Source organism: Delphinapterus leucas, chromosome 18 (genome assembly GCF_059928025.1).
Source record: "Delphinapterus leucas isolate spDelLeu-1000000601 "Yukka" chromosome 18, BTC_Dleu_Yukka2, whole genome shotgun sequence".
Classification (NCBI taxonomy): Eukaryota; Metazoa; Chordata; class Mammalia; order Artiodactyla; family Monodontidae; genus Delphinapterus; species Delphinapterus leucas.
The window spans coordinates 9,153,953-10,046,743 of NC_143146.1; the positions used below are offsets into that span (position 1 = coordinate 9,153,953).

Here is an 892,791-nt window from a genome sequence, read left to right on the forward strand (position 1 = left end):
TTTGATTTGAGAACAGGGAGCAGGGGCTACTACAGCTTATACAGAAAAACTGCTCCTGGCCTCTAACCACTATGGTTTATACAAAGTCAATCATAGATTTGTGGGTTTTATGGTTCCTGTTCCGTAATCTACCTTTGGCCTTTTCTGGTAATAACATGCTTTGGGGGGTGGGTGGAAAGAACCAATTCCTCTCCCTACTTGAAAATTTTGTTCTATGGGGAACAGGCAATCATATAATATTCAGCCTTTCTGTCCTCAAAGTTGGGCATGTGACCCAAGCCAGAGTTCTTCCCAGGGATTTTTTTTTTTTTTTTTTGCGGTACGCGGGCCTCTCACTGTTGTGGCCTCTCCCGTTGCGGAGCACAGGCTCCGGACGCGCAGGCTCAGCGGCCATGGCCCACAGGCCCAGCCGCTCCACGACATGTGGGATATTCCCAGACCGGGGCACGAGCCCGTGTCCCCTGCATCGGCAGGCGGACTCTCAACCACTGCGCCACCAGGGAAGCCCCTCTCCCCATTCTTGACAACATTTATCGTTTTCTGTGTTTTTGATAGTAGCCATCCTAATGGGTGTGAGGTGACTAGTTAGGTATATTTTTAAGCACCTAAAATTCAACAGACCTCAGCCAATATTGAACTTTCATTGACTTTTTAAGTAAGCATCTTCTTAAAGCATCACATAGCGAGAACACCAAGTCTTAGTGGCCCCTAGTCAACTAAGTCTGTGATACAAGGACCACACCCTAGCATATGCCTAGTGCAGTGCCTAGCAGAGGTCCTGCACTGGGAAAGAGAGATCAAGACATATTTGTTGAACGAGTGAAGGGTGTGTTTCTATTGACAGTGAACTTGGAAATGAACAATGCGGTGCTTGTTATCATTCATGGATGCCAGTGTCAAATGTGTGATCACTGACTATCCTGGGGCTCACGGGACCCTCTGTTTCTCTTTAGCAGCAGGTTGGAGGTGGATGACTGCTCTCCTTGTTGGTTGCCATCAGCTGGTCTTGAGCTTTAATGAATAGCAAAGAGTTGACATTCCATGTGTTCCCTGAATGCCCAACTGTCTTACATTCTAGAGCAGCAAAGGAGAGTGAAGAAGCTTTGGGGAACATGGCTCTGCACCTACTGGGTATGTGGTCTTTAAGAATGATCTCAATCTTCCAAAGCCTTCATGTGTAAAATGGGATTATGATACCTACTCCAGGAAATTGTCAAGAATTTAAATGAGATGCTATGTGAAACAGTGCAATGCATATACATGTAGGCATTATTGTAAATCTATTTTAATTAATTACATTTTTCCTTTAATGTGTGATTTTTTTCATTGATAGGAAGGTCCCTGCATTAAAATCTATGAATAAATTATAGAAGAACTCCTAAGATTTCTTTGGAGACATTAATATTTTCTTTTAATTATCTCATTAGAATTACTTTGATCAGAGGATCAAGAATTTAAATGAGATGCTATGTGAAAAAGTGCAATGCATATACATGTAGGCATTATTGTAAATCTATTTTAATTAATTACATTTTTCCTTTGATGTGTGATTTTTTTCATTGATAGGAAGGCCCCTGCATTAAAATCTATGAATAAATTATAGAAGAACTCCTAAGATTTCTTTGGAGACATTAATATTTTCTTTTAATTACCTCATTAGAATTACTTTGATCAGAGGATAAAAATCTAGCACTGATGTGGTACTTTTTAATCTACATTTCGCCAACTGGAGTAAGAGTGGACTGAGATTGCCATATTTCACCTGGCCTCAGATAAAGGGATGAGTTAAGCAGTACATGCCTGACCTCTTCATTTTGAATGTCCTGGATCACTGTGATGGAGTTTACTTGTACCTCCCCCAACTTTAATCAGCATGTTTATGTCAGCTAACAAAGTCATCAGTTGGCATTCTTTTGAAAGTTCCAGAAGCAGTGAGAAGAAATCAAATTTTGCTGGTGGGCATTCCAAAATTCAAAGATAGTATTTTGTTCATTATGTAGCTCATGATTTAAAACCTGAATCTCCTCGATTGCGGTATATTCGATACCTTTTCCACCAGATTAACCACAGGTTAGATATGTGTTGTGAAATTGTGGAACAGGTTAGCAAAAGAGAGTACAACATGTTTTTTCCACCTGGAATAGCGCCATCCAATAGAAATTTCTGTATTGATGGAAATGTTTTATAATTCTGCCCTAACAGAATAGACACCAGCTGCACGTGGCTATTGAACACTTGAAAGGTGGCTGGTATAACATTTTTAATTTTGTTTAATTCTAATTAATGAAAATTTAAACTTAAATAGCCACACGTGGCTAGTGTCTACCACGCTGGGCAACTGAACAGCATAGAGTATGACAGCTTTAGGAAAATGAGAGTTGGTTTACAACCATATGAGATATACTTGAAAATGGCCTAAACTGGGTAAACTTACCTGCAGCTCCCTCACTCTGTCTTGTTTTGTTTCAGTTTTAGTTTCTATGTAATGAAGGAAAAATGTTATTCTAAACTAAAATTGACTGTTGTTATAACAGCTGTTGGGGATAAGTACAAGGAGGAATAAGGCATTTCGGGGGGAAAATATGTTTCTCTACTGCTCTTCGCCTTTTGTAAAGATGGAGAAAAAGAAATAGAAACAAAAGACTAAAATATCAAAACTCTGGCCAATTCCTTGGTATTGCTATTGGATGAGACCCAGGTTAGAAAGCCCTTCCTTTGAGCGGAAATATTAACAACATTTAGGATAAGCAAAAGTAGACCCAGAGTTTCATAGTGGGTGATGAATGTCTTCATTTGAATTTCCAGGTAAGAGGAGCAGATAGTACAAAAGTTAGGGAGCTCAGGAGCAGAGAGAGACAGAGGGGAAAACGTGGGAAGGGAAGTGGTGAGAGGGGGCAGGAAGCTGCCGCCTGGCTAGAGACTGGGCCTGCAGGGAATGTAGCTGGTGAGTAATCCCCGGAACAGGAAGCCACTTTCACAACAGGGATGTTTAATTTCCCATGTTAAGTTGATCGCACTCCCACACTGTAAACCCTTCTTTTGCCCTCTTGTCTTCAGCAAAGTCTACTCCACCCACAAAGCGTTGCATGGATTGTTTGGGGGAAAGCGTTTAAAAGAAAAGGGGCTCTTTCCTATGTGCGTCAGCACAAGGATAAGAGAACAGCTATAAGAGGCAAGTTCAGATAAGAAGGGAACCCCAGCAAAAGCAGCAAAAGTGATTATGAGAATATAACCTGCAAGGGCTTCCCTGGTGGAGCAGTGGTTGAGAGTCCGCCTGCCACTGCAGGGGACACGGGTCCGTGCCCCGGTCCGGGAAGATCCCACATGCCACGGAGCAGCTGGGCCCGTGAGCCATGGCCGCTGAGCCTGCGCGTCCGGAGCCTGTGCTCTGCAACGGGAGAGGCCACGACAGTGAGAGGCCCGCGTACCAAAAAAAAAAAAAAAAAGAGAATATAACCCGCAAATACCTCTGGATGCATGAAGTGGTTAAAATCTCTAAGAGCCAAGTGACTGCCACAGACATGGAAATTGCATAAGGAATGAAGATACTGAACATGGTATTAGCTTATTGGCTTTCCACCTTTTTAGAACTATGGATCTGGGTTTAGTTCATGGTGAAGAAGTTCATATCAACCATATGTGCTGTTTCAACTAAGCCTTTTAAAAGCCTTGGATTATTGTTTATATCATCAACAGTTCTGATTTACATTTACAGCGATCTCCTGAGTGTAGTTCAGTAGCTGAGTTTATACTTCGGGCAAAAAGAAAAATCTCTTTTAATGTAGAAATGTATGCAACTAGGTATACAAACAAAGATAAAAACCTCTGAGCCTCCAGGTAACTGGTGGAGTTTGAGGAGCTATGATACATTTACAAAGAAACTAGAAGAGTCTTCTCTGGAAAACTCCAAGTGTAAATTAAAAGAAACAAACAAACAAAACAGTCTTTCCTGGAAGTGAGAGAATAGAATTAGAAACATAGGGTTTCTTCTGGCCCTGAAATGCTTGGATTTCTACAACTCCAGTACCTCTTTTCTTTGAGTCTAGCCAAAGGAGTTCAGTTCTGCTTGCCCTCCCCTTTCTGCCATGAAATTCTGATGTTGACAGTGTTTCATCACTTCTGTTAACCTTACTGGCTTTTGAGCAAGTGACTCTGAAAACACAGGCTGCCATATATAAAGTGTCAGGGCTCAGGCAACATTTTATTTGCCAAATTGCTCACAATGTGTACTTCGAACACACACTCGAGGGCTCTTGGCTGTGGCCATCTGTTAGATTTGAAGACCGGATTTCAATATGTTGGTGCCTGGACTCATGCACATTCAGTCCTGTCTTTTGCGACTCCTCCCACAGCAAAGAATCTTAATCTTGGAATTTAGAAAGAAGTCCAAGTCCTTTGTGCTTTTGTTGCACATCCTGCTGTCTCCATACATACACCCTTTCACAGCCTGTACCTTAAGGTCTTTTCAGAGAACGAATGGGCTGAGTTCAAGACGGCATTTGAGTGGAGGAAAAAGGAATACACTTCTGTCCTAGGTGAGCTACTGTCTCCTTTGAGGTTCCCGAATGAACTATATGCAGAGAACCTTGCCAGGGAAACAGGCACTTGTTTTACTCTGAGACTGGGCCCTAAATCTCTATGTGTGAACCCCTTGGGGTTGCCTGGAGAATGTGACAATCTTTGTTGTTTGGGCTAGTCATAGGCGAGTGGCTTAAAACTAAATTTCTTACTTTTTCCCCTTATTCTTTTTAAAATAAAATTTTTTATTTATTTTTGGCTGAGTTGGGTCTTTGTTGCAGTGCACGGGCTTCTCATCTTGGTGGCTTCTCTTGTTGTGGAGCACGGGCTCTAGGCACATGGGCTTCAGTAGTTGTGGCACACGGACTCAGTAGTTGTGGCACACGGGCTTAGTTGCTCCGTGGCATGTGGGATCTTCCCAGACCAGGGCTCAAACCTGTGTCGCCTGCATTGGTAGGCGGATTCTTAACCACTAGCGCCACCGGGGAAGCCCTCCCTTGTTCTTATAAAATGACACTTGACTCAGTACAGAGGATTGGTGGGCTTGTGGATTCTGAAGCCAAGGCAGCTTGGGTTTGAATTGTCACTTAAAATAGTAACTTTTTTCTCAACTCCCTCTTCCTGTCCCCAAATTAACCTTTCTCACCGCTGTTGGTGAGTATCGTGACAATCTCTCCACCAAATTTGTGAAGCACCCACCGTGTGTGGAAAACTCTGCCAAACCCTCACGTGTTTGAGTGCGTGTGTGAGTGTGTGTCGGGTGTTGGGTCAGCTGGTCTGCCCTTTGCATATCTTGGTCCCTGCTCTTAGGATGAGCCAATAGCCCACCATGGACCATGGGCCCTCAAGTGTAAGGAAGAGGAGAGCTTCAAGGACAGGCACCAACCATCAGACTACAGGCCTTTGTGTTCCCAGTTCAAACAATTTCTTTAGAATGATTTTATTTTGTTAGTTTTGCCTGGGAAGATACGCCTGGCCTATCTTCAGAGAATGTGTAGACTCCAGGAGTCGGGAGGGAGAGGAGATGGCATCACAGAGACTGGTGCTAGACTCTCATACAGACGTTCTGAGATCCTCTATCTTCCTTGTAGCACAGGGAAATGGCATGAGAATTCACCAAGAAGTAACAATGGTCTTACAAATGCAACAAACACACAACTTCAACACTGAATACAATATCTTAAGGATATATGGAGCCTAACCCTTCACACCCACGGGCAGTCTGGTCTCTTCTATAGCTAGGACATTAATTCATCCCTCTTTGTAGGGGAAGAGAATGACTTTCCACTCAATGGTCATACAACTGCTCCTGGGTCAGACTATAAGTTGCAGAACCGTACCTCTACCTGGGATACGAGGAGAACTCTTTAAGGCTTTGCCCAGGACTATCACCTGTACAAGAAACTCCCAAACTCCTGAGTTTCACTTTTTTTTTTTTTTAAACATGGGGATAACCTAACAATAAGAGATCTGGAAAGAAAGGAAGGGAAGGTTTTCCTTCCTTGGCCCTGGCCATTTCTCCCATCAACTCCCCGACCCAGAGCACGCATGCACACCTGCACCTGCGCGCAGTGCGGGAATCCGAGGGCTTTTCTCAGTGGAAGTGTCAATCGTCTCAGGTAGTCACCAGTCAATAATGTCAGACAGAAAATCAGAAGCCTAGTGGACCTCCGCTGTCCCCGTAGCCATTGCTGCCACATGGTGTCACTGTTGAAACACAGGACGACCAGCTGCCCCAGTGCTGTCTCCTTTGTCCCCAGAACTGGGCCTGGGCCTCCCAACCTCGGTACCGTCTCCCTAAACGACCTGGTGACTTGGAAATCCGATTCGACCCCTGGCTGCTTTCTGGAGCTGCTAAACAATCAGATACTTCCTTCCATGGGGCGGAGTCACCATCATTGATTACATGTTCCTACATGACACACAGGTGCTTGAGCTACCTGTCTCAGGTGTGCAAATGGAGCCCACAGACTCTTGGACCTTCCATACCAGTGATCTCGGTTCAGCTTCACCCATTGGTAACACAGCTTTTTGAGTTTAGACACAGTAGGGGTGATCTGATAAAGACAGCTCTACCCATTTCTTTTTTTCCTTCAGACATCCCCCCTGCCCCCGCCAAAAATTCTTTCTTGCTGTTGGGTGTGTGGGGAGCCAGTTTATTCAACTAGAAGGAGGAAGGATGGAGATTATTGCCTCTACCCCCTGCTCTCAGATCGGGCATAAAAGCCTTGATGTTTTTAAGCTCCGAGTCTTTCTCTCAGAGAGGGGAAGAAGGTTTTCTTTGTATCTCAAAAGTCCAGGGCCTTCTTTTGAGTAATCATTTTTTTTCTTTTAGAGGGAAGGAGCTGATATTTCCAGGGTGGAAAAGAAACGCAGCCTGGAAAGGGCAAGGTGGGTGTGGGCTTTATTATGGGCAGGTGACACATGTGTTCTGGCACATCTCTGCTGTGGCCCCAGGCTCTGGGAAATGCTGGTGTATAAACTGGAAAACTAAGCCCACGTCCTGCCACTGGGCCAACCGGATCAGGGCACCTGAAGCACAGCTTTCAAAGGATCTGATGGGCCTGAGCCTGCAGCTGGTGACTGCTCTATTTTGTTGACGTGCGGAGGGCCAGTTGGAAGACCAAAGTGAGAAGGAAATGTCCGCTTCCTTTCTTAGGAATGGACATTTGTGGGGAACCCTTGGGGACACACAGGATATTCAACTTCTTTGACTATCCAACAGAGAGGGGGAGAACCCCAAAGAGGTTGAGAATGGACTGACTTCATGTCAATCTGGCATATGGGTGCCAAGCCAGATTAAATTGAATTTGGAGACATTAAAGTGATGTGAGATTGCATCCTAGTGCAGAGTAGTCGCAATAGAATTACCCTCAATAGAATTACCCACATGCATACAACTACCCATCCAGGTTCAAGCCTTCTCCTGCCTGATCAGTTTCACCATCTCGGGGAACCAGAGCCTTATCTTTTCAACCTTAGCATCTCTGAGTTTCAAGGATGGAAGAAACCTTTTCCTCTCTCAGATCAGCTTCACTTTCTGTCTCCTGAGTGGGAGATATTTTCTTCAGAAGCAATATACACCTGGTCATGTACATTAATCAAGTTACATCAAAGTTTTACTATATGTATTTATTGTACTCAGGTCATTATTGTATGGGAATGTGACCATTCCTATGGAATAGCAGCCCTGTCCCTGAACCTCTATTCAATAAGTTTCCCTTGAGCCACTGGTAGAATATTAATAGAATTTGTCCCAGAAATTATTTGGCAATAGTCTCTGGTCTATGCCCAAGACAGGGTGCTGGGCAATTTCCTATGCTCTTAGCTGGTGACCCCTCCCACTGCACTCTTCCTTCCCAAACTAGTACGAATATTTCTTTTCCCTTTTTTCTGGGCATCTGAGGCTTTTCCCTTTACCCCTCATGGATCTAATGCCTGCAGCAGACAGGCTGAGAAAACCTTTCTGGTCCCTTCCCCATTTATGTTTCACGCTTATTTTGTAACGCAACCCTTGGATGGGCTCATTGACCTTGTCCTGTACATTACAGACTTGCTCAGTTCATATTCCCTTTGGCTTGAACTCTGCCTCCTTTGGAGCTGAGACTTGGAGATGGGATCTGTCTGGATTTACTTCGGATTTGGTTTCCGATTTTCAGATCATTTGCACAAATACCACTACGTCTCCCATTTCCTTTTATTCATCCTTCTGATCTTTTGGTTTTGACCTTCTTGTCTCTGTTCTTAATGTGCTATACGGCGACCACTCCATGGGGGTTAGTGTAGCTAGTTACCTCGCTAAACTAAAGCCTGGGCATGTGTGACGGTATCCTACCGGAAGCACCATAGCAAAAATATTTGGACTCCAAGCAGTTAAGGGCTCCTCCTGTCATAGGAGCTTTAAGATATTTAACATCATCACAGCATGGAGAATGTTTCTGCTGGACCAAAAGGGGGCAGAGAAGAGACTCCTGTTTTCTACCTTGAGTGTTCAGATACATGGAAGACATGCAGTCTTGCACGGCTTTGCTCACAGGTGAGAGCCACTGGTGACACTCATAGTGGCCAAAAAAAAAAAGAAGCAGATATCCCAGGGCAAGTCAATAGGGCAACGAGGAGGATACAGGCTTGTTCAGCCCAGAGCTTGCTACGTCAGTGTGTCATTACTAATTCATAGTGAGTAATTAATATGCATAATGCATTACATGTCATTCTCGACAGATCCTTGTGGCATCTTAGCAAAATACCTCCCTCTCATCAGAATGAAAGAGACTAGTCCCGTCACCCACCGTCAGGATACAGCTGCCTCTGAGACTTCCCGTCCTTGATCACCCTCTCTCTCTTTCTGTGTCTTCAACCTCTTGCTTTGCCTTGATCTCTTGCCCATCAGCTATTAAACACATCCCAGTCTCTTGCATCTTAAAAAACCTTTCTACGACTTGCTCCCTAACCTTTGTACTCTGAGAAGTGCCCCTTATCTGTAGCTAGACCACTTACCATAGCCTACAGGAGTGCCTTTGCCCCGTTGCCTGCTAAAATAAAAAACTGCTATGACCTGAGTAACCAATTGCAGTGTCAGCACTTGAAATGTTTGGGGGCCATCATACAATGCTAGAACCCCAAGCCCACCTGCCTTGAAGCCTGTTGTGCCTGATTCCCTATTTGCTTCCATCACCCCCAGAATTCCAAACCTCTGCAGGCATTTGCTACCACCTCAAACCACCGTTATATTCTCTGTGTACCCCTAATCTCTCCCAATCTGCAACCCTCCCTCCTTTCCTGTCACTGCTTTCTGAAGTTCCTGCTCTGTGATTGGCCACATCCCCTCTGGCTTAGTCAGCTCAGGCTGCTGTAACAAAGTACTGGGGGGCTTAAACAACAGACATTCATATCTCACAGTTCTAGGGGCTGAACCGAGATCAAGGTGCTGGCAGATTCTGTTCCTGGTGAGGGCTCTCTTCCTGGTTTGTGGGCTTACCACTGTGTCCTCACAAGGAAGAAAGAATGAGCTCCAGTGTTTTCTCTTATAAAAACACAAATCCCACCTCGTGGACCCCCGCGCTCATAACCTCATCTAAACTTAATTAGCTCCCAAAGGCTCCACCTCCAAATACCATCACACTGGGGATTAGGACTTCAACCTGAATTTGGGAGGGACACAAACATTCAGCCCATAACATCCTGCTTCTGGCCCCCCCAATTCATGTTCACCTCTCATGTGAAATACATTAATTCCTTCCCAATAGCACTGAAGTCTTAGCTCCTTCTAGCATCAACTCTAAAATCTTAAGTCTGAAGTCTAAATATTATCTAACTCAGAAGTGGGTGAGACTTGAGGCAAAATTCATCTCCAGCTGAGAAGCTGTGAGACCAGGTAAGTCATGTGCTTCCTGGTGGGATAGGCCTGGGATAGATGTTCCCATTCCAAAAGGGAGAAACAGGGAAGAAGGAAGGGGTAATGCACCCCAAGCAAGTAAATATTAGCTCTTAAACCTCAAGAATAATCCTCTTCGGTTCAATGTTCTGCCTTTGAAACCCACTGAGGGGGAGGTCCTGCCTCTGACGCTCTGCTGGGCAGAGGTCACGTCCCCAAGGCTCCAGGTGACTGCCATCTTGCCTGCTGAAACTGAGATGAGGCCCCCCCTCTTTGAAGCTGAAGAGACAGCCCTGATGATCTCTGAACTGCCTCCTGGGTCATTCTTCCTTTGTCTTGAAGAATCATGCATATTCTCAGCTGAGTACGTCTATGGTCATAGATCTACAGGATCTAAGAAGTGTGACACCTTCCTTCATTTTGTCCCATCTTCCCCTCCATCCTCAAGTTTTTTGTTTTTTTTTTTTTTTTTTTGTCATTCCTTCCACTTGTGGCCCTAACGGATGCCTGGAAGGTTTTTGAGGACATTGTTCCCAATTGGAGGCATTGTTTTTCTCTCTCATGCACCACAAGATTCCAAGACACTTGGTGGGGTAGGCATCCTCCTTAATTCTCATCACCACTTCTGGAACATTAAGCTTTCTCTTTCTTTTCCTTCCTTCCTTCCTTCCTTTCTTTTTAAACTTCGTGGCACGCCATTGGATTCTATCGTGGTATCACTCAGAGACCCAGCAAGGAAACAGATGGCACATCAAAGTAGGAAAATTCAAAGAGGGTTTTAAAAAGGGAGCATTTACAAAGATATAAATAGGGTGTAGAGAAACCACATGGAATAGTGCAGAAACCTGGAGCTAGTAATGTTGGTGGCCTCAAGAAAGACAGGAGGGAATTGTTATCAAAACCCAGGACAAGACACTCATGTAGGATTGGCTGCCTTGAGTTATTAGTGACCTTCAGCCAAGAGACACAGTCAGCCTGATGCAACCTGGGGAAAAAGTACTCAGGCCTCCCTGCCTCCAAACTCCTGAGAGGCTCTCCAGTGGCTGAACCAGAAACCAGAGGGAAAGGGAACCCATTGAGGTTTTCCCTATGAGTCTCAATCACTCTCTTCTCTCCCTCACTGCTTCGTCCACTGGCTCCGGGCTCTGGCCTTCATTCCAGAAAGCCTTCTCACTACAGCCTTCCCCTTCTCCCTGAATCACACCATCCTTCCCAGAGACTTCGACATCCTAGTGCAGGTCCCATCTGACATGCTGGCCTCTCGGTTCCTTAACCAATATTTCCCCAATCATCCTTTCCTCCCCTCCCCCTCGGACTACCACTCTCACAGTCCTACCTGAAACTTGTCATTTGGAGAAAGGGTACCACCTTTGAAATCTTCAATTTATCCCAATTCTGCAACCACCACCTTTCCTAACAGCTCATGGGCTCAATTCATCTTACTGCAAAAATTCTTATCAATGAATTCTCTCCAGTTAACCTAGCCCAGTGCTTTCTCACTAAGACTCCCCCAGCCCCACATACACACCTGTTTTCACTTTCTTCCTTGGGCAACTCAGAGCCCTTGGCTTACTATTATTACTACTCATTATTACTCATTATTATTATTAGTTATTATTATTACTACTCATTATTACTCATTATTACTCTCTTGCAATCTCCTTAACCTTCTTCTCTTTCCTTTTGTCATTTTTGCGTGGTCAAACCCCAGTCTGTGATGACTCAACCATCCAACCATGAGTTCTGTCCTTACACACACATGAACGTTGCAGGAGGAGAAGAGAAATGCAGCCAGGCAGACTGGTTTCCCTTTAAATAAATTAAATAAAACTCCAAGGTGGCACTCAGCCCGGCCTAACAACTCAGCAGGCTTTGTCTTGTAAGTTTCTCACTCTTTAACTATTTTGCTCCTTTTCCTTTCTCCACAAACTGCTTATTTCCCCTGCCTATACTTTCATCCCTACTCTTAACTTTGAGTCTTCTTTCACTTAAACTTTGGAATCATCAGCTAGGAATTTCTTCATCTTTTCACTTCCAAGTCCAGAAACCTACCCATACTTCTTCCCTCCAGAGAGAGGGAGATCATTTTCTAAAAATTCAAAGCTTCCAACCCTTCATTTGGGCTCTGCATCCCATCTCTTTTAGCCTTCTCATACTCTGTGATGAATTCTCCACCCTCCAGCTGTACTTCTCTCTCTTTCAACTGGGCCATTCCCACAGGAATACTCACTTCTTTTGTCTTGGCTCTACTCACTTCTTTTGTCTTGGCTTGTTACATTTCACTCCATGATGTCCTTCTCCCTAATTGACAGCTTTTCCTCAGGCTTCTTTCCTGGAATCTCCTGCAAGGAAGTGAGTGTCTTAAAAGCCAGGAGAGTCATTGCTTTTGGAGGGAGATAACTGTGACTAGGGGCTACTGTGGGACTGGTATGCTGGCTCTTCTTGATCTGATTTTTTATGTTGCAAGTGTGCAAAGTAAAGAAGTTACAGTGTGCAACTATAAGTTAAAAACAACTTATAGTTGTCATTGTTGTTATTTATCCAATCTGAAAGCCTTTGTCTTTATCTGAATCTTTTTCTATATTTACACTTAATATATAATTAATATATTTGGGTTAAAATTCTCCATCTTATTATGTGTAGTTTATTTGTTGAATCTATTTTATGTTTTTTTTCTTTTTTTACCTCCTTTAGTATTGATCATTTTTATTTATGATCATACTTTCCCACTATTTTGGAAGTCATATACTATTTTTATTATTTCATTGTTACTCTGGAAATTACAACATGAATTCTTAAAGTATCAAAGTCTAACGTTAGTTGATTTTTTTTCTTTCCTCTCAGGAAATGCAAGTATCTGAGAAGACTTTTTCTCCACTTATCCCCTACCTGCTCGAATACTATTGTTAAGATGTATTTCATTTCTCTTTGTATAGAAAACAAACCCCATAAGACACTACTGTTACTGGTTTAGAGTCAGTATTTACTTGGTTTAACTCTTTTACTTACCACTTTTTATTTGTTCTTCATTTCTTCCAGCATCTCTAACCTTTAAAAATGTGATCATTTTCTTTCTCCCTGGAGAGTATTTATTGCTTCCTTTAACATAGGTTTGTGAATGGAGAATCTATGACATCCTCTTTGATTCTTAGCCGTATCTTTGTCTGTCTAGTGGTAGGCTGCATAGTTATTTTTTTCCAGTTCACACATTCTGCTTTAAGCCTGGCTTGAACTGCTCTTAAACCTGTCCTTCTGGTTTTTAATAATTTCAGTTGCGTGTTTTAATTCTAGAATCCTGTATATTTACTTTGATATAGATTTCCTATGTCTCTTTTCATATTTTCCATTAGCTGAAATCTTCAAGCTTGGCTTTGATCTCCTTTAGTAGTAGTAAGTAGGTTACTTTTACTTGGTAGATTTTAATGATAGATTCTAACATCTTCCACCAATATCTAGCTCTGCTTCCTACCTTAGGATTATACTTACCTACCATGTGAAACTCAGGTGTGTGTGATCATGGGAGCAGAAGTGATGAGTATCACTTTTAGGCAGAAGCTTTTCGAGCCCGTACATGCTTCACCATGCTTTTCTTTTCTTTTGCTGTGGTTATCGGTACTATTTCAGAGAGTGACTCTTCTATCAGCCTGCTACCCAGCATGAGGACAGTAATGATGGGAATCAGTGCTACCATCCTTCTTGTGATGGACAAATGACATGAGATAGAAATAAACGTCTGTTGCTTTAAGCCACTGACATTCTAGGGTCGTTTATTACTGCAGTGTAATCAGATCTATCTGATTGAAACAGAAATTGGAATCAGGATTGAAGTGATATTGTAGCAAACAACCTAAAATATGTGGCTTTGGTTTATGGGCGAGGCGTTAGTTTGCAACAAAACAGATAATAGAGGTTAGAAGAATGGTGATCCATGTTATGTAGTGGCAAATTACTTAGTAAAATTGTTGCCTGTGCTAAGTTAAAGAAAAATTTTATGTCTAATAAATTTGTAGCTTTATGGGAAAACAAACTCTTAGTAGCGTGTGTTGGCTGCATTGGAAAGCTTATTACAAGGAAGAGACAAGATCAGAACAATACTGGCTGTTTTGCCAGCAAGAATGAAAAAGAATAGAGACAGTCTATAAATTCAGGGACTCGTAGGTTGAAAATAGAAACGTTTCTGAAACTCAAACATTGAAAGATGCAATTGAGGAATTATTTGAATATCAAAGGCCAATTAGAACTTAGTTTTAAGGTAAGGATCAAGTGAAGAGTATGGTTGTCACAATGATTGTTCAAATTTCTGAATAGATTAATCTTTTCCCAGTAAATACTTTTATTTGGGCAAAACACCTCAAGAAAAAGAGACTAAGTGTGTGGCTCTCCCATCAATGTCTTACAAATAGAAGATAGCTGCATTTATACTGGGTGTAGGGCACAGGACAAAACAAACTGGGATAAAATAGATCTTAAGCTGCCTAAGTTTTTGAGAGAATTGTACTGCAAACTGTATTGCACAAAGAGCCACCAGCTTGGACTTAAAGAGATGACAGTTGATACCTAAGAGGCCACTTAGATGCCTGCTGTACATGGAATGTTTGTGTCTTCCCCTAATTCATATGTTGAAACCTAATCCCCAATGTGATGGTATTTGGAGGAGGAGCTTTTGGAAGGTGATTGGGTCATGAGGACAGAGTGATTTTTCCTTCCTGAATCAAACACTAACTGCAACAATCTTTGTGTCCTGAGAGTTCAAACATAATCTTTACTTTTATGTTTATTTAAAAGCCATAATGGAAATCTATTCTCTTGTCTGCCATGGGTCTGCCAGCACCGTCCCATTTTATCCATGTGGTTTGAATGAGTGCTACCATGTTATTACACACTCTACACCCATGACCCACTTTCAATTTGCCCAGAGGTGGCCAACTGACCCAAGCTGAATCAATCAGTACATTTCCCTGGAATTTCTAAACTTGGGTCTGGAGAAAAAGTTTCAAACCTTCTCTGTTCCTGAAGCCTCAGGGCTTCCAGGAATCATTTTTTTCCGAACTTGTAGAGGAAGCTGCTCTGGTAGAATATGCAGGACACACTGAGAGGAACAGAGATAATAGATGGAAAACCCATTTTCCTTTCATCCTTGAGAATCAGTGAAATTTTTGCTCTTCTCATACTTACTGGAGTCAATAGTTAGAGTTGTGTTTCTGTCACTTGCAACCAAAAATGTCTTTAACAAGAAAAAAATATTTCAGACCATGTGAAACTGCTCAGTGGTGATGGCTAGTCTGTAGTGGGCCAGTATTGATGCCAGAGCTTAGGAAAAGTTTGCAAAGTCATAGAGATTACTAAAAAAAAAAAAAAAAAAAAAAAGGCAATAGAGAAGTAAGAGCTGTTATTTTCCATAGTAATCACAAAAAAATAGATGCACACCCCTTGTTGCTTCTTCCATGTAATCTTTGTTGATAAACACTTATGATTAAACTTGGTGATACTTCGATAGTTAATACATATGGCACAGTATTAAGTTACCCTTTCTACTCCAATCACATGGCAGAAATGCATATACTACAAAAACCAGAAACCAAAGTTACATATCTAGGTTCAAAAATCAAGATTGATATTTTCATGAACCAGAAATAGAATAGAAACTTTCAACAGAGGTGGAGGTGAAAGCCACAGTGAGGCTCAGATAGGGCAGAAGCAGCTGGGGGTTTGGTTCTTGAGGTGTAATGGGATCTGGAGGTCAGGAGCTGGGATGGGACTCCCTGTCTTGTCAATGGACTCTGAAACACCATTGTTCTTGCTACCCCCTGGGACATGGGAAGTTATGAGCTTAGGAAAATAAAGGATAAAGGCAGCCATGGCATGATCAAGTACTGCCTTGGGGACTGGATGTACAGTATCCTGAGTATCACTGAAGCTTGTGAGTACCAGCAATGCCATCAGTTCTGGTCTGGACTGTGATTCTGGGAAGTGCTGGATAGAGGCAACCACTAGGGAGAGTGAGGGAGAATAGGAAAGAGAGAGAAACAAGAAATCTAAAGAGAAATCTTCTTATGCACCTTCTAAAAGCCAAAATTCCAACACGCATTCAAATCACATGCTAAGAAACACCACTAAGAAAATCAACCACCAGAATGTGAATTCAATCCATGTTATGTTTACTTGCTAGAACAACCTGACAGAGACTTTAATGTATGCTTAAGATGCTTGAGCAGAGAAACAAGAACACAACTCACATCGAGCATCAACAAGAAATCATGAACCCAAGACATAAAGTAATAAGGAATCGATATTTCTGTGTTAGAATTTCCAGGAAAAGAGAATGGCAAAGAATAAATATCTGAAGAGGTAATGACTGAGAGTTTTGGACTTGAAGAGTCTCCACTGCTTAGAATGCAGGGTCAATAAAGATAAATCCACCCATAAGCACACCATGGAGAAATTGCAGATCATCCAAGAGAAAGAGAAAAATCTTAAGAGTTACCCGAGAGTAAAAATTTACCGTGTGCCAGGCGCTATGGAAGCCTCAAGGCACCATATTCTGAGAGCACAGCACTTCTAAATGAGAATAATTATAAAAAGAAAATAATACAAGAATCAAAGACAGAAAAATAATTTAAAAGATAGAAATTATAATAGATGTATAGTTAAAAGACAGCACTTACAAGTTATTGTGAAGAATAGCTTAAAATGAAAATACATTTTATGATTTCACAAATGAGTCCAATTTTAGATATTCAAGCATAAAACACTGGGGAGTGTACGGGGTTAAGGAAGTCTTTTTGCTCGTGGCTTGCTGGTTAACTTGTTCATTATCTATAATTCCAGTGTGGATGGAAGTGGTGGAGAGGAGGTAAGAGGAGGTGTTGGCCTTGGCAAAACCTCACAGGATTTTACTCAGCCGCATTTTCTGAAAGTGGTCCAAACCTGTACCACGTGCTCAGGTCCCTAAAGCCAGTGTTTTTAAAGAAACGCCCACAAAAGCCCTTTTTGCAGGTAGCACCATGTTTCTCCCTTCTTTTTTAAACATGACAAAAATGAATGGTCAATTTAGGAAAAATTAAGTTCCCAGAGTTGTGATTATGTGTGTGTTCATGCAGGTTCCATGTTAGAGAGAGAAAGAGAGAGGAATAAGAGAGGACAGAGAGAGGGGGACATAGAATTAATGTAGATGGTCTGAATTTTTAAACTTTCAATGGTTGGTCTCACATAGACAAAGCTGAAATCCTCTGGAGACTTGGAAACAGATTTTCTAACACTCCTAGAAGCTGGCCAAATTTCTCACGAATTGGTTGGCTAAATGCCAGAATTAATATCAGCAGGCGTGCATGATATAGATTTGCAAATATTTTTTAAATCAATAGAACTATTAATCCTCAAATACATTAGATTCAGGCCAGTGGTCCACTCTGCTTTTGGTTGAATGCCGTTCTGATTTTGTATGTTTGAGATAAATATTCTTCATCTGCAGAAATTGACATTTAATAGGTTGGAGAGACGTGGTGCTTGAGAATGGACTCTGGTACAAAGACATTTGTTCAGTGATGAGTACTCAGATTTCAAGGAACGACAAACAATTTATTTAGAATATCATCGGGCATCCTCTGGGCTCACCAATTAGAAAAAGGTGGAAAATAAGCCGCAATTAATCTAAACATCGAACTTGGTACTGTATTCAAAACTTACCATTCCAAAAAAAAAAAAAAAAAAAAAAACTTACCATTCCTTCTGAATCTATCTTCTTTGATCAATCTTTCATGTCTATACACTTTGTCTTTAGAGATGGATGCCCTTGGTCTCATGGGCACTTGTCACGGGTCTCCTTTATCTGGTGGGTGCATTAGCAGGAAGGCCGAGCTTTCAGTGCTCCGCGAAAACCAGGGGAAAAAAAAAAAGTCTCCTCCGCATGGACCAATCAGAAAAAAGGCACCCCTTCTAGGCTGACCAGTCAGGAAAAGCATAGCCTCTGGTCTGACCAATTAGAAAAAGGCACTACCTCTGGAGGACAAATTAGAAAAAGGCAGCCCCTAGGGGGGAACCAATTAGAAGATGTCCTTCCTAGTCTAGGCTGATGCCCGGGGTACTGGCTTGACAAACGGAGCCCAGCTTGCATTTTAGTCCTGAATTACACCCCCTGGGTTAGCTGCCTTTGAACTTGCAATGTCTGGAATTAAACGACCATGTTTTGCTGCAAGTAGAGGTGTTTTTTTCCTCTATTGTAGGAAATAAAACTGAAACATTATTGATGGATTTTCTTTTCAATTTTGTTTTTTTCTCCCAGATTTTGGTGCCTGCTGTTGCCAATATTCATACTGTAATAAAGATGATATGACTATTATCGGAAAAGTATATTTAGTAACTTTAAGCTTCCTGTAACAGTATTTCATATGGCTCTGCCTTGAATATTAGGACTTCCAGCCTTCAATTACCTAAACACATTTGAAAATCTCACTTAAAAGTATTGCCTTAATGGAATTATAGTAAACACAATTTACTAATGGAACTTTAAAATAAAGACATCCAAACACTTGGGAATGCCTATAGAAAACACATGCTAATTTAAAAAGCTAGAAACAAACAAAAATATCCTAATGTGTATCAGAGCTTGAGAAATATCTGTTGATTAAGAGAAAGTGGTTGATATTGAGGTTACAGTATAGATTTTTTTTTTTTTCTGATTTTATCCTAATCGTAAATTCTTTAAATATAACCTAAAATATTGGTCTTGATGGGCTTGACTAATTACTTATGTATTGTTTATTGCCATGTTTATTTTTTAAAAACAAAGTCAATGTTAATTAGTAATTATCTTGAACCTTTATACCTGTGTGTATTCTATTATTTATGTCATTCAAACAAGTAATAAAGTAAAATGCAGTATTGTCCAGATGCCAGTAATACGTTAAACCAAATCAGTGTCCAAACACAATATTTTAAACCTTTTTCACACCTGTTTGGACAGTAATTCAATTATGTGCACTTAAATCTGCAATATTGTAAATGTTCATGAGGCTGTCTGTTGACATGAACAAAGAAATGGGACTTTCTTCCCATAATATAATCGTCAGAATCTAAGTTTACATGGAAATTCAGGACATGAATTATTAGCTAGGCATACATCTGAGATTATTAGGGTGCTGTAGTTAAGTGACTTAAATAGCCTTAATTTTTGACCTCTGGGAATTTATGATCCAACAGACTTGTGCCATTTATTTTTTGGAATGTAAATTCTCTCTGACTTGGCATTTTTCTTTATTTACTTTGTAACCTAAATGTTAGAACATATGACACATTTTTTTGAATTGCAATTTTCACATTAATTCTGATAAATTGCTTTATGAATGACATATTTTAACTTAATGACAGGAAATTTTGGTTTACAAGCAAAATAATTCCATACATTTTCTTATGTGAGCATTGAATTTGATTTTATAAACCACTTTTTTGAGGAAATATGAGAAATAAGCCCAACAAAGTCACTTTCGTTCAATTCAAAGTAAAATGTGCTACAGATTCAACTTGATTTTCTCTAAAAAATGGATTGTTGGGTGGGGTGCTCAGCAAACATTTATAGGAGGGAATACTGTTTACATGTTTAACAGTGTGTAATAAAACATGTGGATACTGAATTGAAGGTTGCATTATGACACCAGATGTTTAGGTATTATTAAGTTTACCATCCCAAACTCAAAGGGAATTGTTTATCAATGAGGTACCAGGTACCCGGAATCTAGGCAGAGAAAACAATGTATCCATCTGAAATCAGTAAGGAAAACTGAAACCATCTGCTATGTTAGACTTTCAAAGCGTTTTAATATGGGAACTGCGGACTTGGAGCTAATGGAAAAGCTGAGAATGAGGGATGTACCTCTTCTCTTCAGGCACATATTCAATACTGTTATTCTTGTTCTGCAGTTATCTACATTTTATAAAGTGAACTATTGTCCAGGACAAATAATATTCTGAATTTTGAAATATACAAATCTCTGCCCAAATGAGAAAGTTTAGTCGACAAATTTCTCCTGTAAATTTAAAATGGTACCCTCAAAGTTGTCTTATTCAATAGTTATAGAGATTAAGGACCAGATTCCACATAGAGAAGATGTAGTTTCTCCTTAGAACATTTCAAATCATGGATGACAATGCTTTTCAACTGAGGGCATACTTCCCTAGAATAAGGCGTAACAAAATTTGGGATTAGTGGGAGAAAGTAGAGTGTTGTTTGAAGTAGTTGTATAAAGTTACCATTGCTTTGATTTGGTTTTAGTAAAGATGTTTAATTCATATTGAATTTAAATCACATTAAAGAAGGTTTAATATGTGTATCAATAGAAAGCATGGGTTATAAATGTCCAGAGACTTTGATACAATGGGCCAGGCTGCACAGGTCCTCAAATTGTTTAGGGCCAATTCTACTTGTATAAAGTGAACTCCTACCTGCCTCAGAGGATGCAAAGAAGGGTCCTCTGGACTCTTACCGGGCTGTACAGGAAATTAGGGCTGTACTGTCAGGCATATCTGTGTGGACTGAGATAAAGTTCCTGTAGGTGAGAAATGAAGCCTTGTGGCATTTTGCCAAGAGAAGCTCATATTTCTGAAGACTCAGGGGTTTCACCTGCTTTGGCCTGTATCTGTTGGCTGGTTCCTCACAGTTTTATTGTTATACTCACCAGCATAACAGGAACAAAGAGGAGGGTTTTTTTTTATATTTCTTTCTAGCAGTGGGGGGGGTGTCTTAAGAGGTGATAATTAATTCTCCCTCTTCCCTCCACTTCTGAGTTCAGATTCAGTTCAGAAACACGGTCACACAAGTTAGAAAGATGGAAATAAAAATACTAGTTTTATTACTGATAAGGTTGCTTTGGGGAATGAAATTGAACGTGTGGGCAAAAATTGGTTTCTCTAACCATTTCCCCCACATCTGAATATTGCATTGACTGCGCAAGGAAGAGTTTGGATCTGGAGAGCAGAGGCACATTTACCCAGAACCCTGCCTTCCCTCTGCAACCCTGTCTTGGTTTGAGTTTCCACAGAGAACGAAGATTCTAATACAAGTAGTTTATTTATGAAAGAACACAGCAGATGAGCAAGGGATGTATGGTGTAAGGAAGGGGAGAGGGCCAATGACGTGTTAAGCCAACTCTCCTGGTGAGAGACTGTGTCTTAATTCCACAGGAAAGCTTTGGGAAAGAATATAAAACACATGCCTCATCATTATCCCTCCCAAGGGGTAAGGGAGCTGGGTGTTTGGTAATGGAGGAATTCTCCTAGGGTGTGCTAATTCTGTAAGTGCCTGGGCACAGGGGACTTCTGTGGTTTGAAAAAATTCCTCAGGTTCAAAGATGGAGATACTGGAAGGTGAAAGCCAACCAGAGCACACTGATGTGATAGAATGAAAGGGGTGTACATGGGGCACGGATGATGGCGGCTACGAGACCCCATAAAGAGTTCAGAGGCAGATCAGTCTCCAGGCCTCCTTCTAGAAGACGGGCTGTGGGCTTCCAGGCTGACCCAATGCTTCCTGCAATGAGAAGCTGAAGCAGAGCAGTCTGCAAATATTTTGTAGGCAGGCAGATCCAAAGAGAGACAGGGAGAGAGAGAGAGAGAGAGGGAGGAGGCTGGACCACTTAAGTCGTTCCATTTTCATTGAGAGGTTGGGAGGTGGCAGAGAGAGGGACAGCAGTTCCCTTTCCAGACTGTCCCCTCCAGGAGGGAGGAGCAGAGGTTGTACACCAGGAGCCAATGGAGGAACACGGAGAGAAGAAGAAAGCAGTACTACTGAGTAGCTCAGTGATGTGAAATGGAGAATTTGTCCTTAAAACATGATAATAATTGTTAACATCAACAACAGGGAAGGAATAAGCGTGCAAATCACAAAAGGCACCATCTTTTCGAAAAAGGTTTCCACGGTAAAGACACTGAGATCCTTGTCTATGCATTGGTCTTCTTTTTCCTTTTCTGACCAACTCTTCTTCCAATCACTTTTCCCTCTGTCTTTCTTCTCCTTTATTGTCATGATCATAAGCTCTGAACTGTCACAGGCTACATCCGATGGGCAGGGAGCAGGGCAGAGGGGACAAGGGGAAGTAAGATCTGACAATGGGACGTTTGCACTGCTGGTGAGGATAAGCAAGAGTGGCTTGTAAGAGGCAGCTAAGAGATCAGTAGCTGCGACAGTGATTGGAAAGGAGAGTGGCAGCCTGTGAATCAATCCACAGGTTATATGTGATGTACTTGTGTTCTTTATCCTTTCAATATAAGTAAATAAGCCAAATATTTAGGTGTATTGTTACTAATACCAGGCCAGTCGATAAGACAGTAGGGAGGATAAGCTGCTGTAACAAAGTCACACAAAAATACAGTGGCTTAAACAAAATAAAAGTTTCTTTTTCTGTCATCTAACAGAACAGAGGCAGGTGGCCAATCCGGGATAGGTTGGCTGCTCTGTCCATGGTCCTGGGTTTCTCCTATCTCGGTACTTCATTCCTGGGGTGTGTTCCTGTCCATGCTCTCAGAGCCGCTCACACCATCCCTCTCAGCTCATAAGAAAGAGAAAAGAGAGAAGTGGAAGTCGAGCAGCTTCCTTTGGAGAATGTGACCCGGAAGTTGAACACGGCACTTCTGCTCACAGCTTATTGGTCAGAATCTAGTCACATGACCCTACTGAACTGCAAGGGAGCTGGGAATTGATGTCTGTTTGGATATCCATGTACCTTCCCAAAAGTGTGGCGGGGGTGGGATTTTATGGCTAAAAGGAAGAATGAAGTAGAAAAGTAACTTGGGGACAATTAGAAAAAGCATGGTAAGTTAGTTGCAAAGATTTTTGATGATTAATCTCATGAATTTATGTCCTATATTAAAATAAAATGTATATTTTATTGTGTTATGGTCATTACACTTACCTTTAGGTTTGCTTACTCTAATATGCTGAATGTAAATTTAATTTTTAAGTGAACTTGATTGTAAGTACTGGGTTTATTTTACTTGAGCCTTATGACAACACAGTCTTAAGATTTTTTTTCTCTACCTATATATACTACAGATGTTACTGTCAATTTTACAGTTACCATGAGATTTTCCTTATTTTCTTTAGTGCAAAAGCTTACATTTACTTTCTAATAATTTCCGTTTTTATCATCTATTATTGATTTGAATGTAGCATGGCAAAGGGTAAGTAAATATTTTGATGTCTTCCAAAACAAAACTTAACGGTCCGAACTCAGATTGGTGTGAGTATCTTTGGATCATCCCTAGACTGGAGGCAAACCACCCTTGGTCTTCTTTATCGTGTAACTGGAAATCTGGTTTAATTTTATGAATTAGCATGCACCATGGAGTCTTGTACAGTTACTTTCACAGGGTAAATGCTCAATAAATATTGGTTGAATAATTAAACTGGGTTACTCAGAGCTCATTAGAAATGATAACTCCCTTGGAACAAAGGTGACCTGAATCAGTGTTAGGCCATCTTTTTCAGACAAAAGTACTTGGTATTTTTTGTTTGTTTAATAATGTGATTTATAGCCTATCTAATGTAAATAAATAATGTGTCAATAAATATAGAAAAAAACTATAGAGATTTCATTCATTGTAAGAAAAGATAGCATAAAAGAAGAGAAGCAACCAACACAGTGCCTGACGTAATAGATTCTCTGTAAATAGTAGTCACAATGAATTACCTTTTATGTTGTTCCTTAGGTCACAGGACAAAGAATTAATAAGTTTTCCACCAATACAAAACAAATCATAGCTTTCTGGCAGTCATTCAATCACTCTCTATTTTAATAGGGATCAAATTCACTGTCACAACGTAGAGAAGAGAGTCCAATTTGGAAATGCAAGAAGAGCTCATTTGAGAAATACTCTGTCTACTCAAACTTAGCATATGGAAAGATACAATAGTTACCGAACAGATCCCCAGATTTTACTTGTGAAATACCCCAGGGAACTCAGCAAGCTTTTACAGAGCCTTCGAGCTGTGTGAGTTCAGAAGACCTTGCTGGAGAATATTTTTTATCCAACTGTCTCTCTGGCATATGTCCAGTGGTAATATATTGGGATATTCTGGAACCCCTGACGGGACACCAGAATGTTATAAAAGCAGCATGTGGTAAGTGACCCTGATTGATTGATATCAAAAATTCTTTCCTAATGAATTGGCAATGCTATTCCATTTTACCTGTCTCAAAAAAGAATCCCGCTCTTCAATTTTTTTTCAGCCTGATTCTAAGTCATTTGACGTTAAATCTGTGGACTTTTATTATTCTCTCTTTCCTTACTTCCCAAACTTGATTGAGGCTGCAATTAATCTTAGTAATTTCTTTAAGCTGTATGACATGATGCCTTAGGCACATTGAGGACATCCATATTTAACTTTCAAGTTTCTTAACTTTCATAAAATTTGCTTGTGTTAAATTCCTCTTCCATCTTGCTTAAAATCAACTGACATTTCCCCAAAGGGTTCAAGATATTGGATACAAATTTTGGCATCTCAAAATTCCTCCTAAATATTAGAAAACACTAGCAGTGGGAAAGTTGTTTATTACATTTTCATATTTTGATAACTGATAATTAAGAAGTTAATTTTCTTTAAAATCAGTCCAACAACATAGATCTACATCTATTTGTTTATAAGATAGTTTGATATTCCATGCAGTAGAGGTAGTAGTTTTAATTTTTATTTTTTTAAATTTTTTCTTATTTATTTATTTATTTATTTTTGCGGCACACGGGCCTCTCACTGCTGTGGCCTCTCCCGTTGCGGAGCACAGGCTCCGGACGCGCAGGCTCAGCGGCCACGGCTCACGGGCCCAGCCGCTCCGCGGCATGTGGGATCCTCCCGGACCGGGGCACGAACCCGCGTCGCCTGCATCGGCAGGCGGACTCTCAACCACAGCGCCACCAGGGAAGCCCTAGTAGTTTTAATTTTTTGAAATTAAGATGGAGCTTCTAAATATATTTTAAAAAATTAAACATTTTATGTCAATTTTCCCATAAAAGTGGAAATAAACTGGCATAATGTTAATTCATTTGCCTAACAGCAGTGAGAGTGGTCAATTTTACTTTTCCAAAATGCTCATCTCACAAATATGAAATGCTAACATTTATTAATTTTGACTAGCAAGTACACTGGAGTTTGTTATATTATTCTTTGAAATAGTTTGTACTATTTTGTACATTGTATTTTTTCCTAAATAAGAGAAATCAATAGCTTTGCCCTAAATCTTTTGATTTTCTGGGAAATTAGGGAGTTGGGTTGCATCTTGATGAAAGAGAAATTTTGTCCATTTTGTTAGGTTAGATCGTGGTGGCCGGTGACAAGGTTGTATATTAGTGTAGCTAAGTAAACGGGGGTGAACTCAGTGTTAGTTCAATTAATGGGTGCAGAAACAGGCAATGAATTAGTGTGTGAATCAAGCAGAGTGCTTTCTGTACCAAAACAATATTTGAAGGTAATAGGTTGTCTGTCTAGAAAAGGCATAAATGTTCTCATTGACATATGACCCTCCTCAGCAAAGAAGAGTTTGTCCTCCCGATTTTAGTGCTTGCCCTTTGAACAGTACTTGTTTCTGCAAGTACATATTTGTCATATGCCTAGTGTATATTTTTCAAACAGTGCTTTAAGTAGGATTCAAATAATAAGTAAAGGAACTTGAGTTGTCCTTAATGTTTTAGATGCTGTAGATGCGGCTTTTGAAAATGTAAGGTGGAACTAATTTTGGCCAAGGAGTGTGGTACTAAACTACCGTTTCTATTTAAACCCCTGCCTCCCCTCCACCCTGTGTATTTTTTAAGGTTTACTAATTATAGTTAATTTTCCCTTTCGAAATTCACTTTTAAGAGAAGGCTCTGCTAGCTGGCTGCAAGAGCAAGCAGCAAGCCTAATCATGCCGGGCAGAGGAGGGAGAGGGTCAAATAGTGGGGCTGTGGCTGGGTGCTAGTGGCGGGGGACTTCGAGAGGGGAACCAGCGGAGAGACTGCAGTGACACTGCCCTCCCCGGGCGGGTGGAAGCATCTCACTGGTGACGGGTCTGAAAGCACGTGGCTACGTCATGGAAAGCCAGTCTTTTCAATGCAAACTTCAACCCCTCCTCCTCCCCCTAATGCCGGTAACTCACATCCAAGGCTGGGCGAGGAATCCGGAGGGGAGATTTTCCTCATGCTCACCGTTGTTGGAAACTGGGAGAGAGAGAGAGGAAGGCGGCAGGGGATCCGAGGCGCTCTCTACCTACTACCAGCCTGACCAGGGGAGGGGTCACCTAGATTTGCATCTTTTCTTCGTGGTGGTTGAGAACTGCAGGTTCAATCCGATCCCCCTGAGCACTGGCGATTGAATATAAAAAAAAAAAAAATCGACACTGGGAGAAGGGAGGCTGTGTCTTCGGCTGTCAGACTCGGAGGTGGTATTGGTGTGTGTATGTGTGCTGGTGGTTTTTTTTCTTTTTCTTTTTTCTTTCTTTCTTTCTTTCTTTCTTTTTTTCCTTTCCTTCTCTCCTAGGGACTACACAATGGCAGTCTTCTCTCAGTGAGATGAATCCTGCTTTGACTCCTGCAGACTCACCCAGCCTCATAGCGATCAACTAAAAGGCTATGGTTTTCTCTTTGGGGATCTTTTGTGCATTACTGTTCTCCCTGATTAGTTCTGGTCTCAGTTGGGATTTCTTTGCTTTTTTGTTTGGCTTCAAGCTGAAAAAGGATTTTTTTGCCAACCCTTTGGTAATAATCCAGTGGTGATCAAGGGGATAAATCATTCACCCTGGCCGAAAAAAAACAATCTCTGAGAAGTCTCAAAGAAATATACCACGTGAGGGGAAAAAACTGGGAGAAGATCCGGAATATTATCGTTTTTCCTATGGTAAAACCGGTGCCCCTCTTCAGGAGAACTGATTTCAAATTATTATTATGCAACCACAAGGATCTCTTCTTTCTCAGGGTGTCTAAGCTGCTGGATTGCTTTTCGCCCAAATCAATGTGGTTTCTTTGGAACATTTTCAGCAAAGGAACGCATATGCTGCAGTGTCTTTGTGGCAAGAGTCTTAAGAAAAACAAGAACCCAACTGGTAAGCAAAACATGCATCATGTTATGTTTTTCCTCATAATAACCTGTCTGTTGCTCATTGAGCTAGATCTGCAGTTCGGCTATGCAGGAAGGCAGGGGAAACAGAGAAGGACCAGGACAGTGTTGTGTATAGAGGTGTTGCGTGGATAAACAAGTAACAGCTGGATCGGCGTCTGTGAGCCCCAAATCATTACCAGCATCTCTTGGCTGTGACACAATCCATCACTAGGAGGGAGGAGGAAACTTTTTTTTTCCTTTTCTTTTTTTGGAATGTATCTGGTTGACGATGTTTGGTGGAATATTGAAGGGTTTATGGCTTAAGGTTTGGCCGGAGGCAGTTGAAGCTTCGGTAATTGCCAGGAGAAAGAACCGCGAGCTCCCCTGACTCGTGCTGCAGGTCCGGGGACGTAACTCGGTGCCGAGAACCTGCTCTAGACTTTCTGAGTAGCTTGCACAATATTCGCCACCCCATCACCTTCACCAAAGGAAAGAGGCCCCCTCCGTCGCGGCCCCGCTCCTCCGTCAGCCCCCGCCTCCCGCCCCCGTCTAGCTCCGCGTGCCGAAGTATGAACTCCTTCCCCCGTCTGCCTCCGACACTCCTGCCGCTGGGAAAACTTGAGCAGGGCTCATGCCGGGAGGGAACCCCAGACGGAGCAGACAAGCCCGGTCTCTCTAGTATATGTAATTTAAACCTCCCTTTTAAAAAGCAGTGTTCTAGCCCGGCGTCTGGGTCCCCCGGGTGGGATGAGCCTGGCCCCGGGTCCCTGCTTCAGCCTCCTGGTGATCGTGCGCCCCCATTCCAAAAGGCTCCAACCGGGAAACTTGCAGTACATTACATAAGAAATGCAAATGCAGGTGATTCGGGGAGTCGGGTCCCCGGGATTCACTTCCCTCTATCTCAGTCTGAGGCATTTGGGGGCGGCCGCGGAGCTGTGGGCGAGCAACCCCGGGGAGGCCAGGCCGGAGGGCTGCGTGGCGGAGGCGGCGCACGGGCGAGGAGGCTGGGCGCAGCGGGTCCGGGAGCCGCGCGCGCCAGCGGCAGGGGGTGTGTGGTGTCCCCCGGTTCGCTTGAGGCCGGGGAGGGACCCGGGCTGGGTGTTCTATGTCTGGGGCCCTGTTGGGGGCGGGGCCCTGGCCGTCCTGCAGTGGCAGCCCGGGTGTCCGAGGCTCCTGACGCTGGCACTGCGGTGTAGTAGATCATGGCTCCCCGCGGGCGCCCTGACACCCCGAGCTCCACCAGGGGCCGCGCTGGCACCCGGAGCTCCAGCGGCCGGGCAGCAAGTGGCTGCCGCCTCCCTGCCTCCGAAGCTGCCTAATGCAGCCTAGTTGGGCGGCGCGCTCCCAGTGAGCTGCCGCCTGCGGGTGCCGGAGATCCGGAGGAGGAGGAGGGGGAAGGGGAAGGAGGAGGAGGGAGGGGAGGGGAAGGGAGGGAGGGGAGGGGAGGAGGAGGAGGGGAGGGAGGAGGAGGGAGAGGAGGGGAGGGGGAGGAGGGGAGGGGAGGAGGAGGAGGGGAGGGAGGAGGAGGGAGGGGAGGGGAGGGGAGGAGGGGGAGGAGGTGTGGGTGGGCGGGGATGGAGGCGGTGGGTGTGGAAGCTGAGCACCCCCTGCAGCCCCCACTGCTGCGGCAGAAGGGAAAGTGCGAGTTCTGAGACCCTCCGGAAGGGCAGATGCTCGCGTGCTGGCGGACGCTTGGCAGTTGCCGTCAGCTGGGACCTTCGGATGGCTGTTGAGTCTGTGGGCGCGGTGCTGCAGCGGGCCCCGTGCCTCCGTCCTGGAGTTCTCATCCCTGTGCTCTAGCTCTCCCCGCTTTCTTCCCGTCCCCCTCTTCTTCCCCCCCCACCGGACCCCCACCCCCTCCATCCCCGGTCCTTTGACCCTTCTCTCTCTTAACTTACCGTTTAGCAGCTCTGAGATGATCCCACCATCCTGAGAGCTACCCAACGAGAAAGCAGTGTGGTCACCTTACCAACCACGTCTCCAGTTGGGCTGTCAGGTGTACCCTAACCCTGCCTCAAGCCCAGCACTTGCTGATGCCTTGGTCATAGCTAGATCTGCAACACTACCATCTCAAGTTCACGTGAAGACCCTTTTGGCAAGACTTCCTAAAGTGGGACAAGCCAAGGGCTGCGGTGGGGTTCCTCCCTCACACAGTAAAATTACTGGTTTTTGAAACCTTCTTGTGTTCTTCTTTGAAAAGATTTAGCTCCCTCTGAGACAGGACTACTAGAAGAGCATTTCTTTAGACTTGGCCATTTGTTTAGGGTTCTTGAAGTCAGTCCCTCCATAGTACTGGAGAGTGGGCAATAATTCAGCATGGAACAGTAAGTTTCCTTACTGCCTTTGATAATGTGGTTTTTTTTTGTAAACAGTTTTACTGGAAACACTAAGTTTCACCGATACACGATTCAAGATCTTTTTATTACACCTCCCCCACCCCACCCACTTTCATCTCTCTGGAATAAAGTAGGTTGTTTTTTTTCCTTCCAAGGCATTTGGAAGGTGTCAAACAAATGATGACTTATTTTTAGAGCAATTTATTTTGCAGCTTATGAATGCTAAAGTACTCGGGGGTGAACTGATGGGTTAACTCAAACTCTGTCTAACAACGGCTCCGACTACTCCACTAGGATACTTTAAGTCCTAGATTGCCAGGGGTGAGAATTCCAACCTTGGAGTTGGAGCATTTTGTAAATTATTTTTTAAATGGGACATTAATGTGTCACACTATGTATCTCACCTTCTAAAAGTTTTGCCTTTTGAGCTTAAACCATCCCATGTCTAGCCATTCCCTTTCAGGATTGTAGTTGGTAAATTCCATTCTCCTTCTGCTATTAACATGAAGCCTAAAATCATTTGCAGGTTTTTGATCCCAAGATAGCAGTATAACTAAGAAGTTAATTGGGTAATTGAAATAAAACAAAGACTAAAATCCTCCTAACTGTTAAAACCAAAAAGAACAGATTGACTACTACCTATTACGTTATCTTAAATCTAAAATGAGGACAATTAACTGGTTTCAGACTAAGAAGCTTGTCAGAATACCTGCACGTACCAGTAGTAGGACCATGAATTTGGTGTAACGACTTCTTATTAGATGAATTTTTCTTCCCAATCTTTGTAAGTTATAAAATGATTTACTGATTATTCCCACTGCTTTAAGTTGTCAAGAAGTACAGGCAGTTCGGTCAGGGGTTCCTGAAAGGAATTTCAGAGTACTGCTATATAATCAGGTTGGTGTAGAAATAAGCAAATGATAGAGTCATGAACTTAAGGGCAAAGTTACTCATCTACCCAAAAGTTCTTAATTCATGTTTAAATAAGAGGTGTTAATTAAGTAGGTTTTTTAAAGTTGTTTTTATGTAAAAGTTAACTGGAAAAGAACATGAAGAATATATTTGCACAATATATGCTTTTTAAAATAAATTGCAATAGCTTAGAAATCCTGGATAGAAAGTAAATTTACTGTCTTCATAAACATGTCCAATATCTCACAATACAACTATTATCAGAGAACACACACACACACGCTTCATGTCCTACCTTCCCTTATTTTCCCAGTAGAGGAATAGCTATATGTTTAGAATAGATGTTACCTGCTTCAACTGTCACTGCATGAGTTATGCAAGGTGACTGTATCTTAGGCAGATCATTAAATAGGGAATACTGAGTCCAACGCACTTACTTTGCCTGGAGGAGGGCTTGATATGTTTCTTTAAAATAGTACTGAGAGTTTGGACTGACCAACATGTGTCACAGGCCAGTTTGGGAAATAATCTAGGTCACTGAAATCTGAGCAATGGCTGCTAAGGAAATAAATATGGTTGGAAAAAAGAAGTCCACAATAGGGGACTTCCCTGGTGGCGCAGTGGTTAAGACTCCGTGCTCCCAATGCAGGGGGCCAGGGTTGGGGAACTAGATTGCACATGCATGCCGCAACTAGGAGTTTGCATGCCACAACTAACTAAGGAGCCCACCTACCACAACTAAGGCCCAGGGCAATCAAATAAATAAATAAATATTTTTAAAAAGTCCACACTAAAGATAAATATGAAGGTCGTATCATGGATGTCTCTTCAGATACATAATGTCCAACAGGCAAAGGAAGCCACAAACCCTCAAATATATACAGCTACTCACACATACAAACTTCCACGGCTTGATAGGATTTTGGAAAGCAGAGATTTTAAGAAAAATTGTAACCAGATGTAATTTTATTGGGTACCAGTGTTTGTGGCAAGGAGGGTACGAAGCGGATGCCCTAGACCTAGTTTCTGCAGAGCACATTTAGAAAATCCCACAAACTCATGGCCCTGAGTGTTTCCTCTTCTGAACTGTCTCCGTCTCTGCCATGAAACTTTGAGATGAAACAAGCAGGGCTTGGTAGAAGTCACTGTCACTTTCTATTTCCTACTTTTTTTGGGTGTCTTCCAGCTCTGCTTTTGCCTTTGACTAAGCTGTTTTAGGTGCCAAAAACATCTGGTGTGCCACTGTTACTCATTTAAATATATGTTATTCTTTTAAAGCTACTTGCTTTACATCTAGGGGTGGTCATGGCTTTGAGAAGTGAGAAAATAGGAAGAGGGAGAAGAAAAAGGTGTAAAGCATTTTTCACCCCTTCTCCTCTGCCTGCCGACTCATCTTGGGTTCCTGTAGAGCTGGGTGAGCCACAAATGGGCCATACATAACCTGTGCATTTCTAAACACTGAGCGTATGTAAAATGGAGACATCAAATTCAGACTGCATGGCTGGAACACCAAACAGATGTAAGGTCCTTGTCTTTCTAATATGCTTGCGTTCAGCGTGGGATTCCATGTAATATGAGTTGGCCTTGGATTCCATCTAGGAAGCTGCATTACTGAAGTAGCATAATGAGTTTTGCAGGCAGTAGCACTTCCTGAACCAAAGGATGACATGTTAGGTAGGCTTCCAAGTATTGATTTGTTGGGAGTGCCGACTGTTTTGTTTTATGTTTGTTTTAATTTATATCCAAGTTAACAAGTGTGAAATCCAATCAGTGATCATCTAAACTTGGTTTTAACAGTGGAGATCACTTTAGTTGTACCCATATCCAGCCTGTTCTCATCTTAGGCAGCCTCCCTGAGAACATCCATTCAAATGATGCATTGCTTTCAGAAGGTGCTAAAGCTAATTCTATAGTTCACATTTCCTATGCGGAGCCACTCCTTTAAAAATGTTCAAACCCAGTCTTCCGTGTTTTAGCAACACACACGCTGAGGGCTTTTGTGAAGTGTTTTTATACATATTGTAACAAGGACAACAACCAAAGGTTTTGCTCCTTTGTACATTTTGGCATCATAACTCACTCAATTGACTCATAAGCTTTCTATAAATATGTAGATGTCTCAAAATGGAAGCATTTATTCAAGATAGTTTCTTATGGTTTATGGGGAAACAGTTGGGATGTTTGAACAGTATATTTGAAGCTCCTCTACTAAGTTTTAAATGAGACATTGCATCGTGTCTATATTCTTAATAAAACCTTTGAGCCCAACTTAGTACCACCTCCAGGAGGGACAGTGGGCCAGGGAAATACCTGCAGACATGTCTATCTGCCTGGTGCCATGGTCTGTGTGGTGTTTCTTAGGGTTTTAGATTGTGTACCGTGTACTACATTTAGTTATAAGAGTTGAACTTGAGCACAGAACGGCAGGGAATTGTCTGAGGGCGACTTCTCAGTTCCTCCATATGCCTCCAGAGATGCACTAACTTTTTTTTTTTTTGCTATTCTGCTTTTGAAGGACCAAGTATGTCTTGATGTTCTCCCTGTATATTTCTCTGGTTGGTACAAACTAATTTTCTGCTTTGGCCAGAAGTAAAAGGTATGATGATGAAGGAAGAGGAGTTGAAAGGAGGAATCCTTAGGGCTTTCCTAAACATGAAAGCAAAAATGGAGGCATAGTGCAGACATGTTTTACAGGGGACACTGACGTTTTTGTTTATCTAACCTACTAACACCATCGAAGAAAGTCACCTAACAATTGTTGAGCACTGTTGCGTTTATCGCTGTCCCCTGTCAAAAACTCAGGTTATGATAAGTCTCAGGTTTTCAATACATTTGTATTAAATGAACTAACGGTGAAAAATAGGGTTTTCTGAGAAAGTTAACTGTGGGACTGTAGCTGCCACCGTCACACAATTTACTTGAAGTTCACTTAACGCCTACTCCTTTCCAGCAGTGCCAACCAAGAATTTGGCTTCTAAATGGTAAAACCAAGAAGGAAAAACAGCTGTTAGTGGCCTTCTTTCTCTTCATGCTCCGCGCCAGGGCATCCTGAAACATGGTTTACAAACATTCCCTGGGCTCAGGCCTTCCTCAAACACACAAGCGCATTTACCCCTCCTGGCCCGCTCACCCTTTAAATAACAAGTGTTAGGACACCATTTGGTTCCCTCTGCCAGAGACCCCCTTCATTTTCTTTTCTGATCTTTAATGTTCTCCAAAAGGAAGGCATTCTGAAAAACAGTGGAGTGAACTTGAATTGTTTCTCTCTTCCTGTCTGAACTCCTTTCTGTGAAGATGGTCACTGGGCCCATCCGATGTGGCATGTTTCCGTTCTAGAGTGGACAGCACCTAAACAGCCTCGAGTTTCACTTGCTTTGAAAGGAGGTGCCCCCTCCCTTCCTATTTTGTTCTTTTCCGTTTTAAAGCAGTCATCTGCAAACTTGGTGGCGCCCTGCTTTCCCAAAACCACACTCAGCTACTCAGCTTCCGCCCTCTGGAGCCACCGTCAAAGGCGGACGCACGACTCGGGCAGAGCCCCGCTCGCCAGAGCAGCAAGCGGGACGTGGACTGTTTTCTGCTCGCCGCGAGCCGGCCACCTCTGCGGCTCGGATCTGCTTCCAGGAGTTGGGCCCCTCGGGGATCTGGCCGGAGCCGGGCTCGGAGTCTGCCTAATGGAGCCCCGAAGAGAGGAGGCACGCAGACGACGCGTCGCCTTCCTCCGCTGTGACCCGCGGCCAGAACTCCCGGGACCCGCCAACCCGCGCTCCACGCCTCGGGGCGTCCGAGGCTCTGCGGCGCAATGCGGCGGAATCGACCCGTCCGCGCCGCCGTAGCGCGGGAGGTTTCCGTTGCCACAGGGATGACCTCTGACCCTGGAGCGTCTCTGGGGGCTCGGAGGCCGGCGCAGCCGTTGCTATGGAAACCACGTGGCCGGAAGCCGCGGGGTGGGCGAGACGGGGTACGCGGGACGCTCCGGCTGTTGACGCGGCGCACCTTGGCGGGCACCGGGCCGGCGACCTCGCGCGCGCCTCAGTGCGTGCCCGGGCTGAAGGGCGAAGGAAGAGTTTGGTTCCAGCCCACAGGTGGCCGCCTCCCCGCGACGCACTGCAGGGTTTAGAGGAAAAGGGACTGGGCGGGAGGAAGGAGCTAGGTAGGTGGTGGATGCGCCCAAGTTCCGGACTGGGAGAGCATGAGTCCAGCCCGCACTAGATACTGGGAGGCCGAGGAGGGCTCCTGAAATTCTCTGGGCCTCAGTTTCTTCGACTGCAGTGCAAGGGCATTGATTAGAATAATCTCAGGTCGGTCCCCGCTCTCATGTTCCAAGCGTCTCGTAACTTTCCACCCGATCTGGATTCTGAATGAACTTTTCCCTCTTCCCTGTACCTCTCCTGGACTGTGTTGAGTATATTTAAGTTGTAGTTTAAACCCGAGGCTATCGGAGATGGAAGGCCACCTGCGGGCTCATGACCGACCTTGCAGAGGTGTGGCAACTCCTTGCCGGTGCAGAGGTGACTCTTCCAAGAGCCGGTTTTGAGTGGTAAGGAAAGCACAGTACACAACTTTGAGCCCTGGAAGAAGACACGCGTTGTATTTTACTGGTGACACCACCAAGAGCTCTTCATGCATTTTACAGAGTTGTGTGGTTGGTGCTGAAACAGATGGCATTCTTTTGTATCTGTTGTATTCCCCAGGTGTCTTTTCCTGCAGTCTCAACATTTTTTGGAGAGGACTCGACCTACCTTGGCTTGTTTTTCCTTCTGTTATCTTGGACTGTTGGGAAGAATCACAAGCATTTTCACATCTGAAAACCCACACACACAACTTCACTGTATATTTAGAAGTTGAAAAAGACTATTTTGAGGGTATGATAAGGCAAGCTCACTAGTTTATAAAAGAACAGCTAGATCCAAATTGTGTTTCGGCGGATGGAGTAGGTTAAGGTTACCTGCTCAGATGGCTTTACACTTTTTAAAGACGTTTTGTTGGCCTAGTTTCCAAATAGTCTTTTCACCTTTTTTTGGTTCCCCTTATGATAAGAATCCTGAAGTTTGCTTTTCGAAGAACTGGCCATCAGTTTCTCAAGAAGACTGGGTAGAATATTTACATCTCAAGGCACAGGGAAAGAAAGTAAGTGCCTCCAGGAAGGACTTTCGTTTCCTAAATCCAGAATTTTACAATATGTGCCAGCATAGGGGAGGTTTTGGGATTGGTATAAAGGATAGATGGGCTTTGAGTTGCTTCAGTAGCTGCATTTGTGTTCTTACAAAGACTCAGTTCCTGAGACAGGGATAGTTGTTTTTAATTCTTCAAAGAATTGAATTGCAACCTTCATGACATCAAAGGGCTGATCACCCATCCAACTACATTATCTTCTGTTTGCATCTTTAGATCTGGGAGAAGGTCTTCAACTAATATGGAAATAAAAAGACTTCTGTGTTCTAGATTTAGAGCTTTTTGTTTTGGAAGGTCTTTCCTTCTGGGTATACATAGCTTCACTTAGGTTAGGGGAGGAGGCCTCAAAAAAAGTTCCTTTCAGGCTCTGAATATCAGCTCCCAGTCTGGCCAACTTCTCACAGTAGAGCTACTTAAAAAAAAAGTGTTTTTTGTTTTTTTTTTTTCAAATATCTTGTCAGGTTTCAGCCGAGACAAACAGTAAATATTCGTGGCAGTACTGAACAACCTGTTGGACTCAAGAGGTGTCCCCAGAGAATGGGCAAAAGATCCTACCCTCCCAAGATGCAGAGCCACATCCAAAGGTAGCCAAAGAAAGACTTAGTTCCCCTGAGCGCTGGCAACGATCAGTAGGACACTAGCTGCAAGTGGAGTGCAATCCACACTTCTGTCCGGCCGTATTTTGAGGGCCCTCAGCCTGACGGTTCCCAGGCCAAGTTCTCAAGACCCAAAATGAGACAAACAAGAAGGCAATAGCTGTCCCTGGGAGAGAAAGGATCCACAACCAGTGCATCTTGGAAAGGAAGGAACAGCGTGAGATTTTCCCTTCCTCTCTCAACTGGGCACTACAGACAGAGATGCAGGAGAGCTGACTCTGGTAAGAATTCTCTGGCATCTGCCAGTTTTCTTAGGCTCCAGAGCAAGTGGGGTTTAAAGTAGAGTGTAGCTCTGGCATCTACCTGAATTTGGCAAGGTTTTTCACTAATTTTAACTTGAGTTTCCTATTGGCTGCTTAAGAGAATAACTGGTAGTGGTTTACTGGTTTCCTGGAGAATCCCTTGGAGTCCCATGAACTCTGAGAGGGGCGCATTTGGGGGCCACCCTTCAAAGGTAGGTATGGGCGCATCTTTACTGTCACTAATTTGTTTATGGTCTTGTAGTTTCTTCAGAGTGGAAAGGCAATTCAGATAGAGGACGAACAGACTGTGAGGACTGTGATGACGGATAGCGGGAGTAGTAGAAGTTACTACTTAGTGTCTTCTGTTTTAGGTGCCTCTTGTGTCCTTAATTTTTCATTAGCCATTTGCAGTGAATCTTTCAGTAAAGCTGTTTTGGAATCTTGAAGCCTTTCGGTCAGCTTTACCCTTTAGATAATCATTATGGCAACAGTGTGGAAAATATCTTTGCGTGGAGCGGGATTGAAGGTAAGAAAGGCCACAGAGGAGGTGGTGAGGTCAAAAATAAGGCAGTGACAGGGGCTGGAGAGGGAGTGGAGTCCCTCTATCTCAGTGGCCAGTTAGAATTTGGGAAGGGAAAAGAGGGAGGTGTCTAGGATGTTCTGACCACAGGTGTTTGATTTGGACCGTTCCTTTTGTTGCCGCCGAGCCACTGACCATTTGCCAGTAGACCACTCCTGTCTCCTCAAAGCACAGAGCAAAAACCTGACTCTCTCCAGACTGTTTGTATTCGAGGGGCTGTGGCAACTTTTAATAGCAAGTAGAAAACTTTGACAGGTTTCTCCTTCTAGATCATAATTTAAATAGGCAGTTCTAGGAGAATTGCTCTGGGATAAAGGGTTTGTTTTCTTGACTCCAAAGCTGAAAGTCCTTAGGGATAAAAAAAATGCCTTACAATAAAGATAAGTCAGAGGTTTTTTTGTTTTTTGTTTTAAATGATATACAGTTCTTTGTTGATAGTTGGTGATTTGTGTGCAATACTTTGTTCCATTTGAGGAGTCAAATAATACAATTAAAAGCCAATTTTTCAGATTATTCAGGTCTGGCAAGAAAAGTGAAGGAAGTGTGAACTTTATTGAATTTACGTATGTAAGTTTGTGCACCTGCTTCTTGGGTAGCAATGAATGTAGTTGTAATTAAAATGCCTTTTTCCCCCTGTAACATTTTGTTGTCTGCACAATTACAGTGGATCACTGAAGTGTGTGGTAGCTAGCCTCTTCTGTAATGCTGCCTCTTACTTAGATAAAGTGTAGTTTGGGACGGATTGAAATCTCTATTCTTTCCACTTCCTGTGTGGAGCACGTGGCATACTACTGTCGTACTTTAAAAAAGAAGAAATGTGAAAATAAGAAGGCTCAAAGACTAAAACATTTGTAGGGTTTCTGTTTTTTTCTTAAACAGCCACTTATTTCAGAGTCTGAAACTCATGTTTTTTGGTTGTGTTTCTGTTGTACCGCAGGTGTTATTGCTTGTAAGCAAAGAAAGGGCTCTGTTTGCTAGGAGGCCTGAGTCACTTTCCGAATTAAACACTCAGCAGTTACCATCATTCTGCCGCAACATTTTCTTAATTATTTTTTCTTTTACATTTAAACTTTCTACTTATATGCCAATTAAGTGACATAAAATTCCTCATACATCAGATATATAATAATATAAAATATTGGAAATATGTTTTAATAGAATGGATACTAAATGTTAGAAATATTTTAATGGTCCAGTAACAAATTAAAAAATAAATAAATTTGAAAAAGATAGAAATTTAGGGGATCATGATTGTTTATTATTTATTTTATCTTTCCTAATTATATTTCCTTTTAAAATCTTGGGAATCATCTTAAAGAACACAGTGCTTAGGTGGTTCTGGTCCATCTGTGGCACACGTGCCTTTTCATGGGAACGTGAACCCCTGACGTGCGCGCTGAAGTTGGGAGTGTGGCCTGATCTGCAGAGCTGTGGAGTCCTGCTTCTCTGTTTTCCATCACTGAGGATTGCCCCGCTTTGTCCCGCTCTACTTGTATTTGTACTGTCTTACTCGAGATTTTGTCCTTTCACATCTTTTCTTTAGTTGTGTCTTTCGAAAGGTTTGTCATCAATTTAACTCTTTAGGCAAGGCTGGGATTAGTATTCAATTGGCTTTTCAACTTTTACATGTATTACATTAGGGGAAAAAGGCAAAAAATTCTAACAATACAGTTGTCAGACAGTAAATGAGACACATCTGTCTGAACTAGAGACACCCAAAGCAGCATTTATTTGACTTAATTTTTTTCTTTCTGTGCTTCAGATAACATGTTAAAAAAACTGTGATGTGGATCTATTGCTTTAATAGGTTATATAATTAAATAATTTGGGGATATTATTATAATTATTCTACCTTATAGTCCCACTAATGAATGCCTTTAAACTTACTAGATTTTAAAAGACTTATTACTCTTCTACTTGAACAGAAATATCCTGAATTCTTCTGAATCCTGTATTAGTATTTATGCTGTAAGTAATAACAAAAAACTAGCTTTATAGGATGCTTTCTATGTACTAGATACTTTATCTATATTACCTAATTTAGACCTCAAAAACCATATGTAGGAATTTTTCTTATATTTATCTGAAAAAGAATGACGCCCAGGCATGAAGAAGTTAAGGAATTTGCCTGATGGCACCCAGCCAGTGGTTGAAACCCAAGCAGCCTTCCTCCAGAGACATCCTCTTAAATTCCTGTATTGCAGCTACCGCCCTAAAGACTGTGTTCAAAGCGTATATGTGAAAGTGGCTGGTGTTGTCTCAGTGTTTCTGTGAATCATTATATCCTGAAACTAAAGGGGAATGCAACATATTCAGTGTTTGCAACATGTTCAGATATTTAGAATTTGTAATGCTTTTTTATTGAGCGTAATTTACATACATTAAAATGCACAGCTCTTAACTGTAGAGTTTGATGTCTTTTGACTATTGTGTGTATCCTTGTGCCAGACACCCCATTTAAGATATAGAATATTCTCATCACCCAGAAACCTCATTCTCAGTTCGATTCAGTTCCCACCCGTGCCTTCTGTGAGGGGCAGCCACCGTTCTGCTCTCTGACTTTACCTTAGCCTGTACTAGAGCCTCAGATCATCAGATCCTGGAGTCCTCATGCCCTTGAGTTTGCTCTTTTCACGCCACACGTTGTTTTTGAGATCCACCTATACCATCGCATGTGAGATGTGTAGACTTCCATGCGGTAACTTCTGTTTTCTTTTGTAAACTAGAAACTCCTAATTGAACGCACCCACTTTTAGTTAACATCCAAAAGTTGCCCAAAACTACAAACGGTTCGCAAGCCGACCCGGCCCAGTTACAGAGATGCTGGCTGAGGACGGAGGCTCCTGGGTCAGAGATAAAGGACTGTATCACTCAGGGCACAACAGGCGCCCCGTTCTTGTTTCCCTTGTCCTAACATCTCCCAGGGGCAGTGCTGAGTAGCCGAGGTGGATGCCTGCACACAGTGGATTTGTGTCACAGCTGAGGACCTCTGAGTTTAGGAAATCCCCCTTCTTTTTTAAGGAATGTCTTTCAAAACTGCCCAACCTTTGCCCAGCAGGGAGCCATGGTCTTTATTATCCTGGGGTGGGGGGAATCGCCCTCTAACCTGGAAGCACTATCTTTAGAGTGCAAGGTTGTCTGCAATGCAGATATCCTTGTGAAGATAGTCTGAGTCAAAAGCTCTTAGGAGACAGAGCAGAAATCCCATGCATAAGTTGTTCTTTAAATCTGTTTCTGCACAGCAACCTTTTCTTCCCTTTCTGGTTTCTTCAGGACTGCCATTCTTGTTGTTCCAAAGATGCACTTAACATAGAGAAAAATATATTTGGAAATTATCTAGAAAATGATCCTGAGGTTTTGAGAAGACAGACAATATACAATCTATACAATAAACCTATTAGTATTTATTAAATAACTATTTGTGGTAAGTTCCATGTTAGTTACTGGGAGAGATTTAAAACATTCCATAAGGATTTGGTCTCTGGCCCCAAAGTACTTAAGCTCAGTGTACAGAGAACGCCAGTAATGAGAGAGTCTTGAAAGATGGACGGCCACGGGGTGTCTGTAGGAGACCCATCAAAGATGAGCCGGGAAGAAAGGGAAATCTTGTCAAGAAGTGTGACCTGAGCTGACTTTTGAAAGCGTGTTTCATTTGGCAGGAGAGATAAGTATATTCTTGGCAACGGGAGCAATGTGAGTGAAAGTCAAGGGCTGAAAGGTTCATGGTTGGGGATTTGGGGGATGTTAATGGAATCTTATGTTGGGGTATTAGAGGAATCATAATTTGGAGTCCAAAAGCCTGGCAGAGGAGTTAGATTGGATGTGGTAGAAATTAGTGAACTAGAGAATGTTTCTGGAGTGGGAAGACGGAACAACTTTGTTTGTAGCACCTGAGGTACTTGGGGCAGCAGTTAACTTCCCAGTAAGATGATGTTTTCTAGTGAAACATCGCTGGACTGAAAATGTCACAGGCTCTTTGGCTACAGGGAAATTTCCAGCAATTTGAACCACAATTTCTTACATGAGAATCCTGATAAACTGCTCTGGCGCTAGCAGCAGATCTATGTCTGAGGAACCCTTGATGACCGCTGCTTAGTGGAGAGATGCATTAAGGAGCAATTTGCTAAAAGCACAACTTTTGGAAATGGATTTTGATTTTCTGCTCCTTTCTGTTATAAAATTTGAATTGTGTTTTAGAGGGTCAGTATCTATTTCTCGGTTATCTTAACACTTAAGAATGCCACACAATTTATAAAATAATATTTTAAGGAATATCACTTGTTAAAACAAGAGCACTAATTCAATCCTCAATGGCCATTTAAACTTTACAAATACATAACTAGTAATGCTCTATAAGCAGCAGTTTCAATTTTTTTGATTTAGAACTGGGATCCTTGTTAGAGATCCTAGTTTATAAGTTTACAAAATGAACATTTGTAGGGTCACAAGCATAATTCATACAAGTAAGGGAAGGAATTCATTTTAGGTGGTGATAACAGTTGTAGACACCCTGTGCTGGGAGCAAATTAGCAGCATAAGCCTGAATTCTGTCATTTCAGTGGGTAGTGAGTGAGTGATTTAACAATTTTTTTTTTTGGTGCCAATTAGTGTAAAGGCAATAGCTGCACAATGCAAAAGGTCTGAATGCTACAGAGTTAAGTAAAGGGTCTGAATGTTGTTGCATTAACATAGTTTTGAAAAAAAATTAAAATGTGCATCTAAAGATGCCACAGTCCAAGTTGCGTCATACGGATTGCCACAGCTATACATACACGTGCTTACTCAGTGTCTTGGTGCCCGCTAATACTTGTGAGAACCTTCAGGAAAGGAAATTAGGGTCATTCAACTCGCTCAGTGCATCATAATCTTATTCTCTTATTTTTATTACTCAAAGCAGGAGTTACCTCTGTGAATCTTGGTAACAGTTTTTTGCCTAACGATGCTTTCGCTTTCTCTGTTACAATTTTAACATAAGACGGATCTTTAACCCTTTCTTTCTTGTATTCGTTTAAATTTATAATTGGTAGAAATACTTTTAAATATTATCGTATATATATATATTTTTCGTGATGTCTGATCTTATTTATTTGTTACTCTTAGAACATCTCATTTTTGACTGGGCTCAGAAGTAGAAGCTCTCAGAGGGGACAGCCCCCGTCTTTTGGCAATCTGTTCCTGGCCTTTTTCTTTGTCCTCCTTCATTCTCTTGGCCAAAAGTTTAGCATATTCTGCAGCCTCTTCTTTATTTTTCTTAGTACGCTGTTTCTTCAGAGCAATACGCCAACGTTTGCGTTGCAGAACACGTGGAATAACAAGACGCTGAATCTTGGGTGCTTTGGTCCTAGGTTTCTTACGTTCTTTGTTTAGGGGCTTTCTCACAACATACTGGTGGACATCATCTTCTTTAGAGAGACTGAAAACTTTGTGGATTCTGCTACATCTTTTGGGCCCCAGGCGACGAGGCACAGTAATATTCGTGAGTCCAGGAATATACTTCTCCCCTTTTTTTTACAATGACCAGATTGAGAATGCTCAGATTGGCCTCCACAATGCAACCCTGTATAGATTTGTGCTTTCTTTCTCCAGTCCTCCTTGGTCTGTAACAGGAATGCCCCTTACTCAGTAGCAGGCGGACTCATCCATGGATCAAGACACACTGCTTCATGGGGAAACGCTGTTTGTCACTTCCACCACTGATTTGGACCACATAACCCTTCCATTCTTCACCCAGAGTGTCAGCAGCAACTTCTGTGGCCACACGCTTCTCATAAAAGGTACGAATGAAGGTTTCTTCTTCGTTCATGCCAACATACACCTCCCATTTCATTACACAGAAACTTCACTCATTTTCCAGTTACTTGAACTGAAAAACACCCTAGGGTCCATGTGTGTAGGTTATCACCAGCACAATTTTCTATACCAAAAATAATGAAATCATAGTAAATTAGAATAAGGAAAGCTACCACAAATACATTCTTACTTTAAAGGTCATGGCCCAGCCCCGCTGCAGCCTCACGGGCCGTAATGAGCACCAACAGATGGTACGGCTCAGTGTGTCTGTGATGGTGCCTACTTCTGAGACCACCGCTTGTGCATTGCATCTCTTGGATTGACCACATCAAGCAATGTTAAGTGTAACTAGCACCGTCCTTGTTAGAGGTCAGCTCAAACATGAAGAAACAATAGCCCAGGAAAAGGCCTTTAGTGTGGCAGGTTCATGAGTTAGAAGTAACCCTGGGTACACATAATGATTCTACTGTTGTCTCTTTGGTCACAGCAGGGGCCTAGATACAGTCCAAGGAAGGAAGTCTCTTCCTCTGTGTTAAGCACTGAGCCCCACGGGGTCTATCAGGGAAACCTTTCTGCTGTGTCAGTTCCTTTTATCAAGTGATGTAAAACTTGGGAACTAGTCTCAAATGCCATTAGATTAAAAAAAAGAAGTAAAATTAGATGCTGAGATCTGCAGCATAGGATGGAATGGCTGAGCAGTAAGGTATGTCTACTTCCTATATCAGGCTTCTTAGTCAGGCACCTTGGCGTTGGACATTATGGATTGGTACAGTCTAACTAGCACTTTAAACTTCTCTCAAATAAGTAGGCCATTTAGGTAACTTAGAAGTTAGTTTTGTTACCTCCAAATATATGGTATCTTAGTCTTTCTAGGGGGAGTAGAGGGGATTTGGAAGGTTAGATAAAGGTGGAAGAGTTGCTGGGGATGGTCGGTCCTGGAGCTAAGGAAGCAATATTGATAGAGATGGACGGAATAAACTCATCCACCCTCCTTCCCCTTTTCTCTCCCATTTCGTTTTCCCTTTGCCACTGCCAGTTATGTCAGGAGATTCTGATTGTTGGACCAAATGAGGGACGGATTTGGGCTGGAGTATTCCAAATAGAATGAAGAGTCCATAGCGGTCCTTAGATAGCATTTCATGGTAAATGGGGTACATTTTTTTTTTTTTAACATCTTTATTGGAGTATAATTGCTTTACAATGGTAGGTTAGTTTCTGCTTTATTTTATTTATTTATTTTATTTATTTATTTTTTGCGGTATGCAGGCCTCTCACTGTTGTGGCCTCTCCCATTGCAGAGCACAGGCTCTGGACGCACAGGCCCAGCGGCCATGGCTCATGGGTCCAGCCACTCCGCGGCACGTGGGATCTTCCCGGACCGGGGCACGAAACCGTGTCCCCTGCACCAGCAGGCGGACTCTCAACCACTACACCACCAGGGAAGCCCAGTTTCCGCTTTATAACAAAGTGAATCAGCTATAGGTATACATATATCCCCATATCTCCTCCCTCCTCTGTCTCCCTCCCACCCTCCCTGTCCCACCCCTCTAGGTGGTCACAGGGAGCTGATCTCCCTGTGCTATGTGGCTGCTTCCCACTAGCTATCTATTTTACATTTGGTAGTGTATATATGTCCATGCCACTCTCTCACTTCGTCCCAGCTTCCCCTTCCCCCTCCCCGTGTCCTCAAGTCCATTCTCTTCGTCTGCATCTTTATTCCTGTCCTGCCCCTAGGTTTTTCAGAACCATTTTTTTTTTTTTTAGATTCCATATATATGTGTTAGCATACGGTATTTGTTCTTCTCTTTCTGACTCACTTCACTCTTTATGACAGACTCTATGGGTACATTTTTAAGTTGAAAAATACAGTGAAGGTAGCAACAACTGTAAAATAGGTTATGACTGGAAATTGGTTTATTTTCCCACAGAACCGACTAGCAATACCCTTGGGGTCTTTGTGCATTTTTTGTACTTTTAAATTTGTTTACTTGGCTCTCAATGGGCATACTTATCTTTTTTTTTTTTTTGTAAATTTATTTTTAATTTTTGGCTGCACTGGGTCTTTGTTGCTGCGCGTGGGCTTTCTCTAGTTGCAGCAAGCAGGGGCTACTCTTCGTTGCGGTGTGCGGGCTTCTCTTTGCAGTGGCTTTTCTTGTTGCAAAACACGGGCTCGAGGTGCGCGGGCTTCAGTAGTTGTGAGTGGGCTCGGTAGTTGTGGCTTGCGGGCTCTAGAGCGCCAGCTCAGTACTTTTGGTGCTCGGGCTTAGTTGCCCTGTGGCATGTGGGATCTTCCCAGACCAGGGCTTGAACCCGTGTCCCCTGCATTGGCAGGTGGATTCTTAACCACTGTGCCACCAGGGAAGTCCCTGGGTATACTTATTTAATGAATAATGCCTACTTTTACTGTAGTTTAGCCTATAAGTGCTTAAAAAAATTAATACCCTTATAAAACTTATAAGCACTTTAAGGAAATTAATACCATTGTGAAAATAAAACACTATTTATAGATATAGGGAATGAGCAATTTTTATATATTTATCTCTGATTAAAATATTGCTCTGACTCTTCTTACCTATGTTTATCTATGTTCAAAGCATGGGCATTTCATTAATATACTGACAATATGATACTATATTTACATATAATTTGTTTGCTTAGCTGTAATGTTAATGCCATGAAGCTCAGAATTCACTGTGACATATACATTTTACTTTTATTGATATTTAAATTTACTCTGGTTCACCTCTTAAATATCTCATGCAAAACCTAAACATTCCTGGATATGAATGTCATCTAAAGTTGTAAGAGAACAGCCCCTCCTGTTATATCTTACTGTGGTTTGTTAAAAAAAAAAAATCACCCTATTCTCCAGTAAAGTCCTGTCACTGTAAATGTGCAGAGGCTTTCCTACAGCAGGTGGACGTTCTCAGGGCCAATCATACGTGGAAAGGTTCAGACATGAACTTGAACCCTGAAAGTGGGAGTTAACTGTATAGGAAAAGAAACTTCATGCTCTCCGTAATACTTCTCTTGGGTTTGGATATTAGGTTGCTAGATGTAATTAGGCATTTTTGGCCGGTTGGATGCTGAGTAGGGAGGCATCCATGTACTGAACTCCAAGCTGCAAACAGGTAAAGTGTAAGCTAGATTATCCAGTTCCATGATATTCTGTGTTGATTTCCTTTGTGTGATATCCAAATATTTAATTACCTTACATTTAAGTATTGCAGCCCTGCCTTGGCTGTGCACCAGAGAATTAAGAGAAGGGCCATTCACCTTTACTTGAACCAGAGTATTAAACTCAGAGCAGTGCCAATATTCCCTCTCTTGTAGCCGTCATTAGTGAGATACCCAAAGGGGAGATGCAGCTCAGGAGACATGGCTAAGGCTCTAAAAGGCTTTGGAAGATCTCAGTTTTATTATCTTAAGGGATATAATAAATTTTTCCTTCAAAGCTAAGTTTCTTGTTTTCTGATATCAAAAAATGTTTTATTTTTAATTACATTGCCAGGAAAGAGTGCGGTTATGAGATGGTTTTTACTTCACCTTCCTAACTTGTTTATTTGGACCCCCAAAATTTAAGAACAGGTGGAATTGTTAACAGCATGTTAGCATGCTGGCGTTCTTTTGCCTTAATCTATATGCACATTTAACATCCAGAAACATATAGTAAATTTTTGCCCATTGAATTCTCTGTGCATGTGTGTGTGTGTGCATATGCATATGTGTGTATATATCTCCACATTATGTAGGTGTACATGTGATATACAGATGAATCAAACATAGGCATATCTCTTTGCTATTTCCTTATTCTGTGGTGTGAAACATACTTCCAGATGCCTCGTGGGTTTGCTGAATGAGTGCGTTCAGAATAAGTTTGATTTACTTGAAAATAATATTTTTCTTAATGTCCTTAATTTAGATATCTCCAATCTAAACTGGGGAGTAGAGCTCTGAGTGCAAATAACCACTTTAATAGAGGTTTTTGATGATACTATTATAGTGTTAAAAAATGAAACATTTAAAAATCTGGATTTTGATTTGCCTGGGTATTTCCCTTTAATAGGAAGCATAGAAAAACCTCAGATTTTTATGTCCTCCTCCATATTATAGAAGGACCTTCTGGTACAAGTCCAAGTCAGATGATTTTATCTTCTTTTGGCTTGTGCTGGCCAAGGTGTCCCCAGCCCTATTGATTGAGATGGCTAGTTCTGTGACCCCTGTCTAAAGACCACTCAGTGCCTCTGTGTACTTACTGTCTTTCTTTGACAACTACTGTTAGATAGGTGTATATTTTAAAACTAATTTTGGTTGCTGTTATGTATTTTTTTTACTGACAAGGACAGCAGTGTGTGTGTGAACTTTGGAGTTAGATAAAGATTGGAAGTGTAGATGTAATTTCTCTGTACCTCAGAGTTGTTTTTGTTTGTTGGCTTATTTTGTTTTTGGTAGTAGAGGGAGAATACTTCCCTTGTGTGTTTGTAGTGACTAAAGGAGAATATATAAATAAAGCACCTAACAAAATACCTACCACATGGACATTGATTTATTAATCAGTTCCTTCCACCCCATTTCCTTTTCAGAAACAATTTTAGTTTCTTTCCTACATTTTCCAGTGGGTGACCTATGCTAAAATTATTATTTTTTGTTAATTAATATAATATTTTAAAGTTTTACCTATAGTTAATACTATAGGATACGTAAATGAATTCTTCAAAAGTGTCCAAGTAAGGGTTGAACGAAGACAGATTCAGAGGCCCAGTAGGATCTGTGTTCTCGCTGAGCCTCCTTTTATACACTATGGGCCCAACCAGGTCTTTACCCACAAGCCTTCAGGGCCTAAAGGAGCCTGGAACATTTTGTTTTGCCCAGAGTGGGACTGGCTGCAAACAGTTTTGGAGTTCATATATTTTTCTTGAGCTAAAGAACATTGTCAAATATCTGTGATAGAATATTTCAGTATCTGCCTTTCCTGGGTATCTTATAGAGTTGAGTCTTAGTCATCTGTATATACCAAAATGAGTATTTTATATGCTTTTCTAATATGTATAGTTTATTTTTTTTATTATCTTCCTTAATTGCTTATACCTAACAATAATTACCTCAGAAATTTTGAGTTGAATTTTATGGGTTGTTCCCATTCTCTGAGGCTTTTAACCTTCGTTATAAATGAATGAAACATATGTTAAAGCAACCTTTCCTATCATTGTTCTGCTAAGAGTCACTGCCCAACTTTTTTTTTAACTTCTTTGGATTTAAGAATCTCATTTGTAGTTTTGGGCTCTTTCTTTTGCTCCTGAGCTTTCATTTCATTTCACTACCCATCCCCCCACCATTGTGTATTTAAGTCTTACTTTTGCTACTGGACATGCTGCTTATACCCTGAAAACTATAAATAGCTTATCCTGCCAATTTTGTATTATCTGTGAAAATTGTAGCCCCTTTCTTTGTTCCTACCTGAATACTTTAGGCTCTGTCATTCATTTATTTTCTTTAGGAGTAAAAATAACCTAATATTTAAAGTCTAGCTTGAATTTGCCTCTTTCAGGGGCCTTGTAGGAAACGCTCTGCTTGTAAATGAGAATCCCATCTTGGTTGGGAGAGAGGTTGGACCCCATGAGCACACTTCCCACTTCAGGACTCAGGTGACGGGGTCTGTTTCTAAGACCTGGAGCCACTGGGCTTGTGATGGCTACTTATTACTTCGGAGTAACAACAAAAAACAGACTTCTCTTTTTCTTAGGAATACCACTGGACAACACAAAATTTCAGCGTGTTGGGAAAATATAGTTTAGAGAACCTAGCAAGTGAAAATGACCTGATTGAAAATGTCCATCAACTACTAATTGTTTAACTCGTTTCCCATTGAATATTTAATATGATACCAGGAGCAATGAAGTTTCACTAAAAGTTACTTTGTGCTTCCTTTAGTATTTACTTACTTTATTTATTTAGAATTATTATAGTAATGGGAGTTCTTTCCAGAAGAGGCTGTGCAGGAGGAAAATACATCTTTAAGAGCACTGTAGACTGTAGGCAGTTGTAGCTACTCCTCAGAAGAGAGGCCTGGGCCACATACAGACATGCTGGCATCATCAGTGTGTGGCCGGTAACTGAAAACGTAGGACAGAGGAGAGAGAGAGGGAAAGGAGAAGACAACCTGGAACAGGGTGCTTACAGACTCCACTGCTGCATAAAATAAGAAGCCAGCCAGGCATTCTTATTGACAGCAGAACCAGCTGACTTATTGCTTAGAATTTGCAAATCAATGTGAAAAATGGACTCTAGATACTACAGCTTCTGAATTAATAGTTTTTTTCTTTTCCGTAGGGTTTGAACTCAATAAAGAAAGAAGATTCATTAGGGCACACTGTTCCTTCGGTTACGATTTTTTTGTTTTATGTGTATAGTTTTTAATCTGTTGTTGATATTTTTAAGGAGGAAGACTGAAAAAAGAAGGTAGAGGACTTTTATTTTATTTTATTTTTTACAGTACGCGGGCCTCTCACTGCTGTGGCCTCTCCCGTTGCGGAGCACAGGCTCCGGACGCGCAGGCTCAGCGGCCATGGCTCACGGGCCCAGCTGCTCCGCGGCATGTGGGATCTTCCCGGACCGGGGCACGAACCTGTGTCCCCTGCATCGGCAGGCGGACTCTCAACCACTGCACCACCAGGGAAGCCCAGAGGGCTTTTATTGATACTTTATCTGCTGAGTTGAGGTTGGGTTTTCTTAAACTAAGAAGTGGTTATCTTGTATGGAAAGGAATTCAGGTGAATATTTTTCATTACTGGAATTTGGAGGACACAGTCTTAAAATAGAAACTACAGTTTATACTTCCAAATGTAGCTTCCCATATAAACAGTCTTATCATCTGAAGGTCGGGTCTTTAATTTTCTTCATTTAGAAGGTAGATTTTATATGATAGATTTAACTTGATTTTTTAAAATTGATAAAACCTTGCTTAGTCTTCTACATCATTATCATTAAAGAATTATAATTCGTGTCAAAGAGCTGACTTTCCAGTCATTAGTATACTCCAAAGTCTTATCCCTTTAGCTAAAGCATTTTATTATCTGTATTGCACTGTCTGCCGGCTCTGATTTGATCACAGCTGTGATTGGTACCCTGTGCTGGAATTAGGGATACGGAACACAGTTTCCTCCTGCCTCCTGCCGGAGCATCTGCCCCTAGATTGATCCTGGGCCTAGCGGTGAAGATTAACCAAAACCACACGTGGATGTGGATTTCATTTGGGCGGTGTGACTGTGGTAGCAGAGGTATTATTTTTTATCAGAGTGAGTGACCTTTCCTAGCATTCTCTGCATTTCCAGTTCTGCTGGGTATGGTCAGCTGAAATGACTGGCCAGTAGTTATGATATATTTATTTAGTCCAAGTCTTCCTTTAACTACAGCTCTGGTACATTGTTCTGCCTGTCTAAACTCTCGTGTGTGGAAGTTTAGTTTTCTGCAATAGAATTCAGCAAATGTCTGTTAATTGACATTCTCTCATATCTCAAGTGTTCTTTATACTGTGGGATCAGCATGTTTCACTAGCTAGCTGGCTATTTTTATGCAATTGTTTCAAGTTATTGGGAATTTAAACTGCATAAACTACCAATAGATCTGTGTTACTTTAGAAGATTTCACTTTAGCCCTTGATTTAAAAAACCTCTAGAAGATTTTGCATAACAAAATCCCTTTCAGTAAATGTTTAGGGAGGTGAAAGAGTCTGACACACCTACTTGTTGATATACCTAAAGTCTGACCTACATCTTTAGAATTTTACTTTGATATTTATTCTCCTTCAATAAACTACATAAGGTATGGATTTTGCACTGATAAGAAAATACTTCTGCCTGCATTACCCCTCCTTCACAACTGGACATAATCTCTTAAATGAACTATCGTGCACTTAAACTTCAAACATACTTACCTTATTTTTGTATTACAGCCATTTGTGTCTATTAAATTGTAAATTCCAGTAAGATCTGAGACTCCAGTGAGATCAGTAACTCATTATCTAATGTTCAGTACCTAGAGGAGTGTCGTGTGGATAGTAGATCCTCAGAAGATACTTAATAATTGACTTGATTGAATTATTCATTTTTAATATCTCTTCAATGTGTAATCTAGAGAAGATAGGATACTATAAGGAGGAGGTGTAAATAATTGTAGCACCCTCTTTGTGTTTGGAAACTACACTCAGGAAACAATATTACTGAAGCAGTTTATTCCGAATTTGCACATCCAAAGAAACTTCAGTTCTAATCTAGTACTATGTTGTAGCATGGGTCATGCTGCAGTCAGACTTAGATTGTCAGGGTTGGAAGGGTCCTCATATGTCACCTGTCTCAACCTTCCATCCAGTGCTTGAGTTCCTTCTGTAGCAGGGGGGTCAACCTTCGCCACCTATTTGAACGACTTGAGGAGCTTCAAAAACCCAGTGTTCGCCTCAGTCCAGTTTTATAAGCATCTCCATGGACGGGACCTGGGCATCAGTCTTTCTAAAAACTCCTTAGGTCAGGGGTCCCCAGGCCCCAGGGAACCGGGCCGCACAGCAGGAGGTGAGTGGTGGGCAAGCAGGACGAGCGAGCCAAGCTCCATCTGCCGCTCCCCATCGCTCGCATCACCGCCTGAGCTGTCTCCTCCCGCCCCCCCCACCCCGCCCCGGTCCATGGGAAAATTGTCTTCCCCAAAACTGGTCCCTGGTGCGAAAAAGGTTGGGGACCGCTGCCTTAGGTGATTCCAGCGTGCAGCAGTCAAGGTTCAGAGCCATTGTTCTATAAAATCTCTACCAAATGTTTTCCCAGTCTGATTGAACTCCTCTGGAGATGAGCACCTCACTACCAAACTTATTCTTATGTTTATTCCATTTATTCAAATAGTGACTTAATTATGAGTGTTTAAATTATATGCTAGTTAAATTACATAACATAAATCAAGCTTCCCAATTTAATACTCAACTATTGATAAACAACACTGAAGAGGGAGTGACATTTGAATTATCTTCTTTGAAGTAGTACTGCAGCACTTTTGAATGACTTCCAAAAGGCTGATCATAAAAATCACTTCAATCATTTTCAAATTTTACTTTAGCAGTAATCAAGTTACTTGGTGTGACTCAGATGAACATTCTGCTCTGTCTTGGAGTATCATGATCATTTCAATTTCTTGTACCTGGGGAAACAGAGAAGAAATGGACAGATTATTTTTGTATTTACCTGCCCATACCCGTTAGGTAGACCCTTTCGGAAATGTACTAGCTTCTTAGGAGAGTAATATGCCATCTAGGAAACTTCAAATATACTGAAAGGGGAATGGCGAGGGTTTGGTTTTGTAAAGCTCTTTGACTTTAGAGAAGAATTTTTAGAGAAAGCTGTATGTGACCACACATAGATACATACACACCTGCATTCTTGCTTAGGAACTTATCTATCCTGAGACCACTTACCTGTATATCAACTCATTTGAGTGCTTTTGCATTTCCTTTAATCCTTTAGAAGGATCTAGGTACTAAAAGTCAGTATACAGAGTCATTATTAAATACTCAACTAGTTGTGAGCCAGACAAACCTGGATTTGAGTCTCATCCCCATCTCTCCTCACTGTTCGGCCGAGGGCAAAAATTATTATTTAATCTCAGTTTATTTGTAAAATAGAGATAATGACACATAGCTGGTAGGGATGTTGTGAGGATTAGTATTAATAATGCATATAAAATCTCATAATAGCCCCTGGGTTGTAGGAAGTGCTCATTAACTTAAATTTTTTTATACCACTTATTGAGGAATGACTGACATGTAAAAGAACCGTACATATTTAATGTATACAACTGATGAGTTTAATGTATACAACTGATGAGTTTGTATACAGTTGTATACAACTGTACATGTTTAATGTATACGTATTTAATGGTGTTATCACCACCATCAAGGCCACAGACATATCCATTACTTCCCAAAGCTTCCTCTCATCTCTATTATTATTATCATTATTGTTATTGGTAGGAACACCTAACATAAAATCTATCTGCTTAGAAAATTTTAAGTATATAATAGAGTATTGCTAGCTATAGGCATATGCTGTACAGTAGGTCTCCAGAGCTTATTTATATTGCATAACTGGAACTTTGTGCACTTTGACATTTCCACCTCTCCTCAGTCCCTGGCCATCACCATTCTATTCTCTGCTTCTATGGGTTTGACTTTTTTAGATTCCACATATAAGTATGATCATACAGTATTTATCTTTCTTTGTCTGGCTTATTTCATTTAGCCTAATGTCTTCCAGGTCCATGCATGTTGTCACAAATGGCAGGATTTCCTACTGTTTAAAGGCTGAATGATATTCCATTGTATATATTTTCTTTATTAATTCATCCATTGTTGGACATTTAGATTGTTTCCATATCTTGGCTATTGTGAATAATGCTGCAGTAAACATGGGAGTACAGATATTTCTTCGAAATATTGATTTTAATTCCTTTGGATAAATACCCAGAAGTAGGATTGTTGGATCATACGGTAGTTCTATTTTTAATTCGTTGAGGAACCTCCATACCGTTTTCCATAATGGTCATATCAATTTACATCCCCACCAACTGTGTTACCGGGGTTGGGTTCCCTTTTCTCCATATTCTCACCAACATTTGTTATCTTTTGTTTTTTTATAATTGCCATCCTAACAGGTGTGAGGTGGTATTTCATTGTGGTTTTGATTTGCATTTTGATGGTTAGTGAGGTTGAGCACCTTTTCATATACCTGTTGGCCTTTTGTATATCATCAGGATTACTGGGCAGATTACAATAGTTGTAAAATAAGATCTTTTAAGACAGTAGCAGGACAAAATTCCGAGGTTAGTTCTATAAAGAACATCATCTTTTCTCTCCTTTATAAAAAAAAGAAAAAGCTACCCTCAGACATAGTCTTGGATTTTGCCTTCACCAAACTGACTTTCCTGTTGAGAGCCCTAATGCTCATAGCACATGGGCGAGGATGGGTCTCTTTAAGGCCATACATGTAGCCTAGGAGATGGTTGAGGTCCTTAGGTTTCCTCTGGGTTACCAGGAAAGCTACTCTTTAAGATGGCACTCTTTGGTCATCTAAGGCCCTCCTAGCATCAATTTATTGCTAGTCTTCTTGTCTGCTATGTGTAGAGTTGTCAAATAAAATAAAGGACACCTATTTAAATGTGAATTTCAGATAAATAAATAAGTAAATAAATATTTTAAGTATGCCTCAAATTGGGACAGATTTAAACTAAGAAAAAAAAATCATTATTTATCTGAAATTCAAATGTAACTGGGCATCCTGTAGGTTTCTTATTTTTATTTTTTTTCCCTAAATTGAGCAGTCCTACCTATATGCTATGTCAGAATATTTTGGATTAGATGATAGGCAGGTTTTATCCTGGAGTAAAATGGTAGTATTTCCAAATGAAGTGGAGGGAAATACTGCTTATATAAGTGAAAATCTAGATTATAGCATTAAGATGGCTTCATTTGTTGAAATATTATAATTGTTACAGGTTGAGACTAATAAGTAAAATTACACAATGATGATGCAGATAGAAGAATGTCTGTTTCTCTAATCCCAAGAATTTAAATTAATTCTGAACCTAAGTTTCTTCCAACTTGATACTTACAGCATATTAAAGAGCATGTGTGATACGGGCTTCCCTGGTGGTCCAGTGGTTAAGACTCCACAGTTCCATTGCAGGGGGCACGGGTTCAACCCCTGTTTGGGGAAGTCCCGCATGCTGCGAGGTGAGGCCAAAAAAAAAAGAGCATGTGTGATAGTATAAGTGTATCCTATTTTAATAAAGTCTGAAGTTACAAAGGGTTAAAGTATGATTATTCATGCTTCTGAATAATTCCTTACTCAAGTGCATTTAAAGCATGTTATGTACAAACATTTTATTTACATATATTTTAATGTAGCATTTCCTGTTCACCCCAGAACATATTGAATTGTCCCTTCTGTAAACTTTTAAAGCACTTACTTTGATATTCATTCATTCATTCATTCTTTTTAACATTACTAAGCATCTTCTGAAATGTGCCCAGAATTGTGTTTGGTGCTGGGGATACAAAAATAAGACAGAATGGCTGCCCACGTGGCGCTCACAGTATAGCTCTGAAAGGAGAGGGGTAACATTGATATTATAATGCAGTGTGACAAGTGTTATAACAATGAACAAATTGCTTCTAGATCCACGAAAAGTAGCTTGGTGGAGCTTCACCAAATAGTTTGCATTGAAACTGGGTTTTCAAGGATGAATAAAAGTTTGCTGGAGAAGAGACTTAAGGCCATTTTAGGAAGAGAGAGAGAAAATGGAAAATCACTCCAGTACCACAGCCTATGAAAGAAGCTGGCAGAACTGGCTGACTGTAAGAAGATGCAGGGAGGGAGCGCTCTGGAAGCAGTAGACGCCGTGGAGCTGGCGATTAGGTTTAAGGACAGGCAAGGTGAGCCCATGAAGAGTGTTTTATATCCAGTTATAAGTTTTGATTTTATTGTCTAGTCGTGGGGAATTACCCAAAGTTTTAAGTCAGTGAGACCGAACTGTTTGTGTCTCAGGAATATACCTGAAGTATAGAAGGACAGGTGGCCGGTTGTTGTTGCAATAGTTGATGGGTGATAACGTGATCACATTAGATCACGTTATCTAATGTGATATAGAGAATAGAGATATAGGGAATAGAGTAATTGTAGCAGGGGCTGAGAGATCTTGGGCGGGAAACATTGCTAAGAATTACTAGGATTTGAACAATTTTTCTGGCTGGTTTTGTTTTTTGTTTTTTGTTTTTGTGTTTTTGGTACAGGGGCAGAAATTTTGAGTATAAAAGATAGGGTTAAGTCGCGCGCGCGCGCGTGTGTGTGTGTGTGCATGTGATCTCCGCAAGGCCTTAAGTTCATTAGAGGCAGGGCCCCTCTCCTAACACTTCTGTTTGGTACCCACAACACGTCAAACAATGCTCAAAAAATTCTTGTTACATTTGAACAAAAAACACAAAATGTATAAGATGGGGCATATTTGTATATCTGTACTTTCTTATTATTTTGATAAATCTATTGGGTATTACAGGAATAACCCTGGATGCATAGTGGAAAATTCATTCTTCACCCGCTTTCGTTAAATAAAATAATCCAGTATCTGATAACATAATGATCTCATTAAAATTGCTCTTTGTATTTAATAATGTCTTTGTCTTGTAATTTTTACCATTTACTTTAAATGTAATTGTCTCTAATCCTTTAAAATTTTGATGTGTCTGTAGAATTGCTCATTTTACAGTTAAAGAATTCTGCTAGGGAAGTCTGAGACAGACCAAATCATGAACTTTGAATTTATAGTTGTAGTTTTGTGCCTCAAAGCTTAAGACATAAATCCTGAGACCAAGAAGCAGCAAGCAGTGATGCTCATAGAAAGGCTTCCGTGTTCCAAGAAGTGTATTACTTTATATACAGAACAATAATGTGCTATTTAAATGTTATCACATGTGAATTCTTTATTTTTCTGGGTAATTTTTTTTACTTTGCTGACATCTAATGCTATTTGATTGTAAGTGTAAGTTCACATGGGTGCATTAAGGGAAACACACCAGTTGAGGAGGTGCTGAGCGAGGTTCTCAGACACCCAGACTCTAAGGTGGCAAAGCTTAACCTCGAACAGGTAAAGAGCCACCTGGCCACAGAGTAGGGAGACAGTGTGACCTTGTGACATCCTGTCTGATAACGTCTGCAGCAAGGTACTGTGTCACCATGACTCAGCACCCTCACACATTGGTTCCGCAGCACAGGGAGCACACAGAAGAGCAGAGCTGGCCTGTCAGATGGCGGTTAGTTTGAGACACTGCGCCTGCATTCTCAACAGTGCATCTCTCACGTCCCTGTGTCTCTGACGACAGCGTGAGCAAGCAGAATGCATCTGGGCAGTTTCTGTTCCAGCTTCTGCGGAGGGGAGGGCGTGCAGCAGGGTACATGCTGTGCTCCTTTCTCTGTGCTGCGGTGCCCTGGTGGCCACCCCCGGGGCCTCTCTGTGAAGGACAGTCACAGGAGAATACCGAGGTGTCCAGAGCCTCCATGTGGCTGAAAAGCCACATTCCACTGACACCAGGGCTCCAGGGTCAGGCTGTGTGACAGATGGGCCAGTGGTCCCATGGCTTAGGTTGCAGAGACACATGTGGTTAGTTTGTCAGTGAGGAGACAGATGAGTTGACTAGTCTGTTGATTGAGCGCTCACAGTACATCCTTGATGAAATCTCTGTGGAACAGGTCCTGTGAAACGGTGCGATGACTGTTGTCACACAAATGGCTGGATTCTCTTAAAGAAAAGAATTCTCCTTATTGGCTCTTCCTCCTATTCATTTAGGTCTGGAGGATCCAATTATACTTTAGCTTTTTCTGTTATTGAGTTTAGAGATGAGACAGGTCAAGTCACTTCTTACATAGTTCTTTTGTGGGGACAAAAGCCCTGAAAGGTGGCATTTGTGGGCCTTTAATATCAGCATTAAAAAGCAAGTGAACAGCATTTTCTTTACATGTAAGGAAACAATGGCTAATGTAGAGTAATTCTGAAATGGAGTCATTGCATTATTGTCAGGACTGGTAAATCTTTTTAAACTATTATCATTTCTGTCATGCATTTTACGTCTTAAGTAGAACAGGATATTTTTGCTGGAACTGTCAAGTAAACTCAGTATGTTAGCTTCCCAGGGACTCTGAAGCTTTGAATGCAGAGGAAGAGGAGTTCCGACGAGAGGAAAAAGATCTTCTGAATCACCTCTGATCAGAATTCAGAGGCCAAAAGGGGAAAAACTATGTTTATTACCTTATTTGTATGTGGTAAAATTTTCATGTATTTTATTTCTTTTAATTTTGAAAGCTATTCTATGAGGTGTACACACACACACGTGCGCGTGCGCGCGTGTGCGTGATATTTTGCTAATGAGGAAACAGGCTTAGAGTGGAGGAGCTGGTTTAAAACACCTGCCATGTGTTAGATGGTGTGTTAGGAGCTGAACATGTGTTCTCTCATTTAACCCTCAAAATCAATTTCATTCTTTTAGGTATGTGAATTAGATTCGGCTAGATTATACTGTGGTATCAAACAGACCCCAAATATCAGTGGCCTAATAATGTAAAGGTTTATTTCTTTCTCTTTTTTTTTTTTTGCGGTACGCGGGCTTCTCACTGTTGTGGCCTCTCCCGTTGTGGAGCACAGGCTCCGGACGCACAGGCTCAGCAGCCATGGCTCATGGGCCCAGCCACTCCGCGGCATGTGGGATCTTCCCGGACTGGGGCACGAACCCGTGTCCCCCGCATCAGCAGGCGGACTCTCAACCACTGCGCCACCAGGGAAGCCCCAGTGTAAAGGTTTGTTTTTTGCTTACACCAAATTGACTATGGTGCCAGGTGACTTTCCGGGGTGACTCCTCCTTGCAGCTACTTGGCAGTTGAGGCCAGGGGAAGCACCGTCACCCTGCAGTTGCACTGCCCAGGTCGAGGGGCTGCCTCGTGGCTGTGGCAGGGAAAAAGCAACAGAAAACACATGCATGGGGGTTTCACACATTACTTTCCCTCATCGCCCATTGGCCAGAGCTGGTCACATGGTCTCAGCACCCTGTAAGAGGATGGGAAGTGTAAGGAAGCAGGTGGGGAATGGTGACCATCACTGCATCTGCCACTGAAGACAGTGGCGGAAGACCGACGTTCAGAGAAATCAGAGCCTGTTCCCCAATTACATGCGTAGTAATTGGTAGACTTAGCTCTTGAAACTAGGTCTCTCTGGATCCAGGGAACCCTTCCATGCCCTCTACCCTCACCCCACCCCACACTCTGAATATTTTGGTGGTTGAAAGTTATGTGTGGGTCTGTGGTAGCCAACCTCCAAGATGGCCCTGGTGATCCTTGCCTCCTGCGTTCATGCCCTCGTGTGGTTTCCTCCCTCGGTGAATAGGGCTGACCTGTGTAATGAGTACACTACTGCAGAAATGATGCAGTATGGCCTGAGACTAGATCGTAAAAGACAGTGGCCTCCTGCTGGCTCTCTCTTGGATCACTTGCTCTGGGGAAAGCCAGCCACTACGATGTGAGGGCAGCTAACGCAGCTCTGTGGAGCTCCCACGTGGCCAGGGACTGAGGCTTCCTGCCGACACCCAGAACCAACTGGCCCACCGTGAGAGTGGCCCATCTGAGCGTGGATGCATCAGCTAGTCAGCCTTCCGGTGACTGAGCCCAGGCCAGCACCTGGATGGCAACACTGTGAGAGACCCCAAGCTAGAACCACCCCCCTAAGATGCTCCCAGGTAATTCCTGACCCACAGAAACTGCGTGAGATGGTAAATGCTTACTGCTGTTTCAAGTTGATAAGTTTTGGGGTGATGTGTTACGTAGCAATAGGTAACAATACAGACCCTTTTGGTTACTTCCTTTCATTGTGTTTTTCCCTCAACTCTGGATTCTTCCTGCTCATGACCATGAGTTTTAAAAGTAGCTGAATTACAAAGTGGTTTATTTCACAGTGATTGTCACACAATAGTATGTAAGGAAATTGTAGCTGAATAAGTCTTATTCAATCTAGTAGTTCTAAGCAAATTCATTGTAAAGATCTGTACTAACAAATGATGTACTGTGCTAGTTGAGAAGAGAATTTTTGCAAAATCTGTTTTCCAACAAATGTGTGTTTTTCTGCTTTAAGATATTATCTGTTTGAGATTATTTTATATTTTAAATCACTTTGTGAAGTTTGGAGAAAGAACAAGCCAGGATGTTTTTATGAACAGGGAGGAAGACACGTTATAGAAGTAACTGCTGGCTTCTTGGCAGGGAGGAGTATTTGCAGTGTTTTGGTCGGTGCTTGTTGCCTGGGCAGGAGGAGGATAGAATTGATAAAAAACAGAGTCTTGCAGTGGAGGGCAGACAGCCACGTGTGAGGCTTATTACTCCTGGCACCACTGATGAACCAAAATGTTCACCAAGTCCACCTGTGGATCACAGACTGAATTACGTCCTGGATGCCATGCCTCGTCATTTTCATGTGATTCTGTACTGTTGATACTTAGATTATTAATCAAGGAGCATGTGACATTTAGAAATATAATTATTTTCAGGAATATTATGATCTGGAACACCAGTATGACATGTACTGATATCATGTACCTTTATGTCTTTTAATCACTCACGTTTTACTCTTGAGTGTTGTACAGTCTTTCAGAAATGGTCTTTAAGCTGGGGGTCCCAGCGCTTCCCAGGGTACCAGGAGAGAGAAGGTTGATATGAGTCACCTCTTGCCAGAGTCTCTGAAGCCCTGTAAGGCAACAGGATGCTATACTGTTCTATTTAACATCTTCCTAATATCTGTTTCAAAATCTTTGTTCTATTGGATGAGAAGAAATTTTCTTAACGAAAGCCTCTCATTGGCTTTTCATGCCCATTCCTCTCCACGCCCCCCCCCCATCAGCAAATTCTCTCTTTCTCTCTAAATTTTCTATCTTGGCTTACTTTGTGCCAGTGCAGAAGTGATTAGAGAGAACATCATTTAGATCAAACAAGGCATTCTTTTTGGAAACATGATTATCTCACAGCAGCATAGCAAAGGCAGAGAGATAAATGAATATACATTACATTCACATATGAAATTTTGTATGTTTACATACACAACCATAGATATAGACATTATATATGTATATTTATGTTTATTTATTCATATGTATCAACACATGTATAACAGCTGGGAAGCAGAGATTGGGGTTCAGGCATAAGGACCTGAACAAGGTGAGTGAGCTGATGAGAGATGCATTGAAGGAACATCTAATAGATGTTAGGAAACAAACAAAAACAAAGACTCAAAGATAACTCCAAGGTTTCTAATTAAAAGACATACTTTAACCTACATAGGGATATATAAGTACAAAATTTTGACATACATAGCAGTTTTTATTGATAGAGCCCAGAGAGGTAGCTATGGCAGGAATTATCATCATTTTGTGAATGAGAAAGCAGTGGCTCAAAGAATTTTAATTGACTTGCTTAAAGTCTTACAGTGAATAAGGAACAACACCAGAAGTTGAATCTGGGGGTTCTGTCTTCAGATCTACTTAGATCTCTCTATTTCCAGAGATTCCTCAATCCAGGGTCCATGCGTGGTTCTCTGGGGATCCATAAAGTGCTAAAATGTCATGTATACTTGAATGTATGTCTGAATTTTCTTGGTTGGAGGGCTCAGACTTCGAGATTTTCAAATTGGTCATGACTCAACAGAACTTAAGAACTTTGTTTCTCCTTGGTTACTGTCTGACCCAACGTGACTAAAAGGATGATGAAGTAGGAGGGGCAGTCCTGCCTAATGACTCGATCATGGAAAAGTGCATTCCCAGAATGGAGGCACCTCGTGGTGAGAAGAATCCTGAGTGTGGAATGAAGAGAAAAGACCAAGACTGTTGAATTCAGTGAATTTTTAAAGGAAAACTTTTACTTGGGACTGAGCTGGCTCTGGATCCCAGTTAGGAAAACAGGTCGGACTTAAGAGCTTAGGTCTCATAGATTTTGTGACTAGGCAAAGGACTTGCGACTCACCTGTATATGCATGGGGTTTCCGGTGCCTTCTGGGGTTCCTCCTACAGACAGTAGATTTAGCACTCTGCTGCGGGCTGAAGACCACCCGCAGAGGAACTGAATGGGGAAGTTTGGGGAGACTGTGGTTCCTGACCCCCGTCAGCTTGCTGGTGTGGATGGTTCTAGTGAGGGAGGTGGGTGCCTTTTGTTGAAAACAAGCTTAGATTTTGTTATCAAGGGCCTTTCTCTGCCATTTTATAGTCTAACCTCCAATAGATCTGTTTATACTCTGTTAAGTGAAATATCGTTAGGCTTACATGGCACTATATAAAAATGTCTATTGAGAAGTTCTTTGGTTGCCACAATTCTTTTTTTTCCCCCTCAGCAGTAGTAAACAGGAAACATTCTTAAGCATGAAACAGTGAAGGACTAAAGTGGTGAGGCTGGAATCTGAAACTGCGTGAACCAATGTAGCCTACAGAAGAATACTTTGGTAGGAGTTACTGTGAACATGCTAGCAACTTCCTAATGTCGAATTGAGTCCACCATGAAGTTTTGGCCTGTTATAAAAACTTTGAAACCATAAGAACAAATTGACATGAAAGTAGCGTCAGGGTAAAGCATCCCTGATGGCTCGTAACCTCAAGCATGGCCCCCTGAAACGATTTACAGCACAACCACTCTTGAGCCTTCGAATGTTTACCAAGGAAATCAGTGCTATCACATTAATATGGATGTGCACGTTTGTGCTGTTGGCAACTAATTTAAAAAGCTTAGAGAAAAATCCTGTAACACAGCATCTTCTCTCTAATGAAAAGGTAACAATAACAGTTTCCTTCAGATCCACTGCCATGAACCGGGGTATCCAAATGATCTAAAATTGTTTGGCTCTGCGTCTCTCTTGGGTAGAGACAAGAAAGTTGAAAGTGTGTTTTGGGGCTAAGATATTCAAATGCAGTTAAATCACGGTTAAGACCTTTCTTCAAGAAAAGATCCTATGAAAAATTCAAATATTTCCCCATTTAATGGTAAATATGAGGGTAAAGAATCTCGGCTATAAATTTGTGGGGGTGGATAGAGAGGAAGTCATTCAAACCCTTCAAAATGGCAACAAGACAGAGAACTCCTGGCAGCTGTCATCAACGGTTGATAGTGGCATCATATTTAAAAAAATAAAATATTACATATTTTCTTCAGTTTGAGGAGATGCCTTTTCTTTTCCCTTTTGGAATAACAGTAAACATTCATCTTACTGGCAGTCGCACGCCATGGGAAACGGAGTGTTTTGTAACAGAATTTAGTTGAAGCGTCTTTGAACACGTAGTGTTCTAATCCAGCTTGTAACAGAACATACATTTTTATAGCTCTTTACAGTTTACAAAGCTCTTTGAATATTTATTATCTCATTGAATAGGCTGGAGTCCTATCTCTGATTTCCCAGCTGATCTACCATGTGAAATGCAGAAAACTGCTAAACCTCTCCCAGATTCACTTTCTTTTACTTGCAAAATGAGGAAATTAGTGCCATCCTAAATGAGTGGGCTTTTTTTCCAAATAGATTAATAAGAGTGTGTTTCCTCTATAAATAAATTAGCAACCACAGTAACCGAAGGTCACAATCAACTGATCTAAATGTGAAGTTGAATCAACTATTTAATTTGAGCTTTGGAGTACATTAATTTTTACATATGATTAGAAGAGCTTGGTGCAGAATTACATCTCAGTATCTCTGCTATTTCAATGTTTTCTTTCACGTACGTATATCTTAAAATAACCAATTTTTATTGTATTTCATGTGATAATAAAGTTAACTCAATCTGTAGTAGAATAAAAAGCATATACTTTAATGGTTTAGTTTTCTTAACAGGCTCATTATTTTCAATTAGTTTTTTCCTATGGAATGTAAACACTTGGATTTAATTGACATGTAATTTTTTTATTCTTCATAATATGGCTAAAGATAACTCAGTATTATTTTAATAAGGTTTTAAAATTTTTATATGGCAATATAGTTATTTAAAGTTTGAATTCTTTTTCCTATATTTGTACGGACTTCACAAATAAGTGTCAAAATGAAATCCTCCCTATTTGTTTTGGCAGTGAATGAAATAGTGGTGTGGGTAGCATTGGGGAGGGGGAAATTGCTCCATTTACCCCTCTTGAATTCTTGTGGCTCAAATTGACAGGACAGGTTAGCAGGGGAAAAAGAAACACATTTAACTGGTTAGCCTGGAGTCTTTTAGAAATGGGACCTAAGCAGTGGCTAACACAGGCAACTTTTATATTTTTTAGACAAATAAACAATCAATTTGAGAGGAATTGACAAGACAAAGAAATTGAGGTTTGGGTGCTTAATTAATAAGGAGTTTAAGCAAAGTTTGGGTAGTAAATTAGTAAAGAATTAACAAGGTTTGATAATACAGGCTTCTCAGGCCCCAAACTCCCTATGTCTAGAGATAAGGGAGGGTACCTTTCACATGGGAGATTTATTTCCTGCTTTCAGGGAGACAGGAGGGTCAAAAGTGTCCCTCTTGCATTGGCTGTTTCTTAAGTAACTTTAATTCAAAATAATCAATATGTCATTGAGGCATATTTTGGGGTGGCTTGCCCTGGGCCCAAAAGTTGCATGGTTTCTCTTCTCCACAAACTCATAATTTGGCAAGGAAGAGAGATACAAGCATATTTATTGAACATACAATACTAAGTTAAAGTAGGATTGTACATAGAGGTAGAATCGTTGCTTTTGTCTGCAGGCAAGATTAAGTGCCCCCATATCACTCTGTTCATATTGCAGTTATCCTGTTGATAATGTTTTATTATAATGAGTAAAGTTCCCATTTCATCTGCTAATAATTTAACCACTTTGGGCAGAAGCACTCTTACTTATCTCAGTGTATTTAGTCCTTACCTTTCTTTATTCTCATTAAATATTTGTTGAATTCAGTTTCGTGAACAGAAGTCAGAAGAGCTCACAGAGGAGCTAACACTCAGCAAATGAGATAACATTCATGGTGGGCCTTGAAGAATGATGAGGCAGAAAAAGGAAAGAACAGAGATGAGAAGGGAAGTTCCAGTCCAGCAAAAATCATGAAGGCACAAAAGTTTGTGAAGTGTTTGGAAAATGGCGATAGAGTGGCTGGAAATGGAGATGGAATGGTAAACCCAGGCCATAATTTGAAGGGCCTTGACTCTGGTGGTAATGAATTTAGAATCTTCTAGAAGTAGTGAGGAAGCTGCCAGAAGCAGTGACACCAGAAAGAAGGCCATGACAATAGTCCAAACAAGAGAAGATGGAGTCTTGAACTAAGACAGCGGCCTTGGGAGTGCAGAAGAGGACGTGAATTCAAGAGACAAAGAAGCCTGATGGAGCCTGAGTTCCTGATGCTATGATATTGCTGTATCAGCCCTGAACACTTACTCTTGGACTGTTATTTGAGAAATAAAAAAAATTCTATCATGTTTAAGCTAATGCTTCTCCTGGGTCGTACGATAGTTCTATTTTTAGTGTTTTAGGGAACCTCCATTCTGCTCTCCATAATGACTGTATCAATTTACATTCCCACCAACAGTGCAAGAGGGTTCCCTTTTCTCCACACCCTGTCCAGCATTTATTGCTTGTAGATTTTTTGATGATGGACATTCTGACTGGTGTGAGGTGTAGTAAAACTGAGTAAAACTCATTGTAGTTTTGATTTGCATTTCTCTAATGATTAGTGATGTTGAGCATTCTTTCATGTATTTGTTGGCAATCTGTGTATCTTCTTTGGAGAAATGTCTATTTAGGTCTTCTGCCCATTTTTGGATTGGGTTGTTTGTTTTTTTGATATTGAGCTGCATGAGTTGCTTGTATGTTTTGGAGATTAATCCTTTGTCATTTGCTTCTTTTGCAGATATTTTCTCCCATTCTGAGGGTTGTCTTTTGGTCTTGTTTATGGTTTCCTTTGCTGTGCAAAAGCTTTGAAGTTTCATTAGGTCCCATTTGTTTATTTTTGTTTTTATTTGCATTTCTCTAGGAGGTGGGTCAAAAAGGATCTTGCTGTGATTTATGTCATAGAGTGTTCTGCCTATGTTTTCCTCTAAGAGTTTGATGGTGTCTGGCCTTACATTTAGGTCTTTAATCCATTTGGAGTTTATTTTTGTGTATGGTGTTAGGAAGTGTTCTAATTTCATTCTTTTACATGTAGCTGTCCAGTTTTCCCAGCACCACTTATTAAAGAGGCTATCTTTTTTCCACTGTATATTCTTGCCTCCTTTATCAAAGAAAAGTTGACCATATGTGCATGGGTTTATCTCTGGGCTTTCTATCCTGTTCCATTGATCTATATTTCTGTTTCTGTGCCAGTGCCATACTATCTTGATTACTGTAGCTTTTTGGTATAGTCTGAAGTCAGGGAGCTTGATTCCTCCAGCTCCGTTTTTCATTCTCAAGATTGCTTTGGCTATTCGGGGTCTTTTGTGTTTCCATACAAATTGTGAAATTTTTTGTTCTAGTTCTGTGAAAAATGCCAGTGGTAGTTTGATAGGGATTGCATTGAATCTGTAGATTGCTTTGGGTAGTAGAGTCATTTTCACAATATTGATTCTTCCAATCCAACAGCATGGTATATCTCTCCATCTATTTGTATCATCTTTGATTTCTTTCATCAGTGTCTTATAGTTTTCTGCGTACAGGTCTTTTGTCTCCTTAGGTAGGTTTGTTCCTAGATATTTTATTCTTTTGTTGCAATCGTAAATGGGAGTGTTTTCTTGATTTCACTTTCAGATTTTTCATCATTAGTGTATAGGAATGCAAGAGATTTCTGTACACTAATTTTGTATCCTGCTACTTTACCAAATTCATTGATTAGCTCTAGTAGTTTTCTGGTAGCATCTTTAGGATTCTCTATGTATAGTATCATGTCATCTGCAAACAGTGACAGCTTTACTTCTTCTTTTCCAATTTGGATTCCTTTTATTTCCTTTTCTTCTCTGATTGCTGTGGCTAAAACTTCCAAAACTATGTTGAATAAGAGTGGTGAGAGTGGGCAACCTTGTCTTGTTCCTGATCTTAGTGGAAATGCTTTCAGTTTTTCACCATTGAGGACGATGTTGGCTGTGGGTTTGTCATATATGGCCTTTATTATGTTGAGGAAAGTTCCCTCTGTGCCTACTTTCTGCAGGGTTTTTATCATAAATGGGTGTTGAATTTTGTCGAAAGCTTTCTCTGCATCTATTGAGATGATCATATGGTTTTTCTCCTTCAATTTGTTAATATGGTGTATCACGTTGATTGATTTGCGTATATTGAAGAATCCTTGCATTCCTGGAATAAAGCCCACTTGATCATGGTGTATGATCCTTTTAATGTGCTGTTGGATTCTGTTTGCTAGTATTTTGTTGAGGATTTTTGCATCTATGTTCATCAGTGATATTGGCCTGTAGTTTTCTTTCTTTGTGACATCCTTGTCTGGTTTTGGTATCAGGGTGATGGTGGCCTCGTAGAATGAGTTTGGGAGTGTTCCTCCCTCTGCTATATTTTGGAAGAGTTTGAGAAGGACAGGTGTTAGCTCTTCTTTAAATGTTTGATAGAATTCGCCTGTGAAGCCATCTGGTCCTGGGCTTTTGTTTGTTGGAAGATTTTTAATCACAGTTTCAATTTCAGTGCTTGTGATTGGTCTGTTTATATTTTCTATTTCTTCCTGGTTCAGTCTTGGCAGGTTGTGCACTTCTAAGAATTTGTCCATTTCTTCCACGTTGTCCATTTTATTGGCATAGAGTTGCTTGTAGTAATCTCTCATGATCCTTTGTATTTCTGCAGTGTCAGTTGTTACTTCTCCTTTTTCATTTCTAATTCTATTGATTTGAGTCTTCTGCCTTTTTTTCTTGATGAGTCTGGCTAATGGTATATCAATTTTATCTTCTCAAAGAACCAGCTTTTAGTTTTATTGATCTTTGCTATCGTTTCCTTCATTTCTTTTTCATTTATTTCTGATCTGATCTTTATGATTTCTTTCCTTCTGCTAACTTTGTTTTTTTTTTGTTCTTCTTTCTCTAATTGCTTTAGGTGTAAGATTAGATTGTTTATTTGAGATGTTTCTTGTTTCTTAAGGTAGGATTGTATAGCTATAAACTCCCTCTTAGAACTGCTTTTGCTGCATCCCATAGGTTTTGGGTCATTGTGTTTTCATTGTCATTTGTTTCTAGGTATTTTTTGATTTCCTCTTTGATTTCTTCAGTGATCTCTTGGTTATTAAGTAGTGTGTTGTTTAGCCTCCATGTGTTTGTATTTCTTACAGATTTTTTCCTGTAATTGATATCTCGTCTTATAGCATTGTGGTCAGAAAAGATACTTGATATGATTTCAATTCTCTTAAATTTACCAAGGCTTGATTTGTGACCCAAGATATGATCTATCCTGGAGAATGTTCCATGAGCACTTGAGAAGAATGTGTATTCTGTTGTTTTTGGATGGAATGTCCTATAAATATCAATTAAGTCCATCTTGTTTAATGTATCATTTAAAGCTTGTGTTTCCTTATTTATTTTCATTTTGGATGATCTGTCCATTGGTGAAAGTGGGGTGTAAGAGTCACCTACTATGATTGTGTTACTGTCGATTTCCCCTTTTATGGCTGTTAGTATTTGCCTTATGTATTGAGGTGCTCCTATGTTGGGTGCATAAATATTTACAATTGTTATATCTTCTTCTTGGATTGGTCCCTTGATCATTATGTAGTGTCCTTCTTTATCTCTTGTAATAGTCTTTGTTTTAAAGTCTGTTTTGTCTGATATGAGAATGCTACTCCAGCTTTCTTTTGATTTCCATTTGCATAGAATATCTTTTTCCATCACCTCACTTTCAGTCTGTATGTGTCCCTAGGTCTGAAGTGGGTCTCTTGTAGACAGCGTATATACGGGTCTTTGTTTTGTATCCATTCAGCCAGTCTATGTCTTTTGGTTTTCTCTACCACTTTAGAGGTAGTAACTTTTAACAGTGTGAAATAGAACTTTCCAGACATTTAACAGGTATGCACAGAAATAACTCTCCTTCTGTGTTTATATATAGTTTATAATGAATATATACATATTTGCATTTTATAGAATAAAATCATGCTTTACATACATATTGTTCTGACATTTTCTTTTTTCACTTAATAAATTATAATTCTTTGAATTTCATAAATCCATGTCAGTATATTGAGAATTGGTTCATTTAAAAAAATATTTGCCGAATGTCCCGTTTGTGAATCTTTTTAATGTAAATAAAATAAGTAACATTTAAAGTAATAAAATTATTTATGTAACCAATCCCCTACTAATGGAAATTGAGTTGTATCCCAATTGTGTGATTCAGTGCATCAGCAGACCGTGGGATGTGGGACATTCAGGGTAAAGGGACATCATTTAGCCTTCAGGTGTTGAGTCTAATGTGTTTCTTGCCTCTTGGATATTTTTCCATCTAGCAGATTTTCAAGGTTTCTCATTAATAATGATGCATTTTATGTGACACACAACTCTGTGGAGCAGAAGCTTAAGGAACTCTCCATGTTTGGCTGACTCTTTAATGCTCAGTTTATGTTTGTCAGGCGAGACGTAGGTATTAGCTTTCTGAGTACTGTGTTTTTAAAGATCAGGCAAATACAAGGGTTTCAAACCTGAAGATCTAGGTATATGTGTAACTGCTTCAGTTATTCCTGTCCTGGAAGGAGCTCTTCGGTCTTGTTGAAAGTTGCATGGTTGGGTCTAAAAATGTTTCATTTGTAGTAAGTAGCAGAGTTGTGTTAGGGAAGAGGTGTATTTCTGGGTCTGGTTTTACCTTCATCTGAGAAGGGTAATACATTTCAATTGCTTCCCAGCAAGGACTCATTAGAGTCTTCTTTCTTTTTTGAAATGTTCGTCACTTTCTTCTTCTCCAGTCCTCTACTTAAAAATCTGTTATGACCTCACTTCAGACGGTAAAAATGTTTTGTGAAAAGTTCCAAAAATAATAATCCTGAGCAAGTGACTTCTACGTGGCAATAAAATTGATGTCTGTGAGGGATGGGAACATTGTGCTAACTCAACTGTTACCTGCTCTCTCTGCAAAGTGGAATGAGATGGAGCAAAAATCTAAGGACTCAAAAAAAAAAAAAAACAAAAAACTAAGGACTGAATTAGTCTTAGGATAACTTATTATTGCATTTTGTTGAATTGGTATGAGCGTTTTCTGTAATTTTTTATAAAAATTAATTTTAGGGAAGAGTTATAAATATATTCACATTTTATTTAAAGGGTACTGCACAAGGTTTTCAGATGCTGAAGACAAACTGCAATGGAGAACACACTGTCAATAAATAATGGTTTTGTAACATTAGAGAGTAGACATACTTAAAGTTCTGTTCCTGCTATAGAACACTCAGGTTTGTGTAAATTTGGGAGGATGTGCAGTTTGTGTTAATTCAGGTACTGGGATGTCACACATTCTGTCTCACACAAGAGGGGCTTTTTAAATTGGCCTTAAGCAAGCATCCCCACTATATCAAAACTCTCAGCTTCCAGCCAGTGGTGTATACAGTTGACCCTAGAACAACATGGGTTTGAACCGTGCAGGGCCACTTACAGTCGGATTTTTTTCAATAGTAAACAGTGAAGTATGACAGGATCCATGACTGGTTGATTCCTAGACTGGGGGTTCAGCATTGGGAGTGATCCTGGTATTTAGCTGGTGTTTGAAGCCATGGGGGTTGACAAGACCACCAGGGAAAGCACTTTAGATGAGAAGGTGAGGGGGCCATACATGGAACCCTAAATAACACCAGTAGTGAACACCTGGATGGTGAAGGAGAGCCAGCAAAAGAGATTGAGAAAGAGTACATAGACAGAAAAAGAAGCACTTTATTAGTAACCTAAATGTATTATTGCTCATGCTTTCACGGGCTGTGTCTCATATTTTTTCATATGAGTTAAGTATACCTTCTTACCAGGTATATTGCTTTTATTTTTAGATGTAATGGTTTTTGATTCCTTGTGAACTAGACATTGAATTATAATTATTTTAGACAAGACACTTCAGAATTTGGACCATACTTTCATGTGGAGGAGGAGGAAAGTAAATCCAAACTCTTCCGGTTCAGGACACCTTTTTTCAAGGACAGGAGAAATAGAAAAAGGCAGTGGGAAGGAAGTGGGACTTAGAGCAATCAATTATAAGGGAGAATATTTGGAGAGGAAAACTCGTATTCCTAAAGATGCAATGTTCTTTTACTTGCCTGTATCTTAAAAGAAGACCTAGATTATGTGATCACTGACAGCTAATGATGGACTTGTTCTAATGTATGAGTAAATGTAGATAATGTTTATGAGCTATTAAAACGACTTGTTTCCTTAGTAGTTAAAATTTCCCCCATATTTTCATCTGTGAGTCATCTAATCCTGTTATTTTCTATAGAACCCTATTGGTATTCCATAGTTATTTTTAATTGTCAAATTAAATTACTGGATTCAAGTGTTGGATATGCATGTGTGTATACAGTTTGACCCTTGAACAACACAGGGGTTGGGGTGCCGACCCTCCCTGTAGTTGAAAATCAGACTGTAACTTATAGTTTACTTATAGTTTATTGTGGAAACTATCTTTCTGTTTTTATTCACCATGTTCAAGTCAGAAAACAAGAAGTGCTGAAAACAGGACATCAATTCTCTTTGGGGATTTTTAAATGGTAGAGTGAATATTGACATGGAGGGTGCAGCTGAGAGGGTTGTGTTGCCTGAGAAAAGCCATGTATAATTAAGATGAGGGGATGGAAGGCAGATAATGGGAAAGTTTGTGTATAAAGGGAGAATTGACTGTATCAGTGGAACCAGGATTTCACAAGCTTTAGTGAAGCTAACTTGGAGGAATGGAAGAGTAAATAGATGATGTTTGGTGTGAATTTAGTTCCCAGGGCCACTGATTGACATCAGAGTTTCTCAGCAGCAGCTCTAATGACATTTTGGGCTGGACAGTTCTTCCTTGCGGTGGCTGTCCTGTGTGTTGCTGCGTGTTTAGCAGCAGCCCTGGTCTTTACCCAGTAGATGATGGTAGAACCACTCCATTTTCCCAGTGTTTTTTTTTGTTTTTTTTTTTAATTTTTCTTCTATATTTTGGCTGTGCCACGTGGCATGCGGGATGGTTCCCCGACCCTGGCCTCCACAGTGACAGTGCCGAATCCTAACCACCGGGCTACCAGGGAACCCCCTATTTCCCCAGTTTTGACAACCGCAATTGCCCCTCACTTTACCATATGTTCCCTGAGAGGCAAAATAGCCCAAGTTGAGAACCACTGGTCTAGATGATGCCTGTGGGAAGCACTGAATGAAGATAGCAACCTGTGTTCAAGGTTGCAGTTAAGAGGAGATTGCTGATGAACTACCTTTTTGCTAAAGGTATGTCAAAGGCCCTTTGATTGGTGAGGCCACCTACAAACCCAACTTCCCAGGTAACTACCCAGAGCTGGGGGGTGGGGGGGGTCTCCTTAAGTCTCATGGTATCTTCGTGGCTGTTAGCTCCCAGACCTAGTGGTTCCCAAATTTGAGTGTGCAACAGAATTACCTGGAGGGTTTATTAAATTACAGATTATTGGGCCCCCAGAGTTGCTAATTCAATAGATCTGAGGGCCTGAGAGAGGTTTCACATTTCTAACTCGTTCCCAGAGGATGCTGTTGCATCACAGAGACCACATTTTTTTTTTTTTTTTTTTTTTGCGGTACGCGGGCCTTTCCTGTTGCGGAGCACAGGCTCCGGACGCGCAGGCTCAGCGGCCATGGCTCACGGGCCCAGCCGCTCCCCGACATGTGGGATCTTCCTGGACCGGGGCACAAACCCGTGTCCCCTGCATCGGCAGGCGGACCCCCAACCACTGCGCCACCAGGGAAGCCCTAGACCACATTTTGAGAACCAGTTGTCTAGAGTAAACTACCGTTGCCGTTATCTAGTGTTAGATCTTTCTTGATTACCTTTGTGATTTTCTTCATGCTCAGGCTTGCTACCTTCAGGTTTTCTTGTTCAGTTTGCTCTTTCTGTTTAATCCTTGCATTGTTTACTTCCCATGGTTCTTAATTGTCTTCCTTAATTCACATTCTGCACTGAGGGATGAAGGGAAGATGCCTCCTCTTTTCTTCTCTCTCTGGGCGTGTGTTTTTCTTTGCTTCAAACCCTGTGAGACTCAGTTTCCCTCATTCTACATTCTGTACCATCTCCTAGGGTTGCCCATCTTTCAGGACATCTGTGCCATAAGGATGGGTTACAAACATACACCACAGTTGTCCAAAATCTGGGGTCACTCAGCATTTGATATGCTATTTTGACTGTAGTAACACATTTTAAGGAAATATCTGACTTTTAGATCCTTTTCTAAGCTGCAAGTGATTTCTTGGAATTCATCTTTCTACAAGGGACATTTGAATTATTTTGCATAAATGTGTAATTTTACACCTGCCCACATCAAAGCTTATCTGTGAATTTCCTGCCCACTCACACATCCTCTTGAGATGTCCCTATCAGACTGCATTTTATTACCCAGGAAAGATTACTTAGGGTCATATGCATTCTTAGAGATATCACTGTGTCCTCTCCTTTCTTAGTCATTAAAATGCTTTGTATTTTTAAATAGATATAGATTGGCTCTCAGGAGACCATCACCGTTTATATTTTTACAGATGCATTCCCTTTGCTGCATGTTGATAACAAACTCCCTATCCACAAGAAACAGAATCACACGATCCTGTAGGAGAGGAAAAATTATTTTCCTCTTCCCTTCTGAGTTCTTAGCTGAGACCCCTGTAAAAAAAGAGACTAACAAGAGAACAATTAACAACTCTATTAACATGTATATCTCATGTATACATGGGAGCTACCCAGGGAAAAATGAGTACCTCCCAGAGGTGGATCAGAATCCAGACTTCAATACCATCTTAATAAGGGAAAGGGGAGAAGGGAGAGACTAAGTGGTTTTTAGGAAAGGTGAATGGGTCCTAAGAAGAAGCTGTGGAGGTGTGACAATGTGACAAAGTTTGGCTGAGTGTAGTGTCAACCTCTGGTCTCCTCTCCTGTGACGAGTCAGTCCTCTGTGGTTGGTGAAATTCCAGGGGAGGGGACTTATGACAATTGAGTTCCTTTTGGAAAATCTGTCTTTAAACAGATAACGGGAGTTCAGAGAAAACTGCTCTCTGCATTTGCTGCTTCTGAAGTGCCTACAGCTCAAAATAGCCAGTAAAGGCAAGTGGCATATTTTGGGGCGGCATATTCTGCTACCCTTCCATCTTACTCCAATTTGGGGACAGAGTAGACTGTTGCCTCTAACACCACCTGGTTTCCTGGTCCTGATTCTACTTACATAGCTGACCCCAGTGAATCGTCATAAGGTGACAATTCTGTCACTCTGGATCTTACAATACGCTCGCTTTAAGTGTGCTTCACGGCAGGGGGCAATTTAGATTCTCGCACTGTTAGAAACGATGGCTCCTTAAGCAGCAGCGAGAGAGGACTTCACTTGATTTCTGCGACAGGCTCTGTTCGCTCCCACCCGTGCACCTTCTCTAAAGCTGCCTTCTACTTTTACAAAGCTCAGCCCCTCCTTGCCAAGCCAGCTCCTGGTCACGCTTCCGCTGTCAGCTTGCCCATGATCACCTCACGACCTCAGAGAGCTCCTCCCAGGCACCCAGGTCAAGCCACCCTGGAACACCTGTTCTTCTCCTTCAGGACACTGTGCACAGTGTAATTATTTAATTATTTGTAATAATATGATGAATGACACACTCATCTGTGAGTTCTCTAAGGGCAGTGTCTATTTTTGGGGTCACTGTAAGTCCATGCTGTCAACCATAGGGCCTGGTGCCTGAAGGGCCTCCATATTTAATGCCTAGTGGTTCCCTGCATCATGTCTGCTATCTGGAATAACAACAAAAAAAAAAGAACCCTGCTTCTAAACTTTCCCATTTGACTGTCCATGATCATATGACGCCGCTTCATTTTTACCCTCTTTGTTTTCATTCTCTAAGCTCTGCTGACAGAGCTGAATTCTTTAGCTTTTCTTTATAAGATGTGGTCTCCAGGCCTCCTACCATTCTGGCTGCCCACTTTTGGATGTTCTGGGTATCAGCACAAAACACACGGAAGTGTTCTTTTCCTCTATTCAAGCATGGTCCTTCTCTAATACGCATCAGGACTGCTTTAATGATTTTAGCCCCTGAATCACACTGCTGACAAATGCAAAAAATCTGACCACTGCAGTGCTTCAGCTATTTGCGTGATACATTTAAATAATAAAGCAATATATGACCGTTATAAAAAACTAGAAAGTTCAGATGAAAAAGAATAATTTAAAATCACCAAATAATGCTGTCACCCAGAAACATCCAGTGTTAAAATTTTATAACCTTAGAGACTTTTCCCATGAGCTGTTTATATTGACATAAGTATATACATGTGTATGTGTGTGTGTATATATATATATATATATACGCATGTTTGTGTATCATGAGCTCATATGTTCATTTTATATATATTTTATGGCTCTGTACACTGTCATATATTATGATGTCTCTTCATGTCAGTAAATATAGTTCTGTTCTGCCTTGGGAAGTAATGTGTATAGTAGTTAAAAATCCAGGATTTGAATCCAGGTGGAACTGGGCTCTGCATCTCATTACCACTTACTTAGCTGTATGGCCTTGGGTAGGTTACTTACCCTTTCCAAATTTCAGTTATATAGTTATATAACATATACTATTTAAAATAGCTACATAGTTAATATAGCTATATAGCATTCTATTTTATGGATATGCCAATCGATAGCATCTTTAGATTAGGTCCCCCCAATCCTACAATTTAATTTTTGAATCCTAAAGTTGGATTTTATATTTTTGTACTTGTTAAACTTTATCTTGTTGACTTCAACCCAATATTTCAGGCTTTGGAATAATTTTAAAATACTTTTCAATCTTTATCTCTTGGATCTGTACATCATATATAAATTTGATAATCGGACAACATTTAATCCAATTTATAGATGGAAGTGTTAAGCACAGTAAATGTAGTAGAGAACTGCACGTCCCATTGTTGTTATCATTACAGTAGTACCCCCTCCGCCATTGCCCTAGGGCTGTGAATCCACTGATCAAGAGACTTTGGCTAAGACTATTGAGTGTTGAATCAATCCAACAGATTGGTATATTCCTGATCAATTTCCCTCTCTGGTCCCAAGGAAAGGAGAAAGAAATGCTGTCAGAAGCCCTGATTGAATAAGAATATATTATCTTTTCAGCATTCTCATAATCTCCCTCTCCAGTAAGAGTTTCATAAAAGTAAATAAGGTTAGATTAGTCTGATGAAGTTTTAGTGAACTCATACTCGCTCCTTGAAATTTTAACATTTTTATTAATAATATAGGAGCTATGGACATATGATTTAAATGTAACTACCTCTGGAAAAGGGAAATCTATAGCAACACATCTACACCAACATAAAAATATAAGATAGATCCATTCCAGCTTTTTACTTTAAAAAGAGATGGGGGGAAATGAAGGTATGCTTTAGAGGGAGAAAGGAAAGAAAGGAGAAAGAAGATAAATTGGAGGATGGAGAGAATCTTTATTTGCTTCATTATTTTTTTCTTGGCACAGCACTCTATGTTAAGAAAAGGAAAGGACATGCCGAAGTAGTGCCATGCTTAAAAGAAGTCATCGTAGCAAAATGCGTATAGATAAATGCTGCCTACGCATGTTATGAAACGTACATGTTTACCATTTCTTGTTCACCTGGGGTGGTTCACTCTATGCATAATAATGATTATTATTAAAATAACATAATACTTTTAAATAATATTGTGGTTATGCTCTCAAAAGCACTCTTTTTTTCTTTAACATCTTTATTGGAGTATAATTGCTTTACAATGTTGGGGTAGTTTCTGCTGTATCACAAAGTGAATCAGCTACACATATACATATATCCCCATATCTCCTCCCTCTTGCGTCTCCCTCCCACCCTCCCTATCCCACCTCTCTATCAAAAGCAGCCTTTCAGTATCTTTTTTAGTTCTTCAGTGCACCTCAGTAGGTTGGTAGGGGATCTCTCAAAAAGGAGAAGAGACAGAAAGGCTAAGTGATTTTCCCCAGAAGATCACAGCAGGTTATTAGTGGAATTAAAACCATAAACCGGAGGTTCTATTAGCAGGATCCTCATCTAAGAATTCAGTAAAATTTCCTTTTGTTCTATTCTAGGAGAGTGAGTCAGGCTCAAGTAGTACGTTCTAGAGGAACATCCAGGATCCAGTCCTCACCTGCTTTGACAGCCTCCTCTCCCAGAGCTCCTCACTGCATATCTCATGTTCCAGGAACACCAAGCGGCCAGTAGTTTTCCCTACCCTGCACCAGGGCTGCTTAATGCCTTTGCGTCTCAGGCAATATAAGTCCATCTAAATAAAGTACCCTTCACACCTTTCTATACCTGGAAGATTCTTCTGTCTGTATCAAACTTTAGCTCCTCTTCTCCAAGTAGCCTTCATTGAACCTCCAGCAAGGGCTCATGTGTGGCCGTCCTAGCACTTGACATTGTAAGGTTCTTAATGTTACATTTATCTCTTTATGTGCCTCTTCTTTACTATAAATTCTTAGCACACTCAGAACCTAACATGAAGTGACTGCTCAAATATTGTTCAAGTGGGCTAAACTAACAGGTTGTCTGTACCAAATAGGATGTGACAGTAATTCTAAATCAATGAATAAATAAATGTCCTTAGACCATATTCTATTTAGAAAGAAATTTAGTGTGATTTTTGAAAATACAATTTTCAAATGGCTACTCTATTGATAGCCATTGTTTATATTGTTACACATCTAATTAGTGTTTTGCCCAAGTGGGCAAAACATGAGTATTTTTTATCCAGAAGCAACCTGTGTTATATTTCAATGGCTAATGGATTTAGGAAGGTTCTTTAAGGAAGCAGTTCTATTTTCATTCAGGTTCCCTAAGAGGTTGGAGGAATCTTTATCAGAAATTGTAGCATTTTGACAATATCTATCTTTTTAAAACATTCTGACATCCAAGTGATTTGATTAAATTTAGTTTTTAATAGGTATGAGGGAATTTTAAAATATTATACCCACAGGATAATTTATTCATGGGGGATCATTTTGTAAGTGATGAACCTCTTTCCTTTTCTGGTAGAAATAGAAAAAAGTGGATTGCAGCTGCTAACTTAATAATTTTACTGATAACTAAGAATGGAACAGATCTTGCTGTGAGTTATATAATCAGCTTAAAAAGCACTCCATATTCATTCTGTGACAGAGTATAAAAAACACAAGGCAGAGAATATGGTTATTAGAATTTCTTCCCTGCAAAAGCTTAATGATGTTATATTCAATACTACAGTCAGATAAAGATTGGGTTCGAGTGAGCAAACAGCCGCCCAAGGAATGTATCTTAATGTCAGCCTTAAGTGGCTTTTCTTTTTCCAGCTAAGGAAATCTAACAGGATATTAAAAAACATATTAACCTTCAAAATAGGTTTAGATTCTGCTATGCTTCTAAAGAGGCAATATGAAACTTGTGAGAGCTATGTTTAGTAGAAGGTTTGACCCATAGAATTTGTAGAAAGGGGTCACTTAAATTTAGTTTGAAAGCCAACACTCTCGCGTGTGACTCTGTCTAATATCACACCCTCCAATCCATTCTTCACGCAGCTGGTACAGTTATCTTTCTAAAGGCACATCTGATTATGTGGTTCATCTGTTGCAAGCCCTTTAGTTGTGGAATCTAAACACATTAGGTTGGCAGACTAGGTCCTCTGAAAGCAGGTCTTGAAAATAACTGCCCTTGAAATCCATGCTTGAGCCCTAAGGAGCAACTCCCAGTGTGCAGAACACCTCAGCCATTGACTATTTCTTATTTTAATGCAACCATCCCTGTCAGCCTGGAATGGACAGTCTCGGTACATTCTCCCAGGGGAATTGATCACCCCCACTCTTGCACCCATAATTTACCACTACACCACTGTTCTTTCAAGCCACTCTTAACGTTTTGTGTATGCAATTACTCTTCTCTCTTTGACTGTAAGCTTTTATTATGTCTGTGTGGCACTTGGTTGACTAGATTTATGAATGGATTCACCCATACCTGAGAGACGTATTGAACGTGATTGCTCTCTCTTGAAAACAATATCGTTCATGGGAGTTTTGCCAACAATTTCAAAATAAATGGTCTCCAGCTTGGGATGTTTTCCTGAGCTGTTATTATTATACTTACCGATTTTGTTTTCATGTTGTAGTTTAAAACATTAGAGACGAGTAGCTTTGGTTTATAATTTCAGCTCTTACTCAAATACTTAGATTCCTACAGAAGAAAATACTTTAGGCTAAGAAAACCAGCATAGTCAGCAAAAATGCTCAATTTTGACCTTTTTTCCCCATAGAAACTTGTCTTCCAAAATGTTCCCGTTGATCCATTTTGCCCTCCACTGGTGTTTTTGGATGGGTTTAGGATTTTCTGGGGAGCAAACATGGGCAAGGCATCACCATTTTTAGCTAGATTCCTAACCATTTAGAGTGATTCTGTGTTATTTTGTTCCTTGAGCTGTCACTAATCTTGGCTGCTGGATTATTGTTACGTCTGAGTTATCTTAGTTATATAAAGTCAGAGATTATCATGTTAGGTATTATATGTAGTTATAGAATTAGTCATTGCTGTTCTCTGTAGGCATAAAAGTAAGTTCTGAAGTAGACACCATCACTGGGGCATAGAGCGTTGAGTTAATTTTGTCTATCTTCCTTTTATTTTTGAAGTGGAGAAAGCTGAAGTCTAGAATCTTAAGTGATTATCTAGGATTTCATGGCAAATTCAGAGAAGCACTGAGCCCCACGCAAAGTATTTCCAAAATGCCTCCCCTGCCTTTTGGATCTGAAAACCATTCCAGACTACTCAGGAGGTAGCAGGCGTGGAGTTACAGTGTAGCTTGCTTTCCATTGGTGTTTTCATTGTCCCTTTGTAGAAGACTGCCACATGAATAATTAATCCTCAATGAACTAAGAGATTGAAGCACAAAGCTGCCTTATAAGTACTGGCTTTATCAAAGTGACTATATACTTTTAGGTGATGCCCTAAAAGTATCCAAAAAGCTGATTTTTTTTTAAAAAGCTGATTTTCTACTTGAATTAGCAGAAACTTTGACCAGTGAGTGAAGATCTCAAATTATAATTACTCCTGTTAACAAGTGTGCCTGTTACTTGCCTGTGGTTTGCAAGACTCCACGTTGAGCTGGGTCAGCACGGATGGCCTCGTGGATCTACGGATAAGCTAATAAGAGAGGCAAGGGAGGGAAAACAGCCTCAGAGAAACATGCCGGTAGTCCTGGAGTCCTTTATAAATATATCTCCACACCACTCCCTGCCTGGCACCTGACTGGCGTTCTTCCTTAATAGGTCAACTATTGTTGCTAGGCGGCTTTAATCATTTTGCAATTTCGAGTTAAGAAAAAGTAATACCATAGCTTTGTGTCAGCCTTCTGCCTTTTATTCATAGTAAGAGGACATAAAAAGTTCTTGAAAAATACCCTGTCTTGGAAACCTTGCAAGAAGGTAGCCCTTTCAATCAGAAAACATTTCAAATAGCAGAGCTGTCAGCCTTCTTGCTTTGAGCTGATAATAGGGACAGTACGTGGGTTGGAGGAGGGGGAAAGAACAGCCTTTAATTCTGCCTACATCAGGAGCACTTTAAGGGAGGAACTCGACCTTTTTTGTGTCCTTTAAAGCCTACAGTTGTGCTAAACATGCAGTCTGCACCTTGGGGTGGTTGCTGAACGAGTGAATGGGTGTGTTGGATGGATGATGGAAGGATAAATGGACATGGATATTTTACATTTACTTTGTGTCATTTTGAATGACACAGGATCTCTAAAATAAATTTGTCTCCTCATACTGGAATACTTTTTCTTCCTTTCTTATTTGCATGAATAAAAGAATTATCCTCTTATTCTTCTCTAGTCTCACATGAAAAAAAAGAGCCTTCTTTGTAAAGCTACCCACCTTTCTTCTGGATTACTTCCCATCCTCCTTCTTTGGGACCTGACCCCTTAATTGTCTCTCTTGCTTCCCTAACGTCTGCCCCTTCAGAAGGCCTTGACTCTCTGCCACACCATTTCCCCTTGTTCGACACTCAGCTCTTTAAAGGAGTGGTAGGTACCTAGTGCTTTCCCTCCCAGTTACTTCTTAATTCTCTGCAGCTCAGCTCAAACTCTTTGAGGATAAATATTCCCACACTTAAGATGGAAACCGTAGTACCTCCGGCAAGGTGGTTTTTAATATTTGCTTACTGTCTGCCTACTTATAATTGATAAGTGGTTTCTCTAATTATGATGATTTGGGTTGACAATTCTCACAAAGAAAAGTCTTTTTTTCCCCAGGCTTGGAGAGCCTTTCTTTTCCCCCTTATTTTCCTTAATTTTCCCTCCAGCAGCACGTCCTCTGTGAAGCTCCTCATTGGTTATTCAACTTTACTCCTGTTTCTACTTGATGCTTATTTGCTTATTTAGTTTTCTTACGGTAATTACATGAGGCTACATAATAGCACATATTTTACTTAAAAAATTCTCAGCATCTAATTCAGTGCTGAGCACATAGTAGGTAATTAATAAATACTTCTCAATTGACTAAACTATTACAGATGTATGGGGGAGTCACTCTTTTGAGTAAACCTGATTGCCAGTTTATTAAGGACTCTGAATGCCCACAAGAGTACATTCATCATGGTAATTTAACTGATTACCTTTTCTTCTTGCAGGAACTTCAGCTATTACAATAAGAAGCCCTTTGCGTCTTTATTACTGTCTTCTTGATCCATATATTGATTTTAAGATTGGTTTGTTGGACACTTTACTGTATTCCTTTTCATCATAGTTGTGAGTTATTATTTCAGAATCAGGAAACATGATTCATAGACAAAGGGACTGACTAGGTAATAGAGTATCTCTGATTGTAAACTAAAGATATTTTGGGATACATAACAAGAATTCACGGTAAAAGGCTTACATATTTTGCACACCTTCTAGGACTGATTAACAGTCTTCTTTGGAGTGTGTGTGTGTGTGTGTGTGTGTGTGTGTTTTGCACTGGGTTAAGGATGAGAGGGCAAAGGATTGCTAGCAATCCTAGATGGTAACTAGAAAGAGAATCAAGCCTTTAACTATATGTTACTATCATGCTTTCCTCTTAAAGAAAAATACTTTCTGATGTGAAATATAACTGCTTCCAGTTCCAAACTACATGATTCCCCTCTAAGGGATTTGCCAAAATGGCACAAAATGGTGGGGGTAGGAGCAATTTTAATGTAAAAACAATACAACTGAAAAGAAATTCAGAGCCATGCTTCATTGGACAGAATTGCAGTTCAACTGAATTTGGTTGATTTTTTGTAAGTCTGCCAAAAATCTGAAGATATTAAGTATTCCTTTATTTTATTATTATTTTTTAAAGTAAACTGAACTTATCAAAGTGCCTTTGAAAATCTGTTAACCTTTTATCCTAATCCAAGTAGACAACTTCCTTATTCAGTGTGTCATTAACCTCCACTATCACCTCCAGTTGCCTTCTAGCAAAGTAGTAAAAATGAAAAATGACTTGTGATAGATGCTCAACACACTTCATATGGTGTGTTCCTTTTTATTCTTGAGTACTACGAGTTATGTAGTCCATGTTATCATTTTGGAAATGTCCTTAATTTCTTTATATGTGGGACCCAGAATCTCACAGATCTCACATCACTCCTAACTATGGTGATTCCTTGAGAAAGGAGAAATGTGTGACATTGCATGTCTAAAAATGTCTTTATTTTATGTTCATGCTGTGCTGATAATTTTGCCAGTTACAGACTTTTAGATGAAAATTATTTTTCATGAGAATTTTGAAGGCATCACTCTCTTGTCTTCTAGATTCCAATGTTGATATTGAGAATCCGATACCACTTTTTCCTAATTCTTTGTATGCAACCTTCTCTCTCACTCCACTGCCTAGAATTTTTAAGTATATGGTGTGGATCTTTATTGATTTTTCTAGACATTTTCAAGGACTTTTCAATTTGGACACTCATATCAGTCAGTTTTGAGGAGTGTTCTTTTATTTCTTTGATAATTCTAGATAGACTGTTTGGTCTTTCCTGCTGAAACTGCTATTAGTTAGATTTTGGACCATATGGATTTTCTAAACCAGTATTTTTGGTGTTGTTTGTTTCTAAGCCCTTTCTTTGTCGTTTTGTTCCTCCTTGGGACATATTTTCTTGCTTGCATCTTCTAATTCTCTTATTGGACTTAAACATTTTCTACTTACATACTTTTAATTTCAAAGAACTCTTTTTTTGTATTTTTATCATCCTTTGTATGACATTTTGTTCTTAATTCATGCATGCGTGCAATGTCTTTGATCTGTGATGCTATCATTGTCAATTATTTGAAATTTCCATTTTTGTTTCTTTTGTTTTTTCTCCGATTTCATTCTCTTTCAGTTGGAGGCTTTTCTCAAGTGTTTGGTAATTCTTGCTTTTCTACTCATGTTCATGCTTAAACACCAATAAGAAGCTTTGTGAGAAAGTTGGGTGTGTTCATTCATCAGCTTTTCTGTGATCAGCCAGACCATTCTTGGCTGGGGACCCCCAAATTCAGTCTGAGTACATTTTCACCCAGTTTCTCTAGAGCAGGATTCTCCAGTCTCCTTTGAAGGCAGCATGAGCCTGGCTGTTGACATCCTAGAGCTGGCGGGAAGGAGGGATGGGTGTCTCGGTGTTTTCTCACCCCTCCCCCACCACTGTCCCTGGTGTCCTTGAGTCTTGATATTCTCAGGCTTAATTTCTCTGTAGACTATTTCCTCACACTCCTGCGGCAATGAGGGATGAGTAATCACATAATAAGTGCGTTGGACGTGGGGATGCAGAAAAATTGATGCTCTTTATAGAGACTTTCAAAATATTCTCTTATTTTCAAACTTCTTAGTCCAGTATACTCTTCCCTTACACTCTTCCTGTACTTCCAACTCCTAGGCCTTTTCTAGGTTCTGAAGGGTAAACTGAAGTGAATCTCGCTGGTGTCCTCCTCAGTAGGCACCTTCCTTATTCCTACTAACGTTTTTGGCTGTATCTCATTTCTTGGTGGGAATTGGGTTTGGTGTCTGTCTGCTAAAATGACTAAATCTTAAAAAAAGACTGGCCTACTATGGAGAACAATATGGAGGTTCCTTAAAAAACTGAAAATAGAACCACCATATGACCCAGCAATCCCACTACTGGGCATATACCCCAAGAAAACCCTAATTCAAAAAGAGTCATGTACCACAATGTTCACTGCAGCTCTATTTACAGTAGCCAGGACATGGAAGCAACCTAAGTGTCCATCGACAGATGAATGGATAAAGAAGATGTGGCACATATATATACAATGGAATATTACTCAGCCATAAAAAGAAATGAAATTGAGTTATTTGTAGTGAGGTGGATGGACCTAGAGTCTGTCATACAGAGTGAAGTAAGTCAGAAAGAGAAAAACAAATACTGTATGCTAACACATATATATTGAATCTAAAAAAAAAAATGGTCATGAAGAACCTAGGGGTGGGACGAGAATAAGGACGCAGACCTACTAAAGAATGGACTTGAGGACACGGAGAGGGGGAAGGGTAAGCAGGGACAAAGTGAGAGAGTGGCATGGACATATATACGCTACCAAATGTAAAATAGATAGCTAGTGGGAAGCAGCTGCATAGCACAGGGAGATCACCTTAGTGCTTTGTGACCACCTACAGGGGTGGGAAAGGGAGGGTGGGAGGGAGATGCAAGAGGGAGGAGATATGGGGATATATGTATATGTATAGCTGATTCACTTTGTTATAAAGCAGAAACTAACACACCATTGTAAATCAATTATACTCCATTAAAGATGTTAAAAAAAAAAGGCTGGCCTTATTGAGAAGACTTACATTATGTATGGAATAGACTGGTATATAGCTATAGGTATATAGATAACTCAACTAAAAGTAATTTAGAAAGTCCACAAGGTCCAAAATCTAACCAGTACTGTGCAAATTTCATCAGGAAGAACCAAACAATGTAATCTATATGGAAATTATCAAAGAATAATGAAATGAAGGCTACCATTATGGTACTTTAGTGTATCTATGATGATGTTCTCTCTCTCTCCGGCTACTTCCAAGATTGGGCTATGTAAAACAGGGAGCCTAATTGGAAATGCTGATCTATAAACCGACAGACCTAAAATATTAACATGTGATCGTGAATTACTTTTCCTGTATTGAGATATGGGAAGGCCTCTGAAGGAACGGGCTGTGGACGTGTATTGATGGGAAAGTAGGTTTAAGTGGAAGGAGTCATAGAGAGGAAAAAAAGGAGATGGTTCTAACACTGTGGCTTCTAGTCGGCCAAGGTGCTGCCTGGTAGCCTTGGTGTCAGTGTGGGTTGAAAACAGGTGCTTTCCTGGGGATGGGGGCACCCCTGACACAACTGCCAAAATGGCCCTAGATCCCAGAAGTTCCCTTGTTATCATAGTGGGTTCTTTTGAAAAATCTAGGACATCCTTCACATGATCATCTCAAAGATAACTAAAAAGCAGAGCACATTTTAGAGTACAAAAGGCAAAATTCAAAATATCGTAGAAAGCTAGATTATTTCCAGTAGAGTTTATAACATGTGTGAAACATGAAGTTAGAATTCCAATCACAGAAACCTTGTACTAATGCATTCTTTTATCCCAGCCTCATCTGTAATGATTGGCAGTTCTTCGTAATAGATCATGAATCTTTGCGCAACATGGCAACGTTGAGGCAAGAGAGGACGTCTCGTTTGCTTTTATTTCACTGAGTAGAGCTACATGACACTGCTGTTTCTGAAGCGTGGCTATCATTTGTATGCTTTGCTGCAAACAGCCTTCCTGGCTGCAGTAATTTAGGGGCATCTGAGAGCTAAGTCTGAAGGTGCAGTACCGCGCCATCAGGCAAGCACTGAGTAGGATGTCCTCTGAGGTGGGTTTCATTTTGTAGGTTGTGTGCAACACGCATTTCTGTTGATCCACTGGATCTACCTACCAACACGTCTGGAAGATAGGACGAAGCCAGGGATGTTCAAATCAACTTAACATTTGTTTAGGCAAATCAACTTAAAAATAATTGTGTCAGCCCAAATCCAGCAGAGTGCGTGGGCTGCTCAGGCTGGGTCTTCTGGTTTACCTCAGGTGCTTTGCTAGGAGGGCTGGAGCACACCCCTTTTGACATCATCTCTCTGTGTGTGATTGGAGAGGCTGGGACCTGAACAGATGGCCTTGATCTGGGCTCCCATGACTACCAGACATTCCAGGCAGGCAGATGAGTGATCTGGCTTGTTCCTTCTCTTTTAAATTGCTGTCAGCCAGAGAAAAATGGTGAAAATAAATCAATGGCTCCCTCCTCCAGACCCAGCATGTACCTTTCAGTCATCAAAATAAGAAACATCCTGTGGTGGCTGTTGGGTGATTTCTCTGATGGAAGGAGCCCTTCACACACTGGAGATGAACATAACTGGAGATGAGGCCAACTCATGCCTCAGAAGGGACGTTTTTTGTCAGGACCAAAAGTTGGCACTGAATGGACAGAAGGAGGTTTGGGGGGAGCATTGTTTATTCACTCCCAGATGCTTTGCATCCTTTGGGACTGGGCTCCGTATTTTTGGTAACTGGTTGGTAACTGTTTACATCTCCCATCCTCAGAACACAGGAAATCACAAACAGGAACCCTGCTCAGTATCTCTGGCAGTGCCTTTGTGTTCCCGCTGTACCGAAGGCTGAGGGGCCTCTTCTTGTGTCACATCCATATTCTTGCCACTTCACTGAGTCCAGAGGAAACTGTAATCGAGAGACTCAGTTTAAGTAAGACCAATACTGTAGCTTTAACTCTTGTTTCATCTTCAATATTAACAAGTTGACCCTGAGCTTGGCAACTTTTTGGAGTCACATGTCAAAAAAATTGGTCCTGGATCAGGAGAGTGTGGGATCTTTTATTTTTTAAGATTTGAAATATCATTGCATGATTAATTAATCATTAGTATATTAACAGGTTGACCTTGAACTAGACTGTTTTATGACCCAGTTTCCCTTTATTTGGAATAAAGACCCCCCCCAACCTTGCTCACCAATCTATGAGTCATATTCTCACACATGCAGACTGATTTTCTAGTTGTCATGGACGTTGATGTGTTTTCAAACAGTAAACATTTCACGTATGTACATATGTGAGAGCTATGTTGGGGTTAAGGTAGAAGGGAAGTTCTACTTTTTGGAATGAATCTGAGATATATATATATATATATATATATATATATATATATATATATATATATATATAAGGCTTTTCAATTTTGAAAGCTTCATCTGGCCTGTGGGTGGCATGTTGGATATCCCAAGACTTACTTAGTGCAGTATGTTAATCTAGTTCCCAAATTTTACATAGCTTGACACATAGAACTGGTAATGTTTCTAGAAATACCATAAATAGAAATATCTTCGTAAGACCTTTACTTTGTGATCTGCTTCAAGTTGTCTCACTAGTTAGCTAGAAGCATTATGGGACAGTCAGGTCAGAGCATTAAAAGTGGGACTTCTGGTCTTCTTTCTGATTTGGTTTATAACTGAGCTTTATAACTATTTCTTGAGAAATATTGCTTATCATGTCTCTTCACTGATGCTTAAAATATATGTATGCAAAATAAAGCTGTCTAACTTGCAAGGCTTTTGGGAGGGGCTCTTTATAAATGTGAAGGCACTCAGATGTAAAAATTATTAATGACTGAAATACTTAAAAACTGTCAGGAAGGACGGCAGCATTTCAGCCAGCCCTCGAGAGGCGACAAGTCTGCTGTGAGTTAGTCATCCTCTGTGGATGATGTATTTGAGGACGTGATGCAAAGCAGTTGAATTTATAAAAAAGATGTCGGTAAAGCTCTTTTTGGAGAAGTCATGGATTGCAGCCTTAAATTCTGGGAAAATGGAATTTTCCCTCAGCTTTACAAATGTGGCAGCAGGGATCTTCACTATTTTGCATTTTTGGATTCTTATTAATGTTTCACACACACATAGAGTCAATAAAATCTGTGATAATTAAAAATGCTATCTTAAAGGTATATTTAAAAATATTAACATATAATGGCATCTCGTAAGAATGACCATTTTACTTCAGTGGCTTCATTTATGCATTTTCTTTGGAGAAATGGGCAGTCAGCTATTTGTTCATTCTTATCCTTGTGTTCAAATGTATGAAATAGAATGTTAGGCCTTTACGTCCCAGGGAAGCCCCACGACTCTTAACACAAGAAAACTTTGAAAAGTTTCTCTTCTTTTTTCCTACCCTTACAACTTACAGTCAACCACCTAACATGCCCTTAAGTTGGTGGAAAATATTAACTGAGAAGGAAGTACGAAGAGGAGAAAAATGAGACCAAAGAGGTGAAGTAACTTATTTTACTCATAATTCAGTTCTTGCACAAACATGTCTTGCGCTAGGTGCTGTGCTGGTTGCTATTTCTGTGCCCTTCCTATTCCATTATGCTGCCTGCCCATCTTTGCGGTGCGGGATTTGCTCTATGGAAGTTTACTTTTGTTTCCACGGGAAGAATTTTCTTAGTGCCTGTTCTCTTCACATAGACTCAGTGGACCTCCTCAGTTTCCTCATTTATGAAATGAGCATGCTGTACTACCAACTGCAGACTTTCTTGATTCTATCATCCGTTAATCAATTACACATGAAAAATGCTGTTGAACCCTGAAAATCCTTCATTGTGCATTTCACGTAGCTTGTATTCATCGTGCTGTGTTTTATGTTTACTTCACCTTGTCTTGAAGATGGCATGAGAAATAGTGCTGTAATGCCCCTTGGTGATACAGTGTTCAAATGAAGGGTTCAGTTATTTTAAACAGTTGGTTACATTTTGCTTTGGGTCTTAGGTTGTGAACAAGCTGGGCTTTGTAGCACTGTCATGATTCTCCCTGCCTTTTCCGGTGGTAAGTGCAGACCCACATTACAGCACTGTGAACTGTGGAGCCCAGGGCCTAGCAAACTGTGAATGTATAATAACGAGGCCAAAATTTAGCTAATAGATGCAGGCTGAGGATACACATATGTGATGGAGCAGAGCATCAATTCCATTTGGGGCCCAAGGTATTGGGATTGTACCGGCATCTATGGTAAACTGCATAAGCTGGAACTGTGTCTTTTGGGGCCTTGGAATATTAAAAATATTAGAGAATAGAACAGTTCAGAATATAATCATTAAACTGCTTTGTAACTTTTGACGTGGGATAATGTACAAGTGGCCATTCCTTTGTTGGCTGTTTGCCGTGTTTTAAGGATTTTGTTGACTGCTTTACGTATAGCATTTTGTTTAATGAGTATAATAATTCTGTGGCGTAGTTTATTGTCCACACTTTACAGAAACAGACACTGAGTTGCAGAAAGGTTAAGCGACATGCTTAAGTGCTCAGAGCTGCTATTCAAGTTGAGGACTGTCCGATTCCAAAGCCATACTCTTAATCACTATGCTGTGATTCTCCCCACATCACCCAGTCATTGACCACATTTTTATTAGCATATTACTCTTTTTGATGCCAGGGAAACAGAATAAAATAGATAAATAATCCTGATCTCACGGAACTATCATTCTTATAGGCAAGACGGTCAATGAAGAAATGGGTAAAATGTATAGGATGTCACATACTAATGACAGCTTTGGAGAACAATAAAGCAGTGAAGGGAGTAGGGAGTGATGAGCAAGGGGGTGGGTCTTGCAGTTTTGAGTAAGGTGGTCAGGGAGGCCTTGCTGAGAAGGTCACACTGGAACAAGGGCATGAGTGAAGGCATAATTGAAGCGGTAGTGGGGTGGAGTTGAAACATATTGGAAAGAGCTCAAGAGAAAGGGAAGAGAGAGAGAAGTTGGAGAGAGAAAGAGTAAAGACAACTCTTTGAAGTCATGTATCAAAAACTGGTCCTGGATCAGGAGAGTATGGGTTTTTTTTTGTTTGTTTTTTTTTTAAGATTTAAGATTTCATTGCATGGTTAAGTGCTCAGTGCTAATGGTCTAGTGGAGAAGGAAAATTGATTGATAATGCACAAGAGAGACGTGAGAATTGTACCAAAATGTCTCAGAGGAGGTGAGATGGATGGGACCTAGTGCAGAAGTGGAGGGCTCGATCTTCGGAGCACGGAAAATGGTTCACCAAGATCGGAGGGAAGGCAGAGGGTAGGCGCACAGCGCAGGTCGGTGAAGAGCTGCACCTGTGGGAGTTGAGGGCACTCTCTTCAGACTGCTCCTATTTTCTCATCGAAAAAGCAAAATCAGATCTTGGGCTGAGGGTGCAGATGGGCGAGGCTGTGTTGGAAATCCGAGGAGGGAATGGTGCAGAATTTTCACTGGAAGAGTGATAGAGTGGCTGGAACATATCTCCGCAGTTTCATTGTCTGCCAGCATTAAGGGTCCACTTGGGGTTAGTGGCCATGTGTTCAGAGTGAAACAGTTGGTGTGACTGTGGGTTCAGTTTCTGAAGAGTGAGCGTGCTTCCCAAACCAGGTCAGGATGCGCAGAGGAGGTGGAAGGGGTTTTGCCGGAAGAGTGTAGTAAGGAAGACAACAATCATGAAATTTAAGCTGGGCAGGTGGGAAGTGAGGACATGGCGGTTGGTGAGGAACATGGACATGTGATGAGATCAATGGGTTGTGAGCCCTGGGAGGGTCCAAGAGCCAGGGACTGAGGTGGAAAACAGGGGTGGTGGTCTGAGAGTGGGATGCTTGACGATGAGGTGACTGAAGTCTTCTTGGCTGTAACCATAGGTCTGAGCAGCTGAGGGAGCCAGAGGATGAGATCATTGGAGGACCTGAAAGATCACCATTCGTTGGAGAGGGAAACCACCAAGAACTGGGGTTCTTGTGTTGGGGTTCTTCTAGAGACTGAGGATGAGCTAAGATTGAAGAACTCCTACAAGGGAATGGTTGTGGCCAGAGGTCAGCGGTGCTCGCGGGATGGAGCAAGTTGTTGGCGGGTTTTAAGGAAGAACAGTCTGCTCGCAGTGAGCGTTGCCCACCAGTGGGACTGAGGACCTGTGGGTCTTTGGGGAGCAGGGAGGGAAGGGAGAACCCCCTGCTGAGGAGGAGGGGGCCGAGGAGGACACCAAGCCCGCATCATCCTGGTGGTGTGGAGAAGAAGGCAGCCTTCACTCACGGGGCCAAGAAGAAGCCGAGTGCTCGGAGGAGAGCCAGGTCCCGGCTCGGAGCAAGAAGCTGAAGTGGGGAGACAGAGGGGGCTGGGCAAGGAGGAATTGTACTGATGAGCATGGGCTTTGGCGGACGCAGTGTAAGAACTTTAAGATCTGGGGTGCGGTGGACGGGGCCAGAGAGGAGCATGTAAAGGGCTGCACGGGATGGTAGACTGAGAGAGTAGAATGGACCGGAACTCCTGGGCCACTTCAAAGCGGAAAATCAAGTGAGTGCCCACGCTTGCTGGGCAGACAGCGGTGCTGCGGCTGGGTGTGATGCGCGGTGAGGAGCAAAGGAGGCTGGTCAAGAGCGTGTGGGGCTTGGGGATTCTCCTCCTCCTGAAAGTGATGGTGCAGAGGCTTGCAGAGGGCAAGTTGCACCTTGAGCACCAGCATATCTGGAATGCTCTTCTGAGTCCGAGAACATGAGCAGTGCTAGGGCACACACTTGTTTCATACTAGACACTTCTGCTAAGGAACTCACTTTCTTCATTTGCGAGAGTACTCAGCTGTGGAGCTGCAGATTTTACCCACTTTTTTTAAAAAAAAATTTTCATTAATGTTACTGAAAGCAAAGAAATAGGTAGTTGAAATAGTTCATGCAATTTTGGAGGACTGGAGAGCCATTCCTAGGTGGCAGGTGATTACCTGACATTCTTCAGCTTTATTTTGATGAAGATACCTGGAGATGTGAGCCCACTTGCTGGAAGCTAATTATCCATTTAACTTTTGTTTTCAATTTGAATTTTTGGAGTTTTGCTGGCTTTATCCTATACTAGACTGAACTATTACTCTTGTTTAACACATGAGCCGAGCAGAACCTTCTCTGTAAGTCTGCCTTCTGTGGAGGAATAATTGGGATTATTTTCTTGACTTTTTGTTCCGTTCTTATTCTGTAGTTTATCTATTTTGGTCTTTTATGGCCTTTCTTTTTCAGGCACAATCTCCAGGACACTGGAACATTCATTTCCTCACATGCATTTTTTTTGGATCTTTTTTCTTTTGCCCTTTTAAATTTATTTTAAAATGTAGAATTTAAGTAGCATATCAGATTTTAAAATGCTTTATAATCATTTTGAACTGTTTTCTTGTGCCCCTGTTCCTCCTGTCATCCCAACCCTGTTTCCTAACCAACGTGGTAATAGATGAGGACTTTGTTCTCCAGTGAGTGATGAGGAAATGGTGCTAAATATGCTATTTACTGTCTATTTGCTAATCATTAATTTGTCCCAAGGAAATAATTCACAAGGCTAAGGAGATCATAAGAAGGGGGTCAACATTCTTCTTTTGGTTTTGATTTATTTAAATTGAACTTAGATTATGGGATAATTCTCTACTAAGTTTGGCCTGATTATATTAACAGTTTTATTTGGCATTGTGCAGTTTGTGGCTTTTAGCATGTTAAATGACATTTTTGAAAAAAATTTTGGCTGCCATATTTTCAGCGGAGAAATTTATTTTCTCTAGTCCTTTGCATTTGAAGTTTGATTATTGTTCTTGGGCTTTTGGGCTTATTCTTTACATTTGGTTTGTTATTTGAGACTGTGATTTAAAACTTGAATTAAACAATATCAGAATGATTATGATTCATCTCACATTTCAATCCCATAAATAACAGTGACTGTAAGTTTTCCTTTTCTCTCAGGAATGCTTAACCAGATGCACAAGGACTGATTTGCTGATTTATTTTGCTTTGTTAAGCATCACCTGTGTCCATTGGAGCAAGTGTGAAAAAAAAATTGGCATTTAAAATTTATTGAACAAACACTTTTTCTTTGTTTATACCAGGCATTGTTTATGTACACTCAGGGTGCATCAATGAACAGATGGATAAAAACAAAAAATCTGTGCCTTCATTGAGCTTATATTCAATTTAGGATAGGCAGGGGGCTTGGGGGGTGGGAATAGACAAAGAGCAAACATGGTAGATACATGTAGTATATAGTGTGATAGACGATGGTAGCGTTATGAAAAAACATAAAGCAGGGAAGGTAGGATTAGGAGTGCTGGGGTGGGAGTGAGGTTGCAAACTTGAATTTTAAATAGTAAGGTCAGGGCAGGTCCCTTCAAGGAGGTGAGGGCATTAACCGTGACGCTATCTGGAAAATAGAGTTCCAGGCAGAGGGAACAGCCAGAGAGTGTCTATTGCACATCGAAATAATACCAGGGTGGTCAGAATGGCCGAGTGATGGGAATAAGAGGGAATGTGAAGGAGACAAGATCAGAAGGAAATGGTCATCGAAGGGAATGATCCGTCTGTAAACGGCCCACAGGGCTATTGTCAGGACTGCAGATATTCTTTCTATTCAACAAGAGAGAAAAATAATTTCATAGTGATATTTTTCTCAAAGTTTTTTTTTCTTTTGTTGATAACCTTGATCTGATTGGGTACTCTCTGCCTCTTTTTAAAATTCTTTGGAAAAAATAATTCCAGGTGTGATTAGAAACCAGTATAATCTTTTCATCTTTCCTTGGCATCCTTCATTCTTTGTTTATGTCTGGTGATATTTGAGAGCTATTTGTGGAACTCTGGCCCCATCTCTTTAGGTTCCTTCCATTTCCTTTGAGCGTTTTCTCTTTGGTGTACTATGATTTTAAAAATATCCTCTTTTATTTAAAAAAAATCTGATGACTGCTCTGTGTGTGGTGTGTTATGATATATTGAACTGAGAATGACAGTAAAGTTTTAAAAAATTCACCTTTAACATTTCTAAAAGTATCAACAGAAATAACAACAAATACCAATTAATGGTTAGCAGACAACGTGGTAAAAAACTGTGAATTTTAATGAACTATTTAAATGTGTTAATATTTGTAATGTGCGTAGAACAGAGTTTCTCATATGAAAAGTGTAATGTCTTTCTTTAATAAAAGAAAAAAAGAACTGTGAATGGGCAAGAGACTTCACCTCAGTTAGCCTCAGCTTCCTCACAAGTAAAACAGGGTTCATAACCATTTTACCCATTTGAAGATTAGAGATCATGTTCATAAGTGCCTCACATGAGGTCTGGCGCCCAGTAATAATAAAAACCCTGTTACCCAACACTCACTGAGGGCTGCTCTGTTCTAGTCCGTGTGTAAAGCCTTTGCACCCAGGGTCTGATCGCACTTCCACAAGAGAAGAAATCTCATCTCTATGGTTTGCTGTTTGTGTAAATGATGGAGCCAGACTTTGAACCTGGGCAGAGCCCAAGCTCTTAATCGTGACACCAGCAGGCTTTTGTAAGTGTGTGTTGGGCAACAGAGAGAGCGGTCTCTCCCTCCATTCTTTTAAGTCCATGGCCCCTCCTTTCCACTTTGATTTTAGAATGAGATCACGTATTAGGCACACTGAATTTTATTGCTACAATTATTGTCCTTGGGTACAAAAGTATTGTCATGCCTGTCTATTATGCCTTTCTCCTTTTTCCCCTTAACATCAGCCAAGATGAACATGGTAATGCCTCCAAACATGTGCGTGTGCTCACAGACAACACAGGCTCAGAACATACACACATGGGCTGCACACTGGGATCTTTTGAGGAGTGCTATGCTACATAACTCTCTTAAGATCTCTTGAGCAGTAGTTTACTCTCAGTGAAACAACCACTGATCTGGACTAAATTTGTTTCCTTTAGTTGTATGTAACAAATTGGAGAGCAGCAAATGAAACTCAGAATCTGGATTTAAATCACACACACCCCCCCCAGGTAATATATTTTATTGCTACTAGGAGGTTAATTTTATTCCAGTCTTTTTTTCCCTGATGATTGGTTATTGGTTATTGGATATTGGTTATTGTAGGTCATATATCTTTTTAAGTTCTCAAAGGTTAAAAAAAATCGAGGCCAGCGTGCTAAGACCTTACAGTTTATATTCTCAAAGGAGCCAGTAAAGGGTTTTGTTTTGTTTTTTAATTGGAGTATAGTTGCTTTACAATGTTGTGTTAGTTTCTGCTCTACAGCAAAGTGTATCAGCTATATGTATACATATATCCCCTCTTCCTTGGATTTCCTTCCCATTTAGGTCACCGCAGAGCAGTGAGTAGAGTTCCCTGTGGTATACAGTCTGTTCTCGTTAGTTATGTATTTTATAAATGGCAGTGTGTATATGTTAATCCCGATCTCCCAATCCATCCCACCCCACCTTCCCCCCTTGATATCCATACATTTGTTCTCTACATCTGTGTCTCAGTTTATGCTTTGCAAATAAGTTCATCTCTACCATTTTTCTAGATTCCACATATATGCATTAAAATAAGATTTGTTTTTCTCTTTCTGACTTATTTCACTCTGTATGACAGTCTCTAGGTCCATCCATGTCTCTGCAAATGACCCAATTTCATTCCTTGTTATGGCTGAGTAATACTCCATTGTATATACGTCCCACATCTTCTTTATGCATTCCTCTGTTGATAGACATTTAGGTTGCTTCCATGTCCTGGCTATTGTAAATAGTGCTGCAGTGAACATTGGGGTGCACGTGTCTTTTTGAATTATGGTTAAAATATTTTTGCTAAATTTAATCTGGACTAATATACGAACAATACAATTTCAGTTTGACTCTGAAGTAGGGTTTTGTCCTTACTGATGTCATATTAATACCTTTTGAGTATCAGCTTTTTATGTATCTTTGTTAGATAACTCCTAAGAAAATTATGAATCAGACTCTTTAATGGTACTCAGTTAGCTTACATCATCAATGATAAAGACAGGAAACAAAATAAAAGGGAGCAGGTTAATGAACTATAGAAAACATGGTATTATAAATCCATAGCTACATGTGATCCTGCCTTCATCTGAACACTCAGAATTCCAGGTATTCTTAGAGAAATCTGTGACTAATGCAGCTGAAAATGTCTCAGACGAACGTGTAGCAGTTTTTCTTCTATACCGGAATGTGTCAAATGCTGACACAGTATTAACAATAATTTATAAATTGACATTGCAGCAACTTTTTTAACCTTACACTTGGGCAGAAAAAGGAAAAAAATCATTGGAGTCAGTACTAACTAAATTTTTTTTTTTTTTTTTGCCGTACGCGGGCCTCTCACTGTTGTGGCCTCTCCCGTTGTCCGGACGCACAGGCTCAGCGGCCATGGCTCACAGGCCCAGCCGTTCCACAGCATGTGGGATCTTCCCGGACCAGGGCATGAACCCGTGTCCCCTGCATTGGCAGGCGGACTCTCAACCACTGTGCCACCAGGGAAGCCCTAACCAAATTTATGTTACAGGCAGAAACCAAAGGCCTTCTATCCCACCTTTGTGCTATTTGCCAGTTTAAGAAATGCTGGCATAAGGATCAATTTGTGAGAAAAGCAAGGACTGGAGAGATCAAAATAGAACATTTCTCTAGCTTTTATTTTGTTGTTTTTAGTATCACCCAGTGAATTTTCTTTCTTTCTTTTTTATTTTTTTTTAGTTTGAAGATAAACTGGGAAGAGGTAGAGATTAGGCATAAAGGGAACAAATGTATATTTATCTCTTAAAAGTATGTGGGATTAGAACACATGTTACATAGTCTGTTTTAGAAATGATTTATATACATTTTAATAGGAAACAATAACCATAGTGATCTTATGAAATTTTAAAAATTCTATGTGGGCTTTTGTTTTACCTTATTTTGCAAAATTAATAATGATGATTCTGGGAATTCCCTGGTGGTCCAGTGGTTAGGACTCCACACTCGCACTGCCATGGGCCGGGTTGAGTCCCTGCTTGGGGAACTAAGATCCCACAAGCCACGTGGCTTGGCCAAAAAAAAGATAATTTTACCTGAAGGAAATCATGTAGGGGGCAGGGAAGGAAATATTGAACCAAACCTTTATTTAGAAATACGAGAAGACAACATATTAGGCAAAGTTTTGGATAATTTTTTTTAAGAGTATGGACATCTCGAGAGTCCAATCTATAGTTACTGATGTTCTCCATCTTCATAAATGCCCGTGAGTCACCACCATTCATCATGGCAGTTATGGGATCCCCGAAGCTGCAGGGATACATTAGGTATTGGTATGGTGATGAACAGACCTAATACGTCTTTCCCATTTGTAGTAACTGTGTTCCTGTTCTCCATGCCAGGGTGTATTTTATTGATTTCCTCCATTACCATGGTGAGGCCTCAGTCCTGGTGGTAAAGCTCGTTTCAGGAAATTACAGTTTACAGTTGCTAAACTGCAAGTATTAAGCCACTGAGTTAACTGCTCAAGGAGTTCATGGCAGTACTCTGCTCATCTCAGGGTGACATTTAGAAAGCAATATGTAGGTGTGTTTAGAAAAGTAGTGCTTCAGCTCTTCCTGGAAGGCATATCTCCAGCCCATTTGCTTTTCATTCCAGTGAATGATGGAGGGGAAGGTGCTCAGAGAGCCACCCTGTGTTCCAGTGGTTGGTGCTTCCCTCGGATCCTGACGTTACTGAGTTCAGACCCACTCTGGCCTGGGTCTGCCTGAGGAAATTTGGTCTGTTCCTGGTGTACTTTGGGTTGAGAAGATTTTTAGAAATTAAAGGTCACATTGAACCTTTGGGTTTGAAGACAATTAAAATGTAAGGTGGGAGGGGGTGCAAATTAATCTGACTCAGTTAATAAGGATGAACCGTGATTTTTTTATTTGTTATAGAATCAAAAATGACTGGAATGCTACTGGCTACGAACCAGATGTGGAATCTTAATTTTGTTGTGTTGAGTGTGCCCTGCCCCAATTTAGAAAACACATTGAGGCCTGATCAAAATTAGTGAAATATACGCACATTTTGGCAATAGTCCAAATGTTCAGTTACCTTCACCTATAGTAATCTCACACACACACATACTTTTAAAAATAAAGTATAGAAAAGTCTAATAACAAGAATTTATCAAAAATGAGCAGTTCAGCATTCACTAGCAAATGAAAACGTGCGATTATAATGACCCTGGGAGGTATTACACTTCAAATTCATTTAAAAATTATACTCTGTATAGTTGCATTGTTAAATACATTTTTTTTCACACTGTGATTCCTTGAAAATTGAGAATTGTTATGTGGTGACTCCAGGTTAACCAAAATATCATATCGTGCATACCATCTCATCTGTACTATGGAAATTAAAACAGTTCATATAAGTTGAAGTTCTAGCTATATATATGTATATATATATATATGTTCAGTCATTTTATTGATAAGAAAATGCAATCGATAGGAATGAAGGGGTTTTCCCAGGGCCATCCAGCTGTTTGGTAGCCCTGGAGGGGTTGCACTCTGGCCTGGTACCTTGCAGACTGGTGCCCCTTCCTCTACAGAATGCCAAGCAGAAATCAGAAAATTGAACGCTTTTGAACAGCCTGAAGTTTTTCTCTGTTTGAACTGCTACCAACCACCCAGGATACGAATTGAGCCCGTGTTAGATACAGCCGTTCAGAGAACAGCCATACTGGTTCCAGAGGGAGTCTCTTTCATGTAGAAGTGGCTAAGAGTTTAGTGGAAGGAGCAAAGGGAATAGGGAACGAGGTCGCACTCCCTAAAGGGTTCACAGTAAACGCACACCATGGCCTCATCAGATCTCGTGTGGCTGTCTCCCGGATTTCAGACCCGTGCGAGGGCACGTGGTTAAGCAGGCGTGGGGCCCATGGTGAGGAGGCAGATGCCGGTCCGCGTAGCTCCCCGTGTGCCTGGGTTTGTCCTCGCAGGTCCCCTTTCAAAGAGCACCTGCTCCAAGTAGGGGCACCTCCTTGACCTCGGCCTCTTATTGTGAACGAGCAATCCTGATCCCTTCCCTCTCAGACTGCATGAGGGAATTAGTCTCCGAAAAAGAGGGAATGGCCACAAAAAGGCTGAGCATAAACATTGTAGAGAAAGCTGGTGTAGTCACTGTTGTCCCTGGGATACCTCCAGTCCCACAGCAAAGGCTCAGGGTGAGATTATATGGCTGCTCTAGTGCAGCACCAACTGAATCCATACTGGGGACGTGTCCAGAAGCCAGGGAGGGTCAGGCACGTCTCCATCTGGATCGCAAGTTTGCCTGAACCTTTCCCCACGTGCTTCTTACCTTCCCTGACCTGTGAGACTTACGAGTGTTGTTTTATTTTTTGTAGTTTATAGGGTGCTTTCACATAATCTCTTTTATTTCACGCTCACAGATTAGGTAGTAGAAAACATTATTTCCATTTTCACCAGTGGCAGGACTGGGACTACTTCAGATTCCTGAATAACTCCCAAACTGTTATTCTTTGCAGTACCTACAGCTGCTTTGGGAGGGCACACACACACACACAGACACGCACACACAGGCACATGCATACATTTTGAATATGGAAACCATACAGGTGTGTATCATACAGGTGTGTACAGGACACACCTGTATGATACATTTTTGTAGGTAGTCTCAGAAAAATCACCTATAATATGCTTCATAAACTTTGAAGCTATTTGGGGATGTCAGCAAAGTGGCTTTCATCAGTCTCCCTCTGTATACACACACACACACACACACACACACACACACAGTGCCTAGCACATGTATATTTATATCTATAGGTCAATCACTATCCTTAGCTAATGTCTCCCATTTCCGCGCAGGGTGGCCATCAACATCAGCCTGTAGAGCTGACTCTTTCAGAGGTGATGGGAGGACACAGGCGACCTTTCACTTGGCTTGAGTGCATGGAAAGCTCCTGTGGATCCAGAAGGACTTTCCTGACATTGCTTGCATTTAAGTAGCACGTGCACACAATCACGGCTGTTTGGCTTGTAGCAGTGACACCTCCTTGTCCTCTCTCCTCACTTCCTGAGAGCTGCAGTCTCGGGGCGGCCTTCACCACAGAACCCCACGCTGTGTAGTCTCTGCGCTGCTCTGGGGAGAGCACATCCCAGGGGCCGAGTGACATCAACGAGGCTCCTGGGGCGGGAGCCTGGGCTCTTCCAGGACCACGTTCCCAGGTTTCCTCTTCAGCATCCAGAGCCTGAGTGGTCCTGAGAGAGGCGACTGATGGGCCTGAGCCCCTGAGCGGAGCGGGAGGCACACTCCTCGCTCCACGCACGCGATCTCCTACCTTTGCCAGCTGTGGTTAGACGTGTAATTGTGCATCTAAATTTAGTCCACTGTTCGCATATGTAATTAATTATAGTATAGTTAGTTCTCCCTGGTCTCCTTTTCCTATAAATCGAATTACTCAGAGACTCTTATCTGACACTAAAATCTTTTTTATATGTACATACGACATTTGGAAGGATGAGATTAACTGCTATTTATAGCACTCTAACTTCAAATTCAGAGCCTTCTGCTGTGATCAGACAGCTAAGAGTGCCTCACTTTTTCAGGAAACAGTCTCAGAAACTTTTTCACAGCAGCAGCTTTTCTCTTCAATAGTGTACAGTGTTCAATATGATCATGAAAACCACATCAGCCCAAACCGGATACATACATCTTCATCGCCCCAGACCAGGTGAATGATCCTTGCTGACTGAATCCTTGCACTCAGCACGGACTGTACTTTCACGTATTCATTTATTTAGCACATGAATTGAATACTGACCTACTGTGGGCCAGGCGCTGTCTCAGGTAACCCACAGATAGTGGTCAATACCATCCCTGGTGTTATGGGTAGAATTGTATCCCCCCCAAAGTTCATATGTTGCCATTTAATCCCCCAGTTTCATGTGACTATGAAATTATGTGGAAACAGGTTCGCTGCAGATGTAATTAGCTAAGATGAGGTCATACTGCAGTAGGGTGGACCCTTAATCCAACATGACTGGTGTCCTTATACAAAGGGGACATGTGGACACAGAAGTTCACACAGGCAGAACACCATGTGAAGGTGAAGGCAGAGATTGGGGTGATGCTTCCACAAGCCAAGGAAGGCAAAAGATTGCCAGCAAACGACCAGAAGTGAGGGGAGAGGCATGGGACAGATTTGGACTTCTGGCCTCCAGAACTGTGAGATAATACATTTCTGTTGGTTAAGCCCCCCAGTTTATGGTACTTTGTTATGGCAGCCCCAGTAGACCAATACAACTATGTACCCAGTTTGGGTTGGGTAGGGCATTCTAAGGCGTAAGAGTTACATTCAGCTCACACAGTGTCCAGGTATAGAGTCCTCCTGTGGATAGAGTCCACACTGAATTCTGGCTTCTTCCAGTGGTTTAAATCTTCCCCACCTCTGTGCCTTGAATGGCCTATAGGAGGCCTGTTTACCCTCTCAGCCCTCAAGGTGACTGGAAGGGACCTCCTCCAGTTACTGAGAATGCCAAGTGCTATTATCAATATTCATATGTGGCATGGGGGTAAAATAATGGATAAATGCTAGTCTAAGCAACCAAAAATAAAAAATAAAGTATGATTGGGGTCAATTTTGATTTCCAAGGATCCAGAGTGAAGGCCAGTGCCCATCATAGCATCAGACTTTCACCTTGCAGGAGTTTATGATCTTGCAATTTTTGCAGGAGGCTAGATTGGGGCAGGGGAGGGTTTATCTGAGTTGAGCAAAGATACTGTAAATAGGACGATTTATTGGAAGGACCCATCAGGAACTAAGCAAGGGTTTCCACTTGGTCAAACTGGAATTTGGAGCCTAGCTGCCTCCAGGTGGAATGTGAGAGTGTGAGAATGGACCTAGAAATCAGGGCCTGGGAAGAGGGCCAGTCAGGCAAGTGGTGGCACTCAGTGCAGGTGAGATGAGGCAGGATGCTCTCTCCCCAACAGCGATAGAGGGGCAGGTCCTGCCCCAGAGGGAGGTCATGTGTGCCTCTCAAACTTCCAGCCTCCTGAGCGCATCGAGAATGTGGTCCTGCATTTGGGGAAGCATGTAAAACAAACAAAGGAGGTTTCGAAACCAGTATATCTCCAAGCTATAGAGAAATAAAGAATTTCATTCATATTTAGGAAAAATGCATCCTCACCAGAGGCAGGCATACTGACATCAGCCTTATAAAAAAGCAGTTAAAAGTTTTAAAATTCTGATTCTCAAAGAGGTCTGCTTGAGATATCGGAACAACAACTATATATATATATATATATATATATATATATATATATATATAAAATATTATGGCCGAAAAACAGGGTGTCAGCTTTTGTAACATTTTATACACAAACACACACACAGGTAGTCCAAGAGAGCTACTTTATGCAATCTGTAAATATATTTTGCTTAAATTTTCCTTAGCCTTCCTCCATGTTTTATGTGCTGAATTTGATGGTGGACTTGCACAGCACATGGCTTTCTCTTTGAATGTTCAGTCCTTGACGTGCTTGTGCACGCCTGTCCTCCTCTCTCACACTCAAGAAAACCTACTGGGTGTGCAGGTGACAGAAGTGATGTTGGAGAGTTAATTTGAATATGCCTTAATTTATTAAAAATTCATTGTTTTCAAATATTAATATTTTAACTGTCGTTGGTAGCATTGCTTTTGACAGAGCCACATTGCTGTGACAGAGCCACAGATTGTAACATAATCGGGTGTCATCACAACTCGGTTGACTACTGTGGCTAAAAAGTCAGGAATTTAGGATTTAAGAACGTTACAATTTTCTCCAGGCACGAAGCTCAATTTCTGGTATGTTGCACCCCCCTGGGTTTAATATGAGACTCCATAGGGTCTTCTGGTTTAGACCCTTGTGTCCTGGCAGGGCATACTTCCCCTTAATTAGACTGCACTGGCCAAATGCTTTATTCTTCCCTGAACAATGTAGCTATGGGATTGCAAAGCACTGAACTGTGCATCAAAGTAGTTATGTCCTAGTTTCTGCTCTTTCATAGTGCTGGTATATTCATGAAAGAGTGTAATGTAATGCACAACAGTTTTTTAAATATCCTGGGATATTGTAAAAGGGAGTAATTGGCTAGAAAGGTAAGAAGAGGGAATTAAGGCTTTAATAAATCTGTGTTAGGCTCACTGACTTGCTGTGTTTGAGGTCTTACCTAGTTTATTTCAGGCCTGGGGTTCTCCCTAAGGTACACAGGACACAAGCTAATATATTTTAGAGGCATGATATTTGGGACAGAAATTTCCAAGTCTGGTTTTGTGATATGATACGGGAACCTCAACGATTTTAGGGGGATTACAAAATATCTCAAAAGAAAATGCATTTAAAATTTACTTTAATAAACTAATATATGCTTTTGAGTCCCCTTTCCTGAAGCTGTGGGGTCTGACCTGGGCTGTGCTGAGTACCTGGCATTTAAGGAAGAAAGGGTCACAGTGCCAGCCCTCAGGGAGGTAAGTCAAGTAGAACAGACCTGCAGAGGATGCGGTGAAGCGTTACAGGTACTGCTTACAGGAGAGGGCTCGTGGAGCTCCTTGAACTAGACTTCAGAGGATGGTTCTCAGTCTCCTCTGCTCAGTCAGGATGCAGGCTGAGAGGCAGCTTGGAAGTGGGCTCCTATGTCCATGGAGTGTGACTAACTTCTAGAGCGATGTGTGTTTCTTTTTGAAAACATAATGAAATTTCATAAAAGGGGAGAATAGCAGGTTTTATAATACTTTCTCTTTAACACTGATTTCTTTGACCTAGCTATTAGGGAAGCCACATGTGTGTGTATGTATATATATGTTTGTATGTATATGCATATATGTGTATTATTTGGATATTATATATTATATTAATATATACATTATATGTGTGAATAATTTTGGAGCTAAAGCTGATATAAATGAGATAAATAAAACATTATGCTTGCTCCCTTGTCCTCAAACACCAAACCCTCCTGGCAGGTGTGGCCAAACGCTTGGTTTGGAGCCTAATGGGAAATCCCTAACAGTCAATACATGAGAGGTGATTGTTTTTCTGAATAACAACAGCAACTCTGTTGTCCTAAACATTTTTGAAACAGTGGTTGGCATTTATTCACTTTCATGTCCATCCACCTGTTTCTTCATCCAGCATTTCTTGAGTGCTTGCTATGAATAACTGCTTTGTGAGTTACTGCGATGATGAAATGGGGCTGCCAACTCGCACAGGGAGGGATGGTTTCTCATAAGTTGTTGGATCCTTGTACCTAGTACACTATCTGGAAAGGGTACTGTGTATGGAAATCAGTCAAGATATGGTTGGTTGGTTGAAATGACCTGCACTATGAAGACATATGGACACGGCTCCTTCACTTCAGGAATTGGATGTGGCACATTGAGGACATACTCATCAGGAACTAATAAGTGCTCAGTAAGGGATAAGTGCTGCCTGGTTTTGCATATCATAGATGTTTTGGGAAATCGGTGGAAAGAAGAACCGTTCCATTTGACTAAAATGCGATGGTACACCAATGGAGATGTCGGTAACTTTATTGATAACTTCATTTTGCAGGATCACCGTGTCAGGGAAACCATGATGCTGTTAATTCATTTTGGCTCAAGATAGATTTTCTGTTGTACAAGTAGCAGAAAGAAGTTTCACCCTCTTCATTTCCAGTTGACCTCTCAGATTAGGAACCATTTCTCTTCAGTATGTAATGCTTCATGACCATGACTTGCAAGGCACAAGGAGCGTTTTCTTAAATGCAGTAAACATCTTGGTAGTTTTGTGTTGGCTGTGCCTTTCTGCCTCAATCTGGCAGAGCTGTTACCTGATGGCTGCATTTCCTCTGAGTGATGATGGAAACCAGGTTTGGTGATTTCAAAGTAGATAATTGCTATTCAGTAGGTCCTTGTTGTTTAATTATTGACCTTTAAAGCTTACTTTATTTCTCTTTCTTGAACAACTATGTGTTATTTTGTGAAGGGATTTGGGAAGCGTTTGGGCTATGTTGTTATTCTTTCATTTGGACTGTTGAAATCAAATGGATTGATGACTAGGGATGATTTCCCATATAATTTATTTAATCCGAAAGGGTTTGGTGAATATCTCCTTTAGTTAAGAGAAAAACTATGTTTCTCTTTGGGTTGAAGATGGAAATAGGCCTTTTCAATGTCATTGTGTTATTAATCTAAAAATAAAGACAAGAAATCAAGGTGTTTTGGCCCCTCCTCCACCTTGCGTTTCTGGGAGAACTCCCAAAGCATCTCTTGTTTGGACCACTCACTACAGTTCCCACACTACTCATGGTTTCCTGTAAAATCTGGGCTCCTCCCTTAAATGCCTTTCTCCGTGAGTGGAATGGGCTTCCCTCAGCTCTGATGAGAAACTCCCATCCATCTTTCAAGATTAAGCTCACATGTTACCTTCCAGGTCTCAATTTCTGAGTTCTCCGATTCTGCTGTAACTTACAAAGAGACCAAGCACATACTTGTGATTTGACTATTCATACAACAGCCTTCACTGCCTGTGAGCTCTTTCAGGTTCAAGACTGTGTTTTACACTGAGTCGTACCTTCAAGGCACAGTGCTCTGTTCACAGTTTGAGGTTTAATACTTGTTAAACTTCCTGTTGACTGGATCAGTGGGAACCTTGCTATGGAGCCTTGCTTGGAACTTCCTTTACCCCTACAGAACTGTAAGGCTATCAGTGTTCTGAGGGGGGGCTCCAGTGTCCTTGAACTAAATTTAAATGTGCTCCAGTGGCTGTGGCCCAGGAAGGGACAGGCTGGTCTGCATGTCGTCATACAGAGCGCACGTGCCCACGTCATATTTGCATGTGTTCCCTGGAGGAAGAGAGGGACTCCCTTGTCTTTCTCAGGTTTCATCTTCTCTCCCCATCTACCTTCTTTCCCTCATCCCAGGGGAGCTGTGGATGGAAGGCTGGTTTCTTTATTCTCTCTCTGTTTCTGAGGACATTGTTGGGACCAAAATAATCTGCAGTAGCTTCCTGCTGTAGGCAGCTTTCAAACCTGTGCCCTGAAAAGGAAACTAAACCTCCTTCAAGTATAAATAACCACTGTTATAGTGTTCCTAGGGCTGGCGCTGAGCGTCTTTATCAGTTTAAGGTATCCAGGAGGGGCTGGAAGACCGAAACAGTACTGGGATTAATAGCAAAATCGCATAATGCTGGAAGTTTAATTGCCTGTGGGAAATATGATTGCTGGTGGATTTGAGTTGTGATGGGATCTGCAGACATTTCAAACCTTTGGCCCAAGTTTCAGTCCTGTTTATTTTTTAAGAAAGATTTTTTCGTTGACCTTGGATAATCATCGAATTTCCCCATTGGTAAAACAGTGGTGAATATTAGCCTCCAAAGTTTGTCGTGACACTCGAATGAGACTATGTCCATGAAACCTCTTTGGAAACAAAATATTAGTATTGTCCAGACGTGGGTGCTATTATCAGCTCTCTCCCACTTAAGATCTTTTTTTTTTGCTTTCATCAAAATGAGCAAGTCAGATTTACCTTTCTTCTAGGCCTTGTACGTTGTTCATCATGCCACACATGGAAACATGAGTACTAAAGGGGACGATAGTAGTTCTGTAAATCGTAGGCAGCCTCAGAGAACGGAGTCCTTTATTTAGCAGGTGGGGACCTGAAACGCAGAGTTTGTCACTTACGAAAAGCCAAACAGTCCTTAGCAGCATAGCTAAACTGAAACTCAGGTCCCTTGGTTTCTAAATTCAAATTTTACTAACCCATAAATATGAAATAGTAAAATGTAGTTAATACTTTGGAAAATAGGAGTGAAGAATCTCCCTCACCCCGTTTTTTTTGCTGAAAGCTCCCGGGCGGGAGCTATCTTAAACAAGTGTGGGAAAATATGAGTCCCTAATAATATTCAAATACTCATTTCTGTTTCGTTTGGACATGAAAGAAACTTTTTAGTGCATCAGTAAGTTTTCTACTTATGTTCTTATGTTTTGTTCGGTAGATACTGTGATGCGTCTTCTGCATTTCGAAGAAGTAGGAAGGGGGGTAACTTGTTCTGTTCTTAAATGTGATCACAGATATTTGAGAACAGTGTTTGTAGTTGTGCTTTACAATAGCTCAGTCCTTTGTGTTTTAAACGTCCTGTGTTGTAACACGCCTTTCTTGTAACACTTTGCCTTGCCTGGCGCTCATTCTCTTCTGTTTACCTCACCCCCCGCCCCGCCGCCATCTACAGCTTTATTTTTAGTTACTGGTAGTATGACAGTACTTTGAATTGTGATGGTAGTGTTTTTCCACACCTCCAACCTGTCCCAAATTCATGAGGTGACTTTTAAATTGGCCCGATTCAGTTATGGGAAAGTGTGGATGCTTGCCAGCAGGGGCATTGGAGCTCAAATTAAAGACACCCTTCTTTTCTGGGGAGAATCATTGACTTTAAAACTTGGCTTTAAAAGCCTCACACAGAAAAGATGTTTTCTTCGGCACCAATCAGATAATTGTACCTAGTAGATCATAAAGTTCAACCCTCCAGGGCCCAGAAACCAGGGCAAGAGAAACTCCTAATGCATTGTGATCTGTTCATTACCTTCTTAGAAAAGAACAGCTCAGTTTTCCCTGAGGAATGCACTTTCAAATGCATCTCTCTTCACACCCTTAAGAAATAACCTCTTCCCTTGGACCACACTGGACATAATGAATGGAAGAACACTGAATGAAGAGGCAGTCAGAGCAGCAAGCCTATTTAAATGGCTGACCAAACCTTTCCGAATTGTGTGTGTGTGTGTGTGTGTGTGTGTGTAAATGAACGGACGTGGGCCATATGGGACACAGCTGGTAATATCAACAGAGGTAATGCTGGCACAGTAGAGGGACACAGGCTTGAATTAGGTCATGCCCTGGATGCAGTTCTCAGCTCCTGAATATGAGACCCTGGCAATCATTTCCTGCCCCCAAGGGGGAACAATCTGGTCTGGCATCTGGCCCCAAATGATTGGTTAACTCCTGAGAGAAGGAACCTCAGGCCCGGTGGAGGCCAAGCTTCCTTCACCCGGAGCTTAGGGCTTGTTACTTCACAGATAGAGGAAGAGGGCATTGTATGGCAGCTGAAAAACAAAACAAAACAAAAAAAACCCAGAGAAAAAAGGAGGTTTTATTCCTTCCTTTCCTCTATCTCCTGGCCTAGGAAGACACTTTTCTGTCCCCTATGGGCACGAATTCTGAGGACAGAAGCAACAGAGATACATATGGAAGCACAGCTTCTCCTCAAAGAGAAAAGACTCCATTCTGTTTAAAAAAGTAAATTCCCTTCTCTTTTAATATTTATCAGCCCTGTTCTTTCCTTGTGCTTCTCAAAGTCACTTTTATTTTTCAAATTCTAGGATTCTGTCTGTCAGGATTCCTCACTTTAAGTAGTTAATAATCTAAATAAAGAATAGAAAAAACCCAAAAGACTCTCAAGTGATAAAAGGGGGAAGGGGAAGGGTGTGTGAGTGTGTGTGTGTGTTTTACCTTAATAAGATTAAACTGGGCAGGAATAAAACTATTCTCCTATTTCCCCTTCTTTTCGTCATCTGGACTTGTTAGAGTTAAAGCCCTTCCAAGGTTTTCCCAGTAAAAGCTGATGCCAGAATCATGGAGCTAGAAGGAAGCAAAGTTCTCATTTTATAGGGTAAGAAAGTGAGTCCTAAATTGACTCATTTTCTAATTGGCAGTGACGAATAGGGTCACACAGAGGTGTGGGCAGTGAGCACCTTGTCTGTCTTGTGAGAGGGATCCACACGTGTGTGAAAAATTAAGGTCGTGGAGACCTTATCAGTCGTTTCCACTAAATACTAAACTGAAATTTAACTGGTTCAAGAGTAACTGAGATTCAAAGACTAAACAAAATGCATGATGAAGATTCGGAGAGGACCTTGACATTGTATATGGAACAGAGTGGGGAATGAGAAGATTGTTACTATTTAATTCTGTAGAATTTTCGTTAGCATCATCCCTTTAATGGATGAACATGCATTTGGAACATCTCTTGCAGTTTTGCAATAGACAACACTCATTTTGGCCTTCTGTTGACTAAACACTTCAGTGCTCTCCCTATTTTTGCTGTTTACTCTTGAATTCACTTTTCTAGGTTTTGTGCCCAAACTGCATGATCCTTTTGTGCAAGAAAAAGCACTCATAGGCACTAAAATGCAACTTTCTTCATCCTTTGATCTGTTCCTGGCAGGATGCAGGCAGAATCCCCTTTCCTCTCCAGTACTGCCGAGTGGGCTGTGAAGCTGCCTTTCCCGGGGCTGCCGAGTTCAGGCTGATGGTCATTTCCACTGGTTTAAATGAATGCCTTTACCTGGCAGATAAAAGCGTCAGGGTCTGGAAGAGTTCCAGGGCCTCCCCTGTGCTTGGAGGAAACCGTGGTGGTGTGTGCAGGCGCACTGTGTATTCCGTGGGTTTGGTGCAGTGCAGCAAGCTTGTGTTGATGCTTGCATCGGCTCTGTGCTCCACTGAGCGAGTGGGAAGTGCTCACTCACTTCTGTGCAAGGGGTGTGTGTGTATTATATGCATGTATGCATTTGTGTGGGTGCATGTTTACTTTTCTTTAAATCCCATTAACCAAGTGTCAAGTACATCTGCGATTACTTACTTAGCAAGGTTACTATTTCTGGTGTCCCATTTTTATCCAGGTCTTGGAAAATTCACTACATTTTTGCTGATACTTTGGAGTGCTCCTTTTCCAAGGTCTCTCTGTCTCTCTCTCTCTCTCTCTATATATATATATATATATAAATATACATATATATATAAATATATATGTATATATATATATATGAATGAAACCCTCCTAGTTCATATATGAATGGCTCTGAGGTTTGGATATTTACCATCTTCTGCCCCCGGTACCACTCCAGGTACAAGGCCCCACTCCAGTCCCGCTGTCCAGCACGTTTTCCGAATCTAGACATTCTAATTGTGCAAGGACAGAAATCAGAACCAGGAAGATATTTGATATTTAACAGACCAATCTTTTTATTTCACAAATGAGGACATGGACGTGGACAAATGAAATGACTTGTTCTAGGTCACGCAGGTATAACCTGGGTCTACTGACCTTTAGTCTAATTTATTTTTTCTGACATCATTGCATTGAATTTTTCTAGAAGATTATGAGAAGGTTGAATTTCCCCCAATATGTCCTCTAAGTTTCTTTAGTGCCATGGCTGTTACCCAACAGATCACTGGAGCTCTTTTAACTTCTTTTGAAAGTTGTAAGTTTGAAATCAGTACACTCAGTTAAGTTATATCTAATCAGATGTTCCCTAATGCTCATCATAGTGATTTGCACATAGTAGGTGCTCAATAAATATTGAATCAATTTTGTAATCAGGTGGAATGAAAAGTGGGAAGTTGACTAAAGCTTTCTGTTATTGTTGTTAAATACAAATATTCCCACTTGTCCACTTGGCATCTGTGAGGCCCACCGTTTGCCAACGGAGAGGATCTCCAGTGTCCTCTGGGAGAGAGCTGCCATGGTTCGAGTGTTTGGAAAGCTTTTAACTAAAACGCTCCTCTAAAGATTGTCCAGGAAAAGACATCCTCAAGTAGCTGTACCTTTATGCCGCTGGCCTAGCCTGACTGGCTTCTGTAGAACAGCTGGATGGGTAGAAGGGTCTGTTCCGGGGTCAGTTCCATCCTGAGCTGTTTGTTTGTTGTGAGACACTAAGCTAGTTACCAAGCCTTTGTAAAGTTCCTCATCTGCAAAACAGGGTGCTATGGGGCTGTTGTGCACAGATGCATGGAAGAACTTGCCCTTGAACCTGAAACACTGCAGGCTCCTAAGACGTGCTTGCTTCTATTAGACTGCTGCTGTGGGGATTAAGTTGTTATTACCTGTGTGACCTTAGCACATTACTTACGTGCTTTGTGTCTCAATTCCTTCATCTGTAAAAGGGGGATGATACTAGAAGCTGAGTCCTAAGGTTGTTATGAAGATTAAATGAATCAATATGTGTAAAGCGCTTAGGACAGTGCCTATCACCTGCTAACATACATACACATACACTCAAAAAAATCAGCAATTACTATCGCTATGTAAAGTGGTTAGTGCAGTAACTAGGCCACGATATTTACTCATTAAAGTAGCTCTTCTTATTTACTCTTTCCTCCCTTTTGAAGAACTGGTCCATAAAAATAAGTGGTTTCACTTTAACAACATTTCCGGATCTTGAACAGTGTTTATTTTTATAAGACCAAGTGATAAGCCTGCGTTTGTAACTCCACCTTTAAGTTAAAAACAGAATTTGTTGGTGTATTAGTTTTCTATTACTGTTGTAACTTATTTTTACCACAAACTTAGTCATATAAAACAACATAAGTTTAATGTTTTACAATTTGGTAGGTTACAAGTCCTGTATGGGTCTCACCTGGCTAAAATCAAGGTGTCAGCAGGCTGGGTTCCTTTCTGGAGGCTCATCCAGATGTTGACAGAACTCAGTGCCATGTGGTTGGAGGGTCCAGGTTTCCATTTCCTTGTTCACTGTTCATAATGATGCTGGCGAGTTTTGTAGGTGGTATTGTCAAATGGCTCAGCAGACAGGGAAGCTTGTGTGGGTTTTTTTTTTTTTTTTTTTTGGTGGACTTTGCTTCTTGGGATTCAAGGGCCTCCCTTAGCATTGAGCGGCCTCTCTCCAGCCTTTGCATGTAGCCACATACATCTCAGAACCAGCAACAGGGTACCAAGTCCATCCAATGCTGCCGTTTCTCTGACCACAGCCAGGAAATGTTCCTCACCTTTAAGGACACATGTGATCAGATGGGGCCCGCCTGCATCATTCAGGTTCTCTCGCCACCTCAGGGTCCTTAACCTTAATCCCATCTGTAAAGTCCTCTTTGCAATGTATGATGATGTATGCACAGGCTCTAGGGATTGGGATGCAGACATCTTTGCAGGGAGGTATAGCTCTGCATACCACAGTTAGAATACCGAAAAATGACTCTGGCCTGTGAACCTGGTTAATTGTGGATAGTTCAAGCCCCAAATTTCATTGTTCAGAAGGTGAAAAAGCCAGAATACCTCACCGGAAGACACACTGATTTCTCTCTTCATTCTTTTGGTCTTGTGGGCCCTTAGAACACACTTATTTGATTCCTCTTTCAGCGATATTTCCAGCACAGTCTTATTTCATAGAAGCTTCCGATTTGTTTGTGGCATACTTCTGTCAGTTCTTGCTTTGTCAAAAGTCAGCTGTTCATCAGGAGACCTTCCACTTAAAGATCAAGCTCAAAGGTCATTGTTTTCGGGTTTCCCTGGTGGCGCAGTGGTTGAGAGTCTGCCTGCCGATGCGGGGGACACGGGTTCGTGCCCCGGTCCGGGAAGATCCCACGTGCCGCGGAGCGGCTGGGCCCGTGAGCCATGGCCGCTGAGCCTGTGCATCCGGAGTCTGTGCTCCGCAACGGGAGAGGCCACAGCAGTGAGAGGCCCGCGTACCGCTAAAAAAAAAAAAAGGTCAACATCACTCCTTTTCTGCAGTGCTCTGTTCAGCCTGTCTATAGCGTACTTCTGTCCAGAATTTAGGATTCTTTTCTCTGTCTTTCCTTCCATCATATGTCTTCCCTCAGCTGTGACATATTTTCCCTGCCCCAGCAGTGTCTGTGTGCAGGTCTGGGTCCCCTGCTGCACTGTGAGGTCCTTCACAGCTAGGATTGTTCCTTAAAATGCTTTGCATCCTTAGTGTCTAATACAGTGCCTGATAGAAGAGAAGCATGTAAAGCGTGTTGGTTGTATCCCAGTGCGCTGATTAGAAAATGACTATTTGTCTGTCACTCAGTGGTTATCTGTTGGCCAAGCACAGGGTGCAAAACTTGGGACCAGAGGCAGAGCCATAAATAGACACAGTTCTGGTACCCTAGGGGTTTGCAGCCTAATTTCTAGGGAAGCATCAAAGTGATACATCTCTGACAAAGCAAGATGTGCATTCCTCATGAGGAGATGGATGCAAAGTGCTTTATTTGAGGGTAAGAGAGGTCACTGAAATTATTAACTCTTATCTATTAAATACTTTTCTAGAGCTTCAAAACAGAAGCCAAATATTATTTCAGGTCTTCAGTCTTCAGTTTTAGATTTATAGCACCTCTTCCCTATATTAATGCATAATATACCAAGATCAGAGTAAATATTGGCAATATTACATGCCTCTATAAGTTGGGTGCACATCATTTCATCTGTTTACTTGAATTTCTTATATTGTCTGCAATTGACAATTTGCGTTCACCTGTTTCAGGTCTTTAACATCAGTCCAAGGCGACAGAGGATTAGTTGAGAATGACTGATGTCACGTGCAGAATAATTTATGTTCAGATTTCTAGTTTGTTACCCAAAGCAAACTTATGTTTTTATAAGAAAGTACAGCAAGTATACAGATCCATTTACAATGCTATTCTCGTGTTAATGCCAGATTCAACCTTAAGGTGAACGTTTCTGTCTTGATCTTGTTAGTTTCTTCATAGTCATGGCCTGGCATTGTCTTCAATCTGTATTGCACTTCATTCTTCTGTTTCTGTCCTAGAAAATGTGCATTCAATTGGTTATTATATTTTAAGTCAGGGTTATTTCATTAACAGCAGAAAATTATGTTTCTTAGCATTTCTTAGAGTTTAAAGTTCAAAGTCTTTGGAGCTCCTTTTTCTATAGTTTAAGCTATTTGTGCTATTACACACATTTATTGAAGCGCTGACATTTAGGGCTTTACTGAAGGTCAGAAAAAGTCAGCTCATAACCTTCTTTTTTTTTTTTTAAAAAACCCATAATCAAAACTTTCAACTTTGTAAAAAGACACTCCTTATTTTATCTTATATTCCACATGTATTTTGGATGCTGAGTTGTATTTATATACAGTTCTTCTTGTTGCAGGGCTCATGACTTTTTAGAGTTACTTCCTTATAAATGGATTTTGAATGCATATTTTCTTGGCTATCTTTTGCTGCATAACAGATTACCCTAAAACTCGGTGGCTTCAAAGAAGAAACATTTTATCTTTCACACAGTTTCTGGGGGATGGGAATTCAGGGGTATCCTAGCTGGGTAGTTCTAGCTCAGGGTCTTTCATGAGGTTGCATTTAAGATGTTGGCTGAGGACACAGTCATCTGAAGGCTAATTGAGGGGGGAGAATCTTCTTAGTCGGCTCACACACCTGGATAGCAAGTTGGTGCTGGCTGTTGGCTGGAGCCCTCAGTTCCTTCCTACGTGTACTTCTTCCTACGGTTGCTTTAGTGTCCTCATGGTGTGATTGCTGGCTTCCTCCAGAGCTAAGGGTCTAAGAGGGCAAAGAAGACCCCACAAGGTCTTTAGGTCCTAGCCTTAGCCACAAAGGCATGTCCTATTCAATGCACGAGGAGGCTATAAAAAAGCATGAATACCAGGAGGCAAGAATCACCGGAGTCCTCGTGAAGGCAGGCTGTCACACCCCTGTCCTTCTTTCTTATTCCGTAAGCCTGTCTGACTGTGTAACTGCTGATTTTGCATACTTAGAAAATATGTTTTACATTTGCTTAGGCTTGAATAGAGAACCTGTGTCAGGTAGGCATGAGGAGCCAGAACATAAGGTAGCAGTACTGGAGATAGTAGGGCTGGATTCAGAATCAGAGTAGCCACAGGAATCTGGGTCAGGAAGACAAGTCCAGAGAATAGTAGTTATTGAACCAGGCACATTTCAGGGCAGCTGCCTCCTTTGATCAAGAGAGTTTGTGGGGTTACGTAGGAAGACAGGACTCTGGGGAATGGATCCTAGAGAGCTGGGCAAGAAGCACCCCTAGCTCTTTATCTTCAGAGAGGATATTTAATCTAATGGGTTTTTCTGGTTTGTGCACGTGCTTATGGGGAATTGGGTTTGGTAGCACCCTGGCAAATAGATTTTTAACAACCTGAACTTGAGCATCCACAAAGGCCAAGTAGCTTTTGGTAACTAAATGGAAGATAGGAAAATTCCAGACCTACAGTGGTGGTATCCATTTAGCAAGACAGTGAAGTTATACCAAATCTCTGTTGGGAAATGCAGTGTTTAGAAATCTACATAGCTTTTTATTCTTTTCCATTATGGTTTATGACAGGATACTGAATATAGTTCCCTGTGCTATCCAGTAGGACCTTGTTGCTTATCTGTTTTATAAATAGTAGTTTGTATCTGCTAACCCCTAACTCCTTATTTATCCTTCCCCCACCCCTTTCCTCTTTGGTAACCATAAGTTTGTTTTTACATAGCTTTTTGAACCTGATAAGTTATCATTTAGTATTGTACCTACTGTGTGGAGTTTAATTTTTAATAACACTAGCTGCTGACATTTATTAAGTGCTTAATGCACACTAATGTCACTATTGAGGTTCATCCCAGCGACACAGCTATGAGATGGGTGGAGTCAACTTAGAAAAGCAATGGACTGTGGAGAGAATCAGGCTGGAGTGTCCATCTCAAGCCCACCACCCATGGCCCTGGGAGTGTCAGTGAGTTATCTGACCTCTACAAGCCTTAATTTCCTCATCTGTAAAATTGGGGATTAAAAGAATTTACCTCAGAGATTTTTGTGAAGGTTTAGTAAGGCAAACGTGTAGAGCACTCAGTACGCCTGATAGTGAACACTCAGTACATGTTAGCTTTTAGTTTTCATATAAATATCCTTTCTCAAATTTCAACTAATTCATTTATTCAACAATTATTTACTGATTTCTTTTTATATGCCAGGCATATTTTTGGGTTTTGGGGAACAGAAGTGAATAAAATGTCCAAGATCACTATCCTCATGGGGTGGTGCTTATAGCCATAAAGTAAGCCCAAAAATATAAATATAAAGTGTATAAGATGGTGATAAATTCTATATAGAAAATAAAACAGAGAAGGATGAAAGCAAGTGCTGTATTTGGGAAGAGGATGCTATTGATATTTTGTATAGGATCATCAAGGAAATCCTCAATGACATATGCCCAGAGAACTGGAAGAAGTGAAGGAAAGAGTTATGCAGGTATCTGGGAAGACATTCTAGGCAAAGGGAGCAGCAGGTGCAAAGGTCCTGAGGTGGTGGCACACTTGGCATGTTGATAAACATCAAGGAGTCCACTTCAGGTGGAACAGAGTGAGTGAGGGAGTGGTAGGGGGGATGATGTCAGAGAGACAGTGGGTGGTCAGCTCATTTAGGGTTCTGAAGGTCCTAGTGGGGAGTTTGCCTTTAACTACTAGAGGGATCGGAAGACATTGGAGATTTTCAGACAAAGGAATAATGATGTGACTTACATTTTACAAGGATCGCTCTAGCTACTGTGTTGGAATAGACTTCAGGGGCCAGAGTTAAAAGTAACACTATTGAAATGGTCCAGGAACAAAAGAGTGGTTGCTTGAACCAGGGAGGTTTTGGTGGAGGTGGTAGAAAAGAGGTCCGATTCTGGACATAGATTGAAAGTAGAGTTGACAAGAGTCAAGGAGAACTCCAAGATTTGGGGGCTGAGCAAACGGAAAGGTGGAGTTGCTTATTGGGATGGGGAAGTTTGCGGGAGGACGTCGGAGCTGCGATCAAGAGTCTGGTTTCAGACATCCTAAGTTTGAGAAGCTTTTTAGAGACGTTTAAGTGGTGATGGTGAATAGAGAGTTGGATCTCTACGTCTAGAATTCAGGGGATAGGGTGGGGACTGGAGACTTAACTTTGGGAATGGTAAGTCATTGACTGAATCCATAGCTGAGGAGTCAGTGTAGATGGGGAAGAGGAGTGGTGTGAGGATGAGCCAGTGTTTGTCGAACACATGAACATCTGATAGGAAGGAGGACGAAGAAAGCCTGCTTCCTGAAGGCGCGTGAAAGAGAGAAAAGCAGTTATAGTCAACGCTGCTGACATATTGAGTGAGATGATGACTGAGGATTAACCATTAATAGGTCTGCAACATGGTGCACTCCATTTGACCTTCTGGAAGAAACAATGAAAAAAGCTGGATATCATATTTTAAAACCTTTTTGAATTCTCCATGAGCTGGTGAGGAAGCAAAGAATACTCAGGGAGAGAACCTCGTACCGTGGCAATGCTCTTGAGTAGGCAGTACGAGAAAGGTCTGGCTTGTAGGTGGAGGAGGCTTTATATCGAAGCTTGGACATGTCAACAGAAGTCACCGGAAGGAGGCAGCCTATCTGGGCGCACATGCAGGTGCTTGGAAAATAGTGGTGGGAGTGTGTGAAAGTGGGGGAGAGTGGAGTTTTGAGGAAAAAGGAAGTCTAAAATAATCTCCAGGGAATATCGTAGGCTTGCCTTCCATCACTGACCACCCGCTAGAGATTAGCAGTCGTGATCTTAAGGGAGCATGCCGGGGAAGCTGGGTGCTTTTCTCCAGTTATGTTCAGCTGCGTGGGCACAGGGTAGACCGGGTTTTGGCTGGTGGGTCAAAGTGAGAGGGGGTAAGGCAGGGAGGGGTGATGATGATGATGCCCCATGGAATCCACGTGGGTAAGGCCAGATAAGAGGGCGGGAGGAGGGTGAGGGAAGCTTAGAAATCAGAGCCTTCTGTTTTTCCACTTTGCCGGTGATTATAATCTATCTCCTCTAATAATTTGTATTTATCTCTACGTTCCCCAATTGCTTATAAGCCCACGTCTCATTCTTTGATGTTTCCAACATACTCTGTAGCAGTTTTTTCCTCCAAAGTAGGAAATCCATAACTGTCATTTGGTTTGCATTTTCATATTTTTCTTAGTCATTATATGTCAGTTGCATTATGTGAAATTTTATTGAAAACTCTTTTAAAAAGTCAGCTCCACATAAATATGTATAAGGAACTGTTCTGCTCCAAAACGCTACTTTTGATTATAGATATATCAGCACAGCTGAGGTAAATTAAACTTTTGACGATATGGTCAATTTTGTCAATTAAGTAGTTGGATGAAAAGAAATATTTTAATAAAGTATTTGGCCTGAACTATTTGATTTGAGCCGTGTACATTTAATCAAATTGACCTAACGCTTGCCAATTTTCCATTTTACTTTGAGGAAAGCCTAGAAGATGAAAAAAGGCAATCACCTTTTTCTTTTGAAAATAATATTTTTATAACAGTTATCAATTTGAAATTTTATTAAAGCTAGGCGTGTGTGTGTGTGTGTGTGTGTGTGTGTGTGTGTGTGTTTTGGTAAGGGGTTCGTGGGGTCAGGAATAGAACATGGAATGAAAAAAGTTAGGTCAGAGGTCGCTGATTGGCAAAGGAGGTCTAAAAATATCCTCTTGTGTGTGACTGCCTAACATTAAAGACTAACAACCAGGAGTGTAGCCTTGAGGTCAAGCAATACATGCCTTTCATCATGAGCTCTGTATTGTACACTTTCTCGTGTGCGGTGCTATGCTAGGTGCTAGGGCCATAGTAATTAAAACAGATAAACAGAAAGATAAGATTCTTGCTATCATGGGGTTCAGAATCCAATGGGGCTATAAATTAGAATCCCTGTAGAGAGAGAATGGGCAAATTCGGATAACTGACTAAATGTGGGGTGTTAGGAAGAGAGGGTTGTAGACAATCACACAGAAGCTTGATCCTGAGAAGATGCTGGCTTAACTTATGTCGGGAATCCGAGAGGACTGCAGAGTCTGGGGAAAGATGCTGATTTAGATGATGCGAGATTAGTTGAGAGGTCCGTACAGAGATTTGTATGGAAACGTCCAGTGGGAATTAGGTGAGAAGCCAGGACACATACATGCGGCTGCTGCAGTTTCTAGGTGGAGGGAAGGAAGGATGTGAGGAAGCAACAGGAAGGTTGGTGGGAGTGGTGAGTTAGGAGCCGGGCTGTAAAGAGAAGGATGTTATTGTCGCTGCATCCATGAACCAGTCAGTGCTAGTGTACTTTATGTCATTTTAGTTTTTGAATATGAGGTCTCTATTTTCATCACACAGCAGATTTGAAATTATACGGGAATGTACCAGGAAATAGAAATATGTTCTAAAGGTAGAATAGCTAGCTCTGAAAATGTCAGTTAAATCAAATTTCATTTCCAACACTTGAAAGATGAAATGCATATACCAACAGCAGTTTGTTTAGGGACAAGATCAGCGAGCTTTTCAAGTTTAACTGCATTTCTGTGTTTGGTTTATGTATTTGCTTTTCTCCCTGATGTTCCTGAAACATTGCTGGGGGACACTCACATTTTGTTAGCCAAGTTGATGTACTCTCAAAATCTGGCCTTCCTCGGACCTAGGGAATGTCTGCTGTACTGCCCAGCCCATCTTGTCTGCCTCTTTCCTTTTCATGTGGTACTTTTCGTCTCAAGGTTAATTCTTGTGGGAAGCGCAGGAGGGGAAATAGGAGGAGCCTTTTGCCTTCCTGAGACTTTGCTCGTGGACACCCCCTTCGCTCACTCGCCGCCTTTCCTTCTGTCTTCACCTCCCACCCTGCAGTTGGTCTCCTCCCCAGAGCTGGGAGAGGGGGGCGGTGCCGGGTCGTGAGTAGAAACCCAGGAGCCCCAGCAGTTCTCTTCCTGTTTGATTTCCCTCTCAGTATCTTGCCTACTTGCCAGCTGGTATTTCTGGCAATAGTCTGCTCATAATGGAAACGTAAAAAGTCCAGCCAGACCTATGTGCACGCTGCAAATCCTAACCTTTAAAACTTGCATATTGCTTAATCCTAGGAAGCATCGATTTTGGATCCTCTGTACTGCTTTCTATTCCTAAGGGATAGTTAGTATCCATTTTGGCTCTCTCGATTTGTTCCTCAAGTGTATTTTTATAAATGCCCTATTTAAAAAATTATTTCTCCGAAGTGTATCCCAGACAAAACCACACTAATTTTTAAAGCACATTTTTGGGGGCTTGCATAGCTGAATTGGTAAATAACCATTTAATTCCATTTGTGGTATCTTTAGAGCATTTTACTGTTCATTTTGCTTAGAAAATTCTTACAGCTTGGTACCATTCAGCTTTGATTAGAATGAGTTTTCTACCGATGTAGAAAGAAACAGCTTTGTCACCATCATCGAGAAAGTGAGATTCTGTTGGGAAGGGTAAAGTATGTCTTAGTGATCTTGCTTTCAGCACAATGGAAGAAACAGATTCACATCCGGTGTACTCGTCTGGTGCAGAATTTATTACCTAGAAGCCAAGAGAGAAGCACCTCACATTTACTCAGTTTTCATCCTCACTCCTATTTAGAGTTCTTTAGAAATAGACTCACTTCATTCTGAGGAGATGATATTGTTTTCCCAGACACTGAATTTAAAACAAACAAACAAACATTTTCAAGTTCCCTTGTTCTTAGGGATTTTTCCTCCCGCTTTCACGGGATGCTTTACACTGTTCATCTAAGAAGGAACTTGGACGAATTTGCTTCTTATGAGCAGCACAGAATAATTAGGCAATTACCCTTGCGTCTAGAATCCACTGGGGGGAAAAAGTGACAGAATTGCACAATGGGTTCATTATAAAACAGTGCAAAATAAAAACCTGAGCTTACCAGTTAAGTGGAAAACAGCTCAAAATGGACTGTAAGTGACTGCATGAAAGATGAAAGTAAAAATCATTTTCAGTAGAATGCCTTGGCTAGTCAATTGGGATCAGTGGTAATTGTTTCATTGAAAAGATGAGTTAATGAAAAAGGCAGTAAAACAGGGCAGTTATTAAAAATGATACAACTGTACCTTAAACATTTTATTTTATATTAAATATATAAATGCTCATTCAACAGTCCTTGGAGATAGCCCCATAGTGTTTTCTTTGATTTTGGTTGAACTGATTTGAATTCCTGCAGAAATCACACCCATGATCTATGATTTCTAATTTTGGTATCTTTAAGTGGAGCAGAACTTGAAGGATGTAAGCAATCTGAGTGCAGAATTCTTCTTGACTTTCTTGACATTTTCTCCTAATCTTCTGTGGTACAAGAACATATATCTTCAAAGGAGTATTTTTAGCCATTTGCCTTTATCAGGTTTTCTTCAAGCCATTCAATCTATTTTTTCATAGAAATAATGACTCTCTCTTTTGCAGTTATGCTTGTGACTTCAAAAATAATTAAATTACGTAATTAAAATAACAAGTACAACTGGTATAAACAAGATTGGGGGCCTGTGTTAGTAGGAACAGAACCCCATTGCATGGACGGTCTGTGAGGGCATCCCAGCCATGTGGTCAGCATCCGGTAGGCATCTATCACATTCCTCTGTACAACAGAAGAAATAAAAAATAGTTGGTTAATTCAATTATTTGGATCCATAGATATCAGTAAAATAAAAGGAATGACTTTTTTATTTTTAAGAAAACTTTTATTTCAGAAGTCTTAGATTTACAGAAAAGTTGCAAAGTTGGTAGTACATGGAGTTCCCATATACCCCACATCCAGTTTTCCCTTACTTAGCATCTCACATGAGTGTGGTACATTTGTTACAATTAATGAACTCATACTGATGCATTGTTATTAATCCAAGTCCATACTTTATTAAGCTTTCATTAGTTTTTACTAATGAAAAACTAATGAAATGTTCTTTTTCTTTTCAGGGATTTCATCCAGGATACCTCATGACATTTAGTAGTCATGTCTCCTTAGGCTTCTCTAGATTGTGACGGTTTTGCAAACTTTTCTTGCTTTCGATGGCCTTGACAGCTGTGAGGGGCACTGGTCAAATGTTTTGTAGAACGTTCCTCAGTTTGGTTTTGTCTGACATTTTCTTCACGTTTAGCCTGGGCTTAGGGGTTTTTGTGGGGAAGATCCCAGAGGTAAAGTACCATTCTCGTCACATCATACGAAGGGCACCTCTCAATACGATCAATATAATTTATCACTGTTGATGTTGACATTGATCACCTGAGTGAGGTAGTGCAGTCAAGTGTCTCCTCCGCTGCATTTGTGTGATTTTTATACTCGGATGGTTTGCTACAGAGAAATGAGAACATGTGCAGGTAGGTGAATTCTTTCAACCGTGTTCTCTTCATGATAGAGTTAGATAGTTTGGCCTCTTTATGAGGATTTTGTGAGTAGCTGAAAGAAATGCACTTAATGTCATCTTAGCACTCCTACTGAATTCCAGTTTCGCTGTCTTGTTTCATGTTTCTTGAGCTTTAGTATCTAACTGAGGGAAACACAGGCTCCAAAGATGTTTTTTTGGCAGTGGTTTGGAAGGAAAATGGAACACTTTGGTTGTACAGTTGTGCTTTTTCAGTTGCACGATTCAGGATTTCAAGCTCGACTAAATGTGCCATTCCTTGGTTCAGTTTTATTTGAATCTGTGGTTAATGTTTTCTTGCAACTTAAAAGTTTTCTCACAACTCTTGGGTGCATTTAGCAGAAATGTATTGCGTACTTGATAATCACCTTGCAACATATCAGTGGATGACCAAGGCCAATTAAGCATTGATAAGTCCATTGTCCAATTGTAAACCATCCCTATGATGGAAAGTGATTCCAATACGGTGTAGAGAAAAGTTTTGCACTATTGGCCCAAGCTGCAACCACGACCTCTCATTTCTCATGCTTCACAGAAGAAGTTGCACAAAACCTGAGGAACAATCTTTTAATAAAGAATCAGACGCCTACACTATGCTAATCTATTGGAAACATTTTAATATAGAACACAAAGAGATCTCTAAACCTCAGAGACCATCTGTTGCCTTTTGTGGGCCTGGAGATTGTGAGGATGTTACACAAACTTCCTTTTACCCAGAGTTATATGGTGAGAATGTGAAAACTTTTCATTTTAGAATTGAAATTCATCTACCTTTCTTAAATAATAACGGTTTTCTAACTCTCAGAAAAGAACAGAAACACTGGTCCTGGCACTTTAAACTTAATCCTACGTTATCAATGTGAAAGGAAAATAAGGCTGAGGTCAATTCTCTTCAAGGTTTAATCTCCTGTAGCCCCAAAGGACTTTATTTTTCAACTTAATCTTGGCTGAATACAGAATGTATGCACCTGTTTTCCCAATATCTACACCACGTGGACAACCTCAGTGTGGACTTAATAACCTTGAGCAGATGAATGATGTGAACAGCTTACTGACCATTCAGACGTTATCTTACCGTCCTATGTTGTTGTCTTGGTTCTTTGCCTATTGCCAGGGTATTTGCTTCCACTGATACCATAGTATGAAATGACACATTTTGGAAAGAAGCAGCATGGCACTGTGAAAACACCTTTGGAAGGGAAATCCTAAGACATTGGTTTTACAGTTCCCTCTGTCACTTCTCATTCTAAGATCTAAAGATCCTAACCTTTGACCTGTAGTTGCCTGGGCGAGATTGAGGGGACAATTATAACTGCTTTGCTTATCTTTAGGAAGGTAGTTTTAGGATCCAGTGGATGCTAATTGTGCAAATGCATTATAAACCACACAGTGCTGGAAAATCAAAGGAAAAGAAAGAATGGGAGTCTGCTAAATGGCAAGGGAAAGTCTACAGGAATCCTTTCTACCTACACCACTATTAGGTATCACAGTGCAGGGTGTGGTGAAGACCTGTGCTGTTAAAAAAAAGTGGACCTGAGGGACAGAGAAGAGAGTGAATTTATCCATAGTGTTGAGAACATCCCCATGCCTGAAGCTTAGATTACAAATGTACTTCAGCGGCATCAGAATTATGAGAATTACAGTTAGTTGTTTGACAAAAACCTGATGACAATAATCATGATGATTAAGAATCCACTATAGAAATTGGAAGGTGGACAACAGGACTTTTAAGGTTCTTCCTGGTTTTGAAATCCTCTGGATGGCCACTTACAATGATCCAACCAATGACTTAAGCTGAAGTGAACCATAGACCAATGGGGGAAAAACAAATAAAAATAAATATTTTAAAATATTTTGAATAATATGCTTTCACATCTAAATAACTTCAGCTTTTAAGATGAGAACATTAATGGAGAGCTCACTGTGTGCCAGCCGTTGTTCTCAGTGCCAACCTAATTCAGTAATCCTCACAGCCACCCAATGAGGTAGATGAGGAAACCAAGACACAAAGAGAAGGAATGACTTGACTGAGGTCATGCAGCTGGTTCTGGGGAACCAGGACTTGGACAGAGGCCATTGAACTATAAATATTAAACAAAAATGAAATTGGGAAGACGTCACTAATAGACTCGGGACAAAATAGCTATTTGGGCAATTGGGAAAATAGTGGAAATAAAAAAGGAAGAGGGGCTAACCAATTGACAATTCAGAACCAGTAACTACTTAAATGTTCAAAGACAAATGACAGAATATAAGACAAGAGAATGCCATGGTATAAAAGGAAACATCCTGGAAATTAATATTTGGAATGTATTTATTTTTAAAGTTAATATTAGGTAGTGAATGGCAAATATTTAAACATTTTTTAAATAAGGCCATTCCAGTAGTTATCCTAATCATATTCAGGATATGTAGTTTTGTTTTGTTTTGTCTTTTAAATCTGTTTCTGAGGAAAGACGAGTGGAACACAAAGTTTAAGTCGTGGAGAAAAGGGCTTATTATTTTAAGTTTAATTCTTAATAGGAAAGGCATGTGATCATATTGAGTAAATATACTTTCTCACTGGCTTCAGTACTTTAGTTCATAACCAGACCATAACTTTATGTCATAAGATTTTGACTAAAGGAACCATTTGTGTTATGATAACATAAAAATCGCTATGTTCCATTTGTTAAGAATTCTGTTTCCTGGTATTGTAGATGTTGTTTATTTATTTCATACTTCAGGTTTCTACTTCTGCATTTCCCTCCCTGAATACTCATGAAAGATTGCTGCACCTGTGACACGTTGCATGATTATTTCCCTCCTCTGTGTGCTCAATTTGTATATTATTGTATCATGACATTTTGAATCAAGAGCTGCTAGTTCCAAGCTGCCGTCAGCAGCCGATGCCCGAAATATTCATTGTAACACTTCTCAGCATGCGAGAGCACTTCAAATCACAGAGGTGGAATTTCCAGGCGTTATTCTTTTCTTTGTTGCATATTATACAGCAGAAAGAATGCAAGACAAAGGGAGATTTATTAGAAAATAATGCCACGGGAAAATGTTGTAAAACATGCGAGTCACCGTTCGTGAAGGTCGTGAAATTCAGTACTGCTTTAGAGATACCGTCTCCGAGGCCTGCTCCCCTTTCTTTCTCTTTTCTCAGACGGTTTTCAAGTGGCGTGTTTTTGCAGTCTTTGATTACATTAAAGTGCAGACTATTTACACATCTGGAAGTAAGCAACACCCTCAGCAGAGAACCAGGAAATGAGATGTGGAGCTGACGTTTGCCTCAGAGGTGGCCCCTTTATGTTAACACGCCGGTCAAGACAAATGTAGTCCTCGTGGTAGGACCAGGGCAATGGCAGGCAAGGGAGGCTTTCTTCTCTAAAGAAGAACAATTAAAAAACAAATTCAGTAAGTGAGGTTTGTCATTTCCTAAAATTGAGAGTGCTGAGCCTGCAACCACCAGCAAATTTCTAATACATTAATTCATTTTGCAAAGTGAATGCTGAGACCTGGTAGCCAACTGACAAGATGCCAGAAAATGTCACGGCAGAGAGGAGAGGGCCTTCAGTGGCATTTTTGGATACCTGACCTCCATCTGTCACCATCTTCTGGAGGAATAAACACGGAGCCTGTTGATTGGGGAGTGAAGGGGAGATGGTTACCAGAGATGGAAAAGTGGGGTTAGTGAGGGGACTGCAATTTGTGGATTCTTTTTCTACTGCCTGAAAAACTGGGGGCTAATAATCTTCCCTCCCTTCGTGTCTGATTCTGGAGAGACTGTGAACAAAGGGCTGTGGAGGAGGGCATGTGTAGTTTTCATCTTAGCCTGTGAATACGTATCAAGTGCTCCCTTATCTCTGGTTTCTGCACAATGTCTAACAAAGAGGGCCAAGTGCCACACATGTCACTGGAAATTAACCAGCGCCATTGCTCTGGTCTACTGCACTCAGAAGAGGTGCCATGCCCAGACCACCCCTTGGCTCTCATTGTTGTCTTCTGCTTTACCTGCCCTGCCCTTCTTTACACAGATTGAATCCATATTTTAAAAAATGTATTCATATAGAGATGTCTTATATCCTGCTGCGTGTCAAGCCCATTGTTTTAGGTGAAGTGATTTCTTTTGTCTGGTACATAAGGTTTTGTTAACTTTTGACTTGGAAATCACAAACTCTTACCAAAGCCTTAAAGGAAAAGCTAAGAATTAATGTTTATTGAATACTTAGTGTCTGATATCATAGTAAACACTTTATATATGAAAGCCTAGAACAAACTGATGTGCATGTCTTTTAAAAAAATAATAATCTACTCTTATCTGAGGAACCGGTTTAGGATACTGATCTCACATTTTCCTGTTGTATTTGAAATTCTGGAAGATAATAACATGAAAGACTTACCGTCAAGAAGAATAATACATTTAAATCTCCTGCTTTGAAAATGGTCATAAATTTCCATATTTATTTTGCTCTGGAGTGTATATTGTGAAATGTTTGGCAGGTAAGATTTGACTTCTTTTAAACCCCATGAGTTCTGCCAATTCATTTAAATTCGTAAAAGCAGTCCTTTTATTAACAACAACAACAAAGCCCCACAAGGCTTAGGCTTTCCTAGGTGGAGTATGATCAAGCCATTTTCAGAAATCTGTCAGCACGTTTCGGATGTGACAACAGACTTCTGAATGGGAAGGCTAGTTCAGTATTGACCACTGATTCATGGTAAAAAATTAAATGCAAGCCAGAAGGAGGAATCTGCACCGGCTCTGGTCAGCTGGCCATTCTGCAGCTGTTGGGATTGGGGAAAAGGGGATCCAGGATCACCAGCCAGACTGGCTCTAACTCAGGTAACTGGAGAGTCAGCATTAATGTGCTGACTCATTGCAGTGACTCTGAAGCATTTCTCTCTTTTAAGTGCTTCCACATGTGTGCAGAGAGAAGGCTGAGTGGATGTCATATGGGCAAGTAGGAGGGGATCCTGGGGTCTTTCAGTCCCATTCGTGGTGGTCAGAACCAGAGGAGGGGAGGTCACCTGCTGAATCTGTCCAGCTGCACCGTAGCTGCTAGTTTCTGAGCTCTGTCTTTTTTGTCAGCTTCATTTTTAGTATCTCATCCATCTTATTCAGATCAAGTCCTTGAAGTTCTTACTCAGTTTTCCCAGTGTAGCTTGACAGCATGTAGGACTCTTAGCTCCGTGCATAATTACCTGGTTCTAAAAAGCTTTATTTATCAGTCCATCTATTTTAATTTATGTTTGTGAATTTATTTACTTTGGTGAATAGATAAAAATTTCTTGAGACAGGGAAGAAATAAAACTCCACTAGGCTTGTGTTAGTACTGCTGTGAAATCTTCCACACATTTTTTCTCCCAAACTTTCTGAACACACTAGCAAGTTCCTCTCTCTGTGTTCCACTGAGATCTTTAAATACACTTTCTCTGCTCTAAAAGTAAGGATCAAGCCAAGTGTATAAAATCCCCAGGGTGGTATCTGAAATCTGTAAACTTCAAAAGAAGAAAATGCTTAATATTAACTTTTAAATGATAGCTTACATAGGAAAGAAGATAATTCATAATGTTATTTTGAGTTATTGGGTAGTTAAATAATTTCAACAGTTTGTAGCTAAAAAGTTAGAGAATCTATATCAATTACTCTTTTTAGCAAAAGCATCTTTTTAGTACTTTTAGGGTCATGAACAAGAAAATATGCTGCTTACTGAAAAAAGACTATTGCTCAGTTTTAGTGTACGCTTTGTTTTGATTATTAGTGTTTTTGTGTGAAAGTGATACAAAGTGAAAAAGAATAATGTTATTTTTAAAAATGTTGTTGGTTAAATAACTTATATTTGAATTCTGCAACATTTTAGGTTCCGCTGAGGGAAAATTATAAACTATCAATACATAAGCTTGCATAGGCACATAGAGCAGGTTTCACTAAGACAGGGTGGCTCTCTGCTGCTGCTGCATCATCTCTGGGGCACAGTGGCTCCAGCAAGGGCTGGTGATGATGGCATAGGATGAAAACGATGTGATTTAAAGGTAGGATGTGGAGGAACAAGGCAGTAAAACTGCTAGGCGAGGGTGACAGTGGCCTTAGACCTAGCTCAGGGTTGTCCCCTATCACTCACCCTAGACAGAAGTTCAAGGCTACAGCCAAGTCTTGTGTATGCAGAGGAGCATCATGCTACATTGAGGCCGGGCTCAGGCACAGCACTAGAATTTAATGGAAAAGTTGGTAATTGGCACCAGAACAAAGTAGATCAGGTCCAGAGAGCCAAAGATGTGTGGTTCCTCTGAACCTTAGAGGTTGGTGACTGCTGCATCCAGAAGCTGGCCTGGAAAGGGAGCAGCTGTGACAGTTTGGACAATGAGCCGTGCAGCTAATTACCTTTCGACTTATTTAACCGAGCTTCGCTTTGACAACTCAGTCACTTTCGAAATATGCTGAACTTAATGGAGATGACTTAACCCTGTGAGGCTGGCATATTTTGGCCTCACTAGAGTCTTAGAGAAAGAGAGAGGAAAAAAAGGGTGCCAATAAATTTGCTTACCATAAATAAGATAATCACAGTGTTATGAGAACCATAAGTTATTCAGCAGTGAATAATTTAATAAACATGTGTTAGGCACCAGCAGTGTCCAGAGAACTGTGCAAGGCCTGAAATGTGTCGGCAGATGAAAAGGGGATGCAGAATCTGTGCTTGTGGATTTTATGGTCAGAAGCAGAGGTCAGCAAAGTATGACCCATCACCAAGTGCTTTTGTAAGGAGAGCAAGCTAAGACTGAAAAAAAAATCTAAAGAAGACTAATATTTTGTGGTACATGAAAAATTATATGAAATTCAAATTTGGGCATACAGATATAGAAATATAGTTCTGTTGGAACATAGTCACACTCATTCAATTACCTGTTGCCTATGGCTGTTTTCACATTATAATGGCCAACCTGAGTAATTAGAGACCTTTTGGTCCATAAAACCTAAAATATTTAGTATCTGACTCTTTCCCCAAAACGTTTGTCAATGGGTTTTCTAGTGGGGTAGAAAGACATGCATCAGATTATCACACCATTAAAATACACACGTGGTAAGTGCTGGGTAGGAAAGGTGTATAAATATATGTGAACTTGTATAATGGGACCTAGAAATGTAATGATGGTAAAGCAGACCCACGGTGGCTTTAATACATTCATCACTTTTTAAAAAAATTTTATTTATTTTTGGCTGTGTTGGGTCTTCGTTGCGGTGCGTGGGCTTCTCATTGCGGTGGCTTCTCGTCGCGGAGCACAGGCTCTAGGCGCACAGGCTTCTGTGGTTGCAGCACGCAGGCTCAGTAGTTGTGGCTTGCGGGCTCTAGGTCACAGGCTCAGTAGTCGTGGCACATGGACTTAGTTACTCTGCCGCGTGTGGGATCCTCCCGGACCAGGGCTCGAACCCATGTCCCCTGCGTTGGCAGGTGGACTCTCAACCACTGCGCCACCAGGGAAGTCCCCATTCATCACTTTATGTTAAATTATTTACAGGGCTCACAAGAGACCACACCGAAGGAGTGATAAACAAATTGTAATCGGTAACATAATTCTAGTAATACTAAGTGTTTAGGGGTTTCTGACTGAATACCTTCCAATCTGGTGTTGCAGGTTTGTAAGGCAAAAGGGCCAGAAATATTGAATAAGTTTAATAACAACATCCTGTAATTCTCAGGCCTTCACTGGCTACCCTTGGCACTTACTGGTACTGCAACTGAAAAAGAAAACCGACAAATTCACAGTATATTGAGAAAAATGTTGAAGGATAGTTACTTTTAAAAAAGAGAAAAGACAGCACCTGTTCATGTGTATGAAATGATGGAAATATATTGTGCTCCATAAATGGGCCAGAGGCGCTTATTTTTGTGTGATGAGGAGACTATTAAAAATTTATGAGAATAATACTTTTCTTCTGAAGGATTCAGAGTGTTTTTGTTCTAGTTCCCTGGATGTTATTATGGAATAGTAAACAAACAAACAAAAACCTACGTAAATATCTTAGTCTGCATTTAGAATGAATACGAAGCTGAATCAGTTGAATTCATCTTTGAACTTTGAATCAGCTTTCCCGTTAATTACTGAGAATTTGGGGATACGTGAGAATAAGGCTGTTCCCCCAGTTTTGGTAGATTGTTTTTGTAAGTTCACGATAGGCTTTAGTTTGCAGGCTTCTATGAACACAGATCACCTTATCAGTCTTTCCTGATCGCAACTGAGAGAAAAAAGCTACATAAAGTAAAATCATTGTTCCAGAGTGGTACTGATAGAAAAAAAAAATGCTAGGGTAACATAGAAGAGCCTTTGAATTGTTAGATTCTTAGACAGATTCAACTTCAAAGGCTACTTTATTCTCTGATGCAAAGGTGTTTTTTTTTTTTATCATCCATCCTCAAAAGATTTTAGTTCATTTGTGTGGCTTCAAGAGATTCTCATTTATTCATTGATCCAACAATTATCGAGTGCCCACAGTGTGCCAGGCATTGTGCCTGATAGGCACGGAATAACAGGACGATTAAAGTGAGTTCCCAGCATGTTCAAGTGCAAAAAGGTAAAAAGTGGAACTCCAGTGGCCAAGGAATCATCCTCCCAAAGATAAATTTTTGTCATGGGTTGAGCGGTCTAATAGCAGAAGGGCAGGGAGTGCTATTTTATGCATGCCAACAATCATTTAACAAGTCTCTTATTTTTAAAAATTCCATTTGATGAATTTTCATATGTTTTCTAGAGCCATTTATGTTAAGAGCCAGAAGATTTTAAAAATTAAACATTCAGTGTTAGACATTTGATCAACTGAGATATTTTCTCATGATAGAGATATAAATTATGTGATCTGCTCTACAGTTCTGGTCTGAAATGTAAATAAAAACAAGTAGAAAACATTTGTTGGGGGAGAAGAAAAAGAAGATATGGCATTATATACATCAATATAGATGTTTTCACAAAGAATTACCAAAAGATTTGCAGGTCTACCTTTTAAACAGTTTCTATGAAATTGAGATGTTAATAGTTGTTATATCCCAAATAACGTTATAAACCAAGGCTCCTTCACATTTACCTTCACACTCTTAGCCTAACACCAGACAGAGCACATGCACCTGTGTTGCTGCCTACATATGCAACATTTTCAGAAAGGTCCAAACAAAACAAAAATATATTTATGATAGGGACTTGGCAGCCTGGAGTTAGAAGCCTTCTTCCTGATTGCTATCACTATCGAAACTCAGATTTCTCTCTTGTTGTCAACTGTGTTTCAGAAAGAGGGAAAGCTTACCGAACAAAAGGTATGCCATACATCCTCGCTTGAAGGAAGGAAGAAAATATTTGCCTTCTCTAGAAATGAATCCCAGGGATTGTGTTCATAGTGTGGCTTTTATGGAATTACACAAAGCACCTTAGGTACATATTGTTAAATGTTATTTATTTAAAAGAACAAGCACTGATTATATTCATAATCGTTTTTCATACTACTGCAAAAGATTTCTGACTCAACGGTGAAGTAATTAATCAATAAAGATTTATTGAGCACTTTTTGTGCTCCAGAAATGAATAGGTTAGTGGAAGAAGTAGGGTAACACATAAATTATGATATTCATTGGTACCTTCATTAAGCAAATGTCCATTAGGCGTTTTGTACAAACAAACCTCGCGCATTATGAGTGATAGGGAGAAGTGACGCTACACTACATGGTCTTTGGTCACAGGGGTATGTTGTCATGCAGAAGACCAAAACATATCAGTGAAATGGCTGACTGAGTGTAACATACAGTTAATAGATACAGTGGCTATTTAAGCCTTTAAAAGGAAAAGGGGGAAGAAGAACTTAATCAGCTCCTGTGTGATGGGGAAGGTTTGAGCAGCAGGAAATTTCTTTCAAGGGAAGGCAGATGAACAGTGGTAGGGAGAATAGAATAAGCAAAGACGGTGCAGGGAGTAAATGCTCACAATGCATTCAGGAGAGAGGATGTAAACACATCTGAATATTCAACAACTGTCTAGGATTCCAGGCCCCTTACATTAAAACATCTGTGGATGAGATTACTTAACTCCATCTAAGAGGTTGGAGCCTGCCCTATACAATGAGACCAATTTTGCCCTCAGTAAGAGCATGTTCTAAGAACCAAGGGTTCAGGGTGGTTTTCCTTCCTTCTGCAGCTGTGTTACTTTGAACCCTGTTCCAGGAAGAATACTCTCTCCTTGGTCCTTGTTACCAACACCTTGCCTTGTATCACAATTCTGCAACTACAGTTCCGTTTGCCTTGAAGTATCTGCCTTGGCTTCATGTCCTATGTAACTGGCTGTTGTAATGCAGGGCAAATTACTTACCCTCTCTTTTCCTCCATTTTGTCATTTGTAAATTGGAATAAAAACAGTTCCTACCTCATTAGAATTTATGTATTAAGAACATTTAGAACAGTGCCTGGAACTTACTAAGCACTATAAAAGTACAGAAAACTGTCAAAGTATTATGTTGGCTTGTTTACAAAGATTTGGCTTATCTATTCCCTGACTAAATAGAGATCTGAAAGAGTGGGGAATTTGTGAAGGAGATCATCAGAAATACTGGAATGTGGTGTACTCTCATAGTGACAAAATAGAGGAAAACTCAGGGCAAAGATTGTGTGATATTAATTCTTAGTGTAACAACCCAGGTTATTAGGAACCAGGTTTATTATTGATGTGATAAAAATGCCAACTAACATTTATCGCACCAATTCTTAGTTCCTCCTGTTTTTAGAAATGCACGTATATAAATCATTCCAAGGAGGTTACTTTTCTAGGCTTTTTATTATCTTCAGAAAACAGCTACCATGAATATATTTCATATAACATACACAAACACAACGTGAAAGTTCTTCTTAATGAAGTAGTGACATGGCGCTTGAAGCAGCATTCATAACCAAAAGCATAGTTTTAATCTGGGTACCAAGAACATTCATCAAATCACCAAAGGGATTATTATGGAGTTATGAATATTATCTTTGTTCTATGAATAATTTCCTCTGCCATCAGGAGGGTATAAGTTTGTAGTAATTTTTAAATGAATAAACGTGTTTAATTTTATGGTCCTCCAAGATTTATTTTCTTTTTTTCTTTCTTTCATGCCTTTGGTGACTCTCCCTGCCTTTTTTGCAAAATATGTGATATATACAGTTCAAACAAAATGGTCTCACACACACACACACACACACACACACGCACACACAGCTAAAGACCTATAAACATTGTTTGCAATAGAAACAATATTTGTATTAATTATTTAGGGTCTTCCACACTCATCAGTTGGTAGGAAATGTCATTAAAATTTTTAAAATAGGATTGTTTGCATTTAAACAATGAATCGGCATTTGTGTTTGAAATCTCCATTGAAATGCTTTAGTTTTATGTTTCTGTTATTTTATAGCTGATGCACAAACTCACACGGGGACCTGTACTTGTAATCAATGCATAGGTATGTATTTAATCTAAAAAATTCACATTAAAATTAACACAGAAACTTAACTTCTTAAAATTTTAAAGGAGAAAAATACCTTACAGAGCATCTAGTCTAATTCCATTTTTAAAATGAGGAATTGTAATGAGAGGTAGCTGCACGGTTTATCCTCCTATTGTTCATATTATGCAGGGTTAAGCTTTAGCCAAAGTATAGATTACTGAAGTGTTTTTTTTTTTTCCTTAGGACTTTGCCGTATTTATCGTTAGTACGTTCCTCCCTTCTCCAGCAACCCTCAGTCATTACCTTACGTTGACAAATTTTATTGAGGATTTACATTTTATAGACTCCTTCATGGAGGTGATGATTAGATCAAGACAATCTTAGAAAGTTTTGTGATTGTTCTTTGTAAAAGAGTTAAGATTTGGAGACTCTCGGGTGGGCTACCTGAAATATATTTTTGTGTGTACAAGAGCTGTTTCCTAGAGTTTGAGATTCTACCAGGATATCATCTTGTTTCCGAGTACTGCTCTGTCATTGGAAAAGGAAAAAGCAAAATTGACCGCAGTGTTTCCTGAAGCTCCAGTGCCAGGACTGTTTCTGTAGCACCTCTTTACCCTTCACTGTTTTTTGGTCATAGAAACAGAATGTTAAAGACCATCTAGTTACACCCACTTTAAGCATGTAAAAGTATCAACAACTCTTGACTATCTTCCGGTGTTTTATACGCATGATTATTCTATTTAAACCAGTTAAATAATACTGCAGTGTGCATGTATTATCTTCAATTTACAGTGGAAAAATTGAGACTTGAAAAGTTTATTGACCCACCCAAGTTTACACTGTCAGTGAGTGGCATTCTGAAATTAAGGATTAGGAAATAAAATAAATGACTTAATGTCACTTAATGTCTCCCTTATGAATATATGCATTAGAGAAAAGTAACTTTCAGTGTAGAATGGTTGAAGTGGATAATGAGTTCAGAGATATATTTCAATGTAAATCTTTGAAAAAACTTATATTTCCTAAGAATGGTTGGAATCCACACTAAATCTGAAGGATATGGAAAAATAAAACTTACGGCAAAGTGTTGTTTTTCAGTGTGAACTTTTGGATAATGCGAGTAAGCACTTCCTTCTAGTTTGCTTAATATATGTCCCCTATAATTTCATTCACATTCATCAGGCCTCACCATTCACATTCAACATGTCACCACATGGGTTCTGTAGATATTGTAGCAGAGGTTGCTAGTAATTCTCCTCTCTCCATTCTCACCTTCTTTTACAGCAGTATATATTCTAGCTGAGCGCTGGGCCATGACTTTAAAGACTATACTTCCCAGCCTCCCTTGCAGGTAGCTGTGTCATATGATCAAGCCATACCCAACAGGATATGAGTGAAAATAGTGTGAATAATTTTCAGGGAATTTGCTTAAAATAGAAGTTGTAGTATGTCCACTTTTCTTTTCTCCATTGGATGGAACATGAGTGTGAGGGTTGGAGCTGGAGCAGTCATCTTAGGATATGAAATATTGCCTGTTGAGGACTGCAGAGCAACATGGTAGAAGGAGCCTGGTCCCTCACATCTTGGAACCACCATGTCCACTTTGGACTGACTGCTTATCTCTCTCAAAGAGATCAACTTCTATCTAGAAGCCACTGCACATTTTTACATTGACAAGCCATATCCTAACCTTTTCAGATACTAATAAGTATGACTTGAGAGAAGGGATCCATAGACAAAAATTTACATAAACAAAGCTAGAAAGGTTTTTTTTTTAAAAATTTTAGGACTTTTCAGAGCTCTTATTGGATGAGTGTTAGGGGTGAATCTCAAAAAGGAATTATGCAGTATTTCTAATTTTTTCATTGTGAAAATAATGTTTTAAATGGGACATCCTATGGATGTGGACTGCATTTTGAGAACTGCAACTTTAGGAAGCTCTTAGTGGCTAAGCTTAAGGTAAATGCTGAGGGTAGAACTTTGAGGGTAGAAGTAGGCACGAGGAAGTTTTGGTGTAGAGAGCCATTCAATTCAACATATTATTAGGGAACACCAAGAGTTGTGGAGATAGAGACACATTACTTTAGAAGGAAAATGAAATCAGTTATTATTGGAAGCACTATGATAACTATAACTATGACGTTAAGATAGATGAAATAATTTCTAAATAAGAGATGGCTCGGGTTGCTTATGTGATGAGCTATAATGAGAGAGGGATACACTCAGGACCAAGATTGGGATCCCTGATGTCTGCTGAATTTATATATGTGGAGCTTATTGGTCATCATATGGCTGGAAGAAGTTATAGTGTTTGCGTGCAAATGTACGATTTCGTTTCTTATTGTAGTTGTGAGAAATACCTGGTGGAGGAAGGATAAATCCTGGCCAGGTCATCCCTTGTTGCCTCCACTGGTTGAGACATACAGACCCTGAGATATTTGGAGAGACATCTCCAAATATTTGGATGGATGTGTGCCGCCTGCTTTTGGGAGTAGAGGTTTGAAGCTCAGAGAGGTGAGAAATCTTGGAGAAGTAGATTTGGAAGTCATTTTCAGTGACAGTTGAAGCATGGAGTATGTGTGAAATAAAAAGAAAAAACACAGGATAGGACTTGGGAAACAAAGCATTTAAGGCACTGGTGGAGGAAGGAGAGCTGTAGAATGACTGAGAAGTTAGGATCAGAGTAATAATGTGATGAATAGGAAAAACAGAGTCAGGGATTCCAACAAGGGAAGATTGTTAGTTTGGATAACTAGGAGGCTGTTGAAGACCATGGTGGAGTCGATCAGGTTGGAGAAGTAGGGGTGGGGGTTTGATTGCTCTGCTTTGAGGAATGGATGACCGTGAGGAGGGAGATGAGGTGGGGCCAGAACGTGCTAGAATGCAGACAGGACACATTCTACTCTGCTGGGCTGCTGAACAGAGTTTTCCTGGGGAGGGTCACTCTGGCTTCCTCTTCACTGGACATTCTAGCTCCATAAAAGCTTCAAGGAGCAGTGACAGCACAGGCCACTGGGCGGCACTTACTATCTTCTGAGCCCACTCAGAGCCTGCATCCAGGAAACTCAGTTTTGATGCTACTCTATTTATAACCAATAAAAGGAATGTCTTACTTTTCATCAAAACAATGACCTGACTTCATTTAGAATGCATTTAAAATTACTTTTATTTACCTTTGTGAAAATATCACTCTTGAAAGCTCAAGCATTTGGAAAAAAAATAGAAACCCATAGCAAAAATAGACGAAATCCAAATTCAGTTCCCCAAGCACCTTGGAAAGTGCCTCTTTGTTCTGTTTCTTTTATGCCTGTTGACTGGAGATTACTTCTATTCATTCATGTAACCCTGGTGTTAGGTCCCTTTGGAATTTACATAGAGTTGACTCAAACTCCCAACTCCATTTTCTGAAGGAAGCTCAACATACTCCCCACAATTTCTGCTACTTCCCAGGGACTCATGTTCTCATTTCCACCCCTAAAGCTGTTTTCATATTTCTGCTGACTCTAAATCTCATTTTTATCTCAGTGCCTGGAGCTATTCTTATTTCTCTGTCCATGTATATTCAAAAGTGAAACCAAGGGACTTTCCTGGTGGTGCAGTGGTTAAGAATCCGCCTGCCAATGCAGGGGACACAGGTTCGAACCCTGGTCCAGGAAGATTCCCACATGCCGCGGAGGAACTAAGCCCATCCACCACAACTACCGAGCCCGTGTGCCATAACTACTGAAGCCCGTGCGCTTAGAGCCCATGCTCTGCAACAAGAGAAGCCACTGCAATGAGAAGCCCACGCACCGCAACGAACAGTAGCCCCCTCTCACTGCAACTAGAGAAAGCCCACGCTGAGCAACAAAGACCTAACTCAGCCAAAAATAAATAAATTTATTAAAAAAAGAAAAGTGAAATCAAAAGCACCATTCAAAGAATGCGTTGGTGTGTAATGGCTTTACTGAAGGTTTGCAGTGATGAAGGTAGTTTACCTCGAAGAACCAAACTCTGACTTGGTTAATAACTGAATGCCCTGACTTCCCTGCCACTTGGAATTTTTTTACCGACCTCCGTTTCTGCATGATCAAACCTTCTATTAAGTTGCTGTCTGCTGTCCCATCCACTCTCACTGATGACTTGCCTTCTTTCCTCTCTAGATGCCTCCTCCACCCTCCAGATCTTGTTAACATTTTATGGAGCAGTCAAGCTATGACTTGCTTTTGCTGTTTTCCCATAAAGCATTCCCCTTGGGTCACACTTCCCTGTGTAAAGCAGTCTATCCAGGTATTTTTCCTAAACAAAGATAGTTCTCTCCTTTAGGGGAACTCTGGTGCCAGCTGTTAAAATGACATTTTTTCAACATGCTGCATAATTTTAAAAAGATAAATATGTTATTTATTCTTCAGTGGCTGACGTTTGTGGATACTGCTGAAATAATTGCGTATTTTCCCTGCAGCCTGTGGTCTAAGTAGGGACTGTTATTTGAACAGAGTGAATAAAAGAAATAATCATAATTATTTAATATGTCCAGACCTGCATCCACAGTATACTCATAATATGCTTGTAATTGTTATTTACCATATGGAGAGCTTCCTCCCTGATATGTTAAATCATGCACAGAGTACTGCTTTAGGCCTGGCCCCTGAGCAGTGTGTCTCCAGATCACTCTGTCTACAGTAAGATGTAAACTCTGTAAACAATGAGCATAAATTTGGGAACAGACTCTGAAGGCATCCTGTGCATTTAGTGGGATAAAGGATGACTGGATATTTTCCAGGGGAGCCTAGGTACATTTCAAATGGAGTTCCTAAAGGATTTTATTCTGAATGAGATGTTAATAGTTATATCATAAACGCTTAGATTTTAAACTGTGTTGTTTCTGAGAAGGCTTTTATTTTTATTTATTTGCTTTTTTGAAGTGAGCAAGGCAGAGCAGAGTAAACAGTTACTTAATATGCATTAGCCTCTGTGCCAGCTGCTTTATATTGGCATTCGATTTCATCCTCACAATAACTCTGCGAGAGAGGTTAACATCACTGTTTTCAGATTAGAAATGGGGCACTTAGAGAGGTAAGTATCTCTCCTACGGTTGCATCCAGAGAAGAGTAGAGTTAGGATTCAACTCGGGTCCAACTCACCATGACAGTTCAGAATATGGAAATCACAACTCTCCATTACTCACTTCTTGAACTTAACGACTTTGTATTCCTATTCTTCTCTCAAAAAACATGAGCACGGCACTGTGTAATTCTACAAGAGGAGGGGTAAGACAAATGTCATTTGTAGGAAGAATAAAGCTGTCTCAGTGAAGGAGTTGAGTCACTGGGACAGTTTTCCTTTGTATTTTTTTCCCTTAAAATTGTTCGTTATCCAAATACATTAATATTCCTAAAGTGCTCTTTTTAAAAATGGGAAATATATTAAAATAGCATGCTTATTAAACACATGATCTTGTTCTTTAGGCAGATGGTATACTTACACAATTCAGAGCAGGGACCAGGGACTCTGGGTTTCGATGCTTGATCCATCCTGTGTTAGCTGTGTGACCTTAGAAAAATTAGAGGGTTTTCTCCGTGGTTTTCTCTTTCTTAGTTTCCCTTTCTCCTTAAAGATGGTAAAATATAAGAATAATTCTATCTTGTAGTTATTGTGAAGGTTAAAATGTGCAAATATATGGAAAGTGCTTAGAAGAGTGTTTGGTATACAGTAAGGGATCAATAAGTTTGTTATTATTAGTATTATAAGTTGATGAGGAATGATAGACAATAGTAATAAAGACATTCATATAAGACATAACTCACAGTTGGAACATTAAGAAGAAAACTCTGGCAACTGAACTGATTAAATATAACATGTACATTTTGTTAAAATATTGCTAATTGTAGTGTTACTTTAATAACCAAAAGGTGGAAATAACCTGAACCTCCAACAATAGAGAGATTAAGCTTATATATGATGGTAGCTACCAAGATATCATGTTTTCCACATAAATGTATTACATGCACAAAGGATTAAGATATTGTATTTAATTAATCTACATCTATCTATCCATCCATCCATCCATCTGTCCATCTATCTATCTCTGTACATACATATATAAAGGACCAGATGGAAACACAGCCTTATGTTAAAAGCAGTAATCTTTCAATAAGTGATTACAGGTAATTTCCCCACCCCCTCCCACCCATTTTTCTTCCTCAAGTTTCCAGTACTTTCATAGTCATAAAACACCATTGAAATAAAATAAAAATTAACCCAGATGGTATATAAGCCACAAAATGCATACTGTATATTGTCACATCATCCTTCTTTCATAGACACTTTATGCACAGCCCCTGAAGGCAGGGCTTCAGACACATCCTGTGCTTATGTGGCTTCACAGTGGGTGCCATCATTACACTCTAGAGCACATGGGGCCAGACCTTCTGTATTTGGTCGAACGTGATTCCCTCTTTCACAGTTGTTTTTTCTTTCAATCATTTAGCTTAAAAATTAACAAATGAACATTATGATAGCAGCAGGGCAGAATTTTGCAGAGTAATACATTCCTTGGAGTTTAATGAAAATTTTTTTTGTACACAAAGTATATGTAGAATGAAGCTTACTTTGGGGGTCACGTGTCTAAAATCCTGCATTTTAGAGTATCTTGATCTTATTTTCTGAAGGAATGATGCATTTTGAACCTATGCTCATCCACCCACTGTTTAAATCTACCCAGTCTGCTGATTAAATGCATTAGCTTATAAAAGAATAACTTTAGGAATGGCTAGGGACTGATGTCAATATATATTGCTATTTTGTTCACTCTTATCTTAGAAGCTGCCCTTTTAGAATTTTTAACTTGTCCACTGTTCATTCTCTGATGGGCAAACCCTTGAGCGTCAGGGGACAGCTGTCAATTAGCACTATCCTTCTTCACAAACCATTTTACCTCCCAAGCCTCTGTTTCTTCCTCTGTGAAAAAAGGGACTCTTCAGACCCTTAGCCTGTGACCAGGAAGCTTCTTTTAATGGACTGCAGACGTTAGTAGGATGTCAAAGGGACTTGAGCTGCATTTGTGTTATTTTACTAGAGTTCAGTCATGGAAACTGGTAGCAGAGCCCTTTAAGTTGAATGATGGCTGGGTTCCCACCTTGACTGCAGTTCTTGAAGGGGCTCTTCAAAGACTGTCAGCCCAAGAGAAGCATTTACTCTAGGAGTTCCATTTGGTTTGGGGCCAGTCACTTTTCGAAGTGAATTGGACAGATATAACCCCAGCCATGTACCATTTGCATTTAATACAGATAATGATGACCTGGACAGGGATAGTAAGGATGTAAATTTTAAAAGATACGTGCCTTACATTAGATCAGTTACATAAGTAGGCTAAGAAGTCACCGAGTGCAGGAGCACCTTTGTGGGTTCACCTTAGCAGATGCAAACGTGTGTCAGCGAAGAATTTGAGCAGCTGGAAAGTTAGTGGAAAAAGGGTATTCAGCATTCGACTCCCTTCCCTTTTCCCTTGATGAGATCTGGTAAATGACTGAAGATTTGAAAGGTCTTCCTTCTCCTGGGATCCTCCCCTGCGTGGGATGCTTTCCAGCAGGATAATGGAAGGCAACAGAGCAGAGCCTGGGGTTGGCCTCCGCTTGGACCTCTTCCCGGTCCCTCTCCCTGGGGAATGGAAGAGTGAGTCTCCAGGCTACAATAGACCGGTGGCGAGTTAAGTTTATGAAGAAGCTTCTAAATAACCCTGGTGGGCATGGCATGGAACCAACATGCTGCGTGTGCACTTGGAGGAGAGTATCGAGGCCACTGGACGTTGCCCACACGATGCGGGGAGATTGAGAGCGAAAGTTGATAGTGGGACAGTCTCTCCTAGAAGACACTGAGTGTGGCTTTTCTAAGTTTTGAATAACTTTCAGCTTAAATACAACTTTAGAATTAAACAGGAATGTATAAATTTAAGGCAAAGAGACATTGTGGTTATTTAAAATGGGAATATAAAGTCAATAATGATTTCTAAAATAGATTTTCTTGACAGTCATTCTAAAATAGAACTTCATAAACCACAAATTCTGTTGTCTAGCATCTGTTTAAAAATAAGGTTGATAAAATTGGCCATGTTCTGGTAGTGTGGCAGTCGATAAAATTAAAAGCTACAAAAATACCTGAACAGATAAAATAATTAAAATGAAAAAAGTCAGGCGAAGTATTACCCCTTGCATCATCTTTCTAGGTTGATACCCTCTAGCAAGCATCCTGGCTTCATAATCTATGCTTTTGCGCATCCACTAATTTTATATGGGTGACCATCAGTGCAGATACCCATAAACACGCTACCAAATTAGTCAAAGCCACATTCTTCTATTATTAATGGCACCTCTAAGACCTTGGAACCTCTAATTCTTTGCATCATTTACTGTCAACTTTAAAATGTCATGTTTGTAACTAAGCACATCATTCATGTGTTTCCAGTTGCTTATGTAAGGTACTGCCTAAATAGAAAATTCTCTAGAAACATTAAAGACCAGATACATACATCTCTTTGTAGCGTTTCAGAAAGAAGACTATGTATGCCATGACAGTTACTTGTTTTTTAGGCAACTTGAATAATGCATCGAAGGCTTTACAACTCTTCTAAAAAGGATAAATAATTCTTTGAACTGACAGTGAACAAACAGTCTTTTCAGAGCTGCAGAATTTTTGTTTGATGGCCTGCAGCGAATGTAATAAACTATAAGAAAGGCTCCATAATCTAAATATTTCAGTAGTTTGGAGAAGATTCTAAGAGATCTTTGCTTTTGATATAGCAATGATTAATTATATATAATATTACATATATACATATATTTCTAAGCTAGGCAGACAGAAATTTCCAGAAAACCCTAATTAGTATAACTCAGTAGTTAAAGTAAAAGCATGATAATTGAGACCTCAACCATGCAATGGTTTTAATTTATATCATCCCATGCAATCTTCCTCAGGACAACCTGGAGTCTCCATGTTACTAGTGGGAAAAAAAAAAATCTCAGTCCGAGTAATTTGCAGAAAACCATTCCATCGAGTCTGATACCAAAGTTCATAGTCATTCGTATCCCACAGTGCTTCTTAAAATAGTACATGTATTCCACGTTCATATTTGCACAGTAGTAAGATAGTAGGTCAAGAAGTGTGTGTGATGCAAGTTTTGTTTATTTTTTTTACTGTTTATTGCTCTTAAATCCAATTTGAGAATATGTTGACACGATATGATGACAGAATATGTCTGTCATCCTTCCTATCCCAGCCAAGGTCATTATTATCTGTGTTAGATTGTAACTGATACACAGCTGGGATTGTATCGGTTCAGTTCAATTTGCAAAGTGAATTTAGATCACTTAAAAGTTAATATGCCAAAAATCACTTTAAATAATTTTTCCTTTTTCCTAGTCTTGGGAAGATTTTACAGGGAGTTAAATTCAAGGCAGAAGAGTTTATTGGGCTAAGCAGAGGTGGTCATTGGGAAGGGAAATCTCCTTTGAGGGTCCAGAATTTGGATTCACATCGCAGCGCGGGATTTTAGAAGTGTCATTTCTGTTCTAAAACCTGGGAGTTTGTCAGTCACAGAAGTCTGAGACCCAAATTCTACATCTGCTGTTCTTTGCAAGGATCCCTGTAAGGCACTGGGATTATCACTGTGTTGTTTCCCAGTGGAGTGCCTTCCTCTCTGAGAGCTTAGCTCATTAGTCTCAAATTCATTTTTACCTTCTTTACTTTTTGAATATTCCAAAAGTTATTTTTAATCTGAGGATTAGTAGAGGAATCCCTCTAGTTTTAATGCAGAATTTTCAGAGATTGTGAAAAAAGAGAAGGTAAATAACTCCTAGTCCGGACATCATGATTTAAATTCTTCATTAGACAGTATATTTTTAGTTTAATAAAAATACCAAGGATGAACCATTAATAATTTTAGAGTGAAAACAGAGATGTGTCGAGAGGCAGAGTCTTCTGCAAGGTGTTACAGAGACTGTTATCCATGAGGTCACACTGTGGAGAAAATAGTTCACCTTTGTCATTTAATGTGAAGACAGAGGACATACCAGCAAGCACTCAGGAGAAAATGCTTCAGAGGTATGCTGAGATTCTGTCTAGGCAACATAAAACCTTGTTCACATAGAATCAACATACATTTAATTATTGTGGATTTCACACGTATTTATGAGTTGAATGCTGTGATTACCATTATGTAAATTTATTAAATAATGATGAGTAAAAACAAAACGTCTGCATTGGGCATAAAGTATACAGGCATGTTTCCTGCACTTGTAGCTGAGAATCAGAGATGTAATACACCAAGTCAGACATGACCAGGATATGGGTTAAAGCAGTGGTTTTCAATATCTCCTCCACCCAAAGCTCCTTTTAGAGTATGTGTGTGTGTGTGTGTGTGTGTGTGTGTGTGTTGAAAGGGGTATTAAAGCTTGGTCTGTACAGAAAGAAAGGAAAGTTGAAGACTTTTAAGATGAGTAAAGTATTTCCTATGAATATACATCCTGGAAATATAGCTTGACCATAGATAAGCATTAAAAATCACTACTTTTTGCATATTAAATTTCAGGTGTTTTAAGTTAGTACACACAAAATATCTGTTACTAAAATGAAGAGATGAAGAACTAAGAATGTAACTATTTTTTACTCCATCCTTCTTTGTATCACAAAATTTACCTTTCAGCCAATGTGATGGTTACCTAATTTATCATGCGAGATAAATGAATGCCTTTGGTCATTTTGGTGGTAGGGCATTCTAAATCTTCTGAAAGGCACATCTGAACAGGTGGTACATCTTCAGATTTCCTCTTGGTGAAGGCTGTGCACAGAAAAGGAAATTACCTGTTGTGGATTAATTCAGTCTCATGCTGCTATTTCTTGTTCTCGTGAATTCTATTTCCTATAAACACCATTAGTTGACGGATCAGTGGCTTGCTATTATTAACCAGGTTAGGTGTATTTTTGAGTGTCCTTGTCCAAAAGTTACTCAGCACGGGTTTGAACCACACCATATGTCCAGTGTTGCTACATTTTTGTCAAGATAATGCAATGCAGCAGAGTCCTGTGCATTCCCCTCAGCTAAAAGGAAAGAAAGTCTTTGCCTTTTTCTAAGGGTAGGTAGGCGTTGGATTTAGTTCTCCTGTCACTGGTTTTTGTTTATCTCCTGACAGGTCTTAAGATATGATTTCAATCTGCTTTATTTTTAAAAATGTTCTTTGAACTCATCAGGTATGTTTTAAAATTAAATCAAAATAGATTTAAAACTAGGAGAAAAATCTTTCTGATGAATTTGTCACCTTGTTTTAAAATGAGATGCACGTAGTACAATGGCTGAGGGAGTGGGGTCTCCTGTCGGTGTGACATAATTGAAGTTCTGGCTGTGTCACTCAATATCTGTGTCTTTGAGCTAGTTATTTAACATTCCTTTTCAGTTTTCCCATCTGTAAAACGGGGGGTAATCAATGTGTGCATTTTCTACTGCATAGCTTTGTGTGTGCATGTATTTGTGTGTGGAGTAAATGGGTTAACACATATGGAGTACTTAGAACAGTACTTTGTGTGTAGTTGCCATCCAGTAAATGCTAGCTAGTGTTATTACTGCTGATGCTGTTACCATGTATACTCATTTAGGAATATTTACTATGTACCTAGTTTGCGCCAAGCACTGGGTTTACAATGATGAAAAAAATGTATAGATCTTACATTTTACTGGTGGGAGACAAATAATAAACAAGAATATACAAGCCAAAAAGAAATCAAATAAGCAAACAATAGAAATGCATGAATTAACATGGGGTGATCTAATTGAAAGATGCGGGATGCTTTAGTCTATGAGTCTGTGACATAAACTCAGAATTTTTAAATAATAAAAATGAAGCCAAAAGAAGTTACAGGGGAAAAGCATTGGTGGCGGGTGGTGGGAAGAAGGAATGGCTTGAAGGAGTGGGCAAAGGGGAGAGAGTCAAAAAGGTTGTCCAAAGTTAGCATATGGAGAGCCGTTAGGCCAGGATAAGGAATCTGGATTTTGCTTTATATGCAACTGGAAGCCATTGGAGAGGAGAGACTGATCACATTTATGTTCTAAAATGATTCTTCTCAGTTATGAGTGGACCCTTGGGTTTGGACAAAAGAGGAAGCAGAGACCAGGCAGGAGACCCCCAGTGGGGGCCAGGTGAGAAATGATGGCAGCCTCGTCTAAGGAGGTGGGAGTTGAGATGGAAGAAAAGGAAATATCTGATTAATTTTTAGAATTATTTTTATGCCACGCCCTCTACTTGACAGCCTATCAGATGGGTATCCAAAAGTACTTGATGAAGACAGTCGTCACTCATCACATATTTATTGAACAACGGGATACTGTGCTAGTTATTAAACTTTTAGTCTGGTGGGGAAAATGGACACGTAAGAATTCATATGATACAATGTGATAACGGTTTCAGTGCTTGTGAATCACTGGCACAGGCGCTCACAGGAGCTCACTTGTCTGGGGTTATTCACAAGAATTCACTGAAGAAATGGTATTTAATTGCAGCTTCAAATGATAGTTTGGAGTTTGCCATATTGAGAAATGGGCAGAAATGCATCTGGGAGGAGAATTATGAACCAGTGTGACTGGAATATAGCAAATGGACAAGAGTGAGAATTATGAAGAGAAGGAGGCATATGATAGAGTTTTATTTTGCAGGAAAGAGAGAGTACTGGAGAACTGGCAAACAATATGAGATATTAAAAAAAGTTTTGACAAAGATTCAGAATTTAATCTGAGAAAAAAGTAAACCAGATACCAAATGAACCAATACTTTTATATCTTAACTTTAATTCTGATGAGAATTTACCACAAAATCAAGGGCAATTGATCAAATCATTCTTCCATAGAAAAAGATAAAAATGATAATATATCTGCAGGGCATGTAGAGTTAATTAATTAATATGAATACATAAAGTTTTTCCATTATGAATCATGTCAACTACTTGTTGTACAAGAGTATTCATTCATTTCTTTTAACATATAGCATAAGCATGGAAGGAATACTTCAGTGTATTTATTCAATAGTAACAACAATAATACTGGTATTAAATGAAATTTATTCAAGATAAAAAATTTTTGAAAGAACTTTACAAAAAAATATGTACACAAACATTTGCTGTAAAATAACAAAGGACTAATGTATTTGCTCTATCATGAATTCATAACAATAAATAAGAAAAACATTAAGACAAATAAATGATCAAAGAGCTTGAACAGATAATCAGAAAGAAGGAAAAACAAGTAGCTAAGACATATAATGCAATGTAATGTATTTATATATAATATATGCATATGTACTTATATATTTACATGTCTATATATTTAACTTTCACTTGAAAGTGTGTAAGTTAAAATTCAACTTATATTTTTTATCAGATTAACTTCTTAGGAAGCAATTTGAAAATATTTATAAATATTCTTTAAAATTTACATATATTTGCTAAGTAATTCTGTTTGGTGAGAATCTATCCTAAGGAAATGAACCTAACTAGAAAAATATTTCTGTGTAATAATTATTTTGCAACCATAAAGAATTGAAAACAGCTTAAATTTCCAGCTACAAGGAAATGTTTTGGGCATCAATGGTAAACTCACTTCACGTAATATGATAGAGATTTTAAAATAAGATACGTGAAAAATATGCAGTAACATGGGGAAAGCTTCTGACATAAAATACAGTAAAAAATCAAAGTAATATTATGTTCAAGCTTAAAATATATCAACTGTCTTAGGCAGAGAGAGATTAAGATAAAAGCCATTTAGTATGTGGTTGTTTTTAGGTGAACAGATAATGGGTCATTTTTTTCTTTGAACGTTCCATATTTTCTTGAAGTAGCAAATAATTTTATAACATGTTTTATTTGAAAATTTACCCTTCTTTTGTCAGATGGTAGATTAATTCTATTTTAAATTTGTACAAATTTGTCACCAGAGAATTTTTTTTACTTGATCAGGCACAGTGCTAGGTGCCAGTGGCCAATGACCGTGAAAACCCATTCCTTGTCTGGGAGGAGTTCCCAGACTCAGGTGTGATCAGGTGCACACCCCTGCTCAGGTCTCTAGCTCATTGATGCCATTATAACCTTGGGGTTCTAAATGAGTGCTATCCATCCATTTTTTAAAAAGATTTCCAGGGTGGTCATTTGATTTACCCTAGAAACTCAGCACCTTCCCACTTCTGTCTGAACAAAATTCTCTATCATATAGTTTAAACTCATTTTTCCTAATACTGTCTTCATAAGAGATGTTGAAAAGTTGATCACATTCTTCATATAATAACCCGTCTAATATGAAAAGTAGAATTACATTCTCTATTGTCTTCCCAAAATAAGCTGCCTGTGCTTTCCATGTTGAGAGACATTTTTAGAGGTAATAAAAAGGACTTTGTTTTACACTTGTAGTCTATTGCTGATCCTTGCAGTTTGTGATATATTCACGGACATTGCCTTAACTGTTGAGTTCACATATGTCCAGTTGGGCTCTACCTGGCACTTCAGGGCTTTTGTTTTTCCTGATGAATTGGTTTTCGTTTTAATGCACATTTGTGCCTAACTTTTTACTGCCTGTTTCAGACCACATTTTGTGTATGAACCAAACGTGAGGCTTGAATTATGTTTTTCTCAGTTGAATGTTATTTGAACACTTAGAAGGTTCTGTCTCTCCAGATTGTTAATTATTAGGTGGTAGAGTATAAGAATCTAAAGCTTATCTCTCTAACATAAATGACATCTCTATCTTCTTGGTGACCCACTGAACCATCTTGCTATGGAAGCAATTAAATTGGTTGCTCTGGCAAATTTATCATTAGACTTACCATAAGGTTAGCCAGATTTTTGATGTAAATAGTTTTCTTAATTTGTCTCTATTTGAATAATATAGTGTGCTTTTCCTGGTATATTTAGTGACCTAAGGAACAGTGCTAGAAACTTCCAGATGACATTGGTAGTTTTTGTTTTTAATTTAAATGATTTAAATTATAAAATTAACATGTTCATCCTAAAAAGTTGAAACATGACAGGTCAGGAATGAAGAGTAAAATTCTTCTCCTCCTTCTTCCGTATTCCCTGTTTCCTTCGTTGGAACCTCTATTGAGATTTTCTTATACAGTTTATATATAATTTAGACATTTTTCTATGTAAACAACATTATATGTGTGTATAACGTAGTATTACTTATATAACTTTTATATAGTATCTACATATCTTGTTTTTAGACAAATGAGATCATTATTCTGCAGAGTTCTCTTTTCACTTAATTACAAAATCATGCAAAACTTTTCCCATTTGTCATTTTTAGATCTTTCTTATTGTTTTTCACAGCTACACATTATTCCTTTGTATGGATTATTATGAATATTCCACTGACCCTTAAAGAGTTAATTAGATTAACGAAAGAAATATTTCTTAAAATAAATGACTTGAAATTAAACAGTCATGCTTAATTTACAAAGAAATTACTCAGAAGTATAAAGACTGAATATTCTGGTGAAGTTATTGGACCTAGAGGAAAAAGGTGAAATTTCCAGTCAAAATTATTGTGTTAGAATGATGCCCATAAGTCAGGTTGAGTTCCTGCAATGTCCTGACCTAGATTGGCTGCTAGGGATGCAGTAAACAGCACAGACCAGACCTCTTCCTCAGAGTGCATACAGTTTGTGCCCATAAGGATGGTTGCTTTCAGTTTTTCACTATTGCAACATTTTTCTCTTTTAAGAATTGATTTTCTTTCATTTACATTTCTTGTTTTCGTAAGTTTATTTGGTCCTATTCTAATGTCTTAGGATGCTGCATTTCATGATTTATTGCTTCCCTTCTGATCTATTCTTAGTTAAGTTGACTGTATTCTTTTTTGTGCTTTTTAGGGTATAAAAAAAATGCCAGCTGGACTAACTGGTCTCTTTTAGTGGTTTTTAAAATATTCTTAGATAATAAATTTGGATAATCATTTCTTGATTATTAACTTCATACAATTTCTCCCTGCCTTGAAAAATGAGACAGTCGTTAATGTTTACATTTTCCTTTACTTCATAATTTTAGGATTTTAAATTATTATTTTTACATTGTCCAGGATTATAACATTTGCATTCTATTCTGTAATTCCCATATTTATTCAGATATATTTTTTCATTTATATTGATTCAGCACTAATCTTTCATATAGCACACATGATTTATCATTTGGTTGGATATATATGTGTGTATATATGTATAAATACATATAATATTTATATGTATGGTATATAATCTTTTAAAGACTCACCAATAGATTCCTTATGTCTTTGAATGTCTAAAAATTCATTTCTTTTGTCTATATACTTGACTCAAAATCCTGGCAGAGTATAAAATTTGGGAGTCATATATTTTTTCACCTCTCCACTGTGTTGGACATTGAAAATTGACATGGACATGTCTAAGGTCTATCTGAAATGCTCCTGAATTTGCTTTTCCTAAATTACAGTGTGCTAAGCAGAGTGTCAGGTGCTGGAGGTACAAGGATGGAAAATTCTCTGACTCTCACTGAGAAGCTCCCAGAGTAGGATGTGGTCGAGTTCCAAGTCAGTTGTCTGACTTTCGGGCATCATTCTAACCCATTAGTTTTAACTGGAAATTTCACCTTTTTCTTCGAGGTCCAATAACTTCACCAGAATATTCAGTCTTTATACTTCTGAGTAATTTCTTTGTAAATTAAGCACGACTGTTTACTTTCAAGTCATTTATTTTAAGAAATATTTCTTTCATTAATCTAATTTTTTTCTTTTTCATTTTTGTTTCCTTCAGGAATATCAACTTTCCACATTTGAAGGTTTTTTTCATCTTCTATGACAATTATTTTCTCTTCAATGTGTTTATCCTTTTATCCTTTAATTTTGTCTGATTTGCTAGAATGGGAGAGGAAGAGAGAAAGGCCATTTTTAAATTGTGTTTTGGTTATGAATTGGATTTCTTTTAATGTTTTTGAAAGACAAGTAAATATTAGAACTGCCTTTCTGGGACTTCCCTGGTGGTCCAGTGGTTAAGACTTTGCTTTCCAGTGCAGGGGGTGCAGGTTCGATCCCTGGTCGGGGAGCTAAGATCCCACATGCCTCACGGCCAAAAAAACCAAAACATAAAAACACAGAAGCAATATTGTAACAAGTTCAATAAAGACTTTAAAAATGGTCCACATCAAAAAAGTCTTTAAAAAGAGAGCTATTTTTTAAATTAATTTGTGGTGGGGGTCCAAGTTTCTTTGGATCACTGAGAGAAGAACATAGGACTGTGTGGGATGCCTTCCCTTTTCCACTCCAGTCTCCTCTTAGCTCTTCTTCGTCCTGCCTGGAAGGCCAGTCTTGACCTTTGACCAATGGGCAGCATTAGCAAGCAACCAGCAGGAAGTGAGGTTGGGGACTTCTTCCTCATACTGTCATCCTGAAGTGTCACTGTGGGCCAGCTGTGTCCCTTGACGAAAGGTCATAGCTTCTGTGAGAGGGGTCGTCTGACTCCAGGTTTGAATAATCACTTGCTGCCTTGCCCCTTTGGCTCAGGTGTGGTAGGAACCCTCTGATCCCCATCTTCAGTTCCAGGGTCCTGTTACTATCCCTTGTGGTTTCTATACGTCCTGCCTGGTCTCTTGTAAACAACGCCTCTATAGACTGCCTTCTCAAATTACCCAGTTGAAGTGTGTTGTTTTCTGCTGGAAGCCTGAATGATGCCGCAAGAGGCCCTTGGGCTTACTTGGTTTATATAAGTATTTTTATAGTGTCTGGAATTCCCCTAGAACAAACACAGATGGCCCGGTGGTCATATAGCTCAATCAGCTGAAATGGGCAGGACATTTATTTTTGGCCACCTTTCATGCTTTAAATGGAAGCCTGCATAATATTACTTCATAAAGTTAGAGAACTGCAAGTATGCCTCAATGTCAATAGTAGATACTAATTTTAGAGAAAGAGAGGAAAGAAAGGATGCAAACCTTTTCTGAGCATTGACTTTTTTTTTTTTTTTGAGAAGGAGATAGCCAACCTTATCTTTATTTAATACAGATGTATTCATTAATTAAATCAGTTTGCCTCTTATAAAAGCCTTAGCCTATGAGCATGGTGTAAGATACTTCCACATCTTCATCAGAGGACAGTCCAGTGAGCAGACCACTATAATCCCTCCCTTTTTTATTAAAAAAATTTTTTTAATAATTTTTATTGGGGTATAGTTGATTTACAATGTTGCATTAGTTTCAGGTGTACAGCAAAGTGAATCAGTTATACATATGTACATACTCTACTCTTTTTTAGATTCTTTTCCCATATAGGCCATTACAGAGTATTGAGAAGAGTTCCCTGTACTATACAGTGGGTCCTTATTAGTAATCTATTTTATATATAGTAGTGCATACATGTCTATCCAGATCTCCCAGTTTATCCCTCCCCCACTACCCCCAGCATCGATTTTGTGTTGGTGTCAGTTCTCTACATTTCATTATCCTATGTAATCCAAGTAAGACTCTCCTAAGAAAGGTATTTTTTCCTTCCTTTTATAGATGAGTGTCATGAAGTTTAGATGGTCTTAAGCTGTCCAACATCTCAGGAATGGTAAATGGCAGAGCTGATTCAAACTCTTTCTTAATCCATCAAACTTGGTTCCCTAAACCGACTGCACCTCAGAAGTACATAGGGAGCTCTTCTAAAAATCCAGAGGGCCAGGAGTAACCCAGAACCCAGAGTAGTACTGAAAAAAAAAAACTCTGCAGGGGTGCAGCCTGTGGGTATCTTTTTATAAGCCCCACTCACCCCCACCCCAGTGATTCTGATCACAGCCAGATTTGGAAAGACTGGGTTAAAGCTTCTGATGGGGTCTGCGTGTAAATGACAAACTTTAATGGTTCTTGAACTTTTTGCTGTTACCTAAAACAGAGCCATATATACAAGAGATTAAATCATTATACCGTGTAAGAGTGTTTACTGTGATTTTCCCTCTAGGCTGTTGTTTTTTTGAATTCTGAATTTTAATAATAGTTCATGAATTAAAGGCAATTTTATATCCTGAAGCACTGTACTAGAAATATTTTTATCTTTACTAATACTTATTATCTAAAAACAGAATATTATTTCAGGTTCCATGAAAATCCACAGCATCAAACTATCAATACTGATAAAGTAAAAACCAAACTGTTAGGTATATGTTTTAATAAAAGTTGGCATAAAATGAGCATATCGGCATTTATTAATCTCATAATCTCTCTAATCTTCATGCACAACAGATATTATCTCCACTGCGAGTGCCTCTCATGTTTTTTGAAGAGTGAAGAAAACGTGATAGTATATAAACCCTTAGCACTTGGGACCGAATTTTTGTTATGTTCTTAAATCATAGTACCATGTAATTTTCACCGCCTATATTCCTTTTTTTTTTTTTAATTTTTAAAATTTATTTATTTATTTATAGGTTGTGTTGGGTCTTCGTTGCTGCACGCGGGCTTTCTCTAGTTGCGGCGAGCGGGGGCTACTCTTCCTTGCGGTGCACGGGCTTCTCATTGTGGTGGCTTTGCTTGTTGTGGAGCACGTGCTCTAGGCGCGTGGGCTTCAGTAGTTGTGGCTCACGGCCTCAGTAGTTGTGGCACACGGGCTCAGTAGTTGTGGCTCGCAGGCTCTAGAGTGCAGGCTCAGTAGTTGTGGCGCAGAGGCTTAGTTGCTCCACGGCATGTGGGATCTTCCCGGACCAGGGCTCGAACCCGTGTCCCCTGCATTGGCAGGCGGATTCTTAACCACTGTGCCACCAGGGAAGCCCTATATTCCCTTTTCCTATCTTTAAAATGAAAAGTCTTCTTTGCTTAACACCAGAGGAATATTTATCAAATCTCCTTTTAAAAAATAAATCACTGATTCCTAAGATGATATGGAGTGAAAGCATCAATAAAATACATGTAAAAGTGAACTATTTGGAGTCCTCATAAAAAGCCCAAATACCAATGAAAATGTGTTACTTCTGCATGTCCACTGCCTACCATATGCCTACCTCTAGTAGGTACTAAATTTTGGCTATAATTGGCTGTATTAGATTATTATTACATGATTTAATAAAAGAAGTCATGAAGTTTTCTTAGAGCTCCACTTACATAAAAAATTATCACAAGTAATCATCCCTCCTAGGAATTTTAGAAAGACCATCTAAAATAAACAACTGCCTGTTTAGAGACAGTAATGCTGAAAGATTCTCAGCAATAGGGATTGTAGCACCATTTTCCTTTATTATAGCTCCTCACAGGGACAGAATGAACATGGAATGAAAAGTAAAACTTTTTGAGTTTCGTCACTTGCAAGGGAGGGCCAAACAATAAAAGGTGGAAAATAACAATCTTGAATTTTTATTTCCATTTTAGATGGTAAGTTATTGCTTCTGAAAAGTTTTAGATTGTTTAATCTAAATATTTTATGTTAAGCATTTAAAATGTTTATTTTTGACGTATGAACCTTAAAATGTTTTATCCTGAGTATTTAAAATATTAAAAACAGTACAAGTCCTTCTTGTACTATCCTTGAAGGGCAGTTTTCCCCAACTATGTCATACTGAAGATCAGCCTCTGCTTTATAATGTTCAAATCTGTTTGTCCAGTGGAATTTACCCAGGCCTCAGCCCCAGCTGATACGGGGTGAGTGCATGAGCCCACTGCTTCTACGCAGCCTAACCTCAGGGGACTGAGATGAATACCAACCCTCCACGACTCCTGGTACCACTCGCTAATGAAGCCGTTCATCTCATCTGTGAGTTACTTAGGATGGTCACACCTACGAGGCCATGGGCAGAAAGAGTCCGCCATATCCCCGACCCAGCAAAACCTGTTGGTTACCCTCTATTTGCATGGTAATAATCTCCTCTTTATTTGAAATTCAAGAGAAAAAAAATCATTTTGTCTCTAATGAAAAAATCATTTTCAGGGATTTGTTATGAAAATCCCTGAAAATAGACTAAGGGTAATTTGAATTCTAGGAATACACTTGCAGATTTCTTTATGTGTGATATATTTATAGAAAATATTGGACATTGAAAGCTGATAGCCACCCTTGTTAGTAAGGAACCATTTAGTTATTATTTTTGAGGCCTGCTGTCATCTTTCTCTCCCAAGTTAGGGAAAAAAGGGGGTAGTGTAACGGGTTATTTTGGAATATGCAAGACATACGCTTCGCTTATGAGCTATAATTACATAGTGACATCTTGGGAACTGCTATTTGGGTGCTGGTTCCAGCAAATTTATTATTCTTTAAAGATGCTACATTCATATTGGTTTTCATTTACTTTTGTTTTTTTCTCATTTCTTTATAACTGAGAGCACAATGATTGGTTTAAATATCTCAAAGATTTTTCTCTACAACCTGCAGCCGAGGCTGAATTAAAACTTTTTATACCAGCCAAGAAGCTAAGGGTAAATCTCCTTAAATGTTATGCAGAATCCTCTAATTGCCTCTTACAGAACTTGTGCTTTGTTTTTGGTGCTTAGTTGAGCCCTATTGTAGGACAGCCCTGACGGATCATACCAGGCACCCTCTGCCCTTTTCCATTTTCCCCAGATACTGATCTAAACTAAAATTACATGCATTTTATTTGTAAAACAGTCTAAATTATCCATTTTTCAGATATTTTTGAGTGTCTCCTATGAACACAGTTTCTGCCCTTCAGTAGCTGACAGTGTATTGAGCAGAGACAGGGAAAGAGTTACAATGCCGGCACTATGGGAGCCCTGGGAGGGACTGCTCCCATCTCTGCAGGAGTTAGGAAGGGCTTCCTGGGGAAGTAACTTCTCTGCTGAGCCATGAGGTGAAAGAGGTGTTATTCAGAGAAGGGGAATGGGGCAGGGGAGAGCACAGGAAGCAGAGGTATCCCACATCTAACCACAGGAGATGAGAAAGGACTGGCTGCCCTGGGGACAGATCAAGTGGCTGGGTAGGATTCAGCCTATTTACAGAATGACTTAGAATATGGACAGTTATTTTCTTCTCCATCCCGGTGTCCATTCTACTTCTTGGCACTTTTAGTGCAATGGACAGTAGTTATGTGATACAGGGGGAAAACATTTTTATCTTTAGTGTGTTGTGGTGAATTGGAGAAGAGAAGCAACTACAGGCTTGCAGAGGGAATGAAAACATAGTGGTACTGTGATACTCCCCTTGGAACTGTCCAGAAAGCGAATGCAGAGTGGCTCAGGACAGCTCAGCAGACTGGCTCGCGGCCACCACCATGCTTGTGAGGTATCGTTTTGCTCAGTCTTCACTGGATACTGAACCAAACTTCCTGTTTTCCAGAAAGTGTGCTTGGGTTACCATAATCATTGGTTTATTTTGTACTTGAGATAACTTGAGATTTAGTTTTTACTTGAGGTACAAATAACTGAGGATTTGAGTGTCATTTATGTATATACAGGTAATCAGGCTTCAGCTGGTGTCTTAAAAATTTGCTTAAAATTTTTCTCTCCTGTCCTTTCCCCTCTCCTCCTGTTTCCTCCTTTACCCCCCTCTCTTCTTCCCTGCTTCTCTCCTCTACTTCCTTCTGCTTCCTCCCTCCCTCCCTCTCTCTCTGTCTCTCTCTCCACTAAGCATCAAGGACTTCTCTGGTGATGCACTCACTCTTACCAAATCTGCGAATTATAGATTGCTTGAAAAGGTGTCGGGCAGGGTGATCCTTGTAGAGAGGCGAGGGGCAGCTCCCTCCCCTCTGGACTGTCGTGCGGGCAGCAGTTACATTTTATGCTTTGCAAAGAAAAAAGTGTTTGTGATTTTTTTTTTTCCAGAGCAAAGACATAAAGCCCTGGAGCATGAAAGAAATATCATTGGAATCAGAAGCAGGTTCCTAGTCCTGGCCTCTGTCACAAGCCAGCTAGCTATGTGGTATCCTGGGTGACCTGTTTTAGCTATAAAATATAATATTGGACTATAGGAGATGTTCAGTGGTTTCTCTTTACTAGTCTATAATTCAAGTTTCATTCATTCATTTGTTCATTCATATAGCAAACATTTGTGGAGAAACTAGAATGTTTTGGGAGGAGTTTTAGGACTGAGGATTGTGAAGGCAGAAGAATTTTACCTTCAAAGAGCTATGTAGGGCTTCCCTGGTGGCGCAGTGGTTGAGAGTCCGCCTGCCGATGCAGGGGACACGGGTTCGTGCCCCAGTCTGGGAAGATCCCACATGCCGCGGAGCGGCTGGGCCCGTGAGCCATGGCCGCTGAGCCTGCACGTCCGGAGCCTGTGCTCTGCAACGAGAGAGGCCACAAAAGTGAGAGGCCAGCGTACCGCAAAAAAAAAAAAAAAAAAAAAGAGCTATGTAGGGGGAGGGCTTCCCCAGGAGTGATAAGCCCAGAGATAAGCAAATATATATTGATAGTGGGAGAGGGTATGTGCTGTGAGAGAGGTGTACTCAGGTTGCTGTAAGAACAAGGATGGCGTTAGCTGATGGAGACTGGCATCAGGAAGGTTTTACAAAGGAAGGGCTGCTAGGTGAGCCTTCCACTGTTAGGAGGGGGTGGGAGACCTTGCTGATGAAGGGGAGTATGGCCATGGTGCCCTCGGGAACTGTGAGCCCTCAGTCTGTCCGCAGGGTCTGTGTGTGTTGATGAGGGCTGCACCTGAACCTGGACAGGCAGCGGCCAGCTGAGGCCAGATCCGCACGCTGGTTCTGGGTCTGCCATGCTTGCATCTTATCTGGAGAGTGGTGCTGGGCCACAGAAACCTTTCCGATAACGGGGTGCGATCCTTCTATTTGCCTTTCAGGACAATCTCTGTGTGCCTTGGAAGCAACATTTATCAAATGAGCAGATGAATGAGGAGAATGGTTTCTAACTTATTCAGATCATGTTCTGTTTTGAGAATATTATCTCCAGAAAAATGCATCTACAGGTGAATCTATATCTGTATAGTTGCAGGGGGCAGAGAGACCCCCTGAAGACCATCCAGGGTCACAGTGGATAAACTCCCTGCGCTAACATCATATATTTACTTTTATTAATTTTATGTCAGTGGGATTTGTCCCAAAGCTGCTGAACTGATCCTGAAAATTTCATGTTATCGTTCTTATCCTCCATTCAATTAATGAAACCAAGAGCACATCTCTCACAATTTCATGTGTAGTCTCTCTGACATTATCCATGGCATAAAATAGGTGGAATAAATAATTCATTGAGACAGCTGTCACTGTAGGCGCTCAGGACAAGCTGGAGTCACCACTCCGCCGCCGTATGCCACCATACTCTTCCCATATGCGCCCAGTCTTCAGACGGAAGCTACAAGGAGGCAGGAGCTGCCACTGAAGCAGGGGTTTGGCAAATGATAGGCCAGCTCTTAGAGTCCTAGGCAGGCGGGCCAGTGTTTAGGCTCAAAAGGGAGCTAAGGCAGAGTAAGTGAGCTGAGGGCAGCGCAAGGGTGTGAAAAAAGAAAACAGCAGACTGGGCAAGCAGGAGTGGGGAGGCAAACAGGATCCGCGGCTGCCCCACTTCCTGATGCCACCTTGGGGGAGGGTACAGGAGCAAAGGAGTAGCACCCCTGCCCCATGCAGGGGCTGAAGTCACGGCTGTGCCCCCAGCTGTAGGCATAATTGTCTGGGGAACTGGAGCAGGGCGGGACCCCAGTTAACTGAACTTGAAGAGAAGAAAGGAGACTAAAAGGGATCTCCCCAGAAACACTGCACACTGGCAGTCTGGTCAGCATCCGTTATTTCTTTATGCAGCTATCCTTTCCTTGTGACCTAGTGGAAGCAATTGTGAAAACTGGAAGTAGAGGTGGAAAAAATACACATTTGTCACAAGATAAGTAGTCGGGGACTCTATTGATTAGAAATTCAGATGCACATGAAAAGGAAAAGGAAAAAGGAAAAGACCAAGATGACATCAAAACCATCAGTAGACTATTGAAATCATCCACTTCCAGTAACTACTGAAAGAATCTACTCCCAGAAAAATGTTATTCTGAACACTTATTCTTGGGTGTAATGAATTTCCATCTGGTGGTGGGTATTTTTATTCTAATGAGTAAATTGTATATATTCACCATCATTTACTCTAATGCCGTTGTCATGAGAAAAATGTCAGTTCAAGCCAGCCAATGCTTAATTTTGCAGTAATCTTACTGTTTTTATTATGCCAATTATTATACAAGCCAACCCTCCCTTTTTCCTTATATACCAGGAAATGAGTTTGAAACAAACCCCTCAATTCGGATAGAAAGATGTTAATCCCATTTAAAATGCGAAGGTAAAGGAATGTTATTTTGCTGGGAAAAATACCATTTATTTTTTCAATAAATTTTCCGTTCATTCTTACTGTTTTATTCCAAACTACCTACATTTAATTTATAAACTTGATATTGCATAGCACATAATTTAACTCAAACTACATTCTACATAAGCTAATTTTATAGTATTATTAACAGCATCTTAACTTTAAATCAAGAAATGCTGCCCACTTACTAAGCTTGCTTATCTTATGCTCTAGCATGGGCAATTGCTAGTAAGTTATATATTAATTTAGACAAGATCTTGTGGAGGAAGTAAGTTCTGCTTAAGGTGTGGAAAATTCTGGAAGATTTATTAACTCTTTAGAACATCTAATGCAATGGTTCCCAAGAAAAGTTTGGGAAACATTCCTACAAAATTTGATGAGTTGCTGGGCACCTCTGTTTTTACTTCTTCTATTGTTACTCTTTTTTTTTTTTTTTTTTTTTTTCTCGGTACACGGGCCTCTCACCGTTGTGGCCTCTCCCGTTGCGGAGCACAGGCTCCGGATGCGCAGGCTCAGCGGCCATGGCTCACGGGCCCAGCCGCTCCACGGCACGTGGTATCCTCCCGGACCGGGGCACGAACCCGTGTCCCCTGCATCGGCAGGCGGACTCTCAACCACTGCGCCACCAGGGAAGCCCTACTCTTACTCTTAAAAGACCTCTTGGATGGGTGTGATCTGGGTTCTCATTCTTCTTTTCATTTTTTCCCCTCTCTTCCATCAGCTGGTACCATCCCTTCATGTTCTCAATCAAAATACCACTCAGTAATAATTTGGAGTTTGGTTGGGTGCTGCACCCAAACTGAGTTCCCAGATGGCAATTGAGTGGTCTTGGATCCTTCTCTAATCAATGATTATATTTTATTATAATTGTCAGATTCCAGTTTTATCTTCTAAAACCTAACTTCTCTACCAGAATCTGTCCCACATCAAGTATGCCTTGTAAAGGTGTCCTGATGTGGGAAAGTTTAGGGGACGTGTGCATTGATGTACTAAGAGTTAAGGTCCCAGATGAGTTTACTTAGTCACAAGATTAGCCCTTTAGAAACTAGGTGATGGCAGGTATTGTTTTCCTCTCTGAAGACTGGTGTTTTTAACCCAAGTAGACACATACTACATCAAGCAGTAATAGCCTCTGGTATTCCAGCAGGAGTTTCTGAGACAGAGGAAAGGCTCTGGTTTTTTTTTTTTTTTTTTCCATCTAATTGCCCACCAGAAGCAGAATTCCTTGATGAGATAATTACTTACTCACAGTTTATCCAGGAAATTACATTACTTTGTAATCTTGCCTCATTTACAAGCAAGGGTCAATCTTCCATCATAGACCTTTCTGATGGTATCTCTGCCTATGGGTTAGTAAGATACCTGACTGTACATGACAGTCTGTTTTCTTTCCTGTTTTAGAATCCTAATTTACTTCCTTAAATGGATTGTCTCCCTTTCAACACTGCTTTATTTCCTGTTCTTTGGTGTGTGTGTGTGTGTCTGTGTGTGTTTAATTGACTGAATGTAGCTCAGTAAAATTTTCTTATCACTGTATTTAATACCCAAAGATGGTTGGACATTTGTATTTGCTCTCGGTCCTGGTTTTTCATTCAGTCCCTTTCAAGCTCAAATTTTGCTCAACTTTGATCAGAATAAAGGCCCAAAGGAGTTACAGAATACAGGAGAATCATTTGCTTTCGCAGGAAGGCAGAAATGAAAGAGAAGTTCTGGGGTGGCCTCCACTGTCTTTCTGATTGACAAGGACAAAATGATTCCGTTTTAATTGATGGAAACAGAGCACTGAGAACGATGAACAGAATTAAAGGGGTTAGAATTTGAACTCTTGTTTCAAAGCAAGAACCATTGGGTAAATTTAAATGGAACTATCTCAGATGACCAGTGATTTTAGAGGTGTCACCCAGCTGTTTGCTGAAATGGTCTATTAATCATGAATTGAAAAAGAAAGCAAGTTGGTCAGTAGCATGCAGTCTCTACTATATTTTTTCTGGGACTTCAGCTACACCAGTGGTTCTCAGCTGGGAGCCATTTTGGTCTCCAGGGAACATTTGCAATGTCTGAGACGTTTTTGGTTGTTGTAACTGGGGTGTAGTGCTGCAAGAATCTATCTAGTGCGTAGGCTCCCACCACAGAGAATAATCTGGCCCTGAGTATCAGTAGTGCTGCAGCTGAGAAACCTTGAGCTATGACCAGATGTTAGGTGTCCCTGACTACTAGGCTCAGATAGAGGTCTTCTGGAGAGTTGCGGTCATCACTGCTCCTTAGGAATCTTAATAAAGTATGAAACTGCTCCTGGGTTTGGGTTATTTGGAGTGATTTAATATTTGGGGTTCCTGGGCCTTCCTGGCAGCTCCTGTAAACCCGATGCTGAGGAGTTTTAGGATCGTGGTTCAGATCCTGAGATCTGTCTGTAACCGATGTTCAGCTGTCGCCTTAGGACAGATCCAGAGCTCTGACAGATCCCCTCTGTCGACTTTGCTTTCCTCCTGCATTTCAGGCAATTCTAGAACCCTCCCAGCAACCATGGGTTCTGAGTGTGTGTCGTGGGCACTCAGTACCAGCTTAACTAACAGCAGTATTAACTAGATTAACTTTATGAACGCAGCTATCCATTATGTATTTTTGGAAGTTTTTGGATTGTTTGGGAGGGGTCATTAATTTAATAAGCATTTTCTCCAAATAATGGAGAAATTCACCACCACCAGCATGGTCTCCCTTGCCCTCTACTGCTGGGGGTGGAAGTCCTTACTGCTCGGCAGGGGTGTTAACATGCGCAGTGTTTCATAGTCTGCCTTCGTCTGACCTTCATGATGTCAAAACATGAGGTGGGGGAAGGAATCTGCATCTTGTTTTTGTAGGAGGGGAGCAGAGACCTGTCTCAAGACAACGAATGGAAGCTTTTCAGGTTATTTCTAATCACCAGGGTTTCAGATTCAAGAAGTACTTGATACTTACTTTTTATTTATTTATACAGTTTACAAAACTTTCATCTCTATTATTTCAAGTAAGACTCACCCTAGGAAGCAGGTATCATTATTTTCATCCCCATTTTATTGATGAGTTCCGTGGCAGAATCAGAACCTAAGTGCTGCTTCCCCCCCCCAGAAACTAGCGGCTCTCCTGTCTGTCCCCTTTACCAGAGAACACTACACTCACAACACTTCTGGTCATCAAGCGCGTGGAGGTTTTTCCCCACAACAAGCAAATCTCTGTGACACCGGCTGGATGTCCTGCCATTTAACCCAATTCGGAGACAGCATCAGATCCCACAGGCTACGGGCTCAGTTCCACAGGACTGGTCCCCTCACCCCCACTTCAGATGCTGGTAGTGCAGGGCATCTGCCCAGCTGGGTCTAGGTCAGAGGTTCCAGTGACCACCTCCTTGGGTTCAGCTGCTTTGCTGGAGCAGCTCACAGAACTCAGGGAAACACGTTTACTAGTTGATTAAAGAATATGATAAAGGGTCCAGATGAACATCCAGATGGGAGAGATTTGTAGGGCAGGGTGTGTGGGGAGGGGCGCACAGCTTCCAGCCCTCTCTGATCACACCCCTCTCCCAGCATCTCCATGTTCACCAACCTGGAAGCTCTCCGAACCCCCTACTACTGGGATTTTATGGAGGCTTCCTCACATAGGCATGATCAATTATTAACTCTGTATCCAACCCCTCTCGCCTCTCTGGAGGCTAGGGGGTTGGGCTGAAAATTCCCAAGCTTCTAATCATGGCTTGGTTGTCCTGGTGACCAGCCTGCATCCAGGAGCCATCTAGAAGCCCACTCAGAGTCGCTGCATTAGCATACAAGATGCTCCTAGTGCGCTCTTATCACTTGGAATTTACAAGGGTTTAAGAGCTCTGTGCAAGGAATTGGGAGCAGAGACCAATATATATATATTTTCTCTTATCTCAAACCCGCTCTAGCTCTTCTCAGTGCCACCTACGTTTAGCAGGTGGCTCATTTTTTTCTATTTGATTGCAAATATGCATAATGCTTTTCCTAGTTCCCTTCTTTCCTAACGTGGTCCAGACAGATAGGATTAACTTCGTAGATATTATATTTAGGTGTCTGGGGTCAGTAATAAGTTGTGACCGGGCTAGTCTAGTATTACGTTGACTTAATTTTATCTATTGTGGGTCATAGCTTGTGTAGGCTGAGTTGCAGAAGAACAGGTGAAATGAGTTTTGTGGGTGGGTAAATTTCAGTTCTGATTTATCAGTGATATTTAGATAATGGTACACTCTTGCCAATAAAGGGAATATTGTTTGGCGATTAAAAGAGGCTTGGTAGAAGGACAGAATTAGCTAAATTATTTGGAGGATGCTGGAAGAGAAGCCTAAAAAACGTGTAAGGGGAGTGGCACCTAATACGGACTGAGGCACCAGTGCTACTGGGGTGACCGTCACTACAGCCTATGCCCCCGCCCCCAGGGTGCTCCTGGGTGGTTGGGACAAGGTGCCTGCCCTGGTAGGGCAGGCCTGTGAGTGCAGAGCTTAGCCAGTAGAGAAGCCCCACAGGCTCATGACTGGCTGACCACCCCCCGCACTGGATTTTAGCCCCACTCACCTCAGTCCTCAGTCCTTTTCGTGGTGCACAAGCTGTTTACCGTGTGCAGCAGCCCTGAGGTCTAAGGAAATACTGTTTCATCATGAGATCCCACTTCCTGACATTTTAGAAGATTGAATCTGGAAATGAATAAAACAAAAACCAACACCAACTGATAAGGTTCTTGGGTGATCAACAGAGCTTTCACAAAGGCCAGATCTTTAGCGCCCTCGCTCAGAGCTCGCCGACTATGACTGACAGCTGACAGATTGATTGCAAGCAAGGTAACAAAAGAAAGTATACAGCGGGCGCCCAAGCCATCAAAAGTCAGCAGCCTGGAGGGGACCGAGTCCCCCCCACCCCAGTCTCCAAGGGCCTAGATGCTATACCAATAACATTCATGTTTATAATGGATACCCTGAGTAACAAAATCGCTGAATTATTTTCAGAGGTTTTATTTTTAAAAGCTGACGTTTTGAATGTTAAAATGTATAGGAGTGAGCTCTGGTTATCATGAAAATTCACTTATGTAGGTATTTGCCACATAAGTGAATTTATTATGCTTAATTTCTTGATGAGGTTAGTTAACCAGAGAATTGCAAAGTAAAGTACTATAACAATTATATTGTCATAACATTTTGTAAATAAAGAAATAACACTGTGTAGCTCATTCTTTAGAATGAACCATTAAATTATCAAATATTCCAAAAATGTTTTGGAGGTCGGGATTTCATAATATGCTAAATATCTAGAATGATGTTTTAAAAAGTCTGTTCAATGAAATATTAGATTACAAGGATGTTAACTGGAGTTATCGGAAAAAAATATTCCTTGGATAAGTAAATTTGGGAAATACTAGGATTAATGAAGTAAACACGCTTCTTTATTGCAGGGTTTTTCAGGAGTTTTAACATGTTAAAATGCATTTTGGAACATAATATGTAACCTGTGCCATGTGTATATATAAGCTCATGACTAAAACTCAACTCCGCTTTGTCCCTTTACACATCGGGTGGCGTGATCTCCTTCTCGCCTGGCTGGAGGATTGGATGAGGCCATGATGTTGGATCACTCTCAGGTGACAGCGTTCCTCTTGCTGTAAAAACAGACAATTCAAAAAGCATGTGCACAACATGTGAATAATTCCAGTTCTAAACAGGCGCCCTAACTCAGTCTTGGACTTCTCCCAGGTCAGGTGTGCTTCAGTTGGACGCCTGTCTCTCAGGAAAGGGTGGCTGCTGCCCCCTTGCTCAGCTCCTCCGTTTGGCAGCAGCCACTTACCTCCCTGGCAGGGTTGGGGGTGGAGGTAAGAGGGTAATAAGACAGGTGTGGCCCAGCTCTGCTGCTTTCCCATCGTCTTGGCCCTTGTTCAAGCTCACCCTTCTCCCCTGATGGTGCTTGTGCAGGCTTTCCCTCCCAGAGTTGGCTTGACATGGAACACATGCTTCTTTCTTCGTGGAGGTGGTCTCTTCCCAGATCCTGGGCCACGATGGCTCCCACCTTGTTCTGCAGGGGTCTGCTCCCCCGTGAGGCTTACAGGGACGGGCCAAGGCCCCTTCTCGCTCCTGCCTGGCTCCTGCCTGGTCTAGGGGGAGTGCTCATGCTTCCCTGCCCCAATGAGTCTGGGAGCTCAGGTCACCCTGGGTCTGCCTTCAAAGAGGGCCGTCAGCCCTTCCCCCAGCCCATCCACAGTCATGGGTTCTGGAATCATTTCGGGTTTCTCACGAGGAAGAGGAGGGAATGCTACTGCATTCTCGCTCTGAAGAAGTCCTCTTCAGACCTTTACTCTCACCATGGAGTTCAAGCGACATGGAAGAGCTTCTCAGGACCCTTGTCTTCCTCAACCCTGCTTAGGAATTGGGGGATGGGGTGGGGGGCTTTCGTGCCTTCCCCCACCCCACCCCGGCTACGTGAACGCCTCCAGGTTGGCAACTCGCCTGAAATGGGCTCAAGTGAAGTCTTGTTCTAACATCTGGTGTCATGCATTTTACCACAGAATATGCTCCTTAATACACACACACACACACACACACACACACACGCACACACGCACACACGCTGTTCTCAGTACTCTACTGCAGTACTGTAACTGTCTGCGTGGTTGGTGATTTTTCCCACTTAGCCTCCATTCTTCACTGTCTGCTGTACCCTTGATCCTCAGCTATTGCTACCATCATTCTGCAGAGCTGCTCTCTGCAGGATCACCAGTTTCTTTCTGGTTGCAGAATCCATTTGTCTTTCTCCGGTACTCACGCTCTCTGACCGGCTCAGAATTTTCTCATTCCATGGTAACAACAGTATACTATCAAGGTTCTCTTTACTTTTCTAAACATTTCTTATTCACTGTCTCTTTCTTTCCCTTGCTCCCAAGGAAGGAAATAACAGGAGGATAAACTCTCAGCCCTTTGCTAGTCCTTCCTACCTTCTTGGAAATCTCAGGTGCTGCAAATCACCTTCAGGCCTTCATTTCCCTTCCGGCCTCCATTTCCACAGCTCCAGCCATCTGTGTCCCATGGACAGTACCTGTGTCTCTAGAGATGTGCTGCTGTTCCTTGAACTCTTCTCCAGAACTAAATTGTTTCTCTTCCTTCCTGGGCTCCCTCAGTTATCCCTGTTGTAGCAGTGGCACTGTTATCTGCCCCTGTCCTGATCATCTAGGCTTGAAAGTTGATGTTTGGCAGCAGCTGCATTGCTTTCTATGTGGTCAGTCCGCAGGTCTCAACGGTTCTTTCCTTTACTGCTTCTTTCTCTTTTCTTCCCACTGCTCGTCTTGTTCAGTCATTTTTTACATCACGAGAGACTAGACTGCACATTTTTCTTTGCTTCCCGTATGTCTTTCTGCAGGCAATATGTTTTGTATGTTTCACCTGAAATCATCCTAAAACACAGCTTTGATTCCATTAGTTCTTGGTTCAGAATAGATAGCTCACAATTTCCTGACAAATTAAGTGCAAATCTAACCTGCTCTCCAAAGCTCTGTGTAATCTGTCCCCAGCCTTCCTCTGCCAACCTAGCCTCCGCTTATTCCTTTCACAAGCCCTGGGCTAGAGTCACATTGGCCTGCTTGGTTTTATACTGAATTTATTAAGTCAGTTTCCCAGCTCTATCTTCTTGTTTGAGGCTTGAAAAATCTTAAGAGGGTATATGTTCCCTAAACTTCTGTAGTAAGGCACATCTGCAACGTTTCCTCATTTTATCTGTCCCCTCATTTTACTTTAGTTGGTAAAGAAGTACACGTTAATAATTTCTAAGAGTCTAAGAGACAGGGACAGTGTTTTCTACTTCTTTCTATAGCCCATAATGCTGAATACAGTGCCCTGCAAATGGAGTACGTACAATTGAGTATTGACTGATTAAAACATATGAGAGTCAGTCATAAATTGTCTAAGAAAGTTGGAAATGACATTTCCTCACTTTTCCCCAAGGATAACTGGGATTTGCGTTTTTCTGTATCCAAATTTGCTTTGCCTTCTCTTGCCAGTGCCAACTCTATCTCTTTCAAGTGCCTTTGCAAATGAGTGTTTGCCAACTTGTCTTGATTTTAAAAAGTTGACGCAGTCACATTTGTGGAACATTGTTTGCTTCCCTTTGTTAGCTCAACATTTGAGGACTAATTGATATTTGAAAATCTTAATAACAACATTACCAGGACTGCAAGGTAGTGTAAGTTTTAATGTGGATGGTTCTTTGCTTTTTCAATTCTCACACTTAGTGTGATTAGTAACTTTTTTTGAGAGGGCATGTAGCAAAAGTAGTAGCTTAGAGATTAAGGAGAGATGAATCCCGGGAATAACTCTCTCTTTAGCCTGCTGGGTATCTTGGCCAAGTTACTTGACTTTTCTGTGCTTCAATTCTTTTCTAAGACAAAGGAAAATGATAATATCCATCTGTTACATAATCTGTTTTAAAAAGAAAGGAAGAAAACAAAATATTTATAATGTTTTACACACTATTTTCAATTGCATGTTTTTTAAGAAGTAAGTAAGAAAATGGCATACAGTTTTAATTGATTGTAAGCTGCTAAATTAATGTTTTCCTTACTACACTTTTAAATTGGATAAAGTGGATCTCTTGTGCACATGGGTTAGTCCCTGAATATTGAGCAAAAACCAAATTTAGGACATCAAATGACACTTTAAATCCATATCTCAAATCTCATATTTGTTTTCTGAGCATGAAAGGAGCCCCTAACACATGCAGTTGTTTATTAAATGATATAATGCTGTCAGGTGTTCATTTAGTCTAATGGATAGTTTGCTTTCAATAAACCTTAGCTATTATTCTCATTTTACACAAATTATTTTTCATGAGGGCCCTGTAGGAGTAAAAGCTAGAAAAAAACTATATCAAAATATTAATGGTAGTTAAGTTAGAGATTATGGGAAATTTTTTTCTAATTCTAAGATGTTATTACTTATTTAGTTAATTCATTTCTTCATCTAGTAACCATTCTATCAGATGCCTGCTATATGCTGGGCACTTTGCCAAGCCCTTGTCATCCAAAATATGGATAAAACTAACATGGTCCCTTCCTTGGGGCAACTTAGTCTACGTTTTGTAAACACTCACCAGAAATACTTTAAAGAAAGTTCCAATAACTGTTCTCTATGTGTTCTAAGTAACTGATTCTTTTTTAAATTTTTATTTCGTTGTGGTTAGAACACTAACCACAAGATCTCTTCTCAACACATTTTTTTTAAGTGTAAAATACACATTGTTGACTATGAGTACAATGTTGTACAGCAGGTCTCCAGAGCTTATTCATCTTGATAATTAACGGGCATAAAATTTCAGTTACGCAAGATTACTATGTTTTAATAGGTTCTAACAAAAGTGCTTATATTTACATATTGCTGCAAGGTTGACCAGACATACCTGCATTACTTTTCTGGAGCAATTCATACAGTAACCTTTAAGAGAGGTGGTTCAGGTAGCATCATGTCTATTTTTTAGACATGATTCAATAACTCACCCAAGCTTAGGCAGGCAGAAGAAAGCATTAGGGGTCACTTAAAGAAGGGGCACACACACACAAGGCCGATTTCTCTACTGGTTGGGATTTGTGAAGGGAAGATGAAATAAATATCTCTGGTGCCATTCCCTAAGCAGGAGATAACATCTGTTCTTTCTTTCCTTTGACATTGATTAGAGATAGCTCATAGTTTCTACATTTTATATAATAAGGACAAATTGGTGGTTTTTCTGCCACGATTTTGAAGGGCTATCACTGTGAAGTTATTTCATTCCCTGGTTCAGATACATTAAATCTTTTTCCTCGTGCGCTTGTGTGTTCACGGAAACATGTTTCTTCCTTAGAGAGGACTCTTAGGTTATTCACAATAATGGACCAGTACCCTCAGCTTCTGTTGGGACTGGGGAATGGTCCCCTTCACTGCACCAGATCAGGCACATTTTACTGTTATTTTCAATATCCATTATTTGAGAAGAAAATATATTTAAACCAGTTGTGCCTCAGTAATCAATGAGTGATCACATGACACACTAATTTGTAGGGTGGTTAAAAGATTCAGCTTGTTGCATGCCATAGCGTGAAAAATCTGAAGGACTCAAGATACTGCATGTAGATTCATCTGATAATTTTACACTCAGCTGTCTCATCTGTTGTTTTGCATAAGGCTTCAAAACTCTTTAGTTCGATAATGTAATTTTAAAGAATTTTTGTTACATTTAAAATTCTGTGTTTTAGTTCCTTTTTTCTTTTTTATTAGCTCACCCAGTGGTGTGTGTGAATTGGTCAAAAAGTAGAATTCTGAGTAACCAGGGAGGATGTGGGTGCTGCATAGGGAGAACCATTGTCTCCCTATTCCTGTGCATTGGGGGTGAGGCTTTCACCTCACACCCATACTGCAAGTTACACTTTTCAGTTAAAGAAGAACTCGGGACCAAATACAGAACCCCAAATGCAGAAGAATTCCGACCCAGTGCAGATCTAAACACTACACCAATTACAAGGAAATCCTGTCCCAAAGTAATAAGTACCAGCTTAGATTTTACAGAACACATGAAGGATGCAAACCTCCTTAGCAGCACTCTCATTAAACACTTAGAATTTAAAGGAAACTTTGAAGTAATTGTAGATAAAGAATTAGCATTTTCTAAATATAATGATGTGGGGCTTCTGTGGGGAAGAAAACATCTCAGTGCAGACAGTATGGGATGAGATACAGGAGAGGCACTCAAGAGCATCATCTGAGTCTAGACAATCCAAAAAGAGGAACCAGAATGGGACTTGAAATGAAAGCATTCTCATCAGTGTGGTTGTTAAAGAATTTTATTATTTCAGTGAGAAGGGCTGTTCTTTACAGCTGTTGTATATAAATATGTTTATTAATTAAAGGACTACCGCTAGTAGCTACACTCTTGCTGACAGCCTACTATTTACCATTTCTAGGCTGAACATTTATTATAACATCATGTGCTGGATTGTTTTATCCCTGTATTACATGCATTACATTACATTAAGACTCAGAGAAATTAACTAACATGCCTAGTGTTTGGGAGGTCTTGTATTTAAACCGTAGCCTGCCTTCCTTCTTTCCATTTTACCACACTGATACCCCCAGCTTATGTTATAGCAATAATTGGAAGTTGGTCCTTTTCCCTCCTTAATTAGTTTTAGTTAAATAATTCAATCAGTTGTTGTTATAAATAAATGTCAGGCCTAGACATTTATTTTTCACCAATGGCTTGGGTTTATAAAACTTAGATAATCTGTTTTGGACTTTAAAACTTTTTTGAGTTGCCAGAAGTTCATATTGAAATGTAGTTACTGCTGGAAAAGGTAGCATTTCTAAAGAGCAGAATTTGGTTGAACAAATTGATTTCTTTTGCATTTATTAAGGTAGTGATTAAACTGCAATGACAAAGAGACCCCATATGACTGTCATTTAAAGATAGAAATTTATTTTTTTTAATGTAATAGTCCAGCCAATTTAGTTTGATAGCTTAGCTCTGCTTTGGGAGGTCATTCAGAGACCCAGGTTCTTTCCATATTGTTGCTCTGTCTCCTCTGGGCTTTGTCCTCATTTTCAAGGTTATAGCTGAGTCACTGTTATAACTCTGTCCTAGCTTGTGAGAAATGGGAGAAAGAATGGTAGAGTGCATCACCAAGCTTCAATGGCCAAGGTGTAGAAGTGGCATGTATTTCTACTCGCTTCCACTGACAAGAACTTAGTCAGAACATGCCTCAGAGCAAAGGAGGCTGGGAAGCATGGTCTCTAGCTGTGCAGCCATGTGCCCAGGGCAAGAGTAGAGAACTGATTTGGAGGGAAAGCTAGCAGTCTGGCACACATTGGAAGGAACAGTACTCTAAAAAGGTAGGATTGGTTGAACAAATAGTTTTCCAAGCAAAATACTGAGCAAAGGACAAAGGTTAAGTATGCATAGTGGATATACCCAGAGGAGATGCTACCATGTCACTTCATGGTGTGGTCAGGGCTTGGCTCTGCCTGTTTTCAAAATTACAGATTTACGTGTTGTAAAATATTAAATATATTTAAGATATAAATAAAAATTTAAATATTGTGCTTACATGTAATATTTTTTCTATTGCCTGAGGAATACTGGAGAAAGAAGAGATGGGGGCAAGACGGGCTAGGACCTCTGTGTGCTCAAAACTTCTTTCTACAGTTTACAAATCTTTTACATGTATCTTATTTTATTTTAGCCTCCCAAACTAGGTTATTCTGATAATGCTCATTATACAAACGCTTTAGATTTGAAATGCAGGCCAATGAATGGAAGGGGCAGGGATTTGGTTTCCCATCACCAAAAGCCACTGTATCTGTCATTACTCCACTTTGGGGTCTTAGAGCCTGAAGAGAGCGTTTAGTATATTTTCCATTTTGAGGTTGCCAGGAACAAAGATTATTTAAATCTTAAATACAAAGCAAGCAAAACTTACATGGCTTGTAGAAAATTATTTCCTAACTAAAAATAAGACTTCCTGGCAGGAGCTGTTTGCTGGATCAGAGCTTTCGGGATTCTCATTGGCAGAACCTTGTCTCCAGTGGTTTGTCTATCCTCATTGTGCTCTAAACAAACACTTTCCTTCTTCATTAAGTGGATTGTTCTGTAGGTAATGGGAGGACAGTTTGGCTGCTACTCATGGAAAGGATTTTTTTTTTAATAATGGAAAAAATAGACTATCTTCATCTTGAAGTTTTTGAGCTCAAATTAGCAAAGCAGGTGGACAAATGATATTTTCTCCGTAGTGTAACTCTAGTGGGATTCTGGAACTGTCTTTGTTAGTTGTCCCAGTTCCTTTTGATTGCTCCCCAACAAAGAAATCTGCATCTTTTAACTTGATTGTTGTTTCTTCTAAAGAGTCTTTTTTATGGCGGGGGAAGAACAGGGCTTCCATGTTTGGCTGCATGGGTTGTGTGGACAACCCTGGGACAGTGAAGATATCAAGTGACTCCTATGATTTCCGTGGACTGGGGTAAAGGCGTATGGAATTTGCAGTTGTACTTCATTTTTGAAGGATGGCTCATACATATGTGTAGTCTGTCCTCTCTATGTGACAGAAAAAAACAGATGTTGGATTCCCTGAGAGATGGAATCTTCTAGCAGGATGTGGAAGAGCGTCCCTTTCTCTGCAATCTTCCAGCCGTAGGTTATTATCAATCTGGTGGGAAATATAGACTCTAATTCTTCTAATCTGTATTTTCCTGATGACTGGTGAGATTGAAAATCTCTACCCATGTTCACCAGGCCTTTGCATTTCTTTTTTTTCCTGGGAATTATCTTTTCAGAAGCCTTGCCCATTTTTATATGTTGTTCCCCTTTCTCTTAATGATTTGTAGAAGTGCTTTTCCTGTTCTAGACCTTGGCCGTTTCACTACTATATATTTTGATAATATTTCCCCAATAAGAGGGTAAAATTTTTTCTTGCATGTTGCTTCTTCCAGTGTCACTTATTTCCTACTGATGTTTGATTCTTCAATCCTTTTGGAATTTCCATATGTTATTCTGGGGTAGGGGGTTACCTTCCTTCTGCTTCTGTGTCCTCCATAGCAACTCTTAAAGAGTGGTCCCTAGATGGGGAGAACTGGGGCTGCAGCTGCCAGACTTGAAAACTGTGTGTTTTCTACGACGCTGCTCTGTGCAAAAAGGGGAACAAGGACACAGATGCAGTGGGAGGCACAGAAAATTGGTCTGTTATTTCTACGGAGGCAGATATCCACTCTCAACCTTGCTGAAAAGATTGATTTTGGCTGGGCAGTGTTACAGGACAGGTAGGAAGGGAGAGTGTGCTTTTCAAGTGCAGATGAGCCCTTATTGTGTAAAGCTGAGCTGGGGAGAGCGTGGTTTTTGGAGCAGGGAGTAGCTGGGGCACCAGAATGACTGCATTTGGTTGGCCATATGCTTTTTCTTCTGTCTTGGATTAGGATTGCTGTAACCTCTGAGATATTTTATTTGTAACCTCTGAGTGCCAGTTCATAATCTTGCTGCGAGTTAGGTATGTTATCTATAAGAGGGATTTTCTTCCTCATGATGCTGATAAAAAAAATGATCATGCAGGTGCCAGGGGATGGCCAGCATTTCTGGCAATATCCCTGAGATAGGCTGTGCTGTGAGGTAAATGCATTGTGTTAAAGTTGCATTGCAAAACAGCACATCTGGAGAGTGTTTCTTTGAAAAAGTGAGTCTTTTCCTAATTAGAGTAAAATATCTTTTGTATTTTCCTTGTGAAATTATATTCTAGACTTTTCAATCTTAATGGTGTGCTTTGGGAACACTTTCTTGCTTCCATTGACATTTTGTAAAGGTGTATTTTCTTTCTTTCTTCCTCCCCTCGCCTCCCCTCTCCACCCCCCTCCCTTCCTTTCTTTCTTTCAGGATAGTGGATTTACAATGTCATGTTAGTTTCAGGTGTACAGCACAGTGATTCAGTTTATCTATTTGTCTATCTATCATCTATCTATCTATCTCTATTCTTTTTCAGATTCTTTTCCCTTATAGGTTATTACAAAATATTGATTATAGTTCCTTGTTCTATACAATAGGTGAAAGGTGTATTTTCTTAAAGGAGAAGAGTTTCTTGTCCTCCTTTTGGAAGATCTCCTGTTCTGAGTGGGTGAAGAATCAAAAATAATTAAGAAAATGTCAGAGGGACTGCAGTAAGAAAAGTGAATCCTAAATTATAGGACACAATAAAAGTGTGTCCAGATTTTCTTGCTCATTCAGTGGCTCCATTTGTTTGGAGTAGTTCCAGAAACCATAGAAACCTCTTTTGGCTAAGAACTTCATTTCATATCTTCATCTGTTTTTTTTTTTCAGCTTGCAGGTGATCACTGTGTTGGATGTGCAGCTAATGCTGTAAATGTAGACACCCAGTTTAGCAATTTAGTCAACCTCATTCAAATCCCAAAGCAGAAAATAGATCAGAGTCTTCCCTGAGCCTTGCTGCTCTGTGTGGTCTCTGGACCAGCGGCAGTAGTGTCACCTGGGAGCTTGCTGGGAATGCCCCACCCCAGACCTAGTGAATCAGAATCTGCATTTTTTTAAAGGATTAATGTTTGAGAAACACTGTTCTGCAGCACTAATAGACCAAGCATCACTTGGATCTTATTATCTTTAGCTCATTTGAAAAATAGTACATCAGATACTCTTTGAACAGAAAAAATAGCCTAGCTTGGCCAGAATATGATGAGAAGGAAAAATCTACAGTAACCAGGAAATGGAAATGTATTCAGTGCAATAGCTAGCTCAGGGCTTTGCAGTCTGGCAGACCAGGGCTGGAATCCTGGTTTTGTGATTTCCCAGTTTCGTTACCAGGAAATCATTTCACGTCTTCTCTGCCCTCAGCTGAAATGAAGCATTCTGGTTCTCAGTTCTACAGTACTTTGACTGCACTGTCGCTTTCCACTATGTCAGGCTGATAAGCAAAATAGTTCATGGGCTACATAATTATATGCAGTCAGGCTATTCTTTTCAATAACTTACATTTTATTCTCTATGTACTGCCTTTCTAAGGGCAGAAACATAAACCAGACACATAGACATATAAATGAGCTAGGGGTAAGGGGAAATCTGTGTTTAAGCACTAATAGGTTATTTTAATAGTTTAAATTAACATTACTAAGTTTCCAACTAAATATTCTGCCAATTTTCTGTAAAAATGAATCAGTGACCCTGGCTGTCTCATCCTTGTCTCTTTCTAACTTGACTTCCTGTACTTTCCCCCTCTAACAATATGGGGAAATTTCTGATGAAGGTATGATGCTCTGACTCACTGACAAATTAAAAATTTTTGCATTAGTATGAACTGTGTCCATAAATATATCTTATTCAGATTCTCTCTGAAATACCATCTGATTTAGATATGAGATATGTAAATGAATTTTCATTGAAAAAGATACAGTGCCAGGCGTGCTGATGAAATGCATATCTTTTGTAATTTAGAATAGCATCCTAGAAAGGAAATATCTCTGTGACTTAGGTGGAGGTAGAAAGACAGGGTATACAAAATAGTACAGAGGATGGAAACATTCATTATATTCTAAACATTTTAGTCTCTAGAAAATTGCCTGCAACCTGTTTTATCTTGAATTATGGCATTTGTCAGTCATCAGATAAACCTTTATCTCATTCTCTTAAAGCGTCACTTTTTATTTTCTTGTTAAATAATCTCCTCAGTATATCTCAGAATATTTTGACTTGGTGCAGCTTTTACAATATGAATTTCTTATGTCCCAATTATTTCACTTAGTAAGCATGGCACTTTAGTCAAGAGACAAATTTAATGATGATAAAGAAAATGTTGCCTATTATGTACAAGTCGGGCACATAAATGGTAATTAACTTGATTTAGGGGGAGTATAAAGAGCTGCATAATTAAAATTTAAGTAGATTTTAAAAACATGATTTTTCAGGTAATATGTGTCCCTAATACCAGTTTAGAGTGGATGCCAGCACACTGATTTCTCTATATATGTGGTTCAAAAATTTGCATATGAATCTATTATTATAACTCAAATCACTTTGCTATTGAATTCAACATTTTACTTTTAAAAGACTTGTTATTTTAGATTTGTAATTGTTGTTTGTTAAGTTGAAGATTAGAGTTTTGTTAGTTTTGCACTGTGAAATTTTTACCTTGAAAAATTTTAGTTCTCGCACTCAAACAGTGTTTTAAAGCTTTACTGACTCTTGGAGTCTTTTCTATACACTGTTTGACTATAACAAATGTGATTCCAAATTCCACTGTACACCACTGGGGAGATATCAAACCTTTAACTTTTATAATTTATGAATAATATGCATTTAATGTGTCTGACACACATATATGTGTATATGTCAATAAAATATTTACATAACTTGAGAGAATAATTCTGAACTCTTTGAAGATAGAAATATAATATCTAGGCATTTCAGAAAAAAATGTTGAAAATCACCTACTGATTTTTTAATTTAATTAAAAAATTTTTATGTTTGTGTTAAGCTGCACATAACATAACAGATACCATCTTAACCATTTTTATGTGTACAGTGTCATAGGATTAACTGCAGTCACATTGTGTGCAACCATCATCACGATCCACTTCCAGAACTCCTATCATCTTGCAAACTGAAGCTCTGCACCCATTAAACAACTCCCCATTTCCCCTCCTCCTAGCCCCTGGCCACTACTATTCCACCTTCTGTCTCTATTAATTTGATTATTCTAGGTACCTAGTGTAAATGGAATACTGTCTACTATTTTGTTGTCACATATGGAACTGCATAGTCTAATGGTTGAAGATGTTTAAAAACATAACAGGAAACCAATCAGAAACACATTAAAAGTCAGCATGATGTAAATGCAAGGTTGCAAGAATCCATTTTCTCATGGACTTCCTTCTTTCGTGTGTCACCACCATTAAGCATAGTCGCTAGACTTTCTATGAAACCGTGGAGGCAGAATGATATCAGAGAAGATTCTCACATCTGACTGTCCTTTCAGCTAAGAGGAGCTCAGGTATATTTCATCTACAAACTCAGGGGGTTGAACCAGGGATGATCTTCCAGGTTCATTCATTTTTTTCGGGAATTTGAGCTCTTCATTTTGCTAAGCTCTGTTGTAGGTGCTGGGGGTTCAGTGGCAGAAAGAACAGGTAAAGATCCCTGCCCTCTTGGAACTTTCACTCTAGTGGGGGAAGCCAGACAAAAAGTAAGCTAAATGTAAAAATGATACCGCATATTCAGTGGTGAGGCATGCTTTGGTAAAAAGTGAAGTGGAAAGGGGAAAGGGGATGGTATGAGGTAAGCCCAGAGAAGGGGTGAAACTCAGAGGGAGGGGTCCAGGGGCTATGTGGGTGTCTTCCACAGATGCAAGAGCACGTGTGGAAACCCGGAGTGGGGGCTGCTTGGTCCTGTCCAGGAACAGCAAGGACAGTACTGTGGCAGAGTTGGGAGCTAGGGGGAGGTGGGAGGTGATGGATGAGGTCGGAGAGATGACGGAAGACCAAAGCGGATGGGACCTTGCAGTCAATTATACAGACTTTGACTGTTACTTGGAATGAGATGGGAGCCTCTGAAAGGTTTTTAGCAGAGCAGTGACTTGATCTGACATGTTTTGGAAGAGCTACTCTCACTGCTGAAGTGGGTGAGAGCAGAAGTAAGAGTGATGGGCAGGAGACTGTTGTGGAAATTCAGTTGATCTATATTCAGTGACTTGGAGCAAGACAGTTGCAATAGAGGTGGTCAACCATGGCTTGAAGGTAGAGACAGCAGGACTTGGCTAAAGATGAGGAAGCTGGGTTTGCAGTTTTTGGCCTGAGCACCTGGAAGGATGGAGCTGTCAGTCACTAAGGTGGGAAACTTCGAGAGAGCTGGCATGAGAGGGGAGATGCAGAGTTTGTTGAAATGATGAGCCTGTTCAATGTCCAGGTAGAGAGGAGGGGCAGGCAGCTGGTCCCGAGAATGAGTGTGGTATCTTCAGGAGAGGAATTACTGTCATACTTACTACTTGCAGATGGAGAAACAGAGTTAGGTAGCGCTTAGGTTGTTTACCCAGGGACTTAGAGCCAGAAAGAGATGGAGATGGGTATCTGAATTCAGTCTCTTCTCTTAACTTCACTGGATGGAGGAGATCTTACTCCTTGCTCATTCTCTAATAGGTTCTCCTGAGTCATGAAATAGCCGTTGGACCGATCCTAGGAGTGAGAAGGGCATTTCTCTGGCTGCATTGTCAGTTAGTGAATACTTAAGAAGCAACGAAACTCTAAAGCAGCGTAATTAGGGTAGCTTCTATGTCTCAAACATTATGTCTTATAGTTCTTTACCTCTGTCTGTGGTGATACCTCCTCCATCAACCCCAACTCTGCCTTCCGCTCTGGCTTTAAATTCTTTCCTCTCATTTCTAAACATTTCTAGCTCATCCTTGTAGCTCACCTCTTGGCACTGCTGTTGTTCATGAAGGAGATTTTTCTAAGTTCACAGTGTGCCGGAAAGGCAGGGAAGATTACTTTTAAAAGAAATAAACGGATGAAAATGGAAAGTAGGGTACTTATGTTATGTGACCTTGATAAGCTATTGATTTGCAATCTGCCACTTTTTCCCCATCAATTTACAATTCAAGACTTTTAAAGAATGATTCATATATTCTACGACATATTAAACTGGTATCTGAGAGAGGAAGAAAGAAACAAATGCATTTAGTGGCAATTCAGTTCACCAGATTGGCAGACATCAAAATATGATATTACAGAAGAAAAGAAGAAGGAAAATAATTTAGGGGAAAGAATATATTTTGGATAAATATACCCAAGGTCAGATTCTAACCACTGAGTTCCCCTAAGACCTTGAGCAAGTCACTTTAACTCTGAAAGTCTCTTCCTTTACCAGGTGAATAGGGATACCTTTTTACCCTCCTTTGGTTTGAATATTACGGAAATATTTATAAAATCTGGCTTTAGCCATCTCTAACTATACATTTATTTAATAAGCTTTAGCTTAGATTGTTGCATATATTTTTAATGCTCTCTACAAGTATTCTGATGGATTGCAAATAAATGCTCTGCTCCCATCTGCTCACGCAGAACTTGAGAGAAGTTAGAGGCTTTCAGGAATAACCAACACAAGTTCCTGCTGGACTAACTATCACAATAATAGAGATATTAAAGTGCAGGCACACTCCTTCTTGAATGCCCTTCATCCCTAACACCTGCTACTGTCTACAGGGGCCCCTTGAGTCACCTCCTCCATGAAGCCTTCTGAGGTCTACTCCCCAACAGTGGGGTTGGGCTGGCTGGGACCCGGGAGTCTGTGTAAATTAGCCACTCTTTCCTTTGTGCTCCCAGTATATCTTTTTTATTATTATTAATTTTTATTGGACTATAGTTGCTTTACAATGTTGTGTTAGTTTCTGCAGTACAGCAGAATGAATCAGCTGTACGTGTACCTATATCCCCTCTTTTTTGGATTTCCTTCCCATTTAGGTCACCACAGAGCACTGGGTAGAGTTCCCTGTGCTATACAGTCTGTTCTCATTAGTTATCTATTTTATACATAGTATCACTAGTGTATATATGTCAATCCCAATCTCCTAATTCATCCCAACCCCCCCCCCCCTTGGTATCCATACATTTGTTCTCTACATCTGTGTCTCTATTTCTGCTTTACAAATAAGGTCATCGATATGATTTTTCTAGAGTCCTCATATATGTGTTAGTATATGATATTTGTTTTTCTCTTTCTGACTTACTTTACTCTGTATGCCAGTCTCTAGGTCCATCCACGTCTCTGCAAATGACCCAATTTTGTTCCTTTTTATGGCTGAGTAATATTCCATGGTATATATGTACCATATCTGCTTTATCTCTTCCTCTGTTGGTGGACATTTAGGTCGCTTCCATGTCCTGGCTTTTGTAAATAGAGTTGCAGTGAACATTGGGGTACATGTGTCTTTTTAAATTATGGTTTTCTCCGGGTATATGCCCAGGAGTGGGATTGCTGGGTCATGTGGTAGTTCTATTTTTAGTTTTCTAAGGAACCTCCATACTGTTCCCCACAGTGGCTGTACCAATTTACATTTCCACCAACAGTGCAAGAGGGTTCCCTTTGCTCCACACCCTCTCTGTGTGCTCCCAGTATCTCTTTTTTAGAGCTCTATTTTAGAAGTCTTTTTTTTTTTTCTATTTTGATTTGTAATTATGTGTTTCTGTTAGATTGTGAATGTTTTAAAGACAAAGGTTATGTTCAATAATTTTGGTTTATCAGAGAGTAGAACAATGCCTAGAATAGATAAATAACATATTATTGCATAACTGAAGGCTATTCAATATTTTTCTCATGTGATAAAGCCATTGACAGCACACTCAAACAATTCACCCCAACTTTACCTCTGATTTCTCCACTGTCCAAACCCAAAGTTCATCTGGCAAATTGGGAATTAAAACTCCTTTTCTTTATTTAGCCCTTAGCCTCCTATCATGGCTGTTAGCAACCACACATGTAGGTGTGGGAAGGGCAGAGTCTATTTTATTACACCGTGATGACCTCCTGAGAAGCCCTGTGGTTTGATAAAGAAAGAGATTCGAGAAAAGGAGGCTGAGAAGGAACGATTGGAGAGAGAGGAGGAAAACCAGAGAAGTGGAGTCCCCCAAGCCAAGAGAGCAGGGTGTTTTCAGGAAAAGACAGTTGCCAGTCAGTAAATCATGATTAATCACAACTGTACAATTTTTTTTTTTTAATTTTTTGCGGTACGCGGGCCTCTCACTGTCGTGGCCTCTCCCGTTGCAGAACACAGGCTCCGGACGCGCAGGCTCAGCGGCCATGGCTCACGGGCCCAGCCGCTCCGCGGCATGTGGGATCTTCCCGGACCAGGGCACGAACCCGTGTCCCCTGCATTGGCAGGCGGACTCTCAACCACTGCGCCACCAGGGAAGCCCAACTGTACAATCTTTGACAGCTGCCATTACCAGTAGCAAGAGGTAGTGGAAGGAAGGGATACTGGGCAAAGTGCCAGTTCATGGCCTCTTTACATCATCACGGCTCTCACTTCATCTGTGAAATGGGGATAGTGGTCATTCCTATGCCATTAGCTTGTCCTGGGGATGAAGGAATTCCCTGTATGGAGCCCTACGCACTGTCAGTGCTAAATAAATACTAGTTACTAATACTGTTGTTGTTGGTGTGAGCCAAATGAAATTAGTAAAATATAACTAGATATCATTGTGTAAGATTTTTGTTTCTAGCAAGCAAAGAACTTCCTGGGAGCGAGAACGCCCACGCAGCACCCACTCTGGATCTTCCAGGCTTCAGGAGTAGTCGGACTCTGACAGCTCTCACCCGGGCTGCATAACCATTCAAGGTGCAGCCAAGAGGAGTAATGGGCAGGAAATGAAGGGATACGAGAAGGGCGTCAGTGAAGGAGAGACGTTCAAAGTCAGTAATCTTGAGAACAACGTTTTGAAATCAACCCCAAATGTATTTGAGACTGTTCCTAAAAATACACTTAATGGCAGAGGGGGAGGTTTTATATTTTAATATTCAGCTTGCAGAGGACAGTTGCACTATGTTTAGAAGGCAGCAGAGTGGAGCTGTTAAGAGCACACTTTTGGAGCCAGTAAAACCCAAGACAAGAATCCCAGCACTAGGACATATTTACTGTGTGATCATGGGTGCTTTCTTAACTTGTCTAAGCATTGGTTTTCTTCTCTGTTCAATGGGAGATATAATAGCTAACTCCCTGGACTGCTTTAAGGATGAAATTGTGTAATATTAGGAAAAAAACTTTGCAGAGGGCCTCGGGCATAGGAGAGGATCCATCAGAATAGATACTGCAGGATGATAGCATGTGATGGATGGATCGATGGATGGATGGATAGATAAATAGACCCTGTTTTCAACCCCAGGAAAATAGATATTAAGTACTAATTAGGCATTTCTAGTCTTAACTTTCCTTAATCACAAAAATCATCCAATTAATACTTCTGCGTAAGCAAAACCACCATTAGTGTCAGAATAGAAAGGGACACATTGAGACTTGAGTGGCTTAGAATTCTATTTATTTCATCTACACCATTTCTTAAGTGGCACCCCTGCCACATGGCAATGAATCTTAATTTTTTAAGCTCTCTTTGAACAACTAGAAAATACACTTGTGTTGGTAAAGAAGTAAAAGTGTCCAACATTCCTGAGGATAAATGTAGTAGGATAAAGGTAACATCATATTTGATGAAAAAAATCTTTGAAATAGGAAAATCTGCCATGAGGAAGCAGCAAAGAAAGTATGTTCCCATTTAGTCATTTTATAGTTAATAAACATGAATGAGAATGTTGGTCAACGTAAACTCTCAACAAGGAAGGTGGGCTGTTGCTCAATCAGCAGTGGAGGGTGTCATATGTGGAGCTTCCCTTTGTGAGTGTATTTCAATTAAAGAAATCTGGAAGTGTCTGTGAGTCAAAGATGTGGTGCAGGCAATATATGATGTAAAACAAAGGCGTGTGGTTTACGTAGCTCAGCAGACAAGTTGCCAGATGGTGGGTATGCTTGTTTGAATGGCACCCAAGACAAGAAAGTACCCACCTGTTACTCTGAGCACACAGTGGGCAGAATCCTAGATTTTCGCAACCCTTTCATTGATGACTCATTTTTTTTAATAAATGTTTCTCTATTACTTGTATCTATTACTCTAGGTTGCAGTAAGTCCTTTGGATAAGGCAGAGTATAAATAATATAATTTTATAAATAGACAAGGATTAGTAAAACATTTAAGTTAGAAGCAGATCTATGCCTGATATCAGATAGTTTTGTGTGATGTAGACCAGTGTTCATGGTGGCACGAATTTATGATTGTGTTTGTCGGACATTGTGATAGATATTGGGGTGGGGCGTGGGGGAGACAAAAACGTATAGGATATCATGTCTGCCCTCAACGAGATGGCAGCGTAGTATGGGAAGACAGTATGAAAAACGTAAGAACTGGCAAACACCCAAAATCTGTGTGATTAATTTTGGCTGGATGAGAGGTTAACTGAAGACTAGACATTTGAACAGCACATTGAGGAATGAATATGTAGATCTCCCCTTGCAGATGGAGAGACCAGGACATGCCAAGCTGAGAAAAAGCAAAAGCAAAATTCCATGAGGCAAGAGACTGTATGACACCCCAGAAGGAGCAGCCTGGAGGGACCCTAGTGTGGGCTGCATGGTGGACAGAATGGGAGGAAGATAATGACAGACCTTGAATGGTGTTGTAATAATGTAGGCTTTATTTTGAGAAAAATGGGAATCTCTTAAATGTTATTAAACTGGAGATAGAAAATAACCAGAGCTGAACTCTAGGGAGACACAGGCAGTAAGGCTGGAAAACAAGCCCTGGAACTGGAAATGGTAGAACATAGGAGTAAAGGAGAATTGGCTCCTAAATGTGTACTGGGAGAGCAAACGTGAATGACAGTATGGAGTTAAATAGGATTCTCTTGTTGCTGGCTTGGGTATCCAGGATGAAAGCCGGTGCCTTTAACCAAGATGGGGAACGCAGAAAGAGGCAAGGTTTGAGAAGGGAGTAGAGGAATGAAGGTGAGATGTGTGGTCAAAATTATAAGTTTAATTTTGTGGCTATTTATGAAGAAATGTTCTCAAAGTGTTAGAAATAAAGATTAGGTTTAAGTGGGCTGGCAGACACAGATTTGAGAATTATCTGAATTGCAGCAGTAATTGTAGGCCTGAGAGTAGATGATTTTGCCTTAAAAGATCAGGTGCGTTGAGAAGAAAAAGATCAAGAACAAAAACATAAGGAATAAGTACATTTCAGGAATGAGGATAGAAGTTTTAAAAGAAAGAAAACCAGAAGGAAATATTATTGCTGAAGTATTGAAGCTGCAGTGTTGTAGAACACTTCAAAAACATCACATTCCAAAATATTACATGTCATAAAAAGAACAATAGGATAAGAAATGAGAGAATATTGGAATATTGGGCATTATACAGATAATAGCAAGGGTAGTTTCAGCAGATAAACAGGATAATAAATTTATTTGTTTATTTATTTATTTTAACAGGATAAGAAATTTAAAATGAGCATAACTAGTTACTATTCTTTGAGCCCTTTCTTGGTGTCTGGTGTATTCATTCCAATCCTAATAGCACCTCAGTCATCAGCCCATTTTTCAGATGAGGAAACCGAAGCATGGAAAAATGAAACAACCTTATCAAGATCATATAGCCAGTAAATGACCAAGTTATGATTAAAACCCAGGCCATTTGGCTGCAGAGCTCAACTTTTTAAGCACAAATTGTAGTGACTTAAAGTCAGATGCAGTGTGTGCAGGTGTGCAGCCCGGGGCGGGGGTGAGGGGATCAGCCAGGTGGCTTCCTGACGTGCTATTACTTTGGGGAGATTAAAGCACACATGAGCTCTTGCATAATCGACTCTATGTCGATTGGGCAGAACCTGTAAGAGTTGACAGGAGCTTAAAGCAGACAAACAACACCACTCTTCCGTGGCTCCTGCTGCCACAAGTTGAAAGGTGTAAATATGAGACTACAACCCAAAGTCCTGGACTGTCTCAGTGATAGTTGCCTCAAGTTGCTAGTCACAATTTGTAAATTCTGTAACCAAACAAATGCATGGCAGAATGTTATTTTTCAGGGTAAGATGATTTACTTTATTACCTGTGTGAATTTCCTCAATATGCCTCCAAGAAGTGGTCCGGTTTGTAAAACAGCAAGAGAAAACCGAAGAGAAGACCTACTTTGCTGATCTGAAAGTAAAAAAAAAAACATTATAGACTTTTTTGGTTCAGTCTTTTAGTCTGTAATTTACTCCTATCCTTAGCGTGTACTCAGAGAGACTAACATCATCTATTAGAGGTGATTGAAAAAGTGCCAAATGAAAGGCAATTCTAAACTAGTTAACAGTAACATAGGTTTAGTGCGGGAAATAAATCTCTTATTTTGAACTGACAGAGAGGCATGCAGTTTGCATTAATAGAAAATTGTCTCCTTTGGAGATCATAAAATAAAGAGCTTGAAATTATGAGCTGGTCCAGGGTACCCACATATCTGGTCCGGCCCTGGATGAGCAAGTAGTAAAAATGGAGGTAACAGTTATGCGTTTAGAAATGTAGCACTGAAGAGATGTACATTGAAGTGCTGGGGACTTTGAGGGAAGGCAGGGTTGCAGGAAGATTCTTTGGGCTTGAAGGGCTTGTTCAGGGGCTGAGGCGGGCTTTCTGAGTCAAGAGGAAAGGCAGGTGGAGATAGTGGTAAGTGTGCTACCACTTACTACTTAAGAGCCAGCTCTTCTGCTGGGAATTGGGGGCCGAATTTGGACTTGGGAGTGGGAAGAGACTTGGAAGTTTTCTGTGAAAAAGGAATCAATTAGAGTAAAATGTTTTTCTGTTCAGCATGAATGGCCAAGCTGCAGTTCTAAAGCACTAATTTCGATGAGTATGTGTTGAAACGAGTTTTTACTCTTCTCTGTGGATGCTGGGAGAGTGGAAAGCAATGGAAGCTACAAATGATGAATTATTAGTCTCTGAAGACATAGAACTGCATAAAAAATCGTCACTAGGAGATGGAGAATGTGACAAAATTGAGCTAAAACGTTTCTGCTTTAAAGCATCTTTTAAGATAGCCATAATCATTGATCATCAAGGTATTTGCTCAGAGGGATAAAACTAGAGCTAGTGTTTGAGTTGTTGAGCCATGTCTTATTTTTGATATTAGATATGTTGCGTAGTATAGTTTGGTTAGACTCAGAGGTGTGAGGACGCTTAAAGCAGCTGATCTAATAGTTTAAAGTCTATTTGGTATATATATAGCACAAGTTGCCATCTACAAATAGTGTGTTCAGCAATTCTCGGTGCTTTTTAACATTACTTTTGTCTCAGTTTCAGTTGGGAAGGACCCTGAATCTTGCCTTCTCTTTGTCCTAGGACAACCTGTGGAAATGACAAATGGAATTCATTCATTCACCAAAGCAATGATCAAGTATCATATGATGGTGCAGGAAAGAGTTAATGCCCCAATGGCCCTGTACACAGCACAATTCAAATAATTTCTTATTTAGAAAAAGAACTCTCCTATAGAGATACCACCGCAGAGGTGATTCTTAAATAATATTGGTTTAATACTAAAAACCTCCAATCTGGAGTGTCCTCTTAAGCTGTCTAGATCCTGTCAATATGACAAAGAGAGAGTGTCTTTTAATCCAAGGACTGTTTCGATGCGCACTAATGCGTGAGTACATTTTTAGAGATATATTTTCTAACTTCCAAATTTTTTTTCTGTTAATAATGGTGGGGGAATGTTACAGGATGAAAGTAGTTTTGATAACATTTTGCAGCCAGACATTTTTCTTAGTTTCAGTATGTTTATATACGAAAAGAGAAGCCAGATGATAAAATCAAAGTGCCCATGCAGAGATTATGGTACCTCACCTTTCATTGTCCTGACAGCTGTAGCTCAGTGCAAGTTCTCATTACTGCTGTGTTATCCTATCATTTACAACAGAGCGAAAAATCAAAAAATTTTAATATAATGTATCCCAAAGTAGAACATTTTATACATTATGCTGGTGAACAACAGAAGCGAAATGTAGGCTAGATGTTGATGGAGATTGAAACAAGATACATGTGAATTATGACAATAGCTTTAAAAGATAGGGCAAAACACTGATGATTTAAAAATGTTTAAAAGTTGTTTAAACATTTAAAAAAATGTTTAAAACTCTTTTGAAAGTGAGGGAGCATGATAGATAACTGCCACTGTTGCCACTGTTGCAGAGTAGAAAAACAGAGAAAAGTTATCAAAGATAGAAAAACTACTAGTAATTCTGGTCCCTTTCTTGATGTCCAGTAGCCATGACAACTGTCACTCTTGAGTCTACAAGCTCCTGTCTCTATGCATTGCCTCTGCCCCCAGCCAAATACCTGTCTCTGTATCTAATCACTGATGTTATTTGCACTGAGTCACCAGTCACATCTTTTAGCAAAGGGTCTTGCCTACACCCTACTCCCACTCATACTGAATTCTGGTAAATGTGTGAATGTGTATGGCTTCACCGTTTTTCAAAGTTGGTCTTTCTCTAGATAGTTTGGAACCTATATTTGGAACGTAGGAAATGAGGTTTTAAAGTGAAAACTAGCCTATTCTAGGATAGTTTAACTGACCCAGATAGCATCCCAATAGATGATGAAAGATCTAGTGAAAGCTGAGTGCTAAATAGCCCCCTCAAATATGGTTTAAATCTGTTTCCTCCATTTTCTCCTACATAGGGTCTTGGGCTGCCTTAATGGAGAAATTGTGCTTGGATTTTGGTATGTAGTCAGTACCTTTAAGAGGACTGTGTTCCTTTCTGATGCTGTATTTCAAGAAGGGCATAGATTAGAAGAGTATTTGGGGAGAATGGCTAAGATGCTCATTGATCCAGAGACCACATACCACAAGGATTACTCAAAGAAAACAGGACACATCCTGAGGAAGAAACGTCCCGAATGAGACATGCTTGCTGACCTCTATTTCAAATGAACAACCTCTAGATGTAGCAGAAGAAGCTATTCAGCTTTTCTCTTAATAAAAGGTTAGAACCAGTAAGCAGGAGGCACAAGGAGAGTGATTTCAGCTCGGAAGAGGATTCTCTAACAACCAGGGCCCCTCCCCTCTCTCAGGAGGCGGAGGTATTCAAGCACGGGCTGGCAAACCACTGGTCAGAATTTCTTAGCTGGGTACATGGCGGCAACACATGTCTTTTAAACAAAGCTTTCCACTTTCGAAACTGTATACCCTGCCAAACCAGTATTTATGGATCATACGTGTGCCACATACTGTACTGATGCTGGGACATGCAGAGCTGAGTATAGCATGGACCCTGCCCCAAAGTCTAGCAATCTAATCAGAAGGAATGACATGCATAAGACTAAGTATAATGCAGTGTTTAAGCGGTGTAATAACGGAGTAAACGAAGTCCTGAGGGCACCCAGGGGATAGCAGGTAATGAATTTAACAGCTGTTTATTACACACCTACCACGTGAGTGACCCATATTTTACTGTGCTCCATGCTCAGAGTGTAACTCTGAGGGCTGTTGTGACTCTGAAGGCTGTTATTATGGGGTGGGGAGGCTTTGGAAATCTACAGTAAGCTCTAGGGTTGTACCAGTTGTTGAGTACAAAAGAGTGTATTGCCAAAGATAAAGACAAACCATTTCTAGCTCCTAATCGTCTCCAAATCAGTGGTAAAAATTCCTGCTGCCTACACAACTAAGTGATTAGGATAGACAAGCAACCAACAGTTATTAGATGCCAGATATCTTCTAGTTAGTAGTGGGGTATAAAACAAAGGATACACATTCTGCCTTCAAGAAACTTGCAGTCTAGTTGGGAAAGTAAGCAATGATATGAGATAATTAAATAACAATTCTTTATTACGCCATAATTCTATGTTTGCAGTTGAACTTCAACCAACCATGACTAACTTACATTCCACCCCTTTGCAAGTTATCTGTTAATTCACAGAACGTATGGTTACATCTTCATTTATAAGCCATTTTCTCCGTGAGATATCATCCCCACCAACCCAGCACTCAAGTATATATTCCGAATGGCTGAAATGGTCATGCGTTAAGTTTCTGTGATGTACAGTCTTCTTGTGGCTCGTTGATGGATTTCGAGCCCCACCTTTTTAGATTCTCTTGAGAACAGGGATCTAGCCTTTTTTGGGGGAATCCCCTCAATGCTCAGAGCGGTGATAGGCAATAGGTTTAGAGTTAGCATCTGAAACTTCCTTGTTCTTTTACTCAGTGGTCTTGAAAGAACTATATTTTTATGAGTTTAACATTCTTCCTTTGTAATTAGTGGGTTTGGGTTCATTAGGTGATGGGGAGTTCTGATTTATTTCATAAAATTTCCATCTGAAAAAAACATTTTATCTCCAAATCTAGTTCTCTTCTGATAATAAGTGCTTCCATACTACAGTTGGATTAGAATCACATGGACGCGTTTGTAAAAATTCTGTTCTTTAATTTTTGCACTGCTGGGGTATCTAGAGTTCATTGGACATTTTGGACATGAAAGACTAAGGACTCATCGGAAAATTTCATCCCAGAATCCACTGTATGTTTGCTCTCCTAGCATGACAAATGTTAATGCTGTCATAACCCATCTACGGAGAGAACTGTCTTCACTTTTATAGCTGTTATCTCAACACCCACAGTGCATTTCCTTATTTTACAGAGGTGGGGAGGAACGTTGGGGAGATTAAGTGATTTGTCTAAGATTATATGGCTTAAAGAAGGGCTGAGCTGAGACCAGCATGCAAGCTTTAGCTCTGGGCTCTCTCTTCCTCCATGCATAAACCATGATGTTAGCATGTATATCCTTATGCTAGGGAATGTCCACGTGCTGTGAATTCAGTAGGGAAACACATTAGTCCATGGTCGCTGCAAACACTGTGTGAAGTGCCTCTTAGTGCCAAGTTACAGCAACTTACAAAACATCCTTTTGAAAAATGTATATACTACCTGGAAAAATTCTGCTGTGTTTTAGAACAAGAACATGATGCAATATTTTACTCTTGTGTGTTAGTCACAGACAACTAAACAGGAGCTATATGGTAATTATATTAACCATCTCTAGTGACCTGAATTGTATTTTCCAAAAACCATAAGTAAAAATGCATTTAACATCTGGAAACTTCTAGATACTTTGCTCTCTTTCTTAAATTTCTGCATCTGTTTTTAGTAATGACTACAGAAAATAACGAATTTTGGATTTTGTATGTAGGTCTAGAGTTTTCCTGCTGATGACTGAAGGTGAGGTATATTTAGAGGTTTTCTTGTTTTTTCTTTCTTTCAGAATCAATCTGGATTCTGAATTGTTTGTATAACACTTTTATTTACTTTCTTAAATGACAAATGTAGCCAAATATTTTTGTTAGGAGAATTACTAAAATTACTCCTCAGGTAGAAACATTTCTCTCTGCAGTGCTGGGTCATTTGATTTTAGAAGTTTAGAATTCAAAAAGACCAAGTAGGAAGAAACTTTAGATTCTCAACCAACTTTTAGATTTTATGCAATTGAAAATAAAAAGCCAAAAATGTAAGATCATTTGCCAAAAGCCATGCATTTATACTTTTCAAATGATTATTTATATTAACAATGTTGTTAACAAGATTAAATTAAGCTATAGCCAAGCTATAGAGTACAGGCAGTGTCCTAGGGTTAGGTTTGGTGAATAAATATTTCTTGAGAAGCTCTGAACATGACTCAAGTTTAATCAAAAGGAAATCTTTTGCTTTGATTACTATTGATAAATGGAATATTTATAAATGGAATGGAATATTTCCTGCCATATCGATAAACAAAGGATGTCACAGTCATCAACAATTTGCAACCCTCCAATGTGAGCCGGTGAGCCCTGAGGAAACTCAGGGCTGAAAAGAATACTTGCCATTTAGCAGCCATCAGACTGCAACCACTCCCTGTGGGGAGCCCTGAGGAAACTCAGGGTGTGAAAATACAGGATACTGGCCCCTGACAGCTGAGGTGCACATCAAAGGAATGATTTCAGCGCGCCCAGACTCTTGCATCTTCCTATACGTAGAAGAGTGCTAAACTCCTTAACTTGAGATATCTGGTTTTCTTTAATTAACAATAATCTTTTTGACATTCCCGACTACCTGTCCTTTTGTTGCAAAATTCCTATATATCCTGGCTCCTCCCGTCGTCTCCTTGGAGCAGTTTCTCAGAGCTATCTGAAACGCTGTCTCCTGGGCTGCAGTCTTCATTTTGCCCCAAATAAAACTTAACTCGCAACTCTCACATTGCTCATTTTTTTAAAAGTCAACACTACATTGACTCTACTGTGATCATTGTGCTGGAGACATTTTATAGAATCCAGAGCTGTGGGTTGTGCGTTAGGGCTTGAGATATATAAACTGAGGGTTTTTTAATTCCAATTTCAGCAGCTGAACCCCGCCCACCAAAATGGTAATCCGGCCTTCCAATTACAGGAGGAAGTTAAAAGTAAACATTATAAATTCTTACCTGAAACACATTACTTCTTCTTTCATGATTGAGAACATCATGTCTCCAAGTTCCAAGCCAATCTCCACGACAAGTTCAGAGGGTTCAACTCTACAACCGATTTTAACAAGACTTGAAATGGAACAATCTCACTTGACAGTAGAAACCCTGGAGGGCACAAATTGGCATCAGGTCTTAAGTTAAGAATTCCTTCTTCAGTCTCTGGGATGCCCATTGCATGGAGGGAGCAGCCCTGTGGTGTTACTGTGAGGGAAAATGCCTCCATGTAAATTAGCAATGGGAAGATTCTAGAGGTGCTGGGAATAGACAGTCTCTAAAGCCACACTCAACAAAAAGCACAGTAGAGAAAAATGGTCTTTAATCTAACCAGTACAGCTCTTTTGAATCAGGGGAGAATTTGAAAAAGAAGGGCCACTGCGATGTTACGCAGGCATGACAAATAATGGATTAATCATGAATTTGCTCTTAACTGAAAAGATCAGCTTATAATCTCAGGTTTGTAAAATAAAGAGAAAAATTCTGCATGTTTATATTTCTACATACTCATGTATATATTCATATATGTCAGCATATTATCTTATCAGTAAGTATAAAGGTATGAATGAAAATGAAAACACAGCAAGATGGTAATTTTGGGTGGGAGGAGAGGAGGTGGTGGGTACCATGGGTGCAGAGGAAAGGAAAAGATGAAGAAGAGTGAGGGCCATTAGCATCCTAGCTTAACTTGATGCCTCTTAACATAAAATAAGCCTAAGCTCTGAATGATTTGATTTTTCCCTTAATATATAATATTTCCTTTCGTTTTAAATTTTTTGTGCCTTCCCAGAAGATTCTGAGCTCTTTAAAATTCAGCTAGGGATTCTACATATTCCAGTTACAATTTCCAAACCAAAAATTCTACCCTCACCTCTAATTCTAATTTCACACGCCCAGATATTCTCTACCAAGTACTGCAGGTCAGGCATGGGCCTGGTGTCCCTCTTGTAACCTTGGACAAGGGCCATCCTGATGTGATCAAAAATCTCTGTCTCAGTCCTATTTGCTGAACAAATAAGATGGAAAGAAACCCTTGCTTTGTGGGCCACGTTTTTTATTCAAGCAGAGCTCTGGCGTGGAGGAGAAAAATGGGGATTTGGTGGAAGTTCTGACTTCAGGCTGGGATTGATTTCCCCCAGGAATCGATACTGCGTTTGCGGAGTTAGGCAAAGCTGGAGCTGTTGAGGGCCCAAAGGCACATTGTGCTACTGGAAAATGGAACACATGAATGGCAGAGAGGGCTTTCTTGAAACAGGATCAGAATTCTGCTTCTGAGGAGAGTTTTCCTAAACCATTTTAAGTGCTAATTTTTGAACATTAGTTTTTACTCTGCAATATTGACTTGCCCTTTGCAGCTGTGGTTGGCTTGAGCGGGTCCTGAAACCTCGCTTTAGTCCTCCTGGCTTCACAGCTTCCTCTAATGAGCATGGTTTTCCAACCCTCCCACCGGCAGGCCTATAACTATGGGCTTCATCTGAGGCCAGCTCAGCTTGTAAGGCTCTACCAGTAGGACCTTGAATTTGCTGGTGCTGGCTGCATGTTGCTTTGTCTGTATAAGAGAAAGCGGGGTGACTTTTGACTTATTTATGAATTACCTTTATTTTTCTGAGTCAGTATTCTCTTTCCCTGAGTTTCATGGTTGCCACTCTTCTAGGAACTTAAATTCTAGTTTCAGGGCTTCCCTGGTGGCGCAGTGGTTGAGAGTCCGCCTGCTGATGCAGGGGACATGGGTTCATGCCCCGGTCTGGGAGGATCCCACATGCCGCAGAGCGGCTGGGCCCATGAGCCATGGCCACTGAGCCTGGGCATCTGGAGCCTGTGCTCCACAACGGGAGAGGCAACAACAGTGAGAGGCCCGCATACCGCAAAAAAAAAAAAAAAAAAAAAATTCTAGTTTCAACACACAGAGTAGGCTTTTATTTGAAACCTGTTGAGAGAATGAAATGTTATTTCCTGAGTATAAAATGTCTACTTATCTCATTTTTAGCAAATTATTTCTTAAGACATGCAAATGATTTTTTGGCTCGTAGTAAATTGAGGAATTCTCTGCACAATGGATTTAACACGGATCTTGGACTTGGAAATTTCTGTAAAAGACTCCTGTTTCCTTTAGAAGAGAAATGTCTTGCTCTGAAGGTTTTAGGAATGCCTTGTGTTTCTCCCCTGGTAGGAGATAGCAGGAAAACAGGTTTTTTTTCTAGTTATATGGTAAATTCAGTGCTTTAAAGTCTTCTAAGTGAACACGATATTTTCTACTTTGGGAATCAGTGGTTAGCCCATGTAGTTTTAAATTGCCATGGATTAAGAATGTTCATAATCCAATTTTGCTTTGGCTATCACTCATTCATATATACATATATATATATATTTTTTATCACTCATATATTTTATCTCCAGTACTGAGAGTACTGTGTGATGTGATGGGAAGTGCACCACATAACACTGGCCAGTTCGTTACACGTGTCACCTCAACCCTGATATGTAATCACGATTGTCCCCGTTTTAAAGATGAGGAAATGGAGTTTGGGGAGATTTAAGTGACTTCTTTGAGGTCATTTGACTAGCAGGTGGTTGCAACCATTGAAGTCTGTTCTGTCTGGTTCAGTGGTTATTGTTTTCTTCCACTTCATCCTGCTTTCCCTCCAAGCTGCACTGAGAGCCTAGAATGAGGCACATCGGAGACCTGGGTTCCACACTGAGACAGTGACCACAGCACCAGAGAGCACTGTGTATCTCCAAGCCACATGATCGCCCCAGTTTCTCCTGAGCTTGCTCTGGTTTTTATGGTTTCTCTCCTTCCAGCTACTTAACTTATGCGCCGTTTAGTGTCCTGGCTCCTTTCTGCTCAGCTCGTCTTCTCTCGTGCCTTCAGTTCACAGGCCTGGATCTGTCTGGAACCTAAACCTTCAGCTCTGACTTTTACTTTTCGCTTTCCGGCTGCTCTAAGAACTTGAACAGTACAATATCAGCTCAAACTCAGTCATGAATAAGAACAGTGCTTTAAGAGGAGGAGGCATATGGCTAAAATAATGTACATACCATCTCTATTCCCTCTCCACTCAGAAATAAAAATGATCAACTAACATGTGTTGAGTATTGTATATATAACCCGGTGCTTGAAAAAGCACTTTGAGATGATTCAGAAACTCACAGTTTGCTTTTGAAAAGTTCATCATCTCAAGAGGGATACAAAATGTTCTAATTGAAATTATATAAATAACCCAAACATACGTACACATACACAAACGGTATAGCACAGATGATAAATATGTTGCTGGTCATGGGGAAAGGTCTCAGGACAAAGATAAATGTGTGGTCGTTTAATCTGATTGTTGGGAACAAAAATTGTGTAACTAGAAAGGCTTGGGGACTGGGCATGATTTTTATTTGAGAGCACTGGCTGTCTAGGAGAGTTCTTTTTACCTTGTTGGAGCTCTGAGCCAATTTGCCTGAAACATATGTTGCATTTATATTTTCTTTTTAAGAAGTACAAGGAAAAAAATAAAGGAGTAAAAGCAGTGCCAACTTCTTCTTAAAAGACTATTTTAAAAAGCTGGAATCAAACCAGCGAATGTTAAGTATGTCTTATATTATCAGTCATTCTAACTCAACACTCAAGGGATACTGATGCACCCAGCTTCATGGAACGGGCTGACCCTCTCTGATGCCTTTTTCCTGCTCCGTGATTCCTCAGCATCAGTTCTGTGCAGCTGGACCAGGGGCGTGGGAGCAATTAACCTGTCAGTGTCTCCCATTTTCAGTGTATTATAATTTGCATGTGAACCAAAAAGAATTAAATTGCGAAACTTTCAACTTAATTTTCCTAGAAGAGTGAATAGTGATCTGCCTCTCCTTCACAGAATGTGGGTGGTGACATTCAGTTCCCACCAAAAAAATATATCTGTTTCCCACTCCTTTATTTATAGGTGAGTCATTCTTTCAGGATTTATGGGAGCTCTTCAGGCTGCTGAGTAAAAGAGTCTTTCCACACCAAGTATGAACAAGGCAGGCAGGAGAGAATATCTAGAACAGGCTTCTTCAACCTCGACACTATTGACATTTTGGGTTGGACGATTCTTTGTTTGGAGCTGTCATGTGCATTGTAAGATGTTGAGTAGCATCCCTGGCCTCTACCCACTAGATGATGGTAGCAGTCCCCAAGTGGTGACAATCAAAATTGTCCCCAGCAGTAGCCAAATATTCCCTGGGGGAAAGGAGGCAAAGACACTCCCAGCTGAGAACCCCTGATCTAGAAGTATATATGATAAACAATGAACTTCATAACAACTTAGTGGGAGGAGAAAATTCCAGATGGTTACCTGATTTCCATGGGGAGAGCTGAGGGCTCAGAATGATATTCAGAGAGTGTGAAGGATGAATTTAGCACATTGGGTGTTTTAGTCATGTTTACTGTGTGATGCCCAGTGTACTCCCATGATTTCATAGAAGACTGTGGACCCCTCTTGGAGCTACACAATGACTCATCCCTTGGAAAGAAAACCTACCTTTTTTTTTTTGTTTTTTTAAATGCTTCTGCACCTTAAACGGTGGGCCCAATACTCAAATTAAGAATAAAAAAGAGACAATGAAATGACTCAATCATGGCTTCAAAATAAATGGAATCTTTTCTGATGACAATATTTCATCACTTGGTTGTAAATACTTTATGGCAAAAGAAGGGAATTAATGAGCAAGTGGAGAAAGTGGAAGGGTCTTCCCGAGGAGACCACAATGGGCAATATTGTGAATCCTGCTGATTGCAACTAAGTCCACATTTAGAGGTTGTGCCGTGCAACTCAAGGCTGTGAAGTCAAAGGTTAGGTCAAGCCTAAACCATTCCACCGTTATGGAGTCAAGGCTTGTTTCCTAGTTTGTCAGTCATTTCAGGAGAGGGACATCTTGTCTACAGGACCTGACTCTCGAGTACCGATCTGAATTCTCACCTGTGGTCTTTCTCAGGTGAAAGGCAGCATCAGTCTTTCCTCCTTTCTGAGGTTGGGGCATTCTTAAACGAAGACTACTGGTACCTTAGGCAATAGAGTAATGCCTTCTAATTAAAGGAGATGGGAAGACTTTGGGATGTTCTTCATCAGTACCATCTAGACAAGCTTGGTTACCTACACATTTCTTTGGTGCCTGGAGTACAGAGAGAGGAGTGTTAGACCCTAAGCTGGCTTGGCCGGCTGGCAGGCGGAAGCAGATGCCGTTGAGGTTGCTTGTTGGGGAAGGGGAATAAAGAATGATTCCATTTAAATTGTGGAGCCTGTTTCTTCTCACTCTTCAATGCCATCCTTCTGATTTATTGTTTTTTTAAATGAACATTGACAACAACAGTAATGATTAAATACGTACAGTAGTTCAGGGTTTCCAAAGAACTTCTTTTGGTTCTTGATTTACTGGGCAGTTACTCCAACAGATTCTTAACTTTAAAGTCACTTGATGAATCTATTCATGGACCCCTAAAAATCACCTTGATATGTATGCTCCACGACATTTCTTTCACCTACCATTTGAATAATATTTTGATCCTATTCCTAGCCCTGCCACTAGCGGGGGAATGCAAAGTGCTTTGAGATCCACACGTGAAAGGAATATTCTAGGAGGGTGAGGTTATTTTCTAAGCAAAGGTTTCTAAACACTTTCATTTGTATTTTCCCCCCAGTGTGAATTACTGTATTAACATATAGAAGCCCTTAATGGAAGATAAGTAAAGCTCTGTTAATGTTTATGCTGTTTGTAAAAAGAGGTAATGGTAGAATTCCCCAGGCAGTTCATTTCATTTAATGTGTACTGATCCTTAAATTGCAAAGCAGGCTGGGTGAACCCTGGCTGCAGGCACGAATCTCCTGCTTAATGGGCTGCTTTAGAGCTCTTTTCTAAGAAATCTCCATCTCTGTCACTGTTTTCTTCAAGGTGTTGAATAATTTTAAAAGTGGCAGTTGCAACAATATGTAAAAAAAAAAAAAAAGCTGACAGCTGGCACCATTCAGCTTACTTTTCTGCCCTTTTCGTCGAAAGCGCAGACTGTTTTGCACCGCGGGGGGAAGTGGCGTTGCAGATTTTATTGGGATTTAGTGGAAGCATACTGCCTGGTTAGAATACAGACTCTTACCTGAGCAAAGGTATTTGCAAGCCTTGCTTGGCAGTCTGGTGCCAACCCATCTTGCTTCCACTACACCGACATATCTGTGCTGTTCGTTTTGAAGACGAAGATAGTTTGTTTTTTTCCCCTGTAATGGTCAGTGTTGTAATTAGTTCTTGTTAATCTGATAATAATGTCAGAATCATAATGCCCTTTTTTTTTCATTCAGTGCATATTCTCAAAGCTGTTCCCAGAGTATGTCACTTGTAGCCATAAAGCTGGCAAGAGAAAGAGAAGGATGATGTGACCTGTGACCTGCAGAAGCTTAAAGGTCTGGCGGTAGAGCAAAGGCATGTGATGAAACAACCCCAGAAAGTATCAGGTGGGGAGCGCTGCCGAGTGAAGATGTAGTTCTGGGCACTTAGGCTTGACAGTGCGAGGGATTTGTGGGCTGTTCTGGAGACTCTCCCTCCATGTGCTTCTGGCTTGGGAAGCAGGTTGACCTCCATTAGTGGTTTAAGAAAAAACACACAATTTTAAATAAACAACAACAACAAAAGTTTTGGAAGAAGCCTGAAACTGCTGAGAAGAAAGTCAACAGGAGCTGGTGTGGAATAAAATGCACAGAGGCTGATTCTGGGGAGGCACGTTGTGGAACCAGTTAGGGGACTGGAATTGGGGCCATCTGTTCACTTCCTGCTATAGTCTCTAACAAGAGAAACTCTGTAAATGAAGGGGCCCTAAATATTCTCTCAGAAAACATCTGAGGGGGCTTCCCCGGTGGCGCAGTGGTTGAGAGTCCGCCTGCCAATGCAGGGGACACGGGTTCGTGCCCCGGTCCGGGAAGATCCCACATGCCGCGGAGCAGCTGGGCCCGTGAGCCATGGCCGCTGAGCCTGCGCGTCCGGAGCCTGTGCTCCGCCACGGGAGAGGCCACGACAGTGAGAGGCCTGCGTACCGCAAAAAAAAAAAAAACAAAAGAAAACATCTGAGCAATGGTGAAGGGGAAATTTAAGCAAAATCAGAGTATTTGATTTAATAGAACAGGAATTAAGGACTGAAATGGAAAAAATAGGGCAAAATTATATACTCATCAAATTGAACTAAGAAGCATTAATGACAAAAATAAGTCTCAAAATTGAAGTCCTTTTTCTGAAAATCAGTCCAAAATTCACCCTCAGCTGCTGGCCACCTGAAGTGTGTGCTTCAGGAGCCCAAACTCTGTTTGGGAAATTGATCTGGGGTATGAACAGAGTCCTGTGTAACAATCTTGAATTCTTGGTATTAGAGTTTAAAAGAGCAACCAAATTTCATCGGAAAATTATTAAACAAAATTCAGTTTTAAAGTAGACTTGCAAGCCATGCTTCCTCTGGGCCTAGCAGATGCCTGGCACACAGGGGTCAAACGTGTTTACTGCATTCAAATGGCAAAAGAGATACTAAGCCTACATTGTGTGTCTGTGTGTTTTTCTATTCCTAACTTCAGAAAATTTCGCAAGTAATTGAACCAAAAGTCTGACTAGTTTCAAGCTAAAATGGCAGACACCAAAATAATCGTGAAAAATAATTCAAGGGAGTCATATTAACATGTAAATTCTGATTAGAATGAAGGGAACAAACAGATTTGAAATAGGGCAAGACATTCTTTAAAATGTTTTATTAGATAAGGCTGGGGTGAATCACACATTATAGGTAATGAATTTTGGGAGGAATAGGTAGTTATAAGGTTCTTGGAGCCTTATTAGGGTGTGTCGTTAATTTACCCTTTCTTCCTGTAAAGCAGTTTTGACCAACCTGTTTCTCAGCTTGGCAAAACAATGAATGATTTTTATGTTGGTTATTTTTGCATTGTAATCGTAAGCTTTTCTTTTTTACTGAGATAGGGGTCTTGAGAGAGAAAGAGAGAGAGGAAGGGAGGAGGAGATAGAAGAAGAGGGAGAATAGGAGAAGGAGAAAATAAAGGAGTAAAGACAGTAAGAAAAAATAAACAAAGGTCAACGCTGAGATGAGGCTGCATTTCCTCCGGGTGACATCACTTAGGGGTTTGCCTCTGTCCCAAGACGTTCTCCACTTCCTAAGGCAAGAGTTACCTATTACAATAAAAAAGCACAGAACTGGGTTTCCAGTTTGTTTTGACTCAATACAATGCAGCATTTTGGCCCTCTTGATTTCCACCAGTTGGATTTTGTTCTACCTTGCGAAGGCCTCATTTTCCAGTGATAGTCTCTCCTAGATTGTTTTGGATGTGATCACTTTTTACTCCTTCGCTGTGTTGAATAGGGCTCTTAAAAAGCTTCCTTGACATTTAATGAAACATGTTTCTGTTGGTAGTTCTGAGGTGCTACATAGGCAATAGTTTCGGCTCACAGTTTATAATTATGAGTAGCTCAGTGTTGGGAGAGACGTTAAAATACAGGCTCTTTAAACTCTTTTGCCTTCCTACTCTCACCCCCAAAAAGTTTTGAAAACCTTTCTGCCCCTGGCACATTTTACGATGAAGCCTAAATTTTATATCATAGCTGCAAAGTATGTAATTTTTAATGTATTTTCAATATTTTAAAAATCAAAGATAACATCTCTCTTTTCAGAGTCACAATTGCATCTGGAAATTACAGTGATTTGTTAATCACCATTTTTCATTTAAAAAGCTCACGAACAAGCTCTTCTCTGATGTTTGGAACATTTCCATCATTTCCTTTCCTCCATGAACTTGTATTTTCATTTAACTTCCCTTGCAGAACTTAAAGTAATCTATTCCTGAAAGCCTTTTGTTGATCACTCTTTCATACCTCTCTGTAATAAAAATATTTATATAACTTAAAAAATATTTTTTCTAAATTGGGTTCTCATTAGAATCATTGTTCAAAACAGCATAATTTGTAGATTTTATGGTTAATAAAAAAATAAAATTATGTTAAAATGCATGTCAAAGAAATGGATGGAGCTTTAAAAAAAATCTCAATTATGTCTTGTATCTGGGGTGAGTTCTTATTGCTAGAATGAGAAAAGGATCAGCGTCAATTCTATTTTAATTTTTATAGTTTTAAGTGCTGAGAACACGTGTTCATATAAATAAGTTGATGAAAAGGTTTCTCCATCCTTCTCTTCCCTGCATTGCATTAAAAAAATGCTTATTCTTTCTTGTTTAATAGATGCTTCTTTTTCATTGGCTAGGCACCCTTCAAGAGTATCTGAGGTCTTACAAGTTTGAATCAAGATTTCTATGGTTTGAAATCTGGCTTGGTGGTGCTTACTACAATGAAAAACCCTTTTTGTAGGCAATATTGTACTGTTCTTTCTAGATCCTTCCTTCAGATCAGAAGTACCGTCCCCAGATGTGCTGGCAACATGGGCCACTGATGGCTCGCAGCTCACTGGGAATTGCCCTCAGCTGCCGGGGAACTGCCCGCCGAGCTGCAGCCAGTGACTGGCTGGTGCAGAGACGCAAAGCCTGCCTTCAACTGGGGACAGATCTGCAGGGTCATCCCAGCTCCAGAGCTCCTTGTAGAATTGGCCTGAGCTTCAGAGGTTTTTGTTCTGCCCAATGCTGCCTCCCTCACTTCCTTGTAGGTGTATTCCTGGGAGCACCTCTCAAGCTCTACTTGACTCTCTGAATCTGTTCCCAGGAAACTCATTGTGAAACACACATTCATTAACTTGCACTTTAAGAGTGTGATTCTGCAGAAGGCAGTTTAAAAATCACTCAATTTGGGGTGGAAATGATACAGTGGGTTTATTTCACTTGCTGTGGTTATTTTTTTTCTAAATTTATTTATTTATTTTTGGCCGCGTTGGGTCTTCATCGTGGTGCGCGGGCTTCTCACTGCGGTGGCTTCTCTCGTTGCAGAGCACGGGCTCTAGGTGCGCGGGCTTCAGTAGTTGTGGCACATGGGCTCAGTGGTTGTGGCTCTCGGGCTCTAGAGCAGAGTCTCAGTCAGTAGTTGTGGCGCACGGGCTTAGTTGCTCCGTGGCATGTGGGATCTTCCCGGACCAGGGCTCGAACCCGTGTCCCCTGCATTGGCAGGCAGATTCTCAACCACTGCACCACCAGGAAGACTCCTCGTTGTGGGTATTTTTGATGGTATCTTTTTTGTAATGTTTATGGTATGAAATATCTATATTCAACAGGAGGACAGCTGTTGAAAATATGACCTACCTTAATAAATACTCTCCTTGATAATTTCCTAATGAGCCAAAATTACTTGGGTTATGTCTTTTGGATTATCTGTTTTCATTCTGGTTTGAGAGGTAGGATAAACTCGAGTGTGCAGTATACTCAAATTTAAGACTTTGATAATCCCCCAATTTAAAATGCTTCAGTAACAACTATGTTGTTGTTAAAGACTTGCTTTCTGAAAGAGAACATACAGAAACATACACATAATCCTCAGTAGCGTGGAGCCTGGGGAAAAGCTAACTATGGTTTATGAATAATGCAAAATTTTGCTGTTTATGCCATTTCCATCTGTTGTGTGCATGATATTTATGATATTCACCAGATAAACTGATAGGAATGTGTGACCTGCTAATATGTGTATTTTTAAAAGCTTTAATTACTGTTTTTTATGGAAGAATGATGTCATGTACTCTGACTCCAGGGATTAGGAAATAAAACAGCAACACAAGCAACACAGACAATTTTGAACATCCAGGCATTTTATTTTTAATGAGTGACACTTGATTTGTGTCTCCTCACATTCCAGGATCTCCAAATACTTCCAGCACTGTTTCTGGTTGCCTTTTAGATGGCTCAGAAGGAGAAATGGGTGTGAATGCAGTGATTCCACCTTTCCACTAGCGCTGCTTCTCCATGGCTGTGTGTTGACTCAGCCGAATGAGGAGCGTTAACTTTTTGTAGTTTTCAAAGGCCATCTTAACCTTGGAACTTAGCTTGGAAATTAAGGTTTTAATGAAGTGACAGTTCCTAGAGAAAACAGAAAGACACGTTTTATTCTCCATAAACCGAAGGCACAATCCCACCAAAGAAAATTTTGTTAGCACTATAATCTGTAGATTTTTTGAGTTACCACAGTGGTGACGAGTGGGAAGTAGTCCTGACAGCAGAACCAGCTTCTATCACTGGGTGAGAACAATCACCAGTTCACTGTGTGACTACAGGCAGGTAGTTCAGCCTCTCTGAACTTCACCATTGTTAACTAGAAAAATGCAAGGTTTGGACTAGGTAATTTCAAACATTCTTTCATCACAGACATTTTTAAGAACCTTATATACACTTGATTTTCACCTTCAAAGCCTTCATTATGGGCTCTAGGTCCATGGACACTAATTTTTATAAAAACTGATTCTCCTTTCTTTCTTAAAGGGATATATTGCAAAAATGGTTAAATGCTTTGTTATTTTTTCTTCATCTAAATGCCTTTCAGACGTTTTGACTTCCCCTCCTTTTCTCTCTCTGTTCCTCTCTCTTTTGTTGGAGGGATCGTTAAAATAATTTGCAGCCTGCTTCCTCCCATTTCGGGGCTAATCCTAGTAGTCTGGAAAGAGGTCAATTGCTTATTTTCAAATCTGGCTTTCTTTGATGACTGTCTTATGACAGTTTTCCTGAGTTGAGAGACTTAGAGGCATAAGAGGGCTTCTTGGAAGCGTTCACATTACCTGAATTGAGAAAATATGAAATCAGAGGTGTTGGGGGGAAGATTTGTATCTGACCATTTCATCAAATACAGCTTGTCGTGAATCTTTGACATTTAGGTAGTCTGTAGTGTGATCTAAGATAAGACAGTGCCCCAAATATTTCTTCCACCCTTCCCCAAATTATAGCAAATACTAATATTCTTTAGACCTAGCAACATCCTCTTTTTTTTTTTTTTTTTTGCGGTACGCGGGCCTCTCACTGTTGTGGCCTCTCCCGTTGCGGAGCACAGGCTACGGATGCACAGGCTCAGCGGCCATGGCTCACGGGCCCAGCCGCTCAGCGGCATGTGGGATCCTCCCGGACCGGGTCACAAACCCGTGTCCCCTGCACCGGCAGGCAGACTCTCAACCACTGCGCCACCAGGGAAGCCCGCAACATCCTCTTTGAGAAATTAAGCACGCTCTATTAATGTGTAGGAGTGTGTGTGTGTGTGTGTGTGTGTGTGTGTGTTGAAGTTTTACTGGGTTGAATTCAGTACTTTACTGTCATTCCAACACCTAAATGAGTTTATACTTTGACCCTTGTAGCCTCCACAGGTGGGTTCTTTAGGTACTTTCTGGGGGAAGCAAAGTCCAACGGAGAGGTCTGTGTATGTCCATTGGGACAGTTGGGTGGGTGATAATCCTCACTGCCTTGAACATGAGTGTACTAGTCACTGCTTGCCAGGTACCCACTTCCCACTTCCCGTACTGGGTGTGCTCCTTCAGTCTTTTGAAGACACACTGGATTACAATACAAATTTAGTCAATTTGTTCCTGAAGGTTTCCTTTGGTCTCTCAACCCTTACTTGGGGGAGAGACAGCAGTATGCTGTCGTGTTTCTCTCCCTTTCTGAAGACCCTTTGTACCCTTTCTAATCTAGTGTCCCCCATTCTGGGGGACTCTTTCCTATGAAGTCCAGGTCACCAGTTTCTTCCTGTGACATAGATTCCTCCCCCTCTGACCTTGGAAGGCAAATGGAGATCAGAGATCATATACTATACTTTATATCTCCCACAGCACAATATATGTTACATATATAGTGTCTGGAGTCTGTGTTCCAAACCTCTGGTACTTTTCATTAACTATGACAATGGTAATAGTTATTACGGAGGGTTTTTATTTTTTGTGCCTTGTTTTCTGTTAAGCATGTCACATGCATCATCTCATTTAGTTTTTCCATCAACTCTGTAAGGTCGCTATTAGAAACAATCCCCATTTTATAGATGGAAACACCAAGACTCACAGATTAAATAACTCACTTGAGTTAGTGCACATGCATGTGTATATACACACACATACACAAACACCAATGCCACACACAGAGCCCTTCTTCTCTCAGTTTCTGGTACTCCATAAATAGGAGGGAAGGAAGCCCTTCTGTACTGTCTTCACGATGGGGTGGAGTGTCTGCAGAGAAGGCAAATACTTCCAGTCTGATTTGCATCCATTTTTTCCCCTGAAGAACAAAACCAGCCTACTCTGTTCCTAGGCTTTCCTGACTCGTGAAGTGAGGTGTAGCACAGAGAGGTGGTAGGAGGTGGGGGTGTTTGCTTCATCCACCCCAAATCTTAACTGAGACATCTGAGAGGTGGAGAGGAGAGTCAGGAGGGGAGGGTGTGTGCCTCCTGGGAAAATGCAACTAAGTGGGTCAAGGAAAAGCTGTCTGGGACAAACTTCAGGTAGTGTGACAAGCTTGGCAGAGCGAGTCAAGCGACCTACCTGCCAAACTTACGTACATCCTGTGGAACCTGACTTTTATTTATTGTTGCCACGGATTCAACTTGCCCTGTTCTAACTGAGAGCTGTAATTGGAGCCACAGTGGAAGTCCATGTTCTGCAAGACTAGAGACCTTACCCATGGACAGGACCTGGCTATCCAGTCTTTTCCACTGAGCATAGCTAAGCTAGTTGTTCCAACAGAAGCCACTTATCTAATAACATGAAAAGTGCATAGTAGGTAAGAATTAAGCTTTAATTAGCAGTTGTTTCCAGTTGTGCAAACTTTAATGGGGGGGAGGGGCAAATGGGCTCATTGAGCTAAACTGTATTTGTCCTCATGTAAATTGGTGTCAAAACTTGTGTTAATTGGGAGGAAAAAAATAAGGAATCGCACCCCAATTCCACAAGAAAAAATTAGACTCCATGAAATACACTTAAAAGCAAAGCAGGCAAGTGTTTAAAATAAACTGTTTCAATGGATTTAAACAAAAATAATATAAGCATCCTAGTTTTGAGACTTCTAGATTTCAATTATAATAAATATAATTTAATTCCACTAATGTTCTCTCACTGGTCTCATTCTTTATTAAAATCAATAAATTATGTCATGTATTTCAAAGAGGTAGTAGATGCCTGTTAAATTGTAACAAGCATATGGGAAGAGAGAGCCATCCAGTGTCTCTCTGCAGAGGCAGTGACCTAATTGCTTTATTTTCCTAGAGTTATGCAGAATTGTATTTTTTCTTCTGAAAATTATACCCCAAATTTGCATAAATGTCATCCAATTTGAGACTCGTTCATATAATTTTAAAAAGCAGATTCTCTTTCCTCACCATCCAGCCCTTTTGGGGGCTGCCTCACTTCATTAGTTTTCGATCTGTACTTGGGAAATGCAAACTGATTTGTTACGGTATTTGCTTAAGCAAAACATAACTCAGTAGGCAGATACACTGTTATCAGAGCAAAGGAAAACCCATGCCTCTCACAGTGTGAAACTGAAGTAGAATTTGCCCCAGGCTCTGGATTAATTTGGTGGCAGGTCTCCATAACCTTGCTGGGATGGGGGCGCTTTCTCAGTCTTGGACGCACTTAGGGAGATCCTAATCTGGTTGTTAGTTATCTATGGTGAAGTCAAAGGAATTTCGGGGAGGCCTGTGGTAATGTTTGTGTCAGTACTGCCCCCAAAGCTCGATAAAGAGGCCCATTAGCTCCTTTTCCCATTCTCCAACTCTCAGAGAATTTTGGGAAGAGCGTTAAACAAATGATCAGCATTGTGATATTCTGACTCTGAGCCCTTCTGTTGCTGGTGGTCCGAGTAATGCCATGAGTTTAGAAATGGAAATTTTGCCAAATTGTCGACTGCTTAAGGATAACACTTCTCTGCAAATATTTTTGAAGGTCCAGAATTACAAGTGAAAAACAAGAACTCCAAAAACACGGAGGTGAGACCTTTTCTAAGATGAGTTTGCCCTCACCGGGAAGCTTGTAGTGTCAGCAACTAGCAACAACAGTGCTAGGATGATAAAGTTTAACTCTGGGAAAGAGCTAAAAAGGATTTTTTTTCCAATGCAGCAGAATACGGTCTGGCATAAAAAAATGTTTTCCATGTAATATTAACAATAGTAAAGTAGTGGTGGTACAAGTAGGTTCGTGATTTCTCCTTCTGCCCTCTGGCCACCTCCCTCACTCATCGTGTTCCCAGACACTTATGTGAAGTATCATAACCTTGCCTCTTGCTAATGAGACTCCTTTCCTTGTAGGTGAGTGAGAACAAATGCTATCAACTTCCACACTGCCCCTGCTAGTCAATGTCTGCACACTGACAGGCTCTTTGGACCAACTGAGTGTTCCAGGGACCGTGGTAACTTTTCCTGGTGCATTGGCTTAGAGGAGGCACAGCTGGTCATGTTGTCTGTCACCAGTGACAGACGTAGGGAAGTGTTACTCTTTAGTTTTCAACGCTACCTCTCTGTATTTGTCCCTCTCTCTTCTCTTTAGTTTCGGGATCACAGCTGTGCCAGGTTAATATTTTTGTAAACACTTTTCCCCACCATCTTCTCCACTTTATCTTAACAGTCCTGCACAATCGCTCATCATTCAAGCTCTGTACTATCCAAGACTTAGCATCCCCTAAACTCTTGCTAAAGAATCAGATGCATGTGTTCAAAAGACATTTCAGGATGCCTGGAAAGGATGTTCAGAGATAACAGAAGAGAGAATTAAGATTATGATATTACACCTCAGAGAATTTTTTTTAGCCAAACCCGATGCTTAAGGAATTTGTAAGTCTTTTGGAGGGAAATGAAGAAGATGGTGGCTGCTTGTGTGTGTGTGTGTGTGAGTGTGTGTGTACAATTAGGCATTGTCTCTTCCTGTGAACTGTGTATGTTCACTAATATAGTTTATTAATCCATTAGGTGTGTTTATTATTCTCTTCCAACCCTCTCCATATTCTCTATGCTTGTCCAGTTGGGTGCTCTCTTAAAGTGGAGATGGATTCAAAGGTACCTGTTATATTTACTATGATGGAGAGATTGTCTGCTAGATCTTAAGTTTCAGCATTTGCATTTTAAACTTTCCTGAGGAGACACTTGATAAAGAAGACATTAGTTTGTTTCTTAATGTGTGGCCTTCTCAGTGCTGTTGTTTATCTGCCCACATCTTCAAGTTGTCAGGAATGTTTTGAATTGCAGTGACACCCTCCAAATGTGGTTGATACTCCACCCACTTGGTGCTATCCACAAACAGTGAGTACATTCTCTGAGTGTCATTAGGAAAAATGAAGTCCGATTCATCAGGGAAAAAGCTGACAGAACAGCTTGATTGAAAAAAGTCTCAAACGAGAATTCGGAGATTTGCATTTGCCCTGGACTAGTTGCCTGGTAGCTGGTGTATTTCTCTAGCCTTTACATTTTTCCAGTGGATAATCTGGGAAGAATGATTTTTTTCCGAGGGGACCTGGAAAAATTCTTATTCAAGTATTTTTGAGGATTATTTATTGTGTATATCATTATGCTAGAACCTAAGAAGGTTATCAGCAAAAAAGGTTGCTACCCTCTAGGAATCCAGCATCTAGCTATCTGTATCTGTGTCTCTAACCCTGTATCTGTCTCTCTATCTACCAGTTAAGACACGTTAATGATTTTTTTACCTCTTTATAAAATTTTATAATTTTCCAAGCTATTATATGTGTGTACAAAATAATATGTATGTGTATACTCATGTATAAATATTGTATAAGGACTAAATAAAGTATACCTTATGAAATTATATGTATATAGACATATGCATATATTTATTTATATTTATACATGTACGTGTGTGTATTTATAATTTCATTTAATCCTTATAGCATCCTTAATGACTCCACATCGTAAATGAAAACCCTGAGGCCACATGACATCATGTAAGTAAAACTAGGGTTTCACATGGGTCTCTGGATTCTAAGCCCTGTGGTCTTTCTATTGAAGCATAATTTCTTCTCTTAAACTAGTGTGAGGATGAGTCTCCAACGTGTAATATAAGTGGAAGGCTTGCTTGGAGAAGGTGGGGCTTGAGGAAAGCCTTGGACATGCAGAAGAAAAGGGGATCTTGGACAGGGAGAGGAACATGCTCTAGAGTTTGGAATGTGACATGTTGAGGAAGAAGGATAAAGAAACTTACTCAGTGTTTTTAAATGGAAATAGTAAGATCTCTTGTTTTAGTACATGGGGTCTGAATGTGGAGGGGGTGTGAGTTTGGATTTTTTCTGAAGAATTTGAGTGACTGCACCACGGTGCAGGGTGAATAGCACGTTAGGAAGGTTGGGGGGACTCTCCATGGACTAGGTTACAGCCTGGAGTCAGAGAGATGAGTTATAGGACTTTCGCAGCAGTGGGAAAAGGTGTAAAATAAATAAGGCTGGATAATAAGGACCTTTTGAAGGATTTGGTAATCTATCAGCTAGTTTAGTGTTAAGCATTGGCATTCTAGCTCCACTGCTAACTAGCTTTGTGACCCAGACAAGTGATAATAGTTCCTGCTTCATCTGGTTGTTTTGAAGATAAATTAAACAATCCACATAGAGCTAATCCTAACCCAGTACCTAGCATTTAGAAAACACTCCTTAAACATACATGAGATTTGTATTTGTAACTATTATTAGAGGTAAAGTTGCAGGAGGTGAGATTTGAAAGGATGACATATTATACAGAGAGTTTTAATTCCTGGAAGGAATAAAGTTCTATTAAACCCAGACACTAGACCGTTTCCACTAATAAGCAATCAATACCTGCCTTCTCTTTGGACAAGACTTATCTTAATTTGGATGAACCGTTTCTACCTGATGCAATCTTAGTGACTCATGACAAAGATAATAAAACTGAGAATCACCTACACATCTTACGAATCTTAAGAGGTATGTAGTCGTGCAATAATGTTTCATGTTCTTGAGTCAGTTCCTTGTATATTTCAGGACCTTTGTCACTGTTGCGACATTTAGACATAAGAGGATAATTTGGGGTTTCACTGAGACTTTAGATCTAGAGTTTCGCAAAGAGTGAGAGTTTGGCTAAGTGCCTTCCGTTGCTCAGTGAGATTAAACCCTGAAGCCCTAGGGAGAGGCTAAGGATGTCTGTTAGTTGTGTTGGAGGCTGCATGAGAATGGCATCCAGGAAGGGTGGGCCAGCTCCTCTCATCCCACAGGGTCGGCATTTTAAGGTTCTTTAAAGCATTTGAATAATCGAATCACTTTGGCAGATTTTCCTCTCAATATTTAAATGACAGTCAATTCCAGGAGTACTATTTAAAAAGTCCAAAAGGATATGGAATTTGTCAGGCAGAGCAGAAATCCTCTCTGGTCTTCAGAAGGAAGAACTAAAATTACTACACCCCCATTTCTCCACTCAGAAGGATGCTGTGTTCAATTTCAGTAAGAATAGCCCCGCTGCGTTTTGCAGTTCTGTCTTCTGTGGCTTCTTGCTAAAGGTGATTTGAGGAATAGGCTGCTGCCAATAGAATATAATGTTGGTGGAAGCAGAAAGGCCCCACCTGCCTGAAATATCCACTCTTTGAATCATTAACAGTGGCTGGGTCATCCTTTCTAGAAAAAATTCATGTGTCATATTTTACGCTGATGTGGATTGATTTGTCCTAGAATTATATATTTGGAAGATACCACTGTAGTCTAACTTCCTCTTCCAGTTGGGATAATACACCCTTAGCCTTGGAAGACCGTGTTCTTTGCTTTGATTCTTATCTCTCACTGAACCTTGGCTCTTCTTGGTGACTCAAGAAAGCGCTGTGGTTTGCTGCTGCCGCTGCCCCCAAGGTCTACCTTGAATGGGTGAGTTTCAGCAAAACCTCACTGGAAGGGAGTGTGATTGAAAAGAAGATGATGCCAGCTGTGAGTCAGGGTGTGTGGGTGGATGAGAAAGCTGGGAATGAGAAAAGAGCTGGTGAGAGGACTCTGGAGGGAATAGAAGTAAAAATTGCTGACTTCACCGTGATGTCCGAGGCCATTTCTCCCAGGACAAATGTTTTACAATGTTGGCTCCTATCCATTGAGAAGTTTCCCATTGATAAAGACCCCCCTCCATCAGGAGTGGGCTACTGTGTGCCCTGAGGCTTTTCTGTCTTCTGATTTTGAGAGACCTAAACTAATTTCGTACTGACCTAAAGCTACTTTGGAATGGGCTGTCGGGAGACTGTTTTGAAAACACACTTACGGTAATATATTTCGTTTATATAGTATAACGTTTATATAGTATATCTGTATGTGCACTATGCTATATATGTATAATTACATATAAACGGATATTATTTATTTTATCGTTTATAGACATATATTATTTTATTATCTATAAAGTATATAGATAAACATACATTTATACATTATATATTCATTCATCTTAAGGGAAGTGGGGGATTTATTTCATATGGGATGGGCATCTAAAATCACAGAATTTTAAAGGTACAAGTTTACCTTCCTCCTTTTACAAACAAAGAAACTGAGGGCCAGGAGAGTAGAGTGACTTGGCCAAGGTCTTAGGAAAAGGCAGAACCTTAACTAAAACTCACGTTGCTCTCTGCAAGCCCGGACACCCTCCCACACGATCCTGAGTCTAGAGCAGTGGTTCCTGGTGTCAGTGGAAGTGCGAGGCTGGGGCTCTTGCCAGTGCGTCCTAAGGGTGATTCTGAGCTGTTCCCCCTGTAACTCTGACTTGATGTCCATTGTGGAAGGACCAAATAGAGACACGTTAAGAAGTAATTGGCCACCTCACAGAGAGTGGGACAAGTGGGCCTGCCTTGTAAGACAGCTCTGAGCAGTGTCTGGCTTCCAGGTTATGTCATAGGCACATTCACCAGGACCAGAAGCTTTAGCTCAGTGCCTTCCAATAGCATCCAACAGCAATAGCCACATACGTAATTTTGTAGTAGTGATTTTAAAAGTAAAGAGAAACAGGTAAAATTACTGTTCATAAAATATTTTTTCAACCCCATTCCTCTAAATAAAAAAAAAGGAATTGGCCTAGAGAGTATAATAAAACTTCAGTAGGAGAACTACACAAGGCTAATTTGCTATCAAATGCAAATGAATACATGGTCTTGCAATGGTCTACCCATCACTGTGTTCCTGACCAAGCAACCTAGAGGTTCCTTAGGAAAGGGAAAAAGGGTCTTTCCCTTCTACTTTCTCTCCCATTCCCTGAGACCACTAGCCCCTGCCTTGCTTTAAGGTTATTCTGTAAGGGCAGGAGAAACAGAGTCTGTGCTCAGTTATGAACTCTTTCAAAGATAAACCCCTATCTCTCCCTTTACGAGAGGCTGTTTATGGGATGTCTTCCACTACCAGGCAATCTGACAACCCTGCTGTTTGGATAACAATGCTGTGCAGGAAGGATCTTTTTTCTTCCCTGAGTCTTTTTGCTAGAGTCCAAATTTCTTCACAATTGAGTCCTTTCTTTCTCCTGCCCCTGCCCACTCCTGTTAGCTGTTCTGGGAAAAACAGCAAATGAGTTTAACATTTGCAGCCAGTGGCTGGAGGCCACAAGACCAGGACACTTAACATGATACGGTTAGCTTTGTTTCAAATTAAAATTGGAGCCAGTTATGTCTTAATTCTCTTGTCTAGACCATTGTCACGGCTGTAAATTACCATCCTAATGGCCATTGAATGGTTTTTAATGACCTTGCCAAAACATTATTTGCCAATCCTACAAACTTTCTGAACATGCTGTTTAGTTTATCCTAATTAATCTATTAGGAGACGACATATACATCCTGCTTCCTCTCTCCAAAGTGACATTTGTGGATTCAGTTCCTTTCTCTTGGTAATGCTACTGTGTAAACTCACTACTGATCTAATTCTGTCTTCTGTGTGTCTGCAACAAATTTAATCAGAAAAATCATTATCCAAATGTGATGTTCTTCTTTCTGTGTTTGAGACAGTGGTTGTTTCCTCTGTAGATTTTTGGTGGTTCCTCTTATGTGATTAACAGCTGTTAACATATATTTTGTTCAGGGTAGAGTTCATAGTTCATTGAATAGTCTGCTAATAACTGTATGCAAAACTGAGTTTAAATGAACTCTTTTCAAAGAACAACTTGAAAGAGTTCAAAATGCTCAGGAGACAGGTCTCTGTACCTAAAGGCTTGTCTCCAAAGTATGTAAGCACAGTCTTTAAACCAATGTGAGAAAGAAACCAATTCGCCTTAGAATGTGTGGGTCAGCTAATTGTATAGTTATAAGCTCAGCTAATATCTAAATTGCCTATACCATGCGTGCCCGAGCACTCGCTCATGCGTGTAGGGGGAGTACAGTAAGTTAAGGAAGTAGGGAGGGAGAGCAGATACCAAAAGGCATCAAGAAGGTGTCTGAGGGCTTCCCTGGTGGCGCAGTGGTTGGGAGTCTGCCTGCCGATGCAGGGGACACGGGTTCGTGCCCCGGTCTGGGAAGATCCCACATGCTGCGGAGCAGCTGGGCCCGTGAGCCATGGCCGCTGGGCCTGCGCGTCCGGAGCCTGTGCTCTGCAACGGAGAGGCCACGACAGTGAGAGGCCCACGTACCGCAAAAAAAAAAAAAAAAAAAAAAAAGAAGGTGTCTGAGATCCTGGTTGCAGGACTTCAGTTACTCTAGTTATCTGCAAAGAATGTTCTTGTCCTTTCTTCCTGGGGAACGCGGAGCCATCTTTTGTGTTTTTCCCTCTTCTTTTACCAAAGCACCTTGCACACAGCTCTTTATGTTGCAAAATGTGACCTGAAGAGTAGAGACATTGACATTGCTAGTGCCTAAAAAAATCAAAGGTCCTGGTTTTGAATTCTATTTTTGCTACTTTTCTTCTTAGCTGGGTAACTTTTGGCAGGCTTCCTTGTCTCCCTATGCTTGATTTTCTTCATCTGAAAATTGGGGATAAAAATAGTACCTGCTTCATAAGATTTTTGTAAAGGTTAATCTTACCTGTTATCATCATCATAACCATAGTCATATTCATGGCCCTATTGCCATTATTTAACACACTATTTTTTCAATTAAGTAAAATTAATGTTTTCTCTTCTCAACCAACCTCACAGTTCCCCCCAATGTTTTTATTTAAACGAACATATTATTTATGTACCATAAAATCCACCCTTTCAGAAGTGTACAATTCAGTGGCATTTACTATATTCACAAAGCTGTGCAAACATCCTAATTTCAGAAAATTTTTATCATTCCAGAAAAAAAAAAGCTTTCCCCATTAGTAGTCACTCTTTATTCCCCCATTCATTCCCCAGCCCCTGGCAACCATGGATCTAATTTATATCTGGATTTGCCTACAGTGGACATTGCGTGTAATGAAATCATGCAATATGTGGTCTTTTTTGTGTGACTTCTTTCACTGAGCATAATGTTTTCACGGTTCATCCCTGTTGTAGCATGTATGAATATTTCATTCCTTTTTATGGATGAATAGTGGTCTATCAAATGGATATACTACATTTTATTTATTTAGCCGTTCATCCGTTGATGGACATTTGCATTTCCCCTGCATTTTGTCTATTATGAATAATGCTGCTGTGAACATTTATTTACAAGTTTTTGTGCAGACACATGTTTTTAATTACCTTGGGTATAAACTTGGAGTGGGATTGCTGAGTCATAGAGTCATAAACTCTATGTTAAAATTTTAGAGGAATTGCCAAACTGTTTTCCAAAGTAGCTGCCCCATTTTATTTTCCCACCAGCAGTGTGTGAGGATTTCTATTTTTCCACGTCCTTGCCAATAATTGCTAGTAACTGTCTTTTTGATTAGAGATATCCTAGTGGTGTAAAGTTTTTTTGTTTCTTTTGCAATTCCTTAATGCCTAATGATTTTGATCATCTTTTCATGTGCTTATTTATCATTTCTATATCATCCTTGGAGAAATGTCTATTTAAATCATTTGTCTATTTTTTTTAAACTTAGGTCATTTGTCTTTTTATTGTTGAGTTGTAAGAGTTCTTTCAATATTCTTTTTACAAGAAATATGAGACCAGTAGACATATAATTTGCAAATATTTTCTTCTGTTCCATGGGAGAAATGTCTTTTCACTTTTATTATGGTGCTCTTTGAAGTACAAAGGTTTTTATTTTATTTATTATTTTTTTTGGCGGTACGCGGGCCTCTCACTGTTGTGGCCTCTCCCATTGCACAGGCTCCGGACACGCAGGCTCAGCGGCCATGGCTCTCGGGCCTAGCCGCTCCACGGCATGTGGGATCTTCCCGGACCAGGGCACGAACCCATGTCCCTTGCATCGGCAGGCGGACTCTCAACCACTGCGCCACCAGGGAAACCCCAAAGATTTTTAATTTTGATGAAGTTCAGCTTATCAGTTTTTTTCTCTTGTTGCTAGTGCTTTGGTGTCATATCTAAGAAACTATTGCCCAATCTAAGGTCATGAAGAATTACCTCTGTGTTTTCTTTTAAGAGATTTATAGTTTTAGCTCTGGCATTTAGGTCTTTGATGCATTTTGCATTGTTTTTTGTATGTAGTGTGAGGTAGGGGTCCAACTTCATTATTTTGCACGTGGACGTCAGTTGTCCAAGGAACAAATATTGAGAAGACTATTAATTGTTCATTGAATTGTCTTTGCATCCTTGTCCAAATCAATTGATCATAAATGTCAGGGTTTATTTCTGGACTCTCAGTTCTATTCCATTGGTCTTTATGTCTGTCCTTATGCCAATAACACATTGTCATGATTATTTTAGCTTTATATAGTACATTTAGAAATCTAGAAAGGTGAGTCCTCAACTATTTTCACCTTTTTCAAGATTGTTTTGGCTCTTTTGGGTCCTTTGCATTTCCATATGAATTTTAGGATCAGCTTGTCAAATTATGCAAGGAAACCAGGTCAGATTTTGATAGGAATTGTGTCAAATCTGTAGATCAGTTTGGGGAGTATTTCAATCTTAATAATAATAGGTCTTCTGATTCTTGAAAGTGCATGTCTTTCCATTTATTTAAGTCTTCTTCAGTTTCTTTCAATGATGCTTTGTAGATTTTAGTGAACAAGTTTTACACTTTGTTAACTGTATTCCTAAGTATTTTATTCTTTTTGATGCTGTTATAAATGGAATTCTATTGTTAAATTCAGTTTTTGTAGTGTTCCTAGCTAGTGTGTAGAAACACATCTGATTTTTAATTTGGATCTTGTATCCTGCAACTTCGATGAACTTGTTTATCAGTTTTAATAGATTTTTAGTGGATTCCTTATGATTTTCTGAATACAAGATCATGTCATATCTGAATATAAATAGTTTTACTTCTTCCTTTCCAATCTGGATGACTTTATTTTCTTGTGTAATTGCACCACCTTGAACCTCCAGTACAGCGTTGAGTAGAAGTGATGAGCGTGGATATCCTTCTCTTCTTCCTTGTCTTATGGGAGAATCTTTCAGTCTTTCACCTTAACTATGATGTTGTTTGTGGGTTTTTCATGATCTTCATTAGGTTGAGGAAGTTCCTTTCATTTCTAATTCATAAGGTATATGGTCTGCAATGTTTTTGGAGGGGGGAGGTCTTTTTTGTTTTTATATTAGTAACACTTGCCCTATAGGATGATTGGAAAGTGTTCTGTTCTCTTTTTTTGAAAGTTTTTGTGAAGGATTCATGTTCTTTAAACATATGGTGGAATTCATTGGGGAAGCCATTAGGGCCTGGGATTCTTTGTGGAAAGTTTTTTTGATTACTAACGCAGTCTCCTTATTTGTTATAGGTCTATTCAGATTTTCTGTTTCTTCTTGAGTCAGTTTTATTAGTTTGTATCTTTTGATAATTTGCCTATTTCACCTGGGTTAGCTAATTTTTTGGCATACAGTGGTTCATAATATTCCCTCATAACCCTTTTTATTCCCTACAACAGTGGTTCATAATATTCCCTTATAATCCCAGTAGTATTGCCCTTTCTTTCACTAATGATTTTAGTAGTTCAGTCTTCTCTCTTCTTGGTCAGTCTAATGGTTTTTTCAAAGAACCAACTTTGTTTTTCTTGATTTTTTCTTTTTTTTTCTACTCTCTATTTCATTTATTTCAGACCTAATCTTTCTTATTTCTTTTTTTTTCTTCATGGTTTGGATTTAGTTTGCTCTTCTTTTTCTAGATTCTTAAGGTAGGAAGTTAGGTTTTTGATGTGAGATCTTTCTTCTTTTTAATATAGACATTTACAGGTATAAATTTCAATCTAAGCATTCATTTAGCTAAATCTCAAAAGTTTTGGTATGTTTTGTTTTCATTTCATTGTCTTAAATTATTTTCTAATGTCCTTGAACTTTCTTTGGTACATTGGTTACTTAGGAATGTGTTTTTAGATTTCTGCATATTTGTGAATTTCCCAAATTCCTTCTTCTATTAATTTCTAACTTCATTTCATTGTGGTCAGGTAACATACTTCACATGACTTCAATCCTTTTAAATTTATCAAGACTATTTTATCCTGGGGAATGTTCCATGTGCACTTGAGAAAAATTTGTATTTTAATGTTCTTAAAAGGACTGTTCTATGTATGACTGTTGGGTCGAGCTGTTTCATAGTATTATTCAAGTCTTTTATTTCCTTGTTGGCTTTTGCCAATTTGGTCTGTTATTGAAGTCTCCAACTATTATTGCTGAATTGTTTATTCTCCCTTTGATTCTGTAAGTTTTTGCTTCACTCATTTTCAGGATCTGTTGTTAGGTGCATATGTTCCTATAAATGTTGTGTCTTCTTGATGGATTGACACTTTTATCCTTATAAAATGTCCTTCTTTGTCTCTAGTAACAACTTTTGTCTTAAAGTCTATTTTGTCTGAGAGTAGTGTAGCCACTCTAGCTCTCTTCTTGTTACAGTTTGTGCGGCATATCTTTTCTCATCCTTTTATTTTTAAACTATGTGTGACTTTAATCTAAAATGTGTCTCTAGTAGACAGTATATAATTGGTTCATGTTTGTCTTTTCATTCTGCCAATCTCTGCCTTTTGATTGCAGTTTATTTTATTTACATTTTGTGTAATTACTAATAAGGTAGATTTACCATTTTTCTACTCGTGTTCTATATGTCTTTTTTCTCTATTTCTCCATTACTTTATTTTGTGCTAAATAAATCTTTTCTACTTTAGCATTTTAATTTCTTTATTGTTTCTTTTATTATATTTTAAGTTGTTTTCTTAATGAGGATTACAGTTGACATCTTAATCTTAACAATTTAGTTTGGGTCAATACCAACTTAATGTCAGTAGTATACAAAACTTTGCTGCTATACGGCTCCATTCCCTCCCCCATCTTTGTACTCTTATACATTATAAATATAAATATTTATACACTGTAAGTCCATCAACACAGTTTTATAATTGTTGAGTTAAAATATCTTTCAAATAAAATAGGAGAAAAAAGTTATAAACCAAAAGTACAGTTATCTTGACTTTTATATTTATATATCTATATTAACTTTACTGCTACTCTTAATATTTCTACATTTGGATTCTATTTATTGTCTAGTGCCCTATTATTTCAGTCTGGACGACTCCCTTTGGTATTTCTTACAGGGAGCTCTATGAGCAGTATATTATCTCAGTTTATCTGGTAATATCTTGATTTTGCCTTCATTTTTGAAGAATAGTTTTGCTAGCATAGAATTATCGATTGATAGTATTTTTCTTCAGTATTTTGATTATGTCATCTCCTAGTCTCCATTATTTCTGATGAGAAATCAGCTATTAATCTGGTTTCTGTGTTGGAGAATGCTTTCAATTTCCTGGTAGGCAGTTAAAAATTCTGCCTTAGCCTTCACTTCTTGCTTTCTCAGAGCCTCAAGGTCAGCAAGAGTTGAGAGAGTAGGGCTTTCTCAGGTCTTTTGGTCTTTCCACTTTCTGCACATGTGTGTGGACTTGTAGATTCCCAGTAATATGCTGGAACTTTTCAAAGTCCTTGTACGGCCTGAATGTTTGTGTCTCCCCACTCTACCTTCATATTTATATATTGAAACTCTACTCCCCAGTGTGATGGTGTTTGGAGAAATGGCCTTTGGGAGGTAATTATGGATATGAGGCCATGAGGGTGCGGCTCTCATGATGAAATTAGTGACTTTTTTTAGAAGAGACACCAGACAGCTTGTTCCTTTCTTTCTCTGTGTGCATGCATCGAGGAAAGGCCATGTGAGCACATGACAAGAAAACAGCCATCTACAAGCAAGGAAAAAGAGTTCTCACCAAAACCTAAGCATGCTGGCATCTTATCTTGAACTTGCAGTTTCCAGAATTGTGAGAGATAAATGTCTGTTGTTAAAACACCCAGCCTATTTTAATGGCAGTCTGAGCAGGCTGAGACATGTCCCTTTGGTCAGCTTCTTGTAGCAGCTCTCTGAGGTAGCTCTGATGTTAAACAATTACCCTTGATTGTTTTTGACAAATGCCCTGAGGGAAGATTGTTTGCAGTGAATGATCTCTGAGACAGGCCAAAGAAAGGCAGTCCTGGTAGTGGAGGTTTCCAGGAAACCAGACAGGTCAGATGATAGCTGGTAGTGGTGCTTTTGGGGAGCTTTGAACCTTTCTGCCCTCTCCAATGGCTGCTGGTTTTCACATTTATCATGTGTGCAAAGCTCTTGTTTTGCAAGGCTACTGTGGAGCTGGGGAGAGAGGATGGGAATAGGGCAAGTTAAAACACCACTGTTCTTGTTGAGATTCAGCTGATTTTCTTCAATAAACATTCCTTGGATTCCTCTGTTGGCTAATTTCCAGAGTTCTTAAAAAGTTGATTTTAACATTATTGTTAGTCTTCTCATTGCTTTTATGAAGGAGAATATTTTTAAAGGTCTTTACTGCAACATTTCTGCAGGGCTCTCACACCCAATGAATTTTTTGTTTGTTTGTTTGTTTGTTTTGCGGCACGTGGGCCTCCCACTGCTGTGGCCTCTCGTACTGCGGAGCACAGGCTCCGGACGCGCAGGCCCAGCGGCCATGGCTCACGGGACCAGCCGCTCCGCGGCATGTGGGATCTTCCCGGACCGGGACACGAACCCGCATCCCCTGCATCGGCAGGCGGACTCTCAACCACTGCGCCACCAGGGAAGCCCCCCAATGAATTTTTAATGAGTATATTGTCGACTGAAAAAAAATGCATAGCCCTAAAGTTGAGAATTACGTTTTTGTTTGTTTTTTTGGCCACACCTCACGGCTTGCGGGATCTTAGTTCCCTGACCAGGGATTGAACCCAGGCCACGGACAGTGAAGGCACTGAGTCCTAACCACTGGACCACCAGGGAATTCCTGAGAATTATGTTTTATTCAGTGGACTTGCTGAGGACTTAATCCCTGGAGGCAGCTTCTCAGCTCTGAGGGACTGCTCTAAAGAGGTAAGGGAGGAACCAGGATACATCGGAGCTTTTGCAACAAAAACCAGGTAGTGGGAACATCAAAAGATTACTATTAATTAAAGAAAACCAGACATTTCACGTTAATAAATTTAGCACTTTTCTATGTATGGGAAGATGCAAGTGTGGGCTCCCTGAAATCATTCCTTTGACATGCACCTTAACTGTCTAGGGCCACTATCCTGTTTTTCTCCATCCTGAATCCCCTCAGGATGCACAGTTGGGGGTGGCTACAGTGGCTGACAGCTTGATGACCTCAACATCCTTTGTTTATTGATATGGCAGGTGACATTTTTCATTCACAATATGAACTAAATGGACTTTGTGGTTTTCTTTCCAACGTTGATTTTTTTTTTTTTTTTTGCGGTATGCATGCCTCTCACTCTGTGGCCTCTCCCGTTGCGGAGCACAGGCTCCGGACGCGCAGGCTCAGCGGCCATGGCTCATGGGCCCAACCGCTCTGCGGCATGTGGTATCCTCCCGGACCAGGGCACGAACCCGCGTCCCCTGCATCAGCAGGCGGACTCTCAACCACTGCGCCACCAGGGAAGCCCTCCAACATTGATTTTATACTTCTCTGTGAATGTGAAGTTGGGTTGGAGATGATCCCACCCTCAGATCCAGAGGTAATCCCTGATTGTTCTAATCCAGCATTTTCAACCTTGATGCTATTGACATTTTGGGTTCAATAATTGAGCTGTGAGGGGCTGTCCTGTGCTTTGTAGGGTATTTAACAGCATCCCTGTACTCCACCCACTGGCTGCCAGTAACACCCTCCCAGGTGTGACAGCCACAGAGTTGTCCAGACATTGCCAAATGTCTCCTGCAGGGAAAAACTGCCCTGGTTGAGAACACCGTTCTAACCATATTAATATAGTCTCATTCTTTTAGACACAAAAGTTGATTCAGGTAAACAAGGCTTAAGTTCTAAAACACATGGAAATTCCATGATCACAATTAGTGGTTCAAGAACGGAGGTGTAACCAATTCAAGAACAGGAGATATGAGGGAAGGTTGCTGCAAACTGCTGGAGGAAAAGTTTCCTTCTTTCTCCTTCAAGGTTGAGTTGTGTGAGGATGTAAAATCCACTGGATGTTCAGCCTTAACATGAAGCTAAAATGGTACATAATGGTACAACATTTAGAGTTATTATTAAGACACAAATTAGGCCTATGCCATGATCTTTGCTTTTCTTCTTTATTTTTTTAAATTTTATTTTTGGCTGCGTTGGGTCTTCATTGCTGCCTGTGGGCTTTCTCTAGTTGCAGTGAGTGGGGGCTACTCTTTGCTGCAGCGTGCAGGCTTCTCATTGCAGTGGCTTCTCTTGTTGCGGAGCACGGGCTCTAGGCGCGTGGGCTTCAGTCGTTGCGGTGTGTGGGCTCAGTAGTTGTGGCTCACAGGCTTAGTTGCTCTGCGGCATGTGGGATCTTCCTGGACCAGGGATCGAACCTGTGTTCCCTGCCTTGGCAGGTGGATTCTTAACCACTGTGCCACTAGGGAAGTCCTGATCTTTGCTTTTCATGTGAGAACTATTTAAGCTAAAATTTCTGAACTTAAATATGTTACAGAAAGTTGTAAGGGATTGTACCACCGTAGTCTGTCTCTCTTAAATCCAATCCCTCCTTTTCATAGAACTTCAACTCTCTAGTTCCCATTTTGCCTCTTAAGTCTTTTTTTAAAAATATATTTATTATTTTTTTAAATTTTATAAATTTATTTTTTTATTTTTAAATTTATTTTTATTTTTGGCTGTGTTGGGTCTTTGTTGCTGCTCTCAGGTTTTCTCTAGTTGCAGCAAGCGGGGGCTACTCTTTGTTGTGGTGCATGGGCTTCTCATTGCGGTGGCTTCTCTTGTTGTGGAGCACGGGCTCTAGGCACGCAGGCTCAGTAGTTGTGGCTCATGGGCTCTAGAGCGCAGGCTCAATAGTTGTGGTGCACGGGCTTAGTTGCTCTGCAGTATGTGGGATCTTTCTGGACCAGGGCTCGAACCTGTGTCTCCTGCATTGGCAGGCGGATTCTTAATCACTGCGCCACCAGGGAAACCCTTAAGTCTTAATTGATTAATTGAAACACTTTTCCTGAAATGCCCTCTCTCTTTTTACGTCTCTCCATTCAGCTCATCCTACCATCCTCAGTTATCTTTCCAAAGTACACCTCTGATTTTATCACTGCCCCACTGAAAAAGTTTCAAAGCTTTCTTACTGTCTACATGTTAAACCCAGTATCTCAGCCTGTTTTTCAGTTTGACTAGAATCAACTTTTCAAACCTATCAGCTTCTACTTTTCTTCTAAGATCTAAACTTTAACCCAGTCAGGGTGTTCACCATTTCCACAGCAGTCTATTTTCTGTCTCTGTGAATTTTCTTATGCTATGTTTCACACTAGAATGTTCAAAGTAATTATTGTAATGAAAATATGTAGCCTTTATTGCTTTTACTGAGCACCAACCCTGTGCCAGATACTGTACTTTATCTCATTTAATTCTCCAAAACAAAAACAAAACAACTTATTGCTACTTCTATTTAGCCTTCTGACACATAAACGGAAATTATAGCTTGGAGAGGTTAAATAACTTCCCAAGGTCACAAAGATATTAATTGAAAAAACTGCACCTTAAACTTGGATCTTTTCAACTGACCATATTCATGTTCTTAACCACAAAACTATATTGTTTTATCTTTGCTCCTCTTTCTTTTCCCTCTCCTCTCTTTCTCTGTTGGAATTCTGATGTTTTCTCGTCCAAATTTATATGCCAGTTCATCCATAACACATATCCCAGTCTTCTAGTCGAGTAAGTCTTTCCCTTCTATAACCTCTTACTGCACCCAACACAGTGCCTAGTATATCATGATAGATAGCCAGTATATATTTTACATAAAGGAGATGGATAAATAAAACTTTGAACATAAGTGTCTTGATCTTTTATTTCATTACTGATGTAAAGAGAAAAATCAAAAGTGTGCAGTATTTTTCAGATAATAGGCACTTAATAACTATTGGTTAAATTGAATGAATTGCTGAAAATTGAATACATCAGCTTTTGGGGGGTCTGTTTTTCTCTGTGCTTCCTTTATGCAGACCGTAGCTCTGGATATAAGAGCAAGCTCTTGAGGCATCTACCACATATATGTGGAAGGTCCATTACTTTTTGTGTTACTGTGCAAGTGAGTAGGCCTGGAGGTCTATTTATTTGGCAGTTAACAGAGGGAAAAGGCATCAGCCTTAAATATGTGCAGGGGAGTTTGGAATTTCTAGCCATGTAAACAACTGTAACTGAGGCTTTCCTTCCACAGAGAAGCCGTTTTATAGGCCATCATGATGAAAACAAATGTGCTTCCATGGTATGTCTGTTTTGCCTGTCTCCCAGTGAGTGTGGTATTTAAGAAGATCAAGGGCAGGGCCCTAAGGTGGAAAAGGGAAGAAAAAGAAGTTAGGAAAGAGAAGAAGATAATGGACGAGAATGAAGACTAGACTAAATTAGCTGCCAGAACGGCCAACCTGGGGATGCTATTGCTGATTCTGCTGGCCTGAGTCAGCATCACATAAATCAATCCGTCCGAGCGGGCTGGACGCGGCACCCCAACAGTCCTATTCGCCTCAGGGATCCTAGCATTCCACTTTATGAAAAACGTCACAGAGTATGTAGACTTAGTTCACAATGTAGGTGCTAGAGTTTCTCAAATGGGGCTGTATAAACATTTTCCTAGTGCCTGTGTGTAACTCGAGAAGATGATCAACTTTATAATTCCCATTTTGCTTGTAGTCTACAAAGAGCGACGTAAGCATGTTCCAGATCATCTGGGGCTCATAATGGTCATGCAGTTTCAGTCCGCACATTTTCTATTGGACCGATCGTATGATTAGCACGAGGGGATGCTGTTTGTCTGTCTTAGGTTAAAGAAGACTCGAGTTGTCCTCCATACGTAAGCCAGGCATGTATCTGCACGTGTTCCACACGTGCACTGCATACATGACGGAAATGCGTGCCTACGCGTGCCCACCTGGGCGCCGCTTGTATAACTCAGGCATGCACCATACCAGTGGGGATTTCATAGAAGTTTGAACAGAGAAAAACATTGAGAAAATTGTGTTTCTAGACATGTCAGACTTTGTGCATGTGTACTTTCATATTCATACCAAGAATAGTTGTTTAGTTTCAGCAATGTAGTCCTTCACGTTAATATTATTATTTTTCATACTATTTTTGTAGTTTTCTTTGCTTTTAACTTACAAGTTAATTTTAGCTTTATAGTTGTAAACAAGCCATAAGGATAAGGCAAGCAGTTTATACGTAGTTTTATACATTAATATTGTCATAAAAATAATTTGTTAACATTTGCTGTTAATGAGAGAATGTTTTTCTTTAAATAGGCTCTTGACATTACTTAAGTTTGCAAAACACTGTATCATGCTATACTGAAGTGCATGTAAGTCCTAATCCGTTGGCCCCGATGAGTTATTTTAGGGAAGATAATGTTTATGTTATCCAGGTATATATTATGCTTACTAATGGCAATATTCCATTTACTATTACGGTAACTGTGATCTCTCTGTTTTGTAAACTGTCAGCTTTACTTATTGAATCACATTTTCTTTCACCTAGGAAAAAATTACACCATTTTAAAACTCGTAATTTCTTGAGGCTGTGTTCAACGTATTGTGTCCAGGCTAAGAACTTTTTCCAGAGTTGGTCAACAAAGTTTACATTTAATCTTTCCTTCATTTGAATAAATATGGCATGTTCGTTGAGTAAGAAGCCCTGTCAAAGCCTTTTACCCTGCTTTCTTGTGAAAGAATTAAAATAATAACTTCACAACCTATACTCACTTCTACATATATTATCTCATATTGTCAGAGTAATGTGGCAGGGACCATATCATTTCCACTCAATAGATGACAAACGTGCAAGTCAAGTGGAGTGATTTGTCCCTTTCATAAACCTGGGAGATCTAGCTCTGAATGCAGGTGCTCTGGTTTCAAACCTAAGGCTCCTTTCATTGAATAAAATATAAACTAACTTTTGGATAGAAATTGAATTATTAATAGAAATTTAGAAAAAAAAAGGATCTCCCTGGTGGTCCAGTGGTTAAGACTTTGCACTTCCAATGCAGGGGGTGCAGTTTCAATCCCTGGTCAGGGAACTAAGATCCCACAAGCTGCAAGGCACAGCCAAAAATAAATAAAGAAAAATTAAAAAAAAAAGAAATTGAATTATCTAGGGAAGATATAATATTAATACATATGGAAATCTTTGAAGATAAATTTCTTATTCTACATTGGACGTGGTTGTTGATTATTATTTTTATTGTTATTGCTACATATATATTTTTACTGAGATATAATTGACATGACATTATATTAGTTTCAGGTATACAGCATGTTTGATGTATGTACATATTGTGAAATGATCATCACAATATATCTAGTTAACATCACTATTATTGTTATGGTTACTGTACTGTTATTATTGTTTCATTCAAAAATATATGTATAGTATTATGGAATGCTACTCAGCCATAAAAAAGAATGAAATAATGCAATCTGCAGAAACATGGATGGGCCTAGAGATTATCATACTAAGTAAGTCAGAGAAGATAAATATCATATGATATAACTTATATGTGGAGTCTAAAAAAAATGATACAGATGAACTTGTTTACAAAACAGAAATAGACTCACAAAGGTGGAAAACAAACTTGTGGTTATCAAAGGGGATAGTGAGGGGTGGGGTAGATAAATTAGAAGATTGGGATTAACATATACGCACTAAACAACAAGGACCTACTGTATAGCACAGGGAACTGTATTCAAAATCTTGCAATAACCTATAATGGAAAAGAATCTGAAAAAGAATATATATCTGTATATATAACTGAATCACCTTGGGGTGTGTGTGTGTGTGTGTGTGTGTGTGTGTGTGTGTGTATATATATATATATATATATATATATATATATATATATTTCTGCTGACTACCAAAAAGGATTTAGATAAAACACAGTACCATACAACAGATCCTTTAACTCAGGTTGAAATACAAAAGTCAAGTAATAGAGGAAGAAGATAAGGAGAAAATAAAATTTTTAAAAGGTCTCTGCTGAAAAAGTTAAAGGACCACGGCCTAAAATTTTGTTCTTGATTATATTAAGATATAATCAAACATTAATGTGAAGGACTACATTGTTTGCTGAAACTAAACTTAATCAAATGCATTGGAACTCTAAAGACTTTTACAGAGAGAAAACCTTTTCTTTCCCTAACTTCTAAGAAATTTATTTCAGGTGGAATGACTTTAAGAAGCATCTTGGAAGAAAGCGTAGCCTGGGTATATCGCAAAGCTTTAGTTCTGTTAGGTAACTATTCAGTTAAAATAAGCCTGAAAAATGAACATGAAAAATGCCACGTTATGTGGCATATAGTTTGAAAGAGAGGTTTAGAAAGCTTTTTCTCCTAGAAATAGCTCCCTCTTCAATAATTTATGTTGCCACCTCTTCTCTTCCCACTGTCTCATGGCCTTTCTGAAAAACATTAATAAAATTATTTTTCCACCGAACATTTTCTTATCTTTTCAAGGACATAAGACCTCAGAACTGTGAAAGAAAACGGAGGAGAACTGTTTCCTTTTATCCTTTGTTTTCTTATGATGGTAATTTTTACCTTTATGTCCTTTCTGAGCTTAAAGATAATGCATGTGCTCTTAGAAAATTTGGAAAAATATGAAGAATCAGGAGATGTGTGTTCATAATTCCAGCAATAGTAATCTGGTATATTTTTCTCAAGAAATTTTTAGCTTGTGTGAGAACATACGCTTTCTTTACTTGACATTTTTAATGTTATTAAATTTCCCCATGTTATTGAAAAACCTTCATTTTTAATGGCTACAGAGTATTCCACCATATGGCTATATTCTGGCTTTTTTTTTTTTTTTTTCTGTACGCAGGCCTCTCACTGCTGTGGCCTTTCCCGTCACGGAGCACAGGCTCCGGACGCACAGGCTCAGCACGCACAGGCTCAGTGGCCATGGCTCACAGGCCCAGCCGCTCCACGGCATGTGGGATCCTCCCGTACCGGGGCACGAACCCACGTCCCTGCATTGGCAGGCGGACTCTCAACCACTGCGCCACCAGGGAAGCCCTATTCTGGCTTTTTAAAACATCCTGTTAATATTGAACACTTGGGGGGCTTCCAATTTCTCCCTGGGTTACTGAACGTCTGTACATCACTTTTTGTGGGCATTTTGGTGTATCTCCTTATAACTAATTACCTTATGATAGTTTCTAAAAAGGATTAATAAGTCAAAAGATAATGCACATTCTAAATTATTTTTATAACTGTCACCAAATTAATTTTCAAACTCTCATCCCAATTTACGCTTCCTTCACTAATGTCTGAATGTATCTATTCGCTGTGCCCTCAACTGCATTGATGGTCTCCTTTTAATTCTCTGTTCCTTTGATAGGCAAACACTGCATCACATTGATTTAATCTGTGCTGTTAACAAATGATGGGCCATTTGTTTTGCTCATATTTACTGGCCATTTATCTTCTTGTTTTGAAAACTGTCTAAATCATCTTCTTATCTCACTTATCAATTATCACCACTCTACCTCAGAAAAATAGAATCATTTCAATCTTAGAGATTTAGAGCCGGAATGAGCACGGTCCAGCTGCTCCCATACACGTGAGTCTAGATAGATTAAGGATCTCGACGACAAGCTTTGGATAATTAGTGACATGTGCCTCTATGCCTCCTGCCTGTCTTTATCCCCCCCCCCCACCCTTCCTTTTACTTTTTCTCTCCTTTTCTTCCATGCATCTTTCCTCACCATTTTGTTCTCCCCTCGATTTAAAACTGCTGACATCCTTGTAGTAAACTGAGGTTAGTAAGCTTCCTGTGCGTCTCTGGAAATAGGAGTCAGTACTTTGCCTTTGTTCCAGGTTGTCTCATGTGTCACGCTGTCCTTCCTTTACATGTTTCCACTGTCCTAGGACAGTCCCACTATGCGCACCTACAAGGTGCCTGTGCATATAGCACGGGCTCCTTTACTGAGCCGCCTTTGGACAGAAACCTCACTGATGAACAAGAGTCTTACAGAACCGTGCAAAGAAGGCTAAGCATCTGTGTGCTTTCTCAGTTCGCCCTCCCAGCAGCCCCACAAAGGGCAGCTGTGCTCCTTTTGTTGGATCTGAGCTCTTGAAAACCGTGGGCCACCTATGTTAGCCTGTTTTCCCACCATCGCATAGCTAGTGAGGAGAGTGGATCTGAACCTAAGTCTGTCTGATCCTGACGACCATGCGCGGCTTCTCTGCTGTGTTTCTTCATCTCTGTGGCGGTGGGGGAGGACTTCTCCGCTTGTGCCTGCTCTCCGCTCAAGAGGTACACAAACAGCCTCACGTGGGGTGGGATTGAGTGGGGTGGGCTGCGATGAGCGGGGAGGAAAGAAAATGCCAAAGGCCCCTTCTGTTCTGACCGCAAATGACTGAGTTCACTGAGGACCAGGGTCAAGTCTAGGTCTTCTGTTCCCAGCCCGTGGTAGATACCAAAGAGCTACTAGTGATTACTGAATGAGAGATGCTTTTCTTTAAGCTACCATCTTCTTGCAAATAAAAGTGGGGTTATCTAGTCTGTAGAGCAGGGACAAGCTGGTAATGCTTACCCCCTTCCTTCGTGACTCAGCCTGTCTTCGGCAATCCATCTAGGCCTCTTAACCTCCAGTTCTTCAGAATGAGGCTGCCAAGTTCCAGGTGGTGTGATTAAGATTGAATAAGTTTTGAACTCTTTGAACAGATGATTGATAAGGAAGAACAGTGTTTTTTTTAACTTTACTGGTGATCTAATTTGGAATTCTGAATTCTGAAGAAATCCATACAGGAATGAATTCTGAACATATTATAGGTGAATGTCATCTTTCAAATAGGAACACACTTATTCCCAGTCCTGGACATTCCCACCAAACACGTGACTTTTATTTAATGCTAGCAGTGTCAGTGCTACCAGCCACCTGCTGGTAGGAATAGTGTGTTACCCATCTCTCTGGGATAATGGGCTTGCATATGTTTCTGGAAATTGAAGTCAGAACTTGCCTTTGTTCCAGGTTATCTAATATCTCTTTCTGATTCTTGACTCATATGTTTGCTGTCCCAACTGCACTATGGTGTCACATCACAAACTTCCCAAATGAATTTTAAAAATGAATAAATATAGTAAGAGTGGGTATGTTTCTTTTAATTCCTTTTGAGAGCCACAATTATACAACTCTTTGCAATAAATCTGCTTCTCTAATCTGAACCTCAATAAACTACTCAACAAGAAATATTGAGAAATGAAAGATCTACACTTTAAGTACAGACCTTTCTTGACTTACAGTGGGATTATGTCCTGATCAGCCCATCCTAAGTCAAAAATACTCTAAGTCAAAAATGCATCTAATACATGTAACCTAATGAACGTTATAGCTGAGCCTCGCTTACCTTAGACACGCTCAGAACACTTACATCAGCCTACAGTTGGACAAATTGTCTAGCTTAAAGCCTATTTTATAATAAATGTGTTGAGCATTCCATGCAATTTATTGATCAGTTTACTGAAAGTGAAAAACAGAATGGCTGTCTGGGTACAGAATGGCTGTAAGTGTATTGGTTGTTGACCCTCGTGATCACATGCCTCACTGCCTCTGGCCAGCATCACGACGACCTTACCGTGTATTGCTAGCCCAGGAAAATATCAAAATTCAAAATTCGAAGTAGTTTCTACTGAATGCATATCGCTTTCACAAGTCAAAAAATTGCAAGTCAGACCATCAGGACCATCTGTATTTTCCTTTTGACAAACTTGAAACTTGCTAAATTCAAAACTAGGGGTCAGCAAACTTTGTAAAGTGCCAGATAGAGAACATTTTAGGCTTCATGAGCCAAGATAAAAAAATCGAAGACATTATGTAGGTATAAGAGAAAAAACAAATTTACCCCAAATTTGGTGAAATTCATATGATAACAATAACAATAATAACCTATAGACATATAGGTTATATGTTAACCTATAGACCTATAAAAAAATTGTACTCAATTATCATTGTTAACATGTGGTTTAATTGGGATTGAAGATCAGTGTTCCCTATCATCAAATTGATTGCAAATCTGGAAACATCCCTCTGAGCTATGAGTCACACCGAAACAGGTAGAGAGTTGGATTTGACCTACAGGCTGCATCTTGCTGACTCTTCCTTTAAACAAAATATTATATAAGTCAAAACCTACTAGAGTGTTACTAAAAATGCCATACAGTGTAATGATAAACATGATTTGAAAAATACGTTAGAAATTATAGTCCTAGTCAGGATGGGCTACATCTAAGGGAGTGACCTACATGGCATAATGGACCCTTTTGGGTAGTTTGAACAAAGTTTCCAGATTTAGGACGCTTAATATTTATCACTGATTTATTTCAAAGGAATTCTAGTATCCTACTGCCTGTGTATATTTCTCTAGGCTAATATATATATAACCCAGCAAAGAATTTCCTATTTCATATATTACATGCATTCTTCTTGGGCAGTTACTAGTAAGCAGGATAATATGACCAGGCTTCTAATTTAGGAAAAACACTAACTGGTAAAAGCATATTTCTTTTATGATATGACTCCTCTTAAATGATATTGACAAACTTCAATATTTGAGCAGAATTACAGCATGGAAATGATATAAACAATCTTAATGATTAACACGCATACTGTCAACAGAAAAACATCATCAATTTCAGATAAGTTATCTTTCAAATAAGGAAATTATACCCGTTGACTTTTAAATGGCTAGCCCATGGTTCTGCCTTGGAGGTCAATGTTAAATGACCTCTCTCTCAATAGATTTCCATAGGAAGTCTATAACCTTTTGTCAGAAACACACTTGGTTTTTCTTTGCATTAGTAATAAAATGAGAAGTTAAGGAGCTAACTGGGATGGGAAATGTTAAGTAGGGATGAAGAGTGATCATATTTATAAATCTGATCAAGTTTCGCCAGCAGATCTATTTTAGAATCCATATTTTATAAAGAAATGCACCAACCATAGAGGTATTTTGAAAGGGGATATAAGATCAATGGTCTGCTTGATCCCATTCATAAGGCTTTCTTGAGGGAGGAATTATATTGTTCACAATTTTACTTATATTTTTGGACTCTTAAATTTATTACTAAGTTTCACTCTTGAGAGTTATCATAGAAGAGTGGTAAATAACATGGTCTTTGGAGCCAGACTTCATGAGTTTAAATTTCACATGTACTCTGTCCTAGCAGGTCACTTAACCTCTTTAAGTCTTGATTTACTTCGCTGTGAAATGAGTATAAAGACAATCCCTAAGTATAACATGTTCAGGAGAGTGTCTGGCGAGTAATAAAATTATATAAGTGCTATTTGTTTGTTTATTATTATTATCAATAGCAGTAGTTTAAAAGTAGTAGTGTTGATGGTGGTGGTAGTAATAAGATGCCATTTATTAGTGAACATATCTGTTAAGAAATGTGGAAGCCAGGGCTAGTATAAGATTATGGAATCCCCAAACCATTAAGCATACAATTAGGTAGCTTGAGAAACCCTGGCTTATCATGGAAACACTTGAACCAGGACTGAAGGAAGTCTGCTGGTCACACTGTCACCAGGACCAGGAGCATGCTGGGAGGTAGAGGCAGAGATCAGGTATTCTCTGCAGTTCCTGGGATAGCACTGAGTCTAGGGGCAACCCGGGTATTTCTCAATCACACCATCTTTCTTTTCCTTTAATTTTTTTTTTTTTTTTGCGGTACGCGGGCCTCTCACTGTTGTGGCCTCTCCCGTTGTGGAGCACAGGCTCCGGACGCGCAGGCTCAGCGGCCGTGGCTCACGGGCCCAGCCGCTCCACAGCATGTGGTATCCTCCCGGACCGGGGCACGAACCCGTGTCCCCTGCATCGGCAGGTGGACTCTCAACCACTGCGCCATGAGGGAAGCCCCTTTTCATTTAATTTTTAAAATATGTTATTGAACTATAGTCGATTTACAATGTTATGATAATTTCTTCTGTACAGCAAAGTGACTCATTTATACATATATATATTCTTTTTCATATTCTTTTCCATTATGATTTATCACAGGATGTTGACTGTAGTTCCCTGTGCTGTACAGTAGGACCTTGCTGTTTATCTATCCTGTATATACTAGTTTGCATCTGCTCATGCCAAACTCCCAATCTCTCCCTCCCTCATCCCTCTCCCTCTTGGCAAGCACAAGTCTGTCGCTATGCCTGTGAGTCTGTTTCTGTTTCGTAGACATGTTCCTTTGTGTCACGTTTTAGATTCCACATGTAAGTGATATCATATGGTATTTGTCTTTCTCTTTCTGACTTCCTTGCTTAGTATGATAATCTCTAGGTCCAAACATGTTGCTGCAAATGGCATTATTTCATTCTTTTTTATGGCTGAGTAATATTCCATTGTATATATGTATTATACCACATCTTCTTTATCCATTCGTCTCAATGGACATTTAGGTTGTTTCCGTGTCTTGGCTATTGTAAATAGTGCTGCTGTGAACACAGGCATGCATTTATCTTTTTGAATTAGAGTTTTGTCTGGATATATGCCCAGGAGTGGGATTGCTGGATCATACAGCAACTGTATTTTTAGTTTTTTGAGGAACCACCATACTGTTTTCCATAAGTGGCTGCAGTGGTACCCTATTTCTTTATCACTTGCTGTCGGAAGCCCAAGGGAGCGTGGGGACTTCATGTCACAAACCCACTTCTGTGCTATTTGATCTGTGGTTACACTTTTGCCGTTGGCTGCGTTACCAAATTCCATTCTGCAGGCTGTATTTGGGATTTCTTTTAGCCTTCACTCCTTTTTTTTCTTTTTTTATGTCCTTCCCTAAGATAGCTCCCTCAGTATCTCTTCCTCATCACTGCTTACTGTTCCCACAATATCAAGTCCCCAAGGGATACATAGCTCCCTGATTACAAACAGGGAATCAGATAACATCTTTGCATTTGGGTTTAAATTATAATGGTAAATGCAATTTTAAAATTAGAGCTAAAATAACTAATGGGTGAGTATTAAGTAGTTTATTGGAAAGCTGGGGGAGCTTGAGTGAAACTGGTGTCTTACATCACCAAAGTCAGTTTTTAGTGGCCATGGGGGCAGTGTTTTACACGACGGGAGGATTATGATTCTGTTTACAGAGCTTTGGTCTTCCAACCTTCTGAGCCGTAGTAGTGTTTCCGTAATCCCCATTGGTAGCTGCTTTCCTTGCTGCAGTCTCACTTTGCTCTCGTCAAGCTCCTGAAGCAGAGCAGGGCGCTGGGCTTTGGGCATTCTCAAAGTCAAGACTCTGGGCTAGGTTAGGTGGATGGATCAGTCAAGACATCAGGGAAGCCAGGGAAGCTGATCAAGGAGGCTTTGGCCCTATATTTATGCTGGAGACGAGGGTGTGATGCCAGGGGATTGCTGATTTAGGCCATCCGCATGAGTTGTGATGTCCGCTGTGATCAGGGGAAGCCTGGGGAATGAGCTGAGAGAGACACGTGCTTTGTGTTGGAAGGGATGGACCAGCATCAGGGCTTGTGTTATTTTCATATATGCTTGTTAGGATATGATTAAATCTTGTCTATTTTCTTTAGCAACAGATTTAAAGGAGTACAGTGATATCAACTTTTATGTAGAAATTGTGAAATAATGGGCCCTTCTGAGATGGGGTTTTTTTCTTTATCATTTCTTCTGTGTCACACCAGCCTTGAATAGCTCTTGGTAATAGACTCCCCCTTCAGTGAATGCAGGATTTCAATGAGCCATAAGGTCCCTAAGAAAAAGCTCAAGCAGACTGCAAGGGGTTTGCTTTTTTTTTTTTTTCTGTGAAGAACTCGCTGACAGAACAGTTTAGAATAGATTTGGTGCACAGACATTGGCAGATGCCAAATCAGAAAGAGGCAATACAGAAAAGGAATGGTGTGTCTGAAAAATGGTGGTCACTGTCGCACATATTAATTGAAAAAGCTAGTGATTTTCCTTGAGAAAAAGAAAGGATCACTGCATTATTCTTCCTGTAAAATGAGGAGCCTGCAATCTAGAGACTGACCGCCACACCAGGAACCAGTAGAAAGGACTCTAGGACTGAAACCACTGACATCGTTTGAACTTAGCTTGGTTCCTGTCAGACGTGGCACGGCTTCCTGAGGGATCCACTACCTGGACTCAAGGTCAGGCTGTCTTCTCTACCCTATGAATTTAATGAGAAAAGTATCTATTTTCTAGAAAATTTGAATCTTTCAAATTTGTTTATTATTGAACTCTAAACTCCATAAAGACATATTTCCCACTGGACGAGTCCCTTGGTAAGAATCAGCAGGTATGTTTTGGATTTGAACTACGTAGATCCCAGGGCTTGTGCACACTTCACCATGTGGGCATTAATCCATCAACTCCATCATTTTTCCATTGCTGTTCTTATGAAACAGTGAATGCTTTGCTCAGAGATGACCTTTCTTTTTTTAAGACTGACAAAGCAACAGCACATGGAAAGCACTGAAAATGAGGGGACAATACATTATAGAGTTTGCAACTATTTAAAAATATTCATGTACACAGTGCTTCAAATAATATATGTTTTTATTCCCAGTTTTTGCTTATGTTGGAGCTACTGGATGCTTTGGATTAAGTAGATCCAAATAGATAAAGTATTATCCAATGCTGGGATACAGCTGATGTGCCCCAGTTTGACCATCCTGCTACTTCACAGCCAGCAGATCTGGCTGGTTTCCATGTCTACCTGTTGTTAAACAGTGAGTATCACTCATGCTTGGTAACTGACTAACAAAGGCTAAAAAATTTTCCTGATGATACTTACAGGTTACATGCTAGGTTATCCAAGTGTGCCCTTGGGTTTCAGAGCCTCGCTATTTTGCCCCAGATTAGCAGGATGACCTCCAGTTCCAGGCAAAAAGTCTAAGTGTATTGAAGGAGAAAATGTCCCTCTTGTGTGAACAAAAAGGGCCTTTCAGACTGATGCTCTTCAGTTGTGGATTGAACACAGGGGAGAGAGCTGTGCAGAGAAGCTGAGCTGGCTGGGCAGCAGCCACAGGGTGCCCTTAAGACAGGAGGTGATTCAAGGAGAGAGTGTCCAAGGACAGAGCAAAGGCATATTAGGAGGTTTCGGAACATATTTCCAGAATGACTGACCAAAGTTCTCCAGCCGATTCAGATCCAGGCAAGGGGAGCATATGTGTACATCACCATGTAACTGGACTAGATTCTAAGCTACTCTCAATCCTCCCTCCTTTCTTCATCAAAACACCCCAATTCTATCTCTTAAACCCTGCCTTTTCTTGTGCCTGCCCCCTTCCGCCCAGCAACCTTCTAAGGGTTCGTAATCATGGGTACCCTAAAAAAACAATATTGAGGGTCAATCATTCCAAGGTAGACTGGGGAGAGACTGGGTTATATGAGTAGAACAGATTTGTTTTAAACCACTGTTAAGAATTGATTGAATATTGAATATTTACATTTTTTTCTTCCTCAAATTAAAAAAAAATTTATTATTGGAGTATAGCTGCTTTACAGTGTTGTGTTAGTTTCTGCTGTACAGCAAAGTGAATCAGTTACACATATACATATGTCCCGTCTTTTTTGGATTTCCTTCCCATTTAGGTCACCACAAAGTGTTGAGTAGAGTTCCCTGTGCTCTACAGTAGGTTCTCATTAGTTATCTATTTTATACATAGTAGTGTACACATGTCAATCCCAATCTCCCAACACATCCCACCCCCACTTTCCCCCTTGGTATCCATAAGTTTGTTCTCTACATCTGTGTCTCTATTTCTGCTTTGCACATAAGTTCATCTGTACCATTTTTCTAGATTCCACATATAAGTGATATTATACAATATTTGTTTTCCTCTTTCTGACTTACTTCACTCTGTACGACAGTCTCTAGGTCCATCCACATTTCTGCAAATGGCACTATTTCGTTCCTTTTTATGGCTGAGTAATATTCCATTGTACATATGTACCACATCTTCTTTATCCATTCCTCTGCTGATGGAAATTTAGGTTGCTTCCATGTCCTGGCTTTGTAGATAGCGCTGCAATGAACATTGGATGCATGTATCTTTTTGAATTATGGTTTTCTCCAGGTATATGCCCAGGAGTGGGATTGCTGGGTCGTATGGTAGTTCTAGTTTTAGTTGTTTGAGGAACCTCCATGCTGTTCTCCATAGTGGCTGTATCAATTTACATCCCCATCAACAGTGCAAGAGGGTTCCCTTTTCTCCACACCCTCTCCAGCATTTATTGTTTGTAGACTTTTTGATGCTGGCCATTCTGACCAGTGTGAGGTGATACCTCATTGTAGTTTTGATTTGTATTTCTCTAATAATTAGTGAAGTTGAGCATCTTTTCATGTGTTTGCTGCCCATCTGTATGTCTTCTTTGGGGAAATGTCTATTTAGGTCTTCTGCCCACTTTTTCGTTGGGTTGTTCCTTTTTTTGATATTGAGCTGCATGAACTGTTTCCTGAAATTTGATATAGGTATTTTATGATTATGTCTTAGAAACATATAAGTTTAAGTTTAAAAAGTAAATAAACAGTTAACACGTTTTTTGCAAAATTTATTTTGAAATCTCTTTAAAAAATGCAGTGAAAAAACAGAAAACTGAAAGATTTTGTGTTTTCGTTTACTGAAGAATTGTTGGAGGGTGGGCAATGTCCAGTCATCAACATATGGGGGTATCTTGTACTGTTTCTTCAGCGAATAGCAACCCTTATCAAAAACTGGCATTAAAAATGTTTTACTGACTGTCAACATAAATCTTTTCCAATATGAATATCTTTTATTCAACTGCACATATAATTATTTTGAGCATAAACAAAGGAACTTTCTTTTGAAAAATTATTGTTGCTTGCAATGATTTTATTCATTTTTGTACAAATAACTAAGTATTTTCCAGCAAGATTAAAATTAGAAATGAAAGACATTAAGGCTTGCTGTTTTTATTTTCTTATGTTTGTTCATTTGCTAAAAACGAAGGTTAGACTTTTAGTCTCTTCCTGGAAAGATTTTCTAAAGGAAAACTTAATTCGAACAAAGAAACTTCCTTTTATACCTAGATGAAGGATCTGTTGTTAGAAGCTCCCTTATCATTTGTCATTTCTGATGAATTTAAGTGCTTCAGTGTCTGGATTTCTTGAAGACACTGTCAGCAAGTATCTTTCTGAACGCTTCACTGTGCAATCATTCATTCATCAGCTCAGTTGCTGTTCTGTTGCTGTTCTCGGGAGTAGTGAGTGATCACTACTCTCCCGAGTAATAAAATCACTACTCTCCCGAAGAATCACGGCTGATTCTTCCTCTTTAAAGACTGACATAGGGACAGCACAGGTAGACACTGGTCTGAAAATGAGGGGGTCAATTAATGCATTACATCTTTCTGCAGGTATTATTTAAAGTGTCCATGTCCACATTGCCTCAAATATGTATTTATATCCTGAGTTTATGCTTATTTTTGAACTATAGGATGCTTTAAATTGCTATCATTCTATGGTTTCATTTTCATTAAAATAACTTTAACAAAACCAATCACATTTAAAATTCTTGTTTGCATTTTTTAAAAACTTCCATGGTTAATGATTTTAAAACAATGCTTTTGTTTTTTTGTTATTCACTGTGCTTTGTGAGTTATTCACACAAAGACTTCTGCAAGATAAGTGGTTAAAAAGGGTAGATGCAAAGAATCCGGAAGTTACAGCAAACATATTATAAGATGCAGGTATGGATTAGCTCTGAGGAGGACGGAAGCAAAACAGTCCACACTTTCTGCTATTGCAGAGGCTTACCTTTGGTTTGTACAGTCTGGAAGAATATAAGCCCCTGGTAGCTAAATTTCACTGAAGGGGTTTTGTTTTGTTTTTAAAAATAATTGCTGAGGAACATCTTGGCCGACCTATAGTTTCATGATAACAAAAGATGCCCTATGTTCTTGGTCACTGTAACTCTTTCACTGAACCTCAATGCTGAACTGATGGTAAGATAAATGCTTTTGTGATGGGAGATGTGTTTAGAAATATCACACTGTGCTGAGCCTGCTGCATTTGTCTGTAAGTGGCTTTCTCTCTCTGCTAAACCAGGACAGCCGTCTGCTTGGGTGCAGGACAGAAGTAGTAGCATTGCTGCAAAAGGATGGGGGGGAGGGGGAGGGGGAGGACAGCAGCAGGGAGAAGAAGGCAGTGAGAAAAAGGGGAGCTGATGTTCCCTACATAGGACTTTTGTGTCGTCATCAACATAATGGGCCTGAAAGCCATCATTTATCAGAAAAGAAAATTACGATCTTAATACCCTTACCTTCTCCTTTATGAGCTGACAGTATCATAGCGTTTTACTGACTGCTCAGTGACGGAGGAGGATATGCCACAGAAGGGATGGAGAGCCCTTGCCACCTGCTTCCGGCCCCGGCTCTGTTATAGGATGAATGGCGGCAAGGACTCCCCGCCCACCCATAACATGCTGTCAGCCACACACCCACAGGGGCATTTACGTTTTATAGCCTAGAACTAGTTAGTTTTGAGTTAGTTAGTGGCTGTTCAACTTGGCAGCCACTAACTACATGTAGCTATATACATTTAAATTTAATTTTAAACATTCAGTTCCTCAGTCTCCCTTGCCGCACTTCAAGGGCCCCATGGCCACTTGTGGCCAGTGGTTACCCTGTTGGATGGAGTGGCTCTAGAACATCTCCATCATCACCGAGAGTTCTACTAGATGGTGACACTCTTCCCATGGGGAAGCGGATTTCCTGAAAGAACTTCCTCCTATTGACTGGGAGAAAGGTTACCCAATTAGATTACTTTTGATTGGGGCTTTTTAAGCAGCATTAGATCAGTTAATAGGAAACAAAAATACTATTTTTTTTGGGGGGGGGCACATCTTTGAGCAGCAGTGTGAATTTGCAGATTTGGCCCTATAACTCTAAAGAGTTGAATTATTTCTTTTCTCAGCAGTGGGGCTTTTGTTGGTACTTTTGCTATCTGGAATGTCTTATGGGCTGGTGCTTAGCGATGACTGCCTCTCCCTTTGTAACTTCCCATCTGGGGCTTATGATTTCTGTTGCACTTGGTACAACACGTAAGAAACACGTAAGGTTTGGTCTGATCATCGGTCCCAGTCCTGTCCTCAGGGGCCTGAGTGAAACTGGCTGCTAACTCAAGGACAGGGAGGCTGGGAGGGGTGACCACGTGTTGGGTGGGAGGGGTGAGTGGGAGGCTGGAAACAGTAGGAAGTGAGAGCTCTGGGACTGAGGGTATTAGGAAAATGTGTGGAAGCAAAACCGAGGGCAAAACAGCTCTCAAGAGAGGGTGTGAAAGAGCCCAGCCTATGAATGAGAGCAGGCTTCCTGGCTTAAAGGCATAGACCCTTCAGCGTAATCAAGTTGTCTAAAGATGATATACCTTGCTTAAGTCCAAAGATAGGACTTGGGATGAATGATAGAGCAGAGCTCTCAGTCTCTCAGAGAAGAGAGTAAACTGCGAGTATGTATTTTTTCTTCCCTCTCTCTGTGTTGTTCCGGATACAGTGGAGCATCGAACTCTCTTCAATTCTCCATCTGACTTTCCCGACTGTATCCAAGTGCCTTAAGCTCATGGGTCATCAGCAGCTCGCACTGCCCCGGACCTTCCTTGGCACAGAGTGCGTTTGCTGACAAACAGTTCAGGAAGGGAGTAGACATTTGTCCGGGGCTGATTCTGTCCTGGGAGTCTCCTCTGTTTCCTTTCCGAGGCTCTCTGCAGTGTATTCACTGGGTGTGGCTGGTCTCCTTTGCTCATCTAGAAAGCCCCCCTATGCTGGCCCAGCTGTGAATAGCAAGGGTCAGACTTCAGCATATATGTGATCATGTTGGTGCCCTCAGCCTTGGTCAGGGTAAACTGAGGACCATGGGCCCAAGGGAAAAAGAGCTTAAGAGTTCCATCCCCTCTTCTCTGGATTCTTTTCTAAAAAGTTGCTAGACTGACTCTCCCTCTGGAGAACATTGTAGTCTGAGAAAAACAAACAAAAGGTGATAAGATCCTGCCTAAATCAGTTTTAAGGCAGATTTTCCCAGCAATAAAATACTAATTTATTTTAAAGGCAGAGCATTTGTGCCTGTGGTTTATAAGGAGGTTAGAATAAGAAACCCAGCTCTTCTTGTGCTATGTGCGTTGGATTCATACAGGCTTTCTTAAAGTATTCTTCAGTTCCTACACAGTTTCACCACCTTAAGCAAGGACAGCTCTGAAACTCACTCTTTCGACTCCATAGCCCGTCCTGATGCAGCCCCAAGAAAAGAATGAACTGCATCAATGCCATATTTCCCCCACACTGTGGAGGTCTTATCAAACATGCGCTCATTGCTTTAAAAATAATAAAATGTGTGGCTCCCTTTTACGCAGTTTTCCTTTTTTTCCCCTCTTCTTTCTTTCGTTCTTTCTTTTATTTTGGCATGATAGAGAAGGCAGCTGCTTTTTTCCATGCAAGCAAATATGTCTCATTTTCCTTTTTCTTTTTCACTCATCTGGCCTATCTTAGTTCAGCAGTAGGGTGATAGTTTATTATTCAGGCTGATTTTCAGTTACGAGTGTTTCTGCAGCCAGATTAGACACTCAGATTTTCAGAACACATTTTGCCCAAGTTCCTCTGGGTGCAGAGTCCTTCTTCTGCAGCCCAGTTCTCCTAGGAGGGAACAACATCGATTATTAGAGCTGAAGCCTCTAATTCAACATTTAAAGGAATGGGTTACACAAAAGGAAAAATAGTATGCGGTGGAAAATTGGGTCACATTAAAAAAAGAAAAAAACCTTATCTCTGCTCACAGCGTATCCAAATTGTGTCAGAATTAGTAGTAATGTCAAAGTTAAGGACACATGAATGTCAATTTCCTGAGAATCATGATTGAGGGAGGAGACGACCAGCATAATATTCATTGTAAGTGCTGATAGCTGAGTTAGAGGTCAGTATTATTTTTATTATAAATTACCAGGTCCTGTGTACTTGAAAATGTGGCTTATATCATTAAAATCAGACCACTCGTAGAATAAAGGACAGATAATTTTCCTTTTAACTATGATATAGAAAAGACCCTTGGCATTTGAGAAATTGAAATTTGCCTACCGTGCATTTTGAGTGTGACCTCAAAATCCCATGATATATGGTAACTTGGATCTTTGTTGAGACCTAAATTTGAATCTTGAGTCCTCCCAGCCTGGTACAGAGGAACAAGCCTCTTAGCCTTAAATGACTGTCATGCATCATCCTCTCAATTGTGCTTTACTGGTTTGCTACACTAGTTTCCTTGAGCCTCCCGAGTACTTAAAAGCCATATTTTCTTTACAGGGGAAAAAAAGCAAGCTTCAAGTAGGCAGCCTACTCTTGGGTACCAGAGATGGAAGCCACACTCAGAAAGCGAGGGCATTTTTGATTGTGGCTGTTCATCAAAGTTCCCAGGAGACAGCTATTGTAAATATGAATGTCTGCACACTTTCCTAAGACCTGTGCATGTAGCAGTGAGGTGGGGAGAAGGGGCCACACAGGGCAAGTGTTAGGTTCAAGCCCCGCTTTTTAAGTCTGATCGTTAAGAGGCATGTGCTATCCTTGTGTGCCATTTTGTTTCCGCCTGAGTGCCTAAGTGAGAGGCGCAGACCTTCAACTTTAGAAAAGTACAGAGATTCACTGGTTCACTGACTTATTCACTCACTTAACAACTGATTCCCTGAGCAAGCGCCTGCTGTATGCAGACCCTGTGCTAGGCGCTAAGAATGCAGTGGTGAGCAAATAGCTCTCCAGGAGGGGTGCTTACAGTTCATTAGGGAGAGAGTTGTTAATTAAATAGGTGCAGACCGTAGAATTTCACAGTTATGAGAACCTTGAAAGGTGATCCCAGGGAGCTATGAATGACATGGTGACAGACCAGTTGACGCGGTGTTGGGATTGGACACTAATATTGAAGAATGCGTGCAATTTAATGAGACATTGGGGGTTTGAAATCTTTGTCCTGTGGATCCATTTTCTGAAGGATTGCAATATATGACCTTTTATTCTCTTACAAATTGATTCCTCCTTAAATATGTTCAGCATCTTCCAAACCGTATTTTGAAAACGCAGAAACAAAAAAGATCTGGCACTTAAGTTTCTAATATTTTCATGAGGATTCTCTAACAGATTTTTCAAAGTTCAAGGCTTTTTGGAACTGAAGTCTCACATGTATATAGTTGTTAAATCAATGGGTTCAATGTATCACTTATTTTTCAGGCTTCCTATTTACTTACTCTTCAGGTAGAGAAATAGAAAAAAGATTAATCCATGTATATGATTCACACAGGCACGTGGAAATTAGAACTTCCAGACCCAGTGGGTTTTTTTTTGTTTGTTTGTTTGTTTTTGTTTTAGTTTAAAAGGTAAACTATGAAAGGTTCTGCTTGGATTTTCAGTAGCAGTAGATTTAAAGAAAAAAGTCTGAGTATGCATGCCAAAAAAATCCAGTCATGGGTGGCTTCTTTCCAGTGAATGTGAGCAAATCTTATGTTTTAATTAAAGGAAAATGCTGGCCTGGGACTTGGTACCATATTATTTCAATAGGTACAGCCTGAAGTATCCATTAATTTGTTCTGTCTTTGTCAGCCTCTTAGTGCCCAGCTTCTGTCACATGTCCTTTGGAAGGCCGCCTCCACACAGTTGACTCTGCATATTCACAGCAGTTATGTTCTGACTAGGTGCTTCCAGCACTAAGTTAGGGAATCCTTCACCACTGTGTCTAGGGGAGACACAGGGATAGGGTTCCTGTGAGCCTCTGCTCACACCATTTTCATCAACCGATTAATACATAACCTTGTTTTCTGTGTGTTTCCGTTTAAAGACACCTTATTTAATATGTATTCATTAATATTGAACTCACAGCCACCAGCATTAAACTCATGCCTGCGCAGAGATTATCTAACAGGTATTTTCTCCGTAATCACATCACAGCCTTCCTGGGCTCAGGAACACACCTGACAGCACTTCAGCACCACGCTTCGGGGTGGCGGGGGGCATTTAAACAGTGAAATCACCAACAAAAAGCACAAGAATGCAGAAAACGTGGCACTAAGCAGACTGTGAAAAGGACACTTGTTTACAGCATCAGCTGAAACCCAGCTTAGCCTCAGCTGGGGGTGAGCACAGCCATCAGTGTCTCAAATTTTTCTCCACTCTGCACACGGCTGTGAATGACTGTGAAGCCAATATTCATTCTGGGGGTTCCAGTACATTTTTAAATACATGTTAGTGAGTGGGTAAATATGCAAATACAGACTCTGCAATTGATGAGAGTCCACTGTATTCCTTTCCCCCCCCCTATTTTTACCATCATCATTCTGATGTAGGTCCTGGTCAGTAAATTCTGGATTGCTGCAAACCCCTCATTACTCTCCCCTGCCTTGTCTTTCATTTATTCTTCCCTCTTGCTGCCACTAGATTAACCTTTTCAATTTCTTTGTTGCTGTTACCACCTTTCTCAAATTTTAAACTTTTCAAATGAAATAAAATCTTGTCCTGGCGTTCAAGGACTCTCTGGTTTTACACACTTTTTTCATTTTATATCCCACTTCTCCTAGACCAGCGTTGTCCATTATAACTTTCTTCAATGACGAAAATGTTCTATACCTGCACTGAATCAGCACCTGAGACTGCTGAGCGCTCAAACCATGGCTAGTGTAGCTGAGGAACTGCTGAACTATTATGGCTGGTAACACTCAGGCTCAACACAGACGCCAACTGCTTAAGAGTGGGCTGCTTGCTATGTCCTGAAGGTGATTTGCAGATTTCCTTTCTTGCCTTTGCCTGTATAGCTTCTCCCTCTCCCTGTTCCCCAACCTGGTCTTTATTTCCTACCCTCTTCATTTTTCCCTTTTCACATTCCACCTTGAGGGGCACCATCCATGACCACCCTATTCAGGCGGAGGAAGGGATTTCTATGCTTTCTGAATTCCCAAAGATATTGTTTTGTTTCATGTCATCTCTTCCTAACGTAATTGCAAAGTCTCTATGGGTGAGAACTGGTCCTCATAAACATAGTGTCTAATATTCAAGCAGATGTCCAATAAATACCTATTGATCAATTGTCAGCAGTGCTTTGCAGCACAAGAAAATAGGATAAATAAAATGTATGCTGTTTGGGGATTGTAGAAGTCAGGATAGGCTAGGAACAAAAAGACACCCAGGTCTCTTTAGCCTACAGAGACAGAGATTTATTTCTTGCTCACACCCCATACTCCTTATAACCTGACTGTGGCTCTATCCAGGGTCTCTGCTAATTGATCAGCATCTTAAAACTTCTGCCAGTAAGTGACATGTGACCTTTTTTCGGCCAAAGCAAGTTGCCTGGCTGCTGCTGGGGTCAATAGGGAGGGAATATACGACCCTTCTGCATGGAGGCCATCAGAACAGTTGGCAAAAAGTCATGTAATCTACAGCAGGAATCAGATGTCTAAATTACGCTCTATTTTCCCTCTGTGTTTGGAATGGCTCCACTAACCCATCTCTCTGCATCTCTCCCTGCTCCAGACTATCCTTTAGGTAGCATCCAGAATGTTCTCCAGGGGTGCAAAGGTCGTTTCATCACCCTGCACAAAAGCCTTTGAAGGCTCCCCCTTTTGTATATGAAAATCCTCAACTCCTAAGCATGGTACTTGTGAATCTTCATAATCCAGCTTCCTCTTGGTCATGTTCGCACTATCCTTGCTATGCTTTTGTGCTGCTGAATTGCTTGTCTTTGGCCCCAGCCAGATCACCTACTAGAATGCTTGTACCTGATAACCATCCTCAGAGACCCAGCCCAAAATGACTTCTAAGAATTATTGCCAGCAACCCTGCCAAGAGATTTGTACCCTCACTGGTGCTTCTGTGAGACAGAAATGCTATCTCTGGTTAGATAGCATTGCTTAAACTGAAAGTTTTCATGGGCTTACTAGCCGTCCTCCCACTTGCTCTAAAAGTCCCTTAATCGCAGACTCCTGGAACTGCTTTACGCATGTGTATAAGCTTGGTGCCTAGTACGGTGTCTATCACAGCAGGTGCTTAATTTAAATATCCTTCCTCTATGGGAGATGAATAGCAAAATTCCTTATCTGGAAAGCATGGCATATGATGCAGGATTTTGTACTTGGTGTGTGATAGATACCTCCTTGCTAGAGGGTAATTTATAAAATTCAAGTAGAATGAGTTTAATACCCATAAACTATCCAGGTGCTCTTATTTGCCATCACAGATATAATTTATCTGTGAAAGGTCATTTTATGGAATTGGGCAAAGAAACATTTAAAAGTATTTACACTTATTGAAGTTGTGGCTGTGGGTTTGGTACTTGATGAACTTTTTATAAAAAGAAAATCAAATGTTTCATATATTGGTGGAAGTTTTATGAATCCATTCATATGAAATATGTGGATGTATGTTAACAGCATAGATATTTATTTAGAGGCATTTTCAAAGCAGATAGGTTCCTCTAAGATTAGAAATATTGTTTATTTTATCCTTATTGTCTTTACCATTAACCTACATACAAATGGGAGAGACACTGCTAAGCACAGCTACTGGCCAGAGGAAAATTACCCAGGTTTATAACATCCCCCCAGAAAAGTCTTTAATGAACATACAATAGAGAGAAGCTGGGCAGCCCCTCACACACAAAGCTGGGGCACAAACGTAGTTCATATAGGGGCATGTTTTTGACTGTTTTCTACCCACAAGAGAAACCCAGGGAACCATAACTATGGCTTCCCAGGTAATTTAACATCTCTATTATTTCCATTTTTCTTTTCTATTTTTTAAAAAATTTTATTTATTAATTTTTTATATAGCAGGTTCTTAATAGTTATCTATTTTATACATATTAGTGTATATAATTTCCATTTTTCAATCCAAGTTCACTCTCAGTTAACAAAGTCTCATGTTACATTGGGAGATGCCAGAAACTTTATGGGTTATATTCAGAGATCAGGTCTTCTGTCCAGGAAGACATGCAGTGTTACTAATACTATAAACTTGATCAGCTCTTTTGGTTCAAGCCTTTGGGATACTTTTAATGATGCAAAGTGCTCATTTGTAAGACTAGATATTAGTCTCTATCTACTGGCATTAAAAGAATTGATTTTAATGTAATGTTCGTTTATAATAATTGCCTTGGAAATTTGCTCTCTGGGCTTCATAATGCCAAAGACCAGAATAGCTCATGGCTGCTTTTGCCAAAAATCTGTTTTTCTAAAAGCTTTCTCTTCAATTGCTTTCCAGTAAATGTATTCCTGTGATCCATTCTTATAATTTATCACAAAATGCCTAAAATAGCAGGCTTTGTTCAGCCCCTGATCAAGAGATTCTGCGTTTGCTGAAACTTCAGTTGCCATTTAAAACAGCACTTGTTTGAAAAGCTGAAATGTGCCAGTAACTAGCTTTCACAGAGCTCCGAGTTAGGACACGTGCAACTGACTCTAGTCCCTTGGGTTAGTATCTCTTAAAAAACAAGAGATAAGATACCTAAAAATGCTTGTAATTAAGATGTCTTACATGTGACAGATATTCATTGTTTCATTTAGCTTTTGCATTTAGATTCTAAGTTCTAGCCTCGTATTAATAAATCAGAAATTACTCATAGAGATATTCTTAAACCACTATACTTTGGGATGAAGGGAAAAGGCAAATACAACTATTTTACGTGATGAGCAGATGAAAATCACTGTCCACAGTGAGCAGTAACATTCACTCATTCATTCGTTCTCAAAATATATTTTTTTTATTATCTTCTAGGGGCACCGTGCTGGGAATACAGTGATTAATTAAAGCCCTCACAGAGCTTAGAGTCTGACTGAGGAGGTTTTTTTTTACGTTTATCGATTGCTGCAAATGACTTTTATAAAGGCTTTAAAGAGACATAATTCACATACCATATAGTTCACTCATTTAAAGTATACAATTCAAAGAGTTTTAGCATATTCATACAGTTGTACAACCATTACCGTAATCAATTTTCAGAACATTTTCATCACCCCCAAAAGAAACTCTGTATCCATTGGCAGTCATTCCCAATTTCCCTTCAACCTCGACTGAGGAATTCTTAAGTTTCTATTATCTGTATTCTTTTTCTTGGGATAATATGATTAATGGAAAGTTGGTTGCATCAAATATTGATATTTACAATGAAAACATTATTAAATAAAAAGAATTCCTGAGAAGCTACCCTCAATTATTTTCCTTCATTTGCGAAGACAAGACTACATCAACTGTTTAACTGTTGTCTGTCCTGAGTGAGATTTGCTCCCTGGAAGGGCATGTTTGCTGCTTTCCCATCTCTTTGGCCAGACGGAGAGCAGGCATAAAGTGGTGACAAGAAAGGCACAGTTACATGAGTGGCAATGGAACAGCAGGCTTAATCTTCCCTTGAGAATGGCAGGAATTCCTTGTTTAGAGTGAGGAAAACCTCCCACAAAACATAGATGTGGAGTTCTGATAGCTGCCCTTCCTTTCCTCCTTTCTTCCCTCTTAATTTATTTTTATATTTTCTTTTACTCATTAATTCATTCCTTCAAAACTTTTAACGCCTATTAAGTTGTGGAAGACACTTTTGCCTTAGTTATCCATTTGGGTTTTATGAGGAATAGTTTTTACTACACTCTCCTTCCTTCGTCCTCTTCTTTCTCTTAGGAATACCCTCTGTTGATTTTCCTCTCTTGTTTTTCTCTATGTCGATCTTAACTGTCAGTATCACTTTTAATACCTTCCAAGCAGAAATGCATGCATGGTTTGATGTGGTTTTGAAGACTGTCCAACTGAAGCACTGAAGTTTAGTTTTAAGTGCCTTTGTTGAGTCATAATTCAACTCCCTTCAAGCTAGAGCTGGGTGTAAAGGTTGGAAGAGGATCTTTACCAGTTGTTCTACCACCTTGCAACCACTTTTTTTGCCACCCCAAGTAGATATGCATTATAATGTTCACACACCCCGAATCACATCCTTGCAGTGCCCAACAGTGAGCATCCTAGGTGTCTTTCCTGCCTTTCAGCATCCAGGCTTCTTCTCCAAGCCCTGCCATCCCTCAAATTCTCCCTTCTCCTATTCTAGTGGCTTTGGGGTTGTTGATCTTGAGGGGATTGCAGTGTTTCTAATGAAAGGGAATTCTCTCCCTGCCTGTGGGGTATGTTTTCATCTTCCCAAAGCCAGGTGGGAGGAGTTCCAGGAGAAGCCCTCATCAAGTATAGGACGTCTTCCAAATAGGAGAGATGATATCTCATTCCCTAGTTGGGTATCAGTGAAAGTGGAGACTAGCTCATGCATCTCTAGATCTTCCTCAGGTGGGGAGTGGGGGGAGAGAGCTGGATGTAGGGGAGGGACAGGCTTAAGTCAGGTGCAGCAGCAGGGAAGCCAGCCCTCTCCTGCTATGTGTCTTGGCAAAGATGCTGATTTTTCTGGAGGTGAACTGGATGGTGTTGGGGGGTAGCCAGGCTTGAGCTGTTTTGCTATGACAATATGTAGGGGGCTGTCTCTGGGAGAAGAGACCATAGCATCAAGAAACAGTGGGTGGACCATACGTGGCAGGACCTGAGGAGAGTGGGAGATGTGGAGGGGTACCAGGTGTCCCACCTCAGGGAGCTGTGCGTGGGGAATCTCTCAGAAGAGCTTGCATATGTGTTGCCTTCAGTTGCCTGCAAGGACTGACAAGGAAAGGACCAAAAATGCACTCATCCCTCCGTCCCTCCTTGAAGCCCTCCTATTGGAGCCTAAAAGAGTGAGGAGGAAAAGGGTGTGTCCAGAGCAGGGCATCCTGTGCAGGGGGAGGGAAAGCTTTAACTGGAGGTGAGACTGGAGTTTTAAATTGGTCTGGACTAAGTTTTAATGACCAAATATTCTACCCAGCAGGAGAGGAGGATTTGACATAGCATATTTAGTAATATTGATTAGGAAAATGCAAAACTGTTTAAAGGGTATATATCATTGAGATGAGATACTTCAGTAAACTGTTTATAAGTAAATGGGTTCTACTTTTCTTAGTACCTGACAGAGAAAACTTTTAATTGTAAATTTTAAAAGAGGAAATAAAGCCTTAATAGAAATTCTGTCAATATTGACTGTATTTTGCAATTGGTACTTAATCAAATGTGTGTTAAATTCTGTTGTGGGTCAGGTCCCAGGCAGGTGTTTGGTGTACAAAATAAAAAAGGTAGGATCTCATAAAGCAATAAGCACATAATTATGCTACAATTTGATGGGTGCTGTAACAGAGAAATGAACAATTAGCCACATCTCTGATTTTATTGCTGAAGTGTCTTCTGAAGCTCTAAAATGCCATTGTTGGCATGATTTTCTGCAAACCCATTTACGAATAATGGAGAAGAGTTATAATTTTCTTTTGGGAACTAAATTTAAGCTACAATTAATAAGGAATTATACCATCCATTCCTCAATTCTTTACTCTGTACTGATGTTATGTTCTTCCTGCTACCCCTTCTCTCCATTTGGAGAAAACCTATTTCTCCTCTGAGGCCCAGTTAAAATGCCAAAACCACAAAGACTTCCTTGATGGTGTCAGATTCATTTAATGCCTTTTTTTGCCTTTCTAGTATTTGTTCACATCACTAATTATCACATTTGCCATAATCTATTATGGCTAGTCTTGCATATGTACATAAGAAAACATATTTGCAAACTCCTTAAACTTTATTAATGGGAACTATTACAGTTTTGATTGATACTTAATGTTTCCCCAGTCCAGTCACTCTGACTCACAGCACACAAGTTCTGAATCAACTTGTAAATCCTCAAGTCCAACTTGGAACCCTTAAAGTGGAGTCGCTGTTTAATCTCCGAGATTTAACTGTATTTACATTCTTGTTATTTCACGGACACCAACTAGCACAGGAGCAAAAGCAGGGATGATGAGGTTGTACAGATCCTGCCTTGGCTGTTACCTCTTTAGAGATTGGTTCCATTTCCTCAGAACTAGAATAGAATAGGGAGAAGAACAATGCCCACCCCAGAGGACTGTTGGGAGGATTAGGTAAGGTCGTGCTCATAATTTCTTAACATAGTGCCCGGACATTAAGTAGCAGTTTTTTTATAATTCCTGATTAGAGTATTTGTGACTCCTCTTTCTCTCTCATTCTCTGAGATTAGTTGGATTTCCAACTAAAGAAAGGAGAACTAGGTTCACGGGTGTACTCCATATGCAAACTTGCGTTCACGCCCTTTTCCCCACCCTCCCAGTGCCCTCAGTGGAGAAGGAATATGGAAGCCACTGCAAGATTGCAAACCCTAATCTACAGAGTGGTAACTGTGTTCCTTAAAAGAGTACCAAACACTCCCGGCGTTCTATTTTGAAAACATGAGCTTCATTCACGTTTTAGCCTACAGTTGGGCTTGGGCTAATGATTGCAATCTAGCAGTGTATGTTTAACTCCTCAAGACAGAATTTGTCTTCAAGAAAATGAGTAGAAAGCTGTAGAAAATGAATTTGCTTTTTCCATGGTGCTTTCCCCAGTCCAGTCACTCTGACTCACAGTATACACGTTTCAACTTGTAAATCCTCAAGTCCAGCTTGGAATCCTTAAAGTGGAGTCGCTGTTTAACATCTTGCTTCTCAAGATGGTGATAGTTTACATTACCATTTCACCTACTGTGCCTCCTCTGATCCATATGAACCCTGTAAAAGAGGCAGGGCTGAGAGGATTAACCACCTGTTGTACACGAAAAGTCCACCTCCAAGAGGTTGGCAGTTTGTCCAAGAGCATGCAAGAAACAAATGACAGATTTGGGGATATAATCCAGACCTTATGACCCAAGAATAAAGTTCCTTATATTTTTATAATGTGCTATCATTGTAGAGATCAGTTGCTGTCACCTTTTCTCAGAGAAAAATACACATGTGTATCGGGTGGGGGAGGTACATATGAAATTCGAGTTCTTTTTCATTCTCCGTCAGTTCCCTTCTCTTTGATGCCCTTTCTCCCTCTTCCAGCCTCTCTCAGATTTTGAGAAAATGTCAAGTATGTTTGGAAAGCCTTTGTCTTTCTTGAGATCATTCTGAATACAGTTAATCACTTCTTATTTAGGAGAACCTCAGGTTAATGTACCTGGAAACAAGGCGAGCAGGGACATCTCTGCTCACAGCAGCTTCCGCTGGAGCCGTGCAACGCCTGATCTGAGCAGGGATCTGGGACCGCTGTGGTAGAGGTGAAGGAGGAGGGTGAGGTCACCTAGAAAGGCAAAAAGTGGTTTCCCAAGCAGCACCGAATAGGCCTCTTGAACAACCCCCTCACATCTTTTAAAATTAAATGTTCAGCAGAACTTGAAACATTAGTAGATTAACATGTCAATACATTTTCCACATCACTGCATAAAGCTAAGCTCTAAGAATAAAATGCACTGTTTAGGTATATTTTAACAGACTAAAAAAATTATAGGTGAAGGCAGAACATCATAACTTGAAAAAGATCTTTCTATTTTGGAATTGCGTTTTAGCTATTCATGGAACCCAGATCTGAGCTCTAAAAAGTTTCCTGACATCAGTGTTATGGTCTGAATTGTGTTATGCCCAAATTAATACGTTGAGTTCCTAAATCCCAGTGCCTCAGAAATGCAGTTGGGTTTGGAGAAAATTTCCTTAGAGAGGAAATTAAGTTAAAGTGAGGCTGTTAGGGTGGGCCTGAATTCAGTTATGACTGTTGTCCTTATTAAGAGGAGGAGATGAAGACACCGGCGCACAGAGGGGAGATGGTGTGCAGACACAGGGAAAAGATGGCCACGTAAAAGCCAGGAGAGGGGCCTCAGAAGAAACCAACCCCGCTGACACCTTGATCTCAGACTTCTAGCCTCTTGACTTTAAGAAAATAAATTTCTGTCCTTTAAGCCTTTAAGTGGTTCTTCGTTAACGTCAGTCCTAGCAGACTGAGACAGTAGTGAGCGGGCTTAGGAGTTTTGCCAGGTCTTCAATTTCCAATGAAATGACAAAGAAAGGTTATCAGCAGTAGTGCCAACCTCGCTGTGGTGAAGAAAACCACCATTTTTATTCTCAGGGGTAGAAACCCAGCATTTGCGTCCCTGAGTGTGGAGTTTAACACTGTATGTAAATGTCCGTACTTTCATGCTGTGTGCTGGGCAGTGTGAAGAAGTAGCCGCTGGGGAATCGGAATTCGCTTAAAGACCCTGTGAGCTGTGTGGACTTCCTGGATGTTTTCTCATTAGTAAAACGGGCTGATTAATGTGTTGTAAGATTGTTGTGAGAAATAAGTGAGCTAATGGCTATGAAACTCCGCACCATATAAACGACAGAGTTATATAAATGTAACTGTTATATAATAATGTGAGTCATTATTTCACGTGGACCCTTTAGTTGAAGGAAAAAGTAGAACTGGAGGCATTTGAAGCTCAACTCATCTTCAGCGTGTGATTTAACATTAGTAGGGAGGTTAAATTCCCTCATCTTTTCTTTGACTTTTTAACTGAGGCTTAAGATGGCAGTGGAAGGGTCCCAGGAAAGGTGAGAGAAAATGGGGTCCACAGCCTTGCTCTGGATGAGCTAGCACCCCAGAATCACATAATCCACGTGGCCCACAGCTGCCACTTCCAGTTGGGTTTAGAGATTGATCCATGAGTTATAGCTCATTCCAGTGGAGCAGAATCACAGAGCTTGGCAGTTCCCCTCATGGTGACCTGTCTCTTTGTGCTCTATCATAATGAAACCTCAGATTCATGGAGTTTTCCAATAGTGTTTCTTTCTCTGCCCCACCACATAGTAGGGAAAAAATTTTTTCACTGATATAAGCTCATCAAAAAAAATCTTTTAAAATGCAAAAGCGCTCAATTAATAAAAAAGTATAACCCCTCCCCCCCAATTCTGTTGCCCACTGCTAATGTACTCTTTCCCCTTACATTCTCCACAGCCTTTCCTTGGCTAAACTGAAAACTTCAACGAGGCAGTTTCTCAGTCTCAACACTCCTGACATTTGGGGCTATATAATTATTTGTTGTGGGGACTGCCCTGTGCTTTGCGGGCTGTTTAGCAGCATCCATGGTCTCTACCTACAAGGTTCCACAGTAGCAAATCCTCTCCCCCATTTGTGATAGCCAACAATGTCTTCAGACATTGCTGAACATCCTCTGGGGGGAAAGATTGCCCGTAACTGAAGAGCACTGGTCTAGATCAAGGGAACGATGCTTGGAGGAGTCTCAGAGAAGAGTGTGAGAATGAGATGAGCAGGTTGCTGAGGTGAGAACAAACTCTATCTGCCCCTCAGCCCTCCTCCCTGCCCAGTGCTGTCACTGTCCTTTACTGCCTGACTCCTTGACCTGTCACATCTAAGGGAGGCAAGAAGAATGGGGAACGAGGAGACAAAGATGACTACGGAGCATGGAGAGAGAGTGGTGACCTGGAAGAATATATGTGAGAATGGCGGGCACATGGAGAAGCCAGTGCCTTAGAGAAGTAAGGGAACAGTTTCCATTATGTCATTAGTCTTTACATTAAATCCTTGTAGCACTTCTTCCAGGTGGGTATAACCTTCCCTACCTCCTATCACAATATTTACTGCTGCTGTTGGAAAAACAATCAAACAAAACATGCTCTAGAGAGCATAGACTGTTAGGACACCCAAAGACTGTAGACCATCCAGCCACACCTCTGCCTTCACTGATGAGCCCTGGGCAGGTCACTGATGCTAAGGGACTTGCTTGCAGGCACCCAGATGGTTGAACCAGGACCACAGAAAATTTCCCCTTTCCCTGGTCAGTGCTCTTTCCAACATCTGCTGCTGCTTAAACCAGGGAAGCATTTTCCCTTCAATTCAGAATGTTGTGAGATACTCCAGTTCATATATCTTAATGAGGCTGTTCTTTTGCGTGTATACATATGATGGTTTTTGTATCTGAGTTGATTTATAAACTTCTCAAGGAAGTTTACACATTTTAGCCCTACACTGTTTATCATGACTGAGTAGAGGTTGTAGAACGGGGGCCTGTGATTTTCTATTATCCTCAGTGAAGGAAAGAAGAGCAGACATATCAGAGCAGAGCTCTCTTCATTACCCCATTCCGTAACTTGATTTACAAGGCCTTCCCAGACCTGACCGGGGCTGCTTTTGCCGTGTTATCTCCATCTGTCTTGTCCTGCCTGCCACGGTGCCTTTGTCCTTGTCATCCCACCCAACCCCCCATATTCCCCTCTCCCTCCAGCTGTCAAATGAAAGTCTCCTTTCAAACAGATTTCAAATCTAATCTCCCCCTGGCGTGCGTCCTGCCCACTTGACACCAACATGATGTTGCGTTTTGAGTTTCTGTATTAGTGTTTCCCAGAGTGTGCTCTGCGGAACACCAGGTCGGAGAGATGCTCTCTGATGTAGTGTGTGCCTTGGTGTGAGCACGCATGTCCGTCTTCAATCTCGCTCTCTCACAGAGTTCCATGTGTAGTTGTGTAATAAAGTCTTCAAGAAGTGTTATGGTACAGAGATGTCTTTGACTTGCTTTATCTTATCCTCTCTAGAACTCATTTGCCATCTGTATTAGTCAGGGTTCTTCTGAGGGAGAATCATTAGGACAAAAATAGATATACAAGAGGAGACTTTATGGGGATTGGCTTAGGTGAATATGGAGGCTGAGAAATCCCACCATGTGCTGTCTGCACACAGGAGAACCAGGAAGCCTGGTGGTATATTCAGTGTGAGTCCAAAGATTTGAGAACCAGGGGAGCCGATGGGATGGGGTGGGTAGGGTGGAAGGGGTGTCTCCTGGTGTAAGTCCTGGAGTCTGAAGGTCTGAGAACCAGGAACTGTGATGTCTAGGAGCAGAAGGGTGTCTCAGCTCAAGAAGAGAGAGGATTCTCCCTTGCTCTACCCTTTTGTTCTCTTCAAGGCCTCCAGTGGACTGGATTATGCCCACATTGATGAGGGCAGAAGACTTAGTCTCCCAACTCAAATGCTAATCTCTCCAGAAATACCCTCACAGACACGCTCAGAAATAATGTTTTACCCGCTACCTGGGCATCTCCTAGCCCAGTCAAGTTGACACAGAAAATTAACCATCACAACATTTTTTTAAAAAGCAATACCTATTAGTAGTTAAAGAAACTTGTGTTTCTTAGAATTCACCGTAGGAGACATCACTTTATATCAATAAATGTTTCAAACACTTATCTGGGAATCAGTTGTTTTAATTAATGACATGCTGCCTTAGACATTTCTATTTTGACTAAATTACATTATTTTAAGTAGTAAGATAATCCAAGTAAAGCACTTAGCACGTAGCCTGACACACAGTGAGCTGCGATTTTCTGTATCTCCATAATCCATTTTCCACATCCTAATATACATAAAAATGTGTGTGGGGAGGGGACTACACTGCAGGACACTTAAGTATGAGACTTTAGAAAGCAACTGAACAGAAGAAAAGCAAATACTTTACATACGGTACAACTTTCATTTTCCATGCAAGGACTGTTGACACATTATGCGTTAGAGCCTTGGAAGCAGTATGCTTGGAAAACATTTTAATTCAGGTATATTAAATAAAGGTTTTGCTAAAAATTGCATACCTCCCAGGTATGGGAGAGTTGCTGCATTTTGGGCATTTGCCAAGTTTTGAAGAGTACTTATTAGTCATACTGTGTGTGCGCACGGCAGTTATCGGAAAACATAGCCTAGCATACAGGATGGACTAAAACCTGCACACTTCTTTTCCTTAAAATTAACAAGAAAATCATTTTTGTCTGGTGAAAGCTTCTCAGTAGAGCAAGTGACAGATTAGTGACAGAAATGGAAATTAAGTGAAGTTTGACTTCTTCACTCCTTTCAGCCTCTTTTTAACCCCTCCCCTTTCCGAGATCCAGGCAGATCCACCACCCTGGGCCCCAAGGGCTCTGGGCTCCTATGCTGAAATATTTGCATTTTCAAAAGTCTAGGTAGGTAGACCAGTGATTAGTACAAAAGAAGGACATTTTTGATGATGATATTTTTGATATGTATAGGAGAGGTGGTTTTTATTTTTATTTATTTATCTATTTGGCTGCATTGGGTCTTAGCTGCGGCACACGGGATTCTTCAGTTGTGGCATGTGGGCTCTAGTTCCCTGACCAGGGATCGAACCCAGGCCCCCTGCATTGGGAGCGCGGAGTCTTAGCCACTGCACCACCAGGGAAGTCCGAGGAGGGGTGGTTTTTAAAAACTGTCCTTTTGGTAATCTTTCAAAGCACTCCACTGCAGTGGTATTGACCACACGCTAATGACATGTCTGGGTATGGGGTCTGTCTCGCTTTGTGCCACATAAGCTCCCTGAAAGTAGACCCTGTCTATTCATCTTTATGTCACAACCCCTAACCAGTGTGTGGCACATAGAAATGCTGAATACCTGATTTGCACTGTAAACATATATACCTGCATATTCGTAAGGCCTGGCCCGCCTTCCCGAGAAGTCTGTGAATCTTACCTGGTCAAACACAGGGCAGAAGAAAATGTGACCTAGAGTTCAGAAGACCCACATTTGAATCCTGTCAGTTACTTCTTGGCTCATTTTGGGTCAGTTGCTTTTTCTCATCTGCTAATAAAGGGTCTTGCCTAGATATGGATAAGATACTTTTCAATACATATTTTTCTAAGTATTTTCAGTAAATATTTGTCTAAGTGTGATCTAAAATAATTCAACAAAATATCTTATAGCCACTAAATCGTACTGTAATTCGTTCTAGGGGTTTGCTCGTGCGTGCTATTTATAGCAACTCAGATTTGGTCAGTTTGCATCACGGGTAACTCTTCTGGTGTCAGAGTTTATTTTTTTTTAAATTTTTTATTGAAGTACAGTTGATTTACAATGTTGTGTTAGTTTCTGGTGTACAGCACAGTGATTCAGGTGTATGTATATTCTTTTTCATTATGGCTTATTATAGGATATTGAATATAGTTCCCTGTGCTATACAGTAGGACCTTGTTGTTGGTCTATTTTTTATATAGTATTTTGTATCTGCTAATCCCAAGCTCCTAATTTATCCCTCCCACACAGTGCCAGAGTTTAAACCAAAACCCAATCACAGAAGCTAAAATAGAACCAAGTGTTGGTCATTAAGTTTCCATCAGTGCTTTGGACTTTGTTCTTTTCCCTCCTGGCCACTGTTATTTTTATGTGATAGTCTCTTCTGCCTTTTGCACAAGTCATTTTCGTTAATACTCTTCTCGAGTGAGTCAGGTCATTAGGGCTGGTTTGAAAATATATTTTATTCTTTTTATTTGAAGCTCATGCTTTTGCTTTGTGGAGTTGAACGTAGGCAGTCATTTGGAGGATTCTTATTATTATCCAAGCAGCATGTTGTGGTTGACAGAGCAGTGGCCCGGGAGGTAAGGGATTTAGAATTGGGTTCTGATGGTGTCACTAAATAGCTCTACTGATGTAAATTACATCATGTCATTGGGCCTCCATTTTCTCGCTTATAAAGAGCTTGGAAAAGAGTATTTTCTAGCTGCAATACTTATTCCTCTATAATCCTGTCATAGAGGCAGTGTCTAGAGTATTTGTTGAAGGAATTAGGGAATTAATGAGATATTGCTGAGTTTGGGTTCTCTAGCAGACATCAAACCTAGAAAAGAGGCCATCTTTCTTAATGTGTTAACGGGCAAATACCATTATCGTGCCATATTTACGATTATGTTAGAACGAATATGACTTTGGTGCTCATCCCATAAAATGCCTTCGGAACCACAAAAATCAACAGTCACCTTCGTTAGCTAGCTACTTCTGCAAGGCCCTACCCAGAGCTACTAGGTCAGTCTAAACTACCATGTACTGCATGCATATAAATTGCATATCACACTGTAAACGGTAAAATAAAACAGAACAAAACCCTTTTTCCCCATTGGCATTGATAGTCAACATGAAGTGACTTTGGACAAGCAACCAGGAAGGTTTTATGACTCATAGGAACAAGACTTGTAGAATGAAAAAGTTCATGAGTCATTGAATTCAGTAATGTGCTTTGCTTATCAGAGTGCTAGGTTGGACTTGCTCTTTTATGCCATACTCACTACTTTTTCCTTTGGCGTCTAAGTAGAACATTATTGAAAAATAAATAGGGATGATTTTGCAAGGGTGTTTTCTGATTTGTTTCTTTCACTATAAATGGATGTCATTTCTCTTGTACTCAAATAAAATAATGTTAATGTATTTCTCTAAACACTCTCCATTTTGGCAGGGTTTCCCGTTCCAAAAATGCATCAGGGTAACCAAATAATTTTATTAATGCACCAATAATTCCTGAGGTGGTTTGGGGACCTTATGTAGCTCTGGGGAGAAGGTATATTACTTCAGCTGTTTATGAGTACCGTGAAAACTCATGACTTTGGAGCATAAAGACATTAACAGTTATAACTGATCCATTGAGGGAAATTTCACATTTAGAAATTTGGGTCATAGGATTTAACGTATTTTCAAAATGAAAAATTAGAATACCCAACTCAAATTGGCTTAAATGTAATTAAGAAGGCAGAAGGCAGGGAAGTTCTAGAGTTGGTTAATCCAGCAGTTTCCTGACATTCATCTAGGATCTAGTTTTTCATCTTTCATCCCTGCCACCTGGGGTGGATTGGCCTCTACCCTCGTGATTGCAATATGGTTGGAGCATATTCAGGTGTCACCTAACAATGTCCAAAGCGTACCCATCCCTAGTAGAACTTCTCACATAGCTCATTGGCCAGCATTGGGTCTCATGCCCATTCCTGAATGAGTCATTTGCAAGGAAAAGTAATGACCATGATTGTCTTGATGCAATCAGCATTCACATAGTCGCACTAGGGAGGGCTTAATCTCCTCCAGCTGTACGATTCATACTCCTACTCACAGTATCTTGAACAAAATCGAGGTTCTTTTAGAATTGAAAAGAAGAGATAATGGCTGTTGGCAACAAGATCATCTGTCACACTTGTCAAATAACCTAACAAAATCCAGGACTGTTCATTTCGGGATTTTGTTGTCATATATTACTGGGGAATTACTCGGTAGTCATATATTTATTTGACTTAAAAATAAATAGTAGATGAGAGAGTTCATTGTTAACATGATTTAATGTTTCTGATTTAGATCATATTTTTAGAATTCTTTTTCCTTTTATGTTCGTGTGCTGTTTATTCAGATGGAAACAGTTGGAAGTACATGTACTTTTGATGTTGTTTACTTAAGCTTTGAGCTGCATGATATCAAGAGTAGAGAACAAAATGTGATGGGTTGAGTATCGCACTGACTTGATGAATGCTGAACTTATGAATACACGTGCCTTAGCTAGGGTGCTTAGGTAGGTAGAGAATAGTATGGAAATAGAGAATGGTAGAGAATAGTATGGTAGTAGAGAATGGTATGGAAATTGATATCATTCCATGTTGACCATCCAGTGACCATAATGGGCAATATTTATAATCTCACTTAGAGGTTTTCAGTTCGTGCTTCATGAAATAATACGGAGATTGTGAGGAGATGCTTCAGAGATTCTGCTAACACTGTTTTTGAACATATTTCAAAGCATATCTTTAAAATGTATTGAAAACTATAATAAATATCACAGTAATGCATAATATATACAATTTTAATGTGTTGGAGATCATCAGCCAGTTAAATTATTTTGGGGGGCAAGCCTCTTAATAAATGACCCCGGACATAACCGTATATAATTGATTTTCTTATAAGCTGTGATTAATTACAAAAGTTGTGACTTTACACTAGTTCATTCTTCTTAGGCTTGCACATGTCATGTGTATAAAAATGGTACAGTTGCTGCTACAGTATATGTATGCCTTGCTTAACTGAATGCCGGCCAAGGCTTAGGCAATTTGTGTCATAGGCTATGTAATACCATTAACTTATTGCAGTGTAGATGGTTATGTGCATATTAAAGGTTTCGGGTATTTGTCTTTTGTGTTTATGACGATGTATTAGTTTACTAGGGCTTCTATACCAAAGTAACATAGATTGAGTGGCATAAACAGCAATTTATTTTCTTACAGTTCTGGAGGCTGGAAGTCTGAGGTCAGGGAACCAACATGGTTGGGTTCTGGTGAAGGCCCTCTTCCTGGCTTGCAGATCCCGACTTCTCACTGTGTGCTTGCATGGTGGGTTGAGAGAGAGAAAAAGAGAGTGGTCTCTGGTGTTTCTTCTTATGAGGGCTCTCATGCCATCATGTGAGTCCCATCCTCATAACTTCATCTAAACGAAATACCATAACATTGGGGGTTAGGGCTTCCACATATAAATTTTGGAGTGACACAAACATTTAATCCACAGCAGATGACAAAGAATTATACCAGATGATGGATATTGTAATGAATCAATTTTTAGAGAAAAATTTTCCCGTCAGTCTTCTCAGAGGCTCCTGGATCACTGTCATTGAAGAATATTCTGTTTACAAGGCAAACTGTTAAAAAACTATTACAGTTTACAAGTACTAACTTGAATGATTCAGGATTTTTCCAGTTCTCCACAACTAAGATCCAATACAGAAATAAACTGGAGGAATAGACAGAAGGAAGGTTGTAGTTTATTTCAAATTTTCTTATAAATATGGACCCTATTTTCATTTAACTTCAAAAATACCTGTCATAAGCATGTATATATACACAATAAATTTATATTAATAAAATCCTTGAACTGTTTTATATGCCAGACTTCTACTGATGATTTCTTTTCAATAAAACTTTCAGTGTAGAACAATATATATCCTGATGTAATCAAGTGTTTTAGAAAGAAAATCATGGATAATGGTGAAGAAAAATAGAGCCCACCAGAGACTAAGTTGCAACTTAAGATCGGTGTGTATTGTTTTGTTCCTTAATCGTAAGATGCATGATACATACTGCTGTGGTTTTAAGACTTGAGGGCATTTCTCATGATGATCTGAACCACTTCTACTCTGTAAGAAGCTATTTAGAAATAAACACTGCTGTCTTACAGGACCTAGGTAATCCTATGGAGTCCATAAACTCTGGTGCTCCAGGTGTGACAGCAAGGACAGAGGAGGTACAAAGACCCTCCAGGCTAGATACTCAAGGCTCTGGAGGGAACCATGCTGCCCCCTGTTGGCTGCACTCTCCATGGGCATCTCTGTTATCTCCCTAGGGTCCTCCTGTCTCCTTCTTCTCTTTGCTTTGGGATTTGTTAGGGAAATTAGATCCTAAGTCCTCCGTCCTCCCGTTTTTTCTAGAACCATGCTAAACTCTACCAATGCATGGATTGTTGGCCTTTACCGCCACATGAGATCCATTCTGCGCAAAAGAGAGGCAGTTTTTGTCTTGCTTTTTGGGAGCAGAGATCTTAAACACGGTGATCTTTGGGATTCAAAAATAATTTTGAGGTCATTTGAGGTCAATATGACTGTATCAAGTTAAGTAGAAGCATGGGTTAAAGCTTGACTGTTTAAAGATGATTCTCAAATCCAGACACTACTTGGCATATAGAAACTTCTTTTGGTCTCTTCAATGGGTCACTTTCTTGTAATATTAATGTGTAGAATGAGAAACAAGAGGGTCTTTTTCTTTTTTTTTTTTCCTGAGGAAGGATGAAATTGGTAATATTTTAGTAGATGGTCATGATTAGTTTGCAAATGTTTGCTGTACCCCTCAGTGTTTCTCTGGAAGGCTTGTTGACATTATATATATATATATATATCAATACATATACACACTTATATATAACTTACCAACATATATTAACACATGTTTGTCTATATAACATTATTAACATTATGTATACATATACCCTCTGGTATATGTGTCATATATTTACACACACACACACACAAGTGAAAATGTCTGTGTAGGGGGAGTAATAGTTCTTCTTCTGTCATGTGGAAGTAGTTTGTGCCTCCCTCCCCATACCTCTGAAAACCATTATACGAAAGAAATCCTATAGGACAAAGCATTTGGTGGAGGAAACTCTACCCTGGGGCTCAGATTTGGAGACAAGCTCTTGCTAAGAAAGGATACTTACTTAGTACTCCGTGGATGCCCATCAGTGGGAGGATAAATGGGTATTTGTGTCATAATCGCCATTTCCTGTGGATCTGTCCAGATTATGGGGATGAACCATGGTGGAATCTTAAGGTGGCATCAGGAGGAAAGTAACAAAACCTGAAGCAAGAAAGGAGACAAGATTGGAGTATGAGAAAACATTTTCAGAAGGTATCAGATTTGTTGCTTGTGGGACAGAACATTAAACAAAGAATAAAAATATGCTTTTTCAAAGAGCAGCATTGGAAGGGACTAAGCTGAGCGATTCTATGAAAATCTATAACTCCTTGTTTATAACTTTTAAAATTTGTGTTGTAGAGACATTTCAGTAAAATGAAGGCAACCTACATTTTGATACATTTTTGATGCTACCTGCGAATTAATGACCTGAAACGTATCAGGAGGAAAAATTAAGATGTAAAAGGCATAGAAACTACCAACCTATCACAAAAGTGGCACTTTCACGCTCATCACTAAGTCAAATCATTATACCGTCACTTCACTACCCTTTCTGTACCTTCAAATCATAACAGCAGACTTTGTTCTCAGTTTGTCATATTTTTTTTCTTGTTTTTATTTCCGGTAGAATCACTGGTTCTAGAAAAGCCCTCTTCCTTATAAAATAACCAAAAACAAATCAAGGGAGACATCACACCTATCCATAGTTATTAGTACTTGTCAAACATCCAGGATGACAAGATGAGGAAGGAGTGTGTGCTTTTTCTGGAGAAGTTGGGTTACTTTTTTTTCTTTCTTTCTTTTTTGTTTTTAAAGAGTAAAACAGCTCTTGAAGTTGGAGGTATTCTGCAAGTGTGACTCAAACACAGTATTGTGTGAAGATAGCAACCAAATCATATCCTATTTTTACCACAGTGCCTCATTTGCTAAGAAGAGAGGCAATGTATATCTGACTTAACAAGATTTAGAATCGGTTTTGTGAACTGTATTGTGCTTGATGGTTTTAGGAGTAACTCTAAGCATCCTAAGTGTGGTTTAGGCAACTATGAACAGTTTTGCCAATTTGTGACATTTTTACCATGTTGCTGTAGCAGTATTTTTATGTTACCATATTTTTCGATAGTCATTTAACTTCAATAATTTTGTATATGTCTAAATTTTTATGAGCCATTGATATTTTTTATACTCCTCGTATATGAATACTTTTGGGGAGAGAAAGAGGGAGGGGGAGAGAACATAACAAAATGGTCCATGGTTACATGTGAGTATGTTTTGATTTTTCTTCTCAGATTTAAGGAAAACATGCGATATCTACATATCTTAGTTCAGTCACTATCCCAAGTGCGGAATTTCCTCATTTTCAAGACCTTTCTTTTCCCACAGAAAGTCTTACTTGTGCCCTCTAGTGGTAGATGCATAAATTTTTGCAGTAAGTTAGAGAAACCTGACTTATTTTTCTTTGAGTGCATAATGATTCAGCATCTAAATAACTAAGTAATAATGCTAACACATAGAGAAAAATCTCATGTAACTGAGCTTGATATATTTTCAAAATGCATCAGAATTATGTATTGGAAAAATAAATCCACCATTTATCTAGCTAGAGAAAGTTCTTAGATCACAAAAATGTATTTCCCCATGACGTTTATGGTCCATTTGTCCAGCAAATGCTGTGATGCTTTGAGGAAAAGTAAGCACATTTTCCACCAATGCATTTTCTCTTTTTAGAATCCACCTTATAAAGACTGTTCTAAATTGCGGCATTAATCCATAACCTGTTTCTTATTTTTGTGTTGATGAGTATCCTTAAAGAGCTGCATGAAAAAGGAAACTGTCTTGTTTAACGTGGCAAGAATTGACTCTGACAGAAAATACCCACATAGAACTGGATCCTGGCCTCGTGGCTCTACTAGACTTCTGCTGGGTTGATGCTTCTTCTTCCTCTTCTTCCTGAAACTCCCACTACCTCCATTTGGAACATCCATTTTCTTACATGACCAAAGTTGATGGGTCCAGGAACGAACTCATTTTCCAAACCAAGCCAGCTAGGATCCTCTCCTGGGGTTTTTGACACTAGAACTGAGAAAGGGAGTAAGTCTCTTTCTAGTACAGGAGGCCCTCCGACATAGAGAAAATGTCGACGGCCATATTTACTGCTAGATTTTAGTAAGAGATGGGGAGTCAAAGATGGGGAAAAAAGTCTGGGTGACATTTCTACTCCTGGTTTCTACTTTTACTGAGATCCAGCTGTCTGCCCTTCCCATAATCCTGCATGTTGTTTTATTTTTCTGCTTTTTGGGGTTTTTTTCTGTTGTTTAATCCATCCTTGGATTTTGTAATGCAATAAATTGTTAGTTTCCCTTAGGTAAGTTTGATTTTCAGTTTAGCTTTGATCGCTTTTCACCAGACTAGTATGATAATACTGGGTACACTGTCAGTTTTTCTGCTCAAATTTTCTCATAACCCAGTTTATGGAGGGAGCATTGAGTGGGAAATTGAGTTTCTGTGAAAGTGGCAGAAAATTGTGACCTCTTCTTTAGTATGGGGGTTTATCAAGTCTAATTTCTACTCCTTTACCCCTAATTAGAAGCACCCTATCTCTTTTTTAAATATATAGTGTATTCCTACTTTTTCACTCTCGCTTACAGGACTACATAATAACTAAGTTACAGGCACACTAGAGTCCATTCACAGCAATGTGTTACCTCTCCTGGTAATTTTTCAGCCTTTTATCTCTAAAATTCAGGAATGATAAACTTTGTCTTCTTTTGAAGTAATTTTTGAACGTAGATTGTGTGAAGTATAGAAACCTTTGGGTGAGTTGAGGGCATAACTTCTTTTGCTTTTGAAATGATCCAACATCCCACTTTGCGCCTAGTACAGAGAATAACATTGATAAGTTTGGGTGAAATATAGAGCAATATTTATTGAGTGTTATACGCTAGATGCTGCGTAATCATTTTATTTGTATTAAGTTTTAATTTTTACAATATCTTTTCAAGGCCTCCATTATTTTCCCCATTATAGATAAGCAACTGTGGAGAATTTGCCCAGCCCTGTTTCCAAATATTTCTACCCAGTCATTGTTTTCCTCCAAAGCACCACATGTGGATGATTGATCAGTTTAGAGGGGTCTTGAAGAGTTTGCCCTAAAGCTGTCACCATAAAGTTGATGTTGCTTTAAGATGTGGATATAATAAAATTTTTGTGAAAATGTCACTCCACTAAGGTTAATACAAGACAGTTACAATAGAATGAAACTATTATGCAGATTAGATTCTCTTGAAAGAAAAGCCATGCTTACCCGTGACTTGGTTTATAGCAGGCTATCAGGCTGAGACTGAAAGGATGAATTAGTTCCCATAGCTGGCCAGCCTTGAGAGCCAGCCCGCTGTTAAATGCTTTGTGGGGCAGAGACTTCCCAGTCTTTGCTTATTTCCTCCCATAACTAACTACACTTCAGTGGTTTCACTCCTCTGCCCCAGTACCCTCTCACTCTGGTAATTTAGAGCCTGTTCTGAGTTCCTTTCTTCCCATCTTTACCTCGAATCCTTCTGCCCCAACCCCTTAACAATAATCAAGCCATCACTCATGGGGTATATCTCCTGGAACATACCCGGTGATGACAGCGGACAGCTTCTCTGGATTAACAATGATCATCTTAACATTTGTTAATCACTTTACTAAGCATTTAACATATTTTGTCTCTAATTTTCACACCAGCTCTACAAGGTAGGTGCTTTTTCCATTTCATAGATGAGGGAACTGAGACTCAAATGAGCTATGAGCTTTCAAACTCCTCCAGTTTCCAACGTGGAAGAACCAAGATTCACACTCAGGGCTGTTCAACACAGGGACTGTTCTGTCTTGATAATGGTAATCACCTCTGCTTTTTTTTTTTTTTTTAATTTATTTTATTTTATTTATTTATTTTTGGCTGCGTTGGGTCTTTGCTGCTGCGCGTGGGCTTTCTCTAGTTGCAGTGAGCGGGGGCTGCTCTTCGTTGCGGTGTGTGGGCTTCTCATTGCGGTGGCTTCTCTTGTTGCGGAGCACAGGCTCTAGGCATGTGGGCTTCAGTAGTTTTGGCACATGGGCTCAGCAGTTGTGGCTCGCGGGCTCTAGAGCGGAGGCTCAGTAGTTGTGGCACACGGGCTTAGTTGCTTGCGACATGTGGGATCTTCTCAGACCAGGAATTGCACCCGTGTCCCCTGCATTGGCAGGCGGATTCTTAAGCACTGCGCCACCAGGGAAGTCCCACCTCTGCTTTCAGAAAAGGTCACAGGTGACATCTGAATGCACTGCATAGATGGAGCTCACAGCCAGGCTGTCAAAGGGAATTCTACATATTGGGGAATAAGAACCATGTGACCTTTGTCTTACAAGATGAATAGTGATAAATGATTCAGAAGCACATGGACCTTGGGAAGATTTGAGTTTGATCATAGATCTTGGAAAAATTATAAAGTAAGGATTGAAAAACTAAAAAGTGGTTTAGCATATTAAAAACAATATCAGTTACAGCCATTTATGTAAGCTGCTTACCTTTTATGCATAATTCCCGTGTTTCACGGTAACTATGCTTCATTTAATGGCACAAGCCATCCTTGGGTTTACTGCTAGGAATCAGCTGCCTTTGAAGTGGGCCCTTGTACTCTATTCAGAAACGAGTGTCTGGTGTCTTTCTGCTCTGGAGGGCAGGCACCCAGTTCTCCAGTGTTTTTTCCCTGTAAACATGTAGGTTCTTTTCCTTAATTCCCACATTGTAGCAAACAATGAGAAGTTATGGAAGTGTTTCAGGGTAATGGGGACAGAAGGACGGCAGAAGGAATATCTCACACTTTCTGTCCTTCATGCTACCTTGCTCATCTTGGGACCTGCTCCATGTGGCGGCGGCAGTCCCCTTTCCACCATAAGGAGTCCTCAGGATCGCAGTGTCTGGGTCAACGTGAAATCCCAGTCCCAGACCAAGTATTTTTGTCCCTCGTTACCCCAGCCTAAGGCCCCCCTCCCACGTCACCATATATTATCCCAGGACTGACAAATTTCACTGATTAACGCTGACACCATTATTCCTTTCGGACAAAAGCCTCACCCTGCCTGAGGGTTGTGACCTGACCTACGGCCCTAATAAGACAATAACACAATGGTACAACATCTGTACAATTTTCAAGATTTGTGTTATTAGATTTGAAGGGTACTGATGTGTGGTGACTGTACAATCCATTCCCCAAATCAAGACATTCTGAGAGTGGAATCAAGGCTATTATTAACTATGCTAGGACAGTAAACAAAAAATGGGGTGTATGCATCACCCTACAGATTTGGGGTGTTAATAGTCCACAACAGGTGGGATTGCACCAAACTTGAGTCCTTTCCTTCCCAAGGACTCCTCATTTAGTGTTTAAAAAGAATGGAGTCCAGTCTTATCCAGACACATCAAGCATCTGAACAGATAACTTGGTTGCATATTATTTTATTATGACGGAGCAATCCATGATCTAGACAACTATATGATGCCTCCAGGTCTTCCTGCTCAAATAATTTTTTTGTTTATCCAGAGAAAGCACTATTTGGTCATAAGTTTTAGTTTTTAGCCTTTGTCAGTTATCTTGATTTAGTTGCCAAGAGAGAAAGATGCCTGAGGTGAGGTTGCTTCAACATAAATACATTGTGACCATTGGAAAAACAATTGAAAAATCAAGCTTATTAAAGAATGCCAGATAGAAGAGAAATGGCTGTATACCTGTATAATCGCACAGTGAACCGATGGCACCACATTAGCATCCAAAAACTTAGCAGAGTTTAGAACTGACCTCATTGCTGTTTCTAAAATATAATGGGCAGAGTGGCCTAATTTCAGATTCTTCATCATTGTGACAAATTTTGTAAATGTAGTTTGCCTGAGGAATCTAATGTCCCAGGGCTTACCCTCACTGTGATCAAGTCTCCAGACCTGGTCCATTAGCCAAGTATGGGAGGCAGGAAGGGAATGACTCTGAAGCATTAATTTATTTTTATGTGGAATAAGCCCAATGTAAGTGAGCTCGTTCAAATAGCAATCATAGAGAAGGATATGTTACTTTTTTGTTTTTTGTGGTTTGGTTTTTACTTTTTGGCTAACTGGACACAGTAAGTTTTCTTATTAACACCAGTCATCGTTACTTTGGATTATTTCATGTGTTCGAGCCTGTGGACTCACCTTGTCAACCTGAGCTGTTTTTTCTTCGAATTTATTTATTTAAATCTCTGGTCTGGTTTATAGCTAGGCTTGCTGCCGACGTTGATCCTCGGAAAACTAATTCTTCCTGAAGGACCATTCTGGTCGCTATAGTGCTTTTTGCAGTTAAAGCTTTTTGAGTAAGAGGGCCCATTTTCAAGCAAAGCTGTGGCTGTACTGGAGCTGATTATTTTCCGTGGATTTTTTTCCTACTGCTAACACGGAAAACAGGTTAGTATAACAGCCACGAGCGCAGACTTGTAATGAGACTGCCTGAGTTCAGCCTTCAGCTCTCAGTGTGACCTTGGGAACTTTCTGCGCCTCAGTTTTCTCATCTATAAAACAGGAGTAATAACGATAATAATAGTGTCTACTGTATAGGGTCGCCGTATTGCATGACCTAAAACACATATAGTGGTTAATACAGTATTCGGAGTCTGATAAGTATCACCTGTCAGCGTTTGCATTCCAGATATGAGTAAAATTTTTATTGTTAAGATGCAAAATGCTACAAATGGAGGGTTGAATTTTAAAAGCTATCATTGGATAAAGAGTTCTGGGTCATACTATGATATATTTCACTTTTGGAGATCTTAGTTCTTTCGGAGGACACAGCTCTGCAAAGCAAAGGCATTGACACGTGTAAAATAAAAGAATTACAGCCAAAGTCTTATTTAAAATTCCCCTGGAAATGAGCTTCAAATCCCACATGTAGAAAAGTACTGTTTACAGGCAGTTTTCCAAATATCATAGACTCCGTTATAGAGCTGCCATCCAAAGTCCTAGTACCTTATTCATTTTTAACTCTTGTCATGCTACTTGTAATAAGAACAGCCATTTAAAGGAATTCAAATGAAAATTCAGCTTTAGCTCAGATAAAGTTTTCATGTAATTACTTTCCCGTGCGTGCAGTATTTGTCCACATGACATGTAGAAACTAAATGCTGTGGAGCTTTTTCATGGTGCAAGTGGGCTTCATTTTATTTTATTTTATTATTAATATTTTTTTGCGGTACGCGGGCCTCTCACTGTTGTGGCCTCTCCCGTTGCGGAGCACAGGCTCCAGACGTGCAGGCTTAGCAGCCATGGCTCACGGGCCCAGCCGCTCCGCGGCACGTGGGATCTTCCTGGACCGGGGCACGAACCCGTGTCCCCTGCATTGGCAGGCGGACTCTCAACCACTGCGCCACCAGGGAAGCCCGGGCTTCATTTTAGATATGACTTGGCACCAGGTCTCAGTTCGGTCAGATGGAAGCAAAGATCCTAAGAAGAGACAACTGTCACGTTTTTCTGGTTTGTGTGGAAACAGGACTTTCTAGGACTTTTCTTCTCTGATTTGCTCATTCAGAGACACTTGGCCTGAGGATACATTGAAGAGGTTTGAGTTGAAGGATTTAGTAGGTCCAGGAAACATTTGTGCCAACAGAGATTCTTCTTTTCTTTAATGTTAAAATTCTTAATTTAAGCAACTTTGTAAAAAGATAATCACAAACCATTAATTTTGAGTTCCTCCATTTCAGATGCCATTTCAGTCATTATTAAGGAACATTCATGACTTCATAGTGTTGAGTTTCAGCATGGTGCCCCAAACAGCCACTATCAATTAGCCCAGCTTGTCACTTGAGAGGAAACCCCTTTGCCACGTTATGCTGTAAGTTTGTTCCCGCAATTTCTACACCAAGGTGATTAAGATTATTAACTCTGTCACGTGCAAAGGCATAAGTCCTAAGGCAGTCTAAATAATATTTGATGCCTATAATTACTTTAAATACTGAGTTCCATGGGAGTATATATCTGTACCTGTGGGAAGATGCCAATCATAGGCGCTGCTTTTCCGTCCATTAGACTTGATTACCTGGAGGTGGCAGATATATGCTTGTGTCATTCTCTGAGCACATTCAGTAAAACTCACAGCATGGCCCCCTTCATAATGCAGTGCACCTGCATTTTTCTGATGAGATTTTCGTCTTCATGCAGGCAGGGCTATGTCTTATTTGTCTGTATTTGAAACTCAAGGTTTAGCCCGGTGCCTTGTTCAAGGCCTACAGACAACATATGTGTTTAGATGTAATAAACACTACATCGAGAGAAGAAAGATGACAAAATAAACAGAATTTTTTGCTCATGGTTTTGTTTTTGATGCTTCAGACATATGCTTACTACCCGCATCTTTCAGAAAGAGATCAAGGAAAGCTGTCTTCCCATAACAGATAGTAAGGAAACACGTAAACAGTCCATTCCCTGTGTACACGGGCTAGGCTGTCCTGTGCTCATGACATGGGTATTAACCTCCACCTGCTGAAACCAGGGAATTCTAAACAAGGCAGCCCCTGGCTGATGCTGCTGTATGACAGAAGCTAAAAACACACTTCTCAGGAGCCTGAATGAAACTGTTGACTAATTAATACTGCTTCAAGTCAATTGTCAGCTACCAATTAATGGATTAAAGATGTTGGGACTGTTTTAACTAGATTATCAATCTAGGGAATCACGATTGATACATTAGAATTAATGTTCTTTTCTTTCTTTGGGAAATCCTGCCTTCTCAATTTCCATTTCTATATAAATCTCTTAGTTTATATCTTATTCTCTATACGAGTCTTTTATCATATATTCAATCTTCTACAGTATATGTGGGTTATATATATATATATATATATTTCCATAATATATACATTTCTATAATACCTATGCACACATGGACACATATATACAAATATTATAGAAAACTGATTGGCATGGTCTAAATTATGATCCATGTAATAAGACTTGCATAAGTGTGATTCTCTTTTATTCCTTAAAGTGTAAACAACCATATATGTATATATCTATTTCTTTACAGATTTGTTTAATTAGGAGAAGAAATCTCAACCTGGTCATATTATTCTAAATTTTATATAATAACTATGAGCAAAGAACTATTTGGAATAGTTTGTCAGATTAAAAGCACTACAGACATAGAATCACAAATAAAAATAATTATTTTAAAATAACCCTTCCATTAAAATATTATAGTGCTGCACCGGTGGGAAATTGTTGATGGAAAATAAATGTGTTGAGGGTAGAAAATATTGGTCAGTGATTCATTTCAATGTAATTGTAGGGGATAGAATAGAAAGGCCTTCTGTTTTGATGGTTTTGATAGCAGATGTTTCAAAGCTCCCTGCTGGCTATGTTTTCAGGGATAAATGTAACTGCTCAAATGGAAATGTATTTAGGTCAACAAAACACCTGAAAGTCTTTTTAACAGTTCTACCAAATGTTTCATTGGTCACTTTTAGGTTTAAATAAAGGCTAAGTAATGTGATCTGTAGCCCAAATAAACCCTCTTAGGAGACAGAAAAACTGCTTATAACTTTTAAATAAAGAATTCCTAGAGTCTGTGTATATACATCTATCTGTCTGTCATCTGTTTCTTTAATTTGGACCTCAGATTGAAATGATCATGGCTTGACTTTACTAGGTCTATGTGAAAAAACTGTCTTTGTATGGTCCTTTATCTATCTATCTATCTATCTATCTAATCTATCATTATCTATCACCTGTATCTATGACCTATCCAATTTATCCAATCTATCACCTGTCTACTTACTCCTTGTTATTTTCCCCTAATATGCACATTAAATGTCCTTAAATACGCCAATATGTAGTGTTTTGTGTGTATATGTTTTAAATTTACAAAACTAGTATTGTGCTATAGATTTTTGTCTGTTTTCTTTCATTGTTGTCTGTTTTATGTCTTGCCATGTTGCTTCTCTCTTCTGAGTACTATTCTAAAATGGGCTACCAGTATATTCTACCATTTGGCTCCCTACTATTGTAATGGTTTTGAGAACAGGACCCTGGGGCTAACTCCAATTCCCCACTGTCACATAAAAGTCCATGGCAAACATTTCATCCACGTCCCTGATGAAATTTGTGAGAATATCTCTGGGATATATATCCAGGAGTGCGCCTGCTGCATCTTAAGGCAAACAAATTCTTAATTTCATAAATCCTGCCAGTTTGGTTTCCAGAATGGCTACACAATGTTATATCCACACATACAGAGTTCTTGACTCCTGATGTCTTTACTGACAGTTAATAATGTCAACTTTTTAAAATTCTACTATTTTGATGTATCTAATGTGTTGTTTCATTATTTATCATTGTTGTAATTTGTGTTTCTGTGATTACTAGTGAGCTTGAGCATGTAGTTCTGTCCTAAGTACTGGGAGAAATACAAAACAAGATGTGGGATGTAGTCTAACTGAGAACATGTTTGAAGATCAGAAAAATAATATAAAAACAAATTAGCAATCTATGGCCTTAAATACTATAGGATTTTGGAGTATGAGATTATTCTGTGTTGTAGTGTTTGACTGAGGCTTCATATAGAAAATGGGATCTTGATATTGTGACAATTTTGAGAAAAGGAACTCATTACAGGCCAGATAATATGAGTGAGATCAAGAAGGTGAGCATGAGGTGAGCATATGTCTGGGAAGGTGAGGAGACCAGACTGGGGAGAGCAGTGATGACACACCTTTTGCATTCCACTGAAATGCCTCCTTCTGATTAATTAGGGATTGTGATCCTGGTTAATAATGAAAGTTGTATTGGATAGAAATGTCATAATTTTAATTTATTTATTAAACACTTTGTGGGTGAAAGGACCCAGTGGAACAAAATCTCAATCCATTCTCAAGGAGCCTCAGTCTTGGGAGGAGATGATTAGAAAAAAAGTAGTGGGGATAGAGTCGGGGGCTGCAGGAGCACAGATCCCCAAACAATAGCGGTCAGATCAGCCTTCCCAGAGGAAGTGATGCCTAAATACAGACCTTGAGGATGATACAGAATTAGCAAAGCAAAGCAGGACATGGAGAAAGAAGATGTGAGGAAAGAGAAGATGCTCAAGGCAGAAGTAACAGCATGAACAAGAGCCTGCACTTCAGGGACTGACACCTGTGGTACAGCCAGAGAATAAGTACAAGGTTAGAGGGTGGAAAAAAGAAAGAGGGGGAAATTCCTGGAGATCAGGTGGTAAAAGGTCTGCTATACTTTGCTAAGGAGCTTGGAATTTATCTTGAACAGAGCAACGAATGAAGAGCCAGGGTCTAGCATTAAGCCACAGTGACATGACCAGAGTGGGTCCAGATTGTAAAATCAGTTTCTGGATACTTTGTAGTGAAAGAATGGAATGAGGCAAACCAGCAGCAATGAGGACTCTTGGGTGAGCGATAGTCGTGGCTCAAAACACAGAGCCCAAGCATTGCAGGAGAGTAGAGTGGATATGATCTAAATATATGAAGAGGGCAGATGAGATAGATGTGTCGGGATGAAAGGAAAGGGAAGTATCAAGACCTCTCTGGCCTGAGAAAACAAGGGAATGATGATACTAGCCACAGAGACAGGGAATTGAGAGTGAAGAGCAGGTTTGGGTGAGAAGCAAATAACCTAATCCTCATGCAAGCTTTCCCCAGAGATCTGAGAACAATCATAAAATTGCATAGCTTCAGAGTTCTTGTTAAAAGTTAAAGGTTGTTTTTTTTGTTGTTCTCCTTTCTTTTATTTTTATTTAAAAGTTTTTTCTATTTTTTATTGAAATATAGATGATTTATAATAATATATTAGTTTCAGTTGCACAGCATAGTGATTCAATTTCTTTATAGATTATATGCCATTAAAACTTATTACAAAATAATGGCTATAATTCCTTGTACTGTACAATATATCCTTGTTGCTTATCTATTTTATATATAGGAGGCTGTATCTCTTAATCCTCCATGCCTACCTTGCCCCTCCCCCCTTCCTTCCCCTCACTGGTAGGCACTAGTTTGTATTCTGTATCTGTGAGTCTCTGTTTTGCTATATACATTTGTTTGTTTTATTTCTTAGATTCTAAAACTAAGTGATATCATACAGTATTTTTCTTTCTCTGTATGACATATTTCACCAAGTATAGTATTCTTTAGGTCCATCCATGTTGCTGTAAATGGCAGAATTTCATTCCCTTTTATGGCTGAGTAATATTGAACATATATGACATCTTCTTTATCCATTCATTTGTTAGTAGACACTTGGGTTGCTTGCATATTGTGGCTATTGTAAATAGTGTTGCTGTGAACACTGAGCGCGTGTACCTTTTTGAATTAGTGTTTACGTGTGTGGCTGCACCAATTTACATTCCCCCCAATAGTGTGCAACGATTACCTTTTTTCCACATCCTCACCACATACGCTATTTGTAGATTTTTTGATGATAGCCATTCTGACAGGTAGGAGGTGATATCTCTTTCTTTTAATTTGCATTTCTCTAATAATTAGTGATGTTGAGCGTCTTTTTATGTGCCTGTTAACCATTGGTACGTCTTTGGAAAAACGTCTATCCAGGTTTTCTGCTGATTTTCTGTTTATTTTTTTTTGATATTGAGTCGTATGAGCTGTTTATATATTTTGGATATTAACCTCTTGTTGGTCAAATCATTTGCAAATATTTTCTCCCATTCAGTAGGTGGTCTTTTCATTTTGTTGATTGTTTCCATTGCCGTGCAAACCCTTTTAAGTTTAATTAAATCCTATTTGCTTAATTTTGCTCTTATTTATTTTGCCTTAGGACAGATCCAAAAAAATATTGATGCGATTTATGTCATTTAAGTTCAAACACGTTCTAAAAGATTTACATTTTCAATGTCATATTTCATATATCTGTTAACTGTTTATTAAAGTTACAGTTGCTTTTACATTAAAAAAAAATCTTTGTACTAGCTCATTTAAGTAGTTGATCCTCAGCCTTTACTACATATTTGCCTTTCCTGGTGGGATTTTCCCTTTCCTATAGATTCTTACTTATTTTCCACTTAGAGAAGACCCTTTAACAGTTATTTCAGAGTAGGTTTAATATTGATAAACTCTTTAAGTTTTTGCTTGTCTGAGAAGTTCTTTATCTTTCCTTCTGTTCTAAATGATAATCCTGCTGGGTAGAGTATCCTAGGTTGCAGGTTTTTCCCTTTCAGCACTTTGAATATATCATGCCACTCCCTTCTGGCCTGCAAAATTTCTGCAGAGAAATCACCTGATAGCCTTATAGGGATTCCCTTGTATATGACTCCTGGTTTTTCTCTTGCTGCCTTCAGAAATCTCTCATTATCTTTAACTCTTGTCATTTTAATTATGTTTCTTGGTATCGGTCTGTTTGAGTTCATCTTGAGACCCTCTGTGCTTCCTTCCTGTACTTGGATATTTGTTTCCTTCTTCAGGTTTGGGAAGTTTTCAGCCATAATTTTATCAAATACATTTTTGATCCCCTTTTGTCTCTCTTCTTCTGGGGCCCCTATGATGTGAATGTTGGTATGCTTACTGCTATCCAAGAGATCTCTTAAACTGTTCTCATTTTTAAAATTTGTTTTTCATTTTGCTGTTCTGATTGGGTGATTCCCATTATTCTATCTTCCAGATCACTTATGCATTCTTCTCTGTCACTTAGTTTGCTATTCATTGCTTCTAATGTGTTTTATTTCAGTTACTGAATTCTTCATTCTGATTGGATCGTTACCATTTTCTTCTTCCTTGTTAAAATTATCACTGTGTTCATCTATCCTTTTCCCCAATTCAGTTAACATTCTTATTACTAATGCTTTGAATTCTTTGGTAAATTATTTTTTTTGTTTTATTATTTATTTTTTAAGGGGTTTTCTCTTGCTCTTCAACTGAGAGCAGTTCCTCTGCCATTTCATTTTGCTTAACTTTATCTGACTTTATAAAGTTAGGTGAGACAGTTACCTATTGCAGTCTTGAAGGTGTGTCCTTATGTGGGAGCATTCCTATACAGAGTGCGTGTGCCTAGTGCCTTTGCGGGAGGGCTGGATTTGATGTGGACACCAGTCACATCTTTCCTAAGGTTATGCTGGCCACTATCACCTTGGTAGGAGGTAGGGCTGCAGATGGCGGGGCTAGAACTGGAGCCAGGTGTGAGATGGGGCTTCCCCCCTGCTCAGTGGCCATCACTGCCCCATCGGGGCGGGGTCTGATCCCAAGTTGCAGGAGCAGAAGCCCTGAGGGTCGGCCTGAGCTGGCTCTGTTCCCTTTAAGTGTGTGCTTTCCCTTGTCCCAGCCCTGGCACGCTTTCCCCAGAGCGGGGGAGTGCTGAAGCAAGGCGGGCTCTTGCTTGTGTCAGCTGCAGACAGAGGTTTGAGCTGCCTCCTATGTGCTGCCTGTGCAGGGGCCAGCAACTGTTTCCCTCGTTCTGCGCAGACACAGCCGCAGGTCCAAGTCCCCCCTGTTCCTCGCAGCTGATCACACCCCCAGCCTCAGCTGCCTCAGCCCTGTTGTGGAGCGGCGCCACAGGGCAGCTGGGGCCCACGTGGACTCGTGGTGTGTGTGAGCTCTGGTGGACTGAGCGCCGTCAGAGCTCTGGGCTGCTTCTGATGCACTGCTTGAGTAAGCGTCAATAACGGCACTGCCGCTCGCTCTCCCCGCCCCCAGATGCCGCCCAGGACCCAGGCGCCTCTGCTTCCCACGGCTGAGCTTTCTCCCTGGTCATGGCAGCCCCAGATCCGTGAATAAGTGAAGGTGGAGAGTCTGCTTGGCCTGGGTTGGGGTGGGCTTGGAGGCAGTCACAGGATGCCGGCAACCACTGGGGCAGTCCTCAGTCCAAACTCTCCGCCCTGCCCCAGGGGCCAATCAGCGTACACGCTTCTCACAAGTAGAGGCCCGGCTTCCCCCAGGCCTCCTGTTTAGTCCCAGCAGTCCTCTAGACAGCCAAGGGGGCTCGTCTTCCGTGTAGGATCCCAGGACTGGGACACCCAATCTGTGGCTTGAACTGCACACTCCCCTGGACGGGTCTCTGCTCATGTAATCTCCCTTTTCTTCTGATTCCTCTCCCAGGGGCACAGGTCCCGACCAGATCACTTTTCTTGCCTTCCTACCTGATTACTTGTGTATCTTTCTTATAGCCTTGGTTGTACCGGAGTCTTTCTGCCAGTTTCCAGTAAGTTTTCCGTGAGAAATGTCCCACGTGTAGATGTATTTTTTTTTTTTTTTCTTTTTGCGGTACACGGGCCTCTCACTGTTGTGGCCTCTCCCTCCGCGGAGCACAGGCTCTGGATGCGCAGGCTCAGCGGCCATGGCTCACGGGCCCAGCCGCTCCGCGGCATGTGGGATCTTCCCGGACCGGGGCACGAACCCGTGTCCCCCGCGTCGGCAAGCGGACTCCCAACCACTGCGCCACCAGGGAAGCCCTAGATGTATTTTTGTTGTGTTCATGGAGGGAAGTGAATTCTGAGTTCTCCTACTCTGCCATCTTGATCGATTTCCTAGAGGTTTCATATTAACCTGTTTCACCTTCCACACCACACCATCAGTTGCCGAAAGGAAAATTAGACGATAAAGATTTGTTAAAATACTGTTATGCGTATTATACTATACTACGCGAAATCTGTTATACAAAGAAACAGTTCAAATCCATTTTATAATTCTATAATAGGAAGTAAGGCTCATCGAGCAAATAGTTTTTCAAGTACTTATTTCCTTTATTGGGTACAAAGGCCACCTTTCCTGTCCTGCCCTCCAGCAGTCTTCTGGAGGGAAGATCTCCAGAGCCAGAATGGCTAGTGTCCAATGGCTGATGGATACACACATACATCAACAGGTATAATGAACCAACGTTTTCTTTCTAACTGTACTAATTTGAGGACTAGTTTTCACACATCAGTAAGTGAAGTGTTTTGTTTATTACTCTTTGAGAAGTAGTGCTATGATTCTAAATGATAATGCATAGCAGAATGTTAACAACGGCTATCTGTAGGCTGAGGAATTATGAATAACTTTCTTATACTTTTCTAAGTTTTCTAACATTTTTACTATGAGTATAAATTATTTTTATAATATGTCTCCACCCATAATAAGAAAAGTCAATAAAGCTTTCCAGTGTGGCCAAAAAAACCCCAAAACTAATTGGCTAATGAATTGGAGAACTAGCTTGACAACCTTAGCAAAAGAAGTTATTATTCAGAATACAATGGGGGTAGTTTGATCAAGTTTACATATTAAACAATAATATCTGAGGGTTTAGTTTACCAAAAGAAGAAGGAATCAATAGTTTAAAAATTTTAAAAAGAGATGAACTAAAAACAATAGCAACATCTCATGGAAATATATGGTTATTATATTCTATTTTGAATTATGGGAATTTCATGTAGTTTGCTGAACTTTATAAACTTAACCTGGAGAAACTGAGGCATGTTCTGAATACTAAAGTAGTAAGTATTTCTAGGGCAAAGGGTAAAGGAATTATTGTTTTTAAATACAGAGAAAAAGAAGCTAAAAATAACATTTACTATCATAAACTTTTTTTTTATAAGTTTATTTATTTTTTAAATTTTTGGTTGTGTTGGGTCTTTATTGCTGTGCACGGGCTTTCTCTAGTTGCGGCGAGCAGCGGCTACTTTTCATTGCGGTGCGTGGGCTTCTCATTGCAGTGGCTTCTCTTATTGCAGAGCACGAGCTCTAGGCACGTGGGCTTCAGTAGTTGTGGCACGTGGGTGTAGAGCGCAGGCTCAGTAGTTGTGGTGCACAGAGGCTAGTTGTTGCGCAGCACGTGGGATCTTCCTGCAGCAGGGCTCAAACCTGTGTCCGCTGCACTGGCAGGCAGATTCTTAACTGCTGTGCCACCAGGGAAGTCTCTACCATTATAAACTTTCTATTCCTAAAATGGATGCCAAAGAATTTTTTTTCTCTGAACACATTATAAACACAGAAAATGGAGCAAAAACAAATGGGCTCAAGAGAAAGCTAGAGATGGTAAAAAACGATAAAAGGAAAATATGGGAAACCTCAAACTGGTAAAAGCAAGGAATGTGCTAGCTCTCCAGCTCTTGGAAGAGAAGAGAAAAAAATCTGTCCAGCATATCAGAGAACTGAACAGGTGACCACTACAAAATGTTTCTAGATCTGGTGCTATGCTGGTGTATTCTAAGAGTAAAAGGATTTCTGCTTTCCCTTTTGTTTTAAATCTCTTTAATTTCAGCAAATGCCAAAAAAATCTATTAGTATAGAAAATTGGCCTTTTCCTCCCTAATTTCATAGCTGGGTGTTCCATAATCTTCTACTTTTTCTGTAACAGAACCTCAGTATGGCTACACCTCAACATTTCTCTCTTCTTGGGAGTATAATTATCTCCGTTTTATTTTTGTTTATATAGTCATTTAAAATTTTTTTGGCTGTGCCGAATGGCACATGGGATCTTAGCTCCTCGACCAGGGATCGAGCCCCACACCCCTTGCATTGGAAGCGCAGAGTCTTCACCACTGCACTGCCAGGGAAGTCCAATTATCTCCATTTTAGTGGTCAAAATTAATGTTCTTTTAAAAAATTCCACCTAATTTTCCATTCTATAAATTACATTTTCGTATACTATCTTTTGTCCCAGATCCACACTTTCAAGAGTCCACAGTAATTTTTCCAGGTTTCTTTTAGTAACCTAGTTAGTACTTTCAAATGGGACAGCTTTTTAATTCTTAGTGATTGTTAATTAATATTACTTTCTATTCTTCGCTCTTTTTATAACACATACCTTGTTCCCAGAACTTACCTGAGGATGAACAGTTCTATTTCTTGCCATTTTCATGTCACCATTCTTTCTTATTCCTGCCCCAGTGCTCTTCCCTGGATTTTGGAGAATAAGGCTGGAGAGTACCTTTTATCAACATGTAAATCTACATCTAATTCTATAGGTACTTTGCATTCTGGAGAAGTCTTGAGTTATCTTAAGCGTGGCAGTATTTTCATTAACTAAGGTCAATGTGTGTATCTTTCTAGGTCTGAAGCACTTCCACTTTAAAATATTCAATTCACACAAAGGATCGTTGTTCTTGTTTCATGCTTCTTACGTGTATAGGCTTGCAGGAGTTTTTAAAAAATAAATCAAACACCGTGAGTCTCAGCATACAAAGAATTTAAAATCTCCTTTGGGCTGGGGTGGTGGATGTATCAAAAATCAGTTACCTCAAAAACGTGATGACGTCAGCTACATAAGATGCAAAAACTCTTTTAAAAATGTAGAGCAATATGAAAGTAGAAAAATAATGGGGATCATGGATCCTATATAGGGGCTTTGAAAGCTTCATATTATTTGAATTTGGAAAATCAAGCAAAGCTTTGATTATCTGGCTATTAAAAATTTTGTTTATTACCATTTCTATTTTGTCCACCACTTGATGTTCTGAATGATTGTGTCTCTTGAGAAAAATCAATTTTTATTTAATCTTTCTCTCTGGACTAGCTTCCTGTATCAGCAGCATTATATGCATTTAAATTAATTGCTCTCATTCTTTAATATCTTATTCTTAAGCAAAAGTTCATGTTCTAACTTCATTCAATTATTGATTAACCTTGCATTCTTCCTCCTACCATCTTCGTCATTTTACTTAGCAAAGTGCTTAAGAGAAAATGTAACTTCTTCTCAATCTAGTAGCAGACATGGTCGGCTGCATATGACCTAGAAAATTCTGTTGCAGAACCTGATTTTATGACCTTCCACAAGTTCTTTAATCTTTCTGTGCTTTGGTTTCAGTATTCTTACCGATAAGCTACTTGAAATAGAGGTGTCATCTTAATTAGTTCATTCTTACCAGGCTCTATCTATCTACAGCTCTCCAGCTATCTATCATCTATCTATGTACCTGTCTGTCATCTTTTCCTCTCCCTCCTCATTCTTCCTCTTCCTCATCTCTCTATATAATTTTTTTGTAAGGGCTATATTCCTTAGAACCAAATCACAGTTAATTTGATTACTTGGGGCCTGAGGCATTCTGGTTACATGAATTTAATGGATGACTCAGCATCATTTGGTAGGTAGGAGGATGGGCTTTACAGTCAGACACCCTAAGTTCAAACACATGCCACCTCTATGGACTCCAGCAATTTAATTAAACTTTCTCCTTAGCTTCTGTAAAGTGGAAATAACTCTATCTCAGAGTTATTTGGGGGGTCAAATGCATTAATAAAGATGAAACATTTAAAAGAGAACTTGGAACATTTAAGTCTTCAACCAATATTTGCCATTGTCATTATTGAAAATATTTATTTCAAAAGTAATTTTAATAATCTTTCTAAAACCAAAATGTTCACTTTCCTGCCAGATTATATGCAATCTAGGGGATATAACTACATCTTTTTCTTATCATCAAAATGCTTATAAAAAGTTGTGTTTTGATTTTCAGCAATGTAAAATGCTACCAAATAATCAAGGTTCATAACAACTGAAAAATATCCATTGAATTTAGCAGTAAGGTGAAAACTAGAAATCTTGTAGGGAGATCACCTTAAGAGGTAAAAAGTGCTTTCCCCAGTGAACATATGGAAAGACTCACCATGTACAGTGAGAGACTCCTGCTATCATCATATCTGTAAAAGAGGAAAAAATGGATGTAGGCAAATGAGATTTAGGGGCTCATTGTCAGGAAACTGTGAGATGAAGGGTTAAGGTACCAGCTGTATGTCTGATGGTGGGGACGGGATGTGCTGAGAGTTTCCAGAGAATGAAGGAAATTTGAAAAGCTTTAATGGGTAAGAGAGTGTGCCAACTGAAACCAGAAGCCCTGCTACCAGTATGTGGACTGAATATAAAAATAACAGCCTGGTATATTACTGGGAAACTAGAAAATTCCAAAATATATAGAAGTCATCAGTGTGTTAGCTGACATTTTGCTTGGGTGAGCTTGTGAATAAATTAAACTGCTTTTTAATCTGTTGTTTGAAATGCAAAAACATCCTAGGAGAACAGAACTCATGATGCTAATATAGCCTGTGGATTTGTTGCAATTGCAAACACTATTTCAGTCATTAATGGCTTCTCATTTTGTCTTGGTCGATTTACGTTTGATTGCATTCAATTGAAATACAACTTTTAAATGCCAAAAATGGTTCCCTTGGCAAAAAAACAGTTTTCTTAGACCCCCTAAGACAAGCTATACTGACAACTTTATTTATGTTAGACGTTGAGAATTTGATGTTTAGTTACCTTTAAGCCCGAAGAGATTAGGAGCTTGATGATATTCACAGCCCGTTAGCTGTGTTCTGAACCCACCTGATAAAGCAAAAGTGGTTCCATTACCTTCTTGGTCTGAATTCAAAGACATCCTCTCCAGTCTTATAGGAGTATCTGGGTGTGTACAATTTATACATTTAAGAAAATTTTCAGGGAAAATGGAGGATGTATTAATTAACATAAGCAAACATTTCTACCTGAATACTCAACAATCTATAGCATATAGTTTTCAGCAACAAAATATGATCACAAATGAAAATTAAAAAAATTTTCTTGGGAAATAAGACTCCAAGGATTCAATTTTTCTCCTGTGCTAATTTATCATTATAACTATTAGTAGTAAACAATGAACCAAAATAGGATCCTTTAAAATATTTTTGTGATTACTGATAAATAGATTTTTTTTTGGTAAATAGAAAAACTAAGTTTGTTAGGTGTTCATATCTTCCTAAGATGAACGGGGTGAGAGTGGTGAAGGTACGGTCCCTTGGGCAAAAGGAGATTTTTGCCAACACCAGTATTTTGGATTGTCTCTTGACCAGATTTTCTGTTGCTAGGCAATGTACCACAGTAATGTTCCTGGTCAGTGAAAGGTATGCTTTTCCTTTGTGAAGTTGGGGAAGCCCGTTTGTGGGAGGGGGAGGTGGACGAGCAGATTAGAGTGGGCATGAGACCCCCCAGACAGGTGCTGTCTGAGGCAGGAGAATTTTGGAAGGAGTTCCCATGGAGGCTGAGGATTTGGACTCCGATTCCCTTAAACCATCAATTCCTGAGTACCTTGGAAAGTGCTTGCGTATGCCCTGGGATACGCATTCCCTAATTTATTTTTATTTTTTAAAAAATTTATTGTAGTATAGTTGATTTACAATGTTGCATTAGTTTTAGGTGTACAACAAAGTGAATCAGTTGTACATATATATATATATATATCCACTCTTTTTTAGATCCTTTTCCCATATAGGCCATTACAGAGTATTGAGTAGAGTTCCCTGTGCTATACAGTAGGTCCTTATGAGTTATCTATTTTATATATAGTAGTGTGTATAGATCACTTCTCTATGGTACATAAGCCACAAGGCAATGCCATGCTGTACTGTCAAATCTCTTACAGCTATTATCACTACTAACCAATTGTTCTAAAAGCCTCATTTCAACCAGGGCCCTGGAAGGAGTCTTTGTCGGAAGTGGGTGAGGCAGAAGATTATCTGAGAACTCACACCTGTGCTGCTTGCAAAATTATTTTATCTTCTGGTGAAAGTTACTGTCCAATAGGACCAAGTATATCTACGTTTTCTCCCTGTTCCCCTGGATCCCAGCTTCTGAATCCCTCAAACAGACAGAACTCTCTCTGATAGATCTGTCTGTTGTAAAACTATACACTTACTGACATGTTTAAATCATAATTTTCATAATGACCTCACAGCTTAGCCATACACTTGGGGCTCTCACTATACTAGATTTTTAGTTTCTTGGTGGTTTTCTTAAGTTTTTTTTTTTTTTTTTTTGCTGTACGCGGGCCTCTCACTGCCATGGCCTCTCCCGTTGCGGAGCACAGGCTCCGGATGCGCAGGCCCAGCGGCCATGGCTCACGGGCCCAGCTGCTCCGTGGCATGTGGGATCCTCCCGGACCGGGGCACGAACCTGTGTCCCCTGCATCGGCAGGCAGACTCTCAACCACTGCGCCACCAGGGAAGCCCTCTTAAGTTTTTTATTCAGTTGTTTAATGCTGTTGCTTTCCATATCTATCCTATATCCCCCCCCACTGCATTTTATACTTATGTGCATTTGCAGTTTTCTGTGTCACCTCTCTTCTTGATGAATCATCTCCTGGTGGGATTTTGTTTGTCTATCCAAAGATCTGCTTTATGGCGAGTTGAAGAAGTGGCTTCCTCAGGAAGGCAGCCTGAAGATTTGACCCAAGCAAGGCACCAGGAGGTCTGAGGAGCTGTCTTTCGGACTTGGAGATGCCAAGTCAAGTGAGGTTGGGTGGCAGGAAGGTGGGGTATGGAGGGAGAGGGCAAGGCACAGCGCTGGCTGTACAGTCACTGTCTGTACAGTATCACATGGAAGCTTCTTAAAAATACTAATGCTCAAGCCTCATCCCAACTAATTTGAATCTTTGTGAGTGGAACCTCATGTCTGTATTTCTTCTGGCTTTTTATGATGAAAAATTCCAAACATACAGAAGAGTTTAAAAACTGGAAAATAAACATCTTTATTCACTATTCAGTTTTGATAATCGTTAACATTTTCTTCTATTTGGGATATGTACATGCATGCATGGGAACTCATGTATGTGTGCACACACACATTTAATATATAACATTTATATATATGTATAAATTTACATTTATAAATCTATAAATATATCAAGAGATAAACTTGTCAATATATCTATAAATATATAAATAAATTATATATAAATGTATATATGATATATATCTTCATCTAATGTGATCATATGTCATTAGTCTTCCTAATAAACTCCATGTCACCTAGTATTCCGTCTATATTCGGATTTCTGTCTTGTTTTTCCTAGCTATTTTCAATCCAGGATCCAATCAGATTTCATACATTGCATCTGGTTATTGTGTCTCATTAGTCTCTCCCAATCTAGAACTGTCTCCCTGACTCCTCCCCACCCCATGGTATTGTCTGTTTAAAAGAACTCTCCAGTTGTCTTGATCAGTACCCACATTCGAGATTGATCTGAGTGCTTTCTCAAAGTATTTGCTAATTTGTTCCTCTACCCTTGTATTCCCTATAAGAAGGACGTTAAGGCTGATGCTTGATTAGATTCAGATGAATTAGATTCCGTTTTTTGTCAAGGATGCCTCATAGGTGATGCTGTGGACTTCATACTGCAACACATCAGAGGCCCATGAAGTCACTATTATTGATGCTTAAGGTGATGACTGTCAGATCTTCCTTTAATATAGACCTCAGCATCCAATGACGATCCTTGCCTGAATCAACTCTTTCATTGATTTCATTAAGGGTTGTAGAATTTGAGTTCTAATTCTATGATTCTTCTACCTTCATTAACTCCAACTAGGTGAACTACACTCACTCCAAAAAAGGTAGGGTAAAGGTTTAATTATCTTCCTTTTATTACCAATGTCCAGAGAAAGGGTGTGTAACACTTATATCTCGTGGTTGTAAATGAATTGATTTTTAGTTTCCTTTTTTGGCATAACTGTGAGTTCACATATTTTATTTAGTTTACATGTTATAATCAAATATAGCATTACTTTAAAATTTTGTTTTTTCAAACTTGCTCAGTGGGAGTCCCTTTAAGTCCACCCACGAGTCCTTCTGAAAAGCCCCCACTAGTGTTTGAATAATTATTTGTTTTGTGGCATCTTTAAATTTTCCCAAAATAGATAGATCTGCTGTTTATCCAAGAATCTCAGGATCCTTTGAGCGTGGAACATAGATAATAACCAATATCCGGGTGATGGAGGTTCTCATTCTGCTGGAGTATTAATTGTCAGAATTAGAAAAAATTAATTTTAATCAAGTCAATGCTTTAATATTACAGGGTTTTTCTTAACTTCTTTGTTTCTCTCTCTAGCATTTACAATCTTGGTCCCTAATAACAGTATATTTACTTACTCTATTATACAAATATAATAATTTGAAAATTCCAATTGCAATGTATACTACCAACACTAAAACTATGGTTAATATTTTCATATCAGGGTTTCTTTTATCTTGAATGTATACTCAGAGTCTTGTGTTAAAAAGTTGCTTGAAATAATTTTCTTTTCCGATTAGTTACTGATTTGGCATACAGTTGTGTTCATTTATTATATTTTATATTTTGAATATACCCACTTTGCTAAAAATCAAAATTATATATAAAGGTCCACACAGAGAATTACTTCTTCCCCAGTCCTCTCTACTTCATTCCTGCTTCCCCATTAATAACCATTTTGATTAGTTTGTGAATAGCATCTGCTATTTTGTGCTTGTGGTGCTATGTCCTCAAGGTAGATTTCTACCCTTAGTATCAGTATTGTTAAAAGCTCTCCAAGTGATGCTACTGGGAAGCTGGGTTGAGCATTCCTGGAATAAAAGTTAGGATTGGAAATGAGCTGACTTAAAAGTTAGGTGTGTAGAACCACAGAGACATTTGCAGTCCAGGTATCAAAGGCAAAAAGCATGGTGTGAGCCGGGAAGAGGGGAGCATGACAGGGCATCATGAAGTATAAGGATGAAGGCAGGTAAAGAGTAGAATCAAGTAAACAGACAAGAAACTCAGAAAGATCTAATGTGGAGAGCAGAGCAGCCCCTGCAAAGACAAAGCCAGTCATGGCAAGAAAGAAACTATAGAAACCAGAAAGGCGGGCTAGGTAAGTAGAAAAACACACAAGAAGCTCCAAACTGAAAGAAATTGAAAAAGACCTTGGGAACTGAGGCAAACAGTTGGCACAGCTAGAAACTCTTTCTTTTAAGAGAGCAACCAGCCCCTCAGTTGCGCTAACGTGAGTTCCTCAAGAATAGAAAAGTGGGAGAAAAGTAGGAGAGCCTGCCTATAGGTGGGGAGGCGGGATGTGATGATGCTGAGTGGAAAGGCCCAAGTCACTGTTTGGAGGTAAGGCAGGGCTGCGTGGACCCATGAAGAGATGAACTGGATTTTTAAAGAGATTTTTTGTAATTCAGTGGCATTAATTACATTGACAAATGTACAACCATTCCAACTATCTATTTCTAAAACTTTTTTATCACCCCAAACAGAATCTCTGTTCCCATTAAACAATAACTCTGCATTCCTTCTGCCCTCTGGCCCTGGTGACCTCTAATTTACTTTAGGTCTCTTTAATTTGCATATTATAGAACCTCATATAAGTGGAATCATGCAGTATGGCTGGCTTATTTCAGTTAACATAAAGTCTTCAGGGTTCATCTATGCTGTGTCCTGTATCGCAACTTTATTCCTTTCTAATGGCTGAATAATTGTCTATGGTATACACACACACATATCCATTTCCACCTTTTGGTTATTGTGAATAATTCTTCTATGAGCATTGGCCTCCAAGGATCTGTTCGAGTCCCTGCTTTCAATTCCTTTAGGTATATACCTAGAAGTAGGATTACTGACCATATAGGAGTTCTATGTTTAATTTATTTGAGGAACTTCCAAACTGATTTCCATAGCAGCTGTACCATTTTCAATTCCCACCAGCAATTCACAACAGATCCAATTTCTGTACATCATTGCCAATGCTTACTGGTTTCCATTTTTTTGATAATAGTCATCCTATTGGGTATGAGATGGTAAACTCTGCTTTTTGAACAATGGTATTATTCCTGATTATTTGTTTCTAACACTGCAGTGGTGTGGATATGATAAGACCGTGGTAAGCACAGACAGAGGAGGAGGAAGAGCTACTGGGGCAGGAAGGAAGAACCATAGGTACAGCATCACCTGTGTAACAAAATCTGCTCCCCAGGACAGCCTCTAAGAGGAAGCCTCCTCCTCCAGTGTGCCATTTGTGCTTAAGTAGCTGTGCTGTCATCACCCTGGGAATAAAGAAAGGCACAGCCTTCTGAATTCACATGCCTGGTGGGCAGTGTATTCTCCACATTCATTTTTCCAATAGTATCCTTTCCTGCTATTTTTGTCTGCCCAATTCAGACTAGACAATGAAATGTTCTAATGCACACAGACAATATTCAATAAGGTCTCCTGTAGTGTCTGGTGCAATGAATGGTAGCTAAATAGATACGTGCATGAATGAATAAGTGAGAGGGAAGCTCAACTTATGAGATTAAATTGTCGGTGCATGACCTCTTGTTTTTTAAGCAGCCTAATCAGCTGAGACACTGATTTCCTCCCGTGCTGTAACAGACACTGTCAGGCTCTTTCATCTCCCTTTGGTTTTACCACTTCAGGGCTAATTTCCAATGACCAGTATCTGCATTTCTTTGCCTGAGGAAGGTCACTTTGGTGGTCCTCTCTAAGCAATAGGGAATTAGTATCATTGCCTCTTCTCCAGTGGCCCTTATGGACCAATGAAGGACCAGAATCGGTGTACAAAAACCCCAGTTCCCTTACTCCTTGGGTGGGATGCATGTATATGCTCGACACCAGTGTTACAGAAAGTGAGGTCCTTGGACCGGCAGCGCCAGCCTCACCTGGGGGATTGTCAGGCATGCTCATGTTGAGCCCCACCTCACACCTACTAACTCAGGATGCCTGGGGATGGGGCCCAGGATTTTGTGTTTTAACAGGCTCTCCAGGAGATCCTTGTGCAAGACAGCTTGAGGCTTGCTGCTGGCCACCGCTTCCCAGAGCTTCCTTTGGAATTGAGCTCCAGCCTTCCAAGCTGGTAGCTGTCCTGAGAACACTGTCCCCATCAGATGCCTTCCTGTCCCTACATCACTTCTCCTTTCTGCACTTGCTACTTCCTTCATCTCTCAAATAAACTACTTGTACCTGAACCCTTGTCTCCAGCTTGGCTCCTGGTGGAACCCATACAAGTCACCCCTTCCAGTCATGTCTTCCTTCTTTGACTTGATTACTTGTATCGTTTTTATTCCCTTCTAGATCAATCGAACTTCCAATCTCAAATCGTCGTTTTTTTTTTTGGCCCCTTGATGGTTGAAGGGTCAGGGTTCTGTTTGGCCTGGACCAGGTTTCTTCTCAGCTCGAGGTAAAACCAGCTGTCTTCCCAGTCAGATGAACCCCAACATGCTGGCTGCGGTGCCAATGATATTCCCTGCCTTTTCTTGAATGTCTGTTTCTTGCAGTGTGGTAGCCTAGGTAGTAACTTTCCTGTAATTGTATTCCCTTTACTATTGATACTGGTGAAATTTGAAGACATAGGGCCTAAATATAATAGTTTTCTTCTGTGTAAATCCATCTTAACTTTACCGTCAGCATCTTCTTATTCCTGGCTCTGGGGTGATGGGGTGCATGGGTCAAGATACTCATCTCCTGGTCTTGTATTTACTTCTGTCAGTGGTTCTCAAACGTGGCTACAAATTGGTATTAGCCGTTGGGTTTTAACAAACAGCAAGGCGATTCTGAATCAGTAGGTCTGGGGATGGCTGTGGATGTGTGTATTTTGAAAAAATTCCACAGGTAATTCTGACTCAAAACTTTAGGTAGACTTAGTGTAGACTAGTGATACATCCACAATTGAAGGCTAATTATGATAATCTGGCAACTGCTGTGTTGGACAGTAAATGATCCCCAGGGATCTTTGTGGTTTGAGGACAGGTTCATATTCTGCTATGCCCCTTCCAGGACAGAGCTGCAGGATTTGCCAGTGTCCTACCCCTGAAGGATGTGCACATGCCACAGAGGGGCAGGTTAGGGGGTGGAGATAGGGATGAAGAGAAGCCCTTGTCTAGAATCCTAATGAGCACAGTACCCAGACCAAACAGAAAGATCCTCTGTCAGGCCAGTTCTGATCTTTTCCATTGTTATACCAGCAACTCCAATTTTTACAATATATCATTCATCCCTCAGTGGAGAGACATAGCTTGTTAACGTAACTTAGATTCTTGCAATTAGTAAATGAAAATTATTTGTCATTAGATCTGTTCATGCTGCTAATTGAATTTTCTGGTGAAAGTCAATCAAAATAATTTTCTGCCATAGAATGTCACATCCTAAACTAAATAGATGTCAGTGATGGTGTAGCTAAAGGTCTGATCTTTCTGTAGAATTGTGAGCTACTTTTGTAAGACTGCAAGAACTATACCTTATAGGGCATTGTGTCCCAAGTCTCTGGAATTCTGGACTCGAAGTTGGAAGACCTCAGTGAGAGGACCATGACCAAATTGCTCAAGTTTGATAAATCTGTTTTCTCATCTGAAAATGAGGAATATGTTATACTTACCCTGTAGGTTATTATGAGGATCAGAAATGAAAGTATGAAGTACGGAAATTATAAAGTGCTGCACAAGTTTTAAAATAAAATAATTTAGCACATCAATTTATATTATAATTATAAGAATAATTATTATTAAGGATGTTTTTAAAATAACCCAGAACCACTCCTGTTTAATAACATCACCCCCAAGATAATTTGAGCAACTTCCACGTGCCTAGAGCAGAGTGGGCACTCAGTAAATGTGGATTGAATGAATAAATGAATGTTTATTTCAAGACCTGGATTTTGAAGTAGAGTAAATATACTTTTCAAATGATCTAATAATCTTCTGAGAAAGGAATCAGTACAGAACTTGCAGGTGTGGGGCTTCCCTGGTGGCGCAGTGGTTGAGAGTCTGCCTGCCAATGCAGGGGACACGGGTTCGTGCCCCGGTCCGGGAAGATCCCACATGCCGCAGAGCGGCTGGGCCCGTGAGCCATGGCCGCTGAGCCTGCGCGTCCGGAGCCTGTGCTCCACAACGGGGAGAGGCCACAACAGTGAGAGGCCCACGTACCGCAAAACAAATAAACAAACAAAACAAAGAAACTCGCAGGTGATGTGTAGGAATTCCACATATGAGGTGTGACTCCAAGCTGGTTTCTAGGTTTTTTGGGACTAGTGGGTGGTGGGAGTGAAAGAGGAGACCCACAGATCCTCACCATGGCCCCAATGTGTAGATTCATGTCTGCTAGTTTGAGCTCAGGAGCCTGACCACGTGGCTTGAAACCTGACCTCTACACCTACTCTCTGGGTCAGTCACTGTAAGTCACCCTTCTGTGCCTCAGTTTCCTCACCTCTAAAAAGGAGATAATAATAGTAATACCTCCCCCAGGGCTGAGGGGGATTAAATGAGATAATAAGTATAAAGTACTAGAACAGTACCAATCCACAATAAGTGCTCAATAAAGGGTAGTGATTATTTTTACAAATTGAATTTGCCTTATCTTGGATTTTATTTGTGCAATGGACTAAATGTATAGCCTAAACTACAGAACTGAGGATAACATGAGAATTAAATAGAGAAAATACAAACTTAACTTTTTTAAGTGTAGAGACTATTTCTAAAGAAATTTTTAGTTCTTGCCTGACATATGAGATAATAAGATGCAAAGTTATTAAGAGTCAAGTCAGGCTGTGATTATCTGTCTAATGATAGATATCCTGTGCCAGGTGTATTACATACAGGTGTCATTTAATACCCAGAGTGACCTATAAAGTAGGGAGTTATCCCCAAATTAGGTAGGTACATACAAGGGAAGGTTCAGAGAGGTTGAATACCCTTTCCAAGAGCAAGGCTAGTAAATGACAATATTCAAAACTCTCAAGATTGTACTACTTTTGCTATACCAAGTTCATTCTAGTTAAAAAAAAATGCATGATCTAAAATCATTTGGATTTTATTTGAAAGCTTTTTTTCATACATATGAATATAAATCCTTAAAATGTGCTGTGTCTTCTTTCTGAACTGGCTATATGTTCAGTTAGGGGAGATCAATATTTGGAGAAAATGCTCAGCCCTTTGGGGAAAGCAAAGAGAGAATATTTACTATCAGTATCTTGAAAAAGTATTAACACACTGAAAAAGGCTAAGGTCCTTACAATTTCTTTCAAAATGATTTCATATTTTATATCTGTATGGGGTTTTGAATATACTGTATTTATGGCAATAATTATATGGGTGAACTACACCTAGAATTCTTTATGCTCCCTAGGCATAAATTGTGGGAACAACCATACCTCTGCTTTGGTTCAGTTTATTACAACAATCTGGAAGAAAGATGTTACTCATTTGTTTGATACTAAACTGGATGGAACTGATTACCCATATAAAAGATAAAAGCAGAAACGAAAATGCTATTAGTAGAACAAGGCAGAAAAAGTTACTGCTGTACAAAGAATTTCTGCTAGGAAATTTGGAGTTATGGTAAGGTATTCAGTGGTTAAAAGCCATAAAGGCATGAGAGCAAAAATAGGAAGAGGAAGGACTTTTGTTAGAAAAATAACCAAATATGTAATGAAGATTTTCAAAGAAATCTGCTATCATGTTTTAAAACTCTTTGCCAGACATAAGACGATGCCTCTAAAATGAGGTTATTGAAGTTCCTGACTTGGTTGTATAGCTTGAAATCAAGCAGAAGTTCTACTCTGGAGGATTTACCTCCACCCTTCCCCCTTGACATTTGTTTGCGTTTGAAACACCAAAGGAAGATTCTTTATTTGCATAAAAATTATGTGGGGCATTCTCACAAATTTCAGCCTCACTCAATCCAAGCAATTTTAGAGCACACCAAAGTGTAATAGATTTGTGTTTTAATGTGTTTAATGCAGACACGTTTAGAATTAGTTTTGAATTATATTTTAAAAATCCTCATTATACCATAACAAGTATCTAAAAGATGACCAAGAATGAAGAATTTATATATGTCATATATATAATGTTATAATATGTCCCACCAGAGAGTTTATAAACTATCCCAAAAATAAGAACTATAGAAGCATCCCTAAGATTGGATCCAAGTTTAGACCACAGTTAAGTACTTTACCTGTTCAATACTTTGGCATTTCTACATTTTGGTGTATGTAGAGTTGAGGTTTTGGGAAGGGCATCCTGACTAATACAATTAGCAACTGAACAACCCCTTCTAGTTTTGGAATTTATTTGAATCTCCCCGCCTCCATTTTCCACTAAGGATGCTTTCTTCTACTTCATTTCTCCCAAATCCACGATCATCACCCATTTCACTTTCTCCACCAAAATCTTTGCTAACTAAATTCATCTTACTTGGATCTCTCATTCTTTCTACTCAGCACATAAAGCCCTAAGCATTTTGGGTTTGGTGATATATTTGTCCAACTGGTTTCATTTTAACTTGTGGGTTTTTTTGCGTTCTAAATAGACTGACTGTAAGCTCCTGGAGAATTTTTGTTTGTTTGTTTCTCTTTTGTTTTAATTATTTTTTGTTGAGCCTATGAAATCCTTAAGACATGACACAGTCTTGGTATATAGTAAGCATTCAATAATTGCTATTATTATTGCTATTATTCACCACAAGTAAGAGTATATTTTACATTTAACTCTGCCCAAAGCACTGTGCTAATTTTGAGGATATCAAAGGGCATGAGGCACAGTTGTGGCTATGATGGATTTGAATCAGTAGAAGAGAGAGAATCAGAACCCCAAACCTAGATCCACCAGTGGATGTGTGTGCCCAGTTCCATGTACATGCCAAGACGTGGTAGTAGCTGGGGAATATGGAGAAAACAGTGATTGCCGGAGAGTAAGAAGGTCATGAGAGAGAGTGGCATGGACATATATACACTACCAAACGTAAAATAGATAGCTAGTGGGAAGCAGCCGCATAGCACAGGGAGATCAGCTCGGTGCTTTGTGACCACCTAGAGAGGTAGGATAGGGAGGGTGGGAGGGAGACGCAAGAGGGAGGAGATATGGGGATATATGTATATGTATAGCTGATTCACTTTGTTATAAAGCAGAAACTAACACACCACTGTAAAGCAATTATACTCCAATAAAGATGTTAAAAAAAAAAGATTATGGATTCTGATATGTAAATCTTTATCTTTCTGTAATGCTAATTGATAGTAGAGTGCCTTACATTTCCAAAAGAATATTTTATCAAGTATTCTTAAAGTTCTCGCTTAAAGAAATTACCAAAAAATCTTATGATTTAAACTTTAATTATAATTGACTTTGAATGAAAGTTATCTGGGGTTACACAGTGGCTAATTTTCTGGAGACTCTGATTTTTTTGAGAATATGATGCAAGACCTTTTCCCTAGAAAAAAATGTGTACACATGCATGGAGACACATAACTTTACATATATACATATTCATATGTATGTACATACATACAATTTCGGGGGATTCGTGACCGTAATGGAGTCTAGCTGAAAAGCCTCTGTTTTAACTTTCTTTCCCCTGTCAGTGATTTCAAAGATGAGTCATATTGGAAGGTCTTTGACATTATACATAATGTGAAACAATATTGTGTTAAATTGAAAACCTTATTGTGTTATTAAGTCAACGAGGGTCTTTTCTTTAAAACCTTCTGGTCCCATTTGTTTCTTGACAAACCAGGCAGATCATAGGAAAAATGAAATCGTCCCTCTAAGAATGGAAGACCCCACATATGTGAACAAGGGTTATACAATTAAATGTGCAAATTACATGTATACACCTACACATAAACTTACACACACACACACAAACGCTATTCATCTATACATTTTCACCTATACATACATACTGGTTTAAATATATACCTAACCATGGGGGAGATTAAAACACAGAACCTGTTTTCAGGGCTAATAATCTTTACAAAGAGCTGATAAAATATCTGCATGGTTCAGAGATATCCAATTTGATACCAGATTTCATTTTTTGAACACAAATCTCTTTTTAGCAAATATTTCTAATCCTTTGCCACTGTCTACTGCTACACAGTTCTGTCTTCCAGATCTCGTGTTAGGAATACAAGTATGTGTAAGATGCAGTTTACTTAGGCAAACTAATGAGAAGTAAACAGATGATAGCTAAAACAGGGGACTAACCAGATCACCTGTTGTAATAAGTAGGAAAATTTGGGTGGTTCGTAAATAAGAAAGTTACATGTGTTACACAAATTTATGATGTGGAAAGAAAATAAGGAAAACTGTACTGATTTTCCCCCAAATTGATACAATAGATGAAAATTTAAAATCTATCTAGAGCACCAAATAAGTTTGATCATTTTCAAAGAGGAAAAACGTGGCATACACTATGTAATTCATATTTAATGAATTCATATTTAATGAATTACTATTTAATGTAATTCAATTTAACATCACTATTTAGTCTAAATAATTTTAAAATGTCCTGAATAAATGCTATAAAAATATATTTATATAGTCCATTAAAGTCATTAAGAATATTTTATATGTACTGAATTCCCAAATGAGATTGATGTCTTTTTGATAAACTACACAAGGGAACTCTGTCTTTAGTTCTAAGAAAGGCAAACATTCCCCCTTTGCTTCAGCATACCTGTGATGCAGTCAAACTGTAAGTCTGTTTTCTGAGCATGTCTTATAATTTCTGCTGCACATGTGCCTTTCCTTATGAAGTTCAATCTTCCTGGAATGCCACCTTTTTCTTCTTCGACTTCTAAAATTAAGCTCCATCTTTAAAGTAAGTCTAAATGCCAGCTATTTCACTAAGATACTGTTGCTTCTCTTTCTTGCATCAACTATACACAAACACACATTAACACTTATATCTCCCTTTATGCATTAAATCATAACAAGTGTTTGGAAGTATCTAGGGCATAGTAAGTGCTCAATAAATATAACCCTTTCCTTTATTCTCTTCCTCTGTGGCTAGTTGCCTTGTTTCCTCATCTTTGAAAACCCCGTAGTGCTCAAAATGTGTATTGAATTGAGTTGAATTTTACTCACTATAAAAAGTGTCAAGATGGAATCGGGCAAATCAAAACAAACAAAAAAACTTTACAGGTGTCTTTCCTTAGAGTTCAAACCTGCCACTTCGATATTTTTTTTTATTGGAGTATAATTGCTTTACAGTGTTGTGTTAGTTTCTGCCATACAATGAAGTGAATCAGCTATACGTATACATCTCTCCCCTCCCTCTTGGACCTCCCTCCTACCCCCTCACACCCATCTAGGTCATCACAGAGCACCGAGCTGAGCTCCCTGCGCTATGTAGCAGGTTCCCACTAGCTATCTATTATACACATGGTAGTGTATTTCTGTCAAACCTAATCTCCCAGTTCATCCCACCCACCCTTTCCCCCACTGTGACCACACATCCGTTCTCTACATCTGCATCTCTATTCCTGCCCTGCAAATAGGTTCTGACCTGAGCTTCAAATATTGTGCTACTCATTTAATTCCATAGCAACTTGCCAACAGTACTGTGGAACCAGATTTCAAAGCGGTCAGCATCTAGGACAGTTTGCCGAAGTTCTGTACCTATCTCTGTTTCAGATTCATTTTTATGAAAGTTGTCCCTAAACTGTGTCTCTTACATAAAATACAATCAATGAGTGCTCATCAAATTGAAGTTCAGAAGTGGATAAAATCTGCTAAATTTCCCAAATGATGTATTACAAGGTGTGCTAGAGCCTATCAAGAGAGAAAATCAGCAGGACATGAATGTGTGTTGCTTGCATTTTGAAACAGTCCACGCTATAGATGAATTTCTAAAATGGTTCTGTGAGCTTTTCAGATTATTCTCAGTACAGGTGTGGGCCACCTGGTTCATTTTCCTCACTCACAACTAGTACTTACTTTAATGGAACGTGATTTTTGGCATAAATAAAGATGAAATGAATATACAGTTAACTACTTGTTAACTAAAAGTCATATTTCCCCTATGTTCTCAAGAAAGCATGTAAGCATATCTTCTCTTATACCAGCCCCGCTGGAAATATTGGAAGCTACCATAAACACAAATGGAAATGTTTGCATACGACTGTTTACCTTGTGATCATGTTCTTTGGGGTAAAGCTTTATCAGTTGTTAAGACTGATTTAACTTTAGATCCTTTATATTCTTAGTGGTCATGCAAATGGGTTTGTGTATCTTGGCATAAATCACTCTGCATTACATTGGCTTACTGAACATAAAAATATTCAAGTTAAATATTTTTTAGTAAAGGAAGTTCTGTTTCTCTAGAAAAAAATTTTTGAACCTCATCACTTTTGAGATGCTTCTCTTTAGTAATCCCGTGATCCAGTGTCAAATCTGTTGATCTGTTTGAATGTAAAATGCTAAGGTAGAGACCCTGTGATCAATGTATTTACTACAGTCTGGAATCTCACCATCCTCAAAGAATGTTTACTGAAGATGCAAACTATTGATTGTAATATGTGGCGATATGTGCTGGCACTTACGATTATTAATAGGTGATGACATTGACCATTTAAAGTTAAATACGTTCTGTATTGAATCCAGTATTGTGATATTCTGACTGCCTAACTCATCTGGCTGAGTGCACTGAAATGGTGTGAAAATTGGGTTTACAAAATGACAGGCAGTTCCCGCTTAATTTCTTCCACTTAAAAAACTACTGGTTCTGGATGACTGAATGTATTGCGAGAACCAGCATGTCAGCCAAGCCCTGTTGGAAAAACAAAATAAATGAAATAGGCCTCATGTCCCAGTTAGCTATATTTAACACTGTAATATTTCACACTTTTAGAAATCTACTCTCCAATATTGCAGAAAAGCTCTCCATCAAAGCTACTGATTATCAGTGGTAAAAATACCTGGAGATGTTTCAGAATTTCTAGCAGTCAGGGATTCAAAAACATTTACAATCAAACTAGATTTTTTTCACCGTCTTGTCAAATATTGGGAGGCATGAAAATGGAACAAAATAGGTCAGTGGTTCTTCATGAAAAAAATTTAATTGCCTCCAATAGAGGTCAACCATGGTCAGTTAAATGATCAGGGGAAAATACCTAATTATTCCTCTAGACCTACTTAATACTGGCAGCAAATTTCTTCATTTCTCTTAGAAAAAAAGACCCAAAGACCTTGCCTGAAATAATGGAAAAATACTTCACTTTCGATCAAAATGTGAGGTTCTAACCTCCAGCAGCAGATCATAATACAGTGCCTTCAGGACACAACCATTAGTTTACTGACATTTTGAAATGAGCCAACTAGCCACATTTTTCTAAGTTCTTTAGCAAATGTCCTTTCAATAAAAATAGCATGGCAACAGTTCGGTGGAGCAGAACCTCCTTACATTAAAAAAATTGATACTTTCTTTGCATGAGTTATATCTTGCTACACACTCTGTACTTAGGTTTTGGATAAGATCCTTGCTGTAACCTAATTTGAATGCTGAAAATGTGTTTTACTCTTGATTTAATCCCTAAATATCCCTTTGAGTTTGTAAATAGGACACTGGTGCAGGGCTTGTGACTTTAGGGGCAAAAGAGGGCTTTCATGCTGGTGGCTGCTGAAATTTCACCCTTTCTCTTAAGGTTTTTAATGTTGCTAGAATGCAAATACCTTTGGGAAAGAGAGCTCTTAAATTACCAGTCTCCTCAAGCCAGGGATAAATGAATAAAGGCCACTAGTTGTGTGACCTACAGCAAGTTACTGCAGTTTTCTACCGAAAGTTTTCCTACCTGTAAAATGTAATAAGGACAGAATTCACTATGACTGTGAGTTACTATTAATGGAAACATTGTGAGGATTAAATGCGTACTTGCTTAGGTCACTGCTTGCAAGTACTGCGTGTTTGGTAGAAGTTGGTTGTTACCATTTTCATTCTTATTGAAACTTCTTTGCAATATCAGTAGAAGTCCAGAGCTTAGCTCATGGTATAATCGTGTTTTTGGTGAATGTAACTATGATAGTGGTGCTAATGACTGGCTTAGGGAAAGAATGGAACCAGAAGGTTCCTTAGTATATACTTGGGTATGTTAAAGATAAACACATTGTTTTACAGTTTGGACTGGTCATTCCTGCTTGATGACCTATTGTTTTTTTGGTAGGAGACAGTGGGAGGGGAGGGGGCATTACAGGGATGACAAACAATAAAAATAAAGTAGTAAATGGGAAGATCACCGAAGTAGGGAGTTGGAGAAAAGAGAATGAACCTTAGCCTCTGTCACCAACTTGCTGGATGGCCAGAGTAGATGTCCCTGGATCCCAGTGATGCAGAAGGACCTTTACGGAGCTAATAATCTGGATTCCAAGATGGTTGGTGACTTTCGCATTATCCTATGGCTGAGAATGGCAGAAAGAGTATACAACAGGCAGGTGAGGACCTAAAATTCTGCCTACTCAGGTCAAGGACCTCTAAAACAGTGCTTTCCAACTTAAAGTGCATGTAGACCACGTGGAGACCTTGTTAAAACGCAGACTCTCCTTCAGCAGGTCTGAGTTGGGGTCGCTAATTTGCATTTCTAGCAAGTTTCCAGGTGATGCTAATGCTGCCTATGTGAGGACCACAGTTTGAGTGGCTCTGCCTCAAAACACTGATTTTGTTGTTGTTGTTGTTAAAAGAAGCAGATCAAGTCTGGAAGGAACTGAAAACATGTTTTTACTCATAACCTGAGGCTCTTTGAACCTTTAGACAAAGAGCATGGATTCAGTTGATAACAAACGAATCCTGAGTAATGACTTCAGAGCGTATCCAAGTACCAGCATCTTGGTCTCCGGAAATTAGTCAAAATGCTTGAGTCCATCTTAAGGTAAACCTTTTCCTTCTGCTCTGTAAGGCTTGTGATCTAAAACTGTGTGGTGATTTTACCCTGTGAGAAAGTTAATGTTTCTCTGCTTCTAGAGCTTTCATTTTCTCCCAGAGCAGAGGTATTTTTTGCAGTTCTAGAGCTGTGAGCCCATGATTTACCACTGGGATTCATTCTCTTGCTTGGTTGTTTTACAGAGAGTTTAATCAAGGATCTTTACCTATTCTTCCTGTCAATCTCTTCTTATTTTGCCCCCTCCTACTCAGCAAATTGCATCGGATTTTCAAGGATGGCAAATAGACCTTCAGTGGTACTCTGAAAAATTGACTTTTTTGGAGAAATAATATTTTGCCGGGCAGATTTCACAGTGATTCCCTTGTGATTTAGATATTTTTCTGTAGTTCTTTTACTCTGCCTTGGCAGTGCACTAGGACGAGGACCTGCAGGCTTGGGAGCTGGCCCGTGTCCCCAACCCCTGAGGACACCACAGGGAGAAAGGTTGCTCTCTAAGATTGCAGAGACAGTTTCCTGGGAAGGTCACTAGATGGGGATGGGGAAGTGGGAGGAGACCTATATACGACTTACTTCTCTGCTACTATGTGACTGTCTAAATATCAGTTCCCCCATCTGTGATATGGGGTAATAATACCTGTTTTACTTACACAGAGGGTCAGAAGGATAATATGAAAAATGCATATAAAAGTTTGTCATTAATGTGTATACAAATGAATTATTATTAGTATTTGTGCTGCATTGGAGATTCCATCACTCACTGGCTTGTCTGAATTATTTTAATATTCAGTGGCCGAGCAGAGTTCCATGTGATCTTTTTTTTTTCTTTCACATTTTCTAATTTTTTTTTTTTTTTTTTTGCTGTACATGGGCCTCTCACTGTTGTGGCCTCTCCCGTTGTGCAGCACAGGCTCTAGATGCACAGACTCAGCGGCCATGGCTCATGGGCCCAGCCGCTCCACGGCATGTGGGATCTTCCCGGACCGGGGCACGAACCCGTGTCCCCAGCATCGGCAGGCGGACTCTCAACCACTGTGCCACCAGGGAAGCCCAACGTTTTCTAATTCTTTTAATTGATCATCAAGGGTGATGAAGTCACTGGCAAAACAGTGCTCTTCTGCCCCTCAAGGTTTTCCCTCAGGAGGAGGCTGGGCAAAAGCTCTAACCCCCAACTTTGCTGCTTACAAGAAATTACCACAAAGTTTTCCCACTTTTAGTATCAGGGTAACAATAGTTCTCAACAAAGAGCATGCCCATTAGCATTGCTTGTTAGAATACCACAAGTATTTTGTCATAATGGTAAGGAACCTACTTCTAGCCCCATTAAATATCTTGGTGGCTTTTGGCAAGGAAACACCTTTCACTGCTATTTCTTCTTACCTTTTGTTCTTGCTACTTCTGGTTTAGAGTTCCTTTAAAATGGTTTAACTGGGAGCATTGAGGAAATAGCTACTTATGTTATTTGTGCAAAATAAATCACTCATGCCCAGTTTATTAGATCAGTTTTTAGTAGGGTTTGTCTTTCGTCCCTTGAAAGGGTGCTCTGCACGATAAGGGTTTGGCGACTTTCTTCTGTTGGGGGTTGTCTGTCACAAAGGAAACGTTGGTAGAATGTTGACAGTTACTACTTCTAAGGGACTATGTTGTACGCCTGATTTTCATTCATCTACAAATTTTTATATGCTCTGAAAATGCACTTTGCTTTAGAAAAAACACAAGTATGTTTGAGATTAAGAGCAGGTGTGCTCTATTGCCTTTTAAAGACTGTCCATAATCCTTATGTTTGGCAGACAACTAAAAAAGACTTAAATTGTGAATTTAGGCCACATTCCTTTTTGTCAGGTGTGTCTATGATGTGTCTGTTTGCTTATTTTACCTTTGGATTTCTCTGCATTCAGAAGAAATTGTTTACCCTATCATATCATATAATTATAGGGAAAGGACCAACTATAGTCACATTTACTGGTTTATTTATTTTATCATGTTCCCAAATAACCTTTTTCTGGATAAAAAGGTCATTGCTAGAAGGCCAGAGGCTAAGTAGAAGGGACATGAAAGGTTACCTGTTACAGAAATAAGAAGAGTGAGCTGTATGACTTTGGGCCAATGGCTTTACCTTTCTAAGCTGAGGGTTACTCATCTTTAAGATATAGATTGTAGGGCTTCCCTGGCGGCGCAGTGGTTGAGAGTCCGCCTGCCGATGCAGGGGACACGGGTTTGTGCCCCAGTCTGGGAAGATCCCACATGCTGCGGAGCGGCTGGGCCTGTGAGCCATGGCCGCTGAGCCTGCGTGTCCGGAGCCTGTGCTCCGCAATGGGAGAGACCACAGCAGTGAGAGGCCCGCGTACTGAAAAAAAAAAAGAAAAAAAGATATAGATTGTATATCTTATAGGGCTGAGGGGGCACATCGGAGACGTCAGTATTCAGCTCACACCTTGTGTCTGACCTCCTCTTGTCTTAGTAATTTTTAATAGCAGCAACATTTTTAACATCTCTCGCTTTCTGAGCAAATTCTTGCTTGTTTCACGGTTCAGTATCTAAATCTCATCAAGCTAATTATCATGCACAGTGTATTTGTAGAAATATTTCAATAGAATGTAGCAAGAATAAATCCTGAATTGCTGTAAATGCAATGTATTTCTGAACTCACATACTGCCTGAACATCAAAACATGGAAGTTATCTGTAAATTGCTGAAAAAAAATCCACACACATGATTCTGCGGCATTTGCTCAGGAAAAACCAATAGATGCTCTGTAAGAAACAAATCTTAGAAGATGATCTCAGTGTTACATCTGGGTATATCAGCCATATTATCATTCTAAGTGTGAATATCCAGGGACATGCCTTTCTGGAAATGGGTTATTAAACAAAAAAAGCAAATTGGCGACAGACTGTCTGCTTGTTTTCTGTATAGAGACTCAGGGTGCGTGAGGCGGAAAGGAAGCTCTTGTTTGTTACCGATGATGGTACACAGAGCTAGGGTCGGTGGGGCGTTAAGGCAGTTGCATCGAATGTGCAGAATTAGAGCAGGTTCATTTGCAAAAGCACAGGTAATGCTGGAGATGGGAGTCAGGCCTCACCCCAGTGAGGGGGAGGGCAACACATGACTCTACAGATGTGATTCGGGCTACACTGGGAGCTCTAGTGCATTCCAGTAAGTGGCTGCTGTCCCAGGCTCAAGCTCCTGTTCAGCAGTTTCCTTTCGGCTGACTGCTCGTTGTGATGAGTGGACGTGGGGCTCTGGGCTCACAGCTTGGACCCAGACTTCAGTCGGCTGTGAGCTTGACACACAAGGCAGTTGTTATTCTCCCATTGCCTCTGTTCTGTTCACACTGCATGGCTTCAAACGCTCCTGGGAGTGTTATTTGACAGATGTGCTCTAGGACAAAAACATTCTCCTGTGAAGGAGGCAAGGTGGGTAATTTGGCAATGGGAAGATGGAAAACCATTTCAGTCATTTTACATCCCACAGAGAGTTTCTGATGTCAACAGTTTGGCCCTCAGCTCCAAAGTTGCTTTTGTAACTGAGCGCTGTCGGGTTGGTCTAAGACATCAGGCTCTTAACAACTTGGATCATAAAGAATGTGGCAGTGTCAGCCCAGTCTGTTTTGCTGCTCACTGAAAGGGGATATGATAAATGTATCTGAGTTGGCACTACGATCAAGTAGACAAAAGAATTCATTAAGTTCACCATAAATGTGTCTAGAAGCATATTGGAAAACTAGTCATCCTAGATGGATTCACCAAGTGACAGTAGATTTCTAACACTGGCTCTGACCATCTGGGGAAATTTGGAAAATGCTCAATTCTGAATCTTTCTGTTCTGAAGACCTTAGCCATTTTAGAACAGGCAGCACGTGACTATATTTTGAAAAGAACATGCCGACCATCTACAGATTTAAGGTAGTCAGAATTGCAAAGCAACAAATGTTTGTCTTAGGCATTTTGAGGCAACTATCCAGGATTTTGGAGTTCCACGTGGGAGGTATTTTTTTCAAGAACACAGCTTTTTTGGTCTTATGACCCAATTCTATAGTCAGTGAAAAGATTATGCTCTCCGATTGTTTGCCTGAGGCAGACAGAAGCCATTTTACTACAAGTACAGGGTTTATATGAGAGCAGACTCTACGTACTCATATGCTATTGTCTATAAAAACAGGCAGGCATAGACACTGGCAATGGACATAGATTAGTCTAGCTTCACATGTATCTTGTGGGTGATTTCTTAATTTTTAAAATTTCTCATTATTCAAACAAGGTCCTGGCTTACGCTTGGTCCAGTTTCTTCCCTTCCTGGCATCGAGGAAGCCTGCATTTCCTGGTTAGTTGTCTTCTGCACCCACCCTCCGCTCAGAAAGAATAGTTCAGGGATGGTGAGTGGCAACTTGAAGTCCAATAGCTGTGGGTTGGAAACCTGCCACTGACAGCCGGAAACTGCACGTCCTTGGAAAAGTCAGGTACCTTCTCTGAGTCTCTCAAAGTCCTGAGAGGTAAAACAGGGGAAATCACCTCCTTGCTTGGTGATTCCGACGTGTAAATAAAATCACAGATGGAAACTTGGGAGTACACTCCCTGGCTCATATTAGGTTTTCAATGACTGTTGCGTGTTCTTAATCAAACTTTTCAAATGGGGGTGACCATCGTCCAACTCAGGGTTTTTTGGGGTTTGTTTGTTTGCTTTAGAATGAAAATTAGTAAACATCAGGATGACAAGCATAAATCAGGACTGTCCTTTACATGCCAGGCCATCGATCACCATTCTTCAAGGAGGTCTGATCTCCACTTCGAATGTCTGCATGAAGTGAGAGCTTCACCGTTAGTTTATCTTTGCCAGTCATCTGGACAGAAGTTTCACCTGACCATCTGCATTTATAATTTTGTTTCTTTTCACTTGACTAGCCTTCTTCTATAAATTGTCATTCGTTTCTGGTTTTACAGATATTTCTTGAGCTAACCTTTGCTAAAATACATTGTTATTTCTACTTTACCCTAATAACTCTGATTTAATATATTTGATATACTCATATACAAAGTGACGTATCCCAACTCTAACAATTTTGAATAAGATACAAAGACGATAATAACGAATTTATACCAAAGAAGTAAAGTTATGTGTGTAATTTGTACTCAATGTGTATATATCTGTGTCCACACCAGTAGATCTCCAGAGTGAAAATACACATGTATACTGACCATATGTATAGATACACGTGTGAGTTCTCACTCAGCTCCACCTGCACTTTTAGGGCTCCCTGACCTAGCCTCATGCTGCCCATCATTCATAACACTTTTGCCATATAACATCTTTGTTAAGATTTTGAACTACTATATCTTTCTTTTCCTTTCTCGAACTATACATTACCTTTCTGGTGTCCTGTGCTAGGGCCCTCCAGGGCGACTAATCATATTCACTCAGGATCCGATGTAGCTGGACCAAGGCGTTTGCATATGATAATATTTTATGCGTTAATATTATTACTGTTACCTGATATGTTAATATTATGTATTAGTTTTATTTCCTATTGAAATTGGCATATATTAATTTAAAAGTATATCCATAGGTGGTCAATAATTTATTTTAGTGTGTTACCCCTCCAAGAAAAACTCTTCATTTCAACTCAGACTTTCAGACTTCTGTCAAGTGCAAAGAAATATGAGGGGAGGTTCTGTCCACGTGGAAGTCCAATTGGGTGAGTTGCCCCTCGACTCACTTCGTAAAGGAAATTGCCTCGCCTGCCTCTTACAAGCAGACCTCAGAGATATTGTGGGTTTGGTTCCAGACCAGCGCAGTAAAGCAAATATCACAATAAAGCAAGTCACACGAATTTAATGTTTCCCAGTGTGTATAAAATTTATGTCTACACTATACTGTAGTCTTTAGTGTGCAATGGCATTATGTCTTAAAAAACAATGTACATACCTTCTGTAAAAAATAATGCTGTTGGGGACTTCCCTGGAGGTCCAGTGGTTAAGATTCCACGCCCCCAATTCAGGGGGCACAGATTCGATCCCTGGTTGGGGAACTAAGATCCCGCATGCTGCATGGTGCAGCCAATAAATAAATGAATAATGCTGTTGGAAAAATGGTGCTGATAGACTTGCTCAGTGCAGGGTTGCCACAAACCTTCATTTTGTAAAAAAAAAAACACCAATACTCAATGTCTGCAAAGCACGATGAAGTGAAGTGCGATCAAACGAGGTATGCCTGTGTTGCCTTTCTTGGTTCTCAACAGATGTGGCTTTAGAGGGTGTAGTTCCGGTTGCCCGCGGCTGAGAGAAGGGCACCGGCACTGAGTGTCCAGGGTGGGAGGCTTTAGATGTACAGCAAAGCCTGACTGTCCTGCACGAGTTTTCAACGTCTCCCGTGACTGTATTTTATGTAGAAACACAAAGTGTTTTTTAACCATTTTAAGAAATGGGCTGAATTTCCCAGGAATGAAACTGTAAATTAGGGGAGATGATAGTTTGTTTTGCTGAGCACATCGTAAAGAGTTGTTCACCATCTTTGAAAGTGGCATCATCAAAGGCAATGCTGCTTATGGCTTTTTGATCACTGATGTGTCGTCCTCTTATCAGCCAGAATCTGTGGCGATTGTATTTATGGTCATTTTATGTGTATATATAAACACACTGTTAGTCCTTATTTTAAATGTTTGAATAAAAAAGAAATCATTTTAACAATCTTCAGTAGAGGTAGCGTCAGAGTCCGGTCAGGAGAGAGAAATGACAACAGATATTTGAACAGAGAAACTTTAAAGCATTCTTACTAAAAAGCTGTCAGCTGGTAACTTAAAAGGTTAAAAAGAAATGCTAAGGTACCCTGGAAATAGCAGCTTAAGGAAGCAGCCACCACCACTAGGGAACAAAGGGAAAAACGTAGAAACTTCGAGGCAAGACCCTGTGAAGCCCAAACTCAGACCTCTAGGGAGAAGGGTGGCGGGACTGGTGCTGGTGTTTCTGAGCTCAGAGGAGGGGTCATGAAACTGGGATCCAGACCTCTGATGAAGGAACGATGGCTGGCTGGTGTCTGAGGGAAGTGGGTCCGTGAAGCTGCTTCTCTAAGTGTGGACAAATCCACAAACTGTGTTCAGGTTCCACCAAGGAAAGGCTCTGCAGCTGATGACGTATGGCAGGGTGAGGCTCACAGGAGCCCTAGGCAGCCAAGAGGCTCCCCAGTGGGAGATGGGAGGAGCATCTTCCTTCTGCGACTTTCCTCTTCCTTCTCCAGCTTTGAGGTCTCCAGTGCGCCTAGAGGCAGATCCCAACGGGGAGAAACTTGGCCAAGCAGAGATGGGGTTTGGGGACCCAGCAACACAAAGCAGAACTTGGGATCGAATAAGTTTGGAACTGAGAGACAATGAATTAGTAAGTGGTACACTTGGCGATTGTCTTACATCTCCTGAATACAAACTTGCTAATTATAATCATGTCTTTTAGTATAGTTATACCTAGGCATTTGTGTATTATAATACATTAAATGTATTTAAATACACATATACATATTATAATATATGTAATATACATAAATATAAATACATATAGTGTATGTTTTGGGTTGGCCAAAAAATTCGTTTGGGTTTTTCCATACGATGTTATGGAAAACCCTAACGAACTTTTTGGCTAACCCAATATTTGTTTCCTGTTCTTTTATATTACATAATCCTATTACATTGATTTAAATTGTGTTTAGAGAGAAATAATAATTTCATTTCAGGAGAGCAAAGGAGACATTATAAAATATTTGTTACAAAAAGTGGGTATTGAGTCTCCTAGTATTAAGACCCCCTGTCTTGGTTTGATGCTATAATATCCATTTGGACTCTAGACTGTCAGCTTCTCGCCAGCTCAGCGTGACAGGCCATCTACTCTCAGCTACAAGGCTTGTGTAGGAAAAGGACCTCATGTGCTTTTACGTTCTGACCACACTGCAGACACCCTCTCATAGTTGGCATCCGTGGATCTTTTTTTTTGGAATGGGCATGCTGTAATGGAGATGTGAATCCCAGCCATCATTCTGGTTGTCCCCAGGTTTTTAGGGCTACTTCTAAGGGTCGTGAAGGCACACGTGGGGAGTGACATTCTCTACCACTGCCACCTCGGCCAGTGGCAGAATTTTGAGTGCCCATCGCAGTCAGGGCCTGGGCTTTTTATGAAAATTATATTCAAAAACAATGGTTACCAGTTGTTGAGCTTCTGCAGCAGTTGGTGACTCTGTTAGGGGTTATAAGCACAATGTTATCTACCCACAACCATTTCTAAGTAGTAAATATTATCCCCATTTTATAGATGTGGTCATTGATGCAGAGACCTTGGGACTTTCCTAAGACAACCCAGCTCCATTCCATTTTGTACAACTTATAACTTCCTTTCACTCTGCTTCCCTGTAGCAACGCATGATACAAACTCATTATTTGTGAGAGGTTATTTTTGCAAACAGTACAATTACTTGACAGATTAATTGACACTAATTAACTGAAAGAGTCAATAAATTCATAATATAAATGCCTGATACATAGTAGAGTCTCAGTAAATATCTGTTGTATATATATGAGTATATATATATTGTTAAAACATGTTTGTTGTAATGATAATATTCAAATTGATCAAATTGATCAAATGATCAAATTGATCCATTTTGACCTTGAGCGCATCATCTATCCAGTTTTTCTAAAAGGCCAGATGTGCATAATAAAGCCAATTACCCAACAGTAGAAAATGATTTTTTTTTAAGAGGGTCTCCTTGTCATTTGAGCTTCAGGCAAATGGAATTTCAAAACACAAGAGAAAAAGAGACAACGCCCTGCCAATGACAGTTATTCCCAGAGAGTTTCCAAGTATAAAATCTTGGACACAAAATAAAGAGTACTTTCACATCTATATAGTGCAGAAAAGAGTTGCTTTGAAGACAAAGCCAGTAATTAAAATGAACAGAAGCATTTATGTGATTGATAAATCTCTTGTCTCAGCCACTCAGGAAATCAGACTTATCAAAACTACCATCGTTTTCTGTTTCTTTTTTAAGCTTCAGTGAAGCAGAATCATTTTTGAAGACTTGATGTCATGATGAACATTTTGTTCATAGCCACCTTACATAATACTGAACATAGTTGTAGATAGAGAGGACTTTTGTAATCGAATACCAAATATAGACTTCCTTGAAAGTAAAGCTTGGGGAAAATGTGGAACGCTTAGGCAGTAACACTTACCAGAATCGCACTCTTCTGGCTGGCTGGTAAAATCAGCTAACCGCTAAAAATACTAGCATCAGTTTTCAAAACATTTTATCCAGATGTATTAATGTTCCTTCCGATTGCGTTGCACGGCATGAAAGGAAGCACATCTTGCTGAAATAGGCACTTATTTTATTTGAGCTTGGCTTTCCTCTGACCAAAATATCAGATATTAGGTTGAATGTCTGCCACTGCCCTCTTCTGGATAAAATATAATACATTTACAGAGATGATCTACCTTTTTCACCTCTGGGCTAAACAATTTCTCCTTCAACTTTGAGAAGGGAAACAAATGATAATAGAAATACAATTTGGTTTTGTTGTGACCATAAAGGATGCACTATACTCACTGCATTCCAGCGAACGTGAACAAATATTTAAAATATATTACCTTGGTACTCAATTAGTTTTCCCTACAGTCTTGAAAACGTCACTCTAAAATTAAGATTGTATTCTGAATTCTGTATCTATTTAGGCAGATATATTTATCTTTTACAAATATTTTCAATAGTTAGAGTTGAAAGAGGTTTGACCATTAATGTTTTATGGAGGCAAAATCTTGACATCATTGTGACTTGGGTCCAAATTCTTGTTAGAGCTTCAGTTTCCTAAGCTGGAACTATAAATCAAAAAACATATACTTTATTTGATAATTGTGAAAATTAAATGAGCTTATGCATGAAGCGCTTATCTTTGTACCTGACCTATGGTATTTTCTAAATACAGTATCTGCTATGATAAGAGTTTTATGACATTCTCTTAGTTTTTGCTTTTCTGTAAATCTTTTGATTTCTCCATCGAATCTGAATGAGACCCTTGCTGGGTAGAGTAATCTTGGTTGTAGGTTCTTCCCTTTCAACACTTTAAATATATCCTGCCACTCCCTTCTGGCCTGCAGAGTTTCTGCTGAAAAAATCAGCTGACGACCTTATAGGGATTCCCTTGTATGTTATTTTTTGCTTTTCCCTTGCTGCTTTTAGTATTTTTTCTTTGAATTTAATTTTTGCTAGTTTGATTAATATGTGTCTTGGCATGTTTCTCCTTGGGTTTATACTGTATGGGACTCTCTGCACTTCCTGGACTTGGGTGGCTATTTCCTTTCCCATGTTAGGGAAGTTTTCGACTACAATCTCTTCAAATATTTTCTCAGACCCTTTCTTTTTCTCTTCTTCTTCTGGGACCCCTGTAATTCAAATGTTGGCGCATTTAGTGTTGTCCCAGAGGTCTCTGAGACTGTCTTCAGTTCTTTTCATTCTTTTTTCTTTATTCTGTTCCTTGGCAGTTATTTCCACTATTCTATCTTCCAGCTCACTTATTCGTGCTTCTGCCTCATTTATTCTGCTATTGATTCCTTCTAGTGTATTTTTCATTTCAGTTATTGTGTTGTTTATCACTGTTTGTTCGTTCTTTAGTTCTTCCAGGTCCTTGTTAAACATTTCTTGTATTTTCTCGATCCGTGCCTCCATTCTGTTTCCAAGATTTTGGATCATCTTTACTATCATTACACTGAGTTCTTTTTCAGGTAGTTTGCCTATTTCCTCTTCATTTATTTGGTCTTGTAGGTTTTCACCTTGCTCCTTTGTCTGTAACATATTTTTTTGTTGTCTCATTTTTTTTGATGGTTGAGGCTGTGTTCCTATCTTGCTGGTTGTTTGGCCTGAGGCGTCCAGCACTGGAGTTTGCAGGCGTTTGGGTGGAGCCGGGTAATGATGCTGAGATGAGGACCTCTGGGAGAGCCTTTATTAAAACACAGCATTTCTAACACTTGATAAAATATCAGGAGAAACTTAGTCTCTGGCTCATTTCAGGTTGACAGTTGAGTCAAGCTGTTATTATATATACAAATTACGTGTTAGCTGCGTGCTCTGGAGAAATGAACCCAAACAAGAATGGAAAACAAACCCACTTACTAAAGTGTGACTTTGGGCATGTGGCCCATTCCTTCTGTGCCTTAGTACCTCTTTATGTAAAATGGGAACACTAGTTTCAAATTCATATGTTAGATGTGAATATTAGTGAGAGATCTAATACAGAGTAAGTGTTCAGTGTACGTTAATTCTCCATATTATTTTTACACACATGTGGAGAAGTAGCAAAGCCATGGGCTTTGAAATCAAACATCTGTATAAATATCATCTTCTATACTTGTCTCTGAAATTGACATTTCCATCCATAAGATGGTTGTCGTGAGTATTAAAAGAGTTGTGTGCAAAATGCTTAGTGTGTGTAGTGTCTGATGCAGAGAAGGTGCAGAGCATATAAAAAAACAACTTTTAATACCATTTTTGCCTACCACCTGCTTTGTGCCAGACCCTGTGTTCGGAGCTAAAATCTCTAATTCTCACTAGGTCCAGGCAAGGTAGTCATGAGGAAACCTTGCTCAGGTCTCACTGCTAGGAAGCCCTTAAATTGCATTAATTCTTCTCTTCTTTTCCTTCTTTGATGTTTCACCTACACTGGGCTGCATACTATTTCCGGTTGCACAGATTTTCACACCTTAGGGCCCACCAGTGTATATCATTTCCAAAAATGCATAATGATGTTTTCCAACTCCAGTCCCATCAACTTGAACCACTCCTGTGGCCTAGTTCATGAGCCACCTAATCTGATGAACTAAATTATGGCAGGGTTGTTTTTGGGTCTGTGTGCTCCTCCCCCAGAAATGACACATTTGCCTCCTAAAGTCTGGCTCCTTTGGCCTCAGATCCTACAAGTCAGGCTCATAGAGGAACTTTCAGATAGCAAGAAGGTCAGCCATGGAAGTCTTTGGGGAGTGTTGTGACTCCAAATTTACCCCACATCATCAGACCAACCCCTGTCTAAGCTGCCTTGACTCACCCTGTGTAACTCTGCAGAGTTTCAAAAGCTTAACACACAGCTTCATGTATGTTAACCCATCTTCAAAGGTAGTTACAATTGCATGTGTTGAATTTCAATCAAAGTAGGTAGATTATCTGGGCCTGGAATCAGAATGGGAGGAAAGTAAAAGAATGAATTTATTATCTGATATACAGCAGTCTTCGCATATGTGAATTCTGAGATTTAAAAAAAAAAGATACATATATATCTCCTTGTTTTTTGTTGTTGTTGCTGTTGATTTTTAATTTTCTTGAGAAAGTCACTTACATTCTCATGTGTAAAATGACGAGATTTGATGAAATAAGGTGTGCAGTACCACTCAATTCTAAAAGTCTATATTTAATTTGAATTGAAATTAACTAGCAAATTGCATTTAAAGTTGAGATCAACCACTGCTCATGAAAATTGGGTTTAAGAAAAGCATTGTCTTTAGTTTTTAGTCAAGACTTGTCATTCAGCACAGCTCCACATTCAGAGCCCTTCTAACTATTGATTAATCTCTACATGGGTTTGCAAAATAGTAACCTGTCCTTTTGCCTGCTTTAGGGACCTTGGATAATAAACACATACTAAACAACAATTTATGTTTAGCCACAATTTAATGGGTCTGGGAAAATATCAGAAGCTTGATTGTCAAGACAGCTACTAAAACAAAATTCCAGGAGTAGAAATTAAAGATACTTTCTTATCTCTTCTTTATCTTGTCTTCAGCTTTTCCTTTATACATGAGGTAGAGTGATTTTCCTTTCAATATTTTCAGCTTACATCTGCATTAAGATTCAGTTGAGGAAATTCTGTTTTAGCACCTCTGACCTTCCAATACCAAAGAACAAGTAGGGTGATTGGTTTTACTGCACAGGTCTCTGGGTACCCAAGCTTTTCATCCTACCAGAGGACATTTATTCTCACCTTAATCAAAATAAATTACTAACTCCCTAGGATTATATATTGTCAGAGTGAACTCAGTTTTATTGTTCTGGATATCAAATCAGGAAATTGCCCATGTCTTACATTCCTAAATAGTGTCGCAGTCACTGTTTATTCCATCAGAGTTCTTCCCTTGATAATTAATCAGAAAATGGAGTGTCATCACCTTCATTTTTTCTAACAGAAACAGTAGTGTTGTTTAGAAAAATAACATAAAATTGTAAGTTGCAAAACTTAGATCAGATAATTTCTCCAGCCCTTATCGGTTGAAGGATTATGGACAAATGAACTTTCATTTAAGGATTGTTTTCGGATTAAATAAATTTGGGTTAAGTATGGTGCTTGGTACATACCAAGAGGTTGATAAATTGTTCTACCTTACCAGACCATACACCGCACACACACACACACACACCCCATACACATACACACACAGGGAGTGGGGGAAAAGAAAAAGAGAAAGAAAGAGAAACTTAGCCTTAATTAAAATAGAATTGAATTGGTAAAAAAATGTATACAAAGTGCATGGCAGAGTGTGCAGAGGAAAGATGGTGAGGGTTAAGGCCAATTATACTACTTTTTAACTTCTTTTGTTTCATTTTGCTTTGTTTCATATTTGGTCAATGGTATTTCCTACGAAAATTTCAAGTACAGTAAAAGGATAAATGTTGGGAATTTGGGGGGAACTTTCCACTTAAAGAATAAAGACCAGAAACTGTGATAGTAGGAGACATTGGGAATCAATATTAATGAATGTTTTGGGGGGAGCCATTTCTGCCAGTGTAGCTCTTTGTGGTTGGGACTGTCATAATCACTCCACTTAAAGGCAATCCATCCAGCATGTTAATGAGAAAATTCACACCTGCACAGGGTGGCTCTCCTGCAAAATGCATTCCTCTTGTGCTGATTTTGATTGTAAGTTGTCTGGGGAATACATCTTCAAAGCCCTTCCTGTTGCCTTTTTTTTTTTTTTTTTTTTTTTTAGTGTGATTGCTTCAAAAACTTCCTGCTTCCTTTGACTATATATAATTCATACCATTATTATAATGATATTTACCCCTAAGTATCTGAGCCAGCCTTAATTTTATGCCTTATCTTGAAATGGTCAGCAAGTAATACAAATCATTTTAATTACTAGTCTATAATTTTTTTCTCCCTGGATGTCTATTAGAAAATGAAAAGAAAGTATGTAATTAAAAATGCCTTGTTAGTAGGAAAGTTAAATGGAAGAAAGAAAAAAAAAGTTCATTCGTTGATTTTTTTTCAACAAACACTTACTGACAACTCACTCTTTTTTTATTGAAGTATATTTGATTTACAATGTTTCAGGTGTACAGCAAAGTGATTCAGCTATACATTTATATACATATATATATTCTTTTTCAGATTCTTTTCCATTAAAGGTTATTACAAGATATTAAATATAGTTCCCTGAGCTATACAGTAGGTCCTTGTTGTTTATCTATTTTACATATAGTAGTGTGTATCTGTTAAACACAAATTCCCAATTTATTTCTCTCCCCGTCCCCTTTGGTAACCATAAGTTTGTTTTCTGTGTCTGTGATACTGACAACTAATCCTTGATGCTGGGATATGCCTGTGAATCAAAACAGACCAGAACACCCTATCAACATAGAGTTTATTATATTCTAGTGGAAGAAGAACGATCACAATAAATAAGAAAAATATAGAGTATATGTTAAAAGACGAGTGCAGAGGAAAGAAATGTAGCAGAGCAAGGGGTCACAGACATAATGAGTGGGGATGTTGCAATTTGCAGTAGGGTGAGCCTCATTGGGAGAATGATATTGAGCAAACGTTTGGAGGCCATGGGAGGGTTCATCTTGTGGGCAGGAGGAAAGAGCATTCCAGGATGAGAGAACGCCCTGAGCAAAGGTTTCAAGTTGGAGCATAAGTTATACAAAAAATGAGGCCAGTTACTACAGTAGAGAGGGATGGAGAACTAGATGAGCTCTGAGATGTAAGAGAGACTAATCTCAAGGCCGTTAGAGGAATTGGCTTTTACCTGGACTGAAATGGAAAACTAATTTTTCTATTTCATGGTTTTGAACAGAGGAATGACAATCTCCCTAACTGTTAAAAGACTTCAGGGTTGAGAATAGACTAACGGAGAACAAGTTGGAAATAAGAGGCATTTTCAGTAATCCAGACGAAAGATGATGGAAGCTGGGACCAGAGCGATTGCAATGGGGGTGATGTCAAGTAGCCCTGATATATTTGAAGGTAGAGTGGACAAAATTTGCTGATGAATTAGGTGTTGCACTGAGAGTAGAAAAGCATCAAGGAGGAATCCAAGTTTCTTCAACAGATGGAAGGTTAATGAAACTGGATAAAGGAACCAAGTCAAGTGATTTTATGGGAAAATGGGTTCATTTAAATTATGACATAAGTTGCTGAAGTCTATTCTAAGAGATTAACCAGGAGTTTGAGTTTAGAGTATGTTACTTTTCATTCAAGGCACAAGAATTTATGCATCAGTATTCATGTTTAATATTGACCTCACTTAAATGTTTTCCCATCTCTCTGAGCTTTGGATTGAACAGGGTTCAAAGTCCATCATTTAAGTGGCCATTTATCCATTTTTATTGCTGTTGTTGGTTTTCTGGTTGTGACTCCTGTTCCTGAAACTAATGAGTACCAGCATTTGGGAAGATGGATTAGAGGCATTTGGCAAATGCCAGTTCTATTTTGTCCCTTAACACGGCTCTCTCTTCTATAATGAACACAAGCTAACAAGAGAAGACATGGCTTCAGGATTTTTTAGTTAAGACTAAGGAATAGCTCTGAGGAAGGCTTTCTGAATTCCAGCTGAACTGAAGCATAACTATGTAGGTTTTTCCTTATAAGTCCATTTTATGAGGTGAAGCATTTCACAGTAATCTTTCACATTTATCTGCACTGTGATCTCTTTAGGGTGCTGTTGACACAACGTTATGGTCTTAATTTGGATTCTTCCTTTTCCGTTTTGGATTCACACCATAAATTTCTTGGTGGTAATTTTAAATGTAGTCCCTGTATAGTAATAACAGAATGGGTAAATTTAATATCTTGATATGGAATTTTTGGTTTCTCTGTTTTGTTTGCTTAAACAGTTATAGCTCATTTAAAAAATAATTGTTATTTTCAGGATTACAGTTGCAATAATATACTGCTGTATACATATGATTCCATTTATAGATACTAAATCTGAAACATTATAAGTTTACACTTGGAAACTCATTTTAGTTTTGCTTTTACAAGTTTTACCATTCATGTTTGCAATTAATACATAAGTCTGTATAACACTACCTCAGAGTTTTGGCACATTTTAGCAATCATATATTATCCTTAGACTTAGGGAGTTTGTAGTTTCACATGGAAGGCAAAGGCATGTATTCATAGTAATGTAAATAAGTTAAAAATCTATAAGATACTTATATGATTGCTATGTATGAGTGTCACAATCACAAAAATTAGAACATGAGTATATTCAAAATAATAATTAGGTCATAATGAAGGCACAAAAGGATAAAAAGTTGCATGTGGTTAAAAATCAAGAAAGATGGTAGAAAATATTGCTGATAATATTTCAACAAATGTCAGTGAGATTCTTGGGATGAGCAGTCACACAGAGCCGAAAATGTGGAATTGAAATGAGCAACCCATCACACCCTGAGTTGAAGGCAAAGTAAAATGTAAAATGTCTTGGGGATTACTTGATATTTCAGTTCTCCCTCACTGGTTGATGACTGAACTCTGTAATTAGAGTTTTATTGCTTTACCTGAAGCCTTTGGTACATACCTAAACGTGCGAGGTCTCTACTAAGAGCTTCAAAGAATCTGTGGACCTCCAAAGGTACCAAAAAGCAAGATGAAGCAATTCTCTCTTTTGCCTGGTTAAGGGTCGTGCTTTGGCCGAGTGATGGGAAAGAGAAACAACGACTTGACTTTCGCCAGATAGCATGAGGTGCCTTTTTTATCCTCATAAACATTAATTCAGCTTTTAAAATTTTTTTACAAGAGTTCCCATTTTGCCTCCTGCTATTCAGTCTTCTCTATGAAATGTTTTTAATGGTCCTGGAAAATGAGGAGAAGGTTTCAGGCAGAATAAATTCATCAGAGCATCCTCAGCCAAAGGAATGGGCCTTGGAGCTGGAAGGACAGTCAGGTCCTTTTCGACCTTGGTTGCCTAGTGACTTCCCCTGGGTGGTCTCCTGGTGCTCTCTGCTTTCCTAGATTTCTGCTGAGAAGCAACTTTTATTTGGTCTTCAACTTGATGGTACAATATGATATATCTAGTAAATGAACTTCTATAAACTGTGGGTAAATTAGATCATTACCTATAGGATATGATGAACTCTTCTGGAACCAAGCCCATTCCCCATTCTGCTGTTTCTATACTGAGAATTAGCTCTAGAGGGAGGGAAAGAGGCCATGTAGACAAAACACCAACATTTATCCTTTTAGGTCTTAATCATTTATAACACTTTTAAAAATAGCTTAGTCTTCCCAAACATCCTAAGCATTTGGAATGTAGATCATTGATTTTTGGAAGGAGTTGGGGTAGAGAACTGAGAGAGTGATGTTTAAATTCGCCAGTCTTGAAAGAGAAGGAAATGGCTCGTAGGGGAACCAGCAGTCAGAGGCTGACGAGGCATATTTAGAGGAACTGAGGACGGTCCCAGCAGACTTGTCTAAAAGGCTTGCCTAAGACGTCGGCAGCGCCAACACTGGGAGCCCCCCCCCCCCGAGTTCTCATTCTCACCTCGGTTGGTCCTTGGTTCTTTCAGCAAAGTCTATGGACACTTCTTCAGAATGGACCCCAATGTGACAACTTCTCACCCTCTCCAGCCCAAGCTGCCATCTCCATCCTCTCCTGGATTATTACAAGAGCTTTCTAACTGGTCTGTCTGTCACCCTTGTCCTTCCACAGTCTATTCTCTGTCCAGAAACCAGGTGGAGCCTAGTAAAACCCAGCTCACATGGCATCACACCTCAGCTCAAAACACTCCAATGGCTTCCCAAATCAGTAAGAGTAAGAGCCGAAGTCCCTATGGCCAGCTCTCCACCCCACGCACAGCTTAGCTGAGTCTGTCTCCTAGCCTCCCGCCTCTTGCTTGCTATGTGCCAGTTATCATGACCTTCTGGTCATTTCTCATACATGCCAGGCAAGTCACCCCTTACTGATCCTGCTTTCAGACTGTTTTCCTCCCAGCTAGCTATGGATTTCTTCTAGCGCATCCTTCAGGTCTCTGTTCAAAGGCCACCTCCTCAATGAAGTTTGCCCTGGCACTCTATAGCAATGTCTCCTTTCTTATCACCTCCTGACACATTGTATATTGGCATGTTACATGTTGACTTATTAAACATGTTTAGACTTATATATGTGACAAGTGTAATATAACTGTAAAAACAATCTAGATCTAGTGATAGATCATCCATTTCTCACCTGGAGAATGTAAGCTCCACGGGGATAGACTGTTTATCTGTTTTGATCACTGCTGTGATCAAATAATAATTATTTATTGTTTGAACAATAACTATTTATTGATTAGACCAACAAATAACTCTTATCTTTAATACAAGTTCCTCTAGGAAAGAAAACATGCTAATCCCCTCTTTCTGTGGCACCTTGAAAGTTCAGACTTCGTTTCATTTCATACCATAGAAAAAACAGTGAATTTTGAAAGACACTAAGTAAGTGCCGAGAAAGGAAGAATTTAACAGAAAAGAGAACATAAGACCGGAGTCAGTGACAGAGTCCCTGTATGTCTCTGGGGAAGGGACACTAAGGTGAGCTACCCAAGCGCTCTCCGGGTGACTGTCAGCAAAGATGTCAGGGCAGGAGAGGGGCAGGAACAACTCTGGCCATTACTCGGATCCAGTGGTGTCCAGAGAACCACTGAGCCTCTCAGGTCTCCTTCCTAACTATCTCTGTAGCCTTTTCTGTTCTCTCCGTTCTCACTGTCTGCATGATCTCTTGTCTGGATTCTAACCACCAGGCTTCCTAGACTTCAGTGTCGCCTCTTCTTTCTCATCCCCATGGTTGGAGAACTCTGAAAGGTGGATGTATCATGTCCTTGCTTACAACTCTGTAACAGCCCCTCCCCACTGATCTGAGAATAAAGTTTAAGCTCTTAATACATTGCATAGGTGTTTGCAACTTCATGGCTCTCCATCCTTACAGCTTTTAACACTCGTTGGCTGGACCACATTCTCTCAGACCACTGGGCCTTCAGGGACACTGATCTCTCTGCAGCCTGAAATCTTTCTTTCTCTGTAAGACTGCATCCATCTGTTCATCTCCCATATCTCAGTCTGGATGAGACACTTGTCCTGATACCTGCTTAGCTGAGCTAGATGTCTCTGTAAGGGTCCAGTAGGCTCCTGCTTTACAGTACAGATTGCACATATCACCTGGTGTTAGAATTCCATGTTTACATACTGGTGTCTCCTCTGGACTATACATTTCTTGAAGGTGTAGAGAAATTTGCTTTGTCTACAGTTGTGTTTTCAGTGCCTGACACGATGCCTGCCACATCTCAGGTATTCAAGATTTGAATGATGGTTTAGTCTCCCCAGATGTCGATATCTGGGAGTCACAGTCTAGGGGAATGTTCCCCAGGTAGGGAGTTAGGTGGAGAAGATAACACACGTTCCCCCTAACAAATGTGTGGAACTATATAGAGACTAGCCCTTTGGTAGCGGCCCTCTCTTCTCTGGGGAAACTTTGTCTTGGACCTTGCTGGGGGAGCAGAGAGACAATGATAGAAATAGCCGCCCTGCCTTTGGGGATGATTCCCACCAGGGTCTTTCTTCGGCTCCAGGAAATCCTCCATGCCCTTCAGATCAAGGACTCAGTAGAGATGGTGTATCACTCATGCTCTGAACAGGGAACAGAAACCTGCTCAGCTGGGACTTTAAAGCTCAGTGATGAAGATCCTGACTGCAGGGATGTGGGCAGTATTGAGGAAACACCCTGAAAGCAGCCAAGCGAAGACCCTTTATGCCATAGGCCTGAGCACTGGCATTCCCAGAGGCTGGAGAGAGCTGGATCTGTGCGGAGGGTCGACCCTGTAGAAACAGGAGCCTTGGAGGAAAGCAGCCACTGCCGAATCCACAGCCAGGAGAGAGCAGCGGAAGAATTACGCCAGTCTCTCCCTCCTACTGTCTGGTCTCCTTCAACTGTCTACCGTTGGCCAAACCCAACTAGCAGTCAGAGGGCAAGGAATCCCGGGTGCTGCAACCCATGGGGCTCTCTCCACAGCCCACATGGGCATAGAACAGAGCAGAAAGACTAGAGACGGATGAGTGTGGGCAGACGGAGAGCCAGCACAGTCAACTTGGCTGTTCATTCTCGGCTCCGTGCTCTGCAGCCCAGAGGGAAGATTCTCTGGCGTGATCAGGCACGCCACGTTCTGACTTGTCTAGCAGAACAGCTTGAGCATCGTTTTCTGAGTGTCTAGTTCCCAGAGGCCTTTGCCTCTGCCCCTTGTCCTCGGTACCCTCCCGCACCGCCATCCCTGTTAAGAGCCATGACTGAAGCACAGCCCCAGTTTTTCGCACGTGTCATGGTCCAGCTCTACTTGCAAAGTGCAGCTGATTCATGTGAAGGGAGCCTGGTCCTGTGCCCTGCTGACCAGGGGTCATGCTCTGAGAGGCTGGGTCTTCAGCCCACCCTCTAGACCGCTCAGTACTTTTGCAGGGGCTGGAGATGAGCAAGGAGTTGATATGGTCTCAGATACATTCCTTACCGCTGCTTCCTACAACACCAAGAGCTCCATCTACAGGGAAGCCGAGTATACCCGGTGGAAATCAGACCTGAGCTTTTTTCTGGAGTTCTAAGAACCAGTGATTTTTTTTTTTTTTCGTTGAAGTATAGTTGATTTATAATATTGTGTTAGTTTCAGGTGTACTGCAAAGTGATTCGGTTATACATACATACATATATATGTATATATCTATATTCTTTTTAAAAATTCTTCTCCATTATAGTTTATTATAAGATATTGAGTATAGTTTCCTATGCTATACAGTAAATCCTTGTTGTTTATCTGTTTTATATATAGTAGCATGTATCTGTTAATCCCATACTCCCAATTTATCCCCCTCCCTTCCCCTTTGGTAACCACAACTTTGTTTTCTATGTGTGTGAGTCTGTTTCTCTTTTGTAAATAAGTACATTTGTACTATTGGATTTTGGTCACCATCAAGACCCTCTGCAAGTCTTGGAGATGCCACCTTGATGGGGCTGGCAGGATGCAATTTGCGAATACTTACACTAAAAATTATTCATTGTTTATCTAAAATCCACATTTTACTGGGTGTCCTGTATTTTATCTGGCCACCCTACTTGGGTGGACTTATCACACACCGTGAGTACACTTAGGCCTTCCAGCCAAGAGAGAGGCAAAAAATGAAGTGGTACCAGGCGCCTTGCGTAACACTTTGTAGTGCTTCAGAGTTTCTATCATCACATGACAGGCTACACAGCCAGCAGGGGTGGAGCTGCACAGGAGGACCTCAGTCTTCCTCCTTCCCCACCACTGAAACTTACAGAACTTCCTAATGTGTGACTTGCGGGAAGAAGGTTGTAATTGTCAGATTTGTGGCTGTATTGTCAAAACTGCATGGAATCAGCTGCATACATTTTGAAACATAAGTTACAATTATGTATGTTCTCTAATAGGGTGAAAAATTGCAACTTGCTTTCAAGGGATACAATAAAACCATTGAAAAACTGTAAGTGCTACCATGTCTAATAAATTGGTGGCCACCCCCTAAGGTAATTTTAGTCATGCAGCATTCACGTGCCACATTCGTCAGACCCCAGCAGACACTCCCCGCCACCTGCCCCAGAAAGCTAAGTATCAAGGAGCAGGGAAGTTGTTTGTACCTGGAAATTTATCCAACCTAGGACTTGGCAGCCTCTAAACTGCCACTGTTAGAGGATGTGCATTGAGATGCTTTTATGTGACACAAACACGCACTGGCACACACACACACACACACACAGCACATAACATGGCCATGCAAACACACACATACACACACACACACACACGCACACACACGAGCCTGAGGCTCCCCGAGGCTGGCTTGGGCACCTGTGGGCAGGGCTGTGACAGTTCCATGAAGCTTCCTCAGAGGGGCCCTCTACCCTATTCAGAGCATCACATGCGGTTTGGACTTCGGGGCCCCTCTTGCAGAGAGTGTGACCCACATCTTCTCTGTGAAGTTTCCCCAGTGGCTGATGAAAAGGAAAGAAACCCCTTTTCAGGGACTCGGATAGTGAGTACAAGTAGCTACCTGAAAACTTACATTCTACTCGAAAAATGTGCATGGATTATACTTTACAATATATCCATTTCCATATGACTCTAAAATATCTTAAAATAATTTATATCTCAGGAAAGTCACACGCTGGAAAGTGGTCCCAAAGTTTATCTTCTGGCTTCCCATGTGGCTTCCACTTTCTAAGCCCTGATCTGGACCAACACACCTGGACCAAGAACAGAGCAGGTGCCTAAGGAGCTCCCGCCCCATCTCCTGGCAGTTCACCAAGGCAAAGGCAGCATATTACATCTGCCAAGGATGTTCTCACCTCTCTGCAGTATCTCAAGCTGTATGATTCATCTCTTTTCGGATACCTTGAAAGTGTTTTCTCTTGGTCATTTTTTTGGACCCTGGAAGTTCTGTTAGTAAGCATCATCCATGGCCAAAGACAAATTTTAAAATGTGCAAAACTGCTTAAAATTACCGTTCCTGCAATCCATTATTTTTTTCCTAAATCAACTCATTCTAAACAGTAGACTTCTTCATGGTGTTGATTTTATTGTCAATAGAATAATTTTGATGGAAGTAAATATTACAAATACACAGAGCTGGATTCATCCATTTTGTTGCACGTATCCGTGGTTTGTGCTCTCTCTCTTATTGCTGTGTGGTTTTCAATGGTATGAACATATCATCATATTGATTTTTTAAATTTGGATTAATTATGTCATAACTGAGACTACTGATTTAGTGATATTTAATTTAGAGACACAGAAGAATGAGCTTTATAACCTAGAACTTGGTGTTAAATATCAATTCTACCCATATTAGGCATTCAGTGAATATTTGTAAAGTGAGTGAGTGAATGAATGAATGAATGAATGAAAAGATCTACCCTACAAAAGAAAAATAGCCTATAATTATGGAAGTTGGGTGTCCTCATCGTAGAATATTTAAGAATACACAAAAAATGTAGAATAAAAACTTCCTAGTAAATCATGACTGAGAGAAAACCATGATGGAGATTTTGAAGTATTTACTTGTATAATTAAAATCATACACTTTTTTCCACTTAACATTTTATTGTGAAGATTTTCCCATTATTCAACTAATTTTGAGAACACTTTGATGGTTGTATACTATTATAACACACGGACTACCAAAAAGAACTTAATTATTATCTTAATAAGTGATTTTTAGTTCTGTAAACCATGTATAAGACCACAATGAACATGCTGTTAGATATAGATATAGATCTGATTATATCCTTAGTAGGAGTTCCTTGATGTGGAATTGTTAAACCAAAGCTATGAAAAAAAAAACTCTGAGACTCTCAATGCCTAATTGCTTTCATAAAAATAACAATTTGCTCTTATCAGTAGGCACTGATCAAACTCCCTGCATATGTACCAGAATAAGATATTAAAATTAAAAAAACTTCTGCCAGTTTTCTATGCCAAAAAATTAAAAATAGAAAGAGGCTGGTATTGATGTTTAATTTGAGGTTTGAATTGGTGAATATCTGAGTTCATGTTTATGAACATTCTTTGCATGTTTTTTCTATAGTGATATGTATCTTATTGATCTTTACTTTTACCTAACAATGGTAGCAAAATTTTCGTATTTGTAGTTTCATCTCTTGATATTTTCACTCTCCATCCTTTTCCTCTGGTTTACACTTAGAATGTGTAATCTAGTTCCACATATATTTACTGATATACCTTTTCTTATTTCTTATTTACATCAGTTTATTTTAACATTTACCTTTTTAACAACTTAGAATTTATTTTTGCAAAAGGCTTGAGGAAAGGCCTCATCTTAACTTTCTTTTTCACTGGTGTTCTTTCAGAAAATGATCTTGGACAAAATGTGTTTCACCCGTTGACTGGTAATTAGGGTTTGGGTTATTCAGAATGTATGAACAATTATGCCATTAATTCAAAAAAGCCTGTTCTGAGAAAATGATGTATCTGCATGCCAAACGACCAGATTACAACTTTATTTCTTTTATTATATTTTATAATGAATTGTTATAAATAAATTATTGAAAGATAATTTCTCATTTTAATATGATCCATATTCATTGCCCAAATTTTAGAACAATACTTTAAATTATTAATCTGCTTTATATGAAAACCACATATGTAGAAAATTTTGAATACAGAAATATAATATAGAAAATAATCCAGAATTTTATCAAATAGATACTTTGCTGTATTTTCTTAGCTTTTTTAAAATTTTAACTTTATTGGTGTATAGTTGAATTACAACTTTGTGTTAGTTTCAGGTGTACAGCAAAGTGATTCAGTTATACGTATGCATATATTCATTCTCTTTTCGATTCTTTTCTCATATAGGTTATCCCAGAATATTGAGTAGAGTTCCCTGTGCCATACAGTAGGTCCTTGTTGGTTATCATAGTTTAAGTTCAACAGTTAATGTGAATTTTTAAACATAGTTAATGCAAGTATAATCAGGTCTTTGATATAGAATATTGTGCAACCAGCGATATCTTCCATTTGGTAGCTATTGCTTCTTCCCAATTAGCATGAAAGACTTAGCCAATTAATGTAAAATTTAAGGAGTCAGTTAAACACCGATTTTAAATGTACTGCAGAAATATCTTGCAATGAAATTGGCAATAGTGTTTCTCTATGCAACTTGGAAAAAGGGGAAATGTGTTTTGTTGGGTGAATTTTGGTTTCTTGACACAGCGTTTCAGTCATGTATACACGTTAGACTCTCTTAGCTAGTACTGGAATAGAACAAAACCTGTGGTTATTTTAACCGTCATCAAAAGTGGTGCTAAGTTCCTCAGGAACTATATGGTAAAGGATGTGGCGTGATGCATGCTCAGTGGTGGAATAGAGAGGAGTGGGTAGAGCACAGGGGCAAACTCAGGAAACCCTGCAAGGCCAAGATTGCTCATGGCCTCAAAATCCACCTGATATCCAAGGGGCAGCTGTTTTGGGATGGGAAGCCACGAAGGGAAAACTCTAATGTGTTTTCACAGTAGAGGTGGAACACTGCTGCCCCTCCAGCTGGACGGAGGCAGTGGATGTATTTCAGCATTTGCATTTCAATGGTGGGGTGTAAAATTTCACGTTTGCCACAGATACTGCTACTTCTGTGGCTTTGCATCAGCCAGTTTGCACATTTATATTACTGGTTTTCCTCTGGTAAGACATTTGCTTTTTGAGACCTCAATTTACAACTTTACTCCCCTATTCCCCAAGTTCTTTGTTACTATTCTGTCATCTGAGGTTTCAGGTGATTTTTTTTCCAGAAGTGTAAATGAGTGATATGTTCCGTTTTTGTTTATCCAAAAATGTCTTTCTAGTTTCCTCACGCAGTAAAGCAACTCGGCTGTGAGTAAAATTAACAGGTCATAAGAGCTTTGCTGCCAAGCTCTGTACAATATCCCTCCATTGTGCTATATTTGTTGACAATGCTGGCAGGATTTGGGGAGGGGGCTATTGTTAATTTTGTTTAAAACTTGTGGAGCCCTGTATACAAATGGCTTTAAAACATTTACACAACTTTTTATACAATTTTAAAGGTTACACTCCATTTACAGTTATTACAAAATATTGACTATATTCCCCGTGTTGTACAATACATCCTTGTAGCCTGTCCTACACCCAGTAGTTTATACCTCCCACTCTCCACCCCTGTATTGCCTCTCTCCCCTCTCCCCGCTGGTAACCACTGATTTGTTCTCTTTATCTGTGAGTCTGCTTCTTTTCTTTCTTATATTCACTAGTTTGTTTTATTTTTTTAGATTCCACATATATATAATAGTATACAGTATTTGTCTTTCTCTGTCTGACTTATTTCACTTAGCTTAATGCTCTCCAAGTCCATCCATGTTGCTGCAAATGGCAAAATGTTCTATTTTATGGTTGAGTAGCATGCCATTGTGTGTGTGTGTATACATATATAATGTATATATCACATCTTCTTTACCCATTCATCTGTTGATGAACACTTGGTAGTTCTACCATATGACCCAGCAATTCCACTCCTGGATGATATATAGCTGAAAAAAATAGAAGTACAAATTACTTTTATTAGTTAGGAAACGTTTCCTTCTTCAGGCTTTTTAAAAGTACTGCTTTTGTTCTTGATGATTTCTCCGTAATCCTTTAATTCTGAGAATGATATTTTGCTCTCCCTCCTTTGTTTTTGTAGGCTCTTCTATTTTATTGTCTACAAATTGATTTTTATTTTCTTATAACTTCTAGGAAAGCTTCTGCAGGTCATCCTTACATTAGTGATTCAATTTGCCCCCGAAGTTAATGCTTCTCTTTGCTGCCTTCAGTAAGGATAGCAATTCTATGTCCTAAAATTCAACCTTCTCGCCACCATCCGGTTATAATACCTTTATTCTCCACCTTTCCTGCTTTATGGTTTTCTGTTCTTCTTCCACAAAGATTATACTTATTTGCATCCTATCACGGAAATGAGCTTTGCCCCTCAGTTTTCATGATTTTCTCTTACTTTGCAGTAGTTTGCATGGAGACAGTGATATTTGTATCTCCCATTTCTGTTTTGTGTGTTTGGGGGTGGTCTTAGCCCAATTTACGTTTTTCCAATACTGAGTCCGTTTATAAGCATTCAGTGCCCACACCTACCACAGCAGATTTTCACCTATTAGTATTTTTCAGGACTGAAATTGGACTTCCTCCTATCCCAATCACCCAGATCTCTTGCATTCAAGTTTCACTTCAATGACAATAAAAGGAAACTATTGCCACTATATTATTACCCAGTAGGTATCTTCTAAGGAGGGATGAAGAGTAGAGGAAGATTGGATGTATCTGCACCTAGTTATCTACTATTGGGGTACAAAGACGGGAGACAGAAAGCGGGAAAATAAATTGATCTCTTTCTGTTACATCTGAGAAAATTGCTTGTACACATCTACACAAGAAAGACAGTGATGAAGCTCAGCTTACTCTTGCATTTGAGGGGGATGGTTTTATTGTTACTGAGTCTTGACGTGATGGTTATAAAATATTATCAAGAAGAGGAAGGAAAAGTACAACAAATAGTAAACAGAGGGAGACCAGCAGAAAGTTAAAATAAGGCAAGTAATAGATAGATTACTGTAATTAACTTAAAAAACTGAATACCCACCAAAGACAGCTGGAGTGTCAGATCATCAACCCCAAACCTCTCTGAAAGACATTTTACTATGATTTCTGTGGATAACGGAAAATTTGCTTTGGTAGTTTTCTCTTTGCTTATCTACAAAGACACTATTTTTAAACTTTCCCTACAACCTTGATCCAGCGCTCTATCCCCTGTTGTTTTGCCACCTACTGTCTACACAGGAGAGCTTCCAAGGGCAGGAAATAACTCTTGGGTTTGATTTCTTTTTCTCCTCCTTTACCTATGATTTAGAGAGGAACTAGGCTAGCAGATTTGGTGGTGTAAGCTCTTAAAGTTGTAAGTTACTTGATCACACTTGCTTTTTCCTCAGGCTTGCTTAGAAAAGTTTTATTGATCATCATCTTTTTTTCTGCCCAATAATGTTGCAGTCCTTAGAGAACCAGTTACCAACTGCAGTAAACATATGTATGTGGTTTAACTTCATGGCATTATGCGTGAAGACAGGAGGTGAAAATAGGTCTTTATATGGTAGTCCACAGAGGAAAAATTAAATCTTGTTTAGAAAAACATGTTTTATTTAAATAGATATCTCATAGTTGTCTCATAGGCCATGAAAACTCATTGGTACAGTTCAATTTCTTTGTCAAAATACTGATCTTAAAGTGTAAAATGGAAACATTTTCTATGTAATAGCTCAAATGTAGGGATTGGGGTTTGAGAGAATAGGGTCTCAAGACAGTTTTCAGCAGGCAGTGAAAGCATGTCATTGCATCACATTCATCACCATTAGCAATGCTTCTAAATCATTTGCATGATATGAAATAACCAAAAATGGTAGTTCTCTGGGAGGCGAATTCTTGTTCTGATTTATCAGTATCCAGCTGGGTGGGCATATGCAAGTTACTTCATTATCTTTCACTGCAACTTGGAATCGTGTTTACAAAATGAGAGAATTGAACCAGATGATTTCAAATGACCTTTTCAGCATGAAAATGTGATGATCCCATGACTTGAAATAACTCCAAGCTTCACATACATATTGCTTACTTTGTGGGAACTTCTGTTGGAGACCTCAGGAAACATGGGACTTCAATGTAGACCAAGGTTTGCTCTAGAGGCATAGTTTCAATGGGTGAAGTGGGGGACAAGAGCTTTTGCTGGGAAACAGTAGGAGATATGGTGAGTGGATAAGTTAATGTCAGACAGTGGAGAGCTTTGAGTATATATATATATATTTTTTTTTTCCTGCAAGCCATGGGGGACCCATGCAAGCTTTAATATGTGTATTTCATGATGCAGGCATGAGCCTAGGGATGGTGTGGGTGGGGAGGAATAAAACCTGAGCAGAGACCTGGAGGTTCCTGCAATAGTCTGGGTACAAAGTGATAAACATTTGGGCTAAGAGGCGACAGGTATTCTGCAGATTCAAGAGGGATTTTATTGGAAGAGTAACTAGGATTCTATAATAATTAGGCCATAATTAGAGAAAGACACTTGGGACTTAGGACCCATAAGAATAAAGGGAGAAATGTGTGTGGAAGAGGAATATTTCCTTCTTGAAACTAGAAACACTGAATGTGTCATCTGGAAAGTCCGAAGCAAATTGGAGGGGATAAGCATTGTGCTATTTATTTGGCTCCATAAGCGTTTTTGATGCAAGTTTGTAAACATGAACTTCAAAGAGTGAAATATATTTGATGGTAAAAAACTCAGGCCTGTCAGTGTCTTTTCTGCTCACTGGCTTCGGTAAAATAGCGCTGTTACTGAGAAGGTAATCTCACTGGTTCTTCTATTCTGGAGTGCCTGATTGGTTTTCAGTTGAAAATTAAGAACTTGATGCAAATTAGATGTCAGAAAAAGTAATAACTTTTAAAGATGTTCTCAAATCATATGCTACAGTAACAATGATAATTTTGGGCAAATGGTAAGGTACTTATTACACATTGAACTAAGCTTAATTTTTTAAAAATAGAAATTACTATTATGAATTAGTTTCCCGTTTAAAATTCTGGGCATTCTACCATGATAATTAGTATGGATTCATAATACATTAATGATCCCCTGCTTAAAATCAGGGTGTATTTTCAGCCAGATGTTATTAGTGTATTACTTACGCGTACTCTTGTGCACTGACATTCTTAACTAGTTACGTCTGAAATATGCTTAAATAGAGCCAAGGGCTACATTCCTCTACTCAAACTCTATATCATGAAAATAACTTTTAGTATGTTGAAAACAGAATTGCCTGAATACTCTTTTATTAGGTTAGATAACCATAGATAATGACTGAAAAATGATCGATAGTCATTAAGTTACTTGATGATTTGGTAAATCCCTGGTCAAATAACAGTGACCTTTTTATTGTATGTATTTAATTTTTTGCAAGCGTGTGTTATTTATTGCTCTTTCATGTATTTTAAAATAAGCAATGTTATCTTTCTGATACTTCTGGAATACATTTTCAAAATGGTAGAGACGCTAATTTGGGAGAAGTGTTTTGAAGGGGTGTTTTAAACTATATTGTTACGTATCTGGAAACTCCTGAGCTTTGCTGTTGATTGAAGTTAAGTTTTGAGCGAAGGAGCCAGGGTACTGGGCTCCATTTGACCTTGATTCCTAGTGACAGAACGTAGACCTCTTATCAGATCACATATGAATGATTTACCTTGAGCCACAAGTTAGACATTATAAACTTCTTCAGTGATTATATATATCCCTAAAGAAAGGGGTATTTCTGTGCTGGAAACTTCTACAAGTCCAATCTCCTTTCTCCTTCATATGACATCCATCCATCCAGACCTAATAGATCTGGAATCCGAGCTGAAACTGATTAATTATTTCAATAATAATGATATTTAGTTAAACAGTGTATAAACTTCTGGAATTGTTTCTCATGAAAACATTTTAGTTTTGAAAAGAGAGTGATATTATAATATCACTTACCTGATATATATGATAGAAATTAGCATTCAGTTTTCTTTTTATGTTCTATAGCTTGTTAAAAGAAATAATTATACATATTTGAATTGTGTGCTATATAAATGCCTTGATTTTTAAGGCTACCTTTTATTTTCATTTTGTTTTTTCCCATAAATGTAACATATATTTAGATTAAGTTTTACATATACTGTTTTGGTTTTTGATATTCACATAATAGAGGCAGTAGATTTTTCTTCTTCTGAGCTGTTTAAAACTGATTTGAAGAGGGTCCTCAATTTGTATTAAATGTGATACAAGAAAATGCAACATAAATGAACATTTTCTGACATCAAAATTCAGGTGTTCATTTGTCATGTTCTTGGACTTAACCAAAGCAATACATCTCCTTTGAAATTTTAAGAAACACATAAACCACTTCTAAGTCCATGCATGAAACATATTGTCTTCAGATCTCTGAAAGGAAGGGTGGAAGCCAGTATCTCTCTAGGCCACTGTCAGCAGAGGCTTACTTTGCACTTTGTGTCTCAAAAGCACAAACAATAATTTTTTCAACTATGTTGGTGATCAGCTCAGTATACCTTTAGGTAGGAACTCATCTGAAGCTGATCATCTCTGTCTTTAGGTGTCTCAAATTAAAGATGCTTTATTTGCATGACTTCAGTTTTCATTCTGACCTCTGATAAGATGTGGTGATTTTTCATGAGCAAATCATGTCCTAGTTTTACACTTGGTGGTACCTTAGTAATTTTTTGAGGCCCATCTCAAATGTCATTTCTCCCCTAAAACCATCATTCACTCTAATACTATGATTCTTCAACATCCTTCTGCTAATCTGGGCAGCTGGGTAAATTAAATGCCTTTGATGAAATAGTTAACTCTAGAAAAGAGGAATGACTTGTTGAAGAAGAGTGATTTCCATTTTGAACATACATTATTTGTGTAAGCTTCGTCCACATCAACAAGTGAAGATGTTTAATAAGTAGTTACATATATTTGGGTGTGTTGTCAGTACACAGATGACATTTGAAGCTATGGATTTGAAAAAGCCCATATAGTGAGATAGTAGCACACCAAGGAAGGACCTGTAGGCTATACTACATTTAAAGTGTTGTTGGAGATAATAAAAGGCCAAATTGAAATATTTGTACTAATAAAAATAAGATAAAAATCTGATTACACTGATAGTATATGCTCCTTTGAGAAAATATGAGAAGTACAGAAAAGCATAAAGAATAAAATTAAAATCACCGATAGCTTCGTGAACTAGAGATGATCACCATTAATTTTATTTGCTTTGATTTTTAAAATTTTACTTGAAAAAGAAACTTGTAATTACAGCAACTATAGTTTTCTAACCTTTTTCTTTTTACTTAAATGATAAAGTCTAAAAATTTTTGAAAAACATTATTTCTAGTGGCTGTGTCTTCCTTTTGTAATCAGGACTTTTTGCTGATGTTTCTTGCTCATTTCTTTTTTCTTTTTAATTTAAAGTGATAAAAACTTTTTGTAAGGAATAGATAATCTCTATCAAAATATTGTGAGGCATTAATTTTGTAACACTGCTTAGAATGTTTGTCAGGATTTATTTCTCTGTATTTAATTGATTTCATGCTCCCTACTAGTCCTTGATAACTTGATTTCTTCATTCTTCTTTTACTATCTTGCTTCATTTTCTATTATAATGGCATAGATCATCAATATCTGGACGAGTCAGATGTTAAGTTAACAAATTAATAAAGAGATATCAGGTTGCCAAGGGCATTGTGAGGAAAACAAGACAACTGATGTGATAAGGAATCTGGGAAATTCCCTTAGGTTGTTGGTCCAGCAGGCCAAGCTGCAACCTGGGGTCCGAATATCAAATGAGTCTGGCCTCAGGAATCTCTGTACCTCCTATAGAGAGAACGGGGGTGCATGTGCTCCCAGGGGAAGCAGCTAGGAGTGAGGCAGGAACCTAGGAACCTAGGGGCCAGACACTGAGCCCCATAAGCAGGCCCACCCCCTCTCCAGCTGTGGGACCCAGGCAGGAGGGAAAATGGAGACCCATATGCCATAGGTCTAAAGAGCTAACCTTATAGATCAGAATCACTGGACTGCGTTGACTGGACTGGACTATATTCTCTCTCTTCTGCCTTGACAAATATGCCTTCACAAAGGCAAGATTTTAAAATACCCATCAAACAATAAGATTTGGATGACTAAATGTTAGCAAATGATTCAAGATGACTGATTTTCTTTATTACTGCTTATTTTTTGATGTTCTGTAAATGGGTCAGTAATCGTGTATTCATAAGGTAAGAAAAACACTCATAATTTGTAGAAACAATTATATCATTGCTCCTTAGATTTTATTTTTCTTGCTTTCATTTTAGCAAAATCACTAATTAAGCTTAAATAAATAACAGTCCATAACATATTTTATTGGCTGCAATGATCTAAAGGATTAAAAAATAAAATGTAACTGTGTTCGAAGTGTACAAAATTTAAATGCATCACCAAAAATGCAAGTCAAGGCAAATCAGAAAAGTTGAAAAATGTTTAAATATATTTTCAAAAATCGTTTTTCTAAAATATTCAAAAAAAATTAAAAACATAAAAAAATAAAATATTCAAAATTATGTTTATACTAAAAGGGAAATACTAATTATAAAACATGTATGTCAAAATTATTTATTTTAAAATTTTAATTATATTTTATATAAATATAAAATTATGTTCATTTTAGTTTTTATATGTCTATATTATATTTTATAAATGTCATTCATTGCTGGTATTCAGTGTTGAATACTTGTGAGGGTAGAGTTAGGATCACGCTTCATGCATTTTATATCTAGACCAACTTATATTTAAATTTAAGGCAAAAATGAATGTTTTAATATTACAGGATGTTTCTTGACTGCCATGCACCACTGTTGAACACAATGTGATAAATTGTGAGTACCTTTGGAACCACAAATAAGAACATGAAGAAAAGTAAGAAAATGGACACTTAGCATTTTGGGGAAATAATATTTTATTACATAGGTGTCTACCACATCCGTATTGTCTCAGAGGAAGGATTTGACGGGATAATTACTATACCTAATTCTATCTAAAAAACTCAAATCCTCCCTGGCTCCCAAAGAAATGTCAGTTTTTGATGCTGGTGACACAACCTATGGACCTTTGTATCACTTGGACAAAAAGTAGCCTTTGTTTTGAGAACAAAGGTCAACAGACGTTGAGAAGTGTTTCTTTGGGCCTGAGTGTGGGTGGTCACAAGAGTAGATGCTCAGGGTTACAGGCTCTGCGAGGGGCTGGCAAATTTTTCTGTAAAGTGCCAAATATTTTTGGCTTTCCGAGCCATACAATTTGTAACAGGTAGCCAGCAAGAGGAGCTTTAGACAACTGGTAAATGAACGGACGTGGCTGTGTTCCAATAAAGCTTTATTGACAAAGTCAGGCAGGCTGGATCTGACCATTGAACTGTGGTCTGCTGCCCACCCCCTGCCCCCCACGAAGTGCCATCACTGAACTCCAGATCCAAGTGACAGAGGCACCCGTGTGTTCGTTAATAAATGAATCATGGGTGTGTTTTTGATCTGCTGAATGGTGGGGCCCAAGGCAGAGGCCCACTTCCTAGTTCTAAGGGAAGCTCTTGAGTAGGACAGGGTAAGGAGTTTAGAGTTTATTCTCAGTGGAATAAAGAGCAAATTGCACATGTTCCACGGGAATACGTTATAATCTTAGTTATGTTTCGAAAAGATCCCCTTGACTGCTGTTTGGAGAATGAATGAAATACTGTGAAAACACAGAAAGATAAAAGAGATTAGTCCTTCCTGGGGAAATCAATAAATGCTTCACAGAGCAGATGACATTTGATCTGGGTCGCAAAGGGCATCTTGGATTTTGCCAGACATTGAGGCAGGGAGAGGCAAGTCAGGCAGAGGGAAAAACGTGTGCGAAAGCAGAGACTCAGAAAGGACTCAGCATATATTGGAGATGATGCAAAAAATCCAAGTGATTAGAAAAACACATGTGTGAGACAGGAGATAGGCTGAAAAACTAGGTTGGATCCTTGTGTGCTGCAAATGGGGCATTGAACTGTGAGAAACAAATGTGGAACTGGCCAAGTCTTAAGTGGGTAAGGTCAGATTTTATTTTTAGGTAGAAAATTGGGACTGTAGTGTGGATATTGGACTGGAGTAGAGGGAAACTGTCACCTGCTTGTGCAGTAATCCAAGTAGAAGGTGAAGAGAACCAAAACTGAAGGCTGGACCGTGGGGACAGACAGGGAAGCTAGTTTCAGAAGATACTTTGGAAGTAACACTGATGGGATTTGGTGATTGGTTTTATGGTGGGGATAAGTTAAAAGGAGGGATGAATCTGATAATGACCTAGGGAATGTAGAAGGAGGGACCTTGATAACTTGCGGTGAGAGGAGGAGTGGAAAAGGAGGGGAGAAACAGAGTGACACAGAAGTTGAACCGGTTTGGGACATTCAGGTGCAGAGTCCAGCAGGCTGCTGAAGGGGAGGGATGTAGAAGTATTTGGGAATCAGTAGAGAGCAGGAGATTAATGAAACGGACACTTTCTAATCCTGAAAGTAATTCTGCAGCTCAGTATGCTTTGTCCATTATTTTACAGGGGAGCTGGCCAAGCAGAGGTGTATGAACCTCTCCCTCACATTACAAAATGGCTTGTGTTTAGTTACGTATAAATGTATAGTCTCTAATTGATGTCCATTATAAAAGGGGTGCTAAAACACCAGGAAAGAAAATCTCTAAATACACTAATATTTTAATTTATTTTTGTAAGGAAATTATTAGTATGGTATCTCCTACCAGAAAAGTATGGTCAAAAGTTTCAGCCTTTTAATATCATGGTTAACTTTTATTTCTCAAAATGTAATCTTACTCCTTAAGCTTCATTTTAAAAAAAGAACTCAGTAGCGTCTTGCATAAGTGACAACAGATTGGTTTTTCCTTCTTTACATTTAGTCTATTCTGTCTTGCCTTGTTCCTAAGGATGGTGTGAAAACCATGAGGAAATGTCCATAACTGTGGAGACATACATATCAACCATTAGATAAATGTTGCCCACATGCCTGCTGTCTAAAGGAATTTGAGCACTGACAGCTTCATTCATTCACATAAAACTTGTTGAGTGAGTTCTATCTGCCAGTACTGTGTTAGGTGTTGAGCCTCTATTCTCATGCAACTGGAAATCTAGTAAAAACAAAGGAGATGACATATAAAGAAAGTAGAACCGAAATTCTATTTACTTTTGTATGTAATGATATAATCACTGAATAAAGTCATGGTAGGGGAGAATTTGTAGAGTGGCATAAGTAAGATCAGGATTCCCAAGTATAATTTTTTTTAATTTTAACATCTTTATTGGAGTATAATTGCTTTACAATGATATGTTAGTTTCAGCTTCACAACAAAATGAATCAGTTATATATATACATATGTTCCCATATCTCTTCCCTCTTGCGTCTCCCTCCCTCCCACCCTCCCTATCCCACCCCTCCAGGCGGTCACAAAGTACCGAGCTGATCTCCCTGTGCTATGCGGCTGCTTCCCACTAGCTATCTACCTTACGTTTGGTAGTATATATATGTCCATGCCTCTCTCTCGCTTTGTCACACCTTACCCTTCCCCCTCCCCGTATCCTCAACTCCATTCTCTAGTAAGTCTGTGTCTTTATTCCTGTTTCACCCCTAGGTTCTTCATGACATTTTTTTCTTTTTTAAATTCCATATATATGTGTTAGCATACGGTATTTGTCTCTCTCTTTCTGACTTACTTCACTCTGTATGACAGACTCTAGGTCTATTCACCTCATTACAAATAGCTCAATTTCGTTTCTTTTTATGGCTGAGTAATATTCCATTGTATATATGTGCCACATCTTCTTTATCCATTCATCCGATGATGGACACTCAGGTTGTTTCCATCTCCGGGCTATTGTAAATAGAGCTGCAATGAACATTTTGGTACATGACTCTTTTTGAATTATGGTTTTCTCAGGGTATATGCCCAGTAGTGGCATTGCTGGGTCATATGGTAGTTCTATTTGTAGTTTTTTAAGGAACCTCCATACTGTTCTCCACAGTGGCTGTATCAATTTACATTCCCACCAACAGTGTAAGAGGGTTCCCTTTTCTCCACACCCTCTCCAGCATTTATTGTTTCTAGATTCTTTGATGATGGACATTCTGACTGGTGTGAGATGATATCTCACTGTAGTTTTGATTTGCATTTCTCTAATGATTAGTGATGTTGAGCATTCTTTCATGTGTTTGTTGGCAGTCTGTATATATTCTTTGGAGAAATGTCTATTTAGGTTTTCTGCCCATTTTTGGATTGGGTTGTTTGTTTTTTTGTTATTAAGCTGCATGGGCTGCTTATAAATTTTGGAGATGAATCCTTTGTCAGTTGCTTCATTTGCAAATATTTTCTCCCATTCTGAGGGTTGTCTTTTGGTCTTGTTTATGGTTTCCTTTGCTGCACAAAAGCCTTTAAGTTTCATTAGGTCCCATTTGTTTATTTTTGTTTTTATTTCCATTTCTCTAGGAGGTGGGTCAAAAAGGACCTTGCTGTGATTTATGTCATAGAGTGTCATGCCTATGTTTTCCTCTAAGAGTTTGGTAGTTTCTGGCCTTACATTTAGGTCTTTAATCCACCTTGAGCTTATCTTTGTGCATGGTGTTAGGGAGTGATCCAATCTCATACTTTTACATGTAGCTGTCCAGTTTTCCCAGCACCACTTATTGAACAGGCTGTCTTTTCTCCACTGTACATTCCTGCCTCCTTTATCAAAGATAAGGTGACCATATGTGCGTGGGTTTATCTCTGGGCTTTCTATCCTGTTCCATTGATCTATATTTCTGTTTTTGTGCCAGTACCATACTGTCTTGATTACTGTAGCTTTGTAGTATAGTCTGAAGTCAAGAAGCCTGATTCCTCCAGCTCCGTTTTTCATTCTCAAGATTGCTTTGGCTATTCGGGGTCTTTTGTGTTTCCATACAAATTGTGAAATTTTTTGTTCTAGTTCTGTGAAAAATGCCAGTGGTAGTTTCATAGGGATTGCATTGAATCTGTAGATTGCTTTGGGTAGTAGAGTCATTTTCACAATGTTGATTCTTCCAATCCAAGAACATGGTATATCTCTCCATCTATTTGTATCATCTTTAATTTCTTTCATCAGTGTCTTATAATTTTCTGCATACAGGTCTTTTGTCTCCTTAGGTAGGTTTATTCCTAGATATTTTATTCTTTTTGTTGCAATCGTAAATGGGAGTGTTTTCTTGATTTCACTTTCAGATTTTTCATCATTAGTGTATAGGAATGCCAGAGATTTCTGTGCATTAATTTTGTATCCTGCTACTTTACCCAATTCATTGATTAGCTCTAGTAGTTTTCTGGTATCATCTTTAGGATTCTCTATGTATAGTATCATGTAATCTGCAAACAGTGACAGCTTTACTTCTTCTTTTCCGATTTGGATTCCTTTTATTTCCTTTTCTTCTCTGATTGCTGTGGCTAAAACTTCCAAAACTATGTTGAATAAGAGTGGTGAGAGTGGGCAACCTTGTCTTGTTCCTGATCTTAGTGGAAATGCTTTCAGTTTTTCACCATTGAGGATGATGTTGGCTGTGGGTTTGTCATATATGGCCTTTATTATGTTGAGGAAAGTTCCCTCTATGCCTACTTTCTGCAGGGTTTTTATCATAAATGGGTGTTGAATTTTGTCAAAAGCTTTCTCTGCACCTATTGAGATGATCATACGGTTTTTCTCCTTCAATTTGTTAATATGGTGTATCACGTTGATTGATTTGTGTATATTGAAGAATCCTTGCATTCCTGGAATAAAGCCCACTTGATCATGGTGTATGATCCTTTTAATGTGCTGTTGGATTCTGTTTGCTAGTATTTTGTTGAGGATTTTTGCATCTATGTTCATCACTGATATTGGCCTGTAGTTTTCTTTCTTTGTGACATCCTTGTCTGGTTTTGGTATCAGGGTGATGGTGGCCTCGTAGAATGAGTTGGGGAGTGTTCCTCCCTCTGCTATATTTTGGAAGAGTTTGAGAAGGATAGGTGATAGCTCTTCTCTAAATGTTTGATAGAATTCGCCTGTGAAGCCATCTGGTCCTGGGCTTTTGTTTGTTGGAAGATTTTTAATCACAGTTTCAATTTCAGTGCTTGTGATTGGTCTGTTCATATTTTCTATTTCTTCCTGATTCAGTCTTGACAGGTTGTGCCTTTCTAAGAATTTGTCCATTTCTTCCAGGTTGTCCATTTTATTGGCATAGAGTTGCTTGTAGTAATCTCTCATGATCTTTTGTATTTCTGCAGTGTCAGTTGTTACTTCTCCTTTTTCATTTCTAATTCTATTGATTTGAGTATTCTCCCTTTTTTTCTTGATGAGTCTGGCTAATGGTTTATCAATTTTGTTTATCCTTTCAAAGAACCAGCTTTTAGTTTTATTGATCTTTGCTATCGTTTGTTTCATTTCTTTTTCATTTATTTCTGATCTGATTTTTATGATTTCTTTCCTTCTGCTAACTTTGGGGTTTTTTTGTTCTTCTTTCTCTAATTGCTTTAGGTGTAAGGTCAGGTTGTTTATTCGAGATGTTTCCTGTTTCTTAAGGTAGGATTGTATTGCTGTAAACTTCCCTCTTAGAACTGCTTTTGCTGCATCCCATAGATTTTGGGTCGTCGTGTCTCCATTGTCATTTTTTCTAGGTATTTTTTGATTTCCTCTTTGATTTCTTCAGTGATCACTTCGTTATTAGGTAGTGTATTGTTTAGCCTCCATGTGTTTGTATATTTTACAGATCTTTTCCTGTAATTGATATCTAGTCTCATGGCGTTGTGGTCAGAAAAGATACTTGATACAATTTCAATTTTCTTAAATTTACCAAGGCTTGATTTGTGACCCAAGATATGATCTATCCTGGAGAATGTTCCATGAGCACTTGAGAAAAATGTGTATTCTGTTGTTTTTGGATGGAATGTCCTATAAATATCAGTAAGTCCATCTTGTTTAATGTATCATTTAAAGCTTGTGTTTCCTTATTTATTTTCATTTTGGATGATCTGTCCATTGGTGAAAGTGGGGTGTTAAAGTCTCCTACTATGAATGCGTTACTGTCGGTTTCCCCTTTTATGGCTGTTAGTATTTGCCTTATGTATTGAGGTGCTCCTATGTTGGGTGCATAAATATTTACAATTGTTCTATCTTCTTCTTGGATCGATCCCTTGATCACTATGTAGTGTCCTTCTTTGTCTCTTCTAATAGTCTTTATTTTAAAGTCTATTTTGTCTGATATGAGAATTGCTACTCCAGCTTTCTTTTGGTTTCCATTTGCATGAAATATCTTTTCCATCCCCTCACTTTCAGTCTGTATGTGTCTCTAGGTCTGAAGTGGGTCTCTTGTAGACAGCAAATATATGGGTCTTGTTTTTGTTTCCATTCAGCCAATCTGTGTCTTTTGGTGGGAGCATTTAGTCCATTTACATTTAAGGTAATTATCGATATGTATGTTCCCATTCCCATTTTCTTAATTGTTTTGGGTTCGTTATTGTAGGTCTTTTTCTTCTCTTGTGTTTCTTGCCTAGAGAAGTTCCTTTAGCAGTTGTTGTAGAGCTGGTTTGTGGTGCTGAACTCTCTCAGCTTTTGCTTGTCTGTAAAGGTTTTAATTTCTCCATCAAATCTGAATGAGATCCTTGCTGGGTAGAGTAATCTTGGTTGCAGGTTTTTCTCCTTCATCACTTTAAATATGTCCTGCCAGTCCCTTCTGGCTTGCAGAGTTTCTGCTGAAAGATAAGCTGTTAACCTTATGGGGATTCCCTTGTGTGTTATTTGTTGTCTTTCCCTTGCTGCTTTTAACATGTTTTCTTTGTATTTAATTTTTGACATTTTGATTAATATGTGTCTTGGCGTATTTCTCCATGGATTTATCCTGTATGGGACTCTGTGTGCTTCCTGGAGTTGATTAACTATTTCCTTTCCCATATTAGGGAAGTTTTCAACTATAATCTCTTCAAATATTTTCTCAGTCCCTTTCTTTTTCTCTTCTTCTTCTGGAACCCCTATAATTTGAATGTTGGTGCGTTGAATGTTGTCCCAGAGGTCTCTGAGACTGTCCTATATTCTTCTCATTCTTTTTTTCTTTATTCTGCTCTGCAGTAGTTATTTCCACTATTTTATCTTCCAGGTCACTTATCCGTTCTTCTGCCTCAGTTATTCTGCTATTGATTCCATATAGAGTATTTTTCATTTCATTTATTGTGTTGTTCACCATTGCTTGTTTCATCTTTAGTTCTTCTAGGTCCTTGTTAAATTTTTCTTGCATTTTGTCTATTCTATTTCCAAGATTTTGGATCATCTTTACTACCATTATTCTGAATTCTTTTTCAGGTAGACTGCCTATTTCCTCTTCATTTGTTAGGTCTGATGGGTGTTTATCTTGCTCCTTCATCTGCTGTGTGTTTTTCTGTCTTCTCATTTTGCTTATCTTACTGTGTTTAGGGTCTCCTTTTTGCAGGCTGCAGGTTCGTAGTTCCCGTTGTTTTTGGTGTCTGTCCCCAGTGGCTAAGGTTGGTTCAGTGGGTTGTGTAGGCTTCCTGGTGGAGGGGACAAGTGCCTGTGTTCTGGTGGATGAGGCTGGATCTTGTCTCTCTGGTGGGCAGGTCCACGTCTGGTGGTGTGTTTTGGGGTGTCTGTGGACTTATTATGATCTTAGGCAGCCTCTCTGCTAATGGGTGGGGTTGTGTTCCTGTCTTGCTAGTTGTTTGGCATAAGATGTCCAGCACTGTAGCTTGCTGGTCGTTGAGTGAAGCTGGGTGCTGGTGTTGAGATGGAGATCTCTGGGAGATTTTTGCCGTTTGATATTATGTGGAGCTGGGATGTCTCTTGTGGACCAGTGTCCTGAAGTTGGCTCTCCCACGTCAGAGGCACAGCACTGACTCCTGGCTGCAGCACCAAGAGCCTTTCATCCACACGGCTCAGAATAAAAGGGAGAAAAAGTAGAAAGAATTAGTAGAAGTAGAAAAAAGAAAGAAAGGAGGGAGGGAGGGAGGAAGGAAGGAAGGAAGGAGGGAAGGAAGGAAAAAAAGAAAGAAAGAAGATAAAGTAAAATAAAAGTAAGATAAAATATAATAAAATTTTTAAAATAAAAAATAATTATTAAGAAAAAAATTAAAAAAATAAAACAAAAAAACGGACGGATAGAACCCTAGGACAAATGGTGGAAGCAAAGCTATACAGACAAAATCTCACACAGAAGCATACACATACACACTCACAAAAAGAGGAAAAAGGGAAAAAAATCATAAATCTTGCTCGCAAAGTTCACCTCCTCAATTTGGGATGATTCGTTGTTGATTCATGTATTCCACTGATGCAGGTACATCAAGTTGATTGTGGAGCTTTAATCCGCTGCTTCTGAGGCTGGTGAGAGAGATTTCCCTTTCTCTTCTTTGTTCGCACAGCTCCTGGGGCTCAGCTTTGGATTTGGCCCCGCCTCTGCGTGTAGGTCGCTGGAGAGTGTCTGTTCTTCGCTCAGACAGGAAGGGGTTAAAGGAGCAGCTGCTTCCGGGACTGTGCCTCACTCAGGCTGCGGGGGAGGGAGGGGCACGGAGTGCGGGGCGGGCCTGCAGCGGCAGAGGCCGGCGTGAGGTCGCGCCGGCGTGACGTTGCACCAGCCTGAGGCGCGCTGTGCGTTCTCCGGGGGAAGTTTTCCTTTTATCGTGGGACACTGGCAGTGGCGGGCTGCACAGGCTCCCCGGAAGGGAGGTGTGGAGAGTGACCTGTGCTCGCACACAGGCTTCTTGGTGGCGGCAGCAGCAGCTTTTGCGTCTCATGCCTGTCTCTGGGGTCCGCGCTTTTAGTCGCAGCTCGCGGCCGTCTCTGGAGCTCCATTAAGCAGCGTTCTTAATCACCTCCAGGTACGTAGGGGGTTTCTTGCCTTTTGGGAGGCCTGAGGTCGTCTGACAGCGTTCAGTAGGTGTTCTGTAGGAGTTGTTCCACATGTAGATGTATTTCTGGTGTATCTGTGGGGAGGAAGGTGATCTCCGCCTCTTACTCTTCCGCCATCTTCCCGGAAGTCCCAAGTATAATTTTTCAAAGTGGATCCTTTCAGTCTCTTTCCCTGTGATATACTCTGACTGTCGCCTATAAGGAAAACTGGTAGAAAGAGTATAAACTTTTGAGTCGGATATATGAATCCGCTTCCAAAACCCAACTCTGCAAATTAGGAGTTCTAGGCCATTTGTATGTGTCGCTTAACTTCTCTGAAGTTTTTTTCTGAGAGATGAATATCTGCCCCTGGGCTTGTATGAGGATTAAATGATGTAACACTTATAAAGCACTGATCAAGTATCTGACACTTAGAAGTGCTAGAATAAGTATTGGTTCATGGTGGGGAAACTTCACTAAGTACTACAGGGTCTTTATGGGTCTCCGTTAAGCTTAGTTCAACCTAATACATTTATTGTGTTTTGACTTGATGACCTTATTTTCTACACTTATTTGCCTGGGGTGGCAGGCATTTTCTTCTTACGTGCCAAGTGAGATTGCCTGGTTTAGGAGTGTTTTCAGGCAATCTCTTTCTCAGAGGGAGAGAATGATGCCTGCTTGGGCAAGGAATAGAAAAATGGAGGATTTTATATCTCTGATTTGGCAGTTAATCTTGGACAATCTGTGACATTTGTTATAGAACAATTTTTCTTTTAGTGGATGTGTGTTTTTATTACCTCAATTAAGTTATAAACTGTTAACGAATGAAGACTGTCCTATTTGCATAATCTAGTACACAATCGGTATCTAACAAGAATTGGTTGATTAATTTCTTTTATTGGTGTGAGGTAGAATGTGTTAAAACAACATAAAATTCATAATCCCTTACCTCAAATCCTTGGGGAAGGAAGATATATTTCAAAATTAAGATTTAAAAAAATTTTAGATGTCTATCGTATTGTATCTATATAATATCGTGTACTATTGTATATATAGTGTGTCATGTACTGTCTATAACTATTGGGATCTGGGCAGCACCTCAGCACTTTAATATATCTGCAGAAGACTATGACTGTTTATACCAAGTGGGATAAATAAGAGCTGCAGAGACCAACATATCTGTTCAGGTCAGGGTTTGCCACCAAATGTGTTCAAATAAACTTTTGGTTTTCAAATATTTTAGGGTTTTGATGGTAGATATGGGATTGTGAAACTTCTAGAAAGATATAGGATGATCCTGACAAGTATTATTCTGGTGTTTACATGTGTATATACCACATCAACTTTCTGAAAACAAACGTCTTGAAAGCTATTTTTTGTTTGCTTTTTGTTGTAAAAAATCAAGCAGAGGTTAAGATTTCTAATATGAGACTGGAGTTTTTCCATCCAAATAGTTTAACAGAAAGTAAAAAAGGAAGCATCAAAATGCTAGACTTTCTTGAAAGTATTGTCAATCAGAATAAGAGTTACTTGAAAATACTTAATTTCACAGGTTGTTGGATGAAACTGTCATCATCTAAAATATCGCTGTGGAGACAATATGTGTGTTTATTTGCTGCTAACTAAATTTGGTTTTAAATAATCATCCACTTTTAAGAGGACCAGGTATCTATTGATAAAAGATTTGAACCAGGTTTTGATTTGAAAATTTTCAAATTACTCTGAAATGAACCTTTAAGAGAAGCACTTAGTGTAATATATTTTGGAAAAGATATCATAATGATATGTTGGTTACAAATTAATTCATTTTCATTTAATTTCCTAATCAGTGTATAATGCTTTAACTCTTAAAATGAAGAATAGATACAGATGCATTTATCAACTAATTTAATTTCCCAATCCCAATGATCAGTCAGAACATCAGTTTATTTCTAAGATGGGTATATTGATGGCTTTCAGTTACTGGATGTCTGTACTGAGCTAGGTGTAGCTACAATTTCTGCAAGTTCTACAGTGATCTGTAAAAGTCAGTGGTTATGGTGATGGAGGTTGTAAGGACCATGACGTGTGGTTCCCAAACTACATGGTTTTGTTGCTTTGCTTATGAGAATTTCCCTCAACTCCCAAGGTAGTTTGATGTATAAGATCTAGAAAGCCTTTAATTTTATGAGTTTATTAATCTATTGACTTATACTGGCTCCTGAAGCAGAAGGAAGTATAGGTATTTGACAGGCATTTCTTATTGATTTTCCTCTTAAAACGTTTGAATCATCCACACTTGGCCTTGAAAGGAGATAAACTCCCTTAGACTTTGCCTTTGTATTTCCATTTGTTTTTAAATCTTTTAAAACTGGAAAACAGAACACCAAGTTCCAGGAGCATGTTGCTGAGACAACCTCTATGTATTAGCTTGCTAGGAGAGCTGATGTAACAAAGTACCACAAACTGGGGGCCTTCAACAACAGAAATCTATTGTCTCCCAGTTCCAGAGGCTGGAAGTTCAAGATCAGTGTGTCAGCTAGGCTGATTCCTTCTGAGTCTGCAAGGGAGAATCTGTCCAATGCCCCTCCCCCAGCTTCTGGTGGTTTGTGTCAATCTTCAGTTTTCCTTGACTTATAGATGCCTCTCCCCATCTCTCCCTTCATGTTCACAAGGTGTTCTTCCTACATGTGTATCTGTATTCAAATTTCTACTTTCTGTAAGGACATTGGTGTCTGATGTCTGAGGAGGGGCCCACCCTCCTCCAGTATGACTTCATCTTAAGTAATTACATCTACAACAACCCAATTTCCAGCTAAGGTCACGTTCTGCAGTATTGTGGCTTAGGACCACAGCATATGAATCTCGGGGGGACACAATTCAAACCATAACACTCAGGCAGGCAAACAATGGATATTTATGACGATTTGGAATTTTAAAAAATTATTCGCATCTTCTGTTTGGAACCTAGCAAATTATTAGAAGGCTCAAAATTATTAAACCCATCCAAAAGAGAAAGAAAGGTTCACGGTGACAGTGAAGTTTTGTGAAAATCTGTTCCATCTGGGTGCTCTGTCCTGGAATAATGATTTTAGAGTCAATAAGAAATTGGATTCTCTGATTCATTTAGATGGAGAAAGAGCACATTTATTGATTCATGCCGCTCAAGTATGTGGAGGTAAAGTAAGGGCATCAGATTGCACAAGCCAAAGTCTGTGCCTTTATTATGAATTATATATGGCCTGGGAGGATTTTCTGGCATGTTCGAGATTAATGTCATCTCAAATTTGTATGGATTGCATTTTTCTTCTACAATTTTCCTTTCATGTAGCTGACTGGGGTTCCTTTGACTACTGATAAGTTGTTTTCTCAGGAGACACAGGTTTTAGTTTTTTATTTTGTATCATAATTTTTTTTTTTTTAAATTTTTGCCTTTTCTTTGAATCCGACATCTTTCTCCTCCATTATCAGCTAAAAGACAGCAAATGTCAAAGACTGCTGTTTCAGGGCAGGGAGCTATTCAGATTTAAATAATTAACGTGACAGTATCTGAGGAATTCGACTTGGAATCCAGAGTAATGAATAAGAAAAACCTGCTTTTCCCCCAGAGCCAGTAAAGCAAAGGCCAATTCATATTACAAATGTGCCTTAGCGTAGACAACCTCAGTTCTGCAGTTGGGCTTGTGCTCTGGCTACCACGGGTTCCCGATGGCCAAGGCCACTCATCCCTGGCAGCCTCTTCTTATTGGATTAGTCGCCAAATAACATGGGCAGCAGCCCCTTCTCACCCAGATGCTCACCACACAGTGTTCCCTGGCTGCCCCCTACCTGCTTTAAGGTACGGTCCAGGCAGGACAAGTCGGGGAAAGCATGTTCTGGATTTGGAATCAGAAGACTTGCAGAGGAGTTCATTGTGACAATAGGAAAGTCACCGAACCTCTAAGCTTTAAATGATTCAACTCTAACACGGAGATTATAATCTTATCTCAGAGTGGTGGTGTGAGCGTAAAACCTGGGAAACCACATGGAAGATACGACAAAACAATGGTAGTTACCACACACTAATCTACAGAGTATCCAGTACTCTGCTAATTGTTTTGCACACATCCATTATCCCATTAGAATTTCACAGCAGCTACGCAGTGTACATATTTATTATTACCTTCTTTTGTCAGAAGAGAAAAATAAGATGGAATATTTTTCCTAAGAAAATAACAGCTTGTAAGTGGCAGAACCAGAGTGTGACATAAGAGCTTCACTTTTTCCCACTCTTCTGCACCATTAAACAGCTTGTGCTGGACCATTCTGCAGAAAAAAAGAAAAAAAATCTGATATCAGCCTAGAGTACATCATTTCATGGACTAGAAACTCTCTTAATCTCTTCTTTGTAAACTTTGGTTAAAAAGAAAAACTGCTTTATCAGTTGCTGCTTCTTTTAATAGCCAAGATGATAAACCAGGCTTAAAAAGTCTCATTGCAAAGGAATGTGCACCGGACCAACCAAAGAGATCCATTCTCTTTTTTTAAATAAAAATATGTCTTTGCTGACAGAAATACACGTAAAGATGCACATGTTTAAAATATTTCAACTCTTAGCCTATGCTTAATAAGCTAATGACTTTTTAAAAAATAAGTATCTCTGAATATCTCTCAAGAGATGAAATGATTACCATAAAAATCTTTCAAGCTTGCATTATTATCTGAAGTATTCCTAAAGCAAACCAAAAATGTGAAATGACAAGATACATGCCTCTGTGTGCGTGCATGTGTGTATGTGAAAGGGGGTTATGAACTGGTTAATTTTGTTTAGTAAAGCAAAAATAATCTTTGGATGATATTTTATGATAGTACATGTATTTTATTACTAAAATTTCTCACTTAAATGTCATTCTCATTTAGGCTACACACAAGAAGAATATATAATATTTACTTGCTTTGATATGTGGGTTTTGCATTCTAAATGTAGCTCTTTAATTCATATCCAGAGTTGCATGTGTCTGGCTCTTTGAATGCTAAAAAGTAACACACTCTTAATAGTTTTATGCTAAAGTGTAACACTAACTGAACACCTCACGAAAAGCTACATCTGATGGTTTTGTGGCCCAATTAATACATTTTTTTCAAATTAAATATGACAGTGGTGGCCATGGAGAGACCTGAACTAGTGGGGTAGTAGCAACATTTATTCTGAACTAATTTATGGATGTGGAAATCATACTTTCAGTCTAGCAAATCCATGCACTTACATTTTGTTTTTTAATCCTCACCTTCTGATGGTAAAAAAGAAATTCAGGCCTTCTGTCTATTGACACAGTGTTGTGCTTTTCAAGGATTATCTGAAGATGAGATAAAATAATTTTAATAAACCTTTTCAAGATATTCCACCTTCTATTGGATATCAAAAAAGCACTTGTAATTTGTTAATTGCGCCATTTGAGGAAGGGCTAAGGAAAGCAATATGGTAGTTTAACACAACAGTGAGCTGAACTGTCTAATAAAACTTGGTGACTAAGACTCCAAATGTAAGTAAGCCTGAGCATCTGTGCTCACTTGTCATCTTTGCTGCATTATCACACTCCTGCTGTTTGTGCTTCTTCACATTTAATTCATGTTGCTGTAAGATAATGATAACTTGTAAGAGCTGTTATACTAGTGTTCTTTATATTAATGAAACTCAAAAACATTTCCTGGAAATATGCATTGATTTTTCCCAGCCATCATGGATGGGCAAATTTATTTGTTTGTGGGTACATCTAAACATCATCCATTTGTGTCTATAATTCTTTTTTATCAAAGTATCTTTTTGCACATTAATAATCTTATTCTGAATATCTTTCTGGAAATCTGCTAGAGACTAGAGAGAAGCTTTGGAAGAAGGAGTTAGGAGTTGGGTAACTGGACAGCCAGGGTGTCTTGATTGGGGCAAGGATAAAAGGCACCTCTTTGCTTCTTGTGAGTGGAGTGGGGGTTAGAGAGGTGACATCAACAGAGACCCTTGATGGGAATGGGTGACTTGGTGATGACTTGGTGATGACTCTCGTGAGGACACATTGGAGAGGAACCTCGGTGTTCATCATCTTGCCCTTCTGGCCCTCAATATGATTTTCAGACTCTGGACACTGCTGCACAAGTGACCCTCTTCATGCAGTTGTTCCTTTCAGGAGGTCCCTTCGAACAGGATAACGTGTTCTACATCCCATCACCCTGCCCCTGCATGCTCCTTTCCATTCTTTTCTAGATTGTTAAGAAATTTTCATGGTAGACATCACAGCTCTGCATAGAAATCCACATCAGAAAACTGAGTTGTGATGATGGCTTCTGTATATCTCAACCAAGTCCTCCTATCTCAGCCTTTTGTGCCCTTCTGCATATCTTCATCACCCTTTATGGAATTCTAAAAACTTAATGTTTATGGAAGAGATCGAGCATCCCTGTTTCCGGCATCCTGTGAGAACTGAGACGTCTGTGTGACAGCCTCTCTTTCATCTGTGCAGCAGTTTTCCCTTAATCATTCCTAAAGATGTCTAGTTAGCTGTTGTTGTGACATCCTCAGTCTACCTGTGTGCTCACTCAGGGTCTTGATTGGAAGCATCTGAGATGCTCCTTGGAACTTCATCTTCCAGCGTCCATTGTAACTACTTGAACTGAGCATCAAAATTATCAGATGAGCAAAAGCCAACAGATGACCTCAGACTCTGAGGTCAACTTAACTGACACGGATGTAGAAAGTTTACAGTGAGGTAACAGCCACGTAGTTTTGGCACTGTTGCTGTTCTCTTCTTGTGCAAGCGTGATGACAAGAAGACATCCTTGTTTGGAGGCCCTGGTGCGGAGTCAGAGCACATCAGTGACATTTCTCCAGTAGATGTGGACTACTTTTTTTTTTTTTTTGCGGTACGCGGGCCTCTCACTGCCGCGGCCTTTCCTGTTGCGGAGCACAGGCTCCGGACGCGCAGGCTTAGCAGCCATGGCTCACGGGCCCAGCCGCTCCGCGGCATGTGGGATCTTCCCAGACCGGGGCACAAACCCGTGTCCTCTGCATCAGCGGGCTGACTTTCAACCACTGTGCCACCAGGGAAGCCAGGACTACTTTGCTTGACATATTTCATCAATATTTTCATTAAACCTTAAGTGGTCTGCATTTTTCTGGTCAGATAATATGTTTGGGATTTAGTATGGGCTTTGAGAGAGGTGTAGGGTCTAACAGTGTATTTCTTCCCTCTTCTTGGATGCTGGCGAGTCATCTGAGCTTCCAATCTCCCCCAAGAGTGCCTGTGCAGCCATGACGTAGCCTTGAGGGATCGTGGGTTTGGAAATGATTAATGCCATAGTCCATTTTAGGGCAGCTCTTTCCAAACTGGATTTAACTCAATGCTTCAGAGCCTCCCCGTGTGACCGGAAAGTGACACAAAATTTGGTGCATATGCTTTTTTTTTTAAGGAAGAGGAGTCTTTGCTTTCATTCCTTTCTCAACAGAATCTATGATCTGGAAAACAATTACCACTGGATGATGAAGGTGTAGCCCAGGTTTTCATGGACTATTATAAATTTATTGACACATTTCCTTCTTCCCCAAAATAGAGCATTCATCTAATTTACTTACCAAAGGCAGCTTTCATAGTTTTGATCTCTTTTTGCAGTTGTGGGGAGCAGCACACAGAGGGGAATCTTCTCTTGGGTAATTAGCAGTTTGAGAAGAGTCGGTCGGTCAGGAAGAGGAGGCTACCTGTGAAAGTGGAGAATCCGGTTAGAAAGCGCCTGCAGTTGCGGCGCCCTGTGGAGCCACAAGCGATATCAGTGGGCCATCCTGATCCCAGCCCCAGGAGACACTCAGAGGGGGAAGTACAGTTGCTCTGCAGGTCCCCCCTGTGCAAATGGGTTTCAAGATCAATTAACACAGGCCTTGAATTTAGACTTTGCCTTGAATTTAGACTTTGGCCTTGAATTTAGACTTTGCCATCCCGGTGTTATTTCTGTGCAACCCACTCATAGCATCCCAGGGTCAAAGCTTAATAGAACTTGAAACTGTAAACCTGGAGATCCTTCTGATTGCCACTTGTACAAGTACAATGCAGCAGCAGTGACCATAGCCTAGCAGCTGGGTTACATCCGGGAACCGCAGTGACATCACCAAAACATGTCAGTTAAGCTGTCCTTAGCGTCTGAGATAATCTGAAATGAGACCCGAAAAGGTGAAATGAGATGCTTAAGGTTAACCACTCAAACAGGAGAACAGGAAGAGAAGCCAGGTTTCTGAGTTCCTCATCCAGTGTCACATTTCTCATGTGGGCCATTCTTGGTCGGCCTTCACTTGTATCCTGCTGTGTTCTTTTCTGGCCTTATTGGCAAAGCATCTCAAACTGCATGTGTCAAACTGCATTCCCTCTCTTTTTAATTTCTCCCCCAAACCTGCTTTTAGAGTTCTAAGACCTTCATCTTCACTCCACAGTCTTATTACTTTAGGAAAAAAAATGCCCTGATTTCGGGCTTCCCTGGTGGCGCAGTGGTTGAGAGTCCGCCTGCCGATGCAGCGGACACGGGTTCGTGCCCCGGTCTGGGAGGATCCCACATGCTGTGGAGCGGCTGGGCCCGTGAGCCATGGCTGCTGAGCCTGTGCGTCCGGAGCCTGTGCTCCGCAACGGGAGAGGCCACAACAGTGAGAGGCCCGCGTACCCCCCCCCCAAAAAAAGGAAAAATGCCCCACTTTCAACACACTATGAAGCATTTGCCTTTTTAAAAAGAAACCTGTTGTTCAGAATTTTAGCCTTGGCATTTAGCAAAGTGCCTAATACAATGGAATAAAGTGGAATACACAATGTCTACTTTATGTCAGACACTTTGCTAAAGGAATAAGTGAGACGTGTCGCTTGAATGTTATTAAACAATTGTGATTTGATGCAGCCAGGCCCAGAGGGAAGAATAAGTAATCTCAGTGGTTAGAGTGACTCAAACACAATAATCCTTGCAGGAAAGGCCTGAGGACAGCAAAGAGCACTAAAATCTCAGGTTGACCTTTGGCACATCACTTTTCTTACCTGGATTGCATTTTTATTTTATAAAAGAAGTAAATATCAACCGTATTTTCCCACAAGGCCGTTGTTAGGATCACATATATATGAATGAACTTCATAAGAACAATATAAGTAGAAGGCATTTATTATTTCTTCTTATCAACACAAAGCTATTTGCTAGAATGCAAAGGTAGATACAGCTCAGTCTGTCTCATACAGGAGATCATGTTTTTCTCCTCTTCCTTTCCTCTGTCTGGTAAACTCATATTCTTTAGAGCAGTGATCCTCCTCTGGGGGAACACTTAGCGAAAATGTCTGAAGACATTTTGGGTTGTCACACTGTGGGTTTGCTACTGACGTCTACTGGGTAGAGGTGAGGGATGACAATAAACATTCTACAATGTACACGACAGCCCCCTGCGACCAACAGTTATCCAGCCCAAAATGTCAATCATGCTGAGGGTGAGATACCGCTTTTGTTTGAAGAAAATTTTATCGAGTGTCTCTTAAGCCACAGGAAATATTAGTTCTCTGCTTTTGATATTCTCCTGAGAATCTACAAAACATGTATCAGCAAACATATCACTAATATTATGAGTTAATCTCCCCAGTTGACTGAGTTCTGTGAGGGCAGAGAGGTGTATATATATATATATTCTTTTCCATTATGGTTTACTACAGGGTATTGAATATAGTTCCCTGTGCTCTACAGAAGGACCTTGTTGTTTATCTATTTTATATATAATAGTTTGTATCCACTAATCCCAAACTCCTAATTTATCCCTCCCCCCACTTTCCTTTTTGGAACCGTAAGTCTGTTCTCTAGGTCTGTGAGTCTGTTTCTGTTTCGTAAATAAGTTCTTTTGTATCATATTTTATATTCCACATATAAGTGATATGGTGGTGTTTGTCCTTCTCTGTTTGACTTACTTCACTTAGTATGATAATCTTTAGGTCTATGTATGTTGCTGCCAGCGGCATTATTTCATTCTTTTTTATGGCTGAGTAATAGTCCATTGTAGGTATACACCACATCTTCTTTATCCATTCATCTGTCAGTAGACATTTAGGTTGCTTCCATGTCTTGGGTGTTGTGAATAATGCTGCTATGAACACTGGGGTGCAGGTATCTTTTAGAAATAGAGTTTTCTCCGGATATATGCCCAGGAGTGGGATTGCGGGATCATACGGTAACTCTATTTTTAGTTTTTTAAGGAACCTTCATACTGTTTTCCATAGTGGCTACACCAGTTTACATTCACATCAACAGTGTAGGAGGGTTGCTTTTTCTCCACATGAGAGTTTTTTTTAAAAATGTTGTTTATCATGATACTTCATACATTCTGGACACAGTATTCGTTCATGTATTTGTTCATTCATTTCAGACCTTTTTTTAAGCATCACTATATGTCAGGCCCTCTTCTAGATTCTGGGGATATATATCTGGATAGACATGACAAAAATCCTTGTCCTGTTGGAATCTATTCTAGTAGGTGTAGACTACTTATTAAGAAATGTGCCAGAGTTAGTAATAAGTGTAAGAATAGACAAGGTCACAAAGAAACAATGATGTTGACTTTCTAAATTCACTGAGTTAGACTGCAGTTAACTAAGGAGTGAGAGAGACACGAGCAAGTTGCACTAATTCGTTGGCAATGAGATGAGTTCGCACACATTTCCTAGTTCAGTGGTTTACTAAATAATGCTGTACTTTCCCTTGCATTCCATGTTTGCTGTCCTGCAGACGTGAGCTACCTCATCATCATCCTTTATCCCACACATGGGCCCCTACTGTGCACTGGTAGTGTGTGAACCAGAACTCCTATGTGAAAATTAATTCTATGTTTTAGAAAAATATTTTATGCAAAAGGAAATGACTAATGAAGAGAAGTTTTCGTTTCTTGGGTACGTTCATTTTTATCATAAATTTTGTTGTATTGGATATCGAGGTACGTTTCCCTAGTTCTTTGTCTGGTCTCTCAGGGCGCAAAGATGTGTACCCTCCAGTGATAAGGCTTCAGAAGAAATGGGGAGGAAATGAGAGGCTTTCATTGTGTATGCTGATGAAAGGTTAGAAAATCATGCAGGAAACCAGAGTCTGAAGGAACTTTCTCTTAGTTTACTAAGAGGAGGAGCTACTTACCTCTAAATACAAGATAAAGGAGGTTATAATAACTAGGATAGTCGCTGACCTTCAGTCTTAAGGCAGAGCCAGCTAACTCACAGCCCTTATGAAATTAATCAGAGTGTAAATTAATAAAATGAAGAGCCAGTGAATCTCACAGAAACAGTAGACAGGAGCTATGATTTTCTCAGGTACATCTGGATTGATCACCCAGAAGGAAGATGAAGTAACCAAAATGCATTTTGTAGCTTTTCGTTGATATGCCTCCATCAAAACTTATGAATTTTCAGGGAATTTGGGTCACAACTTAAGGAAACTTTTCAGTGGCCCAGGCATGGCTCTTCCAGGGAAGGTTAAACAGAATCGTTTCCATTTATGGAAGAGGTAGAAAGGCTTGGTAACCTCAGATTCCCTGTGGTTTCTGCCTTTATGCTTAAAAACTCAGTGCTGACATACACAGGCAAGCGGTGGCACTATGTCTAAATTGCAGGAGCAACTTCCAAAGCAACTTCTAGTGTCACAGGGATAAGACAGTAGAGAATCCATGATGGTTCTGGGTTCCTCCTGGGAGGAGAATAGGAGGAAGGATCTAGAAGAGGGAGGCCTCTCACTACTGTACACACTGAGCCCACAGACACAGAGCTCCCTGCCTGTGGGGAGGAACTCCGGGGGGTGGGGACCCACAATCTGTTTTAACAAAACCTCCAGGTGACCTCTGATGTTCTCTCAAGTTCACGGATCACTGATATACACTAACACTGGTCAAAGAAGATGTTAGTCCTGAAAGTGTGAATAAATTAATGAAGTAATAGGTGTCACCCTTGGTGATCGCTGACTCAGTGGGGCTGCCTTAGGGGCTGGAAATTAGCATCCTCACATCTCCCAGGAGATGATGCTGCTGCTGGCCTGGCGATCACTCTTTGAGAAGGATAACTATTTAGTCTATCCTTGTCTTTTTTTTTTTTAACGTTGTAAATACCAGGGTGAAAAAGTTTAAATGAACATAAAATAGTTCAGATGAAGATTCCATGTAAAATATATTATATTGATGGAAAGAGAAATGACTTGTAAATTTAAAGCAATGTTTATAAAGACATTATAATCAGACTTCTGCTAATGTAGTATTTTGAAAAAAATCACTTTATTTCTTAAGAATAAGTATTAATAAATTAGAATAAATATACTTTTCACTTAATCATTTGGAGATATAGTATTAAAAATTTCACGCTGGATTAAAATATGTTGCCTTTGCTTTATAAATGACATAAGAAGGCCTATCTTTCAGTCACTTCCATTCAAGGGTACAAAACTAGTGCACATACCAAATAGAGTCAACTAAATATTACTAGGATAAATAATAAATCAAATTAAGAAGAAATTACTTGTATGCTGGGAACACACCAAGTCCCTACTCAGTAAATTTGTTGAACACAAGTTATCCATGATGAATGAAATGAAAATTTATGGTTCACATTGTAATAATCAGGAACTTAAAACATCTAGGAAATTAGAGTTAGGAAAAATGGCTAATATAACTGTTCTCAACTGCCCACTGGCAAATGCCCTTCATAGGGATTTTTCCAGTTTTGCATGACCTAGGAGCAGGGCTTCAGTCAATGTGCTGTACTTTTGTATGTGTAATTATAGTGTAGAGCAACTTAATGGTTCATTGAAATGGCTGTGCTTACTAAAACATATAATCTTAAACAAACTGTTACCTTAAGTAATATTATTTATTTTCCATTGTGGAATAAAAGAAGTTAGGAAACTTTTAATGGTGGTTGGCCTAAACCCATTGGTATTTGGCTTTAGAATGAATTTATGGACATACAGTTCAACACGGGTATTTCTGAACTTGAATATTGCAGTATTTTTTGCAAAATAATGAAGGTGTACTGTGGATCCCCACCCTAAAAGTTTTTAACTGGCTTCTCAGTCATCTTTCTAGCTCTAGAGTCTTTCTAGCTTCCATACCCCACTCTTCTTAGACCAGTGCAGAAAATCAGTTGTACTCATATTTCTGCATCATTCGTATTATCTTTTTTTACTGCTTGGTTGCTTGTTCATACTGCAGGTATAACATGGAGGAACAGCAAATGTTTGGTATAAAAGAAGAGATCTTCATCTTGGTTAGGGAGTTACTTGCCCTTCAGTGGTTGAACAGGAGTGTGAGTCAAACACTGAGGACATGAATGCATCACTAAACTCAACTCGTTGGATATTGGTTTGTAATGTGGTTGATGTGCAACTGATTTGCTTTAATTTTTATTTCTTTAGTTAATTGTATGTAGTCATTTTGGAACAAGTGTTTATTCTAAATCAATTTACCAAACTACTGACTTTTGACAAGCAGAGAATCTGGCATGCACTAGGCACTTCTCCCGTGTTAGAAGTGGCAGTTGTCTTTGTCTGACTTACTTCACTTAGTCTGATGATCTCTAGGTCCATCCATGTTGCTGCAAATGACATTATTTCATTCTTTTTATGGATGAGTAATATGATATCACTTATATATGGAATCTAAAAAAGGTGATACAAATGAAATTATTTACAAAACAGAAATAGACTCTCTGGAATGGAAAACAAACTTATGGTCACCAAAGGGGAAAGGGGGAGGGGGAAAAATAAATTAGGAGTTTGGGATTAAGAGATACACATGACTATATATAAAATAGATAAGCAACAAGGACCTACTCTACAGCACAGGGAACTCTGTCCAATATCTTCTAATTACCTATAATGGAAAAAAATCTGAAAAAAAAATATTATATATATACAAAATATATGTATATAAAACTGAATCACTTTGCTGTACACCTGAAACATTGTAAATCAACTATACTTCAATTAAAAAAAAGAAAAAAATACACACTTTGAAAAAAAAAGTTGTAGTCATTACTATCATCTTTCTTCCATTCCCTTACTTTTTCCTATTTCTTGATGAATACTCTCTCTTCACCTTCACCGGTTTTTGTTTTGTTTTGTTTTGTTTTGTTTTGTTTTTGTTTTTGTTTTTGCTGTACATGGGCCTCTCACTGCTGTGGCCTCTCCCGTTGCAGAGCACAGGCTCCGGACGTGCAGGCTCAGCGGCCATGGCTCACGGGCCCAGCCGCTCCGCGGCATGTGGGATCTTCCCTGACCGGGGCACGAACCCGTGTCCCCTGCATCGGCAGGCGGGCTCTCAACCACTGCACCACCAGGGAAGCCCACCTTCACCCTTTTTAATTTTAGGATAGATTTCTTTAGGAAGTTACAATTTTGAACATTTGGGGATGAGGTTTTAAAGCATTTTACTCCTATAACAAATAATGCTTAACTAAATATCTCATCTGTTATGACTAAAAGCACTTCCGTGTGGTCACTGAATAATGTGCCTCCTTCACCTGCAGAGATATCCATGTCCTAATCCATGGAACCTGCGGACCTGTGAATGTGTTACCTCCCATGGCAAAAGGGACTTTGCAAGGGTAATTAGGTGAAGGACTTGGATATAGAGAGATTATCCTGGATTATCCAGGTGGCTCAGTCTAATCCCATGGGTCTTTACAGGTGGATAACCTTCCCTGCCTGTGGTCAGAGGGGGAAGTGGGACTTTGGAAGAAGGGCATGGAGAGATGTGATGTTTCTGATTTTGAAGATGGAGGAAGGAGGAAGGAGACAAAGCATGCGGACGGCCAGGAGAGGCGGGAAGGGCAATGAACAGACTCTTCTCGAGCCTTCGGACAGCAATGTAGGCACAGCACTGCCTACATCAAGATTCTAGCCCAGTGCGACCTGCGGCAGACTTCAGACTTACAGAACTGTGAGATAATAAATTCGTGTTGCTTTAAGCCACGAAGTTTGTGGCAATTTGTTACAGCAAAAACAGGAACTTAGTGCAATAGAGTAAGACTGTGGGATATACTTCAATAATGAAAACTAGTAAAGAGTTACGGAGTCTTTGTTTTTGATCCACAATAATAGTTACTCACCAATAAACTCTTAAGAGCCCAACACGTGGTTTTTCCCAAACGCTTCCTGGCCAGCATGGTCACCCACCCAGGTGCAGAGTGTGTAGAACTCAGACAGTAGACTCTTCTGGGAACTTGTTCTTCGGTGTATTTCGCTGTGGTCTCTTTCAGATTTTATGACTGGTAAGAGGGCAGGATGTCTCCTTTTCTTCCTCAGTCTCATCTTTCCAAGATTATGAAAATATAAAAGCAAACATTAGCATTTTGTTTCTTTTTCCAAATTAATATTCTTCATTGCTCTCAACTGTCTTTGTGACCTAGAATTCTGCATTTCTCAGAAACTGAATATAGAAGTCCATAACTTTTGAGGTGGACCATTTCTAAAGTCTTTATGGAATTTGTTACAATATTGCTTCTGTTTTCTGTTTTGGTTTTTTGGCTGCGAGGCATGTGGGATCTTAGCCCCCTGACCAGGGATTGAACCCGCACCCCCTGCATTGGAAGGCGAAGTCTTCACTACGGGACCACCAGGGAAGTCCCAGAAGTCCATAACTTTGATCCTAGGTACAATGTGTTTTTATACTTGTTTTTGCTCAGTATGGAATCACGAGGACCTAGTTTTCTTCTCCTTTTCTTCCCTCTCTTTGATCCAGTCTTTTAATTTCTTATTCTCTCCTTATCTCTCTAGGAATTTGTGATAAATTGCATACGTTATAATACAGCATCGGACAGTTCCACTAGTAGCATTGTAAGCTGTTGTTTTCAAAGCTTCTGCTTCTCACCCCGATCAGCCTAGCCTGAACCTGAGTGGCTTCCCTTCCTCTGTCTTCAGGGGTCTCTCAAGTAGTTAGAGGTAAACTGTGTGCCTCCTTTTGGTTACAGGGTCACAGTTCTGGGACATACCAGTAGCTTGGCATCTGATCATCATAAGGGCAGGAGGAGTATCGTGCTTACCACATTCCTAGGGACATCTGTGAAATGGGTGTGCAGTCTGGCTGTTACATCCCTGTTTCCCAGGAACTCATACCACATTATTACCTTTTCTTAGAGCTCTCTGCCTTTCCCCCCAGTCGTTTTGGTGTTGAGACAGGTCATTTAATGGAAATATCTTTGGAAAGCATTGGCACTATGCTTTGCCCAGTGGTTCTCAAGCTCGTGAGTATCAGAATCACCTGAAGAGCTTGTTGAAACACATTCCTTGTGTCTGTAATATCTAGAATAGTCTCTCTCCCTCTATTTGCCTACCTCTGACACCCCGGCCCCGGTTACAACCTGGCAGCTGTTCCTCTTCTGCCCCTGTTAAAAATTAATCTTTCCGCTCTAAATTTATAACATACAAGGTGTTTCCTCTGAACCTGATCTTCTGTCCCCCAGGCCATTCTTTCTGATTCATCTCCCCTTTATGTGCTCCGATTTTTGCTTCCTCTGTCTTTGTCTTGAGTGTCTCTTCCTAGAAATACAGACACAGAACTAGAGAGCTAGAAGGACCACTGGTGACTGTCAGGTCAGATGGTGCAAATGTCCATGAGTAGAGCAACCGCCTTTACACCCAAGGCACAGGTGGCGAGTGGACTCTTCATCCTCTGACTCAACAGAAAGATCCTGGAGGGAAAGAACCTAAATAATTAAAAAGTGCTAAACAATATTAAGATGTTAAGAAAGAATGTGAGCTTCTTTCTCTGTGACATCGAGAGGGACTAAGAATAGCTCTGGCAGTGAGAAATTAAAGTCAGCAAGGCAAAGCATGTGAAAATGTTAGGTAAAGATTTAGGGGCCGCGATTTGATTTACTGACCGTCCTGGGTCAGCCAGGTGGCCTGGTACAGTGACCCTAAGACCACTGGCTGTAAAATCATTAGCCTGTGGGGTAGCAGAGCCCAAGACCAGCCTAGTAGAGAACTAGACGGGTAATTGCTGATGACTGTTAGAAAGTATTTCAGGACAGGACAGATGGGGCAGGGATGAGAGACTCTTCCTGGAGGTTTCACATTTAAATAAAGCGACCTGGTTTCTTTGAACCAATCTTCACGCAGATGCATTGTAGCAAAAGAGAAATATATATGTAAAAAATCACAGAAAGGAAGACATACATTCACCTCCACCTTCTCTTCCTGTGTCCAGATCAGAGTTCACTCTCAAATCTCCTTAGAACCTTAATTCTGACATGGATTTTTCTGACAGTCTCATTTATTGGGACACAGGGCTCTTTGAGGAGTACCCAGTTGTCTAACTATCAGCTTAGGCAACAGAGAGCACCGCCTGGCCTCTCCGTGTTACTTCAGGTCTTTAGAATGCATCAGACAAGTTTCAGTAAAAGTTTTATTTTTAGTGGATAATGCACCGTGGGTGTAGCAATAGCACAGGCGATGGAGTTAGACACCCATGGTTCAAATCCTGGCCTTGGTACTTATGAGAACCTATTTCCATTATCTGTACGATGGAAAAATAATGATGAACTCAGAAAGTAACAAGGATTAAATGGGATACTATTTCTAAAGAGCCTAGTAGGTTCAGGCATGGATCTTAGTAGGTGCTCAGGGGTAATAGGTGCTTAGTAGGTGCTGTTCTTTCTTTGTAGCGCTATCTGTCATATCCATCATATAATGATCTCAGCATCTCTCTGAAGAGCAGGACCAGGGCCATGGTGAGGCACATAGGTTGGGTGGTTCAAAAGCAGAGTCATGTCCTATTTTAATTACAAATGTGATGTTTTGTTCAGGATGGATATTTCTGCATTAATATTTATTTTAAAATATTGTATTGAAATATTATCTTGATTTTGAGTTTTTTGGCACTCCCTTAAATTCTGTGCCTAAGGCTAGTGCCTCACTTGCTGCATTCATTCTGGTCAGGGGGGTAAACAGGAGAATGATGCTTTCCTTATTTTGTAGATAGAAAGTCTAGATGCAGTGACTTTCGCTGCCACTAGCATCCTCTGTTTGTGTGAACACCCGGCATTATTAAGGGGTTATCTCTACAAATCACCTGCCTCACAGCTACGCTTCTAACTCTTTAAGAGCCTTCTCATCCATTGGTCTCTCCCCAGCAACCAGAAAACACTGTGACTCCATCAGAGGCTCCAGCTGACTCGTAATGTGATGACTTGTCACACTCCACTGAGCCGGCTCCATCTCATTCTGTCGGATCCTGGAGTTCTGGTCTCCTGGTGGGTACAGTCTCCAGGGAGGCTGAGCTGTAGCCTCTGCATTAACATCCTCTGCTTTTATATCTGCTGCTCCATTACACAGTCATCTCCTTTCCTGCTGTTAGAGAAAAGAGTGCATTGATCCCAGAGAAAAGGGAGGCACAGCTGTTGAAATCAAGGGGAAAACAAAGCTTGCATCTTCCTCTGATGTGAGAGCCTCACTGTTCTAGGTTTGTTCTCCAGAGATGCAGCATTTTGCTTTTCAGGCAGATGGCTAGCACCGGCACCCTGCAACATACAGACCCCCACTTCCCCATTGAGTACGTGTCCACCAGGTGTGGGGAAGTAGAGCTGATAAGAAGTGTCGGTTCAAGTGCATTGATTTACAGCTGCGAAATTGTTTCAGTGTCTATGTTTTGCTTAAACCAAATGATTCTTTGCATATAAGCTTTAAAACTGGCATAAATTCCTTAGACCAGTAGGAGATCTTGCTGAATAGACACTGCATTCTAATACAGCCTAGTGCCAGGCCCTCCTCCCTTTCTTGAGTGTCTATTTAAGCCCAAGTAGCTCAGATCTTGTCCCGAAAGGGCTTTAAAAATCAAGATAATGTGACACTGAGGTAAGAAGCCTAAGTATATAAGCCCTTTGTGTGTGTGTGTGTGTGTGTGTGTGTGTGTGTGTGTGTATAGGTTGAAATATTGATTTGTATGGGTCTGTTAAACTGAGTATTCTGTTAAAATATAGAACGTTCCTCTTTTCTCCCAGGATTTGGTCCAGCCTGAACATTTTTTTGCTCAGTGCCCCGCTAACCAGTCATTTCTTCATGCTGATCCTATTGTAGAAAGATTTTATTTCATCTGTGCTCTGTTCTATGACCTTGCTACTGTTTGGCACACTTTTATGGTTTTACACAGTTCATTACAATCAGATGTGATTCAAAATGTTCTGTAAGTCAGAGTATGCTTGAAATGCAATGAAAAAGTAACAAAGATCATGAAGATACTATGAAAACTAGCATGAGTTTTCATGGAAAGAAGTTCCAACTTCTAACGTCTGTGTGTAGAGTATTAAAGAACTTTTTTAAAATTGCCAGGCATTTTTCTAGCACATGAGGAAATTCCAGAAAGCAAACACATAGTTTGGGTCAAGTGAGGTCTTGAATGTTCACTAAAGCTCCTTAGGTTTCTTCTTCTGAAGAACCTTGGAGCAAAGTTGGCCTCCAAGCAGTTAGTCACTGTTCCTTCTCAGGTTCCTAAAGGACACTCCCAAGGAATAAAATCTTGCCCTGTAAGAGATGAACGTCCAGAAGGGGATGAGTAGGACACCTCTGGGTTCCTGATGTCTTCCCTTGAGACTCTTCCTCATGGGTCTCTGCTCCGGTACGATGCTGTCGTGATAGGGCTGTGACAGTGCAACTCTGAGGACAGCGCTGTTCCTGGGGAAAAGCAGAACGTCACAGTGTTTGCCCCATGCCTGGCTCCCCCTGCCCCAGCTTGTGCAACACTCATACACCAGCAACCCCATGGTGCAGCCCTACAGGGTACGAGCGTAAAGGAGCACAGCGGAACAAATCATATTTCAAAATAACTCAAGATCTATGCTGGAATCCCTCAGTACCCTGAAGGGAATAAATACATAGTTTCTCAAAATATCTTAAGTTCTTACTAATTTTCTCTCCCCTTCTTTGCCTTCATGCCCTGTGGCTGTTCTCTCTCCTTTCTCCCAAGTTTTTTTTTTTTTTTTTTTTTTCTGTAAAATTCCATCAGTCCTCTTCCTTTTGCCTGTCTTATCCTCTTTTTCTTCCTCTTTCTTTCTGATTCTTCATCACAGAGCATGGCAACAGGCAGACAAAGCAGGACCCTCCTTGGAAGGGAGGAGAAAGAAGAGGCTGAATAAAGTCAAACAATCATATCTAGTGCTCAGGGGGAAGAGGAAAAGCTGAACACCGTTGCATTTCAGTAACTTTTATCCGTCAGAAATAGAAGCTTCCAGCGGGTGGGGTTCTTGTGCTGCCAGCGGCTGTGTAAAGGGAATACAGAGCTGTGGACCGGCAGGAGTTTTGGAGTCAGGCATTCGTCTTCTTTATTTAGAATATCAAGAGCAGCAGATTTATAACCTTTATATTGATGTTATGAGTTCAAGTCGCACTTCCCCACCCCCATCATTTTCATGATTCTGTTTCCAGGAAGCTACTTAACAGATTTGTAATTTTAGAAATGTGCAGGTCACTATGTTAATTTCATTGTTACACTCAAAAAAGCCTTGATGAATAAGTGAATAGAAATCTCATCATAATGATGATTTAATGTTTCATTCTTTTACAAAATGTTCTATTAAATATTCACATAAATAGATTCAGCTATAGCTATTTTCATGGGCTGTATGTATATGCTCTTTTAGTCTCAAGGAAATAAATTTCTAAAGGTCATTTGAGACTCTCTTATAGACTCAAAGCTATTCAGAGGTCCAAGATAAAGAATGATGATATTGCTAGACCTGTTTCTGTTTTTGTTTTGCTGTCCTGTGCTTTCATTGTACCTTATTGGGGTTGTAGCCAGAATTCAATCAAATAAGAAAATATAGATTTTTCAGTCTCCCATCTGGAGGGATATTTACATTTCTAAATTCATAATAAGAGTTTAATGTGCAAAAATTAAGCAAACTATTAATAAATTAGACATTAGAAGAACTTTTACTGAAGAGATTGTGAGCTTCCTAGAAACTCAGATCTGGGTTCTAATCCCAGAACTGGCTACACAAATGTGGGCCAATTACTTAGCATTTCTGAGCCTCAAGTATGATCAGTGCATAAGTATACTTATCTCATTGTGAGGAATAAATGAGGTGCAATGCATTGCCAAGTGCAAGCCATAGCTATCTCATTCTAATATAGCACAATTTAGATTTCATTTTTCACTACAGAAAACTTTATGCTTGGATCTTTTCCACAACCAATCAAACTCCCAGTTATAAAAGATGTAAATGACTATATAGAAGGAAAGAAAATTAACCAGTTTATATATTCTTTGTGGGTAGTTATATAATACAACAATGCACAAATGCTTGGTACATAAATGTAAAAGCCATAAATGTAAAGCATGAACATTTTTGCTACTTGTGATTTTTATGTAACTATATGGGTGGCATGGAAACCAATTTTATTTTGACTTATGTTATAAAGCTGTTGCCAAACACCCTGTGCTTAAGTCATGCTTCACATGGAGATAGTATTGCCTAGTGCATTTCTATGTAATGTGGATCTTAATTTTCCCCTGTGATATCAGAGTTGCAAGGTGAACCCACTGAAATTTACACTGAGTATTCACTTATATTTTCAATTGAGAATAACCTCGGGAGCCTGGATTGTTATGGCTACAAAGGCAAGAGAGTTACTGGGAGGGAAGAGAAATGGGTAGGAGAGAGAGCTGGAGAGCATTTTATATCTGCTTCCACACCTTTCCTCCAGGCTTCCCCAAAATTCCTGTCCAGGACTCAGACTGAACCTGTGACATTGGTGAGATAGGAATCAACCAAAGACATCAGTGAAGCTGGATTCCTGAGGTCTCCTTGAAATGGACTCTTCCTGTTCAATATTTTGCAAAGAAAAGGATCAGATGAATCAAAATGAGCAGAAACTATCTTAAGGACCGTTTCTGGTCTGGAACCACAAAGTTTAGGTTAATCTTTCCCCTGAATAAATCCCTTTCAGCCCTCTCTCGTTGCCCACTGACCTTCCCTAGCTAACTGCCCTCCCTGTGCCTTGATACCTCTTCTTGTTGAAGATTTGTTGATTGGTTGCAGCTGTTTCACAGTGATTATGTTCAGGGCCGTGTCGACACAAACTAACTCCTTGGTCTCCTTGCTTCATCTTTGAAGCCATGTGGTGGCATGTCCTCCCCAGAACACTGATCTCTGCAACCTGGGGCAGAGTGGTTCGATTAGCCCGTTGATTTTTACCAACCAGTAGACTTTACAAAGTCAAGATGTCTGTTGTTTTTCTTGGCTTCCAATAAGTTTGTCTGAAAACAAATCATCCATAGACAAAGATATATTCCTTTTATTAAAGTATATTATTTTTCTTAGGGATTTGGAGGCTCAATCAATAATGGTGGTTTGAATGGAAATCTCTCATGTAGTTGACCTAGTATTGCCGAAAATTATAAAGTGTACTGGACACATAATACCTCTTTCTCACCTTCTAACAAGGAGAGTTCATAAAGTGTATGCTTGTTAACTCACTGTCTCCCTCCCATACCAGATCATAAGCTCTCTGAAGACAAGAAAAGTCATTCGTCTTCTGTTTACTCCTATATTCCTAGTATTTATCATTAAGCCTAAGACATAACAGAGGCTTAATATATGATAATCTAATGAACTGAATAATCCAGAGCCTTTCCCCATCATTATTATTAAATAGTTGTCTTGATTCCCAAAGAACATATTAGTTCTGTTTCTATTTTGGTCATTGTCCTATACAGATAAATGATGGGAGTAGAGAGAAAAAATAATTTTGTTTCATAAATCATACCATTCCAAAGATTTCCAATTTTTTCTCTTGTAAAAATCTCCAAGTCAACTATCCCTATAGCTTTCTACTCTGGGTTAGGTTCTTTAAAATCATAAAATGAAGAGCTACAATAGGCATTAGTGATCTAGTTTAATTTGTTAAGCTTTGAGAGTTTTTAATGACATAATTCATGTCAACCTACATACACAGTGTTACAGTGGTTCAGGTTATTTCATTTCTCAAATGCATTTATTACTTCAAGACATTTTGTTCATTTGATTAAATCTAGTGTAAGATAAAGTATCATGTAGCTATTTGATCAGTAAATAAAATCTTCTGCTTTCTGTGTTGCTTCCTCCCTTCTTCAGAATCAATAGTAAAATAGAGAATTTTTCTTTTTGTTCCCAGAAGTTCATAATGATCTTAAGATTGGATGAGGAATGAATGTTTTAAATTAACTGCCTTCTTCCTACTCCCCAGAGCTTTTCACAACATAGTAACAGAGCTCTTTATCTGATGGATCCAGACGTTTCTGGAATCAGCTAAGCTCTATCAGACCTCAGAATGAATGCTTGTGTCACTTCACCAATGTATTCCTCGAAGGATTGAATATGGTCAGAGGGAACCTGTAAGAGGGGTAGTTTGTAGATATGGGATTTTTAGTTAATGAGGATGAGATGCAGAAAGTCTTTGCATTCTAAGTTATACTATTATAAAAGGAAAGAGATCTGATATTATGCATAACGGCAATGAATTCACCAAATCAGCATTTTTTTTTAAGACCTAATAACATCTGTTCCAAAGAGATCTGGCCACTTGACTTTGAAGAAAGACACACGTGGCAGGCAACACAAGAGTCCTTTTCTGCCCTCCTCTTTGAAGTGCTTGTTAGTTGATTTTTGGATAATTTCCCAAGCCAGTGAAGTCACCATGTGTGCTGTGACAATCATGTCACCACTGTTTGTATATAAATGAGGCATGTTTGATTTCTGCACTGATGAGCTGTGGATTTCTAGGATGCACAGGGAGTGTGTTCTGTGAGCCTTGTCTCCAGCTGAGCACTTCTTCCCCTGTGGGCAGAGATGCCTTCTTCCTGTTTCATAAAATGCAGAGCCAGCGAAGCAGGAGACTTGCAAAGCCTGGAACGCCTGGACACTGTGCTCAGGATTAACATTCAGGGAGGGGTTTAGGTAACATGGTTTATTGGATGAAATTTGTTTACACCTTCGAATTTCTCCTCCTTCAATCTTCATTTATTCTGAAAGCAGAAGGATATTTGTTATTTAAAGCTTTAAAAAGGAAAAAATAAATCCCCTGCAGTGAAGACTCAAGGGCCAGGGCAATGGCTAATTTTCTCAGTGTCCTCAGTGCATGGAGTGTTTGCTTTTACATCGTAAGCATTCGATAAATGCTTGAGGAAAGAAGGGAGGGAGGAAGAGAGAAAAGGCATTGGCACAGCTGCCTTTTGAAAGGCACACTTTACTTTTCTTCCTCCCTTAATTTATCTTCCTTTCTGTTTTGAGGGAGATCTAATGTGACAGTTGGCAGAGCTGTCTTGTACCTTAGAGAACAGGTAGGAGAGAAGTTTGGGTATGCCTGGGATCAAGTGATACCAAATCAAAACCTGGAGTGTTATTTTCCAAATAAAGGATGGTGAATAATCAGAGAACATAACTGCTTCTATTAGTTTCTCTGTTGAAAGAAAAAGGGTGCCTAAGATTGTTACCTTCTCTAGTGACACAAAAATCAAAACCATTTTGAGACGTTGCTTTAGAAATATCAATAGCCTGGCATATAATAAATGTATGTAAGTTTTGAGGGAGATGAGCCAATAAACTAAGTCAAATACACACATGCGTGCACACACACACACACACACACACACACACACGCATTCCATCTATATCTAAACCCGTCTTTGATCTTAAAGGCTATAACTGGCAAATTCAATTATACTAAGCAAGCAAAAGGTGGGTAGTTTAATAAATGAGATAGCCATATGCTAAAATGTTTCTAAACTTCTGGTATAGATTTGGCATTTTTCACAGATTTAGGAAAGTACACCTGCCATTTTGGGCATTTCTTTTTGTGTGCCTAGAATGGGAAAATTTGAGGGATTCAAAATAGTTTCAACCCAGCACTATCTCTACTGCTGCTGCTGCTACTACTGGTGCCGCTGCCACCGCTGCCACCACCGCTACTGCTGCTGGCAGAGCTGCTGCAAGTGAGCATCCCCCATCTGGGTTACCCACCTTCACAGCATCTCCTGCGTGCCCTGGCCCCAAATGGACCTACCAGCCCCAGGGAACAAAAGCGGAGGCCCCTCGCCCTCTCCTGCTGCAGCCAAGGATGAGTCCAGAGGGCTGAGTGGAGAGAGTGGTCCTCGGTGGTGGGGGGAGGGGAAAGGTCTTGGTGCTCCGGCCGGGTGTCAGGCCTGAGCCTCTGAGGTGGGAGAGCCGAGTTCAGGACATTGGTCCACCAGAGACCTCCCGGTCCCACGTTTTATCATTCAGCGAGAGCACTCCCAGAGATCTCTCTCTCAATGCTAAGACCTAGCTCCACTCAACGACCAGCAAGCTCCAGTGCTGGATGCCCCATGCCAAACAAGACAGGAACACAAACCCACCCATTAGGAGAGAGGCTGCCTAAAATCATAATAGGTCACAGACACCCCAAAACGCACCGCCAGCCATGGTCCTGCCCACCAGAAAGATAAGATCCAGCCCTATCCACCAGAACAAAGGCACCAGTCCCCTCCACCAGGAAGCCTACAGAAGACACTGAACCAACCTTACCCACTGGGGGCAGACACCAAAAACAACAGGAACTATGAACCTGCAGCCTGCAAAAGGGAGACCCCAAACACAGTAAGTTAAAAAAAATGAGAAGACGGAGAAATGTGCAGCAGATGAAGGAGCAAGGTAAAACCCCACCAGACCGAACAAATGAAGAGGAAATAGGCAGTCTACCTGAAAAAGAATTCAGAGCAATGATAGTAAAGATGGTCCAAAATCTTGAGAATAGAATGGAGAAAATACAAGAAACGTTTAACAAGGACCTAGAAGAACTAAAGAGCAAACAATGATGAACAACACAATAAATGAAATTTAAAATTCTCTAGAAGGAATCAATAGCAGAATAACTGAGGATAAGTGACCTGGAAGATAAAATAGTGGAAATAACTACCACAGAGCAGAATAAAGAAAGAAGAATGGAAAGAATTGAGGACAGTCTCAGAGACCTCTGGGACAACATTAAATCCACCAACATTTGAATTACAGGGGTCCCAGAAGAAGAAGAGAAAAAAAAGGGTCTGAGAAAATATTTGAAGAGATTATAGTTGAAAACTTCCCGAACATGGGAAAGGAGACAGTCAATCAAGTCCAAGAAGCGCAGAGAGTCCCATACGCAAGGGAAAGGCAACAAATAACATACAAGGAAATCCCCATAAGGTTAACAGCTGATCTTTCAGCAGAAACTCTGAAAGCCAGAAGTGACTGACAGGATATATTTAAACTGATGAAAGGGAAGTACCTACAACCAAGATTATTCTACCCAGCAAGGATCTCATTCACATTCGACAGAGAAATTAAAACCTTTACAGACAAGCAAAAGTTAAGAGAATTCAGCACCACCAAACCAGTTTTACAGCAGATGCTAAAGGAACTTCTCTAGGCAGGAAACACAAGAGAAGGAAAAGACCTACAAAACAATTTAAAAAATGGTAATAGGAACATACATATTGATAATTACCTTAAATGTAAATGGATTAAATGCTGCAACCAAAAGACATAGACTGGCTGAATAGATACAAGACAGGCCTGTATATATGCTGTCTACAAGAGACCCACTTAGGATCTAGGGACACATACAGACTGAAACTGAGGGGATGGAAAAAGATATTCCATGCAAATGGAAATCAAAAGAAACCTGGAGTATCAATTCGCATATCAGACAAAATAGACTTTAAAATACTCTTGCAAGAGGCAAAGAAGGACACTATATAAGGATCAAGGGGTCAATCCAAGAAGAAGATATAACAATTGTAAATATTTATGCACCCAACATAGGAGCACCTCAATACATAAGGCAAATGCTAACAGCCATAAAAGGGGAAATTGACAGTAGCACAATCATAGTAGGGGACTTTAACACCCCACTTTCACCAATGCACAGATCATCCAAAATAAAAATAAATAAGGAAACACAAGCTTTAAATGATACATTAAACAAGGTTTACTTAATTGATGTATATTTTTTAGCCGTACACAGGCCTCTCACTGTTGTGGCCTCTCATGTTGTGGAACACAGGCTCTGGACACGCAGGCTCAGTGGCCACGGCTCACAGGCCCAGCCGCTCCGCGGCATGTGGGATCCTCCCAGACTGGGACACGAACCCATGTACCCTGCATCGGCAAGCGGACCCTCAACCACTGCGCCACCAGGGAAGCCCCTTAATTGATATTTATAGGACGTTTCATCCAAAAACAACAGAATACACTTTCTTCTCAAGTGCTCACGGAACATTCTCCAGGATAGATTGTATCTTGGGTTACAATAGGACGTTTCATCCAAAAACAACAGAATACACTTTCTTCTCAGGTGCTCACGGAACATTCTCCAGGATAGATTGTATCTTGGGTTACAAATCAAGCCTTGGTAAATTTAAGAAAATAGAAATCGTATCAAGTGTCTTTTCCAACCACAACGCTATAAGACTAGATATAAATTACAGGAAAAAAATTGTAAAAAATACAAACATATGGAACCTAAACAATATGCTACTAAATAACCAAGAGATCACTGAAGAAATCAAAGAGGAAATCAAAAAATACTTAGAAACAAATGACAATGAAAACATGATGACCCAAAACCTATGGGATGAAGCAAAAGCAGTTCTAAGAGGGAAGTTTATAGCAATACAGCCCTACCTTAAGAAACAAGAAACATCTCAAATAAACAACCTAACCTTACACCTAAAGCAATTAGAGAAAGAAGAACAAAAAATCCCCAAAGTTAGCAGAAGGAAAGAAATCATAAAGATCAGATCAGAAAAAAATGAAAAAGAGATGAAGGAAACACTAGAAAAGATAAATAAAACTAAAAGCTAGTTCTTTGAGAAGATAAACAAAATTGATAAACCATTAGCCAGACTCATCAAGAAAAAAAGGGAGAAGACTCAAATCAATAGAAACAGAAATGAAAAAGAAGAAGTAACAACTGACACTGCAGAAATACAAAGGATCATGAGAGATTACTACGAGCAACTATATGCCAATAAAATGGACCACCTGGAAGAAATGGACAAATTTTTAGAAAAGCACAACCTTCTGAGACTGAACCAGGAAGAAACAGAAAATATAAACAGACCAATCACAAGCACTGAAATTCAGACTGTGATTAAAAATCTTCCAACAAACAAAAGCCCAGGTCCAGATGGGTTCACGGGTGAATTCTATCAAACATTTAGAGAAGAGCTAACACCTATCCTTCTCAAACTCTTCCAAAATATAGCAGAGGGAGGAATACTCCCCAACTCATTCTGTGAGGCCACCATCACTCTGATACCAAAAGCAGACAAAGATATCACAAAAAAAGAACATTACAGGCCAATATCACTGATGAACATAGGTGCAAAAATCCTCAACAAAAGACTAGCAAACAGAATCCAACAGCACATTAAAAGTATCATACACCATGATCAAGTGACGTTTATCCCAGGAAGGCAAGGATTCTTCGCTATACACAAATCAGTCCATGTGATACACCATAATAACAAATTGAAGGTTAAAAACCATATGATAATCTCAATAGAGGCAGAAAAAGCTTTCAACAAAATTCAACACCCATTTATGATAAAACAAACTCTCCAGAAAGTAAGTTAGAGGGAACTTACGTCAACATAATAAAGACCATATATGACAACCCACAGCCAATATTGTTCTCATTGGTGAAAAACTGAAACCATTTCCTCTGAGATCAGGAACAAGACAAGGTTGCCCACTCTCACCACTGTTGTTCAACATAGTTTTGGAAGTTTTAGCCACAGCAATCAGAGAAGAAAAAGAAAGAAAAGGATTCCAAATCAGAAAAGAAGAAGTAAAACGGTCACTGTTTGCAGATGACATGATAGTATACGTAGAGAATCCTAAAGATGCTACCAGAAAACTACTAGAGCTAATCAATGGTAAAGTGGCAGGATACAAAATTAAAGCACAGAAATCTCTTGCATTCCTATACACTAATGCTGAAACATCTGAAAGAGAAATTAAGGAGACACTCCCATTTACCATTGCAACAAAAAGAATAAAATACCTAGGAATAAACCTACTTAAGGAGACAAAAGACCTGTATGCAGAAAACTATAAGACACTGATGAAAGAAATTAAAGACGATACAAACTGATGGAGAGATATACCATGCTCTTGGATTGGAAGAATCAACATTGTGAAAATGACTCTACTCCCCAAAGCAATCTACAGATTCAGTGCAATCCCTATCAAACTACCAATGGCATTTTTCACAGAACTAGAACAAAAAATTTCACAATTTGTATGGAAACACAAAAGACTCCAAATAGCCAAAGCAATCTTGAGGAAGAAAAACAGAGCCGGAGGAATCAGGCTCCCTGACTTCAGACTTTACTACAAAGCTACAGTAATCAAGACAGTATGGTACTGGCACAAAAATAGAAATATAGATCAATGGAACAGGATAGAAAGCCCAGAGATAAACCCAGGCACCTATGGTCAACTAATCTATGACACAGGAGGCAAGAATATACAATGGAGAAAAGACAGCCTCTTCAATAAGTGGTGCTGGGACAACTGGAAAGCTACATGTAAAAGAATGAAATTAGAACACTTCCTAACACCATACACAAAAACTCAAAATGTATTAAAGACCTAAATGTAAGGCCAGACACTCTAAAACTCTTAGAGGAAAACATAGGAAGAAAGCTCTTTGACATAAGTCACAGCAAGATCCTTTTGACCCACCTCCTAGAGTAATGTAAATAAAAACAAAAATAAACAAATGGGACCTAATGAAACTTAAAAGCTTTTGCACAGCAAAGGAAACCATAAACAAGATGAAAAGACAACCCTCAGAATGGGAGAAAATATTTGCAAATGAAGCAACTGACAGAGGATTAATCTCCAAAATATACAGGCAGATCATGCAGCTCAATATCAAAAAAACGAACAACCCAATCCAAAAATGGGCAGAAGACCTAAATAGACATTTCTCCAAAGAAGATATACAGATTGCCAACAAACACATGAAAGGATGCTCAACATCACTAATCATTAGAGAAATGCAAATCAAAACTACAATGAGCTATCACCTCACACCGGTCAGAACGGCCATCATAAAAAAATCTACAAACAATAATGCTGGAGAGGGTGTGCAGAAAATGGAACCCTCTTGCACTGCTGGTGGGAATGTAAATTGATACAACCACTATGGAAAACAGTATGGCGGTTCCTTAAAAAACTAAAATTAGAACTACCATATGACCCAGCAATCCCACTACTGGGCATATATCCCGAGAAAACCATAATTCAAAAAGAGTCATGTACCACAATGTTCATTGCAGCACTATTTACAATAGCCAGGACATGGAAGCAACCTAAGTGTCCATCAAGAGATGAATGGATCAAGAAGATGTGGCACATATATGCAATCGAATATTACTCAGCCATAAAAAGAAGCAAAATTGATTTATTTGTAGTGAGGTGGATGGACCTAGAGACTGTCATACAGAGTGAAGTAAATCAGAAAGAGAAAAACAAATACCGTATGCTAACACATATATATGGAATCTATTAAAAAAAAAAAAACGGTTCTGGTGAACCTAGGGGCAGGACAGGAATAAAGACACAGATGTAGAGAATGGACTTGAGGACATGGGGAGGGGGAAGGGTAAGTGATAGAGCAGCATTGACATATATACACTACCAGATATAAAATAGCTAGTGGGAAGCAGCTGCATAGCACAGGGAGATCAGCTCGATGCTTTGTGACCACCTAGAGGGGTGGCATAGGGAGGGTGGGAGGGAGTTGCACGAAAGTTGGGATATGGGGATATATGTGTATGCATAGCTGATTCACTTTGTTATACAGCAGAAACTAAACATTGTAAAGCAATTATACTCCAATAAAGATGTTAAATTTAAAAAAATCGTTTCAACCCTTGGAATATGGTGAGTGTTTAAAGTATCATTAGAATTATCTTTCCTGTTAGCTATTGAGGATATTAACAGAGACCAGTGTTATAGGAAATTTGCTTAAATATCCCTTTTTCTCCTCCTTTAATCTTTTTTTTTCTGAAAAAAGAGGAACATATGTGATTTAAAGCTTAAAAGGGAAAACCTCTTCCCCTGCTGAACTATAATAAGTATAATAAATGTGTGTCACACTTATGCTGTTTTATAAGTATGTGTGTGTGTGTATACCATATATATGTCTATATGTGTGTATGTGTGTGTATTCATTTTATTTTTCAATTTCAGTGAATTCTTATTACTTAGGAAGTTGGTTTACTGATTGATCTTATTTGAAAGGCTGACTTTAGGTCCTGTCTTGACCTGAGAATTAATGAGGGGAGTTGGGCAAAGTTAATCCGTGTGCTGAACATTAAACACATGGATGGTTTATGGATGGTTTTGTCCTTCCCATTATTAAAAGTTAGGTTGTTCGCACAGTGCCGTGAAAGAAGGGTTAAAATTTACTTTAAGTTCAAATATTTGTTTGCTTCTTACCAGGTATATAACCTGGAGATATAATCTACTTACAAATCAAGTGAGTTTTGGAAGTCTGATATTAAGATTAGATTAGAATGTATATTATCTATCTATCTATCTATCTATCCTTCCTCACATAGCAACTACTAAATAAAAAAGGTCAATGGTTAATTGGTATAATTATTTAAAATCTTTCTCTAAAAACTTTCCCCACCAATTTGATCTATTCCATCTCTGAAATATCACTCTTGCTTTCTTTACTAGTTATCTGGCCATCAGTTAAGCATTACCTGGCAATATCAATCTGTTACTTATTTTGTGTAGGTGTATGTGCCTGTGTGTGTTTGAGAACATTTTAGTACATGTGCATAGTTTCCCTACTAGGCTGTAAGTAAGTTTAGATCAGATGCCCTGCCTTGTGCTCTTTCATATTCACTAGGGAGCCCAGCACAAGGTTTCTCACAAAATGGTTGTTCTAATTTGCTAATAGACGAAAAATTTGCTTAAAATGCTGTGATGATGGCAACAGGTAATTTTGAGTGTACGTTGTGAAAAGTGGTATGTAAAGCCTTGATATAGAACCCAAAATTAACATAAAAACCTTTATCCAAAGATTTCCTCTTTTTTCTAATTTAAAATGGAACTTAACATATATTTTATATGAATATTATTTTACTATGAGCTACTTCTTAGCGTTTTGTGGCTTTTAAAATACGTTAAATAAAAGACTTCTTGCCTTTCATTTGGATATTGAACTGAGCAAAGGCAATATTATTGGCTATCTGAGGCTGTGTCATCTATTTATCTTCTCCAAGTCTGTTCCCATTTATTTTTAATTCTCCGGCAGTCTTCATGCCAATCCAGGGAGAAGATCTGGTTCCTCTGAGCCGATGGAGTTAGGGCAAAAAAAAAACAGTAACAAAAAGGAGAGGTTGATATTACCGTCTGTTTGGGAGAGGTTAGTGCCTCATCGCAGTTCAGTGGGACTCCTGCTCTTATGATCTGAAGGCACCACTTATCTTTTTGGGCTTTTAATACAGGCTTATTAGGAAAAACCCCATTGTTCTTAATCCCCTCCCCTTCCTCTGCTTTTTATTTTAAAAAGATGGTTTCTGGCACTAGAAAGATATAATTCCCGTTTGTCATTTTTTTAAAGTTCCAGGAGAGGCAACCCCCGGTGTCCCCTAAAAAATAGAGAGGTTTCCCTTGCCCGTCATACAAATCAGGCTCTGTTTGACTGTGTAGCAAGACCACTAAGTGAGGAAGTCCCTACCCAGTGGGACTCTCAATGTTTGTGGGAGGGGACCCATGAAGTAGTGTGGAATTCAGCCAGGGTAGTTGCCAAGATGGAAGTCAAGCAGACATGACTGGTCTGACTCGGGATTCCTAGTGAATCATGAATGGGGTCCTTGATCCTGGGAACCAGAAAGGTCACTAGTTATTCTCTAGTCCATCATCAGTCATTCTGTAGGTGAGGAGTCTGGGGTTCAGGAAATGTGAGAGGTTGCTTAAGGTCTGACAATTAATAAAAGAACCAAGGAGAGAAGTCATAGCTCCTGGTTTGTGGAGACTAAAGAAAACACACTGCCTTCTGTATCAGATGAATGCATTAGACTCTGAAGATGGTGGGCTCAGAGAAACAGTTGACATTTCTAGCAGGTGGTATCAATTGTCTCATCTGTGGATTCTTAGTCAAGGTAATTTCTTGGTAAATATCTGTTGAATTTAATTGATCAACAGTTTTCCCTGAATGGTCCAAAGCAAACCAGTTTTGCATCTCCTCCGTCGATTGTCCTTCCCTTAGCTTCAACCATGCCAGGATATGTGGCGTCTCTGTTTTGTGACTCAAGACTGCTGCTGAGTGAGAAACAGAAAGAGCTACTCATGATAGGACGGAAACGCGAAAGGATGGGATTTAGAAAAGCTGAGTTGCCCTGCAAGTCTCCCAAGGCGCTCTTTCTCTCCCCATCACATTTCCTCAGAATCACAAAGTGAGATGATACCAACCTTGAACTCCACTGCCATCCGACCATTACTACTTACCCTCTTTTAAAATCCTCTGCTCCTTCAAGGATGTTGCTATTTAAGTGTATCATTGTTTTCCCTTCCTATTCGCAGACCTTCAGACTATCTATCTTCTGCCCTTCAATTATCCAAGACTTTGGCACCAGACTAGCAGTCTTCTTAACTCTAAATCCTGCTTCATTTTTAATGATGTACAATCCATCCTCCCCTGGTCCTTCAGTTGTTCGATTCCCTCATCTCCAATGTCTTTCTCCACTCAGCTTAAGCCACACACACCCAATGGTCATACCCTTAGCGTTGTGACCATTGAGAACTGTTCACTTCCAAAACCACTAATTTAAATATCATGTGTTCTGACCCTAATATCTCCCTCCAGCTTTTGTTTATCTTCTCCCACTGGGACCATTCTTCAGTCTCATTTGAACCCCTGTGTTCATTGACACCTCATTTTCCCATTCTCCTCCCGTGCACCATTTCACTGATCCTTATGCCAGTGTCCTAAACTCACTTGACTCTGAGAACCCGTTGTTCTTGTCAGGAAAGACTCCAACTGTGGAGCTCCGCAAACGTCCTTTTTAAACGTTCCTGCACTCGGGTTGCTAATTCTACTAGAGAAAGCCACAAACACTGGGGAAATAAAATTCACTGTGACCCACCTCAATTGTGCCCTCACTACTGTCCCAAATCCTGCTCTGTTTCTCTAGTCGTCTTACTTTTCTGCTCTTCAAATACCTGACCTTTCTGCTATGCTCTGTCAAACTCTCCTGCTTCCCAGAGAAAAATTTTTTTTTAAAATAAATTCCCTCAACTTTTCACTATGGAGTCTACAAGTCTAGGCATATCTGCACCTGTTCCTACATCCCTCCCTCCAATAAGGCCGTTCGCTCCATACTTGCTCCTGATTCCATCCCTTTCTCAAAACACTACTATGCTGCTATGCTTACACTCTTCATCGTCACCAACATCACGATCATCAGATGATGCTTCCTGTAAATTAATGAGAAGTTTAAGTGTGTATGTTTTTCATAAATATTTTTAATGTAATACAGTCTCTCATGCTTTTGTTTTGCTGTAGGCAAGTACCTGATAGAAATAAAATTATTCTTTTTTTATTGAACTAAATGCCATCTCTAATTGAAGGTATCTGCAATGTTCACACCTGTGCTGAAATGGGATGACCCCTTTCTGGGCAAGAATACAAGTCCAGCTCTTATCCTCTTACAACAGAAGGACAGTTGTGCCTCTGCCAGCTCTGGCATTTAAAGTGTTTCAGTTCTTAGGTGAACAAACAAAAGAGCATATCTGCCGTCAAAGTACAACACAGAGAAAATTTAATTATGAATGTCCTGGGATTCAGCAGCTGCCACGGGCTTGCTTAAAACATCTCATTCTTGAGAGAAACATTTAATCAGTATGCTGTGAAGTAGAAAGAGTATGACCTTTAGGATCGCAGACCTGAATTTGAATACCTGCTCCATCACTTGCTACTTATAAGAATTTAAGCAACTTATAACTTCTCCAAGGGAGATGCAGGACCATCAGGGGAAAGTGGGGTGTTTATCCCTCATAGGAATCAGGGAAGACGTGCGCAAGAATGGCATGAAAGACTCCAGGGAATGGAACCCGGTTCCAGAAAGTCTTGACCAGTAGAGTAAGGCCGGTGATTAGGCACGTGGGAGGTTGTGCTCATGCCTAGAAGGAGGGTCTGCAGAATCTGATTCTTCACGTTTATGGAGCAGCAGAGATGATTCATAAACCCTACTGGGCGGTAGGGCAAGAGTTACCGATGTCCTCTTCTGAGGAAGGTTGGGTGGCCTCTAATTCACCTGGCCTCAAGATGAAGACCTGAGAAGGATTAGGATATGAGGAGAGGGTTTGACCTACTAACTGTATTCTTAAAATTGTCTTCACTGTGTTAGGTGAGCTCATCGCAAAGCTAAGCATATTGTTATAATGCCTTGCAAAATGTCTTTGCTGAGTCAAAACTTAGCGTTATTTTCTTAGCATCTTGCATTTTCAGTGGATTGGTACGTAAGGAAGCATTTTAAATTTATTTATTTATTTATTTATGGCAGTGTTGGGTCTTCGTTTCCATTTAAGGGCTTTCTCTAGTTGTGGCAAGCGGGGGCCACTCTTCATCGAGGTGAGCGGGCCTCTCACTATCGCGGCCTCTCTTGTTGCGGGGTACAGGCTCCAGACGCGCAGGCTCAGTAATTGTGGCTCACGGGCCCAGTTGCTCCGCGGCATGTGGGATCTTCCCAGACCGGGGCTCGAACCCGTGTCCCCCTGCATTGGCAGGTGGACTCTCAACCACTGCACCACCAGGGAAGCCCCAGGAAGCATTTTAGATGTGGTAAATTACAATGATATATTTCCTTCACTTTGAGCATAAAACTCACTGTGGGTGTTTGTGAAATGTACATGTTCAAGCCCCATACTTGGAGATTTCGATTGAGCAAATCTGGAATGTCACCTGGGAGTCTGTAATTCTGTAAATTCCACAATTTATTCAGATGTACCACATTTTAAAAGAGCTACGGTATTTGAAAATATTATTCACTATGTTATCTGTCTTTAAAACCTGTGCATTACAGGTCATGCTATATTTAGGCCTATGGATCTGTATAGATTTTGGTCCAAAAATGAAAACTCCTAGCAAAATAATCTGTAAGCAATTAACTAACCTCAGTTTTCTCACATTGCTCCCTGTTTCTTGTCGGTGGACCTTTCAATTTGTTAATTTTAAAATGTATATTTTTCATTATGTTTAAAATGTCAAAACCTTTTCATATTATTCCAATAGCAGGTTAGTTAAAATTTCTACATTTTAGAAATAGTCATAAACATTATGATGTGGAGAGAACAGAGAGTTTTCTTTACTTTCCTAAACTTCAGTTTTCTCAACTGTGAAATGAAAACTGTATAGATTAAAATTGAATTACCTCACAGGGTAATTTTCATGATTAAATTAACTAATTCACTTAAAATACTTAAAATGATGCTTTGACTTATATTGGTCACTCAAGTGCTAGTTGTTACTCATGACAATAATGGATTTCATTTTCTTTTATTAGAAAGCATATTATTTATGCCAAAATCCATGTAACTCTCTTGCAAAGGGAGCTTTGGAATGAGGGACTAATAGTTCTACCTTCCAACAGCTCAGGTTTGAGGACTAATGAGGTAGCAAATTTGAGAGAATATTTCTATTCGTTTTGGTGAGTTTCTTTGAAAAGATAGCACATTGCTTGCTGAGATTGCTATTGAAGTTGGAAAAATAAACTTGAACTAAGACTATTTTCAGAGTCTATTGGGGAGGAAATAAAAATTGTGCTTCTTAGTCAAATTTGTTTACATTCAGGTAACAGTATGCATTGGGCTTTTAATTTTATTAAGAATGCTGATTCGGTTTCTTTGGAAAACAGCACAGAAGTAGGTGGTGGTGCTCTCATCACACCGTCCTCCAGGTCCTGACCCCACAGGAAGTTTACATCTGGACATATATTGTATCCATGGTTGACGTATGCATAGAAATCTGTGATAATCAGTCTGCATATCATATCCAGGGACAAAACACTTAAAAACAGCCTATCACAAATTCCTTTCAAAATAGTTTATTTTAAAGGGCTTCTGTGCATGAGAACAGTGACAGAGAAGACCAATCAATGTATAATTGGTAGTACATATTTTTATTGCTAGTCTTAATGGTAATTGTTCTTTAAACTTATTCCTCCATGATGAATCTTCTGGAATCTAAGTGTTTGAAATTATTGGGCATGTAAATGATATGACCTAAGTTAATGTATTAAAAAAACATTCTTATGGTGATACCAAGGAAGAGATCTTTACTGTTTAGCACAAAGTAGGGAATGAATAAATCTTTGGTGAATAAAAGTAGTTGGAAATGTAAACAAAGTCCATATTTTGCTTGTATTCCTCATTATGAGTTTTAGCAGAAAAAAACTTCTTTTGAATGGATCTGGACTTCCACCATATTTTACACACGATGACTTTTCTTAATTCTGATTCCTTTTTTCCATTCTTTTGCTGCAAAGAATCATGGCAATTACAATTTTTTTTGGAAAAACGAAGATTGCGCTATTTTATTCATTGTGCTTTTTAACTGTTTGATATGTTAAAATTGTTAACCTATGAAATGAGTAATCATACAAGAGAAAATGGGGGACATATTTTGGTATCATCAACAGCCATTTTATGTATTTTTAAAATTCAAATTATCAGCTCATGGACTGAGAAAAGAGGTGAAGAATGTAGCTCTTGGTTTACTTGATTATAAATTTCTTTTTGATGATCAGTCCCTCTGCACTTCTCGTTTTTCTTCGCTTTGGTTGACCTGGGATCCAAATCAATGCGTTTGCCATGATGTATACAATACGGACAACATCTTCATGACTTCTTGGCTAGTTTTCATGCTTACCTACTTAGCTAGAACTCTCCAGTAGAACGTTCATTGTTAACGAAGGGACATGGTTCTCTGAGGGACCGTGATGTTATGTTTGGGAAATCCCGTACACCATATCCGTATCTCTTGTCCTGACTCCCTCCCTCCCCTTGTCTCCTCTTATTCCTCCTTCTCCCCCTCCTTGCTATTCTCTCTCTCTCTCTCTCTCTCTGATTCACAATGCATATTAGCATATTAAAGAATCTGAAAGCTCTGGAAATTTTTTACAGTTGACTGTTTTTGTTTAAAGCATCACCACATTTTCAGTAATTAGGAGTTATTTATTTTTTGTATAAATTATAGACTTTGTGTTGATATATTTTCTCCCTAATTCATGATTTACTGAGAGTTTAATACCTAGAATAGGCAATGTAACCATATTTACAACTTCTGCTCAGAATTTCTAATCTCAAAGAACAATGTTATTGGAAGGATACGCTACATTTCTAGCTCCTCTGTTAGGTCTGGTTGTTATTACCTGTGTTGGTCAGAGCGCTGACGACGTTGTATGAAGCCAACTGAATACTTAGAGCAGCGTTTTATATTTTTATGGCATATTATGGTTTTCAAAGTACATTTGAATATAAGATCTCATTTTGTTCTCTGAACAGACCTATGACACTGTGATTCCCACTTTATGGACACAACGCTCATGCTTAGAGAAGGAGGCATTAGGAAGGGCACACGGCTCTGACCACTTGTACTGGAACACAGCACTTTCCAGCCCAGAGATCCCCACAAAATATGTTTACAAAGAGCTTGTCTTTCCATTGAATGCAACAGCCCCACTCTTTCCTAACCCCACTGCATTGTTGCAGGGGACTCTTCCCTAGGACTTTCAGATTTTTTACATGCACTATTGATATTATGCTTCCTTCCGCTCAATCTATACATAATTATGATTACACTAAATGTTATAGAGTTGTTAACCTGGTAGAGAGAAATGCTTCATTTGAAAAATTAGCTAAAAATTGCTTTTGGCATTTTATCTATGTCAGTCAAAAAGAAGTCAGAGAAGGGACTTCCCTGGTGGCGCAGTAGTTAAGAATCCTCCTGCCAATGCAGGGGACACGGGTTCGAGCCCTGATCTGGGAAGATCCCACATGCCACAGAGCAGCTAAGCCCGTGTGCCACGACTCCTGAGCCTGCGCTCTAGAGCCCGTGAGCCGCAGCTACTGAGCCCGCGTGCCACGAGTATGGAAGCCCGCGCGCCTAGAGTCCGTGCTCCGCAGCAAGAGAAGCCACAGCAGTGAGAAGCCCACGCACCGCAACAAAGAGTAGCCTCGCTCACTGCAACTAGAGAAAGCCTGCGCACAGCAACAAAGACCCAATGCAGCCATAAATAAATAAATAAAATTTATTTTTAAAAAGTCAGAGGAGAGGAGATAAGGAGAGAGTGTAGAGATCAACACAGTGTATTTAAATGTTCACTATTGATTGTATTTTCCTCTTCCCACACCTATGTTCAGGCAGGATATGTAGTGATTCAAGGGGTTCAAATCCTGGCTCCACCGTTTAGCTTTATGACCTTAGGTACGTTTCTTAACTACCACATTTTCTTCACATTTACAATGGAACTTTTATAGATGCTTAATTAAATTGTTGTGAAGATTAAATTCATTAATACATTAAAAGTACCTGAAATATAGAAAGCACTCAATAAATATTGACTATTGACCTTCCTTTATGCCCTTTTTTGTTGGGAGACCTCTTCTCTAAACCTGATTAAGTTGTTAGGCTCCAAGCAAGTCTTCTCACATCTTGACCTGGCACAATCGTCCTAGGGACAGAATAAAATGGAATAAGTGACAGGGCCTGGTATGTGGTAGGCGGCTATGAAGCAAAGAGATAAATCCTTCCAAGCAAACTTGTGTTTCTGCAGTGGAATTAGGAGGGAAGATGGCTAAATCTAAGAACTTGTTTATTGTATTTAAGTTGTCAAACTGCGCCGCTGATGGATTCTGTAATTCAAGAATTGCGCGGCTCCTCTGGGTTTAAGAACCTGTTTATTTACAAATTCATGTTTCAATGGAAAATTTCAAAGGACCCCTTCACAAGACAGCAGAATTTGTGACAGAAACTTAAAAGACCATTTGAGAGCGTTTCCTTCCAAGAAGATGATCCTTAGAAAAACTGTTACACATGCAATCAGTAATATTTCTTGAAATCTCTTTATTTTTGACATTTGTTCCAATGACTTTCTCAGAAAGGCTTATGGTTAGTCAATTTTTAAAAATTAAAGTTTGGCACACCTAAGTAGGCAATTCTAACTAAGAAGGGCTAATAGTGCTTTTAACTTTTTTCATCTTTTCTTTCTCTTTCTTTTTCCTCTCCTCCTCTTCCTTCTCCCCCTGTTTACAATTTTTTAAAGTTTTTATTAAGAATTTATATTTTTAGAGAAGTTTCTGTTTTACAGCAAAATCGAGCTGAAGGTGCAGAGATTCCCCATACACCCCCTGCCTCCACACACGCATGGCCTCCCCCGCGACTATTAACATTCCCCATTTGTCACAATTGAACCCACATGGATACGTCATAATCACCCAAAGTCCATAGTTTACATTAGGGTTCACGCCTGATGTTGTGCCTTCTGTGGGTTCAGACAAACGTATAATGACACATGTCCGTCATTACGGTCAGCACAGAGCACTTTCACTGCCCTAAAAATCCTCTGTGCTCTGTTTATTCAGTCCTTCTTCCCCAGCCTCTGGCAACCACTGATCTTTTTACTGTCTCCTTAGTTTTGTCTTTTCCAGAATGTCATATAGTTGGAATCAAATAGCATGTAGCCTTTTCAGATTGACTTCTCTCACTTAATGATACGCATTTAAGGTCCCTCCATGTCTTTTCATGGCTTGATAGCTCATTTCTTTTTATCACTGAATAGTATTGCATTGTCTGGATGGACCACAGTTTATCCACTCGCCTCCTGAAGGACACCTTAGTTGCTCTCAGGTTTTGGCCGTTATGAATGGAGTTGCTATATGCAGGTTTTTGTGTGGATATGTTTTCAAGTGATTCTGTTTTATATCCGTATTCTTCCTCTGAAAGGAATAAGATACTTTGAAGCGGTGCTTCATCACACCATTATAATTCATTCTTTCCTATATTTATATATAAAACCAAGAGTTGATTATTTGGCATCACTTTGAAAGCACAAGCAAAGAGGGCTTAATAAGGAGGATGGGGCACCCAGAAGAGGCAGAGCCAGAGCCCGAGCCCTGGATGGAGAGGCGGGAAATAGAGAGGGAGGTGGTACCACAGGGGAGCTTCTCTTTACCCTCACAAACTCCAGCTTGGGAGTGGTTCTTCTTCTTTCTCTTACCATCTTAACTTTCTCAAGTTCTGAAAACCCATCTGTTATGTCACCGCATGACTTTATTTTTAATCTATTTAACTTCTTTTATTTCATTTGCTCTTAAGACAATTTTATTTCACCGCAAACACCAATCTACCGTGAAACACCCTGAGGTTATGTCTTGCCTGTCTTTTATCAACGGCTTCATGTTTGTCTTGCACCAGTGACTACAACTACTTCTCCAGGTCACTAACTTTGGCAGGAGGGTGTGTATGAACCCTCCACATGCAGACAAAATAATCTAGAGAAAAGTCCCCCAGAGGGGGGAGCCCTGTGAAGACATCTAAATTGTTATGAGAGTAACTACCTGTTACATTAGCATCAAAGAACTCAGTTTTTCTTTCCAGACCCAAGTATGAAGAGTGAGATATATGATTGTAGCCACATTTTAATTTTTATAATATTCATGGTAGTCTGTAGCTGAGGCCATGGTCTTTCCTATGACCCAGGATCGTTGTCTTCTCTGTGGTTCCACAGGGCATTGTCAGGTCACTAGACAGGCAAACTGATGAGTTACCTTACATTAAAGAATTAGAGATTATTCAAGATTGATTTAATGTGGTACCTCTCCTAGTGGCAGCATAAGAGATTGTGATTATTTTACCCCTGCTCCTGGTTTGATCTCCAAGCTAAACGTAGAAAAAATCTCAATAAACAATGTTTATTCTTGGTAGCAAGAAAACAATAAATACATTGCCACAAATTCATTCATGAACCAAGTTGTGAGTGACAGCTGAAGATAGATAATTTGCTTCATCCATTTTTTAGTGAGACAGTTCTCCATTTAACTCAGGTGCAGGAAAAATATTCCTTGGGCGGAGGACTCATCTGGAGATGGGTATTTACAGAATAAGTGTGCCCAATCATATCACGGCAGAGAATGCTCGTGATCTGGGGAACCAAAGACTATGCATTTCTACGGTCTTTCCAGAAACACTGTCACATGGCTTACCCCATCTGGATGGCAGAACATTTTCAAAACACCATCCTGAAGTAATGCTGCTCATGTTTGTTTGAGCTGCTCTTTAAACTCAGTGGCTCAGCTCAGTGCTCGTGCAGCAAATACACCTAAATCTTGTCTTTCTCCTGGGTGTTGAGAAGCTAAGAAGAGGGAAGGAGTGTGACTTACAGGTGAAGGTTTTTGAATGTGTTTGGCAAATTTTATTGGAAACTCTTTGAAAGATCAAGGTATGTCACCATAGTAATCCTCTCCATATAGTATTTAGGAGAACATAATGAACGACTAAGCAATTAATAAAATGTTTTTATAATAATGCCATTCTAAGTGATTCCCAAATGAATACACTATCAGAAAGACAATGTCTTCAAATTTTTAAACCATGTTCCCATGGAAATGGGACTCTCAGCTTCTTGTAAAGGGCACATCACTAAAATAATGCACTAAAATGAACAATGGCATTATTAAAAATAGAAAACCTAGTCTAAGTATATTCACTTCTTAAATTTAGCATATTCTGATTTATTTATGCAGTGTTAAGAGAACAAAAGCCCACTTTGATTTTCTGAAAGAGAACAAAAGCCCACTTTGATTTTCTGAAGTGTCCTTTTCTCCACATTCTCTTATCCTTCATCTGTGCTCACTGATGACTGAAATTGAGCAAGTGGTTGTCACTCTGATACAGCATCTCATTACGTCTTACCATTCACCATTCTACCCTGTGTTGTCGGATGAATTATCTATAATACAGTAATCCTACAAGAGAGCATTATTATTATCATCTTTATTTTGCGGAAGAGAAAGCTGAAATGAGAGAAGTTAACATATGCAAGTATTACGGTTGGTAAGTGGGAAAACCAAGTTTGGACTTAGGTCTCCTTGATTTTAAAACCTAGCTTTTTCTAGACACTGAGCTGTGATTGTCTTCTCAGGATCTCAATGTGCCCTGGCGACATAAAAATGTTTAATAAGTGCTTATCGTGTAAATAAATACATGAATGAAACTCTGTCTTTATAAAAGATAAACACATTTTCCTTTTCTTCTTTGTGTTTACACCTAAGAACAGGAAGTAGATTCTGGGCAGAGTACTTGCTGATTAGACCTAGTTGTTATCTCTGTGGAATATGCACATCTCTTTAGTCTGAAATGTGGACCAAAATAAGTTGAAGTTGTCCTCAGGGCTTTTTCCTTTCTTTGTAGGAAGGGCCCCTGCCTTCCTGGCTGGTGCCATCTGCTGCCATTTTAACTGTTTGTTTTAATGGCTTCACATCAATTTTATTTTCTGTCTCAAACCTGTTATATAAACCCACTGTGAGAGAATGTTCTGTTTCTAAACTGAAGTGAGGAGTTATGCTATTTCAACCATGTACTTAGTAAAAAGAGATGGTTCATTTAAAGTGTGAAAGTAACTAAATAGGGCCCCAAGGAAGCAGCCATACCACCTTCTTTTTCCTCTACTGCTTAATTTTAGAATGACTTGACTCTTTCCTCCATTTTAGTCTGGGTATATTTTTTCATTATTCAAAATTCAAGGACTTTTGGAATTTGAAATTTTGTAGTCAACTTTGTCAGAGTTTCTATAAAGAACTGGAAAGGATCGTTGCTCTTTGCATGATCTCTGGCTTTGGGAAACTTGACTAATAAACTTTATCTTACTATAGCATATGTATTGGGGAAGAAGACAAAAAAAACAGAGGAGGTACTCTGACTTCTTTAAATTATTTCTCTCAGGAATCTGGTATTCAGTCTATAGTATACCTCATTATAAACAAGGTGAATCTTTTATTAAAATTATTAATGTATTTGAATGTTAAAGAAAGATATAACTAGTTTTCTCTAGCTCATTTCCTGATGGTAGATGTGTAAATTGGTGGAGACTCTTTGAGGGACAATATTGAAACCTCTATTAAAAATATTTAAAAGAACATCTGTTTTGACACAAATTTTCTATTTCTAAAACCATATCGTAAAGAAATAATTTGGAACATGCATACAGATGTAAACTCCAAATATGTTTATTGCAAGGCCCAGTGAAACCACAAACTCATGAACATCAAACCCATAAAGAATACATTTCAACTAATTGACAATAGGAAATTGGTTAGAAAAGTTACCAATAGAATATAATACTATTTAGCCAACAAAAATGATGTTGTAACTATCATCTATCAAATCTATTCACATAGAAAGATGCTTAAAATATATTTTTATTGAAGTGTAGTTGATTTACAATGTTGTGTTAGTTCCAGGTGTACAGCAAAGTGATATATATACACACACACACACACACACACACACATTCTTTTTCAGATTCTTTTCCATTATAGGTTACTACACGATGCTGAATATAGTTCCCTGTGCTGTACAGTATATCCTTGTTGTTTAACTATTTTATATACAATATATCATTATTTTAAAAAGGAGGTTACAAAATATGTTCAATATGATCTTATCCAAACACACAAGTATATATGGTAAAGGTATGAAAGAATATACAACAAGATGTTAAAAATGTAATATACATGGAACTATATTTTTTTCACATTAATCTGTTCTTTCTACTTTTAATGTTTCAAAGAGCAGGTATGACTTTTGCATTGAGAGAACTTTCTTTTTTGTAATTCCTTCCTCACAATCGATAAATATTGACCTAAATATTCAATTAGTTTTCTGCAAATCAGAGTGGAGATATTTGATTCTAATTGATGATATATTGAATAATATAGATATAGAATTTGGGAAATTAGACCCTAGAGCAGAGAGATAACTGACAAATGACTCTTAATCTTTTCTACCCAACAACTGAGTTAGGTTGTGATCACGTATCACCAGTTTCACTGGTCTTAAGTCTCCCCTATTGAAAATTGAAAATTGTTTGATTTATTTTAGACAGGTTAGCTCCCATAACAAGTTCAAAGCATTAACATTTCCATCCTCTTTTATAGTTTCTTTGTTCAACAGAGCAATCAAGTCATCACATGGAAAGGACTGAGAAATATATCTGTCATTTTGCTATTTATTGTCCTAGTGTGCAGTGTATTGTCCTAGGGTGTGACCTAAAGGCAGCGGGACACTTACTTGGTTAAGCACCAGCATTGTTGTGTTTCCCAGTGTAAGATGTAGGGTCGTTCTAGCGCCTGCCCTACAATACACATAGTTTAAAATGGCAAGACTTGGGTAATCCCCAAATACAAAAATGCCTCAGGAAGTGCAGAACAGCGCCATTCAGTACTGAGGTCTGTTCATCAAATGGACATTCAGGAGAAATGGCCTTAATAACTATGGAGTGATTTGGAAAGGCTTTCCCTCACTTTGGGAAATAATAAGAAACTCAATAACTGTGGGCAATGAAGAATGGATCCATATGTTTTCAAGACAGACAGATCAGAAGACTATTCAGTAGCTTTCACGTATGAAAGATTTGTGCCAGAGTCCCCAGCAGCACATACACACCAATTAGATGGCAAGGGGTAATTTGATTTTCTTTTAATTTTCTCTTGGTGATCATAAAAGTGTTGTCTAATAAGATGGAATTGGAGGATGTCTAAGCTTCTAGAAAATTGACTTTATTTCTGTGGTAATTTCTACATAAATTACGAGTATAGATGCTGTGAGATCAGATGACTCACCTGTGACCTGCAGTCTAGTTGCTTCCCTACCTCGATCCTCAGTGGGATCTAAGGCTCATTATTTTCTACCCGGATTCTCTGATCTCCTTCTTCTTCCTCTGCTCCAGTTTATTCTAACGGATAATGAAATGTCTTGGAAGTACAGTAGGACCTCATTATAGTTTTTTCATTATTGTGTTAACTCAAATGCATCACCGGGAGGGTCATGTCTTTGGAATGTAACAATATAGAGGAAAGATCAGTAACCACCGTTCGTTATTATGAAAAGAGTCACAAAATCACAGGCATTTTCACAGGTCGCCCCTTTTCAGCATGTGCTCTCATAGAGCTTTCAGGCATTTCACCGCAGCAAGATTTGATTGGTAGGAAGAGATTGATTAACACAGTTTGGAAAATAAAAGATTTGAGTCACTGAGTCACTGAATGTCACTACCTACTGGACGGTTTCAGAGCAGTGATGCAGCTCACATCTCCCCATCCACCCTTGATAAGTGTTGTTCGCTAACTGTTAGTTCAGAAACATGCTCATAGTTTTAGAGTTTGCCCATTTTTACTTTTATCCTATTTCTCACATCTATACTATATTATAAAAGCACTCATGGCACTTTGATTACTGGGCACGTTTGCCACAAGATGAAACCCGTTAATATACCTCGGACCTGTGTGAACACCCTACCACCCACTGTGCGTGGCATCCGGTTTAGACCGTCTCGTGATTCAGAGGGAGTGACACCTGAAATCATTATCCACGAGAACGCTACTTCCTTCCTTTTCCTTCTGTTTCCTCTGAAACAGATTCAGAGGGTTGTGTAGCTGAGATAACCGCACTGGGAATTGTAGTTGAAAACTTTTGGTTTAAGTGTCACATCTGTTGTTTTCTAGGAAATTGATTTCTTTTTGACCTTTTGATATTTGTCCACCTCTCAGAAGTAAGATTTTATGACTCATATTCCAGACTGTGGCATTTTCCAAGGCTTTTGGTTGTTCATTGGGGCTTATTTCAGTAAAGGTCTGTGTATTCAAAACTTCACCTTGGCTACTTTTGGCTAGTTTGTTTCTGTGTTCAGGTAGAATAAAGTGGAGCCACCTTTTTAGAAGGTGGGACTTTCTGTAGAATTTCTGTGCTAACTCGTGGTATTTGTAAAATCAGCCTTCTTTCAGAGTTTCACTTACAAAATTATAATGGATTGAAAATAGGTGGACTCATGTGGTGAAGTTTTGAAACTTTTCTGTAAATGTGAAATTACTCCAAAATAAAAAAATTATTATTCTAAAATAAAAATCTACCATGTGGGGCTTCCCTGGTAGCGCAGTGGTTGAGAGTCCGCCTGCCGATGCAGGGGACGCTGGTTTGTGCCGCGGAGCGGCTGGGCGCGTGGGCCGTGGCTGCTGAGCCTGCGCGTCTGGAGCCTGTGCTCCGCAGTGGGAGAGGCCACGGCAGTGAGAGGCCCGCGTACCGCAAAAAAAAAAAAAATCTACCATGTGGCTAGACTGCCTTGAGCTTCTCCAGGACCTACTATTAATGTAATTGATTTAACAATTAAGTATAACCACCTTCTGTTAACCTTCCTCAGCTGTCTTTATGTCTTTTTATAATTGCATATGAACATATATTATTTCCCAAATACAATTTTTAAAACATTTTTATTGAAGTATAGTTGATTTACAGCGTTGTGTACAGCAAAGTGATTTTGTTACACATACATATATTTTTTTCAAATTCTTTACCCTTATAGGTTATTACAAAATATTGAGTATAGTTTCCTATGCTATACAGTAGGTCCTTGTTGTTTATCTATTGTATATATAGTAGTGTGTATATATTAATCCCAAACTCCCAATTTATCCCTCCCCCTCTTTCCCCTTTGGTAACCATAGTTTGTTTACTATGTCTGTGGGTCTCTTTCTGTTTTTTATATAGGTTCATTTGTACTATTGTTTTTTAGATTCCACATATAGATGATATCATATGATATTTGTCTTTCTCTGTCTGACTTACTTCACTTAGTATGATCATCTCTAGGTCCATCCATGTTGCTGCAAATGGCATTATTTCATTCTTCTTATGGCTGAGTAATATTCCATTGTATAAATATACCACATCTTTTTATCCATTCATCTGTCGATGGGCATTCAGGTTGCTCCCATGTCCTGGCTATTGTAAATAGTGCTGCAGTGAACACTGGGGTGCATGGATCTTTTCGAATTATGGTTTTCTCCAGATACATGTTCAGGAGTGGGCTTGTAGGATCATATGGTAGCTCTAGTTTTAGTTTTTTTAAGGAACTTCCATACCGTTCTCCACAGTGGCTGCACCAATTTGCATTCCCGCCAGCAGTGCAGGAGGGCTCATTTTCCCCAGTATGATTTTTTAATAACCTTTTTATTTTGAAAGAAGTTCAGGCTTACAGAAAAGTTGCAAAGATAGTACAGAGAGGTTCTCTATAAGCTTTCCTCAGCTTCCCCCATTTTCCCCAATAAAAGTTTAAACTTCTTATTGACAAAGAACGTGTCCTAGTTGTCTCTAGAGCCATTCACAGCACTAAGAACTCATGTACCTAGGACTTAATCATTGTGTTTTAATACATTGAGGGGAGATAGACAACTGAAGAAGCACATTTTAGCTGATTTATATTTTATAGGTAAATAGGAGTGGTTGTTGTATTTACTAAATATATGATACAAATACCAATGTAACCACAGGTTCAGGAGCAAGCTGTCATTTATTTAAAATTTTCTGTGTCTTTTCTAGGGGATTATAATGGCAGCTTCAGTTCTACAAAGGTTTTACCTGAAACTTTGAGAGAGATAAGAGTGGGTCCATTTCTCCAAATTGATTACAAGTTATCACAGGAATAATCTTTTAGGAAAGATTGACATTTATTTCATATATTATATATGAATAATATATTTTACAATCTAGTTTTATAAGATTAATTCACATGACCAGACTGTTTCAAGTTTGATTAGTGATGAGAAGCCATTGAAAAGGGGGTATCACCCAAAGTCCTTTTTCAGCTGGCTTTGAAGTTCTTCGTTAAGGGGTTTTCTTTGTAAATTTTGTCATCACCCAAGTCAGCTAGATGGACCATGTCTTGAAGTGTATTGCCCTTCAAAAACCAATCAAAAAAACACACATAGCATATTGGAAAGACCTGCGGACTGACATTGATCCTCTGTGTAAAGAGAAAGATGAAAAGCAATAAACTGTTGAAGCCAAGGCCACATTAAGATATTTTGTCTGGTGCTGGCATTGAGCAGAGAAAGCTCTGTGCAAGTTTAAAAGCTACTATTTGCATAGAGAATGATGTAGTTCAAGAGCAAAATCAACATTTCTTGGGCTTATTTGCACTTGATTATGAATCTATGTGGGGATTTTTGTAACAGCATCACTAAATGCATATAAGAACTAAAAAGCAGCCCTCTCTGTGGAAAATAGATAGTAAAGCAAAACTTGCACAATTTGTATTAAATTTTGGATTGCTTCCCTAGAGAATAAGTCCCAGGAATAAATTAAATCAAATGTCCAAAAGGCTAAAGCGTCATTCATTGCCTGACATTCCTAAGGCATTCTCTTCTTTGGAAAGAAATTGATACCATCATGTAAATGTTTGTTTCTCAAAGGCAAATCAGCCAAGATCATTACTGAGGGATGTGATAACCTCAGGTCCAGGAGTTAATCAGGCTAAGCCATGTGGGGAGGAGCCATGACTCTAGATAGGTAACCTGTCCTTCAGGGAGGCCATCACTCAAGTTGACAGGTGTTCAGGTGGACATTAAGGAATACTTGAGCTGAAGGGTCCAAAAGGGGGCTCCAGGTCGTACTTCTGCTTATGCCAGGACTTAGTTCCCATCTGATCTGATGAAACATCTATTTTCTACTCCTGTGTTGAATGAATCACGTAAACAAAGCTTCTAAAGTGACTCATCTCTTTTCTCTCCCCAAGCATAACCAGGCTGATAGAAAATGTCTGGAATAATCTAGTCCCTCTTCAACTATAAGCCTATTAGAAATCCCCTTCCTCTCTGCTGAAGGCACTGGATACTTTATCTTCCAACTTGACGAGCAAATACTGTTTGAATAATGCCAGTCAATGCAGAAGCCAGGGCTGCAACTTCCCTGATGAATTCTGAGACTCAACAGCACTTGATTCAACTTGGCAGCTTTCTGTCAGTGGGGATGACGCAGGGCTAACTCTCTAGGGAGAGGAATGAGAAAGCAGAGGGATGAGAAAGCAGAGGGGATGCTTGGGATAACAACTAAAGCACCAGACAGTGAGTTGAAAGGCTGAGCTCGTTTTCCACTTGATCGCTAACAGGATGATGACTTCAGTTTCTTTTGTCAAGTTTAACGTCTATTTTGGCTCTACACATGGGCATTAGAAACACTGAACAAATCCGTTAGTCCCTGCGGGAGGCTGCCATTTTTGAAACGAGAAGAGAGCTGGCAAAGGAAAAGGCATGCATTCCCCTTTGGATGTGTCCTCTGTGAATTGCTCCCCTGACATTAACAAACGCAAGCCAACCCTTTGCAACAAAAACCAGCCACTTGGTTTGACATCCTTGATATAACTGATTAAGCTTCCACTGTGGCCCATGGTCTCAACATGTGAATGTTCCCAGCTTAGCATCATATTTCCAAGGAAACAGGCACGTGATTCCTCAGTCATCTCATCCGCTCCACTCCCCTGCCCACCACGACGGACATCAGCTCACACATGGAACTGAGTTCAGTCACTCAAAGTCAATCTGGTCGTTCCCCCATTCTCTTGCTTTCCTGGAGCATTCTTCCCTGTCTTCTTTATTCACCTGGCCAACCCATTCATTGTTGTTTTTTTTTCTTTTTGCGGTACGCGGGCCTCCCACTGTCGTGGCCTCTCCCGTTGCGAAGCACAGGCTCTGGACGCTCAGGCTCAGCAGCCATGGCTCACGGGCCCAGCCGCTCCGCGGCATGTGGGATCTTCCTGGACCGGGGCACGAACCCGCGTCCCCTGCATCGGCAGGCGGACTCTCAACCACTGCGCCACCAGGGAAGCCCCCATTCATTGGTTTTTAACTTACATGTTATTTCCCTGGGAGTCATTCCTCGACCTACCCTAGACTGAATTAGGCTTCCCTTGTAAGTGGTTCTGTAGTCCCTTGTGATTTCCCTAGCATGGGACTTCGGTCCCCGTTATGTAATAGTTATATCTATTTATTTCTATTCTCTCCTCCAAAGTTCCTCTTATGGGCGTGGATACACCCATGTGTTTAGAAGGGATCAAATGTGTGGGCCATTTGATACCTTAGCCCCAGGGCACTCGGCAGAGCTGGGTAGCAGGATGGATCAACTGCTGGTTCATGGTCTCATCTCTTTACTCCAGTACAAATGTTATCATTTTTTTTCTCTAAGGCCAGGTTTGAAAATACTTGGGAATCACCATGATAATATAGCTCTTTGAGGGTAGGACCCATGTCAGGTTATTTTATCACTGTACCCCAGAACCAGGTCCAGTGCCTGACAGACATATAACAGGAACCTGATAAATACTTACTGAATGAAAAAAAAAAAGGTCATTCTAGAGAGATTGAATCTTTTCTGGTACGCAGCATCACAAGCCTATTTCACAGGCTGTGGATAGGAAAACAGAAAGTTGAAGAGACAATAGCTAAATGATCATGACAGTTTAACAACCAGTTGATATTCTGGGAATGCTTTTCCGGACTTTAATTCATGAATAAAAATGAATTCATAGTTTCAGTCTACTTCGGTGTGAAAAATGAACATGAACTGCTGTTGTTGAGAGACAGCTTATAGGGTGATGGTTTGAAGCTTGAGTATGTGAAAAACTCTTGGCTCTTCTGTCACTGGCTCTGGGACCCTGCATGTGCTGTTGAAACTTTCTCCCCTCGGTTTTTATAAATGAAGACAGTAGTAGCACCCACCTTGTAAGGCTGTGTGAGAATTAAATGAGTCAATGTATGCAAAGTGTTTCAAACAACACCTGACACTCATCAAATGTCAGCATGATCATTGTCATGGTTGTAATAGAAAGGCTGCCTTTTAATACACATGTGCTCCAGGCATTTTCTGTGGGAACTTAGATTCATAATAATACCGGCCAAAGAGTCACCTTTGCATGCATGTCTTCAAGACACATACCTCCTCCATGCCACAAGTTATAGTATGATTACATGAGAAAAAAATCTGTTTGCAATAATAAATCTCTGAATTGTTTTAAATTCTAGTTTCTTAAAAAATCATCTCAACCTTAATAGGAAAAAAATGCTTTGACTGTCTTCCATCATTAACCACTCTTTCATTGTCAGGGTAGGATACAAAAGGTGAAAAAAGGTGGGGGAGGGGAGGGGAAGGCACAAATAGAAAAAGGAAAAGGACTTGCTGTGTCCTCTGCTGGTCCAAAGACTGGGAGGAGGTCATTGTTCCCTATAAGCAATGACGGCTCAGTACCGTTTTGCTAGTCAGTTTCAAAAATTTGGAGCCCTTCCCTGGTGGCTAAGAGACAGGAGTGGGGCCAGTCATCTCTTACCCCTGAGATTGTTCTTTGCAAAGAAGTGTCTTGTATTAGCATCTCCGTGGCCCAGCATATGGTTTCCAGATGTCTCTCTGAGCCTAACGTGTGCTGGTTTTTCTGTCGTAAGGCTTCTCTGATGAGCATCCATCACCAACAAATTTCTTTCCTGGATTTTATCTTTCCTCTGAGACCAGGTATTATGCTGAGTATGATTTTCCTCATTTCTAATTATAAAAGAACATATGGAAAATTTTCAGTGCGTTCTTTCCCCAGAATTACTCTTCCATGTTCTTAAATGATCAAAATAATGTCTTGGCCATCATTCATTTTAACTGTTTTCTACTTCTTCTTTAATTGTCCTGAGTCTGCTCTTATATGTAAATAAGCGGCATTCAGTACTGTTGATTTTTCTTCTTGGTTTTTCCATGATGCTGCTTTTTGCTGGTTTTCCTCTTTGTTCCCTGATGCTCTTCTTCATCCCGACCCCAAACGGTGGCTCTGTCCCTAAACTCCAGCCTTGAAGGTCTGTCCTAGTCTCTTGGCCCTCTAAGGATTCCTTGGCTTCTGCCCTCGTGGCTTTCGCTGTTCTCTGTAAGTATTGTGGATGATAGATGACTCCTCAACCTTCATCTCCAGCCCTCTTTTCTCACTTGTAGTTTCACTTGGTTCCAGAATATTTTCATCGGAATGTTCTAGTACAGTGGAATCATAAGTGAGCATAATGGAGACCGGAGGTGCAGTCTGCGGGTGAGCTGAAGACCAATATGCGCATTTGTGTTTGGAGACACTGAGGGCAGTTATCAGGGGTCTCAGATGAAAATCTGGGGAAAGGTAGAGTCACAGAAAAAGGGAGAAAGCCAAGAACAGAAGATCAGAAAAGGCTCAGAATATTTACTTATAGAAATATTTACTTGCTCTCCAGCTATTTTTTTTCTCTCTTTTACATCATAGATACAAAAATAACATGTTCTTTTGAAGAACATACAGAAATCATAGAAACTACACATTCACCAGCAATATCAACACCTAGAGTTAGTGGTTGTTAATATTTTGGTGTATAACCTTCCATACCCTTCCTTTTACATGTATAAATACTCCCAAGTCATAATATAATCACCTTTATAACCTGCTTTTTAAACAGTATATCATAAACATCTTGACATGCTGTGGAATATCCTAGAGTATGAACTTTATGGATAAACTGTGGTTCAGCATATAGGTTTTATATAATCTATTTAGTAAATCCCCTATTGTTGGATGTCTAAGTCATTTAAGAGCAACTTTTAAAAACTCCAAGGACGCATTGGAAGGACTCATGGAGAAATCCCCTTTGAGTCTACCTTTAAGGGCTAAGGTAGAGGAGAGGAAGAGTGATCCACTGAAAGGAGCATAGTTCCAGGAGATAGGAATGGGTTTCCAGGCCATTACCATCTACCATCTATATGACTTACCGTCTGTATGACCCTGTGTAAGTTACTGCACATCTCTGGGCTGCTTTTCTTATGTATGTAATTAGGGTCTTGGGTTAGTTTACCTCTCAGGTCCTTTCAGCTCGGACATTTAAAAACTCTGTATAGGGCTTCCCTGGTGGCACAGTGATTGAGAGTCCGCCTGCCGATGCAGGGGACGCAGGTTCGTGCCCTGGTCCGGGAAGATCCCACATGCCGCGGAGCGGCTGGGCCTGTGAGCTGTGGCTGCTGAGCCTGCGTGTCCGGAGCCTGTGCTCCGCAACGGGAGAGGCCACAACAGTGAGAGGCCCGCGTACCACAAAAAACAAACAAACAAACCAAAAAAAAACTCTGCATGACTGAGGATAATGCACAAAGAATAGTTGGCTGTGTAGCAAGGGATTCTGATGGAAGCCCAGAAATATGGAACTTGGGGCTAAGTTCCTGGAATGAGAATAAAGCTTGTCCTATTTACAAAGCACCACCCGTTGGTGAACTCTCCTGTCCCCCAATGACCCCTCAACCCCTATCTTTAGCAAGCAGGTGCTTCCACCAAGAAGCATCACTTTGAAAATTAGTTTGATGCTCTTGGAGAATCTGTGTGTTTAAGAGGAGAATAAAATAAAGAAGCTATAAAAAGCAGAAACTATAAGAAGCACCTAGCTTCTGTTAGGTGACCCTGGGTGACCCACTTACCACCCTGTGACTCCCTGGCCTCTAAATGACTCTGTACACATTGCTAGATTTTCTTCATTTCCTTTGAAACCTATCCAGAAATTCAACTAATTATGTATTGATTTCTGTTAGTGTTTCTCATTGCTTGTAAACTCATGTCACCTTTGATGAAGATCTTAAAAGTTACGTTCTCCTTTCATAAAATGTCAAATTGTAAAAAAACAAAACCAACAACAACAAAAACTGCAGCTGTTTAGATTACAAAGTTGAGGTTTTCTTACCAGTTGCTTTCTAAATTACCCCCGCCCACCCACCCATCTCTACCTCCACATCCTGTTCTCAAATATTCTGAGAAACATGGTTGAAATCACTTAACTGGAGTTAATAAATTATATGAATCTCTTAGAATAGTAAGGTTAAATTTCTGCCTTATGTACATTTTGGGAAAAGAAAATGAAGGTTTATGAAGCATGGACTGTACCTCAGGCCCTCTCTGGGTGGTTCATGCTGTGTAGATAATTCTGTGGCATTAAGTGTTACTGTTCATCACTTATCTCTAAGGAAACAAAGGTGCAGAGAGGTTCAAGACCACATAGCAGAGCTGGGGTGCAAACTGCATTTTGCCCAACTCCCAAGTTCATCTGTTGCACCATGATCATATGCACACACCAATGGGAATCTCCAACATATGTGCTAATCTGAAGATTTGCAGTGCATGAGGGTGGAAGCGAAGACTTTCTGAAGACCCTGCAAAGGCAACTGCAAATGAATTTCAGAAATCCCTTTGGAATGAGGAAACAAAAACCAGCCAATGAACAACAAACCAACCTTCACTTTTTCTTCATTAAATAAAATAATAATAATGAAATTATCCAATTTTCATTTAATATTCAATATAATTTCATCACATAGATGATCGTTCCCCCCCCCCCCCCCCGTGACATTCCTGTTTGACAGCTATTAACCCACTGAAATTGATAGCACCCCATTCTCTTTCAAAAGTGGCCTGGTTTGTGTAATACATAATGTGATCCTTCTATTTACATTTCACTTAAATAATTAAAATCTGTATGGTCTTGGGTGAAGAATCAATAAGAGCCCAAGAGATCACATGAAAGAGGAATTTCCCCAGGGTCTTAAAGTGCATTTTTACATCCAGACATCCTCTGACAGCCTGAAATGTTGTCTTGACGGGGACTTAGAAGTGGCATGGTGCATTCTCCTTGTAACGGTAACTTTCACTGTTTCCTATTACATCTTCAACGCTCTTTTAATGTGAATTTAGTTCTTTTGAGCAGTGTAATGCAACTGAATGAAACGGAGTGTAAAATTTTAATCCAATTAAGAAAGCAAAGATGTTTTCTAGGTATTTTAAAAGTAGGTTAAAAAGCTGTAAGCCTTCTGAACAGAGGAGCAGTGATCTGTTCCCCTCGGGACCCACTCTTCTATCACCAAAACAGGGAAATATCTCAGTTCCCTGACCCTGCAGCATATTTCTGCTGTAATTATGTTATAGCTGGTAATGCAGGGGTTCCCAAAGTGTGGTCCCTGGCAAGCAATATCAGTGTAACTTGGGAGCTTATTGGACCCACCCCAAACCAGCTGAATCAGAATCTCTAGGACTGGGGCCAGGAATCCACTTCAGCAAGTGATTCAGAGGCATGCTTGGGTCTGAGAACCACTGCTGTAATGCCAAGCCACTGTCAAGTCAACTGTGAGTAAAACAGTAGTATTACGCACGTAAAAGAATTTCATTTAGGGCTTCCCTGGTGGCGCAGTGGTTGAGAATCTGCCTGCTAATGCAGGGGACATGGGTTCGAGCCCTGGACTGGGAGGATCCCACATGCCGCGGAGCAACTAGGCCTGTGAGCCACAACTACTGAGCCTGCGCATCTGGAGCCTGTGCTCCGCAACAAGAGAGGCCACGATAGTGAGAGGCCCGCGCACCGCGATGAAGAGTGGCCCCCGCTTGCCACAACTAGAGAAAGCCCTCGCACAGAAACGAAGACCCAACACAGCAAAAATAGAATAAAAAAAAAAAAAGAATTTCATTTAAATTTAGTAAATAAGAAAGGGCATAGTTGCCTTATGATACGGGCAGTTGACTGAGAATTCCACATGTAGTAACTAATCATCTTGAGAACTCTTAAAGTTAGGATGTCTGATAGTCCTAAGGCCAAAATAAAAGCAACATTCATTCAGTCGATTTTTATTTAGGACCCGCTGCATAATGGGCACTATTCTAGAAGCTAAGGATATGGTTGTGGGCAAAGTCCCTGCTCTCATGGAACAGGTTTTTTTTTGTTTTTTCCTACTGGAAAAAGACGGACAATAAACAGAGATTAAGTACACCCATGTTGAGTAGTATACAGTGTCAAGACTAGTGGTGAGAAGTGCTCTGAGGTTGATTAAAAGGAGGAAGAGTGCCCGGGGTTGGGAGCACTGCTAATTCAGCTGCTGCAGAAACCCTCTGATCATTTAAATGGAGAGACTGGGAGAGCCATGCAGATACCTGGTAGAGTCCTAGGCAGAGGGAGCTGCAGACGCAAATGTCTTGAGGCAGGAATGTGCTAGACATCAGACAACACACTTACTACATTGCTTATAATTAGGGTCTGGTGGATGCTGTTGGTCTCTGTTCAGGAGGTAGAAGAAATTGTTCCATGTAGTAGTAATTTGGTAAACCAGTGTCCTTTTTGTCACTCACAAGTCTGGAGGGAAGAACAAAGGAAAACTAAGAGAGGATTGCCTGGCACATTAGGTGTACATTTGCTTTATTGATCACTGATCTCTAACCTACTTGCAAACTACATTTGGGGGCAGGGGCCCCCAAACATAGATTCATAAAGTTCAGCTCTTTATTCTAAGCTCTGCTCCTTTGTTCCATTTTAGGGGCAAGATTTCAACCAAGTCAGAAGCTTGGGTTATCTTTGATCTCGCCTTTCTTCTTTATCCCCTTGCCAGCAGTTGAGTCTGAATTTGTCATTTGTGTCTCCTGGATGTATCTTTGACTACCTCCATCAGTTTTCACCTGGATTATCCTCACAGCCCCTAGCTACTGTCCCTGGCTCCAGTCTCTCCACTTCAATTCATCATCTATTTTTCTACTAGAGTTGGATTCCAAAACCATGGGCATTAGTCACAACCCTCCTCAGAAAGCTTCTCCACTGACACGAGCTCAGGTCCAGTCTATTCAGCCCCAAATCAAGATCCTCCATAATCTGCCCCAAATTGCTTTTTCCCACTCTCATTTCCCACATACCCTACAATTTATACTAGTTCAAAACCCAAAGAAGCTGGCACTCTCTAATCCAGTTTTCAAAATCCCTTTCACACTTCAAGGCATAGCTCAAATGCCAGCTCCTCCATGCAGGATTCCCTGATTTTCCAACTAAAGAGAAAATTTGCCCTTCTCTGTTCTGCAGCTGGTTTTATTTCTATTTAGTGATTTGTCTTGTATTACAGTTATGTGTTGACCTTTTTCTCTCGTTAGATTGTGACCTATTTTAGAGTGAGGTTTTAGTCATTTTTATATCACTCCAATTCTTACGACAATGTTATACATGTAATTACTTGCTAAATTGAATAGAATTAAGTATTGGAAGTTGGCCTGGTATATGTTATAAAATAAAAACATGACTTAGCTCTTCCTTAAGAAGAATATTTGACTTAACTGCCACACTCCACCAAAACTGGAAAACAATTCTTTTCTTTTTCCTAAACCATGTTTCTGAATTTCTACTTACTGAGAACTTTTTTCTTTCCCTTAAAATGCAGTCTTTTTTGGTTTAGGACCATGCTGTTTAGAGAAATTCCTCATACATCCATGTTATATAGAGTAGCACAGACACAAAACACAAACATGCAAATGTATGTCTTTCAAAAGTTGATGAAAAAGCAAAATGCTAAATGAAGCTTTCAATGAACTTTTAGAAAAGTACTGCCCTTCAGACATTTTTGTGACCATTTACACATGACAGTTGATCACAGACATTATGATCCTTACTCTAACCAGCAGATGTTCTCTTCAAATTGCTATAATTATTTCCTATCTTGTGGTTAAGATACAGTACAAAGAAGTTAAAGAAGAAACATAGGTGTTTATAATGCCCTTGCAGTTTGATTAGCCATATGTTAATGTGTCATGCCTGATTGCATAACACAAGCCCTGATAGTGCTATAACAGGTCTTTTAATTGTGGTGAGATCATAGTATAGAATGCATGACGTATTTCAAATAACTAGGAAATTGACTAAGGGGGAAATACATTTTTCAATAAGGAGTAGCATGAGATATCATTGTAAATCTTGCAAAATGTGTTTATTAGCTCATTTTTAATTTCACATGCTACTAATTTTATTTCCTGCAGTTCTTATAAACCTCAGATTACTTTTCATTACACAATTTTATTATATTACTTGGGAAGTGAAATAAAAATTTCACAATTTGTGATTTATGGGTTTAAGTAACCAGTAGTTAATGACTTGGTAACCTCTTGTGGGCAAAACCAATTTCTCTGGAAATTAGAGTAAAAATAAGCAGTATCATACACAAAAGACTGTGTTACTTGTAAATTTAAAGAAAGAAATCAGCAAGTTCACTGACAATAAGTCCTCTGTCTTGAGATTCTTCAAAGACACCTTAAAAGTTAACTGAGGATTTTAATCAAGATTTTTTTTTAAGGTGATGATGACTTTATTTTCCTTGTCCTCATTTTCTTTTTTTTTAATATGTTCTTTTCCACTATGGTTTATCATAGGATATTGAATACAGTTTTCTGTGCTCTACAGTAGGACCTTGTTGTTTAACCATTCTATATGTAAAAGCTCACATCTGCTCACCCCAACCTCCCTCTCCATCCCTCCCCCAACGTCCTCCCCCTTGGCAACCACAAGTCTGTTCTCTATGTCTGTGAGTCTGTTTCTGTTTCATAGATAAGTTTATTTGTGTCATATTTTAGATTCCACATATAAGTGATATCATATGGTATTTGTCTTACTCTTTCTGACTTACTTCACTTAGTATGATTATCTCTAGTTGCATCCATGTTGCTGCAGATGGCATTAGTTTTTGTTCTTTTATATGGCTGAGTAGTATTCCATTGTATATATGTACCACATCTTCTTTATCCATTCATCTGTCAATGGACATTTAGGTTGTTTCCATGTCTTGCTTATTGTGAATAGTGCTGCTATGAACATAGGGATGCATGTATCTTTTTGAATCATAGTTTTGTCCAGATATATGCTCAGGAGTGGGGTTGCTGATCATATGGTAATTCTATCTTTGGTTTTGTGAGGAACCTCCATACTTTTTTCCATAGTGGCTGCACCAACTTACATTCCCACCAACAGTGTAGGAGGGTTCCCTTTTCTCCACACCCTCTCTAGCATTTGCTATTTGCAGGCTTTTTAATGATGGCCAGTCTGACTGGTGTGAGGTGGTACCTCATTGCAGTTTTGGTTTGCATTTCTCCTATAATTAGTGATGTTGAGCATCTTTTCATGTACCTATTGGCCATCTGTATGTCTTTTTTGGAGAAATGTCTATTTAGGTCTTCTGCCCATTTTTGGATAGTGTTGTTTGTTTTTATGTTGTGAGTTGTATGAGCTGTTTGTATATTTTGGAAATTAAGCCCTTGTTGGTCACATCATTTGCAAATATTTTCTCCCATTCTGTAGGTTGCCTTTTCATTTTGTTTATGGCTTCCTTTGCTGTGCAAAAGCTTGTAAGTTTGATTAGGTCCCATTTGTTTATTTTTGTTTTTATTTCTATTGCCTTGGGAGACTGACCTAAGAAAACATTTCTACAATTTATGTCAGAGAATGTTTTGCCTATGTCCTCTTCTAGGAGTTTTATGGTGTCATGTCTTATGTTTAAGTCTTTAAGCCATTTTGAGTTTATTTTTGTGTATGGTGAGAGGGTGTCTGTGGCTGTCCAACTTTCCCAACACAACTTGCTGAAGAAACTGTCTTTTTCCCATTGTATATTTTTGCTTCCTTTGTTGAAGATTAATTGACCGTCGGTGTGTGGGTTTATTTCTGGGCTCTCTATTCTGTTCCATTGATCTAAATATCTTTTTTTGTGCCAATACTGTGCTGTTTTGTTTACTGTAGCTTTGTAATATTGTCTGAAGTCTGGGAGGGTTACGCCTACTGCTTTGTTCTTTTTCTTCAGGATTGCTTTGGCAATCTGGGTCTTTTATGGTTCTACATGAATTTTAGGATTATTTGTTGTAGCTCTTTGATTCTTCTGTAGTTTGACTATGATATGCCCAGGTGTAGTTTGTTGGGTATTTATTTATATTGCTTGGTATTCCCTGAGATTCCTGAATCTGTGGTTTGGTGTCCATCATTAATTTTGGAAAATTCTCAGCCAGTATTACTTCACATATTTCTTCTGTTCTTTTCTCTTTTTCTTCTCTTTTTGACATTTCAAAAATATGTATAATCCATCTTTTGTAATTGTCCCACAGTTCTTTGATATTCCATTCCATTTTTTTTTAACCTTTGCTTTACAGGTTAGGACATTTCTATTGACTTATTTTCAAGCTCACTGATTCTTTCCTAGGCCATGTTCAGTTTGATGATGAGTCCATCAAAGGCATTTTTCATTTTTGTTTCAGTTTCTTTTTTAAAAAGTTCTGACAATTTCCTTTTGATTCTTTCTTAGAGTTTCCATCTCTCTGCTTACATTTCCTATCTGTGCTTGCATGTTGTCCACTCTTTCCATTAAAGCTCTTAATCAGTTATTTTAAATTCCTGGTCTGATAATGCCTAGTTCTCTGTCAAATCTGAGTCTTATTCTATGCTTGCTTTGTCTTTTAGACTGCCTTTTAGCATGCCTGTAATTTTTGTTGAAAGTAGACATGATGTATCAGGTAAAAGGAACTAAGTAAGTAGCTCTTTAATGTGAGGTTTTATGTTCATCTACCTAAGATTCAGGTTGTAACTATGGTGTCAGGGGCTAAATTTTTCCTTTTTTTTTTTTTTTTTTTTGTCTCCCCTCATGTCATTGGACTTCCCTAGAAACTTCTCAAATACATTGTACTTCTTTCAGCTGTAAACCTCTCTGTATGTATAGAAGCCCTATTATTACCGTGGTAAGGTGTAGAGGGAGAGGAAGCATTATAAAATGTTATGGTTAGGAGTTAGTGTTTAGTGAGCCTATGCCCCTGGCCTGTGACCTTTACTTCGCAACTCCCCTTCCCTGTAAGTGGAATGGGAAGGGCATGGGGGCTGGAGTTGGATATTTCCCTTCCTCCACCTTGGTTGTTATTTGGTAAAACCCAAATTAGTTAGGCTGTGGTAAAATAGCTTGCTTAGAGGGCAGGCTTTGGTGAGAACAGAGGGTCCTGGATCTATTTCAAAATGGTTACTTTTGGAGTAACCTCTCCCTGCTTGGAGCCCAAGGGTATTTTTCTCTGAAAACCTAGTGGAACTCCTCCATGTAAAACTCAAGAAAGTGTGAAGTATGCCCCCGCCACCCCTTCCAGAGTGTTTAATTCTTAAGTGAGTCCACAGTGAGTCTCCAGAAATTCATCAATTACAGTTTAAGTGTTTCTACAGAACTGGTTCCATCTGTGGGCTTCTGATTCTGGGTTTCTGCTCCTGATAAGATACGATTCTCTGTACCCACCTGTCTTTACAGTTCTCAGGGAAGCAGTTTGACTTGTGATCTCAATTCTCTGACAAAACTAAGAAAAGTTGTTGATTTTCAATTTATTTAGCTTTTCCTTATTGTGAGGATGGGAGTGACAACTTTTAAGCTCTTTATATGTCAGATTAGAAACAGGAAACCCATGGCTTTTCTGTGTTTAACCCAGCAACCAATCAAGTGTCACACATTTCAGTTGGTTGCTGTGCCCCTGTAGCCACCTTAATCTAGAAACCATTCAACTGAACTCAAACTTCTTTAACATCATCATTGCCAGTTGAATTATAAAAGTTTTACGTTATGATTTTGTCAGACTATTTCCTCATGGAGGGGGCATCCTTCAGGTTGTTGCAAAAGAAATTTAAGAATATATTGTGTTTTGGGTGGTGATGGTTACACAATTCTGTGAATTACTAATAACCATTGATTTGTATACTTTAAGTGGGTGAATTTTATGGTATGGGTTGCATCTTAAATTTATCTTTAAAAATATATATTGGGTTTATGGTTAATCCTGAAAAATTAACCTCTCTGAAAGATGCAATACAAAGTTTTGTAATTGCAGGGTTAAGGAAGGGCATTAGTGTTAATATGAGCCCATTAGTATTGTTTCTTTTCCCTGAAATTCAGATTCAGTTGTGCTAGGTGCCCAGCTGACTTTACTTGTTACTTTTCTTGATTATTGTAACAACTTTGTGAAGTATGTTTTATCTTAATGCTGTATGTGAAAAACAGATTCTGAAAATACTATAAGATTATGTAGCTGGTAAAGAGCTAGGCTTGACTGTAACCATTTTCTCTGGTTATAATGTTATTTGTAGTTAATTTGCAGTGCTGCCGCTCTCCCACTCCTACCATCCTAGCTGCTAAGTCAGCATTCCCAGAGACCTATACACAGCCAATCCAGTACAGGCACCCAGAGCCCCACACTAATGCAGTGCAAAGGGCAGTCACCCTTTTGTTTTCACGGTCACATCACCCTTGAAGTACAATCATTCTTAGAAGTCAAATGAGTTTGAAGTGGACAGTAGAGTTGTAGGTACAGAATTAGATATAGATATGAATGGGCATTTAATTAAAACAGAAGCTGGAGTAAACAAATAAAAGAGCTTTGATAACCTCCATCTGAAATTATTGTTCAAAATCATGCCCTTTTGTAACCACATAGGCCAGTGCCACTAAGCTCTGAATCAAGGTGCTAGCTCAGGGACAGCAGGTAGGAATCAAGTGAGTGTTTCTTGTTTATGTTCTGAGCTTTGACATAATATTTTATGAGCACCACAGCTCTTGTGATTTTGGAAATTTATTCTCAAAAGTCGACAAAAAATATTTGGAAGAAACTGTGAGATAGAGCTTTCTTAGAGGATAACTTATTAATCTTATAATAAATCTGGCTTGTGTTTGGGATGAGTAATAGAGAGAACTTGGCAAGAATTTATAGTTAGAAGTTCTCAGTGAAATAACTTCAGGATGATATCCAAAAGGATAAAAAACAATAGGTTCAATGAGATATCTAATTAACACTTACAGGAGCCTTCATACGAGAAAACCCAGTTAAAGCTGATAAATGCTATCATGGGGAAAACTCTAAGGCTTGCTTACCTGTTTGCCAAGCAGTTTAAGACTAATACATGTTTATTAATTAAACATATTTATTAATTTATATATAATATATTACCATATATATTATCCCAGCTAGTCACTCAATATTTAAAATATGTGCCAGGATCAGTTTTATATGTGTGTGTGTATACATATATATATATATATATATATATATATATACACACACACACACACACAAAAGAATACATATCATGCATATATGACACGGTCTATGAAAGCTTTATTTATTAATGGAATAACCATAGAATTTCATCAATTAGTTAATTACCCCTGCATATGGATTTAGGAAATGGCCACTGTGAAATTGACTAAGAATAGTCCAGTATTTATTAAGTGGAAGGAAACATGTTTTGATATAGGGAATCAAATGTACATCACCCTTCTTTATAATCTACACAGAATTCCCTATAATCTTTCAGACAAACAAGAACTAGTGGATAATTGTTTTATGAGCAGAAGGTAAGTTGGAAGACGTAAGAATTCACATGACAGTTTTGTAAATTGGAGCTTTTAATAATTGTACATTAAAAATTTCAACTTTTTATACATTTAATACACTGAAATTTACAAAGAACAGTATATTCCAGAGAGGGCAGTAAATTACCTAATTATTTTAGAGCTTATTAACCCTCTTAAGCAGCTACAGCTCTTTGGAAAAGTTTGTTTGAAGTAAAGTGATTATCAAAAGATTCTTTTTAAATCAGTGTAGTATCAGAGGGATCAGAGGGCTAAAGAAGACTAATAAGGATCGTCCAAGAGGCATTTCTCCAGCAATTAGTAAAATTCAAAACTTCCCAGACATTGGGAAGGCAGATTCAACCTGATACGTTCAGCTTTTAACAGCAATAAAGTTCTGTCTCAGGGGATGAAGCCTTCAGGTAGAAGTTGTCTCTCTGTGGATAAAATGCATTAATTTGGGTTGGGTTGAGCCCACTGGAAAATGTCGGCTTGTTGAGCGCTCTCCATGGCAGTAGTTAGTCATCCTGTCTTCATTTCTTCTTTCTGAGCTATTTTGACTGACCCTCCGCTAGCTTGTGCCCCAGCTTACTGACTACTCCACGTGTCTTCCTGACTATGGTCGCCATCTCTGCAATTACATTGTCCTCTTAGTTATTTTGCTCCTCATACTATAGGGCAAACTTCTCATTTGATCACCATTTGTTTCCACCTCTGCTACAACCACCTAAGACCCTTATACATCATCTGTCTTTGCTAATGACTCAGGATCCTTCTCACCTTCCCAAATCTGAATTTCTTTATTTTCCCATCTAAATGTAAGTGTCTCTAAGAAATTTGCTTATGGCTTCTTATTCAAGAAATATTGTTTTGTATGCATTTCGTTTATGGTTCTAGAGTGGGAATGAAAGTAAATCACAGCAATACGCTCAACATTTAACAGTTGTGCCAGGATCAGTTGCAGGCACTGGCAATATATCAACAAACAGGATAAAATTCATTCCTATCCTTATGGACCCTATGGTCTAATGGAAAGAGATGATCATTTGACCAGTGACTCAGGTAATGTCTACGGCGAATTTGCCTTAAAAATACTAATGAGAGTAGATTTAAAAGCTTCTTAGATTTTTTTTACAGAAATAGACTAAATGTATTTGCATGGGTCAATGCAGCAAATATTTGTTGAATATCCACACGCAAAGCATTGTTCTAGGTGCTGAGGATAAATGTGGGGGGAAAGAAAGCAGATGAAATCATACTCTCATGGAGCAAAGATTCTAGTAGAGGGAAAATGAAAATAATTAATAAAAAGATAAATCAATAAAATTAAGTGCTAAAAGTTGCTATGGAAAAGAATTAAAGCAGGGAAGAGAGAAGAGAGAGATGAGACAAAGACTTTACATATATGGTTGTCAGGAGTAATGTCTCCAATAAGGTGATGTTTGCGTAGAGACCTAAGGGAAGTGAGGACGCAGGAGATGCAGGTATCTTGGGAAAAAGAGTTGCAGGAAGAGGCAGGCTGCCTGAAGCAGGAGCCTCCTCGGTGTGTTTGAGCAGAGCAGCAAGGAGACCAGAGTGCTGGGAGCAGAATCGTGATTAGAAGACTGTTAGCAGAAGAGACCGCAGTGGTGCTCAGGGCAAGATTGTGGCATTTTTACCTTGAGTGGGATGGGAAATTATTGCAGGAGTTTGAAGAGAGGAGCGATATCACCTGAATTATGTTTTCAAAGAAAGAAGATAGTATGTGGAGGCCAGACTGTAGCCTGTAGGTGACAAGAGTGGAATTAGGGTCATAGTTAGGGATGTTTTACAGTAATCTAAGCTGGAGGTGATCACGGCTTGGACTAAGGCTGTAGCAGTTGAAGTCCTAGTTGTGTTATGAAGGTAGAGCTGACAATTTCCTAGCAGTTTGGAGGCGGGGACTGGGGGACGGGCTCAAAATTAATTTCCTAACCTTGAAATGGGATTTTTCTCTGCTTTGTCTGTCTTCTGTGTGTGCATGGATCAGTCACTAAGAACCACGGATATGACCCTGGGTTTGGGTAGAAGTTGAGTATCTTCTGAATCCTTGCAGATTTGGCAGGAATGGGGAAAATGGCAGAGTTGAATAAGCAGCCATTTTGACAAAACTTTGGAGAAAAAGGGAAGCTGGCATACCATTTTATTCTACTTCTAAATAGAACTGAATAGTAATAACTGTTCAAAAAACCATGCACAGCATTTTACAGGATGTCATTTGGAGCTGCAAAAAAGGGCCAGAGATGAAGATGAAAAACACGTATTTTCCGGTTTCTTCATCTGAACCATGGATTTTTTTTTCAACAAACGAAAAGCTATTTGCCTAGTAGGTGTTCTCACACCATGAAGGACAGCACTAATGCATTAACAATGTGTCATCTATGATTAATGCTGATGATTCAGTGAAACTCAGCAAGATACTGAAATAATGGGATTTTTCTGCATCTTAGAAATGCAATCATCTTAACACATGGTGCATGGGATATTTTTTATGAGTGTTAATCTTTTTAATTTCTAGAAGTTATTTAACAGGAGAATGAGTTCTATGAAAATAATACAACACACACATAAATATAACTCTTCTTTTTCTAAATAGAAATCACATGTACACTTGGGAATTTGATCAGTTTACTTAATTAAGCTAACTTAAAAATTGCTAGCATTTTGGGACCTCCCTCCATAGCTTAAGTATCCATTCAGGGTTGGTCCTTTTGGAAGATAATAGAAGTAACCTGATGATCTGTTTACATGGAAACTAGAAAAACTTTTTTAAAGCAAATTTCTGAGATAATTTTGTTGTTGCTATGCTGAAAATCTTGAATTTGTGATCAGTTCTTATATCTTCATGACTAATAAAATGGCTTATTGGTACAGTTATTTTTTTACATTTTAAGTATTGTCTTTCCTAATCTATAAAATCACAGATTTTAATCCATAGCCCAACTGAGTTTTATAAAAATTTATATTTTTAAGAATATTTTTGTACTTCTCTTGTTATAGATTATCCAGGTTGTATGATGCTGTCCTCATAGATGTAATTGTAGTATTTTTACAACTCAGGCATGTTTTCCCCCCAAATACTTCCTTTCTTAAAATTTTATGGACATGTGTTCAATACAATTTAGTTGTCATTATTTGTTTTTCAATTCATGTGTATATCTTAGGGGAATACAGATCCTAATTGCCTGTATAGCCCCCCTCCCATGAGAGCTCTACACTTTATAGGAATTGGTGATTCTGATGGACTTAAAATATAATGTTGGTTAGTGTTAAATAATAATGAAATAATGTAGGATTGAATTAACCCCTTTTTCAAGTATTCTTAAAAATTGCAGTTGGAAATGAGTTTTAGTGAAATCCATTTTATTTATTTTTAACTGAAGGACTTTCAAAGAATAGTAATTCCACAGGATTTCCCCATCTTATTGAAGAGAGTGGAAATCATGAACTAGATAGATGGAAAAAAAAGGTTTTTATCTATCTGTTTCAGTGTTCAAGGTGGCAATAGATGATAGATTGAATTCAGCTTGGTTCTTAGAAGATTTATGACTACAAAATGGCTTATAGATGCAATTATTTTTTGCGCATTTCAGGTGTGAAATACTTATGGCCAAGACACAAAACTGAAAAGCATCACAATGTCAATCTTGAGATTTCTTTCCCAGGTCTTTTATGAAATCAATATAAAAGGTAGTCATATTTGGGGAGGCCTGTGACTTTACATGCATTATTTCCCTTAATTCCCACGGCAATGCCATGAGGATGATATTATCTCTATTCTATGGATGAATAAACAGGCTAAAAGAGAAGCTACGTAATTTATCTGAGTTCACAGGAATAAGTGGCAATAATAAGTGAACTCAGATGTCTCTGACTTAAAGTGTAGGCGACCCTCTGTGACCAAGCAGTGAACCCAGACCATCAGGAAATGCCATCACCTGTGTGGCCACCTGCCATCAAGTTCTCTCACGGAGAACCCAGCTGGTGAGCCTTTCCGCGTCCATGTGGGACAGGTGCACAGTGGCAGGGCTCATTCTTTATCCAAGCACAAGTCTTTGTCTTATTTTTTGGGTAATTGATGTCTGCCCAGAAATGGCTTAGCACAGCTCTGGGTTTGAATCTTTTGAAATATTTCTCCTGTTAATGCTGCCTCAGGGACACCTGTGGACAATATGAGGGTCAGCTCCTTGAGTCCTAGAGATAATGTATTCCAACCAGTGAAGAATCTAAGGGCAGGAAAACTGTAAACTGACCACAGAAAAATGCAGTAACCGGGCCTGCTATTTCTACTTTATTGGATGGATCCAGGGTTAACAATCAAAAACATGAAGATGTTTTCTTACCTTTCTTGGAGAGGGAGGGTTGGATTCCCTACTGATTGTATTATCTCATTTCTAATAAGAACCATATTTACTTTTAAGTATTTAAATTTAGTTTTCAATCAGTGTTTGAGAACTGGCCAAAAGTGTGAATTACAGTGACACATTATTGGAAATATTTTAATTGTAAAATGATGTTGCAAAGATAGTTCAATATTTAGTGGAATCTTTTATAATTCTGGTGTAAGGATATCGAACTAACCCTTGTGCATGGGTTAATTCCTTTGACGGGAACACTGAATGATGGCGCTGGTTTGGAGGGATATGGGAATACAAATGATTCTGGGTAGTAAGTAGCTGCACAAAAGTTCATCTACATCCTAACAAGTTAGTTCTCAAAGGCCCTTGATCAGGTCATTTATTTATAACTCCAAAGAGCTACGATACAACATCCACTCATGTCAGCTGTTGGTAGTACTCAAATGATATACTTTCATGTGGGCATCTAAGTTGATTGTATCCATAATTTTTAGGTAGAAGGTTCATGCAGAGAGGAGCTTCTATATAACATTACTGCATCTCAGGTGTATCACATCTCTCAGGTAATATGGGTTTGTACATGAAAACATTCTTTCCAGGTTTTTCCATCTGCTTGCTAGAAGATTGACTTGGGTGAAATAACTTAAGAGCCTTCTGCAGATTTACCCAAAATAGGATGCTTAAATCAGACAGTAAGTAAGGTTTTATTTTTCCAGTTTTTCTTTCTCTTCTCTGGGACAGAGTAGCCCAGCTATATTCATAGTGTATCTCTAGTAACATGAGTAATAGGGATTTTTGTTTCTATAACACATTTCTTAGGTTTCTCTGAGATCTAGCATGTCTAGCTCCCAAACATGTTTAAAATGCAAATTTGCACTTTTAGATAATGTATGAATTGTTGTGATCTAGTTTTTAGAGAATATTCTACAAGTTAGACATCCATATAAAAGCTGTTGCTTTTAATTCATCACTTTGCAGGATGGCAAGGTGAGTACACTCTTATTTTAGCATATTGCAGTATTCAGAGCCTTGATGGAAATTCTCTTTTGTAATGCTAGCTTACACTGTGGCACATTTTTGAAGATTTTGTAGTGCCAAACCTTAATATTTTGAGGATGAATTTAATTTTGGAAACAAATACTTTTAGATCAAAACCTGCTGTGTAAAATGGAAAGACACAATTTGCAAACTGTGTATTAATTAGAAATATATATTTGATGTGTTCTGTAACTGTGATAGAGCAAAAGTGTATCAAATTAGCATTGGGGGCTTCCCTGGTGGCGCAGTGGTTGAGAGTCCGCCTGCTGATGCAGGGGACACGGGTTCGTGCCCTGGTCCGGGAAGATCCCACATGCCGTGGAGCGGCTGTGCCCGTGAGCCATGGCCGCTGAGCCTGCGCGTCTGGAGCCTGTGCTCCACGGAGGGAGAGGCCACAACAGTGAGAGGCCCGCATACCGGAAAAAAAAAAAATTAGCATTGGAATTAGAAGAGTTAGACTAGTTTGTTTCTATCTCTTCTTCTACCATAATTATTACCAGCAACACTTCTCTAAAGCGTTCTCTCTGAATGCCAAACTTTATAGTCACCCTGTTAATTGGGAAAATTAGAGAAATGTGGTGGTTGCTACCTATCTTTTACCCAGTGACTATACCGGACACTAAGGAGGCTTGTTTATACCTGAGGCCACTCTGTCTCCTTCCCAACCATCTTTTCTTTCCTGAGATTCCCCAAATAGTGTGTAGAACTGACCATGGTAGCTAAGTCTGTGGGACTCAAGGTGGGTTCCTTCAAAGGGTGGCATTGCTAATTGGCCTGATGCCTTTCATCAGCCTCCCTCTTGCTACTGTACCTAATGGTGGAGCCAGTGTGTCTGTCCTTCTTGCCCATTGGGCCAAGAGTCAGAGGACTTTGTTATTCTTTTAAGGAGCCTTCCTAATTTTCAGTGGAGCCCTAAAACCCTATCTTGAAGTAAGCTTAAGAATCAGTGGTTTGTATTCCCTCTGCCCACCCCAGTATGATTTTGAGTTTATCTTTTTCGTTATCACAATGTTCTCTCCTATGGTTTCCATCCTCTGATGTTTCTCAAACCTACAGCCCCTGCAGTGCTTGCTTTACTGGAGTGTGCGTTAGGCTCTGCCTGAATTCTCCGTCTCAGTCACATGTCCTGAATAGGTTTGTTCCAAAGACATTTTTGTCTTTACCCCATACCTTCTGAGTCCTGCCCTGTGCTGTGAAACTTAGCTATAACATTAAGGCTTATGTATTGATGTGTTTACCCCCTTGATGGCAGTCTGGCACTCATAGGGGAGGGGAGTTTTCTATACACAATGACTCGATCCATTGCAACCAATGTATTTGAATATTCTGGAGTCCATAGAGATGTTTTTGAGAAAATAGTCATTTCTTCTAAGGCTCTGAAACTTCTTGACAAATCAAGTGTGAATCCACATCTGGAAATTATTCCCTTATCAATTGCTTTCCAATAGCAAGTTTATTAAAATCATTATGATGCCCTAGTTTAAATTTTATCATTTTTTCCATTTTTAATAGACTCCATTTACATTCTCATATAAGCAGAGATTTTAAAAACACTCCTATAGTAGAAAACCTTAGAATGTCTTTGAGCTCTGGTGTTTGTCATTTTTGTTCTAATGAGTAATATTATAAAACTAACCCTTAAATCCATGCAAGTCAAAATAAATATACTAACCTTTATTCTATCTGTGTTTTTGTTTAGGTAACCTAAATTGTTAGAAGTAGTTACCTTGCCTTTGCAATTTTATTTAATTAAATCAGACTTTATTGCACATTTATCTGTTTATGGAACAACAGGTTGTTTTCTTCCCTGGAGAATGCCAAAAGTAATGAGCTGGCATTACTTGCAGATAAGTAATCCTTTCATTCTTTATAAATAGTGGCAATAACACCATAAGGCTTGGTGCTTCTCGTTAGTAAAAAGTCCATTGCTTGACTTACTGCTGATGGAGGGCAGCTGCTTTCCCTGCAGCCAACAATTAAATGTTGACTGACAGTTGAGAAGGGAATCTGGAAATCTCTGCACTTCTGAGGCTTTTTCTTGTTCCACTTTGCCCTTTGCCTGCAGTAAATGGCTCTGCTTTGTCATCAGAGTGAGTTTCTGTACTGTTCTTGCCTTATTTTCCTTTTTGGCATCTCCTGTTCATCATTAACCGGTTCTATGTAGAACTGTTTTCTTTGTTATTCCACGGGGTGTGCTAACTTTGTGTGAATAGAAATGAGAGACCATCCTCTTTTGCCTTCAGCCTATTTATTATTTGTCTGTATCTGCTTCCTTTTGTTTATCCTCTTTCTATTTCAATTTCAGGCCTTCCCCATTTTACTCCAACCTTTTGGATATAAGGTTGTACAATGGAAAAAACAAACAAACAAACAAACAACACTTCAGATTTTGGGGCCACTGAGACCTGGATGCAAATCATAGAGCACTGGGGAGAGTTACTTAAACTCCCTGTGCCTCATTTTTCCCTTCTGTAAATTAGGGCTAATAATGCCTATTGTGAAATTTTTTCAAGGGAATTTAATGAGACAAAGTAAAATATCTGTTTTACTAAATAAAGTCAACACAGTTTCATTCCCTTCCCCTTTGTGGGAACAAGAAAAGAGTACTACTGCAGTAAACAGCCACAGTAAATGTTAGTCCTACTCTCTAATCTATTTCTTTACCAAACGTGTGTGATGCTTACTAAGTGTTATAAGCACTTTACAAATATTAGTTGAATTCTTGTAGCTATCCCAAGAAATAGGCCTTGTTTTTTCCCCGATTTTTATACTCAAGAAAACGGAACCACAGAATAGTTCAGTAACTCCTTGAAGGTCATACAGCTAGCGATTGTTCCAGCAGGATTTGGGCTAGGAGGTCTGTCTGGGGAGTTCATGGTCCAAACCCTACCACGATTCCTAATTGCTGGTCGTGCCTTCTCTTTATTCTTTGCTCAAAAAACAGGGTTTAAGGTGACACATTTCCTTACATGGGGGTTTGTTCATGGCTGCTACCTTGGCTACCGGTCCTGTCCTTCAGCTCTCTGCTCTGATTCTTCTGTTTAGAATTCCAACACACAGTGGCCATTCTTCCAAGAAAGCCTCCACATCACTTTGCAGCAGGTGTGGTGTGATGCGTAGCAAGAGCTGGCCTGTGGAGGGGGAGGGGAGTGAATACTCCTCCAGGGAGGGCTCATCCACTAGGGGTACTGTCTTCCTTCTGGGACCACAGTGGCCTTTAGTGGCCTGCGAGAGGTAATTCATCCAACAGGGATCCTCTGAAAGTAGAGCTGACATTTTACCAGACTCATCATTGTTTTCTACAAATGCCTAATGACTTCAGATGATGTTATCAGCTCAGTAATTTAAGAGGTACATCCTAGTCTCATTTTGCACTTATCCTATTTTAAGGCTTAGAAAGCCCATTTGGTATTTAATTGAAAAGCCATCCCTTTATTTTTGCCACATATGCAAATGCCCTCTTTTTTTTTTTTTTTTTTTTAAAGAAAAATATAGTTTGCTTTGGTCTTTCAAAGCATTGGGAAAATGTCTCTGATAACAGTGTTTTCTGAATGCTGTTTAGTAACACTTCTGGCTCCATGGAATTATGATTAAAATCAGAAACTAGGCTGGGACGTCTGTTCTACTATGTAGATGAGGCAGAGACAATTAGAGAGTGTGATTATAGTAGGATAGAAATGTGAAGAAAATGCCACATCAAATATCTCCTTTCTACACAGATTACAGGTAAGCGGAAACTTCATTAGCAAGATAAGGACGGCAAGGGGTTTTTTCTTTGAAAAGACAACTCTATTAAAAGAGGAGATTTGTCTATTGTGGATGGACGATTTCACTGAACAGAATAATTTAAACCCATCAGAAAGCACCCCCAGTTTGGTTAACATGCTTAAGCCTCCTTGTGCAAGAGGCATGAGTGGAGGGTTAGTGATTGAGCCCTAGAAATATAATGTAATTATAGCAAAAACTGGCTTAACTGATTTTTCTTTCAAATGGAAATTTTAGTTCACTAGCATTTTCTTTCCTGTTGGGAAAATTCTATTCTAGTTTTTCCACCCTGGCAACTGGGTTGTTTTCTATGACTGAAGTTTCCAGCTAGTTGATATTTAGGTGATCTTATGATTCGATAAGTATTTAGGTTGAAGTAAACTCAAATTCACGCATACAAAATCAGAATTGATTGGTTTACATAAAGTGCAGTCATGACTCACTGGCTCTAAGATGATACCAGGGAACATGTGTCGTTTCCGTATTTTTGTTTGTTTTCTCCCATCTGCCTGTCTGATGCTAATTCTGCTCCAAGGCTAGTTCAGTACAGGTTTGCTCTCAACAGTCCTAGAGTCACCTCCTTTCTTGTCCAGCTGAAGCAGAGAAAGTGTCATGTTTAAAAGAGGAAAAAAGGAAAGGGAAGGAGAGAAAAAAAGACAGGAAGGAAGGAAGGAGAGAAGGAGGAAAGAAAATTTGGGGACTTCTCTCTGATCGGTCATCTTAGGTCACTTGCCCCACCTCCTCTGGCCAGGGAATCGGATGGGGTTATTGGTTTGGGTTCAGGTAACAAGTCCATTCCTGAGCCTTTAGACCAACTTGGGATCAATCTTCAGAGCGACTTCACAGTGTGCGGAAGTTGGCAAAGGTGATGGAGAAGGAACCAGAAATACACTTCACTGAAACTCCCAAATGGCTGTGTTTCAAAAAAGCACTATATATTCATAAACAGGCAAATCTCACCTATGGTGTTACAAGTGATGATAGCAATTACCTTTACGGACGGGGGCTGTGACTGGAAATGGAGCCTGAGGGATTCTCATGGGTGGAGGTTACATGGGTCTGTTCACTTTCTAGCTGTATATTCATGAGTTATATACCCTTCTGTATTAACTATGTTTCTATAAATAGATTAAATATAAACCTTAACTGGGACTAGAAGAGATTATAATGTTATTTATGTAAAATACCTCACATGAAGTATAATGATTATACTCAAGGTTCCCAAACTATGCACCAAGGCATCCCACGTTGCCACTGCAGGCTCATGGTGATGCTGTGTGCAATTTAAAAATTTTGAACAAAACATAACAATATGCCACATCTATTGAACACTATGAACTAGTAGCTTGGGGTCATTGATAGCTTCTGTATTAGATCATGCTGTCTTCCTTTCAGTAGTGGCCTTTTTTTTTTTTAACATCTTTGTTGGAGTATGATTGCTTTACAATGTTGTGTTAGTTTCTGCTTTATAACAAAGTGAATCAGCTATACATATACATATATCCCCATATCCCCTCCTTCTTGCAACTCCCTCCCACCCTCCCTATCCCACCCCTCTAGGTGGTCACAAAGCACCGAGCTGATCTCCCTGTGCTATGTGACTGCTTCCCACTAGCTATCTGTTTTACATTTGGTAGTGTATATATGTCCATGCCACTCTCTCACTTCGTCCTAGCTTACCCTTCCCCATCCCCGTGTCCTCAAGTCCATTCTCTGCATCTGCGTCTTTATTCCTGTCCTGCCCCTAGGTTCTTCAGAACCTTTTTTTTTTTTTTAGATTCCATACATATGTGTTAGCATATGATATTTGTCTTTCTCTTTCTGACTTACTTCACTCTGTATGACAGAGTCTGAGTCCATCTACCTTACCCTTCCCCATCCCCGTGTCCTCAAGTCCATTCTCTGCATCTGCGTCTTTATTCCTGTCCTGCCCCTAGGTTCTTCAGAACCTTTTTTTTTTTTTTAGATTCCATACATATGTGTTAGCATATGATATTTGTCTTTCTCTTTCTGACTTACTTCACTCTGTATGACAGAGTCTGAGTCCATCTACCTCACTACAAATAACTCTATTTCATTTCTTTTTATGGCTGAGTAATATTCCATTGTATATATGTGCCACATCTTCTTTATCCTTTCATCTGTCGATGGACACTTAGGTTGCTTCCAAGTCCTGGCTATTGTAAATAGAGCTGCAATGAACATTGGGGCGCATGTATCATTTTAAATTATGGTTTTCTCAATGTGTATGCCCAGTGGCAGGATTGCTGGGTTGTATGGTATTTCTATTTTTAGTTTTTTAAGGAGCCTCCATACTGTTCTCCATAGTGGCTGTATCAATTTACATTCCCACCAACAGTACAAGAGGGTTCCCTTTTCTCCACACCCTCCCCAGCATTTATTGTTTGTAGATTTTTTGATGATAGCCATTCTGACTGGTGTGAGGTGATACCTCATTGTAGCTTTGATTTGCATTTCTCTAATGATTAGTGATGTTGAGCATCCTTTCATGTGTTTGTTGGCAATCTGTATATCTTCTTTGGAGAAATGTCTATTTTGGTCTTCTGCCCATTTTTGGGTTGGGTTGTTTGTTTTTTTGATATTGAGCTGCATGAGCTGCTTGTATATTTTTGAGATTAATTCTTTCTCAGTTGCTTCATTTGCAAATATTTTCTCCCATTCAGAGGGTTGTCTTTTGGTCTTGTTTATCTTTTCCTTGGCTGTGCAGAAGCTTTTAAGTTTCATTAGGTCCCATTTGTTTATTTTTTCTTTTATTACCATTTCTCTAGGAGGCGGGTCAAAAAGGATCTTGCTGTGATTTATGTCATAGAGTGTTCTGCCTATGTTTATCCTCTTAAGAGTTTTATAATATCTGGCCTTACATTTAGGTCTTTAATCCATTTTGAGTTTATTTTTGTGTATGGTGTAATTTTACATGTAGCTGTCCAGTTTTCCCAGCACCACTTATTGAACAGGCTGTCTTTTCTCCATTGTATATTCTTGCCTCCTTTATAAAAAATAAGGTGACCATATGTGCATGGGTTTACCTCTGGGCTTTCTGTCCTGTTCCATTGATCTGTATTTGTTTTCTTTTTTTGCCAGTACCATACTGTCTTGATTACTGTAGCTTTGTAGTATAGTCTGAAGTCAGGAAGCCTGTTTCCTCCAGCTCCATTTTTCGTTCTCAAGATTGCTTTGGCTATTCGGGGTCTTTTGTGTTTCCATACAAATTGTGAAATTTTTTGTTCTAGTTCTGTGAAAAATGCCAGTGGTAGTTTCATAGGGATTGCATTGAATCTGTAGATTGCTTTGGGTAGTAGAGTCATTTTCACAATGTTGATTCTTCCAATCCAAGAACATGGTATATCTCTCCATCTATTTGTATCATCTTTAATTTCTTTCATCAGTGTCTTATAATTTTCTGCATACAGGTCTTTTGTCTCCTTAGGTAGGTTTATTCCTAGATATTTTATTCTTTTTGTTGCAATGGTAAATGGGACTGTTTTCTTGATTTCACTTTCAGATTTTTCATCCTTAGTGTATAGGAATGCCAGAGATTTCTGTGCATTAATTTTGTATCCTGTTATTTTACCAAATTCATTGATTAGCTCTAGTAGTTTCCTGGTGGCATCTTTAGGATTCTCTAGGTATAGTATCATGTCATCTGCAAACAGTGACAGTTTTACTTCTTCTTTTCCAATTTGGATTCCCTTTATTTCTTTCTCTTCTCTGATTGCTGTGGCTAAAACTTCCAAAACTATGTTGAATAATAGTGGTTAGAGTGGACAACCCTGTCTTGGTCCTGATCTCAGAGGAAATGGTTTCAGCTTTTCACCATTGAGTACAATGTTGGCTGTGGGTTTGTCATATATGGCCTTTATTATGTTGAAGTAGGTTCCCTCTATGCCCACTTTCTGGAGAGTTTTTAACATAAATGGGTGTTGAATTTTGTCAGAAGCTTTTTCTGCATCTATTGAGATGATCATATGGTTTTTCTCCTTCAATTTGTTAATATGGTGTATCACGTTGATTGATTTGCGTATATTGAAGAATCCTTGCATTCGTGGAATAAACCCCACTTGATCATGGTGTATGATCCGTTTAATGTGCTGTTGGATTCTGTTTGCTACTATTTTGTTGAGGATTTTTGCATCTATATTCATCAGTGATATTGGCCTGTAGTTTTCTTTCTTTGTGACATCTTTGTCTCATTTTGGTATCAGGGTGATGGTGGCCTCGTAGAATGAGTTTGGGAGTGTTCCTCCCTCTGCTGTATTTGGAAGAGTTTGAGAAGAATAGGTGTTAGCTCTTTTGTAAATGTTTGATAGAATTCACCTGTGAAGCCATCTGGTCCAGGACTTTTGCTTGTTGGAAGTTTTTTAATCATAGTCTCAACTTCAGTGCTTGTGATTGGTCTGTTTATATTTTCTATTTCTTCCTGGTTCAGTTTCAGAAGGTTGTGCTTTTCTAAGAATTTATCCATTTCTTCCAGGTTGTCCATTTTATTGGCACAGAGTTGCTCTTAGTAATTTCTCATGATCCTTTGTATTTCTGTAGTGTCAGTTGTTACTTCTCCTTTTTCATTTCTAATTATGTTGATTTGAGTCTTCTTGCTTTTTTTCTTGATGAGTCTGGCTAGTGGCTGATCAACTAGCTTTTAGTTTTATTGATCTTTGCTACTGTTTCCTTCATTTCTTTATCATTTATTTCTCATCTGATCATTATGATTTCTTTCCTTCTGCTAACTTTGGGTTTTTTTTTGTTCTTCTTTCTCTAATTGCTTTAGGTGTAAGGTTAGGTTGTTTATTTGAGATGTTTCTTGTTTCTTGAGGTAGGATTGTATTGCTGTAAACTTCCCTCTTAGAACTGCTTTTGCTGCATCCCATAGGTTTTGGGTGATCATGCTTTCATTGTCATTTGTCTCTAGGTAATTTTTGATTTCCTCTTTGATTTCTTCGGTGATCTCTTGGTTATTTATTAGTGGGTTGTTTAGCCTCCATGTGTTTGTATTTTTTACATATTATTTCCTGTAATTGATATGTAGTCTCATAGCATTGCGGTTAGAAAAGATACTTGATACTATTTCAATTTTCGTAAATTTACCAAGGCTTGATTTGTGACCCAAGATATGATATGTCCTGGAGAATGTTCCATGAGCACTTGAGAAGAAAGTGTATTCTGTTGTTTTTGAATGGAATGTCCTATAAATATCAGTTAAGTCCATCTTGTTTAATGTATCATTTAAAGCTTGTGTTTCCTTATTTATTTTCATTTTGGATGATCTGTCCATTGGTGAAAGTGGGGTGTTAAAGTCCCCCACTATGATTGTGTTACTGCCGATTTCCTCCTTTATGGCTGTTAGCATTTGCCTTATGTATTGAGGTACTCGTATGTTGGGTGCATAAATATTTGCAGTTGTTATATCTTCTTCTTGGATTGATCCCTTGATCATTACATAGTGTCTTCTTTGTCTCTTGTAATAGTCTTTATTTTAAGGCCTATTTTGTCTGATACGCGAATTGATACTCCAGGTTTCTTTTGATTTCCATTTGCATGGAATATCTTTTTCCATCCCCTCACTTGCAGTCTGTATGTGCCCCTAGGTCTGAAGTGGGTCTCTTGTAGACAGCACATATACGGGTCTTGTTTTTGTATCCATTCAGCCATTCTATGTCTTTTGGTGGGAGCATTTAATCCATTTGCATTTAAGGTAATTATTGATATGTATGTTCCTATTACCATTTTCATAATTGTTTTGGATTTTGTTATTGTAGGTCTTTTCCTTCTCTTGTGTTTCCTGCCTAAAGAAGTTCCTTCAGCGTTTGTTGTAAAGCTGGTTTGGTGGTGCTGAATTCTCTTAGTTTCTGCTTGTGTGTCAAGGTTTAAATTTCTTTGTCAAATCTGAATGTGATCTTTGCTGGGTAGAGTAATCTTGGTTGTAGGTTTTTCGCTTTCATCACTTTAAATATGTCTTGCCACTCCCTTCTGGCTTGCAGACTTTCTGCTTTAAGATCAGCTGTTAACCTTATGGGGATTCCCTTGTATATTATTTGTTGCCTTTCCCTTGCTGCTTTTCATATTGTTTGTTTGTATTTAATTTTTTTTTTTTTTTTTTGCGGTACGTGGGCCTCTCACTGTTGTGGCCTCTCCCGTTGCAGAGCACAGGCTCTGGATGCGCGGGCTCAGTGGCCATGGCTCACAGGCCCAGACGCTCCGTGGCATATGGGATCTTCCCAGACTGGGGCATGAACCCGTGTCCCCTGCATCGGCAGGTGGCCTCTCAACCACTGCACCACCAGGGAAGCCCTCTATTTAATTTTTGATAGTTTGATTAATATGTGTCTTGGCGTATTTCTCCTTGGATTTATCCTGTATGGGACTCTGCGCTTCCTGAACTTTATTGACTATTTCCTTTCCCATATTAGGAAGTTTTCAACTCTAATTTCTTCAAATATTTTCTCAGTCCCTTTCTTCTTCTCTTCTTCTGGAACCCCTATAATTTGAATGTTGGTGCGTTTAATGTTGTCCCAGAAGTCTCTGAGACTGTCCTCAATTCTTTTCATTCTTTTTTCTTGATTCTGCTCTGCGGTAGTTATTTCCACTATTTTATCTTCCAGGTCACTTATCCGTTCTTCTGCCTCAGTTATTCTGCTATTGATTCCTTCTAGAGAATTTTAAATTTCATTTATTGTGTTGTTCGTCATTGTTTGTTTGCTCTTTAGTTCTTCTAGGTCCTTGTTAAATGTTTCTTGTATTTTCTCCATTCTATTTCCATGATTTTGGATCATGTTTAGTATCATTACTCTGAATTCTTTTTCAGGTAGACTGCCTATTTCCTCTTCATTTGTTAGGTCTGGTGGGTTTTTATCTTGCTCCTTCATCTGCTGTGTGTTTTTCTGTCTTCCCATTTTGCTTAGCTTACTGTGTTTGGGGTCTCCTTTTCCCTGGCTGCAGGTTCGTAGTTCCTGTTGTTTTTGGTGTCTGCCCGCAGTGGCTAAGTTTGGTTCAGTGGGTTGTGTAGGCTTTCTGGTGGAGGGGACTGGTGCCTGTCTTCTGGTGAGGCTGGATCTTGTCTTTCTGGTGGGCAGGACTGCATCCAGTGGTGTGTTTTGGGGTGTCTGTGACCTTATTATGATTTTAGGCAGCCTCTCTGCTAATGGGTGGGGTTGTGTTCCTGTCTTACTAGTTGTTTGGCGTGCGGTGTCCAGCACTGTAGCTTGCTGGTCATTGAGTGGAGCTGGGTCTTAGCGTTGAGATGGAGATCTCTGGGAGAGCTTTTGCCATTTGATATGACATGGGGCCAGGAGGTCTCTTGTGGACCAATGTCCTGAACTCGGCTCTCCCACCTCAGAGGCACAGGCCTGACACCCGGCCGGAGCACCAAGATCCTGCCAGCCACACAGCTCAGAAGAAAAGGGAGAAAAAAGAAAGAAATAATTAAAGAAAGAAAGAATAAAATAAAATAAAATATAAAATAAAGTTATTAAAATAAAAATTTAGTAAAAATAAAAAAAATTTTAAGTAATAAAAAAAAAGAATGAAAGAAAGAAGAGAGCAACCAAACCAAAAAACAAATCCACCAATGATAACAAGCGCTAAAAACTATACTAAAAAGAAAAATAAAAAAGGACAGACACAACTCTAGGACAAATGGTAAAAGCAAAGGTATATAGACAAAATCACACAAAGAAGAATACACATACACACTCACCAAAAGAGAAAAAGGAGATAAATATATATATATATTTTAAAAAAAGGAAGAGAGTAACCAAATCAATAAACAGATCTACCAATGATAATATGCTCTAAATACTAAACTAAGATAAACATAAAACCAGAAACAAATATGATGCAGAAAGCAAACCCCAAGTCTACAGTTGCTCCCAAAGTCCACCACCTCAATTTGGGATGATTCATTGTCTATTCAGGTATTCCACAGAGGCAGGGTACATCAAGTTGATTGTGGAGATTTAATCCACTGCTCCTGAGGCTGCTGGGAGAGATTTCCCTTTCTCTTCTTTATTTGCACAGCTCCTGGGGCTCAGCTTTGGGTTTGGCCCCACCTCTGCATGTAGGTCACCTGAGGGCGTCTCTTCTTTGCTCAGACAGGACGGGGTTAAAGGAGCCGCTGATTAGGGGGCTCTGGCTCACTCAGGCCAGGAGCAATGTCCTAGCTTTGAAAACACTTGTTTGTCGGCAGTTGCTTTGATTAAAAACAAGTACTGCATGAAAAAGATCAGTGAGAAACAGGAAATGGGGTGACACAGTGTCCAATTTGATTCTAAGGCTTAAGCAGTTGTGCAGTGCCCAACAGGAGCACCCAACCCATTAGTCACTGTGGCTATGGAAGAATAAAATTAGAATATGATTCTGTTGTTTTTTTCAATTGGCTACCGAATTGTTAGCACATCAATACTTATTAAGTTGTTTGGACTTAATTACTTAATAAATGTAACCATAAGGTATTCTCTTTGGCCTAGTGTGTAGTGAAAAAACTACTGAGACACCTAAGAGTGCTATGAATTGAGAAAATTTGGGAATCATTGGATTATGCGATTTTTGGATAATTGGCCAGTTGGCCTCCACTGTGTGACTTCTGTATGTATAGTCAAATCAACAATTAATGAACTAAGAAAAATCAGTGATGTGCTGTATAAGTTTCTGCTTTCTAAAGCGGAGCATATTTAATAGATGAAACATTTTTTTAATAACCCACGTTCCTTGTTCTAAATGCCAAACATTACTCCGAAATTTAATGCAGGTTTCGGATGCTTCACCACAGAACCAGGCTGTATGTGGTAGGCCTTTGGGCCCAAACATGGCTTTGGGGAGCTATTGACATAGGTATATATATTTTTATATTTATATTTATATCTGGGCTGATATTATCAGTTCTCTACTTCATCTAACTGGCTTTTGTTTCCCTGTCAGAAGAACAGGATAGAGGAATGGAAGGGTCATTGGCTTTCGATGGGGCCTGTACTAGGATTCTGCTTCTGACACTAGACTTTCAATTTTAGTAAGTTGCCCTTCTGAAGCACAGCATCTTTACTGTAAAAGAAGGCCAAGCAGGCCTATGTTTCAAAGTGAAAGGCTTTGCATGAAGCCTGGTATGTGGCAGACATTTAAGAAGCCATCAGTGCAAACTATTTATAATAATATAGCTACCCTGTGTCCGACGTCTGCTCAATCCCGTGGAGGCTAAAACTATGATGAAGACACTACTCTGTCTTTCAGATGCCAAAACAGGTAATAAAGGCGGCTGGGGTGTGGTTCAGTAATTAAGGCAGGAAGCGGAGGATGGTCGAATGGAGGCTTTGAATGCAGTGAGAACAGAAGGGAATGATTTCTGAATGGAGAACAGTCCTTGGAGGAGAAGTGGCCTCCAAGGCTGGGGTTGCAGGCATGAGTGGATTTCACCAGGCGGAGGTGGGATCCATCCACCCGAGATGGAGGGGAGAGGGTTAGCTGGGCCCGAGGCTGAGGGTGGGCAGGTGTGAAAAGCAGGGCGAACCCTGCCACACCCCTGCTCTGCTGAAGTAGCTGGTGTGGAGCAGGTGACGCCGGGAGGGGTAGGAAGGTGGAGAAGAGTGACTTGAAATGAGGCTGGGAACACAGCTGGAGCTAGATGGGGGTGGATATTAATGATGATTTTCTGGAGATTGGGTTTCATTCTGTAGTTGAGGATTTGAAGCAGAGCTGGGGGCACTCCCTCATGCTGTCATGCTCGCACGGCTGTCTCTTGCTTTCTCTTTTTCTGTATTTTGGGCTTGTTTCCCTGACACTTCTGCATCTCTCTGCTTTTACCTCAGGAACTTTGGCCTGTTTACTCATCGGCACTCAGCGAGAAATCTCTTATTCCTGGTCCGGGCCTGGACATACATTCTCTCAACAGGAATATGTTAAATATCTTACAGTACCTTATTTGGGCTTTTGGCTTGAGAATTAGGAAAAACAAATTGTTTTTGTGGTACTAGTTGCTGTTCATCTTTCTTTTTCCTTTTTTTTTGTCCGTGGGATTGTTTTTTAACCACTGAGTCAGAAGACTTTATCGTCAGGGCTGCCGTGGATGGCTATTCAGGGTCTGGAATGCATGACTCCAAGAGGGATTATTCTTATGAATATGATAGGAATAGTGCCCCCTGGAGTTGCGATATATTGCGGCTCTGTTTCAGATAGTTGAGGTATATTGTTTTCGGGTAATTGATATTTTAAAATATTGTTAGGCAGCATTGCAGTGTCATATGTGGACTCGGCAGTCACTAAAGCTAGTTTATATCCATGAACTTTAAATGCTTGGTGGATCTGATTGCAGTCTCACATGAGAGACATGCTGCAAAGTACGCTTTAAAGGCACACATTCTTGGGGAGTTCTGGCTCTGCCATTTGTTAGCTGTGTGACCTGGAACAAGTTGCTTCACCTTTCAGAGTCTCAACATCCTCATCTGTAAAACAGAGAAAAGAATACCTAACTCTGAAAGTTCTTGTGAAGATTAGGTCCTGTGAGTGTGTCCAAAGAGTGAATCTTCAAGTGGTAACTATTCTACTACTTTGAGAACTTGACAGGCACATGATTTATTAGCTAGATTGTAGGGTTGTCAACAGCATGCAGTGATTATAATGATTCAGTGATTGTAATAATACTGAATGAGATTTTTTTTAATAATGGTAAGTAAAAATAAAAATTCAGACCTTTAACAGGATAGCTAAGGAAGTAATTATAACTGTAATTAGCAAATGAGTTGAGCATCAGCTACCACCAAATTGTGACTTCTGTATCAAGAATAAAAGAGAGGGGCTTCCCTGGTGGCGCAGTGGTTGAGAGTCCGCCTGCCGATGCAGGGGAGGCGAGTTCGTGCCCCGGTCCGGGAAGATCCCACATGCCGCGGAGCGGCTGGGCCCGTGAGCCGTGGCCGCTGAGCCTGCGCGTCCGGAGCCTGTGCTCTGCAATGGGAGAGGCCACAACAGGGAGAGGCCCGCGTACCGCAAAAAGAATAAAAGAGAGAGTAAAATAATTAGTGTGGCAAAGGAGACTATCTCCAAGCCAAATGCATTATTTCATAAAGTATTTATCTTTGTAAATGATGTTAAAGTTTTCCTTTGGGAGAATGGCTATATTTTATTTAAAGATATTAGAAGGTTTCCATGACCACAACCTCTGGAGGAAGGGGATAACTTTTTCTAAACATGCGTATGTGTTATTCAGTTCACATTACGTACCAAACCAGCTGGTCAAATGCTTTCTCAAGAACTTTAAAAACAGAAATAAAGAAGGTAAAATTAAATGCGTTTTTTGGTGTGTTCCATCAGCTAGAGATAGTATGCATAAGAGAGGTGAAGGTAGTTTTCCCATTTTAAACGGAGAGAAACTATGGTGCTAAAGGGTCATTTGTCCAACCCACCTAGCAAGTCAACAATATTTCTGAAAATCAATATCAGATCTCCAGTTAACAGTTTTCTTTGCCAAAGCCTATCCATCAGATCCGCTGTTCCTCAATACAGCTGAACATTCCCCCAGCAAAAGAATCCCTATGCCATTATTCTTGGGCTTGGCTTACCCTGCTCCCCCAAGAGAAAAAAAAATTTTTAAAGACAGACATTATCGATAAGATTGAAATGAGTAATGAGGGTGAAAGGAGAATTTCTTTCTCTTCTGGAAGTGTGAAAAGAGAAAGCTGGATTCAATGACCCCTCAGGGCACTTTTACTCCTAAACATTTTGAAATTAGGGAAGAATTTGAAGGGAGTCAATGCTATAGATGAAGCAAGTATAACATACTGTGGCTTCCGAGTTCTGCCTTCCTTATGAAGCCACTTTATAATGGAAAGTAACTTTCGTGTTAGACCCTCTTGACAAAGCATCACTCCTCCCAGACTAAAAGTGCTACGTAGCTTTAAAAACACTCAAATCAATTAAAATTTAATTTTGCATCGAGAATTTCTGTACCCCCATTAGGTAGCTAGAGACATCACTGCGGAAAACTATGAAATCATTGTTTTGTGATTTTTCTCATCGAGGATTCCAGTATCTGCATATTTGATTGATTGCCAAGCCCTTAAATGTCACTCAGAGGATCCTCTAGGCAGAGAAAATCACAAGAGAATCTCAAAAATGTTTTTGCATGAACGGCCATAGGCAAAGTGTAAAATACAGGGTATACAGGGGGAATTACTTTCAAAAATATACTGGGAACATGTTGCATTGAAGAAATGTTCTCTGGATGTGCTGAAGATAGAAAGAAAGCATTTGAGTTCAAGGTCTGTGTCTCCCATGTATCATGCCTTAAGAGTTGACAAATCAGTAGCTTCTGTGAGCCTCGGTTCCCTCCTCTTCAAAATATGAGACCCAAATGTGGTCCCCTAGAATTGACAGCCAATGGAGCCAATTAGAAAAAGCTGTTATATGATATTTATTTTGTCTTTTGAACAAAAGATAGTCAAGGGAGATTAAGAGACTGTTATGAGGCAAATAACAATAAAACCAGAAGAAAGAGCACCCATAACAATGACTGTAACACGATGAACAACGAAAAAACAGAATGCTCCATTTTGGCCCTTTGAGGTCACTCTTTCCCAGGATATGGGGGGTTTTGTGCTCTAGGACAAAGGAACAACCTTCTGCCCAAACCCTACTTCATTCCCCAGTTATCACAACTCAGTGCCTTTTTCTCCTTTGTACCTAACTGAATGCCGCTTTTCTACTCTAGGCAGAAAGTCTTCCATGTAAAAACTAACATAAGCCAAAATTTAAAATAGGTGGAAATATGCCAGTTTTGAGTTTAATTTAGGGTGAAAAATAATAATAAAAAGTCATGTGGACTTAGTGTGTGTAGTGGCATAAGGAATGAAGAGGAGGCACCATGAGCTGATTGCTTAGGATTCCACAAAGGACTGATCTAAACTCCTCCTCCTTTGCTGTGTTGGAAAAGCATATTTACAAAGCACCAGAGAACTTCCAAAGCAGTGGATTTACTGATGACTGTCCAAATGAGGGCAGCCAGAAACACTAAGCTATACCATTTCTTATCCTTCAGCCAGAGTCACAGGACCAGATAAATGTGTTATTATTAACTTACCAATACTTTATAAGTGCCAACTATGAGCCGTGTATTGGGTAAATGTCGTTAAAAAGACCGACCCAGTGCATCTGTTTACAAAGGAGGATCCACGAATGTCTCCAAACATGGAGCCCTTTGGCCAACTATCCTCCGCCCTCTCTTCCATCAGCAGTTCTTTTACCTGTCAGGTGGTGAGTTCTATGGTAACTTAATTCTAGGTATGTCCTTCTCTTTTGTCCAGACCAGGGGGATCCTCAGTTGAAAGTGTGGATGGAAAGCAACTTGGCTTTAGAAATCCATTTCCTGAAAGTACCTTCCCATTACCACTTTCAAATTCCCAGCTCTGTTCAGCTCAAACAATGCTCAGATCATAAAAAGTCTGCTAATGGAATGAATGAATGAATGCTTAAAGAATGAATGAGAAGAGAGATAAAGGAGCGGGGTGGCAGGGAACTTCATTTAGCAGCTGTATGCTCTGACTCTTTTGCCTTTGGGGTATTCTTAAATATAAAATACTAGAAAGCTTAAGCTGTGAGGCCTTCATCAAGATTTTGTTTTCAGATCTTAAATAAGTTCATCTGTACCATTTTTCTAGATTCCACATATATGTGTTAATATACGATATTTGTTTTTCTCCTTCTGACTTACTTTACTCTGTATGACAGTCTCTGGGTCCATCCATGTCTCTGGCAAATGGCACAATTTCGTTCCTTCTTATGGCTGAGTAATATTCCATTGAACATATGTACCACATCTTCTTTATCCATTCCTCTGCTGATGGAAATTTAGGTTGCTTCCATGTCCTGGCTTTGTAGATAGCGCTGCAATGAACATTGGATGCATGTATCTTTTTGAATTATGGTTTTCTCCAGGTATATGCCCAGGAGTGGGATTGCTGGGTCATATGGTAATTCTATTTTTAGTTTTTTAAGGAACCTCCATACTGTTCTCCATAGTGACTGTATCAATTTACATTCCCACCAACAGTGCAAGAGGGTTCCCTTTTCTCCACACCCTCTCCAGCATTTATTGTTTGTAGATATTTTGATGATGGCCATTCTGACCGGTGTGAGGCGATACCTCATTGTAGTTTTGATTTGCATTTCTCTAATAATTAGTGATGTTGAGCATCTTTTCATGTGTTTGTTGGCCATCTGTATGTCTTCTTTGGTAAAATGTCTATTTAGGTCTTCTGCCCACTTTTTCATTGGGTTGTTTGTTTCTTTGTTACTGAGCTGCATGAGCTGTTTGTATATTTTGGAGATTAATCCCTAGTCAGTTGCTTTGTTTGCAGATATTTTCTCCCATTGTCCTTTTGTTTTGTTTATGGTTTCCTTTGCTGTGAAAAGCTTTTAAGTTTCATTAAGTCCCATTTGTTTATTTTTGTTTTATTTTTATTACTCTAGGAGGTGGGTCAAAAAAGATCTTACTGCGATTTATGTCAAAGAGCATTTTGCCTATGTTTTCCTCTAAGAGCTTTATAGTGTCCAGCCTTACATTTAGGTCTTTAATCCATTTTGACTTTATTTTTGTGTATGGTGTTACCAAGAGGGGAAGGAGGGTGGTGGCATGGATTGGGAGATTGGGACTGACATATATACACTACTGTGTATAAAATAGATAACTAATGAGAACAGACTGTGTAGCACAGGGAACTCTACTCAATGCTCTGCAGTGACCTAAATGGGAAGGAAATCCAAGGAAGAGGGGATATATGTATATGTGTGGCTGATTCACTTTGCTGTAGAGCAGAAACTAACATAACACTTTAAAGCAGCTATACTCCAATTTAAAAAAAATGTGTGCAATGGCTGTTATAAGAAAACAGTGTTTAGTACATCCGACAGTTAAAATGTTACACTACAGTTTGGTAGGTTAGAAAAAATATTTGAAGGAACATTGTTCAGCCTTCTTGTCAGATTTATGACAACGCTCCTAATAAATTAGGCATAGCCGTTACATCACAATTTCACCTTTATTCACTTATATTCATTCATCTTCATTTCTGAGACAATATTTATCTACTTATTGCTGCACTTTCACTTGTTTGAATAGCAGGAATTGGTTGTAGTATGCAATCAATGAGAGTTTCCCCTCCAAGTCATCAATCTTAGCTAATAAAATGCAGACAGTCATTTTAAAAAATATCTTAAAATGCTGGCAGAGTCACAAACTCACAGTCTGATCATTGACCGAGTGACCCATCTTCACTACAATCATAGGTGAGCTTCAAATTCAGAAAAAGTTGTTCTCTTCTGTCACCTGTGTGCTCAAGGCATCACCCCATCTTATCCCAAGAGCATTAATTTATCAGATTTCCTCTCCTTCTAATTAGGCAGCAGGTGTTTATTGGGCCCTTAATGTATCTAAGGCATAGATATGTTAAGATTACATAAGATACATAGATACATGATAGATTTTGTAGAGGATTCAAAAGCAGTACAAAGACTTCATGACCAAGACATGGTCTCGCCCCCAAAGACAGTATCAAGAGAAGGTAAAGCACAGGTACGTGAACAATTCCATGTTCAGGGTCTTAAAGAAACAACCTTAATTTAGAAGAAGCTATGAAAGGAGAGCATTTAAAGAACGGATCTGCTTACTTAATGAATTCTAATGTTTCCATTGCTTTTCTTGCAGTTTGAGTTATTCACAAGAAGTTCCTCCCACACAACATAGAAGTTCACACCGCATGACCTTGAAATGATCATGCTTTGCCTCCACTGCAGAAACTGATATTGACACACATTTTAACTTCAGCATGGTCGCAGGGGAAAGCATCATGAAAACAGCCAAGGAAAATATAGAACAGCAGTTCTCAAACTCAATATGTACAAGTCTTATCTGGGAGTAGTTAAAAATCCCTCTGGATGTTCCCATTCAATAGAAGAGGCTATTCCGTCCTCAGATATTCTATGTGATTCAGTAGGTCTGGGATGAACATTGGAAATGTGAGTCTTAAGGTTCATGCTGTGTGACTTGGATGCAGGAAACGCACGGCCACACACTGAGATGCTCTGCTAGAGAAAAACCAAGTGAAAGTCACACAAGTGCAAGGTTGGTGCCCTTTTTCAGAGAACTAAACGTTACAGCATCGTGTTGATGCTTGGTGTTCTTAATCAAAGATGGGGTTAGTTAGCTATTAATTTGAGTTTAAGCTGACTAACCAAACTCTTACATTCCTAGAATAAATAATTTTCTCAGGCACTCCTTTAAGCTTACTTTCTTTTTTAAAATTTTATTTATTTTATATTATTTAAAATTTTATTTAATAAAATTAAATTTTATTTTTTCCAGCTTTACTATAGGCATATAGCATATGTAAGTTTAAGGTGTACAGAATAATGATTTGCACACATATTGTATTGCAAGATGATTACTACAATAAGGTTAGTTAACACTGCCATCACTTTACATAACTGCCCTTGTGTGTGTGTTGGGAGGGTGGTAACTTTTAAGATCTACTCTCTTGGTCCAGCAATCCCATTTCTGGGTATATATCTGAAGGAAATGAAACCATTATCTCAAAGAGGTATCTGTACTCCCATGTTCATTGCAGCATTATTCACAATACCAAGGTTCAGAAACATTATCTAAGGGCTGTGGATCGATACTTGGATAAAGAAAATGTGGTATATATACACAATGGAATATTATTCAGCCTTAAGAAGAAAGAACTTCTGCCATTTGTGACAACATAGATGGTCCTGGAGGGGATTATGCTGAGTGAAATAAGCCAGACACAGAAAGACAGATACTGCATGGTATCACTTACATTTGGAATCTACAAAAAACATGAAAACAAAAAACAAAGAGAGTCAAACTCATAGAAACAGAGTAGAAGAATGGTTGCCAGGGTCTGGTGAGGTGGGGGGTGGTTAAACAGAGGTTGGTAAAGGGGTACAAAATTTCAATGATAAAAAAATAAGGCCTGAGGATCTAATGTATAATATGGTGACTATAGTTGACAATACTGTACTGTATAATTGAAATTTGCTAAGAGAATAAAACTTAAATGTTCTCACCAAAGAAGGGGCAAATATGTGAGGTGATAATTGTGTTAATTAACTCAGGGGAGGGAAATCCTTTCACAGTGTATACATATGTCAAATCATCGTGTTGTAGACTTTAAATACCTTACAATTTTAATTATCAATCATACCTCAGTAAAGCTGGGGGAAAGAAAAGATCTACTCTCTTAACAACTTTCTGGTGTAAAATAATTGTTCATTATAGTCACCATGCTGTACATTAGATCCCAGAATATAAAGCTTAACACTGGAAGTCTATACCCTTTGGCCAGCATCTCCCCATTTCCCCCAACCCCCTGACAACTATCCTTTTACTGTTTATTTCTTTGAGTCCTTCAGCCCCTTATCTGAGCAGGCTTCCTGATGCAATTTGCAAACAATGACCAACTGTCTCATGATCCTTCTGTATTTATTCCCTAGGATGGTCCTAACAAAGTACCACAGACTGGGTGGCTTAAACACTAAAAATTCATCATCTCACAGTCCTGGAGTCTAGAAATCCGAATTCAAGGCACTGGCAGGGCTATTCTCTTTCCTTTCCTGCGTGGAGACTTCTTCCTTGTCTCTTCTGGAGGCAGCTGCTGGAGGCACCTGTTGATCAGTGGTATCCCTTGTCTTGAAAGTCACCCCTCAATCTACCTTCATTTTCACATGATGCTCTGCTTGAGTACATCATGTCTGTCTCTGTGTCCAAATGTCCCTTTTTTATAAGGGTGCCAGCTGAGATTCTTAAAAGAACTTACATATACCTCTCAGAATTTTCACCTTTAACTCAAATATTTGGAGCTTCAATTACCAATCCTATTCAACGAATATTTATTCAAATTGTATTATACACCAGGCAGAGAGCTTGGAAGTCATGATGGAAGAGAGAGATGGATGAGGCATGATTCGAATTCTCCAGGAGCTTCCAAATCTAGTGAAGAAGGAAAGAAGTACACACATAACTATAGTGCAAGAAAGAGTAAATGTCAAAATGAAATGTAAACAAAACACTAAGAAGAAAGTGATGGGTTTTGCCTGGAGAAATCAGAGAAACTTGCTTGTAGAACTTAACCTGAGCTTTGAAAGATAAACAAGGTTTCAACAGTTGGGAGTTAGAAGAAGGAAACTCTGAGTTGAAATAACATCTTAGCACATACAGAGATGTGAAAATATAGTGTGTATTGAGGGAAATACAAGTTGTCTAATGAGATGGATATGAGACTAGAAAAGTACTATAGAACCAACTCAGGAAGAGCATTCAGCATCATACAGAGACTGTCAATGCCCTTCAGCAAAGACCTCCAGGAAAACACCTTAAATGAATAAGTTGTGTTATTATACTTTGCATTCAGAGAGGACACACACTGTGGGGAACTGTGGACGTCTTGGTAGGAGGATGCTGGAAGCGACCTATTACAGGGTTTGGAGTTTGGCTGGGTGCTTTGGGGGAGGGTCTAAGCAATGGGGGGTGTATTCTATGGATTGGATGCTGTCAGAAAGTGGGAGCAAGTCTGTGGTCGCATATCTCAATAAGCCTGATCTACAGGAAGGGGAGACTTGAGTGAGGATAGAGCTGCAATTGTAAAGCAGTAGCAGAGGCTCATTTGGTCCAAGAGAGGCTGTTTGGTATTTTTTGGGTGGCGCAGTGACCTTGCTTTTGTGAGTGCTTAGGCAAAATTGTGAGGTACCCTTGCTTTGTTTCATTGTGTTATGTTTTCAGAGTACCTTTATCAGAGGTGGGTGTTCTGTGAGATTATTTATGCACAAGAGATACTGTGGCTGAGCTCTGAGTGCCAGGCTGGCTTCTAAGTATCAGGGATGCTCTTCTTTTCTTTGTCAATGCTTATCCTAGCATTCTGCAGGAAGCACCTCATTTTGTATATTGCCAACCTCACAGATGCAGAACATGCTTTAGGGAAGTTCTCCATTTTTCTGAGAGCTGGGTGGAAAGAAGACATCATTCCCAACTCGTAGGTTTTCAAGTGAGAGTTGTTTTGAGATGTTAACAGGTTTGCCCTGTGCATGGTTTTATCTATTATATTTTAATTCATGATTTTGGACCTAGTTGGCACTTCTAGCCTATGTCCTTTGCCAATATTTTTTCTTGTTATAGTTGGATGGTTGGAGGGAAATGACGCCCTGTGAACATACATATAGTTGTATATGATATGGATTAAGGGGTTGAAATGATTTCCCTAAGCTGTGCCTCACATCCATTCCTACTTTAGAACTGAGTCTCATATGAATTTGCATCTAAACAACGGTAGGCCTGTGTAAATACATAAAGATCACCAATGGGGAATGGTTATCTGGTTATGAAACAATGAGATTGAGGAAACGGGGGAGCTCAAAATCATAACAGGCAAAAACCTGCATGTGAGTCACCTGGAGATCGTGTTAAAATTCAGATTCTGATTTGATAGGTTGGATAAGGTCAAGCTGCTGTGTTTCTAACGAGTCACCAAGTGATGCCAATGCTACTGGTCTGGGGACCACAGTTTCAGTAGCGGGACTCAGTTTGTCTGCACTTACTTAGTTTTTTGACCATTTAATAGTCTACGAGCTCTCATTCAGTTTCTCCTATGGTTCTGTATTTTCTTTCTTCTCTCATTTCCACTACCTGTGTCTAACATGTACAGTCTCTCTTTGTTCTTTTCTTCCAGCCTCACCTCTACTTTCTTTGCCTCAAAAGGACAACCTTAGTAAATCCATTTACTTTTGTACTTCATTTAAAAAGCAAAACTAGGTTTTGAAATTAGTCAAGCTAGATACAGCATTCAGGGGATATTGATTCATACCTCTTTTGTTTATATTTTGTTTTGCCTTATAAATCTCATCTCTAAATGCAAATTTGAGTCTCTGGAAGGAAACACTGGGAAATGCAGAGCCTCCTTAGGGTTCAGTATCTTCTTTATAGCTTGGAAACCATCTGCACTCATGAAGCAGATTCTTGATTATATTCCCACATGTTACCTTGATTATCCTGAATATATTGATTACATTTAGCTATGGTCTCATTAGTCTCACAATTAAATGTGTCACTGTAGCAAGACTTTAATTTTCTATATCTAAAATGAAATAATAAAATGTATAAGGGAGAGAGAGATTGAGAGAGAGAAAGGAGAAGGGAGAGAAGGGAAGGGAAGGGAATGGAAAGGAAGAGAAAACAACAAGAACAAGAACAAAAGAAGAATATTTTGTCTCTTTTTCTCCTTGACTGGGAGCATCTCAGCAGCTGTGCCACTTACTATTATAAGATTATGGACAAGTTATCTTCTCATTCTTAATTTCCTTATCTATGAAGTGGAATAATAGTATATGGTTTGCATGTTTATTTTAAAGATAAAATTTTTAAATGCACAAAATACCATCCCATGTTTAGCATAGTAGGCACCTCATAAATGTTGACTGGATTTAATTAAATAAATTGTATCAAGTTATCAAGTAAAGTGGAGCAGTTGCACTAACATAATAAAACTGTATAAGTAGTAGATTTGTTATGTTGGCCATTGTCAAATATTTGACAGGCAATTCGAAGAAATTTAATATGACATATTATTCTCTTTCAGGTATTAAGTAATTTAAAGAAGAACCAAAAAAGGATTAGAGTAGTCTGGATGATTAACGGTATTATTGACAACAATAATGATAAATGAATAGTGACGATGATGCACCATACTGCTGTAAGGGCAGGGCACATACTTATCAGTTGAATTCCAAATTGTAATTCTTTTTAAAATCCTAATTATTATTTGAGGATGATGTCAAATTGTGTACTGGTGAAATCTGGAGGCTTGAAATTAACAAATGTGAAAACCAACAAGCTTGAGCATTCATAAAAAGATGATTAAATGTTGACATTCTTCTCTTTTGAAGAAATAGGGTACATTCATCTTTTTGGGAATAGTCGAATTCTTCTCCTCCATCCCTTAATGCTTCCAATTTCCTAGACCCCCTTGAATATATACAGGCAATAATTTGCTTATCAACATAATGTGTGAAATTGTTCAATTTGCAGATTATAATTGGGTACTGGGAAAACTGAGAAAATGGAATTAAATTCTTTCTCTTCCTGTTTCCGCTGCCATGGTCTATGCTTGGACTTTCCTTACTCTCTTCTTAGGCTAGTCAAGCCTCTTAACTTGTACTATAATAATACCTCTTTACTAGTCTAACTATGTTCTAATAATACCTCTTTACTAGTAATACCTCTTTACTAGTCTGTGTTCTACAACATGCATCTGATTATATTAACGTGATCATTTGGCCACAAACCTTGGGCAATTTCGCATTTTTTTCTTAATGAAAAACAATGGTCTGAGCCTGAACTATAAGATCTTCTGTGATATGATCTTGAATCTGTTTATCCTACTATATTCCTTTTGTAGCTTTTTTTTCTTTTTTTTGTCAAAAATCTATTCTGTTGCTCTAGCTATTCTCTTCAGTTAGAATATTCATTCTTCACTCCCATTTTAACTGGATAGATATTTGTTTGGTCTTGTTTTGTTTTGTTTTAATTTATTTCATTGAAGTGTAGTTGATTTACAATGTTGTTTTAATTTCTGTTGTACAGCAAAGTGACTCAGTTATACATATACATATATATATATATATATACACACACATCCTTTTTCATATTCTTTTCCATTATGGTTTATCCCAGGATACTGAATATAGTTCTCTGGGCTATTCAGCAGGACCTTGTTCTTTATCCATTCTATACATAATAGTTTGCATCTGCTAATCCCAAACTCCCAATCTATCCCTCCTGCATCCTCTCCCCCTTTGCAATCACAAATCTGTTCTCTGTGTCTGTGAGCCTGTTTCTGTTTTGTAGATAAGTTCATTTGTGTCATATGTTAGATTCCGCATATAAGTGAAGTCATATGGTATTTGTCTTTCTTTCTGACTTACTCCTCTTAGTATGATAATCTGTAGGTCCGTCCATGTTGGTGCAAATGCCATTATTTCTTTCTTTTTATGGCTGCATAGTATTCCATTGTATATATGTACAACATCTTCTTTATCCATTTATCTGTCCATTGACATTTAGGTTGCTACCATGTCTTGGCTATTGTGAATAATGCTGCTGTGAACATAGGGGTGCATATATCTTTTTGAATTATAGTTTTGTCCAGATATATGCCCAGCAGAGGGATTGCTGGATCATATGGTCGCTCTATTTTTAGTTTTTTGAGGAACCTGCATACCATTTTCCATAGTGGCTGCACCAATTTACATTCCCACCAATAGTGTAAGAGGGTTCCCTTTTCTCCACACCCTCTCCCACATTTATTTGTAGACTTTTTTTTCTTATTAGTCATCCGTTTTATACAGATCAGTGTATACATGTCAATCCCAATTGCCCAATTCATCACACCCCCACCCCCACCCACCAACCCACTTTCCCCCCTTGGTGTCCATACTTCTTTTCTCTACTTCTGTGTCTCAATTTCTGCCCTGCAAACCAGTTCATCAGTACCATTTTTTAGGTTCCTCATACATGCATTAATATATGATATTTGTTTTTCTCTTTCTGACTTACTTCACTCTGTATGACACTCTCTAGATGCATCCACATCTCTACAAATGACCCAATTATGTTCCTTTTTATGGCTGAGTAATATTCCACTGTATATATGTACCACATCTTCTTTATCCATTCGTCTGTCGATGGGCATTTAGGTTGCTTCCATGACCTGGCTATTGTAAATAGTGCTCCAATGAATATTGCAGTGAATGTGTCTTTTTGAATTACGGTTTTCTCTGGGTATATGCCCAGTAGTGGGATTGCTGGGTCATATGGTAATTCTATTTTTAGTTTTTTAAGGAACCTCCATACTGTTCTCCATAGTGGCTGTATCAGTTTACATTCCCACCAGCAGTGCAAGAGGGTTTCCTTTCTCCACACCCTCTCCAGCGTGTTGTTTGTAGATTTTCTGATGATGCCCATTCTAACTGGTGTGAGCTGATACCTCATTGTAGTTTTGATTTGCATTTCTCTAATAATTAGTGATGCTGAGCATCTTTTCATGTGCTTCTTGGCCATCTGTGTGACTTCTTTGGAGAAATGTCTATTTAGGTCTTCTGCCCATTTTTTGATTGGGTTGTTTGTTTTTTTAGTATTAAGCTGCGTGAGCTGTTTATATATTTTGGAGATTAATCCTTTGTCCAATGATTCATTTGCAAATATTTTCTCCCATTCTGAGGGTTGTCTTTTCATCTTGTTTATGGTTTCCTTTGCTGTGCAAAAGCTTTTAAGTTTCATTAGGTCCCATTTTTTATTTTTGTGTTTATTTCCATTACTCTAGGAGGTGGATCAAAAAAGATCTTGCTGTGATTTATGTCAAAGAGCGTTCTTCCTATGTTTTCCTCTAACAGTTTTATAGTGTTCAGTCTTACATTTAGGTCTCTAATCCATTTTGAGTTTATTTTTGTGTATGGTGTTAGGGAGTGTTCTAATTTCATTCTTTTACATGTAGCTGTCCAGTTTTCCCAGCACCACTTATTGAAGAGACTGTCTTTTCTCCATTGTGTATCCTTGCCTCCCTTGTCATAGATTAGTTGACCATAGGTGTGTGGGCTTATCTCTGGGCTTTCTACCTTGTTCCATTGATCTATATGTCTGTTTTTGTGCCAGTACCATACTTTCTTGATTACTGTAGCTTTGCAGTATAGTCTGAAGTCAGGGAGTCTGATTCCTCCAGCTCTGTTATTTTCCCTCAAGACTGCTTTGGCTATTAAGGGTCTTTTGTGTCTCCACACAAATTTTAAGATTTTTTGTTCTAGTTCCATAAAAAAATGCCAGGTAATTTGATAGGGATTGCATTGAATCTGTAGATTGCTTTGGGTAGTAGAGTCATTTTCACAATATTGATTCTTCCAATCCAAGAACATGGTATATCTCTCCATCTGTTGGTATCATCTTTCATTTCTTTCATCAGTGTCTTATAGTTTTCTGCATACAGGTCTTTTGTCTCCCTAGGTAGGTTTATTCCTAGGCATTTTATTCTTTTTGTTGCAATGGTAAATGGGAGTGTTTCCTTAATTTCTCTTTCAGATTTTTCATCATTAGTGTATAGGAATGCAAGACATTTCTGTGCATTAATTTTGTATCCTGCAACTTTACCAGACTCATTGATTAGCTCTAGTAGTTTTCTGGTGGCATCTTTAGGATTCTCTATGTATAGTATCATGTCATCTGCAAACAGTGACAGTTTTACTTCTTCTTTTCCAATTTGTATTCCTTTTATTTCTTTTTCTTCTCTGATTGCCCTGGCTAGGACTTCCAAAATTTTGTTGAATAATAGTGATGAGAGTGGGCATCCTTGTCTTGTTCCTGATCTTAGAGGAAATGCTTTCAGTTTTTCACCATTGAGAATGATGTTTGCTGTGGGTTGGTCATATATGGCCTTTATCATGTTGAATTAGGTTCCCTCTATGCCCACCTTCTGGAGAGTTTTTATCATAAATGGGTGTTGAAGTTTGTCAAAAGCTTTTTCTGCATCTATTGAGATGATCATATGGTTTTTATTCTTCAGTTTGTTAATATGGTGTATCACATTGATTGATTTGCATATATTGAAGAATGGTTGCATCTCTGGGATAAATCCCACTTGATCATGGTGTATGATCCTTTTAATGTGTTGCTGGATTCTGTTTGCTAGTATTTGTTGAGAATTTTTGCATCTATATTTATCAGTGATATTGGTCTGTAATTTTCTTTTTTTGTAGAATCTTTGTCTGGTTTTGGTATCAGGGTGATGGTGGCCGCATAGAATGAGTTTGGGAGTTTTCCCCCCTCTGCAATTTTTTAGAATAGTTTGAGAAGGATGTGTGTTAGCTCTTCTGTAAATGTTTGATAGAATTCACCTGTGAAGCCATCTGGTCCTGGACTTTTGTTTGTTGGAAGATTTTTCATCACAGTTTCAATTACATTACTTGTGATTGGTCTGTTCATATTTTCTATTTCTTCCTAGTTCAGTCTTGGAAGGTTATACTTTTCTAAGAATTTGTCCATTTCTTCCAGGTTGTCCATTTTATTGGCATAGAGTGGCTTGTAGTAGTCTCTTAAGATGCTTTGTATTTATGCCATGACTGTTGTAACTTCTCCTTTTTCATTCCTAATATTATTGATTTGAGTCCTCCCCCTCTTTTTCTTGATGAGCCTGGCTAATGGTTTATCAATTTTGTTTATCTTCTCAGAGAACTAACTTTTAGTTTTATTGATCTTTGCTATTATTTTCTTTGTTTTTATTTCATTTATTTGTGCTCTGATCTTTATGATTTCTTTCCTTCTGCTAACTTTGGGTTTTGTTTGTAATTCTTTCTCTAATTCCTTTAGGTGTAAGGTTAGATTGTTTACTTGATATTTTTCTTGTTTCTTGAGGTAGGCTTGTATAGCTATGAACTTCCCCCTTAGAACTGCTTTTGCTGCATCCCATAGGTTTTGAATCGTCATGTTTTCATTGTCATTTGTCTCTAGGTATTTTTTGATTTCCTCTTTGATTTCTTCAGTGATCTCTTGGTTATTTAGTAACGTATTGTTTAGCCTCCATGTGTTTGTTTTTTTACATCCTTTTCCCTGTAATCAATTTCTAATCTCATAGCGTTGTGGTCAGAAAAGATGCTTGATATGATTTCAATTTTCTTAAATTTACTGAGGCTTGATTGTGACCCAAGATGTGATCTGTCCTGGAGAATGTTCCTTGCACACTTGAGAAGAAAGTGTAATCTGTTGTTTTTGGATGGAGTGTTCTATAAATATCAATTAAATCTATCTGGTCTATTTTGTCATTTAAACCTTGTGTTTCCTTATTAATTTTCTGTTTGGATATCTGTCCATTGGTGTAAGTTAGGTGTTAAAGTCTCCCACTGTTAATGTGTTACTGTCGATTTCCTCTTTTAGAGCTGTTAGCAGTTGCCTTATGTATTGAGGTACTCCTATGTTGGGTGCATATGTATTTATAATTGTTATATCTTCTTCTTGGATTGATCCCTTGATCATTATGCAGTGTCCTTCCTTGTCTCTTGTAATATTCTTTATTTTAAAGTCTATTTTATCTGATGTGAGTATTGCTACTCCAGCTTTCTTTTGATTTCCATTTGCATGGAACATCTTTTCCATCCCCTCACTTTCAGTCTGTATGTATCCCTAGGTCCGAAGTGGGACTCTTGTAGACAACGTATATGTGGGTCTTGTTTTGTATCCATTCAGCAAGCCTGTGTCTTTTGGTTGGAGTGTTTAATCCATTCACGTTTAAGGTAATTATTGATATGTATGTTCCTATTACCATTTTCTCAATTGCTTTGGGTTTGTTCTTGTAGGTCCTTTTCTTCTCTTGTGTTTCCCACTTAGAGAAGTTCCTTTAGCATTTGTTGTAGAGCTGGTTTGGTGGTGCTGAATTCTCTTAGCTTTTGCTCGTCTGTAAAGCTTTTGATTCCTCCATCAAATCTGAATGAGATCCTTGCTGGGTAGAGTAATCTTGGTTGTAGGTTCTTCTGTTTCATCACTTTAAGTATATCATGCCACTCCTTTCTGGCTTGTAGAGTTTCTGCTAAGAAATCAGCTGTTAACCTTATGGGAGTTTCCTTGTATGTTATTTGTCATTTTTCCCTTGCTGCTTTCAATAATTTTTATTTGTCTTTAATTTTTGCCCATTTGATTACTGTGTGTCTCGGCGTGTTTCTCCTTGGGTTTATCTTGTATGGGACTCTCTGCACTTCCCGGACTTGGGTGGCTATTTCCTTTCCCATGTTAGGGATGTTTTCGACTATAATCTCTTCAGATGTTTTCTCTGGTCCTTTCTCTCTCTCTCTCTTCTCCTTCTGGGACCCCTATAATGCGAATGTTGTTATGTTTAATGTTGTCCCAGGGGTCTCTTAGGCTGTCTTCATTTCTTTTCATTCTTTTTTCTTTATTCTGTTCTGCAGCAGTGAATTCCACCATTCTGTCTTCCAGGTCACTTATCTGTTCTTCTGCCTCAGTTATTCTGCTATTGATTCCTTCTAGTGTTTTTTTCATTTCAGTTATTGTATTGTTCATCTCTGTTTGTTCTTTAATTCTTCTAGGTATTTGTTAAACATTTCTTGCATCTTCTCAATCTTTGCCTTCATTCTTTTTCCGAGGTACTGGATCATCTGCACTATCATTATTCTGAATTCTTTTTCTGGAAGTTTGCCTATCTCCACTTCATTTAATTGTTTTTCTGGGGTTTTATGTTGTTCCTTCATCTGGTACATAGTCCTCTGCCTTTGCATCTTGTCTGTCTTTCTGTGAGTGTGGTTTTTGTTCCACAGGCTGCAGGATTATAGTTCTTCTTGCTTCTGCTGTCTGCCCTCTGGTAAATGAGGCTATCTAAGAGGCTCCTGGATGTTTCCTGATAGGAGGGACTGGTGGCGGGTAGAGCTGGGTGTTGCTCTGGTGGGCAGAGCTCAGTAAACCTTTAATCCGCTTGTCTGCTGATGGATGGGGCTGGCTTCCCTCCCTGTCGGTTCTTTGGCCTGAGACGACCCAACACTGGAGCCTACCGGGGCTCTTTGGTGGGGCTAATGGTGGACTCTGGGAGGGCTCACGCCAAGGAGTACTTCCCAGAACTTCTGCTGCCAGTGTCCTTGTCCCTTGGTGAGCCACAGCTGCCCCCCACCTCTGCAGGAGACCCTACAACACTAGCAGGTAGGTCTGGTTCAGTCTCCTATGAGGTCACTGCTCCTTCCCCTGGGTCCCGATGGTGTGTGCCCTCCAAGAGTGGTGTCTCTGTTTCCCCCAGTCCTGCCGAAGTCCTGCAGTCAAATCCTGCTAGCCTTCAAAGTCTGATTCTCTAGGAATTCCTCCTCCTGTTGCCAGACCCCCAGGTTGGGAAGCCTGGCATGGGGCTCAGAATCTTCATTCCAGTGGGTGGACTTCTGTGGTATAAGTGTTCTCCAGTCTGTGAGTCACCCACCCAGCAGTTATGGGATTTGATTTTATTGTGATTGTGCCCCTCCTACCATCTCATTGCGGTTTCTCCTTTGTCTTTGCATGTGGGGTATGTTTTTTGGTGAGTTCCAGTGTCTTCCTGTCGATGATTGTTCAGCAGTTAGTTGTGATTCTGGTGTTCTTGAAAGAGGGAGTGAGAGCATGTCCTTCTACTCTGCCATCTTGAACCAGTCTCCTATTTGTAGATTTTTTTTGATGATAGCCATTCTGACCAATGTGAGGTGATACCTCATTGTAGTTTTGATTTGCATTTCTCTAATAATTAGCAATGTTGAGCATCTTTTCATGTGCCTGTTGGCCATCTGTATGTCTTGGATAGATATGTTTTACATATTGAAAACCTACTTAACTTTCAAAGCAGAGCTCAACTTTTTCCTCCTATTTAGAGTATATGAACATGCCCGTCAGGAATAACCCCTTTTTCTTCCTGCTATCATGCCATTTTTAAGCCACTATTTTCTTTTTACTATGCAGATCTGTTCTCCCATTAGCTTGAAAACTCCTTAGAGCAAGAGCTATGTCTGTTTAATCTCATAATCAAACATGTTTTTAAAGTTGAATTGGGCATTCAAAAACAAAACCTGCTGAGAGCAAAGACATTGCTTAACTAGCATTTCCTTTCAAACTACAAGCTATTTTGAGGTTTTGACTGAATAAAAAGATATCACTAAGAGGCTGAGTCCTGTGATCCTAAGTTGTTTGACATTACTGGGTTGACAGTTACTCAAATTTTAATTTAGTATTTCTCAAGCACCTCACTCTAGGTGTAGTGTTTACAGATAAGATTTTTAAAAAGTCAGTAAAAGGCATGCTTTTGATCACTAAGAACTTCACTAACTAATGGAGAAGATGAAAATGGCACAGATCAACACTAGTGATAACAATATTCCTATCCCTGTAGTTCCTGAGTTAAGCTCCTCTAAGGATAGCTAGATAACGTTATAATAATTATTATATAATGTTATGTTATAATGTTATATATAAAGATAATATAATCTTATTTACACCTAGAAGATACAAGTGTGTCAGTTAGGATATATTCAGCTATAAGTAACTTAATCTATAAGTATGTGATTTTTTTTTTTAATTGGACTGTCTGGAGGGAGATCATTTTAGCTTGTTCAGTTGCTTCATCGATGACCTAGAAAATCAGCTTTTCCTGTCCTTATTGGGCACCTCATAGCCACAGGATGACTTCCAGAGCTGCAGGCATCTCTTTCTTATACCAATGTCCCAAACAGAAAGGAAGGGGCCAGGCAAAATGGGCTGTCATTTTATCAAGGAGGAAAAACACAAAAATCTTTCCCAGCACCCCTCCCATCACACCCCCTTCCTCCCCACCAGAAGACTTCCCTTTGTACCTCATGGGCCAGGAACTGTATCCCACAGCTGCATGCTTCTCCAAGGAAAGCTGGGGAAATAAGTTTCTATAAAAGGGAAGCAGGCTAGCCATAGTGGGCTCAGAGCAACTGTGTTTCATTCCTTGGGGTTGAGCATATCGCCACAGTGAACAGTCAGGATTCCTTTGACAAAAATGGATGGGATGCATTTTGGTGAAAACTTAGTGTCTCCTACACCAAGCAATTAAAAATCTTTTGCTAGCTCCTATCTAGGTTCTTTAAGATACTTAAACATCCTTCTGGGGGAAAATTTAGGCATTTGGAGAATTGCATGAGCTTTTTAAAATCCCCATAATACAACTGAAGGGCATACATTTTTAAGCACCAGTGTGCCTTTACTGAATTTCTTTTCTTTTTACTTTTTAGCACTTACCAGGTTAATAGTATTTGAAAATGGCATTCATTTGCTAAATAGTACCCAAGTGGCCCCAAAGAACTACTGATGCACGCAGTCCCTCAGGTTTCTGCTGACCTACAACTGAGCAGCTGTGACAGGCATAGGGGAAGAGTATTAAAGAAACTTTGCAGATAGACAGGACTGCTAACGAGTACTCATCGAAGTGTGTCATCATCGAAGTCCACATTGGTCAGTGATTACATCAGGGAATAGAGCAGCGCCCTGGATTCTTACTAGGAAAGCTTCCTGGAAGAGGAAAATGTTGGGCCACCCTCTCAATTTATGGCCAGAATTCAATCTCAGTATGAGATCCATGGGCCATTTCACAGAGGGGAAAACTGAGGCGCAGAAATATTTTTATTTAGGTTATAAGATTCAATATTAAATTATAATATAAAGCAATCCAACTGAAAAAATAGTACAAATAATAGTGGAATTAAGTTAAGCTCTTGGTTATAAAATTAATATATAAAATCATCACCCTTCATATATTAAAAAAAGTCTTAATAGTAAAAAAAACCTTCATTTTTAATAATAATATGACTAGAAAATACTTAGAAATAAATTTATTAGATGTGATAGTTCTGTATGAAGAATCTCTGCAGCTCTACTCATGGACAGAAGAGAGGACTTGTGTAAATGTAAAGGCATACTGCCTTTACTATACTCTTTACATACATGTAAGATAGTGGAACCACTGATGAGGTAGGAACAGTGCCATTACCTTGTGTCCTTCATGTAACTCCTCTGACAGCGCCCCTCCCCCACCCCAATATACACACAAAAGGAAAAGGAAATCAGTCTTCTCTCTTTCATGTGTCTTCAGGCTCTTGCAATTGAGAGCCTCCTATCACTTGAATTGGACTTAGTGTATAGAATACTGAGTCCAAAAAAAAAAAAAACCTGTTGCAAAGTTGGCAGAAGGTTATGTTTGTACTTCAGACTTTCAGGGCACATTAGAGCTGGTATGTGTCCTATTCTAGAAATGTCTGGTGATTGTATTAATTGTAAGGACTTTTTGCAGATGTGAAAATTCTGTGTCAAACTTCTCTTTTATTTTTTTATTTTAATAAAAGAGAAAAGCCCTCTAACTTTTCCTTCTTTGTCATTAAGAAGGCTTGTGCATGGGAACTCATTTAATGTCATTACTAGTGAGCTCATTTTATGTCTGTATTTGTGATTAAGCTGACTTCATTAGAGAAGCCTAGAAGTCTGCCCCTTTGATGGTGAAAATGACATCAGTTTCTCTCTCTCTCTCTCTCTCTCTCTCTCTCTCTCTCTCAGACACACCCACAGACACACACACACTTCTCTTTCTCAGTCATTCCTATAGAATTGTTTAACAACACTAAATTTCAGTGTTTATTTGGCATGCTATATATTGGGCAATTAACCTGACGTACTTTTAAATTCATTTTGATGGCTAATAAATTAAGACTGATAATAAAAATAAACTCCAGTAGTAATATATAATATGCCCCTCCAAAGATATAAGTCTTTGCTTCCTCCTGACTTTTACTATACATCATTGGTAAAGTTTGGCATATTTAAAAGACCTCTTGAATACGACTCTCAAAGTTGACAAAAGATAAAACTGTATTGGAAATGCATGCTAAAGGCCTACTTGGACATCATTGCCTCTCAACAAAGTTTTGCTCTTTAAAAGTGAAGCTTTAAGGTTATATTTGAATTAATATCCATTAATTGCCCTGGAAAAAAGATTAAACAATCTTTTTTCTACCATTAAATTGCCAAATTATTGCCTTTTACATAATACTTTTATTCTGGGGGACAACTAAAGAAAGATTTATTTCTAGGATTACTTTATTAGAAAATCTCAGCATTAAGTGATTAAAAACTCTGGGAGTTAAAGAGCTCTTCCTCTAGGTATAATATACAGTAATTTCACTAGGTTCAATATAGAACAATGTCTGTAAAAGCAAGCTCTCTAGATAATATAATAGTGATTTATCAATCATAAATGACACCATGCTGCTTAAGGAAAGTGATATATAGAATATTTTATCAGATCTGTGTTTCATATGCCTGCAGCTATGTTGACGTGATAGGCTATTAATTCTTATTTCTAATGTACAGCAGTTTGCTTTTTAGGGCAATGAATGGAACTCAAAGTAGAATAAACACTCTGTATGTTACTTATTACTTGTATTGAAAACATAGAATTCTAAAACACAAAAATTAAAATGTAAGCTAATTATCAAAAACGGTAGTCCAACCATCTCTAAAATATTCGTTCTAAGTGACCATTCTGAATTTAGGAGCCCTGAGGATGATGAAATTCATCAGCAGTTCCGAGTCATTTTCATGCATTTCCTGTCTGGCACCTTCAGCAGGGTTAGACATTATCCAAACACCTAAGTGACAAAGAGGTAAAAACAAAAAAACAAACCTCCCCAAGAGGTAGCTGCGATGTGGTAAAAAGTTCATTCATTCATTTATTCAATAAATGTTGACTGCACAACTAGTTTGTGTTTGCAAGTTTCTTGAGGGTTAAGGAAGGCTTTCTCAGAGGGAGCCACGCCCTTGAGGTTGAGTAAAAGGCCAGTGGTGCTTGAAGAGGCAGGGAGAGGGGAGGGAAGGGATCCCGGATATTATGGATGGGTTCCGGGGAGCTGGGGCGCCATCTTTGCAGGTGATTGGAAACTGTTGAAGTTCTTAAAGCGGACTGATGGAATAAAACTTGCATTTTAGAAACTTCACTCTTACAGTCTTGCAGATGATGAGCTGGGGGCAGGAAGGATAGATGGTCCATAAGGGTGGTAGGAGATCAGTTAAAGTCTTGTTCATTAAACACCGTTTAGACCAGGAGTCAGCAAAGTTTTTGTGTAAAAGGCCAGAGTAAATATATTAGGCTTTTTAGTCCCCGTGGTCTTGTTGTGACTGCTCCACTCTGTGCTGTAATGTGAAGGCAACCTCAGGCAATATATAAACACATGGGCACGACTGTGTTCCAATAAAACTTTATTTATAAAAACAGACATCAGGCTAGATTTGGCCTAAGGGTCATAGTTTGTCAGTCCCTGACTTAGGCTGTCAAATACACATTAGAGATTAAAAATGGATTGCCATATTAAAACTTGCTATTTACAACCAGGCAGCGTTTTTCACACTAGCCAAAAAGTAGAAGCAACTCAAGTGTCTATCTGTGGATCAATGGATAAACAAAATGTGGTGTATATGTACAATGGAATGTTATTCAGTCTTAAAAATGGAAGAAGTTCTGACACATGCTACGACATGGATGGAATGGATGGCCCCTGAGGACATGGTGCTAAGCAAAATGAGCCGGTCACAAAAGAACAAATACCATATGATTCCACTTATATGAGGTACCCAGAGTAGTGAGATTCATAGCGAGTAGAAGGGTGGTTGCCAGGGTCTGGGAGGAGAGGGAGATGGAAGTTACTCTTTAATGGGTACAGACTTTCAGTTTTATAAGGTGAAAAAGTTCTAGAAATGGATGGTGGTGATGTTTGGATAACAATGTCAATGTACTTAATGCCACTGAACTGTATACTTAGATATGGTTTAAATGGTAAATTTTATGTTACGTGCATTTTACCACAATTTAAAAACAATAAATGATTGAACAAAAGAGCAAAGAGTCATTCACTATTGCTGTCTTCCCATTCCACTTTATAATGGCTGTTGGACTCGTTGCCCACATACAATTATTGCAGGAGATTGAGTGAAACCTATACCATGGTGATGGTGTCAGGAGACTGTGACTCAGAGGTAGGGTCCCAGGCTCTACTTGTAAGAGTTTGGATGTTTTTTGACTGCAGGTAACAGAAACTCTGAATCAAACTGGCTTAAGCAATAAGCAAATTTATTCTTAAATATTACAGTAAGTCCAAAGAGAATGCAGTTCACATGGATAACTCAGTTCAACTATGACCTCAAATTACATCATTCAGAGCTGCCCATTTCCTTGTTCTGCCATCTGTGGAGTTGCTTACCTCCTCCAGCTGGTAGCAAAGTGACTAGAGAAGTTCCTGGCACCATAGACAAAAATACTTCCAGAGGAAAAATGAGATTGTCTCTTCCAGGGACTACTTTTAAGGAATGAAAACCAAAGTCCCAAAGTCCCCTGAGTTTACTGGCCAGAACTAGGTCACGTGGCTGATACTAAATTTGTCACTTGCACAGTGCATTGGATTGACCTTGGATCGATTGAATGGAGTCTTATTTCTGAATTTGGGGGATGGGGTCATATCCGAGGCACTTGGCTGCCCAAGTTAAGGTGGACATCTGAACAAAACTGGATTTGGTTTAGGGAGAAAGGAATGTCGTTTCTGGAGAGGGAGGTTTGCATACTAGGGAGACAAGAAATAATAGACACATACTTTGGAGAGTGGTAAGAATCACTTTTCGGGATGCGTTGTATGTCAGACAGTTTAAGAGGATCTCTGCATTACCTCATTTAACCTTGAGGAAAACTGTGTGGGGTAGAAATCCCTCCTCTTTTTTTTTTAATTAGATGATGAAAACTGGGGCTTGAAAGGTTTAAAAACTCATATCCTTTTTTTTTTTTTTTTTTTTTTGTGGTACGCGGGCCTCTCACTGTTGTGGCCTCTCCCGTTGCAGAGCACAGGCTCGGGATGTGCAGGCTCAGCGGCCACAGCTCACGGGCCCAGCTGCTCCGCAGCATGTGGGATCCTCCCGGACCGGGGCACGAACCCGTGTCCCCTGCATCGACAGGTGGACTCTCAACCACGGTGCCACCAGGGAAGCCCAAACTCATACCCTTTGACTCCAAAACCTCTGCTCTTTCTACTAAGTGGTGCTGTCTTTGAAAATGTATAAGTATACTTCACAGTTGAAAAGCATTCAGTATTTCCCACAACCGTAATTGTCAGGTAGATATTATTTTTTACCATTTGTAAGGGAGGATTCTGAGAGATTCAGGGAGCTTAAGCCAGGGGCTCAAGTTCACACACTGGTAAGCGGCAGAGCCTGCATTCAAACCCAGTCTTTTACTATAGAGCAGTGTTTCCTAACCTTGGTACCACTGACATTTTGAGCTGGGTCATTCCTCACTGTGGAGGGCTATCCTGAGCCTGTAGAATGTGTGACAGCATCCCTGGCTCCCACCCGCTAGCTGCCAGTAGCACCTCTCACTCCGCTGTGACAGTTAGGTCTCCAGATATTCCCAAGTGTCCCTGGAGTTGAGAACCACTGGTCTATACCCATATCTTTCCACCATGCTGCTTTTATTTCCTATTCCAAAGCAATTCACAATCTAGTAAATGGCAGCAGACCTGTGGAGAGCATCGTATTGAGAGTCAGTATGGAACCCGGAAGAGTAGAACTTAGTGTTTTTAAGAGCATAGACTTGCCAGTTAGACTGCCAAGATTCAAGATTCAGATCCAACATTTACTAGCTGTTATCCATAGACTGTCTATTAATTTTCTATGCCTCGGTTTCCTCACCTGTAAAATGGGAATAATAATAACACCTACTTTGCCCAGAGTAAACGCCCTGATTATGGCAAGTTGCACTCCTCTGCTGTGCAGGGAAGAAAGTAGAGAGTAAGAGGCTTTCTATTTTGAGCCCATTGCCTGACTTCCATTACGCTTTCCCTGAGGGCAGGAGCTTATGTTTCTGGCCTCATTACAGAAGGAATAGCTGTTTTATAAGGCTAGTTTTTGGGTGGAGATTTAACAAACACCTTACCTGATTATGAAGGCTTTTTGCTCTAGTCCACCGTGAGAGAGTCCTAGAAACACGGACATCCATGGAGGCGTTTTTGGCAATTTGCAAGTTTGGGTGCTTTCTCTGTAGACAGATGACCAAGATCAGGGAGGGCTGATGATCTGTCTAGGGTTGCAGAGCTGGTTCGTGGGAACCCAGGACTGGGACTTGGGCCACTGCTGGTCAGTTTAGTGTGTTTCTCATGCCGATTGTCAGCATCTTCTTGGAGACAGATCTTTTGTAGATGCGTAAGATATACTTGAGAGTGACGACGGTTAGCTATTCTGCAGCTAATAGATGTGTTCCGTAAATTAAAAAGACAAAATCAAATGAGAACCATATTTTTAAATGTAAATATTTATTTCTTAATAATCTTTGGGTTTCGAAGAGTAACACTGAGTGTTTTTTCCTAAAATTTATTTTATTATTTTTCTAGAATAGTCACCAATGTTACTATTTAAGAGACTTAAAGAGCAGGCATTTCCTGAGATACTGAGCAGGCTTTTCCTAGTCACTCTGTGATAATAACTAGAGAAACAGTGTCCACTGCTGGTAAATCAGATAATTGCACCATATTTTTACATAGAGCTGCTGTATGTGAGGAATAACATGTTGACTTCACCAGTGTGCATTTGCAGGTAAGGGTTTTAAGGTATATATCCTGAATGGACATCACTGGGGTTTAAAAAAAAAAAAAGTTTTCTACTAGGCCAGTCATTAATTAATGATTTGCCTCTATAAATCTAAGAATACAACCTAGTAACAGTTCCTATTTTAAGATAGTTGAGGTTTAATATATTAAAAGAGTAGAAAATACAGTTTTCACAAGGAAGTTTGTGTTTAGTGGTATCGAATAAGTAAAGTCAATTATCATTTTACAGTGATGCAACTAAATTTGTTTTTTTTTTTTTTTGATCATTTCAAGCAATAATTCACCAGAAATTTACCCAGGTTTTTTCTTTTCTGGACATTTATCATAGGTCTAGAAGAAGAAGAGTAGAAGATTTTTTTTGGGAATGGGATTTTTTTCTTAATTTATTCAGAATATTTAAGGACAGCTCAGTTTGTTAAACCTTTGAAACGCAATATGTAACCTAAGAATTTAATGTATTTAACTGGACAGTTGGATAAAAGCCTAACTAGAAATGGCCTCTTTTCCAGGATTTCTATGTGCTTTAGAAAGGCTTCCTGGATTTCAGTGCCAAAAACGGGCAGCAGAGGGCCCAGCAGATTGTAACTCTGAGAATGTACGTTGAAACTGAGGACAGATTTTTGCTCCTTTTATATTTCTCCTTAAAATTTGTATTTGTCTATGGTAAAAGCTAGAGTTTTATTTATTTTTGCTACAGGAAAAAAAAAGCATTAAGATGCGTGGATAAAATGGTCTTATCACGTTGGTAGAATTTATGGAAATCAACAAATAGCGTTCTATTCTAGTGGGAGAAATCTAGCTTGGATAGTTAAAAGCTAGTGTAGAATTTCAGCATTTATTAGCTTTGAGATTGAATAGCTACAGCTATCACAGAGAGCATACACCCTTCGAGACAACTATACCTATTAATGAAGGTTGTTAAATTATGTGGAAATACTGCAACCCTGTCCCCTGCTTTGTGATGAAACCCAGGTTGTTGAGATTTGAAGCTATAGGCCTCTGGGCACCAGGACTGGGTAGGCTGATAACATCAATCTCTCCACAATGTTGCTGCTTCCAGTGCAAGAGGTTCTTCTCTAGTGACTCTTAAGGTCTCACTTGACCTGCAGGATCAGGCTGTGTGCCCTTTCTGCGTCTTCCACGTGACTTCTCCTAGGAGTTTTATCTCCCCAAGGACTTCATCTGTTCTTACCATTTTCTGTTTTTCAGATTCTCCCACATGTAAATTTTATTTGCAGTATTTCATATGTATGTATTCATTGATTCACTGAACAAACCTGTTTTGAATTTGGCTTTAGTGTCAGGTGCTGGGAACAGAGCAGTGAACAAGACCTGTGAAGCCTCTGCTCTGGTGGAGGGAGAAACATCTCAAGTGTGTAAAGACAAAAATCAAGACAAGCTGTGACACTCAGAGCAGATCTCCGCAGATGAAATTAGATGTGATCGAAAGAGCTCAGGTAGTTAGTTACTTGAGACTGGCGGTTACTTTAGATCGGACAGTCAGGAAGAGCTCTCTGAGCAGGTAATAATTGGGGTAGAAACCTGGATGACAAGAAAGGTTAGGCCCTACCAAGTATTTCAGGTGGAAAAAGGCAATTTATTCCATAGCCTCAAGCTTTGTGCGTTGGAAGAATAGAAAGTAGGCCGCTCTATCTCCCTTTACTGCTTTCCAATTCACCTTGGAGAGGACAGGTGAGTGCAGGGAGTACTGTTTTCATTCATCCCCCACTGGAGAATCATGGCTCCCTTGAATGCCTGTGTTTCCCTACACACTCCCAGAGGAAGAGGAGACTTTGTTTCATCCTCCCAATCTCCCTTTTACATTGTTCTTCTGCACTTTTTTTTTTTTTTTGCCACACCACGTGGCATGCAGGATCTTAGTTCCCCGACCAGGGATTGAACCCATGCCCCCTGCGGTGGAAGCGCAGAGTCTTAACCATTAGACCACCAGGGAAGTCCCCCCTTCTGCACTTTAAATCCTGTGTGTGGAAGCCTGCTTATCTAGGCGTGCTGATTGTTGAGTTTCTTGCTAGCCCACCCAAGGCACACATAGTGCCTGGAAGGACTTGAATCAATATCATTCAAAGCAAGTCCTCTATTCTGCAGGTCCAGAGAGCTTAAGTGACTTGGACAAGGCCATTTTGCCATTTTAAGGAGGAAAAGAGCCCAGGAATTCTACATCACATTCCAGAGCTCTTTGAGTTACCTTGTTTTGTCTGCTATAATACATCCCTCTGCGATGTTCCCTTTCTCCCGTCTCCCCACCTTTTACCCCTTCCTCTTGGATCTCATGGTTCTTTCACTTTCTGACCCTTCCCTTCATACTGTTTCCTTCCAAAGCATGACAGTTCTTTGCCCCATTTACATCTAATGGGAGCATTTGGTGGCCTTTGGACCCAATAGCTTTTTCCCCCCCATAAAATAGATTGAATACGAAGAGTAAGGCTATACCCCTCTTTGAATTCTCCTCACATTGAGACTTTCAGGTGGGTAGTGCAGTTGTATAAAAACCACTGGCATTTGCAGTCTGTGAATCCGGAATAAAGATGGAAGACTGTTCCATCAGTGCGTGGAGAGGAGGTTTTTACAAAGCTTTGTTACTCAATAGGCAAATGCAGCCAGGACCAGTGGTGCATTTAAGTGTCCTGAGTTACTTCCAGGGGCCTTCCTGGCTGAATTCTAACTTCTTCACTCAACCTTTCTAAAAGGTCAGAGTTGGGCTTACAGTAGGAGATAATGTACAGAAAAGATGTACTTTCACTCTTGGGATCACGGAAAGTCAGACAAAAATAAAGGAGGGGCTGGACTGAGAGGGCTTAGGAAGCTGGCTACAGCGTTGAGCCATTTCTAATCATCGTTCAATGAGCCTGTGTACTGGTGCCGTCAGTAACTCTAAAGCTTTTTCCAGGAGGTCTGGAGAAGCCCTGCCACCAACACTCAGAGAAAAAGAGGTCAAGGTCAGAGGTCTATGAAATGCACAGAATTATACTGAGTAGTTATTTCTCTGGATCTAGAAAGTATAACTCGGGAAAAGTTAGAGATTGATGGAGAATCTGAAACTCATCAGACTTTGTTAATTCATCAAATGTTCAATGTTCAACCATGACTTTACCAAGCTATCCTAATTACTGCAGATGTGCCAGCTCCAAGGCAGGCCTGCTCAACCTCGGCACTATTCCCATTTTGGGGGGTTAACTCCTTGTTATGGGAAGTAATATAAGTAATATAAGACGTTTAGCGGCAGTCCTGGCCTCTACCCACTAGGTGCTCAGAGCCCCTGTCACTCCTAGTTGTGACAACTGAAAACGTCTCCAGACTTTGTCTTATAAGCCCTGGGGGGCAAAATCTTCCCGGTGGAGAACCCCTGGCTCCTGGATAAAGGTATTCCTTTTTCTCAGAAGGACAATTCTTATTTACTATTTATGTCCTATCTAATTCTAGAAAAGAATTTCAAGAAGCTTATGGGAAAAAACACAGTTTGGCATATTTGTTAGTTTAATGACTGAAGATTAAATAATATATAGTGATGAGGGAGAAAGTCATACCAGAAATCTAGGCTGAAGATAGCAGTTACATTTAAAGAATATATTAAGCTTTGAGATTCCAAGGAGACAAATTTAAAAGGAAAATAAGTTACATAAATCTTACTGACAAATGAAATGAAAAAATAAATACTAGTTTTATTTGAATTAGGTTTTCTTTCTGGCCTGGACTTTATTAGGAGAAGTATACCATGATGTTATTTTAGTAGGAATTTGTATTAGGAACTAAATGAATATCCTTCCCATGTTCATATTCAATGTCAACCCAAGAAGTAAGAGCAGAGGGAATAATTATAAACATTAATTTCACAAAGACATTCTTCACCAGATGTTCATCATAATTAATTTTAACAGTGCTTGACTAAGAAAAATAATTCCTGGTAAATACACAGGGTGGCCTCTCTCTGAGCCACTGAACTTCATTGCTGTGCATTCAGCAAATCGCTAAAAGGGGTCTCTGGTCATGTGGGGATGGTGCTCTATGTGCACAAATCGGCTTAGTTTCCAAGACCAGACTGTGAAGTCACAAATGAAAACTTGATGATTTGCCTGTTCTTACCTCCATGGAAGTCAACACAGCAACACCTTGCTGGCAGAACCGGTGAACGACCCGACCTCTGCGGCACTTGTCGAAATCCGGTATAAAGCGATCCCCTGGTCTAAGCAGTGCCACAGGTGTGAAGGCTGGCCTTCTTGACTTCAGAGTTTTTCCATTTAACAGAAGAGTGAGTTTATTTTCAAACAGTGTATTCATTTTCTAGGGTTGCCATAGCAAAGTACCACAGGCTGGGTGGCTTAAACCACAGAAATTTGTCTTCTTATAATAAATTCCCTTCTGGAGGCCGGGAATTCGATGTCAAGATGTCACATTTGGTTTCTCCTGAGGCCTCCTTCCTTGGCTTGAAAATGATCACCCTCTAGCTATGTCTTCTCATGGTCTTTCCTCTGTACACACATCCCTGGTGTCTCTCTTTTTGTCCAAATTTTCTCTTTTTATAAGCCACCAATCAAATTGGATTAGGACCCACCCCAAGGGCCTCGTTTTAATTTAACCCGTCTGCAAAGGCTCTGTTTCCAAATACAGTCATGTTCTGAGATGCTGTGTGTTAGGGTTTCAACGTACGAATCTGGGGGGAGCACAATTCAGCCCATACAAAAAGCTTCCACATAAATGTCATGTAAGTGAAGAATTATTCTGATGTATTCATTATCTTCAATTGGTTCCACTAATTCATACAAGGAGATAGATGCAAAGAGAGAACTTTATCCGCAGTGACAGTGGGTGTCAAATCTTCTCAAGCATCCTTCAAGGTTGAGGAAGGCTTGGAGGTGCTGTGACAAACTTAAGTGCCATCCTTTCAAGCAAGGGGAGTTTATGTGTATTTCAAGTTGTATAAAACGTTCTTCATTCTGCTGGTGTTCCAGGGACCCTTTTAATCTGGCCTTTCTGAGCTGATTTATTCTCATGTACTCAGTGATATTCCTGTCTAGAAAAAGAACATGCATTTGCAAACATCCCTGGAAAGTAAATTAAGGCTCTGTGGGAAGGATTTCAATTATGTATTCTGCGAGTATTCCCTCATTCGTTCAATCGTTCATTTATTTTTTTGTCAGCATGATTTTTATTCCTTCATAGATATTTATACTGCCTACTTTTGGTCTGGATGGATGTGTGTGTGTGTGTGTGTGTAAAACATGTTTTTTATTTTAATTTAAAAAGTTTTCAGGATATTTTTAGGTATGAGTCTCTCTTAGTTACTTTTCTCTGGAACCCAGTGAACCCGTTTCATTCTCTCAGCTTTCCCTCTTCCCCTCCCTTTTTGGAACGTTTTCTTTCACTGTATCTTCAATGATTGCTTCTTCTTTGATTGTTCTGGGTTCTTCTTTAGAAACATAATTCTTGGGCTGAATCTCTGTTCCTGGCCTTCCATAGCTATCATCTTCTTTTTTAATTACTGTATTTTATTGATTGTAAGAAGCACTATATTTTATGTCCAACTAAGGAAGACAGAATGCTGTCGATTAAACTATGACATAATGCCATAATTACAGTCCTGTGGAACTGGTAAGTTGATCACACCAGCTTCTTTCTTGTTTTGACATTCATTTATTCTTCCAACAAATATTATCAACAGTTTCCTGCATGTACTAAGGATTAGTGGTAAACAAACAACATGACTCACTTTGCTCTGGAAAATGGGAAATGTAAGACAGAAGAACTGCAGGAAGAGAGCAGCTAAGCTCCCTGAGGATAGACTTCTCCCGCTGATTTGGCGTGGTGGCCCAAGGGTCTGGATCTTTTGGGTCAGACACTAATTAAAATATTTTATCCCGTGATTTCCACAGCCAGGTGAATTGCCAACATTTTGTTATCCCCAGTGGTCTGCCTCTCATATGGAGGAGGATGATACTGGGGACTGGTGTTGCTGACTTTGGTTCTGGAAATTTTGGTGACCCTGTTACTCAGCACTGTGTCAGGGAATGGGGCAAGGCCTGAAGCATGACCTTCAGGGCCCCAGGGGGAAAGTGGCAGGATTAACGCATCCCTTAAAACTCAACTCTTCCCAGTAAAATGCTGCTAGAAGTGAGCTTCCAAGCACCTTGAAGTTCTTTTCATTCCATTACCACATAAATTCTCATAACTTTCATGGCATGGGCACTAAGAAGCAGCTTTGAGCTGGTCTTAGGAGACTCAGACACTGTCACCCTGCAGCATCCTCGCTTCCCCAACTGGGGAGTGGAAGGGACGGTCTCTGCTTTGTAAGGCCGTCTCAGGATTAAGAGATAATGTATGTTATGGGTCTGCTACTGAGCCTGGCACTCAGTAGATGTTCATTTACGCAGGATGTTTGAGATCCTGGCAAGACCTTTCCATCACCGCCATCCAGCCTTCAAAATCTCCCCTTCATTTACCTGATGCAGGACTGCCAATATCTTATTCTTTTGAGATTATACAATATGGTTAAAAATATTTTATTAAGAATTAAAACCCCTTACCTGAGCAGGAAAAGGGCATACACTTAATGCTTTTTCAGATTAACTGGTCACAGTAGCTAGATGACAACTTAGAAGCCCCACGAGGAAGAGACACTTTGCTGGACATCTGTATATCTTTTGGGTTTTATGTATCTGCGTGTGTCACGGTTGTGGTTGGGGGCAGCTTGGGTGTCAGGACCAAGAAGCACTGGGCAGGTCTGTTGGTAGGTTGCCTGGTTAGTGAGCGCTCATCAGCGGGTACCAGGGGACCAAGTGGCTGCTCGAGACGGCTCTGAAGGGGTTGAGAGGAAGATCCTGGCCTCATGTCAACTCAGTCTCACAATTTGCCTGAGTCTAATTGTAAAAAGTGATAAGCTTCCCATTGCCATTTCAACTTTAGTAGGAAATGTTTTATTAAAATATGTTCTCAGGAATAAGTGTCTTTTCTTTTCTTTTACTTCATCGTACTGTATCTATAGCTCCATACTGTCCTTTTGTATCTCACTCAGTCGAAAACAAAAGCTAGAACTGAGTTTTCTTTGTCACAGTTTGGACTGTGGGGCTACCAGCCACCCCCAGGAGGACCTTATATTCCCCCAATCTCCACCCAGTGTCAGAGGATCTTTCATGGAGATAGTGGTGTAGAGGGTAGGGCAGTGTGGTTTTCCAGACAATCTCCATCAGCCACGGTTGTTCACAGGACTGCCGCTAGGGTCCTTTGAGTAGGTGCTTTTGCTGTTGTTATTTGTTTTCTTCTAATAGAACTTTATTGAAGTGTAACATACACAAAGTAAACTGCAGATGTTGTAGTGGTACAGCTCAGTGTATTTGGGCAAATGTGCACACATCCCTATCATCATTATCAAGGCAAAGAACATTTCAAGCACCACAGAAAGTTCCGTCTTGTCCTTTCCAATCAACCCTCTGCCTCAGAGACAGACTCGTCTGATGTCCATAGGTAACATTTTCCACTTTTTAAATGGAGTCGTGATTGTACTTGTTTGTGATTGGCTTCCTTAAGTGTTCAACATCATGTTTTTGAGGTTTATTTGTTATTGTGTATACCAGAGATTTGGAATTCTTTTTAACTGGGGAGGAGTCCTTCAGGGGGTGTGTGAATATACCACAGTTTGTTTTCCATCCTCCTATCGCTGGACATTTGGGTTGTTTCCTTATGTTGTGTTTTGGAGAACCAGCTGCCATCAAGTACCACTGCAGCTTGGAGGCTGCTTTCTGCTGTTGCATGGACCGCATTTATTTGTCAAATCAAGGCTTCTGTCTTGTGAGTCACTGACTTATTCAAGGTCTACCTCCTTGCCTTAGTGATGAAGCAAATTAAAAGTCTGAAACTTGCAAGTACTCAAAATGTTTTTTATCTTCCCTTTGCTGCTAGAAAAGTCATCACTTGAGAATATTAACCAAGTTGGTTATGGACGTTTATGGTTTCATGCTTTGCCAACAATTGTAATCCAAAGTAAATTACTTGTGAAATTAAAATGTGTTCTCTACTCTGAGTCATAGTTGTAGAAACCAAAGACATGTATGTATGTAGTATGCATATTTATGTACCTAAAAGCAGTAATAATACATAGACTAATATTCAGTTACTTAAACTGTAGAGAAGATTAGAATAGTATGTGAAATTAGAATCATAAACTAATTAGATAATACACCAATATATAATTAATAACATTAATTCAATCTGATTCAACAGACATATTCACAAAAGACAATCTGAAAATCTTCTATTAGTCAATTTCTGATTTATTGCTATTAAAGCATTTCCTCTATACACAATGAGAAGTTAGAGCTGAGCAGAGAGTGCGTTCTGACTACAAACACATACAAATTGTGTTTTACGGGAAAAGGGCATCAGTAATTTTGGTTAGTTTTAATGTATCTGTTTGAACATGTTTTGAGGGATAAAAATAACTTGGCCTTTAAAATAATAAGAAAAAAATATATAAAATATCACCAATGTTATTAATGATAATTCAGTCATTGCCATGTTACAATCAATGAAAAGAGATGGAGATGGATACAGTGAAAAATTAAGGCTAAAAAGGATTTAAAAGGAAAAGGAAACAAAAGAGAGAAAACAGGGCTTCAGGGTGTTACGATAACTGGTTAGCTGTCCCGTCTTTCTTTCTGCTTCTTTTGTCCACCTCACCAAAACTGATCTCAAAATCATGTGATTACGGTTTTCTCTTCCCTCTAAATTTGTCCCCTATGTTAAACACTGAGGAAAAATGTTTTGACTAGAATTTTAGAACCTGATTCTTGCCCTCAGAATTCTTCTTAGGTACTTTATTTTTTAAAATTTAATTTGCTATAATTAAAAAAAAAGAGAAGCTTAGCAAAAGTGAATAAGTGCAACTGATTGACAAATAACTTCAATTATAAAAACAAAACAAAACAAAAAAGCTCCTTCGTTTTAGAAAACTTGCCTGTAACATATTTCAATTCAGCCGGTAGTTACGAGATCCAAGAACCAAAGTTTGCCCAGAACCATCCCATGAAATTCTGTGATGATATTGCTTATTTATGTATTTATGGTTTCCTTTTTTAAAAATCAGAAAAAGAACCTGCCTCTTTTCCAATGGGCCAGACTGTCTTCCATTAAAGGACTTTTTTTTCCATATGAGAAAAATTGCAGAGCAATGCTACAGATCAGCACATGAAAGAAAGAATAAGCTTCCAGAAAATCTTGGAAAGATATACTCTTAATTTTAATGGGATGTTCTGATTATTTACATAATATTGTAGTATTTGAAATGGATCTTGGAGAGCTTTTAGAGAAGGTTCTCTATATACTTAGGACCCACCTACCACCCCCAAAGACTCTGTTTTTTTAGGTTTCTTATGTGATTCCCGTGAACAGCAGCTGTGGCACTCCACTGGATTAAAATAATAAACTAATTTATATAGGAAATGATGTGCAGAATACTTAAAGTGCTAAAGGCGAGTCCAAGCTGGGTCAACCTTGTTCTTCAGACCCTCGGCACAGTGAAGGGTACTGAGATCTCGACCCTACTTGTCTCTGCAGTGTGCAGCTCTGATCTGAAGGTTTAACATGGCCATCAGCACCCTGTCCAGCTTACCCAGGGGAAATCCACCTTCCAAAGCCTTGCACCAACTGTCACTGAATCACTTCTGAGGCCAAACACGATGCCAGGCTCTGGGAGCATCAGGCATGAGGAGTGAGCAAAGCAGACAAGGCCCCTGAGCAAAGCAGACAAGGTCCCTGACTCAGTGAAGCTGAAAATCTCTCTGGGAGAGGTTTTAAGAGAGTTAAGATAAATGCAGCCTCATTTTGAAGTCTTAGTGTTTGCAACTAAAGAGAACATCAAAATGTATCCTTGGAAGAAATGGCAAGGGCAGTGAGTGTAAACTACTAATTGAAGTGTCAACGAAGGTCTAGAGAAAACATGGGTGTTAAGACTTGGCACTGAGACAACGTGAGGGTAGACGTAAGGACTTAGGAAGCCACGGGCAAGGAAGCAGAGAGGCGAGAGTGGAAGGGTTCACTTGAGTTTGAGAGACAAGCAGAAAAAGTCAATAGACAAGCAGAAAAAACCTTTAGGTTTTGTATGACCTTGGTGACAGCTCTCATGGGTGGGTCAATGTCATTTAAAAATATGAAAGCTAGGGGCCTCCCTGGTGGCGCAGTGGTTGAGAGTCCGCCTGCTGATGCAGGGGACATGGGTTCGTGCCCCGGTCCGGGAGGATCCCACGTGCCGCGGAGCGGCTGGGCCTGTGAGCCATGGCCGCTGAGCCTGCGTGTCCGGAGCCTGTGCTCTGCAATGGGAGAGGCCACAACAGTGAGAGGCCCGCGTACTGCAAAAAAAAAAAAAAAAAGTATGAAAGCTAGAGGGACAGAAATCAATAGTGTTCTGTAATAAAATATTTAAAGATAGTCATGTGGAGGAGGGAAACATTTTTTTCCAGTGAGCAGTACAAAATCAGGCTTCAGGCCCAATACTGGGAAGGACCTTCTAAATTTCAAGCCATCTGGAAAGGAGAGGGTGACATTGGATCTGTTGTGTCCTCAGTCCATGGAGGGTGCCAGTGGAAATCAGGCATCCCCTGAATGGTGTTGCTAGAATAAAACAGGACTAGATGATTTGAAGCCTCTTTGATGGAAATGCTGAGCAGAAGGGTAAATGTGAATTTAACAAACTAGTCTCTGGAACTCTGTGTGGAAGAAATTTTTATTTCCTTGACAGACCCAGAGGGTTTAGCAATATTTATTTAACTGTGTGTGTGTGTGTGTGTGTGTTTTAATCTAGACTGAATTGTCAAGGACTGTTACAGTGTAAAATAATTTACCTCTGTGAGGAAGATGATGTTGAACTGTTGATAACATCTAGCCAGGAAAGTTGATGGAGAAAACTTTGCAAGTAACTAAGACCCTCTAAGGTAAAAAGAAAATGACTGAATGATTGTATAACCATACAGAGAGAGCATCGTGAGAACTGGGTCTTCCAATGACAGAGTTGCATTTCTGTGTTTATCAGTGCAGCATTAATACTGGGATATGGGGCATAAGTGTGTTATAATTAAAATTGGGTCTGTTTATCTAGGAGCCAAGGAATGACCATAGAAAGAGCAATACTTTACTGCAGGAAATTACATTTGCTCTTTATGACACCAGACCTTGTAAACACTATCAACCCTGAATTATATTCCTCATATCCTAAGAATCTATATTGAAGGTTGTCTTAAAGATTGCAACTTGATTTTTCAAGGAAAACGATGTTACTCTTTTTGTTGTTTTGTTTGTGTTTTTCGAGTGATCTTATTGGAACAGTAAAATTTTATATCTCTGAAAGCAGAAAGGGAAAGGGAAAGATTTTGATGTTTAAGAATTCTAAACACAAGCCTTTTGATACCGTATAAATAGAATATGTTCTCACCTTAAAAGGAGAAATAAAATTAATTGCAATTTAGAAGAAAGAACAATCTAATCAGCTAATGATATCCACAGCTAAACGTAAAGACTTTCTCCTTTGCATGTGTTGTCCTCCTATTTCTTCTAAATCAATATCTCTGTTTTTAAAAAGGCAGCCTTTTACGGTTATGAAGTTAGCACATGCTCCTTGGGGAAAATTGGAGGAAAAGTACAAAGAATAAAAAATATAAACAGCTATAACCCACCACCCACGGATAAATGCTGTTATTACTGCCCTTCAGTCTATGTTATGTGTATATACATATGTTTAATGACATATGTCACAGAGATACTGTTTTGTGTACAATTTAACTCCAATGACCCTGGCTCTCAGGTTGATAGAAAAGTGTGGATAAAGGGCAGCATGAGAATTGTGACATGTCATGAAAATAGGTAAGTGGATCATATTGCAAACACACGTGGAAATACATTACCCTGTGTATCCTTACATAATATTTATATGCTCAGCTGGTTCTAATGCTGGTGCAGATTTCCCCCAGTAACTCCTAATATGGTCACCGGCTAAGGCTCTTTGTACCCTTCCCTCCAACACATATTGGGCACTGTTGGTGTATGACACGGTTTTCACTTAACTTCACATGTGAAGCCGTGTCTTAACTTGGGGTTTCTCTCACTTGACACTTTCCTTCTGGAATCCCCAAGCCCCTCTCGTGTACCTGGTAGAACACCTGCTATCTTGTATTTATTTATTCATTCATTCATTCATCCATTCATTCATTCATTTAAATCTCAGCTTGCTGGGTTACTATTTCCAGGAGGCCCTTCCGGACCCACACCAGGTAGGCTGGCTCCTCTTCCCACTCTTCTTGTGCAGGCTTTACACTCTGAATCTGTAACACTCAGTCCTGCTTATGTATGAAGCCATCTTCCCCTATAGTCTGAGCTGCTTGAGGGTACAATCACTTTCTATTTCTGTCTGAATACTGGGTCAAGCGTAGTGATGGAGAGTTAGTGCCCCATAGATTTGTTAACTGAGTGAATGAATGGATGGATGAATGAATGGAGGCTAATTATGTCACTTAAGACATATGCCTTTATGAAACCTATCTTTTTATGAAAATATTGACCGAAGGGGGCCCATTGTGCAAATCAGATGAAGTAATTCGTAGACAACTCGGGTTCTTTAAGAATAGTGGGTGTATCTGCAAAAAAAAAAAAAGAAAAGGGGGCTGCACTTAACAGAAAGGAGAGAGGAGATTTGTGTTCCAGAATTGTCTGGGGACCATATAATGGGCAGACTTCTCCAGTGTAGCCAAGCTCTTCTGAGAAGTAAGAGGTGCAATGGACAGGTCATTGCACCTGACATCAGGAGACTCGGAATCCAGGCCTGGAGCTGCTTCCAGTTAGCTTATTGCAGTAATTCCCTGACATACAAACCTTCAAGTTGCGAACTTTCAAAGATGCAAACGTGTGTGCCATCAGCGTCAGGTGTGAGTGACACTGCAGCTTGCCCTCCGTCTCCTGTTGCTGACAATCCTTCAGCTCTACCATCTCCCCCCATCTCTCCCTCCTCCAGTCAGTGACTCTTCTTGCCTGTTCACTCGATGCCAGCCCCTGCATGCCAGCTGTTGTACCGTACTACTGTACTTTTCAAGGTGCTGTACTGTAAGATTTTAAATGTTTTATTTTTTGTGTTTGTTTGTTTTTTATGTATTATTTGTGTGAAAAGTATTATAAACCTATTACAGTACAGCACTATATAGCCGATTGTGTTAGTTGGGTACCTAGGCTAACTTTGTTGGACTTACACACAAATTGGACTTACGAACACGCTCTTGGAATGGAACTCATTTTGTATGTTGGGGACTTACTGTAATTAACTTACTACTTAAGTAAATTAATTAACCTCCTTGGGGTTGAGTTTATTGCTCAGTAAAATGCGGTTATTAGACTAGATCATCTCTAAGATTACTTCTTGTTCTAACTTTTAAAGATAGGGAATAATGATATAATAACAAATTAAGATTCCAGTTCAAATCTAGAAATGATTGGAATTGAGGAATAAGATATGATTCTGATGCACCTATTAGTGATTTTCTCAGAAAAAATGAGCAGAAAATCGGGGGCTCCGAAGACCTCCACAAGCCTCTGCCCCTTTGACCTCTTTTAGTGCTTCAAGCGTGAGAGTAGCTTCTTTCAGAGAAGGTGCTGGGTTTTTGTTTTTTTTTTTTTTTTTCAAGTCTTTTGAAAAGTTACAATGTTACCAGGGATGAGAAAGGAGGTGAGGGCTGGAAATGGGACCCGAGGACAGGTGTGTTTTACTGTTGGGTGGAGAAGTAAAGAGACCAGAAGTCCAGAACCCAAGGGTCTTCCTTTCTTACTGTCTTCCTTCCTTCCCCAATCACTGAGTGAGTAGCTAGCTGGGAAGCGTCCGCATGTACCAGGCCCTGGGAAGGCGAGCCCTCGGGTCCGGAGCCCTGCACTCGGGTGGCTGGGCATGTTTGGGAGGCAAAGAGATCATCCCCGGAAGCTTTAGAAGCTGGGAGTTGGTGGGAACGCATTTACTGAGGCGGAGGGTACAGTGCCCCTTCAGAGGGCACGTGAAGAAGCTACAATAAAGGTCTGGGAATTAGGACCCCTGGTTTATCTGCCTAAGTAACCTGAAAAGTAGAACGCAGCGCCTGAGCATCTGTCTGGCTCTTGTAGCGGGGCACCAAGAGCTAAAATCAAATCTTCGTAGTAGAAAGACATGTGAAATTGCTGTCTCCGGTTTGTAGTCAGAATTCCCTGACATAAACTAATCTGAGACTTGTCCTGCTAGAACTAAATCCCCGGAGAAGATCACTAAGCCCATTTTATGCGGTGGTGCACACAGGTCTATGAGCATGACCGGGGCTCTCTCCTCCTCAGCCCAGGTGGCTGCACCAGTTAGGTATCTGGGGGAAGAATAATTCTGCTTGGACCCTTTATCCCTGTTCATTGGGAACAGACCCATTTACTGATATGTCTCGGTGTTTCAAATTATATATATTTGCCTGCAAAGTAGAATAGCTGCTAATCCAGACTCAAAGCCAAAGACTTCTTGTAACCATTGGATACTCTCATCTCTAGAAACCAGTTTCAAACCTCTGTAGGGAATCAGAGGAAGGTAAAGTGAGTGACAACATAAAAAGGGAAAAGGGGACAAAGGAGTGAGCAAAGAGACATTTAGAGACCAGGGCTACAGAATTTGTTTATTTGAAACTCTCCGTGACGTTCTGCCTGAAATTATTCTTTGTTTCTGAGGTTCCTCCTTCTCTATCCCTCTGTCCATATCAAATTCACTGAAAAATATTTCTGATTCCTTTAAAAAAATCTTTAACTTCAATGATACCTTTCATTTGTAGTCAGTGTCAAATCTAGAGTGAAGGCAAAATCTTACCTAAGGAGCTAGTCTACATTTCTGAAAGGAAACAGCAATTACCTACTACCCCTAGAGCTAAATAAAAACGAAAATGGAATGGGGAAAAAAAGACTTTCTGAATCTATTTCCTTCATTTGGTGATAGCCTCAGGCCCTAAATCTCATCTTGTAGAGCATCACATGTTTAGCTTTAGTTTTATTCAGCTCAATTCTATGGCCCTAAATCTCATGAAAGGCGTGTTATAAACTCAAGGAATTAAATTCTTCATGGATTTATGTGTGACTCAGAAAATGCATCCTCACAACCCACAGGGGACCAAAATGGCTCTGTTTCCACAATGTCTGAAAATTGCTGTACTGTTTTTTTTTTTCTGAGAGATGCAGTAATTAAAGTCATAAGAAATTCAGGTAAGCAGGTGGTATCAGAGAGTCCCAGCCAATAATAAGACATCATTGAGAGCAGGGAGTAAAGTAATGGGGGGTGCAGAAGCAGGCATTAGTCAGGTTCAATTAAGTAAACAGCTGTTGTTAAAAAGAATTCTATTTTGTAGGAAACAGTACTCTCATTTAAAAACTGGCATTCTGGAGCAGATACCTTGTCCATGCTCTTGGGGTCGGGGGTGGTGATTATCAAATTCTAGGCAGGGCTCTATTTTCATGTGCTTTTAGATAGAGGGTAGGCTTGGTAGACTGAATAATAGCTGTCCCCACTGCCCCCCACCAGAAGATGTCCAAGTCAATACATGGAAATCCCTAGTCCTGCAACTGTATGTTTAGATGGTAAAAGGGACTTGGCAGATGTGATTAAATTAAAGATCTTGAGCTGGGAGATGATCCTGGGTTATCTGGGTGAGCCCAATGTCATCACTAGGGCCCTTAGAAGAGGGGGGGAGAATGGGGGCAAAATCAGTAGTAGTAGATGTGACAAGAGAAGAAAGAGGTTGGCATGACACAGGGAAAGGACCCTGAGCCATGGAATGAAGTTGACCTCTAGAGGATTAAAAAAACAAGCAGTTTCTTTCCTCATCATTTCCAGAAGGAACCAGCTCTGTAGATATCTTGACCAAAACCCAGTGAAACTGACTTGGGACTTCTTACGTCCAGAACTGAGAGAGAATAAATGTATTGTTTTTAAGCAACTAAATTTGTGGCAAATTGTCACAGAAGCAATAGGAAACATATTGTAGGTTACTGAGTAGGACTCAGGGCATCAATTTAAGGATATAATTGTTTAGTTCTTAAGTACAAAGTAGGAACTATGTTCTGCTGAACCCGCAAAATGGCATCAACTTATAATGATAACATTTCTTAAGTGCATTGCACTTTGGAAATTACTTTCACATGCAGTTTTTAGAAGTAGATTCCCAGATTAGAAGGAGATAAATAGCAATTTTTTTCAGAACCCTAAGGCTTAAGTTATTTAGCTAGACTTCCTAAAACTCTGAAAACCAAAGCAAGGATTGGCCCCAGAGGTTAGAACACTTAGAGCATGACTTAGAAGGAGGTGATCTTTGAGTTGTAAAGAGCTTTTAGAGAATATAGAATGTAGAATATAGTAGTTTCTGATGGACTTCATGTAGCTAAAGTGTATGAATGATACACTGGCTTTTACCTCAGTGTGTTTCTTAGTCACTAAAGTGTGCCAAAAATATGAGAGCAAATTTTCATGTAATGATTTTTTTTAACCAGAAGAAATACACCAAAACTTTTGATGTCAAGATTAGAGGTGATTTTATTTATCATTTAATTTTATATTCCAACTGTTTCTTAATGAGTATGTATTAACTTTTATAGTCAGAAATGTAGTACTGGGTGTTGTGTGTTCCTTCTTTCCCTCCCTCTACAGTTGTGATTCTTATTCTTGCTTTGGAAACAGATCACTTTGAGAATTGGATGAAAACTGTGAACCCAGTTTTCATAAAAATGCACATGCGCCCCATTTTTTTCCTTTAGTACAAATGTCAGGGGGAATCACAGATAATCCTAAATCCATCCATGAAACTGCTGAGGGTCCTCAAATCCCATGTGAGAGTCTCCATCCTACAGTTGGTGCTGTGACAGGTAGTCAGATTTTAAATAGCTGGATGGAGATAGCTTGGTAGAAAAAGGATGTACTTAAGATCTGTTTCTTCCACTTTCTAGCATTGTAAACATAAGAATCACTTAACAACTCTGGGACCTAACATTTATCTTAAATGGAAATCATGACACCCACTTCAATACATGTAAAAGGTCTTCACAGACTATTATACAAATATTATTTAGGTGCTTTATAAATTGAGAGAGACATAGTCTCAGTTTGTGTTCAAAGAATTATGGCTACAACCTATACTCTAATTTATTCTTAATTTCCATTGAACTATTATTGAGAAAAATTTCAAAAGTGAATTTAGGTAGATATTGTCTACATTCTTAGGGTGGTAATGAAAATAGTTTTCTAAGATTCTTGGACTGGGAATTTTCAAGTCACTTTTCTTTGGAAATCACTAATGCTTTACAGTTATCTTTACCAGAGTTATGAATTTAGCTATGTGTTTTGGCACATGCATATGTATATGTGTGTGCATATGTGCATGGGTGCACATGTTCATATATGTGTTTAGCCCATTTATACTACATACAAAGAACATAATTAACCTAGAACCTTTCATTGCTATGAAAGTGACCATTCTAGTAATCATTGAATATAAATTGGTTACAATGTTAAATACAGATAAGGCTATATCATAAGTGCACACAGAATCTTCGCATTGAGAATATAAATGAAAGTTCATTTCTCATTTTTTGGAAATTGAATAATTTTTTCTGTTGAAATATTCAATATTCTTTTTTTAACATCTTTATTGGAGTATAATTGCTTTACAATGTTGTGCTAGTTTCTGCTTTATAACAAAGTGAATCAGCTATACCTATACATACATCCCCATATCCCCTCCCTCTTGCGTCTCCCTCCCATCCTCCCTATCCCACCCCTCTAGGTGGTCACAAAGCACTGAGCTGATCTCCCTGTGTGATGTTGCTGCTTCCCACTAGGTATCTGTTTTACATTTGGTAGTGTATATATGTCCATGCCACTCTCTCACTTTGTCCCAGCTTACCCTTCCCCTCCCCATGTCCTCATGTCCATTCTCTACATCTGAGTCTTTATTTCTGTCCTGCCCCTAAGTTCTTCAGAACCTTTTTTTGTTTTAGACTCCATATATATGTGCATACGGTATTTGTTTTTCTCTTTCTGACTTACTTCACTCTGTATGACAGACTCTAGGTCCATCCACCCCCCTACAAATAACTCAATTTCATTTCTTTTTATGGCTGAGTAATATTCCATTGTATATATGTTCATTGCAGCTCTATTTACAATAGCCAGGACACGGAAGCAACCTAAGTGTCCATCGACACATATATTCAATATTCTTTTTAAAAACCCGATTCACTGATATATCGTTAAATCGATGTTATTATCATCTCCCACAACTCATGTAGAGTGAGGAAAGATAAGTCATTGCTCACAACTCTGAAATGAATGCTATGCACATTTTGAGTTCACTTTAATAAAGCAGGCTGGAAACCACTGAGAGTATTTTTCCAACATATTAGCCAGATTTTAAAAATACACTAGATTTGTAAATCGAAGCCATCTGCTTATATCAATCTGGTATTGCTTCTATAAGTAAGAATGTTCACAAGTTTTCGGTACCAATAGTTTCCACTTTTTCTTTATTGAATCAAAATATTAAGTGACAATAAAATTCCTTCCAGGTTTTTTTTTTAATAGATGGAAATCTGTTCCCTATGAGAAATAAATATATCCAGCAAAATTAATCAACAAGACTGTTATAACATTAATGCAATCAATTACTTCTTGAAAAATCTAACTTAGAACACTTTAACATTCGTTTCGATTATCCTTTGAATCTAAAATAAAGGTCAATAATACTATCACAGAAAAAATAAAATAAGGTTTTGAACTTGAATTATAAGGAAGGGATACACATTCATTCTTAATTAACTACCTGAAAATTTGTCCCAAGTGCATCTTAACATTACTTTTTGATGTTCTTCCAAATGAGTAAAAAATGAAAAGGGTCATCAGTACTGACTAAATTCTCAGAATTACCTCATACATTTTCAAATAAAACCCATTTAATCCAGAACAAAGGATGAAAACATAAATGTCAATATATCCTTTTTAACTCTACTCAAGCTCATCCCAAATTAATTTATGATAACTTATTTGTGAAAAAATGTTGGGCCTTCATATTTTATCCTTAATTTTAAGTGTTCAAAAGTGATTGACTCACAAAGGGAACCATGTGACAAAATGGAGTGAGTCGCTTATTGTGTGGAGATGATCAAATAAGTAAGCAGGAAATATTTGAGGAATGTTTGTTTCCATCCTATCAATCCTTCCAGTTCAGACTCACAGGGAGATAAAAGAATTAAAACAACAACAACAATAATAATGAAACTAAAGATATTTCAGAACACAGTTTCTCTGAAGCACTTAAAATCTATTTTAACCAAAAGATGTATGATGTCTAAGCAAAATACAGAGCATGACAGGGTTAATAAGGGTACAGTCCCACTGATAGACTTACATAGTCCCATTATACCCCATTTCGTTGAGTCTAAGATGCAAAGGTTTTTTTAAAATAAATATCTCTGAAATTGATATACATCTTGTAATCTGTGATGTGACATAGTTGAACAAAATGTTTCTTTTCCTTTGTAGCTAAATGATGCATCTTAAAGTCAATGGGTTCTTAGATCCGATGAATTTGGTTACATTGAAATAATGGCTGTGGCAATGACATATATGAAGAAACATAGGTAGACTGTTACTTTGTGAAAATAAGAAGTGTTAACATTTAGTAATGACATCAGTATCACAGAATATGCTCTTTAGAGTTTTTTGTTTATTTGAGGTTGAAATAATGCACTTGTTTTTAGTAAACAATACGAAAACTTACATATTTGGAATTTAAGCAGCCTACTCAGTAAAATAAACTAGAATATAACAAAAATGCAGAAGGCAAGGGGAAAAGGCTCTTTACATAATGAAATCAGTATCAATAAGACTGTTTCTTGTCTATATCGTCTCCTCCCTTAGGCTTTATTTACTTTTGTATTTATAGATGATCAAATATGTTCATCTAGTTTCCAATGATGGATTCAATGTAACAAATTTGAAAAGGGGGCATATTGTCAATTGGCAGCCTGAAAGCAAGGGAGAAAACAGGATGTGTATTGGGGGGCGGGATGAGTCACAAAGATCAGTAGCATTGTCCTCTACAATCCAAGTGAAGTCAGCCTCGCAACCTTCAGTAAGCCCCAAATCACTGTTGGAACTCAGAACTCAAACTACATGTCCTCTTAGGGATATAGAATGGTGATTCGGGAAGGTTGTGATAATGAACAACTTGTATTAGGAAGCCACAATATAAATGTCATTGTTCTTGTTGGGACATTAACTTACTTGAAGGTTGAGGTCTTAAATAATTGAAGTGGTATTTTAAATCGTATATAAATATATGATTATATTGGGTTGGCCAAAAAGTTCGTTCGGGTTTCACGTACCAGCTTACAAAAAACCCGAACGGACTTTTTGGCCAACCCAATATCTAATATAGAATTGTCGTGGATTTTTCATATTAAATATTTTGCTAATGCTTTGGTTTTAAAAAAATTACATGTCATGTTAAGTTGAGCCTAAATGATCAAGCAAAGTCTAGAGGACTCTCTGTATATCCTATTTACGGGGTTGAGATTGTGTATATTCCAAATAGAATTTTAGATTTCTTTCTTCTCTTAAAGAGATCAAGCACCATGGGGTAATTTATCCTTGACAGACTGGACTAAGCAAGATTTTCTGTTCCTCATATTTGGTGTTAACTGTTTGGCTGTCTTTGTATCCAACTTCTTAATTCTTTAAGCCCCTACTCTGCCTTGCCCCATTTTAAGAACTGGGTATGTGGCAGTCAACAAATGAGACACAAAATATGTTCCCTCTTAGGCTTGTGTTTTAAAAGAGCAAGATAGTCCAAATAAAAAGATACATATTAAAATACATATATAAAAACACATAGAATTTTTAAAAGTTGTGACTGCTATGCAGAACCTTAAATCAGGGAAAGAAGAAGGGATTGACTGTGTTTGGAGGTTGCTATTTTAGCTAGATTTGTAAGAGAAGATCTCAACTGGGATGATAATAAGTGAGCAAAGATTTTGCAGGAGGTGAGAGAGTCAGATGGAAGAGCAAGCACAGAAGTCCTGCCATAGCAACGTGCCAGGTAGGTTGAGGAAGGCAACTGGTGAATGAAGAGAGAGAAGCAGAGATGGTGTCAGATAACAAATGAAGGTAGATGAGAGATACAAATCACATGGAGCATGATTTGTAGGCACTGTGAGGACGTCCTTTGGTTTTTACTGAGGTGTAGGATTTTGAATAGAGGCGTAATATAATCTGATTTATACCTTTAACACTTTGGTCACAGTGTTGAAGGCATATCAAAGAAGATCAAGGGTGAATCCCAAGGGACCAATCAGGCTGCTATTGTAATAGTCCAAAAGATCATGGTGGTGGGTAGCAGTGCATATAGTGGGAAGTGATCTTATGGTAGATCTATTTTGAAGGTAGAGTGAATACATTTTGTTGAGGAATTACATAAGAGGTACTAAAGAAAGAAATGAGATTAGTTTGATGCCCAAGTTTTGGGGCCGGAGGAAGAAGAAGAATGGAAATGTCATTCCAGAGATGGGGCAGATTGGAAAGCAGGTTTGAGAAAGAAGAAAGAGTTTAATCTTGGCCATGTTAAGCCCGAGATGCCTACTAGACATCTTCATAGAAGTGTCAATGTAGGACTTGGTCATTGAAGAAATGAAGACCTTAGTGATGAGTTAAATGATTACCAGTAGCTATCATTTATTGAATTTGCACTATTTGGCAGGCACTGCTGTGTTTTATATACATGTTCTTATTTAATCCTCATAATAACCTTATTGCATTATTGTGACCATTTTACAGAGAAGAAGAAATAGAAACTTAGAGAGGTTTAGATGAATTGCTCAAGGATGCACAGTCAAGCCTATGATTGCTTTACTCCAATTGTGATTTTAGCTACTGTTTTATATTACCGAGGGGAGTGTGGGCAAGAGGCAGTAAAAGTGTCCCAGGTTGAAGGAAAAACATATGCAAAGTAGAGGGGCCAAAGGGAGCATGGCATCTTCTGGAGACGTTGCGAGCACAGGGAAGTAGTTGAATAATCAGCTTCTAATGAACTAATGCTTGTGTGGTACTTTACAGTTTTAGAACTCTTTTCTCATAGGCACACATACTAATCTCTGTGAGGGAGGGAAATGTTTTTATTATCTCTATTCAGTGAGTGGGGAAAGAGCCTTACAGAGCTAAGTTCACAAATTTAGTCAATTATGAACCAAAGTTTGACCTTGGGCTTCTTTATTTAAAAAAATAATTTTTACATTTCTAATTACTTAAAATCTTTTCAAGTACCCAGTTCGGAGGTGAGGAAATGTACATGGGAATACATACATTTTGATCTTGAAAAAGACATGGAAATTGGAAAAGAATTTCCGAGATAGAAATGAGTGATCTGGGACATCATGACAATAATAGCTGTCATTTTTAAGCACTGAGGATGTACCAGACAATGGACAAGGATCTTTACATTACTAAATTTAACCTCACAAGAATTAAAAAGGAGATTTTATTATCATCTCAGTTTTAGAGGTGAGGAAATTGAGGCTGAGAGAAACTGAAGCAACTCACTGGAGGTCATTATACAGCCAGGATGGAGCAAAATCCAGAAATGAACGAGACTGTCTGAAATCAGAGTTCAGACGCCTAACAGGTTGGTCAGGAGCCACTCTACCTGATCAGTACTATATTGTTTGTTTTTGTACATTCAAAGGTGAAATGAACGACACCGAGGCGGTTCTCATGAGTGTAACATTATTTTCTGAATTACAGCAAGGTATAGGATTTCGGTTCACCCGCCCTGAACGGTTTTCACTCTGGTTTTTTGCACACGCTTTTATCACAGCTTAAGACAGCAGATGGCTCTCTTGCGTTTTCTTTCACTTACCTCTATCTGTAAACAACTAAACAGCGTTTTGGGGAGGTAAAAGGAAAACGTAGAGATGAAGCTAAAAGACCTTGATTAGCCCAGGTGCTGCCCCCCACCCCATGCTCCCTTAAAACCAGAAACCACCTAAGATAGAAGCGTTTAAGGCTTGTGAAATTCACACTCTGAGTAGACGCCCCGGGACTGAGGAGTCCGCTGTTTCAGGCGCTGCGCCAAGCGTTGGAATAAATCAGGAGAGAGTATTTCTTGGTTCTCAAAAAGCTGAAAAGCTTCATGCTCCAATGTGGGTTACTAATGCCAGTGGAAGCCGTGAGGATTAATTTCCTTTCCGCCTTGGGTGGCTTGGGCTGGGCAGCGGAAAGCTGCTTCTAAGGGCAGAGAGTATCGGAGCCTCTCCAAGCCAGCAGCGCGCCCACGCTCAGGGGAACCTGCTTGCTCTCCGCGCGCCCTGGCTGTGGCCGGATCCTTGTCCGCGGTGCTGAACCGCAGCTGGGCGTTGAAGGGAGGGGTCCGAAGGAGACAAAAAACCGACCTTCCCTTGGATTATACAATCCAAGGAATTGGGGAGAACCCTGAATTGTAAGAAAATGCCCGGAAAGAAAAGAATTAACACAGCTATAATAAGAAGCAGCTTAATCTCACTCTGTTCAAATTATTATACTACACATGTATATCACGAGGATTAAAAAAAAAAGAAGCTAACTAGGTTATGTAATTTGGGGCAGTTGTACTAGATTGAAAAGGTCACTATACTTAACATTTTGCTTCTTTGAAAAACTCATTACTAGCTTTAGGTAAATATGTTTGCTTTAATTGTAAAGTCGTTCGGAAATTCCAATCTGTACTGTCTGAAATGTCCAGATAGCCACTCTTCAATAATGGAAGGTAGGAGTAGCTACTATTTCTGTTCAATACGACTTATTTCGGTGAATTTCTTAAAAGAAACACTTGAATAGCCTTTTATTAGATGTATCCATCTCTGCAAATGTCCTTCCCTTTTAAAGCAAGAGCATGGCTATACTAAATACACTTAGTAAACATGTAAGAACAAAGACATGTAAAAGAGAGAAAAAAAAAGGTAGACATGGAGCAAAATAGTTAACACACCCTTTTTTCTTTAGCTTTTCTATTTCATAGGAGATTAAGGATTGCAAATTCCTGGGAAAATTACTCATGAATATTCCTTTTAATAATCGTAGTTATTACATATATAGAGATTTCATGTATATAAAACATGGTAAGGTGGGGAAAATAAGCTTACAGAGTATGTTCTTTAATGTTAAATAGTATATACATTATTCTAAAACCAGTGATACCTGCATTGGACCCAAATCTACACACTCCTCTTAGATGAAATTCTCTTCCCCAAGAGAGGCTTATTGGTAAATACAATGAAAAACAGCTGAGCACTAATTGCTTCCTTGGAGAGACTGTGGATAAGTTCCCTAGAGCAGAAGGTGTCTAGCCTCCCTGTAATCAGCCCTTGTCTGAACTTCTTCCACTTGCCTGGTTGCAAGTCTCTGTAGTACTTTACTGCCTATTCCTGAGGCAAAGAGAAAGTGGGTGTTGGTTCAGAACTGCTCCCAGGGCTGCCTTCCGAGTGTGTCTCTCCTCTTTCCAGCTCTAAAGCGGTCACCAGAAAAGTGATTGTTACAAGTACCAATTATCAGATGAGTTTTCTTTCCTCCGTTCTTCACACTGGATTGCGAGAAGTGTAGTTTGTGCGTTTCTTTTCTTTACCTTCTTGGAATGATAAGCAAACAGTCTAAAGGGAAGAGGAAACGGTAAGAAGCCATAGGAGCAAAAGCTACTCATAGTTCTGTGGCTCGGAGTGTGTCCTAGGAACCAAGGATCTGTATTCATCCAAGCACGCATTGTTTCTCTCCCAACCTCCTTTTCTAGGGTGCTCTGCACTGGTTCCCCTCCTCCTGGACCTTCATGTTTTTGGTTATCCATGACAGAATGCTGCCAGGACACAGACAGGAAGTCAAGGAGAAGAGGCAGCAGCTGTTGTATTTGAATTTCAGACATAGTTCATATGCTTTGCTCCCTGGCTCCCTACCCAGGGACGCCAAAGACGGCAGCTCAAACTGGAGTGTCCCTCAGTCTGGCTGCTTTCTGTTGTCGCTGGAATACTGTGACACCCCGCCCGCCCTTAATATTCTGTGGTAGCTTCTTCAACATTCCGTTCCCGCTGCCGTTCTGCAGCAGCTACAGCTGCTGCCATCTCTTCCTCCAAGTGCTAGAGAGCAAATTTGGGAAGGGGGTCTTTCCGCACCACCTCTCCACGCCTTGTCCCTTTCCCTCCTCCCTCCTTCTTGCTCTGCTACAGTTTCAACACGACAAGCCTGCTTTTCCTGGGAGCAGAAGGGAGAGTCCAGCAAGTTTGGGTGGATTAGGTAGGGAGTGGAGGCGCCTCCCTCCTCGGGACACACTCTCCTCCCTCCCCCCCGCCCCCTCCTCCTTCCCGGGCTGGAGAGGCTCTGGTGCTGAAGGGATTAGCGGGGAGGGCGGAAACCACCTTGCGTTCCAACCACGGCTGAGAGTTTCTGTGGACCAGGAGGCACGTTAAGATCCAGAAGCCCTCGCTAAGCCTCGGAAGCCTCGGAGACCTGCGAGTTTCATCCAAGAAAAAGCGCACTGATAATTCCTTCAATTCCACCCGCTTTGGCTTAGCCTCTCAGCACCCCACCCCCCTGCCATCCGTTTTGGCTTTCTTTTACAGTATTACTAATATTTTTTAAAGTCCTTATTATATATATACCTTTTTCTTTCCTTCTGAAGACTGGCCTAGGAGGGGGACGGGAGGGGAGTGTAGCGGGCTGGGAACGAAGCGCTCTGATTTGAGATCTCCGGGGAGAAGATTGCGCTCTCCAGATGCTGATCTCCAAGGCACTTGACGATCACCGGCGGACTCCGAGAGCGGGCGGCAGCGGCGGCACGGGCCGGGGGGCCGCTCGAGTCCGGCTCTGAGTCCTGCCCAGCGCGCTCTGGGCGGACCGACGCGCGGGACCCGGCCGGCACCTGCCCTCCATCCCTTGCCCGGGAAGAAGGCAGCCGGCTCGACCTCCCGCCCGGGAGGCGGGCCGGGCAGGAAGGCGGCGCGAGCGGCGGCGCCCGCGGCCCCGGCCCCGGCCCCAGTCCCGGCTCCGACGCGGCGGCGGCGGCGGGCACGACCTCGGGCTCCCGGCGTTCGCCCCGCCGCGCCCCGGGCGCATTTGCGGGCCCGGCCCCGCGCTGCGCGGAGAGGGCGATGGGTCCCAGGCGGGACTGAGCGCTCCCAGCCCCCGGCCCCGGCCCTCCGGCCTGCCCTCCTCGCCGGCCCTTCCCGCTCTGTGTCCCCAGCTCCCTCCCCTCGGCCCCGCCCTCCTCCGGACCCGGTCCCGGGGCCACCATGGCCGCGGCCATCGCCAGCGGCTTGATCCGCCAGAAGCGGCAGGCGCGGGAGCAGCACTGGGACCGGCCGTCCGCCGGCAGGAGGCGGAGCAGTCCCAGCAGGAACCGCGGGCTCTGCAACGGCAACCTGGTGGACATCTTCTCCAAAGTGCGCATCTTCGGCCGCAAGAAGCGCAGGTTGCGGCGCCAAGGTCTGTGCGGGTCCCGGTTGGGAGGCGCGCCCTCGGATCTATCCCCTGTCCCCGCCTGCGTGGGGCCTTTTCGGGCTCCCCTGCCTCCCTCCGTCTCTCACCCCCCCCTCCCCCAACACAAGTCTCGCTCCCGAGCGCTCCGAGCGCCTGCCGCCCTCGGGAGCTGGGCATCTGCTCCCAGGCAACCTGTAGCCACTGAAAACTCGAGCCGCCAGGCGCCGGCAGGTTGGCCCGCTCTCGCCGCTGCCTCTCGCCCTCCGAGTCCGACGCGGGCCGGCTCCCAGGGAAAACCTCTTTCTGCCCTGAGGGTCTTGGCTCCCCTCGGGGTCGCGCCGGCTGCTTCCAGCCCGGTTGGAGATGCCGGGAATTTCTGGGTCTGGCCTCCCGGGTCTCTTGGAGCCCCCTCGGCTCCCGGACCTTGGCGGAGGGGCTGGTCCCCGCCTTGCGCTCAGCAGGGGCTGGGGTAAGAGAAGCGAGCCGAGGGTGTGTTGGAGCTGAGAGCCAGTTCAGGAGATTTACTGGAAGGCTGCTTCGCGGGCAGCACGGGTCACTCTGAAGCCCTTGGGTCGCATCTTGGGATGAGGAGAGGGGCGCAGAGGGCGGAGAACGAGTCCCCATTGGGGGTTTGGCAGAAGTCCCTTCTACGTGGTAGTTTCGATTCAAGGACTCGCGAATTACGTGAGGCCAAAGAAGCAGTTACTACATACGGATGACTCTAATAGTTGCCTTACTATACATATTTTTTGAGACATAGCTAATGCCCAGCTTGACCTTCTGTTGCTGCCTTTAAAATGCCAGGGTCTGAGAAGGCGACTCACTCCTGAGCTGGAGCCCAGCGCCTTTTGTTCCTTTCCGTTCCTCTCCACATCCAGTTGCTAGGGGTGGTTGTTTGGAGAGCATGTGGAGTGTTTTGTGGGAGAAATGGGGATTGCTTGCTTTTCATTACTAAGTGGGCCCGGCAGGAAACACTGAAGAAATATATTTACGTTAATAGGAGTATATGTTTGCCCAGCACATTGTATTCCTGGTGCCCAGCTGTATTTATTTTAAGTTCCCTGTTGTTCCAAAGATGTGTGAGAGAAGCATATGCTGTACGTGTGTATCTATGTGAATGTGTGTATGTGTGTGTGTCCCCCACACAATTGCAGATTTACGACCGAAAGTTTCAATGCTTCTTTAAACAAAGACTAGAACTAATTTTTTTTTTAATCGCTCATTGTCACAGTTAGAACTTGCAGTTACTTGCTCTTAGAATCTAGCTTAGAAGGCAAACATCTGAGGAAAATCAGAATGGCATTTTTAAGGTAGATAAATTATATAGCTATAAAAGAAGGAACTTCATGATGAAGACTTCGGGGACAATATTTTCAGACCAGTGTAGAAGCTATTAAGAAAAATGGACTTTAATTTTACACTTTAGCCTAGAGGATGATCCAGCAAACCTTGGTATTATAAGACCAACTCAACTGTTTTAAACATCGTTGACACATGGAGGGTCACATTATCATGACTTAACATATTTGCTTCTCCCCTAATTTCATCTGATTATCTTTTAGAACACAGTTTTCACCAGGTAGAGCTCCAGTGTTGCCATCTATTTGAAGTAAAGAAACATATTTTTTTCTAGATAGGACTGTTTAATATAAATGATGATTAAAACTTAGTGCATATTCTTTAAATATAAACCAGTAGATTATTTTCTAAATATGAACAATAAATGTTCTGTGTCATATCGGGTGATGGAGGAGGGTTTGCTTTACACTTGCGAATTTTAAGATGGGGATGAATTTTAACTTTTTACCAGATGAAGAAAGGCATCTGAGCTCTCTGATAGTCTATTTCAACATTTGCAACCCTGACTGTTCTCTTGACATTCATGAGTTTGCGGTGATATATTTGAAGTCACTTCTGCTACCTTATTTTTGGTGGGAGAATGGAAAAGAAGATAAGCCAGAGGAAATCTCATCAAAACCTTTCCTTTTATCCTTCTCATATATCTTATATATCAAGAAATATATTCTTTAGTGAAGAGAAATATAGATATATCTCTTGAGTATCAGAAAGGAATTATTAATTTAAGCCAAAGAAATTCTAAAACTATGTTATGTAAATCATATATTGATATATAATTACATGATTTCACAATATATTATTAAATATAACTATACATAATTATTTTATTATTTAATTAAATATTCTTTTAGGAAACATTTTTTAAGCATAAGCATATTTTCCTTTTCCTCCTATACTCACTCTTTGCATAAGAACTGACCCCAGGAAATTTTAAAAGTCTGATTTGTTAATTTCAAGATATAACTTTTAGGTATGACAATTCCATATATCTTTGTATTTGAAAATTATTAATTTGACAAATAGTTATTGAATCTTTGTAATATGTCAGGTCCTGTTCCAGGTATTATATGTGGAGTGTTGAAAAGAACAGACGAATCTCCCTCCATCATGGAGCTTACAGACATGGGGTAGAAAGTCACTGCATATGGCAAGGAACAAATTAATATGAATTACAAAAGTCAAAGTCCCAAAAAGCACATAAAGGGCTGAGGTAGAGAACCACGGGGGTGGGGGGGTGAGGGTGGGTAGGAAGAGGGACCTAATTAGATCAAGTAGGCAGGGTGGCCACACCAAGAGCTACAGGTTGAATGCTGACATCTGAGAAGGATGCAGAGGTTTGACGAACAATGTGTGTGAAGCCCCTGAGGTGGGAATAACCTTAGCCTGTTGGGAGAAACAAGGGAGGTGTAGAAACTTTAAGTACACTGTCATTTTATATTATGTCTATGTTGTCTGCAGTTTGCATTTTGACAAGGAAATACAAATATATTTGACATGTTTGCCAACAAAATAAGGAATAGCTCGATATTTTGTCTTTTGGGAAAGAGTAGTATACATTTCTTAAATGTAGGGATTTTTTCTTTTTAATCCTCCTTTAAGTAGTAATTTAATATAAAGAGTATGACATATTTATTTATCCCTTTTGGTCAAACCTTACCCCCCAACTCTGACCACCTCCTACCCCCATAAAAGGATGGCTTTTGTATCTGTAAAGGACAGAAATTTGCAAGATGGCTTAGTGGTCGTGGTGAGCATCACATTTTATCTTACCTTTCCAGATTCATCTTCCTCTACTCTTCCTCTAACTCCTTAGACTCCAAACATCATTCAAAGTTCAACCAGGGACTTCCCTGGCAGTCCAATAGTTAAGACTTCGCCTTCCAATGCAGGGGGTGCGGGTTCGATCCCTGGTGGGGGAGCTAAGATCCCACATGCCTCACAGCCAAAAAAACCAAAACATAAAACAGAAGCAATATTGTAACAAATTCAATAAAGACTTTAAAAATGGTCCACATGAGAAAAAAATCTTTAAAATATAAAATAAAAGACTTGGTCTTTAAAAAGCAAAACCAAAAACCCCCACAAAATTCAACCACATGGTTTCAAATCCCTGTGCTTTTGTTTGTGCTTCACTCCGTGTATAGATTCTTCTTTCTTCTCTCTTCACCTGTTGAAATTATCCCCATTTCTTGAAGCTTGAAAAAAAGTGCCAACTCCTCTGAGAAGTCTTCCCTCATTGCAGAGAAGTAAAAATAATTCTCCATTTTATACCTCATGATTGTTGTTTATGCCCAATAATAATTAATTCGCACACATATTCAGTAGATTGTAGTTGGGAGCAGCGTCTCTGTTTTCTGCACTCATAGGCTCTCAAATCTTGACAGAGTGTCTGCCATGCCCTGGGTACTTGTCACTGCCCTCAGATTGAAGTGAAATAAGGAATGTCAACATCTCCAAAGCTGAAAAAGTGTCTCTGAACCAAAGTGCTCTAACTAGATCATTTTAGAAGTAAATATACTTTTCATAATTTTATATCTTTTTTACTTTCCCTAAATATACACAATATAATCTATCCCTTTTTTCAGGGATTGGAATGTGACTACATATTTGTGAGTTACTCTCAAGAATGCAAGAATATAACCAACCTCACTCAAAGGCTTAATGTATGAAAATAGATACTTAGAATATCTGTTAATTTAACTAAAGAAATAAGAAGGTACAAGGAAACCAAAAATTTGCAAACAGTTTTATTATTTGGAATCTCAACAAGAAAAAAAGAAAACTGAAATAGAACCTACGTGCAATGACGTATATGAACATTTTATCCTAAAAGTGTTGCATTTTTGTTATTAGCTTTTAAACCAAACAAGATCTTTCATTTTTATAGGATAATAACCTTTCAAAATCTTTGGTATAGCTAATGCAATTGTGTTTTGAAATCTATTCTTTTTTTGGCTACTGTCATAGGAGCCATGGTATCATGTGTCATGTATGTTTACTCAATAGTTTTGTGGGTTTCTTACTGACACATTTACTTAGAATAAATTACAGATGTCATAAGAAACAAGGACTGAAAAATGAGCTACGTAAAAATTGTTTTCAACTTACTCTTTTGTATAAAAGGCAGAAATATATATATATGCCTATATATATTTATTTTGTTCCTCTGTGATAATGAAACTCATCAGCTATCCTAATAAAAGAGAAGTGGTCTTCCTTCTTACAAGGTACTATTTAAGGAAAGCCATGCTCAACATGCATGCAACATCAACAGCCAAGAGTTATCAAAAGTCCACCATTCTTGTGCTACTGCTTCTGAGCCATCACCATTGAAAATGCAAAGACTGCCTGCTTATTTGGGCTCTTTAGGTCAAAATAAAACAAGAGGGTATTTTTCTCCCAAAAGATCATCTTCCTTTTCTTTTCAGAAGTGTATTTTTTTTTTACTTTTTTAGGGTCATGTCTGTGGGAGTCTTCCTACCTATCTTTTGATAATACCTGTTGCTAACTTTTTGATAATCAGAGTTTTATTATTTGTTAGGTTTATTAAGGCAAGACAAAACTATAGTTTTTCTAATCTGAACTGTCTCATTTTTTTAACAAGGGCTATTTTGTCAAATGTAGGGTTTCTAAGTAAGAGATACTATGGGCATATTACTGACTTGGTACATAAAACAATTTTAAAGATTTTTTAAAAAGCATTGACCTTGCTTCCTTATATATTTTTTCTGTGGCTTAATTGTTATGATTTCAAACATTCTGCATTTGCTATAGGCTTCTGAAAAAGGATAATACCACTATGGTGCAATAAATTAAGTGGTGGATATGAAAAGTGTAAGATAGCATAGTAGGTCAGGTAAGATGCAAGTAAGGTTAAGTAAGATGGTTTGCTTTGGGTTAAGTTAGATTCATTGATTGAGATGAGTTTACATATATTGAGAAAATGGTCAGTACTATTAACTGGTGAAGAAATCCTTTGACATTTCTTTATATAAGATTTCGGAAGCAACAATTCCTCTCAGACCCCCCACTAGGTTACTGTTATCAGTTACAGATTTCACTTTATATTTCAAATTACTATAATTATTAGTACAACTCTTCTACATTTACCTCCCAAATTCTGTTTGTCTGTTAATAATTTTAGTCTATATAATGTTACTATAAGAAAATTATTTTAAAATAGACAGAAACCTCCGCTCTCTTCAATGTAAAATGATATCTTCTAAATTTTATTTACTAATTTAAAAATAATGGCAGAAATTGAAAGGGAAAGGTAGATGAAGTATTTTTCAATCTGATTTATCACTTAGTTCCAAAATCTAGGTTTCTTTCTAGGTGTATATTAATTCCTCTCCAAATGGTGAGAAATTTTAGCCACAAAGGGCTATGATATTTAGATAATACAAATTGTGTGTGATGTTTTAAATATTGTCATTTTGGCACTCAAGGGCTAAAAACAAACAAAAAAACCAACCAAAAACCAAAAACATAATGGTAAACTCAAGCATATAAGAGACCGTTTTAGGGGGGTTGATGCAATTTAAAGTCAACTGCACTGTGTTGACATGAACAGAAAACTAATTTAGTAATTTTATCTATAATGATTCCAGCATTCATTTTAAGAAATTACTATAATTTAGTAGTTTTATCTAATAATGAATATATCACCATTCACTGTTTCCTGGGGGTGAAGGCTAGCAGTACGGCATGGTAGTAGGAATCTAGCCATCTTTTATAGAAACCATTTTATGATAGTTACCACTTTGTCATTCAGGAAAGAAAAGGTTATTTTCATAAAGCTGTATTGTGTGAAATATTTTTTGTGGAATATGTTTCACCCTGTGCTTTTATAGTTCTTTGGTATCAGGTTTAATAGGGACGCATATGGTATGATGATGGGGGACAGCCACTTAAAAGTCAGTGTCTCACCAGTGCCTGGCATATAGATAACACTCCACAGCATTTACTGAATGAATGAAAGATCCTGTATTTCTCAGGATTTACAAGTAACAGCATAGAGTGGCAGTTGAGATCAGTGTGCACATGGCAACGGCTATAATTGACTCAGGCACTGTGCTCTTGAGTTCTGTTTCATCCTCACAGCAAGCTTATGTAGTAGGTATGCTACATTATGCATTAATTGATGATACACTAAAATATTACCCATCTATCCATTTTATAAATAAGGTATCTAAAAACCAAAGAAAAGAATGAGTAAATTGTCCAAGTTTACATAACATTAAAGAGTGGAGCTGGTTTTAAAAGCCAGGTTCCAGGCTGACTCCAGGGTCCCTACTCTTAACCAGTGCCAATTCTCAATTGCCACATATTTTATTTCATTTCTTCAATTAGTTGAGATTCATCACCATTTCATAGCAAAGGAAACTAACACTCAAAAAATGTGAGTTTTGCCAAAAGATTGATAAATCTTTATCACTCGTAGCGAGTGATAAAACCGGAATTCAAAAGCAAATTGGTCCTTCAGTCCTCTATTCTTCTCACTACTTTACACTCTCAATTCTTCATGACATCAACATTAATGGAAAACACATTATTTCAAGGCACATAGTAGATGCTCACCATATATATCTGTTGATTGGATGCATGTAATAATGTGTTATTTACTCTTTAAAATTGAGGGTGTAGGAAAGTTTGCCTGGAATTAGAGACTTATTTGTGGGATTTGGGGAAAGAGACAGTAAATAAATAAATGCTGTATTTTACCAAGCCATTTTTGACATAGGAATGTAGCTTTGGTTTTCCAACAAGTGTTTGGAAGTGACACATGTTTGATGTTATCTTCCTAATGAATTGCAGCATTGACCTGAAATTCTGAAAAGGATTAATTTGGAGGGCTTTCATGAGCATGTAGTGACTTCCATGATAGGTCTTTCATTAATTTTCTTAGATTATATATTTTCAACATTTCTTATTTCTGTTAGGAAGCCTTGTTGTTACATTCCTTATTGGCTTTATTGTACATGATAAACTGAAGCAAACCAACAAGGTTATGGAGTCACAAATCAATCATAAAAAATATAGATGGCTAGAAATCTTGTAATGTATGTTTTATGCTGCTTTTGAGTTAACACATTGGTTCACAGTCCTTTTCCAATGAGTTCTTAGATCTTATTCTTAATACCAATACCAGAAAAATGTAATGTAGTCAAGACTAAGTTGTTTTTAAATTGTATTATGTACTTTATAGAGATTGCACATGGATGAATGTTTATTTCTGGGGCAGGCTTACAAATCTAGTTATGTGTTATTTAGATATTTTATTGGCTTATCTGACTCTTCTTTTCTTCTTACTTTGCTTACGTGGTAAAACTAACTGGTTAATCCAACTGCCCACCTACTTTGTGCCTCTACCTACACAGCTGATTTTGCCTGAAGAAAAACACACATATGCATGGCTTGGTTCTACTTTAAATCCATAGTCAGTAACATCAAGTGGGCCCTTGGTACATTTTTTAAAAATCTATTTCCGCTTAAATAGATTATATTTCTTATCTTATTTCTCTTCAGACATCTATACCTCCTCCCCCATCCCCACTGTCAACTATGTTCTTCTGTTTTTCTGAGAAAACAGAAATTATCAAAAATAAATTTCCATATACTCCACAACTGCTTTTTACAAACCTACCTGCAGATCTATCCACTTTCCCCTTTTCCCTACTGAACTTGGGAATGAACTCTTAGTGCTCCTATTTAAGGTCAAGACCTCTACAAATTGAGGAACAGATCGTTTCCCCTACTCAGGGACATCAATCCAATATTTCCCTTTCTCTTCTGCATCATATAATTTCTGTATCCTGCTGTATTATTCTCATCAGCATATAAATCTGCCGTAATATAGCTCATCTTAAAAGTTAATCTCCTCTTGATTATGCATTCCTCTCTTGTTATTAAACCAATTATCTTTTATTGGCAAAACTTCTTGAAAAAGAAATCTCCAGTTTCCCTCCTCCCACTCTGTCTTGAACCCTTTCTAATCAGGTTTCTGTCCCCACCAATAAGCTGCTCTTGTCAAGGTCACCAAGGACCTGCAAGTGGTCAAATTCAAGGGTTTCTTCTCAGTCCTTATCCTACTGGTACAGCATTTGGAATTCAACTGACACAATAAATTTGTATTTTTCACTATAATGTGGGTAAAGTTAGCATCAAAATACTTTTAACATGCCATTTACACCACTAAAGCCATTCATGTGATCTTTTCATAGTTATGGCATATTTGGATTTCTAAATATGTTAATGGGTTAACTATTGCCATCATGCCCCGTGATGGCCTGCCAGACACTGTAGGTACTCAGTTGGTCCTCAGGCACTACTAGAAGGCAATGGTGTTTTCTTACTTGGGAGAAGATCCTTTTCATCACATGCATTTGTATTGGGCCTGAGTGACTTGCCTCTACAAAATATAGAGAAGAATTTGAATGGTCTTTCTAAGAGTTAGTTAGTTTTTAAAATTTTTGTCTTTATTGTCAAATATAGGTTTGTGACTAGGTAATCACTCTTTTTTCAAACTCTTTCATTGCTATCATAGTCAATAATAATTAGCAAACTAAAATCACTCAACATCACTCAAATTCAAGCACTGTACAGAAAGAAGCAGTCCTAAATGTAAGAGAGCTATTTAACAAAATTTATTTTCTGTATGTGGAATGTTTTCACTGATAATATTTGATTTCAAGTAATGCTAATATGTTCTCTTATGTATCTCTCTATTAAAAATAGATACATAATTATTAGCTCTGGTGACAAAGTTAAGGTAACTTTTTACATTTGCATTTTTGAATTTTTAAAATATCCTGTTAGAGTGACAGAGGACATCTAAGGTATGGGAAATGGTGAAGTTTTGGCAATTAGAGTTTAGGAATAATTTTATAGACAGAGTTCTATTATCTCTTGTTGTTAGTTTCTCCAGGGGGATATGTAACTACTGAGTTCAGTGGCTACTACATGAATATGTTATCTTTTCACAGGGAAATCTTGAATGTTTGATGGACAGTTGTTTTCTCCAGAATCTAACAATTCTCTCCATTTTGAAAGGGTCTTGAAAATAGTCAGAATCTCATTGCCTGATGTCTTTTTATTCTACCACATGCCTCATTGTAGCTCTTTAAATTTCTGTAAATAATTCCTGCCTAGCCTGAGTTACATTATGCCCTTTAAATATTTGTTCACGGCTTTTTATCCTCCTTACCATTTGGCCAGCTTACAATTGTTTAACTCTATTAATGTTTCTGCATAAGTAAATGCCACCAGCACCTTAATCATTTCTGTGGCTTCGATTGTTCAATAATTACCTCATCCTTATTCTGGCAAATGAGATCACTGCTGTTTTCATGCTGAGGCCAACCTTGCCGTAGGGAAGACTGAACACATCTGCCGTAGAGAAGACCTTCTCTCTGGGGGTGGGGTTGGACTTGAATGGAGGGGTGCAGAGATTGGACAAATCTATGCAATACAGAAGGATCTGTCTTGGCTTCATGCCTGACACATTAAAGGAGACTGTAGGGAAAGTAATCAAACATCTTCACTGAACCTGCTAGAATGAGAGGCATTGTATATCTTATCTCTTCTTCCAATCGCAGGAAATAGGGAGCATTATTTTTATTTTCACGGATGAGAGAAAGTGAAGTAATTTTGCCACAGACTCGTACTTGGCAGAAGTAGTATTTGCATGCTGATCTGACTGATACAGGGTCAACATTTTTAGAATGAACTCAGTGGATCTTAAATAATAATAGAATTCAGCATTATATTCCAGTATCTTTCTGGATCCATCCCTGGGATGGGCTAGACTGTCAACCACAGTGTTTGCCCCTACTCATTCTTACTGGTTTTATGTGTTCTCTCCTGGGTGCTCCAGCAGCCGCTGTGACCAGCGACGTTCCACACAGGATAACACCCTCACTCAGAAGCGTGTCCCCAGCTCTGTCTCCACTTTTCCATTTCTCTCCAATGCTTGGGACAACGGGCGCTAAGCTGTAATGGGTTCATTCCATAATCTCTTAGACTTTCCTTTTGGAGTAAGCTATCCCAGATGGTGTGGCAATGATGAAGTTTTCCTGTAAGGTTTGGAGTATTTTATGTATGTCAGACTTTTATATTTTTCATCCCAAGGCCTTTGCATTTTGGAAAGTTGTAAAAGTAATAAAAGTTGCTGAAGTGTCAAGAATATGCAGTTAATAAGCACAGGTTTCCTCTTCCCCTGCTACTGCTGCTGAGCTGATGCAATTTTTATCATTAGAAGTGTCCCTGGTATCCAGATATTCCCATGACTGTCATCATTTTACTGTCTGGATGGTTCATTGTTGTAGGGTCAAGTGAAACTGAGACTTATTGTACAAGAATAAGCACTTTTTGGCAACATCTACACTAACATCTCAGCCTAGAGGTAAACTTTTCATATCTGCATGGGTTTTTCTTTTGCCCTGAGATATTAGCAGCCAGGGATTATTTCAACAATCTCCCTCAGTTCATGAATTATAAATATTCCTATTTGTTCACTTTTTCAAAAGGAAACACAGCACCTTGCAATATGTCATCATAGTTGGCTGGCATCATACCGCTGTGACTTTTTTTCTTTTACCCCCTACACAATGCCCTTTGTTGTCTTCTGAGGTAGGCCCATAGATTTTTTTCTTAAAAAGTGAACGCAAGGAAATCCCCCAGATCTCCCCTGCACTGCCTCTCTCATTCACTCCCATCACTATTTTTACCACCACCAGTATACAGCCCTAAGCTCCTCTCATCACACCCCTCTCCATGGTGTGGTAGGTAATGGGGAGAGTGTGGTGGGCTCAGACACTGGGGCCTCAGAGCCTCACTCTGCCTCTTTCTGGCTGAGCAAACTCTACTGATATGCAGAGACTTCTATGCAAGGAGCAGGCCAGGCAAGGTGATTTGGAAGAATACCTTTTTTGAAAAATTTTTGTTGGTTTACAATGTTATGTTAGTTTCAGGTGTCTAGCAAAGTGAATCAGTTATGCATATACATATATCCACTCTTTTTTTTTTCTTAGATTCTTTTCCCATATAGGTCATTACAGAGTATTGAGTAGAGTTCCCTGTGCTATACAGCAGGTTCTTATTAGTTATCTACTTTATATGTAGTAGTGTGTATATGTCAATCCCAATCCCCCAATTTATCCCTCCCCCACTTTCCCCCGGTAACCATAAGTCTGTTTTCTATATCTGTGACTCTACTTCTGTTTTGTAAATAAGGTCATTTGTACCCTTTTTTTTTTAGATTCCACATATAAGCGATACCGTATATTTGTCTTTCTGTGTCTGACTTACTTCACTCAGTATGACAATCTCTAGGTCCATCCATGTTGCTGCAAATGGCATTCATTATTTCACTCTTTTTATGGCTGAGTAATATTCCATTGTATATATGTATCACATCTTCTTTATCCATCCCTCTGATGGACATTTAGGTTGCTTCCACGTCCTGGCTATTGTAAATAGTGCTGCACTGACCATCGGGGTGCGTGAATACCTTTTTTTTAAATTAAAAAAAAAATTACATATACATGTATCTATTCTTTTCCAAATTCTTTTCCCATTTAGGTTATTACAGAATATTGAGCAGAGTTCCCTGTGCTATACAGTAAGTCCTTGTTGGTTATCTATTTTAAATATAGCAGTGAGTACATGTCAATCCCAAACTCCCAATAGTAGGCCTTAGAAAACCAAGACAGAGCTATGTTCCTTTGCCACAGGGATATATTTACATTAAAAGGCCATCTACAGAGCAGAATTGTCCTCTCAGTGGTCTGTTCTCAGTGTCTGTCTTCCTGCCCCAGAATCCCAGCCCCTCACACTTCCCCACCCCATGTGCTTTCTCAATTGCTTTGGCCCCATGTTTCCTGTTCACTAAATATAGCCTGAAGATAATTGGTTAATTATCCATGTATCTTATATTTATTTTGCCTCTTATAATCCAAACATTTACAATCTTATCTGTTGTTCGAGTTTGAGACGGTTGCAGATACGCCCCCTACCTTCCTCCTTTTCTCTTTCTGTTTGATTGTGAGAGAAAATATGTTGTGTGTATGTGTGTGTCTGTGTGTAAATAAAAGGTTAACACGAAGCATGCTATGTGATGCAGATATCACGTGAGGCATAAAAACAAAGTAAGTACTAAGTATGTTCAATTCTAAATTTATATATATACATATATATATATACACACACACACACATACACTTAAAATTGATGTGCTCATACTTGTGACTATTAAGACAGAAAATTTAAAAGAAGCCTACGCAGGTCCCTACTGAAAGTCAGCTTAATGCCTCCCAGTACTTCTAGAACTCAATTTTTTCAGACATCTTTTTCTGTTTTTCCTTAACAAACCTAATTATATTTTTCTGGGGTTGACATTTGCCCAGAATTTTTCTTTTAATTTAGAGCTTTGATAGATAAAACCCAGTCACACTAGGTACTAAGCCAAAACTGATTTGAGAAGAATGAAGTTTCAATGAGGATATAGGGAAACAGTGACAAGCTTGGAAGGAAAAAGGTGTAACTAAATTCACACACACACACGCACACACACACACACACACACACCCCACAACCATGATCTGCAACTTAAATATTGAACACGTTCATCCAGAGCAGCATACCATGTCCCTAAATAGCAACTAGAACGCTTTACAGAGAATGAGAAAGACAAGACAAAACAGAAAACGGGAAAAAGTAATCTACATGGTAACATTGGATGGACTAGAGAAAATAAGACCATTGGATGGTAACCACTTGAAATTGATGGCAGCAGCAAGCTTTCTTTGGAGGAGAGGGAGAAACACTAAATCAGTGAAGTTCTCAATTTTAAGAAGTTGAATTAGTCAAACATAGGACTAAAGCTATTGGATTTGTATCAAAAGTGCTGGTTTTGAAAGTAGGTTAGACTAATGCATTTCTGATTAGCAATCAGCCAGTGAAACTTCAAGATTCTCAAAAACCATGACAGAGTGGAAGAGAAAGAAAACATTCTTTGGTAAAAATCTCAGTAAATAGTAATTTTCCTAGTGAAGAAAATAATTATAAGTCAAGAAGATTCCTTTGTTCTTCAGGGAGCTGGTTATTCTGTGGTTATTGGCACTTGTATCCAAGGTGATTCCATTTAAAGAGTGCATTCTACATGAGATGTTTGATTAAACATACTGGTTTAATAGCTGCTGTATCAATATTGGCTGCAAGCATCTTGTTTCATGCATATCCTACTATTGGATTTCAAGTTGCAGCTAAGAAACTACATAATAAAAAATGGAATTTGTAATACTTGTCTGTTGGGTTTATTCTTAAGAAATATATGAACCCTATTAATTCAAATACATCTGTACACCATAAAGAAAGCCTTAAATTTAAACAATTACCATCAGGAAGCTAAAAATGAGGACAGAACAGAAAGAAGAGATTAAAGAGAGTGAGAGAGAGAGAAAGCCCTCTAAATGTAGAAGTTTCAGTCAGCAAGCAGAATCCTTAAGGTTGAGACTTTGTACTATCTCACAGGTATTCTGCTGGCAGAGTGGCTATAAGTGTCTGGCTCTTTTTAAGCATTTGTTGCCTTGGGTAATTTAAGGGTGTTGCTAAACTGATAAACCTGAGATACTCCTATTGTTGCACGTCTAATAAATATAAGGCAAGCAATACCTTAGCTCATCAAACTTTACCATTATCTACATTGAAACTCATAAACAGTCTTCAAAGTAGACAACATCATGCCTAATTTTAAGGGAAACAATGGAAACTTACGGATATTAGTAATTTTTCCTGGGTGATATAGTCTATACTATAGGAGTAGTAGGATTGAAACCCTGTATTTTTGGATTTCTACTGTGAGGGCTGCTCCTTTATCATACAGCTGCCTTCTCCCCTGAAGTTTCTTCATAATGAATAAGAAAAATGTACAGAGAACCTTCTTCACAACTAGGGAACAACTGCAAGTTTTGAGAACATTCTTCCTAGCCAGGGTTGGAAGTTACCCATTGGGAAGTCGGAGGGAGATGCTAAGAATTGTGGCTTTAGTTCATCTTCTCCCATCTCTTCTTTCTCTTACATGCTTCTATTTAATTATGGGCAATTCCACTCCACTTTTTTTTCCAGACAGATTTTCTTCACTTTTATTGCTTCATGAATTTTGCAAGACTGTAAAATCCAAGAGACAATCCAACAGAATGAGTGTTCTTCCCCAACTTTTGGGAAACACCATGATTCTTCTTTTTGTCCATCTTAAGCTTTTGTTTTTCAAAAACACATTTGTTTTTCTATTGATTAGAAAATCCTCTCCGTATTTCTCATGTAATACTACAGAAGAAGGCATTAAAAATCCCTAGAGTGAAACACTTCCAAAGGCTTATTTAATGACCTTTAGATTGAAGATGATATGTATGTCATCTAATTCAATTCATAAATTTTATAGCAGTTTTTACATTCAAAATGGTATCTCAATTTTAAAATAAGGGTTTTTTTTAACATCTTTATTGGAGTATAATTGCTTTACAATGGTGTTAGTTTCTGCTTTATAACAAAGTGAATCAGTTATACATATACATATGTCCCCATATCTCTTCCCTCTTGCACCTCCCTCCCTAAAATAAGTATTTTATGGAAGTATAACATGCACATTGAAAAGTGCACAAATCACATGCAACTTAATGAATTTTCACAAAGTGAATACTCTTGTGTAAAGATCACTTGGATCAAGAAAAAAGCAATGCTCCAGAAATCCCATCCATACGCCTTTCCAATCAGTAAACCCTAAATATAGGCAGTATCTTGACTTCTAACACAATATATTAGTTTTCACTGTTTCAAAACTTTATAAAAATATACAGCATGTGCTTTTTGTGTCTGCCTTCTTTTACTTCACATTACGTTTGAAAATTTATAAATATTATCTCTGGGAGTCGTTTATAACATCGGTAGCAATGTCTCCCTTTATCCTGTTATTGATAATTTGTGTCTTTTTTCTCAAATACATACGACTTGTACATACAAAATACCCATTTTGTTGACATGTATTATATTTTATTAGTCTTTTTAAAAAAAGACACTTAGGGATTAGTTGATATTTTCTATTGTATCTTTTTTGTTTCATTAACTTCTGTTCTTAACCTTATTTCCTTCTATTTTCTATAGATTAAATTTGCTGTTTTAACTTCTTGAGAGTATAAATGATAAGTTCATTAAGGCTTTAAGGTATTTAAACATACATATAAGATTATAAATTTGTCTGTAAACATGGACCTGTAAGCATTTACCTTTAGCTGTATTGCACAAGTTGTGCTGTGTTATATTTTAATTTTCCTTTTAGTAAAATATTTTCTAACTCCTATTGTGATTTCTTCTTTTACTCATGATTATTTAGAAGTGCTTGTTTAATTTTCAAACATTTAGGGATTGTCTAGTATTTTATAAAAGTGAATCACTAAATTTCTAGGTTAAAGCCACTGTAATCAGAGAACAAATGAAATACTCAGATTGAAAACAAAATGTTTATATTTTTTCAGGTGGCAAGTAGAACGTTTTCTCTGTATCAATTACGTCATTTGGTTAATTATGTAGTTCAAAGTTTTTCTTTTAACAATTGATTTTTTTCTCCACTTTTGTCAGTTACAGAGGCAACTATATAAAAAATCTCCCATATGAGTGTAGATTTTTCTGTGTTTCCTCTAGACCTGTCAGTTTTTGCCTTTTTTCTTTATAGGTTAATATAAAATTATTATATCTTACTGATAGATATTACCATTTTATTATAACATCTTGTTTTTTTGCTTTAATGTTTATTTTGTTTGCTGTTAGCATAACTACACCAGCTTTCTTTGGTTTAGTATTTGCATGGTGATTATTTTTCATACTTTTAACTTTTCTATATACTTATACTTAATCTTGATATCTTATAAACATAAGTTTATTTTGTTTTACTTTAGTTTTTGTTTTAAATACACTCAGTCTCTGACTTTTAATGGGAATATTCAGTATATTTACATTTAATGAAATTGCTGATATAGTTGAGTTTAATTACACCATCTTAACATTTGCTTTTTTACAAATATTTATTTATTTTGGTTGTGCCAGGTCTTAGTGGCAGCAGGGGGGCTCCTTAGTTGCGGCTCCAGGATTCCTTAGTTTTGGCTCCCTGGCTCCTTAGTTGTGGAACACAGGCTCTTTAGTTGAGGCACACAGGCTCTTTAGTTGCAGCATGTGAACTCTTAGTTGTGGCATGCATGGGATCTAGTTCCCTGACCAGGGATCGAACCCAGGCCCCCTGCATTGGGAGTGCAGAGTCTTATCCACTGTGCCACCAGGGAAGTCCCATCATTTGTTTTCTCTTTGTCCAACCTATTCTATATTCTTTTTGTTGTTGTTTTCTTGTATTCTTTTAATGTGTCAGGAATAGTTTCTATTCTGTTTTCCACCATTATTAGCCTGAGGTTTATATATCCATTATAAATATTTTAGTGATTGCCCTGGATATTATCACATTTAATATTGACTTAATAGAGTCGAACATAAATTTGAATCATTCCACTTTTAATAAAATATTAGAATCTTATACTTTACCACTTAATCTCTCTAGCTTTTTCTTTCCTATTGACATGCTTTTATTTCTATGTATATGTAAAACTCATAAGAAATTATTTTTATTGTTTAATGCACTCAATATTTATTTAGATAACTGTGCTTTTCATTGCTCTTTATTCCTTCCTACATTCTTGTGTTTCCACCTGCGATTTTTTTCCTTTTGCCTAAACATCTTTTTTAGTAGTAGTAGTAGTAGCATTTTAATGTTGTCTATTGGCTATGAATTCTGTCAGTTTTGTTTGTGTGCAAATTTATCTATTTTGTCTTTATTTTTGAATAGTATTTTTACTGGTCATAGAATTCCAGATTGGAAGTTATTTTCTGTCATCACTTTAATGATATCATTCTATTGTCTTCTGGCTTCCATTATTTCCTCTTGAAAATTCAGCTGTCATCTAATTGTCACTCATTAAAAGGGAATATGCATTCGTTTTTCTCTGGCTTTTTTAAAAAAGATTTTTCTCTTATCTTTTATTTCAGCAAGTTTATCACAAGGTGCCTACGTACAGTTTTATCTGTATTTCTCTTGCATGAGGTCTGCAGCACCTTCTGAGCCTGAGGTATAAGGTTTTATGTCAGCTTCAGAATTTTTTAAAATTATATTCAAATATTACCATTGTCTCACTTCCATCTTTCTAGGACTTCAATTACATTTATGTTAGTCATTTTCATGGTGTCTCACACGTTCTTACTCCCTTTTCCAGATTTTGTACACTTTTATGCTCTGTGCTTTAGCTTGCAAATTTTCCAGTTACTTAATCCTGTCTTCTTTTGCTGTTAGACAAAAATCTATTGATTTTCTTTCCATTATTGTATATATTTTTCAATTTTAGAAACTTCATTTGATTATTTCAGCTCTCTGGTTAGATTGTCATCATTTCTTCTCTTTTCTTAAACATATCAATCACAGTTATTTTAAAGTCTGTGTCTGTTAACTCTAATATCTGGAACACCTAAGAATCTGTTTTTATTTTCTGTTTCTCTCTTGGATCTTGTATTTTCTTTGGTAATTTGGCAATTTTTACTGAATTTTGAACATTTTGGGTAGAAAACCATAGAGGCTGTCTATGATTTTATCTTCTTTGGAGAGCATATTTTTTTTCTTTTTGCAGGTAATTAGAGTAGGGGCAGAAAACCCCAATTTATTCTAGTATGAAATATATTTGAAGTTGATTTTCAAGTGTGTGTTTGTGGGTTTCTGTGTGTGTGTGTGTTAGCTTGTCTATTTCTAGATTATATTTTGGCAAAGATTTATAGGGGTTCCAACCGAAAGCCTGGATGTTTACCAAGGCTACTACTCATTGGCAAGCCCTGAGCTCCAATTTTTGTCTCCTTAGCATTGTGGACGGCCAAAAGCCCTGCTCTGATTTTCAGCCTTTTTCCTTCCTCTGCTTCTGAAGCAGCAAATTCCAAGAGAACAACTGAAGCACAATATCATGCTTGGCTCCATGTTTCCTTTTGGGATGTTGGCCCCTCAAGTCCTGGCCGCCTGGGAAGCTCTCCAGGGCCTTCAACCAAATTTCTTTCTTTTCTTTTCTTTACTTTTTAGAAGTATCTAGCTTTCACATATGATGAGAGAGTTGGTTTTGTACTGGTGAGTTGGTCATAACTAGCAGTGAAATTGGTTTCCTAATTTTAAATCCTAACTCTCAGAGAAACTGGCAGTTCAGAAATACTATTTCACTTTTTGGTCCCCGTTTCCTGAATATAGAAAGAATATCACTATCTTGACAAAAATTAACAGAGTTGTTGAGGTACATAGGTATGATCAACAATTCAGTTACAAATTTTCTTCTAAGTCATTTCGTTGTGTTGGAAGAAAATTCTTGACCAGCTTTTTATTTCCTCTTTTGGAACATTATCTACTGACTAAATTCATTTTCAGTTCTAATTTCTAATAAAATCTGGAACAATGGTGGATTGTTTTTGTCAATAATTGTTTCTGGATATAAACCTTTTGTATATTATTTGTGTCATGCTATTATACTGCTTGTAGTGCCAGCTTTAGGTATTTTAAGGCTTTAGTGTTCTCCTGTAAAAATGGGGTTGTTTTTTTCAGTTTCCAAATTCATTTCCTGGCAGTTGCTAACAGCAACAAAGTTGTAGATCATCAAACCAGCTTCCAGAATGTTAAAAGTTTGTGGGCTTGCAAAGAATAACATAGAGATTTGTATGTGTTCTAATTTTGGCTTTGTCCTTAAAGTTTACAAGAGAGATGAAATGGCAGATCCCATGCTCCCAGCTACTATAACTCTGGGAAAGTTTTATTTGTGTGCACAAACACCTTTGAAAGGCTGGAGTACACTTGACAAGAACATCCTTGCTTGAATCCTATGGTACGCTTTGATGCTGGTACTAGCTTATGCCCCACCCTGAACTGCCTTGGTCTTGCAGAGCTCTTTCAGATTAGAGAAGTGTATTTTTGAATAAATAACTCAGTCGCTCCACGCTTCAGTACCTTTATTTGTGAAGTAAGTTAATATAATTATATCTATTTTGCTTATCTCAAAAGTAAGACTCAAGTGAGATCATGCACATGAAAATGCTTTGTAAATTGCCAAACTCTATATACGTACAATGAGGGGCAAACCCTGGGCCTGAGTAAAATCATTCAGTACCTCTGTTGATCAGGGCACTCCTCTTCTGCATGCATAACAACACATCTCCTAGCGCATTATGTTTCTAGTTTCATTCCCAGGAATATTAACATAAATCGGTTTGGAAATCTAGGCTGGGAGGAAAAGGTAAAGGTTGTTGGTTACTTACCTTCACATTTCTTATCTTTATTTGGGCTATAGTGTATTTTCCTATGTCTTTCCTAGAAGGAATTTTTAAAAAAAATCATCCAGTTCATTAATCTTATTGTATAGATAAGGTAGCCCACAAATATAAAGCCCAAATATGTAAATTTTCCTGTGATGGTCTCGTGGTTAGTCATTGTCAGAGCCAGATTAGAAATGATTCTCTTAATTTGTTTTGTTGATGTACTATGAGTATAGCATAGCATTGCACCGTTTCAGATAAAACATACACACAGATACACACATGTCTGCCTGTGTGCACACATGTACATACAGGAAAAAAAAAAAACTTTTCGGGCTTCCCTGGTGGCGCAGTGGTTGAGAGTCCGCCTGCCGATGCAGGGGACACAGGTTCGTGCCCCGGTCCGGGAAGATCCCACATGCCGTGGAGCGGCTAGGCCCGTGAGCCATGGCCGCTGAGCCTGTGTGTCCGGAGCCTGTGCTCCACAACGGGAGAGGCCACAACAGTGAGAGGCCCGCGTACCGCAAAAAACACAAAACTTTTCTCAGGCTGTGCTGAAAGATCTAACTTCATTTCATATCTCTTCCTTCATTACAAAGTGGATTTCCTTTCCATTCAGATACCCCTCTGTTCAGGCATTAGTTCTTCCTGTTGGAATCTTTTGCTGACTCTCAGCTGGCATATTTTTCTCCATCATGGAGTCACACTATGTTAAGATCTGATTATTAGAGCCCAAAGTCTATGAAAAGGATCCATAAACCTATTGAAGAACAGTGTGGTGGCTGGAGAGTGATGCTAGATGTGCAGAAGTGAAAGGGTACAGGAGGGTGAAAATGGAGAAGAAAGCTCTGGAAAGTAGTCAAGTACAGAAAGAAAAGGCACAACACCTTAGTGTGTGTGTCAGAGCTTTACATTTTGTACTCCGGGATGTGGGGAGGATTGATTTGAAAATAAAAAGCAAAATATTTAGATGAGACTGACTTGGTAACATGAACACAAAATGATAATGCTCAGGGACCATCATTGTTCTGCCTCAGTGGTAGACAAAATGTTTTCTGCTAGCCAGCATACTTTGCAAAGGGGTACAGATACTCTTGGGGAAACAGAGCAATATATGGGGGTATGGGAGCCCATAGCTATATCTTTGTGCAACATCAATTTTAGTTACAATTTAAAATATTTTATATCAAGCAAAAACAGATTATTGAGTAGAATACAAATTTCAAATTTTTGAGTAGAATACATGATTCCAAAGAAACTCCTGCTTACTGGGTGCTATTTGAGGCTACTTCCCACAGACTCACCAGTAAATATGACAACTTATTTTGCTCTGCTCTTAAAAGTACTTAAGTAAAAATGTTTGAGAATCATTGGAACATTTGTGTTGTTGAATATCTAGGCACCCTATATAGTTCTCACAAATCCTTCCTTTCACTCTCTGACCTTCTGAATAACAAATGTCAGATGTGCCCTTTCTAATTCCTAGTGTGAAGTATAGATGGTTGATTCTTTGCAAATTGATGCATTCTTTTCTTCTACATTTTAATTTGCTAAAGTTACTTCTCTTGGAAAGCTGTGTTTGTATGTCATGGCCCTTCTAATGAGAGTAATTAGTTGTCATCTGGCTTTAAAATGTTTCACAAATTTGCCAAACATGAAAGAATATCTTATATTCACATCCAGGATAAGAAAGAAGCATTTTTACTGTGTAAAACCAACTTTGAATGAATGAACAGGGGGAGGAAATGGAGAAGAAATGTATAAAGTGCTTCATCTGGTAGAATTATATACTGAAATCGATGACCTTACTTTGCATTTTTAAAGGACTCAAAGCATTTGAAGGGATATTAAATTATCAGATTTCAAAAATTGTTGAAAATCCAATGGCTTCTTTAAAAATATGACTTCATGTACTTTGGAAAAAGTAAAATGATCCTTCCCAAGCAGCCATTAGGAGATTAAAGGTGTGTAAGATCTCTGAATCATACAAAAGGAAGTATACTTAGACTTTGATTTAAGGAAATTCAGAGATAGATATTAATATTAACTGAGTCTCAAAAGTTGACGTATCAAAGTTATATTAAGGAAAGAATGTATTTTGAGTCCCAGATTTAATGATGTCCAAAAAAAATTTCCATACTGGATAAATTAATATTCTTTATGTGGCCCTTAAATGGGAAAAAAAAATTTATCATCTACTTGACTTTGTTGTCTTTGGTTACAGTAGAGTTAATATTTTTTTCTTTTTCCATACTAGTTTGTCATGCAAATGCAAATTGTGTTGGAAATGCAAAGTTAAAAGATGACTAGTGTTAGAATAAAGAAGTGCAAATATATTTGACAGTCTCAATTACTGACATCACTGTTACTGAGTAGAATTCCTCCTCATTTTCCTTCCTTCTTGTTTTAAATCTTAAAGAGAAGCTTATAAATATCTAAAACCGTTATAGGAGATTTGAGAAGCTCAATTTCCCAACTGATACCCACTTGAACTCAATTAATAACAGAGTCCATCAACAGGTATATGGTAAGTGACACAATGTGTTATGAAGAGCATCTTGGCACAGGTATTAAGTGTGAGTGGATATTCCTACTCACAGCTTCAGAGCAGCAGCCCAGGGTGTGGAGAAGTACTTAATTTCTCATCCGGCTTCCTTGTACTCCAGACAAGGATGGGTCTCAGTTCCTCTGAAAATTGTGGGGTTCACTGCACTAACAGATAACCCCTAAGATACTGTCTACCACCACAGTGGCCTTATGTAGATGGTGTTTCTTCAATTAGTAGTACCAGCAAACAAAACAAAGTGTTACTACTTTCACGCAACCATTTTCATTTTTCTAGATTCTCTTCCGTATTTGTACATTATTTTAATCATAATGTGGATACAATCCAATCTTAGCTGGAATTAGTAGATCTCAATTGAGTTAAGGTGTATGAAAGCACCTTTAAAATTTTGTAGGGCCATCCCAAAGGCAAAGGGAGCCTGTTGTTGTTCAGATTCTTTCTTAAATATCTTTCCATATCTCCACAAGGGGGGAAAGTGCTTTAGAAAGGACAGAAGAGGTTGGCAGAGGCTGTGGGATTCAGTGAAAGTGCTTTCACAGGCACAGAGGGCCAACTATGTGATGCCTCAGGGGGTCAAAGATACAGTTCCTCCCATTGAAATGCTAACACTCTAGTGCAGGTATATTAATTTCTTACTGCTGCTGTAACAAATGACCGCAAATTTGGTGGCTTAAGACAACACACATGTATTATCTTATAGTGCTGTGGGTTAGAATTCTGACGTGGGTCTCACTGGGCTACAATCAAAGTGTCAATAAGGCTACATTCTTTTCTGGAAGCTCTAGAGGAGAATCCATGTATTTGCCTTTTCCAAATTCTAGAGGCCATCTGGATTCCTTGGCACATGGCTCTTCCTCCATCCTCAAAGTCAGCAACGTTGCATCTGACTGATAATTATTCCAAAGTCATATCTACACTTTCCTTTTAAGAACGCTTGTGATTACACTGGACCCCCCCCCCCCAAATAATCCAGTATAATCTCACTGTGGCCCTTAGCTTATCCCTCTGTGCAAAGGCCCTTTTGCCATATAAGGTAACGTTTTCATAGATTTCAGGGAATAGGATGTGGACATCTTTGGAGAACCATATTCTGTTGACCACAATAAGGCAATGCCAGGAACAGATAATCACAACCAACACAGTCAAAGAAACATCAGCACTTGGCCATAAGGTGTTATGAGAGCATAATGAAAGCTGACTTCATGCAGCTCTGGATGCAGGGGGACAGGAAAGTCATGGGAAAGGTGGTACTGGATAGGGAGGTCATGATGGGGTGAATAGGAAATAGCCATTTGAAAAGATGCAGAGGCTGGCTTTAGACAAGCAGGTAACCAGTGCAGAGAGCAAGCCTCTGTTAAAACAGCCTGTCATTTCTACTGCCTATATAGGCCTATGTAGCTCTCACTTTTATGCATTTGTCACCATCCCTCTGTTCCCATCTCAGAGAAAGGCCCTGTCATCTGCAGCATGGTCATGGGGATGGTATTTTAACTGCATGTATCGTATGTTTCCAACAGTCCAGCAACCAGAGCAATCCTTTAAATACCTCCACAGGGTTTTGTCACTGCCTGCTTTAATTTCATGACCTACCATCTTCTCAGGGTAAAATTCATTTTTGACGCAATTAACCACACCTTCTGAGATTTGGACACCTACCTACCATTTCTTGATATTGCTTCTCACTCCTTTAAAATAATGTCTGAGATTCATATAGCATCCTGTGACATTGGTTGGCCAAGTTTTTTGTTTTGTTTTTTTTTTTTTTTGTGGTACGCGGGCCTCTCACTGTTGTGGCCTCTCCCGTCGCGGAGCACAGGCTCCGGACGCGCAGGCTCAGTGGCCATGGCTCATGGGCCCAGCCGCTCCGCGGCATGTGGGATCCTCCCAGACCGGGGCATGAACCCACGTCCCCTGCATCGGCAGGCAGACTCTCAACCACTGCGCCACCAGGGAAGCCCAGCCAAGCATTTTTACGTCCACTATGTAGAGAGATTTGGGAGGCTATGATTTACTTCAAACCACACAGCCAATAAGTGCCTGACCCCACAGTGTTCTTCCCATTGCCATGTACTAAGGCCAGTCTACTGTCAAACTGTAGGTTTTACTCCTGGCAGTTTCAGGGATTTAGGGACAAACCACCTCATTGTTTTCTGCAAATTCATTTTCCCTTAAACCAGACAGCACTGGGATTGGGGTACTATGGGGGCATGATAGTGAGTCATAACAAGTTTAATTCCTTTCACTTTACATGTTCAATGGCCCACATAATTGCAAAGCATAGACACTTCCTCTCTGCTGTTAAGAGAATTAACAAGAATGTCTTGATTTTAATTAGCTTTTCTGATGCCCAAATAATATATGTGGCTAAATGGTAAACAGTTAGGGTGAGGACCATTTTCTTTTGTTTCTAAAACACTTTTTAAAGTGTTTAAAGAATATGCAAAAAGAGCTTATATGGTAACCTTTATATTAAAATTCTTTATGGAATATGTGGTGCTTTTCCTTAGGGGAAAATTATGAGTTTGAATAAGGACCACATTGTTTAAAACAGCAAATAAATGTGAAAAAGAAAGTGTTTCTTTTGCATCTTTGTATTGACTGTGAGTTACCCATTTCCTTGTTATTTTCTTTTCCCTGCTGTGCAAACTCTAGATATCTTAAAACTTAGCCATTGATACTATTAACCATGATACTATACGTTCCATCAAATAATTGGATAACTTGCCTTTGTCTATGTCTCAGTCTCTTTACCTCTGACACAACTCACTGGCTTCCTGCACTTGTACATGAAGATTTCATCCTGCATCTTCTCCCCCTATTTCTGATGTGCTCTATCTCAAGTATAGATCAGAGGAAGTTCCTCTGTCACTGGTGGGATAATGAAAACTCCATAATTATTTCCTACTACATCCAGCAGCTTTGAAAACAGGGATCAAAGCCTAGATTTATAGCTTACTATGTGAACATTGTCAAATTCCTTATTTGGGTAAGTCTCCAATTATGCATATGTATTTAAATTTTTAAAAAGTTAATAATTGATATGTATGATATTCTAAGGATTATGTCATGTAAATGTTTATAAAATTCTTAGCATGACACTTCACACTACTGAGTAATGACTAAATAATGGCTGTCATTATTATTATTAGCATTACATATTGAAAGATACAGGGCAGAACATGAGGACTGGTGTCTCCCTGTGGGAAATAGAGAGAGGTGAGGAGAAAGAAGGATGCATTCTGATATTTCTAGGCATGAGGGTGCTTTTGGGAAGTAGGCTGCTGTGAATTATTCCTCTGGGATGCTCCCGTCTGAACGCTGGGAGTCAAGGGGACCCATCTCGAGGGGGGAGCATCTGGAATCGTGTTATTTTCCACACAGTTGGGGAGAGGGGTGCGTGAGGGCATTGTGAGGGTCCAGGTGTCTGGAGTGTCTGACCAGAGACGCTCTTGTAGAGGAAGAGGCACAGAAAAAAGGGTAGAGCATTTCCCCACACAAACTACCCATCTTGCTGTATTATTGTTTCCAGTTTCACCATAGATTTGGAGATTGGGGATTCTAATTTAAATTCTTTTTTATAAAAGAGCAGAAGAAATAAATGGTGGAAGAGAAGGAAAATTTAACCTCTGCTTAGCCTCTCCTAAGTGCCACATGCAGTTCTTAAACCAATATACACCTGATCTCATTAGTGGTCTTACCTTGACGGTTTGACATTATTCCACGTGTGTTCTTATGAATGAGAACACAGTCTCTGAAAGGTTAGGCATTTATTCAGGAGAGGTCCCCATTAACGGGGTCTGCGTTCATGAATGTGCAAAAGAGTAGACTCTTCTCTGACTAGGAAACATTTTGTTCCAGTACGTAGGCTGTGCAGGAGTAGAGCATTGTTGTTACAACTCATATTGTTATAACTTAGTGCATGCTGTCCTCTCTGAGATTTGAGGGTTCTTTTTTAGTTCCAATTGTATTTCAAGCTTTGCCTTTCTGGGATGACCTTATAAACTACAGATCTCATTTGAATAGAGGGACTTAAATGAACAGCAATCACCAAATGGCTCTCCCTGACACATGGCAGAGCAAAACAGATGTAAAGGTTTCATACCAGAATCCTAGAAGTCGGCATTAGTCCACTTTATAAAATCAGTATCTTCTCAGGTAAGTCAGGAGATACTTTTTGCAAGTGGAACTTACTGGTATTCCACAGATGTAGGGTGATGAGGATAGAAACAAGCCATCATACAAGAATGCCTCAAACCTCCTCCCCAGAAAGGCTCTGAAATCTGCACATCATGGTGAGGACCTTGGCATAAGTCAAGATTTATGAACTTAATTCTAACATTTTTCACTAGAGAGGAGCTATGTTTTTGTTTTGTTTTGCTTTGTGTTATCTAAATAAATTGAGCTTTAAAACTCAACAAACTGTATTTAAAATAGATAACCAACAAGGACCTACTGTAGAGCGCAGGGAACTCTGCTCAATATTCTGTAATAGCCTAAATGAGAAAAGAATTTGAAAAAGAATAGATACATGTATATGTAGAACTGAATCACTTAGCTGTACACCTGAAACTAACACAACAGTGTTAATCAACTATGCTCCAATTTAAAATTAAAAAAAAAACTCAACAAAGATGATTTACTAAAATATCGAAATCTAGGAAGCAAAGACTGTTTCCCCATAGGGAGGGTAAGAGACCATTTCAAAAGCAGTGGGATATCTAGGCAAGGCTTTGATGTAGGGCAGTATTTTGATAGGCATAGAAGAAGAGGAAATAGTTTGGTTAAAGATGTGTATAATAAATATGTGTATGTGTAACCAAAGCAGCACCACAAGGCAAAGACATTTTCAGATCCCAAAACATTTTAGGATTTAGAATCAACTCCATCTCTCACCAGCTGGACAAGAGTGGGCAAATGTTATATATTCTCAGATTCAAGTTTTCTCTGTGTATTATACAGGTTAGGCTAAAGATTAAAATAAATCAAGTGCATTAAAGTTTCTAGGTCTAGTACACATATAGGAAGACTCTATTCCCCTTTTCTTTCATCTGATGAAACATCACCTTAACATTTTCTTTTTGATCAGTGGTTTGTTTCCTAACATAGGAATGGGTGGACTTCCTCAATTGTGGTTTTGTAAACATGTTCAGTTGTGGCTTTTCTCTCTACTTCTGTATCTTGTGGTTAAATTTGGGGGCATAAGATAATTCTGTAACTCCTTTAAACTTTAAACTCTGGAAAATGCATTACAGTACTGATATTGAGACACAAAATTTACATCAAATTCATTTCTTCAAATATGTTAGTACATGAGAAAAGACAACAGCTATTCAGGGAGGTGGAAATTGCAGCTTGGATTTTCTTCATCTGTTTCTACACTAAATCAATAATCACGATAGTTAAACTTTATTTGTCATCTGATACTCACTGTGGGGCTTTCCCATTATTGTATATAAGTAAGTAGAAATATATCTCTTAAGATGTATTTTTTTTGCTGTTTCTCATCCAAAAGAAGACATGGCCTTTTAAAGTTGTCTCCCTTTGAGTTGATCAGGGAGATACTAATATATTTAGCTTATATGAACACATTTCAGGAAAATATTGATAAAGATTGAAAGCGTTATTTTTTCTATTAATGATCTTGTTACATTCCCTCCCTTCATGAAGCAACAGAGTAAGCTTGCTTAAAATATTATTTAAAATAATCCCTGGTGGAAATGTCAGTAGGAATGATCTTGAATGACCTAAAGTCACAGCATTTAAAAAGTCTTCCATTACTAGACCACAGCCAGCCTTAAACACACACACACACACACACACACACACACCGCTAACTTGCTAACATTCGCTACAGCAAAGCTTAGAATTTTGGATTTGGAAATTTAGAAACACACCCAATAAGTTTCTCAGGTTAAATTTTTTAAATTTATTTTTCCCAGCTTTCATTGTATGTAAGGTAATAGTTTGCAGCTGATAGCGTTCTCTAAAATGTCGTGACATCAGATCACTTTTCAATTAAGGAAAAAAAAACCCAGACAAAACAGGCTGTCTCTCCACTGTTGAATGTGCCAGCTGCTCACCTTGAGTTTCCTGGATGCCCAGAGCTGCCTGCAGACTGCAACCAGCCTTATATAGCATCACCCTCACACCCTCCAAACCTAGCCTGTCAGTCAAGAGGTCTTCAGAAACCTCTTGCCCCATAATCACCTTCCCCTGACCTGGGAAGCCCACGCCTCCTTCCATACCCCACATCCTGGCCATCTCTGATTGGCCCACACCTCGCTTTGTCTCTGAAGTCTTCCATTAACCATGTGGATTAGAAGGACAGCTCTTAGTGTGTATGTCTCCACCACATATTTTTCAGCTAAATATCAAGGATGGCCATCTTCTTTGGCCAGTGGCATTTATAAATGAATATTAAGTCTTTTATTATTTTTTAAAATAAATTTATTTATTTTATGTATTTACTTTTGGCTGCGTTGGGTCTTCGTTGCTGCGCGTGGGCTTTCTCTAGTTGCGGTGAGCGGGGGCTACTCTTCGCTGCGGTGCGCGGGCTGCTCATTGTGGCAGCTTCTCTTGCTGCGGAGCACGGGCTCTAGGCTCACGGGCGTCAGTAGTTGCGGTGCGTGGGCTCAGTAGTTGTGGCTCGTGGGCTTAGTTGCTCCGCAGCATGTGGGATCTTCCCAGACCAGGGCTCGAACCCGTGTTGCCTGCATTGGCAGGCGGATTCTTAACCAATGCGCCACCAGGTTGGTCCCCAAGTCTTTAATTATTGTGGATCGATCTGTTTCTGTCTAAGCTACCTTGACGTCCACATAAAACTGTAATTCTTTAAGGAAGAAGACACCTTAAACTTTCTAGTAGATTTGGGTCTTAACACTGTCTTTTGTACAGAGTTGGAATGAAATGAAGACTTTTTCATTTGTTTCCATACCTGTGTGCTGAAAGACTGAACCAGGATTTAAAAATTGGTAACCATGTTGGAATTTCTATTCTGTACGAAATTATAAAAGTAAAAAGAAAGGAACAGCCATGGGCAGGCACATGCTTAAGTGGTGTTTCTGAGTGCAGTGATTTCAAACTTGGCTTTTCGTTTTGTTTGCGCTATTCTTTGTTACCTGAAACCAGGCTCACTGAGGTGTGACTGCAAACCTTCCAGATCGTGTCCTCCTTTGTGGCTCCTGGCTACTCTACTTCTCTGGTTCTTCTCCAGCACACTGTGATTTCTTTCAGGGGTCGTAGCAAGTCAGTTACAGGTCAGAAAGGCTTTTGGGTGAAGAGGAACTTTATGCCCTGAAGAGAGCAGGCGAGTAGATGTGAGGGTGCAGAACCCGTGGGGATGAGCCAATAAGTCATTCTCTGTGTCATTTCTAAAGGAGCTGTGCTAAAATACGCTCTCTGAGTAGTGCCTTTCCCAGCGGTTTTATTTCTTTTTTTTAGAAATTAAAAGTATGGATCTGATGCCAAAGCTGCAAACCCCAAATCCAATTTAAGCAAAGGAAATCAAGACTTAAGACTCAAGTGTGCACTTGGAAGAGATGCGGGAGGTGGAAGGAGGCTGTGACTCTCAACCAGCTCCCCACTTCTCTTCCTCCTGCCCACCTGGCACCCCGAAAACATGTCCAAACTGTGAGATCATTTATTAAATTAGCACACTCTGACTCTGAAACTGTATTTGTGAAAGAGTTAAAGTAGAACTTAAAGAAAATTCAAATTAAAAAAATGAAAATTGAATACATAAGCTAGTGCAAATTTTCTCCCAGAACTGAGTAGGTCAAACTCCCTTTAAAACATGCCTGGCTTGGTAAACAACAGGGACCTACTGTATACCACAGCACACATTCAGTATCTTGTAATAACCTATAATGGAAAAGTATCATCACTTTGCTGTGTACCTGAAACTATCACAGCACTGTAAATCAACTATACTTCAATTAAAAAAAAAAAATGCCTGGCTTGTCTACAGCTCCACACCCCACAGTTTGCTTTATGAGGTATGCAAACATTCTCAATCTTTCCACCACTATAGATTTCCGCTTTCTACCTTGTGCTCTAATAAGCAAGGCTTGTCTGATTTTCTTCAACAAGTTAGTAAGAAGTAGTTTCCTTGTCTCCTTCCTGCCCCCTCACAAGTGCCTACTCTTCCTCACTTCCTGATTGCTTTTGGCCCAACCTGTAGGGAGAGGAAAGGGCAGTGCTTGCCTTATTCATTGTATGGGGGGAGGGCAATGGTTCCAAACCTGTCCTTTCAAACGGTACTGGACTTCCACTCTTCTAAAAATAAATTTGAGTTTTTCTCATATTTGTTTTGTATCTTCAGTTAAATGATTTTCTTTTAAAAGCAAGCTTGAAATTAGAGCATGCTGCACAGCAGCATTCTCTTCCCAATTCCCTTAATAGATGAACATCCAACCTCTTCTTGACACTGTCAGGGCCAGGGAACCCATCACTTTGTCGGAGAGTTGGTTCTCTCTTTCACTGGACAGCTAAGAGTGTTGGGAACTTCTCCATCTTTATTGATTAATTTATTCATATATTAATTATGTATTTATTGAGCACCCACTATATGACAGGCACTGTTCTAGGCACCTGGAATATAGTAGTGACCAAAGATATGACAATCACAGTCCGTATTTAAGGGCATTCAATCTAGGCTTCCCTCTACTTATTTGTCCTACTTCTGTCTTCCAAATAAATTCCACTGTTTTCATGACAGATTGACAAATATTGAAAATGACTGATTTTTGCCTTTTTCAGATTAAACATTCTTTGTTCACTGTGTCAGTCACTGAGCTCTAAGCCATCAGTGTCCCCTCATTGTGTGCCTTCAGCAAGTCACTGTGACCTCTGTGTGGTCTGAGTACACTTGGGTCCTCAACCAGAGCAGGGCTCAGTGTACAGGGACAGGCTAGGAGGCCAGACTCCAGCGGTTTCAGTACCAGCTCCATCATTTCCTTGCTGTGTTCTCTTGGGCAAGTCACATACCACCCTGTGCCTCAGTTTCCTCTTGTGTAAAGTGAGACTAAGAATGCCACCTACCTCAAAAAGTTGCCATGAGATTAAATGAGTCAGTATAGGTAAAGCACTTAGAGTAGCTCCTGGCCCAAAGTATATGCTCAGCAAATGATAGTTGTTATTCTTACTATTGTTATAATTGGTGTTGGAATAACCTTTCTGTTCCTGCAGCCTCATTATTTCAGGACTCACATCATATGTTGGTTTACCAATGCTGGGGATAATTGACAGTAATCTGCTTTGGCTATAGATTCCTCTCAGCTCAGCAAAGAGTCTGGGGCAGAGTACATGTTCAAGAAATGCTGGCTAAATATCTTGGCTTTTGAAAATACTTCTAAACAGAACATAGGAAGGATTTCTCCTCTTATTTTCCCATGTGAAATGATATATTCCTGTAGCTATATTCTCAAACTTTAGTGGCTGATGTGTTGTTAAGCCTTCTTTGAAAAAGTTGTTATAAACTGCCATTCATTTCAAGCCTTAATTAAAAATGGTGGAGAGGCACCACTTCTTGTGATAAAATATGCAGAAGGTTTGGGTTTTCAGTGTATATAGATCTGGTCACAGTTGAACTCTAAGTTCCAGACCATATTCTACATCATCCTTCATGGAACTTCCACATTGACTTCCAGGAGGCTCTGTGTGTGTGTGTGTGTGTGTGTGTGTGTGTGTGTGTGTTTGTGTTTGTGTGTGTTAATTTATTTTCATAACCACTGGCTTAAATGTTTTCCCTCTGTAGTTGAAGAAGACAATGTCAACTTATAATGAATAAGTACCTCTGAATGTCTTCCCTTCCTGCCTCTTACCCTGCTTCTCTGGAGTTTCTGGAGGACTGACATTGTTAACAAAAGGGTTTTTGCAAGGCTCATCTCTTCGTAGAAGCAGCTGGGAGACAAAGTCTGAGAAACTTTAAAAGGAAGCAGACCTCCGATATTTGCACCTTCCTTAAATAGAAGTAAACAAAGTATTTAGCAGTACCATTTTCATCTGTTCTTACAGTTCTACCCATTGGGTGGAGGTCCCCCATAGTTCTGGATGTGAATGGGCAAAGTGGGTTTTATATACCTGCTCTGAAACACTGTTCAAAAGTATGAGCCTCAGCCCTGGAGAATGTATTGACCTGTCCTTGTTACCTGCAGTTATTTTAAAAATTTGCCCACTGTCCTGATTACTGCTTTGGCATAACACATTGAGGGAAGTGTTTCCTGGTTCTAAAGCAAATGTGTGCTAAAACGTGGAAAACACTGCGTTTCAGGCAAGGTTCCCAGTTTACTGCTCTACACTTTCTCATAAGAAAGCTAATAAAACTACACATCTGCTTTGATTCTTGTTTTCATGGTTCGTGGAATAGGATGCAGCCCGACTCCAATGTTAACTTTCACTGAAGGGCTTTGGATGTTGAATTTTATTAAACAATAGTGCACTTTAATTTCAACAGATGCCCTTGATTCTTTAATATCATAGCTTTTGTTCTGCTAAGTCTCAACTTCTGATAATGTAAGGACGACTGGAGAGCAACTCAGTATGACCTGCTATAGGTGTGACTGGCTGTAAAAAGTCTTTGAGTCAAATAGTAGTTGTTTTTCACATTCCTTAAATTTAGGGAATCCCATTTCTAGTTTCTGGAAGAAGTGAATCATACTTTCTAGTGCTTTAACTGAGTGTGTTAAAGTTAACATATAATACTCTAAGCCTTAGACTTTTTTCCTACTTTTTTTCTTTTTCAGAAAATAGATTTTCTATTTGTTATATAAATATTTTGAGAAGAGAGTTGAAATTTCTGACTTTAATTTTAGATTTTTCTATTTCTTCCTCAAGTCCCACTGGTTTTTGCTTCATGTATTTGAAGCTCTGTCAGTAGATTCAGAAACATCCAGGATCATTATGGATTCTTAGTAAATTGACTTATTTATCATTAGGAAATGATCCCTCCTTATACATTGTAAGACTGTTTGCCCTGAAATTTATTTTGTCCTTTATTAATATCATTTGATTATTGCTAGCATGGTATATTGTTTTCTGTCCTTTTACTTTCATTTTTAATAGCTCTGCTAAGGTATAAAAGATAAATAATCTGTGTATATTTAAAGTGTACAATTTTACAAGTTTTAACATATGCAGCCATCATCATACTCAACATTATCAATATGTCTGTCACCCCAAAAGTTTCCTTGTGCCCCTTTGTACTCCCGACCTTCTGCTCCTCACTGACCCTTTACCACTCTCCAAGCAGTCACAGATCTGGGGGAAAAAAAAGAGATTATTTCTTTATTACTGGTTTTAAGTACTTTCAATATGATGTGTCCTAGTGTAGTTTTCTTTATGTTTCTGGTCTTTGGAGTTAAGCTGTTTGGATCTTTGGTTTTATTGTTTTCACCAATTTGGAAATTTTCCAGCCATTATTTCTTCAAATTTTTTCTTTCTTGCCCTCTTGACACTCTCCCCTGGAGTCTCCAATTAGACATATATCCAGTCATTTAAAGTTATCCCACAGCCCACTGAGGCTCTGTTAATTTTTTTTTAAGAATTGTTTTCTCTGTGGGTTTCATTTGGAATCATTTCTATTGCTATGTCTTCAAGGTCACCACTCTTTTTCTGCAGTTAATCTAACTTGTCATTAATCTCATTCCATGTATTTTTTTCATTTCATGAACTGTAGTTTTCACCTATAGAAGTTTGTTTTGGGCTGGCTTTATATTGTCTGTGTCTGCACTTAACTTATGAATGTATGGAATGTATACAGTTTTAAGGGCTGTTTGCATGTCCCTGTCTAGTATTCCAACATTTGGGCCAGCAGCTCCAGGTCAGTTTTGATTTATTGATTCTTCCCATTGTTATGGATCATATCTCCCTGCTGTTTTGCATGCCTGGTAATTTTCTTATTGAATTCCAAATATTTTTCACTTTACATTTTTGGATGTTAGATATTTTTTGTATTCCTATAAATGTTCTCGAGCTTATTCTGGGATGCACTTAAGTTACTTGGAAACAATATGCTCTTGCTTTCAGAATTTGTTAGGTGAGACTGAAGCATTGCTCAAACTAAGCTAATCCCGCCCCCCCCCATACTAAGGCAAGACGTTTATTTATACTCTGCTCAATGCCCCATGAATTATGAATTTTTCCCGTCTGACTAGCGGGAATAGGCACTGTGCCCATACTTGTGTGTGTGTGTTTGAGGCACTGTTACCTCTGTTCCTCTCAGATGATTTTCCCCAGTCTTGAGTGGTTTCCTCATATGCAATTTTTCGTTAGTACTCAGCTGAATACTCGAGGGGACCCTCTGTAGATCTTAGAAGTTTTCTCTCTCTGTAGCTCTCTCGTCTCCCTGGACTCACCTCCATCTCAATTTAGAGAATCCACTGGGCTCACCTTCCTTCACTGTGTACTGGAATATCTCTCAGGCTTTAAAGTCAGGCAATAGTAGAGCTCACCTTATTTTTTTCCCATCTTCCAGAGACCTCTGCCTTTCATTTCTTGGTGTCCAGTGTCTTGCAAAGTTTAATTTGTCAGTTTTTTGTTGTTTCACGTGAGAGAGTATGTATGGTCCTCATTACTCTATCTTGGTCAGAAGTAGAAGTCATTTCAGCGTTTAAAGAAAGTATGCATAATTATTAAGCTCTCAGATGGTGGTATATGGTTCATATAGCATTCACATTATTTTTCAGTCATATTTCCAGCATTGAAATTTGCTCGTTATGGTGTTTGACTACAAAATGTTAGCAAATGTTAATAATACTCTTGGGCCTTTGTTCCTTAAGCCATTCAGTTACGTTTGATTAGCCTCAAACTTTATGAAGAACATAGGGAGAAGCATAATTAATATTTATAATATGCAATTATATTTTGTATTATAATAAGTATAAAGTGGCATCTGTGTTGGGCAGCAGAAAGTGAAAGATTGTTAAAATTAAGTGGTGTGATTTTGGCCACATTATATGGTGAAATGAAAACTTTTTCTTCACTCTGTGCTATCTGGGGTGTGTGTGTGTGTCTGTTTGTGTCTTTACTGTAACAAGGTATCATAAGTTAAACATAGAACCTGTGAGTGTTTCAGATCCACCAGAGGGCAGACAGCAGAAGCAAGAAGAACTACAGTTCTGCAGCCTGTGGAACAAAAGCCACATTCAAAGAAAGATAGACAAAAAAAAAAGAGGGCTATGTACCAGATAAAGGAACAAGATAAAACCCCAGGAAAACAACTAAATGAAGTGGAGATAGGCAACCATCCAGAAAAAGAATTCAGAATAATGATAGTGAAGATGATCCAGGACCTCAGAAAAAGAATGGAGGCAAAGATCAAGAAGATGCAAGAAATGTTTAACAAAGACCTAGAAGAATTAAAGAACAAACTAACAGAGATGAACACTACAATAGCTGAAATGAAAAATACACTAAAAGGAATCAATAGCAGAATAACTGAGGCAGAAGAACGGATAAGTGACCTGGAAGACAGAATGGTGGAATTCACTGCCACAGAACAGAATAAAGAAAAATGAACGAAAAGAAGACAGCCTAAGAGACCTCTGGGAAAACATTAAATGCACCAACATTCGTATTATAGGGCCCAGAAGGAGAAGAGAGAGAGAAAGGACCTGAGAAAATATTTGAAGAGATTATAGTAGAAAACTTCCCTAACATGAGAAAGGAAACAACCACCCAAGTCCAGGAAGTGCAGAGAGTCCCAGGCAGGATGAACCCAAGGAGAAAAACGCCGAGACACATAGTAATCAAACTGACAAAAATTAAAGACAAACAAAGTTATTGAAAGCAAAAATGGAAAAACGACAAATAACACACAAGGGAATCCCCATAAGGTTAACAGCTGATCTTTCAGCAGAAACTCTACAAGCCAGAAGGGAGTGGCATGATATGCTTAAAGTGATGAAAAGGAAGAACTTACAACCAAGATTACTCTACCCAGCAAGGATCTCATTCAGATTCAATGGAGAAATCAGAAGCTTTACAGACAAGCAAAAGCTAAGAGAATTCAGCACCACCAAACCAGCTCTACAACAAATGCTAAAGGAAATTCTGTAAGTGGGAAACACAAGAGAAGAAAAGGACCTACAAAAACAATCCCAAAACAATTAAGAAAATGGTAATAGGAACATACTTATCGATAATCACCTTAAATGTGAATGGATTAAATGCTACAACCAAAAGACACAGGATCCCTGAATGAATACAAAAACAAGACCCATCTATGTGCTGTCTACAAGAAACCCACTTCAGACCTAGGGACACATACAGATTGAAAGTGAGGGGATGAAAAAGATATTCCATGCAAATGGAAATCAGAAGAAAGCTGGAGTAGCAATACTCAAATCAGATAAAATAGACTTTAAAATAAAGAATGTTACAAGAGACAAGGAAGGACACTACATAATGATCAAGGGATGAATCCAAGAAGAAGATATAACAATTATAAATATATATGCACCCAACATAGGGACACCTCAATACATAAGGCAAATGCTAATGGCTATAAAAGAGGAAATAAACAGTAATACAATAATAGTGAGGGACTTTAACACCTCAGTTACACCAATGGACAGATCATCCAGACAGAAAATTAATAAGGAAACACAAGCTTTAAATGACACAATAGACCAGATACATTAAATTGATATTCATAGGACATGACATCCGAAAACAACAGATTACACTTTCTTCTCAAGTGTGCATGGAACATTCTCCAGGATAAATCACATCTTGGATCACAGATCAAGCCTCAGTAAATTTAAGAAAATTGAAATCACATCAAGCATCTTTTCTGACCACAGTGCTATGAGATTAGAAATAAATTACAGGGAAAAAAACATAAAAAACACAGACACGTGGAGGCTAAACAGTACATTACTAAATAACCAAGAGATCACTGAAGAAATCAAAGAGGAAAAACTACCTAGAGACAAATGACAATGAAAACATGATGATCCAAAACCTATGGGATGCAGCAAAAGCAGTTCTAAGAGGGAAGTTTATAGCAATACAATTCAACCTCAAGAAACAAGAAAAATATCAAATAAACAATCTAACCTTACATATAAAAGAACTAGAGAAAGAAGAACAAACAAAACCCAAAGTTAGTAGAAGGAAATAAATCATAAAGATCAGAGCAGAAATAAATGAAATAGAAACACAGAAAACATTAGCAAAGATCAATAAATCTAAAAGCTTGTTCTTTGAGAAGATAAACAAAACTGATAAACCTTTAGCCAGACTCATCAAGAAAAAGAGGGAGAGGACTCAAATCAACAAAATTAGAAATGAAAAAGGAGAGGTTACAATGGACACCACAAAAATACAAAGCATCCTAAGAGACTACTACAAGCAACTCTATGCCAATAAAATGGACAGCCTGAAAGAAATGGACAAATTCTTAGAAAGGTATAACCTTCCAGACTGAACCAGGAAGAAACAGAGAATATGAACAGACCAATCACAAGTAATGAAATTGAAACTGTGATTAAAAATCTTCCAGCAAACAAAAATCCAGGACCAGATGGCTTCACAGGTGAATTCTATCAAATATTTAGAGAATAGCTAACACTCATCCTTCTCAAACTCTTCCAAAAAATTGCAGAGGAGAAACTCTCCCAAACTCATTCTACAAGGCCACCATCACCCTGATACCAAAACCAGACAGAGATACTACAAAAAAAGAAAATTACAGACCAATATCACCGATGAATATAGATGCAAAAATCCTCAACAAAATACTAGCAAACAGAATCCAACAACAAATTACAAGGATCATACACCATGATAAGTGGGACTTATCCCAGGGATGCAAGGTTCTTCAATATACACAAATCTATCAGTGTGATATGCCATATTAACAAATTGAAGAATAAAAACCATATGATCATCTCAATAGATGCAGAAAAAGCTTTTGACAAAATTCAGTACCCATTTATGATAAAAACTCTCCAGAAAGTTGGCATAGAGGGAACCTACATCAACATAACAAAGGCCATATATGACAAACCCTCAGCAAACATTGCTCTCAATGGTGAATAACTGAAAGCATTTCCTCTAAGATCAGGAACAAAACAAGGATGTCCACTCTCGCCACTATTATTCAACATAGTTTTGGAAGTCCTAGGCACAGCAATCAGAGAAGAAAAAGAAAAGAATACAAATTGGAAAAGAAGTAAAAGTGTCACTGTTTGCAGATTACATGATGCTATACATAGAGAATCCTAAAGATTCCACCAGAAAATTACTAGAGCTAATAAAGGAATTTGGTAAAGTTGCAGGATGCAAAAGTAATGCACAGAAATCTCTGGCATTCCTGTACACTAATGATGAAAAATCTGAAAGTGAAATCAAGAAAACACTCCCATTTACCATTGCAACAAAAAGAATAAAATACTTAGGAATAAACCTACCTATGGAGACAAAAGAGCTCTATGCAGAAAATTATAAGACACTGATGAAAGAAATTAAAGATGATACCAACAGATGGAGAGACATACCATGTTCTTGGATTGGAAGAATCAACATTGTGAAAATGACTATACTACCCAAAGCAATCTACAGATTCAGTGCAATCCCTATCAAACTACCACTGGCATTTTTCACAGAACTAGAACAAAAAATTTCACAATTTGTATGGAAACACGAAAGACCCCAAATAGCCAAAGCAATCTTGAGAAAGAAAACTGGAGCTGGAGGAATCAGGCCCCCTGACTTCAGACTATACTACAAAGGTACAGTAATCAAGACAATATGGTAGTGGCACAAAAAGAGAAATATAGATCAATGGAACAGGATAGAAAGCCTAGAGATAAACCCATGCACCTATGGTCAACTAATCTATGACAAAGGAGGCAAGGATATACAATGGAGAAAAGACAGCCTCTTCAATAAATGTGCTGGGAAAACTGGGCAGCTACATGTAAAAGAATGAAATTAGAACACTCCCTAACACTGTACGCAAAAATAAACTCCAGATTGATCAAAGACTTAAATGTAAGACCAGACACTATAAAACTTTTAGAGGAAAACACAGGAAGAGCACTCTTTGACATAAATCACAGCAAGATCCTTTCTGACCCACTTCCTAAGAGTAATGGAAATAAAAACAAAAATAAACAAATGGACCTATTGAAACTTAAAAGCTTTTGCACAGCAAAGGAAACCATAAACAAGACAAAAGGCAACCCTCAGAATAGGAGAAAATATTTCCAAACGAATCGACGGACAAAGGATTAATCTCCAAAATATATAAACAGCTCATGCAGATCAATATTAAAAAAACGAACAACCCAATCAAAAAATGGGCAGAAGACCTAAGTAGACATTTCTCCAAAGAAGACATACAGATGGACAAGAGGCACGTGAAAAGCTGCTCAACATCACTAATTATAAGAGAAATGCAAATCAGAACTACAATTAGGTATCACCTCACAGCAGTTAGAATTGACATCATCAGAAAATCTACAAACAAGAAATGCTGGTGAGGGTGTGGAGAAAAGAGAACCCTCTTGCACTGTTGGTGAGAATGTAAATTGATACAGCCACTGTGGAGAACAGTATGGAGGTTCCTTAAAGAACTAAAAACAGAATTACCATATGACCCAGCAATCCCACTACTGGGCATATACCCAGAGAAAACCATATTCAAAACAACACATGCACTGCAATGTTCATTGCAGCACTATTTACAATAGCCAGGTCGTGGAAGCAACCTAAATGCCCATCGACAGACAAATGGATAAAGAAGATGTTGTACATATATACAATGGAATATTAGTCATAAAAAGGGATGAAACTGGGTCATTTGTAGAGTCATGGATGGACCTAGAGACTGTCATACAGAGTGAAGTAAGTCAGAAAGAGAAAAACAAATATCGTATATTAACGCATATATGTGGAACCTAGAAAAATGGTACAGATGAACCGGTTTGCAGGGCAGAAATTGAGACACAGAAGTAGAGAACAAACGTACGGACACCAAGGGGGGAAAGCGGCGGGGGTGGTGTTGTTGGTGGGATGAATTGGGAGATTGGGATGGACATATATACACTAATATGTATAAAATAGATAACCAATAAGAGCCTGCTGTGTAAATAAATAAATAAATAAAAGTAAAAAAAAAAAACCTGTGAGTGTTTCAAGATGCTAGTTTGTTTTCAGAATCTGTCATTCCAAAGGAGGTCTGCAGCAGTTTTTGCCGTAGTGGTTTTCTTATTTAAAAATAATCCTGTAATAAGAAATAGAAAGAAGGTTGTTAAATATTTAGACACTGGCTAAGTGAGCATGGAATATTCTGGCAATTTAACATATTTAGTAATATGTGCTTACTGCAACTATATTGCTAAGATTTTTTTTTCTTTTATTTTTGTGGTACGCGGGCCTCTCACTGCTGTGGCCTCTCCCGTTGCGGAGCACAGGCTCCGGACACGCAGGCTCAGCGGCCATGGCTCACGGGCCAGCCGCTCCGTGGCATGTGGGATCCTCCCAGACCGGGGCATGAACCCGCGTCCCCTGCATCGGCAGGCGGACTCTCAACCACTGCGCCACCAGGGAAGCCCTACTGCTAAGATTTTGAATAGCATTGGAATGGGGTGCTTTTCTAAGTGAGCTTCAAAGATAGGCTTCTTTCTGGAGCTTATAGACCCTGAATATTTGAAAAGTTCAGTGCTGCACCAGGAATCCCAGGATACCTAGGTCTGCTCAAGGTCTGTCTGCTCCTTGAAGCTTAGGGTCAAATATTAAACAGGATCTTCACTGCTTGCCTTCCTGTAATGATCTTCTCAGACATTTCCCCAGGAAGAGGCTTTACCCACTGCTGTTTTCTTAATATATTTTACCTAGAGGGAAGTTTTTGGCCAAAATAACTTTTGGAAAATAAGTTTTAAATTTTTTGATCTTTCCCTTTCAAAACCCACATTTATCTTTATTTCAAGTATACTTTGCTCCTCTAATTCTTAAGTAAGATACAAAAATGCATTTTGCTTTTAATTCCATTTAAAACATATATAGATTTTAAAAAACAAACAGAATGTGAATTCAGTTCAATAAATATTTGTTGAGCAGCTGTTCTCTGTAAAGCCTAGTGACAGTCTATTTTGAATAATAATGATGCAAATTATCAAAAGATTTATAATTTATTTTCAGGCAGATAGACATGTAAACCCAATAATTTAACTCATGATTCATTGGCATAAAATCATATTACAGGTTCTCTCCTTCTCCCTTCAATAGACAGCAAGCTCTTTGAGAGCAAGAACTGTACTTTTAGGCCAGATTGTATCCCTAGTACCTACAGGCAAAGGATCGGGTAGGCAAAGGTGGAGAGGCTATTGTAGGCTGTAGAATCTGCAGTTAAAATTCAGTAGACATGATAATGCATTGGATTGGGGTGGTGAATTCAGCAACAATTCTGAAATGGCTGAAACAAGGTTCCCAGAGGCATGGGGCTCTGCAGGTAGCATGAGGTCAGTGCAGGAAGGAAATTGAATGACATTCTCAGAAATTAACAGAAAGAGATAGCATATTTTCACACCTTTAGTTTTATTTATCATTTTCCTTAGTGCCCTTGTCTCACCCTTTTTTTCAGCTCTTTAGAAGAGTTCCTAGGCATGGTTTATTTTTATGATTTGACTATATGATAATTTATGACTGGATAAATTATTCACAATACTATTTTCTCTTACTAGGAGTGCCAAAATCAAATTAGAGCTACAACAAAAATATATATTCCAAAATTGCTTTTTACCCTGTTAAAAAAATATATGATTTCCCATAGCTAATAGAGGACATTTAAGAACCTACGCTGACAGAGAATAAACTTGAAGACACGGGGAGGGGGAAGGGTAAGCTGGGACGAAGTGAGAGAGTGGCACTGACATATATACACTACCAAATGTAAAATAGATAGCTAGTGGGAAGCAGCTGCATAGCTCAGGGAGATCAGCTCGGTGCTGTGTGGCCACCTAGAGGGGTGGGATAGGGAGGGTGTGAGGGAGACGCAAGAGGGAGGGGATATGGGGATATATGTATACGTATAGCTGATTCACTTTGTTATACAGCAGAAACTAACACACCATTGTAAAGCAATTATATTCCAATAAAGATGTTAAAAAAAAAAGAACCTATGCTTATAATTAGTACTGAGATTTATGTGTAAATAAACATAGTATGTGTGTATATACCTTTATGTATTTGCCATATAAAAATCCATGCCATATTGTACGTTTTTCAATTTAAATAATGATTTACATTATGTATACATTATTCTAAGAGTTATCCTGATTTCCCTTTTGTCAGTCTGCACATTTTATTAAAATAATTTGTGACAGTGATTGATTTAAATGAACCCACTTCTGAGAAAGTGATTGTTTTAATTAAAAATGTTGGGTATTTTTTCCCCTGTACCTGAAGGCAGTTGGACTGATTTGCATTCCTTTCAGTTCTAAGTGTTGAGGCTATTATGAAACATCTTTTTTTTTCCTTGATATACATGCACATTAGCTTTCATTATTTCTATTTTAATTAATATCAGAGAGCATAGTTAGAGGTTCACTCAAGGAGTATCCTCAGAACATTTGTAGTAAAATGTGCAGGCACAGTAAATATAAAAAAAACAAAAGGAAAAGGATAATTAAGACAGGCTAAGTTTTCATATTTTCTTAAGCAGAGTAGATATTCTGAATGCTTAAGTATTTTAAAAGAGAATAAAGAACTCTAACAATTTTATAAGTTGGAAAATATTTTGCATTTTTTATATGGCTAACAAAATATAGGTGTGGGACTTCAGATATTTTTATTCATCCTTCAATTATTAATTGAGAGTCCAAGTTGTAGGAGTTTGGGCTGTATTGGTATTGCAAATAAGATCATTGATTTTGTAGCACTTTGTCACCAAACCTTCTTATCCCATTAGTTTAAAGAAAAATGTGAACATGCACCTCAATATAAGTTTGTTTCACACAAGCAATATTTCCATTCTTTTACATCCTAAGGCATAATATTCATTTAGGGTGAGGTTCCATTCTTATCACAGTAGATGTACTTCAGATCGTCTTCTAAACATTTAAAAAATCTTTTGGCTGACTTCATGTGCGATTTGAATAGATTATCATTGTTTTGATACTTCCATGCTTATTTTTAACCACATAATCCATGTAGAAGATATGTCATCTTTGTTATTTTCTTCATGTTAAGCTTTTGCTTGCTTTTTTGTATCACCTTTGATCCATACTATCTCTGGGATTTTTTTCCCCTACACTATCCTAACTTTAGTTAAACTAAATAATATAACTTATAAGCCTGCTTAACCAGGAGCACATAAATTTCAACATACTGTAAAGCATTCATTGGGAACAGTGACTGAGAGCCAGGGTCACTGGGCCAGCCCCTCAGCATTATGGGATGCCCCACCTGCCTCAGGTACTTCAAGGACCTAATGTGACATGTGACTCTGAAGACACTGATGTCAATTCATGTTAAGTATTAGTGAAGCTTAAGTTCTTTCTCATTTTTGGAGATAATAAAATAGTAAGTTCTAATACTGGGTCTTCATACACTGCAGTGCACTGTCCTTCAATCCCCTTGGCCAGGAGAGGCCCTCCACTTTGGACGCTGTTGCTTTAAATTGCTGCACAGTCTGGGTCCTATCCATTCCAGCAGTTATGTGAGATTTTCTTGGTCCTTTTTTGTCAACTTTTCTCTCACAGAGTCATCAAATAATACATGTAAGTTATCTGTCCAGCACATATTAGACGGAAGTTGAGACTTGTATTGAAGTAGAGCGAGAAAATGAAGGGTTAGAGCCTTCTATTCACAGTAGATCCAGAAGATTAGTCATACCTTTGTGTGACCACACATAACTGATGCGGTTGTTTTGTCAGTAAAATTGTTTTGTTTTGTTTTTGCTGTGATTTTTTGGTTGTATACTTTAGGCTTAGGGAGAAAAGGTTTTTTTGTTTGTTTGTTTTAATTATTTGAAAGACTGACTTTAAGCTATAAATGGCCACATTGCACAATGGCCAATTATATAAATAAGGATCACAGTAAAGGTTTTATGGACATGTGATTATGTACAAAGAGAAAATATTAAGTGGAATTCTTGAAAAGTTGGGGCAACCAGTTAATCTACAACAGTAATAGGTGTTTAGTTTACTTGCATATATGTATCCAATATTATTTGCAAGTAGGTACAAAATGCTATTTTAACTCATTCTTTCTCAAAGGCATTAAAAGATTTATTAAAATTTCTGCATTTGCATTATAAAATTAGCATGCCATCATGATAGGATATTTTGCAAATAATAAAATATTGAAAATAAATATTCCAATAACCATCAAAATAGAGTTATATTTAACATTTTGGCACACCCTCCCCCATTTTCTCTATGGATAGTATTTTTTACATAGTCATGATCGTGTTATATATACATATGTTGTTACACAAAACTTTATACCACGCTGAGGATTTATTTTGAGGTTAGAAGTGCAGAGAGTACAATTACCTGATCAAAAGTTGTGGACATTTTTAAGGCTTTTCTGTGATTTGTGTCTTAGTTGTCATGTTGTTGTTCCAGTTTTCACTTTTACCTGCAATATGAAATTACTGGAAAACTACACCTTTGCCAATATTCATTCAAGAAATATATATTGCATAGCTCTCATTTATCTAGACCCAGGAAATGCCATGGTGAGCAATATAGTACATTTCAGTTTTCCTTATGAAACTTACAGTCCAGGTTGGAGACAGACATCAGTGATACAAGTGCACAAATAAACATGGAATTAAAGTTATGAATTATAGAGCAGAATGTTAACGTCTGTTTAATCTCGGTGGGTGCATGGATGTAGGTTGTGTTGCTTTCTCTATCTTTTAATGTATTAATAATATTTCAAAATGAAATCATTTTGATGTTTACAAAATGTTACACCTATAAAGAATGCTGCCATAAAAGCATTCCAAAGAGGAGTCTGACATCTTCTGAGGTGTCAGGCAAGTGCCCCAAAGGAAGTATTGATGGAGTCAAACTTGGGAAGAAGAAAAAGGAGTAACTAGGCAAAGACATGTGCACGTGGGGTTGTGTGCACAGGTGCGCAGGGGAGCATCTCTAGGGAAGTGGATGTATTTGAGACACGTAAGGTTAAGGGAACAGGATAAAGGTGGGAGATTATGGGATCTTTGTAGGCAGCCCACAGTGACCCAGGTTGGGCTATGCACTGAGGATGGCGTGGGAACACTAGAAACCAAGGTTGGGCAGATAGGATGGTGCCCCACTGCTGCAGGGTGTGAGTAATTCAGCGGGTATTGGAGAGTGGCTACATATTTCCTCATCTGATGGATTGGAACAGGCATACTGCAGGTTTTAAGACCACCTAGGAGAGGCCACTAGGGGCTGAACTGCTGCTGGTGGTGAAAATAGAAAGAGGGAAAAGAGTGAAGGAGATTTTGAAGACAGCATCTATAGGAATTGGACAAACCATTAGGTGGAATAAAAAAGGCAAGCGTGGTGTTGGTCTTAGGGGGTTGACACTGTTAACATCAGTGTCATGTCAGGAGTTGACTTCTGGCTGAAGTTGGTGGAGATGAGGGAATTAAAGTGAAAATGATACTGTAGGAATTTAAACGTATACATTATTAAATTTATAATTTTGGTGAGGCTTTTATGGGTAGAGATTTATTGGAAATGTGGCCAATGGCAAAGTAGGGCAGATCTTAGAAAAGATTTTCAAGAAATTTGGTCATTTCTAACTTTATGTTATTGCTTTATATTATAGATTCAGCTCCAAGTATGCAGGGTTAGGGGTTAGACACAGCTAGAGATAACCTTCGAGAACCTAATTTAAAAAAGCAGATGAGTTTGTATTTTAAGATGTTTAATTCGATTGTTCGATTTTTACAGGCCACATAATTTAGTAGCTAAGTGGGCAGGCTCATGTCAACCCCAGCTTTGCACTTATTAGTCATATGTTCTTTGTCAAATTAATTCATTGTTCTGTGTCTTCACTTTCTCATCATCAAAATGGGCTTCCTATTAAGTAAGTTGTGGTGAAAATTCAATGAGTCAATCCTGGCACCTGAGAAGAACGCGGTCGATGTTATTACGGTTTCTAAAACAAACAAACAAATAACGTGAAACTATGTAAATAGAAATCAATTTGGTTTTTCTTGTCTTAAAATTAAATAAGAACTCAAAAACACAATTTCATGTTTTACTGGTACTTTCGTATCAGACATGAGGTGTGATGATGACAAATTAGGCCCTTAACCTCATGTCCTTCAGGTTCGCTTCTGTTGTCACAAATGGCAGGATTTCCTTCTCTTTTATGGCTGAATAATATTCCATTGTGTATCTACACCACATATTTTTTTTATCCCTTCATCTATTGATGGACACTTAGGTTGTTTCCATGCTTTGGCCACTGTGAACAATGCCTCAGTGAACATGGGGGTGCAGATATCTCTTTGAGATCCTGATTTCACTGCCTTTGCATGTACACCCAGAAGTGAGATTCCTGGATCAAATGGATCATATTTCTATTTTCCATTTTTTGAGGAACCTCCATCCTGTTTTCCACTGGGACTGCACCTATTTTACATCCCCACCAACAATGCACAAAGGTCCCCTTTTCTCTACATCCTCTCCAATGTTTGTTCTCTCTTATCTTTTTTTAATACAAAAAACAAAAGAGAAGGGCTCTCGCTGTGTACGTGTGAAAGGGACTCTGCGGGGGTTATGGGTCTTCTCACTGCCTTGCCTGATGTACTTAATTCAAGTGCAGAAGATATAGTTGCTACGATATAGGATCACTAAAAATAAGTGATCCAGAACATAAAGGTTTTGCAGAAAAACTGTCAATCTCTAAAATGCTCTATATATTTTCATGGCAACTAAGAATCCCTACCCTTGTCCACGCCTTTGTTCCCTTCCTTTTCTGTGCTACCTATTTTCAGTGACAAGCAAGAATATGATGCAGCAAAACTAGAAAAAGTCCTCAGTACTTAAAGGGTCAGTAGCCCAGCCAAGTCTTATTGGATTATGGGCAGATTAAGGCACAAGAGTAATTTTTTCCACTAATGCACATCTTAGAATTATGTGATTTTTAAAATTATATACTACAGAGTAAGGAACATACATGACACAATCCTAATAATCACGTAGATGTTTCTTTTCAAAATCCTGCTTTTCCAAAAACACCTGTATTCTAACATGCTTGATCACATGAATGCTGTGATTTTCATGTATTATTTTTCAGGTTTTCTTCAATATCATAGTATCTTTGAAGAAAATCTGTGTACCATGGGGTCATTTTTCAAATTCAGATATACATAGAAACAGATGCTCTCACTTTCTAATTTCTTGAGAACTAAACATAAGGCTGAGGATATTCTGTTTTGAATAGCTTTTTATGTTTGTTTTTGCATGTGGCTTTTTTTGTGTGTTTTCAGCTGTTTGAAGTCCATCATTTTATGATTGATTACAAGATGCCCTGTTTCATCATTCTGTAATATCCTCCTGTTTTGACAGCATGATCGCATTTGCATGTCCTATTCAGGGGTTGTGGAGAGATGCCAGTTGCCATGGCAGGGATTCTGATGCCCCCCATCAATCTAGTCATGAGATGAGGATGGCCTTTGAAAAGCCACATGCAGATGTTTATTTTCAAAGGTACAATTGGCTCTTTGTGAAGCATCGGATCACTAGACTGGCTATCTTTTACATGAATCATCTAATGAGAAGCATGTTACCATCTAACTTCCCTTTTGGGTTTTTTTTTTTTTTTTTACATCTTTATTGGAGTATAATTGCTTTACAATGGTATGTTAGTTTCTGCTTCACAACAAAATGAATCAGTTATATATATACATATGTTCCCATATCTCTTCCCGCTTGCGTCTCCCTCCCTCCCACCCTCCCTATCCCACCCCTCCAGGCGGGCACAAAGCACCGAGCTGATCTCCCTGTGCTACGCGGCTGCTTCCCACTAGCTATCTACCTTACGTTTGGTAGTGTATATATGTCCAGGCCTCTCTCTCGCTTTGCCACAGTTTACCATTCCCTCTCCCCATAGCCTCAAGTCCATTCTCTAGTAAGTCTGTGTCTTTATTCCTGTTTCCTCCCTAGGTTTTTCATGACATTTTTTTTTCTTAAATTCCATATGTATGTGTTAGCATACGGTATTTGTCTCTCTCTTTCTGACTTACTTCACTCTGTATGACAGACTCTAGATCTATCCACCTCATTACAATTAGCTCAATTTCGTTTCTTTTTATGGCTGAGTAATATTCCATTGTATATATGTGCCACATCTTCTTTATCCATTCATCTGTTGATGGACACTTAGGTTGTTTCCATTTCTGGGCTATTGTAAATAGAGCTGCAATGAACCTTTTGGTACATGACTCTTTTTGAATTATGGTTTTCTCAGGGTATATGCCCAGTAGTGGCATTGCTGGGTCATATGGTAGTTCTATTTGTAGTTTTTTAAGGAACCGCCATACTGTTTTCCATAGTGGTTGTATCAATTTACATTCCCACCAGCAGTGCAAGAGGGTTCCCTTTTCTCCACACCCTCTCCAGCATTTATTGTTTCTAGATTTTTTGATGATGGCCATTCTGACTGGTGTGAGATGATATCTCATTGTAGTTTTGATTTGCATTTCTCTAATGATTAGTGATGTTGAGCATTCTTTCATGTGTTTGTTGGCAGTCTGTATATCTTCTTTGGAGAAATGTCTATTTAGGTTTTCTGACCATTTTTGGATTGGGTTGTTTGTTTTTTCGTTATTGAGCTGCATGAGCTGCTTATAAATTTTGGAGATTAATCCTTTGTCAGTTGCTTCATTTGCAAATATTTTCTCCCATTCTGAGGGTTGTCTTTTGGTCTTGTTTATGGTTTCCTTTGCTGCGCAAAAGCTTTTAAGTTTCATTAGGTCCCATTTGTTTATTTTTGTTTTTATTTCCATTTCTCTAGGAGGTGGGTCAAAAAGGACCTTGCTGTGATTTATGTCATAGAGTGTACTGCCTATGTTTTCCTCTAAGAGTTTGATAGTTTCTGGACTTACATTTAGGTCTTTAATCCATTTTGAGCTTATTTCTCTGTATGGTGTTAGGGAGTGATCTAATCTCATACTTTTACATGTAGCTGTCCAGTTTTCCCAGCACCACTTATTGAAGAGGCTGTCCTTTCTCCACTGTACATTCCTGCCTCCTTTATCAAAGATAAGGTGACCACATGAGTGTGGGTTTATCTCTGGGCTATCTATCTTGTTCCATTGATCTATATTTCTGTTTTTGTGCCAGTACCATACTGTCTTGATTACTGTAGCTTTGTAGTATAGTCTGAAGTCAGGAAGCCTGATTCCTCCAGCTCCGTTTTTCGTTCTCAAGATTGCTTTGGCTATTCGGGGTCTTTTGTGTTTCCATACAAATTGTGAAATTTTTTTGTTCTAGTTCTGTGAAAAATGCCAGTGGTAGTTTCATAGGGATTGCATTGAATCTGTAGATTGCTTTGGGTAGTAGAGTCATTTTCACAATGTTGATTCTTCCAATCCAAGAACATGGTATATCTCTCCATCTATTTGTATCATCTTTAATTTCTTTCATCAGTGTCTTATAATTTTCTGCATAGAGCTCTTTTGTCTCCTTAGGTAGGTTTATTCCTAGTTATTTTATTCTTTTTGTTGCAATGGTAAATGGGAGTGTTTTCTTGATTTCAGTTTCAGATTTTTCATCCTTAGTGTATAGGAATGCCAGAGATTTCTGTGCATTAATTTTGTATCCTGCTACTTTACCCAATTCATTGATTAGCTCTAGTAGTTTTCTGGTAGCATCTTTAGGATTCTCTATGTATAGTATCATGTCATCTGCAAACAGTGACAGCTTTACTTCTTCTTTTCCGATTTGGATTCCTTTTATTTCCTTTTCTTCTCTGATTGCTGTGGCTAAAACTTCCAAAACTATGTTGAATAAGAGTGGTGAGAGTGGGCAACCTTGTCTTGTTCCTGATCTTAGTGGAAATGCTTTCAGTTTTTCACCATTGAGGACGATCTTGGCTGTGGGTTTATCATATATGGCCTTTATTATGTTGAGGAAAGTTCCCTCTATGCCTACTTTCTGCAGGGTTTTTATCATAAATCGGTGTTGAATTTTGTCGAAAGCTTTCTCTGCATCTATTGAGATGATCATACGGTTTTTCTCCTTCAATTTGTTAATATGGTGTATCACATTGATTGATTTGCGTATATTGAAGAATCCTTGCATTCCTGGAATAAACCCCACTTGATCATGGTGTATGATCCGTTTAATGTGCTGTTGGATTCTGTTTGCTAGTATTTTGTTGAGGATTTTTGCATCTGTGTTCATCAGTGATATTGGCCTGTAGTTTTCTTTCTTTGTGACATCCTTCTCTGGTTTTGGTATCAGGGTGATGGTGGCCTCGTAGAATGAGTTGGGGAGTGTTCCTCCCTCTGCTATATTTTGGAAGAGTTTGAGAAGGATAGGTGATAGCTCTTCTCTAAATGTTTGATAGAATTCGCCTGTGAAGCCATCTTGTCCTGGGCTTTTGCTTGTTGGAAGGTTTTTGATCACAGTTTCAATTTCAGTGCTTGTGATTGGTCTGTTCATATTTTCTATTTCTTCCTGATTCAGTCTTGGCAGGTTGTGCCTTTCTAAGAATTTGTCCATTTCTTCCAGGTTGTCCATTTTATTGGCATAGAGTTGCTTGTAGTAATCTCTCATGATCTTTTGTATTTCTGCAGTGTCAGTTGTTACTTCTCCTTTTTCATTTCTAATTCTATTGATTTGTCTTCTCCCTTTTTTTCTTGATGAGTCTGGCTAATGGTTTATCAATTTTGTTTATCCTTTCAAAGAACCAGCTTTTAGTTTTATTGATGTTTGCTATCGTTTCCTTCATTTCTTTTTCATTTATTTCTGATCTGATTTTTATGATTTCTTTCCTTCTGCTACCTTTGGGGTTTTTTTGTTCTTCTTTCTCTAATTGCTTTAGGTGCAAGGTTAGTTGTTTATTCGAGATGTTTACTGTTTCTTAAGGTAGGATTGTATTGCTATAAACTTCCCTCTTAGAACTGCTTTTGCTGCATCCCATAGATTTTGAGTCGTCATGTCTCCATTGTCATTTGTTTCTAGGTATTTTTTGATTTCCTCTTTGATTTCTTCAGTGATCACTTCGTTATTAAGTAGTGTATTATTTAGCCTCCATGTGTTTGTATTTTTTCAGATCTTTTCCTGTAATTGATATCTAGTCTCATAGCATTGTGGTCAGAAAAGATACTTGATACAATTTCCATTTTCTTAAATTTACCAAGGCTTGATTTGTGACCCAAGATATGATCTATCCTGGAGAATGTTCCATGAGCACTTGAGAAAAATGTGTATTCTCTTGTTTTTGGATGGAATGTCCTATAAATATCAATTAAGTCCATCTTGTTTAATGTATCATTTAAAGCTTGTGTTTCCTTATTTATTTTCATTTTGGATGATGTGTCCATTGGTGAAAGTGGGGTGTTAACGTCCCCTACTATGAATGTGTTACTGTCAGTTTCCCCTTTTATGACTGTTAGTATTTGCCTTATGTATTGAGGTGCTCTTGTGTTGGGTGCATAAATATTTACAATTGTTATATCTTCTTCTTGGATCAATCCCTTGATCATTATGTAGTGTCCTTCTTTGTCTCTTCTAATAGTCTTTATTTTAAAGTCTATTTTGTCTGATATGAGAATTGCTAGTCCAGCTTTCTTTTGGTTTCTATTGCATGAAATACCTTTTTCCATCCCCTTACTTTCAGTCTGTATGTGTCTCTAGGTCTGAAGTGGGTCTCTTGTAGACAGCAAATATATGCGTCTTGTTTTTGTATCCATTCAGCCAATCAGTGTCTTTTGGTGGGAGCATTTAGTCCATTTACATTTAAGGTAATTATCGATATGTATGTTCCCATTCCCATTTTCTTAATTGTTTTGGGTTCCTTATTGTAGGTCTTTTCCTTCTTTTGTGTTTCTTGCCTAGAGAAGTTCCTTTAGCAGTTGTTGTAGAGCTGGTTTGGTGGTGCTGAACTCTCTCAGCTTTTGCTTGTCTGTAAAGGTTTTAATTTCTCCATCAAATCTGAATGAGATCCTTGCTGGGTAGAGTAATCTTGGTTGCAGGTTTTTCTCCTTCATCACTTTAAATATGTCCTGCCAGTCCCTTCTGGCTTGCAGAGTTTCTGCTGAAAGATCAGCTGTTAACCTTATGGGGATTCCCTTGTGTGTTTTTTGTTGTTTTTCCCTTGCTGCTTTTAATATGCTTTCTTTGTATTTAATTTTTGATAGTTTGATTAATATGTGTCTTGGCGTATTTCTCCTTGGATTTATCCTGTATGGGACTCTCTGTGCTTCCTGGACTTGATTAACTATTTCCTTTCCCATATTAGGGAAGTTTTCAACTATAATCTCTTCAAATATTTTCTCAGTCCCTTTCTTTTTCTCTTCTTCTTCTGGAACCCCTATAATTCGAATGTTGGTGCATTTAATGTTGTCCCAGAGGTCTCTGAGACTGTCCTCAGTTCTTTTCATTCTTTTTTCTTTATTCTGCTCTGCAGTAGGTATTTCCACTATTTTATCTTCCAGGTCACTTATCCGTTCTTCTGCCTCAGTTATTCTGCTATTGATCCCATCTTGAGTACTTTTCATTTCATTTATTGTGTTGTTCATCATTGTTTGTTTCATCTTTAGTTCTTCTAGGTCCTTGTTAAATGTTTCTTGCATTTTGTCTATTCTATTTCCAAGATTTTGGATCATCTTTACTATCATTATTCTGAATTCTTTTTCAGGTAGACTGCCTATTTCCTCTTCATTTGTTAGGTCTGGTGGGTTTTTATCTTGCTCCTTCATCTGCTGTGTGTTTTTCTGTCTTCTCATTTTGCTTATCTTACTGTGTTTGGGGTCTCCTTTTTGCAGGCTGCAGGTTCGTAGTTCCCATTGTTTTTGGTGTCTGTCCCCAGTGGCTAAGGCTGGTTCAGTGGGTTGTGTAGGCTTCCTGGTGGAGGGAGTAGTGCGTGTGTTTTGGTGGATGAGGCTGGATCTTGTCTTTCTGGTGGGCAGGTCCACGTCTGGTGGTGTGTTTTGGGGTGTCTGTGGACTTATTATGATTTTAGGCAGCCTCTCTGCTAATGGGTGGGGTTGTGTTCCTGTCTTGCTAGTTGTTTGGCATAGGGTGTCCAGCACTGTAGCTTGCTGGTCGTTGAGTGAAGCTGGGTGCTGGCGTTGAGATGGAGATCTCTGGGAGATTTTTGCCGTTTGATATTATGTGCAGCTGGGAGGCCTCTTGTGGACCAGTGTCCTGAAGTTGGCTCTCCCACCTCATAGGCACAGCACTAACTCCTGGCTGCAGCACCAAGAGCCTTTCATCCACACGGCTCCTTAATTTGGGATGATTTGTTGTCTATTCATGTATTCCACAGATGCAGGGTTCATCAAGTTGATTGTGGAGCTTTAATCCGCTGCTTCTGAGGCTGCTGGGAGAGATTTCCCTTTCTCTTCTTTGTTCTCACAGCTCCCAGGGGCTCAGCTTTGGATTTGGCCCCACCTGTGCGTGTAGGTCGCCGGAGGGGCGGCTCTTCTTTGCTCAGAGAGGACGGGGTTAAAGGAGCCGCTGATTCGGAGGCTCTGGCTCACTCAGGCCGGGGGGGAGGGAGGGGCACGGAGCGCGGGGCGGGCCTGCATCGGCAGAGGCCGGCGTGACGTTGCGCCGGCGTGACGTTGCAGCAGCCTGAGGCGCGCCGTGCATTCTCCCGGGGGAGTTGTCCCTGGATCCCGGGGCCCTCGCAGTGGAGGGCTGCACAGGCTCCCCGGAAGGGGGTTGTGGATAGTGACCTGTGCTCGCACACAGGCTTCTTGGTGGCGGCAGTAGCAGCCTTAGCGTCTCATGCCCGTCTCTGGGGTCGGCACTTTTAGCTGCTCTTGCGCCCGTCTGTGGAGCTCCTTTAAGCAGCGTTAATCCCCTCTCCTCGCGCACCAGGAAATAAAGAGGGAAGAAAAAGTGTCTTGCCTCTTCGGCAGGTCCAGACTTTTCCCCGGACTCCCTCCCGGCTAGCCGAGGTGCACTAACGCCCTGCATGCTGTGTTCACGCCGCCAACCCCAGTCCTCTCCCGGCGCTCCGACTGAAGCCGGAGCCTCGGCTCCCAGCCCCGCCCGCCCCGGCGGGTGAGCAGACAAGCCTCTCGGCTGGTGAGTGCCGGTCGGCCCTGATCCTCTGTGCTGGAAACTCACCGCTTTGCCCTCCGCTCCCCTGTTGCTGTGCTTTCCTCCGCGGCTCCGAAGCTCCCCCACTCCGCCACCCGCAGTCTCTGCCCGCGAAGGGGCTTCCTAGTGTGTGGACACTTTTTCTCCTTCACAGCTCCTTCCCGCTGGTGCAGGACCCGTCCCTATCCTTTTGTCTGTTTATTTTTTTTTTTTTCCCTAACCAGGTACGTGGGGGGTTTCTTGCCTTTTGGGAAGTCTGAGGTCTTCTGCCAGCGTTCAGTAGGTGTTCTGTAGGAGTTGTTCCACGTGTAGATGTATTTCTGGTGTATCTGTCCCCTTTTGGTTTTAATAAACTTCCACTGCCCTCAACCTCAAGCCATTTGGGCCAAGAATCAAAAGCCATATTGTACAATTTTACTGTCCTTTTTAGTTATATAAGTTATATAGGATTATCTTTTTAATTCATCTAATTGGTCTAGATTATGGCCAGAGAGCTTAGGTTTGTTATTGTGTCTTGCCCTGAGTTCAGAAGTTGATTTACACATTTTCATATGGATCACACATAAGTACACAGATGTTTCTGTGCAAGTTAGGGTGACCATTTAGACATCAAGGAAACATCCTCCATATCAGGGCTTTTTCTAAGAATGTGTACCAAATGTTAGTGTGACTTTTTTTTTAATACAGCTTTTTCACATTTTGGAATTCCTTGTCAAATTAAGTAAAAAGCCTTTAACAAGGTTTCTTGTTAAAGAAGTCTTTAACAAGGTTAAGAAGCCTTTAACAAGGTTTCTTAAAGCCAGAAGTTTGCAAAACTCTTGTCCTGCCATCCTGAATCATATTAGTTTAAACTATTAAGCTAGTTAGTTTAGGACTTAACTAATAACTAAACTAACAGATTAAGTAGTTTAATCTTTTAACTAACCAACCATTTAAATACACACATATCAGTTTCATAAAATGACCTATTAGCTTCAGCTGATGACTGCAGTTTTTCGCCTTCTGTGATTAGCATCTTCCAGGTTTGAGAAATAGAGACATCTGGGAAACAAAATAAAAGGTGCTATGTCCATAAAATACCCTCTTACTTCTGAAAAAGAAAGAAAAGAAACAGAAAAGAAAAAATAAATTCAATTGTGACACATTGTGAGGCTTATGACCACTATGTTTGCCTTTCAGATCCCCAGCTCAAGGGTATAGTGACCAGGTTATATTGCAGGCAAGGCTACTACTTGCAAATGCACCCCGATGGAGCTCTCGATGGAACCAAGGATGACAGCACTAATTCTAGTAAGTGACAACCTCAGGCCACCAGTGAACACAATTGGTAGAAGATACACTGCTACTTAAATGACTTTTAAAAATACACTTGCAAATATTGGGTTATGTTCATTCATTTTTCCAAATGTTACACAATAGAATGCCATTGACAATTTTACTTGGACCACATGGCTGGAAATATTCATAGAGCCACAAAAGAAACCTGTCATTTTAAGAGACGTATTAGTGAATCTTTTCAGGTTTTTTTTCCAAACAATTGTCATATCCAGCATTATTGTTACTTTAATCTCATTATCATCAAAGTCAAGTAACTACACTAACACATTCAGGTGAAAGTTGATTACATGTTTACTTTGGAAGTTTTATCTTTATTAGGCCTGTAGCTTCTTAATGATAACTGGAAATTCATGAGTTACAAGGATTAGTTGTTTCAAATAATAGAAATGTTATGTTTCAAATAATAAAAATATTATTTTTAAAAGTCTTTGTGTTCAACAAGAAAAGATAATATCTTTCTTTATAGAGAACATGAAGGCTGTGTGCTTTTAAATGCATTGTACAAATTGTTTATTTGATAAAATTGGGTCTGTGCTTTTATTTAGTTTTTTAAATTAAAAAGCCACCCACTTTCCCTTGTTTTAATGTCTGTCTTCATTTTACTATTTCTTTATATATAACTTTTCTTTGTATTTTTATTCTGGTGCCCACCCCTCGTTCAATTGTGTTTTCCTTTCCCATTTTCTGTTCATATTGGCCTCTGATTCCCTTTAGTTTAGCACATCAGTTCTAAAATAGACACACTTTTTATTGCTCAGGAGAATTAGTGAAAAGCAAAAATTGATTTTATTCTAAATATTTAATCACATATTACTAGTAGATATGAATCTTTTCATTGATTTATCATTTATCCTTCATATACAGAACATCATTCTATGGAAAGAAGGTGGCTTTGAATACATATAACCAAATTATAGATTCTTCCTGTTTTAAAGTCTAGTAATCAACTGTTGAGAAGCACTGATTCTGAGAGCAGCTAATGATATAGACTATTTTTGCATTTGGTGTTGCTAAGTGAAATATCAATATTTTCCCAGCCATTGTGTTTATATTTTAGACTTTGGATGTCACTTCATTTTTAATTTTTCTTTCAATTTTAAATATTTTCTTTGTTTATCTACATTCTCCTCCTATTCAATGTTTAATCTTTTCCTCTCTTTGTTTATATTATGTCATCCTTTTGTACTTTAAATTTTTCCCTGTCATATTTGTTCATTGATTTTTTGTTCGCTCTATTTCCTCTTTTGATTTAGAAAAAGAGAAGGTAAAGCAATTCAGATACAGAGAAGAAAGAGAAGACATTTTTATTCATAAGACTGATGTCAAACGTTGTTTACTTTTTGGGATTTTGATATTAGGTTGAACTTTTAAAATCGTCAGCACTTGACCATCTTTGACCTATAAAAGATGTCAGTTTCTTCTGATTCATGTTAATACATATATATCTGCTCATTTTCCTTTCCCCACTTTTAACTCCTCACCCATTCTTTGACAAAACGCATTCTCTTTTTCTTACATCTTACAGTCATGGGGGTCATGGACTTTAGAGACTCCTAAGTTCTGATGTCTTCAATGTCCTCTGATTTTCTTCAGCCAGAGTCTAGTAGAGCACGAGAACAAGTTTTCCATAACTATGGTTATGATAAGAGCTATGACACTGATTTATCAGACTAGAGGTTGATGCCATCCATTTTGACAAAGTTTTCAAGAAAGGAAATATACTATAGCCGTATGAAAATGCTGCTTAGTTGGACTTCCTGGGAAAATAATTTCCTTCAAACAAATGGTTTATGAGTTTTTTCCCTACCTTCTCCTTTTGTTTTTGTAATGCCAAACAAATTGGTTATTTTTCATTGTGGACTCAATATCGAGTTAAGAAGTGTCAGGTAGACACTGTCTTTTAAAAGCATATTGCTTCACAATTGAGTAAGCGACACAGTATTTCCTAAATTGTGAAAGTACAGATGTAGACATTATACACACACGTGATTATAGCTGGTTATCTGCATAATATTAAACACTAGACTGGAAAGCTGAGATAGTAAAAGATACTAGACCTTCTGTTCCTGAATGTATGAGGCTTCTTTCCTCCTATTGTGTAACTGCACCGGAGGAACAAGAATCTCTGGGTGGCTTGTGAAATCCTTTCTAATCCCCTCAAATACTGGTGAGGAACAGTTCTGGGAACCAAGCAGGAACAGGAGCCCCAGTGGACAAGCAAATCAGAACCAAATCAGAGTGACCTCACTAGAGGGATTTCGATTCCTATGCAAAGATCTGGCCCACGGTTTCTTTTCTTACAAGTTACCATTGCATTTTATGTGCCCTTTAAGCCAGTTAGGTTAGTTTCTTCACCATTTTAACATTTGCAAAGACAAAGCAGAACAGAATAAAACAGTCTGAGATAAATGTTTCCTTCTCAAAAGGTTATAAAAATTGTATGATTGTAAAATTTAATAAAACTTGGCAGATTGTAGCAGCTTTAGCAAGGATGAATTTTAAGATATTTTCTTTTCTCTGGTTTATCACAGTAATCTTCTATTCCTAGGGAAATGGTTAGCCCTGAAAAGTGTTCTTTAGAAATGGAGGTGAGCATCAGAGATGCTGACAGACAGGTCCTCATTAGAGCACTGCCCTTTTTTCTTGAGGAAGGCTATGATGTAATAATTCACAAACACATTCCATGTTTTTATATTTCTCTGAATGCAAAACAAGGATTAGTCATCTATAGATAGGAAAAATAAAGAGAAATAACCTACACGTCACCCTGATGCCATCCCAAAAGTCGTCAAATGACAAAACTGAGGCTTGAATCTTCAAATTTTCATGATTTGAGCTCAATAAATAGCCCACTACTAAATATGAGATTACTTAAAACTAGGTAAAGTCGAACCAACCTGCTCAGCTTCCTTTGTCAAAAAATTTAAATGTGTTGGAAAGGAGAAAGGCCTGCAGGCGAACCTGATACTAACGTCCTCCCAGGCTTAACAGCCTGAGATCTAGAACTATCTGGGCAAGAAAATGGTCCTAGTAGAGAGGTACTGGAGCAACTCACCTGCTTACTTAGGCTTGCACATGCCCTGGAAAGATCTTTCACAAAAGGTAGTGAGCGCCTGGCTTACCTCATCACCACACTCATTTTCCGGGGTGTGTTTCTTTAAAATTCTTAGAGTTTCCCTTCTATCTACTAAAGGTCAGCATTACCATGACTATGGTGTTTGATTAGGGAGTGGTTTTCTTCCCCAGTTTGCTTCTGGGGATGCCCCGGGGTTTTTCCTGTGCTCTTAAACTTCTTTGTCCCCATTACCAGATACTGCAAGCAGAAGAGGACTATAGAAATATCCATATGCAATAACTATTGCAAGATCAAAGCCTCATACAAACCAATCCCTCTCACCTTAGAAGTTCCCAACCTGATAACTTGCTGTTTGAAAATGGCCGGTCACTCACAGTGCCCACTCCCCGAAAGGCCTTAGGCAGGTGTTTCTTACCTTGGCTGTAGGTCGGGGTCATTTGAGGAGCGTTTGTTTTTAAAAATTCGTGATGCCCTAAACCCACTCCCAGAGACTGATTTAATTCCATTGGTCTGGAGTTGGGTATGGCCATCCTATTTTATGAATACAGCTAGTTTTAAAGTGCAGCCAGGGTTGAATGAAATTCACTATTCTATGGAGACTGGAGTGTTCCACAGAATGAACAAAGTAGCATGGACATCTTCATTATTCTTACTCCCCTAGGTCTTGTGATATTGCTTTATAATTATGTTATATACAAAAAGAGTGAAAAAAACGTAATGATGTTTCATTTAATGTGGGTATCTGTGGTTTTGATTAGCGCCATGGTTCAGTCATGGTCAGCTCTGAATAGGCTTCCACATTACGGTGGTTCTATGGATTCACTTTCCGTTTTCATCCTGTAAATTGTAATAACTATTATTTTAATTATTATTCAGGTCACAACCAAAATCCTAGGGAGGGGGACAGCTTTTTTTTAGTACAGTCATTTTAGACTATCTTCTATAATTTTACTCTTTCCCATACTGTATTATTTTAGTGAGTTCTTGATGCACTTACCTTCTAGGATTATTCCATCTGGCCTATATCAATTATATGGCACCTACAAATACCATTAGATATGAATGAAGGTTAGAATAATTAAGTTTGAATAGGTTAGGATAGAATAGTTTGCATGGATAGATGTACAATTATGGTTTTCAAAAAAACTTTTGCACGTAAATCAGGAATTACCCTATGATGCCCATCCTTTCAAAATGTAAGGGAGATGGGACAGTTCAGGTCTTATAGAAAACAGTGAAAATGGCCAATGGCTTTCTCCCATGAAGAAGGAATACTGAGAGTTACCATGACATAAATACTCAATAAATCCACACTCACGTTTAATATTAACTAATAGAAATAAGCAAACAGAAGCCTTTTTCCTCCATAAGGATATCATAAGCCCCTAGAATCCAACAGAAGACAGTCCAGTGTTAGTTTGCATCATGAAAGCTAATATCCACCTAACCATATATGCCCCTGAGTGTTCTTGCAGGATAATTTTCTAGGGCCATGGCCTGCCATTTTCCTTTCATCATCTGAGTAGCACAGACATCTTGAGATCTCAGGATCAGTAATAGGTAATAATTGGAAGAGAGGGCATAATTTTCCCCTACCATATTCAGAGAAACCATGTGCCTTGGAATTAAATAGAACACAATTTAGAAAGTCCATTTAAAATTATGTACTGAGTAAACCTATCGATTTAAGTCAAAATTGCCCACATTTTTGAACTATGTATCTTTTGTGGAATAAAGGTGAGAGCCTTAACCTAAGATATTTTACTTGTACATTTACTGCGACATTTTAGTGTTTTCATTGCCTCTTCTGGCCTGGTTCTGTTACTTAGAATTAGACTTGAATTAAGAACTAGAATGGGAGCAGATAACCTCCCATAATTAACAGTTATCTTATAAATGTGTCTCTGATAAAATCTCCAAAATCATCCAGCATTTCTCACCAAGAATGGTGCTAGAATACCCCGCTACACAGTCACATGTAACCATGGCATGGAAATGCATTATTAAGGATGTTAAGACATTTTTTAAAAAAAATCAGTGATAACATTGCTGTCTGCACAATGTAAAATATACGTAAAAATACATTTCTGTCAATAAGAGAAGAAACAGAACATGGAAACATGAGTTTTTATCTCTGTCGTGGGTAAAATTGAATACTTTTCCCTCTTTGTTTTAGTTTTCACTCATAGTTTTATGAACTATTAATAAAGAAAATTATCTATGAAATTTGCATGCCATTCAGTTTGATTAGTTCTTTCTAAATTTAGCACATTGGCAGGTGCACATCATTTCTGGGCTCTGCTGGCATATCATGTTGGTTCTGCAAGAGTAATTTAGTTTTGGAATTACCTTTTAAACTTCTTGCCTGTCCTACATTGCAGTGATGAAGCAAACCTTCTACTTAAAAGACCAGAATAAACACTCAACTTGGGCTCTTAAAATTCTGCTTTTTCAGAATATTTGTAGCTTATTTCTTTTGGTATCAAATGGTGTCAGAGACTGTGATACTATAATCACGATTGCAGGCTTGATTCTAGAATCACAATTACAGGCTTGATTCTGTTTATTATGCCATCAGTTCTTCAGAATGCTATAGGGAGATTGCTAAGATCTATAAATTGGAGCTCAAGTGCAAATTTTACTTGTAACAGAAACTTCTTAAATAGAGTAATAAAAGTTAATGAATTGGAACTTCTCAGAAGGTTGTAAGAAACATAATGTTTCTCAAATAGAACAAATGAGACAGAGAAAAGTGATGGGGATGCTTTGCTTCTTCCTGCCCTTTGGTGACAGACTGTCTTTCTCTTAACAGCACTGTTCAACCTCATACCAGTGGGACTGCGCGTCGTGGCCATCCAGGGAGTGAAAACAGGGTTGTATATAGCCATGAATGGAGAAGGTTACCTCTACCCATCGGTAAGTAGCATGCCCAAGATATTGGCCATTCATTCAATGTCTGCAAAATAGCGAGAGCATCAACCACAAAAGTGAGAAAGTTCTGTCTCATGACTCTCATTTTTGCTTTAGTATTTGACCTTTACTGCAATGCTGTAGGAGCTATTAATTCATTAGTCATCAATGTTTGATAATATCAGTGTATCAAGTGGAAGAGTTATATCACCTCTTAAAATTGTGCGTTTGCATATTTTTATATGTCCCAGTTCACAGAAAATTGAGCAATTTTGAAAGCGTTGATATTGATATAATCTTTTTCTACTGTTTAGAATTGTGCTTGTCTTAGGGAGTTTCTTGTAAAAGATTATTTTATAAAAAGAAACAGAATAAATGGGAATTCTACAAAAGTAAATTTAGGAGAGATTAGTTCTTTTAAAAGTGAGAATTCAGATTGAGTAAATGCTTTATTGGGAAAATAATTCTAATATCAAAATGGATATTGCATTTAAATTTAAGCAAGTCTCGGTTTTGTGTTAATGTGTACTAGTAGCTGGGCACCTTCTAGTCTCTTCTGTAATATTTACTGTTTACAAATAATTCATATCCAGGTATAGTGTATCCATATATTATAATGCAGCTAGAATTCATATCTGTCACAAGTCCAAGCAATAGAGACTTAGATGAAAATACTTCTTTCCATTATTCCTTGAGCAAAAGTGGATAAAATCATGGAGCCTCAAAGAAAATTCTCTTATTTAGGTTTGCATGTCATCTTAGTATAAATTCTTTAAAACTCTGTTGTTAAATATCATCATCAAAAAGCCCACATGTAAACATACATACATACACACACACACCTAAAACTTAAGCAGAGAAGAAGCATCCTCTGGGGCCTCCCATGCAATGTGATATATTTTCTTCAGCAAATCCGGGAAATCTGTCAAAGAAGATGAAATGTGAGCTGCAGATTCCCTTCATGGTGAGCTGGGAAATACCCTTGTCATTTGGAACCTTCCTCCACCTTCCCTGAAGGGTGTTCCTGCACACAGACCTGGGCCCTACATTATGCAAATTGCATTCTGTTTCACAAGATGAATATTCAACATACTGGGAGCAAGAGGAAGCTAGAATTCCCTATCTCCCCTTTAGGAAGAATTTGATTCAGATAAAGATCATTTTCTAGAGATACCTTATTTCAGATAAAAGTCAGTTTCATTGATGTGACATTTGTTCTGTTATTTTTGTTTCTTTTACCCGCAAGTAACCTCTGAGATGCCTAAAAATTATTAGATGCAGTTTCTGCCGTAGCTTCTAGTTCTGTTTCTGCCAGTCTGCTGATGATTTTATCCTGTTGTCCTGCTGAGGTATATGCATTGACGTAGGGGAAATGTAAATGTTTGTTTGATCTTTTTGCTTCTGAGATGCTTTCTGTTTTCTTGTGATGAGGTTGCACATGTATGCCGTTTTTCTAAAAGGTAGAGAATATCATCGTGAGTATGTGTCTTAGCTTAAAATCCAAGTGCTGGTTCTGGTCAGTGCAGTCTAAGTGGTGCAGCAAGAATAGAGTGAGGACAGAGCTAACTGCCCAGTCCAGTCCTCGGCACCTTAAATATGGCCTTTCCACCCAAAAATCAGATCTGTGGGCAGCACCTGCCCTAGGATTAGTCCCAGTAACACCATCAAGCTTTTTATCTGACCCATTGTTTTCTACTCTCACCATCCAGATTCTCTAGGTTCTTGGCTTCTGTGCCTCCCTTTTGGTGTCTTGATTCTCTGATTTGCAGATCTTGGTTTTCTCCTCTTCTCATTTTTGACTCTTTGCTCTGAGCCCAGGACCTGGTAAGGAGCGCTCTATTCACCCAGCCTTACCCTAAAACGTCCCCTGCCCAGGCCAGGCCCTTAGAATCCTCAGCATCTTGTAGGAAAAGGATTTAGATAAAAATTGAATGTGATTTCCAGTTTTTACTAATATTCTATGGTTAAAGTGCTCTGTTTATGTCAAGGTAATGAAATTTGAACTTCAAATATTTCAGGGAAAAAGAATGTTTTCCCACATTCAGTCCTTTATTCCATAATTAGTTTCTGAGAGCCTACTAAAATAATAATCTAGAACAACACAATATAACAATTACTATAATATGTAATAGTAATAATGGTTAATATGTATCTAGTGCACTCTGCCTAGCACTGTTCTAAGTGCATTACAGTCTTAGCTCATTTAATTCTCCCAACCAATTAAGCAGATATTGTTAAAATGATAATACTGATGAACAGAGAGCTTAAGAATCTGTGCAGTCACCCAGGGAGTAGACAGAGAAGACAGGATTTGAGCCTTATTAGTCTGACTCATTAGCTTACATTTTTAACTGTTTCACTGTACTGCTTTCATGCGCCAAACAGTTTTCATAATATGGTCTGGCACCCATTCTAAGAAGAAGTTATAAACACAAGATCATGTAATAAAAATCTTTAGTGAATTGTTACCTAGGGAAGAAACTTAATTTCAATTATTAAGAAGTATCATTTGAAGTATAATCTGTTTCCTTTGGAGATTCTCAAGTTAAAAAATCGTAGAAAATGGTAATTATCGGAGGAAAGGTTGATATTATATACTGGGTGCTTAATATTCTTAAAATGTATCACAGGTAACGTTTGAGCTTAAATTTTTAAAGCCGACGTGGTTAACCCAACTAAGAAGTTTTGAACTAAGCTGAATAGCTTTTTGAAAAGGAAAACTCCACTCAAGCTAAGATTTAAAGGAAAAAGTTAATGAAGATTGAAGTCCGAGAAACAAAGGAATCTGTTTTAAGCTTATACCCACTTTAAAAAGATCAAATTAGACTAGTGTCTGATATGAGACCGCTCTTATTGAGGATCTGTAAATTTAGAACGTAGGCAATAAAATACTCAGATCATTCAAAGTGAGTTCCATTAAATGAAAGTCACACTAGGGATCTGACTTGGAGTGTATATTCCTCTATTTGTATTTCAGGAAGTGACTCTCAAAATCCCTTGCCATCCAAATAAAGATATTTAATTTGTCAGATAATTCCACCTCAGGGGGATGAAAGAAGGTATCTTGACTGAGATGTAAATAATCACATTTCCGATGCTGAAGGTACTTGTTCCCTGTGGAATCTCTTCTTCAACATGACAAGAGTCATTTCTTTTGTGGTCATAATGATTGTAATATGTTTCTTGAAGATGCCTCTCAAGAGATTTGATGTTAGATACAAACAGTTTGCTTGAAGATAGAATGCAGGCTGCATGGTCACAGAACAGAAACTGACAAGGAAATACTTTTTTAAAGAATTACTTTAAAATGATATTTAGGAAAAATGCATGTTGACCAACTATAAACTATTTATAGTGCACTTGTATTTCTGTGCCCATGGAGTGATGTGTGAGTTCTTTGCTCATCCCTGATATCCATCTTGTCTCTGAATAGCATCTCTGGACATCCATCCTCAGGGAACTGGTCACTGTTTATCCCAGTGCTGGTGGGGTACCCTAGCCATGCCTCCCAGTGTTCTGTTTTTCTTTAGGTACCAGGCAGTACATGAGACTAATCATGTAATCTGAGCTACAGTGACTGTCACTGGCCATCACTATCCATTGCAGGTGAGCCAAGGGCCTCAGTAGCATCTGATGACTGCTTATCCTGGGGACCAGCCTTTTGTTCTTTGATGTGACCCCTGGGAGCTGGGAGGCAAAACTATAACTGAGCAGGTTTCCATTCATCTGGTTACACAGTGGTGCCCCTTCCATTTTTCATCTTTCATTCTTCATCTCTCTGAATGGGTCAATTTCTTTATCTTAAAAGTATATTAAATTTGAGATGATTGTTAATGTCTTTGTTATTCTAAGAATCTATGACTCTATGTGCATGTTTTTCTGCACAAACAATATCTAACACCTTTTGAGAATGTATATATGTGTGTGTGTGTATATATATATATATATATATATCATTTGTGTGTATCTAGTTTGTGTGTGTTTCAGTGGAATTACACATTGTGCCTAAATTACACACGCATTTATTTACATGATTACAGTTCTGATCACAGTGTTTCTATTTCTTTGTATGAAATGTTAAATAATAGTTTTAAAATTTACACCTATTCTAAAGGTTTACTTACCATGCTGAATATATATTTCTTTTTTTATGAAGTTTTCCTATGGTCTCTTCCACATTATGACTCAGTTGGATATATCATCCAGGCTCAAAATGTCTATTATCCTTTCTTGGTATTTTGGCTCAGATAATTTCTAGTAATAAGAAAGCAACTATAGTGCTTCAGTTAATTTCTCTCCAGCATTCATGTAGTTCCTATGACCCTGAATACTGATGCACAGAATATGATTGATTATGACAAAGGAAAGAATGCCGTCGTTCTACTTAAGGTCACTTACCAGAAGGAAAAAACAATTTAGAAACAAAAGCAAATGGTAGACTACATATAACTAATTTTAAGTCGTCTTTGGACAAAAGGAAAACGTGAAACATCCTATTCTTCTACTGTTAGGTTGATAGTAGGCAATCAACCTGAATGCCTTTAGGTTGGGCAAGTACTCTACAGTCTACAGTTTGGCCACAATAACAACTACTACTTTTTTTTTTAAATTTTTATTGGAGTATATTTGAGTTACAATGTTGTATTAGTTTCAGGTGTACAGCAAAGTGAATCAGTTATACATATACATATATCCACTCTTTTTTTAGATTCTTTTCCCATATAGGCCATTATAGAGTACTGAGTAGAGTTCCCTGTACTATACAGTACGTCCTTACTAGTTATCTGTTTTATATATAATAGTGTGTATATGTCAATCCCAATCTCCCAGTTTATCCCCCCCCCCACTTTATCCCCAGTAACCATTAGTTTGTTTTCTACATCTGTGACTCTACTTCTGTTTTGTAAATAAGTTCATTTCTAAGGGAAGACACTATATACACAGTAACTTTGTTTCTACACACGTTAACTTTGTTTCTGGGCCTAGAGACACTGGTGTTGGCAACCTGGGAATTAAGGGACTGGAAAGGATGAGAGATATTTGAAAGTGTTTCTTGGGGAGTTATGGGAAGAACTCTGCAGTTGTCTGGGTAGGGGAGGCGACAGAATCACAGCTCACTCTGGTATGATTAACTCAGAACCTGGTGAGCTGTGACGCTTCCCTGGAAGAAAACAAAACTCAGAAGGAGGAGGGCGCCTGGGTGGAGGAAGATGGTGCATTCAGTTTTGGAACCAGGATTTCCAGGTGGGTTATAATCCCACTGCTGGATGCTGACTCATATATCCTGGAAGAATCACATCAAAGGGCTGTCTTAAGAATGGTGTGCAGATGGAGAAAGAATTGTTCTGTGATGGATGGTGATTGTTTTCCTTTTCCTGCTTAATGTCAGACAAGTTGAAGAAATAGGGTCAACAGCATCTGCATGGATGAAGTTAGGTATTAGAAAGAACATTATTAAGTATCATGACTTCTTGAAAAATCGTTCTAATATATTTTGCTTGATTTCTAAATATACAGAGTCGATAGAGGCAATTTTGGACACCGGGTAGTAGAGCAGAGAACTAGCTGCGTAAATTCATAACTTGTGCCTTTATAGAAATGATGCTAATAATATGGGAACAAAGTATCAGGCCTTTGGAGATTCTTACAGTAACTCGCAATCCTCATTATACATAAGACTTACTCAGATAGCATTGTAAATATCCAGATCCCAGGACATTAACCTAAAAGGTTCCCACTCAGTGAGTTCGATATTCCTCAAAATCAGATTTTGAATATGTGTCCCAGGCATTTCTAACACATGTGCCTGAAGGAGTCCCCCTTGATAAACAAGGGTCTGCATCACTGTCTCAGGAGCTGTGACTCTGAGATGACATGATTTTATATTTACCATTGCTTTATGATTATTGTTATTGTTGTTATTTACAAATTCATGGTCCAGTTCAAGCCCCTTTGAAGTCAGCAGAATGATGTGACCATAAGTAGTGCTTGCCTGTCCCACTGATCAAATGAGCTGGCCTTTGAGGAACTGCACAGAGAAAAGACCCAGCTGTGATCACTCTGCTCACTCTGGAAAGAATAGGACAAGAAATGTGTCCTTGAGCATCAAGATAATATAGGGAAAGACAGGAATCTTGCTGAGACTTGAGAAAATGAAGTAAGAGAAATGGAAACAAAGACATTGAATTTGCGACTAGTAACAGCTGGTTTGCAAACTTGAAAGAAAACTAGTCTCTTCACCATGTGAAAAGCTCAGGGGTTCCCCCTGAGATGATCAGCCTGGGGCCATCGCGCTCTGCTGACCTGAAGGGCTGGCTCAGAACAAGGACATCCCGTCAGAGCAGGTTTTCAATGACAACAAAGCTGGGTTGCTTCAGAAGTGAACTCTTTTTAGGATTTTTTAAAAAAAATTACTTATAAAATAAATATATCTATATTTAATATATTGTGTATTTTTCCTAAGCCTCTGTTTCCTCGGAGACAAGTCTGTTTTCCTCTAAGCAGGACCTTCCCACACAAGTCCCATTTCTGGAACAAAGGAGGCCTCCTTCTGCCCTAGACAATCAGCAGGTTCCTGATGCTTGGAGCTTCTTTTCCAGGTCCTGTGAAGAGAGTGGGGTGATCCCATGTGGCCCCACCATTATATAAATTTCTTAACTATACCAAAGCCGCTACACCTCACAAAAATTAAACACATATGTCTGATAACAAGAGTGTGCAAGAAATATATAGAAGATCATCTCTGCTCAGTATAATTGTTCAGCACTTAAATATAGGCTGAAGAATCAAGCACTCTGTAGAGATGTGTATAATCATAAATTCATTTATTTGCTCATTCAAATCAACCAGTATTATTGTATGCCTCCCACTGACAGCTATTGTGCTGTATGTATGTGCTGGAGCTTCAAAGATACGTGGAAAATTCCCGATTTAAAAACAAACCAACAACCAAAACCCTCTAAAGTCCAAGAGATATGAGGAAATCATTCAGAGGGCATCTTCACTAGATGAATTCTAAGAGTCTTTTCTCCGAACCTGTGATTCCATGGTTATGTTTGTACGTTTCCTATCACTCCTTTGATAGTGGTGGATACGTAGCACGTCTTCAATCTGTAGTTCTTGATTGCTTATTGTTAAGGTGGAATCAGTTTCACCAGCAAATTTTATGAATCTATTCCTTGAGTGCCTTCCTTGTTCATGCTATTTATTATGCATTCCACTTATCTTTTTTCCCCACAAAAAACCATTAAGCATCAGCAAAGAAGATAGGAGTCTGTTAATTTCTCGAGTTAGAATTGCAGAAAAGCACTTATTTACACATTTCCTTTCCTGAAAGGGCATGATAAACTCACAGAGGCAGAACTCGGATATGCAATGTCTGCCTCTATAACATGGTCATATTTACATTAATGGGTGAGTGGTAATGCTGTCTTCACCTTAAAAAAGAATCTCAAGGCAAAAAAGTAAACCCTGATTTCTAGTAAATTGTCGCTACCACTTGAACAATTTAAAGCAAGAGCATGAATAATGATAATTAGAGAAAGGACTTCATTGTTTCTATATGTTCATAAATGATATACTTGTAGTGTCAAAGAAAAAATATCATTGCATTTTGCAGTTTTATCCTACTTTAGGGTGAAAACTATAAAATACTGTAGATAGTAACAAAATTTAGGTTAGATCTAAATGTTTCAATTTTTAAAAAACCTGTTATTTGTAGAGGATGGATGGTAGATGGTGAAAGGAGTTTTTATATGTAAGGAATTTCAAACACTACCTGAAAAATTGAGTCCTAAATCAATAGATAATATTTGAGAACGAACTATCTCTTTGTTTTCATTCTCCACACCATGAAAAAACTTTTGCAAAAAAACCCAAATACATAAATGCTAAGAAGGCCGATATACCGTATAATGAATGACAAATCAGCTCTAACATTAAAGCAGTAATTAATACTACTAAAATTGGGGGAAAATTGTGATTCTTTAAAAAATTGTTTGTGTATGTGGAATGCCTCCTTATTGAAATTGTATACACCATCCACCCAAGTAAAGTTGAAGGAGTTTGTTTCTGATTACATATTTTACTTTTAGAGAATTCTTTCTATTTCTGGGAATGGGGTTGTATGTAAGCTACTTGCCAGGGACTCTGAGAACCCATGAGCCATGAGTTCAGGGTGGGCTCTGAACAGAAAGTGGGTGTTTCTATCAGTTTCCTCAATGCAGCCCATTTCTTAGTAATTTACATTCCATTTCTTAGTTACTGGGAATTAATAAGGAATATTATTTAGGGCTTCCCTGGTGGCGCAGTGGTTGAGAGTGGACACGGGTTCGTGCCCCGGTTCGGGAAGATCCCACGTGCCGCAGAGCAGCTACGCCCGTGAGCCATTGCCGCTGAGCCTGCGCGTCCGGAGCCTGTGCTCCGCAACGGGAGAGGCCACAACAGTGAGAGGCCTGTGTACTGCAAAAAAAAATAAAAAAAATAAGAAAGAAATATTATTTAGAAAATAATTCATAAAACTATGACTCATTTTTTTCCAGAGAAACTACTATAGTTACCATTACTGAAAAACCAAATTGGCTGTTTTTCTTCACATTATTTACTAAAATTGGAAAAATTGTTTCTATAGTGAAAACTATATTGTTCACATATATAGGTTTTATATATGTGAACTCCATACATTTTAACTTTGAATTATTTCTCTATATTACGGAAGGGTGTTTTGTGCTCTGAGCTACTTAGGGTTTCACTGAATGTTGGCTGTTTGTCTTAAGGTAATGTATTCAATTTGGATTGCAAGTTCGTGGAAAGGTACATAGTGTACTTCTGAGTAAGGACGTAGTAGATCTCTTGAGAGTTTTATTTAGAGTTAGATATTGGTTTTAAGATCTGACAACTACATGAAATGAAGAGATGAGTCACTTGTTAATAGGTACATCCTAACCCATGCAACAGCATCATAATTGGTTGTTATTTGCTGTCCCAGTAGAGAAAGATACTGAATGGGAACGAGATTTTTTTTTGAGACTTTGGAATTGCTACATCTCTGACAAGATGGAGATAGTTTATTTGGTTATTAATTCTGGATCCAGGGCACTATTTAGCAGAAATAGGTATTTGGACAACCAGGAAACATTATTCTACTTTACTCTTATGCTGGTACAAATAGTACCGAAAGGTACTAGCCCGACAAATGGTGAATACTGGTTTATGTCATGAGAGGAGGAGCTTGCATCCATGTCACGCAAGAAATTAGCTGTGAATGCCTTTCACAAGGGCATCGTGACAGAGGGTTGACCTTCACTGACTCCCCATTTGTGTTACATTCTCCAGTTAACTCATCTGTCTCTCAACTCTGAACCCTTTATAACACTGTTTCCACTCTCTAAACCTGAGGCTGAGTGCATAAGAGATCCAGATCCTTGTCATGGCCAATTATTTTCCCTTAAGAGCTGCATATTTATTGTGGTATGGAAACAACTGTATTTATTAGGCACGTAAAATGCTCACAATGCAAAGATGCACATTCATTTGCAAGCACCTCCTCTGCAATCAGTACTTATTACTCACATTATTTTTGCTATTGTGTTAAATGGTAAAAAAAAATTATGTAACTTCAGAAGAAATAATGACACCTACTGCATTATTCATTATTTAAATATTGCCATTTAACATTCTGCTTTCTATCCTATAACCAGCAATTAACGTTATCAATAGAAGCAATGGAAAAAAATTTTTGTATTAAGAACTTGCAATTTAGATACCTCTACTTACCATATACCCAACTCCTACACTGGTTTTATTCCAATTTCAATTAGAATTCTATGTTTCTTGCAATATTAATAACAGAGAAAATCAACTTTCAAACTGTTCAAAAGTTCTCTAGACAACTTTTACCTAGGGACGAGGTAAGAGGCATTCTCTTAATGTCCATGGAGAAATAAACTCTAATGTGAAATATCATATTAATAGAAAGGAGGAAATTATTAAGAAGTTGTTCCACAGGTACCATAAGTGGGTTAACTACTTTTCTAATGCAGTCTGAGTCCTTTACAAGACTGTTTTTATAGACTTAGCAAAGCCAAATGTATACCCATGAGAAATAGCAGTGAGCCTTTAATTTAAAATTACATTATGTGAGAATGCTTGTACATTGAAATGGGTAGACAGAAGAATTGCCTTGGGTAGTAGTTCCCTTGTGTTTATCTAAAAAAACCAAAGAACACCTTGTAGGAATTTGAATGCAAAGTTCTTATTAATTTTTATGCATCATTTATGCAATAACAATAACCAAGAAAAGGAAAAAGGAACCATGTCAGGAAAACTTGATTGTGTCAGACTTTGGTTCTCTGAGCCCTGAAAACCTGAAATACCCTGATTTTATTATTTTATTCCTGATGGTCAGTCTTTGGGACCAGTTAGAAATTCCTCAGACTTGTTAAACTGTTAACTACCAGGACTAAAATACCATGTTATTTAAATTTTTAATGAATAATAACTTCATTAGACATTCTGTTCCTAATGTGACTAGGGAAAACTATGGAATGTGGTACATTGTAGCACTTCATTTCAATTATTTAATATTCCAGTCATTTGCTTAACAAGAGACTTTGCCCAAGGGTTTGCTGAAACACTGAATATCTGGCAAATTACTGTGTACTAATTGATCCAGTGGCATGTTAAAATTACCTCAACCATTCTGCTCAATACTTAATTGTATTTTCTGTTGGTGTCAGTGTTCTACCTAGAAGCATTTTGTCCTTTAAAATAATTTTTTATTTTGGAAAGAAAGTGGTAGAAATGCATTATCAGTTACTTCAGAGGTTTTTACATTTGAGGCCGTAACGGTGAGAACAGCAAGATAAAGGTGTAGAAACATAATGCCCAAGTCCTGGAAATGCAGAGACTGCAAAGCCCCCGAGTTTTATGTATTAATGAACTAATCTTGTTAATCCCACTTCAAAGTGAGTTTTGCAAGGGTAACTCAATAATCTTTAGGGATGACTGCATCATACCTGAGTATATGTTACCACAGGGGAAAAATAGAATTATTGTACTGGGGGCTCTGTGTAGTGTGTGTGTGTGTTTGTGTCTAGCTGTTCTATAACCACAAGCTACTAACACGTACTCTTTTCCTACACGATGAAAAGGGTACACACATAGAAATTAGCATTCTGATATGTAAATGTGGTTATTTTCTCTTTAGTTCTCATTTAGGCATTTTTCTGAATACTCATTGTGAAGTCCTATGAACATAAAATCAATCTTTATGGATAGTGTATAGAATTTGTAATTCACAAATCCAGTTTTTTTTGTTTTTTGTGGTACGCGGGCCTCTCACTGTTGTGGCCTCTCCCGTTGCGGAGCACAGGCTCCGGATGCGCAGGCTTAGCGGCCATGGCTCACGGGTCCAGCCGCTCCGTGGCATGTGGGATCTTCCCGGACCGGGGCACGAACCCGTGTCCCCTGCATTGGCAGGCAGACTCTCAACCACTGCGCCACCAGGGAAGCCCAATCCAGTTATTTTTAATTCTTCAAAGAGTTCTTCTTTTAATTCTTCTTCTACAACTCATTTCTTAGATGGACAACAGAGTGGGATTGGTAGGTGGACATGTATAATGGGAGGAGAAAATACCCAGTTCAGAAGACTGACTGAGGGCTGTCAATGCCACCAGCACTAATGGAAGTATTTGGGCCCTCTTGGTGACTCTGAGAATTCTGAATGACTTTTTATAACATGATGATGGCATTTGAAACGCTTTCCAAGAAATAGATGGAACACTCAATCCTGTTTTCTTTGATCTTCAGATATTGTGATTATGTTCTGGCAGAATGATGGCAACTAATTAGTAAGGTCAGCAAACATCGAAATGCCTATCACAGACACATCACGAACAAGTCGGGACTTCCCCAGCTGTGTGGTTGGCCTGGTGGGCACAGTGCCAGCAGCAACATTCTCTCTCTGACACTTCTTCTGCCGCAGAGAGATCCCATTTTGGAAGCACTGGGTTAGCAGGGAAAGAGGGGGGCATTCTTCCTCTTCTCTGCTTATGTCCCAGGATCTCTCTTCAAAATTTTAAAAAGACTAAAATTATGATACCTGCAAAGGGCATTTCTATTGATCCATCAGTGTATGTACATACTTGTCATCACCTCAAATGCAGATTACACTTAAGTACATGGTTCTTCAGATTCGTGCTCACACAGTGTCAATTCTTGTAAGAGGTCTGCAAATATACTGGTTTTCTAAGTTTCATAAAGTCTAATGAGTTTTAAAGAGAAATGAAATAACCTTTCTGAGGTCATTTCCAATTATTAAAGCAACAAGCTCATAGGAAGGAAAATCTGGAGCTTTGGGGTAAAAATATTTCCTTTTCTCTTCTTTTTTTTTTTAAGGATTTACAGCTCAGTTCACTTCATTGGTAGCCCTCAGGGTTTCTTTATCTCATGCCTACAACTGTTATTACTATCTTTCTCTTAATGTCACATTGCTTTCACACTGTCACTGAAATGACCTAGAAATAATCCCATGAAAGTAGATCCCATAAAATAACATTTCCATGGCATCTTTTTATGTCCTAAAACTAGATTAAATGTCAATACAGTATAATAAGTATGTAATAAAAATAAACAGTTTATCCATGATTCTAAGGGGAACTTGTTACTGATTTTTAAATGTATTTCCTTGAAAACTACATTCATTCATTCTGTGGGTTTTACAGTTTTTAAACACAGACTATAACTTCATTTTGGTCATGATTTTAGGAAAACTTTTCTTTCAACCTGCAGTAATATGTATCCTGTGTCATATTCTTAAGAGGGCCATTTTATCACCTTATTTGGAAAAGACAAACTTAATTTCTTGGAAAGATACACATGATTACAATGTGTGTCATCACATTGATGATTTTGAAAATATATTTTATTTAATTGTGACACATTTCTGCGTCTAACAGTGACCATCTGTTGAAAAGTTAACCATATTCCTATTCATATTCGTATGAAAGAAATAACACCATTGCAAGGAAAATACTAGCCTTCAAGGTGCTGATATGTATATATTAGGAGAAAAACATTTCATCCATATTTAGCTGTGAGGTTGCTTTCAGTATATTTTCCATTTAGCATTTGTAATGCTATCATAATGAAGAAGTATATAATTGTTTTATCCTATTTAATGTATGTGTAACAACGAAGGATATTTCTGGATATCCAGATTGCCAAGATGAATGAAACGTTAATGTTTTCTTTGTCCAAGACACAGAAAAAAAATGAAGGGGAAAAACACGTCCTTGGTTCAGCTCTACTGCCTTCAAGTTGGAAGGGGGTTCCCAGATAATAATATTTCAGTCCGTTTCCATTTTCGTTCTTGCTAAGACCCTTGATAAGGTTGCTTGTCAGATACTTAGTCTTTGTACAGATTTCTACTTTTATATCCTTCATTATTGATTCTCCAGATGCTGATAAACTTTTTAAATAATCGTAATATTTACAGGAGAAATAAGGCACTACTTTGGCTTATGTATGTTTATGTCATTCTTCTTGGACCATATAGTTTACTCTTAGTATCCTTTTTTTAATCTTTTACTTTTGTCTTAGGTATCATGACAGCACTAGTAATGAGCTGTGCACACCCGGCAAATAAATTAGACACAACTCCTATCAGATCACGCTGCTGTCCACAGGATTGCAGGGGAGCAGCACAGAGCACTCTAGGGAAATGCTGAAAAGACACACATGGTTGCGTGCTGACCAGATTGTTGGCACGTTGACTGGAGATGTCCACTCTCCGTGCTGTTTTATAATTATACACTGACCTCTGCCGCATGAGGGACAGTCAGGACACTTTGCACTGGAGTTCAAAGCTTTCTGCCAACCTAAACTCTGAAGCCTCCCTGATCCATTGCCCCTACACCCATCACCCCCCCAAACAAGGAGAAATCTTTTCTCTTCTTCAAACACCTGTAACATACTACTTGCGCCTCACTAATGGCTCTGATGCCATTTTTCTTTGCTTAGAGACAGAGATTGTCTCAAGCTACCTTTTTGAAAAGTCACTTTCTTTCTTTCTCACCCTTGATTTCTTTCCTGTCTCTCTCAGCATGCCTGCACTGTTGTCTCTCTGATTCCCTGTCTCTGTATTGTGACCTTCGCCACTACCCCCAAATCATAATTAGTTTCTGCCACTGGATATTTTCAAGTTAATCATTCACCTTCACACGTATCTTTGTAAATGGCCACTTTAGAGTCTGTTCTTTTCCGTGCCAGCAGTAATTCTCCCTGTCCAGCTGTTATAATTAGAGGAATTGCTCCCCAAGTTTTCTTATCAGATTAGAGCTGTTATTTGTTGTTTTATAAGTTATGTACACATAAAGACTTATTAAAGCAACACACTTAAGGTCTTGGATTAGAGATGCTTTCAACATGCAACAGTTTGTGAAAGCTGTTGTGCTGATTATTGAAAAATCCAACACATAGCTAAATTTCCACTGATACTACATTTTTAAAGAAATTTTGTTTTCACTAATGAAGGTTGTGTTACTTACAAGTTCCATAACAATTTTTCTTATTGCAGACATTTAAAAAAAGTCACTATACCTTAAAATATTATATTTATAACTACATAAGGAATTTCTTTATAATTTTTTTTTCTGTCTTCTGCATGTCTGCCATTACATGACATTTACAAAGTACCAGCAGCAATATGGTGATAAGGATCTCCGAAAACAAGAACTTCCAGGCTGGGACTTCCCATTTTAGGTAGATCAGAGAGATTTTCCATTATTCTACCAAATCTAGAGAGAGTCAGCCAAAACAAAGATTTTCTTGATCTGAATCCATTCCTGTAAATTTCTACAATGTCAGAGGAGATGGGAATGTTGATCTCTGGCACCTGCAGTACGATCTTTTGGATTTTCAACATCACAACTCTGCTCTGAGTTAATTGTTCTGAATTTGCCAAGGTATATTCAAGAACGCACATGTACCTCTATGGAAATATCACCCAAGCAAGTAGCTGCACGTGATTTAGGGAAAGTATATTCCTCCTAAAACAAAAGTTAGTAAGGATGTGCTTTGAGAATTATGTACTGATTAGATTTCATCACTTAATGTTTGCAAATTATAAAAGGGGAGAAGCATAACTGCACTACCCATGCTAAGCCCAGAGTACCGTGTATTATAAAACGGGCAGTTCTGTTCTGCCGTAGAGCAAAGAATTAAAAACAAAGGTAACTCAGCCATACGGTAAGAGATGAGAACTGTGACATATGTTGAATAAAAAGCCTGTAAATATGTGATTATAATGATAAATGAGCTGTAAATATATGTCCTTTATTCACCAAGGCTCCAAAGCAAAACGGTTTCTATGGAAGGTGATGTTTTCATGTGTGGCCTTCAAGCCAGTTTCAAGGAATGTCTTTCAATGAGGATAGGAGTGCAGTGAACACAACATTTGGGGTCAGTGAGATTATGTATGGGTGACATAATGTCAAAAATCACCAGTTACACTAGGCTTGCTATGGATCTGACTTTCCTAGTTTTAGTAAATGTCCGTAATTGGCAGCAATGCAGGGATCTTCTTTCTGTGACTTATTTGTCATGGTTTCAAGAATGTTCTAGTGGCTTCCATTTGTGTCCTGATGTTTGTAGTAATAGACTTAGAAGACATGTAAAAGTATTTTCATGGTTGAAAGAGCTTATACCTTTGAAACACACTCTGTCTCTTTACACTCATGTAATTTCCGTTATGCGCCTATCTTGTCCATGGCAGACCTTTACAATAGGACACAAAAGGTTAATGTTGCAAGTATCATATTACAGTCCTTTCTTTCTTATAGTAATTCTAAAAGTCTAGGTATAAATAACTGACATTTATTTTTATGTCCCATGTTCTTATTGTAAGTCCCATGGAGTTTGAGAGAGCTCTTTTTTACATGAAATTTACTTTTTCCATAGCCTCCTCTTCCCACCCCCCAGCCCCAGCCGCCAGTTATATTCACTGTCATGAAAACTTCCATTCATTGGTCATAGAATGGGACAAAGGTCACCTTCACTGATCCTCCTGAAGCCCATTCAGTCACTATATCTTCCCCACTCCCTTATTTCTGGCTAAATAATCCTTTTGCTCCTTATTATGTTTCATCATAAGGATTTGTTGACTGTGCCATCTCCCCCTACAACTAGAGGCGAACCTCTTCAGCATATATTATCCAGCTGTGTGAGTAGCATCACATGATGCGTAACTTAAGCAAAGTTCCCATTCTGTGCGGTGACATACACGTGAGCACGTGCCCAGAGTGAGCGTAGGTCAGAGACATTCGTCCGCTTTCCTTCTGTCGGACTCAGCTCTGGCTTGATGATGCTCATTGCTCTTCAAGCCACACTGGTCGAAACCTGCCTACTTGACCTCTGTCTCTCTCCCTCTTCTCAACTCTCTCCTTCTCCTTACATGGTATAGAGATGAGCACCATTGCTTTTCACATGAAACAATAGTCTTTCACAGCCCTTTTCTTTCCAAAGAACATTTTAATCATCTCCTACACAGTCATCAAGTAGCATTTACCCTTTGGCTTCCTGAAGATGTGCTGACATCTGTTCACCTGTCCTTTCTTCTGAGTCTGGATTTGACTTATTGAAGTTATCAGTAACCTTGCCCTGAGGGGTTCTGTGTCCAGGAGCATCTTTATTGCTCCATTTACCATTTGTAAAGCTAATGTTTCACAGGTAATAACACTGACAAGTAAAGCTTTACCTTATGAAAAGAATTACTAATATGCTGGTAAGAAGGGAGAAAAGTACCAGATGGTTTATTAAGATGAAGAGAGTAGAGAAAGAGAGAAGAAACACAAGGGTGAAAGGAGGATGCCAGAAAAGTCACCCCTGCCTGTTGTCTGAGGGCAGAGGAGAATATTGGAAGAGGGACAGGAGGAATTTGGCACCTGACAGAGCTTAATTGCTTTTTTCCAATCACTGTGCATCCAAGGTTCCTCAGAAAAGGTGAGATGTAATCCTAAAACTACACCAAAAGAGCAATAAAATCTATAGTTGAGTTACCATAAGCAGATCATAATATTTACAAGGAAAACTTGAAATAATAAAAAATGGATGTATATTTAGTTGTATGTATATTTAGTAACCCAGTTGTTCACACAACTAACTAGTGAGTATGCTTTTCACACGCAAAACAGTACATTTCTGGAGTCTGCTGTAGAAAAAGGTGGGCAGTTCAGAGGAGACCTGGAAGAAGCAGAAATTCTTTTGTTTGTGACTCAGGGGCACTCAGGTTATCAGAATATCCACTGGTCCAATGTAGAGTCTGAGTGCGATTCAGAGAGTTGACAGTAATGACCATTGGTGTGCTCTACAGGAAAAGGAGTCATGGGAACATGGCTACCCTGCAGCTGCTATCAGGTCACCACTGGTTTCCTAGCTCCTAATTCTACGGACACTCTACCATTCCAATGCTCAGTAAACTCTGGCCACTGCATTCCCTCCCTGGACACTTGTCTTGCTCCTAGTCTTGGATTTCATAATTTCATGGAAAGAGGCTCAATTGGTTTGAGTTTAACATGATGGGATTTTGCATTGTGTATGCTTTAAAGAAATAGTATGTTTGCTTAACAATAAATTATGTTAGAGAAGAAATCTATTAGCTAAAATCTAACTTCAGTGGACTAACTCATAATTCCTTTGACTTGGAAGGCAGTTTAGATTATGGAACCAAAAACAATCCATACATGTTTTTGATTTCTTGAAACTAGGATGAGAGTCTATGGGATTACCTTCCTCAGTTCAATCAGTGGCCCTTGGGGTATTTCCTGGTAAACCACTCTCCCCATAGGCCATGCCTAGAGTGTATTCTTTTTTCTTTTTTAATACTTTATTTTATTATGTTTTATTTCATTGGCCACGCTGCAAAGCATGTGGGATCTTAGTTCCCCAACCAGGGATCGAACCCGTGCCCCCTCCAGTGGAAGCGCAGGGTGTTAACCACTGGACCTCCAGGGAAGTCCCCTACAGAGTATTCTTAGTGGATAACATCGTGCAAAGAGACCGAAATAGTATAATAAACAATGTTAATGTCTTTTTAATTGTTATCGGTCCTTATTGTGTATGCCACAGAGGATTGTTTTTAAAATCAAAGGATAACTATTTCTAATGACAGAGATGCCAAATACCAATAGGGTGCAGTGTCTCTACATATTATTTGGACTCCCTGATTTAATAGTGTCCACAGTGGGACATATAATTATCCCATGATATTTACCCAGTAGGACTTTTCCACTTGAGGCCCACACCTGAAATTGCAAACAGCCCCACACTTGAAAGTGTAAACTCCTTATTACACGGAAATCCAGATGATAAACAAATAATAATAGATTTGTTTCAATCCATCTTTTATCTAGGGAAAAAAAATTTTAAACTATGGAACTATGGTTAGAATTTTTTTTTTTTCCGTTTTTTTTTTTTTTTTTTTGCGGTACGCGGGCCTCTCACTGTTATGGCCTCTCCCGTCACGGAGCACAGGCTCCGGACGCACAGGCTCAGCGGCCATGGCTCACGGGCCCAGCCGCTCTGCGGCACGTGGGATCTTCGCAGACCGGGGCAGGAACCCGTGTCCCCTGCATTGGCAGGCGGACTCTCAACCACTGCGCCACCAGGAAACCCCCTGGTTAGAATATTTATTAAAGCATAAAGGCACATATCCTTGATTGTCTTCAGATATAGATAGGTTAGAATAGTTAAGGTTATGACAATAGAAATGTATAAGGCATTTTAGAGAAAAATGCGTAATTACCTGTTTGCGGTACGCGGGCCTCTCACTGCTGTGGCCTCTCCCGTCGTGGAGCACAGGCTCCGGACGCGCAGGCTCAGCGGCCATGGCTCACGGGCCCAGCCGCTCCGCGGCACGTGGGATCCTCCCAGACCGGGGCACGAACCCGCGTCCTCTGCATTGGCAGGCGGACTCCCAACCACTGTGCCGCCAGGGAAGCCCTACCTGTGTGTTTTTAAGCCAATATTTATTAGGTGGTTATACATGGTACAGAACACTGCATTTGCTACTTTGCATGAAAGACCTCAATACAGGTGACAAATTCTTTGACTTAAATCCATGATTTCTTTTAGTATTATTTCAATAATATCCTTCTGTGCATCTTTTAACTATCAGTTTGTAAATGTGCATCTTTATTTACATAATGGGGTCAGACAACTTACTAGAAAGTGTATCGTTATATTAGTGGATTAAGAGAGTTATTACACCTCACTGAAAAGACATTCATAAATATTTTTAAATTGTGAGGGAAATTAAATAATTGGCACTTAAGATGCCTATTTTAAGTAATAAAGAAGTAAGGAAAAGTTGCCTTCAAGCAATAGGATAAGATATAAGAAATTAGGAATTTCTTCTCCATAATGTGTTTTTCTGTTTTTTTTGTTGTTGTTGTTGTTGGGTTTTTTTGGCTGCCTTGGGCCTTCCTTGCTGCATGTAGACTTTCTTTTAGTTGTGGTGAGCGGGGGCCACTCTTCATTGCAGTGCGTGGGCTTCTCATTGCGGTGGGTTCTCCTGTTGTGGAGCACAGGCTCTAGGTGCGCGGGCTTCAGTAGTTGTAGCATGCGGGCTTCATTAGTTGTGACTCTTGTGGCTTGCAGGCTATAGAGCGCAGGCTCAAGTAGTTGTGGCGCACGGGCTTGGTTGCTCCGCGGCATGTGGGATTTTCCTGGACCAGGGCTCGAACCCGTGTCCCCTGCATTGGCAGACGGATTCTTAACCACTGTGCCACCAGGGAAGCCCCTCCGTAATGAGTTTTAAATATATATATATAAAATGACTGCATTAATTTCTGTGAATTGAAAAGAATAGACTGGAGGAACTGAAGATCATTCCACAATTTAAAACAAATTTAGAATCCTTTTTAAATAGATATAGTCAATATTTCTTCTGTAAAATCAGATTCAAAATATCAACGGGAATCCACTTTACCTTGGAGTTAATTGAACTGGTATCTACATTTTAGGACAATTATTTCTCTTTTGCCAAGAAGAGATTGAGGCTTGGTTTTCCTTCAATAATGTCTTCATTGGGCATTGAACTTGACAAGTAATTTATAAAACTACCAGTGTTAAGGGGACACAAAAGCATATCAGCTGTTACTCCTGAGTAACTTATTTTATTTGCTCCCAGCTCTGTCCAGGAGGTTAGGTTCTTATTTAGATAAAACATCTCTAGAGTTGAAGAACTATCTGTTAGGTTTTACAAGCTTAGAACAAACATTAATTTTTTTTTATTTTGCGTCTGTACACATGAAGTGATATTCTAAATCATGTGTTATTTACCTGGGACTTTCTTTAATATTTCATGAATTCAGTTTAAACAATAAAAGAGAGCAATTGGGAAAAGACAGTGGCCAAAACTTAGATGAAGCCTTATGTTCAAATTCTGTTTTTTTGAGACTATCCTGAGCTCATCTAGCAGTTTGTTGTGGCCTTTATTAAGCTGGAAATTCTAAGAGTTGAGTTTTACACTAATTTTACCTTTATTGTGAGTCATAATTTCATCTTTCTCTTTATTTCTAAATATCCTCTTCACATATTGAATTTTTTAATTGCTTTGAAGTCAAAAGCCAAGGCTCTTCTCTGTATTGCATTTGTGCTATATGGGCTACAAATTAAATTTCACATTGTATTTCATGGTCCATTATCACTAGAAGCAACCAAAGAGAATCTACCTTTGCATTCAACTTAAAGTTCATAAAAGCCTTTGCAATACTAAATTAAAATTGTAGATTTCATCAGACACTGCAAAGTGCAGAGCAATAGAGAAGTGTTAATTTTTAGGTTCTATTTGTTAATAGATATACACCATTATTAATATTATCGTATCTTTCACGTTACTATAAAGCAGTGGATTTCAGCCTTGGCTACACGTTGGGCAACTTTTAAAATATATTAATGCCTGGCTGCACCACCTGAGAATATAACTGTTCTGGGAAAAGGTATGGGCGTTTCAGTTGATCATTTTGAAAGCTCTCTAACTAATTTTTAATAGATATCTCAGGTTTTATCTGCTTATGGCTCTAACAGTATACAAGCCAAAAAGCAAACAAGCAAACAAACAAAATTATTTGAGAACAGTTGGAAAATATAAATTCTCACCCCACTGATCATCCATGTTCCTTGGATATTTTGCTTAGATATTCTTTACTTATCAACTTTCTCATTATTTGAGAGTGGTAATTAGGTAAAAATCATGTGTGCCATCTGCAGCTTCTTTTTCTGAATAACTGTGTTTTTACTGAGTTGCTTGCTTAGTTTAAGCTTGTTATGCCAAAATGTATTTATGTGAGGACTTTACTTTCTGTCTACTTTGCACAGCACCAGACTTCTTGTCTATTTACTTTATATCCTTATAAGAGCAGAATGCTTGAAAGTACTTTTAGCTTCGAAGAGTTCTTTTTGAAAGTTATGTGATTACCAAGCAACCAAAATTCTTTGCATAAGCACTCATTAGTCCTACCAGCATTTCTCTTTCAAATATAAATGTTAATCTTCGAATAGTGACTTCCTCGCACATTTTGGCTTCAGGCTTCAGGATGAATCCCTGTGCCTGTAGCAAAATCTTTGTCGGGGATGGAGCAGAGCATCCAAGGAGCAACCAGGAATCACCAGGGAGCCCTCTGATTCCAGATGTCCTCTTAGGAGAAGTAGGACATTATTGAACAAAGCTCCCCAGAGATGCAAAAAGTTGCAGGGTCACAGATATGGCCTTTTTAATTTGAAATGCGAACACGGTTAAGATGAAATTCCTATTGAGGAAAATTAGAATGTATTTCAGAATATATTGGTATAATTATATATATAATTTTCTCATCTTTATTCAAAACAAATACATTTAAATACTAATTTTGAGTTAATCCATGAGAAAAATACCTAAAAAGAAAAATACTGCGTGGTTCCTACCCCTTGACATTTTGATTTAATTGCTCTGCATGCAGCCTGGGCATTGGGACTTTTAAAAGCAACCCACATTATTCTCACATACAGCAAAATTTGGGAACCATTGCTTTAAATCTTACCCAGTTTATTGAATTAGAATCTCCAGGTGGGGGTGGAATCTTATAGTTTTCATTTCAAGAAGCACTTCAGATGATACTTATACACACTAAAATTTGATAACCACTGGTTTTACTATGTGATACTTTCTTCCAAGAAATTTTGTCTCTACTATTTGACGATTTTGTCCTTGCCTCCATGGTTCATGTTTTAGGTGTAAATATGGCACTATTTTTCTTTCAAATTTAACCACCATATGTGTTTATTTGCTTTGTGTAGGTTCAAGAATATACTAGGCATTCCTGTTTCCACTGACTTCTCCATTAGGACTGAGATAGTATGCTAGAGCAGAAGTGGTTTGTAATTTTACATATGCTACTAAATTGCTTGGCAGTGTTTAATCAGTAACTGAGGTGTAGGGGTAAGCTTCTTAAACTCTATCTCAGAACATTTAACATTCTCACAATTACTGTCTGTCTAGCCTTGGGTAGGTTACTTAATTGAGCTTTCTTCATATGTGAAATGGTAGTTTTTAATATTGGTCTCTTAGCCTTGTGATTTGGATAAGGCAGTAATACGTGGTAGTACTGTGTAATTTGCAAAGTGCTATGCAGATTTTAGGTATGGCTGTTTATATGTTTGCAACATTAGGAAGTTTCATTTGTAAGGTCATTTCCATTTCGAAAATCTGTGATTTTTCACTTAAATATGTCCAACACATCATTTGTATCCCCCCCGAACAATTTATACAAAGAAGGCGGTCCAAGTGTGTTCTTAATTATGTGGTTTAAAATGATTAAATAATTCAAGAAAATAAATTTGGAAATCAAAAGAATGACTTAGTATGAATCTTTGATCCAACACTGAGAATTTTGTATTTCTTTCCACATTTCCTTGTTTGGTTTTCTTTTTGTTTTTTTTGTTTGTTTGTTTTTTGCGGTACGCGGGCCTCTCACTGTTGTGGCCTCTCCTGTTGTGGAGCACAGGCTCCGGACGCGCAGGCTCAGCAGCCATGGCTCATGGGCCCAGCCGCTCCGTGGCATGTGGGATCTTTCTGGACCGGGGCACGAACCCGTGTCCCCTGCATCGGCAGGTGGACTCCCAACCACTGCGCCACCAGGGAAGCCCTGTTGTTTTGTTTTTGTTTGTTTCCTTTGTTTGGGCGAGGGGAGTGAGGGAAATTTTTGTATCCTTCCTTTGTCCACCTTTCTGCAAATTAGGTTACAGTTGGGAGAATGTTAGAAGCACCCAGTGCTTAAAAACAATTACTATTAAAATACATATTACTGAAAAAAATGGATGGTTGATTTAATGGGATAGTTTGGACTGTTTATTTTAATAGTATTATTGTTTGTATTTTGTTTTGAGGCACATAATGATGAAATATTCTGGTTTTCTTCTTAAATGCGGTAAAGAGCAATCCTACTTATTTTCACAAAGAACTCTGGCAGGCTATACCCAAACATTTTGCTACAAACTTTTCTGAAATGTGTAGCTGATCCATGTTTGGAACCTAAAAGATTTTATTGGTCCCAGCTGGCAATAAATTGAGAACTATTCCTTAGATCTCTAATTACTTTGGTGGTTCATAGTATACTCATAGAGGTCTGTATCGACTTTCACTGCATGTTTTTTAATATGCAGTGTAATTTTTTTATTGATAAAAAATGTGAGCTCAGATGTTTTATCTTAGCATAAAGTAATTAATGAACCAAGAATATAAGATTTGTTGAAGTTTTGTGGGTCTTCCCATATAAATATAAGATTACTTTGTTATAAAACATATTAAAGTTCACACAGTCCCCATAAATGCAATCTGTCAATATTTTACATAAGATCTATTTGATATACCTCATTTATTCAATCAGAATAGATAGATAGAGAGCGAGAGAGACAGAGACAGAACAGCTATAGATAGCATAAATAGAGAGGGAACCTGGTTACCTGGCACAGAAACTTTTAACTTAATTGATAATTAAGACTGAAATAAGATCATGAATAACCTGTACTTGGGCAACCAGATGTTTTATTTTTGCAATGTGTATACTTAGAATGCAGTAGCATGGCCCTGACTATAAGAAATGAGAATGTAAAATAGGAGGTCGGTCAGAAGACAGGACTGGATGAGTATTTTGAGAATTGCCTACCTTAAGATGAGAGACAGAAACAGAGACCGAGACTGACAGAGAGATGGTGAGAAGGAAAGACATTAAAAAAACATTTAGCTCAATGGCAGCATGATTAGAATGAATCCACTGTCTTCCTAAATGACTACTTAGGCAACATTCATTTGAACATAGTCTTAAAAAACACTTTCATTAACTGTATACCAAAATAAAGAAAGAAAAAATATAAAACCTTTCAGATATCTTCTGTTACAGGGAGTTAAGCAAGTCAAAATAAGTTCTTGTCTTTTTTATTGAGTCAACACCAATGAAACATGTATTTCTGAAGACCAACGTGCAATTTTCATGTTCAGATTCTTGACTTTATACAGAGAAATGTGTTCCCTCACTTACTTACCAAATATTTCTTTATATTTTATATATTTATGAAATTACTACGTGTCAGACACTCTTCATAGTGTTGAGGATACAGTAGTGACCAAAATAGGCATATGTCACTGTCCTTATGACCCTTGGGTCCTAGCAAAGAGTTGTATGTGTGCACACAGGGTGTGGGGAGACACCAACCCAAGGGGAAGATCAGAACTGAAGTTGTAAGGTTTATCACCAGTGCAGCTGATTTACGACATGCTAGAAGAATGTTGTACATTTCTTTTACTATTTTCATAGTTGTTGTCTAATTCTACCCTTCCTTTTAATAAACTTGGAAAGCTTTAATATGTCTCTGTGAAGTCATATTTGGTTTTGCAATGCTTTATGCTTCTCTTGGAGTCAAAAAGTTTGTTATCTAAGTTGATCTTGGCTGGGTTAATTTAGAAGAAGTTTGTTTAAATATTGAATATATTGAAAAAGAAAAAAATAAATTTCACACACACACACACACACACCACCTCCCTAGGAAGGCTGAGTGGAAGCAACACTATTTATCTTCAGAAAAGTTTATTGCCAATCTAAAGAGCAAATTTGAAGCTTTCTTATTTTGAAACAATAAGAGAAGCTGAATATAGATTTATTGTAAATGATTTAAAGTACAGTTCTTTGTCACAATTAACATAATTCTTTCTCTTGCTTCCAAATGTCTGTATGCCATTGTAGTTAAACTTTGATTCTTCCTGTGGAACCAGCAACAAATATTTTCTGCCTAGTCCATGTGTGGCTTGTGAATATGAGTACTATTTATAGGAATGTTACATGTTTACTTTGGCTTGATCAAAATTAGCAAGAAAGTTATGGTACCAGGATATCTTAACCAGTGTATTTAGGTCTCTAACTCATTTCTCATATATGACTCTTGTGCTGGTAAAATTATGAACCTTGATTCTCATATATTTATTCGTGCCTTATCACCTTGACATCTAGGAGGTTTTGAGGGACTAACTGCCTCCTACAATACATTTCCAGTCCTGTTTTGTCTTGAATTGTCTGTAATGGAAAGAAAGAATTACATCCCATGTGGTTGTTCCATTGAGAACAGAGATTTTAAAGTACTCAGTTCTTTGACCAGATCTTTCTTTGAAGTCCTACTTTATGACAAATGATAGTCAGTCTTATTGTAGTGTTGAAAATAATAATATATACTGCCTACTACTTAGCACGTATAAGTGGGTCTTTGGAAAAACGTTTTGACTTCATTTAAGGAATCAACAGTGAATTAATGAAAAGCCTTCATCTGTAGTAGTGCATATCTGTAAACATGGACCACCTTGTATTTGTCATCCTTTTGCTTATTGTTTGATTAGGAATGTCTCATTTTGTTTGTTAAAGAAGACAGCTTCAAGTTACCCACATTCCCAAATGTTTAGATTATAACAGTGCTTTGATACAAATTTGGAAAGTATCTGGAGATCAACACGGTGATGTGATAATGGGCGACTGCAAAATTGAATGAATGAATTTTGCAAAATCGGAGAGATTGTATATTTAATAAAGATGCACTATCAGAATTTGCTAGGAACACTTTAGCATTTCAGTTCAAGTTCCAATATTTTACATCTTTCTACCTGAGTCATACTCTCACTTGGAGGTAATTGCTTGATCAGTAGGGAAATATTTTATTGGTTTGAGAAATAAAATAGCTAAGTGTTAACTTTTGAATAGCACTACATATGAATTAGGACTATGATCTTGTTTGGATAGAACATTCCACTAAATTTCTTGAATTTATGTCAGGATATAACAAAGTGCATTCATCAGCTTAGGTGGTTTGTTTACTTCTGCATTCAGCATAATTTTGGTTTCCCCAAGTCTACAATTAAGCATCAAGACACCATAACAGCCTTTGAATTTTAATGGCAATTGGCAGGGTGCTGAATTGTAATTAAACCAGTGGAGATGATGAATTACTTACAGATTTAAACTGTGTGCAGAGTAGCCAACATAAAGCAAATAGTCTATGGTTTCCTCTATTGATGTACATATATCAATAGTCCTATGTATACTATATAATCCTATATGTACTATATATACTATATAATCCTTTTAAAAATGCAAGTATCTCACGTAACTGAACAACTTTTGAGAGACTGCCTTCCAGTTGTCCAGTTAGAAATTAGCTAAACTTACAGACTATATTTTTTTCTGGAGAACAAGAATCCTACTTCCTCATCTCTATATCCACAGGCATTGAGTAGTTTATGCCCATAGTAACTATCCAGTCAGTACAGCTGAAAGTGTTTCTTTTTTTTTTTTTTTTTTTTTTTTGCGGTACGCGGGCCTCTCACTGCTGTGGCCTCTCCCATTGCAGAGCACAGGCTCCGGACGCGCAGGCTCAGCGGCCATGGCTCACGGGCCCAGCTGCTCCGCGGCATGTGGGATCCTCCCAGACCGGGGCACGAACCTGTGTCCCCTGCATCGGCAGGCGGACACTCAACCACTGCACCACCAGGGAAGCCCTGAAAATGTTTCTTAAATGGGAATCCTGCTTCTTTTCTCTCACAATTAAAAAAAAAGTATATATAAAATAACAACAGACCTGCTAAATATTTGTCTTTATGGGCACTTAACACTTACCAAAAGTTCTCCATTATAAAAAGTACTTCTGTATAAAGATAGTTGAGAATCAAGGCTGCATTTATATTTTAAAAACAAGTAAGCTTTTAATGCCATGCCTATTCGGGACAGTGTGAGAAAAGGGTCTGTGTACCGTGTGAAAGGGTTCTATCTTCTTCCCAAACTGTCCTGACTCAGCCATCCTGAGTGAGAACAAGGATGGGAAAACACCTCTACTACAGCCAGGCTAGAACCCTGGGACAGCGGGCCACTGCTTTCTGGCAGCAGTGCCAATGAGATTGGGCAAAGTAATTTTTCATTTATTAATACTTACATGGAATTGACCAGAATTAGTGAAAAAAAGCCCAGGAGAACAGCAATATTGAGAAGTTCTTTATAAGAATGTAGATTCCAAACCATTTTATGAATAACTCCAATCTTTCTTCTTTATCTTAATTTTTGTGATAGAACTCATCTCACAGGACTCCTACAAGCTTCCCTCAGGGACTCTTGTGGCTCCATATCATACTGTTTACTTAAAAGTGATATCACTCATATGTGGAATCTAAAGAAATGATACAAATGAACTTATTTACAAAACAGAAATAGACTCACAGACATAGAAAACAAGCTTATGGTTACTAAAGTGGAAAGGGGAGGAGGGATAAATTAGGAGTTTGGGAGTGGATACACACTACTCTATATTGTATAAAATAGATAAACAAGGACCTATTTTATAGTACAGGGAAATATATTCAATATCTTGTAATAACCTATAATGGAAAAGAATCTGAAAATGAATAGATATATGTGTATAACTGAATCACTTTGCTATATACCTGAAACTAGCACAACATTGTAAATCAACTATACTTCAATTTAAAAAAAAAAAAAAAGAACCTGAAAGAGAAAAAAAAATGAGCACACTTTTTCTCCTCATAACATCATGATCGTGGAGCAGTGGTCTCATTTCCAGGGTACACAGAAGTCGGAGAAAGTAGTATGATTTTGGTCTCGGCTGCTACCTTAAGTCTACTTGCTTTTACTTCCACTCTATTCTTCTATTCTTCCCGTAGTTTTTGTGGTTAAGAGATGCCAACCATTCCGTACCTCATCCTGGTCTCTCTTCTTGTTTTGCCTCTTCTACAAATACCAGCTGATCTCTAAAATTTCTTCAGAAATCACTCACTCGACCTTCTTCTTCCTAGATTTAATGACTTCCCTTCCCTGTAAACATCTGAATTCCCCATCTGATCAATACTGCTTGTATTAGTTTCCCCAGGCTGCTGTAACAAATTACCAGAAACTTGGTGGCTTAAAACCACAGGCATTTATTCTGTCACAGTTCTGGAATCCGGAAGTCTGATGTCAGTTTCACTGAGCCAAAATCAAGGTATTAATAGGGCCACGTTCCCCCGGAGGCTCTAGAGAAGAATCGATTTCTTGCCTCCTCTGGTTTCTGGTTGTTGCCAACATCTTTTGACCTGAAGCCACATCACTTCAACCTCTGCTCCATGGTCACGTTGCCCCTCCTCTCTGTGTGCATCAAGTCTCCCTCCGTCTCTCTCCTACAAGGAGGCATATGACGGAACTCAGTTCTTACCCAGATGATACAGTATAACCTCCCCATGGCGAGAGCCTCAACTTAATCACATAGTCAAAGTCCTTTTTTCCTTGTAAAGTGACATTTACCAATTCCAGGGATTAGGACATGATATCTCTGATGACCTTTACTGAACTTACTGTATTGCCCAAGCAAACACGGCCATGCCCAATATGGGAGAGTTAATTTCTACCAAGCCTTCACTGGCAGCAATGGAGTGCTACCCATTTCTTCATAATCCCGCAGATTTTACTCTAGTGCAGACCAGCGTTTCTATTAGAGTTTGGCAAAGGAATGCACTGATAATTGACCTTATTTTAATCCAGGAATTGATCCTCCAACTTTCTAGCTACTTAACAGGTGAATTGAGGCAAAGATCTCATTACAGTAAATAAAGAAATTCTTATTAAATGAGTAAATGAATGAGTTAATTGCCAAATCCAGAAAATCCTTGGGACACCAGACACTTTCTGTCTCCTAGGGAAATTCACTTTTTAGTGACCTAGGACCCCAGGTTGATCTTGGACCTGCAGAATCTCCCTGTACGTGCATGGCAATGCCCCTGAATCCAAGCTCTTCCTTTAATGAGCCTGGGTTTTCTACAACAGGAAATGTTTAGGAAGCATCCTATGGAAGATGCAATTACAGGAACATCTGGTCACTCTCTCTGTTGAGAATTCAGTAGTAACCAACATACATAGCACTTACTCCATGTCTAGCTCTCTTCTAAGTGCCTGACATATTAGCTCACTTAATTCTCACCAAACCACGTGAGGTGGTGGAGGAGGTAGAATAATGCTCCCTTCAAGATGTCCACATTCTAATTCCCCAAACCTGTGACCGTGTTACCTTACATGGCAAAAGAGACATATCATATGTGATTAAGGACCCCGAGATGAGAAATCCCAGATTATCCAGGTGGACTAAGTATAATCACAAGAATCTTCAAAAGTGGAAAAGAGAGAAGGAGAAGAGGAGAGCAGTGTGAGGTGACAATAAGGACTTGACTGCCCTTACTGGCTTTGAAGATGGAGGAAGGGGCCACAAGCCAAGGAGTGCAGGCAGCCTAGGAACTGGAAAAAGCAAGAAGACAGATTATCCCCTAGAGTCTCCAAAAGAAAAAACAGCCCTGTCTACACCTTGTCTCATCTCTGATCCTCTTCCCCTTCTGTCCTTCATCATCGCAGTTTCTCTTTACTGCCAGCTCCTCCTCAGTCCTTACAAGAGATACAGTTCTACAAGATGCCTACAAGAGCCTCTTCCAAAATAATGATGATGGTATTGACGTGGAGGAAGAATTAAATGGTGATGCTGTACTTCTATGTAGCTATTGTTTGCTTTCTCAGGTTTCTACTATGGCCACTATTTTATTTCAGGTACCACAGCTCTATGAAGTAGGCAGGCATATACATTTTACATGGAAGAGAACTAATGCTCAAGGAGATTCAGTAGCCTGCCTGAGACCCCCCCCCCTGCCCTGGGAGTAAGAGGTGGCAATAAGGACCACTTTTTCTTCTCATCCAGCCCCTTGTGCTACAATGAAAAAGGCAAACGTTTTGGAATCTGTAAACCTGGTTTGATTCTAAGTTGATACTTAAAGATCATGGAAACATCACTTAACTATTTTAAGCCTCGTTTAAAATACTTTCAGAATGAAGGTAAAGATCCCACCTTGTATATTTGTTATGAGCATTAAATAGGGTAATGCACTAAAATGTTTGCCTTGTAGTAGAAGTTAGCTGAATGTTAATAGTTTTGGAAATCTTATCCTCTGGAGGATCTAGAATCTACTGTGGGTTAGTGATGGGGCCATTCAGACAAGGCGGTTATTTCTGAAGTTCTTCCATCCTGGAAAAATCCTGGTGTTTACTTTAGCCCTGGGTCATCAGTTTCCCTGACAGACCACAGATTTTTTTATGATGCCAGAAATGGGTTTTAGTTGGGGTAGACTCTTATTTGTTTCCAATCCCTCCAGAACAATTGAATAGTAAACACTCTGAAGAGTGTTTGGCAATGACGACTGGTTAATGCACTCTTAATTGGTATAAGACATGTAACTCACTACTTTTTTTTTTTTTTTTATGCTGTACACGGGCCTCTCACTGTTGTGGCCTCTCCCGTTGTGGAGCACAGGCTCCGGACGCGCAGGCTCAGCGGCCATGGCTCACGGGCCCAGCCGCTCCGCGGCATGTGGGATCTTCCCGGACCGGGGCACGAACCCGTGTCCCCTGCATCGGCAGGTGGACTCTCAACCACTGTGCCACCAGGGAAGCCCTAACTCACTACTTTTTAAACCACTATTAAAATCGTTGTTTTCAGGCTCTCATTGTTTGTAAATATATAATTTCTATTCTCTCTCTTATTGTGGTTGGCATTTCTTTATAAATTAAACACAGGAGAACCCTATGATATCACCTTGTCATATTACATGGAACTGATTTTGCAGAGCTTCAGTCAAAGTTGTTATCTCCCTGCTCTTGGACACCTGCATTTTTAAAGGTGGTTCCCTCACAGGGATGTATAAGAATCAGGTTGGCTGTGAGCTAGCTGGTTCATGTTCCAACTTAATTCATTTGTGCTTTCTGTAAAGAGTTTTGGATGGAAATAATATTATTCCTTAATTCTTTTTTTTTTCTTTTTTGATGTCAATGCCCACCTGCAATTAGATCTGTGTCTCAGCCCGGGGATAAATAGCAAAGCTTAGAATTTGGAAGCACCAGGAACACAGCAATTCAGACCCTGAAGGGCAGAGACCACAAATGAGCTTCCTTGACCTTGACCTAGTTGCCATCAGGAGTTTCTGTTGCCCACTGTGACTCTGGTAATGCGTTTCCACTGAGAAGACAGGAAAGGTATGAGAGAGGCTCCACTCTTTGACTTCCCTTCCTGAGTGTGTATGTTAAAATGAATGCAACAAAAGCAAATCAGTAGAGATTTCTTTAAAATGTGTTACTTCTTTTTTTTAAGCCAGAGATATTTTTATCTCAACCAAGCAATAATAAATGGAATAAAATTAGAGCATGTAAGGAATTGAATTAATCCATGGATTAAACCTGTCCATTCAGGATAGCATGGCTCTTATGGACCTAATCTAAAATTCAGTGCTAGCTGTGTGCCTGTGTAAAGCTCAGTGCCCTGTGCTGAATACTAAGGATACCAGACCTCCTTGCAATCCTCAGTTTGGAAACTTCATGATAACATTGATTACCCAGTAAACTCAGAAACAGTTATTATGAGGCATGCTTGTCCTCATCTCCTTGCCAGATAAAAAAAGTCTGTTTTATTTTTAAAAGTCTTTGAAGTAGCTCTAGGAATTGTTCAACAGTTAATGAGTGTCATACAGTGAAAACAACAGTTACCAGGGATGAATGTGTTCATTTTAAATGGCTTGGAGCATCTAGTGGGGATATTCAGTTCTCAGTGAGCAGCTTCCAAGTCAGTCTTATGGCAATGATTTACTGTACTGCGTTTGAATCAGCCATGGAGGAGCAAAACTGTTGGCATTTTGGACACATTGAGGTTCGCTAATTGACATGCCTAGGTAGCGCAACTACTGCATTAAAACAATTGCAAATCATCTCATTGTGGCTTTAATCTTTTAAAAATATTCATAATATTACACATATAGGAGATACAATGTGTAATATATATAATGTGTTTCATTTATAATATACAAATGATTTATTTAAACGAGTTACACTTGGGATAGGAGAATAGAGGAGTAGATTTCATAATAATTCAGACATGACACTGAAATCTGTATTTTTGACATTCCTAGGGTGAGCCTACCACAGTGCCACATTTTTTTTAGTAAGTAGTCAAATTTACAGGTGATTTGTTTAAATTCATCTATAATGATTCAGGTTAATGTCTCTGAGCACTTGAGGGTGACATAATAGTAAAGATCTATACTGGCTTGATTTAATCAATGCAACTAAAGTGAAATATTGTACCTTGGTGTTACTACAGCTAAGTGTGCAGTGATTATTTTCATATTCCATAATTAAGTTACCACGAATGGTCTTAAACTCAAAGACAATCTGAGTTGTACAAAAGTCTAGGTTAAAGCATACTGTTTTCATTGTTCAATTTTTCTTTATAAATAAGCTACAAAGAAATAATTGGAATAATGAATGTAAGTTCATATTTTCACAGATATTTTCGTACATATCTTATGAAGAGATTTACTCTTTCTGGAGATTGAAGGAAGTGTAGAAAACACCTGTAGGAGAATTTATGGAAAACAAGCCTTAGATGGCTATTAATAAGAATTATACAATACATTTTTAAATATAAATACAAAAACACATTTCATTTGAAATGCCAAACTACTGGAACAGTGGGAGATTGATACAACATTTTATTATCCTTAATTAATTAAGAGTTGAATACTTATTAATGTTTGTATTACCTCTGGTAACTGTTTTGTCATCAGTACCAAGCCATCTGCATTTTAAATGTAAAGGACATCTTCTAGTGCTATATAAAATCTGTTTTTTAAAGATGACATCATTTACTTAAAAATGGGCAAATGAAATGAATAGCATTTCACAAAAGAGAATATCCAAATAGCCAATAAGCTTATGAAAAGGCTCTCAGAATCATTACTTATCAGAACAATGTAAATTAAAGTAATAAAGTGATGCCTCTTGTCTGACTTGAATGGCTAACATTAAAACTATTGAGAATACCAAGTGTTGGCAATGACATAGAACAACAGCAAAAAATCCCACTTTCATATATCACTATTGGGATGCCAATTGGTACAACCATTTAGGAAAACTTTTTGACAAGGTCTACGAATGTTAAATATACTTATTTCTTAAAGAATAGCAACTCCATTCCTGAGTATATAGCCAAGAGAAAGGAATGTTTATTTATACTATAAAGATGTGTGTGAAAATGTTAATAGCAATGTTACTAATAATAGCCCCAAACTGGAACAACCTAAATGTCCATCAGAAGTAGAATGGATAAATAAATTATAATATATTCATATTATAGAATACCACACAGCAAGGAAACTATAAACTCACTAGAATACGGATAGATCTCACAGACATAATAAGAAGCAGAAGAAGCCAGACACGAAAGGGTACATCCTGAATGATTCAATATATATATATATGAAACTGAAAATCAGGCAAACCTAGCCTTTGATGATAGAGGTCACAAAGGTAATTACCTTCAGGGAGAGATTATTGATTAGAAGGGGGCACAAGTGAGCCTGCTCAGGTGCAAAAAATGCTTTATATCTTGATCTGGTAGCTATGTGTGTATGTATGTTTTTATATATGTTTATATGTAGTGTATGTGTTGTGTCTGTGTGTATGCTTGTGTTACATGCATGTGTGTGTGTCTGTGAGTCTTTGTTGTGTGTATGTGTATATATGTATGTGTATATAATGAATCTGTAGACAAAACTTATTATTTGGATGCTTTAATATATGTAACTTATACTTCAATAAAAAGAAAAAAGAGGGAGTAAACATGACCTAAAAAGCACTTTCAGTGTTCCTTTTCACAATCACCCTTGCATTGCCATAGCTTCTTTCTCCACTTATATATATAAAAAAAAAATGACCTGACTACATTTTGATAAGTTTTGGTATCGGGAACAGAGTACTTTTTTCAAAATTCAAATTCAGATTTCCTTCTAAAATGTTAAATATGATTTTGCTATGATAGCTCAACTCAGAATCACAAACTGAACACCAAGTCTTCACCTACCCCTTGGATATATTAATTTTGGTCCTATTTCATAATTTTAACTTTATTATTAGTCAATGCTTACTTTATTCTAATTTATTTTCAATTATTTTTAATAGCAAAAATATTAAAACCTTACAGGACTCATCTATTGGCCACCAGTGCTATACATAAAGAAACCATGTTGTTTTAAATAGTCTATCTGCTGAAAAGTGCTATTTTTTTCTTATACAATCTCATGACAGAACATACGTCTTTTATTGACATAATGTGTTTTGTCAAGCATCAGAAACATCCATCCACTGATAAATTGCAGCTGCTGTTTCTCTGACATTTTATATCCTTTGGGGCCAGTGAGCATCTCCCACTGGCATGTCCCTTGGTAGTTTTATATTGGTGTAATTAATTCTCATCTTAAATCTTTTCACCTGCTGTCAGCCAAGAACTAGCTATGAAAAGCTGATTTGCCAAAATTTGTAGATTTTAGACGACAAAAGTGATGAGTGTCCTGTTGAGTCTCAAGCACTCTCCTTTTTTCTAATTATACACCTGACTGTAGTTGATCTACTATGTCTCTTCATGAAAAGTTTAAAAATCCATTATTATGATAGATTTGGGCATGAATGGAGGACAGTACTAGAAAAGATGTAGATACCTGCACTGTTTCCAATGTGCGAGTCTAAATTAAGCAGATCATTGGCTTTGCAGTTTACTTGAAATATTCAATTTCACATTCTTATTTTAAGTACCAGAGTTATATACCACATTATTCCTTTCCTATTTGTCTGCAATATAGATTAACTTTTAAGTTATTGATAGCTAAATTTAATGATAGGAAGATAGTTATTTCTTTACTAAAACACAGATTTCTCTCTTCTTCACCCCAAGTCCTTGGACTTAATTTTGATGCAAGCCTCCCCACTGCTACACACAGCTCTCACAATGGGCCTCTGGGCGAATCCATGTCCCCTTCTGGGTCTTTCAATTGAGTCTATTTGATTTTTCCTAAGAAAAATAACTTCCTGTAAAGGAGGGATCTTGGCTGTTTTTCTATCACCCTTCTTCCTTCTCGTTGCCCTTCTCAATAATTTAATTTGTCACGGATTAATTTAACACTTCAGTTAATGTAAGAGCTCAGAAGTACTAGATGAGTTTCTTAAACTCTGAACTTTGCTTTCCTTTCCTTTCAGTTTGGGATAAGTACTCCCTACCTTATAGGCTTATTATGAATAAATGGGTACAAAGCACTTGGCATAAGGTAAGCACACAACAAATGGCTGCTACCATGTTTCCAATTTGTTTTTAATTGATAACTACTCAAGATGACCCAGAGAGTAAGCCTCACAGGAAGTGAACTGAAGAAAGGATAAAGAGGTTATCCATCCTTTTGACTTAGAGTAGCAGATGGGCAGTGCCTAGTCAAGGCAAAGTTGGGAAAGATAGGTAGACTGGAAATCCTATTAGTAAAAACAAATCAGGTAGGCTTAGCTCTACCCAGGGATACTTATATTTTACAGGTTCATGTTGCACTTCCTTTGGTAAAATAGACCTTTGTTCGTCTTAATTTGATTAAGTTGTGTAATTCTCTGAAAGCTTATAAAGAGTTCTAGAACGGCTAGAAATATAATTTATTGGGAAACGTTATTGGTAGATTGCAATTCTGCCTAAGATACCTCTTCGTAAATACTGATGAAACTCTCCAAATGATCCAAACACTTAAGAGTATAGTTGTGATCCTCAGAAGAAGCCAAGAGGGTTTCAAATTGATGTTGTGGTGTGACAGGGACCCCCTCCATTGTGACGGTCTGTTTGAGTTGGACCACAGCACATACATATATGTCTTTTTCAGTGGCTTTTCACCATTATAAGAAAGCTAGAGGATTAACAGGAACTAGGAAGGAGTGTATTATCCAAAATACCCTGTACAGCAGAGGGAAGACCTGCTTTGCTAGGCATCCAAGCTCAAGTCCTTTGGAAGCACCAAAGCTGACAGAGAAATGAATAGTTTGGTCGGGAATGATTTCTTTATCACAATTGCTAAGTTTGGGTTTGGTCCAGGAATATTTCCATCTAAAGAAGTTTTAAGAAAATAACAAAAGAGGCAAAAGCTAATCGTTCACTGCTGACACTCTGACACAGAATATTCTTAGTGGATTCAGGCTTTATTGAGCTTCTGAAGGTTTCATGTGGCCGTGGATATTTTTCCCAAGACAAAGGCTTTGGTTAGAAGCTGAAAAAAAAGAGCATCTTCAAGTCAGGTTCATGTCTTAGTCACCTTGACTTTCTAGGAGCCTTGCATACAGTTCCTAATGTATGATAAGCACTCAATAAATGCATCTTGGCTGAGGGATTCAATGAGCAAGTGAGTGAAGAATGATGAGGATGACCTACACTTTATTTAGATCATGTATGTTCTATACATTTGTGCACGGTAACTAATTTTTTACAGTCTCTGGTTCTGTCTCTTGTGTTGTTTTGATCACCAAGACCATAGCTGACAATCCTCTATGAGACCAAAGAGTTCAAGATGTTTCTCAGACTATTATGTTTGCTAGGCAAGTTTTATTATTTTCTCTTGTTTTACATAAACTCATGCTCATGCAAGAGCTAGATCCTGATGGCATCCAGGGTACTGATTAAGTTTACAGGAAGAAAGGCAGGCAGTGTAACTTAATAGAACATCCTTATTCAGAACTTCAGAGGGTGAATTTAACCTCTTATTTCTCCCATGCCTTGCTAGTAAGAGGGAAAAAATGAATTCAAATGGAAAATAAAAGATTAAGTGTCTCTTCAAAGAAGATACTGCGAAACCAAGTAGTAGCATTAGTAATGATGAAATTGTGTGCCTGAGGCTGTAACGGACAGAAGGAAAGAACATAGCTTGTCTGTGCCTTGCTCTTCTGAATAATGTATCATTTTTTAAGTATAGAAAAGTCCCAAATAATTAATCAGTGTTTATATTTTAGAGAAAATTTTGTATTTAAGGTTTATTTTGTGGTTTCTTTTTTTTTTTTTTTGTGGTACGCGGGCCTCTCACCGCTGCGGCCTCTCCCGCTGTGGAGCACAGGCTCCGACGCGCAGGCTCAGCGGCCATGGCCCACGGGCCCAGCCACTGCGCGGCATGTGGGATCTTCCCGGACCGGGGCACAAACCCGTGTCCCCTGCATCGGCAGGCGGACTCTCAACCACTGCACCACCAGGGAAGCCCTATTTTGTGTTTTTTAAAATTTATGTTTCAGGCACTTCAAAGTTTCTTTTGCTAATTCATGAATTGAAAGAAAAACTTCACATCCATTGATTAAAAGATGGAACCAGAAAAACAAGGTGGGGGAAGGGAGTAGAAACTTGATTATTAAATGAAGTGAGTGTGGCCTGAACATTGCCAGAATTCCAGATGCCCATTGAGAAACCAGGATCCTGAGAGAAGATTATAACCATGGGTTAACTCATGGACCTGTTTGGAAGTAGCCACTTAAGTTCTTAGAATAATTGAACAAGAATTCTCTGTTCTTCCTTGTACGAAATTCTTTAAAGATGAGAGGAAGAAGCAGGTGAGATGTGACCTTAAACATGTTTCTTTGAAAGAAGATAAAATGATTTTACATAGTTTTTAAAACCTGCCCATTTAGTCAGAATTGATAAAGAATTTGAGTTTAGCAAAATAACAATTATACCTACTATTACAATAAAAAAGTTTCCCGTTATTAACAGTGATTATCTATGCATTGTAGGAATAGGGATAATTTAAAAATATACTTTCTATATGTGATGTATGTCTTTTATTTTTTGATAAAAATAAGTATTATAAATAGTACATTGGATTTCTCTGTTTTAACCTAGAGTTTCGAAATGAGACATCTATACAATAGAATAGGACGTATGAATGAGGGTATAAGAAGGTTAATGAAGTATAAAAATAGCATATTTTTCTTTATTAAAATATGCAAAAATCATGCTGAGATAGACTAAATTTTTTAATCCAGTCAAACTAAAGTACTGTTTATGCTCTGTAATTTTTTTCAAATCTCTGTAGCTGTAAGGCTTTTACATAATTTTGTCTTCATAAATGACATATCAAAATGGCAACCTGGGTAATTCTATCTTAGGGAATAAATTGATATTATGTTATTTGTTAGACAATTGTATCATTTCACTTATAGGTGTATTTTTAATCCCTTTCTTTTGCCATGCTATGTAGGGGAGGGAGAGCAAGAAGTTCCAAAAGTCAAAGATGTATATGTCAAACAAAACTTTTAAACCTTAAATCTCTCTTTAGAGTTCTGTAGCTAAGAGAGCTTATCACATCTCTTGCTAATAACCCCCCACCACCTGTCGGCACTACTCTCCTTAGTTTCCTTCTCAAGCCAGTCTTGACTTTTGCATACTCAGGTACGTGGAACCTTTTCCTCCCAACTCACACCTAGTTTTTTTTTGGAAAAGTGCTTAGGAAAAATCTACATAAGGGAGTGTTACCCCAATGGCTACATCATCCTCTTCCTCCAGCTGTAACTGGTTAGTATCTTGGGTGAGCTGCCTAGCAGACAAACACATCCTTTTTAAGTCAATGAGGGGAGGGAATTAACAATGTGATGTCCCTCATTTGGCTTCATTCATCTGCTTTTGCCAAAGTGTCTCCAACCTGCTCTTCCCTTGTCTCCAATGCTTCTTAAAATGTAAGGTTAAGGGCAGCCTCAGGTACCTTGAGTCACAGCCCTGGTAGCTGCAACAACACGAAAGAATTGCAGGTGGTTCTCTATGAGCTGATGCAGATTCTCTATGATTAGCCCTCTGGGGTGCCATATTGTTCAGTCCATGAGCATTCTTTCAAGACCTAAGACTTGCACACACTTCATAAACCTACCTTTCATCTTAAAATTACCTTCTGAGTACCTTTCCTCTATTGCCTTTCACAAACATCTGCCATTTGTTTCCCAGACTTAAGATTCACTCCACTCTTTCACCTCCTCACCACAGCAATCTTATTACTGGACTTCCCCATAAACATTGTTGCTTAATACAGACTCCCACTTTCACCTTCTTTCCACCAGCCCAATTATCAGGATCCAGATCTAGTAGGGAAATCAGTCTTCCTCTAACCCTCTTGTAGAGTTACACAGCAACTCCATTCTTTCCTCTACTTGACACCCTGGGCTCTCTCTCCACATTAGGAGATGCCCGCTTTGTTGGTGTAAATAGTTATTGTAAGAATAACTGTCTAGGAGACTAATAAGTCTGTTTAGGTTTTTTTTTTTGTTGTTGTTTGCTCATTATTTATAAATCAGATTGCTGATTGATAGTTATCAAAACCATTTTGGAGACACAAAGACTTATATGCAAAAGTTCATTGCATTATTATTCACAGTGAGTCCAAAACTGGAAACAATCCAAATATCCATCAACTGGTGAATGGATAAACAAAATGCAATGTATCCATACAGGGGAATATTATTCAACAATAAAAAGAAACACATTAAACATATTACTGATTCCCTTAGGTGAACCTCAAAAACATCATGCTACGTGAAAAAGTCAGACCAAAAAAAAAGCCCTAAATATTATATGACTCCATTTATAGGAGATTTCTACAAAACACAAAATTATAGCCACCAAAAGCAGATCAGTAGTTATCGAGGGCCGGGTGTGGAAGAAGATAGATTGTAAAGAGACCTGAGGAACTTATAGGGATGATGGAAGTGTTCTAAAACTAAATTGTGGGTATGATTGCATGATTGTTTAAATTTACCAAACTCATTGAATTACACCCTTAATGGGTAACTGTTATGGTATATAAATTCTGCTTTTTTTTTACAGTTTGCCGTTTCTTTTTTTTTCGTTTATTTTAACATCTTTATTGGAGTATAATTGCTTTACAATGGTGTTAGTTTCTGCTTTATAACAAAGTGAATCAGCTATACATATATCCCCATATCGCCTCCCTCTTGCATCTCCCTCCCACCCTCCCTATCCCACCCATTCTGCTTTACTAAAAATGTTAAAAATAGTGTAGATACATTTTTTAAGTCCTCAGAACTATACTTTTGCGTAGGTCTATTTTACTTTTGTTTTTCAGATCCCCCTTCTTTGGACAATGTTTCTTAAACTTTAATGCTCACACAACTCACCTGGGAATCTTGCTAAAAAGCAATTCTAGGTCAATGGTTCTGGGGTGGGAACTGAGATTCTGCATTTACCAGCCCCCAGGTGATGCCTGTGTTTCTGGTGGGGGGCCATGCTTTTGTAGGAAGTGTTTGGTTGTCTCTCCATTTGCTTGGCCTTTAAGCATTACTTGACTTCCATGACAAATAAGCAGAAACATTCATCATTTCATCTGACAACTTATGGTATAGAAAGAACCTGTTTGATGATTAAATTCTGTAGCTATGTCGGTATGTAAGTCCTTCGACCTTTAAAATGTAGGTTGCTGCCTTGTACTGCTCTCAGTGGCCATTTAAATTAAGACCAAAGATCATCTTATTTCCTCTGATTCCTCATCAAAGTCCTGTCGTTAAGATGGTTTTAGGAACAAGCGTCTCTGAGAATAGAGTTCTGAAGGAGTGACTTACCTACATACACTTTTCCATTAGAGGTAATATAACTCAAATACATAAAACTTTTATTTTAATTTTATTTAATTTTTTGAAGTATATTTGATTTACAATGTTGTGTTAATTTCTGCTGTACAGAAAAGTGAGTCAGTTATACATATATGTACGTTCTTTTTATATTCTTTTCTATTTTAATTTTAAATATATCAGTTTCTAGAAGACTTTATACAGAGTCAATTTGAAATTCTTTTCTTCCTGACCAAATAGTGTTTATGGTTCAGAGACCAAGGACATTTTAATGGTGACTTAGAGGGAAGGCATGGCATGGGACAGAGAACACTGGTCTGACATTCAGGAGATCTGGGTGCGGCTGGAGGTTTTGCTGCTGCCTGTATGTACTGCTGCGAGGATGGTATCACATCTTTCTTCACCTGTAAGCTAGAAATGTTTTTGCCATGAACCTCTCCCCTTTGACAGTCTCTTAAAGCCTTTGGGCCTCTCCTAAGAAAAGCATTTTGAAATGCACAAAATAAAAGTCCATAGATTGCTAAGGAAAACAGTTACATTGATACATTTTTCAAAATATAAAAAATGATATAGTGATGTGTTTTTTTTCAAATTAACATATTAAATAAGATCTAGTGGCCAATCTAAATAGTGATGAGCATAAATATTTTGAGGTCTCTGCAACTAATTACAAAATGAAAATACCTGTACTTTCTATTAATAACAAAATGTTAGGTATGGATAATACCACCGTGGTTTGCTGCCTATGTGCATCGTGGAAGAAAATGTTAAAGTTCAGTAAAAGGTTAATGACACGAAAGATGCATTCTTTCCCATTTTAGTTTGCAAAGCCTCTGCATCCTGGTCACTCACTGCTTGGGAGTCTGTGGTCCCCAGATTAAGAACATCTTCCCTAGAAACTCTCCAAGATCTCAGCTTTACCAATTAACTGATGATGATTTGGGTAATAATATAAAGAGTTTCCAATCACGTAACATCGTTAAATAATTCAGAATGTTATCACATATTTTCCAGAGAACAACCCTACTGGGGAAGATGAGTGTCTTTTAATCACTTTTATTGTAGATGAGGGAACTTAGATAAAGTTGAAGTGGTTTAGCAGTCGTATAACTGGCTAATGATAAATCGTTTGGTATCAGATCTAATAACAATCTCTGGGACCCTTTTTCATATCATCCTTCAATTTAGGAAATTAAATAATGAATTTACTTGTTCATCTTTCACTGTGTAATTCAGATAGTAACAAAATTACTTGTTAGAGACCTTCAAACTTGAGGCCTAAAAGATAAGCCTAAATATTTAGTCCAATCCTTTCATTTTACAGATGAAAAAGGGAGGCTCATAGAAACTGTGTCATGCCCAAGGCCACACTGTTAGGAGATGGCCCAGGCTCTTCCAATTTTGCCCTTCTGCACCTCATCACGAAAAGGACAGGATTCAGAGATTTCTCTGAAAACAAACAAAAAAGTCAGAAATATTTGAGAACAGGATACTTTGGAAACTGTAAAATAAGCATCCGTGTCTATAGGAATGAACTGTGGACCAGCCTAAAGAAAGAGCCCCCTTGAGGGTTGGTTGGTGATACCCCAGTGTCGGAGCAGGCTTGGGGTGTGAGGAGAAGGCTGTAAGCAGGGATGAACAGGGCCGGGATGAGAGAGGGCTGAAGTCCTGCGGACGCCTGCTAAGGAGACAGGGATCTGGCCTAGATGAGTAGGAGATCCAGGGCACGGCAATGATGCGGTCACTTGGTGGTGTTAGATTGCCCAGTAAGTATGCTGTATCTAATGCTACGAACAGCATGTAAAGTGAATTATGGTGTTGTTCACTTGAAATGAATTTTGGGAAGGAAAGAGCTGTGATTATTATAATATGTACATTTGGAAGATAATGATGTAGTGGGATTTTTGAAATCATGTCCTAGAACAATTGTGTACAGTAACCAAAGGCCTATTAACTTATAAATACCATAGGTGTACAAAAATGATTAAGATGTAGATTCTGTTTTCCAGAAGGTTACAATCTAAATTAGTTAAGAGGTCAAACTCTTGATTCAAATACAAGCTCTGCCAACTCACTCCTAACTGACTAGTTGTCTGGCCTTCAAGAGTTTCTTCCTCTACAGAACATGAATCACAATGGAAACACCTTATAGGACGGTTGTGAGGAATAAATGTGTTTATTGGATAGCCAGACCTGTTTGTAGGATCAATAAATAAACACCATGACCCATTTAGCCAAGAGTTAATTTCATTTAGTTCAAGAGTCCTAGATCTCTGGTTGAACTTTTCATGCTCTGTTATATTAAAATCCTTTAGTCTATCATGCATCTTGAATGAATTTTTTACCCTAGATCCAGAGAGCAAAATTGTTTTGAGCTGTTGCTGCTTGCTTTGCTGTAGGTCCCTTTACCTGTTTGGCTTTGCTAGTTTGGGTCATCTCAGTTGGTAACAGCCTTCTGCACTCATTTGTAGGATAATTAATAAATTGTGAATTAGAGAAGACTAAGTCCTTTTTTCATTATCCTGAGTTTTGCTATTTTTAGATTTTATGATAAGCTCTTCAGAGCCTGCACCTGGGACAGCCAGGTGTGCGTGTGATGACATCCACAGATGTGACGTGAGGCTAATGACTGCTGTGGTGTTTAGTGGCTATTGTAAAAAGGCACATGGTTAAATATTTTTAATCAGGTTTTATGAAAACAAAAATAAAATCCTGGAATCTAAACTGAACTCTTTTTTCTATATGAAGTATTTTTCTCACTAGGTACACTTTCATCCATTCATCTTGGCATATTGTTTCACTGTAAAACATATAAAACAGGTGAAAAGATGTGCCTGAATTGTGAAAATATAGGCATCACTGTCACACTTTTAATATAGGACATATACTCAAGTGAAATAGCACTGGATCAATTCTCCAATCTCTCAGAAGTCAAGAACTCCAGAGGGCTTCAAAGCTTGCACTCAAATTTTGCCTGCATTCTGGTAACTAATTAGAATGGAAGAATGTAAGATGAGTTAATAGCAGAATATCCAAGAATTGTAGCAAGGACCAAAATATAGTTTTCACATGATTTAGGAAAAGAAGAAATTGTGAATTACATCATGTACTAAGTTACTATATTTTATGAGTGTGTTTTTCCTGTAGTCATAGCAAAGTATTAAAAAGTAACATAAGCTTTGGATTTTTCTCTTTGATATCCAGACATTGCCAGTTTCATCCAGTATATGCTCAAAACCTTTACGTAGAAAAAAATTCTAAAGGAATAAGTTATCTCTTATCTATTTGGACACCAATGTCCCAGTAGGTATTGCCAGATAACAGTAGGTGTATTGTAGAGTCATGCCTTCCAATAAGACAGAGATGCCAAATTATAGCCTCAAGCCATATTTTTATCCCTAATAGCTCATTCTGGTTCTGTTAGCAAGAGCTGATTACTCATACTCTAGATCTGTGGTGGAGACATTATTTTTTATAAGTTATTAAGGAATCTTAACTGAATTTCTTATGGTAATTTTTTAAGATATAGAAAACATTAAATTAACAGCTTTGTAAAATTAAACATGAGATTACAAATTTTTATTGGATTGAAAATGCATCACTTTGTTCAAATAATGAGTAATTAATAGAGAAATGTTATAAGAAGCACAGAAAGAGAGAAATGTGGAAGAAAAGGAAAAAGAAGGAAAAGAGAAGGAATAGGGATGAGAGATAGAGAAAGACAAAAAGATATTCTGTAGATTCACAGATACGTATAAGTTACAGTAGATGATGTTCTTTTATATAATTATACTGAAAATCATTTGAGTTATGAGTTGCTAATTGCTATTTTTTTGGAAACTTTTGTTCATTAGTTCATTTAACTCATTCCTTAAACATATATTGTACCTACTAGATACAAGGCACAGTACTAAACTCTGTGAAGGAGAACAATAAAAAGCATATTTCTTGCTCATTAGCCATTATTTACAGCTTTTTAACTGCACCAATCCGAAAACCTTACATTCTCCATTCAGAATGGATTACCAGACATAAATAATTCCTGGGCTTTACCAGCATTGTGCAAAATAATATCACTATTGTATCAGATAAAACCCAGCTGAGGGCCTAGGAATCTAGCATTCTTCTTACTTCCATGGTATATATTATGAAAGTTATTAGAAACAAAATTGTGAGCTCAAAATAATTGAAATATCTCCCTGACTTGGTAACAAGTATCATTCTCTCCCAACCACCTTCTATTCAAAACTGCAATTCCTGCCACTCCCTTTCCACTCACTCCTTTGTTTGCAGGTGTTGTAAAATAAGTCCACCTTTCCAGTTTAAAAAATTATGTATATTCAGCAATTATTTTCCCTAGCCTGTGTCTTGTGTACCTACCCTCAGCACGTTCTTCTTTTATTTTTTTTTCAAGTTATAATATACTAAAGGAGAAAAATGATGCTTTAGTTCAGAGCCCAGCCCGGAAAAATGAACATATGGTACCAAAAAGGAAAAAGGAAGCCTGCTTAATAGGAGGCAGTAAGCACATGAGTATATGGGTCTGCTTGCTTTGATACCTCTTAGGTTTCAGAGAGAACATCTAAGGTGAGTAATCTACATCCAATTCCAGGAAAAATCATAATGTTGCAAAGCCATTGAGTCTATCTACTTTCTGTACTCAAGTAGAAACTGATTCTGCTCTGCAGCATTAGCAACTGAGGGGTATTGATCAGGTTATAGGTTTGCTCAAGAAATAAGTTCAATATTTTGATGCAATTCTAGTTTTCTTCAAGAATTGCAATGGGAATGAGTCTTGGTTATGTCCCAGGAACTGATAAAAAATATAATTTTATGTTCAGCCTTGGCAGTTAGTCCACTACAAGTGATGTGCTGTCTGGAGTGAATAAGGTCGTGACGCATCCTTTTCTTCCTCTGTCCTTTTTATTGCACCATTTCTTCTTTTTTGCTTTTCTTTATAATCTTCCCTGCCTCTTCTTCCTTCTGAATTTAGTGGGCTATGTTAGGCTGGATAGAAGCTCATGCAGAACATTATAAATGGTATTTTATTCCAGAGAAAGAAAAATAAATCACCTTAAGGAGGTGAGTATGTCTGTGTATGTCTGTGTATGTGTAATGGAGTCGTGATTTAAGTGCTGATATTTAGAAACAGTGTTTTCATCTATGTGAATGTCCTATGGAATGTCCAGTTGTGTAGGACGCAGAATAATTCCTTCTTGTCCTGTGAGACTATCTCACCCACCGTGGGGCACAGCATCTGTGACTCCTATATACTAAATGCCAGCAGCACTTACTTCTACACACCAACAAATTCCCAAAATACCTCTAGGATGCATCCACCCGTTCGTAATTACCACTATTGTAGATATTTCTTCCTAGATCTAGATTCCACATATATGCATTCATATACGATATTTGTTTTTCTCTTTCTGACTTACTTCACTCTGTATGACAGTCTATTATACCTCAACAGAGCTGAAATTTACAAAAAACACATTAGAATATCCAGTTGAATATAACACGGGTTGTTGTTGTTGTTTCCGTCCCCTGTTGCTAGGCAGCTGTAAGCCCCAGGGGTTCAAAGATGTGCACCAGAATAGAAACTTCAGGCTTTGAACTGCTGATTAAATGTAGAAACACAGTCCATGTATTCACCGGACAGGGGTCAAAATGCTTGCTATTTGGCACTAGGACAAAAAGGCCACTGGCAGTTCCTTGTACATAAATCGCCATGTTTTGCACCTTGTGGCCATTTATCTTAGCCGCCTCTGACTGGGAGCAGGAAAGAGCTGGGCTGCTGGCAGCTGTGTCCAGGTTCCTCCAAGCCTCTGTGAGAAGTCTGCCAAGAGGACCATTCTATCTGAGATGGACCGACGGCTGACCAAGCACACACTTCCTCCGGAGAGCTAAGAACTAGAGAGAAAAGGGCAGACTGCTAGTGGTAGGAATGCCTAGAGACTTACCGAGAGGGAGAGCATGCCTCTGCTTCCTGAGAGCCTGGGTAGTGGCTAGCTGGAGAGGGTGAGTCGAGGGGAGGAAGGAGGGAGAGAGAGAGCAAATAAAGCAGAAACAGGTGAAGCAGGGAAAGAAGTTGAGTCATAAGAATGACAGAGTGGATGTGGTTAGAAGCAGACTACACCCTCTTCCAAGGAGATAACTGCTTGAGTTGCTGATGTGACATTGGAGGGGTGTGTGTGTGCGTGTGTGTGTGTGTGTGTGTGTGTGTGTGTGTAATATGGGGAGCATCCAGTTCTCTCTGTGTATTTACCTATCGCCATGTGTCTCCTTACATCTTTCCAAGAAGCCTTATCACCTAAGGTCAACAGAGCTGCTAACATTAAAGTCCCACTAATATGTTCAGTGAATTGATCATTTTCCTAATAAAATGTAGAGTCAACGAATCACAGAACAGCTCTATGGTTTAGCAATGTCCATAACCTCAGGCAGGCAAATGAGCCAATCAGTCTGGCTATAGGGAAGCAAAAGGCCGTAGTGGCAACAGGGGCAGCTTCTCAGCTCCATCTGATTGTGTGTCAAAGGTATATAGGGCCTGTGCCGCGAAATCTTCTGATTTTTCAAGAGAAGCTAGAAATCTCAATTTTATGTGAGTTCTCCTGATTTTTAAATGTGGGTTCAATTGGTTAGAAAAAAAAAAACAATGAAAAGGGAAAAGAAAATATTTGTGCATAAGCTTCGTTTTATGATGTTGGACTTACAACTAACAACAAGGCTGATTTTTAATTGCCCTCTTGCAATGGCAGTCTGGGGCATAAATCAGTAACTATTTTCTATATTTCTTTTCCTTCACAAAAATGACCTTGATCTTAGCTCAGCTCATGAAATAAGATTTCACTGTGTTGTTCTGAGTTTTCCTTTTCTGCTGGAAACTTCCAAGGCCCCTATCTGCAAGATAGGCAGTGATGAGTTGTGACATGTGTCCTGTATATCATTTGTCAACCCAAGTGACACTAAACTGAGAAGCTCTCATTTTGTACCAGAAACCTCTTTGCTTATTTCCTGTTGTTTCAGCGATCCAAAGAGATGGTGGTGTCTGGATGTGAATCAGGGCTCTTTACCTCCAATCTAAGGATTTCATCTGACAATAAGAAAATAGCTTACAGTTCACTGTAATTGGTCATCTTTTTATCGTCTTCACCAGTTCTGTTTCTTTCTTTTTACTTATTCTACCCGAATTCTTCTTAGACTCTGTATTATTAGTAAGGTGGCTTCCGGTTTTAAGATTATTCCCTGTGACAGTTCCAGATCTTTTATCTGTAACCATTTTAATTTACACTTTCTTTTCTCATTCGTCACAAATAAAGGCTAAACGAGGCTTCAATAACATTTTCTACTTACCTTTAGTAGGTGCTGTAATTCATCGCACTCATCCTCTAGGAAGTGTTAATGCTGTGTTCATTTTGAGTTTAAATGCCAATGTATGGACACATCCAGCTTGTCATTTGACATCCAGAGAACTTTACTTTCTAAATGGATGAGTTGGACTCAGTTGCCTCATTCCCTTAATGCTCACAAATCGTAATTTTTGGATACCTTTTTATACTGTGGGTTTCACTGAACATTTATAAACCTTGCTTGAAATTGTCCGTGAAAGTGTTAATTTTAACACTAATGGGGGAATGAGAGGGTAGGTCAACTCTTGACTGGAGCATGGCTTCTAGAAATCTGCTATTCTACTGTCTTTGAGCTACTGCAGAAGGTTTTGATAGACACACTAATAAAAATCCCCTTTCTGGTAGGAGAAAGGGGTTGAAAATAATACTAGCGAGAGGAGGATATTTCCCAAAGAGCAGATGTGCTTGTAAAATCACTCACTTGAAACATTTATTGAAAACCTGTTCTATACAGACTGCTAAATGTCACACAGTTCCCAAGGAGTAAGATGAGATTTCTGAACTTACAAAAATTATAATTTAAAGGTAGTGCAGGGTGGGGGGGTTGTAGGAATGGCAGGAGAGTAAAATTGTCAGCTCCCTAGGGCCAGAGGACCTCATCTACTATATTAAATCTCACAATGCTTCACATTCTAAAATATTAATGTCTAACATGTGTTTCCTGCTCATACAACTTTGTATCACATTCTCATTTAATGCTCACAGCAACCCTTTGAAGTGAAGGGGTGTTGTTCCCATATTACACTCAGGGGAAGCGATTTGAGAGATGTGTTGTTCAAGGCCCACCCAGATAGAAAAAGAAAGGGCTGGAAATGGAGCCCAGGACTTCCTTGCACACCTAGCACCCCTTCATAGCCACCCTCAGGAATAGCTAACCTGTGTGCTGGTCACAGCAAATATTTTCCATCAACACTGTCAGCCCTTCCCTTCATTTGGCTTATTGACTGAGCAAGGGAAAAAATAGCAAATGCTTTCAAATGCAAAGAGTTCTTTGACAAAAATGTCTATACCAAATCCACATTGTAGTTGGTATAATGAAAACAAATATGACAAAGTGCTGATACTCTAAAGATGTACAACTAATTGTTCTCCTCTAATCCTTTATCAGCATTTATCATAACACATCCCAAGTCAAGTTACATCAAAATAACTTTTGGATCCTTATTTAAAATACTTATTCCCGACCATAAGCCCCCAAACTATTTAACCAACCTGTCCATGGTGGGACCCAGCGCTAAGCCTTTAAACACTTTCCCAAAAGTGAGGCACACTGAAGTCTGAGAAATACAGCTAGCTTATGGAGTATAGGTATTTCATGTATTATGGGTGAACTTACATTTAATTTTGCAGTGAATATAGATATTTAAAAGAAAACTAATAAAGTCAGCCAATAACACTACCCATGTTCTAGTTCCTGTCCCTCCAATGTAGTTGTAGCTACTCTCCAGAAATTAGAAGCAGATTGGTTCTCACACATTTATAGTGGTAACTCCTACTGGATATTATTAGAAAAAGGAGGGGGCTTCCCTGGTGGTGCAGTGGTTGAGAGTCTGCCTGCCGACGCAGGGGATACGGGTTCGTGCCCCGGTCCGGGAAGATCCCTCATGCCGCAGAGCAGCTGGGCCCGTGAGCCATGGCCGCTGAGCCTGCGCATCCGGAGCCTGTGCTCCGCAACGGGAGAGGCCACAGCAGTGAGAGGCCCGCGTACCACAAAAAAAAAAAAAAAAGGAAGGAACTCCTGGATTACAAATTGAAAAGAAGAGAGGTAGAGTGGGCAGCAGAGAGTAAAGGGAGGTTATTGCAAATAAATAAACAAATCTTTGTAAAAAGGAGATTTGGGGAAAATTAAAGAGAAACAAAAGGAAAATGTTAGAATTAGATCTTCATCCAGAGAACAAGCTAAGACAGTTATAAGAGCAGATGAAGGAGATGGGGCTCAGGAGGCAGAATATAAGGTTCATAAAATCAGAATGACATTTAACATTTGGTTGAAGGCCAAAAGCAGGGAAGGGGAGCCTTGAAAGGTGTATTATTTGTAATAAAACTAAAGTAGTAATGTGGAGGTGTTTCACTGAAGCATTGGGGTGGGGAGATTCTGAAAATTATATGATGATCCAGGATGATAAATCTTTTAAAATTTAGAGTTCTTTTATCATAAATTTGATACGTATAAAACATAATTTACATTTTCTTCATTTAGTATGCTCTTTGATGTTCCATCTTAGGAAACTAGTAACATCTGTAAGGACTTTCATATGTTCATTCCAAAAATTAGTCTTTCACCATAGTTTTATATAATATGTTAAGTTCCTATGAATCTTAGAATTTACAGGAATCTTCTAAAACTGGAGAACACATTAATCTCAAGGGAATGGTAGTTGGTGCTTTAAATTTTGAAGTGATCCTAATAACGAGAGAGTTTAGAATATGAATCAACTTCAGGTTGGTTGGGGAATCTGAAAGATTTGTAGAAGAGAGGATTGCATTTGGTGCACAGTAAAGAGCATGGTTTTCTAGGCAGTTCCCCAGTTGTGATTTGAGCTGGGAAAAGAAGGCAAAGTCTTAGAAGACATGGAGATCAGACAAGGGGGCATGAGGGTACATGTGAAACTCTGAAAAACTGATAGTATTGGAAATTGAAAGAAAATAATATTTGGTACTTGGTGCCTGTCAGGAGCAACACAGGGAGAAAGAACTCCCAGTGGATTCCAGAATTACAAGCCTGAGGACACAACAGGGCAATGAGAATGATGGGAAGCATAAAAATTAGGAGAAATGTTTTCTTAGGGAAGAGAGCTCCATTCCAGATACACTTCATTCTAGCTACTGAGACATTAGAATCGAAAACCTTCTGGGCATGTTCAACTACACCACAGCGACAGAGAAGAAGGGAGGTGTGCAATCAGAGACATTTCTGAGTCATAGTGATTGAAAATGTCGTGGCGAATAAACCCCTAAAAGGAGGGTGTGTATAGAGGAGAAGGCAAGGCAAATCATGGGTCCTTCGATAGGAGGGAAGAAGATCTCACAGTGAATATAGTCAGAAAACATATAGTCCAAAAGGTGCAAGGAACAATGAAGGAATAGGATTTCTCTTAAATCAGGGAGCATGTTGGAGGAAAACAAAAAGTGAAGAAATTTTCAAAACTCTAGACAGGTGAGGCTGTTGATACTTCTAGAACTTAAAACAAATCCTTCTGGTTGATATGACAAACACAAAATAGGGAATTCTGTGGAAAATGCACTCGGAAGAATCCAATCAATGTCTACGTCTCTCCCCCCTTGTATTTGGTTTTGAATTTGATCACATGCAAAGTAAGAAAGGAAGGCAAGCATGTAATGTCCCAGTCACATTAAAGGAATTGATTAGGTCTCTGATAACTACGTGCGTTGGGTTCACAATAAATTAATTTAACCAAGGGTTCCGTCTCAAGACTGCTGCTTTTTATTACACTAGCAGCTATCTCAAATTGTCCTCAGTGCTCACACACGTGCGTAGGTCTCCTAGAGGCAGGAGGATGATTACAGTCACCCAAATTAATTTTCCCATTCAGACTCCTAATTACCAGTTAATTTCTCTAATCTGATGGCAGCGACCTAAACAGGAAATCAGAAGGCAGACATTTCAGCGACCTCAAATTAGCTGGGTGGTTTTCCCAAATCATTGAGGCACCCAACACTAGTGTGCATGCACTCCCCATGTTCTACATGCCAGCACAACCACTCTGGTGATTTCAGAGCCAAAAAAGGTAATTGGAAACAGCCAGGTATTTCTATGTGATTTCACCTTCTCAGTGGGCAGAAGCAAGCAATGGGTGAAAACAAACACCAAACCCAATTACAATCCCACACATGGTGGAGTGAGTGTTTAAGAGCCCTGGAACTGGGCCTAGACAACCACCACTGATGGACAGAGGCTGTGAGCTGTCTGGAGAGCAGGAAGGAAAGAGGACAGGATGCATGCTCCCCAGAATGAAAATAAGGCTGACGTGTTCTGAGGAGATGCAGTCAGTAAGCAGAGGGCACGGAGAGTCTCTACTGAAAACCATGCAAAGTTATGCCTTGAAGAAGCACAGCTGCTTGCAAACATGATCCTTTCCTTCAGGGGTTTACAATCCAGTGGGAAAACAGATGAATAAACATACAATTAAAATATAGTTAGACATTCACAGAGAGATAGACAAGATGAAAAGGCAGTGGGCTATGTACCAGATGAAGGAACAAGATAAAACCCCAGAAAAACAGCTAAATGAAGTGGAGATAGGCAACCTTCCAGAAGAAGAATTCAGAATAATGATAGTGAAGATGATCCAGGACCTTGGAAAAAGAATGGAGGCAAAGATGGAGAAGATGCAAGAAATGTTTAACAAAGATCTAGAAGAATTAAAGAACAAACAAACAGAGATGAACAATACAATAACTTAAATGAAAACTACACTAGAAGGAATCAATAGCAGAATAACTGAGGCAGAAGAACAGATAAGTGACCTGGAAGACGGAATGGTGGAATTCACTGCGGCAGAACAGAATAAAGAAAAAAGAATGAAAGAAATGAAGACAGCCTAAGAGACCCCTGGGACAACATTAAACGCAACAACATTTGCATTATAGGGTCCCAGAAGGAGAAGAAAGAGAGAAAGGACCTGAGAAAATATTTCAAGAGATTATAGTTGAAAATTTCCCTAACATGGGAAAGGAAATAGTCACCTAAGTCCAGGAAGCGCAGAGAGTCCCACACAGGATAAACCTAAGGAGAAACACGCCGAGACACATAGTAATCAAATTGGCAAAAATTAAAGACAAAGAAAAATTACTGAACATACAAGGGAACTCCCATAAGGTTAACAGCTGATTTCGCAGCAGAAACTCTACAAGCCAGAAGGGAGTGGCATGATATACTTAAAGTGATGAAAGGGAAGAACCTACAACCAAGATTACTCTACCCAGTAAGGATCTCATTCAGATTTGATGGATAAATCAAAAGCTTTACAGACAAGCAAAGGTGAAGAGAATTCAGCACCACCAAACCAGCTCTACAACAAATGCTAAAGGAACTTCTCTAAGTGGAAAACACAAGAGAAGAAAAGGACCTACAAGAACAAACCCAAAACAATTAAAATGGTAATAGGAACATGCATATCGATAATTACCTTAAACGTGAATGGATTAAACACTCCAACCAAAAGACACAGGCTTGCTGAATGGATACAAAAACAAGACCCATATATATGGTGTCTACAAGAGACCCACCTCAGACATAGGGACACATACAGACTGAAAGTAAGGGGATGGTAAAAGATATTCCGTGCAAATGGAAATCAGAAGAAAGCTGGAGTAGCAATACTCATATCAGATAAAATAGACTTTAAAATAAAGAATGTTACAAGAGACAAGGAAGGACACTACATAATGATCAAGGGATCAATCCAAGAAGAAGATATAACAATTATAAATATATATGCACCCAACATAGGAGCACCTCAATACATAAGGCAACTGCTAGCAGCTCTAAAAGAGGAAATCAACAGTAACACAATAATAGTAGGGGACTCTAACACCTCATTTACACCAATGAACAGATCATCCAAACAGAAAATTAATAAGGAAACACAAGCTTTAAATGACACAATAGACCAGATAGATTTAATTGATATTTATAGGACACTCCATCCCAGAACAGCAGATTACACTCTCTTCTCAAGTGTACATGGAACATCCTCCAGGATAGATCACATCCTGGGTCACACATCAAGCCTCAGTAAATTTAAGAAAGGTGAAATCATATCAAACATCTTTTCTGACCACAACGCTATGACATTAGAAATCAATTACAGGGATGAAAACGTAAAGAACACAAACACATGGCGGCTAAACAATACGTTACTAAATAACCAAGAAATCACTGAAGAAATCAAAGAGGAAATCAAAAAGTACCCAGAGACAAATGACACTGAAAACACCACGATCCAAAACCTATGAGATGCAGCAAAAGCAGTTCTAAGAGGGAAGTTTATAGCTATACATGCCTACCTTAAGAAACAAGAAAAATCTCAAATAAACAATCTAACCTTACACCTAAAGGAACTAGAGAAAGAAGAACAAACAAAACCCAAAGTTAACAGAAGGAAAGAAATCATAAAGATCAGAGCAGAAATAAATGAAATAGCAACAAGGAAAACAGTAGCAAAGACCAATAAAACTAAAAGTTGGTTCTTTGAGAAGATAAAATTGATAAACATTAGCCAGACTCATCAAGAAAAAGAGGGAGAGAGGCTTCCCTGGTGGCGCAGTGGTTGAGAGTCTGCCTGCCGATGCAGGGGACACGGGTTCGTGCCCCGGTCCGGGAAGATCCCACATGCCGCGGAGCGGCTGGGCCCGTGAGCCATGGCCGCTGAGCCTGCGCATCCGGAGCCTGTGCTCCGCAACGGGAGAGGCCACAACAGTGAGAGGCCTGCGTACTGCAAAAAAAAAAAAAAGGAACGAAATTGGGTCATTTGTAGAGACGTGGATGGATCTAGAGACTGTCATACAGAGTGAAGTAAGTCAGAGAAAAACAAATATCGTATATTAACACATATATATGGAACCTAGAAAAATGGTACAGATGAACCGGTTTGCAGGGCAGAAATTGAGACACAGATGTAGAGAACAAACGTATGGACACCAAGGGGGGAAAGCGGCAGGGGGTGGAGGTGGTGGTGTGATGAATTGGGAGATTGGGATTGACATGTATGCACTGATGTGAATAAAATAAAATGGATGACTAATAAGAACCTGCTCTATAAAAAAATAAATAAAATTCAAAAAAAAATACAGTCTAATGAATACCATAATAAGGGTAAGTGGAGAGTATAATGCGAATACATGGGAGGCACAACTAATGGAGCTTGAGGTATAAAAACAGTGGGTCATCCATTCACTTATACAATGATGATCACAAAAACTGATAATAATGGCTATCCAGTAGGTTAGATAGTGCCTATGGCTTTCAGAGGACATTCATATAGATTCTCACTGTCTTTGTTAGAACAGTATTAGCAAGTTAGGGAAAGTGTTATTGGCTTAGTTTTACAATATACACTTGAACAATGTATTGAAGAAAACACAGTTAATTAGTAAAATGGGTGATGCCGTATTTTCTAAATTGTAGTCCACTGGTTTTTCCCGACTGTTTATTGTATTTTTTGAATATCCACTTGGAGACTCGAAAGCAGAATTATCCTTGGACCCTGGCTTTTAGGTAGTACAGAACACAGTGTAATAAGGAAGACAAAGCATTGCGTATTTGCAGATGGACAGGATTAATTAGCAACGTAACTGGAGCTGTTAGCGTTGACCTTCCTGGTGTGTGTATCCATCATGGAGACAGTTGATTTTTATTTGCGTTTCTCAAAAGGCACACCGTCAACCTTCTAGCAGTCAGTATAAATGGTATGTGGTTGAATAGTCAGCTACCATGGGAGGAATCCCAAGAATCAGACGAACTGGGAAAAGAAAAGTGTATGGGCTGAACTGTGTCCCATCAAAATGTATGTGTTGAAATCCTAACCCTCACTACCTCAGAACGTGACTGTATCTGGAGACAGGACCTTTGAAGAAGTAAAGTTAAAATGAGACCATTAGGGTGAGTCCTAATGCAATATGACTGGGGTTCTTATAAAAAGAGGAAGTTATGACACAGTAACTCAGGAGGAAAGACCAGGTGAAGACACAGGGAGAAGGCAGCCATCCATAAGCCAAAGAGAGAGGCTTCAGAGGAAAGCAACCCTGCCAGCACCTTGATTTCAGACTTCAGGCCTCCAGAACTGTGAGGAAATACATTTCTATTGTGTAAGCCCCGCCAGTCTGTGGTGCTGTGTAATGGCAGCCCCAGAAAACAAATACAAAAAGCATTTTCTCTTCATTGTGAGAATCAACAGAACTCTCTATATGCAAATAGTTAAGTCTTTGCCTATGTAAAATCCCTGCTGTTGTAGAGAAATGGGTGAAATACACAGGAATAAACAGTTCATGATACTTAGTAAATACTGGTACTTTTATAATTCTGTGAAATGGGGTAAAACACCTAGCCTGAGCCATGAGCCAATGCCTTGGTCTGGGATATCAGGCCAATGATGGCACGTTGATGGGAATTATTAGCAGCCAGTTTGGTCCAGTTGGTGTAGGGTAAGGGTGACATCCAGTGGCTGGTTTTATCAGCCAGGCTCCTGGACACAGACTCAGGGAGTGAGCCAGATATTGGAGAAGGCGCTTTCAGATCACTGATCAATTTTATGTCCAGTACAGTTCTACAAGAGGTAATAATGAAACTTTAGATAAAAGCTGTGATTAGTCTACATTCGCAAGCCTGGGCAGTAGTGCTCTCATAGCGTTACTATTAGAACATCAGGAACATGCTGATAGCCAAAGAAAAGCCCAAGCAAAACAAACAAACAAACAAAACTACAATAAATTAACTTAATCTTTTACACTCAATTCTTTCTACTACCTATAAAAGACCCAGAAACAATTTACGAAAGGAGGAAAAAGTCCTTTAACACAATATTACTATCAAGTCAGGTACCTTGATAACGGAATGGGGTAATGGAATAAGGTAGCAATACATAATGCATTTTAATTTAAAGGTAGATATGTTTAATTGCAGTGCCCAGTTACTAAACTACTGTCAAGAAGGGCTTAAAATGATGTTTTAATTTGCAAAAACCTATACGTCAAATTGCCCAGCCCTGAAAAATAATATCATTTTACTTTATATTTTTGGTTGATTTTCCTGTCTTCCTTTTAGCTTGTGAGGGAAGCTGACCTTTGCAACTGTGAATATGTAAGTGGAGGCAGTCGTCATCAGCTGTGATTGCTGACCCCTATTTGAATGTGTCATCCAAGCAAAGAGAAGCTATGCTCTCTGCCTTTGAGTAGTTTCTATATCTATACGTAATTCAAAAAAGATGAAGACTCCAGATATGTTAGTGTCACATCCATGTGCACATTGCATGCGGATATCGGGGAGAGCTGTGTTTTTATGTAGAGGAGCAATGATTTCACGGCTGCATTCCAAGAAATGGGAGGGTGTGGGAAGAATCCTGGCAACAAAAATTGAGTAGGGCATATATTTGGAAGCGTTCCCTGAACTAGAGGATATTAAGGAATAGTAAGAGTTAGTATGAAAAGAATTAATGGGACCACATTGTACATGGCTACTTCCAAGCTACAGTGTGCAAACTTTGAACTGTAGGCGGTAACTTTTTGAAAACTCTGTAAGGAATACTAATGTGTAGTGATGTACAGGATGAATTCTAATAGGGAGACACAAGAAATAAATCAATTAAGAAGCTATTTCATAACCCAGATGATTCCACACAGGTTTGAAATATGGTATTGGCAAAGAAAATGGTAAAAATAAGATGAAAACAAGGCATAGATGTAATTTAAATAAGAATTGATAGAATATAACTCCTTTTTGGTTAAGTAGTTAAATATGGCAAATCCTTAGTGTCTGCACTATGATGTCATTGGTGGAGAAAATTCAGGACAAGGAGCCAGTTGGGGACATGGAAGCCTGTTGACTTTGCTCAGGGACATGATGGCTAGATTACAATGTGAGAGTGTTCGCTAGATATTAGGAGACAGGACTGGAGTTCAAGTGCAAGGTCAGTCATAGAAATGCAGAATTAAGTTGTGAAGCCATATGAAAGGATGAATTTTCTAAAGGGCAAACGGATTGAAAAGAACACATACTGAATTTTAAAGACATACCTATAATCAAGGGAAATTGGAGAGATGGAGAGCCAGAGAAGAATGAGGAATATTTAGGTTTTATTAACTCACATGGTGGTTTGATTCTTTGCTTATATAAACATTTATTTAATTATTTGTCTCACATCCCAGCTTCTGAATCAGAGTTCCCTTATAATATTAAACACTTACCTAAGAATTAACAAAGTCTTAAGTCCTTAAAAGTTCTTTAAGACTTATTTTACATCTGTGTCATGACAAAATTAACAAATTTGGAATCCAAAAACCAGGTCTCAAATTCTGGCAGTCACTTGTTGAGTATATGGCCTTGGGCAAATTCTAAAATCTGAGGCTTCAGCTAAAAAATGAGGATGAAAGATACTCCACAATATTGTTAGATAGATAGATAGATAGATAGATAAAGTAAATGCGCTAATGCAGATAAAGAGGCTATGCCAGGGAACTAAGTATTAGTCCCGACTCTTCCCTACTTCCTTAGAAAATGCAACCTGAAAAGGCCACTATTCAGTAGTCATGCGTAACACCCATTCATTCATTTAGACTTAAAGTTTCTACCATGATTACACATGTTCCAGATGCTGAGGATACATCAGAGAGCGTGACAGATTCTCTTAGGGTTCCTAGACTAGTGGCGGAAAGAGACCTAAACAAGTAAACTGAAAATATATATAACTTCAGGCAGTGAAAAACTCTTTGAAGTAAAATAAAGCAGCAGAAGAGAATGACAAGATTTATGTGGGAGTAGCTCTATTTTAGATGCGATACTCGAGGGACACAAGACTTAAATGAAATGAGGGGCAGGGGGCATCAGCCTGGGGAGATGGCTGGGGAGAGAGTGCGTGGGGCGTGGACAGCAAGTTCAGGGTCCATGCGATGGCCCTGAGTGGACAATATGAGGAACAGCAAGAAGACACCTGTTGTGGCTGGCGTGGCATGGGCAAGGGCAGAGGTCAGGGCTGCGGGCAATGGTAAGATCATGTGGGTCCTCTGAGCTAGAATGAGGAGTTTGCGTTATTTTTCTCTGAGGGATGAGATGCCATTGGCGATTTCAGAGCAAGGCGGTCGCATCGTCTGCTTTGAAGGAAAATTCGAGTTCCTAAATTCAGATAGAGAAATGCTTATTCAGTCTCTACACTGTGCTTCTCTAAGCCTCTCATTTCCTCCCCCAGCCCATGGCCTGCGTATCAATGCTGTGCTTTGAGTTCTGTTCACGGTGAACTGCAGCAAAGATCCTTCCAAGTCTGAAGCAAGGGGAAAACAATCACACAATTTTAAAGGGTTTCAGAAGGTTTGAATTAAAAAAAAAAAAAGAAATGATGAAACAAATTTCCAGGGCACATACTTTTCCTTTACCCTACTTCAAACGAACAAAAAAGTCTCAGTATATGTCATTATACACAGCTTCCTTATTTAGACAGACACCAGTCTTTACAAGTTAGTGATGGAGACTTTGACTTCATGTTTAAGTACAAAAGTAGCAGAGACTTTAAGTTGTAGATTGGCCTGCACATAATGAATCCTTTTTTGTGAAATGTTGCAAGAATTTCTTAGAAAAAAAAATTAGAACATATGCTGCTTCACAAGTGCCTGCTGAAAAAACACAAAATCGGCAACAATATTTCTGGCTGCTGAGATACTGTGGCAGCTGCTTCTGAAAGATAGAGGGTAACAAAGAAACCAAGGGTGCCTTTATAACTCCACACAGTTGGTGGTATTTTATAGCTTGGTTCTTAGCTAGTAATGGTAATTCTCTCAATCAAACGACTGGGACAACTTATTAGCAATGAGTTATTTTAGCTTCATCTTAAGTTTGAATAGTAAGTTTTGAACCACTGTCACTCAGTCCATTCCAGATACTAAAACCAATGCTCCAGGATAGTAAGGGAATAGCCCAGTGCCACTCCGTTAATAAGTAGTTGTGCCACGACTAAACTCAAGTCCATCAGCTTCCAAAGTCTGTGTCCTTAACATCTTACACAGAACAGCAGAGTGGGAGGTCATTCAGGGCATTACATTTATTGAAAATAAAGAAATACTACTTTATGTGCTAAAAAATGTTTTCTTAGGGAAACACATAGCTCATATAATTTATCTCATTGCTCCTCCAAAACGTTATCATTTGACAGAAAAGAAAATGTCGGTTTTTCTTTTTGTAAATATAGTACTCAAATCAAATTACCACTGGACATTAAATGAGCATATTAAGACAATAATAATGATAGGAGTGTTTTCCATGGAATACTCAGGCCAACAGTTCAAACCCCTAATATTTATAGCTTCTTATTGGATACATGTAAATTCACTGATTTATATGCTTTTTATGTTCAGCATTTTTTACATTTATGAGAAACACTTGAGCAATATTTCAAATGGAATTAATATTAATTTAAGCATATTTTTATCTGAAAGTATTGTTGAGGCACATTTTTCCCTCAATTGTTTTTTCTTTGAAAGTTTTATTAGTCCCCGAAATAGATTAAAATAGTTGAAGCTCTCTAAGGCTTTGAGTATTGGGTCTGCTATTGTTTTTTTGATTGTAGTGAAGCCATGTTCTGAATTAGGAAGAAACTTTTATTAGTAGTAGTATGTACAAATGACATTGTTGTCTGCCTGACTTTTGGTCCCAGCTGCAGTCTCTGGCCCTTTCAAAGGATTCTTTAATAACATAGAAAGATAAAGGGATGAGATAACTAAGGGAGGTACCAGGATTAAGAGGCCAGGGGAAGAAGAGAAGATGATGCTTTGACATCTTCTATGACTTTTTCAGTCATTCGTCTTTTGTTCATTGACAGTAGGGTTAACAAGTATAACTAATCCTTGGTTGCCAGGGATACCTTATGAGAACAGAGGAAATTTACAAATTGGTCTTAGATATTTTGGAAGAAACAGAAAGAGTAGAAGCCACTTTCTTTAAGAAATTACTGTCTGTGTATCCATAAATATGCATGTGTTCACACATGTATACAAATACACGCAACCATATTCAAAACCCATAGTACAGTCTATATACACTCTATAGAGAAGGGGAGATTTGTATGAACCAAAAGAGCCAGGGTCCATAAATGGACAAGAACTTGAACTGTGCCTTGAGAATGATGAACATTTGATAATGGGGAGCAGGGAAGAAGTGAGCAGAGCAGAGCATAGGTAATGCAAAGATAGGAGTCAATGAGCATATTGTAGGTCAATGTCAGTGAGTCAGCAAGGAGGCCGGCCTGCCTGTTGGAAGAGGCTGCCTGTAGGAACGGTGGGAAAAAGCACTGGCTGCAAGTTTAGGCCAGTTGCTGATGGTTTAGGCTTTCTCTGATGCGTGAATTGTTTATACAAGGAGAACCATGCTGAAGTGGTGCTGTAATATTCACATGATGTGGGTGGTATTGGCAAGAAGTGGACAATAGGTTGGCTTAGCTAATGGCAATGGAGAATATTAGGTCGGTAAAACACAAGTGAGATTTTAAAGGACCCACAAAATTTAACTGTATTTGATCATTAAGCTAGTGGTGTGGGCAGACAATTGCTCTCAGGTAGAATAACATATTACAACCACTTCTTAAGTAAATAATTTGGCTGCCTGGACTTTCTTGATTTACAGAGGCAAGAGTCAAAGCCATTTGATTTATCGGCTACTCTCACCAAGCAGCTCAAGGATATGGTTCCCTTCACATGTCTAATCACACTTTCATTACAGGATGCATATAGATTTTTCCCCTCTGGGGTTTTAAAGGGCATTTGGGGTTTACAGAAAGTTTGAAATCTCCCTCTCTAACCTTGAGACTAAATTAATGTTATTTTAGACTCAAAACTTTCTCCTGCACATATTAGATCATTAATGTAATTGAAAGAGATTTGAATCCCAGGTGTTTATGCATTTGCGATCCCAAAGATTTCCCTCAGGGATTCATTCTCCTTTGCAGTTAGAGACACAACGGAAAGGCAGCCTCAAAGCAAGCAAACAGTGTCAGTTAAATTCAGATGTCAGCCTGACTCTGGTGACAGCCCTGTAGTGTAACATGGTCACACTAGGTCTCACATCAATTTCTGAATTTTGCCAATTAGGATATTACAAAGACTGTCTAACGAAGACTGGCATTTTAACAAATGACCCCTCTTAATGACTATCCCTCCTACATTCACTAATGCAGAACAAATCCTTTATGTAACAAAGCAGGTTTCCACGGACTCTGATCCAGAGAGGTCTCAGTGGAAGAGGGGCTGCAAACAGTAGCGCTCTGCTCCAGGAAGCTAAAAGTTAGACGAAGAGATACGATAAAGAGATGCTCCCCACACTCCCTACGCCTCAGATGGCCCTGCTGCGTTATTCTTTATCCCATAAATACCCCAGCCCCTTGTCTGCTGGAAGCCAGATTTGAGATTTGTTCTCCTGTCTTTTCCTTGGCTGCCTTATGAATAAGCCCTGTCTTCATTGCAAACCTTGGATGTCTCAGCGTTTTGGCCTACTGTGTTCCTGACAAAGGAAACCTGGCTCAGATAAATCGCCCAGCAAAGAAAATCCAAGACACCAGTCAGATTTTTACCACAGTTGTCTATGCCGTGTGGCTGACAGGGTCTCCATGCTCTGGCCGGGTGTTAGGCCTGAGCCTTTGGGGTGGGAGAGCCAAGTTCAGGACGTTGGACCACCAGATACCTCCTGGCCCTACATAATATCAATTGGTGAGAGCTCTCACAGAGATCTCCATCTCAACGCTAAGACCCAGCTCCACTCAACAACCAGCAAGCTCCAGTGCTGGACACCCCATGCCAAACAACTAGCAAGAGAGGAACATAACCTCACCCATTAGCAGAAAGGCTGTCTAAAATCATAGTAAGTTCACAGACACCCCAAAACACACCACTAGATGCAGTCCTGCCCACCAGAAAGACAAGATCCAGCCTCACCAGAACACAGGCACCAGTCCGCTCCACCAGGAAGCCTACACAACCCACTGAACCAACCTTACCCACTGGGGGCAGACACCAAAAACAACAGGAACTACGAACCTGCAGGCTGTGAAAAGGAGACCCCCAAACACAGTAAGTTAAGCAAAATGGGAAGACAGAGAAAGATGCAGCATATGAAGGAGCAAGGTAAAAACCCACCAGACCAAACAAATGAAGAGGAAATAGGCAGTCAACTGAAAAAGAGTTCAGAGTAATGATAGTAAAGATGATCCAAAATCTTGGAAATAGAATGGAGAAAATACAAGAAATGTTTAACGAGGACCTAGAAGAAGAGCAAATAAACAATGATGAAAAACACAATAAATGAAATTAAAAATTCTCTAGAACGAATCAATACCAGAGTAACTGAGGCAGAAGAATGGATAAGTGACCTGTAAGCTAAAATAGTGGAAATAACTACCGCAGAGCAGAATCAAGAAAAAAGAATGAAAAGAATTGAGGACAGTCTCAGAGACCTCTGGGACAACGTTAAGTGCACCAACATTCGAATTATAGGGGTCCCAGAAGAAGAAGAGTAAAAGAAAGGGACTGGAAAAACATTTGAAGAAATTATAGTTGAAAAGGTCCCTAATATGGGAAAGGAAATAGCCAATCAAGTCCAGGAAGCACAGAGAGTCCCATACAGGATAAATCCAAGGAGAAATACGCCAAGACACATATTAATCAAACTATAAAAATTAAATACAAAGAAAAAATATTAAAAGCAGCAACGGAAAGGCAACAAATAACATACAAGGGAATCTCCATAAGGTTAACAGCTGATCTTTCAATAGAAACTCTGCAAGCCAGAAGGGACTGGCAGGACATATTTAAACTGATGAAAGGGAAGAACCTACAACCAAGATTACTCTACCCAGCAAGGATCTCATTCAGATTTGACAGAGAAATTAAAACCTTTACAGACAAGCAAAAGCTAAGAGAATTCAACACCACCAAACCAGCTTTACAACAATGCTAAAGGAAATTCCCTAGGCAGGAAACACAAGAGAAGGAAAAGACCTACAATAACGAACCCAAACAATTAAGCAACTGGTAATAGGAACATACATATCGATAATTACCTTAAATGTAAATGGACTAAACACTCTAACCAAAAGACATACACTGGCTGAATGGTACAAAAACAAGACCCACATGTATGCTGTCTACAAGAGACCCACTTCAGACCTAGGGACACATACAGACTGAAAGTGAGGGGATGGAAAAAGATATTCCATGCAAATGGAAATCAAAAGAAAGCTGGAGTAGCAATTCTCATATCAGACAAAATAGACTTTAAAATAAAGACTATTAACAAGAGACAAAGAAGGACACTACATAATGATCAAGGGATCAAGCCAAAAAGAAGATATAACAATTGTAAATATTTATGCACCCAACATAGGGGCACTTTACTACATAAGGCAAATGCTAGGAGCCAGAAAAGGGGAAATCAACAGTAGCACAATCATAGTAGGGGACTTTTACACCCCACTTTCACCAATGGACAGATCATCCAAAATGAAAATAAGGAAACACAAGCTTTAAATGATACATTAAACAAGATGGACTTAATTGATATTTATAGGACATTTCATCCAAAAACAACTGAATACACTTTCTTCTCAAGTGGTCATGGAACATTCTCCAGGATGGATCATACCTTGGGTCACAAATCAAGCCTTGGTAAATTTAAGAAAATTGAAATCATATCAAGTATCTTTTCCAACCACAATGCTATGAGACTAGATATCAATTACAGGGGAAAAAAAACTAAAAAATACAAACATATGGAAGCTAAACAATATGCTACTAAATAACCAAGAGATCACTGAAGAAATCAAAGAGGCAATCAAAAATTACCTAGAAACAAATGACAATGAAAACACGACGACCCAAAACCTATGGGATGAAGCAAAAGCAGTTCTAAGAGGGAAGTTTATAGCAATACAGTCCTACCTCAAGAAACAAACATCTCAAATAAACAACCTAACCTTACACCTAAAGCAATTAGAGAAGGAAGAACAAAAAACCCCAAAAGTTAGCAGAAGGAAAGAAATCATAAAGATCAGAACTAAATGAAAAAGAAATGAAGGAAACAATAGCAAATATCAATAAAACTAAGAGCTGTTTCTTTGAGAAGAGAAACAAAATTGATAAACCACTAGCCAGACTCATCAAGAAAAAAAGGGAGAAGACTCAAATCAATAGAATTAGAAATGAAAAAGGAGAAGTAACAACTGACACTGCAGAAATACAAAGGATCATGAGAGATTACTACAAGCGACTCTATGCCAATAAAATGGACAACCTGGAAGAAATGGACAAATTCTCAGAAAAGCACAACCTTCTGAGACTAAACCAGGAAGAAATAGGAAATATAAACAGACCAGTCACAAGCACTGAAATTGAAACTGTGATTAAAAGTCTTCCAACAAACAAAATCCCAGGACTAGATGGATTCACAGACGAATTCTATCAAACATTTAGGGAAGAGCTAACACCTATCCTTCTCAAACTCTTCCAAAATATAGCAGAGGGAGGAACACTCCCAAACTCATTCTACGAGGCCACCATCACCCCGATACCAAAACCAGAAAAACACGTCACAAAAAAACACTACAGGCCAATATCCCTGATGAACATAGATGCAAAAATCCTTAAGAAAATACTAGCACATTAAAAGGATCATAAACCCATGATCATTCCTGAGTTTATCCCAGGAATGCAAGGATTCTTCAATACACGCAAATCAATCAATGTGATACACCATATTAACAAACTGAAGGGTAAAAACCATATGATCATCTCAATAGATGCAGAAAAAGCTTTTGACAAAATTCAACACCCATTTATGATAAAAACTCTCCAGAAAGTAGGCATAGAGGGAACTTACCTCAACATAATAAACGCCATATATGACAAACAAACAGCAAACATCGTTCTCAATGGTGAAAAACTGAAACCATTTCGACTAAGATCAGGAACAAGACAAGGTTGCCAACTCTCACAGCTTTTATCGAACATAGTTTTGGAAGTTTTAGCCACAGCAGTCAGAGACAAAAAAGAAATAAAAGGAATCCAAATCAGAAAAGAAGTAAAACTGTCACTGTTTGTGGATGACATGATACTACACACAGAGAATCCTAAAGACTCTACCAGAAAACTACTAGAGCTAATCAAAGAATTTGGTAAAGTACCAGGATACAAAATTAATGCACAGAAATTTCTTGCATTCCTATACACTAATGATGAAAAATCTTAAAGAGAAATTAAGGAAACACTCCCATTTACCACTGCAACAAAAGGAATAAAATCCCTATGAATAGAGCTACCTAAGGAGGTAAAAGACCCATATGCAGAAAACTATAAGACCCTGATGAAAGAAATTAAAGATGATACAAACTGATGGAGAGATATACCGTGTTCTTGGATTGGCAGAATTAACATTGTGAAAATGACTATACTACCCAAAGCAATCTACAGATTCAGTGTAACCCCTCTCAAACTACCAATGACATTTTTCACAGAACTAGAACAAAAAAAAATTCACAATTTGTATGGAAACACAAAAGAACCCGGATAGCCAAAGCAATCTTAAGAAAGAAAAAACAGAGCTGGAGCAATCAGGCTCCCTGACTTTAGACTATACTACAAAGCTACGTAATCAATATAGTATGGTACTGGCAGAAAAACAGAAATATAGATCAATGGAACAGGATATAAAGCCCAGAGATAAACTCGTGCACATATGGTCACCTTATCTTTGATAAAGGAGTCACGAATACAATGGAGAAAAGACAGCCTCTTCAATAAGTGGTGCTGGGAAAACCAGAGAGCTACATGTAAAAGAATGAAATTAGAACACTCCCTAACACCATACACAAAAATAAACTCTAAATGGATTAAAGACCTAAATGTTAGGCCAGACACTATAAAACTCTTTAGAGGAAAACATAGGCAGAACACTCTATGATGTAAATCACAGCAAGATACTTTTTGACCCACCTCCTACAGTAATGGAAATAAAAACAAAAATAAAAAATGGGACCTAATGAAACTTAAAAGCTTTTGCACAGTAAAGGAAACCATAAACAAGATGAAAAGACAACACTCAGAATGGGAGAAAATATTTGCAAACAAAACAACTGACAAAGGATTAATCTCCAAAATATACAAGCAGCTCATGCAGCTCAATATCAAAAAACAACCCAATCCAAAAGTGGGCAGTAGACCTAAATAGACATTTCTCCAAAGAAGGTATACAGATTGCCAACAAACACATGAAAGGATGCTCAACATCACTAATCATTAGAGAAATGCAAATCAAAACTATATAGTGAGGTACCACCTCACACAGGACAGAATAGCCATCATCAAAAAATCTACAAACAGTAAATGCTGGAGAGGGTGTGGAGAAAACGAACCCTCTTGCACTGTTGGTGGGAATGTAAATTGATAAGCCACTATGGAGAACAGTATGGAGGTTCCTTAAAAAACTAAAAATAGAACTGCCATATGACCCAGCAATTCCACTACTGGGCATATACCCTAAGAAAACCATAATTCAAAAAGGGTCATGTACCACAGTGTTCATTGCAGCTCTGTTTACAATAGCCAGGACATGGAAGCAACCTAAGTGTCCATCAACAGATGAATGGATAAAGAAGATGTGGCACATATATACAATCGAATATTACTCAGCCATAAAAAAGAAACGATATTGAGTTATTTGTAGTGAGGTGGATGCACCTAGAGTCTGTCATACAGAGTGAAGTAAGTCAGACAGAGAAAAACACATACCCTATGCTAACACATATATATGGAATCTAAAAAAACAACATGGTTCTGAAGAACCTAGGGGCAGCAGAGGAATAAAGACGCAGATGTAGAGAATGTACTCGAGGACGCGGGGAGGGGCAAGGGTAAGCTGAGACGAAGTGAGAGAGTGGCATTGACATATATACACTACCAAATATAAAATAGACAGTTAGTGGGAAGCAACCGCATAGCACAGGGAGATCAGCTCGGTGCTTTTTGACCACCCAGAGGAGTGGGATAGGGAGGGTGGGAGGGAGGGAGACACAAGAGGGAGGGGATATTGGGATATATGTATACGTATAGCTGATTCACTTTGTTATACAGCAGCAACTAACACAACATTGTAAAGCAGTTATACTCCAATAAAGATGTTAAAAAAAAAAAAAAAGAGAGATACGATAAGGAACACGAAAGAAAAAGAGTTTGCCGAGCCAGGTTGTTCCAAGTGTGAGACGGATGGAGTTTGCTGTCAGTGCTCTCCTTTCAGGGAGAAAGCTGTTTGCCTTATTCTGCTGTAGATCGTCAGTCGTCTCTTCAGCTTGTTGGTTTATAGTAATTGTGGAGTCTGGTGACTCATGAACCAGTGCATACTTTTTTCATTCATTTTGTCACTTTTTTCCTCCAAGCATGGCTAACCCTCCACAACAGTGTGTAGCTAGGAAGGGTCATGCCCGTTCTCATATTTCTTCTGGGCAGCATTTGGACTCATGAGAATGTTCTCAGAGATTTGCAATGACCTGGCCATCAAGCTGCTTGGGGAAGAGCTCGGAGCCTGCTGTTTTGTCACTGGTCTTGTTCTTTGGCCTCTAATTCCAGGTACTTCCATGGGAGGAGTATTGCAGGTTGTGAGGCTGGTAGCACACGGGAGGTATGGGGGTGGGAGCTTGGCGGGGAGGCAGAAGCACAGCTTTAGGACATGTTGCATGTGACCAGACCTCGACACAGGGATGTGCTTTGAAGAAGTGTGGGGTTTGTTCACGAGCTGAGTTTTCCTTCAGCTCTTCTCAGCTGTCAGTGACCGTATTTGGAGCTATGGCCTTCTGCATCTTGAAGAGGTCAGCTTGAAAGCTGCCTTTTGCCAGCTGACATCTGACACTGATCTATAGAAATTGGGAGGGTATTTACTCTAATGTCCCTGAACTGAAAACAGAGTCCCTGAATGGCAAGCTTCAGGAGAAAATAAACTCTGATAATGACCTGGGTGCTCTCTGGACACTGCCCTTGAGAAAGGCATCCTAATAATTATGGCTTCAACTTAAGACGGCAGTAATAACACCAAGCAATTTTCATTTTGGTGTTTCACAAAACAACTACCTTTCTGGAGCCCCGTTCTAAATTTTAATATCTTCAGGTTCTGACTGATTAACCGATAAATGCAGTTAAATAACTAGCTTTCACTCAGAGAAACGATTCAGAAAGAAAACTGCCTTCTGATTTCCCCACTGATTATAACGGAAAGCGTGGAAGGTCTGAGACATCTTTTCTGGATACCTGTGCATAATTTCCAGCCATATTAATGGAACTACCAAATGTGTCATGTGAATAAGAAGATAGAAGTTCAGTAATCCCTGTTGACTGAGCTGGTTTTTCATTTCAGGGAATTATATAATGCTTTCATGAACTTTCCATCATCCTGGAAAAATATTGCCATGTGATGTATGTTATAATTACTCTTAGAAATATAGTGTTTCTAATTGAGAAGTCTGTGTATGTGGCCTCAGTATTCTAGCTCACGTACATAATTGGTAGCTAGGAATAACTGCAAAAGGTAAAGGTGCTTTTTCCCCTTGGCTCGGTGACTATTAATATCAAATGAAAGCACATATTGGCATCAAGGGGAACACAGACTCTTTGCCTTTCCAATTTCATTTTATACTCCCTGTCGACTTACACGAAATCCTTTAGGCATAATTGCACTTTTTCCCTAGTATCCTCATCCTCCCTTAAGACTTCACTCTTTGCTCTACTAATCTACACAGAGGCAAGGAAATAGGTCTCAGTGCATCTCTTTCCCCCCCCACCCCAAGACATGTTGCTTACATGTAAGAGAAAACAACTTAGCAACTCGAACTCCTCTTTCCCTCTCCCCAGCCTCTCAGAGTTTCTCAGCTCTTCACAAGTGTGTTTTCTCCTTATGGAGAAGTTGATTTGGTTCCATTTATAAAAATAGCAGCTATTTAAATGGGGAAAGCTTTTCCTTATATCATCTTTGGGCCAAATGTTTTTCTAAAAACATACTCTTTTTTTTCTAGCAGAGAAGACAGATTCTAAGTGGATTCAAGGTTCATCAAATCGCTAAGAGTTTTCTGTTGGTTAATGCACTTGAAAACTAAATTCACATAAGTGCCAAAATGAGATATGTAAATTAGATAACAGTTCTATATAATTGTATTATATGTGTGTGTGGTTTGCATGTATGTGTGTTATAGATACAAACTGTCATATTTATACATTAATACAAAATTATATTTGTTTCCTATATAGAAGTTTATATAGTGATTTTTTTTGGAAGGTAGAAGGTGTAGCCAATATAAATCATTGCTTAAATTTTGTTTTCTCTATTACAGGGAAGCAAAAAGAGTATTTTGTATCCCTTTTTTCCAGTCCTTTTTAAGCTCATTTATTCATCACCAAATTCAAAATGTTTAGTTTCTCCAACGTATATCCAGAAACTTGCAATTGGATGTGACCCTGAAGTTCAAAAGTCCACTCTCTTGCCCAATGAGTGATTCACTCTATCATCTATATTAGCCTTTGTTTAAACATTTTCCCCAATGGTGGTGTCAAAGTGTGGCCAGAGATAGGAGTGAGGGTCAGGGTGGACAGGACTTCAGAACCAACATAATCTTCTTCAACCACTTTGGGCACAATGAATACATGTAAAAGCAAAGCAAAACACTGAGCTTATCATGTGATGAATTGGGCTTCATGACGGGGTCACTTGAAGTCCCCTTCCCCAGTCTACCACCAGGTTGCTCTACCCTTTAAGCCCCTACATTGAGAAATTCTGACATCTCAGCTGATTTCCAGTGATAGAGAAAAGATATTAGAATTCGTTCTTGTGGTTACAGATTGTCCTGACACTGAGACACACCTGCCTGGCCAACTGGCTCCTCTGCAGCAACATAAAAAGAGGGTCCAATTTCTTTTTAATATAATTCTTATTCAGTTATTTGGAGGCAGCTATACCATTCCACTAACTCTGGCTTTTCCAAGCTAAATTGTTTGTTTCTTTAAGCATCATTGGTAGCATTTATCAATAATAGTAGTGACCACTTATTTATTTATAGCACTTTGGAGTTTCCAAAGCCCTTCTACATACTTTCTTATGCAACATGCACAGCAACAACTGTAGCTTCTTAATTTTACAAATGAGGAAACCAAGGCTCAGAAAGGATAAGTCACATACCTTAATAATTGATTCAACAAGTACTTATTGAGGGCCTACTATATGCCAGGCACAGTGCAAAATCCTGGGATATAGGAGGGAATAAAACAAATATGGTGCCACTCCTGTACCTCTTGTAATCTAGTGGAAATGGCATACATTTAAAAAATCACTACAGATGATACTCAGATAATAGTCACAATTGGGACAGAGGTAGAACTTTAGTACAAGTCTTCTGCCTCTAAACACATTCAGTAGGACTATTGCCTTCATTGAAATGGACATTCATTTGTATATATTAATGAGGTTCAGTTAAACTAGTCTGTCTGACAACCAGTCTTTTTGGAATGAGCTCTTTTTTAGATTGATCCTCTCCTTTCTGTAACTGTAGAACTGGGTGGGGTCTACACAGGTATAGTCAACTTAGAGGAGAAGTTTACAGCAATTTTCTATCAAATCTTATTTTGCCATTTTTTTCTCATCACTCTAACTAGCCAACATACTTTCGAACTTTTATTTAATCATCTCTAACATATTAGTTCTCCCTCTCTGTTTCTGTTCATCTGCAAGTTTTATGAAATTGTGTTCACCTATATCACTGGCGAAAAAAATGTCCACAAGTGCTTGTGTGAAAGAAATTTGTCATTAGTTGCAAATTCGATTTCCTGTCAGCTAAGTACCTTGGGCAAACAGCATCCTCTCTCAGAGCATCTGATTACTTATCTGTGAAATGAAGAAACTAGGCTAGAGAATGCTGAAAGGATTTCCCTGTGTTAAAAGTTTTATGATCCAATATGTTTTAAAGCATTATGCTGAGTTTTAAATACTTTTTTTCTGGTGTGGAAAAAAAGAAATACAAAATATGAACTGATTGGTACCACCACCCCCCCTTCACTAATGAAAGGAAGCAAATCAGCAAATACTGGCCCAAAAGCCGTACAAAACGACCAAAGTGTAATAGTTGTCAAACCTTGTCTTAATCTAAGACAATGGCTTCATGAAGCCCCTAACAGTCTCTTCTGCTGTCTGTCTTTTAAAAAATATTTAGAAACCAACAATGAACAGACATTATAAAAACTAATATTTATTTGAGAATAGTCTGTAATTTGGGGTCTTCAGTGAGTCCCCTTTTTCTCCTCTATGTAGGAAAATTATCTTTGATTCTACAAGAGCTACTTCTCACAGGCTTCTTTCTAAAATCTGCCTGACAAAAGGAAATTCTTATCTTCTAACTTTAATGCTACAATTTATTTGTATCTTTGAACTTGAGTAATTTCTGGATTCTTTTTTCTTAATATTGCTTCATTAAGTCACATAATGTATCTGTTTTACATCAGCCCTACTTGGGTTGCAATATGTGGTACAATTCCTGTCATTATCTTAAACTTGCTAACTAGAGAGAATTCAAATTTAATTAATAAAAAGTTCCACCACTTTCAACCAGATATAAATGGGAAGTTATTACAGAAACCAAAGCCTCTCTATTCTGAGAGGAGAGGAAATAAAGGGGGTACCTACCCCAAGATGTAATGAGTAGTATAGAAAGTTCTATCCTGGTATTGTGGTTTAAAGACAAGCTATTTGGAATGCACATCTCTGTCAGCAATATTGGAAACATTTTATTTCTCCATTTAAAGATGACTGTGTTAATTATATGAAACCATGGAGGACTAATTAACAAATAACAATGAATTAGCTACTAGATTGTGCAACTAAAAAATTCTTCTGGCACTCTTCTGTTACTTAGTTCTTCAAAGGCTTCTCATAATGTATCCAGGCTGTTGCTGGTTGAGGGAATTTCCCCAGTGCCCTTGTCAATACAATAATCCTTGCTCTATTCCAATACTGTCTTTCCTTCCTTGAAGCTGTGAATGCTACTGTATTCAAATATATTATTTCTTATTTACTGCATTTTATTGAAATGTATCAAAGGCTGGCCTCAAATCATATCTGTTCAATAGCATTATTTTTTAATAAGTGTACGTGCAAAGTCAAGGTGATACAAGAACTTAGCAATTTAAGAGTTTTTTTTAAATTGGTTCCCCTTAAATTATGTATATTCTTAGTTTGAAAATTATTAAAATGTGTTTTGAAAGCAGGAGTTATAACCAAATATATAGAATCCCTAGAGTTTCATAAAACTCAAGTTGAAAATCTTTAGAGAGTTTTACATGAAAATGTTCTGTCAGCCCATGCCTTAAATTCACAGATCAGAGAATTGGGCTATCTGTTATACATTGGGGACCAAATAAATATTCAATACTACAACAACCTTATTAAGTAAAAAGCAAGGTATTTGTCTAAAGTCCACAATTCTGAGTCAGTATAATTTCAATGAAGTTCTCTATGTCATGTTCAAAGTTTTCATTTTGGTAGCATGAATAGACTTACATAAATGATAATTATCTACTAATGCTTTTATGTTGATTGTTAGCCTAACTGTAATGAGAAGAAATCTTTTCTTTCAGGTCAATACTTGAAAAAAAGGGCCATTTATCACATTAAATAATTAAAGCCTTGCAACATGCTAAATTAACCTTTCATCATGTGTCTTATTAGCCTCAGTGTATTTGCCAAGGCTTTTTTAAACCCTGTTTGTTCATTGTGCCTATAGAGATAGAATGCTAATGTACTATATATGTGAGTGAAATATATTACCTGCTAAAGTTAAGCCTGTAGAGACTTGAGTCTTTCAACATGAAGATTCATGCTGATTTGCACCAAAACATCCTTCTTCACTATAGATATGTTGAGATATTTATGCACTTTTAATCGTCTCCTAAAATTCCATAGACCCAACAAATATCATATTGGCAGTTTGAAAATACATTTGATGCACTGTTTTACTTTTCAAGTAGTTTTAAATCTGTGTCTATTTCTTACTGTATTTCTTACATATTTCCCCAGTAAATTCCTTGATAGTTGTTTCTGTATCATTATTTGATTCCAAATAATGTCCTTGGCACACTGGACTATATCTTTTGATACTATTGACTGGGTTGTTTAGAAATGTAGTATGTTCTATCCGTTCTTCAAATCAACAAAAAAGTTTTTAAAGCATCAGATTTAATATCTAGCCACTAAATTAAGTCATTTCAGTTATTTTAAGCTTCTTAGTATTTTTGACTGTGAAATTTCATAGTAATTACTTATCAATGTGTGACTTACATTTTTTTCTTATAGTTACAGACGTATCCTACAAGAAAATAATTAGAGGGCTAAGTTTTGTATTAGTAATAATTCAGCTCTTCACAGCTCTGAGGTTAGGAAATAGGACTAACATCAGTATTTCAGGCTAATATTTTTAATATAATATTTACTTTATTAGTAATCAGATAATATTTAACTGTCATGTATTACTCAAATAGTTGTCTTAATAAATCCTACTTATAAACACTAGTTAATATTCCAGTTAAAATACTGGAGTACTTTCATAGTGTTTTAATAACATGTACTGTGACAAGACAGAAATACAAATACATAGCAAAGATGGGGAAATTACTAACATCACTTATTCTGAATGTGTCAACACCAATTAGTCCCTAGCAAATGGTTTGGACAAAAGTTATGGTCAGATTCAACCATTCATAAGTTATTCCGTCATCATGAATGTAGGAAAATTCAGAGAACTAAAAACCTCTATATAAATATACTTTTTTAAAACACTTTCTTCCTAATATTTCACGTGGATGTTTAGCACATTTTTAATGCTTGATTCACTCTTTTTGGAGTAAAATTTTTTTTAGGATGTATGATTCTCAAAATAACAGATATTTTATCATATGTGCAGTTAGAGACTTGCCTGCTCACACCAAGATGTCTACATGTTGTTGACTTTTATGGTTTCCTTTGACCGATTTCCGATTTAGAACCAACAGTGCTTTCCTCTAAATTGTATAAACACTAAGATATAAATGTGGGCATCAAAGAGGAAAATGAGAAAGATATTTTAGGTTGTCATTTTTGTATTCAATTTTGTATTCTCAGTTCTGTATTCAAAAGTATCTCATTTGTGTAACAAGATACTTAAATTTAAATCCACACTTAAAAATGTAAACAAGTCAATATAGTCATTTCTAGAAGAACACATTTGGCAACAAAAGTGACATTTTTCTCTTGTGTTTAGTTGCTTTTTCTGGGGAGGTTTGTCCCAAAAGTGTAGCATGGCCATAATGGTTTTATTACTGTTTTTAAATTTCCACCCCCTTATTTCTGCCACTCTGGGAGGACCACTCCCTCTACCCCCAACTGTCCCCACATCAATGATATTGCTATCTCTCTGATTCAGGTCACATTCCTTTTTTTTTTCCCCTTAATTTCCCCAGTTTCTATTGAAATCATATTGGGGTAAAATATTGTATGAGTTTATAACAGAGATTTAGTAAGGCATAAACACAAATTTAGAGCTTATTCTTGGATTTTATTTGTATTTTCAGTTTAGTACCTTCAGGAGGTCATTTGACACCCTTTGCTGCAGCGTATCAGCTTCTAGGAAAGCCTTGCTCTGTATCGGTGGTTTTCAAGCCAGGCTGCAGTTTTGAAACTCTGGGGAGATTTTTTAAAAAAAGCATGACCTAATATCACACCAGACTAATTAAATCAGAATCTCCAGGGACCAGCCTTCCAGCATCGGTATTTAAAACAGCTCCCCAGGTGATTCTCAAATGTAGTGATGGTGTCAAACCATGGCTCCAGACGATACAACAGGCTGCTTGCTTATACATATTAATCATAGTCTGTATTAATTCATCATCACGTAGGTGCTAGGAAAGTTTTGGGGACAAAGGGAGACGTGAAGGCCGGCGATAGTTTGTCTACTTGAGGAGAGCTCTTATTTTACCTTCTGTCGATATATATTGAGGACAAACAGACAATAATTCCAGGAGAGTGATAAATTGTGTTTCTAGTTTAGTAAAGTAAGGACTGTCATGTATAATATAGGAAAATTCTGCTTTTAATTCAGAATATTTCTCTATAGGATCACTAGAGAGAAAGTTCATCTTAGTCCTAGTATTAGTTTCCTTAAGGTGCTGTTAAATATGACCACAAACTGGGTGGCTTAAAACAACAGGAATTTATTCCCTCACGGTTCTGGAAGCAGAAATCTGAAATCCATGTGTCCACGTGGTTGGTTCTTTCTGGAGGCTCTGAGGACAGATCTGTTCCCTGACCCTCTCCTAGCTTCTGCTGGTGGCCTGCAATCCTTCGTATTCCTTGGCTTGTGGATTCCGCAGCCCAATCCCTGCCTCTGTCTTCACATGGCCTTCTCCCCTCCGTGGGCGCATATGTCTTCATGTGCCCTTTCTTATAAGGATGTCAGTCATTGTATTTAGGGCTCACCCTAATCCAGGATGACCTCAATTTAACTTGACTAATTACATCTGCAATGACTCTGCTTCCAAGTCAAGGTACAACATGAAGTTCCCAGTGGATGTGAATTCGGGGAGACTGTGAGCCCAGTACAGTGCTCGTTACTACTTGACTTCTCTGCAGCTTTGGATGTCGTTCAGCGCTCTTCCTAAACCGCCCCCTGGCCAGATCTTCTATGTATTGCATCTTTTGCTTACTTCTGTCATAATATCCCTAACACCATGTTGCAAAACACCATGTTGTTCTATAACTGTTTCTCCCACAGTCTGTGAAATCCTAGAGGGCAGGGGGAGTGACTTATTCAGGCTGTATGTGAGCACCTAATATGGTTTCAGGCTCATGGAAACACTGGAAGAAAGGAAGAGAGAAAGAAAAGGATGCATGTCTGTACCACAACGTTAGCACGATTTGCAATAGCCAAGACATGGAAGCAACCTAAGTGTCCATCAACAGATGAATAGATAAAGAAGATGTGGTACATATACACAATGGAATATTACTCAGCCGTAAGAAAAGAATGAAACAATGCTATTTGCAGCAACAAGGATGGACCCAGAGGTTATCATACTAAGTAAAATAAGTCAAAGACAAATACAACATGATATCCCTTATATGTGGAATCTAAAAAAATGATACGAATGAACTTATTTACAAAACAGAAACAGACTCACAGACATAGAAAACAAACTTATGGTTACCAAAGGGGAAAAGGGAGGGGAGAGTTAGATTAGAAGCTTGGGAATAGTAGATACAAACTACTATAAATAAAATAAACAACAAGGACCTACTGTATAGCACAGGGAACATATTCAGTATCTTGCAATAAACCATAATGGAAAAGAATCTGAAAAAGAATATATATGTATATATGTATAACTGAATCACTTTGCTATACGCCTGAAACTAACACATTTTAAACCAACTATACTTCAATTAAAAGAAAAAAGGGTGCATGTCACTCACCTGCACACAGCAGCAAGGCACCAGTCTGCTCCCATGAACACCATCAAGAAACATAATGTATCAGTCGTGCCCATGTTGAGAGACTCCACTTTGGAATAAACAGGGAGAGGGAGAAGGAAGAAGCTGGCTTTCAAACTAGTCAATCTCATTTCATTGTTACTCACTTGTGGGGTGGAGGACCATTCTACACCTGGAGCAGAGATGGGGTTAGGAGCTCACCAGTGAGTTTCAGTTTCCCATCATATTCTCTCTGCTCCACACCTTGAGATAATCAAGAGCTTAACTGCTGCAATTTGCTTGACAATTCCACACCCTTTCCCCCATTATCACATGTGATGTTCACAGTTCTGTGTGGTGGTGGGAGCAGGTCCTCAATTTGTCGCATGCAGATTAGAGATCTGAAGTGGAGAGACAGCTTAGAGACCCACTAGGGGAGGGTGTGCAGCCCGTGGGAGAGGTCCCTGGGTTCCAGCAGCGGGACAGTGCACTGTCTGTAGAGAATTAAGAAGTAATGATAATGAAACCAACTGAAACTGACTGCTTTGAATTATCCTTCTAAACACGGTCAACGATGAAACACTATTTCCCACGAGACAGACCTCTCCTAGCCCTGCAGTCTTAGTCTTCCACTGCTTTGGGACATTGAGTACATTTACCCCAAATTAAAACTAGAGAGGAAACGGGAGTGCATAGATATAGTATCAAATTCCGCATTTGTCGTCTTTATACACAAAGCTCCTTTACCATCCCAGTCTAAATATTATAACTGAAGTTTTGTAACTGTCTAGGGAAAGAAGAACTAGGCCCTTAAAATACTGTTAAATCGGGCTTCCCTGGTGGCACAGTGGTTGAGAGTCCACCTGTCGATGCAGGGGACGCGGGTTCGTGCCCCGGTCTGGGAGGATCCCACGTGCCGCGGAGCGGCTGGGCCCGTGAGCCATGGCCGCTGAGCCTGCGGGTCCGGAGGCTGTGCTCCGCAACGGGAGAGGCCACAGCGGTGAGAGGCCCGCGTACCGCAAAAAAAAAATACTGTTAAATCCAAATAGTTTGGGCAGATTCCATATTAATACTGGTACATTCCGTACAGCTGAGTCAACTAACCTTTTTCTACAAATCAGTGATCTAGAAGGCTCTTCCTGCCTTTCTGCTGGCCTTACCAATTCTGGGGACAATTGGCCGGGGGAATTTTATGAGTCTTTTATTTTGTCACAGGTAAAATAATGCGTTATAACTGTAATTACAGGCCCCTGTGCTGTGCCTTCCATTTCCCCACTACTCTCTCAACTTCCAACCCTACCAAACCCATCAGACGAAATGCTCTTAGCTGTGCCTCTTACAATCTTCCAACACACTCAGTGCCCTACATTTGACTTTCTTTTTGATGAGAGGGGAACTGGCAGTTTGTCCAGAAGATAGCCCCGGACCTGTTCACGATGAGATGGAAGGCTAGAGGCTGGAGTTGAGGTGTGTGTCTAGTGCAGCGCTAAAAGCTATTCCCCCCAGCTGTGTCGGCAGCCTGCCAAAATACAACTGCTTGGCTAGCATGGAAATATTCCTTGGGGCAAGAAGAAGAATATGACAAGGCAGGAGGGAGGGTTTGACATGATACAGATTTGGGAAAATGAAATGTGACAATTGCTAATACCTTGGAGTTCAAAGAAGATGCACATTTCGGGTTCCCAACAGGTATTTAAGTGTATGGAAAGTGTATAGGTATTGAAGAGTAAAGAGAAGTGTTAAAATTACGTTGACTGCGCTGTGGTTCTCTCCAGTTTACTAGGGGAGAGTTTACAACAGTGCACGATGGGCCAGCTCTTCTGGTTTTGTCATTTTATAACTTCTTCACCCATATTGTGTAATCACACAGGTGAACAACAGCTGGCTGAATTGGTATTATATTTTTTTTTAATTTTTATTTTATATTGGAGTATAGTTATTAACAATGTTTTGTTTCAGGTGGACAGCAAAGTGATTCAGTTATATTCCAAATGTATCTATTCTTTTTCAAATTCTTTTCCCATTTAGGTTATTACAGAATATTGAGCAGAGTTCCCTGTGCTCTACAGTAGGCATGAATTGGTATTATATTTACATGTGTTACTTAAGGTTATATTTCTTGTTAGTCTTTCAATGGATGGCTTAAAGCATATGGAGTGAAAAAAGGGCAATGAGAGTGCACTTTTGCTTACTTTTTATAGATTTTGTTAGCACTTTAATTCTCCCTGTGACAGTCTTTGTGACTCTGAAAATTATGTGAAGAGGCAACATTTGACAATAGGTGTTGATAGGATGAATATCTGACAACCTGAGGTCTTAAACAGTGGGCTTTTTAATACAGGATACAGGCTAGACAAGAAGCAGTGAAAGTAGAGTAAGCCCCAAGTAGATACATTTTATTTCCCGGGAACTAAATGGTTCCAAACAATTTAGTTGGAAGAGTTTTGCCTTTCATTCTGAGTACTGGTTCATATTTCACTCAGATTTATCTCTGTCAAAAATAGTTTCATCTAAGGACACTTTGTTAACCTGCCTTGACTAAAAAAGGAGATTTTCCCTTAGCTGCTAGTGCTGTAGTCTGTGCAAAAAGAACCATTGGAATCACCCTTATTTTTGTTAGGCTCAGGGGTCGGTATCAGATGAAAAGATGTGAGGTTTCCCTGTCAGCTGGGAAATCCTTTTTCCTCTTAGGAATTTATTAGGTTATTTAGCTTCCGCTAAGTTTAGCTTATAAGGAGAAATGGGAGCAGTGTCTGAAGCTTCCAGACGGATGCTCTCATTTATCTAAATTCCATTTCTACTTCTGCAGAGAAGAGCCAGCTAATAAATCTGGTCCTCTTTCCTCCACGGTAGTAGCTCCCACCCAAGGGCATCTATTCTAAGTCTGGATAGGATGAAATCATGAAGACTGGGAAGTGCCTTAAAGATCATTGGGTCCTTCCTCTTAACTTCATAGCTGAGCACAATGAGACCAAAAAATTAAATTATTTCCCCAACAGTAACACGGGTAGAAAGATCCTATGTAAAATTGAATAGGTGATGTAAACCTGCCTCTCCAACCTAGAGATCAGAGGTTAAGAATTATAGAAATGTATCAGCAGTGTAGTGGGCACTCAGAGGACGTAGACGAATGTTGGATAACCAGGCTTTGATGGGAGCCAAGAGAAGCACAGCACAGCCAGAAGCGGTCTGCATCTGATGTGTAACTGGTGCCATTTCTGCTGCCCTCTGATGTCCTTATGGTCCTTAGCGGCCTCGATCATCACCTGCTCTTATTCACTACTGCAATCTCTACTTGACCAGGCTCCCCAATACACTGAGTATGTGCTTCATTCCCTGTAGATTCAGACCCCCACGTGAGAGTGTCTGACTGGCCATCTTAGATCCTAGGCGGTGCCCATGTGGCTGCGGCTGGGATGGGGAGATGCGGGGGAGAGGAGGCAGGTGGGTCCCTGCCTCTTGCCTCTGTTGAGATTCTCCCCAGGTCTGGAGTAGTCAAATGACCAGTGCCCAGCACAGAGCTGCACACTTGCATGTAGCTCTGTTTCTCACTTGACTCCTAAAGCAGTCACTGGTCAGGCCCCTTGAACCAAGATGTGGCTCAAAATTGCAGCCCTTAGAGAAAAGGCATTTTTGTGGTTATTGCCATTGTTACTGTTTTTCTCATGTCAGAAGCAACCAGATGTCTGTTAAACCTGTAAGTCCTGGGAATTCCCTGGCAGTCCAGCGGTTTGGACTCCGTGCTTCCATTGCAGGCGCACAGATTCGATCCCTGGTCGGGAAACTAAGATCCTGTATGCTTCATGAGGCACGGCCAAAAAACAAACAAACAAACAAAAAACATGTAAGTCAGAGTTTCTCAAAGCATGTTGGAATACTGCATGCATCAGAATCATCTGGGTGCTTCAAGCAGATACCCCATCCAAAGCCGCAGGGCCCAGATAAGGATGCACACTGAATTCTGAGGACCATTGAGCTACACTCAGGGTCTCATATCTATGTTCCTGTAGGGCATTACATACTTTCACTAACCGCGCCTCCCCACCCCCCCCACCCCCCCGCTGACTTCTTGCCAATCACATAAGGAACTAGAAAGTTCTGCATGTAGATCCAGAAGTGGGAGAAAGTGTTTAAAGCCCCTGAAATTATTTAGTTACTGTCTTTATGGTTACTATGTCTTTATGCTCTGCAAGGGCAGAAAACTAAAATATATTAAGCTCCTACTATGCACTCATCCTATCTATGCTGAAGGAATTCCCACTGCAAAAGTCACATATGCATTTTAACTTGGTGCAGTGATTTTCAGTGTGGTCCCCAGGCAAGAAGCATCAGTATCACCCGGGAACTTGTTAGAAATGCAAATTCTCTCCCGCGCCTTCCCCAGACTGATGTATTAACTAGCTTTCTGGATGATTCTGATGCATGCCGAAGTTTGAGGACTGCTGCTCTAAGCTTCCTTGCCTGTAATATAAAAACAATAATAATTCATACCTCATAGTTATCCTTCATATTATTTTCTATTGTTTTCTGAAACTAAGCTAATGTACAAAAAGGACTTGGCCCAAGGAAAGTGTTGAACACATAGTAGGAATATCATTGAGTCTATATTTAATTTCTTCAAGCTGCTCCTATTTTCTCATTGCATACTTCCCAGTGAATCCATTGGTTGCCTATAATATAAGCAGTCATATTATGTTACATATGATGGTTATAGAAGGAATCCAGATGTTGTAAAATTGTGGTCCTTAAGGGAAATGAGGGTTTTTTCATTCCCCATTCTTAAAATAGGGACAGGACTATCCATTTTTCTATTGTCACTTAAAGCCATTTTAAGACTTATTCACGAGTAACTTTAACATGGCATTAATAGGCTTAGTGGGACTTTCAATTTCTTAATCTCAGATGGGGGCCAGTTTCTTAGGGCGAAGTACAATAATCTTTACCTCGTCACCCTTGACACCCAGATAAAACTTGCTGAATCTGGGCTTGCATTAGATTTTCAAACTGAATCGTTTCGCAACTCAAATGCATGGTGAGTGACACTTCTCCAAGAATGGGGATTGAGATTGAAATACGTGTCAACCCCACTAGAGGGTGACCTTTATCCTGAGTCAGGGTACAGATAAACTAAGGGCATCCTCTGTGGCCATCTCGTTGCGCTGCTGTTTATTCAAGGTGGGGAGAAGGGAAAGGCACCACTTCAGGCCGACTCAGATCTGTTTCTAAATGATCTAGTAGAGTCTGCCGAAGACATTGAAAACTGAGCTGTTGCATATTCTCAGTTTGTATATAGGGTGAATTTCCTTCTTAATAAATGCAAGTCTGAATTTTTAAAATTCTTCAGCTCTTTCGATTCTGCTTCTCAAATGCCCACTGTCCCCCCGCCCCAAATAAAACACTACTGAAAATAAGAGAAAGAGAACTCTGTTTTGTAAAAACAAAATAAAACAAAAGGCTGTAGGATTTTAAGTTCCATTTGGTGATTTAAGAATATGACAAATATTCTCTAGATACCAAAGAACAGCCCAATGAAGATGTTCAGACTGTGTTCAGAGAGTCAGTTTAGATGAAACCCTAAGAAATTAATACTGAACACCAGATTTGGTTTCGCTTTCATAGTTTAGATTTAAGAAATAAAATATTTGTAAATATTAGAATAATAACTCCACTAAAATCCTTTCAATTAAACATCAGAGTTAAGTGTTATTTAAAAAACCATCTTAGGGCTTCCCTTGGTGGTACAGTGGTTAAGAATCCACCTGCCAATGCAGGGGACACGGGTTCAAGCCCTGGTCCGGGAAGATCCCACATGCCGTGGAGCTACTAAGCCCATACGCCACAACTACTGAGCCCACAAGCCACAAATACTGAAGCCCGCGCGCCTAGAGCCCATGCTCCGCAACAAGAGAAGCCACCGCAATGAGAAGCCCGCGCACCGCGACAAAGAGTAGCCCCTGCTCGCTACAACTAGAGAAAGCCTGTGTGCAGCAACAAAGACCCACTGCAGCCAAAAATAAATAAATAAAATTATAAAAATAAAACTATCTTAGTAAATGTCTTTTTATAACATTTAAAATTAACTCAGCTTTTTGCAACACTATGAATTCAAGTAATATTTAATGTGTTCTACACCCTTTATATATTAACTTGACTTCTTCTACTTTGATGTTTAATAATTTTTAACAGAAAATCTTAGCATAGGATAGTGCCAATTTTTTAATTAAAATATGTAGATTGTACTATTTGCTTCTTTTCTCAAACTATTGTAAAGGATGTTTCTAGAGCAAGGATAGCTGTCGCACTGACAAAATCAATTAACCTCATGCAGAAAAAGACTACAGTAATTAAACTTGGGTTCCTACATACAAATGATTTTAATTTTTATCCACCTCTGTAAACCAGAAAAACATTGTCTTATAAAATGCGTATCTATTAAAACATGAGGAAAGGTTTTTCTGTGGCATGAATTAGTCTGAATCCATTTTTATCTTGCATCTAAGTTCATGAGAAGAGATTGCCTTTGGAAGAAGTAAGTCTTTCTTTGAAGGATGGGTGTTTTTATTGTTTATATACTCTTGGAAGAAGAGATCACAGCCTGAATCGAAACCTCCCTTCCCAGAAAAATAAGCCTGCTGTGATTTTACAATAAATCAGTGTCTCTGTGCAATTGCATATGTTTTTATATACAATTGTTAAGAACTGCTCTGATAACTTTTACAATTCTCACACATTAAAAGTTCGTGCATTACTTATCTGTAAAGGTTTACCCCTATGTTTAAAATTAGGCAGCCTATGTTTAAAATTAGGTATTTCTCCATTAATTAAACAACTCCTACTTTAAAACTATAGAAGGCATTCTTGAAAATTACGTGGGGTTATGTATAAGCATACACTCTTATAACCACCCCAGTCTAAGAATGATGTGGACCTAAACTCTCATTTGCAAATTAGAATTGGAAGAGGGACATGCGATTTAATTCCCTCCTGATGGTGCCACTCAGACTTGCCTTCCGATTGCAAACTACGACTAAACTATATGGCTAATTTGCCTAATTGTCTATCACCTGTTAAGATTTGACAGCTTGTGTGCATATGGAGAGCACTCATCAGGCAGAATCTTCAATTCTCTCCCCAGTTTAAGATTAGATTCCTGAACTTTTCTGAATTCCTTGTAAGTTGAAGGCTTCATTTATTCATTTTTAGCCAACTGTTTTGATTCTTCCTTTTTAAGGTAAAGTTTAAGAGGCAATTGACAGACATAAAGAAAGCTAGCTAGAAGGGAATATATGAGGGTTAAGAGGGCGGGGAGTGTAGAGTGAGAATTATTCTCATTATATTCTTATCTTGTCCATCTATATGAGAAAATATAGATAACTTTAGCTATTCCTAATATTACTATAATGTCTCTTCTGCATTCTTTGTGCACAAAATTCAGAAATAATTTCAACCATTTATGTTGCAATTTTTATGTTTTCCAGACATTTTTATGTTTTCTATGTTGTAAATAGTAATGATTTTACAGTGTTTGTCTAGGTTTACATGTGTAGACTTTGATACCTATTTCTTTGTTTTATTCCAGCCAGGGTGATCTGGCATATATAATATCTTCTGCCTAACTACTTAAACAGAAAGGTATTTTATTTAACTTCCATTTATCTTGGGAAGTGTATTCCACTTAGCATTTTAACTCTGGTTTACAGTTAAATGAGGAGAATTGGTGTTTGATTTTTCTCCAGGTTTAAGCACTATCGTCATCCTCTTCACCATTATTAGTGGCATTTTGGATTTTCAGTTTCTCCATTTACAGAATGGAAATTATAGGCAATGTCAGATTATTATTATTATTTATTTTTTTTTTTTTTTGCGGTACGCAGGCCTCTCACTGCTGTGGCCTCTCCCGTTGCAGAGCACAGGCTCCGGATGCGCAGGCTCAGTGGCCACGGCTCACGGGCCCAGCCGCTCCGCGGCATGTGGGATCTTCCCGGACCGGAGCACGAACCTGTGTCCCCTGCATCGGCAGGCGGACTCTCAACCATTGCGCCACCAGGGGAGCCCAGATTATTTTTATAGAAAAGACAACCTATTTTTTATCATTAGAATTAAGGTGTACTCTATATGGTGTAAAAGCATTAAAAACACTGAAAAAGAGAGGACAGCAGGGAAAGATACCCTTTGGGCAGAAATTTCAGTAACAAAGAAGACGGTTCTTCTTTGCTTATTTTACCTGATACATAATTACCTTGAGGCAGGAGGAGGCACGTGTGTTCAGATTGCCCCGTGTCACCAGCCATCTGCCCTGGAATGCTGGTCCTCCGGAAGGCAGCATCCTGGACTAGCCCCTGCCAGCCCGGGAGCCTGAGCAAGGACCTGGGTCCCTAGGTGCTTCAGCGCAGGGAATGTATATATATATGTGTGTGTGTATGCATGTGTGTGTGTGTGTATATTCTTTTCCATTATGATTTATTGCAGGATGTTGAGTATAGTTCCCTATGCTGTATACAGTATATACAGTAGGACCTTTTTGTTTATCTCTTTTATATATAGTAGTTTGTATCTGCTAATCCCAAATTCCTAATTTGTCCCTCCCCCCTTCCCCTTTGGTAACCAGAAGTTTGTTTTCTATGCCTGTAAATAAGTTCACCTGTGTCGTATTTTAGATTCCACATATAAGTGATATCATAGGGTATTTGTCTTTTTCTGTCTGACTTAATTCACTTAGTATGATAATCTCTAGGTCCATCCATGTTGCTGCAAGTGGCATTATTTTGTTCTTTTTTATGGCTGAATAGTGTCCATTGTGTATATATACCACATCTTCTTTATCCAATCATCTGTCAGTGGGCAAACTGAGGCAGTTTTAAGAGTAAAAGTTACCTAGCTGGTATATAAGGCAAAGAAACAGGATTGTTTCAGACACTGGGGTGTAGAGTCACCATACTGTTAGCTTTTCCAAATATAGGTCTCCTGGCGGTGCTCCCTGCCTGATAATTGGAGGATGTTTATTGAGCTCTTACTATGTGCCAGGAATTCATCTACATACTTGGGAATAAAACAAAGGTCCTATCCCTCACGGAGGTTACATTCTGGTAGAAAATAAGCAAAAAGTCTAAAGAGAGGAAAAAGAACAAAGAGCATGGAAAGAGCTTGGGGTGTGCTGCAGAAGCGATAAGTGGGTTGCAGTGTTAAATGGAGCGGTCAGGGCAGGCCGATTTGAGGTGAAATTTGAGCAAAGACTTGAAGAATGTAGAGAGAGAGCCATCCAGGTATCTGGGGAAGGTCATTCCAGGCAGAAAATAACCAGAGCTGAGACCCTAATGTATGAGAGTCTCTGACATGAATGAAGAAAATCAGGGAAGCCAGTGTGGCTGGCAGGGGTGAAGGAGGTGAGAGTAGCAGGAAGTGAGGTACGGGGAGGAGACTGGATGCAGTGGAAGCTGTCATAACTTGCCCTGTGTCTGCATAAGCCAATTAGAGTGAAATAATTGTCCACTAATTATGACACCCAAGTTGAACAGTGCAGGGGAAACCTCACTGAATTTGTGTTTTTGTTTTTTGTTTTTAGTAACATATTTGATTTGGCCTGATGTCCACCCTTTACTTGAAATATTTTCAATTTTTTATTTTTCAATTACTCTGCCACAGAGTGATGTGAAACTTCTATATTTGCCTGTCCCCCTATTGGCTGCCTTTAGCATTTCCTAAATTATTTACTGGGATAGGGCTTACATTCTCTTTGCAGCACTCATTTGAGGTCAACTCCTAGTTAATGGCAGGAGCTTGGAGAGATGTAGAAAAGAAAAGCAAGTATCAGAAAACAATCCAAATATAGTTCATAGCTTTGGCTTTGCAATGTCTAGTCATCACCTGCAAAAATTGGGGAGAGGTGTAGGTACTGGTCTTGTTTGCTCAGACTGATATTGACACAAGTTTGTTTTTCCTGAGCATCTCCAGATTCTAGTGGGGCAGCAGGAGTGAAGAGGAGGGAAGGGCAAGCTTCTCCCTGTCTTAGAAAATTACAGGTAGGCATGGACTCCCACGTGCAGTCCAAACCCAAATTACTGACAAATTAGGCGCTCCTGATTGAAATACCTGAATGAGGAGCTGGCAAACTGCGGCCTCCCTCTCTGTTTTTGTACAGCCTAAGAGCCAAGAATAGTTTCTAAATTTTTAAATGGTTGTAAAAATCAAAAGAATAATATTTTGTGATACATGAAATTATATAAAATTCAAATTTCAGTGTCCATAAATAAAATTTTCTTGGAACACAAGCCTATTTATTTAAGTCTATGACAACCTATTTATTTAAGTCTATGACAACTTTCACGCTGGAAGGGAGTTGAGTACTTCTGCAGAGACCGTATGGACCACAGAGCCAAAAATATTTACTATTCTTCCCTTTACAAAAAATAGTTGGCCAACTCCTAAATTGGATAATCTGAGTTAGGTCTCTAACTTCTTAGTTTATTAGTATCTACTATCCTGATGACTTCTGTGTATTATATAATGGCATTATCTTCTGAAAATTACTGGGAAAAAGAAAATCCTTTCAATACCAATGTACTAATTAAAGTTATTTTGAAAGAATATACCCAGGAACTGTTTGTAAGGGTGAGTGAGTAAATGAGTATTTCTATTGTTAAACAAATGCCACATAACCAATTTCTACTGATTTAGATATTATTTGAAGTAACATCTGCCACCAGGATTCACCTGTGTAGAGAGATTTCTCAAATAGTGTAGTGTCTTAGTTCTGGCTACTATAACAAAGTACCATAGACTGGGTGGCTTATAAACAACAGAAATTTATTTCTCAGAGTTCTGGAGGCTGGAAGTCCAAGGTCAGGGTGCCAGCATAGGGTTCTGGTGAAAGCCCTACTCTGGGATGCAGACTGTTGCCTTCTCCTCAACTGGCAGAAAGAGAGTGAGCTAGGTCTCTGTCCTCTCCCTGTAAGTTCATTAATCTCATTCATGAAGGCTCCACCCTCATGATTTAATTACTTCCTAAAGGCCCCACCTCCAAATATGGTCGCATTGGGGATCAGATTTCAACATAGGAATTTGGGACAGGGGGAGCAAAATATTCAATCAGTAGCAAATAGTAAGTTCATGGCCATAACTTTCAACCATGAAAATATGTTTCATTTCTTTCAGTGAACGACAGTTGTTAAAAGTTCTGTGGCAGTGTATGAGTTGTTCTGATTTTTAACTTTATAATAGAATTCTTCCTGTTTGTATCTTTTATGTGAGTAGAACTAAGTATAGTATCCAGAAAGAGTGATTCATGTTGTCAAATTGCACCGAATATCTTAGGAATTAGCATCCTTTAAACCACTAGTAAGAATTTTTTTAATTAACTTTTCAACAATAATAAAAATTTGCAAACCACAAAATTGAAGGGAACAAAAGCAATATTTAGAAATAAAATTCTTTAATATTTTAAGCTGAGAAGGGAGAAAAAATGGAATTAAGGCCCCTTTTTATCACAGGTTAAATTATAGACATGTATAATACCATATATTATATATGTGCAGATATGTAATGTATGGTGTATGTGTGTGTATATTTGCACATACACAATATAAGGTATTACTGAGTTGCATTTGCACATCATGTTTAAAATTGGGTTAGACATAGTGAAATCATGCCATTAAATATGTATTCTTCATATATTTAAAATAGTGCAAGAGAAAGAAAAAGTTTAGTTTAATTTTAATCAATTCCAAAGTAATTTCTTCTTCCTTGATAACAAAATCCCCCTTTTATTTGAGTGGGCCATATGCTCTAATCCAGGAAATTAATAATGCTTGATTTAAGGCTAAAATTTTAGACCCATCATAGCAGCCCCATTTTACTTAACCAGCAATTATTCTAGGTGTGGGTATATGCCCTTATTCTGACCAATGAAATAAATAATAAGCTCTGTTAAGGAGCTTCTGAGAAAATATTTCCTTCCTCAAAAAATAGAGACAGCCCTTTTATCCCCCAACCCTCTTCCATGTTAATTGGGATTCTGTTCTATGAAAATGTGATGGTTGGATCTATAGCAATATTTTGTGAGAGAAAATTGCCAACACATACATTCAACATGGCAGAAAGGAGAGAGAGAGAAAATATATATATATATGTATATTTTCTTGGTGAAATCAGAGGCACTGATCCAAAGCTGGAAGCACAAAGCCTTACAGACTTTTCACATGAGAGAGAAGTTCAAATTCTAATATTTAAGCCACTGCAATTTAGATAGTCTGTTCTTTGCTCCTTGTAGCTGCACACATTCTGAAATGATACAGAGACTGACTTCACCAAGTATTTTTAGTTATTCTTATAAGTGCTGATTTTATCATCACTCATTATAATAAGGCTTGTTTGGCTTTTTTACTGCTCTCCTTCTGTACCTTATATAACTGATTAAAGTTTATATTAAACATTTTTAAAATTTATTTACATCAGATTCTAACTATCTTATGTTTACTTCTCTGATTAGCAGTGCATGAGAACATTGAGAAGATAAACATGCTATAAATCTATTTTTCAAATGTTGTTTGTGGGGCTTCCCTGGTGGCGCAGTGGTTGAGAGTCCACCTGCCGATGCAGGGGACATGGCTTCGTGCTCCGGTCCGGGAAGATCCCACATGCCGCGGAGCGGCTGGGCCCGTGAACCATGGCCGCTGAGCCTGCGCGTCCGGAGCCTGTGCTCCGCAATGGGAGAGGCCACAACAGCGAGAGGCCCGCGTACCGAAAAAAAAAAAAAAAAAAAAAATGTTGTTTCTGGTTAGGCAAAAGCAAACGCTGCAGATTTCTACTTTTCTCTTTAATTGTCGATACTTTAATCACAGATTTCATTAGAAATGTGCCTCTGTAACTTTGCTGATAGAATTTGAAGTATATTGGTGTGATAAGCAAAATAGTAATAGTAATAGTGGATCGACATGAATACTACATTATCTATATAGATCAAAGTGGAAAACCTTCTCCAGAATCATATCTCCAAATCTCAGATATTCTCAGAGGGATCTGTCCATAGATGGAATTGTTTCTTCTCTTTCTTTCTTTCTTTTTTCTTTTTCTGAGAAGGTTTTTGTATCTCAATATGACTTCTTCTGAAATGAGGGAATCCTATGAAAGCTATACATATTCAGCCAGTCCCAGTGAGAGTCTATCGCAAGGGCTGGCAAACTTAGTCTGTAAAGGGCCAGATGAATGTTTTAGGCTTGTAGGTCACACGGTCTCAATTGCTATACAATCAACTGCTGTAGTAACTCAAAAGTAGCCACAGGCAATATGTAAATTAATGAGCTTGGCTGTGTGACAATAAAACTGTATTTGGCAGGCCTGCTTTGGCCTGGGGACTGTAGTTTGCTCATCACTGATCTAGAGATTCCATTTTTGCTTCCCCATCCTGGGCATGCACGTATTATTCTTGAGCATTGTTAATACATATATCTTCCTTAATGCATAACTGCAAATTATTCGTACCGTGGAATTTATTAAGACATTAATGGGAGAACCTATGCAGATGCTGCAAATCTCTGCCCCTGGACTAAAATCCTCCTCTACCCTGAGTTAGTTATCTTTCTTTTTAATTTTGTAAATGAATAGACTTTATTCTTTTTTAGCAATTTTAGGTTGATAGAAAACTTGAGCAGAAAGTAAAGAGAGTTCCCATAAACCCCTTCCCCCCTGCAAAAGTTTCCCTTTTTATTAACATCTAGCATTAGTGTGGTACAAATATTACAATTGATGAACTGGTATTGGTATACTGTTACTAACTGAAGTCCATAGTTTACACTAGTATTTACTCTTTGTGCTGTGCCTCCTGTGGATATTGACAAATGTAGGACATATACGACGACATGTGCCACTACAGAATCATACAGATGATTTCACTGCCTTCAAAGTCCTCTGTGCTGCACCCATCCATTCCTCCCCCTGCAGCCCCTGCAAGCCACTGATCTTTTTACTCACTCCATAATTCTGCCTTTTCAGGAATGTCACAGAGTTGGAATCATACACTACACAGCCTTTTCAGGTTGGCTTCTTCTACTTAGTAATATGCATTTAAGATAACCCATGGCTTGACAATTTCTTTTTATCACTGAATAATATTCCACTGTATGGATTTACCACAGTTTGTCTATACATTCATCTGTTGAAAGCCACCTTGGTTGCTCCGAATAGTTGGAAATTACAAATAAAATCTATGCAGGGCTCTCTGAGGATGCAGATTTCACCTCATTTGGGTAGATAGCAAGGAACGTGATTGCTACATCGTACGATAGGTTCTCTTTTTATTTTATTTATTTTTATTTTTTTGATGTGGACCATTGTCAGCGTCTTTATGGAATGTGTTACAATATTGCTTCTGTTTCACGTTTTGGTCTTTTTGGCCGCGAGGCATGTGGGATCTTAGCTCTCCGACCAGGGATCCAACCCGCACCCCCTGCCTTGGAAGGCGAAGTCTTAACCAGTGGCGGCCAGGGAAGTCCCTGGTTATCTTTTAAAACACAATCTCAGCACCTCATCCATTTTCTTGAAAATCTCTGGGGCTCATCTTTGCTGATCAGAAAGTCACAACCCCATGGCATGGCCAGCGTGTATCCCAGCTTCACGTCACCACACGGACCTTAGCTTCCAGCCACGCTGGTCTAAGACTCCTACCTCAAGGGGCTTCTTATAACTTCTAGAAGGCAGTTCTTTTCCTTCCAAGTGGGATGCTTTTTCTCTTTCTTCTTCACCTTCACAAACTCCAATTCACCTTTCAAAAGCAGTTATACTCCAATAAAGATGTTAAAAAAAAACCCAAAACCTATAGCTAAATAACATCATGTTTCAAAAGCTTGTCCCCTTCTCCAAGGCAGGAATAGCTATTCCCTCTTCTAGACTCTGCCTCTTATGTCTTCAGCACAGCATGGGAAGCTCCGTATCGTGATTGCTAACGTAATATTGATCCCCTCTACTAAAAGGAAATTGAAACTCTTGAAAACACACACACACACACACACACACACACACACACACAAGCTACTTAAGGGAAACAATTTAAATAAAACATTGTGGAAAATTACCCTCTAAATATTTGAAATAATGTTCTATAAAAGGATAGAAAGTACTATGTACACTTATGTTATACACTTAAGCTTTATTTTGCCCAAGAATACAGAACTGCAGTGTTTGACCTTTCAAAAACAGCAATAAACACACACCTCCAGCTCGACAAGCAAAAAGCCTACGCACTTTGCTTGACACTCCTTCTCCCTTAGCTGCCAGGTACAATCACAGGGTACTGACTATTTGACCTCCCAAATATTTCCTCAGTCTGCGCTCTTCTCTCCACTCCACTCCACTGCCAAAGTCTTGCCTGGTATTGCAGTAGACAGACCAGCATTCTTGCATCCAGACTGGCTCTCTTTTCCATTCTTCACACTTTAGCCAGAGTGGTCTTTCCAAATGCCTACCCGATTGTGACATGCTCTGCATAAAAACTTTTAACGTTCTCCCAGTGTTTCTACGGAAAAACCTAAACTCTTAACGTGACTATCTAGTTTGGCACCTGGTTATTAGCACACAGATCTCAACTCCTACTGCTGTCTCCTTCATACTCTGCATTCCAGTTTTGGTCTTCTTTTTGTCCTCCAAATGCTCTGTCTCTGCCTCTGCCCCAGGGCCTTTGCACATGATGTGCCCTCTGCAGGAATACTCTTCACCCCTCTCTAGGCCTAGTGAACTCATGCTGATGTTTTAGGTCTCAGCTCCGATTTGAATGTTTTTCTGCACCAACTCAGGCTAGGTCAGACATGTTTGTTACGTGTTCTCATGGAAATCATTCCTTTTCTTGTAGGAACTTGTCTTATTTTGTAGTGATATGATCAGTAGTGTAAATAATTGTCTCCTCCCCTAGACTTTATGCCCCAAGAGTACCAACTATATCTTTTTTTTTTTTTTTCTTGTGGTACGCGGGCCTCTCACTGTTGTGGCCTCTCCCGTTGCGGAGCACAGGCTCCGGACGCGCAGGCTCAGCGGCCATGACTCACGGGCCCAGCCGCTCCGCGGCATGTGGGATCTTCCCGGACCGGGGCACGAACCCGTGTCCCCTGCATCGGCAGGCAGACTCTCAACCACTGCGCCACCAGGGAAACCCTATATCATTTTTGCTCATTGTTTATATCTCCAGATCAAGGACAGTCACTGGCAAGTATATAATGTCTAAAATTCATGCATTTATTTAACCAATAAACAATGCATAAATAAATGCATGAATTTTAGATATTATTAAGTATAGAATAATGGAAACATGTTTCCATGTGTTCGCAGTATTCAAATTTATTATGTAATATCTGGGACAGAATGTTTAGTATTTGTTTAGTATTATTTATAATTAATATAATTCTTTCCATTTCACAGTGTCACATTCTCAACCAGCAACCTGAAAGTAAAACCAGTTAATTCATTAATGCCTGTAAAATTTCATAATACAACATGAAAATAATTCAGTGGCAATTAGACAATTAAATCCATGGCAGAATTGAGCTTCATGGTGACAGCTTCACCTGGGTAGAGTCATTTAGCCAATAGGTTGACGTTTTCCTCTCCCCAGTCACTCTTCTTCCCAGGAAGTGTTGCTATTGCCTCTTTTCTTACTTTCCTGACCTTTCTCTTCAGTGTTCCATGTTTGTCCTTTTGTGTTAACCTTTGGAATTATCGAACAGCTTGCAACCAGAATCTGGGAAGTCATGGCCAATGTGTTTCTAGCTAATAAAGCAAAATCAAAGAAAAGCAATCCTCAGGTTATCATTTCAGCACCACATGGGCTTCCTCTGTATTCCACACGTTCAGTGTTGATGATGATTCCTTTTCTCTTTTTTCTTTTTGTTAGTGTTTCTTTATCAGATACTGACCTCTTTTATCCCAGTAAGATGATTTATTTGATATTCTGGGGGGAAAAATTAAACCTCTTACATTTGGTTCATATTTTCAACATTGTTATTATTAATAATTATTTGCTCAGTAGCAGCAATATGTACATAAAATATCACATGGATAGAAATAAAAACATCTTAATCCATTCCTTATGAGGACCTATGCTCTCAGAGATGTAAATCATCATCTATGACATGGGATAATGCTGTTCTTCTTGAAGCATTTTTAACAGCATTATTAAATCAAACAAAATCTATGTGAATGGCCTTTGAAAATCGTAAAGCTCAATACAAATTAATATTATTCAATGAATATGGCATTTTAGGAATATTGTAGAACCTACTTGTACTTCCTTCATTTTTCTATGGAAGCTTGCATTTTATAGGTTGGATAAATGGATAGTTTTGATTATCTATTTGGTTTTGTTTTTGTTTATACAAATAAGTGGTTTTGACTGGGTACGTTTTTATTAGGAAAAATCCACAATGCAGACACACACAAAAAAAACTTTTATGGAAAGTTCTAACTTAAAGTGGAGCTTAAAGAAAAGAAAGTAGAAAAAGCTTGTAGATGCATGTAGAAATAGGCCTGAGAAGCATGCAGAGCTGTAAAAATAGTTTTAAAACATAGTTCAAAGAGTTAGGCGGAAGAAAAAAACTGATGAAAACAAGCCCATGTTCACTCATAGAATTTGGCAAAGTGAAAGTCACAGTTAAATATTTGGCATTTTTATATTCAGTTTCTCAAGATAACACGGGCCAAAACTTACAAGGAGATGAAAGAAAACGTTGATAAAGGAAGATAAAGCAACCAGACTCAGTTTGGGTAGGACACAGTAAAATACTGAATTGATCTAACTACAAAAACTAACAAACTTAATGTTTTTGCACAGCAAATTCTGCTCTTGTTTTGGCTAACAAAAAATTCTAGTGCAATATGAATTGAAAATGTTTGCTACTGTATGTGATAATATCTTGGTCTGGTTAAATATAAAAGAGCTGAATATTCTCTGCAGCATTTGTTCCACTCAGGAAATCTTTGTTGCATCACCATTCCCCACTCCCACCATCACCACCACCGTTAGTACCCTGATGGCTAAGAACACAGGTTTTTTGGGGTTTTTCCCCCAAAGCTTTAGAATCCCTTAATTATGCACTCATTTCTTAAATGCTATCTCCCTTGATTTCTTCCTTCTATTTCTGGTATATGAAATGTCTGAGGGACCTAGACCAGGTAGAAGGTCACACCAGATCAAGTCCTAATCCAAACTCAACACTCAAGAGACATTAGGGAAATGGAATGAAATGGAAAATAAAATAAACACTAATATGGCTGATAATTTTAAGTAATTTATCCAGTGGATTTAATCATCTTTTCTACTCCTTCCTTGAGGGTCATTCATTGGAGAAGTTTTGTTCTGGAACTATTTTACTTCCCTTGCGGTTGCCCTGCCTGTTGTCAAGCCACATTTCCTGTCTTTGATTCCCTTTTAGAATTATGTATACTAGGCTGACCAGGTATAACCAGTGAGGTCGAGCCGAGGTCAAAACCTCAGACAGCCTAGGATCCATTCCTGCGCTACCACTTACTAGCTGTATAAATTCTCACCAAGATACTTAACTTTAGCATCATGCTTTGTTAAAAGGAATAAGATGAGGTAATTTGTGTAAGGCATTTAGCATTGTGACTGGCTTACATTAATAAAAAATAATAATTGCTACTAATTCTCAGTTTAGTTCTCCTTTAATTAGATTTATAGTCACATCCAACCCTATATATAATAGAGCGATGTTCCCTAGACTATTTGTGGTGAAGGATAGTATTTTTTTAAATTTTCCAATCTTTTGCAGAGATATACTTTCAGAAAATATAATCAAATTAAGTTACTGGAAAATATTTTAAGTACAAAATAAAAGTCCAGAGTTTTTATTTTTATATTCAACAGTTAGTAAAAATATTTTGTCAAATTGCTATAGAAGTCTATAAGTGTTTTTTGCCCAGTTTTGTACTTGTTTCATTGCAGACCAGAAATAAATAATTTGTAGATAGGTACCAGTTTGTGGATCATGCTTTAGGTATTACTATGATGTGGACTGTGTAGTAGACTTTATTATTTACCTTTTGAATGAGGTAACCTCATTTCTAAGATGTTCAAATGCTTACTGGTATTATCATGGTTAGTATATATATATATATAAATTTGGCTTTATGTAATATGTGTGCTGTAACAAAACTACACGTCACTAACTAAATCTGAAAAATCCTTAAAATAAAGGATGAAGTAATGCCAACGCTCTGACTTCGAGACATTACTAATCTCTGATGAAGCCTCTGACTATTTCTTAGACCAAGAAACTCTTTGCATATTACAGTATGCAACTGCTATTATCATGACATTATTCACTCTGATTGTTCAGAAAATTATTAAAAAGTCATGGCAGCACTTCTCCTGGGTTTCATCACATACATCCAGTCTGATTCCTTTCGCATAAAGCACTATCAGTTTTATGTTTCTCTTTTAGGCAAAGTTATATACAATTGACCCTACACATGTTGGAGAAGTCTTCTGTTGAGGCGCTGATGTACGACAAAACACCAGAACACATTTGATCTAAGAGCTCAGTTTTTAATCACGAGACGCCCCACCATGACATCCTCGTCCCATTCCAACCTTTCCCTGGGAAATGTAAGACTGCAGTGAGTTAGAGGGATGGTTGGCAACAGAGGGTAGCCAACTCAGTTTCTGTTTTGTTCACCGTTTCTTTAATTGATCAACGGGGCGGGGGGGAAAGGAACGTACAGCTTGGGTAAAGAGGAGAAGAGATTCATTTTGAGTACTCCTATGTATTCTTGTTTCTTGTTTTTTTAAACTCTTTTAATAATATACTTTTTCCCCCTTAACAATTATATCCTAAGACATGTGACACTTTTGCCAAGATGACAGCATGTCATTCATTATTACTATTTTCCATCTGTGTTTGTTTTCATATGTAGTTACATGTAGATAAAGAGCAGCTGTATAAGGTACAGTTTTAACTGAATAATAATTCAGTTGAATTAATTATCTGTATCGGTTATCAATTCCTTAATGACACCATGTAGCAAACAATGAGTGCTGAAGCGGCCTATAGCAGTTAAGTGTATTAATGCTTGTGCATCTGGAGTCATATGGAGATCGGCTAGGTGGCTCTGTAGATCTTGGTAGGACTTGATCACCTGTCTGGAAATAGACTAGTTTAGGTTGGGCAACTTGGCTGTGTTCCACGTGTGTCTCTTCTCCGGCAGGCTAGCCCAGGGGTGCTCTCAGGGCAGTGGATGAGGCTGAGAAGACAAACCCACTTGTACAAGTGCTTGTCAAGCCTCTGCCTCCTTCACCTTAGCTCATAGTGGGAAGACAAGTCACATTACATGCAAGAGAGCTTTGATCCAGGGAGGGTGAAGAATTCAGGCCATTTTTTGCAATTGATCACATATCTAAAAAAGTGCATCTCTTCAATTGAATGATAAGTGAGTAGGAATAGTTAAATTATTCATCTTGATGAAAATAAATGTACTTGGGCAAGTTAGTTAAACCCTCTGGGCTCAGTTTCTTCATTTCTAAAATGGGGATAATAATAGTACCAATCTCACAGGATTATAGTGCGGAATAATTAGTTGATTAGGTAAATGTGTAGAACAGTGCTTGGTATAGACGTATGCAGTTTGACTGTTAGCTGTAGTTATTAACATTATTATTATTACCATTATCATCATTATTATTATTTTGAGGCATCACTGTTAAGCACTGACAAATTGTAAGAATGGTATGTGGTTGTATTAATACTTTCTTAAGCATATTTATTTTGTGATTTTTTTTGCTAATATTTATAGCACTGATACCATCTGTTCATGTTACAAGCATTATTATTTTAGGAATTACACATGTCTATATTCTAGAGAAAACAGATTTAACATTATAGAACTAGTTGGCACATGTTTTAATTATAATCTTAAAGCTTCTTATTTAAAGATATACTGCAAGTACTTTATATTTTTGCTTCCATTTCCTTGCTTTAATAAATTTTATACTAATCTTAAGATGGTAGAAAGCTTATGAATAATGCCAATTTATTTGATATTTACTAAAATTTTGTGATCATATATTGATATTAATTTGTTCTGTATGGTAACAGGAACATATACCAATGCTTCCCAAGCTCTCATATGCATAGGAATCACCTGGGGTCTTGTTAAAATGCAAATTTTGATTCTATAGGTCAGCCCTGGGGACTGGAAATCTGCATTTCTAACAACTTCCCAGGTGAAGAAGCTGCTATTGATCCCTGAATACCACGTTTTAAGTAGCAATGATATATTTAAGATTATATATGTATGTATAATATATATATAAATATATATATTTACATTAAATAAATAAAATAATTAAATTACTTAATATGAATCATTATAACAAATAAAAGTTGTTCTTGCCACAATTGTTTAAAAGCATAATGTCATAAAAAGAAAATACATATTAAATATAACATAATAAATTAAAATATAATATTTAGTAAATGAAATAATATGTCTAAAGCTATATATATCAGACATCTCTAAATGTCAAATAAGGTCTTTACTGGCAAAACAAAGCCTTCATTTACAATTTTGTTTCCCCAGAAACTAAGTAACAGCTTCTGGTCCTATAAATATAGGGACTTGTGGAGACTGTTTTGTTGGTGGGAATATACTCAAAATCACTGGGTCCTATAATCAAATAAAAGCTGCCTCTTAAACATGTAAAAAATTATACTTTTTTTCTCCCTGTGGGCATTAGTCACAGCCTGATACTGTACATATTTGATTATGTAGAATTTCAGATAAATAAAATGCATTAGTCAACTAAATTTTCTACGTTTGAGCGTTAACTACAAATTATTTTTTGTTTCAAAATTCATGACTATAAAATCTTCCAAAAGGTCAGAATATTCTTCCCTTTATATGTAATCTTAAGAGTGTTCTGTATTTCTTTTTTAAAAAACTGGGTAGTGTCAGAACAGTATCATTAAAGGATATAATTAATTTTATTTATTTTTTTAAATACTTATTTGTTTGTTTGTTTGCTTTGGCTGCACTGGGTCCCAGTTGTGGCAGACTCATAGTTAGAATATAAATTTGTCTGGAATGCTTCTTTTTATGTTTTCCCTTCGAAACGGTGGTGGTGCTGGTACTAGGCAAACCTGTAGATATTAACCAAACATAATTTTCATATAGTTGTAGATAAAAACAAGAGAGATGTAGCAACTAAATGGAGTTTGTGGACTACTACATAGCTAACTACTTTTACAGGAAGCCCAGGCTCATAACACACCGTAAAGGCTTTTCCAGGGATGAAACTCTGATGAAAATGCTGATTCAAATTGTATGCATTTGTATACATGAACATAAGTGCAATCCAAGCTTAATTTGGGAATATCTGAAACTAGATTAACAACCTTAGATCAGAGTTGGCAAAATTTTTTAGCAAAGGACCGTACAGTCAATACCACAGTTTTTGCAGGTCATACAATCTCAACAACTCTCCTCTGCACTTTGTAGCATGAATTTGGCCATGGATTGTAGTTTGGGTTAGATTCTCAAGGTCACTGTTAGCTATTAGGTTATGATTATGCCGAATTATCTGGGTTGATGGCTTATTTATTGGTTACAAATTATGGAACATGGGTCCTCTATTCTCTCCACCCCTCCTCTCATCCTAAACTGAGAAGCCCTGCTTGGTGCATGCAAATGGCCCATCACAGTATTTTCTTAAACAAAGACATTTCCCTCAGAAGAGGAATTCTGCTGCTACTGTTAAGATAATAAGTACACCACAGATGGTCCTTTCATTTCAAAACAACCACAACATAAAAGGAGATATGAAATTTTTGTTTAATTGTTGTGTTTTTCTATTCTGTTATTTGATGATTTAGTTTGGCAAAGTTACAAACTAATATTTAAGCTTCTGCTGGAACTCAACTGCTGTTGATTTCTGTTGTGATGGTGTTGGTGGCTCTAAGTATAGGCTGGGCAAGAAGAGAAAAAGACACATCAAACTCCTTATCTATTTCATTTTGGCAGTTTCAAAGAGTTTATATTTGAGCTTAAATTTAAATAAGTCTTCTCATATTATCACTGCCAGTTTTAGAATGTTTCACTGGCACAGTCGTGGTATGACTCAAATAGATAAATACCATCAGTTAGGTTAGGGCTGCGTTGATAAGCCACCTGGGGTTCCTTCTTTCTTTAGTACTTTTCTTGCCACTCTACATTGGAGGTCTCACACTGGGTGCTCAGAGGTCCACCTCAGACCATTGGTCCGTGCTACACTGAAAAACAAGAACAGAGAAATAGCCGCCACCATACAAAGGAGATTTTTATCCAGAAATCTGGATTTTTTACTTCCTTTGAAAAACCAGGAAGAAACTTCGCAGATCTAAGGTTTTTATTTTCCCATGAGAACCGTCATCCTTTCTGCCATTCTGTCCATCCCCTCAGCTCTGAGCCTGAGTAAGGGGCATTTATCCTCACATGGTGCTGTGTTGGGCTGCAGCCTGCAGGCCTACAAGCCTTGTACTTGCTCGGCTTCTAGACCTAGGAAAGAGCCCGGAGTCAGTGATAGAGAAATCAATGGTTTAATGGACAGGGGGAATCTTACACCTCTGAAGCAAGATCCTGGAGCGACACCCCACGGTGTTTGGCAGATGGCAGGCAGGAAGGGCAGCAGTCTTTGCCCCCTGGGGGGAGGGGGAGGTTACCAGTTATAGGGGGAATTGACATTCGGTTGGCTCATCTGTTACCAGGGAAACTAGCAGAGGGGCATGTCCCTCCCCGCCCCTTTGATAAGCTATCAGGGCGGAGATGTTCTGATCTAAAGATTAGAACAGTCACTAGCTGGGACAGGGGCAAGTATGTAGGAAGGTCAGTCAGGTACGTAGGGTGTAGGTGAAGCAGGCCCTGGTCCAGCGGGGAATGTCCTGAGAGCAGGAAAGCAGGCATCTTGGGGGGCCTGATCATAGAGGCTAGGTGCTCTGATGACGCCAGCCTGCTTCACTCTCGTATCTGCCTGATCAGTATAGGCATTTGAGTTTGTGGCTCCAGCCACAAAGCTGATCTCTGGGGATCTCATCAATTACACTTTTTTTTTTTTTTTTTTGCGGTACGCGGGCCTCTCACTGTTGTGGCCTCTCCCGTTGCGGAGCACAGGCTCCGGACGCGCAGGCTCAGCGGCCACGGCTCACGGGCCCAGCCGCTCCGCGGCATGTGGGATCTTCCCGGACCGGGGCACGAACCCGTGTCCCCTGCATCGGCAGGCGGACTCTCAACCACTGCGCCACCAGGGAAGCCCATCAATTACAATTTTTTCCAATCCTACCTATGGGACTATTCACTTCATCTATCCCTCTAAAGCATATTGTAGGATTCAAACACAAAACTATGACTCTATTAATTGTACAGTTACTATCAAGAGCATTTTTGCTTGGGTTATGTGTGTTATGTTTTCTTTATTTGGTCAAAGTCACGTTTTCCTTGCAAGGAAATACCTTGTAGAAGTTAGTACCAAGAAAAAGAAAAGATTTTCTCTGTTTAATAATTTGTATTACATAAAGCCTTTCTCTTTTTGTCTCAGCTACCAGGAAGTTCAGAACTCAGTTTAATAATGTGTCATAATTCTGGTGGTATTTCTCTCCTTATTTTGTGTGCCCTTGATTATTAAATTAATTACTAACATGAATACACAACTGCACATGTCCTACAAACAGTTTTCAAGTCCATTTTGCAGGAGATTGGGCTTCAACACATTAGTACATAATGTGTTACTAACTTCTCAAACCATCCTCCACAAAGACAACAACATATAAAACACTAATCAGACTATATTATCATTCCCTTGCTTATTCGAGAACTCTGCATATCTACCCCTTGCTTATAATAAGAAGTCTAACCTGTTTATCAGAGTGCCCAAGACCCCTTATTACATTTCTGTAACCTAGCACATCTTTCTGCACTTCAGTCCTCACAGAGTCCCAGTAATGGACTAATGGTAGTTTTCCAAATGTACCATGGCATTGCCCACATCTTGTCCTTCACAGTACCATTTACCCCACGTATAGTCCCTCTAGGAAGGTAAGTTTACCACAGCAAATATTGCATTGTACTAGCATTTTTAAGCACAAAAATTTTAATAAAATTCTTCCAGGAAGAATCCTGTTCATTTCGGTACATCTGAGGCTGAGCCCAACAGTTCATACAAAATTGTTCTCACAGACTAATCATGTAACTAAATTTTGGTTTGCAGAATTGTTGATAGAATTGAAATAACTGATACAGGTTTATTTTTGACTATAAATAATGGAAAACCTTTTTAGAATAAATATTGAGTGCTTACTATATGCCAGGTCCTCTTCTAAATATGTAACGTGTTATTGATTCACTCAATTCTCCCAACCACCGTATTATCCTATGATTTTTGTTCCCATTTTAGAGATGAGGAAACTGAAGCCCAGGGATTAAGTAATTTTCCCAAGGACTCACAGCCAGGAAGGAGTGGGGTCAGGGTTGACCCCAGGAGGTCTGTTTCCACAGATGACATTCATAGTCACCCTGTCTCCCATTTGCAGATTGAAAGTCTATTTGTCCCTTATGACAGCAAATAAGTAGTAACCAATCTCAACTTCCATTAGTCCTACCAGTTCTCATGAGAATGATGGGATTATTTTGAACTCCAATATTTCATGAGCAGATTGTATTCTTGAAATGTCTAGAGAAGTCTAGCAGAAAGCATTAGACAGTAGTAACTTTGAATGTAGTGTGTATGCATGTAAGTATGTGTATGCACATTAATTATTTAACCAAGAATAAAGAAGGGTGAAAAAGTACCAGCCAGTCTCCACCATCACAATCACCTGAAGGCAGTGGCTCTCACTGTGGAAGACAGAATCACCTCCCTCTGAAGTTACTGGCACAGCTTGTAGAAAGGGGATGTGTTATTGACTTGCTTGGAGTCTTAAGATGCAAACATTTGATTTAAAACGACTTAGTGACAGAGACATACCTAACGACTTCTTCCACATCAAGCGTCTTCATTCTCATTCGTATTCAACTTAGTCAATTTAGAGTAGAGACAATACACTTCTAATTGCTGATGGTAAGGCAAGCAGCATCCTCCATGTTTCGTACATTATGGCAGTGGGGATCAATTCAATATAAGGAAGGGTTGATCACCCTATGGACCTGCATTTCCAAAGCTGGAGGCCTTCCTGTCTCGAGATTAAGGTCAGTCTTCAATGGTCCTCTTAATAAGGTAAGGCTCTGGGCAGAGACCTGATATCTCAGTCAGCAGGTGCCAGCTCCTCTCCCCACTGAGTGACTTACTGGGTCAGCCTTTACCATACCCACTCCCAGTTGATTCTAAGACCGGTTTTAACTAGTATTAATAAATAATATGCTTAGCTGCCTTGGTTTGTCTCAATAAAAAGACAAAGGACGTGCCAAAGTCTAATCTGTTTGTCCTAGAAGGTACACGTTCAACCAATATCTTATATTTATTAGTCTTAGAATATTCCGTTTTATTTTCCTCACCACAAATGTATGAACACAGACCCTTTTATCAGTCTTTCCTCTGAAGCAGGGCCTGGAAACTGACTCACCGAGACTATCATTTATTAGAGAACTAATAGGAGGATATTTGGAGAAATAAAACTTTGCGGAAGACCGGAATATTTATTTGGATGGTATCTAATTCAAACCTGAGGTAGCATCATCTCGAAGAAATGAAGGTCTACATAAATTCCTTTGGGAGGGGGCTAAACCTGTCTTCTGGCTGTTTTAATCTCATCAAATTAATAACTGGAACTATCATCTTTGTCATTAAAAAGCACCTGCCATTAACAAAACCTGTTCCCCTTGGAAAACAATTTAACTTTCAGTGAATTAAAGTTATGGGGCACTCTCAATAAATTGCATCCTGCAATTAACACTCTCATGGGACATACTGAAAGAACATTTCTACAGACAATAATGTCACATTCCTTATTATGGCTAACATAACTTTAACTCTTAAAGGTTTTAAATTTTTAGACCCTAAAGGATATGTTTTTCAGAATGTGTATAGAAAATAACTTTTTTAAAAGAAAAACAAAAGTTACTATTTTCTGTAGTCATAAAAATCTATTAAGGTGAAAAAAAAATTAACTACCTGATATTTTTAAAAAGATAATGACAATAAAGCTCTGTTTTGCATCTGTATTTCATAAATATGGAAGAGCACAGTGTTGAGCCTATTTAAAATAGCCACAAAAACTAGTTAAGTGACTTCCATGGTCTGTAACTAGGAAGGCTGAATTTTAAAATTATTTTTCACAGAGGTCTATCTGAAATGCCTTTGTAGGTTAAATTTTAGAAGTATGTAAAACTCATCTATGAATATTTGTGTTATTAATGATAATCATAAGGTAGCAAGCTTTGTGTTATTCATCAATCAGTGTAGATAATGGCTTTGAGAGTCATGTTAACTCATTGTACTCGTTCCAAAATTTCTTTTTTTTTTTTTTTGTCTGCGTTGGGTCTTCATTGCTGCGCTCGGGCTTTCTCTAGTTGCAGCGAGTGGGGTCTTCTCTTTGTTGTGGTGTTCGGGCTTCTCGTTGCGGTGGCTTCTCTTGTTGCGGAGCACGGGCTGTAGGCGCGTGGGCTTCAGTAGTTGTGGCACGTGGGCTCACAGGCTCTAGAGCGCAGGCTCAGTAGTTGTAGCGCACGGGCTTTGTTGCTCCGCAGCATGTGGGATCTTCCCGGACCAGGGATCAAACCCGCGTCCCCTGCATTGGCAGGTGGATTCTTAACCACTGCACCACCAGGGAAGCCCTTCAAAAATTTTACTCAGGGCAGCTGTTGATGATTCTCTTCAAGAGTTCCAGGGGGACTCTGAACCATGGATTAGGTCGTGATTTTCAGCTCCTGTCACTGTGACCAGCTAACATGACACCTGGCCTCTGCTCCAGGGGCTAGTTTGTATGCCAGCTGATTGTCAGGGGCTTAGTTTGAGGTGTCAGCTTGTCTCTTTGTAGGTAAAATGTATCACCCTGTAATATCAGTGACCTAGGGAACTTAACTGGCAACAGGGTATCATGTAATTATTCCTATGGAAATATTGAAAGTAGGCTATACCTTACACGTATATTTTATTTTGTTTAGTTTGTTGTGAATACAGGATGCTACTTTATCCTGTTGTTTCTGTTTATACTCTGGTTGAATTGTATTCTGTTCAACTGAAATTTTTTTGAGTTTGCTCCTGTATTCTAATTTCTAATTAAAGGACATCCATACTTTTGCCTATACACACACACACACACACATATGTATATGTGTGTGTGTGTGTATATATATATTCCCGAAAGTAGCAACAACTTCTCTATTCATTGTATGTTGATAAATGTATATGGACAATTAATACCCGCAGGAAGAGGTACATCTGGCCATCCCTGCCCAAGGGCTGACTCGTTGGCCATCGTGGGCAAGTTTATGGAAGAAGGAAGAGGAAGCATGAGGAAGCTCCCATTCCTTCCTCTAACTTTAATTTCTTCCTTTTTTCTCAACAGGAACTTTTTACCCCTGAATGCAAGTTTAAAGAATCTGTTTTTGAAAACTATTATGTAATCTACTCATCGATGCTGTACAGACAACAGGAATCTGGTAGAGCCTGGTTTTTGGGATTGAACAAGGAAGGGCAAGTTATGAAAGGAAACAGAGTAAAGAAAACCAAGGCAGCAGCTCATTTCCTACCCAAGCCATTGGAAGGTGAGTGTTATGGGTGTTTTATCCTTATCAGATTTATCACACATTTATCTTTCACACTGATGACTCTACCATGGCCACAGGGAGCCCTCATGGAACGCTGGAAATGTTCTTTATCTTGATCTCAGTGGTGATTCACGGGTGTCTTCATAAGCTGTGCATCTAAGATTTGTACACTTTACTGTATATATGTATATGTGTGTATATTATGTATATATATATATATATATACACGCATATATTCCATTAATTTAAATGTGTCTGTACTCATTTCTCATGTCTCAGATCCTCACTACCCCAACCTCTCTAGCCCCTAAATAATTTTAATTAATTTAAGAAATTTAAAATCTGCAATGACATTATAAAGCTGTGACTATGACAGTAGGTATACTAGAAAAACTAAGTTTTGAGTATTATGGAATGTTTGAGTATTTGCCCATTTTGCTGTTATCTAGCTGAAAGTAACCACATATTTGTGAATTAGTATAATTATAGGAAATATAAAGAGTTAATAAGTTGGCCTTTAAAGAACTTGTTGATATTAGATGTCTCCCTTCCAAGCTGCATAATTGTTTTAGTAAATTCAAATGTGGCTTGACCTTCTTTTACACTCAGCTGTAAACAATGAAGCCGTCAGATTTACTTTGATTGGATTTCTGGAGAGGAGGCTACAAAATTTTAATTAATCAGAAACATCTGCACATTTCTCATTAAGGATTCTACCGGAATTTTATCTGTGTAACATTTGTTTGGGAACTACTAAAAGAAACTGATATTGAGGCTTTTCAAAAGTGTTTTTCTATTCAAATGCTTTTGTTTACCTTTTGCAGAAAATCAGACCTGCAATAACTAAGTAAACGTTTGAAGCCAGCTTACACGGTTCGATTTTTCTTTTTGTTTCTTATTCCTACAGGAAAGCATTAGCCATCAAGAGAAACGCATATTGGTTTTATAATCCATATTGTCTTTATAGGAATAAGATAATTTGAAATATTGGAAGTTAATTATCTGTGGATATATAATTCAGCTTTCAGTTTGCCTAGGTTTGGAAAACCAGTCTTGTTGGTTAATACCATCTTTATAATGTCAGTGATATTGACTATATCACTCTTAACTAAATTTGCCTCTACAACGAGTCATTGAAACGCAAACAGTTAGCCACCAGGGCCTATCTAGGAAAGGAAAAATTATTTCAGTCTGAAATATGAGTGAATTATTCTACGACAGATCATAAGGAAAATGAGAAAAAAAATAAGAAATTAGAGGGTTCTTCCAAAATAACGTATCCATGATTTGGCTTTACCACTTCAAGTGAACTTTGAGACCGTCAGATATTCAAATGCGAGTGAAAAAAATTTAAAAACTAAGTCCATAGCAACTCTACAAAAATCAGGCAAAATCTGGAAACCAGCTATTTAGTATATCCAGCAGGAAATATCTGAGACCCTAAAGATATGGGGTAGTAATATCACTCTGCATTTTATTAATACACTGAACTGTTGTGTGTATATGTGTTTGTTGTGTGTTTATGTATACATGAAGAAGAGAGAAATAGAATTTTCAAAAAACTAGCAGACAGAAGTACTCTAAAGACAAGGGGGTATTATAAAGACAGGTTATCACATAGTGTAATTGATAAGGAAAATGAATTTCAAACTTTCAAAACCCATACAGGATGTAAATTATATCATTGGAATTGTTAGGGCAAATTAGATTCTGGATGAATTATTGGTGCTCTGGGGCCTTCATATTCCTTACACAGCTTCATGGCGTAGACGATCAAGATTAGCACTCTGATGCTGTTGTCGCCTAACTAAATGCCTAGTGGGAGTGAGGGACTGGAAAGTATGTCAAGGATATGGATTAATCTCTTAACCCTTTTCACTTGCTAAGTCCTTTATTATAGGTCCGATACGCATGTGCTTTCAAGTCTGTGTGCTGCTGAAAGGTCTCACGCTGCATTTGCAAAAGGTGAAATCCTATACCACCTTGAACATGGAGAATGCATACAGTGGTTCCTCCTAACAAAGCTTAAATTCTCTTCGTAAAATATAGGCTTTCAAAACCCTAAAAAGCAGGTTGGGCAGCTCTGATTCGCTTGTCTTTCTGATGGCAGATGATTTTAACTCAGTTTTCCCCAAGCATCAGTCACGCTGAAATCTCCTTTCCCAGGATTCCCTGGAATCACTTGCAGAAAAGCCACGTGAACTATTGTGATTAACGATATCACCAGATCAATTCCCCAGAGCTTCCTCAGACGTCATTCCCACTTGCCCTCTTGCCATTCTGTACTTCTGCCTTATATGACATCAATTAGATTTTCATGATTATACCTGAAAATGAGGCATAAAAAATATAAAACACCCCACACTTGCCTTCAATTATTTAAGGGTCTCTTTGCATGATTTCGGGAGAGGAAATCTAAACAATGATCTCTGGAAGACCCTGGCTTAAGGAAAGTGAGTTGTCTGTATTGCTTTTATGGCTTTGAAGCTGGGAGTAGTGTGATTATATTGCCTTTGAAGCACTTGAGAGAAAAATTATTTAATGACCTAGGGGTGTAAATACCTAGAATGGAAAAGATGAGTGAGAATGAGTTCCACGTGTTGACAGCGTGCAGTGGAAGGAAAGTCTTTTTCTCGCTGAACAAAGAGAATTAGGTTAAATGCTTGCCGTTCTCACATAGTCCCTGTGAGGTGTGTGTGTGTGTGTGTGTGTGGCCACATCCCCCATTTAAACCTTCTCTCCTAGACAAAAATGCACGTGCCCCCAGGTGCGTATTTTGGATACACAAACCAGAAAATGCAAAGTAAGTAGTATTTTCTGTTTGGGGGCCGGATTTTACTGCTTTAAAACAGGAATTCCCTCTTGATGGGGTTACTTGACTTCAGGGAAAACGGGACTGGGCCAACGGCTGAGGTCTGTGCGTGAAGCTAACCAGGTAACATCTCCTTTTCCTCCTGCCCTCCCCGTCACTAGTTGCCATGTACCGAGAACCATCTTTGCATGACGTCGGAGAAACGGTCCCAAAAGCCGGGGTGACGCCAAGTAAAAGCACAAGCGCATCTGCAATCATGAATGGAGGCAAACCAGTCAACAAAAGTAAGACGACATAGCCAGATCCTCACAGGTGTTGTGACTGACTCGCCCTGAGCACCGTTGAGTGATTTATCCTGGCCACACCCTCCTGTTCCGGGGCCCAGAAGCAACTGGCAGTAAGCAGACGCTTACTTCCCGCTGGCTCGAACTTCTTGGTTGCAAGTGGATAAATCTCAACGTGTTGCGCCCTCACAACAAGAAGACACCTGGATAACCAGCTCAACTCAGACCATGGAATGCCCTACCAGATATGGAATGCCTTTTTAATATCTTTTCTGTGACTGTGACACTTCACGTGAATGACCTACTTCACAAGTCCACTCGATACCTTGCCTGCTGACAGCTACCCATATTCCTTTTTGAGTCCCGTTTCGGCGAATTCCATGTGTTTAAGTTCGATTTTGTAGCACACAGATACTCTTGAGTAATTTCTAGTTAGATGCTGTAAACCTGTGCTATTATGGAGTTCTCTTCTTCCCGTTTTTACAGGGCTGCTGGCTCCACTGTCTGTGACCTTTTGCAGGGATTGTGTTCCTCTCAATCGTAACTTGTAGCGGTTGGCTTAGTTTGGAGAGCGATCAGGGAAACAGAAAGCCTTCTAAACCTATTATGACACATTGCATCTATAAAGATTAAGAGTGTTGTCTCTGGCTCACACTACTGATGAAACACACATATATGCTCTGTCCAGTAGCAGATACTGTGCTCCCGAGGCCACGTGGCTGGGCTGAGAAATGGGGTCAAACGCAGTCATGGGAAGCGCTCTATGATCTGGGTTTGACATCCCCCTTAGTTTCTTTGTGTGTGTGTGTGTTTTATACATATCACAAGCTTACTGGTAATGGTAACATTTGCCTTGCCCAGCGAGCAAGACCCACTGGTTTTTGAGAAAGTGGGTCCAAAGAACTCTGTAGGCCTTGTAGGCCTGATTAAGGTTCATTTTCATCTATGAATCCTCATTATTTGGAAAAAAGGAAAAAAAAAAAATCAATAATTACAACCTACAAGAATTGCACTACCTAAATCCATTTCAGATAGAATCCTTCCTGTTTTTAATGAACCAAACTTAATGCCACCCCTGGTTTGGGCTGCATTCCACGCACACTCAGCAGAGCATGGGCAAGGCGGCTGTTGTGTTCTTTTCGCAGCAGCAATGCAAACGTTAGTTATAAATTAGACTTTAATATTTTTGGTGTTTAACAAGTTTTTAAACTGGACATATTAGGAAAAAAATATTTTTTTTAGCTCAGCATGCTGAGTCAGGTACTGTGTAATTCACCAGTCCATACCTCTGACTCAGCTTCTCGGGCCCCTGTGGCCCAATGGCTGAGTTAGAGGTGCCTTGCCATGATCTCAGAATGCAGTCTGTTGAATTATTCTAGATTAAAAACTAAAGACAAACCAACACGTTCAAACATCAACTTTTCGGTCCATGTGATTTGTTTTTTTTTTTTTTTTGCTGTTCTTTGATTTTGCTTAACTTCCTTTGGAATTTAATACTGCTGAATTCTGAGCTTAGGGAAGACAACGACTAAGAAAGTCCATGAATAGTTGACTCCACAGTGAAGAAACCATGCAAAATGTTCAATATTGGATATAAAGAGTTTCAAAATGTTTGATACTAAGCTGTTTGGAAATATATTTGTTAACTCTGTGTATACTTAATAAATTTCAATGTTTTCTCCTCAGAAGAGTTAACTGAGACCAAACTGAACCTCATTTATAGAAAACTATACATGGGATCAATGTACTGGCCTCTTGTTATTATTTCCATGTGGAAGGATGACCCAGTCGCCATTTTCTCCCATCTGCATTGTATTTACTGGGAAATTATTTTGTCACTGCTTTCCTAAGTCTCCATGACAGCCCTTGCCCAGCATTTAAAAATTTTGGCCTGCTTAGCTGATTAAAGATTTACTATCAATTTAACTGTTTATGCTTATTTCATTTTCGTATTGAATTCCACTTTAATAAATAAAATGTTAGCATAACGTTTGAGTAGATTTATTGTCGATAGTGCTAAAGTACAAATACAACAAAATGCTTCTTTTGACCTCTCTTGATTTCTTGTTACGCCACTTTAAAGCCTATTATTTTTAACAGGCTAAGTTAAAATACATTAGATGAATTTCATTAACCAATTGTTTAGGGAAGACATATATTCCATAATATGTGGCAACATGAAATTCCAATTAGATGGACTTACCCTACTGTGCACAGGCACACACACACACACACACACATCAAACAACCCCACCTATATGTTTTTGGTAATCAGCCCTACTTGCTGGTTTCTTTTTCCCCTGTAAGCTTGTTTATTGGTTAAAATTATGACAAGATTTATTTTTGTAAGTGACTGAGATTTCAGTAAATGTGTATCTCTGTTTTGTTTTTTACATGAGTTATCGATAAGGGCATTTATCCCTATGAATGGATGTCAAAATACTTTCTTCTAATATATGTTTAGACGTATTGCAGAGGGGTCCTTGTTATTTGTGATTTAGTTAGATCATTTCCTCTGTGTCTGGTCTGACCTGTTGCATGGAACGAGGACAGCACTGATGAACTGCATGTTGTAGGACCTGTGTATCAAGAACCATTGGTGTGTATTAATCTACATACAAAGAGTTTGTCTGCATTGTACAGTTTCTGTGTTGAATATCATTTGTTGTATTCATAAATACAACATATTGAATAAAATATTTATATGACGGCATATTCAAAAACATTGAACAACTTTATGTAATGAAATGGCATTGCATCACCCACAGATATAGAGAAATGTCATGTAAATAAGTTTGGTAAACTCATTTTCCCCCTTTACCATGCCAAAGAAAATTTTAGCTCTTTGATGATACCTCTCTTGCTATTTTTCCAGGATAAGACTCCACCATTTTCTCCCCTCAAGAATTGTTTGCTGTTTTAAGTAAGTGCAATCTGTCACCTTTGGTGTTCCGTACAGTAAATCTGATGGAATTCATTTGTATTTAGAGACCACCACGTGTTCTGTACCTCCATGTACATGTCGATCTTATCAACTCTTTCCAATATCACATTCCTTTTGCATCCATATCTGGTGTGAGAGGGTTATGTCTACTGATTTGTTATGGTAGCTGTTTCACTCATTCCTCAACAACGCTCTGGAATGTTCATTGTTTTGATATTTCAGGTGACATCATTTTATTTTCCTGTAAGTTTGCTTTCTCTAAAGTACTTTGCTACAACTTTACTTGGAAAAATTATAGAAGAGATGCAAATGGTTCAGCCTATATAAAGAGTAAAATGGAACTGAGCATCATGTCATTACAAATCTTGGAGAATTTAGAGATTCGTGCTCTAAATGTTCCCTTGCCCTGAGTGTTTGGGGTAAGGGCTGGCTTCAAGATGGGCCCACAAGACTCCTGCTGCAGTCTGTCTAATTGTTTGCCTCTTGGAGAGTAAGAAGAGTTTCTTTATCACACCTGGCCAGTTGCTTAATGAATGCCTAAAGCACTACAACAGTCCGCTGTTTTCAGGATGACCAACATCAGATTTGGTTCTTTTTTAAAAAACAAGAAAAAAACTTCTCTCTTTTTAAGTTAGACATGTATCACTTCATTTAAAGTTTTCTCCCTAATATTAGAGTGAGAATTAACATTTGAAGGAGAGACCAGATTGACTAAGAAATCCATTTTAGAAGGAATTGAAAATCATTAAAAATTATTTTCAATGTTATTTCAGAACAAGACTATACCCAGGGCAAGCTTTTGAGCTAAACGCAGGCATATCAAACTCCAGGTGTGAAGAGTATTACTTTGGAGTGAAATACATTTCATAGTGTAGCTCTCTTAGCTTACAAAGTGGCACACAGGGCCTGCTGACTCTCTCGAATACTGAGTAGGGTTTCAAAGGTTTGATAGTGAATCTGCAAACAAAGACTGAGTTATGTTTTTGTTTTTACCTGGTTTTCTCTATCATTTGGTCTAATTCCCACGTTGTGTTTGCATTTGAGGTCGTGGAGGCCATTCCTTCCAATGCGCGGTAGGAAATCTAGATTAGCTCAGAGTCCAGGAAGACAACAGTATATAGTGATTCTCTTAGATCTTAGGACATTAGTAGAATCTTATTAAAAAGTCCTTTATGGAAGAATTCCTTAGTGATGGTTAGCCAAGCAAGCAGGGTTGGTGCCAACACCATCTGCAAACTTGTCGCATCTTTCCCAGTTAACGTTAGTTAATCCCACCATAACTGCCGACCAACTTAAACAAGCCAACAAAATTTGCATATTTTCCCTCCACCTATTACAGGTTTGTTCTTGCCCTGCCTTTTATTTGAAGAGGGAGTTTTAATCTTAGTAATGGAATCAAAAGTCAAAGTACAAAATAACATTTAAGAAGGGTAGAATCTATGTCTTTACATGTAACTATGTTTATTTTATTTTTCTCCAACTTAAACATGTAAATTAAATCACTTCTTAATAGATCTATTGATGTTTCATTGCTAGAGACAAAACCACACATAAAAACACGCACAAGAACTGTTATAGCAGACAGAAAGAGGTAAAAAAAATTTCTGTTTTAAAAGAAAAATATTCATTAGAGTTTAGGTACCATGTGACTTATGCTATAATTCAGCTTTGGTTCAATAATTCATGGCTAAATGAACCACAGAATATAGCTGACTATAATAGATTTTGTCAAAAAATTTGGACAAATCACATTCTGAACTTTATAATAATTTCTCCATATTTAAACTTCTTAAAAAGCATAAATGCTGAGGACATTTTTCTTACATGAAAATATAAAAAGAGCAGCATTCTTGTTGCAGGGATAACAAATATAGAGAATGATAAGAAAAATAAGACACACCTAGGGTAACGTGATGAGACAGGAAACTAAGGGCCGTACCAGTAGAGCAGGATGGCAAACTACTGCTCAGCTGCAAGCCAAATACAGCTTGCAATCTGTTTCTTATGGCCCAGGAGCTCAGAATGAGGTTTTTATTTTTATTTTTTCCATTTTAAAGTATTAAACGTGAACAGACAAGAATCTTCTATAGAGATGTATGTGACCCACAGTCTAAAATATTTACTATCTGGTCCTTTATAGAAAGCAGGGTTCTGCAAGAGGGGAAACTGAAAGTCATTTGTATTATGATGGCTGGATAAGGTAATGAATTCCAATGTTTGTGCATCATCACATAAGGCATCAAAATTGCAACTGAACAATAACAGATTTGTTTGAGGCTTAAAGTGTTTAGATAGAGAAGAGGAAAGAGTACAATCTATCATTTCTTGACTCCTTATGGTCCCCTCATTTTATAAAAACTGATATATCAATTGACATACTTAATAATAGAGATAAAATTTACGTGGTTGCATTCCTTACTCTCAGGATAGAGATGACAATTTTATAAATCTCTTCAAGTATGAGAACACTATTAGTACTATAAAAATCAGCATCAGTTAAATTTTCTCTTAAATAACTTTCAATATCAAATTTTTAAGTAACTCAGCAGATACATATTTTCCTTATCTTTGGTGATCTGACTTAGAAAAGTCCAAGCCACGACTCTAGAATATTTACATCATCAAGTAAAATTTCCAAGCAAAAATTTTCATCTTAAACAATATGGAAATGATTTTGTTACACTATTCTAGGATTTTACAAAATATAAATCACATTTAGAAAAAAAGTGGGGTTTTTATTAGCTCTAAATAATTAAAGGTTGCCTAAACTAATGTGTATAAGTAGACTTAACTGTAAATATGTAAGGGAAGTCCAAATTATTGTACATTTTCATAATGCAATGTGAATTTCATACAGAGCAGAATTTCACCATTAAGAAAATAAACATTTTGTTCTTATTATTGAGTGAATATTTGTAATTTCTATTTCAGCCATTTCTGGATTTTTTTAAAATCCTCTGAGCTTTTGAGAATTTTTATTATAGTATCTCTTCTTCATTTCTTTGCATGTCCCTACTTTTCCAGTAAGTCATGTATCCTTATAAATAAGAATCTTTTAAGAGAAGTGAATGTGTATTTCAGGCCCATCATATATCTAACTATATGTTGTCTTTTTAAAAGGCAAGTTACCATGGAGTAAACTAAAAAAAAAATCGTATTTCTTGTATATGTAACCCTTGCCCAGTTTTTAAAAATGTTCTAGAAACAGAAAATAGATACCCCTGAATAAAAATTCATTTTTGGGGTTAATCCTCAGTAGGCAAATATATACTGACACAGAATATAAGCAACTTATGTCACCATTTATTAAAAATGTCAAATTTTGCATTTTTCATATCTTCCTTAATCTTAAGAGTTTTTTGGAGTGAGTTTAATTTTTTTAAAAGATTTTTTTTTTTGATGTGGACCATTTGTAAAGTGTTTATTGAAGTTGTTACAATATTGCTTCTGTTTTATGTTCTGGTTTTTCTTGTTTGGTTTTGTTTTGTTTTTTGGCCACGAGACGTGGGATCTTAGCTCCCCGACCAGGGATTGAACCTGCACCCCCTGCATTGGAAGGTGAAGTCTTAACCACTGGACCGCCAGGGAAGTCCCTTGTGTGAATTTAAAGTGGGACTAGACAAATGACAAATGACTTAATGGCTAAAACGACCAGTTTTTTGTTTTTTTTTCAAAAGCACTGGTTATGTAGTTTCTGCCTGCCCCCCAGCCCATGTGTGTTTGTATACCACATACCTCATGTCTCCATATGGAAATACTGGCAAAATATGGTCAATGGATTTATGTGAGGATATATCTTCTCCTTAGACTCCAATATGGTCTTTCTTGTATAGGGGTGTGCATTTCTAACAACCGTGTAACTCAGGGTTTCTCAGCTCAGGCACCATTGATACTTGAAGTCAGATAATTCTTTGCTGTGGAAGGTTGTCCTGCACCAGAAGATGTTTGCAGCATCCCTGGCCTCCACCCACTAGATGCCCACAGCACGCCCTCCCACCCCACCCAGTGGGACAATGAAAATTGTCTGTAGACATTGCCAAATGTCTTCTGGGTGGTAAAGTTGCCCTTGTTGAGAACCACTGATGTAAATTAAGGTAGAAAAAAATTTTTCTGGCGTTATTTACATCAGAATTTGCTTAACTCGTCTTTAATGGGTACCCAGATTTCACTGAGGCATTCAGAAATAGAAAAACATACAATGGTCTGTTTGACCTGTCCTAGTGATGATTATATATGGTTCCCTCTGCATTTATATGTTCTAATGGCCTAGAAAAATAAGAATCCAGTTCTCTGCCATGGATTATTAAGGATATTCTGTGCCGAGCCAGATTTCACATGCATTTCCGTTCCATCCATCCCAGCATTCACAGTTTCCACAGCTACAGATTCCATTCCCTGCAATAAAGTACACAGGGGAGTCATTATCATGATCGAAAGTCACCAAGTTAAAATACGTTATTCTAAACCACAGCAGTTCATAATCAAGACCATTTCATTCATCCTCTGCAGATCTTCTTATTCGGTTCTGTAGCCATCTTATCATTATCTTGTTTAGCAGCGATGGGAAATGTGATTTTTCACATAATTAATGGCATCTGCTTGATGCCACCATCTGTGTATCATCTAATAGTGACCATCTAATAGTGACCATCCTGTGTCACTCCAGGTGGCTTCCATGTCATAATTTTGTTTTCCTGTAGAGAGCAAGTTATGTCTGACTTATGAATAAATGCTAAAAACCATAAAGTCCCCTGACATAGAATGAGGTAAGCTGAGGAATCAGCTAGAAGAGGAGCCTTGTGCCACAGGGACGGACAGACAGTGAATGTCTAGCTTAATGACATACACAAGCATTCATCTTTTACCTTCAACTAGAAACAAGGAGAACAAACATAACGTGTCTCCCTTTCCCCTGTAACTTGTTCAAGCAGATGTATTTTATAACCAATTATCAGGATTCAATAACTTGGGAGAGCAGTAGCTATGACACTGCTAAGTCTCCCTCATCCCCGCAACACACACACCCCACTCCTTGCAGCCAACCAATACATCAACCGTCTTTGAATTAGTGGTACCTGGGTCCTGTTTAAAATAATACTCCATTCCCTACACCAGGCTCAAAGTAAAATGGTTGTCAAGACGATTATTTTCTCTTTTCAACATATAACTGCATATGTGTGAGTTGAGGGCGTGGTTACTTTTGTCCGCCAATGCCCACTCCCCTTCTGCGGTGACTTCCTGTGAATAGTGGGTCTTGATTACACGGACGCTCTCCTGTCCAGCTGGCTATGGCAGTACGCGGTGGGTATCATCTGTCTTTATTGCCAGCTGTGACACAGAACAGTTAGGGTAGGTTGATACTGCACCTGTGCAAATGAGACCATCATGTTTGTCGCAGTCCCTGTCATCACAGTCGCAGAATTCTCCCGAAATATACCATTCTTCGGCAGAACAAATGCACTTCCCACAGTGACAAGAACCTGAAATCACAAAGGGCACTACTTGCTGTCACCACTTAACTAAAGGCTTCCGTCTAGAACAGAATATCATCAGTGCAGCGACAACAGACTTCTAATAACCTATCCTCCAAAGGGAAAAGTTTATTGAATAGCCGGTCGCTCAGAGGGGAGCCTGACTTACTTACTGTAATTCGTAAAGGTTATCCAGGAAAGGCTTCATTATGGATCTAGACAGTTGCAATTAGCCTTGAGCAAATGTTCCATGGCCCAGCCTGGTTGAAATGTCAGTGAGAGCAGAATGTGGTTGATTCTTATAGATGGCCTTCCAAAAAAGGTATTCAAAAATAGATGGGTTTTTTTTTCTGAATTGAATCATGCTTTAAAGGTGCTTGTTTTTTAAAGGAATTGAATAGCAAGTTCTAATAAGAGGGGATGCATTTATTAATAAAAGAAATACTAAATTATTGTGCTTACAATTCTGGATTTTTGTTTACATGATTTTCTTAAAATACAGACACGTCTGTATATTGGGTAGCTCTTTTATTTATTTATTTTTTGCGATACGCGGGCCTCTCACTGTTGTGGCCTCTCCCGTTGCAGAGCACAGGCTCCGGACACGCAGGCTCAGCGGCCACGGCTCATGGGCCCAGCCGCTCCGCGGCATGTGGGATCTTCCCGGACCGGGGCACGAACCCGCGTCCCGTGCATCGGCAGGCAGACTCTCAACCACTGCGCCACCAGGGAAGCCCTTGGATAGCTCTTTAAAGTGCTAAAAATACACACATAATAACTCATGTATATTCCACTTATCAGATTTCATTCTCAGGATTTCCTGCCATAATCAAGGATAGCTCTAATCTCCCCAAAATGTTCATCTTTTATGAGGCTCTAGGTCCAACCACCTTTTCCATTACTTTACACATCCCCTCTTTTTATTTAATTAATGTCACTAAAAAATTCCTCTAGTTATTAAAAACATTTTGGTTTGCTGAGAAATAATTTTATTAATTATTTAAATATGTTTAAAAGAAGAGAAAATATATGGATTAAACGGTGTCACAAAGGGAAGAAAGCTCTCACAGTCTAAATGTCTTCATCTGACGGCCTATAAAACCCCACATGGCAAAGTTACGTCTACAACCACAGTAAAGACACCTTTAAAATTTAAAGGAAAACACATAAAAAGGACTTTCCCTTCCTTCTATTTCCTTGGACGGGTTAGTCTTTCCAAACATGTTTTCCTTCTACTAAAAGACGCTATCACTAAATTGTTCTGGTCAAAAATCACCTTAAGAGATTGTGAAGTAGAAAAAAGTACTTTGACCTATCTAACAAAATTCCAGACTCGGTAAGTTCAAAATATAGTCGGAGAGGGGCAGGAATCAATCATTAGTGCCTCTAGGAAGCACAGTGCTTAAAAAATGAGTTAACAAACTGAGTGAGTAAAGTGGCTAGAGAAAAGGATTTCCTCACACCATGGACTCAGGAGAGGAGCTGTATAAGCGTATCTCAAGCGTTAAGCACTATGTGGTATTTCACACCATGGAAATGACTGTCTGCATTTTAGTGGCAAAAATCCCCAACGGCCAAGGTAAACCTTCCACATTCCGTGTCATGTGGAAAGTAAGGGGTCCTAGTCATGTGCTCAGCACTGGGTTTACCTTTGTTAAGTCCTTGCTTAAGCACAGCGTGACTTCATTTAGCCTTGACTTGCTTTCCTGAGGGTCTTGGTTGATTTACATTTTCTTGAGTAAAATCTAGACAACTTGCAGTTCTGGTGAGTGCCTGACAGCCTGATGGTTGCCTAGGAACCAGTGAGCGAGGCCTTCCGGCTCAGTCTGCGAGGAAGGCTGGCTCCCTCTCGGTCTCATTCAGGTACAGTGTTACCTTATTTTAGAAATTTATCCTAGTTTTAAAGATTTCTTTCAAATTTCTAGGCATGGAAGTGTTCACCATTCAACGGCTCATTTAGTAAATGGTTAGCAACATACCTGCAAAAAAAAAAAAAAAACCCAAAACCAAAAAAACAACTTGGGACATTTCATTGACTTTTCATTGAAATTTCCTCAGAAAGCATCATATTTCGTGCTTTATTTCCATGAGTAATTACTGGAAGAATTGGATTGTTTTCAGTTGTTTCTAAAATAGTATTTCCTTTGCATTCCAAAATTATTTCTACAAAGCAGCAGAAGTAAATGACTTTGTCCATGACAGTCACATCTTATGCCTAGGATATTTTTTTTGTATTTTGTCACAATTCATGAAAAGATCTCACATTTCATTTCTAAACTTAACCTCTGGCCTTGGAACTATTTTAATTACTGCTCTTGCTTCTGGAATGCTTAGCTTCAGTCTATAGCAAAGTATTTTCCTAAAACTGGTAAGCTCAGCTAAAGTTAATATGGTATCATGGAGAGACCATTTGACAAATAAATTCCAGTTCCAAAAGTCTACTAGTCACTGAAATACTTAAAGTGAAAAATGGGGACTGATTTTTGTATGTGCTATGAAAAAGTAGCTTTTCTCAGTCAGCGTTTTCCCCAGCTGTGTTGTTCTTTACTGTTTGTGCCTCTCAGAGGTAGGAAGTTCTTCTGCTTGTGAAACTAGGAATAGCATGTAATACTAACACATTGTGATCATTATTAGGACCTCTTATAGCAGCGCCTTGGTTGTAAAGTGCTCTGTTTTCGTCAGTAACTGGGGGTCAAACTGCCCATCTCTAGAAAGGGAAAAACTTAGGCAAAGAATTCTGTCAGTCAGGCACAGGCCACATGACTGCCAAGAGGGCAGCAATTGTTCAGCTCAGCTGGCCGGGCTCCACTCACACCCATGAGACCCAGTCCAGCTATAGGGAGAAGCTGGCTCATCTTGGCAGGATCTCTAGGGCAGTAAGTTCACAACCACAATATCACTGACCCATTTATTGTCTTTCTTAGTATAAGGACCCTAAAGAGTGCTCTGATCTCCCTTCTGTGCTTCTCACAGGCTTCCATTCCTCAGGAATCAGCCACATTTTCTCATTTGTCTTCAGAGCATCCTTAGGACACAAGAAGGGGAAAGAAATGAAATTCTTCTGCCTTCAAAGATGAGAAAATGAAAGTACATCAGTTAACCTAAGATTCCTATCTGATTCAATCTACTCTTGTACCTACCTACCTGTGATGCCTCTCTGAGGGGAAAAAAAAACAACTTTCATATAGTTTCAAAAAATGAGTTGTGTGTCCTACAGATCTGCCCCGACAGCCATATCAGGTGAGGCAACTAGAGCATGGAGTGAAGACTGGTTTTTGAACCATGACTTTCACCCTTTCTCTTTTCCAGAGATGGAGAACGGGTCGGGTGGAGGGGAGGGATAGGTGGTGGAGGTACCGTGGACTTAATCTGGACGATGCATTACTCGAGTATCAATGTAAGAGTGTAAGGGGTCATTGAGCGACATGCAGTTACAATCATTGTCACACAACAGCATCTTTAAGGATATCAGAGTGGATCACCTAGATCTGGGTTGAAGTTATCAGGGTAAGAAGGTTATTGTGTATTCTTGGATCCAAATAAATAAATCCCCAAACAAACAAACAGCCTATAAATTATATCACGTATTCCGCAAAGGTAGCTAAGTTTAGGGGAGACCTGGCTCTGAGATCATCTCTGGTTATTCCCGCAAACAACTGAGTATAAGGGCGAGGCACCTTTGTTAGCTGCCCCATTAACAGAGTCGGACTTTCTTTTTCGTCCATCAAGCCTGACAAAATGCTGCAACCCAACATCCCAGCAGGCAGATTTCACTATTGTACTAACTCTTCCATCTGTTATGAGGGTCACGACAATGTATACCTTGTTTTAAATTTTTCTATGGAGTGATTTATTGTCTTGGCTATAAATTTGTAAAGAAATAAAATGCTATTTCTTCATCGTCTCCTGAGGTGACAGCTTTATTCACAGCTCCTGGGGAGCACACATTTCAGCCTCGTTTTTTTCTGCTGGAAACACTCAGTCGGGTCTAGGCTGCTAAGTGCTGTGCCCTGGGGATCTCAGGCCCACTACTCACACCTGCCCCGTGATGGGAGAAAGAAAAAGACTCGATTCCCTTTGTGAAAATCGGGGTGAGGGGTTTTCATTTACAAATTTGAGGACAAAGTACATGGCATTCTGGCAAGTCCATGAGATGTATCCAGAAATACATGGCCCCAGTTTAAATAACTCAGAAGGGATTTCCTTCTCTGCCACCATGTTGAAGACCCTTAGCCTATGGCCCCAGTTTATATAACTTGGAAGGGATTTCATAGTCCAGCATGGATTCTTCCAGAATAGGAAGAAAAGAAAGGAGCCCACAGCCAGCTGCTGCCAACACTAGGCATGCCAGTATCATCACTGACAGCAATCTCAAAACGTACAGCCTCGAGGCAGGTTTTACATTTCCTTCCGAGTTTAAAACTCTCTACCCGTTGAAGGATAAAAAATAGTTTAGACAAATATGCTGTCAACTCTTCATTGATACATGGATATATTTCCCACCACCCAAAGCAAACAATTTGAAAAGGCATTAACTAGAGAGATTTTCTTGTTCTGTTTCATTTTGAGGAAATGCCTTTGGGCCAATATTTAGTCAACCTATTTTTTTTTTTTACATTTTCTACATTTATGAGGCTAAAAAATGAGTCACTCTCCTATGAATGTAATGACTTTAGTAAGAATGTTTATTTCTTGAAAAGGGACAACTCCTCCTTCGGAATTAAGTTCAGTTTGGGCAATGACAGAGTGCTATTCACTAGTCCAGTGAGCATGGTTTTGTGTTTTCTTCCAGTACCCGCAACTGGACATAACTTAGCCAAGACCTGCTTAGGGACACTGTTAATGATGTGATACTGTGTCTAGTAAACAGACACACACACAATTGCTGGTTTTTAAAATAAATATAAACAAGCACACAAATTTTTTAATATGAATGGGTTTCTTCATTCAGTAGAGTTTATAAGAAAAGCTAATACCCTTATTCTAAGGATAATGCCATTATGGAAAACCAACTAAAAGTACCTAAACTTTGTGATATTGTGTTTGGACCTATGCTCAAAAAAATCCAATTCAGACAAATTAGTCATTCTCAGTACTCTTTTATACCCTCCATTCTGATCTGATAGCATTTTTTTCTTCTTTCCTATTTCATCCTTGAAGGTTAATTCCATCCCTACCTCCTTCCCTGTTTTCTTTATTAATCTCTTCCTCCTCAGTTCCTTCCCTTTGTCTTCCTTTTAACCTCTCTTTCCTCCTTTTTGTTTCTCCCAACAGAGCCTGAACCCAAAACAAAGTGTTTCCAGGAGCTGAGGCCCCCCTGAGAACCAAACTGGTACGAGATTTGTTCGGGACTTGGAATTAGATTGAATTTAACGGGAGAACAAACTGGGTACACAGTGATCGCTTTAAACTCGTTTGAGAGCCACCTGACTGCTGTAACTGCATTAGGTTGAGGGCATGGCCTCCTTGCCTGAACAATGAAAACACGAGCCTCAGATACAGGGTACAGGGTTCCTGGAAACAAAGAACATGGTTTTCTATTGAAATGATCATGCTTGTATCAATTTTCAGCCTTCCTCCCCGCACCCTATGTGGTCACATCATCCATCAGATTTTATCTTTGCAATTGTGTCAAGAAGCCCCCTTCAACCTGACAGCACCAGCCCTGAGAGAGAGGTGAAGCAACAGCCACTGTTTAGGGGCACATCTCCAAGGCACGTCCTGTTTCTGACGGCTCCTCCATTGGTATTAAGAGATTCCCTTTCTTCCCTGTGTCTTCTTCAGAAAGATATTTACCTGCTAATCCTGCCCCAGGGTAGGTGTTTCAAGGTAAGTGCAACTTCAGCTAGAGCCTTGCCCTGTCTGAAAGGGGAGGGGGGGGGGCGCGGGGGGGCATCATCTGTTCTGCAAGGAGGCTAGTGAGCTGAAGAAGAGAGCTGGGAAGCTCCAGGACATCTAGTTCCCTGCAGGGCAGCTCCCGAAAATTTAGTGAGAATCCGTGCACTTCCAGAATCTTCCTAGGTGTTTTCCTAGCCACTAGCAAAGAGGAATGTGACAGGCTCCTAGATGGGCCCATAGGCACTGTGAGACCAGGATTTTAAAGTCTCTTGGAGAATTTATACAGAAGCATCAACATCAAAATAGCTAAAATTCAATCTATTAATTAGTATTCTTTCTCTGCTCAGGAAAAAAAACCCTGCTCTGCCCTTTTGGGGGTGGGGAAGGGGCACTGGTGGGGTGGCTTTTCTTCTAGAATCTGTTTCTGCAGTAAATGATTGAGTTAGTGACTCCTATTCAATCAACTTGAAGATTATAACCACTTCGAAGGTTTAATTTTTTTTCTTTATATTAGGTTACACATGTGTGATTGGAAAATTGGTGATTTTCAGACCAAAGAAAATTATACCAGAACTTTGGAACCCGTGTACTTTTTTTTTTTTTTTTTTTTTTGCGGTACGTGGGCCTCTCACTGTTGCGGCCTCTCCCATTGCGGAGCACAGGCTCCGGACGCGCAGGCTCAGCGGCCATGGCTCACGGGCCCAGCTGCTCCGTGGCATGTGGGATCTTCCCGGACCGGGGCTCGAACCCGTGTCCCCTGCATCGGCAGGCGGACTCTCAACCACTGTGCCACCAGGGAAGCCCAGACCCGAGTACTTTTTCCTTCCCTTTCTATGAAATGAAATATGTAGTCTCCTTTTATAGCCTCACATCCCTAACCTTCCCCTCCTCCACACACACACATCTACATATTTAGCCTCTGAAATTCCCAAAGCCTATTTGTTGGCAGTTTAGGCGCTTGTGATCACTTCTCTGCGGTTCTTGACTGCGCCATTTCGCAGGTGAACCCAACAATTATCCTTTTGCCTTTTTGGCCCATTCAGTGCCCAATCTATCTTGCTGGTTTTCTTCTTTATACAATCATCAATTCTTTTTATTCAGCAGTGATGCTGAACATAGCAAGTGCCCAGGGATCTTTTCACATGAAACCTGTCTCATGCATTTCATTTTCTCAGGCCCTGAACTTCATTTGGCAACTTTTTTTTTTTTAATTTTAAAAATTATTTTATTATCTCTGGCATTTTCATTTATAGTGGCATTTATTTAGATTCACACACGCAGAGGAGGTGTGTGCATGTGAGCTGTAGTCCCTGGAGCTTTAGATAAACCCATTTTTCTATCACGAATTCATTTACAACTAAAGAAAGCAGCACACAGGTATATTTGAGACTCTCCTTTTGATAATAATTTCCATTATCGTTTGAATGGGAGAAATTCCAAGCTTAAAGCCTGGTCCGGGCAGAGGACAGAGGGGTCTGCGTTCAGCAGAGCGCAGTCTGCAGAAGCTGGTTGTACGTGCTGCCGTATAAACCTCATGTCAGAACAGGGATTCTGTCCAAAGCTGCAGCGGACACTCACCCTTCCCCGAGCACAGAACGCCATCTGCCGATTCGCACAGACTCCTGCTCTGTTCCTCCGTCAGGTTACACTTCCGCGGATGCTGGCAGAGCTTCCCGAACCATCCTCGCCCACAAACGCAGCGACCGCAGGAACACGTGCCGTGGCCTGCGAGGCAACCACAGGGTGGGGTGAGAGGAGTAGATGGGCAAAGAGCCAGCTGAGTCACAGTCTTTAGGAAAGAAATATGTAAACCAGAGTATCTCATTTCCTATCAAGCCAACACACTTTCTCCTTACGCACAGTTTGGCGTGTGAGTGTTTAAAAGAACTTCGCAACAGAGTTCTAGCTGAACACAATCCTCTTGAATGTCGCATCAGAGATGGATTCAAGAGAGAAAAGAAAGCTTGAAACAAGTTAAAGTGGATTGTGACCATCCTTTCTTGATACACAATACTTCCCCATTTGCATTTTTATCAGGATGGAGTCTTCAGGCTTTTCCTCACTGTGCACGCCCTGACACCCAGACCAATCTGCAAGGCTAGTCACGTCACCACTGCCTGCGCCATTTATTGATTACTCTCCTATCACTTACAAATAAAAACCAAAGGTTCACCTCCAGACAAATGGCATCTGGTATTATATTACTCTCTGTGTTCCTCTGCTTGCTAATAAGAACAGATATAAGTGTAAGTAATGGTGTCTCCCTATCGCTGTATAGAAGTTAAAAACAGCACGAGGCTTAGACTCATATCTTTTCCTCCCTTTTGTTTCTGTCATTGGCTCCTGGTTTGGGGATGTTTATCTTTGGTGTGTACGCAACATTATATCTGTGACACTTATACACTGGCATATACATCTGACTAGTCTCTGGCCACCAACACTCCATTCAATTGCATCCTCTTCCATGTTAATTTCTCTTTCTTCCCATCAACGCTCTATTCTTTTTCTATACGTGCATTACCTTACAGCCAGATCTCTCCAAAGAGAACAAACAAAACAGCTATTTGTTTGGCAAAATTTTACGAATTACTATGAACAGAGCATTTTTCTAGGCACCAGGGGATGCAAAATCAAATATGATGGGCATGGTGGTCCCTGCCTTACTTGCAGGGACATATCAAATCATCATTCAGACTGCTCAACCCCACTGCATCTTTTGAGACCATTCTGCCTTGACCATTTGCTCTGGCAGGATCTTCAATAGTAAATTTCTTCCATCTGCCTCTTCCTACACTCATTTCTGCACAAGGAGGGATTGGTGGCCAATATTTAATTGTTTGCAATTCATTGTTAAGATTAAAAAACCTAAGTACTCATGATCCAAGTGATATTTCTCTGTAACACGTGACCATCTGGAAGTGAAAGGAAAGCAAATGGGAGGCAAACTTAAAAGACACCTGGATTAACAGACCTATTTCTGCCAGCCTCTTCTTGTCCATATGCTGATTTATTGAACTGCATCTCACCACAGCCCTTTGAGTCAAGCATTATCACCCTTTTACAGTCAGGAAACTAAGGCTCGGAGAGATTAAGTAATTTTTCCTCAACTCACACAACTCAACCATACAGGATCAGAACCTGACTCCAGTTTTCTCTAATTTCAATGTCCCCTCGTTTTCCGCGTCACACTGACTGTATATTTCATTTTGGAAAATAAACAATGACTATCAATCTGAGACATGTAGGAGCCTCTTCTTAATTCCTGTCTTTTCAAACTGCTGCATAGTATGAAGGTATACATTTGACGTTCGTGGGCACTTTCTTCTTAAGAAGTCTCTCCTATATTGGTTTTCATGACATTGGACTTTCCTGACCCTTTCAACCCTCCTCCTTCGTCTACTTATTCCTCTACTTTCTGTCTCACCCGATTAATGTAGGAATCCCCTGATTGTCTATCCTTAATCATCTTCTCTTATCTCTCTACCATCTCTCTCTTGAAAAATTCATCAAATCACAGGAATTCAGATAAGCACAATGATTACAGGGCTCTACCTCCAGCCCCTCCATCTCTCTGAAATTCCTCTCCCGTGATTCCATACTTCGTATTCTACTAGCATCAGAAATTGATACATCGAGACCTGCATGTATAATTTTCTTTCCAAAAGCTACTCTTCTGTATCACCCATCTCTTTTAACAGCCCAACTCTCCTTCTAGCCAACCAGTTCAAAATGATTCAGATCATACTTGACTCTCTCTCACTTCCCTCATCCAAAGAGCTGCCAGATCCTGTTGAAACAACCTCAAAATTTCCACTCCTATCACCACCAGAAACCTTTGAGAAACCTTCTATCACACGTTTCTCCAACATTCTCACTCTCGGCTTCCCGTAACATGACTCTACTCACATCACAGCCTTGAGATCTAGGGCCGCGTGACTCCCTGATGCTTACGGGATGAAGTTCACCTACTTTAACCTTCCGTATGTCTTAGGTTCCTGAAGTAGATTCCCAGCTGCTTCTCCAGCCTTACTTCTTCTCCCCTTCATACACTTCCTGACCCACTTATCTTTCCCGACATAGTTCCGGTGTTTTCCAGACTTCATGACTTTGGTGAGACAGGAATCCATGCCTTCTACTCTACACAACCAGATCCTGCTTAATTTTCAAAACTCAGGGAAAGTGACTACACCTCTGGAAGATTTTTCTAATATGCCCAAGTGGAATTCATCTTCCCCTCCTCTGAATTTCTATACTATCTTATTTTTCACCTCTTGTGTAACATTTCTGTCTTCTACCTCGTAATATGCAGTTATGTATCAGATAGACCCATTACTTGACTGAATTCTCTGATGGTAGGAATCACGTCTGATCCATCACTATAGTCTTCAGAGTGGTGCCAAGCACTGCCTTAGACATAGCAGATCCTCAAAAAACACTTACAGAGTAAGGTTACTTTTCAAGAAAATCCCCTTCTTATTTTTTCCCACAAATCCCAACTGACAACCATAAACTGAATACAGGACATGTTTACAGGTCATCTGGCTAATAAACTGTCCTTCAAAGTCAATGGACTGTTCTTAGATGGCTCTGTTTTATTTCTATGGCCTTAGAGTGGAATGAAGTTAGCAAATCTGTGTAAGAGTTACATACTCGATGAATCGTTATGAAACTGATTCTATCTTGACTTCTCCAATAAAACAAAAGTCCACTTAAAGTGAAACCTACTTAAGAAGTTCAAAACAAGTTATCCAAGTTATCCACCTTTGGAGGCAGATAATGTGTGATACAAAAGGAAGAAGGAGGAGGAGGAGGAAGAGAAAGAGAGCTTTTTAGCATCAATACCAGCCAGCTATGGGCTTTTCAAATGTTTATGCTTCTTACAAGCCCTGGGTTAGTAAGAATTACCATCATTTGACATAATTAGAATAATCTAATCTCTACGGCGGAGAAAGACATTCTGCCTTTGATTTAGGACCTCATTGAGAATGACTAAATGATGCCTCACCACAAGTAATTTTAGAGAGTTAAGTTGGCATCTAGCCCAGACAATGGTCAAAATGCACTGGTATTTAAATGTTTTGCTTTGATATTTACATGACTTCTCTTTACTTAAAAAATGTTTTTTAAAAGCTTTCAATAATATCTTCTTTATAAACTCTAATAATTTAGTCATCCACTCAAGAACTTTTTATTATGTACTAGGCATTTTACTAGCTCTACTCTCATGGGCTTATAGGCTACAAGGGGAGGGAGAAAACAAGTAACAACGAGGAAACAAATACACTTGAGCTATGGAAGAATTAAGGAGGGTGTTGGTAGATTCAGCAGAGAGAACATTATTAACTGGAGTGGCCAGCTCTCTGACACCCAGTGGCTGAGAAAGAGCCAGATAGCTAACGTTCTGGAAAAGCTAGTGAAGATCCTCGGAATAAGAAAGAGCTTCACATGTTATAGGCAGTGAAAAAAAGGCCAATGTATTCGAAGAGTAATGAGTAAGAATGAAAAAATAATAAAGTTGGAGAAATATTTAGGAATGAGAACATAGAAAATTACTTGTTCTTGGTAAGGCGTCTACATTTTATTCCAGGAGGAAGGGGAAATCATAGAAAGGTGTTATGCGAGAGAGGGATGTGTTATAATTTATAGTTTGCAAATTCATTTTGGCAACTGGGTGGGAGAAATTAAGGTGTGTTGGGAGGAAGTGAGGATGGGGAAAGTGAGAGAGTATTGCAGAGTCCAAGTGAAAGGTGATGCAGGCTTCAAGCAGGGTGGTGGCAGTGCAAATGGGGAGAAGTGGCTGGAGATCTACCTTGATGGGGGTACCCATGGAACTTGCTGCTGGATTGTACGTGGCAGGTGAGAGAAAGAAAGGACTAGTTTTCTGACTCAAGAAATCCTGTAAATAACGATGCTACCTAATAGATATGGAAGCTGCAGGAGGGAGAGGTTGAGGGCAGAAAATCAGTTCCATTTTGAACCTTGTGTGTCTGAGATACTCTTAAGACAACCAAGGAGAGGCCAAGTAAGCAGCTGACACAAACATGGCGTTTGAGGACAGGTTGGAGCTAGGTCTGGATGTGTTGGAGTTTCCAAAAGGAGATGGCATTTAAAGCTTTAGAAGTGAATGAGCCCACCTAGGGAGAAATAAGTCTTGAGAAACTCCAATATTTAGGGTAGGGTAGAGGGGAGAAGCCAGACAGACAAGCAGCGTCCTCCAGTCAAGAAGAAGAAAAATGAGATGACTGTGTTGTCTTGTAAGATGACAAGGAGCGTATTCCATAAAGGAGGCCTATTGAGTAGAATGGTCCTGAAAATTGGAGTTTAAAAAAAAAAGACCATAAAGGTCAGAAGAGTAGTTTCAGTCAACTTTTGCCAGACCAACCCTACTAAGTTGTCTCTTAGGCCTATGAGTGGAGCATCCAGGGGTAGCAGAACTGGGAGAATCATCTATATACACCGTTCAGTGAGAACATCTCTGCTTGGTGGTAGAGTCCACAGTGAGATCATCTGTGTATAATAAGTGTATGATAGATCATTCAAGAATGAACCTGTAGAGAGAACCAGCCTAAATGAATCATTTGAAGTCCACTAAATCTGCCTTCATGTAACTTCCCAACTCTTCATACAGGCGAGCAATTTTCCATTCAATTTTCATTTCCATTGCCATTCATCCTCTCCCAGATACTTACCTCCTGGCATCTGGCACTCCCCCCGAGCAACAGAAATTTTTCTTCCTATTCTCTTCCCTTCCCCCACACCAAAATATTCACCAAGAATGCTCTGGATGGGTGTTGTCCAACGTAGTAATCACTAGTCAATGTGACCATTTAAATTTACTAACATTCAGTAAAATTTAAAATTCAGTTTCTCAGTTGCACTAGTCACATTTCAAGTGTTCAACAGCCATATGTGGCCAGTGGCTACTGTATCGAATAAGGCAGATGTGGAACATTCCTATCATCTTTGAAAATTCTATTGAACAGTCATGCTCTAGACAATGACATTTCCAATGAATCCATGGGCTCTGAGACACACTTCCTCAATACACTGCAGTGACGGTTCTCAATTAGGAAACTGACACATGAAGGTATCTAATTGCATCAGATACTACATATTGCCTGCCCAATACTCTTTTCCCCTTGTTAATACTAGGGGAAGCCTCATTATTTTTCAGAGAGGTGATAATAGTTCATTTGGAAAATATTTGATTACTCAGGCTCCTTTTGACCTAGAGGTGCCCCTAGGACTTAGCTCTAATAAGTGAGATATAAGAGAAAATCTCTTGGGTGAGGTTTCCAGGAAAGCTATTGTCTTCCAAAGAAAATGGGACAGACTCAGCTAGCATGTTATCCTTTGCCCTTTGCCCTATTTTCCCTTTCTTCTTTCCTGGAAGATGAGCACAATGGGAGATTTTCAAGGAGCGTGACAACAAAAGTCATACTCGAACGGCAGAGAGGAAATGAAGAGAGAGGGTGTGTGGGACTCTGACAGCTCTCAGGTAGTTACCTCACCATCCATCCATCCCTGAAGTGACAATCTGCAGGCTTGTAGCTGAACACAGTCCTAACTGGTTGTGTGGTGAGGCCATTCAGGATGGCTGCGCCCCTGCTCTCTGTACATCCCCTGCTCGACCAGTCCCTCCTTCACTCACTTGACCATCCAATCCTCTTAATTATAGGCTTAATAAACATACTGTTTATGTACTTGCCCCTTGCCCCAGCCACTGGTTTCCCTGGTAACTGATGAGCCAACCTGACATCAGTTCCCCCCATAAATGGTAACCTCCTCCTCCCTGGAGCAGCTGCCATGTCCTGATGTCTGCCATAAATGGTGCGGTGTCACTCCAGGACCTTTTGCTGCAGACTTGTAAGATCCCCTGCCCGATAAATGACTGATGTCTCTTTGTTCAGTCTCCAGGTTGGGCAACTACAAAGCTTATAGGCCTGCAGGGTGCATCCCAACACCGGTACACTTACAAACTCAGGAAAGAGGGTTGTGATTTTAAGATGTAATTTGGAGACAATCACACTGCTACCCACATTGTCCAGCTAAGAAAGGCGTGGCCTGAGTGAGTGGTCTGAACCTTCCTGAATGTGAGAATTCCAGCAATGCCTGGGAAGGGGGTAGTGGTCACTGCACTCATACTCTCAGGCTGCCTGATCTTCTTCAAATTGCAGCTACAAACCAAAGAACTCCCTGAAGAAATGAAATGTGAACTGATTGTATAATTAATAGGTGGCTCTTCATTATCCCTTCTTGTTTCTTAAACTGTACTCATAGTCTTATTTCAGAAGCAGAGAGGACAAAGCAGAGAAAAGCAATAACCAGTCCACTCCTTAGTCTCATCCTGGGTATGTGGAGTACAGGAGGGAGATCTCTGGTTTAGCTTATATTAGTTCAAAACAATTAAACACACGTGAGCCAACATGTAGATATATTTTCCTTATGAAATCTTAAAATCAAGTACCCTAAAAATGAATACATCTTAGGGACTACCTCTCTGGATGAAGTGTGTTTTTCTTTCAGTAGTGACATCTGATTTTAAAAATCCATGCATTTGTAGGTCACATAAAATTTTTATTGTTAATAGGGATGTTTTGAGAAGATCCACATGTGGTCTATGATCACTGAACATGACTTAACCAGTAAGTAAGTGAGGCATGGTCTTACTTCCTATTGACTTTCTCTTTGCCAGTCACCGTCATGACCCTCATTTTCAGGTTGTAATTTTGGTGTAATCAAAACTGAACTGTTTAAAATTATGTAATTGCTTACATTCACCTTCAGGTACAGCTGCTAATTTATCCCAGCCTCCCAGAATTGGTTTAATCGCTTTCAGCATTTATTGTTAGGAAGGTGTATAAACACCATTGGCTCTTAGGTCTCATGAGCCCGCTGATTCGGTAGGTTTACAGCTATTTTTGGTTTTACTTATTCCTTGTTTGCTAAAGTGCTCAGGGAGTCCCTGCTTTGGAGCCAGGGACCCACATTTTGATCTCTGGCCACACAGTAGATACGTGCTTCTTGTCCGTCCCTCCAGGTGAAAGGTCACAGACACTATGGCTCGGTGTCTGGCAGTGAACTGAGAAAATTACCCATATTAGTGATGTCAATTTTGTTCTCGGAAGCTACACCAGAGGGATGATGTTAATGTGTTTCACACACTCCTAGTAGTGAGATTCGTTCCCCACTGGCTGCCACATGATGGGGAGACCAAATGCTTTGAACAAAGTAGCTGCCGTTCCTTCCTCAAGGCACAGAACTGCTGATTCGTATGATGCCAACTTCCTTCCAAAACATTCTGTAGCTGGTGAATCAAGAAATCTAAAACAGATGGAATTTTTTGTCCTGTTTTGGAGATGGACACTTCAACGAACTCCGTATCACACAGATGCTGAGGCTTCTGTGGCTTAGAAGTCTTATGCCCCATAGGAGCCCAAAATCTCTTCTAACTATTCCTTAAGCATAGCTTCCAGAAAACCCGCAAGGGACATGGCTGGTGGCAGAGTCACAGCACTCATAGAAGCCAAAAACCATGGCATTCCCATAAGACATTCATAGTTCATTCACAATCTCTCCCATCTAGCTGCAACTTATCGATCATAGGTCACATTACCATGAGCAATGTTGCCTGGTAACATTGGCATCTACCATCTTCATCTGTTTCCAGGGAGCTGGAGTGGGGGGGTTAACAGAGGGTCAGAGTCTCTCGCAGCAAGGTAAAGGGTTTTGTTAGCCTGTTGTCCATATTATTTCTAATACTGTCTCCAATACATCCAAGTTTTTCCATCTTTACCGTCCCCCATCTAGCTAAACCACCTTCATCTCTCACCACTCATCTCCTAAATCCACGTTCACCCACCAACCCCACAAATACACACTCCTCCCAGCAATCCAAACTTCACCTGGCAGCCAGAGGTACTTTTTAAACAGAGTGATAACGCTATTGTCTTGTGTAAACTCCTCGTATGGCTTCCGATCATCGCTTGAGTAAAGCCCCAAATCATTAACACGGTTTACAAAATCTGTCATACCCTGCTCCCCTTTGCATTCTCATCTCCTATCACACAGGGTTTCTCTCCAGTTCTCAAAAACCCCTTGAACATGTCACCCTCCCTTCCCGCATATGCCTCGGCACACTGTTCTGTGACTCCCGGGTCGCACCCACCTCTCCCCACCTGGCTACGTTCTATGCATTCAGCTACCAAGTATGGTGGTCATGATGCTTAGCTGATTAATACGTGTCAAGCACATGTCATGCATCATATCGTCTTTACCAGATGTGAAGGCATTAGCGAAGCCTTCTGTAGCCTCCAGTCTACGTCAAAGCCCCTATCATGTATGTTTCCATTGAACTAGTGCTTCTTCTTTCAGACCATCCACCTCATTACCCTTCCTTTCTCAATGTTACCCTTCAAGCATAATCATCAACTCCAGTAGATTCACCACTGAATCTCCAGGGCTGGCAAACAGTTTTTGAGCTGTTTGAGCTGGAGCTCAACAAATATTTCTTGAATTAAAGAAAAAAATAAACGATTACCTCAGTTTCAACCATGCAGAATGTGGAGGAATTTCCACATTGGAAATATTTAATTCAAATTTGAAGAGTATGAAGCCAGGAGGGAATGATGCTAAGAAATCATCTTGGCAGACACGGACCTCAAGATAAAAGAGGAAGAAAGAAGTGGAGATTACTCGAGGACAGTAAACAGTGAGCAGAAAAGACATGCAAAGGCCATTTCTAGGGAAGTGCTAAGATTTATTGGTAAGCTCTGAGAGATGAGTAAGAAAAAAAGATCAAGTGGTTATGAGAGAAGTGAGAGAAGAAACAGGGAGAAGGTGTTTCTGAGGCCCAGGAGACCATGTCAAGGGGGATTCTGAGTAGAGTAACCACAGCTCTACGCTGAAAAGCGGTCACGTAGAATGAGACCTGAATGGCACCCCGGATTTGGGCAACTAAGAATTACGAAAAACCCCAGGGAGTCAGTTATACAGAATGGTGGGAGACAGAGCAAGTTTCTATGGGTTGAAGATTGAACCAAGAGGAATGCAGACATACATGTCAGAGGTAAAGGCATCAAGGAGATCAAAAATATTTAAGGACATGCTTGTGTTTGAGGGGCAGTGCTGGCCTTTACACGGAGTAAGTATGCAATGCGTTATTTGCTGATTTAATTATTACATGATAGGATATTATTAAATAAGAAGAGATGTTCTTATGATAATGGATATTTTTAGATAGACTGAGAAATATAGAAACTTTGGCGATGCATGCTCTTATTCAAGCCCTAACGGCCAGTGTCTTCTTACCTGTGCTCCTCCCTGCTTGCAAACCCATGAGAAGCTTCTCCATGGAAGGTGCCCTGCTGAGTAAGAGCCACTAAAAATACTTCTGAGATGCATATGGCCACTTTGATTTGGTAGCTCAGTGGCAAGTGTGAGGATAGAAACTGCACCATGCAAAAACAACAGACAGGAGAATTCATCTATGCCGTCCAAAATTGAAGACAAGACAGTCACAGTTCTGAATAAACTGTGGTTACAAAAGGAATAACCAAGCAAACGTGGAGCTCTGTTCTGTGTCGCATAGAGTTTACTGGAATCCACAGCATAAAATTCCACCTGAGAGGTTATGTCTATCATTTTCTCTATAGGTATATAACACTAATGATAATAATATCTAATGTATATACATATGACACATGTGCTAAGTACTTTATACACATTAACTCACTTAATCTCACAATAACCCTACAAGAGACATATATTATAATCATCTTTTATAGGTGAGAAATGGGGGTTATGTAAATTGCCTCAGGTCATATGGGGAGTAAGTGGCAGAACCAAGGTTGGAACCAAGAAAGCCTCATGTCTGTAGTCTTAACTACTGTACTATATTGCCACTTACATTTCTAAATAGTTAAGTACATTTACATAAATGTTTGTGAAAGGAACCTGTGATCCCCTTATCAGCAGGTTTACTATGTCATATACTTTAACACTGAAATTATTTACGTTCAAACTTGTTAATTAATGGCATGTTTCTTGTAATTTCTGTCCAGAGAGCAGCTGAGACATAAATGAAATTCAAGGCTATAATAGCCAAGGCTCAAATAATTCCTTCCATAAAGCAGTGCTCAGAAAATAGAGGAATTAAAAATCACAGTACCTTGAGTACTGGAGGCCAAGTGCAAAACTCACGCGGGAGGTGATGTTTCCCGTGAGAACATGAATTACAGTTGATCTTCACTATTCGAAGATTTCATATTTGATAACTTGCCTACTCGCTAAAATTTATTTGTATCCCTGAAATCAACACTCGAGAAGCTTTCCAGGTCATTTGAGAACACGGGCCGAATGGTGAAAAAATTGAGTTGCCTGAGGTTCACATTCCCAGCAAAGATCAAAGAAGGTCACACTCTGCCTTCTTTGTTCAGCTCTTACACTGTAAACAAGTGTCCTTTTCCCAATATACTTGGTGCTGTACATTTTGCATTTTTGTGCTTTTTGTTGGTGATTTCAATGTTTTTAGATGGCTCCCAAGTACAGTGCTGAAGTGCTATCCAGTGTCCCTAAGTGCAAAAAAGGCTGCGATATGCCTTACGGAGAAAATCCGTGAGCCAAATAATCTTCATTCAGGCGTGAGTTATAGGGTTGTTGGCCGAGTTCAATGTTAATAAATCAACTACATATGACACAATATGTCTTTACATAGACACACACATAAAACAAGGTTATGTATTGACTGGTTGATAAAAATGCTGCAAACAGAGGCAGGAACCTAGCTAGTCCCGTATTTCCCTCAGGAGCAGTGAGTCAGTATTTGCCAAATCCCTGTTCAAGACAACTTTATAGACCGCAGCCACCACGAATACCAAGACTAGACTTATCTTGTTGAGGAACACCAACAGAGCATCAGTGTGGACTGTAAACTATGTGCAGCTTTTCTAGCTACATGTCACTTCAGATACACATGAGCTGACCACTGATGGGGACATCTCTCTCCCTCTCCTTCCTGGAACTATCCCCCTCCAAGCAATAGGACTGACCATCAGAGTAAAGAGTCACAAAAAAACTACACACTGAAATGTGTACAGATGTGTGCATAGGCCCTAGTGCAGAACCTGTGGCAGAATTTAAGGCTCCAGACTGTCAACTGGGCTGCAGAGCTCAGATGAAGCAGGAGAAGGTAAGTGAAGCCAATCGCTGTTACCTACAGACAACCTTTTAAATTATTGGTATTGGACTTCGCTGGTGGCGCAGTGGTAAGAATCTACCTGCCAATGCAGGGGACATGGGTTCAAGCCCTGGTCCGGGAAGATTCCACATGCCACAGAGCAGCTAAACCCGTGTGCCGCAACTACTGAGCCCACGCTCTAGAGCCCGCGAGCCACAACTACTGAGCCCACGTGCCACAACTACTGAAGCCCACGTGCCTAGAGCCAAGGCTCTGCAACAAAGAGAAGCCACCGCAATGAGAAGTCCATGCACCGCATCGAAGAGTAGCCCCCGCTCGCCACAACTAGGGAAAGCCCGTGCGCAGAAACGAAGACCGAATGCAGCCAAAAAAAAAAAGAAAGAAATTACTGGTATTATCTTAACCCTAAATCTCTCAAGGACATTATCTGAATGTCAAAGTGAAATTTAAGAATAACAACACAAAATATTTTCAAGAAAAATTTCCAAGGTGTGTTTCCTTTACCTACTTGAAAAATGTTCCAAGATCTTTCGGTCAGTAAAATGTCTTTAATGCAATCTAAAATACGAAATTAAAATGCATAGGTGATTTCCTAGAGCTGGTTGCTAAAATTTAAGAAGAAACACCAAGAGAATCCATCCAATTATAGAGATCAAAGATGCTTTGCTTATCTGATTACTATTGTACTAATATTTGTTGGCTGCTAGCTGACACAGGAGAAGCAGCAAAGTTTTTCCCAACTTTGAAAACACGTTTGTGCTCTGATAAATATGTTCCAATATCATCTATATTTGGGAAGATCAACCATCTAAGAATTAATCTCTAAATGTGTAAGCAAGGATCTCCCAAATCGTAGCCAAGGCTCTACCAGGAGGATAAGATATATTAGCCTGTCTCCAGCTACTGCCTAGTCTACTGTGCCACATCCTGTATCCAATCAAAGAGAGGATGGATTGTCGGTAGCAAAATCTAGCCAGTGGTAAAGAATGAGAATCTGCACTATCCAGAGAGGATAGACCACCCGGTGTGAGAGCTGCGGTCCTTCTGCACGTGTATTCTGGCAGCTGCAGGGGTCCACCAGCAACGTCATCCTTTCTGTTATGATGACTTTCACTCGGCATGCCCTGGATTCTCTGCCCCGAGGTTTTCTCCAACTGCAGAAGCCTGCTCTGATCCTGTACCTGTGAGGCATGCTGGATGTGGCCTGGCAGTTAACGTCTCCTAGAAGCAATCCTCAACCAATGACTGATGATATAAGAATTGTGTGTTTTACTCGGGCTCCTAGAGTTCCATCCTCTGTGCTGGGATGAAGCTCCAGTTGACCACAGCAGTAACTGGGTTGACAGCACAGTCTTAATCGGCTGCCCCTCCTCCATGCCACACTTTCCCACTCTCCTACCAGAAACTCCTTCCCCTTTCCAAGGACTTGCATCCAAATCCTTATCTCAGATTCTTACTTCTCATAGAGTTTCTCTACAAAAAAAAATTCTAGTCTCTGGGGCAATTATATTTCTGATTGTATTTCAAGTAATTGGTGTTCTGGTTTGTACACTGGTCTTTTACTAGTTTGGCTAATGGGGGTCAGGTCCCTCTGGGACACAGAGGACTCTGGGCAGATGGACAAATCCAGAGTGTAGACACACGGAGTCAAGAATTAGTCTAAAAAATTATCACTTTGTGAGATGCTTTCTCACTTACCTAGTAAACATTTGATCTCTTCTAACAAGCAGATATATAGATTTGCTTTCATCTTTGGTTCCCTCCCCAAAGATAGAGAGAAAGAGAGATTCGCTGGGGGAAGGGGGGACTGGTCATTTAATGGGTATGTAGATATGACAGGTTTGTAAAATGTCAAGAAATTAACAACAACAATAAAAACGACTATAATCTGTTTAGATATGTCTGATAACTAACACGAGTGAAAAGAGACTCTAAACTAAAAATAATATTGACATAAAGTCAAAACAGTGGGATATCACTCTGGGGGAAATTGTGGTTTAGAGAGAGATCTGTGAACTGAACTCCACAGCTCCAACCCTGAGTCTGGCACTTTTCAGTTATGGGACATTAACACCTCAAACCTCATTCACTTTTCCATTTGTGAAATGAGAAAAGCAGGAACTATCTCTGAGGATGTCTATCACGGGAACTGCGAGAGATAAACCACCCGGCCCAACAGTTATTAAAAAGGGCCTTTTCCCTTGGCTCACAGAGAAAGAAAAGAAGAAAATATTTTTGATCAAATTCCAAGTGTTTTATAGTTGGTTAGAGAGAGAGTAGCTAGATAGATATACATAGAGGTCAGAGAGATGATAGAGATGGGTGGTGTGCCAGCCTTCCATCACTTGTACGTACATGTGCGGGCTTTTCCCCCAATAATAGTGCCCAACTGCATTATGATAATTATCTTAAAGAGATATAGTTATATTCTTTTAGTGTGATTCCACGCCCAGTTCACCTCAATTGTCCTGGAAACCTGGAAGGAACCGCAATCGGCACGCACCCTCTCTACAATATGGAGCTTTGCAAGACTGAACCCCCTTTCAGTTCCCTGGTGACCCCCTTTCCCTCCCCTGGATGAAGCTCAGGTGGACACTGGCAACGTTCTACCGCTGGGACTCTCCTTTCTGCTGTGTTAAGCTTCGTGACAACCCTCATCTACCTCATTCTTCCTTTGCACTGTTTATTACTTCAGTAAGTTTGTTTTGGGGTCTCAGAGCCATCATGGAAACTGAGTGTGTATCTCTTGTGATTGTGTAATTAACTTGGAATATAGTCTTACTGCTTTATTTTCCAAGTCTCAGGTGATACTTACTTCCCCAATCCGTTTTTATCAGTAATCAAAACTGTAAACTGGTTGAAGCAAACCCTTTCACTGTCTTCAGAGGACTTGGTTTAGTCTCCACCATCTTTTATCAATAGCATGCTTTATCCTGTCACATACATACACGTGGATTAAATCAAGAGTCCAAGGTCCTTACCAACCTAACAGTATACTGCTTTTAGGTCTAATTGTGTATTGCTTTTTGTTTATCTTCTTTGTAACAGAATTTTTTTTAAAAAAGAAGAAGTAGGATAAGAAAGGCAGGTGAAGCAGGCTGCACGTAGGGAGCAGAGGGCTGTGAGAATTGCTCACCTCCACAGACCACGCCGTCCAAGTCTTCGCAGCGGCGATCGTCACACTCACACGTCTTGCCATATACCCTGCTGCCTCCCGGTGGGTAGCAAGTGCATTCGCCACACTCACACTTACCTGCAAAACACAAAGGCAGAGTGCACTCAGTAGGAGGCTCACAGAATCAGGAAGGCTTTGAAAGGAAGCAAGCATCCTATTAGACTTCCTGGATCAGTTCTAGTCTGTGGCTGATAATAGCTCAGCAAATACCTTTTCCTACCTCCCTAAGGTTAAGCTGAAGGTCAAGCACAAATGCCAAGGAGGTCGGTGGGAGCTGAAGTGACAACTCCTGGCTCATGTCGTTCCCATCTTCTACTTTCCACTTTCTGTTTCATTCATTTTTTTGTTTGTTTCATTCATTTTTGAAGAATAATCCAACTATTAAACTCTCTGGGTATTTCATACTCCACTTATGATGAGGCCATTTAACATAACTGAGTCAATTTTATATATTTTGACATAATTTGCCATAATGTGGTCATTTAAAAAAATATTTTTAGTGTGGGTCTGTCTGCCACATCAGAAAAAAAATGTTCATAGGTACATTTCAAACTGATATTTTAGTGATGATTTGGCATCAATTTTTGAGTTCATAGAAGTCATTTCAACATGGAACACATGTCCGAGTGCATGTCCTAAATATCTTATTATCCTTGACTTAAAGTTGAAAAGTATAAACATGTTTTGGAATGAGTTTGGTTCATAGTTTGGGGATTTCTTAACTATTTATCTTTATGTTTATAAACAGTTAAGTCTTTATCTTTATGTCTTTTGTTATTTGTTATTATTTCTGGAGCTGTAACTATGCCTCAAACACTATAATTCCTTCAATTCTGTCATTTTGTTTTCATAATACCACACATTGACTAGCATTATCACTATCATTTTACTAAACAGGAAATGGAGACATACTGAAGCCAAGTTACTTTCCCTGGTGAACCAGTTCTTAAGGGACAGATTCAAAATTTATATCCATTCTCATTACACTTAAAGTTTGTGCATCTAAACATTAAGCCATATTGTATCTTAATATACTCATAATGCAGCACCAGAAAGTACATTTCTTTTTTCTGAGGAATTGGTACTGGTTTGCCAGAAATTCAGCTGAGTGACTACTCCGAGACATCTGTTACTCTCTGTCATTATCCCAACCATCATAATTACACACCCACTGAAATGATCATAAGATACTTCAGGGCTGACCCTGCAATGTTGTTAGTCATTCTGTTGCTGCATTTGTATCTCGTTAAAGAAATTCTGAGCTGGGATATGATGGAAGAAAGAAAAACTAGTATTTAGAATCATATAATTTCAGAGTTGTAATTAAAGATAATCTAATGCAGTGACTCATAATCTTTTGTGGCAGAAATGGTGGGGTTATGATCCATTTGAGAATCCAGTGAAAGATATGGCGATAGATAATGTTGTTCTGGCCATGCTTCAACCCATCTCTCCTCCAACTTGGAGGCAGTGCCAAGTTCAGCAGGAGTCAGAGCCCCTCCTCTTTCCCCAATGATACCCCTCTTCCTATGGACCGGCAGACAGAACAGAGACACGCCAGATGCTCTTGGCCGGGGCTTGGATTCATGAGGGTGAAAGCAAGGCACAGGGCTGTGGCAGAATGCCAAGTGTAACAGCATAGCAGTGAGCATCCAGGGGTAGTAGAGCTCGGCACACAGAGGCTGAAGTTTAAACGTGATGGCTGCAGGGGCTGGTTCTCGGCAGTGCCTTGCTTCGCTGGGGTGCTGCGTGAGCTGATTGTCCAAGCTTGTGTTCTGAGCCTAAACTCTTCTAATAAAATGATTTTTCATCCCAGTTAATGACCTTGGTTTCTGTTGTACGCAATCAAGAACTCTGACTGGTGGGGCTTCCCTGGTGGCGCTGTGGTTGAGAGTCCACCTGCCGATGCAGGGGACACAGGTTCGTGCCCTGGTCCGGGAGGATCCCGCGTGCCGTGGAGCGGCTGGGCCCGTGAGCCATGGCCGCTGGGCCTGCGTGTCCAGAGCCTGTGCTCCGCAACGGGAGAGGCCACAACAGTGAGAGGCCCACGTACCACAAAAAAAAAAAAAGAAAGAACTCTGACTGGTAGACCCCAGATCTCTCCCTGAAAAAATATACCAGCAAGTGTTTATTTGCTATAAAATGTCAGGAGGATCCATGACTTTCTGCAGTTTATTTAATAGATGAGGAAACTCAAGTATGCTAAGGCTAAATGACGTGCTTAAGGCCAGCAAAGTAGACATCAGCAGTATTGGTCCTAGAACCCAGATTTTCTGAGCCCCGGTTAATCTCCTGCTGTGCATAAACACACTGGTTCTCTCATAGGTAGATGTGTGAAGGACAACAATGATCCAGATTGTGGAGAGAGGCAAAATATAGGACGGTCAGCAGTGTGGCCCTGTATGGTTAACTAGTCCATGGTGGACAGATGTGGGAAACTTCACCCACATCATTCCTGACAGGTAATCCACTCCCAGTTACCAAGAAAACAACACTTTTTAAGTTTGAGGGCATATGTATTTATGCTGACCATTTTATTAGCATTCTGAGGCATACAGGAAGTTTCCTGAATATGTATTATTGGCTTCTTTGAAAAGGATGAACTAACTACTGGCATATGTGTTTAAATATCTCCATTTCACTGTTTTCATTCTGGATAGGGTCTTCTATTTCTCCCAATCTCCCAATTTATCCGCCCCCCGCCTTTTATACAGTTGGATAGTAAAGTGTTAATATATGGTCCTAGGTACCTTTTTTTCCTGATAGATTGTAATTCAAGCATCTGTTTAAAATATCAGACAATAATTTACCATTTTGCAATTCATTTTTTAGGCCGTGTGTCTGTTGGTGTTTTAAAAATATGTTAAGGCAAATATTAGCTGAATTAACTTTATGTATGTAGCTCTAATTTAGTTTTTAGGATACAGAAGATTCTGATGGGATGGCAAAGCATTAAGAAAGGCTAATCTGTCACACACAGAAAGGTAAAGAAGAGTAAATTCTTCATGCGGTCCACATTTTAAAGGGCATTATTTTGCTGTCTCAGTTCACAACTTCACTCCATTCACTACCAGGACATAGACCTGCCAGGTGAACTTCCACTCATCCTTTAAGATCCAAAGTAAATTCCACCAAATCCATGACACTTGCACCCTCCTAATCACTCATCTTCACAAAAACATCAGAATTAACTGCACTTCTCATGTGTCCTCATAATGTTTAAACCAATATTTATTGAACAGATGCACTAAATAATAATCACATGTAAACAGTTTGGTAATATTGACACAAAGCGTGAGCTTTAATGGAAGAACTTGAATTTAGAATAAGACGTTTCTCCCTGGAATGCAAAGGCATTTCCAATCACCTGAATACCTTCATTTGTATTTTCCACAGTTATATCAATGAAATACGTTCCACAGCAAATTCATCACCTTTATTCACAAACTTACTCCTCTTCCTGGATTCTTTTATCCCGGAGAAGGTCGCTATTCATTTAATCTGTCACTGAGTGTTGAAAAAACTTGATGACATACTTGATGCCTTCCTTCTTCTAATTAACCATTCTTCTCCTTTCAATTTCAAATTTCATAAAATCTACTTTCTTAAAACATAGCTATGATGATGGAACTCCCCTTCCCGTGATGGTCCCACATGACCTTTAAGGCAGAGATCAAATTTCTCAACAGGGCTTTCTACACGAGATCCAACTCACCTTCCTAAGCTTATACCCAACAATCACAGTGCACTCATGTTCAGAGACTTTGTTTTTGTGCTCCATTTCTTCTCTCTGCCATGCACTCTACAACTTTCTCTATAAAATTCAACCTAGTGTTCAACAGCCAGCTTAAATCTGAAATCCTCTATAAACCCTTCCTTGCCATCCCTGTTTGGTCACCTGGAGGATCTGTTCCTTCTCTCTGATCCCACAGTACTTGGTTCACACCATTAGTAGATCAGTGAATGCACACTTTATACTAAATAAATACATGCCAGAACCCTACCATAAACAGTGATCTATTTATGGTCCAGGCTGATTTGTAACCTGTTAGCAGCCAGCAAAGTTCTCTGTTGAGGTAGTAGCAAACACAAGCCTCAGAATGGGAGAAAATATTTGCAAACAAAACAACTGACAAAGGATTAATCTCCAAAATATACAAGCAGCTCATGCAGCTCAATATCAAAAAAACAAACAACCCTATCCAAAAATGGGCAGAAGACCTAAATAGACATTTCTCCAAAGAAGACATACAGATGGCCAACAAATACAATGAAAAGATGCTCAACATTAGTAACCATTAGAGAAATGCAAATCAAAACCGCAATGAGGTATCACCTCACACCGGTCAGAACGGCCATCATCAAAAAATCTACAAATAATAAATGTTGGAGGGGGTGTGGAGAAAAGGGAACCCTCCTGCACTGTTGGTGGGAATGTAAACTGATACAGCCACTATGGAGAACAGTATGGAGGTTCCTTAAAATACTAAAAATAGAACTACCATATGACCCAGCAATCCCACTACTGGGCATATACCCAGAGAAAACCATAATTCAAGAAGATACATTTACCACAATGTTCATTGTGGCACTATTTACAATAGCCAGGACATGGAAGCATCCTAAATGTCCATCGAGAGATGAATGGATAAAGAAGATGTGGCACATATATACAATGGAACATTACTCAGCCATAAAAAGGAACGAAACTGAGTTATTTGTAGTGAGGTGGATGGACCTAGAATCTGTCATACAGAGTGAAGTAAGTCAGAAAGAGAAAAGCAAATACCTTATGCTAACGTGCATATATGGAATTTTGAAAAGCGGTACTGATGAACCTAGTGGCAGGGCAGGAATAAAGACAAAGATGTACAGAACAGACTTGAGGGCACATGGGGGGAAGGGGAAGCTGGCACGAAGTGAGAGAGCAGTAGTGACATACGTACACTACCAAATGTAAAACGGATGGCTAGTGGGAAGCTGCTGCACAGCACAGGGAGATCAGCTCGGTGCTTTGTGAGGACCTAGGGGGGTGGGATAGGGAGGGTGGAAGGAGGTGCAAGAGGGAGGGGATATGGGGACACATGTATACATGTAGCTGATTCACTTTGTTGTGCAGCAGAAACTAACAAAACTTTGTAAAGCATTTATACTCCAATAAAGATGTGAAAATAAAACACTTAAAAAAATAAAAACAAATTCAGAAAGAAAAAATAGAAGAAATTGAGTCTCCTCTCCTTTATTTACTAAATGGTAGTATTTCAATGATTAGTTTAATGTTATGGAGATGTAACTGTGGATTCTCAAATGATTATCAAATTAGTATTCTGATAAGTAAGAATGAAGGATAATGGAAGTTTGCAGGTCTAGCACTAGCAAGTACTCTGTTATATAACAAATTGAGAGGAAAATCTAAAGAAAGATATATTCAAAAATGCAAATAAACCAAGTAATTTTTAAAAAGACAATCCAGGAACAGGATGAAAAGGATGGAAATAACTGTCTGAAAAGAAATTAATTCAGTCAACATCATCAATACCATCCAACCAAAACTTAACTGAAATTTACAGAGTCTGCCCACTCCAGGTAAATTTTAATAAACTTAACCTTTAAGGACATACAAAAAGTTAGTCCAAAGACATACTTTTATAATGGATTGCAATCCCTATGAATTGTATTTAAAGGCTATTATACACTAGCAAAGAAGGGTAATGAAGTAAAGCAGATACGTAGAAGTCCTGATTAAAACAGATTTTACTTAAGCATTTCAAATTTGACACTTCTACAAAATACAGGAAAACTTTAAGTCAGAACATGGACAAAAAGCACAGTTTACAGCTCATCTAGTTTATCCTGAAGATACAAAATTAAGAAAGACATTTAAAAACTTTTAATAGTAGAGGGAATACAGGTAAAGTACATGAGCACACACACCCTATAGGGTTACAGAAGGTTCCTGGAAAAGGTGAATTCGGAATGAGTCTTAAAGTGTTTGTTAAATGTTAATCAGGCAAAGAAGAAAGAAAATAAATTTTAACGTAAGATTCAGTTAAAAGAATGGGCTCTGATTTTAAATAAATCTGGATTTTAATCCTGGCACATCCAATCTTAAATGTGATTCTTTGGAAGACTAAGTTAAACCTCATTTATTACGGCTACAGGATGGGGATAATAATGACACTGATCACGTAAGATTTTGGTTAGGCTAAATATTATCATACATATCAAGTACATAGGACAGGACCTGACACATAGTAAGTGGTCCATAAATAACAGATATTATTATTTCTATTTTTATAATTAAAAAAACATAATGGGAGGCTTGAATTTCACTAACACATAAAATCCGTTCCTTTACTTTCTGATTCTATTTCTCTAAAAAAATAAACCAACTGTATTTCCTGATCCAGAATGAGATTATTTAAGAAGAACACCATATCATCAAATGCACCTGCTAGCCTGGGAACAGAAGGTACGCTCTCTACAACCTTATTTTCTTCCACTTTTTAAAAGGGCAAAACCACACTTGCAGTACATGCTCAATATTTGGAGAGTAATTAGAGGCTCACATAAAACAGAAAAGAGATTAGCACTTTACTAACACAGTCCTCCTTTGCCTAAAATAATAGGTTTACCATAGCAACCTGATTGTACTAGGAAAAGCTCCTGCCAAATGCATCCAAAGTTCCCTTGAAATTTCTATGAGAAAGAATTAAACACTTCAGAACTATAATATTCTGTACCATTTCATCTAAGTACAAATATTTTGTGTGTGAGAATAAAGTAATCTTCCATCAGACATTTGAAAATGAAGAGGCAACTTTCACCTTCCATTTCAAAATGAGCAGTGAGACTTCTTATAATTCAAGCCACACTTTGACATTACATTTGCGGGCCAAGGAAGAGAGGCTCGTAACTTTTTTAAAACATGGATAAATGTCAATCCTTCTGTTTGTGTCTTCTTAGTATACAAGGATTAAAGTAATCAATCACAGACCTTTGTGAGGAAATAAGACATTTAAGCAAATGTTGTACTGATATAGTTTTCTGTTGTTTGCCCTTAGAGTGTCTAAAATTGAAACTGGGACATGGGAGTAGCAGGCTTCACTTTTCTCTAAAGGTTTTCCAAGGTATTGAGCAGAACTTCACAGAGGAATTCTATTAGACCTCTAAGTAAGAGTATCTCGTTATTTCAACCTTAAGATTAGTTTCTATAACAATAACTAAAATTACTCAATTCATTTATTTCTAACAAAAATTTTATAAATTAGGTAGCAATATCATACGTGTTTACCAATATAACTCAGGAACTATGCGATAGACCCAAGGTTAAGAAATCAGAGAAAGAATGAGGTTGGAAATGTGGAGCTTAAGTAATTAATCAATGTGGCCCATCCTGAATGAGTCAATATAAATTAGAATAAGAATCTCATTCTTTGTAGCTGATAAACCCATTGATGGGACAGTGGGCAGTACCTTGCTTCAGAAACAAGGTTTTGGGATTCTGCAAACAAAAATCCTATCACATCCAGGCCTATGCCTGGTATTGAATTATTGATTCCATAGGGCATAAATAAACACATGCAATTGTAATTCACCATGAAAGACTCTATGGGACAAATGTCAAAGATAGAAAAGAGACAACAAATGCTATTCACCAGTGAAAGAGTTGATACAGAGAAACGTTTCTATTGAAAGTTTCTTGAAGATAAACTATATTTGGGAAAAAAAGGGATAAAGTAGAATCAGACCTTAATCACTTTTAAATTCTTGCTGGTTTTGTTACTTTAAAACATTCAAAAGTGTGAGTGAACATATCACTTCCTTCACGCACATTTCAGGAGTGCTAATTAAATTGATTTGAAACAAGCGTGGACTTTCTTCCCACATCAGGGATAATCAGAGAATTTACTTTACAAATTGAACAATGAAATCCATCTAACAATAAATAATACATTTCCATCAACAACAAGCTAATCTTTTAAAATGAAGAAAAAATACACCATAAAGCAATATTTTCTCCTGATAACTTATTTTTTAATTAGTCTTTATTTCTGAATCTACCAATATTAGTTTTCCCAAATCATAAAACATTAGAAAGAACATTGAGCATATATGTAAATGTATACATATATCAGAATATATGAGTATATGTACATTTAAATTTGAAGCTATTGTAACTCCATGTGAGCAACTTATCCTCAAATGGCTCATGTAAAAAAAGTTCTTTGTACTATTCTTAAGTCTTCTAAGATCAAAAGTATCTCAAAATAAAAATATTTTAAATTTTAAAAATATGCAAGTAAAATTCTAAACATAACTTATCTATGCAGCTAAATGTTTTTTAAAAAATAAAATCTTATCAATAATTATGTATACACTTAGCCACATGTTTTACATTCACTTTTGGAAAATATCCTTTAACGTCATATTCAGGATTTAAGCCAATTTTTTTTCAATAAAGCAATGTCAAATATATGCAGAGTCTGGAAATCATGTAGTCAAAAATGTCAGAAGTTCAATAAACTTAAAATTTAAGGCTATAGCGAACTTGCTTTAACTCTGTCGTTTTATAGCACAGTTAACATATTCAGGATTAATAGGTAAGAGTTACAGGGGAACAGAGTTTAATATACTGTAATAAATAACATAATACACATCAGAGTAGTCCATTATGGAATGTGCTGCCATGGTAGGGAGTAAGCTTCCATCACTGAAGGAACTGAAGCCAAGAAGGCCGTCTTTGATAAGAGTTAAGAGTTTGTGCTCTGGATTCAGAAAGACCTAAGATAGAATTTAATATCAACCACTTACATGCTCTATAATCTTAGAAAATAACTAAACCTTTCTATTTTAAAATTTTCAAAATTGGGAATACCTACTTAATAAGTAACTTTAAAGACACAAATATATTTTTTTATGTATTACTGTTTGGATTTCCTAAGTACCACTGTGATATTTGTTTGTGGCACAGTGTTTAAACTTTAAGAAAAAAATAAATAAATGTATAACTTGAAGAGTAAAAGGCTTCCACAAATAGAACCACATATTATAATTTTATATAACTGGAAGTAATACACCATTTTTTCACAGCTAATCTGTTTCTCCCTCAATATGAATGTCTACTTCCTTTTTTGCTCTGCCAACAATGTATTTCAGATAACTTATGGTTTCTGTACTAAGTAATGCTACTTCTTTAAAAGGTATTTTATTCTGACATTATTTTTCAACAAACTCCTATGGCACCTGAAAGTCCTATCTCCGTTTTGTCTCTAGCCTCAGAAATAATTTTTGACTAGCAAAACGTCAATATATAAGTCAAAGCCTCCTAAGGCAGCCTGGATTTAAGTGGCCAAGATCCTAGAGAAAAAGGAACCATAGGGTAGTGAGTTCTACCCAATACACAAATAATCCCCTTCATGCATTTGTCAAGACTGAAACTTTTTAGGGCAAGAGGATAAAGCATTAAGCAGAAAGCAACATCTAGAAGATGAATAAACTAAACAGAGCTTTTGGTTTTCTCATCTGGCTGGAAAGACAGTACTTGGAACTCAGGGACCTTTGAGAAGGAGGGCATTGATAAACATAACATAAACATCCCAGGTTTTCACTTTAGAAATCATTTTAATGCCTGATTGGATTGAGGTTATCTGCCTTTGTACATATGTCTGCCAGACAAAAAGTAAATTATCTCTTCATGGAAGATAACATCATTCACAAATTTCTACCAATTTTATTAAACGATATTTATACCCAATTAAAAAGAGTTATATCAATAGACAAGACAGAATGACTAAAAAGGAAAGAGAAAAATAGACAATACAAAAAGGTCACTTTATTTATGACAGAGGTGACATCACAGTACGGTGGGGAAAGGCTGACTTTTCAATAAGTGGTTCTATCTAGCCTGGACTACTCACTTTTGCTTTTCAGAAATTGCTATCTGTTCTCTTCTCACATATTGTTACACTAAGCTATTGAACTAAATGATCTCTAAAGCGTCGCAGATGTATTCACAGAATTTGATTCATAAATCATCAATTGTAGCTACCGGTCTTGTTTTCTAGTTAAATGTTCCAAATATGTCTGGTCAAGTTGTATAATTTGTTAGACTCTAACAGCAGCTACCAAGGTATTACTTGCAGTATTTTTCTCAAAGACTGTTACTATGCAATGCAAATATAAAAATCATACTAATTTATATAACGTATATCTAAATATTTAAATTATGGCCTTCCATCACGAATAGAAAGTTGCTTGTGGTTCCCTTCAATTCATTTTCTAGAGAAACTAAGACCAACACTTCCTACCATTGGCTATAAAGTAATAGTAGTTAAATACAGAAACTTAATTCAAATAATGGAACTTACTAGGGTCATAAGTGATCCAGACTGATGGAAATACAGATATATTCTCAAAGTATATCCTAATGAATATTGCCTGTAAAGGCAAAAAGACAGTAGTTAAAAGTCATGGAAACAGTTCAGACTGGGGCAAGATGTATGAGAAAAATTGCTTGACCTTCTTTTTCACTATTTCAAGATAATGAAAAACTTAGTCATAGCAGAGACCATAGAGACTTCATGGCTAATCTTAGTTACCTAGAAAAACTGAATGATAACCAAATCGATGAGGGTGCTCTACGTTTCTTGGACACTACCAGATAAGAGGAAACATTTCATTTTGATAAGAGTATCACATGGTAGTGTAGAGATGTAGGAAGAAAGAGAAATATGCCTCCAATTAAGGGAAAGAGGAAAGGAGGAGGGTGCTAAAAGAGAAAGAACTCTCAAATACCTGTGATTATCTGCTTGTATTAGCAACGGAAAAGAAGGTCAGAAAATAAAGGTATTGGAAATGCAGATCTTTCATGCAAACCTTCACATCTCCCTGACTATAGGGAAATGTAGGAGAAATAGTAGTTTGTGTGAAATAAAACCTGATCTTACTTTGGGTCCCTTCATATTATGAGTTAATCTGTGCTTATGTGTCTCTCTTATTCAAATCTTCAATAAAATCAAAGGAGTGAATATAAAATAATAAAAACAAAACAAAACAAAATCACATGTAATTGCTAATGGTCAAAAACATTTATGCCCTTGCTTGAAAAGCAATGTCTTTTTTGAAGGAACAGGAAATTGCAATATCAGCTCTTCAGTGAAATGACTTCTGCTTTCACCTGATGTATCAAAAGAAATAGGCCATTCAATCACTTATAGCAATAATAGTTAACATTGCTACTGCAAAAGCTATTCAGGGAATGAAATGAGGTAATAAAAGAAAACAAAGAAAGCCTATGAGATCAGATGCTTTAAACAATGATAAATTCTACATCACACAAAAAGCAGTGTTGGAGGAACCCTGATTACTCTTGTCTTGAGACATCTTTGGCTTAAATACATCTGATTGCCTGAGAGTCCGAAGGATTGATTGCTTGCCCATGATGTGTTATGTAATGAGAAACTGCATTAATTCCACTGGGAATTTTAATTTGCATATTCCTTTTTTTTTTCTTCTAGCAAATGACAACTGCTGTGTGGGAAGTATAGTTAATAAACATTCTAAACTTATTCTCTTCCAAATCTAAGTTTCTTGTTTATCCTCCACTTAATTTTAAATTTTATTCATTTATTTTTGGTGGGGAGATATGATTTTAAATATGAGTTTTTATTAACTTTCACTTTTTGAAATAGTATTACAAAAGATATATTACAATGAAGTACATAGTATGTAGGCTTTAGCTTCCAGCAATATGAAGAACAAAAAAATATTGGACCTAAAATAAAGTGTCTGTTCCATTGCTGGGCTTATGGGAAGTCATGTAATTCTTCAAGAACTATGAGCTGGGGACTTCCTTGGTGACACAGTGGTTAAGAATCTGCCTGCCAATGCAGGGGACGCAGGTTTGAGCCCTGGTCCGGGAAGATCCCACATGCCGCAGAGCAACTAAGCCTGTGCGCCACAACTACTGAGCCTGTGCTCTAGAGCCCAAGAGCCACAACTACTGAAGCCCACGAGCCTAGAGCCCATGCTCTGCAACAAAAGAAGCCACCACAATGAGAAGCCTGTGCACCACAATGAAGAGTAGCCCCCACTCACCGCAACTAGAGAAAGCCCACGTGCAGCAATGAAGACCCAACGCAGCCAAAAATAGATAAATAAAATAAATTATTAAAAAAAAAAAAAAACTATGAGCTGGAACAAGGGCAATTACCATAAGCCCATATGAAAGAGGCCCTGAGGGTAAAAGCCTACATCAGCACTTCAAGCAATGAAAGTGGAGAAGTTGAATTTGAGACTCCTTGAGTAAACTGGGGACTCTGGAAAGAAGGCTAAAGAGATCCAAGATCAGTAATATCCTGGGAGAATCTAACACAAATCCTCACTGAAGAAAGGTGTCCTGAATTGACACTTCAAGATTTTCTAGCGTTTAGAATAAACCATCTATAAGCTTACAATTGAAGACCAACAAATAGGTACACACAAGGAAACAAACCACCATGAGTGAAAGCCAGCAAAAACAATATTAATTTTAGCTCTGTGCTAAAGACTTGATATTGTCTAGAAGCCTGTCTTGCTATCTTTTTTCTTGAATATATTTTCCATAGTGACTCTAATATCTGTATCTGATAATCCCAATAAATGGGTCATTTATGCATGTATTTCTATTGGTTGTTGTTGTTTCCTTGGTTTTGTTTCTTATTTCTCTGACTGAATGTCAGAAATTGCATATGGAAAGATTACAGAGCCTCTGGATGATAGCCTTTCCCCCAGAAATAGTTCACTTCTTGTAAGCAGATACAGCAATGTGTCTCATCCTGGGGAAATTTTGCCCCCCCAGGGGACATTTGGCAATGTCTGGAGATATTTCTGACTGTAATGATGGGTTGGAGGTGCTGCTGACATCTAGTAAATAACGAACAGAAACACTGCTAAACATCCTACAAAGCACAGGACAGCCCCACAGCAAAGAATTATCCAGCCCAAAATATTAATAGTGCTGCTATTGAGAAACCCTAAGATAAGTGACGGCAGATCACCTTAATCCAAATAAGCTCCCCTGAGGCTGAGTTGCATTTATTCCTTGTTTACCCCTCCCCTTTCCAATAGGTCCAAACACACTGGCATCTGCACTCATGCACACACATACATGTGCACATATAGACACTCACATGAAAATTAGCCCACCCGAGTCTATACTTCCTCCTTTAAGACTGATCATTGTCACCCCCTCTAAGAAGCACTGTCTGCCACTTCCTCAGTCCCCATGTACAACCACCACTGAAGGCTTGATTAGGCATCACTATGATGTTTAAAACAGAACCTTGGCAGCACTCTAGCCTGATACTGATTGATACTGATCAATCTAAACAGATACTGGTTGATCTAAAATATACTCCATGGTGTTGAGTCTGCTTTACAGTTTTTAATCTAGGCTGCTCATTTGCATCTTGTATTCAGTTTTTATGCAAATCGTTAAAACTTTATGCCATTACCTAAGACTCCCACTCACTATATTTTTTAAATGTACTCTCCCATTATCCCCTATTTAAAAAATCACTTCCCTAGTTTCAAATCAAGATTTTTAAATATCAAACACAAAGTCCCTTTTACTTTTAAAATTATGATTTAACTGATTTAAATGTAGTATTATCAAGGCAATACATAATTATAAATCAATGTATGATAAATGTAAATGAAAATAAAATAATACATATAAGGCAGGAAATCCCCTGTTGAACTCAGCTCCAGGGACAATTATTGTTAACATGGTAATGAATTTCCTTCTAGACTTTCATCTACACCTATTTTTACATATATGAGTAAACAAGGCAATATAATTTTATCTCAAGTTATAAGTATTTTAGCTAGGAGCATGTTGTAAAGGATTCATTTTCATTAAGATCGTTCTTCCAGTAGCCCTTTCCATGACCTAAGCTATGGTTGGACTTAATCCCAAAGTATGGTATTATATTTTTTAAAGAGCAGATATATCTGGTACCAGCCCAAACCTCTACTGCACATACTTGAATTCCTCCTGCTGTCAGAATTTCAAGTAGATTAATTTACTTAAAACTTGACTTATTGGGCATTCTCTCTGCGTAGAGACAGAATGCTGATTTAGTCACTTAAAAATCAGTTAGTAGACCATCTGTGGGAGAAGAAATTCATCTTTCTACACTATTCTTTTGAAATTTCTCATGAACTCTTACAAATGAGCTTCTTTGTCATGTGTGCCACCCAAGGGATAAGAAGAGACGGAAAGGTCGGGGGGGGGGGGGAGTCTTTCCTTTGCCCCCTTCACTCAGGGTTGTACTAATGCAGATTATTCAGTTGAGAAGCATTTGTTCTCCGCTTCATAATCTGTGGAGACAATCATTAATATTCAACCACGTGAACAGCATTCTAGGTGTTGTATGGAACACAGAGGGAGAGAGGCTAAAATCTAAGTCAAATAGATGAGTCTATGAAGACTGATGGCCCCAAGGAAGAGAAAGTTACCCTCCAATATGAATTCCAATTTCCACAGAATGGAAACTGACCTCAACATATTTTGTAACTATAAAGAAAACTACTACTGTACTTTGGGCAGGTTTAGCTAACATGTAAGGGGAGTAATACAAAATAAAACAAATCAAAATGAAAGAAAGGGGCCCACAGTAACATGCAGAATGGGGATAAGAATGTATCATAAGATGTTTTTTAAAAAGTTTTATTTTATGTGTGATGGGCAAGTGAGGAGGAAAGTAAAATTATACCTTTGGTGTAATTTGTTTATGGATTTGGTGTATGTGTTAGGCTGTTTACCAGGATCAGTATATCATCAGATCATCAGAGAGGTGGCAGGTTTGATAAAGGCTTAAAACAATGAATTAAATGAAATGTTAACAATAAATAATTTATTTAAAAAGCAAATGATGAATTTTTATGCAACTCGAATTAAAAACTGAAGGTACACTGGGCTAAGCATAATTTTAAAGCTCACTGATTTAATACAACCTAAATGTAGCAATTAAATTCATACTCACATTTTAACCCCCACACACTACATCAGCTTCATTATGTTTAAGGCCACGTCAAGGCACTTTCCTTTGCGCATCTGGGCTAGTTTCCCATCAGAGGTAATACGGGGAATACAGTCTAATCGACTTAATCAACACTATCTGAGCACAGGAGGAACCTGAATATATATCTAAGATGTATTTTACTGACAAAAAAGAAGTAAGTAAGGAGGATGTGAAAATATATTATGTACACGTGGAGCTGCAAAAAATGTTAAACTATTCCCCCAAAACATGTTCAATAAGGGTGAGGGTTAGTTATCCACAAAGGAAAGGAAAATATTGCCCATTATTATAAACAAATCAAAACATGAGTTCAATTTGAAAAGTAGGGTGTTACACTGACACTGATGGCCCTTAAATTCCGCTGTGAATATACATCATATTCTCTGGATATTAAGGTTTCCAACTGCTTATCTTAAGGGCGCTACCAATTATCAACTGCAGCAATTGATGGGAAAAGGTATGGCCACTGTAACAAGAACTGCCAACATCCAGTCAGCTCATGTACCTGAACATGGCATATAGTGGGAGGTTGCGACCATCTGACTTAACAACAGGGAAGCAAATGAATTTTAGACATAATAGTGGATGTTTGTTTCAAACGTAGGCAAAGAGATGATTGAGCAACTAGCATGATAGAAAGGGGACGCAAAAATTGGGTTTACAGATATAGAAATATTAATTAAGAAGCAGAGGAGAAAGTTATAATAACATTGTCATGTTTCCTTCATTATACACCAGGTTGCTCTCAAGTCCGTGGTTTCCCTACATTATGAGTGCTTTAATTACATATGTAGGAAGAGGAAGGGAACTACAACAAGGATCTGCATTTTCTGAGGATGAATTATTAGTGCACTATTTTGACTAAATTTATCTCATCTACCACCTTGTTTCGCTACATTTAAATATGCACGTCTAACAACTGCTTTTTGCAATATGTCCACTCCTCCCATATACGAAAATAGAGAAGATAAACCAAACACCTATTCTATGCCATCAAAGTGGTAATTTTGGCGTGTCCATTTCCTTCTCATGCATTCTATGTGCTCCTGACCATTCTCCCATTTCTTCCCATCTAGTAGTGGATACATTTAATTATAACAAAGCAGTTACAGGGGATAAGACATTCACTGAGACCTTCATTGTCCTTAGGCAATGAATTTGGATTTTCCACACGTTGGTTGGCCTTGGGGTTGGAATTCCCGACAATGTCCTAAGACTACACGTCTGCAAGAAAACAGTCCTACCCTGAGGCAGTTGTGTGGCTACGACCACTCAACGCATTTCCCGGTATTGTACTAAATATTCTCTGTCCATTGTTTGATTTCTTCTCCACCATGACCCCTTGGAAGAAGGTCCTGATTTTGTCCCTGTTTCGCAGATGAGGCCCACGGACTTACAAGGTTTAAGTACTTTACTGGAAGTCACACAGTCGGTGAATAGTAGAGCCAGGATTCAATTCAGTATCTGGCTTACTCACAAATGTATAGTTTAAATCACTGGGTTATACTTATTCTTGATTGGACAAATGCCACAATTAATTAATTAATATTATCAGTTTGCATAAAATGTATTTCTTGCTTTTCAGAATGAAATAAGGGTCATGATGTAACAATTACTCTAAGCAAGGGGAGGTACTGGGAAAGGGTCTAAACGCAAGGGGAGGTACTGGGGAAGGGTCTAACACAAACAGTATCTAGTAACATCAGGCCTGGGGGAAAAAACTTTGTATCATCTGCTTACAAAACACATTTGCAAACCAGTTTGTTCATTTTGAAAACAAACTAAATGTTTCTTCTTAAAGGAAAGAAAATAAGGCACATCTTCTGATGCTATTAGTATATATCTGACAAAATATAAAACCATGGTGTGGGGCATCGATTATATTTACCTTATTGAAAAATCTTTTGGGCATTTGAGGATCTGATGAGAATATTGAGATTCAATGGTACCGTGAACTTAAGAGAGCCATGCATTTTTAGGAAAACAGCCAACTGTGTATCTCAGTCTCTCACTCTCTCTGTCTCTCTCCCTCTCTCTCTCTGTCATTCTGGCTCTCACTACTCCTCAGCCATCTTATACTTTACTGGGAAGAGCAGACAAAGAAACCTACACGTTATAGCACAGTATGCTAAGAATGTGATAAAAGTAGGTGCGGGAACACGGAGATGCAGGCAGCTTCTTAGAAAAAGTAACACGTGAGTGAGGTCTAAAGTTAGCCTAAGTGGATGTGGGAGAGGAAGGGAGTCAGGACTTTCCCTAAAGGTTTAATATGCATTAAGCTTGAAAATTAGAAACTCAAGTTTGAATTTTGGAAAGATTACCTTGACAGCGGTATGGAGAAAACCTGAATCAAAGTACATAAGACACATGATGGAGAAACCAGGTGAGAGGTTCTTAGAGCAATGAGAGATGATGATCTGGGGGAGGGGATGACAGAGGGGTGCAGAGCATCTGACATTTCTTCATTTGACTGAAAAGGAAAATAACTACAGAAGTATAAAATTCCCATAAGAAATATTATCATCCACAGAGCCAATATCTTAAAATATTTTTAAAAATCTATTTCTAATTCAAAAGATAACCCAGCTATTCATGCTTTCGTTTTTTTTCAATCGTTTATTTAGGGACCCTACTTACATTGATTGGTCTTATACTCTAATTGAAAAAGACAGACATACACAAGTAAAAATGTAAATATTTAATATAAATTCTCATGTAAACCAGCCAGCAATACAAGTTGCTGATTTCAGGACTTTACTGGGTACTTCTTCCCCATAAATAATATGAAGACACATCCCTTGTGTTTTGAATGATTTCTTGGGTTCACAACAATTATCTCATTTCAGAGTTCACCATAAAAATATGAATCAGAGAAACAGATGTATTTTCACATGTGAATTTCAATAAAAATTAAAAACCTGTGAACAATGAAAGTGAACAGATGTTCAAAAGCCAACAAGATTCTAAATCTAGAATTATCCATTTCTTGATTCATATGTATACTCCTCTTTATTAAGAGGAAAAATGTGTTAATCATAATTTTAACTATGGCTCTTCTTTTCAATATTTAAAATCTTATGTAGGTGTCTCATATTTGGAGTGTATTAATTTTAAAGTCATCTTATACGTACAGAAAAGTGCCCAAGTCATGAGCCTATGACTCAATGAATTTTCATAAAGTGAACAGACCCATGTAACACACAAATGAAGGCACATAACTTTATCTACACCTCCAGATGTTCCTCTACTATGCCCCTCAACAGCCCCCAAACATAACTACCAGTTTCTACTACTACTATACTAGATCCGTAGTTTTTTGAAAGTTATGTAAATGGAATCACATAGAATACACTCTTTTGTGTCTAGCATTGTTCCTGGGATAAAGATTTAAAACTTATTTTTTCTTAGATTCTTGTTTTCTAGGAATTTTCAAAATTCATTTATTTATTTTTTATTTTTTTGGCGGTACGCGGGCCTCACACCGTTGTGGCCTCTCCCGTTGCAGAGCACAGGCTCCGGACGCACAGGCTCAGCGGCCATGGCTCACGGGCCCAGCCGCTCCGTGGCATGTGGGATCTCCCCGGACCGGGGCACAAAGCCGTGTCCCCTGGATTGGCAGGCGGACTCAACCACTGCGCCACCAGCGAAGCCCTCATTTATTATTTTTAATGGTTAGCCTGAAATTCTTTTGAATATCTAGATAAATAGATATTCATGTCATTGGTGAATAATGATAGTTTTATTTCTTCTTTTTCATTCCTCATGTCTTTTTATAAGTTTCTTCTCTTATGTACTGATTAGGTTCACTAAAACTATGCTAAATAGAAGAGGTACTATCAGGCATCCTTGTCTTGCTTTAAACATTTCACTGTTAAATATATTTTTCATTTTTTTGACTAATCCTCTCTTCTGTTGTGCCCAACTTGCTATTAAATTCACCATCTGAGCTCTCAATATTAGTAACTGTATTCTTATATTGATTCTAAATTTATGTTGAAATTCTACATCTTGCCATCTCTTTTCTTAAACGTAGATCACATATATCTGATATTCCAGTAGCATCTCTAGGTCTGTATTCCAAATGGTCCTAGTTGGTTGTTCCTTGTTTGTTTGTTTTGACACATTTTTATTAAATGCAGGACACTGAAGAAACTCTTGTGTAATACTTCTCCTGAAATCATTTATCTTATTTTCTAGCAGGCAGGCACCAAAATTAGAGGTAGATCTCCCCAGTCCAATCAGGGACTGAGCTGACTTGATTAAGCTGCAGCCTTTGCTAAGTCTGATCTCTCTCTAATTCCCCAACACCTCTGTAGACTCCTGTGATCCATGCTCTCAGTGGGTCCTGAAATTCAGTGTTTGTTTCCCAAGCACCACATGACTCTCTGAAGTTCTAAACAGCTTCTTAGTCACTTTCTTCTTGCCTTCTTAGTCTTTAATCTTTCACTGCTCATGAATGGGTAAACACCTTGGAGAGAAACTAAGGTGGAATATTTGGCTCACTTTTCTGTACCTCCCTTATCTCCAAGATCATGACCCTTCAAGTCCTAGCAGTCTTGGCAGTTTCAACCTTCTATATTTTGTCTCCTTCCCTTTCAGATTCCAGAAAGTTCAAATGTCTCCTCTTCTTGTAACCAAGCCCTCTGCTGGCTTCTCACCCTCTTTCCCTGCATGAGGTAAAAATCAGCAAATGATCTGAGGGGAAAGCATTGCACAGAATAGCAGGTTCACACCTAAATCACTTCTCTATGAGAACTTGGCTTCTCAAGCCCTGGCTGTCTCAACAGCATCCCAATTCCTTCAAATAGTATTATTATTATTTTTTTTGGTATCACTGCAGCTTTTCTTGTTGTCTTTGGCCACTGCATTGGTCTATTAAAACTATTTAATCATAGTGAGAAATAGAACAATTTATTAATTTCTAAAATGTGTTTACAATGAATTTTTGCCACACAAAATTTTATATTTTATTACAAATAAATTATAGGCAAATATTCTTTTTTTTCATCACAGGGGATTCTGAAAATGGAAAATATTAATTTAGGTAACTATTTCTATTACTACTGAATCACTTGTTTAATATTAATTGATTTCTATAATTTTGGCAAATAGAGGCCTCAAAAATTATTCTCATAATCATGTGGCATTTTTTAATATCATTTCCAGAAATTGCCTTCTAATCGTTCAGTGAATAATCAACATCATGCTAACAAAGATATTTCATCACATTTTAGTGACTAAATGAATATAAATTTGGAAAATAAAAATTTATAAGTCCATCACTCAGAGCTTATCACTTTTACATTTTTGGCTTCTTTGTTTCCATTCTTTCTTTATAACAGATTATATACAATATATATAATATCAAACTTGAGGATGTATTTTAAATCTTGCTTATTTCACTTATTATATCACAACCATTGCCCATGTCTTTCATTTATCCTTTGAAAACTTTTTTTTTTTTAGTGTGGCTTTTCATCCTTTTGCATTTAACCATTTAATCCTATTATCACATATTTAAGTTGTCTTCCTTTTTCCCACTATTGGAATAAAATTGCAAAGACTACTTTTATATATGAAATCTTTACACCTTTGGGGGTTTTGCTTAGGTAAATTCTTTGAAATAAAAGTATTAGGTCAGGGATATACATTTTTGAGGCTCTTATAATTCATTGGCAAATTACCCTAAGAAACTTTAAGCTACAGCACGCTACTCATAGTGAATCCTTAAACACTAAATAGCATAAAAACATTCTTCTAATTTGTAAATAATTTGTAAACAAATTCTTTAAATTTCCATTTTAAAGAAACTTTCATATATACATTTTTCATTATTTTTTTTCTTTGGGTAAGTTGTTTAAATACTTTGATGATTTTTTTTGTAGAATTTGTATTTTTCATATAATATTTAGGCTTTTTCATATTAGAAATGATAACATTTTTTTTCCTACTGAACTCCATCTAGGGAAAGTAATTACACCAGTTACCATAACAGTGCTTCATTCACTGAGAAACTCAGTGGAGTGGTAGAAAACACACTAAATTGGTGCCAAACAACAAAAGGCAAGTTATTCTCCAGATGGTGCTTGAAGTTCGCACCGTTGTGCATGTAAGGAAATGGAGGGTTAAAGCCAATGGAAACACCTCAATCTAAAGGACAGCTGAGGACCACACCCAGTAGTTCTGTTCCCCCCACTGAGCACACACTCATTGGCATTAATCATTATTTTCTGCTTTCATTAGGCAGAGAACAGCACTGTATCGCTCGTGCACCAAAATTAGAGACTGCTTCTTGAGTCAGGCTGAAGAGAAGTCCAGTTGGAGGAAGAGAGAAAACTCGAAGATTGAAAGCTAAACACTAGGATTTCCTCTCATTTAATTTTCAAAAAATGAAAAGAAACTATCCCAGCAAATAAAAGACAAGAAATGAAAGATTCACTTATAAAACACATTTACCAAAATTCAATGTTGTTGTTATATATGTGTCCGAAACAACCATTCATCCCTCCTGCATCAGGCAGTCCCAAGGTCCGAGTCATGAGGTGGCCATGTTATAACCCATCTTCCTCTCTAAGAGCCTGTGGTTCAGACTCTCTGACTCACTCACATGGATACTGCCAGGCTCAAAGCAGATAAGGTTCTTGCAAAAAGACTGCCAACTATGCATCAAGGTATTATTATACTTCACTTTCCTGAATGAGAGAAATGTGACATGATGCTAGTGGTCTATACAATAGAACGGTCCCCTAACTTCTTACGGACAAAACTATTTTATCCATGTTTGCAATGTGTCTAAATAAAAAGCTCTATTCCAAGGCTTCCTTGTAGCTGGGTATGATAGCATCCTGTCTAAAAAGATATTAACCAATGAGATATAGTAGAATGAGATAAAAACAGAACCCATGGGTAGGCTCCTGAGAAAACTCCTCTAAAGAAGTGAAGCTGGCAAACAACCTTTTTTGCCCTTGGCTTTTCACCTCCATCATTCCTGAGACACAGGTATAATGTCTGGCATCTCAGTAGATACCTTGAAAGCATGAGGGCAAAGGCAGTCCCACCCTAAGAACCACAAAACCAAAGCAAGCCTGGGCCCCTGATGACATTGTAAAGCTGTCATACTATCCCTATACTGCCCATCTTCAGAGTCCTTTAAAATGAGGCACTCCCCGCCCCCGACATTCACTGAAGTTACTATTTGATTGGGAGTAGGGGTATCTGTTAATCAGAGGCAAAAGTTATTCCTGACTGATGGAATTCCTGAAGTACCCCTTCAACTACCTCATCTCTGTTTTCCTCTGCTGCTCCTCTATTTTGATTATTTTTTTGTTCTATCTAGCATCCTTTCCTCTGCAACTGACTAAATATTCTCTCCCAGAATCTGGTGCTTAACATTTCACATGACTTAGAAATCCCTCTTACTTATACAGACTAAAATTTTTAATCAGGTCCTTCACATCATCTAATTTATTCCTTTATTTGTTAATTGCTTATTTATGTAAATGATTAAATACTTACTGCTCATTTGAAAAAGAGTTACTGGAAAATCAGAGGCATGGTTAATTCAGAAATGGAAAAAACATATAGAATAAATTGGTGTTATAATCAGGAAGATATCCAGAAGACAGAATAGTGACAGAGCCTTTTATAAACTATAAGGTTGTGTTTACCCACTACTACCAATTTACATGCAAAGATGACTGATTTCTAAGTAACTGCTGAATCCCTAAAAGAGAAATGTTAATCTTTATCTGACAGATTTTGTTGAAAATTTCTTTTACAACGTGGGCTTGGTGAATTTTATTTTTCCTGATGTAATCTCCTTGTGGGTGTAGTTAGAAATCCGAGTATATCCTACTTAATACCTTTGATGCCACATCAGTATCTATCTATCTATACGTATCACAATCATTTGCTATTACCATTACCTGCAGTAAATATTAGACACCACTTCTAATATTTAATCCCCTGGTCATCCTCTCCGTGAATATCACTCAGCTTCCAAATGCAATGAAAAGGATAGAATTTCACCTAGCCAGCTTCCTCTAGTTGACACAGAAAACACCACTGCTTTTGCACTCTGGTGGGGAAAGGACAAATTCAAGTACCTACACTGACCAAGCCTGTAAATTAAGTGAGTGAAGGCACAGAGTAAATATTTTCTTCTCTCCTGATGGAACTAAACAAGTGTGAAGATTACTGGCAGCCACACTAAGGATCAGGTGAGCGAGCAGGTAGGAGTATTAGACCAAAGGGGAGGGCACTGACCTTCCATACAGCCATACTCAGCTGCGTGGACAAGGCCAGTCAGGGATCTGGCTCAGTGGTGCCAGATCTGCTTTTTCAAGAGTTTCTAGAAATCTAGATGTCAATTCTATTGCTGAAATGGAGCTAACACCCTGTGGGCCGATCTGGAGGATCACTAGGTTACAAGCCCAGGAAGAGGGGAAAAAACTTGCTAGTGATTAAGAAGTTACCGTGCTTCTCACTGCAAAACCAGAAGAAGTGCTGAACACACGCATAATGGCAGGATGAGAGCCTGAGGGTCACCAATACCCCAAACCCCTAGCCACACACAGAGAGGAGTGCAGCTCCCAGGGACCCTTCGCCACACCCCAAAGATGAAAGAGGCTGATTGTGTCCAAAGCCCATGAGACAACTGAAGACCCGGGGCTCAGGGCTCCTCTGCAGACCGTGTGAAGCCTCGGAATTCGCCCGGCTGGCTGCTGCTGTACCCTGTCCTTCATTGCACTACAACAGCAAACCTCTCTGGGATTTTTAGAGTATTTGAATTATTTATTTGTATTATTGACACTTTATGCTTCTCAGTTTGGATTCATTTTCCTTATATTCGTTTGTTCTGTTTTATTCTTACATACCTATTATAGACTTAAAATTTTTTATTTTCTTTCATTATTTATATTTATTTATCACAATTTGTAATTGTGTTCTTTTAAAATTTTGTCTAGTTTTGCTTAATTACAGGCTGAAGACTTATTTTATAAATATAGGGACTTCCCTGGTGGTGCAGTGGTTAAGAATCCGCCTGCCAATGCAGGGGACACGGGTTCAAGAAGATCTCACATGCTGCGGAGCAACTAAGCCCATGCGCCACAACTACTGAGCCTGCACTCTAGAGCCCGTGAGCCACAACGACTGAGCCCATGTGCCACAACTACTGCAGCCCACACGCCTAGAGCCTGTAATCCGCAACAAGAGAAGCCACTGCAATGAGAAGCCCATGCACCGCAACGAAGAGTAGCCCCCGCTCGCCACAACTAGAGAAAGTCCACATGCAGCAACGAAGACCCAGCGCAGCCAAAAATAAAAAAAAGAAAAAGAGAAAATATACATTTCCTTCCAATTTATTTTAATTTATAAAATTATTTTAACATGGAAAACAGAGACTTGGCTATTATTGGTAGTATTATTGTAGCCATTTATTTTGTATGTATTCTCTTTAATATATAATACATAGTTATATAATTATGTGTAAGATGTAATATGAAACAGAAATAGATATAGAAAACAAAAAGAAATGGTCTGACGGGAAAAGTTAAGACTAACCATTATCCTAAGAAAGGAAAGATGAATATTTTTTCTCTACAGTTTTTTTAACTATAGGAAAAAAACGGCCCTTGCAAAACTCTAAGTACCTAACTGAATTATAAAAGAATGCTGTCTTTCCACATTGAAAGCTACCCAATTTATTGAGGAATGTATTATATACAGTCCATGATTATTAATTCAGATTGGATTATTGGTCATTGGATTATTGAATAGTCTGTGGAAATACACAAATCTATACATCTTAGGATGAAAAGAAGGAAATAAGTGGGAAGTGTATTTCATTTTTAATGAAGTACAGTTCTAAATATTTCATAATATTGTACTATTTAATTTAATCTTTACAACATTGTACAAAAAGGACAGGCTGCATAATTTGCAGGCCCCAAAGCAAACTGAAAATGCAAGGCCCATTGTTCAAAATGTATTAGGAATTTCAAGACAGCGATAGCAGAGCATGAAAAGCTAATCTCAGCCCTTCTGAGGGTGGGGAATGTGTGACTGCACAGGCCCCAGGCTATGAACACTCTGTACCAATAATTTCGGGGGATGAAAGCAGATCATTCTCACTGGTGACTAAGAAATCACATATAGACCTAGACTTTAAATATGGTAACAGAATGGAGAAATACACAAAAAGTTATGAAGGAGTTCTGTGCAGAACTGAGAATAAGAACCAGAATTACATAAATAAATGACGGAAAAACTGAAAGGGGTTTAAGAAGCATCTATTTTAACTCCTTTATCATGCATATAAAGAGGAAATGAAAAGAAATATATTTATATTCTTTTTACAAAAGCATATGTATACTATGTGTGTATACACACGGAGAGAGTGTTACTCTATTCATAAACTGGTTGACAGGTTATTATTGAACAAATGCATTCATTCAACAACCAGCATTTGACACCCACCATATATCCAGACATATACTAGTCGCTGAGCTCCTAACCTATGTCAGACATTACAGAACTCATAAGATGATAATACAAGTTCCTGCCTTCAGCATGTTCACATTCTAGTTGAGAAGAAAAAAAATCTATAATACATACATATATATATATAACAACTATGAAATAACAACATGCAGAAAACAGGCATAAGAAAATACACTGACTGACATAAAGGTCCATGTCCTGCAGTGACTATTACAAAACCTTTAATCATAGGTGCCAGGTATGAAAAGTACTTGATAGAAAAATGTACACTCCTACTAAATAAACTAAGTAATGGATTTTTAAAATTCATTTATTCAGTCAGTCAGTTATCAACTATTTACTGGGACACCATAGTTCTTGATGTGCCATTTACTAGTAGTCCAGGGCTAAATAAGAAAAGCATGCACTCTTCTGTAATTTCTATTCTAATGCCTAAAAGAGACTTCTAGAAGTAAACAAAAAATATACACTTTCAGGTAGTAAAAAATGCTATGAAAAAATATATACCAGGGTAAGGGATAAACAGTGTGAGGGCTTGGTTTGATTTAGATTAAACTGAATGGACCAGGATGTTATACTCTTTTCCTTATGTGGAAATAATGTTTTCTACCATATAGACTCCCAAATGTTTTGACTCAACTTTCATCTTAGAACATTTACATATAAGTAAATCAAAAGTGTTATCACTAATAATTAGATTTCATGTATTTTATTCTTTAAACTATGACAAACAAGTAATACATTTAATCCTTAAACCCTGAATGCTTTGTTCTCTGAGATAAGAACTTTCCCAAAAGCAAATGAGTGCACAAATTTTCATGGGGTTCTTGCCTTTCTGAAAGTTGATTCAAAAATTAGTGTGTAAAGTTCCTGCTATTAAGTACAATCATTTTTACTTGTGAATATGAGTAGGAAAGATTACAAGTTGTCAAGAAGTTCCAGAGCTTTTGCCCATGACAGAATGATGGGTCCACATGCTGTATTTAAAACCCAGCTGAATGTATAAAATTAGTATTTAACTTTCATAGTCATTATGAGCTGAAGCAATTTATTGAACCCTTCAATCAGGAGAGGAAACAAAAGATGGGAAATGGGTGGATGACTCATTTCTTCATGTGTTGTCTACATAGTGCTATTCTGATAATTGGATGATCTGAAATTTAAATGAAATTGCGTTAATGCATTTTAGAGAGGAGACAAGCACAAAATATTTCAAAAACAAAAACAAAATACTGTAAAAAGCAGAAAGAATCCAAGGAAAGGATGTCTTGTAATTAAAAATGCACAAAGATTGTGTATGAAATGCAGAAGAATAAAATCAACTTTAAATAAAATGAAAACTAAAAAGCCAGGAAGAAAAGCCTTCCTTATACCTAAAAGCCCAACTTGAAATCTTGTATCTATTCACTGTTCTAAAACGATTTGTTTTAGAATTAATATTAAAAGTAAATATTTAATTCCTTTTTAAATATATTTGAAAGAATAGCAATTTCAGGAATATCTGTAGGCTGTACTTTAAATAATTGACTTGATCATATTTCATATGAAGTAATTTGAAGATGACTCACCCAACTCCCAGTGACAAAGAAATATGTGTATTTTTGCTTCTTGTGAAACACTCATTGGTACCCTCAAATACCACTTGTTCAAGCAATTTCATCCCATGACTCTCAGAACAAAAGAAAATTCTGTCATAGGGGAACACTGGCCAAAACTCCAAAAGAAATTACTGTGAAAGATTTTCAGTTCTACCTCATTTTGTATTTCATAATTATGCAAAACGAATGCAATGGCGGATTTTTTTTTTTTTTTGAGTAAGAAGATAAACGGATATTGGAAGCCAAGTGCTAATTCATTTTATTCTCAACTCACGCTAAGACCTGACACCACATTCCCTTCCCTTTGTTCTTCAAATGCTGTCCCTTAAGGGCAGCAGCAGCTTATAATCTACCCACTATGTAGCAATGACAAATATGATGCTTTTACTTTTTTAAGGCATTAAAGTACATTTCATTCCTACCAAATTGTCTATAAAATAACGCCCCTGACCATCTTTGAGGAGGGGAGTTCATCAGGACCTCTCAACGCACCCTGAAATTGTATACCATGCATGACAAGTAAAAATCTTTTTTGACATATTTTTCATTACAGATCCTTCCTTTCTTCTAACCTTACATTACTATTTGGTAATATATTTTGTGGTGTACTAGCAATATTCCTTTGAAAAAGGGCTTTATTTTATTTTAATGAGTTTTCATTCAGTAATAATTAAATGGGGCGACACAAGTGAGGATTTGTTTTTGTTGTAAAACTAAGTCATACTGCACAAAATCAACTCAACTGAGTCATGAGCAGATAAATGACATCAGATTAATTTAAGTGCTAGCAATACTGAATGGGAAAGTATAGTACCAATTCCCAGGAAATGTACTTCTTTTCACACAGACATGGAATTTCCATGAAAACCAGGAGTAAAAGAGGTACTTGGCATATAGTAATGGGAGTACTTCTGTCTGTGTGATGCAGCCAATATAACAATGATTGATGGAACAAATTATTGTTCCAATCATTTTCACTTTGCTTCGCCCATCACTGACTTGATTTCAAAGCCAATGCATGCACACACACATATGCTTACATATATTCACATTTTTATATGTATAAGCACACATTAAATTGAAATGTTTTAAAATTATTTTATTTGAAAATATCATCACCTCTAAGTCACTGAAAATGCCAAAATTTTTGTTTAGCAAAGCCTGCTCTAAACAACTTCTGATGTATCTTCCCATTTTGTTACTTTGGTGATCGATACATAAAACTCTTTATGACTATGAAAAGGAAATTTTCTAATTAGTACCTATGGAATTGTCTAGATTTAGTAGATTCAAACATTAGCCTCAGTGAAGAGTTAATTTCAGAATTAAGTTGGATGTGATTATTTAATTATACCATATATAAAATGACTCTAATTAAATTCCTTCATAAAACATATTTGGTATAATGAGCTAGGACAAAATTTATCAAGGCAGTAGACTGAATCTTTGGCAAACAAACAAATACCATGACATGATATTTCCAGCACAAGACACAGCAATATCAATTCGGAAATACTGGAACACACTGAAGTATTATAAATCATCATGACCAGTTTATTACACAGCAGAAGTGAGGAATAATGATCTGTTATAGCTTCTCCTTCCCATCTCTGGAGAGCACAAGCTGAAGCTATTTTTAAGTGGTTCAATGCACTTAAAAATTGCTCACCTAGCATTGCTAACTCGGTGTCTCTAAAGAAAGTCAAAGAAAAGGTTCCAATTAATTTTTAAATAGGAGGAAATATAAGTAGTATATTTAAAGCCTATAATCTATAAAAGGTTTGAACAGGTTTCTAATCAAATATGGAGAATCTATATTTATGGGGAGTACTACGTGCCAGTTCCTCCCAGTAGCCCTTCATTAAACAAGAGGTCATGCACATTTCTGATTCACTCAGCTTGAAAATGAATTGTAAGATTAAATGGCAATAAACTAAGGTAACTTTCCCACTATGCAGATATATGTTTGATGATTCAAAGAACAGGTGCACTTGCCACTGCCTAATGAGAAAGTCGCCTTTCTCCCTGACAAGAAAAGCATCTGTAAAAGGTTTCCGATTCCCAAAAGTATATTTCTAGATTTACAGGTTCTTCTATTCTGAACTGCCACTGGGAATCTCTTGGCTAACATTAGGAACAAACTGAAAAGGAAACATTCTGAATTTTTTTCAGTATATTACATAAAAGAATAAAATGGAAGAAAAATTATCAAAATGTGGTCTCTTACCCATTGGAAAAAACATTCAATCTCATCACTGAGTAAATTGTTAATTCTTAGAGTTCTATAGGCTCTGTATTTTCTAATAGCTCACTGGAAAATATGCCACTTAAAGCAGATTTTTGGTTTTGGTGTTGATAGTTAGACAAACAATAATTGTTCCCCCGTAAGTTTTCTTTAGATACTGGCCAAATTATGCCAAAATTAAGTTATGATGAATATAAATGGTGAAGCATATTTTAGTCTGGATTTTCAGTTCAGATCCTCACATGAAAGTAGAAAATTAATGCAGGGACTGTTTAGAGTATTTGAAAAGGCTTTATATGCCCATCTTTATTCATATATAACCACTAACTTCTATATAGTTCAGGTTTACATTATTGGAGCTAATCCAAATATACAAAGAGCTGTGCATTTAATCTTCTCTACTTGAGTGCATTCAGATTAAGGGATGTTTCTCCTGTTCCCACCATCTACACTAATAAAGTATTTATACAACAGCAAGAATTGAAATGGGGCCACATTTTATGTATTTCTAACCCTCTGAGCACATAACATAATTATATTGTCTTTAATAAGCTTTGAGAGTTTTTTTTTTTTTACTCCATACAACTATATGACATGGAGTAATGTTGTGACTAACATAAGTAATTTGCTTATGACTAAATTGGAGTTTATTTCAAAGAGATAATATTCTTATTCATTCTATTGAAATAGAAGTTACTTTGGGCTCTTTTATTTGGTTTATTTGAGCTTTTTTGGAGGGGGGTCAGGGGTGGTGATAGCCCACTGACTAAATCTTTTGCTTCATAGAATATTTTGTGCCACGAAACCTTGAGAAACTCTTATTTGCAGAGGATGCACAGACAATTTAGGCAACCAAAATTAGTTTTTGAAAAGTATGTATGGGGTTTTCCCTGGTGGCGCAGTGGTTAAGAGTCCGCCTGCCAATGCAGGGGACACTGGTTCGTGCTCCGGTCCGGGAAGATCCCACATGCTGGAGCGGCTGGGCCCGTGAGCCATGGCCGCTGAGCCTGCGCGTCCGGGGCCTGTGCTCCGCAACGCGAGAGGCCACAGCAGTGAGAGGCCCGCGTACCGCCAAAAAAAAAAAAAAAAAAAGTATGTATGAATGATATGAAACTTCCCAGATAATTGTACATTCTCATTTTCTTTTTGACTATATAATATACAATTTAACATGTTCCCAATACAGCTGTTACAGTTAAGACATGCCCATGAAGCTACAAAGGACAAAAAGAAATTAAAATAGAAATTGAGCCTATTTGCTTATAAAATGAATTTTTTATTTTTTATTTTATTTTATTTTTTGTGGTACGCGGGCCTCTCACTGCTGTGGCCTCTCCTGTTGTGTGGCACAGGCTCCGGACGTGCAGGCTCAGTGGCCATGGCTCACGGGCCCAGCCGCTCCGCGGCAGGTGGGATCCTCCCAGACCAGGGCACGAACCCGCGTCGCCTGCATTGGCAGGTAGACTCTCAACCACTGCGCCACCAGGGAAGCCCTAAAATGAATTATTTAAAAGGAGCCCAACAATGGAAGCACACACACATACACACACACACACACACACACACACACACACACACACACACACCCTTATTTTCAAAAGGATCTATATCTCTGTATCTTTTTAAATGTAGGAAACACTGGCCTTGGTGACATCATAGAACATGAGAACCTCACTGCTGCCTTAAGGCATTTCCTATCGCTGGTACCACCCAGGATCACTCTTCCTCCAAATCTTTCCCCAGCTGGTTTTCTTAGTTCATTCAGAGCTCAGCTCAACTATCAAGTTCTCATGCATGTCCTTTTCTGCTCACCCCAACTGTCCCCCTCCTTCTGCAAATACCACCTGCCCCCCACAAATCGTCACACTCAATCCTCTCTTCCCTTATCTTCGCCTCATTGCATTTATGATTTCCAAAAGATCATCCCTTCTGCTTGTTTCTGCTGCTGGAATGTAAGAGCTCTGTGAGAGCAGGTTTATTTCCTGTTTGCTGCATATGACCCACACCTGGCACATCTGGCAGAGAGCAGGTGCACTATAAACACTTATTTTAAAAATGAAACATTTGAGAGAGCTAATCCCAAATGACTTGCCCAGTAGATTCTCTAATCTTTCCTAGTAAAACATCTTTATTGGAATCTTTCCCATCTTAATGGGAAAGTACCTCACCTTGAATACCCCTAAGCTTACCCATTAACACACACCTCCTAAGCACAAATCTTGGATTCCAGGCCTTTTACCATCTCTCCTTTGAATTCCTCACTTACTGCCTCACTAACAATCAAACTTTCAATGATCTATCAAGTTATCATGTTTATTTATTCAACTAAATGCTTCTTAAATTGGCTAATATTGTCTCCCCATTCATCCTCCTTACTGGGATCTATCTTCTACTTTGAAACACCAAAATCTTAGCCTGTCTACTCCAAAAAACCCAATTAAATTTTACTCAAGAGTTTTGAAGAGTGAACATTTTTTACTGGAGGTTTCTGCATTGAGTGGTTAAGATTTTAATTAATCAGCTTTTAATGGAAACACCAATTCTGGTGGAGGAGGTTATATTTTCTATAGTTGCTCATTGATTGAGATATTGGGATTAGAAAGGTCAAACTAATAACATTTCTTAATAAACTTTACTGTCTTCCCACATAATCTTATTTATTTATAGTTCAACATTTTATGCATTACCACACTGTGGTATAATTGAAAGAAATCTCTTACCAGAATTAATGTAGTCAACCCTGTAAACCTTATTTTCTCCCCTATAATTTGAGGGAAAATATCTAACTAATAGGATTATTGCGGTAACTAAAACTAAAGTAATACACATAATCAGCCTAGCCCAATACCTGGCATGAAGTAGGAGGTATGGGGTATTCAATAATTTTCTCTAGATTTTGCTGCGATAATAGCCCCCAAATTTCACTGCCATACAAGAACAAATATTTATTTCTTGCTCAGGTTACATGTTGGCTGCAACTCCTCTGCACGTATTTTTCTCATTCTGTCCAACGGAATGGCCACTATCTGTGACATGCTGTTCTTACGGCAGAGGGGGGAAAACGCAGGAGGGCTTTCAAAGCTTCTCCTCAGAACTGTACATCCCACTCACTTTTTGTTGGCCAAGACAACTTGCATAACTAAGCGTGTTGTCCAGTGGGAATATATCTTTCCCCATGTCCCCACCCCATACAGCAATATAAGTCACATGGCAACACACATGGAAAGAAGAATTGGGCACAGTAATAAAATCTACCACTCCATCAACGACATGGCTTAATAACATTTCACAATCGCTTCCTCACCAGCCAAGTAGATATGAAAACAGGAAACTGTCCAAAAGTAGATATATTCATTATGAATGTGCCTTAAGTGGCTTACAAGAACTCAAACAGTAGTCAGATCAGTGATCTACCTTGAAGTTCAAGACCCAGCAGGCTCTCCCCACCATACTCTGATATTCATGTACTCTTTGAAATACAAATTTGAAAGTTAACGATTCTTCTGAGCTCTTCAACCAGTACCAAGAAAGTTCACTATCCAGCAGTACTCCCCTGTTCCTGGACCAGCAGTATCAGCATCACCTGGGAACTTGTTAGAAATGAAAGATTTCAGTCTCCACCCCAGACCTGCTGGATCTGAAACTCCAGGTAATTCTGATGTACATTAAGGTTTGAGAACCACTGCTTTGTCATTAACAGCAATTATCAGATGTAAAAACAATATTACCAGGTGGAAAGTAAACTAAAGGCTGAATTTAGTCTGTGACTCAGAAGTTGCCCTTTTCTAAATCAATATTTTAGAAGAGCAGCATTTTTACTTCCAAACTTGAAAACCTGACAGTCTGTTTTAAGAAAAACTAAGCTCAAGGAAGAAAATAATGCATTTTCCTCCCAAAATTACTTTTCAGTGGAGATAAAAGCCGTATAAATAGATCCATATAATTGTGCATATCATCCACAGAACCCAGATGATTATGTATAGTGTGTATTACTTTTTAGTGTTGAGTAATATTTCATTTTATGAATTACCACCCTTGACTCACCCGTAAGTATTTTTTGCAGATATTTATCTTGGGCTAACACCTAAGTGGCACAGAGTTACTTTTTCCAAATTAGCTGTTCCATTTTATACTCCTAACAGCAATGAGAGTTCCAGGCTTTACATCCTCACCAACATCTGGTGTTTTCAGTCTCTTCAATTTCATCTATCCTATTGGTTGTACAGGGGTAACTCACTGGGGTTTTCATTAACATTTCCCTGATAATGATGTTGAATACTTTTCCATATGGTTATGCCAAGCATATGTCTTCTTTTGTGAAGTCTCATCAAGTCTTTCTACTACGTAATTGAGTTGTTTATCTTTATTACTGAGTAATAAAAGATGCTTATACATTTTAAATACAAATAAGTTATTGTCAGACATATGTATCGAGAATATGTTATCCTATGTGTGATTTTCTTTTTCTTTTTATTAATAGTGTCTTTTGATAACTAGAAGTTTTTTTTTTATTATGAGGCAGTTCAATTTATCACTATTTTATAGTTTTTGTTCTTGCACCCCCTATAAAAATCTCAGCCTAACCCAAGGTCACTAAAATACCGTCTCATGTTTTCTTCTAGAAACTGGTTGTTTTAGCTTTTACATTTGATTATGTATGGTGTCCAATCATTCTTTTTCATACATTTATTCCATTATTCCAGCACCATTTGTTGCAAGGTTTCCTTTCCTCATTGGCTCACCTTGATGGCCAGCTGTACCTGTGCTGTAATTAGTTACTTTGACATCTCTTAGCACTCTTGCAATATTTCCGTGTGACCTAGGATAGTATGATGTGTGTGATAAATGTTTGCAATTTTCTCCTGCAGTTTCTCTTTGTGGGTGTCTGAAAATATATCTAACAACCTCATTAAATGATTTTCATCATTTAAAGAATTATAAGGTATTTATATACTTAACTTCTACATATTAGTTTTACCTAACAAGAAAAAACATTGGGCAACTCCATATCGCTATTTCTTTTCATTTGAAAAGAAACCCTAACTAAATATAAAATCATAGTAAATTGGCCTAAAGTGAAAATAAGTACTAGTGGATAATTATAGCAATCAAAGGATTTCTCTTGATATTTACAGATTATATAATGATATATGTTTAGCCATTTGTGGTCAAATATAATTTCATGAAACACAGGCTCTGTGAGATGTTTTGTTCTAGGATCAATTAAAATTTTAGGAGATATTGGGTTGGAGAGAGTTGAGGAGTGTCCTTACTGTGGGATGCATCAGTGCCTTTAGCAAAATGATGGTTGTTGTGTATTTCTAAAGAGGACAGAGTAATCCACAGAGGAACAATAAGAATAACTACAGAACAAGCATAGTGACAGTCAAATTCAGAAAAACACATGCTTCTAAAAACTTTTTTAGCCCTATAAGATTTTTTTTCTTTGTTGATTGCAATAAGAGATATAGCTTCAATTTTTTAAAAAAAAGTCATGCGGGAGAGCTAAGATAAAAGGCAGCTGGCTGAGAATGGGAGAAGAACACAGAAAGTCAAGCACATTTGTAATATTAAAGTCTCTAATGAAAACAATAAAGGGCAATACTTGCAAGGGGGATCAGTTTAATCAGTGGTTCAGAATAGACACTTGACAATATTTCCAAAAATGCCTAGGAAATGAATAAAGACAAAATGACTGGAAGATGATGCTGGCTGTAGGATTACCCAATCTAAGAATCATGGGTCTTCCTAGGAAGAATCAAGTGCAACGGTACAGAAGTGATATTGAAGAAATCATTGACAAAGGTATTTTGACCCCAAAATCAGATCTCAGATTGAAGCTACAAACAATTCACCATGCTCCATGGACAGAGCAATTGAAAGAGATTCACATAATGATAGAATTTAAATATACAGATGTGAAATAAATGTAGATCACCTACAAAGGAGCAGATTTATTATAATTAAAATATCAGAAGGAAATGGAATATTTAGAGATAAAATGTTATCACTCAAGGTAATGATTTCTAAAGGGAACTTGATGTTTAGGTTTGGGGGCAATAGAAAAATAATCTTAGATATTCAAGGTCTTGAAAAATAAACTACCCAAAGAAAATTCTTTGGGACTTCCCTGGTGGCGCAGTGGTTAAGAATCTGCCTGCCAATGCAGGGAACACGGGTTCGAGCCCTGGTCCGGGAAGATCCCACATGCCGCGGAGCAACAAAGCCCATGAGCCACAACTACTGAGCCTGTGCTCTAGAGCCCAGGAGCCACAACTACTGAGTCCATGTGCCACAACTACTGAAGCTCACATGCCTGGAGCCCATGCTCTGCAACAAGAGAAGCCACCGCAATGAGAAGCCCGCACACCACAACAAAGAGTAACCCCCGCTCAGTGCAACTAGAGAAAGCCGCGCGCAGCAACGAAGACCCAACGCAGCCAAAAATTAATAATAAATAAATTTTTTTAAAAAAGAAAATTATTTAAGAATTTACTTCAAAGAGAATAACAGAGAAACGTGAATAAAAGGTATCAAAAATATGGGAGAAGGGGAAAATGGGACTGGTTATAAGCACTGTAATCAGTACTTATAGTAGTTAGATTTAATGACCATTACAGCTCAATGAAAATGTCAAAAATAGTGCTTGAGCTCGGTGCTTTGTGACCACCTAGAGGGGTGGGATAGGGAGGGTGGGAGGGAGACACAAGAGGGAGGGGATATGGGGATATATGTATACGTATAGCTGATTCACTTTGTTATACAGCAGCAACTAACACACCATTGTAAAGCAATTATACTCCAATAAAGATGTTAAAAAAAATAGTGCTTGAAACAGAAGCACTATGAAATAGTTGTAATTTAATTGTATTTAATGAGTTCTAAAATCCAAAGTTATAATAATAATTTCCTGTAAGTAAAAATGAGAGGAAAATAAAATGAAGTTAAATCTTTCATTTTCAATAGATGAAGGGCACATGATACCATTTACTTGGAGACCTTGATAACTGCAAAAATTTATACTATGTTTTAAAAATAATATAAGGTAACCATTCAGAGACATAAAATCAGATATATTTATTTGCAAAGCATTGGAGATTCAAACCTACATGTGTTTGAATTTCTACTGCTTTTAACTGTAGAAATTGCCAGGTTTCCTGGAGCAGATGGTACTTTTAAAAACTAGGTGATTTGCTGTACAGGAGAAACTAACAACACTGTAAATCAACTATACTCCAATAAAAATTAATTAAAAAAAAAAAAACTAGGTGAGAGAGATGGGACTGATTCTTCAAAAGGACCATCACTTAAGTACTAACACCAGTCAGTGACTAACTTTTAAGGTCAGCTTCTTGTCTTGGATAAAGCTGTTATTCACTTACAATCACTTTTTTCAAAACTTGAAATGCCCACAAAATTCTGTTATTCTGTTTTGCACCATGAAACTAGAGTGTCATTTTCAAAATGCTTAAAAGACCAAGGATTATGGGAAAGGCTATAAAAATGTATGGGTTATAATGATACATCTTTTAAAATAGCAAAAAAGTTATGAAGAATTTGTAGGCACTATTTATGAAGAAGGCTTAGATTTGTTGTGGATAATAAAATTGATAAATATTTGCTAATTTTAATTTTTTTAATGTGTACATTTTATGTAACATTTCTACTCCCCAAACCATTATTTACATACTGCCAGTCATTGGTCTGCTTCATCACTGAATGTCTTAGATCTAGAAAATAGGTTATGCTAGGCATATCAGGATGTAAGCACCTCTTCTGGACCACCGCTGTCCCTTTTTAGACAACTATCAACAGCAAGGAAATTGATATCCAGCCTTTTCTACCTGTTTCTAAAGTTTCAATTTGTGGTTATTTCATTGAACACTCCAACTCAAATTTACTCTTAGGATGGTGATATTAAAGCTGACAGGAGCTTTAATCATCACAGAGCCTGAAATATCAGTTTAATTTCTACTGAGTGTTCAAATAATTAAAGTGAAACAAACATAATATTATGAAAGATAATGAAAATAATTAGGCTTATTTTTCAGGATGTGCACATACCGCCTTTAGTTTCTGATATTTAAATGTTACTTCTAGGGTCTGTGCAAAATACTGGACAGAAATACTACCCCATGATGAAAAACCATTTAAAGTATATTTCCTGGCCTCTCCAATAATTAATGCAATCTTTCAAAATTAAAAAAAAGTGACCTCCTTTTTAAACATTAATTTGTCAAATGCTTAAATATCAACCTTACTTTGTTGCGTCTTGAGAAAGCATTTCAGATCGTAAAGGTTAAGTATATTACTGGCGTATTTAAGTTACAAATTTCAATTTCTTGTACAAATTTACCGTCCAGCTTAGAAGAGGCCAGCACACCTTAGTCAGTAATCTGGTTCCATCAGGTCTAAATGCAGGCCCTCATAATGACCTTACAAATGTGTTTGCAGTGGGAGGGAGTATAGTGCCAAGACATGAAGTAGAATGATCAAGAATCAAAAGATGTCACGTGGTGCCAGGAGAGGAAATGATTTAAAAAATAGGCTTGGGTACCTCAATACATCTTCCTGAATTTATTATCATTAATTTCTTTTAGGGTTTCATAGGGATACTTCCCAGGGCACTCTTTTGCCCCTTGTCATTGAAACTAGAAGAATCATTTTCCCGCCAGGCTCAGAGAAAAGTCTCAGCCTCGAGGCACTGCTATAATCTGTCACAGATTCTCCAAAGCAGGTGTCATCACTCACCCAGACACCCTAAACCCTTCCTCTCTTAAACAGAAGCAAAACAGGTTGGCAGACCTGTAAGAAAGGAACGATGCAGCCCTTATTAATCCTTGTGGTGAATACCAATCACCTGGGGATGGCATTACAATGTAGATTCTGATTAAGTAGGTCTGGGGTGGGGTCTGGAATCCTGCACTTCTGATGAGCTCCCAGATGATGTGATGCTGATACTGCTGGTCCAAGGACCACACTTTGAACAGCAAAGGTACAATGGCTGAGGCCTGGTCAGTCAAAATCCCACCATTTATCTGATATGAGATCTTGCACAAGTCATTCTTCTGAGTGTAATTTCTTCCTGGGTAGAATGAGAATATCCACTGAGTTTTTTTGGGTTTTTTGTTTGTTTTTTTTTGCGGTACGCGGGCCTCTCAGTGTTGTGGCCTCTCCCGTTGCGGAGCACAGGCGCAGGCTCAGTGGTCATGGCTCACGGGCCCAGCTGCTCCGCGGCATGTGGGATCTTCCCGGACCGGGTCACGAACCCATGTCCCCTGCATCGGCAGGCGGACTCTCAACCACTGCACCACCAGGGAAGCCCTGAGTTATTTTTTTAAATGTTATACAATTAATGATAAATTTATGTGAAGTCCTTGGCACGGTGTCTAACATATTGTAAATGCTCAATAAAAGTTAACTATTACTATGATTGGATATGAATACAAAGTTGGGCCAGATGAGCTCTTTTTTTTTTTTTTCAGCTTTGCACAAGATAAAAACCTTTATTTACAAATATTCTATTCCTTTAAAAATATATATATACAGAGAATAGGATTTGGATAAAATATGATAAAATCACAGGAAGCAAAGGCAACTTCTGATAAAATCAAGGAGAAATTGGTGACATCCAGAGAATCAAAACCAGTTATAACAGTTACAAAAGGGTTAGGGCAAATAGATTGCAGGAGAACAAACCACACCAAATTTCTCTTGAACCCTCTACCCAGTATTTTTGATCCATAAGTTAACAGCCAGCTCAGAAATTTCAAGTTATATAGAGTCTTATTTCTACCCACTTCACATAATGGTGAAGTCATTTATTTAATAAATACAAGATCAGAGAAAGCAATTGTCTCCATTCAGAGAATACTGTTATAGAGTTATCTAGCCCTACAGGTAACCCTCGAACCACAGATGAAATGGTGTCATCCCCTGAAATCAAACGAAATCTGTCACCTCATGGGCTACTACCCAGCTGAATTTTCATTGTCAAAGCAAAGACATATTCAGTCTTAACTGGTAGGAATATAACTAATTTAGAATTTTAGAAGGTGCATAATCAAGAATCTACCCGTTTATAACTAAGCAGTTCTTCCAAGTCTGCACCAAGACTGTTTACTAAGTCAGTCTGCACACTGCAGGCTATAGTCACCTTCTGTCACTTTGTGACATCAGTTCTCCATCAGACACAATGATGATTAAATCTACAACCTTGGAAAAAGCATTCAAAACAAGATTGAAGCTTCAGCCAAGATTATTAGATGTACATCATTGGAAAGAAATCACGTCATTTCTCTAATGTTGACCTGACAAATAAGACACACCCCTCCACTGAACTTGCTTATAATAAAGTGATGAAAATATCAAAAAAAAAAAAAAAACCTACAACCTTTCATTTGGTAAAACAGGAAAGATAATCACAAGAGCTGCAATTGTGTCACCGAAAAAACAACTCTGGCTTTAAAAAATAAGTACACTGCCTCTGCCTCTACATTTATCTATCAGCAGGGGACCATTATGGGGTGACAACATTCTGTTCCAGAAGCATTATCTCTGAATAATTACCTGCTTCTTCTCTCTGTGGACTGATGTACCGGCAGCTCTTTTAATCTGGTATATGGCAGGATTCACAGACTGCACCTTATTACTATAAAAAAAGATGCCTTTTCCACCCCTTACAAAAATGAGGGTAACTGTTAGCTACCTCGTGAACCGGCTGCAGTTCAGTTCATTTACAGCCTACTGATGGGGAGGGTTTCCCTTCCTTTCCTGAACCACTTATCAACAAAGGAATCTGTGGGTGGCTCCAGCTGGTTGCAGCGACCAGGATTTGAAGGCAGAGGAAATCCTTGATGCCGGGCTCTCCTGCCTGAGTCTCAGTAGAGGCACTGATTTAAGAGGAATAAAATGCAGAGCGGCTTCAAGCCACGCGTCAGTACTGGACACAAACACTCATTCTTATCCTTTTAATTTTATTCTTCCTCAGCTTTTGGTCTCAATCCATGACCAACCCCAGGTGAATCTATAATCCTCAGCCCTCCCCACTCTCCTTGCACAGACGCTTACTTCGCTTCCTTTTGGAGTGACAGTCTATTTTTAAATAATTTCAGGTGAACACTGAAAGGCTCAGAGCAGGGAAAATGAAATGCACTGTAGTTATTGGAGCATAGAATATAAATGTTTGCCTAGACTGGAGATGAATTCAGGAAGAAATGGTGTTTGCTTTCACTAAAGCAAAGGTTTTCACACTTGAACAACAACAGCAACAAGAAACCAGCAGAAACATTTTATTCCAAATGAAATCATTAATAGATCCTTACTAAATAAAACATAGATAAGTGAAATTTACCTGGAAGAAGCAAGGGGTAGAGCTAGCCAAAGAGCAACAAATCCAGATTTTTTTCTCTCCAAAGTAACCTTTCCAGGATCCCTCCAGGATCTCTCTAGGAGCCCTGGGGGCTCTGGGCCGCCCTGTACACATGACTGCTCTGAATGAATACGCGGCCCCGTATATATTGCTATTTTCAATAGGCTGCAGATGAGCATGTTTAATCAATCTAATGGGATATTTATGAAATTTGTTCCGTTAGTTTTATGCAATGGGGTATTTTGAAATGAAATTTAAAACAGACTCAAAAGGCTAGAGTATATATTCAAAAAAGTAATATCTCATTCCTTTAAAATATTCTACATTTTTAATTGGTGCAGCCACTATGGAAAACAGTATGGAGGTTCCTCAAAAAACTGAAAATAGAATTACCATATGATCCAGTGAAATTTACCTGGAAGAAGCAAGGGGTAGGGGTAGTCAAAGAGCAACAAATCCAGATATATGCCCACTTCTGTGCGTATATCTGAACAAAACTATAATTCAAAAAGATACATGCACCCCTATGTTCACAGCAGCACTTTTCATTATAGCCAAGACATGGAAACAACCTAAATGACCATCGACAGATGAATGGATAAAGAAGATGTGGTACACATATAGAATGAAATACTACTCAGCCATAAAAAGGAGTGAAATAATGTAATTTGCAGCAACATTGATGGACCTAGAGATTATCATACTAAGTGAAGTAAGTCAGAAAGAGAAAGACAAATGCAATATGATATCATTTATATGTGGAATCTAAAATATGACACAAATGAACCTATCTATGAAACAGAAACAGACTCAGACATAGAGAACAGACTTGTGGTTGCCAAAGGGGATGGAGTGGGAGATCAGGGTTAGCAGATGTAAGTTATTATACATAGAATGGATAAACAACAAGGTTCTAGTGTATAGCATGGGGAACTATATTCAATATCCTGTGATAAACCATAATGGAAAAGAATATAAAAAAGTATATATATATATATATATATATGTGTATGTAAAACTGAATCACTTTGCTGTACAGCAGAAATTAACACATTTTAAATCAACTATACTGCAATAAAAAATAAACTGTTCTACATTCAGACTATTCATTAGATTGCCCTGATGATCTCACCCAACATGAAGGAGAAAGTTCTTATGTTAACTGTCCGTTTTAAAATCTTGCATCTCCCCTTAGATGCATGCAATGTGAAGGTTAAATGTGATTGCAATGATTTTCTTTACATCTTTGGAACTACAATGACTCACAACTGAACTCATTACCTGTCGTCAGATGAAAGTCAACAGGAGACGTAGGTTTTATAATTTTATAGGATCATATTGTCAGGAATCTGTGTGGAACCATACCTGAAGGAGAAACTAAATGCATTTATATGCCTTTTATAGAAATAATGACAATGTTTCTCTATGTGGAGTGAGAAATAAAATAGAACTCTGCATTAGGTATTTGGATAGAAATAAGAAAAGAATTTCAGTATAAGAAAATATGAGATGATTCAATAAACAAACTTTTTTTATAGAAACAAGTAGGTAGTTAACACCCTAGAATAATTTAAGAGATAATCTCTAAAAATTTCTTACAGATTGATCATATGCTAAATATTAGATCACTATATCATAGGGTCAAGTTAAATTAATAAACAACAGGTTGCATTATTGTATTAATTTTTTAAGCTTTCTTAAAATTTGTGATGAGGTATTTTTAATAGCAAAGATTAAAACACACAAGTTAAATGGAGAATTAAATCCATCTTAATAATGTTAGTATCAGTGACATAGAAATTACATATTATTAACAAATTAAAATTTTGTTCATCTGTCTGCAAAATGTACATATAATCTACTCTCAATTAGAGAAAAAATCATAAATAATGGGAAATTCCCATATTATTGCTAATTGACTTTAGCATTAAGTCACAAGTACAGGAAAATACACACACATACACACACACACCAACCTCATTCTAGATTCAATTTTTCTTTTCCCTTCCAGATCAGTGCCAGGAATATAGAAATAAACCCATGGGAAGAAGGCCCTGTATTCACTGAAATAAACATTTTCCATTCATGGGTCTCTAACAACTTAGGAACTCATGCTTAGAATGAAGTCTCATTTTTTGCAGATGATTTTTTTAAATTGAAGTACAGTTGATTTACAACGTTTCAGGTGTACAGCAAAGTGATTCAGTTATACACCTAAGAACCAATTCTTTAATTACTTGTACATGATCATTTATTTAAAGGAGAAAACACTGGATTCGTCTGTGCGTTCACTTAGTCATTTATTTCACAAATCATTGCTCTTTACTCTCAGCCAAGTACTTATTGATGCTAGAATCTAGAAATACAAAGAAAAACATGGCTACTCAAGGAGACAACAATAAGAGAGACCAATGGAAACAAACAGTTATAGTAAAGTAGTGTAGTTGCAAAAATAAAAGTGTACACAGGGTTAGCTGTAGCACGGAGAAGGATATGATCACAACTACATGCGAGGTTTGACTTACCCCAACAAATGATGTGTCCGTGGATATCCTAGGCAGAGAGAAGAACACACACACACAAGAACCTGGACTAGAATAGTACTGATGAAAATAGAAATAACAGAATTGATACTGACAGAGAGAGACAGATGTTATTAGTTTTGTAGCGATAAATAATAATTTATTTAATAAATATTTATTATTTATTAAATAATATATATGTATTAACAATACGACCATTATGAGGTTATGAGACTATTAAGTGAAACATATCAAGCACCTAGCACAGTGCCCAGCACATAGTAAATACTTATCAAATGTGAATTACTATTACTCATTAAATCTTCAATATAATATTGGATGCACTGCATTAGAACAAAAATTGAATCATACAGATTTTTGCATATGGGGAAAGGTTAATTCAATCAAGACTTAAGCTTCTAGTACATTCCTACACACACACAAAGAGAGAAGGAGAGAAATCCCTTTTCCACTCCTCCTAAAGGTCATCTTTACTCCCATCTTTCTCGGTTAGGTAAGCACATAATTCATTTGTTTGTTTCTGGTTGAACTGGGATTCCGCCATTTGGATCCAAATGACTCAATTAAAATAGATGTTGTGTAATATTGTTATATCCTCAGCACTGTAATTAATGACAAAGGAACTGAAAACATAATCAAGAAAGCTAGATTTCTTTCAGGACATAAAAACCAAACAACTCTTAATATGTCCACAACTGGGGATCTCTCTTAAATATAATCTGGCAGCAGTAATGCTCCACCTTTTTGTTACTGAGAGTCTCTGATCTACAGTAAGCATCAACCAGGGTCTTGTGAACGCTTTCCAATGTACTGCCTACATTGAACAGATAATAGCCAATATTCTCATTATGCATCATTTCTCTCAGTGAAGCCAGTTTATACATAGAAATAAAGCCCTTGGATTCAACCAGAATCTAGAAGCAACATCAAAATTAAAATAACAGCTACCCAAATTAGTCCATTAAAGTAAATATTAGGGAGATCCTCCTTGTCATTTTATATTGTCAATGTAATTAATTGCATTGAATAAAGAAATGAATACATGAATGGATATATGATGAACAAACAGTTACAAGCCCAGGAGGTAGCGCCTGAATCATTCAAGCTTAATAATCACAGAAGTTATTGCTGCTCCATGACCTGTTTTTCTATCTACTCTACTGTTTCCTCAGGTTGTGTGCTCTGTCACACTGCTTGAAATTTTCTTTGATAATTTATCCCTATCCCTCATATTTCTAAGACTCGTATGGATATTAACTAGCCAAAGTTAAAACAGTAATAATATGACTGAATGTTGATTAGAAAGAAGTTTATAGACTGGCTAAATCTTAGTTTGGAGCCATGGAGGTATTACAAAACACCAATTGTATTTCTGTATTATATTTTTATATATGTTAATAAAATTCCGAATAGAACTTGATTAGCATACAAATTAAATTTCCTTCTGTTCTTGTTCCTATACTCCTGTTATTTCTAGAATGGCAGGTTATACTCTTATGAGCATTCCGGACAGCAACATTTATTAATCAGAATGGACACCTGTCATGAGTAGAGACTAAAACCCAGAGCATTATAGAAGAAATGTCATTCTGTTCTGAGGGAAAAACAGGAATTTAATTTTTATTCTCTGCTTGAAATTTCATCTGTGTTTCCAATTATCCTAATAAGAAACTTCAGTGACAAATTCTCATGACTTAGAATAAAATGGTTTTGGGTTTGGTCCATCTTTTTGTTCCAAACTTGAATCTTGTGAACACATTTTTTTTTTAAAAAGCCAAGACAACCTACCGAATGGGAGAAAATATCAATATTTGCAAATGATATGACCGATAAGGGGTTAATACCCCACATATATAAACAGCTCATACAACTCAACATCAAAAAACAAACAACCCAATTAAAAAATGGACAGAAAACTTGAGTAGACATTTTTCCAAAGAGGAAATGCAGATGGCCAACAGGCAGAGGAAAAGATGCACCACATCATTAATCATCAGAGAAATACAAATTAAAACCACAATGAGATATCACCTCACACCTGGCAGAATGGCTATCATCAAAAAGACCACAAGTAACAAATGTTGGCAAAGATGCTAAGAAAAGGGAACCCTCGTACACTTTTGGTGGGACTGTCGATTTGTACAGCCACTATGGAAAACAGTATGGAGATTTCTCAAAAAATTAAAAATAGAGCTACCATATGATCCAGCAATTCCACTCCTGGGTATTTATCCCCCCCGCAAAAAAACCTAAAACACTAATTCAAAAAGATACATGCACCCCAATGTTCACAGCAGCATTATTTACAATTGCCTAAATATGGAAGCAACCTAAGAGTCCATCAACAGATGAGTGGATAAAGAAGATGTGGGGGGTGTATGTGTATATATATGCACACACACCCATATATATGCACACACACACCCATATATACGCACACACATATGTATGCACACACACACCCATATATATGCACACACACCCATATGTATGCACACACACACCCATATATAAACACACATACACCCATATATATACACACACAGCCATATGTATGCACACACACACCCATATGTATGCACACACACCCATATATATGCACACACACACCAATATATATACACACACTCATATGTATATACACACACACCCATATATATGCACACACACATCTATATACACACACCCCCATATGTATGCACACACACCCCCATATGTATGCACACACACCCATATATATGCACACATACACCCATATATATGCACACACACCCATATGTATGCACACACACCCATATGTATGCACATACACCCATATGTATGCACACACACACCCATATGTATGCACACACACCCATACGTATGCACACACACACCCATATGTATACACACACACCCATATGTATGCACACACACACCCATATATATACACACATACACCTATATATTTGCATACACACACACATATATGCACATACATACAACAGAACACTATTTAGCCGTAAAATAAAAAGTGAAATTTTGCCATTTGCAGCAACAGGGATGGACTTGGAGAGTACTATGCTAAGTGAAACACAGTAGACAGAGAAAGACAAATACTATATGTTGTTTATATGTGGAATCTAAAAAATAAAACTAACTTGTGAATATATCAAAAAAGAAGCAGACTCACAGATATAGAGAACAAACTAGTGGTTACCAGTGGGGAGAGGGAAGGGAGGAGGGGCAAGACAGGAGTGGGGGATTAAGAGGTACAAACTACTGTCTATAAAATAAATAAGCTACAAGGATATATGGTACAACATAGGGAATATAGCCAGTATTTTATAATAACTATAAATGGAATATAACCTTTAAAATTGTAAAACACTATGTTGTACCCCCAAAACTTACATAATATTGTACATCGACTATACCTCAATAAAGAAGAAAAGAAGCCACATCATAAGTTACAAACACAACTAGATATCACAAAGTATTTCTATATTTGATTATTATTTGGATAATTTACTAATTCAACTATTAAACTACACAATGTCTAGTTAAGGCACATCTACCTCAAAATACGTTCCTTAATAATCCACTGTAACATCTCTTTAAAAGTGTTTAGTTTTATGCAATGGTTTCTAAATCACTTCCACCTGTTGTTGATATCATGCAGCCCTTTTATCAACAGAATCTGGTAAAAGAAGCCACAGACCCTCGCTTTATAAAAATATAAAAGGTATGTATAATATATTTGTGCTATTGTAAGAGGTGCTTATTGCCCTGGCACCCAACCATAAACCTCCAGAGTTGTGTGAATTTCAGGTAAAGAATCCTTGGGTATAGAATTCCAAAAATCCCTCATTACAATACAAATATTCTGGTTGAAAAAAACACATCACAGATTAGCTCTCAGAAAACAATCTGTGAAGCTTGAAAGCAGGTCTAGGCCTCTGGACAACTGAGGACCATGGAAAGATATTTTTGTGAAATGAGGTTTACCCCCCGCATTCATACCCAAATGCTTCGTAATTTCACTGGATCTATTTAAAAATACAGATTCTCACTCCCACCTCAGATATACAAAAACGGGGATGGAGCAATTCCCTGAACAAATATACCATCTTCTTTCATATTTCTGTGCCTCCTGATGGGCCTTTCTGTTTTGAAAATTCTTTATCCCTTTCTCCAAGAGCATACCTTCCCCGTGCCCACCCACTGCCTCATTGCTTTCCCATCTATTCAATGGAGCATCAGGCAAAGACACCACAGGACAGTAATTTTTCTGCAACTCTTAAGCACTCCCTGAAGCCCGGTTTGCTCTGCGGGAAGTAGGGCAAAAGCAAAAGTGTCCGTCCTCCTGCTGCAGGACTATGCCCATTACACAACTCTGCAGAGCAGGGATTCTAAATGTGGCTGCATAGCAGAATCACCAGCGAGCTTTTAAAATCCCTGATGCCCAGGCCATCTCACAGACAAATTAAATCAGGTAGGAGCTCACATTGGTACTTTTAAAATACTTCTTCAACAAATTCTAAGTCTCCTCTCTGGATTCTTTTTTTTTTAATTGAATTTTTTGGCCCCACCCCAAGGCATGTGGGATCTTAGTTCCCAGACCAGGGATCAAACCCTCGCCCCCTGCATTGGAAGCATGGAGTCTTAACCACTGGACCACCAGGGAAGTCCCTCCTCTCTAGATTCTTAAAGAACAAAGCCCACCCAACTTTGATCTCTTCCAGAAAACCTTCATTACTTGAGTATGAAATTTGGTATAAACCTTTTTTTTTTTTCTGTTTTCCGGCCATCTTCCCTCAGTTCGTATTTGACCCCTTTTCAATACTCAGATCTGGCCAAGCAGGACTCCTCAGAGAGGGTCGCTGACCACCTTATCTGGGGCCGGCCCCATACCCCACCTTGGCCAAATTATCTTGATTTCCTTCTCCTAGCACTAACCAAAATTATTTGTTTTCTTGTTTAACTTCTCTGACCAAACTTACCACAAGCTCTCTGAGAGCCCTGACTTTGGCTGCCTTATTTATTATTCTATCCTAAGCTCCTAGACTGGTTCTAGGCACACAGTAGGATCCCAAAAAATATATGTTGACTGTATGAATGAATGAGTGAAGGAACATTGATCTTGTTTTCTCTCTTAAATTCTATGGCCTTGAGTTCAGCTGCTATGTCGTCTGCTTAAACCCTTGCAATCCCTCACAACTGCATGTTGGCTTCAAAGTTAACGAAACAATTTCCTATGTGCCATCTTTTTTTTTTTTTTTTTTTGCGGTACGCGGGCCTCTCACTGTCGTGGCCTCTCCCGTTGTGGAACACAGGCTCCGGACACGCAGGCTCAGCGGCCATGGCTCACGGGCCCAGCTGCTCCGCGGCATGTGGGATCTTCCCGGACCGGGACACAAACCCATGTCCCCTGCATCGGCAGGTGGACTCTCAACCACTGCGCCACCCGAGAAGCCCCCTATGTGTCATCTTAATCGCCCCTCACAACACTTTAGAGGAAACAGCCATTATAATAATACTGTTTTTAGAGATAACAACTGAGGGTCCATAAAGCTAAAATACAACTTTCCAGGGCCACACAAACAATAAGTAGGGTGAGCACATCTGCCCCGAGAGGCTTTCACAGACCATATGGTCATCTCTCGAATTCCTGCCCCCGCAGAGGCACACGCCCTGAGGATTGCAAAGTGACTGACTGGATGTGGCTACAGATGCTCAAAGGAAGCACAAGTCGGCAGCATTGTGTGCGCCTCTCGACCCAAACAGGAAGCAGATGCCTGTCGAGAGTTTTCCCAGCGACCATGCAAGTGAAGGATGGGAGTGATATCTGGGAACAGGGTTGAACAATGTCAGCATGTTCCAGCCCTGTCACACCGCCGTGCAGCCACAAGACTTCAGGCCTCCTACCCCATCCAGGATCTCATCTACTAATAATCCTTCTGGGCTTCTCTCTTCATGTCGCAGAAGCATCCAGAACAGTGCCTTTAGAGTCAAGCATGAATTACACCTCTTGGGTTTTGCTACTGTCTCTTTATGATTACAGTAAACTACACTCAAGCGTATAAGTTCTGCGATCATCTCACTGTTGTGACTGTAATTTAATAGTAACATTAATGATACGCACACTGCCAGCAAGTTAATCAAGTGAAGCTGTGTGAGACACCTTTCTAGTCACCGTCTACTCTATATCTGCTGGCGATCTTTTTTTTACATTTCTTTTAAGCTCCTTCAGTTAACTATTGTGCAACACAGGGCCTTAGGGAAAAAATCCAGAGAAAGAAATCCTGGCAAGCGATTTAATGTCCTTATAAAGAACTTTACATATGACCTCAAATATTTTGTTTCATCCTTGGGACCGTTCAAACCTCAAACGTTCAAACCTCAGACTGTACTATGCCAGACCATTTGGTACCATTTACAAGCATCCACATGGCATGGATATTTTGAGCAGCAAAGAGGCCAAAATTATTTAGAAACTTAAATAAGAAGCCAAAGAATCCTGTCTTTCCTCCTTTATCCAAATGAAAGGCACCACATAAGAAATAAATATTTATGAAGAACCAAAAATCTCATCCATCTTAACTGTTACACTGCAAATGAAAGGATTCCATAACTGAAGAATATATTAGTTTGTACCCAAAACAGTCACTTGGTAGAAAGCAGACTCTAGAAAACAGCTTGGCTAGTTACCTGATCCTCCTGAAGAGTAGTCAGCTATCTAGTTAGCTATGCAAAACCAGAGACGAAGTCTGTCAGGAAGGTGAGTCATAAATGAAACACATGGGGCCCGTGAGAGCATACAGAATCTACGGATCCAAGTGACTCAGAACACAGAGTCAAGTTCACTTGCTGCAGAGAGAAGTGAAGGAGAGGAAAAGTAGCCTGAAGAAGCTAAGTTCAAAGTCACCATTAAGGTAGCCTGTGACTTGCTGGATCATACACCTGGTTAGTGGCAGAGCCCAGACTCAGTCTAGGGTTTCTCAGCCCAAACAAATAACCCACCATCTTGCCTCACTACGACACAATGTCCTTTTGCCATTTAAAACATGCAGGTATGTGTACACATACCCGTTACAGATAAGGTGACCCTCAAAATACCAATCCAACTGCTAAACTGCTGTCATTTTACTTTGCTAATATGAATGACTCAATATAACAGCCACTTCAGAATTGTGTTTGTCTTCTCCTATTCCCTCAGTAGATTAAGTAAACATGATTGGAGGTACAGGAAAGAGGAAGAAAAGCACAGGGGAGGATGTTAGCATACTTGTCTTGTGTATGGGAAGGTTGGATCTTGGTCACTTTAGTTACATTAAACTTGGTATTTTAGCGATGATGCACTGGGGTAGGCACTAAGCAAGGTTAACCTGGCATTTCTATGACATCACTGCAGTGTATTTAAAATCTGTACTTACAGTGTGTGTCCTTCTTACTAACATCAACCTCCTATGACAATTATGAGAACAAGAGGTCTGCAAAGAAGTTGTTTTTTCTGTCTCAAACCCATCACAACATGGAGAGAGGGTAATGGGGGATGGGAGAAATGGCATTTGCCTCCAGGCTGCTTCCCACTGTCTGATTCTTCATATATCATCAAAAGTGAGTTTATCTCCTGTCCCCTGAAAAAGTTATTCCCTTGTTAACTCAGTGTTTCTCTCCATGATGTTCCCTCTAGCGGGAATGTTCTTTTTTCTAAACCAGTATCTGTCTAATGCTACTTAGAGGTAAACTCAGTTTTAGCTTCACTCACTTCATGAAGCCCTATATGCCCCCAAATTTATTTAGAAAATAATATCTTCTTCCCCTGACCCTCAAGACACTCAACCTGTTCTTTGGCACTTTTATCACAAGTGCTTAGCATAGGAACCAGCAAACTCCTTCTGTAAAGGGCCAGATAGTAAACATTTTAGGCCCTGTGTACCGTACACCTCTGTGGCAACTCTGCCATGATAGCAAAAAAGCAGCCATATGTAAACAAATGAGCATAGCTGTGTTCCAATAAAATTTTACTTACAAAAACAAAATGTGGGCCTCCTGGTCCTAGTTTCCTGATCCCCAGCTTAGCACAGAGATACTTGGTAAGGTGATCAATAAATATTAGATTTATTAAATTCGATGAGCAACATCACTAATGAAAATACGATGCATAAGATGTCAGTGTGCTTTAGTATGACTGTACATTGTACATACTAATTTTTATTGAATATAATATATGCATATATATTCATCATGCAAATAATAACACAATGACCAGCCTTATAAATTTTTAATGGCATCTTATGTATCCAAGAAAGGAATCATAGAGTTCTGATCATCTACATGACCCTAACACCTAGACAAAATAATGACCTTCTGCCTCATTGATTTTCTATTAAAAAGAGTCTGTAGACTGTGTAGTTCTGCGAAGATTACGGCTGATAGCAGAAGAGATTGTTTTTTTCCCACTAAAAATATTTGGTTTGCTTATTTATACTGAATAAAATCAATTAAATAACCACTAGAGCCCCACATTACATCCTTCACTGTGTGCTTAATGTTTTAATAGAAAGAAATATATAATTAAAGTAACAAAATTGTCATAGTTGTCACACGTTTCATTTTAAGGTCCCTTAAAGAAATCGGGGTTGAATTCATGTCCGATATTCTACTTTCATTTCAAATAGATTTTGACAATATTCATTGCAGCCTTTCCTAGAAGTTTTCTCAGCCAAAAAATTTCACCAGCTTTCAATTTACCACATAAAAATTATGCAAAATGTAATAAAAATTGTCCTTTTATTTGGATCGATTCCTATCTTTGACACAAAGTGTTCTGTTGCCATAGATAAAGCATTTAGGCAAGATCGCTGACTGGAACACGAAAAAAAATATTCACTCTGTCTTGGGAGTGATACAGTTTTCTGGACTATGGATTAGAAAATACTCAGGTTATCAAAAAAAAACCACTATGCTTATTATTTTCCATTGAATTATTTTCCACCGTCTTTTTAAAAGATAGACAAAATTATTAAATTCAGCTTCTGAATTTCCTTTGTGCTCTGCTGAATATAAAAATAGCAAGAGGAAAGGCGAGACGAAAAAAGAAGGCGAAATAAGGAAGAGAGATAATTATTTACCCACTGGAAAGGGGAGTGCCTACATAACTGTCTTGCATGAGATCTTTTCTTGGCTTGTTTCCATTATTTTTAGCAGTTTCCTTCAATGTACACAAATTATGCCTTTAGTAAACGCTGCTTCTTCATATGACTGAGAGGTTAAATACTGGATTGAATCAGGACTGTCCAGAAAAACACCAGTTCTGGGCACCTGCACCTTTGGTTTCCTCATGAAGGTAGAAAACGCCCCACCAACACACAGAAGTCCCAACACATCATGAGGACATAAAGGACGCTAGAGGCCCCATATTTAGTTCTCCCACTTGATCCCACTCTTTTTGTCTCTGTACTATCTTCAATAAAGTCATAAGAAAGAGTATTTACATTCCTGAGGTTTTGTGAAGTGTGGATTGCATATACAGTTTAAAGACATTCTAATAAGTATTTTCTGAGTACAAAGGAAGCAAATAACAAACAGGCTTTTCTCTTCCTAGATACCATCTTTCTATTGTGGGTTATTCCATGATAATAGAGCACATAAAAGCCATAGCAGAGAGCACTGTAAGTTTAAGATGTGCTCAGAGATCCATAGAAGACTCCCTGGGATCCACAGACTGATTTCTCATCATCTAATGTCTATAATATGACAAAATATAGACTTTTGCTTCTGACATGATTTCCCAATTCACTGATGTCATCCCCATTCTGTACATCACTGAAAGCAGGATGATTCTTTCTGGATAAGGAAGAGTAAAGCAGTTAATTTTACAGGGTCATTTCTTCATTTTCTTTGGATGTGATCCTTTACAACTACGTTTGAAAGGTCGTAATTCAGTGTATGACCATCCCAGGGTTCTCAAGCAATGACAGATGGAGTGGATCAATCAATCTGAATGTCTAGAAGAGAGGAAATCTGAATCCCACTCTCCTTCTCGAAGGACCACTGGAAGAACACACTGGGTTCCCTTGCCTCTTGAAAACTCTACACATTTCCCACTTCAGTTAACTTACAGTAAGATATCTAATTAAGCCACTGGGGATTTTAAAAATATAATCAAAATCACACTAGGTGGTGTTGTACTTAATCTAAAATGTTTGGAGGTCTATCCTCTTAAATTTTTCAGGGGACTTCCCTGGTGGCACAGTGGTTAAGAATCCGCCTGCCAATGCTGGGGACATGGGTTTGAGCCCTGGTCTGGGAAGATCTCACATGCCGCAGAGCAACTAAGCCCCGTGAGCCACAACTACTGAGCCTGTGCTCTAGAGTCCGTGAGCCACAACTACTGAGCCCCCGTGCCACAACTACTGAAGCCCGCGCGCCTAGAGCCTGTGCTCCACAACAAGAGAAGCCACCGCAATGAGAAGCCCGCGCACCACAACGAAGAGTAGCCCCCGCTCGCTGCAACTAGAGAAAGCCTGCACGCAGCAACGAAGACTCAACACAGCCAAAAATTTTTTAATTAATTAATTAATTTAAAAAATGTTTTCCAGTCCACAAAACCACACAAAAAAAGTTAAAATTGTTAACTATAGACACTCTGTGGTATAGCAGATCTCTAGACCTTATTCATCGTGTATAATTGACACTTATACCCATTGAATAACAACTTCCCTATTTCCTCCTTTCCCCATCCCTGGCCACCACCATTCTATTTTCTGCTTCTACAGGTTTGACTATTTTAGATCTCTCTTGTGTTAAACATTCTTACACACACACACACGCATACACACACACACACATACATACACTACACACAAAAGCAAAGGGATACAAGGACATTTTGGGAGGTAATGGATATGCTTATCACCCTAATTATGGTGATGGCATCACAGGTGTATACACATGTCCAATTTCTTCAAATTGTATACATTAAATATGTGCAGTTTTTGTATATCAATTATACCTCAATAAAGCTGATAAAAAATTTTTAAAAAATTAAAAGACTCTCCTCCCACAAAATTTTTTTAAAAATTTTAGGGGTCTTCCAATTAAAAAAACAGAAGTTATGTTCCAAATAATAATTGTATCTCTGTATACATGAATAAGAAAAATGATTTAGTTACCCAAAAAAATCACAGAGTCAAAAACACGTAGGTTAAAAAAATACATGCATCATAGAAAACTTCTCTGATTAATAAAAGCAAAAGAACTTAAAGGTGTGCTTTGCCACTAAAAAGGAGAGGTAAATTACAGCTTAAATTGAAAAATCTCCAGATGGTGAGAATTTGGCATGCTATCATTCTTTGAAAGTATGTTCCTAGGTGAGGAATTGACCCAACTTGCTTAATTAATTAATTAAAGCATACTAATTGATAAAAATGAGGACATGGTTCCTATTTTCTGGAAGCCACAATATTAAATAATTAGCTTCAATTTGTCATTCTTCTTCCACTCCATACCTCTCCTTGTGGAGGTGTATGGGTATGTGTGTTGAAGGACCAAAATATATGCCATACCTCTTAGAACAAGTCTGATGAAAGAAAACCAAAGGGCACAGAGGACAGACAACAAAAACACAGGGGAGTGCAATACCAAACAAAAAGATGACTTAGACATAAGGACAAATGATGATCAAAGAAGGCAAATACTGCAAACACAAGCTTCTGAATATTAATGCCTGCAGATAAATCATTTGTTTTGATGATTATAGAAGTCAGTGAAAGGAGTTTGATAAAGTAAAAGTTTACAACATGAAGAGTAAAATACACCAGGAAAAGTGAACTAATTATTTAAAATTGTCACTATTGGTGGGCAAAGGGAACCCCTCTTCCACTCCTGGTAGGAGGGTATACTGGAACAATTTTTCTAGAGGCTATAAATTGTTTGGGCAATGTTTTTATTAAAAAGTTTTAATATATTCTTATTCATTTAGATCTATGCAATCCACATCTAAGAATTAATACTTAGGATTTATGCAAATATTCCACTTCAAGGATGTAAATTATAACTTGAATAAAATAAGAGACAATTCAGATGTCTAATAAAAGAGGGTTGATTAAATTCTTTTGCTACAACCATTTTATGGAATAGTATGCAGCCATACCAATAATTTTGCAGAAGAATATTTATAACAATAAAATATATTCATGACAAGTTGTTCAGAAAATTGACATGTTAAAAGAACACATTAACAAACTGTGGCATGTTAGTAAATTACCTAAGATGACAGCTCTGGCATCAGAGGGCCTGTATTAAAAGTTTCTATTAAAAGTTGCACATCTGGCACCTACTATGTAAGATGGTAAACTGTTCAAATTTCCAATTTCTTCTTTTGTAAAAAGAAGAATTCTATTTCTTCCTATCTCATTGTGTTTGGGGAATATTAAAAAAGATAATACATTCAATGCTCTTAGCATTTAACTTGTCAAATAAGTGCACATAAATGCTGTTGATAGAACTGTATAAAAACATCATTTATAAAATATATAGTTATTTATGTTGATTTAGATATTAATACTGATATGATATACATATATAGTTATAAATCTCAACTTTTTTATGCTTATCTCTTTGGATTGAGTGTGATTTTTGTCGCGTTTGCTTGTTTGTTTGCTTTGCTTTAGCTGTGTTCCCTAATTTTGTATGCAGAAGAGTATGAGCCAGGAGTTCTGAAGCCATAACAAACAACCCCAATATCTCAGCTGCTTAAAACAACAAAGGTTTATTTCTCACTCATGCGACAGAACCCGGTGGGTCAGCAGAGGTTTCTGCTGATCATCCGCATTCAGAGACCCGGGCTAATGGATGTGCCACCATCTCAAACTTCAAATCCCCTTGCCAGGGAAAAAGAGAGAACGGCAAATCTCTCACTGACTCAACTTCTACTCTGAAGTGACACATTTTGCTCACATTTTCTGGCCAAAGCTAGACACATACTCAGGAGAACCTCAATAATAATAAAATGCATTTTTGGGCTTCCCTGATGGCGCAGTGGTTGAGAGTCCGCCTGCCGATGCAGGGGACACGGGTTCGTGCTCCGGTCCGGGAAGATCCCACATGCCACAGAGCGGCTGGGCCCATGAGCCACGGCCGCTGAGCCTGCGTGTCCGGAGCCTGCGCTCCGCAACGGGAGAGGCCACAACAGTGAGAGGCCTGCGTGCCACAAAAAAAAAAAAAACCAAAAAAATGCATTTTTAATCAAGAAGAGTTTAAAACTAATAGACTATCATAGACCATTTAAAATTTTGGGGCAGAACATTGATAGGAGAATTGAGAAAGCTGTGCCCACCTTCCAACCCCATGGGCAGGATGAATCACTGTACATCAGTATTGTCTTTGTGAGAGTCATCTAACTAAATGAAGGGACAGAAATCAAGGAATTCAGAGAATTTAAAAGATCCTCTAAATTATTCCCCTACCTTTAAGACATAATGATCACACTTAGTCATCAGCAGCACAAGCAAGTAATCTAATCTAATTCTACCAGGAGAATTGTTTTTATTCCTTGGCCCCAGCTAACAAGCTGCTGAGGCTCTCCGGCTGGAGAACCAATGAGCCTTGTAATTGCTTTCCTCACTCATGTAACCACAGCTGCCGTTGTCATTCATAAATTGCAAAACTAATCCTTTGAAAGTTTGGCCATTTGCTTTAAGACCTCCAACCTCCAGTGCCCAGGAGTTTGCAGATGTAGCCCTATGAAAAAGGAAGTCTCTAACCACTGGTCCGAGCATTGGACTGCCTGTCATAAATCCTTGGTCTTCATTCTCAAAATTCTTATATTTTGTTACAGTTCCCTGGAAAATCACTTCACTCATCAATACTTCCGTTTCCCTGTGAGGAAACTAGAGAAGCTTATATTTATCTGTAAAGTGCTTCAAAAGGCTTGAATGAATTACAAAAAAATAAAAAATACAATTCTATACATATCAACACCTTTTTAATAAAACAGACTTTAAATATAAGCTATTGCTTAAAAATGGTAGCTAAATAACTTAATGAATCTCTAGAAAGGTAGGAGGCAAATATGTGTTTGCCAGAGTTTATTAAACATTGATATATAAAGTCCACAGATAATTCTCTTGCACTAGCATTATATAAAAAAAATTTCAAGATAAATGAGAAACCACTGGCAAATATATACATACACATATATGTGTGTGTATATATATATATCTACTTAAAGTCATTTTCTATGTTTGAGATATGTTTTATATGCTTTTAAAATTTTTCCATTGTATAATTTATTTTTATTTATTTTTTTAAATAAATGTATTTATTTATTTTTGGCTGCATTGGGTGTTTGTTGCTGCACGCTGACTTTCTCTAGTTGCAGTGAGCGGGGGCTACTCTTCGTTGCGGTGTGTGGGCTTCTCATTGCAGTGGCTTCTCTTGTTGCAGAACACAGCCTCTAGGCACGTGGACTTCAGCAGTTGCAGCAGGCGGGCTCTGTAGCTGTGGCTCGTGGGCTCTAGAGCACAGGCTCAGTAGTTGTGGCACACGGGATTAGTTGCTCTGCAGCATGTGGGATCTTCCTGGACCAGGGCTTGAACCCGTGTCCCCTGCATTGGCAGGTGGGTTCTTAACCACTGAGCCACCAGGGGAGTCCTATAATTTGTTATTTTTAGCAATAAATAATACCAGTAGTCCGAGGAATACTGATTTTTAGTCTTTGTTATTTTTAAGAGCATAATAGGCTTACTCAAGCACTATAATCACAGTATTTTATTAACGCTAGTAGAACATTGCTTCCAGCCTGGGAGTATTAATGAAAGATGGGGCAATTCAGAAATGCTTCTGAAATTAAAAATTCCTTCTACCCATATCCTACCCTTCTCCTTATGATCATTAAGGATGAATATCAGAGTATGATAAAATACTATGTTACAAATAATCTTGGAGACTTTAGGAGTTTTTTGCACCCCCCCCCAAAAAACAACTATAAGTAATGAAAAAGACATATGATAACAAATAATGGTGAGGATGTTGAGAAATTGGAACCTTCATACACTTCTGGAGGGAATGTAAAATGGTGTAGTCACTTTAAAGATAGTTTTGTGGTACCTCAAAAAGTTAAACATAGAGTTACCATATGACCCAGCAATTCCCCTCATGGGTAGATATCCAAGAGAAATCAAAAGCACACGTCCACACAAAAACTTGTACATAAATATGCACAGAACATTATTTACGAAGGCCAAAAAGTAGAAACAACCCAAATGTTCATTAACAGATGAATGGATGAACAAATGTGCTATATCCATACAGATGAATATTACTCAGCCATAAAGTGAATGAAGTACTGACACATGATACAACATTGAAAACATTAAGCTAAGTGAAAAAAGAAACAGGAGAAAAAGAACACATATTTCATATTTATATGTGAAATACCCAGATTAGGCAAATCCACAGAGACAGGAAGTAGATTAATGGTTTCTAGGGGCTAAGTGGAGAGGATAGTGGGGAGTGCCCAGGAAGGGTACAGAGTTTCTTTCTGTGATGACGAAAATGTTTAGGAATGAGGCAGTGGTGATGGTTGGGTATTCTGTGAATATACTAAAAAAACCCCACTAAGTTGTATACTTTAAATGAGGGAATTTTATGACATTTGAATTATATCTCAATTAAAAAATTCACTTTTCAAAAAAAAGTTTCCCTTCAACATAAAATTAAATTTCTGATCTAACATTCAGATAAAGGAAATCTTTCTCCTTTTCCTCTTTCATGAATAAAATTTGTAATAACTTCAATTACCAGTACCTCTGAAAGCAAATTTCACATTAACTTTGCCATTTTAATGTGAGAGGTGAAATTGTATTTCTTATTTTGATAAATCAAAAAGAATGAAACCAGCTTTCCCCTAGATGAATTCTTCCTTCTCCTCCAATTTGTACTGATCTGATGGCAAGAGCACACCTGAGGCTACATGCCGTCTAAGACAAGAAAAGCTTATTCCGAGCTATCTGTCTATACAATACATTTTCAAAAGCCAATAGTATAACTCAGTAGGCTGTTATTAAGTTTCAGAAATGTCAGTGGACAATTAGATGATCTTATTGAGAAAGCTCTGAGCAAATATCCAAACTGTTTTTTCCTTTTTTAATGTAGCATTGAACTGAATAGAAATTGAACAGACCTTAGAGCTAAAGTAGACTGATGGCGGGGGGGTGGGGGGTGGTGGTGGTGGTGGTGGTGGTGGTGGTGGTGGTGGTGGTGGTGGTGGTGGTGGTGGTGGTGGTGGTGGTGTGTGTGTGTGTAACAGAGAGGGAGAAAGAATGAGATTATATTTCTCCATGTACTTTCACTCATGGATATTGGAGTCATTATTAGTTCTGAAAAGACTAATCTTTCCTCATTCAGGAATCTCAGCTACCTTTTAAATAAGATACACGTGAACTAAATTCATTTGACTCACAGGAGGCGATGGGTCACAAGGCCTGAGACCCTCACTTACCCCTTCCAGAGCAAGGCAGAGCAGAGCTTCCCTGGCATTTCTTGATGCTCTCCTCAGCTGACAGCGGGCAGGAACGTGGGTGCTCGCACTTTTTCCCATACCAGCCTACTTTGCAGTCACATCTTCCACAGTTACACTGCCCATGACCTTCACAATGGGAGTAATAATATATATATGTTATTGTATTTATGAGCCATACATATATATATATATATGCACATGTATATGAGAAAAATATACCAAAGCCAGAATTAACTTTCATTTCAACAGTGAATGTCACAAATGAGTCACGATCTCAATTAAGCACAATATAAAACATTAAGGCAAAAGCCCATTTTTCTCAATGTTCTTAAATACCTGATCTAGGTATATTGATTGATCACGGGGAAAGAAAAACAACAACTCCAGATCAGATAAACAGGTTCATAGGGTTATCAACTTGAATCTTTCAAAATCCAAGTGCATGAGATTGAATTAGTCTGCTAATTTAGTCTGCTAAAAAGCAGGATTTGATGAATTGGGCAATTAATTCACGTGGAGGAGAGCCATAGGAAATGGAAAACAATTTGTTTTTGAAACAGGGTCTTAGTTTCTAGAGTCCCTCACACTTTATTTTCATTATCTTTTTACTACACACTACATGCTTAGCCTATAGACCCTTAGCTTAAAATCAGTAACCTGTGTGGAGTTCGCAACCCTTGGAGACTAATTTCCTATACACAAAAGAGGTCAGGAAAGATATTAAATTTACATGGGCACAGAGCCTGTAAAGAACTGTGACAAGTACTGATATGGTATAGCATAAGATATCAATCAAATAAGTAGGTTCAAATCCTGACCCTGTTCCCTACAGAGTAGGGCTGCTCAAATGACAACCTCGTTGAGGTTTAGTTCTTCATTTTAAATCAGATTATCTATCCATATTTATCAGGAAGTACATAATATATCTTAAAATGCTACATAGAAGTGAGCAGTTTTTATTTTTATTCACTTGAGCCCACATATACAACCAAGTAGGAATAGAAAGGAAAGGAAAGCACGATAATTTAGCTGAGCTTTTCCTAACTCCTAATAACCATTCAGATACTCATTATTACAGATACAATGTAAAGTAGATTTCTATAATTTCTCCAAAAATGTATGAAGAATTTTAAAGGAAGTGGAATTACACTTTCTTTAAGTAAATCAAATATAATGCTAATGAATAACAATCGCTGCTATTCTGTACTTGGCATCTGATATTAATATATATCACACAATATGGAAACTGGTATGGACCAGTCTTCAGGGAAGGCTGGTCTGTTTTATCAGTATTCCATGAGGTCTGTGGTCAGATGTCCATCTTTTGAGTTTGAAGTATTGGACAATTCACCTATCAGGAAGCTTTTCACTATCTATAAACCTGGTTCTTCACGGAACAAATCATAAAACCATAGGTCAAAGTAGGATGAGCTATTAAGGATCACAGAGTCCACATCTCTCATTTAACACTAAATTCAATTCAATGCACATTTATTGAGCACCTACTATGTAACAAAGTCTATACAACAAATTGCTGTTAATACTAATACTTTGCCTTAGAGCTCATCATCTTAAAGGAAAAAACTTTTGATTGCTAATAAATACATATTACATGACTATGATCATTTGGACCTTCAAATATAAGAATTTTTATTACAATAGTTTGACTTAATAGCAATTATATCGCAGAGATTGTTGGGTTCCATGGCTTCTTGCCATTTATCTTGACTTAAGAAGTTCCTACCCATCTTCCCAATCCTCGCGTATTGGGTTGGCCAAAAAGTTCATTTGGGTTTTCCCTTAACATCTTACAGAAAAACCCAAATGAACTTTTTGGCTAACCCAATAATTTATTTATTTGTTTGTTTGTTTTTGGCTGAGTTGGGTCTTCGTTTCTGTGCGAGGGCTTTCTCCAGTTACGGTGAGCGGGGGCCACTCTTCACCGCGGTGCGTGGGCCTCTCACTAGCTAACCCAATAATTTAGAGCAAAATTTGCAAACAGAAGTATGTTGCAAATGCATAGATAAATAACAGTTTTTAAAACAAAATCTTTAACGTTTAAAGTACAATCAATTCTGCTGTTTTATGGGAGCCAGTGGTTTTGAAATTCTTGGGAGACAAGAGGTTTCATTTCAAGGGCAGTTAGATCTGCCATGAGGATGCTGGACAAAGTACAAAACATGCTGCCATTTGTGGAAAACACATTGACACTTCAACAATAAAAGTGAAAAACAGACTGAAACGGGAAAAAAGCTTTACTCTTGAAACTTTAAAATAGCTGTGAAAGTTAGAACAAAACATCCAGTAGGTGAGGATGCCAGGAAATCTGTGACTACCCAAGAGGATGCCACGTGCTGCTGCAGGTGCCTGGAATTCACAAGCAGGGAAGGTCCTGATACCTTGGCACATGGAATAAAGTAGGAACCTGTGAGGAGGGAGACGGGGACTGAAGGGAGAACGTCCTCAACTTCTGTAGTTGGCCGAAGAGCAGCCATTACCTTCTATCTGAGATTAATTCACATCTCAACATTAAAAAAAACTGTGGAGGGTTTCCGGGAAGATGGCGGAGGAGTAGGACGCTGAGATCGCCTTCCTCCCCACAGATACACCAGAAATCCATCTACACATGGAGCAACTCCGGCAGAGCACCTACTGAACGCTGGCAGAAGACCTCAGACGTCCCAAAAGGCAAGAAATCCCGCACGTACCTGGAAGGGATTAAGAACGCTGCTTAAAGGAGCTCCAGAGACGGGCGCGAGCCGCAGCTAACAGCGCGGACCCCAGAGACAGGCATGAGACGCTAAGGCTGCTGCTGCCGCCACCAAGAAGCCTGTGTGCGAGCACAGGTCACTGTCCACACCCCCCTTCCGGGGAGCCTCTGCAGCCCGCAACTGCCAGGTTCCAATGATCCAAGAAAAACTTCCCCGGGAGAACGCACGGCGCGCCTCAGGCTGGTGCAACGTCACGCCGGCGCAACGTCACGCCGGCCTCTGCCGCCGCAGGCCCGCCCCGCACTCCGTGCCCCTCCCTCCCCGAGTCAGCGGCTCCTTTACCCCGTCCTGTCTGAGTAAAAAACAGACGCCCTCAGGTGACCTACATGCAGAGGCGGGGCCAAATACAAAGCTGAGCCCCGGGAGCTGTGCGAACAAAGAAGAAAAAGGGAAATCTCTCCCAGCAGCCTCAGAAGCAGCGGATTAAAGCTCCACAATCAACTTGATGTACCTGCATCTCTGGAATACCTGAATAGACAACGAATCATTCCCAAATTGAGGAGGTGGACTTTGAGACCAAGATTTATGATTTTTTCCCCTTTTCCTCTTTTTGTGACTGTGTGTGTATGCTTCTGTGTGAGATTTTGTCTGTATAGCTTTGCTTCCACCATTTGTCCTAGGCTTCTATCCGTCCGTTTTTTTTCTCTTAATAATTATTTTTTTATTTTAATAACTTTATTATATTTTATCTTATTTTATTTTACTTTATCTTCTTTCCTTTTTCCTTCCTTCCCTCATTCCTTCCTTCCTTCCTCTCTCCCTCCCTCCCTCCCTTCTTTCTTTCTTTCTACTTCTACTAATTCTTTCTTTCTACTTTTTCTCCCTTTTATTCTCAGCCGTGTGGATGAAAGGCTCTTGGTGCTGCAGCCAGGAGTCACTGCTGTGCCTCTGAGGTGGGAGAGCCAACTTCAGGACACTGGTCCACTAGAGGACCTCCCAGCTCCACATAATATCAAACGCCGAAAATCTCCCAGAGATCTCCATCTCAACACCAGCACCCAGCTTCACTCAACGACCAGCAAGCTACCGTGCTGGACACCCTATGCCAAACAACTAACAAGACAGGAACACAACCCCACCCATTAGCAGAGAGGCTGCCTAAAATCATAATAAGTCCACAGACACCCCAAAACACACCACCAGACGTGGACCTGCCCACCAGAAAGACAAGATCCAGCCTCATCCACCAGAACACAAGCACTAGTCCCCTCCACCAGGAAGCCTACACAACCCACTGAACCACCCTTAGCCACTGCGGACAGACACCAAAAACAACGGGAACTACGAACCTGCAGCCTGTAAAAAGGAGACCCCAAACACAGTAAGATAAGCAAAATGAGAAGACAGAAAAACACACAGCAGATGAAGGAGCAAGATAAAAACCCACCAGACCTAACAAATGAAGAGGCAGTCTACCTGAAAAAGAATTCAGAATAATGATAGTAAAGATGATCCAAAATCTTGGAAATAGAATAGACAAAATGCAAGAAACATTTTACAAGGACCTAGAAGAACTAAAGATGAAACAAACAATGATGAACAACACAATAAATGAAATGAAAAATACTCTAGATGGGATCAATAGCAGAATAACTGAGGCAGAAGAACGGATAAGTGACCTGGAAGATAAAATAGTGGAAATACCTACTGCAGAGCAGAATAAAGAAAAAAGAATGAAAAGAACTGAGGACAGTCTCAGAGACCTCTGGGACAACATTCAATGCACCAACATTCGAATTATAGGGGTTCCAGAAGAAGAAGAGAAAAAGAAAGGGACTGGGAAAATATTTGAAGAGATTATAGTTGAAAATTTCCCTAATATGGGAAAGGAAGTAGTTAATCAAGTCCAGGAAGCACAGAGAGTCCCATACAGGATAAATCCAAGGAGAAATACGCCAAGACACATATTAATCAAACTGTCAAAAATTAAATACAAAGAAAACATATTAAAAGCAACAAGGAAAAAACAACGAATAACACACAAGGGAATCCCCATAAGGTTAACAGCTGATCTTTCAGCAGAAACTCTGCAAGCCAGAAGGGACTGGCAGGACATATTTAAACTGATGAAGGAGAAGAACCTGCAACCAAGATTACTCTACCCAGCAAGGATCTCATTCAGATTTGATGGAGAAATGAAAACCTTTACAGACAAGCAAAAGCTGAGAGAGTTCAGCACCACCAAACCAGCTCTACAACAACTGCTAAAGGAACTTCTCTAGGCAAGAAACACAAGAGAAGGAAAAGACCTACAATAACGAACCCAAAACAATTAAGAAAATGGGAATAGGAACATACATATCGATAATTACCTTAAATGTAAATGGACTAAATGCTACCACCAAAAGACACAGATTGGCTGAATGGATACAAAAACAAGACCCATATATTTGCTGTCTACAAGAGACCCACTTCAGACCTAGAGACACATACAGACTGAAAGTAAGGGGATGGAAAAAGATATTTCATGCAAATGGAAACCAAAAGAAAGCTGGAGTAGCAATTCTCATATCAGACAAAATAGACTTTAAAATAAAGACTATTACAAGAGACAAAGAAGGACACTACATAATGATCAAGGGATCGATCCAAGAAGAAGATAGAACAATTGTAAATATTTATGCACCCAACATAGGAGCACCTCAATACATAAGGCAAATACTAACAGCCATAAAAACGGATATCGACAGTAACACATTCATAGTAGGGAATTTTAACACCACACTTTCACCAATGGACAGATCATCCAAAATGAAAATAAATACGGAAACACAAGCTTTAAATGATACATTAAACAAGATGGACTAAATTGATATTTATAGGACATTCCATCCAAAAACAACAGAAAACACATTTTTCTCAAGTGCTCATGGAACATTCTCCAGGATAGATCATATCATGGGTCACAAATCAAGCCTTGGTAAATTAAAGAAAACTGAAATTGTACCAAGTATCTTTTCCGACCACAATGCTATGAGACTGATAACAATTACAGAAAAAGATCTGTAAAAAATACAAACACATGGAGGCTAAACAATACACTACTTAATAAGGAAGTGATCACTGAAGAAATCAAAGAGGAAATTAAAAAATACCTAGAAACAAACGACAATGGAGACACGATGACCCAAAAATCTATGGGATGCAGCAAAAGCAGTTCTAAGAGGGAAATTTATAGCAATACAATCCTACCTTAAGAAACAGGAATCATCTCGAATAAACAACCTAACCTTGCACCTAAAGCAATTAGAGAAAAAAGAACAAAAAAAACCCCAAAGTTAGCAGAAGGAAAGAAATCATAAAGATCAGATCAGAAATAAATGAAAAAGAAATGAAGGAAACAATAGCAAAGATCAATAAAACTAAAAGCTGGTTCTTTGAGAAGACAAACAAAATTGATAAACCATTAGCCAGACTCATCAAGAAAAAAAGGGAGAAGACTCAAATCAATAGAATTAGAAATGAAAGAGGAGAAGTAACAACTGATACTTCAGAAATACAAAAGATCATGAGAGATTACTACAAGCAACTCTATGCCAATAAAATGGACAACCTGGAAGAAATGGACAAATTCTTAGAAATGCACAACCTGCCAAGACTGAATCAGGAAGAAATAGAAAATATGAACAGACCAATCACAAGCACTGAAATTGAAACTGTGATTAAAAATCTTCCAACAAACAAAAGCCCAGGACCAGATGGCTTCACAGGCCAATTCTGTCAAACATTTACAGAAGCGCTAACACCTATCCTTCTCAAACTCTTCCAAAATATAGCAGAGGGAGGAACACTCCCAAACTCATTCTACGAGGCCACCATCACCCTGATACCAAAACCAGACAAGGATGTCACAAAGAAAGAAAACTACAGGCCAATATCACTGATGAACATGGATACAAAAATCCTCAACAAAATACTAGCAAACAGAATCCAACAGCACATTAAACGGATCATACACCATGATCATGTGGGGTTTATTCCAGGAATGCAAGGATTCTTCAATATACGCAAATCAATCAACGTGATACACCATACTAACAAATTGAAGGAGAAAAACCATATGATCATCTCAATAGATGCAGAAAAAGCTTTCAACAAAATTCAACACCCATTTACGATAAAAACCCTGCAGAAAGTAGGCATAGAGGGAACTTTCCTCACCATAATAAAGGCCATATATGACAAACCCACAGCCAACATTATCCTCAATGGTGAAAAACTGAAAGCACTTCCACTAAGATCAGGAACAAGACAAGGTTGCCCACTCTCACCACTCTTATTCAACATAGTTTTGGAAGTTTTAGCCACAGCAATCAGAGAAGAAAAGGAAATAAAAGGAATCCAAATCGGAAAAGAAGAAGTAAAGCTGTCACTGTTTGCAGATGACATGATACTATACATAGAGAATCCTAAAGATGCTACCAGAAAACTACTAGAGCTAATCAATGAATTTGGTGAAGTAGCAGGATACAAAATTAATGCACAGAAATCTCTGGCATTCCTATACACTAAGGATGAAAAATCTGAAAGTGAAATCAAGAAAACACTCCCATTTACCACTGCAACAAAAAGAATAAAATATCTAGGAATAAACCTACCTAAGGAGACAAAAGACCTGTATGCAGAAAATTATAAGACACTGATGAAAGAAATTAAAGATGATACAAATAGATGGAGAGAAATACCATGTTCTTGGATTGGAAGAATCAACATTGTGAAAATGACTCTACTACCCAAAGCAATCTACAGATTCAATGGAATCCCTATCAAACTACCACTGGCATTTTTCACAGAACTAGAACAAAAAATTTCACAATTTGTATGGAAACACAAAAGACCCCGAATAGCCAAAGCAATCTGGAGAATGAAAAACGGAGCTGGAGGAATCAGGCTCCCTGACTTCAGACTATACTACAAAGCTACAGTAATCAAGACAGTATGGTACTGGCACAGAAACAGAAAGATAGATCAATGGAACAGGATAGAAAGCCCAGAGATAAACCCACGCACATATGGTCACCTTATCTTTGATAAAGGAGGCAGGAATGTACAGTGGAGAAAGGACAGCCTCTTCAATAAGTGGTGCTGGGAAAACTGGGCAGGTACATGTAAAAGTATGAGATTAGATCACTCCCTAACACCATACACAAAAATAAGCTCAAAATGGATTAAAGACCTAAATGTAAGGCCAGAAACTATCAAACTCTTAGAGGAAAACATAGGCAGACACTCTATGACATAAATCACAGCAAGATACTTTTTGACCCACCTCCTAGAGAAATGGAAATAAAAACAAAAATAAACAAATTTGACCTAATGAAACTTCAAAGCTTTTGCACAGCAAAGGAAACCATAAACCAGACGAAAAGATAGCCCTCAGAATAGGAGAAAATATTTGCAAATGAAGCAACCGACAAAGGATTTATCTCCAAAATTTACAAGCAGCTCATGCAGCTCAATAACAAAGAAAACAAACAACGCAATCCAAAAATGGGCAGAAGACCTAAATAGACATTTCTCCAAAGAAGATATGCAGACTGCCAATAAACACATGAAAGAATGCTCAACATCATGAATCATTAGAGAAATGCATATCAAAACTACAATGATATATCATCTCACACCAGTCAGAATGGCCATCATCAAAAAATCTAGAAACAATAAATGCTGGAGAGGGTGTGGAGGAAAGGGAACCTTCTTTCACTGTTGGTGGGAATGTAAATTGATACAGCCACTGTGGAGAACAGTATGGAGGTTCCTTAAAAAACTACAAAGAGAACTACCATATGACCCAGCAATCCCACTACTGGGCATATACCCTGAGAAAACCATAATTCAAAAAGAGTCATGTACCAAAATGTTCATTGCAGCTCTATTTACAATAGCCCGGAGATGGAAACAACCTAAGTGTCCATCATCGTATGAATGGATAAAGAAGATGTGGCACATATATACAATGGAATATTACTCAGCCATAAAAAGAAACAAAATTGAGCTATTTGTAATGAGGTGGATAGACCTAGAGTCTGTCATACAGAGTGAAGTAAGTCAGAAAGAGAGAGACAAATACTGTATGCTAACACATATATATGAAACTTAAGAAAAAAAAAACTGTCATGAAGAACCTAGGGGTAAGACAGGAATAAAGACTGTGTCCTACTAGACCTACTAGAGAATGGACTTGAGGATATGGGGAGGGGGAAGGGTAAGCTGTGACAAAGTAAGAGAGAGGCATGGACATATATACACTACCAAACGTAAGGTAGATAGCTAGTGGGAAGCAGCCGCGTAGCACAGGGAGATCAGCTCGGTGCTCTGTGACCGCCTGGAGGAGTGGGATAGGGAGGGTGGGAGGCAGGGAGACACAAGAGGGAAGAGATATCGGAACATATGTATATGTATAACTGATTCACTTTGTTATAAAGCAGAAACTAACACACCATTGTTAAAAAAAAAAAAAAACTGTGGTGGCATAAAACAAATCCGTGAACATGGTCAAAAGCTATCAACAGAGATTTTTAGAATTAAAATCTGGTCCAGTTAATATCTAAAGAAGTCAGATTAATTGTGGATGCAACAAATTTTGCAAAATGTACAGATGCACTAGCTAGAAGAAATCTCTACAAGTCTTTCCGCTTTCTGCCCTCACATTCCCTCTGTTTTCTTTTTATTCTATCTTCCTCACTCAGTCTTTAATCTCTGTGCTTTTCCACGCTAATGTTATGCAGCTTCACTTTTCTATCCCTTTGCTATTTCTGTGCACTACTACAAACCCCAGGGGTAAATGTGGCCTGTAAGGTCTTCACCTCTACTCCCTGTGCATTTAATGCAGCATCACAAACATTCTCAAGGATTACTCCTATAAGTGTCCGCGTCACCTCCAGGCATCACCAACTCCAAATAAATTTGGGAAGACGATATAAAGTGTGTCCTCACTTTTACCATGTGTGTGATGATCCCTAAGCTTCCGTGCTTCTGCCTCAGGCTTGTACCCCAGCCCCTGCTTCATTTGATCAAAAGATGCTCTCAAAAACAGCTGCAGGGGCTTCCCTGGTGGCGCAGTGGTTGAGAGTCCGCCTGCCGATGCAGGGAACACGGGTTCGTGCCCCGGCCCGGGAGGATCCCACATGCCGCGGAGCGGCTGGGCCCGTGAGCCATGGCCGCTGAGCCTGCGCGTCCGGAGCCTGTGCTCCGCAGCGGGAGAGGCCACAACAGTGAGAGGCCCGCGTACCGAAAAAAAAAAAAAAAACAGCTGCAGTCAATTGTGTACACACTGGAAAGAACTGATGAGATCGTGTCATTGCTGTGTTTGGCTTGGGATAAAAGGTTTGGCCTTTAAATAGGAAAGTATCAAAGTGGGAGAACATCGCCTAGTTCAGGACGGCCACTGCTCCTCAAATCATCCACTGATGTGTCTTCTACACTTTGCCATTAGAAACCAACATCCACTGAACAAGTTCAAGCTGAGGAAAGAAGGGTTATGGCAATATGGATGACTTAAAGTAAACCATCCGTAATGAAATTCCTGAGAGTCAGTGAATATATGGCAACCAGGTTAAATGATGAAATAGTGGCATATAGAGTTTTTTTGAAGGTGTCATTGTTTTGGGAAAGTAGGAATACCTAAATCAAAGGCCCCAATGAAGATCACAGAAGAAGCAAATGTAAAAGTAACAGAGAAAAGGTTTAAATAACTAGTCTAGCATGATGAAAAATAGTATCGACAGTGGTACTGCCTAATCTAAATGTTGATCAGAGATTAATTTGACAAGTTAAAACATAAACATAACTTTACTTTCACAGTAACAAAAATTAAATATGTTCTACATCTTTTAATAACTCAAAGTCACACGTTGTCAAAAATATGTTATGGATACCACTTTAAATGAAACTGTACTTTTTCTATAAAATCCTTCATGGTATTTTATCAGTGGAGTTAGGAAAATCAGTTAGAAATGCAATGTATTGATACCAGATTCTGAAGCAGGTATTTAGCCTTTCAGAAAAGGCAGGAAATCACAAATTGAAACTGCAACTGCTTTTCTGAGGTGACAAGTTTCTCAATTCCAGCACAAAAGTTATGCCAAAGAGAGAGAGAGAAGGAATCATTTTATAGCGATAAAATGAAGATGAAAATGCTTGGTTTTGATTTATAAAATAGAGTTTAGAAATGATAAAATCTATTTAGCATGAAAATCCTTTAGACTGCCATAACATACTATATCAAGGTCTTTCCTAAACAAGTAGGGAAAAAAAGCGTAAGTGAAGAAATTAGGAGGCCTGTGTCTTCCATCTAAATGTGCCACTAAGGTGGATGGACCTAGAGTCTGTCATACAGAGGTGAAGTAAGTCAGAATGAGAAAAAAAAATACCGTATGTTAACACATATATATGGAATCTAAAAAAAAAAAAGGTTATGAAGAACCTAGGGGCAGGACAGGAATAAAGACACAGATGTAGAGAATGGACTTGAGGACACGGGGAGGGGGAAGGGTAAGCTGGGACGAAGTGAGAGAGTGGCATGGACACATATACACTACCAAATGTAAAATAGATAGCTAGTGGGAAGCAGCCGCATAGCACAGGGAGATCAGCTCGGTGCTTTGTGACCACCTAGAGGGGTGGGATAGGGAGGGTGGGAGGGAGATGCAAGAGGGAAGAGATATGGGAACATGTATATGTTTAGCTGATTCACTTTGTTATAAAGCAGAAACGAACATATCATGGTAAAGCAATTATACGCCAATAAAGATGTTAAAAATTAAATAAATAAGTACATGTGTCACTAGTTCATCTTTCTGGCCTTTATCTCAGTTTATCTTGAAAATGAGAGAACTAGAAGAAGTGAATTTTACCACACTGATCTGAAATGTCATGCTTCAGTGCTAGTTTGTCAAATCTAGGTGTGTATATATACACATATATTTGGCCTGCAGAAGTTAATTTCCTTGATTCTAACAAGGATTCCTTTAAACTCTGTAGGCAGAGGATCGACAAAATAGAGATGAAAGGTACAGAATGTTATTGTTTATCCCTGATAGCAAATATGCAGAACATACATTAGAGAACTGCTTTCAAAAGGCCTATGAGCATTGTTTGAACACACACACACACATCCATGACAATGAAAGAACATGGTGTTTAGTTTTGGTATGTAAATGGGATCACAGCCTGAACTGCATCACAAGGGCAGGAATTTGGCAGCAAGAGACACATCAAGTGGCATCACGGCCATGCTGAGCTTTAAAGGCTCTCAGGACATTATAGGAGAGCGTGCTGACACCAAAACTTATTTTTTTCTTTGTAATCATTGAGCTCTTTTGCGTTAAGCTATCTAGCCTCAGAAACATCAATGCAGGACAAATGTAGTTCTATCCATTCCAGAACACTCTTCTTCCATAGAGGATATTTCTTGCCTTAAAAATGATCAAAAAATGCTCATGAACTGGAATCTGATATTTACAAGTAGCTTCCTACAAGGTAATATGAAGACCATCAAGAGAAAAAAGTTGGGGGGGGGGATAAGTTAGATCTAACTAGTACTTGATTTTTTTAAAAAATCCATTTGATATATTATTTTCCCTTTCAAGACAATGCAAACTGGATATACATAATCATTTCCTTCAGTTTCTTTCCTTAATGCTTTGGTAATCCATAAAGACAAACTTCCCCACGTAATATGGTTCTATCAAATGATTCCACTTTCCAAACCAAAGGAACTCGAAACCAGGACTAACTTTGTATTTTCATCATGTTGATAGGCAGGAACAAGCTGAAAAAGTGGAAAGTCACACTGCAGCATATTTTTCCTATTAAGGGATTTAGGGAAATAGACCAGAGTGATAAACAGCCCTCAGGAATAAAGAAGTTACTTCCTAATCAGAAAGTCAATTCAGGGGAGCAGCTCATAGAATCGAAGTAATAGAGCAGTTGGTACACTTCAGGATGGCTGGTCATGCCTCTGCCATTTTAGTCACACTCAAAAGTTGTCAACAGTATCATCTTTGAGCCATGTGTGTGCGTGTATTTTTGTGGGTATATGAGTCATGTTTGTGTGTGGATGAATTCATGTGTCAGTGAACAACATTTAGGAGTGAAACGAAGAATGAATACAACTGATTTATTTGGAAGCAGGGAACATGTTTCAAAATTTGTATCCCACCCCCTATACCCATGATGCCTTAGGCACAAAATATTTACATTTAAGTGCGTTTTTGAATAGGTGAACGCATACAGTGGGAATGAATGAATAAAATAAGAAGGTCAATTAAACAAGATAACGATAATCCAATGGGAGATTTCCCTTGGACTTAAATAAGCTCAACACTCTCAGGAGGGCAAGAATGGGAGCTAAAAATAAAGCTGCGTTTCATCTGAGCCTTATCACACTCCAGCCCGGCATAAATCACTAGACAATAGCCATGTACTTGGCGTACTTCCGTCTTATATCACTAAGGTATTAACACATTCAGTAATCAACTGCATGGCTCCCTTCCTGTGGTGCAAATTCAACAGGCAATTAGGAAAACTGTGAAGGCTAATAATTCACTAAGCATCATATATGGAATTCTACAGATATAGTGGGAATGAAGAAATACTCCAGAGGTTGATGCCTGCCCCAGATCAGAATGATGTTCAGAGAAGCTTAGTTTTATAAGAATTTTGAGCATCCAGAGGACAGCTCTTCCTTACCAAAATAAAGTAAAATTGAAGAATTTTATTTGCATCACTCGGAGATTAAATTACATGAGTACTCAGGCTCATGTAATGTGTTTTCAGATGACGCTTAAGGGCAGTGTGAACTTTGTCAAGTTGCTTAATTTCTTTGAACATTTCCTCTTCTGTTAAAATGTGGCTAAGAAAAAAAAATGTGTATAATCACGTCTCCTTCTCTGAGTTAGGGCGAACATAAAATGGAATGAGGTGTGTGAACGAACTTGATGGGTATCTAATAGAGCAGGATCTCTGTCAATGTGTTTCTTCTTTCCTAAATTTCTCATTTTAAATCTGGGAGACAGGCTGTGGAGAACTGTCCACATTTAATTCACTTCAACAAATAAATAAAAAAATCATAATCACAGCCTGATGTTTTATTGCTCAGATCACAGCCTATTACCCCATCACCTCTTCCCACCCCTACCTGTCTATACCCAGGGCATAGAGACCATGTACAAATTCTCTCCTAAACTCTTCCCATGAGAAACTCTACCAACCACACAACCATAACTGCCTGATCACTTAACTTTCTCTATAATGTTCTAGCATAGGGAAGAATGGAAAATGTGAGAAAGAAGAAAATAGGGAGCAGGAAGGAGGGATGGATTAGATGAAGTGGAAAATTTCAGATTCCAAGGAGACCTCCTCAATGGCTTCCACCTGCCCCACCTATGTAGTAACTCTAAGCCTAAATAACGTGCATCAGGAATTGTGAGCTTATGAAAGGATCCAAGTGTCAATGCCCATCTTCACCCCACGGCCCCACTCCTCACGGTGAGATGGACTAGCTCACATGACCCTGAATTATCACTATGATGTAGTGATAATTCAGTAGTGTAATTTGAATTTTCCAACCCCATTCCAAATTCAGGATCATGGGTTTAACAAGAAAGATGTTCCCTATGTTTAAAAAAAAAAGCATCCTATCAGAAAATCACAAAGTTAAGATTTTTATATGTAGTCTGATTATCTCTTTATTTTCCTATTTTAATTTATGTGAATTCATGTTTTATCATACAACCTTAAAAATGACAACCTTAAATGGTGTTCCCTGAGCCCCGGTATAGTTTTCTACTGACAACTCAGTGTTTATGACTCTGTAAATTCTCATGTTCAGCCCTGATCCTTCAGAGTCACGTATTCAACAGGCTGAAAAAAATGATCGGCTTTGGTTTGCCATTGGTCCTCTATGCCTGATATGTCTAGAAACGAATTTGACAATGTTCTTCTATATTCTCCATTTCAGTAAATGGCACCAACATTTACCCAGACAACCAGACTAGAAACCTGGTGACTACAGCACTCCACTGCCTAAAACCATCCCTAGCATTGCCTTTAGAACAGAGTCCTTCAGTCCTTATTTCTTGCTAGCTTTACCCTTCGTTACTTGTACATTCTGGTAATAACCAAATTGATTCTAGGCCCCTGCACAGATCTTATGCCTCTTTCCCCTCTGCCTGAGATGCCCGTCGCATCCCTCTTGACCCATAAGCCTACCCTTTAGGGCAGAACTGTACGTGCACAGTGATCCAAAAGCATCACGCGATGCATGTCATACATCACCACCTCTGTGAAGAGCCTCACCTCCTAATTAAAATGTCAAACAAGCCCATGCCCCGAGATTCTCAACCCCTTTCTCTGCTCATTTTAGTCTATAGCACAATGGCCATGAAAATATATAGCACTGACCTACTATACATTTTGTTTGTTTTTTGTCTCTCCAAGCCCACCAGGATGTAAACTACCCAAGGAGAGGACTTTTATCTGTTGTGTTCATTGCTACGTCCCCAGTATAAGTAAACATATGCATGAATATGCCAATCTCCCACACGACAGTATATTGAAATGCATGTTTATGTGGCAGTTTTCTTTGCTAAACAATAAATTTCTTAAGGTCAGAGCCTAGGCTTTTTTATATTTTAATCCCCTAATATCTCACACAGTGCCTATAGCATAATTAGCACTCAATCAATGTTATATTAAATTGAAGTTTAAGTTTAAACAAAGATTCATTCACTAAAGAAAGAACCTTTAGATTTCTTCAGATTCAGAGACCTTGTTAACATTTTGATTTTAGCTGTTAGTGGTGGAGCCTTCAGCAGGTTATGGAATTCCCTGAACCTCAGTTTCCCCAATTGTAAAATGAGAATAAATATGTTCCCTATGTCATAGTCTTTTATGAAGAATAAATGCAAATCTGGGAAGTGCTTTACAGATTGTCTGGCATACAGAAGTCACTGAATAGTTGTTAGCTGTTTTAATCCCATGGTGTTGATAATGAGGATAATAAAGAACACTTACCCAGAATGAATAACAGAAAAACCTGGAAAGGGCATAGTCTTTGGTCCTTGCCTTTGGCATTGGACTGACCCCATTCCTGGGGTGGGACAGTAAAGACAGTGCCACCAACAACTGCACAGAGCCCTGGGATGGAACCACAAATGAAAGCTGCTGCCTTGTGAAGTGTCTTTTTGAGAATGTGGCCCCCATGAGCTACATGGTATACTTCAATTTCTTTGGGTGTGTCCTGCCAAAGGACAAAATGTTTAGAAAATGTTTTAGGAAATTCTCCCAAGCACAAGGGATCATCAGAAGAGGGAAATTCTTCTGCAGTGGGAAGCTTTAGCAGCAGGCTCTCCTCAGCCAGGACAGAGAAGTCTTTGCAGTTGCATAATCATAATTAAATAGGGCAGCTCTTTTCTCCCCCTTTGCTGGCAAACTTTCTGGAGACAAGCGGCGCTTCCTCTCTATATCCCTGTACCAACCAAGCAGTCAAGCATAAAGACGTGTATATGCCCATGTCTCTGTCTTCTCGATTGTCCAATATAACCAGACTGAAAATGAGTAACTCTATTTTTGCTAAATGACACTTTTTCAGATAAATCTGACTGCCCATTTTTTTTTTTCCCCTTTGCACTATTAGAAATTCTGGCAGGATATTTTTTTTTTTTTCCTTTGCATTTAGATTACAAACTCCATATGTCAAGGATGTTTGTCTCCTTCACTGCTGGTACCAGTGGCCCAGAGGCCACTGGCAAATAGTATCGAGAGCCTGGAAAATAGTATCTGTTCCATAAAAATTCATGGAATAGAATTGGTTTTTGGTGTTTTTTTTTGCGGTACACAGGCCTCTCACTGTTGTGGCCTCTCCCGTTGCGGAGCACAGGCTCCAGACGCGCAGGCTCAGTGGCCATGGCTCACGGGCCTAGCCGCTCCGCAGCATGTGGGATCTTCCCGGACCGGGGCACGAACCTGTGTCCCCTGCATCGGCAGGCAGACTCTCAACCACTGCGCCACCAGGGAAGCCCGGAATAGAATTTTTTTTTTTTTTTTTTTTTGCGGTACGCTGGCCTCTCACTGCTGTGGCCTCTCCCATTGTGGAGCACAGGCTCCGGATGCACAGGCTCAGTGGCCATGGCTCACGGGCCTAGCTGCTCCGCGGCATGTGGGATCTTCCCAGACCAGGGCACGAACCCGTGTCCCCTGCATCGGCAGGCAGACTCTCAACCACTGCGCCACCAGGGAAGCCCTGGAATAGAATTTTTGAAACCACTAATTGATATTCAATTGTAGGCTGCATTGCAGAACAATTTTAGTATATAAATCATACCAAAGAAGCAATGCATTAAACTACCCATGAGAACTATACTGTCCTAAGTCTTGTACTATATTGATATGGCTGCCATAATGGTACCTCTCCTGTTCACGGTCAGGTCTGCTAGCTTTGTATTCTCACGGTTGAGTATTCAATACTTGGAGGTAATAGTTCTTCTTGGTGAGGAATTAGGCTAATTTTCAGAGAGTGGGTGCATTTTCATCTCAAATCTTTGCCCAATGTGTGATTCCTCTAAGTTTTTCACATTGCTATTAGGAGTCCTATGGATACCGAATTCTTTAGAAGGCGCATTCCATTCTTTTATGGTTTCTGTGAGAAGCCATAAAAGAAGGTTTATTTCAAGAATAAATCTTGAAAATGGGGAAATGACTATTTTCTTATTTAAAAACAGGAGTTCGGCGAGCACTTACCAGAACAGAAGTCGTCAGAATATCTGTCATAGACAGCCTTGCAGTCCCTTTCATCACACTCACAGGTGTCCCCATGAATATCCCCCCAGTCTCCAGTCGGGTCAACATCATGGCAAGAACATTCACCACACACACAAATCCCTAGAGGGTAAAAATAATTTTAAATGGGTCTAGTGAAGAAAAATCATGAGAGAAAGCATCTTACACATTGCTCTTTTTTTTTCTGTTGTTGCTTTATATTTGGAAAATACACGTATTCAGGAAAAATATTCTATAGAGGAAAACACCATCTAAAGTTAACAGTAGAGATTCTTTAATAAACAAAAGTTATTATCTATGTCTATACTTATGTGCGATCGCAGGATGTGAAATAAGCACCGTGCTGGTTTGACTCAAAGATAATACCAACACAATTAACGTAAGATGTAATCCTTGCTCTCAAGAAGCTTACAATTTATTTGACCAAAAAAACGCTAATGAAAAACAAACAAGCACCTAAAGTACTAATGTTTTGTAAACTAGGACATAAATACTGTAAGAGTTTGGGGAAGGGGAAATCAGTGTGGGCTGAAGTAATTAAGGTAGATGGCTTGGATAAGCATAGAGAACGGGAAATGTTCTAGGAGGACTGAAGGTAGAACAACTCAAGGAAAGTCAAGAAAGCAAGAATAAGCAAAGGAGGGTGGGAATGGACGTGGGGATCCTAAGTAGACCTGACTCATTGGAGCAGAAGGTGCATATTAGGTAGGCTAAGAAGTCAGGTTGGCTGGATCAGATGAGCTCAGGTTATAGAGGACATTGGTGTAGGTGGAGAGATATAACTTTGGTCGTTGGGAGATTTGTATAGGAGAAATGCTTAGTTGTAAATCATATTAACTTTGTGTGAATTTTAGTAATCATCTTTAGGGTAACCAGTTAATCACTGTGGAAAAAAAAAAAAGGTTAAATCCCTTTCTTACCTCTTAGATCAAAGTAAATTCTAGCTAGATTAAAGATTTAAGGATATAAAATAGAACCATAAAATATGAAATAAATTCATTTTTATTCAAAAGTCTCAAAGCAAATTATTTAAAGGAAAAAAGAAAAAGCTTTAACGACATAAAAATCTAAAATTTGGGTTGGGGGCAAGACACCAGAAACAAACTAAAAGATAAAAACAGCTAAAACAAGTGGTCATATGTATGTAAAAGACAAAGCTACTTTCACAAACATATAAACAATTCTTACGAGTTCATATCTAAAGACAAATATGCCTACAGCAAAACAGACAAAGGCAAAGAACACCAATCGGAAATTCTGTGGAGAGAAGTTATGATGATAGATAAACATAAAAATGTTTACCACTCAAGCTACCATGATGAAGGGATGAGGGACTTTTAAACAATAGTGAGTTAGAAATTATTTCAGACATACGATTGACAGAAATAAAAAAGATTGTTAGGATCAAGAGTTGGTGAAATGTCCAAAATGTCCAACTTTCTGGGTGGCAATTTCACAACATATACTTTTTAAATGTGTGTTACATATAACATAACAGCACACTTCAATTAACATATCTAAAGGAAAGGAAAAGTACACGTACAGGGATATTAAATATAGTGGTATTCATGTTATTGAAAAACCACTAGTGACCTAAATGTTCATCAATGGGGAATTCATGCAGTCATGGCCCATGCAGAGTTTATATATTAAAGGAAAATACAGGTGAATTAGCAGGATATATAATCAGATCTACTCTGTAAAAATTAAAGAGAGGACTTTTCTTTATAATTTTGGTCCCAAGGTCAGGCCTTTTGCTTTCCTTTCTCTCTATGTACAGAAACCTGGCGCATTTCACTCTTCTATGACAGCCTGTAAAAAAGATAAAGTTGGTTGTGTGCCCAGGATTTCATGTAAGCATTACCTATTAAAGTGTATCATTCATTTAGAGAAATGAAAAAAAAATAAGTTTCCAGCTTTCTAGATTTTTACTACTGTATAGAAGGAAATTGACCACTCACTGATATCTTCAAGTAGTCAGAAGAGTCCAACATGGCTCTTTATCTACCAGTACAGCTGACAAAGGGAAAAAGAACAAGTATTTGCAAGGATTTTCCTAAAAGTGTTTAAAACTATTTGATTTGATATCAAACGCTTAGTTAACTCGCGTTAAATTATGTTAGCAATACTAATATATTTTTTAAATTCCTGCTTAAAGTCACTCTCAATTCCACATGGCTATATTTTGTTCAATATCACATTTTTATTATTGCATATAAAAGTTAAATGACTCCATATCAATTCTGTATCGCAACACAAGCCTTCAATTTACTCATAATTAAGATGAGAGTTTTTTTTGGAATGCTCTCCGGATAATTAGATGCTCATGCTGTAGATGGTTCTGTTAGTCAAGAGACATTCAACAGAAATATCTACAAGAATTGCCTTTTCCCTGTACTATGCCATTTCTGGAAGGCTGCCAAAGAAATTACAGTCCCTGTGTTAACTATCTGTTCAGTGAAGCTGAAAGTATGACAGCAACTTTCTTATCTTTCTGCTTTCTGCCCAATAAAAAATAAGAAAGAGAAGCTTGTTGGTAGAGGAAATGTTGATTTACATCAAACACTATAAAAGATGACTTCCACATGGAAGGAAATATAGAGAAACGCTGGGTTAATAATTAAAGAGGTTTGTTTTTTTCCCAATTACATAGTAACGAGTATGAAAGACACACCTCTGTTACTGCAGACTCTGCCATCTGGAGATGTGCATCTTCGCTTGCTCTCCCAGGGGGTGATGTCACACTGGAATTCACATTTATCTCCATGCCAACCAGCCTGGCAGTAACAGTTTCCACAGTAACACTTTCCGTGGCCTTTACCCAAAATGAATTTTATACGGTGAGGAAAAAAGCAACTTTTAAAAGCAGAATTAACTTTCTACCTCTTGGTGATCATTTTTGCCTTTGGAAATAATCCACCTGCTCCATAGCCCTTGCTTAAAATAATCATATTATATAGTTTGCCCCCAAAACATCACAGGTGTGCCTATACCTACATAATTACACACATAAAGCAAGTCAAGGCGTCCTCTAACTTGTCCTAGCCAAGTGGCTGATTAAAATGACAGAATTTTAAAGAAATGGCATGAAAGACTGTGCAAGTCTATTACGTTCCAATCTCAGATGTGTACATCAAACTCAAACGTATATAAGCATTCACTCTAAGAGCATTTCTTGATATTTGAAATCAACCATTGAGAAAGCAATGGTGCAAACTTCCTTGGATGCACATTATTAATGGCTATTTCTTAAACCAGAGAAAATATTTCATCTTTTCATTCAACTGTGTCCTGCAAGCTGTTGTGTCTTACCACATGGAAAAGAGGTTTTCAGCTAAATCAGTGTTTAGTAGTCATTTAAACTACTAATTACAAAGAAAATACCACGGACCCTTGGCCTTACAATCAAATTCCCCTCCTATCTGTCAAGAGGGTACAAATGCTAGGTAAGGACAGCCCATCATTTTGTGTCCAGATGCCTCCACACAATTTCAGCTCCCTCCATGCTGTAAACTGTTACTCTGCTTGTTTGTACTTATGTCCAAACAATCTGTAATGAACGGTCACCTCATTGCTTCCTGCACCCATGTCCAGCAATCCTACAAATTCCCAAAAGATGACAATACCTTTTATCCCAAATCACTTTTTATATCCTCCCTTTTTGTAGTTATGCCACCCAACCATGAATGTATGTCCTTGTTCTAGCAAATCTGATGAAAACCAGGGCCATTTTGGTTTTTAGTCTATTCTTTCTGGTTTATAGGAATTTATGTTTTATCAGAGTCTATGGCTAAAGTCTTTGTTCTTGCCTCTCTCTTCTCCAACAGTCATCATCCCAGAGGGCCATGGGAAACTAATTGTGAGGCTATTTTTCTTTCTAAACCCTATGGCATATCTGGCCAATGGCAAGAGTGTCAGTAGGGCCTGAGACACTCACATATGAAGGGAGAAATACAGTAGAATATTCTGGTCTCATGACATTCTTGTCTCTCAGATGAAACTTCCTGCCAGCAGGCATACATGAGAGAGACAGAGAGAGCGAGAGATGAAGAGAAAGTGCTATAGCGAGATAGAGAGAAAGAGACAGGGACCCAAGCATACCATGCCATGTTTTCTGTCTAAATGAGCTGTAATCGGGGTATCCACAGAAAACCTCTTTTTAAGCTAATAGACAATGATCATTTCTACAGCAAATTTTAATTTGTTCACTTAAGCAAACATAAAGGCTATCAAATGATTTCATCAATAATAAAATATTAAAGCTATACTTTTTTTTATAAACTTCAAAATATCTGTATATGTATACACACACAAAAATAAATCACATTCCAGTATTACATCACAAGCCTTAGGAACTTGAGGATTACACTGGAAGAAAGCAAGACAACTTTTCCTAGGAGTCAGGTTTTTTTTTTTTAAACTTCAAAAAGTAGAATTTCTGCTATAATCTCAGAAATCTTCAGAAATTTATTCCTCTGTCATTGTAGGAAATTTATTTAAGATGCTACCTATGTAAGGCTTACCATGAGATTAACAGATCATAAATCTTCATTCTTCAAACCCAAATTCTTTGTATGTTTATAAAATTCAGCATTGAATTGGGGTTTTACTAAAAAATCATTGAGGTAGAGGCGAATAGGATTACTAGGATAAATCATGTAAGGCTATACTGTATGCAGATACATGTGGAAAATTAAGCAGATATATTCATAGCTCAAATGAAAATACTGTAATAAGACATATCTGAATAATTGAGATAAAATATGAGCCTCAGGACAATACACACTCCAGACAAGGAGCATCATTCTCTGCTTTGTGCAAACTAATGGTGTAAGAAAATCTGCTTTTGAATTGCTCCATTATTGGGCTGTAGGATCACCTCTCAACAGAGTGGTTTTATGTGAATGACACATGGAAAAATCTAGAATCCCAGTCAAGGTCATCCCCAGAGGCTGTTTACTGGAGTGCTAAGTATCTGTGGTCAGAGACTTTGCACCATGAAATTGCTTTAGCCTCGAACCAACGGAAATAATGAGTGGAAAGCTTGAGAGTTAAACATTTCCTGTTGTTTCCAGTTCAATGTTTATATTTACACATGCAAATAGACTTTGCTTTGGTGGTGTGCATCAGAAAACACTGACTCCACACATGTTCCCTTCCTCTTTTTTGATCTGTAATAATTGGAAATAAGATATCAGGACAAACACATAATATCTGTGGGTAGACTTATCTAATTTTTCTAATTATTTTGGAAGGAGCCCTTTAGCAGAATTGTCTGAACAGCATCCAGCTTAGGTCACTGGCTTGAAAAATGAAGGTTCGTGTTTGTTGGTTTTATCTTGGTTGGTTGTACAGCAAGGAAACCAGAGAGAAAAAACCAAGCTGACCTAAAATAAGAGCATCTGGATGACCACAGGAATTGAAGCCACAATTTGTTTTTGTAAACAAAAGGACAGCTTAGTGACACTGTATGGCCCTCTGGCTCCCCCTCGCCCCATTTGCTCCTGATCCTTGAAGGGAAAATACTCCTCTGATCACCCATCTGGTATGCACGATAGGATTCCATGCACCGAGTCTTTTCAGATTTCAATGAAGAAGCAATTACTGCCGGAGAGAGAGATGAGGCCAGAGGTAACCAGGTTAAAATGTTTAATAACAGCAGAGAAGAATTTACCTAAACTGAAGGGATTCTCACTGCTGTTTACTTTCCTCTCCTGTGCCAGCACGATTGAAACTCTCTCTCTCTGGGCACAAGCTTGCATATAGGTAAGCAGAAGAGAAGGGCACTGTGGGTGGTGAGAAAGGCTTTTCTCACGGAGCTCCAAACTCCAGGGCAGTTCTCTATGGTGAGGGGTCAACAGCACAGTCTCTGGCATCAGACAGACAGGAGTCTAAATTCCATTCAACCCTGGTTAAGTTATTCCAAATGCTGGTAAGTTACCCAATGAATGTGAAGTACTTATTGCAGTGCTTAACATTAGCAAGCACACAATAATTGGTACAACAGAAAAATGGACTGAGGTAATGGTGGTCTGTAGAAACAATCATGAAAAAAGTTATCTGAGTGTGTGGTGGGGAGGGATAGATTCTAGGCTAATAATCCTATTGGCCTTCAATGTCCCCAATAGGACATGAGACTGTTCAAAGTTTTATGGTTCAGAACGGGAAAGACAATGCAATTAAAACATGCAATGGAGAGACTGGGATAAAAGAAGCAGAATAAAAGCAGTTAAGGTGAGCAGAGAAGACAGAGTCCAGCTAGGACCACTACAGAACCATGCAGTTGGCCTGTCGCCATATTGATCTGGCTCTCCTTGGGGAACAATCTGATTTTGCATTTAAAAAGTACTAGTCTGCTCTAAATATCAATATGATATCATTTATATGTGGAATCTAAAAAAATTATACAAATGAATTTATTTGCAAAACAGAAATAGATACACAGATATAGAAAACAAACATGTTTTACCACAGGGGATGGGATAAATTAGGAGTTTGGGATTAACAGATACACACCACTGTATAAACAGATAAACAACAAGGACCTACTGTATAGCACAGGGAACTATATTTAATATCTTGCAATAACTATAATGGAAAAGAATCTGAAAAAGAATATACATATATATATGTGTGTATATATATACACACATATATATATCTGAATCACTTTGCTGTACACCTGAAACTAACACAACATTGTAAATTAACTATACTTCAATAAATAATGGTTAAAGAATAAAATCTATAAAAAAATTTTAAGATGTACTAGTTTGCTCTGAATGCCTTAGTCTAACTTTCCCTATATGAAGTGTATTCCAAATAAACATAGGTTCAAGTTAAATGAGTAAACTTAGCACAGAAATTCATAGAAATAAAAGTGCAATGAAATAGGTGAAAAAATCAAGTACTTTTATTATCTTCTGCAAAGTTAATATACATACCTCCACATATTTCTTCTGTTTCATCATCTATGCATTCTCTATCATCACACTCACAAAATTTACCATAAACGAGTCCATTTCCATCTGAATTATCACACTTACACCTGCCACAGTGACATGTACCTAAACCATTAAAACAGAGCAAAAATTATTTGTTAACTGCATATAAATTATAATTAATGAATTTTAACCTATCTCTTTCATAGATAAAGCCAATTCAAATCAATTTAATATTCCAATTAGGTTTTACTGTGGGTATGATGAGAAAATGACATTCTTTCTTGAGATTATTGTAGCCCAGCAGTTATGTTTTATAGCACACAGCTATTATGATTGACCTCTAATAGTTTCATGAATCTGACCTCCCCAAGAGCAGAGCTACTTTATACATGTCCATCCAATCAATGCGTGAATGAATATCTTCTAATTACACCTGGGTCTTAGGTGAACTAAAGCAGAAAATTCTAAGCTTTGTGAGAGAAGTAACCTTGCTTATCTTCCTCACCAGTTATTTATTCAATGCTTTGCACAATATTTGAACATATTATTTATATAATGAATATTTGTAGAATTCATTATCAAATGCATAAATGAAAACCTTAGGTGTCCCTAATAATTTCATACCCACAGTGTTAAACTGATAGCCATGTCATTATGACTATGGGACCAGAGTGGGTTTTCTTATGCATAGAGTCCTGGGACCTCACCAAAACCTCAGGGCAGCTCAGGGTGATACAGAGGCACTGGAGTCATCTAGTCTACCGCACACAACATACCCAGCCAAGTTTGAGGATTTGACTACAACCCCAAGAGTGATTTCACTGACAATAAAACAGCATTCAAAGGATACTGAGAAGTAGAATGTCCATTTGAGGAGCTTCCTTTTTAATGCCTATTTTTAAATTTTTAATCGATCATCACAGCAGTCACCATACAGTAATTGAGACTTTGCCATTCACCAGTATCATCCTAGACTCTGGAAATGCAACAGGAGATTGATTCAGCCATAATCCTCCTCTTAAAGTTTTATATGAGTAAAAAACAATGTGATAAAATCAGAAGTGCAAACTGCTGCAGAAACACATAATAAGGGGATTTAACTGAGACCTGGTAGTCAAAGATAGAGTCCCTGGGGAATGGCTCTTAAACTGAGAACTGAAAGCCAAGTAAAAATAATAGCTAAGAGAATTGAGAAGGTGAAAAAGCCCACTTCCAGCAAGAAACAACAGCAAAGGCTCTGAGGTAAAAGAGGGAATAAGGGAAAAAAGAAAAAGACAGCTGGCGTATAGCAGAAAATAAAGTGGAAAATGTCATGAAAGGAAAAAGGCAACTAAAGATGCAGTTTACGGAAGTCTAAGAGGTCACATTAAAGATTTCCAACTTGAATCAAGCATGTACTAGCAGAAAAATGAGAAGCCATTGAAATATTTTCAACAAGGGAGTCATGTGATCAGGTATTCATTCCCACCCTGTTACTCTGGTTGTCATATGGAGAATGAACTGAAATGAGGCCAAGTAGATATGAGGGAATGTTAGTTCATTAGTCTGCAGGAAAGAAGATAGAGGCTGACCCAGGTCATGGCTGTGAGTTTATAAAAAAGCAAACACACGTGGTGATATTTTCAGGAGAAAGAAAAGATGACTCGGTGACTGGGTCTGAGAGGTAAAGGATGGGAAGGAACCGAAGATGATACTATGGATATTTGAAATGAGCTACTGGATACTGGCAATTCTGTATGTGGTGTACCAGAAAGAGCACAGATTTAGGACTGAGGTAGATTTGCAGGCATATCTAGATCTTAATCTCCACTAGCTATACATATCTGAGGTCATTACTTTTATCTCTAACTCTCAAATTCCTTATCTGCAAATAACGTCTTCTTCATAGAGCTGCTGTGTGGATCAAGTGATAAATATATCACCCAGTCATCTATCTAAAAATGCTACTGTGTCTAGCACACTGTAGACTTTCAGAAAATGTTGGGTTCTTTGTCGTCTCCCATTAAGACATCGAGTATATCAGCCATATTCCCAAATATTTTCTCCAGACACATTTTATATTTATGGATCCCACCACTTCCTGGTTCCATACTCTCTGCATGATTCTGTTACACAGGTCACTTGTGATTTGCTATTCTCTTTAAGTGTTCTTTCTCTCACAGTCACATATAAATGGTGATTCTGCAGAATTTGAGCTTGTTATTTTTCTTCCTTGAGAATACTTGTGTGAATTTTACTTCTATTAAACTTCTTTTTATAAACGAAGTTTATAAACTAGTTTATAAACTTCATTTTATAAACTATTTTAATTTATAAAAGGTCATTTCCAATCTAACGCTACAATTCATGGTATTGCGTCATCTCATTTTGTTCTCTAATTATCACCCGTCTTTTTCATTTTCACATTTATTTATGCTGTCTTTCAACCATCCACGTATCCATTCATTAAATTTTCTCATTGCTTTATTATATTATTGGCGAAGTCATAAGTGCTATAGAAGATAATAAGATGGATAAAATTAAAACTAAGTAAATCATAGACCAAGAAGAAAGAGCAAGGTGATTGATAATTTTTACATATACATATATCTATATGAAACCAGATGACGCAAAGGCATTTGCAACAGATTTGTGACAAATGCTATAAAGATAGTATAAACCTCAGTCTGGCTCTGTGAAGGAGGAAAGGCACAGTAGGGGAGTAAGTTCTTGAGTTGGCACTTGATGTATAGATAGAATTTCAACAAGTGGAGATGGAGAAAAAACTTGTGATGTTGAAGAAAGAGCCTGGGCTAAGGAATAAGGATGGAGGATTTAACAGAGAAGAGTCTGGCTTTAGTTTGGAAAAAAGGGTAGTAAAGGCAGACAGTATAGGATCAAGAATATTGGTCAAGAATTTTAGAATTTATCTGTTGGAAGACCAGGAGCCCTTCATTGGTAGGGAGAGAGGTGTAACATAGTTAGGGCTACGTATGCAGTCATTGTTTTCAGGAAAGATGGGAAGGAACAGCCTCTGCCTCTGAATTCTACAACTTCTCACTGACGTCCCCCACAGGCTGGCTCACTCCAATCCACACATCTGAACTGTTCCTGGGTGATGCAGGAAGTTTACAACAGTTCAGAGACTTCCTGTCTTACTCATCAAGTAGAATTCACAACTGAGGCTCCAAGATACGGCATATGGAAGCCCAGGCAAAAGTGCCAGACTCGCGTGCTCATGCTGTGTCATCCTGCATCTCTTTCTTGGTTGCCAGTTAACTCAGTCTCTAGGATTGGTCTTCTGTTTTATGCTAGATTATTTTAGCTCTGACTTTTCATTCTGCCTAATATAGCTGCCTCTTTCTAGGATGACTCCCTGTCTTGAACACCAGCATATACTCCTGATGCAATGGTGCTGGAGCCTTGCTTTGCTCTGCAGACTGTGCCTTGCCATTCTGCGCCCCTACGGAGTCAACTTCTGGAACTCCTTTAGTCCCCAGCTCCATCTCCATCTCCCCCTGCCCTTCAGTCTTCTGCCCATTCCATACACCTCCTCTTCCCCTTCTGTTCCAAGCTGCTTCCTGCAAATCACACTGCGATATGAGGGGGAAAGATTAGTATAGAGAACTCAGACACTAATGCAGTTTGGGGGCAGTAGTCCTGAACTAGGCTGGTAGAAGTAGGCATTAAAAGAAAGCTATGTGACAGCAAGATCCCCAAAGTAAACCTGAAAGGCTTAGAAACTGAGAAGAGAGTAAGAGACAGAAAAAAAGATTGTGCTGCCTGTGGAAACTGTCTAAAGACACATTAAAGGATGTCGAAGAGATATGACAGCCAGACGTAACACTACCCCTAGACTGGATCCTATACAGAGGTGGTCGCAATGATGTAAAGGGCATTGTTGGGTCAATTGACATAACTGGAATATGGACAGTAAGATTACATAAAAGTATTGTATCCATGTTAAAAAAATAGAGGTAGAGATATCTTAGAAACGTATTTTATATCTTATCCAATGTGTTTCATCATCTATTGAAACAATTCTGTAAATTTTCTCCTTTGAGATGTGTTGATGTGGTGAATCATGCATTTAGATTCCTTAACATTGAAACATCTTTGGATTCCTAAACTAACCCCTATGTGGTTATAATGTGTTATTAAAAAGAAAAAAAATCCTGGATTTGAAAACCAATCAATCAATCAATCAATTAATCCATCCATCAATCTGAAAATAGAGTACAAAGAAACAAAACTGAAATTGATTTCAAGTCTTATTACTGAAAGAAGTTTGGAAAGCATGAAGTTTTCAAAACAAAAGAGGCTATATGGTGAGTGTGTGTGTGTGTGTGTGTGTGTGTGTGTGTGTGTGTGTTTAGAGGGTGCCATGAACCGGAAGTAGAGAAATTCTACTGAGACGAAAAGAAAAAAGGAAGTGCTGGAGAGAAGCCAGGAGAGTATCAGTGAACACAGAAAGTAACCTGACCGTTAGTACTTTCGTCAGGGTCCCGGTCCCCAGCTGCTCCACTCACAGCTTGCCTTGGCAGTAGACCTGATTGCTATTAGCAAAACCTACTGCACTGAATCTACACAGAGCAACTCCTGTCAATCAAAGACTGTGGAAAGCTCCCAGCTCTGAATGCAGAAGGACTCTGCCAACAATGGGAGCTTCAGGGGGGAAGATACTCATTTATGTAGTCAAACCCTGGCCTTCAGCATGCAGAGCAAGAGGCTCACACCCCTGGATCTACGTAAGAACTACCCAGAGAACTTTAAAAAAAACCACTAGAGTCCATATCAGACCCCAAAGCAATTAAATCAGAGCCTCCAGTGTAGGACAGGAGCATTCTCAAGTTCAACCAGGGCTGAGAAAAAACTGACTTTGAGGTTCTACGTGCCCAACTGTTAAAAGAGTATTTAATTATAGTAACACTGGCTGAACACCATTGAAACCAAAACCACAGTTGTTGTGTTTTATATGATTTTGGTAATTAATTTTAACAGCTCCTCTGTAAATTTCTAAGAAATATTTTTAAATGACGTCTACCAGATATACAAATATTTTAGTCAAACAAAAATCTTGCTATCACTATATTCTGCAATGGTTTTCACATCCAGGGCATTGGAAACCCCCATTAGATTTGAAGAGTTTGGTTCTTTTTGATGCCAAGGTATAAATTCAAAGCACCCTTGATCTGTAACAGAAGATAATTAAGTAAGTTTATACAAATCCTTTTTAAAAGGATTAATCCAGCATTCAAAATCATGGCTCACAATTTACCTAAAATGTTGTCAGGGTGCTGTTTCCAGTGACTATCCTACTTGAAGAAGGCATTTGGAACAGCTGGAGAGCATCAGACTTGCCAGTCTCAGCAAGAGGACATTTTTCCCAATTGATTTATCTGAATTTCACTTCAAAAAAATATGCTCAAAAGCAGTCTCACTCAGAGGTTCAACATCTCTCAACGCCTACATATTTCCATTAAAATTTTTTCATTTAAGAATTCTCAGGGCATGGAATTCTTACCTGCATTAGAGCAGATGATATCTTGAGAATTCTTGCACATTTGGTTGCTCTGTTTCTTTGTCAGGTCACAGGTCTTTGGGTACTGGCAAGCGTCCCCAGACCATCCTCCATCACATCTGCACTTTCCACAGTCACACGCACCGTGGCCTGAGAATTTAACAACATCCCGTTAGACTCAAATTCTTTTCCAAAGGAAACCATTACTGTATCTAAGGATCTTAAGAGTGATGTTGCTTCTGGACCGAGCTATAATCAATTCAAACACAGGTAAACGACAGTGACTGAGGGGTAATCCTATTTATATACCATATAATGAAGTATGTGGATTTTACTTTCATAATCAACTTCGATATATCATTCTAAAAACATTCACTTAACTCATAGAGACATCAGGATAGATAATAAACCAGAGGTCTGAAAAACCACATGATCAGAAAATTTAGCACTTAAAGGAGTCCACCTAGCACCGGCATATTTAAGACACAAAAGCCCCGTAAAAACAATTTCCATTTAACTGCATTTTATAACACATGAAATTCCACTAAACTAAACATTGGCCTTATATTTATTTGAATATGTAATAAAATTGTATAGATATATTAAATACCACCTTGGGATAAGATTGACATGAAAAATAAGTATATATTTTGTTTCTTGATGGGGTAATCTGGTTCAAGAGTCAAAAGGATAAGAGCCATATTCATCTACTGCCACAAAGATTTCTCAACCTTCCATGCTCTCAAATCAACATTTTGCTTTTTTTATTGTTGTGGTTATTAATTTTATTAAGTCCTGCTTGAAGAATCCTGCTAATGTTTTATTGACTACATATTAGAAACAAGTACAAAACACATACAAGCCTTGGTCTTTGCCCTCAAGGAACTTACAAACTGAAAAGTTGAGGCTAATATGCAAAGAGAATTGTGTTATCTTCAGCCAGAAATGTTTGTTGGACCTTATATTAAGTTGAGGGATGTAGTCTACAACCTATAGAAATAAGAGGGGAAAGATTTTCTACACTTCCTTGACTTTTAACTGGGCCTTGGAAGGTGAGTAGAGTTTGAATGGGTTACAGAGAGAAAATTCTTGTATTATTCAAGGTAACAGTACTACGTCTTAATGGCTGAAATTCATAGCCACAGTGGAATGGAATCATTGATCTCGGGCCAACAATCATTCGAGGTGGCAGCCAAAATCCACATGATGAAATCCAGATGGCCGGTCAGAATGAATGGCTCAGAGGACTGCCATTTGGGCATGCTTGGCAGAGCCTGGATCTGTGATTGGCTATGACTTTAAAACTCCCCTGCATGGGGCCCAGTCCATGTAAGTGTTTCTATTCCTGTTGCATTTTTCGAATTAATTATTCTATTCTACAAACAAAATCTTGCCTGCACCCTAATTGTGATTCATTTTATCAAGTGCACATTATTCTGTCAAATTGATTGTATCATCTTGCATTCCTGTCTGGTCCTACTTGATATTGTCAATCTCAGCCAACTTGGTATCATTTACAAGCATAAGTGATCTCTCCTGCCAACCATCCAGTCTATTTATAAAAGTATTAAGCCAAATTCTTGAAGTGGCTAAGCCTCTTTTGGTGAATTAAGTATCTCAGTAACTGTAATGATTCTCTAATAATATTAGTGTATTAGGTTAAACCACATGAAGTAGCCACTTTTAGAAGTTAAATGTCAGTCATGGTTCATCCCAATAAAAAAGCTCCATATCAACTGCAAAGAAAATAAAAATGCTTTAGAAGAAAATGAAGTATCTAGAATAAAAGAATACTCAGTGCTTCTTTTATATTGGATAGAACATCTTAAACTCCAAACTAAGGTATACATGACAGAGGTGGGTAATGGTTTGTGGGTCAAAGGTTACAGATTTTTGAAATGGAGGGAGATTTGGAAAAATAAGGAAAATGTACACAGATGATAGGAAAAGACTCATTCATCCCACACTGACCAAATGAAGCATCAGTAGAAACAATATTTTAGGTGCTTACAACCCATAGTCCATGGAGGTCCAGTTTCAGAAACTTCTTCCATAAAAGGTTCTATGATAAAATAAACATGGAAAGAGACATGCTATATTCTTCTCTTAGCGTGCCATGATATATATCAGCACACTGAAGCCCATCAGAGGTCCTTTCATGAAAAAGCTATTTAACTTTATGTAGCATATACAATTTTTTTGATTAGGGGGCCCTTTTTCCTTACAACTTATACTAATATCTTGGGCACACACTGTGTCAGGTAATGTGTTTTCAGCTTTTCCTGTAGCATCTGATTGGAGGCAAAGATGACAGACAATGTAGGACAGGGTCCTCTGCCTTTATGTTCTTTCTAATCTTCATGCCCACTAGGGCCTTCTTGATTCACTTTCCTCCATTTAGGAAAGTAAATGAGAACTGATTTTTTTTTACCGTCAAGAATTACCAAGTAATAGCCTGTACAACCTTACTTGGAGATAAATGTATAATTTTTTTTTAGAAAGAAAATAATCTTCTATTTCTACCCTTTATCCAAGGTTAATAAGAGCTTTGGCCAACCTCAGGGAATGAGGTTGCTGTATTATCCAAGCAAGGTAATCTCCATTACAGTGTCAATAACATGGCTTCGGCAAACATCTCATTTTGCAAAATAATTTATCCACTGTGTATTAGTTTGCTACGGCTACCATCCAACGTACCATAAACTGAATGGCTTAAAACAAGAGAAATTTTCTCTCTCCCAGTTCTGGAGCCCCAAAACCTGAAATCAAGGTGTCTGCAGATCCATTCCTCCTGGAGCATCTGAGCAAGAAATTCTTCCATGCCTCTCTCCTACCTACGGATGGTTGCCTGTGATTTTGGTGCTCCTTAGCTGTGAAAGCTTTCCAGGCTCTGCTTCTGTCTTCACATGGCTTTTTTCTCTGTGTGTCTGTGTCTTCACATCTTTCTCCTTACGAGTGCACCAGTCATTGGTGCCCATCCTACTCCTGTAGAGGCTCATCTTAATTACACCTTCAAAGACTCTCTTCCCAAATGTCACATTGACAAGCACCTGGTGGTGGGATTTCACCCATCTTTTAGGGGCACACAATTTAAACCTCAACAGCTGCAGACAGTAGGCCCTGATTAGCCTCTTTCCTGCTGTATAGTCATGTACGAGATGGGATCATTTTTCTCTCTTAGATATGCAAATAAATTGGGCTAGAGCTGGCAGCAAGCCCCCTCCTCCCCGTTTCTATCCTACACAGGGAGGGCCTGAGAATTCCCACAGACAGCCCGGCCCAGGTCCACATGTGCTTCCACAGCTCTGCCAGCCCCTCCCCTGCCCTGCTCCTCCTGCGGTGGCTGCTCCCTGACCACCAGCCGAGCCTCAGGACATCTGCACTGCCACTGACTGGGGGGAAAGCCACAGCAGACTCTGGAAGAGATTTGGAGACATTCAGGGTAGAAGGTCCTGGGTCCCAGGCACCTCAGCCTAGGGGAGCAGAGGTGGCAGGGCCCAGGGCTCCAGGTGGTGATGTCCCCTTGGCCTCTCAGGCATCCCACCCCACTCCGCCTTGGGAAAGGATGGCAGAGGAGGACCAGAGCAGGACCCCTCCTATTGTCCAGGTCGAAGGGTGGCCCTTGCCCAGGGCAATATGAAGTCCTAACCAGCAGAACATCCACCGTTCCCAGCTGTCTAGACCACTCCACTTCTGGCTCTTCTCCAGATAACTCTGTTTCCACAACTACAAAATACCGTCTTAAAATGAACCATGCAACATCCTTGAGAATAAATCTGTTGCCCTTCAAATAAGTTCTCAAGGAGTCAAGAGAAAACAAACACACAAAACAAGAATGTGAGAGAAATGCCAGAACCACCCCCCACAGAGTAATAAGGATGAAAAAGCCAAAGGCTATTCGCATTGCTCCCAGGGCTGTGAGTGGTGTCGCCAGTCGCCGGAAAGGGAAGACAAGTCACGGTGGAGGGTAAAGTCCAGTAGTTTAGTCTCCTTTTTGGGTAAGAATATGGAGGCCTGGTCGGCTGGCTCCAGTGCTTCCGAGGTGAGCTAAAGCCTTGACCACCACTGAGCAAGGAAGGGCATTCCAACAGAGACAGAATAGAATGGGGTTTGTGACTCTTAAATAAACAATGCAACTGCAGCACTGCCACCACTACTCCGTGATCCCTTGTACCTGGGTAATGCAAACACTCATCTATTCCACTCGGAGTGATGATAAGATACACTAGTGTACGGTAGAGGAGAAGTTGATGCTTTTTTTAAAAATGAAAACAAACTGTTTCCAATTGGAAATACTTTACCAGTATTGAAGAACTTCTAAAAATCAATTAGCCATTTGCATATACCAATGAAAAGTAATAGCACCTTTCTTTGCCAAACGAACAAACAAAAAAAAAGCTGAAGGGGATGGCACTTAACTCTCCTCCAAGTCTACTGATACTATGGATGCAAATAAACTGCCAAAATTAACATGCCTATTGGATTAGCGATATGTTTTTGGCTTCAAGTCTTTTTGAAGTCTTAAAAAGGTAGATAGATAGATAGATAATAGATAAATGTAGACAGAGGTAGGCATAGGTATAGGATAAATGGATAAAGAAGCTATAGTGTATATATAAATAATATACATGTGTATATATATTATATATATATAGTATATATATAGAATACTATTCAGTCATAAGAAAGAAGGAAATCCTGCCACTTGGGACACATGAATGAATCTTGAGGGCATTATGCTAAGTGAAATAAGTCAGATGGAGAAAGACAAATACTGTATCATTTCACTTATATATGGTATCTAAAAATAGCCAACCAACCAACCAAACAAGCATAAGAACCAAACTCATAGAAAAAGAGATCAGATTTGTAGTTAACAGAGGCGGGAATAGGAGGGGAATTGGATGAAGGTGGTCAAAAGGTACAAACTTGCAGTTATACAATAAATAAGTACTAGGTATGTCATGTACAACACAATGACTATAGTTAATATACATACAAATATACTGTATAGCATATTCCAACGTTAAGAGAGTAAACCCTAAGAGTTCTCATCACAAGGAGAAAAAAACTTTTTCTTCTTTTTTTTTTGTATCTATATGAGATGACAGAGGTTAACTAAAGTTATTGTGGTTATTATTCTGGAATATATGTACATTATTATGCTGTACACCTTAAGCTTACACAGCACTGTATGTCAACTGTATCTTAATAAAGCTGGAAACAAATCGTGATGATTAATTATTATTCCATGATTACTACTGACAACAATCTTATTATCTAGAGGAGGAGGATGTTAAAAAGTGATTCTCTCTGGATGTCAGATAAGCTAGGTATTCCACTGCTAGAACCACATGGTAACCCTGAAATAGATATTTTAATTTGAGCACTCAGTTGGCCCTGCAAATCTATTTGGTTTGGTCAAATAAGTAAACTCCCAAGACCTGCATTGTCTTATTGTCCAGTGGATTCAAACAAGCTCATTTAATAACAGACACACTCAATTTTTCTCCTGTCCTTTCTGAGCCACTATAGATCTCCCAGCCTCTCTAGGTATAAGAAACTAAAGAACAATGCCACATCTAAAATTCTAAGACAAGGATCCCTTAGCCAACTTTACAATTACTTCATGGTTTGCAATAGAAACTTGACCGTTTTCAAGACAGAGATACAAGTCCCTATTTTGCTTCTCAGGCTAATTACAAACTGACTTCTTAGATATTTCTGTTTCCCATTTCTGAGAACATTACTATGTGAATGATGGAAGAATTCTGTGTAGAAGAGAGTTTTGCCCCAGAAATGGAAAGATCTGGGCTCTAGTCCTGCCTGGATGCTAATCCACCACGTAACCCTGATCAGGAAAATGGAAAAGAGAGGAAAGGAAAACTAACAATTACTGGTTTGCAGGTAGAGTGATAAGTACTTTAAACAGGCTAGTCTTTGCCATAAGAAGCCAGCGAGACAGATTTTTGTTTCCCTGTTTTACAAATAGGAGGAGCAAAGGGTAATTAGCTTGCTCAAGGTCACACAGTTAATTAGCTGAAAAGCTGTGTTTTTCCTGTTACAGCCAACATTATCCATTTAGTTGCAATGTAGTAAACGTGAGAACACCCTCTTGCTCTAGGAAAAGTGGTACCAGTAAAATCTATGGATTAGTGGCTTGACACTGTTTCCTTTTGTAACTCACATGCTCAGAACTGGATTGCTCAATACATGTTGAAAGAATTCTAACAGTAAAATTATCAGATTTCACTATTTAAAATTAAATAATGCTAAAGATGGCAGATAGAAGAATTCAGGAATCTAGTTATCTAATTTCTCTAGACCTCAGGGTGCTGATCTGCAAAATTAAGAAATTGGACTGAATAACCCGAAGATTCCTTTCATCTTGAAAATTCCATACTATAGCCTCAATCATTTTCTTTTTCTTACAACAAACCAAAGTAGTTCCTTCAAATGGGGCATTCAACATATTAAATCAGGGTGGTAGTGGTGGATATTGTTACCAAATCTTGTTTGCTACTGAAAACAATCATGAAACAAAATCCTGTCTGTTATTCAAAGTACCCATTAAAATACCACAGATTATCCTGATATGTTTATTTTTAAAGTGGGTTTGGGTGGAATACTGCTACAACTGGGGGATTTAACATTAGAATTCTGGTAACCTGAGACAATTATAAAATATAAATTATAGCAAATCAAGACACAATGTTTTAGCTGAACCTTAGGTGGCAAATTTCATAAAGTCAAACCTATAATATCATATTCAGGCAAGAATTATACAAACACACTCAGATACAAGCACTAGCTTGGAAATTCAGGAAACCTAGGTGTTCATACAGATTCTGCCATAGTTGGTCTCGTGACCTTCAACAGGTGAGTTAATCCTCGAACTTTTCAGACTCAATTTTTTTTTTGGTCTGGTAAGTTAAACATGTACATAAACTCAGAATTTCTCGAAGGTTGCAGAGTATCTATCTTTAAGGGGAAATGATTAGAACTGTCTTCTCTGCCGTTTCATCCACATTTCTCGAGAAGCTCGTGTTCCCTACTCTGCCCCATAATTAGAGCATGTGCTGTATTTCTCAGATGTCCTGAGAAGGAAAAGAGAGAGAGGAAAGACTATTGGACCAGATGATGGAATCTTTCAGTCCTCTATTCCTCCAGCTCCCAGTTCTACAAGTTTATTCATCAGAAATCTTTACAGAGATTCCTTCATTTTATTCTGTGAAAGAAAAATAAAAGGAGCCCTCACTTCCTTTGGTTTCTGTCTTGGTCTTTTGTCCTGTCTTGGGGTATTTTATTCAAGGGTGGCTCTTCATCTCAAATACACCAAATGACAGAAGCCACTCAAGCCTTACACACAATATCCATCAACAGTATTTCTTAGCTGATGGAAATGAACTTAATCGAACTGGAATCTAAGAATCTCAGAATATTGTAACCAGACTAGGAGACCAGAAGTGACGGAAATCTCCTCAGTTTTACTAAGAACAAAATGAAACTCCCTGTCCATCATCACCTCCTCCTCATTATAGATAAATATGTATGTCAAGGAATCTGGTCAATGGAGATATGTGTATATGTATGTCTGTGTATATGTATGTATGTGTTTATTAATACACATATATGTGTGTATGTATATTTATAAATGAGACTTAGCAAGACTCTAAACTTTGTCTTTTAATTTGGTTACCAAGAGCACTGGATGATTGGATGGTATTTATCAGCATCCCTCTCAATGTTGAGATTTTTTTTTCAGAACTCTGTGTATGTGCTGGGCTTCCTTGGTGGCGCAGTGGTTGAGAGTCCGCCTGCCAGTGGTTGAGAGTCGAACGCCTGCCAGAGTTCGAGCCCTGGTCTGAGAAGATCCCACATGCCACGGAGCAACTAAGCCCGTGCGCCACAACTACTGAGCCCACGTGCCGCATCCACTGAGGCCCGTGCGCTCTAGAGCCCGTGCTCCGCGACAAGAGAAGCCCGTGCACCGCAAAGAGGAGTAGCCCCCGCTCACCGCAGCTAGAGAAAGCCCGCGCACAGCAACGAAGACCCAACGCAGCCAAAAAATAATAAAATGAAAATAAATAAATTTATAAAAAATACTATATCAATAAAAATAATATGTTTTTTAAAAAAAGAACTTTGTGTATCTCTGACAAATATTAATAATATGCTCCATCTGGTTATGTTAGCCTTCTTCATCTCAAGCTGTGGTGGTTGTCTGCAGAGCAAACTCTGTTTATGCCCTTACGGCTCACAGCCAACATGGGGACGCTCTGTGTCCTCCAGAGGGCTGTGTAATGCCCTCCTGTGACAGACTGCCTAGGTTCAAGTCCCGCATCCAGAACTTGCTAGCTGGGTAAGCTTGGGCAAATACTTAGGCTTTTAGTTTCCTGGGTTTGTGACAAAGTACCACAAACTGGGTGACTCCCAACAATAGAAACTTACTGTCTTCATGATTCTGGAGGCTGGAAGTCCCAAATCAAGGTGTTGTCTTGGGACTGACATGTACACACTGCTATATTTAAAATAAAATGCATTTCAATGGGAAAAAAAAAAGTGTCAGCTGGGTCATGGACTTTGAGATTCTGTGTACAATACTTCCTCATCTCTTCCTAGTTTCTGGTGGGGCTGGCAATCCTTGGAGTCCTTTGGCTTGCAGCTGCATCCCTGCAACCTCTGCCTCTGCCATCACATGGCCCTCTCCCCGCCTATGCCTGTGTCTCTTCTTCTCTACTTATGAGGACAGCAGTCATGTTGATTGGTGGATAGGGCCACCCTAATCTTTCTTTTTCAGCTTCAGAACAAAGGTCCTGACACAAGCTCGTGGCTTCCAAAATGCGGTGCTCATCTCTAGATAAATTATAAATGAATACACAAATATAGGTAAATTCAATTTTTTGAAGTGTGATCAGGAGTTTGGAGATAAATGATTTAAGCAATGGATTTGCAAATGTATAAGAAAGATTCTATTTCTTAAGCTAGGTGGTGGAGACACAATATTGATCTTTTTAATTATTTTTTATACTTTATGATCATATTTTACTCAAAAATTTTAAAAAGAAAAAAACACATCCGTTAGAAGCAATACTCCTACAAGGGATGATGTTAAAAGGAGTGTTGTTTTAGGACTCCAGCAGCACTCAGGAGATGTCACCACCCTGACTCATATTCATCAAACACTGCATGGAAGAGACAGTAGGGTTAATCTTTATAACCTGAGGGTCTGTGAAGAGCTGGTAGAATGTAGCTGCCAATCTGAATGGGAGGACCCTATTATTCAGAAGGGTACAGGCTAAGCCAGGAAGCAAGGTGCAGGGAAGAGCTATGCACTGTCTGGGTCTCCAGGAAAAGGCACTGTCCCCTGCCCCCTCCAGGGGGGGGTCGAGTACAGGACACAGAGAGATAGGGTTGTGCCCATTCCGGGAGATGTAACTTGACTCTGGACCATCTTAAAACAGTTTCAATAGAACAGAAATGGCTGTGAAGGTGCAAGTACCTGACACAGGCCACCACTGTCCTGCAGCAACTACAGGTACACCCAGAATCAAACCAAAAACCATTTTTATCGTAGGTGGAATGGGAGCTGTTATGAGTTGAACTGTGTCCCCACCAGTTTTAGATGTTGAAGCCCTAACCCGTATACTTCAGAATGTAAGGTCACCGCAGATGTAATGAGTTAAGATGAGGTCATACTGGAGTAGGATGGGTCCTTAATCTATTGTGACTAGTGTCCTTATAAAAAGGGTACATCTGCACACAGAGAACGCCATGTGAGGATGAAGACAGAGATCAGGGTGATGTTTCTACTAGCCAGAAAACACCGATTGCGGACAAAACACCAGAAGCTCGGGAGAGTCATGGGAAAGGTTCTCCCTCATAACCGTCAGGAGGGACCAACCCTGCCGACAACTTGATCTTGGAGTTCTAGGCCCCAGAACTGGGAAACAAAATATGTCTGTCATGTAAACCATCCAGTTTGTGGTACTTTGTTACTGCAGCCCTAACAAACTAATACAGAAGCTCAAGGTATGGTTTTAAAGAATTATAGAAAAATGAAGGTGTATCATTTTACATTTCTGAGCTGAAGGTCTGAGGAAGTAATTGCCACCCACTGGCATAGTCAGCACATTTTAACCCACATGCTTAACAGATGACTCCATAAATAAAGGCTGACACTTACCTGCACCTTGGTAGAAACGACTAAATCTGAATGGTACCTTGTATACCCAGGACCGTCCTAAAGGTGACATCAGAAGGCAAAAATCTCTAAACAAAAGTATATATTTCTCTTTGTCACCTTGTGTCAAAAGTCAATAGGAAAAGAATTCAACAGAAACCCCCCATATAATGAAACACACTGCTTATAGAATCACTGGGAAATGGGCAAAATGATTCTCTATGGCTTATCTTTCTAATCATTCTGCTTAGGATTCCTCCATTCCCCAAACCCTGTTTTCTAGAAAATAAAACCACTTTCTTTGTCTGAAAAGAATACCACACCTCTCCTGTTAGCCCTGTTGCATTATTAAATTCCAGTGGGCTGTGGAAAGCCTCCCCTGTACAGAGCTTCCAAAATATGCCCAGAAGTGGACTTTACAAAAAGCCTGGACTTTTAATAATATCTACCTTTTAAAAAACCTATTTTTTAAAAAGAACTCTTTTATTGCTCCTTAAAGAAGTCTGTGCGATGGCGAAATCAAAGATTATGATCACCTTATGGTCTTCAGATGTTACGATCAAGCAATTCTTTGGTTATTTTCTCCTCATCCAACTAAACAGGAGCAGCTGGTAACTACTTTTTAATTTCCTTCTCAGTTCAAAAATTAACAAACATTTACATGTTCAGTCAACTTTAATGTAAATCCTCTAACTGCAAGGACTTTTCTGTTAATTCAGTAACTATCTAGGGTACCTCTGCTCTAAGCTATTATAAAGTGGATAGTGAATAAAAGTTGCTGACAGTTTGGTTCACTTGACTGGAAAAAAAAATGAAACCACTCTCTTGTAAGCAGGTAAAAGGACTTTAAATCATGATGTTTTCTACAATACAAAGATCAGTCACCAGAAAAAAATATGTATCAGTAGTTGGCATGGAGACTGAATTCAGTTCATTATTATTCATTTTTAAAACTTTTTAGGAGCTCATGAAGTCATTTAGAAAATTGAAAAAAGGAACTTGTGGACAAGGTAAAATATTTTTAAACGAGGTGTCACTTTTGGTTCCCTTTTAAAAAATTTTAAATCTAGATCAGTAGGCAGAAAAATTAAATTGGAAATAAAGCCAGAGGGCAAGCAATGTTTTTTAGGATATAATATTCTGTCACACTGTTCTGATAGCCCTACCTCATTTCGGGAAGAAAAAAGAAACTAGACACAGTTCCTTCAACAAGTAGCTCTTTTAGAAATCGTATATATTGGAAGAGGAGGGGCAAACTTTACTGAGGAGTGTGTTCAGGGTATCAGAAGGAAAGGAAAGGTTGCTGTAATAGCCAGTGCACTCATTTTTTTTGAAACCATTTAAAGTCGAGGTATTTAGAGAACTGGAAAAGAAAATAACAACAAAGATAGCCTTTGCTCCAAACAGAAGGAATATCTTCACATGAAAACATAAACAGTTCAAGGGACTTCCCTGGTGGTCCAGCCGTTAAGACTCCATGCTCCCAATGTAGGGGGCCCAGGTTCGATCCCTGGTCAGGGAACTAGATCCCACATGGCGCAACTAAAGATCTGGCGCAGCCAAAATAAATAAATAAATATTTTTTTAAAAAAAGAAAGAAAATATAAACAGTTCAAAACTTACCGACTCCCAGGACCCCCTCCCTATTCTTGACTCATGAGCTATGTCATTCCCCATTCTGAAAGGTTATAGTTTTCATAATTCATAATAGAAAAGTCTAACCTACCATTCAATTTTAAAATATCCCATTTTAATCATTCTAGATAATGTATCTTGTCTTCCTTTTTTACAATGGTATAGAGATATTTACCCTGGAAAATAGCTTTACCAAACTATAATAGAATGCCTAAAATAACAAATATATATTAAACTTCTCAGTTGCAAATCACTTTAATTCATATTATCTTATTTGGTTATCAAAATGGCATGAAAAAATAGAAAACCAGTATTACCATCCTCACTTATAGAAAAGGAAATTCTTGGTTAACGTCTTTAAATGATTCCTCCAAATTTCTAACCAAGCTCTCAAGTCGTCCACTCAGCTTAGGTACCCACAACGTTGAACAAGAATGAAATCCCCTAACTTCCTGTTCTTTCTTCCTCCTGAGTAACCCTCATCACTCTGCCTCTTCTCCAGCCCCAGAGGCTGTGTCAAGGTCCATTCCTTTCAAGGAGCCTTGATTTCTTTGCCATCTGGTTCTCTGGGGGCCCTGCTTCCTCTCTCTCCTCTAGTTCAACCTCAGCTTCATTGTTAGCACCTTCCTCTTACACCATGAAATTGAACAAGCGTCTCCTGGTCTTTACAAAATGTAATCAACACTCCCTCTATCATACCCACGTCCCTATTTCTAGTCTCTATTCCAAGTCAATTCTCCCTTCCTTATTCAAAGCTCCAAATAGGTAGTTTTTCACTCCCAGTCTCACCTTTTATCTACAATTCGATTTCAAACCCACCATTCTACTAACATTTTTCTAACAAAGAAAAATTAATATGCTTTTTATTCCTTAATTCAATTAACATTTAAGTCCTTATCTTATTAGCTGCTTCTCAATCCTTTGGCATCTTCCCCTCTTTCTCCCACCCTCCCCCTCATCCTTCTCCACCTCCTTGCCCTCTTCCCCTCTTTCTCCCACCCTCCCCCTTATCCATCTCCACCTCCTTGCCCTCTTCCATCATGCCAGAACACACAGCATCAGTAAAATCATATTCCCCAGTGCGTCTTACACATTGTAAGGAAAATAAGACGAATAAAAAATACTGGAATATTTATTCTGAAGAGAGTTAATTACACCTAAGATCATCATTACATTACTGAACCACACTAAGTTTTAAGCAGGCTTGAACTAAGTCATGTTTAATTGTTTTCTTTTGTTTTATTTTTTTCCATTGGCATTCAGTGAGCAGTTGGAAACTAGGAGGAAAGCTCATGAGGAATGTCAGAGAAAATTTTAAAAGGAATTAAAAGCAATATTTCCTTTGCTCATCCAAATATTCAAGCCAAGTTAAATAATGTAAAGGTAAATCTGCCACATACACTCATTTATCAGTTTTCTTAAAACTTGCGACGTACTTTGTTCTTACCCTTCATTTTATTTTTTCTACCTAAAATATATCTTGCAGAGAGTCTGTCAAGAACTGCGAAGGGGGGCTGAGATTTGATTTTCCTCTATTTGAAACTAACAAATTAGCCTGACACTGTATCATGGATTCTGGAAGAAGACATGAGACTCTTGGGTCAGAGTCAAAGGACTTTATTACTCATATCAGTAGCAGTAATTGAAATCTCAATTTGAGTCAGTTACCTAAACCCCAGTCCCCACAAAACAACACAGGAGGAGCAGGGGATTCCTGCACATGTGGTGGGTTGCACTGTGGGAGAGAAACTTCCCGGATAGGGATCCTTACTCTTATATTGGGGAGTAAGCATGCCTGAACCTGCCACAGAAGGATACACTCTCTTATTACACTAGGCTATAAACAAACTTCCCTTTGCTCCAGAGGGAGACACCAGGTCTATCTTCCAAGGCTCTATGTACAAGCATCCATGAGAAGATATTCCTGAATGAAAGCAATCAGTACCTGTGTTGACAAAAAGTACAGTAACACAAGAGACCATGGAGAATTGTCTCCCAACACCTATTCATATCAACATCCCAGCCCACAGAGATCTAATTAACTCTTTCTAACAGATGCATAATATTCCACTGTATACACCACAACATGTAGCTATCCCTCACTGATTTGCACTTAACTAGTTTTGGTCATTTACCACTACAAACAATGTTGTCATAATGATTCTTCCTTAAACATGCATCTTTAAGCAGAAGTGTGAATAGATCTGTGGGATAAATTATTATAAGCAGAGTTTATGGATGAAAGGGTAGGCATATCATTAAAATTTTAATAGATGTAGACAGATTTGTTTCCAAAACTATACTAAATACACTCCCACCAACAATGTGTGAGGATACACTTGCCAACACACACCATAGAATATTATCAAGTAAACTGTGTCAAACTGAGCACCAAAAATTACATTGCATCATCTTTAATTTCTTTCATCAGTGTCTTATAGTTTTCTGCATACAGGTCTTTTGTCTCCTTAGGTAGGTTTATTCCTAGGTATTTTATTCTTTTTGTTGCAATCGTAAATGGGAGTGTTTCCTTAATTTCTCTTTCAGATTTTTCATCATTAATGTATAGGAATGCAAGAGATTTCTGTGCATTAATTTTGTATCCTGCTACTTTAGCAAATTCATCAATAAGCTCTAGTAGTTTTCTGGTTGCATCTTTAGGATCCTCTATGTATAGTATCATGTCATCTGCAAACAGTGACAGCTTTACTTCTTCTTTTCTGATTTGGATTCCTTAGCCATTATCAAAAAATCTACAAACAATAAATGCTGGAGAGGGTGTGGAGAAAAGGGAAACTTCTTGCACTGTTGGTGGGAATGTAAATTGATACAGCCACTATGGAGAACAGTATGAAGGTTCCTTAAAAAACTAAAAATAGAACTACCATACAACCCAGCAATCCCACTACTGGGCATATACCCTGAGAAAACCATAATTCAAAAAGAGTCCTGTACCACAATGTTCATCGCAGCTCTATTTACAATAGCCAGGACATGGAAGCAACCTAAACTGTCCATCGACAGATGAATGGATAAAGAAGATGTGGCACATATATACAATGGAATATTATTCAGCCATAAAAAGAAACGAAATTGAGTTATTTTTAGTGAGGTGGACAGACCTAGAGTCTGTCATACAGAGTGAAGTAAGTCAGAAAGAGAAAAATAAATACCATATGCTAACATATATATATGGAATCTAAAAAAAAAAAAAGGTTCTGAAGAACCTAGGGGCAGGACAGGAATAAAGACACAGATGCAGAGAATGGACTTGAGGACACGGGGAGGGGGAAGGGTAAGCTGGGACGAAGTGAGAGAGTGGCATGGACATATATACACTACCAAATGTAAAACAGATAGCTAGTGGGAAGCAGCTGCATAGCACAGGGAGATCAGCTCGGTGCTTTCTGACCACCTAGAGGGGTGGGATAGGGAGGGTGGGAGGGAGATGCAAGAGGGAAGAGATATGGGGATATATGTATATGTATAGCTGATTCACTTTGTTATAAAGCAGAAACTAACACACTATTGTAAAGCAATTATACTCCAATAAAGATGTTAAAAAAAAATTACATTGTATATTTTTGTTGACATGTGTCAATTATGGATGAGATTCAACATATTTTCTTTGGTTTATAAATCATTTTTATTTTATAAACAAAATCATTTTTGTGTCATTTTCTTAAAATTTTCTGCTTATATATTTTGTCTATTTTTCTTTTGGTTGTTGGATATTTCCATCATTTTTAGGAGCATTAGGTTTTATGTTAAATAATTTAGTCTTTTTTCTGTCATTATAATGCAAATATTTTATGACATATATTATTTCTCATACTTCTAAATCATATGATCAAATATCCTCATGCTTTCTTCTTGAAAGTTTGATTTTAATGCATAAATTTGGAAATTTTTGGTGTAAGAAGGTAAGAAAAGTTCAAATTTATTTTTCCATGTTGCTAGAGAGGTTTTCCAACACCATTAATGAATGGTTTATTCCTTTCCCATTGATTTAAAATGCCACCTTTATCAAATACTATATTCCTGATAATAAATTCTGATTACCAGTATTTTGATTATTTTTAAACTCTTGGTAGGCTGCAGTTTGGGTTTATTTTCCTTTTTGTAAGAGTTTCAAGAGAAATTTTTTAAATTTATAATCAATAGGGTCTTTTGTGTGTTTTATTTTATTTTTAAAATTATACAGAACTATTGACTCTACTATAGTGAGAATATTTTTCTTTCAAATTCTTATACTATTTTTTTCTCTTACTTCACTTGCTAGCACCTTCAGTAAAATGCTGAAGTTGATGTTTGTTTGCTTGTTTATGTTTATCTTGGTTCTCTGACAGGATTCTTTTCTTATCTTGCAAGTCCAATAATTCTGCCACACCATACTTTACTGCCGGCTGGTCTGCATTTTTTTCTAGGACATGTTTTTCCCTTTCTACAAGTTAATGTGCAAATATTTTAACAAAGTAATCCTGAATTATCTATTTGAAAATCATTCTGTTGCCTGTTTTTTTCCTCTTCTATAGATACACCAATTATGGTTATGTTGGGTCATTTTTTCTTCTTCTTCTTCTTCATAAACCATTTTCTCCCTAATCTTTGATATGACACTTATTTCTAATTTCATTGTTAATATTCTCAAGCCTGTGTTCCTTGTTCCTCAGTGGCCTGGGGAGCATCTATTCTTCTTTTCTATACATTCATTTCTGTGATTTTTTTTCTCTTATATTCCCCCACTCCCCCATATACTGTAGATCATTTTTCCTTCTTAGAGGTAGCACAGTATAAAGCTAAAAGTCATGGACTCTGTCACTGTACTGCTGGTGTACAAATTCCCACTACATAGCTTTGTTGTGTGAACGTCAGCAACTTATTTAATCTCTCTACATATCCCAGAATTCTTATCTGTAAAATGTGAACAATAGTGATATTTGCATTATAGAGTTATTATAAGGATTAAATCAGATGACAATTGTAAAGTGTTTAAGATAGTGACTGTCACATAATAAACATTATGTAAATATTTATTAAATCCTTAAAATTTTTTCTCTGTTTTCCTATAATTTTCTCCTTGAGTACTTGCATGTTCTCTTTGAGCTCATTGCCTGGAAGCAATATATCCATTATAAAGAATCCTTTCGGGGCTTCCCTGGTGGCACAGCGGTTGACAGTCCGCCTGCCGATGCAGGGGACACGGGTTTGTGCCCCGGTCCGGGAGGATCCCACATGCCGTGGAGCGGCTGGGCCCGTGAGCCATGGCCGCGGAGCCTGTGCTCTGCAACAGGAGAGGCTACAACAGTGAGAGGCCCGCATACCACACAAAAAAAGAATCCTTTCTTTTAAATCTCATAACATGAAAAGTTGTTCATAATTTTTATCAGCTTCACAGTTCGATCTTTCAGATGTTGATTTATTATCTGAGTTTTGTTTATTATTTATGTTCTGTATTTCTTGTATTATTTTTTTACAGGTCTCATACTAATTTCTTAATTATTATTCATCACTGAATGAGAGGGATTTTTCCTGGAACAATTATTTTTGAAAGGATAATGTGGAAAGGAATCAGATAAGTGAACTTCTCTATGAATATTGCTTTGCACATACATGCAAACATTTTATTGTTAATGCCTAAAGGTAAATTTGATGAATTAAATGTTATATGAATATATAAGTTTAATAGATATGCCCACAGTGTTTTCCAAAATGTCTGTAAATGACTTTCATTTCCACCAACAGTTGTGAGCGCCTCTTCTTGACTTGCATTGTTTATGCTTTCTCTTCTGCTTGAAATGCTCTCCGACCCTCAACTGGAAGAGAAATCATTTCCAAGCTCCCATTATACTATGTACGTATCTATTACTTCACTAACCCATAATTATCTCTTTACATGGCTTTCTGCCCCCCACTAAACAGTTACCTTCTTTAGGACAGTGACTGTGTCATCTTAATTTTATATCTTTGGTTCCTATCCAATTTTCTGGCACACAGTAATTGCCAAAAGTCTGACAAATATACAGATAATGAAGGTAGCATTAAATTACTGTCCAGGGGCACACTACTGGTAAATAATAAAAGTAGCATATGAATCCAGTTTTTTCTTCCTGCAAATCATACTTTTTCATATATTCATAATAAGTTTCCTCATTTACATGAATATAAATGAGAGGACTCAAGCCTAGGTCAAAAGAAATTATAATTATCCTTCAAATGATTTGCAAATGACTCATTCATTCTAATACTGGCAAAATTATGGTGTATGGCTTGCATAGACATTAATAATAAGCTTTAATTCATATGAGATTTTAAAGCTTGGTTCAAATGTAGTTTCTATCTATATATCCAAAGTTTGACATAGGATTAATAAACCCTCATAAAAGTATTGCATAATTCTTTTTTTGATTAAGCTGCAACTAACCAACTATAGATAATTATGACTAAAACTCAACTGCTTCTAATACAAACACTCTTATAGAATACCTCTTTTTCAAATAAGATATAGACAACATTTAGAGTCCATTCTATGGTAAAATGCCTAGGAGTCGATTATAAAAATTTAATAGGTTGTGATCCATATGACAACTTTAATTATCTAGGTCGGAGAGGACAGGAACATTTCTGTTTTATATGAAAAATGTGTATGTTTTTAAATTAATAATTTTATTTAATTAGGATTCTTGAATCTAGGAAATTCAGCGAGATTATCATAGTGCTGTTATGTTGAATGAAATAAGTTGCCCAGTTGTCAAAATTTATACTTTCATTTCAACTTAACTTTTGCCAAAGCCACACCATGGGCAACAGCATCCTCAAACTGCCATATATTTCCAGTCCTAATGGCTGAACTCAAAGCCATTCTTTGAAATGCTCTGTATCTCTAAAGACTAAGTTGTACATGAAATTATTTTAATCTAATATATTTTGATCACATAATATATGTATTCTATTTTAAATACTGCCTAAATTTCTTGGCCAAGAAAAAAGGATAAGGAGGGGGTCTCAAGGAGGGCCTGGACAGCCAGTCTCTGACTACCAAGATGTGCTCTCTGGCAGTCACAGCTGATATAATTCTTTCATAGTCAGGGCTGTAATAGTCAACTTGATTAAAGTATTATGAATTTCATATATTTCAGGAGACTGATCATGGAATGCCACAGGAGGTATCACTTTAACCCTGTCTTCTCTATATGCTCACCATTCTAGTAAAATGTGTGATCATAATCAGGGAAAGGAACATTGGATGCCAGAATAGGTTTAGGAAATAATTTATTGAAAATGTAGATTATGTTCCCCATAGGAAAAAAAAAGTGTCTACTTCAATATGGAGATAAGCAAAGAAATGCTATATATTGAAAGTTTATTAAATGCCATTCGTTCCTTGAATATGCACAAATATCATTTGCCCTCAATGTTTTCCAGGGAACAATTATTAACATGTGATTAAAATAAGATAATTTGACCAGAAATCATCCTCTGTGATTAAGGCAATATTTGCTATTGAGATGACCATGGGAAAATAACACAGGGCTTGCATCAGTTTACTCAGAAACTTTCATAAGGTAAAAACAAGGGTAAGAAAGGAGGAAATTAATTCTCATTGAGTACTTATTATATGTCAGGCTCTATGCTAGGTACTTCATGTTCATTAGCATTAGGTTATTTACCAAAACCTTATGAGTTTAGAATGAGGAAGCCAACATGTAGGCCCATGGAGACCGACTGGCTTGTCTCAAATCATAAAATCTGATTCAAACCCAGTATCCCTGAACTTGCCATTTCTACCACACTTCTCAGCTTCAACACTCACTCTCAATTTTTCCTCTTTCCAACATAACTTTCAGGTACACACATGACTCCATGGTTCGTTATTTTAGAATAATGTCTTAAGAAAATGTGTTATATAATCTTACCTAGATTGATTATGCTAGAGAAATTGGATGTTGGTATATGTACTTTCTCTTCTGGAAACTAAATGCTTCTAGAAGTTAAAAAAAAAATGCAACATTGTTCTAATAGTAAGCCTGACTTGGGGGAGAGAAAAGCAATTAATATTGCTCTTAGAGAAAATAATTATAGCCTTGTCTTCTGATTACTTGCCAGGCAGAGTCCTTTTAAATATAAGACCACCAGCCTTCTCCAGGTACCCATATTTAAGAACAAGAGAATAAAATAAACTGAGGACCAAAGGCAGAATTTGTGTCAAGAAGCTAAACTATAGAACTAACCATGAGAAATATGCTTTAGAAACTTCTCAACAAAAATTAAGCCTATTGTCATTGTTTGATGTACACTTCCTCAGGGTCACATGAAAAATATTCAGCTGGAACTTTTAATAGAATGATATGAAGAAAGCCTTCAAATTGGGAAATCTTGCAAGGAAAATGTTTTTGTAACTCTCTCCACCAACGTTTTGAGGAATCAAATTGTCTTCAAAGAGCTTAAGGACAGTCTGGGACATGTTTTGTTGTTGTTGTTGTTTGTGAAGATTATGACAATCAGTGTCAACTTGTTTCCACTTCTGGACAGATCTCAGATGCTCAGGAGAGCTCTCCACTTACCCTTACGGGATGAGTCTGGACCTAAAGCTTAGATAAAGTTTCCACAGAAACACACTCCAAGGCAGCATAGATTCCAGCAAGTCAAAGGAAGTTTAGAGAAATTTCTCCAGTTATGATTTTCATAGGGGTTCAAAGATATTTTGAATGAGGCTAAAAGTTCCAACTAAGCTAGTTTGCCCAGTATGTCTTTTGAAATTTGACCACTAAACCTTTCAATGATAAAATTAATAGAATTAAACTACTAGTCAATATTCAGATTTATTCTTGTCATTCTAGAAGTTTGCTCTATGATGATGGTATTCAGTGTTGGCCTAAACTCAGCTGAATGTTGATATTAACACCTACTCATTGGGAACATGTTACCTCAGTCATGTATTATTAATACTGCTTAAACAGGGTTTTTAAATTTTTCTATTCCAAATAATCCTAGGTTAGTTTAATTATATGCCTTTAAATAACCATGCAATAAAAACTGGACCTAATGTTAGGAGTTAGGACCTAATGCTTCTAGGCTTCTACTGATAACCGTAATCATCTTTATGACAGTGAAAGGCTATTATTTAGATTCATTAGTTTGATCAATCTTTTTACTTTATTACAATAGTGTTATGGAAAACAAAACATTTTTCAAGGTAACAGCTTAAAATTATTTTGCACTTGTACATTCTCACTTTATAATTTCATATTCAGAGAAGAATTTCATATGTTCAATAGTTTTCATTTACTTTTCCTAATCTTAAGTGCCAGGAAGTGAAGAGGACTTTATCAGGAGATACACTGTTTAGAAAATCTGCAATAAGGGTGCTGTTTATAATCTATGGAGCTTACACTTTAATAGGAAGACGGATTAATATGCAATTAGCATCTAAATATACTGATACTGAATTCCAAAAATACACATGAATATATATTTGGGCTAAAATTATTTAAGCATCTGTTAAGCAGAACAATTGTGAACTTGATGATTTTTAATTTGCAATGAATAAACATACCACTTGTCAGATAATGTACTGAATATTGATCCTCTGTATGCTCTTAAAATAGAAATTAGAAAAGTAGAGAATTACTGCAAATGATTTTTTAGTGCTTATTTACTTTTTCATTTTTTAACATGCACTTAACAGTACCTGAATCATTTTTTTTTAATTAACATGTCTTCAAATAAACAGCTGCCTTCTAGGGAATAATTTGGAAAGATTAGTTCTTTAAGTAGGGTACATGCCTTATTTTAAGATGTACACATTTGTCTTGAATCTTTGAGAGCAAATAAAAAAGTATGAAACCTTCAAGAAAAGTCCAAATCACCAATAAAGCGCCTAAATTACTTAATAGATAAGGTAGATTCTCAATAAAACCATGAAGCAAATAGGCATGGCATCTTTTCCAGTACCTATCACCCTTCCAATTTTGTGAAAACCTTCTCAATGAGCTTGACTTTGCAACTATTGTTAACAGCTAATTTTTTTAATCCCTTCAGAGTACTGCTTTAAAACAGCACAATATCTAACCCAAAGAAAATACGAGGACCTTAATTAATACTTAACAACTGAATAAGTGAATAAATATTAATGATTACAAAAAGCTTAAAGAGAAACTTGAAGCTACAAGAAGGAATTTCAGTCCAGTGGTGGTGGAACTATCAGAGCCCTGTAATCTCACCTTGTAAGCAACTCTTCGTGTTTCCTATTTAGCGACTTTTTTAGTCACATTTTAATTACATGAAGTAATACTTCTGATTTGAACCAACCAGTATAAGATTTTCAAAAATCAACAAAGATCAATTTATAGTTTAAATACTTCAGTTGAATTTCATGAACTCGGCCATCCTTTAAAGTTTATCTCATATACCTCCAAAGGTTTTTTAAGTCAACAAGATTGTCCTGTAATATATCTTAATAGAATGAATTGGAACACCTGTAACAGTTCCAATAGTAAAAAAAAACCAAAATTCCAGGATACTTTCAAACATGTAAACATGTAACTTACATGTAAGTTTACTTTCCTTAGTCATTTTTTGACATTAGCACTATCAGTCATTCTACTCTGCACAATACCATGTTCTATTTTTTAATAATAAAGTCTAGACATCAACATATTTCAGCTCAATGAAGGAAAAAACTTTCTAATAGCCAAAACTGTCTAAAATGCATTGGACACCCTTGTGATGCAAGCCTTCCTCTTTGCTAGAAGTGTTCCAAAAAATTTAGACAACCCCCTTAAACAGAAACTGCACAAAACTCTAGTTATAGGTAGCTAGTTCATTCCTTCAGTCTTTAACTCAACAAGCATTCAAGCGAGAGCCAACTCTGGGCCATAGGCCGTGTTAGGTTCTCTGCAGGGAACAGTGAGCCTGCACATCTGTGATTCCGGACTTCATACACCTTAGACTCTGGTATAGGAGTCAGTTCTTAATCAAGTAGTCACACAAACACATGTAAAATTACATCAGTGATGATAGCTATCGAAATAAATAAATCAAAATAAATGATGATAGCCTAATGACCATCCAAATCCTTCCCAAACATGAGATGGATTCATTCTTCTTGACATTCCCGATTTTAAATATCAAGCTCTAGTGTCATGTTTTAACTTCTTGATTTAAGAAGAATGAATGAGGCAAGGTTGAGTTCTACAATCTATCTTTCACCAATAAAAGCACTGAATTATTTCCTCTACAAAGTAAATCACAATTGGGGCAATGTGAGCAGATTATATATACTCTGAGGTGTATAATCCATGTATTACAATCAATGGTATTCATTGTTTTTGCTTTATATAGACAGGCTATACTTTTAATTGGGAGAATTTCCAGCAAGGTAGCAATAGTTCCCTGCTGATCACTTCTGCAGAATACTTTAACTTGTAGCATAGAGGAGAGGTGGCGAAAAAAAAGAAAATAGTTTTTCTTTACCCTTAATCTCATTAGGAAGACAAAGATTAATCACATTTAACTGCAGTAGAAATGGTTCTGTCACCTTCTCTTTCTTGCCCACGTTAGACCAGGGAGTGACAACTCAGCTGACCATAATCCATAATTCTCAGCCATCACATTTCACCTCTACCACAACAGACCTGGTCTGAGGAGTAAAGCTTCGGGGGAAGTCATCACGGCCCATGCAGCGATTGCTCATGGCAGCGTGGAGTGGTTGTCCCTCCCACAAGCTGGTCCTGAATCACTGGAAGTGATGCACACTGCTTCTGGAACAAAACTGAAGATTCCTAGGATGGACCCACACAGGAGCACAGGGTTTTATTTTCTTTTTACAGCCACAGACATGCTACAAACTGTCTGATGCGCTTCCATATTTCAAGTTCAAAGTGTTGTCAAGAGAACAGAAAGAAGCAACCCTGAATTTGAACTATACACACTCCCCTAGTGAATAAGCAATGTGTTCAGGTTTTGACATTGCGGAAGTCGCAAGTTTATGGGTTTCTGACGCGAAAAACAAGCAGTCTTAGATGAGCATGAATCCAGAGCAGAAGGCTCCCTGTCAATAAAGGTACATGGAATTTTTGTCAAAATATGCTCTCTAGATAGTAAAATCTCATTAATCTGACATTCAGTTAGCAAAAACACTGGTGGGTGGTAAGCTACACGCTCCAGGACATATTCTAAGCCAACTCGGTTGGCCAGAAAAGCAGAGCGTTGGGTTCTCACAAAGAGGCCTGAGAGGGTTTGCCAAGGAGAGGAAGTCATGGGAAGACTGCAAGGCTACTGTTTGCCACCCAGCCCTGGCCTTCTCTTCTTGTAAATAGGTAATGTAGGGTCATTCACAGATTGCTGAAACACTTCCAGCAATAAAATCTATTTCTTAAGAAATCTTGGATCTAGGACCATATTTATTTCAACTAGGATGGGCAATCACTTTTGGTTGATGGAACACATATGCTGCAGGAAAGGTAGCTAAAGAGTGAATTTTCATAAAGCAGCATTATTTCCATTTAGTTTACATTTTGAATTTATACAAAAGGAAAAAAAAATCCCTGCATGATTGGAGGTGAAATCTTTGGATGAGCAGTGAATGTGTATTGTGTCCACCAGCACTATTTTGCCTGCAGCTGCATCACCAACCACTCTCTTTTCCTTTGAAGACATTACTTCATTTTCCTAACTCTAAGATTTCATGCCGTTGCCACTCTTTGCTCCTGTTCTTTGCCACTTTTCTGCCTGGATCAAAAAACCGTCTTCCCGGAGCTTCCCTGGTGGCGCAGTGGTTGAGAATCCGCCTGCCGACGCAGGGGACACGGGTTCGTGCCCCGGTCCGGGAAGATCCCACATGCCGCGGAGCGGCTGGGCCCGTGAGCCATGGCCGCTGAGCCTGCGTGTCCGGAGCCTGTGCTCCGCAACTGGATAGGCCACAACAGTGAGAGGCCCGCGTATGGCAAAAAAAAAAAAAAATGTCTTCACGTGCCTGGGTTTAAAGCTCCTCAAATCTGACTTTTTGTGATTTTCATTAAATGTAAATATCATGAGTACAAGGAGCCCTCACTGGTTCTGGCACCTAGAACCCTGTACATGTGACACCATAGATATCAGGACATAGTAGATGCTCAATAAATTCTGCTGACTGGATGAACCTCCCTCAGTGTCCCACTTAGGAGCCTCCCCATGTTTTTCTTAGAGTACTTCTAAAAGCTGCTCTAATGGTCTCTGTGCTCCTAATCTTTCTGCCTCCCATGAAGCAGCATATTATTCTTCCCAAATCATGCTTCTGGGGAAGCTTTATCTATCTCTTCTCACTTTTGAGAGCACTTTACTGGCATCTCACATCTGATCTCAAATTCCTCCATGATAACGCCATTGGAGCCATAGAAATCATAACCTCCAGGGCTGGGCCAATGGACGTAAATTGGATAGAATGGTGGGAGTGTCATCTTTAAACATTTTTAAAGTTTTAAAAAGTTTTCTGGGGGCTTCCCAGGTGGCGCAGTGGTTAAGAATCCGCTGGCCCATGCAGGGGACACGGGTTCGAGCCCCAGTCTGGGAAGATCCCACATGCCGCAGAGCAACTAAGCCCGTGCACCACAACTACTGAGCCTGCACTCTAGAGCCCGCGTGCCACAACTACTGAGCCTGCGTGCCACAACTACTGAAGCCCGCGTGCCTAGAGCCCGTGCTCGGCAATGAGAGAAGTCACCACAATGAGAAGCCCGTGCACCGCAACTAAGAGTAGCCCCCGCTCGCCGCAACTAGAGAAAGCCCGTACACAGCAATGAAGACCCAACACAGCCAAAAATAAAATAAATTTTAAAATAAATTAATATTTTAAAAAGTTTTCTGTATGAAAAATAACTAGTCTAGAGGGACAGACATAATTAACACAATGTTTTGATTACGATTTTACTTGAGCTCATTGTGGAGGGACAATATGTCAGGAAAAAGGATAGGGAAGCTCTTCAGCATCCCTAGGAGGACAAAGGCCTTCTTGATGCCAACGTGGGTGATGGGGCAATCTCCTTTGTCCAGGTCTACTGCTGTGGCTCCATCAGACTTTACTACATCCTCTGCCCCACCCACTGCTCCTCTGACATCATCTCCTTCCCCTCCCCCCTCACTCCTTCCTTAGGAGCTGCACTGCCCCCTGCTAGTCCTTGAATAGAAAGGAAGGTCCTTTGCATTTGCAAGCTCTTCCTGGTCACCCGATTTAAAACCACAGTTCTCCTCAGCCCAACAATCCCTACTCCCCTTCTTCATCTAATTTTCTGTAGTATTTATCACCATCTAACACGCTTTATTTTTTGCTTCTTTTCTAGCTTACGGACTGTTTCCCATATTACAATGAAAGCTACAAGTGAGCAGAGAATTTTATCAGTTTTTATTTGCTGCTTTGACTCCCACTTCTAACACAGTGTCTGAAAATGAGTAAGTGAAGGAATGAATGAACTAATGAATACGGGATAACTTTCCAATATTACCGCAAGCTATATGTCACCAAACATGGCTCCCACATTAGCATTAGCAAAATTCTGTTCTTTTGAGTCCACCCAAAGTTTGTAAATATCTTTCCATTCCAGTACTTTTTATCATCCCTTCGTTTGGTAACCCCTTCTTTCATTTCTGCCAAAATCCTACCTCTCAAGTGGCATTTTTATTTAAGACAGGAGTCAGATACAAAAGGATTGTTGTACCAGAGCAGACAGACGACAGTGAGTTTGCCACTTTATCATCCTTCATCCTCCTGTCTGTTCCTTATTTCCACCTCCTTCTCAAGCCCTAGGCACCAACCTGTTTGACTGGAAGCCTATCTTGGCCTCTGACATCCTGTATTCCCTTCCTTAGCCCCATGGATTTGTGATGTACCAGCGATCCTCTGGTTTCACTCTTCTTTCTTTGGAATCTCAGCAAATCACTTGTATTCTCAGCTTAAACTCCCTCTCCTTTCCTGCCATTTGCTAAATCCCTCGGTTCCAGTGAGTCAGCCTTGCCAGCAACCTGCCAGCATCCCCGTGGAGTCAGCAGGACACCCTGAACAGAACGATGATTTACCCTTTAGGAACATGATTACATGCCATCTCTTCCATGGAGCTTTGACAGCGGTGGAGGGTGGAAGTTGATTCATGACTTGGCATGTTTCCTGGCCAAAAGATTACTTCTTTAGTTTTTAATCCCCTAAGGATACTGGATTTCCTCTACCACTTGCCACTACTGCACTCATTTCAGGGGCTTGGGCTGAAACTTTCCAATTGCAGATTACACAAGATACATGCTGCCCTCTAAAAAGCACTGCTAATGGTCTGTTAAAAAAAGAAGAGACTACTGAAAAATCATTTCCTCTGGAATTTTGATCATACTAAACCCACTGATTCTAATATTTTATTATTTTCTTTCACGTCAGAAAGGTTTAATGAAGCCCCAAAACATATTTTTCACCAGGTCTTAGAGTCTTTCACATTATTTTTTAGGAGGCAATAGGAGAGTGCAGAAAGAAATGAGTGCAAGTTCTTTGTGATCTACAGCAAATCCTTCTCTTACTAGTTTTGATATTACCACTAGTAAAAGGAGCCTAATATTTCAACCCTTACCTCAAAAAGCACATGTACATATGCATGGATGATAAACTGCTCCACAGTCTGAAACTACTGTATACACACATGGCATTATTATTAACAACATGTCAGATGTTACTATTAATGAGGAAATGCATGACTTAGCACAGGAGACACTGATGACACTTTCTTCCCGTCTGCTAAATGGACGACACACCATCAGCACCAGTATGACCATCACATGATCAAATCACCATCAACAGATGATTTATAGCAGGAACTCTACTGGATGCTTTACATGCCTCATCCCATTAATCCTAAAAATAACCACATAAGTAGGTGCTACTATTTACTCTTTGCATTCAGAAAGGAAAAACTCAGTTATTTACTCAGATTATTATTATTAGGAATTAAACTTTTGTTTGTCTGACTCCAAAGCTTATATTTATTTGCTTTATTCAATAAGAAGCAAGAAAGAGAGAAAGAAAAAAGAAACGATAAGAAAAGCAGAGAGGCTACCATATTGGTCAGTGCAAATAAAGAACGTTTCCGTCAAACTTACTGCTCTATCAGACAGCTCTGGGTTAGACGATGGTCCCCTTAGCACAGTCCCCTGTATCAGGCACAGGTATCAAGACACTTTGTGGAGGCCTTGGTAGCATCTATCACATTACCTTCAAAAGCTTTATTCCCAAAATATTTCCAAGCTTGTCTTGAAATTCCATTATGAATTTGAACATATTTATTTTTAGTACATGCCACTAACTTTATTTTCTAAGTTTAGTACCTGCTAGGAAAAGCAGTATTTTAGTGTGTGTGTATGTGTGTGTGTGTGTGTGTGTGTGTGTGCATGCGTGTGTGTATGTTTACCATCATCAGTTTCAAACATCAAGAATGGCCTTCAATTTGTATGTCTAAGTATCAATAAAATGGTTAAGAGCATGAAGCAGGTCCTAACTGTGATTAACAAGCTGAGTAAACTTGGAGAAGTGATTTGAGCAGTTTCCTCATCTGTAAAAGGAGATTGTTAAACAAAACAAGACAATCTCTATAAGGTATGAAAGTGGTGTCCAACACAGAATGGGCACATGATTAACGGATATTGTGGTTACAATAATAGTAACATAAATGCCATGAGTATTTGACTTGGACTTTGTAAGGGGGAATAATATTTTCTGAAGGCCAAGGTTATTCAGAACTAGTTTCCCTAAAGTTAGACAAACTGAAAAGATGTACTCACAATAATGGTACTAATCAATAAAGTCTTCTTCTCCCCCTGAATCAGCTTCAAAGGTTCACTAAGATGAAGTAATTAATGCAAATCAATAATTAAGGAGAGGTTCTGAATGACAAGAGAGGTAGCACTAATAGGATTAAAAAAAGTCTGCCCTGTTCCGCTGGAGGTGGCACCAGTTGATACAATTTTTAAAGGTGATTCATACTGTTTAGACAGATGACAAAAGTACCTGAGGAAGACAGAGACAAATTAGATGTATCTAGCAAAACAATCTGGAGTTGAACTTTTAGAGTAATATACTTTTCAGTGATAATTTTTTTTTTTTTTTTTTTGGTGGTACTTGGGCCTCTCACTGTTGTGGCCTCTCCTGTTGCGGAGCACAGGCTCCGGACGCGCAGGCTCAGCAGCCATGGCCCATGGGCCCAGCCGCTCCGCGGCATGTGGGACCTTCCCAGACCGGGGCACGAACCCATGTCCCCTGCATCAGCAGGCGGACTCTCAACCACTGTGCCACCAGGGAAGCCCTCAGTGATAATTTTTAATCAAACAATCCCATGCTAAAAAATTGCTTCAAGACAAGAGGCATAGGACTTCCCTGGTGGCGCAGTGGTTAAGAATCCACCTGCCAACGCAGGAGACACGGGTTCGATCCCTGGTCCAGGAAGATCCCACATGCCACAGAGCAACTAAGCCCGTGCGCCACAACTACTGAGCCTGCACTCTAGAGCCGGTGAGCCACAACTACTGAGCCCATGTGCCACAACTACTGAAGCCTGTGAGCCTAGAGCCTGTGCTCTGCAACAAGAGAAGTCACCACAACGAGAAGCCTGCATACCGCAACAAAGAGTAGCCCCCGCTCACCACAACTAGAGAAAGCCCGCGCACGGCAATGAAGCCCCAATGCAGCCAAAAATAAATAAATAAATTTATATTAAAAAAAAAAAGACAAAAGACATAATTTTAAAGTCCCTTATACACTAAAAAGGAATTTACGGGCTTTTGTCTAAAGAAGAAGAGGAGACTCTGGTTTTGCTGACCAGAAGCTCCAGTTTAATTCTGGTTCCTTTCTTAACATTTTCATTCAACGTCACACTAAGTCTGTCCGAAACAGCAACCATGGAGCTATTTTCCCAAGTGTCCAGAAGATGGGGGAGGGGAAATGTTGATGGTGCTTCAAGTCAGACTCAGCCAGCTCACCTCAAGGCCTCACACCATGACCGGGCCTGGGAGAAGGAAGGGGCTCTTCAGGTGGGATGGAACCCAGTAGGAGGGCAGTGCTGTGGGGACTTGGTGGACCGCCGACCCATCGTGGGACAGACACGCTGGTGTGCTTTCAGCAAGGCCAGCACAGGTGGTTAAGTAGCAACCTAGACCAGCTCTCTCTCCAGTCACTTTAGTACCATGTAAGCCCCTTGCAATTCACTTGCAATCCCAGGGAAAGAAAGAATCCTCAATTGGCCAAGACCAACACTCTACCACACTAGTCGAATTACAGAAGTTGGAGTGTGCACCTCATAATCAGACTTAAGTTAGAATGTAAGAAAATACCTTGCATTTCTGGCACATTTGGACCTGTAGCCTAAGCCCATCATCTGCTACACATGTCAGGATGTGTGATTATGACATCATTTGGGGAGTTGGGTTTATACGACAGTGATTCTTGAACTCGGCTCCATTCTGTAGTCACCTGGGAGCTTAAAAAAAAGGATGCCTCTGTGACTCTATTTCTGCTTGGCCAATAACGGGGGGGGGGTGGGGGGGTGGGGACATGAATTGGGAGACTGGGATTGACATATATACACTACTATGTATAAAATAGATAACGAATGAGAACCCACTATATAGCACAGGGAACACTACTCAGTGATCTGCAGTGACCTAAATGGGAAGGAAATCTTAAAAAGAGTGGAGATATGTAACATATAACTGATTCACTTTGCTGTACAGCAGAAACGAACACAACATTGTGAAGCAGCTAAACGTCAATAGAAATTAATTTTAAAAAGATGGATGCCTGGTTCCACCTGCAGACATCATGATCGGCTGGTCTGTGATGCAGCCTGAGTATTAAAAACTAAAAAGCACTCCCAGGTGACTGTCATGGGCAGTCAAGATTGAGCCCCAATAGCCTAAGATAAATGTTGATATTTTATTTTTTTGTTAAAGACATCCCAAATCCTGGGAAAAGAATGATACACATCAACAGCTTGAGCAAGGAAGCCCTCTAGATACCATCAGTGGCTTTAGGATGAGGGACTCAACATAGGTTTTAAGAGCCAAGCATTGTAAGTTCTCTCCCTGATCATTGTCTCCCCGTGCTGGGAATTCAGGGTTTTTTTCTTTGCTCATTTGCTGAAATGTAAATATCAAGTACTGCTTGGGGCAGAAAGAGCCAAATCAAAATCAAGGTTAGCATCTCCTCAAGTAGTTCCTTTTTTTCTCATACCCGGAATGAGTAAAGAGAAAAGCCACATTTCTCCCTAGTGACCTGCGAGGCTCAATGTCACCTCACCTCGGCTGCAGGAATACTGGCCATAGAAACCTTTGTCAATGAATGTCAGGAGAAGCCAAAGCTCATTTCATGCCAATTTGATTTCATCGAGTCCAGATAGGAACAAACTTTCTAAATGGTAAATACATACAATTGGCTCAGTATCTAAACATATAGAATTTCAGAACTGAAGTAATTATTCAGGAAACCCAGGAACCAAGCATGTTATGTAAAATTGTTTGGACATGTTAATTAAAATATTTCAAGATATATTTATTCCTAAATAATAGAAACTTAGAAACGGTATGACAATTAGCAGACTTTCCTGAGCAAAATCTAACCAAGTCCTTTTAATTCAAAGACATCCATAAGGAATGTAAAACATAATATAATTAGCCTGTGGGCTATGGTGATATACAGTCGCTATCAAATTTTTTTATCTTTTCTTTTGCTGTAGCCTGTTCTGAGCTCGAGACAAGCAGGGTTTAAAATGCAGTTAACTACCACTTGCAACATTGTGAGTTTCCTTGAGCAAAAGCTGGGCCAAAACAAATCCAGTGAATCACTGGGGTGAGTTGCTCTAGATTTGTTACTATGTGGCTGTAAATATAACAAACTCCACCTGAACTTCCAAAATAAATTTTACACTCTGATAATTCACAAGCACCTTTCATTCAGACATGGTAATCTAGCTAAGGATTGCAGTGTTTTTTAATCACCAGTGTCTTACAGAGAGACAGGAATGGTTGGAATACAGGAGGTTTCAGAGAAAGCCTGCAATGAGAAATATCATTTCAAAAACACAGATTAACCCCTGCTGGGGTTATCCCCCCAGGACAGACAGCATCTTCTGGGGTTCTGCATGCTGGCCAGGTGGTTCAGTCAGGGGTTCTCCCCATTGGCCAGATGGCCCCATAGGGGGTGCTTCCCACTGGGCTGACAGTGCTGCCACGGGTTCTCCGTCCTAGCCAGACAGTCCCACTGAGGGTTCTCCCTGCAGGCCAGGTAGTACAACAGACCCACTTCAGACCGAGGGACACACACAGACTGAGAGCGAAGGGATGGAAAAAGATATTCCATGCAAATGGAAATCAAAAGAAAGATGGAGTAGCAATTCTCATATCAAACAAAATAGACTTTAAAATAAAGACTATTCACAGGAGACAAAGAAGGACACTACATAATGATCAACGGATCAAGCCAAGAAGAAGATATAACAATTGTAAATATTTATGCACCCAACATAGAAGCAACTCAATACATAAGGCAAATGCTAACAGCCATAAAAGGGGAAATCAACAGTAACACAATCATAGTAGGGGACTTTAACACCCCACTTTCACCAAAGGACAGATCATCCAAAATGAAAATAAATAAGGAAACACAAGCTTTAAGTGATACATTAAACAAGATGGACTTAATTGATATTTTTAGGACATTCCATCGAAAAACAACAGAATACACTTTCTTCTCAAGTGCTCATGGAACATTCTCCAGGATAGATCATATCTTGGGTCACAAATCAAGCCTTGGTAAACCTCAGAAAATTGAAATCATATCAAGTATCTTTTCCGACCACAATGCTACGAGAATAGATATCAATTAAAGGAAAAAAACTGTAAAAAATACAAACACATTGAGGCTAAACAATACACTACGAAATAACCAAGAGATCACGGAAGAAATCAAAAAGGAAATCAAAAAATACCTAGAAACACGACAATGAAAACACGACAACCTAAAACCTATGGGATGCAGCAAAAGCAGTTCTAAGAGGGAAGTTTATAGCAATACAATTCTACCTCAAGAAACAAGAAACATCTCAAATAAACAACCTAACCTCTAAAGCATTAGAGAAAGAAGAACAAAAAAACACTTAAGTTAGCAGAAGGAAAGAAATCATAAAGTTCAGATCAGAAATAAATGAAAAAGAAATAAAGGAAACAATAGCTAAGATCAATAAAACTAAAAGCTGTTTCTTTGAGAAGATAAACCAGATTGATAAACCATTAGCCAGACTCATCAAGAAAAAAAGGGAGAAGACTCAAATCAATAGAGTTAGAAATGAAAAAGGAGAAGTAACAACTGACACTGCAGAAATACAAAGGACGATGAGAGATTACTACAAGCAACTCTATGCCAATAAAATGGACAACCTGGAAGAAATGGACAAATTCTTAGCAAAGCACAAACTTCAGAGACCGAACCAAGAAGAAATAGAAAATATAAACAGACCAATCACAAACACTGAAATTGAGAGTGGGATTAAAAATCTTCCAAGAAACAAAAGCCCAGGACCAGATGGCTTCACAGGCCAATTCTATCAAACATTTAGAGAAGAGCTAACACCTATCCTTCTCAAACTCTTCCAAAATATAGCAGAGGGAGGAACACTCCTCAACTCATTCTACAAGGCCACCATCACCCCGATACCAAAACAAGACAGAGATGTCACAAAGAAAGAAAACTACAGGCCAATATCACTGATGAACATAGATGCAAAAATTCTCAACAAAATACTAGCAAACAGAATCCAACAGCACATTAAAAGGATCATGCACCATGATCAAGTGGGGTTTACTCCAGGAATGCAAGGATTCTTCAATGTATGCAAATCAATCAATGTGATACACCATATTAACAAACTGAAGGAAAAAAAACATATGATCATCTCAGTAGATGCAGAAAAAGCTTTCTACAAAATTCAACACCGATTTATGATAAAAACCCTCCAGAAAGTAGGCATAGAGGGAACTTACCTCAACATAATAAAGACCATATATGACGAACCCATAGCCAACATCGTTCTCAATGGTGACAAACTGAAAGCATTTTCACTAAGATCAGGAACAAGACAAGGTTGTCCACTCTCACCACTATTATTCAACATAGTTTTGAAAGTTTTAGCTATAGCAATCAGAGAAGAAAAAGAAAAAAAGGAATCCAAATCGGAAGAGAAGAAGTAAAGCTGTCACTGTTTGCAGATGACATGATACTATACACAGAGAATCCTAAAGATGCTACCAGAAAACTACTAGAGCTAATCAATGAATTTGCTAAAGCAGCAAGATACAAAATTAATGCACAGAAATCTCTTGCATTCCTATACACTGATGATGAAAAATCTGAAAGAGAAATTAAGGAAACACTCCCATTTATGATTGCAACAAAAAGAATATAATTCCTAGGAATAAACCTACCTAAGGAGACAAAAGACCTGTATGCAGAAAGCTATAACAAAAATTTTCACAATTTGTATGGAAACACAAAAGACCCCGAATAACCAAAGCATTCTTGAAAAAGAATAACAGAGTTGGAGGAATCAGGCTCCCTGATTCAGACTATACTACAAAGCTACAGTCATCAAGACAGCATGGTACTGGCACAAAAACAGAAACATAGATCAATGGAACAGGATAGAAAGCCCAGAGATAAACCCACACACATATGGTCACCTTATTCTTGATAAAGGAGGCAAGAATATACAGTGGAGAAAAGATAGCCTCTTCAATAAGTGGTGCTGGGAAAATTGGACAGCTACATGTAAAAGAATGAAATTAGAATACTCCCTAACACTATACACAAAAATAAACTCCAAATGGATTAAAGAACTAAATGTAAGGCCAGACACTATCAAACTCCTAGAGGAAAACATAAGCAGAACACTCTATGACATAAATCACAGCAAGATCCATTTTGACCCACCTCCTAGAGAAATGGAAAGAAATAAAAACAAAAATAAACAAATGGGACCTAATGAAACTTCAAAGCTTTTGCACAGCAAAGGAAACCATAAACCAGACAAAAAGACAACCCTCAGAATGGGAGAAAATATTTGCAAATGAAGCAACTGACAAAGGATTAATCTCCAAAATTTACAAGCAGCCCATGCAGCTCAATATCAACACAACAAACAACCCAATCCAATAATGGGCAGAAGACCTAAATAGACATTTCTCCAAAGAAGATATACAGATTGCCAACAAACACATGAAAGGATGCTCAACATCACTAATCATTAGAGAAATACAAATCAAAACTACAATGAGGTATCACCTCACACCAGTCAGAATGGCCATCATCAAAAAATCTACAAACAATAAATGATGGAGAGGGTGTGAAGAAAAGGGAACCTTCTTGCACTGTTGGTCAGAATGTGATCTGATACAACCACTATGGAGAACAGTATGGAGGTTCCTTAAAAAACTAAAAATAGAACTACCATACAACCCAGCAATCCCACTACTGGGCATATACCCTGAGAAAACCATAATTCAAAAAGAGTCCTGTACCACAATGTTCACTGCAGCTCTATTTACAATAGCCAGGACTTGGAAGCAACCTAAGTGTCCATCAACAGATGAATGGATAAAGAAGATGTGGCACATATATACAATGGAATATTAGCCATAAAAAGAACAGAAATTGAGTTATTTTTAGTGAGGTGGATGGACCTAGAGACTGTCATACAGAGCAAAGTAAGTCAGAAAGAGAAAAACAAATATTGTATATTGATGCATATATGTGGAACCTAGAAGAATGGTACAGATGAACCTGTTTGCAGGGCAGAAATAGAGACACAGATGTAGAGAACAAACGTATGGACACCAAGGTAGGAGAGCGGGGCAGGGGGGTGGTGGTGGGATGAATTGGGAGATTGGGATTGACATATATACATTAATATGTATAAAACGGATAACTACTAATAACCTGCTGTATAAAAATAAAATTAAAACAAGAAATGAAATTGAGTTATTTGTAGTGAGGTGGATGGACTTAGAGTCTGTCATACAGAGTGAAGTAAGTCAGAAAGAGAAAAATAAATACTGCATGCTAACACATATATATGGAATCTAAAAAAAAAAAAAAAAAGGTTCTGAAGAACCTAGGGGCAGGATAGGAATAAAGACGCAGATATAGAGAATGGACTTGAGGACACGGGGAGGGGGAAGGGTAAGCTGGGACGAAGGAGAGAGTGGCATGGACTTATATATACTACCAAATGTAAAACAGATAGCTAGTGGGAAGCAGCCGCATAGCACAGGGAGATCAGCTCGGTGCTTTGTGACCACCTAGAGGGGTGAAGGGTGGGATAGGGAGGGTGGGAGGGAGACGCAAGTCGGAGGAGATACGGGGATATATGTATAGCTGATTCACTTTGTTATAAAGCAGAAACTAACACACCATTGTAAAGCAATTATACTCCATTAATGATGTTAAAAAAAAACAGATTAAAACAGAATTCGCAATGCTGCTTTAAAATTATTTCGATAAGTACAAGATAAAACAAAATTAGCTCTATTGTTAAATTCTCTTTCTCTAGAGAAAAAGCGAAATAATTCTTAGACCAGACGAACATAACGGATAAAAGGAGGAACAGATTCTTTTATTTTCTTCTGTAACACAATATTGCAGTCGCACAGTGAAAAAGACGGCATGGAGGTGTGGGTGTATAATTGAGTTAATCAGGCCCTCCATGTTGTTATTCTCTTTGAGGCACATTTAAGTGCAGAAATAATAACTATTGTTTTCGAGAAAAAAGTAATTGAAAGAGGTAAAATGGTTAAACCGCGTTTTCGGTGACTAATGATAAAAGAATTGAAGCTTAAAAACATCAGCGAAGGGCTTCCCTGGTGGCGCAGTGGTTGCGACTCCGCCTGCCGATGCAGGGGACACGGGTTCGTTTCCCAGTCCGGGAAGATCCCACATGCCGCGGAGCAGCTGGGCCCGTGAGCCATGGCCGCTGAGCCTGCGCGTCCGGAGCCTGTGCTCCACAACGCGAGAGGCCACAACAGTGAGAGGCCCGCGTACCGCAAAAAAAAAAAAAAAAAATCAGCGAATATCAATCAGTCGACTCATTTTGAAATGTTTCACCTGGATTCAAAGAGTTCCTAAACATGCTTCTTTCGAAGCATGTAATGGAAATTACATTTCCCTTAAATGTTGACCCTACCCTCTATCTCATGGCAGAAATGTGCCTGCAAACATAAACTCTGTGGACAGTGCTTGGATTATCAAAGGCAGACAAATGACCATAAATAAAAGAAAATAGGAAAATGGCAAATGCATCTGCTGGTTCTAGAAACCTTTAGAATTACTCTGGCAAAGCCTCAGCTCCTGGGACTGGTTTTCAGCAAAGAACTTTACTCAGAAAGAACCAGTAAAGACCACAAAGGAAGCAATCCTTTCCTTCCTCTTCAGTGGAAATATCCACAGCTTATGACATTATTCCTCTTACAACCAACGACCAACCAAAGAAATCCCACCGTCCTGTTTTATAAAGTTTCATGAAATACCAAAAGCTGGGCTAACAGAAATACCCAGAGTTTTATTTCAGGATAATCTACAAGCTAGCTTGTAATTTAGAAAGCAAAGCAAAACAAAACAAATTGTACTCCAATGACTAGAATCATATTTTACATCATTCGTAAGTGTAGAATGGTTTTATACACAAATTAATGTCAATGTTTTTTAAATGGAGTTACCAAGTATTAAGTATTGTCAGTCTGTTCTATGGTCCCTGGAAACAAAACAAAATCAACCACAAAATTTCACCACTTTGTTTTAATGAAAGTGTTTCGTTTCTCAAGTTTGTTCATTCAAATCATTTTGAATAAGAACACAGTGGGTTTGGAACATGTTCTCCCAAAGATAACTTTATCATAAATACCTACAATGCTTTCTGTTTGATGGTGAATTTTATGTTAGTTTTTGTACTTTGTATTTTTACACTTAGATGGAAGGAATATGGGAGCCCTCTGGCGGCCAATATTAAAGTGCATGTTAGTAGAGCTCAGGTTCCTCTAGCCGGGGGGCATCAGAAGCAAAGATGGAAGGAACTAAAATCACCCAAGTTCAGATACATGAGGGTGTAAACACACTACACTCACATATCTTCAAGTTCTCAAGTTTTTAGGGCAATATTTTCAGTGGTTGTTTTAGACTCAAGTTTAAACTTTCATATAAAAGGAATATCAAAGGAATTGAAATTCAGATATTAAATGCAAGTGATTTTGAACAGCTGGAGGGAAAATTGTAATTTCATAATATTAACAGATGTAATTATTAACAGATATAAGAAATTTGTTTTAATATTTATCATCACTTATAAACATGTATCTCTCACTACACAAATGACCTCAAAAGGAGAAATGAGACACTTTAGGAAATTAACTCCTAAAAATGATTCCTAACTAAAAAAATTAAAATAATTAGATGTGATTCATGAAACAGTACCTTGCTGACCTGGAAGAGTTAAAGTGCTTTAAGTGCCTTGTTTTTTCCAAGGGAGACATTTACTCTATTTACTGGAGGATACTGAGACATGGTAATGTCAATGATGAAATTTGGCAGGTTTTTAACAGATGCCAACATTTTGACCACTTTCAGATGCACATTTCCTTTTATCTTCATTCCAGCAATAAATGTATATTTAATTACAAAGTTTGCATAAACCAATCAACACACTTCATGCAGTGCAAAAAGATGGGGATGTACAGGATGGAATATTTAGATATAGGCTATTTGGCTTCTAATTTTAGAATATGTCCTCATTTACATATCAACACATGAAAACAAAGAACGTATGCCAAACTTCAGATATGTTTAAAATCTCACAATACAAGATAATGATTAGTAATGAGAAAGTATTCCAATTTAGGGTATTAATTACATGTGATTAAATTCAAACATTAGACAAATGAATGCTATATATGTACATCTATATGTACTCAGGGCAGTACTTCATTCCCAGTTACTGCAGAAAAATAAAAGTTACTATACATTATCCATTATTAAGTTATGTTTTGAGATGGATAAGTATGGCATGTGAGGTATTTTCCAAGATCATTTTAATCTAGAATATAATTAGTCCAAAAAAATTACTGCAGATGTGAATAATACATCCTTATTAAGAATTCATTACTTGTAGGTCAGTTTCAGAACTTGATTTCACAGGGTCAATGGTTCTCAATTAATCTGAAGTATAATTATAAAAGACCATATTAAAAGCTTTAGACTTACAAGTACAAGAGAATTATAAAGGTACAGGAATTCTAGTCCAAATGCTAATTTTTTTTTCTTTTTTTTCCAAATGCTAATTTTGATAAGTGAAAATAATTTTAAAGAGTATATGATTTCTCTTTTAAAATTATATTATCTTAAAGACTTAATAAGAAATTGAGGGAATTTCTGGTGTTCTGTCTTATCTTCTTCTTCATCATCATAAACAATGATATTATTTTGTCACCAGGTAATAGTGTTATTAAACTTTTGTGTGCACACGAATCACATGGGAGGCTTTTTGGATCCCCAAGCTCCATAGCCAGAAATTTTCATTTAGTTAGTCTTACCAAGTACCAACCTTATGCCGCAGCAGATGCGTACCCACCAGACATCAGTGGTACCTTCCCAGTATATTCTACATTTGTTACATCTGGGAGGGAAAAGGTAACTCTTTTTCATCTATAAACTCTCCATAGCCCTCTGAACACTCCCTGAAAAATCATAATGAGCCACTAAATGTTTGTTAAGTAAAAGAATGCAAGGTTTTTAGTGAAGGAAGAGTCCGAGACAAAATGAATTCACCAGCACAAATAAAAGTATTTCCTGTCACACAAATGGGCAGGACACCAAGCCACTGCTATGTCCTGGTACAGGAAACACCCAAGCACTCCTTATAATGTATTCTGTTATAATATATTCTGAATCCCAGCTTCTGAGAATGAGGCACAGATGTAGAACTAGGGGAGACCCTGGCACATAGATCAACTGAAAGGAAGGTAATCATGAGTGAGAAACCATATACTCCAGAAAAGAGACTGTCTTAGTCTGTTCAGGCTGCTGTAACAGAAAACCACAGATTAAGTGGCTTATAAACAATAAAAATTTATTTCTTATAGTTCTAGAGGTTGGAAATTCCAAGATCAATGTGTCGGCAGATTTGTTATCTGAACAAGGGTCCACATCCTGTTCATAGATGGCTGTCAACATGTGAATTTGGGTGGGGGGAAAACAAATATTCAATCTATACAGCTGTCCTCTTCTCAAAGAATAACCAACTTTCCCTGCAATACTTCTAGCTCCAAAGGATCATACATCCACTGTGAATGGTTTTCATGCTCACTCACAACATATAATTAATAGTCCGCAATCCTAGAGCTTGGGTGAGATTTTCATATGTGTACCCAATGATGATGAAAAATCCTGTGCCCACTCTAAGTTGCATATTGATTTGTACACTTCTTGAGCAGGGTAAACATAAACATGAATCTCACAAAGAATGGGCCTAAGCTCCACATTTCTAAATTTGAAACTTGCTGAGCAGAAAATGAAATTCTTAAGTGGAGATAAATCTTAAGGAGGAAAGGAGGCAGAAATTTCTCAAATACTGGGTGGCACAGGTAAGATGCAAAGATGAAGGGTCAAGAGTGGACCCTGAATGGGAATGGAAAGAGGATGCAAACTGAAGTAAGCACCCTGACCATGTACAAGTGAAGGGGAAACACAGCATCACCAGAAAAAGAAAAGGGACAAAGAACAAGGGGAAGAGGAGATCAGGTCATCAAACACAATGACAAGTGGAAAGGGGCTGTCCACTTGAACTGGGAAGCAAAATGGCTTAAATGAGAATAGACAAAAATTAGAAGAGTAATAGAATCATAGCGAAACTCAAAACTCACAGAAACAAGAAGAACTATTAGTCAGAGAGGGTATTATTTCAAGAATCGTCCTTTGGTATTTCTATCAGCATCCCTTAATAAAAATTGTCCACAGGAGAGCTATCTGAGAGGCTGTGTTCCAGGCTTAAGTCCTCAGTTTTGTCCATCAAATAAAACATAATTCTCAAAAAAGAAATAGGAGTACCAGACCAGACTGTTCTTCAGGCATGAACATAACTTCAAATTAGAACAACAATATTCAAATTAATCTGCAAACAGAGAGGGAGAGGAACTGCACATCTTGCTGTGTCTGAGAAATGAAATTCTCCCTCCCTTAGCTGATGCCATCAAGGAGACTGCTTGTTTTAAGTTTCTATTATAGCATCTAACAGATGACCACAGACTGAGAGGCTTAAAACAACACCCATTCATTATCTCACAGGCATGTAAGATCAGAAGCAGATCTTCTGTAGATCAGAAGTCTGAACATAGCTTAGCTGGGTTCTCTGATCAGAGTTTCAGAAGGCTAGCAATGAAGGTGTATGTTTGGCTGTGTTCTCATCGGGGAGCTCAAATACGGAAGGGTCCACCTGCAAGCTCCCTCTGGTTGTTGGTGAAATTCCTTTCCTGGTGGCTGTAGGATTTATGACAGCCTGCTTCTTCAAAGCCAGAGAAGGAGGGGAGAGCTCTGCTGCTTTGACTCTCTAACTTCAGGGATGGCCTGAATCTTCCTTTCAAGGACTCACTTGATTAGGTCAGTTCCACTTAGTATAATCTCCCTTTTTGATTGGCTCAGAGGCAACAGACTAGGGACTAATACATCAACAAAATCACCTTTGCCATACGTTCACATAATCACTGGAGTGACAGCCCATCACTTTTGCCATATTCCACTGGTTAAAGGCAACGCCCAGGTTCCACTTAAGAGAAATGGACTATACACAGGTGTGACTCATTGGGGGTTCCCTTTAGGGTGTGTCTGTCACACTACCTGACACTCAATTACTTTCCCTATACATTCAATTCTGAACTTCCTTTCACAGTTCTCATTTATAATACCTAAATAGGTAAAACCATAGTTTCTGCAAATTAAAATCATCTTCCATCCTATTCCTGGAGTTTTTTCAAAATTGAGTAGAAGAGAATGACTATTCCAAAAATTTTAAAAAGCCAATAAATTAGGAAAACTAAGAAATCAGCATGGGCCATATTTAATTGTTCTAGTACTCTTCATTCTTTCAAGGTCACTGCATAATCTGTGTCTAGACAGGCACATTGTTAAATGAAATCAACTATTATAGTAACTAATCACAGTTACAAAATACTGGTGATTTTAATTTCAACCAGAAGTTAGCAACAGGAAATTGGAGAAAGTGGATTTTCAAAAAGATTCATCCAAGGGCTTCAGCTGATATGTTAGCACTTTAAAAGAATTAACAGGAGTGCATACTACTTCCATTCACTCACTCGGGAGTCAGACACTGAGGAGGACGGGCTTCCTGCGTTGCTAAAATCAGATTTCCCCCATTCATCCGCACTTATGGGAAGTCACTGCGATCCGTTTCAAGGTTACAATTAGGTCCATGTACAAACCTTACCATCCAATAACAACAATGCTATCCAGTAAATTAATACTGAAACAATCACAACATTGTGCTAAGCAAACCAGGTTTGATGGCATCATTCCATTTAGAACGTGGGCACACCATTAATTTAGGTTTGTGAATACAGTTAAAATGGGGTATGAGTGTTTGAATGTGATTTTCAGACTTCCTTAACACTGGTACAAGAATAGACAAATACATAAGATATAAAAGCTTTAGTTTCATGGTCTTTCTTTTTTTTTTGTCTGTGATTTATGTTTGGTTTCTAAGCCAATGTTTTTTATTACCTACTAATATAAGCCAGTTTCAAATTTGATAAAGAAGATAATTTTAAAAGCCCTTAAAATATAATTCATGAATATAAAATTTGATACAGGAAGTATCTCAAAGAACTGAAATATTGAAAACATCAAAGAATTAAAAATAGGATATTCATCTGGTCTCTAGATGAAGACTCTTTCAGTAAAAGAAATCACAAAGGAAAAAATCAATTGCTTTGACTACATAGATGTTTAAAACTTCTAACATGGAACAAAACAATGTAAATTTTTATTTTAAAATAAAAATTTTATTTTATTTTTTAAAATATGAATGAATATGCATAATATCCACAAACGTGAAAAATATTTATAATTTTTTTTAAAAAACCTCTAAACTTCAGTGGGAAAAAATTAGCAAAGATTTAAACATGAACATATTCAGTTCCAGTGGTGATGTGACAAGATGGGAGCTCTCACACATTGCTGGCAGGAAAGGGAACTGGAACAGTATTCTTATAAAACGGCTCAACAAATGTAAAATGTTCCATACCTGACTATCCAAGAGCTCATCCTCTCTTTAGCCAAGAAAATGATCAGAAATGTACACAGACAGTTTTGTGCAAAGATGCCCATCACTGCAGTTCTTAAGGTGTAAGCTGGAAAGAAACTAAAGGTACAACTTTGGGTGGCTCCATCAGATAACAAATGTGGATAAAATACATTAAATATGTTAAGTCTTGGCAAAGTGCTAGGTACTGTGGATACACCACTAAATGAAACAAAGCTCCTGCCCTCCAGGAGCTTACATTCTAGGGGATGAGAGAGTCAAGAAACACAAGAATTACAGATTGTCAGAAATGCTACAGAGAAAATGAACCGGGTGGTGGGATAAATTGAGAGAGGCCACATGGGGGGTCACTGAGCAGGTGAGTTCTCTCTGCAGAGGTGACTTTTGAACTGAGGCTTAAAATATGTCAGTGGGTCAGTTTTGTGAACAGCAGCAAGAGGAGAGTTCTAGACAAAGGAAATAAAAGTACAAGGAATAATACACAGGAGAGAGTTTGGTGCGTTAAAACTACATTTCCCAGACTCCCTTGCAAGCAACACCTCTACAAGATCAAAGTTTTATAAAGCAGATTCAGAAAGAAAATAAGATCAATGGGAAGTTATTTCCAAAAGCTTAGCTGTGTCGTGGGTCTGTGAGCTTGCTATATCCATATTTCCTTAAAACACAAGCTACAGTTAATTATAGGACTGTGCTACAGTTAGCATCAGCTATATAAAAACACACAAGATGACTAGAAAAAAGTATGTAAAAGAGCTAATGGTTTCCTAAGGCAGCTGAAATTGTGCTTTCCCTGCCCCACATTTTTCTGTATTTTAAAAATACTGAAGGATTTTTAGATTTTTTAATCACAAAAAATTTAAAAACCATATGTACTAGAAATAGATATTATTTGAAGTGGGATGATAAATATGGACAAAATAGTTTACCTGCCAATGCTATCATAAAAATAAAATGATTTATTTCTAAATGAATAAGTCATTTGTTCAAGAAGTACTGGAAGACTCTGTGCCAAGCACTGTCCTTGGTGTTGGGACTGAAGCAGAGACCAGAAAAGGCCGTCCTTCCTCCCTTACGGAGCTTCCGGTGGGAAAAGCAGAAAATAGACAGTTCGGACTTCACCACAGATTGATGAGAGAGCGATGTCTCCCTAACGATTTCACGAGGTTGGCAGGAAAAGGGTTTACTCTGTATACAGCTGTTCCTGGGTGTTCGTGGGGGATTGGTTCCAGAAGCCTCCACAGACACCCAAATCCGTCAACGCTCAAGTCCCTAATATTAAATGGTGTAGTACAGTCGTTACTCCGTATCCGTGGGTTCCGAATTTGAGGGTGCAGAACCCGTGGATATGGAGGGCTGACTGTATTACGTGGGAAGCCTACTGGGGCATGGAGAGGGAATATTCTTTAGATAAACCCTTTAGCAACAAGGTTTCCTTTATTTCCTCTTCCCCAACCCCGGTAGTCCCCTCCTCTCCCAGATCTTCCCCAGTGTCTTTTTTTTTAATATATAATTTAAAAAAATAACTATTTGTTTGTCTGCGCCGGGTTTTAGCTGTGGCACGGCGCGCGGGATCTTCGTTGCGGCACGTGGGGTCTTTAGTTGCAGCCTGTGGAATCTAGTTCCCTAACCAGGGATCAACCTGGGCTCCCTGCATTGGGAGCACAGAGTCTTAAAAGCTGGACCGCCAGGGAAGTCCCTTCCCCAGTGTCTTTATTTTTCTTTCCTTGCACAGAAAACTTTAGTTCTCGCAATTACACCTTCAAACCTACGATCTCTACTGAACAAAAAAATGACTCTCTTTAAATATCCACAATCCTTAGAAACTGGAAGCCTTTCATTTTTTCAATGTCACCCTGGGTAATCAGTTCAGAGTCAAGAGAGATCTCAGGAGACAAGAATCCTACATGTCACACAAGTCAAAGGAAATCAGAAATCAAATGCAAATCAGAGGCCAAAAAACAAAAAGAAGACATTGAACCTGAAGCAAATTTCATCTCAGTTAGTGAGTCTCTCGTGTTTCCTACTGAGTCAGGAACCCTCCAGGTTTGGGGATGCTCTGTGGAGCCTGCAGGCAGAGGGCGGGGAGAGGGCGTGAAGGCAGAGCCACTCCACACCCAGCACTGCTAATCTGAACCCGCCCTGCTTCCCCTTTTATGCACCTGCTACTTCACCCTGAACATTTGGCACATCTTCTAAGTATCCCAATACCCTGCTGCACGTGGCCTTTACAGTTGCTATGGGAAAATGTGCCTCCCCTCAAAATCCCATTGCTATTCTGACACATGACCCTAGAAATGTATCCCAAAATAAACAAAATGAAGAAACTATGGCACTGACGTTGACATATTTTACTTTTGTCTTTAATGATAAAAAAATGTAAAATTTCTGGACTTCCCTGGTGGCATAGTGGTTAAGAATCTGCCTGCCAATGCAGGGGACACGGGTTTGAGTCCTGGTCTGGGAAGATCCCACATGTCGCGGAGCAACTAAGCCCGTGCACCACAACTACTGAAGCCCGTGAGCCACAACTACTGAAGCCCACGCGCCTAGGTGCTCTGCAACAAGAGAAGCCACTGCAATGAGAAGCCTGCTCGCTGCAACTAGAGAAAGCCCGCGTGCAGCAACGAAGACCCGATATGGCCAAAAAAATAAATAACATTTCTTCTATCTTCAAAGTCACAAATGCTATATAAAAGTAGAAAGTTATGCCCCCTGGTATTTTGTCCTGAATCAAACCGAGGAGTAAAATTCAACACATCAGGAATGTCTTATTTAGCTCAGCAGGACATGATCACATTTTAGGACATCCAAAGTTTTCTCAAATGTCCTTAGGTTAGTTCCACAGTAAGCCCATTGCAGTAGGCGCACCATCAAAAGAATATTCACTTGGTAGGAAAACCCACCTCTTCAGAAGTAGCTGGGCCTCTTGGCAATAGATTCCTCTCATGTCACTACTGCACTGTCATCTGGGGCTGACATGCAGCCAAAAAAGAGAACTCAGGCGCTGATGCTCTGCTACCGAAACAACTTTCAAATCTACAGACCTAGTTCCAGCAAGTTAGATTTGAAACAACTTTCAAATCTACAGACCTAGTTCCAACTGTCCAGCAAGGACAGTTTCTTTTCTGTCCTCAGTTTAATAGTTTCTGAAGAACTGGAAAGCTGCCACCCCAAACTTCCCTTGTTCAGTATCTGGGTAAAGCTGTGGTATAATTGCTTCTGTGGGTGTTAGCAAGCGGGAAGAGGATGATAAAGTCAGTTACTGATGGTCCTTCAGCCTGAGAGAAAGCCCTGAGATCAGACCTCTTGTCCACATCACAGATGGTCATGAGAGGTAACAGGGAATTAAGAATATAGTTTACCACAGTGAGTGAGGGAACATGGGGGAAACTCTCACTTTTTTTCTTTATACACTACTGCATTCCATTTTTAAGAATGATCTATTTGTGTTGTATTTTTTAAAAATACAAGAATGAAGATATCTTATACATTACATTTTTTCAACGTATTATATACCCTTTTTTTTTTTACATCTTTATTGGAGTATAATTGCTTTACAATGGTGTGTTAGTTTCTCCTTTATAACAAAGTGAATCAGTTATACATATACGTATGTTCCCATATCTCTTCCCTCTTGTGTCTCCCTCCCTCCCACCCTCCCTATCCCACCCCTCCAGGCGGTCACAAAGCAACGAGCTGATCTCCCTGTGCTATGCAGCTGCTTCCCACTAGCTATCTACCTTACGTTTGGTAGTGTATATATGTCCATGCCTCTCTCTCCCTTTGTCACAGCTTACCCTTCCCCCTCCCCATATCCTCAAGTCCATTCTCTAGTAGGTCTGTGTCTTTATTCCTGTCTTACCCCTAGGTTCTTCATGACATTTTTTTTTCTTAAATTCCATATATATGTGTTAGCATACGGTATTTATCTTTCTCTTTCTGACTTACTTCACTCTGTATGACAGACTCTAGGTCTATCCACCTCATTACAAATAGCTCAATTTCGTTTCTTTTTATGGCTGAGTAATATTCCATTTATACCCTTTTTTTAATCATCTTTTACTGAGAATCATCTTTCTGGGCAAAGAAGCAGGTCATTTCTCTGATCACAAAAGCCAACTCATCAGGGCAAAGGGCAGGAGAGAAATGTCATCGTAAGTACTCAAAAGTTAAACTTCTCTGTTTGGGTACATAAATGCCTGCCAGATATTTCATACATCCTTTGTGGCCTGTTATATACATGCTAACAAATCGGTATACAATAAAATCCAGTGTTAAGCAAGTATGAGTTAAAAACAGGAGAATGGAAATCAATTAAGCTCAAAATTTTAAAAGAATAACACAAAGCCTTAATAAAATCAGAGGAAGAAAATATAAATATATAGAAAATAAACTGATTAAAATTAGTAAAATCGATCAATAAATTCAATAATTTATTGAATTATTTAAAATTTATTGGTTATTTAACATTAACCAAAGGAAAGGTAAAACTCAGATATTTATGAACAAAAAACTAAGGTCATATGAAATAATAAAATTCTTGTTGAAAATAAAAAGTAAATACAGATTAAAATATTTTTCACTAATAATAAGGCTATTTAATAATTGTAATTATTATTACAATGATAACTTGTCATACAATTATAAATAGTAATACAATTCAAAACATTTTAATGTAACAAGCAATTTTGATATAAAGTATAAATCAGTAAGATTTAATCAATAAGTAGAAAATATAAATTCACAATTGTGTACATAGTATCCACGTGGACCCTTACTGCAATTTCCCATAAGATTTGGAGAGCAAGAGGAACTGATATGAACATGAAATGTATGCTGCCTGCTGCGACATGAGTAAAAAAGTCCTTTGCTTCTGACCCAGGAATTTTGTGTCTTCTGGCAGCATTCATGATACTGCCAGGCTAACTTGTTAGCTTGCAAAGAGGGTAAAATTCTCAGATCCTTTCTGTTCTTGACACTGGTATGTTTGGTCACCAGTGTATTCCCAGAACCAAGTACAGTATTTCTATTTATTCATTTATTTATATCTTCTGCTAGACTCTGAGTTCTTCAAACACATAAACACCTAGTATATAGTAGGCACTCAAAGAGTATTCATGAAATCGGTAAAAATGTCATTTATGTGCACACTCCTGCTACAGGTATCTACATGTTCTTGATTGTCAAAGTCAAGCCATTTAGAGAGAAGCACAGATATCCTTTCAGACAATCCTACTGGCAATCCATCTAACAGTGGAGACATCTCACTCAAATACATTTTCTTTGTGTGAATGCACTCACTGTTAATTTTGGCCTTTTGTGAAGGTCTCAGCTTTTAATGTTTATAATAAATAAGTAGGCAAGCTTGAGAGTTGCTAATAGCTTAAAACACAGCATGGACACCCAAAAGGTCTCAGTACTAACACTGCACGGAGAGATGACCTGCTGAACATTTTATTCTGTCCTCACTGTCTTCCACTTACATAGAATTATCCCTAACTGTACAAATAGGCTGCAGGACGCTGGTTTTTTTGACACTACGTGAAGATGTCATTTTCTCCAAGCATAGTATAACGCACATTAGACAAATGTGCTAGGTATATTTTCCCCTTAAACACAGTCAAGATAGAAGCAGCCGCTACCAGAGCAAGTTAAAGCAATGAACCAGCCAGCCAGCTGTCATCTGCCATGTACTACTTTGGCTTCTTTATTTTCCTGCAAAACAGGTGCTAAGGTGGAATGTTCATGTAACATTCTGAATTCAGTATTTATTAATATCTCCTCTCATGTAAAATGTATATACAGGACATACTTAGAGTTGTATATCTAAAATGAATTTGTCAAAATGCTGATTGTAAACACTAGCAGTGAGGATAGTAGCACTTTGATGTTCTTGATGAATACTTAGACATAGATATTTAAAGAAACGCACAGAACACTTGCTTTATTAGTTAGTGGTATCTTACTTGTGTATAATGTTACAACGCACTCTTATTATCTTATTTGATCTTCAAAACAAATTTGGGATGTAATATAAAATAGCAATTAAGTTACTGGGCTTGGCAGTCATATTGTCACGTTCAAATCCCTCACTAGACTGACTCTGTCAGAGGACTTGATTCCCTTCCATCTACTTTGTTTCTACCTGGAGACCAAGTACTTGATGGAGACATCAAGTACTGAGGGATGAACAGTTTTATAACAAAAATATTTTCCTTTTTTAAAAAACATGAATCTATCCTAACCATAGTGCTTTTGACAGCTCCCCTGGGAATACACCTTTATAAAATCTTTATAAAATGTAAAATACTTTTAATAATTATTTCAACATTCAGAAAAAATATGCTTTCTTTTAAAATCAGGTGTTTTCTTCCGATTGGCTTTTGTCTGTTACAGATCGAAAGGTAAGCCCGTATTTCAGCTACACTGAATTTTTCACATAATCCTCGCTTCACCAGGTCATGTTAGCCTAAGATGACCATCAGGTTAGGGTAGTAACTTCAGGATTTATGAATACCCAGACTTGAATACACTTCCTCTTCCCAATGACCATTCATCATGGTATATGATGTGCTGCTATTTAGTTACTGGTTGCTCTGATGCCGAAAGACTCTATTCTGTCACCTTTAACAGCAAAAGAGGGCAGTCTCAGCACTGTTACTTATCACCTCCCCACAGTTTTACCTGCTGAGGCCAAGGGAGGATTTTTCCCCACCAGGAACTAACTCCCCCCACCAAAAAAAAAGGAAACCGGTTCTCTCAATTTCTATGGTTCCTTGTTTTTTGAGAAATTTGAGGTGCATCCTCCAGGGGCCATATGGGAGGTCATTTCAGAGCTGTCCATCAGTGTCACATTCAAAGGCATGATCTCTACTAACCATGAAAAAGGACACTGCACCCACCCAGCTAAAGGGTGAATTCCTGACTCTCCTGGAGATCTTTCCTTGATCCCAGCACCCATGGTAGGAACATGGTGTGTTTTCCTTCATTATTTCAGAATAATATTTTCCATTCTTTAGGCCTTGACTATCAGCTCAAATTCTTGTCACCATTTCTTCACAGGTCCAGCAGCCCCTTCTGGGGGGTAGACGCCTGGTGAACCCCTATTATATCCCATTGTCTGAAGTGGTCATGCCCATGAGAGCCTCACCCCTAACCACAAATAGCATTAAAACAGTGGGTTCACACATTTAAAAATATGTACATGTGGCTACGCACACAACTTTATTTCTTTTCGTGTTCTGGATCCTTCTGCCTGAATCCTGATTTTTACTTCCCTAAATCTCACAGCATGGTAAGACCCTGGAGACTATAAAGTAGATTATCGCATATTTCTTTTACCAAATATGACACCTGGCAGGTTGAAAATAGCACTTGCTTCAAATTTTGTGCCAGTCTGAACAAACCACTATCAGACCAACGCTGTTTTACTGGGTATACATAAAGCAGGATCCCAGGAGCACTGCATTTAAATCAGAGGGAAGAGGAAGGAAATTGTTAGAGGATAGAATCTGTAGATGGGAGAGGAAAAATGGGAAAAGACTGAGGAACAATCCAATTCATTTTGCCTCATTCTCTCTTCTCTCCCAGGAAACGGCTGGTGGAGAAAAGAAACATCCCAAACACATTTTTCTTTTTCCTTCCATCTCAAAAGCTATAACCAGGCATAGGAGAATTTAGGGGAAAAAGGGCCCCTGACATTTTTACTACTAACATTTCCTTTGCAATATGTCTGCTGCCCTTACAGTATAAGTACTACAGAAACAAATAAAATTGTGATTTAATCATATTTGTCTCTCTCATAATTGCCAACACAAGGTGAATATTAAAAGTTATCAATAAAAGCATATATAATTAATAAAAGTGTGAACCAGCCCCTCTACAGAGTCGCCACATAAATAGCAGTTTTTGAGAATGAGTTTCCAGGCCAGGAGAATCGAATTTATTTAGAACTATGTCTTGGCTATCTAAAATGCCATTCTAAATGTTTCAGATGGAAGAGAAAAGGCTGATGTATGCCACGTACTCAATAAATGCTTGTCATATGCTGAATAACTACTAAAGGAATGGGCACCCAGTCAATGATTACTTTTGAAGGGAAAGAGTGAGGTCAAATTTGGGACGGGACACATGGCTTCTGGTGGGCCTGCAGTTTTCAATTTCCTGGCCCGAGAATTCAATCTTCTAATACTTCATTATGCCATACATGGTCGTGTGTGGTTTTCTTAATCTATGTTTTATTTAACAATACAGGTTTTTTTGTAATTGGAGAATAAAAATACCAATTCATATAAAAATTAAAGACTGCTAAGAGCTTAAAGTATTTCTCTTACCCACAGAAGGGCATCTGTCAAACAGCACCAGTTTTGTTTTTTTAAGTGTGTACTTATGCCCATGAAATCCCTTCAACCCTTAAATGAGGGTATCTCCTTGGGAGCCAGCAGACATTCTCACTTTGTTTTGCCTGCATCCATTCACTTCCACTAATGGGGCTAATCTAAGCATCCCTTGGTGGTCAGGCAGATCACTGGAGCCCTTGGGGAGAAGGAATGCAGAGGACGCAGGATGTAACTGGCTTATGTTTGATCCTCTGGTCCTCAGTTTCTCCATCTTTATGACAAGGGATTTCCAAAAATTAGATGATAAGCAACTTCAGGAAGCCCATTAGGCAGTATGTGCCCTCCACTGAGCTATAGTTTGCTCATCACTGGTCCAAAAGTTTATCCATGGGAGGGACCTTGGAGAAATCTTGACCTCACGGGAACCCAACAATAAGCAGTACAACTTATTTTGTGGAAGAAACTGACCCCACTGGAGGGTAGAGCGTAAGGTCACACACCATTTCTAGATCTTTCAATCACAAATCATAAGTGGGGAGGGACTTTAAGGGTTATCATAGGGAATTACGATTCTCTGGAACACTCTGGTTTCCTTGCTGGGTAATATCTGAGTCATTTGCCTTTTCACAAGATTTCGTTTTGGTTTCCTGCAATCAATGTATTTCACGGGAGGATGTCAGTGTCAGACAGCCGGACTCTCCATGGGAAAACTCTTCCTCGGTTTTGCCTGGAAACTGAATCACTACGAGAGTGACAGGGCACTGCATGCCACGAGGGTCACACCCCATCAGGACCCTGAGAAGGAGAGGATGAGCTGGCCGAGAATGGCTGGCGGCACTCACTGTAGACAGCAGGACATCGCCTGACAACTCCCCACTCCAGGGTCAACCACCGCTGTGAGTGTTCAGTGGGGGCATGTAACTCAGACGTTTCCAGAAGGCTGGGCTGCCACAGAAAGACTGGAATTGTGGAATGTCTTCTTACCATCTCCCCGTCTCACCCTCTTTCCCTCCAGAAGAGTAATCAGATACAGGCTACTTGCATTCTTCCTCGAAAGGATTCCAGAACCTATAATACAGGCCAGGCAGGACAGGCCAAAGTCATCAAGCCAAACAGCAGGAGAAGAGAGGTGAACCCAAGTCAAACCAAACTCTGTCCCTGCTGTGAAACAGAACAGGGGCACCTGGTAACAATCATAACAACAGCCACCGAGATCTGTCTCACTTTGCTGTTTAAAAGTAACGTTTTAAAAGAGTCTTCATTTATGAAACTATAGTTGATTTACAATACTGTGTTAGTTTCAGGTGTACAGCTTCAGATTCTTTTCCATTATAGGTTATTACAAGATATTGAATATAGTTCCATGTGCTATACCATAAATCCTTGTTGTTTATTTTATATATAGTGGTGTGTATCTATTAATCCCATACTCCTAATTTATCCCTCCCCCTCCCCTTTCCCCTTTGGTAACCATACGTTTGTTTTCTATGTCTAAAAAAGTTAACTTTTAATTATTATTTTATTTACTGTCAAGAGGAAGCGGGAAGAAAATAAGGCTAGATAAATTGTGAGTGACTTCAACTGGTAACCAACTGGGTAGGATGCCAAGCTTTATTTGCTTTTGTCCTGGAAAAGTCCAAGGCACTTCCGGACTGGATATTGGGGTCAATTCAAATCCCTCTGCTAGACACAGGGTTCCCAGAGGACTTACACATGTGCCCAGTTTTGATTATTATTTGTTCTGAAAAAGCTATTCCCCAAAAGAACGCCTCTTCTGCATCTAGGACTGATTTACATGAAGTATAGGGGATCCAATAACTAACCCAACATTGGAAAGGGGGAGGCTCTTGACTGCTTGAGTTCTCCCTATTTTGGAGAAATTCAGAAGGATTAATCAGTAAATAATTTTTTAACTTTATGTAATTTGGAAGAATAATAATCTCACAAGAATTTTGTGGCAGTTGTTTAACATTCAGAGAGAACATTAAGCCCCTCAGAAGAAAGGATTCGTACAAATATAATAATATCGCATAATGAACCTCACTGACAAAGAATGACATGACATCATTAACTTGGCAGTGCTTTAAATGCATCCTTAAAAATGAAACTTTCATTTCCAATATCGGTCAGCAGGAATTTCACTACGTTAAATTCACTGTTAAAAGTAGGAATCCAGTGGACTCTGTTCATAACTATTCAAGAAAATGGTTTATCAAGAGATACTTCACGAGACATTTTAGTGGACTTTCTGCTAGTACGTTGAAGCTTGCAGGCCACGATCAAAGACTATTCTAACCACAGTCAATCAAATAAAGGCAATTTTGAATTTACTGTCTTCATCCTTACGATTTTATCCCAAGAGATCTTTGGGAATGAGAGTACCTAGGAGACCACTTTGGTAGGTGGGATGGTGCTATTGATGACACCTGTAGCCCACGGGGCACCAGGAGATGATATCAGAGGAAGGAGTTGTGACGGGGAGGCCAAGGTCAGCACGCAGCCACCGGGAGAGCCAAACTGAGCCAAAGGCAAGAGCTGAAACAGCAGGGATGTGTTCCAGACACAAGGTTCCATCTGAGGAGCAAATTAGGACACAGAGACCCCCAAACCCTGAGCTGCATCCCACTTCTTCTTTCTCTGTTTTCTAATTACTGTTATGAAAACATGTCAAACACATAGAAACCTTTTCCTTTTTCAAAGCCATCCATTAACGATCCCTATGGGGACACTTGATTCCGAGTAGAAAAATCAATTGCTAAATTCTATTTATAGGCAACTCACATTAAGGGGATAGGAACAACGTGAGAAACTTCTTGTCCAAGCCAGAAGTGACAACTGTGGACAACTTTCCTTGTTCTTGTTGATCTAGTTCCAAAACTGAGTTGGGGCATTTTATAGTGAAAGTCAAAGAGAAAATATGAACATAAAGACCATAAAAGAATATTTCAGTGCTAGCAAACAGTCTGCTTTCTTTCTCCAGATAAAAACCATTAAAAACTGTATAACCTTCCACTGTAAAGCAATCACTATTGCAGTCTTCTATGCTGTTGATACAATAAATTATGCATCCAGTGCCTCTGTGTAATTCTAAGTGCAAAGATCTGGGGTAGGAGTTGACAGAGTTAAAAGAACAGTAGGAACCAAAGTAGGAACCAATATCTAACAACAGCTGTTCTTTAATACATGGTGTAGAGCATGTATACCATAACAAAAGGATACAGGGCAAATGCAGAAGTCTGAAATTCTCTTTTTGCGGATAACCAGGGGATTACCAGTAATGTAGCTAAAGACACAGATGATGCAAAGCAAGATTGTGCTGGTAAAGGACATTCGGGAACCAAGGGGCCATGTATGCTACTAGGCTCAAAGAAATAAGATTGGTGGTTCAATAAGCTGACATATATACCATACCCATACCCATGCATGCAAATATGTATGCAGATTCATCTGAATAAATTATTTAGACGACCTGTATATTTTTTAAACTGAAAGATATTCCACATCTTCTTATCTAATTCCTTCTTTAATTGCAGTAACATTTGTTTATAACATATAGATAAGTTTCAAGTATACAACTTCATAATTCAACTACTGTATACACTACAATGTGCCTACCACCAAAAATCTAGTTTGCATCCATCACCATAATTCTTTCATTTTTGTAAAATCCTAAAGGCTTGATAAGCCAAAATTACTTGAATCCTAAATAAACCTCACTGAACACTTTGCTAGAGCCCTCTAGACATAAGTTAGTGCAAATAGCACCCCTTCCCATATGACCTGGGGAAACATATGGACTTATAAAGGTATTTCACAGGCATTAAATGATATACAAAAGAATGATTGTAACATATATCCCTATAGAAAAATATGCCTCATATTTCCACCTGCAGACACACCATCACAGATTATTTTAACCGTCTTGGATATGCATCATATTTGAGAAGTTAAAAAAAAGTGCACTCACATCTACAAAGGAAATACAATGACCAGGCTTCATGCAAGAGACTTCTCATCTGCACATGTGGAACCTAAGGCCAGCCAGTGGAATGTCAAAGGAAATGGAAGTTGAAAGTGGAAACAGCTCCCAGTGGAAGTCATATGAGGTCTCAGGTAGAGAACATTTTTTTCGGTACTAAATTAAAAGAAAAAAAAGTGCAATAAAAATTTTAAATGACGGGTCAGATACATTAAATGAGAATGTAAATACCAGAAGAACCTAATCATATGACTGAACAGAAAATCTTACCGACTGAAATCCTACCACAGAACCAGATGCTACTATTGGAAAAACATTCCAATCAGAGGTTGGCATCAAAATCTCCCCAACCTCTACTGGAACTGTCAAAGTATCAAACCCTACATAAGGAACACTCATGTTTTGAGCAGCAGGGAATTTTGTACCTGCCTGAAATGAAAATATCTATCAGCTGAATTACTTTGAAAAAAAGGACATGCTATTTCTCTCAAGGACTCCTTAGCATCTGAATCAACTTCCAGATAATTTTTCTAGAGATCACTCGGTCGTCACTCAAAGGAACAGCCCTTAAGAAAAGCTACATGGTCACATGGGACCAGGGACAAGATGTGCTTTCAGCTCAGGAAGACAAGTACCAGCCACCTGGGTCACAGAGCACCTTTGCTAAGGACTTCCATGTGGCCAATTTCAATTAAAAGATGCCAAGTGGAATCAAAGTTTTTCTTTCATTTCTGTCTTCACTTTATGACTAGTTTGCTCAATTACACAGAACTTCCAGAGTCTCGATGCCTTCCTGGTTTAAGTGTCCTGGCCCAACTCAATAAGAAAAGTCGATATGGCAGTTATACATTTGGGGGATGGGGTGGGTAGTATAAGGTAAGCAGAAGGGGAAAACAAACGTCTTCTCCTTGTGCCTAAAACAGACATTTCCTAAAGCTGGCTCTGGCAACTGCTATCCATGTGACTGAACCCAAGCTTCCTAAAACCTCTAAGCACTTGGACTCTTGACCTTTGATTTAGGAATTTAAAAAGAATTTACCTAAAAGGAATAACGTGAGGACTAAAAGAATCCTAGTACTTATCATAGTGCCTTGTACATTCGTAGTGGTCAGTTATTATTAGTTGTAATAATGAATACAGTGCTTATGAGGTAAACTTACTTACAGAGCCCAGAAGACCACTTAATCCTATGGCCTCCATTCTAGCTCCCTCCATCCTGTAAAGCCAAGTCTCCCTCTCTTTTCCCTCTGCATCAGACCTCCCAACTGCGAAGGCAGTTTCCAGGGCCTTTCCCACGGTTGGGCATTGCCCTCTGCCATGCTCCCTTGGCTGCCCTGGCTCTCCAGACCCAGTCTGGCGATAGTGATCCAGCAGCTCGTTAATCCAACTCCCCGGATTGTCCACTCTTATAGCACAGACCCTGTTTCTTCATTCCTCCATGCACATCTCTAGGTTTTTAACCTTTGTTCAGGAATGGGCAGGAAGCTGCTGCCAAAGGATCTTCACTGGATGAGAGGGAAGGACATGGGACAGGACCACTGTACCACAGAATCAGAAGAGGAAGGATTTGGGAAGTGATATCCAACTTAACAGTCTTTAACATATGTGTCCATGTGTGATCACTATAATGAAAACAATGGAGAGAAGGAAGTTGAGAATGGCAATGATATAAGGATGCAAGGTTTCAAGGGAAAATCAAACACCATTGATACTGATTATTGATATTGGAAAACCCAGTAAAATGAGAAGAGGAAAGATGAAAAAATTGATGTGTTCTCTGTAGGTTATAACTAATTACAGCCATTCATTGTGAGCCGTTTATCATTCATGCCTAATTATCATGCAGCACAAGCACACTTATGCATATTGTGAAATATTAAAATCATAGAACCAGAATTTTTAAGCTTGAAGAAGCTTTCCAGATTATGTAGGTCAAGCCACTCCCTGGTGTGAAGTGTGAGACGTTAAATGATTTACTGGGTCACAGAGCTGTGTTCAGACGGAGGGAACCCCAGCCCGGGTCTCCTGACTCCCAGCCTTGGGCTCCCTCCCTGCTGGCCACTGGCCTCCCTGGGAGTTTATCTCCCTTTGAAGTAAATGGGATTTGATTAGAGGGTGAAATTCTATACCGAGTATTATCTGTAGTCTTGCAACAGAAATAGGTTTTAAATCCTGGTTTCAATATGTTAATTTTCAGAGGTTAGTAAATCATTCAAGTAGAAATGTTCTATGAAAAATAGTAACTGTGGAGTAATACAGAATGGAACACAAAGATTTTGGGGGAGGGTATCTGCATGCAGATAAGTTGTGGAAACAGGCTGGTGGGAAAATTAGAGTATTAACAAAACCAACATGAGACAATAAAGCTTTTGAAAATATCCCACTCTATTATGAAATACACACTGTAAGCTACAAGATATTAACTTTTACCTCAATGAATTCCTTTTACCTAGAATCCTTGCGTCAAGACAAAGGGAAGCTAGGCTGGTTATGTAAACCATGTACATTTACCACCACCACCACCCCCCCAAATGGAAAATCGAATTCCTAATTATGTTCCAGACAGAGGCAAGTAAAGACCTCTTTTATTTTATTTTTTTATTTTTGCGGTACGCGGGCCTCTCCCGCCGCGGAGCACAGGCTCCGGACGCGCAGGCCCAGAGGCCATGGCTCACGGGCCCAGCCGTTTCACGGCATGTGGGATCCTCCCAGGCCGGGGCACGAACCCGCGTCCCCTGCATCGGCAGGCGGATTCTCAACCACTGCGCCACCAGGGAAGCCCAGTAAAGACCTTTTTAATCCTCTTCCACCCCCCCCAACCTGGGCTCACCCTATGTGAGGGAGGCGCCTCCTACAGTATGACTTGAGAAGTACCAAAAATTATTTGCTTGAAAAAAAATCTTCCCTCTGTTACTTCTTTCTACCAAAAAAAACCTGTGTTCCCCGAAGACCCCTATACACATAGCAACAGCGCTGTTGAAGGAACAGCACCCATACACAGATTAAGCCCTGAGGATCCTTGAGATGATGGGATGAGGACAGGTAGACTCTAGGCTGGGAAAAGAAAATCAAGCCTGGGGAAGAGGTAACTATGGTTATGTCTGTTGGGATAGAGACTGGGTGTTATCTGTGTGGGGGGCTGGCAGCAAAGATGGGCTATTTCATGGTTATGCCAATGGTAAGCTCAGTTGCTAATATTCCCATCCCTTCAATATCACACATTTCTAAGTAATGGACACCAGAGGTTTGGGGCCCAGTCATCATTCCTGTTACTTATTCCTGTTTTTTGGCAGAATTTTTCACGTTTGTCTGTATGTATACATACTTTTCCCACAGCTGACAACAGAGGGGACATACAATAGTGGTTGTGGTTTTTCAAATTTGATTTTATATTTTATGAAATCTTCATACTTATCATTTCAATGACTTAAATTATCATATTAATTTGATGTGCTATCATGTATTTTATACTACTGGATAAACAATTTGCCTATGACTTTTTGCTTTCATAGGCATCAATGCATTAAGCATCTTCATGTATATAGCATTTTCCTTCCCCTGGGTTATCTCCTTAGGATAAATTCCTAGAAGAGACCTTATTGTCTCTAAGGTTAGAACTTAGAAAAAGTGAATAAAGGAAAAGTGAATATGAAGCATATGTAATATAATAACATAAAACATAACATAGAATATTAATATTATATTTATTTGTATAGAGGTGAGTATATATATAGGGGTGTGTGCGTATACATACATATATACATATATATATAAAGAGAGTTGTATAGTTATATATTCTGATTGAAGTGTTATAATTTTTAGCCCCTTTCAAATTTTTACTAGAAAAATTATACTCATAACTTTTAAAAACTGCCACTTATTAATCAAGGAGTCAAACAAAATCTGAGGAATAAGTAAACAGTCACCCAAAGTTCAGTGCTATCGTCTATTTAAAACTTGAAGGCAAATTTCACCTGAAACATGAGCTCATTTTGAGACTTTGAGAGGAAGCCACATAAGCTCTCTGGGTTTCAATTTTCTCAATTAAAACAAAACAAAACAGGAATCTCCAAACCCCCTGCTTGTTTCTTGGCTCTCCATTTGTACGCATTATTATTTCATGACTACCCGATACACACACATCACATATTATGTCTTGTCACAGTTGATGGCAGATAAACACTATGTTCCCCCCAAAATGGCTGAGTAGTGGGATATTTAGATAAATGATACTGATAGGACAAACCTAAATATGTGCTCTTGGGTTAAGTACAAGGAAATATCATTAGTTAAAACGTCTGTATGAATCTAACCTGGCACATCTCTTAAATGGATCTGAGGTTAGAAACCAGCAACAGATGGCAACATGCTTTGCACAAAGCCAATTTCTCTATAACCTTAAAACTCTGAAAGGTCCCCAAAGAAGAAAAATCAGATAGGCTCTTAGCCAGGGCTGTCCTTGAGACAGATGAAGCTAATAGACTAGTATCAAAGAAAGAAGATGAGATTGCTGTTCCCTGGGCTTCAGTCCCCCAGGTGCAAGGACATTTTGCCATCAGGCATGTAAAATAAATCTTTGGGTGACTGGGAGGACAGATGTGGAAAATACATTGGCAGGATGAACAGGTGATGAAGACCCAGCTCACATATCACTCAGGAGAACAGTCGTGTGGCTGAAGCCTGTCCTGGGTGCAGGTGTCATTTCCCACCCGCAGATCAGAGCCACTCCGGTCCAAGTAAGAGAACGCAGAATGTACGTTTCAGTCAAAGACTCTCAGGACACAGTTTACTGCAACATTGAGCATCATAATAAAGAGTACAGGACATGAGGCATATTAAAATGATTTAATGCGAAATAGCTGCAATTTTTTTTTCCAAAAAGTAATTGAAACATGCTGTCGTCTTAAAGTTTGCCCAGCCTTCATTAGGGTCATCATCTTTCATCAAATCACTGGGAGAGAGGGTAAAAGATCAAAAAGCAAAGAGTGCTGTTTTTGCTAGGGAAGGAAGTTAGAGAATTCAAATAGCCCTTTATTTATGAACTACTGGAGGCTTTCTTAGCTCTAAACAGAAACTCCTATGAGCAAAATTTTGAAAATGCTTAGCATGACCTGAAATCTGCTCATTCAACAAAACCTGTCATTTCCATCTCCGTGACACCCATTCACCTATTTATTTTTTGATATTTACTTATTTGTGCATCTACTATGTGCTTAGCAATCCCAGAAACCTTGGGATTTACTCCCAGAAAATGCCTTCATAGAGAGATTGTTTAATACTGTTAAATGCATTTATACCCTAGGCAGCTTGAAGCATCTCCATTTAAATTTGGAGGGTGAAAGGGTTCAGGATTATTAGAAAAGCAATGCAAAGAGAATGAAAGAATTAATATTCGGCTTCTGAAACTCAAAAGAGGATTGTATAGCAAGACAATACACTTGAAAGCCAGGATCTTAGAAGAGATTTTCTAAATTCCTTTGGTGGCTACATTTTAACCTATCACCCGCTGGGACTGCTGAATTAAATCCTGGTGTTTTACTAAATGGACTTCCCAGAAGCACCGAAGGGGAAGTAAAGGAAAAGCTCATCCTTTCAAGCTCTAAGGAATTCTGGTGAAAGAAAGACAAAGAAAAGAGGGACCAGAGAAAAGAAGGCAGAGGAAGCAGATCTGATCCGTAGGGGGAATTCTGACAACCCCTATCAGGAAATTCCTGGTAACACTGCCAGCCCTAGCCTCCTTTCTGACTAACAGAAGTGGCCTCAGGAAACCTGAACAGGAAATTAGTATGCACTGTAAATTACAAAGAGGCCCTAAAAACTGCAATAAAGTGTGTAAGCTCCATTGAGTCAAATCTGGACTCTAAATGCAACCCCATTTATTCCATTTCTCTCTTCTCCCAAAATAGCAAAATCACCTCCTAACTGAATAAGGGTCAAGCATGACCACAAATACAGTCACATATTTGAAGCAGTTGAACTTGACAAAGAGGGTGCTACTTACACTCCAGATTTTCCTGTAGGAAAACGTTCATCCAGGGGACTCAGAATTTGCCATCTTAGAATTCAGCTTAAACCAAGTGAAATATTTAAAATCATCAAAGGAATGAGTGGCAGAAGAAAGTGGCCATGGATGATGGAAGGAAAGTTGCCAGAATTCATTTGGAGACACGGACCCTCTGCTACCATTTGTCTAACCTTAAAAAATATCTTGCAATGTTAACGATCCAAATTCAATGTCACAGCTTGTACCTGTTTATATAAACTTTCTCTTGATGAGAAAGCCAAAAAGTGGGTTAATTTGGAAGCTATCAGCTTTATAAGGTAAACTGTGGCCGAGACAGGGAAGGTAAGATGATCTAAAAGGATGGTCAGAAGGACAGCTTGGCCCTAATCAGCTCCTCCATCTGTTGACCTGGAAGAGGAGAAAACGTCTGCAAAGGAGACCCATGAACTTTATTCACAATCTTTCATCAGAGACAGAGAAACAGACAGAGCTTCCTTAACGACAAAATTCAAACACATTTAACTCACAGTGGTTTACCTAATTATAAATTGGAGGTATATAAGCACTTACAAATGATAGAGCAGAAAAGTCATTAGAACCTTCAAAAAATCATTTTATAGACTTTCCAGCCAAATGGTTTACCCAGAAACAGAAAGATCTCACATATGCAATACACTAGTATACCAGTTATTAACAATGGAGTCAATATGAAGAAGAAATTTGAGAAGTCTTTACTAAACGTCAGGAAATGTCTTTGGCTTTGGGGCAACGCTGGTGCTGGGAATACCAAGGGATTCCCAGCTCATCGACAGAAAATCATGTTATTCAGTGATGATTTCTCTAATGACCAGGAAACTCTGCTCTCTTTCTCTGCAAATCTGTCACTAAAATCTGAAGCGAGAAGATAAACAGAGCCAGAGCTACTGTGTTTGACTTGACCCACGCTTGTTGGGCGTGGCATACTTTGTCAATACGTTGATTTGTAGTCTAGCCTCTTCTCTGTACTCATTTGTAATTTCTCACCCCTCTGAAGTTATCACACCCCCAAGGATACAAATCCCTCTCATTCTTCAAGACCCAGCTCAGAGGCACCACCTCCCACATGATAATCCCAGGCAGAATTAATGGCTTCTCACACAGTACATGAACAGTCAATTACTCACACCTCTGCTTATAGTAGTATTATTTTAATCAGTCTTGGCTTCAGGGTTGGACAATTCTTTTTTGCTTACGAGAACTCTGTGTGTAATAGCTGCCCATTAAGTGTGTCTTAGCTCAGGCTACTATAACAAATACCATAGGCCGGGTGGCTCAGACAACAGACGTTGATATTTCTCACAGTTCTGGAGGTCGGGGAGTCCAAGATCAAGGTGCTGGCATGCTTGGTTCTTGGGGAGGGCCCTCCTTCTGGCTTGCAAACAGCTGCCTTCTCACTGCATCCTCACATGGCGAAGAAGGAAAGAGCTCTGGTGTCTCTTCCTCTTCTTATAAGGGCACTAATCTCACCATGCGGGATCTACTCTCCTGACCTCATCTAAACCTAATCACCTCCCAAAGGTCCCACTCCCTAACACCATCATACCGGAGGCTGGAGTTTCAACATATGAATTGGGGGACGGGGCAGCAGGGGTAGGGGAGTGGGGGACACAAACTTTCAGCCCATCAGGAAGTCTGTTTACCCTTATTGAATGTTTCCATCATTGCAAGTAAGCTCTTGAAACAAAGTCTAAAATGAAAACATTTTGTTTTTCACTTGTTCTAAAAGCTAGCAATTCTCACACCAAGACCTTTAGTCCACCTCTCAATGGTTTCTATTTTATCACCAGTGAGTCAGACAAACTGAATGCTATTTTACCCATGTGCATCAGTATTTTGGTGTCCTTTGATGTCAGTGACCTCATCTCTAGCAGTACATTTAGGCTTTTTCCTCTAGTGTGAAACAAAATAAAACAAAAGTTTACTCTCTTCCTTCAGAAGGGATCTTACCAAATGCTACTCTAACATTATTTCCACTCACGCTTTTCAGAAAACGAATCTTTCTGCTGCAGATCTGACGATGTAGGCTTGCATTTACAAAGAATTATTCTCCAAATGGTCATTCAAGTGTGACATGTTTCATTTAAATATGATCCAATTTTTGTCAATCCCTGTGATAGGTCACCTTACATTATTTCATTTAAGCTTCACAAGAGAGATGATTCTCATTCTTCCTATGAAACAGACTCAGAAGAGGTGAAATACCCCGTTCGGCGTTGCACAGCCAATCCAAGACAGACAAGATTCTATCTATCCAATATTTTTAACCCTGAAGCCCATATATATTCAACTACATCATCTGGTCTTTCCAAGCCATCTGCCAAAGTATTGAAGGGAAACTAAAACACATTGAGCACCTCCTATACGCCACATGCTAACAGAGAAACAGTAAGCGTTCCATAAAAATTTAATGGATGGGGGCTTCCCTGGTGGCGCAGTGTTTAAGAATCTGCCTGTCAATGCAGGGGACATGGGTTCAAGCCCTGGTCCGGGAAGATCCCGCATGCCACGGAGCAAGAAAGCCCATGCGCCACAACTGCTGAGCCTGTGCTCTAGAGCCTGCGAGCCACAGCTACTGAGCCCACGCGCCGCAACTACGGAATCCCACGCGCCTAGAGCCCGTGCTCCACAAGAGAAGCCACCGCAATGAGAAGCCCACGCACTGCAAGGAAGAGTAGCCCCTGCTCGCCACAACTAGAGAAAGCAGGCGTGCAGCAATGATGACAAAACACGGCCAAAAAAAAAAAAATTTAATGGATGCAAGTTGGAAAAAAAAAACCTATCATTGCAAAGCTGTATAGAGTTTATATCTCAAAAGAAGTAGTATTTGATTCCTACTTTGGAACATGAGTTTTGTTTGTTGAACGTCTCTAATCTCATTGATTACCACCCCCAAAAACACCCTGTAACAGAGATTAATAGTTATTGCTATTGTCAGAACACATTAGTGCTGATCTCTGATCTCAGAATGATGTCCTGAGAATTCCATGAATATATATAGGATACCTAGCACAGTGCCTGGGCACACAGTATATACTGAGTAAATAGCACTTTCTATTAAGTTGTCCTATTCTTCAGTTTATAGGCAAGGATAGTTGTCAAGCAGGTTTAGTAGCTTTTACATCCTGACACAGCTCTCACAAGGTAGAGTTAAGAGTCAGCTCAAGTCTTCCTGGTTCCAAAGCCCGTGACCTGGAATCTCCCCCCATGACCATTCCTGAAGACATCCCACTTTTACAATCGACACGGGAAAACTAAGCAGCCATATGTCCTTACCCTACTTAAAAGTAAAGGAATGAACTCTGAAATGCCATCCACTCTTTTCAGTCAGGATATAGAGTCAGTTCAATGTGTATGTCAAGCTAAAAACCATACTCCCTTTAACATGACAACGAAGAATGAGAAGATTGCTCTGAAAAGACCACCTTCTAATTCGAAAAGCCACTGCTCTCGTGACTCTGGCCTCTTCTGGAATCACACTCTCCCCCGAATGCCAATGCAAGGGCTGGCTCCTTGGTTTGAAAGGCATGGCTGGTGTCATCCAGACATCCTTTGGGAAATATCAATATCAATATCTCCACTTACTGGGGCCCCAATTTCCTCCTCTGTGTCCCCTCTCCCATCACAGTGAAGGTCCACTGTGATGATCTCCCCCCCTGAACCCCAGGATTTCTATCAGCACCACCTCCTAGGCCCCAACCTTTCTGCACAGCTGTATGCAGCCCTCCTTCTGTGACAACTACACACTGAACATGCACCTGGCTAACCTTCCATCTATCTTCCTAGGCACCAGTGGAGTTAGGGAGGGTTAACCCTTCTTTCTGACCTGAATAATCTGTAAGGAAATACATTTTATAAGCTGAGATTGGATATATTTCTATGAGCTCCCCACATTCATTTCCTTGAAAAGTAAACGAATTCCTTACTTTAGGCCATGGCTTTGCCAATAAGTCTGATCTTGACAATTACTTGGAACACTGATGAAAGACACACATCTATGAAATGTACTTCTCTAGAAGAGGGGCTTAGGAAGCCGATGACAGGAAGCCATCACAGCTAATTCTTACGATAACCCAAGCTGGGAAAACACACCAAAGTAATTTAATTATACATCAAATATATTTTAAAATAAATTTTTGCCAATACAATTATAATTGCGAATTTTATCCATATTTTCACTGTCAACTTTTCAACAATTAAAGCCATATTTTTAAAGCATCCTAATTTTGTTTTTTCAGTGATGTTGAGGTAAACCTCCAGTCCAGGCCTTTCTTTCAGCCAGAGCGTTGGTAATGGGGCAGGTTCGGTATTATTTTAGGCCACAGTACAGGACATGCTGTTATCTACAGGCTCCATATAATTTCCTGTGCTCCTCAAACGTCTCCCAGCAACTGCCCTGACATGGCTCGAAATTAGCTTGAGCAATCTGACAGGATCATAACACCTGCCTTGGAGCTATAACTACACATTTCTCTTGTGAAATCTGATGTGCTTGAGTAATATGCTAAATCTGGGATTTATTTTTACCTAAGAAAGATATAGAAACAAAAAACAAGATAGGTCATTAAAATCACTGGGAGTACCTAGAAGCCACAAAACAAGTTCAAGGTTTATGAAGAAATATTACAAAGAAAATTTTATTGTAAAATATTGCCTCTAAGAATGTATTTTAGTAGCTCTTCACGTAGTTTTAGATTTCTTTTCCCATTTAGTTGATACAATTTCGAAAGCATTAAAAAAAAAAAAGCTGACACTTGAAAGCTACAGTATAGCCATTTTTTTGTGTGTAACACTAACCTAAGTAAAGTATGGAATACTGGATGTGTGTTTACACCCCTTACAGTGCTAAACATGCATCAACTGAATAAATGAATAGTAATGTAGCCATTGAGAACAGCAATAGCAAGAATGACTAAAATTATCATTGGAGCTTGGCTTCCGGGAGGATGGCGTCAGAGTAAGACGCGAAGATCACCTTCCTCCCCACATACACACCAGAAATACATCTACACGTGGAACAACTCCTACAGAACACCTACTGAACGCTGGCAGAAGACCTCAGACCTCCCAAAAGGCAAGAACCCCCCCCCACGTACCTGGGTAAGGCAAAAGAAAAAAGAATAAACAGAGACAAAAGGATAGGGACGGGACCTGCACCAGTGGGAGGGAGCCGTGAATGAGGAAACGTTTCCACACACAAGGAAGCCCCTTCGCGGGCGGAGACTGCGGGTGGCGGAGGGGGGAAGCTTCGGAGCCGCGGAGGAGAGCACATCAACAGGGGTGGGGAGGGCAAAGCGGAGAGATTCCCACACAGAGGATCGGTGCCGACCAGCACTTACCAGACCGAGAGGCTTGTCTGCTCACCCGCCGGGGCGGGCGGGGCTGGGAGCTGAGGCTCGGGCTTCGGTCGGAGCGCAGGGAGAGGACTGGGGTTGGCGGCGTGAACACAGCCTGCAGGGGGTTAGTGCACCACGGCTAACCGGGAGGGAGCCCGGGAAAAAGTCTGGACCTGCCGAAGAGGCAAGAGACTTTTTCTTACCTCTTTGTTTCCTAGTGCGCGAGGAGAGGGGATTGAGAGCGCTGCTTAAAGGAGCTCCAGAGACGGGCGCGAGCCGCGGCTAAAAGCGCGCACCCCAGAGACGGGCATGAGACGCTAAGGCTGCTGCTGCCGCCACCAAGAAGCCTGTGTGCGAGCACAGGTCACTATCCACACCCCCCTTCCGGGGAGCCTCTGCAGCCCGCCACTGCCAGGGTCCCGGGATCCAGGGACAACTCCTCCGGGAGGACGCACGGCGCGCCTCAGGCTGGTGCAACGTCACCCCGGCGCGACGTCACGCAGGCCTCTGCCGCTGCAGGCCCGCCCCGCACTCCGTGCCCCTCCCTCCCCCCACCCCCGGCCTGAGTAAGCCAGAGTGCCCGAATCAGCGGCTCCTTTAACCCCGTCCTGTCTGAGCGAAGGACAGACACCCTGCAGCGACCTACACGAAGAGGCGGGGCCAAATCCAAAGCAGAGCCCCCGGGAGCTGTGCGAACAAAGAAGAGAAAGGGAAATCTCTCCCAGCAGCCTCAGAAGCAGCGGATTAAAGCTCCACAATCAACTTGATGTACCTGCACCTGTGGAATACATGAATCGACAACGAATCATCCCAAATTGAGGAGGTGAACTTTGCGAGCAAGATTTATAATTTTTTTCCCTTTTTCCTCTTTTTGTGAGTGTGTATGTGTATGCTTCTGTGTGAGATTTTGTCTGTATAGCTTTGCTTCCACCATTTGTCCTAGGGTTCTATCCATCCGTTTTTTTTTGTTGTTTTTTCTTTTTTTTTCTTAATAATTATTTTTTTATTTTAATAACTTTATATTTTATCTTACTTTATTTTATTTTACTTTATCTTCTTTCTTTTTTTCCTTCCTTCCCTCCTCCCACCCTCCCTCCTTTCTTTCTTTCTACTTCTACTAATCCTTTCTTTCTACTTTTTCTCCCTTTTATTCTCAGCCGTGTGGATAAAAGGCTCTTGGTGCTGCAGCCAGGAGTCACTGCTGTGCCTCTGACGTGGGAGAGCCAACTTCAGGACACTGGTCCACAAGAGACCTCCCAGCTCCACATAATATAAAACGGCAAAAATCTCCCAGAGATCTCCATCTCAACACCAGCACCCAGATTCACTCTATGACCAACAAGCTACAGTGCTGGACATCCTATGCCAAACTACTAGCAAGACAGGAACACAACCCCACCCATTAGCAGAGAGGCTGCCTAAAATCATAATAAGTCCACAGACACCCCAAAACACACCACCAGACGTGGACCTGCCCACCAGAAAGACAACATCCAGCCTCATCCACCAGAACACAGGCACTAGTCCCCTCCACCAGGAAGCCTACACAACCCACTGAACCAACCTTAGCCACTGGAGACAGACACCAAAAACAACGGGAACTACAAACCTGCAGCCTGCAAAAAGGAGACCCCAAACACAGTAAGATAAGCAAAATGAGAAGACAGAAAAACACACAGCAGATGAAGGAGCAAGATAAAAATGCACCTGACCTAACAAATGAAGAGGAAATAGGCAGTCTACCTGAAAAAGAATTCAGAATAATGATAGTAAAGATGATCCAAAATCTTGGAAATAGAATGGCCAAAATGCAAGAAACATTTAAAAAGGACCTATAAGAACTAAAGATGAAACAAACAATGATGAACAACACAATAAATGAAATTAAAAATACTCTAGATGGGATCAATAGCAGAATAACTGAGGCAGAAGAACGGATAAGTGACCTGGAAGATAAAATAGTGGAAATAACTACTGCAGAGCAGAATAAAGAAAAAAGAATGAAAAGAACTGAGGACAGTCTCAGAGACCTCTGGGACAACATTAAACGCACCAACATTCGAATTATAGGGGTTCCAGAAGAAGAAGAGAAAAAGAAAGGGACTGAGAAAATATTTGAAGAGATTATAGTTGAAAACTTCCCTAATATGGGAAAGGAAATAGTCAAGTCCAGAAAGCACAGAGAGTCCCATACAGAATAAATCCAAGGAGAAATACGCCAAGACACATATTAATCAAACTGTCAAAAATTAAATACAAAGAAAACATATTAAAAGCAGCAAGGAAAAAACAACGAATAACACACAAGGGAATCCCCATAAGGTTAACAGCTGATCTTGCAGCAGAAACTCTGCAAGCCAGAAGGGACTGGCAGGACATATTTAAACTGATGAAGGAGAAGAACCTGCAACCAGGTTACTCTACCCAGCAAGGATCTCATTCAGATTTGATGGAGAAATGAAAACCTTTACAGACAAGCAAAAGCTGAGAGAGTTCAGCACCACCAAACCAGCTCTACAACAACTGCTAAAGGAACTTCTCTAGGCAAGAAACACAAGAGAAGGAAAAGACCTACAATAAGGAACCCAAAACAATTAAGAAAATGGGAATAGGAACATACATATCGATAATTACCTTAAATGTAAATGGACTAAATGCTCCCACCAAAAGACACAGACTGGCTGAATGGATACAAAAACAAGACCCATATATTTGCTGTCTACAAGAGACCCACTTCAGACCTAGAGACACATACAGACTGAAAGTAAGGGGATGGAAAAAGATATTTCATGCAAATGGAAACCAAAAGAAAGTAGGAGTAGCAATTCTCATATCAGACAAAATAGACTTTAAAATAAAGACTATTAGAAGAGACAAAGAAGGACACTACATAACGATCAAGGGATCGATCCAAGAAGAAGATAGAACAATTGTAAATATTTTTGCACCCAACAAAGGAGCACCTCAATACATAAGCCAAATACTAACAGCCATAAAAAGGGAAATCGACAGTAACACATTCATAGTAGGGAATTTTAACACCCCACTTTCACCAATGGACAGATCATCCAAAATGAAAATAAATACGGAAACACAAGCTTTAAATGATTTATTAAACAAGATGGACTAAATTGATATTTATAGGACATTCCATCCAAAAACAACAGAATACACATTTTCCTCAAATGCTCATGGAACATTCTCCAGGATAGATCATATCTTGGGTCACAAGTCAAGCCTTGGTAAATTTAAGAAAATTGAAATTGTATCAATTATCTTTTCTGACCACAACACTATGAGACTAGATACCAATTACCAGAAAAGATCTGTAAAAAATGCAAACACATGGAGGCTAAACAATACACTACTTAATAATGAAGTGATCACTAAAGAAATCAAAGAGGAAATCAAAAAATACCTAGAAACAAATAACAATGGAGACACGATGACCCAAAACCTATGGGATGCAGCAAAAGCAGTTCTAAGAGGGAAATTTATAGCAATACAATCCTACCTTAAGAAACAGGAAACTTCTTGAATAAACAACCTAACCTTACACCTAAAGCAATTAGAGAAAGAAGAACAAAAAAACCCCAAAGTTAGCAGAAGGAAAGAAATCATAAAAATCAGATCAGAAATAAATGAAAAAGAAATTAAGGAAACGATAGCAAATATCAATAAAACTAAAAGCTGGTTCTTTGAGAAGATAAAATTGATAAACGATTAGCCAGACTCATCAAGAAAAAAAGGGAGAAGACTCAAATCAATAGAATTAGAAATGAAAAAGGAGAAGTAACAACTGACACTGCAGAAATAAAAAAGATCATGAGAGATTACTACAAGCAACTCTATGCCAATAAAATGGCTAACCTGGAAGAAATGGAAAAATTCTTAGAAATGCACAACCTGCCAGGACTGAATCAGGAAGAAAGAGAAAATATGAACAGACCGATCACAAGCACTGAAATTGAAACTGTGATTAAAAATCTTCCAACAAACAAAAGCCCAGGACCAGATGGCTTCACAGGCCAATTCTATCAAACATTTAGAGAAGAGCTAACACCTATCCTTCTCAAACTCTTCCAAACTATAGCAGAGGGAGGAACACTCCCAAACTCATTCTACGAGGCCACCATCACCCTGATACCAAAACCAAACAAGGACGTCACAAAGAAAGAAAACTACAGGCCAATATCACTGATGAAAATAGATACAAAAATCCTCAACAAAATACTAGCAAACAGAATCCAAAAGCACATTAAAAGGATCATACACGATGATCAAGTGGGGTTTACTCCAGGAATGCAAGGATTCTTTAATATACGCAAATCAATCAATGTGATAAACCATATTAACAAATTGAAGGAGAAAAACCATATGATCATCTCAGTAGATGCAGAGAAAGCTTTTGACAAAATTCAACACCCATTTATGATAAAAACCCTGCAGAAAGTAGGCACAGAGGGAACTTTCCTCACCATAATAAAGGCCATATATGACAAACCCACAGCCAACATCGTCCTCAATGGTGAAAAACTGAAAGCACTTCCACTAAGATCAGGAACAAGAAAAGGTTGCCCACTCTCACTTCTACTATTCAACATAGTTTTGGAAGTTTTAGCCACAGCAGTCAGAGAAGAAAAGGAAATAAAAGGAATCCAAATCGGAAAAGAAGAAGTAAAGCTGTCACTGTTTGCAGATGACATGATACTATACTTAGAGAATCCTAAAGATGCTACCAGAAAACTACTAGAGCTAATCAATGAATTTGGTGAAGTAGCAGGATACAAAATTAATGCACAGAAATCTCTGGCATTCCTATACACTAATGATGAAAAATCTGAAAGTGAAATCAAGAAAACACTCCCATTTACCATTGCAACAAAAAGAATAAAATATCTAGGAATAAACCTACCTAGGAGACAAAAGACCTGTATAAGTGTCTGTATAAAAGACCTGTATAAGACACTGATGAAAGAAATTAAAGATGATACAAATAGATGGAGAGAAATACCATGTTCTTGGATTGGAAGAATCAACATTGTGAAAATGACTCTACTACCCAAAGCAATCTATAGATTCAATACAATCCCTATCAAACTACCACTGGCATTTTTCACAGAACTAGAACAAAAAATTTCACAATTTGTATGGAAACACTAAAGACCCCGAATAGCCAAAACAATCTTGAGAACGAAAAACGGAGCTGGAGGAATCAGGCTCCCTGAATTCAAAGCTACAGTAATCAAGACAGTATGGTACTGGCACAAAAACAGAAAGATAGATCAATGGAACAGGATAGAAAGCCCAGAGATAAACCCACGCACATATGGTCACCTTATCTTTGATAAAGGAGGCAGGAATGTACAATGGAGAAAGGACAGCCTCTTCAATAAGTGGTGCTGGGAAAACTGGACAGCTACATGTAAAAATATGAGCTTAGATCACTCCCTAACACCATACAAAAAATAAGCACAAAATGGATTAAAGACCTAAATGTAAGGCCAGAAACTATCAAACTCTTAGAGGAAAACATAGGCAGAACACTCTATGACATAAATCACAGCAAGATCCTTTTTGACCCACCTCCTAGAGAAATGGAAATAAAAACAAAAATAAACAAATTTGACCTAATGAAACGTCAAATCTTTTGCACAGCAAAGGAAACCATAAACAAGACCAAAAGACAACCCTCAGAATGGGAGAAAATATTTGCAAATGAAATAACTGACAAAGGATTAATATCCAAAATTTATAAGCAGCTCATGCAGCTCAATAACAAAAAAACAAACAACCCAATCCAAAAATGGGCAGAAGACCTAAATAGACATTTCTCCAAAGAAGATATACAGACTGCCACCAAACACATGAATGAATGCTCAACTTCATTAATCATTAGAGAAATGCAAATCAAAACTACAATGAGATATCATCTCACACCAGTCAAAATGGACATCATCAAAAAATCTAGAAACAATAAATGCTGGAGAGGGTGTGGAGAAAAGGGAACCCTCTTGCACTGTTGGTGGGAATGTAAATTGATACAGCCACTGTGTAGAAGTATGGAGGTTCTTTAAAAAACTAAAAATAGATCTACCATATGACCCAGCAATCCCACTACTGGGCATATACCCTGAGAAAACCATAATTCAAAAAGAGTCATGTACCAAAATGTTCATTGCAGCTCTATTTACAATAGCCCAGAGATGGAAACAACCTAAGTGTCCATCATCGGATGAATGGATAAAGAAGATGTGGCACATATATACAATGGAATATTACTCAGCCATAAAAAGAAACGAAATGGAGCTATTTGTAATGAGGTGGATAGACCTAGAGTCTGTCATACAGAGTGAAGTAAGTCAGAAAGAGAAAGACAAATACCGTATGCTAACACATATATATGGAATTTAAGAAAAAATAAATGTCATGAAGAACCTAGGGGTAAGACAGGAATAAAGACACAGACCTACTAGGGAATGCACTTGAGGATATGGGGAGGGGGAAGGGTAAGCTGTGACAAAGGGAGAGAGAGGCATGGACATATATACACTACCAAACGTAAGGTAGATAGCTAGTCGGAAGCAGCCGCATAGCACAGGAAGATCAGCTCGGTGCTTTGTGACCACCTGGAGGGGTGGGATAGGGAGGGTGGGAGGGAGGGAGATGCAAGAGGGAAGAGATATGGGAACATATGTATATGTATAACTGATTCACTTTGTTATAAAGGAGAAACTAACACACCATTGTAAAGCAATTATACTCCAATAAAGATGTTAAAATAATAAAATAAAATCTTCTTTTGTAAAGCAAAAACAAAATTATCATTATTTTACAATATTAAACATGACATTTAAATAGCTTATAAAGTTTTAAAGCTGTAAGGGGTCTAGACTTCTAAAATATGAAACCTATGTTGCAGATCTGTACTACTTACCATTTCCCCCGACTCCTCAAAAACTTCATATCCCCAGTCACCTAACCTCCTGTTTTTCTCCAGTACCTCATCTTTTTGTCCTTATTGCAGTCATACTCTTCTCCCTCCATCTCTTTTAAAGAGACGTGAATAAAAGAAAAATATATCGTATATATTGACCCATACGGTTACATTTCTAGTTCTCTTCATTCCTTTGTGTAGATCCAAGTTTCCATCTGGTATTAAAGGTTCTGTGGAGGTAAAATCATTTCTCTTGTCCACTGGACAACGTGCTGTGATGACAGGTATCTCCAGCTGTCACTGGCTATCTACCATGTGAAGCCTGGAAATGGGGCTGTCCTGGGGTAGCAGAGCCCACATTTAGATCCTGGTAATATCCTTTGAGCACTAAATTGCGTTGCACCTGAAGACAGATTTAATCTTAGACCAGTGGTTCTCAAATCCTACTATGTTTCAGAACAACATGGTGAACTTGTTTAAACAGATGGCTGAGCCCACAGTCAGAGTTTTGGATTCAGTAAATCTGGGATGAGCCCTCAAAATTTGCATTGCTAACAAGTCCCCAGTTGAACCACACCTTGGGAACCATTATGTTAAATATTTCAATTAAGTAGGCCAGTAAATTGTCTTTTTTTTTTTTTCTTAAGCATGTTTGAGTTGGGTTTTCTATTACCTGGACCCAAGAAAATTGTCCTACCTGATAAACCCATGAGTATCTGAAATACATTTGCCCCCCCATATAAGCCTGAATTATTCCATCTCATTTAAGTATTTATATGCTGAAAAGTATATGAAGGAAAGTCATAAGGAAATTATTATACAAAATAACTTTAAACCCTAAATTTAAACCCTAAATAGTATATTTAGGGTTTATTCCTACTTCATATTGTGCTACAATTAAATTTCATCACATCTTGTAATCAAATATTGGAGGTACGCATGAAAACTATTTAATACTTAGATTTCTTTTTCTTATAATAGGAAGTTTCTGATATTTTCATTTGGAATATTATTTTTGATGAACTTAAATGGAAGCTATCTTTTTGTTTTGGTTGTGCCGTGTGACATGTGGGATCTTAGTTCCCGACCAGGGATCGAACCCACGCCCCCTGCACTGGAAGCGTGGGGTCTTAACGACTGGACCGCCAGGGAAGTCCCAAATGGAAGCTATTTTTACATAAGGAATATAATGAACAAGACAGAGAGATCTCATTTTACTTTGGATATAGTAAAAATAACAAGATTTGCAACTAGTATTTGTTTAACATACAACCTATCATTTTATTTCTCATTCATCTTTCACAACCCTAATGAAATGGTCACCTGTATCTAAAGAGTGAAAGTGTCCTAGACACCCACAAATAAAAATACATATTTCAATAACTAGAAACTTCTCTGGAGGTGATGTTTTAGAGAAAATGAGTTGAGCTCAAGAGCGTAACTGTTCAGAGTCTTCTGGCTCCTAAGACAAATTCATTGGGTGATAAACTGGCAGCCTTTGGGGGTTGCTGTGTCCTTTGGCCACCACTGGCCACCTTCAGATGTGGCTGTTCTGTGAACAATCGCTCCTCATTCTTTTGACCTCAAAAATATTGCCTTCCCAATTTCCTATTTATGGCCCCAACATAGCCCCTTCCACTCTCCCAGGTAGAAGGTATTTGAAGTATTTAACCAGGAATGAAGAACCAGTGCTTAACACCAAAGCAGGGCAGGGTTCTCTAGGCAGGCAGGAATTAGCCCTTTAATTCCAAATTATGAAGAGACCCAGGTGTCTCTGGAATGGGGGCTGGGGTGGGAGGTTGCAAGCTTTGGACTTATTTGAAAACCAGTATGACCATAACAGATTACATTCAACAGGTAAGTCTAGCTCCACCACCCAGCCCCACCCTCAATTCTGTCAACTCCATCATATAACAATGTACCTAGTGTCATTCTTTCCCTTTCTTTCCATGGTCATCAGCAGACTTCAGAACATGATTAGTTTTCACCGTTGGCTATTAAAATAGCTTTCTCAATGTTCCCTCCATATAAGACTTTCCCCTTTCCATTCATCCTAAGAGCAGTGTCCCTGAAATTTCTATGTGCAAAGCCAATTCTCTGCTCACCGTCACTTGCCCAGGGCCATCCAGTCATATTTTTGGCTTTGAAAGGCTCCCACTTATCTCTGCAGGTTTCTCTCTGAGAACCCTTCTGAAAGACCCCACTGACTTAAAGAAGCAAAACTGGTACCCACGATGTCCTAGCTTCAAATTCTGCTCATGTTCTCCCTCTGGCTAGAATGCTGATCCCCTCAGATACACTAGTTAATATACCTTACTCATCTTCCAAACAGCTCTTTACATGCCACTTTGTAATACTTATATAATATAGTATAATATAATTATACTATATTTTAAACCTACTATCAGATTTCTCAAGGAAAATAATCATGTATTTTAATCTTTATAACCCCTACAGCTACTGATGCAGGGTGTTACCCCATAGTAGTTGCTCAGTAAATAGCTAGTGATTGAACAGTGACACATACAACAAAATGATCTGTATCTCTAATTTTATACTTGTATGTAAGTCTTTGGCTCTTTATATATGAAAAAGCAGTCCATTTTCAGTTTCAACTCTTAAAGACAGTGACTAATTTATACCAACTTCCAAATCATTAGAAATAATAATTACACACATATTTTTGTCAAAAATATTTATACTCATATGGACTTCCAATAAAACTGTATTTTGAATTTCAAAATCAATCAAGTTTCATGTTAAAATTAGTCCCTAAAGGACCTAAAGTTCTTCATTAGAAACAGGAAATATATTCTGCATTAAATTAACAAACTACATACATAACAGTGCTGTCAACAAGTTTACAATGGTTGACTGGCCAACCAATGGTTGTATTGACAGCTCACACAATTTAAAACTGTTTGCATTCTCTTCTTAAGTAAATTGAATTCCATTGTTTAAAAATCTGAAGAACAGAAATCTGAATAATACCAAATACGTAGACTGATTCCAATGCTTTTTTGAAGTTCTCAGGAGATAAAAGAAGTTCCCAAAATAGTTTATCAAAAAACCAAACACGTTGTGCTACATAAAATATTCTTCTAAGGTAGAATAAGTGTGAAAATTAAAGAGAGTAATTTAACAAAAATGTAGATAAATGGCTTACTGAACATGCACGTGGAAACAGACAACCACTGAACCTATTTCCTTGCATGGTAACATGGATCAATAGTTTGATTTTCATTGAATCACTGTATTTTATGGCATTTGGAACATGCATTTATCCAAAGATCAGTTGGAAGTTGCCATAAAATGACAGATTTGGTATATTTAATTACAGTGGAAAGGAACACTCCCCATTTGACTCATAGAACATTACATCTATATTTAGGGAATTCCTTTTTGTGCAATTGATATGAATTCCTTCATTGAATATTAGTTTCTAGATACATTTTTTTCTTTTTAACTTTCTTGCCTCTTCATAAAAATCCTCAAGATGCCAATATAATTTTCCATGTAATTAATTTAATATGGCTACACTTAAAAATGAAACAAAATTACCTCCCAATTAAATCTAAATATCAGATATTCACAATCACATCAATCCATTAATTTCACTGAAGAGCCACTATATTCAAATATTTATGTTAAATGCTGTGGCTGAGAGAATTATTGCCCTCAGCTCCTCAATGCCCTCCTGCCTACCCACCTCGCAGAGTAGAGAGGGCAGAGCACAGCTCCTGATGCCCTGTCCTCCTCTAGACATCGTTTTGGAGATGTTTAATAAATGCTTGTTAAATGTAATTAAACTGAGGCTCAGAGAAGTTAAGTGACTTGCACAAGGTAACACAGTAAGTGACAATAGTGAAGAAAGAACAGTTTGTTTTGTTTTTTAATTCTAATTCCCAAGCACTTTCCTGAGCAGCCTGCCTCTGCATTTCCATCCTATCCAAACCTTCTCACTTAGCTCTCCCAAAGGAAAGATTTTTTTTTTAATATAAATTTATTTGTTTTATTTTGGGCTGCATTGAGTCTTCTTTGCTGCATGCAGGCTTTCTCTAGTTGCAGCGAGTGGGGACTACTCTTCGTTGCGGTGCACAGGCTTCCCATCGCGGTGGCTTCTCTTGTTGCAGAGCGTGGGCTCTAGGCATGTGGGCTTCTGTAGTGGTGGCGCGAGGGCTCAGTAGTTGTGGCGCATGGGCTCAGTTGCTCCGTGGCATGTGGGATCTTCCCGGACCAGGGTTCGAACCCATGTCTCCTGCATTGGCAGGTGGATTCTTAACCACTGTGCCACCAGGGAAGCCCAGGAAAGATTATTAAATTCAAAAAAGGCTTTATTAATAACAGATCAGTGTATTGCCACTCACAAGTCTTAAAATTCTTCATTTGGCATATAAGCATGGATACTTGAGATATAGACATGCAGGAACGCCAGGCAGATTGATGAGTGACATATGCAGGATGTCCCCAGAAGCCTCATATCATGACCCAAAGGTTGACATACCCACCTTCAAGGCACAAAGGAAACCCTCATGATGATCTAATCAAAATTGTTCAGTTTTCTATACACATTTTTCTTCTCTCCCTGTGCATTTCTGTCAGTTCACATCTCTTTGTTCTAAAAAAGGCTCTCTATATATTAAAAATTACATGTATTTGAATTTCTGGATTTCATATTATGAACACTTTAATTTTATAAAAGCAAAAAAAATCTCTAATGTGATTTGTTCATAATAGCCAAAATATGTAATACACAAAACAACACTAGTTAATGTCAATGAAAATAACAAATATATATTCAACTCTCCTACCTATGTTTTCTTTCACTTTTATAGAAAAGGAAAACCAAAGGTTGTAAAAGAGTTTCTCCCACTGCTGGCTCCAGAGAATCCTTCTTATTTGGATAATACTTGGTGCTAAATGCAATCACTCTAAGAATTTCAGTTACAGCTAAGAGAAATGCTCTTTGTTGGTATGACAAGTAATTTTAGTCCCAGTGATTTCTGCTACTTGGACTTCTTTTGATGCTAAATGAATGAGGTGTTCTTTCTTCTGCCCAGTATTTGAGCTTTTATGCCCACTATCTCTGACATAAGACAGAGAGTCAAAAATCTGCTTCTCCAAGAAAAAAATCAAGATATATTTTAAATGTAAAAATGAGGTCCCTGAAAATTATGTTTTCATTTCAAGACTCCAAATTCATGAAAATATTTTCCCTAAATATGTGGTTTTAGGACAACTTTATTATGCTTGAAGAGAAGCTGCCTGTTGATTTGGGGGATAGATTTCTTCTCAGGTTACTCAGTATGATAGATGGAGAATAATAATTTTGACTACCTCTTACAAGTTATATGAGAAGTGAATGAATTCATACATATGAAAATATTTTCCAGCAAAGTACTCAAATATAAATAGATATTTTCCCATTATTCTTTTGTATTACTAATGCAGCACTAATTTTAGGGCTCAAATCTATCCAAGCAAGCAATCGAAAGAAGTCTATCCAGTACATAGCTAACATATCAAATATTTTCTTTCTTTCATTCTTAAAAACAAATTTTTCTTTCTTTCTTTCTTAAAAATTTGACCAAGAAAGCAAAAAAAAAAAAACAAAACAGTCTGTAACTTGTCTTTTGGAGAAGAAAAGGTTTAATTAAATGTCCAAGTCATTTTGTTTAGAAAAATAACTAGTTTTGTCTAACTGTTCTGCACAGCGGAAAATGACAGCTCTGAAAGAGCAGTAATGACCAGTTAGGAAATACATTTACCATGATTTGATTTTCTGATTTTGGCTTCTTACTGTCTCCATTTGATTAAATCACAAATTAATGTTAACGCCTTGCTATGAGAGAAGTTTCTAAGCAATACCAAACTCACTGACCTTTTTAAAAAAAAATTTGTAGCCTGGCTTTTCCTAGGAAATATCCAGATAAAATAATAAAACAGGAAACTGGAGTGGGTAACTATTGACTTGGAATAATTTGATGTTTGAACGAGTGACTATGTACAATTAGGATGATAGGGCCTTTGGCATAGAAACTTGTCCTACCACATAAATTAGGACTGAGGTTACACAAGGTAAAACCAGCAAGCATTCTTCTCAAGGTCTTATTTTTCTTTTCCCTTTACAAAGCCATCATTCTACCCAGCCTTAAGTAAGAAGATTTAGAGTAGACAGAAGAAAGAGTTCTATTACAAAATATAGTTTCTTATCTGCCAGGAAATGTGATCCTTGAAAAGACAAAGCACTCTTTTCCAAAGAAAATGAGATTTGCAACCTTCTTGCAGCTTTCAATCTTTATCAATTTAAGAGTTAATGGAAAATAGCTTGAGAATTTACCTGTGTGAGGCTCAGAAAATACCCTGGCAGGTCCCCCTGGTCCTCCCTGTCCCAGCAGTTCTATACTTCTCCCCCTTCTCAGATGTGACTCGTGACCTTGAATCCCAGACGAGGCTCGGAATCTCTAAATTTCCCAAAGGACAAAGGCTTCAGATCTCCCAGTTCCACCCGGTTTGAAGTTTGCTTTTACCAAGATCCTCAACATAGGAAGACACTTTTATTAACACTTCTGTTGACTGGTGATACCCTCTTGTGTGTCTTGGAGCCCGACTCACTCTAGTGGAAATGTGTACATGCTTGTGCAAGAGCCAGAGTGCTAGAGAGCTGTGTGCGTGTATGTGAGCGTGTGTAAGCAATTTTAAATCGAATGCTCTTTCAAGTCTCCCATATCAAAAAACCAAACACAAAAAATAACAAAAACTGCAACCAACCAGAATGTTCACTAATAGGCAAATAGTTTAATGAAGTAATACATCCATACTATATAGAACACCATATACCTATGAAAATTCTTAATCATAAATATATATAAAAACTAGAATGAGGGCCATGATGTATTCCTAAAGAGAAAAAGCAAGAAAGAGGAAGGGAAACAACCTACGTGTGTGTGTGTGAGAGTGTGAATGATCCAGCCAAAGCCTGAAAATGTCTTCTAGCCATGGAGTAAACCCCCATTTACTAGTGTTTACTGTGCTATACTAACTGAGATATGGTGGAATAAACTCAGACATGGAGCCTTCCTTGGAGATTTGTCAGGGTAATATTTAAACTTCAGATGTTTGATCTTTGCAGTGACGTAGAACCTGTTCTCTGCCTAAGATGCAATACTGCTGTATTGATTTTTTATTCAATAAACGTATTTTTTTTTTACTTTTTGTAGCAAACATGTATTATGCTTTAATAATTTTAATATACAGATAAATCAATTGAAAATTTTTAAATATTTAAATACATAAACAATTTTTGTATTCTCTCTGGTAAGTTATATTCTGGTAACCAGACATTTAAAAATTATGTCTTCTCATGGAAATAATAACCTCATAAATACTTCGAGGCAAAAAAGTAGTATATGTTGACCATGTAAACAGGTACAGGGAATATATGTCCATAACTGGTCACTTAGTTACTAGTAAATACATTTAAAAGCAAAGACATATTCCCTTTTGCCTTAAAATAATCCCCTTAGAGATGCCAGGTTTAATCACAACAGTAATAATAGCTATCATTTAGAGTGATCATTAAACATCAGTGATTCCATTAGATGCTTCATGTGTATTTTCTCACTTAAACTTTACAATAACCTTCCCCAGAGTGTTAATCAGAGCCTATCTTAGAGAGGAGCAAACTGAGCCTTGCAGAGTTTACCAAAACTGTTGAAATCCACGGAGCAGGTAAACAGGTATGAAATCCAGCCCTACTGGTCTCATGAGTTCAAGCTCTCAACCACTGTACATATTCTATTTGCCCTACTTTAATAGACTTGAACATTTAAAATAAAACCTTTGTTTCAGACAGGGTTATATTTAGCTGCCGATGACAGAAAACCCCAAAATGACAGGGGCTTAAAGAGATAAAAGTTTATTATTTTCATGTGCAACAGTAATCCAGAGGTAGGCAGTCCAGTACAGGTGTGGCAGGCTCCACAGTCTCAAAAAAATCCAGATTCCTGTCTTGTGGCTAAGCTATCCTCACAGGTGGCCATATACTCATCCCTTGATTCAAATGGGCTGCTGGAGTACTAGTTACAAAAGCCAAGATGTGGAAGCAACCTAAGTGTCCATCAGCAGAGGAATGGATAAAGAAGATGTGGTACATATATACAATGGAATATTACTCAGCCATAAGAAAGAATGAAATAATCCCATTCGCAGCAACATGGATGGACCTAGAGATTATCATACTGAGTGAAGTAAGTCAGACAAATATTATACATCACTTATACATGGAATCTAAAAATAATACAAATTTATTTATAAGACAGAAATAGACCCACAGACATAGAAAACAAACTTATGGTTATCAAAGTGGAAGGGGATGGGGAGTGATAAAACAGGAGTATAGGATTAACAGATACAGACTACCATATAGAAAGTAAACAACAAGGACCTACTGTATAGCACAGGGAACTATATTCAATAACTTATAACAACCTATAATGGAAAAGAATGAAAAAAAGGAGATATATATACACACACACATATATATATATATATCCGAAAATCACCGTGCTGTACACCTGAAACTAACACAACATTGTAAATCAACTCTACTTCAATTTTAAAAAGGGGGGCTGCTGGAACACCAGGTGCAATCTAGGCAGGAAGAAAGGTGGAAAGGCAAAACAAATTCCTCCTACAAGTTAGCCCCCTTCTGGTTCCCACAACACCTCCCCCTGTGTCTTCTGTCTCCTAATCCAGCTGTCTTCCCATTAATGCAATCTGCTTCTTAAGTTAGAGGATCTTAAATCCAGAGAAATATAAAGCTGGTTTATCTCATCATTGTACTTATTTCCTTTTTTCTCCCTGTGGAGGTATGATTAGAAAATTCAGATGAACTCACCAGAGAATAAAATTTCTGTAATAGTAGAATTTATTGTTATATGCAAAACCATACAAGAAGATACTATTGCCTTGAGAATATAGAAAATTTACAATTTGGTTTATATTTTTCAGACCGCCAGCTATAAAAAAATCCTGAGTGGTTTTTGCATCCAAACCTAGACTCAAGGCTTTAGCATGTAACAGGGGGCTTTGAGGAGTTTCCAAACTCTCCATAAAATGTACGTAGGATAAAAATATGTTAGTGACAAGAGTAGTACTATTATTCATAAAAAATAGGAAAGGAAGATGTTTTAATCTTTCCCGTCTTTGAACAAAGTTTTAGTGTTAGAAAAAGAGAACTTTAGGGCTTCCCTGGTGGCGCAGTGGTTGGGAGTCCGCCTGCCGATGCGGGGGACGCAGGTTCGTGCCCGGTTCTGGGAAGATCCCACATGCCGCAGAGCGGCTGGGCCCGTGAGCCATGGCCACTGGGCCTGCGCGTCCGGAGCCTGTGCTCCACGGCGGGAGAGGCCACGGCAGTGAGAGACCCGCGTACCAAAAAAAAAAAAAAAAAAAAGAACTTTACCAAGTATTAACTGTAATTCAAATGTGACTTCAGCAGCCTAATAACATTTAATTGACAGAATAGTGAAAAAGACAATCAAATTAGGAGCCAACCAAATAATTTCTCACTGTCTTCATGAAATGTATTGAAGAGGCAGTCGCCAAAAGAATTCCCCAATAAGATACTGATTTGTAGCAGGTTTACACATGTGATAACAATCCCAAGGTGCCTTTTCTATCAGGAGTACTAGCATTACAAAGATTTGAAAATGGAATGTCTCCCCCCGCTGCAGGTAGCAGTCCCCCAGGAAGATGGGTTATGTGTGTGTGTCTCTGTGTGTAACATTTAGATGCACACACATTCATAAACACACACATGTGAATGTGATTGTGCACATATTTATATATTCACATATACATGATACCAACACATACATATGTAAACATGTTTGAAGACATACTTATGTATTCACATGTATATGACATGTGCGTATAAAATTAAGGTAGCAAATACGTATTCATACACACATATATATGCTTGTATGGGCAATCAGAATATATATGTACAAAGAGAACCATCTCAGGCCTTGTTATTTATATTATTTATGTTTTTTATAAATACACATACATTATAAAGCAAGATGTGAAAAAAGTAAATGTACATATAACATTAATACCTGAGGACATCAACTCTCAGGATAGAGACCAAGACTTCAAAGACCATGGATGAGCAAGAAACAAGATGATAAAAATAATAGCTAAACTCCTTGCCCCAAATGAGCAGAATTTGGAAATGAAATAAAAATTATGAGTAGTGAAAGAAACAGGAGTCTGAAGAGGGGAGGGATGACAGAGGCACACAACTGGGATCCTGGGGGTTTTAACAACTAGAATGATTACTATTCAGTCTTAAGGTGTTTACATTCCTGTGATTAAACAACCCCACCCCAATGTCTCTAGAACATTTAGTAATGTTCATTAAATACAGCTGACCCTGAACTACACAGGTTTGAACTGCACAGGTCCACTTATAACGTGGATGTTTTACAATAAACGTGTACCACAGCACTCCAGGATCCATGGTTGCTTGAACCTGCAGATACAGAACGGCAGCTATGGAGGGCCGACTGTTATATTCAGATTTTCGATTGCGTGGCAGTCAGCAACCCATGCATCGTTCAAGAGTCAGCTGCACTCAAAAACTCTGTGAAAGTGAGTTATTTTGATTTTGGTTTGTATTGTATTGCTTTTCCCATTTTTGTAAGCGGAACGAGTGGGTTCTGGGATCAACCTATTTGAGATCAAGACTTTGGAGGAGATTAAGGAACAGCCTGGAAATACAGACATCTCAGTGGAAGTAAGAGACAGAAGCAGAAACACACTGAGTGTAAGCCTTGCAAATTTGCAGAAATCTTGGGGTTTCCAGTAAAGAAAAAGACTGAAAATTCCAGATTCACAGACTAATCACACAGTATTGAGGGGAGGACTCTGGAAACTTCCATCCAAGTCAATTATGATGGTGAAAATTGGGGTGAAGTTTTCAGGGAAAGGAACACAAAAGTTAGCTTCTGAGATAAAGACAGAAATGAGGGTCAGACACCTAGAAGTCCACTGAGTTGGAACATGACCCAGTGAGTCTTGGTCTCCTCAATCTGGCCAGGGCCGAAAGCTCACCCAGACTTGACACTATGGAGCAGGCCTGTTGTCTGAGGTGAGACAGTTCCAAACACTCACTGACAGTCAAAGGAGGAAATGTGAAACATAGATTGAGACCCAGAAGAAGATATGACATGGAAGGAAAATCACTTTTGGGGAGTAAATATCTTAGGACCAAGTATCACAATAGAGTAGAACAGGGGCATCTGACAAAAGTAAGCATAATAACTCGAGTGACCTACTCATCACTCATATGTGCTTGGCATGATTATTATCCCCGTTTGATACTATTATTGTCCCCATTTCACAGGTAAGGAAGCAGACATTAAAAGCATTTGAGTAACTTGCCTATAGCTCCACAACTGGCAAGTGATAATGTCAGGCATTGAACTTCAGCAGTGGTTGAGGTTCTAAGTCACTCTTCATGTTCTGGACCCAAAACCTGGTATTCCTTATCATCACTGGTGTGGAAAAGTCTGGATCTAGGAACATTAGATCCTGTAGATAAGCTCTGAAAGATGGAAAAGACAGTACTTGCATAGCCTGGATGGAGCATAAGAACAGCCAGGTATTAATGGCCTTGGAATCTCTCTCCCTCATGTACACACATCATGGCCTTCCTCTTGGGCTTTATAGAAGGATGGCTATGGTAGGAAAAAGAAGGGCCCAAAAGATGTTCACATCCTCGTTCCTATAAATATGTAAGTATGTTACCTTACATGGCCAAAGGGACTTTGCCAATGCAATTAAGATCACAGATCTTGAGATGGGAAGATTATACTGGATATCTGGTTGGGTCCAATCTAATCACAAGCCTCCTGAAAAGTGAAACACTTTACTTTAACCCCATCCTGTCTGGGCAGGGAACAGACACCCTCAGGTGACCTACATGCAGAGGCGGGGCCAAATCCAAAGCTGAACCCCAGGAGCTGTGCAAACAAAGAAGAGAAAGGGAAATCTCTCGTGCAGCCTCAGGAGTAGCGGATAAATCTCCACAGTTAACTTGATGTACCCTGCACCTGTGAAATACCTGAATAGACAACAAATCATCCCAAAATTGAGGCAGTGGGCTTTGGGAGCAACTGTAGACTTGGAGTTTGCTTTCTGCATCTAATTTGTTTCTGGTTTTATGTATATCTTAGTTTAGTATTTAGAGCTTATTATCATTCGTAGATTTGTTTATTGATTTGGTTGCTCTCTTCCTTTTTTTTGTTATATATAAATATATATATATATTTTTTCTTTTTCTCTTTTTGTGAGTGCGTATGTGTATGCTTCTTGGTGTGATTCTGTCTGTATAGGTTTGCTTTTACCGTTTCTCTAAGGGTTCTGCCTGTCCTTTTTTCTTTTTCGTATACTTTTTAAGCACTTGCTATCATTGGTGGATTTGTTTATTGATTTGGTTGCTCTCTTCTTTCTTTTTTTATTACTTTTTAATTGTTTTATTTTAATTTTTTTTAATTTTAATTATTTTATTTTATTTATTTATTTTTCTTTCTTTCTTTTTTTCTCCCTTTTCTTCTGAGCCATGCGGCTGACAGGGTCTTGGTGCTCCAGCCAGGTGTCAGGCCTGAGTCTCTGAGGTGGGAAAGCTGAGTTCAGGACATTGGTCCACCAGAGACCTCCCAGCCCCATGTAATATCAATCAGTGAGAGCTCTCCCAGAGGTCTCCGTCTCAACACTAAGACCCAGCTCCACTCAACGACCGGCAAGCTCCAGTGCTGGACTCCCCATGCCAAACAACTGGCAAGACAGGAACACAACCCCACCCATTAGCAGAGAGGCTGACTAAAATCATAGTAAGTTCACAGACACCCCCAAAACACACCACTGGATGCAGTCCTGCCCACCAGAAAGACAAGATCCAGCCTCATCCACCAGAGCACAGGTACCAGCCCCCTCCACCAGGAAACCTACACAAGCCACTGAACCAACTTTACTCACTGGGGTCAGACACCAAAAACAATGGGAACTACGAACATGCGGCCTGCGAAAAGGAGACCAAACACAGTAAGTTAAGCAAAATGAGAAGTCAGAGAAATACACAGCAGGTGAAGGAGCAAAGAAAAAACCCACCAGACCAAACAAATGAAGAGAAAATAGGCAGTATACCTGACAAAGAATTCAGAGTAATGATAGTAAAGATGATCCAAAATCTTGGAAATAGAATGGAGATAATACAAGAAATATTTAACAAGGACCTAGAAGAACTAAAGAGCAGCACAATAAATGATGAACAAATGATGAGCAACACAATAAATGAAACTAAAAATTCTCTAGAAGGAATCAATAGCAGAATAACTGAGGCAGAAGGACAGATAACTGACCTGGAAGATAAAAAGTGGAAATAACGACTGCAGAGCAGAATAAAGAATGAAAAAAATAGAGGACAGTCTCAGAGACCTCTGGGACAACATTAAATGCACCAACATTGGAATTATAGGGGTCCCAGAAGAAGAAGAGAAAAAGAAAGTGACTGAGAAAATATTTGAAGAGATTATAGTTGAAAACTTCCCTAATATGGTAAAGGCAATAGTCAATCAAGTCCAGGAAGAGCAGAGAGTCCCATACAGGATAAATCCAAGGAGAAAGACACCAAGACGCATATTAATTAAACTATCAAAAATTAAATACAAAGAAAAAATATTAAAAGCAGCAAGGGAAAAGCAACAAATAACATACAATGGAATCCCCATAAGGTTAACAGCTGATCTTTCAGCGGAAACTCTACAAGCCAGAAGGGTGTGGCAGACATATTTAAAGTGATGAAAGGGAAAAACCTGCAACCAAGATTACTCTACCCAGCAAGGATCTCATTCAGATTCAACAGAGAAATTAAAAACTTTACAGACAAGCAAAAGCTAAGAGAAGTCAGCACCACCCAACCAGCTTTACAACAAATGCTAAAGGAACTTCTCTAGGCAGGAAACACAAGAGAAGGAAAAGACCTACAATAACAAACCCAAAACAATTCAGATAAATGGATTAAATGCTACAACCAAAACACAGACTGGCTGAATGGATAAAAAAACAAGACCTGTAAATACGCTGTTTACAAGAGACCCACTTCAGACCTAGAGACACATACAGACTGAATGTGAGGGTATGGAAAAAGATATTCCATGCAAATGGAAATCAAAAGAAAGATGGAGTAGCAATTCTCATATCAGACAAAATAGACTTTAAAATAAAGACTATTACAAGAGACAAAGAAGGACACTACATAATGATCAAGGGATCGATCCAAGAAGAAGATATAACAATTGTAAATATTTCTGCACCCAACATACGGGCACCTCAATACATAAGGCAAATGCTAACAGCCAGAAAAGGGGAAATCGACAGTAACACAATCATAGTAGGGGATTTTAACACCCCACTTTCAACAATGGACAGATCATCCAAAATGAAAATAAATAAGGAAACACAAGCTCTAAATGATACATTAAACAAGATGGACTTAATTGATATTTATAGGACATTTCATCCAAAAACAACAGAATACACTTTCTTCTCAAGTGCTCATGGAACATTCTCCAGGATAGATCATACCCTGGGTCACAACTCAAGCCTTGGTAAATTTAAGAATATTGAAATCGTATCAAGTATCTTTTCCGACCACAACACTATGAGACTAAATATCAATTACAGGAAAAAATCTGTAAAAAATACAAACACATGGAGGCTAAACAATACACTACGAAATAACCAAGAGATCACTGAAAAAATCAAAAAGGAAAAAAAAATACCTAGAAACAAATAACAATGAAAACACGATGACCCAAAACCTACGGGATGCAGCAAAAGCAGTTCTAAGAGGGAAGTTTATAGAAATACAATCCTACCTCAAGAAACAAGAAACATCTTAAATAAACAACCTAACCTTACACCTAAAGCAATTAGAGAAAGAAGAACAAAAAAAACCCTAAGTTAGCAGAAGGGAAGAAATCATAAAGATCAGATCAGAAATAAATGAAAAAGAGATGAAGAAAACAATAGCTAAGATCAATAAAACTAAAAGCTGTTTCTTTGAGAAGATAAACAACATTGATAAACCACTAGCCAGACTCATCAAGAAAAAAAGGGAGAAGACTCAAATCAATAGAACTAGAAATGAAAAAGGAGAAGTAACAACTGACACTGCAGAAATACAAAGGACGATGAGAGATTACTACAAGCAACTATATGCCAATAAGATGGACAACCTGGAAGAAATGGACAAATTCTTAGCAAAGCACAACCTTCTGAGACTGAACCAGGAAGAAACAGAAAATATAAACAGACCAATCACAAGCACTGAAGTTGACAGTGGGATTAAAAATCTTCCAACAAACAAAAGCCCAGGACCAGATGGCTTCACAGGTGAATTCTATCAAACACTTAGAGAAGAGTTAACACCTATCCTTCTCAATCTCTTCCAAAATATAGCAGAAGGAGGAACACTCCCAAACTCATTCTATGAGGCCACCATCACCCCGATACCAAAAGCAGACAAAGATGCCACAAAAAAAGAAAACTACAGGCCAATATCACCAATGAACATAGATGCCAAAATCCTCAACAAAATAGTAGCAAACAGAATCCAACAGCACATTAAAAGGATCATACACCATGATCAAATGAGGTTTATTCCAGGAATGCAAGGATTCTTCAATATGCACAAATCAATCAATGTGATAAACCATATTAACAAACTGAAGGAGAAAAACCACATGATCGTCTCAATAGATGCAGAAAAAGCTTTTGACAAAATTCAACACCCATGTATGATAAAAACCCTCCAGAAAATAGGCATAGAGGGAACGCACCTCAACATAATAAAGGCCATATATGACAAACCCGTAGCCAACATCGTTCTCAATGGTGACAATGCGAAAGCATTTTCACTAAGATCAGGAAGAAGACAAAGTTGCCCACTCTCACTGCTGTTATTCAACAGAGTTTTGGAAGTTTTAACCAGCAATCAGCAAACAAAAAGAAATAAAAGGAATCCAAATTGGAGAAGAAGCAGCAAAACTGTCACTGTTTGCAGATGACATGATAGTATACATAGAGAATCCTAAAGATGCTACCAGAAAACTACTAAAGCTAATCAATGAATTTGCTAAAGTAGCAGGATACAAAATTAATGCACAGAGATCTCTTGCATTCCTATACACTGATGATGACAAATCTGAAAGAAAAATTAAGGACACACTCCCATTTACCATTACAACAAAAGGAATAAAATACCTAGGAATAAACCTATGTAAGGAGACAAAAGACCTGTATGCAGAAAACTATAAGACACTGATAAAAGAAATTAAAGATGATACAAACAGATGGAGAGATATACCATGTTCTTGGATGGGAAGAATCCACATTGTGAAAAAGACTATACTACCCAAAGTGATCTACAGATTCAATGTAATCCCTATCAATCTACCAATGGCATTTTTCATAGAACTAGAACAAAAATTTCACAATTTGTATGCAAACACAAAAGACCCCGAATAGACAAAGCAATCTTGAGAAAGAAAAACAGAGTGGAAGGAATCAGGCTCCTGGACTTCAGACTATACTACAAAGCTACAGTCATTAAGACAGTATGGTACTGGCACAAAAACAGAAACATAGATCAATGGAACAGGATAGAAAGCCCAGAGATAAACCCACACTCATGTGGTCACCTTACCTTTGATAAAGGAGGCAAGAATATAAAATGGAGACAGCCTCTTCAATACGTGGTGCTGGGAAAACTGGACAGCTACATGTAAAAGAATGAAATTAGAACACTCCCTAACACTATACACAAAAATAAACTCCAAATGAATTAAAGAATTAAATGTAAGGCCAGACACTATCAAACTCTTAGAGGAAAACATAGGCAGAGCACTCTATGACATAAATGACAGCAAGCTCCTTTTTGACCCACCTCCTAGAGAAATGGAAATAAAAACAAAAATAAACAAATGGAACCTAATGAAACTTCAAAGCTTTTGCACAGCAAGGGAAACCATAAACCAGACAAAAAGACAACGCTCAGAATGGGAGAAAATATTTGCAAATGAAGCAACTGACAAAGGATTAACTTCCAAAATATGCAAGCAGCTCATGCACCTCAATATCAAAAAAACAAGCAACCCAATCCAAAAATGGGCAGAAGACCTAAATAGACATTTCTCCAAAGAAGATATACATATTGCCAACAAACACATGAAAGGATGCTCAACATAACTAATCATTAGAGAAATGCAAATCAAAACTACAATGAGATATCCCCTCACACTGGTCAGAATGGCCATCATCAAAAAATCTACAAACAATCAATGCTGGAGAGGGTGTGGAGAAAAGGGAACCCTCTTCCACTGTTGGTGGGAATGTAAATTGATACAGCCACTATGGAGAACAGTATGGAGGTTCCTTAAAAAAACAAAAATAGAACTACCATACAACCCAGCAATCCCACTACTGGGCATATACCCTGAGAAAACCATAATTCAAAAAGAGTCATGTACCGCAATGTTCATTGCAGCTCTATTTACAATAGCCAGGGCATGGAAGCAACCTAAGTGTACATCGAGAGATGAATGGATAAAGATGTGGCACATATATACAATGGAATATTACTCAGCCATAAAAAGAAATGAAACTGAGTTATTTTTAGTGAGGTGGATGTACCTAGAGTCTGTCATACAGAGTAAGGTAAGTCAGAAAGAGAAAAACAAATACCGTATGCTAACACATATATATGGAATCTAAAAAAAAAAAGGGTTCTGAAGACCCTAGTGGCAGGACAGGAATAAAGACTCAGATGTAGAGAATGGACATGAGGACATGGGGAGGGGGAATGATAAGCTGGGACAAAGTAAGATAGTGGCATGGACTTATATATACTACCAAATGTAAAATAGATAGCTAGTGGGAAGCAGCCGCATAGAGCAGGAAGATCAGCTCGGTGCTTTGTGACCACCTAGAGGGGTGGAATAGGGAGGAAGGGGATATGGAGATATATGTATACGTATAGCTGAGTCACTTTGTTATACAGTTAAAACTAACACACCATTGTAAAGCAATTATACTCCAATAAAGATGTTAAAAAAAAAAAAGTGAAGCACTTTTCTAGGCTGTGGTGAAAGAGGGATGTGCCAATGCAAGACGCTTAGAGGGCGGCATCATGAGAAGGATCTGACACCTGCTGTTCATTCTGAGATGCAGATGGGTATGCAAGGACCCAAGAGAGGCTTTTGGGAGATAAGGGACACTCTAAGTTGACAGCCAGCAAGGAAACAGGGACCTTGGTCCTACAACCTCATGAAACTAAATTCTCTTAATGTCGAATGACCAGGAAATGAATTATCTCCAAGAGTCTCCAGACAGGAACAGAGCTTGCCAGCACCTTAAGCCCTGGGAGACCCAAGTCGGACTTTTCTTATACAAAAGTATAAGAAAATACATTTGTTTTGTTGAAGTCAAAAGATGAGTGGCAATGTTATAGCAGTGACAGAAAACTAACACAATGGCAGGCAGGATATGGAACTTAGGAAAATGTTTGGTCTCACGTTGTAACTCCTCAGACAGGGAATTCGTCAAAGGACCAAATCAGGGATCTCTGCTCCTATGGCAATGGTCCTCCACCTCCAGGCCCTGAGCATCATGAGGCACCAGATCAGACTTAAAAATCTGTGTCTGAGGCCCAGGGAGCTGGGCAGCTTTTGGCAGGGGGGTGGGTTCTGATACCAAGAAGCATGGGATGGCAGCTTTGGCATCATGTCTCAAAACATGCTGAAAGTCTTTGAGCACCCTACAGTGGCGGTTTACGCTCTACAAATTTAAAATCTGTATCAGAAATAAATTTGTTCCCATATGTTCCATTCTTCTTCTGATGAAATTTTACTTAAAAGATAACTGCTGAACTTGTCACATTGACACTATTTGATCTCAACACTATGATGTTATAAATACGCTCTTCTGGATTATCAATAATAATTATAATAATTATTATTATCATTGTTTGTTGGCAATGTTTGTGCAGATGATCTGGTCCAAGGCCAAGGTATTTCGGTGTCTACAGTAGAGCTGCAGAGTGCAGTCCAAATAAAGCCAGACAGTTGAGAGAAAGCCATGTGCAAGTCTGGCACTTTCTTTGAGAATGAAAACCTTTAATTTTTATGTGTCCCTTGGGGTAAGACAAGATGCATTTATCCAAAATGGATGAACCTAAGAGGCTAGAGCTCAGAAAAGAAGTTTGCATGACATGGGGAAGCTGGTGGTGCGGGTTCCTTGAATGTGTTCTCCAAAACCTCAAGACATGTGAAGGCCAGGATGAAAACACAAGCAAAGAGGCAACCAAGAAACTGGAGCCTGTCTGTTCAACACACTCGTTTACTGGAGAGGGCGCTAAAGAGCAGTGAATGCTCTTATGTGCTTGGTGCTCAGTGAAGGGGCAGAGGGCATACTGAAAAGGAGTAAAGGGTGGTAAATACCAGGGGGCCCAGGCAGAGGTAAAGGAACGGGCAAGTAGGACAGGACAAGGTATGAAGGAAGGAAGAGAAGGTGAAAAATGGAAGCTGACAAAGAAAGGAAAAACCAAAGGGTGATTCCACAAAAGAGTCTTGGAGACAATTATTCAACAATCTAAGAAAAATGCAACTGTGATGAAAAAGCAGGTCAAACAGTCCTAGGAAAGACTATAAAGAGCCAGAAAGTCCAGTTCTCACGAGTAATTATATACAATTCTTATACTATTTATTTAACAGTGTAGAAGTCAGAAATATCTGCAAGAAAAAAGTTACTAATATTTGCATATTAGGTGCATTTCCACATATCTTAATTATTTTCATACCATGTGTGTTTACATATATAAATCAATGCCTACAAGGATCTTTATAATCTGAACAAATGTATAAATGCATAAATTATATTAAATATATTTATACATAAATATTAAAAATTCTTCTGAATAATACCATGCAGAATGTAAAGTTCTTTACCTCCATAAAGACATTCCAGAAAAAGAAACGAAGTTTCAGAAAAATCAAATGACTCTCAGGGTGACTGACAGAAACAAGTTAACCCAAGTTAACATTCAGACAAGATTCCTATCCAACCCCAGAAGTACCATAAAGTCCAGACTCATTCTTCTAGGAATAATTCTTCATTTTACAGCAATACCAGATAAAAATAAGTGTTTTTAATTTAATAGGGACTTTTCACCATTGATTAGGAGTTATCTAGTTCTTCTCACTTCTGCCACAGGCCTGCTCACTGACACCATCATACTCATCCTTGGGTACTACAGCATGCTGATTCTACCTTCCAAAAGTCTTTAAAATGCCTCAAAATTCTATTCTTATTCTCTCTCCCAGGACTATAATTTAAATAGCATCTAACCTGAGTTCCTCCCCATCAAGTGTCTACCCCAACCTGCTGGGCCCCCAGACACCATATTACTTTTCAAGAATCAAAGCATTAATCATCTATCGCTCCCATGTTCAAACTGCTTCATGGCTCCTATACGCTACTTACCTGAGCACAAGCTTCACATTCACGTCCAAAGCTCTCTACCACATGTCCAACTGTAACTCTCAATATATCTTCTACCACTTTCCCCACAGCCCTAAGATCCAGCAAAGCCAAACCCAGAACCCCTCACTCTTCTCCAAACACACCCACGTGCATTTCTGCCTCTAAACCATTCCTTGAATTTTTCTTCACTCAGAATTCCAAAAGTCTACCTCTTGGATTAAAAACCTCCTTATACCTAAAGATTTATGTCCAATGCTACCTTTTTCTAGAGAACTTTTAACCACAATATTTAATTCCTACCTTAATGGAACCCTCATAGAAAGTTGTAGAAACTCATAGTCTGCATTGCTTTATAGGCATTTGGTATTTCTCTGAACCTTCCCACTCAGTGGGAAGCTGTAATATATTCGTCATCTTTTATAGCACCTTTAACAGCAAACAGAGAGTCTAGCAAACATACAGCACTTCATAGTATTTGCTAAATTGGATTCAATTAGCTCTTCCAAGTTCCTAAAACTGAAACTCTTTTTTTTTTTTTTTTGCGGTACGCGGGCCTCTCACTGTTGTGGCCTCTCCCATTGCGGAGCACAGGCTCCGGACGTGCAGGCTCAGCGGCCATGGCTCACGGGCCTAGGCGCTCCACGGCATGTGGGATCTTCCCAGACCGGAGCACGAACCCGTGTCCCCAGCATCGGCAGGCGGACTCCCAACCACTGCACCACCAGGGAAGCCCCTGAAACTCTTTTAAGTGATATATTTCAAAAGTGATTTTAAAAGATGTTTAAGAAACCTATATTTTATTTAAGTGTAATCACAGGTATTCAGAGGGTTGTCCAGGATGCCTTGAAGTACTAACTGAAAGTTTGTTTTTATGCAACCAAACATTTGACTGTCCTCAAAGAAATGAGAACCAAAATGAGTGTACTCCTCATTATATAATCACACCCACAGGAACAATCACTGGGCCAGACCTTTATGCTACAGAAGTCCAAGGAAGATTCATGTGCCAGGAGCCAGTGGAGACTCAGAGAAACAGACCACCTGTGATAGTGTAAACGTCATCACTCTCAACAAGCGCAACTAAACTAAGTATGTCTCTTATGATTCACCGTGTAAGGATCCCAATGGACTTGACTTTAAAAGGGCATGGTGCATCTCCTACAGCTGCTCTGAGGCTGGGCCAAAATAGTTATCCTTACTTGACCTTTTGAGCTTTGGATCAATAACAGGCACAGACTACATTAACAAAACAAACTTGCTTTCACTGTATCAAATGACCAACAAATACAAAGCCAGCTTATGTATCTATCAATCTCTCTATCTTTCTATCCATCCATCTATCCATCCCAGCTCACCTTTTGTGCATCACAAAATAATGTGTTATGTAGACATATATAAGCATATTAATGTGTATTGAGCACTTGGTGCAAAACACTTTTCTAAGTCTTTTGCATATGTTAAACCTCACAACAATCCCATAAGGTAGGTACTTTATTATTCCCATTTTACAGATGAAGAAATCAAGGCTCAGGAAGTTTATGTAACTGCCCAAGTTCATACAGCTGTTAAGTGTGGGATTTGAATCCTGAAAAATCTCCCGCAGAGCCCATAGTCTTAGCCACTCTACGAGACACTCCCAGAGCCTGATTTTGTTCTCTTCACGGAGGTGGGGGAAGTCTCTGGAAGCTACTCTATTTCTGGAAATCACCTATAGGGGCTTATCATAGAGGTAAAGGCCCAGGTGCACATAAAAACATAAAAGACAACCTGCTACATTTCTATCTTGCTGGCTATAATATAGGAATTATTTCTTGAAGACATAATTGAGTAGCTAAACTTGAAGCACAGAACAGGCAGGCAAGCTGGCAGGACCGCCAGATAGGCTGTGTGTAACACTGTCCTCACTGCCCTTGCAAATGTAGCCAGCACATTCGCAGGGGCAGATTCTGCACCAGGCCTGGAGAGTAGGTGTCAATGAGAAACAGTCAGAAGAGGACGGAAAACGAACACAGTTATTTCATTCAGCCTTAAATAAAGAGACACATTTCACCTTCTACGGGAATGCACACACTAGCAAACAAAACCATGCATGACTCAGTGCCGCATTTTGTACCAAGGAGGAAGGAATGTAGTGACAAAGATGGTAGGAGGAAACAATGAATCATTTCCCATGGGAGGTAAACAAAAGTATACATACCATAGCATTAGTTTCACAGAAAGGGAACTGATCAGCTTCCTCAAAAGGGGAGTTTTATCTGGCAACCAAAACTAGCTCACTGGCTGAAAAACTGCATCTTGCTTCTTACTTTTCCAATGAAATGGCGATACAAAAGGCCCGAAAAATGTGTTCAGACTCATGATATTGAAGAGAACTTGCCAGAGGCAATCAAAGCCAGAGAAGCCAGGTAGCAGTTGAATTTGGAATGAAATATTAGACAATACTTAGCTTTCATTCCAAAGGGCTGCCCTTAATAACACTGCAGCTTGTGGGAGTGACAAAGCTAAAATAAGTTGTGGCATTCAATATGTTTGAAGGATTGAGCCGCAGCCTTCAAGGCTAAACAAACACTCAGAAGCACCTGTGCCCCTCCAAATTACTCATGCGACTATATTTTTTTTCATGGCCAAACAGCCTGCATATTAAGTATCCCCCCCACCCCGCACTTCTGGGCCCAGATGCCAAGGAAAAAAAAAAACATTTTGCTATAAACTGATTCGTGATCTCTCTGTTAGTGTTGGACTCTCATTCTCAGCTACACTGTGGGTAAAATAAGTAGATTTTCTTTTTTTCCTACATATTTGCCAAACCCTGGTGGGAAGGCACTGTGTAGTCCTTTTACTGACAGAGTGTCTGGATCATTCACAATGACCTGATTGAGGTTCTTTGGCCCTAAGCAAACAGCTCAGTTATGTGACACTGGTTAGAGGTTAGGGGTATTCTCTATGAAGAAACAGCTTGACCCTTTCCAGTATCAGAATCCAAATCACTCCTTAAAAATGTGCAAGGGAAATGAATGTATTTTCACTCCACCCTTACAAAATACCAAGTTGCACCACAGCCGAGAAATTGGAGCCGCTATAACAATACAAAAGCCATTGCTTCCAAGAAAATAGGGCCCTGCTTGTTTTTCGGATACAGTTTTCTGATATGTGCTTCTCTTTGTGAACTATATGCTAAGTATGAGAGGGCAAGTCCACGTTCAAAGACACAATCTGCTCCGCTGGAATTTAGGGAAATAATATTCCCCTGTGTTTCCTTGGTAAAAATAAAATACAGGCCAGAAACTAACACAAGATTGTAAATCAACTATACTTCAATTAAAATAAAATAAAATAAATACAGGCTTACAGTCTGCTAATATTATGATTAATATTCGTGATTAGAGTAGGAGAGCCCAGCGAAATAATTCCATTTACGAGGCAGTTGGGAGATTTGGTCCGTAATACGGAACTAAAAGTAGAAGCTAAGTGAGATTTATAATTAAGCGAATGAATCTTACACGTATTATTTCCACTGAAGTTTGGACCCCAGGGCGGAGACAAGCGTTAAGAGACATGATTCCAGAACTGGGGAGCAAAAGGAAGGCCTCCCCAGCGGCGATAACTTCCAGGGCTGTAGGAGGGGCCGTCCCCACCCCTCTCGCCCCGGGTACGCGTGCGTCCCCGCCCCGGCGGGCGCGGTGGGCCAAGCGGAGGGGACAGCGCCGCCCCCTTACCTGCACAGGTGCTCCCGTCGTAGGTCTCGCACATCCACTCATGGCACTCGCACAGGGGCCCGAAGTACACGCCGGGCTCGCTCACGTGACAGATGCAGACCCCGCAGTCGCACCGGCCGCGGCCGTGGCACAGAGCGCCCCCTGGGGGCTGCCCGGGCGCCCGGCACCGGCGCTCCGACTCGGCCCGGGAGAGCCGGCACGCGGCGCCCGGGCCGCTTCTGCAGGGGCGACAAACCACAGCAGGGCCACGGTCAAGCCCAGACACTGCCCCTTCTGCTTGGGGCCCACGTTGCCTCCCAGGGTCCACCCAGAACCCAGATCCCAAACGGAGACGTGCAACCCCATGGATAGGACCAACGTTTCTGGGACCCCACGTTTCTCTGGGGACCAAGCTGATACCACCCACGGGCCATCCCTTAAGAAATGACCACGACCCAAAATGTCCAAGTGGTGACCTGCCCACCTGAGAACAGGACCGTCTTCCAGGTGGACTAGGTGATCCGGCCCTGCCTCTTGGCGTTTTGCCACTGAATCTTACATGCATATTTAAATACAAATTAACCCAAAGTATGACCCTTGGCTGACTTTTCAGTTCTCTTTAAAAAGTCCCATTGCTAGCTGGTGGCCAGGGGCAGTTATTTTATGAAAAATAAGAGATGAATATATAGAAAGAGCTTTACATGTTATGATAGCATAGTGCCTAATGCATTTTCAAGTTGCAATAAGCGATGCTTATGAACTATACTTTTAAAATGTAAAAGTTTGGTTATTGTGATGTGCCCCAAATTCTCTTTTAAAATGTAATGCAGAATGTAATACAGACCCCATGGAATAACTCTGCCTTATAGCTGGTGAGTACACCCAGGTACACATAGGATGGCAGATAATCCTCCTGATATGTATTGGAATAGGAGGAAACTATATATTCATTTAATGATTGTACTTTTGCAAAGGAAAAGCAAAAGGGCAAGGGTAAAGCAATACACAGTGTAGATGTAAGGAAAGGAATAGGAACAGGTTGAAAAGTTTATCCCGTGTCCAACTTCCTAACTGCTCTTGGCTTAGGGCAGCCGTCCTGAAGCTTGAGTCCTGCCACACAAAGCAGGGCAGGTCTGTCTGAAAGAAAAACAAATCAGGCTTACCTCAGGGATGGCGAGAAGCTTTGAGGAACAGCTGACAGCCCCGCGAAGAGAAGGGAGGACGCCAGCAGCAAGAAGTTCCGGAAGCCTACGGGACGCATGCTGAGTTTCCCGGCTGTGGAGGCCAGCAGAGCTGCTGCAAGGTGGCGCACACGGGGCCGGGTGTCAGGGAGGTTCTCGGGGACAGAGGTGCCACCAGCAGATGGCCGGGCAGAAGGACCCACAGACACCCAGGCCTGCAGGTCCGGGGCTCTCCCCGGAGCTGCAAGGGTGTGGATGAGCTGCCTGCTAGGATTTAGGCAGCAGCACTGCTCTGGGCGGGGTGCTGGTACGAAACCCCTCAAGTGGAGAGTCTAGGCAGGGAAGTAATTAGAAACAGTTGTACAAGCAGATGGTTTATTTTGCCATAAAAAAAAAGAAAAAAAAATTCCTGTTCACAGATTTGAGAAAATCGTTTCTTTCTTCAAGTGCAGGCCCCAGAAATATTTGACAAGAGGATATTTGGGCTGGCTGATGTTAAAGGGACAGATAAAATAATCCCTGCGATGGGAAGGGGAAGGGGGAGGTTGGTGATGTCAAGCAAGAACACTTGCGGAGGGAATTAGTTTCACCACATGCTTTTCAAAAAGATGCACTGTTTGACTCTTTGAGGTATGAGTTGTGAGGGGCAAGCAAAATTGATAGATAGCACTTTTTTGGACTTTTGATCCTTTGTTTTAAATTATGGGTCTCTCATTTCTTAATCCTTTAAAGAGGGTGTCATGCTTCTAGTTGTTTGGGCCAGTAGTTTATCACACCACATTTTTTCTTAACTTGGACAGTTCAAACTGTAGTTGTCCCAAGTTCACCCTATTCTCCGCCATGGATCAAGTATGAGAAAATAAAATGTGTGATTTGTGTCAATGGCACTGAAGAATCATCAGTGTCATTTATGAAGCACATACTGTGTGCCAGTCACTTCATATATTTTATCTCCAATTGTGACAATAACCACACATTCGTTTACTCATTAGGCAAACACAGGTTTAGCATCTGTTAGGTACCAGGCTCTGGGCCAGATAGGGAATTAAGGAGACAGGATCCCTGCTCTCGGAATCCACTGGGCTAGCAGACATAAAACAAAATCACAAATATAAAAGGAAGGAAGGTTGAAAGTTACTTCTAGCTTAGCTCCAGGCATCTGATCTAATCAAAATGGTATTTGAGCTGAAGGCTGAAGGAGGAATAGAAGTAAGTTGGGTGGAAATGGGGAAGAGGTGGCAGAGAGTGGGGTAGCATTCTTATTCCCATTATAAAGATCAAGAAACTGAGGGCAAAGGATGACCTCTTGCTCAAAGTGACTGATTTGCTCAAATTCACACAGGCAGTTGGGGTTCAGCCGAAAGCTGTGAGCCCTCAAAGCTCCCACATTGTCCCCTCCATTGTGCGGTCATCTGGGAGAGGTGTTGCGGAAGGTTCTAGGGAAGGGAAGAAACATTCTCCCTTTGCCCTAAGAAGACCTTTAGATGCAGTGGATCCTCATGAAATAGAACCATCCAAGCAGTGGCCCTGGTCTTAAAATCAAGGATCATATAACAGGATGGGATCTCTCCTGTCATTTACCTGAACAGATATAAGACCACCCCCAACATTTACCAAGAAGGCAAAAGGAGGTCTGAACAGAGCCCACACTTTTTCTCCTGCTTCACCAGACTCCGTCTGTACCAGAAGAGGCTCTGCCTGGGGTACATCCTCAGCCCAGGCAGCTAAGCCTCCTTCAAAGGCTGACCCTTGGTCGACCCTTGGGCCCAAGCGTGTACACACTGGTGGAGGGATCTGCCATCCGGAGGACAGACTGGGGAGAGGTGTGCAAAGGCCAGAGAGTGGTCTGGGCAGGGAATTCTGGAGTCATGGGTACCCACAGTGTGGTTTAGAAGGAGCCGCAAATGCTCATTGGCAGGTGCCCTGGATCACGTGAGCTACTCATCCTGTAGGGGAGGAGGTATGTCTGGAGAAGAGACAGAGGGAGTCACTAAACCAGTCATTTCTGAAGTGTGATTATCTGTGAATGAGCCGCAGCAGCAGCAGCAGCGCCTGGGGACTTGCTACAAATTAAAGTTCTCAGCCCCACCCCCAGACCTACAGAAGCACCGGCTACATTTTAACAATACTGCTGAGAACACTATTTGCACATCATATTTGGGAAGCTTTGCAAGCCCCGGGGCCCAGGGCTGGGGCCATGGATGCCTGGATCTAAGGATGGTAGCCACACTCACTCCTAGCTCAACTCCTGGCATCCTGTTCCTTCCTGGCCACGTTGTAACTCTGTGAGGACGTAGCAACAGGCTCTCCTGCCAACATCTAAAAACCTTGGTGACTCAGAGAATATGGGAACCATAGAAGGGAAACATCAATTCCAAAGCCTCACTAGGAATTTGCAATGAAAACACAGAACTTTTAATAAATGAGTCATGTATTACTTTTTGCGTATTTTCTGAGGGGAAAAAAAGAATCGCTGTGGAATAGGGAACTGGTGTTTGAACATCTCTTTCAGGAATTAAAACATTTCTTTTAATCTCCTACAGTGTACCGTGCAATGAGGAATATTATCATGAGCAGCGTGCAGCTGTGAAGCAGAGATAGTATGTTCTAGGTGACTGAAAGTATTGAAATATTCAGATCATTATATCACTGCGACTCAGAAATAACATTCCCAGAAAGTTGAAATAGTTATATTGCAGCTGAGTTGGTAACTCAGTAGAAAGTCTAGGATCCACACAAACTCTGGCAAGATAAAAGAAAATAACATTTTCACTTTTTAGCAAACTTTGATTTAATTTTTTTCTGCCAAAGTACCAAATATCTTGGAACGACCTACTTTCTTCCCTCTCCTAGTTTGCAGAAAACTGGAGGACACACATCTCTTGAGGGCCAATGTGGAAAGGACCCAATTGCTGTGTGAAAGGTCCTGGGTTTCTCACTGGCCCCAAAGACCCTGTGACAGCTCTGGGGGAAAGGCCTGGGGGGTGTCCTAGTATCTGAAACCAAGCTCAAAGGGGTTGAAAACATCTTAATCCTTAAATATAGTTCTGAGTCATCAAGTCACAAACTCATAGAATCTGGGGTTCAAGAGATATTTTAAAGGTCGTCTAGTCCAAAATTAAATTTATTGACAATGTACAGCACCCCTGCCAAATGATTAGGTACTGAGTCTACTCGGTAAGAATGAAAACTAAGGGAAACACACCCTTCCTGAGAGCAGCTCTGAAGTTTTTACCCCTTGGATCCAGATCTGCTCTAAGAGGCCTTTGAAAATAATGTCCTGGTCATGAGCTGCTTAAAATATTTTAAGATGTCTAATATATGTGTTCCCCAGGCCCACCACCTGTCCACATACTCCCCAAATAATTCTACCCTTTTCAAGATATACATCACCATTTCCATCACCTCTTCCTTGTGTATTACACTGTCAAGCCTCCAGTAGCCTGGTTTCCTGAGCGTTTTTGCTTTGTCTGGTGTGGATGCTTCTGTAAAGCGTGGCAGGTACCACTGAGACCATAAGGTAGGTGTGGTTGAAAGTGCGGGGAACTGCTGTTTGGGAAAATGGGCCTTGTACATGAGGGCAGAGAAAGACCGAAGAAAGGCAGACCATTCCAGATGGCTAAGGGGCAGGTGTCATAAGCAAGGGAACTTACATATGAGGCTTGTCTTGGATGATTCAGAATGAGTAGATCTCTGCACCTGCACACCAATATCTTAAAAGTTTATTCAGAGGCCTTAACGGAGCATATACGGTCCAGATGGTCTTGACGACACGTTGCTCTCTCAAGGCTGCATCCTTCTAAAGGGCTCTCACTGTGGAAAAGTGGACAGAAGGTACACTCCAAGGGCAGAGGAGGAGAGGAGGGGCCTCTGATTTCCGAGGTCCAGCTCACAGGTCAACTGGTAGTCACATCCTCACCTTGACCTCTACCAACTGGAAACAGCTGGGTGCTTTCACCATTCTTATTTCATATATTATATTTCTGCTAATAAACTGAAGATCACATTACCTTTTTGACTGTCTCATTACTCCAGTCGTGTGCTTTTACAAGTGTATGTGCCCCAAATAGAAGTCAATATTTATCCTTGTTAAATTTTATTTAGGCTCAGTTCTTTTATCCAGACAGTCAGAATCATTATGGATACAGATTTCATATTTCTCTCACCCTTTCCAAAGTAAATATGATGAGCATGCTTTCTGTATCTTTCTCCAAATAACTGATGAGGTAGTTGAAAAAAATTAGGCTGAGGACCAAGCTTAGGAGAGACCTTTCTTCAAGACAATAAGAATTCCTTTATCAGCACATTTTGAATATGAAATCTAACCACTTACCAGTGTCCTGAGTTGTATGGAATCAGCCCATGTCTTCATTTTGTTCACAAGAATGTTATGAAAGTTCCCATCAGTTGCCATATTAATCTTAGTTTACCAGGTAAAACTTGGGCTTTTACATGTTTTTGGCAGGGCCTAAAACAGTACCCAATACATATTATATACTCCATACATATTACATTTCTGTCATGAATAAATTAATTGGAAATGATGCACAATATGAATAATAGATCTAGGAGTCAACAAAGGATGCAGGTGATGTAGAGGATTCTGGATCATTTGCCAGGTGGCATTTGCAAACTTTAGTATCCTCCTACCATCATGCAGATACAACACGAATCCAAATAAAAACAGATCCTCTTCTTATATTCCCAATTTTTATTAATTATATCATTTTACTGAATTCTTATAGTCTTTATTCTGAAAATTATTTTTGGTTCCTCTCTACAATTTACCTGGATTGTCCAGTAAATCACTGAATCATGTTGATTCCTCCTGCTTCAACATCTTTATTTTTACTTTTATTTTGCACACCATTGCCATAGCCTCCAAACTGGCCTCACTGCATCCAGTCTCAGAGTTTTGTGTCTTTCCTTATCCCACTCCCTAAGAGGTCTTTCTAACATACAGTTTTCATCACATTCACTCCCTGTTGAAAAATATTTAATAGCTCCCCATTGTTTATAGTATAAAGCTCAAATACTCTAGCACTTCATAGAAGACACTTTATGTTTGGTATCCATGGTGGATGCCCCATCCAGATCCCCTCCCCAGGGCTTATGCACCCATCCCTTGGCTGATGGCAGTATCAGCCGCTGATGGCTCACAGCTGCACCCCTTGCTGGAAATTGCCCTAGGCCTCAGGAACAGCCTCCCCTGAGGCTGATCCCTCAGATCCAAGATGGTACCCTAATCCCCACTTGCAACAATATGGACATCCTAACACACCTCCCTTATGGAAATTGTAGAGCTGGATAGCTCCATCATTGTGATTCTCGTCGACAAGGCAGAAAAAGTCTCAAAAATTGAAGACAGCAAGATGTGTGAGATGTGAGGCTGAGCAAGATTTTTCAGAAGTATTTATTGGTTTACTTATTTATTTATTTATTTATTTACTGTTCCCTTCCTTCTTTCTTCCCTTCCTCTCCCCCTTCTTTCCTTCCCTCTTTTCTTGCTTCCTTCCTTCTTTTCTTCATTCTTCCTCACTCTGTCTAAAGCTGCCCTCCAGACCAAGCACCCTTTATTCTGTCTTATTTTTTTGGCAACCCTTCCCAGGATCTAACATTATGATTTTCCTTTGTTCACCTACTGTGTATAATCTACCTCTCCCCAATTAAATACAAGTTCCATGAAAGCAGGGACTTTGGCTCCCTTGTTCTTGGCTGTCACTCCAGTGCCTGGCACAGAGTAGCATCTCAATAAATATTTGCCTAGAGAATGATTAAGTGAATGAATGAAAGAATGACTTTTAAAAGTTTGATACACCTTGATTAGATGCAACAATTTGATCTAAAGGATGGTTTTTCAGGTTTAATGGAAGGGAAGAATTAACACACCATTATGAGATAAATTAAGGCAATTAAAATATAAAAATCATCAAGAAAATTATATTTGCCATGAAAAAATCAAGAAAGATAATCTAGAGTCAGGTAATCAATAGCTCTTACTGATCTCTCCATATATGTGCCACACTAATTGTTCAATCACTTAGAGTCAAGTTTGAAGTAAAAAAAAAATCACAATTTCACTCAAAACTCACTTGGATAATATTTGCAGCTAAAAAGAAATGTCCTGGTTTTCAAATAGTAAAAGATACATCAAAGCTTTCAGGAAGGCTAAATATTCTGGGGCAGCAATAAAAATAAGTTTCAATTTCCAACAAAAATAACTTTTCAGCTGGGCCAGAGTTGTGGAATAAAAAGGTGTCTAGTTAACATCTTTTCCAGGCATTACTGCAGAACCAGAAACATTTTTTTTCCTCCCACGTAGTAAAAACACCTGGAAATATTAGGCACTTCTGGGATAAGAAATAATCTTTCAGTCTTCTGAATATTTTTACAGTTCTGGTTGATGCGGAAGGGAAATTTTGGGAAAAAAATATAGAGATAGTTTTCACTGACTTCAGGGGAAAAAGATTTATCACTTCAATATTATTTTACCCTAATAGACTGAATTCTTAAAGTCATGCTCAACGGTTAATCAGTTAATAACAACCGGGAAGATAAAATCAGGAGCCCACAAGTGGAGAGAACACTGAACTGTTTGTTCAGAGAAGGGTTTCTGATGCTGGCTCTGCCATCCACTAGCTGCCTGATCTTGGCTGGGTTCCTTAACCTGTTGAATTTCAGGTTCCCAAATGGCGTGGGTGAAGGGAACGTTGGTTTTCCCCAATTCTAAATTTCTGTGATTAGATTTTCTTTGTATATTTGTCCAAAGTCTTCCAATAATAAAGGGGGAATATGAAATAGATATATATATACATACGTGTATATATATATATGTATATAAATATATGTAAGTGAATGTAAACAAATATATATATTCACTTACATATGCACATCTATTAGAGGTGGAAATGATAGAAAGTTGTATTTAGTCTTCTGGTAATGGACATTTATGTAGCTAGTTAAAAAGAAGTTAAAAATATATTTCATTTATGTGTATTTTTATGTGAACTCTGTGCTGGTTGGTGCCTTTCTCACTATGCAGGCTGGTCAGTGACTTAGCCCCTCAGCTTTCTCTTCATCATAACTACTCACGGTTTTTGTGCAGTGTACATCATACACTACCCTGTTTTAAAACTTATATTTATACGACTGTTTCCATTATTTTCAATATTATTCCAACAGGAGAAGGATCCATTCAACATAAATCAGAAAAAAAATAAGCAGTCTAAAGGCACATTATCTAGGTGAAGAGAGATGCTTGGCAGCCCCTGAGTCAGGGACCCTGAGTGTGTTTTCTGAGACATTGATAAGCATAATAATAATTGATAGACATTGATAATAATAATAATAAGTGTATAAACGCTCAGATCAGAGATGAATATTTTCCCACAATAATATGCAACTTATAAACTGAAATTATAGCTATAAAAAATATTAGGTGGACTTTGATGTAATATGTTTGACTAGGCAGCTTGCAAACATTTTCTTATTGTGATGAAAATTGTCAGCAAACCTTTTTATTTTCATAAACAATGAAGAAATTCAGTTTTACAGAAATTTTATTTGATAAAAGCCTGGTAATCAATCTAGATAAATTACTGTAAATGGGATATGAATTAAATTGCTTTAGGAAAAAGGAGAGGGATTAAATGAGGTCAGTAACCAAAAAGAATAACTGAGTAGCTGAGTAAGAACTGGGATGATAAAGCCAGTTGTGGAAGAGACAGCAGCTCATTATCTTGTCTTTGAGTAACTCACTCGATTTCTTCTCCTTTTCACCTTCTGCTTTCCTCTTGACCTCGGCAACACCCTAAATTTTACTTGCCTTTCAAGCTCTGGTTGAAATGGTCAAACAACTCATTCTTTTAGTTAATTTTGCACCTAAATCAGTTGCTTTGGCATTGTAGATTAAAATGAATCTTCCCTTTTAACAGTTCTTGAAAACCTAAATATCTTTAATATTGTCCTGATGTGTTGAAAGGATATTTAAAGCAATGGGAAAATTTAGTTCATTGTTTTGTAATTGTCATATTTTAAATTAACTCTCTTCCTAGGACTATTTACAACTGATTGGATATAAGCGTGTTTAGAAAGAGAGATGGCATCTATGTCTTTCAGTTAATGATAAAACTACAAATATATTTAAAAGATATTAATTACATGATTAGTTTTTGCTTCTCATTGTGTTCATTCTTCCAAAGCATTATTGCAATTTCTTAAATACCTAAGTTTTTTGTTTTTTTTTTCTTTTTTGACTCCACCATGCAGCATGCAGGATCTTAGTTCCCTGACCAGGGACTGAACCTGGGCTCCGTGCATTGGGAGTGTGGAGTCTTAACCACTGGACCACCAGGGAAGTCCCTTAAATACCTAAGTTCTTTAAGATTGGTGACTTTACAAATAACTGAAAAATCAAGTCCATTCACTTTCATTGAGAACCTATGATGTGTCAACCATTTTCCATGCTATATCTCATCAAATATAAGATTCATTATTATTTTATGCACCACTGAGAAAGAGAAAATGTGGCCAACTAAACTGTGATGTGTTCTTATCAGTTAGATGTTTTATTTTATACTGATTGAAAGAGATCTTTTAGACTTATTTATATATATATATATATACATATAAAATTATTTTTTTTTAATGTGAATTTTTGCTCCGGACGCACAGGCCCAGCGGCCATGGCTCACCGGCCCAGCCGCTCCGCGGCATGTGGGATCTTCCCGGACCGGGGCACAAACTCGTGTGCCCTGCATCGGCAGGTGGACTCTCAACCACTGCGCCACCAGGGAAGCCCTATATATTTTATCATATCTCTCTATTCTATAAATCAAAGGGAAAGCACAAGTGAAATAAATTTTCCTTCTAGAGACTACATCAGCTTTCCAGTCAAGGTCATGACTCTTCTCAGGATGACCCATCACTGGCTAGATAAGGCAGTGGTGTGAGAGTCCAGCCATTTCCGCTCAATGTGGTGTCACTATGGGACAATCACTGTGCAAGAGCTGCCCATGGGGCTGGCACGGGGCAATGTCAGGTTGGCATAGCATTCTGATGGTTCCCCCTCCCCAATCTTGCTTCCTTTATTTCCCTTCCCCAGGTGTTACTCCCCCCAGACCTTCTGTATTCCTAATTCCTTCTCAACATTTGCTTCCCAATCTGCAAAATTTTGCTTTTTCATCCACTTAAAATGTCCTCTCTTTCCCTCCATGCAATTAAATCTTCCAGGCTGACTTTAATTCAATGCCTTTCACAAGTCTATTCAGTCTTCTGCAGCCCATGTGGACAATCTTGACAGTCTCAGCTAACGTTGGACTTATAAGTGACAGCTATTTAACTAATTCTCGCATTGTACTATAACTGCCTTATATATGTTGGTTGTAGTTTCTCAGCGCCTTGAAGGCATCTACCATAGGTGGCAGACGTTGTTGGTGCCCTGCCCAGTTCCCCCTCAGTTTCTCAGATTCTGTTGGTATAAGTGGTGCCCCTTTGGTACACTTTCAAACACCGGCACCCACAGATCTTCAGGGCACTGCCCTCAAACTGTTGGGACCACTTTGTCGATAAGTGCAGAGAGTCAGAAGTGCCTGGATGTTCATTTTTATTGCCTTACCTTCTCCTCTTCCCTCCCCCACTTACCCTCCTGAAGCCATTAACTAACAGTCATTAGTCACCCAATGACTGTTGGGTGAAAGCCCAGCAAATTTCCTAGGTTTAGACATCTCTGAGGCGTAAGTTATAATTCAGCATTCCTTTACATAATCATGTTAAAGCCTACTCTCTTGTGAGTCTTATGCCTCAAATCGCTTCTTTTTCCTCTTTCTCTCCTGCTTCCACTTTGATCTACCCTGGGAGCACTTCTTTTAAAATTAATTGTACGCACATATTCATCCCAGTGTCTGCTGCTGGGAAATTCAAACTAAGATACCATATCATATATTTTCCGTGTACTACATGTAGCGCCTAATGTTATGTGGGTTATCTTAGTATAAACCACAAGCAATTGCTGCTATTCAACTGTTTATGGCCAGTGAAGACGGTAGTGATCTAATAGTTGTGATCTAACAATTGTTGTTCAATATAGAATGAATGATCAAGAGGTAATTAATTACTTAACTTGGAGAAAAAGATTAGGCTAGATTTAGCAATTGTCTTTGTGAATTAAAAAATTCATACAATAATAATAATAACATATAGGCATATACACAAATACAAAATAAAATTCATGATAAGAAACCATTTTATATCCACTTATAATGGGACAAAGACAGGAAATAGGCTTAAATCAAGAAGATTTCTGGTGACTATCTGGAAAAACAAATATACTCTTGGATCACTGGAAGGCTTTTAATAACAAGAAAATTGTTGCTGGAGTCTGCAATTTTAGTTAAAAAGATCCATTACATCAATGGCTTAATGTTATATAAACACAACAGCCAGATCACATCTATACTTTTTATTTTGTTATATAGTGTTGTGAAAATTTATAGCTACAACAATTTTATAAGTTTTTTTCACTGAAGGTTCTTATACAAGAGAGGCAACAATATTTTTTGTATAATTTAGTTATCATCCTACCTAGATGTAGATACTGAATCTAATGGCCTCTGCAGGCTTTTTCCAGTCTTACAATGTGAGGATGTTTCAAAAATTAATGAGGGCATACTTATTCAACATCATCCTCTATTTTATTTTCACACTAAAGTAGGAAGCTTCAGTTCCCTGGCAGTTTAGTAATTAGACATTATTACAGCTGTGTTTTGAGATTGCTTTCTGGTAAGGGAATGGAAAATTTTCTGTTCCTAATATAAAAATATTTGACAGCCTCACTAAAAATACCTTTTGCATCAAAGGGAAAATTATTCATACAAAGTGTTTAATCTTGGACAATTAAATTTGTGAACTAATTGGTATTTAGTTAATTCATTAAACAAATATTGATTGAGAACCTTACTGGGTAAAAAAAGTATTAGACAAAGCAAAATAGGGAGGCAAAGGTTTATAAGGTTAAGTTTAAGGGCCTTTAAACAAGTAGACGTGTTTATAAATAATTACCATAAAAGACAGTATGGAAACAAGACTAGGACCAACTTATCCACTGGAAAATATTAATGTAGAATAATACATCAGGTGAATATATTTCTCATACCTTTTAGAAATTTCCCTTGATTACTTGTGCTCTTTAAGGAATAGATGTGTTTTGATAGATTCAAGCTGAAAACATCTCAAAATCAACTTTGCAGGTTACCACTGAGATTAATGAGGTTGAATAGTTTTGGAGAGAAACCACAATGCATATTCTTTAAAGAATCCTTTTATTTACTTGCTATTGTCCAAATGGCTTCATCTTTCTTTCCCCTTGATAATATATTCTCTCATTTCTTTTTTCTCTCTGTAGATATCTTCCATGAGCAAAAGGGCTATTGAATTCAAAGAAACCTGTGTTAGCGCAAGATTCATTGACTTCAGAAAGTAGCATAAATCTGACGTTATCTTCTTAAATTCTATTTTTTTTAAAATTTTGGGCCCAAACAGGTGCAATACCTGCAGGAATAATGTGATGTGAAACCAATGAACTTTCACAAGAAGCCTTGCTACTATGGTACTGGGCTTGAAGATACTGTATTATTTGCCAGGATAAACTACAACCCGGAGAAAACCAGATTTCATAGGAATTACCTTCACTCATGCAACTAAACAAGGCTAGGAAAAAATATGCATTTCTTATAATAAATTCATAATCAATAATTTCAAATGGGTCCTTAAGATTACCAGTAATCATGTTCCCTAGTGCAGCCACTCCCCCACTGTCCTAGTTGACAATTTCCCAACTTATTTTTCCTTCAAACCTCCAACACATCCTTCCTCAATCCTTGCCCTCACTTTGATGAGTTTCTTCCTCTTTCACTGAAATAAAAAATAAAATCAATTAGAAGATAATTTCCACAAGCTCATGCCATCCAATTCCCCACCTCCCTGCATTTAGGACCTGACACTCTACGTTCTTTCCTGTTAATATGAATGAATGTATGAATCATCTGTGCTTCTTGGTCAGGCCAGCCGTCCTTTGTCTAGCGAAGTCCAACCCTCTCTTCTACTCAGGGACATGATTTACTTATCATCTTCTTGCATCACCAAGTTTTCCCTATCCACTGCATTAGCAAAAAATGTATTGTTATGTCTCCCATCTTTAAAAGAATAATGATTGTCTTTTCTCCGCTTCCTCTTTCAGCTCCCACACCATTCATTTCTCTCCAAATGTTTACAGCATAACTCTTTGAAGGAATTGTCTATATATAACTTCTGCATTCTCATCTCCCTGGCCTCGAAATGATTGTGTGTCCATTTTGTGTTGTGAAGAATATTTCCATATGGTTTCATTTGTTTAAAACTTAGCTTTTTATATAGTTGGTCTTTCTAAAATCTTCAGAAAAATACATTCCACATGGTTCTGTATTTCATGAAATGCTAATTATTTTAAAATTTCCTCTAAATAATAAAAAGTGCTAACACTGGCCCAATGTGAATAGATTGTGCAAGGGTTTTTTTTTCTTTTTTAAATGATAAGTTAATTAAATATGCAGAGCTAGAGATTTTATTTTAAAAATGTGTGTATGTGATTTTACTCCCATCTCTTGGACTATAATTTTGTAATAGGGAATTGTTCTTCGGTTTGGGGTTCTGATTTCTCTTCTAGAGGAAGTTTCATTCAGTTTTCTCTCTCCCTGTATTTATGTGCTTGTGTGTGTATGATGCGTGTGAAGACAGGACCACACACAAGCACTAAATCACTGTCAAGGATTCTTGGTGGGTTTAATATCTGACTACAAAGCAAGATGCCGGCGCCTGAGTAAACTTTTCAACAAATGCAGCTGAGAGGATAATGTCCCCTGGGTCTGAGCAGGGTGCTCAAATTTCCAAGATTTCCCCAAACCTGCTCCGCTGGGAGTCCCAGGAAACATCACGTGCAGCTTCCTGTCCGGGTATCCTTACAGCGCCTGGAGGTGACCACTTTTTGAATGGGCATCCAGCCTCATGCACATAACGAAATATTTTAATGTTAAGAGAAAATGTTAACATGCTTAGAAGAGATCAACGTCACCGATGCCCTCATGATTTAGCAGTTTCATACTCAAGGGTGAAACTAGTCCGCATCCTCAGATACTGTGTCCAGTAAGACAAGACCACAAGTACACGGGCCCCGCTCGCCTGTCCGCGGTGGCCGTACGTGTGCCCGTCCCGAGTGCGCGAGGAGCCCTCGGTGAGCACACCAGGGAGCACAGCAGGAGCTAGCTGGTAGGGGAAGAGCCCAGCTGCTGCTGCTGGGAGGCTGGGCCGGTGGCGGCGGCCGGAGACAAGGAACCTGATGGCACCGACCTTCCCGCTCCCCTCTGTCGTCTCCTCCCTTCAGCCCGGGGTGCCTCCAGCATCCCAACCCCTGCGGCAAAGCCAACTCTGATTTAAAAAAAAAAAAAAGGCAGAAAGAAAAAAGCCCTCCACCCCACCCCCGCCCTCGCCCTCGCAGGCCCAGCAGCCCGGGTGGAGCGCGCCGCCGGAGCCGCGGGAGGTGAGGGGCCGCGTCCCCGCTGTGGGTGCGCGCCCCGCCCGCCGCCGCCGCCGCCGCCGCCGCCGCCGCCGCCGCCGCCGCCGCCGCCGCCGCCGCCGCCGCCGCCGCCGCCGCCGCCGCCGCCGCCGCCGCCGCCGCACCATGACCGCTCTGAGCGCCGGGGTTACAGGTTGGTCACGGCCGCCGGAGGCCCGGGGGGGCGCGCCGGTCGCTCTGGTCCCGGCCGGGCCCAGGCGGGCCGGGGGCGGGGGGCGAGGGCCGGGCGCGGAGAGCGGAGCGAGCGCCCCCCAGGCTGCGCGGGGAACGGGCGCGGGCGGCCAAGAAGCGCTCCCCTGCCCCCGCCGCGGGGTGCGCCTTCCCCGGCCTCGGATGCGCGCTGGATGCCCCGGGCCGCCAGACCTCGGTCTGCCCCGCCGGCACCCGGGGGCCAGGTGCCTGGGGGTGAGGTGGACGCGCAGCGCTCCCCGGGGCCATCGCGCAGGTGTGAGGGCCGCCTGCCTCGGCAGGTTTCCGGGCCGGCCTTGCCCACCCCGCCGCCAGGCTCCTGGGCGTCGCTCTGCGCTTCACATCCGTCCTTTTATGAATTGGCCTGTTTGAGTGGCTGTCATTAGGGTGGCCACACGGCGAGCAAAGCAGGGTCCTGCCAGAGCCACACCGTTTTGTCATTGAGCCCTTAAGAGACCGGTGTGGGTCTCCTGGCTGGAAACTCAAGGCGGGCCCAGAGCCCTGAGCAGGGCTGTGTCTCTCAGACTCAGATTTTCCTCTTTCAGGGCAGCGTGATAACTCTAAACGCAGGTCCTGATAAATGCTTGAAATATCATAGGGTAAATCTTTCAATTTTAGGCATAATTGTTCAGGGAATATCCGATCAAGGATGCGTGTTCAGACACACTCAGGTTCAGGCCTCGGAAGGATGTGTGTTTAATCTCATGTTTGTACAGTCATCAGCTAGGCCTGGATTGCCGTCGCGGTGAGAGTTTGTGTACGAGGAGGTCCGGGTTGGTGAAGACCTTTAATAGGGATCAGAAAGTAACAGGTGGCTATTTTTTTAAAAAAATTATGATTCATATTTTCATAGCTACAACTGTGACTTGAAATTAAATAGGAGAGGAGAGGTTGGCCTATGGCAGTTATCCGCAAGGCAGATATAGAGCAGGAATGGTGTTTTTTTTTTTTTAACATTCAAAGATTAAGTTTCAACAGTTCTAAATAAAAATCATGACTTCTCAGTCCTCTGCAACAACAGCAAAAATGTATTTCCTAATCGGTGGGCTTTCGTTCTGTGGGCCTTTGATGTTGGATTTTCCATTCATCTCTAGTATATTTGATCTGGCTGTTGCTAAAACCAGAGTGAAGGAAAAGTCAAGTTTAAGAGAAAAATGAAAAAGTGAACAGACTGGTTGGGCCCACTTGGAGTTCATAGAAGATGTGACATTTTGGCAGAGTAGATGGTAAGCATACTAGGAGCTCTGCAAAAGTTGAAGACAAGCCGTGTGAAATGGTGGTAAACTTTAGCTATGACATAGTCAAAAGAGGAAAAATATTACACTTGTAAAAGAAAAAATATCGACTTGAAATAGTAGCATTTGCTTGCGGTTTAGAGAATTGAAGTTTTGGGTACCATTTTTTTCTTCTTCTTTGGGTATGGCATTTCTTTGAAATGAGTTCCATTTGCTTCTGTTCTCTTTCTTGCATCCATTGTGAGTGTGTATATGTGTGTGTACACTTGGGCAGGCATGTACATATTTGTTTCATCCTTAATGATGCTGTGATAATTTTAGAATTTTCATAGCTATGTGAATATATCCCAGGGGAAGAGTCACAAGTTTGTGAAGAAAAAAGAAAAACACATCTCCTCATAACATTGTATCCCAATGTAAACCAGGCGCTGGGCTAGGAGCTGGAGGTTCAATGAGGAAAAGAGATAGACCAGGACTTATGAATCTGTCAGGAAAGACAAATATGCAATCAAGTGGAGAGACAATGAGATAGCCTATTTTCTAGTTTTGATTTGGAAACTATGACCTTCAGTCTAAAGAAATTATAAATTGCCCCCCCCAGTATCAACATTTTGGAGGTTGTCATGTTATATGATTCTTACCTGTCTCAAGGACTTGTGCAAGAAGTTTTTACACCTTCAAAACTCGTTGTGCACAAACTTTTAACATTTTAAAATTAATCCTTTCAATTTAAAAATAATTAGATATGAAAGAAATGACAGAAATGATTGTGAAAAGAGAATAAACAACCATAGTCCCGATAACCTAATACAAAAGATTGTACTATCTGTGTATTTTTAAGACTCTATGACTTTTGTGTAGCTGTGGTCATGTGTTGTACATTTTTTTATGCTGTTTTTTCCATTTATTATTTGTCATAAGTATTTTTCATGTTTCTATACAGTTTTCTTCCTTAAAAAATTATAAATATAAGACTATGCCCTATGAATATAGGCTCACTTAACATGGCTATAACTCTATCATGGGATATTTGCTGTTTCCAGCTTTTCATCATCATAAATAATGTCCTGATAGATAGTTTGAGTATAGGGATTTATTTCTATTGGAAGTTATTATTTTTCATGATAAATTCCAAACAGTGATATTCCTGGAAAAAATGGATTATCTAAATTTTTAAGTAGAAATATATATAAATTTATGGAAATATATATAATATATATTATAGGTTACAGATATGTACATAGCTCCAAGTTGGCTTTCTAAAGGTTATAATTCTGAATAAGATGATTTATATGCTTTCTGAGGTAAATCTGCCTTTTTAGTATTTGTGGACCATCTTCCCTCTTTTACAGGAATAATAGAAGATAAAATATCTTGGATTTATGACCTTTGCACTGTATAAAGACTTGACTTTTAACAAATTCATCTGAAATCCAGCTGATAAAATATACCTCTTAGAGTAAAATCAAAGTAGGAATGCTATAAAAGTTGTAAAGCTGAATAAAAAGGTCTTTTAGGAGAAAGTGATTTTTGAGCTCAGGTGTCTAATTCTGCTTTTTGCTTTCCTACTCAGACTTCAAATAAATGATCAAAGGAACTTATATAGTGAGAAATCTGTGCCCTAAAGGTACAGAGAGAAGAAGACCGTTTGTTCCTAGGCTGTCAACGCTAAGGCATTTCTTGTAGATTCAGTACTGATGGAACTGGGCTCATGAAACTGATGGGTGAAACTAAGGTTCAGGTCACAATTCGCTTTCTCAGAGATTTGTACAAAAAATAAGTAACAGAGCTTCTGCAGAAGCCCTTAATGTGAAGGGGTGAAGGTTAAAAGTGGAGCATTCTGTTGGTAAGATGGAATTCATTGACTTCTGAGGGAGTTTCTCCATGAGACCCCAGGGCAAGGACAGCCACACCAAACAGAATGTGTTCAGATGATAGGGACTGACCCTATGAGTCCAGAGGTTGGGGCAGGAGATGGGGTTCCGGGGAGGGAGTCCGGGAGAATTAGAAGTCAGAACACTGCAGCCAAGGGAATCATTTATGCAGAGATCAAGAGTGAGACTTATCTCCAGTTATGTAAAGGAAGGAGATGAAAAGAGGACTTTGTTTGGGGCAAGGATGCTGTATGTGGAAGACAGCCAACACAGACACACAAATCAGTGCTCTTCCTGATGGGGAGAACAGAGCAAATGGAACACAGGCCTTGTTCTAAGGGAAATGTAATAATTATTTTGTTTTAGATGGAAAAATATTCAGATGAAGATGGGTTATCATGGACAGGAAAAATTAATTAAAAGTAGCCCACATGTAGATCTAGCCTGGTGAACACTTTGAATTTGAAAAATAAAAAAAGGAAAATATTCCATCAGTATTTTTATCAAGTTGAAAAAAACTATTCACAAGGGAAAATTTAGACAAGCTTCATTCTCCTCCTCCAAAATTAAAGAATCAGTAAAATAATACACTGAAAATGTGTAATTCTGAAAAATAGCAGAAGACTGTTCTCTTACGATACTAGTATGGCTCAAAATGAAATATAAAAAAGATGAAGAAATACATATTAGGCGCCTGCTACCAAAAGAAATAAAAGGTGAGGTAGAAGTATGTAAAAACAGAATAGTTCAAAAAAGAATTAAATGAGAAAAAAAGCACCTTATAATAATAAAAGTTGCTATCTTTAATAAAGTTATAATTACAAGCTTTCTATATATAATACATATACTAATTATCCTAGCATTATAGTGTAGATAGCCAAAAGTATTCTTGTGTGTATTCATTTTGGGCAACATGGTCCTTAGATGTAGTATTTCCTCAAAAGGTCTATGACCTACGATGGGATAAGGAAGCAGCATTTCAGCTTAGGAAGTAAAGAAAACAACAGAAAAGAACTAGAGAGGTGAAGAAAGAGGAGAATGTTTAAAAACATGAATGAATTCATGATGAAATAGAAAAGCTTTAGATCTGATAGAAAAAAAATAAAGCCCAGCATTCCAGTCTTTAAGGCCTATTAATGTATAGCTATCTATAGGAGGCATCAGTGTGTCAAGAACTAAGAATGAGGTCGGGCTTCCCTGGTGGCGCAGTGGTTGAGAGTCTGCAGGCCGATGCAGGGGACGTGGGTTCGTGCCCCGGTCCGGGAAGATCCCACATGCCGCGGAGCGGCTGGGCCTGTGAGCCATGGCCGCTGAGCCTGCACATCCGGAGCCTGTGCTCCGCAACGGGAGAGGCCACAACAGTGAGAGGCCCGCGTACCGCCAAAAAAAAAAAACAAAGAATGGGGGCCAATGAAGGAAGGTGTTGGAGAAACTGGGCATGAAATTCTAAGGATGGGTAACTGACCTCAGACTACAAGAATGGAAAAGGAGAGGTGGATGGTGATTTATCAATAGAACAAATGCTAACAGAACTTGGTGGCTGAACCAACAGAATGAAAGGGAGGGGTGGGTGAGGAATGAATCCAGGACCTCAAGCTTGGGTGATTGTGGGCATTTTTGCACCTATTTGTAATGCCTAGGTAGAACAGCTAATCACTTATCTTTCAGTTAACTGTATCTGCAGGTTAAATCCTTTGCTTCTTTATTTCTTTATTAGTTCTTTATTGTTATTATGAAATTCGCAGGAGATCAGCTTCACGTATCATGTTTGGAGTAGAGGAAGGATTTTTTTTTTAATTACTTATTATTTCTGAAAAGTACAAATTATGGAGGCCTGTGTCACACAAGATACAAATTTGTATCAGACAAGATATGTCAGTGATGGCTTAAAATACTATTGAGTATATGTTATAAAATTTGCCTGGGGTAAAAAAAAAAAAAGGTAATTCACGTATGGAAACTTCCTTGGCTATTCCTCCCAGGAGCTAAAGCTCAGAGAATAAGATAAATATTGTAAATAAGGAACTTAAATTTTCAGAACTAGAGCTTGTTGGATTAGTCTTTCTATTTCTCTCAATTCCATATGTCAATACTTTGTGGAGAAAAGAAATTTTAAACTCTGGGGAGCCTCAAAACAATTTTCTACTTTTTATTAAGTAAAAATTGAAAGCAATGTTAAAAGCTAGTTCGTTCAACTAGACAAATTGTTTTTGCTTTGTTCCTTTCAAGAAATGAATAGCCATATTCTAGACTAGAAAATTATAGTAGAAAAGTCAAGGAAAAACCAAATTTCTTAGTTATCTTCTCATAAGACAAAAATGTATTCTTGTATATCAAATATATTCAAATATATTTCAAATATATTTAAATATATCAAATATATTTTTGTGGAAAATTCTGAAGTTCTCTGAGGAAAACTTAGAATATACTTTATATACATTCAGTTATAGATCAAAACTTTTGTCTCAGATTTCTATTTTACCTTTATTGTTTATACCAGTCTCTCTTATTTTTTTCCCCAATAACCAGTCTTGACTATCACCTATGATTTCTGTAGTGTCAAAATGCTCTTCTGAGCATCTAGACCAGTGGTTCCATCACTATTGGGACCAGCACTGGGAGAGTGTGTTAAGAATCACCTGGGGAGTATTTTTTAAAAACACCATTTCCCATACTTTACCCTACAAGGTTCTGTTTTAGTATGTCTGAGGTGAAAGATGCCCATGGTTGAGGGTGTTTACAAACCTCCCTAATGATTCAGATGTTAACCATCTTTGGAAACTACTATTTTAAAACATTCACCATTGTCCAAATTTTGTGAATTCATATTACAAAATTAAACAACCACACACATACATAAATACATAGCTCCTTTTCATTTTCCATACTATTTAACTACTGTATGGAAAAGTTTTGAAAACCACCGTTTTAAGCATCCATCTTCTTTGTCCAACCATTGCAAATTCATTACGAGGTTAATTGACTACAATAAAAAGAGATAATCTCCTTTTCTGATCTTTCATAATATTTAAATGATAGTAGCAGTTTCTTAAAATAATATGCCCGTCATTGGACTATTGGATGATGAAAACCCATGAAACTTCTGCCACGACCTGGAGGAAACTGGACCTTTCTAAAAAAATTATACCATCAGCCTGTGGTGATTTTTAACTCTGATACTCTTTTCGTAAAACTTTCTTACACCTACCTTGTACCCAAAATAACTCACAAAATTAAAAATGCATATCCTTTCTAAACTTGGAGAGAAAGGCTAGGGCTTGTTAAAAGGATTGAGTGAATTTTCTGAGTAGAGAGGTTGGAAAGAGGATGGTCAGCCTACATGTGTGAGCTGATTGCCTCATTTTGTAACCAATACAGTGATTTAGGAGACAAATACAACTTCTAACCCTCTCCTACTGATGGGCTGTTTTAGTTTGGCATGCAGGGTGCAGTAGTGTTGGGACATCATAGTCTATCCTGAATTCCTTTACCACATCTAGTGATTTTTAAAGGTCAAAGAAAATTCAATTTTCACAATTAAAAATGAAACAGAACTGAATCTTTGAGGAAGTAATGAGACTGTTTTGAAGTATTTGTAGAAAGAACTAGAAAAAAATATGCTGCTTTTCTTTGGGATTTAGGAAGTAGAGTCAGTATAAAAAGTGGGGAACCATTTTCTGTTTTTAATCAGTGTGTTGACAAAAGGAAACGAGAAAAGAAGAGCCGGCGGTTGGAGATGGCCCTTTGAAATGTTTAGCTTCCTCTGTTTGGTGGCCCATCTTGGGTGGCTCTTGCTATCCTGCTGAGACTGGACCACGCATGTAACACTGTTTTTGCAGGGCTGCATCCCGATTTAGCTAGGGCCAAGACGTAGATGAGAAAGCACCCAAACGGAAAGTGCATTTGGAGAGAGAGAGGCAGAGAGATACAGAAAGAGAGATTGCTGCTGTGATCTGGGGTCCAGTTTTAACGATGTTTTAGTTTGCCTGCTAAGTGATGTGCTCTGCTGTTGCTAAGGCAGACCTAGGACTCAGGCAGCTGCCTGCCTTTCCTCCAACCACTAGGAACCAATTAGAAGAAAAGATGCATCGCATTGGGCCAATTAAGTTTCAAGAGCAAAGGGTACTTTGGGAACAGGATGCACTTGCCCCGGGGCATTGCAATCTAGGTGCTGCCTTGCTCTAATTTAGTTTCACTACTCAGACTTGGGAGAGGCCAGAACTTGGAGACTCCCCATCTCTGTTTGCTGGGGAAAGAGAAAGTTCTATTCACAAAGCCCTGGAAAGGTCAGGTTGAAAGACAAGGACAACTGAATATCATGGGGGTAAAGGTCAGAAAGTGACCTTGGGTAAGGCACTCACCTTCTCTAAACTTCATTGTCATCTGTAAAAGAGGAATAACGGAGACACCTGCTTTATTGGGGTGTGGCGAGCAGTTGATGAGATAATCCACTCAAAGCTCTTAGCCTCACACATGATAAATCCTCAGCAAATGTCAGGTGTCATTTGTTTATGCTTAAAAACTGATGATTTTCATATTTTACTTGTCTTAAAGAAATTACAATGAAATTCATCACTGTTGCAAAACACTTGAATTGTACAAAAGGTCTTGAAGTTAAAAAGTAAGTCAAATTCTCTGCCCATTCTCTCCCTCCCTCCCCTACCTCTGTTCTCCCAACAAAATGGACTCCCTGGGTTCTAAACTTGCTTCCAGCTCATGTGGATCTGGGCAAGCTTGCCTCAGACTTTTAATCTGTACAATGGGGATAATACTAAAAACTACATCAAAGAGGTATTACAACCTTGGAATAGTGCCTGGCACAGAGCCAGCTTTTGATAAATGTTTGCTCTCATCTTTCAAGTGGAAAAAAAAAAAGAATGCATAATGCTTAAGCTTGATTCTCTTCTAAAATTAGGTACAGTAATTTACAGACCACCATGCTGCCCTGAGTTGATAAAATGCATAAAATTATGAGCAGCTTCAAGAGTGTGTTAAGAAATTTTATCATTGGAAGTCTCTTGGGAGGTAATCTTTTGCAAACTCCCAGGTGGAATAGAAGTCCTTTCTGCAAACTGCACGATGTGTGTGTAGTCATTCTCTCTGAGAATATCCGGAAAGAAGTGTACCATTTCTTGGGATGGCCAAACACATTATTATTAGAAACTTTTAGATTAAACGGTTCTTTTGTTGAATAAACAGTTGCCACTTGCTAACTTCTGATTGGTGGCTTCTGTTTAGTCTGGATTTTCCTTGCTAGAAGAACAAAGAACACTACAAAATAGAATCACAACCCTGACAGTGCCCTGAGCTTTGCATTTTGACTATGACAGAAGGACTTCTCTCAGTAAAGCTCTTCTTTCTGCCCTAATATAATCTCTGCAGAAAAACATACACTCTTTTACCCATGTATCATAAGTCAGATCTGTTTTCTATTTTTCATGTTCTCAGCACATTTGGTCAAGAATTTATGAGACTAAAACTAACTCTAAGAAAGGAAGAAATCTGTCATCCTTAGGAAGCTGTCTCTTTTACTGTCTCTTTACTACAGCTGTCTCTTTACTACATGATGTAAGATTATCAGATGGGAGTTAGTAAATGCTTCTTTATGTGTTTTTTTTCCCACAATTTAGACAAAAGATGATAAAAGCATAATAGACTATTTCTAGGATTCATCCTCAAGGAAAAAGGCTGGATGCATGCCTAATAACTTCAGCTATCTGAAAGTGACATTTAGATAGATTTGATAAAGCGTTTGATGATTTCCTACCAGAAAAAGAAAATCGACACATTTTTATCAATGTGTGGCTGGAATAACTATAATATGACTCATATAATACAAATGGATTCAGTTTTAAGAGAGGAGAATGTCTGTAGTATTTTCGCAAACAATAATCAATGCTAAGAGAGTTTAGAATTACAAGGTTGTATGATGAGAAAGTGTTGAGGGACTTCCCTAGTGGTGCAGTGGTTAAGCCTCTGAGTTCCCAATGCAGGGGGCCTGGGTTCGATCCCTGGTCAGGGAACTAGATCTTGCAACTCAGAGTTTGCGAGCCACAACTAAGACCCAGCGCAACCAAATAAATAAATAAATATTTTTAAAAAGATCACGCTTTAAAAAAGAAAAAATGTTGAAAAGTAGTTTTCTTTTTATTATCTATTTTATACTGTACTTAATTTTTAATTTAATAGTTCCGTGAATCACTTTGTCTTGGTTTATATCCTGGCTCATCTCTGTACCTAAATTTCTTGATCTGTGAAGTGGTTCTTGTAAGAATCGAATGACATGATATATGACATGCTTAGAACCAGGCCTGGCCCGGGATAAACCCTCAGTAAACATCTGTGTGGGAAGGAGTCTTTTACATGGAGGTCAGCTTAATTTGGGAGGAAATCAACTGATGGAAGTCACAGTGGATTCGTAGTATTTTCTGTGTGAATGAATGAATGGGAAACAGGATAAGGGGAGGTTGCCTGGGTTACGGGAAAGACCATCTCAGTGTGTTGGGAAGCTGATTCTAATATAAAATACAGGACATATTAGAAAGGGTGATGTCAGGAATTCCCTGGTGGTCCAGTGGTTACAATCTGTGCTTTCACTGCCGGGACCAGGTTCGATCCCTGGTTGGGGGACTAAGACATTGCAAGCTGCACAGCGTGGCCGGAAAAAAAAAAGGGGGTGATGTTTGTGACCATCCAGACCTGAGGTCCCATGGCCTGGAAAGGGCTCTAGTAACGGGGATAAAGGGAAAGGGACCTTGGACATACGTGGAGTGAGGAGGGAGGAAAGAAGTCACTAGTGAGAATCTGTGACGAGGGAGTCTGTGCATGTGTGGAGACCTGCCTGCGGGGACTAGGAAAGTTCAGGGCAGTAGGATCTGGGAATTGAGAGGAAGGGGTGAAGTAGAAGTATGTCAGACTGGTAGCACCTGTCCTGTTGATTTTCAAGTGATGATGGTGTTGGCATGGCTACAGTTGAGGGAGAAGCCACGTAGGTACATGACTCAGTAATAGAAGCTGCTGGCCATCGACAGACAGTGATGGAAACTGTGGGAACAGATGCTCATTTGAGGGGTTAAGTACAGAGGACAGGCACACAGGACAGCAGGTAAAGGACATGCTAGAAACCATAATGTAGAAGATGGAAGATTCAAAAGACGAATGCAAACCCAAGAGAGTTCCAAGGAGAAGAAAAGACCAACGGGGTTGCAAGTACCTCGCAGCTAAAGAAAAATAAATATATTTTCTTTTGGTCCAGAGAGAGCTGGGGTGACCTGAGGAAGTAAAATATTGCTGTCACGGACTACAAAACTGGATTTTAACCATTTAAAAGAGAGCCATGAACCAAAGTGTCTTTTCTCCCTGAGTTGCCACTAGCTGTTTCCAAGTAAAAGATTCAACAATGAACATATTATAACTGTGCAGCCTCCACCCACTGTTGAACTATTTAAATACCAGCTACTTTTAATAAGTATGAAAAAGCAACTGGAAACCCCGCTTGCCAAACTTAGTGCACTGCCTTATGAAGGACGCTTCTGTAAACAGAGAAAAAAAACATCGTGTTATAAGTACATGATAATGATAAGGCTAAGATACACAGAAGCAATTTCCCATCAAAATAATAAGCGTACCTAGGATACTTAAATATTCCTCCTGGTCTTTATCCGGGGAATAATAGGTTTGCTGTACTCAGTTATATTGATTCAACATGAATGAATGTGTATGACAATATTTCTGTATATAAAAGAAAATTATTACAATTAATTGCCTCAAATTAATTTTGGATTCTTCATATATTTGTAACTTGAACTTATTTAATATTATTAAATCAGTTATAGGTTCAGTGATTCAGGAGCTAGTTGTTGATAAATACATATTTGTTGAGTTTTAATATATTTGTGGATCAACCAGGTTTTCCTGGGCACTGTTTGATTCGGTGACAGTTTTGTATTAGGTAAATTTTGAAAGTGGATGATAACTAACGTCATTCATTGTAGTTGCACTGTTTTGGTGGCTCAAATATAGCCATCGTGGAGATTTAAAAAAAAAATCAATTCTGGATGTCTACTTCTCTAAGATAACAAATCCATAATCAAAAATCGGTTTTGCTCCAGATGGAATATTAGTAATACAAGGTGCATGGAATTCATATGTGAAGATTTCACATTTATACATCAAAATTTTTTGAGACCTTAACTTATGGCCAGATCACAGAGCAGTTAAATGGCCATTCATAAGCTTCCACTGGCTCAGTGGAAAGGTATTATGGCCAGTAGCTAGGCTTATACATTTTTCTTGTATCATCTTTGAACTACATTGTAAAACCTCTCTTTATTTCCTCCTTTGCCTTGTGTAATCTTGAAGGATTTCTAAAAGATTCTGTATCCAGTTTTTGGGTACATAGGAGACTGTCATTCAAGAAGCATCCCAAATTGAGGCCACCAGATGTTCCCCCGCTCCACAGTAAATCCAAGAACAAGCATAATTTAAATATTCTGCATATATTTACATATCAATGTCAAGAGTCCCTAACTCCAATTATGTAAAATAAAATTAATTAGTGCAGCCTGCTGCAAAACCCATATTCAAATCCAATATTCAGGGCAAGGCAGCCTGGAAATACCTAGCACATCTTAAAGGCAATTAGCTTGATTTCTTCTGGGAATAAAAGGGCCAGGCAGATGCACCTACCTTGGTGCATCAAGGAGAACAGACATAGAGGTAGGCGCTCGAACACGGGGAATCGGATCAAAGGCGATTGGTCCTGAGCTTCTGTGTTCTCTTTCCCAGTGAATGTTGCACACACGTACACAATCTGCAAACACATTCTTGTTCTTCTCCTGTTCCCGCGAGGATTGAGTGGCACTCGCTGACCTCGGTTAGGTTTCTTTCTCCAGCCCCAAGGAGCAGCAGAGGGCAGAGCCAGCGCACCTTCCTGGTGATAGAACTACTGCATTTTCCTGACTCGGTGTCGCCATGGCTGTGTGCTGCCTGGAGGACCTTTACCCTCCCTCACCTGCCTTTAGAAATTCTCCTAATCATTCCTCAGCACCAGTTTGGTCTACTACGAACACCTTAGACTTTGTAGTCAGAGCTTCTTTTAAAACCTCAAGTTTGCTTTGGTGACCTTGGTTGCTGCCTCGAGACTGGACTTCCTCATGCTTGCATAAAAAGGCAAGATGTTTCCTTTCTTCCACCAGTTGTAAAAATTAAATATCATTGCTAAGTGCCCAAAACATAGTTCATATCCAGAAAATGTTAGCTCCTCTCCTTCCTTTAAGACTCAAGCCAGGGACTTCCC

General features: G+C 39.1%; 2 protein-coding genes and 1 pseudogene across 4 annotated transcripts; 1 reads left to right on the forward strand and 2 right to left on the reverse strand.

The window, feature by feature from the left end:
* Window positions 1-26,324: 26,324 nt before the first annotated feature.
* Window positions 26,325-652,865, forward strand: FGF14 (fibroblast growth factor 14). Of its 3 annotated transcripts, none has more exons than XM_089899397.1 (5): window positions 338,847-339,269; window positions 531,169-531,279; window positions 537,216-537,319; window positions 643,533-643,731; window positions 646,708-652,865. In XM_089899397.1, exons 2-5 carry the CDS (start codon window positions 531,228-531,230, stop codon window positions 646,842-646,844), a joined length of 492 nt encoding a protein of 163 aa, XP_089755523.1. In that variant the 5' UTR covers window positions 338,847-339,269; window positions 531,169-531,227; the 3' UTR covers window positions 646,845-652,865. The 3 variants fall into 3 exon arrangements, with proteins under 3 accessions (XP_089755522.1, XP_089755523.1, XP_022432530.1); XM_022576822.3 differs by lacking the exon at window positions 338,847-339,269 and adding an exon at window positions 475,275-475,467; XM_089899396.1 differs by lacking the exons at window positions 338,847-339,269; window positions 531,169-531,279 and adding an exon at window positions 26,325-26,952.
* On the reverse strand, window positions 41,823-42,718 carry LOC115803252 (small ribosomal subunit protein eS6 pseudogene; annotated as a pseudogene).
* ITGBL1 (integrin subunit beta like 1) lies at window positions 648,266-866,916 on the reverse strand. Its single transcript, XM_022576826.3, has 11 exons — window positions 866,572-866,916; window positions 865,430-865,647; window positions 767,294-767,440; window positions 761,791-761,913; window positions 757,521-757,661; window positions 754,808-754,948; window positions 737,274-737,420; window positions 677,418-677,534; window positions 662,662-662,808; window positions 655,141-655,254; window positions 648,266-654,169 (listed from the first exon to the last, which is right to left on the reverse strand). Exons 1-11 carry the CDS (start codon window positions 866,667-866,669, stop codon window positions 654,078-654,080), a joined length of 1,485 nt encoding a protein of 494 aa, XP_022432534.3. The 5' UTR covers window positions 866,670-866,916; the 3' UTR covers window positions 648,266-654,077.
* Between the last annotated feature and the right edge of the window lie 25,875 nt (window positions 866,917-892,791).

Bases quoted from the DNA above. Each gene is read 5' to 3' on its own strand.
- ITGBL1 (XM_022576826.3), bottom strand. From the start codon at position 866,669: ATGCGTCCCGTAGGCTTCCGGAACTTCTTGCTGCTGGCGTCCTCCCTT. The intron at 865,648-866,571 runs GTAAGCCTGATT...TCGCCCCTGCAG, and splicing joins AGCTTCTCGCCATCCCTGAG to AAGCGGCCCGGGCGCCGCGT. The intron at 654,170-655,140 runs GTGCAGTATCAA...ACTTTATTGCAG, and splicing joins TGATGGTCTCATTTGCACAG to GGAATGGAATCTGTAGCTGT.
- FGF14 (XM_022576822.3), top strand. From the start codon at position 475,275: ATGGCCGCGGCCATCGCCAGCGGCTTGATCCGCCAGAAGCGGCAGGCG. The intron at 531,280-537,215 runs GTAAGTGACAAC...TTCTCTTAACAG, and splicing joins GGATGACAGCACTAATTCTA to CACTGTTCAACCTCATACCA. The intron at 643,732-646,707 runs GTGAGTGTTATG...CCCCGTCACTAG, and splicing joins CCTACCCAAGCCATTGGAAG to TTGCCATGTACCGAGAACCA.